At 41.8% G+C, this 1,045,336-nt stretch overlaps 2 protein-coding genes and 4 long non-coding RNA genes across 9 annotated transcripts; 3 read left to right on the forward strand and 3 right to left on the reverse strand.

Moving 5' to 3' along the window:
* Positions 1-200,295: 200,295 nt before the first annotated feature.
* On the forward strand, positions 200,296-830,134 carry PLXNA2 (plexin A2). Of its 3 annotated transcripts, XM_079978812.1 has the most exons (33): positions 200,296-200,307; positions 424,191-424,593; positions 468,639-469,915; positions 473,078-473,260; positions 586,043-586,177; positions 657,495-657,595; positions 667,766-667,889; positions 669,159-669,312; positions 670,977-671,073; positions 674,504-674,618; positions 695,036-695,236; positions 699,418-699,514; positions 704,784-704,983; positions 722,212-722,363; positions 731,165-731,282; positions 738,629-738,765; positions 744,516-744,683; positions 748,739-748,832; positions 758,048-758,287; positions 758,924-759,067; positions 761,817-762,051; positions 768,421-768,563; positions 771,216-771,484; positions 788,255-788,321; positions 790,647-790,793; positions 792,372-792,531; positions 792,728-792,831; positions 804,708-804,807; positions 807,998-808,209; positions 809,264-809,433; positions 817,189-817,401; positions 817,996-818,146; positions 820,596-830,134. In XM_079978812.1, the coding sequence occupies exons 3-33, from the start codon at positions 468,728-468,730 to the stop codon at positions 820,689-820,691; spliced, it is 5,715 nt and encodes a 1,904-aa protein (XP_079834938.1). In that variant the 5' UTR covers positions 200,296-200,307; positions 424,191-424,593; positions 468,639-468,727; the 3' UTR covers positions 820,692-830,134. The 3 variants fall into 3 exon arrangements, with proteins under 3 accessions (XP_079834938.1, XP_079834937.1, XP_079834939.1); XM_079978811.1 differs by lacking the exon at positions 200,296-200,307 and having other exon boundaries at positions 424,026-424,593; XM_079978813.1 differs by lacking the exon at positions 200,296-200,307 and having other exon boundaries at positions 424,027-424,593; positions 808,019-808,209.
* On the reverse strand, positions 540,572-553,674 carry LOC307218162. 2 transcript variants are annotated; one of them, XR_013839839.1, is made up of 3 exons: positions 553,597-553,674; positions 542,080-542,164; positions 540,572-540,712 (listed from the first exon to the last, which is right to left on the reverse strand). It is a non-coding gene; the product is annotated as an uncharacterized lncRNA (long non-coding RNA). The 2 variants fall into 2 exon arrangements; XR_013839840.1 differs by lacking the exon at positions 553,597-553,674 and adding an exon at positions 544,408-544,504.
* A 75,643-nt stretch (positions 830,135-905,777) lies between the features above and the next one.
* Positions 905,778-947,209, reverse strand: LOC307218140. The gene is made up of 4 exons (XR_013839816.1): positions 947,086-947,209; positions 941,803-941,869; positions 914,120-914,256; positions 905,778-906,436 (listed from the first exon to the last, which is right to left on the reverse strand). It is a non-coding gene; the product is annotated as an uncharacterized lncRNA (long non-coding RNA).
* Positions 936,747-980,379, forward strand: CD34 (CD34 molecule). The gene is made up of 8 exons (XM_079979783.1): positions 936,747-936,925; positions 954,953-955,099; positions 956,320-956,564; positions 957,299-957,379; positions 971,865-972,000; positions 974,147-974,199; positions 977,296-977,460; positions 978,208-980,379. Exons 1-8 carry the CDS (start codon positions 936,850-936,852, stop codon positions 978,397-978,399), a joined length of 1,095 nt encoding a protein of 364 aa, XP_079835909.1. The 5' UTR covers positions 936,747-936,849; the 3' UTR covers positions 978,400-980,379.
* A 33,509-nt stretch (positions 980,380-1,013,888) lies between these two features.
* Positions 1,013,889-1,023,478, reverse strand: LOC307218080. The gene is made up of 2 exons (XR_013839745.1): positions 1,022,721-1,023,478; positions 1,013,889-1,020,695 (listed from the first exon to the last, which is right to left on the reverse strand). It is a non-coding gene; the product is annotated as an uncharacterized lncRNA (long non-coding RNA).
* Positions 1,020,708-1,026,157, forward strand: LOC307218059. Its single transcript, XR_013839720.1, has 2 exons — positions 1,020,708-1,022,185; positions 1,024,308-1,026,157. It is a non-coding gene; the product is annotated as an uncharacterized lncRNA (long non-coding RNA).
* The last annotated feature ends 19,179 nt before the right edge of the window (positions 1,026,158-1,045,336 follow it).

Genomic DNA, 1,045,336 nt, shown 5'->3' on the forward strand with positions numbered 1-1,045,336 from the left:
TGGCAGATAGCCATCCAGCCTCTCCCTAAAAACCTCCAAGGAAGAAGAGTCCACCACTTTCTAAGAGAGTCCATCCCATTGTTGAACAGCTTTTACCTTCAGAAAGTTCTTTCTGATGTTTAGTCAGAATCTCATTTATTGTACCTTGAAGCTATTGTTTTGAGTCCTACTCCAGAGCAGGATGAAACAAGCTTGCTCCATCTTTTATTTGCAGATGGTTGTCATATCTCCTCTCACTCACCACTTTACCAGAATAAACATACCATACCCAGCTCCCTCAATGATTCCTCATAAAGCTTGGTTTACAGAACTTTGACCAGCTTGGTTGTTGTTATGTACTGAGCTTGGATCCTAGAACAATAGGCAAGTAGGATCTTAGAAGGCAGCATCCTGATTGGTCTGCAGGAACAGCTCAATCTGGCTCCAGGAGGAAGTGAATCAGCAACCTGATTGGCCTGCAGCAGCAGCCCAATCAGGCTCCAAAAGGGGAGTTGGATCAGCCAATCACGCAGGACCCATTGTGTAAATAATGTATATATAAACAGAGGTTTTTGGGAAGACTCCCTCCCTGTTTACCATGAGCTGAAATAAAGAGCATGAAATCAACTCTCAACTCCGAGTATATTTCAGTTGTCTTCCTCTACACATATTTCAGCCTGCCAACATCCTTCTTAAACTGTGGTGCCCAGTACTGAATTGAGTAATTTGGGTGTAGTCTGACCAAGGCAGAACAGAGTGGTACTATTGGTCTACTAAGACCCCAAGATCCCTTTCACTTGTACTACTTGTAATCCAGGTGCCGCCGCCACCCCAATCTTATATTTGTGCAGCTTGAACTTCCTGCCTAAGTGTAGAACCTTACATTTGTTAATATTGAATTATTATTATTATTATTATTATTATTATTATTATTATTGGTTAGTTTTGGCTCAGTTCTCTAATCAGTTAAGGTAAACTTGAATCATGATTCTGTCTTCTGCAGCATTATTTACTTCTCCCAGTTTGGTGTCATCTGCAAATTTGATGAGCATCCCCTCAATTCCTTCTTCCAAATTGTTTATAGATGTGGAACAGATGTGCAAGCCACTTTGAGCAACTCATTTGTAGAGGAAAGTGTGGAGTATAATTTTTGAATGAATAAACGTGCTAATCATGGGCCAGCATAAAGAATGCAAAGATTTTTTTAAAAAAACAATAACTTTAAAACAACAGAAGCACAAACAACAGCATCAACCCCACCATCACTTCCTTCCTCGATCATTTTCTAACTTTCATCATCCAGAAGCAATGTGAAATGGTCTCCAGGGAACCTCCCTAGAAGAACATTCCACATCACTGGGCTTATCCCCCTCCTGCTGTGTAACAAGTGTGGTACATATTGCCATTGTTGTTTTAAGACCAACACCCAGAGAAACATTTAGCAAAAAAGAGAGAGAGAGAAGCTCAAATCACGTCAGAACTGAAAAAGTGTGATGTGGATATTATTGAAAATCCTTGGTAGGCTTGCCAACTGTTCCTTATTTCAAGGAACAGTTCTTCATGGTTCCTGATTTCTTAACATGGCAGGGAGAGTGTGATCTGCAGGTGAGGGCATTTATTTTACCATTAGATCGTGATCAGATCACTTTCCAGTGAAACTGAGGTTTTCAGCGGCTTTCCGCTAGAATGGTCTGCCCCCAGTGGCTGATGAATCCAATTCATTTACATTTTCCTGTTGATTTGTTTGTGCTCCTTTTGAAGCCCTGGTAGATCACTGGAATACATGGATGACCTGGGCAGTTGGGACTATTATTCCTGAGTGACTTCTTCCACTTACTAGAGTCCAGTTCCATGGTGTGCAAGCGCAAGTGGAGCAAATCTCTGATGAATGCATTATCAGCTTACATGGAGGCAATGAAGCTGCTGTTCCTATTGCATCCTCAATATGGATGATGTTTTGGGGTGGTTCAGAGTCCTTTACATGCTGTCCCATAGCAGATGGTAGGACTGGCAGTGGCCCACTGTGATTTGTTTTAAGAGCATTTCAATGGTAAAGTCAGTTGCATACTCTGGGGCCTGCTGTTCTAAAGATTTTAGGGCCCAGCCAAAGACTTACATCTTATCATTATCTACTCAATAGGTCTTAAGTGGCTTAAGTGACATTGCGGCCTTCGACAGCATTATTATTTTTCTTAGACTATATATTGTAGGCACAAACATATTTTCTCACTCATCTCTCAGATTATGAGTGCGATCCTTTGCACTTTTTCTTGGAAATAAACCCCTTTGAACTGAGTAGTATTTCTGAATATATATGCCTAAGATCAGATAAGACAGTTACTTGCAGCTAAGTAAAACCTCAGCGCCTAGGACTTGCCGATCACATGGTCGGCGGTTCGAATCCCCGCAGCGGGGTGAGCTCCCACCGTTTGGTCCCAGCTCCTGTCCACCTAGCAGTTTGAAAGCACCCTTAAGTGCAAGTAGATAAATAGGTACCGCTTTATAGCGGGAAGGTAAACGGCGTTTCTGTGTGCTGCTCTGGTGCCGGTTCACCGGAGCAGCTTTGTCACGCTGGCCACATTACCCGGAAGTGTCTGCGGACAGCGCTGGCTCCCAGCCTCTAGAGTGAGATGAGCCCACAACCCTAGAGTCTGTCAAGACTGGTCCGTACGGGCAGGGGTACCTTTAAGTGTGCAAAATATCTCTTCATGTCATTGTAACTTAGCCTAGAATTTCTGCTTAAAAGCTCATATTGTTGAAAACCCATCATTATATTTAATTTTTTTGTTGGCATCCGTCTGTCTCAAGAGACAACGGAGTGTGCTTCCGGGGGTAAAGTCACACAGATGCATTAGCATCCCTGAGGTGGCAAGACCTGTCTGGTGTTGCACAAAGGAAAGCACAGCAATACGTTTGGCAGTAGCTGGCCATGCCGGATTTGTGAAGGATTTACTTCATTCTGAAGCTGTCCTGCAAGCCAGCGGAGGTTTAGGATCAGATTTTACCTTCTCCTGGATGGGCTACCTTCTCAGGTTGATAAGACCCATCTGCCCCTCACTTTCCTCTACAGCATGTGCAGAAACCACCTTCCTGACCATTGGACCCACTATTGGTCTCAATAATTTTCAGTCTGCTGTCTGCACTGGGGATAGTGAATGGGAAGGAAGCTTATCTCTCCACATTTTGTTTTATATATTTAAATATATCTTTCCTGCACAATAAGGCACCTTTGTCCCAGTCTACTTTAAAAAGGAAATCTCAGTCTGAATCAGGTTAGGGAGCCTGTAATAAAATGAGGCGATGCTGATGTAGGATCCTTTCAGTGTTGTAATCCTTTAAAAATGGATTGACTTCTTATTTTAAAATAAATGAAATTACAAATAAAAGCAAAAAAGTATCTTGATGGACCCAGAAAAAGAAGAAGATGGCCTCACTTGTTCTGAAAAAAGTTAAAACAATTGTTTGGTTCAAACATAATGCCAAATAATGGTGTGTTGCTGCAAGAAGAAGAAAAAGTGCAGTCACAATCTGAACCTGATTTCACTCTGGGGGGACAAGTACAAACCAGTTTCCTAGTTCAGGTGTTGCAAAGGAAGCAACTGACAATCTGAGCATGTGAGTGTGGGTAGAAAACAAAGTGCAGCAAATGAGCATACTGCATTTCTACAGATCCTTAATATAGGCTGGATATAAACAGGGCTGGACTTAAGAGGTGGGCAAGCTAGGCGCACTCTGGACTCCAGGCAGCGCTCAGTGCTTGTTGAATGTACAACATGAAACTCCTCTGTAAAAAAAGAAAGAAAGAAAGAAAATGGGAGGGGTTAGCATGGTAAAACTGCTCCAATTTTTTTGGGTGGGAGGAGGTGTTGGCACTTACCCTACACTTGCTTTGTCACTCACAGTGGTGCAAGGCTCTCTCCACAGCTTCCCATGAACTGCTGTGATGTCATGTCACAGCATAACGCTCTGAAGACTCTCCCAGAAGTGTGGCCAATAGGAAGCAGCTTGATTCTCTTTCTACTGCTTCCTGCTGGCCACACTTCTTGGGGAGACCCAGTGAGTAGCAACACCTTCCCAAAGATTTTGGGGAATGTTCTGTTTACTCTACCTCAGCCCCAAGAAAGCAACAGAGAATCAACTTTTATTTGCTTGAGGTTGGGGGGCTGGGAGGGGGAGAAATTAATTTAGAGAAATGAGTGGAGGGAGCAAGGTGATTTAGACCCACCTTTACATTTGCGTAGAACTCCCCATCCCAAATTCTGACCTATACCAGATTTACCTCAAATGGTAGTTTATCTGCATCAAAAGCTGCAATAGGAGATGTGCTGGCTGCCGTTCTGTGAATATTTCAAGCATCAGTAACTCCCATCAGCTGTTGCAAAAGAAAGTCAGAATTGTGAGCTTTAGGTTCTTGGCAGGTAAATAAGAAAGAAAAAAAGAGAGGGATGTAGACTTTGAAGTTCAAATGCATTTTTCTTCACATGGTCTGTCAGTTTCCATAGCTATGATAAGCAGGACTGGTATTTGTCTAAGTCACACAGAATGCTTTTTATCCTTCTTGTTTCAGGCTTGACATCAGATTGAATATGAAAGCTAATGCAATCATGGTGTCCTGAGCCTTTTAAAGCAGGTTAAAGTCGGCAACCATCCAGAGATGCTTATCCACTCAATTCTTATCAAACTAAGTGGAATGTAAAGCAGATACCTGTTTACAACAACTCCCATTTGCCACATCATCCAGCTACTCATTAGAATAAGTAGATTGTCTGCGGAGCTCTTATACCAGTAGCCAGTTATGCTGCCAACCTGGGGTAGAACTTCAGGGGTACTTGTATAGTGTCTGGCCAGCTGCATTAACAAGGAGGAGGGAGAAGTACATGTAAGGACCTACCCAGACAAGCAGATCAGGAGTCTCCAGGTCCTCTGTAAGCTCACAGTCTGAGCTAATCACAACCAGCTGTCTTAGAGCTCCTCTGCAAAGCTTTTCTAAACTGAGAACATGCACAGTATAGCACTATAAATCTGTTTCCATTAAAGCTGTGACTCTGGCTCCTAGTATTCAACTCCCATTGAAACAAGCTCCATAGAGTCCTGAACTTTAGACCTGTAGTCAGGTATCTGCCACACATTTTTTCCAGACACTAGAAGTCTCTCTCTTTGTCTGCTCGTCCACTCCGCAACAATGAGCTTTCCATCCTCATAAAAAGAGCACCCTTCCATTTTGTAAAAATGTGTGGGAAGCCACAACTTCCCATTAGCTATCACTTCTGTACGCTCCACATTGTGTTACAGTGAATCCTTTACAGGACACTCGGAAAGGCAGCGTGAATCATTCTGCCTGCCCTTTAAAAGACACTTTCCAGCTCATTATGGCAAGATGCCTCTTACATTCTTTTCTGCAGCCCTCTGTGGAGCTTACACCTCACGTACATTAGTGACACTAATGAACTGCTTGCTCTGGGATCTCTACTGCTGGCTGGTTTGACACCTAGGTTGCCCCATTCCTTTAAAAATCCCCTGACAGAGAACTGTTGACAGAGTATTAAGAGGATCAGTGGAGCCTTGGTTAAAATAGGGCATTTCCCCCACCCTCCAACTGCCTGGCTATCACCACCATCTCTGTGCTGCAAAACAATTCCATTAAATCAGAAACATCAGAGCTCATCAAGCTTCTGATTTCAGGCTAGCAGAGGGAAACATCCTGAGCAGAGGTTTCCTATTAATTATTGTCCTTACTGATAAAACAACATGCATTTGGCTCAAGTGGCTAGCTGGGTTTTTCTGACCATTAAAAATATTGGCATGATGATACAGTCTTACAGTGATGATGTTTTGGATGTTTCGCTAACACACTAAGAGCTGCAATCCTATAGTTCAGGGATGGCTGAATCCTAGTTTAGGCAATGGATCAAGTCTCGCCATGCAACTTTTTCTTGGCCCCCCAAATACCATGGATTTTGGCAATAATGGTTAAAAAAAACACCAGCAATGTAAAGTAGACTGAGCACTAAGGTGGATGGAGAGGTTTACACTTATCCCTCATGGGGTTGCAAATCACACCCTCCCCAGTTATTAGATTGCTCATTTGATGAGTAGAGAGGAGGCAATAACATTGGATCAGGTACAGGGGTTGTGTGCCTGTGCTGTGTGCGTATGGGTCCTCTGTATGCATGAGCCAGCCACCAGAAAGTTGGCCAAGGACAAATGCACCCCCTGGGTGAGGGAAGGTTATCTACCAGTGCCATACATGCTTACGTGGGAGTAAGTCAGCTGAACTAAATGAGGCTTACTTCTGAGCAGACATGGAACAGGACTTTGCTAATTAAATATGTTCAAACCAACACAGTCTTGAAAGTCTTCTGAATTCAGATTGCTTTCATATAAGAAGAAAATGGAAAAGCTTGCCAGTCAAAAGGCAGCACAATACACAAGTGAATAACGCTCAAGAATCATATTGCATGATCAAAAGAAAGCCTGAGGACAGGTGTAGCATATGGGTTTTTTCAGTGTTTATTCTCCATTTGCAGAATGCTCTCCCCAGGGAAACATGCCTGGCTCCATCATTGTTAGTTTTAGGTGCCAGTCTGAGACATTTTTAATTTCCCAGGATTTTTGGTGGTTAAGTTAGATTTGTTTGTGGCACCCCCCACATCAGATGGGGGAAGACCTGTCTTTACTGTATTGCATGATGAACATTTTAGGAAAATTGTACTGTACATCATTTTACATTTGGCTTATAATTTATTTTATCTATTTGTATTCTGTTTTGTCATGTTGCTTTGAGACTTTATTTTGTGTAAAGCAGCTGACAAATGCAAATAACAATATGATGCCACAGCAGGAAATAATAGACCTCATTCTGCGCTCAGATGTCCCAGTGCAGCAGTAATTTAGTACATATAATGTCCCTTTGCCCTTGCTAGTCTGCTGCCTGGCCTATTTGAGAGAGGGCAGCATTCATGTCAACCTGGTAGTGTGCATATCTGGCCTATAGATAAGACATGCTCTTCTTTTTCCTTCCTGTGAGTGGTCTCACAGCTCTGTTCTGCAGAAATAAAGTCAGTGGTACACTGAGGTAATTTGAGATTCTGACCTTGCTGGTCTTGTGACTCTGTAGACGGCAATATGTAATTACTTCACTTATTTCAACATCTGCAGTTATTAATCTAGTGACAGTTTCATAAGGTGTGTTTAATGAAAAAGGTTACTTGTGAACCTAGCACAATTAACAAGTGAATGGATAGTTGTGTGTCTAGCCTTGCATGTCTGCTTAGATCATAGTTGGAGAACTTATGTCCTTCAGTTCCAGGTGTTGTTGGACTGCAGCTCCCATCATCCTTGACCGAGGCTATATGTTGAGGGCTGCAGATTCCCCTTCCCTGGGTTATTACGATCAATTACCGTATCTTGCAAGACTCAGGATGTTGCATACATGTAAAACAAAGCACTACCAGAATAAGCAGGTTATTGTTTCTTGTTAAAATATGGGTGCTGTTTACTAAGATAGGCCAGAGTTTAGTACCAGGAGTTGTTCTTCCATTAGGAGCAGGCCATGCCAAGGACTAAACCAGCCTTTCAAACCTCTCTGTAGGCCAGGTAAAGGTAAAGGGGGCCCTAACTGTTAGGTCCAGTCATGGACGACTCTGGGGTTGCGGCACTCATCTCGCTTTACTGGCTGAGGGAGCCGGCATACAGCTTCCAGGTCATGTGGCCAGCATGACTAAGCCACTTCTGGCTAACCAGAGCAGCACATGGAAACACTGTTTACCTTCCTGCCAGAGCGGTACCTATTTATCTACTTGTTCTTCATACTTTTGAATTGCTAGATTGGCAGGAGCAGGGACCAAGCAACGGGAGCTCACCCTGTAACGGGGATTTGAACCGCCGACCTTGTGATCGGCAAGCCCTAGGCTCTGTGCCCAGATGCGCATATATCCTTCCCCTTAAAGGCCATGGACGTGGTCATCATGGCAGGTGCAGCATTTCTAATATATGTAGGGCAAGATACACCTGCCAAAATTACCAACATCCTTCCTGGCTTGCCACTCTGTATCTCCAGCCCACACTCCTTGTATGAGCCACTTGGAGAACAGAGTGTGCTGTCATCTTCTAGATTACAGAACAAGCAGGGGGTGGGGTGGTCAGCGTTCCCTTATTAAGAGGGCAACTAGCAAACCAGTGGACTGTGAGCTACCTTACTTTCAATAATATTCTGCAGTTATCTGGACCCACAGGTCTTCCAGATCCATTGAGCAAGTACGTACATTTAACTGTTATGAGTATAGGTCACCCTTTTCAGACCTTTTGATCTACATGCAGTCAGTGGCACAGCCAGCAAGCACTGAGGACAGGGTAAGTGGTGCAAACCTGTTCTCTCTTCCATGAGGCTGTGGAGTGAATGGACTGAGAGCCAGTGTGGTGTAGTGGTTAAGAGCGGTAGTCTTGTAATCTGGGGAACCGCGTTCGCGTCTCCGCTCCTCCACATGCAGCTGCTGAGTGACCTTGGGCCAGTCACACTTCTTTGAAGTCTCTCAGCCCCACTCACCTCACAAAGTGTTTGTTGTGGGGGAGGAAGGGAAAGGAGAATATTAGCTGCTTTGAAACTCCTTAAAGGGAGTGAAAGGCGGGATATCAAATCCAAACTACTCTTCTTCTTCTTCTTCTTCTTCTTCTTCTTCTTCTTCTTCTTCTTCTGTGTGGAGGAGAAGGTTTGCTTTCTGTTACTAGGAGGATTAAACTAGCAGAAGGCTGGGGTTTAAAATGGTATTGTAATCAGATTTTATTAATGGAATTTGAATGCCTTTAGATGTTTTTGTGGCTGGGTTATGAATCTAAACAAATAAAATAAGTAAAATTAGTATCCATCTAATGAGACTCCACAATTAAGCCATATGTCTGAAATGCAAACAGTCATCATCTCATGAATATAGGCTTACTTTTCTAGACAAACTTACTGCTCACTTTTGATTTAGCACTTCTTATCTGTACTGTATAGAAATCCCCACAGAATAGACAGTGTTACTTAACAAGAAAGCAAAGGGCAGTAAATCTATTGGTGTTTTTGAGATGATGCTTTTAATTAATCTCCCGTGTATTCGGTTGTTATTTTGGTATTAAAAATTAACAAATATGAAAATAAAAAATGCTCTCTTTCACATATGAACATGGACTGACTACCATTTCAGTGTCACTATTGAACTCATCAATGCAAGGCTGGGAAACAATTAGGCAAAGTAAACTTTTTAAGTCCCCCATCCTATTATGTGCTTTGAGTTAATGAAAGTCCATATATTGTAGAATTCCTAAGTAATAGTCAACAAGTCAACCCATCTTCACCTGTGCAATAAGGACAGGGTTTCCTTTTTCCCCCCTAGGCCAAGTTAGATATTAAGTTATTCTGCAGTTGCGCAAATATGATAGTGTCTTGAGCATATCTCCTGTTGTGCTTACCATACAGCAAAATGCTAAATTTAGACTAATCTGTACAATTGAAGGAAGGTACTTGACATGTTGGTTTGGGTTTGGATAGTTAGTTCCAGTAAAGATGTAAAGGGGAGGGATGGTTCAATAGTTAGTTCAAGCTCAGGGAGAACCTAAATCCAAAGGGATACATGCATGGCAACCTGCAGGGCAGGTGGTAGAGCCTGAGACTCTTAATCTCAAGGTTGTGGGTTTGAGCCCCATGTTGGGGGAAAAGATTCCTGCATTGCAGGGGATTAAACTAGATGAGCCGCATGGTCCATTTCCACTCTACCCCATAGTGACAGGAAAAATCTGTCAATTCTTCTTTCTCTCAGTTTTGTATTTCCCCATATTTAGGCTGAGGCCTCCACATTTCTGCATCACTTTACACTTAAAAGTGTCCACATAATCATCAGCATTTCAGTGCACATTTCTCCTATTAAGCACATTTTAAATGCAATTTTACCTAATAAACACATCCTAGCAAGCAATTTACCTAACATAATGCATATTTGTATTATTGTCACTATTTTATGCATATTTATTCACATTTCCCCCTAATACGAGCAGTTTTGTATACACATTTTTTGTTGCAAATCTGTATTGGATAATTCAGAGAAGTGTGAATTTGCATGCACTTTGGTTCATGCATCGTTTCAAAAAAGAGTAAATTAGGAAGGCCTGCATTAAAATACAAACTAATTCAGATTTCTCCCCCATCCCTAGTTCTGTGGCAGTCTGGGATAATTCCAAGAAAACTGCACACAGTTCCATTAAATCTTCGAGCAGAAACGAATGTTTTGAACCTTTATGGTGTAATATAAAGAGCTTGTAACAAAGGCTCACTCTATTTACATTCTGAAATGTATGTGTAGTGCTAACTACCGGTATATGAAGTAAGGTAATGTCTCTGGGCATGGCAGGATCATATGTATCTCTGCAGACAGCCCAGGGCATTGCCCAGACAATAAAATAACCTGAGGTGTTCTTTGTTTTGTTTTGTTTTGTTTTTTGTTTTGCAAATGATGGAAATGTTCACAGTAAAATGAGCTTTGACACAGTGTGAACTCTAACAAACTAGCAGCTTCAAATGACTGACATTTCATCCACGAGGGTCTTGTTGTAAGAGAGATCCTATGCACCTTGCCTCCATTTGTTCTTTTGAAAACACAAAAAAGAAATGAAACTGGCTTCTCTAATTCACCTTTAACCTCATCTGCTTTGGCAGTTAAGTTCTGATGAGGGTTTATGTTAATTTTTACTGCATTCCTAATAATGAGAAATATTTGGCAGATTAACATCATTTAGTTTCCTTTTCCCAAGAGAGAGAGTAAGTGTGTGTGTGTGTGTGTGTGTGTGTGTGTGTGTGTGTGTGGTGTTGCCAAAAGCTGTTGAGCTCCAGGCTGGGGGTAGGAATGAGCTCTGCAAAAGTGGGGAATATTAAAACCAAATTAACAGAAATGCATGAAAAGTTCAGGAGCCCCCTGCTACTCCTCTGTGAGGTTCCATCCTTTATTTACTGCTGACAGTCCATCTGTCAGCTTCTAAGCAATGCAGAGGAAGAGAGTACACCTGTCAACACGTCTGTGTGGTAGAGATGGAGCAGATGTTGGAATTTGCACCGCTGACGCTCGCATTTATCATGTTTGGCATAAAACCACTAATAAAGGGGAAATGGTAGCTATCCCCTACGATGCTTCCCCCCCACCCACCTCCCCTACACAACCACCACCTCTGTAGAATTTCTGGAAGCTGCATATATACCTTCCAGCTTTGCTTCACAGATGGGAAGAGGGGATTCAGCATGGAAATTTAATTTTACTAGAATTCAACCCAAACAGAATAATGTGTTTAATATCTATGCAGCGCAAGAGAAAGAGAAGATTCATTTGCTCTCACGAGGCAAGGGAAAGTGATGCATTAAAGCCTCTGTTTTGGTACGGAAGAAATATAAATTCACTTTCACATATGCACACAAATGCATTAAGGCAAGGGCATGAAACAAATCAACAGAAGCAAGTGCAAAGGGGGTGAAATGTATCAGGGTTTGCAAAATGATTGCTGTTATATATTTTATTATCTATTATTAATTCCTAGCAAAAAAAAGTGAATGTTGCACATAAAGGAGGAATGGTTATGTAAATGGTCTGACAATGAGCAGGAAAGAAATGGAAGCTAAATATCAGAGAGGGGTCAGCAAAGTCGATGGGAGTGCAACTTACAGAAACAGCAATAGTCTCCATCAATTAGGACATGGGGAGCAGAAATGGAGTATTAGAGAAATGGACTATGGGGAGCCATTCAGCATTAGATGGGAGGGAGGGAGGAATTAATATCTATACTCAGCACTTTTCTCCTCTGCAACACTTTCTTTGCGTTAATTAGGTAATATCCACAATTCCCAGAAAGGTTCCATAAGCAATGGAGAGCATCTTCAGTGTGCCTGGGGGTGAAACCGAGGTACAAAGGAGCTCAGATAATTAAAGAAATAAAAATCACATGACTAACATACACAGGGAAATGTCTTTGTAGATAAATGAACTATGTAGTGAATGTCGTGTAAAACCTTTCCACCACAGTAATGTTGCATATCAAAGATCTTTTGGCTTACCTAAAACACTTCAGATTCTTCGCCCGAGAATGAACTTCCAAATCTTGCTTTTCTTAATAGGTGGAATCTAGCCCAGTAATAGACTTCCCAGATAGTTTTTGTATGGTTAATTGTATCAAATTATTCTGGCTTTTCTCAGAATTTTTCATGTGGTTACTTTGAGGAACACCATTCTGAGTTCATTTCAAAATTTGCTTCATTTAAATTTTTATAGGCAACTCAGATGATATCCCAGTGTGACTTCAGCAGGTGAAATAACCTTGAAATCAGACACCTTCCTTTAGTTCCTCATTGACAGGGGAATGCAAAGTTCAACTTCTAGGAGATCCCATGGATCCACTAAATAAGGGCCCCAGTACTTTAGATCAGGAAAAGACTGGCTACCAGAAGAAAAGGCACAAAAGGCATGAATGACGAAGAATGGATTAAGAGGGAGGTTTCTGTAGCAATACTGAAATAGTTAGATCCACATGATAGGACTTTTAAATTTTTGCTCATTTCTTTAATTATACGCCAAAGGGATGTACTTTCCATTTTGCCCAGAGAGTCTGAAAGTTGGAAGACTTTTTATGAGGAAACAATAGCCAAATATAAAAAATGAATTGAAATCATTTTGATGCAATCATGAGCCTGAAGAATGAGGCCTTCCCTCTGTGATAATTCACAGAGGACCAGCAGAGCTTCTCTAGCTGACTTCATCACTGGAAGTCTTTCATTGTTGTCTTTCTTTTTTGCTCCCTTTTATTAACTTTATTAAAATATTTATGCTTAACCTTTGAGTCTCAGGCTATACAAAATCTTATACCAATCAAAAAGATTCGGTTTCTTCTGTTTTGGTATCAGGTACCTGCCTGAATTCAAACTTATCTATTATTATTCCCAGTCCTTTAAAAATACAAAATATCAATCACCTTATTTACAAAAAAACTTACAACAGAAGGTTTCTTTATTTCTCATTGTTTCTTAAATTATGCCAAAGTGAAAATAAAGATTATCCTGGGACTAAAGGAGTGCTGGGAATCTTTAATGCATTATGGATTAAAGCATTATGAATATAATGTCACCAGCCTGTCTCCACTAGCATGAAGGCAGCCCTGTTTAGGGAAGTTTTTAATGTTTGATGTTTTGTTGTTTTTTTAATATTCTGTTGGGAGCTGCCCAGAGTGGCTGGGGAACCCCAGCCAGATGGGGTGGGATATAAATAATAATAAGTAATAAATAATTATAATACACCCAAGGAGAGAGGTGTTAAGATCTTTAACCTGGAGTCCTAGGCTGGATCTAGACACATTTAAAAAAGTTTCAGAAAAATGCACTGTAAACCTCATAATGGGAAATCATGTTGGTGAAAGACTGAACTCTACAGCGCTATATGGTGTCACAGTGTTATAACACATTTTAAAATGTTTTTTCTTTATTAATGTAGCAGAGTCCCTAGTGTGCTACAGCAGAATGAGTGTTCTGAGAAGATGAGGCATTGGCAGGAAAAGAATAAAGAGGCAGCAGAGCAGGGTCTAGAGTATTTGAATACACAGATTACTACAAAGATTGTTGTTGTTGTTTAGTCGTTTAGTCGTGTCTGACTCTTCGTGACCCCATGGACCAGAGCACACCAGGCACTTCTGTCTTCCACTGCCTCCCGCAGTTTAGTCAAACTCATGTTGGTAGCTTCGAGAACACTATCCAACCATCTCGTCTTCTGTCGTCCCCTTCTCCTTGTGCCCTCCATCTTTCCCAACATCAGGGTCTTTTCCAGGGAGTCTTCTCTTCTCATGAGGTGGCCAAAGTATTGGAGCCTCAGCTTCATGATCTGTCCTTCCAGTGAGCACTCAGGGCTGATTTCCTTAAGAATGGATAGGTTTGATCTTCTTGCAGTCCATGGGACTCTCAAGAGTCTCCTCCAGCTCCATAATTCAAAAGCATCAATTCTTCGGCGATCAGCCTTCTTTATGGTCCAGCTCTCACTTCCGTACATCACTACTGGGAAAACCATAGCTTTAACTACATGGACCTTTGTTGGCAAGGTGAAGTCTCTGCTTTTTAAAAGATAGAATCATATAATTGTAGGATTGAAAGGAAAACAAAAGGACATCTAGTTCAACCCCCTGCAATGCAGAAATCACAGCTAAACCACAGGGATAAAGCATTTCAAACTAAAGCAACAATGATTACAGTGGTGCCCTGCAAGACGAATGCCTCGCAAGACGAAAAAACCCGCTAGACGAAAGGGTTTTCCGTTTTGGAGGAGCTTCGCAAAATGAATTTCCCTATGGGCTTGCTTTGCAAGACGAAATGTCTGGCGAGTTTTTCCGACTTTCCCCCCCTTCCCCCCCTTTTTCTAAGCCGCTAAGCCGCTTATCTGCTTATCCGCTAAGCTGATAAGCTGCTAAAAGCCGCTAAAAGCCGCTAAGCCGCTAATAGCGCTAATCCGCTAAGCCGTCAATGGGCTTGCTTCGCAAGACGAAAAAACCGCTAGACGAAGAGAATCGCGGAACGGATTCTTTTCGTCTTGCGAGGCACCACTGTATTCAGCTCAAGCTGCTCTTTAAGGGCAAATGAGGCAGTGCCCCCACCAAGTCTGCCCCAACTAGTTCCTGCCTGCCTGTCTTCTTACTTACAACTAGTTCAGCTTCCTCCTTCTTGTTCTCACGTTGCGATAACACTTCCATATGCACTGCAGTCACTGCATTTCAGCACTGGGATTTTAATCACACAACGTTATCCAAAATGCCCATGCAACCTGGACTTTATTACAGCATACTTGTGTTTGATCTGTCGTTTCCCAAACCAGATCCACAACCATTCCTAATACTTGATCTTAGGTGTGACGTTAGGGACAGAATATATATTTTCGTTAGATGATCAGCAATTGCAGATTTCAGTTCTTTAAGAACTTTTGGATATTTGGAACACCATTCTCTGGACACGGTGATTTGTTACTCTTTAATTTGTTGACAAGGCCTAGAGTGTCACCTCTTATCCCCTCTCCGCATTTGTTCCCTTCCTGAAAATGACAGTTCAGTCACTTGCACAGTGAAAACAGATGCATATTTTTTTTTCAGCTTCTCTGCCTTGTCTTTCTTCAGAACAGCTTTAATCCCCTTGCTGTCCAATGAGCCAACCAAGTCCCCTGCGTATTGAAAGCTGTGTTTTTTAACTATTGGGGTAGTTAAAGGTAGTATCATCATCATCATCATCATTTTTGTGGGTTTTAATGTTTTTAGCATCATTAATTAATTAATTAATTAATTAATTCAGTGTCCATTTGCATTTTTTTTGCTAAAGTTTGTGCAAAAGTCTTATACACCTTGTTTGGGTAAGCCTTCTGTTTTCTGAAGGAAGCATTCATCCTCTAATTAATAGCTTCATGACTCTGCTTATTAACTACACTACTCTTGGACTCAGTTAAATCTTTTCTCATTTGTGATGTTTGTGTGTTCAACCTGAGCTTCCATCATTGTGTTCTGAGTAAGTTCTCAAGAGTTCTGGAGAGGTTTGTCCCTCTTGACCTGATTCTTGGTTTCCACACGGGCAGTGCAAATGTCTGTGGGAATGGGCAGATTTTTGCACTATCTACACGGTGCTACTCCTGTAAATTAAGCTTCTGAATGCTGCCATTGCATCTGGGTTTATTTTCTATTCCTATTCACACACCCGAATGAATACCACATATAAAGCTAATTCCTCATTAGAAATATGTAATAACAACTTCTTCTGTTGATTTGCTCCCCAGCAAATCTGGTCGGAGGTGATGCATAGCCTTTTAAAATTAGTAGGAAAGTTAACATTAACAATGTGCATTGCTGCCTGATTGCTTGTATTTCAACTGTTGTAACATGGAAATCAATTAACTTGCAGTCTTTGCTTCTTTCCATGTTTCCGGCATGCTTAACATCTGTGACTTCTCAAGATGTTTGGTGCATTTCATTCATCATACATGGCATTTGCATAATGCAAACTTCCCACTTTAGGCAGACACATTGAATATTTTGTAGATTGCAGTTGCTATTTAGCCTACACATAAATAATGAGTGCATGGGATCTGCCTGCAGAAATGTGCAAATGTAAGAACCAGAACATCTTTTTTGTTCACATTGCAATGGTATACGTATATACCTTTCACATCCCTTGCAAAAGCAATTCTTTTTCCTTTTATTTTCTTTCAAAGGCCATTAAAATTCTATTAGCTGCTTTCAAATATTATTTCATGCCATCTGCATTTATTCCAAAGTTGTGATAACAACAGCTGCAATCATTTGTATGCATTTGTGTATGTGTGTATACAGCCACTTATTGAGTAAAAGAACTCCCCCCAACCCTGCGCTGTCAATGACGATTTAGTCAAATGCAGTGAAGGTTTGTTTGCAAATTGCTTTCTGTGCCATATTATTTTACTTATTAGGATGGCAGGAAGAGGAAGCCAAGTGTCAAAGACACACAAGACTGTCTTATCACAAGTGATAAACGGAAACACAGTTTCTTCCCATGTTTTTATTTATATGTCTGTTTGGACCACGGTGCTAGGCTGACAGTGATTAAAAACCTAACAGTGGGAAAATAACCACCCTTAGCTACTACCAGAAGTAGTGTGCGCTTGGTTTTCTGGCAGGCTGAGAAATATGAATCTCCTTCTTATAACTATTGTAGAACTGGCCATTGAGAAACATAAACTGCAAGATTTAATGGGTTAGATCCTCAGTGGCTATAAAAGTGCACAGATGTCTTTAGGGTGGATTGTCCCTAATACTATACTAATGTTAGTGGTGTAGTGGAGTCACAAAGTGATTAGGCAGCTCAGTCATCTGCCATCCTGTCCCCTCTGGTTAAAGGGTTCTTATGGGGTAGATTGGGCCAGGAAGCATCATATCCACTGTTGCTAATCATGCTCTGGCAGGAACCTTACAGTTATAAAGTGGCATTTCCCCCCTTGCAGATTACAAGATCTTTGGAAGAGCAAATTGCACTCTCAGGGCATGCACTCAGGTTCAGAGCCCAGTCTCTTCCCTCCTTTAGACCACAAGCTGGGGAAAAACATGAGACAGTCTGCTTCGAGTTCCTTCTGGGGTAATTTGTCCACCTTTGGTTCCAACCTTGCATTCAGTTCTCACCTGTGGCTCCCAGATGCTGTTGGTGTGTGACAGTGGCCACACCCCGGGAATGGTTTTCACTGGCTGGCTAAATCAGGTGAGGATAGCCCGTGTGTCTTAAACCCTCAGTGAGTTAGGGACCAGGGGCTTCTTACCCATAGAGGCTAGTGGTGCGGGGTGCCAGGGCGCCAAGTTCTGGAGGGCACCAGGGAAGAGGCGGAGGCTGGATGTGGCACCTCCTGGCATCAGCTCACCACCCTCGCCCACCTCCACCATGCTGTGCTGAAGCAGTGCCATGCCCGGAGCCTCCATCTGCCATGGGCACTGTGGCACAAAGCAGCCAGCTGAGCCAGGAGGTGCTGCGTCCAGCCTCTGCCTCTTCCCCGTTGGAGGAGCTGCCCTCCAGCCGCTGCCCACCTCCTCCATCCCCGCCTGCAGTGCTGGGGGAGGGGCACCAGAGGGAGCTTTGCACCACAGTGCTGGATATGCTTAAGACGGCCCTGTTAGGGACTTCCCTTGTATGTGAAGAGAGGCTCTGGCAGATTGAGTGGATGAAACCAATAGTGGGTCCAGCGATAAAGAAGGTAGTTTCTGCACATGCTGTAGAGGGAAGTGAGGGGCAGATGGGGCTCATCAACTTGCAAAGGTAGCCCAACCAGAAGAAGGTAAACTCTGGTCCTAAACCTCCGCTGCCCTGTGGAATATCTTTGGGAGAAGAAAGGGCTAAGGAGTAAACCCTACACAAATCCTGAGTGGAGTCCCTAACATAGTTGGATGGTGCCTTGTATGCCTCCTTCTGGCAACTCCTGCAGCCTAACTGGTGCCAAACATATTGCTCTGCTTTCCTTTGGACCACATCAGTGAGGCCAAGAGGTCTTGTCATTTGGGCAGCCCAAGACCTCCATACACACTGCCCACACTTGTGCCCCAGGGAGGTCACTTTGATGTTGCAAACACAGGAGTTTGACTTCACACCCCCCCCCCCCTCTCCTGAGCTTCTTAAAGCCAATGTTGACTGGTGGGCCCCAGTCCTTGCCAGCCTATTCACCAGCATAGATCAAACAGCAATAATACCAGAGGACTGGGGATTGGCAATCATCGTTCCCATATTCAAGAAAGGCTGTAAACTTGATCCAGCCAATTACAGACCAATCAGTCTCTTAAGCATCATCAGCAAACTCTATGCAACTCACTTACGTGGAAAGTTTGCGGACTGGCTGGAACGGGAGCACATCCTTAAGGAAGCCCAGGCTGGTTTCAGGGCACATAGATCAACTCTAGACCAAGGACTGGTATTGCAACATCTAGTGGAGAAATACACCTCAAAGAAAGGAGGCTCCCTCTATGTAGCCTTTATAGACTTCAAATCAGCTTTCGATTTGATACCCCGGCACAGACTTTGGGAAAAATTAAATGCCACAAACATCGACAGACGTCTTTTGCTTCTCATCCGTAGATTACATGAAAATACTCGGATCCGTGTTAGATGCGACCGTTATGGGAACCTATCAAAGGAAATCCAAAGTTTCCATGGTGTCAAGCAAGGCTGTGTTCTTGCCCCTATTCTATTTAATTTCTATATAAACTCCTTAGTCGGAAAGATGGAGGAAGCAAGTACTCACCCCCCAAACCTAAATAATATACCAATTCCAGTCCTTTTGTACGCAGATGATGCGGCACTTATTTCCTTCTCTTGTGTGGGCCTAAGAAAACTTTTACGAGCTCTTACAGAGTATTGCGAAGCCGAAGACCTAATAATAAATTATACTAAATCAAAAATTATGGTGTTCTCCAAGAGAAAACTCCGACATAAATGGAAAATTAATAACCAACCTATTGAGCAAGTAACATCTTTTAGATACCTTGGAATAATCTTTGATGAGAAGGGATCTTGGTGCCATCAGATTAAGAATTCCATTGCAAATGCGCAAAGATCTTCTAGAGCTATCATAAGATTCTTCTACAGAAAAGGAGGTCAATATGTTCCTGCTGCCTCCCAGGTCTTTGTCGCAAAAGTACTTCCACAACTGATGTATGGCACCCAGATATTCAATTGTCAAAAACTTAAGTCCCTGGAATCTGTACAAACTAAATTTTACCGCTCCCTACTAGGGCTACCTACCTGCGTTTCCAACGCAGCCATTAGGCTGGAGGTAGGTCAACTCTCTATAAATGCCAGGATATGGATCTTGAAGATTCACCTCTGGCTAAAACTTATATTTTTCCCAGTGGGAGTGGCTCCATTGACTCTATTAGACCCGTTCCAGTCTAAATGGAGAGTGTCGCTTTATGAAAAATTGAAGGGCCTGGGGCTTTCCTCACAAGAACTTATAGCCTCAGGTTTTGAAAAGGCTAAAAGGATGGTGAGCCAGCGAATAGGAGATGCAGAGCTTCAGGATCATATGAGCAAGATAGACAAATATCCAGCCATCCAAGATTATGGAAAAGGGTTTAATCTAACACCATATTTGCTGGATCTACAAATCGCAAAATACAGGCGGGCGTTTACCCTTACCAGATTTGATGTACTGCCATCTGCCTTACTAAAGGGCAGATACGAGGGCAAACCCTATGCTGAACGAGTTTGCCCATGTGGTCTGAAAGAGGTGGAAACGGCTTTACATGTGTTGCTACACTGCGACCTTTATGGGGATATTAGGTCACTGTTTATCTCCCCCATCGTTCAGAAATTTCCAGGTCGATCTGAACTTCAGCGGCTGAAAATCCTACTAGGAGATAAAAACCCAGAAGTAACACTGAAAGTGGCCAAATTTTCTGCGGCTGCGATCAAGCGGAGGGCATTAGCTGTAAAAAAGTAAAAGACTTGACCCCTGGACAAGCCCCCTTATCTTTTAAGCCTATACATATATTGCAGTGCATAAATGTGCATATATGTGTGTGTGTGTGTGTGTGTGCATATGTGTTGCTTTTTATGTATAATTTTACAATTTTTTTTTTTAAATTGACACCATTACTCCTTTTGTAAACTATTGTTGTTCCATGTTTTTCTGGTCTATGACCGTAATAAACTCATTTCCAATTTCCAATTTCCAATTTCCAATTAGTAAACACCATTATCTCCCCCATCGTTCAGAAATTTCCAGGTCGATCTGAACTTCAGCGGCTGAAAATCCTACTAGGAGATAAAAACCCAGAAGTAACACTGAAAGTGGCCAAATTTTCTGCGGCTGCGATCAAGCGGAGGGCATTAGCTGTAAAAAAGTAAAAGACTTGACCCCTGGACAAGCCCCCTTATCTTTTAAGCCTATACATATATTGCAGTGCATAAATGTGCATATATGTGTGTGTGTGTGTGTGTGTGCATATGTGTTGCTTTTTATGTATAATTTTACAATTTTTTTTTTAAATTGACACCATTACTCCTTTTGTAAACTATTGTTGTTCCATGTTTTTCTGGTCTATGACCGTAATAAACTCATTTCCATTTCCACCCCCCCCCCAGGCACACTCCATTGACTCTCAAGCCAGGTGGATGCCAACCTCCAACAATCTCCATATCAACCAAGGTGATATAAAGCTAGAAGAAGATCAAAGGCAATGTCCATCTTGCTTTCAAATGGAGCTAGTCAAGAATTCTAAGTTTAGCTAGATCAACAGCATCCACATTATCTTAAATTACCATCACAGGAGGCAAAACAGCACAGAGATTCTCAGGTGTTAAATGTTTCACTGGCCTGGAGGTTGATTAATGTAAATATTCTCTAAAGGTGAAGAAGCAAAGTCATCCAAAATGATTGCTTCTCTCCCCCACCCCTTCCACTGTTTATTCTTATCCTTCTGAGACACTCGGAGGAACTCAGGCATCAGTGTAAAACAACTCACTCTAGATAATCCTCTCTGAGTCATGAATTTAAATACCTTGTTCCCATTAGCACCTTTAATAGTCTCTTCTAAGAAGATCTGATGAGGTTATGGCTGCTTTTGCCAGAGGGTCACAGTGGTTCATGGCTTACGCCGTAATTCTGCAATGCTCTACTGAGTGGGAGGCCTGTTTCTCAAATGGAGCATTTAAAATTATGGTTTAATGATGGAGAGATAAAAAATGTGACTGTCATCATTATTAACTAGTAAAATCAGAACATCATTGCTTATGAGCTGCTTACTATTCCACAACCTTATGTGCCCCTAGGATAAAGTTCACATAATAAAGTTTCATAAGTCAACACCAATGAAGAAAAAATCATGTAGAGAGCAGGCCTTAAATCCCCCCCCCCCGTTCACTTACATAGCATGTACACAGCATGTTGTACATTCAAGATGTAACATAGATATAATGGAACATGGATAAAAAATAAAGAATAGAATGGTATATGCATTATTTTTCATTTAATTATGAATGGAAGTGCTTAGGTTATCACACAGAATGTAGATGTTTCTAGAGGGGCAGAAGGAGAGGCAGAGCAGTCTGAGAAGGAAGAAAGCATGCAGGATATGATGGAAGAAAAAGAGGATGTTCAGGTGACAGATGGGTCAGTAGATTCCCCAGTTTCCCTTGCACCACTGTCTCCTAGAACCAGGAAGGGCTTGAAGCGGGAAGAGCAGCGATGACTTCCAGGCAGGAGAAGTCTCAGGTTGCAGGCACACAATGCATCAGGGCAGGGTATATAAGCTGACAGAGGGGTGGGGTCTCACTGTCACTGCAACTTCTCCATAGGGCGCAGATCTTTGGGGGACAGTTGATTAGTGGCTAGAGGCATGTGTTGGTGGGTTGGACAAAAGTACTGTTGTGTTCAAGTCCTACTTGTATGTTACCCACAGGCTTGGCTACTGTGAGAACAGGCTGCTGGACTAGATGGGACATCAGTTTGATCCAGCAGCTTCTTCTTATCTTTTAAATATATTATATTATCATTCACCTCCTGCGATGATATATATACCATTCATAATAAAAAACAGGCAATAAAAGACACGGTAAAATTCTGACATTTAGTGTAGGTCCCTAAGGGCAAATGACACATTATGCCTAATGCATGGCATGCAGCTACATCTCTGTTGTTTGTTAAATTAATTTTGGGTGTAGGGTGCATTAAGACCACAGCATACAGGAAAAGGAGATTTATCTCTGGTGAGCTGTGATTAGGAAAAAATTGTGCCCCCTGTATGGCTTGTAGCTAGATGCGGGTGGTGCTGTGGCGCTGTGGTCTAAACCACTGAGCCTCTTGGGCTTGCCGATCAGAAGGTTGGCGGTTCGAATTGGCACAACGGAGTGAGCTCCTGTTGCTCCGTCACAGTTCCTGCCTACCTAGCAGTTTAAAAGCACACCACTGCAAATAGATCAATAGGTATGGTGGATGGTCAGTACAGCAAAGTACAGTACAAGGAGAGACTTTGTGTGGGCAACCTTGTGTAGAGGACCTGTACCAATATTTATTGTAATGCCCGCGATATATAGAACCAAGAGACCGATTTATAAAACCCCTGCTCACGAATGGAACACATTCGAACAGGGTGGAAAGGGTGAAATAGCTGCTGAGTGATGCTGATGACTTCATAGCATATAAAGTAGCACTATATACGTTGGTGGCTAAGAAGATCAGGAGAAAAGAACTAGATAAAATAGTGGTCAATTGCAAAGGTGATTCGGACATTTAAGCTGGCACATTCTACCTGAGAACCCCTTGCTATTCTATCATATGCAACAAATTTTTAGGAGAAGTGATCGTGGTTAATTGTATCTGCAGTGCCTGATGTTTTTATGGTTTTGATGCTTATTGTTGCTTTTCTTTTTGTTCCCATTGTGAATGATGCCATGGCCTTTGGCTAGTGCAATAAAGTTTATGATGATGGTGATGGTAAATAGGTACCGCTGTGGTGGGAAGGTAAACGGTGTTTCCGTGCGCTCTGGTTTCTGTCACGGTGTCCCGTTGTGCCAGAAGCAGTTTAGTCATGCTTGCAACACAACCCAGAAAGTTGTCTGGACAAACGCCAGCTCCTTCAGCCTGAAAGGGAGATGATCACCGCAACCCCAAAGTCGCCTTTGACTGGATTTAACCATCCAGGGGTCCTTTACCTTTACCTTTTAGTGGCCCTCATAGCTAGCTGTGCAGAGGGCAACATTTTTATGGATTGTGGCAGGAAAGTTAGGGATAAATCTTTGCTGCCTGCATGCTATGCCCCCCACTTCATGCCTTTTTAAAAAATAGCAACCAGATGTTACTTCTAGGGGGCAAAATTCAATTCTGTTTGAATGTAAAGGCAAATATGCCCTTTCCAGAACAATATGAGAAGCAAAATACAGCCATCCTTCAAAACTTGCACTTAATGAGAATTCTGTGGTGCAGTTCTCCAACCAATGCTTTAAAAATGCATATATTAGAGAAAGGTGTGAATAAAAAGGAATAGATGAATGAAAATAACATACCAAAATTCATATTAGGGAAAATGTTTGCAGAAAATATACATTAGTCAAAACTGCATACAAAAATGTATTTATCTGGAGAAAAGTGCACTAAACTGCTGTGGTATTTTCATGATCATTTTTTTTAAATCACAATTTGTTGCAAAAGTGTAAGGAACTGAGTTTAAGATTGGAAAAATGAGAAACACAGAGAACATAAATGGAAAGTTCCTTTCATCTTTAGTAACTACACACGATTCATTAAATAATATGTAATTTGTAGTTTAATATGTAGTTAATATGTAGTTTGGCCATAATATTTCACCAGAAAGGTAATTTTTTTATAGTTGTCAAAGTTCTATAGAAAAAAATGAAACACACACACACAAACAGGCTATATCGAAACTTAAAGACAGTCTTTCAAATTGCTGGAATTAAAGAAACTTCTATTCTATTGTATTATCTGTCTTTCTTCTGCAAAGAGGGAAGTGATCTTGCAAATAAAGAGAACTAAGTGGACAATATTCGACCACTTCACTTTAATCCCCAAGTTCACCCTAGAGTTATTTTCAACCTTAACCCATATTTATAGCTTGAAAGCCCACCATGTGGGCCTCACTATCACAGCTTTTAGAGGCTACCTATCGATAAAAATCAATGGGAAACTCACATGTCTGGTGTTAAGTGACTGCATGGTTGAAGGAGTTGAACCAACCTGCCGACCTTTGGTGCGAAACACACACAGAGAAAAACAGTTCATCTCTTTCAACCCCCACTCTCCTTCCCCTTGATCTGGTAACATTTGATCAAGTTGACAGCACCTTCGCTTCTCCCACTGACTATTCTTGAAAAATAAATGCCCTTCCCCCAATTGTAATGATTAGCCACCATTGCATGATCCTCTTTACAGTAGCAATGCTGTCAGATCAACTCCTGTCTGGATCCCAAGTGCCAAAGAGCTACTCAACCAATAAGCCTGTAAACGCTTAATGGATATATAAGATGTCTATAAATCTAGGAAACAGGTGTACTTTAGTGCACAGGTTCATTAACAAAGTGATGGACCTTGTAAGAGAAATTGCCTTTTGTTCAGTTGTCATAAGTGGGTTTGTTAACAATGTGCTTTCTGACCTTGATGTCCAGAGAGATGTCATATAACGCTGCTATTGTGAAGATTAGAAAGTAATCACTGTTTTATAATATGTTGTGGTTCGAGGACCCGACCCCCGCGAAGTAAAATGAAGACACAGGGACACGTGATATAAGGTTAATGGGCTAGAAAAGGCCACAACTTTATTGATTACAGCAATGAAAAGGTATTGGCTTAGGCATTGGATCGCGAAACAAGTGGGTTTATTCACCAGGGGTTCATCACCTGTTGATGCTAATCCAACTATAGGCTCACCCCTGATGTCACCGAGGGTCGTGCCATGGCCTCCCGCCAAGCAGGCTTCGGATGGAATACACGACCGCCAGATTCCATTAACGGAATACCCCTAGAAATTGAAGGCATAGGCGATGGCCACACCTAGCACTTCGACACACCACAACACATTATTCCAATGCCTAACCTACCCACCAATACCACCAAAAAGTTGTGACGATTGCTACGAGGTAGGCGAAAAAACCAAAAAGCCTAATGCCAAATGGAAAAACTCCTACCAGGCCCCCCGGGCAACCGGGGCGACCAACCTAAGGTCCATAGCAAGGCCAATGACCTAAGCCCTAACTCAAAGGGAGTGGAGGGTGGGTGACTCGCCCAGGACGACAAAGAGAAATGAGGCCGGGGGGGAGGCTGGCACTGCAGCATAAAGGCTGCTGGACACGCCCCCCATGGCACCTGGTTGGACAGCCACCGGGGGGGGCGTGAGTGCCAGCCAGGTGAGCTGGAGGCAGGGGGCAACGCCCCCTGCTAGGAGCGGTGCTCGGGCTCCCGTCCACAACCACTCCCCTCTCTTTCAGGGAGGAGAGTCTTTGTGGTATGATGAACCTTTGTTAAAAATGGATTCCCATTGAATCGCCTTGAAGGTCACAAGTTTCTAATATTGAATATGAGTCTATGAACTGGCAAGTTATACTGTAGTTACACTGATATATACATTAGCATTTTGAGAAGAGGCTGGTCATTTTGTTTAGCACCCAAAAATTGTTTATCAGTGGGTGGACAATGTGGTGTCTTCAAATGTTGCTGGATTACAATTCCCACCACCCTAAAACCATTGATAATGCTGACTGGAGCTGATAGGAGTTGTAGTCTGAAAACGTCTGGAGGGCAGCATGTTGGCTTCCCTGCTTAAGGGTTTCCAGTAGGGGGGGTGCACTACCAACAAAATTCACTCTGAGCTTCTTCATAAACACATTCAGGTTTTTTAAAAAAATAAATTAAAAAGCAAATGGTTATCTCTCCCTTGCCCCCCCCCCAGCACTTTGAATTGAGCCTGGAAACTAATTGGCAGCAAGTGCAGTCTAGCCAGGATTGGTGTGAAATGCTCAAAGCATCTTGCCCGGCTGAGCAACCTAACCACTGAATTTTGTACCAGCTGAAGTTTCTCAACTGTCTTCAGAGGCAGTTCCATGTATAACATGTTGCAGTTATAACGTAGAGGTTAAAAGTGCATAGATGACAGGTAAAGGACCCCTGGATGGTTAAGTGCAGACAAAGTCGACTGTGGGGTTGCGATGCTCATTTCGCTTTCAGGCCAAGGGAGCCGGCGTTTGTCCACAGACAGCTTTCCGAGTCATGTGGCCAGCATGACTAACCTGTTTCTGGCACAATGAAACACTGTGATGGAAACCAGAGCTCACGGAAATGTCATTTACTTTCCCACCGCAGTGGTACCTATTTATCTACTTTCACTGGCGTGCTTTCGAACTACTAGGTTGGCAGGAGCTGGGACAGAGCAATGGGAGCTCACCCCATTGCGGGGATTCAAACCACCGACCTTCTGATCAGCAAGCCCAAGAGGCTCAATGGTTTAGACCACAGCGCCACCCGCGTCCCATAGATCAGTGTTCCCCAACCTTGGGCCTCCAGCTGTTTTTGGACTACAACTCCCATCATCCCTCGCTAGCAAGACCAGTGGTCAAGGATGATGGGAATTGTAGTCCAAAAACAGCTGGAGGCCCAAGGTTGGGGAACACTGCCATAGATGACAGACGTGATGCTATCCCAGACTTTCCAAGTGTCCCTGTTTTCCAGGGATGTCTCTGGTTTAGAGAAGCTGTATTGGTTTCTGATTTGATCCTGGAATGTCCCGCTTCTCCTTAGGATGTCCCTATTTTCATTGGAGAAATGTTGGAGGGTATGAAGTTATCCAGTCCCCAAGCCACCTGAAGGTGATCCCTTATAGGGAAGGGGTTTTTTTTTAATGTTTAATGTTTCATTATGTTTTATATATGTTGAAAGCTGCCCAGAGTGCTGGGACAACCCAATAAGATGTGTGTGGGGGGGTATAAATAGTAAAGTTATCATTATGGAATGGGACTTCCCCATTTTCATTGGAGAAATGTTGGAGGATATGCTATCTCTGTCCAGTTAGGAGCACAGCTGGGCTACTAGCTGAAGCTGATGGAAAGCACTCTATGCCACTGAGGCCACCTGAGCCTTAAGTGACAGCAATGGATCCAAAAGTACCCTCAAGCTGCATACCCGCTCCTTTAGAGGGAAGCACTCCCGGTCTGTGTGAATATATGTTGTTAGTCTACTGACTTTGTAAAAATATTCCAACCTGCCTTGATACTTGATTCATCACATAAAAAATGAGTCAGAATGTTCATATGTGAGTTGATTCTTAATTCTGCCTGTGGAAGCAGCCAATTAGTACAAGTAGGCAACCCCTTAGAGGCAGGAGGCATCTGGAAAAGGTGTCAGAGACATTTATGAAGTTGTTACTTGTGGCCTCTCATTACCCACTCAGCTAAAGTAAAATACTTGCAAGACCCCCTCATTCTGGCCTCTGTTAATAAAAACGAGCATATAAGTGGCAAAATCTCACTTGCTCATGAGTGGCATAGAGAACTAAATTAAATGAAAAGCATTTGCCATGACTTCAACCCGAAAGTTCGGTGGATCTCAATGCTGCAAGTCTTTCCAGTCTCACACTTACGAATTTGCAGAGAGAATACTGCCAAAAGATACAAGCGAGGAAACATGGTGAATGAACTTTGATTTATCCCTGCTCCTGCTGGCAATTTGACATTAACAACCCATTCTACATTTAATTGGTCTTTAGGCTTCTTGTTTGAAACACCACAAAACTGTAGCCTGCATTATTTTCTTTTTGCAACAGAGATGCTTAATTTGCTATTTTCATTTTTGGAGGTTGCACCTAGGCTCTGAAAGACCTCTCCCACAGAAGACTGATCTTGCCCTCACTTTAATGGTCCTCAAACATATGGCAGAGAAAGTATTTTGAAAGTATTTTGAATAAGGCATATACTGAACCTGGTTTTAATCCAACTGGTAATTGCATGGAAGTGGCTGCATTTTGTTTTGGTTTTTTGGCTGCTGTTGCTGCTGTTTTATGGAATGTGCCTTTATTGTAGAAATTCACTCTTGGTGTTTGCTATTTGTAAAGTGTACTGTTCTTTAAAATTATATTTTTGAGCCACCTTGGGCTATTTGTGGAAAATGCCAGATAAGTTTAAAAAATAAATAATTGTCTCTATCTTCAAGCATTAGAAGAAGCATGCACATCCCAGTTTGAGGAGTTCAGTAAACTGGAAGAAGCATGGGGGGAATCCAGCTTAGCATAAGTCATGGAGTGCTATTGTGTGATGAAGAAACTCTGCTTAACCAACAGGCAGTAGATGCAGTAATGCAAATATCATAAAGTGCACAGCTGATGAGCAAAGGTCAAGTGAGGAGGTATATTGCACACAAGTACTGAAATAAAGGGGCTGGGAGGTCAACACCAAGACATCAGTAGTCCAAACTGGGCAGTACTGGCCATTCAGAAGGCATGCTTGTACAGTGAAGATCTAACTGCACCTGCCTTCAGTTTTACTGTATTACTACCACTAGCAAGGGGACGCAGGTGGCGCTGTGGGTTAAAGCCTCAGCGCCTAGGGCTTGCCGATCGAAAGGTCAGCGGTTTGAATCCCTGCGGCGGGGTGCGCTCCCGCTGCTCGGTCCCAGCGCCTGCCAACCTAGCAGTTCAAAAGCACCTCCGGGTGCAAGTAGATAAATAGGGACCGCTTACCAGCGGGAAGGTAAACGGCGTTTCCGTGTGCGGCTCTGGCTCTGGCTCTGGCTCTGGCTCTGGCCAGAGCAGCGATGTCACGCTGGCCACGTGACCCGGAAGTGTCTTCGGACAGCGCTGGCCCCTGGCCTCTTAAGTGAGATGGGTGCACAACCCCAGAGTCTGTCAAGACTGGCCCGTACGGGCAGGGGTACCTTTACCTTTACCACTAGCAAGGGAACAGGGATCCTTTTAGCTTTAGTCTTTAGAGACATTCCTTTAAAAATGAAGGGTAAAAGCCCATGACACAGATACACATAAAATTTGCATGTGCATATATGTTTGTGTGCACATGCAGCTGTGCAAATTTAGGTCTCTGGACAAATGATGATGGGTAGCTGAGGTCTCAGCTGAGGTCTGTGCTTCACTATATGCAGAGCAACCATGTAAGCAAAATTAATGAGAGCTTTTGAAAAGGATGGAGAAGACCAAGAGATCTAGGATTCAGTACAGAAGCTGAGTCACTCCTTAACAACCTATCAGGGCTACATATATAAATGTTTCCCTATACAGGGAAAATCTGGCATTAGTTGGTTTTAGTGCCACAATGCAATACACGAGTAATAATAGTCTGTCAAAATGCTAGCTTTTCCCAATGATCCAGAGACTTTCAATATGAAAAATTCACCTTTGCAACTAGGATTTCTCCTGCCATGTCCTACAAGCTGTCGGAGTTGTATTTGTGTATTTGAGAATAAACCATGTTCCTTACACCGTGCATTTCCTGGAGCAAATCTGAGCTCATTGAAAGTGCAAATGGCAATGAATCAGGAACCACCCGCTGCTCATAATAATAACACTTCCTATAATTTGCATGATAAAATTCTGTTGATTTTAGATAGCATTTTTTCCAGGACAGATTCATGACACCGAGGCTATACAGAAGGAGAATAAATTATTTTGCCATGTTCCAAACTGATGAGAGTCGTGAATTCTGATTCACTTGCATTCAATCCCAAACAAAAGCACAGAACCTTGTCTAACAGTGCAATGAAGCAAAGATACCCAGGAAATACTAACAATTTTAGATGTATGTAAATGGAATCTATAACTCATTCAAAAAGGTTTAGTTAAATCTAGGGGAAGAAGCTGCTGCAGAAGCCACGATTAGCATGTTATGATGTGGGCTGATATTGAGGCTGTAATATACATCAGGGATAGCCAACACAGGGTCCTCCAGATGTTGGACTCCTGCTCTAATCAGCCCCAGCCAGCATGACCAATGGTCAGGAATTATGAGAGTTGTAGTCCCATAACATCCCCAGCCTGCAGGCCTCCAGATGTTTTGGCCTACAACTTCCATGATCCCTAGCTAACAGAACCAGTGGTCAGGGATGGTGGGAATTGTAGTCCAAAACATCTGGAGGGCCAAAGGTTGGGGATGCCTCATCTAGAGGGCACCACAGTGGCTAATCTTGTTATATACATTTACCTGTAAGTAAATTCAACTAAGCCCAGTGAGTCTTGCTTCTGGATAGGCATACATGGGAGAGTGCAGTAAGGTCCTAACAAGATGAAGTTTAGACTTGTAACAGAAAATGCAGAGAGGAAAACAACCAAACTCTTCTTTTCAAAAACAGTTTTCCTGGTTCTGAAGTCTACCGTGTTTGGGATTTGTTGGATGCCTGTGCGGGTCAGCTTCATTTATCCAAATAGCCTGGGAGATAACTACAATATTCGATCATAGCTTCAAAGAGATGGGAGGCAATTTCTGAAGGATTACACTGACATGGGGATACATAGGCGGACCCAGTGAGCTCTGATGCCGAGAAGTTGCAAATGTGCAAGGTTCAGATAATGGGGATTATTTTCTGTTTGAGATGCAGCTGAGCTGATACTCAAAGCAAAGAATTTCATGAGTTCACAAAGTGGGAATTTGAATCCTCACTTGCATTATGGAACTTTCTTTGACTCTATGGTAAATGGTTCATGAGGCCTAACCAAAACTCGTCATTCTTGTCTTTGCTCTGCATAAACTGTCACTTTAAGTTCACTATTGCTGCTACAGTTTAGCTTCTACAACAAGCGTAGTCTATACCTGTGTTAATTATCTGTTGAACTAGTAAGCGAAAATTGTAACACCACAAGCTCATGTATCAAGAAACTGAATTAATTCATTAGTTATTCAGTTCTTTCCATGAAAGTTTTCATGTGTGTGTGTGTGTGTGTGTGTGTGTGGATTCATCAATACCATGCGTGGAATTCATTATCACACTAATATTAACATTCCTTATGCAACAGCATTTCAGCTAGAAAGATGGAACATTCACCCCCTTTCCTCTGCCCATGAACTCCTAGCCACTACAGGGACAATTTCAGGGGAAACAGGGAATGAGGGGAGGGAAGAAAGACCCACTGTGTAAGTGGAAGTCCTTGTGCAGATTTCCACTGACAGGAGTCATTAGGTGAGTCCCGCCCATATGGGCAGGACAGCGCTGCCAGCTTTTATGCCTCGCCAGCTGCAAGGGTACGTGTACAACCAATGCCCTCTCACCCTGCGAAGCACACCTCCCAGAAGAGGCCATTCATTGGCCAATTTGGAATGCGAAAGCCAGCAGAAACTCAAACCAGCTTTCCAGGCAGCCAGGGGGAATTCCCCCAACGGCTGCCTGGCCATATGCACTCTCTTCTCACTGCCAGGGATGGCAACCAAGCACAAGATCTCACAAGAGCCACCCACCGGGAGGAAAGGGTAGGGCTACATTCAAGTATTATGAGAGAGGAAACTTCTCCCTATCCATTCTCTGCACATCATGCATAAATGCAAGCACCTCTAACATCTTCCTCCTTACTCTCTTTTTTCCTAAAATGAAAAGCCCCAAACACGGTAACCTTTTCTTATATGGGTATCACTCCTGACCCCTGATGACAGTGGCTGCAGTTTTTTGACCCTTTTCTGGGTCTACAATTTCCTTTGAGATGAGGCAGTCAGAATTCTACACAGTATTCCCAGTGTGGCTGCACTATTTTATTATGGCAGTCTGGCACCTATTGGAGATAAAGGAGAAGGGGAAAGGGTAGGGGGGGAGGGAATTGGTCCATTTGCAACCAGATGTCCTTGCATTGAATACAAAGTGGGTGGCAGGTGCCACAAGGAAACTGAACTGTTTAGGGAAAAGGCAAGTGAGACATTGATAGAGCATCCACTAGGGGTGAGTGAATTTGTCAATATCAGTTTCTCTCACTTTCTCCTTCTTCTAATCTTAAATTTAGTTTCCACATAAATATGTGGGTGGGTTTTTTTAAGTCCTCCTGAAAATTCATTGGCATTATAGTGTGAATTTCTCCTAATATACATGTTTTTATTCTGCAAATTTGTGTAATTTAATGCAATTTGTATGCTATTTTCACCAACATATGCATTTTTATGTGCAGTATACTCCAATATGTGCATTTCTGTATAGAGAACTACACTGCAAAATTCGTAGAAGTGTGAATTCTGAAGCGTTGCTGTGTTTCAGTTCACATATTTTCAGAAAGTGCAAATTTAGTAGATTTGCCTTTAAATTTATCTCTGCTCCCTTGCATTCACTCACCTCTACAGGGCACATCTCTGGCCACTTCTGTGTGGCTCTTCTATTTTGCAGAGCTGAATGGCTATGTCTGTAAGGCGGCCTTGCTTCCTTGCTGATTGTGAAAGACAAAAGAACTCTGACTCAAACATGTGTGGGTAATATTATGACTTGTAAGCACTAAGTGCAGCATTGATTGTGACATTTTTAATCTCTCAAGCTAAAGTTCAGCCTAATTAAGCTACAGTTAATATTCATGGTTCCCCCTATTTTCTAAATACTTGTCTTAAGATATGTATATTCTGATTTCTAAAAGAAACCTTTTAAGTTTCAAAAGAATATTTCTGAGTTTTGCCCTAGGTTTTTAGAATCTCATATATACTTTTGAAATGAGGTTAGAAAAGATAAATGCCATAAACAAAAATATGTGCATTCATACTGACACTCCCAGGATATATGAGAGATAGGAAGGAGGTTGGGGGAGAATCTGCTTTCGAAGAGAGGTTCAGGGGGGACACTCCATAAATGAATATATATATATTCTTAACGACACCCCTGATGTGTATAAGAGATATTTTAGGGTGAGTGGGACTTTTTGAAGAGTTTTGGGGAGTGCTAACTATTGGTGTATGGACAGCAGCACTTACCGTCATGTATCTGCAAGTGAGCATGGGGCTTTCCTAATGTGCAAAGAGCCAAAAATGCTATTTTGAAATGTCCCGCACTCACTCACAGCAATGCAAAGCTCTTTGCGCACAAGATTGTCCCCCAACAGAGCTTCCTGAAGTGACCACATGGCATTGCATGGTTGCATGGTCACTCCAGGAAGCCCTGCCAGACTGGAATTATATCAGTAAAGAGTCCTGCAGTGCTGTGAAGAAGCACAGGTCTTTGTTACAATGTTTGGACAAACGAAAAGAGCGGTCATCCACCTTGTTCAGTTTCTATGGTAAACACAACTCTTGCCCCTCCCTTCAGATTTCTTAAGTGAAATTCTACTCCTCCTTTCCTTTTCAGCCACAACTTTGCTTTGAGCTGCTTCAAATGGTTGAAATATAAGACTATCTGAAGGTGTAGGACCACACTGGAGAAAATATCAATGACTGTCATCACAAGCCAGGATCTGCTTTAGGACTTGCAGCATTTGGGTCTATTTCATTTTCAGTTGTCTTTTTCTGTCTCCTATTAAAATTTTCCCTTCAGATTTAAAAAAGCTAAAGTGTGTTGATAAAAGGTAATTCTGAATTTATGCTTTCTGTAATTAAGCAGAGCTTACGTCTTTTTTTTTGAGGCATAATTAAGAGAGAGGTGCAATGCAGGCTGACTCCCACCATATGCATGTTTTCATAACAGAGCTCTAATTATGTTTTTGGTGACACAATGATGATAATCTTTTTCACTCCCAAGTGCTAACATAATAATGCTTTGCACTTATCAAGCACCTCTCACCCGAGGGATACGAATAGGATTCAAGCGTGCTCAAATTGCATCCTGGTGCATCACAGGCATTAGTCAATTAAGAACTAGAATCAAAGAACTACAAAACAGAAGTTGCCAAATTCCATTGACTAATTTCCCAAACTCTTCCCCCTCCCCAACCTGCAAAAGCAGCTGACATTTTTCCTGCCATTTGGGGGGTAACAAGAGAATTTCAGTGAAATTCCTAGGCTGGGTGTGGTGCTTGGTGCTGGACAATTATGTTAATAACATTACAGGATGGCTGGTGTTTTTTCTTTCAACCTTAAAAATAAATAAATTGCTGTTTGTCATTTCCACAAGCAGCTTCTCTTGGTATCACATGTCCTGACATAACATACTCCCATGAACATTTCCGCAGTTGTGGCAGCCAGGCAGAAGTCAGAGTGCCAGGGAACAATTTGGAGATTTTTAAAAAGTTCAAATGGAAGAGTACCTCTCAACCACGTAACATTAAGGTAAGCACTGTTACTATAAAGAAGCAATGCAGAAGAAAGAAGCAGCAGCTAAACCAGCTGCTGGAGGCTGGAAAGCCAGACAGGATGTTTGTGACTGTTACCATGGCAATAAAGGGGCAGTCCATTCTCCGTATTGAGCACAGGATGTGAGCTCAGTGTGTGACATATGACCTGTACAGGATGTACATGGGTGGAGTTTTGATTCTCTCTGTTGTTTGTGAAAGGTGCAGACATCTTTATCTGTATGGCTGCTAAAGACAGGAATAAAAGCATGTAAATACGTTTCTGTCTGAGTCTGATTCCCCTCCCTGGGGAACAGGGAGGAGGGAGAAGCAGTTGTGTGTTTTTCTCACAGTCTGGGAAAAATCGCCGATACAGACCTCGCATGTTTCCTGCCGGGAGTGGACAAGGGGAGGTCAAAGGAATTCAGCCGGTGCCTGGAAATGGTAGGCACATTCCTCTGACCGAGGCAGAATTCCAACAAGCACTTGGTGCCAAACTCTCCACCATCACCCTTCCTCAAAATTCAGCAGAATTATTTTTTTCTCTTCTCAATTTGCAGGGGGGATTCCCTAGAGCCAAAAAGACTCAGAGAAATTTATTGGCTCAGCAGTATTGTGGTTACAATCCACAGTTAAGCAATGAGCTGATGTTTAGTCAAGATCTTAGTTTACAAAGTCAACAAGTCCACCAACTTTGGGCATGCATCTTCAATCTATCTCTCACAGTCTGTGGTTTTCCAGAACTACTGTGGCCTAAGCAGCTTATGCATTTGAAGAGAGGGTCTTCAATGTTGTTCCAGTGAACAAGTGGTGGTAATCAGAAAAGGAACCAGAGTCAGATAAATATCAAATAAATTGGAACAATTTATTTAAATCAAAGCCTAATTTGATTTCAAACTCAGCAACTACTGAAATATAAAAATAGCAGAATATATGACTGAAATAGAACGTTTAAAAAACAAAACAAAACAATAAGGGGGTTGTGGTCTTTGGGAAGACTGCTTTGAAAGCCAGTGTGGTGTAGTGGTTAAGAGCGGTAGTCTTGTAATCTGGGGAACCGGGTTCGCGTCTCCGCTCCTCCACATACAGCTGCTGGGTGACCTTGGGCCAGTCACTTCTCTGAAGTCTCTCAGCCTCACTCACCTCACAGAGTGTTTGTTGTGGGGGGGGGGAAGGGAAAGGAGAATGTTAGCCGCTTTGAGACTCCTTAGGGTAGTGATAAAGCGGGATATCAAATCCAAACTCTTCTTCTTCTTCTTTGGATTTAGATTTCCCCAAGTTCTGCTGAAAATGTTCTGCATTTTGCTGTCCCAAGTTTCTTATCTCTTGCTATCCCATGAAAGAAATTTATCCTTTGTTTCCATTTCTGAATCTCGCATCCAACCCCCTTCAGACTGACAATACATTTCACATTAGGCTGAATATTCACAAAAGTGAACTGCCTGCCATCATTTGAGTGATGAACCCTCAGACATCCTAGTCACGGCTGTTGGAAGTTGGTGCTCTGTGGACCTTAGGATACATTAAAGATGGCAGGATGGAAAGTCCTAATTGCCTTTTCCAATGGCTGGCATAAATCAGCTGCCTCCCTACAGAGGGGCTATAATTTTGGAGACAGCAGCCTGATGTCACGTCTGACCCATTCTTCATGTTAACTTCTAGTTGTCCCTGCCTCTTTTTATAGTGTACTCAGTAAAGAATGGAGCAGTGCTTTATTATGACTCACCCATCCATCTTTATTATTATTAATGATGAAATATGGAGACCAGGATGCTAATGAGCCTAAACTCCCTCTTGTTAGTTTATTTTTCTTCCCCCTTCAGATTGTCACCTCAGAGTAAATTGCTTTTTGCCGCATTGTTGTCAGGCAACATTGTTCAGACCTCGTTCTTATTCCCCACCCACAGACCTTCAACTTACTTTTAAACCTTGTTTAGTATATCCACCAATGTGTATTATGTAAGAAGTGTGCAGTGACAGAATTATATATAGGAACCCAATTTTTATTAGTCTGGGTTCACTGATATAATTGTCTATTCCCAAGTTTATTTATACTACCAGTGTGTATTATGATTGTCTGTTGTGCCAGAAATCCATGGGGACCAATTTTTTATTACGCTTGGTTCTAATATTTGTCAATTCCCAAATTTATTATTATTGCTACTATTATTTTAGTAACAATAGTAATAATATATAGGTTTCATTGATTTTTACCTTTTGGACCTGTTGTAATGCAACCCAACTGAGCCATTTTTGCTGATGTCTAAAAAAATTATAGTTTGCACTTTGTGAAATTCACTCTAGCATTGCCTGATTCCCTGCTCTGCTGCCACATGGCAGGAAGATTTGATTTTGCCAGAGGGGGAAAAAAATTCAGGTCAAGTGTAAGGCTCATAGCAGTGAAGGAAACAGATTTTTGACCTAGAGGTTACACCTTCAATATCATATATACTTCCCCAGGAGTTTTAGACTTGCACGGCTTTGTGTTTCCAAAGAAAACTTGATTGAGGGAGGAACATGATTATGTATATAGAAATCCAATTCCCCTGTACCAAAAACCTCAGTGAAACCCCCCTTTCTTTATTAAACAAACTAGAAAAAACATACTTTAGACAGCAAACTCCATCTAGATTTGTACTGAGAAATTTCTGCTTGAACCCAAAATACAGTATCCACCATAGAGAAGAAATGAGGTTAACAGCACACATAGAGTGCCATCTTTGGCAAGACTACTCAAATATTCTCATTGAGTTCAATAGGAATACATAAATAGGGATGCAAGAAGGCATTGTTTTCCATCCTGCCTTGTATTCATCACATGCTGTTTCCATTCTGCTGCAATTTGTATTCCACCAAAAACCACATTATTCATCTTGCTGTTTGCTGTGGTGAAATTATGTCATTTATGTAATCTACATAAATTACATTATTCCATCGCATTCATTTCAGTGCAACTGAAACACAGTGCAAATTGAGGGGGGTGGGGGGAGGTAATATAATCAACTACATATTATTTGTGGGCTGAAAACAACAACAGTGAATGCCAGTTGTATTTACTGGTTGAATTTCCTTTCTCCTGGAATAAGCAATTGATGCTCATGTTTCCATTTTCATCAGAATTTTCCAGTACCCTTACTCCCAGGTAAGTGTACATCGTGCTGAAGCCTCCAATTAATAATTACGAATAAAGAAGTGTGACTGAAGCACACAGGACTTTATTTTGCTGTCAAAACAACCATCAATTTTTATTTATTAATTTAATATATTTTTAACGCAGTTCTTCTGTAAAACCTCCAAGCCTCTGACAGTGGAGTAATAAAACAAGAAAAGGATAAAGAAGGAAAGAACAGCTGAATAGATAAAACAGTAAAAAATAAAATAAAAAATCAGCCATTAAAAACATCCCATTAAATTCAACAGAATGAATGCAATATACAGCAACCTTACACTAGATGTTGAAAAGTCTAGGCAACCAAAAGGTCACTGCTTCTGCCACAATGACATCACAATGGGTGTGTTTTTAATATCTTAAAAAGTATATTATGATCAGATGCTTGAAGGGGTTCTACATTTCAAGCATCTAGGAAAATTCCAGTCAAATACAGTGCTTTCTTTTTTTTTAACCATGGTACAAAGCCTAGGGCTTGCCAATCAGAAGGTTGGCGGTTCGAATCCCCATGCCGGGGTGAGCTCTCGTTGATTGGTCCCTGCTCCTGCCAACCTAGCAGTTCAAAAGCATATCAAAGTGTAAGTAGATAAATAGGTACCGCTCCGGCGGGAAGGTAAACAGCGTTTCTGTGTGCTGCTCTGGTTCGCCAGAAGCGGCTTAGTCATGCTGGCCACATGACCCGGAAGCTGTACACCGGCTCCCTCAGCCAATAAAATGAGATGAGCGCCGCAACCCCAGAGTCATCCGCAACTGGACCTAATGGTCAGGGGTCCCTTTATCTTTATGTATGTCATATCTAACTTACATATGATATATTTAGTAAGCTTCTTATTAGGCTATTTTATTATTATAGGATATTTATTTACATATAATATTACTAACTTACCCTTCAATGCAAGCGGTCCCAAGGTGGGTTATGGTAAACCAATTAAAGAACCAACAGTATCATCCAACAACATGACAGTGTAATGAAACAAAAGCAGATAAAAATAAACAAACAGCAGCTAATACAATGATAATATAGATCACAAACCAGCCCAAGCTCTAATACCTAATAAATGCTTGAATAAATGAATATTTATTTTTATTTATTAAATTTATATACCACCTTATACTGTACTTGTAGATCTCAGGGCGGTTCAGAACATAAATATGTCTTCAGCTAGCAACAAAGTTCAAAAAGAGATTGTAATCAAATCACTGAGCTTCTCCATTCCTATTAGTGATCTTCTAGTGTTGACTTTTTTATTTCTTTATTCATTTTCCATTTCCCAATATCAATGCAACCATTCAAAACATTCCCACTCTTCCACATTACAAAATATATTATAGCCTGCCACACTAGGACAGACAACCAGAATTTTCAGTCCTCATTACAATTTGACTCTCCCAAGAAGGAACAGCCTTGCTTCAGTTGCCATATAACTATGAGAATAGTCAAAATAGCTTACCTTAACCAAATCTTCTTAAAGGCATTAGGTACAGATTGTTCATTAGTCAATATATTTGTGAATGTTATATGCTGAGTTGTTGATAGCTGTTTTTGTTGCAAGCAAAAACTCTAAGCTGAAAAGTTTCTTCCTGTTTCACTTTGCTGGCATGTTGTACAGCAGCTGATGTGAAGGGGTTTTGTTTATTCATAAAACTTTTACTTCTTGTTAGTGCTGCTTCACTGTACTCCATAATAAATGTGGCTGGTAGCAGCTGGTAAGTGAAAAGTGAAAAGCACATGACCTATAAAAAATTAGTCAGCAGTTTTGCTGGAGTCATGTAGTGTTGCCTCTTAGCATTTCAATAGGGGGAAAAAATCATTGATGGGTGAACTGAAACATCTTCTCTTATTTAGTAAACATATTCAAAAATTCAAATGCAAGATCCAGTTTGATAGCAGGAAATACTATTTAGGAATCATCTTATGCAGAGCTCTAAGATATTTGTTAGTCATAATATTCTTGCTATTAGTTGGTTCTCCCACAATATGTTGACTTAAAGTAGGAGCGGCCAACATGGTGCCCTCCAGGTTTTGAGAACAACAACTCCTGTTATCTCTGACTTATGGACTTGTTGGACAGGAATAGCCTAACTTCTGTTGTCTATGCTCTGGTAACCTCTGGGTTAGATTACTGCAACACATTATACATGGGAGTGCCTCTGAAGATGGTTCAAAAACTTCAGCTGGTGCAGAATTCAGTGGCAATGTTGCTCATTGAGGCAAGATGGTTTTGGCAATCCTGGCCTAACTGCACTGGCTGCCAGTTAGTTTCTGGGCCCAATTCAAAGTGCTGGTTTTGACACATAAAGCCTTAAATTGGCTCAGGACTGCAATACCTCAAATATTGCCTTTCCCCTTATGAACCAACCTGGACCCTGCAATCATCATTTGAAGCCTTTCTTTCTTTGCCCTCTCCATGAGAGGTCTGGAGGGTGGCAACATGAGAACAGGCCTTCCCCGCAGTGGCTCAAATGATTAATTGTATTCTGCTGTTTGGATAGTCATTTTATGAAATCACATATTATAAAGAAACCAGACAATAACTGAGGTTGTCATTCACTTGACCAGATGCTGTATAGTCACAAAATTGATTATATGAACACAGAATCAATCTAATGTTTTCAATATGTATATTTTTAACTTTCAGGCTTTTAAAAATACAGTTTCAGCATGAAGCCTTGTTTTACTCTTCTCTAGTTTTCTGTGGAAGAAAATGACACAATGAAGACATTTTGACTGAAAGAGCTACTTTTCCTAGGAGCATCCATTACAAATGGGGAAATTGTATTATGCAGGATGTGACTGGATAGACAGGTGCACATGTGGTTAATTGACCTGCACCTGCCAATAAATGCTTACATAAATCTTCTTTTATTTCTTTATGGAAACATAAGCTCCATGACTGAAAATGCAGCAAATGGAGTCCTTAGTGGGATGGGGGATTGGGGCAGTGGGAAGGAAGATGGACCGTCTAGGCCCATTTGTCTTTCTAGAGACAAAGGTATGTGCTTACAAGTCACTGTTTAAATCCAATTCCTCCTTTTGTAGTATCACTTCATACTATGGATGGAGGGCAATTTACTTTAGTTTGCCATTTTAAAAAACTCCAATGTGCAAATGGGATAAACTGAAGATTGGGAAAACAAGTAACTGTCAGAATCTGAAAATGATGGATTTCTCAATCCCTACAGCGAATTCTTAAAATACATTTTTAAGACTGGACATATTCCTAGTAAAGTTTGATACAAAATTGTTTTGTAAATTCTTTTGATTCCACAGAAAGCTCTAAAAGCTTTAGAAGTCTTATATAGTATGAAAAATTGCCTTTCTATATGTATAAAGCTTGTACTGTTGAAACCAGCAGGTGAGCAGTATTCATATTAAAGTCGGTTCAAAATATTATTTCCTGCAATATATTCAATAATTGCTTCATGGGACTCATCATTTGTAACAGATTGAGTGATTTGTTTTGCTGACATAAGTCCACTTCATGTGTTCTTCACATACATGAAGATGCAGGAGATGGAAGTGTGAAGAAAAGTAGGCTAGCTGTGCCCTTGTTGCCATCCCAATTGCCCTGAAATGCATGGAAGGATATAGAAAATCATGGAAAAATCAGGCTTCTAGCATACATGGAGCCTCTGGAAGAAAGCTATTGTTTAAGGAAAGTCATAACATTTTGATCAAAAAACAACCACCAGATTTGACCATCCTTCTATCTGAAGACTTGAAAAGAAATTGTAAGCATGTGGCAAAATTCCCACTAATTCAAAAGGAGGGCTGAAATGCTTCTCAAGTGGCCAAACTGGAATGAGCTGAGGTGCCCTCTACCTTTGCAGCCTTATGGCTTTCAAAAGGGGTGTCTGTATTAAGCAGTGATGAGCTCAGGCACTGTGGAAAGGGATTATATCCCCACATTGTTGAGGTAACTAGGAACATTCTCTCTCTTCTGGCACTAGGCTGCAGTGTCAGCACCTAACAGGAAGAGAGTAAACATATCCTTGGTGGAAGAAGGAGCAGTAGGTGGTACCTAGCACTAGTCCTACTCAGAGTAGACCCATTGAAGCTAATAAACATGACGTCCCCAAGTTTCCCTTTTCACGCCACACAACTTTCACAGGTGGAAATTCAGCTCAATATTACATTGCACCTGGATGACTTTAAAAGAGGACAAATTTATGGGTGAGAACATCAATAGCTACAAACATGATGACTATGCTTTGCCTCCACTTTTGGAGGCAATGTTCCAATTGCAGTGAACCATGAATGGAGAGACTGAAATCCTGCTTGTGGACCTCCCACAGGCATCTAGTTGGCCAACGTGGAACTGGCTGCTAGACAAAAATGATCCATCAGACTTTTATTATATTCTAATGTTACCTTGAATCTGCAGCCACCCACTTCCCCAGGTTTCTTCTCTGTGAATCCCAGTAATGCTTAAAATAGATGTGAGATATTATATCATGGCACCTAGCATTTCTTTCTCTCCACTCTACTTTGATGAATGTCATTTGCAAGGTGTATGTAAACTTGAGAGCAGTGGCATCACACCATGCATCAAATGGAATGATACCAAGAGTTGCACGAAGGGAGACATAAGGAGATGTAGGGGCCTGGCAGCCAAATATTTGTAATGTGTAGTTTGACCATATGGATCTGCTCATCAGTCCATCAACTTCTATGAATGGCTGTGTACACTGCAGCCTCATAGGCACAACTTGTTCCTATGGAAACCAGAGAAGATGATTCAGAAGGGTTAACTTCTGCAGTTAGGCCTTTCATTGCTTAGCCCTAAAGTTGGATTTTTTCTTTGAAACTATAAGCCTCTTTAATTAATGGGTTTGTATAATTTGTGAGAACATGGTCTACTTTGTCTGCACAACATTAATTAAAGAATACATCAATTAGGAAAAGAACACAGGTTGAAATATTACCAGTACTAATAGTTTCTCCACATGGCTGGCTCTTAATAGATGTGGTGGAAATTAAGAATTAGGCATTTTATCAATTTTCACAGACAAGGATCCCCCCCTCCGACACACAAAAATCTTTTTTATTTCCTTGAAATATGTTTGCTTAGAATTCATTTTACTTTAAATGTTTTCCACATCTTGTAAATTGTATGTTTCTAGTCATTGTGTTTTTCTGAAAAGCGAATAAAGCTCAATTTATTCATTTTCAGTAATATCCATAAATAGAATGGAGTTTTTGGAGTTTCCAGGCAGGCTGCTTATTTGCACAAAATGTGGTTGTTATACATGACATTTTTGCTGCAGTTATCCTGATACTTTTTTTTAACTGCAAAAGGTCTGATAAGAAAAGTGATGGAAAACTGACTGGAAAGTGCTGGATGACAACCACCAGCTGGCAACATCATATAACCTCTGCACAAACATATCAGTACAAAGACTCAATAAACAGCTGGTCTGGAATCTCCCTTTCCATCTCATCGTTAGCAAAGATATGAAACCCATCCTGATATGGATACTGTTTGGCAATGCCAATGCATGATGCATCAATTTCACAAAACACTTCATATATTATCTGAGTAATCATTACCATTTTTATTCATTATTATTTCTTAAATTTGTGTACTGCCTTTCATCCATAGATCTCAGGGTGGTTCCATAATTTCATACGGTCATTCACTCGTACCTATGGGACCGCCTCTCCCGGTATGCCCCACGGAGAGCCTCAAGGTCCATAAATAGCAACACCCTAGAGGTCCCGGGCCCTAAGGAAGTTAGATTAGCCTCAACCAGAGCCAGGGTCTTTTCAACACTGGCTCCAGCCTGGTGGAACGCCCTGCCTCATGAGACCAGGGCCCTGCAGGATCTGATTTCTTTCCGCAGGGCCTTTAAGACAGAGTTGTTCTGCCTGGCCTTTGGCTTGGAGCCAATTTGATTCCCTCCCCCTCTTTCTTTTTCCTTTTTCCTTTTCTCCTCCTGTGATGAGGCTGCATTTTAATATTTTAATGTTTCAATATTTTAATGTTGTATTTTAATCTTGTTTTTAAGTTGTATTCATTCAATTTGTTTTTATTATTTCTTGTTAGCCGCCCTGAGCCCGGCCTTGGCTGGGGAGGGCGGGGTATAAAATAAAAATTTATTATTATTATTATTATTATTATTATTATTAATTATCCACACTTCTCAAATGAGATACTGATGCTGAGAAGTATCAGTGGCTTCCCTTAAGCCATCTAGTCAGTTTGTGGCTGATGTAAGGTTTCACCTGCTGGCACTATTCCTTGGTTGTGCTGGTTCCAAATTGTGGCTTTAACCTCTGCTTGCTGACCTCTGGGAAGTTAGCTTTTGAAGAGTGTTTTCAAGAACAAAGCTTAGGCCCTGGCAAGAAATTATTATGGCTGAGTTCAGGCATCTTCAAAAATAATTGCATTGTTTCATCTTTCTTTGTAAACTGCTTTGAGGGTGTTTGTGTGTTTTACAATCAAGCAGTTTATAAATTTTATGAAAGAAATAAACTAACTGCTTTGTAGCACATGCATAAAAGTTATTTAACATCAATTAATGTCCTTTTGATCGCAGTGAATAATATGCCTGGTGAAGCAGCCGAGTTTGCTGAGTTTCTCCTCTCCCTCTTCAGCAAACATTTGATGTATTTACTGTCTCCCACCAAAAACTAAAGTCTTCTGTTGCACACAAGTATGTTTCTTTTGGCATGCATGTATGGTCTGTGTTTAGTGGTTAACGGGATCTCCCCTTTCCAGGGATCAATACAGGCGCATGTGGGTTGCACCAGAAGTACAACTTTGTGAGCTACAACTACATATGAGTTGGAAGAGAACTCTTGGAACACCCCCCCCCGCTACCCCCCCCCAAAAAAAACCTCATTGAGAAAGCTCACAAATTGCAAAACAATTTAGAAGTGAGCAGAGCATAGTTCACTAATGGAAAAGTCCTTTACAGACATGGGATAATTCCAGCAGGCCTAATACGAAGATCCATCATTCTGATTTTTCTCATTGTTCACAACCTGGATTCTGCAGAAAGGAGATGGTGAACAGCTCAGCTCACCATTAATTTTGCTTTTTCTGGCTTACCCAAATATACTTTCCTATGACCTAATTTTATATATTCGTTTGACCATTACTTCACTGACCAACACACTTGATTGGACACCAGAAGTGACAGCATCATATGCAGTTGGGCTTGAAGATCAACTCCAGTTAATGTCATAGATGTACTAAGGGCTTCATTGCCATGACAGAAACATGTCAAGGAGGAAAAGTTCCCACTGAACAAAAAAGCTTTCAGTGTTTTCTGAGTAAATAAACTGTTTAAACATCATCTGTGGTTGTAGAGGTCATATAAAAATAAAGTCAGAACTTTGCCACTTTTGCTAACCCCTTTCTGTTTCAAAATAAGCAGCAGTGTCATTCTGCATCATGCAGGGGCTAGTAGTATCTCTGTCTCTAAGGCAAAATGACACAACTATACAGTAGTGGCTTCAGTAAAACCAAGGACCCAGTTATATTAGAAATGCATCTGCAGTTCTCCTTATCTAGATTTCTCTCCAGACTTTGGAATTCTGAATGTAGTGGGTTGTTGTTTTTTTAAGTGGAACCAATGCACATGAAATTCTTTGTTATTCCTCTATTATTATTATTATTATTATTATTATTATTATTATTATTTTGTACAGAATCCTGTTCATGCCACCTCTTTCTGTGCCTTCTCTCTTGTGCCCTCTGAATTACCAGTGGGCATTGATAAAACTGGGCAAAAACCATTTGATAAGTTTTGCATGCAATAATGCATGTACACATGAGTGTATTGATAAAATCCTGCTCCAAACTACCAATTCATTTGATTGTATATACATTAGGTGATAGGTGACACAGTCATACTCAAAGTAGACCCATCAAAATCAATGGACTTTGGCTATCACTCATGCAGTTGTAACAATATTTTTTGTTCCATCATGAAGGAACGCCTGAGCACATCAGTTTTAAAACGTGCAAAAATATTGATTCAGTTATACAAACAGTTGCACTAAGCCTACATTTTAGCAGCATTTTATCCTTGCAGATGTGTGCATACTTAACACGGGAAGGGGGGAGAGAGATGAATAAACTGGGGGAACTGAGAGCCATGGCTTTCAAGCTGTACATTAATTTTTGAAATCCCCACTAGGCTATGAAGCTCACTGGGTGCCCTTGGGCCAGTCAGTGCCTCTCAGCCTAACCTACCTCACAGGGGTTTGTGCCAATTAAATGAGAAGGGGAACCATGTATGCCACCTTGGACAGCTTGGAAAAAAGGGTAGGATATAAATGCAACAAATAAATAAATGATAAATTCTTCTAAAATGAAGTGGAATTTAGGAAGAGTTGGCAGGAGAAATCTAAAACAGCCATTCCCACCAGCACCAGCACCATCATTCTCATTTGCAATTAAAGTCAGCAGCTTTGGAGAGGCAGTCATCAGTCTGAAGGTTACACTTTTAATTACACTAGATGAGAAGTTTCACTGGGATCTTGCCTTTTTGTGGGTACTTTAAATTGTGAACAAAAAAGCAAATTGCAGCAGAATGTTTTTTGGCAAAGTCTTCTGAGACTAGGAAGAAGTAGATGATCCCAGTCTCAGGTAATTTTCTCAGCTGGCTTTGAGCTTGGCAGGATGTGCTTGCAATAAAATAAAATAAAATAAAAGTCCAAACAGATGCACAGTGACTTTTGCCTCAAAGACCAGGTGCTTATTTGTTACTAGCTATGAAGTCATTTTGTTGCTTCACTTCAAATGCCCGAGAGAGGAGGAAAGGGCACAAGTATAATTGACCAAACTCCATTTTGGTATTTTGTTATATCCTCATGAGAAGGCTCTTGAAGTTGAGTCAGGTAACCTTTACAATATGCCAATAATAAATATCTCTAGAGAACAAACACAATAGGTAACATCAACTAGAGAAAGTTGAATCTCCAGACCCGGCTATTATGAGTATGTATTTTCCTCTACTGTTTACTTCCTTGAGGAAAAAAAAACAAAACATTTTAGCTGTACTTTTCATACCACAGAAATATGAGTGGTGCTACTGACTACATACTCATGGATGTGCAAAATATGCAACTTTTTGTTGACCTTGTGTTTGAGCAGGGATAGTCAACATTGTGCCCTTTAGAAGTTGTTCCCATCTTCCTTGACCATCCTCCTGGAGCCACAAAATGGTGACCACAGCATCCGATTAAAATCAGGGCCAAGCTGTTCCAGTTTGTTCTGTCGCCGTCTACTGTTGGTCTCCTTTTCTTCTGCTCAATCAGTTCCAAATGGGCAACAGCCACCACTAGTACAATGAGAGTAAGCAATTGCTGCTTTGTTGGCAAAGGTTCCTATTAGAAATTCAGCATCTCTTGAATGCTTATTATTGCTATGTGGGATGTGATCAAACATTGTCTCCCATGCTGGTGTTTTGTTTTCCTAGTTATGTTTTAAAATTCATAGCTGGATATTTTTTTGTTTGTCAAGAAATATCTTAATATGTCCAGCACTGCTTCTGTGATACATGTCTGTGTGAATACTATTGAGTTAGCAAACACATATAACAAATGGGGCCTGTTTGAAATTAGGACTAGTTTTGAGCTTTGCTTGCTTTGTACTTTGAACGATTACAGTTGGCTAGTTAAGGCAACTCATCTAGCTCATTACTCATCCACAATACTTATTAGATTGGAAAGATAGATATTCCCAGAAAAATGAGGTGCTTGTGCATGCATGTGTTAGAAAAAAGAAACTATTCCTCACTCTATGTGATACGTGCCAAATCTGTTCAAACAACAAAGCCATAACAAGGTCACTGCACATTCACAGCAAAGAGCAGAGAGAAAATTCAAAACTGACTGGAATGTACCTCAATCGTAGAGGGCTCCTAGCAATTGTCCAAGGAAATGTGAGTCTATTCTGCATTCAAGGACAGTTTGTTTGAAACACTGCCAGCCATATCTTCTGCAACTCGTTTACAGTACTGACTTTACATCCTAAATCTTAGGGAAGTTAATGATTTTCATTACATAGTAACTTGCCATTTTACATTTGGGAGATGTTTCACAAGTCTGCTATCATGTGAAAACTGAGAGGAAAAATAACCTCTTATTGGTTTGATTTCAAAAATGGTAGCAGGAAAGTATTTGTGAGAACACTTGCCTCTGAGAAATGCATCTAGTTTTATGAATTTTCTCTCCCTTAGAATAGGGAGAATAGGATGGGGGACCTGTGGCCCTCCAGATGTTGTCTGACCCAACTCATCACCTCTATCACACATAACCACTGGTCAGGGTTCATGGGAGTTGTAGTCCTGCATCTGGAGAACCACAGTTCCCCACCACTGTTGTAGACAGGGGGTAAGTTTTCATAACTTCTGAAAGCTTTTGAAAAAGCACTCACCTTTTTGGCTCAGCCCTAACACTCATTCAAAGCTCTACCTCCGTATCTAAATGCTTGTGAGTAAAAGCAGTAATACGTTATACATTAATGTATCAAAAGGTTCAAGTGAAGTCATGTTTTTAAGCCACAGTGGCAGGTTTTCCATTTATATGCTTTAGTTGCAACTTCACAGACATTGTAGCACATGCATAAACACTCTTACCACCATCAGAGACCTTGAGGCCTTTATTGCTATATATACTATTGCCAGTAAATGTCATCATTTCTCACATCTGGCACATACTACTATATGCTGTATTCCCATTTTTCAACTGCAAGGTTAGAAAGAGATGACAAAAGAAATAAGCTAAGAAATGTTACTAAATGAAAGTGAGAACTACGGCAAACAGGGTAGTTTGAAGCTGAAGACAGAGAGAACTACAGCAAACAGCTGGTAGTTTGAAGTTGAAGACATCTTTTCTACTTAAAAGTTAATCCCTTTTATGATTTATGTTATCCAAGATATAGATTATCCCATTGAGGTATGGACCTATTTATCCATCCTTTCCTTTCTCTACTGTTCCTTTCTGCCTCCTTCCTTTCCTCTCCTCTCTCATTTTTAAAATACATGTTAGATTTGTAACCTTACAGACAGTGCCTTTTATCATTTAGTATTTGTATGCATTGCCTAGTGATCTTATATAAAACTGCTTAGAGGTTTTTGTTGATGAACCACCATGTAACCCTTGTCAAATAATATCAAACATTAGGGTAGTGATGATGGTCACTAACTTCTGCAGATCTTTCTAAAAACAATTCAGATTTATTGAATGTTACACACACACACACACACACACACACACACAAACACACACACACAAACACACCAAGGGAAATAGATAATTAGGCTTACTAAGTGTAACTGGAAATGGGGGAGTCTGAATAATGAATCAGCAGGCAAAACATTTCATGGTATGGAAGTAAGAGCTGCAGATCCAACTGTTGTTAAAGGCACAGGAGCAGGGACAGTACAAAGAGTTGGCAGCCCTACTGATATAGTTTCCATAAGACCTCCTACACTGGCAGTGTTGGCCATAATCTCATAAATCTCCTTTAAAGCAATGACTGAGCAGAATAATATAGGACTAAAAGTTTTGTCAGTTTTTCTGGGCTTTTGAGTGGAAGTTGATAAAAATCAGCTGAGCAGAGACAATCATTTTTCAACTGCAATCTCAGAGCCAGGACAAGAACTAGGCAGGGTAGTATGAGAGGGAGGGAGAGGAGAGATCTCCAGCCTATAAGCCACTAAGCCTAGAAGCCGATAGTATACAGATTCTATGCCTTCAAGGAAACACAGTATTTCATGACACTTTAGGATCTAATTTTATCTTAAGCTGCAGTAGTGAAGTTCCATCACAATCTTCTCCAGGGCATAAGAGGGAAGAGTCCTTTAATCCAGACAATATCCCACAGTACCTTTCCAGATTACCTAGCCTAACATTACCAAGGCGAACATGTCATTTTAGTGATGTTACTAGTTATTGGCTCTCTGATTTCCTAAAAGCCATAGATAGCATTCTAGAGTATTGTATGTCTTTCTTGAGCATCATCAAGAGACAAGTGCAAAGTGAACTTTTGGAAATAAAAATAAAAAAGAGCTTTGCTATGCTGGGAAATTAATTCCTTTAAAACCAAAGCAGTAGTTTATTCCTTACAACTGATGAGTAGGGTATTGACACAGGGATTATTTGTCTATCCCACCCCAAATCCAGTGATTTCTGGGCACCTAAAAATTACATTCCATAAAATCACATAACTCATAAAACACAACAATACAAAATGGGCAATAAGCCAAACGAAATAGAAACAGCAATTAAAACAATCTCAAGTGCCAGTGGCACTGCTACATTTGAAGGGTTAAAGCAGTGAGAGAGCCTTACCTGCAAATGGTTCCAGGTTTGATCCCTGGCATCTTCAGGTTGAGTTGGGAGAAACCCCTATTTGAACCCAGAGAGCTTCTGCCAGTCAGTGTAGACAATACTGAGTGAGAAGGACCAGTGGCCTGACTCAATATAAGGCAGCTTCTGTGTCCAAAGATCTGCATAAACAGGCAAGTTTTCACCTGGTATCTAAAAGCCAGCAGTGTAGGCAGTAACCAGTTTTCAAGGAATAGCCGGTTCCAAAGCTGGCGTGTCAGCGTGAAGGTGGTTACTAGTGAATGACAATGAAATGAAACAGTTATATTTTAAGCCCTATTCAATAGAGGGTAACTATATTGCAAAAGAAACAGGGCTATAGTTTCAAGGGCTGTAGTCTGTTAAAGATATGTAACTTGCAAAGGTAGATTTTCTGGCCATGTGTGCTACTTTACAGAGGACAGTTCCCTGTTTGAAGAGCTGCCTAGTCCAAGTCTGGTTTAAAGATAAAGGACCATAAGATGGACATGCAGGCAATGCAAAGTCACCCATCAACTGTTAGCACCTGCACAGCAGAATGAGCAGGCACACATCACCTGGTCACAGTCTTCTCTGCTAGGGTGAATTCAAGTGGGTGGCGCTGTGGTCTAAACCACTGAGCCTCTTGGGCATGCCGATCGGAAGGTCAGTGGCTTGAATCCCCACAATGAGGTGAGCTCCTGTTGCTCTGTCCCAGCTCATGCCAACCTAGCAGTTTCAAAGCACGCCAGTGCAAGTAGATAAATAGGTACCACTGCGGTGGGAAGGTAAACGGCATTTCCGTGTGCTCTGGCTTCCATCATGGTGCACTAGTAGCGGTTTAGTTATGTTGGCCACATGACTCAGAAAGCTGTCTGTGGACATACACTGGCTCCCTCGGCCTGAAAGCAAGATGAGTGCCATAACCCCATAGTCACCTTTGACTGGGCTTAGCCATCCAGGGGTTCTTTACCTTTTACCTTATTTCTATTCAAGTAATATTAATTATTTCTAGATGTGCATCTATATACATAAATCAGCACATGCAAATGTAATGCAATTGTATTTTTTAACAAGGGGAGGGGAACAGGACCTGACCCAGATCCTGAACTCTCTAATCACTTTGACAGGGGGGCAGGGCTGCCCTTGTCAATTATCTGATATTATCATGACATTGGGTTACTCAGTTTGAAAAGAAAGGATTGGGAATGCACCCTAGAAGCACTCCTGATTCTTCCTTTCCTCCTTTGCAGGCACAGTTCAAGTCCAAGGAACACTTGGAGAGTGCTTCCAATTCTTCTGCCTCTTAGCAATGGCTTGAATTTGCCAGGGTGTGACATCATCAAGCCCAGGAAAGGTGGGGGTGGTTTGCCCTTCATGGCCCGGCAGGCCTAATTAGGCCCACAGGCTGGAGGTTTGCCACCACTGATTTAGGAGATAGGCTGTACAAAGAGAGATTATTACTTGGCCACTGCTAGATTGATAAAACATGCAGATGTCATCAAATTGCTTTCCCAAAGAGTTCAGATCCTTTCCCCACTCTCAGCATGTCAGCTTGAAATCTGCTGCACAAGAGGCAATAACCCTATTCAGCACTGCTCCTGTGCAACCCCTATACATAGCTGACACATTAGCAAATATATTATAAAGGGGGGAGGGAATGGAATGAAAGATTCAAAGCTTTGTGTGTTTTTAGAAGTATCCATACATATTCATTTGTTGGTATCCCAGTTATTATAACCAGTGAGATTCTGTCTGTGATGATGACGCCAGGGAAGCATTTTCCATATAATTGCCATTTCTTTTGCTTTAGTCTACTATTAAGGCCATTTAGGCAAAGTCACTTAAAGAGCTCCCTCGCTCTTTTTAACCACATCTGCCGAATTAAATTCCATGCACCGACAGTGACGCTTTCAAAAGCTCAGAATCAATTCTTCAATCACTCCACATTCTTAGCTGTGATTAAAAACATGTGTCCCCTAATTAAGCTAACGAGAAATTGTTAATTGGCACAAAGCCCCCCTCTGTGCATGCTTGTTAATGTCACCGTCAGTTTGACAGGAGAAGGAATTAAATGAAGGGCAGGCAATTCTTAGCAGACTTCAAAATTGGACTTCAGGATACCCGCTTTGTCTGCAAAGAGATAGCCATCAATTTAGGGGTGAAAGGGTGGCAGGAGAAGGGGGCATTCTTCATGTAGCCAAGGTCAAGAGGAAGTAAATAGAATAGTGTGGTGATAACTATCATTTCAGCTCTGCTCCTTCATTGAACCCACCGTGTTTGACTTTCTCTTCAAGACACTTCCTGATTTGTATCATAAACAGCTAAGAATAAACACAATCGAGGCTGACATCAATTGTTTGCCACACATGCTATACAAAGATAATTACTAATAATAATTACCACCACCAGGGAACTGGTATGAATTTGATTAATGTCCATTTGCATCATAAATTCTGCAGCCATGAAGTCAGCACAGATTATGACAATCAGTTGTCACTTGAGTTCACCACTGTCATATAGTATCGCCCTGTGTGTTCCTATTTAATCTTCCTTTTTCAACCTGTGAATTAGTAACAACAATTGAGATATCAAAGGGAGTGGAATTCAAGGCATATTCCACTGAAAACAGGCTAAAAGAACACTAACAGAGATGGATAGGTTCACCATAGAATACTTGTACATCTAGGTATACACTATTAACAGTGGTTGTCCACTATATGTTGCACCAGTGTGGGTGGTGGTTTCATTATTCTGCATGCCACACATACCTACTGTGCAGTAGTAGCTCCTGGTATAACTAGGTAATCCAAGGCTGGATATATGGGATAATCAGTAAAACACACCTGTATGCATTTTCAAGAAACCTACTTCCTGTCCATCCTGAATCTCTATTTATCTCTCATAGATTTGACTGAAGGAGAAATGTGATTGATTTATCATTAGCACTTTGGTGCCTCATTTCTGACTCTGGAGGCAGGTGTTCTGTGAGGTAAAATACATAAGAAGAGTATTGTAATGGAGATGGGTAGAAGATACTAACGGGCAGAATAAGCTCCATTTGGAGTTTCACTAGCGGCAGGGAATACAAGATTCCAATGTGAGATGGAGAAGGGCAGAGATCCTCAGCTTCAAAAGTTTCAATTACAAGTGTGTTTTAGTCTAGCTCACTTTTGATACTTCATAGTAATCCTGGTCCTGATGAATAATCATTTGTGATCTGAACTGCAGGATGCAGGAAGTCCCCACTTCTATTTCAGTGGTGCCATAAGTAGGGAAAGAGTTGGATACGGGAATAGGACAATCTCCATAGTCATCTATTCCTTAGGGCAGCCTTACCCAACCTGGTGCCTTCAAGATTTATTTATTTTTACTACAACTGCTATCAGCGCTAATCGGCACAGCTATGTTGGCTGGGGCTGACAGGAGATGTAGTACAAAACATCTAGAAGGCATTACACTGAGGAAGGGATTGAAAGGAGGAAAGAGTTTTGAAAGTTTTCATAATTCTGCAGACATAGCAGACCCTGACTTCAACTTCACACAAGTCCTTCTGATGCTATTCCCCCCCTCCCGATATGTTCAAAAGAAGGGTTGAGAAGCAAACGTTATGTAGTGTAGAGAGCCAGTGTGGTGTAGTGGTTAAGAGCGGTAGTCTGCTAATCTGGGGAACCGGGTTCGCGTCTCCGCTCCTCCACATGCAGCTGCTGGGTGACCTTGGGCCAGTCACACCTCTTTGAAGTCTCTCAGCCCCACTCACCTCACAGAGTGTTTGTTGTGGGGGAGGAAGGGAAAGGAGAATGTTAGCCGCTTTGAGACTCCTTAAAGGGAGTGAAAGGCGGGATATCAAATCCAAACTCTTCTTCTTCTTCTTCTTCTATGTAGAAAAGTCTATTTCTAGTAACTACTTCTAAATACATATGGTGTGGTGCCAGTGAGGTGTAGTGTTTAGGGTGTTAGACTAGGACCTGGGGAACAAGGGTTCAATTTGCCACTCAGTCATGAAGCTTGCTGGATTATCTGGGGCCAGTCACAGTCTCTCAGCTTAATCTACCTCACAGGGTTGTTTTGAGGATAAAATGGAGAGGAAGGAGAGGAAGAAGAACCCTGAGCTTCTTGGAGGGAAGGTGGGATATAAATATAATATATATAATCTTGGGGAAATATAATATTGGGGGAAAGCAATATGCTATCAAACCCATTCCACAAGGCAGAATTATCCTTGCATACATACTGACACCTCCCACCAAAACCTGACTGCTTTGACAGAAATACTAAAAGCTATCAAAGCCACATGAAAGCTACAGAGGTAAGCTAACTGTAAAACTGTAAGCCAGCACAGAATTAGAAACGCTATTGGTGGCAGGCCACACAGGCATCCCAAGGCTTTGTTGATCAGTAAATTGCTTAGTTGTTTCGTGCAAGATTGGTGAGAAGGGGTGATGGGGAATGACAGCTACACAGTGCTCAGGGCAATGATAAATTTCCCACTGCAGGAAGCAGGGAAGTACAGACACCACTGACTTCTTAAAACAAAAACAAAACAAAAAACAAAAAACCCTGAATACATTTTCATTGTGGGTGAAATTGCAGAGTGAATGTCACAGAGAAAAATGACTGGGATTTTCAGACAAAGGCAGTTAGACATCTATTTAAATTTCAACCAGAGTTTCCCTGCACCAGCTTCCCCCCACACAATCACCCCGTCTAGAAATACAAGGTTTCTCACAGCAGGTTTATCACTTCAAGAACTTTGGTTTGTAGGAAGCGTATATTTTCAAAATAAATATAGAAATTTATATAAATATTCTATTTGTCAATTGCTAATAATCACACATTTTTTATAACATTGGGATATTTTATTATTTCCCCCACCACACACACACTTTCCCCCCTTCAAAAAGTGGCTGCAATTATCTGGTAACACCACTAAAATTAACATTTTTTAATCCATTGTCTCTCCCTTCGTACAAGATGGCTTCTGGAATCTTCGTACAAGATGGCTTCTGGAATCAGATTGCCATTTGGCCCAGTTGACCTTTAAAGAGCGGGTTTTCACAGGGAAAGCTCCAGAGCAAAAAATAAAAATAAATCCTTGGACGCAGAGCTTGGAAAGAGTGGAGGAAAGGTAATCCTTAATTTTGGATCTTGTGCTGAAGGCTTCTATGTGATTATGCTGTCTTACTGCAACGGTATCTAGTATTTTACTTTACCTTCATTAATAGTTAAGAGTTTTCCAGCTGTGCTCTAGAGATTCCTGGGAAGCTTTGCAGGGTGATCAGTAATGGAAGACAAGCTTCTTGGTGAGGCAGCTTGTCTCCCACTACCAAAAATTGGTGCAACCTCCAACTGCAGCAGGGCAACTAATAGGGAAGTTTGATAGACCAGGCTGGTGTTCTTCAACAATGATGATCCTTCGCGCCTCCCCTCCCCCCGATGCATTGTGGTTCTGTGGCAAATGTGGAAGGTTTATTCAATTGACTGAACATCATAGAAACAGTTCTCGGAAGATAAAAAGTCTGAAAACCATTGGATTATAGCTTGTCATGTCAGAGTTAGAGAGCACACCAATCATGAAACAGGAGAACTTTACCCTCATCCCAGCAAGAAGAGAACAGACACAGGAAACACCTGATGGAAAACAAAAACAATTAAGTTCAATGCAAGCTACTGAATAAACTACATAAAGGGACTGTCCACACAGGCTTTGATCTCTAAACAGTTTCCCCTTAATTTCTCTGGAAATGCAGACATTTCCAAAGGTATGAACTTAAGCCCTCTGTGATAGTCTTCTTGGAACAAGTGATATTGCTTTCTTAGCTGGCTATGAGCCCTCCAACACTGTGCTTGAGACCACTGGGGCACCCCCCTTTTTATTGTGTAAGTGCTTGCTTCTCATGGTCCTTCCATGTGATCTCTCTCTCAGAGCCTCAGGCTAAAGCAAGTGTTCTCCTTTATTTCTGCAGAGAGTAAGAGCTAACATTTCAGATGGGTTTTGCATGTTTTAAGGACGTGTCTAAGAGATAAAGTCTTTCCTATTTTTCACACCTGCTAGCTATACTGCATGGGACTCTTATGAAATGCTATTAATTAAGACAAACAGAAATTGTCTTAGACCCCAGGGCATTCTGTCATACCTCAGAAAGGTGCCGGCCAGTCTGTAGCTGTAGAAGGAAGTGATTCTTATAATATAGACACTAGATAGCTCATATATCTGGATGCTGGGGTCTCACTGACACAATTTAAAATGTAGTAACCACCTGATTTATGTTACACTGCTGGTGACAACCACTCCACATCACCCTGTTTTACAGTTCTTTTAGAACATCTTCTACATGATGCCATGTGAAAACAAGTGGCACATTTCATATGTCCAAAGCCTACTTTTCACATTACTTCCAAACAATAAAAAGCAAGGCAGCTAGTCAAAACATACAAGCAAACAACAGGTTAGGAATAGGCTATAAATGCCTATATCTTATTTTTCATTGCAGCAGATTTGCTTCCATATAACCATGATAGCAGTAATAATAGCAATTAGATATCACATCAGTTCTATTTATTCCACAATCCAAGTTTGCATCCAAAAGCACCATTGGAAATTCACACTGCCATTTCCTTGATGTTATCCTCACCACCAGGAACAACAAAATAGTCATGGATTTTTACACCAAATCTACTAATATACCTAACTAAATGGAAATCCTGCTTCTCAAACATCTCAAGAGAAGCAAATGAAATGCATATGGAAGAACAAAGAAAATTGCAAAAGAGGAACCAGAAAACTTAAAGAATAACTTCAGCACAGTGGGTATCCTCCACATATCAATGATTGAAACACCCCTGGGCATACATCTTTTTCTAAAGAGGTTCTTCTTCATGAAAGTGAGGCATCAGTCAACAAGGAACACCATATCCCATGCATGCGATATTTTCATTCAGCACCTCCTGTCACCTAGCAATAACAGAAAGCTACTCACTGAACATCTTGCTAATGTAATCAGCAAATCTCCTGTTATAGCATACTGCAGATGACCAACTGAAAATCACGTTTTTGTCTGGTTTTGACAAATTTGTGGCAGATAAAGTAGCAAGATTTGCAGTTGCCGTCCAAAAATTGAGGAGAATGTTCATTGGTGGACTGTAAAGATTTAATTGGGAACAAAATATAAAAACCTATTTGTATTCATTTATGTCCATCTATCTATCATCTATCGATCTATCAATCAATCTAGATTGATATTGTGTTTTAATGTTATATCGATATATATATTGTATAGGATGTATTTTCTTTTTTCGGTGGTTGATAAGACCGTGATGGTTGAAACAACAACAAACAATAGACAAGACAAACAGAAAGCTACTCACTGATGGTGAGCACTGAACATCTTGCTAATGTAATCAGCAAACCTCTTGTCATAGCATTATGCCAGCCTTCAAATCTATGCAGGCCGTTCAAGACAGCTGTACTTAAACCATCAATCAGAAACACTGGTTCACATCTACCATCTGATCTAAGTAAACTGGAAACAATAGAAAACTTCTTCATCTATAGACTTGACCTTTTACCACATAACTTCAACTAGGAGGATACTTGACATCATTCAGCTATAGTAAATGCAACACGCCTGAATATTCCATTCTCAGTGCTCTGAAAGTGCCATCTTCAATATACCATCCTTTAATTAACAGCAGAAAAGCTGAAAAAGCCAGAAGCCAAAACAGTTTGCTATAAGAAATTAAAAACTTTGTTTTGTTAGTCACTAGAACACGTGTGTTTTCTGCAAAGTTCACGTTTTCAGCGTAGACATTTAATTACATTTGAATCGATATAGCAAGCCCACATGCAAACTTTTAAAGTGTATTCCCTTTCTGAAGCTACACATTTTAATCATCCTTGTTACAGACAAGGAAAAATATCTCTGAGACACACAGAGGAAAATTGGCTATTAGCCAATGAATGTTCCTCAGAGAGTGGATAAGAGATAGACAATCAGAGTTAAAGGTTTGGCATTAGAAGCAGGTGCTTACTAAACGGAGGAGTACATATTTCTTCTAATGCATTTGTAATCAATTTTTTGCCATGATGAAGTCCTCCTTTGCAGCAGCAAAGAATTGATGGGGGGATGTGGTTTTCATATGGAGATAAACTGAAATCCTTTCAGACTAATAGCTGGCTTAAAATGAGCATCTGTTATAAAATGGGAAGGCACAGCTCTGAACATATCAGTTGTAGTAAGGTGGGTGGAACTTCATATAATAAACACTAACATGTGGATTGGGCCCACAGGGAGATGGACAGTGGTCATGGTGGCAAGAAGGAGAGGGACTTAATGAGATAAGCCCAATCCCCTCTCCAGCTCGGGAACCAGGATTGCCCAGGCACCAAGCCATTTGTGGCCTTAAAAGTGACCATCAGCACCTTGAATTAAATCTAGAAATTCTTCCCATTGGACCTATCTCAGATAAGAAATCAACAGTTTGGCCCAACCAAAATTTGCAGATGCTTTGGCTACAGATTGCAGTAGTCTGGAGGTAGTCTGGAGGATGAAAGACCACAGCCAGATCTACTTTCTTAAAAAAAAAGGACCGTGTATTAGCCAAGCTGGTGAAAAAAATAGATCAAGTCCAGTCACCATTAATCCTTTGTGTTATAGGGAGACTTTGAAATGATTGGCTTTGGCTAGATCTTGCTCTAGTGACCAGGAAAATAGCTAATCCCTTGTATGCGACAGAGTTACAATGCCAATGGCTCTGTGAAAGAACACCCCCACCAAAAAAATGTTAGAAAAAAGTATTGAATTTTTGAAATAAATGCAACAAACCTATGGATGGTAGATGCAGGTTTCAGAAAACATTTTGTCTCCTTTATTTACAGTTGTGGCAATATCAGGTTAAAGTGAATCTGCAAAGATAATTGTGAGGCACATTGTACCATTCCTGTCAAGATTGTACAGCCCAGGGTATGTGTCCAGTCCAAACCTCTAAAGTCAATGCACAATAAGTCTAGTTAACCCTCAACAGTTCCATAGTTATGGGAGACAATATTTTTTATCTTCTGTTGGAAGCCATCCAGAGTGGCTGGGGAAACCCAGCCAGATGGGTGGGGTATAAATTTAATAATAATAATAATAATAATAATAATAATAATAATAATAATGAAGTAGCATTGAGATTCACAAAAAGAGGAGGGCATCATGGAGGTAAAACTTGCCTCTTGGTGGACAGCTACATCCTGTAGTAGCGTTTCAACTGCTATGGTTCAGGTAGAACAGGGTTTGGTTTTGGTTTTGCCTTACCACATCTAGCAAAGAGCCATTTGATCTGATGAGCACTGGTTTCCTGATATCTCAGGCAAAGGTCTTTGTTCCAGCCCAGTGGAGCATCTTTCAAATGGATGGAACCCAGGAGCTTCTAAGTGAAATTTGTAGCTGCTGTAAGGAGAAGTGACACAAAAGTCTAGAAAAGTGGGGGCAGAGACACCTAGCTCTGTCGAACCTTCTATTTGAAGTTCTCTGGAATCACCATCATCATCACCCCACTTTTCTTCAAAAGCACACAAGGCAAACTTAGACAAAATTGACACAGTACAAAATAAAAATATAGCCTTAAAAAAGACAAACTAGCAAGCAGAGCCAATAGCAGTTATAAAAGCAGAGTCACACATAATGTGGGGCTGTATGTGTGAAAGCTGGTGATGCTGCAACCCTCTTGGTGTGTGCAGTATTAGAGAGAGAAGTGTGATGCCAAGGACTATAAAAGTGTACACATAAACTATTGTGGCATCTTAAAGACTAACAAATTTATAATGGCATAAGCTTTTGTGGACCACTTCATCAGATGCATGGAGTGCAGTCCTGAGTGGAATAAGTGAAATAAGAAGTAAAATGAAAAACAGGGTTTATGGAATGCACTCCCCAGGGATATCTCTCTGACCTTCTTTACTGCTTGCCTAATGGTGAGAAATGAAAACTTTTTCACATGAGTAGTGCTATGGCTACTGGTAGATAAATTGAAGTGCTTGATAAAAGGTCTTTAAATAAACAGGTTTCATCTTGGTCATTTTTACTCACCATATATTAAGCTAAGAGTGATAAACACCTACCCCTCTTGAGTACTGCCAGGGTTACCCTGTCAGAATCCACACCTCAGCAGTGGGTGGGGGGCAAAGCCAGTGGTGGGCAGGGCAAGAGCAAAAAGTGAGTGGCAACCAATCTTTCCCCTCTCTGTTTTTGCCACCCACTCTTCTCTGTGTGTGCCACCCCATTCTTTTTCTGCCATTCCTTTTCCCTCTGTTTCCCTCTCTTTGCCACTACCTTGAAAGTAGGCTGAGAGTCACATGAAGTTCAACTCATTTGATCCTGGTTTAAGCAAACCACAATTTTCCAAGTCTGGATATTACAAAAAATTGTGGCTTGTTTAAAACCAGAAGTAGATGCTTCCAGTTTCATCTGACAGGCAGAAGAAGAGAGAAGGAGCCTGCAGGAAACTATGGTTTGTTATATCTGAAGCAGCCCTTTGCACTTGACTATATTAACTCATGTGCTTTAGTTGCTGAAGCATGACGTGACGTGACTCTTACAAGGTAGCAAACAGGGCTTTTTAAATGTATCAGATTGGTTGCACATAGAACTTGTGCCCTTATTATGGGACTTCTTTATGAACAGCACAGCGTAAGTGGTTTCAGCTCCTCTGCTGGAGGCTGTCTATCTTTATCTGTGGTCTGACTCTTTTCCTAGAAATACAGTGGCCCTGGACTCAGGGAGATAGTTCATGGTGAGTGGCTGAAGAGCATTCAGTAAGGAAATAAACAAATCCATTTTCTTTAAAAAAATAATAATAGGGAACTAATTTGGTGAAGAATTATTCCCTTGTGAAAGGGCACACCATCACACGAAAACACCATGAAAATTCAGCAACATAATAAACATTATGACACATGGTTAAAGCAGGACCTCTCCATCTGTGGTTGCCCTGCCTGTCACCTCTACAGCTAGGCTGTGCCTTAACAGGCAACTTCTGGCCTTTAGTGAACGGATCTTATTAAAGAATCCTCTTTTAATGAACCCATTTAAAGCCTAATGACTGCTGGCTGGCTTCACTTGCACTGCCCTCCTCCCCTACCTGTCACCTGCTCAGTGAATGGATGTTGGAGTCAGCTTTGTCTGTGCCTGCCACTCGCTCTTTATAAACACACATAATTGTGTGTAATAAGCCCATAATTCAGCAGGCACAGTCTCTGCCTGCCAAATCCCTGCCAAGACAAACTGTTTGTTTTACACCAGAGCCAGTAAACCCTTATCACTGCAGCTGTCCTCTCCACTGAGCACCTTACCGTAAAAATTTGGGGGTTTTACCCCATCTTAAAATCCCTTTGATGACTGAATATCTTTTTGAATATTGTTATTTTGGGTCTTTATCCCACTGCTAACTAGCAAACAATGGTAACCTGAAGTGGGACACAGGAGGATTGGTTCCATCAGCAACAAAAAAGGGAATGATTTTGATGGCTGGGATTGTTAGACATAGATGTGGTATCATGGCCGGTTTTCTGAGGCCTCAGTGAGATTTTCAGGGGCTCCCCTGGGAAGGGGTTCCATAAGTGAAGCGCCACCAGGAGTGATAGAATCTCCATTTCTCACATTTCCAGTCCTAAACTCATTTCCCCAGATTTCTTCTGCAATTCGTGAATTTATTTTTAAAAAATATATATAATGGAAAATCTTTGGCATTTCACACAGGTACAATTTTTCATGCAATTGTAACCAATATAAGCATTTTCACATAATATGATGTATTTTCCTGCTATTTTCAGAAAAATATTGATTTTTATGCACACTTTTGGCTACAATGTGCATCTTTTTGTAAATATTATCTGACTGGAGAGGTGCATTGCAAAATTCTGATATGTGCTATTTTGATGAATGGCTGAATGTCGGTTCTCATATTAATTTGGAAATTGCAAATTGGAAAGATTTGGTGGGGCACTACTGCTCTCCCAGCTTCCAAGCATTGTGCGTTACTGGCACTTACTGGTGGGAGAGGTGAGACATGGGAGGTTTGCTGCTGTGCAGTGCAGCATGGCAGAGCTAATTCTGGCTATTATGTGCCTGTACAACATCAAGTTCCCCATGCCTGCTCCCAGTAAGTTTCAGGGCATGTTGTATTTGGAAGCTGGGAGAGCTGTGCTGTCCTGCCTCTGCCACCCTACCAGCCACTACTGGAACCTGGTCCTGAACCTAGCCTAGCAAAGTAATCATTTTGGCCTACCAAGGAACATGAAGGAGTGGTGTGGATTTCTATCATGAGATAAGGCGAGCCTCTTGCAATTGTAACAAATTAAATTCTAACCTTTATAGGAGACAGTATAATACTCTTGATGGGTACTTGTCTGAACCAGTATAAAATGAGTAGGCAATAGCTTTGGATTATTACATTGGCATCAACCTCTGTTGAATTCCACAGTGCAGCGAAGTGTCATCTTAACTATTGGGAGTTTCGAAGATTGGTAATGGCTTCAAAGGGAAGGTAAAGTGTGTATAATTCAGTCTTTTGTAACCAAACGTATTAAAAGCAATTATTCCAAAATTATATCTGCAGTCTATTTCCAATCTGTCTTTGAAAACAAATGGAACTTACTCAAAAGAGAGAGAGAAAGAGAGAGAGAGAGAGAGAGAGAGAGAGAGAGAGAGAAATAGGTAGGCCATTTTTATACTTGTGAAATGGAAAAAGTGTCACTCTTCAAAGCAATTTATTCCTAATTACAAAATTACTTTATAAAGAGGCCCTCTTGGGAAGAATACAAGGTATAGAACCAGGGTTTCAAAGGAGGATGTGAATCAAATCATCTTTTGTTTAAAACACAGATGAGCCAAAAGCATTTAAAGTATTTTATTGCTCTGGTGCTTGATAAAATTAATTTATATTGTGTAAATTAATTTTCTAATTAGTAATTAACTTTTTTGTAGAATAAATCTCTTTTAAATCCTCCAGCAGGTTATTAAAATCTAACGTATTTGAAAACCAAAAAAGTCCATATTCTCCTAGAGATTTTAAAGAAACTGGAATTAAATGCAGTTTGATGAAATGAGCTGAGGTGAGTGGAAATTAGGCAAGGTGGAGATGAATGGGCACCCAAACTATCCTCAACACAACAAAAAGCTTCTTTGAGAATTAGACTAATTGCAGTCGGTATCCTGAGTTTGGAAGTTTAACAACTTGGGGGGGGGGGGGAGAAATCTACTCTTCAGATTTGCAAACCTTTTCAATTATATTATGAAACTCAAATACCCAATGCCAACCAGGTCACTTTCTCCAAGGCTTCATAAGCTATAGTACCATATCATTCTTCATTTATATTATGTTCAGTTGTGAGCATTACAGTCGCATACCCTCCAAGTGTATTTATTTTCCAGGGACAGTCCTGGAATTACAAAATCCATCCCAGCTTCCAATTTGATCCTGGAATGTCCTGATTTCGCCCACCAGTGCCGCCGCCGAGCTCATGGAGGAGGATGAGCTGGCACTAGTCCTGAGAAGCAGCAGCAGCGGCAGCAGCTGTGAGATAGCATCCTGTTGCCTCTCTGTGGCCTTGTTAGTATCTCATGCAGCCGATGCTGCAAAAGTGACTGGTGTGAATCACACGCCTGTCTGAGAAGACTGTGGGAACAGAAGACAACCTTATCTCTCTTCCTCTGTATATACTTTGTAACGTACTTTCACTTTGATTGTTCTCTCGGAGCTGAAGAGAACGGGCGCAATTATGCTGTAGTCCAGGGGTAGCAACCTGAGGCCCAGAGCCCAGATGCGGCCCATTCGCCTTCTCAATCTGGCCCGTGGACGGTCCGGGAATCAGCATTTTTTACACGAGCAGAATGTGTGCTTTTATTTAAAATGCATTTCTGGGTTATTTATGGGGCATAGGAATTGTTTCATATATATTTTTCAAAATATAGTCCGGAACACCACATGGTCTGAGGGACGGTGGACTGGCCCACGGCTGAAAAAGGTTGCTGACCTCTGTTGTAGTCTGTATATAGTATGTAAATAAATAATAGCTTAGATCTACGATGTCTGTTATGCCAGAAGATTAGTGTGCCTATATCAAGCTCATATATGTCACTGAGCGCCCTGGAGAAGAAGAAGAAGAAGAGTTTGGATTTGATATCCCGCCTTTCACTCCCTTTAAGGAGTCTCAAAGCGGCTAACATTCTCCTTTCCCTTCCTCCCCCACAACAAAGACTCTGTGAGGTGAGTGGGGCAGAGAGACTTCCAAGAAGTGTGACTAGCCCAAGGTCACCCAGCAGCTGCATGTGGAGGAGCGGAGACGCGAACCCGGTTCCCCAGATTACGAGACTACCACTCTTAACCACTACACCACACTGGAGAAGAAGGGAGATGCCTTTTCCAGTGCTGCACACATCGGAGGACACTCGGAGTTCCGGAGGTTTGCAGGCGACCCCAGGGCGTTTTCCAACAGGCCTCTCCATGACTGTCGCCGCTGGCCTCCTCCCTTGGGCAGCTTGTAGTGGCTGCTGGAGAACAGAGGAGGAGGAGAGGCTGCTGCCATTGAGGACCAGCCTCGCATGATGCAACAGCCCTGAAGTGCAGGGACACCCTGGGCAGGAAGAAAGGAGGAACAGAATGGAGTCTTGGGGTGTGTGTGTGTGTGTGTGTGTGTGTACACACACACACACACACACACACATATATTGCACATTCAGTCTAATCTTGCCTCTTTCTAAAAATGCATTTATTGGCATGTGTGTTTCTTCTTGTAAACATACCAAAGAATTAAATAAAATCTGGATTAAGGGCTTTTCTCAGGACTGTGGAGTGTGTGTGTCCTGTTTCCTGCTGGTGTAGTGGTGGTGGAAATGCTCAGTGGGGAGGAGACAAAAAAATGGGGGGTCAAGGAGGATCAGTTAGGGGGGTGAGAAATGTCCCTATTTCCATCTGAGGAATTTTGGAGGGTATGCAGTTGAAAAGAAAATGCTGACAAACTGGGAGGCATTAGCTAGAGAGTTACCAATGAATAATAAAAAATTGATAGCAATGTACGGGGGGTGGGGGTGGGAATGGTATGAGTACAAGCTGAAGAAAGTGCCCATATTTTGCATAGCCAGAAGATTAATCATAGGTTTACTGACAGCTAATTCAAATGCCTCAAAGATGCTAGATAAATCAGGAAATATTTGTTCAACCTATCTTTCCAGTGTGGACAGGATAAGAAGCAATAGTTACAACCTACACAGAAAGAGATGGCCCATCTCTGACATACATCCTAGAGTCTTTCATCTTAGATTACAAAAACAGAAAATAGCTATAAAATGAGGAGATTGTCCTGACCTGATTATTCATCATAATAAAAAATGAGATGGAATATTCCAGTAATTATTTACACAGTGAACGACAGGTACCCTGCATGGAAGCATGTATTTTTCCTTGTCAAGTTACAAGTTTATTTGTATATGGCACATACATTTGGGCAGTGCATTTATCTCTTTTTTAAATGCATATTTGTTTTATTAAAACATTTTTATCCCACACTTCTGAGGTAAAAATATAGGTGTGGTCACTGAGAAGGTCCTCTCTCTTGTCCCACCCAGCCATGTTTCCACCCATTTGATCTTAGGGAGCTTTTGGTGTTTCAGAGATAATCACCAACAGTTTGAATTGTATATTAGTAACCAAATGAAGTTTCCAAAGACCTTCAAAGGTAGCCCCATACAGAGTATGCTACAGTAGTCCAACTTGGTTGTAACTAAGGCATATATTATTATGTGGATCCAGAGCAAGTAGTAGCTCTTAGGTCCCACAGAAATCAATGAGAACTGTTAGTCATGAGTATATGTTTCTGCTTTTATCAGTGACAACAGATTATTCTTTATGAGGATTTAGGTGTTATGTTTTTGCTTCCTTATTCATTTCTTACCTTTTATATTATTTGTGTGCTGTTACCTACATCTCTTTATTTGCCAAACACCCTTCATATGCTTACTTTGAGCATCAGCCAAATATACATAACATGATAGCTTTTATGCAAAGATATTTTTTAATACCAACCGGGAGGATTGTCCCAGGGAGATGAAATAGTTTAGTAACCAGTACAGACCTTTAATTCTCTATTTCTGCATAAAGAGTGCAAATGAGAAGAAATGGGTTTGCTGATTTTCATGCAGGCAATGGATCTCGCTGTGAACAAGGAAAGCATTCACTTTTCAAAATCGTTTCTGCTTACTACTAATTCCAGATGCTTCCTCCACCACACTTTAAAACCTGTTCTAAAACATTTACACACCCTTCTTTCCATCCATCTGCAGGTTGGACAGAGAGCTGTCAGGGAAGAATAAATAAGAAAATGTGCCAACATCTCTAGAACAGGAACTGATTCACAAAACCATCTTTGAGCTGGTAAAAATCAGAATGAGGTGACTTCTGACTTGCATTTTAGTCCTCTTCATGTGTTCAGAAAACTTGGTTAAAGTAGCAGGTGCAGGGAGCGATGCAGGAATACTCTGCCCTTTGTCCTTGCCCACCCCTCATGAGTTGAAGGGCAACATTCTGAAGTGAGGAATTGCTTCTACTCATATAGCCTTCCTGTGTGATGCAGAAGGTAAGTACTGATCTAAAAAACATGGGCATATCTCCCTATATACCACTTGCAGCCATCCAACTGAACAGAGAGGATGAACAAAAAAGATAAAAGAGAAATCCCTACAAATATCTTGTAGCAGGATTACCAAGGGAATGAAAAGAGCAAATATGTCAGATGATCATAATCGTGTGCAATCTTCATAGCTACAAACCATAAAGAACTTCTAAAGGAGCCACATTTGGAACATGGAATAATGATGAAAAGGGGAACATGGGAGGCTGCTATGTGATTTGGCTTCTGCATGTCCTCCTCTGGCAGCACCAGATACTCATGATGTCTCCATTGCAATCAGTGCTGTGGCTGATGCACCATTGCTTTGGAGATGTCATCAGCTCTCGTAGGAAGTTATGCTTCCAGATAGATAGATAGATAGATAGATAGATAATTTATTACGGTCGGAGACCAGCTTATAAAACACACTTGGGGGTACAATCCCAGAAGGAAAACAAACATTTAAAACAATGTACAACAATATATATACTTAAAATTTTAATATAAGCTACCGCAGAGAGATGACACAGATTCACCCATGGGACCGAGTTTGGGGATTTTCTTAGCGAACTAGTTTGGGTCGGGGGATGGTTTGCACCTATAGATCTGTACACATGTATGCTTCTAAGTCATTGCTAAAGCTTAAAAATATCAACCCTGCCAGGTTTGAATTCTAGAATGAAGTCTGAATCTTTGACATGTGTGTTTTATGTCTAGAAGATGGACTGTGAAACTATCATGCAACTGACAGTTTTTTTTTAAGAATATATATTTAAAGTAATATTTGCTTCTTCCCCACTTTATCTCCCCTTCAGCTATAAAACAGATTCAAAAAAATTCAGGGAGATATTTAATGAAATAGTTGTAGAGGCACAAGTATTAGCATTAGAACAAATGGATTTCCCCTCCCCTCTCCTCCCCAGGGAGGCAAAATGGGAAGGTGCCACCCTGTGGATACACCACACACCTGTCCTTGCTACCCCCCACCGAAGCCTTGCTTACTGGGGTCACATATCTGTGGCTTCCAGGTTCATGTGAACTTCTCATGACCCCAGTAAGCGAGGTAGAGCTCCTTGCTTACCAGCAAGGTAAGGTCATGTGAGGCCTCCAGAAGTCTCCACGTAATCTCGTTGGAACCTGGAAGCTGCCACAGCTGCTTCTCCTCACTTCTTTGATGGTTGCAGGAATGTGTGAGCATCTGTTCATACACATTGTGGACAAAACCCCTGTTTTTCTTTTAGCAGAGTCTTGTACTGTATTTCACAAAATAGGAATCAGTCCTTAACTAGATAGCTGACTTTGAGCTACCACAAAGATCCCCTTTTTTCTGACCAACTATTAATTTGCAGGGGCTGAATCTATATTCGAATTCTGAAAAGCAATATGCAAAACCGTTGTAATAGAATGAGACAAGATAATCTGCTCCCCAGAGGCCTGATCCTAATACCTCATATGAAATGATTCATTTCAGCCCTGCAGTAGAATCTTTTGTACCCCTTCCACAAATGTCATAGCATTGACTTCTGCATTCACATGCTCTTGCCATTCTTAGGGACGACCAATCTGTCATTGAGCAGATCTACATAATCAACCAGCCATCATTTTGAGTTGTGATACTATTCTTCCCTCCTAGATAAATGTAATGACTATGTAAATAACATCACCCAGGCCATTAAATGTATAATAAATATTTGGATGGGTATCCATCCAACATACAGAGGGAACTGAAAGCCTTGTTAATCCTTATCAAGCATGGATCTTCTGTTCCATTATGCGTATTCAGAGAAATCTTTAATTCCATTGAGAATATTGCTTGCATAAGGAATTCAGGATTGAGCCCTGTTGTGTGGAAATATGAAATTTAAATGCAGGGCATATTTGAGAAACTTAATTTTAATCTCTTCTTAAACCATGTATGTGGCTAGTGTGATTAGAGCTTCATTTCAGATAAAATCCCGTAGGTAAACGACCAGTAGCTAATCTTGAGATCAAAGGGCCTTGGTTAATTTGTTTTCTTACTCAATATACTGGTAAGATACACACTGGATGGTTTCCCACTGTGTATCTGTGCGGCTCACATTTTAATGGGAGAGAGTTACAAAGAGAAGCCTACAGATAACTACATGCATAAAGGACAACAAAGGGGATTGTGGCAGTTCATGAAACCTTCTATTATAATAAATTTGTTAGTCTTTAAGTCAGGGGTGGGGAGCCTTTGGCCCTCTAGATGCTCCTAAACTACAAGTCTAATCTCCTATGACCATTGATCCTGCTAGCTGGGCTGCCTGGAGTTGGAGTTCAATAACATGTGGAGGATCTCAAGTTTCCCACCCCTTATTTAAGGTTACGCAATGCTCTTTGTTGTTTTTTGCTTCAACAGACTTAGGTTGCATTCACATAGCAGTTTATTCCATTTCCACAGTGTTTCCCTCACTATTAATATCTACCTTATAGCTGAGCTTTCACACCATGCAAAGCTAATGGAATATAGTGCATTTTAGTACTCATTTCAACATTATTTAATTCAGCCATGTTGCTTCACAATTACTAAAACAAAGGCATTACAACTAGTAGCCTTATCACAATTAATAGCCTTAGGTAAAGGTAAAGGGACCCCTGACCATTAGGTCCAGTCGCAACCGACTCTGGGGTTGCGGTGCTCATCTCACTTTATTGGCCGAGGGAGCCAGCGTACAGCTTCCGGGTCATGTGGCCTGCATGACTAAGCCGCTTCTGGCGAACCAGAGCAGTGCACGGAAACACTGTTTACCTTCCCACTGAAGCGGTACCTATTTATCTACTTGCACTTTGACATGCTTTCAAACTGCTAGGTTGGCAGGAGCAGGGACTGAGCAATGGGAGCTCACCCCGTTGCGGGGATTCAAACCGCCAAACTTCTGATCGGCAAGTCCTAGGCTCTGTGGTTTAACCCACGGTGCCACCTGTGTTCCTTATTAATAGCCTTAACTTCTATTAATTCATCTAATCCCCCTTTTAAAGCCATCAAAGTTGGTGATCATCACTACATTTTATGGTAACATATTCCATTGTGTGGTCCTTTTGTTTTGCATGTATGCATTGCATAAAGGAGTACTTCCTCTAGTCTGAACTGAGTCTCCCAGTATTCAGCTTCATTTGGTGACCCCTTGCTCTAAAATATTATGGAGGGGACGACTTTTCCCTTTCAGCTTTTTCCATAACATGCCTAATTTTGTACATCCTAAGTTTCCCTTCCTCTATTTTCCTGTTTTCTAAACTGAAATTCCTCCCTAAATTTAATTCACTGGGTTTTAAATAAACCACAAGATTCTGATACTGCAGTGTTATTTCTCCCTCCTCACAGATAATCAGGTGCCCTTTTAAACTCAGGTATATTGGCATTGGTGTGTGATTAATTGGCACTGGACAGGATTGCTGTCTAATCTCATTAGCTAATAGAGTTTCTGGTTGACTAGCCTGGTGTGCATAATTATCATTAGATTTCATTTTTATGGTAGCCTCCGTGTCTACCATGATATGTTTTAGCCTTCTTAGTAATCTAATAATGTTTGCAAAGTCCAAGAACCTGATATCAAGAACCTGAATAGGTAATGAAAATATTCACAGTCTTTACCCTCAGTTTCATTAATCATCACTGGTCCACACAAGGTTGTGCAAAAAGTTGTCTAGTTCCACAGCATCTGAATCATAGAATCATAGAGTTGGAAGAGACCACAAGGGCCATCGAGTCCAACCCCCTGCCAATCTGCTTCTTCATCACAGCTGGGATTTTCTTTCATTCATGGTAGAGCCAGGAAAACTTTTCAGTCCCTATAACAAGTAAAAATCTACAAGTTTTATTTCAAAAAGGTGAAGCTAACGTGTGTTTAAAACATAACATAATTGAACCTTTACAAATACAGACATCACCATGATAAATGAAGCTTTGAAGTTCATTTAGCTTTATATTGGAGAGTTGTTGAAAATGGCTTTCATTAGCACCCCACTCCTCCTTATTGGGACAAAACTTCCCACTATTTTGGAAGTGGAAGGACATTCTGGCACCGACAGCAGGCATGTAGAAGAAGATAGCATCAGGCAACACTTACTAATAAATAAATAAATAAATAATCAGTCAGGACTTGTAATCCAGCTTTCACCTAGGATAAAAACTCACCACTCTGTCACCTGCCTCCCACCTAGCAAGGGCACCGTTCCATGCAATATTAGACTCTCACTTCAGTGGCATGAAACCACTTTCTATTAACACACATAATCAGAGGTGGACATCTGTGGACATACAGCACCTTGAGTAAGGCTAAAATGTAGTGCCCCAAAATGAAACTTCTCAGTTATGGATGTTCTCAGTTTTGTGCCCCATTCACATGACACCCTGGGGGGGGACCCATTGCCACCCTAAATCTGGTGCTGACACCACTTCAGACCATGTCCAGCCTCTCACACTAGAAGTGGCCTTGAGAAAAACACAACCCCACAGGGAAAGATACAATGCCAAATATAAAACCATGCCCAATGCAGCTATGAATAGGGGGTGGGTCCTTGCCTTTGCCCTTCTTTGGCATTGCTCCTTCAGGACCACCAGCACCCCCTGCCCCAGGCAGACTTGTCTTACATCCTGCCTTCCCAGCACCAATGCAAAGTGTGCTGGTTTGGAATGTGTCCTGAGCAGCAGATGCCACTTAGCCAGATAGTGTACAGCCTTGACAAGGCCTAGATCTGATATTAAATTCCTTTCAGAACAGCCTCATAGACATAGCTGCTTTTGCAGGGGGCCTGATGTTAACCTGTACCTTTCCCCACTCCTTCAGCTAGCTGTTTTTTCTTCCACTTCCTTCCATCTGCTGCTGCCTTATGTACACTAGAAGGAGGAAAGAGAATGGAAAGATGTGGCAAATTCAGACCCTCCAAGTGTCCCTAATTTCCAGGGACAGTCCTGGATTTACAGAAGCTGTCCTGGTTTCTGATTTGATCCCGGAATGCCCCACTTTTCCTTAGGATGTCCCTATTTTCATTGGAGAAATGTTAGCGGGTATGGAGTTATCCAACCCCTGCACCATTCAAAGGCAGCCCTTAATAGGGAAGTGTTCTTTTAAATGTTTAATGTTTTATTATTTTCTTATATATGTTGGAAGCTGCCCAGAGTGGTTGGGGCAACCCAATCAGATGGGTGGGGTATAAATAATAAAATTATTATTATAGGAATGGGACGCCCCTATTTTCATTGGAGAAATTTTGGAATGGTATGCAAATTGCTTTCACCACTGCTGAAGTTTATTTTAGAATTCTTCCATAGAGCTATGAACAAATGAACTTTTGAAATTGTCCATCCTATTTGTGAGGAGAATTTTTATTTTCATTGGGGTTGGGAAAATGGTGGAGAATATTTGGAATGAATTTGTCTCATTTTTCTGGGACAAGGGGTTTGAGAAAGACAAATCTCCAAAATCATTGCACCAGGAATTGGTCTTTTTTCAAAATGTTGACTCAGCTCTAGAACAGGAATCTGTGAGGAGTGGGACAAAAGCAAAACTTACACAACGACCAAGGAACAGGCTGAAATGGGTGAAATGCCCTCATCTCTAGCTGTAAGTCCTTCAGTGTCATGCAGATGTGGAAAGCAGACCCTGAATAGGTCTAATCTTCATGCCTAATATTGCTAAAGCATAATGAATCAGACTTTTTCATTCTCTACCCCAAATTGGTATTATTAATGAGTCGTCAGCTATTATTGTCATCCAAAATTCCCCAATTGTTTTTTGTCAAATTTATTGCCTCTGCCACTTCCTGTGACAGTGAATTCAACAATCTAATTACACATATGGAAGGGACTTTTCCCTTGAAGTGGCTGGCTTTTCAGTTTTATCAAGAATCCCATTGTTCTTGTCTTCAAACTAGAGGCAAGAGTAGCTTCCAAATTGCCTTTCTTCCTTTAAAACGTCTGCCTGGGTGCATGTAGACTGTCATTTTACAAAGCTGTGAGTGTTTTATGGTGCAGTTCATTTTGAGAAACAGATCTCTCATTAGATTATTTCAAAACTTTGAAGTATTTGTAGCTGATTTCAGATTGAAGTGGTTTTGATACAAAACAGAACTTTCTGACCACTGGAAGTGACCCATTATCAGTCAGAAATGTACTCTAGCTGAAATACTGCAGGCACATCTATCTCATCACATTTAGTTTTCTTTTCTTTTCTATTTTCTAGCTCACTAGGCTCAGTCCTATGAATTAAGACCAATTAAGGAGCTTGTATGACTCTTCTTTCACACTTTTTTTGCTGTTGCAGCCACACAAAATTGCCTATGAAGCTCCAAAAAGTTCTTGTGAACTTTTCAAACAAAACTAAATAAAATATATTTTTTTAAAAACAAAATCCAATTAAATTCATTTCCTAGTGTGATTTTCTCTTGCAGGTTTTAGCCTGAAGGGACAGTGCACAGAAAGGAGTCATAACTTGCAGGCATCAGTTATCAGACAGGCACCTTGAGTGTCCTTTTTTGGAACCAGTTTGAAACATTTTTGTTTAGGCTACCCTATCCAGACATGTAGAAGTTATATCTCCTTTTATCGCTTTTTAGCTTTGGTTGATTTTAATTATCTTTTGAGAGTTTTCAAATACCTGTTTTAAACTGTTTCTATCAATCATTTAAATGCTTTGTTTTATATTTTTGTAAATTGTTGCAAGGGTTGTTGTTGTTTTACAATCAAGCAGTATATAAATTTGATTAAATAAATAAATGTGTTGCAGAAGCTTTGAGAGACAGTGCCTTTTATACTTTTACTCAAGAAAGCAGGGCACCATGGATTTGATCAAGTAAGTGATTAGGTCAATGTAAGGTAAAGGTAAAGGATCCCTGGGCAGTTAGGTCCAGTCAAAGGCAACTATGGGGTGCAGCGCTCATCAGTGGTAAAGAACACCATGTTACAGTGTACAACATAAATTCCACAACCAGGGCCTTTTTCAGATGGAACTCCCTGGAACTCAGCACCAGCACCTCTCAGGTGGGTACCACTGCCATTTTAAAAGAACAAAGAAGGTATTCATGGTGAGTTCCAGCACCTCTTTTTCTAGAAAAATATCCCTGTTCACAGCCAGAAAGATTACTTTATGCTAGCTGGTGAATCTTCATGCATTTAGCTTGTCTTGTGGTATATCTAGAGCATCGGTTATGGTCTGTTCAGTGCAGAAATTTCTGGAACCAAATGAAGAATCTGTGGCCCTCCATCTGCTCTTGGACTGCAACAGTCATCATGCCTCATTGCTGATGATACTGAATTATTCAGGGTTGTTAAAACAAGCAAACTGAGTGAATGGGTGGTAAAATTGCAAATGCAATTCAGAGTAAACAATGGGACCTTGAGGTCATAATAGCTCATGGAAGATGTTGATCCAATGTGATGCAGTGGTGAAGAAGAGAAATTCCATGTTGGGATCATTAGAAAAGGAATTGAAAATGAAACTGCTGATAGCATAATGTGATAATGCCATCATATACATCTATGCTGTGATAGAATCTATGGTAGCATGAGACTGATGTTTAAAAATAAAATAAAAATGGCCTCATTATAGTACTTTTATTTACAAAGACCTAAGAGGGGCACTCTTAAATGCAAGACTTATACTAAGTATGAATCTGACATAATACTATGCATTTACAGCAATAAAATGTTACAATGAAGATATAGCAGACAGTGTTTCAAACTAATCATTCCATTTGCAGACGTGTGCAGGTCATGAATAGGCTCAAAATATTATCTATCCACATATTCAACTCTTTTGTTCAGCACTGCATGTTGGGTTGTAATTCATTGTGCCTGTAGTTTATTTTTGTATTTGTATACAGAATAACTCATTAGCACTGAAGTAAATGTTACCATTAGCACACTTTATTCAAAAATAACAAACTACCATAGAGAAGCTTAACGGCAGGTATGCAAACAACCACCAATTTTTTTCATGTTAAATATATTGTCAACTTGAATACCTTCATTTGTTGCTGTGGTGTCCTCCTAGTAGAATTAATCACACAATGTGCCTTCATCATCACCAGTGTTGCCCCCCACCTCCACCCCAGTATCATTGTCATTACTGGAAGCATGTCTGGTAAAGTTCCATGCCGCCGCTGCTGCTGCTGCTGCTGCTGCTGCTGCTGCTTCTTCTTCTTCTTCTTCTTCTTCTTCTTCTTCTTCTTCTTCTTCTTCTTCTTCCTCCTCCTCCTCCTCCTCCTCCTCCTCCTTCTCCTTCTCTGGTATTAGTTGAAGTTTGTCTGGAATCCATGTGTACATCAAGTATGAATTAGTATTCTGGTAGGCCATGTCATACCTGAATTGCTCTTATGGTCTCCATTGCAGCCTGCAGCTATCTAAAGTGCACACAGATTATTCTTGCTAGCTTTGTTCTTGCTAGCTAACCAGTACCTTTCTCACTCTTACAGAGGCAAAGCAGAATGAACACCCAGAAGTGGGCAGTGTTCAATGCATTGCACATGATTCGTGCTGCTTAGTCTCACAGGTTTAAAGAAATTGCAACCATTATCGGTAGCAATACAGCCCTCCACTAAAATCAGTGAAGTCACCCAGTCATCCATCACTTCCTGCAACTGTCTGGATATATTATATTGTCACCATCGTGTGTTCCATAAAACAATCCAAGTGTCACCGTTGCAATTTTGTTTTTGGTTTTTTGTTAATAATGACAGGAATCAATGAAGTTGCACTCCAATGCAGAGGTATGATTTCATCTGGTTACCAATCCAAAAGTCACTTGTGAAGTAGACTGCTTTCTCAACTGATTTCCTTAATGCATTTTCTGTTCCTCTTTTGTTCTGTGCTCTGTGACAGGGCCAGCAATATACTGACTGCTTAGTAGTTATATGAAATTGGAACCAAAGTGTGCTTACAAACTTTTTAAAACCTTTGCTTTCCACAATGTTGAAGGGCAACATTGAACTAGCAATGCATTCTGTTCAGTTTTGCGGCTTCCAGGCTGTGTGGCTTATCTATTTTTTTCTGCTTCAAATATATATATGATTGCTGATCTGCTGGTTGCTGCTTTTGTGTTCTTATTCATTGATAACATCTCTGATTGTTATCCACACTAGAACATGATCAGGGAGTCAGCCCTGCTGTAGTTGATTTGGTGAAGGGGCAATCATTGGCAATTTACTATGCAGCTTAACCAGAATCCAGTTGCATTTATCATCACTGGACCTAGACTTCTTGTCATTAGTTATACTGGAATTTCCCATGACCCAGGTCTCTGAATTTGGAAGCATCTATGGCAGGTTGTCACTGATGGTTTCATCTTTCCACATTCCATTAACTGTTCCTCTGTGGTCAAAGTATCCAGTGTCTTCACTATTCCTCCTCTGGGCCTTTTCATTTGGCTGGTTTTATGACATCCTGTTAGCTTCTTCGGAGCCTGTTGGTTTTTTCACTGGTAGCACAACTTTTAATCTCTTCTTTAGCCTTATTAAATAAAAGATCGTGCTCACCCAGCCACACCACATTTTGTTACAATATTTTCTCATGGTGATAGAGAACGCTTGCAGAGAACATGACTACACAGTTGCGTGGCAAGGTCCCGACCCCCCCCCGGGGTTGAATAAAGACACTTGACACCAGTATTTTAGGTTAATGGGCTTAAAAAGGCCACAACTTTATTGGTTGCAGATTGTGAGTGGTATTGGCTTAGGCTAACCGACTATATCTGACTCCCGCCCATCTGCACAGAGTCTGTGAAGGGTTAACCACCAGTAGGGGGAGTCCTGCTGATGCACATCAACTAGGAGCTCCCCTGGGGCCACCGATAGGGGTCGTGCCTAAGGTCCTAGCCTCCCCAGGCTTTGGACAGGGCCACACCCCAGAATCCTTTAACGGAATACCCTTCAATGTGCAGGGGAGGTGATGGCACTACCTCCCCTCCTCTCTTCTCCAGCAATATTCCAATGCCTAACTGCCAAACCTTACAAAGTTGTGACAATTTGCTATGAGGTAGGCGAAAACCAAGGGGTGGAGTCAATTTACCAAGTGGAAAAAGTCCTACCAGGCCCCTCAACGGCGACCAACCAGAGTCCATAACAAGGTAAAGAGATGAAATAACTTAAAGGGTGGGAAGGTGGGAAAACCAGAGCAGCTGGCAGCATGAAAAGAGGTGAGATTCCCGCCGCGTCCTGCTTAAGTCAAGCAAGCCGCATCCCCAGGGCAATCGGCTTGGTTGCCTGGGCAGTGACACAGGCAGGAATACCCCCAATCACGCAGCGCTGACCACATGCCTGTGCACTTGAAGGGGTCGTGAGTGCCCACAACTCCATCTTCTCCTAAGGCAGAAGTGGCAGAACTGCCCAGCAAAACAAGGTGAGGCAGTGCATACACAGTGCAAGTTGAAGTTAGATCTATTTGCTTTATCTGATTAACTGTGGAATGGGAAAAATTGGATTAAATGAGAGAAAGTGATCAGGCAACACAGCTTCATTTGTTGTTAATATTTATGCTTTGGTGCAACAATGAAGATGTGGGATGGGACATGGAGCTTTGCAAAAATTGTATAATGCTCTTATCCATTTTTCTGTATACAGCCATGCAAAAATGTTTGTAACACGCTAAAGACATTATTGATGATCTGTCAGATGTCTGTGCACTGAGATCTTTTGGTTCTAATAATTAATATTAACTTAATATTAAGTTTAAAACCATGTAAGCTCAACAAAGGGCCACAAAGGGCCAATGTGAGCATCCCTCACACACAAGAACAGTCACCATGTAAACTGGTCAAGGGGTGTGCATGAAAAACATATTGAAAGCCAATCATGTACTATTGATTAAAGGAAACATGTCCAAATAAAATATTATGGGTAGAATTCAATGTAGTGCTAAGGAGATCACTCCATCATTCTGCTTGCCTGATGTGAAAAGGCCTGTTGTGTTAGTGGGAGTCCTGGTGCGAGCTTCCACTAGCAGGACTCATTACTTGAATCTGGCCATACGTACTGTGAAAAATAATTCCTGGCTATTTACAATAATATGTTTCCCAGCGCGAAAGAAAAGGTGTACTTTTCATACTGCAGTAAGACGCTTCAGGGAAGACAAGGGTGAAATAAAGGCAAGAAAAAGGAGTTTAGGTTGCAGAACAAAGAATCAAAAGGGGTGAGAAACAGACACAATGACTGTATCAGCAGGAGGACTAGGCAGAGCCAACAGCCATGAGTTGTGCAGTGGTGGTGTTGCACATCTGGCTTCCCAGTGCAGAGCATCGCTGTTGATTACTGAGAGGGACACTGGAAGGGGCAAGGCACAGGGAGCTCAGCCCAGGTGCAATGGCACATACAACCAGATGCTCCTGCCACTGTTCTTGCATCATCCTGAGCTCCCCATGCCTTGCCCCTCCACCCCTCAGTGACCAGCAGTGACACTCAGCATTGGGAAACCAAGTGTGCAGTGCCAACGTGCCTGCACCACCCAAACCACTGCTGGGCAAAGCTAACTCTGGAAAGCAATCTTTACAATATTTTTTGATAGGACAGAGCCTACAACATAGGGAGGGATCACACAGTGGAAACAGCCAGTGAGAGAATGGATGGGAACGTGAATGATGCATAACATCTTGCTGTACATTATGATGCTACAACTTGTTCCCAGCATTAAACTTTTAAATGTGCACATGCAGGAATTTATTCTTGCATGAAACTAAATCATTTATATGTCATTCTGCATGTTATGAACAACATAGAGTAATTTCTTCATGAACATTGTTTTGTCATCACAAAGAACACACAAAGGACCTCGTCCAAACATTAATTTAATCGGACATGCTCTAAAAATGTACATACAACTTCATTTTGGCACATTATGTGCAATGTATAGCAAGGTATAATTCACCAACCTGGAAATTTATCAGTCAGTTCACAAAAAAATGATTTCCCACTTCCAAGACACAGCAAAGTATAGAGAATTTCAGTTGACTGATGGGACAGCACAGGACTGATCTGCCCATCATTACTTTTTTATATCTCAAAACTCAATTTACTTCATCCACATCTATACATAAAGCATACCAGAGAGGCAGTAGAGACATCCTGTCAAATTCAACTCCTCAAATAAAACGTACTAGACGATGAACCATTAATGGCTGCATTAGCTTCTGGTGAGATAAAATTCATTCCAATCAATCTCCTAATGAGACCAGCCTCAAAAACATTTACAGTATAATCAATATATTTCCAATTTAATCTATCAATAGCTTTTTTTTTTTTAACTTAACAGAAAAGACCAAGATCTGGAAATGGAATAGCTTTGAATTTGACTATAAAATGGTTTCAGTAACTCACCTAATATTAATCAGTCATTCCCTTGGCCAAAATAAATCCGTCTGATTGACATAATTATAATTAACTATGAAAGAGTTTAGATAATTAGGAAAAATAATTAACTTCGAAATGCTGTTTCAATAATAAAAGAATCCAATAGGATGATTCTCATCTGATAGGATAGTGGATGCTTACCAGGCTATTCAACAGAAAGTTTATGTTCAGGAGTGAATTAAAGCACCTTCATGCTATTTGAGAAAAGATATAGAAACACATGATTTACGAATACTTAGCAAAGTTGGCTTTAGGAGTTTGCATAACCAGGTGTCTGCCAAAGCCCTTGCTGATGCCACCGGGCCCATTGCTCCTTCTCAGGCCACTGCAGTGGGAGTCTTGTTAGAATAAAGTTATAATACTCAAACAAAAAAGTAGCCAGCTTAACCATCTGAGTTCCTGGCCTGCCTCCCCCGCCCCCCCCCCCCGCCCCCGCCACCACTGCACAGGCCTGCTCCTTCCCCTTGCTGTCACTTATAGCTCTGAGTGAGCAATCAAGGAGATCAGAACAGGATCAAGGAGAAGCAACAGCAGCAGCCCCCACTTTCCTGGCTACTTCCCTATACACACTGATGTGGAATGGGACCAGAGCACCTGGGCAGGTACTGATGAGAACCCACTGAGGCAGACACATCTCAGCAGGTGGGGTTGAGCCACTATACAAGGTTCTCAGCAGGTGGGTTGCTGCTGCTTACCAGGAGGGAGAGGAGTAGAGGCAAATTGGTGAGGAGGTTGGCTCAGGCACACCAGCAGGAATGCCAGATTGGCTCCACCGGTGCATTTGCACTGTGCCAATCTTCCCTACTACCTCCCACACTCACTCCCAGTAAGCATCAGTGACCCACCTATGGGAAACTGGCACAGCAACTCTGCCCCACCCAACAAGCCATTCTGCACTGAGGACATCTTGCCCAGAGACCCCTGAATCAGGTGCTGGCTCTGTCTGGTAAATAGAATTGTTGATGATAAATCTTAAATTCTGAAGCAATTTTCAGTTACATGGTAGCTAATGGTTTCCAATTTTTTTCTTTTTTAAAAATTGGAGATATACAATGTTCAAATTTTAACTTTACTAGCAGATTAAAAACATTTAAAAATATTTCATTGAAATTCTCAAAAAAGCGTGTGTGTGGGAGGGTGGGTGGGTGTGTTGCACAGCCTCTTTCTGTGCCCTAAAATGCTTCATGCTTCCACTTTAGTTTATATTTTTCTTCCAGTTTCTTTGTTTCTTTTAGCCAATTGCTTCTATTTCTTTAACAAAATTCCTATTTGGTTGAGGTCTTTTCTGCCTCCCTCCCAAACTTTGGACCTTGTGTGTTGTTATTATGAAAATCTTAACCTCTTTGATAATTCTCCTTCTGAAAGATTGTCATTTAAAATATTGTTTGTCATTTAGATTTGTCATTTAAATATTGTCATTTAAATATTGTTTGTCATTTAAAATATTTTCATTTAAAATATTGATATTGTTCAATCACCATGGGATCTTCTCAACCTATTATTTTCATACTGGCACCAATGACAACAGAAAACACAAAATAAGACCTTGGTTATTTTTCAGGTTTCTCATTTTCCAGATCTACCCTTGCTGGTGTCTTAAACATCCATAAAAAAGTTTATTCTTGAAAAAGAAGAATGATCCTGATGAGTAAAAAGTATAATCATTGAGTTATGGATATAGCTGCGCATATCTTTTCTGTTATACTCAGTTATCTAACTTGATTTCAAAAAGAATTAGGTAATAAAAGTGCTAAATAGACCCAGTTCCATAAAATTTACTTTGTTCTTCATTCTAAACAGCACTGGAGCCCTCCACTAATATGATTGTTTCATCAAAGAATTTCTCAAGCTCCTTAAATAATGCTTTATAAAAAGCATGCAGACCAAAATCTGAGGCATCAGTGGATCCAAGTATGATTATTATGAGCACAAGATTAGAAGTATGAGTAGAAGTTAATACCAGTTCCCTTTTGCTTCTCAAAATTCATCCCTTATTGAAAAGAAGAAACTTGAACTGATAATTGCCACTCCACAATTCCTTTTATTCAGCTGAGAGGAGAAACAGTAACAAGTCCTTGAATGCTTAAACATATTTTCCATCTTGTTGATAACAAATGTGTCTCCTACAAAGTACAGACAAATTATACCGCAGATAAGATCTCAGTTCAGCACTACACAAATTATACTAAATAGTTATGTATTAACTCTAAATAAGTCATTCTACAGGTAACGTTTCAATCAATAAATGGCTTTTGCTTGAGAACATGCAATACGGTCCCGATCCAGATCTGGTGCTCTGCGCTTGCTATTTGCATCAGAAGGAAAGCATCCATTGCTGCAAAAGAGATCTTTCCTTCCATTTCAAACAGCAGACATAGGACAAGTGTTGTCCTCTCCAGCCTTCCTATTCAAATCACCCCCATGTGCCTGCTATTTACTTTTCAAAAACCCAATCACAAAAAAATTAATTGCATGAATGGTATCCATGTTTACTTTGGCTCATAAAGAGTCTGCCTTAGTATTAGGGAAAGGTAGCATCTGCAGTGGGAATTTGTTTCATCTTTCTTCTGATAGAGCTTTTTTGCTCACAGCTTCAGACCCTTTCACAAAGGGGTGTGGAAAACAGATCAATGGATGAGATTGTTGAAACAACAGAACCACCACTTCACTGACCACCACTTCTTCGGTTTCACTTATCACCACCGATCTGAAACTTAGTTACCTTGGAATCTTCTCATCCCATGTTTCTCCCCTCTCCCCCCACCACTAGTTTTCTTTTGAAACTCATAGCATAAAGGTTGGGGGAGTTTCTCTATATCATTCCTAGAAGCTCATTTTCCAGTCCAATGTTTGTGGGTCTGCACAACTTCATCCCAGCTCCTGCAGCATAATATGTGAGATTTGGATAGCTTTGTCCTATCTAGATCACCAGCTACAGTGAAAGAAAACATCATTGGCAGACCTTTGGACGAGCAGCAAAGAAAAGCATGAATATGATGCTTGAAGCAAGGGTGATTTTGACCATTTTGAAGAAGTCAGTGCCCTCCTAGTTCTTGTGTCCAGAACTACCTTTCCCAGAGATAGTTAAGATCTACGTGCTCTGAGGGAAGCCAAAAGCCAGGAAGCCTAGACCATAGTTTTCATGCCATATCACCTGCCATTAGCCTGAAAGAAATATTTTATTCTATATTTTTGTTCCATTTGCTGCTTTAGTGTTTTAAAATTGCAAACCCGCCTTGAATGCCTTGCTTGAAAGGTGATTTAGATAATAAATATTGGAATAAACAATAAAATTGTGGCCCTTTATTCACTCCATATATGCTTTGATCTTCATTCCATGGTGTTTTTGTGAATGAAGGGGCGTATTTAAGGTGTAGGCCTTCATGTTTATTGCTCTCACAGGCTTAGTAAGAAATGCAATGTACCAAAATTATCAGAAGACAAAGAACATAAAGAATAAAGTACCACATTTTTCTTTATCCCATTGACAATTTAAATATACATTTCCTGGGGGCACCAAACAAAATTGGACTCCTTCACAATGAGCTGTAAATCCTGAGACCCAAGAGCTTCTTGGTGGCCTGGAAGGGCCCTTTATATGCTCAATATGCAAGGGCTGAATAATGGTGGGAAATTATTCAAAGGATAATTATAGCTGTTGGTCTCAAGATGTTTTGTGGCATCTTTCATATATCATTCTTCAAAGCTCTTTCTGAGGAATGGTTTCTTATTGAGCTCGCTGGAGGCAAAGAAATTTGCTCATCATAATTAAAGACAAATAATTCACCCAGTTCTGCAGTGGGATCTTATGAATAGGGCAGTGCTGAATATTTTCCCATTTGATCCTGGGACCAAAAATAGTTATTTCTTTCAAGTGAGTAGGAAATATCCCCCCACCCAAATGTTTGAACTATTAGAGTATTCAACTTTTTAAAGAATCCTGTCTCCCACTGCAGATACGAAGTCCCTTCATTCAAAAGGCATTCTCATTCATTTGAATGGAGAAGAAAGGTCAACCTACAGAAAGGAATACATTCCAGACTGGCATGTTAGGGTGGTGCTGCAGAGGCACTCTATTGACACTGGCATAGCTGCCAATTACCAGGGTGGCAGCAATGTCGGGGCTGCATGGGCACACCAGTTGAGCTATCTGGCACTCTTGCCAGTGTGCCTGCACAGTCCAACCTGGCTGCCACCCTGCTTTGCCCCCACAATGTCCTGTTGTGTGGAAGCAAGGCTATTGTGGGGAGGATGGCTCTATGACACCACACCACCAGTCCTGATAAATGCAGACCGGTTTGTTTAATTTTTACATTATTTTTATTGTGGAGTTTCATTTTTGTCAACCCAATTTCTCATACAAAATTTGCAACACGTTTAACTGAAACGCTTCTTTGATGTGTCTAGATCCAGCCCAGGTGCCCTCTAGCATCTACTACATTTTATAGTTAGGAATACTGGGCCTTTATTGAAAATCAACATAGCAGAATTTAGAGACAGAAAGAAGTGTTATAGTGAAAAAGAGCAGGAATGTCAGGTTTCATATCAATCCTAACATGTAATAATTCCCATATCATGCTGAATAATTATTTTGCATGTGTGAAAGACATTGCTTTAAGCTATGAATGAAATTACAGATCTGAGGGTGATGTGCTTTGGTCAGTATATCAGACTTGTTGAAACTTCATCAAACTAAAATGGTGTGTTTGGACTAGAGATGAAGGGGGAATTAATTCACTTTGCATTTAATACAAATGTACCTAATTCACATATACCAAACCAACCAAAAGACAGCTATTATTTGAATTTTACAGCGCAATTTTTGCAAGCAAAAATGAGTGCAGAAAAACATGTATTAGGAAAAAGCATGCACCGAAATGATTATATTAGTGAAAATAATGGATCATTAGGAAAGGATTGCTAGAAAAAATGTATTTTAGGTGAAAAGCATGGAAATATGCATACACATTTTCATGCAGGCTTTAAAAAACACACGAGCTGATGTGTAAATGAAGTGAACTGAATTGAAGAGTGAAAAAATGAGAAACTGAGAGAAACTGAAATTACGTAACAGATTCATCCATCCCTAGTTTGACAATGCATGGAGCCCATCTCCTCTATGTGGTATAAAGACATGTGAATAATATTTGTTGAATGTTGAATATTCCAATCTTAAAACTAGGACTAAGAAGCTAAAGAAAGATATGAGGAAGAGCAACACAGAGAGAGATGTATAGAGCAAAGGTAAAAAAGGAGGTGCATTAAAAGCTGTTTCAATTTAGAGAGCATATCAAATATAAAAATAAATATGAAACCTGCTAGAATACATGTTTATAAATGGAATTGTAGCCTGTTGTAGGGTTAGTGAAGTCACTTTGAGTAAGGCTCAAATGATGCTGGCTTAGATCTCCCCCAACTTCTTCTGCAATAAAATTTCACGGCACAACAGACGAAGCTAGGGGGACTCATCTCTTTATTTAGTGATTCCTCAAGAAAAGATTTGCCTCATGGAACCTTTCCCCTCAAGAAAACTGAGTAGAGTAGAACCCTAAGCCCTCAATCATTTCCCATCTCCATCTTTTTTATTTCTCTAGGAGGCAAAAAAAGAAAAAGAAAATCATCATGCAAAAAGCTTTGGCTATATTTCCATACAGAAATAGAATTAGGAGCTGATAGGAATGAGAAATATTAGCCTATAACACTGAGTGCTTCATCAAAAGCCCAGCCTTGAGAAATGACAGCAGACATCAGTAATTGCCAAAACACAAGACTTATTTATAGATTGGGGGGAGAGATAAATACAGTACATACAAATTCCAATTAAGGATAAACCATCCCAGCTTACAGAGCTACTGCATCTCATTTACAGCTGGCAGAAATATGGTCCTTTGAATATTCTTTCTGACTTGCTTGAGATACTTAAAAATAACGCAGTGAGGGAAGGTGAGATATTAATATAACAAGCAATATTGTTGTCTCATCTTCAAATATGTTGATCAATTAGAACCTGACCATGAAAGTCACGGAGCCTGTGTTATATAGCTTCTTTTTGACATTGTGGCTATCATTGTTGCTTCAGAATGGAAGAGTTTTATGGGTAAAGCTGCTCCATGTCCTGTCCACAAACAGATTCTTACGGATTAATACTATTCACAGAATATTTTCCATAAATCCAGATGGCATCTTAATGATGCTGGTTTTGCGAAGTATTAATATATTTTAGACTTCAAATAACAATCAATATGTGTCTCTTTGAACTCAAAAACACAGGAAGGGACCCAGGCTATAATATGGATAAAGCCAGCACTTTCTGTGTTTTTGAGTTCAAAGAGACACAAATCTTAGGTCAACATCACATTGTTAGGCCTAAAGAAGTTATAACTAGATAGGTCTACTTGGTGGGGAAAAGCACAAATGAGTTTGAAGCAGCTAATGAATTAAATCATTATTTAGCTGCTAGTACATTAAGCATTAAAATGACCAAGCTGCATTAAAATGCAAAAGACTATGAGGCAGCACTTATAAAAAGAACATATTATTCAGGTCTGGCTATTTTATAACTGGTTGTTATCATTAGAATTGAGACTACATCACTATCAAAATTATATGGTGCACAAAACTCTTATCAGTTTATAGCAGTGGAAATCACAGATGAAAGGTACTGGATGCATATTAGCTCGTAAAGGGTATCTAGTGCCTACAATCAGAACTTTAAAACTGCCCTGAAGAAAATCTATGGAAGTTTTTAAAAATAGTTTCAGCTACTAGACTTATGAAAATGAAACCAATCCTTAGAATCAACGATGAGTAAAGATTTAAAGACTGGAATTAGGACTCTTAAGTTTTAAATATTAGTCATGCATTCTTTCAATGTCTCTATTGTGGCCTAATAAAATTAAGAATTGGCTATGGGCAATGACATGATTGCCCTGGCAGATGCATTCTCTAACCTGGGTTGGCATGGCAGTAGGGTAAGGATCAGTTCATCATTCCCCTCAGCCCCCTACTGCTGAATTGAAATTTGCTGGGGATGGGAAGCGACAAACTCCTTCCATGGGAATTGCCCAGTGTTGAACCTTGTCGTGGTGCAAGCCAAGCTCCCTGGGACACACTGGGTGACTAGGGTGAAGATTCCAGCCAGGCAGAGACCTCAACATGAGCTTAGGGCATGCCATAGACAATCATCCCCTGAGACCCCTGAAGGGTTGGCCCTTCACTCTGTTGATCTTGCCCAATGTCATTTCCACCTTATCCATAACAAACATTATTGATTCCTAACAATCTAAAGACATACGCTTCACTGAGAGAAAGCTGAAAAAACCCAACCAAGGGCCAATTAAGATTGAGAGGGGGAAAATCTAACCCAAGTGTGGGTGGAAATAAATAGCCTTGAACTTTTGCCCACCTTCCCTCTCTTCTGAGATCTCATGGAAAGGACTTCTCTGTGGGAGGCAAAAGCCTAGACATGGAGAAAGAACTCTGCTCTCCCTTGCCACTCTCCAAGTCACATGCCACTGGACAAAATCACCCTGTGTGTAATGTGCCCAGAACATGGCTTAAAGCAGTATGGCTGCTTTGATAAATACTAGTGGATCCCAATATACGACAGAGGATGAGATGGTTGGACAGTGTTCTCGAAGCTACTAACATGAGTTTGACCAAACTGCGGGAGGCAGTGGAAGACAGGAGTGCCTGGCGTGCTCTGGTCCATGGGTCACAAAGAGTTGGACATGACTAAACGACCAAACAACAACAATCAGATTGTTACACAATATACTGTTCATGCATGCATATGCACACACACTTCTTTGACTAAAAAAATCCTGAATTTAAATTCTAAATTCCTGATGTTAACTTTGAAAAATTAAAAATTCTGATTTGCTTTTGAGTTCTTCTGTGCTCCCCTCACTTTGATTTGTAATTCAGGCACCAAGTCACTCTGTTTATAATGAAGCTCCATGTTTCCCCATTCTCTGCGACAGGGAATCCATAACTTTCTCCCCCTTTGGCCATGCAGATGAAATGTAGAAGTCCAGGAGGCCTCCTAGAGTGGATGAAGCCTTTCAAATTGCAGACAAATAGGTCTTGCCAACATACTGGAAAGAAGACTCAGCATTATGGGAATGTAACAGCTTACATTTATAAAATATAACAAATTAGAGAATCTGCAAGCCAGTCTAATAAAGCCAAATTAACCAAATCAAAAATATGGTGAAGTGTAATATATGAGGGGATTCTATCCCTGCCGTCTTCTGGGCATGTTTACAGCTGCACACTGTGGCAACACAGCAAGGTTTTACAATAAGTTTGTGAAGATCCTGACCTGAGTCAAAGTTTATTGACATGGTGTTTCAGCTTGGTTAAGGGGAGAAGATTCCTGGACCACTGTGATTTGCCTCATCATTCACTACCCACACAGAGCCAGTGCACATCCTTGGTATATGCCAATCTTCCTGATAAGTGAGACCTTTCAGAGAAGGGTTTGAAAAACATAGCCTGACAGAGAATTATCTTGAAATTTTGAAGTCTTACTTATGTGCAGGCTGTGGGGAAACTTGAGAGATTGCTAGTAGAGAGAGCTTTATCATGAACTGTGGTGGTAGAAGAGTAATTCCACTTGATTCATGCTTAAATCTCTGGAATAGAATCAATAACAGGGACTTCGCATGGTTATAAAGCATTTATTCAATTCAGCTATTGGCCTTTGTCTCTGGAATAATTCTTGCATAATCATTTATAGGTTTTTCATCTGCTGTCCCAGGTGTTCTGAATGGGATAATTTATTTTATTATCAACACAGCGGGCAAAGGAGTAAGGGAGCTCATCCAAGCCCTTTTTTTGCCTCACGACCCTTTGTCGCACACAAAGGGAATACACCAGTGCTATTTTTCTAGAAAAAGAGTTGCAAGGACTCACCATGAATACATCCCTTGTTCTCTTATAATGGCAATGGTGCCCACCTGAGAGGTGCCGGAACTGAGTTCCAGTGAGTTCCAGCTGAAAAAAAGGCTCTGGAATAGACCAATATTGTAAGCACAGTCCACAAGCTGCCCATGTTGTATTTGTCCGGAAAGTCTGTGAATCAAAGTGATTCTGATAAAACTACCTCATATGAATCAATCAATGAGGATGGTTGCTAAGGAAATGTCAGGTAAGTAAATTAGAAGTCACAGCTCCTGTCTTTTCACAGGATTGAGACATATGTATCAAAGCAGAATGAAAGACAAATGACAAGCACTAGAGCTGATTTCTTCAGACAAACTTTGCTCTTCCAGCACAAACCAGGAAGGTCAAATCTTCAAGCAGGGCAGAGAAATTTGGAAGAGCATTTCCTTCATAAATGTAAGCATATAAATAGATCTGGACTAATTTTTCCTCATATTGTGTCCCTTACCTAGTTTAGAGACTAGCTCAATCCTATCAAGATGGGACAGTGCAACGATTCTAGCCTTGAGGAGTGCTATCTATCAGAAGCCTGTATCCCAACCCTACAGAGCACAAATTCTGCAGGGTCATCCACTTCAACCCCAGAAGACTAGGAAGATGTCATGAATTGACATTCACAGTTCAATAGGAGGCTTTCCCTGCCAGCCATAAATGCCTATGGACCAGAAACTACTGTCAGGTTTGGGATTTATCAGACACTTGACAAGTCTAATTCTACTCCCAGCTGGTCTCTTCCTCTTCTTCCAATTCTTCATTTCTGTAATGAAGTGTGTGAAGCTTGAATAGGTGCCCCCTTCCTGCTCTTAACACTGCCACCCCCACGGCCCATCTTTGCAACCCATCTTTTCAGTCACTGCCACTTCTTCTACTCAAATGAGATATTTGGTTCCTTTTCCACTAATGGAAAGGAGAAAACATGGATTTCTCTTTGCTTAAACAATTTGTGTCCCATACAAGCAATGCTTGCAGTGCAGTTCTATAACAGGTCTACAGAAATTCAATGGGACTTATACCCAGATAAGTGTGTATAGAAGTGTAGCTTGAACGCATTATCACACATACTTCCAAATAATAATTGTTATTATTACTATGACTTTTACTAATTTAATTTATTACCCATCGTTCCCCATGAGGTCCCTGGATGGGTTGCAACTATAGAAAATACAATATTAAAAATAATTTAAAACAAACTACAGTCACAAGAATAGGGTGGGTCCTAAAAATGTCCATCTCAGGTGTCAAAGGTACATCTTCAGCATACAACAGAAACTGTATAATGAAGATACCAGATGCATCTCAGTGGAAAGCGAATGCCACAGCTGTCTGTGTTTGTGGGATGGTGTCAGGAGACAGTCAGGGGTGGATCAGTAATAAAACATGTCAATGAAGTTAACTCTTTATTCAAAGAAACAAAAACTGCACAGGCCTAGTGATCACAACAACTCTTCCCAGTAGGTCTTGCAGTTGTGAGGACAAAATCCCCAATCATTTCAGCTGGGCTCAGCAGGAAGATTGTTCCACTAAACACAGGTGAAGCCCTATGGTTGATCCTGTTGCTTATAGTGCCTGTTCTGAGATGTGGCTGATATATGATTGGTCCAAAAGAAAATTGCTAGTTAGTTTTAATAGAAGTTGTAATTTGTGATTGCTGACAATGGTATAAAAATGTTTGCTATTTTAGGTAACATTTTATTGTAAATTTAATAGTATTGCCTTTTGTGTATTTCTGAATTGTATGCTGAGAACATTAAAGAATTGCAAAGCTTCCAGTTCAATCTCTAAAGGAAATGGTAGGGGGAGGATTTTAACCTATAGAGAGCTCAGAGCTCTGCTGTAGTCTTTCATTTCCATCAGCAAAAGAGGTACAGACTTTATTGAGTAGAATACACAGTACATCCAAGCTGACAAATAATTGTTTATAACTATCCTTGCTATGATGTTATTAACACAAAACAGTGACTTTTAACAAAAATAGTATTTTCTTTTGGACTCAACAGAAAAATAAATTATTTTTAGTGTTAATTTGACAGTCCAGTTGTTTTAGTGATCTGCATGTTTGAGCTTTACGTAGATTTTTACTATTTCTAATATGCCAGTGTTTAGTCTGGTCATCGTCATCCTATTGTTTGTGCCTCTTTTTTTTCCTTTTTCCTTTTTTTTTTTTTTTTTTTTGAATCTGCCTGTCTAAAGATTGTGTTTGTGTGTGGCCTTAGCCATGAGTGGCAGTTTTGCCAGAACACACAGACTACTAAGGAACTGAGGTAAAAAAAAAAATGTGAATAATTTAAGTAAACAAGGAGAAGAATGCTAAAACATCCAATATAAGTACTAAACATAGCATAGATAATAGTTTTCCTGTAGTCCTGCTCCTATGCAGTATGACTAGGGTAGGCGACTTGGTGTCCTTCAGAGGTTGTGGGCTACAACTTTCATCAGTTCAACCACTGGCCATGCTGATAGGGGCTGATGACTTACAGAGTCTGACAACAGCTGAAACACATCACATTGGCCAACTCTGATAAAGGGTGCCAGTCTGAGGTTGTAGATAGAGTGCTGGACTTGGGCTGACCTGAGTGAAAATCTCTATTCAACCAGGACACTCAGCAGATGACTAGCAAGACAATATTTCACCCATTCTGCCTTCAAAGATTGTTGTGGGGACAAAATTGGGGACAGGACATGTATGCTGACCTGTATAGGAAGATTGTGATAACAACGTAATCAGTAAATAAAAAATATTCCCACAGGAAAAATTCAGCCACTGGATATAGAGAACAGCCAGCTATTCAGGACTGAACTACTCCTATAGTTCTGTGTGTGTGTTGGATAGTAATGCACACTGAATGAGGCATTTAGAATTGGGGGGACGGACGAACAACAAATGTTGAGAATCTTGGACTTTGGTGGGAGGTGTTTGACTAATGAAATTGATTAGTTCCACGATATCACTTCAATCGCCTCTTGAAGACAACCCAAGGCTTTCATCATTACCCCAGTCCCACAGAACATCCAGTCACACACCAGCCTCACTGAAAGACTTGTCAAGACTGCAACAGTAATTCACAAATTCACTAAAATTCCCTGCTCCACTGAGCAGCATGACAGCTCTGCCGACCGCAGTAACATTTCTATTCAAACTGGCTTTGGTGCTGAAGCTATAAATATCCTTGCAATATTTCCTGCTTCAGAACATAAAGACAGCTTTACAGCACTGATAAAATAGAAATTACTTTCTCTCTGAGGTCTTGCTGGAATTTTAATGTCTGTTTTGCAATAAAGCAGGCTTCTACACATTTCGATTTGAGGGAGAGAAAACAAACGGTCTAATTTAGTTACAATAATGACTCCTCTTGCGTTGTCAGCCCAGGCTGGCTCTTTGGTTGGAGGACTGTTAAGGTTTGTATCGCCAAGTGCCATGCTGATTTTTATAGTAATATTAAATTTGTTCCCCCCCTTTTTGAAGGTGCATAGACCTGGTTAATTACAACAACCAACAACAAGGATACAGAAAGAAAGAAAGGGAGGAAAAAAATTGTTAAAGTTTACAACCCTTAATAGTGTTTCTGTTAAAATTACTTGTCACAGCTGTAAAACTAGTGACCAAAGATGACAGGGATTTAAAAGGGTTATTGGAATGAAAAGGGGGGGGGGCACACAACTATTGCTGATCTCATCAACATAACCTTTAATTATGCTGTACCTGCCATTTCAGCCCTTGTTAGTGCTTTCAAAGACAAGTAAATGGTATTTCCACTTCTCTTTATGAACACAAAGTCCTCTGTTTCCTTTAGAGGCTGTGCATTGGAAACAGTGGGACTGGGTGGGGACATGAAATGGAAAGGGCCCCACTGAAATGAGTGGAAGCTGCAGAAGACCACTTCCCAGTGGGGATTGGGCTCAGTGACTCTTCATTTGCATAGAGGGCACATGGCGGAAACAGACGGAACTGTGTAGCCAGATGCCAGTAAATACCACTAAGCACTAAAATGGAATTAGACCTGCTCAGATGGCAAATTAAAGATGCTATTGACCATGGCAGGAGAGCTACAACGAAACCTGAGCCAGGGTGTTATTGAGCCCCAAAGACTGAATCCTTAGGGTCACAGTTTTGCAGCAATGATAAACAGGAATATTACTAACACAGGCTGCAGCACTCAAATTACTTTTGTTTTCCATTTATCAAATAGCCTTCCACAAGACTTCTATGAGATTATTCCAGAGAAAGTATTATGCAGACTGTAGCAGAAATTACTTCAGAAGCAAGACTCTTGAAAATTGGTATGTGAATGGTTGTTAATCACTCCCCCCCCAAAAAAAAAAATTCGTGTGAGCACTTGGGGATGAGAAGTTTGTCTTTTCCCTTCCCAGCTACAATCCTGACCTCCCCCGAAAAAATCAAGTGCTTAAAGAATTCACTTTTAAAAAGAACTCATTCTAGTTGAAGTTCATCCTGTCCCAAAAGGAACTAGTTTCCCTTCAGGTTTGTCATTTTACAAAATGAACTAGTTCAGTTCAAGTTCATCCAAATGAACTTTTAGTTCATGAAAAGCTCACCATAGCCTTCAAAATGTTAACACAAGCTGTTGTGATGAAGTATAGGGTCCAAAAGTATATCAGGGACAACATACAAGTTATTTATTTATTGCATTTATTTCCCACCTTTCTTCCAAGAAGCTCAAGGTAATGTACATGGTTCTCTTCTTCCCCATTTTATCCCAAGCAACTGTGCAAGGAATGTTAAGAGACAAAATTTTGGACTTAAGACACATAATTGAATGAGAGCAAAAAAAAAAAAATGTATAAGAATTTTGTTAAAAGGTATTTTTAAAAATACAGTTTTAATCCCTCCAAAATGATCATACAATAAACATGAATAAAAATTGTGAAATTATAATGACATTGATCTCATCTATCCAAAATGATGTCTATATGTCGAACTTATATAACAAACAATAATTAGAGACCAAATATGTTATGACAAGGAATTTGTAACAATCAAAAGCTATCCACTTGGCTGATCTATATTGATGAGGTGAGCTAACAACATGATATCCATAAGGTTACTATCCAAACATGGTAAACATGGAGCTGATAGAACAAGATGGTGCTTTTTTACTAGGGATGAATCATGTTTTAGGGCATCATCCAGATTTCAGATTTCAGATGCCAGCTAGCCACCCAGAAAGGGACGCGGGTGGCACTGTGGGTTAAACCACAGAGCCTAGGACTTGCCGATCAGAAGGTTAGTGGTTCGAATCCCCACAACACCCAGAATGTGAGCAGGTGAAGCTTTTCCCATAACCGTATTTCCATAATTAAAAAGACTTACCCTGTTCAATTTGTGCTAACCATTCAGCTGTTTTTTTGCTTTGCTCCTGCAACTTTGGGAAGAAAGTGAATATCTTTAACAGGGGAGATACAGGAAATGCTAAGCAAACAGCTGGAAGCAATGTGAAGCAACAGTAATTAATTGACTAAACATCTTAGGAACAGCAATACCTCTGCTGAAAAAGCTTAGTATGTTGCCTTCAGGGTTTGCTTTCTAACTTTCTTTATAGATGTCCAATTGACTTATGATTATTAAAAAAATAATTCCCTACCTCCTGCTGGGGATGAGGAATAAACATGAAGATGAACTAGAACTTTATTTGATTTATTTTATTTTATTATATATCTATATGCTACTTTTCATTAAAGGAATCCCAAAGCAGCTTACAAACAATAAATTATTATTATTATTTATAATACTCTGCCCTCCCCAGCCAAAACCAGGCTCAGATCCGCTAACATCAAATGTATAACACATTAACATAAAATCAGGCAATCACTTAAAATACATCCTAAAATCAGATCAGGATCAGAATAACATGCTAGAACATAATAGAGCATTACAAATACAGCATAAATAATACAGAATAACTAACTAATTATCAGTAAAACAATTACAATCTATGCAACACTGTTAACAGAGCAACAACTAAAAAATAAGCAAAACTTCACAATTAAAGCAAAAGTCATATCATATGATTAACAAATCAATACAGCATTTATAATCTATAAAACAATACTAACATTAACAAAATAGCAACCAAAAGATAAACTAAGCACTATTAAGTTCATATACACATTTCCCTCACCCCCATGACATAATCTTTCACTTTACTCAGCTCATTGAAATACACATGCACAATACTATAGGTGTACTACACTCCCCTTGTGATCACAATATCTCTACAAAAGTTTTTCATTGGGCTTCTGCTTTTTGCTATGGCTTCAGTATATGTTTCTCTCTAACCAAGATGTATTCAGTTTTGTATCCAATGAGCAATATATACCAGTGGTATGCTTTACTTTAAACAACAAGCTGTTGGTTAAGATACAAAACAGCATACCCAAACCCTTGCTGGATGCTACTTAAAGTATCTGTGTGTTTTGCTGAAGGTCAGATTAGCAGCTGACAAGAATGATCCCCTTTGGCCTTAACATCTATTTAAAAAATAAAGTTCAGCCAAATGAGGGTTTCACTAGTTAGTCTATTTGTTGCTTCTGGGTGTAAAAGATGCATATTGTAAACAGAGCATAATTATGCCACAAATATAGTCTTAGGCCTGGAGCAAACTCATTAGAACTCAGTTTGGAGCCCATTAACGTTTTGGAAACCTAGTTACCTTAATTGGTAAGCCATCCATCATACTTTATGCACTAATAATACCTCCAAGATAGCCCACCTTCATTCATTTAAATAAGATTTATTAAAATGGCCTCTTGCTGGCTTGCTTCAGTCCATTTATATGGTAAAATCAATAGTTATTGTAAGGCTTACATCACTATCAGAGTTTTTATTGATAACACAGTTACTTACATTTCTTCTTTTGCTGGGGTTAGCTCCTCCAAGGGATCCTAAATGTAATTGTTGCTCCCCCACCACACACCATCAGATCATTTGCGTGAGAATGGTTTTGCATAATTCTGCAATTTATGTAAGGAATTTCTGTTGCTAGCATAAGCCAGGAGGAACAGAAAATGAGCTGAACCAGCAAATACGCCACACAAGCTTAAAGCCATATGGAACTGCAGTGATTTGTGCATCCTGAATTGTATTGCATGCTGAAGCGTAGGTGCTGTAGAGGCACACTTCCATGTTAGAGTAGAAGATGCATTCAAGGGGAATGCGTGAACACCACCAACACATCCAATATTATATCTGAGCTATTTCACACAATTATTGGGGTTTCTCTGTAATATTGCTTCAACTCACCCACAGCAACTAGGAATAGGAGTAGTAGATAGAGGCAAAGCAGGTTGCACATAATATATTTTCCTCTTCAACAGATGAAGGTGGATTGCCATAACTTTTATCTCAATACTACAGGGTCTGTTCCACTAGCAGAAAATCCAGAGGAATCTAGATTTGTGCTGAGTACAGTAGATCAGATTGCTGTAGAGGCAAGATTCCTGCCTCATTCTCCAAAATCATGTACAAAGAATCTATATCTTTGCCTTATATTAGTTACTTATGTTACTTAGTTACACTGTGGGTTGTGGGTGTTGTAGACAAAGCTATCCACGTGGGAGAGGAATGAACTTCTTGTCAGGAGTGCATGCAGGAGCCAGGCCCTGTGACCAGTAGGGCTTCGCAGGACTCGGGCCTTCCTAAAGTTTTTTTCTGGAGAGGCAAGGCACAGCCGCACAGGAGAGGCCGCTTGGTAACTCACTGCACCTGATGGCAAGAGCCGCGAAGAGATATAAGGTCAGCATTTCCCTTCGGCTCTTTGTCACAGCAACTCATTTCCCTCCTTGCTGTGTTTGGCTTCTTGCTTCCTGATCCTTGGACCTCGGCTTCTTGACTCCTTGCCTCTTGACCCTCGGACCCTTGACTTTGTGACTCCTTGCTTCTCAACCATCATACCCTTGACTTTGTGACTCCCTGCTTCCTGACCCTCAGGTCCCTGGCTTCTGGGCTCTTGTTTCTGCTCCCACCCCACCATCTCGCCCTGGTCCCGAGGTCCTCAGCTGGGACTTCAACCACCCGTAAACAGGATCAGGGCACTTCTGCTAACACAGGACTTTGCCTTCCTCTCCTCCTCAGGGTGACAGAAGATTAAGCCTGCACTAGAGGCTTATGCCTCTCCCTTTGCATAGTGCCCACCTGGCCACAAGTGTTGTGCCAACCACTTCCCTTTCCTGTACACACCTGCCAAGTGATGAAACCAATCAACCTATTTATTTAGCTCCCATCTCTAGCTGCTTCAACCCTTCTCTGTGGTGTGGAGCAGGTGGGAAAGAAGCCTACAGCCGGTGAATTGCAGAAGAGAGCACACATACAAAAATCCAAATTGGCCCCATCACTGTATACAGGGAAGGAGGGCTGGGTGCTGCTCAGAAACTTGAAGGTTCAATGAACATGTGGTTTAACCTTCAATGTTCCCACTCAACCCCACCCCACTCCTCCACAGTGCTGGTGAAGGTGCTGTTGGAATGGAAGTGGCTTCTTTTCCTCCTGGAACCAGCAAAAATGTGCTTCTGCCTGGACTGGGATGGAGGAGTGTGATTAGTGGATTTCCATAAATGCTTTTTTAATGGGTAAGAGTAGGTGCTGTAGGAGAGGAAACTGAGCAGATGCTGTAGTGATTCAGGAGGCAGTGAAACTAGGTTTTATCCTCAAGAAAGCAATGTCAAAACAACTAACCTTCAATCAGGTGGACAGAGCACCGTGTTTGTAATCTTGGTATTAGAATGTAATGGTATTAGAAGTGGATTCTGCCCCTACTTTGATCCACACCAATCCACTTGGGGTACATTAATCCAGGACTCAATTCATTCTGGCAGGTCCCATGTCCAGCTCTTTTTCTAGAAACAGCATGGCATTGCTCACCTTCTCAGCAACAGGATGTTTTGTTAAAAGAGAGAGAACAAAACAGCACGAATAAAGCTGTAACAGCAAGAGCAACCGCTGGTTAAAAGAAACCAAATGATAATGCTAGAGAGCAATGTAGTGCCATAACTTTACATTGGAGAGGAAAGCAAGCAATAAATTTTTACATATCTTTGCATTCCTGTGGAACCAGGGAAGGATGCCCAGAAGGAAATAACGTCATGAATAATAGACATGATAACAGCTGTATTCACCAGCTAAAACAAGATATGGTCATCATACATTTAAAAACAAGCCACGAGCCTTCAATTGAAAGGTTTATTTTCACCTTAGCATATGGATGAGAAGGCTGAAATCCGCTGAAGGTACAAACATGGTACTACCTTTGAAAGCAAGAAATGCGGGAAATTGCTAGATACAAATGTAACAAGGGTATAACAAAAGCGGAGATCCATCAGCATTCAGCATCCTTTTATCATAGAAGTCCTGTCAAAATGAAGATAAAAACCCTACAATTTAAAAATAAATTCCCTGGCAGGCATCTCAAAGAATACATAAAAAAATTGGGGGGGGGGGAGTAAAGTTTGGAACTGAAGAAATTCCTTGAAAATGTCAAGAGATGCAAATTCATTATATTGAAAATTTAATATATATTGATGTAGTTAAAATAATGGGTGTTTACCTTTTCTGTGACAAGTAACTATTGATTCAACTAAATATTAGGTTACTTGAAAAGCTATAGAACAATAAATATTGCATTTTTAAAAATTCAAATCACAAGATCCAACTTTAAATCATCCGTTAATATTTTATTTTAGGAGGAGTTCATGATTCCTCTTGAGTGATGTTCAAATATAACATTCTTCTGTATTAGTGCTGTCAAATTCCCAGTTCTGAGGAACAGGCTTCTGTACAGGCTTCTAAATGTCATGGACCTCTAAGCAGCAAGATGTGCACACAGACTTCCCACTTGTCAATCACCTGATGTGAAAATAATGCCAGGTGACTCTCTTTTGCCCACACAGTTCTTGTGGAGCACTTTCCAGAGGGCTTTGCAAGATCTAAGGATCAGTTGAAGGTTCGGTCTTGCAAAGCCCTGTTCACAGTTTTTGGCATAGGGATTTGCAAGTGCCACCAATCAGGTGATTGTCGGGGTCCTGTAGGCTGAATCAGGTCTTTACCTACTGCAAACCTGATACCATGGGCTAATTATGGAGGCCCTGTAAGTCCATGGGGCTGAGGTTTTCTACCACTGTTATAAAGCATATTTAGATGTTTTCTTCTAGCTGACAGAATACACATGTGCAATCACAAAAGAAATGATGCTTGTTTTTTCAAGCATCATCTCTAGTTAATTTTGAAATGACAAGATAATTTTTCAAGACAGAATTCAAAATGAATGAACCTTCAACATCTAGCCTCAAATTGTACTGTGCTTTCGCTTTCCAGTGTTGGCCGTAAGTCTAGATGACATGCAAATGATCAGTGTTGGATTTTTTTTCAGTAGGCAAAATGAGAGATGAATGAGTTATTTTAGCTGGTGTACCAGGCAAAGGCAAGGTAAATGGCATTTCCATGTCCTCTGGCACTCATCACGGTCTTCCGTGCACCAGTTTCAGTTTAGTCATGCTGGCCACATGATCTGGAAAGCTGTCTGTGGACAAATGCCGGCTCCCTCAGCCTGAAAAGTGAGATGATTGCTGCAACCCCATAGTTGCCTGACTGGACTTAACCCTCCAGGGGTCCTTTACCTTTACCTTTTCCCAGACAAAGACATCTGAAAACCTTTTGCTTTTCTGCGATATTGCTATTAAAACAACTTGGGAGAAATGAAACAATAAAATACTAAATTCCAATACATGAATGATTATCCTCAGGATCTCTTCCAGCTCTACAGTTCTATGATTCTATATCCAGTTGTGGTGCCCTGCTTGCACTATGAACTTCTACTTGTACAAAGGGGTCAACCCTTTCTCTTCTCCTTCCTGCAGCACCTGAAACACACCCAAAATCTTCTCCAGATGGTTGGCAGAGCAGATTGGGACATTGGATCTTACCCATTACTTTTAAACACCAAGTTTCACCTACCCAAACCTGCCCTGAAGTTTCTCCAATGGTCCATTAAAATAAATGGGGCAGTGCTCCACCAACCTCAGCCTCTACCTGCCTTCTTACATCCACTCCATAGGGTGGTCCTGATGCCAGCTTCCTCCTCTGAAGTCTCAGCTTTACCCTTGTACAACTCAGCCTGAAAAAGGACAAAACTGGAATTAGTTGGTTCTGCCTGTCATTGGCTCTGATTCCACATCCTTTTTTTCTCTCCTGCCTTCCACCCTACCACTATTAAAGGAATCTCATCACTGGGATTCTCCACATTCTCTAGTGCAGATTTAGGTGGGTGCAGGAAGTGAGAGGGGGGAATTTCTGTTGTGCAAGTAACAGTCTTTCTGCTTGCGCAAAAAAAAATTAAGTCTTTGCAAATTTCATTTTATCTTGTTCCTTTGAAACCTGACCATTATTTTGGACATCACTTATTTGTACTATTGGCGAAGTGATGAAACTTTGTTTCTGAGTTCAGAAGGGCATGTTTGGTTTTTATGCTTTGAATTTTAGTGGAGTGCATATTGATCACTTCTGGCCAAGCAAATCATCATATTTGTATATATTTGTATAGCCCCTCTGGTCAGAGAAGATAATGCCCTTAGAGTGTTGCCCTTTAGCCTGTTACATGCTGTTGCTCACTTGTTTTAACAATTCTAAATTGTTCTTACATTTAATATGTCATTCTTACATATCTCTTCAGTACCTTCTGTGCTTCTCTAAGTTGTTTGCAATATACTACACTACTGGCCAAAATTGTGGAAACCTTTTGGGGAAAGTGTATTTCCGAGGTATGCTGGCTTATAACACCATTTTTTTGAAGTATTACCATAAAATTATATATCAACGGAAAGACAATTTAATGAAGAATATAATGCAATAACTTTTATGAAGGATTATTTATTACAACAGCAGTCATAAAGAAGAAACGTGAAACACAGAAAAAATGAGATATACAAAAGTTCTCACCATGTCAATTAATACTTAGTTGGGTAACCTTTAGCTTTAATTGCAGCCTTGCAACACCCCCAAAAAAGTGGTGTTATAAGCCATCAAACCTCAGAAATACACTTTCCCCAAAAGGTTTCCACATTTTTGGCCACTAGTGTATAGTCCCAACATGGCCTGCTAATAAGGAGTTTATGGTCCTTAAGACAGGAGCATAGCTGTCAACGTTTCCCCTTTTTTAAGGGAAATTCCCTTATTCCGAATAGGATTCCTCGCAAGAAAAGGGAAAAGTTGACAGCTATGGACAGGAGTGAACTATATGACACATAAGTTCCCTAATCCTACCTATCAATGAACACCAGCATGCTGAAGCAAGCTTTTGCATGTTTTCAGCCATTACAGATGCTCATCTAGACAACTTTGAACAGACTAGCAATGTCTTTTGATGCAGATGTGCCTACACATCCCATTTTGGAGTCAGCACTTGTTGCACATGATTAGAGCTAGATGAGAGGTTTGCAATACAATCCCACAGTTGTACATCCCATGTGGTATTTGTGTATGGTGTAGATGCATATCTAACATGGTATGGTTTTAAAACTAAAAATAATGTTTGAGTCACAGAAATGTCTAGAGGGCACACATAAAACATTAACCTAATAGAGGCTATTTTGCCCCTTTTTCTTATTTTTCTTCATGGCAAGATGCTCTAGCACTCTCCTGACTTGCAGCCTGGATGCAAAATGTCTTGCATACTTTAAACACTGCATAAATAAATAATAATCATTACTAAGGATATTTGAACAGAGACATATATCACCTTTCCTTTATAAATGTAAGGTGAAATTAATGGGGGAGAAATCAACACTTATCACACTGACAATACAGCATTAAAACAACTGTATGGGGCTCCGGTGGAAAATATTGCAAATGTTCCACATTATTTCATTTTTTTCCCCAAATTAGCATCTATAGTGCTGCTGTGAATACAGATTTATAGGTTTTTAAAATCTCCCTTTATAACTTTTATTTCAAAAGAGAACTTGCAATGATGCCTTCCAATGTGTTAGAATAATATTGTGCAGAGCGGTTTCCACTAGATTCCATAGCCCCCCCCCCCCCCGCCCCCAGAGCTGTGGCATCAAGCAGCAAAATAAATTAATAAGGTGCCATGAAATCCTTTTGAGGAGACAGCTATGGCTGAAGACTTTTTATTACAACCAAACACTTAATTGAGGAGGGGGAGGGGAGATCATATCTATCATTTGTAGTATTGTACAAAAGGATAGCTTTATGGCACAGGGGGACTGCTTGTTGGAATATTCTGTAGAGTTGCTATGCTCTCTGGACATATGTGTATGTTGATTTTACAATAAAACCATTAAAATACATCTATGATCAACTTATGGGTGTTTAAGAACAGCAGGAAGAATTTATCTCCCTATCTAAAATATGGATGGGCAGATCTGTCTATTTGTGATCTGTCTCTGATCTAAGTCACTTTTTGAAGCAAATTCATTCATAAGTCCATTCAATCCTGCTTCTAAATTGGTTGTTGTGGTTGTTATATTTATTTATATCCTGCCTTTTCCCCAGACCAGGACTCAAGGCGGCTTACATAAAATCAAAACAGTACAGTTAATGATTTGACGCTACAAATCATTGACAAAATGGACTGTTTTGAGAAGTGGCAAAAAGAAATCTCTAGATTTGTCTGGCAGGGCAAAAAGCCCAGAATAAAATACAAAATTCTTACTGACGCAAAGGAAAGAGGGGGGTTTGCCCTGCCGGACTTTAAGTTATATTATGAAGCAGCAGCTTTTTGCTGGTTGAAGGATTGGCTACTTCTTGAAAACACGGATATTTTGGATTTGGAAGGATATGATAACGTTTTTGGGTGGCATGCATACTTGTGGTACGGTAAGGCTAAAGTGTACAAGACATTTAAAAACCATATTGTCAGGAAAGCATTGTTTAATGTCTGGATGAAATACAAAGATTTATTGGAAAATAAAACCCCTAGGTGGCTCTCACCTATGGAAGCAAAGGCCTTAAAAAAGCTTAATATGGAATCTAATTGGCCAAAATACTGGGAAATTCTGGAGCAGGAGGGAGATAAAGTGAAATTGCAAAGTTATGAGAAACTTAAGGATAAGGTGCGAGACTGGTTACATTATTTTCAAATAAGAGAGGCCTATCACTCGGACAGGAAAATTGGTTTCCAGGTGGAAAAATCAAAGCTGGAAATAGAATTGTTAGAACCCAATGCTAAGATATTGTCGAGAATGTATAACCTGCTGTTGAAGTGGAATACTGAGGATGAAACGGTAAAATCTGCTATGATAAAATGGGCACAAGACGTTGGTCATAACATTATGTTTGTTGACTGGGAACAGTTGTGGACCACCGGTATGAAATTCACGGCATGTAATGCCTTAAGAGAGAATATTATGAAAATGATATATAGGTGGTACATGACCCCAGTCAAACTTGCAAAAATCTACCATTTGCCCGATAATAAATGTTGGAAATGTAAAGATACTGAGGGGACATTCTTTCACCTTTGGTGGACGTGCCCAAGGATTAAGGCTTTCTGGGAGATGATATATAATGAACTGAAAAAGGTATTTAAGTATACTTTCCTGAAGAAACCAGAGGCCTTTCTTCTGGGCATGGTCGGCCAATTGGTGTCAAAGAAGGACAGAACTTTCTTTATGTACGCTACAGCAGCAGCAAGAATACTCATCGCAAAGTATTGGAAGACTATATGGAACTGGCTGAAATGACTGGCAGAATTCGAGATCAAGGAGAAGAGCAGGTGGAAGAGGATTGGAAGAAGTTTAAAGCCTATTTACAAAAACACTGTAAAATCTTTGAATGTTGAGGACATTGAAAAAGAAAAGAAGGGGTTCTAGTGACTGAGTTAATTAAGAGCACAAAGGGAGGGATTAAGAGTCAAAATGAACAAAATTGAGCTTGCTGAACTAATTATTACATAGAATACAAGATCGGGAGGCGGGTGGAAGCAAAGAAAATAAGGTTTTGAAGGTTATAATTGGAAAGTGAGTTTATTTTTATGTCAAAATTCCCTTTTTCTTTTTTCTTTTTTTTCGTCTTATTTTTTGTCTATGCTGTTTTCTTTTCTTTTTTTGTATAATGTTTGTGAAAATTTTTCTTTTGTAATGTTTGTGAAAATATGCTTTTTTTGTTCTTTTTGTGGAAAATGTAATAAAAATTATTTAAAAAAAAAAACAGTACAGTTAAAATACAAAAAGGTAATTAAACTCTAATAGAATTAAAACAATATTAAAAACAAATCCATTTAAATACAGATAATAAGAAACGGAACAGCACCCAGTTCCCAAAGGCCTGTTGGAATTAAACAGTCTCCACCTGCTGGCAGAAGCACAAGGAGGAAACCAGGCTAACTTCCCTAGGGAGGGAGTTCTGAAGTCTGGGAGCAGCAAATGAGAAGGCCCTGTGCTCAAAAAAAAGGAAAAAGGCCTAAAAGAATTGGGGGGGGACCCAATATCTTCATGAGGAAATGGGAAAGAGACTTGGGACATAAAGAATGAAATGGGCTAAATACACCCAAGTTGGATATTGACAGATCTGTACAAATACAGTATCAATGGTATCTAACATTAAACAGATCAAGTTGGATTTATCCAGCAACTAACTCTACAAGCAGATTTTATACATATATTTTGAAACCTACAGAGTAAGCGACATTGGATGCTGTGTGACTTGCATCTGGGTAGAATCACACCATATGTCTGTTTATAAACTTTATTGTTGTTGTTTAGTTGTTTAGTCATTTAGTTGTGTCCGACTCTTCATGACCCCATGGACCAGAGCACGCCAAGCACTCCTGTCTTCCACTGCCTCCCGCAGTTTGGTCAAACTCATGCTGATAGCTTCGAGAACACTGACCAACCACCTCATCCTCTGTCGTCCCCTTCTCCTTGTGCCCTCCATCTTTCCCAACATCAGGGTCTTTTCCAGGGAGTCTTCTCTTCTCATGAGGTGGCCAAAGTATTAGAACCGCAGCTTCAGGATCTGTCCTTCCAGTGAGCACTAAGGGCTGATTTCCTTAGGTAGTACTGTACAGCGTCTTCAGTACAACCTCTGTATATAATATGGGTGTTCAAGCCTATTCAACCCAAATAACTTTTAGATTACATTACATTATACAGAAAGTGGCAAATAATCATTGCCGTCTTTGACACTCAGTATAATACCATGATGAATTTCCCCTTTTTCCTACAAGTGGCTGCCATACATTATTTCAGCCGCATTCCATTGTCATGCAGAATTAATTAATGTACATGGCTTATCAAGTGTTACTCAGTTTTTCTATGCATACGGCTCTTTGCCAGAACTGTGTGGCACTTGCAGCCTTGCAGATCAGAAACACTTCCTGGGGAATGTGAAAAGTCAAATTGCATTCACAGAGTCAGTGGCCTCCTGTGGCTCTTTATCACACAAATAGTTCCTTCTTCCTAAGCTAGTCTGCTGCTAAGCTAGTAATGAAATAATGTTTGCCATGGGAGCCAAGTCTGTTATGAGCAGCAGTTGCAGATTCTGTGCAGATGACATGATGAGCTCCAACATTAATTCTCTTTCTATGACCTTCCAGGATCCAATATATTCCATTGCATGCTCCCCTCTGTGTCTCCTGATTCAAACTGTGAAGCTGAAATACCACAAAGGGAGAGACAATTCATGTGGTATTCTTAATTCTGGTGGAATCAGCAGACAGTTTCCAAAGTTTCCAAAGACAACTTTTCAAATGGGAGTATTTGATATTGGATGTTTATGCTAGGGCTGAGAACAAAGAGAAACAGATAAAAAGCTCAAGTCTTAGGAATTAATAAAAATGTAAGGCTGGTTTTCAACTACCATTACAGAACGTGCCAACAAGGTATTTTCACAAGAGACACCAAGAAAGTATTTAAATGTCCTGCATTTATATATTAAATGGATGCATTGATCAGAGTGTGCATTTGATTTAAATTAATGTATTTTTTAAAAGAACACACTTTAAATTGAATAGAACACCATCCCAAGGTGTCCTTAGTGTCACTTGTAAAAAGCGTGTTCTCCTTCATGGAGAGCACGTGTTGCGGTGGGGGCCGCCAGGACACTCCAAAGTTGGGGGGCGGGCTAATTGATCGTTGGCCACTGATGCGATTGGGGCTTCCCTTGTTGTTGGGAAGAAGTTAATGTTGCCATTTATTGACTGACAGCCAGAAATAGTAAAACTCCTTGCACGATGCTAGGGCTTCCTCTTTTCGCCCGTGCATTGGATTGCCCGTCCCTCCCTCCCTAGAATAGGGTTGTTCGCTTTGACCTTGCTATGCCTGTCATGGGGTCGTCTGCTTTGGAGTGGGGGCCTGGTAGGAATTTTGTCCATCTGGCTGATTGGCTGGGGCCATTTGGTTTTTACCTACTGCGTAGCAAATCGTCACAACTTGTAAGGTTCGCGGTTAGGCATTGGTTTATGGTTTGGTTGGTTGAGGGGCATGGATTGGCTGTGCCTGCCCCTCTAATGCTGCTGCTGCAAGGGATTCTGTTAAAGGAATTGGGAGCTAACTATTGCTTGTCCACTCTGTCAAGGGGGCTCGGGCACTATGAACTCTCGGCTCTTCAGAAGAAGAGTGTGACATCAGTGTGATAAATTATACAATTGTAAATAAATTCATGCTGAATTTACTTGATCCCACAGAAATGAGTAAGAAACTCCTAAGATCTGAACTCATCCCTATGTTATGCAGCCTTATAATGCCTTGGTCAAGCTGGAGTCTGATCCGTGGGTGTTTCCTGGGTAGCCATTTTGACAATAATGTCTACAATTAATAAATCAAAGCATAGTGGAGTATTGGGAATGGACATCTCTCTTTCTCCCTGCCTCACCCTCATGAGGGACTACAGGTATTCTCCTAGGTGTCTCTGCTTTCCTTTTGTTTATACAATCGTATCTTGGTTAACAAATGCCTTGCGAGTCGAATGTTTTGGCTCCCGAATGCAGCGAACCTGGAAGTGAGAGTTCCAATTTGCGAACTCTTTGGAACCCGAATGTTCGATGCAGGTTCTGTGGCTTCCTGCAGCCTATCGGAAGCTGCACCTTGGTTTCTGGACATTTTGGAAGTCGAACGGACTTCTAGAACAGATTCTATTCGACTTTCAAGGTATGACTGTAATGGAAAAAGGAAAGGGTTGTGGGATAATTTTGTTCAGTCTGAATGTTTATGTGAGCTGACCTAATTCACACCTCCCCATGAGGTGATTGTCTTGGGGAGGCATTGCCACACACCTGACCTCCCACCAGCCATGTCACTGTGCTTACCAGGAATGTATGAGAGGGATGCAGTGGCAGGAACATTGCCACAGTGCAGGCACAGAGGTAGGCATGCCAGATTGACTCCACCACTGTGCCTGAAGCTCACCAATCTTTCTGTTGCCTTGTCCTTCCTCCTCTAGGTAAGAGCAGTGAAACCACTGACAAAAAGCCAGGCACACAGCATTTCCCACCACTGCCTCCCACCTTTGCCCCTGTACCTCCTGAACAAATACATGAATCCAAATGTAAATATCCTTCACTGGTCTGGCTGTTGAAATTTTCAGCTCTCAGCTGGAAAAAGTACTGAAATCTGAAAAAATGTTTTAGAATAATATAATTTTAAAATATGTGCATTTAGCAAAGATATATTTGTAAAAATTTTTTGACATTAAATATAATTTTATATACAAATCTAAATATTAATTTACATACTTATTGTAATTTTTTTAAAAAATATTCACTAGTCCATGAGGATTTAGGATGCAATGGACTTATGAATGAGAACATGCAAAATTTAGATGGAGTAGGAAAAATGGGGCTGTTCATCTCTAGAAAAGGCATGTTCAAAAGGTGCATTTTGGATATGGAACAAAGCGTATTTCAGCTAGTCCTTATTTCTGTATGAATCTGTGAACACTGTACCCAAGCTGGGTGTTTGCAGGCCTTTTTCTTCTGGGAAAGGAGAACCATTAAAATCAAGCAACTAATTAACCTGCATAAAGCAAGGGAACAGACTTTAGCAGTGAGGGGGATGAGGAATTAACTAATTAAGTGTGTATGGAGGCAACAAGCACAACAGAATGCATTTGGGCCCCGTTGGGTTCAACACTTGACAATGTTAGCATCATTTAAGTTTCATGGCTGAAAAAGCATTCTCAGGTTGTCTGAATAAATATGGCATGTAAATGAACATTCACATTTTAGTCTTGAGGAATGTCTGTAGGTGGGGAAGCTGGGGGGGGCTATACCAGAGCCAGCTATATAAACAAGCAGTCACTTCAATTTGAGTGAGAAACATATTGTTGGAAGCTAGCAAACAGTTCACAAGTCTCCCTGAATTCACACATTTGTGCTATGAGTTATCTTTTACTCCAAGTTCTAATGAAAAAAATGCACCATTGATATGCAACAATTTCTGCTGAATGGACAATATGTTTTCCTCAACACTTGGGAAGCCATTGGTTAGCAAACTGGGATGCTTTTTGTATGATTCCTCCTTCCCCATAGCCTCTGCTGCATAGGACTGAGGGACCCTTCTGAACAGATTTGGGGTAGGAAGAGATTTATAGGAGGAGGAGAGATCAGCAACAATCACCTGGCATTTCCACCCCTTTTCTATCAGATCTTTAAAATATTCTAGACATTAAAATATTGCTAATTGTTCTGTTTTTATTTCCTGGTTACTTTGAGTACATGGTACACCCCCTTTAAATATTAAAATTTAGTCCACTGCTCTGGAAGTAAATCTAAATAAAGTCAATAAATAAAATCAGTTCTCCAAAAGGAAATCAGAACCACCGTGTGGGTACTTCTCACCTGTGGAAAAATAAAGAGAACACAACAGTACCTCTCTTATGACGTCTCTCATCTTTCCATTAGTGGCATGTTTATTGGAGTGAAGCTGCTCTACCAGCACCATTCACTACAAGTTACCTGGATGGAGCAGTGTCAAGATAGGTGGTTGTACCGGTAGCCAATCCAGCAGTCCTTGGAGTGTAACTGCAGGACCCTGACCTCCTAACCAACCTGTCCAAGTAAACATCACTGATGCTGCTGACATGGCTCCATCTCACCAGATGCACCGCTACTGCATCTTTCCTAATGTGATCCATTTTCAATGCAGTTTGGCTCACTTGTTTCTACCTTCTCCAGGTCTTTGTGGAATTTCCTTCAAACATCAGTATTCCCTCAGGCTTTAGTTGGTCCATATTTTATTTTTCACACTGACCATTTTACTTTCAGCTCTCTTCTAACACTGTTGAATATTTTTGTTGTTGCGAACTTTGTAAAATGATGCCACAGGAAATTATAGTGCAGAATTAATACACTTATCGCTGCAACTCCTGCAACGGCAACTAAAAGCATTGTCACCCACAGTGATAATTCTCTGCTGGCATACCCCCCAAACTGTATCCCTCCATGCACCCACTCATTACACACTTGCGTACTATTTTCCTTATATGTATCCTCACAAGATATAATGATATAACATGACCTGTGGAGACCCTCTTTATTTCCATGGCTACAACAATTATCAATAGGTTTTGCATTTTGACCTTGTCTTCTCTCTTCAAAAATCTGATTGTCTATAAACCAGGAGGAATGAAGTGAAGCAATAGGAGGCTTTCAGAAAATATATTCACTTTTTTGTTGTAGTTAATGATTAGCCATAAGCTGAGGTATGACATTGACTCAAAGACGTTTTGCCCCAAGGTGCAGAACAGCAGCTTCTCACCAACAGCCAGCGTGTAGAGCTAACATGATGTAAAAGGAGCTAATTAGCATAATTTAAATCCATGATTTTATTTTATAGCGGATTCACTTTCTGTGTTTTATATTCCAATTTTCCACCTTTTAGTCTTGCTTTTCTTTTCCTGACTGCCAAAACCCTATCTCATATAGGAGGGCAATTACTGGGCAAGCATGTAGCTCTTTAATTGAAACACTTACAGGTGTACACTAGTAAACTATAAAGACTTTTAAGGAATGGCAAAGCTTTAATAGCTTCTTGTTTACGCATGTTGTAACCTAATTCTGTACTCTCTCCATATTGCCGGGGGAAGATGTTAATTTATAGCTGTGATGAGCAATAAAGCAATAATAGTAATCTAAAGGTGCAATATTCCTTGTTTAGGGGGCATTTATGGTTATGTATTAAAACTATAAATACTTCAAGATGCAGCAAAGCTGATCTATACAAAATGAAAGATAAGATTTTGTTGCTTTAAAAAGTGCTTTTGTAGCAAAATAAAAAGAGTGGGGAGGGTAAAGCTTGCTTTATGTTTATGGCTAAGAAATAATAAACTAAAAAGATCAGCAGGCATGGTCATCTGATGGTATTCATGGAGATACCATACCCTTGGGCGAACTTGACTCCTTTGCTACTTGTGTCCCATTAACACCTTGCAGGCAGCAAAGAAGAAATTATTGTTTGTCAGAAAGGTCAACTGTTATTATGTACTTAGATTTACGTCTAAAATAAACATCAGGATCTCATTCTGCATCAAGGCTAGAAAGAACTCAGCCAGATCTACACAAAAAAAAGAGTCTGTTTTCTTGATTTAAGGAAGATCTCTCACTCTCTCCGTGTGTGTGTGTGTGTGCGCGCGCACACACACACACACAAACATTCACAAGCATGTATATTTACAATTCTGTAGATATGTAAATGTCTCTCCGTGCTGGAGAAGAATTCCTAGGTATCATTTCTAAAGAAGGAACTTGAGTCTTGAATTGAAGCCATTATTATTAGTCCACTACCAGTACATAAATAGGGACGCAGGTGGCGCTGTGGGTTAAAGCCTCAGCGCCTAGGGCTTGCCGATCGAAAGGTCGGCGGTTCGAATCCCTGCGGCGGGGTGCGCTCCCGCTGCTCGGTCCCAGCGCCTGTCAACCTAGCAGTTCGAAAGCACCTCCGGGTGCAAGTAGATAAATAGGGACCGCTTACCAGCGGGAAGGTAAACGGCGTTTCCGTGTGCGGCTCTGGCTCTGGCTCTGGCTCTGGCCAGAGCAGCGATGTCACGCTGGCCACGTGACCCGGAAGTGTCTCCGGACAGCGCTGGCCCCTGGCCTCTTAAGTGAGATGGGCGCACAACCCCAGAGTCTGTCAAGACTGGCCCGTACGGGCAGGGGTACCTTTACCTTTACCAGTACATAAAAGGCACTCCACAGTGGCTGACCTTGGGATCTCAAATTTCAGTGGCACCCTGTGTGGTGCCAAAATTTGCTTCCCACCTCTCACCTTCCATTCTATGTCATAGTTGTGGTGCGCCCTGCTGATGTTTACTTACACATTGTGCTGACAGACAAAAAATTGACCACCAACAGAAACTGTTGTCACAGGGGTTACAAGGCTTGACTTTTGATCAATTATTGGATTATTACACTACACAAATCAGAATTGGAAAATGTATTCTTCATAAGTTCATATCATGGAAGCAACATAGATGAAAAAAGATATTCATGTACTTAACATGGTTTGTGGGAGTGGTGAGGAACCTCCAGCCCACAGGCCTAATCCAGTTTACCAGGCCTCCCTGTTGATCCAGCAAGCCACACCCACCTGCTCTACACCTGATTTCATACATGACATCAGATGTGGAGCAGGTAAAGAGGGGGATTGGCTGAAAGGACCTAGGAGACAGCTGATTTTCAGGCATTTTGGAAGCACTATGCAAGAACATCCAATGACTGTCAGGTTGGCCAAAATGGTTCCTCATTCTTACTCCATGGCGTGAACATGATTAACAACATTTTATTATCTGAGGTATCTGCCAGTCTCCTTTGAATTTCAGATTGTTCTTCAAAAGTCTGCAGTGTACCAGTTGTGTTGATGGCCAAACTTAGAATAACATCTAAAGGAATTAGAAGAACACTGATATAAGGTGGGCCACAACCAGGTCTACAATGCTGTTTTTTACTGTTAGACAAATATTTTTTCCACCTTTCTTTCTTTATCTGACTTCAAGAACTACTCAACAAAAGTATTCCTTAAGACACTGGTTAACAGACATTGTAAAGAAATACCTGTATTTCCTTTTTATGGCAGAGTAAGAAAGGGTGATGCAAGGGATAATTACATTGTCTGTGTTGGGTTTACAGATAGTCAAAATGTTTTCTGACATTTGAGAAATCCAGATGGTTTTGTTGAGTTATGATTAAAAAAAGGAATAGAGGGCAAAGCCCTCTGATATTAAAGACCACAGACAATTTCATGGTAAAGATAAGCAAAGAGAGTGAGTCTTCCCACAAAGGGAATGCAGTTCTCAAGATGGAGTATGTGCTATCCCTATTGAACTACTGTAGCTAGGACTGAAGCTAGTGGTACTTTAAGATAGAGAGAGAGAATTGAGAAAACAGGCCATTTTAATGAGCCAAGCTGTTGTAAAAATGAATCATTGCAAAATTATGTTCCACATCTTTTCCACTGGATATTTGTTTTGTTTGTTTCATGATATTTTCAAAAGCCCAATAAAAATGGATAGAGTTTGCTCGATCGCAGCTCCTAAAACTGTAACCTTCTCCATTTTCATCACAGCTATCCAGGTCACGAAGCATATTAGAATAATAGGAATTTCTGATTGCAAATTTAGCTTCCAGCAAGGAAAGAGCAGAAAGTTCTTTAAATGGCTTCTGGAAATAGCTCCCTTTTGTTGTACACCTTCAAGGAGCCTACATTATTTGGAAGTGTTGTGAGGTAAAGATTTGGTGAAGCACCCAGGCAATCCAGAGCTTAAAGTTTATTAAACATTATTAAAAGTTTATTTTAGCCAGATGGCCAGGAGTCTAGTCCCGAAAGCTATTGATCCCATCTCTTCAGATCTATATGCAGTGCCTCCTGCACAAAAAAACATACATATCTTCATATGTACATACAGCTTCATCAACATCACATCTTATAGTCAGACACAACCAAAATCTTCTCAGATTTGATATCTCCTCTTCTCTTTTCTGTCACTGATTTTCCTGCCCCTTAACAGCATACACTGTTCCCCACACACACACACACACACATACACAAACCAGAATGAAGACTCTTTATTAAGAACATATTCTGGAAGCCCAACAGTCTGTTTCAGATGCTTTATATATACACTCCCAGCTATCATTTTGAGGTGGTTTTGTTCCACCCCAAAGAACTAGGAAGCTGAGACTAACCCCTGGTGGGAAATGTGAGGAACTCCATCACATGGCCCTTGAATTGGGGGAGCAGGCTGACAAAAAAGGTAGCTCCTTCCTCCTGCAGCTTCCAGATCAACATCCCACTCTTTGCGCAGTGTAATCTTTGCCAATCGCTATCTGGGACTGAATAGGAATTTTTGGGATATATCTTGATTGGCCTTTTGATATACAGTGGTACCTCGGGTTAAGAACTTAATTTGTTCTAGAGGTCTGTTCTTAACCTGAAACTGTTCTTAATCTGAAGTACCATTTTAGCTAATGGGGCCTCCTGTAGCTGCTGCGCGATTTCTATTCTCATTCTGAAGCAAAGTTCTTAACCTGAGGTATATTTCTGGGTTAGCAGAGTCTGTAACCTGAAGCATCTGTAACCTGAAGCTTCTGTAACTCGAGATACCACTGTACCTTTCTTAATTCAATTGGTCTGGCTCATTATTTGGCTCTTTGGTTTGTTTCACATTTAGTGTGGTCAGGACAGTGGTGTTGGAGATGTCAGCACCCTGAAACATGTTGGGTAGAGGGCACTTCACTAACTGCCTCCTATTGTTAGATGGCTTTTCTGTGGGGGCTGCTTGATTCAGTGCTCTCAGGTCCTGCTAAGTGCTGACACTTGTCAGGTAGCATGCCTGTAACTTTGTTTTACAGGAAGATGGCTGTTTGCCTTCCATCATGGCAGATGGAATGAAGGAGTTTTATATAGGGTGGGTTGGCCCTTAGCTGCAGGGCCAAACTACTAGCAGTGCCTGTTTAATTTTTACCTCCCTGAGCTTGTGATCTGAAATTGGTGTACGTTTCCTTTTAATAATTGCAAGCTCTCTACCAATTCCTATTGTCGAGTCTTCATTACAGGTATTGGGCAATATAGTCTCATTTATTAGTATTGATGGCAGGCTCATGGGGGAAAAGGCAAGAGCTGGAGACTGCCTCTGTCACACTTTATGGCCAAGGTTCATCTCATGTGTAACACAGATGGACTTTGCCATCTGTTGTGGTAGTATTGTAAAGCTCTTGATAGTAAAGACATTTCTATAGAGGACAAGGTTGGCTCAGAAAGAGTGTGTGTGTGTGTTTCTGACATTTGAAAAAACTTACAATGCTTAAGCCCATCCTCAGAGGGAAAGACTTGAATGTACAGGAATATGAATGAGGCAGTTGCAGATGAGTTGAGAGAAAAAGACTGTCTCTGCTGTAAGTTTCACTTGATTGATCATTGGTAGTGCGCTCTGTACTCCAAATGCCTTTGTTGGTAAATAAAGGAGCTTTCTCTTGTTCAGGTAAGGGCAAGAAGGACAGAGAATCAGTCTGTAATCTCACCAGTGATGTTTTCCCATCTTATTGTCTGTGGCATGGAGGAGTTTTTCAAGAGTATGTGTTCCTACTTTAAGCATTCATGTTTTTATTTCTTTCGCTCCAAAGCCACTGAAATGCAACTCCACTGTTGCTTTCAAAGTGAAGAGAATTGATCTCCTTTTCTTCTGGCTGGTAGGAGCACAGCTGTAAGCTGCAAGTCCCTGTGTTAACTTACACTGTGCTGTGTGGCTGCACTTCAGTTTTGTTGCACACATAGCAGCTCATAAGTGACCTTGTCCTTTCAGTTTGTACCTTCGCTGTGAGTGGCTGCTTCCTTGGCAGAACTTTGGGCAAAGGTGATTTCAATGAATGACAAATCAGAGGGCAAATGGCAGGAGATCTAAAAGGACGAGGTGAATCTATCAAAGAAAGGAATATCAAAAGACAGAGTATTGGGAATATAACTGTTCAACACTATGAAGTTTATATTGCCCATTCCTAATCTTTAAACTGCTAGACAATGAAAGTGGGTGACTGTTATACACGTCCCCTATGTTAGATCTGGCCACTCGTATGGTCTAGGCTACAAGAATCATTAGTTTAATCCCATAATTCAAGATTTCCATGAAAATATCATAAATATTGCCTCCTAGATCTTTAAATGTCCTTGCCTGAAAACAATGGCAATTTCCCCTATTTTCCCATGTGCTGAATTGAAAGGCAGTGATACAGGCTTCTTTTTTCCCCTTTGAATGAGAGAGGCTACTGAAGATTTATGGTGTCCTTTTCTTTTATTTACAGCTATAAAATCAGAGAAATGTGGGAGAAAAATATATGAATACCTGTGACTGACATAAATTAAAGAACTGTCCAGTAGCACCTTAGAGACCAACTAAGTTTGTTCTGGGTATAAGCTTTCGTGTGCATGCACACTTCTTCTGTGACTGACATGTTTGGGGTAAATAACATGGATTCAAAACATGGGGCTAAACTCACTCTCCAGCAGGACTCACAAAGTCAAGTGTTAGGGATGTGGGCTGTTAAGCCTTTTGCATATCCTGTTCAGTCAACTTGTCAAGCACCCCCCTCTTCCTCCCCCTCTTGCAATGAACTTACTGCCAAATAAAATTTAAATGCTTTATGACCTGTCCCAATTATTTCCCACTGGCAGCCTTGATCCCAGCATTGTCCAGGAATTCTAAGAATTAAAATATAAGTGCTGTTTTTGAAGGTTTCACTCCACAAACTTAATTCAAAATGGCACCCAATTGTATCCAAATATGGACAGAAATCTGGTTTGTGGTCTCAGGAACCAACATGCAAATTTTGGTTTTGATATCTTAAGAGGTATCCAAAGGCATACAGAACAAATGGCTTTCCAAAATATATAGTAGATATAATTGCATGTCTTTCTGCTTCTTTTCTAATCTATGCTGCCTCTACACTCACAATTCTATTGGCAGCCAGATGTTTGGCACAGAGTTTGCCAAATCAACAGCTCTTTCTTCAAAGCTTTTTCACCAATGAGAACGAAGAGAATTCCATCTGTTCTGTCAAGTGCTAACAGTCTTATAATTGGACCAGTGTTCAGGTTGTATATTGTCTTGTTTCAAGAAGCACTTTGGGAATACTTGTTCTCCCTTTATTGTTTCCTCCAACTCAAGTGACCATATTTCATATCAGTCTGAGACTTAAAGCAAGAATACCCAAGCAAATTAGTTGTTTAGTTATACCATTGTGCTTTCATAGTACTGTAAATGTATCCTTGGAAATCTGAAGAATACTTTGATGCACTCCCCCCCTTTTTTTCTTTTGGAATGATGGACACTGACTCTTTGATATAAGCCCATTTTGTTGGATAATCTAAATTAGTGTTCTTCAACCTTGAATCCTCAGATGTTGTTGGATTACAATTCCCATCAACCCCAGCCATTTTAACCAATGGTGAGGGATGGTAGGAGTTGTACTCCAACCATATATGGTGACCCAAGGTTGAAGAACACTGATCTAAAGTAAACATCATGGTATCAAATTATATTGCATCTAGAAGTTGGACAGAAGGTATTAAAGTATTGTTGCTTTAGACTGTGCCATAGCACATATTCACCTCTTAGTCTACAATATAGGTAAAAGTATAGGTAAAGGATCCCTAGTCGGTCATGCCCAGTCAAAGTCAACTATGGGGTGCGGCACTCATCTCGCTTCAGGCCAAGGGAGCCGGCGTTTGTCCACAGACAACTTTCCAGGTCATGTGGCTAGCATGACTAAACCACCTCTGGCACAATGGAACACCGTGACGGAAACCAGAGCGCACGGAAACAACATTTACCTTCCCACCGCAGCGGTACCTATTTATCTACTTGCACTGCCGTGCTTTTGAACTGCTACGTAGGCAGAAGTTGGGACAGAACAACAGGAGCTAACCCCATTGTGAGGATTTGAACCACCAACCTTCTGATCAGCAAGTCCAAGAGGCTCAGTGGTTTAGACCACAGCACCACCCACATCCCTTTTGATATTATATTTGGTATTATATCTACAGTATATAAGGCATTAGCCCCTAAAACTACGGACTGTGAGTTTGCTCACCTTGGTTGATGCAATCTTTAATTCATGAATTATTATAAGAACAGTTCAGTAAAGGCATAAGCTGCCTAGGGAGGTTGTGGAATATTTTTTCTTAGACACTTTCAGCATTAAGCTAGACTAACTCCTTTCAGGTATGTTTTATTTAGCAAATATTCTCTCTTGGAACAATTGCTGGACAAGATGGTATCTTTCAACTCTGGCATTCAGAAAGGCCCTTGGAGTTAAAGGGCATGTCCATTGTTGAAAGTAAGTGGAATAATTTACTGGCATTGAAAGCAAAATCCAGAATAATAGTCCCGTTTACAATTTGGTTCACACATTCAGCTGAGAAATGCTGATTTTCTGCACATGATTATCCTTGGGTATTGAATGCCTGAACAGAGATTGCTCCATGAGACCAGCAGTTATATATTTTAGGACCCGCCCTATGCTCTTGACTGTAGTCTCGTCTTGTAACTGATTTTAATATTGCATTTTTCAGTTGCTGTATCGAGGCTTGGGACCTCATGGTGAAGGACACATAAGAAATATAATATCTAGTTATTGTTCTTGGTGTTATTTATATTTGAACATTTGATTTGAACAATTGCTAACCCTCAGTCAAAGCAGCCTGCTCAGAGGGATTTTGAGCTTGTCAGAGATGAAGTGTCACCAGTACAAGATGGTATGAGCTGAAGATGGGGGGGGGGCTCTGAAATCCAGGGGGGAAAGCTGCAGAAAGGCATTGTTTTTATTATTATATACTTATGTATACCCCACCCTTTTCCTTGATAGGGCTTAAGGTGATTTAAATATAAAAACAGGAATTGCTAAACACTTTAATTAAAAACAATTAAACATTAATAAAATTAAAACTATATACTGTACATATATAAAATCTGTTTAAAATGTACAAATAACTACAAGCATTCACTAGCAACAAAACTGAATTACCCTATGCACTCTAGTGTATTGCAAGGGGACCAGACATGTGCCTTAAAAAAACACAAGCCACCATATTGAATGTGGCCAATATTCTGTCCCTCAGAATGGGGACGCCCAGTACAGTAATTATTCTTCATCTCTGCCAATAGATAGGCAGTAACAGTATACCACGAATGCTGCTGTCATCCACCTGTCTCTGGAGAAAATGGAAAAGTGCACCTTCGGGGGGTCAAGTCGAACCCGCTGTGGCTGTAGAGACTGATACGGGAGAGACATGCTTTATTTCAGGTGGGGCAGATGAAGGCACCTGGTTGTGCTGCTGCAGAAGTACCATGGCGTTCCTTTTTTCTGCACTCCTCCCAGCAGTCATTCACCCTCTGGTCACTGCTGTGGATACACGACCTGACTGTCTGTCACCAGGCACTGTGATCATCTGCAAGGGATTCCCATACAGCGAGGTTAATGTTGCCAGCCTTCATGTCACATCCTGAAGTTGCAAGGAGAAATTTATTGGAGCTGAAAAAATGGGAAAGAGAGATCTGCATGCATCCCTAATCTAGAGATTTAAAAAATGATTTAAGGTAAAGGTAAAGGGACCCCTGACCATTAGGTCCAGTCGTGACCGACTCTGGGGTTGCGGCGCTCATCTCCTTTATTGGCTGAGGGAGCCGGCGTACAGCTTCCGGGTCATGTGGCCAGCATAACTAAGCCGCTTCTGGCAAACCAGAGCAGCACACGGAAACGCTTTTTACCTTCCCACCAGAGCGGTACCTATTTATCTACTTGCACTTTGATGTGCTTTTGAACTGCTAGGTTGGCAGGAGCAGGGACCGAGCAACGGGACCTCACCCTGTCACGGGGATTCAAACCGCTGACCTTCTGATCGGCAAGTCCTAGGCTCTGTGGTTTAACCCACAGCGCCACCCATATCCCTAAAAATGATTTACAAGTACCAAAAAGTTTCAGTGAAGCAGGGCTGGCTTTGACCTTCAAGAACCTTGGGCAAAGTGTCCTCCTGTGGATCCCATTCACTGTGAAAGAGCCTGCTGGACTTATGTGGCATCGATGGTGGGCATCAATGGCGCTAGGCAAGATCTAAGCATCACCAGGAAACTATACTACATCAGAGGTCACATGTAGAAATTAAAAGAAAACGACATCTAGATCCAGTTGTCCAGTGCTGTTTGGGGAGTAGGGAATAAGGGGAACAGCACAGGTGATGGTAGTAGGGATGAATAAAACTGCCAGTTTTCTCCATTTATCATTTTTCCAATCTTAAATCAGTCTTCAACATTTTTGCATCAGGCTGTGATTCTTTGTTTTTTAAAAAAAAAAACATGAAAATTTGTCAGCATTTTTAGTAAGCCTTTCTCCCAATACACCTTTTTGCCTAATTTTCAAATCTTTGCAAACATTTTCTACAAATAGAATGCAAGTTTGTGTGCCTTTTTAATGAATGTACAGTATGCATTTTTTCACATAATTACGTCTCACATACACACTTTTTTGGGGAAGGTTGGATAATGGCTTTACTAAATTCAGAGAAATGTAATTTTTGAAAGATGGGAAACGCAAACCAGGAAATGCAAACTGGGTGTTCACTTTAAAATGTGAACCAGACCAAATTTTTCCTCCATTCTTAGACAGCAGTGGTCCCTGAGAGCAACTTGAAGATGCCATGTACTGATGCTGACCCAGCACTGACCCCTAGGTTTGCGACATGCCTTGAAAATGTCACCCACAAAGGTCCTTTGGGAAATGTGTAGTGATATATGGACAGCCAAGGATGGCAGCATTTAAATCATTTTATGTGTTTCCAATATGCTAGATGGTCAATCGAAACAGCTAGCATAATAAATAAATAAATAAATAAATAAATAAATAAATAAATAAATAAATAATATCAGCCAGCAGATATTTTCAGCATTTACCTTCCCTCTCCTTCCCTGGGAAATATGATAGTAAATTTAAATGGTCTGACCACTGTGGATAAAACTAATTCAAGACAGGCCCATTGTGCAAAATAACATCTTCATTTTATAGGCTTCTTGCATTAATTTTATTCCAGCTATAAATAATGATCTTGTGATATCACATTGACAAAAGCGTGGAATTATGGGTAGAAAACATTTATGATCCTCTTTTAGGTCAGATGCTCCCAGATGCCATAAAGAGGAAGGCAGAACTCAATTTATTTACTTTTTTTAAAATTTTGCTTTTTATATTATTCTCTGTAAAAAAGAAGTTGTCATTAAACATCTTTTAGGGCTTATCCAATCTCTGAATGTCCTCTATTCCTATTAGAATATTGTGAAATCAGCATTTATATTATCTATTTACAAGTAATAAAATTTGATTTAATACGAGTAACAGGTATAGTTGGGGATATGCTCAGCTAACTAGAATAACAATTAGTTACCCTAGAATAATTTCCCCAAACCTTCGCCTTTAGTTTGTATTTATGTTCAAGGAATGAAGAGAATTAAAAAGAGTTGACAATCCCTGGCAAGACTGGGAGCTCCTGACACTCTCTATTTAACCTATAATAAGCAGCCATATAAACCAAGGAGTGGAAGCTGTGGCCTTCCAGATGTTGTTGGGACTCTCAGTCAGTCCCAGAACAATGTCCAGGGGTGGTAAGAGTTGTAATCCAAAAACATCTGGAAGGCCAAAGTTTCCCCAACCCTGTGATAGAAACAATAAGAAACATTTAGTCTTGACTGGTGGATTTCACAGTTCCACAGAGAGAGACACTGTGACCTGCAAATGATCCAAAATAAAAGCAAGATGTGTATGGGTATAACGTGCTGGGACTCATTGCTCATGTAGGCAGCAGTAACACTCCTGAGATGACAGCCTCTAAAATCTGTAGATGAGCTGTCAAAAACTCCAGCACAGAGGAGAGTCAGAGACTCTGAAGGATGAGGCAGGTGAGTGAATATCAAGGTAGGCATGATGATTGTATAACTCTAGTTTAAATCCTAATCACAAATAAACAAAGTGACTGGAATTAGGCATGCGCACCAGCCTCATGTGTACACCAAATTACAAGGTGAATGAATGTGATTCAGGAAAGGTTCTCATTTTCTGAATCAGATCACGCCTTTAACAATGTGCAACCAGTCAGATCAGGGACTCCCTAATCTTCTGTGGGACTAGGAGGCCTTGTCTGTTCAAAAAAACATACTGTCAGGTTTTTTTTCTTTACTGAGAAACAAGCTGACTGGAAAAACTCTCAGAGCTTGAGAAGGGAAGTGGTGGAGAGCTGGGGACTTGTTTCATCTTGACAGACAGGTGTAAGTTTTAATGACACTGGATACTTCCCCCAAGACATTCCAATCACAGTGATTTGGAGGAAGGATTAAAAACAGTGTTTGTTTTTCATGTGGATCTTTGTATTCTTTATATTCAATGAATATATCTCCACTGTATCTGAAAAATGCATAGAAGGCAAAAGCCCCCACCCAGAGGCGTGGCTAGGTGATCTTGCGCCCCTGGCAGAACTGTCCAGATTGCACCCCCTAGCATGGACAAATTGGCTCTTCTTTCCGCCTCTCCTCCAACCCCACCCCTTCCACCCATCCAATTCACCCTCTATTTAAAACCATTTCTTATGAGGCAATAATCAATATTTATATTTATGAACAGTTACAGATAGGTAGCTGTGTTGGTCTGCCATAGTCAAAACAAAATTAAAAAATTCCTTCCAGTAGCACCTTAAAGACCAGCTAAGTTAGTTCTTGGTATGAGCTTTCGTGTGCATGCACACTTCTGAAGAATCTGAAGTATCTGAAGTATCTGAAGAAGTGTATATTTATGAACATATCTTTTAGCTGATTTTGCCCCCCCCGGAACCCCTGGTGGAGGCCCCTAGCTACGACCCTACCCCCGCCACACATTCACACAGCAACAACCCTAGGGGCAATGGAGTCCCTGCTGGGAAGGAGATATCATAGAATCATAGAATCATAAGAGTTGGAAGAGACCACAAGGGCCATCGAGTCCAACCCCCTGCCAAGCAGGAAACACCATCAGAGCACTCCTGACATATGGTTGTCAAGCCTCTGCTTAAAGACCTCCAAAGAAGGAGACTCCACCACACTCCTTGGCAGCAAATTCCACTGTCGAACAGCTCTTACTGTCAAGAAGTTCTTCCTAATGTTTAGGTGGAATCTTCTTTCTTGTAGTTTGGAACCATTGCTCCGTGTCCGCTTCTCTGGAGCAGCAGAAAACAACCTTTCTCCCTCCTCTATGTGACATCCTTTTATATATTTGAACATGGCTATCATATCACCCTTTAACCTCCATTTCTCCAGGCTAAACATGCCCAGCTCCCTTAGCCGTTCCTCATAAGGCATCGTTTCCAGGCCTTTGACCATTTTGGTTGCCCTCCTCTGGACACGTTCCAGTTTGTCAGTGTCCTTCTTGAACTGTGGTGCCCAGAACTGGACACAGTACTCCAGGTGAGGTCTGACCAGAGCAGAATACAGTGGCACTATTACTTCCCTTGATCTAGATGCTATACTCCTATTGATGCAGCCCAGAATTGCATTGGCTTTTTTAGCTGCCGCATCACACTGTTGGCTCATGTCAAGTTTGTGGTCAACCAAGACTCCTAGATCCTTTTCACATGTACTGCTCTCAAGCCAGGTGTCACCCATCTTGTATTTGTGCCTCTCATTTTTTTTGCCCAAGTGCAATACTTTACATTTCTCCCTGTTAAAATTCATCTTGTTTGTTTTGGCCCAGTTCTCTAATCTGTCAAGGTCGTTTTGAAGTGTGATCCTGTCCTCTGGGGTGTTAGCCACCCCTCCCAGTTTGGTGTCATCTGCAAATTTGATCAGGATGCCCTTGAGTCCATCATCCAAGTCGTTGATAAAGATGTTGAATAAGACCGGGCCCAAGACAGAACCCTGTGGCACCCCACTAGTCACTCTTCTCCAGGATGAAGAGGAACCACTGATGAGCACCCTTTGGGTTCGGTCAGTCAGCCAGTTACAAATCCACTGAGTGGCAGCATAGTCAAGACCGCATTTTACCAGCTTCTTTACAAGAATATCATGGGGCACCTTGTCAAATGCCTTGCTGAAATCAAGGTAGCCTACATCCACTGTGTTCCCTTCATCTACCAGGCTTGTAATTCTGTCAAAAAACGAGATCAGGTTAGTCTGACATGACTTATTTTTCAGAAATCCATTCTGACTATTGGTGATCACAGCATTCCTTTCTAGGTGCTCACAGACTGTTTGCTTAATGATCTGCTCTAGAATCTTCCCTGGTAATGATGTCAGACTGACTGGGCGGTAATTATTTGGGTCCTCTCTTTTCTCCTTTTTGAAAATAGGGACAACATTTGCCCTCCTCCAGTCTGCCGGGACTTCGCCTGTTCTCCAGGAATTCTCAAAGATGACTGCCAGTGGTTCTGAGATCACATCTGCCAGTTCTTTTAATACTCTTGGATGCAGTTCATCTGGCCCTGGAGACTTGAATACATCTAAACTAGCCAAGTATTCTTGTACTATCTCCTTAGTTATTCTGGGCTGTGTTTCCTCTGCTGAATCATTTGCTCCAAATTCTTCAGGTCGGGCATTGTTTTCTTTATCGGAGAAGACTGAGGCAAAGAAGGCATTGAGGAGTTCAGCCCTTTCTGTGTCCCCTGTTTGCATTTCACCATCTTCTCCTCTGAGTGACCCCACTGTTTCTTTGTTCTTCCTTTTGCTACAATTTGTTGTTGTTGTTGTTTAGTCGTTTAGTCGTGTCCGACTCTTCGTGACCCCATGGACCAGAGAACGCCAGGCACTCCTGTCCTCCACTACCCCCCGCAGCTTGGTCAGACTCATGCTGGTAACCTCGAAAACACTATCCAACCATCTCGTCCTCTGTCGCCCCCTTCTCCTTGTGCCCTCCATCTTTCCCAACATCAGGGTCTTCTCCAGGGAGTCTTCTCTTCTCATGAGGTGGCCAAAGTACTGGAGCCTCAGCTTCACAATCTGTCCTTCCAGTGAGCACTCAGGGCTGATTTCCTTCAGAATGGAGAGGTTTGATCTTCTTGCAGTCCATGGGACTCTCAAGAGTCTCCTCCAGCACCATAATTCAAAAGCATCAATTCTTCGGCGATCAGCCTTCTTTATGGTCCAGCTCTCACTTCCATACATCACTACTGGGAAAACCATAGCTTTAACTACAAACATACCCATAAAAGCCTTTTTTGTTGCTTTTAACCTCTCTAGCAAGCCTGAGTTCATTCTGTGCTTTAGCTTTTCTGACTTTGTGTCTACACGTGCTGGCTATTTGTTTGAATTCCTCTTTGGTGGTTTCCCCCCTTTTCCATTTTTTTGTACACGTCCTTTTTTAATCTTAACTCAGTTAAAAGTTCTTTAGATAGCCACCCTGGCTTCTTTAGACACCTTCCATGTTTCCGTCTCATTGGTATTGCCTGAAGTTGTGCTTTTACTATTTCCCTCTTAACAAACTCCCAGCCATCATGAACTCCCTTTCCTTTTAGTATTACTGTCCATGGGATCTCACCCAGCACTTCCCTAAGTTTTATGAAGTCGGCTTTCTTAAAGTCAAGAAATTGAGTCCTAGTATGCTTGGCTGCTCCTTTCCGCTGTATAGTAAACTTCAGAAGAGCATGATCACTAAATATGATCCTTCCACTTCTATCCCACTAACCAGGTCATCAACATTGGTTAGGACCAGATCTAAAATGGCTGTTCCTCTTGTTGCTTCTCCCACTTTCTGGACAATGAAGTTGTCTGCAAGGCCAGTGAGGAATCTGTTTGACCTTATGCTCTTGGCTGAGTTTGACATCCAACAAATATCTGGGTAATTGAAGTCCCCCATTACTACTATCTCCCTTCCTTTTGCATGCTTGGCCATCTGTTCCAGGAAGGCATCATCTATGTCCTCCGTTTGGCTTGGGGATCTATAGTAAACTCCCACAATGAGGTCACTGTTATTCTTCTCTCCCTTAATTTTGACCCAAATGCTCTCACTTTGGCTTTGAGGTTCTGAATCATGGATCTCATCACAGGTATACACATCCCTGACATATAACGCCACTCCTCCTCCTTTCTTGTCTGGTCTGTTTCTCTGAAATAGATTGTATCCCTCCATTATTACATTCCAATTGTGGGACTTATCCCACCAGGTTTCAGTGATGCCTATTATGTCATATTTAGTTTGCGGTACCAAGAGCTCAAGCTCATCTTATTTATTTCCCATGCTTTGCGCATTAGTGTACAGACAATGAAGTCCATTAATCATTCCCCCGTGTCTCTTATTTAAGGATTTTTTCCTCCCACCACTAGGTCTGCGTGCTGTTTGCTCCATTTGGTCTATGACATTTGGATGATCATCTTCATCAATTGATAGACTCCTACCTTCAGGAGCACTGTCTCCCTCCCCCACATTAGTCAGTTTAAAGCCCTCCTGATGAGGTTTCTGAGATTTTTGGCAAAAACATTCCTCCCAACCGTTGTGAGGTGCAGCCCATCGCTTGCCAGAAGTCCATTTTCAAGAAACTGCAGTCCGTGATCTAAGAATCCAAACCGTTCCTGTTTACACCATTTGCGAAGCCAGCTGTTCACTTCCACTATTTTTCCCTCTCTCCCTGGGCCACGTCGTTCAACTGGGAGGACAGATGAGATGACAATTTGTGCATTTAATTGCTTCAATTTCCTGCCCAGAGCCTCATAGTCTCTTTTGATCTTCTGGAGGCTATTGCTTGCAGTGTCATTGGTTCCCACATGAACCAAGAGGAAGGGGTATTTGTCAGTGGGTTTTATGTTTCCTTGCAGTCGTTCAGTTACATCTTGGATCTTAGCCCCGGGGAGACAGCACACTTCCCGAGACATCTTGTCAGGCCCACAGATCACTGCTTCTGTTCCCCTCAGTAGGGAATCCCTTATCACCACTACACGCCTCCTCTTAGGTTTGGTCGGGGTTCTTCCGTGAGCTGTCCGTTCCAAGGACGCCTGCACAATCCCTGAGGACTGACTTTGCTGCTCGTCATCATATACCTGATCGACTGTAATGAGGGAGAGATCCTCAAATGGAGTCTGCTCTTCATCTTCCATGCTAGGGGAGAGGACCTCAAAGCGATTGTGTATTTCTAAACAATCAGAGCGAACCCTGGGCCTCCTACTTCTTTGAGTCACGTTTCTCCATATATCTGGCTCCTGTGTTGGTGAACTAGCCTCCTTCTCAGGGGAGTCCCCTGTCTCCTCCTTGGTGGAGACGGTGTGCTCTGTTGCTTCCAAGAAGAGCTCCAGCTCTCTAATTCTTTGGAGCGTAGCTACACGTTCCTCCAGTTGCTGGACTTTGTCTTCTAAGAGGGCAATCAACATGCAATTGCTGCAGGTAAAGCTGCCTGCAACCTTTGGCAAGATGGCAAACATTGCGCAGGAACCGCAGGCAATTGCAGCTGTTCCCTCACCCTCCATCTTGAGAACGTGTCATTGGAGGTGGCTACAGCGGTCCTCCATCATAAGAAGCATGCAGACAGGACAAATAACTCCCCCCCAAAAAACCCTAGGTCTCCCCCAACAAACGTTTGAGACTAGCTCCCCTAAATCTAAAAGATGGATCAAACTGCGCGTGCCGCTGCCCTGCAAGCTCTGATAAGTTCCTCCCACAACTAATCACCTGCCTCAACAGAAACCCTGCCCCCTCTGACCCTTGCACAGGGAGAGCAGCTAATCAGCCACAAAGAAACACACACACCAGAAAACCCTTTTTGCTCTAGTCTTTCCAGAAATCTCAAAGAAAAGAGACTACAGTGGTACCTTGGGTTAAGTACTTAATTCGTTCCAGAGGTCCGTACTTAACCTGAAACTGTTCTTAACCTGAAGCACCACTTTAGCTAATGGGGCCTCCTGCTGCCGCTGTGCCACCGGAGCCCGATTTCTGTTCTTATCCTGAAGCAAAGTTCTTAACCTGAAGCACTATTTCTGAGTTAGCGGAGTCTGTAACCTGAAGCATATGTAACCTGAAGCATATGTAATCTGAAGCATATGTAACCCAAGGTACCAATGTATATCCAAAAACCTATGGTGGGGGGAGAAGGACACTGCCTTCAGTAACCCTTGGTTTTGAAGGTTCCTTTCTGGCAGAGTGACATTTTCTCCCTGCCAGTCTTATTTGAGGATCCATGCTACTGTTTTTAACTGATCTAATTAATGGACATGAATTGTTTGGAAATACAAAGAGCAGTTCCCAAACAGAGTGGGTTGCTTCCCAAAGCTATGAATACAAAGCCAAAACCTGTTCCTGTGCACATTCTTAGCTGGAATACCATTCCCCCTCTTGAGTAGGGGTGAATTTGCCGCACCCTTCACCCCTACAAGAAGAGGAAAGTGGGTTCATTCCAGTGTGGGGTGTGCTTTGGCCACACGTGGGGCAATTCAGCCATGAGGGAAGAGGTGGAGATCTGGCTTTTTAAGCTGGCTCTACTCTGCACTCATTCCACTTCACTTCATGGGCACCCTTCCCTCCTTCCTGGCTTTGCTATTTTCTTTATTAGTGGTTTTACTACAAGATGCATTGCTGGAAACATCTATGGAACAGGATAACCTATTGTGGTCACTCCAACTCCTTACCACATACAGTGGTTAGAAGAGAAGTGAGAGTCATCCGCTCTGTTTAGAAAGGGTGGTGAGGCTTCTTGTTTTTTACTGTTTTAACAATGCCCAAGTTTTCCCTTCAGCAAGGTGGAATTTATAGTTCCTGTCTGGTAAATTGTTTTTTAATTAAATTTTTATTGAGTTCCTCAGATCCTGAACACATAAATAGCTAGTGTCTGGGCTAGAAGAACACTTGTGTGCACATGTTTAAATCACCCCTCTCTACCTTGACCCTGAACTGCTTCTCCACTGGCTGCTATCTTGGAGACAGTAAAAAGGACTAGAGCAGAATGGTACGTATGAATGAAGAAATGGCCTACAATGTTGGGTGTGGTCAGTGGCATCCAGTCCTCATGAGCTGGAATTGTGCATGGTGGCAAAGCAAGGGCAGGGGCCCAAGACTTCAGCTACCATATGAATCTGATCTTGGGATAGAGATTTTTAGGTAATTTGATAACATGACTTATCAGCTGTCTGCCTGATGTAAATGACAGGAGAAATGCTTATTTCCATTTGATCTTATTGTAAAAAACAGATTATACCTACTTCCTATTTGATAGGTAAGAAAACTCAGCTGATTTAATATATTTTATTTGAGGAGAGTTATATCCCACTTTTCAACTAGTGACTAATACATTGATGAAACACAACAGATACGCCAAGAACCACATGCCACAATAACCGCTCCCCACATTAAATGGGGGGCGCCCTTTGTGTGGTCACGCGAAACCCCCTGGACCCTATGCAGCACCATTAGCACAGGTTTGGCTTCACCTTCCCCAGGTGGGATACCTGGAGGTCTCCGCCTACCTCAGCCAGTTGCCCAATCCCGCCTGTGGAGGCGTTGCCAAGGTGATCAGGCCAGGTAGGGGGAGGGAACACCTGCCTACACAATAGGCGGAGGATCTTACCTGGGAATTGTCAGTTGGCTCCAGAGCTTCTCCCGCCCTACCCACCCTCAGTTAAGACTTATTTTGCAGGTTAACCTTTTCTCCACAGGTACGCGGGCGCTGCTACGTCAAGGTCACTGTTGAAGGGCCGGAAAGGAATTCTCCTGCATTGGCAGGTTTGTCTTTCCTGTAGCAAAATGTCACAACTTTGGCGGTATCAGGCCTTGGGCAGAATCCTTTAGTCTATCTTCCCTAAATGGGGGTGGGCATGTAGCAGTGACCCACGCCCCCCTTCTCTTTGCAGTGGCGATTCCAGGGTTCCCCGTTAAAGGGGTTGTTTTGAGGGGAGGCTTTGGCCATATGCCTAGAGGTTGTCATTGCTCTCCTCTGTGACGGCAGCGTAACGGGGGTGGGCTCTCTCTGCTTGAACATGTGTTCTCCAGAGCCAGCCCCCCCTCCCCCCACCGAATAATCCTGATGTTCCCCAGGTCCCCGGCAGGGGACTGGGAGGGATAAATGCCCAATGCCTGAGCAAAGGTCTACCCACATCTGAAACATAATAAAGTTGTGGTCAATTTTAATCCATAGCACGTTGTCTTGAGTCGTTATTCCACATGGGGGCCGCCCAGGGTTTGGGGGGCTCCACCTGTCCACACAATGCAAAATAAGCAACTCCACTGGAACAGGAGTCAGCACCGTATGTTTCTTTGCACAGGCCTTCTGCTGTAAGTTGGTTCTGTGGGGGTCAGGAAGGAGACTGTCCAACTGGGGTAGGCCCTGATGCTGTCTTTACTTGCTTCCCCTCCTCTCTCTTCTTCTTATTTGTACATTTAGTTAGCTGTTTGTTTGTTTGTTTGTTTGTTTGTTTGTTTGATTGACTGATAGATAGCTACCTAGGAATTAGAACAATTTCTTTCCAGGCACATACAGGTAGAGAGTCTCATACAGGTATTTCCAGGCAACATGGCTCTTTATATTTTTATTTTTACAGAGATTCAGCAGTAGTGAGTGGTATGGCTGGATGCAAACAGTATGCAACATAACCTATATTTATTTTACAATGTACTTGTGGAGCTATGATTGTTTCCCACAATCATCTTGATAACATGGTTCCTTTTCAGTTTGCAAGGCTATGATGACTTGGCAACTGAGCACTGTAACCCTGTGATGTTTCACATCTGCATTTCTCCTAAAGATGTTACCCGAGATAAGGCCCCAGCCTCCCACAACCAGTATCAGCATGCCGCTGCCCCCAGCTATTAGATTAGCAACCTTCTGTTTTGGATAAGAAATAGGTTTTGCCTGCAGGGTAGGAAATGCTATGACTGCCATTTACTGTTTCTGCATAAATTTTCATGGAAGAAAGCAGGAAAGTTGCAAGATAGCTGTTGCCATTCCATATAAGCCCTTTCCAAACGTCCATTATCTGTGCATGTCGAGGGATTCATGGTTCTGCATGCTAGGCTGCCTCCCATCATCAGGGATAGTATGAGATTCTGAGTCTTAGGGTCGTGGGTTCAAGCCCCAGGTTGGGCGAAAGATTCCTACATCATAGAGAATTGGACTAGATGATCCTCATAGTTCCATCCAATTCCATGAGTCTATGATCCTATTATCAACTTTCCACACAGTGAAAGGGGAGGACTGCAAGTGCATTTGGCTAAACACAGCCTCTCAGTTTTCTAGAACAGTAAGATATGGACACAAAGACCAGAGTACCTATAAAAGTACCTCTCAATATACAGTGGTACCTCAGGTTAAGAACTTAATTTGTTCTAGAGGTCCATTCTTAACCTGAAACTGTTCTTAACCTGAGGTACTATGTTAGCTAATGGGGCCTCCCGCTGCCGCCACACGATTTCTGTTCTCATCCTGAACCTGAGGTACTATTTCTGGGTTAGCAGAGTCTGTAACCAGAAGCGCTTGTAACCTGAAATGTCTGTAACCTGAGGTACCACTGTATATCACTGCTTCAGAAAGAGCAAAAAGTTTGCCTTTATTTTATTTTTTTTCTACCAGATTGCCAGAATCTACATTAATTATGCATGTTCGGAGTGTAGCGCACAGTTGGGAAGCTGAAATGAATGTTTTGGGATATCGTTAATCAAGTTGCATTGCTTTATGGTGTCACCATCACTTTTCTCACTGTTGCATTTTCAGTTCCCAGCATATGGCAATAAGGCAGCTAATGGGAAAACCAATTTTGTGTAACAGGATAAGTTTCCCTGCACTGTAGTTTATGACCATAGGTAGCTTTCCAGTGTTCTCTGTTCCGTTTTCATCTTTTCATTTCTGAAGGACTTTCACATGAACAATTGATCATTTACAGAGAACATGTACTCAGAAAGGTGCTTTGTTTCCTAACTCCACTTTTAATGTAGTCTCCTCTAATTCCCATTTTATAGATGATGAGCCGTAACAAAGTTGGGACAGAAGAGATGTTTCCCAGGTCTTGCTGCAAATGACCAACATGCAGGGAATACACAAGGAAGGTAAAAGATATGCACATGTTTGCTGATAGCTGAAATATTTGTGTCTATTGTGTGCTATGTAAAAAGAGCATTAAACATACATTTTAAAATAGTTATGTTTCCACATCAGCAAATGATAAAATAGAATACAAACCTGTGCAAAAATCAAATTCAGTGGAATGAAAAATACCAGATGAAACCCTGAATTAATATAGGAACAGATTGAGATATGTTTGTGCATCCCTAGTGGTAATCCATGAAAACTCCCAAAATGAGGCATTCTGGGGGCAGGAAAAGGAAGTGACTGAGTTTGTCTGGCATCCACTGGATTCTGAAATGGCATCCCTCCTATCACTCAATCACAAGAGCTTTTCCAGCTCTAGGCTGAGGTAGTATGGAGCAAGGTTTTACTTGCTGCTCACCTTCTGGCCCAGCTGACTTGAGCAGGAGGGCTGTGGTTGCGGTGATCAACTCCCACCCAGAAACCAATGTCCCCACTGTGGAAGGACGTGTGGATCCAGAATTGGCCTCCACAGTCACTTACAGGCTCATTGTTAAAACCGTGTTTATGGAAGACAATCTTACTCAGCTACGAGTGATCGCCAAAGAAGAAGAAGAAGAAGAAGAAGAAGAAGGTGGCAACACTGCTCTGTCACACTCCACAACTGCCCAGCTTTGCCCATTATTCTCTGAGCATTACCCTGGTATGTGGAAACCAGGCCAGGTTGTATCAAAATGAACAAATCTAATTTCTCAGACACCCCTACTTTAGAAACATTTCTTCAAAACCTGTACTGTCTGATGTGCACAAACATGAAGTTCATGGTAAATCTTGTGCATTAAACTCGGTGCTCATGTGTGAGAACTGTCCATAAAGGCAAAATGCTTGTTTCTTTATTTTGGTACCTTCACGGGAATTTTTCACCTTATCTTGCATATCTTTTTGCCCCCTCAGAAATGGTGTCATAAATGTATTGATTTTATTTTTGAGTTCTCACTGTTGAAGCACTTCTTTAATCAAAAGTAAATTATGTAAAGGCCATTTGGGTCAGCTCAGCCAGCAAAATGAAAAGAGCAATGCATCATTTATTTGTAAATGTCAGTGAAATCTGTAGATCGATATCTTTTTCCAACTTGGATTATATTTATGATTTTGTGTAAATTTCAGGCTAAATGTCTTGTTTCTTGAGCTAATTCCTGTGCAAAATGGCAGGCTGAAGCACATCTGAACTCATCCCTGCATGAATGCCTTTTTTACCTTTTTTTAACCCATTTGCTATTGGAATGTTCATTTGACTGTATTTAACCCTAGGGGCCCTGTGCACATCTGTTTTCAGTTCAGCATGACCCACTCCGGCATTGTAGCCTCTCTGGATATGTTGACACTTGAGGGTAGATTCTGTGCTTCAGCTCCTAATATGCACAGCACAGATGGTCCATGCAGGAGCAGCCTCCAAAGCTAAGCAGCCCAGTACCTGGGACAGTGTCTGGGAACATCATGCATGTATTTCAGACTTCCATGGAAGAAAGATGCCATAAAAATGTGAGGAACAAGTAAACAACCCAAATTCAGACTTGACAGCATCATTAGGAATGCATCTAAGCATAAATGCAGTTTACTTCAATTATGTTGTTTGTACGAAACAACAAATAGGAGACATGAATGGGGAAGTATCAAAGTACAACAGTAAATATTTCTAATTAAAAACTATCCAACGGGCTGCACTACATTTTTGAGCTATGCTGCTTTTCATCTGTGGAACTTTGATCTACTTAAAACTTTCCTTTAAACACTCCAAAATGGAGCTGAATGGCACCCATAGTCTGAAATTAGTTGTCTCTATTCATACGACAATTAGCTACTTACACTGATGGCAAAAAATATGCTTGTCATTTGCCATTAGCGACATGACTAATGCCTTTCTTTTTTACCATGAAAATGAGCTTGTAACAACATCAATGCATCTTGTATTAAAAGGATGTTCTGTGTCTCTAGGTAAAACAAACACATCGCCCAGTACCTTTAAAGACAACTTCTATTGCAGACGCAGTTCTGTTCATGCAATAAAATGTGGCCATGCCCTCCAGATTCTCGCAATCCCCCTATGCCTTTTATTAGGTAGCAGTAATTTGCTTCTCCTGCTACTGAACAGAATCCACAAGTCATTTCGATTCAGTCAAGAAACCTGGAGCACAAGAAAACTTAATTCTAGGTCTTTACATTTGAGCTGTGATGTATGTGCAATTTCAGTGCACCCGTGGGGCTCATGGAAAATTGCCAGCATGGTCCTTCCTGATTTTTTGGACACCTCTGGCTTAGGCATTTAAAATGGCTAGTGGCACTGAAATCTCATGCATTTAAATATTATTGTATCTTGCATGACTAAGAGAGATTAAATAGCCTTCAATGACAAGCATCACCTGGTAGCGAAAATTGTCATCTTGAAAATGCTGGGGGCTGTATGGGTGGGTGTGTTTATATATAAGCATCAGATCAAAGCCGACCTTGTTAATTAACACTTGGTATCCTGGTGTACGTTATCAAATTGTAACAGGACCTAAAAGGCTGCCATCTAGTGTCAAAAAGAAACTGAAAACAGGATCTATAATATATAGTACTTTCATGTGTTCAAAGCGCTTCACATCAATTATCTTGTTGCAATCCTTGCAACAGCTCTTTAAAGTAAGAAAGTTTTATTATCCCTGTGTTGCTGGTAGTTGAGAGAAGGTGACTTGTCCCAGCCCACCTAGAGACATAATGGCAACAGCGAGGTTAGAACTGGTGACTTTCTGATTCATGGTTCAGTCTCTTAGCCATTATACTACATGCAGAGTTTCAGAAAACAAGAGGCAAGTCTGTATCATTTTAAGGTTAAACAAACCCATAAAATCATCTACCTAGCACAAGCTGCCAGGTTTCAGAAAATAGAAGGACATAGGAGTATCACATTAAGGTCAAACATGATGTAATCCACAAAGTGATGCAATTTCAAATGCTCATCCAGACTTACCTCCCTTGAAAATAGTTCAGTACATACAGTTGCCTCAAGCATTTTGGCTAGGGTGTTTGCTAACATGGGTGTCTCTGGTTTATTGAAAAGAAGATTTGGGGCAAACAAGCTTGTGCTGATCCTGTGAGCAGCCTCAGTTTAAAGCCATGGAATCTACCTTGGTCTCAGTCTTAAGATGGAGAGGGGGAAGAGTTAGCAACACATTAAGCTCCTAGGTGGCCAGCAAGTTTCAGATTACCCCAGGGATGCTGGGAAGAAGAACCACACAATGGCCAATTCCCCCATTTTTAAAAAATGTAAAGTCCAGTGGTTCCCCAGACTTAAGCAAAATGCACAGGTTCTTTGTAGTAGAGGACAGGAGTAAAGGGAAACATTGGGGGGGGGAATCTTACCAAAGCCAATATTAATTGTAAGTGGTGAGCACTGCACTAAGTAATATGTACTAGTTACATTAGAATGAGCCCTCAGGGAATAAATGCCGTCTTTAAGTGATATAAATTTATCTTTCCATCGCAAGACTGAGACCAATGCAGACTTTACAGTTTAAACACTGCCAGTTTTTCTCTTCCCTCCCCATTTCCTGATTTCCTGAACACTAGGTATGATTAAGAGTTCAGGAGAACTCACTCACTGTTTTGTAACATGTTGGTCGGTCTAATAAATGTATTGTCTTATTATGGATTTCAGTATATTATAAACATTGCCATATGGGTGGTAGGAAAACATTCCCCTGTAAAGCAAACTCTCCATCAGCATTCCACTTGCAAAGACTGTAACATTTTTGCCATTTGCAAATTAACATAATGATATGGCAAGTTTTAACATCTAGCAATGTGTTTTAACAATAAGGAATTTTCTAAAGGACATATTCAGGATTTGGATCCAAAGCGACTGAAAAGAAAACTGCCAACGTAATACAGGCAATGACTGACTCACATGCACATGGTGCTGAACCTAAAACATAGGCTTGCCATCCATATGGAAAATTCCTGACAGGTCCTGGTTTTGGGGTGTCTGGTGGGATTTTTGCTGAATTAGCAAATTGCCAGGGGAAACTGGGATGTACGGTAATGGGAAAAGCAGCGGAAACAGTTCCAAAAGCTTTAAACTGCTATTATGGGGGGAGGTTTCCCAAAACAAGCTCAACAATTTGGGTAAAAGTTCAACAGTTTTGGTGGGCTTCTTTTAAAAAAAGCTCAACAATTTTGGGATCTTCCTAAAACTTTGCAGGTGTCAGGAATTGTACTTTTTCAAATATGGCAACCCTACAAAACATAACTAAAAGGGTGGAATGGGGACGGGGCAAAATGCTCTATGTGGGCACCAGCAATGCATGCAGGGGTCTGGAATGTAATCCCATGCCTGTAATGGCATTGTGCAAATCTATGGTGTGACTGCACCTGGAACATTGTGTACAGGTCAGGTGCTACACCTCCAAAATGGTTTGTAGAGTTGGGAAAGGTTTAGAAAAGGGCAACCATAATGACCAGGAAAGGTTACATGGTATGGAGACATGGTGTGGATAGTCCTGTCATTACTAGAACTGATAGCCATCTACTGATGCTGGGCACTTGAAAAATCAGTACAGACAAAACTATAGAAGATTCAGGACAAATTATGGACTTTGATATCAGAGTAGCATAAGATATATTGAAGGCCACCATCTTCAATGGCTTTAAAAGATGCTTAGACTTTGAAAGATGAGGCTATCAATGCCTACTAGCCATTATGGTAATGCACCACCTCCAGTATTAGAGGAAATGTTCCACTAAATGGCAATTTATGGCAATCACCACTGGGGAAGGAGCTGTTGCACTCAGGTACTACTTGGGGGCTTCTCATAGCTAGCTGATTGACCACTGTGAGAACAGGATGCTGGACTAGACCTTACAAAGCAAGGCTCTTCTTAAGTTCTAACACCTACAGTCGTACCTTGGTTCTTAAATGTCTTGTGAGTTGAATGTTTTTGCTCCTGAACACTGCAATTTCAAATGCCGTGAGTGTTCTGGTTTGCAAATGTTTTTTGGAAGCCGAACATCCAACACCACTTCCAACTGAGTGCAGGAAGCTCCTGCAGCCAATCGGAAGCCACACCTTTGCTTTCGAACATTTCGGAAGTCGAATGGACTTCCAGAACAGATTCCGTTCGAGAACCAAGGTACGACTGTAATACAAGTTGACAATCCTCCTAAATTAACAAAATCCTATAAACATAATTACTATTACAGTGGACAATTGGGTTGCGAACATGATCCGTGAGGGAGGCATGTTTGCAACCCACAGCGGCGCATCTCTGCATGCGCGGGTCACAATTTGGCGCTTCTGTGCATGATTTAGTTCCGGTACTTCCAGGTTCGGCATGGTGCGCAACCCGAAAACATGCAACCTGAAGTGTTTGTAATCCAAGGTATGACTGTACTATTCTTGTTATTTTGCAGAAGATCTGGTCATTGGCTTTGAATGTAATGTTCTGAATCCACATCAGGATTTATAAGGCTCAGCTCTAATCAGCTCCTTTTTCATCTGTAATATGAGTATTACAAATCTGCAGTATCTGTTCTCTCTTACCTATGCTCACATAGGCAGACATACTTATTCCCCAGAAGGAGAGAGCAGCTTCAAACCCTTCTCCTGTTTCATTTCAAAGTCAGTGCTAAATGGCAGGGATACTTACTGAGAGGCTCTTTATAAATCTGACCTTGAATCATAGTCACTAAGAAAGGTAAGGAGTGAAACTACTATATTAAGAATCCTGAGTTAATGCAACCTACATCAGTGATTCAGTGGGAGGAACTGCCAGCCAGCTTCCTTGATATATGGCATCCTTTTAAGGATGGAATAACAGGAGTCACAGTGGTGCATTTTGGCTCGTGTGAGGGGCCTTCTGTTATACCAAAGGGGTGGTTCCTTGATGAACCAGAGGCATTAATATTCCTATTGTGAGGGAATAAATATAATGAGTGCCAAAATGAAAGACACCAGAAGTGGATCAGATATTTGCAGCCAGGGAATTCTGTAGTGAGACTGTCAATTACACATTTCATTTAACAAAGGAAGGTACAACACCTCAAGGAGTTGCTGTATTCATTCAGTTATTACAGTGGTTGGGATTTGGAACGGGTGATAGGAAAAAGAATTTCACTTAGGAACATAAAGGAGAAATGCAATTTGATGGAAGGCTCTAGAGAATAATTACCAGTGCACAGCTATAACTTATGCATAATCAAGGTACACTGGAGCACATGTAGATAATGGCTTCTAGATCACGTGAGTGATGCCATGGAATATCTTGAAGAGAGACGTACCATTGACATAAATTCAAGAGCAGTTCTGTTTCACCTCAAGATGCAAAAACAAGGTGATTCTTAGAAGTTCCTGGCAATATATACAGCAGCTGAAAAGTCCTCACCCCTCTCCAAAACTAAATTATACAGTACTATGATGCATAGTCAGTAGAGGTGTGCATCATCTCTTTGTGTACCCCAAATAACAAGGCATATTGCTGTGACTTCGGGCAAGATCATGCAGCTGAGTCAGATCGCACCATTAACAAGATGCATCAAAGCAGATCAGGGAGTCTCCACCTTTCCTAGTAGCTCTGTCATTTCTCAGAAATGTAACAATGTTCCAGGAATCACCCCAATTGGCCTAGCATGTCAGGTTACACACAGAGATGATGCATACCTCTCATATCTATCTAAGGAATCTCTTAAAAGTAGGGAGTTTCATTTTTAGAGTGGATCCTGTACATGTTCAGGGGTTCCCAAATATTTTCATTCCAGAAAAGAAAAGAAAAAGAAAGACAGCTGAAGCCCAAATTTTTGATTCTGAACAGAATAACACCAATAACTTTTATAAAGGTTTTTTTTTAAGTAGATTTGTGAGTAACCTGGGGTGTAAAAATACTTCAAACATGGCTAGCTGTTAAAAATGAGCTAATTCAGAAGATGCACATTTAAATAAATATAATGCAATAGCATAATGGCCCGAGATAATAGTTTTGAATGGGGAGTGATAATGACACCGAGTGCATTTTACAGAGCAATTAATACACAGTGAAATGGTGTGCCATTTGGCGGATAGAAGACGAGGTGGGGGGGGCAGAGATAGAGACTTAGGCAAAAAAGGAGACGTTGCACCAGATAAAAATAGGGGTTGATTTTCTTTTCAGAAGGATCACTGCTTACAAACATAATAGGAGAGAAGAAACAAGCATGTCAGGTTATATAATGCAGCTTGTAAAATCCAGAATGATTAGTTTCTAAAGAGGGCAATTAGGCTGCTTTTGCATATGCATGTGACTTCTGCAGAGAAGACTGCTGCCGATTCCGTTTTTGCTCTCCTCCCGCCCTGTTCCCAATAAAGTCCCTAAAATATATCTTATCCTCATTAAACCTCATGTATCATCCCTTTCATTTCATGAAAGAGACTATTGCCAATGATTGGTGTATGCAAATACCCTGGACGCTCTTAAGAGATTATTAGGTTTTATTGACTCCAACAGAAGGTAACAGATGAGGGAACATAAACTGGGTTAGCTTTAGACAAGAGGCGCCTTAACGATATAAAATGGAAATATTTCACAAAATGAGTATTAGTCATCACAAGGAAGAACTGTCAACCGTCTTGTGGTGCTAGAAAGGCACCCAGACCACCCAGATGGACAGCAGCAATTAAGGACTAATATTCCTAAAAGGAGTGGCCTTTGTATATGAATTTAAACTCAATAAACCCTCCCTCCCTTTTTTGTTCCACATAGAACTTTTCTCTCAGAATACCTTGCTTATGCTCTGCCAAAAGTTTCTTTTGACCTCATAAACACTGCTGCCATCCCACCATGCAACAGCACACACCTTTCAAATTTCACTCAGCTCACAATTTTCTCCTTCGTTTGAAGTGTAGGTGGGTTCAGGCATGATCCAAGACTGAGATTCAGCTCAAAAAGAATTTATTGGAACATCAGGAAGAAGAAGAAGAAGAAGAAGAAGAGTGGCAATCAGGGGCGCTTGGCCCAGTATATATACTTTAAGCCGACCCAGGCAAAACACACACACTGCCTGGGTCAGCTTAAGGTATATATACTGGGCCAAATGCCCCTGTTTGTCACCCACCAACACAGCTTCATGATATACCATTGTTCCCAGGGGTGATTCTGGAGAAAAAACATGGCTGCCCTAGCTGGCATTGTAAAAGCATCCACTTTTCTTTTCTTAAGTCTTTGCTGATCCTTTGCCTTTTCATATGCATTAGGTTGCACTGCTGGCTGATGGAAGAATAAATTTAGTGCATCTGTAGATTCCCTTTCTATTCTGCTCTGAAATACCCTTATGAAATATGCCTTTTCAGAAGTAGCATAAGCAGTCTTGGTGGCCCTAATGTAGGCCCCTCTTCTGATGGCAATAATCTTTTACACATGATCCACAAATAATCAGGTCCAAAATTATGTAATCAAATTTCAGCATCAGAAAATAATACATGGCATATGAACACATTTAATCTACAGCAGTGTTCTCTGGTGGACCTCAAAGGATTGCTGAGAGCAAAAATAAAAGAATTGTAAAGCACGGATGAACTGTTGGAATAATAGTTTTTTTAAAAAATACAGAAAGATCATTTGTGAAAAAATGAGAAAAGTTGCTTCCAAAAGTTTACACTTTTGGTCTGGAAGCCCTATGACCTAAGGATAGATGAAAAGCCTGTGGCTTGAATTATGCAGTAAGGCAAAAACTGTCCCTTCATGTTGCTGATCTGTGAACTTTACTCTTTCTGCCCATTCCTACAAAAGTACATAAGATGTCAGGGGGCACTCTTGAAAAATAATAAGTCATCAGCTCTGGATATGGTGGTAATGGTGTCCTTCTCTGAATCTCCAACTAAATATTACATATGCTAACAGATGGTCCATTGCCCAATTGTTATGGCAAGCTGCATTTCAGCAATTAAAATTTTCTGCAACAACTTCAAAAGTATGACTAATGGGAGCATGTACATCTACACAATACTAAAATACAGCAATTTTGCAAGGGGAGGGGTAGAGAGGATGAGCAAAGGAAGCTGTGACTGGGGAAGGAATTAGCATGTTAACATCCTTTCCCTCTCATTGGCCAAGAAGAAAAGAGAGCCTAACCTGTTAAATTATTAATAAAGGTCAGAACAAAGCATCATAAATTTCACTTTTGACTACTAAGATGACACATTTAGCCTTCCCAGAAATTATTTTCATATAAATTGGGGCATTACCAAAAAGATTATCATGAAAATCCAGTTTACCAGAATGGAACAGATTAGCACGTAGGGAGAGAAACATAAGATGAGCTGTGCATCTGGATTAATAAACACCATTTACCGTGATATTTCTTAGCTACTCAGAAAGATGGTGGTGTCTTCAGTCTTTACCAGAAACGAATAACTGTAAATGTCACAGTTGGGCGCTTTATCTTTTGGAGGGGAGAGGGAAAAGGAAAGAATCATTTCCCATTTTTTCACTTGGTTTCCAATAGCAAAATAAAAATAAATCTCTAGTTAAGTAAGTTATAGATATAAGGCAAAGATTTCTCAGCAGCTGTAATTAGCGACTGAAAACCCAATGGTGTTCTGTAGTGGAAGCCTTTCCATCCAAAATTACTCTTTTCTTTTGACACCGACATATTTTTGTAGCAGAAATACAACCAGCAGCTCTTACTCCCTAGTGGAAGTATCTTTTCTACTAGGGTGCCAGCCAGATCAGTTTTGTCTTCTGAAACATTTCATTTGTAGGTGTAGGTGTGTGTGTTTAAGAGTTTGTTCCTTTGGTTCTCCCTCATCCCTTGCACAGTGGTTGATTCCATCACAAAGAAACCAATACAAATCTATCCTGTTCAGTTTTGTGCATATTTTCTGAAGGGAGACTGGCGAATTAAAATAATTCTTTCAGGGACTTGACAGGGATCTTCACTCTCCTCATTACATGTAGGCTCTGTGTGTACTCTTCTTGGACGTATCCTTGCACATTGCGATTGGAAAGGATTCAATGGCTACCTCTGGGTATTGTTACTACCGCTATACAGTGGTACCTCGGGTTACATACACTTCAGGTTACATACACTTCAGGTTACACACTCCGCTAACCCAGAAATATTGCTTCAGGTTAAGAACTTTGCTTTAGGATAAGAACAGAAATCGGGCTCCGGTGGCGCAGAAGCAGCAGGAGGCCCCATTAGCTAAAGTGGCGCTTAAGGTTAAGAACGAACCTCCGGAACGAATTAAGTACTTAACCCGAGGTAACCACTGTATATAACTTGGTATCTATATATCAACATTGTGGGGAATTGTCGCATGTTGATTGGTTCTTTCCATACATGGACAGTGGTGAACGTGGTCACAGTTGTTAGATGGTGAGAGAGATGCAATGAGAATGGCATTTGGTGTTGATTCTAAAGCTGTTCTTGTGGTTTTGAATGTGCTGCTGGAGGTGTGTAGGATACTAATGTTACAGAATCATCAGCCTTGGTGTCAGGCTCTGGTGTAGCTAGACCATAAATTCAGTCTACTCAGCACATGCCCATTAGTTTCTTTGTTTTTGTGTTTTTGATGTATAGCCTCCTGCGGCTATGGACTGCAAATCCGATCGCAGCAGAAAAGTAAACTTTCAGGTTTAGCAGTTCATCTGTTCCTCTCTATGTTCTCTTCTGAACCACTTAAGAGAGCAAAAAATAACTCCCACAGACAATCTGAACAGATTATTTTAATGAGAGCTGGGAAGTGAAGAGCAAATGACTCAAAATAAGCTTCTTGAACATTTCTACATATGTCTTTGAGGAGCTGTGCTATGTTTGAGTCAGCAGGACTGTAGTAAGAGACTGAAGTTGGCAGGGGTTTAGCTTCCTTTCCATTCTTAGATATTGTTTTCCTCTTTCTTTCTTTCTCTCTCTCTCTCTCTTTCTTCCCACCCCACCCCATTAGCTGAGCATCCCATGCATGTTATCAGCAACTCTATTTTCTGCTTGTAATTGTCTTTTTATCTAGTACAGTCAGCAATGTCCAGTTCACACTTGTTCTTGATTCTCCCCGTAAACATCAAATGCAGAATGATTTGATCTTCCTATCTGTACAAGGAGGAACTTAATATAACTTCTCAATGTCTATTCATTTCACCCTTCCTTTCGAAATTCTCCCAATTATTTATCAAGTGCACTCCCTTCTCCACATTTCCCAGACATGACTTTCCTCCTCTTTCTCTCTAACCTTTTAATAAGTGAGAAAAAGAGGAAAGCACAATGGTCTGCACTACATGAAAATAAGCATCACCCAATTGTACAGCCTCTTTACCAAGAAACAAATAAGAGCAAATCTGGAAAAGGCCTTGAATTTAATTTCTAAATACAACTGAAGCTATGGAGTTAAGCAGTAAGGATGTTTGCTTTATCGCTTTGTTTGTTTGTCAGTTCATATGAGGTAGCATTAAGACTACTCTGCATCAAAGATGAAGGTCCATGAGGGAAATCCCAAGGTTCTTGGTTATATTTCCCATCTCTTGTAACCTCTGGTGGCATTTGTTCCATTAGTTGTTAATAGGAATGAGAGGCTTCCTCCTTCATTATAGAAACATGGATAGAGCTACCCAAACTTCGTATCATTTCATATATATTTTCATAAGAAGTTGACATTCATCTGAACATGCAGCCCATGACTTTCTTGCCTAAATATGTCACATTACAGTGTTTATTATATTAGAATTTATGACTCAAAATCATAAACAGGGGCAGGGGGATCAGCCCCCAAGAACACTATTAATTGGCTCACAGTGCAATCGAATGTTTACTCCAGCTAAAGTCCAAGTCACCTCAGCGGGCCTTATTCCCAGACAAGAGGTTATGGAACTGCAACTTCAGAGTAATGGCACAATGAAAAACATAAAATTTAGCAACATTAAATATATTTTAATTCTTGCAAACTGTCTGAGGGGTCGATTTTTTAAGATAAGCTTATAAATAAATGCCTGTGAAGAAATACATATTTATTCCTTTTTCTGGACAGGTCTAGGCAGTAATGGCTTTAAAAAATGGTGAAAGATAGGCTAAGAGCAAGACAAATGTTTAAAAGTCTTCATTGTGATGCTTCAAATGATAGGCATGTCATTTTCCCTTCTGGGTGTGCCTCTGTACAACCATTTATCTTGAAAACATGAAGACCTCCTGCATCTAACAAACAGCTATCCAGTGGTCAACACCCTCTAGCAGCAAACTGGAAAAGAGGAGACAACTGAATGAGTATGCAAGTGAGGAGCAAAAAGGATCCGCATTGTTAGCAAGTGCAGCTGAGGGTGGACCACTAGTTGAGGTATTCAAATGGCACATTCCACCTAGGCTATGAGCCCAGTCCTGCATGAAATTGGTCCCCAGATTTCTAAGACTGCACAAAGTAGTCAGTTTATGATGCCATCTTCTGAAGTAGCCCCAGTCCAGGATTTTATTAGGGGTCAGGCCTTCTTCATTCCTTAAAAATCCAAACAGAATTGCCCATTGCTCTAGCCACATGGAGAAAAGAACTTATGATTTGGCAGTGTGTCATGTGTTTCATGCGACTATGATGTATATAAAACAGTATGTTGGTCTTTAATGATGACTGATTTAGTTTAAGACTGATAAGTTTACCAGTGTGGTAATATGTAGTGGATTTATTTGATCACAACTCCTAATTCTTTTTTAAAAATTGACCAATTAGTCAAGAATGATGTTTTGTATATTTGCTGTTGGGTTGAGTGGGGTTAACCAAGACTCTGTTCTCTTCACTGACCAGACTTTGCCTAACTATCAATGTTTGTACCAAAGTTATTTTATTAAGTCTTGCTTTCAAGACTCTCTGCATGAAGTGTCTTACTGCTTCCCTGCTTTAGATAAGAAATAGCAAAGTCCTACAGAGAGATGTACTTTGTGTATTGACATTGCCTCGGAGGCAGAAAGCAATAGAAAGATGCATATGAACGCTACTGGGATTGTACTAGAATATTCCACTCACTGTATAATTCCTTCTCTTTTCCTGTTTACCATTGTGTGATGCAGAGCATCAGATGTGGCATGTGCTTTTCACATTTACCTTTTCTTCTTCAGCCAAGGTCTTCAAGATAGGAGGAATGTTCAAGCAGCTTCTCATCCTGATGCCATACAGGTGATGCCCAGGCCTGATTAGCTTCAGATCTGGAGTTACACAAGGAGCCTTCAGACAATTCTCTGTGCCTCAATTAGGCATAAAGGAAGAAGGCATTTTAAATGGCTGTATACATGAGTCTTGGTGGTTACGACCGGATTAAGCTGTGCCCAACACCTGCCTATGTCTGTGCTGCTCATACAGAACCAGGGTGGGTGGTCTTGTTTCTCATTGAGATTAAGGAATGAGGTAGGAATTAGAAAAAATCCATGTGCCTAAGTGTGACACCAAGGTTTTCAGAAGATTTCATCCCTGGTCCCAATATAGGTGCAAATGTTATTAGCCACAATGATAAAATCATCTAGACTATTTTAAAAAGCCAGTGCATTTGCTCATCTGATCTCTCTCACAATTGAAGTCTGCAGTGCTATGCACACACTTAGGAGTAAACTTGCCGTGAAGTAAGCATGCACAGGCTGCACATATGTTGGAGATGTAAAAACCAGATGGCTTAAGGAGATCTAAGACTTTTTTCTCAAGCGTGTGGGAATGTCAATATGCACATACAGAAGAAAAATAGCTTTTTAATGGTCAACAGTAATAACAGACCTGTTTAAAATTTCATGAATAAGATAGATACAATCTATGGCCTATGAATTATGCACATGGCTCATAAGATTAGGATATTGGTCCAATTTTGCATTCCAATCTCTGTTCACAATCACTCACATACACATGTTTTTGAGATGGTTCCTGCCACTTGTCACATGAGTTCTCTAGGTGGTTAAACACTCCTTACTTCCCTACATGGTAAACAAGTCGGGGTTAGTGCAGCAGGGTTTAGTTTTCTTTGGAAGAGTGTGTGCTGGAGTCTAGTGTCTGGGGATATTGTGAGAAATGGAATTTGTCCACTTTCATATACAATGGTCATGTGTCCAACTTTACAGAGGAATTATGCGATTAGAAGGTGTTCTCTGATGACAATGCCATTTCTTCCATGTCTGATTTAGAGATAAATAACCATAAAAGCCAGAGCAAATGAAAGAGCAGGTATGGGGCACACATGGGAGTAGGAGGGCAAAAGCCCCATAGCACTGGCAGATATCTTGGTGCCTGCTTCAACTAGTGGGACCAGTTAGTTGAATCTGGACCACTGTATTTCATTTTTAATTATAGTAAATATTTCTAAATTCCCATCTATAATACAAATTAGCATGTTCAGCTTTTGTGTGTCCTTTTCCATACTCCTTTTTGTTGCTGCATTTCCTCCTATTTTGATTATCTGTAACTGGCCACCTACTCACATATGTCAACACTCCTGCACCATTTCTGTATGTAGAATAAGCCACACAACCCATCTCAGGGTCACCCACCCCAACTCCATGGACATACGAGACTGCAAACACTTAGGGCAGTCATCTGAAACCAGGACATTCAGGTTGAATTGGGAACAGCTGCATACACTCCAAGTGTCCCTATTTTCCAGGGATGTCCCTGATTTACAGACGCCGTCCGAGTTTCTGATTTGATCCCAGAATGTCCCGCATTTCCTTAGGTTGTCCCTATTTTCATTGGAGAAATATTGAAGGTTATGGAGTTATCGGACCTCCAAGCCATCTGAAGGCAATCCTGTATAGGGAAGTTTTTTTAAAAATGTTTGATGTTTAATTATGTTATATATATATATATATATATATATATATATATATGTTGGAAGCTTCCCAGAGTGATGGGACAACCCAATAAGATATGTGGGGTATAAATAGTAAAATAATAATTATGTAATGGGATGTCCCTATTTTCATCAGAGAAATGTTGGAAGAAGAAGAAGAAGAGTTTGGATTTGATATCCCGCCTTTCACTCCCTTTAAGGAGTCTCAAAGCGGCTAACATTCTCCCTTCCCTTCCTCCCCCACAACAAACACTCTGTGAGGTGAGTGGGGCTGAGAGACTTCAGAGAAGTGTGACTGGCCCAAGGTCACCCAGCAGCTGCATGTGGAGGAGCGGAGACGCGAACCCGGTTCCCCAGATTATGAGACTACCGCTCTTAACCACTACACCACACTGCTTCAAGTACCCCATGTGACTTTAAATAAGATCCAAAACCACAGGGGTGGTGTGACGAGTCCGACATGAAAAGATGGTCTAAAGGAATAGGACAGCAATAAGAGAGTACACATGTGCTTAACAACAGAAATCACTACTTCTTGGAAGGACTTTTGGCTGATTGTCCTCAATCATAACCAGTTATTTCCGTCTGCAGAAGAACTTGCTGTGTACTGCACTGATTGGCTGGGAGCTTGTGACACCCCAAACCTACTTCTACTGAGAAACATTTTTTCCAACTTCAAAAGACAGGATTTTTTTTTAAAAAAAAAAGAACAAAAAAACTACAAAACAATTGTAAGATGTATAAATACACAAAGATAAATCCATGACTGCTGTTTATAAATGCTTATTGGAGCTTTGTGAAGTGGATGGTCAGGAACTTAGATAGTCGTGGAGTGGGGAATTAGAATGTGCTATATAACCTAAACAATGAGGGATTGCTATAGAATCTGTTTGGAACATTAATCTAGATTTGAAAATAAGACTTATCAGACAAAAATTGTTTTAAGAGTGTTGGACTCTACAATGTTTGCCCAAGAAAGCACTGTGTAATACAGAGACATGCTGGAGGTTTAAAGCTGAAAAGGCCTAATTGAAAAGGCATTTCCAGTGATATATTCTTTTTGGTTTGAAGTTCTCTTTGATATTTACAGGTGTTAAAGTGCTTTGAAACTATATTCCTATAGTGTGGGGATTAACAACAGGACAACAAAAATGGATGTTGTGAGCCCTTGTGTGTGCCAGCCTGGAAGGGTAAATACTCACCATTATACAATGGTACATTTGAACGCATGCACACACACACACATATGCCAATTTCATGTTGATACCTGTTTGGACATCTGGAGGTTTTATACCACCTTATATGTTTAATCTTAGGGTGGCGTGCTGATTGCTGTTGTATTTCTAGTGTGAACTGAGTGTGTGTGTTGTTATCAAGCGTGGTATTGTGTCCTTTTAAAAATCTATGTTTGTTTTCTTCTTTGTTGAATTTGGCACTTAAAAAGAAATAGAATAAAATAAAATATTTCATTATGGCAATGTGCTCTATATGGGGTTATCCTTCCACCTGGTCCAGAGACTCCAGATGATGTAAAATGCTGCAGATAAACTGCTGATGAGGACAGATTGTCACCAGCACTTAACTTCGGTGCTCGAAATATGGCACTGGCTGCCCTTACACTACTGGGCCAGTTTAATAATAATAATAATAATAATAATAATAATAATAATAAATTTTATTATTTATACCCCGCCCTTCCGGCTGGATTTCCCCAGTCACTCTGGGGAAACATCATTGAATTAATTTACAAGGCCATTAACAACTAGGGTCAAGGACATGCCTTCCAAGCGCCCTGGAAAAAGAATGGGACATCCCCTTTTTTCTTGCAAGATCTCAGCAGCCATTTTGGGTGCCGCGCTCTCGTGCTGCACTCTCCCTGAAAAAGCTCTTTTTTCAGAGCTGTGATCTTGCACACTGCCCCAAAATGTGCATTTTTAGGCACTGTGCAAGATCTCCCCACCCCCAAGTACTTTTTTCAGGGCTAGAGCAAGGCAGGGGTGATGCAGCTCACCTAAGAGCGCATCCCAGAAGGTGTGCATCCTGTTTTTGCATCAGAAAAGGTTAGAAGATATGCAAAGATACCACCTGAAAGACCACTTGGTCTGTTATTGTAGCACCCTGCTTGTGGTTAACGCTTAGCTGGAATGAAATATTCAACGCAGCAATAGAGAAATTAAAATAATAATTTATTTGTCAGACAAATAAATATGAGGCACAGTGGTATATAGTTACCAAGCTCTGGCCTGGCCTCCTGCCATTCTGGCCAGCACTTATATTTCCTTAATCCAGCCCCCTTGCTCCTCCTGTGGCTGCCTCTGTCCAATCAGCCTGGTTGAAATTCCTATTGGCTGTTTGCTAGAACCAATCACAAAAGATACACCCATTTCCTCTTGTCCTTTTATGGGAAACAAAAAGATATATATTCTTCTATCTATAAATGACAAATAAGTAGTAATATATCTTACATGTGTCTCAACAAGGAACCTTAATTACCAGCTCACCTCGCCCTATTGCCCTCCAAAACAAATGGTTTAATCTCAAATTTTTATCTTAAACAGATGTCAAGGATCTTGAATTCACACCATCATTGAAAGATCTCCTTCTCTTGAAGGTCTTTTAAACAAAGGCCTGACAACCATATGTATGCTCTAATGATGTTTCCTGCTTGGCAGGGGGGGCTGGGCTGGTGGCTGATGGCCCCTGTGATCTCTTCCAACTATATGAAATAAGAATCTAGCATAAGGATTTAACATTTCTTAGCTTCTAATTCCTTTGCATAATTACATTTAAGCCAATATATTTAATACATAACATAGATAGCTTTTTAGAAGAATAAACCTTTTCAAAGTAAGGAACAGTTTCCAGCCTCAAAATAGAAAGAAAGAAAACCTATCTTCTCCAGCCAAGCCAGTTGCCTTTTTCACTGCTCTTGACCTTTCAACCTTAGGAAAATATGGCTCAAGTTGAATGGGAGGCACATGGTTTTATTTTACTATTTACCCACTCTTAATTATGTTTTTCTCAGCCTTCTTATATCTTCTGTAATATGTAGGGTCAGTGTAACCTTGGCTGTCAGCCTGTAATTCCCTTTGACTTTGAGAATTGTTTTCTGCTATAAATCAGGGGGCCCCCTTATCCAGGAGAATAAACATCTTGCCAAGGTTCTTAGGCAGCTGGTCTTCTGCCTGGCATGAACATTTGAAAATCTTTAAGCTCATTTTAAAATACAGGCCCTGATCAAGCCTCAATAAAAATGCAGGCTATGATTAGATGCCTCATTATATCCCTTGCTTGATTACTGAGGTCTTCGGGAAGTCACTGTTTGTGGTCTCCCCCCATGATTTGGAGGCATAACTTGTATCCACCAAGAGCTGTGCTTTCAGTATTGTGAGCCTATTTTTATGCAGCTCCCAAGTGACATCATACAGAGCCCCGCCCTGTAGAACTTATGCAGAAGACTACCTTATTCTCATAAGCACTTCAGCTGAAATTTGATTGTATAGTTTTAACTGACTTTTATTTCCTTTGTATTCTATTCCTTGTACATAGCTTAGAGGTTATTGTAGTTACTAAATGGTGTAAGTAAATAAATAAAACTAAAGCTCTAAGCAATGCACTCCTTTTTGATCTGTAAGAACTTCTACCCCCACCCCTTCTCTGAATGAAGCTGAATTTCTTGGCTAGCTCACAAAGTTCCAGGAGCCCAAAGCAAATGACATTGGGAAAGCTACTCTTAAAACCAGCAATTTCTCTCTCTCCTGGAGTTCTTTCCTAACAGATTGAATAGGCACAAAGTAGCTGTTGCATAATTCATGAAGAGCTATAGCAGGATCCAACAACTGTTGGGAGATAGGAAGCTGCAAGTTTAATGAGGTGGCGACACTTGAAAGACATACATGTGAGCATGGGACAGAGGTTGCAAGTAAGTATTACAAAGAAAAGTTAGCAAGTCACAAGCGATATATATTGCAGGAGAATGATTTTTAATGCAGTTCTTGTCTCAAGGAGACAACTTCCAGGGCTACCATTTGGAAAAACCAAGGTTAAATGCCACCTCCATTTCTTTAAACATAAAGCTAGCTACATTTCACAGTTTGACGCTCATTTTCACAAGCATAAATGGTGCCAAAGTGGTATGGGACAGAACCAGGCCCAGTGTGAAATGTCATTGTAATTGTTTATTATATATAAAGGATCTAATTTGTACTAGGTGTTGGATAGTATTTGAATGACGGGAGCTTCAGATGCAAATTGAGAAGTTTGGCCTAGAGCCTTTCAAATTGTGCTGAATAAAAATAAGGCTCATACCTTACCCCTAACAGTAGCAAGCTTTTCCTGAAAGTTTCCCCTATCTTCTGCAAATAAACAAACAACAAACAAACAAACAAAAACATTGGTAGGGAGAAGGAAGGAACAGATGGTCCTGAGGGCTTGCCACCACACTGAATAGGCCTTCGGGGTCTCTTCTGATGTTGTGTACACACTATTATCTGTAAGGCACATTTGAAAAACATTATTTCCTTCAAATGGTTCTGGGCAGTGTATTTTTTTATTTTTTATTTTTGCTTTTGAGTGCTTTATTGATTGAAAACTTTATAACAGAAGTATACAGTAGATATTATAGGCAAAATGAGAAATAAATATAAACAGTTATTCATTATTTAACTAATGCTTGCTTTGTACATCCATTTGTGATTAAATTTGTCAAGACCTCCAATCTTCCCCTCGCATTCCCAATTTAAATTCCTTCAACTTTACTTTCTCCATATTATTTGACTTACTATAAATTTTGTTTTGTACCATTATCCTATTTACCCACTGAAGTTCAATCAAAACCTGCCAACGGATTGATCTTTTGAAAATGTTCTTTTACATAAACTCTATAAATATCCCACTCTCTGGAGAATTTTTCATCTGTAATGTCTCTTAACCTTGCTGATAACCTCGCCAGTTCAGCGTATTCTCTTATTTTATTTTTCCAGTCTGATTTAGATGGGATATCCTCTCCCTTCCAACCTTTTGCTGTTAGAATTCTGGCAGCAACTGTAACATACATAAAGACTCTCCTGTACTTTATTGGGATTTCATTTCCCATAATTCCTAGCAGTAAGGCTTCAGGGCTTTTTAGGGAAGGAACATTTGAACATTTTCTTAAGCTCGTTATAAATTGTTTCCCAAAATTGTCTGATCTTTTTACAGCTCCACCACATGTGGATCCATGTACCTTCAGCCTCCCGTAGGCAGTGCAGTTTACCCCTCAAAGTGTTCTAATTCCCAGCAACCCTTAACAGTCTACAGTGCCCAGAATACTTCAAGAGAAGTATGTTCTTTAATGGTATAGTGTGTACCCATATTTGGAAATGATGGCTAGAGTGCCATTTCCAGCCAGGGATCATGGGATTTGGACTTTTCAAACCTCTCTTCAGTGAGTTGCTCTTTTCTCTTTATCCAGGCTAAGGTTTTTTGTTTTTGTTTTGGCTTGGGCAAAACAGGGAGAACTTGCAGAAAAGGAAGGTGCACTAACCTAAGCATTCCTGTTGAAGTTGCTTGCAGGGCACTCTCCCATTAGGAGCATAGCCAGGATTTATTGGGGGGGAGCAGGACTGAGTTATCTGTAATGCAATTGGTCAGTTAGTTAAGTATTTTTATTTATTTACTTGATTTAGGGTGGGAAGCTGCCCCCCTGCACCCCCCTGACTATTCCCATGGTGAAGCGGATACTTCAGGCGGCAGATTTTGGGTTCCATTAAAAAGAAGGTTGCTGTCATTTGTTATTGGGATTATACCAAATAGTCTTGAGCATGCCCTGTTCACAAATGAACCAAAGTTTTAGCTATTATGAATTGTAATCATGAATAGGCATGACATATTCCTCCATGGACTATGTTAGCTATGTCTTATCCATGTCACTAAACCAAGACAGATGATTCAGCCCAATTTACTGTGAATGACAGTTTTAGCTCAGGAGACACCTGTTACCCAGTTACCATGGTGACAGAACTCTATCTCTTCACTCTAGGTTCGGAGGTGAAAATCTCTGAAGTCTCTCCACCTCAACATTTCCCCCCAAAAAACACTTTCTTTACTCATTATGCAAAGAGACACACAATGAACAGCACTGCAAACAAGTAGGCTCTATATCCTAGACAGATATTGTCAAATCCTATACTTGCCTATCTGAGAGTAATTCTCACTGAACTTAATAGGACTCCATTTTGAGCAGATATTCATAGGATTACATTCTAAGTAACTCTAGATGAAAAATAAGTGAATAACAAAACAGAGTTATATCTGCAACTGCTTAGTTAAATATGTCAGCTTCTGCCTTACTCAGCAACACAGCTGGGATTTCAGATGGAAACTGAGAGCCAAGATGACAATATTGAGAACACTCAGGATGGAATAATTTTAAGGAATGTAGTATGTGCAAAAGACTTATTTCATTTTCTAAGAAAAATAAGATTTTATATGAGTGCTAGGCAGGGCTTTTTTCCCTAGAAAAAGAGGTGCCGAAACACAACAAAAAAGTGAGTTCCAGCTGAAAAAAAGCCCTCGTGCTAGGTTCTTGAGAGTCTATAAATTCAGAAGTTCTCTTTCTTCTAATGTCTTCTTCTTCTAGTATCACTGGATAGTTGCTCTACAAGGACTATCCATATCAGAGAGGTTTTGGCCATCAGAATTAAGATGTTTTGAAATAGGTTGCTTAATAATTTTAGTTAAGATTGCTGTTTTGCATTCTATAAACCATGTATGAAGATTAGTACAGTGGTACCTTGGGTTAAGAACTTAATTCGTTCTGGAGGTCCGTTCTTGGCACCAGCATAGGTCAGCCAAGGGTGAACACCTGGGTAGGAGAAAAGCTGGGAACAGACTATGTTCACCACCCAGATGCTCCCCTGGACTCAGGCATGGGCACAACCCCCTCTCAGGGGTTGACCAAACCAGTTGAGTCCCTGGATTCCTTTAACGGAATACCCTTCACATAGGGATGGCAAGACCGCTCTCCCATCCCTATCACCTGAACCAGCGCCTATCTGCAACCTTACAAGTTGTGACGATTTGCCACACGGCAGGCGAAACCCAAATGGCAACAGTCAATCAGCCAAGTGGGGAAATTCCTGCTGTGCCCCTGTCCCAATGACAGACGGCACACGATGGCGTAGCAAGGTCAATTGCACAAAGCCCTAAAAGTAGGGAGAGGTGAGCGGGTGTTCTGAATGCCCGAGCTGAAAGAGGAAGCTCTGGGTCATGTGCATGGGTATATATAGGTCTCTCAATCAGTTTAGGCTGCACCCCATTGGCCAGATTGAACCCAACATTGAGGGACCTACCAATCGGTTGTTGTGGCTAACCAATCCAACCCACCCACAACACAGTGTGTCAGTCTCCAGGTCTAACCGCAACACATGCCCTCTTTTAGGGAGGACATGATCTAGCACCAACATGGTGATAAAGCAGAAGGAGAACTTCATTGTGACTGAGAAGTCAAGCTTGTAATAAGAAGGAATGATTTTGCTCAGAAAATGAAAAGCTTTTTTGTTCTTTCCATCCCCAAATCAACTTTAAAGATGCCTAGAGCAAAAGCTCCTGGACCTATTTATTTGCAATTTGTCAGATTTATTATCCAGGGACAGCTATCTCATGCATACAATTTTCAGACCAATTGCTCACAGAACATTACATGATACAAAATAATTCCCTTTTTTTAACCACAAAAAAGCTTATACTAGAGCCTTTGTGGGGAAATCACTGAAGCTATCTTGCTGAAATTTGGCAAGATTCATGTCCCCGGAGTTGCTCTACCTGTCCATTCATTTCTGCCCAAAAGTAAAAAGTTAGAAATGTGTTGTTTTTAATTTTCTTCTTTAAAAAAATCAATTTTTAAAGGTGCCCAGTCCCCAAAGCCCCTAGATCCATTTGCCTGTAGATTGTCTAGCTTTATCCACTCTGAAAGGCTTGGTATGCCTGCAAATTTCATCCACTTCTGTGAAAAGCAAAACTGTTATCCTGAATAAATGAATTGATTATATTTTTATGAACTGCAGAGTTTTATTCATACTTCCTTACTTTTGACCTTTCTAATCTACCCTGTTTTATAAAATGAAAAGGAATATATGTTTTATAATAAAAAGGATGAAAATAAGGAAGAACTATTACTGTTCTGATTGTGTTTAAGTGTACTCTGTAAAAGTCATCCTAACTAGGTAGGGCCTTTATCATATTGGGGAAAACTGGGACACTTTTGCTTTGTTGTAGGCCTCTCAAATTCAAAATAAAAAGGCTTTTCACCCACTAGGAGATTCACCCTTTGACAAAGGTTTAGTTGACAACGGACCCAGAAGACTATTGAGTTAACCCTTCTGTCCTAAATCTGTATACCTACTGCCAAAAGAATTAATTATACATGCTCGAAGTAGGTAAAGGTAAAGGTACCCCTGCCCGTACGGGCCAGTCTTGACAGACTCTGGAATTGTGCGCCCATCTCACTTAAGAGGCCAGGGGCCAGCGCTGTCCGGAGACACTTCCGGGTCACGTGGCCAGCGTGACATCGCTGCTCTGGCCAGAGCCAGAGCCAGAGCCGCACACGGAAACGCCGTTTACCTTCCCGCTGGTAAGCGGTCCCTATTTATCTACTTGCACCCGGAGGTGCTTTCAAACTGCTAGGTTGGCAGGCGCTGGGACCAAGCAGCGGGAGCGCACCCCGCCGCAGGGATTCGAACCGCCGACCTTTCGATCGGCAAGCCCTAGGCGCTGAGGCTTTAACCCACAGCGCCACCTGCGTCCCACCTGCTCGAAGTAGATATATGTAAAAGCTCCTAAGTAAAAGATTACTTGGGTGTATGCAAACTCTATGAACTATGAATGAGAAAGCAAAGAATTTGGTGAGCACTCTGAGAAACTATGATGAAAGGGCAAACCCAAGACTTGGCATAAATGATCCCTGAGGTCGGTAAAGGACCCCCTGTGAAAGCCCATTGAACCTCACACTCAGAAACAAGGGGTCTGGGGAGTTGGGAGGGTTTCTCTCAAGCATGTGGTAGATGACCAGGTCCAAATGGGGACATCTACAACTAATATACAGGGCAAGCTAGTCTCCATAACATACAGTTGAAGAGGGTGCAGCAAGGCTACCCCTGCTTTGACCTCTGCACACATAGTTATTCAGGTTCTTATTGTAGTTGTATGCTTGTTACAGTTAAAGAGTCATGGCCATTGGTTACCCCATATTTGCGTCTTGCCTTTTTATTGCAGGTTGTGTGAGAAACCCAACAGTCTCAAAGTCTAGGAGAAAGAAAATGAACACATTTCCAGGCTCTTAACCATCTATTAATTTCTGCCTTCTGAAGAAGCTTTGACCCTCCCGATGTTGCTGGATCCCAACTCCCATCCATCCCTGTCTGCATGGCCAATGGTCAGGGGTGATGGGACTTGTAGCCCAAAACTTCCTTGTCCCTGGCCTACAGAATCATTTCAGCTGAGTTTGCCCCTTTCTTCTTTGTGCAATTTAGATTGCTTTCTCCTATCTCCAATGTATGTGCTGTGCATGTGTGGTTCATGTCGCATCCAGAAGGTTTATCACTGGGCAGCTAAATGTCAATGACTCTTTATCCCTCAAGCTGTAGTCAACAAAGGGGAAGCGGTGGGTTGTTTCCAGTGATCTTTCAGCTTTGCCATCAATAAAACTGTCCCACAGTTTCCCTGTTTATTTATTTTTTAATTACATATCAGAGTTTCTAATTAATTTACCAGGACCCAAGATTGTTATCCCCTGTTCAGGACAGGAGCGATAAGGAAAAGTATTCTAGATGCTTGTGCTGATAAAAGTTCATCCTCTATGTTGGTGATTAATAAGTCTTTCAACTAGGATGTACTAGCCAATAAAGCCATTTCAGAGAGGTTATCAGGACAGTACACATTTTCATCTTAGTTGGACAGATTGAATGAAGCACATGCATAACCTTTAAATGCAGCTCATGTGTAAGCTTATGTAGACAGAAGGCAAACAAACGCTTCCCAGCAGAAGAAAATTAGGGCTTTCTGCATTAAATCAATCCTGAATCTCTATGCAAAGAGTAGAAATGTAAAAATCTTATGCACTGGTTAATAAAATCAGCAATGCGTTCATGGTGTCTCTGTTGTATTCCAGGTCTGCAAAGCTGGCAGAACTGAAATTCAGAAACTGTCATACGGCTGGATCTTATCCACCCCAGTCCTGTCATAAATGTGAGTTCTTGGCCTCAGTTCCTAGAGCCTTCACTTAAGGAAGCACAAGACAGATATAAAAGAAAATGTTACACAGATAAAGCATTGTATGTGACAACAATAAATTATAGAAGGGATAAAATGAAACTGAGGGGTAACAAATTAAAAAATTAGTTTTCCAAGTGTGTGTGTATTTGTCTAGCAGGCACTGGACCTGTTACAGATGTAACAGGCTCTACTCTGCCCAAGATCTTACTTGCCCAGGTTTATATATGCTGTAGCCTGAATTAAAGTATACTGAGGTTTATCTTCCAAATACAAATAGCAGTGCAGTTGCCCATAATCAGTGGAGGTCATGTACTTTTTAATGTGCACCCTAGAAATGGCACTCCCATTAATCAGTCATTTATTTCGCACTTTCCCCCATTACTTTCCTAACTGCAAAATGTCCTTTAGAAAAAATAAAGAAGTGGATTGGTGGTGATGAAGAACGTCAATTCATTTTAATTGCACAAACCTAAATGCTTGCGAAGGGACGCAGGTGGCGCTGTGGGTTAAAGCCTCAGCGCCTAGGACTTGCCGATCGAAAGGTCGGCGGTTCGAATCCCTGCGGCGGGGTGCGCTCCCGCTGCTCGGTCCCAGCGCCTGCCAACCTAGCAGTTCGAAAGCACCTCCGGGTGCAAGTAGATAAATAGGGACCGCTTACCAGCGGGAAGGTAAACGGCGTTTCCGTGTGCGGCTCTGGCTCGCCAGAGCAGCGATGTCACGCTGGCCACATGACCCGGAAGTGTCTCCGGACAGCGCTGGCCCCTGGCCTCTTAAGTGAGATGGGCGCACAACCCCAGAGTCTGTCAAGACTGGCCCGTACGGGCAGGGGTACCTTTACCTTTACCTTAAATGCTTGCAGTGCAGTTCATGTTTCCTCTCTAGGCACTTTCTGTAGGCTCTGTTGAGCCTAGTAAGGTGAGGCGATAAAGGATGAGTGGAAGCAGAGGAATGTGGTGGCTTGGCAGTAGAGGCAGCTTGAGAATCGCTTTGGTACCTACCATCATTGCTCCTTCAGCCAGCATGAGAATGTAAGCCTAGGCTAAGCCCAGTGTATTTGCCAACACCAGCCACAGGAGCAACAGCACACAAATATATTTCTGTGCTAAGTAGTGCTCCTTCCAGCCCACCAGGTTCTGCCCCACTCAGACATCAACATTTTTGAAAGCGAAAGGTATCTAAAGGACACAGCACACTATGTTTCAGCACTGGAGGTGATTTCTCTTTGGCCTCTGATCTTTAGATATCTTGAAATAATATTTACTCTTTAAGCCTTTGTACATTCTGTTAACCGATGAGATGCATATTAATTGTTACTTCTTTATATAAATTTTTTTGCAAAAAAGAAAAGCCCTTTTTAGTTTTTACCTAAGTGTAATATTCTGCTCCTTTTCATTATTCCTCATGGGTAACAAGGCATATTTTGAAATCATTGCTTAAGAACATCCTCAAAAGACAACCCAACGCTTAACACACAAACATCCAATTTAGTGGGTATTACAAGTCACATCTCTATCATAAATTCATTTTCTTGGAAATAATTCCTATCAGCATTTTGAGCTTCCTTCTAAATGAGTGGGGTTAAAATTCCCACTCTTCTGTGAAATATGTGAAGATGGCTTACAAGGCTCTCCTCTCCACAAAGTCCATTATAACTTTCATTATATTGCAGGTTAATTATGAATTGCTGAATATTTCACTAACATTCCACCCCCACTTGAATGTGGTGAAGATTTGAACTTTTATCCTGTGTGTGAAAAGATCTAGCTTAGCATTAGAAATCTCCTTGAACCATGCAGTCCCTCCAGTAAAGCTTACTGCACAACATGGAAGGAAAGCATACAGAGCAGAATATTGGTTATTTTGTGGAACAGAAACAGGAGATGAGAAAATAAGTGAATTTGCTGAATGAAACAGAGCAAATTGAGGGAAGGGCTGGCCTTTCCTGTGCCCTTGCTGTATTTCTTCTCTGGATTAATAAAGCATCTTGGTCTCCAGGGCTGTCTGCAACATTACATTCATTTTAAAGGGATACAAACACTCACACGGAGAGAAAAGCTTCGTCTTGACTTATTGAGTAAATTCACTAAGGAAAGCCACTGAGGGAGAATAACTTCCTCAGCATGGAATGTCATTTCCTGGCACTTTAATAGAGTAGAGGTAAATGTGCATGTGTGGTGCGGGAAGAAAAGAGCCATTTTAAAAATTTAACTGGTTTGTGCAGAAAGACTAGCTATCTGTAAAAAGCATCTGGTAGAATACAATGGAGAACAGCATCTTCTGACAACTCAGCTCTAAATCTATTGGTATGGAAATGTGTGTTTAGGCGATTAAAGGGGATGAGACACGCCATAAAAAAGTTACAATTTAGAAAGGGAGCAGTATTTGTATTTGCATTGCATCTGGCAAAGTTGATAGATGTATTTCAGATTGATGTCAGTGGAGTTCAGGGAAAAGTTTAGCTCTTCTGCCTAAAGAGCAATAAAAATTGGGTGAAGGTGTGTGTTAACCTGGATTCTCATTAATAAATAATAACAGCTCAAGTAAAAATAAAAATATAAAAAGCAAATCTATAGTAGTTTACATTGAGAAATCTAATTGCCTGGAGCAAATTGCTTATGAATGTACTATTAGTATGTGATAAAAGCAAGCTTGGGGAAACTGAGGTGGGAATCTTTGAAAGGCTCAGAGAACAGGTAATAGGATAAAAGTCCTTTTTTACCTTCAAGACATGTTGTGATGGGAAGCTGCTCACATGTGATGCTAATGTCTTGGTATGCCTAATATAATTCAGTTTTGAAATCTTGTTTGGAATTTAAATAGGGTTGCTGTTTTTATTTAATTTATTATTGTGTGTGTGTGTGTGTGTGTGTGTGTGTGTGTAATTTGAAATGTTGTTTCTGGCATTACAATCCCTGTCCAGTATTTTAAAACATGCAGACTACTGGAAACATGTTATCCCTTTGCTGAGAGAACTGCTCTGGTTTGCTAATGTGCCAGAACTACTGGTTTTCATGTTATACATAAGCTTGTTCTATATCCTATAGAAGTATGGTTATAAATAAAAAGCTTTTTCAAACATGGCACTTTGCAACCCTGTCTGTGTTTATTTTGAGGTAAATACCACAGCAAACTATGGCAAGTTCTTAAAGAAATGGGAGTGCCTGATCACCTCATCTGTCTCCTGAGAAATCTCTATGTGGGACAAGAAGCTACAGTTAGAACTGGATATGGAACAACTGATTGGTTCAAAATTGGGAAAGGAGTATGACAAGGCTGTATATTGTCTCCCTGCTTATTTAACTTATATGCAGAATTCATCATGCAAAAGGCTGGGCTGGATGAATCCCTAGTCGGAATTAAGATTGCCGGAAGAAATATCAACAACCTCAGATATGCAGATGACACAACCTTGATGGTAGAAAGTGAGGAGGAATTAAAGAACCTTTTAATGAGGGTGAAAGAGGAGAGCACAAAATATGGTTTGAAGCTAAACATCAAAAAAACGAAGATCATGGCCACTGGTCCTATCACCTCCTGGCAAACAGAAGGGGAAGACATGGAGGCAGTGAGAGATTTTACTTTATTGGGCTCCATGATCACTGCAGATGGTGACAGCAACCACAAAATTAAAAGACGCCTCCTTCTTGGGAGAAAAGCAATGACAAACCTAGACAGCATCTTAAAAAGCAGAGACATCACCTTGCCAACAAAGGTCCGTATAGTTAAAGCTATGGTTTTCCCAGTAGTGATGTATGGAAGGGAGAGCTGGACCATAAAGAAGGCTGATCGCTGAAGAATTGATGCTTTTGAATTATGGTGCTGGAGAAGACTCTTGAGAGTCCCATGGACTGCAAGAAGATCAAACCTATCCATTCTTACGGAAATCAGCCCTGAGTGCTCACTGGAAGGACAGATCCTGAAGCTGAGACTCCAATACTTTGGCCACCTCATGAGAAGAGAAGACTTCCTGGAAAAGATCCTGATGTTGGGAAAGATGGAGGGCACAAGGAGAAGGGGACAACAGAGGACGAGATGGTTGGATAGTGTTCTTGAAGCTACCAGCATGAGTTTGACCAAACTGCGGGAGGCAGTGGAAGACAGGAGTGCCTGGCGTGCTCTGCTCCATGGGGTCATGAAGAGTCGGACACGACTAAATGACTAAACAACAACAACAAAATACCACTAATTTCAATGGGACTTACTCCCTAGTAGGTGTGCAGACTGAGAGCAAACTTCCCCTCACATTATTATTGTGCATGTCTGAACTTTGCTAATTCAGGGCAGAACACTAAACAGAGACATCTTTTAAATGCCAAGTACCTTCTAACCAATGTAGATTTTAACATTTAAGATGCCAATGTATGAAATGCAAAAACAAATTTAAGGCCCATATGTGAAAACAGCTTTAGATCTTAGAGATATTGCCAACTACTAAAGTGTTGGTAGGACAATTCATCTTTAGAACATTTCATATCCACACACTATAATGAAGAGTTTGGATTTGATATCCCGCCTTTCACTCCCTTTAAGGAGTCTCAAAGCGGCTAACATTCTCCTTTCCCTTCCTCCCCCACAACAAACACTCTGTGAGGTGAGTGGGGCTGAGAGACTTCTTTGAAGTGTGACTGGCCCAAGGTCACCCAGCAGCTGCATGTGGAGGAGCGGAGACGCGAACCCGGTTCCCCAGATTACGAGACTACCGCTCTTAACCACTACACCACACTGGCTCTCATAATGGAGCTAGAGTGGGCCAACATTATTTTCTGTGGAACTTTCTGAGCATTTTTAAAAATCTCATGAACTTCTAGAGAATTTCAGCCTGTTGGAGAATTCCACTGAAAATATTCAGGTACAGTGGACACTCGGGTTACAGACGCTTCAAGTTACAGACGCTTCAGGTTACAGATTCTGCTAACTCAGAAATATTACCTTGGGTTAAGAAATTTGCTTCAGGATGAGAACAGAAATTGTGCTCCGGCGGCGCAGCGGCAGCGGGAGGCCCCATTAGCTAAATTGATGCTTCAGGTTAAGAACAGTTTCAGGTTAAGAATGGACCTCCGGAATGAATTAAGTTCTTAACAAGAGGTACCACTGTACATGGAAAGCTTAGAAGTGGTAGATGTTGGTTTGTTCCTGACATAGTAGCAGATTTTAAGACTCATAAAATCTGAATGACAAGGAATTGGCCATTCTTTATTGAACAGGAGTAGAGAATTGTGCTGCCAAACCAAACACCAGAGAACAAGAGAATTAAACAGCTAGGAAGGAAGGTATGGCGAAAATTTGGCCTGCCTTTGTGCTGCAGTTAGAAGGCACCAGCCTTGAGGCACATCTGCCAGCACTAAGAGACTATTTACTTTAAAGTATGATATAGCAGCAAAGCCATCATGAACAAAAGGAGGCAAGGATTACTCTTCCAGGCAGAGCCTATTCAGAATCTTTTTTGCCCAATCTCATTACCTCATTCTCTGACTTCTGCAGGCGTTGTACATGTTATTCCCAACAGTTGCTTTGACCTTGTGTTCTCATGCTAGAGCTTCACTGCAGTTTCATAACTATATCTATTTGTTTGCTTGCTTGCTTTCAGATGTGTTGTCTTTATTTCTCTTTAAACGATAGGACTGTAGGGACTTAAACTTTGCTGGTAGTCCATATTGGGAGATGAGCTGGGTTTCTTGGATAGATATCTATGAGCAAACTGTCTGAACCCACTCCAGATAAATATTTCTATTTAAAGAGTTCTGGAAATCAGACCAAGAAAATTTATAGGATGAACCCTCTGTGGATCAGACACAGAGGCAAACACATCATTTACACACGCCAATGTGAATCTGAATTCTGTACAACATTATTTGTTAAATGCAAGTCATAGCAAAGGCTCCTGACATTGGTAGCCTTAATTAGTATGATCTGCTAGAAGAACTCCTGCCAGTCTCCCCTAATCATTTTTCAAAAAGTGTGTGCACACATGGAAGCGTGTTTGCTTTTCATTTCTCTGCTATTTCGTAGACATCAACTCTCTTCAAAGCAATTTCTAACCTGCTGACACTGGTGAGACCGAAACAGAACAGAGAAGATCAATACAAATTAAAAGCAAATTAAAAAATGTGCAGAGGGCTGAAGCATGTTGTTGAAAATCCATTAGCCTCTGGTTTATGGTTTTGTGACCCATGGTTGTTTGCCATGGGATAGAAGTGATCACAACATCTATTAACTTACTTGGTATGTTTGGAAAGTCTTGTCCCATTGCAGGGGTGTGTGTGGAATCTGTTCCCTCCCCTGGCTTTGGTGTCACCCACACTGCAATATGGCTTCTGCTCTAATCCTTTGCTGAGCTGCTGTTTCATGCACAGCAGCCACACTAAAGATACCTCATGGCAGCTTGCCAGTGGGGGGAAATGAGACATGGCTTGCCAGTTTGTGTGTGGTGGGGGGAGGTCCTACTCAAACTCGCCACAGCAACTGTCTAATGAGTCAAGAGAGAGCAGACTGGAGGCCAGCCAGAACTGAAGAGGCTGAGAGGGAGGGTGGAGGTGACTTTTAGATCTTGGCTGGTTTCCACACCATGCATCAGCCCCACATGTGTCTGCACATCACATCTGTCATCACTTCCTGTTTTCCAACCACACCCACAAATAAGCTCCCACCAACTACAATCCAAAGCAAGATGGAGGAACTGCATCCTCCAGTTTCAGGTTTGCTGCTAAACCCTAGCAAATGGAATTTATGATATGTAGGGTGTATGAGGTGTTAGGGGAGGAACAGTATCTCTGGTGAGGAACATGTTGTGCTCCTTCTGGGAAGTTCATCCGCCATTGGTCCCTACCTTGCACTCAGCATGTGACAGTGGCAAGAAATAAAATCCACCAAACTTTAGGAGAAACAGAAGTCTGACCTTCCTGTGGTAAAACTGTGTTCTCTTGGAGAAAGAAATCCTGACTTGGAGTCTGCTGGCTTTGTTGCCTTTGCCATTACATCTAAATTGTTTCATATTATTATCTGCTCGAGTAGAATTGTGTGTATTAAAACATGTTTGTGATCTGATTATCCCCTTGCTTGTTGATTGTTTTATGGCTTTTCTGTATTGTTTATTAATTGAATTGTCAGATACTATTTCATATTGTTTGATTTTTGCTATTGTGCTTGTTTTTGTATAATGGTAGTAGCTTTAGGCTTCCCTTTGGATGGAAAAGTGTAATGAAAGAATGAAAGAATGATGAATCCTTTATCCTCTATCCTAACAGCAACCGCATTTCTCTGAGGGTGGATCCCAAGCAGCACCATCCATGCACATGAGGTTAGTATTAACAGGCTTGGTTGGATTCTAAGATTCACAGAAATGCAAAAGAAAGCAAATCCACCTTAAAGTGAGGAGGAGAAAACCCCAAACAGCCCGCTAAGGAATGAGCATACACAGGCCTTGTGCAAGTGTTAGTCTCAACACAAAATATTTAAAAGCAGGGGAAATGGCAGGGATATGTATATAAGCCTCATTTCCTGGGGTCCTATGTATGTTGCCCCTGTGTGGGGAAAGTGTACAGGTAGAGTTACTGACATTCACTCGAATAGAAGGCCAGCCACCCCCTATGAGGAAGCAGACCTTTCCCATTCAACAGGTTTGGGGAATGAGTTGGCAAGACCAGCATGTCTGAGCATGGCTTCAGTGACCAACCACAGATCACTGGCTGATTATTGGTTAGGGGAGGGAAGGAAAACCAGCATATATCCTGGACAAGTGCATGCCTCACTGGCTAGGACCCTCTACAGAAGCACTCTAAGGTGCAACACTTTATTGCATGTCCCATTTGTCTAATGAAGGTAGATTAGATTAATATTTTGACCAGGGCTCTTGCTTGCAGATGACGTGACTGAAAAAAACTATAGGAGTGGTTGATAGAATATAAGACCTTGCAGAACAGGACAGAAACAGACCAAAGCCAGGTGGACAGGCATCACGATGTATGCGGGTCAGAAAGATATAATGGAAAGAAATAAGTCATATTGGGCACAGTAGTCTGTGTTCTACTCTTATCAGTTATTCAGAACAGTCTCTCCTGCTGATTGATGAGAGAGAATAGGGTGTACAGTACTTATCTGAAAGGAATCATTCCGCACAATATGTGGCTACCCACTGAGCAGACTGATGGTGAAATCAGAGCTCTGTCTCTTCCTGGTCAAACACCTTTTCTAATATTCTTGCTATTGAACATGTGCCATTTTTTGATGTCTGAAATAAATTCAACATGCAAAAAAGACCTCAGAATTTGCTGAGCCTGAATTCAGGGATTTGCATGTGAATTCCACAAATATGTATGCCTTGTCAAAAATAACTTGCTGACCTCCCCTCACCCATGAGTAGTCTGTTGGAAGACGTTGTGGGTGGAAGGGAATTATGAACAAACTGTCTTACAGCAACATTCCTTCGTTGTCTGTTATGGTGATTTTCTACCAAATGGTGGCCTGTGCATCATAGTGGTCCAAGGTAGCAATGTGGGCAAGACTAAAGAATAGCAAACAAGCACATCATGGCAGCTAACCCAGTTTGCTACCTGTTATTCTAATAGTGATGCTGCTACACCTTTTCATTTTTCATTTAGTCACCTTTTAGCCATGTAACTCTCCATTATTTTTTTAAAAAACATGTATTAACAACTTGACAGAGCCACACTGCTGTGCCACCTAATTAAAAAATCTCCACAGAGCGCTAGGATTTTTTTTTCTCTCCCCTTACATTTTTGAGATGCATGTGACATTCTGAATACAACTTTCATCTCAAACTCATGCTGTTGCCATAGAAATTGAAGCAAGAGCGTCTCTGGGTTGTTCATTCATGCCCTCAGGGATTTAAAATGCTCTGAGACCTTGTTGCTTGATGTTTGCCAAGCTCCCTGCCATTTACTTTGGGGGAGTAACCTGCCAGGTTCAAGCCACACACTGAGCAAGAGGCAACTTTGCAGATCTAGAAAGAGGGTTATCTAAACACAGCAGGTATGACACTAAACAAAACTCAGAAATAGATAGAGGCAGGGACACAAACACCACAAACCAATTTTAAAATAGCAGAGATAAAAAGAACATTGGATGGTGATGATTTCATTAGATCAGAAATATCTATATCAGGGTCCAATTTTGTTGTTGTTGTTGCTTCATATAAAGTTCATTTGCCTGGCAATTTGTGGCTGTTTTTACTCTGCATGTCTTCTTCTCCTTGACCACCCACTATGCTAGTTTCCCAACTGGTAGGTTGCTGTTGCTTACCAGGAGGGAGAGGGCAAGGAGGTGTGAAGGTCAGTGTAGTGCAAACACATTGGCAGGTGTACCATATTAGCTCCAATGGTGAGTTTGCACCTCACCAATCTCCTTGCTGCAAATCACCTGCCAGGATGCTTGTGTGGTGGCTCTGCCCCACCCAGCAAGCCCCTCTGGTAAGCTTGAGTACTTTCATAAATTGCCCATCCCTGCCACACTACCTTCCCACTTAACGACACATGTCTGCATGACCAAGCACAAGGAAAGCAAGTATTAATTCTGCTTCTGAAATATACTGGCAGGTATCAGATAAGGCAAAGTGAAAACCACATGTGGCCAGAATGAAAAGTTAGAGATTGAAACTTCATCGAACTAGATGGAAATGGCAGAAGATTTGGTTGTAGAATTTATTATGTAAACCAAGAAATACTCTTGAATGCATCCTACACAAATTTCAACTGTTCAAATGGTTATAGGCTTTAGCAAAACCAAACTAAAAGAAAAAGGAATTAGTTGGGCTTTTCTAGAATTTTATGGCCTAATTGCAGCTCTATAGCTTTCTTTCCCACATAGAATTCCTTATCAACAGGCCCATCTCTTATATCATAGGATAACTGCTGGCCAAGTGATTCATTGTGAGTCCCTCACATCGGTATAGCCATCTTATTATATAAAAGCAAGAATGCATGCAGAATTGTTTTTTAAAAAATAATATTTATTAAAGTTTTAAAGATTACAAAAAGAAAAAGAAAACACACCAAGTTAAACACAAACTTGTAAAAAACAGAAAAATAGAAACAATTAAGAAAAAAACCACAACAAACCTTCCCATAACTTATCTTTCATTTGCTTGTTTCCTTGACCTCCTCACACCTCCCTTTTTTGTATTCTAGTTCGGTTAGCTATTTCAACAAATCCTTTCCATCCTTCCCAATTTTTATCCTATAATTTATCTTAATATAATGTAACTTTACCTTTCCTCCTTTCATCCATTAACAGTCTGTTTTTACTTAGTCCTTTATAATATTTCTGCTAAAGCCACATAACTTCATTCCAGCCTCCTTCTAACATTCCTTAATTTTACAATGTTTCTGTAAATAAACTTAAAATTTCTTCCAATCTTCTTCCACCGACTCTTCTCCCTGGTCTCGGATTCTGCCAGTCATTTCCGCCAGTTCCATGGAATGCATGCAGAATTGGATGCTAGGCCACCTAATGAGCAGAGCTATTCATTTGCATGTTTATCTCAATTATTCAGGAAATGGCAGGAATGTTCACTGACTAATGTGTTACGGTTAGAATTTATTTCTATAATCTTTATAGTCTTACTTTGGCTATTCCAGGATGAGATGATTGATTGTTCTGGCCCTATTATTACAACCTTGTATATTACTGGAATGCCCTTATGCTTTGAGAAAATCATGCTTGGACTCATGTTGCTAAATATTGATTAACCCATATTGCATACCATTCTGTTTGTCAAACAGGCAAATCTGAATATTGGGTTACTATTTCCTGTTTCTCTTTGAATAGATTACAGAACACATGACATTAATTTTAAAATTTTGTGGGAACCAATTGGGCACCTGGATGTCTATAGCTATCTATCTATCTTATCTTTGCTTTTTTAATTTGGTCCAATGAGGGGCCACCATTACATGTTAAATATTTATTAAAATTTATATCCTGCCTTTCCTAAAAAAAGAAAAAGAAAAAATACTGAATCAAAATATCTCAAAAAAAAAAAAAATCAAACTCTGAAAAACAATCACCTCCTCTCAAACTAGTAATTTCAAGGTTGCCAGGGGCAGGATTTCAGCCATCAGTGAACAGGAATGTTCTTAAATTAACCATCAAAGTTAATAGTGAGGGAGAGTGATACCGCTCACTAAGGAAAAACATTCCACAAACAAGGTAACCACTACCCAGAAGGCTCTATCATGGGTTACTGCCAACTGGGCAGCCCCCAGTGGTATCAGCAGGAACAGGGCCTGCCCGGCTAATCACAGATGCTGAAAAGAAGGCAGTCCTTAGACCAGGGGTTAGCAAACTTTTTCAGCAGGGGGGCGGTCCACTGTCCCTCTGACCTTGTGGGGGGCCAGACTATATTTTGAGGGGGGGGGATGAACAAATTCCTATGCCCCACAAATAACCCAGAGATGCATTTTAAATAAAAGGACACATTCTACTCATGTAAAAACATGCTGATTCCCAGACTGTCCGCATGCCAGATTTAGAAGGCAATTGGGCCTGATCCAGCCCCCGGGCCTTAGTTTGCCTACCCATGCCTTAGACCAGGCATCCCCAACCTTCGCCCCTCCAGATGTTTTGGACTACAATTCCCATCTCTGACCACTGGTCCTGATCATGGGAGCTGTAGGTCAAAACACCTGGAGGGCCACAGGTTGGGGATGCCTGCCTTAGACTGTATACCTGGCTCTTATAATTGAGTTTCTGACCCAAGGGTTACAAATGAGATTCCCTGTTGTGTAAAACCAGGCCTCAGTCTGTATGGAGTTTGAAAGGAGAAAATTAGCCCTTTCAAGCATGATTGAAGTGATTGATTGATGTGACATTGTTCTTCTTATGAAGCGTTAGCACCGATATGGACGAAATCACCGAAAAGGGAAAACACTGTACTTTGCATTATTGCTTCACTGTTTAATCCATGATTCTTTACAACTGCTCTAGAATAATCATCCATTGTGCACCTCTCCTAAATGCTTTGACTCTCCTAAACCTAGCAAGAGCTTCTCTGGACTTTAATTAATGAGATAACAAAAGGGAAATATCCAATGAGAAATCCTCTCTCCCCCCAAGTTGAGGACTTTATCTGCTTTTTGCAGCTGCATCTTACTTTCTCTCCCCCACCCCTTTTAAGCTGATTCCAAGTCCCGTCAATACCATTTCCCATTAAGTTAAATAGCTTATTGACTGGTGTGAGACGTAGCCACGAGGCTGATAGGATCCGCACGCAGCACTTTCTCAGTGCAAACAATCACAGGTCACTGCACAGTAAATCAGTTGGTAATGGAGTTTGAACTCAAGGAATCAGTTCTGTGTACCCTTTTTATTTGTTTTTAATTTGTATCAATGGTAATTCTGTCTGTTTCAATTTATATGATGGCAGCAGGTTGAGGAGCAACAGAAATGCCGTTTGTCTCCTGTATAGCCATTGGGTGCACAACCTCCTGGCAGCCAAGGATTTCAAGGCATTCTTTGAAGTGTCATGACAGCCCTCAATGCAACAGATTCTCCATTTAAAAACTGAACATTAGTGGGGCAGGCAATATTTTGGCACAGTGAGATAAACCCCTAAACAAGGGATAGTCATCACAGTACCCTACAAATGACTACAGTTCTCATCATTTGGGACCACTGACCATAGTGGCTATGGAATTGGAGTCTACACCATTTGGAGGTCACCCTGATCTTGGTCACGCTTCCAGTCCCTCAAGGATGTGATGCATATTTGAACTCTTTGTGCATTGGGTCTGCTCTATCCTTTTCATTTCCCATTGTACACAGGATGTTTTTATTAGTTGCCGAATGGGCAAACAATAAATAAATGAATAATGTCTTCCCCAACTCATTCAGAAAAATGGGGATGTTAGTTCCACTAACGAGCAACAGTGTACTTACCAGAGTCACTGTATCATTGCAACTTGTTTGGAACAAAGTCCCATTGATTTCAATTGAATGCACACCTGCATAAGCAATTTAGGATTGCAAACCGGCTGACTGGAAACCAAGAAGATGCTATTAACTGTGCATACTCAAAAGCACAAAGGATTCTATAAATACAGCCAGTTACAAAATCAGCATTCCTTTCTCAGAGCCTTTAAATATATTTATCCGGGAGATGGTTGTTTTTTATTAGCAGTGTCATGGCAATAATAATAATTATGTGCTCTTAACAGTATTTTAAATCTACTAGTAAAACCGTGAGGGGGGGAATCTTTTTTTACTTTCCCCCCCAGTCTTTGCAATTCACAGTAGAGTGTGGGTGGGAGTGAAATAAGCATTCATAAAAATAACCAAGGTCTGTAAATGAAATGAGAAATTGATAATATTGGAAATATGGCAGAACATGTTGGACAAGGTGGAAAGTTGAAAAGGCAGGTGGCTTTTCCTAGGAAATCCTTTGACTGGGTTGAGTGAAACTCATTTCAAAATGGAATTCCTCCTGCAGGTCTTATACATTCCTGCCATGCTTTGAGAAATGGATCTCTCTGCATTTAATATGCACATTTAAAACAATGCAAACAACAAGCTGTTGGGGGGGAGCTGATAATTATCACAATCACAGCAGATGGGATGGGCAGATTTAACAGTTTCATCACCTACTGGGTCTTGAGTGTGTTGTCTTCAGCTGTTTATGTAGAAACTCACTACAAGCTGATTAACAAACTTTATTAAGAGGCCTGGGAACCTGCACAGAGTGGCAATAAACTTATTCAGCTAGGCAACACCTCTGATTCAGCTATGCATGAGCTAAGTCTCTGGGGTCATAGCATTTTATCTTAAATGGACCACTTGCTAGATATTTACCTGATAATGCATATGTTACACTGATGAAATCACTCCTCTGCTGGTATTTGCACTGGAAGGAATCCCTTTGGGCTATTTTGAAGGGAAATTGGCAAAAGCGATTTTCTGCGTTTTGACTGCAGTATTCTGGGTATGTCCAGGAAATTCCGGACGTATGGCAACCCTACTTAATGCAAATAGCAGCTTCAGAAGAGGGTTTTTAGCTAGGACCAAAAGGGTATTAGAAGGTGAAACTGTCTCTTATTTGCCATGATCCTGATAATTGTCACTCACACACACTGTGGTTACTATTTCATACCCTCCAACATTTCTCTGATGAAAATAAGAATGTCCCATTCCATAATGATAATTTTACTATTTTTACCCTACACGACTCACTAGGTTGTCCCAGCCATGTTGGGCAACTTCCAACATACAGTGGAACCTCTATTTGCAACCATAATCCATTCCAGAGGTCCATCCCGAGGTCGAAACGGGTGGCTGGGAGAGGCACCATTGTGCGCAGGCGTGGGCAGCGATTGCCTGCTTCTGTGGATGCGCGAATGGCAGCAAACCCGCCGGTTACTTCTGGGTTTGCCGCAGTTGCATCTTGGAATGACCATAAGAGAGGCGGTGGTGAGTACAGGTTTGACTGTATATAAAAACATAATAAAGCATTAAACATTAAAAAGGTTCCCTATACAGGATTGCCTTCAGACAACTCAGGGGTCGGATAACTCCATACCCTCCAACATTTCTCAAATGAAAATAGGGACATCCTAAGGAAAAGTGGAACATCCCAGAATTAAATCAGAAACTGGGACGGCTTCTCTAAATCAGGGATACCCCTGGAAAACAGGGACACTTGGACTAGGGTCTGCTATTTAGCATTACGTTTTCCTCCCCCCGACATGGAGAACTCAGAGGAGAAAAGCAATGCTAAAAAAGATAAAGCGTGACTGGTGCAAATGGACATCTGAACTCTTGGGGAAGATTTCATGCAAAATTCATGTGATGGACAGGAAATGTTTCTGGAGATTTTGTAAACCCTGAATTTTATAGAGGGTCATTTTTCTACCTGCATAGTTAAATCAGGCTAAAGCTCTTATTTCAGTAACATCACTGCAACTTTCCTGTTTTTTTTTCCCCATATGAGCAGAGACACTCCAGTCTGTCAACTGATATTTTGCTACCTCACCATATTTTCAACCTCAACATGTTTCCATTTTCCCGGCATTACTCTGGTCCATTAGTTTGGTCCAAAGAGCACATCAAGATATTTTAAATGGCACTAGTTCCATACATCTGTAGTTTAAATGGCACTAGTTCCATACATCTGTATCAGCAAACACATTCTTGAATAATCACCATTGGAAGAATCTTGTTGCTACTTTTTATTTTTTTTTGCAAGGAAGTCTTTTTTCCATGGCTGCCATGTGCTAAAATGCTCATTTGAAGATGTCCATAATAAATGTGAATAGGTTGTTGCTAGGCTAGAACATTTGTCTTCTTTCTTGAGTTATATCATATTGACCAGCAATAAATCACCTAATATACTCTGGGTCTTAAGAGAGTTTATTATTATTATTATTATTATTATTATTATTATTATTATTTAAAAAATGAGGCATTCCCTGGATTAACTGTAGGAAAGATTGCCTCATTTATTGCTCATGCACCCAGCTGCTGGAAACCTTTAGTTGCTTAATGGCTTGACTGAAGTGATAATATGGGGTGATTGTGTGTCAGGGTGTTAAAACAGTGATAAGACATTACACTTGAAGAGCATTATCTGCAATAACTGCACTATAATGGTCAGTGAATGCCTATGGAAGTACAGGTTCTATTTCCATGTACAAAGAAGCAGTTTGTTATAGCTGGCTTGTTCATTTAGTGGGCTGTCAAAGCAAGAAGCATCACTGCATCTTCATGGTGTTTTTTTGCATTGCAAAAGGAGATATGAGATCTGCCTGCTATGTTGATTCTCGCACATAAAGACAAAACACACGGTGCTTCTTAGCAATATTTTGGGAGTGTTAGGAAAGCTGTCACTTGTCTAACTCCTCTGAAACCAGGGTGTGATTTTTCATTTAAACAATGTTATCAATCATAAACCAAAATGGATTCAGGCTGGCAAAAAAAACCCAAACAAACAACAACAACAAAAGCAACAAAGTAGAGAAAAAGGTTTCTGGAATGAATTAAAATGCAGGGTGTATTTGACCAAAGTTATAGTTTTGTAATATACACAAACTTTTCCGATTCAGGTCCAAGTCAGAGAGGAAAATAAAATCCCTGATTCTGCCAGGTTTCTTATTGTGGATATTTATCAAGTTAAATGGTTGAGCAATTCACCAGAGCAAATCAACAACTATTCAAAATGCAAATGATGATTGGTTAATATAAACTGATTAATTGAAGTGATGGTGTGTCATAGTTAACCAGAAGGCAAATCAGAACACGTTAGGAAACAAAAATTGAATTGCGTGTTGAGTCCCACAGTGCCACCCCCCAAAATAATTCACACTTCACACATCAATTTTTGTTTAAGGTTTTTGGCATAATTTTGGCCACAACTTTATTCAAATACAAAAAATGTGAGTGGTTGCTTAGGCATTGGTTATGACTATCTGTCCATGCCCTCAGGGACAGAGCTGGCCTTCCGGACACCAACGGAAGCCAGAGTGGGAAACAAGTATTGGGTGAGAAATGAGGCTGGGAATCAGACCCACACTTCTCACCCTCATGTTCCTGTGGGGCTTGCACGGCCCAAGTCCGGCTCCACGGACAAGGACGAAAAGAATGGCAAGCCCCTGGATTCCTTTAACGGAATTCCCTTTCCGCATCATTTGGAGGGATAGGCACTTACCCCTCCAAGCACCAATTAACCAATGCCTAACCGCCATGGAGCCTCCAGCTCACCGCCAAACCACTCACAGACCCAACCAAGACCTCAGCTTGGCCACCACCGCACCTATCCAAGCCTCATTCCCAGAAGCATAAAGGTGCATGCCATCAGCTCGGAAAAAGGATGGCGACTTAAAAAGAATCTCAGGGTGAGAAATCACATCTCCACCCAGCCCAAAAATCTTTTTAGATACAGCGGAATTGATGCGTTTTCTGGCCCTTTCAGTGGCGGCTGGGCAATGACTGCCCCTCCACACGCATCGTTGCAAAAGCTTTAACCAAAATATTTTAGCTGTTGGCACCATTGCCCGCAGTGTCTCCAGGTCAGTCAAAATTGCAGCACGCAGAGAAAAACAGTCCATAGAAACCAGGTCGTTCTCGCCCAGCTGCACCACAATACCCTTCACGTAGCAACTGCCCCTGGATCCATGGCAGGAGCTCTGACCAGCGCATTCCCTGTCTGGACAGCCAGGACAACTGAACACGCGGAGGAAGGCCAAGACCTGGACCCGCTCTAAGATAAAACAAGCAAAAATTGTAAGACACCAATAATGTTAACGAACATAACCTTTTAATGCATTCGATTTCCCACAACCTGTATTTTATTCCCACTGCCTTATTAACACGCTTTCCGGCCTACTCGGTGGTAGTTTGTCTAGGCATTGGTTCACGACTAGCTGCGCCTGACCTCAGCAGGGCAGCACTGACGACTGGGCCCCACCATACCGTCAGTACCAGCAAACATTGTGGGGGGAACAATGAATCCCAAGGCAATCGCATCCCGCCAGGTGTCGTTCCCCCTAGGGGAAAGATGCACCCCATCTGCCCTAAAGAGGGCAACAGCCTTGAAGAAAATAGCAGGGTGCAATATTACAGAACCACCTAAAGCAAGGACCTATTTTATTTTATTTATTATTTGTTAATTTATTTATTTTATTTACTTTATATTATTCTATTGTCCACCGCCCTTATTAACATGCTTTCTGGCCTGCTCAGTGGTAGTTTGTCTAGGCATTGGTTCCCGACTAGCTGCACCTGACCTTAGCAGGGCAGCACTGACGACTGGGCCCCACCATATTGTCAGTACAAATAAACAGCGTGGGGGAGCAATGAAACAGGATCAGATTCAAGCTCACCCCCAAATGCTCCCAGGGACTCTTGTGTGGCCCTACCCCTAAAAGGGGTTGACAAAAGCATAGCGAATCCTTGGATTCCCTTAATGGAATATCTTTGCGCATTGGAGGGGACAGGTGCTCCAACCCCCCCTCCAGACCACCTTGAACCAATGCCTTAAATTATTATGAGTCCAGGGAGAGCTGCCATCAACTCAATCCAAGCCCTCTTGCATGCAGGAATGCAAACTTAAGCTGGAGGAAGACAGCAAACATTCTCGCCCAGCTGTACCACCAGCACTGCGGGAGGACCTGCACAGGTCACCCTCGACCACACCAAAGGAAGGATCTCCTCCCAAAGCATTCCCCATCAAGACATCCAGTAAATGTTCACATGGGCAGGAAGACTGAGATGGCGCCCCAGTCCAAACTCGTCAACATGCTTGCCAGCCTAGTGTACGATGCTGTGACCCAAATGTGCACAGCTGCTCCTATGAAAAGGAAATAACAGACAAGCATCAGCACAGACCTCATTTGACACTTCTTGATATAACCCTTGTCAGCGTAAGACTTCCAATGACCCGTATTCACAATCCTGTCTACTGACAGGCCCCCAGTCTGCAGCCTTTGCAGCAGTCCTATTCGGAAGGAATGAGGCATGTTCAGCGGTAAGCAAGCCGCAGGCCGTAATAACTGTTGCACGACGTAAGCACATTGATGCCTGGCTAACGGGAACCCATTTTCATGCACTAGGAGCGGGCCAGCCCCCAGGGAATGAAAAGCCAAATATTCTGTTATCCATAACCGGGCAAGGGCCCTCCTCACCTGTGGCGGGAACCCTGATTGTGGCACTCCTGCCCACTAAGTCTGTTTTAGAGTTCCCGATTCTAAAGACAAGCTCCAAAGGATAAGGAAAAGTCCTGAAGCAATAAGCCTCCAGACTCTCAGCCCCATGCTGGCACCAGCAACCATTTTCCTAATCCTCAGTGCGAAAATGCAATGGACTACTGAAAGGAATCTCGCCTTGATCTTTAACCAGCAGACAAGTTTTAACTTGTTGCAGATACTACATAGGTAAAATTGACCAACTTCCTGCCCACTGTCCTATGAGGTTGGAGCCTATTCCAACCTTCCAAGGCCCTGCGCACTACAAACTTTATACAAGGGTCTCTGAAAATTAAAGCTTCAGTGTAACAGACATTGCAGCAGACTGAATTCTGATAGTTATAACAGCACGCCCAATCTGCAGCAGGTGGACCAAATACTGCAGGATCTGCTCAAAGGATGGGGGCTAATTCATCTGAATGGCCGAGGACTGCAAGCTTAAGGCTAAGAAATCCATCCAGGCCATCCCATAAGAGCTAAAAGCAGAAGGGGAAATGGCTGCTGCTCTCTGTAAATACTAATTGTTGTCAAAATGCCACAGGTGGTCTGGAAAAGTCTGGCAACAACTGAGTCTGGAGCCCAGGATCTGAAGCGCTTCATCTGAAAATGGGATAGAGTGTCAGCAACATCATTAGAGGATCCCGTAATTTGGAGAGTAGGAAGCACAATATTAAACCTTAAGCGGCGCAGCTCGAAAACGTGAGCAGAGGGGTGGAGAATCTGCTGGAGCGTGAGGACCGTTTTGCCAAAACGCTCACCACTACCTGGTTATCAGACCAAAAGCAGATCCGATGGTCACTGGACTCCTCGTGCCACATGTGAACTGCTACTACAATGGGGAAAAACTCAAGAAAAGTTATGTCACATGATTGCCTCACCACACCGGGCTTGAGGCCATAGCTTTGCACACCAGTGGCCCTTGAAATAAAACCAAAGGGCAAAGATCCAGCAGCACCAGCATGAACCTGAAAATCCCTAAGCGGGTTCAAGGTATCCTGCCTTGGCGAACTACTATTGCATATATTCAGGAATTGCTACCATCGCCTGATATCTGCCTTCACCACACTTGGTAGGCATACACAAAGGTAAGGGGACCTCAGGCCGCAGGCAACCTGGCCTAGTGGGAAGATTAATTAAGTGACCCAGCAAGATCGGATCTGATGAAGCATCACTTGCTACAGAGGAAGTATTACAAAATAACTTCCTTCAAGGCAGACAGGTTCTCCATAGGTGAGTGGTTTGTTTTAGCAACGATATCCACTGGATCCCTAAATAAAATGGGAATATGGGCAAAAGGTATTGAGCTATTGCTTGCCAGCTTCCAGCGCTTGGGCAGGGGGCATCTTGTGCTGCCATCATGATATGTAAATTTACAGGGCCGACGCTGGCCAGAACCCCTAAAGAAGTCCTGACAAAGCTGCCGCCAAGCCAGCTTCCTTTTCCGACACACACTCTGTGCAATGCAAAAAAAAAACCAAAAAAAAAACCAAAAAAAAAAACCACACGCTCTGTGCAATGCAACTACGCACTCTGTGCAACGCACACACAAACCCTCTGTGCAATGCAACTACATACTCCGTTCAATGCAACTACACGCTCCCTGCAATGCAAAAACACGCTCTGTGCAATGCACACACAAATCCTCCATGCAATGCAACTACATACTCCGTTCAATGCAACTACACACTCAGTGCCATGCAACTACACACTCCCTGCAATGCAAAAAACACGCTCTGTGCAATGCAAATACACACTCCGTGCAATGCACACACAAACCCTCCGTGCAATGCAACTACGCACTCCGTTCAATGGAACTACACTCCATGCAATGCAACTACACACTCTGTGCACTGCACACACCCTCCGTTCAATGCAACTACACACTCCGTGCAATGCACACACACTCCTTGCAATGCAAAAACAGACTCTGTGCAATGCAACTACACCCTCCATGCGATGCACACACATTCCGTGCAATGCAACAACACACTCCGTGCAATGTAACAATACACTCCGTGCAATGCAAACACACCCTCCGTGCAATGCAACTGCAAATCTCACACGCAATGCAATGCAATTGCAGCCCGTGCAGCGCCGTGCCCTGCAATGCACAGGGCAAACTACAATACAAAGGTGCTTTCTCCCACTTGCATATTGCAAATGTGGCGCCCATTACATCCCTCGCAGTGAGGTAACCACCAAAAGGACCTAAGTGTCCAGGTAGAGCAATGGGGGAGCATGCAGCTGTCCCATACAGGGACCAATCCTGCAACCTAGGCATTACCGGCACTATGCGCTGACCCAGTGAAACCAATGCTTATAGACCACATGGGAACACTATTCAGGCCGGAAACGCTTCCAGGCCATCAAATTCTAGGGCAAAGCCCTAGGATCACCTGCTAGGCCAGGCATAAATTCCAGTGAAATAGGAGAGTTGAGGTAGCCCACAGCTTGTCCAGGTACCCCTGCTTGCCCTTTTAGAGGGAAGCACCCCTTCAAGAAAACCCAAAGTTCTTTTATCACAAATGGGCAGAACTACCCAGCATCAGAATAGCCTAAAAGGAGCAGTTAGTTTTGTTTTGTTATAACAATGGCTAAGAGGGGGATATGAACCCTGTCTCCCAGGTCTTACACTTTAGCCAGTAAGCCACAATGGCTCATCTCTAAAATGGCATTCGCCACTATCAGGGCAAAACAAACTTAAAGAAAATAAACTTGTTCAGAAATGGCATAGTTCAAGAGCATATACAGAGTGCTCATAGTCTTTGGAGGCACAGAGAGCCTCTGGGGCCCTTTGTCTGCCTCAGATATACATTAGGAGCAACTGGGCCTGCAAGCAGATACATTCCTATAGCGAGAATGAGTCACGTGGCAGAGACTTAACAATTAACTGCTACCTGCAGCAGACTTAGGCTTGGAAGTTAATGTGCAGGCCGAATAGGCCTCCCTGTTTCTGCTCTTGAGAATCTTAGTCTCATAGCAATATTAAAGGAAGCCAAATTAGTGCTCCCACCCAAGGCTAGCTTAAAATTTGGCCAACAGCGCTGCACACACTCAAAATAAAGCCAACCTTCGGGGATACTATAAACGAAAGTGATTCCAGCTAAGCTAGGAACAGCCCTGACTAGCCCCACAATTAAACAGACAAAATGGGGGAAACCTTTTGCGAAAGAAAGCCCCTAACGGGGGCTCTTTCCCTATTGGGAAAGGCAAGCCACGGCTATAGGGAGAATCTTCCCACAGGGCAGGGTAAGGGGTGGGGTGGGAAATCGAACAGGAAAAAGGGGGGGGAATTAAATTATTTAAGGGACTAGAGAGGATTAAAAAGAAAGGGGAAGTGAAGAAATAAAGAAATGTAACCAGACAATGAGAAGATTGTCCAAGTGCTCCATGTGATCCGGTGCAAAATGGCCAAGAGGACGTCCCCATGTCTGGCCCCTATATTTAAAGCCTCTGACCCCTCCTCCGAATTGGCAACAATCAAAATTCCCCAGCAACCCAATTAACCCCTTAAAGGCTAGGGTTGCTGACCAAATTTGCCTAGTCATGGCAGGGTGGCCTGTTCCCCCAACCGCAACACGTGCTCTCTGTTAGGGAGAACACGCTTTACAGAAATTTTGCAGGCACATACTTACATACTGATAATCCCTGTCCTACAATAAAAGCCTAAGCCATCTGCTTTAAACAAAAAACGGGGGAGGGAGTATTCTGTATGCGGACAGGTACCAACTAATTTCTATAATGCGTAAAAGAGCTGTGAAGCTCCTAAAACATTGCACAGAGCTCTAAGCATAATGATTAAAGTGTGTGCATTCAAACACTCTGAGACCTCCAGATATAGGGCGGTATATAAATAATAGTAATAATAATAATAATAATAATAACAACAACAACAACAACACATACACATGTTTCTCTGCAATATTATTCCTGTCCATTGCTGCAACTATTATATCCTGCATACATGATACAATTTGCGTCAGATAGGCAAATAAAGAGACAGACCCATAAGCTGGGGTTGAACTGGGCCACTTTTATTTAAACCTCAAATTAAAATCAACAGAGGGGGATGACCATGTGGTGGAACTAACTTCACTGTATAACTATAGCTCTTGCTTAAGGAATTAGGGCATGCTTTCCTAGACTGCCCCAATTCCCAGGCCACACCCTGAAGGTGAGAAGGGAGGCCTTACCTTGTCACCACCCCCAGAACCGTAGAACCCCCGGTGGATGAGGGAGTTTGGCCTAAAAGGAGGCCCCTATCTCACCCTCTGAGTTTAAGAAGTGAACCTTGGGGCCAACCCATCACCTGGCTAAACCAAACTATTTATTTTCCCACACCTAAACTGCCAAAAGTGACCAAATCCAGAAGATTAACCTATTTAAAAAACACAGCAGTCTATCTAACTCTCTGTCCCACTATTCAGTGTGAAGTAGACAAAAAACCAATCTAAGATTCCTGGTCTTCCCTAGGCCCAGAAATATAAGCCCTTCTGCACAAAAATAATGAGTTCTACCGTTATGAATTAAGCTGAAGTGAACTCCATAACTTACTATGAGTTAGCTAAAATGACTATGATTATGTAACTATTTACCACTTAGGACATAGTTGTGTAAAATTTGCACCAATTTTGTTAAATCACTGCATAGTGATACCTTTTTGTTAATGGGTCTTTGCATGTCAGAGGTAAATATAATTCAGCACTTTATAGCAAATCTATTTTTAAATCACTTAACAAAATTTGCAACAATTCAATAATGTTATTTTACTGGAACAAAAGAGCTATTCTAAATGGAAAATGTATGGTGTGGAGTGCTTCAGTTCAGGATTCCAGCACCCTATTCCATTCCCCTTCAGTGCTCCCTCCAAACAATCAAACATCATTGTCTGATGTTTTATAACTTTTTAATTGTTATTTTCGTTGTTGTTGTTGTTGTTGTTGTTGTTGTTGTTATAAACTGCATTCCAAACCCACTGAGCATTCTCAGGACTGTTTTGGGGTTTTCCCCTGAGGGATTTTTCCTAACTTTTTTTGTACTTCTGCAACACCAGACCTTCAGTGTCCTTGTTTTCCAGGGACAGTCCCTGATTTACAGAAGCAATTCCAGTTTCTGATTTGATCCCAGAATGTCCCACTTTTCCTGAGGACGTCTCTATTTCCATTGGAGAAATGTTGGAGGGTATGAAATTAGGCAATCCCCGAGCCAAGGAGATAAGTAACTATGCAACCTTTAGAAGACATCTGAAGGCTGGAAAGTTTTATAATGTTTAATGTTTTGTTATGGTTTAATATATGTTGGAAGTTTCCCAAAGTGGTTAGGCAACCCAGTATAATGAAATAGGACGTCCCTATTTTCATTGGAGAAAATAGGTACCCGATACCTCTCTCTTGCACATGGATGGCACTGCTTTGGTTATGCAAGGACAAGCTGCTAGAGAATTGAGATTTTATCGTATATATGATATACTAAGGATGACAGCACCAGCTTGTTTTCTTAATAAGATATTTTAATGGTAGATGATGTGTATACCTTTAAGAGAATGCAGCATGGAAAGACAGGCAATGGGTTGGTGGAAGCCCAGTGATATTTGTGAAATAAGCCTCAGAAGATTGGAAGCTTAAGCAGGTGGTGATGTACACAATAAGGCTTATGTGTTATTCAAATTTCTCACCCTCTGCTTACTATATATACAGCTCAGTAAGGACCACAAATCTTCATCCATCACCCAAGAAGTTTAGAAAATAAGACCCCCGCCCACGGAGACTACAATATTTGGTATCCATACTGTGCAAAATGGCAGTTTCAAATATCTTACCAAGACTCCCTCTTAGTTGTTGAGCTTCTGAAGGCTCACTGTATATACTGGCAAAATGCTGAGGACAACACACTAAAGATGGTGGTAACCGATTCAAACTCTGGATTTTTACCAGATATTAGGAATTATCTGACAGCACCACTCAGTAATGACCGGTATAGTGGGGCAGAACTGTGAAGCCACCCTCCTGACACCAGCGTCACTACAGCTCGCTTGGAAAGTGCTGGATTGGGGCAGGGCAGAATGCACAGACGATTCTCCTGCTGCACAGCTCTGACCTCACTGCTTCTGGGCTTGGTCCATGATACTACACCACCTACTAACCACATTCATGACTGGGCTCTGCAATCCCTGTGAGCCTGTATCTTACAGGCAATGGAAGCTGGTCTTATTAGGGCAAATGGATCACTCGCCCACTAACCTCAGTCTACCCTCAGTCAGGCTTCATCGTCCTGCCTCGTTGCTTACAACCAGTTCAGGAGATGGCACTGCCTGTTGGCCTCCTCCGCTTTTGTTTCAGTGTTGCCCTTGGAGAACACAACAGGGAGGAGGACGGGGACAGTTGGCTTTTCCTGCCATTAGCTTTGGCTTCACCTATTTTTGGTCTCCCTGGCTTTCACCAGCTTGTGTGTGTATTGATGAAAGCACTGATTTGGTGGTGGAATGAACAATACTATGCTTGGGATATTTCCTGGAGACAATTGCATGCTTCAGACCTTATTGTAATAAATTAAAATTTATCTTGCATGGGGGGATTTGGCAACAATAACCATATTGTTTCCATTACAATATTTAGTCACAAAGAAGGTGCAGCTTCTAATGCCATTGCAAGAGTAAAATGATTACTGGTTACCCATTACCCAGGCCACCTACCCCTAAACCTACCATATGCTGCAAGTAAAATGTGCTTACTCAGGTTTGGGGGTGGGAAGAGACACACTAGAGGAGGAAAAGTGCTTGTGTACCTCTTGGGTGGGTACAAAGTGTGTCAAACTCAGAACTAAAACGCATATGTGAACTATTTTTGGTCATTCAGTCAAGAAATAATGAATATAGGTGCAATATCTTAGTAGCAGATCCCACCCCAATCTCCGTGCATTCATTAGAGCATCTGAAGAGAGTGCCCATGAATACAGTTTGTAAGCACCGAGTTCTTTTCAGATTATCTAATATATCTAATTAAAAGTTTAAACTGGAGGTGTTGTGGATCATGTTTTGGGGCTAATGGCATACCTGGTTTCCTGTTTGAAGACAGTGTGTGTGTGTGTGTGTGTGTGTGTGGGCACACACACTTTTTACAGCCTGTTTTTGCTGTTCTGAATGCATAATATCACCCCTGTGCAATTCTGCCCCTGGCTTTATAGATCCAGCCATCTCTCAGGCAGATAAGTAACTCACTTTCCTCCAACAAGAATAATGTTCCAAGGCACAGCCCTCAGGAAATGTGTTTCATAAAACCTTCACATCAGCAATCTGTTCCCTGTTGAGCATCCATGTCAAGTAAACAAACAGGATGCAGATTTGTCATGGCTTGAATAATAATTCTTGTTTAAGGGACATAGATGCCCCCTGTGCCATCCAAGTGTGGACTGTGGCTGCTTTGTGTTTCCTTTCCTTTCATGTAAAGTGGGAAAATGTAAATTGAGAGCAATGAGAGATACAAAAAAACAGTCATTGGGCAAACCTGCTAGGATATTTGTGTAGGGGTGGGCAGGTGTATATGGCTGATAGTTCTTTGACTTGCTGGCTTGTCACATCAATAGAGCCCCACAGTGCAGTGAATTCCACTGCCTCCCCCCCCCCCCCAGTTCTTTTCTTAAAAAGGAGAAAACTGGACACACACAAGTGTTTTGTCCCCATATACTGGGAATCTCAAAAATTACAGCCAAAAACATGAATTATAGAAGCTGAGCCAGGCTGGGGAGTTAGAGGGCAATGTAGATATGACACCTGCTCCATAGTTTGACCTCACATAGCTACTTCTTCTTTACCAATACCTGATGTGAAGAAAAGTGAGCTGGATCAGGTACATGGCAGGAGAGAAAGTGGGCACTAACCCTTTGCCTCTGCTGTGGTCCCAATAGGAACTGGACTTCTCCCTTGCTCATCACAATTCGATGAAAGCCTGTCTCCCCTTAAGTCACATACACACACACAGCAGCTATTGGCTTAAAAGCAATCTCGAAACCATAAACACACAGCTTCAAAGAACCAAACAACACAAAAAGTGTCACATTAAGCATGATCACATCAATGGGGTCCAAGGATTGATTTGAGACTGTGGATTGCTTGACTGATGGAACTGCCCCCCATGTAACTGTTTTTCCACAGATGTCCATCTGATTTCAATTAGAAAATAATTGAAACAGCAAGTTCTCCAACTGAGCAGGGGTGGGGAAAACCTTTTCAGACATTTATTAATTATATCCATTGAGACCAGTTACATTGGTCCTGCCCCATCCAACCTGACATTCTTCCATTGAGCAGGAAGATCTCAAGTAAGATAGCACCGTAAGTCCCCTTTCATACATTCTTGCAGAAGAACCACATGGTCAACTGTTCTGGCCTACCCCAGTTCTTCCTGCACCAAGCCTGCTAAAGATGTGTGCATGGATGTGTGGACTGTGAGACAACTAGTACTGCTGCTGCTGCTGCTACTACTACTACTACTACTACTACTAATAATAATAATAATAATAATAATTTATTTATACCCCGCCCATCTGGCTGGGTTTCCCCAGCCACTCTAAGGAACATCCAAATAGGGCAGAGTTTATGAGTATACATTATATATTCAGACTATACTGAATGTGCATAAGAAGCAGTACTAAGTGTAGAGGCTATAAGCTATAATGATCCACCTTACTTCCATCACATTCAGTTAAACATCTGAACACTGTTAGGATTTTCACTTATGAATCCCCAGGTATTTTTAAACCGGGGAGGGGGCTGCTTCTGCTGTTGCCACAGTTCTCATCGTAATGCTTGTTTTGTTGCTATGGTATTGTTAGCAATTTCTTGTAGCTAAAGGCCCTGTGTTCAGAATAAAAGATGCCTACTAGACTTTACAAGTGCAGCTACCCAGGCATCTGTGAGGCAGGGTCATCCATTCACCGCCATCTCAGATCAATCTGTGCAGTGCAGACCCCTGAGTGCCAAAAGCAGGTGCATGGCAGAAAGATGCTTGTACAAGTAATAGCTTCAGATGCCTCAAGCTAGGAAGTCAAATCACACACTGCAGGACAAATCAAATCCAAATTTCCTCAGTATCATACCGGATAACTCATATTGGACAACTTGTGTTTTTTTTTAAATTCTCAGTTCTGTGCCAATTATCTTTCCACTCAAAGTGAACCTTCAACGTCTCTTCACTAAAACCTCTGGCAAAATTTCAGGATCAGGGATGGCTACTCTGTGGCCACCCAGATGTTACTGAAGTACAGCTCCCATCAGTGCTTGCCAGAATGGCCAATGGTCAGGGTTGATGGGCATCATAGTTCAGCAACTTCAGTGGGCGGTGGGGGGTGGGACAGGTTAGGAACCCCTGTCCTTCATATTAATCCAAGAAGCAAATTCTTAACCCAGGACATATGAGTCATATAATGAACGGAATGCATGAAGACACACAATTCTGGAAACAACAGCAGAGAACTGAAATCTACGAGACCAGCCATTTTGCACTGTCATTGTGAGAGTTGCACAGAATTAAGTAAAACTTGATTATTCTACACTTCAGTTTCCCATGCCATAATTTTATAAAGTTCATAGCACCAGATCAAATTGTAGCTATATCTCGCCTGTCTAAGACAGTTACTTTCTTTCATCTAAAAATGAACTCGTTTCTTTTCATCACATTGCACTTTTGGTTTGATGACAGTGTTTGTTTACAATGTAATGCCTAATAGAGAAGAGTTGCTGTGAGGTCAAATGGAAATATTTGACCCTTTGATTACCTCTGCTTCACTTAAAAATTTCTAGACAGTCAAGTAAAGGATTGTGGCAAGGATAATTCAATGGTACTTGGGACAAGAGAAAGGAGTCTTTGCCAACATCTTTTCCCCTTCCCCTCCCAAGTCCATCTTTATTGCTAATTGGATGTCCGTGCCCTTTGAAGCCAACAGAAAATCCTGCCTGAGGGGATGGGATAGGGGACCAAGCCCCTAAATACCTGATCTTTTTCATGTGATCTAAAAAAGGAACATCCTTGCAGCCATATGCACACAGATGGGCAAGCTAACTTGTTTCAAAGTGCTCTGTGCTACAAATGATTTGTGGCATAGAAATGTTTTAAATAAATAAAATAAAATATTCACTCTGTTCCAGTAAAAATGAAGGCAAAACTGTGTTTAGCCTGGAGAAAGTGAAGCTAGCAAAATAGCATCTCGTGATAGTCTCAGTGGATTGGAAGCCATTCCTGAAAAATTACTAGAGATTTTTGGCTTTATTAAATAGCCTTAAGTAATCTTTGCAACAAGCGAAAACAAAGATATGGAGAAAGCAAAGGGTGGGGTTGGGAGAAAGCTTGGCTCTTTAAAATTAATATCATCCTTAGAGACCAGCATCTGAAAGTGGTTGGATCCCATTCCTATGTTTATTCTTGAATGAGACCAACTTAACTTACTGTCTGCCACAAATGTGTGAAGTATTTTTTATAATATGTAGAAACAGGGCTGTATATAACACCTTTTCAGATATGAGTTCTTAAAAAGCTTGAAGCCAAGATTCCTAATAAGGACCAGCATTTCAAAATCAACAACGCCTTTTAATATTGGATCTCTAAGTTGGCACGTTCCCTTATGCAGTTAGCATCCCACCTGCACATATATAGATGTACCATCTCTGCAGCACTTTTAAAACATGAGTGGCAACATTCTCAAGAAAAAACACTGCAGCCAAGTCTTTTTGAAAGGCACCATATTAGATGCTCACCAGCACAGCTGACTGAAACACATTAAAAAAAAAAAGTCTGGTACCCAGAGAGCCCTGGCAGTAGAAAATGGTTCGTGAGGTTTCTGAACATCAAAGATTCCTCCTGTGTTGCTCTTATTAACACCATAACTCAAGGAGCTTTGCCTAGTCTGCAGCAAAGCAGTCAGCAAATTGTAGAGGTTGTGGCAGGCCACCGCAGAGTATATGGGCTTTGGTTTTAACAATGCCATGATCAATATTTAAAGAGGATCCACAATGCACCTCTCTCTCTCCAGCTGCTGTCTTGAGATAAAAATGGGGGTGCTAATTTGAGCTTCATTAAAAGCGACTCGGAACCCTTCCATGTGGTTGGGCCTTGGCAACGTAAATGAGTATTGTGGAAGCCTGAAACTAGAATTAAAAGCATCCCTTAAAAAGTTCATTCATAGGACTTCTCTATACTAACAGCAACTCTAGTACTCCCACATGAGCCTAGTGCACTGCTTTCCTAAACCAGCGTGGAATTTTGTTCCAAATAATAGTGGGTACCAGCTGTTCTAGTGGAATAATCCAATATTCATTGCACTGGGTCGGTAAAAGAACTATAATTAGCTCCATGAATTCATAATTTCAGCCCCCTTATGGTTGTGTTCTTATAGCTCCAAGTGCTTATTTTGAATTTATGGAACTTGGACCCCCTTAGCTATGCCTACAAGAGAGACTTGCAAGATTCCCAGGACACAATCTGTTTAAGGGATCCACTTCACAAACAGACCACTTTACCTCTTGCCGATTTCCTCTTTCAGACTTGGTATTTTAGGATAATATGAAAAAGCATTAGGAAGGAGTGAGGATAAGAACTGGGAAAGACAGGTTGGAGACAGAGTTTCAGTATAAAGGCTGGACATTTCTATCATAGAACCATAGAATTGCAGAGCTGGAAAGGAACCGAAGGGTCATTGAGTTCAACCCCCTGCAATGCAGGAATCTCAACTAAAGCAACCATGACAGATGGCCATCGAACCTCTACTTAGAAATCTCCAGTGAAGGAGAATCCACCATCTGTTGGGGGAGTCCGTTCCACTGTCAAACAGCTCTTACCATTCAGGTCCTACTCTCTGACACAGGAGAAAATAAGCTTGCTTCATCTTCCATCTGACTGCCCTTTAGATATTTGAAGATTGATATCATATCTCCACTCAGTCTCCTCTTTTCCAGGCTAAACATACCCGAGTGTCCCTCAACCATTCAAGCCAAAGTCCCAAGCCAAATTTTGATGTGTGCTCTGGCTAAGGATCATATTTCTGACTGCTGGCCTTTAACGGTGAGAAGCTAAGCATTTCTTTCTCATGGAAAATTGGGTGTGAGGAGAGATTTTGCAAAACAGCAACTCATGTTGCCTCCATGCTTTCTGCCAGTTACTATAACTACAGACTGGTATGAACATTGAGGCAATCCACATTTGCTTGCTTTCTACATAGACACAAACAAACCTGACTATGAACGAAAGCTGCAGCAAGGCTGGAGGATGAAAAACCATGAGTTAAAAAAGAAAGGAAGTAAAAAAAGAATGGTTGGGTAAGAAAGCAAATCAGCACAGTCAATATTCTATGGAGCATCCAATATTCCTCAACTTTTGGAGAACTGCCAGTTAGCAATGGGGTAATGGCAAGGAGTGATAGGATTAAACAACCATTCATTAGCAAGATGCTCTTCCCAGAATCTCCATTTGTTTCTGAAGGAGGAAAAAGTCTCATTTACCCATCCAATCCAATCCACCAGTTAAGAAGCAAAACTGTTAAGCTTTGTTTCAGCATGGCATGTGAAAGCTGCAAAGTTAATGGTGTCAGAAAGGCCTTATAGGAGCTGTGTTTGTGCCAAAAAAACCCCACTATCATCCATTAAGGGGATGAGATGGCATTGTTTTTCCATATACCATTGTGCTGAGGGGAGTCACATATTAAGTTCAAATTCACTTCAGAAAAAAACAAAAGTGTGGGGAGAGGAAACTGCACATCAGTCTCTGTCTGGTAATTGTGTGTGGCATTTAATTAATATAAGCACTTCACATTTGGCAATATATTTATCCTCACAGTAGCACTTTTGTGGAGCTTGGGAAGACAAATAATGATACCATGCCTCTGGCACGGTCAGTAAAAATCAAAGTTAGGATTTTCAGTATTGGAAAGATGACCCATTTGGATCATCAGAAGTGTGTGTATGCTGTGATTGGACACAAGCTTTACACAGATTAGAATACCAATAATGTTTCTGGAGTTCAAAGAGATTGCAGTGCACAGTTCTCTCCTGTATAAATATTTGGAATAGTCGTACCTTGGAAGTTGAACAGAATCCATCATAGTAGTCCGTTCAACTTCCAAAATGTTCCAAAACCATTATGTGGGACATAATATTCAGGTGACAGATTGGGAAAGACTTTGGAAGAATGATCTAAAATTTGCGGCCTGTACCTTACTTAAAGAGAATTATATGAAAATGATGTATAGGTGGTATTTAACACAGGTTAAATTGGCAAAAATGTATAAAACAAGAGAAAATAAGTGTCGGAAATGTAAAGAAATAGAAGGTACGTTTTATCGTATGTGGTGGCAATGTAAGGTTATTTAAAAATTCTGGGAAAAGATATAAAGGAATTGAAAAAAATGTTAAGAATAACCTTTGTTAAAAAACCAGAAACCTTTCTATTAGGTATTACAGGAATGGATCTACCTAAAGAATATAAGAATTTGTTTATGTATGTAACAACGGCCACCCAGATATTGCTAGCCGAACATTGGGAAGAAGAAGAAGTCCCCATGAAAGAAGATTGGCAAATTAAGTTAATGGAGTTAGCTGAAATGGTTAAATTAACTGGGAAACATAGAAATCAAGATGACAACAAATATTAAAAAAAAATGGAAAATGTTTATTGCATATTTACAAAAGCAATGCACACAAGTTAATACATTAGCAGGATTTTAAAAAACCCCAAAAACACTTGCAATATTATAGACAGTGTACAAAAATTGGAAGTAATCAGAGATAAAGACTTTATTGACAAGCATGAATGAAAATATTATAAAGGAACCGGGGGCGGGGGAGGGAAGTCAGGGGATTCAAGCAACTGTGGATTCAGTACTGATTGTGTATATAGTTGTTTTAAATGTTTTATTTTATGCTTTTTAATGTAATGTTTTTTGTGTTTGTGAAAATCAGTTAAAATATTATACAAAAAAAAGGAAGGCCCATCAGACGTTCAGCTTCCAAAAATAGTTCGCAAATTGGAACAGTAATTTCTGGGTTTGTGGCGTTCAGGAGCCAAAACATTCGAGAACTAAGCTGTTCAAAAACCAAGGTGTGACTGTACCTGCAACATCCTCAAGAAAAGCACAAAAAATGTGCCCATTATTGGAGATTGCTGAGATCATCTATGGGTTTATTTTGCTTAATGGTTAATCCAGCCCTGGCCTTGCCTTGGATCTGGTGACACTTTACACTAGACTTCACTGGAGTATCAGACTTTGCTCTTCAAGATGTGACAACTTTGTACTAATAGTGAGCACTTGTGTTTCCCTAGCCTAGCCTCCCCTGTGATCCCAATCGGGGAGAAGACAGGACAATCTGTCAGGCATCACCTATCTGTATTTGCACCAATGCACAGTATCCATTAAGCACACAGTTGCTCAGGCCATAATGATTTTATCTGGCAAAGCTAACTATGTATGACTATTGATTGTATAGCTTTAAATACACAGTGATTGATTGAATCACCAGCATGTCTCAAGGCCTGATATTTGTTCAGGTGGAGCCAATCAAGAATGATTTTTTTCCCTTTTAGCCACAGGACATGATCTATATTAAACTTCCATTTTTTGCTGCAGCAGAATAATACTATCGGGTATGGTTTCAAAACAATACCACTTCATGCATTCTAATGATGAGCTGTTTACAAAGAGCCTTTGAGCATGTGAAACCAGCCCTATTAGTGAATCACAATGACTCAACTAGGGAAGTAATCTTAGGACTAAGTGGATAAAACATAGGAAGATAAGCATCAACAATGTTGCTAAGGATAGTGCATAGTAGATCAACAATAAACTGACAGAGCTTTGCGGTCAAATTATTCAAGTTATAAGGAGCACAAGTGGTGTTTTTCCAATATTTTCTGCATTGAGTGAGCTATGGAGAGGCTTTTGGGCAGAGTTAATGAGCTGGTACCTCAGCTTCATTAGAACTTCAGTTTCTGTACTTTGCTGAACTAGGCTTGGATAAAAACTCTTCTCATGTGCTGTGGTTCTAAGTGGAGAGAGAGAGAGAGAGAGAGAGAGAGAGAGAGAGGAAAGAACCAAGAACATGGGTAGGCAAACTAAGGCCTGGGGCCCAGATCTGGCCTAATTGCCTTCTAAAACTGGCCCGCAAACATCCAGGAATTAGCGTGTTTTTACATGAGTAGAATGTGTCCTTTTATTTAAAATGCATCTCTGGGTTATTTGTGGGGCCTGCTTGTTGTTTTTACATGAGTAGAATGTGGGCTTTTGTTTAAAATGCATCTCTGGGTTATTTGTGGGGCATAGGAATTCATTCATTTTTATTTTTTTCAAAATATAGTTCGGTCCCCCACAAGGTCTGAGGGACAGTGAACCGGCCTCCTGCTGAAAAAGTTTGCTGACCCCTGACCAAGAATCTCTACTTCAGATGTTTGTAGCAGCAAAACTACAACTTTGACTGCAGGTTCTACTCCAAGAGGAAAGATTGCCAAACACAAGTGAATTTTTCTTATGAAGGGAGGGAGGAATGCTTGGGGACATGGACTTTCACCCCATGAATGGAATAGTGATTTCTGGCATCTCCCCTCACAAATACAAAGATGGTTCAATGGCCATCTTTGAATTACTTACAGCAATGGCCATCTTTGCTGAAAGCAAATGGCCATCTTTGAATTGCTTTCTGAACAAAGGATGTCAACAAATTCTCTCTCAAACAATCTGGACTGAATTTTGGTACCTTTGCTGGGGAAGAAGTGGTTCTGGATCAGGACAAAGTACTAACTGAACCCCAGTTGATTCTGTCCATTAAACTTTGATTAGTTTAATGTTAAGTAAATGTCCAGTGCGCTTCCAACGCCATAAGTCTTATCTCAGCAGAGAATTTCGTGCAGCGGCTGAAGGAGGCAGGAGAGTCAGTACCTTTTATAAATGAAGAATCCTGGAGCAAGCACTTTGGAACTCAGGGAAAAACTTTATTCACAAAAGAAAAAAAAAACCTGGCGATAAAGCACACATGCTTTTATCTCCGGCATAAAGAAAAAACTTTACTCTAAACTTAACTCATATCAGCAAACACGCCCATGGCCACAAACTGAGTCTGCGAGTCAGGTCAAGGGGGGAAGAGAGAGAAACACGGGTGAACTGACTATTTATACAAACCAACTCACATTCCTGGATGCTTAATGACTTCTAGCTGCTCAGTGATTAGAGCAACTTGTTACCTCTTAACCCTTTAGTACCAACAGATTCTAGTTTCACTATAGACACAGGTGACCTCTGAACATATGCAAAGAAGGATGTGATGGGGAGCAATTATTGCACATGTCCTGTGAAGGACAGCACATCCTGGTGTTGTGAGTAAACCATTTGGGGCTTCACTGAACACTTGAAGCAGTCTGTGGCATATCACCGATCAATGAGTCCAACAATAAATCTATATCTTCTACTGCAACACCTTTCAATGATCCTATTATAATACATTACTACTAATATATTTTAATATTGCAAATCACTGGGTGATTAGGGGTGTATCAACAAAAAATGGTTCTATAGGAGACTATAACCAGTCCTGACTACCTCAGCCCCCTCTGTTGTTGTTGTTAATATCTATCTAATAAAAACCATACAAAAACCTCTATGCCCTCTCACTGTCCTTCTGGTCAATGTATTATGCCCTGACTGTTAACTGCAGATTTTCTCCACTATAAAACAGCAACCCACAATTCTTTGCTTCTGGAATATCTTAATGGGTCAAGACATAGTGCCACTGTAAAACCATGGGTCATGCTTGCACAACAGTAATTGTTCTCCATGCTATACATTTAGTGAGTGTAGTGGGGCAGGAATTCTTTCTTTGTCTCATTCTTTGTTTCTTTCTTATTTTTCCACTGCACAAAAGAATAGTCTAAGCCTTGTGTTGATTTCAGACACTAGGGATGTTACATCCAATTATTCTGAATCCCATTATCTAAAATATACTTTGCTGATTAGATTTTGGAGAAGTGAATTCCAAGCTAAACTTGGCTGCTGCTTCTTGCTGTCTTTAACAAGTGGATTACTCATACATCAGATCTTCCTTTGTACACTGTAAAAGTTCTGCATGAATTGCTTTCAAGGCAGGGCTCATCCTTAACTTCATCCAAAAGAACCACAGAGCATTTAGATAATCAAACTCAATTCTGATAAAAATCCATACCATGCAATTACTTCTTTCAAAGTGATGTTATCATTTAAATGCTTCTGGTGAAGGCTGGGGCCATAAGAAAGAGAGGGAGGGAGGGAGGGAGGGAGGGAGAGAGAATTCTGCAGGTATCTATCACCCCCCCCACACACACAGACCCCCCCCTTTTTGAAACATGCAAATATAGACTCAGGAATATTGGTTGATATTATGAAAATGGAAAGACATTTCTTAAGGTCTATTTGTATGTGAGGGGGGGGAATGCTTTTAAGGTTCATTTTCTAATGCTAGAAAAAATATATTTGGAAATACATTTGGGGTACCTGCTATGGAAATTGCTGGTGTGCTGAAGCACTTGAAATTAACTTGCAGGGTGGGATGGAGGTGTTGTATGAGCAATGATCTAATAGGTTTTCTCCACAGCCTTAATTATAGAAATGAATATGTGTTCTCACTGTCTGTCTTTCTATCGCACACTCAACATTACAGGGTACATTTCCTTTCTATCGCACACTCAACATTACAGGGTACATTTCCTTTTTAAGAAAGTTTGCTTTGAGCTAGGGAGGCCAATTTACCATACAAAATGCCTGGCCTGTCCCTTTGTTTTTAATAGCAGCCAATTATGCAGAAATCAGTTGTTTAAATCAGCCAAAGGCATAGAGGCTAGATAAAGAACAGAGGAGATCTGAAAAATATATACTCCCACCTAGGGGGGTCAAGTTCAGGAGTACCACTAGGCATAGCAAGCTGGCTATCTCCAGCAGCTTATTTTGGGTGGCACAAAAGGGCAACAAATTGTTAGTTATTTTATTTAGTTTTTACTTCATTTTTAATACCAGGAAGAGGTGCTGTCTCAGGTGCTAAAATGCTTTGGACACTCTTGGGGCCCTATGCACCATGACTGAGAGGAGAATACTGCCCAACCTCAGACAGCAAAATGTCTTGGACAATTACTATACAGAAGGTGTCTGCTTATAGGTAAAAGAGAAGGTAGGGATCCTGATCACAGATTGATTCAGATGCATACAATTGTCATGTGGATAATATGGTTATCACAATTGGTGTCTGCCTGTTTGAAGCTGTTATCATATGGTAATGTATGGTGAGATGCCGTTTAAAGTCTTTTACCAGAATTACCTATTAGTGAATCAGATGAAATCATCACCATTCAAATTGATTGGTAACAGATCACATGGTTCTACCTTAGGATGCCTTTGTCTCAGGAGTCTCCTTTGACTGTAAGCAACCTGATCATTAAGAGCTAATAACATTGGTACTGGATAAGATTCAGATGCTTCAAAACTCTTGCACCAGCGTTATAAATACAGCTGGAATGAATAAAGCTGATTCTTATAATTAGCATTGTTTATTCCAGCTGCAGAATTGAGAGTTTTGATACATAAAATTCCACTGCCTCTGGCCACATCTCTACTGAAAATAACCCAGATATGATGCTGTTTCACATTCTTGATCTATCCACCCATAAAGTTTAGTAATGTGCTTAGTAGCCAGATGGAAAATAAATTGCATACTAATCTCAAGATGACAAGGATAGCATGACATTGATTGAAAATCTTTCTGTGGAGTGGCTAATACTTGTAATAATAAAATATAATTCCCTAACTGAGCCTTCCGTTCCTTCATCTTTTTGGGAAAGAACTACATTCATATAATGAAATTAGAATGGCCTTAGCATTTAATTAATATTTATTATGAAGGGTTTAGTGCAGCAGACCTAATCTGAATAGGGGCCTGGATATTGTTTTAGTTAAAATCTCCCTACATAAAACCTGAACTTCTGGAGATACCAGTCTGCAATTCCTATGTCAGGCAGCTGAAGAAATTGGCTGAGAGGGAAGGGAATCCAAATTGTTCCCTAAAGTTCTTGGAAATTTCCATTTTGACAGGGAGAGATCCCACAACTTTCCCCATCAGCTTCTCTCAAACACTGTCCCCTGCAGAGGCTATATTTACAGACGTGGAGCACAATCTGCAAAATGCTTGCTGCCCATAGTTCCTTTTCTGAAATTCACCAATTATGCAGCCTTGCGGGGGGGGGGGGTTACTTTATGAAAACAGCATTTTGACAGTTATGTTCATTAGAGATTAATTTTTACATAGTAGCAGTTTCAGTAAAACAGATCTTGTTATAATATGGAATGATGGGAAGGGAAATGGAACTATAAAGGTGGGCGGCAGCTCCAGTTTTCCTTTGAAGTTGGTACTGCCCAAACTTTCTTGATTTCTATTTCCTCCTAGTAACATAAGAAGAGCCTGCTGGATCAGGCCTAAGACCCATTTAGTCTGTATCACAGTGATGAACCAGAATACCATGGGTAACCCTCAAGTGGAAACTGTGTGCAAAAGCATGCTTCCTACCTGTAGTTCCCAGCATCTGGTATTCAGAGGCATGCGCCCTCTTGGCAGTGGAAGGAGAACGCAGCCATTATGGCTAGCCTTATACAGTACTCCATTTGCCTAATGCTCTTTTAAAGCCATCTTCCATCCATTGCATGCTATATCTCAGTCAATTCCTTCCCAATTCTGAAATGGTCAGAGTCATACAGTTGTGCTTCAGGAATGCAACTGTGCTGACTGTTCCTAATCTCTGCCTACATCGCTTTGCAAGGCTGGAATCCGGGAGGGCAATATAAGAAGAATGCAACAGCCAGCTGCCCTTCGATCCCAGTTCAGTGTAACATGTGAACAAGCCTAACGTCTGCCTTGAATATCCTTGTATTTTTAACCTCCCTAATCCAAACACTCACCTCCTGGCAAATAGAAGGGGAAGAAATGGAGGCAGTGAGAGATTTTACTTTCTTGGGCTCCATGATCACTGCAGATGGTGACAGCAGCCACGAAATTAAAAGACGCCTGCTTCTTGGGAGAAGGGCAATGACAGGCCTAGACAGCATCTTGAGAAGTAGAGACATCACCTTGCCAACAAAGGTCCGTATAGTTAAAGCTATGGTTTTCCCAGTAGTGATGTATGGAAGTGAGAGCTGGACCATAAAGAAGGCTGATCGCCGAAGAATTGATGCTTTTGAATTATGGTGCTGGAGGAGACTCTTGAGAGTCCCATGGACTGCAAGAAGATCAAACCTCTCCATTCTGAAGGAAATCAGCCCTGAGTGCTCACTGGAAGGACAGATTGTGAAGCTGAGGCTCCAGTACTTTGGCCACCTCATGAGAAGAGAAGACTCCTTGGAGAAGACCCTGATGTTGGGAAAGATGGAGGGCACAAGGAGAAGGGGGCGACAGAGGACGAGATGGTTGGATAGTGTTTTCGAGGTTACCAGCATGAGTCTGACCAAGCTGCGGGGGGCAGTGGAGGACAGGAGTGCCTGGCGTTCTCTGGTCCATGGGGTCACGAAGAGTCGGACACGACTAAACGACTAAACAACAACAACAACAACAAATCCAAACACACTATCCATTTAAACAAATAAATACGAATAAGGGGCCATTCTAACGTAATATTTGTTTTCATACCCAATCCTGTCTACCCTTCCATTATTCACAAGGTATGAAACTGAGCAAGATTGCATGAGAATAGCCCTCTGCAAGTACAGTAGGTGGTATTTGGGGAAGAATAAAACAAAGTAGGAAAGGCAGAACTATTTGGACTGAGTTTAGAATTCGTTTCAGTGCAAAGTGACGCTTGAGAAATATCCCAGTGCATACAAATGTGGGCTTTATCTTCCTGTGAGAAATTTGGCTATTGTAAATACCTCATCTTACTTTAGTCAGAGCCTCAGTGTCTATTGCTTAATGGCAAGTGATCCGACGGCATGTTCATCAACTCTACGCCTGCTGCATAATTTCCCCATTGGAAAAATATCGAGAGATGGATAAGGATAGAGAATGAGGAAACTGTGGCATGCCCATGCAATTGACTGGTGTCCTCTGTATTTATTTCAGTGCCCTTGGCTTTCTATTGTAATGCTATTCAGAATAGCAATACAATCCTTGATATCTCTCTTGCACAACTTTTTTCCAATGTAAAGTAATGACACCCAGGCCCATTCAAGAAGTTTCCAAAAGCAGAAGCAAAGTGAAAATTCCTGAGCTCTTTTAAGACAGGTCATAACTGTGCATATCAGAATTAAGATACTCCATAAAGGTAAAGTCGCGAACTACTCTGGGGTTGCGGTGCTCATCTCACTTTACTGGCTGAGGGAGCCGACGTTTGTCTGCAGACAGTTTTTCCAAGTCATGTGGCCAGCATGACTGAGCCACATGACATGGCGAAACCAGAGCAGCGCACGGAAATGCCATTTACCTTCCTGCCAGAGTGGTACCTATTGATCTACTTGTACTTTTGGTGTGTTTTCGAACTGCTGGGTTGGCAGGAGCTGGGACCGAACAACAGGAGCTCACCCCATCACAGGGATTCGAACCGCCGACCTTCTGATCAGCATATTCTGCATATTCTATCCCAAATTGTCAGGGGTTCAGGAGCAGAGGCACAGGGAAGAGAGGAGATGGAGAGCGGAGGGGAAGAATCCGAGGGGAGCGTAGGAGAAGAGGACAGTGGACCGAGGGATTCCATGAGCCTCTCCAGCGAATCGGAAGATTCACAGAAGGGGGCGCCAGTGGCCAGGGGTAGGGGGTTCCCAAGGGGAACGCCCCAGGAGCAAGGGGGCAGCAGGGACTCCCAGAGCGGTAGTTGGAAATCAGGACCAGCTTCCCCACCAGAGCAGAGTGGGGGGGAAGAGTCCCAAGGATCGGGGCCAGTGCATTCCCCACCAGGGAGAGAAGATAAGGCAGGGCTGACCACACCTCCATCGGAGAGTCAGACAATGGAGGGGAGGTCAGATCCGGCCAGTATCCCGGAAGAGGGAAGCAGTGACAGAAGTAGTGTAACGGTCAGGAGGAAGGTCACTGGGTTGGCGCGAGAGGCAAGTTCAAATGTACAGGAGCGCGGGACAGCAGAGAATGAGGATTGGGAACCGGGTCCTAAAGCCCGCCGGAGGGAGGGGGAGGAGCTAAGCGACTCAGCGTCGGAAGAGTCCAGAAAGGGCAATGCCCCAGCGGGCAGGAGGACCCAGAGGAGGAGAGAGCAGCGTAAAAGGTGGAGCAGGGCTAGGATCTTAAACTGGTGTCATAGGGGAGGAGACTCAGACGGTACTTCGCCGGTCTAGGGTTTAAGACGTAGAGCTGCGCGCTGCGGCTTTGAAATGGAAACTGAACCTCAATAAAGACTTTTGTACATAACGACAGCCTAGCGTTGGTCCTCTGTGAGCTGGGACCTAGAGGCAGCTCTGACACAAATGTATTAGTGTCAGGCACTAAATTGTAGAGGACATCTGAGAGCAAGCAAAGCATGTGACATAAAACAAACCCAGTGCTTTTTTCTAGAAAGAATAAGTGCCGGATCTCATCATGAAGTTGTTACAGTTTGCACTACACTTTGTAACAACAACCAAAAAAGAGAGGTGCTGGTACTCCGCACCCTTGAGTACCCTGTGAAAAAAAGCACTGAACAAATCCCAGCTTGATTACAAGTAAGATCTCTCAGTAGCAGAACTGAAGCGCAACTTCTCTTATGGCAGCTGGATACTTAGCTTTACAAAATCGCGTTTAAATTTTTCAGGACAGAGGAGCAACTTTGAACCGTTATAGATATTACAGTAAGTAAGACAATGGGCCTGCTTACATGTCACACACAGAAGACAATGGTCCTTAGTTTTCAAGCTTTTAATTTAAAAACTATCAAGCAGAAACCAGGTAAAATGTAGTGCTTTCAAGTCTCAATGATTGTAGCAGAAGATATGTTTAGAAATGCTATTCTGTTAAATACTATTTAAATATCCTTACAATGCAATCTTATGCATGGTTCCTCAGAAGTAGGTACCACTGTGTTCAGTGGGGTTTACTTCCAGGAAAGTGTCACAGGATTGCATTGTTGAAGGTGCTTAACTTTGGCAGCTCCATTCATGCCCATTTCCCTCCCCCTCCCCCCCAGTTTATATTACTACATACATGTCAAGGCCATAGTAATGTTCCAGCAGAGGAATTTAATTTGTTGGTGGTGGTGGTGCTGTTGTTGTTGCTGCTGTTGCTGCTGCTGCTGTTTTTGCAGCAGATAGACCCAATCCAAAACTCGGAAGTTGCTTGCAGGTTGGAAAGCAATTCCTCATCAGATCACTTCATATTTTGTTCAGATGTGTACACAGGCTGTGTACACATTAATGCTTACTCCAGCTTGCTTCTGCAGCTGTTACTCGAAGCTGAGCACAAATTACCTTGGCCACAATCCACAGGTCTTATTCTGTAGCTTCTGAAGAAATACTCCTGTTTGAAGCACTTCTGCTAAAGCCAGGTTCTGCTGATTTGAAAATGGAAGCTGCAGGTGCGTACCTTTCAGACATCTGTTGAACATGTGCAGATGACAATTTCAGCGAATTGAAATTCAGCAGAAAGAAACAAATCAAGGAATGGGCATTGGGTGAAGACATCCCCTCCACCCCGGTCTGTACAGCAATGAAAGAAAGAGACTTGCAATGCCGCAGGAGGAAATGACCTGACTGCATTTCAAGCTGATAATGTTTACATAGCCATAGTTTGTTTGTTTGTTCATATTTGTACACCGCCTTTTCTTCCACAGAGCACAAGTTAGGATACATGGCTCTTCCTTTCCTCAACTGATCCCCACAACAACCCTGTGAGGTGAGTTAGGCTGAGAGGTAATGTTGCCCCAAGTGAGCTTCATGGCCAAGTAGGTATTTGAACCCTGGTACCCCAGGTCCTAGCTGGAGCCTCTAACCACTACACCACAAGCGTTTGTGTGTTCAAATAGTGCACACACAAAATAGCATTTTTCATTTTAAGAAGTGTACAAAATGCGTATTCTATAGATGAACACTGGAAGCATTGAAAAGTGTGTATTTTACATAAAAAGTGCATACAAACGGAATATAATTTAGATGCAAACTTTTTGTCAGTTCAAAGAAAAAATCTTCTCAAAATGGACCACTGTGAATGAAACAGGCTGCTCTGTCAGTTTCTATTTTCCTTTAATTAATTGAAGGTGCAGGGGACCCTGGTTATTATTGTGACAACACTGTGCAGCCACGATTGGGATGAAAAACTCATCTCCATCCCCCATGCTATTATATATCCTGGCTGGGAAGGGAAGGGATAAACCTCTCCTTCCCACACACTGTGGTCTCAATAATTAACTAAAGAAAAAAACCCAAAAAATGTAGCTACACACTTGATAACATGCAGTTTGGCCTCCAGTGTCTGCTCTTATTGAGGTTTGCCTTCAAACAAAATTAAGTATAGTTCTCCCTCTCTTTAGTTTCATTAATCTCCACGCAAATATAAATTCCTCTTCTCTCCTCCCCCTTTTTAAAAGAATAAAATCCAGCCCTAAAAATAGGATGAAAATGTTCTGCTTATAGGTTCTCTCCTGCTTGGAAGCTTTCATGAGAATTCTGCAGAAGGTGTGTTACCAGTATGTTTTAATTAACAATCTGCACACAGTCTAGCTGTTTGATTGTTGTAGCAAGGCTTCTAGAAGCAACAGGGGAGGGTGTTTTTTCCTCTCCAATTTCCACGCTCCTGCTTTAACTCTGCCCACATGCAGTTATACACCTGAATATGCTTGTTATTCACATTGAATCAATACTATGATTTATGCATGGAAGCCCAGAAACCCAGTCACACCATTGTGCAAGTAATTTTTCATGAAGCAGACTTTAAGCACTTGCCAACAGGCTAAATTACACTCTTGTTAAATGTTCTGTTTTGCTTCTGCCTTTTTCTTCTCTCCCATGTACTCCTTAATATTGATAAGTGTTCTCCAGCACAGAGGAACATCAGCATTTGGAAGGGGGGGGGGGTAAAGATTGTGCTGTCAGATGCACCAAAGGTTTCCTTTGTTCATTCTTTCCTCTCTCGCGCTCTCATTAACTTTTCTGAAGTTCAGAACTTAGTCTGGAAGATAGCTTAACATGACAAAGTAAACAAAGTTGCCTTTTGGTTATAGACGCTGAACCAGCTGTAATCATAAGCAGTTATCCACACATGTAACCAATAGTGGCCCAAGTGCATAATGAAAAATAAACTACATTCCCAGCCAACTCAAAGAGGGCTTCCCCTGCATTTCTATGCAGGAGGTGGTAGGCATCAGGAACACACATGGAAGTCTACTTTTGTATGTAGATTTCTCCTGCTGGATAGGGATGACTGCTTTCCTTCAGGGTTGCAGGGGGAAATCCATACCTAAGGCTGCAGCTTCACTATAGATGTAAACAGTGTTTGTTTTTTCTTTCTTAAAAAATGTTAAACGCTCGCTTCCATCTGAGACTCAGGAAGCACCGTGACAGGAAATGAGGTCGCCATCAGGGGTAGCAATGTAACTGATGAGTCACTGTGCTATTCAATAGAACTGACGATTTACTATGCTAGAGAAGAAACTAATTTTTTTAAAAAAAATTCTTCTTCCGTTAGATTCACACAATGTTTAGGGGTATGTGCACCCCTGCGTACCCCCCAGAAAAAAGCACTGGATTTAAAGCAGTATTATGGCACTTTGAACAGTTGTGGCTTCCCCAAAAAATCCTGGGAACTGAGGGTGCTGAGAGTTCTGCAAGGTCCATGTAAATGTAGATGCTGCTGAAAATCCATTTATGAAGGGTGCTTCAAAATTCACATTTTTTAAGCATCACATATTTTCTTCTATGCCTACTCTTTAAGTCAGGTGCTACTTCTTTTCTAAACATGCAAACATTTGCACACAGTAAGATAATTAAACAACCTTTTTCTACCAGGGAGACTGGCAGGCCTAGGGATCTCTCTTCTGATCCCGCATGATCCCCCAACTTCTCTCCCCCATCTTAATGTTCCATTAATGCACTTTCCATCAACGCACTGCAAAAACATAGTGTGAACGTATCTTATGAGATTTCTTGCAAGCACTCTAGTTCAGGAAAAATAGAAAGAGGCTTCACAAGTCCAGAAATATACCCCCAAAAAGTTAGGAAAACTGTTCAGGGATTAGTAAGTGGTTCACTGAAGTAATCAGGGCTCTTTGAGGCTTGTCCTACTGAAAGCAAAGACAACTACATGCACAGATCTATCTTTTATCTGGTTTGGAAAAGTGGGAAGACCTGCCAGAACAGGCCCCACCATTACCAGTTTAAAATGTTTTTAAACTGTTTGCGTGTCGAGGTCCCCAGGTCCACCCCAATAACTCACACATCACATAGAAATTTTTGTTTAAGATTTTTGGCATAATTTTGGCCACAACTTTATTAAAATACAAATTTGTGAGTGGTTGCGTAGGCATTGGTTGCAACTATCTGCCCCCACCAGGGGGAGAAGACTGACATTCCGCACGATGCGAAAGTCAGAATGGGGGAATACACTTGGGAGTTACGTGGAGCAGGGAACCTGCCCTCACCCCAAATGCAACCAGGAGCTCATTGCTATGGCCCGAGCCCCCTTGACAGAGTGGACAAGCAATAGTTAGCTCCCAATTCCTTTAACGGAATCCCTTGCAGCAGCAGCATTAGAGGGGCAGGCACAGCCAATCCATGCCCCTCAACCAACCAAACCATAAACCAATGCCTAACCGCGAACCTTACAAGTTGTGACGATTTGCTACACAGTAGGCAAAAACCAAATGGCCCCAGCCAATCAGCCAGATGGACAAAATTCCTACCAGGCCCCCGCTCCAAAGCAGATGACCCCATGACAGGCATAGCAAGGTCAAAGCGAACAACCTTATTCTAGGGAGGGAGGGAGGGAGGGAGGGAGGGAGGGAGGGAGGGATGGGCAATCCAATGCACGGGCGAAAAGAGGAAGCCCTAGCCTCGTGCAAGGAGTTTTACTATTTCTGGCTGTCAATCAATAAATGGCAACATTAACTTCTTCCCAACTACAAGGGAAGCCCCAATCGCATCAGTGGCCAACGATCAATTAGCCTGCCCCCCAACTTTGGAGTGTCCTGGCGGCCCCCACCGCAACGCGTGCTCTCCATGAAGGAGAACACACTTTACCATCATACCACTTTAAAATGTAATGACTATCCCCAAAGAATCCTGGCACCCGTGGTTTGTTAGACTCCTATTCCTCTCACAGAACTACACTTCTCAGAGTTCAAAGTCAAGCCCTCTTTCCCAGGGAACTCTCGGAATTGTAGCTCTGTGTGTCGAATAGAGGTCTCCTGAGAATTCTCAGCACCCTCAACAAAATTCAGTTCCCAGGATTCTTTGGGGGAAGCCACAAAGTGGCATGATACTGCTTTAAATCTATGTTTCAGATGGGCCCTGAGGCATAGTTCTTCCCCGGCAACCCAGAAACAAAAATACTCACCCCTGATAAGCATTACAGAGCTAGAGGCCAATGATGCCTTCATTGTGTGTCCCTGTCTACTAGGGATGGTATGGTCATTGGCTGTGTGGTAAGAATGCAAAGCATAATTTGTTCTGGCTCTTCCTCAATGTTGCATATTAAGATAGCTCAGCTGGTAGAGCATGAGACTCTTAAGCTCAAGGCCATGGGTTTGATCCCCATGTTGGGCAAAAAGATTCCAGAATTGCAGGTTGTTGAACTGTTGTGGTCCCTTCCAATTTTACAAGTCTATGATTATTTGCATACATAGTTTACTGAGCACCTTTGATTTAAATGAGTGTGCGTAATCAGTAAACCTATCCCCCATTTTTTGTTACCACTGTGGGTTAAGACTGTCCTAGTCAGATTGTGTATAATATTCCCCAGCCTTTTAAAACATGCAGGTATTTTCATAAGTGCCACAAATTCTCCCCTTTATACTTTGGGAAATACATAATTTTTTCACAAAGGATAGTGTACATATTGTTTTCAAAGCAGTCCAGTCAACTCAGTGCAGGTTTTTTTCCCCATTTCCATTTACTGTTGTGGAAAATACTAAACTATTTAAGAACTTAACTTGTGAAAACAGCTAATATTTTATACACTGCTCCAAGGACATTTGCATTTCCTTCTGATTAGACAATATATATCAAGCATCAGTTGGGTGTATAGATCCTACAACAGAATTTCAGGCTGATGTGGTATTTTGCTACTTCACATCCTAAGAACCTGCTCAGGATTTGCATGATCTGCAGAAGGAAATGTGCAGCTGCCTTCAGCTACAATCGGATTGCTAATTAGGTTCAGGCCATTAAAAGCCAAGGTCAGTAAAATGATCTTGTAGTATCATTTATGATGACCTTTTGGGCTTTCCTCCCTTGCTTGTGGCTTTTTGATCGTAAGTGGCAAGTCGATCCAATTTTGCTAAACCCTCTGAATTCCGATCACAATGCTGCTTATTCTGGTTGTAGCATGCTTTATCTCTAATATCAAACTCGTGCTTAGCTTCAGGCTCTTACAATACGCAACTAAGAAGATTCACCAAGAGATTTTCATTCAATGGGAAGTAGTTTAAAATAGCATTGTGCCACTGAGCTGTAATCGGTCTTGAAAGAGCTGGTTTTTCAATTATACCACCAAATTTGAAAGAGGGTAGTGATGAGGAAGGCATTTGGTTCTCACTTCAAGGTGAACCTACCTAATTAACATTTTCGGGGGAAATATGTTGAACCAAAACCCAGCTGTTCTTCAAAATGCACACTTCTCTTAATTTTCAGTGCTGGTCTTCATTCAAATGATGTGTACAGAATGCATATACCAGGATAAAGTGCAGATTCAAAAATGCATGTCTTATTGAAAAAATCATGAAATTTGCTTTGTGAATATGTGTATATTAGGTAAATTCACATGCAAAAATATGTATGTTGGGAGAAACATGCGCAAAAATGCTAACAATTTTTTATGAGGACTTTAAAAAATACAAGGTGATGAGAAAATGTGGAAAACTGAGTTTAAGAGTAGGAAAATTAGAAATTAAGAGAAACCAGAACTGATGGATTAAGTTGAAAGTAACATCTGTATACATAACAACAGTAGAGAATAGAAACCAATAAAATTGCAACTTAATTACAATGCACAACCACCCAATCTGATATTAAATTCCAAGGAATTTAAGTGAAGAATTGGTGCCCAAAACTCAACAATCCTGCATCTCAGAGCAAAGAGTGTTCCAAATCTGGGGCACCACTACTGAAACAGTGCTCACATAACAACAATCCCTATGCAATATTCAAGTTCCTTTCCTTTTTTAAAAAAAAATAATTTTTATTAATTTAAAACAAAAACAAAAACACACAATAATTTCACATCCAATTTTTCACAAAGTATTTCTTTTCTGGACTTCCTTCAGCTTTTCCGTAAATCGTTCATAGTCATTATTTAAGTTACACATTCCTTAGGTTTGTATTGTCATTATTTGAGCCTTTCTTTTTCTATTCCCTTTTAACAATACTTCTCACATTTCACAGTGCTTCTTTAAATCTCTCTAGCATTATCTGTCCCTCACTTATACTTTTCAGATATTCCACAAATTTTCCCCAGTCCTCGATGAACTTTTGGTCTCTTAGATATCTAATCTTCCCAGTCAATTTATCCAACTCAGCATTAGTCTAACAGCTTCATTCTCCATTCTTCCATCGTCGGTATTTCCTGTTGTTTCCATTTCTGAGCCAATAACACTCTTGCAGCTGTCACTGCATATTGAAAAAATTTACTGTCCTTTCTCTTTATCTCATTTCCTAAAATTCCTAGCAGAAAGGCTTCTGGTTTCTTTATAAATGTAGTATTTTAGTATCTTCTTCAATTCATTATATATCATTTCCCGGAAGCCTTTCACTTTCTTACATTCCCACCACATATGGTAAAAAGAGCTTTCTTTATCTTTACATTTCCAATACTTATTACATGTCTTATACATTTTCGCTAATTCAAGTTCCTTTCCTATAGGGATTTTGTAATGTGTAAAGAAGCACCATTTCACAGAAAAGGCATTTGAATACTGTGTAGAGATTATCCCAGGCGAGGGTGTATGAAGTGTTGGGGAACCAAGAATGGTGATAGACCATTTTTGTCTTTTTGTTTTGTCATTGTAGAGTACCTTGCAACAAACAACACGTTCTATTGCTGGATGACAGTTCAAAAACAAAACAAAACCCTGCAATCTAAATAGCAGTATCTTCTTCAGTGTCATTGGGTGGGGTAATGCTTACAACTAGGGTGCGCTAGAACATTTCTAGGCCATTACTGGAAACCAAAGCTTCAAAAAAGAAAACAGAGGGAATACATTTTTTTAAGGCATGTTAAGAGCATTCCTCTGCGTTAAGCCACTCCATCAGTAGCATCTATCAATGCACAAGCTAGGTTAGAAGCTAAAGACGGCTTGTGTTTGCCTCGGGCAACTTATTAGCCAACAAGAAAGCTTATTAGGCTCCCTAGTACCTCCGGCATAGCCACCACCTCTGGGAGTGCAATAAGACATTCCAGCTATGTGATAAATGCTAATGGGATCTAAGATCACTGTTTGAAATTAAGGGGAATGTTATCCAGTGATTATAGAAGTTGTCTAGCCTGGGATACAAATGTAAAATGTGAATGATAAAAGAGAGCCCTTTGGTGACAGGATTAATGGGAAGCTTTTTCGTGTGGCCAGATCTTTTGTTTAGTGTGTCTTTCCTCCAGTTTTGTAAAAGCCGAAATGCTTTCCACAGTTTGCTGAAGCTAGCAGAACCCCAAAGCAATAGCTGCCAATGCCCTGCTCTTTTTGCTAAATGCATTTTGTGTGGGAATTGGGCCCAAACAGGAAAACAACTTGCAAGGTTTTCTTTTAATTTTAGCTGCCACATTTTGAGCAGTTATTATTTGTTATTTCAGAAAGCAATAAAGCCTGTGCATTGTTAATATGGGTAGCTTTAAGTTAAGACTTGCTAATCTCATAGCCCTCTTTGCATACATAAAATTAGACAAAATTTGTAATAATGTAAGATACCCAGAAGGAGAGTAAGCCTGGCAATGAGTCCAATTGCCACAATCCCTGCACTAACTCTGACAAATGGAAACTGTTCATTAATGCAAAAATAATTCTGAAGTGGGGTGGGATGTTACAAGTGAGGGGTATTCAGCCTCTTCAAAGTAGTGCTTAAAAATGCTTCAGAAAATCGATCTCTGCTCAAGTGAATACAAACTGACCTGATCTGCAATTTACAGATTGAGGTGTAGATTGGAATTTTTTCTCCACGGGCCTTTGCATGTTGCAACAATAACAGCAACACCCAAAACCTATTTCAAAATGCATTTAGAAAGCCATATTTTGAAAGAAAATATATTTATAAATGTGTATTTAAATAGTATTTTTGTGCAACTTAATAATAATAATAATAATAATAATAATAATAATATACTATGGAAATGAGAAGCAGTAGATTTATGTGTGAATGCATGTAAAAGTGGTATCCGTATGAATAACAGAGGAACCCAAGCCCCCTTTGTGCTGGATGGGGAAGGAAGATTAGATTGGGCAGAAGTATCTCCCACCACCGCTACCAAGCCTTGTGAATTTCTGTTAGCTCTATAGCAGCTACTGCCTGGAAAGAGATGTCCACACAACTTCACCAGCATGCAGCTCCCCCTTCCACCTGCCAAATGTGTGGACAGATGGAAGTGCTACCAGTAGCAGTCAACAGAAAGACACGAAACAGGAATTTCCAGGGCAGGGAGAGAGCAGAGCTGAACTTGCTCAGAATCCATTGAATCCCAAGCCAGCCCCACAGCTGTCATGTGGCAACACTGTGCCCCCTTCAGGCCTGGTTGCCGCACCAGCTCCAGGTCGGTGTGGTGATCTGCCTGCTCCACCCTAGGACAACAGGTGCTATGATGACCATGCCACTCTGTAAAGATTGCTCCCTAAATATTGTTTACTTTGGTCTCACACTATTTTGCCTGTGGTTTCCTGGTGTTTGGCTAGTGCCAGAACCATTCTAACGAAAGGATAGCGCTGACCACTCTTTGTTCCAGCCATGTCTTGCTTCTTATATGCTCTGCAACAGAAAATGTGATCACAGAATAACTGTAATGTTATTAAGCCACTTGTTTATTCTATTTTACCTTACCTTTCCACACAAAGGGGCCTCAAGAAAGCTCACAGTGATAAAGGCAACATCAAAGCAATGCAAATATTAACTTCACAAAAGATAATAAAACAACTACAAACAATACCATTACTATTATAGTACCTCCCCCCATCCCCATCCAGGTAAACAGAAGTGACACCAGTGCTGGGAGACTGACTCCACCCCATGCGGCACGACTGCCTGACACCTAGGTCATGGCGCCAAGATCAATAGAAATATTGAATGCCATTGCCACCTTGACTGGAGCTGTCTCTGTTGCTTAAGAAATTAAGCTCATTAATTTCATCTGCTGTCATCACATGGTATAATTTTCTATAATTTACAGAATCACACTGGAAAACATGGCATTTCAAATGCAATCCACATTCTCACCCATTAAAAATGTGTTTATATTCCTTGCTAACTTATTCACTGAATTCTGCTCTGGGATGCAGAGAAAGTCAATGAAGAATGTTTCCGTTCTTGCTGTCACTGATACAGTTTATCACCCCCTTTCAAGGGGATTTGTTTTTCTTCTCTGGGCATTTTACTTTTGAGAAAGCATTGATTCTTCTGAACATCTGAAATGCTGACAATGGTACGTAGGATTTATTTTGTTCAGAAAAATAAATTTGATTGCTGCGATGTGTGTGAACCCAAGAGACCTACAATTCACTTAAGTTACAGGGACAAAAGATTGCAAGGTTGTCCATTTAAGCCAGCTCTGAATAACATCTGGCCCTTTTCATTATGGAAACTTCTGCCTTTACCTGGCTATACTCAGCACTTAATATTTATTTATATGACGGATTTTGTTGACAGCCTGAATCTGTGCTTCGCTGCACAGGAGATCATAAGACCTGGTGCTGCTGTTCCAGCACATTTTATCCCTGAGTGCTGGCTGAACTTGTTCAAAAAGCCCCAAGCACCCCTTTTGGGGGAAGAATTGCAGCCCATGGAGGCAAACAGGGAGGCAATTGATCTCCACAGCTCAGGGGCAGAACATACGCTTTGCATAGTTAAGATTGAATACTCATAATCTAAATTTTAAGGTATCTCAGGTAGCAAGGCTGTGAAGATGAAATATCTTGGAGAGTCCTGAAATAAGGAGGGATGAATTAGCTTTTTCTCAGTCTGTCTCACTTAATAAGTCCAATTTGTACTGTTTTTGCATCATTCTGTGATTCTTCCTCCAAAGGATGAAAATTTGCATCTTTTAATGTTGCAACAAAAACTTATTTTTGCTTACATTTTACCTGAAAGAGTGCATGCTTGTCTGCATTTAAACATAAAATACACATTTTCTACTCTTTTACATAGGGCTTTTTTCCAACTGAGAACTGTATTTTAAAAATTCAGAGAAGTCTTAAAACCGAATGATAAGTGTGTAGCCTAGGAGATGTAAAACAAGTGGGTTTGTTGAAAAATGTGTTCTGAATAAAATCCTTGAGCAGTCCAATCCTACAAGGCCAAGTAGCCCATACAGGAGTACAAGGCAACTTTGAATATTCATGTAAGCTTAGCCATTACTCTGCCTCAATTGCCAGGATATGGTACTGTTTTAACTGTTGAAGCTGTGCCCAGCGGGCTAATATATTGAGTAGGAGGTCTGTATAAGAGACAAATCATGAGCCAAACTTGAGTGATTTGGGGTTCTTTTCCTCCCACCCAAAGCATCATGTTTCTATACTTTTTCAATACTTCTGTAACATATAGCTATATTTGTTGTATTTATGGTTTTGCAGGAAGTGAGCCTCCCCAAAATGAATGAATGCTGAAGTGTGCCAGATCATTGTTGTTATTGTTGTTATTAAAGCACAGCAGAGGATTTATTTATTTTTTAACCTAAAAGATTCATTTAAGTTTGTCTGTTTTTAAGTTCTGCACTGTTCTTTTTTTGAAGGGGAAAACCCAAGCAAACCCAGAGCTCTTCGGAACTCTACAGGCAGCTTTCTAGACAGTCTTTCATTTTAGGGCCTATTGGAGATATGCAAGGTTTAGCACCAGAAAGGTCAGAGTAAAGCTGCAAAGCTTCGGAACACAAGCAAGAATAGGCACTACTTGGCCACCTCTTAAGTATCTTAAGATAAGAAAGAGCAAGGGACAAACCCCTGTTCCCCCCACTGAAAATATGACACTAATATGAAGGACGAGGAAAGTGAATCCCTTTTACTTCCCCCACAAAAATCCCATGAGCCTATTTTTCTGCAGTTTGGCAGATGTAAACCACCCTGGAGGGGCACCTCCGCTTGTAAATGTTATCCACTTTGTTTAAAAGGCCCAAAAATTACAACCATGTTTAGATTCCCCATTATAATAGAAGAAGAGCACAGACCTTCATTTTGTACAATGCAGCTTGAAACCCAAAACACCTATCACAGTGGAGAGAGGGCATAGAGCAGTTCGAAAACATTTCGTTGGTCATGGAATTTATGTCAGGTCGACAACAACAAAAAACAGTGCAGAGGGCAAAAAACCACTTTTTCCCCAGACATAATTTGCTTTGTAAGTAGGGTGTCTCCTGCATTTTAAAACATTTATAAGAAAATATGAATATTACAATCTGTTACATTTTTAATTTCTTAATTGCGCTCTCTCTTATTTGCTCACTCAATTATTTAAAACACACAAAAAGATCAGCACAACATATAAACACACACAAAGGTTTTTTAAAAGATAAAAGTAATGTAGATTGGTAAAACTAAAAGAACTTCCTTATATGTTTCTTTCCTTCCCTGAAATTGCTGTGGAAGCAACAAACAGAATAGTACTTAAGGCTGCTGTATATTAAAATGAGTGGGATTTATCTTAAGCCACAATTATGCCAATCTGCTATATGGATTATTATCATTATTAGCTATAGGGATTATTATTGCTATTAGGAACATCAATCATAAACAAGGACCCCACTGTGCAATCACCTCTAAAAGATATTTAACCTACTTAACACACTTAAAACACTTTGGGAGGAAAAGCCAGCCCTCTGCCTCGTGGAATTAACAATCTAAATTTGAAAACACAAGGCAATGCAAGACAGAACATAAGAGAGAAAGAACAATCAAGTAATAAGCACAGTACAAGCAGTGGGTGGCTCAGCAGTTCACCAAGCCCTTCAATAGAGCCATTAATAACATTTTTAGAGGAAGAATTTGAAGGACTGATAAGGAGCTTTGTGGTTAGTTAAGGTAACGCACCCCAAGCTTAGAAAAGCACGATCCAGAGAGGGAGGGTGGGATCTAAACATGCTTCTGGGAAAATTCATTGTCAGAGCAAAGACACACACACACACACATCACCAGAGTTGTCAATTAACAGGGGAGCGGTGTGTGGAGAGAGAAGACAAAACACCCTGCCCTCATTTACTGGCTAGTTGTCACAAAAGGGGGTATACTTTTGTGATGTGTCTCTAATATTGGCAATTGTGATTTCCAGTGGTTCCACACAGGGAAATGAGGTCCCCATGAAGTTTTTACTGTCTCGGATTTCAAAGTTTACATTACCCTCATTTCTCCACATGCCAGCTTGTACTCAGAATGGGTTTGATTGCCACGAGTATCAATCCTTCATACAAATTTCTTTCCTCATTGTTCCAAGCATGTAATGTCATGCCCTTCATCCCAAGATATATGCTGTCTGTTTTCTATTTGGTTCTGTTTTATAAATTATGGTAATCTTATAAATGGTGGAAGGGAAAGATCCAAAAATTACTAAAGGTTAATTTTGGAACTAAAGGTTGATTTTGCATATGCAAATAAACATTGGGTGGAATTCATTGTCACATTTTCCCAATCATTCCATCTGAGCAAACATTTCATCTCCACCCCCTCTTCTGGGTGCTCTCCCAACCACTGCCACCCTGCCAATTTCAGGGGGTTGGGTGGGCAAACAGGGAAGGAGAGGTAGAAAGCTCTGTTGTGCAAGTGGAAAACATTACTCAAGGCTTCAGCTGTTGGGGCTGCTTAGGAGACTCCTGCCCATTGTTATTTTCAGTGCTGTCATACGGGTTGTAGTCATAGAGTTCAGCTCAACTAATGGAATTTTACTTCCTTTCCTCTCTCCATATCAGGGCTGGCTAACCCATGAAGCAAGGTGAGGCGACTGCCACAGGTGGCAGGATCTACAGGGGCAGCAGATCCCAATATATACCTTTATCCCCAAAGCCCATTCCTAATGTAGATCTTTATCCCCCCCCCCCTTTCTGATGTAAATCTTCGCTCACCCCTTCTTCCCTGGCAGGCAGCAGGGGCACCATTTTGTGGTTCCCCTCGGGAGCCAAAATGTCTTGGACCGGCCCTGCCCCATGCTCACCGAAAATTTGCTCTAGAGTATCCCCCAACTCTCTATAGTAGATTCTTAGGATATACTAGGGGTTGCAGAATGGTACGCTCCATTGTACAAGCAGAGGTGTGCTGCATGAGCAGAACAGTACAGTTGCATATAACCCTATGCATATATACTCAAAAGTAAATAACATTGACTTAACTTTCTCCAGATTAAGTAGACTGTAGATGATGTAAAGTAATTCAGGTCATTTTTATATTTTATATTTCCTACATTCTATTTGTGTAGTAGCTGTGTGTGTGTGTGTGTGTGTGTGTGTTTGAACATTGCTGTGGCTTTTGGGAAGTGCAGTAAAGAATGACTAACTGACCTTCATTCACTGAATCCACCTTTTAGCCTGAATGAAGCGTTCTCTTTTTCTCCCTCTCTCTCCCTCTATACAGTTTGAAGTGACTGTTGCTTTCCCCCCTACTGTCATCTCAAAGCCCCGGGCATCAACACTCCCTTTAAACCTCATTGTTGCCCTCTCTGAACCCTGAGTTCTCCTCCCTTCCTTTTATTTATCCAAGCCTCTTAGGCTTAAGTGCAGGTATTATATAGACTTCCAGCAGTGGAGTCGGCACATTTTTAAGACTATAAAAAGAATCTGCCTTGGGGACCAAAGTAGTCAGTTGCAAAACCAGACGGTCAAAATGGAAATTGCTTTTCTCCTAGAAATTCCCTTCAGTCTCTTGCCATCCCCTCTAAACATTTGCAGGAGTCCTGGAAGCTCACGTGAAGCTGACACTGTTAGCATTTTGCAGTCTATTCAGAAGGTTGGCATTCATCTGACAGAGGCCCTTTGTGCTGACTTTGTCCTTTTTGTTTCTTCTTTTGTGACATCCAGAAGGTGGATACTTCAATGTGGCTGAGAGTCTGCAGGGAAGTAAGCTTGAAGGCTGCTCTAAAAATGTCTGCCGGTGGCTTTGCAGTCAATAGTTTAAGTATCCTTAAATGTTCAGTCCGATACAGAGTGTTAGGCAATCACTTTTCCCTCAGGAGATGAGGTAATTTCCCACACCTTTTTTCTCCTGTTTCACTAGAATAAAGGGGTAGGACCTTATATTCAGCTAGTGGGAAGAGTCATGGGGAAGTCTACTATACAGACTAGTGATGGTGCCAGATATTGATGCTATACTGAAGGCCCCCTTCCCAAAGCTGTTCCTAGACACTGTCCCTGCACATGCAGTGAGGACTCATAAGGCAAACTGTTGGTGGTGTTGTTTAGTCATGTCCGACTCTTCGTGACCCCATGGACCAGAGCACGTCAGGCACTCCTGTCTTCCACTGCCTCCCGCAGTTTGGTCAAACTCATGCTGGTAGCTTCAATCCTCTGTTGTCCCCTTCTCCTTATGCCCTCAATCTTTCCCCAAAACTGTTGGTAGGAAGGTCATATTGATTATTTATATTTATATTTATATTTATATTTATATTTATATTATTTATATTATTTATATTATTTATATTTATATTTATACCTCGCCCTCCCCGGCCAAGACCGGGTTCAGGGTGGCTAACATCAGTTATAAAAACAATTGATTAAAATACAACTTAAAAACAAGATTATAATACAACTTAAAATGCAGCCTCATTTCAGTGGAAGTCCAGATCAAAAACTGTTTGGGGGGAGAAAACGTCAAATCTTCACCAAAGCCAACTATCCAGACTGGTCCTACGTGGGCCAGAAAAGCCAGGGAAGTCTCCAAATAGGGATTCCATCACAGAAGGAAGAGGAAAGAGGGGGAGGGGATCAGGCTGATTCCAAGCCAAAGGCCAGGTGGAACAACTCTGTCTTACAGGTCCTGTGGAAAGAAATCAGATCCCGCAGGGCCCTGGTCTCATGAGAGAGAGTGTTCCACCAGGCTGGAGCCAGTGTTAAAAAGGCCCTGGCCCTGGTTGAGGCTAATCAGACTTCCTTAGGGCCCGGAACCTCTAGAGTGTTGCTATTTATGGACCTTAAGGTCCTCCATGGGGTATACCAGAAAGGCGGTCCCGTACAACCACTGGAAGAACTAAAGAACTAAAGAAACAATTAACCAAATTCAGAAAATACTGTTAGGATGTAGTTTTTGTCTAACTCAGGTGGGCAACTACTCTCCCCAGTCCCCTCAGCGTGTGAACAGCCACAGTCTATGGCTTCCCAGGAAAGGACTGGCCTAAAGGGTGCCTCAGTATACCTATCCTTTAGTTGCTAACTTGCTCACTTGCTTGCACTGAACATCAAATGAACAGATCACACAGCTCCATATGAATCACACGGGTTCATACGAATCCATCTACAATACCCCAAACTATTTCTTTTTCATGATTTTCTTTACTTCATAGATTTGACAATGAAAGAGGAACACTGATGGCTCATGGCAGAAACCCATCTGTAGGAAGCTGCCAGTTCTCCCAAACCACCACGGCACTCATCCTTTCCGCTAGTCACACATAATTTCACTGTCAAGATGTATGCATTAAGCCCACGTTACTAATTGTTATTACTCTTGACTGTCAAATGGTGGTTTTTTTATAATAAAAGAAAACCTCTTTAGAGTGGATGAATGGGGGAAGTATAGTTGGTACTCAGTGCTCTGGGTCTTCTCAGTTTTTAAAAGGGTTGTTTGTTGCTGCTAGATGCATCTTAGTGTAATTAACTAGGGGGAAAGGTCCAGCCATATCAAATTGACTGAAAGAGAAGTGACAGCCAAGCAGAGCTGAGGAGGTTGCCATTCAAATTAAAAGGTGATAGAGAAGAGCATTATTCACTTCTGTGAAAGTCCTTAAGCAAGAAGGAAAAACAGGAATTCTGAAAGGGCTCTGGAGCATAGGCGCCGACTCCATGGGGCCTGAGGGGGCCCGAGCCCCCTCAAAAATTCGTTTGGGGGGGCTCTGCCCCCCCAATAATTTAAGAAAATTATTAGTTATATTATGCTTTGTAAAATCACAAAATTATGTTGGTATTTTTTATTTTCCTTGTTTGACGATAGTTACCTTTTAAAATACATTCAGTAATGAGTTAAAACAAAGCCACTCCCGATCTAGAGAGGGGGTGGGGTTGCGGGCTCTCGACCCATCAACAATCTCGCGGGGCTGGCGTCAGCCCCGTGAGAAGCGGGGATTCCCCCTAGCTCATTAATATTCACCGCCCACGGCGGCAGCCAATCGGCTGCCGCAAAGGGCGGGCCCTCACAGGTTCACTTAAAGTCAGGGCAGCCCAGGGCTCGCCCCTTTCGTTCCCCCAGCAGCAGCGGTTTGGAGGTCTTGGGCCCCCCCAATATTTTTTATAAGTCGGTATGGGCCCCCGCCCCCCCAATATTTTTTATAAGTCGGCGCCCCTGCTCTGGAGAGAAGTGAATTTACACTGTATAACTGAATGAACATTGTTACTTTTATGTGCTGTTTCAAGAGGATGAAATTATTGGCTTTGGCTCTGATGTTTCCAACAGATTTCAATTCCACTTCATGTATATTTCTTGAATGTTTTTCTCATAATTTTCACCAGGGCCGGATTAAGACCTTTAGAGTCCCTAAGCACCTAAAAGATTTTGGTGCCCCCATATACATCTAATTCAAAATATAAACAATAATAAACTGTATATCACTATTTTCTATTATTACTATTTTATTATCATGTTTATTATTTGTGTGTGTGTGTGTGTAAAATATTTTATACAAACAAACACACACATATACAGTGCTTTTTTCTGGGGAGACGCAGGGGGGCGCATACCCCTAAACATTTTGTGAATCTAAGTTAGGCCTCATTGAGGGGCAGTATTTCAATATGAGTAGGAAAATGAGAGTACCCTTACACATTTTTTCAGAAAAAAGCACTGTGTGTGTGTGTGATTCTGTAATTTTTTGTGGGTGCCTTTTTTGTGGAACCTGGTTCACCTGTACCATGTGGTCCATAGTAAATCCAGCAATGGAAAATATCTGTGGTGCCCCACAGTGTTATCAGCTTAAGAACAGGACATATGAATTACTGCAGTGAGTGCCACCTTGCCCCCAGACTGTGTGGTTAAGGTGAGCATATCATTCAGCGTGCACACATAGCTGCTGCAGATTTTTTTTTGGGGGGGGGGCTTCCTGAATTTTTGGAGGGGCCTTCAGCTGCCTGGGCTCCCCCAGATAGCGCCTATGGATCTGAGGATATCCAGAGATTTCCTTCACAAATCATTATCCAATTGTTTCCCAATGAAAATGGTACCAGGGCTTATGGAATTTAGTCTCCCAGGAAATATTTGGGAAAAAATAAGAAAAATCTTTAAACATTTTAATTTCATTCCTCTTGTAATTAATTATTGCACTTAATTAATGTACTGTCCAGTTTTAATGGGTCTGTAATGTGCCTTTAATTGGACATTTTGTTTTGTTTTTGTTTTGTTATTATTATTAGAATCTTGTACTGATGGAATTTTGTGCATGACCTAAGAAGGGCAACTTCGTCCTGAATATAATGTATAAATAAATGGTAGTAGCATTACTGCTTCTAATACCACATTACAGCTCTACATAATAAAAGCCGAACTCCGTGTGTGATCATTCGCATTCCTATGTGACAGAACACAAATAAATACGTCATGATACTAATATCACTCTTCTGTTACAGAGGACTGTTTCCAGCAGATGACTTCCATATTTACATGGTACAATAAATCTGACATGAAAATGTAAGACCTGGACGTAGCTGAACAAAGGGTAAAGAAAACCAAATTTAGCTTGTAATAAATGGATTGCTTTGTAAAAGAATATGTCAGCCATTGAGTAATATGGAATATATTTGACTGGGTCATTTTTTATGCAGTAGGAAACCACTAGATGGCTTTCACTGCAAATTGCTGAAGCATTGTGCCTTAATACATTATCCATCACACAGAAGCAGAGAATACATATATCTATATATCAATAGAGAGACAGACAGACACACAAATAAATAGATAGATTCTCCTCCCTGGTGCATGGCATTGAAAGAAGGGCATTTTCTATTACTTAAAAGGCTAATCTCACTTGAAAACAGTTCAGGGAGGGGTATAGCATCTCTTATTTACTTAGATTTGCAATCCTTCCGAGTTCTATGCCTGTTCAACGCCTTTGTTCCCCCAATCTGTTGCACATGAGGGACGGATGGCAGGGAACACATTTCTGTTGCCTAGGTAACCAGGCTGATACTTCCTGCCTTGGTATACTGTGCTGGTAGCTTCATTGCTTGAAAGCACTGAAGAGCCATTCTTTCACCTCAGTCTAGTTTAAATCATGATGTTGTAACACATGACTTGTTGGGACGACAGGTGGCTGGCCATGTGAATTTAGGTGCACATCCAAATATAAATTGCATGGAAAATAATGCATGCAGGTGGACAGCCTCTGCTTTTGGGTGTGCTTCCACACAAGGAAATCCAATCCAGATAGAGGAAATCAACTACCAAGCCTGTGATGTACCCAAAAACTGTTTTGAAGGAAAATCTCAAGAAATTTACCACTTCATATAACATATTCTACCAGCAAAACAATTAAGATCAAACATCCTATTAATAACTCTTTCAACCACACCCAGTTGCCTTCAGAGACCCAATAAAACCACAAAGATCTGAAATCTCATATGGCATATGAATAATAGTGTTCTCCCTGTCAGCCCAATTGACCAAATCTTATGAAACAGTAGTACAATATACATATAAAAATTGCCATTAAGATTAGTTACGGATTAGAAATGATATGGAAATTTAAATGTAATAAAATTGTCAAAGATAAACTCTTCACCTAAAAACCATTATCATTGCCCATAATCAGGGCAATGATCATGAACACTTTTTTTTTTGGGGGGGGGGGACTTTTCACACATCCATAAAGCCCTGGAAAAAGAGGTTTTTTTGTTTTTTAAATGAAAAAAATTGCAGTTCAAAATATCTACACAAGCTTTTTGACTATTTATCTGTATTTAAGTTTGGGATCTTGGATTGGATCCAAACTAAGGCTGCAGTGCACTCCTAACCCCATTTACCTGATAGTGAGTTCCACAGCATTCAATAGGACTTCTCAGTGGACATTGCACTGTAAGTCATGCTTTGAGTAGACCCATTGAAATTAATGGGACTCAAGTTAATTCTGCTTAAATCCAATTGATGTCACTGGGTCTCCTCAGAACATGTCTAAGTCTCAATCCAACTCTTTGACACTTTACTAGACCACCATGCTACACTTATTATGGTTAGATCAGTAGTTCCCAACCTTTTTTGCCCATGCCCCACCTAAGCATCTCTAAAATCCTGCCCCCTGCCCCTGTGACATATAATTCTTATTATTCAAAAACTGAGCTCCTATTCATGTGGATGAAGCCTAAAAGGCCATTAACTTGGTCTAAACAAGTTTCCAAATTGCCCCCTTTAAAAATCAAATTGCCCCCCCCATGGGCGTGTGCCCAACATCTCCACCCCTCTCCACCCCTCTTGACCAGTGACAATTATGCATCTTGGTCTATTAAGATGAAGGCCTTGCTGCAGAATCAGAGACTGTTTGGGGTGATTGAGAACCCCATCCCTGCAGCACCAACGCGTGCTTGGGAGTCACAGGATGTGAAGGCCAGAACCGCTATAATTCTGTGCGTGTCAGACTCTCAGCTTATTCATATACAAGATTTACAGCACGCGAAAGATGTTTGGGACACGCTGAGAAGGACACATCAGAGAGATGCAGGTTCTTCAGCGTTGCTGTATTTTGAAAAGCTGACTAACCTGAGGCTTGCGCCTGATGGAGATGTTCAAGCGCACCTGACGGAAATGAAATTTCTGCGTCAGCAGATGGTGGAACGCAATTTCCGTCTGCAGGAGGAAGTGTTTTGCTTCATGGTGATCAACAGCCTGAATCGGACTTACAAAACGGTTGCCAGTCAGCTGGGGTCTCTCCCAGCAGCTGATCTAACGTCGGACAGGGTCTTTGCCGTGGTTCTTTGTGAACATGACAGACTTGCCGCCCTGGAAGTAAAGGACAGGGGGAGGGAAGAACGGAGTTCAGACACCCCCACTGCTGTAGCTACTGGAGGAGACGCTGTAGCTTTGAACGTTGTCCGATGTTACAATTGTGGACAAACTGGGCATCTTCAGCGGTACTGCAAGAAGCCACGTCAGAACAAAGGAGCCAAGGGAAGCTCCACGAAGTCTGAGGCGTCAGGCAGAAGTCATGCCAAGTCACAGGCGAAGCCTGCAAAGGCTTTGATGTCGAAAGGAACCAAGCCAGGTGTGGAGAACGCTTTTGTCATTGACACTGGCTGCACATTTCACATGACCCATCGTAGGGATTTGTTTTCGTCGTTTAAGAAGCAAAGCTTCGTTGTACAACAAGCCAACGGTCAAGAGCTGGAAGCCACCGGAATTGGGACTGTGTATCTTAAAAGTCTGAACTTGACTATAAACAATGTTTATTTGGTTCCAGAGTTGAAGTACAATCTGCTCAGCGTTTCGCAGATTGCCAAGAAGGGACTAAAACTGTCCTATGATGATCAACACTGCGAGATCTACAAAGATGGAGAGTTGTATCTTTCTGCCAAAGAGAAAGATGGACTGTATTTGTTGACTTTTGATCAAAGTGATTACATGGAATGTAATTCTTGTTATTCTAACATGATTTCTTTTGCAGGTGTAGCCAAGAAGGACGTCAAGCAGGTCACCTCAAGGGTCGACAGGGCATTTCAGCGGGTGTATGCTGATGTGATTGGTCCTTTAGCACCATCTAGAGGCAATGCAAAGTATTACCTAATATGTGTTGATTCTTTTACAGGTTTTGTCTGGATTTATCTTTGGAGAGACCGAAAGAAGCCTTAGAAAGGTTTAAAGAGTTTTGTGACAAGGTTAAAAACATGCATGATGCTGACATAGATTGTCTTTGCACAGATGAGAAGCCAATTTTTCTCTTACAGGTTTTCCAGAGGTTCCTGAAGAAGAAAGGGATAAGACACAAAATTGCAGCTTCTGAAGAAGCTTGGAACAGATGTGTCTGTGTTAGAGTGAACAAAGAATTGCAAAAGGGAATGCATGCGCAATTGCTAAGTTCACATCTGCCACATGAGTACTGGGCTGAGTCACTAATGTCATTTTGTTACACGTGGTTGAGAAAGGTTTCAAAAGACTTGGGATGTTCTCCTTTTGAGAAACTGTTCCACAGAAAACCTTCTGTTGCCCATTTCAAGGTTTTTGGGTCTCATGTGAGGACAGAAGCTCCAGGTAGAGTAAAGAATGCCAGAGGCATTTTTGTGGGTTATGAAAAGGGTCTCTACAGAGTAATTTTGTCTGAATCTGGTAAGGTGATTCTCACAAAATTTCTAGAGAGTGCTCCTGAACAGGAGCGAGTGATTGTTCACACATTTCCCACAGGTGATGATGGTGATTCTGATGATGTTGATGATGATGTTGATTTTATTGAGTTCAGTAGTACTGATGATGACAGCGATAGCTCAGACAGCTCAGTTGTCACAGTCATTGAGAAGAAATCTCACACAATGACTAGACCCTCAGAAGAGGAGGATGAACCACTGTTTACAATTGGTACTGCTTCTCCAAAGAGTCCAAAGGCCGAACCAGAAAGCAGAGAAGAGCAGCACCTCTTACGTAGGTCTGAGAGAGCAACGAAGGGTGTACCACCCAAGAGGTATTCAAAAGAGTTTGCCAACCAAGCTATTGCATGTGTTGCTGTTGTAAACGACCAAGGTCAAATTGAAGCTGTGTCTGAGTCAGAGACAAAGGCACAACAGAGAGTTGCTAACCAAGGTAATGCAGAAGCACTCATTCCTTGGAAGTCACACAACCAGAGAGGTACATTGGTAAAACCAGTGGCGTGTAGTTCCAAGGGTGGAACTGAAACAACAGGGGAGTGTTATAAGTATAACAACTGTTTGTTTTCTTCTCTGGATGACGCTTTGCTCGCAGCACGCATTGATGCTTTAGGGGGAGTATGTTATTCTAAAGCAGCAATGCAGCAGCAAGCAAAGGCTCTAGCAGCTCAGTCAGCTGCTTGTGGCTGCAAAGCCAGACAGGATGTATGTGACTGTTGCCATGGAAACAAAGGGGCAGTCCATTCTGTACTGAGCACCGGATGTTAGCTCAGTGTGTGTGTCATATGACCTGTACAGGATGTACATGGGTTGAGTCTGCAGTTTCTCTCTGTTTGTTGAAGAGAGCGGACATCTTTCAATGTATGACTGCTGAAGACAGGAATAAAAACATGTAGATACATTTCTGTCTGAGTCTGATTCCCCTCCCTGGGGATATGCAGGGAGCAGGGAGGAGGAGAAGCAGTTGGTGTGTTTTTCTCACAGCCTGAGGAAAATCGCCGGAACGGACCTCGTGTGTTTTTCCTGCCGGGAGTCGCCGGAGGGAGGTCAAAAGAATTCAGCCGGTGCCTGGAGAGATAGGCACATACCTCTGACCGAGCCTGAATTTTAACATTGAGTGCCCTGTTAGAATTCAGGCTCGGTCAGAGGTATGTGCCTATCTCTCCAGGCACCGGCTGAATTCTTTTGACCTCCCTCCGGCGACTCCCGGCAGGAAAAACACACGAGGTCCGTTCCGGCGATTTTCCTCAGGCTGTGAGAAAAACACACCAACCGCTTCTCCTCCTCCCTGTTCCCTGCATATCCCCAGGGAGGGGAATCAGACTCAGACAGAAATGTATCTACATGTTTTTATTCCTGTCTTCAGCAGTCATATAGTAAAAGATGTCTGCTCTCATCAACAAACAGAGAGAAACTCAAAACTCCACCCATGTACATCCTGTACAGGTCATATAACACACACTGAGCTCACATCCTGTGCTCAATAAGGAGAATGGACTGCCCCTTTGTTTCCATGGCAACAGTCACATACATCCTGTCTGGCTTTGCAGCCACAAGCAGCTGACTGAGCTGCTAGAGCCTTTGCTTGCTGCAGCATTGCTGCTTTAGAATAACACAATCCAACTCTTTGACACTTTACTAGACCACCATGCTACACTTATTATGGTTAGATCAGTAGTTCCCAACCTTTTTTGCCCATGCCCCACCTAAGCATCTCTAAAATCCTGCCCCCTGCCCCTGTGACATATAATTCTTATTATTCAAAAACTGAGCTCCTATTCATGTGGATGAAGCCTAAAAGGCCATTAACTTGGTCTAAACAAGTTTCCAAATTGCCCCCTTTAAAAATCAAATTGCCCCCCCCATGGGCGTGTGCCCAACATTGGGAACCATGGGGTTAAAGGGGGGAAAGACTTGCGTGTTTATCCCACAATAAACACCCACCTGGAAGCATCCTAAGGCAATGAATAGTGCCCTACTAAATTACCATATTTTTTGCTCTATAAGACTCACTTTTTCCCTCCTAAAAAGTAAGGGGAAATGTGTGCCTTATGGAGCGCATGCAGACTGCGCTGCTATCACAGAAGCCAGAACAGCAAGAGGGATTGCTGCTTTCACTGCGCAGCGATCCCTCTTGTTGTTCTGGCTTCTGAGATTCAGAATTTTTTTTTCTTGTTTTCCTCCTCCAAAAACTATGGTCTGGTGCATCTTATAGTGCGAAAACTACGGTAATAGTGCAACTTCAAATCACAGTTAATATATACAAAGAAGGTAATTAGTATCTATGTCTATATTAGGGATGGGAGATAAATTCAGTTCATTTCACACAGAAAGGTGAATCTACTTGATTAGCAACACATGAACCAAAACACTGGTAAATTCACACTTCTTCAAATTTAGCCATGTAGTTCTTAAGCCAAGTAATGTTTACAAAGCTATATAAAAAGGTAAAGGGACCCCTGACCATTAGGTCCAGTCGTGACTGACTCCGGGGTTGCGGCGCTCATCTCGCTTTATTGGCCGAGGGAGCCAGCATACAACTTCCAGGTCATGTGGGCAGCATGACTAAGCCACTTCTGGCGAACCAGAGCAGTGCACAGAAACGCCGTTTACCTTCCCGCCGGAGTGGTACCTATTTATCTACTTGCACTTGGACATGCTTTCAAACTGCTAGGTTGGCAGGAGCAGGGACCGAGCAACGGGAACTCACCCCGTCGCAGGGATTCGAACCGCCGACCTTCTGATTGGCAAGCCCTAGGCTCTGTGGTTTAACCCATATATACCAGGATAAAATGTGCCTCAAAATGCATACATTAAGAACATAGGAAGAGCCTACTGGATCAGACCAGTGGCCCATCTAGCCCAGCATCCTGTTCTCACAGTGACCAAGCACATGCCTGTGGGAAGCCCTCAAGCACAAGAACACTTCCTTCCAGTGGTTTCCTTCCAGCAACTGGTATTCAGAAGCATCACTGTCTCTGTAGAGATAGAGGATAGCCATCAAGGCTAATGACCATCAGTAGCCCTCTCAGTCACAAATTTGTTTAATGGTGGCTGTCACTGCCTACTGGGGGGCGGGGTGAGTTCCATAGTCTAGTGAAAATAACATAGGAAAATATGCTACAAAAGGGGGGGGTCACTTTGCAAGAATGTATATATTAGGAAAAAAATGTATACAGGCATCTATATTATGAGACAATCGTACTACTGTACAATGCTAATGAATTCACAGGGGCTTTTTTTTTTTGAAAATTCACAAACTAATGTGGGGCACTGAATTTAAAAATGGAAGGATGAGAAACTGAGAGAAACCAAAATGGACAGATGTACCCATCCCTAGTATCTAGAACTGTATCTATGTCTATCCATATTTTCACGATTGTTACTAGGTTTCTGAAACTTCATTGAGTATGTGGCCCAACACCCTTTCATTCCAAATTGCATCAGTCCTTAGGAAAGAAATTCCCAAAACTTTATCTTTAATTACACATGGAAAAACACACACACACACACACACACACACACAGCAAAAGTTACTAAGACCTCACAATTTTACATGGTTTTCAGAATAGCTTCCATATTCCATCAGAAAACTGGAAATAGTGTGTGGGTTGTAGACTTCCTTGGGCATTGGATTTCTTCACTCAGTTTTGATTTACAATGAAAAACTGTTGCTAAAAGGTTTTAAAGGCCAATGAGTGATCAACTTCCAGAAACAGGAGACAATTAAGAACTGCCAGATTGGGTCAAAGCAGGGTTCCATCTGGATCCTGTCTTTGATAGTGGCCTCTATAGAAGACTTCATAGAAAGCAGACAAAAAAAAAAGCTGCTTGCAGCTAATCCCAAACTCTGTTTTTCTTTTCTATTAACCAAAGCTTTAGAGATGCTGTGAAAATAAGGTTGCATTCCCTTATGGCTCATGTACTTAGCAGCCAATAATTTATTTGTCTTCCACGAACTTGCCTAATCCTTTTCAAACCTAGCTCCTTAAAGATTTGTTTTGAGAAACAGGAAAAAAAATTAACCCAGGTGGAATAACAACCGATTAGTATAGAACAAAACAAATAAACAGAAGTCTGTTTTTTTAAAAAATAAAATAAGAAAGAAACTTTTATAATACAACCCGATACATGATTTCTCAGAAGTAAGTGTGTTAAATCGGGCTTTCACCCAAGTAAGTATGCATAGTTTTCCATGCTTCGGGGGAAATCACCTGTTAAGAAGTACCCAACATGGAGGTGCCCTGAATAAGAGATATCAACAATGCTAAAGAGGAATCAAAACAGGACATGGGGGTTGACTGGGATGCATGCCAAGATTATCATAGCCAATGGTAGACCAGGAGTGGAGACAGAACTGGCTTCAGCAAAAATATATAAACTGGGAGCTGTGAACAGGAAAAAGAGCCAGAGTTTCAAATGTGTTGCAAAAAGCCTATGGGGTCAGTGCTACTCCCAAAAAGGAGGGTAATGTTAACCCAAGGTTTCAAACTGTAGATTTCCCCAAATAAAATAACCTGTGAGCCATAATGTGGCAGTGTAGACAAAGTTTTAGTAGATAGACTAATGGTCTAATTCAGTATAAGGTGGTTTCCTATACTCCTGTGAATGGCACCCGATGATGTGGAGTTGCCCACAGGAAGCCAACAGCAAACAGATTTAAACCTAAGCTATTTTGTGAAATGTGCACCAAGTCAAAATGGATTGCAATCAATAGTTAGGCAACAGTTCCCAATGAAATAGGGAAGATGTTACAATACTGGAAGATCCTGTCCTTCGAGTGAAGAGGCCAGCCACACAGATGGTGGTGCAGAAACCCTGTAATATCTGAATATGCCAAGAAAGTCGAGATGACACAAACTCTTTGACTATTGCAATATGAATGTAAAATTATCTTGATCTGAAAGAAAATGAGACTGTATACGTAGATGAGATTCTGGAATGAAAGCATTTACTGTACATATGTGTATAAAAAACCAAGGCACTATTAAGTATTGCTGAGGAAAGCCTAGTCATAAAAGTACATTGAGTGTTAAATGAGACACTCAGAAGCATTTTGATATTGTTAATAGAAGTGCTGTAGCATCGAACTCAAAGTTGGTCCGTGTTGTAGACCTGCTCTTACTGTATACCTACTTAGTCAAGCAGTTCCATTGCATGGCATTCTTAGTGTAATTGAGGGAAGAAAGATGGCAAATAATAGTCTCCTGTAATAACAGGTATTAGAAGTACCTGTTGATTTAGTCTAAGTATGGAAAGCAGGATCTTGAGACCTTTTAAAGTGGCAAGAAGGATATAAAGAAGGCCTGTCTAATAAAGGTGTGAACTAGATTCAGCTGAATCCTGAATTGTGGGGTGAAGCAGGATATGTCAGAGAAAAGTTAGTCTTATCAGGGGCAAAGCAGGATCTCTACAAAGTGGCAACAGAGGAAGCAGGGCCTCCTGGAACACTTAGTGGTGGCTCAGTGATAAAAACATTTTTTAAATGCTGCAACTGATGTAAGCAAAAGTAATGTCTCTAAGCTTGTTATGAGAACAATCCCCAGAATAAGGAGAAGGTGGAAAGTAAGCTTTGTGGTGACTGACAGGTCAAAAGTCTGTAATCAGGGGAAATGATTTTATCTGAAAAGTGAAGCCCTTTTAAATGCATTTGTCTGTAATTTGGCAGGTTTCTTAGCCAGTGCTTTTTTTCTTTAAAAAATGTTTAGGGGTACTCTCATTTTCCTACTCATATTGAAATATTGCCCCTCAATGAGGCCAAACTTAGATTCACAAAATGTTTAGGGATATGCGTACCCCTGTGTTCCTCCAGAAAAAAGCACTGTTCTTAGCTAAGAACACCTCTTCCCTTTTTGCAGTTTTCAGATCGATTGCTCCCAGTGCTAAATTATTCCTTTTCTATTATTGCCAAAGGAAAATAAGGTTGCTTGGGATGTGGGTCAGGGCCTTTTCAGTTATGGCACCCAGGTTGTGGAACTCCATCCTGCAGAGAGGTTTGATCGGCTCCCTCTTGGAGGGATATGTTTGGTCTTGCTATTATTTTTAAAACTGGTCTTTTATTGTTGGTTTGTAGCTTTTCTAAGCTACTCTTGTACCTTTCATTAGGGATCTTTTGGGGGCCAAAGCCAGAGTGCAAATCATTTTAAAAAATAAATGTCAGCCAGCTCTGGAGTCTATTCTCTAACTATTTTTGCAGTGTTTGTTTTTTTTGGCTTTCCTCTTCTGAGTGGTCTGCTGCTCACAGTATAACATATGCCCTCAATTTGGGAACTCGGAGATTTCAGCTGCAGCCACATTTATGATGAGGAAGGCACTCAAATTGACAGTGGAAATTGCTGCAGCTTCAATCTGCAAGTTCCCACATTATACTTAATATGCAAATAAACTGCTTGGATGAGAGGTGAAGGGGAAGGAGGACAAAGTTGCCTTCAAATGAGGAGGAAATACAGAGATTAGTTTAGCAACCAACAGGAAACCACTTTAAGACTGGAATCCTATACCCATGCACTTGGGAATAAGCCTGCTGAACTCAGTAGGACTTATTGCTGAGTAGATACATAGAGGATTGTGTTGTGAGGCAGAAAACAAAACTAGCCAGAGTCTGCAGAAGCATATGCTGGGCATGGGTTAATAAATTCAATTAGACTTAAACCAGATAATTAGAGTTATTCCGCCTCCCACCACACCAAAAAAAAAAGGGGGGGGGGAGATGACACATCACTGGAACAAGCTACTCCAATTGAATCTGGTACAGTGAGGCTTGAGAACAACTTCTCCCCATACTGCAGCTTCATAAATCACCCTGCCTTTAATTACTGAGCCATGGTATTACATACGTAAGGTACTATATGTAATAATTTTGAAACCGGAGGAGAATTTTCCTGACATTAATACCGAGCTCCCGTTTTGCTGATCTTTTCTTTCTCCAAGTACTCTGATCTCATGTTTACTATGATCTTATGTTTCAGGCTGCGCAAGGAACCCAGCTTGATTTTAGGAGCTGCATGCATAATCAGAATTGTGTGAGGGTTTTAGACTTGTTGCAGGGGGAGGATGGGGGAAGGCAGAAGGGAAAGCAAGGAGCGAGATTTAATTTAGATAGCAAGGGAAAGAGAGAGAGAGTTGCTACATATTTTTGTTTGATAGTAAAATTTTCACATTAAGGACTAACAAATAAATAGATCGCAGTCCACGGCAGGAGCAAGATAAATGCAGAGACATGAACAGCGTTTTGGAGAATTACACCAATAAATACAACTCACATCTGGATCATCCCTCTTGATTAAATGTAAGCCAGTTAGCTACTCCATGACCTGGAAGTTTATAGCCATTGCTCTATGTGCTACTAAAGATCTAATCAAACAGTCAAATGGAAGCAAAGTTTTATGAATGCTCCAGACTTTCATATGCATGATGCCCAATTACCATTCACAGCAATTGCATGGAGGATGGTACTGGTGGGATTCCATAGGGGTATGTATAACCCAGTTAGATCATGATTTTTAGTATGAGTACAGACTGCAAATGCAGGGTACACCTGTCAAACGGTAATACAGCTGTCCTAAGGTGAGCTTGGCAACTTCCATGGAGCAGAATGGCCAAAGCTTGTTTGAGCTTGATCTTCAGTATGAGCCTGTTGTTGTTGTTTAGTCGTTTAGTCATGTCCGACTCTTCGTGACCCCATGGACCAGAGCTAGTATGAGCCTAGACGTTGCCAACTCCTTTAGGTCCATGAGCACACCTGAGTTTTTGAGCAAGTGGCATGGGAACCACCTCTTCTGGTCATTTCTCCCCCCCCCCTTCCAGATCATCCACCCTCAAAAAGAGATAAAAAGGTGGGAACTGTGCATGGAACCACCCTAAGACCTGTGGATATAGGGTGGTATACAAATGTTAATAATAATAATAAATAGGTGAATGTTATAAATTCCATCTCTGTACATTTCAGAGTAGCAATTCACCTTTGTTCTTATTTATCTTCATTCTCATGTTAAGGGTGAGGAGGCAGGACCAGCCCACATGGTGGAATGGTGCTACGAAGCCACCTTCTCAACACCAGGGTTGCTGCCACTTGCTAGGATGGAGCAGGACAGAGAGTTGGTGAGGGCAGGGCTGCATGGCCACCTGAGCAGAGCCAATCTGGAATTCACATCAGTGTGCCAGTGCTGCCCTGACCTCACTCTCACCCTGCACTGTCCCTATAATCAGCAGCTGGCACTGGGAGGGCAGATCCACTGTGAGGAGGTATAGTTGCGAAAGAGTGGCTAGACCCATTCTCCATTGAATTTAAGTATAAACTGGCATTTCAGCTCAAAGTGAAGTCCAACAATCTGTAAATAAAACAACAACAACAACAACAACAACAACAACAACACACACACACACACACACACACACACACACACACACACACATACACCTGAACACATAAGGGGGGAAGTCTATTTCATGTTTTCCTATTCAATGGATATTTTTGAAAATGAAAGCCAATTGCCACTGAGGTGTACGTTTTAGGAGACCTTGAACCTTGTGGCATACTTTCTCAGAGATGCCTTCAAAAACCATGGTGATATGTGGTCACTATGCTTCATAACTTTGAACATACCCAGTTAAGAGGGGGGGGAATTGGCTTATCAGCAAATGCCAAGAAGAATCAACGCCTCCAGCACTAAGGGACCAGCTCTAAATTGAAGCACTATGGCTTTTCTGACATCTCTTTTATATACAGCTATTCAGTGCCTTGGCTTAGAAACTGGTAAGAGGGAGAAATAAATGGCCTAAGCCATCTACATCCTAATAGATTTCCTATAACTTAATGCAGGAGCTCTTCAATCACCCTATTAATGTGCACAGTAAATGCAGTGTTGAAAAGAGACAGAAAAGAATAATGTCGTACTCATACTCAAATGTACATGTGTTAGACTTTCTTCCTGCTGTGTGATGCACATCCTGTGGTGAAGGAATGGTCAACCCTGTGATGCCACATTACATTGCAATGTGGACACAATGTATTATTAAGCACTCAGCAATAGTGAAAGTTCCAGGCATAGTGCCATAGGGTTTAGTTTCTTTTACTATGCAATGCTACAGCAATGTGGAGGAGGAAGGCAGAATCCAAAGACAGTTATTTTACCTTATCTATCTCCTTCAGCAGGGTGGAAGTGAGAGCTGAGGTACAAGCCACAGTCCTCCATTTTTTCTCACATTATTTCCCTCCCATTGGGAATCAGGGCAGAGAAATAAAAAACATTGATTTAGCCCTAAACGGCCTTGGCCCTGTATACCTGAAGGAGCTTCTCCACCTCCATCATTCAACCCATACACTGAGGTCCAGCTCTGAGGGCCTTCTGGTGGTTCCCTTACTGTGAGAAGTGAAGTTACAAGGAACCGGGCAGCGGGCCTTCTCAGTGGAGGTGCCCGCCTCGTGGAACACCATCCCATCAGATGTCAAAGAGATAAATAACTATGGGGTGCTATATTCCACACAAACACCTCGGTGCAAGGTGGCCTCCCGGAAAGCTTGAGCTCAAATACCTGTTGGTTACTGCTGATGGAAGCTACATTTGGGGAAAAGGGAAGGGATGAAGGGAGGAGGCACCTTGTAAGGGTAGGAAGAAGAGAGAAGGGTAGGAAGGGTAGGAAGAAGAGATGTGAGAAAGACATGGGGCAGCAGAAGGATGGGAAGGAAACAATGAGATGGGTCAGGTCTATCTGATACTTTGTAGCTCTTAAGAAAATGTCCAAATGAGATGAGGAGAGTTTCATACATCTCTACTGGCATAGTAATTATGAAAAATAATAGGGGTCAGCAACTTGGTGCCCTCTGGATTTTGTGGACTTCAACTCCCTCCAGGCTCAGGCAGTATGGCCTGTGGTCAGGTTGAGGTTCATAGTGTCTGCAGGGGTTGGCAAACTTTTTCAGCAGGGGGCCAGTCCACTGTCCCTCAAACCTTGTGGGGGGCCAGACTATATTTTTTGGGGGTGGGGAGAATGAATTCCTTTGCCCCACAATTTTTATTTAAAATGTGATGCATTTTAAATAAAAGGACACATTCTACTCATGTAAAAACAGGCTGATTCCCGGATCATCCGCAGGCTGGATTTAGAAGCTGATTGGGCCAGATCTAGCCCCTGGGCCTTAGTTTGCCTACCCATGGTCTAGAGTGTAGCACATTGCCTACCACTGAACCATATAAAAAAGTCATTATGTCTTTGCTTTCTTCATTTGAACTTCCTCTGCAGAGTTGGCTGCATCTCATCCAATTTCACTCCTTGTCTACCAAATGTATGTTGTTCTTCATACAAACATGGGCGAGCACCAATTGGGCAGCAGCACTCCCAGTTATGTGTCCTGTTTACATGCAAGATGGGTGCACACGCACACAGGCTGCTTGTTAACGGCCACCATTCAAAAGCCTATTTGAAGTCCCACATAAACATTCAAAGTTTAACTAAACTTTCTGCTGCTGCTGCTGCTGCTTCAACATCCCCGTCTTCTTTAATAACCTCAGCGAAATCAATAAACATGACTGATTTTGCTAGCATAAATCACATATGTCTTACAGCTCAGATATAATGAGACTAAATTGGTTTTGTTTTTTGGTTTGTACATTCCCCCCCCCCCCGATTTCTATGTGCTGTTTTTCATGTTGAAGAGCTCCTTCGAGTGCCTCACTTCACTTATGAGTGATTTAAACAGAGATTTGTTTTTACAAATGCACATCTTTGTTGTTCTGTTAGGACAGCACTTTTTTCTGTGCGCAAAAACTGCTCTGTTATGGAATAATATATTGTTCTTCATTTATTTAGCATTTATATCCTGCTCTTCTAAAGTAAGTACCCCAGACAACAACTCATAAAAAGAATAAATAAAAATGTTAATATGTAAATAAATAAACATGGCCAAGAGCTAACTTAAAAAAACAACATAATACTAATATATTCTGTAATGTGGATCTCATATCCAAATCTCAGTTTATCAGAAAGTTTTAGAGTGGTGTATATATGGTCTAGAATTTGCACAGCATTCAAAAATGTCCCATATAGAATGCCTAAATCTTTCACCAAGTTTTCAACTGTAGAGGCATAGCTCAATCGGTAGAGCATAAGACTCTTAATCTCAGGGTTGTAGGTTTGAGTCCCACATTGGGCAAGAGGTTCGTGCACCACAGGGGGTTGGACTAGATGACCCCCATGTTCCCTTCTAACTCTACAAGTCTGTGATTCTATGATACAGCATGCTGCTTGCTTGTACTGTGTGACTTCATCTGTAAAATAAACAAAAAATCTGTAATTATTAGGGTTAGGGATGGTGTTGCTTGCTGCTGCACCTTCAGGTATTTAATTTCTGTGACTTGGGCTCACAGACATCTCATTCAACATAAACCATCTCTCACAGCAGCCTATGATAAGTGCCTCCATATTGCATCCACAGGGTGTGAAATATATCCTGAGATGAGACCAAGGGTCAAGCAAGGTTCAAGATGGAGAATCTCATGCCATATTTAAGTTATGTCAATTTTATATCCATGCCATGATCTACAGAGATAGACCATACTGCATGACACACACCTGTCCACACCCTCTACCATCTAGTAAGCAGCAGTGGTGCAATCAAAGGTGAGGTAAACGTCATCCATGCCATCCACTCACTAGGTGGATGGTGCAATCACATGCAGTCAACCTCCCCACTTGTGCCTCACTGTCCATGTCTTGCGTGAGGGAGGCTTTCCCACTTCGCTCACTTGATAGGCAGGAGAGCATAAGAGGAACCCTGCTGGATCAGAACATCCTGCTCCCTGGGAAGCCCACAAACAGAACATGGAGCCAATAAGCCTCTCTTGCTATTGCTCCTCCACAGCCGGTAATTTAATGACATACTGCCTTTAGCCCTGGAGGTAGCAGATACCAGATACAATGACTTGCAGCCACTGCAGTGGAGGTTGGTTCATTAGAACTAATAACCAACATTAGCTTGCTATCAGCCAGGCCCCACCTGCCTGCCTGCCTGCCTATTTACAACTAGCCAGGGGACAGCTCTGCTTGTCATTGGCTGTGTCTGCACCTATTGTTGGTCTCCCTGCATTGCCAGTCCCAGTGGGCACCAGTCACCATTGGTTGCCTTATCCTCCATGAATTTGTCTAACCCCCTTTCAGTGACTAGTGGTCAACATGTTCTGTGGCAGCAAATTCCATAAGTTAACTATGCAATCCTTCTGTCTGTCCCCAAACTACCACCAAACAGCTTCACTGAATGACCTCCCAGTGTTATGAGAGGGAGAAAAACTTCTCACTATCCAAAGAACAGGTAACACATATGTATTGCTAACTTGTGTAGTCCACCTTATCTTTAAAGAGCAGGACAAGCAGCAAAATGTCTTAATTTCATTCATCCTGATAACAGCACTGTGAGTTTGGTCACTTTCCCATTTTACATCTAATGATTAGTAATACATGCTAAGGAGCATTTCAGCGTGCGTCTAGTATTATTTTATATTGCCTTACTGTCTTCTGAGGTAGGTTAAGCTAAAAGATAATGACTTTTTCAAGGTTACTTGGTGGGTTTCATGACTGATAGGGGATTTAAACAAGTCAAGTGTGAAACCTGCCACAGGAATTCATAGTTCCATTTTCTGCCTGGGGTTTAAGTAAAAAATTGTCCAGAAATTCTCTGAGGAAGTCCATGAAATATCAGGCCATTAAAAAAAGTTAATTTTTAAGGTGCCACGAGAATCTATGGGTGAGATGTACCTAATGAGCCCCATCAATGGAAGCCCTGAGCATGGACTTCCACTTCTGCAATGGGGCTTTCCCCACTCTCCTCCCCCACCGTGTGCCCCCCACCATTGGCTCAGGTGGATCAAGAGAAATGTAGTGGGCTTACATCAAGAAGATCCTGCATGGGTAGTAGTTCATTCTGCACCAAATTGTATGAAGTTTAGCCATTAAGTTTAGTCATTAAACTTCATAGACACAATTCAATGGGTGCTTAAGCTCATTGATTTCAATCAACTTATGCACACTTACTTTTGTATTGAATGTTGTCCTTTTTCATATGCCTGTTTTGTCACAGCCACCGCAGACATAGTGGTGAATGAGGCAGCCACGCAGGGTGTCCAAACTCAGCAATGTGTACAGTACTCATTGACTGGGCAATATTTTCATTCTAGGGGACCTTGACAGCCTTCTGATCTCCAACAGGGCTAGACAGTGCAGTAAAAAGAAACCATTAAAATGTGACTAAGATGAAAATGACATTGGGAGGACAGTATCTAGCTAAGTCTTGATCATTTCATGTCCTGTTGGTATACTGCTCAGCATATGATAAGGAACAACTGTTGTCAGGCAAAATGTTAATTCCTCTAGCAACAGAAAACCTTGGGCCAGCCTCGTAATATGCTTGAGGTCACACCTGATATCATATTGGGGTCCGATGCTTACAGGGATGGGCTGGCATGGAACTATCAAAACATTGCAGAAATGCAGCTATCTTCTTGGTCCAGGGTGAATGCAAATCCGGGTGAGAATAGTATCCTAATTTGGCACCCAGACTAAGTGGAACAAAGCTGTTTTTTGGCAAAAAGAGCCCCTTGTCTTCGTTTTGCCAAAAATTTCTTCACTGCAGCACATACTGCAAGGAGAGGTGGCTTACATTTGGAGCTTTCATTATGACTAAATCCTATTTATACATGCAGAAAGGATTAGATAATAGGCCTTTTATGCCAGGAATTCCCATGGGGGCATCCCATGAAACAGGGCTTTCACGGGAGCAACGATACAATGAAGTAATTTCTCTTGTACAATGGTTTGTTCTTTTCCCAGTGTTTTAGAAGAAGATAGAATATAAATATATATCCTCCAGTACACCTAGCCTCTGAACAATATACTGAGGAACATTGCATCTTGACCCCAATCTCTTTATGCCCTGAAGCATGGGGATGATAGAAGTTGTTAGGTTTTTATGCTCACTAGTACAGCTGAGGAAGCTACTGCTATTATCAGGCTTCTCCATTTCATAAGGAAGCAACACACACACCCTAAAACAAACAAATGGTTGGATCCAGACCCAAGCTATTAATCCTTTAGTCTCACTGTAGTCTCATTGGAATTAACAGGAAAACTTAATTGGGACTAACTAAAGTGTGAATAACTTGGATCCAATGCAGACTATCAAACTTGTTTTCCTTGGCCCTTTAGCGTTTTACCTTGAATCTCCCCTCTGTATGTCATATTCATACACTCCCTCCCAAACAACTATAGAACATTGCTCCTATTCCATTTAGCAAGGAAGTGTACAAATTGATTTCCATGTCAGCACCGATCAATATTTATGTGCATTAATTTTTTATTTCCTGCATCTAGCCAACGAGGACATGAATCTTCAGTGTGTTCCCCTACACATTCATGTTCTGGCAGCACTTTAATCCTCTGGCACCACCAGTCATGCAACAATTATCCAAAGATCAGAAAAGAATTAGTTAAATGCTCAGCAAACCATGTTATATGGTAGCTGGCTGATATTAAGAGCACTTTACTAGGGAAGGGAAGCTTAACTAGACGCTCAATACTTCATGGTATTCAAGGACATTTCACTAACAAACAGCCTTTACAATATTCCATCACCATTCGCCCATGTTAATAGATTGGATTATGATACTTGAGAACTGATCTGCTAGGTGGATGCACAGCTCAGAAGTGGGCAACATATATTTATGTCCTGGTTAGTTCAGTTGCAGCAACATTCAGGCCTTTTCTCAATAGACATTTCCCAGCTATCCCGCTTTACTACAGGTAAAGTAAACATTTACTAAGACTGAAATCCAAACACTTCTTCTTTGAATCCTTTCTCATGTAAGTAGAAAGATGGTGTAGAGTGGCTACAAAATAGCCAAAAAAGAGGGCTAAAGAGGGCACCAGCTTGCAAATGGCAATTTTTAGTTATAGATCCAAATTTAGAAATAATTACTGTATTTTACGACTTAGCCATGGTAGTCCATGCATTGGTAACCTTGTGGGTTACTGTAATGCGCTCTTTTGTGAGGCTGCTCTTGGACAAGGTGCCTCAGCTGAGACAGGGGGTTCACTCCCATACATGCAGATATAGGGGTAACTCCCCAGGTTACAAGTACCTCTCCCAACATGAGGTAACTTCACACAGTTTCTATGAACTCAGGTTTTGTAGATACTTGCACATCTCACCTACAGTGAATAGTCATGGATCTGAAGCAGGAGTCTAAAAAAGCCTGACTAGTAAATGTCCAGATCAGCTTTTATACTGTTCACTGTTAATGCTTTGCACAATGCCTCTATTGAATCACAAAGCAGAAGTCTCGTTGTCTTTGTGTTGGCTGGACTCAGCCCATGCTTCCATGTCTCCTCCTCTTGTTTATTTTCAATGCCTCCAGGCGAAGGGAAAGACAACAATTAACCTTCCCACAGAGTTTACTTTATGTCTTCACCTAATCTATTCTGTATGTCATTTTTATTGCTTATTTATGGCCTGCTGTTTATCTTAGATGTTCTTTATCCTCAGCATTTTCCTTATTACTAGATAGCTCACGGGGAATGGTAATTTATGAGATATGGAGCCTTTCACAGCAAGGTCAGTGGCTCAAAATTAGCCTAGTTCAGTGGCAAGAATATGTTACTAGAAAAGTGAGAGCTGTGAAACAAAGCTGTAGGTTCCAGCTCTTAATCAGGGGACAGGACAGTCTATTCCAGAAGCTCCTGCTTGGCCATTAATTTTTAACAGGAGCCATATTTTGAATTGGACACAGGCTAAAGGGACAGGAATATTGGCTTCTCCCAGTGACTCACTCCTACATATGCTGAGGCACTCAAACAGTGGGTTATCAACGCCCCACCTCCCCAGTATTCAGTACCAGAGGGCTTTCCTTATTGCACATATTAGCAAACCGTACTAAGATGCAGGCAAATGGTTCCCCACTCCTTGAGTATAAACTCCAACAGCAGCTTCTTTAAGATTCTCTCCTTATAGAGCCCAGCTTCTCTCCATCCCGTGTTTTGATTTAACTCCCATTGAACTCAACGGGGCTTAATTCTGAGCAGGTATGCAGTTTTTGGCTGGTCTTGCAAAATGAATTTTCTTCAGTGAAACAATTTACTCACTCAAAACTGATGAACAACTTTCTTTTATCCCCATTCATTTGTTCAGGTGATCTGGTTTTACAGGATCTTCCCACTGGATTTAATGGTTCTATTGTGGGGGGTCTCTTTACATGGTAATGTTTTAATGAAAACCATTTTGTGGTTTTTTCATTCTTGGTGGGGAAAGTGGGTGTATAAGAACACAAAACAAACATAACATAATGCAATATTATATTGCTTCACTTTCAAAACCAGTCCTGTGGCCTTTGAGGACCCTCTTGGTAATTTGGCTGCATGTGGCCCAGGACTTCTGCCCCCAGGTCCTTCCCTGAGTGCACCACTGTGATATCATAGTTTGAGATACATTTACTATATGCTTTGATTTACACATAGGAGTAAGTGACTGAGGTTCATTCAGGGAGATAAGACTTAAAGTCCATGTTGCAGAAAGTAAAGTGATTTTCTTTTTTCCACAATCCCTACCTCATGTGCAATAAGGAAACTGCAGGCTGCTACAAACTCATTTTCTGTAGTTCTTTGCTCTTCTCTGATATGTTAGAAACAGCTTTAAATAATTCAATTCCATGAGTTTGTTTGTTTTATATTTAGTTGGACATGGTCTGAGAACTGAAGTAATTTTCTAACTCACTGAATGATCCCCTTTTGCTCTCTTAAGCACTTTTGGTTCTCTTGAAACGAGTTTTCAATCAATGAAACAAAGTGCTCACTTGCAACCGATGGACTATCCTTTATTCCCTGGAAATGTAATCTTGCAGCCTTGGATAAATTTCATTTAAATATATTTGCATGGCGACGCCAGGTTAGCCTTTGGCTTAGGGTGAAATCAACCTCTTTTCCATGCAAATATATTACAGATGGAAGTGACCTCGCTAGTGATTGGGTTAAATATGCTTTTGCATAACAGCGTGGGCTGTGAAATGAAATTAGAATCTCACTCTTCTGTGAGTGTGTGTGTGGTGGGTTTGGGGTCCCCCCCCAAGAAAAGGTAATTTAATGAAAATGTCTCAGTGTTTTTCTCCATTCCACATGACACTATATAGATTCTGCTGTAATTCATCAGGGTGCTACCATGCTGATGCCGAGAGAAACTCATTCTGTTCAGGGTTCTCTCACTGAGCAATCCTGACCCTTCTGGAGTCAATGTCACTAGCTGATCTGCCATTCCTACTGCATTGCAATTCATTGATGTAATTGTGTTTTATCCAGATAAAGAACACACAACTTTACCGGTTTTTAATAGTGTGCCGTGGGGTGATACACTTTTAGGGATGTAGTGAGAAGGAATATTTCCCAGTTATTCCAAATGGTAGAAAATCACCAAATGTAAACATTGTTAACATTTTTTTAAAAAAACAAAAAGATACCATGGCACAAATTCTGCCAAAGTTGAATTTGCATCTATTTGCTTCCTTTGCATATTTTATTTGGTTTCTACTAGCCAAGGGGAGGGGCAAAAGGGTATGAAAGACATTTAGGTCCTGCCTCCTACCTGAATACTCACTTTTTTATGCAGATTTCACTGGAGGTCATCCACATACTATTCAGCAAGACTGGACCAACAATCCAGTCACAGCTTTTTACACTGTGTGGAGCTTCTGGACCAAGCCCAAGTGTAAATCCACATACAGTGCATTACAACAAATGGTTTAACTTGAGGTTTAACTTGAATCACCTTGATCAGGCTATTCTTGCCCAATAATGACCATAACTGCTACTAGCTACTGAATTTACCCAAGCCTCCACTGACAAAGATGGATCCAGGCTTACTCTCAAACTACAAATTTAGTAGTAGCAACTCTACAATAAGTGTATTGCGAAATTAATGCAACTGGTCCACCAGCTGTAGTTGGCCTCTTCCATGCTCACGAAAATATGTATTGCTTTGAACTAAAATGTGCAAATTAGCAGCTGCTCTCCAGTCAGCCTGGAGGATGCTTCTGTTTGCCAAAAGTCTTCTTCACTTTTTGAGGAGCATCTTTTACAATAAAACCCACCAAATAAATGCAACAAATAAATACTCTTCTCTTAAAACCATGGCACCCAAACCACAAAGAAACACAGCTGTGCAATGAAGCAGAGATGGAGTCAAATATTCCTCACTTAAGTCTGATTCATTCCATCCATTTGTATTCCATAATCCATGTTCTTTCAGTAGATCAATTGCTTAACCCCAACTTTGAGAATGATACAACATCACCATTTTAATCTACCTAAACTGGTGAAGTCTGAAATACTGGGTCAAAACTGAAGCCGAGCTAATTTAATATGTATTGATTTCTTGAAAACCATACTTGTCTTGGAAATGCTATGGATTTTCAAGAAACATTCTGCTGTCTCTATTTTCTAGTTTGTTTGAAAACATAACTGATGTGTTTTCATGTCCTGAACATCATAATTTGCTGTGTTTCCTGTATGGTCAAAGTAGGGAAAGAGATAAAAGAGAGTTCTTTTCTGCAGCTTGTAAAAAGCCTATACCTGGGACCATCCCAGAGGAAAGTAATAGCTTGCTCCTAACTTCTCATAATGACAGCCGCTGAATGCACACTTGACCTTCTCAGAAAATGTATCACTTTTAACTGGGACACAAAATACTTCCTGCACAGAAGACAGAACATTCTTTCTAAAGGCCTCTTCTGGTGACATGCTTGACAAAACATAGGAGGACTCATAGCCATCATGTCCTTTTTGCTTCACATTCATTATGTAACAATATGGTGTGCTATATATTGGCATCCTAAATGGTGCCTCCAAGTTGAGGATGGCTGCAGCTCAGTGGTAGAACAGAAGCTTGGAATGCCACAGGTTCCAAGTTCAGTCCTCAGTATCTCCAAGTAGAGCTGGGAAAGACTCGTGCCTGAAACCATGGAGAACTACTACTCCTGTACAATGTAGACAATACTGAGCTAGATTATTCAAGCACGGGGCAGCTTCCTAAATTCCTACATTCCTGAGGTAAAGTGTTGCTTCACCCAGACAACTCATGCAAAGGGTAACTCCTATTGCCATCTATACTCCTATTGCTATCTATAAAATGGATATTTATCCTGTAGTCATACATTTTACCTGATAAAATTCATATCGTGTAACAGATCTAGGGAGGGCTGAAAGAAAGAGCAGACAAGAGAACATCCGTGTCTGAAATGTGCATTCTTTCCCTTGCCAACGTACCATTTTGCATTTCCAACTCATGAGACACACTCTTTTCTGGCGCTGCTGTAACTGGAGAGAGTCAAGCCAGTACTTGGCATCTTAGGACTCTTTATGTAGCTCTGCTCTGTTCCAAAGGTTGTCTCTGACAGATTCAAATCACGCTTTATTTGCTAAGCTCTCAATAAATTATCCTGCCTTTGGCAACCCTTGCTCAAATGGTGAACATCCAGGTAAATAAACAATGAGAAATGTTTGCTTCTGTGTACACTGTCAAATCTATTGAATGTATTTGTGCTTACCTCATATATCTCTTTGACTGTTAATCTTCCCATCAGATTCCATTCCAAGGCAATTAGAACAAATGGAAGCCTGCAAATTTTTACATAAAAAGAGGGAGAGATGCTTCTTTCTAAGACTGGGGAAAACACAGATTTCCATTAGTAAGAACATATGAGCAGAATAAGACCCTGCTGGATCAGAACAATGCCCCATGTAGGTCACATTCACACAATACATTTAAAGCACAACTTTTAATAGTCATGGCTCTGCCCTCCCCACAAAAAAACCTGCCTTTTATTAAGGTTGCTAAGAGTTGTCAGGAGGCCCCTATTCTCCTCACAGAGCTAAAATTCCAAGAGTGGTTTAACAACCAATCCCAGTGAATTCTGGGAATTGTTGCTCTCGGAGCAGAAGAAGGGTCTGTTGGGATACTGCCAAGGAGACAAAAGCCATCATGCCTCCACGCCGTCTCCCGGTCTCCCGTGGAAACAGTATCAGTCAATTAGCGACACGAGCCTCAGAAATAGCTATCCACAGTCCAGGACTCATGCACGCCCTTTTCACAGAGTTTACAGATTTATTCAGCGTTGGTCAGAACAAAGGAAAAACATGACTGCCTGCCTTCATGTCGAGGCAACAGACAGAAAACAAAAGCTATATACAAAACAGAAAAGTACGCAGGCTTGTGACACACAACAGCCTGCTCCCCTTTTAAGGTGGAACGAAAATATCCTAACAGGGTCTCCTACCAATTCTCAGCACTCTTAACAAACTACAGCTCCCATAACTTTTTGGAGAAGCCATGACTGTTTTAACTGCTTTAAATGTATATTGTGAATGTGGCCCTAATCCAGCATCCTAAAATGCTGGAAATCTGTAAGCAGGACATGAGCACAAGTGCACTCTCCCCTTCTGTAGTTTCAAACAATTGCTATTCAGAAGCATACTCTCTCCAACCTTGGCTGCAGCGGAGCTAGCTGCTCGGGCACCTGGAGTGGTGCCATGCACCCGGGGGTGGGGCGATCTGCTCAGGGGGTGGGGTGATCCACACAGTGGCGATTGCACCTGGCCAGGGGGTGCAATCCGGCGTGTCAGCGATCGCGCCTGGCCGGGGGTGCAGCCTGGCCTGGCGGCAATTGCGCCAGGCCAGGGTTGTGTCACACACAACCCCAGGGTGACACCCAGGGCAGACCACCCCCACCCCCCTTCCTAGGCCAAGAACCTTGGATAGTCCATGGAGGCAGAGTATAGCCTCCATCATAGTTGGTAGCCACTGATAGACTTATCCTCCATGAATTGAACAAATCCTCTTTTAAAGCCATCCAAATTGGTGGCCATCAGTGCTTTCCTGCAGTGAAGAAGTGCATGAACTGTACATTGTTAAGAGTGCTGGGAATTGCAGCTCTGTGAGCTAAACTTTAGTTCCCAGGGATTCTTAGGAGAAAGCCACATGCTTTAAATGTCTGGTGTGGGTGGGGTGTTTGGATTATAAAATGCTAAGTTTAGTGGAGAAGGTAATTTTGTTTATCTCTTGGCTTTAACCATAGCTTTATATTTTGTTACATGAAACCTACCTTTAGCTAAAGGTAACGGTAAAGGGACCCCGGATCTTTAGGTCCAGTCGTGACTGACTCTGGGGTTGTGGTGCTCATCCTGCTTTATTGGCCGAGGGAGCCGGCGTACAGCTTCCGGGTCATGTGACCAGCATGACTAAGCCACTTCTGGCGAACCAGAGCAGCGCACAGAAATGCCGTTTACCTTCCCGCCAGAGTGGTACCTATTTATCTACTTACACTTTGAAGTGCTTTCAAACTGCTAGGTTGGCAGGAGCAGGGACCAAGCAATGGGAGCTCACCCCGTCATGGGGATTCGAACCGCTGACCTTCTGATCTGCAAGTCCTAGGCTCTGTGGTTTAACCCACAGTGCCACCCATGTCCCTACCTTTAGCTAGATTTAGCTAAACTGAAACATTTAGAATGAACTTTCTCTGGCTACACTACATCACTATAGGATTTACAGTGGTACCCCAGGTTAAGAACTTAATTCGTTCTGGAGGCCCGTTCTTAACCTGAGATACCCCTTTAGCTAATGGGGCCTCCTGCTGCCGCTGCGCTGCCACTGCCTGATTTCTGTTCTCATCCTGAAGCAAAGTTCTTACTATTTCTGGGTTAGAGGATTCCGTAATCTGAAGCGTCTGTAACCCAAGGTACCACTGTATTAGCATTCAAATGGCAGAATATACTTTATAATCATTCAGACTTGGCAGAAAATAGGACAATGCAGGACGTGCACATACCAGAGGCTCCCAATATTTGCCACTGCAAACAAGAAAAAGGAAATAGTTTGGGTTACTGTGCTATAGTACCATGTGGTAGTTATTGGGGCAGAAAGTATTTGTAGAGCAGCATCAATCTGGAAACTGACAATTTGGCACACTCAGTATTCTGTATTATATTTGGAGATTGTGATCCAGTTCTTTGGTAAGCAACAGGCAAAACAATCTGCTTCAAAATATTTATCAATGTTTCATATCAAAGCAATATATCCAACTCTGTTTAAAATTAAATTAAATTAAATTAATTGCAACCAGGAAAGGGCTGGGTGACTCTACTGTATTTCCATCCCATGTCACTTTCGCGTTTTTTAAAACCCACAGTTCTATTTCATTTCATTCTGCGCTAATTTGTTTTTTTTCTGTTTAAAAGATCTTTAAACTGTCATGAATGACATTGCAACATTCTAAAAAGGTGCAAAATTTGTTGAATAGCTAAGTTCCAATCCACACACTTGTCAGTGAAGTGTGGAAATTCACAAAGATCTCATTCTCTGAGCCTCCACAGCCCTGGACACTTTACAGACATGGGACATAAATGGAAGGAATGGGAACAGAAGAGATTTTACATCCAATCCATTAGGAGTAGAAAACATGAAACACCTCCAAGATAAGAAAGGGCTCAAGGAGCCAGGACAAAAGAGATCTCTGGTAACTGTTTTCAAGATTTGTTATTGAATTTCAAAACAGCTCATTTATTTGTTCCCATTTCCCAACAAATGTACATACAAAGAGGCAGTGAATTTGTCCTTGACATTGTATTCCCACTTACAATGAAGAGTTAAAAAGCTTGATTTCCTTCTGTAAAGGTGGGTCCCCCCCCCTTTCTATTTTCTGGGGAGATTGGACAAGCAATGCTTTAATTTAAACAAACGTTCTGTCTGCTATCCAAGACCGACTGAGCCAGCAAAATTCAATGTTGCATTGAACAGGCGCCTCATCAATTTTGCACCAGAATTTTAATTTTATCTGGGAATAAAGAATAAACTCACCCATTTTGCACCATCCCTCCCTGCAAAGACAAATACCTGTAAAAAGCCCAAGGGGTTTAACAAACTAAGAAAATCAATAAACTTTCTTCCCCCTACCAATATCTAAATGGACGGTGTGTGGGTGTGTGTATGCTATAACTCAGTAACTGTTGAACAAAGGTCACTGCTGATTTGAGTCAGACTTTATAACCAAGATTGCTTTTTTTAAAAATAAAAAGGAGGGGGGAGAAAAAATAATAAAGAAAACAGTTCTTTTTCCCTCCCGCACTGGGAATGCAGAAAGATAGAATTCATATAAATGTTTGTATGAGTTTGGAATGTCATTACACACTGCGCTGTTGAAAGAGCCATATAAACTGTTAAGGGATACTCAAGATATTGCGATACAGCAATGCTAGTAAGGTTAAGTCGGGGGCTGTAAAACAGCCTCCACGTACGACAGAAATCTAGCTGATAAATTCGGTAGCATCATCAATCTATATGAAACAGAGACACACGTGAAAAATTGCCGGACCAATGATCTTTGCTCTGCTTTAATGTTTGCATTGTTAGAGTGCATTTCAGTCCTTCCAATGATGGATATTACCCATTGGAAATTTATCTTCTCAAAATGAATCCATTAGAATAGAAATGCTGGGTGAGAGTGACAATGAAAGTGGGGAATGGGGTGAACACAGGGCTTCCAAGCTGATTAAAAAATAATATTTGGTGTCATAGCTATCGCTGCTTTTGCATAATGTTATTCGCTCAAGCAGGCTGCCACACATATATGGAAACTTGTAAGATATGTGATGCAAATGGAGGTTCCCAACCCAACAACTGGATTCATTAGCATGAAATTTCATTGCCTAGGGATACTCAGTTAAGATAAAGAATGAGAGCTTATGGAAAGTATCCTGGATTTAACATTCAGTCTCACAGATGTTTGAACTCGAATATTCAGTGGTTTCAGAAACCTAGTGTTGACCACTGAGAGCATTGCAAAAAGAAGATTCCATTTAGCTCAACAATGTCAAATCTTGTTATTTCAGGCCCTTTATAAACATGCATATATTAATCCCATGCCTATTTATATTCATACTTCCATTTTATGTAAATAAATGTTATAGGAGAGCAAGTCATCTCCCTACTAGCTACTTTAAAATATGGAATAATAATGAATAGTCCATACATTCCTGAATGTCTGACACCTAGATTTTCAGAACATTTTTCTCAGAATTTGTGGAACACTCAATAGATCTTTACTTGCATAGATAAATGCACATGTTGTCAATAAATCTGGTTGCATGACTGATTTATAGCCACTCACAGCAAAACAGAACCTGATTGTCTTCTGTACAGTGGGCCCTTTTTCACAGGAAAATTGTCACTCAATCTACAATATAAATTAAGCACAGCTGCCTTCTACCTACTATCCATGAAATAGATACACCAGTAACAGTAAAAGGGCTTGTACACATGATTAACTATCGTATATGTGCAAAATCTATGTCATGTATGGATCGGATACTCTTGAAGATGAGTCCACCAAGTTTCAGACTATACTTTGGCAGCTCGGAGCAGCCTTTATCATCATGGTTAACATAAAATTATACTAAACAATTTCTTTGATTTTGGGCTTCTGGAGATTAAATTGTGATTTTACTTTTCCAAAGCAAATTAAAACTGGTTTCCACAAAATCCTTTTTTGGGACTCAGGGGAAAATCAACATTTATTCAGCAGGATAGTTTGTTATGGTAGTTCTGTTCTGTTTTTTAGCAAGGCATTTTATGTCCTTCCCTCCTTCCTCTTCTGCAGCCTACCAGGAAAATCCTTAACTATCTTTAAGAAGATGTACTCAGTGGTTGGTATATTGGATGGTGCTGAGTTAATTTTGTCTCCAACCAATTCTGTTGAGCTTCTTTTGGATTTAGCAGAAGGCAAGCTCCATAGGTGACAACTCATTCAGTGCTTTGAAAATACCTTTCGAGCAATTCCAGTAACTTGTCTGGAGACCTCTAACCCTTTTTGCAGAACTGTAGTGCATTAAAGTGAGATCCAGCCATTTTGTTCTAGGGAATGCTAGATAATTATTTTAATAAAAAGGTGTGGGAGGATTCTAAGCTCATCCAGGGACAGAAAAGTCTCATGGCTCCCTCAAATATGGGAATGGCAACAATCAGCTGCTGATTTAAAAAATATCAGTTCTCCAAGCAAGGTAGGTGGAGTCAAGGAAGAGTATGATAAGTTGGGAGCAGAGAGAGGAATTCAATGTAGCTCTAAGCACATATTTTTATCAGAACAAGAATTTCTGCTTGCCTGATGAAACAGTCTGCCCTCTCTTCCCCTGGTGCATCCATATGGGTATATTAAAATCTCACCTCAACACACTGAATTCAGGGCTGAACTCTTGCATGTACTGTATGTTGTTTACGTCTGCAAGGCTCTGAGCCTTCACACATGGCCCTGGGGCTGGCACTGCACCAAAAGTAACCATATGAAGCCAATGTTAAACCATTTATACATTTATGCACAATGCAATTGGAGATTTAGGACCCTAATGTGGGATGAAGTATGAACTCAACTGCCAGTTTCTGGTGGCCTTGTGATTTTATAGAGAGAGGACTGTGGAAACAGAGAAGGGAAGAGGCCAGCTGAGAAAGGAAAAGAGGACAGAGGACAGAGAATTGCGAGAATAATGGAGGAGAATATTTGGGAGGAACCAAGAAAAGGCAACAGAGGAAAAGGAGGGTCAGAGAAAAGGAAAGCCAGCATCAGAATGCACCCAGGCAAGTGGAGAGAATGTGAGTTTTGGTGTAAGTGGAACTTGGAAGAAAGAACCAAGGAGGAGGAACAAACAAAGAACACAGCTTGAGAGGAGACTTGAGATTGGGCCTACAAATCCAAAATGAGACGCTAACAATACTCAGGACCATGACACTGGGTGTTTAGTTCTGAAGCATACCACAGTGTGAGGAGAGAGGGGAAAGCAAGATAACACTGAAAGAACCACTGTCTGCAATTCATTGCCCAAATAAGATACTGACCTATTGCTTACAAATGTGTACTTCTGATATTGATCTGCTCCTCTCCCCATTTAGACCCAGCAGATGTGGAAGTCACAAAGTATTCACAGGCTGTACACATTTTACAAGGAAGGAGTGTTGCTCTTCAAACCTCCTTACCACATAAGGCTAATTTTTCCTAGTTGCTGCTTTAGTGAAAAAAAGCAAGTACTTTATATTTGTACAACTGGAGGGTGTGAAAGCATTGATTCCTTTTCTTTGTTCTGTGTCATTTCTTATTGTAAAGAAGATACATGCATAAAAGTGGGAGATCGCTTATAGTTTGAAAAAGAAAGAAAAAATATACACCTTTGAGCATCTGCAGTGAGCTATCCTATTAAGGATAAGAACAAAATCATTCTGTGGGGGAAATATCCATTAGTGACATCTTAATGCATCCCAAATAAAGTAGGCTCTGAAATGCAGTATGTGGCTTAACCAAGGAATCAGCAATATTAATCACACCCTTTATAGGCATTTTGCCGCCACATTCAGGATTGGTTCACTCTAGCATGATTGCTCTGTCTGGTGGAAAAAAACAAGTGTAATGTGACATCATCAATCTAAGGCAGAGAATGGAATAGATTTTCTGATTATGGGGTTAAGTGATGCATCAAGAGGGAGCAGAGCTTGGTCATTGCTAATAATTTAAATTTAGGAAGACCGAGTGCTATGACATTATCTGAATGGCATTAAAGAGGGACTCTTTGATGCCAGCAATTTATATGTGTCTTTTCTTTGCTATGTCTGTATTTATTATCCTTAGAAGGAGGAGAATCCAAGCTAAGGCAAATTAAGCAGTTCTGCCCTTTGGGCTCCCTTCACATGTAGATTTGATTCAAGATCAAAGCAATCCTTTCATGAAACGACTTTTGGACACGAAGAGGCAGCTTCTTCTTCTTCTTCTTCTTCATAATAATAATAATAATAATATCTTTATTGTCATCCACTTTTGGCTGTGCAAAGCCCACTGAAGCCAACTGTATTCATTGTATACATCCAACATATAACAATTGGGGTGTATTAAGTATCTAGTTAGCCTGGGAGCATAGTTCAGTGGCTGGTAAAACTGATGGATGTGATAGAGGGATGTTCATATGTAGTGTAATTGTTAATGCTGTAAACCATGAAAATGAAGCATGAGACTTTTCATGCAACCAAAGGAATTTAATTTTAACCCAGGAAATTACAGTCATTTTATAGAATGTCCACTGCTCTGGTATTCTGCTCCTTGCTTGGTGTTCCTCATGGAACCTCATGAGATACAAACACTCATCATGGATCGCTTTCCTTGAGTCACCATCTCTGAGTCACCATCATTACATGAGGGCATGCCTTTTGTATCTGTGTTGAATCAGTTGCATATATTTAAGCATATGTGTTGGCTGGTTTTCTCACATTGGCTTCAGTACGTGAGAAGCAAACACACAGAGACATACACATGCACCCCATGATTTGCACAGAATGTATCCCATCATTTGCAGTTCTTGCATTTGGTGGAAGAAGAGTCTTGAATTCAAGAAGCTCCCTCGTGTCATGGGAAAATGATAAAGTTTGCCCAAGTTGTGACCTTAACTCTCTAGCTTTGTACTATCCAGTCATGCATAGATCTTTGTCCTCACAACTCAGCCCCTTGGGAAGTTCCAAATGGACTGCTCCGATTCATAACTTTGATGCACTCCAAGAGAATAAAATAAAAAGTGAACTGCTTCTTATCCTCATTTTTTTATTATTTTATTTTGAAAAAATACTCCAGCAGAAAGCTTTCTTTTCAAGCCTAATTGTTGTGTGAGGCTGGGAGTCTTCCTGAATATTGCAGCCTGGAAGCAAAAGTTAAATCTTACCTCCCCAGCTGTACCCTCTAAGAAGATCACCCCTCATTAGATTTGGGGTGGGGAAGTGAAAATACTTTTTTCAAGCCTAATTGTTGGCGGGTGGGGGGCAGACAGTGTGTGTATGTGGTGGTGTGGGAATAGTTGCAGTGTGCATGTGGTGCCCATGACAGCCACTCTAGCCTGACAGCCCTGAAAGGTTGACAACAGGGGCTTCTCTCTTTTGCCTCGTGGCAAAAAATAGCCAGCCTTATATTTTATGTTTCATTCGCCCCTAAGGTTATTCCCACAGTTGTGAAAATGCTTCTTCCATCTTTGCCGCTTCCTAAGAACATAAAACAAACCTGCTGCATTAGGCCAATGGCCCCTCTAGCCCAGCATCCTGTTCTTCTTTAGCTAAAAAAAGATTTCCAGCTAATGACATGGAAGGGCTCAGGTATCTATAACTTAGTATTTCTTCTCTCCGGATAACAGATGGCTCTGATTTGAAAGTTGGAGTCAGAAAGTGGTGTATCAAAATATGGTTGCAGATGAGCTGCAAATAACTTCAATGCTATGGTGCTAACCCCATTATAAAAAAATTGAGGAAAAGAATCCAGACTTCAGAGATCTTCCTATTTCTTAGTGCCACTAATGCACACATAGACAAAGCACACATAGACAAAGTATGTATCTCTTTGTATGCCTCATTTTCTGAAGTTTCCAGTTTCCATGTATTTCTTTGACTCATTATCATTGCCTCTAATACACCAAAAGTATGCTTCAAGCAGAGCATTTTAAGCTTGGAATGTTCCTTGCTTAATAATGCCATTATGGCTGAATGGTTGACTTCCCTCTGTGGATGGTGAAAGACCGCCCTGGGATTGCCCCCCCCCCCTTTTGAAAAAGAATATTTTCATCTAAGCATAAGACTAGATAATTCATATATATATATCTGAAAGAACTGCCCCTAAAATGCCATCATCTTACTGTTTTATCCACCACTTAAGCATGCACACAAAACTTCTTTTCATGCCAATGCAACAGTTTCTCACTATGCTCTCTGTTTTATGTTTCCCTAACATTTAGCAGAGGAGAAAAGTTATATGATGTCAGTGTGAGTGTGTATATATATTCCCTTGGCAATGTTCCCATCTGTAGTGGTGACTTTCCAGATTCCAGGGCGTCAACTCACGGGGGGTGGGGCGGGGGGAGAGAACAAATGATTCCTTTAATTTCATAAAAGATGATGAGGGGAAAGAGAAAAGACTAGGTTTTAACTTTCAGAATTATTTTTAATTTTTTTTCTGATCTGAAAGGATAAAAGTTGGTGGCCAAAAAGGCATGGGGCACATTGATATGGTATAATTGATTTTCTCAAATATAAATATATAAAGCTGATGCTTTATAACATATAATATGGCATAAGGAAACATCATTTGGATGAGATATGAGTGTGAAGGTCCAAACTCTTAAGAAAGGGAGAGTCTGCAGAAACTAGGATCTTCGGCAGATGAAAGATGGTTCTAGGGCACAAGAAGAAGGGATAAGAAGCTATAGGATTTGGTGCTAATTTGATGAAACATTTGCAAGGGAAAGAAATGCCTTACAGTTTTGCCTTTGATCATTGTATAAGTGTCTTGTGCTATTTCTTGGTGATGTGCGTTCCTTTAAAATGGGAAGCCAATACCAGTTTGATGGTAAAAAGCAAGAAATACTAGAATACAGTGGTACCCCGGGTTAAGTACCGTACTTAATTCGTTCTGGAGGTCTGTTCTTAACCTGAAACTGTTCTTAACCTGAAGCACCACTTTAGCTAATGGGGCCTCCTGCTGCCGCCGCGCCACCAGAGCACAATTTCTGTTCTCATCCTGAAGCAAAGTTCGTAACCTGAAGCACTATTTCTGGGTTAGCAGAGTCTGTAACCTGAAGCGTATGTAACCTGAAGCATATGTAACCTGAGGTACCACTGTATAATGCTTGAGAAGCACCGTATAGATGCTTCACTTTTGCCCAACTTCCTCAGTTCAGCACACAGCATCAGGGTGTAATTCATCTCAGTTTGTACTATGGGACAAGATGTATCGGCACCTCGCTAATGCAGTGTGAGGGCAGAATGGGATGGCGGTTTCACACAGCAGTATATCACTGGTGAAACCCCACAACTCCTGAGTCCCTATGCTAGCAACACTCGCTGAAGGAAGTTGGTAGCAGAGGGACTCAGGAGCGGTGGTGGTTTCATCAGCAATATACCGCTGAGGGAAGCTGACATCACAGTCTGCTCCTCATATTGACATATCGCCCAGGCATAACACATTCAGGAGCCAGTGTCGTGTAGTGGTTAAGAGCGGTAGTCTCGTAATCTGGGGAACCGGGTTCGCGTCTCCGCTCCTCCACATGCAGCTGCTGGGTGACCTTGGGCTAGTCACACTTCTCTGAAGTCTCTCAGCCCCACTCACCTCACAGAGTGTTTGTTGTGGGGGAGGAAGGGAAAGGAGAATGTTAGCCGCTTTGAGACTCCTTAGGGTAGTGATAAAGCGGGATATCAAATCCAAACTCTTCTCTTCTTCTTCTTCCTGAACAACTGATTGCCTTCCAGCTTTTTCAAAGCTAATAGACCAGTAGAAGCTGGTCTATTAGGGCAAATGGCACACTGCCCCTAATTTCTGTCTGCCTCAAGTCAGCTCCTATCTGCCTTCTTACAACCAGTCTAGGGGGTGCCTTGGTTATCAATTTCCTCCTCTTAAGCCTCAGTTTTGCCTTTGTACAACTCAGCAGGAAGGACAATGGAGACAAACCTGGAATTAGTTCTTTCCATCATTCCATCATCTCTGCTTGTCATTGTCTCTGGCTCCACCTACTGTTGGCCTCCCTAACTTCTGCCCAATGGGCACCAACCACCACTTCAAAAGGACAATTAGCTACCAGCTGGCTAATTTCGGAGGCCCTATGCCACCCATTTGCAAATGTGATTCCCCATCCAGCTTGGGGTATGCATACAAAATCAGTATATTTTGGAGTGTATATAGCAGGACTGGGCTGAAAAGTTCCTTTCCTGTGATCATTACATTACTTCTTATTTAGATATTTTATATTACCCTTTATCTGGTTCATTTATTTTGCCTGTCCTATAGCTTACTGCAATTTTAATTTTAAGCCTTGCAAAATAAAAAAGAAAAGCTATCAAGCAATTAACTAAACATCAAATCTGTGACACTGGAATTGATCTTGTAACAAGAAAGGCATAGCTAAGTTGGGGTCATCAGTTCAATTCTGAGCCATCAGGCATTAAGGAAACACCATTCTTTAGATGCAGCTCATGGCCACATCTGGTCTGGCAAAACATTATAGCAAGCCTGTGTCCACTTTAAATACTGTATAGCAAAGCCACAGTTTGTCAGAATAAGGAGTCAGGGGATGAGAACTGACAGCCGGCCAAGAAAAACCTGCCTGGGCATTTCTCATCTCTGGGATGTTTCTGCATTTGACGGCTTCAATCTTTCATTCTGAGATGTGTATTGATTGGCTTAGGAATTACTGTACACACATATCTCTACACAGTGGAGTGATAGAAAAGCAAACTTTTCCCCAAAGTGTCATATCCCAATGGGATGGGAACGATTGATTTTTGCCCATTGAATGTCTGGATTCTGCACGTTTCTATCCAGCCAATTTTCTTTCCAGAGGCCCCACTCTAGTTCACTTAATTGTGTTTTCCAAGCAAGGAGTCTAGAGGGATATGTCACTGTTTCTGTCCAAGGCAGGCACAAATCTCTTTAACCCATTTGGGTGTGTGTGCACTTTTTCTGCAGAGTTGATAATGTGGTTAGTGAATCTGTACCTGAAAGAACTATTAAATATTCAACTGAATAATATAGGGAATGTAAAAGATTGATATAAGGAGAACTGTAAGGGCTGAATAAGGAATATACACACACACATATATAATTTTTATTGGGGTGCAATTACTACAAACATAGACTTCCATTTTGGTTTGGATAGTATATTTATGTCTGAATCTGCTTTTAAGATAATAGCTTAGGAAAAACAAATGAACTGGCTATTTCCCTCCAAGTTTATTAGGACATTTTTCTTTGTATTTATAGTATGTGTCAGTATAATAGCATCTAAAAGCTTCAAGATTTCTTGCATATTGGATCCATGCATATGAAACTGAGTTCAAAATGGAGACCGTGCTAAGTAGTTTTTCAGGAATGAAACAATTCTTTTTGATGATTCAACCATTAGGTGGCAACAGTTTAATATAGCTGGCTGTATTTTGTTAATATTATTAGCACTGCAACTCAGCCAAGTACCCCTATTTAAATATGTACTGACTGGAGGGAGCATGCTTCCAGGAGGTGAGAAAGGATAAAAACAACGGATATGGAAGCTGCATAGCTCAGGCTCCACAAGTCTTCTTGACTCAAGACTCAATGGGGAATTCTCAGGATAGCCATCCTATTCTACTAGATGAACACCTGGCTACTACTATTCTATTATATGAACACCTGGCTGGTATATCCAGAATCATTTCCTCCTGGATTTGGCAGCAGAAGTGTCCCTCTTTGTGGCCCACATTACTTTGGGTGAACTAGGGTGATACAAGGCCTCTTAGAGTCCCAAGGAGCAGTGGGGAAACCTACAAACACTACAAAAAGAAGGCATAGCTTTGCTCTTCTTCATTCCACTTTGGAATCATGGATTGCACCACTTCTTTGCTTTCAAGGCTGTGAAGCTTTCCAAATCTTGTCTTTGGTGCTTAGTTCAAAAATTGACCATCTTCCTGATCTCCAAGGGTGGGCACATCCTTGAATATTTGTTAGAATTTTTTTTTAAATGTGCACATTCTGAAGGGTTGGCCAACAGGACAAATCAAATGGCAGAAAGACATCACATAGACCCAAGTAGTGTGCAAGCTGCTTTGTAGTACACCAGCTATCACCTCTGCTGAGAGCAAAATTAAATTCAGTTAACAATTAAAGGTGATTTTACCTAATTTGCACTGTCTGAAACACTATGCAATCGTAACCCAGCCATCCTTTGAAATGTTCACTTCTCTGAATTTTGAAATGCAGTTCCAGCTAAGTAATGCGTACCTAAACGCATTACTAGGGTAAAGTCTACATATAAATGCATATATTAGTGAAAATAAAACATAAAATGCATTTCTGTGGGGATGCTGCTTTGCAAAAATGTTTTTTTGTAGGGAAAATTGCCTTAAAAATGTGTATATTAAGATAAAGTCACACTAAAGTGCTGGTGAATTTTCATGATGGCATTTTAAAATGGCAAACTAGTGTGGAAATGCAGACAACTGAACTTATTTGAAAAAAATGAGAAGGGGAGAAAGTTAAATTGGCAGATTTGCTCAAACCTAGCCTCTGCTCCATCAAAATAACTGGATATAAGATTGCTTGACAAGGATCGCTATGGAAGAGAACCAACTGCAGAAGATCAAGGCATAATGAGTTAGTAGTTAGCATGATCCAGTGATAGCTAGTGAAAGCCTCTGATTCCCTGCTCAGAGGTGATAAGAGCGTTGGGACTAATGTAACTCTCTTTAGCTATTGCAGATGAAACCAAGGAAAGAAAGTGATCACATCCATTGCAATCCTACCCTCCAGGAGGAAGAGGAGAACCTGTGGTCTCCAAATATTGTGGGACTACAACTCACATCATCCCCTGACCCTTGACTATGCTGGCTGGGGCTGATGAGAAATGAAGTCCAAAAACATCTGGAGAGCCACAAGTTCCCTATCCTTGCTTTACATTACATTGAAGACAGTTCTGTTGAACTCAGCACAAATTACTTGTGAGTAGATATGTCTAGGATTGTAAGGGCACGAGCAAGCACACTGCATCTGTGTAGAGATTTTTAGCAGCTGAGATGGGTTGGGAGCTAGAACACTGTTCTGAGCTCCTGAAACTGAAGGTGTCTGTCTGAATCCCACTATTACGACAATTTGCTACAATTCTGCTTATTTCTTTTTATATCTTTCTGGATATATACTTTAAGCCAGCTTTCCAACTGAGGCTACCGAAGTGGCTCAAACATAAAAGCTTTTCAGTATAATATACAATAATAAAATATTCAATAAAACAAGCAGCCAAATGGATTAAAAACAATAAACATTCCATCAATCATACATAATATCAGCTAGCACTAAAGCTCAAATATTACCTTGGACATAACATGGATCCAGGAAGCTGGATATATTGATCAGGCTGGAATGTATAGTGTAGTTTCAGTCTGGAGGGTATTATTCTGTTCCAAAGAAATGGAGGGCAACAGCTCATGAGCTGACTCTGATTGCTTTTGAGCACCACCGGGATAAATTGTTTCCTTTTTATTTTTGAATCTTTTTTTGAAATCAGCTCCTAAAATGTGCTGGCTAAGAATATTATTGTATGTGTTGTCCATTTACAGAGGGGGCATTATTCCATTAGATAAGGTTCAATAAATGCATCAATCAGAAAACAACAGTGGCAGTTATGTGCCTGCTTAGGTGGTAGAGAGAGACTTAGATCACAAACAGGCAACCCACTGTCCACTCTGACCCTCCACCTCTGTTGGTCCAGCCTCCCCAGAGTTCCCTCAGAAGATGGATCAATTATTAATCCACTCTGAGAATTGTAGCTCTGTGTGGGGAATAGGGGTCTCCCAAGAGCACACAGAGGGATGTGGGTGGCACTGTGGGTTAAACCACAGAGCCTAAGACTTGCCAGTCAGAAGGTCGGCGGTTCGAATCCGAGCGACGGGGTGAGCTCCTGTTGCTCGGTCCCTGCTCCTGCCAACTTAGCAGTTCGAAAGCACTTCAAAGTGTAAGTAGATAAATAGGTACCACTCTGGCGGAAAGGTAAACGCCGTTTCCGTGCACTGCTCTGGTGGAAAGGTAAACGCCGTTTCCGTGCACTGCTCTGGTTCACCAGAAGCGGCTTAGTCATACTGGCCACATGACCCGGAAGCTGTACGCCGGCTCCCTTGGCCAATAAAGCGAGATGAGTGCCGCAACCCCAGAGTCAGTCACGACTGGACGGGGTCCCTTTACCTTTACCTTTACCTTTACCTTTACCTTTACCTTTAGCAGCACACAGCACCCTTAACAAACTGCAGTTCCCAGGATTCTTTGGGAGAAACCATGCATGTTTAAAGTGGTATGATACTGCTTTGAATGTACAGTACAGATGGGGCCTTATTCAGATACATTTTTAAATTTTAGCGATTGGCAGCATCCAGAGAGAAAGGAACACTGAATCACCTTAACAGGTGTTTTATACAGGCTAACTTCTACAAGCAAAGCTATACAAGGCCTTATAAGGAGTATCAACTTTCACAAACTTTTGATAGGCTCCCATCTGTCACATAAAAGATGGTCTTTATCTTTGGTAATTGTGTTACTTCATGTTCAATGTGACGCGTGTTTGCGACACAAAAAACTGAACCCTTGCCACATGCCTGCTTCTGATGGCTCTACTAATAGCTAAAACTAAAACTCAATATGTCTCATCCTATATGATGAATTCTTATTTTAGAAGAGTTCAGGGCTCAGCTCCCTTCTCAAGTCCTCTAGAAGTTGGAGCTCTTGAGCTGATGGATGGAGGTACTTCTGTCTACTGCACATGTAGGAAAATGCATGTATATTAAGTCCAAAACTTGTAATCTTGCACACCGTGCAGTTTCATGGGCAAATTTTGAATTGTTGATAATATAGTGTAGGATAGCTAATGGCAGTGCTTTTCTTCTATTTTTTAAAAAAGTGCTGGTACCCTTGAGTATCCCTAGAAAAAAAGCACTGTCTAATGGTTTTAGGATAGCTTTACACGTGGACACACCCACCCAGATCTCAGTGATACAGAACACATCATCCTCCTCATCCACAAACAAAACATGGATGAAAGAGGTCTTATTCAAAGCTGACCTGGCATTCAACAGTAACAAACACAGACCTGAGAGCTGGTTGATAGGACAACCCAGGTTTGAGGGAGAGCTGGCACACAGCATATTCACTAACTGACTGTGCCATGTGCCCCTTACCAGGCCTGCCCCACCCCAAAACCACATGTCCCTCGCCCAGAACTACTGTGATTGCAGGAGTGGGGGCTGCTTCTCTGAGCTCTGTTAATGCTTCCCTAAATATGTATAATCTCTCCTTCCTTATTTTCTGTTTTGCACCAGAACAGGACTGTAGCAGGACAATAATGGGCAAAATTTGTGAATTCATCTTCCTCATTAGGGGTTAATACAATAAAGATGGGGTTATTGATTCCATGGCTTTCACCTTTTGAGCACATGTCACTGTCAGAGATAGCTGGGGATTGCATTATTCCTTATCTGTATAGTAGGGCAGACTATATATTTAATATTTTGACAGTGGTGCCAATACTAGGAACAAGGACACAAAACTGGCTTTTAGATTTACTGTCATTGATCAGGAATGCTAGGAGGGCTTTTGTAAAGACCACAGAGATAGTAATACTTCCGAATACCAGTTGCTGTTGTGCTTGTGTTCTGCGTGTAGGTTTCCCATGGGCATCTAGTTGGCCACAGTGAGAACAGGATGCTGTACTAGGTGGGTTCTTGGTTGTCCCACATGGCCCTACTTATGTTCTTACAGGAATCCTATCCCTTATACATTATGTAATGAGCATTTTAAACCCCTTTGACATGCACTGACCATAATGCTGAGTTTGGTTAGGACAAAACAACCTCCGATTGATCTACTATATGAAAGGTTTGCTGGATTATTGACAAAGTGCTCTGTAATCATCCCTCTGGAACAAGAAAGGAAATGGGACAGGCCTGAAGAATGGAGAACAGATCAGATGTTTGTCACATATTAAAGACCCTATCACTGTGCCTGCACGCCCGATTAAAAGCAGTATTGGAGAAGCAGTCAGGCTCTTGGCTGTAAATGTCTTAAGCTCTCTCTTTTTTCTTGCTATACTGCAGGGATTCTCATAACTCTGACAACTTGCTCTTTCCCTGCTCTCAACTCTTACCCATCACAAGGACAAAGCGAGATGTTTGATTCAGGAACATCCCCGGGCGTATTTACTTTGATAGAACCATTTTTTTTCCTTCACAAAAGATTTTATTTGAATAAGAGGAGGATACTTATTCGGCGTGCTAGACTTGAAAGCATTTCAGGCATAGAAACATCATCAACTATAACTCTCACTGTAACTTGCACTCTCAAACACACATACCAGCCCCAAAATATGATGTCATTGGATTTTTTTTAATATATATATTTTAAAATATTTGAAGGTAAACGGCGTTTCCGTGTGCGGCTCTGGCTCTGGCCAGAGCAGCGATGTCACGCTGGCCACGTGACCCGGAAGTGTCTCCGGACAGCGCTGGCCCCTGGCCTCTTAAGTGAGATGGGCGCACAACCCCAGAGTCTGTCAAGACTGGCCCGTACGGGCAGGGGTACCTTTACCTTTACCTTTTAGGCCACCTTTCTGAATACAATTCTTTCGAGGCAGCTTACATGATAGAAATATAACACATAAAACAATATTAGCACTGTGTAACCCATTCCCAGGATCTGAATCGGGGGTGGGAAAAGCTTTTTTCTGCCCTGAGGGCCACGATCTCTTCTAGGCAGCCTATGGGCAGCCACATGCCAGTGGTGGGCGGGGCAAGAGTAAAAGGGAGCTAGAGCAACAGATCCTTCTTGATCTTCTATTCAGGCAAGTAAGGACACATCCCAGCCAGGCCAAAAAAATTATCAAGGAGGGTGCAAAGCATGTTGGGTATGATGTATTCCTCAGAAGGGTAAGCGGTATGGGGAGAGTCCTAAGGACTAGTTAGGGAGGCTGGAAGGACTGCATTTGGCCCTTGGTCGGAGGTTCCCTTCCGTGGTCTGCAAGTTCATAAGGCCACTTCTTTACTGAAGCTAAGGAGGACAGCATCTAGCAAATGCCTGAATGTTGCCTTTCCACCAAATGTTGTTCAGGCTCATGTTCATCATAAGTCACACTGCACTGGCACCTGATTAATTGCAAGAATACAGAAGAGAAGGAGGTAATAGCAGCTCCAGTGGCTTTGGCCATAGCAAGAGTCCCATCCAGAGATGCTATGCTAGAGCAGAGATCTGTTTCTGTGGTGTTCATCTTCTACTCTTCTGCCATGCCTCCTCCCCATGTGAAACTGGAGCCTAATGCTATTAAGTGATTATGTAGACTTTCAGTACAAGTGGGAATCACAAGAATGGATGATGCGAATCAGCACTGAAATCTAAGACTGGATTGGCATCCAGCTGTTAGAAAGGATAATTTCTCAGACTGAGCAAGGGGTTAAAGAAATCAAATTCTGACTATGTACCAACAGTGAGTAGTTGACTTACCGACCTAGTATCAGAAAGACTTACTATGTGGGTATATAGAAGCAGGACATCAGTTCATAATATGCCTTCTTATTAATTACTAACAGGGTAAGAATGTCATGGTAAAGGTCCCCAACTCATTATCAAAATTAGATTTTTTGAGCAGTGAAAATTTGTATTGGGGTCCCGCTACCCGTAAACCTTGTCAGTACTAGGGAAAGAAATGTTTTCTTTTTTAAAAAAGCATGAAATGTTAGTGTCCAAAATATCTACCTGAATCTCTCATGCATTCAGCCTCACTGCTCTGTTTCTTCTGTGAATTGCTGTAAATCCTAAAGCCAGTTAACTATTAGAAATTGGTTGTTTTCATTATATCACTGTTAAATTTTTAGTTGAGATGCATTAGCCTCTTTCAAAGCTGCCAAAAAACCACTCTTATGCTGCCCACATGCCACCTACAAAATCAAATCCAACTTTTTGGAATAGAAATGTCAAAACATAAAGAAGAAAGAGGACTCTTAACCTTAGCAAGTAATTATGCAACCACCTACAAGGCTCACACCATTTGTTAATGGGAACAGAACATGAAGTGCTGGATTTCATACATTTTATTGGATGCATAAAGGTATCATGAGCCATGGCAATATATTAGCACCTAACAGCAAGCAACCCGGCATACTGTAAGAGGATTTCATTTGTTCCATGAGATACTAAAAAAAAGCACTGAGAAAATAAAGACATGTGAGTTCATAACAACAGAGAACATTTATATTGCAAATACAGAAAGAGAAGTTATGTGAAGTCAAGGTTAAGGCAGGCCTCTAAACCTATTTCTTTTCTAGAAGCAAAGTACATGTTTTATAAAATGAGCCTTTCTTTGTATTTTCAGTTTCAATGGACATTTGCAACTTATTTATTGATTTATTTGTGCGTTTGTTTCTTTTTTATTCTGGCTTTCCCCCATAGCAAGAATTGAAACAGGCTTATACAGTGGTACCTTGGGTTCAGATGCTTCAGGTTACATAAGCTTCAGCTTACAGACTCCGCTAACCCATAAATAGTACCTCAGGTTAAGAACTTTGCCTCAGGATGAGAACAGAAATTGCGTGGCGGCGGCGCAGCAGCAGTGGGAGGCCCCATTAGCTAAAGTGGTGTTTCAGGTTAAGAACAGTTTCAGGTTAAGAACGGACCACCGGAATGAATTAAGTACGTAACCAGAGGTACCACTGTATTGGGAGATACAGTCTTCAGATAACCTGGACCCTAGTCATTTTAGTCATAACCAGCACTTTGAATTGTGACCAGGAATGACCCAATAGCTAGTGGAGCTGCTGTAACAATAAGTAACCTGCTCCAGTCAACAATCTGGCTGCAGCATCTTGGACCCACTGAAGTTTCTAAACACTTTCCAAAGCTAGCCACACATAGGCGTGTATTAACAAAGGCATGTATCACTGTGGCCAGATCAGACATCTCCAGGAATGGGCACAGCTGGCACACTGGTGTTATAAATGTGCAAATGCACTCCTTGCCAGGAGTCACACCTAAGCTGCAAACCTGAGTTTTGAGAGGGTGTGTAATCCAGTCCAGCACAGCTTGAATCCCTAGCTTGAATCCCTATTTCCTGATCTGCCTTTCAACTCTTGTCTTGTCAGTACCAGATTGAACTATAAGTCCATCCTCTCTTTCCCCCTGCTATCATTTCTACAGAGAATGAAGCCCACTTTCCTACTGCTCTATCTGGCCTGCCTTTAAATCTCTCAAAAAATGGGGCAGCAGCTGCTATTACCACTTCTAAACTTGGAAGGTTCTTCTTTATATAAAAAAAACAATACAGCACTGGGGAAGTGAAATGGAACCTCGTTTTTCACAGGGTCTCAACTGGAAGTTCTTGCTAATTCAGTTTAAACTCTTGCTATCCACGGTGTTGGTTTTATAAAAAGTGTTGCAGGACCATTCAAAAATACTGTCTGATTTCTGAACTCTTTCCCCCAACTAAAGCAACGTTCACTGTGGGCTGCTGCGAAGCGGCTTTGTTTTGCATTTCTCCCCAATAGCTTCTATGTACTTAAAGAATAAGAAAACAAATATGGCTATTTCCAGCCCTGGAAACCACTTAGTTTTACTACTGCATGTAGATAAATTCACTGTGAAATTGAGTTTGCACAGCGATGGCGGGAAGTGGGGAGAAATAGTCCATTGAAAGCTGGCAGAAGCTAGCTAATTGGTCTCAAACCAAAGGCTGCAATTCACAGGACATTTACTCCGGAGAAATTCTGTTCTCATCACTAAGACTGCTCTCAAGCAAGTTGTGTTCTGAATCATTAAAAGACCTGTAATTATACTGCTCAGAATTAACCCAGAAGGCTGTTTTTAAAAGTCCATTTTAAAGTGAATTTATACTATTATAAGGCCTGTCGACTCTGAGTAATAAAAGAGGAGATGCTAAGTTAAGCTTTGTGTTATCCTGTTTGCTCAGATGGTGCTTATGGTGCTGTATCCCGTACAAAAGCACTTTTCAATTTATTTTTATTGCTCTTCTCTAAAAGCATTCCATTAAAGGAATATTACACTGTATGAAGTTTCGAACCACCGTTGGCAGTTTATTTGCTTGTTTTGCCAGAATGGAATAAACAGTTATTCATGTAACTGTTATTGCTGCTTCATGCTTGCAACACTATAGTTAAGGGTCAATTGCTGTTTGTTCTTTGTGCCATTGTGCTTCTAAGCCACACATCTTCCTTTTCTTCTCAGGAAATTTTTAACTTGGCGCATTCACCAATCACATTCAGCTGGGAATTGGTCTTGAGTTGAAGGTTGCCTGCTGAGAAGGGACTTTGTTGAAGCTGCACAATTTAATTGGCATGTGTAGATCTGACTGGAAAAACTGCACTCTGGTGGGAGAAGCAAAACCCACAAACTCAAGATTGCATCTCACATAAACTAAGCCAGTGGTGGGGAGTCTGCAGTCCCCAGACTCAACCCGTGCAGCCTTTGGGATGCTGTACACTTTGTTTTGGGACCACCCCTCTGAGAATATTTTCTTCTTCAGCGTCATGGCTGGTATTCAACAAAATATCTCCACTAGCGTAATGACTTTGGGCTGCACGATGGCATTTCCCCTCCCTCTCCTGCACATGCCATACCTCTCCCCAGTCCTGGATTTTTCCCCAACCTTCTGGAGCAGATTTAAGGAGGTTGTGAGGACATGCAGTAAAAGGAGAGATAGGGGAGGGGCTCTGATACACTCTTCCTGCATATCTTATTTTCTCTGTCTGTTTCTGTTCCCACTCTCCTACTAACACCTTGGCGGTACTTTCTAGTGTTGTGCCTTTTATGCAACTTTTGTGAATGTCCAGGGAATGCTCTGGTCCAATGGTTCCCAACCTTTTTTTGGCCATGCCCCACCTAAGAATCTCTAAAATACTGGTGCTCCCCCCACCCCATGACATATAATTCTTATTATTCAGAAAGTGAACTCCTATTCACATGGAGGAAGCCTAAAAGGCCATTCACTGTTAATAACTTATTCTTGAATTGTCCCCCTTAAAAATCAAATTGCACCCCTGTGGGGCATGTGCCCCATGTTGGGAACCACGGCTGTTGTCCTAATGTCTTCCAATTGTCCCTTCCAATCCACCCAGCAGAGGAGTGGCCAGCAACCTCTGCGTCCTTCCAGAAATGCAAACAAAAGAGGAGGGTAAAAACTTGACAGCAACACCCCAATTGGGATCTAGTCATTGCCCCTTATTTATTATTTCATTTATTGAAGGTGTTTATATACCATTTAATTACCAAAGTTTCTAAGTGGTGGAACTATGGCAGCAAGAATGCTCAGTTAACTTCCTGTGCCTTTGCAGGCAATCTAAACTGTGCTTGATCAGAGATGAATAGGATTCTGAAGCAGCATTGAAGGCATTGTTTTTGCTGTCACATATGATGTAAAGAACAATACAGGCGGCAATAATTACATTCAGCTCCTCAACTTCAAGTCAGATGGGCAGCTAGCACCAAGAGTTCTCTGACCCACATTTCCACCTGCCCACCAATGAAACACCCACATGGGCATATATCTGGTTTGGAAGGGTAATTATGCTTTAAAAAAAAAAGCTATTGAGGTGCTGCTTAGCACATCTGGAAGAAAACAGGTAGAAGAATGAGAGATTCAGGCATCTGCTAGCACAGAGTCCCAGTGCAGAAACTGATGAGGAAAAGACACAAGATGAGCATATTTATGTACTTTTAACTAGGGTCTGTAAAAGACCTAATTGTTAAAAAAAAAAAAAACCCCACGAAGACTGCTTTAACCTCTCTCTGGTTACATGGACAGCATCTAACTTTAGAGGGAATTCTATCAAATCTGTCACTTAAAACCACTGAAGATAAAACATTTCAACAGACCAATCAAATAGCTCTTATGTACTTAGGCATTGTTTTAAAAGCATGCCTATAATTGACAACAGCTACAATTCTCCCAGATAAACGTGCCCATTTATTAAGATCCATAATGGAGCCACTCCAGAGTGTCCCTTCATTCACTAAAATATCTTTGGTTGAAACCCACTTTGTCAATGGCTTTTGCCACATAGTGAAAATGCTTCCTTTTTAGGAAGTCTTTGGGGGCCTAAGTTTTCACATTCTGCTGGAATTGGCTTAAGCTTTCTACTTCTTACTGTCTTCATTCTACTTCATACTGTTCTTATTTTTGTTGCTGTTGTATTTTTATGTGATAAAAATTCCAGGGATGGTTGTACCACGAGCCAAGACTTGGCTGTGGTGGTGGATCAGGAGAGTTGAATCACACATACCCATCCACCACCCCAGGGCTGCCCAATGGTCTGACTTGGTTTAAGGCATCCTCTTATGTTCCCTCAACAAGCACTTTAAAGCAGCAACAGGAGGTTATTGCCTTATGGGGGAGAAGAGAAACAGGAAGCTCTTCTGCTGCAAATGACAAAATGACTTGCACCAGATTGTTAGTTGAACTGCTTCAGGAAAGGCAGAACTAGATGTAGCTATACATACACACACACATGTATCTATAGGTTTAGAAGCTGGTAGGAGTACCTCTGGTTAGACCATAGATACTCTGCCATCCTAAGAAAAGACTTCCTTTTGTATATAAAAGAATAAACTGAAACATACTAGTTTATATAAAGCAGTATATTATATAAAGCAGTATATTAACTAGTTTATATAAAGCAGTCACGTTCAACAGGTAGATCACTGGACGTCTGTAGTAGATCACCAATAGATCACTGGCTCCCCCCCAAAGAAGCTACAAGTTTGGCTCCCCTAAAAAAAGCTCAATAACTTTGACCTGAACTCCCTAAAAGGGGGTAGATCACTGCCAGTCTTTTACTCCATGAGTAGACTGCAGTCTCTTGGGAGTTGGCCACCCCAATATAAAACATAGAATATTAACTATGGTGTCTCTCAAATGCAACTACTAAGTCTTTCTGAAATGACTTATCGGGATAAAGACCATACTCATACTCCATATTCAGGTCCTAAATCCAGAATTTCTGCTTCTATTTAAGTAGATTGTATTTTACTTGTACCTTGACTGATGAATAAACAAATTATGTTTTCCCTTTCTTCTAATTTTTAAGTGTGAAACACACACACACACACACACAGAGAGAGAGAGAGAGAGAGAGAGAGCATTGCTCACATGCCATGGCCATGCCATTACCGCTAATAAGATTCTGCGGAATAGGAGTAAGAGGCTCCTTCAAGTCGGGATGTGGCAGCTAGCCCAAGATGCATAGGCTCTGAATTTGCAATCTCATATATGCCATTGATCTCAACAGTAATAAAGGGAAGAAAGAGGAAGGAGTAACCGGGAGACACATTGGGGCCACCATGTCAGCAAAATCACAGCTTGCAAAAGATACCTGCCATATGAATTTGTTATTTGGAATGGCCATATTAAAAGTCTTGCAAAAACTGTGCATTACATCAACTTTTGTGGAATCGTCTAGGCATCTACAAGAGCTATTTTACACACAAACACACACACTATAGCAACTGATCTAATTGCAGGCTGAGCCTAATGTTGTTCTACTCTGAGAGCAAAATGAGAATCAGGTGGGAAAGGCCAAGATAGTTTGTTGGCTGCCTTGAGGATTTTACCAGAATTATTGTTTCTTATGTGTTCAAAGGCAATTTCATTTTCAACGAAGGAGTGCAGAATTTGGGTATGATAAACACAATACCAAAGGGATGCAGTGTGCAAGGACAAGACCATTTGACCTAAATTCTTGCAGTAGAGCTTGCAATAATGAAACCTGTCTTATCTCTGTGGATAGGGAGATGATTTGCAGACATCAAATTCTGTAATTCAGTGAATGCTGCTCTAAACTTGGGAGACCAGCACATATACACACACAAAAGAATTGTTGATGCAGAATAATATACTTGCACATGGTAAGCAATAGACAAGCAACTGTATATCACAGTGAGCAATAATGTCAGGTTTGGGAATCAGATAAATTGCAAATAACAATGGAGAAGACAAGTGACCCTTGAGAAGAATCAGCTGATAGAATGAGACGAAGTGGATGTAAAGCCCTCTTCTTGTTTAGTGAAGGGGGATGGGTGCCAGTAAGGTGGAGGATATTTCTGCAGAGAGTGGGGTAACAATGGACTATAAAGCTGTGTTGAGGCATAGACAAAATTATGACAGCTGTTAACACAGGGAAGTGGGGAAGGAGAGAAACCACAGTGTCAAGGAAAAGGCAGGAATGTTCTAAGGCCTATACGTAGTACAAGGGCTTGTTCACATTTCTGTTTTCCTGTGTCTAGAAAGCATGGGCCCAAGAGTTCGTCTGCTTGACCCACACTTTCTAGGCACAGATTCATGAGCCTCGTCTTTTTCCTTTGTATTTTATTTCTTAAACTTCTATACTGCCCTTCATCAGAGGATAACAGGGTGATTTATAATATAAAAACACAAAATGCATAACATAGTAACGAACGAAAACAATACCCTCAAACAAACATTTTTAAAGGCCTGAGAGAAGGGGAATGTTTTTGCCTGGCGCCTAAATATATGTAACGAATGCACCAAGCAAGCCTTTTACATAACAGAATAATTGAACAATCTGGATCCACAGGGCTAACCTCTACAAAATACGGACTGACACCTCTTCAGCCTTATTTGTGCTTTGAGAGAATTTGATGGGCACCTTCACCATGTGTGTCAAAGCTTAGCTAACAGCCGGATTTCACACCTTTCCAAATGCTGCAGTGCTTCTCCTGACAGTATTTATATGCATTGAAATAAACATATAAAGTATTTTGAGTGTGGATGGGGATACACATCTCAATATTGAGATAACATGCACATTTAAATATGTGTTTTGAGAGAAAATAGATGCTTAAATATGTACCTTGAAGGAAAATACACATTTTAGTATGATTTAATTATGCATTTTAAGAGTGGCTGCTTTTGGAAGATCACAGGCTAATGCAGAAATAGAACAGAATTCTGAATAAAACATGCTAAAGTAAATGGACCTGGAGTAGACAGATCACCGATACCAAAAATCACAGGAAGCAAGAGAGTGAGTTATCATAACACCTGAAAATATTGCTAGAAGCAAAAGAGAGTTGAGTCAAACTACTAATGGTGTTTCACAATATTTATAGCAGCACCAATTCTCTTTTGATTTTTTTCAGCAATAGCTGGAAAAAATGTTTCCTTGTTCAGTTAGATCTCCTCATCTTCCAGTTGCAGAGGAATATGATAAGTTATGTTGCATTGAAATGTCACCGTATAACATTATTGGCACAATTGGCTCCGGTGTGCTTGCTTTCTCTTTACTGAGTAATTATTGGGGGGAGGGGGGTTCCCAGTTTGAAAGAAAGAGGTTTTAACTTTTTATCCCAGTTCAAATCCAGATGTTCTTCCACTAGAGATGGGGGTGATTCAATTCAATTCACATTTAATGTCAAATCTTACACCTTATGAAACAATATGAGAACTGAAACACAGCCTTCCTCCAAAATTCACACTTATCAAAAGTCTGCAAAGCAGTTCTTTTAAGGCAAACATTGTTTGTTTGTTTGTTTGTTTGTTTGCTTGTTTACAAAAATGCATCTATTAGAGGAAAGTGTGCATAAAAATCAATATATTACTGAAAATAGTTTACAAAAATGTGTTCATTAGTGAAACCTGAATTCAAAAAAGAAAGGTCTTTATTAGGAGAAAGTCACATTAAAATGCTGAAGAATTTGCATGATGATACATAAAAAAGACATTTGGAAATTAAGAACTGTAGAGAACTTATTTTGAGACTGGAAAAATGAGAAATATAGAGAACCGAAACCTTCTGTTGGAAGCCGCCCAGAGTGGCTGGGGAAAGCAGCCAGATGGGCAGGGTAGAAATAATAAATTATTATTCTTATATTATTATTATTATTCCTACCTTCCATGCTCCACATGCAGCTGCTGTTCACTCCAAGGGGGAAGTTGCCATGGGTGTAAACTTCCATAGATTTTCCCAATCTGATAATGGAAGAGTAATCAGTTTTTCAAAATGTATTTGTGATTGATTTTTAGAAGAAGAAGAAATATGAATACTTTCAAACCAAGTTAATTTTATCCTATCAATTTAGTTTTGCTCTCACAAGATGTGAGGACTCCACAGTTAAATCTCTATCACTGTACACCTCTTGTATTCTCCTACATGCCCCCTGAATTATATTAAAATCTAGATCATCTGTTACTGATTAAGTTGGACATTTTTTATCCAAATGTATTTCCATATTTCCATCCCATACTTAAAAAAATAAATTAGTTAGCATTGTTTCATCCACAATATTGCTCCTGGAGTCACTTCCTGCATTTTGCATTGCTTCTAATGGAGAGGAAGATTCAAACCCTAAAAGGATGCCACAAGACAGAAAATGAGAAACGTGTTCCTTCTTGAGATAAGAGGCAATGGTTAAGATAATATAAGGGGGGGGGCAAGAAAGCAATAACCAAAACACCTGTTAGTAAAAATGGAACAAATTATTAAAATAAACACTTGAATCTCCTTCACAAATCGCATTTGAGATAGTTTGTGACTGCATTATGTTCAGAAATTTCTGGGGTTTAATTCAGTCCTTTTATTCTGAAGATGCTTAATACATAACCACTTTTGTGATGTCCTTGGTCCTTGCATTCAGTAAGTGAATAGGAAGGGTGAAAGCATAAGATTATTCTAGATCTTTATTATAACAACTGAGTTATTTTATAACACCATTAACTGAAATGCCATTCCACTGAGACTGCTGCCACCAGTTCCTTCACCCAGCCAGTGGCTATGACCTGATTGTCTCACTTTGTACATGTCCAGCAGAAGTCAGTTTCTACAATGGCTTGGCTGAGCATGTCAACAGAAGCACTAGTGAGCACAGCAGCAAACAGGATAAGCTGGGTGGGGGTGGGGAAGGTCACCACACAAGAATTGCCATTCAGTATTTAAATCTATCATCACAGCTTTGGGCAGTGCTGAGTAATTACTCTGACTTGGTAGGAGACGTGTGGCACTATGCTGCGCAAACACATCGTGCTCATCAGAGTCAAATAATTGATCCAGCACGAGACCACTGTCTCATACAGAATCCCCCCAACCAAAGGATGCTTCAGCCAGTTTACATTGCAAATGTGACTGCTTATGTCCCAGAAAACTGTGTTGCCTTTCCTCCTTTCTTTCTCATTTATGTACTTCGTCTCTATGCACACAGTAGCTGGTGGGTCATTTTTCAGACTTGGTGTGGTGGTGGGGTGTTTCTTTGTCCAGAAACAATTCCACTTCAAGCCCATAGGGCTTGTCGGTTGGCCCTTTGCCCAATTCCTGCTCCCTTTGCTGCAAATTAACAGGCAGGGAAATAAATGACAGTTTTCATCATTCCTGCGTAAATGATTCCGTGCTGAATCAGCCATTTTGGACTCTGACTGCATTGCCTGTCTGAGAAGGAAGGGCTGCATGCGTGAAGATGGCATGAAAGTCAAATGAAAATCTCCCAAGGAAGGGGGAGGGGATAAGAGGTTTCAGCTTTTTGTTGTTCCCAGGCCTAAATAAATACATAAATCCTCTATCCTTCTCTTCTTAACTCCTCCATCTTTCAAAAGCCCTTCCTTCCTTCCTTCCTTCCATTTTATTTTTTTTAAATCGGTTTTGTTGTGACAAAAAAGGGGACAGTTGAATTTTCAGGGGCAAAAGAGGACCAGACTCCTGCATATTTCATAGTCACATAGTTGACAAAGACTGAAATCTTATGTTGAGCCCAATGTGCCTTACTTCTGAGTAGACATGTATAGAAATGTGCTATTAAGAAGCAGTATTTGCAGAGATGGCATCCATTTCACCTGCAGTGGAGTGTTTACAAGGACTAACTTTGTGTTCATTTAGTGCCAGTGAGTCAGCACTAGACATTTCCTCCTTGTCCAGTGAACCTTGCTCAAGTGTAGGTTTAGACTGTAACCTTAGAGTGTTAGGTTTCTTTGACAGTTACATTTTTGTTTGACAATCGGGTGGGGGGGGTATCTTTTCATATACTGAGCTGTATATTCGTCACCCTTGTGGGCTCACAGCTTTTGAGAATTGTTAATGTACTGTAATGAATGAGTTGCCAAAAGAGTTCGCCTGGCAACATTTATTAGCAAGATTGTAGCTGACACAACAGAAGATGACGAACCTTAGATTTATTTAGTGTAATGGGGGGATACATGAAGTGGCTGTTAAATTTGGAAAAGAAGAAAGGCATAATTCACTAGAGCATTTAGTAAGCCATTCGTGATTTACTGTTAAAGCTGCCTGCCAGATTGACCTTTGGCAGACCAGTTCACTTCTCTGGGACCTAGCTTACTCTCTGCACAAGGAAATTAAGTAGTCCCTCTTAAGTCCCGCATAGAGAGCACTGAAGATATGCAGTCCTTACAGACAGTCAAACCACAGGAACCATCCTGTCAGAAACCTGCTTTACAGGCTGGCTCTTTAATTTATGCTTGAATCAATCCACTCCAAGATAAGAACATCCACAGGGACTGTCTTGCTTATGTATGCCCACCTGGGTACATTCTATCACATAATTTCCCTTTATACTTTTGGATGCATTGGATTTTATTTTTAGCCCACTGCATTACATCCTGGTGTTAAACATAGGTGTGTCACTGCACATAAACGCATAAATCTCCACAGGTGAGGCGTGCAGCTACTGAGAATCCATCTGTGGACTTGTTCCCTCCTTCATCTAGCAGCAGCCTATTCCACCTGGCTGAAGGAGAGGGAGAGATTGGAATCACAGCAAGGTAGTGAGTCTAAGAACTTTGGATTGCATTCAGCTGAGGCCACATTCATGCCATACATTTAAAGCACTATGCTATTACTTTAAGGAGGCATGGCTTCCCCCCTCACAGACCTACAATTTGTGAGGGGAACAGGGGCCTCCTAACAGCCCTATAGTTCTCAGGATTTAGGGTGAAGCCATGTTCATAGTGCTTTAAATGTATGATGTAAATGTAGCCAAAGCTCTACTCAGAGAAAACCCATTGAAATCAATGAAGCTAAGTTAGTCATGGCCATTAACTTCAATAGATCTACGCTGAATTAGACTGCTGCTGGATGCCACCCTTGGAAATTAAAAAACTGGTGCCTGCATTAGCTTTCCTCTTTCCAATTTTTCATTTTTTCCCGTTTTCTGAGATGTCTTTTTGACCGTGCGCCTGAAGTCAGGGACTGTCTTGTGTGTCATTGATCTGAGGTAAACAGTTCTGGGAACCTTTTCAGCTGAAGAGCAGGATAAAGATGCTTTAAATAAATCAACACATCTTTGTGTTTCCTTGAAGCCACAATTGGGACACAGATGGCAACCTTAAGAAGCCACTCTCAAGATGGAAACAGAGTATGATATTGGAGGTCATCATCTGGATTTTTCTTCTTCTACAAAACTGTAGTACTGCAAAGGACTACAATTTTACTCAGAGCATCAGAACATTTGTGACAATGTTTAGTTTTTTAACTGGCACAAGGGTTGGGGTATTTTGACAGTGGCTCCAACTCTCTCACTTGGGAGTTATATTTGGCTCCCTCCTTTCTTGTAGTTGGGCATTGAAAACATTTGTTTCAGATTGCTTTTAAATAGCGTTAACTAGAGTATTTGAGGTAAGGTAGGGTAGGGTTTTATTAACTTGTTCTCATGGCTCTTCTCATATTTTATGCTAAACTGGCTGTCTAATTTGGAATGTCTCTTTTGCTCCATGACAGCTTTTTTATTATTGCCTTGTCTCTCTTTTTTAATACTCATGTTGATAATGGCGTTAACTGTTTTTTTTGTTATTGCTTTTTTCTATGCAGTCTTAGAGGGAATTTTGTCTGGGGGGGGGGTTAAAGGTCTAAACAGAAAGAAAGAAAGAAAGAAAGAAAGAAAGAAAGAAAGAAAGAAAGAAAGAAAGATGCCCAAATCACAGATTATTTTTTAAAAACCACCAAACAAGACTAATAGCAGCAAGTGGGAGTGGGGAGCATAGGAAGAAAGAATTTAGCATCTTCTTCTCCAGTATTGCTGTTCCAATCAAAACCACCCATCCATACCTGTTTTAAAACAAAAACATTTTGGGAGATCCAGGGATAGATCTCCCCCTACATTGTGTCTGCTTTGGTCTATCAGCAGAGCAAGCCCCATTGTTAAGGAGAGTGAGGTGGCCACTTCAGGTGATAGATGCAGAGGGGTAGTATGCAGTCTGGGCATACAGGGCTGTGTGTGTCACAGGATCTGCCTTGCCCCTCCTAAGGTAGCCTACTGCATTCAGGCACAGTGGAAGATGCTGTGCTGTTACTAGTGTTGAAGGAAGATTGAAGTTCCAGACTCCTCAACTGTCTGCATGGAAAAATAGGAAAGAGCACTATTTTGTCCTTCACCTTTGGTGGCAAAATGGTCCTCAGCTCACACTTCTAGTTATGAGGGACCCCATCAACATGTTTATTCTGTATCAACTGAGTTGAGCTCAGGGAATTTAGGGCTTTACAGATTTATACAACTTTCTGCCAAAAATAAAAAAGCTTTGATCAAAATTAATTTTTGCACCTCTCATTTTGAGCTTCTTTCTATGCCACTGATGAGTAAATGCAATTTAGCTTATACTTATGATTTGTATTATTATTATTATTAATTATCATTTCCCTTTCTGTGCCTTCATCTGAATGTCTTTGAGTAACGTAAAAGTTCCAGACCTATCTGTGTGCTGAAACTTCATTGTAGAATAAAAATGCTACATTAGACATTTTAAATCAGTGTAAAACTGATTACGTAATTATTTGCCGAGGGATTTTGAATTTCAGTGTCCTGTTACCATCTTGAAAACCCTATTGAGAGGGATTGTTTTCCCCAAATCCTCATTTGTAAGCAGTTTTGTTGTGATGCATTTCTTAAGTGCTTGGATGTTGAAGTGCACTTTGCAGAAAGGAGGGAGGACGATTGCCTCAATTATGCCAGTAAATGCATCTCCATAGTAATTACAAGCTGGTCTTCATTTTTTATTCTTAGCCAATTGCCCTTCATCTTTTGCCTATTCGGGGAAAACAGCAGACGACCCAACATAGGGGTGCAACCAGTAAATCCAGGGTAGTCACAGCTGCAAAACTGCAAAGTGGCAGCTCTTAGGTATGTAAGGAAGCAGCTACATGTGCCCCAGTACTAAAGAAACTCTAACACCTCTAATACAATCCCATCCATTAGATAGAATCCTGTCCTACATCTGGTGAGCATTCTCTACAAAGGTAACATTCACACCATCCATTTACGAGCCTCTTATCCCACTTTAATAGTTATGGAAACTGGGAGTTGTAGTTTGTTAAGGGTGTCCCTCTATAGGGTATTAAGGCTACCAACTTGCAGAAGAATAGGTCCAGGACCTTGGGAGGGGTGTATATGAGATTTCCTCCTCAATCAGAGGGGAAGCAGGGGCTTGACTCCTGTTATTCTTTACCTTAAAATAATTGTGAATTATGGTGCTGGAGGAGACTCTTGAGAGTCTCATGGACTGCAAGAAGAACAAACCTATCCATTCTTAAGGAAATCAGCCCTGAGTGCTCACTGGAAGGACAGATCGTGAAGCTGAGGCTCCAAAACTTTGGCCACCTCATGAGAAGAGAAGACTCCCTGGAAAAGACCCTGATGTTGGGAAAGATGGAGGGCACAAGGAGAAGGGGATGACAGAGGACAAGATGTTTGGATAGTGTTCTCGAAGCTACCAGCATGAGTTTGACCAAACTGCGGGAGGTAGTGGAAGACAGAAGTGCCTGGTGTGTTCTGGTCCATGGGGTCACGAAGAGTTGGACACGACTAAACAACTAAACAACTACAACAACAAAATAATTTGCATACTGCATACTGGTTATGCAGTATGTTTTCCTGTCTGCAGATTTCTAAAGTTTTGCAGCTTCATATTGGCTTTTCTGGTGCTTGTTTGTTTCCTCCAGTAGGTCTTACAATATGAAGCTATCCTAATGTTCTGATGAGCTTTTGTTGTTGAAGCAAAGCAACAGCCCTTTTTAAAAAACCAACACCTTAAATGAAGCTTTTAACTTTAAAAATAATCCTGTGATTGTGTTCATTGACACACACAAAAGACAGTAACAATGCTCTGTTACTCTTTTACTCTTTTAGACAGCTTCATTTCTTGCAAAGCCCATGGGCCTAGAGAAACATAAGAGATATGGACAATACAGAGCAGTGTACAGAACAGGAAAGCACAGGAAAAGAGAGTGGCACAAGGCTTCATAGGGGGCCTGATCTGACTTGGGGGGAGTATTGACATCCTGCTTTGACTCAGACAGGGGTAAAAGATCCCTGAACCACCCCACCGTGCCTCATTATTCAACCCCCTATGCCAAGCTAAGTACATAACCCTACAATTTACCCTGTTTAGGGAAGTTTTTAATGTTTGATTCTATTTTTAATATTCTGTTGGGAGCCACCCAGAGTGGCTGGGGAAACCTAGCCAGATGGGCAGGGTATAAATAAATTATTATTATTATTATTACCCAGTTCAAATCAGGAGTGGACAAAAAAAAAATCAATAGTTGCTTTGGTTTTCTGAATCTGTTTCATTCAGTGTTCAAAGACTGCCCTTTGCATGATGCACATGAATTTGACCAGATCCAGTAAAAGGAATGGAAAACTTTGTTTTGGTTTCATTAGATGTTGATGCAATGCTGTATTCATCTTGGTTTCTGGCAGTATAATTAGTTAAAATAAGCTTTTAAAGTGGTGTCCCCTGCCCTCTTTCTGTCAATGCTGAGTCCTCAGTTGGTGTGATGTCATCAAATGTCAATGAGCATTGGAGCTGCAGAGAGAGTAAGATGTGAGCAATAGCTTGTTGAGAAAACAGCATTTTTGTGAGAGAAATTAAAGAGCCAATTAGCCAGGGACTGGCGGCACCATGATGTCTTGGAATGAGATAAGTGACAGAATGGATTAAGGAAGAAGGGCAGAGCAGAAAGTAGAGATTGAAGATGGATACGTGGAGGAGGTAAAAGCAGGAAATTTAGGAAAACATAAAGGAAAATGGGGTTGGAAACTTCACACAGAGGGTCTAGGGAAGAAAGGTCTTTAAGTTGTTGGTATGAGGGAAGTGAATGAGCAAATGAATTTTTCAGAAAAGGGATTGTGGGGATGCAGTTCAGGTACTTGTTTTTGCATTTTGATTTGAATTATTTGGTGAAAAGTTAGCAATGGCTCCTTAAATGTGTGCCAGAGCTAGCAAATGAATTTTAAGGAGATTCTGAAAAAATTCCAAGAATGAACTTTTTAATTTATTGCACATCTACAGACCATAAAGCTTATTAAAGAAGGGTTGTGACATGATCCAATTGTCCTATATGTCAACATTAGAAGATTATTATAATCAGTGAAAAATGAGAGAGAAAGTAACTAGGGAAATTTACAATCAAGATTCTTCTATCAGCTTCCCTAACAGCTCCATCTCTTCTCAGAAGGACTGGAGCATTATTCTGGTAGTCTAGCAGTCTAGCAGTAGAATAGCAGGCTAAGTCCAAAGGGGCCTCTACTTAGTCAATTCTCCATCTGTAACAAGTTCTCAGTGAACATGACAGAGATATATAAAAATCATGCATAGTGTGGAGAAAACAGAGCTCTTGTCTCTCTCTCATGATTCTAAAACCCAGAATAATCCAGCAGAACTGAAAGTTGAGAGATTCAGGACAGACAAAATGAAGCACTTCACACAGTTAAACTATAGAATCCACTGACACAAAATGCAGTGATGTCCACTGATTTATATGGCCTTAAAAGAGAATTAGATGAATTCATCGGGGATACATGTATCAGTGGTGACTAGTCGTGATGACTATATTGTCTTCAGTATCACAAGCAGTATATCTCCAAATACCAGCTGCTGTGGACATGGATGGAAGCATGTTATTGCATTCTTGCCCTGCTTGTACACATTGATAGGCATCCGGTTGACCACCATTGAAACAGGATGCCAGACAAGATAGGTTTTTGGTCTGAATCACCTAGCTCTGAATTCATGAGGTCTTTCTGGTGGTCAGATGGCTCTCTCTTTAAGATGATGTAGAAATGCCCAAGCTGGCTAAGATAGAAATCCACAAAGCAATATCACAAAAGAAACAAAATATACAATAAAATTCATGGGGGAAAATAAACAGAATACAAACAGAATAGCAGAAAAATATCATAAGACCCTACACCATACACTTTCTATTTCTGTAATAGGTCTGAGTGTGATTCTATTTTGAGAATCTTTTTTAAGAACCCCTCTGAGAACCCCTTGGGGCTATAAAGTGCCATATAAGTATTCTAAATAATACATACACAACTATGACATATTTCAGTAGTACTTGGTTTGCTTTCTCTAGTGATGTGTGCAATTGGCCCGCCAATCTAAGCTGGGCAAAAGCACTGCTAGCTACAACCCCCACATGCACATCCAGATTGCTCATTTCCACCATCACTGATGACAAGAAAAAACTGTAATTTTTTATCCCAAAAGGCTGCCATGTTTGATAAGGTGCGTAGACTGCCTTTACTTCCTGGATCTGTAATACAGACACTGCTTCAGTCCTGATGACTTGCTTTGTGTGCTATTGGTAGTTAGTGTGTGAAGCTGTGTTCAGTGTTAGAAGTAACATTTGGGGTAGGATGGGTTTTACCAAGAGGTTTTTATTTGCAGTGTCAAAAAGAGCCTTAGTAACCTGTAACCTTAGTAACCTGTGTCCTGATCTCTGTAGGCTGAGCAAGTCTCACAGGTGTAAGTTCCATAGAATTTAAAGGATTATAATCCCACATAAGTATGCATAGAAGTGCAACTATAGGCTGGAAATTGATCTTTCTGTTTCCCACCCATAAGCAGGCACAAATACAAATATCCTCTGAGAACTCTATTTCCCTGCTCTTATTTTCCTTATGTTGATTAGGACATTCCTTCTTTAGGCAATGCTTTGAACCTAAATAATAATTCATTTTAATGTAATGCTGCATTTTTCCCCTCCAGTCCCCACTATACAGGGAGGAAGCAGAATTAGTAATGGAAATACAGAATTTTAAAACAAAACTGCTTTTAAAACTGCAGTATACAAAAAAGGGGCCATAAGTACATTTTGCTTGCAAAACAGAGTAGTAAATGTGATTTTTCATTTACTCACATTTAGGAGGTGTTAAATGTACTGGAACGTAGCAATAACCATAGACTGCAACTGTATAGCAAGCTAAAAAATGTTACTGCAATCAGAGCTGGGAAAGTGACACAAGCTCTCTCCTCTCCACAATACCCTAAAGGCTGGTGCTGTTTAATCCAAGTGAAGGACTTAACTTTTAATTGGAAAATAATGCTCCTTGATAGTGGTATCCAACATGGACTGACTCCAGACCACAGAAATTGTATCTTGCTTTCTGCCCTCTGACACAAACCTGCCAGATTTCTTCTGATTGGATGGTCTTGCTCCAAAATGAGAAGCTTCTCCATGAATCATCTAAAGCCTTGACGGGATCTTTGAAGTGGGTCACTTATCTCAGGTGCTTGAAAGTTGGCAGAGTAAATCTTTTTTGTGTGTGCTACTCTTTTGATGTCCTTCTGCTGCTTTGGCTCTGAAAAGGCATTAGCACACTCTGCATAGTATTTAGCATGCCAAGATTAATATCCTGAACTTACACACTGCTGCACTTTCTTTCTTTCTTTCTTTCTTTCTTTCTTTCTTTCTTTCTTTCTTTTTGCAGCATCCTTTTAAAATCATCCTAATGGAACTCTTCATAAACTTTTACAATCAACATGGCATGGCTGGTTCTGCTAAAGAAGCTAAAATGTGATACCATTATCATACAATGTGTGGAGAGATCCCTGAGCTCAGGAAATAGGGCTTGCTTCATTATCCCATCCAGGGCATAAATGGCAGTCTGCTTAGCACAATGAGTTCAGTAATTGCATTTGCTTGTGCTAGGTCCACACTAAGTTTTCAAATAATGCATCCAGACCTAAACATCTTCTCCTCCGGCAAGGTTTGGGTTGCAAAGAAAAGGAAACAATGTTTTCCCCCAAGTGCCCGGAAATTAATCCATTGGTCCAATATTTACACTCACAGGGAGCAGCTCTTCAAAATCTCAAACGGGCATCTTTCCCAGACCTATCTAAATACTATTATTAATTATGATATTTACTATATTTATTAGTTGCTTTTTTCCAAAATGAAACTCAAAGTGACTTACAAAAAATGATGGCAGGAACTGAAGCTGGGATCTTCTATATGCAAATAATGCACTCTGATATTGAGCTGCAACCACACCATCTAAATTGCTTATTTGCAGGAATTGTCTCCTGCCCTGCCCCTCCAGCCTCTGAAGCAGAACTGCTCTCTGCCCCAGTGTCTTCCTGCTCACTAAACCCTGGTGTCTCTTCAGCTTCCAGTATCTCCCCCCCCCCCCAGTCTGCTCCTTCTTCTCCCTCTGACCACTCATTGTAATCCTACCACCTCTGGCTCTGAGCCTTCTTCCCTGGGGATTGCTTAGCTGGCACCTCTCATCACTTCTCTGCATCCAGCCAGTCCAGGGCACCTGCATATGCGAAGAAGCCCTTAAAAGTCTGCCCAGAACTGACAAGAGGTCAAAATCTTTATTCACAATTTTTCTACACTGAATTCCTAAAAAATATTGTTAACTATTCTAAATAACTGAAAACACCACCAACCTCTTATCTTGAGAAAAAGCAAGGTTCCACCTTTATTCTGATTCACAAGCCATCAACAGCTGTGGAAAAGTCAGAGATTCAACAGGAAAATGTTCACATCACTGTGACATGTTCAATTTCTGCCTATCATTCAGCTATTAAAAGCATGAGAGTCCTTCCAGAAAGAAAAGGAGGGGGCAACCCCATCTACTGGCTGCTGTGCCTGTTCAGTTACAGAATATCTGGTCTGTTCATTTCCATTTCAGATTGTAGTAAATGGGAGCATTATTATTATTTTAAATCAGTGCAAGCAACAGGGGGTTTCATCCCAACTCATACTAGAATAATATAGGCCAGTCATAATGAACCAGTTCCTGGGGTAGAATTAATGTGAGATAGTAACGGTGATTAGGTAATTATCAAGCACTGTAAGTATTTAACCTTCCCTATGACAGACACATCTGGCATCACCTGAGCTCACACAGACACTCTGAAAAGAATTATCAGTTTTAAATTGTGCCATTTAAACTATTAATCAAGAAATTAAGAATAAAGCAGGTCATGCACATATTGTCCTCATGTTTTTAGTATTTTGGCATTACTCATATCTAGGTACTTCCTTTCTGCATTAGTATATAATGAAAATGGGATTGCAAGCATTTCAGGTTAGATAGGCAAATTGTCATTCACTTCCATAAAGGAAGGAGGGATACAGAAAGCTGCCTCATCTTCCATCAAACTAACAACCCGCCTAGCTCAGTATTGCTTGCATTGATTGGCAGTGGCTCTCCAAGGTTTCATAAAGGAAGACTTTCCAAGTCCTACCTGGAGATGCTGCGGATTGAACCTGGGACCTTCCACATGCAAAGAAAATGCTCTAGCACTGAGCTATAGCCCTTCCCCCTTTTTTCTCCAAGGAGCAGCAACACCACATTCCACTCTCAGATATTCACATGCAACATTTCTGCACTGTTCACATGCCTCCAGACATGGTGCTTGCAGGACTGATTGTTGGAATGGTGCTTTTAGAGATGAGACTCTTTCAAAGGGTGACTATATCCCTGAACTGTCACTCCCTTCCTGAATGAGGTTAGATCTCTGCTCAGTTAGGGAAGAGTGACTCTTGCCCTAGCAGAAGCAGGTACACAACCCACTCCTGTATAATCTATGAATCAGGACTATTAGGTTCATATTGGCCAGCTAACACCACATAAAACTACACTGATCTAACCCCTTTCTTTTTAATTCAACTCATTTTACCTCAGTACTGGACTACTTGTACAAGTGGTTCACATGCTAGTATTTCTCAATAGCTTGCATACAGCTTAACTGATCAACTAACAAGTGAGTTGTCCATGGTTCTGATCTCCTGCAAATTATCTGGAAACCAAGCCTTACGAGGAATACAGTGGTACCTTGGGTTGCAGATGCTTCAGGTTACAGACTCTGCTAACCCAGAAACAATACCTCGGGTTAAGAACTTTGCTTCAGGATGAGAACAGAAATTGTGTGATGGCGGCGCAGTGGCAGCGGGAGACCCCCATTAGCTAAAGTAGTACCTCAGGTTAAGAACAGTTTCAGGTTAAGAACGGACCTCCAGAACGAATTAAGTTCTTAACCCGAGGTACCACTGTAGTTTAGAGATTTGGGTATGCTTAACCCAGAGAAGAGAATACTGAGAGGTGATATGATAGCTATCTTCAAATACCTAAAGAGCTGTCACATGGAAGATGGAGCAAGCTTGTTTTGTCCTGCTCTGGAGAGTAGGACCTGAACCAATGGATTCAAATTACAAGAAAAGAGATTCCTAACAAGGAAGAAGTTTCTGGCTGTAAGAGTTATTGGACAGCAGAACAGATTGCCTCACAAGGTGGTGGACTCTTCTTCATCTGAGATTTTTAAACAGCGGATGGATACCCATCTATCAGGGATTATTTAGTTGAGATCCATGCATTGCAGGGGGTTTGGACTAGATGAACCTCGGGGTCCCTTCCAACTCTACAGTATGATTTTTTGTATGGACTTTTTGTGTGCTTGGGCAGTTTGGCCCTGCAGGCTCTAGTCTGGAAGAAGGCAGCTCTCTTCTAGAATTGGTTCAACCAGGATCAGTCAGCATGATGTGGCAGTGATGCAGAGCTAGCCTTTCAGCAACAATGCCATTGCCATTTTAGTTACAGATAGGTAGCCGTGTTGGTCTGCCATAGTCAAAACAAAAAAATTTCCTTCCAGTAGCACCTTAAAGACCAACTAAGTTAGTTCTTGGTATGAGCTTTCGTGTGCATGCACACTTCTTCAGATACCAAGTATCTGAAGGTATCTGAAGAAGTGTGCATGCACACGAAAGCTCATACCAAGAACTAACTTAGTTGGTCTTTAAGGTGCTACTGGAAGGAAATTTTTTTGTATTGCCATTTTATTTTAGGTAAATAACTGGACTTTTGTGGAACTACTTTTTCATTAAAGTATTAGTGAGGGAGGTTTGTAGAAGAGCAAAGTCTGTATGTATGTTTTTAACTGAACTTTCTATCATGCTATGTGTACACAATTAAGGAATCATCTCATGGCATGATGAACATTTTTTACAGAAATTCTGTCTGAAAATGTGAAAAATATCTAAGGCAGGCTTCCTCAACTTCGGCCCTCCAGATGTTTTTGGCCTACAACTCCCATGATCCCTAGCTAGCAGGACCAGTGGTCAGAGATGATGGGAACTGGATGATGGGAACATCTGGAGGGCCGAGGTTGAGGAAAGCCTGATCTAAGGCTTTCAAGGTACCTTAACCCTAGCTTGCTGTTCAGAAATTGCATGATTTTAGTCCAAATATAACACCTGTAAAAAGATTACATGCTGTTCCTATATGCCATCCTATTGGTTGTGCTGAATCATAAATGGTCAATCAATATAATGGTACATAAGAAATTGACACATGAAGTGCTTGCATTCCTGAGTGCCACTGCCTAATCTGAGATAAAATAACACAGTGAATGATATAAGACACTGACAATGAAGTGCCATATTACATGGTGATATAATTATCTGATGACATCACTGGACCCTCACAATTCAAATCAAAATAAATTAAAAATCAAAGTGAAGGCTGGTGAACTCAGCTATCATTTTTAATTAGAATTGTTCCAGCTTGGCTTCTAACCATCTTTTATACATATAGTTGCAATTCTCTTCACATTGAAGACAAAATGCCTTGCCGTTGACTTCAAAAGAATGAGGTTTGCTCCTTCATCTTCTAGTTAAGAGACGTCTGCATTCAAGAATCTCCTCCCTATGGAGATCAAATAACATCTTAACCTTGTCTTTGAAAAAAAATAATTAGGCTGACAGCTCAGTCGTCAAAGTTCTACATGGGCCAAGTCACATTACAACAAATGGGTCTAAGACCAACAGAATACTTTGAAGAATACAGCAGATTTCTGAATAAGAATGCTTGCATTCCAGTGTTCTTAATATTCTATCAGTTACTTCTGAATTTTCCTCAATTTCAGAGTTTAGTAAAGTCATAAGCAGCTAAAATAGCTTGAAAGTATTTGTGGTAGGTACTGTATCAGATTTGGTCATGGCCCTACATGTATTCATGTATTTCTTTCTGTTCCATATGCATTCTCTCTAACACAGACTTTTTGTATTGTGCCCACAGTGTGGAGTGAGGAACAGGAGCAAATAACTACACAGTAGACTGAAGTGGAATTAAATGGCTACAGCTCATAGGGATTGGCATTACACAGGGCAGAGATTCATTCATTGGGCAGCTTGACTGCTGACCAATATCTCTATCCCAGCCCTAGTGCCATTGGGAGTGGAATGAATCTCTGGTCAGTCACAGCATAAACTCATACTGTAATCTCATCATACAACTGGAGAAGAAATCAGCTGAGGATGAGGATGAGGCTTTGAAGTGTCACCCCCAAGACCCCAGGGTATGTCTACTCCCACTTGTCCCTGTTATTCATCCACTACAGAATGGTTCACCTGATTCTGCATCCAATCTAATGCAACACAACAAATGCAACAAGCCAGACTGAATATTTCCCAAGAAGTCATCACTGCCAATCCTCAAGAGCTGGACAAGGATACATACGTATATGCACCTTGGAGCTTCTCCTATAACTTGTATTTGTGTATCTGTTTCTGATCAGTATGAGCGCTCTCCTATATCATAGTTTTAGCATTCATTTTGTATTCTTCTCACTACATCAAAGAGTCTCTTTCTTTCTCTTTATTAGTAGCCAGTAATATATTAATGCATTCCTTGGTGTGAAATGTGCTCTTAACTATTACCTTGGACACTCATTTAGCTGAATTTGATAGTGACAACACATTGACATTGGTAAGGTTAATGATCCAATCTTTTATTTCATTGAACAAGTTGAACAACATTTAGTACACTGTTTCATGATGTCCTAGAGAGCTGTCTTGGCTATTACTTTAATCGTGCTATGGCATCTATGCCCTTTAAGTAATTGGCACCATGAAAATATTCTCTAAGTCCTGTCACAATTGATTAGTATTGTGCTGAATTACAGCAAGATTACTCTCTTTTTTTGCGTTTTACTGGAAGATGGTGAAATTTGATGCTTCAGTAAGTGCAGCGTTGTTGATTCCAGTGTAAACCACCCAACAAATCCTTACTAGACTTCCAATATCCCACTTAATAACATCACCAGTATCAAGTATGGATACCATTACCTACATCTCACTTACACATTGTAGACACAGAATAATTTGCCAACCAATTCAAAGCACTATGGCTCAACACCACCTTTTGCTATGTTTCTCAACCTTTGACATTGTTGCATGTCTGACTCAGTATCTCAGATCTGATGTATCCCATAGATCAGTGGTTCCCATCCTTTTCAGTGGTTCCCAGTCTTAACATCTATGAGCATCCTGTGGGCAAGGCTGGGAGAGACAACTGCCATCTATTGTTTTGATTCCCTAAACAAAACACAGAGACAAACCTATGTAAAATTAACATCAAAAAGTTTTTAATGCATTCTACCAGCACTGACTTCTCTTATGTATCACATAATCACCCTTTCCCCCATTGTACCCTATATAGTGCTTGTAAATACTAGAGGTATATATAAAGGTAAAGGTAAAGGTACCCCTGCCCGTACGGGCCAGTCTTGACAGACTCTGGGGTTGTGCGCCCATCTCACTCAAGAGGCCAGGGGCCAGCGCTGTCCGGAGACACTTCCGGGTCACGTGGCCAGCGTGAGATCGCTGCTCTGGCAAGCCAGAGCCGCACACGGAAACGCCGTTTACCTTCCCGCCGGTAAGCGGTCCCTATTTATCTACTTGCACCCGGAGGTGCTTTCGAACTGCTAGGTTGGCAGGCGCTGGGACCGAGCAGCGGGAGCGCACCCCGCCGCAGGGATTCGAACCGCCGACCTTTCGATCGGCAAGCCCTAGGCGCTGAGGCTTTAACCCACAGCGCCACCTGCGTCCCTAGAGGTATATATAGTCACCACTTAATTATTTTACTTTTATTACCACTTGTTTATAACCATTGTTACTATCTTTCAATAAATCACATATTCTTTGTTTCTAGCCTTTGTTGTCTGATTGCTAATGCCCCCAGCTAAAAGTGTATAAGGGCAATTTGACCTATGATCCCAAAATGCATGTGTCAGTTGAGCGCATGAATCTCTGCATACATGAGTAAAGGGGGTGGGGTGGGAAATGGTAATGTGTTTCAGCTCACAGAGTTCAAAATGTGGTAAATTAGCCCTGGTACATTTGTGCGTCTTCCTGTTCATCTGGTCTCCTAAACCAAAAACCTGCCCTATATGCACCACTGTAGATGAGTTAACACACTTCACTGTGCTGTGGGTCTGTCTGTCTCATTACCTTGCAAGGAATTTCTGTAGGTAACCACTAGCTCCTTAGTTTATCATATTGTTGTAAATAAAAAATTGCCCTTTTCCATTATGGGGTATCCAAGAGCCCATATACAGTCCTTACATAGGTTCCCTATTGGTAGGAGAAAATAACAGAGGCCAACCAGAGAATATTGAGAAGCAAAGCAGCTAGTAAACTTGATCTTTATTGATCTGTTGCAACAGGGTGCTCCCCTCACACGCAGGAAAGGAGGAGGACCCAGAAAAATGGTGTGCAAGGCCTTATAAAGACTTTTGAAATTGCCACCCCGTAGATCAAGACCACCCCCAGAAACATCATACATACATCACAGAAGGGGCGTAACCTAAGACCACCCTCCAGATACATCACACCTACATCACAGAAAAGGCAGTCTAAAACAGAAATTTGAATATTGTTTTTCTCCTGTTGTTGTTTATCTCCTGTCTGGCAGGTTACTTGATTGGATTTCCTGGGTAGACTCGCCAGTCTTTTGTAATGATAAATACTTAGTTCCTGGACCAGGTCACAGGCTCACACCCTATTCAAACACAGACATACCCTTAAGACAGGATTTGTGAATGAAAAGACAATTGGAGGTTTCCCATTTTGACCTTGCAGAGAAAACATTTACTCAGTTTAGGAATCAAAATGGCTCCAGGTTGGCCTTCCTGTGCTGCTCTATGTACATGCTTGGTTGGTACACTTATGAACATTACCATATATCTAAGACCATAAAATCCCTATCACAATATGGTTTCAAGAAGACGTTCCTGAATGTGTGTCCAAAATAAGCATTTTACATGGATAACAAGCCAATGGAACTGAATGTGCCATTTTTGAAAGCAACGTATCCCATTCAATGTGTAGCATAGAGCAAGCAGGTTGGGAGGGTGATATCCCATTCAGGGCAAGAAGCCAGGAGCAACAGTATTGAAATGATGACATCTGGAAAAAGAAGTGGCATTTGGTGGCATTGATTTGGAATCTAGCCAAAGTATTCACTATGGGACTTGGAGACGCAAACACAAGAAAACAAGAAAGACAGATCTTAACGGTGGCTGCTATTTGTCCTTCCACCACCTTCTCTTTTTCTTTTAAATTACCCTTGATTGTGTAGCATCTGCTCCTTTCAAGCCTGCATATGCTTCTCTTTTTACATCTGCATGTGCCTGTCTAGAAAAGGCATAAAAGCAACTGAAAAACAAATATCCATCAGAAAGTTTTCTTTCAAAGCCTACTGTAAATCAAATAGGCTGGCAAACAGAGCAGCTCAAAGCCTTACATACAAGTACTGAGTAATCTTATCTATCTAGGTAATCATTCTGAGAGACCAGTAACATTTTTAGAAGAGGCAAGACCCCAGGAAGAGACTTGTACTGTAATTGAAGTGGATTTGGCAGGCAGAATGGCTTCTCAGCAATAGAAGTTTAGCTGAGGTACCTGAAGAAAGAATTTCATATCTACACAGAGGCAGCCATCACAAAATACAAGTATATTTGCACCAAGGCTTTGCTTACCAGGGTCAGGTTTTTCCACTGCTTCTCCTAAGGTGGACAGTGAGTCCCTGAACAATTAATGATGAAAGACAAGCCTCTCTCAGCTTTCAGAGCTGTTTCATAAGTCCAGACATCTACAAGTTGATCCCCTGTTGAAATACTGTGAGTTTCTCCTAGACATGGATCAGGGGTTCCAGTGGCCCCATGTAACTGAGCTCATAGCCTTAAGTTATGTTTCCTTTCTCCACACCTGGTAATTGAAAGCTTCAGACAGCTTTACCTGCTACTCTCTGCTTGTTCAAAACTTAACAGGTGCACAAGCAAGTTCCAGTTCTCAGCCAGCCTAGTTTTTAATTTTAGTAATGTCTGTACGTATGTATATATGTATCCCACCCTGCATCACATATGATAATGGTGCAGGTCACAACAAATAGTGAAAAACAGATAAATGTAAAACCAAATCCATACATTCTTGAAGTTCTGACATCAGCCTCCTGTACTCCCTGCAATGCCTAAGGCTACTCCCATCTTAAATCCTAGGGTCAATGTAATATCATGTGATTATGCCCTGGAAATGTCTGTAAGTAAACACGGGGCAAAAATGTGAGCTCACAAATATGAGCCGTTCCTCCGCTGGAATCGTTGAGATTCATTTTAAATATGGTCCAGGTTCAGCTGAGCCTTGATAAACCTCAGGATGAAGTTTGCTTTCCACCCAACCCATTAGGCCTTCTTTCCTTGGGGAAAAAGTATTTGGTGGTTTCAATATAATAGTGTTAGTCATGGAAACCTCACCAATTCTAGGTTGTACTGGTGCACCAGCCACTTAACTGACCTTTCTATCAAAGAAGAGTTGCAACAGCTTTATGACCTTTGACTGGATCCCAGCTCCTTATATGAAAACCCAATTAGGATACTCTCACAGTTTTAAAGCAGCTTTTGCCATTGAGAACTTGAGGTTTGGACTATTTTCTTCATATGACAGCACAGTCGCTTCCAGCCATGACAGGCTGTTTCATGATCTATGGTGTTATAATAGCAAAAGCTGTTCTTTATTGCTAAAAAATCCAAGCAATTCCATCTCCAATGCAACACAGGGGCTGAACATAAATCAATTATATATTTTTTGTTATCTCCAGTTGGTTCTCTGACAGTTCAGTCTCATAGAGCTATATAGCTGTACAATCCAATGCAAAAGAAGATTTACCTTAGGTCTTAAAGTGATCCCCATTTACAAACATCAAGATGTATTTGGGGGTTTTTCCCCAGCTCACTTCTTTAAGGTACTTCCTTTCCTGACCTTTCCTATAGCAATACCTGCAAGTAGATGAGCTGCTCCTTTATTGGAAACTTCCTCAATCTCCTTATCTGTATTCCTGTCGCCACTCTGGTCTTCTTCCCTTGTATCCTTCTAAGGCTGGATAAGATACAATTTTGAAGCTGCAGCTACCCAATTATGCATTGGCTCTACAAGGTTCCTGGCACTTTATGTTGTCCATATCTGTTTTCACACTGGTAAAATCCATGATATTTGTGATTATCAGTTTACATTTCAAAATATATTCCTGTGCTACAGGGATTAAAGGCAGGACAACATTATGTAACTGTTTTGCAGAACCCAGACAGATGAAAACTTGGAATATATATTGGAATGAATGACTCTGAGAGTGGATTCAAGTATGATTATATCCATTGCTTCCTACTCTTCTCACAAACAAGTTTTTCTATTAAAAAAAAGTAGTAGTCAGTTGCAAAATTGGATATGTAATTTTTAAAAATTGAATCCTTGGGATAAAGGGAATAAATGAATATTGTATTTGTCAAATAACTCAAGTACACACGTGACAAGTGGATTATTGAGTAACTGGACAGGCTTGATGTTAACTGTAGACTAAGGTAGTAAAACAGAGATAGGGAACCTGTGATCTTCCAGACATTGTTGGACTCCATGCTATCAGCCCCAGCCAGTAGTCAGGAATGATGGGCCCTGTAGTCCAGCAGCTTCCCAATCCCTGCATTAGAAGAGCAGATAATGCCAAGAGCTGTTGATTTCAGGGGTTGCAAGTAGAGCAGCAGCAAAAATAAAGAGTGGAGCTAGTATGATGAGCTGCCATTCCTTTAGCTTTAGTTGTTAAACCCCTAGTGGAATCAAGATTGTTCAAGTGAAAGGCACATGAGCCTGATATGTTCATGTCTGCTGAAACATTGTAACCCATCACACAGCAGGCTGTGAAAAATAAAATCCTGCTTTTAAGTCATATTCTTGCCTTTTAACACCACATAGAGTAGACAGGGTACATTCAATACATAAGCCCAGCACCAGCAGTCAACCAGGATGGGGACCTGGCAAGGTCACAAGGGGCTTAGAAGTGTCCCTCACTGGTACGACCTGGCTTTGCTGCCTTTGCTGTTTTAGCAGTGGGTCAGTGGCAATGTTGCTTTTCAGTGGGAACAATTATCAGCTTCCATCTGCAGTGGCTGCCTGCCATGTGAATTTACCTAAAACATAATGCCCAGCCTACAGATCATTTCATAGATTTTTACAGTTTTAGGTTGGTGTTTTTTTTGTTTGTTTGTGTTTTTTTAAAAAAAGGAAATGCTTAATGTCCCCTAGTGCTCTGTGGGCATTTGGTCTGAAAATAGCAGACAAAACTGCCAAACTGCAGACAAGTAGATGTGGGGAGCGGGGTTGCTAGGCACTTCAAAAATGTGTGTGAGTGTGTGTGTGTGTGTGTGTGTGTGTGTGTGTGTGTGTTGGTGATGTTGTTTTGTTTTACTAGGGAGAAGTAAAAGGAATTCAGTTACCTTCCTGTGTGTTTGTGGACACCAGTTCAATGGCATAAGTTGCCCATATTCCAAACTCAGTTCAGGAGCCTCTAGTGGTGTGGGCCTAAGTTTTGATATTTGGGCCCTAGATAACATGGCCAAGCTAAGCAGAATTTGAAAGAGGTGTAAGTCTATCCTTGCTCAAGCCCACTCCACCCCTGGAATGCCCCTTTTGTCCAATTTATGCCTACATAAATTATGCCAGCAGAGCCAGGTAAGGGACTTAAGTTGTCGCATCTGCAGTTCAACTGTGGGTAAGAAATTTATGTTGGCATAGGCCTGGCTGAGCCCCGGCTCAGCTGAGAAACCTAAGCATCCACTGAATCCAAACTCTCTCATCCCACTGGATCTTGTGTTTGGACTGTGCTGGGGGTTTTTTTGTTATTTTTGTATACTGTTTCAAGATTTTTAACAATTCAAAGTGGTCTAGAAATTATTTTAATTAATTATTTAATTTAATTACTCATTTAAAGTTTAAGACAAAGGTCCACTTTGTGAGCTGCCAGCAGTCAAGACAAAAACTCTTAGTAAGCTATAGTACATATCCAATCAGAAAAACCATAATTAACCTCAGGTTACAACCTAAATTATTATTCAGCCTGTGGACGGCTGCTTCAGGAAATAACAATAAAAAAATAATTTTGACCTAGCTATGAGAGAAGATAACCAATAGTGTGACAGAATGATAATGACAGGTGTCAAACAGGGACATTGAAAATGGTCATAAAAGACCAAAAGCAGCGATCACAGCAAACAGCCACAGTTGGGAGCACAATACTAGGCTTTTTCTTTTCTTAATCCACATAGATGTAAAATGCTGGAAAATAAGACGAAAGTGTTTCTTGTCTCTGTGTGAAGAATCCATACAATTAACATGCTCAGGAGGTCTCTGCAACAGATGCTTGTTAGCCTAAACCGGGCACCAAAGAGCTTCAACAAAGCACAGAGTCATGAGCAGATAGGTCTTTAGTATAAAGCCGTGTTTGCCTGCAAGCTGTATTTAATGAAAGCCATTCTCCACCACCACCCCTCCTTTGTTTTTTGTTTGTTTGTGTGTTTGTTTTTCCTGAATCTGAGATATTGGCAACCATTTCCTACTCTATTTTTTTAAGTATCCCTTATAAAAAGATACGGCATTATTGAATAGTCCCCTGCAGCAGCTTGTGACAGTTTTACTGCAATTTTTTGTTATCTTGCAGGAGGGCACAGCTGTGTTTCTCAATTGAAATTCAGGTTGTAGATTGAGCAACACAAAGCAAAATATGCCCTTTCCTAAAGCTAAGGCCTGTCCAGTCATGGGGACAATAACCCTAGGCTGGTCTGACAGTAAGGTGAACAATGAAAGGTGTTTGGCTGTTTGCTATAGGAGTTTATGTGCAGCTGAGAAAGCCCCTTGAGGTGCATGCAAAGGCTTGGAAACAGGCACAAAGGTTTATCAGCTGTTTTCTTCTTCACATTCAGTTTGAGGTCACTTCTAGAGGTGCCCCTGAATTTTGCAGACAACCATGCAGCACTGTCTTTAGAAGAAGGAATTCAGGAGTTCTGTTACATGCATGGAGCCGTTACACACACACACACACACACACACACACACACACACGGATTAGTAGCCCTATGCCCCACACCCAGAATACATACTTTGTCTCATACACACTTTCCATATTTCTTGTTACCGTAGCTGGGTTACCATCCTTTGCTAAGCAGATTGCTTGCTAATAACCAGGGATGATTGATGTTTCCTCAACAGATGCTACCAACTAGGGATGTTTTCCTGAATGGGCAATTTACCTGCAGGGTTGATTCTAAGTTGAGTGTTCTGTCATTGGGTGAATGTGACGAAGCTAAGGCAGAGGAACAGACAGCTTTTAGCTTGAGTTTGCTAAAAATGGGGCGTCCATGGGGTGTAATTAGGATACAGCATTAGCAGTTGTGCTATGTGTTTTGAGGCATCAGCCTAGAGGAAGGATTTCACCTGTATCATTCATCTGATGAAGTAATGTACCATGAAGAAGTGATATGTTCTCACAGGATGATTAACTGTGGAATGATGTGTTTGAAATGCTATCCCATGACATTGTTTTAAATTACAGTTGCGTTGTCACCTATCTAGAACCCCATGTAGGTATAGGATTCATATGCCCATGGACTGCTATAGTAACTTCATTTTAATGAATGCAAATCTTTTTGGATTCATGGGTTGCACTGAAATCAGTGCCACAAAATCTTAGCAGGTGGGGAGTTCCTATCTGTACCCATAAGAAATCATTGCATCTGATGCCCCAGTTCATTTTGCAATGTTGTGCTTCATTCTCAGATGACCCTGATTTGGGACATAGTATAAAACTACCAAATTTGTCAAGTATTAATTTTCCCGCATGTGTTGGATTCATCCTTCTCCTGCTTCCTATCCCTCCAAGTCTTTGTGTCTCATTCCCTCTGTATAAAACTGGGTTCTCCTTGATTGCATGGCCTTGGCCCTTTCTCCACAGGTCCTCCTGAGTAGTTCCTGCTTATTACTTTCAGTAACAGCTTTTCATTTGCATTGGCTGCACCCACTTCCATCAGCCTTGCCCCAGCTCTGAATGCACAAAAGCCACATATGCTTATTTAGAACCATCAGAGACAAATGAAATGACCTCATTTAAAAAAATGTTTTATTCAAGTGTTTTGCAATTGCTCTTCCCTGCTCTCCTCTTGCCCTCCCTGTGGGCCTTTCCCTCCACCCTCAAGTTGAGTCTTCCTGGAACAGGCTACATATTTGTCTCTTGCTTCCCTGCACACCCATTATTATGGGGGATGCAGGAGTTCAGCTCAGCACCTCTGCTCAGTGGCTCGAAGTGGGTTGAATTGTAGCCAGCGGCGGGGGGGGGGGGGGGTAAATGTAGCGTAAGATGCCTTTTTCCATAGCAAACTGCAAATTGCCTCAGCAGCACGGTCCACAAAAGGTTCCTGCAGAGCGAATTTATCTCCCATTGTCGTCCCGAAGAGGGGAGCGGATAAGACCAGGCATTTTATTTTTAAAAAGTCACATTCGATCTTGTTCAGCTTGGAGTCCACAGCACTTTAAAAGACTTTCCACGGGGAAAAGTACAAGAATGCAAGCCCGAGAATGCGGCAGAGATAAAGGGATTTATTTTTAACAGCAGACAGGGTTCATGACCATGTAAGCATTTCAATTTCTAAGCCCCTCTCTTTGGATAATATAGTTTGCCAATGTGAGTGTTATGTCATCTAATGACCCATGGGGCAGAAGGAAGGTTGGCAGCAGGAGAAGGGGAATAGGAGGAATTTATCCAGTAATGATTCTCATATTCTGCCTTAAAGGGGGGAAAGAGACATGGAGTTTATCTCAGTCTCTTGATCTCCATTACTATAGTGCCACAGACATGGCAGTTTCCAACCAATCCTGTTCACAGTCTCCCTAGCTCACACTGTGATGTTACAGATAAGCACAGTTACTGTGCCACACACAGTGTGACTAGTAATAGCCACAGTGAGAAATATCACCTGAAAATGCTGTAACACAAAGACTAAATGAAATCAAAAGCTTTGCATTTTTAAAAACAAACATTTCAATGGTACATAGCAAAAAAATAATAATAATCCTACAGTTGGGCAAAAGCAGCACAACATTGCAAGCTACTAAGAACAGAAATCCATTAATATAGTCCTCATAGGAAAGATCAAGGAATGGCAACTATGAGCCAAAGATGCCATAGCCAAGAATTGTGACAACCAAGGTCAAAATGGTTGAGCCATAATGGTAAATTAATAAGTAGCCTTCCCACAGCTTATTTTGACCTGAGCTCAAAATCCAGAGTTCAGGTTTGACTCATAAGTTATTTAATGAGGCACAATCACATCTTTGACAGTGAAACTGCTATATTTCTTTCCCACTCACCTGACAAAAATGATATTGGGGGCCTTGCAAAATCTCCCTTCCTTCTTCCCTCACTCTCTCCATCTTGGATAATGTCAAACTAGAAATCCACAAGAAACAATATTGAGGATTTACAGCTATGACATTACTCTTGTGATGTATGTTTATAGTATGTAATATTGTTTTTAATATGTTTTAATGCTGTAACCCACCAAGGGATCTTAGGGTGAATAATATTCATTTGCTTAGAAAATTGCTGTTACTTTTCACTACAGAATGGCTTTCAATGTTATAAGAAAAACAACTCATATTTTTTTAAAAAAACACAAAAGCCCTCTTTAAGCATACTAGCTGGGGCTGGCTTTTTGCTGCCTGAGGCAAAGGGCAAAATCTTCCCCTCCCATTCCATGTACAGAATCCAATTGGCAATAGAATCATACCTCAACACTGCCCTTCACTACACCTGTGGGTAGCAGGCTAGCTTTAGGATCCTGGGGGAATAGAGGGCTTTTGCTCTGCCCGCTCCCTAGCACCTGCAGCCTGAGGCAGCTGTTTCAGTTTGCCTTATGGTAGGGCCAGCCTTTGTAAAAGTGACATGTAATATCTTCTACAGTTCTAAATCACTCAGGACACCTCCAAGGCAAACTGACCCTCCAACCCATGGGGGCTCCCGTCATGGGGACAGTGGTAACAGAGCAGAAAGCACCCTTGCTTTCCCTGATGTCCCTTTGTTCCTCATGCAGTTGGGTTGTCTGAAGAGGGCTGGCATAAAAATACATTCCTATATTTTATGACTATCTTCCTAACTATATGAAAATGTAGGACTGTCATCACACAGCCCCCTATTGGAGACTTTGTAGTGCCTCATAACAATCCTGGGTTTGCAGGACGCCAGGGTCAATTAGGGGAACAGAAGAGAAGGCAGGTTGCATAACTGCAGTGGTTGCCGCATGGGAGCTAAAAGGGAAGGGAAGGAAGAGTGGGATGTAGTGGGAGAGGTCTGGATAGATAGGGAAGGGTGGGTTGTTGTTGATGATTCAAAAAACGTTAAGGAAAAATAGCAGAGACTGCTACAACACAGAAGCTCGCACCAAAAGGCTAACACAACAAAGCTTTTCCCAATTCACTTTTTGCTGTATGGAAGCCTTGTCTAAACTGCAATTCCACCCACCCACCATCCTACTGCCGCTTCCTGACATTGTGAGGATGCTAGGAAGCAGCCATTGACAAAATCACTGACAGAGCCAATGCAGCACTGAGCCGCCTTCAACCAGATTTCAAAAATAAATAAATAAATATCTTCAAAAGGCAAGTAAAAATATTGGACAGAGGAGAGGATGGAAAGCCAGCAATGCTCAGATTAGCACTATCGGTCAGCTTTCCAGCATCAGTCTCTCCTGATAAAATACTGCAGCTAGATCAGATGTCAGGCCACTTTAGCTTGGAGATATGCACACTACCCATCCGTAGGAAGGTGGTCAAGGAAACAACATCTAAGGCAATTTTCTCCATGTATTCATTTTCTCTCAGGCTAGAGGAAAACAGATTGACCTTTTTACAATTCATTGTGATATTCTGGGAAAAGAAATACCCCAGTGTGCCATGTTATTATAGTGAGAAATACATTATGCACATTTTATGTGCTTATCTTTATAAAGGAACATTTGAAAATAAGAGAGTTTGCTCAGACACTGTAGCATTGGTAAATGACAGCAGTCAAAAACTATCATCCTTATGTTCAACAAAATATCCCATTCCACTTCCACTGAAAACAAGCCAGTTTCCTTCAAAGCAGCAATGAGGAACCAAATGTCGTCCATATGTTGAACATCAGCTCCAGCCAGCATGGGATGATGGGAGTTGTAGAACAATAACACCTGGAGAACACAGGTCTCCATCCCTCCTATAAATAATTTTGACCTGGACCTTCACTGTGGTTCCTTCTATTAGGGCAGTATTTCTTGAAGCATCTTGTAAAAGAGAGGGCACAACCTGAAGCTCTAAAGGTCTTTGCTACAGCTTTTTAGAATACTGGTTTTCTTTAGCAAATAAATGAAGAGATTGAAGGTGTGTGTACATCCTCATAATTACAAAAATAAGCTGGCCGTATTTTACTGTGTGACTGTTTTAAAGCTGTTGCTTGTTTTTAACTGCTCTTGGTCTCGTATTTGTTACTGTTCTGGCTTGTGAGTTTTTGCAGAAAAGTAGGGTATAAATTCATCATCATCACCATTTGCAAATATTTATAATGTGGCTTAAACAGCAGAATCAGTTGTCCATCCCTGTCATCAATAAATGTATCAATGAGAATATCGACTTAAAGCAATAAAACTATCAATGTAGTTTTGTAGCATAAATATTGTAACATAACCAACTTTTTCTTAAAATGTCAGTTAGTTCAGCTGTTTATTTACCTATATGTAGAATGTAAAATCCATCTACATCTTTGCAGACAATGGGTTTTCACACATTAGATTTTTGCCTAAGAATCAGAGAGAAACCCATGAGCTTCAGAATTCATTTTTTGGGATAGAGCTTACCACTGGTGAGATATATATTTTAAATTAATTATTATTTCTTTGTGAAAACAAACTAATTAGTGGTGTAAAATTCCTGCACATCATGGAATTGGTGGACTACATCCATGTGACTGAAGCAAAAATATGAAGAAAGGAATGTGAGAGTTAAATTGTATAACTAGAGTTATACAAAGTAACTAGAGTTCCTTTGGATGATACATGTGAATATTCATCCTGAAGACTTTAGTTTATTCTAAGAATAGACTTTAGAAGAATAGTTCTTCAGATGAAGAAATAAATTTTCTTCAAGTCTTTCAGCATTCTTATTTACTAATAAGTGCATGCTTGTCAAAATGGTTTTTTACAAGTGTATTCTCTTTTCACATCTATTCCATTGCTAATTGCTCTAAAATGCTATATCGCTTAAGCTTTGTCTTTAAGTTGGAAAAATCACTTTCTGCACAATAAATAGCATTCATTCTAACATCTCAACTGAGAGAACATAAGTGAACAATTAGAGCAGAGCACAAATAATTTTTAAGTCAAGACCTTGGCGGGTCATGGACTGTAAAGTATAATGTGCCTGTGGCTCCTGGCTTGATGGCAATTACATATAGTGAAATGAGAAGTGTCTCATAATTCTGTTCAGAATTGAAAACGTCTTCCCCTTCTTTGGCCATTAGTATTCTATTTAGTGCTGAGTCATTTAGTCAGAGGTACATGTAAGTGGTTGTTTGGATTGGTTCTTTTAATGCACTGGTGGTTCTTCTATCTTTTCATTCATTACTGGTCAGTGAGATTCCCACACCCCCTGCCTGTCTATATTGCACTGGCTGAGAATATTTCCCCAAAGTTTCAAAATTAGTTCAGCTTGTCTAATTTCAAACCAAGTTGAATTTTTTTTTAATCAACCCTACCCTATAAACCAGGAAACCCATTTGCTGTGATCCATCAATCCATTCAGGCCTCTACCATATCACCTGTCTCCATCTATAAAAGGAAAATGTAAAATACAAGACCATTAGTTATTGGTCTGAACTCTGAAACATCAGACTAAAGGTTGATCTGCACATTCAGAACACTATTCTGTGTTCAAAATTCAAACTCTGGTGGTCAAAGATAGAGAAGACATTTCTCATTTTGCCTAGAAATATTTCCCACATTTTAGTGGAGGCAATTACTTTGAACCTCTGCACCCATTTTCAAAGATCCTTGGAAAGATGCAAAGCAGACAACAATGTGGGACATGCCTTGTAGATAGAATCAGTATCAGCATGGAAGATGCTGTACATGTTCAGGATACTATTCTATGTTTCACATTCAAACAAAGCTCATCCCTCTACACTTGTTTTATAGATGTCCAGAAACAACACAGATTGTGCCAGAATGTGCGCTCTCTCTCTCTCTCTCTCTTTCTGTTTCTCTCTCTTGAGCATAGAGATACTTGAATGAAAGTTGGCACACACATTTATGATATTCTTCATTTGATGTTCAATCACTTTCTCAAAATCTGTGCCCATTTTCAAAGGTGGGACATATGCAAAAACTATTAATGACATATCAGAGACAAAAATCTCTAAAACATTGTTAATAGAAGTTAACAAATCCTGTAAGCATTACAGTCCCTAAATCCAACACTGTGTGACATCAACTCAGCAGGAACCTATCTGTGTCACTAATTATATAGTTCTCTGGCTCCAAGACATTATCAGTGAATAAATTATAATAAGGAACAGTTAGAGTTCAATAATGAACTTAGCAAAAGATAATAAGATAGTCATTAGACTGACAGAGCTTTGCCTGGTATTGAGGAGAGAACTGTGCTCTCTTAAGCAGTTCTTCTGCTAATCGAGTGTGCCATCACATGCAGGAAAACACATATTTCAATTAGTCAGGAAGAAAACACCAAGGGGAAGCCCTCCACCCACTGAGCCAGCCCTAGACTGGGATCCAGATGATTTGGCCTATCATCTCACTTCTGCAATCAATGTGTGAGCAAAATGCTTGGGGAAATACATAGGCAGCCTGGGGATGATGAGCGATAGATGGATTAGGCTTTCAGATGCTTAATATCATTACAGGATTTTTCTGAAGGATCCCTCTGGGAGACCTCATGGGAATCACAATGGGTGGGAGAGGACTAAGTGTTGCTGACAGATGTTGCTGCCAAGAGCAATAGGGTATACTGGAAAGTAAGAGGAAAGTACTTACAGGAATGAGTCACTGCCAGTGTCTTGGAGCAATGATTGCTCTGTGATTTTATTGGCCCAAATGTACTGGCAATAATATACGTTGAAGCTGTGGCCCTCCAGATGTTGTTTGACTCCAGATCACATCAGCCCCAGCCAATATGCCCAATGCTCAGAGCTGATCAAAATGGTAGTCTAATGATATCTGTAAGGTCATAGGTTCCCCACTCTTGCCATATGGATTCTAAATGTTCATCAAGGTGATTACATGCACATTTCACTCATTAAACTGTCTACAAGTGCTCCAAATCAGCCTTCAGCTGTTTCCTTAGTCATCTTACTTCCACAGATGTTCAAGTTATTTTGTTTGTTCTGGCTTCCATAGCTGATAGCTGACCCTTCAGATGGATTGAAATCTTTATGGTAAAAAGGAAGCTGGGGAACTGAAGGAGCAGAATGTTTAGCCTGTGGTCTCTGTGACTTACAGTGTGCTGATGAACTTACAACAGGGATTTATTCACCCAACTAAGATATAGAAGAAGGCAGAATAAATGTCACTCAGATGTGTCTGGACAACAATCTGGACTAGTGTTTGCCAGGACGCTCAGGGATCATGAAAACAAATACAGAAACCTTGGCTTAACAAGAATATCCAGGGCCCAGAGCCTCCATATACAGCAAAGTCTAAGAACAAAAGATATTAGAAATGGTATCTCATGAATTCCACAAAATTATGCCTTATCACTACTGTAATTTATATCAGGCAGAAAACATTTCTTTGAGCTCTAAATCCATGACAGTTTGCATACTTTTGACTATAACAGCAAGTTAGTGAAATATAGGTTTCTAAAAACAATGGTAGCAGGCAGGGGTGGTAGGTCCCGTTTACCACTTGAGGCAAAACAGGAAGTGCTGCCCTGTCCTGCCACTGCCGCCACCACCACCACCACTACTACCACCAGTGCTATCATAACTGAGACCACTGAGACCGCGTTCACCACCCACACTGCCATGTCCACTGTCTGCCTCTTTATCTGGGTAAAGAGGATACCTTTATTGCCTAAAGACATGCAATGATGGCACCAGGTGAGCGTTGTGCTGACAAGATGGAAGCAGGGGGGAAGCAGTGTTCTTGCACTTCTCCATCTCATTCCCAAATATAAATTAACAGGAAAACACATTTATTTGTAATGTCAATGGGAATGTTGTTTTGTGTTTGTGGGGGAAGGAGAAAGGTCTGCTTGGAAATGAGTCATCTCTGCATGCAAGGAAGGCAACTGTTTTGGGGGTGGGAAGCACTTTATGGATTTTCCTGTCCCTTGCCTGGTCTTCTAAGTTTAGAATCTGAATCGAGATATCTTGTTTTTTAATAATAGTAAGCACAATTAATTACAAGTAATTTAGCAAATGTCTTCATGGCCACAAATGCATTAAACGGAACAGATTAAATGTGATTCTGGGAAATCATACATTTTAACTACATCTTTGATGAGTATGTAATACATAAACTCCCACAGCACCACACAGTATTTTGAATTGGGGGTCTTTTGAACAGGGAATTGCCATGCAGAGTTGCAATGTAACTGAGCTGGTTTATGAAGCCAAAAGGAATGAAGCACAGAAACATGTATTAAAGGGGGGGGGAGAGAGAGACTCAATTATTTGATGAAATTAAATGTATGACTGTCAAGTAAGAAAAAGCAGAAGTCAGCCATTCTCTGTCTTTAATAAATGGAGGCACATAATGGAACAGTGTTGGTGAGTTCGGAAAGAGCATTGCTTTGTACACACACACAAAGGGGGAGCATAAAATACACTGGCATCTAATTCAGCTAACATCAATCTACTCAACTGAATGTATTCCCTGTTGGAAGAATGTTTCATTGCTGAAATGTCTGTTCCTATTGTTATTTTAGTCATGAATTCCTTAAAGTTTATTGAAATGTGATTGTTCTCAAATCAATTAGACAATTTGCCTAGCTGCTGTTGAATCAATACACAAAGCAAGCAAGGTACCCACAAAATGGTGGCAAGGGGCCTATTGCTGAGTAGACGGGCAAGACCTACCACTTCTCTCCTACTCCCAATGACTTTTGACACACCCTCCTTTTCTTTGGCCCCTGCTTCTTTCAGTCCTCTGCCCCTCCCTTTCTCAACCTTGGGTTCCCAGGTAATGCTGGACTACAACTCCCATCATCCAGTAAAGAATGATGGGAGTGGTAGTCCACCAACATCTGGCTCAAGGTTGGAAAAGGCTGGGCTAGAGAATGCACTGGGACCCAGTGATTCAAAGCCACCTGCACATTCTTCCCTATCTGCCTTACTCTCATGGAAGCCCATAGTTTTGTCTGGACTGCGAAGGGGAGAGCAACACCAGTTGTGACTTATTGACACCTTCTTTTTCTTTTGCACTTGTGTTTTGCTTTGTTGCTACTATAGACAAAGGGGGGAAGGTTCTTGCTGTGGATGCTTGTGGACAATGACTCAGGCGTTAGAGCCTGGATCGGCAGGAGAACAGGGGTGAAAGGTGTTAAGTTGCACAAAAATCACACAGCCGGAATCCACTGGCCAAGAGTGACCTCCTCCTTTGTGTGAGAGGCCAAAGGCGAGTGAATGGGTTGACATGGGTGAAAAATGGGGTAGGAATTGTTGCTAAAACCATTGTTGGTTAATCTGTTTGAATATCCCATTATTATTATTTTTCTAGGCATTTGATTAAATGGAAAATTTTAGTTTTTATCTTCATTGTGATTTTGTTTGTTTGCCTTAAAGAATTGTTAATTTGCTGTTTATTGGACCTGCTGATATGATTTTGTAATTTTTGTATATTGCTTTTCTCTATCTCTCTATCTATCTATCCCTCCCTCCCTCCCTCTTCATCTTTATTACTTTGCTCCCTGCCTCTGGGGCTGAAAATATGCAGTGGAGAGTTGGCAATAAATACTGTAAATACATAAATAAATAAATAAATCTGCACCAGTGTGATGGCTTGTGAATGCTCTTCACAAGAAATGCCTCTGCTCACTCGGAGATACATATATATAGTCTTTATTTTACATATGTACAAGCAGCGCATTACAATCATGCATCCGAATCCTCCGGCTCAGATTCTGGGAGTGACTTATGCCAGCCCCTTCTCCAACAGAAAAGGCGGGGAAGTTTCATGTGATACCTCTGCCCCCTCCTCTTTAACACTCTCCTTTCTTTGGCAGACGGCATTGTTTCACTGTCTGTGCCAGAACTTCCTGTGCAGTGTTGAGGCTCTGGTTCAACATCTGTGAGCCGTTCCACCTCCTGGCTTTCCCCTCTTTCCTCAATCACCACTTCCTGCCCCCCTTCCTCTGCCTGTCTCTGCTCCTCCCCTTCATTCTCTGGCAATACCATGACAACCAGTGATGTCCCCTCAGTCATAAGTGATTAAGTGGACATTTACTGGAAAGCTGGATGGTACCTCAGAAAGGAGAAGAAGAAAAACCCAGCTTATCATATACAGCAGCACTAATAGCAAAGTGAAAATGATGCCTAAGAAGCCAAAACAGCACTATCCAGGCTCAAGAGGATGTTGTCTATATGCATGGGGTAACTCCAAAGTTTGCAGAAGTATAAAAACATCTACAAAAACCCTTTTTTAAAAAACCTACCAAAGAAACTTGGCCAACAATGAAAACTAATGAGCTGGATCTGTAAATAAACTTTTTCACTGAATCATCTGTGATTCATAAGGGGGGAACAAAACTTTCCAAATGGTGCTGCAAAAAAGAGAGAGAAAGAGAGTTTACATCAGCCCCACAGGATGGAATGAAAGGGCTAAATTTCTTTGATTTGTTTGATTCACTGAGAGGATATAAAAGAGAAGAAGCAAACACCTGGCCAGATTATCTCTGGCCAAGATACTAATGGAAAGAAAAATATCAGAACAGATGAAAATTAGGTTGTTTCTCACTCAGGGAAGTTGGCAGAGGAGATCAAAGTGCTTCTGTCAATGGTGTCTGGCCTTTCATTAGTGGCAAAAGAATGCCCTGATTAATGAGTATGGGGCAAGGCTGCCATTGGCCTTGATGAACTGGGATACACTCAACAGAGTTCAGGGAGGGGAATCAAACTCCAAAGAGTTTTCAGCAATCACAGCCAAGATGCTGACAAAACCTGTAACTTATCATTGTCTGTGTTCAGTCTCAAAGGGGAAAAAATGTCAGAGTCATTTCCAGATTACTCACAAAGAATCAATAACCAAACAGGAAGACCCCGATCCAACTGCATGCCCAAGGAGTCTTCTTCAAAAGGGAGAGATTGGACTGATCAGGTGTTCAGCTAGAGAGCGGTCTGAAATTCAGGCATTCCTTACTCCCACCAGGACAGATTTCTGAAAAGGAATCCATACACAATCCTAGCAGTTTCATCAGAAAGAGGAACCCTTCCAGCAGCAGCATTTGTACATGTTGTTCCTCTTTCAGCTTGGAATGCCTGCTGGAAACCTACTTCTGTGCATGGATGGCCCTTTGGTAAACAAGGGAGTGTGCCATCAATCTGATGTATACTCTCACTTTCTCCACAGACAACAGGTGTGATGCTTATCTTGTTCAACAAAAATCATGGATAACATATTTTTATTAATTTATTTATGCTGTACTTTGCAGATCTGTACCCAAAGCGGCTAGCAAAAACAAAACAAAACAAAAGCACACAAAGCAAGAAACTAATAACAACAAAAGCTGTCATCATCATGTAAGTGAGTAACAAGGATCCCAGTGCCCATGGGTAACCTTTGTTGGCCTGTCAGAGTCCCAGGCACAGGAAGAGAAGCTGAACTAGAATACAGATACTTAGAAAGGTATGTGACACACTGGTTCCCTAAAAAGCCGAGAGAAAGGTTTTTAAACATTTCTACTGCCAAAGGATTCAGGTTATATCTGCAAACATTAACTCGTATCATTCTACCATGAGACAGCTTGAGATTGGAAAATGTGCTGGTCGCTGATTCAAAACTGACCAGATGGAGCAATAACTTGAGTGGGTGGATTAGCAATTCATGGGACTCATCATCTATGTTTGGGGGATGAAAATTATTGTAGCAGCTGTTATTAATAATGAGATATTTTTGTGCTGCATATGGCACTTCTCTTACTTTTATGACACCTGACACATAGTACATGTGTTGGTCAACAAAACATTATTGAAGGAGTCATTCATCATTTGCACTGTGTGCAAAATTCCAATTAACATTGAGCACAACTTGAAATTGTAAAATATATTCCTCCGTGAGCAATCAAGGGTGCCAAGTTGCAGAAGATCACCTTTGAAGCATTTCTGATAGAGGAGGAGATGGAAGCAAACAGGATATTCTATAAACTCAGAGTTGCAGTGAAAATAGGAACAAAGGACTCTCGGAATTTTTCAATTATTGCTTAATTTCATGAATTCAAAATGAGTCAACCTTTTTTGGCAAGGGGTCAGTGGCTAATGATGATGATAATGATATGCAAGATCACACTCTTGTATATGTTTCATGTTAATTAATTGGGACCACTTCTTGGCCTCACACAATTGCTAACCCAGAATCCAATTTTCCACTTCTATATTTTTGTTATCATATTTTATATACCTAGATTGTAAGAGCATCAGTTATTGGACCATTGTGATAATTAAATTGCCCCTAAGGTACAATTAAGGTTAGCAAGATGCCCACCATATGGTATACTGTAAATGTCTATGAAAATGTTGTCCTAAAGGTGACTATAATTGAATAGTCTCTGTCTTCTCTATTTGAGCTTCCATCAGGCTTTGCCCTACCTTCCTCTCATTTAGACCCTGCTTCCTCCTCTCATCAGTCTCCTGGTTTCCTTGCCCCAGAAGCTGAGTACAACAGCACACTCTTCACATGTGATTCCTAAAGGTAAAGGTAAAGGGACCTCTGACCATTAGGTCCAGTCGTGAACAACTCTGGGATTCCTAGCAACTGGTATTCAGAGGCATCATGCCTCCAACAATGGAGGTAGAATATAGCCATCATGGCTAGTATCCTCCATGAATGCCACAGCTAGTGCCAGAGGAGCAACTTGCTTTGAAAAAGGTTTTCAGCTTGACTGAGATTGTACTCTGTCGCCAGTCTACCCAACTCAAACAATGGAGACTTTTAGAAAGCTAAATGCCTGGTCTGGAGATGGACACTTCTTCTGTATTCTTTGACCTCCCGGAATGTTCCCTACACCATTGAGCAGGTGTGAGAGTGCAAGAGGATCTTGGTTCCTCAAGCTCAGGGGAAGGTGCATGTGAGGTTCCTAACTCTGGTTCAACACTTGGGTGAGCTCTGGCCTGATGGGCTCAGGTTCAATGTCAGAAGCCTGGTCCTGAGAATGTAGAGAACAAAGGAGGCTGCCTTTTATCAAGATATGCTACTGGTTCATCAACTCAGTATCATCTACACTGACTGACTCCACGCTTGAGGCTGGGACCATGTCACCCTTGCTCCTTCTTATTCCTTTGCCACCAAAGATCCTCTGGATCCTTCATGCTTTCTTGCCATCTTCCTTTTCCTACTCAGCTAATGCTGAACCAGGGGCTTTGTCAACCTGTAAATATGTGCTGGGGGTGGAGGGAGAAGATTGCTCCAGTGGCTTGTACCTTTTTATTTATTTATATAATACATCACCTCCTGGCACATAAAAAGGGGGAGAAATGAAGGCAGTGAGAGATTTTACTTTCTTTGGCTCCATGACAACTGCAGGTGGTGACAGCAGTCACAAAATTAAAAGACACCTGCTTTTTGGGAGAAAAGTTATGACAAACCTAGACAGCATCTTAAAAAGCAGAGACATCACCTTGCCAACAAAGGTCCATATAGTTAAAGCTATGGTTTTCCCAGTAGTGATGTATGGAAGTGAGAGCTGGACCATAAAGAAGGCTGATCGCCGAAGAATTGATGCTTTTGAATGATGGTGCTGGAGGAGACTCTTGAGAGTCTTGAGAGTCCCATGGACTGCAAGGAGACTCTTGAGAGTCCCATGGACTGCAAGAAGATCAAACGCATCCATTCTGAAGGAAATCAGCCCATTCTGAAGGAAATCAGCTGAGGCTCCAATACTTTGGCCACCTCATGAGAAGAGAAGACTCCCTGGAAAAGACCCTAATGTTGGGAAAGATGGAGGGCACAAGGAGAAGGGGACGACAGAGGACGAGATAGTTGGACGGTGTTCTCGAAGCTACCAGCATGAGTTTGACCAAACTGCGGGAGGCAGTGGAAGAAAGGAGAGCCTTGCATGCTCTGGTCCATGGGGTCACGAAGTGTCAGACACGACTAAATGACTAAACAACAACAATCCAAGGTAAGTGTGGTTCCCTCCCGTTGGCAAACAACTGATGCGCAATAGGTTTTTCAGCTCTGAGCTTCATCTTCTCAGATGCAACTGTTGAAACACCACTATGATCAAAGCTGTGTGCCTGGCATGCTCTGGTCCATGGGGTCACAAAGAGTCAGACACGACTAAACGACAACAACATAATACATTGTTCCTAGCAGGAAGAAGTATGTGGTGACTAAGCTTGTTACCTCCTCCCTTTCAACTTTCAGACCTCTGCACACTCATATTGGCAAAAGTGAATAGATGCACAAACAAATGGGGTTTCGTGTAGGCAACTGGAAGGTCAAGTGCTCTCAGGTACCTGAGAACACTCAGGACAACCCAAGCACACCTGACACCCCTGTTCTAAAGTTGCATGGAAGTAGACTGAGATGAAGTGTCACTGGCATTTATAAGCATTAGCAGTTCAGGATTATTTTCAGGCAGGTGCTTGTCAGATTAAAATGTTTCTTGGGGATGGTGGCTTATTTCCTATCTCAAATCAAATAGACTCTGCTGCCATCAGGGAGCAGAAGGGGAATCAATAGATTCTCTTTCTTTCCTCTCCATTCCCTTTAGAGAAAGGTCTCTGTATTTGCACAGTGGTAAAGTGCATTTTGCACATTTTTTTCCTGCAAGGTTCAGTCTTTGAATCTCTAACTAAAGAATATCAGGTAGACAGGCTTGGAAGTTTATAGATGATTGATTGATTGATTGATTGATTGATTGCATTTATATTCCACCTTTCCTTCAAGTAGCTTAAAGTGATGCTGTACATTGTTTTTCCTTTCGCCACCACCCCCATTTTATTTTCACAACTATTCCGTGAGGCATTTTAGACATAACGTGTGACTGCCCTAAAGTCAACTAGTAAGCTCAGTGGGGATTTGAACCCTGGTTTTCTAGGTCCTAGTCTAACACTCTATCCACTACATCACTACCATATCTTGGAATACAGTTCTGGACTTGGTGGACCAATGGTCTGAGTCAGTCAAATGACGCTTCCTTGTGTAAATAGGGTCTCAGATTATTCTACCGTTATCATGCAGTGGACAGAACATATGGGAGAGCAATGGCCAAAGCAGGACTTGAAGTTCCATGTGGAAATCTGAAAGGAAGTGCACTTCATTTAGGCTTCAGGTTCTAATTTATGGCCAGTCCTAAGACATCCAATGTTGGTTGAGATATATGTGCTGCCAAATGCTATGAACTGAGCTAGTTTTATTTTCCTGCGGGTTTGTGATATACAATGGCATTAGTAGATAAAATGCCCCTGATGATTCTAATAGTTGTTCATGGGTGCTATACTGTTAACAAAAAGGACACTCCAGTGAAGTACTTCTGAATAAACTTCTCTGCTATAACCATCAAGAGCTGTTCCATTGAATATGGTCATAAAATGGTATTAGATGCTCGCAGGCATTTTAGGCACGAAATGGGCATTTATGTTTCATTTGCCACTGGCATGCTTTTTATAGCAGCACTCCTTAGGCTGCTTTGATGTCTGGATGTGTGAGTTTTTCTTTGCACACACAGATGCATCTGAATTATTATAGCACAGCTACAAGGCAAGGACTCTTGAACATCCGGTTCTTTAAACAGCTCCTGGGAATTGCCTGCATCTAACAAAGGAATCCACCAAGATTACCTCCTGTTTAGATAATATTCCACTAATTGTGCTGTTTTATTTTCATTGTCATTTCTATTATCCCATGTCTGGTTCCCTGTCAAGCAAAGCATTTGGCTGTGTTTTATTTTACTACTTTGGCTATAAGGCTGCAAGATTGCCGACTCTTTTATTCCTAAAGATGGTCATTTTCCAGAGCAAGATTGCCAGCTTCATCCTATCACAATGCTGCAACGGGAAGAGAAGCTGGCCCTGCTGAAGTCCCTTTTCTAAGCCCTTGTCTAATATCTTGGGGGTGGGGATTCACAGCTTAGAGGTTCAGTCCCCAACACCTCCATATGAAGGCTCTTGGAAAGCAGCTGAGAAAATCTCCACCTGAAATTCTAGACAGCCTCTGCCAAACAAAGCAGTCAGTGTCAAGCCTGACTATAGATGGCCTCATTATTATAAGAGAACTTCATACAGGGTGGACTTGTGGCTGGCTTGCCAGGCTGCAAACTCAAGAATGCTCCTATTTCTTTAGAAGCAGAGTGACAAGATGCAAATGATGGCAAGACCACAGCACCTGGAATTGTGGTGATGAAGAGGGAATTTCAGCAGGTGTCATGCAAGCTACACCTTCTTCTGCAAAGAATGCATGAAACCCTTTGGGGACAAGGGTTCAATATCCACCCTGTACAAGGGAATTTCGTACATCAGCAAAGGCTCTGACTAGATGTCCTTTGGAAATTCCTTTCAGACATCAGCCAACATCCCCTCTGATCTCTTGAACACAGAGTGTGCCCACAGGAATGGAAGTGACTAAAATAAGGTGCTTTGATCAGATACTTTGGGGTCCTCATCTAGGAAGAGTGCACATCCTGTCTTAATCCACCTTCTCTGTCAATCTCCCCTGTGCCTGGAGAGAGCAAGAGGAAAGGCAAATTACAGACTCTTCTGGGTCTGGGTCTTAGCTTGGTGGACCATCAAACATACATGAGCCTATGACAGCTGACTGACCTTGCTGGATGTTTATATTCATCTAAATCCCAGCGAAAAATTGGTCTCCTGGGAACCTGGTGTTGCTTTGCATAGACATTATATAAAACCTGGTGCAATTGCTTAGCCCCTCTGTGCCTTGAGTACCTTTTAAACAAAATTTAGGGACATTAAAGATGGCATTTCTCTTATTGGGATGCAGATATACAATAGCTGAAGGAGGGGGACAGAGATCGTACACATAAATGCCTAGGCAGCTTGAAACTTAAGGCTTGGTGCTTCTGATCACCAGTAGAGGGGGATAAAACAGCAGCAGCTGAACCTGGCTTTGTTTCTTTCTTCTACATCTGGAGAGAGGAAGAGATCAAAATCCTCTTCCCCTGTTTGTTTTGGTTTTTTAAAAAGATTCTGGCCTTTGTTTTGTTGCCATATATAGTAAAAGACCTTTTCTCTCTCTCCTGGACATTCTCACTGACTGTGGGCAGTGAGGAAATACAGTGAAAGGAAAAAGGAAAGTGTTGGAAGAATTAGCAATGAAATGAATGGGATTTTATGACCGCGGGGGGGGGGGGGGAGAGAGAGAGAGCGTTACTGGTTAGCCATGCTCCTTTTCCAGAATCCTTTCAAGTAAATATGGAACTCGAGCACTGATGTTAATGGGAGACATTCCACATTTAATCCTGCATTTCATCTAACCACAAGGTTGCATGACTTCTCATTTATATGAACAGATGAAGTAAACTCTGTTATGTATGTATTCCTTATAAGTATATTTTGTAATGCGTTCGTATGGTTCTAACCTCAATGTATACATGATTTTACGGTTTCGTCCATAAAAATGTCCACACTAGCTCCATTAAGCCTAGTGTAAAAATAACCAACAAATGCCAATGTAGCTGTAGCAGCTTTATTCTCTCTCTCCCTCTCTGTGTGTGTTATCTCCCCCCACCCCTCTTTCCAGGAAGAGCTGATGAAAACCAATATGTTATTCTAGACTTTTTAAAGGGTAGTCCCCACTTTAATACATTTATGTGAATCCATATTGCTTTCGGAGAACAGACATTGGTATCTTTAGACAAGACTGGGATACTCTTGGTTTTTATAAACACTGCTATGCTGTTTTAGGGACGCGGGTGGTGCTGTGGGTTAAACCACAGAGCCTAGGACTTGCCGATCAGAAGGTCGGCGGTTCGAATCCCCACGACGGGGTGAGCTCCTGTTGCTCAGTCCCTGCTCTTGCCAACCTAGCAGTTCGAAAGCACATCAAAGTGCAAGTAGATAAATAGGTACCACTCTGGCGGGAAGGTAAAGAGCATTTCTGTGCGCTGCTCTTGTTCACCAGAAGTGGCTTAGTCATGCTGGCCACATGACCCGGAAGCTGTACACCGGCTCCCTTGGCCAATAAAGCAAGATGAGCACCGCAACCCCAGAGTCAGTCACGACTGGACCTAATGGTCAGGGGTCCCTTTAACTTTTTATGCTGTTTTCATCCAGGCTCCCTCCCCCAATAAACGACTGCTCCCTCCTTTTGGCATTCATCTCCACCTACCATTAGACTTAAATTACTAACAACAAAAACAACAAACTGCTGAGCTCACAACCATCATATATTACTATCACTTCTCTTCAGCTAGTTTGATAATACTGGTTAACTAGCTGGAAACCAGAAGAATCTTCAAAGGGATGCAACGGTTATTTTTTCAGGGACAATTTGAGCTGATGTTTTAGTTCTCCTGAAACATGCACAAAGAAGCAAATTTCCAACACGAATTAACTCTGTTTAGAAAATGAAACAGTTGCTGCTGCATCCAATTTTTGCATAAGTACGGTACCTAAGTACACATCACAGCAAGATCACCTGCGCTCTGAAAAAAGTGTGAAAAATCATACTAAACTTGCCGTCAATGCAACATTCACAGATGTTAGTTTAACAGAGCAGCTCTTTCCGACAGAGAAATTCAGAAGTTTGGCCGTGAATATGGCACAAACAACAGATGTTGCTGTAATGGACAATATTTTGCAGCTCAACATATTTTGTGCTAAGCATTCTTATGCTACAGTGAAATAGATTCAAAAGTAACTTTGCCCTAAACTCCACCTGTGAAACCTTTGAGTAAGGATAGTTTATAAGGAACTCAAGTGCATGACAAAGAAGAAGGAGTTTGTGGATTCATTGCTAAGGTGTGTCTTTGTCAAGGCTTTGCCAGGCCTCAGATATACTAATCTGAGAGACATGATGCTACTGAGCTGGCCCAGATCTAATCCACTACCAGCAGAATTGCAGGCAGTGTGGGTGGCAGAGCTCACTAAGAGACAGAGAGATCATAAAAACCCTGCAAACCTTGTATTTATAAAAAATCATTTATTTATGTAAGGTGTTTATTTTGACTTGCTTTTATCTGAAGTTGCGCTGAATTTCTATTTTTTATTACTGCTGCTCCTGAACGCTTTTTAATTCCGCAATAGTTAGCTGATCTCTGCTTTTAATATATATATACTGTATATGATTTTTGTTGTATGGCTTTATAGTCTTAACTGTTGTAAACTCCTCTGATTCTGTTTCTATGAATAGCAATATATAAATATTTTACAAATGACTTTGTTTATATGAGTACTGTGCTCTACAATGATTGCCTCCAGACTCTCAGTATTTTGCAGGATGGATTGAGCCACAGACTTTCTGTACATTAGCATAGCTGAACACTACAAGGCCTGGTCAAGTACAAAAAGTTTCTACTTGGCACTGAAAAGAAAACAGAAACAAGACAGTGCAACTTCTCTAAAGAAGGCATTTCAAAGCTAAGGTGCCACAACTGAAAAGGCCTTGTTGCTAGTCAGTACTCATTCCATTTCACAAGGTGGAGGAATCCAAACCCGAGTCTAATCTTAATCCCTGGGCTTTATATGTAAAAATCTGAACTTTAAATTGTGTTCTGAAATGAATTAAAAGCCACTGTTTATCTTTCTGTGTTGCATCTTATATCCTGCTAAGGCACTCATTCAAGAAAAAGGAAGGTTAGACATGCTTTTGGGGTAACACACATCAACACCACAATGGTATTTGGGGGAAAACAGGAAATGTTTTGTGGGATTCCATAACAGAAGTCTTGTCAATAAAAAATGGTTGTTTATCTCTATTTGCCAGTGGCCAAGTTTGGATGGAAATATTTAGGAAAGATGGAGCCAAAGCTGGAATCGATTTGAAGTATGGAGAAAAGTATTCATGTGAAGTCAGTAATAGCATTTTGACATTTATCAAGAGTGACTGATAGAATTTAGCAAGTCCAGTCTTCAAAAACTGAGTGGAGAAGGGGCATGAAAGCAATTCAGATATATAGTATGAGTTGTACTAAACAAGTTCAAGGTTGAGCTTATTAATATTTCAGGAGGAAAGCATTGGGCATTGGAAGGAGGGAATCTAAGGAAAATTGTGGGACTTGCACCAACAAAATGTTTTTAAAAGACTCTGGCTGCAATCCATGCTGAATACCTGAATTCAATGGGACATATTTGTGGGCGCGGGGGGGGGGGGATAAATTAAATTCAGTTCACATTTAAAGGCAAACACCCAATTCACACTTTATGAAAGTAGACAGAGAAACGTAGCCTTCCTTTTCAACTTGTACATTTATGAATTTTGAACTGCAGTTCTGCAACTTAGTAACTGCTTTGTGTGTTTTAAGCAAAACTGGATAGAAACTGTGTATGCCAGGAGATTATTTGCTGGAGGATGAATTTTCATGAGGAGATGATATAGATGATATAGATATAGATATAGATGATATAGATATAGATATAGATATAGATGGTATAGATATAAAAATGCAAACTGATGCAGAAATATGGAGAACTGAATTTATGACTGGAAAAATTAGAAACTCAGAGAAATCAAAATTGACATATTTGCCCATCCCCTAAGTAAAGGTAAAGTAAATGTGGATAGAATCAAACTGCATGGCTACAATCCTTGGCACAGTTGTGTACATTTTATTCCATTTGGTAGGATTTATGAGTGAGTAAAATAGATAGAATCACATTACACATAATTGTCTAGAAGCAGACACAATTAACCAAGAAAGTTTACTGATTCTAAATTTGTTTTTCAGTTATAAAATGAAATACTAGTATTCTTGTCTCTCAAAAACTCAAAGAAATTTGTAAGGATTCTACCGTGATGTAGGCATCATTATTGTTCAGCACCAGCATACTGTAAATAAAACTAAATCAGGTCAGTTGTGTATGTGAAAGAGCCTTGGCTCAAGCTCGGCCCTGCCAAATGAAATACAGGATTTCGTTGAGGTCCTCAAAGCTTCACATCTATTTCTTTCAGTGGCATTTCTTCACAAAGTCACAAGCTCTGATTTGTTTTTTTTTTTAAGGGACTGTGTAAGCACTTAGGTTTCTAGAATTCAGCAATTAGCTTTTTTAAAGTCTTGCCTAATTACAACCTACCCAAAATTCTAGTGCACAATATTTAAAGCTGGAACTTATTGCTTTATATCCACCTTTAACTTAAAACGATAGTCTAGGCTACTGGACAAAAAGTCTAAATTGTAAAATGCAGCCTGCTGAGTTAATTTTTTCCAGTTTATAAAGCATAGTTTTTATATTGAATGTAATGAGATGGTTACATTATGGAAAGCATTTACTTATTAAAACTGAACTGCAGTAGATGTGGGAATATTTTTGGTTGTTTTTGAAAAGTATGCCGACATCCCAATGAATAGTTGCAAGTTATCATTGAGTGGTGCTATTTTCTTCCTTTCAGCAGGGTTACCCAATCTTCCAAGTACAGTAGGTTAAGTGATTTCTCAACCTTCTACTTAGTACAATAAACTTTGTCAGATGTTGTTGTTATTATTATTTGCTCTGAGCACTACCCAGAGTGTAACAATTTGCATAAAATTCCCCTCTGACTTGGTGAGAATTTTAAATAGGATAGAAACAAAAGCAGAGTTTTAAAAAGGGAATCTGGCAAGGTGGCTTTTATTTAATTTAGGTAGAACAGCATGTAATAATAGATGTTTAAAATGTCAGTAAAATTCAGCAGGAAATTGTTATTTGCATTGACAGTGTAAACCAAGTGCAATGACGGTCAATTGCCCCCACCACTTCCATCCTTGTACTGCAGCTGAAGGTTTTAGAGATGGATCAAACTGTTTTGATTCAGAACCTGGTAACATTTTTACTCAGAGGTACAGATTTCACTTTTCAACAAGGTTAAAGGAATATCCAACAAAAGCACATTATCTGCAGCACATTATGGATTATCACAGTTAGGCTGTAGCAAATTGATGCAAATGTCTGGGAAACCTATGGGGGGAAAATAACATAATGCACTCATGCTGCTTCTGAAATCATACAGACAGCAAAACAATCCTGCACAGCAGATATTCTAAAAAGTAAACCACATAGAAAACATCAAAATATTGTAACCCCCCTAGGGGATTAATAGATGTCACTATAGTCCTTTGGAAGAGCAGAGTGGCGATGAGAACTCAGTATAGATACTTCTGTCCAGGATGCCCTTCTCAGACCCAATTCATTAGGGGGAAAAAAGAAGAGTGAATCTTGTGGTTCCAATTCAAATAAGCCAGAACTACCAGATTTCTTCTGGATTGGTTTCCCTTGCTGACATGGATCAATGACACAATCCATTGTGACAATGAAGGCTTCCCACCCAATAAAAAAACCAATATCCGCTTCAGAGGCCTGATTTGTGCCAGGACCATGACAAGGGAAAAGGTTTAAACTTTCCTTTCCCATCCCCTGTGATCCAATATTGGTCAACAACACACACAGCAGTTGATATAGATAGAGGGGACACACACACACACAAGAGAGAGAGAGAGTCAAAGTTTCCCCCTACTATCCAGTTGTCTCCTTACTGTCTCCCACACTGTCAAATTGCATTATTACCTATGACGCTGAAGCAAAGGACAATATGAAGCCTTTAACCAGAACTAATGCTGCTGCCACTTTTGTCCTCCCAGTCTATTGGCTTCATTATATGTCGGCTGAAGAAGCATAGGCACCCATCATCACCCAACCCTACCTCTGATCCAGGTGTATTTACTTCCAACTGGAGAAGGGGTGTAGCAGCACAAGTCCACTTGTTACTAGTCCTTGACACATGGTACTGCCAGTCATAAAGAACCTTTGATAAGATAATGTATATGTGATGCATAATGACCATGAAGTCAATACAAGCTTAGGGAAGAAGAACAATAATAATACTGAAGAATAGTTGCCAATGTCCCTTGCTCATTTTGAAAAAGCCACTATAGCATACTGCCCTCTCTAAAAAGCAGAATAACAATGAAAGGCTCCTAACTGCATTGAGTGTGATGGACTCCCAACTGTTCAGGTATAGGGGTGGATGGGTGTTTTAATGGTTCTTTTCCCATTACTCACTAACAAGGACACCATGCCATGTGAGCAAGGGCTGAGGAGAAGACATGTGCTTTATACTTGAACTGAAGAAAGACTTCCATTAGAATGCTGTTAACATGCAGGCCCTGTCCTGTTTTGACTGATAGCTCCACACAAGAGCAGCTGCTTTTGACTTTATGTACAGTAGACAATGGATGAAATGCCGCCTGCAGTGTTCAGCTGCTACTCTTGAACAAAGAATAAGCCATAGTTGCCCCTGAAATAATGGCAATTGGTAAAGCACAATGGGTCTAGGTAGGCACTACAAAGTGAGAAGGCTCTTGTTTTTATGGTGTTTTATGTACACTGCCATGTTATATCGTATGAAGTGGTGGTGTATTTTTAAAATAAGACTTTAATTTCTAAAACGATTTCACTCCAGACAACCAAGACAATTTACATCCAACACCAATGTACTATACCTTTTTACATTTCCAGTTCTATTTTTTCCTGCCCTTCCTCCTGAAGCAAGGAAGGAATAAAACATATCCAATAAAACAAACTAATAAAATACTAATTCAAGGTGCTAAAAACTATTTACAGTCTGGGCAAATAGATAAGCACCCCCTAGTTAGAACTTGCTTCATCTCCAGCGAGGTCATTCTGTAATATAGGTGCCACCACAGTGAAGACTCTTTTCCATACCATCATAAGGCAAACCTCTGTAGGCTGTGTATTGTGGTTAACAGAGGCTCCTCTGCATATCTTAGTGCCCTGGCAGAGTTGTACAGGAAAAAGGCATTATCTTACATATCTTGGTCCCCTTTTCTTTATGGCTTTATAAACAAACAAAATAACCTTAAGATTGGCTTGGTAGTACATGGCAGCCAGTGCAGTTTTTTAGCATAGATGTTATGTGTGTTGTAGGAAGCCCCAGTAAAGAACTCATAGCATTCTGCACAAGCTGCAGCTTCCAGACCTACTTTAAAGTCAGTCTCACAAAGAGCACATTGCAATGGTACATGCAGTGTTTTGATTTTTTTCAGGGGGTACTCAAGGGCACACAGTAATGGCACCTCTTTTTGTTGTTGTTGTTAAAAAGTGTGGCACTTACTGTAACAACTTCATGGTGAGTACCAGCACCTAGGGTGGGGGGAGTAGTGGGTACATGTTACCAGTGTATGGATCACAGTGGCCAACCTATCCCGGAATGGTCATTACTGGAGCACCATCCAGAAATAGTAAGTGGCAACATAGACAACCATTTTTACCTATCAGCCCAGAGTCAGGGACATGGAATATGAAGCTTCCCCCACTGAAAAGCAACCAAGGTGAAGCCACCTCCCACAATGCCTCTGCTGTAAAGGTGAATGAGGCAGTAACCAAGACAGAAAGACTCTGCTTGCATTGCACAGGAGCTAGTGAATGCAGTGCCTATGTGGGCGCAGGGTGGTGACATCACGAGGATATGAAGAGCATTGCTAGGCATTTAATAGCCATATGCAGACACAGTGCTGACAACTTGCTGCCAGTTGGGTTGCCAGCATATGCCTCTCTCCACTAAGGGCATGCTATCCCTCTCCCTTGGACAGTACTCAGTGGTGGTAACTGAAGACTACTGCCCACTCCATGGCTCAGCATCCTTACTCTAAAGTTAAAGACAAAGCATTTCACTAGGTTGACAGTCCAGCAGCAATACTTGCACAAGGTCATATAGTGAATCCCAAACGCTTGCCTCCCAAGTTCACTAGACCTTTAAAGCTTGCATCACTTCTTAGCTTACATCTCTTTACATTCAGGACATGCAAACATTCTCATTCTTCCCTGAGTTTTCATATTTTGAAATGAAGCCTTCTTCAGCCACTGTTATGCAGCAATGGGCTGTAATAAGCTCAGGCAGTGGGGGAGGCAGAGCTCCCACACTATCCAAAGGATACTAGAAGGCCAATTGCTTAGGAATGAGAAAATGAATTAGTTCCATGGTAGTTGGGAAAATTTGCTGGTGGGCTTTAATTGGGGTTAAGGTTGGCACACAGGTCAATTGAATGGTCAAATGTTGTCAATCGACTGGCTTATTGAACACCTATTATTTGACTACAGTGAAATATTGTTGAATATCCCCCAAAGCCACAGTGCTGACTAGGTGGCCTGCTACCTAATTCATCACACCTGACTTTTCAAAATGACATAATAAATAAATAAATATGTAGGCTGAACTTAATGTTCCAGGATGAATGCCAAAGCGGGAGACTTGTCTAGTGAATCATTCACATGTATAGAAACACTTGCCAAATATTGCTAAAAGATATAATAAAAACTCACTATAATTTTTAAAAAGTTACTTCCAATGTTGTACAATAAGTTAGCTAATTTGTTGCTGTAATTAACGTAAATATCAAACACGATGATTAAATTGTCTTTTTAATTGTCCTGCTTTGAATCCTGCCACCCCCGCCATGCACCTGCTGTTTATCAAAATGTAAGGAGAACACTGGCTCACCACAGAATCATCTATTTTTGGCTGAATGGAGGAGTGAACAGGAACCTGAGAGTGATCCATTGCCCTGTGTGGAACCTTTGTGTGAATAAGTTCCCCCCCCTAAGTTCTGTTTCCTGCATTTTTTTTTTTCAGGGTAGAGAACACATGTACGGTGCCAGTGCATTTACAGCTTACATACAGCTTGTATACAAGTAGACCATAAACAGAACAGCAATACATGCTTAAGAGATCAGGGCTTGAAGAGCTGGCCCTACCATTAGACAGAATGATGCACCTGCCTGACACAGCTGATACTGGGTGTCATGAAATGGCTACAAATTACTAAACCATTTAGGCTGCAGTCCTGTGTCTGGGATATAATCTAACTCAGTGTTCTGCAAAACAATATGTAAGAGATTGTTAACATTTTTCCCAACATGGAGTGGGGAGCACCTCAGGCAGCAAAATGTTTTGGACTTTGTCAGAGGTAGAGACAACAGGCTCAGTTCTGTGTGCATCACCACCACCACCCTATGTCTAGTTGACCAGTGTATATGCCCTCAAAGTTTAGTACGATACCTACCGTTCCAAACAATGTTGTGGCTGCCTCATGTTAGGGACTAGCTTTAATTAGGAGAATTTACTGTGAAGTTACTGGGTGGTAGCAAGCTAAGTCAACTCAGAGCAGATCCTTTGAAGACCCTTTAAGTATGACTAATATTGGATATCACCCACAGTATTGTTAAAGCATTATGTGTATGGCAGGGTAATTAAAGTTTAAAAGCACATAATTGTTAAAATATAACATATACCGGTAATTTGAGGGAGGGGGACATCCATGTATTTTATTTTCAAAAGAGTAGTTGTAAGCATCCGCTTATTTTATTAAATTCTGTAGCTATCACAATTATTCCTCTGTGGGCTGACAGCTGGGCAACTTGAAGTTTCAGCTTGATTTGAAATGGCTGAGACATAGATTCCAAGGCAAAATAACCCCAGCTGCGTAATGGACATGCTGACAGAGCCTTTAACTAGGATGTTGTTCTCCACCTTAGCAAGCAGCAATTGTAATTATAGGTCAGGAAGGAGAGCTGTATTTCATGTGATTAGAACCTGTTTGCATTTCTCCTGGCTAGAAAACACACACACACAGAGAGAGAGAGGAAGTACAGGGCATATGGGAGTTTAAGCGTCTATTCTATGCCGGGGGGGGGGGGGGGTTCAATTCTGTGAGAAAACAATCTTGTGAGAATGAAGTTTTGCCATTTTTGGAAATGTATATGAGGTGTGTGTGTGTGGATACCAGAAGAGTGGTGGTGGTGACTTGTAGCACTAGCAGTACACTTAGAAAAATCACAGATATTTATTAAAGTTTTCAGGCACAAGAGTGGGGGAGGGGCAGGCATTCTCTTCAGAGCAACTTTCAGGATGGGGTGTGGGGGTTACATGCTTGTGCTGTTTTGGGTCAGAGGCAAAAATCGGTAGAGCAACTATAATTTTGCCCTTGTATAGTAGGCAAGTTTCTACACACGCCCCACACCTCTTTGTCCTCCATCCAGGCAAGCAAGAAGCATTATTAGTATTCCAGGACATATAACAGCCTTGTGAAAGCATTCAGGACCAGTCAGGGGTGTGGCTGAGGAGCAAGCATGACCGGGGGGGGGGGCGGGCATGTACTGGGTGCCACAGAGGGGCCTCTGTGAAGTCTATAGAATGCGGACCAGAGATTATTTGTGAAATGAAAGAAGAGTCACAAAAAAGCCATCAACCAACTTGAAAGGTAAGCTAAGACCAACACAAAGCCCTGCACCTGACATGTGATGATTTCTCTTAATTTTTCTCTCCTCTTTAATAATTTTTGAATTCAGATTATTTTCTTATTAATTAATAGGGAATGGTTTGTGGGGGAAATGTGGAATTTTTTTATTTTATTTTTTGCACAGTACAAGGTGTGCTGCTCAGCCCTCATCAGAACACCAGGAAAGGTGAGGTGCAACACAGCTACAGCAGCAGTGCTGGGTTGAAGGCAGCTGCCAAACATGCCATTGATGATGCCAGGCCTGGTTATTCAGTTGGGGGGGGGGGCACAGGGATAAAACTGATTGGAATATGATAGAGAAATGAAGTAGTTGCAGGAATAGCACAGGCTCCATTTTAACTTTTACTGTACTGTTATTGATTCAAACTTGAATTATTCAAAAAACCCAAAACCATCCTGCTTTAAAACTGTGTTGTTTTAAACAAACACATGTTTAAAGGAAGAGGTCAGCATACTTCTCCAGAAAAATTCAATATAGATCTCCACAGCTGCCCACTAAACACCACAAGATAAATAAGGAATTGGATTGTGCCACTTAGGCCTTTGTTTATTTTTCAAACACTAATGCACAAAAGAACACTAAATGTGGGTCCCTTGAGGTCTTGGACCCATAGGCCTTACTTTCTGAGGTAAACATTATTCTTGAGTGTATTAAGGTACATGGCAAAAGATTACATAAGCAACAAATAAGATGAAAACCGCCATTGTGTGCCAGCATTTGTTTGCATTCTGGTCAAAGGAGTACCACAACACGAACCTTTATTCCTGCTCTAAGCAACAGTCAAAAGTTAACAGCCATTCGTGAATTAGATGTCTCTTCGGGTTGAGAGGAATTGCTTCCTGCAGCAGAAATATGAGTATTACTTCTAAGCACTTGGGTTGTGCAGTACTTTATAAAGCCACATCTTCTTCCTTATATGGTTTGACTCACAACAGGCTCATCTGAGTTACTCCACAGAAAATTGGAAGAGGCATCGGTGGCCATACACATCTGAACAAGGGACTGAGTTCGTTATTATTTTATTCCACCTTTCCTCCAACAAGCTCAAGGTGATTTAATGTGTGTTATATGGCATTTAATTTACTTCCTGCTGTAGTAGGGAGAATTTTGCTACCCACCCTGTACCTCTCAGGTATGGCACAGTTCCCACTAGCTTAAACAAATAATTAAGAAACGTGAATAAGAACCTGACAGGACTAGCCAGACTGTTAGGCCAAGTAAGGTGGTCACCTCAGACAGCCAACGTTGTAGCGTTTTTTTGGCAAAATCGCAAATTGCCATTTTTGAGCTATTTTTATGTGCTGCCATAAACAAACACGCCCAGGCCACTAAGCCAGCCTGCTGACATTTGCTGAATATACATGTGGGCAGAAGGCCCACTAGTGGTACCCCTGCTTGCAGAAAGCCCAGGATTCCTTGGATCCCAGACTGCTCTCACACCTGAGGCTGGCCTGCATTGGGCTCAATCTGCCTGCCCCCCCCCCCATCCATCATGAACGTCTGGGCTGCCAATATTGTGGGTCTGGCACACCCTTGAGTGCCAGCAGCAGTACACTCTTAGGATTGCTCTTGCTGGAGATGCCTGTCTATTCTGGGGTGAGTAAACTGTAGATGAACGCAGATCAGCATAGCTTCTCAAAGAACACCCCCTTCGGTCCATGGTGGTGCTTGTTTTAAAAAAGCAACAACCATCAATTCTGTTGTTTATGAATAGGAAAAAAGGAAAGGGAAACATTCATTTTTATTTGCCTCAAAAAAAAAAAAGGAGGTGGCAAGAGGTGCAATAGAGAAAACTATGGATGAAAAAAGGAATCTTACGCAGTTACGTGAGATACAGTAGCGAGTAGCTTTATATGTCTTTATATTGTTATTTCTAATATTAGTTTGCTGTTTCTCCATGAAAGCTGATTTATTTGAAATGTTATTACTTGAGAAACACCCTAATCTTTTTGTAATAATTCATATACTGGAGATTACAGTTTTGGAAGGCAGCCCAGCTCTGGCTCCAATCCTATTTATGGATTAAAGGATTTGAACAGCCTTGCAAACTAGATCTCCAATAGCAAGGATAATGTAAACCTGGTTCCATATAAAATGCTTTTCCTCTGCAATCGTAACCCCATTAAAGGCAGATTGTTGGAGAGCACTGGACAAGAGGCCTTTTTCATTACAGCAGAAAAGGGATATCTTCAGCCCGCAAAGAGCAGGATTTTTCAGAGCCCTTATTAGGATCCCTCTCAGCCTTCTTTTGTGGTTAGCCATGGACCTGGAAGGCCATCAAGACAACTAATTACAGAAGCTTTGTGGTAAATTCTGAAAAATCTTTTGTGTGTCTTACCCCCAGGAAAAACAAAACAAAATGCCACTTGTTCCTTTGGGGAATCCCTAACAAGGAAAAATACCTCCTCAAACTGCATTTATTTTGAGCACTTGCCAGGAGATTGCAAAGGTGTAATATACTGTTGAAGATTTAGATGCTTCTAGTTAACCTCTGCACCGGGATTGTTTTCTGATAAGTTCAGTTCAAGATGCTGGTTTTATAATATAAAACCAAGTCAGTGGTAGAGCATCTGCTTTGCATTCAGAAGGTCCCAGGTTCAATCCTTGGCATCTACAATCCGGGCTGGGAAAAATTTCCTGCCTGGAACTCTGGAAATCCCCTGCCAGTCAGTGCAGACATACTGAGCTATATTGACGAGTAGTCTAACTCAGTATAAGGCAGCTTCCTATGTTCATATGAATCCGTGTTTCTGACGCCAAGTGCAACTTTTGAGAGCCAGTGTGCTGTACTGGTTAGAGTGCTGGAGAAGGACCGGGGAAACCAGGGTTCAAATCCTCATTCATCCATTACGTATACTGAGTAACCTTGAGCCAGTCACTATTTCTCAGCATAACTTACTTCACAGGACTGTTGTGAGGCAGAAATGGGGGAGAGGTGTTCATATCACCTTGAGCTTCTTGGAGAAAAGGGGGGATATAAATGCAATAAATGTAATGGTAAAAGCTTTGGCCCTGCATATGTTGGAGCCCATCTTCTTGACTCTTTTGCTGTCTTCCGTTATAATTAGGCCAAGAAAATCTTCATAATGATGATTTCATCTTCCTGTCAAGCCTGCATAATGAGATTACACAGGAAGGACCTGTTGCAGGTACCGGTAATTTAGGGATTCTCTTTCTCTGAATACTCACCAAGTGCAATTGTTTTCTGGAAAATCTGTATTTTCTTGTTTGGGTTGAAGCTGGTGGTGGGAAACTATAAGATATATTCATGTTGTCGCCACCTAGTAGCCAAAGGGCAGATTTGTTTATTCTGAAAAGTTTAAGACAGAGCATGCTTCAGGGCTCAAGCTGTTTTCTGAGATGGATGCCAGGCTGAGTCGTGTGTGAACAGAGGACAAAATAAAACCAAGTTGTCATACTGTTACAGTTATCAAATTGCTGGTATAGCCTCCATATGTTATATGAGTGCCGCTCAAAGGGGGCACTGTGCCTTTTACATTTCAAGAATGCAGTAGGTAGAAGCAAAAAGACGATACGTACAATATTCTCTGGCACTGTGATACAGTGATAGAGAATGCTGCATCTGTAAAATTTCTGCCTGGTGTGAAGGCACAGAGTTTCTGCCAGGAAAAAAGATGCTAGGATGACCGAGACTGATGCTATACATTTCAAAACATTTGACCATCTGTTGATGACATCCAGTTTGGTTTCTTGTTATGATAGACTAGTGTGTCTGTGTGAGTGCAATCATGTGAACGAAAAGAATGCATGTGTTCTCAAACACAAATGTCCCTTTGTCCCTCTATCCCGAGCAGCTACATGCACACGGATTAATCTTTCCATCTAATAAATTAATGTTGGCGATCCTTCTTAGAAATCTCTTCAGCTAATAAACAAAATCATTGGCAGTAGGTGAGTGGATGGAGAGGGGGAAGGAATTTAGAACTGAAGCATCTGCTCCTGGTCCTGAACTTCATGTATTAATGTGCAAGCTCCATACAGACAATCAGATGACTGTGCAGGCATCAAGACCCTGGAAGAACAGAGACAATCCCCATCCCTCCCCATTCAAGAGCTCACTAACTATCCCAGTGTTGTGTGCTACACCTGTTAACCACATGTATAGTGGGAGGAGGAAGCAAAACCATGCCAACTGGCCCTGCTTCTGATATCACATTTCCTGCTGAACACCAACACTGTGATATCTCTGTTTCAGAGAACATATGTAAAGAACCTATGTGCATATAGGTGCACATGTCACACTTCTTTTTATAATATTCCATAAAATGTGTGGATGTTGGCGGGCAGAACCAGCAAGTGTGGTCTCATTTTCTCCTCTGCGCAGCGTAAAGAGATGGAGGGGGCACCAACTGAATAGGATTGAAAGGCAACAGCAACTCTAGCAAATTTTTGGCCCATAAAATGTGTCCAGGATTAGAAGGGTCTAAGGTGCATATGCTCCTCGCAACAAATACAAGGCTGTGGGATAGACTTTGACAGAGGGAATGCTTTATTCAGGCAAAACTAGAAAAGAAATTACAGAAAGTCAAGAATAATTATGGGTCCTCCAGCAGCCAAGAAATGTTGGCATATTTTATTAAGCTCCCATATGGTGTAAAAATCTGTCTGTAAATAGAAGGTTGTGGGTTACTGTTTAAATAAAGAGGAGGGATGCTAAGACACCAGTTAAAGTTTTAAATTTCAGCTTTGTAATTTCAGCTTCTGCAAGTAGGCTACAATCTATACCTCTGTAGAGAGGATATGACAGGGCCCCTGTTATTTGAGTTGTGATCATTCAAACGTTATGATGGAAAGAATCACTGACTAGGTTCCAAAACACCATGTATTTTGCATGCAGAAGCTTTTCCGTTCTCTGCTGCAGTGGCAGATCCTGCACTTTTTCCAACCAAGCCCCTGAAAGGTTGGGGGCACCATGGGGCAAAAGTTGCTTTCACTGGACAGCACAAATAAGCTACCACCATTACTCAGTATCTGCACTGAAACACTTTGGATTGCACCCGTCTTTGCTACCTATGTAATTCTGATCAGGCTGTCATGATGATGAGTTCATAGACTGATTTAAAGTATCCTGAATGGGTCATTCGGTGAAGAATATACTGCCCAGAGGCTTGTGGTTGGAGCCCGTCTCTTGATTGGAGCCTATCCTCCCATGCTGTTTTTAAAAGATATATTATACAGAAGAACATATGAGATATACAGTGATAAATGAGTTTGCCTCCATTGCCAGAACTGGACATAGACTACCACTTTGTGCCAAATAGGCTCTGGCGAATGTGAGAGAGCTTACTCTGCCGTTAATACATCACCATGACTTACAAGCAGAAAATTCTTCATTTTATTCCTCCTTTGTATTTCAAATGCACCCAAACACTACGGCAGACAAAATGATTCTGTTAATGCTCCCTAAATGCGTCTGTAATCATTCATGCCGTCTTTTGATGCAGCCATGTTCTGGCTGACAGCCCAAATGTTTAATGGAGTCTCAGATGGAGCTTTGATGGGCATTTGCATGACTTAGGATGTTTCTGAATGTAAACAGAACCAGCATGGTATCCCTACTTGCACATGCACATGACCCCAGGAAAGAAATCCTAATTTCACTTCTTCTCTGAGTAAGGGGGCTCTTAAACTTAGGCAGGGGGTGGGCTCTTAAACTTACCCAGATGGATTCTGTTTCCAAGCATTTTTTTCTGTCTGTCTAACCAGGGGGAAGGTGGGTGGAAGCAACCTTTCCAAGACTTAGTGAACACTTACACACACGGCAGGGGGTTCTCTAATCACTGCGCTGTGCAATACAGCAAAAGGCAATTGATCTAGCTTGCAATTAGATGCTTTTCAAAATATCTTGTATGCTTATTAGAATGACGATGAAGGACAAAAAGGGTGAAAGTTATTCCTGTGCAAAAGACAAAACTGATGCTGTATTGATCTTTCCAGTTCACCATGCAAAACTTCATTCTGGGTGTTCCTTGTTCATGCCAGCGAGTAAAACAAATGTTGTGTTTGTTCAGTTTGGAAGAACATGGGTTCCATTTACCTCAGCAATGCATAGTCCCCCAATGAGTGCTGAGAAAGAAAATTCATTCCCATCCTGTCTCCAAAATCAGATTTATTTTAATATGTTTTGAATATTTAGATCCTACCCTTAAACAGGATTCTCAATGTATCTGATTATTAGTGTCCTGTTTGAAATACAAAATGCAGCATGCCAATAATACAACATAGAAAATACAAGATACAAATATAGCTGGTAAAAATGCAGCTGCTGCCTAAAACCCCACATTGCAGTTAAAAATGATTTAAGCTGAACAAACAAATAAATGAAGAGGCCTGGGCAAATCTGGAGCAGCTTTTGGGGTGGTACAGGGCACACATTGAGCAGAGGAGAAGGGGGGGGGGGGTTCTGTTGTGCCAGGGAAAGTTGTTCTACAGAACATCATGGAAGAATGGATGGGATGTCACAAGGGGAATTCAATGTAATGTCTGTAAAAAAATTAAAATTCAATAAATCAAATAATTAAGAAAGGGGGGGGGGAGTTGTTCTAGTTGTGCAATAATTTAGTTATTACCCCTTAAATTTGGCTGAGTAGCATACTGGCAGCCAGTGCAGGTCTTTCAGCAGAAGTGTTATATGCAATCTATGGCCCATGCCAGACAACAATTGTGCTGCTGCATTCTGCACTAGCTGCCCATTGACCAAGATGCTGACTATATATAACAAACTATTATGGAATAAAGGGATACAGTGTATAGCAAGCAGAGAAGAGCCTTCTGTATAAGAATGAAGAGGGCACAAGTGCAGCAGTCCTGTGTGTGAGAGGAGGGATGTAATAATGGCACAAATGTGCCCACTTTTATCTGTGAAATGTTGAAGGGATATGTAACCTGAGAGAATCACACTATATTTTCACTGGCTTCTTTTTGTCCCCAAATTAAAATTCCTCTATTTAATTAAGCTGCAACAGAATTACACACTGCATGTGGTTCTGTGGCTCTTTCCCCATCCCCACTGGCTCTGGGAGGCTGAAACCTTAAGCAGAAGACTGGATAGGGGATCTCCAGAAAGGGAGAAAGTGTGCTGCACAACCCACTTCAGGAAATGACTATAGCTCAGTGGTAGAGCACATGCTTTGAATTATTTTATTTTATTTTACTTATTCATTTAGTATATTTATGAGATGCCTCATAAAATCAATTCTCTAAGCATTGTACAAATAAAAGGAGAACAAAAACAATAAAACCACAATAAACCTAAGAGAATGTCATCAGAAAACCCAAAAACCAAATGTAAAACTAAAACAGCTACCAAATACATAAATATTAAATTCACCAATGGATACCACAGGGACTTAAAAGGCCTGGTAAAACATAAAAGTCTTACCCTGATGTTGCAAAGACAGCAATGTGGGCACCATACAGGCCTCCCCCCAAAAAAATTCATAGCCAGGGAGCTGCCACTGAAAAGGCCCTTTTCTCTCATGAATGCAAACTGGCCATGTTAAACTTGGTATAAGAAAGTTGCCTGTATTCCTCAACCCTTTCCTTGCCAGCCACTTAAAACTCATCCACTCAAAATCATACCTCAGCTAATTTCCTATCCATGGGCAAGAGATGAAAATATTGATTATTAATCTTTTCCTATGTGTGAAGAAAAGCTGCTGTAAGGTGGTATGCTGTTGAGTGGACCTTGTCCGGTAAGAAAAGTATTAAGTAGCTTGTCTGCCAGCCCTACCTCACCCACTCTGTCTCTCCTCCTCTTCTTCCTTCTAGCCCACTACCACATGACTAGCCTCTCCTTTGCCCCTAATTGGAGACAATTTTTTGGAATTAAATAATTCCCATCTTCAAAAACAGCATTATATGTTCAGTATCAATGGTAATCCTATTGCGTATATTCAGTTTCCGATATCTATGACCACAGAATCATATGTAATGGATTCAGAAATAGATCAGAATACCAAATTTGTATTAATGTTAATGGGCTATTCTTCAAATTAGTTTTATATCATACAAACCCTATTATTGTGGCCTGTTCACCCGTTCTTGCCCGGCACTACATAGCTGTAACAATGAAACATGATGCCTTGGACAAAGCTCATACAAAGGGAGGCTTTCAATTGAGAAACATTTGATCTGTGCATGCCATTCTTGCAACAACCCCCCACTAAACTCCAATCTCTAAAATGAATACATTTGGTGGAATCATTTGCTTGAATTTGCAGGGAACCTGAGGGTCAAACTGGACAGGAAAGATCCATCCACGTGTATTGTGGGGCTTCCTCCATGTATAAAGCAAGATGGGGAGGGATGAAAAAGCCTTCACAAATGAGCCTTCCCAGAATTATTGTTCCATGTTCTGTTGCTTCAAGTATTTTGCTGCCGAGCTTGGCTTCCTTTTGGTATCTCAATTGGGTTAAGAACAATAGGTGATAGGCAGCTAACCTGTCCTGTTTCCCAAGGATTTCCACTTATGCAATGGGACTTCCTCCCTCTCCTCCACCCCACTGTGCCTTCCCGGCATCCTCCCCAAAACTGCTCCAGTGCACTGACCCCAGAACAGGTTTAAGGAGTCCTATTGTGCAAGCAGAAATCCTTCCACTGATATGAGGATTGCGTAGTAATACTTTGGATACAGCCCTGGTTGCCTGGGGCAATGAAGCAAAAGTAGGAGTGGTCTCTCCCTTTGCCTGTTTTCATGTTAAAATAAAGCCCTCTCCTTGCTTTATATGTCAACACAGAAGGTACATGAGCAATAAACATGGCTGTATTGCCACATTGACTTTGGTCCTGAAATAATAGCCATTGATAGTGGTAAACTATATATATCACTGGTTCCTCAAAAGCCACCTAATGTCTCATTAGGACTAAATGAACTGTGTATTGCAGCCTCGAGTGGCTAATTGAGCCCTTTAAATGTCAAGAAAGGAAAATACCACCTTATAAAGATCTATCCAATCTTTTTGCTTATGTGGCTTAAAATAATGCACGGCAAAACCAAAGCAGATACCATTACATACTGTCCTGCACAAGTTGCTCGCCTCTAAACTCAATTCACACATTCAGAAGCTTTCCCCCTTGTGCTTTATGGTACAGTGGTACCTCGGGATGTGAACGGGATCCGTTCCGGAGCCCTGTTCGCATCCTGAATGCAACGTAAGCTGCGATGGCGCATCTGCGCGTGCACGGGTCGCGTTTTGCCACTTCCGTGCATGCGCATGACGTCATTTTGAGCGTCTGTGCATGCGCGAGCGACGAAACCCAGAAGTAACGTGCTCCGCTACTTCTGGGCTGCCGCGGATATCAACTCGAACGTGCTCAACCCGAAGCACATTCAACCCAAGTTATGACTGTATTTAATCAAGGATAGGGGTCTCTAGCATGGCAACAACCATTACCTCCTATGGTGCTTGTGAAAGGTCTCATTAAATATCCCCTTAAAAATCTACAATGACCATCTTCTGGTATTCCTGTCTGCATAGGGGAGGAGCCAGGGGTGACTCCAATGTGAGACAAAATGGGGTAATTGCCTTGGGTGGTGGGAGTGGCATATTTGCATGCCCAGACACCCTCCCCCCACTTCCTTGCAGCACCAGCCCAAGCAGTTATCCAAGTGCCAGCTATCCAGATGGGACATGACTCCCTTGAGCCTTCCACTCTCTGCCACTGCCATAGCCTCTGTTTTCTCACCTCCCATCCCTTGTTCGTTGTTTTGCTGCTGAGTGCTGGCCACATCTTGAACTCCAGCTCTTGCTCTGAGAAGAGGCTGAAGATATTCTAGAGGAAGGCATTCTGGGCAAAGTGGCCTACGAGATTGCCTGCCCTACCATATCTAAAAATTCTCTTTTGAAGTTAGTTAAATATTTAAAGCTACTAAAGTAACTTTAAACTTAGGATTGGGTTGCAAAGCGTATTTAAAAGCATCATGGATCACATTTAGTGGCAAACTGCAGGGAACTGCTAGATCCAAAAGTTGTGACCTTCAGTCATTGTTGCCTAAGTGTACTTAAACTGTTCTGGGACCTTGTGGTGGGTAAGAAACATCCTCATCATCATATTGTGTATTCTTTAAAGAAAATTCAATGGTTATATATTTTGTAAGTATAGTGGATAGGCCTGTGGTAATTTCGCTAGTGGAGGTGTGGAATCAGTCCACTTTCAGCAGCTTATTTTGCCTGGTTTTTTAAAATACAAAACAAAACAGAAAGTTGGTATGTTCTGTCTCTTGAATAAGTGTGGAGAGTAGTGTTCTACAGAGATTCTGTCTTGGCAGATTGGAAATCATAAAGCCATTCTTTGTAGTGTCTACAGAGGAATCACAGGCCGATCTTGATAAATAAAATGTGACATTCATAACACACCAAAAGAAAAGAAAGATAAAGGATAAGAGCCTTAACATCATTGCTTTAAAAAGCATGGTGATAAATAAGGGATATTATAATTCAGAGTCACTTGTTGGGGAGGGGGATATAATATTGTCTGAGAAGAAAGATGGATCATCCAAGTTGTTTGCCTGACAGTAAAATAATGGCTATTGGATGAGATGTTCAGTAGCATAGCAGAAAATCAGTGTTAAAAAAGACAACATCCAGATAGGCACAGTACTGTACAGTTAGTATCCTGTTCGTGTATTGAAAAAAAGTGGGTCACAAAGAAGGAGGAGATAAATGGGCAGAATGAGATGCTGAGCCTGGGTACAAATGTGTTTTTCCCTTCACCTCCAAGATAGGCATGTAGTGTAGAAGGTTATGGGTTGTATGCCTGTGTAAAGTTTTTAAAAAAATACATTTATGTATACATATCACATGTGTTAATTCCTCTTTAAAAAAATGATTTTTTACAAGCAGTTGTAAAACTGATGTAGACCTGGTTTGTGTGTGTTCATTCCTTGGTTCCAAATGATGATATGGACACTAACCAATAGGTGTCACCAACAGCCATACACTCCATTGTTGAGTTATGCCACTCTTCAGCTCCCATTTGAGAAGATGGATTGGATCTCCCCAGGTTCAGCCTGAAGAATAACAGAAACCAGCAAAACTGGTTTTAGCAGAAACCGTCATGCAATGTGAGGCAGGGGGGGGACTATTGTGTTGAGGATAACGAGGGCATTGGCACACAGATTTCTACATTATTTAGAACCATAGAACCATAGAGCTGGAGGGACCTTGCAGGTCACATAATCCAACCCCCCTGCTCAGTGCAGGGTCTGCATTTCAAGTTGCAACTACAGCATCCCTGACAGGTGGACATAAATCCTAGGGAAAACGTAATGAAGTGGCAAGACTGCATAGGAGATAATGGCAATTCCCCCCAACCCCAACCCCCCAATACTACAAAACATTATTTCATCTCCCCAGATTTCATATCCAAGGAGCAGTCCATGACAGGATTTATTGGTCCAACGACATGTGTATGGTTTGATGACAATATCAAACAACACTTGCCTTACTCTTCTATAGAGGAAAAATGCTTATATTTGACATCTACTTGTAATGGCTTGCAGTTTGCACTCTTTTCAGAGACTGGAGAGCTGGGTGGGTGTGAAGGTCAGAAGGTGGTGTTACAAGAACAGAGGAGTCCATCTGGCAGTGAGAGTGGGACAATGTGATGTGTGAAGCTGCTCAATGATTTGATTGGCAGGCAGGGCTGTGGCTCCACCTGGTCCGGCTGTCTAGCAGCAAAGCCATCCCAGGAATGCCATTGCCTCTTACATTCTGAGCACTGGGAGTCACGGAAATTTCTCTCTGTAAAGCTTCTGTGAAACTGCTAATGGATGTAGACAAAGCCAGCTTCTGACGACTTGGACTTCACTTACCAGTTGGTCCTTTTCATTATCAAACAAAAACCCGCTCAACCATCAAAGTTATGCCAGCTGGGCAGTAGGGATTGTGGGGGAAGGGGGGAGAGAAAGCTTCTTCCAACAAACTCTAAACAAATCCCTTTATTGGGGTGGGGGTGGGATTCTCAGCTGCCCACACAGTTGGCCCAACAAAAAATCAGTTTCTCACCAGCCTGAGGATAGCTACTGCATGTGTTGGTAATGCCTCTTTATAGTAAAGGGAAGAAAGCTGAAACTACTACAGTAGTTATTTGGTCTGGGATAGTCAATATTTCAGCATGCTGCCATTAGCAGTTTTGCAAGCATTTTAGCACACATCCAAATTGCAGAAACAGGGTTGTTACTATTAAAAAAAGAAGACTATATTAAATATATGCCTTTTGCCTTTTATATGTTCTTAGGTTTTCCAGTCCTACCTAGTCCTACCACAGGCCCATAGGAAGCCCATACACAGGATATGAAGGTGACTAAGGACTTCCTTTAGTTATCAGGTTGGATACTGTGAGAACATGATTTTGGTCTGATCCAGCCTGGTCTTATTATGTTGTTATGAGGGCATAGTTCCCTCCTGTTCTTTTATCCATAGCAACTGGTATTCACAAGCATCCTGACACTGATCCTACAGCTAACATAAAGTCATCACTATTAGCCATTGATAGCAATATTGTTCATTAATGTTTCTAATTCTGTTTAAAAAGCCATCTGACCTAGTGGCCATCATCACATCTTGTGGCAGGAATTCCACAAGTTAACTATGCACTATGTGAAGGAGTAATTGCTTTTGCCTGTCCTGAGCCTCCCACAATTCAGCTTCAAATGATGAATTGTTCTAGAGCTATATTATTATTTCATTGTGAATTTAAATGGTTTTTAACTGCCCTGAGTGGTATACGGGCACCAGAAGGGTCTGCAGATTGCAGATTATGGATGAGATGATTTGGAGAATGGAAGGAAGGAGAAACTCCTCAACCATCTCAAAAGTAAGATAAGTGCAACCCCATCCATGAGAATTTCATCAGCATTTTCTTTTCCCTTTGATAATTTCAAATGAAATTTCTTTTTTCACTTATTGATTGGGAATAGTCAAAATAATGTGGGAGAAATTTTCAACACAGCAGTACTTCCAATTTGATGTCTCAAATTGACAATGACATTCTGGAAACATTAAGTACAAGCATGTTCTAAGTCTGATGGTTCATATAATAGCTATTGCTGACTCCAAGAATAGCTAAAATGATGTGATATTTTGCAGTGTGATCAAGAAGACATTGACAGCGTGGGTTTCTTGTCATCTCTAAACTGGACAGTAGTGAAAACTGTGCCTCTGGGTATCCTACTGAGCCCAGGGGTGGGAACCAAAGACAGAAACAATGTTCTTTTGCAGAGTCACTCCCACCCCACAAATAATAGAGTTATAGAATCAAAGAGTTGGAAGAGCCTGTTTAGTCCAACTGTGCCAATACAGGAAATCAACTACTTGTTCAGTGGTAGAGCATCTACTTTCCATGCAGAAGGTCCCAGGTTCCATCTCCAAGATCTCCAGGTAGGACAGAGAGAATCCTGTCTGAAAATCTGGAGACACCCTGCCAGTCAGTGTAGAAGATGACACTGAGCTAGATGGACCAATGGTCTGACTAAGTTTAAGATGGTTTTCTATGTTTCTATCCAACTTCTTCTTAAAAACCTTTAATTAAGGAGGGATCACCACCATGTGAAGGAATCTGTTCCACTACTGAGCAGCTCGTGCCATCAGGAAGACCATCCTGATACTTAGTCTAACTGGTTTTTCATGTCATTCAGGCTCAACCCTCTGGAGCAACAGGAAACAAATTTGCTCCATCATATTTGTGGCAACCCTTCAGATATAACCTCTTAAACATCATCTTCACACCCACCAACTTCAGTTTTTCCTCAATGGATTAGGGATCTGTGGACTCAACTCTGAAATTCAACTGTGATTCACTTGGGTTGCCACCTCATATCAGAACATGCATGGAGAAGCTAGAAGAAAAGTAGGCTAGCTTAGAGCCCATCTTCATGCTGATCATAGAAAAAGTGGGAGGAGGATGAATGTGCTCTGGTGTTCCCAGTACATATCAGAACAGCCTGCTAGATCAGGCTAATGGCCCATCTAGTCCAACATCTCACAGTGGCCAACCAGATGTCTGTGGGAAAGCCACAAACAAGAGCCCTGCACAAGAGCATTTTCTCCTGCAGTTTCCAGCAACTAGTGGAGGCAGAGCATAGCCACCATGACTAGTGATAGCTTTAACCACTATGAATTTGTCTAATGCTCTTTTAAAGTCATTCAAGTTGGTGGCCACTTCTGCCTTCTGTGGGACCAAGTTCCATAGTTTAACTATGCTCTGTGTGATAAGGTACTTTTTATCAGGGTAGGGAACATTTTTTCAGCGCCACTTTCCTCCATGGACAATATTTTATGCTGCTTCTAATGTTTTCATATTGCTGCACACTACCCTGATATTTCATGAGCTGGTGTTAAATAAATACTTTTATGAGTAGATAGATATAGCTAGAACAGACAAACAGACTTTGCAGGGACTGCATGCCAGTGGTGGGTCAGGTAATGAATGTGGCTCTCATCTTAGTACAGCAGACAACAGTCCAGCCACCCAAAAGTCATCTACAAGTTATTTTCTCCAACCAGGCATGCTAGAGATGCTATTACAGTTCATTGACACATTCCAATTAGGCAAAAAAAAAAAAAAACAACCCCTGGATGAAGAGGATAAAACAGGTCCACATAGAGGTGTGGTCTGGGGAGTGAGGGTGTGACTTGGGGTAGAGGCATGCCATGGGGAGAGTCCTGAGGCCCAGAGAGAGAGAGCTAGAGAGCCTAATTTGGCCCTTAGGTCTGAGGTTCTTGAGTGACACCAGTGCTATTTTTGTAGAAAAAGAGGTGCCAGAACTCACCATGAATGGCTCCCTTGTTCTCTTATAATTGCAATGGCACCCACCTCAGAGGTGTTGGAACTGAGTTCCGGCAAGTTCTGGCTGAAAAAAAGGCATGAGCGACAGCATCAGTTACATCACAGTTTTTAAAGGAAAACATCAGAGACTCAGCACCTGCCACTTGCATTACACAGCAGGATTTGCAGCAGGAGAGTATAAGAGTTTATGAATGGATTTGCTGCCTAATGCATTCTCACATGAAATGACAATCTTAAAAAAAACAAACATTTAAAATCCCACAATGCAATCCAGTCTTCAGTTGGCTGGGGGACTTCCAACAAATTCAAACACCTGTGTAGCAGAGGTATGCACCTGCTTACTTCATTCCCACTGATCAGTCTGAAGGTTAGGACATTGTTTCTATTAAAATAAATAGGGTTGTTGTTGTTTTTAACCATGAAAGGATTTTACTTCTGTTGGAACAATAAAACTGGATTTGTACATTTTCTGTATGAGTATTCAGCAAAGCAAGGCCACTCAAATGTTATATTATATAAATCCACTTAATGACAGGCTGCAATCCTAATTACATTTACCAAGGAGTGTTCCTTTGAATTCAGTGTGGCTGATTTCTGAGTAGACATATATAAGATTGCACTGCATTACTCTGATCTGTCCTCCGGGAAAGGAGATGATGATGATTATGCCTTATTACCTGCCCTTCACCATCTAACTCCCCAGGTTGCAACAATTAAAACACACCATAAGTATTAAAGCACAATACTACACAATATTTTAAACAATATAAAACAACTGTGTAATGTATAACAACTGGATAATGAATATGTAGGAGGGCAGCATCTTGACAATAGGCTTCAGTCTCATCCCTTCTTGTTCATCCTTGTGGGATGTAAACACAGGAGCAGTCAATGACAACATTCCTAGAGTGTACATGTTAGAACATGGGGAGGGATGTCTGTCTAGCAAGTAGGTAAACTTCCTGGGACGGACTTCCTCCGCATGTGACCAGAGGTGGGTGTGGCCTCACCTGTGCAGGTAAATGATAAAAGCACAGGGCAGGCAGACATATCTCTCTCTCTCATCTTCATCTTCTGAAGGAGCAACATGCCAAGAGAGGACAGTACTATCTTCCTATAAGATAGATTCTAAGTGTATGTAACCTTTTTTAAAGCTGTCTGCCTTCTGGGATCATATTGTGAACAGAACGTGAGTAAACTCTTTTATACTTTTATGAAGACTGTGTCATGTCTTGTATTTTAAGAGGGAACAAAGGGGAAATTACCAGAGTAATTATTATAGAGGTTCTAGCAAACCTGTGCACACGTTACCGTTGCGAACTAAAAGGGGAATGTCTATTAACTCTGCTGATATTTTGGGAACTTGTTAGCACAAGTTGGATAAGGATATAATTAGTCAATATATCCTCTCCTGCACCCCAGAAAATTCCCACAATCCTGATGTATTAATGTACATCTGAAGAGAGCCTTCAGCATCAGATGATTTTTCATGCAGCCTTCCCCAACCTAGTAACCCCCATGTGCGTTGATACTACAAAACGCCAGGAAACTGCAGCTGTTAAGGGACATGTTATTCAGGCAACATAGGTATGAAATGGCATCCTATGTTCTGACTAGTTCCAGCTCCATCACTGCCTTGGGGTTAGATGGCAGATGGGTGAACCTAAGTCTCAGATATGTCTGTTCGCTGGAGTAGACACATGGAGTCTATGATACTGACGTTATAGAATCATAGAACTGTAGAGTTGAAAGGGACTCCCAGGGTCATCTAATCCAAACCCCTGCAATGCAGGAATCACAGCTAAGTAATCCCTGACAGATGGCCATCCAACCTCTGTTTAAAAACTTCCAATGAAGGAGAGACGATCACTTTTTGTGGTAATGCATTCCATAGTCCAACAACTCTTACCACCAGAAAGTTGTTCCTATGTTTAATTGGAATCTCCTTTCTTTTAAACGCATTGGTTTGGGTTCTCCCCTCTGGAGCAGCAGAAAACAAGCTTGCCCAATCTTCCATGTGACAGCCCTTTAGAAATTTGAAGAGGGCTATCATTTCACTCTGGGACACAGGTGGCGCTGTGGGTTAAAGCCTCAGCGCCTAGGGCTTGCCGATCGAAAGGTCAGCGGTTCGAATCCCTGCAGCGGGGTGCGCTCCCGCTGCTCGGTCCCAGCGCCTGCCAACCTAGCAGTTCGAAAGCACCTCCAGGTGCAAGTAGATAAATAGGGACCGCTTACCAGCGGGAAGGTAAACGGCGTTTCCGTGTGCGGCTCTGGCTCGCCAGAGCAGCGATGTCACGCTGGCCACGTGACCCGGAAGTGTCTCCGGACAGCGCTGGCCCCTGGCCTCTTAAGTGAGATGGGCGCACAACCCCAGAGTCTGTCAAGACTGGCCCGTACGGGCAGGGGTACCTTTACCTTTACCTTATCATTTCACTCTAAGTCTTCTCTTCTCCAGGCTAAGCATATTTAACTCCCTCATCTGTTCCACATTACAAGTGCCCAGCTGACAACAAATGCCATCTACCTCCCAGGTTTCTTCTTATAATGGCAGAATACAAGTCAGATAACTCAGCCTTAGCTAAGGCCCCAGAGGGAAACAAGGGGCCCATTGCCTCCATCCCCATGATGAACCATAATTTCCAGCTTTCCCAGATTTTTTAAGAGAGGGAGAAGGTTCCTCACATTTGTAGAACATGAGATAGGAAAAGTGTACAGCCACTATTCTTAGCTTTTCTTTGGTGAGAAACTATGTAGCCTGTTCTCTCTCAGTGTTTTTACTTTGCCACCCCTGCTGGAAGAAATCCTGCAGACACCCATGCCTATAAGAAGAGCTCTGCTGGATCAGATACAGTCCAGCATCCCATCACCCAAAGTGGCCAATCAAATATCTTTGCAGCCCAGTAAGGCTGGTTGGGTTGAGAAATGCTAGCTTGCCCAAGGCTTATATAAGATGAGAAAACTATAAAGGTGTTGGATTTTTCACAGCGAAGTTCAACACTCTAACCAATATATATCACATTTGCTATTATATTATATTTATTTATTTTAAAAAAACTTTTGTGAAATGTGCAAAAAAATGTTTTTATGTTGCTCCAATTCTTCAAGTAAGAGCAGTAAGACTAATGTGTATCCACTAAAATAGTAAAGAACTTTGTACCTTTAGGAAAAAATATGTCTTCTCTACTTCATATATTTTTAATTTCAAATTAATTGAAAGAACATTTATCAAGGCCTTAGTAGGAAGGAAATTAAATATTTTATATTAATGGAAGTATTCCTATGATACAAAGTTTGGAAAGCTTTAAAGAATAATTTCTGTTTAATAAATAATAAAACTACATTGGTCATTTAGGTGTACAATTAAATCCTCATTAAAAAGGTATACATTTATCATATTCTAGCAATAAATTAAATAGACAATTCTCCACTATAATTTTATGAAAGCTAAACAAATCTGTATTTAATGGCTGGAAGATGTGTAATCAGCATAATTGTCTTCTTAGCTCTAAGTGCAGTCTTTATTGGTTTCATGTAATTTAGAAGTATGACCTTTATTATGTCTTCCAAACTCAGCAAAACCTCCCTGTTTGTTTTTTAGCTGCAGGCATTTCTTTCCATTGCATTAATAAAATATGGAGTCCCAGGGATGGCTGTACACAAGAGAGCAGTCACAGTATATGGCAGCAAGAGCCCCCCCCCCCCCCCCCGAGATATCTCTCAGATACTTAGGTCCCTGCCATACCCAAATCCTCCACATACTATTGTATCATGGGATTCAATAGGTGGTATTTCCAGATAAATATACTTATTTATTTGTTCCTTTTGTACTCAACTCCTCTCAAACAGGCACCATGTTTGGCTTACGTAACAACCCTGTGAGGTAGGTTAAGCTGAAAGACTGATTTGCCCTAAGCTATTCTGCAAGCTTAATAGTTGTAGACCAAAGCACATGAGTCAATGGCAGGTCAGGATCCAATTTTAGGAGCAAAAGAGGTTCATTGTGTGGATATTAAAATTAGACTCAAATAAAAGTGACATCAAGGGAATAAGTGACACAGGTAAGGAAATGAAATTACTGACAAGGTGAAGGGATGGCTCTTAAAATTATATTTTCCCATTTGTTGCTTGATGCAGATCCACATTTAAAAAGACAAAACTACTGCCACATTTAGTTTGGGCGTGAGCGGCAACCTGGGGTTCCCCCAGCCACCCCCAGCCATCTAGCTACTATCCCACATTGTAAGCCTTAAGCTTACAAAACTGAAAACACATATGGCTGTGAGATGTAACTTTATCTGCTTGAGTTAAGATCTACGTTCCAAGTAGGATATGTCTTCTTCAGTGTTGGACAGCCCCATCAAAATGGTGTCAAATAGAAAAAGGTGTCTGGCTAAGACAAGAGGCAGAAAGTTTAGAAGAGGGTATAACTTCATAAGAGCTGAGAAACAGACTCAAATGAGACATTGTTCGTCTGAATGGAAATGTGGAGAAAATGGCTAAATGTTTATCTCCCACTGCAGGCCACATTTGGTGCCACAATGTCAGATGACGTATTTTTGCCTTCATGGTTTGAAATCAAACTGTGTGGGCAAAGTCAATCGGTTGATTGTCAAGCCTATGCAAATGATCAGGCCCTTGTGGCCTTTACTTGCTCCACACTTGAAATCATATATGACATTAGGTGTAGGGCAGTTGGGTATGGGCTTCTCCAAAATGGCGTCACAGGACAAATACAGAAGCCAATGGGCCAGAGTTTCCCCACTGCTTGACTAGAAAGAAATTATTTCCCCCACTCCCTTGCAACACTAGAACCAATTGAACTTATTGATAGTGGTTTCAGGACTAACCAACCAACAAAATTCTCACATGGAACAAAATATCTTACGGAATTCATTGCTTTGTTATGCGGTGGATTTTTAAAAAGTCATTGGGTTAAAAGCTCTAGTCGTTAGATCAAAAATGCAACCTCTACTTTACAGATCTTCTGGGAACTTGCCTTTGATTGCCATGTGACGGGGACAATCAATAGGGTATGGTTGTCATTGTCATGGCTTGCAGCTGAGAAGTGTCTGCCTAGCCACAATTACAAGACAATGTTGCTCTAGATGTGGAATGATGAATCTATGGCCCTCCAGATGTTGTTGGACTACAACTCCCATCAGCCCTGACCATTGACTATGCTGTCTTGGATTGAGGAATCCCAACATCTAGAGGGCTGCAAGTACTACGCCTCTTCACCAGAGGGAACTGTGGTCTTACCCAGTGTACCAATTCTTACAATACATTAAATGTCAATGCAGAGAGCTCCTTATACATCTCAAAACATGCCAATTCAACTACTCATTCCTTTGTAACATTTAATTATAGGAAGGATACCATCTGCGAACAGTTTATGACAGATAATATAACATAACATTCTTCTCCTTGTGTTTGACTATTATTCAAAAACAATGTCAGCAAGCTCTAGTTTTATTTTTGGTTCACCCATTCTGAAACTGTGATATTATCAATCCATGGAGTCACAGAGTTCCATAGTACATAACAGATAAATCTTCATGGAGGAAAAAGGTGTCAGCTATCAAAAGATACTACATTTCCCAATATACCTTTCAACTTGCATACATGCTTATTTTCCACTGTATTGAATGGCTGCAGCTCCAGTCAAGACCTGGGATTCAGCTACATTAGTCAAGAAACAGTGTTTTGAATGGGTTATAAACATGAAACACCAGGTGGCACCAGAGAGCAAAAGAAATTCTAAGTGATTTTCTTTAGCGTTTGTTTTTCTTTTGCTATAACATTTTGATTTCAGACTTAGAGGGGTTTTTCCCCTGTATGCAGATCCACCCCTGGTTTTCTGCAGTCAAGAACATTGTGTGAGACACACAGCAAGGAGAAAGCACATAAATATAAGGGAGTATGGTGGGGTCAGTCTTGCCATTTGCTGGTTCCCAAAACAATTTGAATGTCCCCAACACTACCCTGGCACACCTAGGAACCTTTGGAGGAAAGCTCCCAGTGGCATCAATGGCAACATTTCCCCTTAGGCTCTGAGCCACATGGGAGAGGGGCTTCATTCTGGTCAGCTGTGTGTTGCATATTTCCAAACGGAGGACATAGATGATGCCTTCCTGAAACAGATGGCCAAGCATGCAAAAGGAAGGGAGATAGTAGTAATGGGGGACTTCAATTTCCCGGATATTTGTCGGATGTCAAACTCAGCCAAGAGCATAAGGTCAAACAGATTCCTCACTGGCCTTGCAGACAACTTCGTTGTCCAGAAAGTGGGAGAAGCAACAAGAGGAACAGCCATTTTAGATCTGGTCCTAACCAATGTTGATGACCTGGTTAGTGGGGTAGAAGTGGAAGGATCATTAGGCGCGAGTGATCATGCTCTTCTGAAGTTTACTATACAGCGGAAAGGAGCAGCCAAGCATACTAGGACTCAATTTCTTGACTTTAAGAAAGCCGACTTCATAAAACTTAGGGAAGTGCTGGGTGAGATCCCATGGACATTAATACTAAAAGGAAAGGGAGTTCATGATGGCTGGGAGTTTGTTAAGAGGAAGATAGTAAAAGCACAACTTCAGGCAATACCAATGAGACGGAAACATGGAAGTTGCCTAAAGAAGCCAGGGTGGCTATCTAAAGAACTTTTAACTGAGTTAAGATTAAAAAAGGATGTGTACAAAAAATGGAAAAGGGGGGAAACCACCAAAGAGGAATTCAGACAAATAGCCAGCACGTGTAGACACAAAGTCAGAAAAGCTAAAGCACAGAATGAACTCAGGCTTGCTAGAGAGGTTAAAAGCAACAAAAAAGGCTTTTATGGGTATGTTCGTAGCAAACAGAAGAACAAAGAAACCGTGGGGTCACTCAGAGGAGAAGATGGTGAAATGCAAACAGGGGACACACAAAGGGCTGAACTCCTCAATGCCTTCTTTGCCTCAGTCTTCTCCGATAAAGAAAACAATGCCCGACCTGAAGAATTTGGAGCAAATGATTCAGCAGAGGAAACACAGCCCAGAATAACTAAGGAGATAGTACAAGAATACTTGGCTAGTTTAGATGTATTCAAGTCTCCAGGGCTAGATGAACTGCATCCAAGAGTATTAAAAGAACTGGCAGATGTGATCTCAGAACCACTGGCAGTCATCTTTGAGAATTCCTGGAGAACAGGCGAAGTCCTGGCAGACTGGAGGAGGGCAAATGTTGTTCCTATTTTCAAAAAGGGGAAAAGAGAGGACCCAAATAATTATTGCCCAGTCAGTCTGACATCAATACCAGGGAAGATTCTGGAGTAGATCATTAAGCAAACAGTCTGTGAGCACCTAGAAAGGAATGCTGTGATCACCAATAGTCAGCATGGATTTCTGAAAAATAAGTCATGTCAGACGAACCTGATCTCATTTTTTGACAGAATTACAAGCCTGGTAGATGAAGGGAACGCAGTGGATGTAGGCTACCTTGATTTCAGCAAGGCATTTGACAAGGTGCCCCATGATATTCTTGTAAAGAAGCTGGTAAAATGCGGACTTGACTATGCTACCACTCAGTGGATTTGTAACTGGCTGACTGACCGAACCCAAAGGGTGCTCATCAATGGTTCCTCTTCATCCTGGAGAAGAGTGACTAGTGGGGTGCCACAGGGTTCTGTCTTGGGCCCGGTCTTATTCAACATCTTTATCAACGACTTGGATGATGGACTCAAGAGCATCCTGATCAAATTTGCAGATGACACCAAACTGGGAGGGGTGGCTAACACCCCAGAGTACAGGATCACACTTCAAAACGACCTTGACAGATTAGAGAACTGGGCCAAAACAAACAAGATGAATTTTAACAGGGAGAAATGTAAAGTATTGCACTTGGGCAAAAAAAATGAGAGGCACAAATACAAGATGGGTGACACCTGGCTTGAGAGCAGTACATGTGAAAAAGATCTAGGAGTCTTGGTTGACCACAAACTTGACATGAGCCAACAGTGTGACGCAGCAGCTAAAAAAGCCAATGCAATTCTGGGCTGCATCAATAGGAGTATAGCATCTAGATCAAGGGAATTAATAGTGCCACTGTATTCTGCTCTGTTCAGACCTCACCTGGAGTACTGTGTCCAGTTCTGGGCACCACAGTTCAAGAAGGACACTGACAAACTGGAACATGTCCAGAGGAGGGCAACCAAAATGGTCAAAGGCCTGGAAACGATGCCTTATGAGGAACGGCTAAGGGAGCTGGGCATGTTTAGCCTGGAGAAGAAGAGGTTAAGGGGTGATATGATAGCCATGTTCAAATATATAAAAGGATGTCACATAGAGGAGGGAGAAAGGTTGTTTTCTGCTGCTCCAGAGAAGCAGACACGGAGCAATGGTTCCAAACTACAAGAAAGAAGATTCCACCTAAACATTAGGAAGAACTTCCTGACAGTAAGAGCTGTTCAACAGTGGAATTTGCTGCCAAGGAGTGTGGTGGAGTCTTCTTCTTTGGAGGTCTTTAAGCAGAGGCTTGACAACCATATGTCAGGAGTGCTCTGATGGTGTTTCCTGCTTGGCAGGGGGTTGGACTCAATGGCCCTTGTGGTCTCTTCCAACTCTATGATTCTATGATTCTATCTAATTTTGCCCTGCTGCTTAGATAGATGCATTTCACTTCATAATGCAATATATTTTCAAACCTGCCACATCCAATCTCTAAATGTATTGATTCTGCTATCATTTCACTTGGTCGTCCCCCCCCCCCCCACACACACCTTTTTCATTTGTCACTAATCTCTCTGTAAGAACACATACAACTTTCAGTAGCAGATTCTTTTTTATTCTGTGCAAATGTGATTTGTAACTGAATGGGTAACTGAAAATCCTTTTGGCACAGCATCATAAAACAATAGAGCATGTGTTGCTGATACCATTTCCCTCTTACAAAGAAAACTTTTTCAAGCCAGCCAATTGCTGAAATGTCAAGAATTTGATCCAAAAGCCTCTTGGGGGCCAGGAGCACTCCTCCACAGGGTGCAACACACACGTTGCAACCTGGCATTTAAGCAGCTGCTCCTATAGATCATATTCTTAAATATTCACTAGCATTTGTCAAAGAACCTGAGAAATATGTTTCAGTCTTGTAAAACAGACTATAGAAAAATACCTCTCTCCTTAGTGCATTCACAAAACATAATGAATTTAGGGAAAAGAGAACCGAGATGCATAGCATTGTTTATTTGAAAAATCAGTTCCAACTTCCCACAGTTCCCCCCCCCCCCAAAAAAAGCATGGGTAACTCTAGGAAGAAGGATAGTTACTGGATAGATCAGCGGCCATCTTGAGACTAAAATGTTTGGATGGTAAATATAATTTGAAACTAGATAAATTGCCGAGCCCAAATAGCTGGAAGGCACAAAATAAAGTGAGACCAGTTGTAGCATAAGGGCAGAGGACCGTCTCGTGAGTGGCGCCTGACCTGTGGAATGCCCTTTCATCAGATGTCAAGGAAATAAATCTAAAAGATGACTTTTAGAAGACATCTGAAGGCAGACCTGTTTAGGGAAGTTCTTAATTTTGATGTTTTATTGTATTTTTAATATTTTGTTGGAAGCCGCCCAGAGTGGTTGGGGAAACTCAACCAGATGGGCAGGGTATTAATAATAATAATAATAATGTGGTTTCCCGGCTGTTCTGCCCACCTGGCTAAGAGGGTACGTCACCCCTGCCCTTGCTCCACCCCATACCACTACCAATGGCTCACCACTACAGCTGGGGAGCAGAGCAGCAGAAGCAGAAGCCCACTTCATCTGCCACCATTGAATGAGATCATACAGGAATGACCACCAGATGATCCTGGTGAAAGACAGAATGCCATCTCCTGAAGACAGGAGCTGCATCCTAGTGCCCCGATGACTTGCCACATATTTGTCTACCATTATGATCAAAATGACAAATAATATCAGCCTACCACAGAGAGTAGGGATGAATACAACTCCAGTGTCTGTATACTGTATTCACAATGTTTGACCTCAAAAGGCAGGTGTTTTTCGCATGCTGCTTTCCTTTTGTAGAAAAACAGCTTTTAATGTAATGTATTAAATAGGTGATCACAGATTCACTTTTGCAAGATTATGTTTGTATTAAAGACAGGTTTCATTTAAAACCAGGTAATTTAAGTTTACCACAATTATTATGTATATTTTTAAGTGGGTTGATTTTTTTTTAAAAAAAATCCAATTTAAATTCCCTCCCCCTATCACTTATCTATTCTGCTTTTCCTCAAACTTCCCTCATTATAGATGAAGGAAGAGATTTCAAACAGCTCTAAAATGGTCAAAAGCACCAGTGCATGTTTACTTAGAAAATCTCACTGGATCCCATGATACTTATTCCCAAGAAAGCATACATGGACTTGGAGCTTTAAGCCCAAAGTAACATGTACTGTATATGTGATTGAGCTATGCAAGTGTGTGTCTCTTTGAGTTCTAAGGCTCCTTTACTTAGTCCACACTATCTTGCTTTGGAGGCTGACACTATCAAGGTAGCATTTTGCAATATATTGAAGAAATCCGAAATAGTGTTTAAACAAATCCTTTGTCTACATTATCTTTTCATCTAAGATGTTTGCAGTGCTTTGAATGAACTAAAGCAGGAACTGGTTTTACATGAAAGCAACCAGCACACTTTTTTATCAGCTATGTTATATATGCGTCTAATTTATACACTGCTATTGCTGGAAAGTAAAGAATCCTCTTAAAAGAAAAGGGCAAATAAAGGGCTGCAATGGCAAATTATGGAAGCTGGAATCACACAAAGACCAAAAGTAAAAAACAAAGGGAGGGAAATCACAAGATTGTGTATGTTTCTTTACACTCCTCAAGTAGGATTATTGTTGGTTTTATGGAAAGTTCATCCTGAAGGCACATGGCAGTTCCATTAGTTTAGCAAGATTGAGCTGTTTAAAATTTCAGGGTTGTCCGCCAAAAAAATAATAATAGGAAGTTGTATGGAGAGGAATGTGCTGACAGCAGTAATGTTTCGGTAATAATTCATGTGTTGTAGATGATGCTCTGGAAAGCAGCCCAGCTGGCTAATGCAGATTGGTGATGCTCTCCTGCTGATGGCTGTACAATTGATTGGCATTTCTGCTCCATCATGAAATCAGCTTGCAAATTAAATGGAGATAGTTTGGAAAGGGGGGAGCAAGAACAGAAGAAGGGTCTCACTGCCTGAATGTGTTGCGTTGGATGAGGTTCAGAGGGTTGGGTTCTTCTCAAAAGAAAAAAGCTGGGTTTGTCAGCTCAGTTTGATTTCAACTAGTGCTCAATCATCCAGCAAAAGAAGCACCCTTGACTTCTGCCTGATTCAGTCCCTCCTTCCTTTCCTCTCTTCCTCTTTCAATAATATACTGCTGATATTATATAGATATGCACCTGCTGGTGTTCATGAAGTCCTATGCTCATCTGACTTTTCAGACAGTGCTCAAGTAGGTACTGAAGCATGGAGGTGAAAGATAGCACATCATCTTGAAACATGTCTTAGGACAAGAGCACTTGACTATGGCCAAGTATATTGAATATGTGGATCTCCCTCAAGTTCTCATGCAGTGGTTCACAGCACCACTCAGGCGACTCTCCCACCATGACAGACTCTTCCTTCTTGCCATTTCCCATTTGTAGTAGCATGAAGAAAACAGTCCTATTTGTGTGGTGGGCACCACAGAGATAGATTGCCCAAACACAAAGGACTGCCACATGGTGACAGTTGTCATGTCAAAACAATTTAAAGCAGCTTTCATGTGACAGCCACAACAGATGCATTGTATGGCAGCTGGAAGACATGCGCTTTTTGTTTAGGCTATCATGGGACAGCAAGAAAACATTTGAACATTTTTTGAAACATTTTTTTTTTTTAAAGTTATTCACCATGAAATCATCAGACTCTTGGCCCAACTTTCTTCTCAGGGTAGTTTTGTGGATAGTAGGGGACAACATGTGTGCCACTTTGATCGGCCTGGAAGATGGATGAGATATAGAACATAATGTAAATAAGACTTCCTTATTAAAGATCTGGGCACATTTGCAGATGCATCCATTACTGGATGCTATTGAGTATGAAACAGTTAAGCTGAGTGTAAATTATACAAGTTCAGCAGAGGTGAGACTCTTCCTTGGTGTGTGGTAAAAATATCACATGTTCACACTTTTTTCAGTCCCCAGAAATACAACAAAGTAATGTCTCTTTCCACAATTCACTAGAATGAAAGTGTATCCAGCTGTAGCTCAGATATCATCGCTTTTATATAAAATACAGCAGGACATTTACCAACATTCTACCAAGCATTACTGTAAATAATTAAAACTGAACACTTAATCAAAATTACTAAATGCATTTGCTGCTGTAACATACTTGCTATAAAAAGAAACTTGTTTTCTATCTCTGTCTTGCACAGTAATATCTTCATTTATTTAGACTACAATCTTACGTGCATATACAGTACAGTGGTACCTTGCGTTAAGAACTTAATTCGTTCTGGAGGTCTGTTCTTAACCTGAAACTGTTCTTAACCTGAAGCACTACTTTAGCTAATGGGGCCTCCCGCTGCCGCCACGCCACTGCTGCATGATTTCTTTTCTCATCCCGAAGCCAAGTTCTTAACCCGAGGTATTATTTCTGGGTTAGCAGAGTCTGTAACCTGAAGCGTCTGTAACCTGAGGTACCACTGTATCTGGAAATAAGCTCCATTGAATTCAATGTGGCTTGCTTCAAAGTTGAGTATAGGATTGTACTGCTTTTACTGTACTTACATTAACATTAACTTTATCTTAAAGGTTCAAAGCATGTAAGGTTTAAAATTTATATTATGCTTATCTCAAATGCCTCAAAGCAGTTAAAGTGATCTCCAACTGAGTATGATGAAATGAAAAAGACTCACAAGCTCCCAGCTGCTGGGCACAAATAAATGTAGCTTGAGGTCCACTTAAAATGGATTCCTCATCCCTTTGGTTAAGATCCTAAAGCAAAAAGTGGGGGCAAAGGTAGTTTGCCTGCCCTATCCAAACCCTGTCCAAAAGATCCATAGAATTGCTGTGTCCCTTTTTCTCTTATAATCACAGAGTAGCTGAAAGAGTGATTGAAGAACGGATTTCCAGCTTTTTAGTATGTGATTAAGGAAAATGCAGGTTCTAACCCACATGATAAGCACTAAGTGAAAAAGCAATGCTCATGAATTCTGTTTTAATGAACACTAAGTAGAAGAACATAATCTCATGTATGTGGCATTATACTACTTCCATATAATGTGATTAGCAAAACTCCAGGGAAGGAGGGATCCATAGCTGTGTAGTTTTAGCTGCCAAAACTGCAAAAGGGCCAGTTATTACTAGGATTTTTATTTTTTAATTTTTTTATACCTTATTTACAAAACACACAGGATCTCATAAGTACGGTAGGTTGTGGGGTGGGTGGAAGCTTCAATGCTATTTTCCCAGCAGACAGGGCACTGTTGCCTCCTGTGAGGAAGAGGGTGAAGGCATCAAGGAGGTCAGCATGGAGGTCACTGGTGTAGACATTTCCTCCAGAATGTACCCCAAAGAAGTTTATCAATCCATCCATCTTTCCTGGGAACGCTATGAATTGAAGCTCTGTGAGGGGAATAGGGGTCTCCTGACAACTCTCAGCAGCCTTAAACTACAGTTCCCAGGATTCTTTGGGGGAAAGCTATGACTGTTTATAGTGATATAATATTGCTTTAAATGTATAGTACAGATGGGGCCCATTAGTATTTTGCAGAATGGAGAATTCCCAGCAACCTTGCACTAAACAACTATCTGACTTTTAGAAGACATCTGAAGGCAACCCTGCAGAGGGAAGTTTTTAATGTTTGATGTTTTAGTGTTCTTTTATAATTGTTGGAAGCTGCAGAGAGTGGCTGGAGCAATCCAGTCAGATGGGCGGAATAATAATAATAATAATAATAATAATAATAATAATAAGCTGGACATTTAGTGGTTTGAATAAAGAACAGTGATAAGAAATATTCGGGTATTGTATTCAATTGTTAGCCAAACCATGAGAAGTTTCAATTAGGTATGATGCTTTAAAAAAATAGCCTAATACAAATATATATCTGAGTGAAAAAGAGTTTGGATTTGATATCCTGCTTATCACTACCCTAAGGAGTCTCAAAGTGGCTAACAATCTCCTTTCCCTTCCTCCCCCACAACAAACACTCTGTGAGGTGAGTGAGGCTGAGAGACTTCAGAGAAGTGTGACTAGCCCAAGGTCACCCAGCAGCTGCATGTGGAGGAGCGGGGAATCAAACCCGGTTCACCAGATTACAAGTCTTAACCACTACACCACACTGGCTCTCAGTGTTAATGGATGTGCCTGTGCAATATTAAAACAAAACAAAAAAAACAAGCAATATATTTAAGACAAGTGAGTGAGTCTTTTATAGAAAACAGTGTACAGTAATGCTAGGATGAAAAATAAATGTGCTAAATAATTCAGAAAAACCTCTCCATGTTAAGAGTATATATTTACTATTTGCCATTGCAGATAACACTGCAACAGTACATTTTAATTATATTAATGCAAATAGAAAATAAAAATATAACACATATTCAATGAGATAAAGTAAATAAAATGGGAAGGTTCTTTGTTATACATAACAAGTGAATTGTTAATATGCACATATATTATCCCACATTTGATATCATACCTAAATTAGCAATAAATGTGCAACAGCAAAATATAAATCCCAATAAAGACTATATACCATGCCAATCTTAAAAATATCATATCACTCCAAGCAAGACATATAACTGAACAACAGCTATATTTTATACAAAAAATTGTACATATAACAAAATAATGTACCTTATGCTAATTAAATCTAAACAATTTCTCTTATACTTCTAACCTCCTAATTCCACTTATATTTTCCCAGTGCATCTAAAGAGAGGAACCAATACATGATGCTAAGGGATCCATATTTCTTTTCCTTCCTTCCTTCCTTCCTTCCTTCCTTCCTTCCTTCCTTCCTTCCTCTGACCCTAACCCTAACCCGGAACCATATCTTTTCATAGGATATACTACCCACCCAGTCTATATGTTTTCTGCCCAAAGGTGATTAGGCAGGGCAATGTGAGGACCTTGCAATGGTATAATTTGGTCGGTGTATTTGGGACTAGGGAGGAATATTTCTTGCAAACAAATTGGCTGGCCTGCTGGTTTTTGCCTACCTCATAGCAAATGTCACAACTTTGGGCAGATAAGGAATTGGGTTGGGTCCTTAGCTGATCAGGTACCTCATTAAAGAGGGGTCAGGAAGGGGTATCTTTGTCCGGGAGTCCACACGACAGGAGAGCAATGAGCACCTTTCCCAATTGTGGCCCTGGCATGATCATACCACCTGGTGTATGTCAGGGGATGACCCCTCCCCACACACAGAGTTAGGGTGAACCTCATCCTATTTATCAACCAACAGACAGGCTGCTTTATACCAGACACATATCAAATGCCTTGGCCAAAACCTACTTGTTGTGGCCTCTTTCAACCCAGTACCAATGCCCTGTATCTTATTACTGTGGTTGGCCCCTCACCAGGCTGCGGGCATCATATGCAAACACATCAGAACTAATGCCCACAAAGACCAGCTACAACCTGACCTCCATATAAGATTTATGCAAAAAATTCAGATGAATGCTCAATAAAATGGTTGTCTGGAGGAGCCCTCTGTTCTGCCTATTGGCAGAAAGGCAGGAAATAAAGAAAATAAATTAATAAACAACAAAACACAGGTGCATTATTTCCTCCAGGGACTGGCTAGAAAATGGTTTTCCTAGGTTGTGAATGTTTTGGTTGGTTGTATTTATGAAATTAGAAAATGTTCAGGATTTCAGAATTTACCAGAAAAAATACTTCCCTGCTGTCCTCTTTGAACTGAAATGGGGAAGAAATGCACTTGATTTTTTTTTTTTTCATCTCTCTCATCACATTGGAACATTTCTAAAGAACAATAAAGCAGTTCTGCTACACCAGCCACTACTTCGTGCTTCTCTTCTGCATTAGTAATTTAATCTGGCATTCAGTTTATGCATCTACAGACATCTGTAACAAAACCCAAGGTTTCTTCCTACACAGCTTCTTTTGTTGTTATAATAATCTGCTTATTGAATTTTCTTCAATAGTCATAAAATAGAAAGGTCTTGGTAAGAAAACAGGCTATGCTACGTTAGCACAATTCACTTGATATTTAGAAAGAATATTGTCGGGTTGCACAATGTACCTTCATGTCTAACTTGCCTAGAAACAGGTGGGAGCAAGAACTCAACTTGTCTGTACAGAGTCTTTAGCAATAAATGAATGTTCAGGAAGCCACAATGCAATAAAACAACTGAATGTGGCATATAGACAAAGCAAGAGAGAATGAGGGGAAGAGGGGGATATATATATATATATATATTGTTGAGATCAGCAGAGGAGGCCTTCTTGATAGTTCCAGCATCCTCAGAATTGGCCGGGGAGAGGGCATTCTCTGTGGTAGCTCCTAAGCTGTATATATATATATATATATATATATATATATATATATATATATATATATATATTCATTCATTTTTTGGAATACTTTATATTCATACACACACACACACACACACACACACACACACATCTGTATATATTCCAGTAAAAAGGGCATTGGACAAAATCCACACCTCAGCTCAGGTCAAGGAGCACATAACCACCAGCTCCTGAAAGGACCATCAACAGAGGATAGTCCTACCACTGACCTTTCCTAGGGCTGTTTTAAGACATGTGTGTCCTGAGGGAAAGCAGAAGAGGAAAAGTCCAGCCCTGGGAGCTAGTACCATCAGTTCCTAAAATCAGCATTAGAATATTTTGTTGTTTAGGTTAATATTTAAAATACAAAGAACTGTTTGAAATATAAATGCATAGTATCTAAGTATCTGGAATACCACCTCCTTTTCTACAGATCCTTTCAGGTGTTGAGATCAGCAGAGGAGGCCTTCTTGATAGTTCCAGCATCCTCAGAATTGGCCGGGGAGAGGGCATTCTCTGTGGTAGCCCCTAAGCTGTGGAATTCCCTCCCCACAAAGGGGCATCTGGCACCTTCATTGTATAGCCTTCCTTCATTATATGCTGAAGATGCTGTTTACCCTGGCTATAAACAGAAACCCTGTGCAATGACTTCTGTTTGCACAATGAGGCTTTGTGCCCTTTTCTTCCTCCTGTGCACCCCTCAAAATTGGCTTTGTTTTTTTCTGCAGCCAGTTAAGATGGCCCCTCCTCACCCAACCTACATGATTCTGAAACTGGATTATCCCAGAGAAAAACCTCAGCAAATGACAGGCATTTGCAAATACTCTCTCTATATTTTTCAAAATGCTTTTGGCTTGAGATCTATGAATTATTAGTGTGTTGAGATTTTGCACACACTTATACTACATGGTTTGGGATTATGTTCAACTCTGTTGATGAGTGAGGATCAAGTATCACAGAATACTGTAAGGGAGAAATGCTCTGAAGACTTTTGAATTACTTCTTTCACCATTAATTCTATGACATACTGTTAGGGACTTTTTCAGACTGGTCTGCTTCCATAAGAGATGACGAGAAATCTTAAGAGATCAGTTTGTGGTACAAGGAAATAGCATGGAGGTAGAAAGAGAATGGCTATAAAGGTGGAGTTATCACAACTGAGAAAACTCACATCACACACACACACACCAAAAAGTCTTCAGGATCTACCTAGATAAATAAAATAATTTCCCAATCTTTGAACAGCAGAGATGGGGTTCTTTTTTAAAAAGGTACTTTGCACATGCTCATGGGCACTTTAACCATTCAACTTTATAGTCTTGTCAACACAAGGATTTTTACTTGTGCAATGAGACTTTCACCTTTTCCTCCTTCCATGCGTACCCTGCGCCCTCCTTGGATATGTTCTAGAAGCTTGAGAGAATCCACAGATTCCAAAGGGAAGATCATTCCATTGCACAGAAATCCTTACACTGACAGAAAATTCATGGGGTGGTATGTTCCAGAGCAGCGATGTCACGCTGGCCACGTGACCCGGAAGTGTCTCCGGACAGCGCTGGCCCCTGGCCTCTTAAGTGAGATGGGCGCACAACCCCAGAGTCTGTCAAGACTGGCCCGTACGGGCAGGGGTACCTTTACCTTTTATGTTCAATATAACTAATACCGTATTATTTTTAAAAGACTTCTTTAACCTTGGAAAGGAATTCTGCATATGTTCAATGGCACTCAGCTGTAAGTGCCAGTGTGTTGGAAACAAAATATGAGGGCATTGCTCAAGATCAGAATTGCTCAGGCATAAGCCCATTGCATTTGCCGTGGAGAGATTTGGCTTCCATGAGATCTGGTGTGATCCAGACAGGAAGCTGCCTTTTACTGAATCAGACCCTTTGTCTATCTAGTTCAGTGTTGGTTACACTGACTGGCAGAGGCTCCCAGAGTTTCAATCAGGAACATTTCCTACCCTTACCCTGAGACTGAATCTGGGACTTTTGCATGTTCTCTGCCACTGAGTTTCAACTTACTTCCCCAAGAATCTTACTTCAAAATTTGAAGGGCTTCAAGCTGTTTTACAAATACTGTAAACACATAACATCTGTAAGGCTACAACAAATGTTACCAACCTGCACATACCAGCATGTTACTAGGAATGCAAGTGTGACACGACAAGCTATTTTCCGGAAGAAAACTGTTACTCTGTGCATAAGGGAAAGTGTCGGTCTAAAGATAGATGCCGCGCTGTCTGGAAACAATTGTGCAGATCAGCATCCTTACTTTTTAGTACATGCATGCACAATATTCTAATTCTGTTAGCAAAAAATAAACATAACATCACGACCACCAATTCCTTCTCCCTTTGAGACTTCTCAAGTGAAGAAAAGTCGAGTATCAGATTCTAGTCTCAGATAAATGAACCCTGTTGTTCCATGTGGCTTCCCTATATTGTGTGCTGGGAAGGAGCATAGTGGTCCCTAGACAAGGAAGTTTTTAAAAGGCAGCTGGTTTTTGAAATGTTTTACAGGCTGCAGCTGCCTTTGTAATTGCTTACAGAACAAAATAAGCACCAAAGCAAACAGACACACACACAGAGAGAAAAAAAATTCCAAAACTGGTTTCTCTTCCAAGAAACTGAATACAAGATCAACAAGCAGTGAGAGCCAAGGAGTCTAATTCCCTTCCATTCATTGCAGCCCATTATCATACTGACCCATTTGATGGTGATGCTTGTAATGAGTAATAACTTCTGAATCGAAGAGGGTGGCTGTCAGTTTGAGGGAAGCCTGACGGGAAATAGCACTGAAGCATTACTGTCAACAGGTCTAATTGAGTCTTGATAATTTCCCCATCTAAAGATGTTAGCTAGGGCTACTTTGCCATGTGGTTTTGCAAACCTCTCAGCTGAAGAACGGAAATAATAGTATGTGAGCTGCTTTGGGAGGCATTAATTGTCTGAAAAGTGGGATAAAATATAGTAAATAAATAAAACCAGTAGATCCACTGCTTTGAAAGGGTGCCTGCTGTTTATTAGTAAAGCAAAAAGTACAAAGATGACAGAAGTTTCCAGCCTTTTCCCATCCAAAGAAAGCCTAATGTGGAACCCCCAGACTTCCAACTGTGCAGAGATTTGTTAAGCATCTAACAATATTATTGAAACAGACTGCTCCACTTAGATCTACTAGTAGACATGTGTCATGCCAGACAAGGTGTTATGGTGACTGAGGCAGAAAATCCAAATAGCACAAACTGGAGATTCCTCTGACAACAGCTTCACTGAACTGAGCAGGGTAAGGACACTAATATGAGAACACTACTGAGTTCTTGCACAGGAGCACTGCTCTGCTCCTGTTGTTTTCAATGCTGGATTTATGTGGGAGAGATTCTTCATGGATTCTGATCAATGTGTCAAATCTGTGCGATACCCTGGTGATGGCCACACCTATCCCAAGAGACCTGCCTCACCTTACCTCAAGTAACTTATGTTGCCTATGGCTTCCTTCCTTTATTAAGATGTGCCAAGGAAAGGTTCAAATTCTCAGCTGAAGCTATTTTTCTCAGTATCATTTCTTATTCCAGTCCCAGATTTCTGCTGTTCATCCTCAGTAAAATTAGATTAACCTGGTGTGTGAATGTTCAACTGTACAACATATACAGCAAATTCCTGGGGAAAGTGAAAGCTCAGGGTTTGTCTCACCATGAAACATCTCACGGAAGAGGGATTTACAAAAATATTCATCCAATAAAGGAATAGAAAAAAACATTAGATTATTTTCTTCCCACTCTAAATTGAATCAAACACTCGAAAAAGATTACAGTTCTTTGCCAACCAGACTAAATATGCTTAGCGTACATGTGAAATTCAAATCATTTAAAATTTTATATGGAGTTGTTGTTTTACTCAGGCCTGTTAAACTATGCAACACTCCAGAGTGACTTGCTTATGATCTTTTAATATTTTGGTCTCTCCAATGTGTTGTTATTATAATTATTATTTATTCATTTAATGAATTGCTTCCTGTGCAGTATCTTGAAATGATTTCACAATAAAATCACACACACACACACACACACACACACATAATTGCATATATAAAACCAGTAGTTTTTGTTTTTTTTAATCATTTCAGTCCAATATAGATACCTACTGGGGAAAAGTCTCCAATTAAAAGGCTTGTTGAAAAAGAAAAGACAACAGAGGCAGCAGCTCTCAGGCTCCTCCTCTGTCTATTACATACCAGGGTTGTTGGGATCAACTCCCATCATCCTTCACCATTAGCTACTTTGGGAATGGGGGATAGAAGCTGGAGTCCAGCAACTACATTGTCTGGCCCTGGAGTTTACAATATAGAGCTTCAGTACTTTTTAACTGGACCTCTAATATGGGGCTACTAGAGTCAGGGTTCATAGTTGGCATGGGTATACAATATAATAAATACCTATATGGCACTTTCAGTGCTAAAAACATCTCACACACTTTATTCTCAGTTCACCTTGTAACACCCTTCTAAGGTAGTCCAATATATTGGTGATGTGGAAGTTGAGTTTGAAAAATTGTCTTGCCAGAGAATGGCAACAGTGATGTAAAATGGGAAATTCCAGCTGATAGCTCATACACTTAACAGGTTAATGTCACCAGATCCCACGTCTGTATATTAACTCACATCACACTGAAATCAAGAATAGAACATCCTAATTTTGCCAAATTATGTTGCTTCCTTTTTACAGTGCAAGCCTAACCATGTCTACTCAGGAGTAAGTCTCCCTGTATTCAGTGGGCCTACTCGAGGTAATTTGAGTTAGGATTGCTGCCCTAGCCTTACAACTTTCATAGGTAAACAGTCACAAGTAGCCCATACTGACAAAGTCTAAGAAGTTGTTTGCCCAGTTAGCTGGCACATCCCACTTATACTGACATCACATTTAAGTAATCACAGTGCAGCCATTTGATCTTTCGCATCCCTGAGTGTTTATTCCTAGCTATCATTCTTCACAGTAATACAGTCCATGTTAACCTATTTGGCAACTCTGTATGATTCAGCTATTTGTCCTGATAAATACACCCACATACATAACCTCCCCTGTAACAAGTGCCAGCAGTGAAAGCATCGATTTTATGCTTTTTTGCTTTGCTACCTTAGAATGCTTTCTGCAGAAAGAAGACTCCCAGCCCAGAAGGTCATGTTTGAAACAAGGATGACGGTAGAGACTAGCACACCAGGAGAATGGCCGTGAACTCCTACCAAAAAAAAAAGCTGCCATTTACAAAAGCTTATACCAGTCCTGCTTTATCTATTTAACCTTTTCCTCTTTCAAAACGCAGTTGTTATTTTAGACAGGCTAAATTGATTTCACCACGCATTTCGCCATGACATTTGCTTCTTTTATTTTGGTGTGTGGGACTGAGATCTCACCGTGTTTCCAGCGCTTTGACCTCTGTGCTTTTAAGCTTTTTCACCTTGAAAGAGGGAAGCTCTTCCACACTTAACCAATTAAATATACATACCACAGTGTTCTCGAAAAGATCAGTAAAAGTGTGTACACCGTGGAAGGGAAAGCATTTTAGGATGAATTATTGATCAGAATTTCAATTAAAACAACAACAACTGTCACTGTGTCCTGTTGGGCCAGAGAATTGTACCATCATGTAGCATTCATAGGGTTAAAGAGGACGGTGTCTCTGGCAACTTCCACATTTAAAGCATTATGAAGCATTTAAAGCATCTTGGGAACTGTAGTTTGTTGTTTGGTGCCGAGAGTTGTTAGGAGTCATACACCCCATTCCCCTCATAGAGCTACAATTATCAGAGTCCCTCTTCCCAAGAAACAATGGGATTGGGAGCTCCATGATTGTTTAGAGCAGAATTTTAGTTCTTTTGATGTACAGTGTGAATGTGGCCTCTGCCTCAAGGTCTATTCATTAGCTGGGCAGCAGTGGTTCATTCACTAACCTCCTTAAGATGTATGGTGGTGAGGAACAGGAGCAATAGCTTACTCATCAGCTGTCTGCCTGGATAGCAAGTAGATGGTAGCAATGATTGGGAAAAGGATCAGCGGCAGTAGTTACTGATGATGACATTGAGGAGCTAGGTTCAGTGAGGCAGGGACCAGGGAACTCACAGAGGGTGTTTTGCTGAAGGGTCCTCCAAAATCTGGAGCCAACACTGCAAGGCCTTGAATTCTTCTCAGAGAGATGGGGGGGGGGAGAGACTCTTAACTGGCTAATGCAGCAGCAGCTGTGGTTTGGGGGACCACAGGAATATATGATTGCTCCTTCCCTTTCTGGCACATTGGTAACATGTCAGGAAGAAAAAGTAGCAGAGGAAATGTAGATGAGGATTGGAAGAAGGCATGGACCTGAAGAATCCATAACCTTCCTAGTCATTTCCCAAGTCATGCTGAGACTGCAGCAGTTTTGGTTTTGGAGCTGGTGTTCTCATCATCCCTGACCAAAGTCCAAGCTGTCTAGTGCTGATGGGAGTAGCAGTCCAGCAATACCTGGAGAGCACCATGCTGGTTACCTTTGATGCGCCCTTCTATTCTGCTGGAAGAAGCCTGCCAGGGCACTGGATATGGTGGTTCAATAATCCTCAATTCTCCCTCCACTATTTAGGATTGCAACCTGAATCTCCAGAAGCTAGCACTATGTCCAGACTAAAAGCCTTCACATTACAATGCACATTTGCAAATTCTGACTGCAAAATATGTGGTAAATATTATTGGGGGCAAATGACAATTCATTATCTGGGTAGAGAACAGGAAGACAAACTGAACAGCATTTTGAACATGGATTAGCAGCAGAGAAGACTATAACATCTCCATTAGCAGTACTGTTGTTTTTCTTTAGATGAGTCATATTCATTTGCAATACAGAGATTCAATGTCCCTTACCTCCATACATCCTTTTTGACTCTGTGGACCATTAAATAAAATTAATAATTAACCATGTTGTCAAGGACTTAGATTAATTTCTGCAGTAATGGCCAGGTTGAAAACTTTCCTGATCAAGCTGAACTGGAGTAGGTTTCAGCTGAAGTCCCTGAACTGAAAAGATAATAGATTAATCTAACTCATTACATGAGTGAGAAATGTATTCTCTCGCTCACTTCCTCTTTCACCACTTTATGATAAAGTATCTTGTTATCGGCTAGAAATGTGAGTTACAAAAATAGTGATGCATGATACACCACTGAATGTCTGCTTGAGATTAACGGGGAAGGCAAATGGCTTCCATAATTATAGTTTGTCAAGATGACCATGATCGGCCTCTTTACTCATAAATTTGGTCTGATCAAATGGAGATTCTAGTCATATATTTGCATCTGTGCATATAAAACTAATGCCTTCCCCAGAACGTTTTTCTTGCACACTTGTTGGCTGTGACCTTGGAATAGGGCATATCCAGTCAAGATCATTAATATCTAGCAAGTTTCACTGATCTGTGCTGCAACATTCTTAACAAAGGCAGGTGCCAGCCAGTACTGCCCCATTGCCAAACCCTAACGCTGTGTGGTCTGGTAGCTGCTCACCCAATATGTTGTGCTGTGCACCAGCTCCTCCCCCCCCCCCCCCCGATGATAGAGCAGTTGCACCATTCTGCAATGTATACAAAACATAGAGCATGCTGTGGGGTGGGAGAAGCATCTAGGAGGGCCAGAGGAGAAGGTGGGGAGAAGGTGGGATTTCTGGTCAGCTGGGCTAAAAGTTCCTTCCTCTTCAAGGCCAAAGAAAGACAGGAGGGAAAGGGCAGCAGGGGCAGAATGGCACCTTGCACCAGAGTTTTGAAAGCAACTTGCCCTGAGGGTAGGGCAGCACTGTTGGCTGCCTGTAGTCTGAGGTTTGTACTCATGAGCCAAAAAAAATCGCAAAGCTTAACAACAACCAGCAACAGGGATCTGAGAAAGCATGTTTAATTCCCTTATATAAAATAAGCACATCATTAAAAGTACACCATTTTATTTGAACATACTGCATAAACATCTCACATTTTTCCCAATTGTCAAAAGTAGTTGAACTGAAATATTTGAGGGGGGGGGAATCAATAAATCTCACTTAATCTTGTTTAATTTGTGCAATCACAGGAATATTGATTTTGTTTTTTACCTACAAATATATCAGTTTGAATAAAACATGATTGAGCTTCAGTTTTGATGTAACTTGCAGCCAGTCTGGATAAATTTTAACTTCATTTTTGGTTTGCTTTATGTCTACTTTTTGTTTTAATTTACTCCTCTCCTCTTTACAAAAAAATGGATCCTGTATGTGTTTGAGTGAGGTGATTATACTATAACCTCCCATGGATAGGTATTTGGAAAACAATACAACTTTGAAACTGCCAGATTTAACTAATGTTATAACCATTCATTTATGTTACTAATAAATTGAAGAAACAATGGACTTTTATAAGTAGAATATGTTGTGTGGAAAAATATAGCACCAGAAATCTTTTCTACCCCACATCATCTGTGAGAAGGATTCTGAAGTACAGAAGCTTGTGGGATGTAAAAATGGGATGCTTTTAATGTTGGGCATAGGCAGAATTAAAGGTAAAGGGACCCCTGACCATTAAGTCCAGTCGTGGATGACTCTGGGGTTGCGGCTCTCATCTCGCTTTACTGGCCGAGGGAGCCGGTGTTTGTCCGCAGACAGCTTCCGGATCATGTGGCCAGCATGACTAAGCTGCTTCTGGAGAACCAGAGCAGCGCACAGAAACGCCGTTTACCTTCCCGCCAGAGTGGTACCCATTTATCTACTTGCACTGGGCAGGAGCAGGGACTGAACAATGGGAGCTCACCCTGTCACGGGGATTCGAACCACCAACCTTCCGATTGGCAAGCCCTAGGCTCAGTTGTTTAGACCACAGTGCAGCCCGCATCCCATAGGCAGAATTAGCAAGGGCTAAAGGGAGGAACTTGGCCAAATACAGTAGTTTATCTCTGCACCTGCTCACTGACAGGGCAGCCCTACCATTAGGCAAAGGGCAGCAACTGCCTCAGGTAGCTAATGCTGGGAAAGGAATGGCAACAGTGTTGGAGGACAGAACTGTGTGTGCCATGTGACCTGCCCTGAGCCGATTCTGCTAGCTGGTCTCCTTAGGTACAGTGGACGACACTGTTCCATAACTGGTGCTGAAGTTTGATTTACCTGTTTTTAGGTGGTTGCTTTTACTGGATTTTTTGAAGTTCTAATTGTATTTTAGTATTGACATTTTCTCCACCCTGGGCTCCTTTGGGGTTTGTGAGATGTTCCCATTAGGAAATGCTATCATTTAAGCTATAGCTGAAATATTGTCTCACCCCTTACATGCTTATAAAATCAAATGATCATCTCACTTGGAACATCATCTCACCTCTTATATATGCAATCAGTCTCGGTGCTTTTTAGGTGAGCACCTCCTGCAGATACCATCTTATCAGGAGGTTTGTTCTACACAATGTAGGAATCAGGCTTTTGGTGTTGTGGAAGATGCCCTTTTGAAGTTCCTCCCCTTTGAATATATCTGTTATCCTTTCAGAACCTACAGCAAGCAGTTTAACCTGAGATCTTTCCCAGATTGCATCAGTACTGGAAATATTTTAAAAACATTTAAAATATATTTTTTATTGTTTTATCTCTTGTTGTTTGCTGCCCAGGGTTCTTCTGTGATAAATAAATAAGTTCCTTCCCTTCAAATTGCATTGAGAGCTTCTTCTCACCAAGAGCCCACTGAGGTCAAGTCAGCAGATCAAAGCTCAATGAGCAAAATAAAAAATATGCAAATTAGGTAACTTTCAGATAACTTTTGAAGCGCCAAAATGAGCAGTCCAAAGGGAAAATATATTGAAATCAAACAGAGAAGACTTGGAGTGCAAGAAAATTAAATGTATTTTTTGTGATGGCACTTACATTTTTTTACATTAAAAATGAATAATATTGTTTAATAAAACACTTAAAATTAGATTTTTAGGATATCCCATTGGTAGTTTGACATCAGTAGAAATTCCTTGCTGGTCATCAGATGGACCAGAATTGCCAGATTCATAATATCAAAACAGAAGATGCAGTTTATGTAAATATTCAGGATTTTATCTATATTCATTTACCTTGGAGCAATAATTACAGGATTTTCCAGGCATATAGTCAACTGGTTTCCTTTTGAAATCCTATTTTTATTAGAAATATATAACAATGCATAGAAGCATCCTGTGGTAGATATATAATATTTCTACATCAGTGCTTAATTTTTTTTCAGCGCACCACCACACAGGAGGCATGGTTATGTTGTTTTACTCATGCCCAGTTGGCTTCACAGCCTGTGTTTTGCCACTTGTGCTCTCGCTGTCTGGCCTGTTTCATTGTGCTTACTGCACTGGTGTAACAAGGTGCAGAACAGGTTTCATGATACCAGAGATGATGCTCAGGGACAACCACCTCAACAAGTGTGATAAGCACTTCAACAGGTTCACCAGTTCTATCTACTGGAAACCCCCTCATGGCATTCAGGATTCCATTACTCTCCAGGGACAGACCATCTTAATCTGCCCACCACAGATCCTGCAGGGGAGGATTAGAACTATAAATCCAAACTTCTGCCACGAAGTGACCTGACTGTGACAACGACGTAACATCCACCCCCACTTCCATCTCCAGATCACCCCTTCCTCCATCTGGAGCAAACACTAAATCAGATACCAACTATTATGTAAAGATAGTTTCTTAATTGCTAACATAAGCCTGGTGGCATATATAGATTTTCTGCAGATATTTAAAGGTTGAAACACAAGGTACCTGCTGATTCTGCATTGGAAGAGCATTTCACAGGACTGAGCCAATCACACTAAAGCAGGCATGGCCAAACTTGGCCCTCCAGCTGTTTTGGGACTACAACTCCCATCATTCCTAGCTAACAGGACCAGTGGTCAGGGATGATGGGAATTGTAGTCCCAAAACAGCTGGAGGGTTAAATTTGGCCATGCCTGTACGAAAGGTTCTGTTTTGTGTTGATGTCAGATGAGCCTCACCTACTCAGGAAACTACCAACGGCACTCCTGCGAATTATTACAGTGATCAAGTTAGGGTTTATCCTGAACCTGGGTTGTTCAGGGTCTTGTAAATTATTGCAATACCTTGAACCTGGCTCAGTAGTTCATTGGCAGCCTGTGCTTATGCTTTAACAGTGGTGTCACACTTGATCTTAGCCAATTGATGTAAACCTCCAGAATGTATTTTGTATAGTTAAGTTTTTACCGCTATCTTCAGTACATTGTATTTTATTTTATTGCTATGGCTAGTGGCAGATGCAAATAAAGATTCTTCTGGTTCTGAAATGGTGCCACATGTTGTCAGCCAGATGTCCCCTTCAGTCAGTGTAGATAATACTGACCTAGATGGACCAATGGTTCGAGGGCTGCCTGTCATGAAACAGTACTCAGGCTTTCTTCCACCTTAGATACTTTTCTTCTATCTACCATGACAGGATAAGGCATGATACCTTTGTGGGAAACTTCAGTGAAATATAACAAGCAAGTTTATGGACCAGTTAATGCATGGAGAGATTGAGACCACAGAACTGCAGAGTTTGTAAGTACAGTGGTACCTCGGGTTAAGTACTTAATTTGTTCCGGAGGTCCGTTCTTAACCTGAAACTGTTCTTAACCCGAAGCACCACTTCAGCTAATGGGGCCTCCTGCTGCCGCCGTGCCGCCAGAGCACGATTTCTGTTCTTATCCTGAAGCAAAGTTCTTAACCTGAAGCACTATTTCTGGGTTAGCGGAGTGTGTAACCTGAAGCGTATGTAACCTGAAGCGTATGTAACCCGAGGTACCACTGTAAAGCATTTAAACTTACTAAACAGAGGGGTAGAGGAGGGCAGCACTGTAAGTGGCTAGAACAAGTTGTTTATAACCTATAGAACAAGTCTAATAGCCTTTTATTCCCACGCTTCACCATGCTGCATGATTCTGTTATTTTAATACTCTGTTGGGGACTCTCTCTTGCAGGAGAGTGTGTTTAGACCCACGCTTTGGATCCAGGGATCCAGTCAAGTCTCTTACTAATTGCCCCACATGGGTGATCTATATCTATCCCACCCCCCACCCACCCCCACCCACCCCCACCCCCCCGCCACCCTCCACAGCTGTTGTCCTCTGATATAGTCAGAGTGAGGAGGTGAATGAGATGGTTAGCTATTAATAAGTTTATACTCAGAAGTCCAGGACTTTTTTTCAGTGGGAACTGAGAGGAACTCAGTTCCAGCACCTCTCAGACAGGCGCTTGAAAAATAGCACTGCAGAAGTCAATGAGCAAATGACTGCCATTTTGTAAAACAGCATGAGGAGCAGACTCCTTTATATGCCATCTTCAAGACCTACCAAGATTGTAGAGTTGCAGATATCAATATGGCATGCCTTGCTCTTTCCAAACATGTCATTGACACTTGTCAAGCCGTGCAAAAGTCGGGGGTGTGTGTTCTGTTTAAGGTTCCAGCCCAAATTTCAGGAGAATTCAAAAGAGAACACAGTTGCCATGAAAGTCAAACACAGCAATGAGCTTCAATCTGCGCAGAAAGAAGAGTGCAGATGGACTGCTGGGATGGCAGGCCCAAAACTCCCCTCCTGCCTGCTCTTCTCAATCAAGCTTGTCCCTAAATCTGTGACTTTAACCAGACTTCATGCCCAGGAGCTCAGTCTGGGTGTGGCGGATAGCCAAATAGGCAAGCCAAGAATAGCATGCCTGTTTATATAAGCCATTCCAATGGGCCAGAGTAACTAGCATCTGTCCCAGCATTAAGAATTTGACAGTTATCCTCTTGTCTGAGCCAAATAGCCTCTGGAGCATGTTGTTTTTAAACATCTAATTCTAATTTCTTTTCTCTTTCATTTCATTTATCATCTATGTAGCTGCTGTAATGTTGAAAGTGCATTACAATCTGTGTCTTCCCCTCTCATGAAAGTACTTTGAGGGGGTGTCTAGGCCAGGGCTTGTGGCATATTTCATTTTATTTCACTTTTGGCCTTAGTTATATTGGCATTCAACTTTGTGCAATTCCCATTAGGAAGCTCTTCCTCCTAGAATTTCTGTATAGTTTGGTTTTTATTTTTATTTAACAAATGCCAAAATGCAGGCATAAATCTAAACAATCTGATACAGCTTGAATAGTAACTGAATAGATATGTGCTGTTGAAGGAAAAGAATGAACAGCTGTGGTATATCAAAAGAACCACACCTTAGACAACATGCACACTGAAACACAGCTATAATTTGAAATTCACACTGTTCTGAAATTTTTCAATGCAGTTCTAGCCAAGTAATGTTTACAAAAAATGCATACACTGTGATAAATTGTACATAAACTGCAAACAATAGTGAATTTACCATATTTTTTGCACCATAACACTCACTTTTTTCCTCCTAGAAAGTAAGGGGAAATGTCTGTGCGTGTTATGGAGGAAATGCCTACGGGTGGCATGCCTACGGATTTTCCTCCTCTAAAAAATACGTGCGTGTTATGGTTGGGTGCGTGTTATAGAGCGAAAAATACGGGTAACCAACAAAAATGTATCATATATGGGGAAACTGGTGTGCAAAAATGTGTGTATTAGGCAAAACAGCATACAGATATATATACATTTGCAGAAATTTGCACTAACACTAATGTTTAATTTTTACAAGAACGTTGTGGGTTTTTTAAAGCAGACTGGTGTGGAAATGTGGAAAAACGGGGAAATGAAATAAATAAAAAATGACAGATTCACCGGTCCCTACCTACAGAATATACAAATGCACACACTCAGAGCAGCAGAGCATGGCATAACACCCAATTTAGGGCTCATCCACATTTCTGCTTGTCCTGTGCCTGGAAACAGTGTTAGAAACTGAGATATGAAAGCTAGGAGCCAAATGGCACCTTAAACTTAGGTTATGGGTGCCGCAACAGAGTGTCTAGGCGCGCTTTTTTATAACAAGAATACAAAGCTGTACATGAACTGCTTTTAAAATCTTATGTTCATTTTCCGCATGGTCTAGTCCTCATCTGAAGACTGCAAAAAACAAAGTCATACTTCCCCTTCCCACCCACCCCTAATATTCTTCTGAAGGTCCCTTCCCCAGTCTTCAGAAAGTGCCTGGAAGTGAGGAAGCAGTGACAGTTTTAATCTGAAATCTTAGGTGCAGTACTGCGCCCATTGCTCAGAAACTGCTCGCATTAATGAAATTCTCTGTCACAAAACGTGCCTAGCACAACGGGAGTTTCCAACGCTGCATAGAAAGCATGGGTCCACATGGTTTTCCACTTTGCAGCTCTACCCACACTTCCTAAGCATGGGTCTGAGGGGTTTTCCCTTTGCCCCATTTCTTTCCCAGGGAAAACCTGCTCTTTAGCTCTAAATCAGAACAAATGGCAATCCGTTGAAAACCAAAATTGCCATTTGCTCTGATTGCTCGCTAAACAGTGGTTTTCCCTAGGAGAAAAGAGCAGGACAAGAGGAAGTGTGGATAAGCCCTTAGTCAGCTGGTGGTCGCAGAATGTGACTTCCTCTCTGCTAATATTATGTTCCATCAGTTACCCTGGCATCTTGGCATTCTGGCAGTCTTATTCTGAAAAATGTCCCAGAGCTAGACTACACCACTGCATGTACAGCATGATAGTATGCATGTTTACTCACAAGCTTACTCCCAAGAAAGTGAGACTAGGATTGCAGCCTTTTTTTTTTTTTAATCCACTTTTCTCTGCACTGTGTACACCATCCTCAACCAGCACTAGAATGACCATCTAAAGACTCCTGAAGCAGACCTGATTTAGTACTAGTTCCTCTATAGTTGCTTCTTTTTTGTTACACAGAAATAATAATATCTACCTTAAAGGCCATTTCCAATCAACCTTTTGTTTCCCACTTGTAAACATCCGTCTGGAGATTTCCCTGCCCTAAATGCAAACATATTTGCAGAACAATCATATCAGACTTTGCCCATGCAGATCCTGCAAAACAGATATCTTCATAGCCTGTGTTGGCATCAGGCTGAAATAGAGACTATGGTGATCAACACCCCAGCTGCAAAAATTGACTCTAGAATTGGATATACATAAATATGTGAAATCAATCCTGTTATCAAAAGAAAACTTAGCCAGATTTTGAATACTACTTGTGTTTACTTAGCTTCCTTAACAAGGAGCCTTTTAAAAACTTACGTACATGAGATTAGCTCATGTTTAAAACTTACAAAATCATGCATGTATTCCTAGGTGGAGGAATTTAGCCACCACAAGTTGCTGAAGTCACAGGCACTCTCCTGCATTGTGTATGGGTTAGAAAGTTGGGAGCAGGACCAGGGAGATCCAGGTTCAAATCCCACTGAGTCATGAATCTCACCTTGACACAATTACTAGCTTCCATCCTAATGTACCTCAAACACTTGTTTGAGTTTATTTAAGGAAAGGTGGGGAAACAATTTTTTAAAATGCAAGCAATCACCTTCTACAGCAGTCACAATGGGCAGGCTAATGGGGCAATCACACTTTCCACAGCACCGAAATATCACAGTTTGCTTTTCTAAAAAACGAATGTAAAATGCCCTCAACTGCAATGCTACCTTCAGGAAAGGGTCTGTCAGGATCCCTACAACTTTGCTTGGGGGGGGACAGGGTGGAATCATGTGAAAAAGTCCATAATAAAAAAAGTTCCCCAGAGAACCTCAGGGGCTTGCTGCACTTTGATGCTCATTAATGAGCTGCCAGTTTTTGTACAGAGGCCAGGACTTGCATGTACAGAGATGACATTGAACAGCTAGAGGAGGCGGCAGGGTCCTGTCCACCCTTAACACCACAGCACAATCAAACTCTGACATGATCTGCACAGTGCTTGAAAGAAACAGCCACTCATCAGCTCGTGTGTCAGAAATCAAAAAGAATTGGCATTAGCACAATGGCATTTACCGGTGCTGTTGTCACTGGTGCAGCAATGCCCAAGATATTATCAGGAAGAGGAAAGGAGCTTTGCATTTAACTTAGTCTCAGAGATTTCTCTGCAACAGTTCAACTGATTGTTCAGTGCCACTTTCAAACCTTTCCTAGAATGTATATCAAGTTGATTCCCCACGTCCTGTGAGCCTGCAACCCATTCACCAGTGTTTTCTCATCAGTGCCGGTGCTACCATGTCCAGCTTATCCAAATGAGAAGCTAAACAAATCCTCAGAAACACATTCAGGGTAGGAATACCTGGGCTGCTACAGAGGTAAACTAAATGCATATTTTTAAATTGAAGCCTCTTATTTTGGCAAGGCTGGAATGTAGCCCACTCTAGAGTGGTAGGAGTTACATCCATTTCTCCATCCACTTTTCTCTTTGACCCAAGCCATCATTAGTTCCCCACAAAAGGAATGTGGCCCTCTTGCTGAACAAAGATACCCACTTCAGAATCAAAGCCAGCAAGCAGAAGAAGATTCCCTGGCCCAGGATTGTTTACATCTGGCCTTAAACATTCACAAAATGCTTCTATGCATAGGCGCCAACCCTGTGGAGCTGAGGTCACTTCAGCTGCCCCCCAAGTATGTGGAGATGGGGCTGAGCACCCACAACCTTGAGGGGCCGAACCTCACTGTGGCAGCAGCAGGCCCCTCTGGGCCTCCCCACATCGAGGGAGGACCTCATGGCCTCCTCCCAAAGCATCTGATGTCACACATGTGTGACCCCACACGTACGTAATGAGCAACCCCCCACCCAATATCAGACGGCACTTGGCCCCTCTGCTCCTAAGCATCAGCTTATCTTACGGCTGAGTAATGTGAGGGTCATTTAAATCGATGACCATGTGACTGTGTCACATGATTCTCCACTAGGCCAGCAGCCCACAAGACTGCATCACAAATGGAAAGCGATCAAAGCTTTGATATATGTGTTATTTAATATATTAAGCAGTATAGAAATTATGTAATCTATCAAAGCTTTGATGGCTTTCCATTTGTGGTACAAAAAACTGAAGCAACAACATGCAACTTAAACAAAATATTACAAAAATGCACAGCTACATATAAAAATGCTACATTGATACAAAGTTTATATATATATATATATATATATATATATATTCCTTTTCCTTCTGACATACCTTCCCTCCCAGCCTCTGGATTCAAACAAACTCTCAGCTTACCCACAAAAGACTCACCCTGAGAAGAGTTCCTGGGAACAGTGGACATCTCCCTAGTCTCTTACTCTAGACTTACTGTACTTCTTATGGGCAGGTGCCAGGTCGATGGTACTTCCTCAGGCTGCCCACAGCTGTGTCAAATTCAGCTGCACTCTCCACACCCAGTTCCATGTGCAACAGGTTTGTTGCGTTTCCTAGGGACAATTCCATTGTAAGTATATCCCTCCACAAAAGTGGTTTTTAAATAAAGACTCCTATTTTCTCTCTCTGCAGGACTAATAGCACCAGGAGTGAAAGGGATATAGATTAGGAAGTTGTTACAGGAGGGTTAACCCCTTCAGATGCCAAAGCCCCAAACACCACTTCTCTAATCAGATTCGGACCCTACACACTGCAGCTCATTTTAAGTAAAGTATATCATGGTGGGAACAACCTGGACTCTGCTTCCATGTATAATTGCTGCTATGGAACCATTTCTTTTAATGACCTATGCATTGTTCTAAAGAATTTTTTTTCATCCAGTAATGGGACATTTTTCAGATTTTCTTAAGCCCTTAACAGCATCTGAATGTCATTTAATGAAAGCTTATTAGGAAGTGCTACAGACTGAGCATTTTGGAACCTATTAGCCCAGTGGAAAATATGAAAGAAAAACAACTTTGCAATATGCATTTCTTGTGTGGGCCTCACCTGCTAAATATTTTATTTGATGCTGTAGCATGCCTTGTGTATGGGATATCATATGTTTTATGAGCATTCTGACCAGATTCTCACATCTTTGACATGAAAAGACTAGAGAAATGAGCAGTTTTCAACTTGCAACATGATCTCTCCCTGATGATACGCACCACACTGAGGTCCTTCTAATAATTTTTACACTTTTCAAAGGTTTGACATTTCCCACACAAAGTCTCTGGAGGTGAGGGATGCTTAAAAAGGAAACAGGGAAAAAGTTCAACACTGAAAGTCAGGCAGGAACTCTCCATCAAATTCGTATTTTCTCCACTTGGATCTGTAAAACCAAATTATATCAAAGAACAGAGGTCAGCATCAAGACACCTTAATAAAAGGCACAGTTTCAAAAGCTTTCAGTATGCAGCAGATATAAGACTGGATTTTCCAAACAAGATTACTTGTACTATGAATTTTCACTGTCTAGCTCCAGAGGACCACTTCTGCAAATCTTATTTCAGGTTACAGTGGCATTAAACTGTGGCATAAATTTGAAATCTGTTAGTGAATTTTATAAACTGAACACATTTTCAGTTATGAATTTATGTATGCAAATTCAACATTTGCAGTGCATCTGCCCCTCATTAACAAGTAATATATGTTATCAGAATATATAGTATTTCACACAATAGAGAGATGCAGGGCAAACCTAAGCTTGTTTACTCAAAAGTAAGTCAGATTGAGCTCAGTGGAGCTTTCCTCTTAGTATGTGTGCTTAACTTTATAGTCTTACAATACAACCCTATACACATACCTGACAGTCTATTTGAACTCAGTGGAGTTGAATAGACAAGTGTAGGATTGCACTAATTGCGTCCAGGTGTCATAAACCACCAGTTTGGGCTAAAAACAATTTCATTAGGGATGTGTATACACTTTTTGTATTCCCTCACTGTACATTTTAAGAATGATATGTGATTTTTGCAAAATGAAACATTATCGCATGGCACATACATATTAGCGAGGGCTGGACCTTTTAGTTGATAAATTGGTTCAATTAATTGATTAAAAACATTATGATTTTGATTAAAGAGCTGTCCATAATTAATTTATATCACTCAGGAGGGACTGTGTCTTCTAAGATTATGTCTGCTGAGACATACATCATCTAAAACAAGCCTATGCTTGCTCTCCTTTAAAAAAAAAACCACCATAAATTGTATTGCATTTTTTCATAACAAAAAGCATACTTAACAGAAAACTCATTGTGTTCATGTTGCACGCACCTATTCCTTTCTAGGATTTTGTAGTGCTAGCGTCATGGTGAAAAAAAACCTCCAGAACTATGTAACCCACTCTATCAATTGCATAAGCTAAAAAGGGGGACCAAATTTGCCATATTATGGGAATCTAGAATCTAAAGGGATGCGGGTGGCTCTGTGGGTAAAACCTCAGCGCCTAGGACTTGCCGATCGCATGGTCGGCGGTTCGAATCCCTGCAGCGGGGTGAGCTCCCGTCGTTCGGTCCTAGCTCCTGCCCACCTAGCAGTTTGAAAGCACCCCTAAGTGCAAGTAGATAAATAGGTACCGCTTTATAGCAGGAAGGTAAACAGCGTTTCCGTGTGTTGCTCTGGTGCCGGATCGCCAGAGCAGCTTCGTCACGCTGGCCACGTGACCCGGAATTGTCTGCGGACAGCGCTGGCTCCCAGCCTCTAGAGTGAGATGAGCCCACAACCCTAGAGTCTGTCAAGACTGGCCCGTACGGGCAGGGGTACCTTTACCTTTACCTAGCAAGTGCCATTTCCAGTGTTTGGCTATTTTCATACAAACTCCATGTCAGCATCATAAATAGGAAACTCTTGTGAAGGATTTTTATCTGCAGATCAGCTATAGAAAAAAGTTCTGTGATTGTGAAGGATTTTTATCTGCAGATCAGCTATAGAAAAAAGTTCTGTGATTGGGTGCATCTCAGTCAAGTTCTTCATTATATCTGTGACCAGTATCCAACATGTCTGAACTGAGGGACACTTGTACCATCAGTTTCCACATCCCCTCCACTCCACAGATGATAAGATGTTATAGATATACACTTGTGCAATGTACAAAATGCACTGATTCACTGAGGTCAAGTGACAGCAATGTACAAAAGTTCAGCACAGATTACTATATCCCTGCTTATGGAATTCACTTGGCTCACTTGGTTCACATTCCATCGCATCTCTCCTGTGGGATCTCAGTACCACTTTCAGATCTGTTTTCATATAATTCAGGTTGTATGCCCTCTTCCTTGAAAAAAATTATTAGCATATGCAAATTTGTGCAAACGTACTTGATTGATTAAGTCTCAGTATTAATCAAGTATTAGCATCCGGAGCAAGCTCAGTTGTTCTCATATCAACATTTTTACTTATGCAGCACCCTTCAACACCTTCCACTGAATTTGCAGAGGTCATGGGCAAGGTCATCCAATGGATACACTTTCAGAATGAGTGAATGGTGCTTCACTAGTCAGTGTACATGTTAGCATTTTTATTGCAGAGTCTCTGCAAGGAACAAAGCATGTCGATGCAAGCATTTCATGTCAGAGCCAGCATTTCCCTTCCCCATCTGCTTTTCCATGGTGTGCCCATATTTGCACAACTGTCACCTCAGTCTTCCCTGCTTGTTTTCTCCATCTTCAAGCTTGTTCCTGTCATGTTTTGGGGGCTCTAAAAGTGGGCAGAGAGACATTTCATTCACTTCAAAGAGTGAATGTCAATTTCCTCTGTTTCGAAGGAATTGCTTTTCTGCTAATGATCAGACAAAAAGACAAATGGCACTACTTTGCAACTTTATGGTTTGCAAGACAACTTCATCCTAGATTTATTCATATTCTCCTACTCATGTGTGCTTTGGATATGAACATGATCGTTTCTACAGTCACTTATATGCATGTACACGCACATTCACCCATACAATGATCATGGGCCAATATTCACACATCTGGTATAGGCTGTAAATTACAGCAATCCAAATCACCCTTATGCCAGGCTGTCAGGGGAGGGGGCTGGATTGGGCAACACCTCCATTCAGCAGTGCTGGCTGAGCCCTCCTGCTGACACTTGCATGCCTCCATTGGCACCAACTTCCCCCTTCCACTAGCTGAACATGCAGGTGGAATGCTGTCAGGTTCTTTGCTGCCAGATGCACCTCTAAGGAGCGATCATTCCAGATTCAGGGCCCTACCCTGGAAAAGGCCCTTCTTTGTGTCTCCACACCTGACTCCTGGTGTTAAACAAGGCTTGAGCAGTTCAGTTGTAAACCTGATTCCATTCTCTTCTCTCCAGGTATGATGAAAATCTTTGCAGACTTGCTATCTGTTATCCATAGCAATGAATATGTGGGATTTATTTCAGGAGTGAAATATCATGCCTATTAATGGTTCTTCAGTACCATCAAATTCCTAACATTGATATATTACAATTTAACCTTCTTTATTATGCTTTGGCTGTCTTTACCTTTGCTCAAAGTTCTCCTGCTAGGATTACTCACATTTTCTGCTTCGTAGAAGCTACCAAACCTTTCCTCAGTTATCTCCATAGGCTATTCTTGACCTTTCACATCCAGAAAAAAATCTTGTCTTTACATTCAAGTCTTTCTGTGATCCTGCCCGGTCCTGTCCTTTTGGTTTTTGTTTCTCACTAAATCCATGTCTGAGACATTTGCTCTTGCCAACCCCCATCATCATTTGTAAAACCTCCTCCTCACTTGCTAAGAGAACATTCAGGTGCACGATACATGGATCTGTTTTCTCCTTCCTGCTCCACTTGTTCTATTTCCATATATCTGTTTCTTGCCTTGGATTTCTATACAACTACATATAAACACTTGGAACATAGGAAGCTGCCTTATACAAAGTTAGGCCATTCGGCCATCTAGTTCAGTTTCGACACTAGGGATGGGGACCCTCTGGTCCAGGGACCATATGTGGTCCTTCAGAACTCTCTTTCTGGCCTTTGTGACTGTCCCCAAGCAACACACACCGTCTAACCTGCTGCATCCCTCACCAACCCAACTTTGAACCCTCCCCAAGTGTTTTTACATCATCACAAGCAGACCTTTGCCACAAAACATGAAGCCTTCCAAAAGTTTTAGGACAAAGATGTGCAGCTTCTGAAGTTTGGGGGAAAGAGGAACTCCCTCTCATTCACAATGGAAAGTAAAGGGAGATTTCACCCATGTTAATTTCTAGGTATGCTTTAAAGGTAAGATGTAGATCTTTTCTGTGATACTGGTTCTGTCTCTGAACATAGGGAAAGGAGACCTCCCTGAGTCTGCAGCTTAATTTGGTCTGCTGTTGTTTGCATTTTTAATATGTAACAACACACAAATCCCTGCATAGGATCAGCCTGCAAGGCTACATAAAGTCCTAAGCATAATGACTTGGAAGTAAGCCTCCTTGAAATCAATGAGTAAACAAAGTTAGCATTGGGCTGAAAGCTAGCTACTGAGCTTGTTCCACTAATGAGATTGGCTGTTGTCCCCCTCTCTCTACGAAAATAATCATCCGGTTGCTTTCTCAGTCCTCTGCAAGCAGTTTGCATTCATTTAAGACAAGGAACTTGCCAAACCTTGAAACATGAGCAATAAAAGGGAAGGGTGAGGCACAAATTCCCTTGATAATCAATTTGCAGAAATTGAAAGCAGAGAATTAACTGCCATTTCCAAACCCAGACGTCTCTTCTTGTTTACAATCACCCAACTCTATAGACCTTAAGGTTTCCTTTTCTTTAACTGCCAGCCAGTCAGTGTCCCTCAGTCTCACTTACTATAAAGGAAAAGGGCTCTGAGATTTTTTTTGGGGGGAGGCCCTAGTTTTGCTGCCAATATCCTTTTATCTAGAATATTGCAGTCTAAGGAATAGAGGAGCACAGGTCCTTTCCAAACTATAATTGGATTAAAGTGCTCTGGCACAACAAACCTATTTGTAAAGAAAATGGATGTTTTGCCATAAGGAAAGTGATGGGGAAATGTAGTAGAAAGTGTACCATAAAACTCAATCAATAAGAAGTTGTATAACTTCTGTGCAAACAAATCAAGGTGAATACTCAAGAAACAGTGGATATTGTATAACCTCTGTATGAGCTTTGCGCAAACAAATCAAGATTGATGCTAAATAAACAGGCCTGCCCCACAAATATAGACTGCCCCCAAAACAGCAACCCCTTCTTAGTTATTCTAGACACTTTCCCAAGAAAGAAGCACCAACTCTTGCCTCCGTTTGTTAATGTAACTTGGCTACAAACATCTTTTTAATAACAGCCCCATTAACCTCTTTGCTTGTCATGCAACTTGGAATGCTTTCAGCGCCACAAGTAGAATAAAGAAATCTGACACTCATTCTTTAAGCAATTAGACTTTGTAAGATCAACAGTGTGCATTTCATTAAGGAAATGGATCCATCAGCCTTGGGAGTGTCACATGAATATTTCTTCATAGTGGAAATTGCACATGTTTACAAACTGTGCCACTTGAAATAGTTTAACAAACAGCTGTTTAACTGTGTTAGCAAAATTACTAGCTGCATTCCTTATTCATTTTTTTAATGTAGCATTTAGTGTAAGTTGATATTTTTCCCCAATTAACTTTCACAAAAGAGAAGCAAGTTACTTCTACCCATAAAGGATGCACTCAGGTCTCTCTCAGGGATCCCATCCCAAACGCTACCACAGAGGTGAGTAACAAAGAAAGCTTTATTCAAGGTTCGCAACAGTATAGGTTGTGGTATAGATACAGATCACCTCTGACACAATGAGTTTGAAACGAGACATCGTGGGTCCAAGGCCAGACAAAAGCTGTGAAGATGTCTCAAGAAATGGTCATGCCCCTCCTGCCAGCTTTTAAAGATGAGAAGTGGTGTGTTCATGAGTGAGACCCCCTCTCTCTCTAAGAGACATTTGCACTTGGAGACACACTCTTATTTAATGGAGGTTCGACTGAGGAGGTGGCATAAAGTTGATGGTGATGGGATACAGCTCTGCCTCTCTGACTGTCCATTCCACGGTGATGGGATGGAGGTCAGCCCCTCCAGCTGTCCAGCCTCCCCTCTTGACTGGTCAACACCCTAACCCATTGCCAGGGAATCTATCTATTCCATGGATGGGGCAGGACAGAGAACCAGTGAAACTGCTTCCCCTTCCCCCAACCTCTAAAGGTGAAAGAGTTGGGGGCATCCTTCATTTTGGGCTGCTTCCCACAGAAAGCATCCTCAACATCTTCCTCCTCTGCTTCCTCATCTGGCAGCAACTGCCATGACAGCCCCAAGCCAACTCAGATCATGGGGCTCACTCCAGTCTCAGATAAAAGATATAAACTTCAGGCACTGTCTGGTCCTCACCCTGGGATAGATATGTTAAATAGTGGGTAGACATAGCAGATGACGCTATGATTTCTCCAAAGCAGCTATTAATCTGTAAGCTGGAACAGAACTGAACTGCAAACAGCTCAGCCGGCCTGCTTTTATAGGCAGTTGGCTGTCAACATTGTAGCAACAACAACCCAGGGTTCCCGCCTAAAGTAACTGACATGAACCTGGGTGAAAACTATATACACGATACTCCTGGTGGCCAGGGTGAGAACTTCAATACATTACAAGATATATATTGCATTTTGTCACTTAAATGGTGCTTTGAACAAAGTACTCAAACACTATCCTTATGGAGGGCAACATTTGATTCTTGGAACTACAGCGTTGCGCTGATAGCTTTAGATACTCATGGGTTCGTAACCCCATCTTCTCATCCTTCCATTGAAACAAAATGGTTCATATTTCTCCTATGATGCCCAGCCTTTGGAAACTTTCCCCCTCCTCGCTCTCACCCCAGGTAGGACAGTGCAGTCTTTGGCATCTTTTAAAGATTCATTTGTTCAATCAAGCTGACTTTGCTGACTTTTAATACCAGGATTTTAGTGCTGATCATTTTTATTGATTTGTTTTCTGCGGTGGATTGTTGTTCTTGTAATTTTATATTTTAATGAATTGTAATTCTAGATCTTAATGTGTTGTCTTGATACCATTGTTACACCATCTAGAGATTATGATGATGAATGACAGTACATAAATATTTGTAGTAATAATAATAATAATAATAATAATAATAATAATAATAATAATAATATGATATGTAGCATGAAATTAACTTCCAGATTGGCTGTGACTCAAATCTGTGGTATAGTGCTGTTCCTAGAACTTCTAGAGAATTTGCTTACTGCCACAGAATTGATTTGGAAAGTCCAGCAGCCACACTGGAGGTTTTTGGTTAAATAAGTGCATTTGAAATTCCTGTGTTTCAAATGCTTAGGGCAACCTATGTCCACATATTACCTTCTAGATCTTGCTGAACTACAATTCCCCTCAGCCCTGACTATTGGCTATGCTTGCTGTGGCTGATGGGAGTTTACCTCAAAACATCAGGAGGGCACCAGGTTGCTGAAGACTAATTTAAAGCATCTTTTTTCCTGTACAAACTTAACATGCGATGGATACAGTTGTGTGACATCTTGCACTCCTGTTTCAAGTTGTAACATCTGAAGATTGCACATGCATCCCATGTGCATGATTCTTACCCTGAAACAGTAACATATATGCATCACTCCTGGACTAACAATGACAGGAATCATTTCAAGGGATTTTTTGGTGTTCATCACATTTAGACAATTTACATCAAAGGTGGGGAAATGGGAATGGTCCAGATTGGGACAGATGAGCACATAGTCCAATGGCTAAATATTGTTTAGTTTACACAGGTGTAGGCCTTCATTCTCAATCTGCTTCCCAAGTGTAGATGGTTCATTTTTCTTGAGGATGATGATTGCCAATGACATCTTTCACATTAACATGATAAGTATCATGAATGCAGAAGCCAGAGCTTCTCAACCTACTGTAGCTGAAAAACTCATTTGTAAATATACCTGACCTACTGGGACCAGAAAAACAATCACAGTGCTGTAGAAGGCAGTTGAATTTGCAATATATTCACAGCATCCAGGGGAAGAGAGGAATTGGTGGAGAAAGGACAGGCATTCATGGCCCTTCCAGACTGTTGCTATTTCGGGGTGGGATTCAATCATATACTAGCAAATTCAAGTAGGACAATTAAGGCTGTTTTAGAACTCTTGCACAGACTTTTATGACCAGAGAAGTGATGGGAAAATGCAGTGGAAAGCCTGTGACAATGCCTGATGCAATGTCATCTAGCCTTCCTGCAAACAAATCAGGTTGAATGTTCAGAAAATCGGCTGTCTGGATCTGACTTTAGTGTACAGAATTTATCTGGGAAATTATTTCATCACAGAGGAGCTACGTGCTTCAGGATCCTGGGGTGAAAGTTACTACAGAAAACTTGAGCGCTGCTGATACAGCTCTCTCCAAAGATTTCTCCATCCTCCCTTTGGTTCAACTGGTTTTTCTCTAGCCGACTGACTCATTTTTCTCTTTGGCTAGACACCATGTGGAAAGTTCCCTGGGTTATTTCCACTTGACTACACAACAGCAGCTGGCAACAATGACAAAACTGCAGCTAGTTGGTTGTGGAAGGGCAGTTTTAATCTGTTCATTGCCCTCTTGATGAGCTCAGCCATTTGGTGTTTTGGGACATGCCCTTTAGGCTAAGAAGCATATTCCAAAATATCACTTTCCCCCATCCCTCAATGAATTTCTATTTCTCCTGATTACTGACTAGATCCTAGAAGAACGGAACATTTATGCAGTTATAGAATTAGGAAGGGGTAGAAAGTTCAAAACAACTTTGCAGGATAGTGTTCCTGTGGAAAACTGAAATATTTCATTGTTCTTTTTTTAAAAAAAGTTCACCACACTCAATTGTACTGTGAATGGAGCTCCCTTCCCCCGAACGTTTTACTCCATTCTTAATTAAAAATCAGTCTATATATCAATTTTGTACCTGTATGATCAGCATTCATCCACAAGCTGTTGCTCATTGCTGGTGCATGCTCTGAAGTTGATGCTCTAATGGAAACTGTCTTTTATTTGCTGAACTTGACATTACACTTTAATATGGAAATATATTTACAGAATAATGTCTTGTCTTCTGGGCAATCAGCCGGCTTGAGGGTGTCACATACTATATTTCACCAGGGATTTTGAGGGCAGCAAGGTGGAATATGGATCAATTCTGCCTCATACTCATTGCTGATTTCTGCTACTAGGAAGGTTCCTTGGATTTTATAGGGAAGATTCTTGTGTATTTGATGGCTGCATGAAATTGTTTGTGCAAAGAGCAGGAAGAAAGATGCTGAAATCCTTCTAGATTACCCATAGTATGAAGATTTGGTATATGAAATGTGCTATCTTGCCAAATCCCTGCACTACAGTGTCTAGGCAGCATTGTAATAATGTGCAAAACAATGTAAGCCAACTCTTGAGGAAAATGACCTTAAATTATTATTATTATTATTATTATTATTATTATTATTATTATTGACTGATATACTGACATTGTCATAACAGATACACATGTTTACATGAATACAGACAGAAGGATACAGATAACTCTATTATGAGGATTTCTCTTTCACTTTGCACTCTTGTTCCTTCTCACTCAGTTGTTGCACCCCCTCCTTCTCATCCCCCATTATACTGTTGTGATGTCTCCTCTCAGACAGAAGTAATTATCAAATTGATGAATTTTATGTATTTTTGTTAATCTGGGTATTTTAAATTTTTTTAAAGCACACGACTTTTGGCTGCACGATATCTATGAATAGACAGGTAATTGTGTGATATTTTTAGAATAGATGGAAAATGTCAGAAAACACTCTTGCCTAGATTTCTGCAAGCATTTAGTGAATATTTAACCTTAAAATTTGAACAGAACAATTCCATTAAATAGGATGGAACTACATGGAAGCTTTCCATAGTGCCTTGCATAGAACATACTGAAGTGTCCATTCAAATGGAACTAAATAGCCCAGAAGGAAATAATCACTTTCTCTAATCCCTTTGTTCTTCTTTTTTCCACTCCCTGCATCTCACTTGTATCATAAATAGTGAAATTGCTTTAAAAATGCTCAGGATGTTTTATGACCTGGTCACTAGTGGTGCTTACACTGATGTGTTAAGTTGTACCTTGGATACTGTTGCTAGGTGGAAATGGAGCAGATAGCAATATGTCACCATGTTCCTTTGGCAGCACAATGACAGAGCATGTGTGGGAGAAACCAACTGTCTTGCTCTCACTGTGTGTGGGTTGCAAAAACAAAAACTTTACACTAACTCTTCTTTTCCATTTTAATCTTTCACAGCTTTGCATGTGCCACCTCCTCCAATTTTTCCCTGTTGAGTTGTTGTTGTTGTTGTTGTTGTTGATTTCCCCTAGACTTCATTTTTGGGGATGGAGAAAAATACTATGGAATACGAACAGTGCTTCAGCCTGGGCACAGATGAACTGCACTGTCTTTATAAGAATGCTTTAATCCATGTAGAGAATTTGCAGTTCTGAAACCTTCCATAAAATATGCTATGGGAATAGGCAGCAAAGTTCTTACAAAAGAGGGGAGCTCAGTGGTAAAGCAGCTATTCTTCATGCAGAAGACCCCCAGGTTTGATTCCAAGTAGATCCTTGTTGTTGTTTAGTCGTTTAGTCGTGTCCGACTCTTCGTGACCCCATGGACCAGAGAACGCCAGGCACTCCTGTCCTCCACTGCCCCCCGCAGCTTGGTCAGACTCATGCTGGTAACCTCGAAAACACTATCCAACCATCTCGTCCTCTGTCGCCCCCTTCTCCTTGTGCCCTCCATCTTTCCCAACATCAGGGTCTTCTCCAGGGAGTCTTCTCTTCTCATGAGGTGGCCAAAGTACTGGAGCCTCAGCTTCACAATCTGTCCTTCCAGTGAGCACTCAGGGCTGATTTCCTTCAGAATGGAGAGGTTTGATCTTCTTGCAGTCCATGGGACTCTCAAGAGTCTCCTCCAGCACCATAATTCAAAAGCATCAATTCTTCGGCGATCAGCCTTCTTTATGGTCCAGCTCTCACTTCCATACATCACTACTGGGAAAACCATAGCTTTAACTATACGGACTGTTGTTGGCAAGGTGATGTCTCTACTTCTCAAGATGCTGTCTAGGCCTGTCATTGCCCTTCTCCCAAGAAGCAGGCGTCTTTTAATTTCGTGGCTGCTGTCACCATCTGCAGTGATCATGGAGCCCAAGAAAGTAAAATCTCTCACTGCCTCCATTTCTTCCCCTTCTATTTGCCAGGAGGTGATGGGACCAGTAGCCATGATCTTCGTTTTTTTGATGTTGAGCTTCAGACCATATTTTGCACTCTCCTCTTTCACCCTCAATAAAAGGTTCTTTAATTCCTCCTCACTTTCTGCCATCAAGGTTGTGTCATCTGCATATCTGAAGTTGTTGATATTTCTTCCGGCAATCTTAATTCCGGCTAGGGATTCATCCAGCCCAGCCTTTCGCATGATGAATTCTGCATATAAGTTAAATAAGCAGGGAGACAAAATGCAGCCTTGTCGTACTCCTTTCCCAATTTTGAACCAGTCAGTTGTTCCATATCCAGTTCTATCTGTAGCTTCTTGTCCCACATAGAGATTTCTCAGGAGATAGATGAGGTGATCAGGCACTCCCATTTCTTTAAGAACTTGCCATAGTTTGCCATGGTCGACACAGTCAAAGGCTTTTGCATAGTCAATGAAGCAGAAGTAAATGTCTTTCTGGAACTCTCTAGCTTTCTCCATAATCCAGCGCATGTTTGCAATTTGGTCTCTGGTTCCTCTGCCTCTTCTAAATCCAGCTTGCACTTCTGGGAGTTCTCGGTCCACATACTGCTTGAGCCTTCCTTGTAGAATTTTAAGCATAACCTTGCTAGCGTGAGAAATTAGTGCAATTGTGCGATAGTTGGAGCATTCTTTGGCACTGCCCTTCTTTGGGATTGGGATGTAGACTGATCTTCTCCAATCTTCTGGCCACTGCTGAGTTTTCCAAACTTGCTGGCATATTGAGTGTAGCACCTTAACAGCATCATCTTTTAAAATTTTAAATAGTTCAGCTGGAATACCATCACTTCCACTGGCCTTGTTATTTGCAGTGCTTTCTAAGGCCCATTTGACTTCACTCTCCAGGATGTCTGGCTCAAGGTCAGCAACCACACTACCTGGGGTATATGAGACATCCGTTTCTTTCTGGTATAATTCCTCTGTGTATTCTTGCCACCTCTTCTTGATGTCTTCTGCTTCTGTTAGGTCCTTTCCACTTTTGTCCTTTATTATGGAAATCTTTGTACGAAATGTTCCTTTCATATCTCCAATTTTCTTGAACAGATCTCTGGTTCTTCCCATTCTATTGCTTTCCTCTATTTCTTTGCATTGCTTGTTTAAGAAGGTCTTCTTGTCTCTCCTTGCTATTCTTTGGAAATCTGCATTCAATTTCCTGTATGTTTCACGATCTCCCTTGCATTTTGCTTGCCTTCTCTCCCCCGCTATTTGTAAGGCCTCATTGGACAGCCACTTTGCTTTCTTGCATTTCCTTTTCATTGGGATGGTTTTCGTTGCTGCCTCCTGTATAATGTTACGAGCCTCCATCCATAGTTCTTCGGGCACTCTGTCCACCAAATCTAAATCCTTAAACCTGTTCCTCACTTCCACTGTGTATTCATAAGGGATTTGACTTAGATTGTATCTTACCGGCCCAGTGGTTTTTCCTACTTTCTTCAGTTTAAGCTTGAATTTTGCTATAAGAAGCTGATGATCTGAGCCACAGTCAGCTCCAGGCCTTGTTTTTGCTGACTGTATAGAGCTTCTCCATCTTTGGCTGCAGAGAATATAATCAATCTGATTTTGATGCTGCCCATCTGGTGATGTCCATGTGTAGAGTCGTCTCTTGTGTTGTTGGAAAAGCGTGTTTGTGATGACCAGCTTGTTCTCTTGACAGAACTCTATTAGCCTTTGCCCTGCTTCGTTTTGATCTCCAAGGCCAAACTTGCCAGTTGTTCCTTTTATCTCTTGACTCCCTACTTTAGCATTCCAATCCCCTATAATGAGAAGAACATCCTTCTTTGGTGTCACTTCTATAAGGTGTTGTAAGTCTTCATGGAATTGGTCAATTTCAGTTTCTTCAGCACCAGTAGTTGGTGCATAAACTTGGATTACTGTGATGTTAAAAGGTCTGCCTTGGATTCGTATCGAGATCATTCTATCATTTTTGAGATTGCATCCCAGTACAGCTTTTGCCACTCTTTTATTGACTATGAGGGCCACTCCATTTCTTTTACGGGTTTCTTGCCCACAGTAGTAGATATGATGGTCATCCGAACTGAATTCACCCATTCCCGTCCATTTTAGTTCACTGATGCCCAGGATGTCAATATTTATTTTTGCCATCTCATTTTTGACCACCTCCAACTTACCCATGTTCATGGTTCTTACATTCCGGTTCCTATGCAATATTTTTCTTTACAGCATTGGACTTTCCTTTCGCTTCCAGGCATATCCGCAACTGAGCGTCCTTTCGGCTTTGGCCCAGCCGCTTCATCAGCTCTGGATCTACTTGTACTTGCCCTCCGCTCTTCCCCAGTAGCATGTTGGACGCCTTCCGACCTGAGGGGCTCATCTTCCAGCGTCATAACTTTTATATGCCTGTTGTCTTTGTCCATGGAGTTTTCTTGGCAGGGATACTGGAGTGGCTTGCTGGTTCCTCCTCCAGGTGGATCACGTTTGGTCAAAACTCTCCACTATGACCTGTTCATCTTGGGTGCCCTGCTCGGCATAGTTCATAGCTTCTCTGAGTTCTTCAAGCCCCTTCGCCACGGCAAGGCAGTGATCCATGAAGGGGTCCAAGTAGATCCAGGTAGGACTAAAGAAGACTCCTACCCAGAAAGCCACAGTACTCAGTGTAAACTGTACAGTGGTGCCTTGCAAGACGAAAAGAATCCGTTCCGCGATTCTCTTCGTCTAGCGGTTTTTTTGTCTTGTGAAGCAAGCCCATTGACGGCTTAGCGGATTAGTGCTATTGACGGTTTAGCGGCCTTTAGCGACTTTTAGCGGCTTAGCAGATAAGCGGATAAGCGGCTTAACGGCTTAGAAAAAGGGGGGGAAGGGGGGGAAGTCGGAAAAACTCGCAAGACATTTCGTCTTGCAAAGCAAGCCCATAGGGAAATTCGTTTTGCGAAGCGCCTCCAAAACGGAAAACCCTTTCGTCTAGCGGTTTTTTTTGTCTTGCGAGGCATTCGTCTTGTGGGGCACCACTGTACTAAATGAACCAGCGATAAGGTTTCTATGAACATATGAAGGATTAGTTAAATGGGTGCAAAGTGTGACAAAGGGACAGCTTGCCAAAGGCTTAAACAAGTGTGATATACTTTATGGATTCACATTGTGATATCTGAGAAAGTAACTTGTACTTACAGAGTACAACTACACAGGATGTACTCTAATATGATCTAATATTTAACACAGAGCAGACAACTGGAGAAGAATACTGGTTGCTAGAAGGCACAAGATAGGAGAGTACTGTTAAGCTTAGACCCTGCTGGTGGGCTTCCCAGAGACATCTGGTTGGCCACTGTGAGAACAGGGTGTTGGACAAGATAGGTGACTGGCCTGCTGCAGCAGGTTCTTGCTTTGTTCTTATGAAAGTGCAAATGAAGGCAGGGATAGACAGATTCCTTTCAAGGTGGTCTCTTTACTGAGCACAGCACTGTCTAGTTCCCTGTTATGAAAGTTATTATTCGTGACAAGGGTACAGTTTCTTGGGGTGTCATATATTCCATTTCCTATGCAGCAAGCATTCAATACACAGTACATACAACACCAGATACTCAGAAAAAAATCATAAGAACAAAGTACAGTGGTACCTCGGGTTACATACACTTCAGGTTACAGACTCCGCTAACCCAGAAATAGTACCTCGGGTTAAGAACTTTGCTTCAGGATGAGAACAGAAATTGCGCAGCAGCGGCATGGCAGCAGCAGGAGGCCCCATTAGCTAAAGTGGTGCTTCAGGTTAAGAACGGACCTCCAGAACGAATTAAGTACTTAACCCGAGGTACCACTGTATGGGATTTCTAGGGCAGCTGACAACTTTGACAAATGGTCAAAGGCCTGGAAACGATGCCTTATGAGGAACGGCTAAGGGAGCTGGGCATGTTTAGCCTGGAGAAGAGGAGGTTAAGGGGTGATATGATAGCCATGTTCAAATATATAAAAGGATGTCACATAGAGGAGGGAGAAAGGTTGTTTTCTGCTGCTCCAGAGAAGCGGACACGGAGCAATGGTTCCAAACTACAAGAAAGAAGATTCCACCTAAACATTAGGAAGAACTTCCTGACAGTAAGAGCTGTTTGACAGTGGAATTTGCTGCCAAGGAGTGTGGTGGATTCTCCTTCTTTGGAGGTCTTTAAGCAGAGGCTTGACAACCATATGTCAGGAGTGCTCTGATGGTGTTTCCTGCTTGGCAGGGGGTTGGACTCGATGGCCCTTGTGGTCTCTTCCAACTCTATGATTCTATGATTCTATGATTCTATTTAAGCCCAATTTGTGACACATAGACACACACAGCTTCCTTTCTTGATACTATGTTGCGCTACTCAGTCCTTTTCAGGGCTTCTTTTCCTTGGTCCCCAACCCTGCTGCTATCCAGCTTCCAGATGGGTTGGAAGGAAACAGATCTAGCAAATAGTCTGGGTCTGAAAGAGAAAACAGGGAACAAATAGGGAGATTCTGATCCAGGGATGGGAACCTGTGGCCCTTCTGATGTTGTTGAACTTCAAGTCCCATTATTCTTCACCGTTGGCAGTGCTGTCTGGGGATTATGGGAGTTGTAATCCAACAACATCCAGAAACCCACAGGTTCCCAATATTAACAACCCAGCAAACAAGAGTGGCCAAATACAGGTCTTTCAGGACCCTGGACAGGTCATGAGGACAACTTCCAACACCTGCTTTGTTTAAACTGAATTCTTACACTCTCAGACCACTCTCAGACTTTGCCCCAAACAGAAAGAAGACAATCCTTAAATGGAGAGTCATTTGACCCCACCATCACCCCCCCACCTGCCCTGGCCCTCTGCTGACCATGCATTAGGAAGAACATATTTAAAGGGCAGAATTTTCTGCACACATAGACTGTCCCTATGATTGAGAACCATGGTTGCACAAGGAATGCCTGAATATGGAGCAAACACCCAAATAAGGTTATGAATTCTCAACATTTTACTAGGTGATGTCTGAAAACACTCCTCTTACATGTTCATTTATCTAAGTTGTAATGGGGCATTTAAAAAAAAATAAAGTTGTAGTGACTGCCAGGTGTCTCAAGATGATGATGATGATAGTTGCTATAGTTGTTATTTAAAAAGATGTATTACTCTTTATGCCTCTCATAGGGAATAAAAAAGGTTTTTTTAAAAAAAACTATGAGGCCAAACAAGACACGTTAATTAAATTCTAAGCAGTATACTCTCATAGAAACATGGTACAGAGACTTTATCAAATGAGGTAGAGACACTCATCTCATGCTGAGCTTTTAGTGACAGCACTGGGAATCTACAGATTGAGACAGAAAACACCTAGCATTTCATATATATAGTGTTCTACAAAAATCCCAGCAATTAAAGACACAGATGGCACTTTCCCCAAAAGGTTCAAGAGAACATTGTTCAATTAAAACAAAATCTGGTATGTAGAAAGCATACATTAATCCATCTCCTGATAATATTGAATATATATATATATATATATATATATATATATATATATATATATATATAAAAGAATTGCAGCAAATGTCTCTCTCTCTCTCTCATTGATCATATAGCTCTGCTAGTATCACCCTTGAAATGGTCTGAATCTGAAACTTTGATAGACAATTTGAAATCAGGAAAAGCTTCAGGGCTAAATGGATTTTCATCCGAGTGGTACAAAGTACTGAAAAATAAATTTGGATCTTGCTACTTAAAGTTAAGAGCAAAGCTGAAAAAACTAATCAATTGCTTGATTCTATGCAGGAGGCACATATTTCTATTTGGTTTTAAAAGGATAAAAATCCTATAAACTGCTCAGGCTATAGACATATCTCTGTTGATAGTAAGATTCATGAGGCTGCTGTCTGAATACTTTTTGTGATTATCACTATGGGCTTGTGTGATGGGCAGGTCCCAGCCACCCTCTGGGTCCTGTGCCTTCTGGGGAAGAGAGACTGGCCACAGCACACTGTGTCCCTCTGCTGTGTCCCCCATTTGAGGTACTTGCTGCCACCAGATAAGAGATTGTTTGCCAGGTTGTTCCTTAAGCCTCCTTAGGTAGCTGCAGGTTAGGGCATTGAGGCGTGAGAGTGCTTACGTTAAGCTAAGACCATACAGTTTTATGAAACAATAAATTAGTTTACAGAGATGGAAATAAAATGGAATGTAAGACATGCAAACACTAGAAAGAATGAAAAATAAATGCCCCAAAATGAGAAACCCAAAATATTTCCTTTGGAACAAACCAAACCAAAATTGGGCAAACAGAATTCTCTATCCTTGGTCTGTACAGACCCTAACTTACCTGGGTTCCTTACCTGCAAGTAAACCCTTTGTACCTTGAAGTCCTCCTCACCATCTTCAAAACTTCGGTTGTCACACTTGTTGCAATTATTGATCTAATAGTTTCCAGAATGACAACTGGTAGTATAGATTCCCCCTGTCAATTATAGACCCCTCCTTTGGGTTTCAGGAAATCTGATGCTTTTAAATCTCCCACCTTCAAATGAGAGATGTGCAGTTCTGTATGGCAATGGTACACGCCTTTGTCTTGATGTTTAGAGCCTCAGGGCACCTGCAAGGACTTTCAAGTTATCTCTACATTCCCCCTACAGGTTGTGACAAGACATGCAAGCAAGACAAACATTCCCATATAATACATAGACAGTTCAGGGTAGTAATGTCCCATACATCTGCAGTTTGTCTGAAAGTAATGCTGAATCATGGCATGCAATTGGGGGAAAATGAGAACAGCCAAAATAATTGGGGGAAAATGAGAACAGCCAAAATAATTGGTAGATGTTACTTTAATGGGAGCTAATGATTAAGAAATAGCCTCCCTCTCTCAATTAAAATGCTTCAGAGGTATCTCCAGCTATCAGAACTTGAAGATGACACACCCATCCCTCAAGCTAACTGGAGATGGATGATGTAAACTCTGTTGATTGGCATCCGTTTGTCTTGGGAGATGTAATGGTTCTAGGGGTTGCTCGTGCGTAAGTCGTCGCCACACCTGGCTGAGTTACCTGGGTGAATCCGATTCTGTCTGGACAGCCACTCACCCGTGGCTGTCTCAGTCGCTGGCAGAATCCGTCAGTGGGCGTTTCTTGAACTTCTTCTAGCAAAGAAGCTCTTTGACGCCTAGTCTCCGCCTACTCTCCCAGCGCGGAAGCCTTCTTCGCAGGGAGGGTGTGGGCAGCGGAGGACCCGTGCTCTCCCCGCTGGTCTCTGGCGAGGAGTCATGGAGCCACCTCGCCGATTCCCCCATCTGCCCCCCTTCTCCACTGGTGCTATGCTGATTTCCCTCCCCAATAGCTGGGCTGCTTCTCTCCCTCCTGGGACGCTCTCCGTAATCCCTCTGGAGCCCTCCCTCTCCCTCTGGCTCCAATGGCAGTTCCCTGACAGGAGACAATGGAAGAATGTGCCTTTGTGGGTGAAGTCAAAACTGTTGGAAGGTTACAGCGCATGCTGTGGCTGTAGAAACCTATACAGGAGAGACATGTTTTGTTGCAGCTGGGGCAGATGAAGACATCTGGTTGTGCTGCTGCAGATGCGCCATGGTATTTATTCTCTCTGCACTGCTCCCTGCAGTCATTTCTCCTCTGATCTCCACTAGGCATGCATAATCTATCTGTCTCCAAGCACTGTGGTTTTCTGCAATGGATTCCAACACAGCAGAGTTAATGTTACCAGCCTTCATGTCACATTTGCAGACATCTTTGTAACACAGTGTTCGGCTGTCAATGGGCCTAGTGCCAGAAGCCAGCTCCCCATAGAGCATGTCCTTGGGGATTTGGCCATTATCCATTATGCAGACATGACCAAACCAGTGTAGATGTCGCTGAGACAGGAATGTGAAGATGCTGGGAATGTGATCTTGGAGAGCATATATTTGTTCAAGACTGTCCTGCCATGTGATAGAAACACTGCATATATAAAGGAAATACCATTTTGGGTCAGAGAAACACAGAAGGAAGAGAGAGCTGTAATTTAAAGGCACAGCACCTGAAGATTGCACATCTTTCTCTCTGGGGATATGGTGGGAAGTAGCATATAGGCTGCTTGGTAGGTCTTTGGAATGGAGAAGAATTTTGTTCTTTCCACATTTTTAAGTGAACCAACCTAATATGCACCTTCTGGACTATTGCAAAGACCAGAATGTAATTCTCCCTTTGGATTTTGTGCTTCTCTGAGTTTTGCAATACAGTTCTCAGCTCAGAAAACACACCAAAATTTATTCAAAATGTATATTTTAGGAGAAAATACATTTAGAAATTCCTACATTGAGAAAAAAATACACAATGAAGTCCATATTTTGTGTTTGCACACACACACACACACACACACACACACGTATCTAAATATAAAATGTCATACAGATTTTTTAAAAGAAAATAACAAAAATTAATGCAGAAACAGGATGAAACTGGCATAACCATGTATACATTCAAAACTGACAGTATCTAGAAATAGCATGCTGCTTGCCTTCTATTTATTTTTAAATAAATCAAATATTACAAAAGTACCACAAGTCTCCAGTACTCCCACCTCCAAAAAAACTTCAGAGCTCTGGAACTTGCACACACCCAGGAAAGCAGACAGCCTTTTTTTAAGGGGGGGGGGAGGGTTATCAGAAGACTGGGTTGTAGACAGGGTTCTGTCATCTCGGGAATTTAGCTGGGATACTGTCTACAGCTGAAATACAGAGAATACCTGCTTTTAGCTATATGTTCAGAAGACATGGGAAGGTTTTATATAGTGCCTTGGCAAAATATGTTTTCTCAGGGCAAATTGTTAAACCAGCAATTGTATTATGTAAAAACATATTGGATAGCTTAAGTGACTGTATTGAGAGCAGCTAGAGTTCAGTGGAATAGATCCAGGAGTCTTGGCTATTACACATTCATAAACAAAAGTTGCAATTAAATCTATTACATCTACTTCAATAGATTTATATCCACAACTCATTCAAGAAAGTACTATTTTGTAAGTATGGCAAGTTCTAATTAATTTTTTAAATTGGATTAGTAACACAAAATAATTTTTAGAACTGTGAGAGGTCACCAGCAACTTTAGTACACATTATATAATGGGTCACTGCTTGTGTGAAGATGTAGATCAGGCATAGGCAAACTCGGCCCTCCAGATGTTTTTGACCTACAATTCCCATCACCCCTGACCACTGGTCCTGTTAGCTAGGGATGATGGGAGTTGTAGGCCAAAAACATCTGGTGGGCCGAGTTTGCCTGTGCCTGATGTAGATATTAACATGATCCTATTTTATGTTTCTCATTTCTTATTCTAGATTATTTTCCTAATGCTCAATAGTAACTATGGTTACTATTGACAGCTGTTCTGGTAGCCGAAGGTAGAAAATCTTTCTACTTTCCTTATGTGGATCAATAACCTAAAGACCTACTAGATTCGGTCAATTAAGCAAAAGTTGCTTGCAACAGAGAAAATTATCCAAACAAGTTTGATCTAATTTGGAAACCATTTTCAGAGCTTTATAGAGATTGAAATATCTGAATGGCTTTGGAGGCATCAGATACCTGTGACTTTACTCTCCATTACTTTATTTAAATATGTTCACATCTAAAAATGGAAAAAGACAAACTATTGCAGGATGCTTTTAATAGGGCAAAACTAAGGCTGCAATCTTATTTACACTTCCCTGGGAGTAAGTTCCACTGAACTCACCGGAACTTACTTCTGGGTAGATTGTTCTGTAAATTATTTATGGTTTGTGGGTGTGTGGGTGTAATGAATCAACAGAATACTCATTAAAAGCCTGTGTGGCCATATCTGTCTGCCAGAGGCAAATTGTAAATGTGGTGTAAGTTGTCCAGTGGCTGTTGTTGTTTTTATACCCTGTCCATCTGACTGGGTTTCCCCAGCCACTCTGGGCAGGTTCCAACAGAATATAAAAACACAGTGAGACATCAAACATTAAAAACGTCCCTATACAGGGCTGCCTTCAGATGTCTTCTGAAAGTTGTATAGTTGTTAATCTGTTTGACGTCTGATGGGAGGGCATTCCACAGGGAGGGTGCCACCACCAAGAAAGCCCTCTGCCTGGTTCCCTGTAACTTCACTTCCCGCAGTGAGGGAACTGCCAGAAGGTCCTCAGAGCCGGACCTCAGTGCCTGGGTTGAATGATGTTGGTGGAGACGCTCCTTCAGGTATACTGGGCCGAGACCCAAGTTTGAGAACCTACAGCCCTCCAGGTGTCACAGGAATACAATTCCCATCATCGCTGTTGCTGGACTGCAACTACCATCATCCCTGAATACATGTTTGAGTACAACAACATCTGGAGGGCTGCAGGTTCTCTACCTCTGTACTAAGCAGCAGATAACTCAGATGCAAGGAGCAATTTGCTGTGCTGTAGAATGTCACTGTTCAGAATTGTACACTATTCAGATACCAGCATCTTTACAGCCAAGTATTTTGATGCTTTGAGAAAATTCTGACCACTGTTCTTTTACAAATCTGAAACATAGTTAATCAGGAGTAAAGGAATATGGTCCTGGGCTTTAGTTTTTACACATAGACCCCTATCTACTATAGGATCAGATGGTGCAGGTGGGGAGAGAGATTTCGGAATGTGCAAGCTTACTCTCCAGGGTGCTTCAGCTGATGAGAAGTCTGTAAAGAAAATCAACTTTGGAAATCATTGAGAGAGATAAATCCTTTTTTTTTCCCTGTGCTGCCTGCCAGGTGATTGATCTGGTCCATTCGGAGCATCAGATCATAGCATTCTGTAATATAATTTTGCTTATGTGATCTGTCTTTGTATGTGATCAATATGATAAATACTATTTAAAAATATATATATTGCAAGGCAAAGTGTGTTATTTCTCACTAAAGCAGGCAGCCAAAGGGGCATGCTCTGCCCCTGTGCTATGTGTCTCATGAAGCAGAAACGCAATTCAGTCAGGCTAAAGGGCTACAGACAAAGTGGTATATTCTTGGCAATAAATGCAAATGATTTGAATTCATTTCCCTGCTAAGAGGGAGAGAGAAATTAAAGCTAAAGATATTGCAGATCAAGGATTTCAACTTTAAGCTGGCACAAAATTATCATAAAAGAAAACAAGTGACTAAAGAGGGGGAAAGAGGGGGAGATGCCTCTGAAATAATCTCTGCTAATGAACAGACCCCTGCTCTGGGTTTGAAGTACCTCTCTGCTCCGCAGCTCCCCTCCCCCCACCCCCCACCATGCACAATAGCATCAGGCCTTTGCTGCAATCAGTCGGCTAAGAACAGCTTGTAAATATTTGGATGCTCATTGGCCCATGAGGATAAATCGTCCTCCCTTAACATCAAAGAGTTCCTTTGCTAGTGCCTTTGTTAGGTAACAAATGGTTGCAGTTTCTGAAGCACATTCAGATTTCTTTTAATGAGTTGTGACATTTTTCTTAGCCTTTTTTCCCCCAGAAGGAAAGTGAAGTGGTCCATGCTTGATTATTAATCATGATGAAACAAAGAATAATAATGCTGATTTCTTTCATTCTGCTTGCAAAGACCAGAAATAGACAGAAGTTCGCCAGTGCTAAGATAAATGGATTCTCTTATATAACAATTACCGGCGTGTTCTTCTGTATACCAAGAAAGAACACAAGAGCCACTTTGCCACAGCATCCAAACACTTCATTTATCTACAGTGCAGTTCAGCTGTGTCACTACCCTTGTTGAACTGAAATGTTGTGCAACTGTTGTCACAATTACTTTGTTTTCCCTTTTTCCTGTTTGGATGTCACCCAACGATGAGTACACTGGGATTTTTGAGGAGGTCCAGCCCCACCATGAAGGAACTGTAGAGCACTCGACAGAGTTTTGACCATGCTCAAAATTGGAATCCATAATTGAGCTGTGTCCTTCAAATTTCAGCTGTTCAGTTGTGGCATCCTTGGGTAGTCATGTGTGGTAATGGAGTGTACCAAAGGGACAGTGCAAGCCAGGATCAAAGAAGGTGAATTGGGGGTGGGAAATGAACCGGGGATCCTGTTGAAGGCATACAGCCCATTTCCCCAGTTCAGGAAAGCTTTGAACTAGAGCCTGGCACTCTTAAAGCAGTTATTTCAGCAATGAAACAGCTTAGATTATTCTGAGAAGCACATGCCAATTAATATCTGTTGGTGCCTGCTTGCCCCCCCCCCACCTGGCCCCTTCCATTGCCCCCTCACTCAGAGCAATGAAGCCTCAGTGGGGTGCCATGGCCCTGCTGAGCGTGGCCAGGAGCCAGCCGTATTGGAAGACCGTGGGGCAAACAGAGGGCATCAAGTTGGAACAGGAAATGGACCATCCTTTTGTGCACTGGAGCACCATTCCTACCAAGCACTTCCAGCCCAGCCTGCCCAGATTGCGTATTCCAAAACTGGAAGATACTATCAATAGATATTTAGCTGCTCAGAAGCCACTATTGAATGAAGAAGAGGACAGAAATAGTGAAAAAAACTTGCTAGAAAGTTTGAAACAGGAGAAGGGAAGTTTATACATCCTGCTGTTCTGGAACATGATAGAATGAATAAACATGCAAGTTATTTATCAGGCCAAGGATTTGATCACCAGTGACTTACCCTGAAGTACCTTGTCCAGCGCAGAGGTGGATGTATTCCTGATCAAGCCTACAAGAACATAAACCATATTATAGTAGTACATTAGGCAGTGTAGCAGTTATTCATGGTGGGTTTGGACGAGTGGTGCTATATGGTTTTGGAATTGGATACAATGTGATGATTGGATGGGAAGCAATATAACTAGCTCTTTAGAAAAAGACTTAGAAGAATTTATAAAATGCCTTGAGTATACCTTAAATGATATATCTGACAACTTAGAATGATGAAGTCTTAAATTAATAGTACAGTGGTACCTCGGGTTAAGTACTTAATTCGTTCCGGAGGTCCGTACTTAACCTGAAACTGTTCTCAACCTGAAGCACCACTTTAGCTAATGGGGCCTCCTCCTGCTGCTGCACCGCCGGAGCACGATTTCTGTTCTTATCCTGAAACAAAGTTCTTAACCTGAAGCACTATTTCTGGGTTAGCGGAGTCTGTAACCTGAAGCATCTGTAACCTGAAGCGTATGTAACCCGAGGTACCACTGTATCAGACTTCCCATTATTTTGAGCTAGCAAAATAATGACAAAAAATAAACATTTTAATATTGTGTGGACTACCAGGAACTGCAACAGTTAGAAAAGGAACTTTTCTTGGACACTGTAGAAATCCCAGCAATTCAGACAAAATGTTAAAGCACTTCTAGGTGAATGACAATATGCTAATACTCTAAATATTTGTTACTGTATATTATTGCTGTATATTATTGCTATTATTGATTTTATAATATATAAAATCAACAATAATATAATATTTTTCCTAGTTTTTTATCTCTTCTGTTCCTGTGGCTGTGTGTGTGTGTGTGTGTGTGTGTGTGTAGGCCAAGAACTTACACCAATACACTGCACTTGCTTTTCTTCTTATGAAGCAATTTTAGCCACAACATAGCATTATTTATACACCTTGGAATTTGAGGAGCTGGTAACCCAAGAATTTCCTGCACTAAAATTGTTCAGAGATTTGAAAGTATTGGCAGGCAACTCTTTGGTTTCCCCTGTTGCCAGTCCAAATTTGTTCTTCCCGGTCCAGATAACATCAAAAGGCATGCAACAACAACAGAAAAATCTCCAAATATTTGTAATTAAAAGCAGTCCTCTCTCTTCATCGGGGCCAGTGTTGCTAGCTCATTGGGTGCCAGAGCCAGCTAATATTTGCCAAGGAAAATATTCTTGCTAAAACCTTATTCCTTATCTAAATACTGAGATGGTCTGGAAATGGAACTTGGCAGAAACCCACAAATTTTACTCATATGATTTAATCATGTGTGCATGGCGGCGGGGGGGGGGGGAGAGGTAAATGCCTAACTTTGATCCAGTTGGGTTTTTTATTTAAAAAATGATTGAAATAGGTGGGTAGGCTGCTTAGCCAAATGCCCTACAGGTCACACAGCTTGAGGAGCACATGGAATGTTGCACAGTGCCAGTCACTGTAACACAGTAAACACACTTTTCTCTTCCTCTATTTTTAAAGCTGTGTGCTCTTTTACCAATCTGTACACTGGGCACCAAATTACTGACAGGTGACTCTACCTAATTCATGTTTCCCTGTCCTCCTTTTCTGAATTTCCACTACAGTTCTCCAACCAAGCAATGTGGGCAAAAATCAATATATTAGTAAAGAAATAGCATACAAAATGCATTATTTTAGGTAAAATTGCTTGCAAAAATATGTATTTGGGGGCTAATGAATTTTTGCAAGGGTTTCTTTAAATAAAATAAAATAAATTGTAACCTGATGTGGATAGGTGGAGAACTGAACTGCAAATTGGAAAAATGAGAGAAACTGAAACTGACAGATTCACCTATCCCTACCGACAGGTTTGATTAGTGTTTATTATATCAAGCATCACTTTGCACCAAGAATTGCCCCACTGTCATGAAGATCATGATCATTACAGAATGGAAAGAGCAAGGCAGCAGTGATCAGCTATGACCTGGAAAGCCTGAAGCTAAAAATCTCAGCTATAGCCCTAAGCGGCCATAACTGAGGCTGTGGGAAAATACATACTCAGCCAGAGGCCTTTTGAAACTTTTTAATGCTGCCAGTCATCTGACTGTAAATGGAAGAGGTGCAATAAAAACTTTCAGTACTGTCTAATATTTCACACTCAGTCTAAACATTTCAACCAGCAAAGATAAAAGATCTACATCTTTCTTTTAATTAATGTAACTGCCTTTGCTGCCATGTGAGTTTCTCACAGCATTTAATGCAATTATTGCACAAGCTTTTAATGTAAGAATAATTCTTTTTCTATGGGGGAAAGTATATGTGGTTTGTTTTAGCTCAGACAAGCTAATTTTGTTGGAGCAAAGACAAAATTAATGGGTTTCAGCCAGTGGTGGCTTTGCACTAGTGGAAATCATTCTTCTCATACACGGCAGGTCACCCAGCTTTTGTCAGTCCTTTTTAGTATTGCACACATGCACACACACACACACACACACACACACACACACAATATCTGCCTCTGAGACTCTGAAGGAATATAGGATATGGTCAAATGGGGGGATCACAATATGCAAGAAGAAGCATTTTCCACTAGTGCAAAGCCATCATTGGATACAACCCAATGATTTTTGCTTGAATTCCAAACAACTTCTCTGATCGTGTTTGGAACTCTGTCCAGGAGACTTGGCCAAATGCAGCCGTTTTAATTCAGTCAACGCTTAACCTGACACCCCCTCCTCTGTTTTCCTTAACTCTGTCTCTGAATTTGAACCTTGTGCTTTGTTCATTTAAATTGTGGAAGCTGCCTGCCCAGTCTTTCTCTCTCATCATCCTTTCCTACTTCTAGATCATTTGCTTTAAATTGTTTTGCTGCTTTTGATGTTTTAGTTTCCTTTCTGCTGCATTCCTTTGGGGTTTTTTTTTTCCTCTTTGTGCTAAAAGTAAACCTAGAATTTGTTTAAATATTATCATTCCAGCAGCTCCGGATCCTGGTCCAAAATTTCATTCCAAAATATACTATGCTCCTGATAAATCTGCTGTGAATTTACCCTAAGAACATATCCCCATTGCAGATTAAATTTCTCCTGTGATTTTGATTGCATGGCTTAGTGTGCCAGTTCAATTGCTCCTCATTAGAAAAACATCTTACGTTTTCACACATTTACTAAGCCTGGAACATCTAGATTATCCTTCAGGATATATGGATGCAGGCTTGATTTCTGTTATGCTCACAAGTGCTTCCCACTTTGAAGAAACCCTTCGGCAAGATCTGTACAAATCACAAGTATTGCCTAGTCCGTTTATGATAGACGCCTTTTTATTATTTCTCATAACTAAGACTGTAAAACATATGAAGTTGCCCTGCTCTCACACCTCCTACCAGACTGAAGACACAAGGCATTTAGGGATAGACCAGGCAAATGGCTGATCTGTGTCCTTCATCACTGACTCACCAAGAATGAGCAAGGGAAGGCCATAGAGGAGAAGGGCTGTAGCTCAGTGGTGAACTTCGGATTTGCTTGCCTAAGGTCCCAGATTAAATCCCTATCATCTCCAAGTAGAGCTGGTAGAGAAATCCCTGTCTTAGAGAGCTCCTGTCAGTCAGTGTATGGAGCTAGATTAGACCAAAGGTCTGATTCAGTATAAGGCAGCTCTCAATATGTGTACCGTAATGCTTTCTTCTAAGCTGCTTTGTGCATCTTCAGACAGAGTAGGGTAAAGAAGAAGAAAATCTGCTTCCAGGGGAACAACTGAAATTGGGAGAAGTAGGGGACACCCAACCCTTTCGTCATCCATTATTTTCCCACTCCAAATTACCTCCAGACGATTTCCCTTCCCCTTCCAGACTCCTGTGTTCTATTTGGGCAAATATGCATTGAAATCATGTGGAAGGCAGAAACATTAAAGTAGATACGGAGTTAGGGAAAAGCTAACCTGCTTTTCTCCCCTCCTCCCCTCTTTTCTGATACCAAGCACTCTTCCAGTTGTGGTTGTCTTTCCTGTTTAAAATGGGCCACTGGGGCAATATTACATGCATCTGCATGTAACATCTAGATTTACTCTTTCAGTTCAGATCAACATCACAGATGCCTTAAACTGACATGGTAAATAACCAGTGCAGATAAGCACAAAGTCATTTGTTTTCAGTAGTTTCTATGACAGAGATTGCAGTTGCACATCCTGTTTTCTAATGAACAGGAATATAACTAAACAGAAAGCTGCATAACGTGTCAGTTTCCTTAGATGACATCAAGTCTAAAGACGGTTGATTATCCCCAGATAGCATCACCAAAATGATTTGTAAGTGTTCTCTAAACTTTAGAGAATTGATTTATTTATGAAAATGTTTGGCTAAAAGAATTGTGTCATGTCTGTTTTTTTGCTTGGAAACATTTGAAAGCCAAGACATTCATTGTGATTTGTTTTTGTTACCAAATGCCAAAATGTTTGACTTTTCAGAAACAAGTATGTTAGGTCTTAGGGCAGAAGAGGAGACTGTAAATTACATGGCAAACAGCAGTCCCATATATCCTCTGCCTCCATTCCTTCTGCAATATGACACTATGTGACATGATGGCATCAGTTTCCAGAGGAATAACTAATGAAGTATTAGTCTTTTGCAACAAAAACTAAACAAGACGCTTGTGACATTTTAAAAGATTTGCTTGTAGGCTATTATTGTTCACTTCTCCTTAATCTTTTCTTACTTACCTAATTTATATAGGTAAGTATATAATATATAGGTGATATAGCTCATTGGGGAGAGACAGACAGATGGATAGATCTTGGTTATCTTCTTGTAGATATTTTGTCTGTTTGCTACCTTGGCTGTTTTTTATGGAAAGGCAATATATAAATGTACAAATAAATAAACATGAACAAATAGAAGGAAAGGTGTTTCAGTCAGATTCTTAGAGTGCTGTCAAGTTTAAAGTCTTTTGAACATCTTAGGTGATCAAGTAGAGCAGGGCAACCATATCTTGCCCTCCAGATCTTTTGGACTGCAACTCCAACCATCCCTTACCATTAAGCATGGTGGCTACGGCAGATGGGAGATGTAGTCCACAGCATCTGTAGGGCTATTCCTAAAGTATTCCACATGTGGTGTGGCTGTGGGATTGTGGATAGATAGCTAGATAGATAGATAGATAGATAGATAGATAGATAGATTTCCAGCTGTGGATAACATTTCATGCATTTAATTTAGTGAATTCCAACTCAAGAAAATCTTTGCTACCATTTAATTATTAACCTTTAGAATCTCACAAGACTCTCTCCTTTTCATAATATCATCACACTCCATGTTTCTCTGTACCTTCTCCACCAGGCAACTAGAAAGGTCAGGGACAGCCCAAGTCCATTGTGCTGTTATAGGCATGGCTACTGGTGGGTTCCTGCTGAACCCCTCCTTCACCTCCAGTCTTGGAGCTGACCCTGTTAGCAGAAGTAGCTGCTGTCCTCTTTCATGAGTATTGTCTCTGAGGTGCTTATTTCACTGCTGGAGTGGAATATTAATGTGAACAATTATTTGTACGTATGACCCCACTCTAAGAATGTATGAGTCCAAATAAACACCATCTTTGTTCAGGCGCTGATTCAGAGTCTTTTGAAACAAAAGGGATAGAAGCTGCAAATTCACCACTTCTACCTCAAGGCCTGCAGTGGCAATGAGCGAAGAGGAAGCATTACTTTTGGAAAGAGCATTTTGAACCAGAAAGGAAGACCAAGAAGAGAAATGCTCAGATCCCTGCTTTTAAAATGCCCTTTTATTTCATTATAATTTTTCTTGGTGCTTTGCAAGGGGGAAAAAGTGAAAAGACCAGCTGTATGGCCAGAGCTCCATAGGGACCATTTTCCCCGCACTACATTGCTATTACGTTTTTCCTCTAGACCCCCAGAAAGAGCAATGTTTAATTGGTGTCCTGGTGAAATAAAATATTTCAAATGGCTGAGTTTTCCATCCTTTGCTGCAGAACTAATCCCCCCAATATCCAGGGGCCCCTCACTGAGTATTCAACTAAAGAAAGGAATCGGCAGTGAGCTCTCCTTAATACATCTGGCCACAATGCTCAAACTCCCTAGGTACCTTTATCGTACAATAACCCAATACATCAATTAAACCCAACAGACCTTTCTTCAATAATCACCACCTCGCACAATAAATCTCTTTCAGTGATCATTTCTTTTCTACTCACAGCAGACCCTTTCGCATATGGGATGTCTTAGTGGACGTCTCTCTCCTTTTTTTTCATGTTAGCTTGGTGGCAGGGGTAAAGTGAGAAATAATAATTCAATCGCATAAGCTGGAATGTGGTATCTGTTTTTGATGTTTTCTACTTCAGCTCCCGACTGCCACATATGCACACCAAATCAAAGGGCAGCTTTTAGAAAGCAGGTGCCTAATAGAAATGATGGTTTCAGGTTATATTATAATTTGAAATAATGTGCTTTTCCAGCAGAAATCCATACCCTTAAGCTTCTGGACACAACCAACCTGCACATTTTCCTAATATTCTGCTGTGTCCTTATGCAGCTCCTGTTCGTTTAAATCAAAAAGAAAACTCAGGTGGATTGTGCCCTTTATTAGAATTTGTGCAACAAAAGTTAAAAACAGAGAGATTCTCCTTCAGGTTTTTAAAGCGTGTATTTATGGCTATTAAATATCCACCCAACAGGCTGTAGAATGTTATGCCAACAGGAGATATACCTAATATTTGAGAACTGAATTTTTCTTTTCTTTTTTAAATATTTTTTAATATTAACAACAAAATCTAACAATATGCCAAAACACAAAAGAAACAATTCCAAATCTTACAGATTAAAACATGAAACTAAGAATGAAAGAAAATAAAAAGAAACAAAGAAAAGAAACAAAGAAAAAAGACAAAAAAGAAAGAAGAAAAACAGACATTTTCCCAACACCATATTCATCGTTACATAACCAAAGTTGATAAAACAAAGACTTCCACCGATCTCGCAACACTTCATTTCAGTCTCGTTATATCTTTCTGTATTTCCTTATTATCTCAATTCGTGTGTGTGTGTGTGTGTGTGTGTGTGTGTGTATGTGTATCAATATTCCTTCCTCTTTCTATTCACGAGAAGTGAATTTTTCTCGAGAATGAGTCTTGCTACCTTAGTTTTATTTTCATTCGCGCCCCATGCTTCTCTCTTCCCCCACATTTTCTCTCTAGTCAACATCATTCCCTTCCCACTGTCTGCCAAGAAATACCTTTTACTAGAGGGGCGAGCAATGCCTTCTGGCTGGCAGGACATATCTCCCTACCCCACTGGTCAAATTTGACAGGTGAGCAGGGTCTCCTACTTGTCCATCACCTGATGTCAGGTGGCAGAGTGTTTTGAAGCCCGAAATGTTGAGACTTCAAAGCACAACACAGGACTGTTTGAAAACACACACACCCCGCCACCCCAGAGGTTTAAAAAGCAGCAAAGTTCAGAAAACCAAGATAAATGATGCCACTCAGTGTAGACAATACTGAGCTAGATGGACCTTTTTTTGATGTTTGGATGTAGGATCAGTGGTGGGCCAAAGCTTACTGTGGGGTTCACACCCCAAATTCCTTATTTGTTATGGGCATCATGCTTTCATGAGCACTGTGAAAACATGAAAATTATGAATGAAGAAAACTATTGTGGTTCATGAAGGAGACAGTTGTCTGGTCATTAAGATATATTACAGGGTATTCCAAAGCTTACTTCAGGGTTTGGCACTAGGCCTGTTAGCAGACCAGCTCTGTGTTACAAAGATGTCTGCAAGAGTGACATGAAAGCTGGCAACATTAACCACACAGTGTGGGAATCCCTTGTGGATGACTACCATGCCTGGAGACAGGCAGACACGTTGTGTATCCACAGCAGTGACCACAGAAGGAATGACCACTTGGAGGAGCGCAGAGAGAAGAAACTCTATAGTGCACCTGTAGCAGCAAAACCTTCACCTCCCCGACATGCAGTAAAACATGTCTCTCCTGTATTGGTCTCTACAGCCACAGCAGGTACTGTTACTCTTCAGTGGATTGACTTTACCCCCAAAGGTATACTCTTCCATTGTCTCTGAAGACAGACGGATGCCAACAACTTTGGGGTTTAGGGACATACTATATGCTTTAGTTCTATTTTAAGTTTTCTGATTGAGCTGCATTTTCAACTTTCAAATAAAAGATTGAGAACTTTCAAATAAAAGATTGAATGGAACTGTATGCACTACAAGAGCTTTTATCCCTGCCCCTTCAGAATAATGCTGTCTGAAACTCCTGACTGAGAGCTACTAGCTCAGGCATAGGCAAACTCTTCACAGCTTTGTGGGGAGAAAGTATGCAACCATTTATCTCTTGTTCTTGAGTTTGCTTCAAAATCTCTCTTTTGGCCATCCTTCTCCAACCTGGTGCCCTCCAGATGTTTGGGACTTTAGCTCCCATCAGCATGCTAACTGGGGATGATGGGGTTGCAGTCCAAAAGATCTGGAGTATTCCAGCTTGGGAAAGCTATTTAGAACTTAGGAGCTGGGTTTTATGAAGATGCTGCATTGCACAGAGATCTTTTTCATGAAGTGTTCAAAATATCTCCGCATATAGGCGTCTAAGAACAGTAGCTAAGTGAGCCATGACAAAACCTGAACACTGCTTCCTTATAGGAAAAAGCATATTCAATATGCTGTCATGTATGAATTATGGACAAGGGTCTTTTCCCCCTTTTCCTTTTTTTTTTTATGTATGCATGCATTGAGAAAACGCAGATGTCCCTGCCTAATATGCTCCAATAAGGGTTATAAGAGCTATAGTGCTTTTAAAGGAGGGACATCCATTATTCTCAATGAAGCTGTCACTTTCTGAAATAAGGGGTGTTGCTTTAAAATAAAGGACATCTGGCAACTCTGACACTAGCACCCCAGCCCACGCACACATACATATTCTGACAGCTGTACAAGTTCAAAGCCGAATGCCTGATCTGACTATTAGAAGATGATGAAGCCTTAAAAGAACTAGAATAACTCTGCTTGTCTGTTTCTCCTCAAGGACTATGTGGAAACGTCTTAGTTAGTTAATCAATAATTGACTTAATAGCCCATAATGGCTCATTCTGATAAGATACAGTCCATTGGACAAATGTTCAGCAAATTACAGTCCTTTATGTTCTCCATTCATGTACGGCTGTACAACTTTCATTCAGTTGCTTTATTTTAGACAAGATTCCATAGAGAAGCCAGAAAAATTAAGATTTATGCATATGTGCATTGTCTAGACCTGACATATCTCAAGAATCACCCTTCTTTTATATATACCCACTCAAGCCCTGAGATCAGTTTCAGAATCCCTGCTTTGTCAGCGATTCAACTGCCAGGTTAAAAGCAGAGGCCCTTTTCAGTGATGGCCCCAAAGCCTGAAATGGCCTCACTACTGAGAGGGTTTGGCAGAGTGCCAGTGAATGGGTACAAGAAGGAAGGCCTTTTAAGTGATGGCACCAAAGTTTTGGAATGATTTTCCTAGTGAGCTTCATTGATCCTTCAAATTTCACCATTTTAATGCATAATACTTGCTTATTAAAGATTGTTTTACAGTTTGCTTTGTCAATTTTATAAGTATGGTTTTGATGTTTGCATTGGGCTGTGCAATTAAATTCAACTCACAGAAGACCAATTTAAATGAACCTGTTGGTAATGCCCATTAATTTCAATTGGTCTACTCTAGGTATGATTAATGTTGGAAACAATCTATTGTTCTTAGCAGTTCTTGTTTTATAGTTGGGTGTGCATTTTATAGAAAAGATGGGTTCAAAAAAAGAATAAATATGCCCAAATTAGCAGAGAGGAAGAAGCAAAACAGTATTGCAGCTACCTGGAATAGACTTCTGGGGGTATTTTATTTTATTTTTTAACCATCTAGCAATTTCACAGCAGCAACATCTCAAAGGGAGTGACTGGTTGCTGGGGAAAAACAGGAAAATATTTTGCTGATAATGAAGGTATGTGCTTTTTCCTGGGTTTGTTACCTGGCCCAGTAGAACTGAGTGGTTGTTTTGCAGCCTGCGCAGTATTTGTTTTAGCCTAACTTCCATGATAAGCAATGTACAAATATAATGTGTGTATATTTACATTAAAATACAGGGGTTGTTAAAACTACAGAGTTGTTAACAGGCCCTAAGAAGTGTCTACATATGAAACACACAGAGGGACTTCACTCATTCACCTGCCAAACAGCAGTAGGGGTAGAAGGAACTGTTGCTCACCATAAACATGTGGCAGACTACAAGACTTTGACTGTAGCTATGAAACAGCAAATGGCTTTCTCCATCACTTCTCACTCCATGAGGAGGTGGTAGTACCAGAATTCCTATTTCATCTCACTCACCAGAAAATTATTTTATTTCCTATGATGTGGGGAGGGATCCCAGCTGGTGGTTTCACTCAATCCTGTTTGCTAGCACATGGTATTATTGATCCACATTCCAGCATATATAGCACATCCTTGCTACAGTCAGTAATCACAACGCTGACTTCAGACTGGGCATGGTCTTCTTCACTGTCACTACTGCCTATTCACTTTCCCTTCCCCTCCAGGCTCAGTTTATGCAATGATACACAGGGGTTGCAGAAGGGAAATGGAGGCTGTTGTTCCATCTGCTTATTGTTGCAGCAGTTTGGGTGCTCAGGAAGACTTGATCAACAAGCAGTATGGCCAGAAAGCTCCAGTGCTTGGCTGTGGGGTCCCTTTTTGGTGGAAGGAGTGGAGACAGAGAGAGACACTTGGCAGGTTCCCAACAAGGCTGATCCCTGATGTCAGCCCCAGATGTTCTACTTCCACTGTCAGAGGCCACATCCCTGTGAATGCCAGTTCCTGAGAATCATAGTGGACAGAGTGCTGTTGTGCCCATGTCTTGTTTGTAGGTGTCCCACAGGCATCTGGTTGGCCACTGTGAGAACAGGATGCTGGACTAGATGGGCCATTGACATCACCCAACATGCTCTTCTTATGTCCATAACAAAAATCACAGTTGACCTAGAAAAGACACAAATATTTTGAATGAGCTACTGGTGTAAAACTCTCAATATTCTATGGAGAAATGAAACTCTAGAGTCTAGGTCAAAGGTAAAATGCATTATGAAGCTTTTGTGCCACTGTGACTTGCATAATGTGTAGTGCAGTCTGCCCATCTAGCAGCACCTTAGCAGAGAAAACATGTCAAAGCACAATAAAGTATTCACTCACGCTATGTGTGTATGTATTTATGTGAGCATATGCATTTAAATTACTACCTTCCTTCCCAAACAGGGATTTCCACAAGGAAACAGAGTAGATGCAAAGCCCTGACCTGCCTTTAAGAACAGCAAATGGCAATGGGGAAATATAGGGCACTGTAGTGCTGGCATGGTCCTCTCAGGATTGTTTGCAAGGCCCAGGAGTGCAACTAGCAAGGATGCAGAAGGGTATTAATGAAAAGAGTTATGAGGGCCTGTGACACATAATGGTCACATTACTAGACTATTTTCCAGGCTGGGAATGAAATGGACGTCTGTGTAACTGCAGTGAAACCTGGCATGCAGCTTCCTTGCTGTGTTAAGTTCAGTACCTAGCCAAGCTGGAAGCTGCACTGATTGGACTTACTGGCATTAACAATATGATGATGGTCAATGAGTATTACTGAACTAAAGCAGCAATAATGATCCTGATCATGATGACGATCATGAGGCTTAATGTGCTTCAGGCATCAACAAATAGTGGTTGTCAACTGGCTTTTGGAGGCTTGGAGAAATGTAGCTACGAACTCCAGCATCAAGAAGAGAAGCTTGGCAAGGGACAGGAGAAAAGGCATGGATGAATCAGTAGCCCCAGTCCATTGGGATTTGGCAGCCTGGAGCTCCGAAGGGATGGGGCATGACTTTGGAAATGGACAAGATCTGTCTTTGGTCTTTGGGTCTGTATGGAAAGTGGGAAAGATAGTATTTAAATTAGAATAGCTGCATAACACATAAATCTTGTTCAGACCACAATCAATCATGAATGCATGGATGAAGTGGGGTTATCCTCACTGTCCCTGCCCACTGGCATCCATGGGTTTGGTGGAAAGGCTGAACACAGCAGCACTCATATTGCTTTTTTGGCCGAGGGAGCCGGCGTACAGCTTCCAGGTCATGTGGCCAGCATGACTAAGCCGCTTCTGGCGAACCAGAGCAGCGCACGGAAACGCCGCTTACCTTCCCACCAGAGCGGTACCTATTTATCTACTTGCACTTTGACGTGCTTTCGAACTGCTGGGTTGGCAGGAGCAGGGACAGAGCAACAGGAGCTCACCCCATCGTGGGGATTCAAACCAATGACCTTCTGATCGGCAAGCCCTAGGCTCTGTGGTTTAACCCACAGCGCCACCCGCGTCCCCATGGAGTTCATAGCCATGGATAAAAGGCAGAATCCTGCTTCCCCCTTCTGCACATTTGGTGAATATGTGAACGTGGAAGGGGGTATAGGGTGCTGTTCTGTGACAAAATGGTAACAAAATGCAATAAATAATTTGTTTCACTTATAGCTCAAATCTTAGCATCTAAGACCGAAGCCAGCTCAATACATATTGGCACCTTCTCCCCCATTCCACATATAGATTAGCGGACTGGTGATGGGATGGTGTCCTCTATTGCATTGCACCTAAGACATCAGGCCAGGCCAGGTGGCATACATTGGCCTGTCCTCCCACAGAAGAGAGTAGTCAGGGGGCTTTGATTAGTCGAGAGGCTTTGGTGGAGCAAGCAAGGGGCCGCCTCCATTGATATTCCCTCTGCAGTGAAGTGTGACAGTTCCCTTAATTTGCCCAAAGCTAGCCCTGTCCAACACCCCAGAGCTGATATGCTCTTCCTCAATATTATTATTATTATTATTATTATTATTATTATTATTATTACTACTATATCACTTTTCATCTGAGGATCACAGGGAAGTTTAAAGTACAAAAACACAAAAATGCATAATGTTGTAACAAACAAAAGCAATACCCCACCTACTTTTATCCATCCCAAAACTCAAGCTTTGGCAGGCTAGAAAGCTTTTCATAGGTGATTTCACATTCATAGCTGGTATCCTTTTTGCCCCCCTCAGGTGACATTGATCTTTGAACTCTGATAAAGAGAGAACCTGGAAAAAGAGAGAGAGAGATCTGCATTAGCATGATGATGTATAGGAGATCTGACCATTTTTCCTGTAATATGACTGCATATTCTCTTTTGTATAATATTTTAGTTTTCTCTTTATAGCATACTTTTTTTAATACAAAAAAATCTCTGACATGTATCTTTAATACCTTTCTGCACAATGGAAACCCATGCATTAAAAGATACAAACAAATGTCTTGGTATGAGTTACTGGCACAGCAAGGAGAACATGCCAAATGAAAATGTTCCATCTGCTAAACCGTTACCTCACTTTTAACTGTGGAGAACAAATAATGCAAATTAGAATTCACATTTTCAAAAAAAATCTGGCATAACATTCATCCTATTCTTTCAGTGTCTCAGAAAACACTATTTAGGATATTGCAGAATTCTAGGGTAATTCTATCCTTTTCCAATGTATCCCGCCTTAGTCCTTTGGAGCCATTCTTAAGTAGCTTATGAAAGCAGGTTCAAAACAGCATATTATCTGAGCCTTCAATTTTTGGTATCTGAGCAGAAACTGTTGGCAATTGTGTTTTTGACAGTAACAAGACATCCTGTAACTCAAGAGTCTCAGGCATTCTGTTCTTCTGTCACTGAACTGAATGAAAACATATTTAAATGGGGGTGGGTGGGATCCCTGTTAATTTTTTCCTTCATTCAAATGGCAGGGTGTGAGGAAGAAAAGAAAATCTCACATTTGCCAGGATCTTAGAGGGGAATGACAACAAACTGGTGAGGCAAAGAAAGATCATCTTCCATCTTCCAAGGATTAATCTAGAAAGAGCAAAATGAATGTGTAATAACTTAATGCCATTTTTGCAAAAGAAGGGGCAGGAGAATTATAAAGTAAAGGCTCCCCTCGATTTTTTTTCTGTTTTGCATTCACAGATTTTCCTGTTTGATGTTTCAATTCACCATTGAAGGTAATAACTGAGTAGAACTAATAATTTTGATATAATTGCCTGTGATTCTCCTGTAGCAGTGATTAAGGTTAAATTATTATTAGCTCCCTTGAATGTTGCTTCAAAGTGGCGCAATGCCTGTGAGCACAGTTTTCCATTGTATTTTTTTTTTAAATAATATTTTATTAAGTTTTCTCAAGAATAAAGACCACAAAGATAACAAAAAAAAACAACATCAGAGACAGAAAAAGAAAAATTACAATAATCAAAAATCAAAAATTCCACACAGAAAACAAAAAGATAAGAAAAATAAAAATAAAAATCTCTCCTTTCAAATTCTCAACATTCTTTAACTTATTTTCCTGACTTCCTCTCACCTCCCTCCTTGTATTCCATTTTAAATTTAATTCAGCAAATTCATAGCCACTTGTCTTACCCTTAGTTATATGTCCCCATGTGATATTTACCTCATATTTTCATTTATAATCAACCCATTCTTACAAATTCTTATTTCCCCAATTTTATCTTGTCCTCAAATCTTTAAAATTCTTAGATTTAAACCATTGCTAAAGCCAATTACTTCCTTTCCGGCATCTCAGTATTTCATTAGAATTACACTAATTCCATAAATATGAATTTATTACAAAAGCATTTCTCCAACGTCCCTTTTCCTGGTTCCGGATAATGTCAGTCCTTAAGTCTTTAACCCTTGTCAGTCCGGCGTTCTAATATCTGAGGCACTCAAGTCACCTCCAGGCCCCCTCTGCGAGTTTTCTTGTTTCTGTTTGTAGTTACATAGATCCTTGTTCCCTGTTGTATTCTTTCGCATTTTCTTCTCTTTCTCTTTGGGGAGCCAATCTCTGGAGGACTCTATGCAGTAAAATTCTTCATCTCCTTTTATCCAGTTGTCCCATTCCCCAGTGTTGCACTCCCCAATATCTAGTTTGTAATCCAAAGGGTAATCATTCCAAAGATAATCTTCCACTTGTTTCACAATCCCACCAAAGGTAATAACTCTCTTAAGTCCACAATTTAACCAGTGTCCTGCGAATTCCATCTCCCAATGTTGCGGCTTCTGATCCTGGAAAACTTGAAGACTCTGTGTCTTATGAGATACATTCATAACCTCATGCACTTGCCCTAAGTCAATATCCTGGGTAGATTGTTGTGCAGTTTCTGTAACTGTACATTCCATTGGCACCTCCTTGTTAACTGCAACTAAAATGTAGGCCGTCTCTTGATTCATAAGAGACACTTTCTCATCCATCTGTTGCAGCACATCATATATTTTGTCCAGGGCAGATAAAACTTCCTATTTCCAGTTTTCCATTGTAGGCCTGCCTGCTACAGCAAGGAAGCTATAGATGGTGCTGTTTTCTTTTCCTGTGATTTCCAGCGAAGCATTCAAGAAATCCTAACCAGGCACCCAGCTGGTTTCTTGGACAATATCCAAAATGGCTTTGTGTAAGAGAGAAGGGTCACTTGATTCACTGGAAAATATATCAAAATAGGGAAATATTATATGTTTTCCCTTGTGAAGTACAGTACAAACATTTGCCTTATTGCCTAACTATTGTGCTGATAATGGTGACACCACTGAACTCTGTCACAGCCTTGATGTGCATGCAGGTTGTGATGTGCATGCAGGTTACGAAGTAGAAAAATGTTCAAAGTGAGAGGTAATCCAGATAGTTGTGAGCTTTGATTTTGACATGTTCGTCTCCTCCTTCTCCTTCTTCTTCTCCTTCTTCTCCTTCTCCTTCTTTGGCCATCACTTGTAGCTGAGTAAGATTGTCTTCCATGAAAATGGTCTTAACAGTGAGTCCGTAAGTGACTGTGGAGGCCAACTTTGAATATACCCATCCTTCCACAATGGGGACATAGGTTTCTGGGAGGGAGTTGATCACAATGAGGGTTTTCCAAACATGCCTTCCTCTTAGCTTGTTTTGTGCTTCTTCAAAGTCCATGACACCTTTGGTAAAGGCTGTTCTCCAGTTGGAGCACTCTCAAGCCAGTGTTTCCCAGTTATCAGTGCTTATACTACTTTTTTTCAGATTTGCTTTGAGAGCATCTTTAAACCTCTTTTGTTGTCCAACGGTATTTTGCTTTCCATTCTTGAGCTGGGAGTAGAGTAGTTGCTTTGGAAGACAATAATCAGGCATCCAAACAACATGACCAGTTCAATGAAGTTGATGTTGAAGATCATGCACAAAGTTCCCACATTGCTCAGCAACTCAGCAACTGTCAAGCTCCAGAAAGTGAAGCAGTGTTCCAAAAAATGACAGGGGCTGAGCTCTGGAACAGCAAATATAATCAGAGGGAGTACTTACCACTCAACATTCTCGATTTGAGTGGGACATCCTGGAATTACAGAAACCATCATGACTTCAGAGTGGTTCCTGGAATGTCCATTTTTTGCTCCAGCACTCTGGCAAGTCACCTGGATGATGCCAGAGTGCCAGACCAAAAGACACTCAGTTTTTGGGTCTCACACAAGTCACCTAACTTCAGCAAGGACTCGGGACAAAAAATGAGCATCCTGATTTTGATCAGTGGGATGTTGGTGGGTATAGGAGTAGGTGCACTACAAGAGATGCTTATAAGAGTTCATGAAGAGAGACAACAATGATGTAATTTATGCTCTGCTCAGTGGCCACCACCTCCTCTGCCACCATGTTGGCCAAGATGCAGCTGAAAAAACTGGAGCAGCTGCTGGCGGATAAACTGCAGTGTAGCAAGAGCATCCTGTGCATGGAGACCCTGCTGGGCTTCTGGTCAACCTCTACACCAAGTGTAGCCACAAGTCGCCACTCCAGAGGGACAGGCTCATATTGGACTTCCTTAAATGGAATAGACCTCCTGATTATTGAGAGTGATGTAGGCAAGTTCCTCATCAGTGGCACCTGGGCAGGCTACCCAGAGTAATCATCCGCCATCGCCCACTACCCAAGGACCCCAGTCAGTACAACATCTGGCTGAGCTGCCTTAACAACAGGCATTGTGTGTATTTTATATACACATGTATCAGCATGGTCAAGCAGTCAGAAATTCTCAGATTCATGCAGTAGTATATTTACCTACACATAAAAATGTGTGCACATAGAGGCATAGTAACACAGAGAAAAGTACTGGAACTAAGGGGACACCCATGCTTAATAAAAACCAGATACAAACACAGATGGGCATGATGTGTGTAAGGGATTCTCACACAGCTTTTCTCCTGATTCAGCTCACAAAATGAGCTCAATGAGGAATGGGTGCACTGGCAAACAGAGCCATAGCTAGGTGATCTTGCACCCCTGGCAGAACCTCCAGATTGCGCCCCCTAGCCATGGACAAATTAGCTGTTCTTTCCACCTCTCCTCCAACCCCCCCCCATTCAATTCACCCTCTATTTAAAACCATATCTTATGAAGCAATAATTGATATTTATATTTATGGACATATTTTTAGCCGATTTTGCAGGGGGGGGCATCGCCTGTGCTTCTGGTGGGGGCCTACCTACAGCCCTGCTGGCAAATCGGAATGTCCAGCTACTATGACTTCATTGTTTAATTTACACACACACACACACACACACACACACATCACTTTTGAGATCATGAAAGCTTCTTAGAAGAACTCTGGAGATTGCCAGTTCACATATGACACTATCATCTTATCACGCTCTTTCATAAGCTGAAAGAAGTGGGGGAGAGATGTAATTGGATATAGCAGGTGAATTGACTCATACGTTTCCCATAGTTTAATTAGCTTGTGAATGGCCACCATGGCTTGCAGGACTTCTCTCCAATCTTAAATGTCCTTTTATGTCATGGAATTAATCTGGGAACATTATTGTCTAGAGCACGAATAATTTTTTTGGTTATACTCCTAATATGTCATGCTATCATCAGAACTTTTAATGTGACTCACTGGCCAGATAGAGTTTCCGTTATTCTGCAGTTTGATCACTTCACCTTGCACTCCTGTGGCTAGATTGCTTTATCATGTACAGACCATGGAGTTGGGAGTCAGAGGAGAAGGAGAGGTAGTTCTTTCCCATTCTGGCCTGTGTGCTTGTGAACTCTTTCTTTGATCAACAATGCCGCTTAAGAACACAGAGAATATGCATCTTGTTTAGCCATTTGCCTCTACAGGCCTTCCAGATCCTTCTGATGTACAATTTCCTCTTCTTAAAACAAAAACCAAAAACCCCACAAAACCTGTGATAACATGGTTTATCGCTCCCACCTTGCCACCTTGTGCTATCCTAGCTATGTACAGGCAAGGTTTTGACAGAGCAAAATGTATTGGCATTTGCACCTGAGGCTGCTTCACAAAGGATTGTTGTTGTTTAGTCGTTTAGTCCGACTCTTCGTGACCCCATGGACCAGAGCACGCCAGGCACTTCTGTCTTCCACTGCCCCCCCCCCCGCAGTTTAGTCAAACTCAGGGTGGTAGCTTCAAGAACACTATCCAACCATCTTGTCCTCTGTCGTCCCCTTCTCCTTGTGCCCTCTATCTTTCCCAGCATCAAGGTCTTTTCCAGGGAGTCTTCTCTTCTCATGAGGTGGCCAAAGTATTGGAGCCTCAGCTTCACGATCTGTCCTTCCAGTGAGCACTCAGGGCTGATTTCCTTCAGAATGGAGAGGTTTGATCTTCTTGCAGTCCATGGGACTCTCAAGAGTCTCCTCCAGCACCATAATTCAAAAGCATCAATTCTTCGGCGATCAGCCTTCTTTATGGTCCAGCTTTCACTTCCATACATTACTACTGGGAAAACCATAGCTTTTACTATACGGACCTTTGTTGGCAAGGTGATGTCTCTACTTTTTAAGATGCTGTCTAGGTTTGTCATCGCTTTTCTCCCAAGAAGCAGGCGTCTTTTAATTTCGTGGCTGCTGTCACCAAAGGATGCCCACCACAAAATATGGATATACATTTTTATAGAGAGAAAATGTGTGTTTATTCTTACTTGTGAAGTGCAACTTGAACGTTTGCTTTGCTTTGCTTTATCCCAATAAGTTATGTATTTTGGCTTCCCAATCTGTTTCCCTTTTTGTGGAAATAAAGCTCTATACCAGGGATAGCCAATGGGGTGCCCTACAGAGGCTACTTGGAGCCGTTGGATTCCAGAGGGCCACAGGATTCCCATCCCTGCCCTAGGAGAACCTTGCTTTCTTGGCCATTGCCATACATAGCAGACTAGAAATCTTGTGAGAAATGATATTCTGGGACATTTCCAATGAACACCTGGGCATAATGACACTAGAAGAAATGAAGTGGTTGGTAAAGCTTCAGGAAAGGACCTGCTGTGATTCCACTTCACAGCTTCTCTTCTATGCCCAGAGTTAAGCTGTGGCAGGAGCATTAGCAGCAGCAGATGGTGCTGTGGTGGTGTTCACCTGACCTCCCAACAGCAAAGTCACTTCAGCTTACCAAAGAGACGAAGGGGTGAATGGGGGGAACTTGGCACAGTGTAAACGCACCAGCAGAGTCAAACTGGCACTTCTGCTAGTGCATTTGCACCACACCAACCTCCCCACTTCCACAACACTCCCCCTCTCCCTCTCAGTAAACAGCAGCAGCTCAGTTATCAGGAGGTCAGGTGGACACTGTTACCCCACCACATTGTCCACTACTCAGTATTAGTCAAAAATATGACATCTGTCCCTTTGAACCTTGCAATTCTTATCACAAAGATCACAGGGAAAATTATATGTCCAGATGCCCAAGTGTTCCTTTTTAACACTTGCTTTTACAAGCAGAACCAACGTGTAAGGTGTATATAGTGTAACTATAGCCTCATACCCTGCAGCATTTTCCCTCTTATCTGCTCCACACTGTTCTTGTGAGTTGCATTTATTTTTTTACGGAGCCAGTAGAGCCCTGGACACATAATTACAATGGTTCCATTCCAGGATGATGGAACTGGATTCACCTGCTTTTTATTTGTTTGAATCAACTGGACGGCTTGACAAAATTTGAGTGTTGAAACAAGAGAGATATGTTTGAGGATGTACTGCCCTGGTTCTTTTCAGTAAATGCTTTTACTGATTCTGTGTATACCACAATACAGATGTAACCCCAAACCTCCAAACTACTTGTGATAAAGCGGTATCCACGTGTGTGAGAGAAAGAGAACTGGGAATATAAGGAAAGACAACAGGTGCAAAGTTTAGATCTTACAGACACAATTTGGAGATTGCCTTAAATTGCTCCATATAGCAGGCAACAGTACACCATGCGAATTACGCAATTTGTCTGTGCTGCTGCCATTTTTAAAAAAGCTGTCTATGGGGTATAGAGAAAATAGCTCTGGGCCATTAGGCTTGTTTGACCCCAGATGTCACTGCAAAGTGTTCAGTTCTGAGACTTTGACTATCTCATGCATATGTATTTGACTGGATATGCAACAGAGATACTTCTTTTTCTGTCACTGGTGATGGGATGAGGAGGGGGATTGCAACCCAGGATCAGGCCTCTCAATAAACAAATGTTTAACCTTATTCTCTCCTGAGATGAGAAATCGCCTCAGGCAAGCTAACAATCGCCCCTTCCAGTACACAGCAGGCAGAGGAGTGTGTGAAAGAGAGCCAAAAGTATTTTGCTTTTCTCGCTCACTCATTTGCGTCCTGTTTTATTTATTTTAAACATTTGCATCCTGCCTTTCCACTATTGAGCCCTCAAGGTGGCTCACACAACATCAGAAGCTATGTTAGAAGAAACCAAAAGCTCTCCTGGAGATTTCAAAAATCCAATCAATATCAGCTAAGATAAAAAAGCACTCTATAACACCCTCCCACACCTCCTTCCCACCAAACAGCTGATCGGCACAATTGCTCATACTTGACAGAGCTATACACAGAGAGACCTGCATGCACATTTGTATCAGAACTGCAGAAGCCTAACCACTCTCCCTCTTTATTTCCCAACCGTACGTGCATGAACAACAAGCAATAAATATTGGCACCGAATGAGTGCCAATTTGTACCGAAAAGTGTTTTGAGTACTAATGCTTTCTCTGGGGGTGGGTGATGGTCACCTCAAATTATATAAATCTTCTCTGTTTGGGGTAAAAGCATGTTCATGTTCAGATTGAAGACAAGTGCCAAATAGCCTTGAAACCTGATTAGGCAAGCTGCAGTATTCATTGCTTTGCATACAAGCAATCCCGGTTTAATATTGCAGCCCACCTGAGCTGTTTTCTTCCTGCCTGCATTCTAGCTCATAACATCCAGCAGGCTGTGAAATAGGCTGCCAAGCTGCCTTCTCGGAAGCCCAGGCTAGATCAACCAGCTTTCTGTGAGCCCAAGGAAGAGGTGGGAGGAACCATTTGCAATCAATATATAACAGACAGGATGTAGGATGCAGACAGTCATGCAAAAAGGGAAATATTGGAGATGCTCTAACTATCTTACTGCAGAAGGAAAACATGCATTAGTGGTATATAGATATAGATCGTACTTAACTATAGGTTTTTCAGTGGAGGTCTAGAATAGAGTACATGTCAGTATAAGATGGAGATGTTCTTTCGCTGCAGGGAGCATTTTGGAGACACCTTTAGTCTGCTTGGCTCAGAGCTCTTTTTCTTGGGTTCTGGTTTCGGCAGGGCCAGATTTAGGTTTGATGAGGCCCTAAGCTACTAAAGGTAATGGCGTCCTTTATATGTCCATCTGTCCTTTCTCAACAACAAATTGTCACTGTTTCTTGTGTTGGATATATGCTATATGGTAATTTATGGACCTAATAGGTATCTAAAGCCATTTTCACATAACAAAGTAATAATAATAATAATAATAATAATAATAATAATATCTAATATCTTTATTGTCATTGCCCCCTCTCAGGGACAATGAAATTTACTTGGCTGCTCCATCCACCCAGGTAGGGCACTCCACACAAAATCAGAACAACTATAAAAACACTAATTAAAACAATACAATATAATACAGCAAGGAAGATTAGATGACTTTCAAAGTCCAGGTTTCCCATTCAGGGCCGAGATCGCTCTGGAGAAGAAGCTGTTCTTGAGACGGCTCGTTCTTGTCTTCATCGTCCTGTATCTCCGTCCCGATGGCAGGAGCTCGAAGAGACAGTGACCAGGATGCGATGGATCTTTTACTATGTCAAGTGCCTTCCTATGGCACCTTGTGGCATAAATCTGCTCTAAGGTGAAAAGTGGGCAGCCAACAATGCTCTCTGCTGCCTTAACAACTCTGCACAACCCCATCCTGTCCTGGGTAGTACAGCTTCCGTACCACACACATAAGCCATAAGTGAGCACGCTCTCAATGGCACAGTGATAGAAGGCAAGCAGCAGTATTTTATCAAAGTAATAGTTGAAAAAAAATTCCTTTACGTATTTTTGGGGGCCCCAAGAGAGTGGGGCCCTAAGCTATAGCTTGTTTAGCTTATACTATACGTAAATCCGACACTGGGTTTTGGTCCTTCAGACCTTCTTAGTTTTGCTGCACCTCAAACGTGCTCCTCATAAATGGTCCTCAACCCAGTTTTGGTTTATAGGTGATGGGAATAAAACTGCCTGAGGCCCCTTTGGCTATTCTAAACAACACTTCATTGTGTTACAGTGTGTTTGGGATGGCAGGCTGCGTGCCTTAGTGTTCATGTGCATACATTCACATGCAAGTGCAATGCCTTATTGTTCACATGTGTGCATTTATTATTATTTGCTTTCCACACACATGTCTCAGAACAATGTAAAAAATTCATTAGCGCTTAAAACGAAAAAGGTTAACAGCAACATCAGATAAACCTATTTGCATACATGTGCAGTACCACCTGGTGGCTTCTGCTTCTCTCTAGGTCTTTACAGAACTCTTAGCTACAAGGGACAGGTGGGCACATGTGCACTGTCTCTCATAACACGGAGCCAGAACATATGTCAGAGGATTTCTTCAGTTCTTTTGCATCTCTTTTGCATGGTCTTTGTTGATGACACTTCTATAGCCCTAGACTTTGGCCCTAAAAACCTAGCAATGTAGACTTCATATCTACATGTTAGAGAATCGTTGGTCTGTTTTTAAAACCATGGTTTTCCAAAGGAATCATAATTATTTCATGCTATTTCCCCACATTTTTAGCACCAAGAGAGAGCAGATATTTATACACTTCTTCTGCCGTTTTATGCACTTCCTCCTATTTCATTGAAGTCACTTCAATTTGCATCCTGAACATATTGGCAACAGAACAGCAAAGCAAACAGAGACAAACAAGACAAATATTAAACACAATTTAGACTTAATAGCACAGTTTTTACATTTAGGGTAATGTTTATGAGCTATACAACAAATACAGTGAAAGGATGGGAAATTTGTGCACCATTCAAATAAGCGTGGGGGCTTTGTATAGCATAAAGGATTCAATTTGCAAACAAAAGGACTGCATTTGCATCTATATACTTAAGCTGTTCTGAGGAGCAAAATTAGAAAAAGAGTCTGGCTGTTTTACTTCATTTTTCACCCTCTTCTCTTCCAAGCAACCTTTCATGGCCAGGAAATGAGGCTGGAAATTAATGATCCACGCAATAGCTGCTTAAAAGTTTAGCTTAACATGTGGAAAGCTCAATGTTACCACAATCACCAAGCTACCACCAGTCCTGAGTGTATTCAGAAGTGGTGGGGTGCGTAGTTTGCTAGCAACATGACCAGATGCTCAAATATTACAGATAACTGCCACACACACATACCAGTAGTAAGCTTTCAAGTGGCTAACAGGCAATTTGACCACCCTGCAATTTTGAGCCTAACAGGAAGAAACAGAAACCTGCTCCTTTACAAAATGAGACAAGTATGAAGATGTTGATCATGGGTAGGCAAACTAAGGCCCAGGGGCCAGATCCGGCCCAATCGCCTTCTAAATCCGGCCCACAGACGGTCCGGGAATCAGCGTGTTTTTACATGAGTAGAATGTGTCCTTTTATTTAAAATGCTTCTCTGAGTTATTTGTGGGGCATAGGAATTCGTTCATTTCTCCCCCCAAAAAATATAGTCCAGCCCCTCACAAGGTCTGAGGGACAGTGGACCGGCCCCCTGCTGAAAAAGTTTGCTGAACCCTGATGTTGATGATGGATCCAGACTGTCCCTTCTGTTATAAGAAGAGACAGGGGTTACTTGGGAGAGTGAGACTCTTAACACCAGCTTAGATCCCATTCAATGTATGGATAGTGCTCCTTTTTATTGCTGCAGGCATGCAACCTACCACTAGAGGGAGTCTAATGCACCTTTACAGCAGAACTCGCATCTTCCCCAAGACTGTGTCAAGAAAACTAGAGGCTCTGTGTTCATTGTCGTGGCAAAAATAAAAGCAGCTTCTTTATTCATGTTTATGCCGTGGCTTATTCCATATCCACCAAAATAACAGAATGGCTCTGAGTAGCGCAGAATCACCTGGGCAGGGGACTTCCCATGTAGTTAGCGGCAAGAGTTGACCTGAATGTCAAAACTGCAGCCGTTGGCACCTGCTCTCTGCTACAAGCATATTCAAGAATTGTGGGCTGTTAGGAGGAGGCCATCAAAGAGAGAACTGCCTATTGCGCTTTCCCTCGGGCTCGGTTGGCTAAAAACCTCAGCTGCTCCTGCACATATGGCTCGCCTTTTGTCATAATTTGTGTTCTTTGTGCTTTCCGAGATGAGAGATTTATTTACATCAGTCAAATCTCTCGAGTTCTGAGAGGCATTTTTTGTTTGCTTCCTCGGCTCGGCGATGCATCTGGAATCAGGTTCCTGCAAAGTTAGCTGGCCTTTGTTTAGTGCCGTATTAATATCACTTTTGACATTTGCAATGAGGCAGCACGGTCTACTCCCAATCACTTGAAATTACTATGATCATTACAAGGACAGACATTCACAAGTGCTCAGCTCTCCTCTGGCACTTAAGTGCCCCACAAGGTCACTGGCGGCTTCAGAAACCTTCCTGTTGCACAGGGTCTCTCTGTCAATGCTGCCACGTTCCCTTTGGTCTGGCTGGAAGGGATGCAGGTCGGCTCCATCAGCAGAGATTGCATGGGATTATTTCAGTCTGACCTGCTGCCTTGCCACCTACAGTAAGTGTGAATGCACCCTATAACTCTGCCTGGAAACAATAAGCAGGTTGCAAGTGTGGAGAATGTAGCACGCTGTCAGAGAGACATGCTGCTTACTCAGCAAGCTGCTGAATGCCCCACCAGCTTTAACTTCTTCAGGGCCTAAAGTAGTAACCCCTGTACAAGCACATTACATTAACCTAATCTCATTTAGAAAAGGCCACTCCACGGGGCACAGGCTGGCTCTAGAGTGGTCATCTGACCCACTTTGGAGGGGGAGAAGGCTTGCTGTATTTCCGAAATGTACGTCTGCTTTCTGAACCTGTTGTTTCTCACCTTACATTAAGACTTTAAGCTTAATGGAACAAAGCAATCTTTTTATTTTTATTGTCTTCTTTGGATGTGATTTGGCTGTGATTTGACACGTAGAGAAAAAAACCTCTGCCCCCCCCCCAAAAAAACCCCAGATTTTGCAATGCAACTGTATAGAGTCCCAGGGTTTTAGGTTAAAAGCAGGAGTGTGACATGAGTATGTAAGGAAAGCCCAAAGTGTTGACTCCACAAGGACAATTGCTTAAACCCCCTTAAAATGGCTTCTTCCCAGGACTGGGCTCCAGGACTTTGGAATTCCTTGCGCAATAGACCAATCCTTGGGCAAGATGTCAATCATTAATTTCCCTTAAGGGAAGCTCAAAGTGATCTGGGTGGGTTCCTCCATCGTTGTCCTCCCCCCGAGGACTCTGGGAAAATTGAGTCCTTCAATTTGCTCTAGGTGTCTGATGAAGCCAGACCCAGCACTTGCCTGACCCTGCTGAACTCTAGTGCTGCCCATGTCTCATTCCATCAGTCTATATGCGTGCATGCATGTGTTCATAATTTGCCCTGCTTTCCTTCCTCCTCACAGACACTGTTTTCTATCCGGTGAAGATCTCCTTTGTTCCTTGCTGCCGCTGCACCTTATCTCATCCCACTCTTCCCCTTAGAAGAGTACAGAGCAAGTTGCATACAGGTAAGAGGACTTCACCACCAAATAACATCTATATAAGAAAATATTGCCCTTATACATTTCTGAATAGAACATAAATACATGTTGCACTTCAGACGACTGACCAACATTTGCTGCTTTAGCTATCACCTGAAGGCCAGCTAACATTTGACATGATGTAGCCAGTGTACACCAGTGTTTACAGCACTGGAGTACCATATTGCTTAAGTTACAAACTCATTGGATAGCCGTAGGCAAGCCACTAATTCTGTCAGACTCCATATGGGGATAACGATAATGATAGTGGCCTGACATATAACCTTTGTTAGAATTACTGCAATAATGTATAGCAGAGTTGGGGACCCTCAGGCCTACAGACCAAGTGCAGCCCTCCTTCCAGGCCTCTCCACCTGGCCCTTGGGATTCTCCACAGACCACACAACCTCCCAAGCCACACTCTTTACCAGCTCTGCTTGGACTGTTTTTGCCTGGTTGGAATATGTCCTTGAACTCTGATAATGTTTCTTGCTTGCCTAGGCGGAGGATAGGGAAGGGTGTGTGGTCGTGAAGGAACTACAGTCATACCTCGGGTTACGAACACTGCGGGTTATACGTTTTCGGGTTGCAGACCATGCTGAACCCAGAAGTACCGGAACGGGTTACTTCCGGGTTTCGGTGCTCGCGCATGCACAGAAGCACAAAATGACGTCATGCACATGCGCAGAAGCAGCAAATCACGTCACACGTGTGTGCAGACGTGGCGCTTCAGGCTGCGAACGCTGTGGTTTGTGAACGTGCCTTCCACATGGATCACATTCACAACCCGAGGTACCACTGTACTGAAAAAAAGTTAAAATTTATATCCCTTGCTCCACCCACTTCTGCCTCTAGCCCCACCCACCACTGGCCTGTGGCTCCTGAGCAGCTTCACAGAATAGAATGTGGGCCTCAAACTTCAACATTATCCCCCCCAAAAAATATATAGGAAGGAAAGTTCTTAGCACATTCCAAATGTGCTATATAAATGATGATAAAATAATATTATCATCAGGAAGAAGGGAAACTGCTTGAAGAACTAAATTCAATAAAATTGTGATGGGGAAATACAAGTCTCCAAGCGCAGTCCGTGGTATCAGTGCACCAAGTAGCCACAGTAGCATATTGGTATTCGAGGGAATGCCTGAAAAATCACTTTGCTTATCACTGCCAAACCTTTGATGATGATATCAGCACTGTCCTATCTGATTCACATTGCCTTTCTTCACAAGGGAGACATCTCCTTTAATGCCTTATAGCTAGTCATGCTGAGGAATTTTCCACACTTGGCCTAGTTTTAGAAATATAGTGGAGTTCATGGTGGATGGGAAACCAATATTGCACTTAAGGCAGAGGGCATCTGTTCAGAGGTGATACCAAAAGCTCATGAAGGTTGAAATGGGAATGTAACTTGATGTAGGGTAGCGTGACTGGTTCCACCACACTGGGCACCAAGCCAGGGCATGCTGCAGGGCACTGCCAACTAAAACATAGTGAACTGAGCAGAACAGAAGGAAAGAGGAGGGAAGACACCGAATTTTGGGCTCACACAGGGTGCCACTGAAATTTGAAAGACTGAAGTCCACCCCTGAACCTTCGCACACTCTGAAAACTTGTGCATGGGTTGCAAAGCTTCACAAATGTGTACACAAACTGCATAAGAGAACCTGAAAGGTGCTTTGACTTTCACTTGTGAAAATGTCCTGAATAGTGACTGTCTTGGCCCAGGGAAGCAGTAGATTCATAGATTTGAAAGGCCTACCATTGGCACTATTGAGCATACAGACTGTCAGAATGTCTGCACAGCCTAACTCTCCTGTGAGTGGTGAGTCTTGGATGTCCAATGGAGAGGAGAAGGAAGACCTTTCCCAATTTCGTGGTACAGTCATACCTCGAGTTACAGACGCTTCAGGTTGTGTTTTTTCGGGTTATGGACTGCCGAAACATGGAAGTACTGGAACGGGTTACTTCCAGGTTTCTGCAGTCACACATGCGCAGAAGCGCTAAATCGCACTTTGCGCATGTGCAGAAGTGCTGAATCGCAACCCGCGCGTGCGCAGACGCACAGCTGCAGGTTGCGAACACTGCGGGTTGCAAACGTTCATCCTGCACAGATCACGTTCGCAACCCAAGCATCCACTGTATTGCAATGTTTCTGCACTACAACACTGAACAACTTCCAGAGGGGTAACTGTTAGTTTGTTGTAGCAAAAAGGTAAGAAATGGTGACAGTCTCAAGGTCACCAGTGGGCTTCATGGCTGAGTAGAGATTAGAACCTGGTCTCTCCCAGACACAGTACAACATTATTGCCTCTATACTATGCTGAGTACATACACAGCTATAGAGGAAAATGTAAAACAGTGAAACCAAGTGTATTTGCTGTATTTGCATTTCATAGCCATTTGACACCACTGTTTAGTGTGTACGTGTGTGGATAAAACTCAATCCTAGTCCATGAAATCTTATGCCATAATAAATCTGATTATGTTTAAGGTGTCACTAGAGTGCTTAAACCGAACAGTCATACCTTTGTACGCCATACCTGATAGCACCACTTAAGAACCTTGAGAAATGCCTTGTTGGAGCAGACCCAAAATTCATCCAGACTTATCCTCCATTGATAGACTTATCCTCCATTAATTTGTCTAATCTCTCTAAAAAGCCAACTAAACTAATGACTAGGACTGTGTTGTGGTAATGAATTCTGTAAGTTAATTATGTGTTGAGAGGGAAGAGATACTTCCTTTTGTTTGTGGTTAACCTATTGGAAATCAGTTTTGGTGGATGACCCTGTATATACAAACTGGGAGAAAATTTGGCTAGGATTTTTTTAATAAAAAAAAGAAAAGAAAATACAGTTGTGCTGCACAACGTCCTCACTGAAATGCAATTGGAAGGGAGGTCTTCTAATAATGAAGTGCCTCTTTTTTGTCAAAATTGTCTTTAACTTTTTCAAGGATAAGAGATTTTTTTTAAGGTGCGTCACTTAAAAGGTTTTATTTTGGATGGGGCAGAATGCAGCCTTTCCTCAAAATAAAAATGTCAAGGAATCATGTTTCATAGGAAATAAAGGAGGCAACCCTACACTCACATACAAGTGAGGGCTATTGAACTGAATGGGGCTTATTTCTGATGTATAGGATAGCAACTCAGCAAGGAGTATAGCTCACCAGATCATAAGTGGTTTTAGAACCATTAACTTGTAATCACCTGCTCAAATGCAGCTTACGTTGGTAGCAACTAAAAGTTTTTACTGTGGACTGATAATTTAGTGGTTGTGTGTGATAGCTTGAGGACATCGTTTTAAAGCTTTATTGAAGCAAGACCTGTCTTGACTGCATCTCATAACTGATTCATGCATCCCATGTTGGAGTTATTTTTTTCAACCAGGTTGGTTTTTTAAAAAGAAACATTTGAAAGTGCTGGCTGTAAGAGTGACAGATGAGTGGGTTCACCACATAGCCAAATCATTGTCATGCCTTGGGGAAATAGGGCAAGAGCCACAGAGATGTCGGGCTAAGCATACAAAGCACTTATTTGAGAGGTTGCATATGCTCCTGCTGGGTGTGTACAACTGCATGCGGCAGAGGCTTACTCCTTGATCCCATAGCTCAGCAATGGGGAACCTCCATCCCACTGGCCTAATTAGGCCCACCAGACTAATTGGCCCATAAAATCGTTTTGGCCAAGGCATGTCCACCTGCCCCACAATTTACATTAGATGTGAGGCACTGATGTTTCCTGGGCTGAAAGGAGATTTCTAGGCACTGTCAATCAGTAGCTTGCAAAAATCCATGCACAGTGCTTTGCAACTAAGTAGCCCACACTACTGGTTTTCTGTTGTTGGTATGGGTAGCCTGCGAGAAAATGGTGCCTGTCTTCTCCAGGAACAACTTCCATTCTTCAGACTGCACACTATAGTGCTCTGCCAGGAACATTTGCAGCTGCTTCATATGGGGGTGGGGGACAAATGCAGTGTGGCCCACAGCAATGTTCCTTGCCACAAATGATGAACTAAGCACTGGTGGCACTTCTCCCATGCTTATGCTGCCAAACTCAAGCAGTAGGAGACTGTAGAGTACTGTAGATGTTTTCTGTGGGGAAAGAGCACCACATAAGGCAGCAACGGAGAATCGGTGGTCCTCCAGATGGCATTGGATGCCAATCAGCTCCAGCCAACATAAAGCTCTTATGTTTGGACGAGGCCTGCCCGGATGGCAGACTGAGGCAGCTGCCTCAGGCAGCAGAATCCAAGGGGTGCCACCATGGGTGTCCCTGCCACCACCAGAGAAGCAGCTGCAGCAATGGTTTCCAGGTTCCACAGTGATATTGTGAGAGCCCCATGAAATCTCATGAGATCCTTGGGGAGTCCAGAAGTCGCTGCCACAGCCTCATGACCCTGGTAAATGAAGCTTTGGCGGTGGCGGCACATCTCCATTTTGCATCAGGAGCCAAAATGGGATGGTCTACCCCTGGTTTGGGACAAAGTATCCTTTCTCCCATGCAAATGTCATCTTTCTGACACTGCTGTATGTACCACTGCCCTCAGAGGTGAGACAGGTGGTAACCTGAAAAAGGGCCTATCTCTTTTTGCTGTGGCACTGTTTACAGAACTCACTCCCCAAGGAGATTTGCTTGGCATCTTCCTTGCTGCCTTTAAGGCATGAGATAAAAACATCCTTGTTCTCCCAGACCTTCTAGGTGTTCTTTGACATTTTTAATTTTTATTTTAGGCTGTAATACCATGCACACCTACTTGTGAAGGTGTAAAGTCTCATTGAACTTGGTGGGCAGAGAATTGTACTGTTAAAACACGTTCTGCTTTCTCTCAACTCTGTTGTCTTAAGCCTTTTTTACAGTGTATTTCTTAGTTAGAACCCTCTAGGTGGGATTCATCCAATCCTTCCCATCAGCAAAAGCCCTGTGCTAGGACTTCTACCTGCCCTGGCATCATCTGATGAAGGATGGTTTAAAAAAAAGCACAGACCTTTACACTGTACTATTTTGCCACTGAGAAAATGCAATGTTTTCCCCAGCTTAAATATCAGTTGTAAAAGGTGGTACTGTTTGGAATATCAGCACCTACTGGACAGTACCTGTAACATCTCCTCGAGCATGTTCAGCTTTACGAAAGCATTAAAAAGATTTGGTTTTTAAATTATTTAAAGGGTGAGTATTACACACACACACACACTGCTTAAGCATGTGGGGAGGGTTTGTGCTCATGTAGCCCAGTTTAAATAAAAGCAATGCTCCCCTGTCTTCTGACATGGAAAGGCCCTTTGAGTGACACAGTAGAACTATTCTGAGTAAAAAAAAAGTGTGTCAACCAATACTAATGTCAGCTACTCTACCAATGTGTAGCATAGACCTGGGTGCAAGCAGCATTGGAGCAAGGAGACATTATTCTCTTGTTCTGGCATGGAGGTTGCTGTGACAGACCCTGTGCTGCAGCCTTTTTATAACTATAATAAATAACAGGACTGCTGGGATTCATACTGAATGTTTGCTGGACTTGCTCTAGTCTTTAAATCTCCCTCTAATTGAGCCCAAAGCTTCTGGCTAAGCAGATAATTTGTGATGACTCAATGCCAGGAATTTTGAGAGAGCCAGTGTGATGTAGTGGATAGAATACTATGTTTGAACCAGAAGTACCCAAGTTTACTTCCCTGGTCACTCATAAAGCTGAGTCAATCCACCATCTCAGTCTATTCTACCTCACAAGGTTGTTGTGAGGATCAACAGAATAACCCCCAGGGATGCTTCTCTGAGCTGCTTGGCAGAAGGCTGAGATAAAAATTATGATGATGATTAACAAAGCATACTTCACCATTCATTATTTTATTTCTAATTCAATTTCTAAACTGCCCTTCATCAGTTATGATCCCAGAGCAATTTACAGCACAGGCATCAATTCATTAAAACAATGAATTCTTGACTAACAATTTTTAAACAGCTTAAAACAAACCATATGATCAGTACAGAGGACAACCCTTATCAATTTACTGCTGGACTTGTAAAAGAAATTTTCACCAAAGGCCTGGGTGAAGAGTAGGAAGAGAGGAGAAATTCGATTCAGTATGCACTTACAGTTGGATCTATCAAATTCACATTTTCCAAAACAGTATGTGAACTGAAAAAGTGTTCTTGAAAATTTGCAGTTATCCAGATTTTGTGATGCAGTCCTCCTAACAAGGGATGTGTCTAAAAATGCATGCTACATATTAGGGGAAAGACTGCATTAACAATGAAGATATTGGGGGAAATAACATACAAAAATGCATATGGGGAAACTGCATGAAAAATGTGTTTATTAGCGGGAAATTTACACTAAAACGCTGATAGATTGTCTGGAGGATTTGCTGTTTAAAAAATTGCAAATTGCTGCAAAATGTGGATAACTGAATTTAAGACCAGGGAAAATGAGAAACCGAGAGAACTGAAATTGACAGAATATTCCATCCCTAATGTGGCGCTCCATCTTTAACTGGCACCAAAAATGTCAAGGGAAGCCTTACATTAAAGCAATCAGATGAGGGAGTTACAGAGTCTTGGTAGTCCAGGTCCCAAAACAACCATAGCTGACAAACTGGTCATAGCTGGAAATAGCTACTTGGGTCTGCAGAAACATGCTGGATCCATGAGCCCCATCCACTGTAGGCTATCTACCCAATTCCGCAACACAAGAACCACCAACCCACAACCCCTCCATCTTGTTGAGTTTCAACTTTAGTTTATCATCCAGCCCCATGAACATAGCCATTATTGTATCAGGACTTAGTGTCCGCTTTAAGATTTGACACAAAAGCCAAAATGATGAAGGCGCTCCTCTTCAGCCCAAATCCTGGGACATGCATATATATGGAACTATGTCAGACAAAGGCTGGAGACAAGGAAATAGAACCCACTTCATAGCTTGGCTTGGACAAGAAGAACACAGTAGGCAGGATCTGAACACCAAGGATATGATTCAGCCCCTTTGGGCAAACATTGTTCAGACAGCATGACATCTGGTACTGAATTCTTCTTCAGTAATAATAATAATAATAATAATAATAATAATAATATACTGCCCTATACCCGGAGGTCTCAGGGCAGTTCACAGAATGCATGAATGCATAGAAGAAGAAGCAGGATCTTAACTTCTGGCTCCTCCTCTCAGCCTTCATGTAATCTTATGCACAAAATCTACACAAGTGCAAGTGATACACACAAAGCATCTCTCTGCACACTGTGTGCATGTGTCATTTGATTACACTGTGTACAAAAGGACCACTGAATACATGGAGGTCCCTTCAGTAGAAGCGCCAGGCAGCAGATGCTGCGAAGTTGGGGACAGCAGTAAAGTCTTAAGAGAGGATGGCGCTTTGTATGCCACACAACTTGACCTGCATCCCCTAAGCCAGCCTACTATAATCAGGTGCACTGTCCTATCACCAGAGGCGAGGTAAGACACAGCTGCCAGCCTGTTGGCTTCTGTACATGGAAGGAGTGGGTAGCTACAGTGGTACCTCTGGTTATGTACTTAATTCGTTCCGGAAGTCCATTCTTAACCTGAAACTGTTCTTAACCTGAAGCACCACTTTAGCTTATGGGGCCTCCTCCTCCTGCTGCTGCTGCTGCTGTGCTGCCACTGCGCGATTTCTGTTCTCATCCTGAAGCAAAGTTCTTAACCCAAGGTACTATTTCTGGGTGAGCGGAGTCTGTAACCTGAAGCGTATGTAACCCAAGATACCACTGTATACCCAATATGGAATCAGCTTCCATAATTATGGTGCAGGAAAACTGTAATGTGAAAACTCACTTACCACTTCAGATCGCATCATGTTTTGCTGTATGGTTCCCCCTCCCCACAGCAATATGTGTAATTTGGATGTGCTTTTCATTGGGGAAATGGTTCAAGACTGGGGGTTGACCTCTCTTGCACACTCTTTCACATGCACAGTCCTACACAGATTCAAGGCATTCCTGCAGCTGTTCTGTTCCAACCAATTGCTCACTCAGTGAAGGAAAAGATACAGCACAAATTTCCTAGGCAGGTACAGTGGTACCTCGGGTTAGAGATGCTTCAGATTACAGATGCTTCAGGTTACAGACTCCGCTACCCCAGAAATAGTACCTCGGGTTAAGAACTTTGCTTCAGGATGAGAACAGAAATCTCGCAGTGGCGGTGCGGTGGCAGCGGGAGGCCCCATTAGCTAAAGTGGTACCTCAGGTTAAGAACAGTTTCAGGTTAAGAACGGACCTCCAGAACGAATTAAGTTCTTAACCCGAGGTGCCACTGTAGTTCCAGTGATGATTTGCCTTGCGTATGTTACATTTGTTCCCATTTCCAACCAAAAAGATCACTGAAGAGTCATCTGCAATCAAAATGTCTTTTGGGGTATACCAGCAGATTCCTCACTGCCCCCTCCCAATTCCCATGTTCAGAGTTTGTTAGTGAATATATTTAGATCCTGCCTTTCTTTTGAAAGAATAAGAATCCCCCCTTCCTAGATAATTACTTACTTACTTACTTAGATTATTTATAACCTGCCTGCTGCACAAGCCACTGGGCCCTTTAAGACAAAGTCAACTAAGATAAGAACAATACATAAAACTCCATAAAATAACACAGCCCTTAAAATATTCCATACAGCAACTCAACAATAATTCACTACATTGTGATTTATTAATAGCAGCAGTAACAACTAATTGAGTTGTCTCCACCTCCAAACGTCCTCTGAAAAAGGTGGGTCTTAACCACCCTAAAGCTATCAACTTTACAGTTAAGAAACGGGGCCTCAGGAGGGTGGGAGTTCTTGGTGGGAGAGGGGCCACCACTGAAAAGGCTTGCAGCACTTGTCATAGTACTAGACTAATCACTACCTACATTTTTTGTATAGAAAGATGGATATCTAGCAATATTTTGAAGGAAACGGACAAACGTCTGTAGTTAAAATATGTTAGCTTTCTTCTGCGGCACTCCTGCGGCACTTTATTAAGGAGGAAGGCTTACTTCTGAGTAAGCATGCATCACCTTGCCCTGTTCATTTCTCTGCTTCTCCTGCCTAGAAATCTGGTGGGAAAATACTATTTCCCCGTGTTATATTGCACCTACCCGCCGCACCTTTGCACTCCCAGGTGTGTCTCTGTTTCCTGATTTCCGCACAGGAATTTCCTGAATTGATACACATGGAATATGACACGCCGTCGTAGCTTAGCTTGACACTCGCCTATATGGAAACCCTGAACCCTACATTCCATAATCGCAAAACTTTCTCCCGAGAGACTTTCAGCATAATGTGCAACAGGCCGGAAGGAAGAGCCAGGACCACCTTTTTTCCCTTTTTATTGGAAGGCTGCGATCTTGCGGTCACTTACTTGGGAGCCTACCTCCCGGGGGCACTTGCCGCAAACCTTTTGGTGGTATGGGTGGGGGGGGGACAAGGAGAAGAGTGAAGGAGAGAGGGAGGTTCCCCCTCCCCTCCCTCCACCCCCAGGATGATGTCCCACCTGTGGCAACGCACCTGTGCGCCTGTTTTTACCTGGCCCAGGTCGCACGGCTCTGGGATTGAGCCCCCTGAGCCCACTTCCCCTTCTTCAGGCTGCCTTGCCGTCCCCTCTTTCGCCCGCCAGCCTCGGACGCAGGAGCCGGTGCCAGCCACCCCGATTCTTCCTCTTGAGCTCTGAATTCTGTTGCTTTTCTGCTCCCTCCCTCCTCCCCCTGCCTCTCCACTCCCTTCCCTTAGGAGCCAGCGAGGACCCCCCACCCACCCCCTTGACAGGTAGCATCCTTGCTGTGAATGAATGGGGGGGGGCGACAACCCCGGCTGCGGATCTATTCCAAAACGTATACCTGCTTCCACACACGCCCACCCCCCAAAAAATCATCCCCGTTCCTTCCCGATCCAGCCAGAATCTCCCCCCTCCCTCCGACGGATTCCTTGATTTTGCTTTGCTCTGACGTTGCCGAGGAGAGAGGGAGAGGGAGAGAGAAGCGGGCGTGGGGGGAGTTCCAAAGACTGCAGCAAATTGGGGCAGGCCTGGGATCTGTGGGCGCTGGCTGGGGAAGGGTTAATCCCCGGTGCCTGTATGTTAATGAGCTCCATGGTAATGCAAGGAGGCCGGCTTTCGCGGGCAGGCTGCTGGTGATGGAGAGAGGAGGGAGGGAGGGAGAAGGAGCGCCGTGCCAGTCTAGCTCCTGTGGTACTGGCAGAAAGCGAGCGAGAGCGAAGCGCGCGGAGTGAGCGAGCGTGAGGGAGAGAGAGAGAGAGAGGGTGGGCGGGAGCGAGAGGGAAACGCCGAGCCACATCCATGAAGGAAATGACAGCGTGAGGCAGGCGAGGCAAGGCAGCCTTAGCCAGCCAGCCGCCGCCAAGGGGAAGCCTGCCGGGGCTCGCCGATGCCAGCCCGGAGTCCGAACGGATCCCTGAGGTGGCCAAGCCCCGCCAGCCAGACGAGCGGGAAGCAGCCTCGGGCACCGCATCTCGGGCACAACAAGCGGGCGAGGCGCGCGCCGGGCTGCTGCCGCGGAATGACTGACTGACTGACTGACTGATGCGCGGACTGAGTGCCGGAGGGGCGGCAGGCAGGCAGGCAGCGGCTCCGTCAGGCAGGAGGAGCAGCCGCCGCGCGACTTTCGGAATACAGATCCATGCCAGGCTCGCCGGGGGTTTCATGAAGCCGGGCTGTGTGTGGATTACCTCGCCGTAATTCCGAGGAGGGAGAGGGCGACGGGGCGAAAGAGTCCTTCTGGAGCCTGGGTAAGTCCGCGAAGGCTGCCCACCGCGGAGCCCGCGCCTTGCCCGCCAGCACCTGGTTCCCGCCCCGCCCGCCCCGCTTTGGAGCGCAGCAGGGCAGTCTGCTTTCCTTATCGATTCTCGCCGGGTTTGTGTTAAATATGATGGCCACTTTCCCGCCGTCGCGGCGAGGGGGGGGGAGGTGTCGCCTCTCTTGACAGCGCGATCCTAGTCGCCGTGCCCGCTCCCCGTGGACTTCCGCGGGACTCGCTCCCAGGTTGGAAGGGGGTGTTGCTGCATGTAGAGGATTGCAAGCCGTCCAGGCGCTTCTCCCTCGGCGGGAACGGTGGCTCGAGGGTTTGCCTTTCTAGCCGTGGGGGCGCAAGACAGGTGCGTCTCTGGAGCCCACTCCCCTCGGGCCGTCGATGGCGGCAGGAGGTCGCTCCCCAGATCTCTGGGATCGCTGCTTCCAAACGGGCTCGATCTCTTCGGGATTCTGCTGCTCCTTCCGGAAGCCCGCTCCGCGTTTGGCGGAGGCAAGTGCGCTGGAAGAAGCAAACAGGTTCACCCTCCCGAAGAAAAGTTCCCACCGAGAGAGACTTGGAAGTGGTTTCGATTTCCCTTTGGAAACGTCTCTCCCAGTGTCCCAGCAGCTTCGGGGCGGGGGGGCGGGGGAGTATGACTTTGTATCCATGGTTCAAACCCTGCAGAGATGGTGATCCCCCCCCCCCAACCCAAAGTTGCTTGCTTAATAGAATATCCCACCGCTGAAGCTTTTCTGTCTGTTGCATTTCTCCTTATAATGCGGGTACCAGCCTCTCTGGGACCCTCTTTTGCAATGTGGCTCGCTGCAAAACTTCGTGTTTCTAGAGACTGTGGGTTGTTAAGTGCTGCCACAATAACTCCCAGTTAGATGATGAAGTCCACGGAACCACAGTGAACAGAGGAGGAGTTTGCATGGTAAGGAAAGAGATAGGATCTGCTTTGGTTTGGGAATTCTGCAGGTGAGGAGGGAATAATAAGGGATACATCCAATTAGTAGACCATTGAAACCAATGGACTAAAGTTATGCCCAATCATTTCAACAGGTCTACTCTGAGTATGGTCAGCATTGGAACTTACCCTGTGAATGCCCCCCCTTGTGTTTACAAGCATTCTCCCAGGATTTGTATAACTTGTCAGTAAAATGGGTCACTTTAGCAGCTCTGACTGATTGTGGGTTATGAGCTCTCATTGACTGGGCTGCCTCATTGATGACATCGTTTCACCAAGTTAAGTCAATGACCTACTTTTTTCTATGGTCAGGAGACTGATATAACTATTCAGCAAAGACCAAATGCCATTCAAAGCCTGCAACGTCAATACCTTCAACACTTCATTTCCTTGGTACCCCCCTTGGCCAGCTCCTCCCTCCCTCCACGATCCTGCAGACTTTTTATAATGCAGTGTTTTGGTATCATTCTGTTAAAACTGAATGAAAACAACCAGTGTAGACTCTGGAAGTAATATACAGTTGAAAGTTTCGTCCAGTGTGGGTCTTGAAATGGAACATACTATAATAGCAAAAAAGTGATTCCTTGCTCTGATGGACCCACTGCAAGAAGATGAAGGTAACCCCTATTTATTCGCCATTCCCTGAATCACTATTTTCAGTGTATTTATTTGTTGAGTCACCCCATCCCAGCACAACTTAAAAGAGGTTTGTACTGTGGAAAGAGGTAACAGATTCTGTTTCAGAATCTGAACAAATTCCAAAAATGTAATAGACACTTCCTTTCTCTCTTGACACACACACCCCTCATCCCTGATCTAACCCTGCCTGATACTTCTCTTTAACCCTGTAATCTTCTGAACTCCTCAGCTGAAGAATATGAATTTCCTAGAATACAAAATTTAAACAAAGAAACAAATCCAGCAGTTCCAATCACTCTGATGGTAGAGAATAAATGTTTCCCTGCCTTTGGCTCTCTCTGTTTGGCAAAATTACATTTAACACAGGACAAATTGGCTTGCCGTGCAGCAAAATGGAAATGGCATTTGGAATGGGTTGTGTGGTGGAGACACAGGGACCACAGGGTTTTTCAAAGGTGTCTCCTGTAATCTGAAACCCCCTGTGCTGAAAGGAGCAATGAAGAACTTTCTGCTTGGTTGCAAGGTTTCTTGAAGGCTTCGAAAGGTTTTTTTTTTTGCTACTTTCAGGCTATAGGCATCCCGCATGTTCTATTGCAGTGTTTTGGGACTTGCACTGAGAAAGTTGCAAACAATTCTGGGGAAGTCATTTGGATGCCAACATGCAAAACTCCACAAAGCCATGGTGCAAGTAATTTGCATGTTTAGCCAAAACTCCCTGTAGTATTCTGGTGCACCAAGAAAAGTTATTCATGTGAGTGATTCCCCCCCCGCCCCGCAACCCAGAACTTCATAACTGGGTTATGACTGACTGTTTCTGCCCACTTTCACAACTGTTCCCAAAGAGAACTATCTCCTCAGTAGCGTCCAAAAGGCTGTCATCCTCCACTGGCAACAATAAAGTATTACTCTGTTGTTTCCACTCACACTTTAACTCTTGCCCTGGATCAATGTGTGCTAAAAGTTCACATCCTCTACTCTTTTTGCAAACATCATTTTGGCAGTTTACCTGCCCATCTAATTCTAAGCAACTGCACTGGCAGGGATGTGTCCTCCTGCTTTCTCTCTTCTGATATTTCCATTCAGTCCCTGGAACATTTTACTCCTTTGCCTGTCAGGCATCCATAAAAGAATAATGGTAGCAGAAGCAATAATAATAATAATAATAATAATAATTAATAATAATAATAATAGCTCCCCGCCTCTCTCCCAACCTGAGCCAGTGGGTACTCTTGAGACAGGCTCTTTCCCCCATTTCCAAACACTCTTGATTATTCAGCTAATCTTTATTTCATGGGCACGTTACAAGGAACACACAAACAGAGGGAGAGAGAGTGGAAGGCGGTGACATGTTTAAAATACACAAGAAAGGCGCTGGCAGGAATATAATCGTCCTTATTCTGCTGATATGAAATATTTATGGCTCTAAGTTGCAGCGAGTTTCTCTCCCCCTTCCCCCTTCCTCTTTGCAAACCTTTCAGCACCACCCCTCCCCTTTCTGCCTCCGTAAAAATCATATTTAAACAATTCAGCACGGGGCCCTTCATTCTTACGCTTTACCCCCTCACCCAGCTGTCTCTTCGTGTAGCTGCGCACAGCTGTCTACACGCGTAGCCGGGGGGTACAATGTACTTCTGTCCATCACTACAAATGGGAAAACCAGGAATTGCTAGCCAAGCTACTAACCAAATCATAAAGAGACCCACGCATTGTGTTACAGTCTGTTAACTAGAAATAATTCACAACCATCCATTTAGCCAGGCCTGGGAAGGAGGGGGAAGCCTACAAAAGAAGCCCCCCCACACACACACACCCTCATTTCCCTCTCCTTCCTTCATCCAAGGTGCCTGTATTTGATAGCCAAAGCCTGCTTACCCCCTTGGGCATTCTGTTATTAATTCATTAGATCTGATCTTACTTTATTTTATTTTATTTTGCTCCCTCCTGGTATTCTCCCCCCCACCCCCACCCCCTTCTCACAATTCAAACAGTGGTGAATGGACAAAACTCCCTCAAGGGAAACATTTTTTCACTTAGTTACAAAGATTTCATGGCTAATTAGAGTAAATGTGGTTTTAAGAGTGTTAATCTCTTAACCAGCTTGGCTGGCAGGCCAGGGCGCTTACAAAAGGAAGAGAAGGATGAATAGAGGAAGAGGGGGCTGCTTCTCAGAGTTCCACCATTATTGATGACAGTGTCCATCCTATCCAATAAGAGCCCTGTAGATGGTCAAGTTAGGCCCACCGCTCCTCTCAGTGAGGGATCCCTTCATAGAACAGGGCTCTGTCTTGATGTGGTTTGTATTCCCAGCCCTCCCCTACATGACCCCAAATTAGTGCCTGTGAAACTTAAAGCCTCAGAGGCTGAGGCAAAGGAAAGAAAGTTCTTTGTCCTTAGAAAAGAGATTTCTGGAAAGCTTAGATGATAATAACATCAGAACAGAAAGAGGATCAAGGCAGTGTATTCTACTTGGCAGGTACAGGCTGCTGCCTAACGTGTTTTATGGGCAAGTTCATCCAATGCAGCTAAAAAAATAAACTCTGTAAGGTGTTTCCCCAAGCTCCACCAGCCCCAACTGGTCCATGGTTAGGGATGATGGGAACTGGAGTCTGGCAATATCTGGAAGGGACCACAGGTTACACACCCCTGTGCAATATATAGCCTATGAATTGTGATGAGAGGGAGGGTGCTGACATATGAGCCAAAAACCTCTTCTCTGCCAAACATTTTGTGGGGAAGTTTTCTGAAACAGTTGAACCCTCCCCAGTCTCTTCAGTGGAGGCCCTTCACCCTCTTGTCTCCCAGAGATGGATCTGAGGACACATAGACAAATAAGGAAAGTTGTTTGTGTGCAGAATCATTCCGTCTCTGCCCAGCGTATCAGTTTTGCTCCAAGGTCAAATGTATGTTAATGATGGGGAGGTGAGGCAAGTGCTTCCAATTTTTCTTCTTTCTGACATCGTTTTCAGATCCAGAAGTGTTAAGGAGGGAAAGGGGGGGGGAGGGAAGAAGGAAGAAAAAGAAAAAAGAAATCTCCCTGTCAAACCACTTTGGCATGAGCAGGAGTTAGTTGTGGGGTGGGATTTGTTTATTTATTTATTTATTTATTTATTTAAAATAAGGTTCCTTCTCTGAAGCGGATGGCTCCTGCCAGACCTGCAATCCATCTTCTCCTTGATACCATTTTGACATAAGACCCAATGCTGCACTAAATAAACTCCAGAGCGCTGCAAGCCAAGGACTCCTGAGCTTGGCAAAAAAAAACCCAGAGCCACTGATTAAGAATGCTCTGGATTTTCTATTGAGCTTCTTGTTTATTTAAATGCGCCTGCCTTTTCCTTTTCTCTATGCTCAAGACATCCCAAAGTTTTCTCCAGTGACTTTCATCTTTTCGATTTTCACATGAATGGGTTGTGAAACCTGCAGTGCCACTTTTCCCCACTAGAGGGGGGCTCCTGCAGATAAAGGTTGATATACTGGAAAGTAGCTTTTGTATAGAGCAGTGGGTGGGTGGTAGTGGTGCCGGGTGCGGGACACTCTGCTATGATCATGCCACTGTTCAGAATCTGCTAAAAACCACCCAGTCTTTTCCTTCTGTATATCATATGGTGAAGCAAGGCATGCCTGTGCAGTTGTGTGCTTAAAATGTGATATACATCTGGCCTGCGAAGTCCTAGCTGTGAATGTCAGTAGCAGTATGGGGGGGGGGGAGGAGCAAGAGCAGTTGAGTACTTGAAAAGCATTCCTGGTCATGAACCAGGTTGATGTTTTCTCCCCTCATTTTATCAGGGAGAGAGACCTGCTTTCAGAATCTTCTCAGCATGGTTCCATCTTTCTATCGCCCCTGCTGTGGCTGGAATGTAGCTCTGAGAACAGCCACAGATGTTAGTAAAACAGCATTAGGAGGACTCTCAGAAATATAAAAATGCAGCAGCTCAGAAAACCGATGTCAATTGTGAGGTCTCTCTCTTTCGTTCCCTTTCTCTCTCTAATCCAATATACCTTGCACCATGTCCGCTCCGCTGCTTGCTGTTTTGCCTGAATTAGGTGCTTCATTGGCTGGGAGAATATAGTGCAGCCTGACTCTGTTGGCAAACGGGGATACTGCTGGCATCTCTGTGGGATGGTGCATGCCAGCAGAGGGGTTCTGGGAAAGCGTTGGCCTCCCTCATTCCAATCTGATCGAACCCAGCTCGTGTTTCTGAGTTTAATCTACGCTTCTCTTTGGGCTGAAATTGAACTGGGGGGTGGAGGTGGCAGAAGGGGGGTGGCAAGTGGAGGCTGGAAATATGAAAAGAGAGATAAATGTATCGTGTTATGAAAGTTTAATCCTGCTTTGCTGTGGCTAAAATTACATTCAGGGCTGGAGATAAAAGGCATCAGAGTAACATTATAAAAAGGCCAGATCATCTTAAAAGGCAGAGCGATAGCGAGCCCAAGTCAGACAAGCCATCAATCCAATGCTCACACACAGAGGCAGTTCTCCAAGGGAGCGGAGAAGCAAATGAGGTGTGCTGCCGGTTCCCTCCTGCCTAATACTGCTGACTTGCTGCAGTGGGAAAAGAAAAGGCACTTGGCTCAGAATGTCCATATCTGAGAAATGGCTGACCGGCTGCCTGGTGTGTTGTTTGTCGGCCACTTTCTTCATGGGCTGGAATGGGCTGGCCGGGGGAACCTTGAACAGCGGGATCTCAGGGACCCCAACAGTGCAATCTGGAGACGATTAGCCGCACTTGGAGGATCACAGAAGGTTGAGAGGTCTGTGAAGTTTTGGCACATGCACGATGCTGCTCAATAAGGCACACTGGAGTGAATGTGAACTATGGTGGAAGTGAAACAGTGGAATGCTGTCAGCAGCTTGTGTGTTTCAATAGATGGGTTGCACAGGGGACCTGAGTTCAAATGCTGCTCTCCTTAGATCCTGTGTATATTTCATATTATCAAATAGCAACCCCTTTGCTATTTGTTAGACATCTGGAAAAAGCAAAGGCCAAACCAGTTCTTTATCTTTCTTGAAGCACATGCATTCATCAGCCCTCTCGCCAACTGCCACCAATGATTTCATGCTGTTCGGGTGCTTCATGTGTTCAGTACCTCTGAAGTCCTCAGTGACTCCTTTACATGTGAACTTTCTGGGTTAAGGCCAGGAAAGAAAGCGAATTCAACCCAATATTCTTCATAATGTTGCACAAATGGTTAATGACCAATGAGAATGAGAACTCTGGGAGAAGAGGAGCCAAATGGCAGTTGGTATAGGCCTTGCTGCATTCCTTCTTTTTGCTGAGGTAGAGTGTCACCCAAGAGAAGAGTTAATAGGCACACTCTTTCCCTGCAAAACAAAATTTAAAAATAAACACTTGAGATATAACTTATAACTGGTTCTCACCTCCATATTAGTTGGAGTTTCTGTTTATCAGTGGGGATGGAGCAAGACTAGTCAAAACAATTTACTGCCTGAGGCAATGAAAAGACAGTGCTGCCCCTTTTCCCCAATTCCACAAGCTGAATGAATCCCATTGGACTGGAAGTTGAAGGGACTGGAGAAGACAGAAAGAAGCTTTGGGAATTGTCACCATTCAGCTCCCATAGTGGCCTCTCCCTCCACACACCCCAACTGCCACCACAGGAGCAACTTGCCCTGAGGAGAGGGGAGAAGAAGCAGTAACAGCTTTTTCTAAACAAACAAGTTATCTTATCCATTCTGTTGTAACTTTATATACCGTATACAGTGGAACCTCGGTTTTCTAACATGATCCATTCCAGAAGTCTGTTTGACTTCCGAAATGTTTGAAAATCAAGGATCAAAGGGCTGTCAGCAAGTTCAGTGGGGAAAATTGAGAAACACACCTCGGAAGCCGTTCAATTTCTGAGGCACGTTTCCCCACCACATCCTTTGCCTGATTTTGGCCATCCATTTTTTCCTAATGGTAGCTCTGGGCTGGAAACCTGAAAAGAGAACAGATTGTGACTGTTCTGTCTGCTGACATACTTCTTTTTTTCCAACCTCACAGTGACCACCTGCCCCAAAGACTGAACTATAGGCCCTCACTCTATCACTGCGTCTAGGTATAGTTTCTCTTTCTAGTGTCTTCTGACCAGTATCTCTTAGTTCTTTCATGACACCTAACACCCTTTTTGCCCAATCCATATCACCAGTATATAGAATTATCCACCCTCCCCTTCTCCGGCAGAAAACCCCACGTACATATGTTGTGTCCAGTTTTATACTGTAGTTTTCCTCAGCCCACCCTGAGGTAGCATTTTCTGTGCATCTGCTCTTCTTGTCCTGATGCTGAGTTTCCAACAATTCATTTCTGCCACTTTTCCTAGCATTTGCACCACTGACTTGAACCCATAGACCAGTGTTTCTCAAACTTGGGTCCCTAGCTTTTGTTGGAATACAACTCCCATCAACCCTGACAACTGATCCTACTAGCTAGGGATGATGAGAGTTGTAGTCCAACAACAGCTGGGGACCCAAATTTGAGCAACACATCTATAGACAGAAAGTGTGAGGAAAAGCATCATTGTAGTAACAAGTGTGGTTTTCCCCTCACAGGCAGGCAGGCCTTCTTCTCCTTTGAAGTAAACTTCAAGAAAGTGAAAGGTGACATCTGGATAAATATTACAGTGACCTCTCACCTCTCATTCCTCCTCCAGCTTCGCCTTTCTTATCACTCCCTAATGAATCCATCAACGTGGCAGCAGGAGGGAGAACAGCTCCTCCAGGCCAAAGCAAATTTTATTCCCCCAGCACCAATTTCCTCAGGGGTGGGTAAAGGGAAGAAGTGTTCCAAATTTTGAGGAATACTTCAGTTATTTTGAAGCCAGCATCCAAACAGGAAAGGAAAGTCTCCTTCCTAGTTGCCTGGAGTGACTGGGAGGCTGGGCGAGTGTGAGATAAACATTTATTTTATTTTATTTTTGCAACATCAAAGCACTACTGGAGTGAGGCTGTCTGTACTCCCCAAGCTTGCTAAAGGCAGCTGAGGTCTAAGGTTATCAAATACTCAAAGTTGGCTCTTGGGAAAATCACTGTAATTTGTGATAGTGTTGTTTTCTCACCCCGTCTCTCTGCTCTTTGCAATAAATATTTGAAAGCTAGAGTAGATAGGGCTTTTAAAATATCAGCAATGTTCACATTGGGGTGCCTTGGTCTTGAGCTTCTGGGGGATTCCTGTGTCATTCACAGGTATGCAGGAGGGCTTTGTTCTTTGCAAGTTTCAATACAAATTCACCTGATCTGCACCTCCTGGACTAATGTGCAGATTGGAATGCAATTTACCCTACATATTTTATATTTCTCCAAATTTTGAGATGCAGCTCTTGATTTAAAAAACAACAACCAAACTGTACATTAAAATGCATATTTTTGGGGCAAATACATTTAGAAATGTGTACTTTAAGAGAAAATATGTTTAGAAATGTGTAATTTGTGAGAAAATATGCATTTATTGTTTTTGTATAGATTTAAAAAAACACCTCTGATTAATGCAGAAATGGAATGAATTTATGAATGAACACATGTGAAAATGACTGTTCCAGCCACCATATTAATGGGGTAAAAATGCATCTAGTGATAGTGTAAGGCATAGTTCTTCCAACAGTGTAAGGCAATGCTCTTCAACTTTGTACCCCGTGATGTGTGGGCTAAATTGATTGGGGATGATTGGAGTTGAAGTCCAGCAACATTCGGCGACCCAAAGTTAAAGAATGGTGATGTAAAGGGCTTTGTGGTGTGGAATCAGGGCTGATGATAACGGGACTAAGATGAGACTATAAGAAAAAGAAACAAAGGATTCAGGCAAGACTATTGAATGTGTTAATACCTGCAGCAAGAGTTAAAATGGTCCACTCATGAAGGACAGCAGGTGGGTGATTGGATAGGAAAGGTAGATTAGGATGGAGGACAAGTACTATGCAGGAGCAAGGCTGAAATATGGGAGCTGATGGTGGGTCACAAGGGAGAGCAGATCAAGGAACCATCCAAAACAGAGAGAAAAACATGACAATGATAGTGGAAATATAGGGAGCATTTATAGCAAGATCAGGGATTCACAAAGTCCTAGCTGAGACTTCCTTTACTGCTTGCACCCCTGAGCTGCTTCCACGAAATTTGCTTGGATCCTACACCCATGTTCTGGAACATGATACTCCATGCTTACCCAGGCCCATTCCTCCTGTGATTGCGACTGTTCTATCCCTCATAAACCCTGACTTGGATATAAACAGGGTCTGTTATGATCACAGTAAACCCCTCAACAATCATGTAAAGTAGATATTATGATACCCCCTACAGATTGGTGGGTGCTGAGTCTACAAGAGAGATTGGTTTGCCTAAAACCACTGAGTACATTCATAGCTGAGATGAGAGTTAAACCCCACTCACACACTTAGCTGCAACATTGCACCAGTTCTTATCAGCTGCTGGGAAGCCAATTTTTGTGTTTCTCCCTTAAAGCACCAAGCAGCATAAGGCAGCCAAACTCCCACTGCTCTTTACCAGTTTTCAGGAAGCTGAGAAAAACAGGAAACTTCCAGGGAGCAGTGCTTAGTCACAAACTGTTCTACATATAGAGGCTTTCAAGGAAGCTGACCACTGTTATGTACAGGCCTTAGCAAGACGCTGCTGACTCACCTTGGAAAAAATCATTCGGGTTATTTCCAGAGGTGATCTCTTTAGGAACAAATGCCTCTGGGAGAGGTTTGCATGCTTGCTTGAGACTCTCTATATTTCATTACTGGTCAGTTACCTTATTTGTAATCAGGGAATCCTATAAAATCCAGTAGAGGTTTGCCTTGCCTCTTCAGTAAGTAACACCTGAACTGATCTTCCTCTTCTACCTTTCTCCCTAAGTCCCCTTTCCTTATCTGCCTTTGTCTTTCTAAGCCTGATGGCAGCTCCCCACTCTTTTTAAATTGGCATTAACTGCTTTGGAGGATATTGTTTGAAAAGTGAAATACAAACGTTGAAAATAAACTGGAAAATGGGGGTCCCTCTGAAGTTGGAAATCCTTCTTTCTCACCTAAAGTTGTTCAGTGCTATGTAAATGGATAGTCTGTGTGGAATCCGGGTGGGGGGAGGGGAGACACATTAAGAGAGTGAAGGAAAAGATCCATACCTGTCAATTCTACCACTTTCCAAATGAACCCAGAGCTTCGCCCATGGGAAGTGGAAACACATTCAGTAGATCTCATTGATCTGATCTGTTACGGTTAGATGAACTTGACCTGAAAGTGACATCGGGTCAATGAGATTTACCAAACAAAGTCTTCCGCTTCTCATAGGTCAGCCCTGTGGTTAACCAAAAGGCAGTCAGGTTAGCACCTCAACATTTATTCCTACCACTCTACTTTGATCTTTGCCCTAAAAGTGGAAGGCTCAGAAAGACATGGTCACACAGGGTCTAGGCATGCAGCAACAGATTTACTATTTTGTTCCAAACCTCACTGTGCTAAGCATGGGATGTATCTACATCCAGAATAATTAGCCTCTGAAGCCCTGTGTGAGTGTCTCTGGGAATTAATGGCATCTGGTCCCCATAGCAGACTTCTTTAAAATGCTGTTGAATCCCAGAGCAGTAGCTACTATTCTCAGAGGAGAGTAAATTGAAGGGAAATTTATTTAGCCAGCATCAGGAGCAAAAATACTGCCACCTCTATACAGTTCATGAATGGAATGGACTGTAGCAGTTTAGAGGACCTAAGACTGCTATATATGTCCTTGGGTGGTGGTCTTTTGCATGTTCCCCAAGGACAGATGTATGGAAATAAAGTCTGTCATTCAGCCTCGGTGTGATTATCACTAAGGTTGCAATCTTATGCACACTTAACTGTGAGTAAACCTCAATAAACACAGTGAGGATGTACTTCTGAGTAAACAGCATTGAATTATGATGAACAGCTCACACTCTTCAATCCATTCCTCCCTGCTCCTGTTCAGCTGTAATGTTTTCTTTTAACAGTGTGAACATCCCCATCTTTTCTTTAATGCATTTTAGTGCTGTTCAGATAACCTACCGCACTTAGACATAGAGTGCCGGAGAAATGCAGGGCATGTTTTAATGGCTCTAGTGCAGGTGTACCAGGTTGCTAATGAGACCTTAATGTCGGTGGCATCATCATTGCCATGGAGAGGCAAGGGGACAGCAGCCAAAGCACGCTCCCTTTAACTGACATAAATGATGTATTAAATATTGCTGTGTTGTAGGCCTGCACAACTTGTGACCCACCAAGCCAAATGCCCTGTTTTTTGAAGTCTCAACTGAAAAGCAAAACCAGGAGATTTATCAAAGCCCATAGTGGACTGTAATGTGTAGACAGGGAGTTGAACTTGACTTAGTGCATGCATCACACAGTGCTAATCACTGCAAAAGGGAAGAATGCCATGTTACCCAAGGATAACCCTCTTTTTACCATCTTGAACCTTGAGTCCCCAGGTGTTGTTTAACTACAACTCCCATAATCCCTGGCCATTAGCTAAGCTGGTTGAAGATGATAGGATTTGTAGTGCAACAACAAGTTTGTATTCCAAGGACCCAGAACACTGCTCCAGGAAGTCAGTGCCATAATTATATTTGTTTTGAGCCTTGCCCCTGATACAGCCTGGATCATATTTATGGCCTTCATGCAACACACAGGGTGAAGTGTCCAAATGGACAACACTGTGCTGTCCTAGACAAGTTCACCAGCACATTCCTCATCACACAAAAGTCCAGCTGCATCCCTGAGGGTATCCTTCAAGGCAAACTTTTGGAAAGTGCTAAATGTGGTTTATGGTAACCACCAGTAGAGGACTCACAATTATTCCATAAATCCCCCCACCCCCGTACTCACAACTTTCATCCTCATTACCAAATGTTTCAGTGGAAAGAGCCTGAGCTAGGAAATCCTGTAGATACTTGGGCTGCATCTTTGATATCATTGCAATGGTAGACCTAATATTGCGGAAGGCCTTTTTTCCAGCCATTACCCTCGATCTAGAATCAACCTGGGAGCCTCTGGAAACATGAAGCTTGCAAAGCTCAGTGTGCTGCTACAATCTGCCTGGGCTGATAGATGCCAAGACTGGTCCATGTCAGCTTTAAAGCTGTGTAGCAATGGCAGAGAGCCTGCGAACCCAGTTAAAGAGCAAGCCTAGGAGTTCTTATTTGCTTGGTTGCTCTCTGTGTAATAATGTTCTGATAGAAGGGCTTGTGCAATGCAGCCTTTCAAAGCATAGAAATCACATGGCATGGGCAATTCTAGTGCATCAGTTCCACCAAATAAATTCTCTGACTTGGAGGTGGTCACACATTGTGGCAGCCCAGGCTGCAAAGCACCAGAACAAATTTTTGGGAAGATGCAAAGACAGCTGCTGTTTAAGGACTCCAAAGCCTGTTTCAGTATTTGTTCAAAAATGGATAAATAAGTAGAATATGCCATAGGGATAGTGGACCAGTGTGAAGTTTATTTCTTTTCTTTTTAAGTTTAGAAACCCCGATTGATTTTTATTTTATTTTTTGGCCTAAATTTTACCACTCTTCATCTAGTTTTCAAGAGGCAGTAGTTGGTATTTTTGTCTTCCCAACCCCCAGCCCACCTCTGAAAAGGAATCTAGGCTTAAGTTGGTTTTTAAAAGATTATAGTACTCTGGTTTTCAGATTTAAGGGGCCCTTATAATTGACATTTAGTAGCCACATCTTCAAAAAGCTCTGCTAAGTACTTTGGAAATTTTGTCTCCATTAGGAGAAAATGGCCTGTGCAGCCCACAGAAGCTAGAAACTACCACATCTGTGTGCAGCAGAGAATAGACATAAAGGACTCCTAGGGATTGATTTGAGGGTGTATTATGCTGCTGTGTTGTTTAAATTTAAGCAGGTCTTTGACTGGTTCTTGCCAGGGGTGGGAGGCTGCCTGCCTGTGTGAGCCACAACTGAGATTTCTGAAGGAAGAGCAGAATAAAAGTGCCATAAATTACAGCACCATAAGAGATGTGGACATCAGTCGTTACACATTTGTTACACATTTTTGTTCCCTGCATTTTCTCAGCACTGAAAACATAGTATTTTGTTACTAAGGAACAACAATTCTTCTATTGCACAGAATCAGGTTGTGCAAGTGAGGTTGAACTGGGCTGCAGAACATATATATAAGTGCTGAAGACAGCTTCTGCAACTATGACATCAGTAGTGACAAGCAGGAAACTCTCCTCTCCCCACCAGTTTTCAGAACTTTAATTGTTCAAGTCTTTATAGCTTTGCACTCATCCAGCACTACCACTTTTTGTTTTAGAACTTGAGCCCGAACAACAGCAGATATTTTAATTTAAGCAAGGGCTAAGGTCTTGAATTGGTTTTGAAAGCCAGGGAACATGTAAGGTCATGATTAAAAATAAACAAACAAACCTGCATCCTACTTTTAGATGGACACATCTTAGGTGGGATGTGCAGTGCCTTGCTGTCAAAAGCATGACCAGGTCCACACTTGTTTAGTTTCAGCAATGCTACACCATAAAGTGTTCTCAGGCTACTCACAGCTCCCACATAGCATCTAATAATAAAGGAAGTTATCTCTGGGCACATGCAGAGTGTACTTCCATCACCATTGAGTAACCATAGCTCAGAAATTAGAGGTTTCTCAAATCAGAATGTATAGCTTCTAGGCAGGTTTTTGTGCCAGAAGTTTTCTCTGTAACAATTAACTACTGCATACTAGAATGTTTTTGCATCAGCATTAATTTAGCCAGTAAATGACTGTATGTTTGAAAACAAACATCCTCTAACACATCTGACACTAGTTCCTTCCTCTGTTTGTTTAAATTTGTTTTTAATGATGAAAAAATGAAATAAGAAAACTCACAAAATACTGACTCATAGATGCGGTCATCCCCAAACGATTCCTTCTCAGTTCTGTGATAAGCACCAACTGTAGATAACAACATGCTAAATTGTCTCATTATCAAACTACCTTTCTTCTTGTGGATCAGTTTTTCCTATCTAAACTTTATTATGATGGTTATTATTTTTGTCTGTGCAACACTGGGGATTTTATAACTCTTCAAAAATACTAAAAATACTAAACGCCTGGGTAGGCTTGCATTAAAAATAGAATTCTCCAGATAAATATGCCAAACACTGACACAGGACCATCACTACTGTCATTTGAGCTGTGGTAGTGGAGGCAGCACAGACACACACACACACACACTTCTTCTTCATGTACTGGCAAAGTTCAGCAAAATTACATAATGTGGACTGTTGGCTCTAAAAGCAAGTGAGTTTTGACTAAGCAACAGGATGGGAGAAGTGTTCTAGGCATTTTGGAATGAGGCAGGTTTTCCTGTGTTCCTGTAAAGAACAGCCCCATGAACAAATATGCAGGTTCAGAAAGATTTATCAGCATCCCAGGCTATCCTGGATTCAGTTTCTAGGGCTAGATGTAGGAAGGAAATGACTCAGTGGCTCTACAGGCCAAAGCAGCTTAGAAACTGACAAAAGACTGAAATGGAGCTAACATTCCCACACTTGCTTTCTTTGAGACAAATGTAGGAAATAGTGGTCCCACTTAGCAGATCCCAGACCATCCAATGTCAGAGTCTGAACTGTGAGACAAGAACAATGTTCAACTTTAGCCTGTAGGACTAAATGGCAGCTCTGTCGTCTTCAGGCACAGGGAATAAAGTGTATGCTGTCCCTTTAATTACAACCCAACCTCTGGATTCTTTCCCCACTCTACCCCCATTTCCCTTTGACTAGGTAGGAGAAACCTTGTTGCAGGCCTGTATTTTGAGCCCTTTCAGAGAGCTGCTCCACCTGTGTGGAGACTGAATTCGGTAGACATTGCGCACCAGAAAATACGTGGGAGCTGTTCTCTTGAGAATGCACATCAAGAGGCACTGGCCCAGTTCAGATGTCATATTAAACTACAGTTTATTTAGAATGGAGCCCAAATTTAAGAAACACTGGCATGTTCCCCATCCATTTCTTGGTCACACTAAAATGTGACAAAGAGATCATGGAACCCCTTTTTTCCATAATGGCTCTCTGAACAACATGTGTGGGGTTGCATCCAGGCATTGACAGATCCGGTCTAGTTTCACAGGCTTGTTGCATCATGCACCTTTGGACCATATCCTGCTCCAGCAAAGGCCCTTACAGTGTTAACCATAAGTTAGGGCTTTCGTTTTCATTGCTTTGCATAAAATGTATTTCGAGTTATTTACTGGTATTCCACCTTCAAAAATGCTGGTTGTAATATGAAAATCAGGAAGGTTTTGTATTTAATTGAGCAAGAGTGTCAAATTTTGTCACAGTAGGTCTCCCTAAGTCCCTCATGTGTAATTGCATTTCCTTTTTCTGTACTGGAACCAGAAACAGTCTATTGCTGCCAGGTAGAAATGAAGTGCTTGGCTTGTGTCAAGGGACAAACACCAGAGAAGAAAGATTGCAAAAATAAAAGGTCACAGACCCTTGCATTACACTGAGAGGGAGGAAAAGCTGGTCCCGGATTGGTATCCTGCCATTTGAATGCTGGAACAGCACTTGTTCATTTTTACATTGTATGCACATTGCTGGGGATGCATTTTACTTGGTTCGCCACAGTGTCAGATACCATGGGGGGGGTGTCTGTTTTTTACTCACTATTGCAATTAAAAAGTTCCTTAAGATCTCATTCTATGAGCCACTGCACAGCAAAAGTGAACATACAAGGAGCTGCTGGCGTAACACCATGGGACAAGGTTGCCACATTTCAAAAAGTGAAAAACCAGTGATTTCTGCCCGGACAGCTGAATCGTGTCTATTTCCGGGAAATTCCTGACCTATGGCAACCCTACCATAGGAGGAATTCAACATCACCCTCTTCTGGTGATTCCATCAGACTGCCAGGTGGAATGAGCACCCTCATCTCCTTTCATGTACTCTTCTGGGGGTTCTTGTGACTCTCCGGAGTGGATTTGAGGGAAACATGGGGTGTGTGGGAGAAGAGCAGAGGAAGCCTCATTGCATTAGCAGGAGCCCATGCACTGGCTTCTGCTAGCACACCAGGTTAGTTGAACCCTGAGCCATGTCCTGTTTGCTTTGCACCAGTGTCACAAGCAAAGCCAAGTTCTTGCTGTGGCAGACCAAGGGAAATACGTGGCTGAATTTAAGGAGGAATGGTGTTCTGGGAATAGTAGCATGCTCTTTAGACATAAAGCTGAGCCTACACTGAGCTTGAACTGAAAGCTAGGTCTACACCAGTGTTTTATAGTTTAGTCTTTCCCCACTACCTAGCTCTGCATTTTGACCTTGGTCAATATATATATAAAGTTTAGTCTAGGTATCTGGCTGAAGATGTAACTAGGCTTCTAACTTGGACAGCTTTAAATAGATGAGACAAATTCATGGAGGATAAAGCTATCGTAGGCTAGTCATGATACCTGTACAATGTCAGTATGCCTCTGAATGCCAGTTGCTGGGAAAGATGTGCAAGAAAGATTGTTGTGCTCATGTCCTGCTTGTGGGCTTCTCATAGGCACCTACTTGGCCACTGTGGGAACAGACTGTTTGACAAAATGGGCTTTTGGCCTGTTCCCACAGGGTTCTCATGTTCTTATGATACCCACCATCACAGCAAGTTGTATCTATACTGCTATGGGGTTAGAGAGTAAAGCATAGTGTTAGGCAAGCCTGGCAATGGCCATCTTTATATAGAACCTTCTACACCAAAGTCTTGCAAGATAAGTGAGATCTGGCAAGAGGGAAGAAAATGAGACTTCATTCCAGGCTGCCAATCCTCTCAGAGCTGAATGATGCTTAAGGGCCTCATTATATCATCACACTGGCTGGTCCTCCCTGTCTACATCCAGCCCATTTCTCATGGCAATCACTATCATGTGGAACTCTCATCAGCTGCATCCTCCACCCTGTTAGCATGGCTGGGGAAGAGAAAATGGTTTTGTTTTTTTTAATGACAGGAACATCCTTAGCAAAGAAGCAAGAGTCAGTGTTAAGAATAAAAGAAAACAAGACAGCTTGTTTCATCCAAACAGAGAGGTTATTAAAGAAGCTTGAATTAATCAGTGATCTGCCACTGCTCTGAAATGGAAAAGCAGGGCTGAGAACTGAGTAGGAAGAAAGTCACTTTCCCAGGTACACATTTACATTAAATTATTATTGAAGAGGTCATACTGTGCTCTGTGAGCAGATATGCTCATCAGCCCTCTGCTTCTTGGGAAACAGATGCATAGAAAACACTTCAGTCGGGGGTGTTGCCATTACCAATGATCTGAGTACAAGACACCCATATTGCCAAGCATGGAAGCATTCCCACCTGCCTCCACTTCAGCTCCCAATAGAATGGGTGCAGATTCAAATCTCAAAGTGTTCAGAATAGCATGATTATGTCTGCCTGATGGATCATGTGACTCTACACAGTGCCTAGTAACAGATCCTTGGCATTTATCCTTGATCAGAGTATCTATCCCAATGCCAGACCTCGGAAATCAGGGCAAAGGACTATGCCTCATGCAGTGTATGGGCTCTATACCAGGGATGGTGGCTCCAGAAGTTGTTGTCCATTGCAAGGTCAGATGCTGGGGCTGCTGGGAGTCCAGCAAGATCTGGAGGTCCACATGTTCCCTTCCCTGTTGCTTAGTTAGCATGTCAATTAATTATCATACCATTACTGACCAACAGGGAACTAGAATGTAATTGAGTAACTTGTTCATAGTTTACTCACAGATGAGCAAGTACAAATCTTAAAAGGTATATAGGTTTCAGTTCCTGTGCTTGCAAGCATGTTTTCCATAGTATTTATATATATAAAAATACAGTTTTTACAAGCTTATTTTGATGTGTGTACTGCCTAGACCAGTGTTGTCACATTTATTTCCCTTCTAAGCTAAGCTACTAATTCTTCTAATTCTTATTATTATACAGATCTATATATTCAACGGGACGCGGGTGGTGCTGTGGGTTAAACCACAGAGCCTAGGGCTTGCCGATCAGAAGGTCGGCGGTTCGAAGCCCCGCAACGGGATGAGCTCCCGTTGCTCGGTCCCTGCTCCTGCCAACCTAGCAGTTTGAAAGCACATCAAAGTACAAGTAGATAAATAGGCACCACTCTGGCAGGAAGGTAAACAGCATTTCCGTGCGCTGCTCTGGTTCGCCAGAAGCGACTTAGTCATGCTGGCCACATGACCTGGAAGCTGTACGCCGGCTCCCTGGGCTGCTAAAGCGAGATGAGCGTCGCAACCCCAGAGTCGGCCATGACTGGACCTAATGGTCAGGGGTCCCTTTACCTTTCTTTTATATATTCAACACTCTGAACAGTTTGTACAAATTGCCTCCTTTTAAGTGGAAGATAACCCCACCCAGAGTCTCATCATACATTTCTTTGCATGTATGTAAATCTGTATAGAACTGCCATGAATTGAGCAGTTATAAAATGCCGAAGGCATCATAGCTCAATAGCAGAGCACAAGTTTCACATGTGGGATGCCCAGCATCTCCAGCTAAAAGGCCTTAGATAGCAGAGCTGTGAGTCTCAGCCTAAAATGCTGTCATTCAAAGTAGCATTTGTTGTTGTTGTTGTTCTTTAGTCATTTAATTGTGTCCGACTCTTTTGACCCCATGGACCAGAGCACCCCAGGCACTCCTGTCTTCCACTGTCTCCCACAGTTTGGTCAAACTCATGCTGGTAGCTTCGAGAACACTGTCCAACCATCTCGTCCTCTACCGTCCCCTTCTCCTTGTGCCCTCAATCTTTCCCAACATCAGAGTCTTTTCCAGGGAGTCTTCTCTTCTCATGAGGTGGCCAAAGTATTGGAGTCTCAGCTTCAGGATCTCTCCTTCCAGTGAGCACTCAGGGCTGATTTCCTTAAGAATGGATAGGTTTGAGTAGCATATACTGGGCTAAATGGACAGTCAGCTTAATGGGAAATATAGGAAGTTGCCTCAAACAGTGCCATACTATTTGTCTATCTAATCTGGTAGTTTAGTTAGTATAGTGCAGCAATTCTTTTGGGTTTCATTCAGCGTTCTTTCTTTTCACCATGTCCTATTAAGGCATTGTCTCTTGAGAGACCAAGGATCGAACCTGGGACCTTCTGTATATAAAGCATTTGCTCTACAATCCCCCTCCCTATACTCAAACAGACCACAGAGAGCAGAGTGACGTGACTTAGTTTAGCCACAAAGTCAGATCATGCATGTACCCAGAAGTATACGCCATTTGCTAGCTTCATCTGTTTATTGGAGATGTTTCCATTTCTGTCTCTGATCTAACACACCAATACAAACCCATCAAGATGAGATAAAACCTACATAAATGGAAATTAACATTTCTCATTTTTTAAAAATCATGTTAGTACAAAATTACTAAACGGTTAGCATTGGCCCAAATAAAACTCAGGTCTAGCCATACTAATTGGTTTCTACACTGTTGCATACAAAGCCCTTCCAAATGGTTTTCAACATTACATTTTATTCACATATCACTAGAATAAACAAGAGGTCTGTTTAGTTGCTCTAGTTCATTGTAAGCATACTTATGAACTTATGTTTGCATGCATGTGATACTCTAGTATGGGGGAGGGTTTCTATTTTCTTCTTACCTTCCTTGTTGATATGTTGGGGTACTGTCTTTGTTTCTCTGAGAATAGTAAGAACCAGAATGTTGACAGCAAGGATTTACATTCCTGTTGATTTTGCTTGGCGCTTACTGCTCACAAGCTCTGAAGATAATCCCACACCTGGAATAGAATTATTTATCCGGTAACTAGAGAGAATATTTCAGGGCTTGTGTATGTGCGGGCTTTTGCTGCTGCTTGTTCCTAATAATATCAATGCCGGCAGCAGAGTGAAATCTATAGCTGCACAGTCGGGGATTCGGAATTTCAGAACCTAATTTAAACAAATATACAATTTCCGGGTTTACTTATGTAACAGCACTGTGGCTTCTGTGAAGCCACCATGGGGAGCATTGAGGATTATGAACGCCACTCTCTTTTAAAGGGCTGGCACGGCCAAGGGCTTGTGTTGTTTTAATGGGGTGCCTGGGGAGTCATTTAATTTGGTGCTGGGTGGGTTTATCTGCTGCAAGGAGTTTTTCCAGCATACGGACGGGGGGAAACAAAGATCCTCTTGCACTTGCTTCTGTGCTGTGCTTTGTGGCACGCAGGCAGCTAGTGTGCTGAACTTTGACACTGAAGTCTTAAATTCAATTCATTTGAAGTCAATTTTTGATACAGAGCTTCTCCATAACCTTGGACAAGGTTATTCTACCTCATGCGCCTGTTCCTTTCCTATGCACTTTTTCTACCTACCCCATCAGATCAGCCAAACGGCTTCATGTCTGAAGCACTGAGGGTCTTCACAAAGGTGTTGCATTCATTGTGGATGCAGTACTGTTGTCATATGGGCTCTGCAATGTCTGTTACATAGTAGGTGACATTAGAATTGTGCTACATTCAGGAACAGTATGAACTGTCCCATTAGCACAAAGCAGCAGCCCATTATCCGGATTCTACCCCTTCGTTGGCCTAGAGAAACCTTGCAACTGGTTTGTGTTTCAGCCCTATCAAGGAGTTGTATAAACCTAATGCACATGCTGTGTTACCAACACCAGTGAAGAGTCTGACATCAGTCGTTCTGATCTAACAGCAAATATGACACACAACTCCAATAAGGGGTGGGGAAGAAACCCACAACCTTAACAGGATGTGAGATTTAAATTTCAAAAATTCAGTTTGTGGTGAAGCATGAAAATTCACTATATAAAAACTGTTTTGCCTAAGCCTATGCTTCAGTTGCAACCATTTTAACTCTCCTACATTGCTTTGGTTTTAGTAAGGATGAGAAGTGGGGCCGAGTTACACTGAATTAGGTCAATGTTCCATCTAGCTCAGTAATGTTTATTATGACTGGCAGTGGCCTCCCATGGATAAAGCAGAGGGTTGTGTTTCTCCCAGCCCAGGTCTGTTATGCAGGATTCTGCTCTTTAAAATAAAATGGAAGTTAAACCTGAGACATTTTCTTATCTGTTTATTTAAATGTTTTCAGGCATAGCCCCCAAAGGTGGCTTACAGATAATCATAAAATATAGAATCAAACAAAATACTATTCGAAGTTAAGACAAAGCCCAACAGGTTTAAAAACCAAATCTTGAAATTTCAATTCATGGGCCAAAACTATCCAATCTAAATTTCATATAGTTCATGCCATCCAAAGGTGGAATGGAACACTGAAAAGATTTCAAGGTTCCCTTTTAAACACAAATGTTGTTTTAATGGCCATTAGCAGGCCAGTACTCTAGGTTACATCCATTAGTTGCATTCATCTGTTACACAAGCACTGAGTACTGTTCTTCCCCAGTCTAGAGTTGGGAGTTGTCTCTAACTAATCAGAACAAGGGATTGTCATTTCACTCAGGAATAACTGTAGCAGAAACATGGGAGGTAGCATACAGGGAATAAAGAGGTGCTCCAGGGTGTTAGTTTCAGCCAGAGCTCAGATCTAGACACCTTGGACACATACTTTTAGTATGGGTTAAATTCCTCTTCCTAACCCCATCTAGCCAATACACATATGGGATATAAAACTACAGACTTTCATATAAGAGAACAAGTCTTATTTTGATTGCAGTAATCACAAATGTGAGCTTGCCAAATTCAGGATATGGGTACTTTCTTGGATTTTATAGCTTACAGGGAAATGTAGCAAATTCACTCTTGCTCTCTCTCTCTGGGTTTGGTTCCACATGATCCTCACACATGAAGGTTGTTGGCTTAGTGTTTCTGGAAACCGATTGGCTATCCAGCTTCACAGTATTTGCAAATAAGTGATTGAGAAAAGGAGAACATACCTGATTTTCCCAGCATGAATGTTCCACTCTTCTGAGATTTGTCCCAGCACAAGCTTGACTCCAAAATTATGTGATGCTCTTTTCAGGTGAGTCTGAATAGGGTTTATCTATTTATCCATCAAGGGCTGATAATTTTGAGATGAAAGCCATGCATGGGAATCAAGGCTGAAATTTCAGTCTGGTTTCCAAGATGAAGCTCAAAGGATCTCAACGGGCATGAAGCAGCATATATAATTACTATTGGGCTAGAGTTCATGGAGCTGGTTGTGCCTTTCTTCAAATTATTGTTTACGTAAATTCCCCACTGTGCTAAATATTGTATATATCCAGATCACTAGACTGAGATTATAACCTTAAGTCCCAAGTCACACTAATGTGTTTGGATGGGAACCTGTGGCTCAGAAAGATACAGTAGTCATTCTGAGTCATGGAACTCTTTCCAGCGATGAGTTCTGTGATTTAATGAAATCTGTGGTAGTGAGTCCTCTCCATTATTTTCACGATAGGGCTCCTTGGTGCCAGATGGCACATCATCCCAGCCCTGGAAGAAAATAATGCCTATGTGTGTGGGTTCCTCTCTGTCCTAGACAATGCTCTTGGCAATTCCTTTTGGATAGCAGGAAGGGAAGTAGCTCAGTAGATGCTCTGCAAGCAGAAGGTCCCAAGTTCAATTCTCAGCATCTCCAGGCCAGGATAGGAGAAGAGCCCTGACTGAAACCCTGGAAAGCTTCTGCCAATCGGTGCTGACAGTACTGGGTGAGATGAACTAATGGTTTGACTTATACCCAGTTGGGCTTTTGGTCCATCTGGCTCAATACTGGGTTTCAGGCAGATCCCACATGGGATGAGGTGGTGAAGATCTCTGGTGTAGCCCAAGACACACATACCACTTCTTGTCTGCATCTCAAAGCATTTTCATTCTTTTCCATATCAAGGAAGCTGAATCACAGAGAAGGGAAGTAACTCACTCACAGAGTTATTTAGTTAGTCAGTGGCAAAACTGGAGATAGATTCCACCCCCCGCCCTCCACTTTGGCTGAAAATCACTATTCTTCCAAACCACTGTCTGCAGCTAAATGCTGTCATAACTTGCAATTTGCCCACAGTTATGCTTCCTCTTTTTCCCCAGACAATCTGACGTGTGTGAGGCAGAGATATGGGGTAGCGGGTGGGGGAGGAAAGAGAGAAGGCTCATCCGGTACACTTGTTGGATAAACAATATCTGAAACTGGGACAATAAGCGAGAATTAAGTCCATAATTCATGTGATTATGTTTGTTATCAGGGAAATGCCTTTTCACAGCTGGGTTTTATTCTTTCCCTCCAGCTCTCCTCCTCTTGAACCCCCCCTCCTCCCTCCAAATTTGGCAGGAAGCAATTATCGGAATACTGTACTTGGCCCTCCTAGCTATTTCTCAGATTTGTGAATACAATATTGCAGAAATATTATCCCTGTGCGTACATAAAGGGCAGGAGGAAGATGGGTGGGCCAACAGGTCCTGGACACTGACATGTTTTAGATGTGCAACATTTCCATCCCCACTACTGGTACTGTGTATACGACATACATTTAAAACATAGCACCTGACACCCCCAAAGAATCATGGGGACTGTAGTTAAGGGTGCTGGGAATTATAACCCTGTAGACTACAGCTCCCAGTATGGTGTGCACACAGCCACTGGATATGGTCATACCAGTAGTTTTATTGTCCATCTGCAACACAGCTAGTTCTAATCCCCTGGAACTTTGGCAAGAAGGTAGAATTGTCCATTGCTGGCTCCAAAACTTGAGGAGGAGCTTTGAACAAGATTCCCTTAGTGGGAAGGGGGTCTCGGTGACACTGTGTCCTCCTTGCCACTTTCACCATGGCCCCTTTTTCCCTCTCCTTGTGAGTCCAATCTGCAGCATTGCCCAGAAGGAGAAACCAAGGCAAGTGAAGACTGACAATCCTCCCTGCTCTTGATACTATTTGGACACTTGGAGAGGACAGTTGAGCAGAAAGCAATTTCAAGAAGGAGGAGCTGGGTAAGAGGGCACTGGGGTCAACGGTACACACACATACCCCCCCGGTAGGATATGGACCTAAGCAGGTACCAGGTGATGACAACTGCTGGTGCCAACTGTGTATTTCCCTCACCCTTCTCTTTTTCCTATTAGTTACTTACATTTATTGCTCACATTCAATGCTAACTAAGGGAAAACACTTAAGCATGCATACATTTCAATGAACAGTCATATGAAAATCGGCAAACAGGGCCCAATCCAACCTAACAGAAGCACTTTGTTATATAATTAGTTTCAATTGGAGTAGTAAACAAGTCTTTGCTGTATGGTAATTGAAATCAGTAGGGGACGCAGGTGGCGCTGTGGGTTAAAGCCTCAGCGCCTAGGACTTGCCGATCGAAAGGTCGGCGGTTCGAATCCCTGCGGCGGGGTGCGCTCCCGCTGCTCGGTCCCAGCGCCTGCCAACCTAGCAGTTCGAAAGCACCTCCGGGTGCAAGTAGATAAATAGGGACCGCTTACCAGCGGGAAGGTAAACGGCGTTTCCGTGTGCGGCTCTGGCTTGCCAGAGCAGCGATGTCACGCTGGCCACGTGACCCGGAAGTGTCTCCGGACAGCGCTGGCCCCTGGCCTCTTAAGTGAGATGGGCGCACAACCCCAGAGTCTGTCAAGACTGGCCCGTACGGGCAGGGGTACCTTTACCTTTACTTTAATTGAAATCAGTGGGACCCCCTACATGGTTACATGCGGCTGGATTATGCCCACTGTTTCTCTCTCTTTGTATGTGGATGAAGCATTGGCACAGCCTGGATGAACTGCACGCTTTCTCTCAAGCCTTATAAAAAGAGGCAGATAAGCAACAAGCAAGGCAGTGGGTATATTTCATTTGCCTTATGGCTTGGGAAGAAAGCTCCTACCTATCTTGGCTGCTGTTGCAGCCATGCCTGGATCCTTAACAGATGGGAGCAAATGACCATGCCATACTGTGACAGACAAGATGCATGTTCTCCTATGTATCCTAAGCTACACCTCCCTCTCCCCACCTCAATCGACTAGCAATAGCTTTATGTGCTCATTTCTCCCTCATTCATTTGACTTACTCTGCATTAAGCTGTGTTAGGAATCACTTCTCAATTCTGTTCTGCTGGCTTTGCAGTGCAACTCACCTGGGACTAATTCATCTGCTCTGATTTCATTGGTTCTAGCCTACCAGCTGCCTTTGTAAAACCAAGTAGGGTTAAGTTGCGTGACATCCTCAAGGTCCAAAGTTTAGAGCGGTTGGGTTCAGATTGTACTGTTTTTGTGGGTGGAATTTAATTGTATACCAGCAATTAAAGTTGATTTGGCACGTTTGTGAAGCAAACCAGCTTCACAATACACCCCGCCAAAAAGATGACTTTCTGAAGTAAGACGAGTAATGGGAAAATGCCCTGGAAAGTGCAGGATAACAATTACTTGATGCAATGTTATATAACTGCCCTGCAAACAAATCATAATGAATGCTCTTTAAACAGGTTGTCTGCAAGTTTTTACTCTGCTTCCTATGCTGGCACCCCAGGGGGTTACTGGTAAAATATATTTGATGGTGATCTAGTTAATCTAGCTTTACCACTGGAACTAAATGTACTTCATACCATAAAATAGAGATTCTGCCACCACCTATAGCAGAGATTAAAACAATTAATGTGGGGAGCAGTTACTTTGGTTTAGAGATCTAGCTAGTAACTTTTCCAGCTTTCAGTCTCTAACTGGCCAACTCTCCCAAAGTGTTATCGATGCTAGTAACTTGGTCAAAAAGACTACAGCATTAAATGTAGGTGAGATAATAAATACCATTGGATCATAGCACACAAGTAAACCTGCCCAAGAAGTTAGGTTGATTATACAGCATAAACACAGAAATTGCAGTCAAGGAAATAAATGTGTGTTTGGCAGAACAATCAAAACCCGAGGGGGGAAGCAGTAAGCCACCCAGTCTGCAGGCCCCATTGCTATGCCAGCTCTCAGCTGGCAGCATAGTCTGGTGCCAGTTTTCATGTCTCCTCTGCCTTCTGCTGTGGGATTGTTATAGGTGCATTGCATATTGGAACCTGTAATTTAATACATGAAAATAATTGGGGAGGAATAGGGGGGAAAGGGTGAGGTTGGAGTTTTCGGAGCAGGGCAGAGTTTGTTTAATTTCGTGTTTGAGTGAGTTGCTGGAACAAAGAAACTTCAAGCATTTGTCGCTGGTATTTTGGATTTCTTATAATGCAGCTCTCTAACAAAGTTGAGCAGTTCTAGCGGCAGTGTCTTGTGCCCCAATGCAGAGCACAGGTTAAGGCAAATTCACACTTGTTCTAGCAAGACAATGCACATTTTGCTAATTTGCTTGTGTCTGGAAATACCAACCAAAGGTGCTACATGGTATCTGAAATCTTTGCATTGGAGGCAATCTAACCAGTGTGGGCATAGAGTTACATGCAATATTATGCATTGTATTCCTAACTTTGCATGATAGCCTGTTGGTCAACATCCAGCATCTAACGTTCCTTGGCTGTGCCTGTACCTTTAATCCCATTATGTTATTTTATTTCTTGGCCTGCATTGCCTCTTCTATTATCCCTTTCCCCTTACATGCTGTTGCCTTTGGATCTTGTCCAATCCTAAATATATGTACCTACCTTACACTGAGTCTACAAATTGGTACTAGTAGCTCTCCATGGTTTCACCAGCACTTGTTGCCTGACCCTTTCACTCAGGCTGGTCCAATGTGCAGGCCAAGGGATGACTCAGTGCCTTTTGGCAACATCTGACACGCACACACACCCCAAAGTCAGGTAAGCAAGGCGCTGGGTTTTGGGATGGGAGGGCTCTAGGACTTTGCCAGAGCCTTGTGCCTGCTGGCTATGGAAAAGCAGTGTGAGGGTTAGGGGGTGTCATATTTTGACCTTGCACCCCACCCCCATGCAAGGCAATGTGTGGCCCACAGGTTCCATGTTCAAGTACTCTTTCAGCCCAATTGGTATGAAAAGTTGGATCACCAGACTTTAACTGAAGATGTCAGGGATTGAACCTAGACCTGCTACATGGAAAGCATATGCTCTACCATTGAGCTATAGCCCCTTCTGCCTATCTCCCTCGCCACCCATCAGCTAAGCCCTTTCTATCCATTTGAGCCACTAACAAGCCAGAGTGCACGGGAACAGATAGTGTGGTTTGATAAATAGGGGGATGGGTTGAGGCTGGTTCAATAGGATTGCTCATAGATATTTTTTTTTAGACGAAGTCATTGAAGCTTGTAAGATCTGCCCTTTTGGTGACCCTTGTTACAATATATGGAATTCTAGGGAATTTGTGACAAGCTGGTGACATATATCTGTGGTCAGTAGGGTGAAACAGTGCCTCCCCCTGTTCTTTGCAAGCCCATAATGAATCTTGCTTTGACATTGCAAAGTTGGTGAGGCAGAAGTATCATCTGCACTCAGAGAAACCAACCCCACCACTTCTACCTTGATACAGATATGTGATCTATCTATCTTGAGACCCTCAATGTTGCTTCTTTTCTACCTCCTGGAGGTTTGCTTTCCTTCGGTTTACTTTTTACATTGATATTACCACATGTTTCCTTCCCTGCTGACGTTTTCCAAAATCTTGGCTTTTAACTAAGGCAAGACTGCAGGGAAAACGTAAGAGCTCTTCTATGCATTCATTAACTTCAGTAACAAAACAGCAATTCTATATACGCAGGGAGCGAGCCCCATTGGGTGGCAGTTACTTCTGGCCAGACATGGATAGGTAGATTTCTAGGCATTCCAGCTGAAATTCCAAGTTTAGATTAGAACAACAATGCAAGGAAACTTGTTTTTTCATATAAAGGTAAAGGTAAAGGTACCCCTGCCCATACGGGCCAGTCTTGACAGACTCTGGGGTTGTGCGCCCATCTCACTTAAGAGGCCAGGGGCCAGCGCTGTCCGGAGACACTTCCGGGTCACGTGGCCAGCGTGACATCGCTGCTCTGGCCAGAGCCAGAGCCGCACACGGAAACGCCGTTTACCTTCCCGCTGGTAAGCGGTCCCTATTTATCTACTTGCACCCGGAGGTGCTTTCGAACTGCTAGGTTGGCAGGCGCTGGGACCGAGCAGCGGGAGCGCACCCCGCCGCAGGGATTCGAACCGCCGACCTTTCGATCGGCAAGTCCTAGGCGCTGAGGCTTTAACCCACAGCGCCACCTGCGTCCCACCTGCGTTTTTTCATATAAGAGAATGTAAAATAGCTTGGAGTTCTCGAGACTTTTATGTCATTTTCAGGAAGCTTGAACACCAGCAATCCCTTTAGGGGCAATATTTGGCTAGGTCCTGTTTGTAGATTTGAGGTGCCATTTTCAATTAATGCAAATATGAAAATACCCTTTTTAAAACAGGTTTTATTTTCAACATGGATAAGATGGTGGGGGCTTTGAATGTGATAGCGATTGAGGGATTTTTGGAATAAGAATGGCTATATGTAGGATTTGGGAAATGACCCTATGTCTTAAATTCTCCTTTTGGATTTGCTTCTGAACAAACTCGCTTAGGGTTGCCCTGCACATGTGCTTTCTCTCTCTGATGAATCCTTGCACATTTGTTTTCCAAGCATAGGTGATATGTGAAGGACAATCTAAAAAGCACCCAATTATCAAATATGATGGGATTAGTCTTAGAATGCCAGTTCTCAATTAGGTCATTGTCACACTGTGTCTGTGTTGATCATGGTTTATAACATGGGAGGCAAATCTGTGGCCAGCCCTCCAGATGTTTGGACTCCTGTGGGAATATGGTCATTTGTCCATAAGAGCATGGGTAAAAGTTCATTATTGCAAGGATGATTTCATAGCAGAAAGCATTGCTTGGAAGCATGAGCAGAGCATGGAGAGCTCATGCCATCCAATGATTGGTCCACGTAGCATAGCATGATCAAATACGTGGTCTGGTGTGAGAACATGAGACTAATGTATTGTATTGTCTTTTATCTGCTGACTGAGGCAAAGTTTTCTCCTTGAATTTGTATCTTTTTGTGGACACACAATAAAGGCTGTGCTACAGCAGCTTCTGGGGAGAGCTGAAGCCAGATTTCTGCAACCCATCATGGTGTGAGACTGATTATTTACGGATGGCGAGCGGGTTCTCGTCAGACTCCCAGCTGCCATCAGTCCCAGTCATCATGGCTAAGAACATCTGGAGAGCTACAGATTCCTCCCATCTGAGTCACAACATGTTCCATACTGCTGCCTTACAAGCTTCAAATTCACCTTCACAATTCCTTATTTTGCTGTTGTGTTTTGAAAATTTTAACTCAAAGTGAAGTGATGGCTGCTATGACAAAGTCACCATAACATCATTATTGGGTCCCTGTGATTGATTGTTTTAATATCATGATGGGTCATGTATGTGTGATGAATGGAAAGCCCATCACTCCTAACTCAACCCAAATTCTCAAGGGTATAATGAGCTGTGACTAAAAAAGGGGGCGGGGCAATTAAGCCTGCTTGTAAATGGTTTAGAACATGTAGAACAATTCAGTGCCATACAATCATAAGGTTTGGAAATGTGCTCAAAGGTCATCTGATCCAACCTTTTGCTGATGTAGGAAAAAGGCTGCAAAGGCTTTCCTGATAGATGGCCTTACAGCCTCGGCTTAAAAATATTTAATGAAGGAGAGCCCACCAGCTTCCTAACATTCTGTTTCACTGCCAAACAGTTCATACCATACCACCTGGACCTTATTTGGAGCACCAGTTTGGAGAAGGCTGATATAAGAGGTTCAGGGGTTGGAGTCACCTATCATAAGGGGACTAGGAAGAAACCCAGCAGTAGGAGCTTCCAAAGGAATAAAAGGGATTTACCGATAAATTACACCCTAGAAAGTGAAATGTATCCTATTTTCCCTAAGAAAGCAAACTCTAGTTTAATGAAGCGTGCACAGCTAAAGCACATCTAAATGTTTCTCTTGTTCCCGTTGTTATTTTTGCAGGAGATTTTCTAATTGTCTGCATACAAGACTGATGGTAGTCCATAGCATCTGTCTACTACTAACAGCAAAAATGAGAGAAAAGACTAATCATGCCTCCTGCCATCACATGGAGATTAAATGACACTTCTACAACTCCCCCCCCCCCTTCAAACACCCGTTCCCGCTTTTCCTTCAATGAGAATCACAGGCATTTGAATAATAATACTATGGTCTCCATTAAGATGACAGTGGCGAAAAAATCAGCTCAAACCCTGTGATTATGCCTTCAATCTAATAATTATTTAAATACCAGATAACGCCTTTCAGACTAATTGAGGCCTTTCAGCTGCCTGCATTCGATTGCACTGCTGCATTTACTCCTTCTCAACTTCCTTTACCAAATGGGTCCAAATTGCTTTTAAAATTGCATTTATAGGCTACATAAATTACACTGCTCTCTTCTTCCCCCATAAGCCACCCCACAGAGTGGACAGGCAGTATAAATGATTTGAGTTAACTTGCTTGTATTATCCTTGTTTACACAATAAGACAAACAGAGAGTGAGAGCATGTTAGGGTGCTGTAGTGTAGGAAATTTGCAGTGGGCTAAGACATGTGGAAGCTGAATTCAAGCTTAGGAGGAAGACGCAGTAACCTAATCCTGCACATGGCTGTTCAGTAGTACCTCCCATTGAGTTCAGTGGGGCTTATTTCAGGATAAGTAGGTGTAGGGGTGCAGATCATGAGCTAAAACTCTTCTGGATCTAAAGCTTTTATGCAGCTACTGCCTTTGTATCAGAATATGGAAATAGCTATTTGCTTTTATGATGGAATATCTGTTTATTTGTTTTTGGCCACCTTGCATATTTATAGTTAAAGAAAGATGAGGTATAAATTTTGCTAATATATCAGTAAGTGAAAATTAAAGAGAATAGGTTTGTTTCCTGAAAGAAGAATTTGTGAAATTCTATGATCAAATGGGCACAAGATGTGAGTCATAATATTGATTTGAATTTGTGGGAAAAATTGTGGAAAATAAACTTAAAATTCACTGCTGGTTTTTAAGGAGAACTCCTTAAAAATGATCCACAGGCGGTACTTGACACCAAGCAAACTAGCCAAAAAGTCTAGATCCAAAAGTGACTTACGGTATGTTGGAAGTGCAAACAAACAACAAGCACATTTTACCATTCATGGTGGTCTTGTAGAATAATAAAAGAATTTTGGGAGATGGTGTATAATGAACTTAAAACATTTAAAAGAACACTTTCCCCAAACCCAGAAGCTTTCCTTCTGGGAATAATGACAACAGAAGACTCGTTGCAGCTTTCCTAATCTGGTTCCTCTCAGATGCTTGGACTACAAATCTCACCATTCCTGAACATTGATCAATGATAGGAGTTAAGAGTCCAACAGCATCTAGAGGGCCACAGCCTCTCCATCCCTGGTATACAGTCATATTTTTTTTACTACACCCTAGAAGAGCAGAGTAAGAGCAAATGTCCTACCATGTATTTTTCCTATAGTGTCTACGTGTCTACATGTCTGTCTATCTGTCTGTCTGTCTGTCTGTCTCTCTCTCTCTCTCTCTCTCTCTCTCACACACACACACACACACACACACACACACACACTCTCTCCTTGGTATCTGCTTTCACGCTGTGCTGTCATTTTGCCATTTTATCAGAGAACAAAGCTACTTAGATACTTTGGTTCTCTGTTCCAGACAGTAGTGTTTATTACAGGCTATCATGCTCCTTTTGTACACTTGAAAAGCAGTTAGCAGCCTCAAGTATCTTCCTTAGAGCAGGAGCACCTGAGCCACTTGATTTTGCCCTTTGGAAATGATCTTACTCCTGTAAGAAGGAGGGAGAGTTTTATTTTGTAAAACTTCACTTGGGAAATTAATGAGAGGAAATATGTGAGTGAGGTTGAGCTGAAAGGTGAGCTGGTAACCTTGCGTTCCAGTCCCATTCTGTTTCCACTCTTTAATTCATGTTCGCCTCACGGTAACTCTCCAGCTCCACTGCTGCAATCTTCCTCCTCATAATAGGAACTGTTATTTGCCTTTCATTAACACTGAGACAGATACAATGGCTGCAAATGAAAAGGCCTCCAAGAAGAGAAGGAGTCATCACTTAGCTGAACTGGCTGCCTGTTATAATTGCCCTTTCCCTCACCTCCCCCCTCCTCCATCGAGTCACTGTACCCCAGGAGAGTCTTAGTTACTTTTGAAAAACACTTGTATCTTCAGCTTCCCTGTTTGGAAGAAATGTTAGCAAACTTAAAGTAAAACTGTTCTATGGTGCTTGCCTATCCACCCTGATCAGCTCTTGATTTTGATGTGGCTTGCTTGCAGAATCTCCGCCAAGCTAAGCAGTTGGCTCCTTATCTCGCTCGCCCGGATCTAGCTACTGTGATCCACGCGACGGTCACCTCCAGACTGGATTATTGTAACTCGCTCTACGTGGGGCTGCCCCTGAGACTGACCCAGAAACTCCAGCAGGTGCAGAATGCCGCGGAGAGACTCCTTATGGGGTCTTCGCTGCGTGATCACATTCATCTGGTACTATACCAGCTGCACTGGCTCCCGGTGGAGTACAGGATCAGGTTTAAGGTGCTGGTTTTAACCTTTAAAGCCCTATACGGCCTAGGACCCTCGTACCTATGGAACCGCCTCTCCTGGTATGTCCCACAGAAGAACTTACGGTCTGCAAATAAAAACATCCTGAAGATCCCAGGCCACAGAGAGGTTAGGCTGGCCTCAACTAGAGCCAGGGCTTTCTCGGCCATGGCTTCAATCTGGTGGAACGCTCTGTCACAAGAGACTAGGGCCCTGCGGGACCTGACATCTTTCTGCAGGGCGTGCAAGACAGAGCTGTTCCACCAAGCCTTTGGTCAGGGCGCAGCCTGACCCCCTCCTCTGGCAATCTGCACAGAATTTTGCTTAATGGTTGCCACCAATTTGATTTTAATTAACTTTTATAATGAAATGTTTTTAGAACGTTGGATTATTTTGACTGTTGTTAGCCGCCCTGAGCCCAGCTTCGGCTGGGGAGGGCGGGATATAAATAAATTATTATTAATTATTATTATTATTATTATTATTATTATTATCTTAAATTATTTTACACTTTTTCTTTGACCCAATAGGGAACCCTTTTCTAAGATCCTAAGTGTTAGCAACTACACACACAGACAGACAGACACACACACACCCTTGGGTAGTTGGCTAACACTGAATTAACCCTTCATTTGCACACTGAATGACATTTGCTGCTGCACTTCCAAGAACGTACGGGAAGCTTGCTGAATCAAACCAGTGGCCCACCTAGCCCAGCATCCTGATCTCACCATGGCCATCCAGAGCCCTATGGGAAGCCCATAAGTAGGACTTGAATACAACACCATTCTCCCCTCCTGTGATTTCCAGCAGCTGATATTTAGAAGCATGCTATCTTTGACACTGGAAGTAGGACATGGCCAGCCGGCCAGCCATACCTTACCAGCCCTATTGCAAGGATATTAACAATCCAGTAGAACTGGTTCAGCAAATTAGTATCTTAGCCAAACCACAGTGAACTACCTTCTATAATTTAGGACCTATAATCCAGATAGTGGAGCATCACCATAAGGTTTCTCAGTAGAAGAAACAGAGCCCAGACTTTCTTTTTACTAAGAAAAGTGTGTTTTGTTAGAAGAAAAGCAAAAGAAGCATCAATTTATGAGTTGGAGCAAATGGAGAAGAGGACGGCTTGTAAAGGGGGGGGGGAGAAGATGAGCTGAAGTAGCAGAGAGAGAAAAAGGGCTTGTTTCTTATCCTTAGTCCTCTGAGGAAAATGGAGGAAAAGGAGTTTTCAATGGTAGATTAAATTCAAAGAGTGGGAACATCAGATGTTCCCAAGCCACAGTGGGGTTTCTATTGGACAGAAGTTTGGGGTAATAGGGCACAAAGGCAGGCACCCAACTGTGAGTTTCAAGAGTCAGTGAGACAGAGTGTCTGCCAGCAAGACTGCTCTCAAAGGCACACAAAATGCAGAGGCTCAAAGGCAGTTGTACTTTAAAGAAAACAAAAGACCAGGGTGTCAACTGAAAAGGGGCCAGAGATTCCAAGACAGTGATTCCAAGACTACTTTTTCAAAAGGAGGCTGTAGATGGGTGAACTCGTACTAGGCAGAAAAATCCAGCCGTGCATGGGACTCAGTGTTGTCAGAGAGTGGCAGAGTATTTCCCTAATCCCAAGCCTGATGCTTTCTGCTGATCATGCACATGCATGATTTAGTGTTATGCCTGAATATGGTGATTGTTGCTTGCCAAGGCCACTCAATGAAATCATGCTTGAGCTGAAATTAGAGCATGGGATGTCTAGTACATAACTTGTGTTCTTAACCACAGGTTGCTCCAACTGTTTGCAAATTTATTCAGCAATTCCTCTTGTGTAAAATAAAATTCTACCCTCCTACACTGTTCACTTGCATTAAGCCTCAAAGGATTTCTTAGTCTACTGGGGTCTTAGTGTCAGACTGAGGTTCAACTTAGTGGTTACAGTAAGGTTTCGGCAATGGAAGAAAATCTGTAGGCTCTTTCATTGTCAGAGATATCTATAAAGGTGTTGAATGAACCTCTGCAGATTAATCTCAACATCACTAAACATTAACTTCATGAGCCCTTTACATCTGGCATCGTTTTATGACATACAGTATTTAATAACAGAAGCAGAATTAATTCTAGTGCAGGAGAGAATCTCTTTGCTGGACTACACAGCTTATATATGTTTGTGAAAGCTGACAAGAACATCTGCTTTAAAAAAAACAACTCAACAAAATGCAAAGGAATGATAATATGTATATTATTGTGAAACCTGGAGCTCAGATGCAGGTTCCTTAAGCTAGTGTTTTCAGATAGCATGCTAGAAGAATGTGATGTCTTTAGGAATTCTGCAAATTGTGGTATTTATATTTTCAGCAGCAGTTGAGTTGATCATACTCACTTGTGGATTTCAGCCTTGTAAGTTCAGAAAGTGGTATATTGATTTAAAAGTGAGTGAACTGAAAGGGAAAAGGCTTGATTAAATTACATAGCCAAGCAATCCAGAAGAAGTTTCTGAAATCTACTAAATCTCTATGGAAACAGTATATGATAATATTACTCAGCTATCCATCTAGAACTTTAAAGTATTTAAAGCATTTCAAAAGGCAATTTTAGGCACACTTACCACAAAGGTGGGTCACTTATTATTTGCATATTGCAGAAAAAAATTGAGACTGAGTGAATGGTGGGTTGCCTGGTTTAATTTGTGGGTGTGTTTTTTTTTTTTTTTTTTTTTTTTGAATCAATGATTTCTTCATTCCCAGCACTACAACATTACACCAGTTCTCTACTCTTCAAGTCTTGTTAGGAAGGACAGGTGGAACAAGTGGGGGGGGGAGTATTAATATTCCATTTCCATGCAAACATCTAACACTTTAGTACAGAGTTTGCCCGGGTCTGGTGTCAGCTGCCAAGGCCCATGATGATGTCTGCCCTAGACTTCCTGAACTGGGCAGATGGGTTTGGGAAGCCACCATTTTAAATCTTTTAAGGTCTTGTTGTCAGAGTGGGCAGCCCAGTTCCTCCATACACACTGCCCAGGCTTGCACTCCAGGGAAGTCATTTTGGTGCTGCTAACACAGCAGTTTGACTTCACCCCTGGAGGCATACTCCATTGTCTCTCAGTACAGATGGCTGCCAACAATCCCAAAGTGCATGACATAGTATCACTGCAAGGCGTTGTGGGAAATTTAAAATAGTGGCCTCCCAGCCATCTGTCACTGCCGCCAGGTAAGCCTGCAGTAGGGGTGACACGAAAGCTTTCCCAAGAACCTCCTTGTCCCTGGTTTTGCCCATGCGTCCAGAAACCCTATGGCTAGTTCTCACTGAGATGGCAAGATATTCTTGCCTAGCTTTCTTCCTGAAATGTTATTTTTGTTTGTGCTTTAAGTCATATAGGCCTACACCTACAACCTGAAATTATACAACCCAAACATAGGTTTATTTACCTCAGTGTGGACTAGGCCTCTGTGACAGCCGTTTGAAGAGTTGGACAAATCCGTGATACCATCCTTCCAACTTTATTTGTTCTCAAACTAATAGGAAACACACATCTTCACTACCACTTCCTTAAATAACCTAATTTACTCGCTGCTTCCCCAAAGTTGACTGTCTCTCCCTTACACTGCTTCTTAACCTACTTTGCATCAGAATTGCTAAGTCATGAAAATCAGGTTATTACAGAAGGCAATTTTTATCTTGAAGCACTAAAACCTGTATTGTGCTTCCTGTATTGTACCTTCAGTTCATCTCTGCTGTGTTTTTAGCCTGAGGGGCAGCTTAAAGCTACAGGTTTGAATGAGGCTTATTTGGTTCTGCAGGGAGCAATCAGATTCCGGTTGGGTTGACTCACTCCATCTTTCTAAGGAGGCTAAATAAAGTAACTAGTGCACTTCTAAAGGGGCCCATCTGTATCAGGCATTCTGTTGTGCTTAATATCTAAACTGAAGGGTCAAAAGGCTCAAATCCCACATTATTAAAAACCATAACTTACAGCTAGAAAATATACAGTGTATTTCTTAGAAAGAAGGATAAAGCCTTTATGGCTTTTAATCTAGAAAACAAGGTAAAGGTAAAGGTAAAGGTACCCCTGCCCGTACGGGCCAGTCTTGACAGACTCTGGGGTTGTGTGCCCATCTCACTTAAGAGGCCAGGGGCCAGCGCTGTCCGGAGACACTTCCGGGTCACGTGGCCAGCGTGACATTGCTGCTCTGGCCAGAGCCAGAGCCAGAGCCGCACACGGAAACGCCGTTTACCTTCCCGCTGGTAAGCGGTCCCTATTTATCTACTTGCACCCGGAGGTGCTTTCGAACTGCTAGGTTGGCAGGCGCTGGGACCGAGCAGCGGGAGCGCACCCCGCCGCAGGGATTCGAACCGCCGACCTTTCGATCGGCAAGCCCTAGGCGCTGAGGCTTTAACCCACAGCGCCGTAACTGAATGTAAAAGAGGGTTACCAGTGTAGAGACAATGAATATACACTCCCCCCTTCTTCTATATAACGTTAGAATTTGGGAGCTCTTTGCCTGAATATGCAAGGACTTAAAACATAGGTGGGGTCTTCTCAGAGTCTTTTCACATTTTAATGTCATATCAGTATGCCGAATTAATTTATGGGATTCACAGCTACAGTTACTAACTTAAATCCTTTTTTTTTGAAAAAACAAAGAAATTAGATGTCTAACTCATGGCAGATTAGCTTTCTCATAATACTAGAACCCAAGATCATTCAGTGAAGCTGATAACAAGTAATTCACACAGCACACAGATAAACTACAGCATTTGCTTCCACAAGATGTACTGGAAGTAATGAAGGGATAAGTCTATCAATAGCTATTAGTAATAATAGTTATTTTCTCCAGTATCAGAGGCTTCTTAATATCAGTTGCTCGAGACAGAGCTATTGTCCTCATGTCCTGCTTATAGGCTTCCCAGAGCCATCTGGTTGGCCGTTGTAGGAAACTGGATGCTGGGTTAGATAGGCCTTTGGCCTGATCCATCAAGGCTCATCTTATGTTCCTTTGTAAGGACTATTGAGGATGACAGCTAAATGGAACATCCATATACAGCCCCAGTATACCTCTAAGCACCAGATAATGGACACAAATGATAGGGATGGTCATCATTTTCAGGTCTTGATTTTGTGGTTCCAAAGATATCTGCTTGTCTCCAGTTGGCTATAGAAAGCTGGATGAGCAGAGCTCTCTGGTGAGATTTAACTGTGATTCCTGCATTTCAGGGGGTTAGACTAGATGACTACAGTTCTATAAGTCTATGATTCTATGATTCTAAGAATAATGTTTCATTTTAGTGAATAGTTAGAGAGATTTTCTGCAAGAGGAGAAAGGCCTGTTGTATTTTTGAATCGGCACCAACCTTCCTCTCCCTTTGTACCACCACATGCCTATTGACTGGCTCTCCCACCCTCAGAAAAGAAGAACCAGGGCTGCCTGAGTTACAGCAGCAAAAATTGTGCTCCTCCTTTGAAGTTTAAATGTTATTTTTGGCTCCTGAAACAGAAAAGCATATTTTATGGAATCCAACAGTTTGACATGCAGCAAAATATGACAGAATGGGATGCTCCTGTCCAGGGTTCCATTCCAACCCTCTATATTCCCCCTGTCTACTGCATACCCTCCAACATTTCTCCAATGAAATTAGGGGTGTCCCATTCCAGAATGATAATCTTACTATTTATACCCCACACCTCTTACTGGGTTGTCCAAGCCACTCTGGGCAGCTTCTAACATATATGAAAACATAATAAAACATTAAACTTTTTTTTTTAAAAAAACCCTTCCCTATACAGGGTTGCCTTCAGACAGCTTGGGGGCTGGATAACTCCATACCCTCCAACATTTCTCCAATGAAAATAGGGACATCCTAAGGAAAAGCGGGACATTCCGGGATCAAATCAGAAACTAGGATGGCTTCTCTAAATCAGGCACATCCCTGGAAAATAGGGCTACTTGGAGGGTCTGCTACTGGTTTTCAATTTCTCTAGAGCAATCAGTAAGCATGTCAGGGCCACTAAGCACACTCAGTCGTAATTAGGCTGTTCTGGAGTTATTGTACCTTAGGATTCCCCCCTCCCATTTTATGTACTTCTGCAATCCTGGAGGTACCTCCAAACATGGTGATACCTTCCTGTTGTGTGTGGATTTAAATTCAATAAAAACAGAGATATTTATATACTGTAACTGATGTCGCTAAGAGAACTTTTAGTATGTATATGTATATATTCTTAGCAAGTATTTCCTCACCTGTAAAATACACTGCACATAGGATTTAGAATCTGAGGAGAGATAATTCTGGGTAATTTACTTAAAAAGGGGGGACAATGGGGGAGAAAAAAAGAACTGCTTTGTTTGGATGAAATATTACATGTATTGAGGACTCCTGGGTTTATGGTGGCAATAATTATAGAACAAAAGCTTCTCATTTCTTATGCTCTCTGTCCATACAATTCAGTGTAGCCAGAACTTACTTTATTCCATTAAAAAAGGAGCCCTCAGATTGTATTGGAACTGGCACTTGGATAACAAGCTTTTTGGAGCAGTTTGGTTAAAGCGTTTTCACAGGATTAAGTTAAAAGAAGTTCTGGTTCTCACTTAGCAGAAATCATCCTGTAAATAGCATTGTGTAGCTGTATTCCACAGTGTTTCAGGTAAGTAGGGAGTTCTTAGGTGAAAAGGGGATTATGAAGCATAAAGCATTTTGTCTCTCTCTTTTTTCATCCTCATGGTGTAGCTTGAGGAAGGGGGTGGTTATTTCAGAGAAGGAAAACACACAGAGACAGCTGGCTTGTAATAACTTCATATCCCGGAAGGGTGGATAAAAGGCTCTCTGATGTAAGCCTGCATCACATAACCAGTGCTTTTCTAAGGCAAGCCTCCTATTTCCTAAGGAAATCCCAACCTTATGACTCCTAATTCTACTTGACAGTTGCCTGTGTTTGAATGAAAGGGAAGGAGAGGCAGGTGGGCAGCAGAAAGGATCTCTTAAAGGTCCTACTCCAGCCCTTTGCCAAACAGCTTGCTTATTTCAGTCCACACAGTGTTAGTTCTGTTGCCATATGTTAACTCATACAACCATCTAGGTACATCATTGCTGATTGAAAAGTGTATTACTATTACTACCGTTCTTATTTTCTTACCCACATATCACCATATGTTTCTGGGACAGGTTGCAACAATATAGAAATCTGATATTACTTATTTATTAATTAAATTTATGCCCTGCTTTTCCTCCCAAAGGATAATTTTAAAAATCAATTACAAAGGCACCCTGGTAAAGAGACCCATCTTCAGCATATGATGAAAGCTCTACAATGAAGGTAGCAGACATAGTGTATCCCCACCACCAGCCTGTTTCAAACAAGCCAATGATTTGCAGCATCTGGATTTAAGCATTACTTGGCAAACACTGGCAAAAAGTTTGTTACCAGGCTGAAACCATCCTAAAACTGATTTGATGGGAGTAGATGTGTGGGCATGCAGCAGAGGCAGAAGGACTTGCATAGGCAGCATTTTCAAAGCAAGCGCCACTAGCAGAGCTCACAAAATACACAAAGCATACACGAACAATGGAACAAATTACTTCAACATCTTTTCTTCCAAAGCACTGTGATTGGGCAGCTCTGATGAAATCAGTCCCTCTGATTAGGAGCTAAACCTGTAGTCACAAAATACCTCCTACGCTCCCTATTCTGATGTTTTCTTTGTATGGCAAGCTTGCAGAGAAATGCCCCCAGATTAGTATGGAGCTCCTCCCTTCAGTTTGGGCATTTTGAAGAGATTGTTCTTCAGCTCAGACAAGTGCTGAATCTGTTCCAAAAAAATCCTCTGCTTTGGGCTCACCCACACTTCCATTTGCTCTGCCGCTTTCTTGCAGGAAACCCCACTCTTTACCACTGAATCGGAACAAATGATGATTGGCTTTCCATAGATTGCCATTTGTTCCAATTCAGCAGTAAAGAGCATGTTTTCCAGGAAAAAGCTGCAGGGCAAATGCAAAACCATTCAGACCCATGCCTGGAAAGTGCAGGAAAACCAGAAAGCCACTCAGACCCGTGCTTTCTAGGCACTGGACAAAGAGAAGTGTGGACGAACCCTTTGGGGATTTGTCCAAATCCAAAACACATCCCTATTAATGAAGAATCTTGATTCAGAGCAGGAGATGGCCAAAAGAAAGAGAGAAGGGAGGTCTCACCAACCATCATCTCCAACCCTAGGTTGAATTTCCCTGTGGATCCACAATAGAAAAAAAGGTTCCTCATCCTTGGTGTATATGCATCTTTAAATGCTCATGTTCCAAAAATCTGATTACCCCCCCCCCCTTTCCAATATGCATCAATATGTGTGCTAAAAGATGAACGTATTACCGGTACTTCCATCCATCACATATCTGCTGCACAAACACTGGCATAATACTGATGTTTTCAATCACAACATATAGCATGGCTCCTCCTTTAGGTTACCTGAAATAGATTCTTTGAGCACTGTGTAAACCAAAATCCAAGGGCTTCAGTGTGGTAAGTGGATGTCCAAAACTACTTGAATGAGAGCCACAGCAATTGCAGACTTTGTGTAAACAGCACTTTGCCTTGTCTGAGTCCATTGACTGCTTTTGTTGGAAAGGAGAATTGCAGCTGCTGAACTCGACCCCCTTGCAATGAATGTTCTTTCAGACAGGTACTATGCACAGCTGATGGGCAGCGTACAGATCAAAAAAGGGACAGAAGCCGGTATTGAAAAGAGCGTACAGCTGCTGCCTGCCAGAACCAATCAAAGGCTGCCCTGCTGTGATAACAAAGAGCAGGGGTTGAGCTGCTCCTAGTCAGGGTGAGTGTCAGCTAGCTGAAAAGAGAGGAGGTGGCAGAATTGGGAGATTCCACAAGACTTCAGCGCAGTGTTCAATGCTATGCAGGTTGTCACTGACAGAAACCCTAGGATACTGTTTACAAGAGGAGCAAATAGCTTTCAAACAAAGCACTTCACTCATATCTGACTAGCGACAGGAAAACCTTTCTTTTTACAGAGGCTCCTTCAGTATCTCTCAGAAGTTCATCCCCAACATTTGATTTAAGCTCCCTGACTTGCCTGGTTCAGTGTTATTCAGTCTTATGTTTCTGAAGCATTAAAGACAGAAAAAGCAAGTAAGAACAGGGGAGTATATTGAGGAGCTTAAAACACACACACACCAGTGGTGTCAGCTCAACTATTGGACTAGATTTGATTGGTTATATTTCTATGCCGCTTTTCGTTCAAATGAATCCCAAAGTGTCTTACAAACAATAAATAACAATAATGTGATAGAACATAATAGAACATCACAAATACAGCATATATCATATGGAATAATTGGATGAAGCCCTGAAAGGGGTGCCCCAGTGATGCATAGTGACAAAATACTTCATCCTCGTTCTAGATGGACATTTCACCTGGCCTAGGGAGTGAATGGGATGGTCAGGGAATGTCAGATAGCAACCGGACACAATCTGCAACTGCTTTCAGTTTAAGCACAGGTATTATCAAAGGTGGGGCAGTAAAGTGGGAGAGAGGAAAGAAAAGAATGAGGATGGTAAGAGGGGAAAGGCTTTGGTTTTGTTGAGAGGCAACTTCAGTGCTTCTTTCCATGTGGCCCATTTATGGGAAAGGAGCGGAATGTGAAAGGTCTCATATTCAGTTCCAAGCATCTCCAATTGAAAGAGCCCTGGCAGGATGGCAAGGAAAGATTCCCACCTGATAACCTGAAAAGCTAGTTCCAGGAAGAGTAGATAGTACCAAGCTGTGTCAACCAATGCTATGTCTTGAAAGAAGCAGCTTCACTACATAATGTCTGTATGATTGTGCCTGTGTGGGAGAAGGCCAAAGAAAATATGTAGCGGCAGCCATGGGGAGCGTAAAGGTTACATGGTTATCTTCTAGTTAACTTTAGCTGAACCTAGTATCTAAAGAAATATGGTGCTCAGATGCATGGCTTGTTCAATCCATGCTCTTACTAACTAGACATTTTCAATAGATGTGCAAACTTTGCACCACTTCTTCTGCAGAAAACGGTATGCCAAATAATAATTTTGCACTAGTCTTCTTGATCAAGACAGTTCTCTCCTCGCTTCTTGCCTTGCACAATGAACAGACATGAAAATGCTCTGGTATCGCTTTCTAATAGCCCAAGGCTCTGTCTGCACTTTTCCCTGCTGCCCCTCCATGCAAGAGGAGAGACATGGCAACACATTGTACCTTACAAAGCAGATATTCCCCACAAACATCACTTTCCACCTCAGAGCAGACCCCAGTGGTATCTATGAAGTGAACCATCAGGCATTCACTAAGGTTATAAATGAAAGCTCACACTGCAGCAAGTTGAATTCAGGTCTCCTGGGACTCTTTGTCTTCAGCCAGGGGTCAAAATCCCCAGCATGGTTGCATACTGGTGAGTGGCTGAGGCCACTTGATGCAGATTATGCAAGCAGGCATGGAGCCAGCCCTCTGTGGGCTTGCCAATTACAGAAGGTGCAGACACAGCCTAAGGCACCACAATGCCTGTGCATGTGAGGAATGTAGAAACAAACAGGAGGTGCTGCAGACATGTAAGCCATCTCTTCCTGATATTTCTTTCTCTTTAATTACATTGTAACCCTCATGGATTTCACAGAGAGGAAACCCTTCTTATTCACCTGTCAATTCAACACCTTGTCATAAGCCCCCCTCCCAGCCAAGGTTCTTAGATCTGATGCCTGGGTAGGTGAACTGTCTGCAAAATACTTGTCTTTGGGCTGAGATTGATTATTCCCTCCTGCAGCTGAATGAACTCATGACTCAGAGCATATTATGAGCAGTTAAACTGCGTAACAATTAATGCACAGAGGCGGAACAGAGTGCTAAAGCCTGCAGTGTTTACCCAAATGGGAACACTGTTCATGGGTTTAGAGATGTCCTCTTTTGATCTCAAGGAGTTTTAGTGAGTGGGTAGAGGAGGGTTTAAATTCTTTCTACATGATATTTTAGGTCTAATCTCTCCCCCCCCCCTCTGTTTTTCTTTTTCTTTCTGTAGAATCATGTGAGAAACACTGCTGTGGCAAGAGAGACACACAGGGAGTTTTGAGGTTCACACTCCCTTTCCTCCTCACTCTCCACCACAGGATGGAACAGAGAAAGATCTGGCCTCGGATATGGGACTCCGAAGACTCATCGGTGGCCTTGGTGTTTCTTTGCCTGGTTTTATTTTCATGGAATGCCACTAGCACTCCCGTCTATAATACCTTCCACTCTGAGAACCGTGATTGGACTTTCAACCATCTGACTGTCCATCAGGCCACCGGAGCAGTCTATGTGGGAGCCATCAATCGGGTTTACAAGCTGTCTGGAAACTTGACCATCTTAGTTGCTCACAAGACAGGACCAGAGGAGGACAACAAATCTTGCTACCCACCACTCATAGTGCAGCCCTGCACTGAGATCTTAACACTGACTAACAATGTGAACAAGCTGCTGATAATTGATTACACAGAAAATAGGCTATTGGCCTGTGGGAGCCTCTACCAAGGAGTCTGCAAGCTGCTGCGATTGGATGATCTCTTCATCCTGGTGGAACCATCTCACAAGAAGGAGCACTATCTTTCCAGTGTTAACAAAACTGGCACTATGTATGGAGTTATAGTTCGCTCTGAGGGTGAGGATGGGAAGCTTTTCATTGGTACAGCAGTAGATGGCAAGCAGGATTACTTCCCCACTCTCTCCAGCCGGAAGCTGCCACGTGACCCAGAGTCATCAGCTATGTTGGATTACGAACTTCACAGTGACTTTGTTTCATCACTCATAAAAATTCCTTCAGACACACTGGCCTTGGTCTCACATTTTGACATCTTTTATATCTATGGATTTTCCAGTGGCAACTTTGTCTATTTTCTGACTGTCCAGCCAGAGACTCCTGAGGGTGTCTCCATCAACTCAGCTAGCGATCTCTTCTACACATCTCGAATTGTGCGTCTCTGCAAGGATGACCCCAAGTTCCACTCCTATGTTTCTCTGCCATTTGGTTGTGTCAAAGGTGATGTGGAATATCGCCTCCTACAGGCAGCCTACCTTTCCAAGCCCGGGGAGGTGCTGGCCAGGTCCCTCAATATCACTGCCCAGGATGATGTCCTTTTTGCCATTTTCTCCAAGGGACAAAAGCAGTATCACCAGCCCCCTGATGACTCAGCTCTTTGCATCTTTCCCATCCGTGCTATCAATGCCCAAATTAAGGAGCGCTTACAGTCTTGCTACCAAGGGGAAGGCAACTTGGAACTCAACTGGCTGCTTGGGAAAGATGTTCAGTGTACCAAGGCGGTAAGAATGCTCACAGTATTTCACCTAGATTTCCTGCAGAAGAAGATATAGAAAATATTGTAGTGAGCAATATTGAGTAGCAACAGAAATTCTAGAGTGTAAAAACTGGTTTCTGTTTTCCTTCATAGGAACTTGGAGAACATCTCTTGAAGAATTGTTGCCTTCTAATCAATAATAATAATAATAATAATAATAATAATAATTTTTATTTATACCCCGCCCTCCAAGGCTGGCTCAGGGCAATAATAAAAACAAGTTGAATGAATACAACTTAAAAACAAGATTAAAATACAACATTAAAATATATATATAATGATTATTTTGGTTCAAGTAGGTTCAAATCATAGGCTTCCTCTACGACCTTGAGCAAGTTCTGTTTTCTCATACTCGTATGGAAAATAAGAACACCAATAATGATGTATCAGCCTCAGCAGGCCATTGAGAGGGATAACTAGTTATGGAAAATCTTTTTAAAAAACATTTGCCATTTATCAGCATTCCTGCATAAAGCAGAGGTATTATCGAGTTATTTCTGCCATTGCTCCCCAAGTATCAAACTGAGAAATAGAATCCATTCATTAATCACAATGGAAAGGCAAATTCTTTTATGGCCAAGAGTTGTTCTTCTGTTATAGTAATGGAGGGCAAGACTAAGATGTAGCTGATTTGGTAGATTCCATTTCTCCTTGCAATCTGGTCTGAAGCCAAACCTGAAAGTGCAGCAAAGAAGTACCCTTCCTCCCTGAGCAGGAAGGTTTCATGCAAACAAGCCTGAAAGATTAATGGCCAATTTCAGTTGCACATTTTGGTCTTCTTGGATATTGATTAATGTAGCTGGCCCACTTGGATAAGTGCAGAAGATCCAAGACAGAGAAAAATCAATTTATTCTGTAGCTTATTGTGGCAAATAAAAGAAACTGGGGTGTTAAGAGACATTCCATTTAATGTGTACATTCATGCAGCTAGTTGTGCCAGGGTAATTAAAACATTTTTAAGACAAGGTTCCTTAATTTCACTGCAGCTAGATAGTCACCCTGTTTGGTCACACTCATCATAGACAGAAGATGCTATGTAGCATTCACTTGTTATTCAGGATCTTCATTTTCAAAAATGCTCAAAGTTTTTATAGAGGGGGTCTCTTAACATTTATTGCAGAGGTGAGGAACCTCAAACCTGGAGGGCAAGTTGCAGCCCTCCAAGCTGCTCTGTCTGGCCCTTAGGACCCTCCCCAGGCCATTGCTCTCACCACCACTGTTTTGAACCACCGCTTTAGCATTTTTGCCTGGCTGGAAAGTGTCCTTGAATTCTCATAATGCTTCTTGCTTGCCTGGATAGGGAATAGTAAGAGATTTGTGACTCTGTGTAGATACAAGGGTACTATATAGAGGTAAGATTTACACCGGTTGTTCTATTCACATTTGCCTATTTACTGACATGTGCCTCCCCCAACCAAAAAAAGATTGCCCAGAAAGCAGTGTGGCCCTTGGAATGGGCCATGCTCCTGATTTATATGGGGGAAGGGAAATGATAGACAGAAGTGCCAGCTTATGAGGCCGATGGGGAAGGGGGCGCAATGTTGCACAAGCGACATCCCAACATTGTACATGTGGTGTCAGGATGTTGGGAGGAGCCAGGGGAGGAGCCAGATGCAGCAGCTGCACTGTTCACTGACTGGTGGCTCCTCCTGGCACCACCACTGGTGGGAGGCTGTTTCGACCCTCCTTCCCCTCCATGGCAGGAGGAAGAGAAGGTGCTTCTGTGGTTTTTAGGCATGGGGAGCCCTGGCCCCGATCCCAAAAATGTAAGGGTTCCCAAAAGTGCTTGGCCTCCTGGAGCTGATTGCAGTTCACCAGGTACTTTGTGGGAAAGCTCTCTTAAAAGCAAACTGTTAATCCTTGTCATTAAAGCTGGATTGTGTGGAGATGACTGCATGAGAGAAGGAACCAAACACATAGAGAAAATCAGTTTCTTTTCTCCCTTCAGAGTAAAGAGACCTGTACTTTCTCTGGCTGTTTTGATCCTATACTACTAACTGCTGAATCTTTTTCCTTCTTTTGACAAGTGGGGAAAATGATAAAGCCAATTTCAGCCATCACCCCTCTGCCATGTCATTTGCAGAGGAAGAGCAGAATGAAGAGCTCTGTGTCTGAATGAGGAAAGTCCAGTGTACTAAGAATGGTACTAAATTCAATTCAGGGCTGATAAAATGGCTTAGGAGTTAGCTCTCTGCTTGGCTGGCTTCCTGGGTCTGCTGAACTGTGGAAGCAAAAATGCTAACAGGTGATGGACTAGGGGAATGAGGGTGGGGTGCATTTCAGGAAGCAATGCATCCTAAGGACTTTGAATAGCATTTTGCTTAGGTCTATGTACACTAGCAGCTAGTGAAAAGACAACAAAGCTTTGAGGGTCAGTTTAGAGCTAGGGTGGGGAACCTGTGAGGAACTTCCAGGTGTTGTTGGATTATATCTCCCATCAGCTCCTGTCAACATAGCCAATGTTCAGGGAACATGGGAATTGTAGTCTTTCAACATCTCGAGAACCACAGGTTCTCACCCCTGTGCTTATGATGTTTCAAGGTGTGTGCAAGGCCTCCTCTTCTCAATGAAGGTAGGGAAATTATGAAACACAGAGGAATGTGAGTGATCAATCCTTTTCTTGGGGAAAAGCTATAGCTCAGAGGTAGAGCATCTGCATTGGTTTAGGGCTGGGGATATTCCCTCTCTGAAATTCTGGAGAGCTATGCCAGCCACTGTAGACAATGCTTAGCTAAACAGGCAATGGTCTGACTCAGTATAAGGATTTGTTCCTTAGGTCCAAAGTCTGCAAAATGTAATTGAGACACCAATGGAAATGATATATGCAGTTGTGTGCATATGCATATGCACATGTACATGTACACGAGTGCACTTCTGCAAAGGGTTTTGTAAAACATGTTCTGAGGATGCCACCATGAACTGAATCTTCCGGGCAAGTCTTATAAGAGATCTAAAAAGGATCTGGTCTCAGATTTTGGAATGCTGCCTTGGGCCCAGCTGAACAAAGATTTGTTATACGCTAGATGTTGTCAGGTGTTGCTTAGGGAGGCTTAGCCTTTTGAAGGTTGCTTTGTCTCCACTTTCTTGCCTGTCATCCACACTCACCAAAATGCATTCTCCCTTTCAGCCAGTCCCAATAGATGACAACTTCTGTGGGTTGGACATTAATCAGCCACTGGGAGGTTCCATACCAGTAGAAGGGGTGACTCTTTACACATCCAGCCGCGATCGGATGACTTCTGTCACTTCATATGTCTACAATGGCTACAGTGTGGTGTTTGTGGGCACCAAGAGTGGCAAGCTGAAGAAAGTAAGTTTGTTCTTTTGGCTCTGGGGAGCCCAGACCATATCTCTTCTTTTCTCTGTCTTTTGCTGGAGAGTATAGCTGGCTTCCAATAGTTGTAGAGGCCGGTTTACTGATAAGTATAAATGTAATTTGAAAATAAAAAGGGTACACTTGAAACCATCAGACAGGTAAGTGTAATTTTTATTTGCTGTCAGTTATGCTCTAAAGTCAAAGCCCAGCCATTAAAAGCACTACAGAGATACAAAAGCCACTAGAAATGTAAAAACTCTCACACATGCACAGATTCTTGTGGGGTTCTCGTTGCTTTACAAAGGGAAAAAAGTAGATTTTATCATTCTCCTGGGGGGATGCAATTCAGTATACCTGAGACTGCATGGTCTGCTTAATAACCACTTTCTCCCACAGTTCCATGTAGCTGTAAGAGGCACCTATGGATGTTTAGATGTTCAGTTCATAAGGATTGCCTTAGACAATATGCAAGGCATCCAAAATTGTTTGCACTTGTTTCTTGAAGAAATGTGTTCTTTTACACAGAAATGTGATTCTTTACTTAGGAAGCAAGAAACTGTCCAAAAACTGTCTTCAGTTAGAGCGAGTGAAAGGGCATCCTTTCCAGAGTGTCTGTTTAGTGATGGTAGGGCAGAGCAGTGAACATGGATTTTAACTGTAGTAGATGGTGCCCATCATTTACATTCTCTTGCTGGCTTTTTTCTCACTGTCAACATAGACTTCTGGAATATAAATGTTCGTGGGATTGGATTCTGCTCTTCTCAAGTCACCCTGAAGGTTATTGTGATCAAAGATCTTAGTGGGACAGGATTCATGTGTCATGTTTGCTCAGTTCATTGTGGCAGCTCCTCCTCCCTGTACCTTCTCTAGTTGTCTCCTTGCTGACTGTATTCATTGAAGAGTGCTTATTGACCCATCACAGCACTGATAAGTGTCATGTCCTATCAAGCTGGTTCTACCTTCAGAAGTTGTCAGGAACACAGTGTCATGCTTCTCATCTCCCATAGCCTAAGCATGTGTGGTGCTTCAGACAGCAGTGGAAGGAATTGTATAATACTAAGGTGGGCTGTGCAGTGTGGCTGGCTGGCTGACTTCCTCAATGAGTGTGGTTGGATGTCCTGGAAGAAAAGGGGGATATTTGCTACAGTAGGAAGCTCCAGTAGTAAATGGAGGAGGAAATAGTGCAAACCTGTGCATTGACATCAGTTAGCTGGCTTTTAAGTCTGAAAGAATTTGGCACAGTGTGCAAAACACCTGGTGTTTTAAGGTATTCAATATTAAAATCACACTTGGGTAGTTTCACAGTTATGCCACTACCAAGAATTAATGTGTTGCACTGTATTTGAGGTTCATGCATTTATTCATGGCCAAGATTTTCACTGAGAACTGATCTTTAATCTCTTTTGGAATACTATCTGTATGTTTACCAAAGTCTGGTGAGCAGGCACTCTTGATAGCACTCCTACTGTTTGCTAGTATAAGTCCTGCTTGGACTGGACAATATCTCTTCTCTCTGTTGAGAAGGGAGCGGGTTAACTGGCATTGGTAGCCTCTTGGGCAGCCCATAGCCTGAGGTAAGCTTTGCTTTTCTGAATGTAGTCTTGCCTCTCACCTTCCACCCTTCTTACTGACCTTTGTGTGATAGATTGACTTCATTAGATAACATTCCTTCCTGTTTGCATCACAGAGGAAAGGCTACTTGCCTGAGGCAAAGAAATATTCCAAATTCCTTTTGCCCTTAAAGAAAAGCCTTGTTTTGTGGAACTTAGGAGTCAGTGATTAAGTTGGACTTTCCATTCCATATATCCATGTCAAAGCTCATTGCTAAATTAGTGTCAGCAGTCTCCAAATACATTGATCCATTCCTTTCCATTGAATGCTAACAAAGCTGGTGATTTTGACCTGTCCTGGGCAGGTACCAGTTTTCATTTTGAATGGACAGAAAGCAGCCTGGTACCTGTGCATAAAAATGCAACATAGTACAATATACCAGTGGGGCAACATTTTTATTATATTATATGAACAAAATAGCCCACCATTCTGCCAAAGAGCTCAGGGTGGCACGCATGATTCTCACCCTTCCCCATTTTATTCTCACAGCAACCAGTAGGTTAGGCTGAAGTATGGCCACTGCTTCAAGCTCACCCAGCATGGCTTTATGGCTGGGTGGGTATTTGAACTGTGGTCACCTAGGTTCTCATCCAAGGGTGGAATTTAACAAATAATAATAATAATAATAATAATAATAATAATAATAATAATAAATTTTATTTATATCCCGCCCTCCCCAGCCGAAGCCGGGCTCAGGGCAGCTAACAACAATCAAATAATCAAACAATCAAATAATCCAACATTCTAAAAACATTATATTATAAAAATTAATTTAGCATTTCAGACAAGTGGTACATGGGAGCAATCTCATACTGACAAATGATAAAATTATAAACTGGCCATTCAGGGCAGGGCAATCCCATGCACATTTACTCCAAACCTGGGAGGCCACTGGATAACCTTGGGCTGGTCACCATCTCTCAGCCTAACTTACTTCATAGGATTGTTTATTGAGAGGATAAAATTGGGATAGAAGAACCATTTGCACCACCTTGAGCAACTTGGAGGAAAGGCAAGATAAAAATATATTAATAAATAATAAGGAGTAAGTTCTACCATGATCAATGGGTCTTGTTCCCATATAATTATGTATTCATGTTTACTCATAAGTAAGTGTTAATTAGGCCGCAATCCTATGCATATTTATTTGTGAATAGGCCTTGTTGAAGGTGGTAAGACACTTCTCAGTATTCATGTGTAGTACCTGGCTGCTTGAAATCCAGGGCAGGAAATGGTTTATCACTCTATAATTGCTTCCTTTGCTTCCAGTACTGCACTTAGTACAGACTCCAATAGACTACTAGCAGCACTGTACTCTGTGAGCTATTGGCCTAACCCACTATATAAACGATTCCCACCCCCAATTCATCTGTAGCTTTGAACCCCACATTCCAGGATAACATATTGCAAAGATACCCTAGATGAGTAGACAGTGGGTGGTGAGTGTGTTGTACTGCATTAGTGGCTGGGGAAGGCCTAGCTTTAAAGGTACTTAAAGCAAGCAGCTTGTGCTTGCATGTTAGCTGTTTAATATACCAAGTAGAATTGTGTCCCATTAATTATGTAGGATTACTAAAGGAATGCTCTTTCCGGGTTGGTTTAATCCCCGATGGCATTTATGTAGTGGAGGCCTTTTAAACATCTACGATTCTGATGCAGAGTAGATCTATATATGGTGTTTGGCTTCACTGCAGTCACAGAGTAGAAAAAAGAGAGGGAATGGGTTTTTGTGTTTATGCCTCCTGTGTTCCAGAGGTCTGCAAACATTTGCTGGGAATTTAGATTAAATCTCTGGTTAATTTATCCTAAACATATACTGAAACTAATCCTTCATGGCGTTTAAAAGATGATATTATTTGTAGTGCTGTTTAATACTATTATTATGTAACAGAATTCTCCATCATGCATGCCTGAAGTTGCTTCGTTTTCCTATTCCACTAAAATTGCCAGCCATCCAACAAGAGGGATTGGGTTGACAAAGAGTCATCACAGAGGATTAGTTGATGCGTCCCAGAACCTGGCTATTCTTACTCCGTAATGGTTTTAGCTTTACTGGTGCATCGTGCTTTACATACCTTCTGGTTTTTGATACTGTGCAGTAGATAAGACAGCGGAACTATCAACATTCTGTAGGGTGGGAAGTGGTGCACTAAGGGCATCCTTAGTCACATTCATACATAGTGGGCAATCTATCCCAGAGTGAGTGGACTCACCTCAGAGAAGTTGGGTCAGCTGCATTGGTTCATTGCAAACTTGCCAGCCTTACTGGTACACTTACAGATTGACCTGCCTTACTCTTTTCTCCAACCAATCCATCATATGGATTCTCCAACCAATCCATCACATGGAAGCGAATTGAACATACAAGTGTTAAGTGGGACAGCAGCAGCTCCATTGTTGGGCTGAAAGCTCTGTGTGCTTTTAGTAATGGCAGCTGGTGAGGCAAGGGTAGTAAGACAACACAGTCACTAAGTACCACCGAGGGGGAGGATTCATAGTTCAGGAGCAGAGTATGTGTTGTTCTTTAAGAGATCAGGTATACCTTTCTGCCTGAGACCTTGGAGAACTGTTGCTGGCCAGAGTGGACAGTACTGGGCAAGCCAGACAAACACTCTGACCTTGTAAAAGACAAGATTCCTCTGTTCTGTGAAGTGGACCCTGGTCACCTTGGTTGCTGCTTAGTGGTGGCTAATCTCCACTCCAGAACACCAGATACAACTACCATTTAGACCAGGGGGCCAGTCCACCGTCCCTGAGACCTTGTGGGGGACCGGACTATATTTTGAAAAAAGAAGAATGAATTCATATGTCCCACAAATAATCCAGAGATGCGTTTTAAATAAAAGCACACATTCTACTCGTATAAAAACATGCTGATTCCTGGACCTTCCGAGGGCCGGATTGAGAAGGCGATTGGGCCGGATCCAGCCCCCGGGCTTTAGTTTGCCTACCCATGATTTAGGCATTTCCTTCCTCTCTCTTTATGCAAGGGAGAATTTCAAATTTAATATATCAGTCACCATGATAGGAGCTTAAAAAAAGGTGAATTACCAGCCTGTAATGTTTCTACTTTGGATTATTGCTTTGTTCATTGGGAGGGGGGAACACTCTCTGTATATCAATCTGATTTTACAGGGCAGTTGACAATCATGTAAAAAAAAAAAAAGTTGAAAAGGGGGGGAGGCATCTCTTATCACCTTTCTAAATGAAATCACATACTCTGTTGTGGGTAATCAGTCTGAAAACTGTGAGCAGAGGGAGGTGCCCCAGGTAAGTTAGAAAACTAGATCTCAGGGCTATTGTGCTAGTTGATTTTATCTTTGTTATAGAAAAACTGGAAAGGTTATCATCTTGGACTAGGACTAGTCAACCAGCCTACCTTACGAGGTTGTTATAAGGAGAAGAACCATGAAGACCACCTTGAGCTCCTTGGAGGAAAGGAAGGAGATAAATGTAATAAATTAAATAATTCATCAGATGAAGAGGGAGCTAGTTGGGAAGAATTGCAAAGGGCATCCTAGAAAAATCAGACAGTGTTGGTAAAGTTTGTTTTGGCTGAGCATATCTTATTACAACTTTGTGTTTTATTGATATTAATGACCTTCATGTGTCTCTGATCTTAGGGCTGTGACCACTTTATTCATTGCCCTTCATAAGACATTGGTTATCTGCAGGTGGGGGTGGGGGGTTTCCTCCAGGGTTGCTAGTAGCAATTTTGGAAAATCTAGAAGGCTTTCAGGAAATTGTGTTTACACAGGGGGAAAAAGACAGGCTGTTAACAATGGATGGGACACTAACCTGCTATTGAAAGCAATAACACTTTGCCATAGCATTCAGGGGATGGAATGCTCCCTACCTCAGTTTCCTGCCAGTAACACAATTGTCTGCCTGCCTTATAGCATTGTGGAGGAGAAGTGCATTGTAAAATCTAAACACAATTTACAGGGTCACCACTTTGATTACCAGTCTGAGCCAATGGGGGTGAAAAGCCAGGAATCCTGATTGTATAGCAAGCCACCTCATAGCTATTACTCGAAGTCTCCAGATGAATGATTTTCCCTCCCTTTCTTTTTGCCCTGTGGGGATTTCCCTGCTAGAAAAAAGGCAGGATGCTGAATGTATCATTTTTCTAAATTTATCTGCGTGTCCTCTGAGGATTCATTATTGGAAACATTACATTCCTTTGGTGGTGTGCTATTTCCTATTAGCTAATTAGCCCATTCCTGTGAAACTCTTTGGACTAGTCTGTCTCTTTTTCTCTGAGGATTTCAGTGTTGCAAGGACCCCAGTACCACAGAAGAGCTGAAGAGATTCCTTATTTCTGGCTACATCACAAACCTGCTGGGTCTCTATATTGCTTTTGCAAATACTGAATGAATACTCTTAACCTCAAGTACAACATATTAGCTTAACAGCTTAACAGTCAGGAATATATGATTAGACTGTTAGACCGGGAGACCAGGGTTCAAATCCTCACTCAGCCAAGAAGCTCACTGGGTAACCTTGAGCCAATCACTGTCTTTCAGCCTAACCTACCTCAAAGGGTTGTTGTGAGAATAAAATAAGGAGTGGGGAGAGCCATGCATACCACCTTGAGTTCATTTAGGTAAAGGTGGGACCTAAGTGAAATTATATATACATACACACACACACACACACACACACACACACACTTATATATATATATATATACTCAGAGAAAGAGGTTGACAACAGCACGGGCTGTGCATATCGTAACCAAATACTGTATGCATTTGAGTGTAATCCATAAACATGCTGGTTATTGCAATCTTAAAATTTCCCAGGAGCAGATAATACTGTTACATAGCCTATAATCGATATAGTCTCTAGCTCCCCACCTATGCTTAAGGTTGGGGACTGGAGAGGAGTGCTGCATCCATGCCAGGACTCCACAAATAAATTCATTTGCTGTGATCACTATGGGGAATCCTTAAGCTGAGCGTGGGCAACATAACCCCCTTGCCTCAGCTCAGAGCAACTGCCCAAGGTGATCACGATACGGATGAGCCCTCATCCCCTTACACATCAGCTTGGAGTAAAGAGAAGTGCAGGGCCTTGCCCCTGCAGTCATGCTGGGCTTTCGCAGCACCTGGAGCATTTCCCAAACTTAGTGTGCCATCACAGACAGGATGCTGGCCCTTCATTCAAGAAGAAGAGGCAGGATTGATGGCAAATCACACATCTGGGCTCTGCGACAAAGCCAACCAAAATTTGTAAAGCCTTGATGAGTGCAGTGGACCATTTTCTGGAAGGCATCTTATGGTAGCCAAAAAAAAAAGGCACAGAAATTCTTTGCTCATTTTCCCTCTGTGAATCATTCTGGGTGGTTGCAAACCTTTATTTCCAGCAGCTACTTTGCTGTGTAAAATCAAACTGAACATATTTATTAACTTCCTGGCATTGGAGCACCTCTTGCTTTTCCATAAAGCTAAGGAGAGCTCTGTTTAAGATTGAAAAGCTAGCAGTGGGTTATGGTCAACCCAGACTCCTTTTGCAAATTGAAATTCTGTCATGGTGATTCAAGCCTGACCGTTCTGGACACTTGGAAATACTTCATTTCTGCTGCAAATTGCAAATCTCTGTACACATACACTTAGAGACCTGCCATTGGGTGCTGTCCCCTCTTTGTCTACAAAGCCCCCTCTCCCTGCCCCCCCCATTCCCCACACTACTTTATTCCAGCCAGTCACAGCTATAACTGACTTTTGGAAAGGAGGGGGGTTTGTCTGCTTTAAAAGAGCGAGAGCTTAATGCTGCTTCCCCTATAATGAGATTGGCTCGCTTCCCAGACTCCTGCTAGTGAGCTTGCTGTTTGTTTTGTTGTTTTATGAGCCCCAGAGGGCCCGGCGAGCTGGGCTTTTGGAAGCTGGGCAAGGCCAGTGTCGGCAGTTTATTTACAGTTTACAACCAGCCTATGGGGGAGCTTTATTTTTGTGACAAGTCTAGAGAATGCTGGACCCTCCAGGGACCAGGCCAAATTTTATCCATGTCAAATGCCAGGAGGATATTTGGCTATCCTGAAGCAAGGAATGAGGTGGACAAAAGCTAAGTATCTGGCAAGGGGATAGAGGTTTTGTTGTGATGTTTGGAACAGGACAATATGACACTATTGGTGTATTACTTTTTCAGGATCTCTTACTATGGGCTGTAGTAGTTCTCTGGCATGTCTCCACATGCACACTTAAATAAGACAGTTGCAGCTGAATTTTACACATGGCATAAATGCAAAAGTGGCCAACTCTTAGGTTCAAAAGTGATGGGAAGCACTTATTTAAGTCCCAGGGGCTTTTTACTAAGATTTAGAACCCTTAAACCACTTATGCACTCTAGAAAATGGTACCCATGGTGAATTTAAAACAAAACAAATCCTTTGCAACCTGATAGATTTGCACTAGTTTCTAAGCAGGTGAAACAATAATGGACTTCTGAGAAAATTCTGCCACTAGAAAACTTTGGCAATTTTGGACAAGTCAAAGAAGGCTTGGAGTTTTTTGCTCAGTGATTCAAAATCTGAGATTACTCTCTAGAGGAGAAAAAAATCATGAGAAAGTTGTTTCAGTAGATAAGGGCAAAATAAATTAGGCTCCAGCAGAAATTTTTGTGATGTTGATTTAAAAGAAAAAAAGAAAGAAACACACGGGACATTTTATCTCTTAAAAAAAAAAAATCTGTTTGTGTACCAGCCAGCTCGAAGCTTTCCTCTCTTTTTACTTCTTTCAACTCTGTACTAAGCTATTTCCTCTTGGTTTCCACCCTGCAAGTCCAACATTTCTCTGATGAAAATAGGGACATCCCATTCCATAACAATAATTTTACTGGGTTGCCCCAGCTACTCTGAGCAGCTTCCAACATATATAAAAACACAGTAATTGCCTTCAGATAACCTTCAGACAGCTCAGGGGTCAGATAACTTCTTACCCTGCAAAATCTATCCAATGCAAATAGGGACACCTTACCATATCCTCCAACATTTCTCCAAAGAAAATAGGGACAGCCTAAGGAAAAGTGGGACATTCCAGGATCAATTCAGAAACATTCTATGTCCTTTTAAAGGTGTTTGTGGAAGGGGAGGTGTTATTGGTTTGGTTTGGTTAGGTTTAGTTTAGTTTTAGTTTTTATTATGTATCTTGTGTTATCATTTTGTATTTTTATGTTGTGAGATGCCCTGTGATCTTCAGGTGAAGGGTAGTACACAATTTTTTTTAATAATAATAATAATAATAATAATAATAATAATAATAATACGTTGAAGGCACTTCTCATTGCAGCAGAAAATAAAAGCTGTCAGTTTAACCACCGCTTTTTGCAGCTTTTGCAGGGGGTCTAGATTGATAATGCACATTTAGTGCTGGATTTTCCAAGAGCAGTAGCTGGATGCACAAAGGAAGCAGAGAAGTGTGGGGAAACAGCTTGGGGAGGTAGATGGGGGGAATTATATGCACAAATTTACAGAAGGTATTCCATGGATAACAGAGACAGCCTGCAGAGGTTTTCCATAGATATTGGATGAATCTTGGATGGAACTGTGTGTTGGTGGGGGGAGCTTTGGGGAAATAACGGGACAAGTTATTGTCCTGTTGTTAGACATGTAACAAGCCACTGTGGAGATCTTGTATGGTTCCTATTAATTCCATGTGAACAGTCTGTAGTGATCTTACAAACAGTCTTATAGCTGCACAGCTGCCATCTGATGAAGTTTTGTGAAGGAGAAAATATTTGATGCCAAAATCTGAATTCCAATGAGCTGGTTGCTTTAATGGCATGATGCCAAGATATATTCTTTTAAAAATAAGAAAAATGTGTTGCTGCTTATGCATTTAGAGGTATAATGTCCCTCTGTCTGGAGAATAATGCTTTGCTTTACTAAAAGCACCGAATGCCTGAGTTGATTCTATCCCATCAGTAAAGGTCAGCTTTAAAAGTTGCACTTTTGCTAGCATGAGTCATGGGAACAAATATTTAAGGGACTGGGCACAATCTGAGCCTAACTAATTTAATCCTGCTGTATCTGGGTTTCAAATGACATTTAGTTAGCTCTAATGCTTTCTAACCATATCCTCTTGTTTGATATATCCTTGCCTAAAGTGCAATGTGATGGCCTTCATTAGAATAAAGAATCCTATTGTTGGAGTAGTATAGCATGTAGATATTCTTCTGGGAAATGCTTTCTTCTGGCTGCAGCTGAAGGTAATGAAGGGAAACCTGTACTTAAACTGATGCGCTCCCTGGTGCTCATCTGAGACTAGCAGCAAATGCATCTGGGTTACTAGGTCTTTTCCTTCCATCCCAACCTGTTAGAAAGAATTTATTGAATGAAAAGCGTATTACCGGTTTACAGGTGGTAGGTGAACTAATGCTCGTTTCAGCTTTGCAGATTATGTTTCAGTTAACCTTCCATTAAGATGTAGTTTTTACATCCATCCCAGCCCGAACCACCACCACACCGATCCACACATGTTTTGCATTCCTGACATTGGGGTCGTGTCCCCTATGGTGTCACAGCAGGGCAGATGGAATGACTAGGGTAGATTGCCTGGTTCATGGGTGAAAAATCAATCTTGTCTTTCATGCCAAGAAGTGGTGTGTCATATTATAGCTAATAAATCAGGGAAGTGCCCTTCATCCAGCTTGTCAGTGGAGGACAGTGTTTGTGTGATTGAGAATAAATGAAGGCCAGAGTGCTGTCAGGCATGGAGAAGTGTGTGTATAATTTTGCCATCATGCCGTTTATACCTGCTACTATAAGAAAAATGAGTTTGCTAGGATAACTTAGAGCCACACACTGCAACAGCATGTGGTCAGGGGCCACAGCAACACCCTAGAAAGAAAAAACAAACCGAAGACTGTAGCTTTGCCAATGGGTCCCCCCCCCCTTCTTGTTAGCAAAGAATTCATACCATGGCACAATTCTAGTTGTTTTTGTATCAGTAGGAATGGACAGGTATTGTGTATTAGATAAGTCTAAATGTTCTGTCAGTTATTCCATATGAACAGTCTTGTCCTCTTGATTCAAAAGGTCTTAAGCTTTCAGATTTTCAAATCCTTTGATTAAAAAATAACAGGTCAGATATGAACAAATTTATTAAGATGTAAGCTTTTGTGGACTACAGTCCATCAGATGCAAGTCCATGAAAGCAGTTGTCCATTTTAGAGGTGGTAGGTGAACTAATGTTGTTTCAGTTACCTTGCATCTACAACACAGTAAAACTGTATTCTTTACAGGTAAGAACCAGAACTTTGCATTCTGCTCAAAGACAGACCAGGTGCCACTGGATCTTTTTAAAGAGCTGTGAGCTTTTATCCCAGCTGGAGTCATGAAGTTCATTGGGTGATCTTGGGTCAGTCACTGCCTATCTGCCTAACCTACCTCTCAACATTGTGAAAATAAAATGTTTTGCCACCTTGAGCTTCTTGGAAGAAAGGTAGAATTAAAATGAATAATGAAACAAATAATTACGTGCATGCACACTGATGATTGTATAAATAATAGTTATAGTTATTATTATACTTAAGACATTTAACTGTTCACAGCATTTGATGCTGATTATATCAATGATCATTTCAACAGTATATTGCCACTTTTCACAGTCCTTCAAATTGCACATCACAAATCTTGCATGCCAACCCTAGTTCTTCCCTAGTCACAGACAGAACATAATTTTGCTATAACCAATATGTTGCAAATGCTAAATCATGCAAAGCTGACTAATTTGCATGCTTCTTTTTTAAAAAAACAAAAACAAAACAAATCTGGATTTATTTTTCATTCACAGTATTTAGAATCCAGTGAAATCCTAGACAGCCATAGTTCACTAAAATCGATTCAGTCAGGCTCTTTTCCAGACACTAGTAAATATTTTGTTTAACTGAGAAGTTACCTCATTCTTGGACATTGTGCCATGAAATATGCATTGTGGGCAGTGAAATAATTAATTATATGTTGTATGAAATATGGCCAGTTTGCCAAGAGAATTAGCAGAACTATGGTTTTTGTGTGTGTTGGTAAAATCATGTATTTCTCCTGTGAGAAACTAGCAATTTGGTCAGCCACAGTATTGTTTATTTCCTATTGTAAATCTTTGTTTTCTTTCTCCTCCCCTTTTATTTTGCTTTATGTTGCATAGTTGTTGTCCTTTCACCCATTTGTGATAATAATCCTAGCAAGTCCTGCACGTGATTTATTTTTTATTTCATTTTTATTTCCGTTTCTCCATGGAGTTTCCTGGCTTAGTGGCAAATTTAAATCTGTTCATACTCTGACACTCTGTTACCACTGTACCACACTAGTGCGCTCTCTTATATAATGGGCTATGGATAGAGGTTTTCCCGTTTCTCTGTAAATTCACATATTATTTGGAGTTTTGGAATATTTCAACCACAAGGGGCTCAAGTCAAAGACTCATGCAGCTGGGAGCCAAAGACTCATGAAGCCCTGGCTCAGCAGTTCTCAAACAAATATCTGGAGAGTGAGAAAGACCAAACAAATTCAGGACCCCTCCAAATGACCTGCTTTTTGAGCATTCATCCTGATTTACTAATACAGAGTTAGAGTGTTTCCAGGCTTTATTGGGCATGTATTATATGTTCATTCTCTTAAACAGCAGTGAGCATTCATCCCGACTTTATGCTCATTTGCTTGTTGGACACTTATACATCTTACTGGTAGTCATCCATCCATCCCACACATCTCACTGCATTTTCCTATCATTTTCCAAACCAGAGAAATTCTTCTTTTTGAAAGTGGATTTGTTGTTCCAGGAAGATTTTGCACTTTAATCTACAGTACTTTCATTGCACAAACCTTACATTCCACTATGCACTTGAATCACTCCTGCAAAATCATGACAGTTTAAGGGAGGCATCCTCAGCTGTTTCAAGTGCTACTGGTCGCTCCATTCTAGCTCCTCACCAGCATGTGTCCCAGCAGGTAGTACCTGGAACACCCTCCCTGAGGGGAAGAAAGCAAACTTTGTTCTCCCCATGTCCCAGGTTGATTGTTTTCCTCTACTAGCCACAGATTAGTATTGGACAGATTTGATCAGATAGGATTGCTATGAGGAACCCATGAATGCTCTTTCTCCACCTTCTTTGCAACACTAAGTGGCTGAACAAAGTTGTGCTGCAACTCTGGAAATGGAGAAAATAATACTAAGAGTGCAATCCTAACCATAACTACCCAGACGTAAGTGCTATGGAATTCAATGAGGCTTAGTCCCAGATAAGTGGTGTTAGGATTGCAAGTTTAAGACAATGGGGAGTTGAACAAAAGGGATTAGGTGTGTGAGTCATTGCTAAGAAAGAGAGGCTCTGTTCCTCACTGGATAGGGAAGCTTTTTAAGCTCTTGTTTTTGATTACCTTTCCTTGTTGTTTGCTTGAGGTAATTCTTCCATACGTGCAGCCTTTAAAATGTGATTCTGTTGAGACATTTGTATTATTACAACTCCAAGACTCTGTGCAGTTAGCTTTATGTACCTATTGAATATTTCAATGCACTGTGCATAATGCTATCTATATTCATAAGCCAAGCAGGCAATGGACAATGGCTTTATACTCCACACAGTTAAATAATAGTAGTGAGGGATCACATTTGCCTGGCTCTCCTGACTGGCTAGCTTCAAATGTCATGACTTTCACTTGAATGTGCTGATTTTTTATGCAGCTTACCTGGGTGTGATTTATTCTGTTGTTGATGATTCTATTGGCCTGAGGGGAGATGAGAAAGTCTGGATGCTGGTCAGGAACCCAGGCAGCTGCTGTGGGGGACCTCCAGTCCTAGAGCAGGGATGTCCAGATCAAAGATTTCATGGCCACTGGAATATAGAAATCTGCTAGAGGGTTCTACTTCCCACAGTAATCTTCAGGTTCAGCAACGAGGCGGGGGTGAACTGTGACAGGCCAGCATCCTTGTCCCCACTGATCACATGCTCTGTCACAGGCAAAATGCCCTGTGAGACATAACAGAGAGCTGACAGAGTGCTAGGCTTCAAACAGGAGGGCTTTCCCTTTAGAAAGCTGCATTCCTCAATAATGCAGCAGGACCTGAGAGAAATAGGCAAGAAATACGGAGTACTCATCTTAACAAGTTGTCTGCTTCTAGGGAACTGTCCGAGGTACTGAAAGACCTCTCTCCCTCCATCCATCCTTATTTCCTGGTTCTGATTCTCAGTCTTGATGAGATACAGAGTGAATAGACGTCAAGTCCCCCGTCCTTGTTATCTGTTCCAGATTGCTTTCTCCAAACATCATTTTAGGCTCACCCGCAGCAAGACTGAGCAGAATATTCCCCATAGTTGGGAATGGTTAAAGGAATTGGCCCTTTTGCTACACCAAAATATTTGTGCCCACCATCTAACACTACAGAAATACAATCTAAGCCCTATAGTCACATTGATTGCAGCAGCTGAGATTTAAGCATGTGCTTAACTCTCCCATTGAAATCAATTGGAATGGAAAGTGCTTAACTTTGGCTGACATATGCTTTAAATCATTTTAAATATAGAATTACTGTTGAGGATTGTGAACTCTCCTATGGTACGGGCAAATCCAATAGCAGTTACCATGAAAAATGTGCAATAAACTGCCACATGAATGCCAATACATTTTACAGAATTTACTTGGAAAATATACACAGCCCATGGCTTGGGCTATTCTGCCCGGCGTTGTCTGTGCTAACTGTACTTTATACCAATCCTGTTCTGTTAGTTAGGGGGGGGGGTTGAACTAGACAGTCAGAAATCGCCAGCATGTGTTCAAAAATCACAAAATGGATTTAACAAGTGAACTGTGATTCTTTTTCAACTGATTTTCTGGTTTCTGGTATTCTTGAGGCTAGACACGATATAGGCCACATTGTCAAGTATTTCCTCATGATAATGTAAGCTGAAAATGAGTTTGTTTGTTTTTAACTCCTTGACTCACAAAATTATGGGCTTAATTCACATCCCATTGAATTTAATAGCAATGGTGTCATAGTTTGTTTGTTTTTAAATAATATTTATTAACATTTTAAAGACTACAAAAGAAAGAAAAAGAATTAAACAAAACAATACAATACAAAAACAAAAACACCACCCAACACCAACCCCAAAACATTAAATTAACAAAACAAACAAACACAATTTAAAACACATCTAATAGGTTCAGTATCTTAACTTTCATTTACTTGTTTCAATGACCTCCTCACACCTCCCTTTTTGTATTCCACTTTAATTAACTGTTTCAGCAATTCCTTTCCATCTTCCTCTGTTTTCTGTCCTGTAATTTATCTTAACATATTCTAACCTTATTTTTCCCTTTAATATATAATTGTCTTAACATATTTTAACCTTATTTTCCCTTTAATACTGTAATAATCTATTTGTACTTAATTCCTTGTAACATTTCTACTAAAGCCATATAACTCCTTTCCAACATTTTTCTAACACACATTAATTTTACAATATTTTTATAAATAGTCTTTAAATTTTTCCAATCTTCTTCCACCGACTCTTCTCCCTGGTCCCGGATTCTGCCAGTCAAATCCGCCAATTCCCTATAATCCATCAACCTGGTGATATTCTGTCCGATGCTCTTAACTCTTTTCCAAGTCCCTTCTGCGAGTCTTCTTCATATTTATACATGAACTTTACTTTGTCTTCCACTGATCTTATTTTCATTTTCCTTCCTTTGAGGCTAAAGAGTAGATCTCGGGGAAACTCCCACCTAAAGATAATTTTATTCCTTCTCGATGGGGCAACCAAATCTCCGTAATTAAATCTAAGATCCAAAAGGTATTTCAGAATGTCTTTCAAAATTTCCACTCTTAACTGTTGTTCTTCTAAGTTCCTCTGGTAGTTCCAACAGTCTCTTATTTTGTTCTTCTCTTTTTCTCCTCCTCTTCCAAGTCCGAAGGCCCTCACAGTTTTAATCTCTTCTTGACCCAAGTCCCGGTCCCAAAAGTCATCAAATTCCTGTGTGAGGAAATCTATCAGACTTTCCTTCTCCAGTTCAGGTAGGGCTCTGATCCTCGGAATCTGATTTTTGTTAAATTCAATCATAGCAGGCATCAACTTATGGTCATCAAATTGCATCTGTAAGGCTGGGACTCTCTCTATCTCCAATTGTGTTACTTTAGGTTCAACGGCAACAACTTTCTCCCTAGCCTTCTCCGCAGTTTGCCATGTCAAAGTAGATTCCTGTGTCAGTTTCTGAATAGTTTCTATATTGGTATTCATTTTTTGTCCCAAATTGTCGATTTTAGTAGTTACCCCACATCCACGTTTTTGTGAAGCTGTTCCAGTGAGTCACTTATCTTACATAATACAACCACTAAGGCCTCATCTGTTAACATTCTTAACCGATTCAAGGTCCCCAGAATCTCACAGGTTTTATCTTGCAGCTGGAAATTCCCCCAGCTCAACTCTTGTGACAGTTTCAAAGGCTTCCTCTAGAGGGAAACAGTTCCTCTAGAGGGAAACAATTTCTATTTGTATTAGTCCTTTTAAACTCAATTCAAACAATAAAGTTAGTTTCAGTTTTCTGTTACTTTTACTCCTTTTTAAACGCAGACGGAGACAATGGAAACAATGTATTCCTCTTATTTAACTAACTGTCAGTGAACGTTCTAATCATGATCAGTCCTGTTGGCAGCCCGTTTCCAGCATCGGAGCGGTGGTATATTAACTCTGTTCGCTCTCTCCTGCAGGTATACTCAGTCCAAAACTTTCCCCCCTTTTCTCCTGCCACCAAGGGGGGTTTAATATTTTTTACTGGTGAAAATTTAGTCCTTTACAATAGACTTTCCAAGACTTCAGCTTGCATCCTCATTGCTTCAATCTATTTACAAAAGGGGAAGGTGGACTTCCTGTTTTAGGCCTCCCCGTTTCGGCACCAAATTAAGACGTTTAAAAATCCAATTCTCCGCTCTACTCACGGGTAGTTGCTTTAAGATCAAATTGTCCACAGGAAAAAGTCAGCGCTCTCTGGCAACAGCTATGCGGCTTCGCTCCCTGGAAGAAGCAGTCAATTCGAAGCACCGCGCCGCTCACCCCACGTCGCTCCGGATCCCCGAAACTGGGTTTCCCCGCGAGTAGGGGAGGCGCAAAAGGTGCCAGCCGAATCCCATGTTCACAGGCTTCACCCGCCTGTGATTTCTAGTGGGTCTCCGCCTTCGCCGTGGCGGCCAGACCCGGATTCCCACGAAGCAAATTCCTCCCGATCAGAGGAATTCCGCCATTACCGGAGGCGCTAACCTGGAAGTCCTGGTGTCATAGTTTTTAATGGAGCTTGATTGTGCCCATTAAAACTTGGAACAGAAACATTTAAAAATAGAATAAATATTACAAGACTTATTCAAAAATGTTTGAGTTGGCAAAAGAATTCAAGCATAAAGATGAATCACTGTATTTTAATCGTAACACACAATAGTGATAACTAAAATAGAATGAGAAAGATGTGCAAAAAACAGATTAATTTAGCAAAATGTGGAAAACAGAAACCTCCCAGTACTTTTAACACCTTTGCAGATAACCAAAAGCAGCACTATCCTTTAACCCTAATGATAGTTTTATATGCTGCACCCATATAAAATATGGCCTTGCTGCAAAAGCAGTAGCAGTGCTGCACATTTGTCATTTTTAAAAACCAATAGGATTATTGTACACTCTGCACTGGAGCACACAAGCTCAGAACCCTAGTAGGTAATGTATGGGAAATGCATCCGGAAGACAAAATTGTATCGAGAAGTTAGTGATCTAACACGGAGCCCTTCCTGCCTCTGTTCCTCCCCCCTCCCTCACTCTTGTTAATTTTCCGATAGTGTGAGAACAGTCTTTAATGCCATGAGAATGTTGGGAGGAGGTGAAGCCCTACACACAGCTGCCTTAATCAGTTGTGGAGGATAATGCTGGGTACCTTCTTTGATGTTGGACATTGTTTTGAGAAAGTGAGGCATTGGGAGGGGGTTGGCTAATGAATGATCTGCACGTAGCCAGTCTTGGAAGCCAGGCTATCTATAAAATTGGACAGTTTGGGCAGAGTTTCTTTGAAGCTTGTGCACGGACTGATTGGTTGCAGGGTCGTTCAAACTGAGGCTACCTGGGGGAGTTGCTTTGCCACTTCTTGAGGGCTTCCAAGTGGCAGGTTGAAGTGCTTGCTTGGTATGTATACATTGCTTGCTGTTTTAGAATAAAATCTTTAATCTTCTCACTCACTTGTGTATTTTGTATTGCTTCTGAATCTCATTTTAAAAGAACCACCTTGCCTTTGGCAAGACAGGGAACCAGTGGGGAAGACTGGTTCACACAGCTTCACAGGACTGTTGCTTGGTGATGTTTGCCAGGACTCTTCTTAAAGTTTTTATAGCCTATGGGCACTTTAAAAAGCAATATATTTAGTGAAAATCTAGGGAAATGTTCTTGTAGATATTTCAGTAATGTGATCTTTACCTAAACTGACTCTGGAATTTCCCATGTGCAAACTAACTGAGGACCAGTAGCTGTTGGCATAGGGGTTCTGCTATGATTTTGTCAGTGGATAAGTGACCACCTTTTTACTGGTTGTGTAAGTTTTGATATCAGGGATGTTTGAATAGCATGGATTAAACTAGACAGCTTCTACTAGTTCTTCACTATTTCTGCTACTTTCTTCTCTTGCATGGTCATAACTGGACAACATAACTATAAATTTACTTAAAAGCTCATTCTGAAGTAGAACATATTTTCTCAGGTTCCTTTTTGCTGCCCCTCTAAACTTGTGCCATGTTACACCTGTTCATGTATCCCACACAATTCTCCTGAATCAAGCACATTGTGTGATGGAACAAAGCTGGTGTTTCCACATCTTTTAGCTAGCAGCTCATTTTGCCAACGTGCAGGCATCCCATCACAATGAAAATTGATTAGCACTAATGTAATTAAAGGAATGGTTGCCAAGGTGTTCTTCATAATGTTTAAATTATCCTCCTTCCCGCCCCCCTGGTGCCTCTCCACATATTCACTCTGCTTTTGCTGAAGACAAATTTCCTTTTCTTCCATATGTTCTTATTGGAAGAGAGTTTTATTTTTGCCTGTGAAAGTTAACAATAGCACCAGATAGACAGCATTTGGAGCAAAGCCTACAGAAGTGCAAAGCATGTTGAACATTTCCCTAGACCTTAGGAAATTGATTGCCAGATTGAATGAGTTCCACCCCTTCTTTTAAAAAAATTGTTACACATGCTTGCATGCAAAATGCACCTCTGATGGATGTGTTAGTGTAGAATTAGCTGTGTGTGTGTGTCTTTTAAAAACCTAAGAAGTGGAGACTGAGAAAGGATCAGTATGTAATTTTTTAAAAAGAAAAAGAATTTATCCTTTAGTCTAACACCATGTCTTCAATTATAGGCAATACTGAACATTTCATAGGCAAACATAAAACATTTGTTCTACACAGGTAAATAATACTATTATCTCAAGCTCAGCTATCCTTAAAGGTTCTCATTAGAGAATGCCTTTTGAATCACTCATGGGGTCTTGCTTCCTTTAAATGATATAATTGTACTAATTGGGTGGGGGGTAGAGGGAGTAGCACAGCTACAGTATTTCTTTATTCCAAATATTATTCCTGAGGTTTAGAAGGAGGTTTGCAACATCAGCATGTTGCAAATATCAACATAACATTTCCCAACATAATACAAATGTAAAACATCATTTCTCCCCCTGCCTGCTTCTCCCAAGCCACATCAGCACTGTGGTTTTGATGTGGGACAGGTGAACATTGACTAAGCATCTAGATTGCTTATGACTTTATCTCATTATGATCCACTGCCTGTCCTGGCTCATCCACAGTGCGTGTGACAGCAAATGCAAGACCACCACAGACTGTGCAACTTGTGCAATACTTTGAAACTGTAGAAAAAGGTGTCTGCTGTATCAAAGTACCTGCTTCCCGTATTTCTGGGTTAGTATGAAGTCAATAAGAAAGAAGGCAAACCTGTGGTCCTAAAGAAGTTGTTGTGACTACAACATCCATTATTCCTCACCCAACAACCTCTGAAAGGTCTAAGGATGCCCACTCCAGTTCTAGAGGGCACGTAACAAGGCACATATAATTTTACTTGCACTTCTTTTGTGAAGTTAGGGTGCAGCTGTTATGCTGCTATGCTCAAGAAAGATGTACAAAGAAATCATGGAGGAACAGAGAGAGAATAAAGCAGTCTCTTCTCTATATCAGTTTCTACTATAAATGTTTGAGGTTTGATTGGTAAGCACGAGTTTCTGCTCTGTCTGTTTCTACCAACCAGCAAATCCATCAGGGATTCAAGGATGAAAGCCTGGTGTTCAATTCAAGATCCATATTTTCTTTTTTTGTCAAAGGGTAATGAAAAACTCTCAGGCAAACCGTGCTGAAGTAAGACTGCTGAATTCCCATTGGGACTTGAAAAAGTAGAGGGTGGCCCTCACCCTTTGCATCATTCTTAGTAGTGACCGTGCAGACTTACATCATATTTAGAGATGAACTGTGTGTGTCTGGGTAGGTAAACTACAAATTGTACAAGCCTGTTGTTTCAAAGTCCTTGCCCAGGGTAGCCAATGTGTGCCCTTTAGATGCTGGCCACACTTATTGGGGCTGCTGGGACTTGCATCCAATAGTACCTGGAAGATCTACCATGTTGGCTTCCTCTGACCTTATCTGTCAGTTCAGAGAGGCAGGCTTGTGCAGGTCCAAAGTGGAAGGTTTGGTTTTTAAAAATTATTCTTGACCTTGCCATCCTATTCTCATTGTTGGAGGAGTGGAGCATGATGAATTTGCAAAGATCCTGATAAAATGCTGCAGTGTCCCCCCACCACCAACAACAAACCTGATTATCAACTTAATGGTTCATGTGTGCTTCTCTTTCTCTCTCTCTCTCTCTCTGTGTGTGTGTGTGTGTGTGTGTGCGCGCGCGCACACACACACACGCACACACACACAACTATGATAGTGACAGAGGTGTAAAAGCTGAGCACAATCCTTGCAAACATAAGACAGAAGTAGCTGTGGGCAGATCTCGGTTTCAAAGCTATTCTGGAACACAGCATGCCTCCCTAAATTGCTGTTTTGGTTTCTGATCAAGTGTGCTGTGGATTATTGTTATCGTTCCTGAATGCTGCCAGCTAGTGCTGCTCCAGCAGCATGTAGGAAAATATAAAAGGCCATAGTCAAAATTATTACATGTATTGAGCATGCAAATTCATCATATAAGCCTCTGCTGGGTATTTATGGCCATATTAAATGGGCACAAGCTGGATGCAGCCAAACTTTATTTTATGGCAAGTCTATTGCATCCCTCATGATACATAGTCCCTTCCCCCCTTTTTGATGACTGCCCTTTGCATTTCTGGAAATAGATGCCTAGAAAGGCAGATGCCATCTTTCTCAGGCCTGAGTTAGGTAATAAACCAAGAGTGATAAAACATGGTTTGTGATACAAACTATCCTAGAGGCAGGAAGATGCATGCATATAGACATTGTGCTATAGACATTACTGCTTCTATGTTAGAGAATCAATGGAACAGCATAAATATAGGATCTGCTGTCAAAAAAAGGATGCAGGAGATCCTCATCCTGCATTAATTACTGTCTTAATCTGGTACATCCTGGCTGGCCCAAACCCTGGAATGCCTATGCTGAAGCTTTTAAAACATAGCCATTGCTCTATGATTTTAGTACCAGTAGAGCTGCCTGCCAGCCATTAGGGTTGGTCAAATGCCAGGTTGGTACTTTGGCTTTTCTGCATAGCACCTTCCAGAGTACATTGTGGCCTTCATTGAGATTATTATGCGTTGCAATCTGCCCATAATTTTTTGTTGTTCCTACATTTTCTCCCTGCTAAGGAAATGTTCCAGACCCTTGAATTGTTGGATTGCTTCAGAATTATACTCCATAGTTCTATTATACACTAAAATTGGAAGCTCAAAAGACAGCTAGGTGGAATCTACACATATACAAAAATTGTTCTGAAAATGCTTTTTTAAAAGCGTTTTAAAAATACACTGAATTTTCCATAAGGCTCAGCATCGCCGTCTAGTGTCACATTGTATATTGCACTTAAAACACACTTAAAACATTTTATTTGCAGCTGTATAGTGTGGTGTCTTCCTCCTCCTCTTCTTCCTCCTCTTCTTCTTAATTTCTAAGTGGTTTAAGTATCTTTAAAATTACGTGTAATTAAAATGCACAATATAATGTATATGTTCTGCTATTTTAATTTTGGAGACTAAAAATGTGTTTTTTTAATGTTGTGAATAATAAATTAATTGATGATGATGTAAACTTACTCTTTTCTGTTCCTGGGGTCCAAACTATGCATGGTTTAGACTATAAATAGGAGCCACCAGATCTGGGATGCGGTGGGGGAGCACAGGTGAAGTTTGTTTTTTTAACCCCCTGGGCACTTTTTCTTAATTGGGAGCACAGTGCTCTCTCCAGAGCTGCTATTTGTGTGGTGTGGAAAGCTATTGCCATGGCTGGCAAAATGAAGATGCTGATCATCCATTCTGCCTGCCTTTTTCCACTCTAGATAATAGCATGCTTTGTTCAGAGCCTGTCTTTAACTGTAACACCTCTCACAAATGGGGGCCTGACCCCATTTAAGGCCTCTAGATAGTGGTGTTCTATAAATAAATAATATCAGATGCAAAGTATTCATGATAATAAATGAACGAGGCACTTTCTTACAAAATCCAGCAGGCCTAAAGTTAGACTTAAAAGCTCACTTTGCATTCAGCTGGTTAATCTTGTAGTCAATGAGCAAAGGGTGATTGAAGCCCACTACTTTCATTCCATAAACATAGATGGTTTAAAGGGAAAAAACAGTCTGAATGAATAATTTGCTAAATGAGGAAGTAAGATTCTTCCAACATGCAGATCAGCAAACAAAATGCTGAGAAACAGCAGCCCAGAATAACAACACGAAATGACAGCAAGTTCAGAATAATTAGTGTATGAGTCAAATGTATCCTATGCAATTATCACAATGCCTGCTTCTTATCCCTGTTGCCATTCTGGTTCATTATTGTTATCATTAATTTAAGAAAAGAAGAAGAAAAAAGGTGGCATACATGGTCCTCCCTGTCCCCATTTTATCTTCACAACAACTCCATGAGGTAGGTTAGGCTGAGAGGCAGTGACTGGCTCAAGGTCATCCAGTGAGCTTTGTGGCTGAGTGGGGATTTGAACCCTGGTCTGCCAGGTCTTAGTCCAACACTCTAACCACTACACCACACTGGCTCAGTTATTTGTTCAGTTATGGGTGTTTGCATCAAAAAGGCACATTGATGAAAGTGGAGTGCATTTAAAATATATGTACGCATCCTATTGCTTGAGAGAGACGCTACCTTAATTATTGTATATTGGACTTCATTAACATGCTGCCTACAGGCTGAATAAGTCTGGCCCAACCCATAGCCGCGGACATGCCTTGGACCTGGTGTTTACCTCTAGGGATGTTGTTGATCTGACACTAAGTAAAAGCGAAACGAAAGAAGTGCCATGGTCAGATCACTTCCTGGTGCAACTGGACTTCTCTGCGACCCACCCCCTCTGCAGGGAGGTGGGACCAATTCGGATGGTCTGCCCCCGCCACTTAATGGATCCAAATGGTTTCCAGAGAGTGGTAGGGGATGCTTTATCCCATGTCGATGGCCTTTCAGCTGATTCCCTGGTGGCCCGCTGGAATGTGGAGTTAGCCAGGGCTATTGACTGTTTGGCTCCGAAGCGCCCTCTCCGATTGCATGGAGCCCGGACAGCCCTGTGGTTTTCCACGGATCTGAGGGCAATGAAACAATCGTTGAGACGGCTAGAGCGGCGGTGGAAGATAACTCATTCCGAATCTGACCGGACACAGGTTAGAGCTCAACGTTGAGCCTACCAAGTGGCGATAGTGACGGCGAAGAAGAATTTCTTCACCGCCTCTATTGCATCTGCAGAAAACAGCAGCAGGAGACTTTTTCAGGTGGTTCACAATTTAGCGGAACCACCTGCAACATCAGGGCCCAGTACAGGCCACATGTTCTCCTGCAATGATTTTGCAAAGTTTTTTGCAGATAAAATCGCTCAGATTCGGGAAGAAGTAGACTCCACCGTGGGAGCAGGGCCAGGGCGGGAGAGTGCTAGAGTTCTGTCTAGTCAAGTTGAGTGGGATCAATTCCAATCTGTTGCCTCCAAGGATGTGGACAGGCTGCTTGGACGAGTGAAACCAACCACCTGTCTTCTTGATCCTTGCCCATCCTGGCTTATAAAAGCTAGCCGGGAAGGACTGGGCGATGAGCTTCGTGGGATGGTGAATGCTTCCCTCTGTGAGGGAGCCTTCCCAGACCTGCTGAAAGAGGCGGTTATTAAACCACTTCTTAAAAACCATCTTTAGATGTGGCCACGATGGCCAACTATCGCCCAGTCTCAAATCATCCATTCTTGGGCAAGGTGATTGAGCGAGCGGTTGCTGAACAACTCCAGGCACGCCTGGAAGAAGCGGACCATTTGGATCCCTTCCAGTCGGGATTCAGGCCTCATCATGGGACTGAAACTGCCTTGGTCGCACTGGTTGATGATCTCCGGCGGGCTAGGGACAAAGGTGAGAGCTGTTTCCTAGTTCTGCTGGATCTCTCAGCGGCGTTTGATACCATCAACCATAACATCCTTCTGGACCGTCTTGAGGGGCTCCGCTCCTCAAGTGGTTCCGCTCCTTCCTCCTGGGCCGTGTTCAGAAAGTGTGGTGGGGGATGAGTGTTCAGACCCCTGTGCTCTCACTTGTGGGGTGCCTCAGGGTTCTGTCCTCTCCCCCATGCTTTTCAACATTTACATGCAGCCGCTGGGAGAGATCATCAGGAGGTTTGGGCTGGGTGTTCATCAGTATGCGGATGATACCCAGCTCTACCTCTCTTTTAAATCAGAACCAGTGAAGGCGGTGAAGGTCCTGTGTGAGTGTCTGGAGGTGGTTGGAGGATGGATGGCGCTAACAGATTGAGGTTGAATCCTGACAAGACAGAAGTACTGTTTTGGGGGGACAGGAGGCGGGCAGGTGTGGAGGATTCCCTGGTCCTGAATGGGGTAACTGTGCCCCTGAAGGACCAGGTGTGCAGCCTGGGAGTCATTTTGGACTCACAGCTGTCCATGGAGGCACAGGTCAAATCTGTGTCCAGGGCAGCTGTTTACCAGCTCCATCTGGTACGTAGGCTGAGACCCTATCTGCCTGCGGACTGTCTCGCCAGAGTGGTGCATGCTCTGGTTATCTCCCGCTTGAATACTGCAATGCACTCTACGTGGGGCTACCTTTGAAGGTGACTCGGAAACTACAACTAATCCAGAATGCGGCAGCTAGACTGGTGACTGGGGGCGGCCGCCGAGACCATATAACACTGGTCTTGAAAGACCTACATTGGCTCCCAGTACGTTTCCGAGCACAATTCAAAGTGTTGGTGCTGACCTTTAAAGCCCTAAACGGCCTCAGTCCAGTATACCTGAAGGAGCGTCTCCACCCCCATCGTTCTGCCCGGACGCTGAGGTCCAGCGCCGAGGGCCTTCTGGCGGTTCCCTCATTGTGAGAAGCAAAGCTACAGGGAACCAGGCAGAGGGCCTTCTCGGTAGTGGCGCCCTGTGGAACACCCTTCCAGCAGATGTCAAAGCGATAAACAACTACCTGACATTCAGAAGACATCTTAAGGCAGCCCTGTTTAGGGAAGTTTTTAACGTGTGATATTTTACTGTATTTTTGGTTTCTATGGAAGCCGCCCAGAGTGGCTGGGGAGGCCCAGCCAGAGGGGCGGGGTATAAATAATAAATTATTATTATTATTATTATTATTATTATTATTATTATTATTATTAAATTTATGCCACTCTCAGCATTCTATAAGGCATGTGCATAACATTTTGACTGGTTATAGTTAATAATTGTTCATCTTAGCATGGACTTGGTTCACCCAAACCTATCAGCTTATTGAAAACAGTTGTGTATGTTAACTTATGAGCTGATTTGCACCTTCGGCATCTAAGATCAACCAGTATAGCAAAAATCTAAAACAAATTGTTCTTTCAAATAATTTTCTAGTCTTCCTTCAGCTGCTTGGCAGTTGACGTGTCGTGTTTGACAGTAAACATGTTCATTGGGAGCTCTTTTTGGTGGGGCTGATTGGGACATAACCCTTTTTTCTGTCTGCTATTTCCCTTGCTCCAAGTCTCCTTTTCACCAAAAGCTTTCCATCTGAAAATTGTGCATTTGAAAATCCACAGGGGAAAAGCTAGGGAATGAGCAATGTGGAGCCAGGTAATGTCATGTGGGAATAGGACGGGGGTAGCCCACATGGTGCTCATCAGATATTATTGGACTCCAGTTCCCATTAGCTCCAGCCATCATGGCCAATAGTCAGGGATGATGGGAGCTGTAGTCCAGCAATATCTAGAAGGCTTCATGTTGGCTATACTGGGAAACAATGAAGCACATCCACCACACCCATTTCTCCACTCCAAACTGCCCATTACAAATGACTTTTTTGTATTGTAAAACATCTCTTGGGTTACCAGAACACAAGTTTGATCTTCAGCCAGCAGCTTCCAGCTGCCTTACGGGATGCTTACATTGGGTCTCTTTCCTGCATCCTACTTAAATAAATAAAAAAGTGCTAAATTTGCTGCTTTCTGTAGAAGGAGCTAGCCTGTGTGCATAACCTGTGTACATAAATGAGTAATCTTTGGGGGACCATTCAGGCCTTTGTTCACTGACATTTTAGTTTATTGGCACATTATGGGAGGCAAGTTTTGGTAAAGCAAATAGATTATAGAACAAATGTCACAACCTTTTCTCCAATTCAGCAAGTGAGTAACCGGCCACTTCATATGGATACTTCCCACCCTGTGAAGTTCATGACCTGAAGGCAAAACATTACACAGCATAACCAGGATCTCAGACTGCATTCACTGCATTATCCTGTCAAGGCTGCAGAATGACACCACACCACTCCATTGCACCAGGGAATGGATTTAAGTGGGGGCTGCACAAACACAAGTGTGTTCTATTTGGCTCTCCCATACACACCTGTCCACAAATGAATGCATCATCTAACAGGGTAGTGAGAACTATTTCATACATAGTGCCAGCTTGTTTATCCAACCAGTGGAGGTTCTGAACCCATAGCCTGTGTGTTAGTTGTGTGATGCTTTTACTCCAACAAGATTCCGCATGTTTAACATGCCATCACAAACTACATCAATGTGGGTCGCAGTGGCATGGAAATACCAACTTTGGTTCCTTTAATTTGTTTGCACAATGTACTCAGCACAGAAAGAGAGAACTGCCACAGGTAGAATGAAACAAGTGACCGCTATGGATCGGTAATGTGAATTGGACCTGACTTTCAGGTTCCTGCTATCTTAGCAAGTGATAGTGAAAATTAACGTGCCACAAATGACAAAACACCATTATAGAAGTCTGGGAATGGTCCGTCCTTCATTTTAACCAATCCATGAAATGAACAGGCAAGTGAAAGTACTTTTTCACACATTGCATACTTAAAAGGAGTGGAATTCATTCCTACAAGAGGTGGTGACGGCCACCATCTTGTATGACTTTGAAAGAGTACTAGACATTTCATGCAGGATAAGGCTCTTAATGGCTACTAGCAACAATGGCTGTGTTTTACCTCCAGTGCTGGAGGCAATATGCCTTTAAATACAATTTGCTGGGAATCACAGGTTGAGAGGGCACTGTTGTATTCAGGTTCTGCTTTCAGGCTTCCCATGGATATCTTGCTGGCCACTGTGAGAATTTGCCCTTAGAATATAAGAGCCTTGATGTTTTAGGCCAATGAATTGCATTTACTAGGAATCTGTGTGCTTTATTTAGCTGGCACAAAAATGGTTTTCTATAAGGGCAGCAGGATGCACTGGTCTGTTTGGGATTGTTGGTTTTTTCCCCAAGAAGTGATAGTTTTGAGACTTAACTGGCTATAAAGAAGGATGTCTATCTTGATCCACCACCCTAGTAGAGGGTCCCATTCCTTTCCAGCTTGTAGACAGCTTTGCAGCACTCACCATCATGGCTATGGGGACAGGGAAGCATTATATCAGTGCAGAGCTCCTGATCAGCAGGCGTTTCTTTTGTTTAACAGACTGCTGGCTGGAATTCAGAGCCCCTGGGGAGAGCAATTCCCCATCATTGTCAACACTACTGTCCTAATTATGCTCATAAGAAATAAAGTGAGCACAAGGAGATTTACACTCTTTAAACTCTGTTCCTGTTATGTCTGAACAGGAGGGGACAGATGGAGTCTATTTCAACATGAAAAGACCAAAAGGCAGAAGGGAGGAGGGAAAATTCCTTTCCACCACTACAGCTGATACCAAAGTGTGTTGGGTCTGTCCAGCTCATAGAAGACGGAAGGCTTTCTGCACCTTTTTAATTCTTGGAAAGCTGACATCCTAATCTTCCAATTGAACATCTCTGGGGAAGATCATGCCATTACCAGATGTAACTTCAGAGGAAGCAGCTGCTTGTCTATCCAAGAGAAATTTTGACATGACTTGTTCACATGTAGCATTATAGCTTGGGATATTCCTGGTGAATTTTGAATGCTCACAGAAGATGCACATAGTTACCCTGGCATTACAGACTCCTATCCTGTAATCACTTTGCCATGAACAGTTTTCTCCTCTTCTGTGACACTGTTTGACAGGTAAAGAGTGGGAAGCATCTGTAATACAATTATAAGGGGCTTGGAATCATGTATGATTTCTAAAGATGTCACATTTGCAGAAACCAGAGGGTACTACAATCTATTTGCATCCTGCAGTAGGAAAGAAAGCGATGTATAGGTTTGGAATACCTATCCTGTTCACATTGTTTTCTAGCCTTCTGCCATGAATTTATCAAAATACAATCAGTCAGGTAGCTAAACTGGTGCAGTTAAATAATTTAAATCAGGGCCAGCTGGGACTCACTTGATAAACTTTTGGTCTGCATGCAGGTGCCCTTTATAGTGAACTACTTGAGAGTGTAGAGCAGAGAGGAAAAGGACAGTATCATCTTCTCCAAACTCTAGAGTTGTTCCAGCCTTAAACAATCCATTGATTCTCCCTGATCTGGAATGACATATATATACTTTAAGGGCAAGCCTGAGTCTTTGCCTTGGCCAAAACAACTAGTCTTGACAGGCAATCTTCCTACCTTTGCCTTCAATCTACCTCCTTGCCACCTTACCCCTTACCCCTTAGTTCTGTGGCCTCAGCCAGTGAATTACTCTATTTTGGACTATTTATGGCTTTAAATTATGTCTAGTGGTCTCTGGGATTCCTTGGCCCCTTGCTCTGCAGAATTTGCTTTGGCTGCTGTGGCATTAAGCGTATGATATGCAATTCAGGCCTTCCTTCCTCCAAAAATCTATTTTAAAATCTTGGTTTTTAAATAAACTAGCCTGGCTTTTTATTTTATTTTACTTTAACAATAGTAAAGCAAAGTATGAACAAAACACAGCGGGAAATACCTCTGTTTTCATTAGAATGCAAAAAAAGGAATTCAGCAAGTGAGAAATAGTCTTCCGGATGGGTAGCTGCTTGAGTTCTCTTTTCTTTTTCACTCTCTTTATTTTAAATCATAACTGATAAAAGGCTCCCATTAATCCAAAGGGTAGGTTAAAAATAGAGCAGCTTTGATTTGGGCAGCTGATAAGGGCACAGAGGGGACCTGAAGGCGGGAGAGACCCGGATAAAATTGCATCTGTTAAGATCCCCGGACTGGATTAGGGCTTGCTTAGCTTTCCAAGGGGGTCCGGATTTGCAATGCGTGATGGGAATATAATTACCGTGAAAGCGGATAAAGCTTTTCTTTTACTTTTGCAAGATTTTTGTCACTGTCCCAGGAATAAAGGAATTAGCAGTTCTTTCTGCCACCAGATCTTGCATCTCTCTACTAACCCCACCTCTTCCCCCACCTTCAAATCAAGCCTGGCCATTCTTTGTAACAAGAAGTTTAGCTCAGCTTTAAGAAGCCATTCAGAATGGAAGAATTAAGCTGATGGATGCTGCTACTTGGGAATGAAGTGTGATAATGGATCAGAAGTTCTGTTCTTATCCCCTTTCCACGTCCTTGGAGCACTGGAGTTACCTTTCACATATGAGAGTTATCACAGATTTGGAGACTGCTGATGCCAACAAGGATCTAAAGATCTAGCCACATTTGTTCCAAATTTCCCAAAATTCACCTAGTTGGCTAGGAGCCAATTTACAATTCGTCAGACGTATGTCCTTAGGAACATAGCTGTGTTTTGTGTGCCCATTTTTAAATGTACACTTTAGCATGCTGTCATCTTGTGAGGACCAACAGTGAAGCTAAGATGTCTTGGCAGATGCTTCACATGAACTAAGAATATAATATAGAAAGTGCCTGGAAATTCTTTCCAACCTGTGGTTGTTTCATCCATGCCAAGCATACTGGAGTTCCCCAACAGGCAAAACAATTGGATCAGATGCTTGAAATCTGCTTGGCTAAGCTTTTCGGATGTAGGGTTAGTTAAGAAGAAGTGGTCTTCCTCCTAGGCTCCAACTGATTCAAGTTTTCCTTTCAGTATTCGAAATCATTGCCTCCAACAGCAGAGTGTATAAGCTTGTTATTTTTTTTTTTTGCAGCACTTTATCTTTCCTTGACATGCTGTTTTCTTGAACACACTCATCATCATTGTGTGGGGAAAGTAGGGGTGTGAAACAGAGGTCCCTGGAACACTTTAGCAGTGATTTCTTTTATCGTGGTTAGATATATTGGTGATAATATGATGGCAGAAATCAAAGTTTGTCTGTGTAGTTCGATTTCACAGTGTTATATGCAGTTGTGTATCTGTGGTGCGGGAAGCAGATTAGTACCCCAAGGGTAAAAAAAAAAAAGGAGGGGGTCATCACGGACTTCTAAGTAACCATGTTCAAGACAATAGTGCTGGCAGAGTTATAGATGAAGGATGAGCTCCAGAAGCTCCTATGGAAAGGTCAACAGCAAGCTTTAGCTAAAAGTGATGTGTTGCTTGCATCTTTCTGTGTTCCAATGTCAGGGGGGAAAGATGATGCTTTCCATTTACTCAGCTAGGAAAAGACCTGCCAAGTTTTCTTATTAAAGAGAGAGTAAGAAACAGCAAGCAGAGTATAGCCTTCAGTCACTATTTCAACTTGCAGACAGGTAGGCCGTTGACAATCTATATGCTGACCTGGCATTCTGAGCTCTCCTCCTTGGAATACCAAGAGCTCAGGAGACTTGATATGAATTTTCATCCTAGCATCAGACAGCAGCTTTAGCTAAGCCTGAGGCTGGGATCCATGGCCCTTATGCTGAATATTCCACAGATCAGAACCCCGTTCACAGACCCTCCAAGTGTCCCTATTTTCCAGGGACATCCCTAATTTAGAGATGCTGCCCCAGTTTCTGATTTGATCCCAGAATGTCCCACTTTTCTTTAGGATGTCCCCATTTTCATTGGAGAAATGTTGGAGGGTATGGAGTTATCCAACCCCTGAGCCGTCTGAAGGCAATCCTGTATAGGGAAGTTTTTTAAAAAATGTTATACATATGTTTTATATGTGTTGGAAGCTGCTCAGAGTGGCTGGGGTAACCCAGTAAGGTGTGTGGGGTATAAATAGTAAGATTGTCATTATGAAATGGGATATCCCTGTTTTCATTGGAGAAATGTTGGAGGGTATGTGTTCAGGCATCCTCCCTCCCTCTGTTAACAATGGCATAACAAAAGAGCAAAGTCACTCTAGTTGGCTCCAACCCCACTGTTGTGTCTCCACCCTCAGTGCCCACAAGTTGCAGGAATGTCTGCAGTGGGGAAGCCTGCCAAATGCATATAGCTGCCTCCTATCCCATGATCTGGGCTCTGATCACACAGGAGGCAGTGTGGGCTTCTAGATCATGTGCATCCAATATCCTTCCCCATTGTAGGCATTTCCCCCCACCATATGGTTGCTAGGGGATGGTTGGAAGGGATGCAATGATCAAAGCGAGGTGACATAACTGTTTTGTAGCATTCCACTTCACTGTGGAGCCACACAGCAAAGGCACAATTCATTGGATGCTTATAAATCATTTTGCCCTTAAGATGTTGTTCGCTCACTCCGAGGATGTATAGAGAAATCATGCAGGAGGTTTGTGGCAGAGAGAAAAGGGCATAGTTCCTTTAAGTCCCTGGTTGTGCATCTTCCCCTCTGGTTGAATTGCCCAGTGAGATGAGGTAGGGCATTGTATTTTTTAAACTGTGTTGCAGAAAGAGCAGGAAGAAGCTGCAACACAGCTAATAGGTTGATTTAGAGAGATGCAAGCAGTGGCTATTTATGAATCCCAGCAAGCAGGTGTAACTATAAACACCCTTTGTCTCACATAGCAGCTGGGATCGTTAAGAAGCTGTGATCAGGGCTGCTGCAAAACAGGTTTCATGATATCTGTGTGTGTTATTTCTCTAGGAACATTAAAGAGCAGCTGACACACGCTAGAAAATGTTGATAAATAGTATTCTTTTCTTAAACTTTTCTGCCTCCACAGGACAAATGCATTTTAAGTTGGGTTCGCATTCCTTTCCCTGTTTATCTGAGATATTTGTGTAAATGGTGTAGAGAGATGAAAGCCCCAGTCACAAGTTGGCCAAATCAGGAGGAGGAGGATTACAGGGAAAGGTCTAGTTACAGGGCAAGAGACTGTGAGAAATTCCATAAGAGGGAGAGGGAGGAAGAAGAGGGTAGTGTTTCATAAAGAAGAGGCTGTAAAGCTTGCTGAAGAAAGGAGAGTGAAGCCCATACTGTTGATGCAGGGCCAAGTTGCTGGCTAATTTGGCCTTAAGGGGTTTGAATCTTCCTAGACCTTCAAATTATCCCAAGCAAATACTTTCTGGCTGCTTCTAGAGAGGTGGGAACATTTTTCAGCCCAAATTTCCTCTTGAGCAACCTTCTGGGGACTACTTACCAGTGGTTGGTGTGTGACAAAAGTGGCTGTGACCAGACACACACCTTTCTCCATCCTGGAAAGGAATAGGAATCATTCCACCCAGGTGAAGCAGAGCCAGTAAGGCCTGTGGCCTGGTGGGTGTATGTCTGTGGCCCAGGGCTAGTTACAGAGGCCTGGATATTCTAGCCTATTTTGCCCTCCCAACTGGGTTCAGAGACCAGAACATCCTTGGGGCCATTTACAAGAGAAAGGCAAAGGAAGGGTCATCAGACCTGCAGCCAGAGGCCTAGCAAGGTCAGGTGGTACCCGGTGTGGAATTTTTTTGTCACCCCACACAACATCAACAGTTCGGGGTAGGCTTGGGAGTTGTGGGTGGGTGGCATGCCGAATGTCACCCCCCTCAGCGATGACACCCGGGTGGTCCGCACCCGCCGCACCCGCCTTCCTACACCTCTGCCTGCAGCTCTTGCAGCAGTCATGTTACTTTGGCAAAGAAGGACTTGTTAACAAGGTTTTGCTGAAGATGTTTTCTCCAAAAACACAGTGTCTAGGAACATTTTAGCTTATAGGGTCACTATTGTGGATTATTAACGAAAAATAAAATGTACTGCCATTTTGGCTGCACCTGGAAAGTTCATGCTACGGGGAAGATAGGAGGAGTGCATTCTCTAATACAAGACACATTTTTATTACCATATTCATTTCCAGACCCCTCAGAATCAGTGAGATGTTCCTAAGTTGGAGAGGATTCAAGCAAGCAGTAAAAATGTTGAAAGGGCTGGAATTAGCTACTGAAGATGAAATATGGCTTGCTTAGCCAAGTGATGAGTAAGCAGGACTTGACAAGCATCTGCTGTGAACGTGTTTGAAATGTGCTACATCCAGACTTTCTGAGCTCACTGCAAGAAGTGCATGGAAAAGTTTGTGTCTTGTTACTTAGTTGATCCTACTAGATGGTCATCAAGATGCTTCAGACTTTAAAATATGGAAAGCACACACATTCTCTGTCTCTCTCTCTCTGTCTCTGTCTCTCTCTGTCTCTCTCTCTGCTACTCACAGACAAGTAAGGAATAATTTAATAAGATGTGAAGAAATGTAATAAACCAAGGTGATTACTGTTACACTGCAATCAGTGTATGGAGTAGTCCATCACAGAATAATGTAACATCAGATGGGAATTTATAAGATCCAGTTTGTGCAAGTCCTATTCCTAAATGAATAGATGCAATGAGAAGGCGATTGGTGCACAGTCTGAGCTAGGGGATCCCCTCACCATGCAATGCAATCCATTCCTCATGGGACCTCAGAAGTAAGCCCAGTTGACTTCCATGAGATTTATTCCTAGGTAAGTGTGTAAAGGATTGCAGCCAGTTAAAATCTTTAATGTCTATGTAGCTTTCGGCAAGCCAGTATTTGCTCAGCCTCAATACTCCCTGCCTCTCAATAATATTGACTTACCTTTTCAATTTGTTGTAAGGATTCCTGAGATAAATGTACGCAGTGCTAACAACAAAAAAGCAATATTATTATCTACTAATTTGCTGTGAAACTTGGGGCAGCTCTTTTATTGGTTTCTTGAAGCCAGAGTAGGTGTGGCAGCTGAGTAGGAGTATGAAGATCACAGGTCTTTCCCTCATTGCTTGTTGTCAACCAAATGGCTACAGAAAAATCTCATTAGATGCAAAGCCTATGGAGCTGCCCCCCACCAACCTCCACAAAATACTGCAGATTTTCTTGTGTTTATAACACCACACCACAGCAGGAGCAGTGATTTCTATAACGACTTCTCGGTGGTGACACCCCACTTACGTTACAATTAAGATGCATCATGCACCAATATTGTTTTCATTCCTTCATCTTGTGAAGATGCTCTGCTTTTTCTAGGCCTTTATAAGGCCTGGAAGGTGTGGTGTGTTGAGGCCTGGGAGTAATTCTACTTTGCTTCTGCTGTCATGTGAACACATATGTTTAGTTCTAAGTATTATGTTGATAATGTGTGTGTGCACCGGGGTCTGGGACCCTCAGATGAGGGGTGGATTATAAATAACTGAAATGAAGAAGTAAACAAAAGATAGCACAGACCAGGGAATTGTTTCTCAGCCCAAAAGCCGCTTTCCTTCATACAAAAACTCCAGGGGCTGCATGCCAGTGGCGGGTGGAATGAGGAGCAAAAGTGGGTGGGGAAATGGATGTGACTCTTACCTGTGTACTATAAACTACATTCCAGCAAAAGCCAGAGATTTCTCACACCCACATCCACCTGCCATGTATCACTTCAAGGCAACCAGGGGGATTATCAGAGGTTAAGGAACATCCCAGCTAGGCAGATACATTCAAGGAAGATGCAAGGCACAGCTAGCGAGGGGTATGGCCTGAGGAGAGGGAGTCTGGCCAGAGGAGAGTCCCAAGGAGCCTGGAGAGCCTGAGGTTCCCCACCTCTGTTATAGACACAGGCTAAGTAGAAAAGGGGACTGTTTCTTTTTAGTAAATAGAGCAATGTGTGACCAAGCAGATGCAAATTCTCATTTCTTGCTGCCCTCTGGCATAGGATGCTGAGAATTTTTTTATGAGTTGGGTTAGAGAGCTACCCCAGCTGTTGCTTCTTCCTTAACTGGTTTCAGTGACTGGTGACCCCTCCCCCCAAAAAATATTGCTGCTCAGATGAACTGAGCTTTGCAGGGAATTTTAGTTGGGGCCAGGCCAGCCGAGCTGTTAGTCTATTAAACAGTGATAGATAAACAGCATGCTGGGTTTCTGCTCATTCCCTTGTGCTTGGGGTCAAAGCCGACTGGGGCTTTAATGGCGCCAGACACAGAGAGAGAAGGAGGAGAGCACCCGTGTGGCCCATGCAAAGCACAGAATTCTAATGTTCACCCTGCCTGTGGAGAAACTTAATAAATCTGACAGTTGTAGCTGTCATAAACATCAGCTGCAGAAGCAAGTTGTGAAAGGCAGAGGAAGATAGCTCGGCTTTCACTATGCACTAGTTGCTTTATGCCTATTTGAATGATCCTTCTGGGATGTTGATGCTACTGGGATGCTACTTAGCAGCTAGAGGGTGGGCAGTTTTAAAGCTCCCTCAATTTCACTATCTTAAGAACTAAAATAACTCTAAAATACTAAAATAATGCTTAAGTAGCAATTATTTTAGTGGTCTTATGAGTACTTACTTACTTTGCATACATTTAACCTTTACTTGAAGTATTTATTTATTTTAACAGTACACACACAGACCTGCCAATCCTCAGTATTCTCCCACCTTAACCCCAGCTCTAGCCTCATCCTGTCCCCGCTTTAGCATTTTAAAAATATCAACTTGAAAGAACCATTGTAAAGTGTAAAGGATCTTCTGCCCGCCCACCTCAATGTAATCCAAGCCCTAGTGGAGAGTCCTTGCATCTCTATTGCCAGGTGGGATCTGTACAGTTCCCACAGACACTTGGAGCTGGGATTAAATTCTTCCCCTCTGACTCTACTACGTTTGTCCCTGGTGACCTCGAAATTTCAGAGATGACCTTTCCATGATAGGGGCATTGGGGTGGTGCAGGGTCAAGCTGAAGAGCTATTTGAAAACACCAGCAGTATGGAACAAAGGGCAATAATGCTGAGGGTGGGCTGAGTTTGCAAGCAAAGCTACATGTGTGCTGTGAAACCAGTGGGCAATTCTCCAGCAGACAGTGTACACGCACGCACGCACGCACGCACGCGCACACACACACACACACTGGTAGATTTAATGTCCTGAAATGTAAAACATACAGCTGAGTTCTTGCTTCAAATCAACACTACCCAAAGTTTTCACTTTCTTTCTACTGTGTTGTTGCTTCCATATAATTCCTAGCTTTCTTTGGCATATGCAAAGACGGAGATCTAAACCCCCAAGAAAAACACAGTTTTTTCTTCCTGTTTGCTATATTGCTGAATTTCCCCTAACAATCCCCCCCCACACACACACACATACACAGTAGCAAGGTTTTATTATCACTTATTTCAAGATAGCAACTGCATAGGCTGCACAATCAATAGCTTTATCAAAGTTCAAGCAGGTTGGGGCATGAAAAAAAGAGCCCTGAAATAATCCAAATATGCAATGGACTTGTCATTTCAGAGATAGGTGACTATGTAAGTGTTAATATCATCCCAAAGCAGCAGGCAGGCAAGGAAGAGAGAATAGCATGCACTCTCTGCTGGAAGCACATTTGCAGATGTTACCATTTATAGCACAATCCTAACCATGTCTCCCCAGAAGTAAGAACTATTGAATTCAATTGAGCTCACTCCCAGGCAAGTAGGGCTAGGAGTGCAACCTTATCCAGTATGCAAGGGTCTTTTTGTGGCAGGGTCTTTGTGAGAAAGAGAAATGCATGTTGTGTACATGGGCTCCTTCACAGATTACAAGAAGCTGGCAGGAACGATTATGAAGACATAATGTGTACCTCTGTACATGGTATAGAAAAATGTGCTCTGCTGTTGCCGAATCTAACCTGAAACAGAGACTCTCACCCTGTTGACATCATCTCCCCGCCCTAGCCCTAACAGGAGAACAGTTTCACAGATGCCAGAAAGCTCATTGTTTATCTAGATATGTCACCAGAACCTCGGGTCAGAGAGGGGCCACAAATCTATCACTTTCCCTCCATGGGTCTGGATGAGTTCCTCTGCTGACAGCTCATGGGCAGAGCTATTCCCCCATCCTTCTTTCATCTCAACTCTCTCTCTACAGTCTTAATGGCTTTAACACGTGGGAGAGCTACTGCTAACAATGCTAATGCCTTCCACCCTGCAGAGAGAAACACCCGTCATGTGTTCCCTGAGTGATATGAGAGCATTGCTCTTGCTTCTTGCAGTATGTTTGCAATAGCTACGGTTAAAACGTTGCTGCTGTTGATCAGTAGAAGTTTGAGAAATCTGCTCTTAGCTTATTAACAGAGGGCACAATTAACCCAGAGCTCTCCAGCAAAAGTCCCATTTATACGAAAGGGAGCTACTTAACAGAATCACTGATGGTCATCTAGTCCAACACCCTGCAATGCAGGAAACTCAACTAAAGTATCCATGACAGTTGGCCATCCAATAGTGGCAGACTTTGGGCTTTCAGATTGCTGCAGCACCCCGTGCAACACCAGAATTCAGCGTGCGCGCGCGCACGCGCGCGCACACACACACACACGCCTCTCACCTTCCGTTCTAAGTCACTGTTGTGGCCCTTCCTGGGGCACCCTCTTGGCTCACCACCCAGTGTGGGCAAAACGATCACACTCTCCTAAATCCAACCTCTGCTTAAAAACCTCTAAGAAAGGAGAGTCTACCACCTGGAATAGCATTCAGTATAAGAATAGATTGCATTGCAGCAGGGAATTTCATGGTGGCAGCAGCTTTTGGAATTTGCCTCTTGTATTTATTCATACCCGAGCACACAGATGTCATGCTGCTTACATATGCTTTAAATTAATAATGATAATATGAAGGTTACCATAGTGCCTGAATATGTCACAATCTGTATTTATCCTTATAAAACCCTTCTAAGGTTGGGCATATGGTCCTTATCCATACTGGACAGATGGGGACTGAAGCACATTCAAAGTAATTCTTCATAGCAGGATTTTTTTTCAGTTAATTTCATGTAGCTGTGATTTACAGCATATTTATCTTTTTCATGTGCTCCTGATCTCATGGACATTTTCTTTTATTCTTTCTTTAGTATGTTTATATCCCACGTTTTTCCATTGTAGGGCTCAAGGTGGTGTACAAGTGGTCTCCAATCCATACACCAACCTAACACAGACCTGTTTAGCTTCAGCAAGGTGACTGCATCATTTCCTCTTAGGGTCAGACCATGCCCTGATTTTGTTTTATTATCTGCACTGTTGAATAGTTCTGAAGTTAACTCAGCATCAGTTAACTCTACATTCTGAGCAGAATGTAGATCAGATTCTACCATTATATAATTTTGCATGTTGCTACACACAGAGAGAGAGAGAGAGACCTATTACTGCCTTTAGTAGTAAAAAAACAAAAACAAGAAGTCTCCACACCTGCAGTAAAGGAAAAGTTTGCTCATTTTATTGCCCTTCCACCTTTGAGAACTGCACAGTTCCCTATTCCCACAGGTAGGAGTAGATGTAGGGGAGCACAACTGGTTCAGACGCATTGCGCGCAGAGCCACAAAGGCGCTGCTGGGATGCTGCAATTATTATTTACAGTGGAGCACGAGATGCAGAGTAGCACTGGATTTGGGCACTGCCCTGGGCACTGCTGAAATTTGAGACCCAAGATCTGCCACTGCCACAGGCTGATTGTGAGCATGGCATAGGAAAACTGTAAATAAGCAAGAGAATCAAAAGTCTGTGCAAATCCAGTTCAAAAGAAGCTTACCTATGTAGATTATCACCATTCGTAGTGCAGCAGACTACAAAATGCAGCAGGCTGCTATAATATCAGGGATGGGAGGGGGGTAGTGTTACAGTCCCTGGTTAATCTCTTATGCACAAAATCATGAGAAGTGATTTCTATGACCTAGATCCAAATTTGGGTCTGGACATACTTTGTAGTGCTGTAAAATGCATAGTGCAGCTTGTAATCACTCTTCACTCAATGCACTATGCTGTATTCCAGCTGTGCATAGTGCAGAAATCACAGGCATTAAATAAATATGCACAATAGGGGTAGGGTGCTAGTTTAGCAGTGCCTCTGTAGGTTACTTGAAGATGCACAATATGTGTGGGGGAAAGGCATAGCTCTCCCAGTGCCGGCCATATCCTGCTTCCCAAGCTCAGTTCCTTCTTAAAAGCATGGAGATCAGATTTGATTTGAGTGGTTGTTTAATGTGTTGACATACTTTGACACAGCAAGCAGTAGGCTCCTCTTTGCAAGCACCCATCCCTCAGTCATCTCAGGTGCAATCAGCTCATCTCAATTCTGGGAACCTTGCCCAGGGAGAGAGCAGCAGGACCCCAAGCACTCTGGGCCTCTGCAGATTTGAGTTGGCACCAAGCTGTCTGTGTATGTCTTTAGTACTGTGAAAACAAGTGTCTCTGTGCCATCCTGCTGCCACAAGAAAGCTTCTTTCTGACAGGTGCTATCCTGATTGAGGCGATGCTCCTGGAATGCACACCGTCGTAAGGAGCATTCAATTTCCTCCCTGACAGGTAGGCTCTTCCTTTAATAGAATCTTGCAGTATTCATTATACTGGCAAAGCAGGGTTTAGTATCGCACAAAGCTTCGCCTCCCCCTCTTCACCCCATGTACACAAAAGCCCTGTGTGAATAAGAATGCAGTAAATGTCTCCCTCTCCCAGATTTATTCCTTCATTAGTAATTTAAATAAATTCCACTGTATAGGAGAGACTTCTATAAAACTGCTGCATTTTCTTTCTCCCTGCAGAATAAATACTGGGGCTGCATCCCTGATAGCACACATCTCCTTGGGATTTTCTCCTGGCACAAAGTAACAAGGAGAAAAGGAGATGTGTTTTTGGAAACTAGGCAGGCTCTTCGGATTCAGTACAGAACAAGATCTGCATGTCTTCCTGGCTGCTGAAAAGGGAGAATTTTTGCACGTACACTATAGTGGTTCAGTAGTAGAAAAAGCCGCACCTGTTAAAATGTTCTCATCTATGCATGCCTTACATAATTTGACAGTCCTGTTCTTTTGCCAACCTATACATACTGTTTCAAAGGATGCATTTCCTTTGCTGGGCACATTGTAGTTATCCCAGAACAGGTGGCAAATGGGAGCTGATGGCTAGAAGATACTTGGGAATCTCTGAGCCTGGCAGTGACTAGCCAAGAAAGATATCTTTGAGTGACAGCTTAGGGGAAACCTCAACTCAGTATACAGGTCTGGAAAAGGCAAATGTCGGAGATCATTACGAAAGGGACTGAAGAGAAAACAGTGTCATAATGACACAACTGGAAAGCTGTGCAGAGTTTAAACATACCATAGTGCTGGAAAGCATACCAAATAGAGCAACAGAAAAGACCAAAGGAATGGAGTACATTTCATATGCAGGAAGACACTTTTTAGTTTAGAAAACATATATCTAAGGGGAGATGATAGAGGTTGCTTTTTGAGGATAAAAAGAAATGATGAGTGATGTAGAGAAAGTGGGCCTTCTTCTCCCTCTCTGGGCACCTAGTGAAACTGACTCAGTAGATTGAGGACAGACAAAACAAGCAGCTCTTAATGAACCGCATAATAACTAAATGATGTAGTTTGCTGATTCAGGATATGGAGATAGCCACTGAAATGCATGACTTTAAAAGGGGAGTAAACAAATTAATGAGGGATGGACCTTTCAACATGCTTTCTAGGCACAGGATGGCATTTTAAAGCTCTGTGTCCAAGCATTTTTGTTTTTACCCTGCCAATTTCCCCAGGAAAACCTGCTCTTTAAAACTGATGGGGAACAAACAGCAATCCAGGCTTTCCACAGATTGCCATTTGCTCTGGTTCAGCAGTAAAGAGTTGGTTTTTGTGGGGAAAGCACTAGGACAAAAAGAAGAGTGCCTAGACATGGAGCTTTAAAGAATATACCTCTTCCTAGAAATGCAGCACAAAAGGAAGTCTGGATGAGCCCAAGTCCACTGTTCACATGCCCTCATTTCATGTGCCACTTCCTCTACCAGCCGGATTGGGCAAGCTTCCAATCTCCACGGAAGCTTCACTGCCCACCTACATAGGGAGACCTCAACAAAAACAAGATTTTCCACCATCCATATCTTCCATCATCACAATATCATTTCTTTTATTTAAAGCATTTTGGTATATTGTATGCTTTAGGCCATCCCACATGAGCTTCTGGGTTGCAGTAAAGCCATCAGCAGCTAAAAGGCATGAGCAGTCAACGAACCAAACAGAACTGGAGTCAACAGGGAAACTAAAATTAGTCAAAGCTGCCTTAGGCACTCTCTGGCTGGGGGAATCTGCTGATTTGTTTGTTTGTTTGTTTATTTATTTATTTATTCCAACTTGCATCATCTCTATTTATAATTTATAGGTAATTGATTCCCCCCCCCCTTCTCCTTTCTCCTTTCTCTATGTGACAATTATTATTAGCACTCAATGGAGCAGCTTGCATTGCACCCTAGGTGAAGAGATAGCATCCACCACCCAGCACCTATCCCTCAACATATGCTGCTATCTCTGTTTTCTCACTATGTGTACAAGTTACTGGTGGTGAATGGAATTTATACTTAATACCAGAGGCTAAGAGCTCTGCAGGTATACAAGAGCTTTGACTTGTTGAAAGTGATTGCAGAGCTGATATGCATGACTCGGTATGGAAAACAGATATTTATTTTCTAAATATGTATTTAGATGTGATTGTAGAGAACAAGAAAATAGTCCTTTTTGAAATTAAAGAGTGAAATTGACAATCCAGTGTAGCATACTCATGCCCCTTGTTATCTACTGCTGTCCATTTGTGCTATTGCTCCTCAATCCTGCTATATTATTGCATGCCACAAATGTATTCAGTATGTTGTATTTCTTCCAAGAAGGTCATCATGTCAAATATGGCTGCCTCTCACACTTAAAACACCCCTTACGATTTTTGGTGTAAGCTCTGTTTTAGCTGAAGAACCCTTCTACTCTAAGACTTTTATTTCCATTTAAGTTACATTTCTTCTGTGTTGTAATGTGTACTTTCCAAGCTCAGGTTCTGTAGTGATACTTGGACTGTCCACATGCTGCAGAGACTATGATGTGTACAAACAGTGTATGTGAGAGAGAGCCCTGCTTTTTGCAGAACTCTTTATCATGCAAACAGAGTCTACACCAGGAGTGAGTAGCTGGATCCAGCCAGTGGGCCAGATCCTTATCTCACCCACTCCCAACCTGTGAGCCAAGTTTAACAAGAGGTTGGACCACCCACATATTAGTCGCCTGATGCCACATGACCCTATTTTTTTATAGTGCACTGCACAGCCCTTTGCAAACCCTGATGATGAGTTGCTCATTAATGCTTGAAAAGCTCTATGCACAATCCCGTGCAAGCCCCAACAACCAGTTGATTGCTTGTTAGATCTCAGTTTCCTACTAAGCATAATGGCTAGCTTCTACCTCCACTGTTGGAGTTTGGCTCTGAATACTAATTGCTGAGAATCTCAGGTGAGGAAACTGTTGTTGTGCCCATTTTCTGCTTGCCGGCTTTTCAGAGGCATCTGATTGGCCACTGTGATAATGGGATGCTGGCACTGTGAGAATAGGATGCTGTACTAGATGGGCCATTGGTCTGATTCAGAAGTGATGTATGGAAGTGAGAGCTGGACCATAAAGAAGGCTGATCGCCGAAGAATTGATGCTTTTGAATTATGGTGCTGGAGGAGACTCTTGAGAGTCCCATGGACTGCAAGAAGATCAAACATATCCATTCTTAAGGAAATCAGCCCTGAGTGCTCACTGGAAGGACAGCTCATGAAGCTGAGGCTCCAATACTTTGGCCACCTCATGAGAAGAGAAGACTCCCTGGAAAAGACCCTGGTGTTGGGAAAGATGGAGGGCACAAGGAGAAGGGGACGACAGAGGATGAGATGGTTGGATGGTGTTCTTGAAGCTACCAGCATGAGTTTGATCAAACTGCGGGAGGCAGTGGAAGACAGAAGTGCCTGGCGTGCTCTGGGGTCACGAAGAGACGGACACGACTAAACGACTAAACAACAACAACAACTATGTTCCTATGTAATTTGGTGTTAGCCATACAAGGGGTCCACAGCAGCAAAAAACCTCGATGGGTCGTTATCCAATTCCAAGCCATCTACTATTTAACGTTTTATAGAATACCATGTCTTTATCATAGCATCACTCTGGAGCACTGGAGAACATTTTAAATGCTGGGTGGCTCCCAGCCAATCATCATGCAATGTAGAATTAAATTGTAGGAAAAAGGGAAGGGCAGGTAGGTCAAAGAAGAGCAGGCAACAACCCTTGGGCCTAGGCAGCTGTCTAAAGATACTGGGTGCTAATGCCAAGCTTGAAGAAAGCTTTCATATCTCTCTTATGATTCATAAAGCTACATTGGTCTTAGTGCCATAGATATTTTCAAGAGTCAAGTGAGGAAAGGATTATTAAATGTTCAATGAATATCAGATAAGGACTTATGATAATCCTGCTTGATTATTTTTAAAAAAAACTCTAGAAACTGGACACAATGAGCTCCAATTAGATTCAGTGAGTTTTCAACTGAAGGATTTTTTTTCTTTTGGGCTTCAAAGACCAGAGTTTTTAGTCCAGCTTGAGGGCTCTATATCCTGAAGCTTAAAACTAGAGTAAACAACTTCACAGGAGCCGGTAAGAGCCTTCTTCACAAGACCTGCCCCCTAGATGCATTGTGGAAACTTTTTCTTAGAACCACATAGGTTAAAAGTTTAAAAGCTTAAGGTTTCATTCATAATTCACGTATCAATAAGGCTTTGATTCCTCCCAGGGAAAAAGGAGCCTTTATCTGGAGTGCATGCTGATAAGGTTACTACCAAGCTGCAGTTCAGGACCTGTTTAGGGTTTCTTTGTAGGGTTGTCTTTTAAGAAGCAAAGGCAAACTGTGCGCAGCTCCTGGGGGTTGGTGAAAGGCTAGAGAAACTACTCTGTTTTGGGTCACTGGTTTGACCCTTGCCCAGGTCAGTAGTTGTCAAAAGTCATTACTGTCAGCTTGATGTTCACTGGGCTGTGAAGAATGAGCCCCTGGGTCTCAGTTGAGTCCCTAGTATGGGCAGATGTCCATGTGATGGTTTCCATTTTAGCTGACCAGGCAGCTACTCAACTGTTGCCCTCTAGAACTTCAGCCCAAGACCTGCATTCAGGGGATGGGGTTTGTAACAGATTCACATTCTCTTTTGTGATAACATTGTCGGGATGTCACAACACTGGGAAGTATTAATTAATGCTATTAGATATACTCGTGGCATCTACCTGCACGCTTACTCTTTTTCAATTACTTGTGTAGCATGATAAGGAGGCATGACTGGAAAAAAGCAAAAAAGATGGCACAAATGCCATAATAACAATATGAATATGCAATAATAGAATAAGGACCATGGGTGAAAAGCAATCAAATTCTCCCTCTCTCCCCAGGTCAATACTATTTTATGGACTTCTACAACTGTGTTTCCTACCTTCCAATCCAATGATTCATAAAGTAACTTATGAGCAACTGGAAATAACGCAAAACAAAAACAAAAGACAGCACATACACACGTTTACCAATGGCCTGTAGGCCTCTGGATGATGGAAGGGGCTAGTGCTAGGCCAGTTGGCAGCTGGAGCAGAGTGTACTTTCTGGCAGGGAGGGGGAAAGCAAACTCCCAGAAGCTGTGCCTTCTGTGGATGACGGATGGGGCCAAGGTGCCGCTCTCCTGGGAAGCAGAGGGTGAAACCTACCAGAGGTCTTTGTTCACCTGGTTGGTGGTACTGTTAACTTTTCTCTCCTCCCCCAATGCAGTTTTGGTACCCAAAAGTAATGGGAGGACTACCAGATAGCATAACTGATAATGCCTGGAAGAGTGACCTAGAGCTCCAGATTAGTTCAAATATAGCTGGAGTACTGCAGTAATGAAGCTGAGTTACTCATTCTGGCTGTGGAAACTTTACCCCGTGTCCTGGGGTTACTTGTGTGGATCACTGTGGTAAGATTTCATTGTCGTGCAACACCTGTAGCTGTCAAAGCAGCTAGAGTCATGCGCCCTTACTGTGGCGGCTGTTTGGGTATCCAATGATAATGATGGCTCTAGGAGCACCCTCAGACTTTGCACCCCTTGTTTCAAATGCAATGCAACCCCATTCAGAATAGGCAAGCTTCCCAATTCTTAGATGCAATAACTGCCTACCCATAGAACTCCTGTCTTGTCAGGATTCATCTTCAACTGGTTAGTCTTCATCCAGCCGACGACTACATCCATGCATTACTTTGAGACTTGCATATGCTTCACCTGATTCAGTTGGTTCAGGAAAACAGAAATGAGCTTCACATTGTTGCCACTTGATTGGGACTAACAGGAGAGTGCATTGAAATATTTCTTTCCTCCATCTTTGAAACCTTTTGCTGTGTCTTTCTGCAAAGCAAATTGCCTGCCTCTCAATTTCCCACCCACCTGGAACTACTCCTGAGCACATGATTCCAGTGCATGGGTTGCTGTGTCTTATGAATGAATGTTTTCTGGCAGTTTCTAGTCTGTGGCCCCAGCTGGAATGGTGAAGATTACAGCTGAACTGGCTTGGACTAGCAGATGCTGCTGTTAGTTGATCCCCTTGGCTTTACTTCATGACAGTGAACCTTCATGCCCATTCCTTCCATTTTTAAAGGGTCAGGCTGATACTGAAAGGATTAATCTAATCCTCCCTTTACCCACACCTTCTCATGCAGCTGGTCCATGCTGTTCAGCTGTTAGTGTTTTTACTGGCACGCATACACACACACACACACACACACACACACACACACACACTTAACCAAATGTTCTGAAGCTTGCAGTACCATGAAACCTCTCATTTGCCATAATAATTCTGTGATAATTCTTGCTGAAAGTAGCCTTCAGAGAGACTGGTATAAGCATTTTCAGACACTGTGTGATGGGGACTTTTAGGGAAACCTGACTATCACTGTGTGTTTTGGAAGAATTGAACCATAAGCAAGCAATGAAAAGAACAATGAAATTTGTTGAATGATACATAAGACTAAAATCCCAACTGCTTCCCGAAGATTCCACAGCGCACCTGGTAGGTTCTGTTGCCATCACACTTCCCCTCCCCTCCAGATTTGTAAACCTCATTATAGATTTCTCTGATGACTAAAGGAAACATAATCCTTTTCATAGAAGTTCTGTGTTCAACACTGGCCAACAAGGACTGTCAAAACAGTCACTTGGACATGTTTTTTAAAAAAAGATTTGTCATGACATAATTTGAAAACTGTGTTGTGTGCTAAAAAATAAAGATATTTGAAGTTCCAACATATACTTGACAGAGTAAATCTACCTGCTAAAATGTCTATTATTATTATCAAGTCCCTGTAAGACATGGATCAAACTATTTCTGGACCCTTTGTGGGTCTATCCATAAGTCCACTTCACTCATTTGCAATTAATTTACTTTTTTATTTTTTTAAAATGCAAATCTGCTTCTAAACATATTTTAAAAGCATTTAAAAATGTATCTCAAAATGTATTTTGATAGGTTATCTGAGTGGATCACTGAAACAGATAACTATGTTCTGATCTGCACATTAATTCAGGAGGTGCAGATCAGATGAGTTTATATTAAAATTCACAGAGATCAAATTCCTCAAGAATCCTCATTGCCTGCGATTTTGGATTCTGCATATGTGTGTGTATACAGTTCTCTTTCTCGGAGAAGATCTGTGCTTTTTGAGATGTTGCTTATGAGAGATCTAATTCAACTTTGCCTTGAGGATTCTCTGACATACCGAAAGGGAAATCATGACCTTTCCCCGCCCCCTGGACTTTACTGCACAAAGCACATAATGGGAAACATTTTGCCACCTTTTCCCAAGCCCGGTAGTTTTATTAGTAGAGCAGTTAATGCCATCCCTTCAATGAATACTTTAAACTTTGCATTGCAACAAGAATATGCTGTGTACTTAAGACTCTGTTCCAATTAATGTTGTGGATATGTCAATTATCTATTCTTGTGCAAAGAAAGAGGCCTCTGAAATTCACAAGTGATACTGGGACATTCCTTTTATGGCACCATTCGTTAGCCACAATGATGTTGTCTTTCCCACCCACTTTTCAAGGGCCTTAAGAGAAATTCTGACATGTAGGGCATTGCATAAGTCACATTTGAGCAAATCCACATATCCCCAGCAACATACTGTGCTATTCTATGAATGTTTAATCAGAACTAAGTCTGAAGATGCTGAAAACATAGGAAGCTGCCTTCTACCAGGTCAGACTATTTGTTCATCAAACCCAATATTGTCTACTCTAACTGGCAGTGTCTCTCTAGTCTCAGGCAAAGGTCTTTCACATCACCTGCTAACAAACCTCTCTTTTTTTGCAAAATGGAATGTGTTTATGACAGTGGAAGCCTCTTATGTCTGTGTTAGGGCCCCTTACCTCCCTGCAGGCATAGAAAACGACAACTTTAAGACTTTTGGACAGCAACACATTTCTAAAGTAGACATATGGCTTGTGCCACATTTCTGCAATAAAACAACATGATCAGAACTGAGTAACACAGTGGCTGGAATTGGCAACTCCCATGCCTATAATTTAGTCTACATATGTGGGCACTGTGTTCTCCCATTTCCATTTTTCTCTGTTTCTATCTGACTTGTACAAAGAGCAAAAGAGGACAGCGAGTCTTTTGAGGGGTATTTGGAAGTAAGGTCCAGATGGCAATGGGCTTAAGGTTGCTCAAGAAGCACTGATTCCATAAGAAGAACATGGACCTAGAAACAGATAAACAGCAGGTGTGCATTTTGTAGGCTTTTGCTTCTCCAGATCTTATATTAAATGCTCTAGGCATCTCTGGAACACCACACAGCCAGAAAATTGTGCTGCTTATTTCACTAATTCTTCTGTGGTCAGGTCTCCTAATTCTAATAATCTATACAGAAGTTGGCAGGCCACAGTTTAATTTCATTTGCATGAGAAATAGCACATTGCAAAATTGGCTTCACACTAAAGGCTCATGCTGGGATTCTGATCTTTGCTATAGTTGTACCCAAGACTGCTATGCTGTCTTCTAGATGGGGATATAAAGGTTTGGGGATCCAATTTGAGGGTAGGAGGAAAAGGAATCAATAACATTCCATTAATAGTCAGGAAACAAATACTGGCAAAGTCAAACAACCATCTTATATCAAGACCTTATCAGATGCCAGTTTTTTCTCAACCACAACAGGCACTTTCTTTGCATGAAACAAAGACTTTATTCATGAAGACTGGCGTGCTAACTCATTTTACATAATTTGTCTACTGTATTACAGTTGGAATTACTGCATGAGAAACCAGAAAATATGGTTATGTAAATTGCCTTCAGTTAAACCAAAACAAAAGTCTTGTTGATCGATGCAGTGTTAACCTCCAAGTTATACTACTTTAATACAGTCTACATAGCTCTGCCTTTGATGACTATCTGGAAACTGCAGTTAGTTCAGAATGTGGTGACTGGGGCTGCAATCTTAACATCACTTACCTGGGTGTAAGCCGCAGCAAATTCAATAGGACTTACTTCTGAGTGGACATGGTTAGAATTATGTTGTAGATTACTAACCTTGACAGGACATTATGGTCATATTACACTAGTGCTATGCCAATTGCTGTCTCTCAGTCCCTTTTCAGGTCCAATTTAAAGTGACAGGGTTTTTTACCTTTAAGGCTTACAATTTAGCACTGGAATACTTGTAGGATCACCTTTCTTTGTATATGCCTGCTGTTATGTCTGAAGCAAGGGGAAAAGAGGGTCTTTTCAATTATGGTGCCCCAATTACAGAATGCTGTCTCCAGAGGACCACCGGGCACCTACCTACCTTGCTGTCCTTTCAGCACATGGCAAATATCTTTATTAGTCTTAATTTAGTCTTAATTTTAAGCTTGCTGCCACATGTCTAGCATCTGGTCACCCTAGTGGGTGGGAATTCCCTAAATAGTATATGCAGGTAAAAACAGCTACCATAGATTTTATTGTTACCACTGGTAACCCATCCACCCTAATCCGAGATTATTTCAAATATCAGATCGAGGCAAATTCATAGTCATTTGTGTGTTTTAGTCCCAAGCGGAGGTAGAGGAGAAATTCATTTGGCCTGCATTTTAAAGCGAACCAAACTTTAAGCAGGTGATGAGCACAAATACTTTTCCTTAGTATGGTGTTTTGCTTTGTTCTGTTTCTTGTTTCTCTTGTTGGAAAATAGGAAGCTTCCTTATACAAAATCAGGTCATTGGTCCATCCACTTCAGTATTGTCTACCTTAACTGGCAGAAGCTATCCCAAGATTCCAGTCTCTACTAGTCCTACCTGGAGATGCCATGGATTGGATGTTCTGCATGCAAAGCAGATGCTGTGCTATTGAGTTTGAATGGTTTAGTGTTCTTATTTGTGATATTATTGCTTGTTGGTTTTAGCATTGCATTCTTTCTTTCTTTTAAATTGAAAGACGACCTACAGATGCATAATCAAATTGATTTTAGTCTTGCATTGTGTGTCCTAAGAGCCTACTTCTTCAGTGAATGCTGTGTGTTGTGGGTGATGGAGGTTTTATCATCCATCTTGAACTTCTTTCAGATTAGAATAAACACTGAAACACATCAGCTGCTCTCTGCTGTTTTCTAAACTAATCTGCCCACTTCATTGCCACATCTCTCAGGATACTAATAATTGCTCCAAGACACTTCAACTTTCATTAAAGTTCCTTTCCTGAATTTGACCAAGAAGCAAGACAGAGCTGTAAGTGGAATTTTGGAGGGTAGGGAGAGGGATATGGAAAATAGAATAGAGGGGGGAGGAGGGGGAGGGAGGGAGAGAAAGAGAGAACCTCCATGTTATTAGGAGAAGGAAAATCATTTGACAATCAGCCTCTGGCAATCTGGTGGTGCTGTCTGAGAGAACAATTTACCTGTCAGCACCCATCAGAATGGGGGAAGCTAGGAAAAGAATGGCAGCTGTATGGAAGAAGGTGGGGAGGGGAGAGGTTTGTGAGGAGGTAGAAGAGGAAAAGGTGAATCACTGGTGAGCGCTGCACTGTATTCCCAAGAGGCTTTGGTATGTCTGGGAGGGGGCCCTCCTGTGGGTGCTTACCAGTCTTTCCATGATTCACTAGCATTTTCCCTCTAGAGGCAGGTGACGTAAGTTTGAAATATGAAGATTCAAGTTATTCTGCACAGCAGTGGGAGTTCCCATTTCCATTGTGTTTGCTGCAGCCCAGCCCCCCCCCCCCCGAAAAGCTCATCTTGCATGAAGAAATAGAATATGAACCCTGTGGGGAAACTTCTGACATGCTTAGCTCAAACCTCACTCAATATTTCCCAACCTAGTGCCCTCCAGATGTTGTGAGCTACAACTCCCATCGTCCCTGACCATTGGGTATGATAGCTGTGGCTGATGGGAGTAGCAGTCCAAAACTTCTGGAAGGCACCGCCAGGTTAAGAAAGGCCAGGGCTGGTCAAGGTCACACACAAAGGATCTGAGATATTATGCATGGGCTGAACCTGGGGGCTTGTGCCCAAGTTACGGGACTCCTACCTCCTTCTCTGCAGACTGTTTCTTCCCAGGTCTCTTGCTTCTTTGCTTTATCAGTTTTCCCTCTTTCTCAGACTGCAATCCATCCCTATCTTCCCTTTGCAGACTGCTGACGTGTAGCAAGTCTATCTAATAATCCATCTCCATGTTCCCTCCAGCACTTATGTGACTGGCTGTCTGGAAACTGCCAGCTTTTGGGGGGTTAATGCACCCAAAATAGCATACTGACTCTCTTTAGGGTGGAAAATTAAAACTGCCACAAATAAAGCCCAAGAAAGAAAGAAAGAAAGAAAGAAAGAAAGAAAGAAAGAAAGAAAGAAAGAAAGAAACCTTTGTAAGTCAGTGGTGTGTCTCCTCTGAGTTATGGAGGCTTCCTCCTGTATAAAAGGCATGTCCTTCTCACAGGTGAGAAATTATAACAACCCATAGATGCCAGCATTTTATTCCACTTCTTTCCCACCCACCCCTCCAGTGCGGACAACAGGTGTCTTATGATAATTGATGCCAGGCTTTTTTGGCACATCTAGCTAAGGAGCAGACTGTACAAGGAATGCAAGTGATGTGACTTATTACTCCTTGGGCCCCAGAGAGGAGTTCCTGACTCCAACCCAATCAAATAACAAAGAAGAGAGGCAGTAAAAATCCATGAACAAGTCTAGGCTTGATTAACCACTTGGGCTAAAAATATCTCAGTGCCGCCTCCCACCCAATGTTCAAAGCAGAACCAAATCCGGTGTCCCTGTAGCATTAGAAAGGGCAAGTGGTCGGTAATGTGTTAGAATGACTTGCATCATTATGTTATGATTGTTCCCAAGTGCTTTCTTATTTTCTGTATACTCTTCGCTGATATGTACTGCATTTATATCTAACGTTGGAGCTGCAATTTAAACATATGGAGCTGGCTTCCCTAAGAAATTGACAATGCCCTCATGTTTCAGAACATTCCCAGAACATAGGAACATACAACAAGCCTTGCTGGATCAGGCCAAAGGCCCATCTAGGGAAATCTGCAAGCAGGACATGAGCAAAACAGCACTCTTGTCAACCAGCAATTCCTAGCAACTGCCATTCAGAGGCATACTGCCATCAGTGGATGTAGAAAATAGCCATTATGGCTAATAGCCATTGATACCCTTACTCTCCATGAGCCCTCTTTGCCCTGGTGGTACCTTTCCTGATCTCCTGTATACATTCCACCTGAGCTTCTAATATGGTGGGTTTAAACAACTCCCAAGCATTTATTTATTTTTTGGAGAGAATTGACCCATCATTTTACCATTGCCCTCATTTTGGGGAAATTTGCTCTTTTGAAATCAAATGTGACTGTGTTCAATTTTCTTTACGATTGTCCATTTACATATATATAGTACTGGATAGCACCATGGTCACTGTTCCCAACCACTTTGACAACAGTTACATTTCAAACCCTGTCCTTACTAATAAACTCTATGAACTGCTATTAAACCCACAGAGAGAGTTTCATAATATGTATGCAGACAGCATGACAGGGTGCAATACAGGAGAGGGTTCATGTACCTTTAATAATTGTGGAATCCAGATTCCTCATGGGCCACGTGGTTGCCACCTCAGCAGAAATGTGGCTTCATGGTAAAGTCCGACTGGGTGATTATGATTGCTGGTGCAATGCAAATAGCAGCAAATGTATCCCACTGGAATTAATTACCACCATCTAAATAAACCACTGTAAATCAGACTGCTGCATTCAAGCCATTTTTGGAACCCATCCATGGATGCCTGTGAGTTAGCAGAGACGAACATTTGACAGAAATGTGACTGCATCCGAACTCTTGATATGAAATCACAGATTTGGTAACTAAGCAGCTGCCATTTCAAGAGAATGCTGAGGCTCCATTCCATCTCAGCTGAGAGATTTGTGTCTGTTGTCACTGGAGCCTTCTTGTCTGGTGCTGCTTGTAAACTTTCCAAATGAATTACCCTGTGTAAGTCACACGCTCCTCCTCCTCTGGACAGCCTGCACTCTGATCTGTCCTTGCCCAACCTTTGGGCACTGCAGTCCTTTTTTGCTATTTCTAAGGAGCATGTGAGTTGAGGCAAGGTGATGCCTGAGTAAATTGACCTTGACAGAAATCTATAACTACTGGTGCCCCAGAGGTACAAATGTCTGAAGACAGAAACAAACTGGTTGCATTCTGGAATCTATTTCCATCCTTGCATTTGCACAGTTGTAATAATATTTTTAAAAAATGTTATCGGAATCATCTTTCTACATAATTATTCCACTACATAGATTCAAGAGTTCTAACAATGGGTCCAGCTGTATTTACTCCTGAATTGGTTCCCTGGTTCCCATTATCAATTGTGTGGGTGGACAGGGAACACCATGAAGCGTAGTCCCTGGCGTGTTGACTCTAAGTGACTGAATGCATCTGAATGCATCCCTCTTCAAGTCAGACACTACAGACTTAAATTGGCTTCGTGGTTGTTCCCTCTTTCTAGAGAATCATGGGGACTGTTCTGCGTTATGCGGAAGGGGCTAGAAACCTCTTAGCATAAAATTCTCAACACCTCACCATTGGGTATTTGGGGAAAGCTATGGCAGCAGAAGTGATATAAAGCCAATATAAGTTTGTAGCATAGATAGGCTTAGAGGACAATCTATGACAGTGACAGCACAATGCTTTTGAAGAAAGATATGGTATAACTTGCTTCATTCCGCCTAAAATTTTGCCATATTCTCTGAACTACTAATATGGTGTGACGGATAGTTCAGCATAGACCAGGAAGATTTGGGTTGAAGTTCCACCTTTCTTTAGGCAAGTTACTGCCTCTCCCCCTCTGACTAGCATTGTTAAAATGAGAATAATAGCTGGTTGTCTGCATGAGGATCTGTTAAAGTGTGGATCACTAAGAATATTGGCCCAAGTCTTCCAGATTCCGTTTTGAACTCCTTACTCCATCTTGAAGGACCTAAGCAGGTGGCTTATCCAGTAGCTTTTCCTCACAATATTTCCCATTTTCATTTAGCTATCTTTCACAACTATCAGTTCTCTTTCCAACAACAGTTGTATAGCACATGTTTGATGAGATCAAACATTCAAAAGCATTTGCTTTTATGGACACAAGCCCTTTTCATCAGCTAGATGAACTGAGGTGTTGTTGTTTTTTTGTTTTTTTGTTTTGCATCTATATAAAGGAGAAAAATGTACAGTATGGTGGGAGATTAATGGCAATGAGTAAAAAAAATTACAGCCAGTGATAATTACAGTAATAATTACATTTATATCCCAGTCCCACCTTTCAAAGTGAAACATATGGTTCTCCCCTCCATTTCTTCCTTACAACAACTGTGTGAGGTACCGGTATGTTAGGATGAGAGACAGTGACTGGCCCAAGGTCACCCAGTGAGCATCATCATTGAGTGGGGATTTGAACCCTGGTCTCCCAGGTCTTCGTTCAAGATAAGCACTACACTGCAGTGGTTTAATTAGAGTAAAGGTAAAGGTAAAGGTACCCCTGCCCGTACGGGCCAGTCTTGACAGACTCTGGGGTTGTGCGCCCATCTCACTTAAGAGGCCAGGGGCCAGCGCTGTCCGGAGACACTTCCGGGTCATGTGGCCAGCGTGACATCGCTGCTCTGGCCAGAGCCAGAGCCAGAGCCGCACACGGAAACGCCGTTTACCTTCCCGCTGGTAAGCGGTCCCTATTTATCTACTTGCACCCAGAGGTGCTTTCGAACTGCTAGGTTGGCAGGCGCTGGGACCGAGCAGCGGGAGCGCACCCCGCCGCAGGGATTCGAACCGCCGACCTTTCGATCGGCAAGCCCTAGGCGCTGAGGCTTTAACCCACAGCGCCACCTGCGTAATTAGAGTACAGTATGTTAAATGAGCACACCTTTAAGAGTAGCAGATTGGTGTTAATTGACTTAGGATTGAGGAAATGATTGTAATAACATTTGTAAGCGGGGCAGGAACCCAATCAGAAGAAACAGCCATCAGTAGTCCAAAGGTCTATGAAAGCTTGTTTCATAGTTCCTAGTCTTAAAGCTGCAACAAGACTCTTTGCTGTTTTTGCTGCAAGAGACTAACATGGTTACCTCTCTGGAAATTCATAAAGGAAAAGTAATAGTAGAAGGAATTGATTAATTGATCTCACGCATGAAGCATTTTTGTCCAAAATTTGATGGCATGGTCTATTATGGTTCAAGATAATCCTCAATCAAGTGAACAGGAACAAAAGAAGACACTGTGTACTGAATCAGACCATTGGTCCATATACCTCCATATTGTCTGCCTTAACTGGAAGTGGTTCTCTAGTGTTTCAGTCAGGAAATGTTCCCAAACCTACCAAAAGATGCTGGAATATTCTGCATGCAAAGCAAATCCCTCCCCCAAAGTGGATCAGCAGTCCCTTGCTGAAATTTATTTGACTTGGTTGCATCTGTGGCAATAAGTTCCAGGGTTCAGTGCCCAAGTTGACAACCACAGAACTCTGCTTCATGTCTTGCCATTCTCATGTGACTGGGGGATATGTAGATGTTGTGGTTTTGCCTTCCCAGCTGTCCCCCAGCTGTGCTGCAGCCTGAGGCAGATGGATATTCAACCAGAGTGTACTTTTTTTCAGACAAGTTCTCTCTTTTCTTCTGGCTTTTGTTAAGGCTCAGCAGTGAGGAGAATTACAATCCACAAACATTCCATCTAATTTTAAACTGTGTAAATTATTTTTAAAAAATAAGCAATGAGTTATTTTAGGAACGGGTAGCATGTTAATTTAACCAGGATGGATGGTTTTGCCTTCCCCGACTTAACGGCTTTTGTATTGTGCTTGATTATTTTCCTTTTAAATTGATGGTCCTACCCTGGCTGCCCCATCACCCACATCTGCACAACTATTCTTTCCTATTTTGAACACAGACATAGACTGCCAGCACAGCTGTGCTTCTGGTGACTTATTTTCTCTCTTTGTAAACAGAATCACATAACTATCTCCCTTACATGTACAATATATGTGCTGTAATTGTTGCTCCTTTTTAGTTGACTAGGAAGCTGCTGCAGTTTAGCCAATGCAATAATTACTGGGGTTCTCTTATTGCTCATAATACTGAAAATTGACCATATGTGTAGTGGGAGGATGTGTCATGAAGGTGCAGCTGTAGCCCAAGGCATCCTTAACTCATCAGTCTATAAATAAACTCAGAAAGCTACAGCAGTTGCACAGAGTTTACAGATCCTTCTGTTTTAGTGTATGGGTCATTGCTTATTTACATAGTACTATAGTGATCTACCCCAAATTGTACTCTTGCTGCATTTTGTGGAAAATATTCTGAATGTTGCTTGCTCAGAATTAAAAGCTAAGCAAATTTCCTCAGACGAAATGCTGGTGAGGCATAAATGTCTGTTTATAATTTCCCACTTTCTGTCCACATTTTGTTTTCATTCTCTTCAGTCTGTTTTATTTTTTATTTTTCCATTTGTTGAAGTGGTAAGGGGGAAGAAAGAGATGTAAAGTAGTAGGTAATCAGAGCTGCTTCAGAAGTTCGTTTGTTCTTCCCAAGATTGGTCCTGCAAGTAAATGATCCCTGTACAATAACTTATGTCTTATGAAGGGGTAAGACACATGTGTATATGAGGATCAGATGTAGGGCACACTGACAGTTATGGAATGGCTTAGCATATCCAGGTATGCCTTGTGCATGGCTGTGGGTATAAAGCTTTGTCCCACTATTATTATCGTCACTTGCTACAGTGCTCTTGTTAGCAAGATCCTTTTAGAAAAGATCCATATAATTATGGAAAGTTTGCTGGCATGTCACATGTACCTCCCGGCTTATGTGCAATATGATGTATTCTAGGAATAATATAATAGCTCTTGGATTTTTAACTTGATTGGGTTTCAGCTGCTGCAGTGTGAATGGCCATCTTTGTGGCAGTTTCCAGCTGCTCAATCCATATCGAGCTGTCCATTTCCTGCACCGTGGCATTATTCTATCCTTTATTATTACAGAGCAGTGGTTCAGCAATGGTTCCTGCATGTGGATGGCTAGATCGATAGATAGATAGATCTCACCCTGATATTTTATGAGAGGGTGATACAGTGGTACCTCGAGATGCGAATGCAACCTGCATCTGCGTGTGCCGCGATTCGCCGCTTCCGCACATGCGTGTGATGTCATTTTGACCATCTGCGCATGCGCAAGCAGCGAAACCCAGAAGTAACACACTTCATTACTTCCAGGTCGCCACAGTGCGCAACCCAAAATTACTTATCCCGAAGCTTTGAGCTCATTGCTTGCACCTGATACTGTCACCAAAATGCTGTTGAGGTTGCTCATAGGACCGGTCCATAATCCTTAGGAGTGGGATGAGGTATTATTGAGCTGCTCTTGGCTGGAAAATGTCATTTGGGTAGTTTTGATGCCAGTTTGTGTTAAGTGACAAACATGGCCATTCAAACCCTATTCTCTATTGCTTTAATCTAGGTGGAAAAATAATTTAGTGCTTTGGAGAGCAGCAAGCCTACGTTTTGATTTCTTCATTGTAATACATCCAGCCTCCAAGGATTCTGTTGAGGACTGTCCAAAATAAATAGATTAAGATGAGGAGGATAGACAAGGGACTCCGTGCTATACAATGTAATTCAGTGCTGATTGCACTGAGCAGGAGAAGACCCTCCCTTGGTGACACGGTGAAGCTCATTCACTGATTATTCATATTCTATGTGAATTGTGCAGTTTGCATAGTGATTTATTCATTTTCTTCGAAGTATCAAAGATGGGATGCCAATTATTATTTATTTTCATTTACAATCTGCCTAAAAATATACCAATCCTAATGGGCCAATCATCTGGTCTAGTAGTGAGAAGCCAAGGTTCATGTGTGGAATTTAATTAGCTCCCAGGTGTTCAAAATGAGAAGCAATCCATACGTTTCTGGTAAGAAATGTGAACGAGAGTCCATGCTTGGCATATTATATTAAATTATATATGTGTACACTTCAGCATGGCAAAGAGAGTAAAACAGACAGTTTAACTTTTCTAAACTGGGTATCCTAAATGTTTTGGAGAAACATTAAGGGAATGCAATTTTTTAAAAAATAGGTACTTTATGAAACTTAACAGGTAATTTATCATTTCTTTTGGGAGATGCTCAGTTCAGTGTCACAGTTATCAGGGCCTGATTGTATACAGAATTAGGTGCTGAATCGGTGGACTTACATATGCCTAATTCCACATTAGATTGCAGAATTGCTTTATGTAATACATTATTTATGTGTGGGTGTTTGGAGTAATGACTCTGTGCGGAGACATCTAGGACTACTTCCTAATGAGGTTTGGACTGGGCAGCTGACCTACTTCCTTAGCTGGGGAATCCAGAAGATGGTGTGCTCCTGGAGGCTGGTGAAATATGACCCTCAAGACTGAACTATTTCAGTGTGCTCTATGAGTACTTCCTTTGAGGTTGGTCTGGAAGCTACAGGCAGTAGAAAATGCAGAGACAATTGGATGGTTGTATGCCTCCTTCCAGCAACTCCTGCAACCAAGCTGATGCCATATTGCTTTCCTTTCCTTTGGACCATATCACTGAGGCTGAGTGGGGTCTTGTTCTCTGGGCAGCCCAGGACCTCCACATACACTGGCTAGGCTTGCACCCTAGAGAGGTCACTTCAGTGCTGCTAATGCAGTGGTTTGACTTCACCCCCAGAGGTGCACTCAGTTGTCTCTCAAGATTGGTGGGTGCCAACAACAACAACAACAACAGGCTACTAGGTACATGTTCCCCAGTTCTGAAAGTGTTTTACTGGCTATCTATATGCTACCAGGCCAAGTTCAAGGTACTTCTGCTAACATGCCAAGCTCTATATGGCTCAGGACCTGTGTCTGATGAAACACATTCTCCTATAAGTACCTGTGCCCAGACATTTAATCTATCATTCTCTTGATGCTGCTGCATTTGCCCTGAATTCAATATGCAGCAACCCAAAACAAACCATTCTTGTTACAAGCTATGAAACTCCCTTCCCTTCTCTTCCCTTCCCGATAAGACCTGTCACAATCCCTATGAGGCTTTGCCACCATTTAAAATTATATATTTTTGCTCAGGCTTTTGGTTGATTTTTTCCCCCTCCTCTGCCATTTGTCTTTAATATTTTTATTTTCAGTAGGTGCGGCAGTTTCTTTGAAGTGCTGTGGATTGTTTCAACCTCGTAGTGTGGTTTTAAGTTGTTCAGATTGTTGTTGTAAACTGCTTTGGTGGGAACATGACCTCAAAAGTGGTCTATAAACCTCATATATAAGCATGACTAGCTCTACCACTTGAATGCTGCCCGGGGCATGATGAAGCACTGTATGGGAACTCAGGAAGTTACATTATGCTGAGTCAGATTATCTGGCTCAGTGTTGTATACATCTGCTTTCCATATGTTTTGGACCACAGCACCCATTAGCCCCAGCCAGTCCTGATGTGAGTTGTAGTCCAACACATCTGGAGAGTACCAGGTAGGCAAAGGCTGGTATACACAGTCTAGCAACAACTCTACAGGAGTTCAGAAAGGGTTCTCCCTGTCCCCAACTTGGAGATGCCAGGGATTGAACCTGAGACTTTATGCATGCTATAGCCCTTTCCCTGAAGATTACTGGTGATAAATAGCAGTAGTAGCAGTGGTGTTTCTGTTCTATTACAAGCAATACATTCCCAATATTTGGGGGGTGGTTTGCATGTGGATAATGGGTTTTATTTTAATTAATTGATTGATTTTTTTGTTAGTGTAATGCCATGTCAAAAATCCATCTGTGCCAGTACTTGGTCCAAAGGGTGGAATGGAGCTCTTGTGGAGTGAGCAATATAGACACACATCTAAGAAACAGGGGTATGTGTGAGAAGTGTACATATTGGAGAATCTTCTTGCATATTAAAGAAGGTGGCTCCAGTAGAAGATGCTAGGGGACCTGAGATTTTGCTATCCAAACCAATGTTTAAAAAGAAGAAGCCTGGAAGCATGTTTAAAATGCTATTGGGAGATTCTTAGGTTCACATCCTAATTAACAGAAGCAAATACAGAAATGGTGCTAAGCAAAGGCTACATGTATTAGCATTTAATTATATAACAAAACCCAAGTCTATTATAGTCACTCCTGGGAACAAAGATAGCAGGCAATGTAAGGTGGACTGGAGTTATATTTTTTTAATAAAAAAAATCTGTAATGAATTAATTTAAATATATACTATATTGCCTGTCTCCAACGGGGACATCTGAAACTGTAGATGGACTACAGAGCTGAGTTATGGTCAGGTTAGTTAGTTGCCTGCTCCTTCCCTGACCTCTGTTCTACACCCAATGATAAATTTGTCGCTATTTTCACATAGGGCCAGTAGCTGTGCTTCTCTAAGGATAGAATGAGTAGTTTTAAGAAACAGATTCAGTGGCACTTTTTCATCTTGTCAAGAGGAGCACATTGAGCTCTTTGGTGTGAATTGCATTCATTGTGATTAACCCTGCAGGTCCTTATATTAATATCAACACACTGATAGTTTTCATAGGGTTTAGATGGCTAGGAAATGACCTACAAGCTACAGTCCTAAACACACTAGGAAGCAAGCCCTATTGAACATAGCAAGCATGAAGAGGATTGCGCAGTTAGAGCTTGATTGATTGAGCAATCTATTTAATTAATTAATCTTCCTTATCACCTGCCCTTCATTGAATGGTCCTAGGATAGGTTACAAAAATATCATAATTAAAACAAGTAGAAATGATACTAAAATCAAAAATTGAAACCACAAAACTAACCAATGTGTCATAATGATGGCAAGAATCTCTTTCCTCCTGCCTCTTCCAGGTAGGAAGGGATTAAAAAAAAGTTGTGGATATGGTTATGTGGGTGTAACAGGAGAAACAACTATTTTTGCTTAGAATGCTGATACCTGGATATGTGACTATGTAATTCCAATGATCTGGCAGGAATGTATTTTCATGCTCCTCTGAATAGATACATTCTTTAAAATGTGCATTATCAATTACTGATTACTATTTTTGCCTCAAGCGAAACAGCATAAAGACAATCCTTCTCGGGGCATGACCTCTTTACACTAGAGAATGATTGTGGTGGCATTTCTGAAAGTATGAAATGTTAACTTTTGAGCATTCATAAATTATGCATTCTGGTGTAAAATTACGCAAGCGTGCTAGTGTGAATAAAGGGGGACTCATAAGTGTCCCTTTGTGAAAGGAACCTTTGTTACCATAGCTTCCATTGTGAGTTGTGAGCTCTTTGAAACCAAACAAATATGGTGCTCTAAACCTGAATGGGTATAACCCAAGTCAACTTTGATCCTGAACCATTGGGGAAGCATTCATACATTGTTTCCAAAACTGTACAGATCTGGTTCAGGGAGATGTGGTTATTGATCATTTCATTACATTACTGATCATATTGCATTGCACTTCTGTCCAACAAAGGTCTATATTGATCCATCAAACTGAATAGAAAAGTGTATGCCCAGGAATGCTCTGTAACATCACAGCTTGGAACGTCCATACTTTTGGATCTCCTTTTCCCATCTTCTACATGTGCTACCTGTCTTGTGTGATATCTCTGCACTCTGAGACAGGTTTTGGCTCTCTTAACACAGGCAGATAGACTTATCTAGGTGAGAATGCTCTGGGGCTTTATGATGTAGGATGTAGTTAAGGACCAGTTAGGTAGTACTTTGGCTTGAGGTTGTACAGTCTGACCACTTGAAACCTTCAAGCTCCATGGAGGTCTAAATGTGGAATTATCTTTGTGTTTTATTTACCCCCCCCCCCCAGATTAGTAAACATAAAAAAATGGATTAGGAAAGAGATCCTTATATTAGCAGAATATTCCAAGTCTTGCTGGCACATAGAGTCCATGGCATGTGATTTTACCAGCACAAAAGACTTAATATGAGGCATGATACTAAGCTAAGATGACGGAGGGTCTGATCAAGCCTTGAATCTCCTATAATGTTCCTATGTCAATAAACCCTTGCAGAAACAAATGGTGCACTGAGCTAAATGCTCTTCTTCTCTTCTCTGGGCAATCAATATCCCTGAAGAACAGAATGCAATCCCTCGCTGTTTGAGAGATAATTGAAAAAGTCCAGGAATGTAAATAATTAACACTATTTGTAGGATATGGTGAGCTCTTTCCCTAGTGCCTTGTCAGAGTAAGTTTGTACCATCTGATTGATCACAGTTTTGATTGATGTCTTAGTAATTATCGAAACCTCCCATTCAGGTGACAGTACATTGGCCACAGAGTGGTTGTCTGGACCCAACTGATGGCTTGCTTACAGAAAATCAACTCATGGCTCTGCTTTTGGGGCACTATATGTGTGAGGGACAGAGAGAGGGAGAAGTATTAAAATGGAAAGTGTTGTAATGATACAGATCTTCTAAAGGATATGTTGCTGCTTTTCCTGTTTTCTTGTACGACAACACTACTGTGGTGCACAAAATCGCTGAATTATAGGACTGGAATGGATAGTCCTCAAAGTCATGCACTTGACAGAGTGAGGGGATTTGGGGATGTATAAGCAAGGGCATACCATAGATCATTTCAACAGCATGTCAGGATACAGCCCCAGGAGTATACACAAGCCCAAGCCCCAGACTGTTTACCTGTGTAGAATCTGTGCAGCCTTCACACACACATAAGCAGAAACGTCCAGGGTGTGAAAGGTGACACAAAAATGCAAGTGGTTCTAAAACTGTGGCTCGAATGACAGATTTGTTCTTTACAGCATTTCTCACTGAAATAACATCCTTTCCCCTTAGCACAAAGCACATAGTTATCTTTCTCTGGCATGTTGATTTTGTAAAGAACAGGTGATCAAAAAAAGCAACCTAACATATTTACTGTGCTTAGGGGTAATTAAGTTCAATGGGACTTCAGATATTAGGGTTAAACTGTTAAATTAGATATATAATCCAATATAGGGAAAGGCCACTGGTTTTAGGGTAGTCATGTGTCTTGCTTTACAGAGGACAGCCCTCTATTTGAAGACATCCTCTTGATAGCCAGTTTAAAGATAACTACAAGAAAGGAGGGCAGACTCTTGAAGTTGGCTGTCAGCAGTTACCAACTGGACAGCAGATTGAGCAGACAATCAAGTTACTTCTAAGTGGCTACAAGCCTCTGTATACAGTGGTACCTCGCAAGACGAATGCCTCGAAAGACGAAAAACTCACAAAACGAAAGAGTTTTTCGTTTTTTGAGTTGCTTCGCAAGACGGATTTCCCTATGGGCTTGCTTCGCAAGACGAAAACGTCTTGCAAGTTTGTTTCCTTTGTCTTGCAAGTTTGTTTCCTTTTTCTTAAAACCGTGCATTCACTTCGAGGAGCAACTCATAGCACGCGGTGTGGTAGCCTTTTTTGAGGTTTTTGAAGACTTTGGTGATTTTTGAAGCTTTTCCAAAGTCCATGCTTTGCAAGAGGAAAAAATCGCAAGACAAAAAAACTCGCGGAACGAATTAATTTCGTCTTGCGAGGCACCACTGTACCAGTTGCTGAGAATCATATTGGGAGAGTGCTTTCTCGTTGTGAGCTTCTGGTTCGCCACTGTGATAACACAGGATGCTGGTCTACATGGGGCTTTGTTCTGATCCAACAGACTCTTCCTCTGTTCTTATGAAGTGTCATTCCCAGAGGCATTTAGGAGGGTGGGGGACTGATGCTCGCCAGCCAGGGTGGCACTGTGATCTAAACCACTGAGCCTCTTGGACTTGCGGTTAGGAAGGTCAGCGGTTCGAATTTTTTTTTTTTATTTTTTTTTTTTTTATTTTTTTAGATTGACACCATTGCTCCCTTTGTAAACTATTGTTGTTCCATGTTTCTCTGGTCTATGACCGTAATAAACTCATTCATTCATTCATTCATTCAATCCCCGCAACGGGGTGAGCTCCAGTTGCTCTGCCCCAGCTTCTGCCAACCTAGCAGTTCGAAAGGATGCCAGTGCAAGTAGATAAATAGGTACTGCTGCAGCAGGAAGGTAAACGGCATTTCCGTGCACTCTGGCACTTGTCGCAGTATACTGTTGCACCAGAAGCGGTTTAGTAATGCTGGCCGGAAAGCTGTCTATGGACAAACGCTGGCTCCCTCAGACTGAAAAGTGAGATGAGCGCCACACCCCATAGTTACCTTTGTTTGAACTTAACCGTCCAGGGGTCCTTTACTTACTATTAAGTGTCATTCCCAGAGGCATTTAGGAGGGTGGGGGACTGATGCTCACCAGCCAGTGGTGTCATGTGGTGTGCTGCTGCCACTGGTAAGATCTGCCTGAACTCTCTCTGTCATATACACACGTCACCAAAATAAATTGTAGCATTATTCCCAAGGGCATTTGGGAGAGGTGAAAGGTGGCTACTATTTCATAATTTCTGGAAGACTGCCACTGTAAAGAGGATGGTGGTGGCAAAAAAAAGAAGCTTACGTTTTGCTTAAACCCCACCCCCACCCCCACCCAGCTGCCTCAAAATTTAAGCAGGCTTCCAACTTGGCTGCTGCAAAACAAAGGCTAAATTTTGTTTTGAAATGAAGATGGGAGTTTCCAGAATTTGGGGAGCTCAGATTCTCAGAATAAACAAGTGATTAAGATAAATGCAAAAGTTGGCACTTGCACATTTCCCCTTGCCTTCTATGCTCATCGATCCTTCAGATTTGGCCCCAGTAGGGAACAGGCACCTTAACCCCTGCATCAAAAGCTTTGTCAGCCTGAGAAAGAAGAAGATGATACAGCTATTGATAAAGAAAATGCCTAACCCACTGCAGTGCAATGAAAAGATTAAGTGTGGGGACTTGGCTGAGATCAATTGTAATGGCTTTGACCCTGCCATGTGTAAAGCATCTAGGGCAAATGCAGAGTGACAGGTTAGGGGTCACTGATTTGGAGCATCAAGGAATCAGAAGAGATAATAAGCAGACCCTCTCCCTTCCAGGTGAGTGCCTTGCAGGATCAGCCACAAAGCCAAATTTACCAAGGCAGAAAGACCCATGGCTGAGCTTAATGGGGCATGCCAGCTACTTGCATCATCTATTTTCAAATAAGGGCTCTGTGCTTCAGAATGGGGGGGGGGGGGGGAATAGGAGGGAGATTTTTTTTCTTATTTAAATCACTGGAACTAGTTTATCTAGAACTTTCAGTAATGCTCAGATACAGTGATTTGGTCTTGCTGGGTTGAGTTCTTATATGTTACATGGGAGATGAATGAAACTGCAATCACTATGAAGTTGTATTCGTTTGAAATGTTTCGGGGCAAAAGGACAAGGCCTTATCTGTGCTGGAATAAGTGATCACGTAGCTACACTAATGCAAACTGATGAGGTGCAGGCCAAGGGTACATAAGAACTCCATGTATGACCTCAAACATTTAGACCTATTATTCAGCATAGGATTGCCTACATTTTTTCGGAGACTTAAATTGCCTTAGCAACCATCAAAAGACTGCACAGTATTTATCTTTCCGAGAGGCAGACTGCAATCAGATCCTTAAGGAATTAGAATTACCTGTGCAAACTCATCAGGCATTTGAGGAGGGGATAGGCTAGCAGAATTGCAACAGAGGGCAGTCCACCCCTAGTATTTTGGTGCAGGTGAATGCTTTTTAATCTATCTCTGCTTGCATGGTGGCACTTTTTTGATATTTTATGCTAATTTCCCACCCATCCCCCACCAAGGGGGGTGTTTATGGCATCAAGTGCTTTTCCAACTCCATAGGATAGCACTCCATAGGAAGTCCCTTCCCAGCATCTGCTCTATGCAGCTTGTTTGCTTAAACAGTTGCCACTTATTGCCCTTGGGGTAGCAGCACATTATGGGCTAACTGATTTCGGTCCTTTAAATCTATAAAGAATAGGAAGTGCTATGTCAATATAAGTCAGTCTTGTATTATTAACAATAAACGGTGTAGTATGTACTGTGGTATATAGACTCATAAAAATAAAGTAGCTACACTCCATAAGAAAGAGGAATAACCGACTAGATATAACTATAAGGTGTCTACTTACATACTCATCTCACTAAGAAATATATTGATGGTTTTCTGCTGTCTGGTTAAAAATCATCTTCCTCGAGTAAGACTCTACTGGTGATATCATCATGTGAAAGACTCCCTGCGGGGGATATTTTGACAGAAAGTGTGATAAAGTATAATACTATGGATATCTCCCCCATTTGCTATTTATGAGGGATTCTGTTACCTAGAGGGATTAATCCTCTATCGTTTTACAGTACAATATAGATTTTCCCCACTGTTTCTCTGCATATATAATAAGCTAACATTCTTAAGCATTGCACACTATGTGACATGTTTTTGTGGCAGGGTTTTTTTTTTTTTTGTTTTTTTTTTGCAAACTAGCAGGGTATTTCCCTTCTCCGTCCTGTCCCAAATCATCACTACCCTGAAAACACACAAATTTCAGCGTTTTTTAAAAAAGAGGATTGTTTCTATGTGGGTTCTTTTGGTTTTTAATTCAGCATGGAAGCACATGTTTTTAATTCAGCATGGCTCGCCAGAGCAGCGATGTCACGCTGGCCACGTGACCCGGAAGTGTCTCCGGACAGCGCTGGCCCCTGGCCTCTTAAGTGAGATGGGCGCACAACCCCAGAGTCTGTCAAGACTGGCCCGTACGGGCAGGGGTACCTTTACCTTTACCTTTCTGGAAGCACAACTGTAGAGATAAAGAAAATGTGCAGCGGTTCCTTTTTCCTGTGTCAGAAATATGAATCTTGTCCTTCATACACTGCTTTCCCTGATCCAGTGATCATCCACAGACAAAAGATAAAACCATGAGAACAGCTGTTTAAAAAAAACAAGGAAAAGAACCCTATAAACTTCACTAAAATCACCACCAACTAAATGCCTTACAGAAATGGAAGGTTTTTTACACTAGAGTTGGGCATTTATTTGATTACTATGCTTTATTCTCTGTTGGCTGCACAATGGACCTTCCTCTCCCTGTGCACAATCTAAATCTCTTCTGGGTTTCTCCTTGCTCCAGGGTTTCCTCTGGAGCAGATTTGGGGAGGGTGCAGGTGGCTCATGGAGAGAGTAGAGGCAAGAGTTCTGCCATGGAGGTGGGCAGTATCCAATGAAGTGCTTCCATCATTGCTATTTATGGTATTCGCATGCCACCAATTTACAAAATGCTCTCTGGGTAGTTCACCAGAGGAAGGGAAGCATGAATAAGAAAAGAAAAAGTAGCAGGATAAAAAGAACGTGCAGCAAACGAATAACAGCAAAGTGGATACAGTGGTACCTCGGGTTACAGATGCTTCAGTTTACAGACTCCGCTAGCCCAGAAATAGTACCTCGGGATAAGAACTTTGCTTCAGGATGAGAACAGAAATTGTGTGGCAGTGGCACATGGACAGCGGGAGGCCCCATTAGCTAAAGTGGTACCTCAGGTTAAAAACAGTTTTAGGTTAAGAACGGACCTCCAGAACAAATTAAGTTCTTAACCCGAGGTACCACTGTACTAAAAAGCACTAAAAAGCAAGGAGGCTGAGGTAAGAAAATGGGAGACCAAAGAGAAGAAGACTGCAGTAGTCAGAGTGAGAAATTACCAGGGCATGAACCATATATTTGCAAAGAAGATAGAGAAGAAGGATTGTACTGTATATTTGTACAGTTGTAAACAGAGGTGGAACATTATCTTCTTTCTTCACAGCTCCTTTCAGATGTTTGCCTTTTAGAAGGTGGTTTTCACAAAATCTGCAAAATAGAATTGGGATATGAAATATCTGGAGTACAAAATGAGTGGCTTTCCTTTTCCCATTTTACTGTATACAAGACAGGTAGTACCTTCTCCTTATTAACACCTTTGCTGCTCACTAATGTTCTTTTAGTATGAACTCAGAAAATATGGTTTGAATTAACACTAGTGAGTTTGACTCTTTTTTCAAACCTACAATGAATAAATCTGGGCAAGCTGTAGCAGTACAACAGCCTTCCTTATGAGAATGTTGGCAAATTCTGTTTTTACCTGGGCCAGAAACACTCTTGAAACAGCTTTTCTTGGAGCTGCTTATGGCTTCTAACCCAACAGAGGCCAGGCCACACAGAAGGACACTGTAACCGGTACAAGTCATATGTACAAGTGGACAATTATTTTCCCCATTCCATTTTGTAATTCCTCCACTGGTTGGCTCTGCCCCACATTTCACTTGGCCCGTGTTTCCATTTTACATGGAAAATTCCTGTAATTTCAGAGGTAGCACATGTATAGCTTCCACTTGCACAGATTTCCATTTATTGTGTTTGTTTGTGAATAATTTTCTATGTGATTGTGTGCATTAGATCACATATCCATATGTGATCATATACACAATCTCATCCTTTTCATGCAATCTTGACTTGCTAGTGTGCATCCTAACATGAATATAGATCCCCCCCACTTCATTCTCTTAAAGGCACAGAGACGGTTTGTCCAGTTTGACAGTACTGTACTACTTCTAAGTTCTGCATCTAGAAACCTTCTCTAAGAGGAGAAAGAGGCACTGTCCATTTCTTTCTTTCTAACCCAGTACCACTGAGGCAGAAAACCTACTAATAGTAGGTAAAAGCCACTATAACTTAGCTGTGGCTTAATGGTATATAGTGATGTTTGTCTCTGAGCAAACTCTACACAGAGCAATGCAGAACTCTGCAGCTGTTCGCTTTCCATCCTCAGATTTGTCTAAGGCTCTCCTAAGAAAGGAAGGTGCTGTGGTCAGAGGTTCCATTTTTACCTCTGCTCTCAACTCTTTCAAAGTTCCCAAGGGCCACCATGACCCCCCAGGAGGCTGTTCTTACCCACCACAAGGATCACATTATACGAGACACGGGCATTTATTTAAGCATTCCTGCTCCTGGTGCCAGGACTAGCTAAAACCAGATTGTCTAGCATCTAGTATTTTTGAGATATTTTTACACTTAAAAGGTGTGCACAGATGTCTCAGTTCCTCCATCAGAAAAAAAGATATGTTACTCAAGAAGATTTCAACTTCCAAATTAACGTAAGCCCGTTATTAGATCAATCAAAATGGCACAACATAGAGTGCATGCTTTTGAGTTCTCAAGTAGATTCAATTCTCACTCACCAGGGATTCCTCTTAAGGCCTAATTCAGCCGACTATGATGGGGGTCCTCAAAGTCTACTTTCTGCAAGTTGACAGACCTGTCGCTCTAATGTGTGAAAATAATTAAGCATTAGGAAAGAAAATTCAATCACAAGGGGAGACAATTTCATTTCTAGCCTCATCTTTCTGGATTGGTTTCCTGGCGCTCTACTGGAAGCCTCAAACACATTTTCTTTATACCTTATGCCATTTATCACTTTAGATTTTCGGCAAATACCAGCAATCACAAATCAGCACATTTTTAATTTGCTGGCATGTTTCAGGCACATAATCATACTACATAATGAAGCAGCATAGGCTAACACCTAAGACTTAACCAGAAATTCTTAAGATTCAAAGAACTGAGGACTGGGGTGTAGTTTAGTGATGGAGACATGTGTAAGGTTAGCTGAAAGAATGTATGTGCCTACCTGAGCCTTGATATCTCTTCCCTGCTCTGGATTCCGCTGATAAATGAAGTGAGGCTTCTTTAGTAGTGGCACTCCAGCTATGGAATCATATTTCCAGAGGTGCACCTGGTGCCATCTGTGTGGTCTTTTCAGCACTAGGTGAACACCTTTCTATTCGCCAGTAGTGGGACATATGGGATGGAGCCAGAAAGCCACTCTCCCGACATACATATCACTGCTGCTTACCTGGACAGGATTGGGGCGGGATGATAGCAAAGTCACACCACCATACAGCTGAGCTGGCACAATCGTCTGGTTAACCACAGTGTTTTTGATGATGGAACTACATGCCCCAGACCCCACCCATCCAGGTATGACTACAATACCATGCGCACCACTGCAGCTATTCATCCAAGCCTTTTAAACAACTTAAGCTTCACATTCTGGACCTCTCAATTTTAAATTGTTATAAATTGTGCCTTAAAGTTTAAGTAATTTTTAATAGTTTTATTGGTTTATATTGTATTTTAATGTTGCATTTATTATTAATTGCTTTGTAAGCTGCCACGAGAACCTCTGTTATAGGGTGAATATATAAATGTAGGTGATGAAGATGAAAATAATGTCATTCCTAGTTTAAAATTGATATTGAGAGGTTCGGAGGGTGGCAACATGAGAACAGGCTTTCTCTGCAGTGGCTCCCCATCTATGGAATGCTCTCCCCAAGGTAGTTTGCCTGGCGCCTTCATTATATAGCTTTAGGCACCAGGCAAACATGTTCCTTTTTAAACCAGGCCTTTGGTTGATCTTATTGACATCCAATGCCCTTTTAGAATGTGGTTCTTTTTGTTTTTTGTTTGATTTTATATGTTGTGGTCTTGTTTGTAAACCGCCCTGAGACCCCTGGGTATACAGCAGTGTATAAATTGAATAATAATAATAAATTACATTGAGAGCTGGAGCGTCGCAGTTAGCCAGATTTGATTCCGTTGCGTCAAATGGGCCAAATACTCTGAGATATAAGATACACTAACTTCCTTTACTTTTCTGGAGCTGCAGTACAGTTTTGAACTATAGCTTCCATCTCCCTGATCATTGGCCATGCTGGCTGGGGCTGATGAGATTTTGGAGTTCCAAACATCTAGACTGTGTCAGGCCAGAAAAGGAGGTTCACATTGTGCCAAAGCCAGATAGCCTTGGGCATGTCATTATCTTTTCAGCCTCAGTTTCTCATCTGTAAAAATGGAACGGTGATCTATAGCAGTGATTTCACAACAAAGGGGTTTTTTTTGGTTGAAAAAACTAATAAAGGAGGGTCAAGTAGTGTGTGGTTCAATTCAGCATGGTTAACATAACTGCAGGTGTACCACTCCAGGTGAACTGCTGCCCATGTGGGCTAGACCATCTACATGGGTGAAGTAGATGGTTATTAAAGAGAATTACACAAATTCACGGGGGATAAAGCTATTGATGGCTATGTTCTATTTCTACTGATGGAGGCAGTATGCTTCTGAATTCCAGTTGCTGGAAACCACCAGAGAATGCTGTTGTACTCAGGTCCTGCTTGCAGATTTCCCATAGACATCTGGCTGGCCACTGTGAGAACAGGATGCTGGACTAGATGGGCCACTGGCCTGATCCAGCAGCTTTCAGCTTATGTTCTTAAGTCTTTCCTATTCAGCTAACTTTGCTTGCATACATGGCCTGGTTTGCCACACATAAATAGCTAACCATATGGAGAGGTAGGCCTGCAGATAGAGTCCTTGGCACCAACTATGTATATGGGGTAATGTTTGAATTGAACCTAATCAAAATGAATGTAGAGACCCTTGTGTAGAGTGTGTCACAGCACATGTTTCCATTTGAACTACTGCAGCATGAAGCACACAAAAGCCCTCACTTGTCCCCAGTTCCTTCAGTTAGTGTCCCTTTGTTCTCTTCATACTTCCCTTGCATAGTACATTTCCAGCAGGACCACTGACATTGGGTGGACTCTGGGCTGGAAGGCTACTAGAATTAGCTTTCATATTGTGTTTGTTCTGGAAAGATAAGAGGGAAAAGAGTGAGCGTGGAGGGAGGGAGGGAGGGAGGGAGGGAGGGAGGGGAGCAGTGCGGAAGTTATGCATGAATCCATACTGTGAAATTAATACCAAGAGATATGCTCTAGGCTAGCAATATTTCTACGGGATTTATTTTGGAAATGGAATATTTTTACCTCAGGCGATAGACCTGTCTCCCTCACCCCACTGGCTTCCAATCCCGGTGCTGAGGAAGCCAATGGATACATTTTCTGTCGGCTCTGTGGAACAACTCTAGCTTGCAATGTGATACTGAGGAGGAATTTTAATTTCATGCTGTGTACGGCAGGCGCATGCACCAGTAGCAGTTGTATAATTTCAGATATGAATAGATGTACAGTATTCATAAGATGAACGAATGTGTTGCCTGCCATGCAGCTTTCATTTCTTCTAGCCTCTTTGCCATGTGCACATCACCCTTGTTGTCCACTCGTCATTGCTCTTGCTAAAATTGAAAGTATGTCTTTGCCAGATGGACATGTACAGCAGCGAGAGGAGTGTGTCTCTTGGTTACACTACGAGCAAGTTCACGGCCCTTTTGTTGCTTTAATTTCTCTGAGAAGATCCAAACATGATGCTGTTTTGCTTGGAAGGTGATATTTTTAACCTCCTGCCTCTCTTGCTTAGCTTTACAAGCTTTAAACGAGAGCAGCGGTAAGACAGCAGAACCCATTAGTGCTGCTAGGATTACAGGCAGGTTGTTAAATAATTAGCTACTTTATTTTCTTAAGTGAATCACCCACTGGTGGAAATGGTTGGGCTGATGGCCCTGGAGATGTAGGATACTTATTTCCTTGCTTGACAAATCTGATGGTAAAAGCAATTCTGTTGGTGTTGTATAGTCTATGTGCAAAAGTTTAGGACAAGGGAGTTTCATTCTCTGCATCACTATAAAAGTGTTGCACACAAGAAGAGCCCTGGGTTGATGGCTGTTCTGGCTGAAATCTCAGCTGTAAAACAAATATGCCAAAGCCAAGAAAAGCTTTAAATGTCTTCTAACACCATCTCTGAGATGAACAACTTTGCCTGTTCTCATACTAAACTGTTTGTAAACACAGCCACGCATTCCACCATGTCCATCAAAATCAACAGACTTTGTTGCTTCACAGATGAATAAATCTTCAGCTGTATGGAAGTAGATCTTGCTAATTTGTCTGTGTGGTTGGGAAAAGATGAATACCTAAAATCATATGTTGCAGTTGCCCGAGAAGTGAATACAGAGGCAGAAAGCCTAAGGTTTGAGGGATTTATCAATAGAATTAGCAGAATTGGCTGGGATAGGTGGGTTTGTAAATGAGACTAGAAGCATTTGCAACAATACAAATGATCCTTGCTCCTTTTCTCATCTTATCTACTTGACAGCCACTGGCAATGCACTAAGTTGAAACCCAGCAGTGATGGAGCTAGCTATTTGCATTTCCTGCCAACCTGCTTGAAGGATGGAGGAACCCGGCAGAGTCACCAGATGGACCTTGCTTTGTAGAAATTAACAATCCTGATGGGTTTGTCAGGCCACCACATCCTCTCTTGACTCTTAATTCCCATCCTGTAATTCGTTTTCAATCCACCAGGTGGAGAATGACTATTGTCATTGTCTAAAAGCACTGTTGGTCTTGGTTTGAGGGCTGCGTATCCACCTAAGAAAGAGATGCACAGCTGAAAGAGTAAGGTGGTTCATAGATAGGATGTTCTCCAATCATCAGCTGCAGGATGTGATTGATTGATTTAGGACAAGCATCACTCATGCTTGATTTAGAGGCTTTCTAGTCAGAAATAGGAATGTTGGAGGAATTCAATTTCTACACGTTCTTCTGCAAACTGCACCCACTAGATGTATGTGTGGATCGTAACGGAGTTGTCCTTTGCATTTCTCTAAGTTTTGAGATACAGTTTGCAACTCAAGAAATATTCTGAAATGCTTTGAAATGTATATTTTAGGATGAAATATGTTTAGAAATGCATGCATGGGATTGAGTGTGGAAATACACATTCAAATATGAATTTACATACAAAATTCAAAATTGCAGATTGGTGCAGAAATGGGAGGGAACAAACCTATGAATGAACACATGCGAAACTGGCATGGATTGAAAATGGACGGATCCAGCCATCCCTAGTCAGAACCAGAAATGCTATTTTTAGTGTAAGAAATGCACATTTCCAAGCTAAGCATGAATTTGGCAATGGCTTATCTCCTAATGCTATGTTAATCTTTGTCTTTTCTTGAATTAGTTATCCTGCAATGTTCCAACAGGAGATACAGCAGATTAAGATGACCACTCTATCCTTTGAAGGGTCTTTCAAAGGACAGGTTGTGGTAACCATGCTTTCTCCCAGTAGAAAATGGGGGATTAGCCTTACCCATTCACCCTTCTTACTTCTATGTCACATTCAGACCAGTTATACAACTGGCACAAAGCTGAACTCTCCCCCCACCCACCCAGTCCTTAGAATGTGCATGCCCTTCCTCTACACACAAGCCCCGCCTCACAATGATACCAGTTTTTCTGCTTTAAAATAAGGCACTGTGTCTTCCTCCAACTTAGCCTGCAGCACAAGCATTGTAGTTAACATTCTCAAACCTTTCCTTGAAACCCGTGTGGGTCCTAAGCTTTCCTTATTCTACAAAAATGAAAGTTTAAATCCTCACAAATGTTATCACAAGGCAAAAGTGGCTTCATGTGCAGCTGATGAGCTGTGCATTCTTGTAAACCTACATGCTTAATTTCTGGGTGATGAATGCATTTTAGCCTAACTGTTATCCGTGCACGCACACAAGCTATTTAGACTTAATGGCTATGGATTGATACAGCTGGGGAACTCATTAAAGAGTTCAGCAGCAAAGCAGACTCATAATTAATAAAATACAGACTTTCATTTGAAATCATTGCCCAGAGTAGCTTGCTAATAGCGGCAGAGCCGTCTGCTTGGTTCAGTCAAGCGCTCAGTTTGTCACCATTCCTTTGGAAACCCACACGGCCTTGAGTTGGTATTCTCCCCCTAGATGTTAATCTGAGGTGCACATCAAGTTCAACAAAATTCCCATCAGCGCCGCTTCATTGATTGAGGTGTTTTCTCTGGGGTTTTGTAGTGGTTGTGGTAATTTAAAAGAAAGGTAGCAACCCCTTGCTCCTCAGACACCTGGGATGAACTCAAAAGAACCTAAGCAGCCAGCAGTTTTGCCTTTCTGGAAGAAAAAAAGAAATTGGGCATAGACTGCAAGTTTACACTTGACCTTCTAGTTGTTCGTATTTGTGGGCCAAGAAAACCAGGTTCAACTTCCCCTCTGCATGAAGCTTCTTCATACATTTATGATGTAGAGTTTTGTATTGTGTGGCTCTGAAATGCATGAGACCACCTGCTTCCCCACAGTGAGTGAACTCAAAAGGTTCTGGCAGGTGTACCCTCTGCCGCCACTGCTACTAATACTACAAGTAGCCATGCAAATAGTGTCCTTGGCAATAGAGATGCCCAATGTGATGCCCTCCAGAGGTTGCTGGGCTACAGCCCAGATCACCTCTCACCATTGGTCATGCTGGCTGGGGCTGATGGAAGTTGTAATCCAACAACATCTGAAAGATACTACACTGGCTACCTCCCCAGATATCAAATCTAGTGTGTCTTGCTTTAGTTTTCAGCACTAGTGCTTTATGGCAGGAGCTGAAGGTAAGCACTATTGAGTTTGAGGATTCAAATAGTATATATACTGCTTTCAGACAACAGTTGGTTAAAGCAGTGTCATTAGGTAACAGTAGACTGGCTCTCTTTTAATGGTCCTGTGAATTACCTTGCTTGCTTCAAAATATCATAGCTTCATGCTCGTTCTGCTGAGTCCCTGGACTTCTTCCCCAAAGTACTGCCCTGATGGCACTATTGGTTAGTTGCTACATTGTCATCTAAAGAACACACTGAGTAAGCTAGGCTGAAATATAAACTAAGCGCTTGATTATTCCAACTGTACCTGTTGACGATTTTGAATCTTTCAATAATTTTTGTCACAATAAATGGTTCCTAGCAAAACACTGCAGTGGCTCATATTGTTTCTGCTGTTCCACAAACACAATAAAAATGGATTTTCTTTTCTAATTTGAAGTATAATGCACAGCTGCTTTTTAGTAGAATCAACATGATAAACACTCATAATGGCTTGTGCACACTATGGCATAGCAAAAGATTTGCTACCCCATGCTTTGTCTGCATTCAAAACCACAAGACACTGAACCCCACAATGTAATTTGTCTACAAGTCCTTTGTAGGCCTCAGTTCTTTCCCTTAGAGACTTCTGCAGTACACCAGAGGAGCTGGAATCCTGCTCACCAACCGCATTCTCAGAAGCTGAATGCAAACCACAACATGCCTAATGAAATGTGACATTGCAGCAAAGCATTGTTGTTATGAATCTGTGTGGGCTTTTAAAAACAAAACATGGAGAAGCTAAAGGATGAGTCTTATGAAAAACAGCAATAACCAATCTGGATGTCCTGACAAGTATTAATAGGGCCTTCAAATTGGAGAAGAGGTTGTCTGGGGTGGCACAGATTCCTTCAGTTAATATTCCAGGCCAACCCTATCAAAATTACAAATATGCTGAAGGGGAATGGCTTATGGGATAGATTTTTATTTTTAAAAAAACAAGCATAAAACTTCAGTAACTTGTATGGGGGAAATCAGATTAACATGTTGGTGCGCACCTGAACATAGTGCCGCTCTTACTTCCATGCATTCACCAAACACACGGATGTCTAATGCTGTGTATAACCATTGACCATGCTGGATGGGGTCAACAGGAGTGGGGAGTCCAAATCTGGAGCGTCACATGTTCCCCACCACTGATTTATTGGTGAGTGATGAATTAGTGGGGACAAAGTATTACTGGAAGTGCTAGTTAAGTGAGGCTAGGGTAGTGTGGGAATTTACTGATGGCAAAGGTCTATGTCAGGGTGATCCAACATGCGGCCCAACATGTGGTCCCTTTTTTGGCAGCCCTCAGCAACATTTCACACACACACACACCCAGCTCTCATGCTGCCTTACCAAAGCTTGAGGGCTCTGACAGGGTACTAGAGACCTTCCGCCTCCTTCCCAAAACTTAATTAGCACTTTCCCAGCTTTGGGGAGGTGGTGGGAGGGCTCTTGGACTCTACCAGAGTCTTGTACCTCCTTTCCAAAGCCCAGCCTTTCCCCCCCACCCCCATACAACAATTTTTGGCCTTTCTTCCCACACCCACGCATGACAAGTCAGTCTAGACAAAGGCACTTAAAGATGGAAGGAGATGCATACTGCAGAGTAGTTTAAGGGAGTGCTATTCCATGTATAAAGGAGCAACATGGCAGGAAATACAGAGATGTGAGTGGGAAAAGAAAGCAATGGATTCAGTAGCAAATGAACTTGTGTACAATGCAGAGTAAAAGAAGGGAGCATAAGATAGGGCTAAAATTAATTTCCTAGTATCCAGCCACAGTCCTAGTGTGGGCAACAATTATGTTCTGCTTTTTCCAACATCTCTCCCCTTTGGGAAGTTTCTATAAATGCATGTCATTTGTGAATAAAACTTCTCCCATCTATTTTAGCTTCTGAGCTCCTTATGGATGGCAGCAAATAACTGGAGAATGTGCAGTTCCATGATCCTCCAGTTCAAATTTCCTAGGAGCTACCATATCTCACTATTGATCATTTTTTAAATCAATCCATATAATAGTGATTTGCTTCGTTAATTTGATTTATTGCTATTAGATAGCACACAGAGAAAAAAGGTTAATAGCTAGTTAGCAAATAACTGATAAATGGCAGTGAACAGCTATGTCTTAAAATGGGCTTGCCACACATGCACAACCCTATTTAGGTTGTGCATATAGCAAAGCCTGGTCTCCTGCCTGCAATTCTTCTTTAGTGAAGAAGTCACACCTCTTCTCAAATCAACAGTTTACTAATCAGCTCCAGCAGAGAAAGAAATCCAGTAGCCATTTTCACCAGTGCTAGCAATCTTTTCCAGCTCCTCAGCTGGCAAACTTTAGAGGACTTGTGCTTGGCAGGAAACAGCAGGCAGTCAAAACCAATACGGGTACCAAACCCTTAAAAATGGGCTGTGACCATATAGCTTTGTCCCTCACTGACCATCAGAAAACCTGCAACTGACTGTAGCTCACTGGTGGGGCATCTGCCTTGCAAGCTGAAGGTCCCAGGTTCAGTCCCTGGCATCTCAGTGTAGACGCTGAACTAGATGGACCAATGGTCTGACTCGATGTAAGGCAGCTTCATATATTCCTATCTAACCTGTTTTGCTCATTAGGAGACCAGAAGCCTGTTGGCAATAGTGAATATTAGGACAGTTAGGCTTGACTAAAAAGGTTCTTGTACATTTTTTTTTTTTTACACAGCATTTTGCTTTGTTCCAGTTGTCCTTTTCTTCCTTTATTATTATTAATAAAAATAAACTTCACATAATTTGGCTGTTGGAGTCTTGGGTGTGTTATTGTAATCTCCCATGTGCCAAGTTGCCGGGCACATACTACTTGAGTTGGGACTGAGCAGGCTGCAGGTGGGATAGGCAGCTGGATGCTGGTTCTGTGTTCCTGTTAAGTGCAGTGATGCATTTATGGGAGGGAAAACGGGAGGCAATTCTCCAGGGTGGTGAATTTGAGGAGGCAGCATTTGCCAGACCAGCAGAGGGCCTTGACTCTTAATTTTTTTAAAAAGTAAAAAAAAAAAAGTTTGCATGTGCTCTAGGAGAAATGTCATAAGCCTATATGTGAGCCCCTCTCCCTCACAATTTCTGTGAAATGTGCTACTGTAGCTTGGCTGCTCTAAATCACCCTAATGAATGAAGTCAGAGCTGTCGGCTAAGGGTGCAGGAGCCCTTTCCAGGGACCCCACACGTGTCTCCACCAGACAGAGCCAGCAACAGTTCCTTCCTTGGTGGCCCAGGACTTATTTCTCCCACTACTCCCTGGCAGGTCAGACAGGATCTTTTCCTCTTCTTCCTCTTCCCCTTTCTGGCAACAGGGGTGATGGTAGAAGAAACAGGTAAAAATGCAGCAGGATGGAATGGACTGTCTTGACTTGAGCAACATTGGGCAACAACAGGTTCTGTTGTTTATGGGGCAATTCTCTTCCTCCTCCTCTGTGCCTCTACCCACTGAAAGGGGATTCTGGTTTATGATTCAGAATCTGTAGGGATCCGTGTCCCACTTATACTCCTGCCCCACTGCTCTTGAAACTTCCCTATCACTTGCTGCCCATTCCTATACATGTTTACTCAGCAGTAAGTCCCACTGTATCCAATTAGGAATATTCTCAGGTAGTGCATACAGGATTGCAGTCTCAATGTTTGGGAGAGAAGGGGAGCTTCACCAGTTAAGTTTCAGTAACCCTAACACACCTTGCTTCCCTGGGTAAGGGAGGGCAAAGTGGTGTCCCGAAGAGCATTGGGGTGGTGGTGGAGGTGCCTTTCTAGGAACGTGTGCCCCTGAGCTGCAGTAGCACTGTCTTCCTCATGTCTGAATGTGAGTTAATAGTGTTAAATAGTTTCTCTTTGGAGCAAGTTGGTGGGGGTGCAGACACTATAAATACATCTCTGGATAAGTGCAAGAAGTGTAGGGTCTGCTGGTTCCCTGGAAGTGACTCTCATCTAGGGTGGGAGGTTGCTCAGGGGCATATGGTGGCAGCTTATGAGATCACTTTGAGAGACCTTGACTGGCTGTTGTGAACAGAAGGGAGGCAGAGAGTAAAACCAGGATCTTTGCCACCACCCCTTCTGTTGCACTCTATAATATATAATTTAAGCAAGTCTAGTTGTGTTGCATATAGAATTTCTATGATACAAATGTTTCTGGCTTAAACTGACTTGTCTCCCAACTGTGGCTGATATGGTTCCTCACTCACATTCTAGAGATAATTAGTTCAATAAAAATCATAGCCTTATCTATTCTCCTCACATGGTATCAACCCTATGGAAAAAAAATGTAATTGAAAGCTTTAAGTTAATGTAAATTAACTTAACGTAAATTAATGTAAATTAATGCATTAACTTAATGTAAATTGAGTTATTAGTATAAATCAGTTTCAAAGAGGCTTGTGGGTGTATTTTGCCATTTAAAAGGAATCATAGCTGGGGACAAGGCATAACTCGCTCAGTTGTAAAGCACGTTCTTTGCTTTCAGAATGCCCCAGGTTATATCTTTGGCATTTAAACTCCAAAGGCAGTGCTGGAGTTTTGTAAAAGTTTGCAAAGGATAGTTGGGTGTTTCTATTTCCTTCTTTTAATTGAAAAGGGAAAATTACAAACTAAACATCCCTCCTCCTTCTTCTCCCCCTTTTCCCCTACCTAAAAGGATAGGTAAAGGTAAAGGTACCCCTGCCCATACGGGCCAGTCTTGACAGACTCTGGGGTTGTGCGCCCATCTCACTTAAGAGGCCAGGGGCCAGCGCTGTCCGGAGATACTTCCGGGTCACGTGGCCAGCGTGACATCGCTGCTCTGGCGAGCCAGAGCCGCACACGGAAACGGCGTTTACCTTCCCGCTGGTAAGCGGTCCCTATTTATCTACTTGCACCCGGAGGTGCTTTCGAACTGCTAGGTTGGCAGGCGCTGGGACCGAGCAGCGGGAGCGCACCCCGCCACAGGGATTCGAACCGCCGACCTTTCGATCGGCAAGTCCTAGGCGCTGAGGCTTTAACCCACAGCGCCACCTGCGTCCCTAAAAGGATAGCTCACATCTAAACAATAATAGTAAAATGCCCATAAGCACTGTGGAAAGAGGTCAAAAGTTGCTGAGGTCAATACAAAGGAAGATATTAACACAACCATATATTACACAATGTGACAAGTACAATTCAACTTGTAGGGTTTTTGTTCATGTGCTGGATAGAGAGGCATTTCTAATGCAAATACGAGAACTTGTGCTCCTTTCCCACTCCCCTCCATTAAAATGCTTCCTTCTGATCCTAGCACAGAACTTCACTTGCTTTCTGATACAATGTCTATAATTAAGGGGGCTTATTGCCCTTGCTAACCTTTTAAAGAGAGAGAAACCCAGTAGACTCATCACCTTCCACCGCCGGGTATATCTCAACAGATCAAGTGAATGCTTGTCCCTGGAATCCAGAGACAGTTCTCAGCAACTGCTAGCTATTTAATGTTTAAATAGTCGCATGTCAAGATAGTTGTGTGGCAGCCGCTAACCTTATGGCTTTTGAAGTGTGATTTGAAAAGCAGCCACAATCTGTTGTTTTGTCGTCCCCAGGACTTGACTTTAGATACAGCTCCACTTGGCTCATAAATCAAGCACAAGTCAACTCCCGGTTGTGCGTTTGAGACATCTCCACCATCCTCTAGATGTTGTAAAAAAGGCTGTTGAAAAATTATTGAACTGATTTGATTGTGCTTGCTGCTTTATCACCTGCCAAGTGGCAGCACAATACGCGGGAGAGAGAAAGGTCATAGCCAGTTACCCAAGCTTTATCCACTCTACCTCAGCCTCCAGCCATCTGGCTAGTGGTCTGGCTTTCTCTGACTAATCTGCAGCCCCAGACCTTTATGATTCAGAGGCAACAAAGGGAATCTCCCGCCACCGAGTACCACCCCCACCACCCCCGGCAAACTAGTAGAAAAGTTGTGGTCGTGGATGGAAGCCGCCTTCTACAAGCTTTACAACTGTGTCATTTTCTGCCAGACGTGTGAGATAAGGAGTGGGGAGGCAACTTTGCAAGGATGGCTCTGAGGCTGAGAGACCACAAACCAGCCAAGGGGCAGACTCATGTTACATTGGCATTCCATGGTGGTTTTGGGGGGCAGGAATGATTTCCCAGCAGCTGAATAAAAGGTGGAATAATGGCAAAGGAACAAAAAAACCCAACAACCCTCAAAAACCTCACCCTTCTGAAACAACCCACCCTTGCAGCAACCACAATGTGTAAACTTGATATCCCAGCTGGAGTTCATTAGCAATTCAATTCCTCCATAGTGTGTTTAGCTTAGCATGGCACTTGTGGCTAGAGAAGAAAGAGGTGAAATTTATCAATTTTTCGTTTGGGCTGTGGAGAGAATGACTCGCTTGTAAGCTTCCTCTACTGTCTGCTCCTGAAATACCCCAGTCTGCTGGGAAGCAGCTTGCTCTGGACCATTTTGCATTTGTTCTCTCCTTGCGTTTTCCCTTTTTCTTTTGGCAAGTGCAGGCAAAGGCAAAGTCTGTCCTCTATACATTTGTCAAATTACACTAAACTACGAAGGTTTACAATTCCAAGGAAATGTAAATGGTTGTGCATCAAAGGTGTCATGTATCCTCAGACAGAGGGGGATCTCTTGGTGGCTACCTATACAGTTACAAAATCCCACTACCCTACTTGGAAACTCTTTGACTGAGTATCTTTCAGAAGTTATTTAAGAACCAGCTGCTTGGGCTGGCTTTTAGAAATTAGGAATAAGCCAGTTTTTTTGGGGGGGGGGCTTAATGTTTTATTGTATATTTAGGAGAGTTTATATGATTTTTTTTGTTCTAGGAATAGGATCCTATCTTGTCATGTCATAAATTTCACTGAATACATTCCCAGCCTGAAAAAATCTGCAGTGAGATTTAATGAAAACCATGCAATTTGTTTGGATAGAGCTTTTAATGCCTTCTGTCGCTGTTTGGTATGAACCCAGCTGATTGAGGGCTCATCCACATTTCCACTTGTCCCATGCCTAAAATGCACAGGTCCAAGCAGTTTTCCACTTGCCCCTCTCCTTTTCCAGGGAAAATCTACTCTTTAGCTCTAAATCATAGCAAACATCAATCCATAGAAAACCCAAATTGCTGTTTGCTTCAATTGAGCACTAAAGAGCAGTTTTCTGGGTTGGAAAGCAGTGGGATAAGAGGAAGCATGGATAAGCCCACACTTCCACATGCCCTATGGGTTTTCCACTTTTCCTGAGCTTTCTATGTGAATGTGCAATAAAGGCAGGGCTTTTTTTCAGCCAGAACTCAGTTCTGGCACCTCTTAGGTGGGCGCCATTGCCATTCTAAGTGAATGAGGGAGGTGTTCCATGGTGAGTTCTAGCACCTCTTTTTCTAAAAAAAGTTTTAGTGTGTACACAACCTATGTTAACATTGTTCGTGTTTCAGGGAGCCTCCAGACAGCCAAATGGATCGTTCAGCTAGCTAGTTTGCAACAGTATTCTTCTTCTTAGTTATTGGAGTTTGTAATTCCGGATTAAAATGGGGGGAGAACATGGGCTGGCATTTTGATGCAGCTAACATGTAGATGCTGTGAAATACTTGCATGCATGAGGAGCCCTGATCTCACCATTTATACGCATCTGGCAACATTTGCAGAAAAAAACTACGCCCCCCCCTTCCCTCCTGCCTCCATGGCTCTTTCTGCTCTCCCATCTAGGAACATAGGCAGCTGGGGCCTGGATATATTGTGTCACTCATGAAAAGTTCAAACTGCTCTGGCATTATAGACCAGGGGAATTATGTACTTGGGACTGGTTGCCCTTAACCAGCCATGTTTTCAGATATATGACAGTTTATAACTTCATTCCACCCCCTGCCCCACCATCATTCTAGCATATACGAGGAGCCGTTTTTAATGAGGTTTGATCCACTCTGTTGTATTTTTATACTGAGTTTTGATGTGCTGCTTTTTTGTTTCATGATTTTTATATTGACTTTTGATTCTGTATGCTGTCCTTGCAGAGGGTTTTGTGTATATTCGCCCTTCTCTTTGTTGTCTTCTCCACTGTCTGTTTTCAATTGCAGACTCCTCTCTAAAGCATAATGTACACTGATAGAATATTAGTAATGGTAAACATTAGCCAGTTGCATTAAATATGGACCTTGCTCTGACACTATCAGCTGATGCTGACAACAGCAGCAGGATAAACTAAACAGATGAACCCAGGCTCAGGCTACCCTTTTGTGTCTTGCAGGCATGCACAGCTTAGTTTTTGCCTGAAGACTGCAGATCAGGGAAACTGACACACTCCAATGTTATCCAAGCTTCAACATCTTACACCTGGGACAGCTTGCCTTACAAGCTGATCTGTCCAAACTCCTCTGGGACAGCATGTTTGAGTTTATTTCTGATGCATTGATGGCATGGGAGGAGTTGTTACATATTTGTTGTTGCAGGCTAATGCCCTATTATTGAAGTTCTGTCATCAAGCCAGAAAGCTCCAGTTGCAATCAATGCCTTGTTCCTGATGCCTCCCTTGTGTGGGAAAACTGAACTCTGAGGCAGGGGATTGGTTTACCTTGTTCAGTGCAATGATGGGTGTCAGCTGGTACATCACATAGGATTTCACTGTAAGAGGAACTTTTGTGTAAAAAAAAAGGAGTGCATTCTTTTCCTATAACTGATTGTTACAGGGTTTAGTACAATGAATGTTTCTGACTGCAGTTTCTGCAGACTTCAATATGGTAAGGAGGAAGAAAATGTTTGTCAATGAGAATTTTAGGCCCATAAGCTCACACATGTACCTATCAAAGCAAGAAGATTTATTTTCCTCTACTTGTATGATTAACCTAACAGCCTGCTTTTCAGAAGGGGTCATCCATCAGAATTAAGAGACAGTACTTTGAAAATGAATCTGGTTAGGGTCTTTTGTATTTGAAAGAATACACCACTGGGGTTAACTTGCACAAACTTAGAGCGACACAATTTGGCTGTTAATGAAAGGGATGGGGTTCCTACATCAGAAGAACCTTTATCTTTTGTAGGAAATCCAATATAGCCATGACTTGAAGATGGCCTACTGCACTATGGGGAATTGTGCTAAAGAGCTATGAAAAGTTTGTCTTGTGGGAAGACTTGGGAGCTAATTGAATGCCATAGGGTTAAGAAAATGCATTTCCCCCCAGGCACCCAAGGGATGAGCCATGAGGAGAGAACATTTATTTCTGTGTGCATTTTGCATGACTCACTTATTAACACCTTCTTTGTGTTCATGTAATATTCCTTCTGGAAGATGTATACTCCAGTCCAAGAAACTCCAGTCCATTTTCTCCCAGGCTCATTTCAAATCTTCAGTTTCAGACATCTGAAATGGGTCTCAAAAGAATAAAAATCGGTTGATCCTTTCCAGAATCTGAGCCCTTTGACAAGCCTGATGACTGCATCATTAGACACACAAAGACACCCAGTGGCCACCTCATCTACTACACCCCTTCCAACCTGCATATTAGGTTCAATGTCCTTCTACTGCCCCCACCAGTTTAATTGGTAGAGATGGTGGTCCACAAGAAGGTGCCTTCAGTCTTTTGGGTTATTATCTACATTGACAGGGTTTCAGGCAGGAGTTTCTCCCAGTCACACTTGGAGATGCTGATGATTGAACCTCAGACCTTTTCCCATTCAAAACAGATGCTCTGTCACTAAGCTATGGCCCTTTCCTGAACCAAGATCATGAAGCCTTGGATCAGGCTGTGAGCAGAGTTCTCTAGCTCCCATCAGATGTTCAACAAATAGTCACAAATAGTCGCAAATAGTGTGAAATAGAAGAGGTAGAAGGGAAAGCCTGATCTGCAGGGCCAAGGGGCCAGGGGATCTACACTTGGACTGCTCAAAAAGACTGATCCTTAGCCTTTTTTAAAAAAAATGAATGTTTGGACATTCAGCAGATGTCCTCTTCATTATAACATACCTAAGGATCATTTCTTTCTTTCTTTCTTTCTTTCTTTCTTTCTTTCTTTCTTTCTTCACTAAGGACCCATCTATCAAGGAGATCCTCAAACTTATATTTGTGGCATCTTAAAATCTACACAATGCAAAAAGAGTTGCTTAAGAATGTTGTGAATGGATGACCCTGCTCAGAGCAGGGTTTGGCAAAATGACATAAAGTCCATTCCAGTTCAATAATTCTATGATTGTGTGAATTATGGGTTCCCAAGAATCAATTATGGCAGATGGAGCTGATTATAGTATTTTGTTTTCTTCTGTCCCTGCAGAAGTTTGAATTAATGCATGTTTAAATAGAATGCTCCCAGATGCAATTTTTCTCTACCAATTCCCCAAGTATATTGAGTGTTAAACTGATGAAACAAATGGTTAGAAGCAGGGCCAGCTCTACCATTAGCTGGAGTGAGATGACGCACTCAGGCAATAGATGCTGGGGTGAGGGTAATAGTGGCAATTCATCTTCATTACCCCCCCCCCAGCCATTCCCCTTTGTTGGTGTGGCAGAACTGTACCACATGACTGGTCATGTCCCCATAACTAGTTTGTGGCCTTTTCCATGTTAAGAGGTTACAATCCCATTGCCAGTGTTAAAATAAGATACAACTGCCAGTTGAAAGGGCTTTTATACATGAAAGAGGGAAGGAGTGTCTCCCTGCCCTTAGGTATTCAAGAAATGTATCCAATTCAAGTCCTACTCAGAATAAACTCACTGAAATTAATGAACATAACTAACACCAAATCTTAAAAGGTAAAGGGACCCCTGACCACTAGGTCCCGTCATGACCAACTCTGGGGTTGCGGCGCTCATCTCGCTTTATTGGCCGAGGGAGCCAGCGTACAGCTTCCGGGTCATGTGGCCAGCATGACTAAGCCACTTCTGGCGAACCAAAGCAGCACACAGGTACTGCTCTGGCAGGAAGGTAAATGGCGTTTCCATTTATCTACTTGCACTTTGTGCTTTCGAACTGCTAGGTTGGCAGGAGCAGGGACTGAGAAACGGGAGCTCACCCCGTCGCTGGGATTCGAACCGCTGACCTTCTGATCGGCAAGTCCTAGGCTCTGTGGTTTAACCCACAGCGCCACCCGCGTCCCTTACATCAAATCTTAGCTGGATACAATTCCAAATGTTCTGGGTCTGGCCCTCTTTAGAAGACTCATAATTTTTTTCTGAAGTAGCCAATGTGTATGTGATTTTGACCTTTAAAATGTGTCCCATCTACATTTTCATTTGCACCCTTTTCAACTTGGAAGAACACACGAGAATTTTTGAATGCCAGTATGATGTTGTGATTGCATTTTCTCTTTTCTCAGCTGACACTCCCTCCCCCCCCCCAGCAAAGCCTGCCTGTTTTAAAAACCAGGGTTCCAAAATTCACAGCTGGGCTTCCAATTAAAGTGGCTAAATTCTCCAAAGTGTGGAGCATCTGTCACTCTTACCATCTGAAATCAGTCAGAGATGCCTCAGCTTTGAAGCTCTGGGAAGCCAGCCACTTTTATTCACAGGCCTAAATGTAGTTTCTGGAGCCCAGCTTTAGGCAGACATGTTTTCAGGGTGGGGAGGGAATTGGCCTGAGAAAACTGATGTTGTTCTCTCCTGATGTGTGTGTGTGTTGGTTTGCAAAGTTAGAAGTGCAGATGGGGGGAAAGTTGCCCAAACTGGCAACTGCTACTACTGGTACTTGGTCTGCCAGTTTTCTTGCTACCCCAACAGGGATGCGGTAGCAGCCTTTTTGTCTGGATGAGACGAGCCATGCAGTATTTTGAGAGATGTCAGGCCTATTACACTCAGGAAATCATTTGGTGTTGTCTAGGAAAACAAATCTACAAGGATAGTAGGGAGGGGAGGGGAAGAGAATTGGTGGTGGGCTGTTTCTTTGTGAAAACCACTGAACCACACACTTGTATTTTCCTAGCCAAATAGACCTGAAAGACTATTAAAACAGTGTTTTTCTGCTTGACGTTGGCAATGAGGGAGCTAATTACGCTGGATTAGAGTTTTCTGTTTAATTACATGAAAAATGTAGTGCAGTTAATAGTCTAGAGGATGTAAGGAGGCTAAAGGAACATCCTTGTGTTTATCCACTGGTGGGTCAGGTAAGATTATGAAATGTGAAGAATAGAACTTTTGCCTGTTTAAGAGTCATGAAAAAGAGAGGGGTTTTTATAGCCCTCTTCTGAAGGCACACGAGGCTGGCAGCTTGCTGAAGCTAAGCAGGTCTGGGTCTGGTCAGTGCCTGGATGAGGGGCCGCCCTGAGAAACAAGCATACACCATCTTGAGTTCCATGGTGGAAGAAACGCAGGATATAAATGTAAGAAAGCAAATAAACAAACCTGATACTTGTTATTTAAGGGTGAGAGAAACTGCACCTTCAGCTATTGCTCTTAATAGTACAGGAGCATTGCCCTCCTCTGCATCTGGTCATTTCAAAAAGATGTGAGGGGGGAGCTTTCTGCAGGATCAGAACCACAACTACTAAGGACAGGCAAAAAGAATGAAGGACACGTCTGGCTTGATATATACTATTATTATCATTTCATTATTATTTATTAAATTTCCATACCACCCTTCATCCAAAGATCCACAGGGTGGTTCGCAAAATATGCTAAGGAAGTTCAAGAGAGAGAGGAAAAAGTTAGAAGAAACCACAGCTGAAGAGAGGGGTTCAGAAATGCCAGGTACAATGAATTTGATTTCTGGGACAGGTGATTTTTCAGTTGAGTCTTCAGCAATCTTTCCCAACTAGGTGCCCTCTAAATGTTTTGGACTACAACCCACATCAGCCCCAGGCAGTACAGCCAGAGTAGGCTTGTCTATGGCATATTTTAATATCCATACAATTTGAGATGGTCGGAATGGCATTTACCAAAGCAGGCACCTGCCTCCGTTTTCTCACAGAGAAGATCCTGCGGAGTTTTTACTGTTTCCTTCATGGAACTGTGAGGAACTCCCAAAAGCTTGCTGTAATTCCTAGTGCTGATGACTGCACCATCTAAAGCTTGGCACTCCGGGTCACTGCCCTGGAGGTCATGAGCAGAAAAGCCATCAGGTTTAATCATATTATCCTGCCTGAGCAGGCTTTGAACCTGACCTCCTGACACTGGACATCTGAAACCTGGACCACAGGAGCCCAACCTAATTGCTTTTCTCCTCTAGCCTCCTGTGTTAGTACTGCTTGCCTATTGTTATCCTGACCCAGTTCTGTCCTTTGGCTGCATTACTTACACTGGCTTCCTTCAAGGAAGAATATAAGGGATGCAAGCTGTATAAGCTCAGCCCAGCAGCTCCTGAGAACTGCATATTCAGAAAATCCTGCGCAGGATTCTCTCTAGCACTGTACTGCATCATTAGAACCAACTGCTCATTTTGTTTTCATGGATGAGAGAAGACTTGGCCCTGTTTCCACTTAAGGACAGTCTCAATGTGATGGTGAAGACAAGTAGAAGATGAGAGCTGTCCAGCCTCGCCCCCAAGTGTGTTGTGCTCTTCTCTGCACAGAACTCTGTGCCGAGTTTCTTGTTAATTTGCTACAGTCGCATGATTCTCAACAAGGGAGACAGATTACCTTAAGAGGCACAAACAATTGTTTGGGAATTCAAAGATTCTAGCAGTTCTTAAGTTTGCCTCGGGATTCTAAGTGTTGAATCACTACCTCATCTCCTTCCTAACAGTACACATGAAGCATCTGTGTTCTAAACAACTGAGCCTCTTGGGCTTGCCAATCAGAAGGTCCCCAGTTTGAATCTGCATGACAGTGGTGAGCTTCAATTGTTCCGTCCCGGCTTCCTGGCTTTCTGTTCTTTTCCACTGAACTGCTTTATGTCATTCTCCAGGAGCAGGCATCTACCAGGCTAAAAATCCAGCCCAGCTGCTTATTGCCATTTTGCACTTTGGAACTTAATCTGGAACCCATAAGGCTTCCATCTGGGAATACACATCTCCTCTCCCTATGATCTAGGAATCTAGGACTCCATCCAGAGATGGGAGCAGTGGGCAAAGACGGCAGGCAGCTGGATTAGTTTCCTTAATTCACATATGTTTCCAAATCCTCTGCAATGCTGAATTGCAACACTCTTATGGGAATCTGTTTCTGCTTCCTTGGGGTCCCAGATCCTTCTGGATGAACAAACTTTCTGATAAGTTCTAACCTTCAATGAATATGCTTCAGAGACATATACTTGTGTGGCAGAAAGATGAAAGTGTCTGTACTTGTACAGTGGTACCTCGGGTTAATAACTTATTTCATTCTGGAGGTACGTACTTAACCTGAAACTGTTCTTAACCTGAGGTACCACTTTAGCTAATGGGGCCTCCCGCTGCCGCTGCGCCGCCACCGCATGATTTCTGTTCTCATCCTGAAGCAAAGTTCTTAACCCAAGGTACTATTTCTGGATTAACAGAGTGTGTAACCTGAAGCATCCGTAACCTGAAGCGTCTGTAACCCAAGGTACCACTGTATATTAATATTGTAAACCAGAATGGATGCAATACAGTTGAGCTTTCCAGACCCTCCTGCACTTTGTTCCTGAATATGTGTAGGAGCAACTCTCACCTCTTCTCTCCCTTCCTTTTGCATCAAATATAAGCTTTCCTGTTGCCAATTCTGAATCAATATCTCAGTAGCTGCACTGCCTAAGTATACTAGTGGGACTTGTAACATGCAGCCTTCTTTCCCTGTGTAAGTTTTCTACTAATTGCCAATTGTTATATGCAAACTTCAAAAGATAGTTCCTTACCCGCATGGGTTTGCGACATCATCTACTTCAAAGAGTTCATTTCTTTGATAAGGGAGGGATTTTCTGTGACTTGGGTTTCAGCTCCTAGCCTGACTGACCAATTTCCAAAGAGGCATACTGCTGACAGCCTCCACCCAGCTGAGACACAGGCAGAAAACATTATTGGTTGGAAGAATGATCTAAGTAAATAATTATGTTTGGCTTTTTACACATAAGCTAAATGTATGCAATTAACAAAATGCTATTTTATGTGATTATAAACCAAAAAATGGCCAAATGTCTGAATTTGTTCCTTTTTTCAAGGCTCTTGCCAGCTACAACATCTCAGTCACAGCAAGTTTGAATCCCTTTACGTGTTGCTATAAACTATAGGGTAGGGGAGACACATGATTTTCCAGAAAACCATGTGCATGAAGACAGAAACCTGTGTATGGTCTTAGGCAAGGCAAACTTCTCCCTGTGGATCCCACAGGGTACAAAGTAACTGGAAGTTTCCAGAGTTAGGCTTCAGTGTGAAAGCTGCTTGGCATAATATCATTTGCAAGATGATGGCATACATTCCAACTGGTACCTGTCCCAATAAATCACTCTCCCTGTTTGGCCCCTACTTTGCTTTGGGGAGATGCCTAATTAAAATGTTCTTTACGTTTCTAACTGCCTGTCCAGAGGATACATGTTGCAGCTTGTTTATAACAAGATTAAACATTCCAGAAAATGTTCTTAAGTGCTTAAGGAAAGCAATGAGCATTTTACCAACACAAAATCAGGTTCAGTTTGCCAAAGCATCCTGAGCTAACAAACAGATATCAAACAGGCAAGGCTTGGAGAGACCATTGCCTTCACCCCTGGAGAACCATTGTCCATTCAAGCAGACTTCAACTAATAGCTGGCTCTTGTATAAGCCAGCTTCATATGTGAATGTTAAAAGTCACCCTGGCATGAAGCAAGAAGCATATGGGACTGCCTAGAGCAGTGTTGAGACCTGTGGCAGATTTCATTATTTATCCAAAATGACTGCAGGTTCAAACAATTGAGTCCCACCAGTTCCCCTTGCCAGCCTCTGGGGCACAAATGCTTTCATCCATTGAACCTGTTATAAAGATTGGTCCTCAGCTACTACTTATACATCCCAGGTTTGTTCATGATGCTCAGTTTCACAGCACATCACTAATCCATGCAGTTACAAACTTGCTGGATTGCTATCTCTTTGCTCCTCTTCCAGTTCTGCTGCTGTGAATTATGTCATGGCTTGGCTTAGTGTGTCATCTGAACCTGAGCTTGTGGTAAACCAAGAAGATACTCTTTTTTATATACCATAGTTTGTCTGAAATGAGACAAACCACAAGCCCAGGTACAGCGTACATAGCTCACAGCAAGGAAGCAGCATTAGAACCAGAGAAGGAGCAAAACAGCCATGATCTCCTTGCTGCCAACCTGCATGTTCGTGTGTTTTTTTCTAAGCCATGGTTTGGCTTAGTGGTAGAAGTGAATCAACTCACTGACTCACACTTCTACTGCTATGACCTGTCCCCAGTTGAGACCTGAGGTATGCCATGACACCTAAGCCAATGTATTTACAGGCCATTTAAAAAAAAAGGTATCCAGAATGGCATTTCTGAGCATGAGCCTCAGTTACAATATGATAAATAACAAAGAGTCTTGAGGCACCTTAAAGACTAACACGTTTATGATAGCATAAGCTTTTGTGGACTGGAGATTTCTTCAGCAGTTGCATCTCAGGATGAAAGCTTTCGCTATAATACATTTATCAATGATTAAGATGCTAGAAGACTCTGTTGGGTTTGTTGCAGCAGACCAGCATGGCTACGCCTCTGGAAATTGAAAGGGGCAGGTCCAGTCTTTGCAAATTGTAGGCAAAAACACACACGCATGCACACATGCACACATACTTATTTTAAAAGATAGAACATATTCCTAACATGGAACAGCCAGTAATCTTCTGCACTGTAAATGGCAGGTTTCCATCAACAGCTAGTGTATTATTATTAGGTTATTTTTATTAATACCCTGTCCATCTGGCTGGGTTTCCCCAGCCACTCTGGGCAACTTAGAGCATATCTAAAAACAAAATAGAAACATCAAGCATTAAAAACCTCCGAATACAGTCCCTTAGGGCTGCCTTCAGATGTCTTCTAAAAGTTGTGTAATTCTTTATCTCCTTGACATCTGAAGGGAGGGCGTTCCACAGGGAGGGCGCCACTACTGGAGGGGGAAGAGTAGGTGTGAAGACTTCCGTCCTGCTCCCACACCAAGAGATTTCCCAGGAAGTTATGGGTATTCAAGACTGGATAATTATCAATTAGGAAAAACTTCTGAGCAACTATTAATTATAATAATATTAGTAAGATTTCCAGCTATTACGTTTAATTTAGATCCTTAACCACAGGGAGTCTGGCTGCATCAGCAGTTTCCACTTGGATGCCTCTGCAACACTTTTACAAAAAAAAAAAAACTCCAAACAAACAAGAAAATAAATTTAGCATTTCAAAGGAACCGTATAATGGCTTGCAGTCCAGCAGGAACCATTTAAAAATGCATTGTGTTCATAGGTTCACAACAATCATTCAATGGTATTTCATAGATCTCTGACGATATTATGGAATGTATTCATTCCAATGCTGTGCTAAGAACAGAAAGAGAAATCTTTATCCCATGAAAGTCAACAGTAAAGATACTATTGAGATCAGCCATTGTGCATGCTTGTGCATTGTAGTCTTGTTTGCGTGTGCATCAAGATTCTCTTGCTGCAATTTACCAGTTATGATACAGGGGAAAACACAGCTCTCCAGAACAATCTCTGAAATTCTGAGCTAGCTTCATCTGGCATGGGAAGGATCCCCCAATTTACGTTTTTATCTTTGATGATAACTTGTCTTACAATTTCCTATGGAGATGAATTGCCCCGAGCAAATGATTCACACTTGAGCTATTGTCAAACAGTGCTGTGAACGGCTATTTATTCCATGTTTCCTGGTCATTCAACCAAACTCAGCTAGTTTAGGCTGTGTGCTGTCCTGTCAGCTGTGAAACCTGTTACTGTGAAACAGTTATCTTCTGGGAGAAAAATCAGCACTGAAGGTCAGGGGATTAGTCATGTCGATGGGCATGGAGAGTCATGAATGGACAATACTAACAGGGCTTTCTGTAGAACTTCCTAGCAAAAAAAGGGAAAGCCAAACACCAGTCTAGATGTGATAAAAGAGCTTTCTTGTGGTTCTGCTGTTATCAATAACAATACATTTCACCAAATCACTCCCATGCTTCTTTATAAAGGCAGGACTATCCCAAGAAATACTGCTGCCTGAAGCAAAAGACAGGTGGTGTCGCCCATCCTTTATATAGGACTTGTTCAAATTGGCAATCTTATTTCAACTTTAGTGATAGGACAGTGTCCTCCCCATAGCAGAAGTCTAGCTTAGGGGCTCATGTGGCCCACACAACTCTATCCTCCAACACATTTCTGCTGTTACACACTCCCCTCTCCCTCAGCATTTGCTGTCTGAGGCAGCTGCATCCCTCTATGCATTGCTAATGGTATTGGCAACATAAGGATTGGTGTCAACAGGTTTTAAAAGTTCCTGCTTTAAAGGTACAAATTTCCCTGCTATTGGTCCTTCCACAGAAGCTAACACCAGTTGTAGAGAGTTATGCAAAACTGCAAGCAATATTCTATTACATTTTGGGTTTTTGCACAGCACTACTCAGAATTTGTCATTGGATATGTTATTCTGTAGGGGACGCAGGTGGCGCTGTGGGTTAAAGCCTCAGCGCCTAGGACTTGCCGATCGAAAGGTCGGCGGTTCGAATCCCTGCGGCGGGGTGCGCTCCCACTGCTCGGTCCCAGCGCCTGCCAACCTAGCAGTTCGAAAGCACCTCCAGGTGCAAGTAGATAAATAGGGACCGCTTACCAGCGGGAAGGTAAACGGCGTTTCCGTGTGCGGCTCTGGCTCGCCAGAGCAGCGATGTCACGCTGGCCACGTGACCCAGAAGTGTCTCCGGACAGCGCTGGCCCCTGGCCTCTTAAGTGAGATGGGCGCACAACCCCAGAGTCTGTCAAGACTGGCCCGTACGGGCAGGGGTACCTTTACCTTTACCTTTATGTTATTCTGTGCATGCACTATGAGCCTTGAATGTCTGGGCTGCTTTTAGTTGTTACTGTACAATGGAAGGAAGAAGAGTGTTGCTCTTGCTGTTGTGCAAGGCAGCGTAAGGCTGCAATCCTGTACACACTTACGTTCAAAGTAATTGGCCCGCAGTTAAGGCAAAGGGACTGAATTATGAGTTTGGCTCCACCTACTGTACTTTGTCTTAAAAGAAGGGAGGTCATGCCATTTCGATCAGTTGAATCTCTAGTGTCCAGACTCGGGGGGGAAATAAAATACCAGATCATGACAAAAGAAAAACCAACCTTGTCTGCCCAGCTCCCCAAATTTGATTCTAATGAATCTATCCCCAGAAGAATACTACTTAATTAATTAGTAGCTCATTTGCATGGAGGTGGCACATTATTAAAGTTCCTCTCCTGCGAGCAGGGATATGACAAGGTGCAGGATGACAGCTTTTCAAATAAAAAATCTTTCAAACGAAATGATCTTCCTGAACTGCTGGTTTTGTTCTCAACAAGTATTCTCGGGCAGAAATAAATTAAAGATGCTATGGCAGCTGATTACTCTTGGTGTAGAGCATGTCCTTACCTTTCCCCTTTGTGTCTGTGACTCCTGCTGCAAGTCTTATCTGGAGGCACCTTTTTCAGGACTAGCTAGTCCAGCCCACCCAAATTGGTGGCCAGGAATACCACTCTCTGCTTACTCCTAACACCTTTTGAACATTTCATGGGCTCCAAAAATGGCAGGTAACCCTCCCAGTCACTCTTGTCCCCCAAACCCATGGGACCTTGGGTGGCCCTGGCTGCTGGAGCCTGCTTAAGGGCTACACCCAATATAGGGAAGGGTCCTCACCCCACAAGACCATATCGGGACACTCAAGGAACAAAATCATTGGAGGGTTTTATCTCACCCAATTCAGCAGGAGCCAGCCGATTTTCCGGCAGGCACATGCAAGCCTTGAGCTTTTCCTGTGTGTCCTCACATACCTCCAATGCCTCCTGCTGCATCCTTTTCTGACACCTCCACAGGCACCTGTTCAGCAGGCATCAGCTGCTCTTCTTGCATGCTCTCACACACCTCAAATTCCTCCTGCTCCCCCATTTTCCACAGCGGACTCCCAGGGACTAAAGAAATCTGTTAACTGTGGCTCCCCATTTGCCAGATACTGGTTCACTTTTATCAAACTGCTGGTTCTGCTGCTCCATCCATCACTGCTGCTATTGAGCATCTGCCCAAACCACTGGCTCTGCCATTGCTCCATTCTCCCAAGCTGCTCAATGAGAATTTGTCATGAACTGGCAGGATGACAGGGAGGAGAGAGAGGAGGAGGAGGAGGAGGATCCCGGCAAGGAGTGTAGCTGGGACTGGGATACACCCAGGGATGGGGAAGGAAGTACTCACAGGGTGATGAAGGGTGGTGAGGGGACTGGGGTCAGTGCACTGGAACCAGAGCAGCAGGACCCATTAGCAGAGCCAGAGGGGCCCCTGTCTCCATGAACACGGTGGGTTCTGAGGCACAGGGAGCAGAGGGAGGGGTACTATAGGAGGCTGAGGCAGGCAAAGGCCCACAGCCCAGCTCCCTAGCTAGCTAGGTGGGGCTCACTAGTTCTGGGAGAAGGGGTGTGATTCCACAGCTGGAGTAGGCTTGGAGCAGGTGTGGCTCACCTGCCTCATCAAGCCCAGATGCTGCAATCAGCATGCAAAGTACACAAAGCAAGCAGAGCCGAGGTGCTGGGCCTGCTCAACAGCCCTTGCTGGCTTGGCTTGGATTCTCCTGGACCTCCACAGGACTGTATTCTGACTGCTGGACTTCAGACTTGGGTTACTTAGATTGGCCCTAGACTCATTTCCTTTGGATTTTGGACTTTGCTTGTGTGGATCGACCCCTGGACTTTAAACTTTGGACTTGGCTACTGCCTTGCTGCCAGGTAGGCCAGAGCTTCAAGACAGTGTTGTTTCCCACCCCCCTCCATTTTGACTCAGGCACACCTCACTCACAGGCCCTCCTTCTGGAAACATAGATCCGACTTATGACCCTAGTGTCACATGTCACCCCAATCTCCAGGGCAGTGTAAGATCCCAGGGTTTCCTGGTGCTTACCCATGGACTTTGTTTCCTTTTAGAAATGAGTCACAGCAGAAACTGTAGCGTCTTTATGATATATGGTTTATTTACACATATATACAACCTCAGTCTACTATGAAGTGATTCACAACATCGGTACCCAGAGATGGTATTGTTTCTCCCATAGCTATGGATTCAAACAGAAACCAGCTGTGACTCTGCCTTTCCCGCCTGCAGCTTTTCTTCAGCTTCTGGTTAGCATTGCATTCTTCCCCCTACTTCTCTAACCCTTGGCTTTATCTGTAGAGTGAAAGGGAACCCACCTCTTTGCCATCTCACATAGTTCCTTTGATCTTCTGTTGCTCTTAATGATTGCTCTGTTGCTCTTAATAATTCCTCTGGCTATCACCTCACACAGGAGGCTAGTCTGGTTTAATTAGCTTTTAACAGATGCTGATTCCAGAGCATTTACAAGTGTCTAGTACACAGCCTAATACACAGGGTCTAGCTGTCACCTCATACAGGAGACTAGCCTAACTTAGTTAGCTTTTGACACTCAACACCTTCATTAAATTATAGCAACTACTGGACCCAGGGCTTTAAGTTGTCTAGCACCCACAAACTCATAAAATAACAACAACAACAACAACAACAACAACAACAACAACAACAACAACTATAAAAAACACAGCATATATAAAAGCAGTCCATTTAACAATAAAAGTATCATGAATTGAGGGTGAGGGTGAGCCCTTGCAGGGATAACGCAAGGCAAAGTATAAGATCCAGAGGGTGGGCCAGCATGTCAGATCTAAGCCTTGTTTGCCTGGATGGAGGAAAGGGAGGGGTGTCTGAGTGTGTGTAGAAACAAATGTAGTGTACAAAGGTTGGCTCAGTCCATTTGTGCCTCTGGCTTCACCCACCACTGGCACGCGACCCTGGAAAGCTGCCTAGAGGAAAATGTGGCGCTCGGGCTGAAAACGGTTCCTTACCCCCTTCCTTATAGATTGCATTGGACTAGACATTTAATGGTGGCGAGGAATCCTCTTTGTTTCTGAAGTTCTTATCTCTGCCACAAGGCAGAAACCATGGGAATGGCACCAGTCAGTAAAGCATTCGTAAAATATTTAACGAGACAAATTCTTCCCTTTTTCGTTGCTTCAATTATGTAGAGCTTGAAGCGAATAGCTTGAATATTACATTTTGCTCTAGAAATATTGACTGAAAGGCAAAGTTAGTTCCACAGCTGGTTGTATATTTGCAGCTGTGAGAGGATACATTCATTGCTTCCTTTTGTGCTCAAAATCTCTCTGATGTGGACTTTACCTCTAACTTCCTTACTGAGCCTGCACTGCTCTTGCAGCCATGCACAGCAGCCTTATGACCTCCCATGCATAAATTTTCCATTTCCACTACAGTGCATGAGACAGATCTAGATTAATTTCTTGCTCTAGGATCAACTGTTTTGCATTGATATTTATTTATTACAGTTGTGCCCTCTCCTCCACAGAGCTCAGAGAGGTATGTTATCCTATTTTATCCTTGTATTGATAGCATGGTGCAGGTTAGGCAGAGGCACTAAGCTTCATGGCAGAGTTGAAATTTAGCACTTTAATCACTGTGCCATATCATTACTATTATAATACTGTCAGTGATAATACTTTATATGCCACTTAATTGCCAAGATGGCGCCTAAGCAGTTTACAAGTGTAAAGACAGTGACATAAAACACTCGTAATTAAAATAACAGAAAAGCAATTTCATCAAACCATTCAACATCTACAATTAGAATGTACAATGCCACAATCCCATTAAAACAGCACAGCAGTTAAAACAGCAATGGAAACAGGAAGTTTAAGTTGAGATCAGGAGAAGGGTTGGGCTCATCCACACCTCCACTTATCCCAGGGGTTGTCAACCTGGTCCCTACCGCCCACTAGTGGGCATTTCAGGATTCTAGGCGGGCGGTAGGGGGTTTTACAGCACAAGCTGAATCCTCCTTCCATCGAGCAATGGTGGGCAGTAAGGAAATTTTACCATCAAGGAAGATGCATTAGTGGGCGGTAGGTATAAAAAGGTTGACTACCCCTGACTTATCCCATGCTATATAGGCATGGTCTGAATGGTTTTTTGTTTACCCCACCAACGATCAGAACAAATTTCAATCCACAGAAAACCCAATTGACATTTGTTCTGATTCAGAAGCAAACAGCGGGCTTCCCCAGAGGAAACCAGTGGGAGAAGCAGAAGTGTAGGCAAGCCCTTGACCACACAGGTGTGTCTTCAAGCACCAGTGGAACGCCAGTAACAATGGGGCCTCACCTGTTTCAGCAGGGAGAGCATTCCACAACACTGGTGCCACCAGTGAAAAACCCAGCTCTGGTGTACCACAAGCTGGTAATCATTAGGCACATTAGTATTTTTCTTTTTCTTTTTTTTGAAGAGAACCTTTTTCATTATGAAAGGACACTATCTGGGATGCAGAGGTTGGTAGAAATAAGCATTCTGTTTTGCTTGTCTCTTTGAGTCCCTTTAGACAGCACTTTTGTAGGGACACTGATGTGCAGCATATGCACATCTGATCCCTCACACAGCTGTGACTACATTCCATACTGGGGCTCTGTGTACTGCGATCACAAGGCAGTTTACAATATAAAAACACAAAAATACATCTCATAGTAACAAACAAAAACAAAAAAATAGATTAAAAGGCCATAGATTGTTTAATCCACTGCTTTTCAGCTAGGATACTTTCAAAGGAATTCACAATAAAAAAAAAGTCTATGTAACACACACACACAAAAGACCATAAAAGACTATTTTTAAAGTGCCGACTTTGTTTTGTTCCTATACTTGTGGGTTATTTCACTGACATGCCAAATTAACAATATTGGAAGCTGTCCCACTGTGTTGGATATGTATTCATCTCATTTTGTAACTAGATTATTAACTCTGAAAAATTGCCAGCAATCTCAGCATCTTTACAGTAAGGAGAGAGAGAAAAAGGGAAAAACTAATCTAAAACCTCTTTACTCACTGAGGAGTCTAGAGCTGGTGATCAGTAGACCCTATGGTAATCCACTTGCATATGCATTCTGTTGATTTTGCAGCAGTCCTGGATTAAGAAATCTGCCCACTGAGCTTCAGCAATTCATAAGCAGCTCCACCACAGTAAACATGCAAACCCCATCCCTTTGGGGCAGCAAGCTGCTTGTTATGCAAAGTATTGTGTGCCCTGACAATTTCCTGTAACAAACGGTACATAATAATTTTCTCTAATGAACCGCAGAGTAACAGCCTAGCAGCATATGAAGCAAAATGTACATTTGTGTGTACAGGCACTTGCATGCATGTGTTTATTGGGTGGAATGAAAAGACATTTTTTGGACTGACTCAGTTTCAGTTTCCAGCTTCTGTTTAGTGAAAATGTTTTCATACCCAAAGTAAGGAGCTCTGCATACGCTGGATCCATCTCCAAGTTTTAGTCCCTTCCCAGAGCTGCAACTGTTCAGGCTCTCTGGTGCCAAAAGGGAACCATGGGCTCTTGCTAGAATAAAAGCTGTATGTGGCATCTGCCTGTCTGTGTGCCCATGTCTGGACTCAGGAGGGGTCACTTTGTCTCAATCTTTGCCCACACCAAAGTGCCCTTGAAAGGATTTGGCCAGAGCAATTGGAAGAGGCTTAAAGCAATCCATGCCCTTTCAGTTTTTATGGAACATGGTGCACTGATCTATTTTCCTAAGACAGAACGAAAGGAATGTTGTGTCCTTGTTTTACAAAAGGAGAGAAATGAGAGAATTATTGGACTGCCACATGTACCATTTTTGTGCCACAAATTCTCAGCACACAAAGATTGGGATACTTAGAATTTCAAGTATTCAGTCATTGTTTCTTACACACACACACACACACACACACACAAACACACACACGTCCTATGCCAACAGGTTTCTTGTGTCTGAAAATGCACACATGTAATCATGGTTCTGCCAGTAACATATAAGTTTCCGCAACCTCGTTCCCTCCAGATGTTTGAACTACAATTTTGATTGGCCCCAGTGAAAATGGCCAGTAGTCAAGGATGGTGGGATTTATAGTCCCAAATACCCAAAATACTTTTTTTATGAACAGCCCCAAATCACAAAAGTATTATTAGGAAGACTCCAAAAGGTATAGTTTTACCAGCCCTGTTTAGAGTTTTTCTAACAGTCCAGCATCTCTGCCAGTGCTCTTTATCTAGTTAGAAGCAAATTGGTTATATCGGATTTTGTATACCATGCCGATACTCTGAAATCTCAAGGAGACTGACCTGCAATACAGGTGACAGTGAAATCCGGATTATCACTTTAATTTGTAATTTGCCAAACAAAACTCACACTAATTTCACCGGCATTTATATGGGAAGTAAGAACATCACACAGTAAATTGAACCTCAGAGCCAATTTAAATTTCACACATTCACAGCCTCTGTGAAGAGACTGTTCTACCCCCCAGTATAAATATTATTATTTATACAGGTTTCTGTCCTAAGGGACTTGCAGTCTAAAATCCGATACAGGGCCTCAGCACATGGGTTTGCAGCCATTGTACCAAGAACGTCTGCAGTGCCTCTGAATGTTTCTGGAGGAGGCAACATGGAGGTGTGTGTGTTTATTTATTTAAATATGTATCAGCAGATAAGACTCAAAGTACAGCAACATGAAAAAAAACCTACATCTCATGCAAATTCACAAAGCACCAATAAAACGAACATACACATACACAGAGTAACAATCACTGCAGGAAGCCATGACAGCTCTCGCATGGAGCATCACATATAGTCACAGTTTAGCCCAGGTTACACTAGGCTCATGTATTCTCACCATGCCACTTTTGTCTTGCAGATTGGTCCTGGTTTACCTACTCTTGTAACAAAGCATGTCTATGTTTGAGCAAAGAGCTGAGTCTAGATAGCAAATGATCATCATAATACTTTATTTAAAAGTGTGTGTTTGTGTGTGCACTGTTTTTTTTCCTGGCAGAACACTCCAGAATAGGGTACTGGCACCTTTGTTCAGGATGCCACTGCTGCCTGCTAGGCAGAGGTGGGTACCTATTTTGCCCAATGCTAGGGGCACACACACACACACACAGTGTGTGTGTGTCTTGGAGATGGAAGGCAGGAGTGGCAGGGTTATCCCTGCACACTCAGACCATCAGTGGTGGGTGACATCTTCATCTCATGCTGGGACTAGATGAAGGGTGGGGACAGTGGGCGGGAGGGGTGGCAGGGTTATCCCCACATGCTCAGGCCTGGTGGGTACCTCCTTTGCCCTATGATTGGTCTTCTCTCTGTGTGTGATTGAGAGAGCTGTGCTTTGTGTGAGAGCAGAAGAGATATATTTGTGGTGTGTGTGTGTGTGATGGAAGTGGGGAAAGAGCTCTAGATATTGTCTATGTGCATGTAAGAGAACAAGAGGCATGTATGTGAGGTCTGTGGTGGGGAGGTGAAGTTGGACAAAGGAGATATCTGTGTGCAATGTGGGGCGGGGGAGTTGCATGTGCATCTGTAGTCTATGTGTACGATGAGTACATGTATGCAGTGTGTGTGTGTGTGTGTGTGTGTGTGTGTGTGCAAGTGAGAGTGTGGCTAGCCACAAGCCGCTCTGAGCCCGGCCTTGGCTGGGGAGGGCAGGGTATAAATAAAAAAATATTATTATTATTAGCCAACTTGTATATTTACCCTGGCACCAGGGAATGCTCCCTGTTATTAGGCAGCAACAGCATCATTGTACGTGCAGAGCAAATCAATATTGTGTGATTGCCACAACCAGGACCAACAGGATACAGCAGTGACTTCCTATGGTACACATGGGGATGAGGCAGGGGCAAACATCAATGACTCTCCTCTTTCTGATTTTGTGCAATGCCACACATCCTATAGTAGCCATTTTGTGACTGGTGCCCTTGGCATCAGTCTTAATTTTTAGTTCTTGATAAATCAAACTAGTAAAATCTAGTAAAAATAAAACATTTGGCTTTGTGCATGTTTTATTTTTATTATCAACTCTTAAAAGCTCACCACAAGTTCAGTAGAAAAGTGGGGAGGGACACAGGAGGAGGGGAGAGGTGGGAGAGGCATTTTACAATTTGTCAAAACATGAATACTAGCACCTTGTTTATTTATTTTTAACAATAACAACAAGCACTGTACATACAGCATAAGAAAGCTGTCGCCAACCATTTCCAGTACAGTACAGCATTAGCAGGCAAGGCAGCTGCATGGAGAGATAGTTTAAAGTTTTCTGCCCTCCCTTACAATTATCTTGGCATTTAGGGTCAGACTATGAGCCTTCCTCTAGGGAGCTTCAGGCTGCTGAGTCGAGACTTTGAACATTTAGTTAACATTTTCATCAATAGGGCTTGGGAAGCCTGGGTGTGAGTGTATGTGTGTCAGAGAGAGAAAAAGAAATACACAGCCAAACATTTTGACACGAGTGTTGAACTTACAAAAGACTTGAATCTATAAATAATTTGGGTCATAAAGCCTTATGAAAATAAACCCTGTGGCTCTTTTTCTTTTTCTTCTCAGCATTGAATGTGGTGCTGCACTCCCAATTCTGCCTCATTAGTTCACTCTCCAGCTTTTCAGATCTAAGTCCCAGCTCTCCTCCTTTCACATTCTCTATGGCTTGAAGCTCCTCTAGTGATTCACAGAACATGCATGTGTTTTTTTTCACACAGACATGAACACAGGAGCCATCTCTTCGCCCCTCCAATAAAATATTTGCGGGGGATGGGCCCACCAAAGTGGAGGGCATTGCTATTCAAATGGTGTGCATGCACCATGTCATGTGATCAGTAATGCAGGGTGGGGCTTACATGCCCCTCCCCCACAGGGAGGGTGGTCAGATGATGAAGCTAAAGATGTGGCATCAGTGTGAGATGGGCAGCAGAAGCAGCAGGGCAGGACAGTTGCTGGGGGCCCGCCTTGGCCTGTCCCGGCTGTTCCTCTGCAACTTGCCTGGTCCACCTGCCACCATACTGCTTCGCCATTCACTTGCCTTCCTGCTGGGACACCTGGGTGCTGCTCTGTTGTCGTATTGCAGGAGGCATGGCTGCCAATTGGCAGCCGTGCAAACTGCAGTTTGATGATCATTATAGACTATAGACTATACTAAACAGTTAAGGCAAGCTTCCTCACTTTGTAGGCCAGAGCCTGCCAAGACATTTTGGCACCTGACATGAACCACAGCATGGTGGCGGTGTCCCTGTTATGTACTGAAGTTCTCACCCTGGGCCAGCAGGGGGATACTGTAGATAGTTATGCAAATGAAGGATCAAAAGTGACATTCAGTGATTGGATAGTTTGTATGCAAATGAAGGATCAAAAGTGACATTCAGTGATTGGATAGTTTTAGAAAGTTGCAACAGTTACGCTGTTCTGGAGCTCTATATAAGCAGGCTGACTGAGCTCTTCAGTTCAGTTCTATTCTGGCCTCTGAATAAACAAGAGCTGTTGAAGAATCGCTGTGTCGTCTGATATGTTCGCCCACAACTTAACAGTCCCCCTGCCCCCGCCAAGGAGGAAGGGTGAGTGAAGATCTACATCTGGAACAAGGAGGGTAGGAGACCAGGAGCACCTTCTATTCACCAAAAGGTTGCTGTAGAGGAGGGAGAGGGAGGACTGCTAATCCAACCTCCAAGGAGTGTGCCGCAGCTGTTACTGCCACCATGGCCACTGCCATAGCAATGGGGGATGCATTTCTTGGAGGCTGGATCTGCTGCCCCTGTGCATCCTGCCACCTGAGGCAGTTGCTTCACCTTGCCTCATGGGTAGGCCAGCCTTGTTGTAGACCCAGGACAAGAGGCTGTTTATTGATGAACAGAGTAACACAGACAACTACATAGGAAAATGAAAAGTAAATGAAAGTGACCACAAGAATAAGTTAAAGGGGTGGGGTCTTAGCCCCAACCCATAATAACAGAGGCAATATTTAACTCTATAATTACCACCTACTACAGCTGGGAAGGGGGGGTGGGAAGTGGTGGAATCATTGGATATGTATATTTGCAAAGAGCATGTGCCTTAAACAATAAACAGGAAAAAATGAGAGTAAGAAGGAAGGCATATGTCAAAGAATGGTTAGGCCTGAAAATCAAAGCAGACAGGCTTGCGTGGCCTCATGCTGTGTTGCTGCTTTGTTTATCTTATGCCCAGGAGTGTGAGAAAAAGCCTGGGATGTCAAGCTGGATTTGCAGTCCCAGCTCAATTGTCTGTCCTTAGTTGCAGCCCCAAATCACATGTTAATGTTCCTGATTGTTGTGGCTTCAAAAAGCTATTTCAGTGCTAGGGTCACCACACCAGTGCCTTATATTTTATACATGGAGGTCTGCCAGGATTCATACATCTGTTTGTTTCTTGTCTTCTGCTAATATTACAACCACATCTGCTTGTGTTTTAATAAAACAGAGCTTTTGCTGCTCAAAACATTGTATTTCCCACCAGTTAGGTGAAGCTTAATTCTAAAACAGGAAGGAGAAGCAAGACAACTGCACGCCCTGACTTGGAAACAATTTCCCAAGGTTAGATTTATGGTGTAGTTACTTGGTAGTAAATGGAAGGCATTGTGAGTATGAATAGGGGCTTGCTTTTTCACAGCTCCTAGATGAGAGGGAGCTGGCACTGGAAACTGGGTCTGGTGAAGTGTGTCAAAGTTTCTCCCGAATTGTGTTCTTATGGAAGACATTAGCAGGTAGGAGAGAAAGGGTGAGATGGTGGTGTAAGCATGGCAGTTGCATTTCCTTTGGAACCTGAGACCCTCCAAATATTGTTTGACTTCAGCTCACATCAGCCTCTGCTAGGGCGCCCAGTGGTCGGGGATGATAGAAGCTGTTAGTCCAGCAACATCTTAAGGCCTACAGGCTAGTCATTGTGATGCCTTTTATTGTACCAACGAGTACAGCTGCCAGTATGTCTCTACACCCCACCCCCCAAAGCAGGGCTCTTGTACCTGTAATACATGTGTCATAGAAATCCAGCAAGTAAAGCTTTGTTGCATCCACATGGTAGGAATTGTTTTGCCATCAACTAAGCTTCTTAGCTTTCACTGCCCATTTGCAGTCTAAAATGGATGATGGTGTTTATTACTACCATGTCTACGTAGCAGCCCATCACAATTTAGTCGATACAAGCCTTTATTATGAGGCTGGTTTATTTTCTATCCCATTTGGAACACTGGGAAAGAGGTAACCTGACTAGTGTGTTTAATTTCTAATGAGGTGAAATGGCTTCTTGGCTTTGTGTTTATGGCTTTCCTTTTGCTTTGGAAGGAGCTGTGCCTCGTGTCATACTCTCTCACGTACAGCAGATTCTCACAGAGCCTTTAGAAAATGAACCCATTTACTGATGCCCTCACAACAACAAATGGAGATGATGTCCACTATGAATTACTCTATTCTACAATAATTTAGGGCTAAATAGAGGAAGTGTGACAGAGATGCTGAGATGAGGGGGCCTGCAGGTAACACGGTTAATTGGATACGCTTATTTGAATTGAATATGCGTGTAAAGAGTCATCATTAATTTCCTCATGGACATATCTATGATTTAAGGGGAAGATTTTTAATAGGATTAGTATTTCACTTTAATTTCAAAGGGGAAGCTTCCCACCCAGAAGACAGGGCACTAAATCACACCAGTATTGCTCCTTAATGTATCAGAACACAGGATGAGGTGTGGAAGCTGAACAGCAGCCTTTTGAGAGGCTGGGTGTTTCTGCTGTATTTTGTGATAGTGAAGCTGTTTATATAGAAGCCTTAGCAGATGCCAAAGGTAGCAGCAAAGAGAAATGTTAAATTAAGTGACTGCTACCACGTAGATGCCGAAGAGCCCAGGATCCAGCGATCCTTGCAGCTTCACAATAGTGGAGTAAATTTATGAAATATGCCTTGTGACTCTCTTTTCTCATTTTGTTATCATGGCATTCTGTATTCATAAGGTTTCTCTCTCTCTCTCCCTCCCCTGCCCCAGTTATGGGATCCAGGGATCCCTTCACTTTCTTCAGCTATATCAGAAATTATTACAGCTAAAAACATGCAGGTGTTTCAGCACCATAACATTTCTGGGGGCACGTACCCAAAGGATCTGACTAATGAGGTTGGGGATTTTATTGTATATCGTACAGGACTGCAACTTCTGGAAGAGGCTTGGCTCATTTGTTTGCACCATCTGCACACTGATGCCTGAATTGTGTAGCCTGCAAAGAACTCTGGTGGGTGGGTGAGGCAGGAGATAACACCCTCGAAAAGGTCTGAATTAAGTAGGGGTGTCACCTGCCCAGATAAACAGCAGCTTGACAGAAGCAGCTTGCCAGGTGGGACAGAGCTGCTAAGCTAGCTTCACAGCAGCTGCATTACCCTTCCTTCTTGGGAGGAAGAGGTGGCTTAAGAATCCCGGTATATTAGGGAGCAACAAGCCATGACCCCAGGTTCCCATTTCATGAAAAGCCAAACTGAGCTGCGAATTCCTGCTTGGTTTCTCCTGCTTACACCAAATGAGCAGCAAAGTTAGAGCAATGTGGTCATGTCCATGAGCATGTTGCTGGTGCACAATGAACCAGCAACGTAGGCCAGGGTGGAACCAATGTTGCTGGCCTTTCAGCCCTTGCTCATTTTGAAATATAGTCCCCATTTTTCATTATCAGTTTTCAGGCCTACCCTTCTGGTTGGGCTAAGACAGTTAGTGGGGCAGGGGTCTCCTGGAGGGAGGGGCACAGAAGGTACTGGATGCAGTTCTTCAAAATGCCAGATTGGATATTCCCTTTCTGTATGTCTGAAGACATGGGAAATGTAGCCATGGTTCTCTGGGAATTAAGAGGAATAAACCTTGCTGCCTTCATGATATGAAGCTCCGTGTGCAGGCACTTATACAGCTATTTTTCCGGCACCTAACAGTTTGTCATGAAATTCTGTCTCTCTGAAGAATTCATAATGAAAAAAGACAGGTAATTTAATCATGGAAAGTTCCCACAAAGAGTTTTTAACACCCTTTAATGAGAGCCTGCGGAGAGGAACTGGAAGGAGATGCCGACCCATCATAGCTTAGTTACAATGACAGTTGTGATGGTGAGTTAAATACTGAGAAGAAGCAGTACAATAGGCGAGTGGGGGCCTCTGTGTTGTGTCAGAGACTTGAATGGATCAGACACTATCACCAGGGGTGCTATGCTGCAACATATACATGGCACAATATGGTATTTTACTAATCTCTTAAGATAATGCAGAGCTTATGCCTGCAGTCTACATTGTAGGAGCATTAGCGAGACAAATCTCCACCTTGCCTTTAAAGAACTGAAATTTCCAAACTGGAATGCATTCTGCTTGGTCACATGCAAATGTTTTGCTGGCCTTGAATGCTCTGAGCTGGTGCTAATATTTGGATTTGCAGATTATGCTGTTAGGCTCCTTTCAACCAGTATTTGCAAACACACATCAGCATTGATTGAGAAAACAAGCTTCTTCCATCCCAGGAGACTCCTCAGCATCACAGCTGAGTCCTAGTGTAGGCTTCTTCTCCATCCTCTGTTTCATGAACTGTTCTGTGAGTTTCTACCTGCAGATATGCCCTTTTCCGTGGAATTTCTGAGATTCAACTGGTCACTTATTAATTAGCTCTAGCTCTTTCAGAATCTGCATGGCCCCAATAAATGATTAATGGAGACCTTTGGGGGAAAGGTTTTAAAACTGTAGTGCTATGAAAGTGAGTTAATGTAGACAAAAAGAGAAGGTACCTGTCCCAAGATGCCACTGTGCAACAGTTGTCCATTTGAAGCCGAAGTGGTCACACTGTGGCCCTCCAGATGTTTTTGGACTCCATGCCATCAGCTCCTGAAAGAATTTCTAGTGGGCAGGGATTATCAGAGTTGGAGTCCAACAACATCTAATGCATCTAAGGCCTCCTTCAAAATTTAAGAATGGTTTATGGCTCTAGAAAACCTAAATAATGCATAGCTTCCACACTGGCATTTTAAAAACTGCACATTCTTGTTTGGATCAATGGAAACCATGTAAATGCTTGCAACTGCTTCAGGAAGCATGCTTTGTTAACAAACATGTGAGGGGGACAGCAGGAATGAGCATGCTGGTTCTGCCACCTCTATTGCTGTTACAAGGTGTCACTCTAAAGCCATGGATGTACCAGGTACATTTTAGAACCTTAATAATGCAGGGTTCTAAAATGCACGGGGAGCCTTCAAAGCTCTCTTCAGATTGTCACCTTCTGTGAGTTAGATGGTGACCAATACAATGACAAAGGAGGGTGAAACTAGCATGTTAACCCTCTTTCTCTTCCTCATGTGTAACACCTAAGTTTTTTTATTTGATAGTCATAAGAAAATGCACAGGAATGTGCTTATTTTTTCCTCTACCATTTATTATGTACCTAGTGTTAAAGACAAGTGCCTTAATCCAACAGCAAGACTAGCTGACACAGCCAAAGTCATACAGAGAATTTGTGGCATAGGAGGGCATTGAACTGCCTCCCTAGCACCATAGTCCACTCAGGGCATTTCTTCTGACCTGAATGAGATGAGGATATCCCATTTTATGAAGGATTTGTTGATTATCTGCTCATGGAAAGAAAAGGCAATGTGTCCTTGCCAGAAACTCCAACTCAGTCATGTCTCAGTGATCAAGAAATGCCACCATGCCAGGCCTAGAAACACATTGCCTACTGGCCTGCGAGGATTAATTAAATTACAATCAGACATTTTAATGGAAGGACTTTGGAGGCTGTTGTCTTGGCAACTGTTTTAAACAGCTGATTTAATGATGGGTGGAGAAGGAGGTTGCTGGGAGAGCTGGGCTTGGGGACAGAGCAGCAATCTGCTTTCTTAAATGTGGCAGAGATGTTGAGCAGAGATGGGGCTTTTGGAATTAGTTTTGTCTTGTCTTACCCATCATGCAACACGGCACACTTATTTTCCTTTTGGAGCTAAACCAACGTTATAAATTATTATGATTGTCATTTTTTGGGGGGGGGAAGGAAAGTGTTCTGTAAATGTTCTGATTCTCTCCTCGGCCCTTCTCGACTTCTCTCCTACCTTTCCCAGAAGCTCAGCCATCGCTAACATTTTCTTTTCATGCTTCAAACATAGCTTGACAACTAGAAATTGAGTCACTGAACAGCAAGATGGGACAATGAGCGACAGCCAGGCAGGAGGCTGCAGCAGATGGCTCCTTTGTGACAAGCTCTCCCCCCTCACAACAGCTCAGTCTCTGTCCCCATCCTCCTAGCATGGAATCTCATGCAAGTGCTTTGAAGCACCCCTTCGCACACAGCGGTTTTCTGGCCAGCAAGTAACAGAATCTCTGTCAGTGAGTGCCACTGGCCCATCAGGCGGCTTCATGAAGCCCTTGGTTCACATGGCTGGTCTAATCTCCCAGCCTGATGGTTGCCAATGTTTGCAGCTTGGTGTTATGTAGACACCATGTTGTAATCAAACGGCTACTCAAATATGCAAATCCTGGTAGGGAAAAGACAATGTAATTTGTTTGTTTATCCCTCCCCCCCTCTCTCCCCAAAGGCCATAAATGATTAACATTGGAAAAGAGACCCGGGTGTACTCAAAACAGTTCTGTTCCTGCTGTGTGCATAGGGGTCTGTTATAATCCAAGCAGAGTTTTCTTGCAGCAGGAGGGATTTGTATAATGAAGCCTAAAATATCACCCACACCAACAGGCCAGGAGGCCTTCGTACAGAACAAGCCAAATACCCTTCTGCTTCATTTGTTTATCAGCCAAGGACTGTATTTTCATTTATTGGAGTTGGCAAACTTCAGGAGGTGACCCGTATTGGATAAAAATTTCAAACTTGTTTTTAGGTATTTCATTCTAGTGCCCAAAGTTGACAAATCCAAATGGCACTCCTCACAATGGTTTTAAAAAAGACATAATAAATGAAATAGCTCACAATTTGCTGTTTGTAACAACACCTCAAAATCTTCTGCACAAGCTGGGCAGCCTCACAGGGCTGATCTAAATCACATTTTCATTACTGATTTTAGGTAAATGCCTAGGTGTTGCTGGTTGGTAAACCCATGTCAGGGTTGTACTATTTCATACTTTATGTGGGGCTCACATGCTTGAATACTCCTTCATTTAACAACAACCCCCCCCCAAAAAAAAAACCCTTTAAGTGTTAGAGGGGAGACCTTTGCTAGAATATTTTTCCCTGATGTTCTATTTTTGTGTGGATGAACATTCAATACTGTGATTCTGCTTAGTCCTACCTACTAGATAGCTCAGTTGGTTAGAGCATAGTGCTGATCCCGCCACGGTTGCAGGTTTGATCCCCATAAGGGACAGCTGCATATTCCTGCATTGCAGGGGGCTGGATTAGATGATCCTCAACTTCCTTTCCAACTCTATTATTCTATGGTCTGCCAACTAAAATAAAATATTGGGGGTGAGGGTGGCTTGTAAGCCCTGGCCCAAATAATTACTCACAAGACACAGTGCACACACATGCCCATCAACTTGGGGAGGGGGGCAGCCCCCTCAAATATTCTATGGGGACAACGACAAAGGAACCTAGGCCCCTAGGAGTTGGCTGCTATGCTGCCGATACCTATAGCCCAAGGTGGTGATAGCCCAGACACAGGTTTACCTCTTCAATGAGAATCATTAAAACAATGGGATGTAGGCTTCCGCTAACTAAATTTGAAAAGTCATTGTTCAAGTTTCTAACTATTACCAGCCCAAGCTGCAATTATATATGTAATTGCTAACTCAGACTGTGGGCTGCTATGCCACTCAGTGTACGCCATGTATAACTGATGGAAGATTTTTGCTCTTATGTAATAAAAATATTGTTTTATTTACTTTTATGTTTTGATACTAGAATTTGGGGCTTTTGAAACACTTTATTGCTTTGGAAGATGTTGCCTGTCACCTTCGAAGGCGATAGGCAGAGACATGCATGGGTGGCAGTTAGGGTCCTCTTTCCAATGCTTATAAGTGAGAAATTAATAGTTGGGGTTTTCCAGAAAAAAAAGGGGGATAGGTAAAGGTGCACTAAAGTGTTGTTTTCAAATTTGGAGCAAATTACAAAGGAATAATGGAAAATAACCTGGGAATCGGTGATTAGAGCCCCTACCTACATTGTCTACTTTTCCATCCTATCATAGTGAAGGTACATTAAGGGTAGAAAGCCCTAGGCCTGGGCCCCAAATACAGTCCTCCAGGCCCCTCTATCCTCCCTGACAGCTATAGCTTCCAATCCAGGCCAGAATCTTGCCCAACACTCTCCAATAACGGTAACTGAAAAAAGCAATACTTTAACTGTGGCTAACAAAGAGTTATTCTCCTCATAAGTGACTATCGTGACTTCAAATTGCATTCACTTATGTGGGGGGGGGGGGAATGCAAGAAGGTTATGGCTGTTTTGGTTTCCCAGTGCAAGTGAATGGGAGAAACACAATTTGAATTCAGGTCTGAATCGATCTGGATCAGATTGGTGTCCATTCTGAACTACTGAATCAGGTCCTGCATCAGATGAGAGGGGGTATTTGCAGAGGGAATAAAATACAAATAAAGTACTGATGGTAACAGTTGCCATTCTCTCACACACAAAGTTGTATAAATAATACAAACATTCTGGCATTGTTAAGCCAATTAACACACATAGCGTGATAAAATTAAATTTTGCTGATTCAGTCCACAAGTGAGAACCTCTTGATGAATTGTAATTCAGCAGTTTCACATTGTAGTTTTGCTTTGAAATTCCTTTGTTCCAGTGTGGAACTATTTGTTCCAGAGCGTTCTGAAAGGTTGAAATGTTCTCCCACTGTTTTTATTAATATTGCTTTTGCTGATATTAGATTTGTTTCTGTTTGTTATTTAGTGTAGCAACTGGTCTATTTCTCCTATGTTGAACACAGGAGGGCATTGTTGACAGGTATATAGAGTTATATAGAGATACAGATATACATATTTCACATTGGAAGATGAGCTGATGTTGTGTATGACATTATTCAGACCTGTAATAGTGTTGTCAGTGTAGACAAAGGGACAGAGTTGGCATCTGGGTATGCTGCAGGGTCTGGTTCCTGTATTCGTACCTCTGTTATGTGGCCTGTTGCTCACAAATTAAATGAAGAACTGTGTTTGAATGTCTATATTCTGTTTCAAACGAATGCATGATCAAACAATGCATTCAGGTCAAGCCTGTGTTCTGCTGACATTTAGAAGTGACACACTTGCTTTTTTCACTTGGTGAAATTGTATGAAGAATCAACACATAGTGGGGTGGGAATGAGCAAAATCATTCAGCTTCCATATATTCATTTATTATGTACACATAAAGCTGGGATGGGAAATCTGTGGCCCTCCAGATGCTTCTAAACTACAGCTCCCATCATCCCTGACCATTGGCCATGCTGGCTGGGACTAGCTGAATTCCAATACCTGGAGAGCCAAAGGTTTCCCATCCCTGACAAAGGGCTTGCATGCATTCAAGTTGTATCTGCATAGACACAACTGGAACCTGAATAGTGGGGGACCCAGTCATGAAGAAAGCCTATAAGCATCCAAGTATTCATTTATGCTCTGTGCACACAAGGTCAATGGACTTGTGGAGATTGGAGCAGGGACTCTCCTCTGTTTTCCTTTCCATTCTGTGTGCAATTTAACCACTGAATACCTAAAATGCATTCCAAATGTCGTTTGTGAATTCTTCACAGCACTCTTATAATATGCTTCCATTTGGATGTGCTGGGTATCAAACCAGCCATGTATTTACTTTCCTTCATATAGGCACTTGGTTAGGATCTGCCTGTATTTCTCCCTCATATTTAATGACAGTGATTTAACCTGCAGTATGTCTTTATTCCAGATCCGAGCAGATGGGCCTCCTCATGGTGGCATTCAATATGAAATGGTGCCAGTTTTCAAGGACGGGAGTCATATCCTTCGTGACATGGCCTTCTCCACAAATCATAATTACCTCTATGTCATGTCAGAAAGAAAGGTAAGCCTTGCTCTTTAAAACCACAGTAGGCTTTAAGCTTAGCCCCTCTGCAATGGGAAAGCCTTGCATATTCCAAAGGGCTCTTAACATTTGCTTCAGGTATGGATAGTGCCAAAGGTAGCTTTATTTTTATCTGAGTCTGGCCAGAGACAACTGTCAGTGCACCAGGGGAGGAGGAGTTTTCCTTCTCATCAGCACACTATTGTCTCTAAGAAATGGAAATTGGACAGTGCCACTATGAATGAAATATGGTTCTGGGATTTGGACTTCATTTTGCTATCAAATCCCATCCCTAGCAGAAGCCACTTCCATTCATTCCTCTTCTTGTGTTTGGCAGTAGGCTACTTTTACATAGAATTGCCCTTTGTTGTTTTATTCTTCTAGATTTCAAGGCTGTGTTTGTGTGTGCAAGAGGCTATGAAATCACAATATTGTGATTGGAGATAAAATGTGTGGCATGTGGATAGTGTTCAAGTATGTGCAGGATACAGTTTTGTTACATGTGTCTTCTGTCCAGCCATATCCTGACCTTCCCTTCTTTAGTGTTAGAAAATATAGCAGTGGCAAGGATTCTGGATGGCACTTCTGAATGTTGTTAGTGTAACATACAAAGCATGTTTAGATTGAAAGTATTTTGAGACTTTGGTACTTTTTCTTTAGAAATGTAGGAAATTCAGATACAGTCCCATGAACAAATGATCAGCTTAATAAGTTTGAATGATTCTCTGATCCACCTCTAAACCTTTAAGAACTCATTGGCCCTGGCCTTTAAAATGTCTAGATATAACCAATACATTCAATCTTTTGCTTTAAATTTCACCCACACAGTGCAGTTATACACCTGGTCTTAAAGGGACATGGGTGGCACTGTGGTCTAACCTACTGAGCCTCTTGGGCTTGCCGGTCGTAAGGTCAGCAGTTCGAAACTGAATGACAGGGTGAGCTCCCGTTGCTTTGTCCCAGCTCCTGCCAACCTAGCAGCTTGAAAGCATACCTGCATGAGTAGATAAATAGGTACTGCTATGGGGCAAAGGTAAACAATGTTTCTGTGAGCTTTGGCATTTGTCAAGGTGTTCTGTGCACCAGAAGCAGTTTATTCATGCTGACCACATGACCCGGAAAAAGCTGTCTGTGGACAAATACCGGCTCCCTTGGCCTGAAAGCGGAGATAAGCACTGCACCCCATAGTTGAATTTGACTGGACTTAACCATCCAGGGGTCCTTTACCTTTAACTTACCTATACCTGGTATTAGAGCAATCCATACCCCAATTCCCCACTGATATGGCTTTGTGGGGCATCCAACAGCGATCCAGCCAAATGTGCCTTCTACCCAGCAGCATGGTAGGCAGGTAGATGGGGGAGGTTGGCACAAGGAGAGCTGGGTGGAAGGACACCTCTGCTCGTTTCAAACCCACCTTCAGCCCAATGTAAGGAGGGTTTGGATTGCTCATTTAGTGCTACATCTGTGCTATCTTGGAATGGGCTGATGCAGGGAAAGAAATTGTCTCTGAGTAGTTGCAAACAGGTTCTGTGATGGGGCTTAGACTTTATCCATTCACTACTCACTAGGTTGTTCAATAATTTTTCAATTCAGTCTGAAAGGTTCAGTCTAAGACTTTACCCAAACTGGAAATAGTCACCATTTGATTGAAGACCGTGGCAACATGTGCATGAATTCTACTGGAACTAGACTGTATCAATAGATGCAATCTAGATAGGAGGTTTCTCTTAGTGTGATACCACTGTTATCTTCACAGGTTTTCCTCTTTCTTATGAACAAGCACAATTTATCTGTGTTGTCCTCCATGAGTGTCGCTTATAATTTTCTCTACTTCATAGTGATCCCTCTGCAGTGAATTCACAATGTACATATCTCAGTTGCCCCAGGCTGTTTTGTCAGTACTTCTCATTTATCACATTTACCCTACAGCCATTGGGAATAGATGTGGGTGGTGATCCACACAACACTTCAGCTGGTGAGCATGCACCTAAGACAAACTCCCTCTAAACCAAATTTTAAACAGTGAGCCGGTAGCTGAGTCACTGCTTCCCAGGTTGTGTCAGCTGTTCGATTCTCTGATATTTACTGTCTTCATGGTCCTTGCTCTGAACCTGTTTATGAGTGTGATAAACTGTGCTTCTGAAAAAAGGAACCAGATTGTACCCGGCAACACCAAAATGATTATGATGGAAATTTATTGCCTTTGCAGTCCACTAGAGTCTGTTGCTTAAGGGAGCCAACACCATGTAAATAATCCAGAACCTCGAATGTAACAGATCAACTGCATTCCACACCTGTCGGGGATGAGAAAATGCAAGAGGTGAAGCCCTGCTCTTGGGTTCATTGATTCAGTTAAGCATTTTAGTGGCTATCATTCATGGCTCTGTAATGATGAATAATTTGTCTAGTGCTGTGTGTATGGCAGTAAATGAGGGTATCATCTCAAGGAGTCTGGTTTGTACTACATTTTTATTTGTAAAATTTAACTCTTTGGAAATGGATTTTCAGAAGGCAGTATAATGCACTTGATTTTCCAATTTCTGAATTTTCTACATTAGTGCATATTGAACAAAAAAAGACTCATAGGGTTGTATTCAATGTAGTTCTACTCAAAATAGACCCCTTGGGCCATATTCAAATGACCGATAGTCCATAGCTAGCAGTAGGTTGGCATTTATGCATCATCAAAAGGCAGAGAAGAACAGGCATGGACTGGCAGGGCTCCAAAAAGTGTGGGGTGGAGGCAGGGGGTCAGGAGTGTGACCCAGGAGTGGGAGCTAATGATTTATGGGACTCAGTGCTGCCTGCATGGCAGGAGCCAAGTCAGAGAGAGGAGGAAGAGTCAGGGCAGTTTGAGATGGAAGAAGGTGTGCAGGATGTCACGGAGGAAGAAGAAACTATTCAGACAAGGGAAGGGCCAGTCCACTCTTTACTTTCTCCAACCCCGCTGTCTTCTAGGACCAGGAGGGGCTTGAAAAGGGAAAAGCAGCAACAACTTCCATGCAGGCAAAGTCTCAGGTTGCAGTCATGCAACCCCTCAGAAGAGGGTATATACGCTGGAGGAGGGGAGGGGCCCCACTGTTGCTGTAACCTGTGGACAGCTGCCTAGAGGTTAGAAAGTGTGTGTGTGTGTGTGTGTGTGTGTGTGTGTGTATCCGGAGCACCATGGGAGCTGCTTCTCTTGTCAATAAAGAGTTAACTATCAACTTCTTTAGCAGGGGCAGCGGTCTGTGACAGGAACACAGAACTGCTTTAGATTTGCATGGGTTAATGTGTACAGATGTAAATTTGGAAATTATTATTTAAATAGAAACACGTTGCATCTCTGCATCGTGGGGAAGACTGTGGCCAGGTGATCTGCACTGCCCAGGTGCTGACTCTTGATGTGCAACATGCCCTCTCACCTTATGGTTCTTTATCTGTAAACAAGACATGGACTGAACAACCCTTCAAATGAGATGACTGTCCTCTGACAGGCCTACAAACAGAAGACTGTCCTCTGAAAAGTCGGACACATGGCCATCAGAGATGATAATCCTGCTGTGTGATTATTAAGTGAAAAGAGTTAGCCACCCCTGCCTTGGAGCTATAAACACAGAGTACAGTGTACCCCAGACAGCTTCGTGAATCATCATCTTCTTACAACTCATATTACAGATGGTTGTGCTCTAAGCCCTTTACCAACATCTTTCTTGCTTCTCCCCCCTTCTTGTTTGTTTAACATCCAGCTGTAGGAAGAGTTCAGTGAATCACAAAAGCTAGCTCAGCACTTCATGACCTTCAGTTGCTCCTAATAAATGTATTATGATACTGCATCTTAGATTTTTCCCCTCCTTCTTCTAATGGATCAACATGACTTCTTCTATTTTTTGTCAAAACAGCAAATGGAGGTGGGCCCAGCTGTGAGGTGCAAGAGTTGTGCTTCCTCAACTATAATGTCCCATTGTAAATTTAAACTGGCTGATCATTTTTGCAAGGATGCCTTATCTCTAGCTTGGCAGGAAGAATTCAAAGAAACTGAACCACACACAAAGTTTCCCAATAGAGATGGAGCAGGGATGTCTTCAACTCATCTGTTATGGGGTGAGAGGGCCTAAATATTCATCAGAGCTGCTAATTCTCTTAATTGTGAATTGGGGGGAGTTACTAAATAATGAAAAATACCTAAAGTGCAATTCCATTAAGAACTGTGTTTTACTCAATGGTGAAGTGTTTTACATGTCTCCTTTGTTGTTAACCTGTTCGTGATTCTTTCTGTACCACTGTTCCCAGTTAAGAGAAGAGACTCTTCTTAAGAAGAAAGAAAGTGAAACATTTTTTGTGCAGAGTGCCTTTTAATGACTAGCAGGAAAAAAAACATAGGTTATTTCATTGGGAACAAAAATAGAGGAAAGTTAAAAAAAAAGACCACCAAATTCAATCTGCAAAAGCAGCTGGAATCAAATATGAAATTTTGAAGAGACTTTGAAACTTCACTTGAGTCTGCAAAAAGAGAAGCAAAGAATGCTGAATAAAGTTCTTCTGCCTTCACAAGTTTTGTCAGAGAGATATCCTGGTACTTCACTGGCTTTGAAGTTCTGTCGATGCAGTGATGTATGGGAGAAAAGTGTGGTCCATGTTTTTTCCCCCTATGATTTCTATTCTGCCATTTGCAATCAAAGACCCTCCTGTTTTTGGCGTATTCGCCATATTAAGTTATTTATTAGCAGATTACATTCCTTGACTTTCTTTGGTGGTATGCATGTGTGTATCCGCAAAACTAGTAGAGCAGACTAGGAATCAGTTATTTGCTTAGAAGTAACTTTTCCTAAGAAACAAGATGCTTTTCTCTTAGGTATTAAAGGTCCAGAGATCCTGAAGGACCAGATTAAACTATTTATGTATGCGACCACAGCTGCACAGATTCTGTTAGCCCAAAAATGGAAAGATGCTACAACTCTGACCAAGGAAGAGTGGCAGAAAAAAATTGATGAACTATGCTGAGATGGCAAAACTTACAGGAAGAGTTAGAAACCAGGAAGAGGTGGACTTTAATAACGAATGGGGGAAGTTTACAATCTATTTGAAAAACTATTGTAAACAATTACATACATTGGTAGGAATGACAGAAAACTTGTAGCAAAAAATTGAACTATGGAATGATAAATGATTTATGAGAATAGAGTTATGAAAGAGATGCAGAGGAGGAAATAATTATATTAAGATCCACAATGGGGGGGGGTGAAGTCAAAGGGGATTTTATGTTTATGTTTTCATTTCGCTTGTATATGTAAAATAGAAAATTCAAAAGGAATCAGCTGGTGAAATTGATGGTTTGACCTTTATTCTCCGGGAAACTGCCCTTAAGCAGTTATCATAGGTTGCTAATGTCACCATATAACTTTTTATCTCTATTATTTTCCTTTTGTACAGCATTTGAAACTGAATCTGTAATGTTTTCAGCTTTGGTCTATTGAACATAATATCTGTCTGTCAATAATTTGTCACATCTGTTTAACAGATATCCTATTTCTAGGCTAATTGTCCTGAATAAGAGAAATTGCTCTTGTTGCTTTTAACTCACAAGCTTAATACAACTGCTCTGTACTATTGTGATCTGATCTTATGGGCCACTTTGCATGCTATGAGACAGAAAGGCTCTTTTCCTCATTGAGCATTGCAATATGTGGAGGAGAGAGGAGTGTCTGAAAATACCTGGGAGATTCAGTTGGCCCAAGTTCCTGAGCTCTCGATGTATTTTCAAACAAATGCATCTTTCCTTGCAGATCTTTCTCACTTGGTGCCATTGTCTTTGCTTGACGTGAGCTGTGAGCAAGCCTCTCCAACTGTTAAGAGATAATACTAAATCAATCATATGAAGAGAAACAATTTTAGCTTGAAATGTGTCAGGATAAGCCATGTGCTCTATCTGTCAACCAAGCACAGTTCCCAAAATTTTGTCAAGCACTGGAATTACAATGATTGGCACCTAGGATAAGACAATGTAGTTGCAGCAAGGTGCAGCGAGGCAAATAGGACAGGGTTGATTCTCAGAGGCTGGGGTCACAGGCTAAACTTCCACTGCACCCTTTTATTTTCCCCCACATGAGTGCATCTCATTGCATTCTACAGGGAAAAGGAGTACAGCATGACTCTCGTCACATTATGGTAATTGTGTGAGGGGCAACGCCTGAAGAGTGCTATGGAACAGTATTTTCTGTACATGTGGTCACTATATCTATCCCTAGGAATCCTGCACAGGTTTGGAGGGCTGCATAAAAAAATGGAGTACCATTTTATATCTGTGCTATTTTGAAAGTTGTTTCACAGCATCCATACTTAAAATAATGTGCTATAAATTGTCTCTGACAGAGAAGCAAAGCCATTTGTGCTTCTGCATATGTGGAATAGCAGCAGGTGATTCTGCAACTCAGGATGAAGATCGCTGACACAGGGTGATATGCTGTGTCAGTGAAGCTAGAAACTGCAGCAACTGTTGCAGGCAAAACTGAGGCCCACTGGCACATCTGCAGTGAGAGAATTTGTGAGGAGCCATTTTCAGCTCGCTTCCCAGCATGAGCTGCCTTGCGTTTCTCAAAAACATCCAAATTCAATTAGCATGTTTTTATGTGTGTGCTTTCTAAAGAAAATACAGTGCTGAATCCTGGGTCCTTGCTGCTATTTCTGCTAGTGATTTATTTTTATTTTTATTTTTTGCTTGCTTCTGCAGAAATTAATGAGCCATGAGGATACACAATTGGGCATGTTGCACCTGGAGTCGCGCTCAGTGATTACACAATAGTTTGAGGGGTTAAAGAGAAATCAACAGCAGAACACTTGTAAATGTCCAGGGATTGCCACCAGCCCACATAGTGGAGGCAGATTCATCCTGCTGTGGTCCCCAACCTCCATACTGGGAAGCAAATTCCACTGATATAAAGTGGACTTCATTCTGAGTATACTAGTGCTGTACCAAAATCTGCCTCTGGTTTTTTGGAGGTTTTTTGCCCACTGTGAAAGAGGCTTAAACTTTTCTGCCTCATTCTTAGGACTCTTGAGGATTTCTCTGGCGACTGTGGGAAACCATGTATTAATGCCAGTTCTGCTGTGGTTTAATGCCTTACCACCACCACCTTTATAGAGTTTTTGTGATGGATCACTGATCTGTCATTTGAACAACTACTTTCTATGCACACAGTTCCTCTTCTGTATACCTTACCCTTAACCCTTCTTTCCATATAAAGCCTCTTTACATCACTTCAACCTTTGAGCATGGCTTGTTCACACTGCACGATAGCTCTTTTCCATTGCTTGAGTAGCTCAAAGAGGCTGTGCTGTAAACTTGGGACCTTGCTGTTCCCAAATCCTGCCTAATGCTTTATTTAGGAAACATAGGTTGTTCTCATTCCTTGGCTTCACCTGTGGAAATAATTCTTGAAAGAGAGAGAGAGAGAGAGAATAAGTGAACAATAGAGCACCTGAAATGATTTCTCATGGCTTATGTGACATTTTTACACTGGCTTGATGTAGTTCAGAGACCCTTATGCAGAATATTATGAACAGAGCTGCACTCACGCCTGTCACTCGGCGGGAGGTGGGAGAAGATTAATGCCATGCCCTAAAGATTCTCCTCACGTTGCAGGGAGAAGGGCAAGACAGTCAAAGCAGAGGGGAGGCTGGGCCCCTGCCTGTAAAAATGATAGGCCTTCTTACACCAAGCCTAGGGGAGGCAGGTGAACTCTGTATGGAAGAGGTGGGAACATTGACTCTTGAAGGTTATTTGAATTAAAAGGGTGGAGGGGCGTTCTTCTTTTAACTGCAGCCAGAGAAGAGCCACAGAAAGGTTACATACATAGTTCAGTTCAAGGAAACCTTATTGCCATGAAAAAACTTTACATAAATTGCCAAGGTTTGTGAAAGCGATAGATCCCCTCAGGCCAATCCCAGGAAGTTTTCATTGGACCAGGTAATTAGCATTTGCTATGGGGGAGTCATTCCAAGAAGTTGTGAAAGGGAAGACATGAGGGAATAGATGGGTTTTCTGCTCATTACCCAATACCAAAGTTTGGTGTGCAATTTATTCCAGTACAGCTGGAGGGTATCTCTTTACCCTCCTGAGTGAAGCTAGGCATACTAATCAACATCTACATAGGACTGCCACTTTGTCCACGGCGGAGCTGCCTCCTCACCAAGCCTGCTGTTGTGTCTGAATTTGCACATGTGAATTCATTTAAATTTAGGCAAATTTAAAATCGGTGATTGCCGAACACTGCCTCTCAACTAAGATCACCCAAACACTGCAAGATGACAGAGCCAAAATAATGAGGCTATTTTAAGGCTGACCTCAAGCTAGCATGGAGAAAATATATTGCCCTTGTAATACATAATAGTACTAAGGAGAATTGTAAGCATTGTATCCGTTTCTATCCATTTAAAGTTTCATAATTGCAGGCAATTATGAGATGTGTCATTAATTGTTTTAATTGCTATAAGGGCTGAAGATTAAGAGTGCAAGGTGATATTTCCCACTATCAACAGAGCAGTGCTTTTTCACAAACTTACATTGATTTCAGTTAGAGATATAAATTTCTGGAAATTTTGAAGCTATTGTGAATTCCCCCCATACCCTTTTTTTAAAGGACATGTTGAGAAAATTTTAATATATGCAGTACATTATTTCTTATTAAACCTGGACTTATTTCACTCCATTTACAACATAAAGGGGGCTCATTTACAACTTAATAAGAATATGAAATTTGGCTATATGGTTGGAACAGGGAACAGGATATAAAAGGTAAAGGTAAAGGTACCCCTGCCCATACGGGCCAGTCTTGACAGACTCTGGGGTTGTGCGCCCATCTCACTTAAGAGGCCAGGGGCCAGAGCTGTCCGGAGACACTTCCGGGTCACGTGGCCAGCGTGACATCGCTGCTCTGGCGAGCCAGAGCCGCACACAGAAACGCCGTTTACCTTCCCGCTGGTAAGCGGTCCCTATTTATCTACTTGCACCCGGAGGTGCTTTCGAACTGCTAGGTTGGCAGGCGCTGGGACCGAGCAGCGGGAGCGCACCCCGCCGCAGGGATTCGAACCGCCGACCTTTCGATCGGCAAGTCCTAGGTGCTGAGGCTTTAACCCACAGCGCCACCTGCGTCCCTGAACAGGATATGGCTGTGGGCAATTAGAGAAATTGTCTGGAAGTTTGCTTAGAAATAATACCCTCTTCGTATAGTGGCTCTTACTTCCCAACAAACACAAATACGATGGCAACCTTGAAAGTATAAATGTTATTGGCTGCAGTCCTAGGGGCCTTTTTCAGCCTGAGGACCATAACTCCTTATGGGCTACACGCTGGTGGCAAAAAGTGGGTGAAGTAGTGGATGCAATTCATACCTATGTATAGTGGGCTACATTCCAGTAGTTACACGCATCAGAGGTTTCTACATGCCTACAACCATCTCTCTATCCAGGCAAGCAAGATGCTTTATCACAGTGCAAGGAGACATTCTAGCTGGTTGAGGAGAACATGGAACAGGACCAATAAGAGATTTGGGCTGGGGGAAGACAGAAGAGGCTTAGAGGGCTACATGTGGACCCTAGCTTGAGGTTCCCCACCCCTCTTATATGAACTTACCTGGGGGTCCCATTGAAGCAGACATGCATTGGATTGTACCTTTGTACCAAGATGCCTGTGTCATAGCCACTGGAAGTGAGAGGTGTGAAGATTAACCCCAAGGGAGCGGCCAGGTCAATAAGACATCAGATTCAGGATACTTGCTTCTAGAATCTCCAAAATCACCAAAAAAAGGCAAGCAGCAACTTACAGAAAATGAAGGCCCTGTATGCTCATCTCATGAAGATGGCAGCCTCTTGTATCTTGATTCTAGTGTGGCATAAATCTACAGTATAGATAGGAGCTATAATTTTCTGTAGCTTCTTCATTTTGTGTTGGGGCAGAACAAACTTAAGTGGGGCTGAGGGGTTGCAGATCCACTGCTGCATCTCAAGCCTGGCTGGCTTGCTCCAGGCAGAGTGGAAGACAGGGAGGTGGTTGTTTTGTATTCAGTTTAGATTGGAGGGGTGTGTGGAGGATCAGGGTCCCTGGAGGATTTCTGAGGATTTGGTTCTTGTGGATCCAAAACTACTGGCATATTGCCCTGCATCAGCCCTTTCAGAGCTTTCTGCCCACCTGGGCATAGACCATGGCATAGCAGATCACCATCACAAACTCCTCTCTTTCTGCAGAGGCTAATGGAGATGTACCTACAGACCATGCATAACTAAATATATTGCTGGCCCAGTTAGCTTTTAGTGCTGGGATACTTGTAGAAATAAATTTGTATTTTTATTTTGTATTACTGTTGTACCGTGGATGTTTTTCATCATTAAAGCTGTGTTGTATGTACTTTGCTCAGGAAGTCAGCCAATAAATATTTTGAATAATAAAAGCATGTGACGTACGACTGTATTATAAAACCTTGTATTAAAACAGATTCCAGTGAGTCCTCCCACCATGTCCCCCCACCAAATACCAATATTTTTCATTAGAAAAGATAGAATCAAGACACACTTGTGTGTGTAGTAAAGACGGTAAATGGGTTTTAAAAGCAATCCAAATCCCCAGAAATCCTCCAAAAACAATCTAAACTTTTCTTGCTAGTTTTTCTATTCTGGGAACGCTTGCGAATATGTTTGTGTAGCATTCATCATTTTGTCTATCAGTAAATTTCAATTGTTATCAAGGGATCTGTTTCAGTGATGTGTGCAGGAATGTGGGAATTGACATTTACTAATAAAAATAAAATCCTGCCAACTCTATACAGAAAAGCTCCATAGGAATGCGAGTTCCAAGAGCCTGTAATTAGAACTTGCACCTGGTGCCCTGTCACAAAGTCTCACAGCAACTTACATTGATGTTGACTTCATAGTCTTGTTGCTGTTTTGAAAAGTAAGAAAGAAAAGTTCTGGGAAAGACAAAGGAGTTTTTGGACTCTGTTACATTAATGCTGGGAGGGTTGGTTTCTTCTTGAATGATGTGAACACCTACAATTCTGGCTATGTTTGTCAGCAAGACCATTCCAACAATTGGCAGGGCTGCAAAGAGATTAAAAGTGTGTTCCCAAAATTTGGAAATATTTAAAGATACAGGGGAAACACTATACATTTGCATAGGAGTACTTCAGTCTCAATCTGAAAATATAGCAAATAAATATATTTTTTCTTTACTAGGACTGTCACTCACTTTAATAATAAATCTTGGTTCATTTCAAATGAGTTTTAGTCAATTAACTGGTAGATTATCTGATTGAATATGTTTATGAATAAAAAGAACTATAAAGATAAATTAAAAGTGTGATAAAATAACCTTTCCGGCTCATTATATCATCTGCAGAGTCCAAGATATTATTTTACCCTTACATTGTTTGCAGTCTTGCTGCTAGTATTCAGAGATACACTCCCTCTGCTTATGGAAGTTCCATTTAGCTGTTGTTGCTAATAGCCATTTATACTTCCTCCGGTTTAATCCAGCAGATCCAAGTAGGCTGAACTAATGTCAAGAAGGTGGCTTGGTGGCTCTGTCCCATCAGACTTGCCACTACTGTAAATGTTGGTTGGTTATTGTATCTTATTTACTGCATGGTGAAAAATCATCCTGATACTAAACTGCAAACCAACAACTGAATTTCAGTGCCTCTCTGGGCCCAGATTTTCTCCCACAACACACACACAATCCTTTTTCTTTTACTTCAAGGCAAATAATGCTGTTCCTTGGAGCTTATTTCTTGCAACACTTTTATTAAACACAACACAAAATGCTTAATCAATTAATCGGTTCAGTTAATTGACTAATGTTGCTGCTCCACTCTTCAGGGGTTTCTGAAAATACAGTATGTGTTGTGCATTTTCAAGATTTAGTGCTAGACTGAGGATGAATGTACAGTACTCAGGGCAAGTTGTCGTCAGTATCTCCCAGAACACTAGTTTTTAAATTTTATTTTCTTGAGCACTACTGCTCCAGTTTGCTTATTCTTGGCAGACCACATTTCTTCCTTTATGGCCTCCATGTGAGAAGCCACTTGAAAGACCTGAATTAAAATCCAACTTCCCCTGCCCTCCAGTGGAAGTCTGCTGGACACCTGGGCTAAAGGGAGAGGAGAATCATTGCTATCTTGCAAGTGGATGCTATTAGATTTATACAAGATCCATTGAGCTGCAATTGCCTTGTGTGTGCATCTTGTAGATGTGCCCATGAGTGCTCATATGACCAGAGGTGGAGCCTATTGCTTTCTGCTGTCTGTGTGGAGTTAGAGCCCTACTGTATGACTTGGCCTTGACTCTGCATGATGTACCATACCACCTGCCTCCAATTTCTAAACTGCTCTAACTCATCTTTTTCTGAAATTTGGACTGCTTGAACCTCTTACCTAGGAAATGCTCTAGACCATATTTCCTAGGACAAATGTTTTTAATTTTATTATTGGCCCCACTGCTACACTACTGTTCCACACCACTCTATCAGAATTTCTTGTAAAGAAACTGTTGTCATATGTGTATCTATTTTTTGTCACCCCTCAGAGCACCCTTTGCTGGTTGTGAAGTAATTGCCTAGCAAATGTTTTAGTGTCGGGAGCCACAGAGGCACAGGAGCCTCTGGAAGTAAATTGTAGTGAAACTCTGTGCCCTATAACCCTAAAATGTGTAAGTCCCATGAAAACAGCTTTGTGTTTGAGCTGGATTTTCTGGCTGGTGAGTCCGGCATGGGGGTGGGGTGGGGGGTTGGACAAGGAGTAAATGCTAGATGCCCAGATGATTTACAAGCATTTAGGATTGGGTTGAGGGCTAAGAAAAGTAAAGAAGGGCCATCAATTGATCAGGAAGGCCATAAATGTTCCTAGTGTCCTGAAAAGAAGTGAGATGAACCAGCAGAAATGCATAAGGATGGAAAGAGCTGGGAAATAAAATGAGGAGGGTAAAACGCAAACCATTTTAAATTTGAAGTTAAACTGCTTTTCCAGATGGTTTTCTATACATGATCCTGAATATAGTTGCTGCACTGAAACCAGGGAGCTCTGTTGTTGTTAAGTTAATCAAATATATTTTGCTCAATGTTTACACCCATTCCGGTGAGATATCTCTTCTGATAATGATTATGCTGGATGGGTGGAATACATAAGGTTGAGATTGATTGCAGTTGGTACAGGCTTTAAAAAAGTAACGGTTTGGCTTATGTATTGAGAGCTGAAGCTATAGGCTCTCTCATCTTAATGGAATTCAAGGCATACTTTAAAAAAATGAAATACCTATATATACCTTTTCCAATCTTGCCAAGTTCTGTGTTAAGGCAAGATGTTAAGGCACTTACTGGTCATGTACACACAGTTCAGAATTTAAATAAATCTGCACTTTGTGTAGACGTGCAAAAGAAAAAAAAAGAATTGTAATTGGGTCAGAAACCTGCATTTACAAATGTTTCCCCTTGAGTGGAAATTAAAATGAACATTTTCAGATTCTGAGCATACCCGCCTGGAGCATTTAAATAGAGTTTTGAATAGAATTAATGGATCCCTTAAAAGTAGCAGTCCATCTCACCCCTTCCTAACCCTGCCCATCCACCCCCACCCCAATAAACAGCAGCAGCAGCAGTGTTGGGAGGGTGGTGTCATGGCACCACTCCACTCCGCTACTGTTCACACAAATGTAGAAGAGGCCAAAGCAGATATCCAGGAAGATATCATGGAGTCTTCTGACTTATACCAGCTGGACTACAACTCCCATAATTCCTGGCCACTGGCTATTCTGGCTGCAGTTGATGAGAGATGGTGTCAAACAACATCTGGAGGGCCACAGGTTCCCCATAACACTAGTTTATAAGAAATTAAACTACAGGAAATTAAGCTTAAGGAAAGTCTATGATAGGGGTGGCTTGAGAACTGCATTACCCCAATAAAAAGCTTTGAGGCAGTAGTGGACCAGGTTTCCCAGTGTGATGAGGTTGCCATGCAGTCACTCCTGCTCTTTAGAAGGGACCCAGTCCTCTAAGAAGGTCTTTCTAGCTTCACGGAAGACACGGAGTTCATTTAAAAAAGAAAAAAAAGCTGTACCCACTATGCATAGTAGGCCAAAGTGTGAACAAGATGGATCCCCCTAGGAAGCACAGAGGACAGATCTTACTGTGTGAGCGGATCCACTCAACAGCAGTCAGTCCTAACTCCTGTCAAGTCCTACTTTCATGTCACCTCATGATCAAGTGTATCGAAGAGGACTAAAAAATCGAATAGGCTTAGCAGGATATAATTTCCACTGTCAGTTTCAAGATACAGATCAGTGACTGCAAGAATGCTGTGCTGCCTTATAGGGATGAAAACTGGGCTGGTATGGCTTCTTGTTGAGGAAATCCTTGGTTAGAGAGGGATTGGCAAAGAAGGATGCTCCTGTTGGCTCATTACTGCCCTTTCCCCTCTCATTATGGCATTCGACTTTTAGATTAAACTTCCAGGTTCTCTTTTTCCTGTAATCACTTAAACGTAATAGAGAAATCTGGCTAAAATTAGTCTGAGGTCATTTAAGAGAAGCTACCTGACAAGCAAGACGTTTTAATTACTTTTAATTGATCTAAAAAAAGAGCATAAGCAGGTGGGATAACATACTGCTTCATTTTTCTCTGCTAGCAGATAATTTGTCCGATTTTAAGAGCGCTAGCACTTGTCCTTGCCTTAGTCAATCTTAGGACATTTTTGAATTGTCACTCAATTTGCACACGCATGCACACAATCACAATATCCCATGGACATTATTGTCTATTCAACAGGGGCCATTCAGCAAAGTATTACTGTAAGCTCTGCATCTGTCTTTCAAACCGCATGGCTGTGTGTTTGTCTGTGTTTAATATTATCATATAATTTGCAAACTACACGTGATTGAGGGGATGAGAGGTTAAAGCTGGTTTTCTCCTTTTGAATGAAGAAAATCCAACATGAATTTATTCTAGCAGAAATTACTGTTAATGTCTTTGCTCTGAGTGCACTGGCTTTTCAGAAAGTGCAATGCTTTATGCAGCATTTCAGTCTCTCTTTTTAATGTTGTTTAGAATTACTCACTTTTAATTCCCCACTTAATCCTTTCCCACCTGCCTATCTGAGTCCCAAGGTTCCCAGCATGAACTTGCCTTGATGTTCATTTCCTTTCCCATTTTTATCACATTCCTGTTGTTTAATTGTCTGATCAGCAGTCACCAAACTGAAATGTTTCTAGCTTTCTCATAAGGGAAGCATAGTTTCTACCAATGCCAATGCAGAAGTAATGGCGAAATGGCTTTGGCTTTTCACAATGGATAATACTTTAAATCCATGTTTTCCCCCTACAACCACCTGAGTCACACCCACACCATACATTTAAAGCACTTAGCTTTCCCCAAAGAATCGTTGGAACAGTAGTTTGATATGAGTGCTGGGAATTGTAGCTCTGTGGTGGGTAAACTGCAGTTCCTTTGATTCTTTGGCAAAAACCATGTGCTTTAAATGTATAGGATGGATGCATGTCTGGGATTTGGTATACAGTCATACCTCATGTTACTTCTGCTTCATGTTACGTTCTTTCAGGTTACGTCCCGCGGCAACCCGGAAGTACCGGAAAGCATTACTTCTGGGTTTCGCTGCTTGCGCATGTGCAGAAGTGGCAAATTGCAACCCGCGCGTGCACAGGCGCACCACTGCAGGTTGCATTCTTTTCATGTTGCAAACGGGCCTCCGGAACGGATCCCATTCGCAACCAAAGGTACCACTGTACTGTGACTGCTTTGATTTACTTTCTTCTCCCCTTTTCTCTGGCAAAATGAGAACAAGGCACTTTAATGCAACCTCATACATTTAACTTACAGCTGCTGTTGTCATTCTTCTAAGAACCAAGTTAAATCCTAACAGCAGCAGTTCCACATGTTTAAACACAAAACTACTCTGAAAAGACAGTTGGGTGCCCACTTTTATTTGTTTATAATTTGAAGTATTTTTACCCTGCTGCTTGGCTGCAAAGGGCTCTCAGAGCAGCTTACAAGATAAATAAGAAGACAGTTTCATGCCCTCAGGTAGACAAAATACACAAAACAAAAGGAAAAGCCATTTGAAAGGGAGGTGCAAACTCAGGGCCACAGATCCCCTTACAAAGTTTACTTAACAACTAGCTGGAAAGGAAATGTTCAAGGAGAGGAGCCAAAGATGTCTGGTCTCTCAGCAGATCCAGTGGAGAAGCGCTGCTTCCCCTCTTCCCCTCTAATATAGGCTGGTGAAATGGCGAATGTCAGGTGACAGTTGATGTGGGAAGCAGATGGTGCTGACCAGCAACTGAGAAGATGGCAACACTGCTTCCCTTCCCTCCCTGTGCTGTAACCTGTTAGAACTGGCTGCCGCCTGGTAACAGCTGATGGAGGAAAAAGCTTGATGGAGTTGGCAAAGGGGGTGGCTGAATAATTTGTAACTCTTTAGACTTCTGTGGCTTACATCCCCTCTCCCTAGATGCATTTCTTTCAGCCAGGACCATGCCTATTGTCTGTTCTGGTTCAGGGAAAAAGAAACTAGGATGAGAGGTTGTGGAGTGCTAATAGCAGCAAGTAGGATGAGGGTTCTTTATTTCTCTTCACCTGGGCACATTTTTTGCTTTCAAAATCAACCCACCCACTTCCCTATTTCCTAGAGGACTGGGGCAGTTCTTTGTTTAAATCAGCAACCTTTTTCAGCCGTGGGCCAGTCCACCATCCCTCAGACAATGTGGTGGGCCAGACTATATTTTTTTTTGGGGGGGGGGGGGGAGAACGAATTCCTATGCCCCACAAATAACCCAGAGATGCATTTTAAATAAAAGCAAACATTCTACTCATGTAAAAACACACTGATTCCTGGACCATCCGCAGGCCAGATTTAGAAGGCGATTGGGCCGCATCCAGCCCCCGGGCCTTAGGTTGCCTACCCCTGGTTTAAATGCAAGGGAAAGTTTCCATCTCAAGTCGTGGGACCTGGAAACAGTAGTAAGCAGGAAGTCCCTTTCGTTGAAGACCATAAATACTGAATTTGCAACACCCTATTGATTTCTGCATATGGATATAATTTCTTAGGAGCAGAAGTGGGAAGCAAACTGAAAATATTAGCATACAGAACTTACATTTTTTTAAGGAAGGGTTTTCCCCCCCTTAACAGCTTTCTTCTTCGATTTGAATTTAATTTATTTACCTATTTAATGTGTTTATATTCCATCTTTCCTGCAACATAAGTGTAGGGCTCAACTCCTTTTCCTGTGATCCTCACAACAACTCTGTGAGGTAGGTTAGGCTGAGAGCCAGTGACAAGCTCAAATTCACCCAGTAAGCTTCATGGCTGAGTGGGGATGTGAACCCTAATCTCCCAGGCTATAGTCCAACACTCTGACCATGACACCACTTGAATGGTGCTGTGCTTGTGATGTATGGGAGGGGAGCAGGAAACAACAGTAGTATTGCTCTGTTTATTCTTATTTTTGAAATTTAACATTTTAAAACTTTAGTTACACATTCCATGGTAACCTGAATTAATAGCAGCCTTGTTAAGTGTAAGGGTGTGGCTTGACCAAAATGTGGAGGCCTAGAGGACATAGTTCCCCACTGGGATATATGAAAACACACAGTGACTAGCAGCTGCTAGTTTAGAAAGGGATAAACCCATTTTTACTGTCACTCTCCCTCCCTTTTCATAAGAATAAGAATAACAAGGTAGGAAACTATATTCTCAAGTCAGGTAATTACTTAAAGGACAAAGCTGAAATGTCCCATTGCCCAATTCAAAAAGTGCTCAACTATGAAATTTAAAAGCAAACCTCAGACTCCTTGTTCTCTCTATCAGGACTTCCTTTCCTATTCCTTTTCAGTACTGTACTGTTGGAGGCTTTTCAGTAAATGAGTTTGGCGGCTAGTCAGCCGGTGAGGAAGGGGAATTGTTCACGCTGGGCGCTAACAGAAAAGAAACATAACTCACAATATGGAGAAGGGAGCTTTGAAATTGCACAAATTATTCCATTTTATATTTTAATTAGTTTGAATTAGCAATGGGAATAGATGCATAAAATGATCCAGTGAAGGGTGAAATGGGAAAAGGGATACGGTATAGTGTATCACTTTATTATTATGAAGTTTGCAGGGAGTGAATGTAAGAGGCACACAGACCCTCTCCTGGTTGCTGAGACTCATCAAGCTGATCCATGAAGACTCAGCAGGGATGCATGGAAAGTTGTCATATGCAGAACCACCTGCAAGTTCATGGAAAACAAAGGATCACCTCTGGCCTGGACGTTCTTTCCTTCACTACTGTGAGAGGAGGGCATTTCCTTTACATACTGCTAATAGATGTTGCTATTACTGGCTTTCCCCCAAAATGCCATTCTAGATGCTGTGAAAGTCCCAAATGCCATGTAAAACACTAGCATTTGGTGTAGAATTAGTGAGATGAGATCAAGCAGATGGAGAAAAAAAACATATTTTTTTTTTAAAAGCAGTTCTTTGCTCTCTGTATATCTGTTAATGATTTCAATTCCAAAGGACAAAGGACATGTAAAGATTTAGTGGCTACTAGAAAAGGCACTTCAAATTGCATCCTTGAGAAGATTTTGAAATACTTACAGATTTCATGTTTTAGGTAAAAACGTCTTCTTGAAGTAGATTGAGGTCGGTCATCACATCTTATCTGAGATTAATTTTACATCATTACTGTAATTGTCATATGTATGCATACATTTTTGAAAGACAGTGTGGTCTTACTATCTCTATCTTTCAAAAGGAAAGAAGAGTACAGTAGTATCTTGGGTTACAGACGCTTCAGGTTACAGATGCTTCAGGTTACAGACGCTTCAGGTTACAGACTCCGCTAACCCAGAAATAGTACCTCGGGTTAAGAACTTTACTTCAGGATGAGAACAGAAATCGTGCGGCGGCGGCGCAGCCACAGCGGGAGGCCCCCGTAGCTAAAGTGGTACCTCAGGTTAAGAACAGTTTCAGGTGAAGAACGGACCTCTGGAACGAATTAAGTTCTTAACCCAAGGTACCACAGTAAATGACTGTTTGTGCATAATGATGAGCCAGACTTTTTGGTTTATTGTAACTGATGCATGCTGGCTGATCACTCTGACTTTGCTCCTCATATGGCTCAAGCATAATAAACAAACCAGGAAACCTTGGCTTCCCATTAAAACCAAACCAGGGATCATGGTTTGATGCTGCCTAAAAAGATAATTGGCCAACCTTCAAATGCAATGTAACCCCCTGGACAACCACAATTGGGCTTAATAGTGCAGCGTAGCCACTGACACATTCATAGCCCCACTGCTACCAGGCCAGTATGGCAAAGAGTCCTAGATTGAACCCTATGCCACCATGTGATGGCAACAAGGTTGGCTCAGCATCCCGCTCTGCCCCTTACCCACCCCCAAACAGCCTGTTTCAGTAGTTTCTTTTGACTCCTTTCAGCAGGGATACTGCTGATAATTGCACTCACCACTTGGGCAAATGCATTGGGGGCACTGCTTGCCAGTGGAGCTCTGCTGCTGGTGGAGGCCAGGGGATTGGACTGCTCTGCCTGCTGTAGTCCATTTTTAGGAAGCCACAAACCACAATCCCTGTTCATAACAGAAAGTGAAGTTGTTTATCCCACAGAAGAGCAAACTGGGACCTACAGTGTTATTGGGCAACATGCAGCAGTACACTTCTCATCCCTAAACCACGATCAGCCAAAAACTTTGGCTTATTGTTACATTCGAATGCAGCCACTGAGTGACTTGACTAAAACTATTTGGGGAGTTGGTGGCAGAGAAAAGATTTATGTCTGCAGCTCAGTCTTATTTCTTTTACACCAAGCCAGCTATTGTTTTGGGAAGTCTTCTGAATTGAGGCTACAAAACTTCTGCAGCTAAAACCTGGGTTAGCAGTTGAGATCTATGTTCCCTCCAAAGTGTGTGGGGGGGGGGGGAGAGTTTGCTTATATAAAGAGTCACTCTGGACCATACCCCACAGAGCTCCCGACATTCTTCAGGAGGCACTTGATAACTTTGGCATCTCCTGGCGACGTTGCTGAGGAAAAGCAGCTCCATTAATAATCTTCTATTTATTTTAGCAATCCAGGAATGTGCCAGGCAGACTAAACATTCTGGCTTCCCCTCTACCTCAAAGCTCATAGGAGTAAGGAAGTGAGGAGGGCAGGATGCCAGCATCAACAGTGCCCACTGCTAAGCCTGCAACTTTAAATCTGCCAAGTTGCTAGTGTCCCTGCTGAGAGTGGAATGTAGTGTTCATCAGAAGGTGTCTGATAGGACAAGAATAGTAGCACCGTGAGAATCTTGCTGGGCCTTAGGCACACAATTTTAGATTTCAGATTCAGTTGGGAAGGGAGGAAGGAGGGAGGGAGGATGAAGTAGTAGTACACAATTTGCCACTAATAGGCTTTGAAAGTCATTTTCTCCTTTTATAGTAAGAATAGCAGCCAACTATTTCACAAATGTATAATGCATCAGCCGTCACCAGTCTGGTGCCCTGCATATGTTGTTGGACTACAACTCCCATCAGTCCTAGCCAGCATTCCATTCTGGGTAGGGCTGGTGGGAGTTGTAGTCCAACAACATTTAGAGGGCCCCACGTTGACAAAGTGAAGTGATACCTCGCTGTGAACACATAACTAATCTATGGCGTGCTTTAGAATTTTGATTTATAAGTTATGTGTTGGAAGGACTGTCAAAGGATGTGCCCAGATGTTGAGAGAGTAGTAATTGTCTAAAACAAACAATGTCATTCTAGCATACTGCATTTTCTACAGACAACAGGAGCTCTGCTCAGAGAGTTGGGCATAATGTTTCTGTGTTTAGCATGACAAATGATGGATTATGATACCTTTGCAGCATGCTACGATTGCTTTCTGATTGGAACCATGGCTGGCTGTTGTTGTTTTTAAATGCACGCACAATTTATATATGAAGAAGTCCAACACAGAAGTAATTTTGAGAACCATTTGCTGTCATTGTGTAAATCCCAGACTGAATGTTGTAGATGGAAAGGGTTTCTGGAAATCCTCTTTCAGTCCCCAGGGGCAAGCCTCTGAGAAAATTCTCACTGAGCAGATGATTTAAGCCTTTTTGGATAAAATTCAAATTCCTAATCTTCCTTCTCCCAATTTAAGAGATTTATTAGCTCAGACAAACACAGCATCAGTTGGAGTGTTCTATGCTAATACTGTTGCTTTGAAAGGAAAATGCTCTTCTGGTGGTGAGTGAGGCAGTAGTGAATATGTAATCATTGCAAGACAGTTTAGAAATTGTATAAATTCCCTCTATCTGTGATACATTTAGGATTATCAACCTGTCTATGGATATCTGTAGCATTGCCTGGAGATCTCAATGACAATTTATTACATTGTAGAACATTCTGATTTCTTCCAGCCTGATATGAGACTGGCAAAAGACACACAAATCACTGGAAAAAAACAACTAAGCACAATTCTGTGGGTATTTAGTCAAAAGCAAGCCCCATTTTATTAATTGGGACTTACTTCTCAGTAGGTGTGTTTAGGATTGCAGCCAGAGACTGCAATCCCATACATGTCTACTCAGTAAGTCTCATTGAGTTCAACAGGGCTTTACCAACAGGTAATACACGGTAATTTATTTCTTTCGAAACCATTGCCTTTGTCCACATTGCCATAAGAACTGCAATAAGATGTGTTAGCAATAAGATTGGCCCCACCAGCAGTTTAGCTGCAGCATTTTGCACCAGCTGAAGCCTCCAGATGAGGACTCAGAGAAGCCACACATACATTAGAAGAATGTTGGGATGTAGGCTGATGGAACATAGTTGTTAATGTCTAAGAGTACAGTCCTATCTACTGAAAAGCAAGTTCTGTTGAGTTCAGTGGAGTTTACTTCCAGGAAAATGGGGTTCGGATGCAGCCGAAGTCCCTTTTTATGAGCTATATACCTGTGTTGGCCTGGTAGGACATGGGAGAGTGTAAATAAAGTGGGGAATAGTAAGAAACTGAGGTTAAATTATTAAGCAGAATTCCTAACAAGAGGATTGGAAATGGGGGGTTTTTATCCCATTTTTCAGGTATAATGAGGTTAGACTTTCAAATGAAATATTGTCTGGTGAAACTTTCATTGTTCTCTTCTTCCACCCATCCCTCTCCCTACCTCAACCTTCTGCTGTGCTGTCTGAATTGCTCAGAAAGCACTACCTCTCTCCATCACTTCAATGTCATGTCTTTATCAAAGCTCCTCCTCAAGATATAGAGATAGTCTTGCACAGCTCATATTTTGCAAAGATGTATGCAATGATCTATATTCTTGGCAACACATTCATTCTCAGGATAAATCTGGCAGTGCTGTCCTCACTTAGTAGTAACCCCCACACAGCATGAACCATTTCGTACCAGCAAATTTGATTCTGCTGTGCTCATGAAAGGTTATGCAATTGGGCAAGGCTACCATCTAAAATCCAATCTTCCTGCCGTGATTGCTCGTCTCTCCTTGTTGGACAAAATTGGGCTATTTTTGTACATCCAGAAGACAGCAGGAAAGAGATTATGCATCAGATTATGGTTATCTTCCAACTCTGAGGATTGCCAGCCCAAAAGGGAATTTGTCAGGGCACTCAACTGCGGAGGAGTCACTACCAGCATTTCAGAGTAAGCTGGGAGCTGGAGCATAAAGGCTGCTTTACATGGTCTTCAGCAGAAAGAAAATATTATTTCTTCTGTATGTTACTGACACCAAGGCAATGGTGTGTGTCACAAAAGAGGGGGTGGAAGATTGGCAGGCATAAGAGGAAGTCAAAATACATTATTTCATGTTAAGTCACACAGACTTTGAAATTGGGCTGGTTTATGTACATTCTGAGAGGTGATAATAAGGCCCTACTGATAACATCGCCATCAAAGGTATGGGTGAATATATTTTGGACAGAGTTCGCCAATCCAATCTTTTTAGCTGTTTATATTTTTCTTGCTCTGTGGTCTTCTGTTTCTTTATTCAGTATAAATGTTTCCTTTTAATGAAAATCAAGCCAAGTACAAGCGTGTGGTTTCTCAGCTCTTTCAGTATAAATACATATGATCCGATACAGTTCTGGAAACTATGCTAATGCTATAATTTAAAAGGAATAAAGGGGATTATTTTTAGGATTTGGAAAAGGTCAGGCTGTAATTTCAGAACCTACCCAAATACAAAGCGATGAATGAAAAATGTGTGATGATGATAGTGCTGATAACACTATCATTGATACACTATTGAGAGGGCACTTTTCTCATACTGTATAAGCTTCCTTGGACAAGCTGGGCACTTATCAAAATGCCTTCATTATTGGAATGGGATTGGTGTTCATTACGTGGGGGAGCTCCATATTTTGTATGCCATAGGTCCCAGATACATCTCCAAGTTGGGTGGGAAGGACTTTTGTATTAAACTCTTGAAAGCCACTGCCAGTCAGTGCAAGCAGTACTGAGCTAGATGGACCAGAAGCCTAACTCAGTGTAAGGCAGTTTCTTACATTCCTAGGCGTGGGACTTTTTTTGGAAACCTGCCCTATGAGATATTCTCATCCCTGAAGTCTGCAAGGCAAGCTGAAACAGGTTTGTTCATTCTGGCATTTGCAGGAGGTTAATGTTTAGACCGGGCATCAAAATGTAGTTGTCTTGTTTTATAGGCACTTATTTTATTGATCTGGGACGCGGGGGGCTCTGTGGGTTAAACCACACAGCCTAGGTCTTGCCGATCGGAAGGTCGGCGGTTCGAATCCCTGCGAAGGGGTGAGTTCCTGTTGTTCGGTCCCTGCTCCTGCGAACCTAGCAGTTAGAAAGCACGTCAAAGTGCAAGTAGATAAATAGGAACCGCTCCTGTCGGAAGGTAAATGGCGTTTCCGTGCGCTGCTCTGGTTTGACAGAAGTGGCTTAGTCATGCTGGCCACATGACCTGGAAGCTGTACACCGGATCCCTTGGCCAATAAAGCAAGATGAGAACCACAACCACAGAGTCGGTCACGACTGGACCTAATGGTTAGGAGTCCCTTTACCTTTACCTATTTTATTGATCAGTTTTATCTGCTCTAACTATTCATGCTATTGATAATGTATTTAAATTATTCCTTGTACCCTGCCCTGAGATCACTTGATAATGTATTTAAATTATTCCTTGTACCCTGCCCTGAGATCACTTGCAGTGAATGGTGGCTTAAAAGGTAAAGGTACCCCTGCCCGTACGGGCCAGTCTTGACAGACTCTGGGGTTGTGCGCCCATCTCACTTAAGAGGCCAGGGGCCAGCGCTGTCCGGAGACACTTCCGGGTCACGTGGCCAGCGTGACATCGCTGCTCTGGCCAGAGCCAGAGCCGCTCACGGAAACGCCGTTTACCTTCCCGCTGGTAAGCGGTCCCTATTTATCTACTTGCACCCGGGGGTGCTTTCGAACTGCTAGGTTGGCAGGCGCTGGGACCGAATGACGGGAGCGCACCCCGCCGCAGGGATTCGAACTGCCGACCTTTCGATCGGCAAGCCCTAGGCGCTGAGGCTTTAACCCACAGCGCCACCTGCGTCCCCTATGAATGGTGGCTTAGTGCTATTTTAAATAAATAAATTTACTGTGGTTGTTTTAGGAAGCAACCATAGAATCGCTGTTACTGCCTTTGGATTATACTAGCATTTAGTAATGGGGCAGAGCTGAAGTTGGGAGTGGGTGAGTTTCAAATGGATTTCTGTGGTCCATTCCTAGGTCCATTTCAGGTAGGATACACAAAACTAGGCACATACTACATGCATGCCCACTTGGAAATAAAGGAGTCCAAGTTCCCTTCGAAATGCTTTGTTTTCCCCTGCTAGCCCCTAGAGGTTTGTGGAGAGAGGCAAGGAAGGCTCTTGGCAGCTGTATGACAGGGGAGGGTGCCAGGAGTAGGTCAGCAATAACTCACATGGTTTCAGTGAAGTTAACTCTTTATTCAAAGAAACAATGCAGTCCAGAACCAGGCCTAATCAGCACAGTAACTCTTCCCAGTAGAACTTGCCCCTATGAGGCAGTTGTGATGACTGAAGGCCCCTGTCTTCCTACAGCTCCCTAAGGATTCATTTCCCCCAGTTCTTTCGTAAGCAATCTGAGGCTCTGTCGTCTTGCCTGTCTTTGCTTCTCCCTCATCATACCTCTTTGGGTTCTGGGAGACCAGCAGGGAGTGGAGCTGGTCACAACAGGATCAGGAGACAGCTTGGCTTCCTTACCAGCCTAACTCATTTCTGCCTCTTGGCCCCCAGCTTCCCTAACCTCCTCTTCTGCCTCTGGTTCTGGACTGCTCTCTGCCACAGCCTTCTTTTGCTCACATAATCCTATTACTTTTTCAGCTTCCAACACCTCTTCCTCCCAGTCTGCTCCCTGTTCTCCCTCTGATCACTAATTGTCGTCCCACATCCAATCCCCTGACTCGGAGCCTTCTTCCCTTGGGGGTTGCCTTGAGGGTTCCCCAACAGGTACCTCCCACCGCTCCTCTGCATCCGGCCAGGTCATGACACTCTAGGTCTCAGGTTTCAAGCAGCAAGCATCCAGATATGCTTGGAACTATGGGAAATATATTCTGTTGGACAGCGGCCCTTATGCACAATGAATATTAGAAAATGTGCAGACTCCTTATCTGCCTTTAATCCTGTATGTATCAGATCAATTAACTTCCACCTAATCCTGTTCTCTTTTCAGTCTTGTGTGCACTGTCCTATTAACATTGACTGGAATAATTAGTACCCTTTTCCTGGTGTGGGGGCCTGGGGTTATGGGCTACAGAGTAGATTGGCTGTTGCCATTGAATCAGTACACTATTACGCCCATGCTTGGCCTTGACTTTGGCCCTGTCCAAAGGGTTGTTTGCAGGCTGCTGTTTTCTATGTTTGGGGTGTAAGCAGAATTGAATACCTTCCCTAGGGGAGTCCTGAAGCTGTTGCCCACTGGCATTAATTGCTGTCTCCCCTGGTTTCCCCATGCATTGCAATCTCAATCAGTATGAGCAGTCCCACACCTAGGAAGGATTATTAAAAAAAATAAACACAGTCATGGTTGCTAACCACGCAATAAAAGTAGTCTCTAGGTTGGCCCTGAGATGCTTTTCATATGTGAGTCATGCAATTTCTTACATGGAACTGACTTCCAAGTGGGGCATTGATCTTGTGTGAAATGACTATTAAGCGCAGGGTGCGTGTACGAACAATACATCTCAACTATGCTCAGACTGTGTATAACACAAGGAGAATGGCAAGTGTCATTTAGCCTCCCCAAAGTTGATTTGTGATTTTACACTCTTCTGTAACGGCCTGGCTTTGAGATGGAGTGGCTTCCTGTAACTCAGAGGGTCAGCTGAAATCAAGCTGTAATTCTATAGAAGGCCGGGCTTTATTTCATTGTGCAGTCTGTGTGTAATCACATTGATGGCAGTGGCATAATGCGTTTGAATTATTGGTGTCTCCAGAAAAAAGGCAGCATCTCCTTTTGCTCTCTATTGTTACTGTCTCAGGATATAAGGAGTGAGAACTGTAGGCTCCAGGCAAGAATGTATAAATCTAGATAGAAGACCATTCCTGGATAATGAAACCCTGGGAGAGAGGAATTCAGCTTCCCACCCTTAAGTCTTATATAACAGAGGTTGAGGTGAATCCATCACAGTTACTTGCAATCTGTTCTCACTTTTCTTATGGTTTTGCCTCTACACATGATTGTATTAGCTGGAGTAGATGAGATGGTGCCATTGTTCTTGAATATGAGCCTCAGGGCAGTAATTTTTTCATGTATGCTTCTGTGAAAATTACAGTTTGTTTGTCTGCAAAAATAAAAATAAAAAAATAAATCCACAACATACCAAGCAACATACCAACAAAATAAGTCAATTAAGCTCTGTAGTGCTTGCCTTTTTTTGTTGGTCAGCTTTTTTCTGTGTGTAAATTGAAGGAATGGGCCCCTAAAGCAAATCATCGAAGCACCATCTCCCAGATCTATGTGTTTAATTTTACATTTTCTCTGTTGGCTGGGACTGTCCATGGAGTGAAATTGGCTCCCGTCCAGAGTTATGTTTGCTTAGACCCTCACTTTGCTGCTAAGTACTGACGTGGCAGCTCCTATTGTGTGAAACAGGATTATCTTGATTCTTTCTTGTTCAGAGTCCATTATGTGTGCTGAAGTTTATGTGTGCATCTGTTGCATTGTTTGACTTATTAGAATAAATCCCAATAAACAGTTGTGAGCACAAAGGCTCATTTTCAGTTCCAGACCACACACAGGCACCAGTGCCTTTCTCTGGAGATTTCCGCTTTGATAGAGTTGGGAAACCCTAGGCCACTATTTCTAGCCACTATTTGGAGTGGCTTTGGAGTTCCTGTGATTGTGAGTTGTATCCTTACTTACTGATGCAACACCAGGCTCTAAATGATGGTCATCATATCATCCTGTCTGATTGCTATAAAAAGGCAGGACACAGCAGTAAGAGGCAATAAATAACCTTACTACATTCTGAGTATATGGAGTTACTCTGTGTCTTTAGTCATTTCATTAGTTCTAAGGACTGCAATACAAGAGTTGAAACTAGTACTAGAGGCTTAAATAATAATAAAAAACAGGTATCTGTAATCCTAGAAGGAAATCTGTCAAAAATCAGACAGGCAGGGGGACTTGAATAATGATTGCTGTGTTTTCTGCTTATGCCAGTGAAGTACCCCCAGTGGCTGAAGGAGCTGTGGTGTCTGATAAGCCAAATCAGCACTTCCTCCTTCAACTACCAGCTGAGGAGGTGTGGGAATCTGACAGCTCTAACCCATGCTAAGCAATCAAAGAGCAATTCCTCACTGGTGCACGCATCATGTTCCTGTTTTGTGAATTAGCTTCCCACATTCTGCCATGCTTTGTCTTATCCACTGGCTATTTAAACTTGACCTTTGTCTGACTATGAATATTGATCTCTAGATCAGGCACACCTTCAGAATGACATCCTGCCCAGTTCGTTCAGCACCCACCATGATTACATTCTCTGCCATTCCAAAATAGATTTAGACAGTTGATTTAGACAACCAACTTAATAACCTGTTCTCGTTATTATTACCTTGTCACATATCATGGATACCATTTTTAGAATGCCATTTCTTAAAAAAAACAAAAACCCCACTGTGTGATGAACTGGGCTAAGTATCATACACTAACGGCATATAACAATAGTTATTTATAAAAATATTAATATATCACCTTTAAACCCAGGTGGTTTACAACCATAAACATACATTCTAATACAAGAAAAATTGAAAGCAGTAATTTTTTGAAGCGTATTTGTTTGTTTGATTTCCTGCCTGTCATTCACAGTAAGGTCCCAGGGTGGCTTATAGCAGTACAATAATACAATGAAAAGCAAATAAAAGAAGTTAAACAGTATGGCTACATGTATTAAAACAAGCATTTAAGGAATAACCAGAACTTTTTCAATTCAGTATGTGGAATAGATAGGTAGATATTATGCTAGATATTATGGAACAGAATAGTACCCACACTGACCAAATTCATTTTTAGGAGAGCTATTGGAGGAGCCAGTATGGAAGTGACTATGTGGTGGGACATAAGGTGATGTACTATGCTTTCTGCTTCAGTAAGCCAATCATATAATGTTTCCATGATTGCAGCAGCTGAGTCTTGCAGAAGACATGTCCACTCCATTGGCCTGGGAACCTTGGGGTTAATATCACACCTTTACTACCATCTTGCAGAAATGGTTTTCAGCATTATCTATGTGGTTCCTTAAAATACAAAGGGGGGTGGGGTTATCAAGTAACAGAATAGTTGTCTGAATCTACCCTGGCATAAACTTAATAGCATGTATTATTTTAATAACAAGAATAGATCCTAGAAATCATACTCTTAATACCTTTTGCTCCTGTGCATTTCTTCCAAAGCACCTGGAACTCAGGTGCTTGCCGCTTGTGGAGAAGTGGGCAGCAGGCATCTCCAGTGAATGAAAACGCCACACCTTTCAATCCTCTCAACTGTCCCTGGCATTGGGGAGCGATTAAAATGTTCAGTGGGTGCAGCTGGCCCGTGCACCTTTCAGTGCTGTGAAGCAAGGAGCAAAAAAAATTCCCATTAGGCTTGTACTGCTGAGAGGCACACCAACCACTGCATGGACTGGTGAAAGAGTAATCTTTTTACCCACTTCCCACTGCCCTGTTGTAGGATGGCTAATCTTCTGCCACTGCTGCTCCCCACACCCCTTTGCCCAGAAAGGCAGGCAGTGCTCATACGTATATAGGGGTGGCCAATGGTACTGTGTCCTCAAACCTGGAGCCAACACTGCTGGAAGTAGACTGTGCCAGAGACCATGTACTTAAGCCAGATGGATCTTATCCAAATGGGTGTTTACAGTTTATTAAATATTGCAGCCATTTCTAAATATATCCCCTTCACTTTTTCAGTTCAGTAAATTCTATACGTTTCTGGAACATCTTTACGGTAATACTATACAAAGCTGCCATGTTTAAAAAATAAAGGCGATTGTTTGTGGCTAATTAAAAGTAAATAAAGGAGATAAAACTGGTGACACCTGACTGTAATGTATGGGCAAAAGATTATGATTTATAAACTCCATGTGTAACCAATCAAAAATGCATGTGGTGGACAAGATACAGATGCAGTATAGAAAGAGCTTTCCATTTTGCTTATAGGACGTGGAGTTTGCATTGTTTTGCATTCTCTTCATCTCCTGCCTGGCCCAATGAGAGTTCGTTGTCCTTTGCGTATAATGAAGGCTTTGAACATTTAATACATTTTTTAAAACGCTAACTAATCCCCCGAGATGGCTATCACCAATGGAGGCTAAGGCCCGGAAAAGACTCAATATGGAGGCCTGCTGGCCGAAATATTGGGAAATAATAGAAAAAATTGGAGACAAATGGAGGTTGCAGAGCATGGAGAAATTAAAGAATAAGGTGCAAGATTGGTTACATTACGCTCAAATTCAAGAGGTTTCTATACTGGATAAAAAGATAGGATTCCAGGTGGAGAAGTCGAAATTAGAGACAGAACTGTTGGAACCAAAGACTAAGGTACTTTCGAGAATGTATAACTTGCTGCTTAAATGGAACACACAGGATGAGACTGTTAAATCAGCCATGATAAAATGGGCTCAGGATATTGGGTATAACATTATGTTTGAGGACTGGGAAAGGTTATGGACCACTGGAATAAAATTCACGGCATGTAATGCCTTGAAGGAGAATATTATGAAAATGATATATAGGTGGTACATGACCCCAGTCAAGCTTGCAAAAATATATCACCTGTCTGATAATAAATGTTGGAAATGTAGAGAGGCTGAGGGGACATTCTTTCACCTCTGGTGGACATGCCCAAAAGTGAGGGTCTTCTGGGAAATGATCTATAATGAACTAAAAAAGGTATTTAAATATACCTTTGTTAAGAAACCGGAGGCCTTCCTCTTGGGCATTGTCGGCCAGAAAGTGTCAAAGAAGGACAGAAATTTCTTTATGTATGCGACAACAGCAGCAAGAATACTTATTGCAAAGTATTGGAAGACACAAGACTTGCCCACACTGGAAGAGTGGCAGACGCAATTGATGGATTATATGGAATTGGCTGAAATGACTGGCAGAATCCGAGACTTGGGAGAAGAAACAACGGAAGAGGACTGGAAGAAGTTTAAGGACTATTTACAAAAACAATATAAGTTGTATGAATGTTAAGTATCTGCACGATTTAGAAAATCTCAGTTCCAGCAAATAGATGTTGTAAAATAGAAAATTAAGTTATAAGTAAGAAAAGGTCGAAATTTAAGGCAACAATATGTTTAAATTTAAGGTATGAGTAAATGATAAAAATTATCTTAAATTTAGAAGTATAATATTTGGAAAGTACAAAATAAGGTATGAAACAAGGTAATAATTTGCTGATATTTTTAATATAAATAATGCAGGGTAAAGGAGATGTGAGGAAGTCCAGTTAGTTATATATAAAAAAAATTGTATTGAATGGTTGGTTTTTTTCTTTTTCTTTTTTCTTTTTTATTTCTTTTTTTCTATATGGTTTTTTGGTGTATTTGTTTTGGCTTTTTTGTGTACTATTTTTTGGTGAAGGGATCTTGTATGAAAATTTAATAAAATATTTTTTTTAAAAAAAACGCTAACTAATCTTTCTTAATGTTCCACAGTTGCATGTTCTGTAATTGAATGTGTTTTATTTAGAAAATAACATTTAGTGCCACTTTGGATTCCAATTATTTTTCAATTGGACTTTGAGGGTCTGATTGCTTTGTCGTTTCGATATGCACAAAAGAGGGAAACATCAGAGAAGGCAAACAACAAATTATTTCCGGAGCTGATTACTGGGGGAGCTGATAAAATGGGATGACACAGAGCCAAACAGACTTCATGGGACAAACACACTGAAGCAAGTAGAATTTGAAGTCAGGGATGAGCTTTGGTTCAGCATCCAAAAACCATCAGGAAGAAATTGCAGCCCTGGAAGAAGAAAAGGCAAGGTTGACATAGGTGTGACCTGCTGACAAAATGAAAGCTAGTTTTCCTATCAGTGTTTCAGAATACTATTGCAGGTAGCTTATGTTATACTTAGCTGGTGTAACAGAAACCTGCCATGCTGAGTCCAAGTGGACCTGAAATGTCAGACTCCAGCTCAAAATTTGTGAGCTTCAAAGCAAATAATCAGGAAACAAGATGAAAGAGTTTTATAATTTCTCCAACTGATAGTTGCTTGCAGGAGTGCCTACAGGGGAAAATATTAGACTAAGAGTGATATTGGACTAAATCATTCTCTGAATGGACCCACTGAAATAGGTGGATTTATCATAGCCAATAGGTCTACTCAGAGTATCCTAGTCAGATACCAGCCTTAGAAAATAAATAAGGGATTAGTAGGGAGGGGTCAGTGTTTTATGAAATTGCTAAAGAAAGATGGATTACTGAGTGAATCTGAACTGTCAATTTTAACTTGTGTCATGTTTATTAAAGGTGCCTGATCAGAGCTTCTCTTCTTATTTTTCAGCTTCTTAAAAGTGAAACTGTGTTTAACAATTAACAACAAAAAAACTTTTCAAGTACCATAAATTACTGGCAGAATATGAATAGGGCTAGAGGAAAATCAGTTGCCCCTTACCCTCTTCCTGGACCTTCAGGGAATGCAGCTTAAGCCTGGGCTCTTTAGTGGACATAGCCCTTCAGAGTATGGTAATTGTTCTAGACATCAACCAGATATTCTGAAAGGCTTCTCTCTGTCACTGTTGGTTCCTGATATAATTTCTTTTTCTTCAACTGCAATAAATCATGTAGGGAGCCTTGCTTGAAATAAAAGTCTGGCGGGAATAGAATGAGTAGTTTAATTTTATTTCATGTTGGGAAGACCTCAGGGAGCTTCTGAGTGGTTTGAAACTTTCTGCAGAAATAGGTGTAAAGTTTTTCCTTGACTTACAGCTCACTGCATTGTGGGTAAAGGGAAGACTTCATTTCAGATCTGTAAGGAACGGTTTCGGTTTAAGAACGGACCTCTGAAACGGATTAAGTTCGTAAACCGAGGTACCACTCTAGAGGGGTTTTTAAAAGTAAATGTTTTGTAGAAACATACAGAAATGCAAAAACATTCAGAAATACAAACAAAAGGTGAACTGCTTTTTAAAAAATAAACCACAATTAGTAGGGAAAAAATCCAGTTGTTTCAGTTCAATTTTTAGTACTGATATTTCACTATAAATCTTTGGGCTAAAACAGAGCCAACCAGCTTTCCATTGTCCATATACCCCCAACAGCTCAGCAAAACACAAGCATGGCTTGTTCTAAAACTCAACGCTATTTGTTTCTGGCTTTAGTTTCAGTCACTTTCTAGAACGAAATCATATTAATTGTAAAAGGAAACTAATTAGTTGTGTGTCCTGCACTGCATGGGGGGTCTGCAGTGCACAGCTGGTTTCATGAAGCCTGAATAACCTTGGAGATGCTGCAGGGGTGAAAACTGTATTGTGTGCTGCCCTTTGCCAGAATAACAAATTGGCAAATCAACATTTCTATTATTAATGTGAGTATTTTCTGCCAATCTGAAAAGTTAAAAACACAATGTTTTCATGGGACAATATCGTCAAAGAAGAGCCCATACAGTTGACCGAAGTATCCCAGAGTGATCTACCTCCTACACCTCTGTATAATCCTGCTAAGTGTTAAAGTAAATGAAGCACCCCAGGTTCACCTCAAAACAATCAAACCTAGCTGTGAATGCTTATATGTTGGGCAGAGAGGAAAGGTTGTCACATGGCACTTCCAAGTCCTTTATCAGTGAGCATGTGTTGATAGGCATAAGTGCTGTGTTAATAGCTGTTGCTTTTGCCACATTCATTCCAACCATACTCAGTGAAGCTTCTTTAATTCTCTCTGGAAAGAGCAGCAAGCCAAGTGATTGCTTTTGGTAAATCATTCCTGAAGGTGGTTACCAATGAATTGTTCTTAATGGGTTTATTATTTGGATCCACCCATAAGGCAATTAAATTGGCACAGCTTTTTTCTTCCAGTGAAGTCACCTGTCAATCTCTGTGTCTTTTGCTCGTAGACAGTGTGGAGATGTCCTTAGCAATCTAGCTACAAACAAGCTAGTTCTTGGGTTCTCCAACATTTGAGAGAAACCAAGGGCAAAGATCTTGCAGAACCTGTGGCAATTCCCCAGTTATTTTAATTTTATTTCATTCATGGCACTAATATACCATGCTTCTTTATAATTACACAGGGCAGTTCTTCTCAAAGGCCTAAATCATAGAGAGGCTTGGGATTACAAATTATTCTCACACTGATGCAAGAAGGATAACACTATTTGCTGCCAAACCCTGATTACCAACCCTTTTAAAAGAAAGGGCCTTTGAACCACAAGGGTATTGCAGCAGCATCTATGACAGAAAAGTAGATGCAGTCCTCCTGTGTTTGCTTCAGAAACTTGTATAGGTGTTGAAAAAGGCACCTAGGTTTGTTCACAAACACTTCTCTTTGGTGTAACACAGTCCCACAGCTGAGATTTCACTTTTTCCGAGATCTGTTTGGGGCATTTTCAGCAACATTCATCTCCCGTGGAATGTAATCAAACATCCAGCACTCGTCCTTCCCAAGCAGCTTCTGTGCAGTAACCAGCTACTGCAATGCTACAGTTTTCTGCATGGATATCTGACAAAGGTTCATTTTTCACAATGGCGGTCAGGTTCCTAAATTGCTTTTGACAGCTAGACAAGCTGATATATAGAACTGGGCGGAACAACAGACAAAAAAAAGTGTGAGTGCTCAAACAGGAAGGGTGATAGAAGGTAGTTAGAAAATGACACCAAACAGTTCTCTGCAATAGAAGTATGTCAGGGGTGCAATCAACCCAAAGGATGGATGGCCAAGTTCTAAATTCTCTAGCAGTGTAAACTCATATAGCATTGCCATTCAAAGTGTCACTGGGAAATGGCATGGAAATTGTATTCAGTGCTATAATTATCATGTGTATGCATGCCTTGGGCATTTCTGTAGGATACATATGTATTGGGGTGGGCAGTTTTTCCTTTTGAGGGCTACAGAATGCTTTTGTAGACACACACCAGTGGTAGGCAAAGCCAGAGAGCCACTAAGAGGCGAAACCAGAAACAAAAGTTTTCTGGATTAAATAATCTTGAATAAAGACCACACTACTTCATTTTTTACAATTACCATCAGATTAGAATTCCCAATCCTACGCAGGTCTATTCAGAAGTAAACCTCCAGGGTTTGATGCAGTTATTCCTGATAAGAGGGAGTGGGGGGCGGGGAGATTACAGCAGATACTGATTTAGAAAGCAAGTGAAAGTAATTCATTTATGATATCCGTGTGCTATGGATTTTAGGGATTGCTTTCTTCCTCTCCCTGTCTCCATCCTGTGCTTCTCAGTGTTGTGTGTGCATGTGTGAGACACAGACAGAGAGACCAAGGCTTTAGCCAGACTACATTTTCTTTTAGATACGGTACATTTTCTTAACCTTTTCCTACTTGTACACGTTACTACCTTTCGGATTATGAAATGTAGTTTTGTGCCTTGAATGCTACATATGTCTTATGGGCCAGAAGGGATGGTAATTACCAGATGGAGTTAATGAGCAATGTGACCTTTTTTGATAGCCCAGTAAAATTATCAGCCATATTGACCATTGGTAATGGGTAGCTTTCAGCAAAACAAAATGAGAACAAAAATCCCACACCCTAATTATGTGTTTTTAAAAAGTAATATACAAATTGGGGCTATACGTTTTATACCCTTTTGCCCAAATTAGGCTCAAGTGGGCTCAAATTGATTGGAGAAAACCCATAATATAGTGAATTAATTTTTGGAAGCATCACTGGAAAGATGGTGAACCGAAGGCAAATAACGTGAAGGGGACCTTATTTTTCAGGTTTCATTTACAGGTGAAATTGTTCATAGGTATGGTCTCTGTAACAAGGCAGGTAAATAACCGACTTGATACCAATTTCTGGACATGCAAAGAGAATGTGAGAAAAGCTGCCAGGTTCCCTTAGTGCACAACAAACCCCTGCTCCCTTTTGTCTTGGATACATATGCTTCTCATTTTTCATACCCTGCTTTCCTGTTGCCTGCATTTTTCTCGTGAGAAAAGAAACAGATAAGTATGGAGGTTCATTTGCCAATTCCTGATTTACTCCATTTCTTCTTAACCATTTTTTCCTCCCCTCCCATTAGCAGTGTTATTTATTTATGCCCTGTACGAGCTACTGAGGACACTTGCTGCTTTGCTCCTGCTTTCAAGCTCCTGCTTGGCCTTGATTAGTTGCCCAGTAAGAGATGAAAAGCAGGATTCGTGGTCTCCCTTTGCTGTACCTGAAGGGAAATTCCTTCCTTCAATCCAGCAGGTGGCTGCCAATCGATCAGTGAGAGAAGAGCTCGACTTGGCAGGGTGGGTCCACTCCATAGGATTTCCTTTCTTCCCTTGGCTGGTAATTAGAGGTTTTGGAGTGAGAAAGGGGAGGTCACACATGGGGCAGGCCTATTAACCTCATCCCTGGCTGATTGTCCTATGGAGAAACCTCTCTGCAGCACTGAGTTTTCATCCAGCTTTGAAGGGGAGGTTAAGGGAGGGAAGTCGGCACTTTACTGCTTCCTGTGCCCCTGCTGTCTACAGAAGAGAAGAAAACCAGCAAAAGAGAACTGGGATGAGCTTAGGTTGGATACTGGCTGAGTTAGGCAGTTATTACAGAAGGAGTTTTTCTTTACATTTTACCTATTGCCTCTTTTCAAACTCTTGAGGCTTAGCTACATACCTGACTTATTTATAGGGCTATAGGACATTTTCTGACACTCCCAGTTGTGCTGCATCTTTTAGTGGCTATTTTTATCATGATAGTTTTATTTGTCATTATTTTGTTTGGCAGATAATTTATCGTATTTATAAAAATGTATATAATATATAGTTATAAAAGCATCAAACAGCACTTCATGCAAGCTGGCTCTGGATCCCAGCTAGAATTTAGTTATTCATTAAAATAATATATACATTATTGTGATTAACAAAGCATAATATTTTATTTATGTGGCAAAACTTTTTGGCTTCCCCTTTCATCAGCTGCTGTGATAAAAATGAAATTATACTGTTTCCTGCTCTGATTTCCACCATCATTTGATTTTTATCAGAGAAGCCAAAAAGGTTTTGCAACATAAATTTAAAAACCCTGTTTTTGTTAATCCCGGTAACATATAATATATATATAGAGGGGGGGATTAATACTCCAATAAAGAGCCATCAAGATTGTTTAATCAAATTCAAATAATCATAATTCACATTAGCAATGTGTATTTTGTTGCAATATCACTTGCCACAAAGCTGCAAATATCTCCCACATTTTAATGTTCTGTTGATCTTTGGTATGCCTGACCAGTGTAAACAAGCCCCACAGCGTCCTGAGAAATGCAGCTTTTTTGCCTGGTATAACTCTATATTTTTATTCATTTAGAAAGATTTCTAGACAGCTTAATCTTAAAGGTCATACATGGTACACACAATAAAAATATTGGTAAAGCACAGCTAAAACCCACAAAACTTTTTTTTTAAACCCAAATGTCCAAAGATAATAAAACACAAAAATAAGTCAGTAAAACTTTGAAAGCAGAAGTAGATTGTATGTCTGGATAGGCTTTCTAAAAAGTGTTCAGGAGACAACTAAAACCATATAGTGAAGGCTCATGCCCAATGTCAACAGTTGCATACAATGTTGTGAAAGTGGAAGGGAGCTAACAAAACTGCTATTTCCTTTCCCTCCTCATTCCCTGCATTCTTCCCCAAAATCATTATCAAAAGGGTAGCAGAACTTGCTTGAACATTATGGGCTCTGCTATGAGAGGGAGAAATTAACTGGAATTGGACAGAGGAATCTTGCGCTACAGACACAAGATTCCCTGTTTTAGACCGTTTCCTCCTTCCACTGCAATGCTAAAAGTTACAGCCCATGAGATTTGGTAGGTTTCCCCTGACCCTTTGATAAAATTTCAGGAAGCTAGGGCAGATGTAAGGTGCCATCACAGAGCCATTTTAAAGTAGTTATCTCATACATTCAACTGAAAAGAACAATTTCTTTAAGAGTAAGGTGGGTGCATCAGGAATATCACCGGGCAATCTTTACTCCATCTGGCACATTACGATGCTTGCTAATATTCATAAGAGTTAAGTACGGTAAGATGCTGTATGTTTTTTATAACAGTTTTTAATAAATGCTTCATTGCATTCCCCTAGAGGACCTCCTGCCCACCTGCCAGCAGGCAGAAGGGAAAGGTTGGTGCTGAGAGAGTCAAGTTCCCATCACTCCATCAGCAGTGGGAGGCTAACAGCCAGCATTGCTGAATGAAGGGCCACCCTACGTGCTCTTTTCTTCCCATGGTCAGATTTAGTAGTTTTAACTATTTTATTGAATGGTTATTAAGTAATGATGATTTTACTATTAATACATGGGATTTTTCTTATTCTTTATGAACCTATTTATTTCTGCCACTTAGAGAACATATTTTCTTCACATCAAACTAACTAGAATATTTTGAAATAAAACTGTTTGGTAATATAGTACATTCAGTTTTATAGTACTGATATTTCCTAATGCTTAAATATTAAACATGATTAGATATTGTGTAATAGTCTTTAAAACATGCAAAATTATTTCACACACACACATATAATGACTATTGCAAACAAAATTACAGAGAATGAATATATCTTTATCATACCCTGGTTTAATTTGGATTCGGAAACAGAGCTGTTTATCAAGGCTGAAGCATTAAGTAGATAATCCATTTTTGAAAGGATTCACCAAAAAATAAAAGCTCTCTAGCCTATCAAAGGCTTTTTCAGCCTCTAGAAATAAGAATGCAATTTAACTTATGCTTTTTAACATATTTCATTATGTTACATGTTTTACAGCATTTACAATGTACTAAACATTTTGCTTGTGCGTATTGCCAACAGCTAATTATTATGCTTATTCTTGGCCAGTTCTGTCCCATGGAAAGGAAATCCCTAGTTAGCAGTTATAGCAAAATAATAATATTATTTTATAAAAAATAAAGTATTGTTTCTATTCATAGAGCCTATTCAATAGAGCCTTTTCAGGATCAATGTTTATTCCTGAACTTTAAACATTTATTATTTGATATCCTACATTCCTTATGGCAGAATTAGTTCATACAGTTTTCCTTGGTACACGCAAAATATTGCAGTTTCTCTTGATTGGGGTTCAAGGTTGAAAGTTGAACAAGTAACACAAGACAGAGATACATGGATTTTTTTCTGTTGGAGAAGCTTTCAGGAATTGGATTTCTCAAAAGTTTTTATAGTTTTAGTTTTTCTCTAGTTGTTTTATCAAATATAAGAGAAAGCAAAACCTGTTTATCTAGAATCCTTTAAACTTGCAAAAAGTATTGTTGTATTAGTATCTCTTCTAAGTAGAAAAACATTTGCTCAGAATAAAACCCTAATAAACTATTAATAAGAGAAAATAATGAGTGATCTAAACAATAACACTGTGTGCTGTGTGAGACCAATACACTAACCTTATTTGACTGGCTCACGGCTGAACTCCTTGACCAAACCTCCTGTGGCTCAGACAGCTGTTTCTATTTTTAAGTAGGCTAATGGGAGCTTCTTGTATGTTCTTTCCCCTAGTTCCCTGGGGCACTTCTAAACCACAAACACTAGTACTTGCTCTGCTGTGTGCAGCAGAATAAAGGAGAAGCCAGGAACTTAAATGTACTTGACGAGCTAGCTTGTGCGAATGAGAGCTGTCCAGCCTCAAGAGGAGAATGGGATTTCTGAAGAGTCAAGTCTTGATGGGATGCTGCTAATGTCGTTGTTGCCATGACAACATGATATTTTCCCACTCCTGGCCAAATGTTCCTCAGTTAGGTTAACAGCCTGGAATGGTGAATTGATGTCTCTTGTTTAGAGATGGTCTCCTGAAACCTAGGTGACCCTCCTGTCCCCCAAAGAAATGTGCAAATCAATTTCAAATAGATGGGGGCAAAGTTAGAACAGAGTGTTGGCTGAACTGAGAAGCACCTTGGGGTGCAGAATATCTCTTTCTGGATCTGTGGAGTACAGTGGTAGGTCTGCTGCCTTGTAGAAGCTGTTTGCGTCTACTTATGCTGCATTTGTAAACCAAGCAGACACTACAAAGACAAAAATGGTTTCATCCAAAAGAAACCAAAGCTTAGGTAACACTGTTGCCCCAGACACCTCTCACTGCTTGGGAATGTGGGGAACATACCATATTAAAGTGTGTTCTTACCGTTAAGGCTGAGTTAATCATGTCATAATAATGAAGGGTGGGGGAGGACAGATACAGCTTAACTTCTTTGACCCACCCACCCCCTTGATTTGGCAAACTAGTTGCTGTTTCCAGGGCTCTTGTCATTCAACCATTGGTTTAAGAGTTACTGTAGTTTTAAGAAAAAGAATGTGGAACGTCTATTATATGATCCACCCTTCTGTCTGCATGCTCCAAGCGCTGAGCATAAATCTCTTGCGGAAAATTATTTAACCTGAGCTTACTCATTTCTTTTGTAAGAAGTTTCATTACTTAAGATTTATAAAGGTACTGAATTGGAAAGGTCATCTGTCCCCTCAGCTGCAGGAATGATAGTTCATGTGACTCTTCTGCCTTCCTGAACATTTGGCTAGATTGGGAAAATCAGAGACAGTGGGAAGTTAATATATATTTTCCATGAACATGCATCCCACTTCCCCAGTTTCACTCATGGTGCCTCTGTTCCTTCAGTGGCATTCTATAGAGATGCCTGCTTTTGGACTTTTCTGAAGGAAGTACTGTGTCAGGAATGCTGGAGCGTGTAACTAGGAGTCTCAAAGCCTGCAGTGTGTCTCCATGCTTGACCCTGGTTTGGTGAGCTACATAGGAGGACACTGTGTACACAGGCAGGTCTAAGAACTCTCTCTAATCATGGTAGGAAATAGAGACATGCAGCATCGGCCCCTCTGGTTGGCAGATAATTTGGACTAGCCAGGTCTGATATAAATGCTAGGAGTGAGATCCAATGTAAAACGAGCAGCTATCCACTCACACAAATGGACAAAATTGGAAGCAGCTGAGCGGGTGGAGAAGAGAAACAAGAAGTCCCACTGAAGAATAATTTAATAATAATAATTTTATTATTAATACTCCGCACATCTGGCTGCGTTTCCCCAGCCACTCTGGGCGGCTTACAACACATCTAATAACATAATAAAAGCATCAGTCCTTAAAAACTTCCCTAAACAGGGCTGCCTTCAGATGTCTTGTAAAAGTCAGAGAGTTGTTTATTTCTTTGACATCTGGAGGGCATTCCACAGGAAGGGTGCCACTATGGAGAACCAGGTTCTCTGCCTGGTCACTTCTCGCAGTGAGGAAACTAGCAGAAGACCCTCGGAGGAGGGCCTCAGTGTCCAGGTTCAACGATGGAGGAGGAGACACTCCTTCAGGTATACAGGGCCGAGGCTAGAAGTGAATTTCCATTGTGCAAGCAGGGATAACCAGTAAAGCTAACACAATAAATGCATATCTGACTGCAGCCTTTATCTTCAACTCTCTTAAAGAAACAAATATTGTATTTCTCCAGCTTTATAATGCTATCAGAAATAGGATAGGAGAAACCAAGCAGCTGCAAGAATATGCTTTAAAATATACAGTGCTAATACATGTTTGTCATATTCTGCAGCATTTCTCAACATCTCTGTGTGTTGCCTCTTTCTCACTTTTCATGAGATTAAAAAACTCCACATCTCTTTTAATGGCTTCAAACAGCAGCAGAGAAGAATTTGCTTCTACATGGAATATGGCCTTGTTATTTATCGATGAAGAGTAATTGAAATAATTTTATAGAGTCTGCTAATGCAGTATCCAGGGATCTAATCTATCTGTTGGATATTTATGGGTAATATTCCGGTGCTTCTTTCATTCATTACTGCTTTCATTAAGGCTCTAATCCCATTTAGAGGCTTGTTTGTCATTTTAAACTCCCCGGTTTAATCATGGCCTGTCCTAATCCTTTTTTAACAGCACAACTGAACTTAGGGGTTTCTGGCAGCAGCAGGCAGGGGGGAGGGATTCCCTGCTTCCTAACATATGGTACTTTAGAAACATTGGGTCTCTTGTGAATGGATCGGCCTTTGTAATTAAAGGCAATGGGCCAGAGAAGCTCAGCTCACTTTAACTGAGCTTCTGGAAAGTTCAGTGATATGGAACATAGTTGTGATGATCTATCATGGTGAAAAACCGGTCAGCATAGTAATGGCTGCATGGTGAAGGTGGCCCTCTAAAAGCCTGTTGACAAGGTCAGACCATTTTCTGGTAAGGGCTGGAGTGGTGGCAGCTTTGCCTTCCTGTAAGGGTGGAAGACGCATTAAAATGGTCCATCACCAGAGAATTAAGGAAGCTGATGGTATCCTGAATGTTTTGAGGGAGTTGAGTAGAGCTGGGGATTCTTTTGAGATTCTGGTCTCACTGTGGAATGGTGGGAAGAGAAGGGTCAGGTGCCTTCTCTGACATTGTCGAGTACAAAATGCCCTCTGGATTTCCAGGAAGCTTTGGATGATCAAGTAAATTGGACAGTGGTTGGAGAGCAAATGGCATGAAACTCACCATGAAGATGACTTAACATGGGCTAGAGCACATATTCCTGTGCCTATCGTGTGGCAGTGAAGAGGTATCATTACTTTTCCATTTTTAAATGAGCGGTGTATGTGACTACTACTCAAACGCCTCCACTGGATCTGGAGGTCTGCAACAATTAATGTCCAGTTGCAAATGCCATTTCCTTAGGAAAGGAAATGTGTTTCCTGCAAGCACACTTTGAGGAAACACATTACAGTCTTGATTCAGGCCTGATTTTGGTACAGAATCAGCCTTGGTCACCTTGATGAATGACTTTTATTGGGAAAGCCAGAAAAGAAGTGAAACTCTGTTGGTTTCCTGGATCTGTTGGCTGATTTTCATAACATTAACCATTATATCCTTCTCATGTGGCTCTCTGGGTTAGTAGCTGGGAGTTTGCTAGTTCCCCATACTCGCCTACATCCTCTGTGCGAGTGTATGCCAGAACAGTCACACTTATTTGATGACTATTAACAAGTCATTGGGGACTTCAGCTGATCTCTTGCCACAGTAATTTTGAATCTGTTTTGTCTTCTGAAACAATCCATGTGTTTTCAAGCAGAGCACTTTCTAAATCTGTTAATGTTGATGAGAAGAATTCTTGTAGGTAGCCTGGGCCTTAGTGGAACTATGGTGGCCAAAAATACTCTCTCCTTCCAGCATTCTTACTTGAGACACAAAGTACCATACAGATTCTTCCTACACTTCTGTTGTATTTTTGGTTTCTTTTTGAGCTGCAGTTAGTCTTCACTGACTTATTGGACATCTCTTTTACAAAATCACCCCCTTTATTTATTATGTGAACATAAATGCATATGTAATGCTGGGTACTAAGTACAAATACTCAGTGCTTTTTTTCTCAAAAAATGTTTAGGGGCACTCTCATTTTGACTCAAGAAAATTATAGTTCACATTGGGGAAAATAAATACAGTAAATGGACAAAAGTACAAATATTCACAAAATGTTTAGGGGTATGCGTACCCTTGCATCCCCCCCCCAGAAAAAAGCACTGCAAATACTGAATGATTAGATAGACCTCCTTTTATTGTTGGTGTTTCCAGAAGGTATGCTTCATATAGAATGTTAGACTTATTGAAAATGCTCCAACCCCCCAACCCACCGTTTTGAATATTTTCACCCTTGTTTATAAAATGCCTAAAGATCCCTGTAGGTGGGTGGTATGCAAATGTGGAGCCTATTTGCTTGGAGATGCAGATGACCTAAAAGCAGAAGTTGTATGCAAATCTCAGAACCAGAAGACATGTGCATTATAAATGGGCAAGACAAAAGAAAGTAGGCCACGATGCATAGATGTGCTATCACAATGATTTCCATGGGTTCCAAATGAAAGTAAACTGAAGCCCAATCAAAAAATATCTGGGGTGATTTTTCCATCATTAAGCTCTGAAGCCCAGATAAATTATGAACACATTGATATTGGGTTGTGTCCAGCGCTGCCATTCTGCTTGTGCAACAGACTTCTACCCGCACAACAGAATATCCCCCTCCCCTGCAGTCCCTGTGCACCCCAGGAGCAGATGCGATAAGGGGCAGAATGAATAAAAGGTAGTTCCTTTGTGCAAGTGGAACTCTGCATGCACAGTGTTGGAATCAACCTCAAGGACTCAGTTCCTCAAGGACCTCTCCTGGGCATGGGCCATCCAACAATGTTCCTATCTTGATTGCTCCCCTACAAATATTGGGTAGTGAGACTATGCCTACTGACCTTATAGCTCAGTTGGCAGAGCATGAGGGTTGTGGGTTTGAACCACATGCTGGCCAAAAGATTCCTGCATTGCAAGGAGTTGGACTTGATGATCCTTGTGGTCTGTTCCAGATCTACAGTTCTATTAGTCTATGACCTGGTAATTACATCTAATGCAGCTCTCTCACTGAATGCTCCTGTGTGGGCATTAATGCTTGAAGGATATACATCCAGTGTGGGTAGACCTAGATCATGTTGGCAGTTTCCTTCCCAGTAACCTTCATGGGGCTTACTGTGTGCAGACATGGTGATGAAGAAGATGTTGCAAAATGTTTTGAGAGCAGTTGTTACTAGACAAGTGCAATAAAACCCATGTAAAGCAGAACTGCACACAAAATTTAATTGGCATATATATTTTGGGAATACAGACGCTAACCTAACTGCTTTGCAGAGGGTGGATATTAATGTGCTAGAATCCTCTCTCTCTCTCTCTCTCTCTGTGTGTGTGTGTGTGTTCTAAATGTGTTACTGAAAATAATATCATGCATATGAATAACTGCACAGTTTAGCATGTTAAGTGCATGTTCAAATGCGCTCTCAGCCACAGGTGTATGATCTTGGTGCCCTTCTGCTTAAAGTGAGGTGCTGAATTCTGGCTTGAAACAGCAGCTATTAGTGGCACAAGGCCAAAAATGCTAGAAGATGGAATTAAGAAAAGTACAGAGTTCCCTGCCTAGAGCTATACGAAGCACAGAGGAGAAGCATTAAAGGAGTTAGTACAAAGCAGCCAGAAATTCTCCCTAGTTACATCAGGAGACAACGGCATTACAGAATCGCTTGTCTTGGGGTGACCTTTGCAGTCTGACCAAAGAAACCAATTCTTCAAACTAAAGTAAACACCTGATCTTTGATTCCTTCCCACTCCTGGAGGCAATAGAGTGAGATTCTTTAATATTTCAGAACAGCCTTTCCCAACATTCCTTTTTTGTTTTTTTCGGACTCTTCTGCAGCCACCGCTCACTACCTCTAGCTGTGGTCTGCAAAGGAATGTTTGGTGAGGTCATGACAAAGCAGCATCAATCCTTTTGTCCCACAGGGATTGGTTGTGGGGGGGATAATAATTCATTACCTATAGCACCAAGGCAGGATTACATTCCCCAGGTGGTGAGGAGTCTGGGCCTAATTAGAGTTCCAGGGAATCAAACCATTGTGCTATTAAAGATTCTCTGGCAACATTCTGATTAAAACAGTAATTTTAATAAGCATAGCTTGATTGTTAAGTGCTCACTGAACACCTAATTACGTCAGTTATAACTCCAAAATTATTTAAAATCCTATTTTTGCCACTTATACCTAGAGTGGGAGGGACACCTGCCCAATAATTATTTCCCTTAATTAAGTTTCTGCCTTTAAATGACTGTAAGGCATTGTTTTGCAGGTTACATGGTAGGAGGAATAACAGCCATGGGTAATGCTGTTATCCAATGTGAAATCTAAATCCAGTTGCATTGGATAGTTCTCTACCTGGGCTGAGAATTTTCTTCACACATTTCCCCCTTTCCCATAATAATTATTTCCCTTTGAGGTCTGATGGATAAGATTGGCGGGTACCTGATGGTATATGGATGCAGTGCATGACTCTGAATCTATTACCAGGTTTTAAGAGAACAACTTATTTGCAAAGGTTAAGGCACTGCATGCTTTAAAAAGGACAGTTCAGGTGGGACGTTAGAATAGGTCAGATTGGATATTCTGCCCTCTGCCCCCCTTTTTTGTCTTTGATTGTGTCTGAAACTCAAAGCATCAATGTTTCTCCCTTCTCAACAAAATGTCAATGATACCTTAATAAGTTGAAAAAAGAAATTAAAATGAACATTTGGGTATTTCAGAACAAAATGAAATGTTTTCAACTTTTAAGAGGGGCCATTTTGTTTCAGTATAAATACTTGGCATTTTCTCTTTTGGCTTTTGACCCAGAAAAGTTTAAGAAACAAACTGACATTTTACTCATAACGGAATTGTGGTAATCAGGCCTCATGACACAGTGAATCATCAGAGTTCCCTGAGGACCTCCGTCCTCATTGTCCCTCGTTCCCCCTTGCATTGAACTTCCATCTCTCTTGCCTACCTTTATTAGCCTTTTGACATCCAGACTATGGTTCACATTTGACTTCCAAACCAAAATCAGAAACTCACTTCAAACCTTGGTTTCTGATTCTGGCTTGAAGGGCAGATACGCACCAGACCAATTCAGATGTCAAGGCAAACCATGGTTAGCAGTAACAAGCAGTGCTTTTTTAAGGAAAAGGGGTGCTAGTACTCACCGTGAAGTTATTACAGTAAGTACCACACTTTTAACATTTGAAAAAAGTTGTCAGTAAGGCATACCCTTGAGTAGCCCCAGAAAAAAGCCACACACAAGAGGAGGAAAGTGTGCAAGCCACTGATTTATTACTGAATATGATTGAGCCATGGCTTGTTTGAGCATGAGTCTTTCGTTCTTCAGCAAAGTTTCCTCTATGTTATGTTGGGCAGGTTTATAATTTTAGAGACTTGCACTTTTTTATTTTACTTTTTATTATTTGTATTCCTCTGCTGTATAACATTGCCCATTGTGATGCAAGCACTTTGCAATCTGTAATCAGTGATCTCCTTTTACTCAAATTATATATCTCCACAAGATTCTCACAGGAGCGTGGGCTGAGTCAGACAGGGTGTTTTCCTAAACAAAGAAAGGTCACTACTATGATTGGGGGGGATATGCGGGGGGGGCATTGGAAGATGAAAATAAGCTTTGCGGTTCCTGCGGTTCCAATAGTAGGTGATTTGCAAAGAAAGGATTTATTTTGAAATAGTTTACTAAAGTCTTGCTTTAGTCTCTTGTCCCTAGCTATTACAGCCTTTTTGGAAGAGGAGGAACTCTGTCTCCCTTTTTCAGGAAAGTGAAAAGGTTTCTTACTGCATGCATAGATTCGAGAGCCTCGTGTTCATGTTGAAGAGATTGTGCAGAATTGGCCACTGTGGATGATGTGCCATTACTCTGTCCTGACCCGATTCAAAATCAACAGAGGCTTTATGACCTTGAACCGTGCAGTCCTAAATCACTGCATCTGGGGCTCAAGCTCTCTCATTTCTTCACCCTAGCACAGCTGTTAGTTCTGCACTGGCTTTATCTGTGACATGTACATGCGCAGGATAGCTTAAATAGCAACGCCTGTGGCAGAGCCAGGATACTATAAAGATTTCAGCAGCTTATTCAGGTTGTCTGAGTGATGTGTCTGGAAGGAGCCATGTGTTTATATAAGGCCAGAGTTTGTTCAGTTTATGGAGCTTTTCTGAAAATGAGGCCATGGGTGGCACAATGGGAATTGCTGAGGAAATGTTGACTCTTATTTGATATTTATATGAAATTTTAGCCAGCTAGAGTATATATGAGCCATGCACCAAGTTTTCAGCCAGGGTGGAAATAATAATGATAAACTGCAGCCAAATATTTGACCTGTAAGTTCCAAATGAGTGATGTGAAATTCTCCCCCTGCCTCACAGACTCCTGTCCACTTCTCCATGCTCCTCATTGCTTCCCAAATTTCCTTTTTCTTTTCATTCTACTTACCATCACAGAATTATTTTGGGTGACTTTTTCTTTCAGCTTCTCTTTCCCACTGAACCATCACCAGCATACTGTCATATGTCTCTCTGTCCTTCCTGTGCTTTTGCAGAAGTAAAGGATCCCTTGATGAATGTGTGTGTGTGTTCTTGAAGTATCATGCTTTGTTGTTAGTAAAAGACTAAGAATCCTGTATTGAGCAAGAGACTGCTACTATTATTTTTTTAAGCGTTCCCCTGCTACTTATAAGGCACTCCAAGCAGCATATATGTCCCTGCCCACATATAATACATGGTTCCTGTGAGGATCCTCCACATGCTGATGCTGCTGGCCCTGCCATCTCATGTTGCCCCCGTGCCCCTACTCCATCCACCCATTGGGGGGGTCTGAAGAGCAGAGCGCCCCGAGCTTCCAAACAGTTCTGCTATCCCTAACCATCCCTAGAAGCCAGCACCGATATCAGGTTTTGCAGTGCTCACTTCGGTGGTTCTAAACTACCTCAGGAATATAATTTTCCTTCCTGAGATTAGCCCAAAGTTGTTGGTAAGGAGGGGAATAAATGCTCACTTGAAGCACAAAGTTATTTGCCAGCGATCCTTTCTGCTTCTTTTACCCTCTTTTGCAGGTTTGGTATCTTTATCTAATATCACAAATATATTCTTTGAACAATGAAGGTGGGAGGGTAGTTTCTTATTTTCTGGTGGACTCTTGACATGTCTTATGCTGACCACTGCCTCCAAACATCTGCTCATGTAACTTCTGTAGATGACATCTTACAGTCCACATAGATGCTGTACCTGGAGATCTGCAACATATGCAGTGTTAGCTAGTCACACCTGGAAATTTCATTAAGATGCTGGAATATTTTTCGTTTTGCTGTACATTTCAGATAGATGGGAATCCATTTTTAGCAGATTCATAGACGGAATTTGGTAGTTCCTACTCAAAAAAGCAATGGTCACATCAGACCACCTCTTGCTTGAATACCTGGTTATGACTGTGCCACTGGTCCATTGTCATAAAATTCTAAACTAATCATATGCAGCCTTATACACAAAAATACATATACTGTTTGCACAATACATACAGTGGTACCTCTGGTTACGAACTTAATTCGTTCCAGAGGTCCATTTGTAACCGGAAACCGTTCTTAACATGAGGCGTGCTTTTGCTAATGGCGCCTCCTGCTGCTCCTGCACCGCCGGAGTGCGACTTCCGCTCGCATCCCGGGACAAAGTTCACAATCAAGAGCATCTACTTCTAGGTTAGCAGAGCTCATAACCCGAAGCATTCATAAGGAGGATGATACGTAACACGAGGTTCCACTGTATATGAAAGTCAAGCCTCATGTGGTACTTACTATATACAGTAACTGCAGCCTAATTGTTTAAGTATTAATACAAAAAAAGTATTTGTATAGATTTATATGCATTGTTGTGTGTACCTGTTTATGCACTAGTTACTTAGGAAACCTGAAGTGCATATGTGCATATAATATTATATTTATAAGAATGTGTATAATGCAGAAGCATTGTTCACATTTTTAGAGGAACTAGCAAAAAATAACCTCACTTATTAATAAAAGGAGCGAGATGGGAATTTGAAAAAAAAATTATCTGTGCAGATAACCTCAACATTAAAATTTTCAGAGAATTCCACCCACTAATTCCATCCCTAAAGAGAAAATTCCATCCACTAATTCTATCCCTAAAGCACAGGATACTTTTGGTGACATGAATAAATGAAGAGGCTCTCTCCAGTTTCCCTCAGCTCAGATTCAAATGCAGCAAAACAGAAATGAATTCAAGTGATCCTCAGGGTTCAACACTCTGCCTTGTCAAACACATGCTGGATAATGAAACAGACTTTTGCAGTATCCTCTGAAAGCTTCATTGTAATTGTAAATTATGGACAGAAGTGATTGGGCAAAGGTGGGGACAATCATCCGGGAGCTGCATTGGTAAAAGTGTCGTGGATAAAGCCAATCTCCATACAAGAATAAGGCAGGTATCAGACTGGACCTAGGCCTGTTGGGAAAGAGAAATGGACAATGGCTGATTCCACACCTCTGAAAATACAAAAAGAAAAGCTGTTACCCAGATGTGTTTCCATCCTTAGGTGAACACAAACAGGCTCCTTTGTAGGAGAAAACCAGAATACAGTGGTGCCCCGCAAGACGAACGCCTCGCAAGACGGAAAACCCGCTAGACGAAAGGGTTTTCCGTTTTGGAGGCGCTTCGCAAAACGAATTTCCCTATGGGCTTGCTTTGCAAGACGAAAATGTCTTGCGAGTTCTTGCGGGTTTTTTTCCCCTTTTCCCCCCCTTTTCCTAAGCCCTAAGCTGCTTATCAGCTGATCCGCTGATAAGCCGCTTATCAGCTGATCCGCTAAAAGCCGCTAAACCGCTAATAGCGCTAATCCGCTAAGCTGTCAATGGGCTTGCTTTGCAAGACGAAAAAACCGCTATACGAAGAGCCTCACGGAACGGATTAATTTCGTCTTGCGAGGCACCACTGTACTTGGTAGGTACATTAGGTACATTGGTAGGTACATTATTAACAAAGTGCAGATTAATTACAGGTGGTGTGCTATATATATAAAAAAGGAATAGAAATAGAAATCTTGGAGGATGCAAAAGTTCCATACTATTTTGTGACATTTTGGTTGGCCTAATAAAGCCATTTCCCTAATATGGATTTGAATGGTTCTTGTTTGCATAGAAAACTCACATTTTCCCCTCATTTCATCTGAGAAAAGAAAAGATAGCCTTCCCCAAGTTCACTGTTATTTCAGCATGTTTCACTGGAGCTCCTCAAGGAACTCTGATGATTCACTGGAGTTGTGGCAAGCCACAGGCAGTCTTTGGTTTCCCCTCAGCATTCATTTGCTCCAACCAGAATGCTTACTTGGTGTTCTGAATCTTTCCTTAAGCATTCTGTTCTGTTTCATATTTTCCCTTCAGGGAACAGCCTGGGCAGTGTTGCCCTAAGATGAAAGAACTAAGATACGGGAGTTGAATTAATTTATAGCATTCACTGCCACAAGATCTGATGATGGCCACAAGTTTTAAATCCTATTTATTAAAATGGGATCAGACAAATTTATGAACGGTAAGTCTTTTATTGGCCGTGATAGCTAGATGAGACTCACATATTTATAGGCAACATTTCTCTGAATACTGAATGCTGTAGGGTGAGAACAGTTAGGGCCTTGCCCTTATTTGGTTTTTCCAGAAACATGCTGTCCACTCTTGGGGAAAAAAATGCTGGACTAGATGCATCCTTGGTCTAATCCAGCAGATCTCTTTTCATGTTCTTAAGTTGCTCTTTGAGCAAAGTAGAACTAGTTTCATCAGAGAAATTGAATGTGTGTGCTAGGGAGGCCATTTTTTCCTGAATTTGGTTTTAGTAATTCATTTTAGTTGCGCCCCAAGGCCCCCAAGCCCTTCCCCTGAAATAGCTTCACACTGACAAGTAATTTTAGTTTAAGTTATTGGGCAGAATTTAGGCCACAACTTTATTGGTTACAGCAAAGTGAGCGGTGTTGGCTTAGGCATTGGCAACAGACTATAACTGACTCCTGCCTCTCTGTCGGGAAGTCTGGAAGGGTAAACACCAAACGAGGGAGCAACATCAATGAAGACCAACGAAGCTCACCCCGGGGTTCCTGTGGTCCTGGCATGGCCCTAGCCCCTCAAGCGGACTTCGGATGAGATCCAGAACTCCCAGATTCCTTTACCGGAATACCCTTCTTCATGGAGGGGCAGGTGATGGCCGCACCTCCCTTCCCACACACTTCAATAAGCCAATGACTAACTGCCAAACCTTACAAAGTTGTGACGATTGCTAAAGGGGTAGGCGAAAACCAAGTGGCTATATCCAATCTGCCAAATGGAAAAATTCCTACCCAGCCCCTGCTCCAAAGCAGGCGACCCAATCCAAAGCAAGGCCAAAGCAGCAGCACCTAAAATTAGGGAGGGAGGGCGGGTGTACGGCAGCGTGATGCAAGTTCCCTCAGTTATGCCGCGCTGCTGCTTTTATAGGCCCCAAGAATCGCACCAACTGCCCCGATTGGCCCAAACAGCCCGGCACGATCCCGGGGCCCAACGGTTAAGGCTTGGGCCACGCCTGGCAACAACTCCCCCCATGGGGGTTGGCTTAGGGGCCCGCGCACAACCAGGACCCTCATTAAGGAGGATCCCATTTGCACCCCGAGGCCCCCAAGCCCTTCCCCTGAAATAACATCACACTGACACGTAATTTTAGTATAAGTTATTGGGCAAAATTTAGGTCATTTGGTTTTAGTAATCCATTTTTAGTTATGTCTGAAGGAGTACCTCCCTTCACACTGACCTGCCTGGGTGTTTAGATCAGCAGGAAAGGCCCTGTTGGCAGTGTTGCCGATCTCTGTGGTTCAAGTTGTGGCAAAGTGTGAGAGGGATTTATCTGTGGTGGTTCCAAGGCTGGGGAATGCCCTCCCCTCTGAGGTGTGTCCTGTGCCATCATTGCATGCTTTTTGACAATTGGTCAAGATGTACCTCTTTAGACATGGGTATTTAGCCGAGTGGATGTCTTCCTTGCTCCTGCATTGCTGTTCTTTGCTTTTGCTTTGTAGTCTTACGTTATGGTTTTAATGTAAGTTGTGCCTGTTTTAATTGTGGTAACTTTGATTCCCTCCCTGAGACCACTAGGTAAAGAGCAGCTGTAGGTACAAATAATAAACGATTTTTTTGCTTCACATTTAGTATTTACCCTTTGATAACGCTGCAGCTTATAAGGGTCATCTGTGGATTTGATTTCAGAAAATTGCCCAGGCCACTGGGACCAGTTGACTTAAAATATGAGATCCAGCTTTGACTCAGCCTCTTGTCCTGCTGTGTAACCTTAGGTCATTTCTTTAATGTTTGGTGATAGTGTTTTGATCTCCAATTGTACAGATTAAAAACAATACATTGAATTATTTTCAGATTATGTTTGTGTTGTCCTAAAGCCAAATGCTCTTCTTTTTGTTGCACCATCAAACTTCACACTATCTGTCCACATGCAAATTTTGAAATGAGTCAATATAGCAATGAACCAGCTAGTTATAAAGAAAGTCAACAGATGCTCTGAAATGTACCTGCAGGTGTTAGTACATGGTGGGGAATCTATTTGAAAGGCAGATTGTGTTTGAGGCCATAAAACGTCATACTTTGTGAAAGAATGGGTCCAGATGCCTTTGATTCTTTGACCCAGTGGAGTTAGCTATGCATCTGCCTCTTTGCCTTCTGGAAACTCAAATCAACATCCTTCATGATGTGGAATGCTTTAAAAGTTCATGTATTATTTTCCAGGGGTGATCGGAGATGTGGTTGATGTTTCACATAGTTTCATAGGACCACTACCATCTGCACTCTATCCCCAATAAACAGACACGTTAAGCCACACAACTGGTTTCATGTTGCAACATAGTCAGATACTGTGTATTGCATAAAAATTACAGCACGGTATATAATTCCAAATAGTCTATATACCAATTTATTTATTTTGCAAATATATTAACCTTTGCCAAAGGTGAGGTTAATGAACCTGTGTACAATAAGATAAAATTAGGTGAAATACAAAAGTTACAAACTCTACAAACAAATAAAATCACTGCTCTAATTATACAATTATCATTCCATAAAAAGACAGGGTCACGCTTCAGGGAAAGCCTTCTTAAACAAAAATGCCCAGTAGCCACCTAAATATCAGGATGCTAGGCACCTGTCTAATTTCAGCTGGCAGATGATTGCAGAAGACTGGAGCTAAAACACTAAAAGCCCTGTTTCTAGTACAAACTAGAAACACCATCTGGTATTGTGTTTACTGTGCAGCTTTCATGATCCATATATTGGGAAGGAATCAGAAATACTCCAACAATTCTATCAGGGAACTGAAGTTTGTTCGCTTTCCGCAAACCTCTCCTAACAACCCCATTCATGGATTTCAGCTATGGTAATCAGATATGGTCTAAAAATGAAGATAACTCATTCCCAAGGAAATCTGGAAGGTATAACGCCACACCACGAATATCCTGTTTCTATTGCACTCCTTGATGGCCTAGAGGGAAAAATGGAATACCTTTTTAATTCTAATGAGCCACAGTGGAATTGTCAAAACAAGAATCATGTATTATATTTTAAAATTAATCCACCTTTGGTTTGAACCAAGTGAGGTTAGCATAAATATGCATATCTAGCAACTGCCATAATGTCAATGTAGGCAATCATACAATTACTGTCAGCTATGTGGAAACGTTGACCTTTAAGGACCAGTCAAAAGAGTGTTGGATGCAAAACTAAAATAACTGCCATTTGGGGCCCAGCAGCCTTAATTCCATGAAAACCCATCAAAGCAAGATAGATGAACCCCTGTAGCTTGATGCCATCTTTTTTGTGGGTCAAATACTGATCCAGAAACACACACAACATAGCCTATGTTGCATACGCTCTTCTGTTACAATGGCCTATGTAAATGAACAGATATTTTTTTTTCAAAGTGAGAGTGTTATCCAGAGGCACCTAATATGTTTCAGCCAGAAATATAAAGTGGTGGCCCAAACCAATGAGCCAGCGTTAAGTTATCTGCACTCTAAATTACAGCAGTAGTCACTTGCAATTTGACAGTCATCACTGCTAGTCTAGATGGACGGCAGGATCAGTAAAGTGGGATCAACCATTGTGTTGTTCAGCTCAGCACTGACAAAGACATATTCAAATCTGTTGAGACCCCTAGTGAGTTTGATACCCATCAGGCTACAGACAGACAGAGGCTCACCCTGGCATAGCACTGGACCTAGCACAAATGGACCAGCCTCTCTTCTTCAGCTATTTCTCAGATTAGGGTTGAGGAGCAGCGGAGTGACTCGCACCCACTCCCCAGCTCTGGAAGGAATGCAGAACTTGTCCTCCGCAGGTCTAGAGAGTGGTCTGGGCACTTCCAAACTCAGGGGATGAGTCTCCTCCCCTCCTTTCCAGCTGGAAATTGGAAGTGGAGGAGTAAGGCTATGTTCCTGCAGTTGTACTAAGCCTCAAAGGGCAAGTTCCCTGAGGATAACAAGGCCACTCAAAATGTGTAGACCCCTGGCTCTAAAAATCTACAAAACTCTTCTTTGAGATGCTTCCTTTTGCAGTTCTTGGTTGATGATACTGTCACTGCGGGGAACAACTTTCTAAAAGTGTTCCTAGAAATGAGGAACTAAAGTTGAGTGAGGGATAATGGCTTGAAGTCAGTCCTCCCAGTTTCTTTTTGTTGAACCACACTACCTCCTATATTTAATTATAGGTATAAATCTTAAATGTCGTGAAATGTCTTTTAGCTCAATGCTTAGAAACAGGCTGCACTCTCTTTGTCTGGTTTAGCTGAACTTTTATAAGGCTGAAAAGGAGACATGGTGCTCTTACGTTTATTTTCTCTAAGCTCATGCTTTATAACTGCTACAAACTGATAAGTTGTATATACAGATACAGATATGCCCCAATTTTATGACTCCTAACAGAGCACATAGTTGTGTGTGTGTGTTTAATGAATGAAAGAAAATATCACTGAAAAGTTCATCAACTTTCAGCTCCTGCTCACTGAGTGATAGATAGCTTTAATTACATTGAATTACTCAGCATCTCCCCAGAACTCCCCAAAGTCATTAAAAATAGATTTTCTGTTTGAACTGCTCTCACCACGACGGGTCTCCAAGGCAGTGTGCCGCTGACGGGATGCCCCATGGGTTGGCTCCTAGTCAGAGAGGTCAGCAGCTTGTTTTGGTAGCAATCACAAAGGCGGGAATGGAGGCATAAGGAGGGGAGAAAGGTATTCAGGATTGCACCAATCATCCCTGCTCACACAAGGAGCAATTTTTTATTATTTAATTAATTATTTCTAGGACCATATTGCTCGGCGTATTTGTTTTTTGGCTCTGATGGCTAGTCAAGGAAAGAAGTAGATCTAAACATAAGGGGTTGCGGAATGTCCCCATAGGTTTTGTAAAACAGAGCCAATCAGGCAATCAAGGAAAACAGTAATGAGTCTTTATCATTTAATTACTGGGTAGGAAGTTCTGTAATTAGGGAAGTGAAAAGTGAGCCCCAGAGCAGCTATGTCAAACAAACAAACAAAAAGGTTGGTGTGTCTTGAGGTTTCTGTAAAAAAAAGTAGAAGTAGTACCAGGTAAATGCTGGTATCCTGGTACTTGTGAGAAATAATATTAAGAATTGATTTTGAAATGACTTACCGTAAAATGAAAACGGTGTAAATTATTATATTGGTATACATTATTTGACCATCATGTTTTGTATTCATTCCTTTCATATATACTTATTCATCGGCTTTAAAAAAGAATTATGAAATACAGTATGTAGAATATATTGTACTAATAATTTAATATGTAGTCATGCTGAGATGACATGTTTCATTGAGGTTGTTGCAAATACAAGTTAGTGTTCACCCAGCTGACTTCAAGCTATTCTGTCATTGGTTCAGACCATGGCTGGGCTGCCATGAGCTCAGCACAGCAAGTCATATGACTGCTGACCCTGTGTGCTGAAACTGGCATGGATTGGCTTTTTAGCAGTTGATCATAACCTCTCAGAAGCTGCAGACGAGGACCAAAAGCTAAGCCATGCTCAAGTTACATGCAGTGGCGTAGCGTGGGGGGTGCAGGGGGGGGCCAGCCACACCGGGCGCAACATTTGGGGGGGCGCGCTCGCACTCGCAGCTCTCTGCCCCTACCTGGCTCACTCACTCTCTCTCACTGCAGTGCTGGCTGTGCGAATCCGATCCGAGCTGCCGGGTCGCCGCCCACTGTGGAGGGGGGGGGGTGCCAGGCGTGCGTTGCGGTGCGGTGCGGAGCAGGGAGAAAGCGAGGGACTATCTGAGGGAGGGACAGTGCAGCGGCCACCCAGCGCAGCGCTGAGCGCGGGAGAGAACCACACCCGACCAGCCCAGGCAGCAGCAAGAAGAAGCTGGCAGCGGCGGCAGGTTAGGGGTTAGGGGCACAAATTACTTGCCTTGCCCCTGGTTAGGGGGCGCAAATTACTTGCCTTGCCCCGGGTGCTGACAACCCACGCTACGCTGCTGGTTACATGACACTGTTAGCCCACAAGAGACAGTATGGTGGATTATGTATCACATATGACCTGGGAAAACAAGAATTCTCCTTTTGTTCATGAAGCTCACCAGTTGACACTGGCTCAGAAAATACCACACAGCCTACTGCAGGGCTGCCCTGATTCCCCAAGTCTGGAGGAGTTGTGAGGCTGACTCCCGTGTCCATTGTGTTCGAGTGAGAGCAGTCTGGGGCATATGTTTGTGTGATGCATGTGATTTTATGTAATTAAAAAGGATAGCAGAAGGGCAGGGAGATATGGAATGGGAAGGTGGAAGTGCAACTGGTGTAGCAATTTAGAACATTTCAAACTGTACACAGATGGGAATGCTGCGTCTTTCCTCATCCTCTTGTCTTTCTTTCTCTGGGACCCACTGTAGACAGCTGCAAGTCAATCCCCTTCGCTGCTACTTTGCAAAGACAGCTCTGCACATATATCCCATTACAGGTAAAGGGACCTGCTTTTTCCCTTGAAATTACCACTCGTGGTATAAATGTGGAGGTGGGTGGAGGAGATGTGTGGAAATATTCTCACCCCTCGCCACACACACACACTCATGCTTCTGTCCTCTCTGCCCCAGGTTTTTGCTGTATGATCTTCGCCCCGCAAATCCTGTCAATCTGTTGTCCATTTCTGTTAGAGAGCTTTGGAACCTTAGGCAGGAGCAGGTAGATATGGGCACACTAATGAGAGGAGTCCATCAAAGCATAGCAGAGAGATCTTGAGACTTCTTGCTCTACTTGTCAGGAACCTTTCCCTGTGCCAAAAGTATTTCTGATTGCCAGGGACTCAGACAGTTATGTACTAGGAAAATATGTTGTTAATGGGGGTAACACTAGATAGGGTTGTTGGAGGAGGTTTTTCTTTACGAGCTCAAGGCTAACTTACTATTAACATTTCTCATCTAAGCTAGTTTATATATTTGTGTTGTGTTTTATTAATAGCTTTAATGTTTGATGTGATGCTTCTCCCCATTTCCTTCTCTTCTGTTGCTTTGCAGCATTCTTTATCTCTTACCTTTTTAAATTTTCTTTCCTCTTGGAAAAGTTGTGCAGGGTTCGTAGGAGAGAACAGGGATAAGAAGGGGTGGGATGTCAGGTTGTTCATGAATGTCCAGTTGGTCATAAGAATCATTTTGTGCACATTCACAACTTTCACACCTTGTTTGTTCACATGTACTGGAAACCTACTTAATCCAAGAAAGGTGTGGGTATGGCAGGCCCCTCTGCATCTGCAACACATTACTACCATATTGTAGTAATACTTTTTGAAAAGAAGATTGATCTAGTACTAAGTGCTGATTCTCACATGTGTGTACCGGTCACATTTATTCTTGCAGACTTCTTTCAGTGAGGTCAAAGTGGCATTTTAGCCTCACGAAAGCTATTCAAGATAAGCTAGGCTGAGAGAGAATGAGCTTCACATATGAGAGAGGCTTTATCACATCTCCAGTCCAACAGTCAAGCCACTAGATTTGATACCTTGCAGCTGAATGTGTGAACTGCCATTATGTAAAAAATATTGACAGTAAAGTAGATGCTGCAGTAGGATCCTTGTGAAGTGTTGCTATATAGGCAGAGCCTGCTCTTAAAAGTGTAAATACTTGTAATGTATTACCTCTTGTACATATTATATAAAATACTTGTAATTTCATTCGAATGCAAGTCAAAAAGTGCAAGTAGATGCATAGGTACCTTTCCGGCAGGAAGGTAAATGGCATTTCCGTGTTTCTCTGGTTTCGCCAGAAGCAGCTTAGTCTTGCTGGCCAGATGACCTGGAAAAACTGTCTGTGGACAAACATCGGCTCCCTTGGCCTGTAAAGTGAGATGAGCTCCGCAACCCCCACTTAACTGTCAGGGGCCCTATACCTTTACCTTTTAAAAAAATATTCATTAAAACTCACGAACAAAACTTCTACGATTATAAGTATTTCTTTTTTCAAAAAAGTTTATTTTGATGTTGCTCACTCCCAGATGACCTGCTTATTGGTCATTCATGTTGATTTCTTTGCATATTTTGGGGGGGGGGGTGTTAGACGCCACTGGCTATTTACTGAGCATTCATTCTGATATGTTTGTTTGTTTGTTGCATCAAGTTATTTTAAGCCCACACTTTCCAGTTCATTTTCCCTTCCTTTTCCTTACTACAAAATAATTTAATTTGGGGGAGAAGTGGGCTTTTTGCAGAAGAGCACCTAATTAATTTTAAATGGTACAATCTGAATTTACTGGTATTTAATTGAATCTAACCAAAGAGAGCAATGCCTTGGAAGCACCTCTTGTGGCAATGAAATAAATTCAATACGTTTATTTGAGATTTTAAAAAAGGTTGCAACACTCTGCCCAACCCCCAATACTTGCATCTCCTGTTGCAGGTGGAAGGATGTTGCAGATAATTTTCATGGCGGCTCTTTCAAGTTACTTTGGGTTTCTGCTATTATCCTGTTTTCCACATTTTCCATTTTGCACTGGTTTGAGATTCTTCTTAGTCTTCCTGATTTCATTGCCTTAAGTCAACAATGATACATATCATTCATCATACAGTCTTGTATTTCAGTCACACTTTTCTTTTTTGTTTGTTTCTGCCTCATGTGGCATTCCACATGCAAGAGCACTTTGATCTCAGAACGATAATTACAATGGCAGCAAACAGTATAAAAAACAATTAAGACACAAACAAGTGTGCTTTCATTTTCTGCCTTTGTAAAGAGCAAGAACACACACACTCTTTTTCTGCCTTTAGTGCTGTTAAAAGTTTCAGAGCCCAGAGTGGTGAGATAATATGCAAATTCAGTGGCAGTTCTGTCCTCAATCAACTAAATTGTGTGTGAGAGGCAGAATGGAAATAGGAGGACATATTTAAATTGTGGATTACAAGAGCAAACACAGACAAACAAAATCAAGAAGGGAACAGTTCTTGGTTGTTAAAATGAATTCACTTCAGCTGTTCTTTGATGGAGATCTTCAACAGTAACTCACCTTCTCCCTGACAAAGATGTGGCTATCAGAAAATGGTGGAGTGAAACATATGTCTGGCAGAAAACAAAAGAGAAGCACCTGTCATGCTTGTTTGTGGCATAGGTGTGGAGTCTAAAAGAACCATATTTCTTAATATCACAGAGTGTTCAGGAGGCAGAATGTGTACATACTGAGGACAGTACCACATTAGGTTTTAATCTAGATTTTTACTCTCAATCTATTCAAAACACTTTAGTTATAACATAAAGAGACATGTGCTTGCACTGTATGCACCACTAGGGCTGCCATGTGGGTGGCACTGTGGTCTAAACCACTGAGCCTCTTGGGCTTGCTGATTGGAAGGTTGGCGGTTCGAATCCGTGCAACAGGGTGAGTTCCCATTGCTCTGTCCCAGCTTTTGCCAACCTAGCAGTTTCAATGCATAACAGTGCAAGTAGATAAATAGGTACCGCTGTGGTGGGAGGGTAAACATCATTTACATGCACTCTGGCTCTCGTCATGGTGTTCCATGCACCAGAAGCGATTTAGTCATGCTGACCACATGACCCAGAAAGCTGCAGACAAACTGACTCCCTCGGCCTGAAAGCGAGATGAGCGCTGCATCCCATAGTTACCTTTGACTGGACTCAACTGTCCAGGGGTCCTGTACCTTTCAACTTTATATATATATATATATATATATATATATATATATATATACATATACATATATATACAAAAAGCCGAAAGTTGCTGAGCTTTTTAAAGACAAACCCGAGAGTGCCACTTTTCTGAAATTCCGCCTTTCAAATCTTGGTAATGTCTGGAAAAATCCAGACATATGGCAGCCTTATACACCCCCATTAACCTTTGATGGTCTTTCTTAAAAGGCAGGACAGGCAACCTTTCTCAGGCTACACATTCAAAAGTATCACACTTGCACACAGCTGGTTTCAGCATAGCTCTGTTAATGTGCACTAGACATGGCACTGAGTGGGTGACATGTCCTATAAAGGCAAAGGAATCAATATGGATTGCTGAGAGTATTATCATTATCATCATCAGTGCTTTTTTTTAAGGTGCTGGTACTTACCTTGAAGTTGTTACAGCAAGTGCCACACTTTTAATATTTTGGAGCGGGGGGGGGGGTAGTGCTGGTACTGTGTACCTCTGAGTGCCCCCAGAAAACACTGGTTGTTGTTGTTTCTATACCACCCTTCATCCAAGGACCACAGGGCTGTTTACAATATAAAAACATGAAAATACATACCATTCTAACAAACAAAATCAGTCCCCCCCCCAGTTTAAAAGGCCATAGATTGTTTCATTAACCAAGCGCCTGAGAGAACAGCAATGTTTTTGTCCAGTGCCTAAAGCTATGTAACGAGGGCACCAGGTGAACCTCCCTAGGGAGAGCTTTCCACAAGTGGAGAACCATTGCAGAAAAGGCCTGTTCTCATGTTACTACCCTCCAGAGCTATCTTGGAGGAAGGGGCACACAAAGAAGAGCCTCAGATAATGGATGCAGCCACTTATGCATGTATGCCCTGGGGCACATTAAAGGTTCTGTGGATTGTGTGTGTGTGTGTGTGTGTGCACATTAACAAGGCACATAGTCACTACATGTGCATTCTACTTGCTGGAGCCATGTATGAAACATCCTGAGGAGCTATACTCAGGTAATATGAAGCCTAACATCTTGGAGAGGAAATGCATATAGGACAAAATTCTAGAAACAGATCTGGACACAGGAAATGACGTACATATTAATTCCACTGTTAAGATAATGGATCTTTAGTTCTAATGTGTGACACTAATGACATGCCTGTCTTTTAAACGCAACATGTGAGAGGATCCTCAAGTTCTACAGCATTGAAGAAACACATGTTCATGAAGCCTGTGAACCTCAAAGACACTGCAAGAAGGGAACTGGGCAGTGCTTTGTTAGCTGATTAATTCAGTTCCAGTGCTATGCTCCTTCCCAGGATAGCTTGTCCAACCCCATCCTAGTTATAACCTCTCTGTCAACTGGCTTTGTCCACAAACACTGCATGCCTAACATTCTCCCAGCAAGGTTTGCAAGATCTAATTTATTGTGCTTTGAGATCCTTGATGAAAGGCGTGACAGGACTGCAAAGTGTTCCGTCATGTCAAAAAGCCTGGGTTATAAAGCCCCCAGTGGCCTTTGGCAGGCGTTTCATGTGACGGGCTCAGAGACTTGCTTTCCTGCTCTCTGAAGAAAGAAAAATCCACCTCTTGCATAGTGTCCCATGACAATCGCCTTAATTAAAACACTGTAGGATGTCGGTGAGCATGATGTTGCTGAGTGAGAAGAATTCCGACGCTGAGATTCAGCAGCCGTCGGGGTGACAACTTCAGAGAGAAGGGAGGGTGATTTGAATCATAGAGCTGCTCTTCTTTCTGCTTACAGAACAATTTCTGAGAATGGGGGCTGCAGATTTTGTGGAGGGCTCGCTCTGTGTTCCACAAACAGTCCTCTTGTGTGTCCAGTTTCTGTTTTCTTTGCAGCCTGTCTGCTCATTTTCAGAGATGATGTTTGCAAAAACAGGTGTCGAATCCGAGTGTTCTTGCTGAGGAGTCACAGGGAGGGAGGCAGATTCCAGATTGGAGATGGGATTAAGTTCTTTATTTCTGGTTGTTTTTCATTCCTTTGGAAACCTCAGAGAACTTAATCCCACCTCTTTCACCACCCCACCTGATTTCGTAAGTCCTTGTGCCAATGCAACATTCCTTTCAAGCATGACAATCAAATTTCCCAAAGAAAAGGAGTTGGGAAGAGAGAAATTCTAAGAAATTGTAAAGTAGGTAATAAACACATTCAGGAGTGGAAATGAAGCACACCACATAGAACAGCATAGTTTAAATGGGATTGGAAATGTACACAAACATCTCTGTGTGTGTGTTTGGGCAAAATGTGCAAGTTAATAATGATAGCAGTCCCATCAATTTTTGGTGTGTGTACCTGGTTAGAAGGGCTCTCCATTGCATGAATACAAATGTTATCTGAACACACCATTTGAGAGTGGGACCTTTTACTACCTGTAAGAAAGACTTCACTGCAGGTTCACAAATAATTTCCCAAGAGTCCAGCTTCTGTAGTGATTCATTGCCTGAATTGTATTTAATGTGTGCGTTTAGATGGAAACCCACTGGTACCCTGAATTCTTTAGCTCTGCAAAATCAGTGGTTTCATGCAGTTCTTCCAATAAATTATAACAGAGCAGTGCATTTTAAAACTGACACAGAGGCAGAAACTAGTGCAATGGGTGGTAGCTGAGTATGTCATACTCAGAGGGGATCCATGGAAATAAATGGTATTTAATTAATTATGACTAACTTCACTGGTTTTAATGGATGTGCTCCAAGCATGATGTAGCTGCGATTCTAACTCTACTTACCTGGGTGTAAGCCTCATTGGAATTCAGTGGGGCTTACATCTGAGTAGACATGGTTAGGATTGCTGCTTTAATTGGATACTATCCAATGTCTTCGACAAAAATGTGAAGCATACAAGCTCAGCCACTTAAACATTCAAATATCAGTTTAGATATTTGATATCTGGAGAAAGACTGCAAGCATTTGGTGCAACCCTATAACAAGGGTGGGGAAAATGGGAGCACAGTAAAAAATCAATTCACAGGTAGCACTTGTAATTCAAGCACCTCAGAAGATTCCAATCATACGAAGACATAAAATTCAAAATAAAAGTAATTATATGGGAAAACTAAGGTAGAAGATCCTACAAAGTGGGTCACTCCAACAGTGATCTGTGGGCAAGTCTGGCAAAAAAAGATAAGAATATATATGGACTTGAGATAAGAGCAAAGCTATTCTAAAATATACCGTTCTGTTGCCTACTGTACAAGAAATCACCATTCAGTTAGCAGAACTATTTATAGTCTTTGATGCCAGTAGTGGATATTGGCAAATTCAGCTGGATGACACAAAAGTTCCAGACTATACATTCAATTTATTTTTTGGCAGTTACAGGTTTTTTGGAGGGGGGGCAGGGTTGTACTTCTGCAAATCTTTGAGTTACACACACACACTGTTTCCCTTTCCTCTTGTATGTGGGTGATGGCATTTTTAGTGCCATGTGGGAATTTGCCCTCCAATTTCTTGAAAGTTTTATTCCCCTGTGAAAGAGGCATGCATTTTTTATGCTTCATTCTCAAGGCACTTTACAATTTCTTTAGGATTTCTGCAATTGTGTGGTTTTAAGCTTACCTTAATATTGCAAAGTGGTCAGGGATAGTGTGTGTGTGTTTTATTCCAGTAAATGTCTTTACTCTGCAACCTCTCCAGCAACCCACACTTCCTTATGTGGGAAGAGCTACTCAATTATGTCTGCCCCTGGGCATTAACAGAAACATAGGCACTGGGGAAGGCTGCAGAGTATAGACCAGGGGTCAGCAACCTTTTTCAGCCGTGGGTCAGTCCACCGTCCCTCAGACCATGTGGTGGGCCGGACTATATTTTTTTTTGGGGGGGGGGGAATGAACGAATTCCTATGCCCCACAAATAACCCAGAGATGCATTTTAAATAAAAGGATACATTCTACTCATGTAAAAACACATTGATTCCCAGACCATCTGTGGGCTAGAATTAGAAGGCGATTGGGTCGCATCTGACCCCTGGGCCTTATGTTGCCTACCCCTGGTACAGACTGTTGACAAGATGTTTTGTTGAATGAAGGGACACTCACAAGCATGCATCCATCACCTCATGATTAAGGTAAGCACTACAGTAACCCTGTGTCCTACTCATGAGAATTTCACCAAATTTTTCTCTCCACTTTGATAATTTTTTAATGTGATTTCTGTTTTTAGCGAGAAATTTTCAGCACAGGGCCGGCTGTTTCTGCTACATAAGGATTGACACACAGATAATGAGTTTGCTATTAGTAGCTGATGGTGCTATTTTTAGAGATTGGGTATGGTAGCCATCTCATGTAATACTGTATCTGCTTTGTAAAAAGATGCCACAGGAGACAGAGGTGTGAAACAAATAAACTCTACTTAACACTTCTGCATTTCTTATGTATGAAAACCCCTGCTGGATCAACTCAAAGGCCTGTCTAGGCCAACATTCTGTTTTCAGAAGATACCCTTGCTTATTGAAATTTATTTTGAGTAATTGTATACATGATGGAATCACTTTTTTAGAATAAGAGAATGGCCTCAAGACTTAATATAATGAGTACTGAATATCATACATGACAACCATCTGCAAACTGGGGTACATAAAAGAAGGACACATATAGCTGTTGATTAGCCAGGCATAGGTTCTCGTATAGGAGAACTGGAACAGACAGGTATCAGATGTCAAACCTGCAAGAAAAACCAGAAACTACTTTGCCTCATGAAATTCCAAAAGGACCCAGTTACCGTCTGTCAGAATGGTGTGTAGAAACCTGCAAAAGTGACTGAGCAACATATGACCCCAAGATAATATTTGGTTCAGACTGATGGTTCAGCTGTCTACAAGAGCAACAGAAGAGATCTGCAGAGCATTACAAGTCTTGAGCCGGTGATGGATGAAACAACTGAGAATGCAGGCATACCTATATCAAATATAGACAAGCGAGAGTCTCAAGACAGAACAAATGGAATTCTTGTAACTGAAAAGTGCCAGAGAGACTTCAGAGAAACTTTTTGACAGTGAGATGCTTGTGAGTACACAAAGTGGCAGAAAGATAAGAAAAAATTACAGATCATAACTACTTACTTTAAAAAGAGGAGAGGAGTTACTGTGTTACTCTATGTTACTCTATATTACTATGGTATGTATTCTTGTGTTTGTATATTGTAAACTGCCCTGTGATCCTTGGATGGAGGGTGGTATAGAAATTTAATTAATTAATTAATTAATTAATTAATAATAGGACAGCAGCAAGGTTCCTCACCTGACAGAAGGTAGCATAAAATAATTTATGCTTTCAAACTCATGTCTTATTTATATAAAATGTGGTTTCTTTTTTAACTTCAAAAAAAATGTTCCCCACTACCACCACCACCCTCAATATTACATATGTGTGTGCTTGTGACTGAGAAAGAGTCGTTTATAACAGCCCTGCAATATAGTCCAGTTAATAATATAGACTAGAAGTGGGTTGAGTTGGTGTGGATTTTCAGCGAAAAATCTCCTATATAGAACATTGCTCAAATTGCTGCAGAGGTAAAACTAGCTCAGTTGCCCACCTCCAAGCTCTTCCCACCCCAATCCTCCACTCAGTTGCATGCAGACATCTTATTTACTTGCATGCTGATGTGCTGCATGTTTAGATACTTAAAACAAAGACAAATAATTACATTTTCATTAAAATTAAGTGCAAAGTTTGCAGAATTAGTAAATTACTTTCACAATATGCAGATTAGGCTTTCAAAATATGGAAAACTTTAATGCGGCAATCCTACCATAGTAAGCTTCTTTTCCTTGCCTCCTGCAAGATACCGCCTACGTTTTTGTCACTACTGAGCTCTATCTACTTTATCAGTGCATATATTTTTGCCCGACTGCCAAATATCGAACAAGAGCATTGTTTCACCTAGCAAGTGACTTAATGTCACCTTTCATTTAACTTGAGAATAGGGTCAGACTATGGAATAAGATCCAAGAATCTTATCATAGCTACACCTGCTTGCTTGTTCCAAGGGGACTTGAGCTGCATCTGACTTCATACCCTTTTCGTTTTACTCACTTACACACATCCATTTTTTTCCTCTGGAGAAATCTGTTAAGTAGGGCCCAGGAAACAAGAAAAATAGGGGCCTTATTGATTTCAAATGTAGAGAGGAACTGAGTTCCCACTGTATCAACAGTATTTGGCGTGAAAGTGGCCTTTGTTCCAAGGCACACTGATTCCTTTCAGCTTCTGACTCTCCAGCTGCTGGGAGCTGGGCAGTGTTTTGACGAACGGAGCAAATGCAACGCAGACAGTTGTTTTAATTCTTAGCCAGTTGCCGACATCACTCACAAGGGCCAGAAAAATTAAGAGGGGAAAAAGAGTCTGGATTCTTTCCTTTAGTTAACTCGGCACAAGAACTATATTTGGATAGCAAGGCAGAATGAGAGCCCGTTGGTGAGTGTAACAGATGCAGCATGCTTTGCTTATGCATGGAAGAGGAGAACTGGAGCAGGAATTTAAAAAAAAAATCTCAAACCTACTGGAGGACAAAGCTTTTTGAGAGTGGGAGGGGCATAAAACTTTAATTTTCTCTTCACTTCCAATCAGAACCCCAGAAGCTCATTTTCTTTTACATTCTTCCTAGCTCCTTGCCTGTTTCCTTCTCTTTATTATTAGCATTGTGTATATCGTGCCAAAAATACACAAAAAGTACCTGTAACTTACTCATCTTCCTTTGCAGAACATCATTTTTCCTATATCAAGTTCAAGTAGTTCAACAAACACACCATTCAAGGAGAAAAGTGTCTTCCACATATATACATAATATCTGAGTCCCCAATCGACTTAACTAGCCTATGAACTGCAATCAGTTGATAGATGAACAGAAAAAGATCCGGTTAAGTCAGGACATGAGGGGAAAAGGCATTTTGATCTTTGGTTAAAGGGTGGTATATAAATTCAAATCATCATCATCTTCTGTGTGCTTCCCCAGTAATATGTCCAGAAGCATGTTGCTGGATGTAGGATATATGTATGATGACTAGTAGCCATTGATAACTTATCTTCCATGAGTTTGTTCAGTACCCTTTTAAAACCATCCAGGTTGGCAGCCATTGCCATATATTGGGCAAGCAAATTCTATAGTTTTAACTATGTGAAGAGGTATCTACTTTTGTCTGTCTTGACTCTTCCACCATTCAGCATCATTGGGTGGCCAGGGTTCCAGTATTATGAGAGAGGAAGAGAACATTTAAAGATCCCTTTCTTCACACCTTGTAATATTTTACAAACTTCTATCATGCCACCCTCCCCCCCCCTTCACCTACAGACATTGCAATCTTCCCTTGTAAGGGAGTTGCTGAATCCCTTGATCCTTTAATCTTCCTCTTCCAGCATCTTTCCCAACACTACATTATCAATGAGTGCATGGCTCTTTTAATCCACATCTTGCTATGACCCTTCCCTGGAGGAGGACTTGCCTGAAAACAAGGCAACGCAGAGTGCATTTTCTCAGATCCATGTGGAATACGCAGCCATCTCCTGGTCACACCCATGTCTGCTGTAATTCATGTGGTTCGACATTTGTGGGAACAGCTTTTTGATCCGGAGCTGTGCCAGGAGAAGTGTTGCTTGAGGCATTAGCAGACAGGTTTCCCTTGCTCAAGCCAGGAATCGATCCTTGATGTGTTCAGCTTGGACTGCTGGGCCATCTGTCAGCACAGGCTGTACCCTGCTCTCTGGCCCTGCTAGGCTTCTCCACAGTTACACAAAGTACCAGCAGGCAGCGAGGAGGTTGTTGGTTGATGTACAGCTATCCTTGTGCCGATGCAGTTGAAAGGAGTGATCATGATGATTGTTATTTTGTTCAGAGAAATGTTTACAGGCCCCATAAAGACACAAATGCAGCAGCCCTCATCTATAAAATGGGTATTTGATTTATTCCAGCTTGTGGCACTGACTGGCCAGACTTGGTTGCCAGCTTTCCATCCTGTTCTGCCATCTCTTCCTTTGAATTTACCCTTCTATCATAATTACATTTTCAAACACAAAAGCTGTAGCAGTTCTTGCTGCATGGGCTACCCTGTTGCTAGGCTTCATAGAGTGATATGCATGGCTCTTCTGGTGCTTCATGTGCTGCCTGAAATGTCAGTGGAAATCTCTGGAATATGTGCTCCAATGCAGCATTCTGTCTCCAACATTCTCCCAGTTTGGACCCAGCAGAGAATCCCTTCACCTCTACAGATTTGTGATCAAGGACGCTGCTTGTAAACATATAAAGTAACACAGATCTCTGCATGGTCCCTTTGTCATCTGAATAGACATCTGTGCCACTCTATGGAACTGAACTGCTGCCTAATGTGCTCTCCCCACTAATGAATTATTTCCCCTGGCTTTTGATTCTTCATCAGTTAGGAAGATGAAAATTCAGCACCACTCAACACCTTGTTACACTTCTTCCATGGGAATGGCTGTATATGAACAAAGGCAGATTTAAGGGAGTGCAGTGAGTTTGGTTGCACTGGGCACAGAGCCTCAGGGGTGCTGCAGGGAACACCACAACTATTATTTGGAATTGAGCTCGAGAGGTGGAGGGGCACCAAATTTTGGTGTCACACAGGGTGCCACTGAAATTTGAGACCCCACAGTCTGCCATGGATATGAATGTCCAGGAGTTAATGGGATCCTTTGAGGGGGAAATCTGATGTGGACTGAGGAAACCAGGAATTCTCCTTAGACACGAATTCATTACTTGGTCTTTGGCAAATCACTTTCTGTCAGCCTGTATGTACATTGTACATGGAAAAGATATTGAATAAAAGGAAGGAAATCAGCCCTGGAAGGACAGATCCTGAAGCTGAGGCTCCAATACTTTGGCCACCTCATGAGAAGAGAAGACTCCCTGGAAAAGACCCTGATGTTGGGAAAGATGGAGGGCACAAGTAGAAGGGGATGACAGAGGACGAGATGGTTGGACAGTGTTCTCGAAGCTACCAGCATAAGTTTGACCAAACTGCGGGAGGCAGTTGAAGACAGGAGTGCCTGGCGTGCTCTGGTCCATGGGGTCACGAAGAGTTGGACACAAATAAACGACTAAACAACAACAACAATTAATAATCAATATTTTGAATCCTATTGATTTCCTCTGCTTGTCAAGATTGAGGGTTTCCATTTTATTCTTTTGACTTTTCCCTGCCTTGTTTCAGTCAGATAAATTGTTCAGATAGAAAGTTCTGCTTATGGACTCTGAGAAAACTCTGGTAAAATGTGGTCTTGACTATACTACCACTCAGTGGATTTGTAACTGGCTGACTGACCGAACCCAAAGGGTGCTCATCAATGGTTCCTCTTCATCCTGGAGAAGAGTGACTAGTGGGGTGCCACAGGGTTCTGTCTTGGGCCCGGTCTTATTCAACATCTTTATCAACGACTTGGATGATGGACTCAAGGGCATCCTGATCAAATTTGCAGATGACACCAAACTGGGAGGGGTGGCTAACACCCCAGAGGACAGGATCACACTTCAAAACGACCTTGACAGATTAGAGAACTGGGCCAAAACAAACAAGATGAACTTTAACAGGGAGAAATGTAAAGTATTGCACTTGAGCAAAACAAATGAGAGGCACAAATACAAGATTGGTGACACCTGGCTTGAGACCAGTACATGTGAAATGGATCTAGGAGTCTTGGTTGACCACAAACTTGACATGAGCCAACAGTGTGATGTGGCAGCTAAAAAAGCCAATGCAATTCTGGGCTGCATCAATAGGAGTATAGCATCTAGATCAAGGGAAGTAATAGTGCCACTGTATTCTGCTCTGGTCAGACCTCACCTGGAGTACTGTGTCCAGTTCTGGGCACCACAGTTCAAGAAGGACACTGACAAACTGGAACGTGTCCAGAGGAGGGCAACCAAAATGGTCAAAGGCCTGGAAATGATGCCTTATGAGGAACGGCTAAGGGAGCTGGGCATGTTTAGCCTGGAGAAGAGGAGATTAAGGGGTGATATGACAGCCATGTTCAAATATATAAAAGGATGTCATATAGAGGAGGGAGTTGTTTTCTGCTGCTCCAGAGAAGCGGACACGGAGCAATGGATCCAAACTACAAGAAAGAAGATTCCACCTAAACATTAGGAAGAACTTCCTGACAGTAAGAGCTGTTTGACAGTGGAATTTGCTGCCAAGGAGTGTGGTGGAGTCTCCTTCTTTGGAGGTCTTTAAGCAGAGGCTTGACAACCATATGTCAGGAGTGCTCTGATGGTGTTTCCTGCTTGGCAGGGGGTTGGACTCGATGGCCCTTGTGGTCTATTCCAACTCTATGATTCTATGATTCTATGAATGACATCAGTGGGTAAAATAAGCTTGGAATGGTGAAACAGAGGTGGCCTTGCCATTTGGCAGGCTGAAGTGGCTGCCTCAAGCAACTGATTTTGGGTGTCATGAAAGGGTAGCAAAATGTTAGTTATTTAACTTATTATTGTTGTATTTTTACTATCTCCTGTGAAAAAAATAACTTGGCCAATCTTGGATACTGTGCACTTTGACTTGTAGGGGATGGTATTTACTGTTCCAGCGCATGCAGAAAAATGTCGTGGGCCAGCTCTGAAGTGTCTATTCTAAACTGTTGCCACCTGCAATATTTTGAAAAGAAATCAAAATCAGTTGACTAGCGGTGCTCTGAGGACTTCATTCAGCCAGGGCCTGTGTATCAGTTCAGAAGTACTTTGCTATCAGTAGGCATATTGGCACAAGGATACTAGTATCTTAAACAGAGGTGTAGCTAAGGGTCCCTTGCACCCTTGGCTTATGGTGCCACTTCCCCCTTTTTTTCCAGGAGCAGGCACACTTGCTTTCTTAAGGGCTGCAGCTGATCATCACCCACAGAGATGCATCCATCACATATTGGGCCCACATTAGAATGAAAGCAGTGGTGGGAAGCGACAATCTATTTACTTGCATTTCTAAGAACGTTATGTGTTTTAATTTTAAAATTTATGTGCTCACTCACTGCAGAAAGTTCAGCAGTGCATAGCTTGTTTTCTTGATTTATTGTGCAAACAAGATGAGTGAATGTTTGCTTTATTCCCTTTCTTTCTAGGTGTCTCAAGTTCCCGTTGAATCATGTGAACAGTACACAACCTGTGGAGAATGTCTGAGTTCAGGAGACCCTCACTGTGGTTGGTGTGCTCTGCACCATACGTAAGTTCAGCATTAACTGGTGATTATTATCTTAAGATCAACTCAAATACCTCTTAATTCCTTCCATATGTGATGCCATTATTACTTAATTAATGCAATTCTAAAAGCCACCATCACTATACCAGTTAGGGGTTGTTGTTTTCTTTCTTTCTTAATTCATATGATAAAAATCTTTCCGCTTTTAGAGAATACTGCATCTTGTAAGAGAGAAATTAATGCAAAAGAGTAAGGCAACATGGAATGTTCCTTCAGGACACTAAATCTTGTATACACACATATTTTAGGCATCTGAGTGATCCCTAAATCTTGCACTGTTTTCAAAAACACTATGAGCAGAATCATTTGCATTTTCACAGGCAGTCACATCAGCACAATAATCCCATTTTCATTTACATCGGTATTGTGATGTGGCTGTAAAATCTGGCCAAATAAATGAGATAGAAAATAAATGATATGAAACTTATGATGCTTTCAAATAATAATAGTAATCATTTTCAGCTTCCAAGTTACATAGACATGTGTTTTTTACCATTAATGTGATGCATTCATTAGACATTTTCTTATATCAAACTCCAGAAACAGCCACAATCTCCTCTAAAACCTGCTTATTTTAGCCCAAGATTGTCAGTTCAGTCTTATTGCAATGTCTCTCCTGTACTTTGTTTTCTCCTTGCTTCTATTTCTTTTCTACAAAACAAGCTACTGCACACCTGCCAACAGCCTTTCCTGGCATCAATCACTTCCCTTACATTGTAACCTAACAGAATCACTGTTTAAATACCACTTAGAAATTTCAGAAAGGCTGTACGCTTCAGTCTCTGGCTTAAACCCTGCAAAGTAATGAAATTGTCCAGGCTTCCTAGCCTAGCTATTCTCCACTGAGCTTGTCGGTGTCTGCTGGGACAAAGGATAAAGGTTTTCTAGGCAACATCCTGGGGAAAGCTTAGGAAGCTGTGCCTCTGAATTATTGAGGTGTTTGGCATCTTTTTCTCTCCCACAATGGCAATGCTGCCTCAAGCGGAAGGGGTGCCCAAAGACTGAAGGAGGGAGAGGCCTGGAGTTCACTTACAGAAAGGAGTCCAAAAAACCCATTGGGCCTGTTGCCAGCACTCCCATTAAATGTTTAGCAGTTGGGGTGGAGGCAAAGGGTACCCACACAATAGCAGCTGGCAAAATGCCCTTGCAGCAGGTGTTGAGAGAGTGACAGGGAGAGAGCAGAGGAAGGCTCTGATGAAATATCCTGATTGGATCAGAGACCTGCATATAGCAGGCTAATTTCTATGCCACTTTGTCAGAAGGCATTTAACTTCCAAGGCTCGTTGCGACATTAAAAAACGACAACAATGCTCCTCATGCCATTTTGAAGTCAAAGTAAAGCAAATGCAGATGGGTTTTCCATAAAGTGCAGCTTCTGCTTGGGCATAAAAATAAGCACTGGGTTTTCCAAAATACTAAGCATCCAGTTTCATGCAGCCTCTCAACAAAAGCTTTCTACATCACAATTCTACCGGAACTGGGGAAGCTGCGGACAGAAAGGGTGGTTCTCCCTCCCTCTCTCTGCAACTTTTAAAGGTGTAAAAGTTGATTAAGAGCCTAGATTTGGCAAGTGAAAGCAGTATACATAAGTACATAGGTGCTCAGAAGCCTCTCTGAAGGAAGAAACTTACAGTTTTAAACTGAAGCATCTTGGGATCACATTCTGCAACATTCCTTTCCCCCTCCCCTTAATAATTTTTTAATTATTTTCAATTAATTCACATTACATGTTAATTGCCATACACCTTTAACATTGTACATAACATGAATATATTATTTCTGCACATTCCCCACATCTAACCCTGCAACATTCCTATTGGCCTGATTCTCAAGTTTGAGGCTAAACTCACTAGGGTTGTTGTTAGGGCAGTGGCAGGGGCTGCTGTTAGGGCTTAAGCCATTTTAGAGCAATGTTTTGTGCATTCTGATCAGCTCTGGGTGCATATTGATTGCCTGGGTGCATATTGATTGAGAGCCAGTGTGGTGTAGTGGTTAAGAGTGGTTAAGAGACTCGTAATCTGATGAACCGGGTTTGATTCCCTGCTCCTCCACATGCAGCTGCTGGGTGACCTTGGGCCAGTCACACTTCTCTGAAGTCTCTCAGCCCCACTCACCTCACAGAGTGTTTGCTGTGGGGGAGGAAGGGAAAGGAGAATGTTAGCCGCTTTGAGACTCCTTCGGGTAGTGATAAAGCGGGATATCAAATCCAAACTCTCTTATTTTCTGCCCTCCCTCCTTTCTTTTCTACTGGTGCAATCTACTGGGAACTACCTCTTTGTGTAAGCCCTTTCTTCTCCAGAGTTTTGTGTAGTGGGTGGGTACCTTAAAACAATGTTAGCCAGGGTGGTGACTTCCATATGTTGTTGGACTGCAATTCCCATTATCCCTTACCATTGACCATTCTGGCTAGGGTTGATGAGAAGCTGAAGTCCAACAGTATCTGAAAGGCACCATGTTGGCTACATCTCTTAAAACATGCCATAGGTTCATTCTACCACTACATAGGCTAGGGTAAGCTTAGTGACTAGCTTTGCTACATTTGCAGAGGTTCAGCCTATAATCCTAAACACATTTGCCAGGAAGTAAACTTTATGAAGGCAGCGAGACCTACTTCTGAGTAGGCATGCATAGGATTGTGCTGTCAGCTGTTCTTTTTTTCTTGACCTGCAGAGGCTCAGTATGAAAAGGTTTCAGACTATGTGGTTCAGACTCTTATGTTCCAAGACAAGAACGAAAGATTAATAGATTAGTTAGCCTGACCTCCTGCATTATACCTTGCACAGACCACAGATGTTGAACCAGTAACTCCTGCAAAATCCTTCTAATCACTGCAAAACATGTTTTGCTGGGAGTTCAACCTTAGACCCTTTGCTCCTCCAGATGGATTCTTGTTCTTTGACCAGAAAGTGTGGCAGGCTCACTGCTTTGTGTTGTACAGACAAACAGGGAATACCTAGCTAATTGCAGTCTCTTTTGATTAAGCTGTTCAAGCCATGGCATAAGGTCTTTTCTAGCATAATATTGCCTATATTTCTTTCCCGCCCCCAATGTGTCCACAATAGAGAGGTCAGGAGTCATTTGGGAGATGAGGGAGGCCAGCAACGGAAAATAGACCAGTGCCTGTTCTGAAAGAGATCTCAGAGAGCTGTCTGACAGTGCCTTCTTGGGGATTAATGGGCAGACAGTCAGCAATGTATGGAAAGTAGCTTCCAACATTTGGCCAAAGAAGAAAATGGGATATGCAAGACTGATTCATACATCTATTTTTCATGCATCTGGTGTAACATTCAAAGGGAAACGAGCACACCTTCACTGCAATGCCCCTATATCTGGAACCTGCACATTTGCCACAAGGAAATGTCCCCCACCCCTCAGTTGAAGCAGGAAAAGCAAGTGTGAGAGTCAGTGGCATATCTGCTTTTCCCACTTAGGCAAGACATCTGCACCTGCTGTCAAGTTCACACCTACACAGATACAAAAACACTTGTGATTCATGAAGACAGAACAGAAACTGCAAGCAAGAATACTCATCTCCAGAGAAAGTATAATATGGTGGTACCTCGGGTTACAAACGTAATTCATTCCAGAGGTCCATTCTTAACCTGAAACCATTCTTAACCTGAGGCATGCTTTCGCTAATGGGGCCTCCCACTGCTGCCACGCCACTGGTGTGTGATTTCCATTCCCATCCTAGGGCAAAGTTCTTAACCTGAGGTACTGCTTCTGGGTTAGCGGAGTTTGTAACCCGAAGTGTTTGTAACCTGAAGCGTTTGTAACCCAAGGTACCACTGTACATAATTTGAGTCAGGCAGAGTCCTACTACTGACAGAGAAAACCTGTTTTTAAAGCTAGCATTCATCCCTAAGTTGTGTGAAGTAATCTTCTAAAAGAATCTCCATCTGAGTAAACGCCGAGTGGCCACAGCTTCTCCCATTAAAGGGCGGAGTTTTTAGATAGACTCAGGTCTTACTTGTTTTGAAAGCAACCACTGGATAACATTCCACTTGCTCCTACTTTCTCAATAGACTTGACATCAATCAGCTTTGTCAGAGGTGATCCTTAGTTGTCTCCATTGGAACAGTGTTTCTCAGCCAGCTGTGGTGTACTTGAAGCAAACAGGAGTCTCAATGAAGGATCAGGATCCTTTAGTCACTGATACTTCTAAGGTTGCTTCCAGACAACCTGTTTATTGAGAATTCATCCTGATTTATTTGCACAAAGTTAGTGGGGAGGTTATAGAATGTTAGTTGTTTCCTGGGCATTCATTTTGATTTGGTTGCAATAAGTTTTTATGATGCAATAAGGTTTTGCAGTCATCTATCACCAGAAACAGAACACAGCTGGGACAAGAATTGATGAAGCACCATTGCAATAATTGTGATGACTTACTAACACCACAGAGCCACTCAGTGGCAAAGGAACATTTCAGCCTCTGGGACCCTTATTCCCAGTTCTGACATGCAGCTATTCTTAATATAACCCCAAAATCCCATCTTAGTTAACAATTGAAATGCAAGGCAAAATGTGACACTTTGTAGGTTTACAGATCAGAATAAAAATCTACTGGTCCCAAGGCAGCCAAATGCAGCATGGAGTTGCAAGTTTATACAGAACATGCTGCAGTGGCTCTGTTCAGTCTAATCATATTTTATCAGCCTTCCTTAGAATATTCCTGCCTCAAAAATGTCTTCTTTGAGCACTGATTATTTTTTAAGCCCTAGTCTGAACCTTATGAATAACTGTGTTAATCTTACTGTTCCCAGAGCTGCTCTCCTATTTGCTTGGAGGCTTTTAGCACATGAGTGTTTGTATTTTAGTTGTCAGCTCTTGCTTCTAATTGTTATGTTCCCTCTGTCAGATGGGTCAGTTGCCTCAATGATCTGCACAGAAGAGGTTGGAGGTCAAGGCAGTGTTGTTCACATGGCATTTTTTAGGCGGCTGATAAAGGCAGATAAGAATATGGAGATTTGGGATGGTGATATCATTTTATGGCCAACTTTTAAATGCTTGAGGCTCCTTGCCATGATCCCTTGGATGACGAAATCAGGCAGATTTATAGGTCACTCAGTATTCCCAGTCTGTGAATTACGGGCCACCTCCTCTTCAGCTGGCTCTCAAAGTTCACATCTGATTCAGAAGTGCATGCATGAGTGCACTTTGCTTCTTCCAAGCTCTGGACACATGCACAGTGTTCATTTCCATTTTTGTACAAATGCAAAATAGCTCGTTTTTAGGATTTGGAGAAGAACTCGTTATTCCACACACTTATAGACAAGTTGGTGGTGGGTCATGATAGTGGAAAGCTGGTGAAAAGAGAGCATTTTGGAATATGGAACAACCTTCACACTGTCCCCAGGGGCCTGCTTGCTGCTGTTAGAAACGAGGAGTGCTAAAGCCAGGAAGTTGAGTGAGGAAAGGGGCATAAAAACAGCTTAACTAAAATAAGAGGGCAGAGTATGGAGTCGGTTCTGAAGCAGGAACCAGAAGATAGTGTGGCACAGGAGTTCTGCTACAAAGAAGATGGTTCATAGAATCATAGAATTGGAAGGTCCCTTGAAGATAATCTAGTTCAACTTCTGCAGATGCAGAAAATGCACATCTACTCCTACAGCATTTCTGATAAGTGACAATTCAGCTGACGAATGAGAGTCCACCTTAAAGAAGATCGGTTCCCAAATATTTTATAGAACCTGTGTGCAAGTCCTATTCAAGATTGCTATTTTTCTTCCTTTTATGGACATTGAAGTGCTGCTGAAAACTGCTTTGTTGAGTCCCCACCTGTCGCACAGCTTTTTAATGCACAAAACCTCTGTCAGGAAAACTACTCTGGGTGCTTTCAGTTAGAGATGAATGGTGATCTTGATTTTATCTTCCCCTAACATTTCACCACGGCAAGATCCACCAGCATCAAATCAAGGGCGAAAGTTGGTGGCAACAAAGATGTTCCGAGCCCTGTGAGAAACACTGTTCGCCTCATCTCAACCTTTCTGCCTTGGATTTTGCTTTGAGCAGTATTCAGCAGCATCTCTTCATGCCGTACTTCAGAAAGCCTTGGCTTCTCCATGAAATCTCATTTTTTTAAAAATTGTAATTTGATGTTACAATGGAAGGAAAGACTGTTGTCTTGTGTGCAAAGTATCCAGCAGCTGGTGTGCCTACTAAATGACAGTGTCTCCGTGTTAAACTGAAAAGAACGGAAGATCTTATTCCTCCTCCTCCTCCTCTTCCTCCTTCTTCATTAGCCACCCTGTTGTTCTGGTGGCAGGTAGAGCCCACAAGGAGACTGCTAAAGAGTCTCCTTGGTCCAGTAGGATCTATAACCTGCAGGGCTCCTCCATATGCTGCTGTTTGCTACTATGTTATTGTCTCCAGACCTATTTATCTCTGTTAGGTCTGTTGCCATAAATAGTATGATAAAAAAGAGCCATTCCAGCAAGTCAATGAGATAAAGGCTCCAGTCAAGAGCTCACTTTAGAGCAATCTTGCCGATTCACTTAAAACACAATAATTCTTTTCTTTGGCAGCATTCATATTTTGATCCATTATATTCAAGTAAAGGAGAAGGGTGCAGGGAGAAAATAGCAGTCTCAATTGCCAGGTATCACTGTGGCTGTTTGCAAAGGGAAAATGGTTAGTACTCCCCCACCCCACTGCAGGGGGGAGGGCTATTGAGAAGTAAATGGTTTTTCAGTGAAGATTCCTGGTTTTGTGAGCTGTTCTTGTCACCTCATCTGGAGGAAGTTTGTCACAGAAAGCTTAAGACTCTTTGTTAAGCAGTCAGCATGTCTGCTTATGTAGACATTTTACACTAGCTTGAATCCAGCCATCACAAAAGGAAAACATTGAAACTGGTTCTTTTGCAATGTGCATTGAAACTGGTTTTTTTGCTATGTGCTTGCTTTTCATTACATCTGGTCTCAATAGAAAGAGAAAAACTAAATCCTCTTGCTCTACTTACAACGATAGCCAACATGGAGGCCTCCAGAGGTTGGACTACAATTTCCATTATCCCCAGCCAGCATGACCAATAGTTATGAATGATGTGAGCATAAGTTCAGTAACATATGGAGAGCACCACATTGGCTACTCCTGAGTTACAGTAACAAAATGCTTCTAACAGTAGTTTGAAGAAGGAGACTATAGAAGGGCATAAAGTTCTGGTGTGGAGCTCCAGAGTCTTTCAGCATTTATTCATAATTATGCCATATGTCCAGAGTGGCTAATGTGCTTTCCAGATGTTTGAGACTATAGGTGCCACTGGTCACATCTGGATGGCACTATTCTGGCTACCCCTGCCATACTGATTTTATACTAAAACATTGTACCTGGTGGAATTCATATGTAGTACTAGTTCCCATGTGTTTGTCTAACACACAATGCAAAATATTTAATCAAAATGGCTAGAAGATAGACACACATCTACCTTCTTAAAGAACTGTTGTATGAAAACTGTCTCCCTAGCAGAAGGGGCAAACTGGCAACTCTCAGGCAGAATGTGTGTGTTTAAAAAAATTAAAATCATATTGTTGCAAGGGGTGTGTGTCTGAACATCATCTTATTCGTCTTCCTTGAAAACTAGTAGCAGAGCAGTCTGTAGCTCTGAAAATGTAGAAGTGTCTTGCAACAGCTGAGAACAGGCACCATCAAGGTTCTCTGTGCCACATTCACCTGTGGGGAATGAAATGTACCAGATAATTCAAATAAGCCAAGTAAAAGAAAATAAAAGAAAAGTGCATGGTTACCTTACACCCCAATTTCCTAGAAAATTTCTTTTTTCTTCCTCTTTTCCTTCAAAAGAAACTGGGCAATCAGCATGAAAACAGACTCCATTCCCCTCCAGATAAATTTGTTTTACTTTCCTCTTCCAGACAAGGCCATGAACCATGAATGCCACCTTTTGTTCTGGGCCTCCTGCCCCATCCTCATCATGTGCCTTGTTATTTACCTTGCTGCACTGAATAGCACTGCAGGCAGAACTACAGCATCCGTGGTGCTTCTTTAGTAGCACTCCTTCTTCTTCTCACTTTCTCAAAGCTGTTTCTTAGTGTGCTCAATGACCTCTTAGCCTCTCGTGATGAAGAAAATGGAAAGATGGAGGGACGATTAGCCTTTTCTCTCCATTTTTCTTCATTTTGATAGGAGCTCAAGAGTTTCAGCCCGCTCTGGGGGCCTTCTCAGATGAAATGGCTTTGGTGATGAGCCAGGTGTCCAACACATGCCAGCTGCAGTGCTCATAACTCAGCTTGTGACACGTAATGGCTTCTGTTCAAAGAGGAGCGTTGGGGGGAGGAGAGAGCCTGGGAGACTCAGGCATGATAACAGGCCTTAACTCTAGTGTCTCCAGTGTGAGGGAGAGGAATTCAAGCTTCAAGCCCCTTCACCTCTCTGGGAAGGAGATTAATTAGCCACAGGTTTTGTTTTTAACTAAAGCATAGGTGTCACGCTGCTCTTGCCTTCCTCTGGCATTCGGTTCTTTAAGTCTGAGTGGCTGCATTTTCTAATGTTCAGAAAAAAAAAGAGAAAAGGGCCACAAGCAGACACAGAGTGTTAGCTATTCACTCTCCATAACTGAGGCTCCGTTTCCAACTGCTTAGCATACAAAATCCATGTCTCCTTCAGTTTTAGACTTTAACCAAGAGAGGCTTTTTGTTTGACTGGTTCTTGTTTTGTTTAAAGATTTTATCATCAGAGGTTTCCATTGCTGGCATCTGTCTGTCTCAGGAGACAGTGGAGGAGTGCGCCTTTGGGGGTGAGGTCAAGCTGTTGGACAGTTGCAGCTCTTGGTGTGGCTGTAGAAATCGATGAAGGAGAGACATGTTTTGTTGCAGCTGAGGCAGATGAAGGTGTTCAGTTGTGCTGCTGCAGATGCTACATGGTGTTTCTTCTCTCTGTGCTCCTCCCAGCGGTCATTTATCCTCTGGTCACTGCTATGGATACATGCCTGAACTATCATCTGTTAACTGACTTTTTGAAGAATTTTAAAATGGGAACTTTATCTAAAAAAAATAATATCTGCTTTCAGCTGAAGGTTCTAAGGCCTATCTGGTGCTGATGGGAGTTGTAGTTCAACAACATCTGCAGGGCACAGTGTTGGCTAGTACTGCCCTTTGCTCACCATCACCTGAGCCTCTTTCAGACATTTATCATGACATTGATATTCATGGGCAAGATAGGTTTTTTTAATTGTGTATGAAAAATTAGCAAAAAAATAGCAAGTGTTCTTTAGCCCACTCTCAGCCCCAAGCAACAAAGCCCAAATAAATTAGAATATGGGGTTTTTCTAAAACAGGGCTGAGCACTTTCTCTATTCAGGTGGCTCTTTTTTCCATAGAATGGTCCAGTGACACACACAGGCCAGTCTACTAATGATCAGACTCTATAGTAAAATCAGCACCCTGTAGCAGTAAAAGCTTCATGATTATGAAGCACATGCATTCAGACATGCCTAGGACATTATATATAAAAGGCAAATGCAGCTATAACATGAACTGTTGCATATCTCTTATCTCTCATTTTGAAAACAATTTTGATTATAAGCACAACCTTGATTAAAATCTGTTAGGGTCAATGGGAGCCAAATAAAATTGCTTTATTGACCAGATAGCCCACAAGCCCCTTTACTGGCCAACCCTGCTCTTTATTCAACAGATTATTCTGGTTTCAGCTGATTTTCACTCCCTGATATTCCAGACTTGGATTCCCCGTAGCTGAGGTATCTGTGCCTTGACTGATAATGCTTTTTCTAGCTATTGGAAAGACTAACACAGGATGCGACCGATGGGTTTAAATCGTGAGTGAATTGGAGAAAGTGAACGTTACGTGGGCTTTCAGAACCAGTGATGAAGTCCGTTAATTAATACGAAGGTGGTGCATTAAACTAAAAAACAAAAAACTATTTTCCTCCCACGGTAGACCGGTGAAAGGCATTTCAATAGGACTAGCCCTCCTACACACAGACATTCAAATTATGTAAATTTCTATCAGAAATGTAGGTGTATGGCCAGTGTATGCAAAATGTTTTTCAATATCTTATTGCTGTGTGGATGGGAATGGCTGGAACTGGCCAAATACAAGGCTATATGGCCAAATTTTGAGAGTCTTGCTTATCTGCTTCCCCTGTACTTTTCATATCAGGTGTTCCCGGAGGGACAAGTGTGAGAGGGCCGATGAACCATATCGATTTGCAGCCAGCATCAAGCAATGCATGAGCATCATTGTGCAACCTAGCAGCATCCCGGTTTCTGAGCACAGCCTTCCGGTAGGTAGCCATGGTGGGTGGTTGCTTGCTTGTTTAAAGAGCATTTCCTTTCTTTATTCTCTGAAGTACTGCTAGAGTATTATTAATTAATTAACTATTTAATTTCCATACTGCTCTTCACCTGAAGTTCACAGGGTGGTTTAGAATATAAAACCTCAAAAATACATACATACAACAACAACAACTCTCCAAATACAGCATCATTATATGCAGCATGATGTGTCATCAAAGAAAATGGCACAAGAATGATTTTGCTTAATACTTCCTACAAGAGCAGCCTTCGCCAACCAATCCACCCCCACCAGATGTTTTAGATTAGAACTCCCACCCACCCCCAGCCACCACACATTGGCAAAGGCTGCATAGTAGCCAAAAAGAAGAAGTCCTTTTGCAATCCCCACCCTCAAAGCAGTGGGATGGGCAGTGCAAAGCTCTAATATCTTTTCAACTTAGAATTGTGAGAAGATGGACACTGTAAGGTTACTTACTCTGTATAACAAAAAAGAAAAAGAAACCCTTCATTTATGACATTGATTTTAAAATCATGCTTAGTATTGCCACTTGCAGAGTTATAAAGGCTACTTCATAACCCTCTCAAAGGGTGGAAGCTGCAGTTCAAATCATTCTCTGTTCACGTTCAGCTGCTGGTGCTATAGCTCTGAAGCAGCAGCATGCAACTCAGTGATAATTGTCTTTTTACAGGCCACTGTGAGTTTGGCTTCTGGAGTGTTCCCACTGGTGGATAAAGAACCAATCCTTGCTGAGTTCTGCGTGTAGCATTGGCATCTGTTCTATAACCTTGCTGTGTGTCACCAGTGGTTGGCCAACAAAAATGTGCTTGTTGTACACTGGGACCTGAGCGGTTAATGGGAATAGGCCCTAAGCAGATATGATTGGCTGAACAATCACTCATTTTGAATGGAAAATATAACCTCATTATATTTTCAAATGGCAAGTGCACAAAAGTTCCCCTGGTTGAAATCTGAGGTGCTTGCGATTTTATTAAAAGATTTGAACTGTTAGGCTGTGAGAAAATAGTCAGTTTCACCTCTACCTCCTGGTATTATGACTCTTCAGGTCTGTGGAGCAACTAGATGCTAACTAGTGATTTTGGAAACAGTTGAAGAGCAGCGTGCATCTTTGCTTCTCATCTCTTTGAGAAAGAAAGAGACTAAATGCTCCACTTTCCCTTTCCCTTCTCTCTTATGCAATGACAGGTGGTGATCTCTTTCCCTTTCTGCTTTTTGGTTTTGTTTTGTTTTGTTGTAGCTCAGCTTGCTGGTGAGAGACGCACCTGACCTGTCGACTGGTATCACTTGCGTATTTGGAAACCTCACTGAAGTTGAAGGCCAAGTTTTGGGCAACCAAATTGTATGCATTTCACCAGCATCAAAAGATGTTCCTGCCATACCTGTGGACCAAGGTGAGCTGGCTTATGATTTGAGGTACAATATAGGCAGGCAACCCATCATACACACTGCAGGAATTTGTGGCACAAAAGGACAGCAGCTGGATGGCTGGCGGGCTTGACCAGATTTAGATTTAGGCCTGCACTCCTGCCTTCCCCTGCAGTGATGTGTAAATAAAGTTATTTTTCCCAAGAGCAGGCAAGAAACGGATATCATCCACAAACCTGGCATCCCAGTAATTCTACCCAAATTTATGTACCACACAAATTTAAAAGTCAGTCTCCAAGCCATCTGCTTTCTGGGCTCTGCATCATTAGGGGTCTCAGTCTTTTGTTATCTGAGGCGGGCCAGAAAGGAGGTAGTGTGGGTGTTACTCACACTCTGAAGTATGACTCAGTCACCATGAGTGGGTGGAGAAGTCTTCTAATTTTTGGGCTGTTGCTTTGCTAATGCCATGGCTGTCAAACTCTCTCTGACATACACAGTTACCAAACAGCTCATTGTTTCAAACTTGTTTTCTCATTGGCTGATTTCCAAATATCCATACTTTCTTCTTATCTGTTTTATATGCAGAAAACACTTAATGAATATGCACATAAATCCAGGCAGCCCTGAAAGTTCTGAACAGGGCTCAGCACAAACTCCTGTTGCAGTTCAACTAGCATATTCATTTTTCTGATGATTTCATCTCCTCCCCCTTTAATGCTGACTTTGGAGCCATCAGAGGAATACATTTCCATAAAGTATTGGAAGCATTATGCACACCTTTGTTCATATCCTTTTAATAAGTACCTGGAACGTATGTGAAATAATCAGGAAAGCATGACCTGTCAGTCTTAGGCACGGTATTTGTGTTATCCCAATGTTGTGGGAGTTTCAGCATCAGTGGCACTTCTTACAGCATTGGGATAACATGAGAAGCCCCTGGACCATGCAGCAGTGCAACCTGTCTTGTCAGCATTATCCTGGGGAAACTGAGTTATTATGTAGAAAAGGTGCAGCCTGGTATTCTTCTGCATGGCCCTCTGCTTCTCACATAGCCCTAGTGGATAGGAAGGCTGCCTTATACCAAGTCAGATCATTGGTCCATCTAGTTCAGTATTGCCCCCACTGACTATCGGTGCCACTCCAGGGTTTCAGACAAAAAAACACACATCCCCAGACCTTTCTGGATATGCCAGGGACCCACTGCATGCAACACAGATGCTCTACGACTGAGCCACAGCCCTTCCCCATGTGAGTATCAGGCCTTGAGAGATGGTGACAGGACACAAGAGAAGAAGTGGTTTCTTAGGTATGCACAGTTCAGTCGTTTTAAGGTTTTATTGTTCAGAAGAGTGCCATTTACCAGTATCTGGAAGGCATTAGGGATCCAGTGCTAAAGCACCAGTGGGATGTGACCCAGTATCCTCTTAGAGCAGGAGGCAGGTCACTGCACACTGTCACAGCTGAAGATAAAAGCCTTCTGTTTGGCTTTGAAGCTCTGAATTATGTTTGCCACATCCAAGTTAGAAAGAAAAAGTTGCAAAGATCTCACTGGAGTTGTGGGGAAGCAAACTTGCTTGCAACTCAAGTACAGGAAAATGGAGGAAAGATGCCCCAAAGATACTGAATGATATATGAAGAATCTGAAATATTATATCATTATGTTTCAATTATCTACTCTTTCTTTCTCCAGATTGGTTTGGGATAGAGCTGCTTCTGAAATCCAGAGAGACAGGCAAGATGTTTGTCAGTACAGAGTTCAAGTTCTACAACTGCAGTGCCCACCAGCTGTAAGACACCCTTTCTTGTTCTTCCTTATCTATCAGAACCTGAAGGCTTTAGCAATAATGCTAGATCTGTACTATAAAGGTTTCTCAGCACAGGAAAAGTCTCTGTGTGTGCAGACCTATATCTGCATCTATTCAGAAACAAGCCCCATTGGGTTCTATGGGGCTTACTCCTAGGTAGGTGAGTATACGATTGCAGCCTGTGTCAAACATTAGACTTGAAGACCAAGATAAGATGGATAAAGGTGCCCTGGCAACAATATCCACCACCATCTACACTAGGCAGAACAATTATTTCTCGAGTGTGTCAGGAAAACTATTTATTTATTTTTAGTTGCACCCATATATTATAAGCACAACTTGATTATCTTGTCACTAATGGAAGTATAGAAATGATTAGATACTAATGACAGGCCAATATAACATTCTCATAGCATGAAGGCGTAAATCATTATAAGCTGGCTCAAGCATTTTTGTGAGGGAGGCGGTTCTGTAAACAGACAAAATAAATAAAACCAATAAATCAAATTTTGTGGTATTCTGCTTGTGCAACTATTGATACGTCTTATGTTAAGCCCTTATATACTAGCTGTTGGTTTTGAAGATCCTGAACCCAAGTCTTGCTTTCCTTAATTACTGTAACCCACAAGCTTGATGTTAATCCATCTCTCCCCAAAAGAGGTGAGCGGTTCATCAGAATGACTGCTCACCAGTGATATTAGAGCAAGCTAGGCTTGTCATCCAGGCGTCCAAAGTGATGCCATAAACTTAGCATAACTAATTGTTGGGAAAGTGGTCAAGCTGGCAGGGAAGCAGGAATTCTATGAAACAAAAGCTGTCCTAAACTGGGAGAGAGGTGGGAGTCATGAGGGGGGAAATCCAAACTGAAATTCCAGACTGCTCCAGCGGAAGGCAAAGAGGCCAACAGCAGGTAGAGAAAGAGCCAATGGCAAGCAGAGTTTTGCCCCCATTCTCCTAGGGCACCACTGAGACTAAGGAAAAGGAAGCTGACAGCCAGTGGTTGTAAGTGAGAAGGCAGGCAGGTAAGGGATGGCTGACAACACAGTGAGGTTAGTGAGGCAGAGTCCCGTTTGCCCTAATGGAGCTGCTGGCACTGGAAACAGGCATGTTCATGTTTGACAATGGGAATAGCCAACGCTTCATCTTAGAACTGATATGCTAAGTGAAGAAAGCTGCATTTCGATCCTGGAAATGGGAGCTGAAAAGCAGGCGCCACACAGATCCCTGCCAATCTGAGAAAGGGGGAGAGAAATGGGTCAAATAAATGAGTAATTAAATATGCTCATACTGCTTAATATTCCTACCCCACTCAGATTTGCATTTGTATGATTAGAATAAGCTTCCTTAGCTATTAAGGTCATTACAGAGGAATCAAAAGGCAATTACAATTGAGAATATAAGATGGAAGAAGATGGTTAATGTGTGTTTTAGCACAGTAAGGGGTGGGGTGGAGGGAGCTGCCCACACTGTCTAGCTTGGCATTGAAGTATCTTCTGTTTGTGAGGTGGTGAAATTCCTCATAACTCATATTAGCTTTTTAGATTAGATTAGTTTTCTCAGTGGTAACAGAGAGACTAATAGATCATGCTGACATTAAAAATATCTGCCTGTCCATACTGGCCTAAAAGAAACAACCTCTGATTGTCTGTTCCATTGCCATTGCTTGCTATGGGAAAACAGAACCAAAGGTTTCAGTGCCATGAAATGGGGAAATTAGCATGAGGAATTGAACTCTTACACCACACAGATGCTGTTGGCCTCTGAAAATATAAACTTCTCCCTTTTCTCCCACGTTGTTTATTATTAGAAATAGAAGAAATTGCTCTTCTGTGTGCTAGAAGCAGAAATGCTCATGATTCAAATGCTGTTTAGAAGTTTGTCCCTTTGGGAGCAGCTGCTCTCAAAATATCCCAAGGCAAAAATTGGATAAAAACACCATCTCAGTGACAGGCAAAGAAAAATTGCATGCATTGCAGAGGCTAACCAAAGCCCTGGGCAGATTCTGAAGCAATCATAGCTGTCTTTGCTTGAGCTCTAGCTGACCCACTAGATGGCATTAAACTATTGCTCGTGCTGTCACATACCAGTTATAGACAGAAACTTTCCAGGTAAGAGGCTTGCCAGCACAATGCCCATCTGGAGCTACATGAAACCTGTAACTCTCAAGACAGAAGGCAAATTTATACCAATCTGCCACCAGCAGAGACCTGGGACAGAATTATTTTTTCCCTCTGTGTGAATACTTAATTGTATTCCAAACCATTTGGCCACATTGTAAACTTTCAGCTCTGATACTACAACCGTAGAGAAAAACCCTCAGTCCACAAACAGTGAAATTGACCACTCTTAATTTTGCATTGACCAGTTGAGTTATGCAAACCTAAGCTCTGCAAAGTTAAGGGAAGGGAAGATAGTCATTGTGGGCCAAAAATAATTTGACTCAAATTATTTTGGCATGGTTTTCCTTTTTCTATGTGCAGCGGTAGCTATCACATGAAGGCTAGCCTTGAAATTGCAATTTACCATACAAAACCAGTAGTCATGGATCAGAGGTTGAACACACTAGGATGCCTTAGGCAAGTCGCTATTCCCTCTGACTCAGTCCTGCACTGCAGTATGGAGATAATAATACTAACCTACCTTACTGTGTTGTTGTAATGTTTATTGACATTATGTATGTGAAGCACTTAGAATACTTAGAAAGTGCAATATAAATGCTAAGAACAGTGGTTCTGCGGTTTGCGAACTTAATCTGTTCCAGAAGTCCATTGCTAAACCGAAACCGTTCTTAAACTGAGGCTCGCTTTCCCTAATGAGGCCTCCCGCTGCCAGTGTCCTTCCACTGTTCGTATTCCGTTCTTAGACCGAGGTAAAGTTCGCAAGCCAGGACATTACTTCCTGTTTTACAGAGTTCGTAAACCTAATTGTTCGTTAACTGGGCTGTTTTTAAACTGAGCTACCACTGTATTACTATTGCATCCTATCATTGGCGTAGGCCTGTCAGCATAGGCCTGCAGTGCAGAAACATTATTTTTTTCATAATTCTTAAGTTTTAGTTAGATAATTTCTGCAATCCCACTGCCCATCTGTTGATTTTAAATTTTGACACTTGCTAGAAGCAAGGAAGAAAGACATTTGGCAGTCAAGGCTGACATTAAAAATGAAAAAGGCACAAAACTGGCAATATCATGGACACAAGAATGTAATAAATATTCACCTAGTAAATCATATTTAAGGGTTAATTATGTTAACCAAATGCGTAAATGTTTAATGAGCTTTCTATCATCCATAAATTTTGTTGATATGTCAATAGTATCATTAACTGGCTCTTCGGTAATAATTATACATTTGTCAATAATAAACACATTTGCCCAGACTGAAACCTAGAGGTCCTTTATTCCTTTCTTGGCAGGTGCCTGTCTTGTGTGAACAGTGCTTTTCGTTGCCACTGGTGTAAATATCGAAACCTCTGCACTCATGATCCCACAACGTGTTCGTTTCAAGAGGGGAGGATCAATGTCTCTGAGGTATGAATACTGGGTTTAAAGAGCAGCACCTTTGAGTGCTGTTCTTAGATGTTATCTTCATGATGGTGCCTGACTCTTTCCCCCCTCCTTCCATCCCCACCCCTGAAAAAAAGTCTCAAGATTTCCCAAGGTGAAAAGTAAAGGTGAGTAGTTTGGTTGATGAGCTCATTTCAGCACCAGGGGTAGGCGGGCTAAAAGTAAATGGAAGGTGCGGGACTACTCAGGTGCATAGCATGACTCAAGTCAAAGATGGATGTATATTTATAAGCAGAAGGCTTGTGAAAAATTCTCTCTATTGGAAGCATGGTAAATAGCACCTATTTGATTGATGCAAAAGATAATGATCCCTATCATCTTCTATTCTAGCAAAAATTGGGTTCTGTAACTTTAGGCGGCAATGTACCATCTGCTTATTCAAGCATAAATCTCAGAGAAATAAATGGGGTTTATCCATTCATAGCTGGCAGGATTCCACCACTTTACATGAATTGTCACAACCATGCAGTGCATATATGTTTACAATGTGTACTTCTGACATGATAGCTCAGTCACAGAACTGGCAATAACACGCTTTACAGAGTAATTGGTGCAGAGTAGTTTAGAGAGAAGGTAAAACTGTTGTATGCTTCATCTTCTGTGAGCGATGGAGAGAAATTTTAGATGCATTGTTTCTTATCAATGTTTTTACTTGAATTGTGATTGATGTTAACCCAAATGTACTAACCTATCTGTAAATATAAAGATACTTGTGAATACAGTTGTACCTTGGAAGTCGAGCAGAATCCGTTCCGGAAGTCCATTCGACTTCCAAAACATTTGGAAACCAAAGCGCGGCTTCTGATTTGCTTCAGAAAGCTCCTGCAGCCAATTGGAAGCCACAGAAGCCCCATCAGATGTTAGGGTTCCAAAGAACGTTCACAAACCAGAACACTCACTTCTGGGTTTGCGGCGTTTGGGAGCCAAAATGTCTGAGTACCAAGGCATTCAGGACCCATGGTATGACTGTAGTGGTGTGGATTCATGTTATGGATATCTGCTGTTTGTCTCTAGGCTGAAACTAGGTAATCGCAAACATGAACACCCTGAAGCACAGGTTTGAAGGTCTGCTCCCACATTTATAGGGAAGGGCCATAGCTGAGTGGCTGAGCCTCTGCTTTGCATGCAGAAGGTCCCTGGTTCCATCTCTGGCATTCCAAGCATGTCCTCCTCTAAGAGGAAGCTCCCCTCTCATCTGTTTGCTAGCAATATGGTGGGAACACACTCTATCTATCATCTGTCTATCTGTACCAGCTTTTTGCCTAACAGGCTTCCGAGGCTGCTGAGAAAGAGTGAAAATTAAAGCATGATAAATATAAGATTCTTTTTAAAGGCAGTTATGACTTATGATTGCTAACAGTTTTAAGAGCTACCATGCTTAACCTTTGGGTCTCTGTGCAGCTGCCCCACGTGGCAGGCTACTGAACTTCACATTGCAGCATCTGCCTAAGGTAGTTTAGTATACTCTGCCCCAAGACTGATCCCTCCAAAGCTGACTAGTGGAACCTCCTGGACAGGAAGCACCTGAGGCACCTTCTTATTCCCATTAGTTTTTCCCAAGCAACAAGATCTTCCTGAGCATTTGATTGTTCCTTTATTACTTAGTTGCTCTTCAGTCCTGACTTCTGGCTTACTCTTCAGTTCTACTTCCTAGTTTATCCCTTAATCCCGACATACTGAGAGGCTCTAAGCATTAGTGTTGGGTTTTGCTAGAGATCTGAGGCCCTATCAGCTGCCAAAGGATGTCAGGTCCTGATGCTGGACCTGGGATTCACAGGTTGTTCTTTTTATTAGGGAAAGTGTCTCATTGAAATTTGGCAGCTGCATGACCTTTTGAGTTGTTGGTCATTCTCTGGCCGAAAGCAGTTGAACCTGAAAGGGCCCGTTTTGTAGGTCTTGTTATTAGAGTAATGATGTTCAGGTCTTGTTATGGATGGAGATTATTTGAGGGCTGTGCTGAAGAAGTGCTATACCCTTCTAGCTGAGAAGAGTGAGTATTTGAGGGAGGAATGAGGGACAGGATACTATCCATGAGATCAAGGGAAGACTTTCATTTTCCTTCTGACATTAAGAACATTAAGCCATCAGCATTTTTAAAACATTGAAGGTGGAGAGCGTCTACATTTTGGTTGAAAACCTCACATATATTTGACATTGCAAACAGGAATAAGTGGTTGTCATTCACCCTCATAAAGATGGAGCCTGACCAGCAAGGAAATGAGATTGAAGAGGGAAAAAATGTTCAGCAATAAAAGGGACCATCAAGTTTCCTTTCTTCTTATCAAGTAATGATGCTCCATGCTGCATCAACAAAAAAAGCATCAAGCTGAAACAACATGTGTGCCTTCCAGGTTAGAGAAGATGCCAGGAAATAGGTAACATAAAACTAGACATAATATATGTATATACATGAGCAGGGCTTGGCAACGGACAGGCATACATGATTGGAAGCCGCCACTGCCTCGCTTCTGCCTTTAACCAAAAGTGACACCAGGTGGCTTATACTGTTTGAACGTTTAAGTGTTTCATCAGAAGTGAGAGAAGACACTCGAGGGGTTCTCAACTCTGGAGACAAAGCAAAAGCTTTAAATAGCTTGATACAAAGGAAGAAGCATCTTTCCAAACTGGCAAGAGGGAGCTGTTATCTTTTATTTTTCCTGTGCTCTAGTGAGGATGGATTTTCCTTCCTATCTGGTGAGGTTGCCTGCATTCCCTTTGCTCAACATTGGAATTCGGTTTCTGCACTTTGAAGGCAGTGATGTTAAAGTTCCCCTCTTTTGTAGGTTTCTCTTACTACCCCCAGTGGGAGGGAGGGAGAGAAACAGGATTTGTCTAGACCAGGAAAAGGAAGCGAATGAGTGGCACAGCTGGAAATCCAAATCCAGAGGGAATTCTGGCTCTGTGTCTTTTCTAATTGCTATTGCAATACCTCTTCATGGTTTTCAGCAAGACATTCCAAAGGGCCATTTTCACATTGTGCTAAAGTATCCTAAAAGTCTGTCAATGTGGAAAGTCCTGAGGGCTGCAGAAGCATGCTAATTTTTGTTACCCATTTAAAATGTATTTCTAGGACCTAGTTTGGGGAAACCAAGGTGCTTGGAAATTGTGCCTGTCACTTCCTGCCTGTCCTTTATAGCTGGCAGAACTTCTGTTAAGCACTCTTTCGTTAGCTTATGTTGAGCAAACTATGCTGTTATGCTGTTCCTCTTTGCTCAGCATAGCCATGATGACACAAATGAAACACTGTTCCTCTTTGCTCCACATGCTTATGTGCTTACACTGACCCAACTAGCTCAGCAGTCTAATTTGCTTAGTCTCTCTGAAGAAAATAAAATGCTGTTTGTCAGAACAAAAGTGTAATCCAGTTATTCTGTTGCAAAAGCCACTTTGTAGATAGTAATATGGAGGGGGGGGTCTCTGTAAGGTTTCTATATTCAGCACCATCCTGTTAGCAAAGCTGTTCTTACATCTGCCTTAATATATTAGCAGAATATTCACACACAAATAGACGTTGTTAACAGAAGATGCATTGCCCTTTGGAAGCAAAGCAAAAATGATAATATTTCAATCAAACTACTTTCTGTCAAAGAAAGAAGTATATGCACAGTCTCCCACATGGATACTTGCCGACTGCAGCTCAGTATCAGGATGTAAGTGCAGCATCCTGCCTCCACAACCATTTTAATGCATTAGTTAACACATCTGTTCTGAAAGGTTAAAATCATACCCTTTGTCAGATGTTAACCAATGGTAAGAACCATGACATGTTGCTAGCAATTGCTTGTTTGTGCCAGTGTGAAGGCAACCTGAAGCCTTTAAAGTAAGGTTATACTTTGCAAAATGACTGAAAAAGTGGCACTTTCATGTTTCTCCACTTTGTTCCCTGTTAATGCTCGGAGGCAGAACTATAGTTTACAATCACTCAAGTAAATTTGCACTGCTTGGCTTCTTTTACTGTTTGCACTTTGGCAGAATTAATCTTTAGCACAGTTAAACAACAGTGCACTTGTGCCTGTGCAAACCAACCCGCCATGGCATCAAGGAAGTGAAATACATAATTTGTCTGAGGGATTCACTGACAACAGTATAATTCATCTTGTGTGAATCAGTTGTCACAATATTTGTTGACAGAAACATTTCTAGCCTACCTTTCCATCAAGCATCCGCAAGGCAGCTTACAATATAAAGTTGAAGAAAATTTAACACCCCCTATTTTCTTCTCAGTGTTGCTGCCCCCTCACTTTACTCAAATTTCTGCCATTGTTTGAAGCAGCCAGTTTTTTTCCCTTTTCAGTGTCCCTCTCTATTTGCTGTACTTAAATCTCCCTCTTCCATTCCAGCTACTTCATGTAAAGATAAAGGATGCAGAGCCGTCAAAAATTCCATAGTATTTTACTCAAACCTCTGACTTTGTTTAAATCCACCATTTCCCTCTCAGCTCCCTCTTTTACTGACTTTTTAACTTCTGCCATTGTTTTAAACCACTTCCCCCTCTCATTGTCCATCCCTTCTTGCTCCTAAGCCATGGCCACTGCTGTTGTGCAAGCTGCCTTGTCTTTTGCCTTCTCTCTAACCCTGATTTCACGCAAATCCAGGATTGTGTTGAGGCACTCCAAAACCTCCAATGGTGACTTGTGTGATGACATTAACATTTTTATTATATAGAGACATTAGGGAACTAACTAAACAGCTCCCTACAAAAGCCTTGGTGAAAATATATATTTTTTTTTTTAATAAATGTTTATTAGCATTTCAATAATACACATAGACACACACAAAAAGAAAAAGAAAAAATAACAGAAAATACAAAAATATAGAAAAAGAAAACAATTACAAACAAATGAAATTTCAATTGCTTATTTTCATATAACTTCTTTCTTAGACCTCCTCTCCCCTCCCCTTCTTGTATTCCAATTCAAGTTATTAGTCCTGCAAATCCTTATTACTTAATTCTCAACCTTAAACTTAATAATTTTGACATACTATAATTTTACCTTTCCTCATTCTTCCATAAAATTATTATTGCATTTCTCATTTTCATTTCCTTTTAACAATTTTAGACACCAATTTTAGCTTATCTAGTCTTAAACATCTTATACATCATTTCTTATTCTTTAACATATTTCTTAAAGTCAATATTTCCCTTCCATAGCTTTCCCAACTTCCATACAAATATCAAAACAAATTAAAAGTAAATAATTAAAAATTCTGTACCCTTTGGATTACCAAACTCCAACCCCCCTTTCCCGGTTTAGTCCCCAATAAATGTTCATCAATCAATACTGTTTAACCTGGAGATCTCACGTCCGAGGCTCTCAAGTCACCCTCAGTTCCTCTCTGCCGGCCTCTTGGATAGTCCTTTAGGTTAAGCCCCAAGGCTCGAAGGGGCTCTGACCCAACAAGATCCATGATTTTTCCAGTTGGCCCTCCATATTTAAGATTAATACTAATGAGGTGTTCCACTCTCAAATTTGCAATTTCCAACTCAGTCCAAACTTTCCACCTCAAGTTTTTATTCTCCTTTGTTGTCTGCATGTCAGGCCCCAAGCTGTAATTCTCCCTTGACATCTGCAAAATTACCAGTCCACCTTCCTTTTCCTCACAATCCACAGTCTCGTGACTCTCAAATTCCTCTTGTTGTTGATGTATATAAACTTCCTGCCTCCACTCCCTGTCAGCTTCAGCAATGTTGTTTACTGCCAGGGCCAGGGTGTTCGCATTTGTAGTCAAAACATCTGTCTGATCTTGTAACTTTCCCAGGAGAGCCAGTATTTTGTTGAGTTTAGTCTGATTATTGCTTCTTTCAGCCATTTTTACAGTGTCTCTCAGTTTAAAAACCAGTCAGTAAGTTAATTTGTAGCTGCTCTCCCTTATTTTCTAAAAGTTGCAACAAATATAGCCAGCAGATGTAACAAAGACAAAGTTCCCTTTATCCTTTCCTTTTGACAGCTATTTTGACAGCTGTCAAAATCTTCAATAGTTCCTCAACAGGTTCTCTCACGGGGCGTCCCCGGGTTCTGGGGGGGTGAAACTTTAGCTCCAAACGTCAAGTTTATCCTCCGGTAAAGTTTATAGTGTCAAGCCGTGGAGTTTTTTTTTTTTAAAAAAAAAAGTTCTCTCGACCTTAAGTTGCAAGCTCTTTGCGTTAGAATATCTACTCAAAGGGGGGGGCGACTTCCTTTTTGACCCTTCCCCGCTCGTTCCCAATTCAGAAAAATTTGTTTAAGATCCAAATTCCATGTTTACTCACGGGTTCTTGTTTTTGAGTCCGAATATTTCAAGGAAAAAGTCAGCGCTTCTCCGGCAATGGCATGCGGCTTCGCTCCGCAGAAGGAGCAATCGACTCACAGCACCGCGCCGTCCCCCGTCCCCGTTCCTGAGCCTTTAAAAAGGCTCCTTCGCGGTTTGGGGGGGCGCAAATGGTGCCCGCCGAGTCACCACGTTCACAGGCATCCGCGCCTGTGATTTTTAAGGGTCCCCGCGTCGCCGGCGCGGACAAGACCCGATCCTGCGGAGCCGATTCCCTCCGGAGCTCGGAGGGAATCCGCCATTAATCGGCAGCGCTAACCCGGAAGTCCTTGGTGAAAATATATTTTTAGGCAGCGCCCCAAAATAAGCAATGTCAGTAGCAGCTATATCTTGGAGAAGAAATTTCCCAGCCAATGTACCACCACAGAAAAAGTTCTATCTTATGTGGTGGAACTATAAGGTAAGGTAAAGGACCCCTGGACTGTTAAGTCCAATCAAAGGCAACAATGGGGTGCAATGTTCGTCTCACTTTTCAGACCGAGGGAGCTGGCGTTTGTCCACAGACAGCTTTCCAAGTCATGTAGCCAGCATGACTAAACTGCTACTGGCGCATGGAGGACCATGATGAGCGCCAGAGTGCATAGAAATGTTGTTTACCTTCCCGTTGCAACGGTACCTATTTATCTACTTGCACTGGTGTGCTTTCAAACTGCTAGGTTGGCAGAAGCTGGGACAGAGCAACGGGAGCTTACCCTGTCACATGAATTCAAACTGCAAACCTTCCAACTGACAAACCCAAGAGGCTCAGTGGTTGAGGTTACAGCGCTACCCGTGTCCCTGATGGAACTATAAGACATCAGGGTGATATAAGGAAAGGCATTCCTTCAAATAATGGATCCAAGTCTTTTATGACCCAACATAGGATAGCAATGATATCATGCATGTCTTAATGTTTCATCCAATTTCTGGGTTGTTATTTAATTCCTGCACATGGGCAGCAACCCAATTATATTTTTTTGCCTATGAAGGTCTTCTGTTCAGGCAATTCTCCCACAGCTCAAAAGAAACACCAGAGAAATAAAAATAAAAATGTAGGGAAGGTGGACTACTGTGAATATACAAACACTGGCTTGGAAAGTGGAAATAGAAGCAGTGTATTCTCACCATGAATTCAAAGTTCGCAGTTTGAGATTGGAGTGTGGCCTAGAGACTTGCCATCTCTGTTGATAAATTGAACAGCAGTGAACCCAGCTTGAATCTAAGATCCCCACATTGTTTTCAGTGATAGCACTTAGGGGGGGGGAATCATTTTATTGTAACAGAGTCATTGGAATCAAGGAAACCCTTGATGGTAACAGATCTACATTTAAGCAGAGAGCAGACATGCCATTTAATGGAGACTGGAAGAAATGAATTTGGGCCCCTGTCATAGCAATCCATAGGTGGTCAAACAAGACTTCTAGGATGTAGTTTCCATTTGCTTTTCTTCAGGGATTGAAAAAAAATGCACTACAACATTAAATACTTGTATACTAGTGTAAACTTATTAATATTTTGAGAAATGGAGTTAACTAAGATTAAAAGAAAAGGAACATGGAACATATTTGCACCCATAAAAGCAAGGGATTTGTCTGATGAAAAGGGCTTATAAGAAAGACCTTCACCTTGAATGTCACTTTCAAATGAGCCCTATAACATGAACAATTTATGTAAGAAAAAGAAAGTTGTCATAAAGCTGTGCTTGGGTGAGATTTATGGTAATAAAATAGTTTAAATGGGGGAAATCTTCAGATGACAGAGAATATATTTATATATTTCCCGTAGTCTCATCCCAGTGGGAAGATAAAGGTAAAGGTAAAGGTACCCCTGCCCGTACGGGCCAGTCTTGACAGACTCTGGGGTTGGTGCGCCCATCTCACTCAAGAGGCCGGGGGCCAGCGCTGTCCGGAGACACTTCCGGGTCACGTGGCCAGCGTGGCAAAGCTGCATCTGGCGAGCCAGCGCAGCACACGGAAACGCCGTTTACCTTCCCGCCAGTAAGCGGTCCCTATTTATCTACTTGCACCCGGGGGTGCTTTCGAACTGCTAGGTTGGCAGGCGCTGGGACCGAGCAGCGGGAGCGCACCCCGCCGCGGGGATTCGAACCGCCGACCTTCCGATCGGCAAGCCCTAGGCGCTGAGGCTTTTACCCACAGTGCCACCCGCGTCCCTATTGGGAAGATAGGAGAAAATAAATTCAATTGTTCTCCCAAATTTGAACATCACCATTCTGCTTTGGTGTTCAGTTTGTACAGATAATGTTGCTTCCACAGGGGTGGCACTGAATCAGGCAGGTGGAACATTCACAGGCTCTGGAAGGTTAAACTGGAGGTGTGTTCTGTTTCCTTTTAGTGGAAATGTTTAGGTAATATTATCACCTGGCTAATCCCCATTTCTGATCGTGTTTTCAGCCTGTTTTGAAGTTTCTTGTAATTATAGTCATTGTCAGCAGCAGCAACAAAAACTGAAGCATCTGCCTGATCTTTAAATGCCTAGATTTATTTACTAGAGGTTGGAGTCCAAAGTCTTGTAAAGAGTTAACTGACTTATTCATGAGTTTTTGCTGATGATTTTGCATATGAACAAAACATTAACATGGGCACATGTTTATGTTAAACAACACAGAAAAACAACACAAAAATCGCAAATGCATCCACAAGGCTTTTCATGTGCATGTTTCCCTTTATTTATTAGGAAGTACATGGAACCATGTACATGAAAAGACCTGTGCATGCATTTGCGATTTTTGTATTGTTTTTCTGTTCAGCATTCCTTTTTCCTTCCTGGGTAGAACTGAACCACCAAAACATGTTTTACATTTCTTCAAGATTGAAAGGCAGATTGTAGCTCTGTGGCTGAAATGGAAAGACTTCAAAATCCAGCTAGGTGCATTATGGGTTTCGATGGTTTGTAGCTTCATACTCTGCTGAAACAAGAAATCCCCTACTTCTCAACTGAAGTCATGTCTAAGTTCTTTCTTGTGACTGTGGGTTCATTGCCCACCAAGTCCATGAAATTCCTTTTGCTCCCATAGAAAGGGAGCAAGTGTACACATTGTAGGGTGGGATGGCAGAGAGACAGAAGAGAGAGTTTGTTGAGGTGGCAAGGAGGAGGCGGAGATCCTGTCCCTACCTTGGCTGCAGAACCTTTGCAATGTGGGGCTGGGATTGAGGTTGAATTCATATCACCCAGTACTGATCCTGCAAAGGAGCCCATGAGGCAAAGCAGCATGGCAAGTAAGCTGTCAAAGGCAGATCTAGGGGAGCATGACCAGTTTGTTTACACTGGGCATAGAGCTTCTGGAATACCGCAGCTTGCACTGCAACTATTCTATCCGATGGAAAGTTAGAGATGGGGGGCACCGGATTCTGGTGTTGCACAGGGCACCACTGCAATTTGAGATGCCAAGGGCCCCCACTGCCTGGTGCACTTGCAGCTGTTCGACTGGTAGGATCCTGTAGGAGGCACTCAGTTCCCTTCCCCCAGGGGAAGGTGTCTGTGAGGGTCTTGGCTCCAGTTCTGTGTTATGACAGCCCTGATGCTATGACATCTGCTTCACTAGTACCTGCCTGCCATTCCCAAGTTCAGTGCTTTCCCCATCACCAGCATTAGACTCAGAGCCATGGATCCAGTCTGGTTCCTTAGCTGGTAGAATGGCAGCCTTTCCTTAGTGTCATCTTCACTGCTAGGCTTTGGGGTCATAACTTCTCTATAACTATTGTCCAGATATTGTGAGATTTTTCTGGAGCTAATCAGACATTGTGTTAGAACAAAACATGTAATTCCAAAAAGAGCCTAGAACAAGGGAAGTGTGTATGTACAATTAAACTAGGTAGGATCTGTAGTTTTACAGCAGTCATTTTGTGGCAGTGCAAATGATACTTTCTTAAATTTCCTGTTGTAGTCACAAACGCAAATAGGTTGGAGACCTAGGATGTACAGCACAAAACCTAAACGTCCTGAATATCTGTCTCATTTAACAGAGCTAATTAACATTTCACTTCACAACACACGCAATTTGTAATCTAATTCATGAATGTGCCGTTAGCATGAAATATACGGCATGTTTTGTTGAATTGCAATTCTTGAAGAGACCATATTTCTGGAAATGCAAAAATCTCTTCTTTTAACACATTTCCTATCATGTAAATTGGGTTTATACTACCTTTTTCATGTTAGGGCAAAATTAAATAATGTAATACATGAAACCAAAACATTGATTTAGTTCTCATCTGCACATCCCTCTTGGGAAATGTCTTATGTAGTTTCACACAGTGCAATTGAAGTGCGATTTTCTTTTGTGGCCTACCAAAAGTTTGTTTGGGTTTTGGGGCGGGGGATTCATGTCCTCGGAGAGAAAGCGATATCAATTCAGAATGCAATCCTGGAGGTATGCTGAAAACAAAATCCTTATGCTGCATGTCTGTCAGTCTTTAAGGTTCAAATGTAGTTTTAAGCGCTTGTTGTTTTGCCTTGGTTGAAATGCTGACCTCGTCGTTTTTTAGCAAGCTCCGTTCAAAAGACTTCAGAAATACCTAGCAGCTCAAATTTAGCAAACCACCTAATCTAGAAGTTCCTGCTCTACAAGGCAGCAGCAGAGGAGGCCGCTCAGGCGTCTGGGGCAGCACGAAATGCCCATAGGGGCTGGGTGACCACGGGGCCTCCAGAGGCTGCCTGCCTCCTCCCACTCAGCCACCTTACAGCTGTGGGGGGAGGCAGTAGACGAACCATTTGGGCAGCGCGGAGCTTGCGAGTACCCAAGCCACCCAAGCCACCACGTCTCTCCCAGGAGAGACATGTGGCTTGGGCACGCTGCAGGCCCTGCGGTGAGTGCCACCCAACATTTTGTCACCCCCCTCAGTGGTGACACCCCAGGCGGCCCACACACCCCTTCCTCCACCCCTGCTACAAGGTTTATTTATATATCATTTCAAGAGCTGAGTTTGCTGATACATAGGGCAGTGTTTTTGCAACATAGCTCAGTTCCTAATTAATCATTCAAAGAAAGATTGGATGGAGACATATAAAATAAAGCAGCTTGTCAAAGAGCTAAGCTGTGGTGCCAAATGCTTTGCAATTTCAGCTATTGGACTACTTACCATAATTGCCACTAATGCCATTTAGGAAACCTCAGAGAAAAGTGTAAAACATACCAGAGCAGATTCAGAAGACTAGATATCAAGATAGGAGGGAAGGAGATCAGACGCAAAACCAGATATCACTTGCTCAATGTAGAGTCAGTGTTTATTGCCAGCTTCCTAGATCAATTGGGGGGGAGGGCTGTTCATTAAGGTCCAAGAGTAGCAAAAATACATCAACAGTTTCTTTAAAGAAAACAGTTATTTCTGGAATATTATGTAGATGGCATCCAGAGAAATACGGGAAAACCTGTCCATAGATCTGACGCCATGGAGATGATATGTACCACTACAAAATATGCATTCCAAATTGTAGCTTTGTAGTCTGATTGACTGCTCATCTATTTTTTTTTTCCTGCCAAGATCTTAGATATATTTTGTAGAAATTATTTTGCTGAACTTTTCCTCTGTGTATGAAATTTATTCATTTCCCCAGATGGAAACCTGCTTCAGGTGGGGATTAAAATAAGAACTTTGTGTTCCCTGAACTTTCATTATCTGATTTTCATTATCCTAGGCTGGCTGTTAACTTAAGTCAGTAGCAGTCAACAAATTACATTGTTAGCTATCATCAAGAGGTGACAAAAAGAACGTCATACTCTTTGTTTCCATAATGAATTTTTCCTCTCTTTATTCCCTATAAAGAAGGATAAAGAAGCCAGTATCAACTTTTCCCAGTTCTCCTGAGCTTGTCAGGGAAATGATTTATTGTTGATTAGATTTGTGCTGCATATTGCCTAGAGTTCTGTTTTGTGTGTGGTATTTTGTATTTTTTATTTTTTGAGGGAGAGGGATTTCAACCTCAAGGGGGGAAAATAGATTTTAAAATTTACTGGCAGTGGAACATTCCCTCTCTCTCCTCCCCCTGCCCACCCCTTCACAACACTTCCAATCTATCCTGGAGGGCTGGGGGAAACCCCAAGCAGATATTTTTTGCAGGAGGAGGCGGAGTACACTGGGAGCAGATTAGGAGGGAAAGTTCATTTGCTTGTGTAACAACTTTGGTGGATACAAGCCAGAATGGCCTGGGTTTGTCTGCACTGGAAAGAAGATGCTGCTTTATACCAAGTCAGACTTGTGTTTGACTGAGCTCAGATATCTGACCAAGTCAGATATGTGTTTGACTGAGCTCCTGTGATCTCCTAATGATCACTACAGTGGTACCTTGGTTTCCAAATGGCTTAGTAGTCAAACAAATTGACTCCCGAACGCCACAAACCCAAAAGTAAGTGTTCTGGTTTATGAATGTTTTTCAGAAGCCGAACTTCCGACACAGCTGCAGCTTCTGCTTGAGTGCAGGAAGTTCCTGCAGCCATTCAGAAGCCATACCTTGGTTTTTGAACGGTTTCAGGAGTCCATTTGACTCCTGGAATGGATTAAGTTCGAGAACCAAGGTACCTCTATATAGTTTCACTTGTACACACATACACCTTCATTATATTGGGATCCTTCCCTTTTACAAATTGGGCTTTTCTACACACTTTCCATGATTTTGTCCTTCCTCCTGCAGCTCTGTAGTGTAAGAGTTTTCATTTTGTTTTGTGTTTGTTTGTTTTTTTATTTTTTAAAAAAACCTGCTGTGAATCTGATTGATTTAAAAAAAAATGTAGGCTGTGGAGTTTCAGTAACTTGGCAATGGGGAGATTTGCAACAAGATAAGAGAAGTTACCAACACTGTGTTTGGGAAAGGAACGCAAGAGGGTGACTCACATTTTAGGGCAAAATATTGACAAGAATCAAAGGCATAAATGAGATAAAGCTGAGGTTGCAGGTGCAAAGGGACATATTTACTCAAAAGAAATTGGCTGACATGAACTGCATTTTAAATTATTTGTTATGTTTAATCATCATGGTAAAACTGAGCTTGTCTGTTTGCAAAGCAAAGGCCAGAAAACAACATGCAATAACCAGTTGGATTTCTTAAAGGAATATGAGATTACAGCAGCTAAATTCTTTGGCTTCTATTGGATTTTGGCTTTTTAATGCCAAGTTTCCAAAGGATCACATTATTCTTTGGATTCAACCAGTTAAATTAGCAATTATGTTAGCAAAATCAATGAAGCCATCCACAATGAACAGGGAGAGCAGAGTTTTAGATCACATGCCAATTCTGTTAGTGTTTATCAATGTGCATAATTAGCTAATGCTTCCAAAGATGCTTGAGAGAAGACAGCCTGTAAATAAGGAGCTTGTTCCTGTCCCTTGGGTTCCAAATCTTCTTTGCTTAGAAAGTCATTCTCAAACATTAGTGACTGTGATAAAATATGTTTTCAAATACCCCATGATGATCTTCTTGATACGTTCTTTAGAAAACTTGCAGCATATTGGCTCAGCTGGCATGTACTTCTAATTCAAATCATGGTTTAATGTCAGTGTCCGAGGGTGTGAGATCCAGAGAGGAGATTGTGGCTGCGGAACTGCAGTGAGCTAAGCCATGGTTTGTCTTAGCATTTCATTCAAAGTCAGGCTCATGGTTTGCCGGAGTCTGGACAACATGCTAAGCCAAACTGTGTCAAAGGATTGCACCCTTCAGAACAAGGGAGTTGCAGTGGAAAGAGGGAATTGATGAAGATTGCTTCAGTCCCTCGTCCACTGGTGGTAGGCTGCTCTGAATCAATAAGACTTTGGTCAGCAGAGGGACACCAATTTCAAAGAATCATAGAATTGTAGAGTTGGAAGGGACTCAAGGGTCATTTAGTTCACCCCCTACAATGCAGGAAGCTTTTGCCCAACAAGGGGCTCAAACCCACACCCCTGAGATTAAGAGTCTGATGTTCTACCGACTGAGCTATCCCAGGACTTGATACAACTCTACTTATTTTCTAACTGGATAATATGCTAGTATCCTTTTGGAACAGATGCCCAACTTTCATACAAAGTCCAGTGATGTATGTTATTTGTTTGCATCCCCCTTCAGACAGCACATCACACCAACTTTTAAAGTATTATCATCTGTTGCCAATGAAAAGGATAATGATTCATGTGGCCAAGCATTTTATTTTAACTGGAAAGTCAAAAAGGGGAATAGAGCAGATGGTCTCTCATGGCATGCAGAATTCTCTTTTTCTTTCTTTCTTTCTTTCTTTCTTTCTTTCTTTCTTTCTTTCTTTCTTTGTATTAACACCCTGGCACATCAGTTCTGTTTACCTAAGCCCTTGCATAACATACATGTGTGAATTCGGCAAGCTTAAAACAAATCGCCATAAAGCAAAAAAAAAAGAAGAAGAACCCAATATGCAGCAAGCCATCGCAGAGCACTATAGAAACACTCAAGACTGCTCTCCGTAATATATGTCTCTCCTAAGGAAACCCAATGCTATGCACAAGCCCCTACAGGTTCTGTGACTTCATTCACTCATCTGACAAATTCAGTAAAAATGGCCAGTAGCAATGCAGTACTCACAAGTGCCCTGTGCAGTTGGTGATGTTGCATCCTGTAGCATATCCTTCCACATCTTGGATGCCTTTATTAATGCAATCACTGAAGCTGTCAAACAGGAGAAAGGTCCTACAGTTACTCTCTTCTCCCTGGAGTGGAGCATACATGCTGCCTGAATCTTTACTTTCACTATAGTTCCGATGTGACATTTTTCGCCCAATGAAACCTTTGCTACGAGAAAAACTCCATTATAGCCTCCTTGTATGTAACAATAATAGAAATCCTTTTTGCCAGCAGCATTTCCAACCCTACAGTCAACAGATTTGGTTTGAGGGTGAAAAGGAAAGGGAACTGTCAAGCACTTTGCCATAGGAAAAAGCTGTTTTTCCAGCACGCTTCAGATCTATTAAAAGACTAATCCTGGAGAATAGTGGGCCATATAGCAGAGTTCTTTTTCAAGACGTAAACTCTGAGGCTATACAATGACTTGCCTACAGGGTTTTTATATTACAATCGTTGTTATATTTCAACAAAACAGCAGATCATCTTAAATGTCATGTTTTGAATCTTGAAAAGATCATAATTATACACCTGTAATTTTGGTGCCTATCTCATCTCATGATGTTTTGAGGACCGCAGTCTTAAAACCAAAATGAATGAAATAAAATCAATGCTGGCAGTAGACTAGCACCACCAACAAAAGCGCATGATAGCCGATTAGTACTGAAGTCTGTTTCTGTCTTTCCTTTGTCTTCATCTGTAGTCTTTCGGATAGCATTTTTTATTTTTATTTTGAAATGTGTCAATTTCAAGAATCCCTCACTGTTACACTTTTCTGGTACGTAGGTCCTGCTTTTGTAGTACAATTATAATTTGAACTCTTATCAGCAAAGCAGAAAAGACAACAGTGTCACTGGAAACTAGAGAATACAGCAACATTGACAGCCACACCACAGTGTCTTTGGTCACCATGTCACAATATCACATTGTCATGATACTTAAAATGTTTCCACTGACTACTGTAAAGACAACTGTGGAGCAGTCACCAACCAATGGAGACAAAATTGCAATCTGGGCCCGGGAGGTGGAGAATTTGGACGTGGTCATCATCAGGCATGTAATAAAAGGAGAGCCTGGGCCTATCTTCAAAAGTGGTGGTTGGTTATGAGGCTCATACAGACATTACCACCAAGAGTGACTCCCTCATGAAGAACCAGTTTTTAGTATGTGCAGCTAGGATGGAACTTTACAGTTGACAGGATATCTGGGGAAGTAAGATGGATAGTTAGGATGTGAATTTAGTCACAAGTAGTGGACAGCGGGGTCAGGTGTTGCTGCTCATCTGAACTCCAGTCAGTTAGGATAGGGTAGGATCGTCAGCATGGTGCAAATGCACCACAGGACCTAGTCTGGTGCTCCTGCTGGTGTGTTTGCACCATGACTTCATCACCCTCTCCATATGCCTCCCAGTAAATGGCAGTAACATAACCAACCATGGCTCAGAAGAGCAGTGCTCCCCCACCATGCCATCCACTAATGTAAGTCACATAGCTTCTGTCTGCTTTCGACATTATTAAAGTGTTGCAACCAAAATAAATTTTTAAAAAGCAAATGGTTGTATATTTGTTACTGTCATCAGTATCGCATGTGAGGTTTGATCACGTATATTGAAAATTGCTTTGCATGTGTTCCCTACCATGGTTACTGATTTGTATAAAATGGGTACCAAGAAGCCCCATGAAACTATTTTCCTTAAGATATAAAATAAGGGCTATATTTACGGAGCGTCTCTTAGTCTGCTGCATGAGTTAATGTTTACTTACTTACTAGATGCTGCTTTGGTTCTGTTAGCTGTGCAAACAACATTATAGTGACACCTCATGACAAAGTAGAGGCACTGAATATTTGTGAAATGAGGAGAAAGCCTCCAAGAGAGGCTTTAATAAAAATTTAATTAAAAACACTAATAAAAATCCACAAATAACTTGATTGTGTCAACTGATCCTTAGTTTACATGTGTCTAAAATTATTTTAATCCTTTTACTTCCTTAAGAATATCTCTATTTGTAATGGTGAGCAGTGAGCATGATTTCAGCAGTACCCAAGGAAAGGTAAATGGTAGATCCGGATCTGTTGTACTACTCCACCTGTATAAGATGAGCTTCTTCAGAAGCATAGCTGAGGGAACTCAGCATAGATGCTTTGAGCCATAAACATTTTCTTTCAGTTCATAAAGTCACTGCCTTGAAAGTAAGGTCATTTCCCCCCTGGCGACAACGTGATTTCCCCCCCCCCCAACTGGATTTGAAAATTATTTCTTACTACTAATCTGCCCAAAATCCCTTTTGAAAAAAACAAAATAAAATATATACCAGAGGTACTATAAAAAGTTTATGAAGCAGCAGGACAAAGCTTCTGGCTTTCCCAAAGAGGAAAGCATCTGTTTCCCATTTATCCACACCTGAGCTAGTCAAAAAGTTGGAATCTTTAGTAAACGAGGTCACGAGAACACAGACACATGCTTTATACTGAATCAGCCACTGCTCCATATAGTTGAATATTATCTGCACTGACCTGCCCTCAGCTTTCTGGGATTTCAGACAGCAGATGTATCCAGCCCTACTTGGAGATGCTGAGAATCGAGCCTGCAAAAGATATATGAAGAAGCATCTCCACCCCCATCGTTCAGCCCGGACACTGAGGTCCAGCTCCAAGGGCCTTCTGGCGGTTCCCTCACTGCGAGAAGTGATGCTACAGGGAACCAGGCAGAGGGCCTTATCAGCGGTGGGGCCTGTGGAATACCCTCTCATCAGATGTCAAGGAAATAAACAACTATTTGACTTTTAGAAGACATCTGAAGGCAGCCCTGTTTAGGGAAGTTTTTAATGTTTGATATTTTATCGTTTTAAAGTATGGAGCTAGTGTGAACACACAATGGCACTAGTGAAAATTGATGTGGAATGGCCAAAAGAGGACAGAGTCAAGGGTGAGACATGGACAGCACAGGAAGAAGAAACACACTTATTCTGTTTCCTGTGTCTTGTGACCCCTTTTTTTACAAGCCATGCAAAATGTGAGTGGAGAGATTTCTCTCCTTCTCCGTGGTTGAGCTCAAACTCCTTAATGTTTAATTTAAAAAAAAAAAAAGTTTCTTAATGGAAAAAGATTGTGACACCAGGAAACAGAGTATTACATAAATGGTTATGTTGGAAGCCCAAATTTTCCATTTCATAATTAGCAAATATAAGTGTTGTCATTTGCTGTTAACAAATCATGCTTCAGGGCACAGTATGTAACTAGATGAGTGATTTATTTTGAAAGTTGTGAGTGCTATGAATTATATATTTTAGCTTTCTTGTTTGTGAAGCCAGACAAATGAAACAAATTATTACAAATCAGAAAGGAAGTTCTCAAAGCAGATTAATATGCTAAGCCAACATATTTGTCAAAAGTTTATATTTGTCAGTTTGAAAAGCCCTACTTGTTTGAGCCCTAAATAGAAAAAAATCCTTATTTGAAAAAGACCCTTTGAAACTGTTTTCCTGATTTCTTTTCTAGGGGCAGTGATTTTTAGAGCAGCTCCAATTTGGTTGAGAAAGCAAATGGGGAGTTTTGACTTGTCAGTTGCTCATAATTTTTATTCACTAAATCATCTTCCAGGAGCTGTATTCCTTCCTAGCTATCTGATTGATAAGTTGTCTGTCTAAATCAGAGATGTTTTCTTTGTTGACAGGCTGGTTTGTTTATTCCCGTGCTTAATAAGAAGTTGTTCTAGGGCATCAAGAGAGATTGCCCCAGAAGAGTTTGGGCTTAAATTCACAAGACCATTAAAAAAAGGATAGATGTGGGTGGTTGCTATAGACAAATTTGTTCTTCACAAGGAAAAAAGTGATATTTCTTAATATGAGTTGTATGAGGGGACAGAGCTTGTTACCTTGTTATAGGTTTCTCAAAAGCATCTAGCTGACCTCTGTTTAAAACAGGGTGCTGTACTAAATGCCCTCAGGAATCTCCTAAGACCTTCACCAGCCCTCATCCATGCCCTCCTCGAGCGCTCTTAATTTAGTTGGAATGTGTCTTTGAACACCTCTTGCTTTTCTGGAAGAAAGATGCATATATGGTTGTCTGTTTGCGTGTATAACCTTTTTTTTTTTCATAGCTAGACTGTGGCTGACTATACAAAGTAGGAGACACACCCATTGCTGTGTCTGCTTTTTGCCCCTGGCCTTATCCACTACTGGGATGAGAGCTCCAGAAGGTTACCTATGAGGGATTGTGGCCTTTCGGCTGATCAAAGATTCCCTGCTGCTGTCATATAGGTAAAAATGTAAGAGGCCTTCTGGATCAGGTCAAAGATTCATCTCAGCTAGAAGAACCCTGATCCCAGCAAGATTTAGTTATTTCCTTTTCGTACATTTCAAAATGAATACCCTTCATTCTAAGTACCTGAGAAACTGTGGCTATTAACTTTATTTATATATTCGATTTTACCGAACAAAAGAACCCTGGGTTTCCTTTACATTTCAGTTGCTAGAAAGCAAAGGCTGGCAAAAATATTACAAAGGAAAAGTATGAAAATAATCCAAAGTTTTTAGCTGAAATGGATGTTTTCATTTTTAAAAATGCCTTCTATCTCTCTTGGGTTTTTTGTTTTTTTAAGGTAATTCTTCCACCTGCTCCAGTTACAATTACAGCTGAGCCAAAATGCCTCTCCCGAAGCCTTTGTATGCTACACTATTGGGAGCAGGATTTTGGCATTGCGTGGCTGGGAGAGTGGCATGAAAGAGGGTGAAGTGAATTTATCACTGGCTGCAGTGGTGACACCAAGAGTCCCGATAGCTGCCATTTTACCCCTGCAGGCCCTGAAAAGACTAGACGACTAGCAAAATGACTAGATGAAGATACTTTGGGATCAGAATAAAGTCCATGCTTCCTGCTCTCACTTTCTCTGTGGTCTACTGGACAGGCCTTTGCCTGTACTGCTAAGCCCACAAAAGACATGGCAGTGAAAAACATTTTTGTGAACTGTCTTCCCTCCCACCACCTCCCCTCAGAATCCTTGAATTTAAAGTCAAAGTTTTAAGCTTAACCCTTGTTGCAACCATTTTTCAGCTCAAAGGCTACATTTCTTTCTGGGAAACCTTCCAGGGTTCAATGCCCATGGTGAATGGGCTGGAGGTGAAAATAGGCAGAACAACAAAAGTGAATTCTACCATTGTATAGTAGGCTGGTTTCTTCAAACTCACACATCTCCCTCTATCACCCATCTAAGCCAGCAAGACATTCAAGCTATGTTCCAACCAGGCAAAAAAAGAAGGGTGTAAAGCAAGGCTGGTGAGGGGGTGGCCTAGAGAAAGCCACATTTGTCCCCTCCACCTGAGGTTCCTCATCCCTTATTTATGTTTTGTATCTACAGCAGATTTCTGCAAAATAGCTGAACCATAATTGTATCTGCATTTACATTATTGATATGCAATTCCCCAGAGTCCATGTGTGTCTTCAGGAAACAACTGTATTCAGAGTACCTTGTGCCCGCAGTTGCCTAATACATTGCTGTTTTCAAATATGTTTTCCAGGATTGCCCACAACTGTTCCGTACAGAAGAGATTTTGATCCCTGTTGGTGAAGTGAAGCCCATCACCCTGAAGGCTAGAAATTTACCTCAGCCTCAGTCCGGCCAGCGTGGCTATGAGTGTGTCCTCAACATCCAAGGGGTAGTCTATCGGGTGCCTGCTCTGCGCTTCAACAGTTCAAGTGTCCAGTGCCAGAATAGTTCTGTAAGTTGATGGGGGATGAGGAATAATAAAAAAGCTGGAATAGAAAAGGTTGTGCATAAAAGGAGTTGGGGATTTGTTTATTTGCAATATTTCTAGACTCCCTTTCAAAAAAAACCAGTACAAAGTGGCTTTACAGAATTTTTTTTAAGATGGGAAGTAGAATATAAAATCAAAAGAGTAGAAGGTAGTAGTTTAAAACTACATAAAAGCAACAGCAAAAATGTCCAACTAATTCCCAATTGCCTGGGAGAACTAAAAAGTCTCCCTCTGCTAGGGGAGCACTGAAAACTAGGTTTCTACAGGCTTCCTACACTAGCGTTTAGCTCCTGAGTTATATGGTATTACAGGATTTGGCTTCTAGCACACAGTGACCCTTCAGTGATCTTATTAGTCTGAGTTGCTTTAATTGAATAAATGAGTGATACTTACCATCTCATCACTTGGCTGTTTAACTCATGATCCCTGTAGCTTGCTGAGCGGCTTCCGCACACTAGGCATAGGTGCCAACTCCCTGGGGCTCTGGGTGCCCGAGCACCCACAAAATTCCCCATGAACGGCCCAGGCACCCACAAATTTTGGTGCCAGGGACATGCACACTGGATGGCACCCATGGCCCCAGGCACCCATGGTCGTGGGGCCAAGCTAGCACTCCTTTCACTAGGTTATTCTGAATTTATATGTTGATAAATCTGACATAAAACACATATGCATATACTGAGGCTGTGTCCTCAGTTTCAACATTATTTCAACAATCAGTAAACTATATGAAGAAACTTCATAGATTACCTCAGAATAGTGCTGTTAATGTTTAATGCATTACTGTATTTTAATATTTTGTTGGAAGCTGCCCAGAGTGACTGGGGAAGCCCAGCCAGATGGGCGGGGTATAAATAATAAATTATATTATTATTATTATTATTATTATTATTATTACTCATTCACTAGGAAAACTCACCCCCAAGACTTTTGCATCCTTGCCACTGCCCTCTTGAAAAGGTCTGGGGTACAGATATAGTTCAGGTTTTGTATCTAGGTCTGCTGTAATAGTAAAAACCTGTTATTTGGAAGGAATTCTCTTTTCTTTCTTTTTTTGCCTGACAATTAGACAAATATTTAGAAACTAAGAGATCTCCTGGGAGTGCTTATACAAAGCACCATGCGTGGAGCATTTACCGCTTGCATCCATTCATCATGACTGCCCATTCCTTAATGCCACAGCAGGCTGTTACACAGCACAATGCTAGCCTTTCTGTCCAATCCCTTTGAATAGAGCACACTCAGAATCTCTTTTGGAAATGAGAAATTTCTTTTATGGTGCTTGATAACTGCAGGAATATCTTGCTCACGTATGTTTACTCATGTTCAAGGTACTGAAGAGGCTGCCACCCTAGAAGGCAAAGCTACAAATGAGGCAAAGCCACAAATGAGGAAAATGTAGATGGTAGAATAAAAGGCATTGGGAAGCATTATTCTGGGAGATGAAACAAAAGAACCAGGGGTTAAGCTAATCCTGAATTCCAGACGGGAATGTGCTACAGGCAAGTGAGGTGTCTAATTAGAATCCTGGCCCCAGAGAAGATCTTTTATCTGTCAGCTCCCCCCCCCTCTGTGACTGTGGGGGGTCAGGAAAGGGGGAGCTGGGGCGGGGATGTGACAAAGGTGTTAAGGCAAAGCTAATTCACACAGGAGAGATAAAGAGAATTGCAGGCCTCTTATCAGGGAGCTGTCAAATTCCAAGCTGCAGTAGCTTGATAGAATGTGTAATACTGGAAAGCTGCCTGTTGCTGGGAGAAGAGAAAGAAGGAACTGGGATGAGGAGAGGGAAGGAAGATAAAACAGCCTCCCTTAAATAAGCATAGTCAAGGAGGTGGCTGCAATGCTTCTTGCTGCGAAACGGGAGTTCTTTGTCCCACAGGAGTGTCCAAGCTGACAAGAATAATGTTGGAATCAATCACACCAGTCAGGGCAATTAGCCTTTATTGCATTCCCAAGCCCCGTAAAAACTGCCGTCACTGTGGCACAGAAAAACAACTTTGCAGCCTTCAAAAGCAAACAAACAGACAAACAAATGTGGGACTAATCCAGCTGGTTCCTTTATATTGTGCTCAAATCCCACTCACATATACGATTTCTACAAATGCTATGTATTTCCTATATTCCTTTCAGGTAAGGAAAATGAAAGCTTATAGAACATTACATGGGATGAGCAGGCTCACATCTTTTTCACTGCAGCCAGTAGTAGGTACCTGTGCTATGAAATTGTACAGAACTACTATTCCCTCAAGTTAAAAGGGAGTAGGCTTTGTGGCACCTACAGTAGCAAGCTGGATGGCTGTGTCTCACTTGCCTGCTTAGAATGCCACTTTAATTGCAGAGGCAGTCAGATCTGTGTGCTAAGACTGGACTCTTGTAGTGCTCTCTGGGAGTCACAAAGAACAGGAGAGGGGAGGAAAAGTCTACTTACACACTTACTGTTCATACTTTTTGACTTCTGCCATGGATGGTACTGCTGCTTTTTCCCGACCTGGGGCTCCTTTTCCCTGTGGCATTTTTGGCCCTAACTGTGCAGTTCAAAAGTACCGTGTCTGTAAAATCAAAGAGACACTTGCTTCATTGTGCACATATTACAAAATGCACAGCTTTTTCTAGATAATGAGCCTAACCTTCTCATTGAAAAATGTAATTTGAGGCATAGACTTTTTTTGAAAGGGGAAGGGAAGGACAGGCTAGCTGAATTATAGATTTTGTTCTTCCACACAGGCAACCTGTAGAGGCATTGGACAGCCCCAATCCTAGTCCTCTATCGATTAGGCATGAGAATTCCAGCTCTTGAAAGCCAATACTTTTCTTGAAAAATGGGGCCCGCAACATTATAGGGTTGCCATATGTCTGGAGTTTCCCAGAAATACACAAATACTGCAGTCAAAAGCATTGTCTGGGCGGAAATTGGGGAAATGTCCGGGAAAATCCTGATGTCTGCCAACCCATGTCAGCAGTGTCATTTTTCCTTTAAAAATAGCTCTAAAAATAAAAAAAATAAAGCTCAACAACTTTTGTGTTCAGATTTTCACTTTTTGAAATATGGCAACCCTACACAACAAATTTTGCAGCATGGAATGCTCTTGGCCGGAGCTCCAGCCAGCTAGCCATCTCGTCTTTTATGATGCTCCATTGCAATCCTCCTCTCATCCTTCCTACCTCCTCCAACAGGCACTCAGCATTTTTATGGATTCTGAGCATGGTTGGTTTTCATTGGGCTGTTTTGTTTTGTTTTTGTGACACCTTAAGGTTTCCCCCCAAAGTTTTTTCATTCTTTTCTTCTGCAAACCTCAGGATTTTCCTGAGCCTGCTGATAACCTTCCTCTACTTCATGGATAGTGCCACTTAAATACATAAGGATCAGCATTCAGAAAATGAGTTTGCTATTAGTATTGTTGTAAACTGTGGTGATGGGTTGAAATTCAGCCCAGTTTTGCTTTTTGGTACAGAAAGATGGAAAGATTGGTTTTCAGAATTTAGAATAGAGAGTTTTTAAGGGTGAAAGGTGAAAGTGGTGATGTTTTGAAGCAGAGCTGGTGATAACAAGCATTTGAGTGATTATCTAACAGTATATACGGTGGTGGTAGTTGAAGAAGAGAGAAGACTGCAGTTCATATCAACCCAGCAAGCTTTGAGCCACTGACCTTTGGATGAAAACTTTTCCTAAAACTATGGTCATATGTATTTTCCTTTGTACTGCCTAAAGCATCACTATGCCAATGCCAATTAGAATATATTTTCCAAGTAAGTTCCATAAAATACTCTGGCATGTTTGCATATAGTAGAGCCTAATGTGGCCTCCTATAGGAGTGTAGGATTCTCTTTTTCATTTCATTAATTCTTGGTGATGGGGCTTTATTGGCAAACCAAGGGCTGAGTGGTGAGAACAGTCTGCATGAATTGGATAATTAATCTATTACCTCTCTCCGGGCCCATCAGCTGATTTAATTATGCCTCTATGGCAAGCAGAAGTGTCTCTCCATGCAGATAATGGAAATATATGTTGCAATTCAACTCCTGCCACCCATTCCTAAGTCATGTATTGTCAAAAATCTCTAAACAATGTTTGTCCATTCTAATGGCTCTTCCTTTTATTTTCACACAAAGCCTTCATATATGTATTTCATTTCTTTGTTCCTTAGTATCTCTATGATGGAATGGACATAAGTAACTTAGCAGTAGATTTTGCTGTGGTTTGGAATGGAAACTTCATTATTGACAACCCAGAGGATTTGAAAGGTAAATAATATATTCTTAGTTTATTTTGATATATTTTCATTTTCATTAATATGTATTGTGGGAATTTTTGAAATTTTATTTTCATCCAATTCAGATCATTTGATGCTTTAAAATAAATCCTGTTTCACTAGAGCAATATGGTTATATTTGCCATTTCTTAAACTCTGGAAGACCAGACTCTTGACAAAGGGGGTGTGTGTGCAAGATCATATATATATATATATATATGTGTGTGTGTGTGTGTGCAGCATTATAATTCTCTTATCCTTAGACCTCTCCAAGGATGACTGTAAATTTGCTGCGGGAAATTTTTATGTCATTGCTTGAAACAATCCAAATGGGATGAGTGTGTGCCACATTTCAGTGGTGAGAGGGAAAATAGATTAAGAACTACACAGACTTTATGTAAATATATATTTCAGATATTTCAGATAATTTATAGGAAACAATTTTCTGCTGTTCAAAGCTGTATACGATATTACACCCTAAACTACAAATATTTTTTTAAAAAACACCAAAAATACATAAAGCCGCCAAGGCCCATACTGCAAATTTTATCCATACTGTTAGAATTCCAAAAAAACCAAAAAGGCTTTTGTTACTGCCCCAGTGACAATAGGCAAGTCATCCTATGAATTCCCCATGTTCCACAGGGTCACTATTTTCAGGTGGGAGTCAATCACATACCTGCTGTTGGAGGTTGCCCAATTAAAGATGATTTGATGCTCTTGCAGAACAAATTGACCTCCCCACACACCAGAAAAAATGGAAAGTGCACTGGAAAGTATGGAATAACCCTTGCTTGTTGCAATGTCATCTAGCCTTCCTGCAAACTGTGCAAATTAGGATGAATTCTCAATAAGCAGGTTGTCTGAGAGTAACCAAGGAAAATCTATTCCATGTCCTAAGTGCAAGGCAGGGCCTCTCCGGCTGCTTTCAGGGAACAAGGAGGAACTTGATTATGAAGGGTATCAGGATTATCATTTAAGCCCAAACTGGCATAAACATAACTGAGATGGAAATGTGCAGCTGCCTTAAGATTCCTTTTACATTATTTCTTCTTAAAGGCTTGGAGGGGGGGGAGGCGTGAATCTGGCATTAACAGTCTGAAAAAAATGAATCTCTCAGCCTGCCATAGAACATAAGTTGAGCTCTAAGCTCAATCCTCTAGACATCTGGATGTAAGCGGGTTATAAGGCTTTACAATCAGTGTTGGAGAGGTCTGAGGGTAATAGGCTTACAAGGTTGTATGCTTGTTTTTTGCAATACCATGTTGCCATCTATTGCCCTATATGCACTATTTATGACCTACCTGTTGGGTTAAATGAGATTTGCCAGCCTCTATGACTCACTTGAGGTGTGACATCCTTAACCTCCTATGGCTCTGATTCTAACTCTCACAGAATCCCTTCTGCTTAATGTTGACGTTATAAAGGTGTCAGGCTGGAGACAAATAGTTGCTGTTTTCTGAAGCGTTGAGGGTTGTTAGAAGAAGGTATCACTGCTCATGATGTCCACGTTTTGCAGGAATCTATTCATAGGAGATTTGGTTTATAATGCCTTCAGAATTTATCAACTGGAAGGCATTGGGAACTACAACTCCTGTGTACTCTGGAGGGAAAGAGTGTCCTAGTCCAGGGTTTCCGAAACTTGGGTCTCCAGCTGGTTTTGGACTACAATTCCCATCATCCCTGACCACAAGTCCTGCTAGCTTGGGATGATGGGAGTTGTAGTCCAAAAACAGTTGGAGAACCAACTGGCAGAAAATCTATTACAAGCCAAGCCCGGAATTTGCAAAACATTTGGGCTCAGTTGATAGTCAAACCAGGATTTCTGACATGGGGAAGTTTACTGCTTCAGTTATGAAGCCCTGGTTCAGATGGCATGCTAAACCAAACCAAACATTGCTTAGCACAGTGCAGCAGCAAAAAGATCCAGGGAAGATCAAAGGAGCAACGTGCTAACTCCAAGGTATGAATCAAACTAGTGATTCACAGCACTTTCTAGTGACAGATGAACTCACAAGAAAAGTACTTGTCCCCCCTTTAAAATTGACGTAAGTTTCTATTAGGACATGGGGTTTTTTTATTATGGTACAGTCGTACCTTGGTTTTTGAACAGTTTCGTTCACAAACAACTTGGAACTCAAACACTGCAAACCCAGAAGTAGCTGTTCCGGTTTGTGAACTTTGCCTTGGAATTCAAATGTCCAGTGCGACTTCCAATTGGCTGCAGGATGCTCCTGCAGCCAATCGGAAGCCACGCCTTAGTTTCTGAATGTTTCAGAAGTGGAACGAACTTCCGGAATGCATTCTGTTCAAAAACCAAGGTACAACTTCACACACACACACACACACACACACACACACACACACACACAAACAGGCATGAGATCCCCATTGTGGAAAGAAGAAGATTTGATATAATTGACCCATCACATCTTCAGATCCTGAACCAATCCATATTTGAAAGACTTTAAGACTTCTAAACATGGGTTAGCAATTGGATTGACCCATTCAGTACATAATTATATGTGACTCAAGATGATTGAAAGGAGTCAGCTAAATTGGTCTAGGATGGCAGCCTTAGTTGGTTCACTCTGCACATTAAAGAAGGAAGGATGCTTAATGGTAACTGCTGCTACAGGTGACGTGTCTAGAAAAATACACATGATGCCAGGGTCAGTTATTATATGACCCAAACAAGCCCTGTGAAAACAGCAGGCTTGGTCCATGAAATGAATACCTATTAAAGAATCTGGTTTTTACAGCAGCAAGGACATCCATTAAATGGGTTCCCATTTGTTCCCCTCTGAGCTATATTTTGCTTTCAAATGCTTTTGAAGTTTACTGTGGAACCTGATATATTGTGAGTCTTGCCAGGCTCCCTGGGAATGGAGACATTGTTTTCAATGAAGTCTTTCTTGGTTGAAATCAGTGGAGGAAACTAAACAAAGAGGTTTTGAAGGCTGTCGTCCAAATCAAGCATGGAAGAAATAGTATCTAAGAACATCTGCAGAAAGGTTCAACAGGAAGGAGAAGGGTTTATATGTCCCCATTGTCCAAACTCTTGTATGCAAGTACAAATCTTGCTTGACCTTGCCCAAAGTACTTCAGTTATGCTTTCGGTTTCATGCTGGCTAGTACTATTTGTATCAAAGCTGCATTCATGTTAGTGGTTTGCCTCTAACTATATCTGGACACACTATCACTATTAGGTTTACACTTTACCAGTAGTTGGTTTGGTATTAAATTACTGCTGGAATATCCAAATATCAGGGGAACCAACAGTAAAGGATCAGCGTAAACTATTCTTAAGCATAGAACAATATGCTTGTCTACCTAGGCAAAAATAGTTGCACTGGTGATCATTTTCAAAGTCAGGATGCTTCATTCTCCCTTGCTCAAACAAGAGAATATGAGGCCAAAGCAGCAAATAGAAACAACTGTGACTTCACACACACACAAACACACACACAGAGAGAGAGAGAGAGAGAGAGAGAAGTAGTTTGGACAGTGTGAAAGTGATTAAGATATTTGGAGAAATAGGTGATAATGGACCTGCTCCTTTTACAAAGCAAATTTACCTAATAGCTTTAATTTTATTATCAAAACATTCTCTCATTTCTGCCATATGACTTCTGTGCTATGAATTCTTTCCTTTTAAGGATTATGTATGCATACATTTTAAAAAATCCCAAGTATTCTGGCGTATTAACTACTAATATGTTCATAGTCCAAAAAAGTTTATAAATTTATGCTATAATGAATTGTTCGTCTTTAAGGTGCCACGTCTCTTAGCTGTTTTTGCTGCAACAGGCTAAAATATCTACCCCTCTGAAAATTGTTTTATGTTTAAAGTAGAGGTGGGTAGCCTGTGGCGCTGAGAAGATGGCAAGCAGAAAGAAAATGGGAGGGAGGCACAAAGATAAAGCGAAGGGTATGCCCTGTCCTCTTCTGGTCTCACTTCCATCCACCACTCGTCCTGGCCCTTTCCACCACTGGCAGATACCCCCTGAAAAAATGTGGAATTTGACACACACACAAAAAGGTCCACCCCTCCTGCCCTTGTTTAAAGAGTAGGAATTGTGGTGGAGGGTTTTTTTGTTATTATGAGAACCCAGAGATATGTTGAGATATGGACAGGGACTAAAGCAGCTGGTTGTAAGCTCTTACCTTCACTTTGACCAGGGTTCCGTGCCTACCCAACCAAATAAGCTCCTGGCAGAGATGGCTTCAGTTTCATAGCTCGGTTGCATTTTGCCAGCCCCAGAGTACTTTAGTACCCAGAAAATACATTTTGTAGTACAGGGATGGAAAAACTCTACTACTAAGCCTCAAAATGTTGATGAACGCACCTTACATTCAGGCTGTACTGTTCCGAAAGTCTCCATTGGTCTGAACTACACATTCAAGCCATGCAACTCCTCTTCAGGTATTCAGTCTGCATGCACGAGAGCAAAAAGTGTGTTGGGGGCTGGGCAGCCCCACCTCAGGGTCTGAACATGATTAGAAGACTCCTCACAATTGGGAATCCTGAAAATGTAGGTTTCCGGATCACAGAAAGGCTTCTAAGCACATTCAGCTAAACACACTTACAAGCCCTTTTCCAATCTTTTGTCTAAAGTTAGCAGTGAAGGGAGTTTGGAATGATACATAACTCTCTGCCCTCTCATGCTCAGACCAGATGCCTGAAGATAGCTGAAGAATTCAATCTGGACAAGTCTTTATTCGTTCTTTTATTCCAGTTTTCTTCCATCATTGGCATTCATGCTAGTTTAACAAAATCTCATAAAAACTTCCATATAATAAAAAAACATATAATAATAAAACATATAAAATCAGAGAGCATGCCATTATGCATAAATGGCAACAATAAAAGGACCAGTTTAATCATTAACAGTTGACAGAGTAACCCAACACACATCCACAAAAAAAGCAGTGTGAGTAAACAGGACAGGCTTTGCTTGATGCCTTTACGATTCCTGCAAAAGGGCCAGGCAGGTTTCCTTTGGAAAGGGGTTGCAAAGTCAGGGCACAACCACAGAAAAGGCCCTGTTTTCAGTAGTCACCCATCTAACATTGGCAGATGAGGGTACCCAGTAAAAGGCCTAAGATGGCCATTTCACCTGGTGGGTAGTTTTGTATCTGGGTCAGTACAAGCATCAGTTCACACCTTCCAGCAATGTGAGCAGGTGTATCTCCTTTGATCTGTCAGGTGTGGGCTGTCTCCCACTCTCTGCTCATGCTCCCAATCTCTGTCTCCACAGTTCACCTGTACAAATGTGCAGCCCAGCGGGAAAGTTGTGGGTTGTGCCTGAAAGCAGATCAGAAATTTGAGTGTGGCTGGTGCACTGGAGAAGGGAGGTGTACTCTGCGTCAGCACTGCCCCTCTCCTATTGGTGGATGGGGAAGGTGGCTCGACTGGTCAAGCAGGAATGTCAAATGCTCCAACCCACGAATCACTGAGGTAAAGATATTTAAATCAATTGGATTTTCTTCCTATTCCATTCACTTCTTTGCTTGTTTACTTGATTTATCTTTCTATTTTTAAGCCACCCCCCCCCTTTTTTTTGTATATTACAACTACCTTAATATGCATGTTTCAATAATGTATAATGATCAGGAAGAGGCTTTTTCTGTGGTGACACCCTGGCTCTGAAATGCCCTTTCCAGAGACACTTACCTGATGCCTCGTTTGATATCCTTTCAGCACAGGGCAAAGACCTTTTAATTCTGTCAGGTCTTTCCATCTATTTTATTGCCAGTTTAAACCTGTTTTATCTCTACCATGGAATTTTAGGCTGATGTTACATTTTAATGGATTTTTAAAAATCCATTTCCTGTACAGTATTTGATAATTAGCCATGCGGAGATACTTTTAAAGTGAGGGAAGTAAACACCCAAAATAAGTAAATGAATAAGCTCTACAGAAAAGAGACCCATTTGTCTGCTTTTTCTCCGCCTGCCTGATCAGTGTGTCTCCTCCTCCCACCACCACTTAGCAAGTGATGATCTGGGGACTCCACAGAGGGCATATTGATCCCACCCCTCCTCCATCCCCCCCCCAAATAAAACTTGGCAGAACCACCACTTAATTCCACTGTTTCACTTCCATACACTTAGGAATTACCTGTTCCTGGTTCCACCTGGTTTGTCCCGATATAACATGTTCTCCTTGTTACATAAAAGTGGAAAATAAAGTGGTATGTGATTTCCTATTAAATTAATTGTGCAGCATCTGTGCTTCACGGCCAACATGCACTTTTACTGGCCTTGATCACCTACTCTCGGTTGTCAGGCTCAGACATCAGTATCAGGGTGTCCTCCCTGCCCTTCGGCAGGCACACTAATTAAAACAAGGAAGTAATTAGTCCGTAATTGATTTCTCTGGATTGCAGGCCAGTGCAGGGGGCAATAGTCTTATGAAAACTTTGTTCTCTCTGATGCTGTCATTGGTAGAAACTGACAATGTTTAGCAGTAGCTTTCAGTAGTGAAACTACAGACTGAGATAATCACTGGTCCTCTGCTTGTTGATTCCAGACACTGAGCTTCCTTTATTCATTACCTTGATATTTATACCAATGCTACTTCAAAACTTCAGAATTGTGTAACTTACCAGAGAAAGCCTTAGAGCAGTGCCAGAACTTGTAGCAATAAAAGCATCACCCAGTTAAAGACCATAGTAAAAAAAAAAATAATAAATTAATTAAAATGCCCTGTCAAATAAGTATTCTTAATGTTCTAGTTAATTCAAATTTGGTGTATAACAGAGGCAGAACAATCTCTACTTAACTTCTGACCAGAGATTATATAGAATTAGTTCAGCCTTGTAAACAGGGCCATAAAAATTACTAGCCTGCAAACAACTTTACTAGCCTGTGGGGGGCTGATGAAGCAGGCACTGAGAGCTCTGACCCTCGTCTAGCAGATCACTGCATGTTCAGCCTCCTCTTCAAGCCTGCTCACTTGCCTGCATAGAATTACATGTGCTAGCCTGTATTCAGTACCTTGTTTGTGGCTAGTAGGCAGATGCTTATGTAGAAGGCTGAGTTTGTTACAGGAAAAGATTTTGGCAGGGACTGTCTTACTGTTGATCTTTGTAAGTCACTCTGGGAGCCTTTTTAGCTAAAGAGCTCTGTAAAAATGCTATAAATAGAGAGCCAGATTCAGATTCAGCCTCATTGCAGAACTGCAGGAGTAGTAACTTGGTTCTTTAGTGTTAATGTTATAACGTCCGGAAGTTTGCCATAGAGAATTTTGCCATAGAGAATTTACTTCACCAGGGATTAAGCTCGGCCAAATTTCAGGGAGAAAATATAATGAAGACTGGCTTGTTGGTGGCAGTTTTAGAATTTTGTATTGCACTCTAAGGGTGACGTTAGTCCCCCTCCCCTTTCCAAAACATGCTTTAGATTTTTCTCAGATCATAAAACATACTTGGGCAGTTTAGATTTTATTAAATATTCATGCATTTTGGAGGAGGTTTGCTTTTCATTAGTTTGGTGAAATCCATTGTGTCTTTTACAGGGTCCTCATTTTAATCAACAGGAAATTATTTAAGGGCAAGTGACGCATATTGTATAGTGCTTTATGGTGGTTCATCTTGCCACAAATGGCAAATGCATCAGGAAGGAAGTAGCTTGAAGAAGCAGAGGCAGAAGGCCAAAACAGATGTGATGTGGGAAATCCTTGTTTATAAAATGCTATGTGTGTTTTAATTCATATATTGATTAACTATGATTCTTACTATTAATACCATTTAATACTTATATAGTATTAATAAAATTAAATATATTAATTGATGTGGAGTGGATCCACCATGAGGAAGGGGATTAACTGGTAACCCCTAGGTTAGATTTGCTGAAGGCAGTTCAGAAACTTCAGCTGGTTCAGCAGCTAGGTTGCTTATGGGGACAAGATGGTGAGAATATAACACCAATCCTGTCCGGACTTCACCGGATGCCAGTTAGTTTCCAGGCCCAATTCAATTTGCTGGCTTTGACATTTAAAGCCTTAAATGGCTCAGGATTGCAATTCCTCAAGGATTGCCTGTCCCCATGTGAACTGACCCAGACCCTGCAATCATCATCTGAGGTCCTTCTTTGTGTGCCTCCGCCATGAGAAGTCCAGAGGGCAACACAAGAATAGGCCTTATTTGCAGTGGCCCCATGTGGAATGTTCTCCCCAGAGAGGCATTGCCTGGGGATTACATATCTTTAGGCGCCAGGCAAACGTATTCCTCTTTTCTTAGGCCTTTGGCTAATTAAACAATCTATGGCCTTTTGATTGCCTGGATGGAGGATATGTGTATAAAAATCTCTGATTTAACACAACTGGGTTTAGTCTGCTGCACAAACATATGAGTCACATCCATGGCTCCACACATGTTTTGTCCTTTGTCCCATCTGCCTTGTGACCCCCCAGAGAGTTGTCCACAAGAGAAGGCCATCCCGGGGGTAAAAAGGTTCCCCATTCCTGACATAGATAATGATGTCTCCTCATTTCAAGCATAGAATCATAGACTTGTAGAGTTGGAAGAGACCACAAGGCTCATCTAGTCCAATGCCCTGCCATGCAGGAATCTTTTGCCCAATGTGGAGCTCAAACCCACGACCCTGAAATTAAGAATCTACCGACTGAGCTATCCCAGCATCTATGTAATTATCTTTGTAATTATCAACATGGTTATTATGGCAGCCCTTCCTTGTGGCAACACAGTGGCCACATAGTGTGCAGGAACAGATTATAAGGCAAGCTCTTTCATGCCAATCTCTTAAAAGCCAATGAAGCGAAAGAGAGAGACTTCAGAGCTGAGGAACTGAGAGCTTATGCAAACCAACAAGACTAATTAAGACGGGGGCTTGCAGCACCATTGTGTTATAAGAAAGATACTGCTCCCTTTCCTATATGGGGTATCCAAGAGCCCATAAAGGTAAAGGTAAAGGTACCCCTGCCCGTACGGGCCAGTCTTGACAGACTCTGGGGTTGTGCGCCCATCTCACTTAAGAGGCCAGGGTCCAGCGCTGTCCGGAGACACTTCCGGGTCACGTGGCCAGCGTGACATCGCTGCTCTGGCCAGAGCCAGAGCCAGAGCCGCACACGGAAACGCCGTTTACCTTCCCGCTGGTAAGCGGTCCCTATTTATCTACTTGCACCCGGAGGTGCTTTCGAACTGCTAGGTTGGCAGGCGCTGGGACCGAGCAGCAGGAGCGCACCCCGCCGCAGGGATTCGAACCGCCGACCTTTTGATCGGCAAGCCCTAGGCGCTGAGGCTTTAACCCACAGCGCCACCTGCGTCCCGTCCAAGAGCCCATATAGAGTCCTTAATTCGGTTCTTTATCGGTAGGAAAAAATAACAGAGGCCAAACAGAGAATACTGAGAAGCAAAGCAGCTAGTAAGCATGATCTTTATTAAACTGTTGCAACAAGGTCCCCCACTCCCCCCATGCAGGGTGGAAGGAGAGGAACTCAGAACAATGGTGTGCAAGGTCTTACATAGACTTTTTGAAATTCCCTTCCCTGTAGCTGAAGACCACCCCCCAAAACATACATACATACATGGGGGAGGGCAGTCTACAGCAGAAAACCTGTCTGTCAGGATACCTGATAATGGTCAACCATTGCTCAACCTGGGCAGTCTGGCCATTCTTTTGTGATGGTAAATACTTTAGTTCCCAAATCTCTTACATAAATTGATAGTTTGCTCAGCTTAACAGATACTTGGCAGACTGTATTTGCAAAGGGAGGTGTAATGCCCCTACAGTCCAAAGACAACTGGAAAGCTTTCCCCATTTCCTTCCTCCTTGCAGAGGAATATTTGAGGTCAGTTTGGGAGAGTCAAAATGGCTTCAGGATTGCTCTCCTGTACTGTTTCAGACACTATACTTATGCACATGTGTTTGCCTTGTACATTTATGAACATTTGTTATATATAGGATTCCTAGAACAATTGCAAAGAACAATTGGCTATGGAGTGCTCAGTAAGTACTGCAAGATGTTTCCTTTTCGCTCATTCTGCAGAGCAGTGGCTGAACAAATGGCTGGAATGGCTACTTGAACAGAATATTCTTTTCACCACTTTTCCCACATTCCTCATTAAGCTCCCTTGAATCACTCCTCGCCCTCTTTATGGGTTGTTAGTTAAAAAAAACAACTCCTAGTGCTTCAGTTTATTACTTTTTGACAAGAAATGGTACCTATTTATTCTAAGTAAATGAGTCTCAATTAACTTCACTCAATCATCCCCAAATCCCAACTTGAGTGCTTTTGTGAAAGCACATACTGTTTATATGTCACACAGAGACACCAGTCAACACTCAAAAGCCCTATCAGCTCATTTGTTGAATGAGATCCTGCAACATCTGCAGCAGCCTCGTTTTGGACTACAGCTGCCATCACTCTTAGCCAACATGGCCAAAGGTCAGGGATGATGGGAGTTGTAGTCCAAAATATCTAAAGGGCCCCAGGGTAGGGAAGTTGATCTATAGTACATCTTTTGCCGTTGCTTGAGGTGGAGACCGAAGAGGGAATGGTTGCAAAAACTCAAATGTGTACATGGAACTGAGACACACATGCCAAGGATGCTAAAATGGCAGGAAGAATAATCTAGGATAATTGAAATAACTGATTTTAAATGAAAATGATACTTTGTGGAGAAAATGAGTATTAGATAGACCAAAATGGGTGTTGGATATAGATCAAATGCATTTTCAGAGAAATACCACACTAAGTCCTGGTATCAATTTTGTTGCTGTTAAGCTTCCTCGGGAGCTCTGGGGGGCGGGGGGAGTGACAAGTAGCAACTGATGACTTAGGACTTCCTGGCTCCTAGTGTTTACTTCAGATGGTTGTTAGTTTCATAAGCAAAGTGGTTCAGTCTTTGTTTCTCTGTGTTCTTGTTTGTTTGTTTGTTTGTTTGTTTGGCAAATGTATAGCTTTTCAACAGTTGTTCTCAAAGAAGGTTATAATTAAAGAAAAATAAAGTATCAATACAATTATAGCAATAATAAATAGAGTATTAACAGAGGCACAGAGTAGGATAGAAATGTTATATATAAATTGCAATTATGCAAAAACCCAGGCAATTATGTTAATTTACTTTTATGGCTGACTAATACAAGAAGCGTAACCAGTGGGTTTTTTAAATCCATGGCAAAACAAATGGGCAAACATTCACACCATTATGAAGCTCATCCCACTATTAAAATGAATATTGTGTTTGTAAGTGATTATTGAAAAATAGTACTGCAGATCTTCCCCTCTACATAATCAGGGACTAAATAAAGCTCCCTGCCCCACCCCCATTGTTGCTCTGAAAGTACAACATGCAAGCATGTGTGAAAATGTATTTAACTTTGGTATCCCATATTCACTAGGTTTTTGGTGCTTTGTTAGCCACAGCCTTTCATTTTCAATAGTATTTAAGCAAAGCGCAGACATTATGCTGACTCTTTGCCCAAGACTGAACTTTTCATCTCCTTTCTACAGCCATTAGAAACCAAGCAATGTTCCTCTCTTTCAGCTTGATTCTGTGTGACACTAAGACCCGCCCTTTCTGCCAACCTGATGGGCTTAGTGCATTTTATTTTCATCCCAAGGGGTTTAGTTTCCATTTTTTATTTTTAATCAAAACCTTGAGCCCTTCTATAAATAAACAAACTTGCCTTCTCAGCATTTTAAAGTTGTTCTTCTCACAAAAATCTCTGTGCTGTGTGCAAAGACCTGGGGGGTTGCAAGTCACCAGGAGCAAGAAAAGGGATCGGAGAACAATTTCCCCTTCCAAATGAAACATTCAGACAGATGTAACATTTTCAGAAATCAGAGATTTCACTTCCTTTCCTCAAGCGAACCAGAAGGCAAAAGCAATTCCTTGACTCAAAAAAGAAACATCTCACAGCAAATGCTGGCCAAGTTGTTTCTCCAATATCATCCTTGAGTTAAATTTCAAAATCTACAATATCTTTATTGAGACTTTAATTCTCTGGAATTCTTAATCAGACAGGATGTTAATCCAAACAGAGAAAGTGAGGATAGAAAAAGCTGTTTTGATGTTGACTATTCTCAGTTTAGTCATGGTCATAAGACAGAATGTGCAGGCTAATAGTGCAGGCTGTATGTGTCTACCGAGAAACATGCTCCATCAACACTTTCCTGCTTGGCAGGGGGTTGGACTCGATGGCCCTTGTGGTCTCTTCCAACTCTGTGATTCTAACACTTACCTGAGAGTAAGGCCCATAGGGTTGCATCCAGCAAAGCCATTCCAGAAGTCAAATACCTTCTGTACTTACACCAGAACTTCCTCTTCTTCTTCTGCATATCCCTCACACCACAAACCTTCCCTGAGAGTTCCCACAAACCTCCAGACCAGATCTGTTGTGCTTGTGTACATGCTTGTGGGGTTTACAATGAGTAGAGGTGGGATGCAAAGTTCTGTTGCACATGTGGAAATTGTTCAGTTCTCACAATGACTTGGTTTCAACCTACTGATAGCAATATAACTTGCTACCAAGCAGACATGTAAAGGATTGTTTTGTGAATTATACTGGACTCTACTAGGTGTTACGATGATTTCAGATTGCCCATAGGATTGTTGTGGAAGAGAAAAGCATAATGGTTTAGCCTCTGTTGGGGGTGGAGCATAAGACCCCTTAGTTATGAAAGAATGGTATAATTGGTTTGATTGTCTAGGAGGAAATGAACACAACTCAACTTTGTTAACAGGAATTCAAATTAGAGTTAGGAAAATCTTAGGCCACTCCTCTTCATCAACTCTCAATGTCCATGGTAGATAGTAATATGTATCAATGATTTCCATGAGTGAAAAACAGTGAGGCTACTTAAGTTTGAATCAGCCAGTTTATGCAGCCTATCTATGTGCAGGCATAGATACTTGATGAGTTCATAACATTGAACTAAGAACATACTCCTGAGCACCAGTACGCATGTAGCATTTTGTTTCTTAACCATAGGATTGCAAAATCTCTCCCCACCCTCTGCATTCTGGAGCACTAATTTGAACTCCTAGTCTAACGTCAGTTAAGCGTTACTCCAGCAGTATCATTAGATATGGTTAGAGCTACCCAGGATTCCCATTTAACCCAGGTTCTGAAACCATGCTTTGAAAACCGTTTTGCCCAACCTGGGGCTTGAACCCACAACTCTGAGATGAAGAGTTCCATGCTCTACTGACTGAGCTATCCAGGAGTGCTGTACCAGCCCTCAAAAATGTATAGGACTGCAAGTGAACTTTCTGGGAAATAGAGGAAGAGGGTGAAATTTCATCAAAGGAAGATTACTATTATTTCCATGAAGTGCTTCTCAAATGTGGGTCTCCAGTGAATGTTGGACTACAACTCCCATCATCCCTGACCACTGGTGCTGCTAGCCAAGGATGATGGGAGTTTTAGTCCAACAACATACTTGGAGGTCCAAGTTTTAGAAACACTGGAAACAGATCAAGGAGATGTAAGCTTTTTAAAACGGTAATGAGCCAATTGGGAGTGGAGATTAGGGGGATATTTACTTGTTGACATAAAAGAAAAAATCAATAATAGTGTACATGTTAGCATGAAATCTTTTCCATCCACACAGTGCATCATTGGGATCTATCCCGTGTCCCCCCTGACAGCATAAATCTTCCCCTGCTGCCCGCAGCATCAGTGATTAAATAAATAAAAAATCAGCTTCCTTATGAACAAGCAGTGCTCTGATCTCCTATTCATTTATTTGCAGGCCTCATTAATATAACATCACTGCAACAAACAGCTAACGGGGGTTGTGCAGGGAGGAGTGTCAGGCTGAATAATGGAGTTGCTCTGCTGAGATAACAATTAGGTTTGGAATGTACTATCAGCTAAGACAGAGACAAGGAGTGATCATGCCAGGCTGATGAACTAGCTCTGTGGATGTGCTGAGCCCCTGCTGGGCTCATCTACTGGGATGGAGCCAGCTACAAATATAACCATGCAACAAAACTATACGTATGTTATTCGTATAGCTTTGAAAGGCCACAACTTTGCTACTCTCCCCTCCCCTCTTTTGTCAGATACGGTGCTATTATCTTCAAGATGGCTTTTATTACAGGACTTGATGGGCTCATTTTTCCCCACCTGTGATTAATTGATTTTATTTATCCTCTCTTTCCTCTCTTGCTTGCTGTTGCGAGACCTTGGAATATATTATAATATGCTCAAAACAAAATTCTAAAAATATCACACACACACACCACCTGTTCTCATCCTTTTGCAGAGTATGGACTTGTGAATGTCAGTAGGATGGTGTCTGTGTTAATGTGGTACATGCAATGGCAGCTGTGTGTCAGTTATGTTTGTTTTGCTGAAGAGGTGCTGCTTGTTTATGTGGTCCTGGTACCCACATGTTGGAATATTACCCCCTTTTGTCTTTGCAGTCTAATTGTGCTGCAGAAATTGAGTTTCTGCTTAGTTGCTGTTTCTTGTATTGTATCAGTGCAACATTGTGACCTGCAAGGCTGTACTGGCCCATTTATCCAGTGCTATCCAGTTGTTTGTTTTGCACAGCAGACCACAGGATTGAGCTAAATTAATGATGATGGGAGGTAACTAAGAGGTAAAGGTAAAGGGACCCCTGACCATTAGGTCCAGTCATGACCAACTCTGGGGTTGCGGCGCTCATCTTGCTTTATTGGCCAAGGGAGCCGGCATACAGCTTCCAGGTCATGTGGCCAGCATGACTAAGCCGCTTCTGGCGAACCAGAGCAGCGCACAGAAACGTTGTTTACATTCCCGCTGGACCTATTTATTTACTTGCACTTTGACGTGCTTTTGAACTGTTAGGTGGGGAGGAGCAGGGACCAAGCAACGGGAGCTCACCCCGTCGCGGGGATTCGAACCGCCGACCTTTTGATCGGCAAGTCCTAGGCTCTGTGGTTTAACCCACAGCACCACCCGCGTCCCAGCACCACCCGTGTCCCAACTAAGAGGTACAGGAGCATAAATGGAGTCATGGGCAAAGGCTGCATATAGAAGGTTTCAGGTTCAATCCCTAGAATATCCAGCTAGAGCTGGGGGTGTCTCCTGTCTGAAACCCTGAAGAGCTGCTGCCCATTAGAGTGGAGAATGGCCTGACTTATAACACATGTGTGCCTATGTAGTCTTGCTTTTCAGTTCTTCTTCTGCCCCTGTCCTATAGGAGAAATGTTTTTAAAAGAACTCCTGTTTCAGTTTCTGGGCAGGCAAATAAGGTTGTTCCTATTATCAGCGAAGCCTTGTGATGGGTAATTAATATTTTGGAGCTTGGATGACAGGATTTGAGGAGAACCATTGGAGGACGTTTCCTAATATATGTTCGTCCCCATAGATACTTCTCCTGACTGACACCTTCATAATGATAATATAATACTTTGCCTTGCGTGGCTTCTTTTATCCAGTGATTGTAAAGGGCTTTAAATATCAGAAGCAGCTGGAGCATTGTGACATGCTGGCAGAGTTGGGATTAGAACTCACAAGTAGCAAATTCCAGGAGTTGGAGGTTTGTCCTAGAAACACCCTCCTTCCTTTCCTCTTTGTTGCAAAGATGAATGCAGTAAGGATTACTAAGCATCTTGTGTATTAACACACCAGCTAACTAGGGACTATGCATTAATAGAAAAAGGCTCTGCATATATATCCCTATCTGGATAGGGAATTGTATATGCAGCAGGGTGCTATTCATGTGATTTCCCAGCTCAATCTAGTATTCATAGCTACTGCACACATTTTTTTTTCCTTTTCCTTTTTCTTTTTTAAGCTAGGATCCCAGTGATCTGCTACCTGGGGACTGGATTCAATTCTGTTCTCTCCCCCTTACCCACCGATCATCAGTACAGCTGCAGCTTTTTAAAAGGGCTCTGTGTGCACATCTCTAACTGCTGTGCACATGCTTTGCTGGATCAGAGCTGAAAAGTGAAATATAGATGATAATTACAATGATCTGGCTGTAATTTGGTTGCTGATGCTAATAACACCCCTCCCCTCACCCAAAGCAAGCATTTCTATGACATATTTAATTAACATCTTCTGACACCACTGATCTTGTGCCTTTAGCAGCCTGACACACAGAATTTTAGTTTTTTCCATCATTTATCTCTGTTCTAGGAAAAGCGTCGCCTGCTAAATTTCTGTGTGATAGGCTGCTGCTATACCAACTTCTGATGTGTGGGAAGAATTCCAGGAGCCAGAGAGAGCCAGTAAAGGCTTCCTCCTCAGAGCCAGTTCCAGCTAGACGTTCCCTTCTCCACCCTCTCAGGCCTGTCCTGTTGGAAGGATTCCAGGAGGGAGAGGGAAAGAGGCAAAGGTTGTAAAGGGAAGGCTATACTCTTCCTCTTCTGTTACGACTGCCAATCTGCGTAAGCCAGCTGTGAAAGGGGGGGCTTAGGTAGGCCTTCCACCATACTCCCCTTATGTTTGTTCTGAACCCCAAGGGAACAAAGCAAATACTTTTGTGGGGAGGCTAAGAGAATATCCCATTGTCATGCAACTCCAAGATCGGTTGGTTTTCTCAGTTTCCCACTGATGCACACATGAATCCAAATGGATTAGCCACATGAAGGGGCAGAAAGGTGCTTTAAGAAAATAAAAATGTAGTCTATGAAAGGTATGCCTACACAAATTTAGGTTTCTCCTCAAAAGCAGTGCAGCATTTTGGAGGGCAAGGGGCAAAGAAATGTTGGCAACATTTAATTCTTAAGGGCTCTTGACTCAAGTTGGGTTCTGATGGATTGGCTGGACAGAGCCACCTGTCAGATGGAAATGTACTGTTCTCGCCTTTTAGAAGTTGGTAGGTGCAACTGCCAAGGTGTTAACTACTGCAGGAGTTGCTCAATTTCCCAGAAAACCAGCTTGTATATTGGGACTTAGAAGGAGCTACAATGGTCTTTTTGCCTCTAGGGAATGGAAGCTGAGCAAACTGTCAGTCTTTGAAGAGAGAAGCTGTGAGTAGGCCATAACCATGTCACAAAGATCACCTCGGAGCCTGCTGCTCTCCCACCCCATTTTACCAGTTGTCCTGTGGGAAGGATTTCAGAGAGAAAGAAGAGGCAAAGACCACCTCAGAGCCTGCTTCAATTGGACTTTCCCCTTCCCAAACCACAGAGCCATTCTACAACCATCTGCCCAGTGAGAAGGATCCTGATGAATTTTTATATGTTGATCTTACTGATTGTGGCTTTTAGAGCTGTAGTTTGGTGTTCCTTGGAAGAATTTGTATCCTGAAAGGTAAAATATAAATAAATGAAATAAATTAATTAATATTATAGGTAGAGGATTATAGTAAAAGGATAGCAACTGTGTGGCTGGTTTTATGTCAACATGGTAATCCCAAAAGAAACTGAAGTTGGCCCCAACTCATATAATTTACCTTGAATCTACATACAAATAGGATCTAAATGCTACTCTTTTTTTATAAAAAAATGCTTCTAGTTTGGATACCAGAGACCTGGCAGCTGGCTGGACTTTGGCCTGGTCTTGTTATGTCTAGAGAGGTCTATATAACTGGACCCTTTAAGTATTTGCTGCCTTCTGTGATTATTACTGAATTTCCCCAGCTGTAATTAATTGAATGCATCTGTTCTAACCCCGCGGCTGCATTGTGACACAGTTCCTTCAAAACTGTTCAATTAGCGGCCACTAAAATCTAGGTCGAATGGGAAGTCTGGTTCGGGTATTTTCCAGGTCAAAACATTTGGAAAACAGAAAAGCCACACTGCGTTGTTTGACATTGTAGTAAGGTTTTGTTGACTCAAGTCAGATAAGAAACGTTCCCAGTATCTAAATAAGTGTGTGTGTGTGTGTGTGTGTGTGTGTGTGTGTATGTGTGTGTGTGTGTAAGCTTTGGATTTTTATGGGAGGGGCAAAGCACCTCAGTTTGTGATGCAAATGCTGCAGCAAATGCATTTTTAAAATAACATACGGATGTAAGGGAAATAACTGTCAAGAATCGTGAACCATAGTGTACGGGTGACTTGTAAACATTAGCAGCAGCAGGCCTTCAACGGTGCTTAGTATAATATAATGCAATTTGATTTTTGTATCGTGTCCTTTGTAGACACATGATGCTTTGCAAAGGAAAATGATACAAGACACACTGCAGAGTGCTAGTTACAGAAAGCGGGAGTGTAACAGACGCTACACAGTGAAGAGATTAAAGCTTTTAGTCCCAGGGCTGAGTGCAGAGGGGAGGATGGGAACTAAAGCAGAGGCAAGAGAAAGAAAGGAGTGTTTTTTAGAACACAATGCAGCCCTATACATAATGGTACCTGCACAGTCAACTATATCTTGGGATGTGCTTTGCATTAAAATAATATGATTTTAGACTTGCGGAATAAAGGAGCAGAAGTGAAGTGAGAAAAATTAAGAAACGTAAGTGAGAGAGGAAAGAATTGGGTTTGGCTGTGATTTGATTGAGGGCAAGAAATGAGTGAGGAAGGCTTGCATTCAGAGAAGTCATTGGGAGTGTCTAGATCCCCTCAGAACACTCCCCAGATATTCCCAGCACCAATCAGGTGGTCAGCAAGAGGGAGAAAGCACATGGTGTGATAGGAACAGCTGATGAGTGTTACCATAGGAGCACCTCTCCACTGCTCCTAGAGCTAAGCAGTGGGAAGAGGTCCTGCATACCTCACAGAAGTTGGCCAAAGGCTGCATGTAGCCCATGGCACTCATATGTGAGCTAGAAGATGGTTGGTGGTTGTAGATCAGTGGTGGGCAGAAGGGAGATCAGGATCTACTGGTAAATCTCTGGGTGCTTTGCAGATCAGGGTTCCTGACTCCCAATTGCTTTATCAACAGGAACAACAAATTGACTTTCCCCACCTAAATTAGGCGTCTGCAGGCATACTTTTGTGTGAAAGGCTGGGACCTCTGTTCGGTTCTTGAACCAATAGCAATTTCTTCAGCTCAGAATGTGCTTAGAGACAACCTGATGTTTAATTCTGACTATATATCCTTTACATCTGGCTCTGCTGGGTAGATCTTACGGTCCTAGTGAATCTGACATGGCTGAGGTTCGCCCACCCCTGTTGTAGAGGGTGCCTTTTCCTAGACTAGGAACTGAAGTGCTTGTGGCATAGGTGTACTATAAATAGACAGGTCATGAAGTAAACTCCCCCTTTTAGTATTTCAAAAAGACATTTAAGGAGGTGTGAATGCTTTGCTCCCTAATAAAATGTGGTATTTAACATTCAGTGCCTGTCCAAAGTGGAGCTTAATGAAGTTCTCCAAAGTAACTGTCAAGCCTTTTAAGGTTAGTAGCTTTTATAAAAGTCTATAAAAAGCCAGTCCTAAACCTCCCAGCAGACATTTCTGCCACTAACAACCAGCTGTAGCCTCCCACCAGCTTTCTTGTGTTCTACCATAGTAGGTACGGAGGTTGCCTCCCACGCCTGTAGGTTGTCAGGGCATGATTCAGAAGCTGAGATGTAGATGCTGGGCTAGGAGTGATTACGGTAAACGACACAGCCTTCTTAGCCGGACAGAATTAGTGGGTTTGCAGTGTTTAGAGCGCATGTGAAAATTGCAAGAGGAAATGCAACAACAAAGGCTAAAAGGAATGATTGGATTGCTAGTGACACTTTCTAAGGATATGTTGTGAATATCTCACATTGGTATGAATTTAACTTTCACATCTGGCCTCCCACAGCTGTGCAAGAAACAGGTGGCAATTGGCACAGCTGTTGAATTATTATATTTAAACTTAGACTGGAGTTACGGTCCATTGGTGCGGGGTCATATTATATATTACATAGCCATATAAAGTACAAAGAGTAAAATAACACCTTAATTCTTAAGTTTCTACCTTCACAGTTGCTGCATGAGATCATATGGAAAGCTCTTGCTTTCTCATTTCCTCCTTTCCTTTCCCTCTTTGTTATCTCCCCTGCTGTTAAAATTTATTATAACCTCCTTAGGGCAGAGATCCTACTACCCATTTTTATTTTTATTTTGCCTATGCTGCTCTATACAGCACCATGCAGATAGATGGCATTAGAGAGAGAGAGAGAGAGAGAGAGAGAGAGAGAGAGAGAAGTAATAATCTTATATTCACTGGGTCTTCTCTTCCTCATATCACATGTGTGTTTACTGTTTCTTGATTATACAGTAGTGCTGCAGTGGACAAATACATGATGGACTGGAAGGAATAAAGATTCTCTCTCTCTCTCTCTCTCTCACACACACACACACACACACACACACACACCACTTAACCAGACAGGAACACGAGTGCTGCAGATGTATCCTAAGATGATACCAAATACTGTGCTGGAGGGGGTTAGCTATAGTCTGTTTTATGGTCCATTTGTAAAACAAATAAACACCGCACATGCATCCCAGTGAAACAACTTTTGGGGTGATTTTTCACACCCCTTTGCAAAAGGAAGCACAACTATTTGCAGAAAGTGCCTCAAAATCTGGCCTATTCCTAGTTCATAAGATGACAGCCACAAAATTTGCCATACAGTAGAGGCAATGGGAAATTATAGAAATTTCTGGGAATCTGTTCAGTTCTTCAGTTGTTTTTTTTTTTAATACTACATGCTGAAAATGTGAGAATCTCAGTTTTCCCTTCTTAATAAAATAACTTTATCACCTCTACAAATGTGGGAGAAAATTCAAATGTGGAACTATATCACAAGAATTAGAGGCACTATAAAAGTATAATATACTAGGAACTAGATGTCAATTAAGGGCTGTAAGATGTTAGTCTTTTGCTTTGTGAGTTAGCATCATATATATTTGGAGTTTGGGAATGACACCTCAATTTTTATTGGTCTTATTATCTCTTATTGGGTGAATATGTTATTATCAGGGAATAATAGTTTAACATACATAGAATTTATTTTCCATTGATGAACTTACTGGAGATCTACTAACTTTTACAGAAATAAATTGGCCTAAATAATCAGTTTTAGGATCCTACTTTTGACCAATGCAATTCAGGATTCTCCAAGATACACGCAAAGTAGAGAGATTCAAACTGGTCTGTTGCGGGGAGGGGAATCTAATTCTACAATCAGGAAATACCTTTATAGGTCCAACAAAAATGTCGCATTAACTTTTCAGGGTTCTATACCCCCAAACCACTAGTTAATGCCACCTAATTTGACTTTCATGGACTTTGTATCTAGTACACAAGCTAAAATTGTAAGGTGAACATTTCCCCCTTTATTTACCTTCACAAGGAATCTGTGTGTTTTGCTTAGAACTGGAGACAAATTTGGATAACTGCTAGATTTTACATTTTCAAAATGGGGAATCAACCATTATTTGCTTCTTTGACCCAACAGCCCTTAGTAATGCCTGCCTGGATCCTAGCAGCATATAATCCAATTAACAGAGCAAGCCTAGCTATAGAAAGTCAATGTTAAGCTGTTAGGTCATGTGAGGAAGCTGCCAAGGGGTTTCGAAGAGGTGTCTCTCCTGGCCCTATCCCACCCCCCACCCCTTTCCCCTTTTGGGGGAACAACCCTGGCTCAGCCAACTGAACCCCTGCTGAGCTGGGATGAGGGGCTTACACTAGTTGAGACCCAGTTGGAAGAGCCCAAGATCCACCAAATCCAAACTCCCTCAATCCTAAAGTTTAGATTGTGCAGTCAGTCTGCAGCGTCCTCTTACAAGCTGCCTTAAGGCTAAATGTAGGCTAGGCTTCATGCTTCAACACCAAGCCAGCTCTCCTCCCCGTTCCCTCTATTTTGCTTAATGTTAGCCCGATGAAGAGCTCTGGAGAACTTGAGTGTTTGCTCACCATTTTGTGGCATTTACATTGGTCCTCATAAAAGTATAACTCAGCTGTGTATTTAGACTTTTCACAGTCACAGGCCATTAAGTTGTTTCTGCTACTGCAATGTTCACTGAGTATATTCAGATGGGCAGATTTCCTCATTACTCATACCTGGAAACACTGCAGATGTCTTGAACAACTTACACTTCACTGAATATTCTGTTCCAGTTAATGCTTCATTTCCAGGTATCTTTGCTTAGTAACTCATTAAATAGGCACTAATCTCCCTGCAGTGATCCTCCTTTACATTTGGACAAAAGCAGCTCTGTCCAAATCTTAAAAGGCAATTTCATGCATCTTTTTAACAGTGATTTTGCACATATCTATACCAAACAGGGGGTGCATTCTTCTGAGTGGGGGTGACAGGAGGGAGAATTGTTTTTACCTGCATTATGATACCTAGTCCATAACCTTTTTCTTCCCCTTACTAAGCTTTCTGGTATACCACACCAAAGTTATTGTGGTGGGGTGATAATTTTTGAATATTTAGCATCATTAAAAAAACAAAAACAGATTTCATAATCCTAAGAAGATGGTGGTTTGTGTACCACAAACTAACAACAGTATATTGACAAGGATAATTAATGACAAATTGATTTCCCCAGCCCTTGCTCTCTGGTTTCATACATTACTTTAGCCACCTTATGCTCCTAAATTGTATGCTCATTTTCTAGATGGGTCACTGGGGTCTAGAAGTACTGTAGTGTGCTCAAAGTTGTTGAAACAGTATTCACAATAGATGGGGGGGGGTTGTTTTTGTTTTGTTTTTTAAAGCTAGGCTTTCTACACAAACACATGCAGCTCCAATCCCTTTTTGTGTGGCCATACAGCTTTTGGCTTTCTGTGAGATATACCGGTAGTTTGTTTTTATCGTTGACCCTGTGCTCTGCTTCCCTCACCAGATCCTAACAGTGTCAGGCCCACCAGAGGGAGGAACACGAGTTACAATTCGTGGTGTTAACCTGGGCCTGGATTTCTCAGAGATCTCCCACAACGTACAAGTGGCTGGTGTGGAATGTACACCATTGGAGGAGCAGTACATTATTGCTGAACAGTGAGTTGACGTGGCGCCACCTGAACCTTTATGCGAGCCAAAAATCATTTACAGCATTTAGCATAAATGCTGTTACCCCTTGCAACAAAGGGGGAAAGTACAACTGAGTATACTTATGCTAGGAGGAACAACATGGCAGGTGATTATATTTTAAAGTTGGAATCCTAATTGGTTATCTGAAGAGGATAAACCTGTAAGCCTGGGTGAGGCATTAGTGGGAAAAGTGTATAAGCTGTGACATTTGCTGCTTTAGGATTGTAATAAATGTAATAGTAATGTAATGTGCAGGACCCAATGTAACCCTCTTACATGTGTAAAAAGCACTATACTTCTCATTTATTGGGATCAAATAGACCCCAATTAAATCACAAGTTGTGGGTTGGTGGGGGTTTTTAAAGATGTATTTGGCAATTACTCCAGTGTAATGTAAAATATGAAATTGTATTAAGGATTATTGTTTATAACACAGGAGAAAGTACCAACCTGTGCTCTTCATAGAAATAGTATCTGGCGTCTTTAATGACTTCACCATTTGAATTCATATGGAGTCTAATTCACCCCAGTAGCACTTGTGTACTTTTCCCTTGTGACCATTTGGGGGCGAGGGGGTGGTGAATGTGAACATCTCATTATGTTAAGTGCATCACCAATAAGACATGGCTATTGTGAAGTTAAGTAACAGTTTTCACCTGGTTGAAATTATTAGACTCTCTCCAACACCACCTCATTCCAAGTCCATCTTCTGTGAACAAAGGGGTAAGCATGGCTTCTCCAACTATATAGGACAACATAATTCCTATCAGGAATGTGCTTCCTTTAATAAGCTTTCATATTTATACAAAGTCTCAGTGTGAATACCTTTCAACTAAAGTTGTGCTCCAAGTATAGGTTATCTTAACAAAAGTTAACTTCTGTTTCTGCATATAAAACTCTGCATGTCAACAGCATGCAGATGAAGGAATCATGGTTGTATTTTAATATTTGGTTGGGAGCCACCCAGAGTGGCTGAGGAAATTATTATTATGGTTAGAAAGGGGTCCTGTTTCAAAACCTTCATGCACGTGCATTTTGAGGTTGTATGGTCCCACGGGCTTTTTCTCAGGGTGCAAATAGATTCTTCCTAGATATTCTGATGCAAGACCATACTGCTTTTCTTAAGGCCATCATGACCTAAACAGCATATTGTGTGTGGCAGTGAGGAGGGCAACAACTCCAGTTAATAGTTTATGCTTAATTAACCCTGCCTCGGCGCTGAGATGATTTCTGGGGTCACCTTCCCACATAACACCTCACACAGTTCTATATTCCTGTCATTTCCTCCTTTCGCGTTCCACAGCACTGCACAAAGGAAAGCCCCATACCTGTCAGGCGAGATTCTCGGTGAGTATAAATCAGCAGCGCTCCAAAGATCTAGGGCTGTCTTGCACCAACTAAGAACGGAGAGGCTGGATTTTCTTTCTTTCTATCTTGTGGATTAAACAACCCTTTAAAACTTTTATTAAGCATTTTGGTTCCTTCCAAGCCTGGGCTCCTGCTTTGCTAAGCAACTTTCCTGATGAGCACCTTGCAGTTTGCACTCAGCCTCCTCCCGGTTCCAATTGGAATGCGTCCTGCCGTGCTGCCGGATGCAGGCAGCCATTTGTTAAGCGTGTGAGGCAGTGACAGCAGTTTAATCCGAATAGGCCTCTGCTGGAGTCAATTCATTTATTTCACTAAGAAAAATGTCAGCTGAAAATTAGAAAATAGGCATGTAACAAAGGATGGGCAAACAACCCTTTCCCAGTGACACATGTCCTCGTGTTAGCTGCTTATTTGTTTGTTTTTGTGGAGTTTCCTATTTGGGGGGGTCATTATACTGAAAGGAGGAGCATGTCAGTAAGTGCTCACCCATGCAGCATAAGGTAAGGAAGAAAACATTAAGCATTGTTTTCACCCACTGACTAGAAGCTTTAAGAATTTCCAGAGGGACAGTCTGTGGCAGGAAAGAACAACAAGGATGATTACTGTGGCACCTTTAAAATGGACACATTTATTATGGCATAACTTTCATTGACACAGCCTGCTTCATCAGCTACCGTATGTGACGTAATACCCTAAATTACAGAAATATGCACACATGGTTGGACATTTGTATGTAAACACTGAGGTCAGAAGTTTTTTGCAGATAAAATCGCTCAGATTTGGGAAAAAGTAGACTCCACCGTGGGAGCAGGGCCGGGGCGGGAGAGTGCTAGAGTTTTGTCTAGTCAAGTTGAGTGGGATCAATTCCAATCTGTTACCTCTGAGGATGTGGACAGGCTGCTTGGACGAGTGAAACCAACCACCTGTCTCCTGGATCCTTGCCCATCCTGGCTTATAAAAGCTAGCCAGGAAGGACTGGGCGATGGGCTTTGTGGGGTGGTGAATGCTTCCCTCCGTGAGGGAGCCTTCCCAGACCCACTGAAAGAGGCGGTTATTAAACCGCTTCTTAAAAAACCATCTTTAGATGCGGCCAGTATGCGGATGATACCCAGCTCTACCTCTCTTTTAAATCAGAACCAGTGAAGGCGGTGAAGGTCCTGTGTGAGTGTCTGGAGGCGGTTGGAGGATGGATGGCGGCTAACAGATTGAGGTTGAATCCTGACAAGACAGAAGTACTGTTTTTGGGGGACAGGAGGCGGGCAGGTGTGGAGGATTCCCTGGTCCTGAATGGGGTAACTGTGCCCCTGAAGGATCAGGTGCGCAGCCTGGGAGTCATTTTGGACTCACAGCTGTCCATGGAGGCACAGGTCAAATCTGTGTCCAGGGCAGCTGTTTACCAGCTCCATCTGGTACATAGGCTGAGACCCTATCTGCCTGCGGACTGTCTCGCCAGAGTGGTGCATGCTCTGGTTATCTCCAGCTTGGACTACTGCAATGCACTCTATGTGGGGCTACCTTTGAAGGTGACTCGGAAACTACAACTAATCCAGAATGCGGCAGCTAGACGGGTGACTGGGGGCGGCCGCCGAGACCATATAACACCGGTCTTGAAAGACCTACATTGGCTCCCAGTACGTTTCCGAGCACAATTCAGAGTGTTGGTGCTGACTTTTAAAGCCCTAAACGGCCTCAGTCCAGTATACCTGAAGGAGCGTCTCCACCCCCATCGTTCTGCCCGGACGCTGAGGTCCAGCGCCGAGGGCCTTCTGGCGGTTCCCTCATTGCGAGAAGCAAAGCTACAGGGAACCAGGCAGAGGGCCTTCTCGGTAGTGGCACCCGTCTTCTCGGTAGTGGCACCCTTCCAGCAGATGTCAAAGCGATAAACAACTACCTGACATTCAGAAGACATCTGAAGGCAGCCCTGTTCAGGGAAGTTTTTAACGTGTGATATTTTACTGTATTTTTGGTTTCTATGGAAGCCACCCAGAGTGGCTGGGGAGGCCCAGCCAGATGGGCGGGGTATAAATAATAAATTATTATTATTATTATTATTATTATTATTATTAACAAAATACAGAAAAATTCAGATAATGCTAATTGTTTACAGTGGCCATTCACACAAAAACAGTTGTTGATAACAGACATTGGCAATCCAATTGGTACATGTAGTGTGATTATAAAAACAACAGCCTACCTTTGTCCCGATTCAGTCCGCAGGTGATAGTATTGAACATCTTGATGCTTTGTAATTTGGCAGTTTCATATGACAAGTCTCCGTTTGATGTTCCATTGTTCAGGATTGTAACTTTAAGGTCAGTTACAGAAAGTCCTCTTTGTGTGAATAGCCATTGTTAATAACATAATTGTCATCATCTGTACTTTCTGCATTTAATTTCTTTCTAATCTCACTGTTTACAATCCCACTACTGTCCCTAAACGTTTATATTTTCCTGTAACTCAGGATAACATTCCATGTCTCAAGTGGAATGTAGTCCATGAAAGTTTATTTGTTATTTGTTAGTCTTTGCCACTGGCTTTTTCTTGTTTTTCCCTGCAACAGACTAAGATAGTTACCCCTATGGAAATTAATAATAGTACAGAACTACTAAGCAAGATAAAGCTCTTTCTTGGTAAAGGCACAGAGCAAAGCACAGGGTAATATTCTCAGCTTGACTTCTCCTTTGAGTAATCAAGTTCAATGAGGTTTAGGAAGATTCTTCAGACAATCTTGCTCCCTATAGGTTACTGCTATCAGTGTTCATACTTTGGAATAAACTCCTGTTAAAATTTGACACCTGGCCTATATACAAAGCAGGATGAGGTAGTAGAGTAGACCACTACTTTCGACTGCAGGTAGGAGATGCCTTTTTATTGTTTCTCCGCATAAAGGTAAAGGGACCCCTGACCATTAGGTCCAGTTGTGACTGACTCTGGGGTTGCGGCGCTCATCTCGCTTTATTGGCCGAGGGAGCTGGTGTACAGTTTCCGGGTCATATGGCCAGCATGACTAAGCCGCTTCTGGCGAACCAGAGCAGCGCACAGAAACGCCGTTTACCTTCCCGCCGGAGCAGTACCTATTTATCTACTTGCACTTGATGTGCTTTTGAACTGCTAGGTGGGCAGGAGCTGGGACCGAGCAACGGGAGCTCACCCTGTTGCGAGGATTCGAACCGCCAACCTTCTGATCGGCAAGTCCTAGGCTCTGAGGTTTAACCCGCAGTGCCACTCGCATCCCTTAGCCTTATCCTTATCCTTATTCTCCACATAACCTGCTGCAAATAGAAAAGTAGCATTTCTGGGAGGGAAGTTTAGCTCTCATTCTGCTCTGCAAGATTTCTATTTACTGGGAGCTGCTGCCTTTTGAAAAATACATGGAAGCATTTAAATATAATTTCCCACTGACAAAGCTGCAGCTTAAGAGAAGAAACTTTATGCTGCAACAATTCTGTATTAAAGTAGATGCTAATGATTGTAGGATATATGAAGGGGGTGGGCAGAGGAGACCTTCTTAGTCGTTCTCTGATGGCATGCTCCCTGAAGATTAAAGTGATGTGGGTGGAAGCAATGGATTTGACAGTGCTAGCAAATGTTGTACAGTGCAGGACAAAACAAAATCATTCCTGCTTTGGTGAAGGCAGTGCATTCAAATGGTTGCACCAGGAGATTCTCCTAGCTCTAACTCACCTTGGGCAAATCACTAAATTACTAAGTGCCTTAGTTGCCGCCTCTCGAAAATCAGCATAGCTATATTTATCTATTGTTCTTGCCTGTGGTGGCGTGGGTGGCCTAGTGCTTGAAAAGTACCTTTAGATCCTGGGATAAAAGATTCTATAGAAGAGCAAAGTAACATTATTATTACAGTAATAGCTTGAGGCCGTGTACTAATGCCATCATAAGCTGTAGTAGGAATGGGTTTGCACAGCCATTACACGTTATAAACTGTAATATTCTGTTTTATTTTTAGGAGAAGGGATGGGGGATTATTGAAATTATCCTCTTTTGATGGTGGCATGAAACCCTGATTTTATAATCGCAATTCTAATTAGAGCTCTCAAGCTTTCAAAGATTGTTAACATCATTAAAACATTTATCCTGGGCAGATAACAGCAAGTGTTGGCTGCCTTTTCAATAGGAATCCAGATAAAAGGGCACTCTTAAGGGTTCTGTGGGCAGAATGAATCCTGAGACTGTAATGATTTGCCATGTTCTAGGCATGCTATCTGTCAGCCGGCAATTAGGTTAATATTGGTTAAAGGGCCACTTAACCTAGTAATCGGCTCCCTATAGCTCTTCTAAGAGTGTCGGTTTTTTTAACATGATACCTGTAGTTTTGGCCTGAATTAGGATTTCTATTTTGGATTAGGTTGACCATAGCAATTAATATCCCATCTTTAATTTCTTACTTGTCTGTGGGTGTCATAACTGTGCATTATTATTCAAATGTATAAATTCTGCCTTTGAAATGGAAGAATGAAAAGGTAGCTTTAACTAAAGGCTGCTAAAAGGCATGGAATCTCAGTCCATGGAAAACACAAGTTGTGTTTTGTCAGAGACACAAAAGGTTGCAAAATTTACAGCAATGCTTTCTTATGTGGTTTTGAGACCAGTGGAATGTTTGAAGTACCTTTACTTCAGAGTAAATTTGGATAGGGTTTTGAAAAACTGTGAGAAACTACATGGTTTGTCTATTTTCATCAAGAGCATTATATAATGCACTTTCCCAGGAAGTACCTGTCTTGTCTATGGATACTTAGAAATCATAGAATTGTAGAGTTGGAAGGGACCTTGAGGATCATCTAGTCCAACCCCCTGCAATGCACAAATATGCAGCTGTCCTATACAGGGATCAAACCTGCATCCTTGGATGGATGTGATGTTTGCAAAGGGGTTATGTTTGAAAAATCAAACATGTGTAGGCCCCAACCACATGATGGTTAACCTATATTAAATACAGAAAACAACCATGCAAAATTTGCAATCTAAATCTAGGCAGCTATAAATTTGGAGGAGGGACAGACATACCAGGGGCGGGTGCAATCCTGCTAACCCATCACAAAGTTTTTGTCAATTCATCTAAATCAGCTCATTTACCAGATGCATGCTCAACTAGATTTCAGAAGCTCTGTAGGGTGTGGCATGGTGAATTTAGGATAGGTTGCAAGGTAAGTGGAGGTTAAACAATCACAGAAGTGTCCTTAATATATCTAATTCACACAAAAATGATGCTGATAATACAGCTTTAAAACACATCATTATTTATTGAGGTCAAATTAAACCAGCATTCAAATATACTTGAGAAGAAGGGGAATTTGTGGGAGATTCTTTACCTCCAGTAGGTTTTTATTCTGTTTATATACTGTGACCAAAATGAATCCCACTGAGTTTAGTGCGTAAGCTTGGAGAAGGAAGAAGCTGTATTTTGATCAGAGTGAAAGAGAGAGGCACGCACATAATCCATGATTAAGATGATGATAGAGAAGACCATACAAAGGATTTAGGAATACAGGACAACTGCTATGATTCTCCAAGGGCAACAACTCTTTGAGGAGCTTGTGTTGCTGTGATGTGCAGTGATAGCGGATCTCACATTTGGTAGCATTTACGTGTTTAATGTTAAGCCTCTTTCAAAGATTTTGTCTAAAGTGTTTCTTTGTGGTTTATTTAAGTTTCTTTGTGGAAGGAGATTTGACTAAGGCTGCAGAAAGTGGTAGGATGGTATAGGGTGCTGTTGTTATTGTGCTTTCACAGAATGAGCTGCCATCAGTACAGCAAGCAGGGGTGTTGCAAGGAATCAAGTGGGTCTCTCTCTCTCTCTCTCTCTCTCTCTCTCTCTCTCACACACACACACACACACACACACACACACAACACAAAACACATTATATATATATGGCACAGTTGCACCATGAAGTACGGACAGTTTGCTAAAGAGATCTGGGCTGTATCTGGTAGTATAATCACCCCCACTTTAGCTGTAGATCCACCCACTCAGTTGTATGGCACAACATGTGATACATTCTTCACTGTGAGTTACCACCCTTTTTCATTACTTTGAATCCCAACTCACCCTCATTTCCAATACGAGCTCAGATTTTGTCAGCAGCCCTATTTAAAGGAGCATCTCATCCTGTTTCAGCCTGATAATGGCAATGAAAATATAAAGAAGACAGAAAGAGACGTACATGTACTAGTTGTGTGTTATGCTCCCCCTCAATCAGGGCCGGATTTAGGTTTGATTTAGGTTTGATGAGGCCCTAAGCCAGGCATAGGCAAACTCAGCCCTCCAGATGTTTTGGGACTACAACTCCCATCATCTCTGACCACTGGTCCTGTTAGCTAGGGATGATGGGAGTTTTAGTCCCAAAACATATGGAGGACTGAGTTTGCCTATGCCTGCCCTAAGCTCCTGAAGGTAATGGGGCCCTTTATATGTCCTGCTGTCCTTTGTCAACAACAAATTATCGCTGTTTTTTGTGTTGAATATATGCTATATGGTAATTTATGGACCTAATAGGTATCTAAAGCCCATTTGCACATAACAAAATATGTATTTTATCAAAGTAATTGTTGAACTGAAATACAATTAAGAAGAAATATATCAATAGTGAATTTTGGGGGGAGGGAGGAGCCAAGAGAGTGGGGCCTTAAGCTATAGCTTGTTTAGCTTATACGTAAATCTGGCACTGCTTTCAATGCATTCAATCGATTTAGTCAGTCATTGTGGCTGGTCCCACACTACATCCCTGCATATATTCTAGCCCCCATCCACCCCAATCTCTGGTTTTTTGGAGGGGAGCATAAGAATGGTTCTTGATCACATGTACAGTTGTGCACAGGGTCCATTTGTGCATAATGCCTGTTGTATGAAAAGTGGGACTAGCAGTCACAATGATCTCCTTCGTGCATTGATTAAACATGTGGAGAGAGAGAACAGTAGCTGTTTGATCTGTGAATATTATATCATTGTGCCAATGTTATGTTCCACTTGCCTCATGCTCTCATCACTATCGAAGCATTCTCTTGTGATCAACTTGCAGAGTTTATCGTACCCCATTGGTGTATGTGTGCCTGTTGTTCATTAAACTGTGACCTGCAATGAGAGCCCTTCCGTTAATGAACTCATCTTTTAATTCAAGGACTTCACACTTTCTCTTCTATAGGCTAATATATTTGCCATTTGTGCTTTGCTTAGCACTCAAGTTTACAGCTTGCAATAATTGTAACTAGTTTTGACTTTCTCCCCTTTGAATTACTGCATAGCAAAAGGAAAAAAGAAAGACTCTATCATGAGCTTATTCAGAAGATGAGAGAATCAAGGTTGAAAATGATGGGGCTGGGAACGCAGCTAGGTACAACTTCCTTTCTTTTTGTAAGACTCACTATGGATTTTACATTTTCAGAATTGTGTGCGAGATGGGACAGGCTGAGCCTGACATCAGTTCCGGTCCTGCACTTCTCTGCATTGGAGAGTGCAAGTCAGAATTTGTGGCCAAGTCTGCACAGCATTACACATTTGTGGTAAGTACCAGTGCAGTCAACTTCTTCCCAAATACAAAAAAGAGTCATTTCCACCTCTTACAAATTAATATTTACTGGGGATACAGAATTTTTCCAAAGGTATATAAATGGTTTATTATCCATGCTTTGTTGATGTTCAAGCAAATGTTTAGTTGATAAACTGTAATCACGTTTAGCATACTAGCTATCACATACCCTCCAATATTTCTCCAATGAAAACAGGGATGTCCCATTCCATAATTATAATTTTACTATTTATATCCCACACATTTTACTGGGTTGCCCCAGCCACTCTGGGCAGCTTCCAACATATATAAAAACATAATAAAACATTAAACATTTTAAAAAAACTTTCCTATACAGGATTGCCTTCAGGCAGCTCAGGGGTCAGATAACTCCATACCCTCCAACATTTCTGCAATGAAAATAGGGACGCCCTAAGGAAAAGTGGGACATTCCAGGGGCAAATCAGATGGCTTCTCTAAATCAGGGATGTCCCTGGAAAATAGGGACACTTGGAGGGTCTGCTATCAGGATATGATTGATCATTTGCTTTTGCATTACTGTCATCTTATTAACTTGGATATGTCTTCCTCAACTTCTTCTCAGCTTGGTCTCAGTTTAGTAAAGTAGTATTTGAAAGCATATCACAATAAATTAAATGTGGCTCCATTGCAGTGCCAGTGACTGTCCCCAAATTGCAGCTTCATGTGATATCTTGATCTATGTGATAAGTTGTTAAGAAATGTAAAGTCTGTTGTGTGAGAGGGCTGTGGAGAAGTGTTTTCTAGTGATCAGCACACGGAGGGGGGGACATAATATTTGAGCTTGCCATTAAGATTTAACGTGTAACAACTTTTGTATTTTGATAGAATAGTTTTATATATTAATTTTATTACTTTTCTACTTTTTCCCCTTTATCACCCAGGCACATAATAATACCTGGGCTTTGTTTCTTTAGACAGCCATGTACTTTCCACCTGCTTGAATGATAAAAAAGAGCAGTCATGAATTTATACATTCCTACTTACTACCGAAGGCCTTCAAATTCCCTATGTATTTGTCCATTGTATTATAGGAGAAGCAATTTTCCTCCCACTGGTCATGGAAGGCTTTGCATTTCTAGAGCAGTGTTTCGCAAACTGGGGTCTCCAGCTGTTTTTGGACTACAGTTCCCATCATCCCAGACCATTGGTCCTGCTATCTAGGGATGATGGGAGTTGTAGTCCAGCAACAGTTGGAGAGCCAAGTTTGGGAAACTCTCTTCTAGAGGTTGTGTAACTCACGGGGAAATGAAGAAGAATTAAACAAAGACTTATTTAGGGGTGAGAGAAGCAGTGGATAAAAATAGTAGAAAGAAATATAATTTCCAGCATATAAAAAAGAATCATGGAACAACTTTCTCCCTTATGACTACACTATTCTATACAATAAAAAGACATTAACTAAAATTGGGATTTAGTACTTAAACATTACAGTCCACATTGTATAAAGGAAACTCGGTTCTGATCCAGACTAATAGTGTGTCCATGAAGCCCTCTGTTAAGCCTGATTTAAACCTGCTTAAAGTGGTTTACAAATAAAAAGGAAAATTAATAATCCAACCATTAAAACACAAATTAACAAACTAAAGGTAATGTGGGGCCCTAACATCAACCAGTCTTAATAACTTTGGTTGTATCTAGTAATTAATTTGTGGGCCAAATGTTTTGTCAAACTTAAATCTCTCATTGCCCCTAGACTGCTTATTATCAGTTTCTGTGTTATGCTTATATTGTTACACACATAACAGTGTATGTATTATGCTTACACTAGTGCCTTGTAAAATCATGTTATATCCTCACCCAAAAGTAAGGCTGACTCTTACCGCTTACAGGTATCTTCTGTGCCAAAGTGTGCCTTTGCAATGTGAGTTTGCAGTGCTTTTGATATCTCCCTCCCTCTTTGTCATCCTGCCGAAGATGCATAATTCTATCTCTCCCCACGCCCTACTTTCACCATGGAAAGAATAATGAGAACACTTATTACTCTGGAATTTAATTAATAGAATTAATCTATGGAGTTGCCTCTTTCTATTATGTTACACATGCATTCAGAACACTATGGAATAGTTTTGTGTAGCTGCTAAAAACAAGGTTTTCTTGTACTGCTTACGCTGAAAAGTAAAGATTTCTGTCTCTTCTATCTCTCTCCTCAATCCTCCCCCACTTTCTTTTGCATCTTTGCTTGATTTACAATGGTATTTCTCCATTTAGGTAGCAAATGGATGCTAATTCAATAGAGGTTCCATTTATCTGCTTAATCCAGAGTTCCTCATTGCAGCCCATTCCTGAAGCGATCATTGCACTCTTCTGTTATTTAATTATCAACCATTTTGTTCATATGATTGCAAGTCACACCTGGGGCTTTTCTGCATTCCCCCTTTTGCCTAAACAAGGCATTTTATCCAGCCTCATTGATTTTGTGTTGACTGCATGCTAGTGCTTACCAATTGTCCACAATTTGTATAGTAATTGATAGATGAGTCAGTTAGCACCTGCCTTCCCATCACTGTTATGAGCAACATACTAGAATGGAAACTTAATTTAGTGGTGGCAAAATATTACTTTAATGGTGGCACATGAACAGCTTGCAGAAGACAAGGAGTCAAGAGATCAGAGTTAGCAGAAAACATTTAATTATTTTTATATTTTATTTTATTATGCCTTCTAATTTTATTACTAAAACACCAAGGCAGTGGTGGAATTGCTTTGGTGACATCTTGGTGCATTTGGTGCTGCATCAAGAAAGCTATATGTAATGTGATGGGGGAGAGCCCTTCATTGAGGAAGCACACAGTCTTCCTTAAGCCTAAAGAAATCCTGCTAAAGCCTAAAGAAATATGTACCCATGGGTGCTAGAGATGAACCAAGCCATAACTTTAATGCCTCTGCCTCAGAGGCTAAGGACAAAATTGTTTAAAGAGCTTAAGGCCTGCTTTTGAAGATACTTTCAGGCATATTTTTGAACTGAGAGGCCTTGCTTGTTGATAAACATAGAAGTTTTACTCAGAGTAGACCTCTTTAATGGACCTAACTTAGTCATGTAACTTAATTTTAATGGGTCTCTTCTTAGGAAGCCTTAGTTGAAAACCATCCAAAGCAGGGGTCAGCAACCTTTTTCAGCCGTGGGCTGGCCATTGTCCCTCAGACCATGTGGTGGGCCAGACTATATTTTTTTTGGGGGGGGAATATGAATGAATTCCAATGCCCCACAAATAACCCAGAGATGCATTTTAAATAAAATTCTACTCATGTAAAATTCTACTCATGTAAAAACACGCTGATTCCCAGACCGTCTGCAGGCCAGATAGAGGTGATTGGGCTGCATCCAGCACCCAGGCCTTAGGTTGCCTACCCCTGATCCATAGTGATAATTATTTCATTTTCTCCAGAGTAACCATATAGGGCTTGCATGAAGCTGCTTTTTTTATATAGAGAGTAAGTGCTTCCAAACATCCCAAAATGAATCCAGAGCAGTGGCCAAAATGGCCGCTGTGCTCTCACAGGAAAAAACAGGATGTCCTGGTTTTTCTAGGACAGTTGCAGGGGATAGACTAGTAATCTGATTTTTTAAGCCTATGTAACCTAGGCTACATGCACTCACACACTCCTCTGAATCCTCCAAGTAATCAAAAAGCATTATCAGAATTTGTGGACTCATCCCTGTCAAGCAAAAACACTTCAGGTGTGAAGCAGGGTCAGTGAGGAGTGTGGTCTGGGGAGAGTTTTGAGGGCCAGATAGAAAGGCCCAGAGGCCCCTGGCCTGAGGCCTGCCCCCTTCCCACTCTAGGAGAAGCAGGCAATATATGTGAGCAAGGGAAGTGTAGGGTGGCTGTGCTTCTTGAAAGGAATGAGAAGGAAAAAAAGGAAAGCGAAAGGATGTTGTATCATAGCAAATAGTCATAGCTGTCAACTTTTCCCTTTTCTTGCGAGGAATCCTATTCAGAATAAGGAAATTTCCCTTTAAAAAAGGGAAACGTTGACAGCTATGCAAATAGAGCCTGCAGTGGAGGCAGGTTTCACCTCCAACAATTTATTAAAAAGGGAGCTGAGACCATTCACAGTTTCTTATGCAAGGTCTCTAAATAGTCTAATAGAAGTAATGATGTTCTGTAACATAGTCTGCCGAGTTTGATCTGGCAAGCCGACCATAGGACTTCCTCGCTCAGCTTAGAACTGCCTTTTGTATTCAAACCCTTCAGCATCAGAAGAAGTCACGTCGCTAGTGCCAGAGACACAGAGCATTCGTTGTATTGGTCCATGTCAAACTGCTTGTTGTTGAAGAACAATTCTTTTACTGTACAGAAGGCCAGCTGTCTAGGGCCACGTAAAGTAATAGCCAGTGCATGAGTGAAGGCAGTTGTGAAGATGAAGCTCCATGTAACACCTTGCAGCAACTTGTTCAACATATGTTGTAAGTTATCATCCTTTGCATTGCAAGGCCTTTTTATGAATGGAAGAAGCCTTCTCCTGTTGCCTGGATATATATATATATATTTTGCTTCTCTGTTGGCACAGGCTTCATAAAGGCAAGTCAGTGGTACTTAAATATTGTAATGAGATGGAGAGATGGCAGAAGGTGGGGCTCAGCTTCAACACTCTCTTCCTATACTTGACACTAAACAGATTTTGCTTGTATGTTTTACGGCCAAACTAGATATGATGGCAGCTGCCCCATTTGCTTGTTCACATGTCTTTCCCATTCATGTATAAAGCAGAGAATGTCTAATTTGAACATTAAAGGCAATGTGTAGGTAAGGAGAACAGAATTACAACCACTGTCTTCTCCTTGCACTGCCTTGATTCCATGTAGTTAATCCAGCATTTGTGTTCTTTTGCCTAAGTCTTCCTCTTCTCTGGTATTAAATCTGGCAGGAGAAAAAGGAGCTTGATCAAAGGGCCAGAGGAGAGAAGGTTTAGCTCTCCACACCAGTGTTCCTTTTTGATGTGACAGTTAGACACCCTTCCCACCTTATACATGTATGTGTGAGCAGGTTAGACGTGAAGTAGCAAATGTAGCTGCCATTTTCACATTTTATTTGGCCATAAGACATCAGTTATATTGGGTTGACAGTCTTCTGAGTCTGATTCAAGAGGTGAGTAATCAACTGAAGCAAAATAGGAGTCAATCACCCCATGCAAGGTAAATTCTGTCATCCTCCCCCTTTCATCCTTGGACAAACCGTTACGTAAGTAGCAGCAGGGTTGTGACTCTAGGTGAGATGTTCACAATTCATAGTGGAAAACAGTGATTTAAGAGAGTCAGTAAGGGCATCTGACTGAAACACCCTGAAATTCCTTGTTTATGTAGACAGAGCTTGTTATTCCAGCATAATAATCGGTAAGTGTATCAGAAAATACATGGGGAATCACAGTGAAAAAATTGGCTGCTAGCCAAAACATGGGGGACTGTTGGCCCAAGGAAAGGCGACTTCGTTTAGCACCAGAGGATACCGCGAGAGTCATAACTAATTTGAATACTTCATTATGCGGGATTAATCTAATTTGCACATTAGCTTCAAGAATGGAGAACTGCAGCATGTTAGGTCTCTTACATTTAATTTACAGTATTTATATTCTGGGGAGATACCCTCAAAAACCTTGCTCTGTCTTTGAAATCATAACAAGCAAAAATAATTTGAGCTTCTTATTACTGTTCCTCATAATTTTGAGCCTTTTCCTTATTTTGGCTTGATATATCATGAGGGTCAGAATCTTCAAAACTGAAACAAAATAGCCTAACAAACTAAGACACCTTGGAGACCATGTGAGACCTAAAGTCTGCCAGTTTCTGCAATAGCCATCCTGTCCATTGTTATCTAAAATTGCATAGAATTGTGCATTTTACATTTCTTAGGAGTTCAGGGCTGTAACCACCCTGTGTTAAGTGCTATTTAATATTAACAATGCTGTGCTTTTCATTGATAGATTTCAGAGCATTTTGCTCTAGAAGTCAGCATCATTATCTACATTGTATAGAGGAGAGAAATCATGACACAGAAGAGCCATTCAGTAGGCTAGGCAGGAACTGGGATAAGCACTTATTTATACTGAGTTCAATCACCTACCTAGACTACAATGCTGTCATTAGAGCATCATTATGTAGCATAAAACTCAGGCCCAGATGTAAGTCTCATATCTGGATAAAACCTATCCCTCTGATTGTTCCTTATATAGCCTCTTTGAATGCCTTCCAATCCCCCAAAGCTGGGGAAAGCATATCTGAAACATTCAGTGTAGGTCACTTTTCAGAGCCATGGCACTGGATTAGTTTGACCACTGAGTTGATTTTATATGGCAGTTTGGATGCTGCCTTCTGGGAAATACCATGATCTGAGAGTCTGTCATACTATATGTAGTATGAAGTGTGTCATATTCACTGTACTGTCTGTTATTGAACAAAGGGAATTCAGAAGGGATGTTGCCCAACAGTGGATATGAGTCACTGTGGTGAAAGGACTAGCTAAACAAATTGGTTATATCCATGGACTAAAAACAAAGCTGTACCTGATTTATTCAGATTTATTTAGTAAGAATAAGCAGCAGTCACTAATTATGAACATGTTGATTGACACGTTAATTCTTTTAGTTCTGCACGGGGAGAAATGCAGTCTCTAAAATAGTTTCATTTCAAATCCTAACAGTTCATAAAACTTCTATGTTTATGTATATTTTTGTGATCTGTGACATTGATGGTTTTATTTTATTGTTACTATGTCTTCCATTGCTTTTGTCCAAGGAGTCCAAAGCAGTGTTTTTTCCTCACGAAAATCCTGTGACATGGCTAGGCTTCACAATTGTGCCTAGGCCCAAGCTAAGCAATTTTTATTGTTTTATGATGTTTTGAGCCTCAGGGTTTATCCACACTTCCTTTTGTCCCACTGCTTTCCCCCAGGGAAAACCCTTCTTTCGCACTCAGTCAGAGCAAACAGCAATTTCGGTTTTCTCTGGATTGATGTTTGCTCCAATTTAGCACTAAAGAGTGGGGAAAGGATTAGAGCAAAGGGAAAACCACTCAGATCTGTGCTTTTGAGGCACAGGACAAGCAGAAGTATGGATAGCAGTTTCCCACATCCAAGCACCAAATTGGGGGAGTTATTTACATTAAAGAAACTTGAGGGGAGGGGCAGAAAGAAAGAAATACAACTGGATACAAACTCTTCCTGCTAGCTGTATTTGGTCATGTATTTCATGTCTTCAACCAAAGGACCTACTTTCACATAGAAATGCAACTTAGTGCTGTAGTCTTATATGCAACAGCATCACACCATAGCAGATTATCTTGTTCTTTTCTTTCTTTCCAAGAACCCTGCAGTGAGCACCTTGAGTCCTAGCCGTGGACCAGAGTCAGGAGGGACTATGGTGACCATCGCTGGCCATTTTCTGGGGGCTGGCAGCAGTGTATCGGTGTTGCTGGGTAACCAGACCTGCGAGTTTTATGGGTAAGGGGGCTGGTCCATGAATATCAGTGTGTTATTGTAATTGTGCTTCCATAGGCAGCGTTTCAGCTACTCCAGCTATAATATGCCCAATATCTTCTTAATCACCTTAAGCTACCCTGTCACTGACAATAATGAGCATTGCATAGCAATGAGCCAGTTTAATGTTTATTCATTTTATCCATTTCTTTATTTTCATATAGTAAAATCCTGCCCCTTCTGCAGATCCCAAGCATGTTCTGCTGTTGTAAAAATCCCTTTAAAGTATCTCCACCCCCCTCGTCTCATGAGTAAATGCAATCCTGAAAGAACTATAGGCATCTCTTTCCACTTTGGTATCCTGATTGTAGATGTAGCAGAAGATTGGCAGTTGCCAGAATGGTGGGGAAAGTTCTAATTGACAGAGACTAAGGATAAAGTGTTACTCTTTTCTTATTGAAACTTGAGCTGTCACCAACAAATACCTGTTTTTATTTCTGGGATGAATTCCATATTTCACCACTTTTACTCTTTATGGAAAAATGCATACTATATTATTTGTCATTTTAAAAATATACAGTACATTGATTTATGCACCATTCATATGAGCTACAGTGATCATTAATAAGCATCTGTTGACATATGCCTTTCTGCATTGTAGTACTAGTGTAGCTTTTTATCAACTGTTCCAAATATTTCATAATACGAAAAACTTTCTTTCCAGTCTTCGTGATGAGCTATGGAATTTGGGAGGCTCTTATGCTCACTGGCACTCCATCCCCACCTCAAATGTCCTAGTATGGGGGACATGTCATATGTTCACAGTAAAAGTGCTCTCGGGGCCTAGTCTGAAGTCATATGGTGCTGCAGCTCAGTGGAGCAGCATGTGTGTGGCACACAAATGGCCCCAGATTCAGTCCCTGGTATCTCCAGGCAGGGCTGGCAAAACACTAGACAGGGACTGCCAGTCAGTACTTGTGCACAGTGCCTTGAGTTCCGTGATGGAAGAAATGTAGGATATAAATGTAACTGCAGCAAAGGTGATAAAATAGTTGCTCAGAGGAGTAGGAAATGTATGTGCATTGTTCAAGAAGGGATGTGGAAAGCTAGGTGTCAGAGCTGCCCAAGGTCCCAGCTCACAAAGGACCAACGCCAGTTCTTGTTATATACAAAAGTCTTTATTAAGGTTCAGTTTCGATTTCAAAGCCGCGGCGCGCAGCTCTACGTCTCAACTCTAGACCGCTGAAGCTCCGTCTGAATCTCCTCCCCCCAGACACCAGTTTAAGACTCTAGCCTTGCTCCACCTCTTCCTCTGCTCTTTCCCCCTCTGGGTCCGTCTGCCCGCTGGGGTGTTGCCCTTTCTGGACTCTTCTGCTGCTGAGTCCCCGGATTCTTCCCCCTGCCTCCGGCGTGCTTTAGGACCTGGCTCCCAATCCGGGCTTCCAGCTGTCCCGCGCGCCTGTACATTTGAACTTGGCGCGCGCGCCCAGCCGGCAACCTTCCTTCTGACCGTTTCACTGCTCCTGTCACTGCTTCCCCCCTCGGGGGGGGGGGTAGCTGGACCTGACTTCCCCTCCGTTCCCTCACTCTCCGATAGAGGTGTGGCCAGCTCTGACTCATTTTCTCTCCCTACTGGAGAAGTCGCTGGCCCTGATTCATGGGACTCCTCCCCCCCACTCCGCTCTGGTGGGGGAACTGGTCCTGATCTCCCGCTGCTGCTTTGGGAGTCCCCGCTGGCCCCTTGTTTCTGGTGTGTCCCCCCTGGGACCCCCCTTGCCCTGGCCACCGGCGCCCCCCTCTGGGAATCTTCTGAATCGCTGGAGAAGCTCATGGAATCTCTCGGGCCACTGTCATACTCCCCTACGCTGCCCTCAGATTCCTCCCCTTCGCTCTCCGTTTCCTCTCTCCCCTGTGTCTCTGCTCCTGAGCCCCTGACATCAGGTTCCACCTTTTGGTCTATTTTCCCCACTTGGATCTGTTGCTTGTTTGTAAGATAGAAGGAACTTGGTGAGATGAGGAAGTACAATGTCACTTGCCTGTTCTGCTTTCTCCTTTCACCTGCTATAAAACCAGCTTTTCCCAAGCTGTGTTATGGAGGCATAATATATGGGAATTGCTGCTTTCTGCAGCCTCTGAAGAGATAAAACAGCTGAGCACCCATTTTATGCCTGGACTGGGAAGCAGTAGATTAGGGACAGCATGTTAATGAGTGAGTAGGATTTAATGGACTTAGTATTTCCTCATCTCATTCAATAAAGGGTTCATTTATACCTTTGGAACAGATAAAAAGGAAAACAGAATATGCTTAGTTAAACTTTACCACCTATTTCATTTCATATCTGTAGATGAGATTTCTTCTTCACAGCTTTTGGTTCTCCGATGTCTTTTTAAGTCTTGACTTGCGTAGAAGCTTTCTTGGAAACTAGTGCTGGGACGTAGCCAATGCTTTTTTCCTAGAAAAATAGGTGCCAGTACTCACCATGAAGTTGTTGCAGTAAGTGCCACACTTTTTAACAACAAAAAGAGGTGCCAGTACCTCATGCCCTTGAGTACCCTTTGGGGGCTCCACTTTTGTAACAAGAAGTAGAAGGGATACGTTCTTTTAATTTTCTGGCCATCCAGGGCTCTGGAATGCTGAATGTCCCATTCGAACAGCTTAAGGTTTCAAGGGCATAGCTACCAGTAAGCCTTTACAACTCTGCTAGAGGGAATAGTTTTCCTGGTAATCAAAATTATTATTTTATAATGGTCTGTAGGTAGAATTTTTGTAGAATATTTTATTTCAGTGTGCTGTTCAAGTCTGGCTTCCAAGGCCAGACTTGGTCCAGCATAATAATCCATATAAATAAATGGTTATATTTAGGCATTGCTCCTAATTCACTGATCTAATTACTCCATATAACCTGTAAACTAACACTGCTGAGAATCCAGCAGTATGCTGTTTACTCCAGTCTTTCCATACAAGGTCATAACATGGCCTGTTTCTTCCCACCCCCTTCTCTCTTTTTTATTGCACGGTTTGTAGGTGATGAACTTGGCATGTACTCATGATGTGCAGGGAGACTGATTAGATGAAGCAGTTTCTAATGAGATTCACTATAATTACAGCTTCCCTCTATTCTCCTGCCTCTGATCGGAGGAGTGGGGAGATTCACCATGACGACATGGTAATAGCGCAGAAAGCTAATTAACTGATCACAGGGAGCTTGCAGTAATTCTTTGCCAGCAGTGATATGTCGCTTTGGATCTCACACAAGGGCTAAGCAGGCTTCTCTGAAGTCTGGTCTCTAGCATGCTAAAATGCCTGTACTCACATGAGGCCACTGGTGGCAGGGAATAGCTAGGACATGACAGAGAATAGCTAGGAATCATTCAGCTCTAAGCAGAGTTGACTTTTTCTGAAGCCCAAGATAAATAATTGTAGCTGTTTCTACAACTCTACTTAGTCTTCCTTTTTTACTTTGCATCTTCCATTCCTTCTCTCTCTCTCTTGTTACCCTTTCTTCCTCCTTCCTCTTCTATTGTCTTCTCTCTCTCTCTCTCTCTCTCTCTCTCTCACACACACACACACACACACACAGAGAGAGAGAGAGAGAGAGAGAGAGAGAGAATGTACTGACTCTTGCCAAAAACACATCAACAGAGGCTCTTAACTGCACATTAGAGATCTTTACTCAATAGCAGTAGGATTCAATAATTCAGGAGCCAGGCTAGAAACTTAGAACTGAGCAGAAACAACAAAGATGTCCCAACAAGTCCTCACACCCCTCCTGTCAAGTTTTTATAGACGAGGTGTGGGAAGGTTTCTCATAAGACTCTTTTGCCTTGCGATAATGCATTCTGTCTGGGTGAGTGAATCTGTTCCCATCAGTTGAAGTAGTGCACAGTGCTTGGCAAGAGAAATGCACTCATTCTTCTGACTCCTATTCAGTCCCTGCCACCTCTGGCTCAGCCATCCCTAATGGGTTCTTCCTAATGAGGCTCTACACTCAGCAGAAGAGGTGGAAATGGGATAACCTGCATCCTCCATACCCAGTCCCCACAATTCCCCCACTTCTGTTGCCTCCTCCTCAGTCTGAGACTGCCAGGTCATGGCCTGTCCCAAAAGGGAAGTGGGGCTCATGATACACACATATAAATTTCAGTTGTATGATCCTTAAAACAGAATGCTTACTGGCTGTTGGAAGGGGAAGTATGAGAACTCTTTGAACCTTTTTTGCATTGGAAGGGGAGAGTTTGGCTTACTTTACTTAAAAATGAGGAGGTAACATTTCTTCCTCTTGCTTTTTTTTTAAGTCTAAAAAGTCTTACATAGCTGCTCCTGTCTCATTTCCTGGCTTGGGGCTGGCCAGAATGCCCATGGCAGGATAAGGAAGTCCTGTCACAACATAGGAAGCCAAACTCCACCTCATGAGATTTCTCCTATCCACCCCAGTTTTTGAGGGCAGTTTCTTTTCAACCTCCCTCTTTCCAAATTGCCCCCCCCCCAAGTTGGGCTGAAACTATTGATCCAGCTCCAACATGGCCTATGTTTTTATCACTGCAGTCTAACTTGAAGCTCATACCTTGTACTGAATCTTCCTCCTGCTTTTGTGTGCCAACATCACACTTGACCCAAGCAGTATTACTATTAATATATTATGGTTAATCATGTTTATTACAGCTTTTCTTAAGAAGGCCAAGAACCTTCAGAATTCTAATTGTATGATTGCACATTTACACATCAGGATTGTATTTCTAGGGCATATACTCACTGTGGCATGCAAGTCTTATGATTTAACTATCTCTTTTCCTGACATTTGCTAGCTCAGAATCACTCCTCTCTCCTAGCTGCTTTCCCATCCTTAGGGGAAATGTACAGGTTCTCCATATCTTTTGCTGGGGTTGATTTTGAGCAGACTAAGAGCAGAAAGCGGTCACTTCTAGACAACCTGTTTAATGAGTTTTTCGCCTGATTTGTTCATGGAAAGATTAGGCAACATAGGCTATTTAATTCATCTTGATTTGTTTGCAGGCAGATTAGATGATGTGGCATCAAGCAACTGCTATCCCACACTTGCCTGTTCATTGTCCCATCACTTTCCTTATCATTAAAAGTTCAATCTTTTTGAGGAAGCAGGTTTGTTTTGCAACAGCTCGAAATCAGCTTTAATTGCGCAGCCTGGAATTTGTCAGGATGTGATTGACTCCCACCTAAATATAGTGACAGTCTGGAAGCGTCCTTAATTAACCCTTCACTGCCCATTTCTTTTCTCAAACCTACACCCATCGAAGGCTGTTTCCGTTGAGAAACAAACTGTCAGGAGTACAGAGGCATGCAAACCTTCCACCCCAGCTTCTTTCACACACATACACATTAGTCAGCCTTTTGCCTAACCTCCATGAAAAATGGTTTTCACACAAACGTGTTTTTAATCCAGCAAGGACCCACATGCAACCTGATGCTGAATAGATAGGACTCTATCACATGCTTGGAACACTTGAAACACCACATCAAATTTAAAACTCTGAGCAAGTTCCAGTCTTAATATTGCAATGAGTTGTATCATTTGAATGCAAAAAGTTGTAATGCCTTCAGTTGGTTAGTCCTTGTACTGTGGCATTATTTGTCTTGTGCCTTCAGGTAGCTACCATATCTGTTAGGTAGGCACCACATCTCTCCACAAAGGTTGTCACCCATTTTATCTGTGGGTCATCCTGAGTGCTTGTTGTTAACTGCCCCTTGATTGCCTTCCTATTTGTTAAAGGTTACACTTCTCTCTTCTCTTTTACAGGAGGTCCATAAACGAAATTGTGTGTGTGTCGGCACCTTCCACTCATGGCCTTGGCTCTGTCCATGTCTCAGTCAGTGTGGACCGGGCCCAGTTAGAGAGCATGTTGCAGTTTGAGTACATTGATGACCCCAGAGTTCAACGTATTGATCCTGAGTGGAGCATTGCCAGGTAACTGGAGTTTTTTAACAGCAGGAGCACCAGGAGAGCAAATGGTTAGAATCAGGACATGGCTAATCCCCCAGCTTCCCAACAGTGGTGAAAGTTATCAAAGCTGGTTGTAGTTTTGGAAGGATTGCTTCAAAGCAGAGCCGTCTTTCCTATTGGGCTTACAGGGCGCTGGCCTCTCAGGGGCGCCCCAGTGAGTGGGGGAGCTGCGTGGCTTTGCTGGCGCCTCCCCCTTTCCCTGCAGGCCTGCCAGCTGTGCCCCATCAACCATATGGCTGGAGGGCGTGCAGCTTCCTTCCCAAGCCTCCGCGGGAGGAGAGCATCTCCGCAGAGGCTTGGGGAAAGGTCGACAACTCTGGGAAACATGGGGTGGGCGCCGGAGGGATCTTTGCACCATGGCGCTGGATATGCTTAAGATGGCCCTGGTTCAAAGCCACAGTTTTTGCAAGGACTGCAATGTTTTGGGAGTCAGTGGGGCTTCAAATGAGTCAAAATGTATTGAAATGTCTCCTTTTGGATCATGCCTCAGTTCTATGAGAATGCAACCATTCTGTGAGGAAGGTGCTCAGTGAGAGAGTTGTCCAACCTGATATAGCAGTTAAAAAACAGAGATGATTGTGTGGTAAAATGAGTCAGACGATGTTTCATGTGACAATACCATTTTGATACCTTGCTTTAGGTGTGTAATTGGGACTTGAAATAGGTTGAAATTGCAGATTCACTCTGGTATCCTAGGGTATCATAGTTCAAAGTAGCATACTTGGCTACACAGCTGATAGCATGCATACTATGGGTGATGAGCAGTGATCTTCTCAGTCTTGGTGCTAGTGTTTTCATCAGATTGTGCCTCTGGCTAGGCTATTGCCTGTTCCAAGCCCAAAAAGAACAAATAAAACAAATATTAGGTGTGAAGGAGTGGAAAAGAATTGGCATTATATTGGCTTGTTCTCTAGAGCAGATATAAAAGGCACACATAATACTCGTCTCCACAAATGTCTTTAATAAAAGGGATAGATATTAGTAATCTTAAAATAATTTTTTTGCAAAACCCATTAAGCATCTTTAGTATCTGCTGAAAGCGTTTCATCGTTTGAAAACAATTGAAACAGTTGCTCATAATTGCTATACTGAAATAATGATGGGGGGGTGGTTGTTTTGTTTTTAATTCATTCCAAGTTCCTCTTTAAATGCCTCTTTCTATAAACCAAGAAGGGAAAAATCTGATTGAATTAGTTTCTTGTTGAAGATACCTCTTTGCAGATGCAAATTCTATAAATATATTTGATAGACATGACAGTGCAAGAGTCCATTCAATTTGTGTGGGTTTTTTTTAAGTACAGCTAAAGTTTTAAGGAATTATGAAAGCATAAACTGTGTGTCACTTTCTGCAGATTCTCCCGCTTCCTATCCCTCTCAGCCCTTGGAAACTTATTCGTGATGACTCTAGAATCAACACTAACTTTAAAAACACTAATTTAAAAACACACAGAGCAAAGAAAACATGGTCTATGACTCAGTTCAGCAAAGCCAAATCCCTTATGTGAAGAAAAAGGACTATTATCTATAATTCCCTTCTATTGCTTTACTCGCTATTGTCAACACCCAGCTTCTCAGGCTCCTTGGGGATTTATTCCACCTGTGTAAATACTGCAGATTTATGGATGAGGTCTGATCTTCCAAGAAGCTTGGGACATCCATTCTTGTGGATTTTCTGGACTCAAATGACCTGGGCATATTGATGAATTAGGCCCCTCAGAGCAATGCACTATGATTGCTGGGCCTCTGAATAGTAGTTCTGTATAAATTAGCTTTCTATGTTCCTACGTAGTTGCAGAAGCTCAGAAGTCTCTCTGGTGGTGGGGGGTGGGGGATCCCACTTCATTCCTGTTCAACATAATGCAAAAGTACAGACTATCTGGAATAGTATGTTTCCCATCCACAGACCTGCATTCATCATTGCTAGGTGGTTAGAACATCCCTGTTCCCTGAGTTGGAAAATAAGAGTTATTAACTCAATTGTAATTACTGAGGCAATTACAACCATGGCAATCTGTGACAAGATTCTGGGAGAGCAAATGGAGCCCCGTGATCGCTCCCATCTGCTGGAGAAGTGCACAATTGCTCATTAAGGCCTCCTTCTTAAGAGCACCAGAGAGTCAAAAAAAAAAAAAAAAAAGCTGATCAAAACATACCGGTTGCCTAAAGATGTACAGCTATACATTCCAGGAGCACTCTAAAGTGCAGGAGCTGATAGACCACTGTCTAAAATGCTGGGTCAGTTTCTTCACGGCTGTAACTTTTTTTCGCTTTTGTAGAGCTGCACGCAAAGGAGGAAATGTTTATACAATAGTTTCACACTGAAAACAAAACTGGACATCTGGGGAGATGGAAATATTCCCTACATAAATTGGTAGAAGTGAAATCTTAAGAGGAGATTCTGCCTTGACTCTAGACATCACTGGAAACATTGTGTACGTCATGCTGCGGGGGAAATCAGTATGAGAACTTTTTAAAACTTCCACTTCTAGCACCTTAGGGAAACTAGTTCTGTGCACTCAGTGGCACAGGGACTGTGCTTGAAGATATGTGGTCTTACTTACACATATACACAGCCGGAGCATCGGATGGAGGGGCTTAGAGCATTTCACCCCATAATATATTGCTTCTCTATTAGTCACAGCTTTCAATCCAGCACAGAGGAAGACATGTCTCTATCATCAGCTCTTGCGGCATCTCCCCTCCAGCTTCCAACTCACTGAACACAGCAACTTTCCAGTCCAGCCCCACCCCCACCCCTTTTTGGTTGTTTCTCACCTAGATGCAGTTATTGCAACCCAGCTCATCGCTTTGAAAAGCTCATCAGGGCAGGGTACTAAAGTGGCCAGCTGGTCTTCATCTTCAAAGAAACTTGCCTGACCAGTTCCCCAATCTCCTCTAAACTCATAAGAATACTATAATGAGCCTCCCTAGATCATATCAAACTTTGGCTTTTTGGATGTAGGGAAGACAAAATAAAGACTTGGCGAGTAGTGGCCAACCTTCTCATCAGCCTAAGGCCAGGAATAGGGTGAAGGGAGGAAGAAGAATTTGAGTGACTGGAGCTGAGCAGATCTCTGGTACACTATAAATTCATTGCAGGAGAAACTGAAGATAGCATTTATTGCACAGAAGTGATTCAGTAGACTGCCAAGTCATAGACTCAGACTGGGCTAAGTGTGATTGTGAAGGCACTCATAAGTTGCGTAGGAATTTTGAGGGGCTGGTTTTCTCAAATACAGCAGGGCTGTTGTCAAAGAAGCTCTTCATAAGGTCAGTGTTTATAGCAGGCTGGATTGGCTGTGGGTCTTTTTTTAATTTCTAATGTGGAACAACCATAATTCCCCACTCCTCCCTGACATCTCTGCTACTGCGGAGGTTAAAAAGAAATTTACTGGTTGATTTTCAAATGAGCTGAGCTGTGCTAAGCTGTGCTGAGTGTTTCAGCTGAGGAAATGGTCTCAAGTTCCTTGATGAGCAGCTTTGCTGTCACTTGCTTTGGCCATCATAGTCCTCTTTTCACTTATTTGACAACCGTTTCTTCCATGTAAATTCTTGCCCTGTGTGTAATAATTTTGCTGGGAATTACAGAGGAAGGAAGGCTAGCAAAACAGCAACTTGTTCACTGCAAGAGTTATATAATATGACACTTCTCTTTCTTCGGAGCATGCATCGCTGTATAAACCATTAAGCACGCTAACAAATTCATTGTTGTTATTTATTTAGTCCTGGATCTTTATATTTTTCCTCCTGCCAACCCTAAGAAATGTTACGGGGAGAGGTGACTGCCCACTAGGGGGACAGATGATACTAGAAAATCCAATAAACTTGCAAGACAGCTATAGCCAGAGTCAGGGTGATGGTATATTAATCCGGTTTGTCACCTAGTTCCTATACAGCCTGGAGAAAACATATTGCTGAGTTCAACAAGCATTTGTATTTGCCAGAAACATGGGCAATGGGCTCTGCCCCAGTCCCCCTTGCCAAACCTTATTAACCCAATGTCATCTGCTTCCCCACAGCGGCCACACACCTCTGACTGTCACAGGGTCCAACCTGGATGTCATACAAGAGCCCAGGATCCGAGTGAAGTACAATGGCAAAGAGTCTGTCAATGTAAGTAGTTGCTCTTGCCAATGGTTTCATCTTGCCTTAATCCACTCATTGCATGGTTCTTTGTGGACATGGCCATGTCATCATAAATTGTATTTCTACAGAGGTTTTTTTACTAGCTTGCTTGCTTGCTTGCTTGCTTGCCTGCTTGCAAAAAGTTTCAAATTTACACTTACAGTCCAAGACATAGAGACATAAATCACAAGCGGTCATGTGCATAAAAGTCCTCTGAACAGGAAAACTTAACAACCTGATCCTGTAGAGTTCAGTAGCAATTATTCTCAAGCAACTGTGCACAGGATTTCAGCCTCAGTTGTCTACATTCAGTGGGAGAATTTCAAGCATATTTTACTCTTATGAACATCACTTCTCTACATGAGAAGAAAAGTATTGTGAAGTGAAATCTAGATGATGCACCATCTTAAACTCTCTTTGGAACACACCTTATTTTAATGTAAGTCATTTGACTATAAGGTAAAATGTAATATAAATACTTAGTAATAATCAGGGAAGCCATTACTAACTTGTCCGTTGATTTCAGCAGGTCTGATCTGAACATGACTCGATTGGATACAACCCATAGCTTCTGCAGATCTTTTTCCAAACACACATAAGCAATTTTTTTTCAAACATACAGTCAACAAAACAATTATTTCCCATGAGCTCCAAAAGTACAAGGGAAACCTTCCAATTACTGTCTCATTTTACATTTACCCTGAAACTAACACTACTTTAAATCTTTAAAGCCATTTAAATAAAAGCATCTCTGTATCAAAAGGTTTCAACTGCCGTTGTTTATCATTTAGATGATTTATTTGTTAAAACTGGATTTTAAAAATAACACTTCAACACTCAGGTGTAAGTAACACTTCTCAGGTGTAAGTAACAAGATTCCAAAGAGTCCACAGACAGTTGATGCATTCACACAGCTTTCTGTTGTAATAAAAGGGATCAATAGGATAGGCTATTAGCTGTGATAACCTTTGACATTTTATTAGGAGGTGGATAATCATATGAAGTCTATTTCATTTGGTGGGGGTTTTTTCCCCATTAGCAACTAGTACTGACTTAACTTGTCCATCGGCCCTTGCAGATTCATGCATCTAAACCCTACAAATTTACAAGTTCAATTTGTGAACATTAATGGTTCAGTCTCACCTGCAGTCTGTCATAGTGGCTATAATGTTTGATTTCACTACGAGGGAGGGAAATTCAGAATGATACTCAGCTGTTAAATTCCCTGAATAGTTTTGAGCAAGTCACAATTGCTCAGCTTTACCTACCTCACAGGGTAGTTGTGAGGTAACTTAAGAGCTCAGTGGGATAGAAATCGAATAAAAAACAACTTTGTACAGTGGAAGGGAATACTGTAATTCACTACCATGAGATTCATATTTGCATGTGGCTACTTTTTCACTGGTTTCACAGAGGCACTAGAAGTTTTGCATAGACAACTACCTGGAAGGCACATGCCTGTGCATAATGACATTTTCCAGGATAAGATCCACTCGCTTGGCCATGCAGTGCCTAAGCTAAATGCTGGATTCTTCTTCATCTGGAATTGTGAGGTCTGTGTGGGCAGTGCAGTGCATCCAGAAAAGAATTGTGCTTGTGCAGAATAGCTCACTCTACATAGTACCTTTTTATAATATCTGAAGAGTATACCCTACATCACCATTGTGGAGTGACCCCCTTGTGCAGTCATATCTTAGGGGACATCAGGTGAACCTACTTTTTTAGGGCAGGGAGTCATTATCACAGAGGGCTCATTCCTACTTTGCGCCACAAAGCCCTGTCATTTGGAGAAACTGCATTAAGCAGAGGACAATGGAGACATATGGGCTGGTGTCATTAGTGAGGCCCCACTATATATCATCCAACACACACACAAAACCCTCAGCAGAAGGGAGAGGTGTGCTAAGTAAACATGCAGAGAGGGTTTGAAAGAGACACAATGGAAGTGGTGTCTCCGCTGAGTCCACCCCTCCTGAGCACCTGCTTTATGAAAAGAGGCTATCCTGAGGGCCATTGTGAAACTATCAGAGCCTCATAAAAACAAGAGATGAAGAGCCTTTTTAAGCACACACATTTACCCTGCCCCAGGTCAGTGTGAAAGATAGCCCATGGGCCTTGCAAATGTAGTTCATGTTTGCAGTTCCCCATAGTTTCTCCTTGCTCTGAGGATGCCCTCTGTGAGTTCAGTAACTAAGGGTCCACACCTAGAGGTCCGCTTTCAGTCATACCTCTAAAATGATAATAATTGTACCACTGCAAGTTATTGTGAGCTCCTTCCCTTTCATAGCATCCAAAGAAGTTGCCGTCCTAGCTCAGTTCCCCCCCCCCACAAGGTACTCTTGAGGTGCTTTTGTTCAAAGCAGGTTTAATTTTTAAACATGGTTTGTGTTACTGTTCCATTGCCAAAAAATGTGCACCTATGAGCCAAGACAAAATGCAGTAAAGATTTCTACAGCTGCTGGTCCAGATGTTTCTCTACATCTTATGAGAAAATTAAGAAATTACATATGCAGCTGTGCATGGTACTTACATAACACAATTGAAGGAAGAAGACCCGCAGAGAAGAAAGTTGTGCAAGAAATTGGTTTATGCACAATGCTGTTGTGAGTACAGCATTCCAACCCAAATGGCCTTCATGCTTCCCAGATGGTACTCTTAGTTATTCTTCGTTGCCACATTGAGATTCTGTGCTTGTGCAGAATACCCGGATATACATGTTTGTAGTGGAGGAGAGGAGCAATTTGCCTCCTGTACCTTACTGACTACGGAACTTTAGGAACTTGAAACCTTAAGTAAATATGACATTCTTTCCTTTCCTTTCCTTTCCTTTCCTTTCCTTTCCTTTCCTTTCCTTTCCTTTCCTTTCCTTTCCTTTCCTTTCCTTTCCTTCTCTCTCTTTTTATTAGCTCTATATGGCCTTTCAAACCATTTGTCCCTCACTTTATAAACCACCATGAATAGTTAAAGCCAATAAATAGGGTTGTAATCCATTTTATCTTTGGGTATAGAATGTAAATTGTGATCTCCCTTGACTCTGTAATTCAGATATTGCAACAGCTGCCAGGGTAATCAGAATTCACAGAAGAAAGGGGCAGAGCTCACTCAGTAGCAGACATGCTTGGCATACACACAGCTCCGTTTCAATCCCTGACATCTCCAGGAGGGACTGGGAAAAACTCGAGCTGGAAGAGCCAATAACAGTGTGAACTTACGGTAGCCAACATGATGCCCTTTGGATGTTGGATTATAGTGCCCATCAGCCCTGACTGTTGGCCGTTCTGGCTGGGGCTGATGGGAATTGGAGTCCCAACAACATCTGAAGAGCCACAGACTACCCCCTGCCTCCCCCCGCCCTGGCATAGACAATTCTGAAGCAGATGAATCAATGGCCAGAGTTAATATAAGGAATGTTCCTGTGTATTTATGTTCAGGTGACATGTTTCCATATCAGGGAACTTTTAAATATATATTCTTCCTTTCCTTCAGTTGATAATGAGCTTTTCCCTGCCCTGCTTCTGTTCTGTGCCAGTGTCTATAGGCCATGTCACTAATGCATTTTTACCATATTTATTTATTTATAAAATTTGTATACCCCCCCCCTTCATCTGAAGACCACAACATAAAAATACAAAATGGCAACAAAAGATCACAAGAGATTTGGGTCATTATGTTTTCATCTAGATTCACCTTTCTCTTAGACTTACTCTAGTACTCAGAGAAATAAAAAAGCACAATCAGTGTTGCCTTGAGTACTGATAAACCTAAACCATTGCTCCCTGCAACCCTACCTGGACTGCAATAGTCTGGCCTCAGTCTGGCCTCAACCATGTTAATTGTTTTTAATCTGGCTTTAAGATTTTGTTCCCTTTGAATCCTTGTGATTTATGACTGTTCAGATTTTTTATTGGGGACTGGTACAACTTGGTGTGAAACTTGGAACAGTGAACACACTTTGGTTTAGATGCACAGCCATTCAATTTTTACAATTAAATACTTGTTTGGGTCCCTCAGATGTTCCCATCTCAAGACTAATATTTGATTCCAGTTGTAGAGTTGCAAAGACTGTGTACAACTGTTTCAGCATTGGCCAGCACCAGAAATTCATTAATGATATGTCAAATCCACACATCTTATACCTCAATGAATTGTGGTGCTGCAGGATGTTTTATGTTTTTGAATATTGTTGTTTTGCAAGGAGCTTAGAACACCATAAAGAAAGCAAATTTACTGATGCCTTTAAGTGACTTTCAGGAGCTGTTCTTCAATAAAACAGCTGAATTTTACTACATGGCAACATGACTTTGTCTGTGTGCATGTTACCGGCAGTACTCAGAGTTCACAGCCGATAAAAAGATCCTCATACAGGATTGGATATTGACTATTGAGGTCATGAGGAAGTCTATGCAAGATGTCACATTGATGAAGGGCATGTAGATACGTATTGGTGGGATACTGTGCTGATGAGCTGTGTGCTTTTATGATGCCTGCCATTTTTCAGGAAGGAAAACCACATAAATCTGTGAAAATGTAGCTTTTGATTACTTACCTTTTAAAACGCACTGCTGAGGCAGTTCCCCACAAATGTCAAGACTTGAAATGGTAAAACTGATGACTGCAGTTGTGCTTACAGTTATTTGCTCTCAAATCCATTAATATAAATGAAATTTAAGTGCACTTAAGTGAGCGCAGTGTTGCTGCTGAGATTCGTACGATTCTAAATGGTAGCTATAGAGCAATACTCTGAAATGGTCTGATGTTTACTGGCAGAGCTTTCTTCTTCCTTCTCATTTGTTCTCATTAGGGATGTTATCAAGGGTCAGAAAAAGTGCTCAATAGGGATACTTCTGAAGCTGAACAGGAAAGTGGAATGGGCATGTTCCTTGGTCCAACTACCTTTCCTTCTCCCCCTGTCTTTCCCCATTGTTGTATAATTTCAGCAAAATGATATACAAATATTTAATTGATTGTTATATATATATATATATATATATATATATATATATATATATATCAATCAGATGGCCTAAACTTCCAGACGCTTACCTAGGGTTCAGTTTCTGTGGAATGAAGAGACTGTGGTGTCTTTATGATATATCGTTTGTTTACACACATATACAACCCAGGCCTATGATGGAGGGGCTTAAAGCACTGACACCCCAAGGGGTTTTTGTTTCTCCTATGGCCACAGCCTTGGATTCCAGTAGAAATCAGAGATGGTTCTGTCTCCAAGCTGCCTAATCTGCAACCTTGCTTGTAGCTTCTACCTTACACACACACACACACACACACACACACACACACACACAACTCTGTCCTTTGTCTTTCTAACTACCAGTGAGTTGAGGGAGACCCATCCATTTGCTGTCTGACACAGAGCCACTTCCTTTGTTACCTTAATGACCCATACTTAGAGGGCCATTACCACACCAGGAAGCTAGCGTGGCTATTCAAGGAATTGAATCTGTTCTGGATTCAGGAATTGGAACGGGGCTCAGGCATACAACCTACCCCTGCCCTGCAATTCATAACACTATTTTTAGATACAATTAAAGGTTAGGAGCTAGGGGGTGACTTGGAATGCTCTTGTCTTTTCAGCATTCCAGCTGCATACAATACATGCAGGTGGGTTCCAAGTATTACTGCCACATGCTTTCTCACTGCTCTGGAGCTCTTCAGGCAGATTGACACGATGGCTTCAGTGGAAGCCAGCATAAGAAAAGGTTTGCATCCCAGACAAAGATGTGGCTGTTGTGGATTCCTCATGGCAAAGCTCTCATTTGTAGACCTGGCTCTGCCATTACTGTTGGATTCTCACTCGCTGGATCATCACCTTGTCGTAGTGAGTGGGTTTGCATGTTCCTATGACTGATCGCCGAAGAATTGATGCTTTTGAATTATGGTGCTGGAGGAGACTCTTGAGAGTCCCATGGACTGCAAGAAGATCAAACATATCCATTCTTAAGGAAATCAGCCCTGAGTGCTCACTGGAAGGACAGATCATGAAGTTGAGGCTCCAATACTTTGGCCACCTCATGAGAAGAGAAGACTCCCTGGAAAAGACCCTGATGTTGGGAAAGATGGAGGGCACAAGGAGAAGGGGACGACAGAGGATGAGATGGTTGGACAGTGTTCTCGAAGCTACCAGCATGAGTTTGACCAAACTGCGGGAGGCAGTGGAAGACAGGAGTGCCTGGCGTGCTCTGGTCCATGGGGTCATGAAGAGTTGGACACGACTAAACGACTAAACAACATGACCCTTATGAGCGAAGCCGTCGGGAATATTATACTCCCAGCAGGGTCACCCAAGGTGGTAAGGTCAAAGGGAAGGAGCCAGACAAAGAATGATCCAAGAAGTCCTCAATGGCAGAACAGGCGAATGATAACAAACAGTATGTTACAATGGCTGTGAAAGTGGATGAAGGCTGCAACAGATAGGAATCTACTGGTTCGTTGTGACTACTCATGCTATCAGAACAGAGCCCTACTGTGAAGACTGTTCATTGGTCAGCATGCACTGATCTACACACATAAAGCAAATTCACACCCCGGCGTCTTCCAAAAACCCATCCCAAACCCCAAAAGTCCTATGGTGATTGGCAAATGGTAACAGGGGCAGGATCAACAAATCTGGAAGCCCCTAGTCAAGAACTGGCACATGGGTGGATAGATTCAGTTGTTCTGACTCAAGGAATGAGGCAGTTGAGCAGCTCGGCAGCTGTATCCATGACTGAGTGGCCCTTTTTAGGATCCACTCTGCTCTTCCCGAAAAGGAGGAAGGAAGGGCTAGAAAAGGTGCCCTAAACATAGTCTGCCTCCCTTTTCCCCTGTCTGGATTAAAACCATGTTTATGTAAGACAATCTTACTCGGCTACGAGTGATCAAGAAAGAAAGAAAGAAAGAAAGAAAGAAAGAAAGAAAGAAAGAAAGAAAGAAAGAAAGAAGACTATTGGATTAGATGAGTCTACAGGTCTGAGGCACATGTGCTTTAATGCACCATTAGTTTAAAAAAAAACACCAAAGATGTAAGCATACCTTGAATCATGCTTAGAAAGGTATAAGCACCTTTCAGTTGCTTATAGACTCCAGGAGTAGTAGCCATGCTCTGCTTCCCAGGGGAAAAAGGGAACTGGACTGCCAACTTTTTACCAGTGGGACATAACCTTCATTTTACCTCAAATCCCTTGTGACCCACTGATTGTTCTATACAGCTGGCCTGGGGAAATTGCTTAGATTTGTCACCAGAACCAGACATTAATTACAAGTTTAGCTGAAAGGCATATGTGGCAGACAATAGCACAGCATGGAAGTAGTGTGTGTATATGGAGCAGGGGGTAGAGGTCTGGTTCAGAACTTACATTCTGCTACTGTTTTCAGTTTCAAGTGCTGTCTGCTGGCCTAATGATTGGCTGAGGACAAAGGGAGAGTATAACATGCAGATCTGAGCTCGTGATACATTTGCTACATTCCATGTTAGAGAACCTAAGGAGAAATATCATTTGCCTTACATCCACCAGTAGCAGGTCTTTCGGTGTTGTGGCCCCTTTAACGTGCAATTCATTACTATTGTGATAAGGCTGCTCCAACAATTGAGGTTACAACCCAAACCTCCTTTTCACCAGGTTAGAAGGGAGTATTGGGCAAATGTGCCCATCAGTCCACCTCTGGTGGCCTCCACCCACACTCCATTGACACAAATGTGGTCTAGCTAGCAAGATTTAGTGAAAAGACCAGAAATGAGGCAGTCAGAGGCTGGGCTGACCTGCCCCAGGGTCCACTGGATCTCAAGCTGGCTCAATGGCAGTGGGCCTGATAAGGGCTGGATTGCTGCACCAGCTCCAGGCTGCCTAGCCTCCTTCTGCCCAGTTGGTACATGTGGCAGGGCTTCTGCTTTAAGAATGCCTGGCAACAGCCAGGTTTTGGCTTCCACCTTTCCTCTTTTTGATTCTACTCCTTTCTTTTACATGCATACTCAGTACTTTTTTATTTACCCAAGACTATACTGAATGAAATTCTTAATGATTTTCCACTGCTCATCTTCTAGTGTTATTTGTTATTTAAACTCTATTATTGGTACTTTTGCTGCAAGTTTTATACTTATCTTTAGTTTTCTATACACTGCTATGATATTATAATGTGAGCAGGTGATGAATAAATAATATTCCAAACAGGTTTGATTCAACGACTCAAGATTTCTTCACATTTCTTTCTGGTATTCTTCTCTAACCATCTGTTAAAATGAACCTGAACCTGAATAGGTGCCCAGTTTTTTATTAACAAATTGTTAGTTTGGTGCAGCTTTTATTGTATGTTCAGTACACTTATCAAAGTTCCTTGGTATTGCCCCAGGCTTCTCTGAATTTTTCTTTATGTAAGAATTAGGGAGGGGGACAATGAGTTTTGGAATCTGGAGTTTTCCCATAAATACCAATAATTTAAAGAATTTTGGTTTATTTTTGTTTTCCTTTTGTTTGTTTCTCTTTCTTGAGGATTAATCAGCATGTGAAATAGAAAAGAGTCCCACACTTTTACAAACCTTCACTGCAGTCAGTGAATTACACAAATTTTAATTTTGAAACTCTTGGGGCAGGGGTTTATAACTTTGTGCAATGAGAACTAAATTGATATAGTTAAATCTTTCTGCATAGTAAAATAGGGAAGAGAGAGATGTGAACCAGATATGTGTTGTGGAAACCACTTTTCTACTCAATGCCTGTGGTTACACATGCTTGTAAAAGTGAAATCTATAGTCAGATTAGTGTGATGTTAAAACATGGAAGAGAGCTTGTGAGCTGTTTCTTGTAGTCTGCAAATACAGAGAGAAAATATCTTCATGAGTCCCTGTATTTATTTTTGTACTTAGGTAGCATATCCCATTATTTCCAGCACACTACAGCTATGCCAAATCTCCCAGTGTCATATATCTCTATTAGTTATCTGTGACTTGCAAGGACGTTTTTAAAAATCTCCTGGTGAACAAATGCAGAAGAGAAAATGCTCCTCTTTCATGTACAGAGTCAGACAAACACACCAAATTGAGTCTTGTCTGTAGACGGTGCAAGTAGCACATGGATTGGAACAAGTTCTGATGTTTTGTTTGTGTCCAACTCCAGTGACATCAATAGAGATACATGAAATATTTGGGCACTTCTCAAAGACAAAAAGATTTTATTCAAAGCATAAAATCCTTGGTTATCTGCTTCCAGGTATGCAAAGTTGTGAATTCAACCACCCTAACTTGCCTGGCTCCCTCCCTCACTCTGGAGTACCGACCTGGTTTGGATGCTGTTGAGCGACCTGATGAGTTTGGATTCATCTTTAACAATGTTCAGTCCTTGCTGATTTACAATGACACCAAGTTTATCTACTACCCAAACCCTACCTTTGAACTTCTGAGTGCCACTGGGGTGCTGGATCAGAAGCCAGGCTCCCCCATAATCTTGAAGGTAAGATGATGAACACAGCCCTGATAAGAGCACAAACCCAAACTCATTGGAACACCACATTTCAAATCTTGCCCTCATTTGACAAATCTCCCTATGTATTTATTGCATTAGGACCACTTAACACTTTACATTTTTAGGTGCACACATTGGATTTTTTAATTGTGCATCTAAAATTGTAATGTCCAACAGAGGTCTCCACTAACGGAAGAGGAAAGCAGACAATATTTGATGATTCCCCCTGCACCACCAAACAACACTTTGATGTTGGCCTCCAATAGATCAAAGACTTCAGCAAGCAGAAGAACTATTTAGTTTGCACAAGGATGCTGTTGGATGCCACCCTGAATTTTGGGAGGTGGAGGAAGGTTCAAGCTTAAATGCAGCAGACACACACTTTCATTATGTACCTTTCCATACTAGGAGTTAGCTCTCATTAAACTGTGCAGTTGATTATAGAAACATATACCATTATCACTAATAGCTATTGGAAAATAATTATACACGGAATTTGTTACAGCATATCCTTAAAAGTACACAGCACACAATATGTCATAATTGTTGATTTTGTGCTGAAAAGCTGATCAAGAAGAAGCCAGGCATTTACTAGGATCTTCATCTCTCGCTTATTTCCCACAGGGTAAAAATCTGTGTCCCCCTGCCACTGGTGGAGCAAAGCTGAATTACACTGTTCTGATTGGAGAGACTCCTTGTGCTGTCACCGTCTCTGAGACCCAGTTGTTGTGTGAACCGCCAAATCTCACAGGGCAACACAAAGTTATGGTGAGGTCCAAGAAGAATACTTTTGTCTACCCATCTTCTGATTTTGATTTTCCCCTCTTAGTGATGATTTGGAAGTAGTATCCCTTTCTGCTCCATCTACTGTTCTGGCTTTTGACATGGAGCTAATATAGGGCGCAATCTCTTGATGTGAATGTCCCAGATTTTTCAGAGATACAGGAAATCCAGATGTATGTCTTTGAATACTCCTATGAATTTTATTGAAGGATGACATGGATATTTTTCTAAATAAATGAATGAATTTGATAACACACTGCAATAAAACATTTTAACTTATACATGTAAATATATAACACCTTGTAGAAGTTATTGCTGCAGGGAATAGACTGTGGAGGAAAGGGATATCAATGACTAATCACCATGATGGCTGTGTTCTATTGCACTGCTGGGGACAGTGTGACTCTGCATACTGGGAATGACCAGTGGGAAGAGTCCTGTTGCACTCTGGTCCTGCCATTATAGCCTTCTGGTTGGCCATTGTGGGAATAGGGTGCTGGACTAGATGGATCTGTTGATTGATCCAGTAGGGTTCTTCCTATGTAGACAGGAGGTTTTTGTTTTTTTTAGCCACACACACATTACACAAGCACACTCTGGATCAGTGTGAATTTTGCATGGTAATATATAGCAGCAATGGATAAATCAGATTTAGCTCTGACCTTCTACCTGATAAGTCTGAAACCCCACAGCTGTTGAAAAATAAAAAGTGCCATTACACTTTTGAGCCTAGCTAGCTTTATTGCAGCAAGAGGTTTTGCAGACAGCAAAACATGTAAGTGGGTGTGTTGGGCTCCCAACACAGTGGGAAGCAAACCCCTCATCTCAGCTCATGCTAGCATAAGCTATAGCTGAAGACAGGATTAGCTTGTCTGTCAGGTTTATTGATGAAAACCATTTATTTAGCTTTATGTTCTAAGGGCACGTCTGCGCCAGATACATCCCATAACAAATAAGGCACAATGACGGCAGACAAATAACCATTTTAAAAATGGTACAAGGACAGTAGTGTGGACACAAACTAATTGTTGTTTGTAATTTTGCTCCACTCAGATGAAAAAGTGATGCATAATTCTATGGGAATTTTTACACACTTGTTTTAGTAACTGGTTTCTTGAAACAAGGTGATAGGATTAGAAGTAGATGTTTTTCTTCCAGCTAGTCTCAACTTTAATAGATATGGTAGCAAAGTGCTAGTGTGTTACCTCATTTTTAAGCTACAGTAATCTTTTCACCTAAAATGAATGAGCCAGGGAGCACAAGGGAAATTACAGTTGTATGATAATGCCCCATTCAAAATACTACCACTGGTGTATAATATAATACAGTTAATGATCAAACAGGCAACCTCTGAAGAGTTTTGGCAGTGCTTGCATGATGCTTTGGTTCCAGATAATTTTCTCAGGTTTACCCACTGAAAAGGATTGAACTGAAATGCAGGGGAAAGGTGTGTTTATTGAATAAGGCAAGCTTCTCTTGGGACTCTTATTTATTGTATTTGGAGGACAAACCAGTAAAGGTGGTATGCTTACATTTCAAATCCCCAAAAGAAGTTGGTCCTTTAATCAAACCTGCCTAACGATCTTTTTTTGCTGGGATCTAGTAAAACCTTATCTGCTTTGTGTCTTATACTCTCTGGTGCCAAGTCATAACAGCTCCCTGTTGAAATAGCACTGTAACATAGCCCATTCCCATTCGTATCTGCGGTTATCAGAGGCCATGGCATGTTCTGCAAAACTTAGTCCATCCTTAACTGTCTATCTGTTTATTCTGCCACAATCCCATGGTTTACCCTAGGCCCCCGCCATTCCATCTCTTTTGTTTTTCCTCTCTTCTTTCCTACTTCCTCTTTAAACTTCTTGGTCAATGAAATTGTCATTCTGTCTCTAATGTCCATGGTTTACAAAAGGAAGCTGAAAGCTTGTGAAATGAAAGTCAAATGGAGCCATCAGATAATCAGAACAAAGCCAGAGATAGTGCTGGGATGACGCATTTATCGCAACTTGAAGCCTTTTCTGTGTTTCAAGTAGGCTGTGCCCTTTCTCTGTGTAGATAGACAAGACCATGCAAGCAGTGTCTGTGATTTGGCAGACCAAACTTTAGACTATGTGCCCTCTGAAGGCATAGTTGGCTCTTTGGGAATTATTCCCAGAGCAGGTCTGACATGGGCAGGGGACCACTGTCAGGTACTAGTCTGTGATGACACACATTTCTAAAGAAAAATCCTGCGAAGATGACTACTGGAGCAAAAATAGAAGTTTCTTTCCGTAGATCAGCTCCTATGCAGATAAGCAGAGAGACACATTTAGAGCCTGTAATAGAAATTCTCAGGGTCTTTCTGGGGGTGGCCCACCCTGTTTTAATGCTCAAGTTGAAATGGGAGGTGCCGTCCTGCCACTGCTTCTGCTGCCTGAACCACCAGCAGAGAAGTTGTGCTGGCATCACCACTGATTTCAAGTAAGATGTTGCATGGTCCATAAGTTCCTATGTGATTTTGGTGAGCTCTCTCCTGAAATTGACACCAATGCAGGCACTGCTTCTCTGCCAGGAGTGGAGGTGGTGGGACAGGCAAGGTCAGCCCTGAGGTCTTCCTCAGAAGCAGGTTGTTGAAGCGGTTTGATGCTTTGCACAACAGTTGGCATGACCTCCTTAGGTATCTTCTCCCTAGACCACTCTACTTGAGAGCACTGCAATAAAGTTTGATGACTATGTCCAATGTCTTTTGCTTGACTAGGTGCATGTAGGTGGCATCATCTTCTCCCCTGGCTCAGTAAATGTGATATCGGACAGCCTCCTGACCTTGCCAGCTATTGTCAGCATTGCAGCAGGAGGCAGCCTTCTTCTCATCATCGTCATTATTGTCCTCATTGCCTACAAGCGCAAATCTCGTGAAAACGACCTAACCCTCAAGAGGCTACAGATGCAGATGGACAACCTAGAATCTCGGGTGGCCCTTGAATGCAAAGAAGGTCAGTAGTACTACCCCAGGTATTCTCCTCCACTAATCTGGTAATGTCTAATGACACATGAGAAAAGGTCTACTTAAGCAAGGGCTTGTGCATGTTTCTTTCACAAAAAGTATATTCGCAGCACTGCCTAGCATAATGTGACAGAGGCATCAGAGGGATCCAGAGAAGTTCCTTATCAGTGAAAATGAGTTTCCCTTGTTGCACTGACAGTGGCATAATTTGTGAATGAAGGAAAGTGCATCATGGAGATCAGTTCCAGAAGACTATTGAAAGCTGTATATTCTTGATCTAGATACCTTCTCCTCAGGTTATTGATAATATGTGAAGTCCATTAACAAATGACTAAGGCATCTGTTTCATGGTCTCAAACTGATGGTATCAACTTGCCTGGCCAGCAGCAGCTTGAGCCTGTCTTGGCTGGACAGAAAACCAGGAAACCAGGTAGAACATAGGAACCAAGAACTGAGACATGTTACCACAAGCCAATAATCACCAGCCTATGGCAAAACTACCGTAACTGGGTTCCATTTGCTAATCTTAATTGTCCTTACTGAGCAATGAAGGGGAAAACAATTTCCCAGGTAACCTGGTTCAGAATGATTTCTGGCTTTGTATGTACAGAGTCTTAAAACTTGCTTTATTAATACATGTCATGGGGTCAAATAACTGAAATCCAAAAATGGCTCAGTTGATGCACCAGCTGTGGCTGTGGATGGGCATTCTTTGCCACAGAGGACACCTGGGAGTCCATGGACAAATATGGTTCCAAGTGAACCCCTAAACTGTGTATCTGTTCTTTCAGAGGGAGTGCAGTCCCATCTAGAACAGCCAGACTCCCCAGTCCTCAGACCTGGGAACAACTTACCCACAATGCTCCTTCTTAGCACGTTCCATCTTCAGTATACTCTTCCTTATCCATTCCACCAGTACATCCAGGTGCTAGTTCAGCTTATGCATGGCTTCTTCTGACTCATATTTAATAGAAAAGTAGAGATGAGTTTCATAGTGCCCCATATATCCTCCCAATGACTTCATATAGATGTTAAATAGCATTGGGGGAAAGCAGTGCACAATATGTGGTCTATCAATGCTAGTCTCTGGTAGTGGCCATGCAGATAAGAGCAGAACCACTGTAAATGGTGCCTCTGGCTCCCTACCCCCAGAGATGGTCCATGACGATACCATGGATTGATGGTATCAAAAGCTACTGAGATCCAATACTAGCAGTAGGGTTGCACTCCCCTACCTGTCCCTTGAAGGAGGTCATCTGTTACAACCACCAGGATGATTCTGTGCCAAACCCAGACCTGAACCCAGACTAGAATGGGTCCAGATAATTTGCTTCCTCCATAAGTGCCTGCAGCTGAACTGCCAGTCAGCACCCCACAAACTTGTATGAACAAGCCAGGATGGGCAAGGGTCAAAAGGGCAAGCAGTCGGATGGACAACCAGAAGCATCTTATCCATATCCTCAGGTCTCAATCACTGGAACTGATCCCACAGAATTGGATGAAACCATGCACAGTATGGCTTACTGGACACAATATTAGCAGTTTTTGTCAATGACATATGTAGCTGATAATGGGAAATAAGTTAAAGTCTGACACTTGCAGCAACTCTCCATTCCTACCTATGTGTGCACAGTAGGTAGGAGTGGAGAGTCGCTGCAAGTGTCAAACTTTAACTTATTTCCCATTATCAGCTATATACGTCATTGACAAAAAGCCATGGACATTAATTTTATATTATCTTTTGTCCCCTTGGTAAGAGTTATTGCCATAGCATACTTCCTGCCTTGGTGTTACTGACTCCCAAGGCTAATTTAACCTTTCTCTTGTGTAAACTGTATAACTCTTTGAGGAAAGGGTATCATTTTGCCAATACACATGACATTCAAGCTTCAATTGAAGGGACACAAATGCAGCAAAGCACCAGTGTCTGAAATGGCCAGGGCTGAGAAAAAACCTGTCCCCATAATTCCACAGTGCTAAAAATTCCACCAGCCCACAACATAACTTTGTTTAAATTGAGCTTTCTTGGAACAAGGACTGCTCAACTGATGAACACACAGAGAGAGACAAGACCACAAGGAAACACATAGCAATGTACTCATAATCTTATCAATCCACTATGTGTTAAGATTAGACAGACTCAGACAAAATAATCATTCACCTTTTCCTACCCTTGCACTATATACAGACTTTACTCCAAAGTAAGTGTCTGAGGATCATAATCATGGCTGTAACAACATTGTTATAGAAGATGATAGACTGCCATAATCACACATTAGGTCTGCATTCTCCGCACACTTACCTTGGCTCAAAGTCCACTGAACACTGTGGGGGCTTATTTCCAAAAACATTCATCAAATCAGGATGGAAGAACCCTGCAGACACTAGGATGAGCCATTTCACACAAAACTTTGTCATTTTCATATATACACACATATTTCTTGGCACATCTGTTTTGCCTAACATAACTTTTCCCTGTTGACTGAATACATCTCCAGTACTGAACAGTACCAAGTCTTGTTTCCGTGGTAACTGCCTCCTGCTTACCCTGTTGCCTTTGATCTGGTGTGAATTTAACAGGGCCTAAGCTCACGTACAGCTGTCAAATAAACATTTGGTCAATCTCTCTTAAACACACCCACTCATAAAATGCCCTCTTTTGCAGACGGAGAGGCTCAGAGCTCTCCCGTGAAGTCTGTATGCGAGGGAAGACAGTAACGAGTGTATTGGATGCAGAGACATCCATTGCCTGACTAACGTGTGGAGAACAGGATTAGCCCTTGATCCTATTTAAGCAACATGTACAGAGTTTGTTGGTGGCAGGTCATTAGGCCTTGCTGTCTGCTGACCCTTTCCTGAAGGCATTTTATGTGAATGTTAGGAAAGCCAGAAACCTTGCAATGATCCAAGTGTTACATGAAGTGAGTTAGAACCAGGCAGAAAAATAATTTACAGCCCTCGGTGACTGACAGAGTTAGTGAGTGAATTCACACATTTTTACACTTCAGAACACTGAATAGGAGCGCAGGCCACCCAGTGGAGGGGGAAAGGCCAAAGTCTGGAAGTAGATGTGGAGTTTCTTGCCTGTATTTTGCACAATAAAAAAAATAAATCATTTCCTATCTAGTATTTCTGCTTCACCCCAAAGCAAACATTGAGATTTTTTAAAAGAAGACGAAGAAGAAGACAACTTTCTCACTTTTGACTGCTTTTTAAATACTGTTTAAATATTTTTCATTGGGAAATAGAGATGAACACATTCCATGTTGTAATGTTCTGAATGGCAAGAGAGATGGGTCCGCTTCTCAAACCAATACAGCCAGGATAGCTCAGTTAGAGTGTGGTGCTGATAACGCCAAAGTTGCAGGTTCAATCTCTGTATGGGACTGCTGCCTATTCCTGCATTGCATGAGATTGGAATAGATGATCCCAGGGTCCCTTCCAACTCTAAAATTTTATGATTCTTTGATTCTATTATAGGCTCCACGATGCATCAGGGAATCCATAGTGGTGCCATCTTGGGATTTGTAGTCCTTTTAAGGGACTCTGAAATTACATTTGGAAAGTTGGGGAGGTTGCTTTGCGGACAGGGCAGGGGGCCTTCTATGATCTGGTTATTGGTCTCAGCCAGAAAAAGATTTGAACACTTTTGGGCGTACTAAAAGCCCATTTATCCTTTGAAGTGAGCTTTTGAGAGCCCAGGAGTTCATTTCTGAGCCATGGTTGTGAACAGTTCAAAGGCAAACCAGTGAGTGCCATCACTTCCCTGTTCTTCTGCCACCCTGTCTTGGGCAAAGCAAGCGAGACATTGGTGGAAGGTGCTTTGGGGGGGAACCAAACTTTTTTCAAACATTCACTGTAGAGACTTTTTAAAAAAATAGTTTGAGCCATTACAAGTGTTCATTATGACTCTTTCAGGTGAGCAGCAGATTCATGTGTGCATGAAGAGACTTATTGTGGTTACTCAGCAGGGTACATATAACTCTGGGAATGTAGCACTCAAAGGTGACTGTTTGAAATGTGCAATTTGTTGGTTTGGGATGTTTTCTTTTTCAAATGAAACACATTTCAAAGCTAAAAGGACAAAGAAGCAGAACACTCTTGTTAGACTGAAGTCTAATTAAGAATCAAGACATTTATTTTCAGACAGTGCTGTTGCAGATCAAAAACTAAATCTTCTCAGCAGTAGTCATGGGTGAGCAATAGAACGATTTTTACAGAGTTGCCATATAAATGTCAGTCCCATAAAAGGAAGCACCAGTAAATTTTCTCAGATAAGTCGATAGGGTTGAAATCCTATACCCACTTACCTGGGAATAAGTCCCATTGAACTCAATGGGGCATGCTTCTGAGGGAAATGGTTTAGGATTGCACAGGACCTAAAGGTCCTCTAAAACATTTCTGAGATCTTGGAGATTTGAAAACTCATTATTGCAATCACCCCACATCTTCATATTTTACCATGTCATCTAGCTTCTCATCCAGGTTTCCACAAGCAAGACAAACCCAGTGGGGTCTCCCAAGCAGGTTTATAGAAACTAATTGGAATGTAAGCTTATCTCATCAAGCAAGAGCAAGCTGTCTTGAGCCACTCTGCACTGACCAAAAGTCTACAATGGACGACAATAGCCAAGTGTGGGTGGGCAAGTTCTGGGTATCTAGACCTCTCAGGGTTTTAGTTAGGTCCCATCCTGAATGTGGAACTTCTATGGGGCAGTATTTTATCCAATTGATCACTGGGAAACAGTGTTACTCCTGCCTTCCAGTGTTGTGGCAAGTGAGCACAAACAACGACAAGCATCAGGCCCTTATTTATTATTTTTTTCAAAAATATTTTATTTCACTAATTCTTTAATACAGCCAAAAGTATTAATATGTTAGACTACCTGGCGTGGTTATTCTACAACAATTGCTTGTCCCCTTAAACCCCCTCCTAACAAAATTCCACCTCTATTGTAGTGTTTTCCTATTGTATATTCTTGTCTCACTGCAAATTGGAACTGAATGCTCAAGAAATTATTCACGAAAGGTTAATATGCAATTTTCACACGGTAGGATTCTCTCCCCTGCCCCCAGCAAAAGAACCCTGCAGTTCTGAAAGTTATGCTATCCCTTTGTCACATGACAGGGAAACACTAGTACGGTGATCAATTTTGCATTGCTAAAAAAGAGAACAAGAGTTCTAATTTGTATATATAGATGCAGATTTAGGGGGGAAATTACTATAATTTATATAGAAATAAGATATATCTCCCATAGTAAAAACTATGACCCAGGGACTCCCTGGTGAGGAACTTCAAGGTCCCTGCTCATTCTCCTTATAGATCTTAATCTTTTATACCTTCAAATACAGAACTATCCCTTACATGACACCCAACACAACAGCAAATTTCTCATTTGTGAAGAAATGTAAATAACATTAACTTGTTCAGCAGGGAAGTCTGCTGTCTTTTACCATAGCAGATTTTAACGAGAACAAAGAAACACCCCCTAATCAGCACTGGTATTTTTTACAAACAAGTATGCAATTATGTTTGCATCTTAGGGCCAGTTTACATTCACCAGAACAAGCTTCTCCTGTGTGTGTGTGTCTTAGGAGAGCATCCACATTCGCACAGTGCCGCCATGCCAACACTTAATGTGTTGGAGGCATGACAGGTGATGCTGCCATATGCGCAGAATGTTTCTGCAGTCCTTCCTCCTTGAAAAGGGGAGGAAGGACTGGATATATTGTACATGCACACTGCCATGAAACATGTTGCACTGCCGCCAGCATTTAGAGTTTTTGTGCTCTTTCCCTATGCACATCAAAAGCCCATTGCATGAAGCCTGTTGCAGTCCTTTACACCTGCAGTTCTCTACCCCCACTTGAAAGCATTGTTTTCTTCCTGGGCACTGGCTAATGCCATTTAAGCTGCAGAGCATGGGGAAGGAATCCATGTGCTAGCCACAGCAAAAAAAACCCAAAAACATTTAGGGTGAGGTGTGGATAGAGTGAGTGAGTGACTGTGAAAGAGAAGCTGCACAGTACAGTGATTTAAAAATAGGATCTTTATTTTTATCTAGTGCCTTTCAAGGCATTTTCAGTGCTTACATACAAGGTGTGAACAGCATACAAATTAGCAAGTCTGTTTTGTTCTCAGCATCTGTTCTTTGCATTGTGCTTCTCTTTCTCTCTCTCTCATGCTGGGGAAGTGGCTCCCAGCTTGAGGGCATGTCTGAGTGACACAGAGAGGTCTAGAGTAAACGAGCTTCCCTGAGCTGGCTCATTTGCAGTCCTTGATTGCTTGTACTGCAGCCTGCATTTCCAGTGCTCACTTCTGATTGTCTTGTCTTTCTCCCTCCCTTTCTCTAATAGCTTTTGCAGAGCTGCAGACAGACATCAACGAGTTAACCAGTGACCTGGACCGCTCAGGGATCCCATACCTTGACTATCGCACATATGCCATGAGGGTCCTCTTCCCTGGCATAGAGGACCACCCTGTCCTGCGTGAACTAGAGGTAATGGAATAGCAGCACATTCTCCCTGTCTCTCTGTTTCATCAGGTAGCAAGCGTTGTTGCTTCCCAGGTTCCCACTAGGAAGCTGGATTGAAACCTACACAGCTGTGAAAGCACCTTTCCGCCTCCCACGCTGAATCTTATTAGAAGTGCTGGGCTAAGCACATTGAACACTCAAGTTCACTGTAACAAAAGGCTTGTGTTTTGTGTAGTTTACACGCAGTTTGCTTCCTCTTGATTTCCTCTGTGTGGCTGCAGTCCTACTATTCCCCGCACCCCCAGTTGCTAAAGCCCCATGACCAGCAGCTGTTTAAAGGTTTCTTGAATTCTCTGTTTGTTGAAAGAAAACCAGAGAGTGGGGGTGTCTGGGGAAAATTACACTCTGCTTGTGCCCCAAGGAAAACAACTCTCCTGTTTTGCAAAGAACAAAACCCAACAACTTCTCAAATTTTCTACATCTCTTCCTCCGCTTGGCAGAGCTCTTGGACCTTGGGCACATCCCTTCGGCTTTGTCCGCTGAAAAATTGTGTTGCCAGCCATCCCAATTTTGAGTTACTTTTTATATAGATAAAGCAAGTGCAGGAGCAGATGGAACCCATTATTCAGTATGAAAATGCTGCTGCTGGCATTTGACCATGAAAAAATAAAAGAAGGAGCATTGCCATCAGTTGCATTTCTGTGCATTAGTCGCATATGCTGCCTTTGTGAGAGTAATAACATGGAAATGCCCATGCCTCAGTAGTCCTGTGAAGCTGTTTGCATTTCATTTTTCCTGCTGCTGGATCCTGTACAGACATTTCCATGTCCCCTTTGCCTTGTCAGTCAAGATTCTGCTGTAGAATGTAAGGAGCTCCTCAGCCTGCCTCTTCCTACCCCCAGTTTGCAAAAAGGTTACACATGATGGCAGAGAAAATTCAGTGTCTGCATATAGGGTAGATTAACAGCTTTGCTGTCCTACTATACTTCTGCAGTACCCTGCCGATAGCTGTTTAACTTATTGATCAATATACGAAGTCCTTCTCTGGGGCTCTAATTAAAACAAGCCTGGTAGCTACTGTTCGTAGCTCAAGTGGTAGTATTTTGAAGACCTGGGCTTGGAGGATCAGACCTAAGTTAAGTGAAAGAAATATACACTAGGTTTTATTTTTCAAGTGTGTTTTTACAATAAAAAGAAAATTGACCAAGCCCAATGGCAAAAATGTGCTGTAGTACAAGTCTCATGGGTTCTGACAGGCTTGTACAACACTTCTTATTTTACTACTAAGCCTAAACAGCTTGTATGCAAATCTCTTTGTCCCTAGTAAGACAGCAGTTATAGACTAGTATGAAAAGGTCATGAACAAAGCTAAATTTGATTGATTGCAAATTAAGCCTAACTAAAGCTTAACCTATTCATGCACTTTTTAATTATTTATTGCTCTAAAACATTGGTCTACATATGGGAGGGTTATATGACGTGAATGGCAGGACCTCTTTCAACCTATATGATTTGATTTTTTTCAAGACGTTTAATGTATATTATAAATTGAAATAACTTGCAGTCAGATAAAGACGAGTTTTACCCCCCAACCTTCCTGTCTCACAGACTTTGGGGCAATTAGCCGAGCCACTGGTATTGCACCTGTGGAAATGGGTGTTTAAGTAATCAGTCGTGCCTTGCTTTCTCTATTTATATCACAAAATAGCAAGCAAATATTGATGCTAGCTACTTCTTTTATTTACCATTTCCCAAAAAAGCTATAGTAGTGATGAATGTGCTGCCAATTACACAGCTGCTTAGTTACATAACGTGAGCAACTTGAACACATAAGTCACTGAAAACTTTGGAGAAGAATTATGCTCAGTGCTTTATCATTTTGACTCATAATGAATTACTTACAAACAGGACTAGTGGGAAAGCCTGAATGTTTTTTGTTGTTTTACTGCCATTTCACAATAAAGCAGTTGCCTAAATTAGTAATTAATTTGCCAGTGGGAGTGTCACTTTTGTGCAACCGATGCACAATTCACGTGCCACTTAGTGGGCTTTTAACCTAAGTGCACAGACAATATAATGTACTTCTTAGCAATAAGGTCCTGTACGCGGGTTTGTGGTTAACCTTAGGTGGGAGACATCACACTTTATCTGCTAGCTCGCCCCATATATAGAGAGACGAGAGATCACTTTCTGAAACCTTTGCTCACACAAGCAAGCAGGTACACCCCAGCAGAAATAGTTCAGTTTCTTCTGAGTGACAATAATATATTTGTAACACAGAGTGGCCCTGTATGCATTGGCTACCCCCCCCCAAAAAAAAAAGCAGGAAAAAGGAGTTAGATAAAAATCACTGTAAATTGTTGTGCTGATTCAGAAGTTTAATTTAAAATCAAGCTGGATTTGAGTTTGTTGGTGTCTCTGATAACCTTTCATGGATGGTTGCTCATATTAGTCATGTATGGTCTGCACTGGTACTGTTGCTGCAGGTTTGTCATGGCCTTTGGCTAGAACAATAAACTTATGTGGATGGATGGATGGATGGATGGATGGATGGATGGATGGATGGATGTACTTTGTAGGGCTACACTCTGAGCTTTTGGAAAGTTGAAGCCAGGCTGGAAATAGGAGGCATTGCTCTTTAAACTGATCCCTGAAGACACACTTCCCATTTTACAGGTGCAAGGGAATGGACAGCAGAATGTTGAAAAGGCCTTGAAGCTATTTGCCCACCTGATCAATAACAAGGTCTTTCTGCTGACATTTATCCGTACCCTGGAGATGCAGCGAAGTTTCTCCATGCGTGACCGTGGCAATGTGGCTTCCCTCATCATGACAGGACTTCAGGGAAAGCTAGAATATGCCACTGATGTCCTGAAGCAGTTGCTCTCTGATCTGATTGAGAAGAACCTGGAGAACAAGAATCATCCCAAGCTTCTCCTGCGCAGGTAAAAGTGAAGAGAGAAGGTGGTTTGTAGATGTTGTTACCTTTTTTGGAAAGGCTGTGGTTCAAGAATGCAATAGCCCAGGTGTGCTAATATGAAGGGCATGGGGGCTGGAAAAGTGAATGCTCCCAAGTTCACCCACCAGACTTAACATTTGAACAGTCTTCTTCTTTGGCAATAAAGATTTGTCTTCCATAAACACGGTTTTAAAAATGAGGCTGTAAGTGACTATGGAGGCCAATTCTGGATCCACACGTCCTTCCACAGTGGGGACATTGGTTTCTGGGTGGGAGTTGATCACGGTGTGGATTTGCCAAGCATGCCTTCCTCTTAGCACGTTTCTCCCTTGTGTCCTAAGTTTGAGTGTCTTCAAAGCCATGACACCTTTGGTAAAGGCTGTTCTCCAATTGGTGCGCTCACAGGCAAGTGTTTCCCAATTGTTGGTGTTTATACAATACCATACAGGGACGCGGGTGGAGCTGTGGGTTAAACCACAGAGCCTAGGACTTGCCGATCAGAAGGTCGGCGGTTTGAATCCCCATGACGGGGTGAGCTCCCGTTGCTCGGTCCCTGCTCCTGCCAACTTAGCAGTTCAAAAGCACGTCAAAGTGCAAGTAGATAAATAGGTACCGCTCCAGCGGGAAAGTAAACGGCGTTTCCGTGCGCTGCTCTGGTTCGCCAGAAGTGGCTTAGTCATGCTGCATCAATAGGAGTATAGCATCTAGATCAAGGGAAGTAATAGTGCCACTGTATTCTGCTCTGGTCAGACCTCACCTGGAGTACTGTGTCCAGTTCTGGGCACCACAGTTCAAGAAGGACACTGACAAACTGGAAAGTGTCCAGAGGAGGGCAACCAAAATGGTCAAAGGCCTGGAAACGATGCCTTATGAAGAACGGCTAAGGGAGCTGGGCATGTTTAGCCTGGAGAAGAGGAGGTTAAGGGGTGATATGATAGCCATGTTCAAATATATAAAAGGATGTCACATAGAGGAGGGGAAAAGGTTGTTTTCTGCTGCTCCAGAGAAGCGGACACGGAGCAATGGTTCCAAACTACAAGAAAAAAGATTCCACCTAAACATTAGGAAGAACTTCCTGACAGTAAGAGCTGTTCGACAGTGGAATTTGCTGCCAAGGAGTGTGGTGGAGTCTCCTTCTTTGGAGGTCTTTAAGCAGAGGCTTGACAACCATATGTCAGGAGTGCTCTGATGGTGTTTCCTGCTTGGCAGGGGGTTGGACTCGATGGCCCTTGTGGTCTCTTCCAACTCTATGATTCTATGATTCTATGCTAGCCACATGACCCGGAAGCTATATGCCGGCTCCCTCGGCCAATAAAGCGAGATGCACGCTGCAACCCCAGAGTCAGTCATGGTATTATACAATACCATGTGCTTAAAGACCTCTTGCAAAAACCTTTGCCGTACCATTCTGGTTTTGCCCTGGAAAATCTGGTGTCTCCATTAGAATGTTTGATATCCCCCAGCTTCCTGCTGTTGTTCCTCTTTCCCAATGACTGCTGAGAAAACTAACATGTTATGTGGATGACTCTATTTGCTTTTGTATTGATCAAGCACAAGCAAGGAGGGCGGAACCTCTGCCATAAGTGTAAGATTTTAAAGTGAGCAAGTCTGGAGCAAAGTGGCAGTAGCTACAAGAGTAGCAAAGGATAACACAACTGGCTAAGAGGAAGCCATGGAGGAGGAGCATCCTTCAGTCATAGTTATGGTAGCAAAACTGAAATGTTAGCCTCCTGGCTACAGTTGATGCTATGGGCCAGTTTCCTGCTTAGGGGCACCAGGAAGGCAAGTAACAGAGGGCAAAAAACATGTCAGTTGTATCTGACTATTCTATCTTCTATTAAAGTTATCTGCTGATTTATCTTCTGTAGCACCTCAGTTCCTATGTAATGTCAAGTTTAGTGATGCTGCACCAACTTGTGCTAGACCAGTGAGTCTTAGAAATTTGCTGTACGTTCAGAGAGACTTCTGTAAAGAATCTTTGTTCTGAAAAATCTGAGGACAGAGTTTCAGTCAGTAAAGAGCAGGGAATTCTCATTGTAGTATGACACACCAAGACCCCATGTGACTTTCTCATTTTTTTATTAATTACTTTTTCATGTTGCCTTTAATGTCTCAGAAACTGAGCCAGGGTTCCTTGCCTAAGCTTTTCACCTGACCTGCACCAGGAGTGCCTGGAGGTCTCAGTGTTGTCAAGGAGCAACTCCACATGGGGTGACCCTAGATGACAGTAATAAGTAAGAATATGCAGCAGAGGTTTTGACAACTTGACAGTTTAAATGCATTACTCAGCTTCAGCAGCCTGACCCTGACCTACAGGGACATTAGCCATGTTACTCTACATTTTCCAGATGTCAGGTTTTTATTCCCAGCCACACCATTTTTAGCCTACCTGGTATGTTGGTAGAGATTCTCTCACCCCTCCTCCAAGCTAGCTATTGTGAATAGACAGGAAATCAGATCCACCAATTAAGTCATGTCCATATAGAGTAATTGCTGGGTCTGAGAGGCATCATTTTCAATATGTCTTCAAGCCACAGGCAACTGTTCCAAACTGTGCATATCTATTTTAATCCAAATGACAGAAAAAGGAAATAGTAAGGTCACTGTAGGTAGAGCATAGCACACCAAATAAATTTGCACAAATTCTGCATAATGGTACCTACCTTTTGTAGCAATATCTTCTATTTTATTCCTGCATGGACACACTTTGACTGACACAGAGAGCATCAGAGCCTGGAGACTCATGCTAGCTTCTCATTTTGACATCACTCTTGGTAGTGATGGCTTTCTCTAAAGTCTGAACATTCCATCCCTCTGCATATAACCAGTCCCATTTTACTTGCTAGGAAGGCAGTATCTAGGGTACAAACCCTACCAAGTTCATTGGATAGCTGCATACAGTTAGGCCTCATCTATGCTAATGAAAGGAAGGGAAGAAAGGTACAGAAAGTATGTCAAAGAAAAGCACTGGAAGCAATCATTCTCTTATATCCAGTTTAAGACCTTGCGCAGCCACCCGTGAAATCATACGATAGAGTTAACCTCATGTTACTGGAGACAGGAAAGGGAAATGAATTGGCTGCTCATGGCCCCTGGTAGAGAATAGCATTTTTCTTCATGCCACCAGCCCTGTATAGCACAACTGGGACTTTGTGGTGAACTGGCTGCTGAGTCTTAAAGGGGTTCACTTTGATAGATGGATGAGGATAGAATTCCAGAGTCTACCAGATGGGATCTGTGCTTTCCAAAATTCTGACCTCTTTCCACAGAGGAGGGGTTAAAAACACCAGAGAACCATCATTCTCACCACTGTCATGAGGTTACACAGGTCCTTAGGTATCAGACACACTCCCTGCCTTTCCAACCTCCACCTCAATTGCAACCTCCACCTTTCTCCAACCTATTTCATCTTCTATTTGGTCGAGCAAGAGAGTAGCTGTCAAAAGGAGGGAAACAAGATGAAGGGAAAGTATACAGGAAAACATGTTCCCTCAGGAGTTAGGTATGGACAGGAGATTAATCTGAGGGGAGATTCAGGTCAAGGATTCAATACACCTAATTTATCTGAATCTTTGAAGTGACATAGTCCTTATGACAAAGCCACTCGGTGTTATGTTTCTTTGGCCTGTTTCTCACAGAACAGTAGTACATGGGCTAATTTTCGCAGTCAGCAGTAATCTTACAGCCTTCTGTCTGAATGATATTCCACATAACAGCCCCCCAAAATAAGATTTGTTGTGTTCAAATACATTATTAGGTACAGGTTATGCCAGGGAAAGTTAACTCATAGGTTGAAAAGGAGGAAAAGGTATTTACCAAGGCATTTCCCCATGATTTTGTGCAAATGCATGCCCATTTTCTGAATGGCAGCTATTCCACAAGGGCAAGACTTAATGAATGTCATGTTGCATTGCATTTTTACATCAGATATGTATTCTAGCCTCTTTGAGTTCTATTTACTCAGTGTTATGACAGAAATGGGATGCGGGTGGTGCTGTGGGTAAAGCCTCAGCGCCTAGGACTTGCCGATCGCATGGTTGGCGGTTCGAATCCCCGCGGCGGGGTGAGCTCCCGTCGTTCAGTCCCAGCTCCTGCCCACCTAGCAGTTCGAAAGCACCCTTAAGTGCAAGTAGATAAGTAGGTACCGCTTTATAGCAGGAAGGTAAACGGCGTTTCCGTGTGCTGCGCTGGTGCAGGCTCGCCAGAGCAGCTTCGTCACGCTGGCCACGTGACCCGGAAGTGTCCTCGGACAGCGCTGGCCCCCGGCCTCTTAAGTGAGATGGGCGTGCAACCCTAGAGTCGGACACGATTGGCCCGTACGGGCAGGGGTACCTTTACCTTACCTTTTTATGACAGAAATAAAAAGAGCACTATGAAGAGTGAGAGCTCAGTTCCTACCTTTTCTAAAACTTGGCATGGTTCTTTCTTTGCAGAAGATATTTTGGACTAAAGGTTGCAGTTAAAAGTTTAACAAACTAGAGTTTGGGTAACACAAGAGAGTATTTGCAGCAGTATATATCTAATTCTCTTCTCCCATTCCTATGCAGAGTGAGAAGGCCCTGTGGTTCATATATGTTTGCATTTTAAATGCCATCCAGTGTTCAGCAAAGTGGTAGTTTTGGAACAATGCCAGGGGCAGAATTTCCTTTCGCTTGTGTCTCTGAATTGTTTAACTATATTGCATGTTACCTAACTTCTTGTTTGGCTCCTTACTCTGGCCCTGCTCAGACATTACAGAAATTGAAAAGGCATAAATAACCAGACAGACAGGGGTAATTTTAGCTCATAGACTGCAATGCTGGACTGCCTTGGTACTTGGAATAGGTATGTTACAACACTGCTCCAACACAATCCTTTTCTTGTTCTAGGAATAAGAAAGAGGTGTGATCTTCAGAGTCATGAATGGGACTGCCAACAAAAGATATTCTAGCTCTTGGTGTAGTGTAACTACCATAGTAGTAATAGTAGTATTAATTCAGCAACCTGTGAATCTTTGTTTGCATGGAAGGAAACCCTATTTCTGATAGTGGAGTGGAATATGGTCATAGAAGGAGTAACTCAGCTCAGAAATTGAAGTGCTCTGTCATTCCCCAGCCCCCAATAATTTTTGCAGCTGCAGAAAAGGACAGAAGACTGAATTCTTCTGGCAGAGCTGTTAGTAATGACTTTTCACTGTTCTCTAAAAATATAAGGCTGATGATCTCAGCATTTCCTTGCGTCCTGCCACCGCCACCAGCAGGTTTTCTTCGTAATCCAGTGCACCACATCAGAGCCAGCCTGGCAGCTTCATAGCTTCATTCCCAGAGAGACAGAGCACGAGGCAAGAACAACAAGCCCACAGAGGCTGTGTGTGGCAAGCTGTCCTACTGCTCTTGTCTTCTCTTGCCTGCCTAAAGTGTACATGACATGTTTTATTTGACTTTTTCCATGCCAAACCCAGAGTCTTCAGTGCATCCAGTTATGAGCTGTGAAGGCGTCTTGGAGCTGAAAAGGGAAAAGAATTAAGTCAGAAGCAGATGTTTCTCTGCCTGAAGAAGGCTTAGAAAGAAATCCCTGACAGCCTTTCTTGTGGCAGAGTCAGATGCTGGGAAAGTCAACCCTCAGATAACACTAATGCTACTCAAAGTAAAATAAGAACTGCTAAACTGGGACAGAGCAGTAGTCCACAGCCCAGCACAGGATCCTGTTGAGTAGTATAGAGCTAGCACAGAAAGCTTTTTGCAGCCTGAGAGACACTTTCTTTTCTGGGCAATCTTATAGGGGCCAGTGATGGGCAGAGCTTGAGGCAAAAGTGGGTGGAGCAATGAATGTAAATATTACTTTTGTACAGTAAACTAGTTTCTACACATACTCACACACCCCTTTCTAGCCTTCACCCATATAAACAAGGCGTGTTCGGCCCCTTAGCCTGAGGTTTCCCATATTACTGCTCGCTCTGTGTCTTAGAGTTTGAATGGGCAGAAATCAAGTACTGTATTGCATGGCTGATGCAGTTTTATTTTTTTAAGTTACAGAAACATGTCAGGAGTAGTTATCAGGAATCTTCATTACAGGCAGCCATAATGTTCTAGGCCTACATGATAGGTATGGCTCAGTTTCTATAAGCAGCTGGGTCCTATTCAGGTATCCCTATGAAGTGACCCTTCAAAAGCAGAGGTGGAGCTACACACTATGATCACACAAATGGTTGTTTTTACTCACAACTTCAAATACTTTAAAGTATGACCATATTCATACCATGTATTTAAAGCACTGTGATTACACTTTAAGCAGTCATAGCTTCCCCTAAAAAAATCCTAGCAACCGTAGTTTGTTAAGGGCGCTGAGAGTTGTTAAGAGACTCCTATTCCTCTCACAGAACTCTCAGTTCCCAGAGTGGTTTAATAATCAATCCCTCTTCATATGAAACTCTGGGAATTGTAGCTCTGTGTGATGCACTTTTTCCAGCATTAATCATACAGTGTAGTTTGCCCTAGGATGCATGAGAAAGCTCCAGTTCATGCAAGACATTGCCTTATGCAAATTAGGACTCTGTACAGGCTTAAACTTCTCGTAAGCTCTCATCAAAATCAGCTGCAGAATAGGTATCAATTTTGATGTAGTTAGATTGAGGAACAGGAGGTCAGTCCTGCATGATTTCCAATCAACCCCTCAAGTTTCACACAGAAATTTGTGAAACCCTATTCTCTTTTTGCAATAGCACCGTTGGTAGAGAATGAGACTCTTAACCTCATGGACTCGAGTCCCACATTGGGCAAAAGATTTCTGCATCGTAGATTCCTACAAGTCTATGATTCTATGAACACAAGTTCAGATTTCTAAAATGTATCTTTAATGGAGATTTGTTACCACACCCCGGACTCTGAAACACCTGACCAGACAGAAACCCAAATGAAAAAGTAGCATTGTTTGCTAAAGGTGAAGGCTGCCATTCTAACCCCTAAAGAGAGTTAAGATTAGGAGTAGCGCTCTGCTAGCTGGCAGGTGGGGAGGTGCCAGCCTGAAATGGGGCTCTGCGGAGATGAAGCGTGGCCAGCAATGCGTAGGTGTTTCCCGGAGAGTAGCCCAATCAGAGCCCCTCTGCTACACTACCCTGGGCCTGGCATAGCAAAAAAGGAATAAAAAAAGCCTAGCCACCTTCTGACCTGGACAGTGTAAGCAGTTAGGCTCCAGATGCAGTACACTGCTCCATTTGGTTTGCTCTGCTCATATGAAGATTCTGTGTGTCTTGTACTAGGAATGTTCATGAGGCCCCAAGGAGAATAATTGATCTCTTTGTTGGACTTCAAGCAGATTATTATTTATTTATTTATACCCTGCCCATGTGGCTGGGTTTCCCCAGCCACTCTGGGCGGCTCCCAATCAAATATTAAAAACACAATACAGCATTAAACATTAAAAACTTCCCTAAACAGGGCTGCATTCAGATGTCTTTTAAAAGTATGATAGTTGCTTATTTCCTTGACATCTGCTGGGAGGGCGTTCCACAGGGCAGGTGCCACTACCAAGAAGCCCCTCTGCCTTGTTCCCTGTAACCTCACTTCTCACAATGAGGGAAGTGCCAGAAAGCCCTCAGTGGATCTCAGTGTCCGGGATGAACGATGGGGTGGAGATGCTCTTTCAAGTATACAGGACCGAGGCCATTTAGGGCTTTAAAAGACAGCACCAACACTTTGAATTGTGCTCAGAAACGTACTGGGAGCCAATTCAGGTCTCTCAGGACTGGTGTTACATGGTCCCGGCGGCCACTCCCAGTCACCAGTCTAGCTGCTGCATTCTTGATTAATTGCAGTTTCCAAGTCACCTTCAAAGGTAGCCCCATGTAAAGCGCATTGCAGTAGTCCAAGTGGGAGATAACTAGAGCATGCACCACTCTGGCGAGACAGTCTGTGGGCAGATAGGGTCTCAGCCTGCGTACCAGATGGACCTGGTAGACAGCTGTCCTGGACACAGAATTGACCTGTACCTCCATGGACAGCTGTGAGTCCAAAATGACTCCCAGGCTGTGCACCTGGTCCTTCAGAGGCACAGTTACCCCATTCAGGACCCACCTGCCCCCAAAAAACAGTACTTCTGTCTTGTCAGGATTCAACCTCAATCTGTTAGCTGCCATCCATCCTCCAACTGCCTCCAGGCACTCACACAGGACCTTCACCGCCTTCACTGGTTCTGATTTGAAAGAGAGGCAGAGCTGGGTATCATCTGCATACTGATGAACACCCAGCCCAAACCCCCTGATGATCTCTACCAGCAGCTTCATATAGATATTAAAAAGCATGGGGGAGAGGACAGAACCCTGAGGCACCCCACAAGTGAGAGCCCAGGGGTCTGAACACTCATCCCCCGACACCACTTTCTGGACACGGCCCGTGCAAAAGTGAACATTCCACCTTCTACTGCTTCACATGCAATCTACAGTTTCAGGCTTTCAAATTTAAGAAAACAGTGTGAATATTAGAGTTCAGGGTTAGATCTAGCATATAAGAACCTCAGATATTCACGTGCCACCTTTTTCTTTTGCAAAGAATTCTGGTCTTCAGTGGAAAAAAAGTCAATGGAGTGTAGTTATGAAAGTTAGAGTAGTTTTCTAAACATAAAGTCCATGTGGAGGGCAGGTGAGACCTGAATATTGCAACCCTAAGCGATCCCCGAAGGTCTCACTATGCAGAATGCTTTCCAGCTGTGCATTTAAGACAGTCACCTTCTCCTGCACTTCAGCACACAGTGTGTTGCATTTCACCTCTTCTGTCCCAGAAATGCAATGCCGGGAGTGCTATACCACTCTTCCCCTTGCTCCTGCTCTGTTGTTGACTTTGATAGATGACACGCTGCTGAGGTTGAGAGGAGGAACCATGAGGTCTGATGAAACCACAGCAGCAGCTTCAGAAGGGTTAATGAGAAGTAGCAGTTATTCATAAGGCAAGGGAAAGATGCAAGGAGGGACTGGACTGTTTCAAGAAGTGGCAGAAAGACATATCTAAATTTGTCTGGCAGGGCAAAAAGCCCAGAATCAAGTTTAAGATACTTACTGACTCTAAAGAAAGAGGGGGGTTTGCCCTGCCGGACCTAAGACTTTACTATGAATCGGCAGCTTTCTGCTGGTTAAAAGATTGGCTACTTCTTGAAAATGCAGACATTCTAGATTTGGAAGGATTTGATAATAATTTTGGTTGGCATGCATATATCTGGTATGACAAGGTTAAAGTGTATAAGGGTTTTAAAAATCACATTGTCAGGAAAGCACTATACAATGTATGGATACGCTATAAAGATTTATTGGAAAACAGAACTCCCAGGTGGCTTTCACCTATGGAGGCTAAGGAGGTAAAGAAACTTAATATGACAACCAATTGGCCGAAATATTCTGAGATTTTAGAACAAGAGGGTGGTGAATTTAGACTACAAAGTTATGAGAAAATAAAGTCCAAGGTACGAGATTGGCTCCATTATTTCCAAATAATGGAGGCTTTCAAACAAGACAGGAAAATTGGTTTCCAGGTGGAGAAATCGAAATTAGAAACAGAATTGTTAGAACCCAATACTAAGAATTTATCAAGAATGTACAACTTGCTGTTGAAGTGGAATACAATAGATGAGACAGTGAAGTCTGCTATGGTTAAATGGGCACAGGACATAGGTCATGACATTATGTTTGCTGACTGGGAGCAGTTATGGACCACAGGTATTAAATTTACGGCATGCAATGCCTTACGAGAAAACATAATGAAAATGATTTATAGGTGGTACATGACCCCAGTCAAGCTTGCGAAGATTTATCATTTGCCCAATAACAAATGCTGGAAATGTAAAGAGACTGAGGGTACCTTTTTCCACCTTTGGTGGACTTGCCCAAAGATTAAGGCCTTCTGGGAAATGATTTACAATGAAATTAAGAAAGTGCTTAAGTGCACCTTTAACAAGAAACCAGAGGCATTTCTCTTGGGTATGGTCGGCCAGTTGGTGCCGAAGAAGGACAAGAATTTCTTTTTGTACGCTACTACGGCAGCAAGGATTCTTCTAGCAAAGTATTGGAAGACACAAGAGCTACCCACGCTGGAGGAATGGCAGGCGAAAGTGATTGACTTTATGGGACTGGCAGAAATGACTGGCAGAATCCGCGACCAAGAGAAAGAGACTGTGGAAGAAGATTGGAAGAAATTTAAGATGTATCTTAAGAATTATTATAAAATTGAGGAGTGTTAAAATGCTGAGGGAAAAGAAGACGTAGAATTGCAGCGATAATTGGGTTTAAAATTTAGGGTGGAATAGAGAAAGAGGACGAATTTATATTTAATTGGGCAAGATAGGTTGCTGAATAAGGGTACTAAATTAAGGATGCAAAAAGGGAAAGGTATGGGGAAGTCCGGGAAAAGAGGGTTACGAAAATAAGGTTATGAAAATATGAGTTTTTTTGTTTGTCTGTTTTTTGTTGTCTTTTGTTTTTGTTAAAAAATTGGAAATTAATAAAAATCTTTATAAAAAAAAAAAAAAAAAAGATGCAAGGAGGGAACCAGAGGGAACAGCAAAACAACTTAAAAGCCTACTCCACTGTGTGAAGATCAAACATTTCAGACAGAAAGCTACAAATAAAGGCCTGTTCCAGCCCTGTGGATCGGCAGACTCCTTGAGTTTTATTTAGTATGCAAAATATTGTGAGATGGAACATTTTGTTCTAAGTTAATAATGAATGAGCAGCCACAAAGTGGGAGATTATTTTATTTTATTTTATTTTTGAGATCTAGGATGGAAGCACTTTCTAGCTGGCGTTTGTTTCCCCTCTTTCCCACCCCCCTTTCCCCTCTGTCTCTCATTACACTTTCCTTTTCAGGAATCTGGGGAAAGTTGATACTAAATGAAATTGCTATGCTTGTACTTAGAACAAGAATCAGACAGGCAGTTCAGAGTCCCAGACAAACCCAAGAAAAATTAATAAAATACACATTGATTTTTCAGGGAATCTCCTAAACCTCTTTGATTGGCTTAGTTTTATTCCCCTTGCTTCTAGACAGCCAAAGGGCTTTGGTTTCTGGCGTCAGGCTTCCTTCCCCCCGCCCCAACTTTTTTTTAAGCTGGCTCATCTCTGGAGTGTGATTTGCTGTCGTTATGTGGTCAATATGAAAAGGATTTTCTTTGAGTCTGGGGATGGTCCCATGCTGCTTTAATCTTTGAGAGCTTATTTAATATTTTTAGAGGCAGATCTATAGCAGTATTTTCCGAGTCTGTGGAGCAAAAAGCATACCTGCTGTGTGGGTCAATGCAGTGCTCCAAAGGAGCTAGCTTTCCACATCAGAAGGTCCTCTTTAGCAGATGAGAGAATAGTAGAGGTCCCTCCAGAACATGGCAAGAAAGCATTAAGGGAGTGCTTGTGGGACCTCCAGCACAGGCCAGATTTCAGAGATTGCTGAACACAGTAAGATGTGGGTGGCAAAATGATATGTAGAAGATTAGAAACTTACTGTGGGAGCTCAGCGTAATGGGTGAAGAATGTGTATATATTTCTTGCTGGAACTCAGGAAATTAGCACAGATTTGGGTGATGACATTCAAAATCATTACAGTGGCAACAAAAGTATAGTAATGATTTTATTTTTATTTTTTAAACAGCCAGTATCCAAAGATCCTTCTCTATCTAGCCCAGTCAAACTTATGGCCTTTCCCCCCTTTGAACAGCTGATTCGCATGCAGTTTCACAAATTGCTTTATGAGATGCCCTGGAAAAGCAAATTACCATGCATCATGGTCAGGGAGTGGGGCTGTAAGAAAAGCCCCCTTGGGTTCACGCAGTTAGTTTCATAGTTATTTAGATCATACCTGATATTTATTGTTTGTTATAGTGACTTTCAGTCTAAGGCTGCAGTCCTCTGAACACTTACTTGCAAGCAAACCCCATTGAACACAGTGGGATTTACTTTTAGTGCTGATTCAACACATACACAGAATCAGGCTGCACACCTGGTCTGATAAAGGTTTCTATAAAGGCGGGCTCTGGATCCAGACATTGTTATGCTTAGAGCAGACTTGTTGAAATCATCCACTGAAGTCACAATTATCTCAAGTCCCTTTGATTGCAGCGGCTCTGTTCTGAGCTAGTCTGATTTCAGCTCAAGGGTGAAATGTGGTTAAGATAAACAATAGGATGAGAAACATCATACCTAACAAGAAGGATAAAGAAAGAATATTAGGAGCAACAGCAATCATAAAGAAGTAACAGGGGAAATATGTTAAGTGCCAAAACAAGTTTAAACTGAATTCTGTACAGAAAAACAAAAACAGTGTAAAGTCACAAGATGAGATGTGATATGATCAAATTGGAGAAAGCTTAATACTTCCCCTCCCCCTGGGCCTCTGTTCAAACTCAAAATTGTTGAACAAACAGTTGGAATAAAGATGCAGATTATTTGCTTGTTTGGGACCTAATGGTTCGAACTATTGCGTGTCTAGTCACAGAGCCCCCATTCTGGCATGCCCAATCAGTAAAGAGGGTTAATAAGTGGACATGACAACTGTCTGGGATTTGAAATGGCAGCATCTTTATTGATTTCAGATGTAGGGAGCCTTGGCATGGGCATTAAGCGTATATCCCTCTCAGCCCTACCCTGCTGGGAGGACTGGGGCATGAGAGATTCGGGGGTGGATCCATCGCAAAACACAGGTTTACGTGGATGGCTCCCAAATGCTGAGGGAGGAGCTCTATGGCCCACTAGCCCACACAACTGACTCTTTGGACAGAGACTTCCCTCCAGACTCCTCTAATGGGGTATGCTGTCAACACCGCCACAGGGAGAAAATGAGGGGGATGAGTCACCACTTCACCCCCACCCACCCCCACTTGGATGAAATACTATAGGATTCCTCCCAAGACCTAAACCTAAACTGCCAAAGTTGTGCCTAGTGCTATGGGGAAGGCAAAACCTGCCATGCAGGGAATATTCCTTCCTGGCCCCAAATATGGCAACCGTCAACAGACCACAGCAAAGCCCATCTAGCTGAAAGGGATGAGTTAGCAGAAAGCAGCTACTAATGAAAGGAGGGGGCAGGGTGGGTGACGCTCCTGGTCAACTGGACTGCTGCGTGCAGGGTTGGCCGGGCTAAATAGATGGCGGGCAGATCTGAGGGAAGCCTGCCTCCCTCAGGTCCGCTCACCAGGCCACACACCCCGAACACCACAGATTGGCTCATTTGACTCCAGCTTTTGGCAGGAACCCAAGAGCCTCTGCAGTGGCCAGGGAGGCTGCAAGACAAAGGAAAATAGTGTGATGCAGCGGGGCAAGGTGAGAGAACTGAACCAGGTCGCAACTGCTGCTCACCGCGGATAGGACGGTAAGCGGCCATTATCAGGATTGTTACAACTTTCTCTCTGTATGGCTTTTTAGAGCATTTGCCTAATGATCTGGATACTTATTTTTTATTTTTTTTCAATGGACTGGTATATTTGTTTACTGTTGGCTGCTTGTTTATTCATGGTGTTTCATAGAAGTTAGCTATTATTTTTTCTCATTATCAGAAGCATTTTTTTTTTAAAAAAAGAAGGCATTAACAAGATACTTTCCTCTCATCAAATAACAACTATTTGCAATGTGGAAATCTTTTGTCTTCACAGTTCCCTACACATTTTATACATGCATCTGTCTTTGGAGTAAAAAACCAAACATACAAAAATAGATGGAGCTGCAAAGCTATAGTTAATATTTGTTCTGAGGGTCTGAATTGTTGGCAAAAGAAACAATAACACATTCCATATCAACACTATTCCTGGAATGAGGGGCAGACAGGATACATAAAAACATATTGACTTACAATTTCATATAGTATATGACAAAGAAAAATCTCTAGAATATCACCTTCACTCATCAAGTAGCAAAGAGTCATGCCTGAAATTATTTGAAAAATGTCTTTACCAGTTGTAAGGTAGGAAAAAGTGTTTACTGGATCTCTGCCAAAAACAGATTCTTACTAAAGCACTGTATACTTCATTGTCATTTGAGAAAGATGCACCCTAGTATATAATTTTAGGACAACGTGCAGCTGAATGATGCATAGCAGCGCTGTTCGTTGCTGGTGGGAAAGTCAGATGGTTAAACATCGCCACTGATCAGTGTCCTATGGAAGAAAGTGTATAGACGTTCCACTTATAAAGGATATCATCCTGCCTTGAAAAAGATTCATTTGCAGCATGTTTTCGGCTGGCACAGCTGGTAATAAATTAAGTAGCTCATCTACAGCTGCTCTATGAACACCCTGGCTCAGCACGTAGTGAGAACAGGAACTCTACTCCTTTCATTGATGCATCTTTCAAAATCTTCCCCTTTTCCCAGGAACAGAGGCTGTATCACTTTTAAAGAAGAATCAGCAATCCTGCCGTGCCAGCATTAAAAACTATCATTAAGAACCATTGTATTTAAATTAGAGATAATCTTGGACACAATGTGAGGAGCTAGTGCTGGGTGTGGCCCTTGAGAAAAGCTGCAATTTCCCCTGCCATTGTCACTCTGCTGTCCTTGATTGCCACCAGCCACAAATTCCAGTGATTTACTGAGCTACAGGGTATAATTTGCACCAAGTGTGAGGAGTTATAGCTCCACCAGGCATCCCCTTCAGAGGGGCTGCTGTGATGGGCTGTCAGCTGGGCTTTGTTACTTTCAGTTCATGAGCAATCTGCATTTACTTCTTGCTGAAAATGTGGGAGGGGCAGAGGAAGGGACAAAAGCTTCAGATTGACTTTCCAATTCCAATTGATCAAAAATCAAGAGTGGGACCTTCCAGCATTCATAAACGATGGCATTAAAGTCAATTTGTATTGTTGCTTCAACCCCCCTCCCTCCCTTTCTGCTGGAATGCATTGCAATCACATTTTCAGACACCCTGAAGGCGGGAAACTGACATTTCCTAACAATTACTATTATTATAGGTATTCCATTGGCTCCCACCCTTCCACCAAGGAGCTCCCTGTGGCATTTCAGTTCAGGCTTCCCCAACCTATTGACCACAAGATGTTTTGGATTATACAATATCCATCAGTTGTGCTGGCTTGGGCCAATAGTTGTCGTAGTGTGGAATATCTAGGATGCAACAGGTTGGGGAAGGCTGTTTTAGCCCCACAACAACTCTTGTCAGGTAAGCTAGGTTGGGAGAGTATGTCTTACCCAAAGGCCACCCAATGACAGAACTTTGAATTCCACAGGGATTAGGACACACATTTTCTGTATCGTGAGCCCCAAGAACATTATCTGCTGCTTGGACAAATGAATGCATACTTGCCGTTTCTAAGATTAGCCTTGAAAAATGCACCATTTCTGATGCAATCAGGAGAGGTGTGGTGGCCTTAAAAAGCTCAGCGTACCATTTTCCTACTTCCAAACTTAAAAGGGCTATTTAACTCTTTGGGTGCTGTTGCTCACATAGCAGGTACAGTATTAGGAAAACAGTGTCCCTCGCCCAGCAATTGTTAGTTGTGACCAAGGCAGCAGCCCTTCTCACAATAAATTGGGGTTCCAACTTGCTTTGTAGTAAGATAAGGCTGCATGTTCCACTGAAAGGAACACTGAAACATTGTAGTTCACAGCTTGATAGATATTAGCACATAGCATATGCAGCAATGAGTATTGCAATAGATTCCTACTGTAGTTCACGTTTAGTTTTGCCCTCAGAGTACATTGTGGAGTTTATGTTTATCTTTGTTTGAACTATTTTTCTTGCAGCAGATGGCTTTCTGTTACTTAGCATATTGTCTTCTGCTGTGGCTTTTGTCCATTATTTCATCAAAAAGTAGAAAAAAATCTAAAAATAAAAAAAATACAGGCGGATACACAATTATATTGTGTGATGAAATGCCACATTGTTTGAAATCTGCTATACAATTACATTAACTTCATTTTTCTATTGCATTGGTGCCCTGGCACTAATCACCTGGTTCTGCGAAGAAAAAGATTGTAAAGGGAGGAGTCTTTGCAATCATATATTTTTAATTGATTGATTGATTGATTGATTGATTGATTGATTGAATTTATATACTTCCCTATACCCGGAGGTCTCAGGGCTGTTCACATAAAAAGATACTGTGCTTAATTTATGAGGGAGGGAGAAGTTAAACTAGTCCTTACTTTTGGGTTGGGGAGAGTCCCATGGACTGCAAGAAGATCAAACCTCTCCATTCTGAAGGAAATCAGCCCTGAGTGCTCACTGGAAGGACAGATTGTGAAGCTGAGGCTCCAGTACTTTGGCCACCTCATGAGAAGAGAAGACTCCCTGGAGAAGACTCTGATGTTGGGAAAGATGGAGGGCACAAGGAGAAGGGGGCGACAGAGGACGAGATGGTTGGATAGTGTTTTCGAGGTTACCAGCATGAGTCTGACCAAGCTGCGGGGGGCAGTGGAGGACAGGAGTGCCTGGCGTTCTCTGGTCCATGGGGTCACAAAGAGTCGGACACGACTAAACGACTAAACAACAACAACATTGTTTAGTTGGTTTGGCTGTTGCTGCTGTTATTGATATTAATATTAATATTTTGTATCTTACTTTTTTGATCTTATAATGATTTATGTGGGACTTGTTGGAATTTTTCAATTATGATTGTGTGCTTTTTGGTGTGTTTTATTTATGACTACTTTTGTTATGTTTGTAATTGTGTAAATCTTTTCATGTTTCAAGCAGCCTTCAGCATGGCTCTAAAGGCAACATACAAATTAAATTAAGATGATCTATTCATTTCTTTTAATTTTAATGTGGGCTTAATAAAACTCCTTCTAATCTCTTCCTAGGACTGAGTCAGTGGCTGAGAAGATGTTGACTAATTGGTTTGCTTTCCTTCTCCACAAATTCCTAAAGGTAAAGAGTCAGCTGCTTCTACCTTGAATCCATTTCCTTTGTTGCGTTCTTTTCAAGTTCTTGTTTTCTGTGGTCCCCTCCAGAGCATCAGTATTTTGCAGTAAGGATGCAAACTCATGCCAGAAATGTAGGTTTCCATAATTAAAGTGGATTAAAGGGCTTTGTAACCCTAGCACACACAAAAAACAGACTTTATGCAGTTAGGAAAGTAATGGGGAAATGCGCTAGAAGTGTGGGATGGACAAATAATAATTAATAGGAAGGTGTAAAATCACCACATAAGCAAACAGGATGAATTCTCATTGTTGTATCACAAATCAGAACAAAAGCTCAATAAAGACCAGACATTGTCCAATCTGCATGTAAGCTTTGTCTTTACTCTTCAAGTTGCTGGAGGAAGTTAAACCCAGAGACAGGGAGTAACAGGAGGAAAGTGTAGAGACCGCCCAGTCCTGTGTACAAATGCATCTTTGGTTCTCTTATCTGTGGATGGGTTTTTGCCCTCACTACACTCTGCTATGCATTCTGAGAACTGTTACTATTTGAAAAGGCCATAATTCTTCAAAATAATTCTCAGCACTTTCCCTAGACTCACATGGGGGAAGTCAGGATGATTTAGGATTGTAGTACAGGTGTGTTCTATACTGGTTCCCTTAGCACATGACTTTCTAGATTACATTACAAATCTGAAATGTCACACATGTGTACTCAACAGAGGGAAATCAAGGCACAGATACAACAGATTAAAAGAGAAAAGGGTAGGAAGAAGAAATACTCTACTGGTCTCCCCATTCTCCAATACTGTATCTAATGCATTATCAAGAGCTGGATATTCATATTTTATTTTAGACATTGAATACAGTTTATGGCTACTTCATATGGCTACAAAGACCTGTTGGCGCCTGTTTGATATTGTGGTGTTTTATAATAAAGTCCAATAGACAGTTATTCCCCTTTTTATACATTTGATGATTGTGATCAGAGCTTTTTTCCCAGCCGAAGCTCACTGGAGCTCAGTTCTGGCACCTCTCAGATGGGCGCCATTGCCATTCTAAGAGAACAAGGGAGAAGTTCTTGGTGAGCTCCAGCACCTCTTTTACTAGAAAAATAGCACTGATCGTATTTATTGTTTACACAGCACCATCTATATACTTGATGACTTCCAGAGTCCTATAGGTAAAAATAGTGAGGTCCCTGCTCTTCAGGAGCTTGCAATCGAAAATAAAGTGGGGTGGGGGGAGGCAATAATACAAAGGGCTGAATATGGGAAAATGCAGTTGCACATCTAGTGGATGGATTTGAAGAGTGGTGTCATGGAATTGTAGAATTATAGAGTTGGAAGGGACCAGGAGGGTCATCTAGTCCAACCCCCTGTGATGCAGGAATATTTTGCCCAACGTGGGGCTTGAACCAACGACCTTGAGATTAAGAGTCTCATGCTTTACTGACTGAGCTTTCCTGAGCTTCCGCATCATGTGGGTTGAAACAGAATATAATTTTGACAGCAGAGTTTTGGAGCAATGTGAGAAAACTTAGGTATAAAAGGGGGGGGGGAGCCAGAGATGAGAATGTTGCAGTAGTCAAGGCTGGAGATTACCACAGAATGAATCAGAATTTTAGCCAAGGGATCAGAGAGGAGTGGGTGAATTTTCGTAATAACATAAAAAGAAAAGTGTCTTTGTAGCTGATTGAATGTAACAAGGGAGATATTATGTGGCTTCTTTTTCTTGAATTTCTGGTTTATTTAGATATTTTAGTTGTGAGTGTTTCATATTTAATGCTTTATTTTATTGCTTTACTATTAATGCTGCTGACCAAATTGAAAGAACACATGTTTTGAACACTATTTAGTGAGGTACATCCCCAGTAAATTGAGCAGTATTATGAACTTACCTCTAGGGCAGGGAATTGGATCTAGCCGGAGTCTTGGCTCCAAATGTGGCCAACCCTCCACAGGTCATTTTGACAGATGGGCAGGATCACCCTATTGTCAGTCACTTGACATCACATAACACCTATAATGAAACTGACCAGTATAGATGTTAGGTGTAAAAGCCAATGTTTGCTTTTTCCTTACTAAATGGTGCATAAAACAAGGACACATCCTTTCTGGTTACATATTTTTGCAACACATCCTGTAATCTTTAGAAACCAAAACCATGCAAACTCAAATCAGCCAACATTGCTTGTGAAGCTCAATGAATTTAAAAATCAGGAGGGTTGTGTAGCTGCTTTTAAATTATACTTGTTTGCCATGGTTTCTCTGCCTTTGACAAGTTCTATCTTTATCAGTGTGCAAGTTCTCTTGTGTTCTGTGTCAAACAGGAATGTGCTGGAGAGCCACTCTTCATGTTGTACTGTGCCATCAAGCAACAGATGGAGAAAGGCCCAATTGATGCCATTACGGGGGAGGCACGTTATTCCCTGAGTGAGGACAAGCTGATCCGGCAGCAGATTGAGTACAAAACTCTAGTGAGTGGGTGCCTTCTCTGAACAATTTTTGGTTGCACCAGCCATCAGACATCATGGGGAACGTAATCCCCAGGGCTGTACGTAGACTGAATGGGGAAGTTAGGTGGCAATTTTTCCCTGTCCCAGGTGCTTTATATAATAGTAGAATGTTTTCATGGTGATTCTTATTGTGGAAACTCTGGGTCCATATCCAAGCAGAGAAGCTTCCTGAGAAAAGATGTGAAGCCCGGGCACCTTAGTGAATAGTAATACAAACTTAGTACTTTTACTTTTAAGCCAGCCCATTGTTTTTAATGGTAGGGGAAATGCCTGAAGATTCCATATAGGGTGGAAATAGGCAGTTAGCCATCTCAGCTAGTTCCAACCCTCATTTTCAGAATTGTGGCTGATGTTCCATGATACAGGGTGAGTCTTTTAAAAGAGGCCCCGTGGAATATGTGTAATCTGTATCCATGGGGCCTATTTTAAAGGACTGGCCCTGTAGTATAGTATAGTATAGTATAGTATAGTATAGTATAGTATAGGTACAGTTGAATTACAAATGGGGAAGGAATATGGGAGGGGGGGAATCACATCCCAGTGTGGACTTACCTGTACAAAACTCTTAGACCAATGTATACATTGTCCCTGGGAAGGACATTGGACAAATGTATGGGGGGGGACATAGTGAATACCATGGGTTCAAAGTGACAATCACATTTTTCCTCAGACAATATCCCTAGGCAGGGCATCATATCCCAACACCAATATTGCCAGGAGGCATTTGCCACCTTGTTTTCTGCCTGTGTGGAGCCAGTCACACTTCCTAGCAGTTCCAGGTGGCTAGGTCCTGTTGCAGAAAAGAGGGAAAAGATTGTAAAGCCCCTAGACCAGGCATGTCCAAAGTCCATTTCGGGGACCTAATATGGCCCACCGGTCGATTTAATCAGGGCCCCATGTCCTGGGGTAAAATCCTTTTAAAAAGCTCAGCAACTTCAGTCGGCCCTCATGCATGTTCACTTCATCAAAACTGGCCCTCTTTGAAAAACGTTTGGACACCCCTGCTCTAGACCACCTCATTAGTTCCTGTTTTTTAACTACATCTGTGTAGATTTGTGTTAAAAAAAACCCAAAAACCTGCACATTAAGCTGCAAAAACAGGACAGAGTTAATCTGTTAGTGTCTAAAAATAAAACATGCTTAAACCGGACAAAGAGCAAGCCATCCATCCGTAATCTGAAGGGATGAACCAGGCTTTCCAAAGCATTATGTACATCACCCGTGGGCATCATCCATGCACAAATTTTATCCACCTTCCCAAGGGACAGAGAGAGCTACAGTAATTGTATGTACGCAATTGTCTAATTATGTAGACTACATCTCTGCATACTTACAGATGTAGGTCTCCACATGCTTTCTATGAAATGGAAAATCTTTTTTTTTTTTAATCAGTTTAGCTTCCTTGTCTAAATAGGACTTAATTGTGAACAGGCATTTTTATACCTCCAACTTAGGTTGAGAATTCCTGTAATATGCAGATGATTTCTTCTTAGCTTTTCTGAGTTCATCTTAATATTCCCATTCTTTTCTCTTCTCTAGATATTGAACTGTGTGAATCCAGACAATGAGAACAGTCCTGAGATTCCTGTGAAAGTGTTGAACTGTGACACCATCACTCAGGTCAAAGAGAAGATTCTGGATGCAGTGTATAAAAATGTCCCATACTCACAAAGGCCACGAGCTGTTGACATGGACTTGGGTAGGAACATACTTGGTTTGGGAAAGAGCTACTTATGGAAATGGGGTGGGAACAGCAGTTACACAGGAATCAATAGAAGAATAATTTAACCCATTCTTCCTTTCTTGGAGGTTCAGCATTGCAGAGAACCATCCTACCAATGAGATGACTGTGCCTCTGTCTTTGATTGTCTAACATTGTCTTCCTTCTCCTGCAGAGTGGCGGCAAGGCCGAATAGCACGTGTGGTCCTTCAGGATGAAGATATCACCACCAAGATTGAGGGTGACTGGAAGCGGCTAAACACCTTGATTCATTATCAGGTAAGCAAGTAAAGCCTAGAATTCAGCCCAGAAAAATCAGCTGAGCGGAAGACAAAGCAAAAAAAAACCCCAAACCACAGAAATTTAATTCCTCTGTATCTCCTCTAACAAGACAGGCAGAGAGAGTCACATTCTTATGATAAATCAGAACGGCTCAATGTGTTCACGTATTAAAAGGGAAAACAGCCCTGACACACATCTCACAGGAACAAGCAGAGCTGAAAATTGACTAAATTAAAAATGCCAGCCATGTTCACAAGACAGACAGCATATGCAGAGGAGCTGAGCTCCCAGCGCTAAGGATACCGAGGCCAGTGTAGTAGCTGCCCTGTCAGAAGTGGAGGGCTGGAATGTGACAGAGGAGTGTGGGGGTGAAATCTGCCACGGGCTGCAGATCATGCAGCTGGATAGAGCGATAGTCAGAACAAATGTCCCGAGATATCAGGCTGCATGGGCAATTGGTTTTCCACCAATTCACACATACAAAGCTCTGCTACAGCTCAATTTAGGGAGACTGGTCCATTTCATATGTCACTGTCTCCATACTGTGAAGATCTGGGCTCAGTTCCCTGCTCTGCCACAGAGCCAATCTGTGACTTTTGAGCAAATAATTGAGGAAATAATTTGTCATGCCATGCAAATTCAGTGTTGATGAAACTTGCAAAGGCTGCATAAGCCAGAAACTGGTTAATTATGTTGCATTGCAGATCACCAAGTCCATCCGCTTATCTGAGTCTGGAGTGATACACAAGAAATGTGTGTATTGGAATGGAACTGTATTAGCCCTAGGTGGTGGAACAGCATTCCTAAGGGCAGATGTGCTGTCCTAGTAATCCTATCTGTTTTGTCATTTGTTTCAATTCACACTTCCATTCCTTTACAGTGAAACCTCCTACTTAGTAACTTTTCTAATTATTCATCAAAAAGGGTGGGAGATTGACTCTTGCTCAGCCAGATGCTTGGCATTTAAGGTAGGAAGGTCGTGTGATTTTTATGAGGTCTACAATTTTCAGATCATTTCAAAGGATATTGTTAATCCCCTGTGGCCATGAATTCTATAAATTGTTTGATTTTTCTGTGTGCAGTACAGTCGTACCTAGTTTTGCGGCCATGATCTGTTCTGGAGCCCCGGCCACTAGCCAAAAAGGACGCAGGGCAAAGCGCCGCATCTGCATGCATGTGCGGAGCGGTTTGCGCTTCTGTGCATGCGCAATTTAATGCTTCTGTGCATGCGCGAGCTGCAAACCCAGAAGTAACCCAAACCGGTACTTCCAGGTTTGCCATGGATGTTTGCCGGAATGGACGCTAGACTAGGCGGATGTTCGCGGAGGTATTACTGCATATCCTAAAACAGAACAGATTTCCTCAGCACTTGCTCTTTCAGAAGTCCTTTTCAGTTTGTCTTAAATGTAGTCCATTACACAGCCATGTGGTAGCTTTCTTTGCAGTAAGCCTGGTGGTGGGTACAGTAATCTGCTCCTGTCCATATCACAAATGCCATCATCTCCATTGGGTTGTCAGGAGGGAGGGTACCATCAGGACAATTCAGCTCATAACCTGTGGTTATGTCCACATGCCCACAAGCATAGAAATAAAAGAGAGAAAAGGTAAAACTATGTTGTTCAGCCTGATAGATTCATAATACTACTTGAAACTGAATATCAGAAATGCTGTTTGACTCCTCAACATAAAGCCCCTCCACATGTTAGCTGTATGAAGGGGTCCTCCTGTAATTACCAGGGAGTGAAGCTGCATCACTTGCTTGTTCTGCCTAGCTCCACCCATCCATCTTTCATTTAATAGATTCATAGAATTGTACAGTTGGAAGGGACCACAAGGAAATCCTTTTGCCCAATGTGGGGCTTGAGCCCACGACCTTGAGATTAAGAGTATAATGCTCTACCAACTGAGCTGTTGTCTACACTGACTTGACTGGACATCTGCAGGAGGAAAACCTATAGAGTGGTACCTCTGGTTACTTACTTAATTCGTTCTGGAGGTCCGTTCTTAACCTGAAACTGTTCTTAACCTGAAACACCACTTTAGCTAATGGGGCCTCCCGCTGCCGCTGCGCTGCTGCTGCACAATTTCTGTTCTCATCCTGAAGCAAAGTTCTTCCTGAAGCACTATTTCTGGGTTAGTGGAGTCTGTAACCTGAAGCGTATGTAACTCCTTTACATGCATACCTCCTTTATATATAGATTTCTTCAGAAGTAGAGCCCTAATCGTACAAGGTTCACATTGAACCCTATGCACACTGTTGTCTATGCACATAAACATTCCCTGTTGCAGATGTGCATGCTTAGTACGTTGACTTTGGAGACAGAGAGAGAAAGCTATGTGATGTGGGGGGTAGGGTCAGCACTACAGTCTCAATCCATAATAATCACACAAACACCCCTTAAATTGCAAAGCATTTCCATTTTAGTCACAAAGGTACACCCCTGAACTGCAGCGTTGCTTCCCCTTGGATCTCTTCCTTTTACTAGTTCTCAATTTTATTAGATTGTATCCCTCATAATGCTCTGTGCTGCACTAGCCTCTTAGAAACAAGACAAGAGGACACATAGCAGGCATGTGGATTTCCCCCCCAGAAATTAGGTTCCCAACACCCTTCTTTTACTGTAAATATGTATCATTCATTTGTGTGTATCAGTTAAGCTATGTGCTTGCAAATGCTACACTGGTTAATCGAAAAGGCATGACAAGTGTATACCACTTTACTATATTTAGCAAACTTAAAAAAAAAGTTTTTCTAAATCTGTACGTCCAGGAAGCTAAATGCATGTTGAATCATTTGCGTGATATGGGTCTGCATGGATTTCAATATGAGCCAAGTGAATAAATTACTGTCTCTTTCTGATGGTCAGAAAGCACCCATGTGAATCCTGTGCAATCTTAAGCATGTTTATTCAGAGGTAACCCCAACTTTGTTAAATTAAACATTCCTTTGTAAGTGTAGTTTGCATTGCAACCTAAGTTGCCTATTTTAGGAATGGTAACATATTCTTGCCTGCTGTTTCAACAGGAGGGTTTGTGTCTACTACAGGGATTTTGGGGGCCACATATACTGTTGGTGTCACATGCATAAACCATTTATTTATCTTCAGTCAGCAAATAAACGAGCCAGTCTCCTAGATGCAGCTTCTGGCAACCTCTGCAACCCTTGCAATTCACTGCTTGATAACCCCATTTCCCCAAAGGATTCAGCCTTGTAATGTGTGCAAATGACATTGTCCAGACAAGGATTGCATGGCAGAGGAATTCAATGAATTTTCAATTGCAGGTGCTGATTAGGGTGAAATAGAGAGTGCACTAGACTGAGAGCAGATTTAGCCCTTGCTGAGATAGGGTTACCTCATCACCAGCGAGCCAGTGGTTAGGAATATTTGACAGGTGAGGGAAGGATCGGAAGAAGGGGCTGACTGATCATGTTGCAGCTGCTTTCCTGTGGGAAAGGAAAGGAGCTTGCTAACAGGTGGCTGTCCTCTGGCTTTATGCAGTTTCCGATTGGGTTTTTTTTTAAATATCCAGATGTTTATGGAGTGAAAATTCTCTGAAGGGTCCTGATAAAGTTCTGTTTCTGAGGCCAAACCAATATCTGGAAAAAAGATATCCAACCCCATGTACTGTCCTTATTAGTTACTGTATTTATATAGACCACCCAATGGCATAAGTTCTTGGGCAGCTTATAAGAAATAAAAGAGTCATACTGATTAATAAAAATGAACGAGCAGAACAAATAAATAGCATCATAAAAACTTTAACCCACAGAGAAAGAAATAAGACCAATTATATATCAGTCACTGAGTCCAAATTTTAAAATCACAAATTATTTTAAAGACTTGGGCAATTAAAGAAATTACATCTGTTGCTAAAAAGACCATAAAGAAATTGTCAAGCAAGCCATTCTAAGGAGGCTATTCTACAGTCAGGTTGCCACTGCCAAGAATGTCCTGTCCATAGTAGCCGCTCATCTTGCGTCATTTGAGCAGGACCTTTGAAGAGGATCTTAAATTCTCAGTAGATATACACAGATGGAAAAACTAATCTTTTAAGTGACCTGGCCCCAAATTATTTAGATATAAAGGACAACACTCTGAACTGGGCCAGAAACAAACCAAGAGTCACTACACCTGATAAGGCACTGACAAAATATATCTTGTGACCATATTATACATATAGTGGCTCTGTTTTAAACTGAACACACACACACACACATCTGTGCACGCAGTTCACCCTACTATGCTAATTATTAGCTCCTCCAGCCTTCCAAGAGGAAAAATGGACTTAAAATGAAAAACCTGCTTCCCTCCCTGCCCCCAACTGAGATTCAAGAGTAGTAGAGAGTTGGAGCAGCTGTACTATCAGTGGTCTATCATAGAGATTCATACCATATATGTTAATCGGAAGATCTCAGGATTCCAGAATGGGAAAGCAACTAAAGAAGAGAGGTTGCTCCATAGAAGGAGAAAGCACTAGGTAAAAGGGGGAAGAGTGCAGAGTTGAGAAGGATGAAGGGGGAAGTAGTAAGGAATTCTGGACAACGATGAAAAGTGAAGCTTCAGTAGTTAGACAAACCAGAGTTTTGCTTGGGAAGAAAATATTATCTGATTGAGGGGAATGCAGCCTACGCACCCATTACAATCCTTCTGATTCCCTCCAACCCTACAGTCCTTGGATGTAAGGTTGCTGATTAACCTATTTCAGCCTGTCTGATTCTCTTGAACTTTCAGCTCAGAATAAATATCGCTTCTTGAAGCCTTTCAAAGGATTCCCCCTGCGCACTGTAACCCCTTCTCTATATGCTGTACAAAGAAGAAAACACTTTAAAAACATTTCACTTTAGAAATCTAGCCTTCTTCAATTGCTTTCATTGTTATTGTTATAGGCTTGAAGGAGGCCCTCTTGACAACCTATCTGCTCACAAAACCAAGCTTTAAAGCCAGCAGCACTTAACTGGCCCAGGACTGCCACGGTTCTCAGTAAAATGAAGAGCAGATGGGGGGGACTCTCCCTGTAGATCTTGAGAAGTGGGCAGGTCCATATGACTTAGCATCAGTCGTACTATGTCCAGTCTTCATAAGGTAGCTGTTGAGGTGTTCATAAAAACTTTCCAGGTGGTGCCCTTATAGCAATCACACAGCTACAGTCATGTATCACTCACCATAGAGGTGCTTGCAGGGGACTGTGGGGGACAACCACGGGGATAAAACAATGGCAATTATTGTCACGAAAATGTTATTTCCTTGCAATAACATTTAGGGAGGCTGGCAAGAGAGAAGATGTTTGGATCCCCTAAAACAATTGCAGAGTGCATGTTTTTCTGCAACAAACTAGTAACTTAGAAAGGCCTTTAAACAGGGTGGTGCCCCTTGTTCCAGTTATAATACAGATTGTTAACCCAGGCCAGTATCCTTGACTGCAGTGCAGTATGTGAGGAATTAATATACCTCATAGGCTACTGTGGGATTACCAAGAAACACACCCTGGACTGTAATGCATCTGTAATGCCCTGTGCTTCTGTTTTGTCACGTTCCATTTTGGCTGGAGAAGGAAGAATCCATTGTAAATTTTGGCTGGAGCAGAAGGGCACGGCAACTCCTGTGACAGTGCAGGTGCATCATCATGAGCCAACAGCATGATGGCAAATGTGGCAAATTGCACAGAAAATCCTCTTGCCTGTTTGTGTTACTGTGGAAGTGTGGTCGAAGAGTTATTGCCAGTGGTACAGGGTCTACACCCCCACACCCCACACACAAAAGCACAGGAGTGTATTCCCACATGTAATTTGTGAAAATAAAAACATGAGAAGCAGTTGTATCCATGACATTATATAAGTCAGATGCAGGTGTGCTGGGCTACTTCCAGGATTCTTCATACAGACAAACCCTTCCTTGTTTGAAGCTTTTTCATGAATTAAATTCATACTGTTGGAAGGAGTTATGTCAGCAACATTTTTCAAGGTGCAGAGTGCTTTACAGCTCTCTCCTGTTTTATCCTCATGGCTGCTCTGCAGAGCAGGTAAAGCTGAGAGATCATGACTTGCCCACAGCCACCCATGGAGCTTCATAGCTAAGCAGGGCTTGAGCTGCTTTCTGCCCTGTCTAAAACCAACATTTTGCCTACAGATCAAAATGCAGTCTTCTGGTCGTAGGTTTGCAGACTGGTTTAATATAGTACAAATGCAGGCTAAGATTTCTGCAAAGCCACCTCAGCTGTTATTAAAGGGAATGGAGACGTGGGGATTTTCACAAGCAGCTAAATAACTAAAAAGCACAAATTCCCTTCACTTTGAAAATCCCGGCCCAGCCTCCATTTAAAATGATTGGGAATCAACTAGTATCCAAATCCCTTTGGTAATGTGGAAAGTCTCAGCATTAATAAATAGCTGGGGCTATCACCCGCTCTGCCAGGATCATGTAGGGGTTTAAATGCCCTGTTCTTTTGTTCTTTCACTGTGCTAAATCAACCTCTGTTGTGGGGGCATGTGTGCTGTCGTATGCATGTATTCAGTAGCAGTTGCCTAAGGCATGCATTTCAGGGATGCTAGCATTTTGCTGTGCTCCTGGTTTGTCCTTTACATTAATCAGTCCATTGCCCCAACTGACAGTAATAGCTGTTTCTATTTCATGAGTATGAAAAAGCAATAATTTGCTGCCAAATGTGCACAATCCTTTTTTAGCGTATACCAGATCATTTAGCAACCCAACTAGAGATTGCTTAAGCTGCATAGAGTAGCTGGCATTTCTGCGACAGAAGTCTTATCAAAGTGACACTCTACAAATGCTAGTCACAATTCTGAGTTCATTCCTAACAAATTTTCTTTTCACTTTCAGTAATAATGTTCCTTTTAGTTATCAAAATTACAGAAGCTTCAGGACCGGACAATGCAATGAATGCAGGTGTGTTCTAAACAGGGCAGTCATCAGGTGTCCACAGTTTATTATTCAGTCCTGAACTGAGGACAATTCATTTTCCTGCAATAACTGAGTGCCCCATACCATTTAAAAGTGACACACATTTGTAGCAAATTGATGCTATTCTTTTGAAGGACCAGGTGCACAGTCTGAGGGTGCTGCTGGACCAAGTATTGCTTCTGGAATCTCAGGTGACAGCTGTGACCAGAAGTGCCTTTTATCATTTTAAGTTGATTTGCCAGCTGTGGCCACTAGGAAAAGATCGCCATGATGCATAGCTTGGTAACTTCCACATTAGAGTGCATAGCACACTCTATGTGGGTCAGCCTTTGAAAACTATTCAGAAACTTCAGTCTACCTTGCTGGTGACTGGGAGACAGTGAGAGCACATTACATGTCTACTGGAAGTCTGTGGTGGCTCCCAATCGGAATACAATTAGAATAGTTACTTTTAACCTTAACCCACAACCTTGATAACACACATGAACATAAGAGCAACTTTGCTGGATCAGGCATCCAAAAACATACAACATTAAGCTCTTAAGATGAGGGTTTTGCTCTGAGCTCTTTCCTAATCAGAAGAGACATATAGCAGACCCTTCTCAATTATAGCACCTGTATTATAGAATTTCCTCCCCAGGGGAACTTAGACACTCTAGATCTGTTCTTACTTTTAGGCACCTGGCCAGAACTTCTTTTCAGCATGCATTTTGGAGGTGCTTTTAAAAGCCTGATTTACCTTGTTGCTTTAAATGGGGGGGAGGAGGTTACATGTGTTGATTTTAATAGTTAAATTGGTATTTCCTTCTGTTGGGATTTATTGTTTGTTCTCATCCTGAGCATAGGTGAAATGACAAGATATAATCTGAAACAAGCATTCATACATATACAGTGGTACCTCGGGTTAAGTACTTAATTCGTTCCGGAGGTCCGTTCTTAACCTGAAACACCACTTTAGCGAATGGAGCCTCCTGCTGCTGCCACACCGCTGGAGGACAATTTCTGTTCTCATCCTGAAGCAAAGTTCTTAACCCGAGGTACAGTTTCTGGGTTAGCGGAGTCTGTAACCTGAAGTGTATGTAACCTGAGGTACCACTGTATTTTTTAGTCTTCCCTTTTCTTCCTGCTATGGCAATATACCAGGCTACTGTGAGGCTTTGGGCCACCACCCAGCATCTCTGAGCCTAACCTTGAAAAACATAACGGTGCATTTACAGTAAACCCTGTGGCCTCAAATATGAGAGCGAGAGTTTAAAATCTTGCCCATAGCCTACTGTTTACAGACGCTTAAGAGGAATGTCTGTCCTAGTTGTTTCCTGTTCCTCTTGGAAGTAGGCATGGCTACCCTGCTTAATACTGTGCTCCCTAGATATGGTCTGCCTCCTACAGAACAAGCCCAGGAAGAATGGCTGCAGCATCCCCATTATCAGGACAATCAGGCTATCTAAGCTCTTCATATGGCCTAGGCTGGTTCCCACAGGAGGTGATAAGCCAGGCTCCTAGCTACAGTCCTTCTGTAGAATCAAAGTTTAGCTCACAGGTCATTCCTTTCACATATGCAAATGCTAGGTGCAGGTCGTGATAGTGATGCTGAAATACAATATCAGATTGAATTTTGAGAGCTCTAATTTAAGGAGTTACTTCAGAGCTGCGCTATCCAATTTTCCAATTTGAATTATATTGTCAAATATGTCTGGGTCTTCCTAAAAAAAAAACAAAAAAACTTAACAACTTTTTGATGGGCGGATGGGAGTTTAACCAGAGGGCAACATAGGTTATCTTTGCTTTTGTGGATTTTTAATGCAGCCACAGAACCTCCAAAGGTGTTGAAGAACATAACTGTTCACACAGTTGCATCCCTAGATATTTGCATGTGTTGTATAAGTGACTCACACAGCTGTATGGGACTCCTCTGTGCAGCAGCTCTCCAAATAGAGATGCAGCCGAAACACAAATCAAATACAGTTGAGGCACTGTAGAACTGTACAGTTCAGGTCAGTGGAAAGCTACAAAATCTCCATTTACGGTTTCCAAGGGCCAGCATATTGCAGCATGTCATTAACTTCAGATTAGCAGTCCCTTGAAATGTACACCATTTATTACCAATTGCAATAAATAAAACTGAAAATGTAAGTGCTCTGAAAACAGATTGAAAGATTCAAGAAGATTGAAAGGGGGAAATATAGCTTTCACAAATGCATCCTATTACAAGAAAAATGGCTTGCCCTCAATTTAACATTGAACAATGTATAATTGCATGTGTAAGGTTAATTCCAAGGCGGCAAACCAAGTCAATGGAAAGCTGAAGGCACTAAGGAAAGAGAGATTAGAGACTATTTCCAATTAAATATTAAGGATAGGGAAGAATAAGCAAAACAGAAAACAAAACCCAGATGCCTTATCCAGTAGCTCACTCTCATCATTTCATGCACGTGAATGGAACATATATTCCCCAGTTATTTTTATTGTTTCTTAACCTAGTAGGTTTTTTAAAAGGACTAGGAAGAAACTTCTCCACTGAATAACTAGTGCCTTTTGCATGCATTGTTTGGACAGTTCTGAAACTAAATGAGCTAATGAGCTTGGAAGAATCATATAATTGTAGAGTTGGAGGGGGCTACAAGGATAATCTAGTCCAACCCCCTACAATGCAGAAAACTTTCACCCAACATGGGTCTCAAACCCACGTTCCTGAGATTAAGAGTCTCATGCTCTACCAACCAAGTTATCCTAGAGCCTTCGCTACGTAAGGTACATGTATAGAACTGGCAAGTAGGGCCCATGCATGAGTCAATTCACATGGCAATATGAATCAGATATCATCTGTTAAAGAGGTACTGTTAGGAACCGCTTTAGGTTAGGTTTGGGATACATCGTTTTACCCATTCCTGTCATAGCATTCTGATGTTACATGGCTCAGGTGGAAAGCGCAACACTCTGTTGTAAAATATGTGCACCAGCTGCCACTGATGTCATCGCACTGAATTAAGTATACAGGTTCTACAAAGATACGGATGAAAACTGAAAGACATCCATCAGTTTCTCCTTCTTCACCAGATTTTATGTTTGGATGGATATGTGTGAAGTGGGCTGGAGCATGTGCATCGGATATTACTTTAGCTGACAAGAACAAGCCTTCCACCGAAGCCTTGGATGGATGCAGAGCTGCAAAACCACTAGGTGTTTGGTCACCCAGGAATTTAGTACTTTGACACTGGTGGCTAAGAATTTGAAGTATTTGTCAAACCCTGTTTGAAGTGGGAGCACGTGTGCGCATGTGTGTTGTATCTGGATTTTTTCTTTTTCTTTTGGTTAACTACAGCTCTGAAGAAACTCTGCAAACCCAGAAGTCTGGGAGTGATTTCTTTTGTGTGTGAACTGCCTTTTGTATTTCAGCTGCTGGAATTAAACCGAAGTGGCAGCTAATAACATCATAAGAAAATAATATGATTGTTGATCGTTCCTTCTAGAGACTTATAAATTGGGTGAAAGGATGTGGAGGAGGAGAAATAACAGAGGCACAAAGTGTTGTGCTTGCCAAATATAAATACATTATTCTTGCTGCATATCATGCTAGGCCCTATTATTAATAGAAGGAAAAAATAACATTTATAATAACTTCTGTAATGAAGGGCTTCATGGGCCTCCATACATTAGTAATCGTTTGCCTTTTGCTGGGAACTCTAATGCTTATCACTGATGTAGTGCTTTGACTACACAATCCTATGCGTGCCTACTCAAAAGTAAGCTCTGTTAAGTTCAGTGGAGCTTTCTCTCAGGTAGTATGTATAGGATTACAGCCTAAACTCACAATCTTATGAATTCTCACAACATCCCTGTGAATGAAGCAAGGTGTTGGGTTTAGACTGAGGGTTGTTAAATTCAGATCAAAATATTTACTTGTTGTTGAGACAAATAAGCTAAAATAATGTAAGGCACCCTTACATGCTGTATTCTAGATACAGAAATAATAATTAAAAGAGGCTGTGACATCCTTGAGTCTGGTTTATTTCTTTATTATAAGTATTTTTCTACCACCTCAGGGCAGTTTACAAAGGAATAACGCAATAAAAATGTAAATAGATTTTTTTAAAAAATGTACAAAATTATAAAAGATTCATAAAACAGAATAATTATAATTGCATCTAAAAATAAATATAATAGGACTGAGACTCTTGTAGGTAAGAGCAAGGCTGGTGTCAAGACCAATATGCAGCACAAGTCAAGAGAGCATTCCCAGTTTGAATAGCTTGCCATTTAAATTCCCACAACTGTTCCACACTAGGAGGCTGTTAATACAAATCTCAGAGATGTAAAGGTCTGTTAATGAAGATAAGTTAAAAACTGTATGACTCTCAGATTTATAGGGAGGGTAAAATTAAATGCTACCACTAAAACCTGCTATAACAAAATCTCGTTAGTGTTAATGTTCATTTATGGTTTGACTTCCCTAAATTTAATTCACCCCTCCTTTTTGGTGCATTTGTGGGACTGACAATTTAAGATCTTGAAAGATGATTTTATGACTTGTTCTGCTGTAAATCAAACTTTTAAAGTTCATAAAAATGGTTAAAATAAAAAATGGTTTAATATGAATGTTTTATGGTCCATAACATTATTATAGCTGTTTTATTCCCAGTGTGTTATTGCTTTAATTGGGTTGCTACAATTCTTGGGAATCTCAATTTTTATTGGAGTAAATGTAATCCTAAATCAAATGACCAAGAATGCCCTCAATATGTTTCCCCAGCTCCATTCTCAGTCATTTTCTTCAGGGATAGAACAAACCAACAAGGGAAATATATCCTTTGTTTTCTCATTGGTCCTCTGGCACCATGTGCCGTTCCTTATGTTTCTGCCAAACTTTCAGTGTTCTTAGCTAGCTGGACTCTGTGAACAGCTTTCTTTACAATATTCTATTGCTTGCTTATCTTTTGTGCTCCTTTCTCCCAACAGGTGTCTGATCGCTCTGTAGTGGCCCTCGTTCCCAAGCAGACCTCATCCTACAACATTCCCGCCTCTGCCAGCATATCACGGACCTCAATTAGCAGATATGGTAAGAAGCAAAGTGATGTGATGTAAACTTTCCTTGAATTTCCAGATTAGTGGTCTAATCAGCTAATTGTGCCAGCAAGCTTATTAGAGTTCTTACCTCTGGCTCTGAGGCATGGGACATGCTATCTTTTTATTTTTTTGTATACAAAAAATCCCTGGGCAATCCCTAGGTGCAGTCCAAAGCTGTAAAGTAGCTTTGATGCACACATAGATCACATCACATACCAGGACTGCCCCTTTCTGTCTTTGAGGGCTTGTCCACACCTCTGTTTGCCTTGCCACTGTCTCCCAGGAAAACCAGAGTTTACTGCTGAATCAGACCAAATGTCAATCGGATTTTCTATGGATTGCTGTTTGTTCTGATTCAGCTGTAAATAGCATGTTCTGCAGGGGAAAGCTGCAGGGCAAATGCAAAACTGCTGGGACCTGTGCTTTCTAGGCATGGGACAATGGAAGTGTGGGAGAGCCCTGAATTATGAGTTGCTGTGCCTATGAAATGGGACTATCTGTGTGTATACCAGAACTAGAAGCATTCTCTTAAAGCAGTTACTCCTACAGAGCTGCTGTTTCTTCAATTCTCTATTTGAAATTTGTTGGAATGGGTGCTAATTTCAAATATCCAGGGTTCTCAGATGTCCCCACTGAAATTAACCAGTTTGGTAATCAGAAAATTAACCAGTTTGGTAAGAAATTAGACCGGCTGGCAAAGGACCTATTCAGATGTTATCCTTTTGATGTGTGCACCAAAACTTGTGCAATTCAGCATTCCCGACCCTGCTGTCCTCTGGATGTTCTGAGCATCATCCCTGGCCATTTGCCATGGCCATGGGTTGGGCTGCTGGGAGAGGTGGTCAAAAACATCTAGAATGCACCAGGGTGGTACTGTACACCTAAAATGTAATTTGTGACTAGACCGTAGCTGTTTGGGAAATGGCTATGTCTATTATTCTCATGTTTTGGTTTGGGGAAGAAATCAGTGGGTAATTTTGACTCAGCCCTAAAGTGGAAACTTGTGTATCCTCAAAGAGCTGTATTGATTATAGTTTGCTCTCAAGTGTGCACTCAGTCATTAACCCAGATATGCTGTTGTTTTGTTTGCAAGATACCAAAGAACTACATTTTGCAGTAAAATGAGCTGCATGCCTATCCATTTTTAGAAAAGTTGAATAAATTATAATTTGCTATTGGTTATCTTTTTCTTGCAAGATAATTATAATTTGGGCTTTATTATATTGTTTTGTTACTTGGTATCATTTATTCTCCTAATTTCTGTATGGTAATTATAAAAGGAATGTTGGGAGGGAATCAAGTCCTGATTGTGGAGGGCACAATTGTTTTATCAAAGAATCAAACTGGGATTAAAATTAAATAACAAATTTGAGAATTTGGACTTATTTATTTTTGCCATCTGTTTCTGGCAAAAGTTTGTGTTGAATGAAATAATTGCTGTACATTTTCCTGTAACAAAAAAGCTAAGATGTTTTGCTGAAGTTACAGGTGAAATGGATTTTCAGCTCTTTCATTCTGCTGGCTGGTTTGTGAGGAAAAGGTATAAGTACTGTCCACCTCTATTCACCAAAATTTCAAAATATTTATTTCAAAACACCAAAGGAAAACTATGAAGGGAATACTTTGTAGAGACAGCACCATTACAACTATCTGCAACAACTTATCTCTGCTTGCAATTAACTGGGTCTGCATCCACACTATACCTGTAAGGCATATTCTTTCCCTCAAAGAATTCTGGGCCCTGTAGTTTACCCTCCACAGAGTTACAATTCCCAGCAACCCTTAACAGTGCCCAGAGTTCTTTGAGGGGGGAATGCTTTGAATATGCTTTAAAGTTATGGTGTGTAAAGGTAAAAGGTAGGTAAAGGACCCCTGGATGGTTAAGTCCAGTCAAAGGCGACTATGGGGTTGCGGTGCTCATCTCGCTTTCAGGCCGAGGGAGCCGGCATTTGTCCACAGACAGCTTTCCGGGTCATGTGGCCAGCATGACTAAACCGTTTCTGGCGCAACAGAACACTGCGATGGAAACCAGAGCGCACGGAAATGCTGTTTACCTTCCTGCCACAGTGGTACCTATTTATCTACTTGCACTGGCGTGCTTTCAAACTGCCAGGTTGGCAGGAGCTGGGACAGAGCAACAGGAGCTCACTCCATTGTGGAGATTCGAACCGCCCAAGGGGCTCAGTGGTTTAGACCACAGTATAAAGCCCTTTTGAGAGTTCTTCTGGGCAAGGACCCCTGATTTGGAGGATAGAACTCAAGCTGTATTCAAGCAATATCAATATTGAACTATTCAGAGTCAGAAGTTGCCATTAGAGCATTTGCACACTAAGTCTCCACAGTTGTTGCTAATATTGATATTGATATCTCTGATTGCGCAGATGGCATGCAAATGAAGCCCTATTTACTCTCTCTGCATTTGCATTATGTATTGGTGCAAAGCTAGATCTAAAAATAGAATGATTCAGTGCTCTCACCCCTTAATTACATCCACAGGAATATTCATATTTATCTGAGCATTAATCAAGAGTGAAGCTTCAGAAAATTTTGTAATGATTCACTCACTCGCCTCCTAATTTATGGGGATCCCTTTAATCCTACTGTCACCCAGAAGGGAAGAACAGCAAATTAAGAAACTAGCCTGAGCTGGTCATAGCAAAACAAGGATTTGCTTAAAAACAAGGCATAAGAAATATCAAACAGTTGGACAGTGGCTAGTCTAGCTTTCATCTACTGCCAAAACAAAACAAAACCCTGTTCCAACCCCCTGGTGAATAATAGTAGACTCCTCACATGGCATGGGCAGATACTGCACAATTTGTCATCTTACCTTAAGCGTCTACTGTGTGTTGTAGCTATAGTAGCCAAGATTACTTAGGTTTAGAAGGTTTTGTTTTCAGTTCTAACTGGATGGCCACCATGTTTCACCTAATCAGTTCTTTTATCCAGGGTCAAGTGTGGTTGCACATAATGGTGCCCATATCCATCATAAAGTACAGAAAATATCTGGCGTATTTTGCAATAGAATGGCAGACTGTTTGTGAAAAACTGTGGCTTGATAGTGTGTTCACATTTTCACTGCTCTTTAAATAAGCCACTAAATTTGCCTTCACTGTTAGAAAATTATGGACGACGTAAGACAGAGATATAACCAAGCTTGTTTTCCTTTTGTGCATCACCAGCTTCTTTTTCCTCCTGCCCAGATTCCACATTTCGGTACACAGGCAGCCCAGACAGTCTCCGTTCCAGGGCTCCCATGATTACCCCAGACCTAGAGAGTGGGGTGAAAGTCTGGCACTTAGTCAAGAACCATGACCACGGTGACCAGAAGGAAGGTGATCGGGGCAGTAAGATGGTGTCAGAGATCTACCTGACAAGGCTGCTTGCTACAAAGGTAATATCAATTTCTGTTGCAAAGCCCCCAAAGCACCATCCATGCAAAACTGTGGTATATTAACCAATAATGTTAACAAAGAAACATCAAAATCTGTTTGGGAAGCAGCATATTAACTGACCACCTGTAGAGCTTTGTGAAAATGAGAACATTGTTCTCATTATGCTTTTGGGTTGCTGATGAACAGGTGAAAAAGCAACCCTCTTGCACCTTAAAGCTTCTTGTACCTTAAATGTCACCCCAGGGTCCCATATTTTATTAATACTTGACTGGCTGGTCCAGCACCATAGTTTTGATCCTGTATCTCTTTTTCATCAGTGCATGAAGCAATCGTAAGACACAAGTGAGTTAATATTATTATTCTTCCCCTGAAGATACACTTGTTTGCTCAAGCATTTGCTAGGTATTAAAGCTGACGCTTGTGGTGATTTACTATTTTAGTGGTTGTTGAGGTTGTGGGGTTTTCCAGACATCCTTTATACTGCACACTGACAATGATTTGCGTTCTTCATGCTATCGGGGCAGTTGCACGTGATCTCACGTCCAATACTTTTTGCAAAAGTTTTGGAATGATCACATTGCTTCATTTCCAATCAGTGTCTATCCTGTAACTTCATGCTGAAAACCTGTAACTCTTTATATTGCATATATTCTGGTTTGCTTTTATCCTGCTTTTGTTGCAGACAGCAATGGGGAAGCACCTATAATGCCAAACCACATATAATGCACTATTATTGTATCAATAACATGCTGTAGAATACACCTGCAATTAAACACCAGTCTGGATAATATATATAATTTTTCGTGCTGTCTTTTAATATTTTTATTTGCCACATTCTGGGATTGTTTGTAACAATGAAGCCTAAGTGACACATATATTTTAAATAACTATCAGTTAATAATAACAAGTGCAGCTTTACAGTCTGTAAATGAGTCTGTGAAATTACTGAGGCTGGTTCAGTTCAGCCCTGCCTATCATAATACTGTCCTGCAACTGCCTCTGCTGATGATTTGTGGCCAAATACCCTCACACTCTGGTCTCTGCTCCCATCAGGGTACGCTGCAAAAGTTTGTGGATGACTTGTTCGAGACCTTGTTCAGCACTGTGCACCGAGGCAGCGCTCTCCCACTGGCCATCAAATATATGTTTGATTTCTTGGATGAGCAAGCGGATAAGCACGGCATCCATGACACTGACGTGAGGCACACATGGAAGAGCAACTGGTGAGAGGGGTCAAAGTTTATGAGTGTGACAAAAATTGCAGAGATACAGGAATGTGTAAGCCCTTGTGATCAGAGCAGGGTTTGTCTCATTCAGTTGGAGGCCTCCTGAGCCTATCACAGAACTGTCTAGAGCATGTCCAGCTTGCTTTGTGAAGGCAAACACAGTTTCTGATTCTCCATATTGCTCTAAAAGTAGACGGAGCCATTTTTTTACTTGTGAACTAGCATGTTTTGTTGCATTTCGTGGGGCCTTAGGCATACATTTTTCACAAGGAGAAATCCTTCTGCCAGCAGATCTATTTAGCTGGATACCGACCATTGATTTGAGATGCCTGAAACATCCATGTAGGTTTAACAGTGTAGCTCTGCTCCTGACTCAGCCATTTCATGCTGCTTTGCTACCCTCATTCCTATAATCCATCATACATATGTGTAAGCTCAGTCCTGATTTGAGTCACCAATGCTCTAGCCCAGCCAATGACCCAACAAAAGAGTTCCAATGACCCAACAAAAGCTATGCCAGCACAGCCCCAACGGTGCCTTGCAGAAGCTTACATGGTGCCACAGAAGAGGTCTATATAGCAGTCTTCCACAAAGCAGTCCCCTTCCTCCTTAATTTAAAATCATAATCTCTTACTAGGGCTGCCATATGTCTGGGTTTTCCTGGACACATCTGGGAATTCAGCTGAAAAATGGCTTCCAGGTGGATTTTCAGCAAATCGGAAAAATGTCTGGGAAAACCCAGATATATGGCAAGATGGGTTAATATATATATTTTTAAAAAATCCTTTAAAAATTGAGGTGTGAAGCAGGGCCAGTGAGGGGTGTGGTCTGGGGACAGTTCTGAAGAGCGGATAGAAAGGCCCAGAGGCCCCAGGCCTGAGGCCTGCCCCCCTCCCTCACTCTAGGAGAAGCAGGTAATATATGTGAGCAAGAGGAGTGTAGCTGTGCTTCTTGAAAGGAATGAGGTAAAAAAGGAAAGGGAAAGGACTTTGTATCACAGCAAATAGCCACCAGGGAAGCTGCAAACCACCTCTGGTATGAGTTGGAGATAATCAAAAGATAAAACCAAGGCAGAATATGCTCTGCTGGATGTAGCTGGGCATTTCTGGGCAAATCTAAACTGTATTGAATTGCCTTGTTCAAATTCATAGTGCAGTGGAGCAGGTCTCAGCCAAGGGAAGGCAAATTCAGAGACTCAGATTAAAGTCTGTTCATTGTCTAAAAGCCTTTCAAGCTTGAAACAAACAAAAGAAATAGTTCTCTTGAAAATTCTTATTTGGTTACTCCTGAAAAAGAAAGTGGATTTCATTGTGCTCAGTTCCATTTCTAACTAGGTACTTATTCTTACTGGAAGTATTTAAGTAGAGTTGCTGATTCTTTCCCTGTTCAGCTCTTTTTTTTCTAATATTTTATGCAGCTTTATAGTTGTAGCACCATCTGCTTCCTTCAGACAACAATACAAATTACGTCCTTGGTGTCTTGTGCAGAATTTGCTGTGTTTAAAACTATTTCTCTAGCACAGAATGATCAGATTTGCTTAAAGAGCAGTCACATAAAAACCTGCCAGCCTCCCTATCAGATCAGCACCAAAGCTACCAAAAAGAAATACAATTTCAATTTGTGGTCTGCTGGCCTGTCAGTACTCGCATAGCCACAACCCATATTCTGGTTGATGGCCACACTGGCAGAAACCTAAGCTGATAGTAGCCTAGTTCATCTGAAGCTGTAGTGACCATTTGCTCAACAACCAATATGGAGAAGTAGCTGAATTAGGAATGATTTTCAATGTTTGAAGTAATGAAAATAGACTTCTGAGGCTGTCAGGACTAAAGGTACAATAAAGGACACACTTATTTCTACTCCATCCAGCAGAGGGCCCTGCTTCACCAGATTCACTATTTTGTTCTTGACAATGATAAAACCCTATCACTTCAAAGAAAGCACAAGATTTGCATTAGGAAAGTGTGGAATAATTTGACCTCAATGTCACTCAGTATATAGCCATTTATTTTCAGGACAGAGGCTTGGAATTGATTCCTACCTGTCTCTCTTTAATTATTCCAGCCTTATTAATTATTCCATTACTTGATAGTGTTATCACATCTAGAGCTGATTGAGTGATGCTCTCTCAGTCAGCAGAGCCAGAAACACAATACATGTTTGCTGAATTTGCAGAGAGGCGCCTAAAGGGCAAAGGCAGCGTTCTCCACTTTATCACTGAGAAGAGGTGACAGGTTTTGGAAAAGGCTGGACAGGAGCTGAGGAGGGGAAGCCAACATGAAGTCACCCTAAAAGTGCAGTTGTAGCTAAGACCAGGGAAGGACCGGAGCTCAGTGGAAGAGCATCTGCTTTGCATGCAGGAGGTCTCAGGTTCAGTCTCCAGGTAGGGTTAGGGGAGATCTGTATCTGAGATCGCAGAGAGCCACTGCCAGTCAGTGTAGAGTAGACTATAGACAGAACTCGACTAAGGGTTGAATCCATATAAGGCAGCTTCTTACGTTCCTAAGACTCTGCCAAATGTTCATGAATTTCATAAGTCTCATTTTAAACCCTTATCACACCCCTGTACTTGTGGTAGGGTGGGGCAGGCTGTAACTATTTTGTAAATAAATTTTTATTGGTTTCCATAGATGCATTGCAAGATCTAAGTAGACAAACTAAACATTAGCATAACAATTACTTGGTTGCTGGCGAGATCCCAAGGGGGAAGCTTGTTATTATTAACATGCATGTTTGAGAGCTTCCCCACTCTGCAGTCTGTCTGTCCAAACCCCCAAAACCTTAAAAATGAACTTTTAGGAGATGAAAGAAAAATCTCAAAGGGGCTATTGGAAGTAGAACAAAAACAACCTGAAAGGATAGTTGTTACTTACCTTAGTTGTAACAACTACTTAGTTCAGTGGTTTCCAAACCCTTTTATTGCACACGAACCACTTGAAAATTGCTGAGGGTCTTGGAGGGCCACTTAATAATTTTTTCTGCCTTTTGTAGCAATTGTAATGTGCAATTGTATTTTTACAGACGCACTACAGATCACCTGAATGTGGTCCATGGACCAGTTAGGGAACTCCCGACTTAGTTTGAGCATCTAACAGATGTAACTGGTCAAGTACCCACTTCCCAAGTGTGTTTGATGAGTTTCACCCAAAATCTTGCTTATGAGATAGGATGTCTGAGAGGAGGTCATGCTTCAATCAAGTACAACTGATTCAAGCAGCAGTTTATTCCACACTTTCAGAACAATTGCTGCTTTTACATCTTTCTCTTGGCTTTTATTTTAGGATTAAGAATTCCCTGTGTTAGAAATTTACCACTGGAAGGAGAATAAAAGCTCATACGTATACCAAGCATGAACCCCCAGACAATGTGTGTGTGTTGTGTGTGTGTTCTTCAATCCCTTGTGGTTTGAAAAGCCTCTAATCATCCTGTCTGCCAAAGCCAGATTCCCTGCTAAGGCAGTAGGGAGCTAAAAACAATTTAACAGAAGCTTTAGAGGAATGAGTTATTAGGATAAAATGTTGGAATCTGGAATAAAATGACACATCTTAATGCTACCAAGTGGTGCTGATGAGTAGAGATTTCCACCCCCTGTGGCTGCCAGACCCCATGAGCCTTTATTACGGAGAGATCCTCAACCGTAGCTGATCTCTGCATACAGCAGCTGGGGGGAGGGATCTTGAAAGGAGAGACAGACACTCCTGTGTCCAAATTCCAACCTGCATCCAAATCTTCCCCTTTCAACTGTGACCATGCAAACACACAAAGCTGCCTTACACTAAGTCAGATCATTGGTCCATTTAGCTCAGCAAAAGTGTCCACTCCCTCCCTGCCATCTGAGATATTTTAACTGGAAATACCAAGGATCGAACCTAGGGATAGATTAATCTCTTTCCAGCTCATGTCATTTTTGCATCTTTTTTAACCATACAGTAGTCCCATTCCATCTCTGCATTAATCTGTGAATACATGTCTTAATTGTCTCAAAATGCATCTTGAAATGCATGTTTCAATATCTATTTAATTGTGCAATTTCTCTCAAAACACATTGTTTTGATTTATCTCAAAATTTTATTTTGGTTTTAAAAAAACAAAAAACTTATTTTGGTATGCTCAAACTGCTAAGAACTGTTGCACAACATTTGGAGAAGTGTACAGTGTATTGCATAGCTAGGTTCCAATCCACACATTAGTCCAAGAGGTCATTTGGTCAGGGCAATTTGGTACAGCAATTTGTGAAGACAGAATTCTTCAAATCATCTTAGTTGGGCCTTGGATTTTCTACATGCAAAGTTGGTATCCTGCGATTGACCTGTTGCCCTTTCCCGAGCACTCAGATCCTGCCACAGCTGGACTCAGGAAAAGGAAAGCAAGAACTTAATATTTATTTCATGGTTTTAATTTGTATGCCTGCCAGATTGCAGAGACTTGCAGGAAGCATTTCTGGAGTGGGCAAGTTCCCCTTTTTGACCTGCTTTTTGGCAGCTGCTGAATGATAAATTGAGGGGTTTTTTTCCAATCCTCGCTGCCACCACACTGCCAGCAGCAACTTGCTTATGTGAGACAGAACTTGCCTCTTTCCAAATCTATCTAGTCCTTCCTAGTATCACCCGCCCCCCCAGTACATCTGCTACATTTGGAGCTGGCTAGTAATTACTGAAATCAAATAAATGTGCAGATTGAATTTAATGCAGAGGGTATCATAAGTGATCTAGAAAGAAAAGCATGTTGTCCCAGGCCTTCCAAGAAAAAAACTTAAGATACCTTTTCTATGGGATTCTCTTATGCCTCTTTTGGATTCGTTCATTCCCACAACACATATACAGCCTGGCAAATAGTGCTATCAGCCAGGGGGAAGCAGTGCTGTTTTTACAAATGGGGAATCAAACTCACTGAGATTTAGGACCATGCCCGGCATTAGCAGCAGATTTTGGCAGTTGACCCAAGCTGCCCAGACTATTTAGTGCTAGAGCACCATCTTTTTTCTTTCCTGGGTGTTGTTGCTCCACAGAAGGAGGGGTTACTCTTATTCCGATTGTCCCGAAGAAAGAAAGATTTAAGCATTATAGTGTTTTGTAGATTGAGGTGTTTTACTGGTGCTGTGAAGGTCAGTCAGGAGAAGTGTTGAGTGAAGTAACTGAAAGTTACTGAAAGAACAAGGTTGGCAATTTGTTGGGAATTACACTCTTTTGCAGACTGGGAAATGCTTATTGGACAGAATCCAAGTTGGAACAGCAGAGAAACAATCTAGCTTAGCATTGAGTGCACACAGTAGTTCATCTTTATTAAAGCAGGATTCCCTGTCACATGCTCAAAAGCTAGCAGGAAGTGGCAGCTTTGTTTTGATCCTGCCACAGAGGAAAGTGAATCATATATTGCAGATGCCTAGGATTTAGAAGGAAAGCCTCTAACTCGCTGTCGAAGAGGACAGGGCAACAGGCAGTCATCCTCTGCATTTTGTGGCAGGCATCTGGCAAAACAGTAAGAAAATGGCTAAAAGTGCCCTATGACTTTGTAGTGTGACACTGACGCTGCAAGTCTTGAGCTGCATGAACAATTGGGAGAAAGGGTTCTAGAGATTTGTCAGAAACATGTCTCAGTGTTGCACCTCATCATGAACACAGTCAAAAGAAACTTGCCTGTGGTCATGTTCCACTGCTGACACAATTTAAGGAAAGATGTAAGGAATTAGCCCCTGTGTATTAGTAAAATGCAGTGTGCAGGAGTTTAGCAGCCAGTCAAGTTTCCTCAAGAACAGCAGTGCTGTTTGTGACTTATTCCTGGTTCAGCTCATGTATTTATTTCTTATGTCTTTAACACAACTGATCTATTCACTATAGAACAGAAGCCCAGAGGCAAAATCTCCCTGGACAGGTATTCAGGAGGGAATCAAGCCCACAGTGGGCAGTAATTTCCCCTGGAGATTCATGATCCCTCTAGTACATTTTATGATTGTGTTTGTCAAACCGAACTCTTTTTAAAAACTGGAAAATAACACATTTTCAAGCCCAACTATGACCCAAAATTGGGCATATGCTCTTAAGTCTGCATTGATATTATCAGAAGCATGGCAGAATCTAGCCTGTCCCTAAACCTCTCATAGATACTCAGGATCACTACACTTTCCCCCCCAACCTTACCTTACCTGCTGACAGGTTTAGGCTTATTCAATTTATACTTCATTTCCCACTTTAAAAAATCTTGAAGTGATTTACAACCCAAGTAAAAAAATAAAAATTGCATAAACATTATTAAAAACAGATTTCACAGCACAATAGCATATAATTGCAGCCTAAATCTTCAGGAAAACATAAACATCTCTGCCTGACATCTGAAATGATGACAAGTTTGGCATCAGGGGAATTCCCTGGGGAAAGCATTTCTTGTGGTCTGCCAGAGGGAAAGAAGCAACTCAGTTTTCCCTCCTGGCATAGAAACATAGGAAATAGCCCAATCTATTCTGACTTGAAGTGGCTCTCCAAGATCTGAGGCCATCCCTTGCTTAAGACTGAATCTGAGAGACTGAATACTGAGCTAAATTAAAAACCCATTCCCTAGAAATACTCAGTGGTTAAGCAGTAGTGGGCAGCATGGCGAAACGAAGATGCTTACCTGACCTCTCAGCAGGTGAGTCACTGCTGCTTACCAAGAGGGGCAAGGCAGCAGAGAGGGTAGCATGGTGCAAACACACTGGCAGGAGCACAGGGTTGGCTCAGCCAGTGCATTTGCACTTCACCACCACCTCACCTCTCCTGGTAAGCAGCAGCGACTCATCTGCCAAGAGATTGGGTGAGCACCTCTGCCCTACCACACCACCTGCAGCTGTATTCAAGGCAAGAATTATAAGTCACCAAGTTTACTTTCTAAACCAAGGAATTATCAAGTATGGCAATATCACTAATTTTCTCCAGCAATGGATGAAAATAGCTGTTGACATGCTTAGGACCAGCCATTATTCACAAACTTCTGTAAAGAACATTTATGCAATCAAAATGTATTGTTCTCTTTCTGAGGATGGTTACCTGGAGTTTGAAACAGATACTCATTTTTTTAAAAAATAGGAACACAGAGTTTTTGTTTTTTCTCAGAGGATAATGTTGGCCTTTATAGCAAAAGAGACAAGCAAGTAAATGAACACAACACTGCTCTCTTCAGATTAATTAAAAATTAAAGAGAAGGGCTGACACTCTCTAAAAAAAACTTATTGTGAGTTGGCTCTAGGTACATAGGACGAGCCTATTGGCACAATATATGCAACAGGAACCTATTAACATATTAAATGCAAACACATACCCATTTGGAGAGTAGCCATAGAACAGGATTTGCACAGAACTGGCTAGAAGACATAATCACTCTAGTGAGTGTTCAGCACACAAAAAAACAAAAACAGAGTTCAACAAGAAAATCGCTCAAATTTGATTTTGTGTACTTTTCCTAACATCTTACAGGAAAAAGATTTTGAATTTGGCTGCAGTTTAGTTCCCATTGTAATCTGGCTCTGATTCTTTTTCTGTACTGCTTGGAGCCTTTCTTGCTAAACATACTCTTAATTTTTTGTGGGCATTGCGTGCTATTTTGTGAGGGAGGGAGGGAGGGAGGGAGGGAAAGAAAGAAAGAAAGAAAGAGAGAGAGAGAGAGAGAGAGAGAGAAAGAAAGAAAGAAAGAAAGAAAGAAAGAAAGAAAGAGAAAATTTTGGTGAGAGAAGATCTGTTATTCTCTTCCTTGAACTTGTAATCTGTGCTTATGTTTCTACAGCCTTCCCCTCCGTTTCTGGGTGAATGTAATTAAAAATCCACAGTTCGTCTTTGACATCCATAAGGGAAGTATCACAGATGCCTGCCTCTCAGTCGTGGCCCAGACCTTTATGGATTCTTGTTCCACCTCAGAGCACCGTCTGGGCAAGGACTCCCCCTCCAACAAGCTGCTCTATGCTAAGGACATACCCAGCTATAAAAGCTGGGTAGAGAGGTAAGTGGGGATCAATGAATGCCTACTATGTCGTGAGCTGCTTCCTCCAAATTTCTCCCAAGTATGCAGTTACTGTGGTACTTTCACTGAGAACTGCTGCATTGGGTTAGCACAGACAGAAAAGTGTTGTCTTCTTGTGTCATCAAATATCTATTTGCACATACTGGAAGTGTTGTAGTATTAACCACATTGTCCTCTCCCATTCACGTTCTTGTTTTGCTTCCTAATGTACTTTCCTCTTTTTCTTTCAATTCATTCTAGTGCTGTTTTAGTTTTTGACTGAGCTTTCACTCTTTGATCATCAGTTGTTCTTCTCTCTTCTCAAGCTCCAAAAGTATTTCTACAAGTGGAGTTGCTTGTTTCGTTTTCCATTACTAAGTAATACAGGGTTGTTTTTTCAGAAATAAGCAGTTGCTAGTTTTTATGTAATGTTCTTAACATGGCATGTGGCAACATATCCATTATTTGAAAAAATGCAACTTACTTTAAGCTTCTTTATATACCCTACAAGACCTATCTGTCTAGCAATATACACATTCCTTTCTGTTTCCAAAGTACACCATTCTCCTGTATTCCTTTCCATTTCTTTTGCAGGTATTATGCAGACATTGCAAAACTCCCAGCCATCAGTGACCAAGATATGAATGCCTACCTCGCAGAACAGTCACGCCTGCACTCTATTGATTTCAACATGCTGAGTGCACTCAATGAAATCTATTCCTATGTCAGCAAATACAGTGAGGAGGTGAGGAAACATTTCTTCCTTGGAGGGGCCCAAGGAACTATTTGTCTCTTGAGGCACCTGAGTGTTGTTGCCATAACATGATGGATAAGACACACAAGGCCTATTCAGTTACTATTCAGTGGGGGGGGGCATAGTGGAATCATGTAGGGGGCACAAAGACATAAATGCTGTCCCTTCAACACCCCCACTACAACCCCACCAGCATCACTCCTGGTCTTTCCATGCTGAGCAGAAAGGGCTTGAGGAAGGATATAAATACATTTGACTGAAGCTCTAAGGAGCCTGCTCACACTTCTATCCTGCAGCACATAGGACTAAGCAGTTGAACCACCTTTGGATTTCACACACACACCAACACCGAAAAGAAAATATTTTGGATTGCAGCCTTAACAAATTACAATATTAAATATTAGTAGTAACATTTCATAAACAGGGCACCACAGCTAAGAAGGCCCTCTCCCTAGTTGCTTTCAACTCAGCTGGTGAAGTCTATGTGCACAGTCAGGCTTGTACCTTGTCCCAAGCCATGAAGGGCTTTAAAGGTTAGCACAAGCATATAGAATGATGCTCAGAAATGATCAGTGAAGATAGGGTTGTGCTACGTCCAGAATTTCCCGGACATACTTGGAATACTGCAGTTGGAAGCAGTGTCCAGGCAGAAATCGTAAAAATGTCCAGGAAAATCTGGCAATCTATGTCGGCAGTGTCGTTTTTTCCAACTTTCCTTAATAATAGCTCCAAAATTACTTTTTGAAATATGGGAACTCTAGTGAAGATACTTAAGAAAAGAAATTGGTCCCAGTCAAAAGCCCTTCAGCTGTATTTGAACAGCGGACACACACACACCCTTATCCCATATCAAAAGATGTGTTTGAAACACCCGAGTTTTAAAAACAGCTTGCCATTGTGGCATTTTGTCTGTGAAGGTACATGTCCAGTTCTTGAGATTCTGGTCCCATATATCATAAACATATTCTTAGTGTAACTTGGAACCAAAGAACCCAAACCATGCATGCTCCTAGTTTTTATGTATCACATCCTAATGGTTTAAAAACTAAACCATTAAACGCCTGGGGAAATAAAATGAATGGTGTCAAAAAGAGAGAAAGGTAAAGGACTCTTCCTGAATTCCATATGCAGAATGCTACAACCAAGAAGTCCCTAATCACAGGCACCAATATAACATGGGCTAGTTTTTAATATTGAAATCTAAAAGCAGTCATCTCTAAATTTCTATAAATGAGCTTGTAAATCCATGTAGTATTGTAGATTTAAAACATGTGTTATAAAATAGCTTTATTGTGAAATGTGGAATAAAAACCCCCAAAACACCCTCTGAAGTGCTATTTGAGACCTGTGATAATTTCTAGTTATCTTTGTCAGGTTGCCTCATTTGTGATTCTATCCACTATCTATCATTATTGAAATTTATTTCAAAAAGAATTGAATTAGTGACTACTCTTCATCATTATGTAATTACATCACAGTCGTCAGAGAAAGCAGAGTTGTGGTTTAAATGTTTATTTTTAAAAAGCTGCTTGAAAAGCCGAACTGCTCTCCAAATGCTTTCAAAAAAGCATTCTGACCTACGGTGCTGTCCCACCATCCCTTTCCCCCCAGAAATGAATAGTATGGCACAACTCAAACACAATCTATTTTGCAAAGTGTTGCTGGCAGCATGGGCTCTTCTGATGGATGCATCACTTGAAACCAAGTTCCCACCATCTGTTCAACCCTTTAATTTGCAGTGCAAGAAAAGCCTATTTTGCAATTACAACCATTAAAAGCAAGGCTTTTGTCATTTAATTGCATGTATAAGCGCGTGGTACTGTGCAGCAGCCATTTGCCGATTAGGGATGAGAACCTCATTACTTTCTTGTTAAATGATACAGGAAATGTAGCATCCAGAATATGATTGTGTTTTTTGCTGGTAATGTGCACCACTGTGATAACACAAAAATGCGTATGGGCTGGTGAAGGCAGTGGCACTCTGCTTTGCAGTCACTTTACCCTTAACCTTTTTCTTGGGGGGAAATACAGCTAAAGGCTAGGATTAGGTTGGTCATCTACCCTCATGCATCTTCCAAGCTCTCTAAAAAAAGTAACAGGTGTATATATATCGTAACTACTAACAAAGCTAGACTGAAATGTCAGAACATCACTCCTGTGTATGTATCTGGTTGGCCACTGTGAAATCAAGGTGCTGGACTTCTGGTCCAGCAGAACTCCACTTTTGGTTTTATGTGTAATCCACAGAATAGAATCAACGCAGTTTTCTTAGCAGAATATATATAGATACCAAAATCACCTAGATTTTCTAAAACCATTTCTTTGTTTCTATCTTTCCTTTTTTCCACCCCTTTCTCCATTTAATCTGACTCACTATTTTGGCTGTTTTTTATTATTAGTTCTGCTCTTTCTAACGTGTTGGCATTTATCTTGGTTCTAGATCATCGGGGCTCTGGAGCAGGATGAGCAGGCGCGCCGGCAGCGCTTGGCATACAAAGTAGAACAGCTTATTGGTGCCATGTCTATGGAGAGCTGAAGAAAGGAGCAGGAACTCCTGGAACAAAGAGATGGAAGTAGTTGCCTCAAAAACTTCTGGGAACTGAGTAAAACCAGCAAGGAGGCTGCTGGGAACACACCTAAAGTACTGTGACAACCTCCACCGAGGAAGAGATGTTAGCCCAGATACGTAGCTCAAAATTCGATCATCAGATTTCAGCCAAAAGGACAGGAGAAAACCAGTAACAATGGCGCATCTAAAAAAGAAACCAGTACCAGTTGGGTTTGCCAAGAAGTTGAGTTCCTCAAGTTGTACACCTAGAAAGGTTCTGGGAAGCCTAGATTCCTCCATGACTGCTGCTTTGCATGAAAGTTGTTTGATGTATATTAGGAGATAACAAAAATGCTATTTAAAGTTTTGTTTTGTTTTTTAAAGAAAAAGGAAAGAGAGAAGAAAAAAAATGAAATGTAACAAAAACCACAGTGGCCACATCAAATATCCCATTGAAAAAATTCCGCTGCATACACTGCCCCTCCCATCTCATGAGATCCCCATTGTCTGTGGCTCAGATGGATGGTTCACAAGTGGATTTTCACGCCTTTGGGAATGTTTGAAAAACTCCATTTATGCCTCTGCCTGGGAACTTACAGAAAGCCCCGCAAGCACAAATTTGCACCAAACCTTTCAAATAGTGCAGCTGGGGAAAGAAAGTCCAGCAGTCTGTATCTGCAAGAGGCACTTAGCAGAAATGTACCTGAGTGGAAAAGCCATCCAGTCCTTCAGCCCATCTGTCTTGAAATTCATCTTCAGCTGTGTATTTATAGAGTACAGATATTTTTTTAATACTCCTTATTTACCGTTGGAGGGGCATATGATTTTATGAAAGTCCTTCATTCCTCTTCTGCGTTGATACAAACCTTCTCCCTGTTGAAGAGATTCCTCCCTGTCTCTGTGTATTTGACAACTGTGTTCCTAAGGAATGTCCTGTCCGTTTTGAAGCTAAGGAAATTGTGAGTGGTTTAAACTGAAATTGGTGCATTGTGGGCTTCTGCAGGTGCAATTTGTGTAAAAACTAATTGGCTTTCTTAGTTGCTTGGGGTGTGGGTTGGTTAGCTTTTGGGTCGTTGTTTTCCTAGTCACTATGTGATTTCTTGCAGTAAAGGAAAAAATGTTTACAGCAAGTAATACTTGAACAACGTAAACCTAGTGAGGCAACATATTTATTGCTTTCCCACATTGGATTCGCTGGTGCTTATGCAATCAGGACAAATGGCATTTGCATTTTTTTCCCCTCACACCATATGCAAGGTCATGCAAAGGTCGAGCATAAGACTTCTATGTCTAGTGGGAAGGGAGACAAAAAGAAATGGCACACTCTACATGCCTGTTAATGGCTGTTGTCTTTGTCTTTGTCCATGTGTCCTGTCTTGGGTTAGATTTCTTAGCTGACCCTAACAGCCCATTTCTTAGTGATCAGTTGAAGGCTGGTGTCTGTGAGTTGTTGTTGTTGTTCCTTTTTTAAAAAAGAAAAAGACCAAAGCTTTCTTGTCCCTTTCGAGAGTGCCAAGTAGCAGGTGGGATGCTGTAAATATTTCTCTCTGTAATAAATATTGATATTTGTGCAGGCTGCAGCTAAGAAGGGTGACTGGGGCAAGACAATTAGGCCTAATGGAAGGCAGGATTATCGACCACACTGTTTCAGATCCCGTGACTGGAATCTGAGTCGGATTTGAGAGAAGTAGAATGGTTCCCTCAAGCAAGGTCTAGGAAGAAGCTGGTTGTGACACCAGCTTGTATGACCATTCTGACTGTGCCACCACCTCCCAAACTGTATAGCATTTTCAGCATAAGACAATTAAATATCTAGGATTTAAAACAGCTGCTCTTGATGGATTCAGTGGATACAATCGCCTGTCTGTTATAGGTTGCCAGGGCACCAGTACTGTACTGGAAAACCTAAAGGTGTTTGGGGAAGAGTTGTCATGAAGTAACCATTTAGTAACTTTGTATAGCTGTTTGATGAAGGGAATTCTCAGAATAAGGAAAAACAAGGGAGGAATTCAACATTGTGCTAAGGTGAAAATTTGCTCTCTCCCCCCTGCGTACTGTTCTGGGACACACACACACACACACACACACACACACACACACACACACTGAATCAATTTTTGGGAGGATAGTGGCAAGTATGGGGAGGAGAGGGTTAAAGCCATGTTGCACAAGTGGAAGTCATTGTGCAGTGTTTCCACTGGCAGGAGGAGTCATTAGGTGAATCCCCACCCCCACCCCAAAGGCTTTTGCTCCTAACTCACTTCTATAGCACCTATATATCTCAGCTATCTCCTGGGCCTATCCTTGCCACATCAGTCCAAAGCAGGATTTAGATTTCAGAAGCACTGGAAGGTACTATTATATGCATGAAGGGGGCTCCATGCAATTAGGAGGTGGGGTGGTGCTGGTGGCCCTACCCATGACATTGTGCACCTCCCTGCCCCCACGTTGAGCATGAACATCTGAATAGGGGGAGCCTATGTTTCTAGAGCTCTATGTGCACAGGCTTCCACAAGATACAGTATTCTGCATGAATGGGTTTCCAAATTGCGTGGAAGTGCACAGGCGTAGAGCTGTCTGTTTGTAGGCTTCCTCTCTTCAGTTGTCCATACTCACTGGGTCAGGGAGGCTTGCAGTATCAGGGGAGGGACCACCTCAGCCCTCTTTCCTGTTTATTGAGTGGAGTCCTTTCATGAGCAGGCTCATACATTATTAAGATCCTGTTCACCATATGAGGAAGGAGCAACTTCTCTGGTAGAGCAGACACGTCTTGCCACTAAATGGCTTGGGCAGCCATGTCACTACCCCTATTTCCTATAGTGAGAGATGGAGCTGCTTCCACAGAAGGCTGAGGGTGAGTGGGTTGCACGTTAAATTCCTTACTCTGTGAGAATCCCCAGTTTTTACTTTCTAATCATTATCCTGAATGCTGCCAGCAAAAGGATAAAGGAAAGGAGCAACTTGCTGCTTTAATTATAATTCATTAAAAGCTGTGCCAAGCCCACTTTCCCCCTGATAATTCACTTTCATAAGTTTCCCTGGGCCCTATTAATAGCCTGAAAGAAATACTAATGACTGACCTTGTGCAATAAGCCAAAGCCTTTGACATTCACAGCAGCCAAAGCTTTGCAGCCAGAAAGCTCTGATTTACATTGACTTGGCAGGAACAGGGACCAGGAGCCAAATGAATGGAGGCATCTCAGAAGAAGGGCAGCTTGGTTTCCAGAGTGTTACCTCTGTACTGTCTGGCAGTGTGAGTTTGACTGCAAGAGCAGATTTGTCTCCTCTGTTCCTGAACTTAATTGTTAATGTTTAACAGCCAATTTTTGTTAAAAGAATTTCTACTTCACCCAATTACAGGTACTTCACAATTAGATCATGTTAGGTCTCCTTCAGTGCACTTTCATTTTTATTGGTTTTCACTTTTTACAGATGTTCTGTATGGGTGTACCTTCATCTTTCCAAACTGAGGCTGCAGTTTCTTGAGTATTTAGTCAAAAGTAGAGGAAGAGGTAACTCACCCAGAGGTACTATCTAGAAGGGGTGGGTAACACCAGAGTTCCTGGTTTAGGTTGTGTAGCCATCTAGTGGCAAAATGCACATCAATTGGCTTGATCCTTTTGTTGTTAGCAGGTGTCAGGCATGCTGATTCAGGCACTGTCTGCAAGTGCCCCCTAACTATAAGCATTGCTTCCTACAGTTACACTTTTCCATTGTATACTGATGAATACCACACACAGTTTTTAAGGCTGGAAGGGATCTCCTGTGTGGTATCATTTCTTCTAGTATTTTCTGCCCTCTGGCTGGATGAAATTTATCTAAAGCTGAACTGGGAATACAAGTCGTTCTCGAATTTCTGCTCCACAATTAAATAAATATGGGAACCAAACGGCTATCAAACAGTCCAGTTGTGGCTGCTTCATAGCCTGATTCATGAATGGCTTAAGTATGGTGGGGTAAGATTCAAATAGTGTTTTCTTTGGACAGCAGGGTTTGAGCATTTAAAAGCCGTTGCATTTGCCTTAGGTGACATTCCCTATCTGTGTCAGTGACTCCTTCCCCTGATGTTTGAGTCCCAGCCTGCTCTGTTTCAGGTGTTTTCACATCAAAGCCAGAGACGTCATTTCTGGAATTTCTGTGCCTAGCACGGCCGTTTGAATAATTCCATTTAATCTTCCATTGATGAGTGCTATCCAGAGCCATCAAAGAGCCCACTGCAAGGGGTAGTGATGTGCTAATCAAATGCTTCTTTCCTTTGAAGGTCTTCATTTAAAAAAAATAAAATTCCATCTAGTTAGCATACTTGCCTGCCCCTGCTGTAGTGGGGGTTCCCCCCCCCCCAGCACTAAAATTCTGCATCCGCTTCACTTGCCAAAGTAATGGACCCTTCTGTCAGTAATAGGTTCCATGATCATTTAGAATGTGGTAGAAGGGGTAAACAGCTAAAGTGCTACAGCTGTTCTTAGAAGAGCCTCTGGCTAAATTAACAATTTGTGTTGCAAAAATGTTTATAATTTAATTTCTTTAAAACAGGTTTAGGTCACCTTAAAAGATGGAAACCCTCTCAAAGTGATAAAAACAAGGTAAAATCAAATACAAGGTAAAATCAAATACAGAACAGTCACAGTCTGAAAATACATAATAAAGGCCAGTAGTAGTTAAAAAACAACAACAATACCCATCAGACCCAAAATTACACATATTGAACCAGCTACTGAACCATGAAACAGCCAAAGGAAATATCTCATGTAAAAGCCAGGTCTGTAATGTGCTCCAAAAAGCCTGTAACAATTAAGTCTTCCCAGTGGCGATGTATACCAGCAGTGCGGGGCCACTGCAGAAGAGGCTCTCTCCTAAGAAGGGTGGTTGGTGATCATAACATGTAGGCAGGCTGTTATGAATGAAGGTGGTCCTTTGGTTGACTCAGCCCCAAACTTTTTCAATGCTTTAAAAATTAAAAACAGCACTTTAAATTGGGATCAGAAATGCACAGGCAGCCAGTTCAGCTGTTGCCATGTGTCACCTGTATTGACCACCTGGCTTCCACCAGAACTTGAGTAGTTACATTTTGCAGTAGCTGAAGTTTCTGAACTCTCTGCAAATGCAATCCTACAAACACAGATGCAACTAGTACACATATCTAGATGGGCTGCTGTGCCAACAGCTAGCCTAAGCTGGCAAAGAGCATACCTACCCACCTCAGCCACCTAAACTTCCCTATTTAGTGCCTATTTAGTGTGGACTTTGCTCTTAAAAGGGAGTGCAGCCCCATCTAAGCTCAGTTGTAAATCTCCTTCCAAAATAGTCTATTTCCCTATCTGTCATACCTCCATGTTTTCTAGTCTCAGTATCATTGTCATGGGCTGACATCATAAAGTAGGACTTTTTATCAAAGTGTCCTCCCATTCCTTGCTGTTAACAATATTTTGGATCACAAGAATGCCTGCCAGGGCAGCTCATTTCTGCCCTCTGCCAAAGTGGTAGAAGGGCTCCCAGACCCCTTTAGCAGCAGATACTTTGCTAGAATGGTCCCACTTACTCATTTGAGTTTACTTCAGTTTAAGTGAAATCATTTGTCATCATAGTCTAGATGAACTGCCCCAAAATTTCATCAGCCCAACAAAGGAGCCAAAGTTTTGATATATCATTTGTGCATCTCAGTGAAATGTCTCTTCTCTTAAACTTTTCCTCCCATCCAAACACAAGAGCTGCTGGTACTGTGCTTCAGTTCTTCTCCAAGTAGCCCTGTTTGTTCACCTAAGCTGTGTAGTGTGTGGATGAATGGAACTCATCTGCAACCATTCCAGTTAGAGGTAGACAACGTCCTAGGATGCCTCCAGTGTGCAAATGTTGCAATAATGGAAAGGCATAGTGGCATGTGTTTTGTTGCTCTTGCTTGCCATGCTGTACACCTGGATGAAGGATTGAGAACATCCCCAGAAGGCTCCAGTTTGAGAGAACTCTTATTTCAACTTGCGTAAGAATGAGAGCAGTTCCCATTAGCATCGCCAGGTGCTGTGACTTCTCCTTCAGCCCTCCTTTTAGGCTCCAGTATTATCTACAGTCACCTGTCAATGGGAGTCAGTTCAACAGGCAAAATGAAACAAAAATAGCCTGACCTGATTAAGCTTTGGGGGAGGAGAGAGAGGCTTAGTGGAGACTCAACCCTGGTGAAAAAGGACACAGCAGCAGGAGCAGTTGGAGAAGAATAAATACCCAACATGAAAGAGCCATTTAAACTCCAGCAGAGCTAGAGTTTATCAGATTTCAGCATTCCATTTGTACTTTAAACCACAAGCCAGTAACAATACACAGAGATGCTAACTGTATATGTTTACTTGCTAGTCAGCAGTCTGATCTTCTAAATAATAAATGTGTTTCCAGAGATAACTTCTCTCTCTTCCCCCAGTTAGTTCTGGTTCCCATTAACTGTTACCCATCTGTCCAAGATCCCATCCAGTGAGCACAGCAGTGGGAGCTAAGTGAAAAATATTCAAGAGACATGCATCATTTTTCAAGATACTAACTGAATTTTCCAAAACTATCAACAATAAACAGATCTCCCTCATTTTGTATCTGTGTGTGATGACTACCAATGAACCTCATACCTTGCCAGTGTAATGCAGATAAGGCACCTTACCTTTGTAGACAGGGATATGTATCAAGGGATGTTAATTTGAGTTTGATGCATTAGCCTACTCTTAGAGGAGTTTCTGAAAGAAATCATAGCCCATAAACCAATGTGTTGAGGAAAGGCCACAATCTAAATGCAGGTCATTCAGTTTTAGAAGATTTTTTTTTTAAAAAAAATGTTTTAAAATTGAAACACCTTTTGAATGTATTTCCTTTTGAAAGACTTCATCGGAATTTAAAAAATGGTTCTGTGGAATTCCAGTAAAATATGTCTCTGAAGGATTTTGTAGTGTCTTGAAATATTCTTGAGATCTTCTGTGACTTTCCTCCCCCCCCCCCCAAATGTACATCTTCACTTAGTATATATAACTAGCAGTGTCTCACAATACTAGGAAATGAGAAGAAGCATGAGTCAGCCGTTCTTTCTCTTTTTGGACTTCTTATGTCACTTGCAAATGGGGACCTTTTCCCTCAGTTCTCTCAGAGTGAGAAGAATGAGCTGGGAATCGGGTATCTCACCAGAAGAGATTGCAAATTTTCTCTTGATACATTACATCAGAAGTGCAAAAAAGAAAGTGCACTCATTCTTCCTCCTAAAGCATGGGTAGGCAAACTAAGGCCCAGGGGCTGGATCCGGCCCAATTGCCTTCTAAATCCGGCCCACAGATGGTCTGGGAATCAACGTGTTTTTACATGAGTAGAATGTGTTGTTTTATTTAAAATGCATCTCTGAGTTATGTGTGGGGCCTGCCTGGTGTTTTCACATGAGTAGAATGTGTGTTTTTATTTAAAATGCATCTCTGGGTTATTTATGGGGCATAGGAATACATTCATTCCCCACCACCAAAAAATATAGTCTGGCCCCCCACAAGGTCTGATGGACAGTGGACCGGCCCCCTGCTGAAAAAAGTTTTCTGACCCCTGTCCTAAAGCCATCCTGGGAACCAAAAGCAGTGTTTCCAGACAAATCGAGGATACAAATGAACTCTAGAACCCTGTGTAATCATTTATGCATCTGTAAGCCAGGGATGGTGAACAAGTCACCCCCTAGCAATGGTTGAACTTCAGCCACAGCCAGCATGGCTGATGGTCAGAGATGACGGAAGAGGTAGTTCAACAACCTCTGGAGGGCCACAGCTTCCACAGCCCTGCTGTAAACAGTTTTCAGATCTGGTGACCATCTTGAAGGGATTTCATAAGGAATCAATGTAGAGAGCTCCTCCCATAACATTTCAAGGCTCTGTGGTACATCTGTATCCTTACCTCAGATGCAGGCAGGGAGAGAATCTGCTTAGATGCTGTGTTCAGCTCCTATTAGCAACAAACACAGCATCAGGAAAATTTGAAGAACATAACGCAATTCATCTCATCTAGTCATTTGAGACTGCCATTGTTTTTCAACATATGGAATCAATCAGGTCACGTAACTGAAACACAGTTTGTTTTCAATGTGGTTAATGCTTAGGTGTCTGTGTTTGTCTATTGTTTTTGACCAGAATTTCTCTTTTATGTTGTCTGTGTTTTGCCTTCTTGTCTGTGTATTTTTCCCCTTCACAGATGAAACCTGATGAGAGTCTGAGTCTGAAAAATACATTTATACCAATAAACAAGCAGAAGTGTGGACACTTTAAACCTTCCATATCTTTTGTTTTGTCTTGTTACAAGGCATGTGGTGCTTCAGAGAAGTCAGTAACATTTTTAAACCAACTTTTCATATGGTTGTTTTTTTAAAACCATGTTGTTGGCCAAAAATGGACGCTTTTTTAATAGGATACTATAAAATTGGGGAGGGGGAGATACCAAAATACACTTGACAACTTGTTCATAAGTAAAAAGGGAACTTTGGTACCTGACAGTTTTAATTCTCCAAAATTTAGTACCATTTCTGAAAAGTAAAAATAGTTGGCATTTCAAAATTTGCTGTCAACATTCTGCTTAGATAATGTCCCAGTGATCTTGGAACAAGATATTGGAAGGTTTACAGGGACCGTACTTTGCACAAACAATTTCTGAAATGGTGCTTTTGTTTTGAAATGTTCAAAACACTTTCTAGATTTATTGTGAGCATGATATAGGTCTTGTCCATAAGCTTTCATTGTGCCTGACAGCAGGATGGGGGTTATTTACAACCAAGTATGTTCAGACAGCACTGGCGGCCGAATCCACCGAGCGGCTCCTACCAAGCCTTGTTAAAATGGATGGGGGCCCTGACGATGCCATGCTCGGTGGATTCCTTTCCAGTGTTGTGCTACAAGGAATCTATATTCTCATTTGATGTTTCGTTCTGTAACTGCACTAATATCAAAAATAATAATAGAGAGGACCCAAATCTTGTGGAATTAATCTGGTGGGATTTCTAATAATGATCCAGTTGAGTACTGTAAGGAAGATTTGAGGTGGCATGAGAAAGGGCTTCTATTTAATTTGTCCCATTCCTGGAACTGAATTGCTGCAGCAGTCTGGTAAGGCTGTTGGACTACATAGCCTACATGTACCCACTCTACACTACCCTAAACATTTTCTCATCCTCTTCCTCCTCCTTTATACTTGACACACTGGAGTTCTGTATTATATTTTTTTTTAAGATGGTTGTCTGGTTTTTGTTGTTTTTACAAGTGTTGTGGGGGGGAATGTAAGAAAGCTGAAGTATTTAAAAAAATGTTCCAAGGGGAAAAAAGGTTTTTGTTATTCTAATATATTATTGTGTACCTATTGTAAATATGAAACACTCCTATTTTGCAATCCAAGGACTCACTTTGTACTGTTGTTATATATAAATAAAGTTTACTGGATAAAAATATCTGTATCTTGTTCCTGAGCGAGCTTGGCTTGGGATAGGTAGGATTTACTACTGCTTGCATTTGCTAAACCAGTGAGGGATATTTACTTGCTGTGTTGCACCAGTAATAAATCAGTAACGGGAGATGCAAAACGAAATATTTAATCTCCAATTTATTTTTGCAACATGCCAAGCACTTAAAACTCAAGAGGCTGAAGAAGAAGAAGAAGGTTAAACACTGCCATCTAGCTACATGTACTGATTTTTTTCCTTAACAAAGAAACATTTTCCCCAGCAATAACTGTTTTCTAAAAAAAAAGTCATACTATTGAGAAATACTTGTGACTGTCAAATAATTAAGAGTGAGGAAATACTTGTTTAGGTTGTGGAATGATAATGGGGGAGATTTTGTTTTCTGTGCTGACTCTCCATTTAGGGTATGGGAATATTCATTTGTACCTGGCCTGCGGTATGATCCTGAGGACATTTCCACAATATCTCTCCTCCTATAGCCAAATAATATGCACCTTCACATTTAGCCTTTTATAGCAAGAGACTTGTGTTTTAATTCACAGCCTGATCAGATTCCCAATTCTCTAAGGCATATATACGCATCCTTCTCTAAATGAGGAGCTGCATTCACAAATGGGTGTTGCATAGAAGGTTTATAGGCCTATGTAGGTGCAGAGCAGGTCAGAAAATCAGCAATAACCTGAACAGCTGGATAACATCACCAGTTATCTGGTGCAACATGTGAGCATCTGCAAGTATGCTCATATGATGCTGGGTGGTGTTGCTAGTGTGTTTGGTGATTTTCTTGGATGCTATCCCCGTCCCCCTTACCGGTTCATCCAGAGAAATCTGATCCTGCATATAACTTGGCATCATGCATAATTGTCAAAGGCATAATCTTCAAGACAAGACATTGAATGAGCTGCTTGATTAAGCTGAGTACTTTAGATCAGGTTTCCAAGAAAATTTAGTATTCATTTGACTATTTGTTGACTATTCTGTCAATCCTGTGCTTGTTCTAAACATTCTATGGGACTTCGAATTAGCATGCAAAATCCTCTTCATGTTGAAACAGTGAGTAATGCCACCTCAGTAACATAATACTTCTCTCCATGTGATACCAGTGCCTCTCATGGAGAGTACCCACAACCAAGCTCTCCCAAGTCTACACAGTAAGTCAGGATTGTACAGAGAGTGGTGTTACATGATGCATGTTATGGAAAAGACACCAAGCAGAGGCTGTTTCAAGTGACCTCTGAACAATAGTCATAACATGTACACAGATCCTTTAATTATAAATTATGGCATGTAAGATCGCCACCAAGACAGTTGTGAGCTGCCATTCTTCACTGAGCTGTTTCCCCCTGCTCACATTGTGTATTAGATTCCATATATTTACTTTCTCTAAATTATTAAGCAGGAAGCAGTAATCAGAAGGAACTATTGATGGATTCTGGGGAGAGATTTTTTGTTTTCGTTTCTAGAAAATTGATAACATATCCATGTGTCTTGCCTGTTTTCTGTTGTACTCTGCTGCAATAGCCCTTTATTTGGACACCAGAGAAATCAAGCTTGTGTCCACCAACAGCATAAAGTAATCTTAGATGAAGCTAGCAAACACAGTCAAATTACAACAAAAAGAAGGGTACCACACTGAGCAATGATGGGTCTTACCACAAAGTATGCCACAATTTTTAATGCTGTAAAAAACTTGTCACATGGATGCTTTAGTAGAAGTTGGACTACATGACCCTAGGGGTCCCTTCTAACTGTACAATTCAATCATTCTATTGTTTTCCTCTCCCCACTTAACAAATACTGTGGCCCATTAGATATTATAACATGCTTTCATTGTTTTATCTCAGGGTTCTAGCATAAAGGCCCACCACCATGTGGCTAATCTCAAAGTCCCTTAGGACTTTCAGAAGCACTTAGGGATGGTAAAGTGTAAAAACACATACGTATGGGCACATAAAGCTTTGTGTTAATTCACAGGAAATAACTGATTTCTCATTCATTTTGTCGTTGATCTACCAAGCAAGAAATGCTGACTACAGCCCTGCTCTTGAATCACAGAGGACCCGGTACTCACCATGAAGTTGTTACTGTAAGTGTCACACTTTTTAACAACCAAAAAAAGAGGGGCTGGTACTCTGTACCCTTGAGTACCCCATGGGGGAAAAGCTGTGTGTGTGTGTGTGTGTGTGTGTGTGTGTGTGTGTATGGGAGTTCCGCTTCAGAAAAGCAATCTCAACCAGGAACTGAGAACCTATGCACAGTGTATGGTATTCCTGTTTTCCTAAAGATCCAGGGAGGTAAGCTGTTCTCTCAGCTGCAAGGATAAAGCATAATCTTTCAAAAATGCATTACCAACTTTGTACCATAAGAGAGAGCTCCAGGGGAATCTTTCGTTTGCTGACTAGTCTGGCTTGATTTAGCAAAGCTGCATGTGAACCTTGTTTACATATGAAGGCATGAGTTCTGAGCACGTTCTCCCCCCAGAAACTATTGTTCCTTGAGGTAGAAAGAATGCACTGCCTTTCCCAGCTTGTCCTTTGAGCAGACACTGGGAGCTGCTTCTGAGTGGCAGGAATCAATGAGCGACTTTCCCAGCAGCTGTCTGTCAACTTTAATGACCAATCTGGTTGCAATTACAGCAATGAACTTTCTCTAACAGCCCCAAATTACTCTGGGTGATGAGAAGAGACAGAGAAATGGAGACCCTTTGGGGAGGGCAGAAAGGAAATATGCTAATCCAGGACAAAGGTGGAAGGGGGGGGGGAGTTGTTCACTCATCTCAAAATGAAGCTCAGATTTTTTAATATATTTTGAGAGACTCTGCCAATAAAAGCTCCTCATCAAGTTCCAGTGTGGCGAACAGCAGAGAGTTAATGGATCAGAACATTGCTTTATTAGGGGATACTGTCCAATTTTCAGAATGTAGAAATGACTTCATTTAGAAAATAAACTTACAGCCTCACAGCAGTCCAGCATAGTGATGGGTAAATTCTCCCAGACTGATTTGGATTGGAAGCAGTGATTTACAATTGAAAGTGCACCAAAAAGTTTTCTTTCTTTCTTTTGCTACAATTTGTAATTGTTAAACCCTTCAACACCCACCTACCCCGGCCTACTGCAGTGGCAACTGCCCCCCTCTACCAGTGTAACAAGGAGAAGGGCTGGTGGGTGCCCAGAACCTCCAGCATTGTTGCAATGTGTTTGGGGGGACAGTGGTGAAGTGATGAATTCTAAAGCACTCTTTAGCCACAGCCTTTTTAACACTCAACAAAACTAAATGTTCTTTGACTAATGGATTCACCAAGTCTTAAAAACACCAAGCTAGCCTTTTCCTCACTCCTCTTTCTTAGCAGTCAGCCTGAAGAAGCACTCCGATGGATTTTGGAATTTTTAAAAATGAAAATTGTAGCTTAACCCCTAGCTATGTATGCTACTGCAGTTTACCTCTTCTTTAGCTTAGCTTATTTGGTGTGATTCTCTCTGAGAAAAACTTGTTGATTTGACATGCAGGTGACTGGCAAATAGCACCCCGGAGATGCTATCATTGTTGCTGCTATGAAATAAGTGGCAGTGTGTCAGCCCTTGCACATCCCTGCTCCAACACACCGCCACTGGAGGATGAGAGGGGATCTACCTGCTGTAACAGAAGGGTGGGAGACCTGATATTCCTTTCCTTCCATAACTGCTAGACTGGGTAGGTCAGTCTGTACCAACTTGCCACCACACCCATTGTGCTTCCTCTAACCCTGGATGGGAGTGCTTCCCAAAGATCCGAGACAGTATCCACCCTCCCTTCCCCACATGTGGGCGGGGTTTGCGGCACCGAGCGGGGCTCACCTGGGCAGGTGCCACCCACCTGCTTGAGCCGGCCTTTGACCCGCCCTCAGCCAGGGAGGACAATGGACGGCTGGCCAGGGGTGGGCCCAAGGCGAAAAGAAAAGAGGCTGTCTCAGTTGCCCAAGCCTTTTTTGCTGTTCTTCTTTCCACGATCAGGATCATCAGGAGCGTGTCCAGGCAGCCGGACTGAGGTAAGTAACTGGCCTCTTTGCGTTTTGCCTGGATTGGGGGGGGGGGCTTGTCCCCTCTACCAGGCTAGGCTGCATTTTTGCGGCCTTCTTTCTTTCACTAGGCTGCATTTTTTGGCCTTTTCAGCTTTTGCCGGCTAGGCTGCAGGGGCGGCCTGCGAGGCCCCCAGCTAGGCCGCAGGGGCGGCCTGCTTGTTTTTGCAGCAGGGGGGCATGGCTCCCCTGCCTCTGCCAGCCTGGGTGGGTGGCACAGCCCCTGACTAGGCCGCAAGGGCGGCCTGCTGGGCCCCTGGCTAGATCGCAGGGGCAGCCTGCTTGTTTTTGCGACGGCGGATACAAGGGGAATACAAGGGGAAATACAAGGGGAATCAAGATGGCATCCAGTGTAATGTGTCCCTCCCCAGAGATCAAAGTAGCTTGCTTTTCTCTGTCGAGCGCCACTCATACATATGTACCATGAAACAATTGCCTAAGTATATGAGAGACTGGAATAAGTGTATTAAGAATTTAAAAACAAAACAGGAGAACAAAGGTTAAAACAGAATGGTACATGAAAAAGAAACATGTTTCATTTTAAGTTCATACTGAATACCGTGGTGCCCCGCAAGACGAATGCCTCGCAAGACGAAAAACTCGCTAGACGAAAGAGTTTTCCGTCTTTTGAGGTGCTTCGCAAGACGAATTTCCCTATGGGCTTGCGAGTTTTTTTCCTTCCCCCCCTTTTCTAAGCCGCTAAACTGCTAATAGCGCTAATCCGCTAAGCCGCTAATAGCCGTGCTTCGCAAGACAAAAAAACCGCAAGACGAAGAGACTCGCAGAATGGATTAATTTCGTCTTGCGAAGCACCACTGTATTCTGTTACAGCTTCTTACAAACAGGCTTCTGGTCTCCTTACAAGGAGCCGTGTTGACAGTCATTTAAGGGACAAAGGACTGTGTGGAAACAGTCAATTTTTAAGAGTGTGTTGACCCAAATGGATCTTGACTGACAGCTGGCATTGTCCTGCCAATCACAAGGCAGTCAGTAGCCAGGAGAATGCTCAGCGTAGAAAAGTGGCAATAGGCTGGAGATGGGCTACAAACAGAGGCAGACTTAGGGGAGCATGATTGGTTTGGTTGTACTGGGTGTCAAGTCTCAGGGGGTACCACAGAGAATGTCACAACTATGATTTAGAATGGAGCACAAGAAGTTGGGGGGAGGTGAATTTTGGAATCACACAAGGTGTTGCTGAAATTTGAGACCCCAAGGTCTGCCACTGCTCTGAAGGCACAAAATAGCAGTCTTTCCTGAGCTCTTGGTGGTTTCTCCTCCATTGATAGAGAATTAATGACTGGGGAGACTGAGCGATCTTAAATGGGTTGGGGAGAGCAGAACTGCACCACACCTGCTAGAGTCATTGAAGCAAGCTGCACAACTGAGCAGTTCATAAGGTGGAGAGCTTAAAATCCAAAGTGGAGAAAATTCAGGAGCCACAAAATTGAACACAAGCATTATTAGTCATAAAGGTTCATTCAAATGATGTGAAGAAGGAACCTAGGTGAATTAGCATCTTGTACTGTATGAAGAAGGAACATGATTCACATTAAGCATGTCTGGAAGGTTTGTCAATCTCTAATTTGCAACCATACCATGTTTTCAGGAACCAGAAGCCTTTGCATTTAAACACCAGTGTTTTTTGCAATTTCTGGGCTCCGTTATTGCCAAGGGGAACAATCGTACAGAGAATGCTCATGTGATACTTAATGTATCTTTTAGTCTTCCATTCATTACTTCTGAATGTTGTTAATGGTGAACTGTGGAAAGCTGAATATATATTTTTATCAAGGTAGTCTTTTCAATTTTCTTATGAACATATACCGTTCTTAGTACCTCTTTAGTGTGGTCGTTCCAATGACATTTCAGATGCGGAACAAAAAGTCATCTGGTGATGACAAATTAATTTTCTGAGAACTTTGTCAGATTTTACATTCATGCAGGATGCTTTTGGCCAGCCTCCACAAACACCACAGCAGGTGTGTACAATATATTGTTACACAAGGGGTATACTCTGTGCTGCTCGCTGTACCATGGCCAAAACAAATCAGGATATGAAGTGTCTTTCTCAACAAGCCAAATAAGTGATGAGAAGGGAACAGAACAGAAGCTTCTGCAATTCAGTGCTCTGGAGAAACTAAGATACGGCTGTGAGTTTCAGGGGCATCTCAGTAGTGCAGGCAATCAGATACCAGAAGATGAAGAATTCCTTCTCCAAATCCTTCCTCAGGGAGGCCATTGTCTCTTTTGGCCTTGTGGGTTACAAAAGAAATTTTAATGGGAATAAGGAGGATTCCGTGGTGGCAGGGTCATTTGTATTCCATGCCACCTTGGCCGGATATAACTATACTTAATTAAAATTACATTTTGTCTAGTGTGCACTTCACAGGGCTTTATCTGCACTGACAAGGTCAAATGATGCTTAGGAAAGTTAATATAAAATGCAGATAGTGTGCTCTTCTCAAAGCCCTCACCCTATCAACCTCTCCTGTCGAACATGGCGAGCCCAGGACCTGCATCCAGAAGAGCTTCTGAAGGAACTTCAAAATGCAACCTGTGGAAACTAGCCCTTTCCTCATTTTTAAGGAGCATGTTTAATCCTGCCTGAACAGGATCACAATGCTTGCTTTAATGTTTCACAGTTATCATATAGTTATAAAGACAAGCTCACACAAGAACTCTGAGGAATCCAGCATTTAGAAAAGATGGTTTTAATTGTCAGCTTTGCTTTTCCTTTCCCATCTTCTTCCTTCACTTTCTTTCTGATGAACCACCTAGATGAAAATCTAGGTGAGGATGGCATTTTAGAATTTGATTTTGTAAACCTTTCATGAGAAACAGTCATCCAAAGGACAACTCCTTTGATTGCTGCCCTAACCCCTCTCCAAGCTCCCTCATCCCCAGTGCTGTCTGTCTCCCTCCTGGATTTTGTTTAGGTAAAGAAAGCACGGACTAACTGCCACCAATTAATATTTAGCAGACCCACCACACAGTACGCCAATTAAACAAATTTCTACAATTTACCACAGGCTATCTTGGGAGGGGGGCTGTTCTTGTGCAAGGGAAACTTTGATTCAGGGAGTCTCCAGCAGGAGTTGAGCAAACAAGAAAAGTTTTATTTACCAAAGGGGTTCATGAAACAAAGTTGGGTCAGAAGATGCGTTCTTTCAGGTAGAAGTTATTATTTTAAATATAAAGTTGTCACATGCTTAAACATAATAGTATATGCTCAGCTTTTCATAAACTTCCCTTGCTAAAAATGAGTTGTTACACTTCAAGAAGATGTTCCGGTTTCTAGAATAGGTGGTAAAATGCTCGGCTTAGTTTCTGTTACTTCACTCTCATTGCTTTACTTAGTTCAACTCAAATCAGAACCAATTCTCCCTCGGACAAACCCTATCCTAATGATTATCTCCCATCTCAAATCAAGCCCTATCTCTCCAACTAAACCCTATTTCACTGCAGCTCTTTCCCTTCTCTATTCCCCTCTCCAAACTCCCTCAGAAATTACTCATTTTATTCTCCCTCCCAAAGTGCTGCTCCACACACGAACCCTTCTAGCTAGCTGTTTTGGTAGCCAATCAGAGAGAGGCCCCAGCATTCTGGTGGGATTCTGAGGGACTGCGTCAACACACTCTGGTCGGCTCTGCTGTTCATCACAACTGGAAAATCCACAATGCTGCTATGCTTGCCACATCACACTTCCCAAAGGCCTATTCTGGCAATCAGAAACCAAAATTTCTCCCCACCTCCTCTCTTCTCCTTGCAAATCAGCAGAAAGAGAAGGTGACAACTGCAATGATCGCTTGGAAGAGGGAAAGAAAGCCCATACAGGGCAAATGGCAGCATTCTCTGGAGAGGAAGGTTCTGGAAATCTTCTCCACCACTTCTCACGAGCTCTGTCAACCATTATCAATCTTAGGCTACAGTGAAAGTGGTTGTATGTAATCTACATGTAACTATTTTTCCCTCCTATGTCTTTGAGCTCTTTCAAAAATATAGCTTCTTGCATGCCTGGTAAAATATGAGTGTTTATAAGCATTAAAATGTCTGGTTGGCCATTTGGGCACAGTGTTGACATGACAGCTCCACTGAAAGTCAATTGTTTGTTTTGGTGCAATGATCAGTGTTGTGCATGGTGAGTACTGAGACCAAGACTCAGGATATCCTGGAATTGCCATCAGAAAGCCAGGAGCAGGGATGCTCAAATTAATTATTCTGCCTTTTACTTCATGTTATCGTAGAATTGTAGGATCTAGTGAAGAAAGCTCATGCCACAGAAACATGTTATTCTTTAAGATGACACATAACTCTGCTCTTTTCGCTACATTCAGTTTCATATGGCTACTCTTCTGGAATTTTCCCATAGGTATCTCCATTCTTCATTGCCAGTCTCAGCTTTTGTTTAGCCTTTTCTCTGTCCTTTTAAGCTGCATCGTATCAGGAACATTTCTCGATTTCTTCCTGCCTGCCTTTCAAGATAAGCTAATAGATGTGGCATTTTTAATCATCAGACATAATCACTACATTAATTTTGACCTGCAGTTGTTGAAATCCCAACATCTTTCCATCTCTACAACGTTTTGCTGGAGGGTGTCACGTAATTGGTTTTAATCACAGATGGTTGTTTTAAATTGACAATAATAAACCCCCCAAACCCAGTGCCTTTTATTCCAATAAGTATTCCTTTGAGTTAACACGTATAGATGGATCATTTGAAATTTAAATTTACCAGTGGCATTTCTAGTGGCAGGCAGATCAGTGTAGTCCATAGTACTCTGTACCACATAGATCTTCAGAGCTTTCTTTCTTCTGCTTGGAGAAAGATTCACAAGTTGAATATTTTATTCTCCTAATAATGAGTTTAGCTTTTGGGCCGGCATATAAGCCCCTCCTGAGGCCTAATGAGTGAACTCCCCACCCCAACCCAAAATGGCTTATTTATGGAATCTGATTATTTGCATTCCCTTGTGGGAAATTCCAGACTCATTCAGCAGCTAGGATGCACCAAGGACATCATTAGCAAGAGAGTAAGGTGATGGGAATGTGCTTTTGCTTATCCCACAGTGGTTCTAAAAGGAAAAAAACCAGCTCTATTGTCTTCATCTGAGTGCAGTATTCCACTAATTATGCACATCTTGCCAGTGGTGTACTAGGACCCAATGATGAATTTAAGTATCAAATTGCTGCTCCCCATTTCCAAATTGGGCCTTTATGACCTCCCATTTCCCACTGGAGGATGGGCCATTTGGAGCATTAAGTATTTCTGGCATGCTGACTTTCCCATGTGTTGACCTTTAATTCTGCCCTTGTAGGATGCTCCTACTGATAGAGGCTCCACTTCTCATCACCCTGATGAAATTCTAATTGCCTGTAACTAATTTAAAAGAATTTGCAATTGTATAATCTTTAGCCATCTCTGTAATCACACACGTAATTTTACGGAAATTCAGATCACATATCTCATAGGCAGCAACTCTCATATAATGCACAGAGAAAGCTGGCTTTGAATATAGGAGACTTAAATTTAAGTCAGGGCCAGATCTCAGAAGCAGAGCAGATGCTTTGCCTTTAGAACTCCCTGGTTCAATCTCTAGTTAAGAAGATCAGGAGGCAGAAAAGTTTTTTGCCTGAGATCTGCCTCAGTCGGAATAGACAATATTGGTCAACATGAACAAATAGTGTGACTTTGTGTGTGGCATGCTAATAAGTAAGGTGCTAATGCAAGTAAGGTGATCAGGCATTCTCTCCCTGAAAAATCAAATCGGAGTCCAGTTACCAGCACCAACCCAGAATACTTCAGCTTATATTGGACCTACTCTTGCTAGATAAGGACTACCACAATGAATCTCACTAAATGTCCTGTTCTGGTCCCATAGAGGAGCACATGGAGAGAGGCAAGTGTTGCAGCACCAATAGAGAGCTGCCAATAATAATTTAATAATAATTTATTTGTACCCCACCCGTCTGACTGGGTTTCCCCAGCCACTCTGGGCAGCTTCCAGCATATATAAAAGCACAATAAAACATTAAACCTTAAAAAGCTTCCCCATACAGGGCTGCCTTCAGATGTTTCCTAAATGTTATATGAGATAATAAAAATAATTTATTACTTGAGCCACTTGCTCCAACAAGAGATAAAAGTGAACTGAGGCCTTTTGAGCGTCTGCCTCCAGTCAACCTCTTATGCTGCACCCTCTTTGTTGGACAGTCCTTAAAGGGTCAGCCCTCTGGCTTGAAGGTGGTGACTTTTCCTGTGCTTCAGGGCCTCCCACTATGCCATTGGACTGGCATAGTAGTATGGTAGGCCAGGGTAAAGTGTCCCTGAGAGTCCCTGGTGTGGTTCTGTGGGTTGTCACATCTGATTCACTGGGCTCCTACCAGCCAGCCTCAGGCTCACATGACCCCTGATCACCGGCTGAAGAGGCAGTGTGACCCAGCTCATCAGATAATGGCACTCTGATTCTGTGTCCTGATCATTGCCAGACTCCATGATCATAGCACTCATTAAACTCAGCTCCTACACTTTGAGTAGATTCTCAGACAGATCTATTCTTCATCAGTTTAAGGTTATGATCTTAAGTCAAATCAATTTCACTGAAATCAACAAATACTACATAAATATGTCATGGCTGTGGTGAAAGGGTTAAAGACTACACAATCTTCAGTACCCAGAAGCAACTTTGAGGACATGTATACCTGGAGCTTCTTTGAGAATTGCACATTTGTGTGCTGCAAACTTTCAGTGGGGTATCAGAAATATGAATGATACTCATATAAATGGAACAAGCACTTTCATTCACCTCTAAAAGTTAACTCCTCTTCAGTGTCCATTGATATGTATTTCAGGTGCCAAACTGTGAAATTTCAGCACATTCTTCTCATTGATAAAGTTTTCATTTGGACCTCAGAAAGACCTACTGTAATCTTTTTGACTCAGGGTCCTGCTCATGTATCAGGCATGGTGTGGATGTTCCCACTTTCCTGGGCACGTCAAGGGGCCTTGCTTTGACAGAACTTTAGTGGCAGAAGATTATGGTGTTTGGTTGCTTAATGTGAAATCTGTCACCCAGGAAACACTGTGCTCTAAGACAATATCAATAGAAATACTTCCCCAGAATTTGAAGGGATTATTTTGCAATAAAAGAGGAAAAGCCTACTTACTCTGCATGAATTCCCTTTCAGTCTTGCAAGTCTCTTTTCAGGAGTTAGGGAAGGGGAGGTAGTGTGCATATGCAGGTCTGCCTAGCAGGAAGACCAGAATGATTATTTTCTGAATAATGTGTTTGCATGGTCGGGGCCAGTTTAATGGAGGAGTGTTCCTCTCCAGTGCTGGGAGTAGTAAAGTTCCAGCTGTGTTCTAAGTGAAGGTTGCTTCTCTCTTTATTTTATTCGTTAGAAATATGAAGGGGGGTTATTCTTTACAGCACTCCCCTGTGTCAGTCAGGGTGATGTCCTGATGCATTAACCAGACATTGAAAGCGAATGCTACAGACATGGAATTAAAATTGCAGAGGAGGTGTTACAAATTTGTAATATCTTGTGTGTAATGCATTCAGTGATCTCTGGTAACTCTGAACAGAAAAAGTGTGAGTGAAAATTGGTGGCTATGTTTGAAATGAGTGGTTAATAGAATGTTGCTTAATGTATTTCTCTTTTGTATTTGAAAAAGTATTCAAATAAAGTGGTTTCACCCCCCCCCCCAAAAAAAATGCAGAGTTGTAAATCTGGGCAGAATTCAGTGTAGTACATTGATGTGAAACTTAAACGGGAAACAGTGTGTTTAAGAGAGCTGCCTGCAAGTGGATTCACATCTCATGGTGCATGCACACATTTCTTTTGTTCCACTGTCACATCTGATCAAAAAGATTGGGAATTTTTTTTGAAGCAATACAAGACCTGCCAAACTTGTTATCAGAGGCATAAGGGAGATGACTGTACTTACCACGAGCAGCAATCCCTCTTTCAAATTGCCTCCAGCTCTCTGAAAAAAAACACTATTATTTGACTTTCCTTTCAGGACTGGTTCAAGACATTTTGCTGCCTAAGGTTAAAGGCAGGAGGGCACCTTCTCCCCAACCAGGCTGGCAGCTAAACCTTACTTGAACACTGATGACACTGAACCTGAGCCCTTGCTGCCTCAACATGGCCTTCACCCTGCACCATTCAGGTAAGTGGCAGTGATGCTTGTGTCAGGAGGGTATCTCTGTGGCACCACCACATGCACTGATTATTTCTGCAGCAAACTTGTTTAAGTGACTCAGGTCAAGCTGTGTGGCATACATAGCTCTGTCCTCCAATACAGAGGAATGGTTGGGGATGATCAGAAGGAACAGCCAGTGATTTGTGATCTGCTGCCTGAGGCAGCTGTCTCATTCTGATCCTGTCTCTTTGGGAACAGCAATGGAATTGCTGCCTAATATGTCCCTAGAGTTGTGAGAAGGCATTGATTTCTATTTCAACTCATGTTCAGCACATGCAGTGCTGTTTCTTTTCCACTGCAATTTGACTTCTGACAAAAATTTCATTCATCAGCTTGTGCTATGCAATCAATTACATTGTAATTATGTTATTCCACACCGTTCATTTCAGTGCAAAGGAAACACAATGCAAATGGGTGGGATCATCAATTATGTGTTAGTTGTATGAATTGTATTCACTGGATTGATTTCCATTTCTGGCATAGGACAAATAAGCAAACTTCAGCAAATTCTGCTGGAAATAACTGACATCCCTAAATATTACCTAACAGTTCTGTCATTAAAATATCTTGATATGTTTATTTGTTTCTCCAAATGATGCAGTGCACAGGTTGTGTGCCAAATCATTTACCTCTCTTTCCTTTCCCCCCTCATGCATATTCCTGTACTTTATTCTTTACACTTACAGGTTGAAATGCACAGTTGTCAGTGGAGGGGGAGTTGCAATACCTTCTCCATAGCCATTCTCCTCCCCAGATCCACAAACCAAAACCCCCTCACAGCTCTATTCAGCCCACGCACACTACTAAGTCCTCCATCATCACTCATACACAGGCTACAATGAGCAATTTCTTCCCTTTTCCTTTTCTTTCCATCATTACTTCTCTTGAAATGACATTTCAGATAAGATATATGAGCTTATATTTGAGCTGCAGCAGACAGCATTAAGGAGAGGTTGAGCGCAACTGTTGGTTTCTGCTCTCTTCACTGTGCAGCAAAGTGCTTGTCACGAGACAGGTGTTTACATTCCACAGTCAGTTGCTGTTGGGTTTTCCCATGGGAAAGGGAGACTGGATGTGACGTACACTGGTTTCCTGTTTTTCACTGTTCTCACAGTGTTCTTCTCTCCGTGCTTTAGAGGAGAGAGGATGCTTTCTCTGCTCCGGCAGAGGCAAGATGTTTTTCTGTAATCTACCAGCTTTGAAATGTAAATAAAGTAATATAGAGTATGTGCACGTATTCCTCATCATTCCGCTGTGCACGGGACACTGCAAACTCAACATTTTTTGGTTCTGGGCCCAGAAGAATGCAATCAATCTTGGGAATGGGCTCCAGTAATCGGAACAGCGGCAGAGGGACGGATCGGACGCTATCTCTGCGCGTCAAGATGATTGATGAGGTATGTGCTACTGCTCCGGGCAGCCTGCCAGCATCTAATTAATGGCTTTATGGCTGGACTTTGCAATTTTATGTCCGTTTGCCGGGCACAGGCAAAGGATCAAAGGATCAAGTTCCTATGCTGGGGAAATCGAAAGTAACTTTTAAAAGTGCTTTTGGAATAAAGCAGCTGCAGCAGTGACGCAGCTTGATTTAAGGCAGCAGAGAGAAAGCACTTTTGAACTTGCCTTTGGAATGAGGCTTGAAGCAGCACAGACGCAGCTTGTATAAAGCAGCTTGTTTAAAGCAGCAGAGATGACGCAGAAGGCTAATGCCAGAGTCATGATGGCCCTTCAGGATGCTTGTGGGATTCCTAAGCTCAATAAGAAAAACTATGCGGACTGGGTTCTCTATGCAGAGGCTATTCTGCGGAAAGAGGGTCTGTTTGAAGTTATTACAGACACCCCCCCCCCCCGCTCCAATTACAGATGCATGGGAAGCTAAAGATTCCAAAGCAAGGGGAACTCTTACATTGATAGTATCCCCAGAAGAGCTCTGTCTATTGCGTGATAAGACCTCAGCCAGAGAAATTTGGGACGCTTTGAGAGAGGCTCACTTGAGGACAGAAGCTGGATCTACTATGTTTAACTTTAACAAGCTGCATAATATGGCTCTTGCTGAAGGTGGAGATGTGCGTACACATCTGATGGAGATGCAGAATCTGTGACATGAGCTGCTACAGAGAGGACTCAACTTTCCAGAGGCTGTGTATTCCTTCATGATACTACAATCTTTGGGTTCAGGTTGGGAGTCTGTTGCGACTCAGATTGCTGTACAGCCTACTGCTCAGCTGACAGTGGATTATGTTACTGCCGTGATTCTGAATGAAGCAGATCGCCGGGGTGCTGGCTGCATGGGAAAGGGGGAGTCTTCACAGACGTCATCCCAGAGTGCAGTGGAACCACCAGATGGCGCCAAAGCTTTGAAGGCAGTGAAATGCTACTCGTGTGGACGTCTAGGCCATATGAAGAGGGAATGCAAATATCCCAAGGCCAAAACAGAGCAGCGCAGCGAAAGCTCATCGCGTGGAAAAGGCCGAGGCAAAGGCAGAGGTCCAGTGTCCAGGACAACGCAGCCCAAAGCAATGGTCTCACGCTTCACTCCAAAAGTTGCAGAGGTCCAGAAGACGTCTAGATCTTTCTTCGTTGTTGATTCGGCTGCAACCCATCACATGTGCAACGATAAGCGACTGTTCGTGTCTTTTACACCGCAGGAAGGTGCGATTCACCAGGCGGATGACCACACAATCCCCAGTAAAGGCTACGGAACTGTTGTTCTTCACAGTTTGGACTTATCGATACAGAATGTACTTTATGTGCCAGATGCCAAACATAATCTGCTCAGCGTTGGACAGCTGAATGAGCGGAAAATTGACGTTTCCTTTAAGAACAAAAGGTGCATCATCACAAAGAAAAATGATTATGTATTGTATGCTGAATATGTTGATTGTTTATATGTTTTGTATTATGATGATGTTGTGCAGGATGACACTTGTTGCATTGCAGGTTCTAACAAAAGTTTGCATGCAGAATGTATTCATGATTTTCATCGAAAATTTGGTCATTTGAATTTTGAGGCAGTATCTAAAATGCCTGCCTTGGTTGAAGGTATGACTATTAAACCCTGCAGGTACCACATGAAGTGCAAGGCATGCGCAGCAAACAAGGTGAAAATGGCTGCGAAAGGTAAGGTGTCTAGTAGGCAAGCTACAGAACCACACCAAATTGTTCATGCTGATTTGGTTGGACCACTAGCGCCCTCTTTGGGTGGAAATAGGTACTTCATGGTTCTCATTGATGCATTTTCCAGGTATATTTATGTGTACAATCTCAAGCAGAAATCAGAGGCTTTTCCTAGGTTCAAGGAATTCTGTGCTTGGTTGAAAAATGTGCATGGTAAGAAGATAAAAATTCTTTTCACTGATCGCGGGGGGGAATTCACTTCTCAGCAGTTTGAAGCTTTTCTGTCTGAGAAAGGAATTCAACACGATTTGTCTAGTCCTCGCTCGCCATGGCAGAATGGACTTTGCGAGAGGGCAAATCAAACATTGCTTCAAGGGTTAAAAACCTTGCTGCATGATGCCAATCTTCCAGAGAGTTGTTGGGCCGAATCTCTCTCGTGTTTTGTTTACAGTTATAATCGCAGGTTATCTTCAGCGATTGGTTGTACCCCCTATGAGAAGATGTTTGGCAAAAAGCCATACATCAAACACATGAAAATTTTTGGTTCTGACATGTGGGTTCACTCACCACAAAACTCCAAGTTAGACAAGCGTGGTTTGCATGGTATCTTTCTAGGTTATGAGAAAGGTTCTTACAGAATAAGGATGACTGACTCTAAGACCATTAAGCTCACAAGAAGTGTTGAGTACAATGCCAAGTGGGGGGAGAATGTGGGAATTTTCCAATGTTATCCTGATGACAGTGATGAGACTGAGGATAGTCAAAAGCAACCACAGCAACCCACACCCACTGATGAAAGTTCTGATTCTGAGTCTGAAACTGAATCAGGTGATTCAGAGGATTTCAAGAGTGCGAAAGCCTCTATGCGACCCTCTGAAAGCTCTGATCAAGAATTGGAAGAACCATTGTTCACAATAGGTCACTTTTCTCCTAAGAAGGAAGAGGAGAGTGTTGAAGACTTAAGGCTAATTCACAGGTCACAAAGAGCCACAAAAGGTAGACCTCCAAAGAGATTTGCTGATGAGTTTGCCAAGATAGCAGTAACAGCTGTTAAAAGCTCCAAGAAGGTATTTGAACCTTCAAGTTTCCAAGAAATCCAGGATTTGGATTCAAAGGAAGCTGAGCCATGGTTAAATGCCATGAAGGCTGAGCTTGATTCCTTGGAAAGGAACAAAACATGGGAACTTGTTCCAGTAGTTCCAGGAATGAAACTGCTTGGAAGCAAATGGGTCTTCAAAGCGAAGACTGATCAAAATGGCAAGGTAGTCAGACACAAAGCCAGATTGGTAGCCAGAGGTTTTGCACAGGTACCAGGTGAAGACTATCACGAGACCTACTCACCCACAGTGAGGTATGAGAGCATTAGGCTTATGCTCAAGCTAGCTGCAGAGGAGAATCTACACATTAGTCACCACGATGTGAATACAGCTTTTCTGTACGGATCTCTAGGTGAATCTCTTTATATGCTTCCGCCTGATGGCGTACAGGTAAACCAGGGATTTGTTTGTGCTCTGAAAAAGTCCCTTTATGGTCTCAAACAAAGTGCACGGTGTTGGCACACAAAACTCACTGAAGTATTGTTTTCTCTAGGTTTTCAGCAAGGGAAAGCTGATCCATGTGTATTTGTCAAAGAGGAGGGGCAAAAGAAACTGTATTGTTTGTTTTATGTTGATGATTTATTATTCTTTTGGAAAGATGTCACAATGTACAATAACGCCCTAGCTCAACTGAAAGAACACTTTGACATGAAAGATCTTGGTGAGGTAAACAACTACCTATCTCTGGAAATAGAGAGAGATCAAGATGGTAACATTCTAGTACACCAGTCACGGAAAATTGCTGATGTGTTAAGCAAACTAAACCTGATGGATGCTAACCCTGTAGACACACCGATGATAATAGGTTATCAGGTAGATGACACTGAAGAAGCATTTTCTGACACTACACTGTACAGAAGTGTGCTAGGCAAGCTAAACTTCATTGCCAGATGTTCAAGACCTGACATTGCTGTTAGCTGTAATTTGCTAAGCAGACAAGTCAACAATCCTACTGTTAAGGATTGGAAAGCTCTGAAACGCATAGCGCGCTATTTGAAAGGCACTATGCATTACAGACTGAGATTTAACAATCAGAAGTCTGGTGGTCTTGAGATATTTGCAGATGCAAGTTTTGGAGGTGACACAACAGACAGGAAAAGTACGTCTGGAGTTTGCTATATGTACAATCAGGGTCTATTTGATTGGTCATGCAAGAAGCAAACAACAGTTAGCTTAAGTACTTGTGAAGCTGAACTGAATGCACTGTCTTATTCACTTAAGGATTGTGAATGGTTGTTACAATTGTGCAAAGACATGAAAATTCCTGTCAAATGTCCAATCCAGGTTTACCAGGACAACAAAGCATGTTTGGCTTTGCTGAATTCTGAAGGTTGTAAGCAAAGCACGAAGCACTTGCAATTGAAGTTGCAACATGCTAGGGAACGTATTCAGAAGGGACTCGTAACGGTGTCCTATATGCCAGGTAATGAAATTCCTGCTGATGTATTGTCCAAGATTGTATCAAAGGATCAATACTGTACCTATGTGCAGAAGTTGGGTTTGTACTGATATTGTACGAACACGCTGCCCAGTGATGTTTACAGAAAGGGGGAGGATGTTGGTTTCTGCTCTCTTCACTGTGCAGCAAAGTGCTTGTCACGAGACAGGTGTTTACATTCCACAGTCAGTTGCTGTTGGGTTTTCCCACGGGAAAGGGAGACTGGATGTGACGTACACTGGTTTCCTGTTTTTCACTGTTCTCACAGTGTTCTTCTCTCCGTGCTTTAGAGGAGAGAGGATGCTTTCTCTGCTCCGGCAGAGGCAAGATGTTTTTCTGTAATCTACCAGCTTTGAAATGTAAATAAAGCAATATAGAGTATGTGCACGTATTCCTCATCATTCCGCTGTGCACGGGACACTGCAAACTTAACAGTGAGCGCCTGGCTCCCTAGTCTAGTTCCTTGCTTCTGCAGCAGCTCTTGCAGCCTTTTTTTCTGAAGCAGCTTAACCTCTTGCCTGTTTCATCCTTCGGTCTGTCCAACCCTGGCTGCCTATATCCCTGGAACAGTCCTCCTCTATCCAACAGAACCACATTTCTATAGGTCTCCCCATTTGCATTGTGGGTTCTCCTTCTGAGCAGAGCCAAGCATCATTTTTTAGTGTGGCTAGGTGGAACTGATGACAAAATGCACCACTCCACATGTGGCTCTTTCATGTACTTCTATGGATCTGGGGCTTAATATACTTCCAGCAACAAATGCTAGGTCAGTCTAGGGCCAGAATGCTTATTTGAAGTCATGCACCTAGTGTTTCGGAGCTGAGAATTGCACATTGGGTTCTCGCTTTGGGAAGCAGAGCTGAAGGTCGTTCATTAAGTAACGAAGCTAGATCCTTAATGAATGGAAGAGTAGGCTGAATAAGCCAGAGTAGCTACCATGATTTGTTGTCGTGTTGGACTCCTGAACCATGAAAGGTTAGGGAGAGCCAGTTTTCTTCTCAAGAGCACTGCAGCCTACTATAATTGAATTGTGGCAAGAGATAGCTCTCCTACAGTGAAGCAGCAAACACATACCTGGGAGTAAGTCCCATTGAAGGGAGTGGGACTTCCTTCCAAGTAAATATGTAATGGGTTGCTGTAAGTGTGCCCTCTTTGTACAAGCATATATGAAAATTGGGAACACTCACAAAGGTGATATGGTTTGTTTGTTTTTTTAAAAAAAATCTGTTCCTTATCCCTTTTCATACAGTAATGAAAATTATTATTATCTAATAAAACAGAAGTCCATCAACATTTGCTGTGCCCTTATACTTATTTCCAGTGGTGGAATCTAGTCTCAGTTGTTCACCAAGTCAATTTGAAGCAAAATATCTGTAACTAAGAAGGGATGGGACACCTACCCAAGCTTAAACAATTACATTAGAATTAAATTCATGGCTCCATTTGATAATTAAGACAGACATCTCCTTTAGTTTGCTAATGCAAGTAAGGTGATCAGGCATTCTCTCCCTGAAAAATCAAATCGGAGTCCAGTTACCAGCACCAACCCAGAATACTTCAGCTTATATTGGACCTACTCTTGCTAGATAAGGACTACCACAATGAATCTCACTAAATGTCCTGTTCTGGTCCCATAGAGGAGCACATGGAGAGAGGCAAGTGTTGCAGCACCAATAGAGAGCTGCCAATAATAATTTAATAATAATTTATTTGTACCCCACCCGTCTGACTGGGTTTCCCCAGCCACTCTGGGCAGCTTCCAGCATATATAAAAGCACAATAAAACATTAAACCTTAAAAAGCTTCCCCATACAGGGCTGCCTTCAGATGTTTCCTAAATGTTATATGAGATAATAAAAATAATTTATTACTTGAGCCACTTGCTCCAACAAGAGATAAAAGTGAACTGAGGCCTTTTGAGCGTCTGCCTCCAGTCAACCTCTTATGCTGCACCCTCTTTGTTGGACAGTCCTTAAAGGGTCAGCCCTCTGGCTTGAAGGTGGTGACTTTTCCTGTGCTTCAGGGCCTCCCACTATGCCATTGGACTGGCATAGTAGTATGGTAGGCCAGGGTAAAGTGTCCCTGAGAGTCCCTGGTGTGGTTCTGTGGGTTGTCACATCTGATTCACTGGGCTCCTACCAGCCAGCCTCAGGCTCACATGACCCCTGATCACCGGCTGAAGAGGCAGTGTGACCCAGCTCATCAGATAATGGCACTCTGATTCTGTGTCCTGATCATTGCCAGACTCCATGATCATAGCACTCATTAAACTCAGCTCCTACACTTTGAGTAGATTCTCAGACAGATCTATTCTTCATCAGTTTAAGGTTATGATCTTAAGTCAAATCAATTTCACTGAAATCAACAAATACTACATAAATATGTCATGGCTGTGGTGAAAGGGTTAAAGACTACACAATCTTCAGTACCCAGAAGCAACTTTGAGGACATGTATACCTGGAGCTTCTTTGAGAATTGCACATTTGTGTGCTGCAAACTTTCAGTGGGGTATCAGAAATATGAATGATACTCATATAAATGGAACAAGCACTTTCATTCACCTCTAAAAGTTAACTCCTCTTCAGTGTCCATTGATATGTATTTCAGGTGCCAAACTGTGAAATTTCAGCACATTCTTCTCATTGATAAAGTTTTCATTTGGACCTCAGAAAGACCTACTGTAATCTTTTTGACTCAGGGTCCTGCTCATGTATCAGGCATGGTGTGGATGTTCCCACTTTCCTGGGCACGTCAAGGGGCCTTGCTTTGACAGAACTTTAGTGGCAGAAGATTATGGTGTTTGGTTGCTTAATGTGAAATCTGTCACCCAGGAAACACTGTGCTCTAAGACAATATCAATAGAAATACTTCCCCAGAATTTGAAGGGATTATTTTGCAATAAAAGAGGAAAAGCCTACTTACTCTGCATGAATTCCCTTTCAGTCTTGCAAGTCTCTTTTCAGGAGTTAGGGAAGGGGAGGTAGTGTGCATATGCAGGTCTGCCTAGCAGGAAGACCAGAATGATTATTTTCTGAATAATGTGTTTGCATGGTCGGGGCCAGTTTAATGGAGGAGTGTTCCTCTCCAGTGCTGGGAGTAGTAAAGTTCCAGCTGTGTTCTAAGTGAAGGTTGCTTCTCTCTTTATTTTATTCGTTAGAAATATGAAGGGGGGTTATTCTTTACAGCACTCCCCTGTGTCAGTCAGGGTGATGTCCTGATGCATTAACCAGACATTGAAAGCGAATGCTACAGACATGGAATTAAAATTGCAGAGGAGGTGTTACAAATTTGTAATATCTTGTGTGTAATGCATTCAGTGATCTCTGGTAACTCTGAACAGAAAAAGTGTGAGTGAAAATTGGTGGCTATGTTTGAAATGAGTGGTTAATAGAATGTTGCTTAATGTATTTCTCTTTTGTATTTGAAAAAGTATTCAAATAAAGTGGTTTCACCCCCCCCCCCAAAAAAAATGCAGAGTTGTAAATCTGGGCAGAATTCAGTGTAGTACATTGATGTGAAACTTAAACGGGAAACAGTGTGTTTAAGAGAGCTGCCTGCAAGTGGATTCACATCTCATGGTGCATGCACACATTTCTTTTGTTCCACTGTCACATCTGATCAAAAAGATTGGGAATTTTTTTTGAAGCAATACAAGACCTGCCAAACTTGTTATCAGAGGCATAAGGGAGATGACTGTACTTACCACGAGCAGCAATCCCTCTTTCAAATTGCCTCCAGCTCTCTGAAAAAAAACACTATTATTTGACTTTCCTTTCAGGACTGGTTCAAGACATTTTGCTGCCTAAGGTTAAAGGCAGGAGGGCACCTTCTCCCCAACCAGGCTGGCAGCTAAACCTTACTTGAACACTGATGACACTGAACCTGAGCCCTTGCTGCCTCAACATGGCCTTCACCCTGCACCATTCAGGTAAGTGGCAGTGATGCTTGTGTCAGGAGGGTATCTCTGTGGCACCACCACATGCACTGATTATTTCTGCAGCAAACTTGTTTAAGTGACTCAGGTCAAGCTGTGTGGCATACATAGCTCTGTCCTCCAATACAGAGGAATGGTTGGGGATGATCAGAAGGAACAGCCAGTGATTTGTGATCTGCTGCCTGAGGCAGCTGTCTCATTCTGATCCTGTCTCTTTGGGAACAGCAATGGAATTGCTGCCTAATATGTCCCTAGAGTTGTGAGAAGGCATTGATTTCTATTTCAACTCATGTTCAGCACATGCAGTGCTGTTTCTTTTCCACTGCAATTTGACTTCTGACAAAAATTTCATTCATCAGCTTGTGCTATGCAATCAATTACATTGTAATTATGTTATTCCACACCGTTCATTTCAGTGCAAAGGAAACACAATGCAAATGGGTGGGATCATCAATTATGTGTTAGTTGTATGAATTGTATTCACTGGATTGATTTCCATTTCTGGCATAGGACAAATAAGCAAACTTCAGCAAATTCTGCTGGAAATAACTGACATCCCTAAATATTACCTAACAGTTCTGTCATTAAAATATCTTGATATGTTTATTTGTTTCTCCAAATGATGCAGTGCACAGGTTGTGTGCCAAATCATTTACCTCTCTTTCCTTTCCCCCCTCATGCATATTCCTGTACTTTATTCTTTACACTTACAGGTTGAAATGCACAGTTGTCAGTGGAGGGGGAGTTGCAATACCTTCTCCATAGCCATTCTCCTCCCCAGATCCACAAACCAAAACCCCCTCACAGCTCTATTCAGCCCACGCACACTACTAAGTCCTCCATCATCACTCATACACAGGCTACAATGAGCAATTTCTTCCCTTTTCCTTTTCTTTCCATCATTACTTCTCTTGAAATGACATTTCAGATAAGATATATGAGCTTATATTTGAGCTGCAGCAGACAGCATTAAGGAGAGGTTGAGCGCAACTGTTGGTTTCTGCTCTCTTCACTGTGCAGCAAAGTGCTTGTCACGAGACAGGTGTTTACATTCCACAGTCAGTTGCTGTTGGGTTTTCCCATGGGAAAGGGAGACTGGATGTGACGTACACTGGTTTCCTGTTTTTCACTGTTCTCACAGTGTTCTTCTCTCCGTGCTTTAGAGGAGAGAGGATGCTTTCTCTGCTCCGGCAGAGGCAAGATGTTTTTCTGTAATCTACCAGCTTTGAAATGTAAATAAAGTAATATAGAGTATGTGCACGTATTCCTCATCATTCCGCTGTGCACGGGACACTGCAAACTCAACATTTTTTGGTTCTGGGCCCAGAAGAATGCAATCAATCTTGGGAATGGGCTCCAGTAATCGGAACAGCGGCAGAGGGACGGATCGGACGCTATCTCTGCGCGTCAAGATGATTGATGAGGTATGTGCTACTGCTCCGGGCAGCCTGCCAGCATCTAATTAATGGCTTTATGGCTGGACTTTGCAATTTTATGTCCGTTTGCCGGGCACAGGCAAAGGATCAAAGGATCAAGTTCCTATGCTGGGGAAATCGAAAGTAACTTTTAAAAGTGCTTTTGGAATAAAGCAGCTGCAGCAGTGACGCAGCTTGATTTAAGGCAGCAGAGAGAAAGCACTTTTGAACTTGCCTTTGGAATGAGGCTTGAAGCAGCACAGACGCAGCTTGTATAAAGCAGCTTGTTTAAAGCAGCAGAGATGACGCAGAAGGCTAATGCCAGAGTCATGATGGCCCTTCAGGATGCTTGTGGGATTCCTAAGCTCAATAAGAAAAACTATGCGGACTGGGTTCTCTATGCAGAGGCTATTCTGCGGAAAGAGGGTCTGTTTGAAGTTATTACAGACACCCCCCCCCCCGCTCCAATTACAGATGCATGGGAAGCTAAAGATTCCAAAGCAAGGGGAACTCTTACATTGATAGTATCCCCAGAAGAGCTCTGTCTATTGCGTGATAAGACCTCAGCCAGAGAAATTTGGGACGCTTTGAGAGAGGCTCACTTGAGGACAGAAGCTGGATCTACTATGTTTAACTTTAACAAGCTGCATAATATGGCTCTTGCTGAAGGTGGAGATGTGCGTACACATCTGATGGAGATGCAGAATCTGTGACATGAGCTGCTACAGAGAGGACTCAACTTTCCAGAGGCTGTGTATTCCTTCATGATACTACAATCTTTGGGTTCAGGTTGGGAGTCTGTTGCGACTCAGATTGCTGTACAGCCTACTGCTCAGCTGACAGTGGATTATGTTACTGCCGTGATTCTGAATGAAGCAGATCGCCGGGGTGCTGGCTGCATGGGAAAGGGGGAGTCTTCACAGACGTCATCCCAGAGTGCAGTGGAACCACCAGATGGCGCCAAAGCTTTGAAGGCAGTGAAATGCTACTCGTGTGGACGTCTAGGCCATATGAAGAGGGAATGCAAATATCCCAAGGCCAAAACAGAGCAGCGCAGCGAAAGCTCATCGCGTGGAAAAGGCCGAGGCAAAGGCAGAGGTCCAGTGTCCAGGACAACGCAGCCCAAAGCAATGGTCTCACGCTTCACTCCAAAAGTTGCAGAGGTCCAGAAGACGTCTAGATCTTTCTTCGTTGTTGATTCGGCTGCAACCCATCACATGTGCAACGATAAGCGACTGTTCGTGTCTTTTACACCGCAGGAAGGTGCGATTCACCAGGCGGATGACCACACAATCCCCAGTAAAGGCTACGGAACTGTTGTTCTTCACAGTTTGGACTTATCGATACAGAATGTACTTTATGTGCCAGATGCCAAACATAATCTGCTCAGCGTTGGACAGCTGAATGAGCGGAAAATTGACGTTTCCTTTAAGAACAAAAGGTGCATCATCACAAAGAAAAATGATTATGTATTGTATGCTGAATATGTTGATTGTTTATATGTTTTGTATTATGATGATGTTGTGCAGGATGACACTTGTTGCATTGCAGGTTCTAACAAAAGTTTGCATGCAGAATGTATTCATGATTTTCATCGAAAATTTGGTCATTTGAATTTTGAGGCAGTATCTAAAATGCCTGCCTTGGTTGAAGGTATGACTATTAAACCCTGCAGGTACCACATGAAGTGCAAGGCATGCGCAGCAAACAAGGTGAAAATGGCTGCGAAAGGTAAGGTGTCTAGTAGGCAAGCTACAGAACCACACCAAATTGTTCATGCTGATTTGGTTGGACCACTAGCGCCCTCTTTGGGTGGAAATAGGTACTTCATGGTTCTCATTGATGCATTTTCCAGGTATATTTATGTGTACAATCTCAAGCAGAAATCAGAGGCTTTTCCTAGGTTCAAGGAATTCTGTGCTTGGTTGAAAAATGTGCATGGTAAGAAGATAAAAATTCTTTTCACTGATCGCGGGGGGGAATTCACTTCTCAGCAGTTTGAAGCTTTTCTGTCTGAGAAAGGAATTCAACACGATTTGTCTAGTCCTCGCTCGCCATGGCAGAATGGACTTTGCGAGAGGGCAAATCAAACATTGCTTCAAGGGTTAAAAACCTTGCTGCATGATGCCAATCTTCCAGAGAGTTGTTGGGCCGAATCTCTCTCGTGTTTTGTTTACAGTTATAATCGCAGGTTATCTTCAGCGATTGGTTGTACCCCCTATGAGAAGATGTTTGGCAAAAAGCCATACATCAAACACATGAAAATTTTTGGTTCTGACATGTGGGTTCACTCACCACAAAACTCCAAGTTAGACAAGCGTGGTTTGCATGGTATCTTTCTAGGTTATGAGAAAGGTTCTTACAGAATAAGGATGACTGACTCTAAGACCATTAAGCTCACAAGAAGTGTTGAGTACAATGCCAAGTGGGGGGAGAATGTGGGAATTTTCCAATGTTATCCTGATGACAGTGATGAGACTGAGGATAGTCAAAAGCAACCACAGCAACCCACACCCACTGATGAAAGTTCTGATTCTGAGTCTGAAACTGAATCAGGTGATTCAGAGGATTTCAAGAGTGCGAAAGCCTCTATGCGACCCTCTGAAAGCTCTGATCAAGAATTGGAAGAACCATTGTTCACAATAGGTCACTTTTCTCCTAAGAAGGAAGAGGAGAGTGTTGAAGACTTAAGGCTAATTCACAGGTCACAAAGAGCCACAAAAGGTAGACCTCCAAAGAGATTTGCTGATGAGTTTGCCAAGATAGCAGTAACAGCTGTTAAAAGCTCCAAGAAGGTATTTGAACCTTCAAGTTTCCAAGAAATCCAGGATTTGGATTCAAAGGAAGCTGAGCCATGGTTAAATGCCATGAAGGCTGAGCTTGATTCCTTGGAAAGGAACAAAACATGGGAACTTGTTCCAGTAGTTCCAGGAATGAAACTGCTTGGAAGCAAATGGGTCTTCAAAGCGAAGACTGATCAAAATGGCAAGGTAGTCAGACACAAAGCCAGATTGGTAGCCAGAGGTTTTGCACAGGTACCAGGTGAAGACTATCACGAGACCTACTCACCCACAGTGAGGTATGAGAGCATTAGGCTTATGCTCAAGCTAGCTGCAGAGGAGAATCTACACATTAGTCACCACGATGTGAATACAGCTTTTCTGTACGGATCTCTAGGTGAATCTCTTTATATGCTTCCGCCTGATGGCGTACAGGTAAACCAGGGATTTGTTTGTGCTCTGAAAAAGTCCCTTTATGGTCTCAAACAAAGTGCACGGTGTTGGCACACAAAACTCACTGAAGTATTGTTTTCTCTAGGTTTTCAGCAAGGGAAAGCTGATCCATGTGTATTTGTCAAAGAGGAGGGGCAAAAGAAACTGTATTGTTTGTTTTATGTTGATGATTTATTATTCTTTTGGAAAGATGTCACAATGTACAATAACGCCCTAGCTCAACTGAAAGAACACTTTGACATGAAAGATCTTGGTGAGGTAAACAACTACCTATCTCTGGAAATAGAGAGAGATCAAGATGGTAACATTCTAGTACACCAGTCACGGAAAATTGCTGATGTGTTAAGCAAACTAAACCTGATGGATGCTAACCCTGTAGACACACCGATGATAATAGGTTATCAGGTAGATGACACTGAAGAAGCATTTTCTGACACTACACTGTACAGAAGTGTGCTAGGCAAGCTAAACTTCATTGCCAGATGTTCAAGACCTGACATTGCTGTTAGCTGTAATTTGCTAAGCAGACAAGTCAACAATCCTACTGTTAAGGATTGGAAAGCTCTGAAACGCATAGCGCGCTATTTGAAAGGCACTATGCATTACAGACTGAGATTTAACAATCAGAAGTCTGGTGGTCTTGAGATATTTGCAGATGCAAGTTTTGGAGGTGACACAACAGACAGGAAAAGTACGTCTGGAGTTTGCTATATGTACAATCAGGGTCTATTTGATTGGTCATGCAAGAAGCAAACAACAGTTAGCTTAAGTACTTGTGAAGCTGAACTGAATGCACTGTCTTATTCACTTAAGGATTGTGAATGGTTGTTACAATTGTGCAAAGACATGAAAATTCCTGTCAAATGTCCAATCCAGGTTTACCAGGACAACAAAGCATGTTTGGCTTTGCTGAATTCTGAAGGTTGTAAGCAAAGCACGAAGCACTTGCAATTGAAGTTGCAACATGCTAGGGAACGTATTCAGAAGGGACTCGTAACGGTGTCCTATATGCCAGGTAATGAAATTCCTGCTGATGTATTGTCCAAGATTGTATCAAAGGATCAATACTGTACCTATGTGCAGAAGTTGGGTTTGTACTGATATTGTACGAACACGCTGCCCAGTGATGTTTACAGAAAGGGGGAGGATGTTGGTTTCTGCTCTCTTCACTGTGCAGCAAAGTGCTTGTCACGAGACAGGTGTTTACATTCCACAGTCAGTTGCTGTTGGGTTTTCCCACGGGAAAGGGAGACTGGATGTGACGTACACTGGTTTCCTGTTTTTCACTGTTCTCACAGTGTTCTTCTCTCCGTGCTTTAGAGGAGAGAGGATGCTTTCTCTGCTCCGGCAGAGGCAAGATGTTTTTCTGTAATCTACCAGCTTTGAAATGTAAATAAAGCAATATAGAGTATGTGCACGTATTCCTCATCATTCCGCTGTGCACGGGACACTGCAAACTTAACAGTGAGCGCCTGGCTCCCTAGTCTAGTTCCTTGCTTCTGCAGCAGCTCTTGCAGCCTTTTTTTCTGAAGCAGCTTAACCTCTTGCCTGTTTCATCCTTCGGTCTGTCCAACCCTGGCTGCCTATATCCCTGGAACAGTCCTCCTCTATCCAACAGAACCACATTTCTATAGGTCTCCCCATTTGCATTGTGGGTTCTCCTTCTGAGCAGAGCCAAGCATCATTTTTTAGTGTGGCTAGGTGGAACTGATGACAAAATGCACCACTCCACATGTGGCTCTTTCATGTACTTCTATGGATCTGGGGCTTAATATACTTCCAGCAACAAATGCTAGGTCAGTCTAGGGCCAGAATGCTTATTTGAAGTCATGCACCTAGTGTTTCGGAGCTGAGAATTGCACATTGGGTTCTCGCTTTGGGAAGCAGAGCTGAAGGTCGTTCATTAAGTAACGAAGCTAGATCCTTAATGAATGGAAGAGTAGGCTGAATAAGCCAGAGTAGCTACCATGATTTGTTGTCGTGTTGGACTCCTGAACCATGAAAGGTTAGGGAGAGCCAGTTTTCTTCTCAAGAGCACTGCAGCCTACTATAATTGAATTGTGGCAAGAGATAGCTCTCCTACAGTGAAGCAGCAAACACATACCTGGGAGTAAGTCCCATTGAAGGGAGTGGGACTTCCTTCCAAGTAAATATGTAATGGGTTGCTGTAAGTGTGCCCTCTTTGTACAAGCATATATGAAAATTGGGAACACTCACAAAGGTGATATGGTTTGTTTGTTTTTTTAAAAAAAATCTGTTCCTTATCCCTTTTCATACAGTAATGAAAATTATTATTATCTAATAAAACAGAAGTCCATCAACATTTGCTGTGCCCTTATACTTATTTCCAGTGGTGGAATCTAGTCTCAGTTGTTCACCAAGTCAATTTGAAGCAAAATATCTGTAACTAAGAAGGGATGGGACACCTACCCAAGCTTAAACAATTACATTAGAATTAAATTCATGGCTCCATTTGATAATTAAGACAGACATCTCCTTTAGTTTGTCATTGTATTGATGAACTGAGCTATTGTTTTTACATTTGATTACTGAAGTCTTATGGCTACCATTTCACCCTTACTGCTCTTGAAAATTGTCTTCCCTAACTACATGGGCAAACCCAAAGGGTTAATGTTGGGGGAGATCATAATTGTTATTTTTGTAAGCTTCTTATACAACATTTGCTATTTTGGTCAACCATATGTATTAAATGAGTCTGTTCAGAATCATGTAATTATATACACATGGTAAGCAGGGCCTTTTGTTTTGTTTGTTTTGAATTTCAGTGTTTCCTGAATTACAGCATATCATTTCTGTTTTAATGGGAATAAAGGCAAATGTAAGTCCCACTATCTGGATGTGAATCATGGATTTAAAAAAAAATCAATGGCAGGTTTTTCTTGGTATTTTCATGGTTGCGTCAGCTGATTTTAACTCATAGATTAATTGGGTAAAGTTTTAATTGCTCTTGTCTGCTCTCATTGAAGTCAATGAGGCCTGTGCTTGCTTGTTTGCTTGTTTAGAGCTCTTTTATCCTCTCAGTTTGCTAACATTCCTAAAGCAGCAGTATCATTCATACCACATAGAATTCATGCACGAAATAAAACAATAAATAGCAGAAGACAGCACAAGAGATATAGAGCAGCAATATCATTTAAAAGCCACCAAAAGTCACCACCCCCTTTAACTGGGCATTGAAAGATTAATAAGGTTGGCACAAGGCAAGGAAATAGGTGGCCATGACTGAGAAAGCTCCATCTATCTAGAGAATTTTTGTGGATTGTTCTCTGTACTAATCGCCTTCCATAGCACAAGATCTTAATTATTCTGTTAATTATAATAAAAATACTCTGTATTCCAGATTCTCAAGTCTATGGGGGAAAACATTGCCATGAGCTTTTCCTTTACATTTTTACGGTATCTTACATAAGGAACGAGTCCTTCCCTTCACTATCCTCAAAAGGGTCCCTTGCAACTCTACAGTTCTATGATCAACGAACCCTGTTCTGTCATCGCAGGCAGTTGCCTCCGAATACTTGTTGCTGAGAATTACAAGTGGGGGTGATGCTGTTTCACTCATGTCCTGCTTCTGGGCTTCCCAAGGCAGCTGGTTGGCCCCTGTGAAAATAGGTTGCTGGACTAGAAGCCTTTTCAAGCTTTTTGTGAAACAAGTGTCTGGGTGCTGCACCATAAAATAGGAGACTTAAAACACTTTTGAAAATACTCATTTTGGTCCAGTTTTGTAGTAGAGGGGTTACATGTAGATATGGGAACATTTTTTTTCCAGAGCAGTCTGCCAGAGTGCCAGAGTAATTGACAAACTCTTCCTGCTCTGGCAAGTGAATTGAGGTGATAATGAGACTTTCATGGTTGTTTCATGGTTGTTTCAAACCGGTGAGCTCTGTTGCTCTGTCCCAGCTTCTGCCAACCTAGCAGTTCGAAAGCATGCCAGTGCAAGTAGATAAATAGGTATGGCTGAGGCGGGAAGGTAAACAGTGTTTCCGTGCACTCTGGCTTCCATCACGGTGTTCTGTTGTGCCAGAAGCAGTTTAGTCATGCTGGCCACATGACCTGGAAAGCTGTCTGTGGACAAATGCCGGCTCCCTCGGCCTGAAAGTGAGATGAGCGCCACACCCCATAGTCGTCTTTGGCTGGACTTAAACGACCTGGGGTCTTTTACCTTTTTTCTTTTTTTTTACCTTTTAAGGCAGATTAGCATACAGAAAATCAAACAAGAAGGAAAATGTTCAAGCTAGATACAACTATCCTTTTCTTTGATGGGGTTCCTACCTCATGCTAGCAGTTTGCATTGTAACACTTCTTTGCAAGATTGTTTGTTTTTTAATTAAAATCTAAAGTTGCATTTTAGCTGGTTGATGTTATTTCCTTAAAGCTCAATCAGAAGTAAGTGTCACTGAGTTAAATCCGGTTTACTTCCAGGACACTATGCAGAGCATTTCAGTCATGCTGATCCAGTTTGTCACTGACAAACTGGAACGTGTCCAGAGGAGGGCAACCAAAATGGTCAAAGGCCTGGAAACGATCCCTTATGAGGAACGGCTAAGGGAGCTGGGCATGTTTAGCCTGGAGAAGAGGAGGTTAAGGGGTGATATATAAAAGGATGTTACATAGAGGAGGGAGAAAGGTTGTTTTCTGCTGCTCCAGAGAAGCGGACACGGAGCAATGGTTCCAAACTACAAGAAAGAAGATTCCACCTAAACATTAGGAAGAACTTCCTGACAGTAAGAGCTGTTCGACATTGGAATTTGCTGCCAAGGAGTGTGGTGGAGTTTCCTTCTTTGGAGGTCTTTAAGCAGAGGCTTGACAACCATATGTCAGGAGTGCTCTGGTGGTATTTCCTGCTTGGCAGGGGGTTGGACTCGATGGCCCTTGTCGTCTCTTCCAACTCTATGATTCTATGATTCTATAATAAATTGAGTATTGAGCTATATACTGCTGCTCTGGGGGGGGGGGTTTGCATGCACAGCTATCTGCATTTTTGGATTCTTCTTGGAGTATGGCTATAGACATCCCTTTAGGGGTGTGGCTGTAGGGACTATCAATATGAGCCCTTGCCCTTCAAAATTTATGAAAATTGCTCCATGTATTAGAATTACAAAGGTCTCTATTAGGCATTCACATTTTTAAAAAAAATAATCCACACACCTCAAAGGCTATTTAAGCTGCCTGTGAGAAACCACCTTCCCTTTTTTTCAGGTGAGGCTGTTGCTTAATGCTCTCCAAATTGCAATTCCAGTCCAGCTCCTGGTTTCTGAAAGAAAGAGGAAAGCATTTTCTCCCTTTTTAGATCTCAATTAGATTTGGCTTTGAAGGGAACATATAAAATGCTTAGGTTCACTTTTTTCTTTTTCAAGCCATGTTCAGCTTCTCCAAAGGGATGTTTGGGGAGGGGGGCACTGAGTGGGGAGTGCTCCTGAATGAGGTTTTTAAACATCCCTTTGACAGAGTCATTTGATTTTTACAGCAAGAACCCACAGTCGGCCTGAGCTCACCACAGAGGCATTGCCTCAGGCAGTACAGGAGTTTATAGCCTAGGTCAAGGATCCCAATGCATATTTTACAAGTACTCTCAAATGGCACTTTAGCCTTTGGCAGGCAGGTGTAAGTCGGAAGAGACTGCTGCACACAGAAGAGAAGGAGCATCATCCCTGTTATCTGCAAGGGCAAATGAGCAGCAGATAGAAACCCAGGAAGGAAATGTGAGAGGACTTTAGGCTGGGGATGTGGAAACACAGCACTCCTCAAGGCTAAAGAAAGTGCACAAAATATTGCTGCCAAAGAATTTGTTCAGCAGTCTTCCCTTTCATATGAATAATCTCTTTCATATGAATATTAGCTAAAATATTGTACTACCTAAAATAGTATTGTTTGTATCCAGTTGGTGTTGATATCAGCTTTGGTTAGTTGGACTTAGTTCCCCAAATGCTTTCCTAAGGATAAGGAGCCAAAACCTGCTCCATTCCTGCTCCTTGTCTTAATACCAGCAAGGATCTTTCCACACCACACATTTTCCATAGTTGCACTATGCTCACTCAATTTTAAGAGGTCTTCTTGATACTATCATCAGTGCCCTTCTGTTCTTCCATCTTTTGTCAAACCACAGAAAATCCAACTTCTTAATTAAAAGTGTGTAAATACCTGATGATGTGCTTTTGACTTGTACAGTGATGTAAAAGGTGGATGAGCCTATCACCTGCATCCATGTTTTCATGCACCTCCTGATTACCTTGTTAGTTAAAAATACAGTTTTTTTATTCAATCTTGTGATTTATTGGGGGGGGGCAATTTTATATTTAGAAACTATTAAAAAGTTCACAGAATAATGTAAGATGAAAATATATTGGTGCCATTTTATTCAAATTTATAACATTATTGAAGTAATCACATCAATCATGCTGTGCTTCTTTTCTTAATGATTTAAAATTTTGATGGGGGGGGAGAAAAAATATTAAAATGGGGTGCTCGGGTGAATTCTCTTTCCCCGTCTATAGAGCCATGCCATGCCCTGTATAAGAAACACAGTAGGATGTATACCACACAAAATGCAGTATTTTTCAATTTGTACAGCTACAATTCTGCATGTAAGTTACAGTGGGAGAGAAGGAATTGGATAGCATTAGGAGCCACCAGGGTGGAAGTGCCCTATAATTCTGAAGTAGGGAAGAATAAGAATTACTGGGCAGGGTGGTGATGGATCCCAAGTACAAACAGCACTGAACTAGCTGTGCTAGCTCCAAGTTGCTGGATAGATCTAGGATCCAGTGGATCCTTGGCTGGCCCAGCTCTGCCCTGCCCTCATATAGGGGCCTTAGTCTTCCAGTCTGAAAACTGCTGGCAATAGTTTGGCAACAGCCCATTTTGTTGGCAGGCAATGTGGGGCATTCTGTGATAGCTGAGCCTTGCTCCTCACTAGCAGGTATGGGGAAAACTTCCAACACACAGCAGCACCAGCTTGGGGGGGGGGGGGAGGTCAGTATTGCTCTGCCCGTTGTGGAAAGTCATACAATTTTCTGTGACTCAGTTTTCTACCTGTAAAACTGAATAACAGCATAAAGGAATGATATTAAAGCAGTGAGTACATCTACTACTAGGTTTATAGCTACCTATACAGAAAGCTGTACTAAAATGACTTCATGTCCTAAAGACTTATTAATCACCCAGTTAATAAGTAAGGAGCAGCACCCTGATGGAACTGTCTCCATCCACTCCCTGTTGGTTACGCTCCAACGTTACAGTGATACCTCGCGTTACATACGCTTCAGGTTACATACGCTTCAGGTTACAGACTCCGCTAACCCAGAAATAATACCTTAGGTTAAGAACTTTGCTTCAGGATGAGAACAGAAATCATGCTCTGGCGGCACAGCGGCGGCAGCAGCAGGAGGCCCCATTAGCTAAAGTGGTGCTTCAGGTTAAGAACAGTTTCAGGTTAAGAACAGACCTCCGGAATGAATTAAGTACTTAACCCGAGGTACCACTGTATTCTGTTTAGAAATGGAGGAATCCAGGCAGAACCTGCCAGGTAACAGTTGAGATCTCCCCAACCTGGTGATGGTAGGTGACCATTGTTGCACAAGACCCAGAAACCATGAAGTTATGTCAGTAAAAGCGGTTGCCATATCTTCACTCAAAACAGAAGAAAACTCATGGCCAAACAAGGGCTGCTTCAAGGGGATAAGCCCCAGGTAAATCTTTGTCCTGCTTTGGTGTGGCTCATGCCAAGAGGCTGAGAAACCAAGTTTAAATCACAGGAAATCCTCACAAAGCCACCTTCAGTAAGCTGTGTGCGCTCCTAGAGTTTCATGTTCCGACACACCTCCTCTCCCTGTTTGTAAAACAATCTTTTTAATTTTCTGGTTGGCTTGGCAAATCACAGCTGCTCGTTCCCCAGAGCTGCCGAGTGCATTTGCTCAGGTTCCTATTTACATACAGTTGGGCTTTTAATTTCCTTCTCACCACACATTTTATAAAGAAACCTTCTGAAATGCTGCAGATGGCTGAGAGGGGGGAACCATCTACAGGTCTCAGATCTGAAAGCCCAGTGTGAAAAAGGCGAATTTCACTTAACAACAGAGCCCCTGGTTTGTTGTGGATGCCCCATGGTGAGGGTTGGCTTTCCACTCATTATTTCTTTAACTCAATAGCTTTTACAGTTACCCAGACTGAGCCAAGGTACTTGAGTAATAATTGATACATGCCACTGAGAGAGGCTTATTAAACACTAGCTTTTGAAGGGTGAAAGTGGCTGTCCTCACAGGTGGTAACAAGCAGAGAGAAACCCGGGACTGGAGGGAAAATTAGCTCTCCTTCAGCATCTGTTATCACAATTACAATACGAAAAGGGCTGCCACAAGAAGACTCCTCCTGCAAACGCCCCCATTCTAGAAAATGATAGGGATTTTCTCAGCTTGCTGCATAATGCAGCTGAGTTAATTACTGCCATTTTGCAGAGCACTGCCCAATCCCACTACCAAACAAATCCTGAATAGAAACAGAGGGTAGTGAACAGGAATTGCTAATTCACTAGCAATGGGGTTTATTGGCAATAGGGATTCTCCTTTGCAGGTTGGAGGGGGGGAACTAATTGGCGCACTGTAGTGATTAATACACTACAATTTGTACACATGGTGATTATGGAGATAATTTATGCATTCCGCCAATGATTATTTCTGCACTGTTAAAATCAGTAGCACTATTAAAAACAGTTTGAATATATATATATATATATATATATATATATATACACACCTATATATAATGAGTTCATCTCCTTAATACGGATATTTGAATTTCTCACACCACATTAGAAGTACCGTATAGATGATCATTGCCTGAAACAGATTACACTTTAAAAAAAAAAAAAAGTATCTTGGCTATTCTGTTTTATGAAAGCGTTCTTGAACCTTTTTAACACTGTTAATTAACAGCAATAGAGCTTAAACTCTCAAGAACTTTGAGCCATACTAGGCTTCAGACAAGTCAAAGAAGAGGCAAAAATCTGGTAAGCCAAGCTCTTAAAATATTCACCTGTTGCCTCTCAACTCATATACAGGCATAAAGTATTTCTCAGCGTGTTTATAAAATCATTATTTGTTTTGCCTCCATGTACCCCTGCTTTATATTTAAGAGCAAAGTAGGTTAGAGATCCATAGTGGCATCTGTTTGTGTGTAATTTCATTTTGGCTTAAGAGCTTCGACAAGTCCCACTGGAAGCGGTTGGAATTTAGCACACATGGATAAGATTGAGCTACACAAGTATGTGCTCTCAAAACGTGTTTGGACAGAACATCTGTTTTTAAAAGGATATCTTAAGAGTAGTTCACAAGGCAGAATTAGCCTATTGAAAAGATAGGGTGGGTGCCTGGAAAAGCACAGGTTGCTTATCACATGCCTGATTCAGACCTGATCCACACATACTCAGTCAGAAGTAAATTCCATTGAATTCAGTGAGATTTACTGCCAAGTAAGTGTGTGTAGGGACTGTAGGTACGCAGGTGGCGCTGTGGGTTAAAGCCTCAGCGCCTAGGACTTGCCGATCGAAAGGTCGGCGGTTCAAATCCCTGCGGCGGGGTGCGCTCCCGCTGCTCGGTCCCAGCGCCTGCCAACCTAGCAGTTCGAAAGCACCTCCGGGTGCAAGTAGATAAATAGGGACCGCTTACCAGCGGGAAGGTAAACGGCGTTTCCGTGTGTGGCTCTGGCTCGCCAGAGCAGCGATGTCACGCTGGCCACGTGACCCGGAAGTGTCTCCGGACAGCGCTGGCCCCTGGCCTCTTAAGTGAGATGGGCGCACAACCCCAGAGTCTGTCAAGACTGGCCCGTACGGGCAGGGGTACCTTTACCTTTACCTTAAGTGTGTGTAGGATTCAGACATTAACAACAACAATAATAAATAAGTTTATTATTTATATGCTGCCCATCTAACTAGGTTGCCCCAGACACTCTGGGCGGCTTTAGAAGTGTGGTTGTTGTGCAAACTGATTCTATGTATTTTCGGTTGGAAGTAAGTCCTCCTACCTAAGTTTGAAATCCTGTGCACACTTACTTGTGATGGGAATAAGCCCTATAGACACAATGGGGCTCACCTTTGAGTAAACATGCAGTTGACTGAGCTGTTAATAAAGGTGTGAGCCTAAGCTGTTCAATGGTATTTACTCACTGGTAAGTCATAGGTTTGGGAGAGAATTAAATAAACAGTTTGGATCTAAACTTACCTATTTAAAAATATATTATTGACTCAGCATGCACAGTTTAGTTATACTCAGATGCACCGTATTCTTTTGTCAGTTTCCTCATTTAAACAGGACCTGTGTTAAGCGTTGTGATAATTGGTTCATTAAAAACAGACACCCATTAATGAGAAAGGGATAATAGCTTTAATACACAGGGGGAGTGATAGTGTAAGGCACATGTCTTTATTCTGAAACCCTAACAACTTATTCCTTTTACTAATAAGATTGGTTTATTGTGACTCTGCATGTTTACAAATCCCATGCATAAGTTATTGACAGGCTCTGAAATGCCATTAGGAAGGCACACTGCTCTCAAAATATTGGAGCCTGGCCTTATATTTGCCCAGATACTCTGGGCACAACCAAAAGTCATTCTGCTGTGGTATCAATATTTGAGCAGATCTGCTTGTAAATGGCCAGTTCTAGGCATAAATGTTTCACAATTGTGACAGATAAACTCAGCCCTGCACCCAGTGAAAGCTTCTCTGGATGTTCGCCATGACTTTACAAGAAGCCTCTGCTGAGACAGCAGGAGGAGGAATAAATGTTCATTTTGGCAAAGTTAGCAACTACTTCTGTGGTGCTGGGGCAACCCACAAGGCCTCCTCTCCCTTGGAGATTGTAGCCATCCTTCTTCATACTGCAAGCTAAGCAAGCTTGATCCAAGTTCAGAATTTGGACAAAAGATTGATAACGACTCAGGTTTGTTTGAGAAAAACTATGTGACTTGTTTTTTAACATCACCTGAGATGAATGTAGGATTGATTTTGGTAAAAAATAGAAACTGTGGAAAACCACACAGGTGCAGAACAAAAAATAGCTGAACAAATAAGGAATGAAATGTGATAAACTTGATACGTGTTTTGAGTATCAGTCTTCATCATTCCTTATTTGTTCAGCTACTGTATTTTATGCTTGGGAACCTGTTTTATACTGAGTCAGGCTATTAGTGCATGTAGCTCAGTATTATCTACACTGGCTAGCTGCAGCTTATCTGAATTTCAGATGGCGTCTCTCCCAGCCCTACATGGAGTTGCCATGTTTTTACATTTTTTGTTGCAAATGGACTTGCAATGGAAAATTTCTGTGGCGCCTCACTTCCCTTGATGCCCTAAGCACATGCTTATTTTTCTTAATCCAAGCCTGGGTAGATACCCTAAAGGTGGATTATCTGATGTTGATCCATGGCCCTGAATTGGGGCAGAGTGGGGAACCTGTGGCCCTCCAGATCTTGTTGGACTCCAACTCTCACCAGCCGCAACCAGCATGGCCAATGGTCAGATAGGATGGGAGCTGTATTCCAGCAAGTGTACCAGCTCAAAGGGACTGACCCCTTTTGGCCCTCCCTATATTTTTGGGGTTGGGGCTGCCCTCACTCCATGTTCCAGAGGTGAAGCATGGAGCCAACTGTGGTACGGCTCCAGTGGCTGGTTCCTTCTCCTCTTCCTACTATGGAGGGGAAGGAGCAATCTCCTGCTTGAAGCAGTCTCCTGCTGGAGGGGGCACCAGGAGGAAGTGAAGAAGGAGCCACCAGCCAATGAAGGCACACAGCTGCCACATTTGTCTCCACCCCGGCTACTCCCAACGTCCTGACATCACGCGTGTGACATTGGGATGTCACAACATGACGCGCATGGCATTCCCCCCCTCCCCCCGACAAATCGCCCTCATAAGCTGGCACCTCTGATCTGGAAAACCTGGCCTAAATTGTTGTAGAGTAATACTGTTTGTTTCTGTATTTATTACATTGTGTAAGGGGCTTTGCAATTTGTTGACAGGATGAACCAAATATAAGAACCTTGCACTCAAAATAGGGCAATATTGCAGCATGAAGTATGCAAGAAAGAAGGTGTATGTCTTAAGCAGAGGTAGGAAGGCAAAAAGCATTAAGGTGAAAAACATTCCAATGATGTTAGGAAGAACCTGCAATAATATTTCACACAGAATGGGAAAGTATCTAATGGATGGATATCACTTTTAAAAGAGTGAACAATGGGAAAGGCTTACAATAATATTTCACAAATTGGAAAGAAAAGGTCTCTTAAAAGTGGTAACATTTGAGATGAGTGGCACAGTCATTTATGAAGCACTTAGAGCTTAAATTTCCCCCAGACAAAAGTTCTGTCATTCTTGCAAAGTGTCTCATGATGACATATAATGTGGGCAAAGTGGCATGCACACATACCCAAAGGAGAGCAGGAACAGCATCATAAAAAGGTTTTCTATTGACACAAGATAATAAGGGATGATAACTCTAACTCTGCTTGAAAATCTATTGTCCTCTAAGAGGCTTGCTCCTTTCCCATCATTAAAAAAGAAACCTGCAAAAAAGGTGCAACATTTGTGATTCATGCTATTATATCATCTTCGCTAGATTAATGATATATTCCTGTGAAAAGCATAGTTAGGTTTATGACTCTTGTTAACTTCATCTGGTGTAGTTGGATCCTGTTCACTGTAAATAAAGAAATTGCAACACTGGAGTTTACTAATGGAGTTTACTAATGGTGTGGGTGTGGGTGTGGGTGTGTGCGCGCGCACACACACACACACACACACACACGAAATCAACCAAAGCCCTCTTGAAGTGTTCTTAATCCATGTTAAATAAATGCACAGGGAGCCCCCAAGAGTAAACATGCTAACTCCACTCCAGCACCCTGCACAAGTTGGAGGGTGGCCTTCTGAAATGGAGAGCTTCCTATAATTGTATAGACTCCCTGTGAATTTTAGAACCTTGATTCTTCCACAAGTGCAGGAGGCGCCGCCAGCACAAGAAGTTTGCTCTCCCATTTGTGGAGGGCAACTGGAATGGTGACAGTAAGTGGAGACACTAAACTTGTCCCCACATCCCCTCTCAGATGTTTACTTCTATCAGAAAATGAACATGTGGAAAATGAACATGTGGAACATGTGAATAGCACATCTGTGGCTTCTATTTATGTGTGAGCTGGGAATGGTCACCAGGTCACACCTTCGCATTTCCCATCTGTAAAATGTGAACAATATTTCATTGATCTTTATTTATAGGCTGCTTTTCTTATATATGACACAGTTCTCTTTTCATGTTGATCACTCACTCATACAATGAACAATCAATGCTGTATCTTCATTATGTGCTAAACAATTTTCAAGCACAGGAATATATAATATGTGTTGCAATAATTTAAGTTTCAAGGTTTAAACAGCATAGATAGATGACTTTTGGTCCCTATTAGACAAAAGATTCCCCTCAAAACTATTAATTAGATTGGTCATTAGTTAATCTAATTGCTAGATAATATTCCTTCTTATCCAAAGGCAAGCTATGATACACTATGCCTTATAACGACAGTGACTTTAGAATAGCTTTGTCAAGTGTGGACAAAAAGAATGCTGGTATTTGGGTGTGATGTGCGGACCAGGCCAGAGGGAGTGTAGGGTTAGAGCCAATGGCCCAGCCTGAAGCAGGTTCAGTTGCAGCTCAAATGTTTCAGGTATAAGGGCGGTATGTGGAGTCAGGGGCAGAGAGCAGCAGTCAAGAGATTAGTGTAAGCGTTTGAGGGAAGAAACTATCTGAGTAGTAATGATTACACAGAGTTTTTCACCTGGGATAAATACCAGAATTAAAAGGGCATAGCCCCCACAAAAGGTTTGTGCAATATGTGCTTACAGGAAGTCCCTGGTTACCCCTGCCACCAAGCAGCACATCTGTACATGATAGAAGTCCAACACAGTTCTGCTTAACACAATCCAGATTCCAATTGTGCCATATGCACGAAGCAAATAGTTGAAAGTCTGTAACTCAGACTAGTTTATTTGGATCATTTGGCAGAAGGAGTTTTGTCTGTTGGCTGGATGTTAATTGTATGTTTTCAGTGTGTACTTCTGTGAAGACATAATCTTACTTGTAAAAATGTAGGAGAGTGTTCAGCCAGCACAGGTTTGATGATGTTGGGGTTTGTTGCTTTTACAGAGCATTGGACGTACCGGTATTTTATTTTCTCTGTTTTATTTTCATATTCAATAATAGAGTCAAGTGTTTTTAATCAACATTAAAGGATGATTTTAGCAATTCCCTCCAGAAACTATTTGGAACCAACGTTAGGTAACTGTGTTGCCAGACCCAACTTCTCTTACAGCATGGAAATAGTCTCAGTTGGGGAAAGAACAAAAACAAGTCTTCATACTTGCAACAAAGATTTATTACTTTGTAATACAAGAGGGGAAGAACCATCAAAAACCTGGGTGGCTATCAAAGTGCTTAACTTTATGGTACCCGATCAAGATAAAATAATTGTTCTACCTAACACCATTACACTGACATTTTTCTACACTCATGCCACTTAATGAAAATAAAGGGTCACTTCTCCCTTTATAATGAACTACATCTTCAATATTTCAGAAAGATTTTTATGTCTCATCTCCACTACTGGGTTGTAAAATTCATGCCACTCCTCTGAGAGTCGCTGGGCAGTGGGCAGAAAGACAGAAACGGCAGGCAATATTTGGGCTGTAGTATGTGTTCTTTTTGGACACGGGTGGCGCTGTGGGTTAAACCACAGAGCCTAGGACTTGCCGATCAGAAGGTCGGCGGTTCGAATCCCTGCGATGGGGTGAGCTCCTGTTGCTCGGTCCCTGCTCCTGCCAACCTAGCAGTTCGAAAGCACGTCAAATTGCAAGTAGATAAATAGGTACCGCTCCAGTGGGAAGGTAAACGGCGTTTCCATGCTTCTCTGGTTTGCCAGAAGTGGCTTAGTCTTGCTGGCCACATGACCCAGAAGCTGTACGCTGGCTCCCTCGGCCACTAAAGCGAGATGAGTGCCGCAACCCCAGAGTTGGTCACGACTGGACCTAATGATCAGGGGTCCCTTTACCTTTACCTTTACCTTTACCTTTACCTTTACCTTTATGTATTCTGTTGCAGATTGGCTGCTGTGATGTTGTAATTCTACTTGGGTGTTGTGCTAGTACAGGTGTCAGCAACCTTTTTCAGAATTGGGCTGGTCCACCATCCCTCAGACCATGTGGTGGACCGGACTATATTTTTTGGGGGGAAATGAATGAATTCCTATGCCCCACAAATAACCCAGAGATGCATTTTAAATCAAACTACACATTCTACTCATGTAAAAACACCAGGCAGGCCCCACAAATAACCCAGAGATGCATTTTAAATAAAAGGACACATTCTAATGTAAAAGCATGCTGATTCCCGGACCATCCACGGGCTGGATTTAGAAGGTGATTGGGCCTTAGTTTGCCTCCCCATGCTTATGAGGAACCGCTGAGGGAGTTGGGCATGTACAGCCTGGTAAAGAGGAGAGTGAGTGGAGCTATGATAGTCATCTTCAAATATCTAAAGGGCTATCAAATGGAAGATGGAGCAACCTTGTTTTCTCCCCCTCAGGAGGGTATGACCTGAACCAATGGCTTAAAGTTACAAGAAAGAGATTCTGACTAAACATCAGAAAGAACTTTCTGACAATGAGAGCTGTTCGACAGTGAACAGACTTCCTCGGGAGGTGGTGGACTCTCCTTCATTGGAAGTTTTAAAGCAGAAATTGGATGGCCATCTGTCATGGATGCTTTAGTTGAGATTCCTGATTGCAAGTAGATAAATAGGTACCGCTCCAGGGGGAAGGTAAACGGCATTTCCGTGCGCTGCTCTGTACGCCAGCTCCCTTGGCCACTAAAGCGAGATGAGTGCCAGTCAGTCACGACTGGACCTAATGATCAGGGGTCCCTTTACCCTTTACCTTTACCCACGGGCCTTAGGTTGCCTACCCCTGTGCTAGTCCATGCTTTGCAATCCTGCCTGAAACTCTGGAAAGCTCCTGCCAATCAGCGCAGATAATACTGAGCTTGACAGACCAATGATATGATTCAAGTTTCAATAACTGTCATTCTTGGACAGACGCCAGGTACCTGGATCCTTCACAGAACCCACTGTTGACACCTGCCCAATGACTCCCTTTTCTAGTACTCCAGTGAGTGATGGGGTTGTTTGCAGCCACCATTTAATCTCTGTACAATGCCCCAGAGTACCCCAACATAGTGTCACTCTTTGGGGCCACTGTTTAAATTTCCCAAATGTTATAGAGCTGGTTATTAAAACCTGAGCTAAAGATCAGGATATCAGCTGAGAAGTTGTTGTTGTTTAGTCGTTTAGTCATTTAGTCGTGTCCGACTCTTCGTGACCCCATGGACCAGAGCACGCCAGGCACTCCTGTCTTCCACTGCCTCCCACAGTTTGGTCAAACTCATGTTGGTAGCTTTGAGAGCACTGTCCAACCATCTCGTCCTCTGTCGTCCCCTTCTCCTTGTGCCCTCCATCTTTCCCAACATCATGGGCCTTAAGTAAGGTACTCTGTCTCAGCCTCAGTCCCCTAGTCTGCAATATGGGGGATAATAATACTGACAGCTTATGAGTTTGTAGTTAAGTACATTACAGGTTTGTTGTTAAGTACAAGGTGCCCACACCTTAAAGTCAGAGGAAGCTTGACTGGTGGTCCTCATGCAGAACGAGAACTGGTGGAAGGACCTTTTTGGTGGTAACTCCACATCTGTTGAACACTCTGCCCAATGAAGTGTACCTAGCCACACCGTTGTTTTCATCTAGAAAGTAAGTAAAATGCATTGCTTCTGGTAGATAGGGACTGTGATAGCAGGGACTGTGACTATAACAATTTATTAGTAGTTTGATTTTGATGCTTGTATTATGAGCTGCATTGAGATAATTGTTTTTAAGTTCTTGTGTTGTAAACTGCCCCATGGCCTTTGGGTGAAGCCCAGTTCATTTCTTAATGAATAAATTGCAACTTGATCATGTATGCAAAGCATTTTGATTGAGCATTTCAAAACAAAATGAAAGTAAGCAAACACCAAGCAGGAGGAGGAGGATGGGTGCTCTGGTACATTTGAAAGAAATGCAAATGGTAGCTTCAAATGGTCCCAACACTCCCAACATGGGAGGCATGAGCAGAAGTAGGTTCCACCAGAGGGCACAATGCCAAGCACCCCCTCAAACCTGGAGCCAGTCCTGAATATAAGGCAGCACACTATGTTCCTATGCTACCTCAACTGTCAGTACCCCACTGGAAGCATCTGGTAATTGTCTAGGGCTTTTTTTCAACTAGAACTCACCGGGATTCAGTTAGGACACCTCTCAGGTGGGTGCCATTACCATTCTAATGGAATGAAGGAGGTGTTCATGATGAGTTCCGAACCTCTTTTTCCACTGCTAAAAAATGTTAAGACATCAGTAGCCTGTAAATAATAATGTTTTCTCTAATAACTGTATTGATGAGGGGATGCTATTGGGATGCTCTTGTTTTTTACTGCACGGCATAGAGAACATGGGAAAGAGTGGTTTGAAACCCTGAAACACTCTATCTTCCCAGGTTGTGAACATCTGCACTAGAGTATCCTCGGGCTAAAAGTGGCATTAACATTTGTGTTTCACCCAAAGAATGGGACTATTTAAATTCATGGGTTTGGGGGGGCTGGCGGCTTGTTTTTGACTCAGACACCTCAAGCTAATACACCCAGTCTGAACTGTGAGTCTTAAACAGATGACAGAAAATGAATTATTTCTTTGGACCCTGGGGGACCGTCTGTAATAGAACAAGGTTTGCACAATTTATTCCTGGATAAAGAAATACCTCCTTTTATCTTCCTTTCTATTTTTCCGGTTCGCTGCCAAAATTGCCTCTATAATATATAATTTTTTTTAATTTAAAAATTCATTTTCATTTTTCAAGACATAGGGAGCTCACCACCAGATAAGGAGCTCCATCTGTCTTGAAGAAAAAGGATACAGGATTTTTGTGTCACTAATCCGTTAACGTCTTAAATGATTGTGCCACTTAGAAATGCTTTCTTCATATTTATGAAATGATTATTTGACAGAGAGAGACATTTAATATTGTTAAAATAATTACTGTGCCTGTTTAATACATCAGTTTGAATTGTTATCAGGCAAACTATGAAATGTGGGATAATTTCATAAATAATTATAAAGCCTTTTACAAAATGGCACCTTAATGCAAAGCATTGTTGCTAATCCTTTTTTTATTCACAAACACAGAAATAACAATTAGATTTATGAAATGAAGAAGGGCTGTATGTGGCACAAGAGAGAGTGGGCGAGAGTACAAGGCTGGAGTCCATCTTCTACTACGTACATGTAAATCTCACCACTGGGAGAAAGGAAGCATCAGACCTTAAACTAATGTCCGTCACCTTGTTTTTCAATACATAGATTTTTATATCACAGTTTGCCTGCAGCTTTACTGAGATCCAGCTGAGATTCTGTTTCTCTAGAAGTTAAAAAACAAAACAAAAAGCCATTCTCAAGTTTTTTATGGATGGCTGCTCTGACTTCAACAGATATGTGACATTATCCAGTGCACTCTCATTCATAGTGACCTTTTACTAGCTATTTTTAGGGGAAACTACACAACACTTTACAGTAGCTAGAAGGGAGTGGCTAGAAGGCTGCCTTGATATGAAACCATGTACAAATATTTTATAATGAAATGTTGACCACTCAGAGTAGTTTGTCCATATATTTTCATACCATATATTGTAAAACAATAAAACATCATATAATTGATATTAACAGACTCACAACATAACAAAATAAGTGAAGATGGCTCAGCACATGCAAATTTAATACCAATAAGAACTATACTAAATAAAAGGGTTTTCAAAGCATGCTTTAAATGCATAGCCTGCATCCTAAGCACACTTAACTGAAGTTCAAGGAAGTAGAGTTTGCTATCCATTTCTCTACCCTATAACTATCCGCAACCTCTGGGGGGGTCAGAGGGAATGTATGGGGTGGGCTGTTGTGGGAAGGAAGGAACACGAAACAGGAGTGCCAACTTGGCCCCACAACCATGGGTGTCCAGAATTTTGGGTGCCATTCAGCATGCATGGCCCTGACACCAAAATTTATAGGTACCCGGACACTTCATGGGGAATTTTGTGGGTGCTTGGGCACCCAGGGCCCCAGGGAGTTGGTGCCTATGACAGGGAATTTTCCTTCTGTAAATGCCCTTATCTTGGCATCCTAGACATAGAGAACAATGAAGGCTTCAGAACCAAGCAGCACCCTAACTTGAAACTGTAATCAAATTGATATTGTAACTGGCAAAGGATAACTATTTTATCTTACCAACTTTTACCATCCTGGCAGGTGCATTTTGAACCAATTGAATCTTCTGAGTTGTCTTTAAGAGTAGCCTCAAGTAGAGATCAGTGCTGTATTCCAATCTGGATGTCACCAGAACATGCGTAACTGAAGCCAGGTCTCCTTTCTCCAGATAGGGAGAAAATCAGCCAAAGTGAATAGAAGGCACTACTGGTCACCAGTGCCCCTTGAGCATATAAAGTTATCATTGGGTTCTGCAGAGTCCCCAAACCACAAACTTGGTCCTTTAAGGTGTGACTGTATCTCCATCCAGAAATACTTGTATATCCCCATCTTGTATTGCATAATTTCCCACTAACCATATTTCCGTCGTGGCTGGATTAAGCTTCAGCTTTCTTTGCCCTCAACTACCCATTCCAGTACTGTCTTCAGACAATGGTTCAAGCTGTCCACCCCTCCCTGGGATGGTATTGGAGGTGGGAGCTGAGTGATTTCAGCATATTGGGTGGCCCTTCAGACCAATGGCTTCATGTAGATTTCAAAAAGCATGGGTGACAAAATGGAACCCTGCAGTACCCCATAGGCAAAAGGTCATAGGGGCAGAGTACCATTCTCTCAGTATAAACTTCATGGGTCAATGCTTCAGGAAGTGCCAGAGCCACCAGAGCTGATTTCATTTACTGCCCGGAAATAAGAGCAGAGAAGCTCTCTTGACCTCCTTTCTCCATTTTTACTTTTGTTTTTCAAAAACTATTTCCCTCCCATTGGAAACAGTAGGAGGGAAATGAATGGGATTTATTTATGACAGCACCTGGGATGATGTATTTTTTTCTGGGTTTGGGGGCATGTTGGAGGATCAGGAAGGTATTGGATCCTTCAGATCAAGCCTTCCTCTAGTTCTCTGCCTACATGCGCCCAAACCTCCTCTGACAGGCCCCCTTTCTGGTGCTACTGACATCAGTGCTACAGTGTCAGTAGGGCCAGGGGCACAGAAGTTTCCACAATGGAGGAGAGGGGAAAGTTGACATTAAATCTTCCTCTCCTACATCAGAGCTCTCTCTCCTGTCTGTCTTGTCTGTCTGTCTGTCTGTCTAGCTAGCTAGCTAGCTACTTTACTAATATTCGGACATAGCCTGTGATTATTATACTTGCGTTTTGATGCCCTTATAAATTGCTTATGTGTCCCAGACTGCTGTCTTATCCATTTTGTTTATTGCCAGAGCCTGAAACTGCTAGTAAGGACTGATTCAGTACTTATTTGGAAGAAAATGTACCACCAAAGGGTTAGATTCTTGTCTAGTGTAAATCTCCTTGTTGATTACACTGGGCAACAATTTTTTACTTTTTGAATGTTGTCTAGATTTCTACAACTGATTTAGGGTATTTTTGCACTGCTGAATCAGGAAATGGCATCCGTTTCTCTCCATCAGGTCAGGTTTACTGTAAACTGAATAGTGGGCATTGATAAAGGAAAGTACACGTAAATTGCATGCTGCTTCCCCATTTTTCAAACTTCCGTTACTTGGAACTCCTGGAATGTTCAGCGGCAGGGAGGTCTCTCTTCAGAGTCCAACAGTAGTCAGCCATCATGACTGCGTCCCAGCGACCCTGATACCTGGTCTCCATCTCTTTCATGTCCTGATGGAATCTCTCCCCCTGCTCGTCACTCATTGAACCCAGGTTCTCAGGAAACAGGTCCATATGTGAAAATAGGTAGTGCATCTTGACGCTCATGTTGCAGCCCAGGTTTCTGAAAGCAGTCAGCATGTTGTTGACAAGTTCTGCGTAGCTTCTGGCCTTATTGTTGCCAAGAAAGTTCTTCACTACCAGAACAAATGCCTTCCACGCTTCCAGTTCCACTTCGTTCATTGAGTTTCTGAACTCTGGATCTCTGATGAGCTGACGGATCTGAGGACCGTCAAATATGCCAGCTTTCAACTTCTCCATGGTCAATCCTGGAAAAGCCTGGCACAAGTAAGTGAAGCAGTCACCATCCTTGTCCAGAGCCTTGGTGAATTGCTAGATTAAGCCAAGCTCTTTGTGCAGCGGTGTGAAGAGTATTCTGTCTCTGTCCACCAGAGGGTCGTTGATGACGTTCCTTTTTTTGCAAGGCACCAATTCCTCCCGCACAGGCCAGTCCTTCTTTGTGTAATGCTGAGCACGGTCCTTACTATCCCACATGCACAGAAAACATGGTGAAAACTTGGTGAAGCCAGACTGTTGTCCCAACAAAAAGTTCACCATCTTCAGGTCAACACAAATAAACCACTTATGCTGATCATAACCAATTTTCTCCAGCACATACTTCACCGCTTCATAGTTCTCCTTCAGTGTACTTGAGTGAGCCGGGGTATAGAGGCAAACTGGTTGCCGTTGTGTAGCAGAACACATTTCAGTGATCGCTTGCTGCTGTCAATGAACAGTCTCTAATCTTTGGGTTTGTACTGTGGCACTCCAAGCTTGAGCAGAAGCTGCGCAATATCTGCACAGTACACCAAGTCCTTCTCTTCCGAGAAAAAACGGAGGTACTCTTGATGCCTGTTGCGGAAGAAGCTGATGTGAGCACTGTCAGAGAGGAGGTTTTCTTCCTTCAATCTGGATGCCAACAGTTCGGCAGAGTCCTTTGACAAGCTGAGGTCGCGAACTAGATCATTCAACTCCTTTTGGGAAAATGGATATGGAGCATCATCTTCAAGAACCACTTCTTCTTCATGTCCTTCAACACTGGAGGCATCTTCGTCACTAATGTCAGGAAGTTCTCCGAAGATAGGCACTGGAATTTCATCACAATGAGCTACAGGACGACGTGCTGATTGAAGATCAGGATTAACTTAGTTTTGATTCCTCAACTTTATGCTTTGCCGCACCAATTTATGGAAGATTTTGAGGTTTTATGACTTCAAACTGATCCCTTTTCGACATAATCATCCAGAACTATCGGACCTGAATACTTCTTGTCATTAGAATAATCATTTCCAATCAAAACAATTATTCGACATGGCATTTTACCCCCACCAACTTCTTCTAAAATGCTCCACACAAGCGTACATGTGAACAAAAACGTAAAAAAAGACATGTGGCCATAGCTCAAAAACTTGACCTGATTGAGCAAAACCAATGTGATTTTTGGATTCGGCGCATCAGATTCGTCCTAAATCAACTGAAAAAACGCAGACAACAAATTTGTTGTTGACCAGTGTTATATACAAGCTTCTACTAGTCTGAAAATAACTCAGCAGGTTCTGATGATGTTAACTTGGAATTTGGTGTCTGTCTTCAAAGTAACATTTAGTGACTTCTTTCATAGTCAGTTCTTCTGTTCTATACGTTGTGAATGTGAATTTTATTATTTCGGTCACAGACCAGTTCCAGCCCTCATACAATATCAAGGAAGTCATAAAACACGATAGGGATACATTTTAATTTGCAATTAGGTATAACAGGGACAATACAGATATAGCAACAGTTAAAAAATATATAAATTAAAACTTAGCGCTCTGTTCATTTTAAAGTTGATACTTGCTTAATGTGACACTAAGTAGTTAGGATAGGTGAACCGAGGTGCCAACTTGAATAAAATATTGGGGAGGGGCAGGTAAGCACCACCCTGCATGGTGTGGTGCATGCACACAATTTGAATGGCAATGCCCATCAACTTTGGGGAGGCCTGGCCCCTTGAAATATTTTATTGTGAGGGGCCAAAGACCCCTTGACCCCTAGGAGTTGGCTTCTATGCTGGGAATATGGCTGCAGGGTTTTTTAAAAAAATCCCTCATAAATGGAAACCATTAGTGCCCCACGAACAGTCCTCACTCCAAGATTGACTGGCACTTCCCATAAGTCTCATATCTGGCCCAGAAGTTCTAATGCTTCCTTACCGCCAACACTACTGTTGCTACTAACCACCCCACTGTGGACAAAGGCTGTGAGTGAGCAAGTAACCCTATGAATCAGCCAAGTTCCTTCCTGTCCTTGCTTTTGGGAAATGGAATCCTAGCCATAAGGTGACTAGTTTAAATTGTGTACACACTGGGAAATCAATGCAGAAGGTAATCCAGTGAACCTTCCCTTGTCTGGCAACAAACCCAGAAGTTTGAAACTGGCCAGGCCAGCCACAAACCAGTAAGCTGGTGATCCTAGTGCCTTCCAGGTGGTGGTGTCCTACTACCATCAGCCTCAGCCAGCATAGTAATCAGAAGTGCATTGCAGGGTGCTATAGAATTTGCATTTTCTTTCACACTAAATAACAAAGGAGGGAATGATGAGGGCTAGAAACATTAGGTTTTTCAAGACCGCTGAGATTCTCAGGTTGCCAAACTTCTGCAACAGACTTCATTTTCCTCCCCCAATAATGGTCACAGGTTCTCTAAATGAAACCCAGGAGGAACTGCATATTTTGAAAGACGTTTAGATGCTGTGCTTAACATTATTCCTGGATTTTTCATGGAGGAAGCAAATGTTAATTTTTGTGTTAAAGAAATGTGTAAGTTGTTTTTTTAGTTTTATTATTTTAGTAATGGTTTTCTCCTGATTTGCAAGAGAGCATCTGGAACTGTCAGCTGAGCAGTACATCACATCTTGGTGACGCTGTCACTGAGAGACATGGTGGAACGAAAACAAAAGAGGTGACAAATTGTGCCCCCCCTTCTCATAATTAGCCCAAATATCTCAGTATGAAGCAAAGCATGGCTCTTAATTAAGAGGCAGGCGGGAAGTTATTTTTCAAAAAATTGCCGTTCTCTCCCCCAACCCTCAAATAATTATATTTGCAAGGGAGAATTATATTTCAGTTAGTTGCACAGACTGAACGCCCAGTCCCCAGTGTAGCAATTAATATTTCACACCTGCTAAGCAGAGCAGTGGCAGAAGGAGAGAGGGGAATAGCATTGAAAAGGGAAGGTTGAAATGTGAGGGTCCAAGGTTTTTTAAGTGTGAAGTAGCAAAAAACTAAATGCCTTTTGTCACACAGCGAACTGTGAGGTGATACCATTGTTACTGAAGCCTGGGCAGTGGGAAGAGGCTTTGTAAAAATGAATGTCTGTGAAATAACGATTTGGGAGGAAATAGCCTCTGAGCTGGAGCATCTATAAGGATCAGATGGAACATCAGCTCTGAAATGAAAGAAAAAGCTTTCTGAAGATAGGTTTTATGATCAGCAAAAAGTACTGTGTGCGGTATCCTGAAGCCCTCATAGTCACTTGCTTCATTTTACCACATTGTTTGAGTGCTTTGGGATTTTAATACCACTTTCTTCCCAGACAACCCCCTCCATGCACATGCTTCATCACTCCATGATATAGGATGTGCTGTAAGCCTCATTAAATGGCAATTTGCACAAACGATAGGGGAGCTTGTATTCCAAGCAGAGTGATAGTGGGGGAAGGCCCCACATGGCCCATGTTAACAGTTCCACAGACAGCCGTCAAACTCAATGTCTGCACCTCAGACATGTTACCTCGCAAGTATCTTGTTCATGTTTCTCGTTTCTCCCATAACCGCAGCCTTGGACTCAAACAGAAACCATACATTGCTCTCAAACATTGCTCTGTCTCTCTCTGTCTCTCTCTGTCTGTCTCGTTTGCTGCTTTACCTCTAGGTCACATCACTGCCACTTTCAACTCTAAACTCAAGCTTTGTCCTAACTATCTCTGAGTTGTGGGAGGGATCTCATAATGAACCCATTTCCTTTGTTTCCCAACAGCCAGGCTATCACCTCAACACAGGAAACTAGCCTGGCTTATCTTTTAACACTTGCTGGATCCAGGGGCTTGAAGGATCTCACCTACAGCCTACTTCCCAACACACCACCCCGACTCATAACAATATAGACTTTTTGCAGCTTCCACTTCTAATTTGGCATATGCCATTTTCTTTTGGATTTCTCTGTAGAGAAGACTTCAAGGTTTCTCTAGACTTCGGTCCAAAAAAAATGTATTGAATCTCAGTTAACAGGGGAAGAGTGAATGCCTTTATACTGTAATCAGTATATAATGCCCAGAGCATGCAGATACCTAGACAAATAGGTAGTGTGTGTGTATACAGTATGTGTATATATATATGTGTGTGTAATGGTTCTAGGGGTTGCTCGTGCGTAAACCGGCACCACACCTGGCTGGGTTGCCTGAGTGAACCTCTTCTGTCCGGACAGCCACTCACCCGTGGCTGTCTCAATCGCTGGCAGAATCCGTCAGTGGGCGTTTCTTGAACTTCTTCCAGCAAAGAAGCTCTTTGACGCCTAGTCTCCTCCTACTCTCCCTGCGCGGAAGCCTTCTGCGCAAGGAGGGTGTGGGCAGCGGAGGACCCTTACTCTCCCCGCTTGTCCCCGGCAAGGAGTCATGGGACCGCCTCGCCAATTCCCCCATCTGCCCCCCTTCTCCACTGGTGCTACGCTGATTCCCTTCCCCAGAAGATGGGCTGCCTCTCCCCATCCTGGGACGCTCTCTGAAATCCCTCTGGAGCCCGCTCTCTCCCTCTGGCCCTGATGGCAGTTCCCTGACAGTGTGTGTGTGCGCACACGCACACTCAACAGACATATATTGTGGACATAATTTAAGGAACTTCTAAATTTCACTATGAGATATTGTAAATAAGCTAGAGACTGCCTCTAGTTACTTACTACTGTATGTAGTGAATTTATTTTACATCGATGTCAACCCACTTTTAGCAGTAAAGTTTACATAATTAGAATTGTTCCATTTTACCTTCTGGTAGCATTTGCTAATGTGAAAATCACCAGAATTATATTTAACCACTTTCCAATATATTTCCATCTTACTGATGCAGAAACTGAATTACACCTTAGTTAATGTTTATCACTGTGCTAAGTTCAAATGCATCAGAGATGTTACACATTTCATGGACTGGTTAAGTCAATAAGATTAAGCTAGTTTAGACACAGAAGTGGGAATGTGTTTATTTGCTGTGTTTATTTTTCTGTCAAGTGCCTACATTGCATCACTCTGAAAACTTGATACTATCATTTTCACAGATACCACATGTCCTTAGCACTATTCAAGTATTATTGCTTCCTTGTAGAGCAAGGGTGGGAGGCAAGAATGCCAACTTGGCCCCTTGGGCATGCATGTCCTTGGCATCAAAATTTGTGGGGAATTTTGTGGGTGCGGGCCCCAGGGAGTTGGCACCTATGGTGGGAAGCCTCTGATCCATGGACCACATCTGGCACAGCACAGGCCCGAATTTGGTTGGTTAGACCACTTTAATCCAACATGTATTTATTTCAACAATTTGTATTCTACTTAATCACAGTCATCTCTAAATATGTGATGTCGGTTGTAGAACAGGGAGAGATATGGCTAGATCAGTTGTGCAACCAAGTTCCCCACGGGGACAGGATTACAAAGCCGATCCCTGCAGAAAGCAGATTGGCCAGTTCAATGCTTGGTGCCAGCAACCATAGTTTTGGCAAAGCCCCTTGCGCTGTGGTTCTCAAGTGCCCAACAACCAGCTGGCTATCAGATACTTAGGAATCACTTCACAAAAGACTTTGATAGAAGCAGGAAAGCAACTAGAGAGGTAGCTGGACTGCAGAATGACAAGGGAGTTGAAAATGTGCTAAATAAGGATGAGGAGATGACAGAAAAACTGAATGACTTCTTTGCGCCTGCTTTCACTGTGGAAGATGTAAGACAGAAGACAGAGATACCTGTTCCTGAACAGATTTTTTTCCTCAGAAGGCAGTCTGAAGCCTCTGAAGTAATAAGACAAGTAGCAGTGACAAGAGATGATTATTTAACTTTATTAACAATTTCAAAAACAACAAATCACCAGATCCAAATGGCACTGACCCAAAGTTTTTGGGGGGAGGCACAAAAGAGATCCAGGATTACAAAGTGCAAAGTCCAGCACATACACTGCCCCGTCTCCTAAAATGTGCAGCTTTAAAATGTGGGATGGGGATGGGGAAATACCCCCCCCCAAAAAAACCTCTTTCTTTTCTGGCAACTGACCTAAAAGTGCATCAAAAGCAACTAGACAAACTCAATGTGCGTTGTTTTTCCTGATCAGTTGGTATCCCCAGCACAGAGGGGAAAACCAGGATTCCTGATTGCAATAGTTCTACTAATAACTCATAAAGCCTCTGAGTTCAAAAAACACAGTAGGATAGATATGTCCTGTGTGTAGCCTTATGACTTATAAAAATACAATTCCTTCACAACTCCCGTGGTTACCAAGGCAACCATTCTCTCCCCCACTCCCCAAGATAATGTTGGGATACTGAATATTTCACATCTCTAAATAATAAAAACCCTATGAGAGACAATCTCCTCACTCTTTTCACTGGTCTCTCCAGCAACAAAGACTGCCAGAAGGAGGGGTTACTAGTTGCCTAGCACAAGGAAATTCTCTTCCAACAAAAACATCTGGATGGCATGCATCACAAAAGAGCTAGAATGTCCATGGAGACCCATCTCATGTTGGGGAATCTCCCCATTCCTGGAGGCTCTCCACCATTTTTGTTGCACTGAAATCTGCTCATTTCTTTTTCCTTGCTGAAGCTAAAAATGTTCAGAGATGTGTGTATTAAACCACCCTCAGGATATATTTTCTTCATTCCTCATAGCAGCATAGAACTGTGAAAAACCTCGTTTCTTATGCATTTTTAATGTTCCCCGTTTTACAGAGTTCCATTATAGAGTTCCTACGCCAAATTTCAGTCTTTCTTGTGCCACAGAGCAAGACAGGGAACAAGATATCTTATTGAATTAGTGTTCAGTTCTCTGATATTATATCTGTAAAATGGGTTGTTAAAGTATGGGAAAGTTGGTCTCAAGCTGTGGTAGGGGTGTGTGGAGAATAAGCAGATCCTGATTTCTATGTTTGTCTGTGTAAACGTAACCTCATTCAACCTAAGATACTTCCCAAACAGCACATTTTTGGCTCCAAACATTTCTGATCCTGATAGTCTTCTGATAGTAATACTCTTTCCTGCATGAAGATTATCTTAGCATAGGGGAAATGTCACATATGAAAAGGCTCTGAAAAACAAACAAGCTCTCTGATTGTCATCTGGTTCTAAATAAGACCTAAAAGAATCAAGCAACTCTATCAATGCAGATTTAGGTTTTAATTATCCTTGAAAGCAGGTGAGACTAAGAAGACTCATGTGGCATAAATATGCTCCAGGCTCATGATCAAATAACAGAAGGGATTATAGTAGATGCACACACTTCTGCAGAACTGCACATTGCTAATGTTCATTACCAGTGAGGGATAAAACCCTAAAGATTTGCAACAGGAAGAGTATTTGGCTAATATCTGGGGCATTCAGCTCTCTCTCGGTATTTGTGTAGTTCTCATTGCTGCAGTGCTGCAACATCTGAACATCACATTATGCTTAACTTACTTTACTCACATAACCTCAATGTTGTGGTGGTGCCCAGTTTGCTATTTACAAATGGAGGAAGAGGGAGAACGAGTGCAACCAAGAGAAATAGGGACTTTTGGTAAATATGATCGCTCTCACACCAAAGCATACATCGATTCTCTCTGCTTGGGAAACTTCTTACACTATGACCAGTTCATTCAAGGCTATTACCAGTTTTGTCCTTGAGCCGCTAATTCAGAGGTGCCTAACTTGTTGCCCTCCAGATGTTGCTGGTCTACAACTTCCATTGTCCATTGACCATGTTAGCTAGGGCAGATGGAACCAACAACATCTGGAGGGCCAGATGTTCTCTACCCCTGCTCCAGAGGCTGATGTAGTGCTCGATAGGTAGGCAAGTTCTAATTTTGCATAGTGAATTTGATAACTGAAAATGGGAAGATCTGATAACTGCTCTGGGAAGCAGAAAGAGGGAGTCATCAAACAGCAATCATCTGTCTCTGACCTGACAGGATTCTGTCAGACTTTGTAGTCAATTGACCTCCTCAGAATCCTTATCAACTGCTTCCTTATTTTCCTCTCACACACGTTCAGCTAATGCTCTGTGTCAGAGGTTGGCATGCTGTTTACTTTCCTAAATATATATTAACCACTTTTGAGGGTCACACTATGCAACTGAACCATGTTTTCCCAGTTCAAGCAGAGCCTAAAAAAGAAAACCCTGCCCCTAAAATTGTCATAAAATTCTTTTCCAATGATTTTCACCTCACTAGATGTTGTTGGATAAAGGAAGCTATAGGCTAAGAGTTGAATGTTGGAAGGATTTGGACCAAGTCCGTTGCATCCTTTAAAAGTATTAAATTAACAATAATTCAATACAAAATTCAGAGAAGGCAAAATTGGGATTTATTTATTTATACATACATACATACATACATACATACATACATACATACATACTGCCCTAAACCTGTAGAACTCAGGGTGGTTCACAACATAAATTTTACAATATAAAACACACAAAATTAATAGCAAAAACAACAACCACCACCCAATTACCCCCCCATTCACAACGTATTTAAAATAAGCCATTGGTGACTTGTTTTCCTTCAACTGAGCTAGAGATTTCTGCAGCCCTGCCATTTGAGGACCATTTGTGACAACCCCCCAGCAAAGGCACACAGTTATCTTCCATTCTGCATGTTCCAATGAAGTATTCAGGGCTATTGTTCCCTTACTCCATGGGAGAAAATCCTTTCCACTTGATCTCCAGAGGAATAATATTCAGCATGTCTGCAGCATTCACCTCGCCATAGTGTGGAAGACTGCTGGCTGTTGATGGACATATTCAAGGCTCCTGCTCTCCTTTATATTTAAACCAGATTTAGGTTAAAGAGTCCACAAATGGAGGACACTTTCAAACAGAGGACTGTTTTTTGACAGCCCTTCAAAATAGAGGACTGTCATCTGTAAGATAGGACAGGTGGCCACCCTAGTTCTATATCATGAAGGGTGCCTGCATGGATAGAAAATGCAGCACTTCAGCCCCTTTGTTACCAGTTTTTCCAAGTAATATGTGAAGAGGGTGGATATTAACAGGTTTGGGCTTAACTACATCCCACATAGGTCTGAAAGCGCAAAGGGAGAGTTGCAGTCCATAGGGGTTTCATGAGCTATGCCATTCTGCCTTGGTGCTTTCCCCAGATGACACATCTCTGACATACCAATGTCATTTGGCATCACAGCAAGGTTAGGTTGGATCAGCAAGCTGTTCCCATCACTCTTGACTTTGCCCAGAAAGATCTCGTTGGCATCCCTTGTACCTGGTTCTTGACAATCTCTGTAACAGTCAGCTGTCACTGTAATGCTAGGCTGTGCTTGCAGCAAGGTGGCTGGAGAGAGCACAAACAGAGTAAATAGGACCCTTTGCTCCCTGATAGGTGACTGGAAGGGGAAGCCTTCTGGGGCTGCTTCCTACCACAGCATCGGAATTGGCACTATATAGCTTTTTGATGAGAGCCCTGATTGAATGCCCCCTCTCGTTCATATGTTTTTCCCAGATCAGGTTCAGCTGCAGAAGGACATGAAGGGAGAATTGAAGGTTCTCTAAACAAACAAAGCCACATTTCTCCCCTGATGCAAAAGGTGATCTCAGCATTGTGTTTTGAAATGGCTTTGCTCCCAGTGAATGCCAGCTTGATGTTTTCTGACAGCTATGACAGGCCTCAAACGAGACAATTAATATTTCACAGCTGCCAGGTTTAGATGGTGACAAGAGAAAAGGAAAGGGGGAGGGCATTGAGTAGGGGAGCTTGCTTAAAACATGCAAACAAAAACAAAGGCAAAAGTAGTGAGTAGTGAACTCATGAACAGGCAACTTGATTAATTGTTTTAAAGGAATTCTTGCTAACTTTAAAGGGGGGTTATACTTGTCCTCATGTAACATGCTGCAGCTCTCATCTCTGTACTGAGAACTAGTGTGGTGAAGAGTGTGGGTGATAAATTGAAAAATGCCCGATTCCAGCGTGTTGTCATGGTTAGAGTGTTGCACTAGGACCTGGGAGGTTGAGATGCAGATCCCCACTCAGACATGAAACTCAGTGGGTGGCCTTAGGCAACTCACTGCTTTAATGATAGTCACAAAATGTCTCATGTCCAATGGACAGAACTAAAGGTGGGGATCAACATGCATACAGCTTAGTCTGAGCTCATTAAAAAAAACCGCGCCATCTGATAACTCGTAAATCAGAGTAAGAATTGGCTGAGGTATAAAATATATATTTTGAGGTAGAGAAACTCAAGTCAACATCAGGGCCCATGACATTGAAAAGAGAAAATAATTTATGTTTGCTTACAGTAAGGAAAGACTGCAGACATGACATCATGGCACCCTCCATCAAGAATGGACAGGTATGATGAATGTCATAAGAGACAAGAGTTTCACAAAATTGAATTGGTAGATGGAAGGGGAAAGAAGAGTGTGTGGGCTGGGGAAGTGAGGAAGGGAAAAGAAAACAAGGTATAGGAGACAATCAGACAAACTCATTTTTAGTAATGCTAGTAGAATCATCAGTTTTAGAAACAAACCACATGCCATGAATTACCATTTCATCTCTGGGCTAGTTTTGTTACACATGAAGGTACAGGTTCTGGTCTTTTCATATTACAAATCTCTGATGACTGCTAAATAGGGAATCCCATCAAGATAGATTGAAGGAAATATCTCTATTCATGCCTTGATTCTGTTCCTCACTACACTGGCATGTCCTCTCCCATCCCTACTTTTTGGTTGGGAGTGAGGAGTTAAGCCAAAGGCCTCGAGGGAAGAATGGGTTTGGGAAGGTTTCATCTTTTGCTAGCTGTAATCTCTGAAGTCACCCCTAATTTCTATATTGTGGAACTCCTGCAATAATTTCCTTTCCATTCTTCTGCGCTATGTACAGATTTCAATATTTTTCCTCCCATTCCCCTGTGGTATTGAAACTCTTTTCCCATGGTGTCATTTGGCATTATTCATATTTGGAATTTTTAGGAGAACAGTGAAATCCTAAAAACCTGCTGAAGAACGAAAGCGTCAGGTTTACACATTGTTCCAATAAAGCATAAGATCTTAGCAGCCTTGTAAATCTCCAGGGTTTCCATTGTATTGAAATGCTGACAGACTTTGTGGGCAGATTAATCCTGATCACAGTTAACACTGGCACATACCACTCATCTACATAACTGATCAGAGATTATTATTATTTTAAAACGAAACACTGATTGTATGAATATATATACATATATATGACAGCGGGCAGTGAATTATTAATGCTTTAGCTCTGATTTCCTAAATGTTAACCCTGCAATTTCAGTAAGTTTTGCACCCAAGAAAAGATCTTGCTGTCTTCTGTAATTTGCAGGCAATAACCTGAAAGGGGGACAAAAAGGTCAGAGACAATAGATTCGCAAGAAGGGTATTTTTAAAGGTCATACAGAGTCATTGCCTTGAACATGACGTTCTTGAATCCCAGCAATAGCAAAGGCTCCACTTTTGCCTTTCCCAAGACTGGAGTGGAACCTCCTTCTTCAGGCAAAGGCTAGGTAAAGGTAAAGGTACCCCTGCCCGTACGGGCCAGTCTTGACAGACTCTGGGGTTGTGCGCCCATCTCACTTAAGAGGCCAGGGGCCAGCGCTGTCCGGAGACACTTCCGGGTCACGTGGCCAACATGACATCGCTGCTCTGGCCAGAGCCAGAGCCAGAGCCAGAGCCGCACACGGAAACGCCATTTACCTTCCCGCTGGTAAGCAGTCCCTATTTATCTACTTGCACCCGGAGGTGCTTTCGAACTGCTAGGTTGGCAGGCGCTGGGACCGAGCAGCGGGAGCGCACCCCGCCGCAGGGATTCGAACCGCCGACCTTTCGATCGGCAAGCCCTAGGCGCTGAGGCTTTAACCCACAGCGCCACCTGCGTCCCTCCAGGGAAAGGCTACCATTCCCCAATAGCAGAAATTCTGGGTCCCTTGTAACCAACCGTCTTTCTCCCTTTCCAGAAACACATCCAAGTTTCTTCAGCCTTTCCTGATCTTCATAGTTTTCAAAGTAATTCAACAAGGCGCCACAAAACCATTATTTAAAAAGCCTGTTCTTTCCTAAGGAATTTAGAAGAATGTAAATAATGCTTTAGCCCAGAAATAAGGAACTGGATCCAGATGGTGCACCAGATCCTTATCCCATCACGCAAGGGATTTAATGGGCTTCACTCCTAGATAAATGCGCAAAAGACTGCAGCAGCATTAATGGTAAAATTAGAGGGCCATATGACTAAGGCTGAAATCCTAATCTCATTTACCTGGGAGTAAACACCTTTGAGTTCAATAGGACTTATTCCTCAGTAGGCATGGTAAGCATTGCACTATTAGTTGAATATCAACCTTTGTTCTGTTACTTTGTTATGGCTTTTCCTTAAACAACTAAATCATTCATAGTGTGTGACCTTACAGCGGCTGACTATGGTTGCTCAGTGGTGAGATCAGAAGATGTATTTGAGACTGTTTAGTTTAAAAGTGAACTTTATCACATTGCACAAAAATGAACTGCTGCCAGTTCTGTTTTTACCATAGAAATCCCACTGACCAAATTTTAAAAGTTAGAGCATATATATCTGCCAGTATTTGAAAATCCAAGATAATTTTTGGCTCCTGCTGAAGCTGATTTTTCCCAATCCCCATCATGCATATCAGTCTTCTTTGCCAAAGAGAGAGAGAGAGAGAGAGAGGGAGAGAGGGAGGGAGGGAGGAATACGTAAGTCTCCTAATAGTGTTTTAATTTTTGAGTTGGACTAAATTGGTTTTTTGGGGTCCTCTCCAAGCTTGTGATTTTATAGCTATATGATTGCATTCTACAGAAGAATAACTCTAAGGAGGTAACCTGGATGGACAGGCTTGGCCTGGTAGATACACCTGAATTGAAATAATGGACCTTTGCCTTACAGAAGACTTGGTGAAATACAGGTGGTTAGTTGTCACAGAAACTAATAGTTGGAAAACCTCCTTGAAGGGGACATATCTTCTAAATCTTCTGGCTGTAGGTAAGCGGGTGGTGCTGTGGGTAAAACCTCAGCGCCTAGGACTTGCTGATTGCATGGTCGGCGGTTCGAATCCCCGTGGTGGGGTGCGCTCCCGTCGTTCGGTCCCAGCGCCTGCCAACATAGCAGTTCGAAAGCACCTCCGGGTGCAAGTAGATAAATAGGGACCACTTACCAGCGGGAAGGTAAACGGCGTTCCGTGTGCTGTGCTGGCTTGCCAGATGCAGCTTGTCACGCTGGCCACATGACCCGGAAGTGTCTGCAGACAGCGCTGGCTCCCAGCCTATAGAGTGAGATGAGCGCACAACCCTAGAGTCTGGCAAGACTGGCCCGTACGGGCAGGGATACCTTTACCTTTTACCTTTAATGTCATCAAGGTGTGTCCATATGAAAGAGAACAATAGATTGGTAGTCTTGGGAGTGGAGCTGGAAAGAGACAGATTTGCTTTATGTGCAAAACCGACAGCTATGGCTGTGTTATGCCCCTGTAGAAACTTAATGGAGAAGAAGTATCTGTTGGAATGTTAATGCTGTGAGCCTTCTGATATATGTGTGAAGAAACCTTATAACAGAGAAATGTCACCAAAGTCTAGTGACTTCTGTTGCAAGGAAACCAAACCCCAAGGTACATGCAGGGACTTCTAAAACCCCTCATTGCTCAGAGGTCACGGGACATGTAACAATAGCCATGGTCAAATGAATTATTTTCCACCTTGAAACGGTTGAGTCCATTGTTCTGTTTACCAGCCTTTCTTTTATTTGGCATTCTTGTTATATGATCAGCCTATTAGAAAAGGACAGAAGATAAAAGGCTGTATTCAACTAAACTTTACCCAGAATAAACCTATTGGCATCAATGGCCATTACTAACTTAGGTCCATTGGTTTTAATGGGTTTAATGTGCATAAAAATTATTAAATATAACAGTGCTTTTTTCTGTGGGGAAGCAGAGGTACACATCCCCCTAAACATTTTGTGAATCTAAGTTTGGCTTCATTGAGGGGCAGTATTTCAATATGAGTAGGAAAATGAGAGTACCCCTAAACATTTGGGGGGGCACTGAATATAACCCAGTTTTGCAGCACAGCTAACTGAAAGGGCCCTTGCTAGGGCAGAGGTTTTCAACCTTTTTGAGTCCACAGCTCCCTTGACCAGCTACATTCTTTCTGTGGCACCCCTATGGGACTCAGGAGCCCAGTTATGTCACCTCTTGCCTGCAGAGCTGGCAGCCTCTTACCCTTTTCAAACACCACCCCCTTGTGAAGTGTTCCCTCAGCCTCCTCTCCTCTCTGCTCTCCTTGGGAGTCCTCCAGGCAGCTGCTGCTGCCATCCCTGGTCTCTGAGCTGCCCTCCCGTCCCAAAGTGATGTGCCCTCCCCCCTGCCCCACAGGGCCCTAGGACTTGTCTGTCCATTCCCAACAGCAAGGACTGGTGGACTAGCTGGCTTGGCTGCCTCACCCCCTTGCTTGCTTACTCTGAGGCCCCCTCAGCTCTTGGCGACCAGCACCCCCTGACCAGCCCCAGGGGCATCATTCGCCTGTGGAGCTTGTAACCAGGGCCTCTGCAACAAACAGCTGTGTGCAAGCCTTTGAGAGGCAGAGATGCAAGAGGGCATCAGAGAAGGGAGGGAAGGAAAGAGGGACAGAGGCCAGTGTTGCCTGTGTGACCCCTGACCATCCTTCAAGGAACCCCAGGGTGCCGTGACACACTGGTTGAAAACCACTACACTAGGTAGCTCCCTGACACGAAACTGGTCCTGCAGCCAAGGGGGGTGGAGGAAGGGGCTTTGATTCATAGTGCTTTGCATTCAAGCTCCTTCCTCAGGCAAGAGAGAGAAAATGCTCTATTTGAATGCCATAATCCTATGGATACTCACCTGGGAATAAAATCCATTGAAAATTGTGGACATTATTTCTGAGTAAACACGCATAGTAGGATTGCACTGTAAAAGTGATCTAGTTTTAACCATTAAATATATTTTTTGTTTGCATCTATGCAAGAAAGAAGAGGAATATTTTGATGAGTTGGATTAATGGCTTTTAATGGACTGAGTTGAACCGGGAGTTTTTTATTCTAATGTGTGCTATTTGGCTGAATAACAGCAATAATAATTTTCTTTACACCTTATTCATCTATTCATTTCAAAAGCTATTGACAATGTTGTTGCAAGCTGTTCAAAATGTTTCTTGTGGCTTCCAGTTTTAAAATGAACTATTTGACAAGAGTGGAGTTGTCCAAGTTTGTATTCTAGCATGCCATGTTCAATTTAAAACAGCAAACCTATTATACCTTCTTCAGTTTGGAACAGAACATTTAATTGCCCTCTTGATTTTGTTTTTATCTGATTTGGGAAGTTTGATTTTATTTCCCAAGCTTGCAAGACTGTGCAGTCTTAATTTAATTTGCTTTCACTTTTTACTAAGGAGAGATCTCAGCATTCCCCCCTGCCCCCAGATTCAACTGCAAAGTAGTTGATCCATTGTGTGCTTCAGCCAGTGGGGAAGAGAGAAGTAAGGAGATGAATGGAAGTAGCCAGGGCAGTGTGTGCACAAGCAGCTGCTGCAGAGAGTTCTGCCGCAGTCTTCTTATTCCTTGCTTGCTATTAACATTTCTTATTGAATTTACTGGAAGCCAGAATCACACGCCGGATATAGGGATGGCTTCCTTCCTTCTGTTCTTTCTTTCTCTAAATATGGAAGCATATAACTTTAGTACCCTTTGTTTCTTCTGGTATTAAAATTTGCTGCCCTTCTAGACTACCTTTTGACATTTCACTCTTCTGTATCTTTTGAAGGTGAGAGAGCCCTTTTCTCCTTCTGCTTCCTAGAGTTTGTGATGTGCAAAACAGAAAATCCCCTGACATCTAGGACAGTCCTAGTTGTCAATATGCTGCACACCCTGCTCCATCTTAAGTTCTCATCCCCAGTAGCGATAGTACTCTGATCTTTGTGCAACAAATAAACAGCCTAATAGCAGCAATAAGGACGCAGGTGGCGCCGTGGGTAAAACCTCAGCGCCTAGGACTTTCCGATCGCATGGTCGGCGGTTCGAATCCCTGTGGTGGGTTGAGCTCCCGTCGTTCGGTCCCAGCTCCTGCCCACCTAGCAGTTCAAAAGCACCCTTAAGTGCAAGTAGATAAATAGGTACTGCTTTATAGCGGGAAGGTAAACGGCGTTTCCGTGTGCTGCTCTGGTGCCGGTTCACCGGAGCAGCCTCGTCACACTGGCCACGTGACCCGGAAGTGTCTGCGGACAGCGCTGGCTCCCAGCCTCTAGAGTGAGATGAGCGCACAACCCTAGAGTCTGTCAAGACTGGCCCATACGGGCAGGGGTACCTTTACCTTTACCTTTAATAGCAGCAAAGCATATTAATCATTTTTTCTGATTCAGTGTACGAATCATAGAATCATAGAGTTAGAAGGATCCCTAAGGGTCATAGGAGCCAACCAAGGTCCCTTGGGAGCACCCAATAAAATATTTTAGGGAGCTGCCATTTGACATTTCCCCATGCGCTTTGAATTCCTTGGAGCAGGGATGGATTAACCATTAAGCAAAACAAGCATGTGCTTAGAGCAGAGGCTTTTGACCTTTTTGAGTCCACAGCTCCCTTGACCAACTACATTCTTTCTGCAGCACCCCTGTGGGGCTCAGGAGCCCAGTTATGCCACCTGTTGCCTACAGAGCTGGCAGCATCGCCCTTTTTCGAATACCCTCCCTTGTGGAGTGTTCCCTCAGCCTCCTCTCCCCCCCCCCTTCCCTTCAGAATCCTCTGGGCAGCAGCCACCACTGCCCCGGCCTCTGAGCTGTGCCACCTGCCCCAAAGAGAGGTGCCTGCTCACACTGCCCCACAGGGGTCTGGGAAGAGAATGCCCCCAGCCTTAGTGGCCCAATGGAGACTGGCCAAAGTTGAACATGATGCCAGCACCTTATCGTGGGAGGCAGCAGTGGCAGGAACAGGTGCTGGGATTGCATGGTGGAGAGGCTCCCCTTCAGCACTGGGCTGTCAGCTCCCAGGCAGGCCTTGCATACAGCAGGCACAAGAAATGCCAGTGTAGTGCCTGTTGTTGGTATGCAGAGGGTCGCAAGGCCAGCTGGCTAGTCCCAGCTGGGTCGTCTCCTTCCATTCGCCCCTCTGCGAAGACCCATTGGCCTCTGCTCCGATGTAAATCAGTGACCCAGGCTTCAAAGCTAGGGCACACTATAACAGCCGAGCGAACTGTGCACACAGAATAGGCATGAGGCTTGTGGGAGCATACTACAACTACAGATTTATTAATCATAAATCAGGACAAAGAAACATGTCGTCTCTCTCTTTGTCTTCTCAGAGAGGCAGAGAGAAGCAAAAGCTATACGCACAACAGAAGTTCCCAGCAGACTGTGCTGGTATGTAAACAGACATGTGACATGCAACAGTTCCATGACTGCAACTAAAGGTGGAATGGAATTTTCCAACAGTGCCTGCCTGCCTGCCTGGCCTCCCACTTGTCTGCCCATTCCCACCACCGGGGGTGTGCAGTTAGTGTGCCTGGGATTTGTGATGCATAGTGATTCTTGGCTGCCACTGTAGTGAGCATGGCTGTGGACATGGTGGACACTCCATCTCCTTTTTGCTTCCATTCCTTTGCTGTGCCACTTCCCATGAGTTATCTATAGCCAGCCTCACAGTTTGTACACACCTGATATGGGTGCCTGCCGCCAGCCTCCCCTTCCTGAGCCTCCTGAGTGAGCTCTAGATCTGGTGTACTTTATGCTGGCTTTACTTACGCCAGCATAATTTACTCCAGCTTCCTATGCTTCCGTTTGCCCTGTAAGCTTCGGTAAATTGTGCACCTATAGCCACTGTTTTCCTGCTTTGCACAGAGGCAACTGGCTTCAGAAGTATTTCAGCAGAAGTAATTTTAATTGATCAGCATGCGACCCTAACAGGGCATGTGTAGTTGTTGCTGAAGAGAAGCAATGTACCTGAAAGAAGCTGGTGGGGGGAGAGGAGGAGGAAGCCAATGCAATTGAATGGATGGTGCTTTCTATTTAGAGTGGCATAGGGGCAAGCCATCCGTAAGTCCCCTTGGAAGAATAAACATGCTTTGTGGGTTTCCCCCTCCCCATTCTCTCTGTAGCAACAGCGTGTAGCAGAGGCAAGTCTCACTGGAGGTTGATGGCTTACAACAGGTCAAGGTTAGTGGAAATGGGCTCCGGGTCTCTGTGCAGCAGAGCGTACCACATCCATGCTTGTACTCATTGTAACACCAGGTCGTACATGAAAATGAACAGGCTAACATGGTCAGGTGGGTGTTTGGGGGCAAATGGAGCAAGCAAGGGGAGAAGCTGCCAGTGTTGTTGTCCGTCCCCCCCAGCTTATTTGTTTCTTTTCTTATTATTTTCATCTTTTGCAGTTTCCTGGAAAATCAAAGTATTATTTTTTTTCATGTGAACAACCAGGATGTCTTGACCATTTCCCCTCCTTTTACAATAAAAACAGAAAGCAAGAAAGCATTTAAGCCAGTGACTTAAATAAAGCGGCACCTGATTCATAGTTGGTTTCTTTGTTTTGTTTTATGAATTGCAGCCGTAGAAGCTGCAAAGAGCACTGGAAACCCAGCACAACCCTTTCCCTGGTGCTATTTTTCTGCTGAAATCTCCCCAGCTGCTTTTTTCTGGGGTATGTATCTCTACCTATGTAATGCAAAAAGCAGTTTTGATTTTGACTGGGGAAACAGCACATTTCACCCCATGCTGTTCTTCTCCTTTGGTTTGTAGAGTCCATAGCTGCATTTTAAAAGCAAAAAAGAACAAGGGGGAAAGACTTCCCCAGGGATAAGCTACATGCTACTGAGCTTGTCATGTCATATGGCCCTCAAGGACAGAAGGGATATCTGTTGAAAAGAGAAGAGTTCCTGTTTACCCAGCATGCTGACTACTTAAAAAAACCCACTGATATAATAAAGGGCACAATAAGACTGCAGTACTTTTAATTTGCAAGGTTGCTTCCACAGAGCAGTGTTTTGTGGATGTAGTGCTGCTCATGCATGGAAGTTTTCTACAGTGTCCACACATTGAAATGCTCATTGAAATGCTGTCCGATATTATTTTTCCATTTAACCCACATTTACTGTTTCTGCAAAATAAAATAAAAAAACAACATGGAAATAGTGCATCTGCATTAAAGAGGATCGTTGTTGGGTTTTTTTGTTTTTTGATTACCTGTCCTTCATCCTAATGTCCTAGGGTAGATTATAACATTTAAAAAAATTAAAATAATATTAAAATCATTTTAAAACAATTTGCACTCATACAAATAAGGTGGGTCCTAAAAACATACACCTCAGATGTCAAAAGCCAGGGTAAAGGAGTATATCTTCAGCATTCTCCTGAAGCTTTATAATGAAGGTGCCAGGTGCCCCTCTGTGGGGAAGGAGTCCCACAGCTTAGGGGGCACCACAGAGAATGCCCTCTCCTGGGCTGCCATCTCTCGATCCTCTGAGAGCAGAGGAACTACCAAGATGGCCCCCTTTCAGCACTCAAGAGGGTCAGTAGGGAAGGAGTCTGTCTTGTGGGTATTTGGGGCCGGAGTGGTTATAGGTTTTAAACACTAACATTAGCACCTTGAATTGGGCCCAGAAACAATCTGGCAACCAGTGCAGCTATTTTTAGTTCATTTAGAAAAGTACTTACATATCACCATTTTGCAAAGCATCAGGGTGGAGATAAATAAATGAATAAATGTGAATGGTCTCAACCAGTCTATATCATCATATCCAGGATACTAAGATGGTGAGTACACTATTTCAAAAATAAGAGAATTTAGAAATATTTGATGCTGACTCCACTAGAGCTGCAGTGTTCTTACAGGAAGGTCATTTGTTTAAGGAGCTGCAGGGATCTAGAATAAGGGTCAGTCCTATCAAATAAGAAGCATCTGGCTTCTCTTCTGTTGCATCATGAGAGGTGGCTTTTCCAGCAGAGTGAAAGATTCCCTGGAGTTAGATTATGTAGCAAAACAATTAACCTTTTCTCTGTTGGAAACTATTCCTTGCCGATACCTATTAATTGTCATAACCTGTACGGAAGGCAGAACAGCAATGTCAATAAAATATACCCTGTATTACTGCGAGTGTTTGGTACAAGTATGACTTTAATGTTTAGCTGCTGAAAAGATGCCAACCATGAGCAAAGAAAGGACAAACTTGTTTCACCCAGCAAACATCCATCAGATCTGACATCCATCCTGTATCTCTAGACAAATTAGGAATCATTAATTCTTCATTATGCTGGGGAGTCTTATCCTACCTCGAGTATTCGTAATGTGTCTATTATTCTCACCCACTGCAAATACAGTTAACCTCAAGGCCATGGGACATCAAGATAGATGGCAGTCAGATGAAAGGGACAAGTTAATGGTTCTTCATATGTCTCATTATAGTACACAAGCCCTGAACATTTTGTTTTATTGCAAAATTATTCCGGCATTTGTGAATTCCATATCCTGTTACAATAAAATATTTGACCTCCTGTGGTGGCCTCACTTAACCTGGAAGATAGTAGCCTGGAGACTGATTCAAAAGATTCCAAGGAAGACGATTTTATGTATAAAATGACTATGCAAATGACTATATAAGATGCGGCTGACACGGTCCTTTTGCACCGGGGTTTCATGATAATTTTTACACCAAAAAAGGCTAAATTCATTCCACCACTTTTCACCTTTTAACAGTTAGCTGCCATTGATTTTTGCACTTTGCTTACTGACGACAATTCAGTGTAGTCCATTTTGTCTCTAGCTAAGCAGTTTTCATTTATCCTGAGGTGTAAACAAGGGAAAAGTGTTTTGTGTATTTTGTGTATCTCATCGTGCAACCAGGTTTTTAGTAAGTATTTGCACTTGTTATTTAGAAAAATACTTTTTCTAGTTCAATGAAGCAAAATGTGTGAAGTTGGAAGGCAAGCATGTTGAGAAGACTGGTGATAAAATCAGGATTGCATACCACAGAAAAAAATGGCAGAGAAAAAAATGACAAATGCTTGGTTTACATGCTTTGAACACTGTACCAAGGCAGGGGTTGCCAATCTTTTTAGAGCAGTGGGCACATTTTGAATACTGAGAAAATGTCATTGGTACCAGTTACAAAATGGCTGCCATGGGAACATGGCATAATACAACATGGCTGGTGTGCCGACATGGTGCAACACAGAATGAAGGAGAGTATAGTCATTGCTGTCACCACATAAACAACCTTGTGCTTGGGAAGCAAGGGAAGAAAAGAGAGCAGCAAATAACTGAGTACCAGTATCGATGGAACTGTCTAGAAATTTTGTCTGACTGGGCTAATAACAAAGGAAAGAAATGTTAAGTGGGGCAGGTTGAAAGAGAGCATGCCTTGGTCAAAGGGAGACAGAGGAATATGAGAGAGTTCACAACCAGAATAAGGAAAAATGGAACAATAACCAACAAATTATACCTAGAGAACTATTGTTATTGGCTGACTTATAAACTGAATTAATTAATAAATGTTTTTTTTTCATGCATTAAAACTTTAAAATCTTTTCTCTCTCTCTCTGAAGTTTTGTTTAAACCCTCTTGCAACACCCCCTTCCTTTCTTTTGCCCTTCTAATGAGATATTTAACTACTTTGTTTATTTTTTTGTGCACTTTGATTTGTGGAGTTGCTAGGAGCTTTTTGTTCTATTATTCACCACAGGCCTCTGCGAGTATGTGTGTGCGCATACACATGCAAGCCTCCCCCCACACCTGTGCTTATTATGTGTCATCAGAAGGTGCTTGGCAGTCCACAGCCTTGCCAACTGCCACTAATATATAAACACATCAGTAAAATATATAGGGCCATCTGATGGTTTGGAAGGTCTTTTATTTCTCACTTCTGTAATCGAAGTAGAAGGGACAGATTGATTTTTTCCCCTTCTGCTTCTAGAGAAGAAAGATAGTTCAAATGAGTTGACTGTACTTCAGGTGACAGACATTACTAGGGATAAACAACACCAGTGAGTCACGAATGTTATAATCAATGGGTGAGCAGCTGTTATTCTGTTCAAGTGGTTTTCTTGTGCTGTCTATAGACTGCTCTCCATCCCTTGTGTTTGGAAGTCCAGTTTCCTGTACGTGATACATATTCTGTGTGGATGTCTAAGTGGTAGAAGGGGGGCAGTATACAAGCTGCTAATTTGTTGGAAGAACAAAAGATGTGGCGTCTATATAAGGCTTTGTGCATAGTGTATTGCACAGCTGCTGTTTGTTGTGGTATTTGGGTGCATAGCATTAACATATGTAATGTGTTGCTATGGGGCTATGCATTAACTGTAAAGGTAAAGGGACCCCTGACCATTAGGTGCAGTTGTGGCCGACTCTGGGGTTGCAGCGCTCATCTTGCTTTATTGGTCGAGGGAGCCGGCGTACAGCTTCCAGGTCATGTGGCCAGCATGACTAAGCCGCTTCTGGCGAACCAGAGCAGCACACGGAAACGCCGTTTACCTTCCCGCCAGAGCGGTACCTATTTATCTACTTGCACTTTGACATGCTTTCAAACTGCTAGGTGGGCAGGAGCAGGGACTGAGCAACGGGAGCTCACCCCGTTGTGGGGATTCGAACCACCAACCTTCTGATTGGCAAGTCCTAGGCTCTGTGGTTTAACCCACAGCGCCATCCACGTCCCAATGCATTGCATTGACTGTACTGTACTATAAATGGTATACATTTTGGGGTTTGGACTCAAGAGAGCTAGCTGTGCCAGAAGGATTTCTTAAAGCTGATTAAACCTGCTGGCCAAGTCTGGTCATACCTGAGGCTGCTGGCTTATGGCTTGAAATAGTGAGGAACAATTTGAATCTTCCTTAACTTTAAGGAAAAACAACAGACTGCAGTTGTCAAGTTTGAGCCAGAGATTGAGAAAAACCTGGAGACAGAGAGATTAGTTTGGTCCCTATACTAACAGCATTTGGGCTGGCTGGGACAGTGAGTTTACTTTGGCTGTTTGTTGGAGTGCTCTAGGTTTTGCATCCACCTATACCTAGCTGTAGATTTGTAAATAAATTCAAATATTCCAAGTTGCAGCAATAGACAGCTGTAGCTGCACTCATAAATGGTGTCAACTAACAACACTTCATTTGCCAATGTCAGAGATTAGATTCAGGCTATAAAGTAGCCAGTTATGAAAGTAGTGTCATACCAAACTCTGCAAGAAATATACAAGCTTCCATGCTGCACAAATCAGGCATGATTAAAGCATTCTCCAGACTTGCTAACCCATGAGGAAAGATCATGGGGATGAATGCATCAGTGCCATGCTCCCCTCACCCTCTACAAACTTCTGAAGTGGAGACCACCTATGGTGTTTCCCGGTGTATTTTAAAACCTTCTAAAACGTGTGGGGATCCTCCATGAATATAGGGGCTCCCCACTTCAGAATTTCAGCCTTCAATTCATGTAGGTTGATGTATGGCTACAGTCAGCATGCTCATTCATTCCCACAGCCCCCATTGTGTGTTAGTACCTAATCCAAATACCTGATGAGGCCTTCTGTCTATGAGTCCACAAAAACAAACTTGTAGATGAGTTGTTATGTAGAAGCTTGATTCATCACATGTGGCCTGAATCGAGATAATGGATTTAATTGTCTTAGCAATATAGTTATTTGTCTTATCAGTGCCAGTACCAGGAAGCTTATGTTATTATCAACACTGCTTTGTAAATCATCACTACAGTATTTATTTTCATACATTTAGCATTTTATCCCTAACTTCTGGCCTCACTATTAAAATTTTATATCTTTTACATCAATGCCCATTTATATACCTGCCAATTTGTCATAACCTTCCATGCATCCAATGAAGTGGACTCTAGTCGTTTAATTCTTATGCCATAATAAACCAGTTAGTGTTTAAGATTGCATAAGAACTTTTGCATTTGTTGCAACAAAACTATCAACAACTACACCTCTGAAACTTGTACGTTGCTATTCCAGCAGGAATCGGTCCAGTGAAATAGATATATAATACCTTGTCATCCCTATTCTCTTGACAGCAAAAGCCATGTATACTGAGAAGGATTTGCAGAATGGAAGATAGTCCCGTAATTGTAATGGCTGTGCATCTTTTTACGACAGTTGTTGACATATTGGTTATGAAGTCACAATATGTACATTTTATATGTTTTATTTGAATAATATTTGTAAGAGTTCATAGGCTTTTGAAACACCAAGCCAACACAAACATTGGCCAACAGAATCTATGCACAGAAGGAAAAGATGCCACCTATTTTGTATGCCTCTGGGCTGAGCCTGGCACTGACATACAATACGGTGGGCCTCCTATTGAGCTGCTGGTGCCAGTAACTCTACATTTCTCTCCTTTCAAGTACTGTCAGCCTCTACTAAGTTTTGCTTGCAAGGTTCATAAAGACTGTCATTCATTGTGGTGTAGCTACATAAACACCGATTTGTTGTGCTCTAAATGTTAGTGACTTCACAGCGAAGCTGTTCTAAACAGTAAATCTCTTGTAGAAAAGCCACACTCTCTTTCCTGTTGAATGATATTGCCACTGCTTTAGACTGTGCTTACTTTAAATAAACTACAGCTGGAGGGGATCTTCCCCTTTTGAATGATGGATTCTGAGGGGTGGTTTTTCCCCCCTAATCCTAGTTAATGTTACTTTTCTGACTATGTCAGACTATCCAATTAGGCCTAACGATCAGTTACAAGCACCAGCACACTCAAGTGTTCAGTTTTTCAGCCTCTTTCTTTCTTAATGCACACACCATATTAAATTAAACTCTCTTCCAGTCTGCAGCTTTTACAAGCTAAATGAAGAGACTGTACTCTTTCTTTGCAGCTCTTCATCAGATGCAAGAGAATCGTGTGCCCCTTGACTTTCACAAGGTTATTCAAGAAAATGTTTTTTATTCAGTGACTGGGCCTGAGAGACCTGCAAGCAAAGGACAGTGTATAGGTGAGCTATTGAGCAAGTGATATAAATTCTTAGGGGTGCTTTTGGCCCCATAATATAATGGTGGCAAATGTAATCATGCAATATTGCTCAGGTTATTGCTCAGGTTGTGGTTATATCACAGTTTGTATTGTGTTGCAGTTAATGTTCATGTGTCCTTTTTATCTGAATAAGGGCACTCCAGCATGCAGGTTTTTTGTGTTTTTTAAGAGAGCTGGGATGCAAATTTACTGCTCCTCTATTCACATTACTAGAGACGCTAGTGTTCCCGACAATCCATGTTCAGGAAAGCATTCAGGAAAGTAAGAGGAAGGGAAGGACTTCACAGCTCTAGCTTTGCAAATGTGAAAAGCGAGGAAAATGAATTGTCTTTTTGGAAGAGTCCCTTTTGCGCACTTGCATCTTGATTTGGAAAGGGTGATGTGGGGGCAGCAACAGATTTCGATACAATACTATATCTAGAATGGAATTGGAATTGAAAGGAAGCTGCTTTACACCAATTGTCCTTTATTCTGGGGTAGGAAACCCAAAGCTTTGCCTCTGAACTGTGGTCCTGCCCCACAGCTTGAGATGCCACAAGTATGATCCCTAGGGTAGGCACCACATGCACCACATGATATATATTTGGTAAGGGTTAGCACTCACTACTCCGGCTGAAGTATTCTGCACAAGCTGCAACCTCAGGACCAGCCAGAAGAGAAACCTCATACAGGGCACATTACAGTAGTCTATGATTACCAGCATCTGAACCTGTGAATGTATCACAGCAGGCCTGGGGTTCCAACATCCCATTCACTGACTATTTGAGGGTGCAACAGAGACAGCAATTTAGGTCTTTTTTGCTGCCTTTGTCACTATATCTTAGGCATGGTGGAATGCTTTAAACACTGTTCCATTGGTTTCACACTTGATCTTGCACCACTTCTAGTCCAGCCATCCTCCAGCCTACATCATTGTTTGTAGCTCTGAGGAAAACCAAGGAGCACAACAAGCTCCAGAGTGTTGAAGTGGGCACCCCCAAGCTGAACCTCATCTCACTGCTCTACAATAAGGTAAGTGCATCAACAAGAACGACAGGAGTTTTATATCAAGACCACAGCGCCCCTGGTTTGCCACCACAGTGCTAAATCAAATGTGCAGAACGCTTCTGTACAACTGAAAATGAGAATTTGCTGTCAAAAACACTTCCAGCTAGACATAAATTTTTGGATAGTGTCCCAGAATGCTCTGGGTGGTCTTTTAAGACTACAGAGCACAGACCACAGTGGGCTATACATTTTGGCAGGGCTATCAGCTTTTTTCATGTCTCCTGCCAGTGATAGGATGGAAAACATAACCAAAGATTTGTGAGACTTTTCTTGAAAACATGCCATGAAGTAAATAAAGGAGATGAAGAAGGAAACATTTTGTACTAATGCTGTACAGATGCCAATCTACTTCTTAGTGAGCACCAATACCCCAAGGTAAAATTGGATCTTAAAACATTCCTCCCCTTGACTATGTAATCTGTGTGGAGTAACACTGTGCGTGTGTGTTTTGTTATATCATATGGAGTTATTTGGTTACATATTTATGTTGTTCTTGCTGAAAATGTAATGTAAGCTGTTTGTCCCAAACCAGCTGAAGTTAATTGACTTTAAGTTCCAATGAGGAGGAGCTCTAAGTACTTACAAAGTACTTCAAAGGGCCTCTGGATAGCTCAGTTGATTAGAGTGTGTTGCTGGTTACACCAAGGTTGCAGGTTTGATCCCCATATGGGATAGCTGCATATTCCTGCATTGCAGGGGGTTGGAATAGATGATCCTTAGGATCCTTTCTAGCTCTACAGTTCTATGATTCTATGAGACTTGTCCTGAAATATGCCATGGAGCAGCTGGAACAAACTGAACATGTTGGACAACATGATCCCCTCAGAAGGATTGTGGTTTCTGATGGGTTACCTGGGACAAAATGTGACCCATTTGGAGATCATAGTTGGCTAAGGAAGGGCTTTCCAAAACAATCGGTTGGCATGCTAAGCAGCCAGTTCTGGGCACCACAATTTAATAAGGATATTGACAAGCTGGAGCATGTGCAGAGGAGGGAAACCAAGATGATCAAGGGTTTGGAGACCAAGCCTTATGAGGAACGGTTAAAGGAATTAGGTATGTTTAGCCTGGAAAAACCTGAAAAAGAGGAAATATATGATAGCCACCTTCAAATATCTAAAGGGCTGTCACATGGAAGATGGAGCAAGCTTGTTTTCTCCTGCTCTGGAGGGTAGGACCCAAACCAATGGATTCAAGTTACAAGAAAAGAGATTCCGACTAAACATCAAGAAGAACTTTCTGACAGTAAGAGCTGTTCAACAGTGGAACAGACACTCTTGGGAGGTTGTGGACTTTCCTTCATTGGAGGTTTTTAAGCAGAGGTTGGATGGTCGTCTGTCTTGGATGCTTCAATTAAGATTTCCTGCATTGCAAGGGGTTGAACTAGATGGCCCTCAGGGTCCCTTCCAACTCTACATTTCTATGATTCTTTGTACAGCCACCTATGGAGGAAAACAGAAGAGTCAAGGGGTTAAGAGGCATGCTCAGAGTGCCAACAAGACTGGGCACCTGAAAAACACCTTGACATCTCCTGTTAAAACAGGGATGGGGAACTTGTGGCCCTCCAGATATTGTTGGATTCTTAATGGCCAGTGGTCAGGTATGATGGAATCTGTAATTCAACAACCTCTGGAGGCCACAGATTCCCCACCCTAAGTTGGAAGGATCAAACAGCATAGGAATTGATGAGAAAAGACCTCAGAGACCTCAAAGACCTCAGAGACCTGTCACCTGTCAGAGTCAACTATATAACAACAACAACAACAACAACAACAACAACAACAACAACAACAACAACTATATTGGGCTAGTTAGACAAACAGTCTAACCTGGTATAAGGCAACTACCTATGATCTGGGAATTCATTCTTGCCCTCCTTGTACCTGTCACACAGCAATGCCATTCGTGGCAGACAAATTAAGAAAAGAAAGCACCATTTCACTTTCTCAGCACAGAGCAGGCTCTAAATCCTCCAGATCTCTATTACCAAGGAGATTGCCATATGCTTTCACAAATAGCTTTGATAATCATCAAATCACTAACAATGGAATGCGCTTAGGCTATCTTAGCTGGGATTCTAGCACCCCCTACAGTTTGTCCCTTAATTAGCAGTTTATCACTTTTGTTCTCTTGTGTTATGGTAATTTTAAAACGCAATATTAAAACAGTTTGAAGCAAATTGCTTTTTTTTAATGTTGCAGAGATGTTCCTTAGATACTGTACACCATGATGTACTTCTTTGGATAGACATAGTATTTTTCAGTTAAAGTTGTGAGGTTTTTCCATAGACATGGCTCTGAAGCCTTAATGTGCTTCGGATTTCCTTTAAGGCATTTGCCCTTTTTAACAGATCCCTGTCCCTTGTCCTTAAATCTTGAAGATCTCTCTCCCCAGACAATGTATGATGCTGATGTTGTCCTCTCTCCAGTCACATGCAGGCCTGCAGTACCAATCTACACCCTGGAAAAGAGAAAACAAACCAGTACAGCACTATAGTAACCAAGGACTGTGAGACTTATTTCTTCCAACTTTTCTTATTCTGACTTTAGGTTTACTAGAGTTCTAGCATCTCTTTAAAAGCTCTCAAGTTGGCAGTCATTGAAGGCCGCTCAGTGGTGTGGGTGGCTTTCCTACTTTTCAATGTATTAGTACTCTCTTCTTAATCATCCCTCTTTCCCCTTGTCTGCTACTGTGTGCCATACTGTTCTGTGGCTATTCTGTGGTTTAATAATAAGCTGTTCACAGATTTAACAATGCTAAGCTGTGTTCAATAGATCCTAGTTAACCCACTGATCAGTGGCCTACCCTCTGAGACAATCAGTTGATGGATGACAAGAATTCTTCAATTAGTGTGTTCTTAATAAGCCAACTAGCCCTGCTGCAAAGGCCAATCAAGTTAGGAATTATACAAAGTAGACTTCAAGAACTGTCTTACCAGCAGCATCAGGCTAAAAAAAAGCCTGAAGCCCAATGATGAAGCACATTCTAGTGGCCATTAACATTTAAGTTACAGAATTCACTATGTTCCGCTTATTGGCTAGACTATCAGAATCTTAAATTTGCCTGCAACTGGAAAACAGGCTATTCTTCTTTAATGTTTGCTCATGTAGAAGGGCATGTAGCTGAAATTTTGTTTTCTAGTCTCTCCCTCACAAAAAGCACCTGAAGGCAGGAAGAAAAGTTTGGGTATTTAAAATTAATAATTAATTTCATTTGTTTAATTAAGTGAATGCATTTGTTTAAAATTAATATTTGTTTTATTATTCTGTGCATGGATACAGAACACTTGCAGGCACACCAGGGATTGGCCCATAGCATTGTATGTTTCCAACAGTGGGAGGAAAAATGCAAATTCTTCCTTTGCCACTCCTTATTACTTCCCTGCCTTGGAGCTTCCCATGGGCCACATGGCAGAGTAGTGGTGGTGGTGAGAGCAAAGTCTGGTGAATGCCTTAGTACTCTCTTCTTCACTGCTCATGGCAGCTGCAGTGGCACCAGCAGAATAATGACAATGATGCCACCTTCCACCATTGCAGGGTCAGATTGGACCTGGGTCAAAGATGGTGGGACAAGGAGATGACATGCTGGATGGACTAGCTCTTCCTGTTTGTTGCTCTATTTTCTATTGGTCCAAATTGTCTCTGTTGCCAAAGTGCTCTCCAACCATCAGACCCATGTTAGCCAGAACCAACCATAGCTGCCAACCTTCCCTTTTTTTGCAGGAAATTCCCTTATTCCAGCGCCGTTTCCCGCTGCTTCCCGCTGCTATCCCGGATTGTTAGATATCCCATAGACTGTCCCTGGGACAGGCGAGGCTGCTGATCCCTTATTTTTGAGGCTGATGATCCCTTATTTTCAAATCTGAAAGTTGACAGCTATGGAACCAACACAGTACAGAACTGGCGCAGCAGCCACAATTTCAGGTCCCAGGAAGAAGTCTGGTATGTGGTGTGTGTGTACGTGCATGCGTGCATGCATGTACATACATACATATGTACATATATACAAAAGAGTACAGTGGTACCTCTGGTTACAAACTTAATTCGTTTCGGAGGTCCATTCTTATCCCAAAACAATTTTTAACCTGAGGTGTGCTTTCGCTAATGGGGCCTCCTGCTGCCACTGCACCGCCTGCGCACAATTTCTGTTCTCATCCTGGGGCAAAGTTTTCAACCAGAGATACTATTTCCGGGTTAGCAAAGTTTGTAACCCGAAATGTTTGTAACCCAAAGCGTTTGTAACCCGAGGTACCACTGTATGCTGTTCATACTTCCATGTCCCTGATTGTTGGTCATGCTGGCAGGACCTGATGGGAGTCGAAATCCACAACATCTGGAGGACACCAGGTTGCAGATGGTTAGCCTGGACTATTCTTCAACCTTGAGTCCCCAGATGTTGCTGCTATACAATTTCCATCTTCTTTGTCCATTAGATAAACTAGAAGAGAATAATGAGAGCTGTAGTCCAAAACTCCTGCTGTGTTTTGAGTTGTGGCCATGCTAATATTGGGCTTTCCTGTGGCATCTACAACTAACTTTTATAGGAAAGGAGCACAGACAATGGGCACCCTACTCAAGCCTTCTCATTGTCTGATTGGGTCTGTCTGCTTACCCAAATGTCAGCCTTTGCCATGACTTCATTCATTGGCTAAAAGCATACCGTCCAAACTTATGGAAACTCAGAACTGTGATGCACATCTTCCATGATGCACTCCCGGGAGAATCACATGACCCGCACCTTGATGTCACCCTTAAAAGAAGCATTTTTTTTCAAAGTGAGAGTGCAGTGCGAGAGTGTGGCATCCAAAATGGCTTCCGCAATCTCGTGGGGAAAGAACAGGGCACAGGTATGGAGTAGGCGATTTTTCTTCAGAGAACAAATGAGGAGCATTGTGGCTGCACATTTTGCCTCAAATCTCTGTTTCCACCTGTGTTGGAAACTTACACTGATTAAAAAGAAAGCTGGGAATTTGGGGGCTTATGACTCAGCCAGGAGTAATGTACACAGTCCCCCTCACCATGCACACTCACCACAGACTGAAGATCTGAAAGGGGCTACATTGTGATCTAAATGGCTGACTGACAATCACTTCAAAACAAACTATTTTTTGAGCCCAGGATGGAATCAAGGAAGCTCACCACCACCATCAAAACACAACAGTTTGAATCAATTCAAGCTTTAAAATGAGCTTATTTACCACTGTGAATTTTTGCTCTGTTCCTCTCAGCAATTTTCACCATTATGGCTGCAGTCCCAATGAAAGTAGCCCAGACTGCATAGTATTGCTGTCACAGCAACTGCTCTCAAAGAGCTCTGCACAGAATTCAGCACATTGCTGCTGCTCCAGAAGACAAGTGCTAAATAACAGTAGCAACAGGCATGAGGGCACATGATACAGCTGTCTTGTTGATAGTAAACAGGCTTCTGCCTGGTCAGTACTTGGATGGGAAGCTATCTGGGAACCCCATGTATGCTGCCTTGACCTCCAGGATGGAAGGAAGGAAGGCATGATATAAATCTACTAAATAAATAATAGGGGTAATATTGCTGACCAGATATAAATCAGGAAAAGGACAAAGTACCTGTTTTACTCTCAGTATAACCAGGAGCTAAATATATAATTCTCCTCTCCTTTCTTCCTCTCACTTCATTATGTAAAATAGGATTTCCCCATTATCTATTAAGGAAAGCCTATGTGATAATCTCATTAATCACAAAAGACTTCAAGGAAAGAGCATGAGACTGAAGAAGACCAGCACAAAATTAACCTCATCGATGAACTGGTTGTTACTGCTGTGTTTGTATTGTGGTGATGCCAATAGTGTGTCTTCTAGTGGCATCTATAATTTTCATAGGAAAGGAGGGAAGTAAAATTTAATAAATGATGCACTTTTATATTATTGTGAAAACTGAAGCAATAGCAACACCTACCACAAGGGGGAAACATTGTGCCATGTAATCCATATTCTAAAACTACAGTATGGGCATAAATTGAGACACTTGCAGAATTATAATGCAAAATAACTTGATTCTCGCCTCCTGCACTAATGTGTGGATCAGAACATAATTGTCCTTTGGATTTCACACTATTCCCAATGTTATGATATAGTTCTTGGCAAGAAACAAAACAAAAAACAAAACAACACCAAAATGCATTAAAATACATATTTTATGATAAAATACACTTAGAAGTGCATTCAGTGAGATAAAGTACATATTTAAAATAGTATTTGAGATAAAATGCATAATTAAATAGATGTTTAGGAATTCCCATGCCATTTTTTTTTTTAATCAGATACATTCAGAAATAGGACCTAAAGGACTTTTGAAGGAACACAAGTGAAATTCACTGGAAAATATGTGGACTAGAAATATATAGATTCATCCATCCCTAAGTATAAAAGGCTGAAATAACTTGTGTTCTGAAAATGAAGCCTGGGTGAATAGTAAAATGTTCCCTTCTTCAATTTAGTGAGTTCAAGTTCACTATTCTCTTGGTAGCACTAAGAAGATCATTCTGTCTGCATAAGCATTTCTGTTTGCCCAACAAAACAAGCTACCACCTCCTCCCCTCTCCCCACGCTATTTTCAGGGTTCAGCTGGCACTCCCAAGAGGACTAGGGGAGGGAAAGGAGAAGCCCACCACACTCGTAGGAATAATTGCACTGGCTTCTGCTAATGCAACGATTTAGCTGAATGCAGCCCATGGAAATTCATTGGTCAAAATACATTTCTATAGGCCTCTGTTTTGTTGGTATATAAATGATAGCCACCAGTTTCAGTAACGTCACACAATTACTGGTATATTTATGGATACTAAAAATAGGTAGGAGATTTTGGCACTGGGGCAGACAACCATATGTGGAGAGCTTATAAAAGGGGAAATAGGTAAGGCAGTGGGTTTGTATTTACAGCAGCACATCTTTAGGGGATATGTATTGATCCCCAGTTCCTGCACCATTCATTAAAAAAAGTCAATAGATAAAAAGATATTATGGGAGGGAATAAAGCATTGCAGCAAGGAGTAAAATAATGACAAGGTGGTATGAAGAAGGGGAAAGGGAATCTAACTACCTATCAAACCACCTGAACCACTTAATACAGTTCATTGTGACAGCTGTAACTGTGTGTTTACACAGATAGGTCTGTTCAGCCAAGGGACAAAAATGCCTGGTGGAAATAATGATCATTTATTTTTGAATGTAATGGATCCTTTTGCCTGATGGGAATTGAACAATCATGAAAATAAGGCACAAGCCATCTTGATACTGTTAACATTCACCCCTCCCAAACCATCACCCAAGGCATGTCCTAATTCATGGCCATGTTTTTACTATTTTATGGTTTTACCAAGGCTTCACATGCTCTGGTTCACTTTTTGTTATCCTAGTCCTGGACCCGCCATAGCTCCACCACACCCAAGACTGGGGCATCATTTCCTCTTATTCTAATTCAGAGCTGCCCTTCCCTGTGCTGCGGCTTGTGGCATTTAGAGCTTTATCTAATAGTTGCATGTTATCAATAACATTTGCATCAAAATCTGATGCTTGTAACTGCAAGATACTTGTCAATATGCTGTGGTTTAAATCTTGATGAACATTGCCAATTTTTAAAATAATCTTTAAAATATATGGAGTGGCAAACAAGCCATTTATTGAAAATTAAGGTTAAATTAAGCACCCAGCATCTATCTCTGGTAATAACTGCCCATTTTTGCCAGTCAAACTGTTGATGGATGAAATATCGCCGTAATAAATCTAGTGCACGCCTTCATGTGACATCCATAAATGGGTGGAATAAATCGCAATCAGCAATCTGCACATCAAGTATGGAAAGGCTAAACTGTATGCTAAATTATGAAGCTTATGCTTTAATGATTTTTATTGGTGTTTTGTTGTGATGCTGTTTATTATAGTTAAGTACTTTGGACAGTGAGGCATTGGAGAGCAGTCAGTGAAACCAGCCAAGTTAATGGGACTCCCTGACACCTTCCAAATGTACTGATAAATTATTAGGGAACCTGACCAGTTAATCTCTGTCTTCCTGTTTCTTGTTCTTTTTTGTCACTGTACCTTCAGAAAAAAGAGCACACCTCTTTGTTCCTTTAGCACTGACCTTTGTGGACGGACTTTGACTAAATCTGACCTCTCTGCTCTTCCTGCCTTGTCCTTGTCCTTTTTTATTTGCCAGTCTCCCTGGAAGTAGTATATTTGACATATAAACAAGGGGGCTCCCCAACAAACTGTTGCATTGTATCCCTGGGTGTGAGCCTGGGGTTGGGAAAAACAAAAATTAGCATCAAAGGCAGGAATCCTTGATCTAACTTGAGTCCATGTGCAAAGCTTGCTTGCTTGTTTAGAACATTTAAAAATGCAGACCAGTTACCATGCAAGTCAATGGAGCACAAGGCTTCTGCATGCAATTGAGTGCTTGATTTGCCTGGTTGGAGGCTATATTAATAGGTTGCCCTTTACTGCAGCCTGAAAGATATAGGGAACTTTTGCCTGAGAATCAGCTAGCCAGAGTTTCGCCTCTGAACTGCAATGTTAGCAATGGATTACTTGGCAGGACCTCTGTATGCTATTCTCTCTCATCACAGCTCTCCAACACTGCAACATGAGTGCAACAGTACACTGCAGCGCTGGTAGATGAAACTCTCTCAATCTATCCTGCAACGTGGGAGTTAAAAGCAACAGATAACTCTACAAGGTTGTTGTACCTTCTCAGCTTCAGCCCATGCTCCAGGCTACAACAGAAGCCTTAATACTTCTGGACAGTATTGTAGCCCGAACCGCAATATTCAGTGTGAACTACAGTGCATACTTCCATGGCTTTGTCTTCATGCATTCCCTCCCCCACCCCCACCATCAGTTTAAAAGCAAATACTGCTTCTGACTCTACTTGTTGCATGAATCAGCTGGAAGGGTGTGTGGGATGGGGTGAAGTACAAAGCAGCACAGTCAGGTGGCTTTGAACAGAGGCATCTAAAATAACTGGATGCTCTGAAGCTTTTTTCTGTATCTTCTTTCCCTCCACCCACTAAAAACAGGTGACTGGCATCCCTTACCCTGTAAATGTCAGGACTGGTTAGATGGTTTGAAATGCTCACAGGGAAGTCAAGCAATTAATTCCCCTCCTTCACACATTCTCAGGGGTCTGTCTTGTCAGACAATCCAGCTGTATCCTTAAAGAATTTCACTCCCCTTGCTGTATTTACCCCCAGGGAATAGCTAGTCTCTCAAGCGAGATTAGGATCACTGTAGGCTTCTTCCTCTTGTGTAAAGCCTAAGCAAGCAGGGCTGGGGAAAGGAATCAACCTAGAGATGTGAAGGCCCAGGAAGGGGACGGACAGATGGGGGAGGGTGTTTCCAGGCCTTTACATCTTTACACTGAGTTTCCTGAAATTTAGAATGTCTCTGAGGGAGACTGCAAGTACTTAAATGAACACTACCTGCTACATACCGGATGAACAAGTTTCCTAACATTTCTGGTATGGCATCTGAAGGTAACTTCACACATACACATTAATCACTGACTGAAACATCATGATGACTTGCATGTGCGAAAATGCCAAATGGCACAAATAGATATTTCATTTTACCTGTCATGACCTCAAACAGTATTTTTCAATTGAGGTACTTCACACATTCAGCTGTCAGTCTCTGAGTGATGAGATTTGCTTCAGCAAACGTCCTATGTCAAGTGAAATAGGCTATACTTGTTTTCATACATTTGTATATCCAGGGATTTATTAAATTTTTATTTTCAGCTTTCAGTCCAGTGGAAATTAAATGCGAACGATGTAAACAGATTACAATACATGTCTTGATTTTGCTAGCAGGGAATAAATAATTGTGGAAATCTTCAAAACTTTTCATTTCCCTTACAGCAAGAAAACATATTTGTAGATTTGGTTTTTGTTTGCTGTTATTTTGTTTGCTTTTATTTTTGCCAAATATAATAAATTTTAGAATTACAAATCTTAAGGCCTAAAGCAAGAAATCCTCTGCCAGTCTGACCCTACCCACTAAATTATGCTGCTGAAATAAAGGAAGTGGAAAGAAGGGTTCAATCAGTAGTAGTTTGGTTTTGGTACTCAAAACAAATTCCTGGGCTCAGAATTCTTTAATTCTATGCGCATACCTTTGGCACCTGATTCTCCTTGATGGATCTTGGTGTTCTTGGTTGTTGTTGGGTTTTTTTAAAAAAGATCCTGCATGCCTGAAATCTGCTCACTCCATAACAATGATGACTTCAAAGTTGCAGCTGGGTTAGAGTTCCTGTGGAAAGAGGGGACAGCCATTGTTCCTTCAATTATAGTTTCCTACTCGTGAGACAGTCATATAATGCTTGTTTGTGGTTATGCACTAAATATCGATTCAGTGAATCAACACAGGGCAGGAATGGTGACACACAAATACAGCCTGCAATTTCCCATATTATTTAAGTAAATGCCCCTGAAATGTTTAGTTATATTTTCTCCCTTTCACAATACTGTTTTTAAAACTAAGGAGTAGCGGAGGGGTAAGACTCCAGACAATAAAATACACTCCCTTTGTGCATTTGCACACAAAGGCAATTGCTTCAAGATGCCTTTATATATGGCCAAAACTGGCCTTTAGTTCTCAGAAGCAACAGGAAGTGAACCTCTGAACAATAGCTAATCACCGGAGGTTCCCTGCCTCCCAAACAGATGCTTATCTCCTTCTCCCAGGCTACCAACTGGGGCTTCCGGAGTCAGCAGAACTCTGAGACAGATTAGTTTCTTACACACACACCAGCCACATCATGTGAGAAGTGTTCAACGGGTCTATCTTTAGAACTATTTTCCTCAAATATTTAAGATGATTTTAAAATGCAAACCTACATACACATGCAAAGGAAAAAGTTTTGTTGATCTCAGAGGAACCTACTTCTGAGTAAACATGTTTAGAATTGTGTTGCATAGCCTTGAAGTCCATCTGATTAAATGGAGCATTTAAGTTCTGCTTAAACTTAAGGTGCTTCAGATTAAGCCAATGCAGCAGCCTTCTTTCGAAACCCTTGGCAATGGGGAATATTTAGGGTTCTTCTCCCCCCCCCCCCCAGTTCAGTTTTTAACATATCAACAGGAATGTAACACTTTGCACCTTAATAGAACTGTAGCAGCTGAGGTCTTAATTTGTGAATTGTTGGGACAAGTAACCTCCTTCATTATTACCCCCATTCTGACGATGTTTCCATATCAACCTCCCTGGAGATAAGATTGTTAGCACATCTCTGATGAATGAACACAAACCATAATTCATTCAGTAGTGAGTCCTGTGCCTCCTGTAATGCCTACAATTAATATTATTAATTTATTTATACAATTGCTTCCATATACACCATTTATTTGGTTTTGTTTGTTTGTTCATTTCTATACCGTAAACCTGTGTGTGTGTGTGTGTGTGTGTGTGTGTGTGTGTGTGTGTGTGGTGTCAAGAATATCAAATAATACCAAAATAACAAGCCACAGAGAATACAACAAATACAAGGTGCTTTACAAAGAACAAAAAGCATGGTATAAAGGTAAAGGGACCCCTGACCTTTAGGTCCAGTCGTGACCGACTCTGGGGTTGCGGCGCTCATCTCACTTTATTGGCCGAGGGAGCCAGCGTACAGCTTCCGGGTCATGTGGCCAGTATGACTAAGCCGCTTCTGGCAAACCAGAGCAGTGCACGGAAACGCCGTTTACCTTCCCACTGGAGCGGTTCCTATTTATCTACTTGCACTTTGACATGCTTTCGAACTGCTAGGTTGGCAGGAGCAGGGACCGAACAACGGGAGCTCACCCCGTTGCGGGGATTCGAACTGCTGACCTTCTGATTGGCAAGTCCTAGGCTCTGTGGTTTAACCCACAGCACCACCTGCATAGTATCGGAACTGCTTAACTATTTGGAAGGTGTCTACATCTACTGTGCTAATTGAAAAGCAGACATGGTTTCTCTGACTCCTGATAATTGGGTTATCTCAGGCAAATTGAGCACAACATTCCAGTTTTCTAGCTAGTACGGGAGCTGCTTAACTGTTTGGGGGATGTCCATGTCCTCTGCTTTGGGAACCTGTTTTCAGGGCCTTCTAGTAATCAGTTTGTCCTGAACAAGATTTCAGCTTCCTAGTGGGTGTGCAAGTACCGTAATCATTTGCGGAGCTGAGTGGTAGAGCACATGCTTTGTGTGCAGAAGGACCCAAGTTCAATCCCCAGCATTTCCAGGTAGGGCTGATGTAGATCCCAGCCTGGAGAGCGGCTGCCAGTCAGTGCAGAGGTATAGTGTGGGGTTGCCGTTGTCCTAGGAACATTTTCTGGAGGGGGAAAACGACCAGGCACCCCCATAACAGACTCCCATCAGATCCTGGCTTTGGCATGCAAGGGAGCTGTCAAGGCAGCTTTTTCGCATCCAGCTTCAGCACCACTCTGCTTTAGCTCCGCTTCTGACCCAGGTGGCAGAGAGCTGCCGCCCTCTCCTTGGCTAGGCTGCACCGTGCGCAGCTCCACAGCAGCAGAGAGGCTGCCGGCCATGGCAGCTCCATCCCTGTGTCAAGCCTGACCCGTGTGTGGAGTGATGCCGCAGAGTGTGACGGACCTGCTGCTTCCTCGCACCCAGCCCAATGGCCCCAGCAGAGAGAGGAGAGTGGGTGCTGCGTTTCCTTACGGTCCACCACTGAGTCAGTGTAACCAATACTGAGATAGATACATACATATCAAGAGCCTGATATGTACCTATATCCCTGCCTTTGGGTATTATATATGCTGTGTTTTTATGTCTATAGCGTTTGGAGTTACATTTATACAGTACCAACTTTCTGCATTCTAGGCAGCGTGGAAATACTGTACTGTAACCATTTGAGAGAGGGGGTAACCTTCTTGCTCCTTAGTTCCAGATGTCATAGCTAATAGTTATGTTTGTATGTATACGTACTTAACTTTCCTATGGAGTGAATTGAAAGGAAGTGTCACGTTTGTGTGGTAAGCAAGGACTGTTGTTGCTGCCTAAGATTTTTATGGATAATGTTGCAAGGGATTTAGCTTGAATTCAGATACAGCTTCCTTTGTTCCAGCGCAAGTGGGAAGTCACTACCACCAATCCTTTCCTTCTACAACCCTTTTTCTTCCCACACTGCTGGGAGCATTTGTGTGTTTGAAAGAACATTACTGCAAAGTTGAGCAATTCACACCTCCTTTCTCAGTTTCTTTCAGGCAGTTCTTGCTGGCTGGTCATCCCTCTCCTTCAAGTCTTGCTGTAGTCAGTTTTAGTCTTAAAACAAATGTTTAGAAAACTATATTCATTGAAATGTAAGGAGCAGTGTACCAAGCTTTTACCGACCTTCTCTCATTCATTTTTGTACAATAAGCTGCTTTTACCTAATTCACATAAGAATTACATGAGAAATATTTTGAAAAATGGTCATTCTAATCTCTTTTTCACTGTTCTTTACAATATCCATTTGAAAGCTACTAACTTTTGAGACCTTGGGAGTATAATAAGAAATGTCTCCAAAGAAATCACCCTTTCTTCGTGTGGGGAAAAGATTGGGCCAAAACTATTATGCACCATCTGTCTTGCAGTATTTAGCAAAGGAACTTATAGAAAACATGTTTTCTGGCAGATAAATTCCTAACCATATGTCCATTGCATCATTTAGTGTGAAACTAAATAGACTTTTAAATATTTGGACAAAATCCTAGTCTATTTGAATTAGTATTCAACACAAAAGCATGGGAAATCAGTTAAGCCGCCTGCAAGCTCTTAGCACCCTATTACCTACCAACCATTGCTTAGTGTTTATAGAATCAGATTACTTTCTACAAAGATTTGAGCATCTCCAAGGCCAGATTAAGGTGATTGGGGGCCGGGGCCTGGTGCTGTTTCCAAAACAGGACCACTCCCCTTTCCAAAAAAGGGAACACATGAAATAAGTTACCACAATAAACGTTTTGTGGTATCTTGAAGACTAACATGTTTAAAAGGACATAATCTTTCATGTACTACAGAAAAGAAATGAAAAACAAGGAGCAGATTATGAAGCAAGAGGAAAATCACTATGCTGCATCTTTTTCCTTTCTCCTCTGCTTCTTGTCAAAGCAGTGAAATCTGCTTCTCAACACAACCAACACATAGGCAGGCAAGAACGAAAAAGATGGAAAGGAGCCTACCAAGTCACTGCTTCCCTCCCCCTTCCAAGGGGCTAGATTAGAAATTTACTTTAAAAAGAAAACAGAAAGCTCAGACTCTGGCCCCCCTTACAGGTATAGGTCCAGGCAACTGTAGCATGAGTATTCAGCCTTGATTATCTCTTGTCCATGTTTGTACTGAAAACGGCAAAATAGATCTGGCCTACACTGGAGCATCTAACATAAAACATACTAGATTTTTTAAATAAAAAAATTATGAGTGGTGCTGAAATTGTCTGGCAGTAGATTATGGAAAAACGGTGTATGCAACAACGGCAGCAAGGATACTTATCGCTAAGAGTTGGAAAACTCAAGATCTACCCACACTGGAAGAGTGGCAGATGCAGCTGATGGACTATATGCAACTGGATGAGATGACTGGTAGAATTCGAGACCTGGGAGAAGAGAGGGTTGAAGAAGACTGGAAGAAATTCAAGATTTATTTACAAAAGTATTGTAATTTGGTAGAAGGCTAAGAAGGATGCTAGATCATAAATAACTGCCTACCATTGAATTAGATTTGAATTTGACGATAAGTGAGATTGAGGAAAATATAAAATTTTTGGAGAATTATTAGATTAAATTAATTGAACGAGATTTAAGAATGTAAACAAGATGATAAATTGCTGGAAAAAGGTCATAATGATGTAAGTGGGAGTGGGAGACGTGAGGGAGTCCAAAGAAGTTTTGAAAAATGTGTTATGTTTCATGTTATATTGTTTATCATTTTTGCATTTTGTATTTAAAAAAAAATCTCAATAAATATCTATATAAAAAAAAAAGATTATGGAAAAACGGAACAAGCTGTTTTTACACAAACAAATGCACAATTAAGGATGCAATCCTGTGCCCAGGGCCATCTTAAGCATATCCGGCGCTGAGGTGCAAAGCTCCCTCTGGCGCCCACCCCACCCCCTGTTTCCCATAATTTTTTAGGGAGGACGGCACTGCTGGCAGGGCTGGAGGAGGCGGGCAGCGGTTGGAGGGCAGCTCCTCCAGCAGGGAAGAGATGGAGGCTGGACGCGGCACCTCCCGGCTCAGCTGGCCACTTCGTGCCACGGTGGCCATGGCAGACGGGGGCTCCGGGCGTGGCGCTGCTTTGGCACGGCATGGCGGAGGGCGGCGAGGCACTGTGTGCAGCCTCCACCTCTTCCCTGGCGCCCTCCAGAACCTGGCACCCTTATTCCCCACGCCACTAGCTTCTATAGGTAAGACACCCCTACCTATGCCTGAAGCCCCAATGAATTCAGCTTATCTTCTGAGTAAACATGTATAGGATTGTACTGTAAGTTAAGATTTGGTTACTTTGAAAAGTACATGGAGCTGAAGAACAAAGTTGGAATAGTGAAACAGTTTCCCACTTCCGTTTTCAGCTCTATGTGCTTTTCAAGACTCCACTCGGATTCCCACATCCCTAGGAAAAGTCCAGTATGTGTCCATGTGCTTGTTCTCTTTCTGTCTTTTGAGTGGAGGCAGATCTCATAGGAGGAGGATAGAAGTGACCAGAACCAGTGGCATGCATGGCACTCACTCAAAACTGCAAATGTCATCCCTTTCATTATTGTTGTTATTATTATTTGTCTATCTGCTGCCTCCAGTAAAAGAGGTTGTTGAACCTTGCAAAAAGTATTTACCAGAGGCAAACAGGAATGAATATACCACCAAGAGGAGCAATCACTCCTTCACCAGCCTTCAGTTGTGGGCAATATCAGACCATAATAGTTAAGAATTGAATCCTCTTTTTCAGAGGGAATTTCTCTGTCTGCTGGAAGCAAGAGAGCTCAGGTCACCATACTCGGAACAATGGGGTCACTATACAAATACCCAATTACTTTAATGCCATTGATTTCAACGGATGCTAATTACAAAAGGAAGAGCCATGCTGTGTATTGAAGTTTCTGCAATACGCAACTGCCCACTGCATGGTTGTATATCTTAATATTGCTACTGGGGGTGAGTTTGCCCCCCCCCCTTCAATTAGGGGTAGAATAAGCATGTGAGAAGGAAGCATGCTGTGTCTACATCCTGGATGTGACTATAGGGGTAGAGGCTTTACCTTTACACAGCAGCCCTATGCCATCTCCCCCACTTTCAGGTACTCACCCATCCTTTGGTTGATAGTGGGGGCTATGGTTGATTGCTTTTCGTGGGGGCTGCATATAGAAATTCTCTTGGTGGGACCTTAATTGGCCATTGGGCAATATTATTAATTTTTTTGCCTACTTCGTATGCCTTTCAGGTGATGCTGTTTTGGCTCATAGGTCCAAACCCCCCCCCCCCGGTCATGTTAGGGCATTCAGTGGAGGCACCTGTTGGATGAGTGGTGAACACATTGAGGCCCCTGGAGGGTTAAACAAAACCAAGGCATCCCACCTCTTAGTGCCTGCTGGCTGAAACAGAAATCGTAAGGCTAGGGTGGCTTTGGCTAGGGTGGCTTTCTTCTTCTTGAGTGGAAGAAACTTTCACTATAGCACGTTAAGCAGATGTCTACTAAAGAAATAACATTTATTACTTTGTTGTTGTTGTTTAGTCGTTTAGTCGGGTCCGACTCTTCGTGACCCCATGAACCAGAGCACGCCAGGCATTCCTGTCTTCCACTGCCTCCTGCAGTTTGGTCAGACTCATGTTTGTAGCTTCGAAAACACTGTCCAACCATCTCGTCCTCTGTCGTCCCCTTTTCCTTCTGCCCTCCATCTTTCCCAGCATCAGGGTCTTTTCCAGGGAGTCTTCTCTTCTCATGAGGTGGCCAAAGTATTGGAGCCTCAGCTTCACGATCTGTCCTTCCAGTGAGCACTCAGGGCTGATTTCCTTAAGAATGGATACGTTTGATCTTCTTGCAGTCCATGGGACTCTCAAGAGTCTCCTCCAGCACCATAATTCAAAAGAAATCAATTCTTCGGCGATCAGCCTTCTTTATGGTTCAGCTCTCATTTACTTATTACTTATTAATAAGTAAATTAAAGTTATCGAGAAGGTTACATTTGAATTACAGTATCTCCACTCACACTAGTGAAGAATAAACTTTCAAGTTTCTGTATCCTAAAGGCCTATAGGTTGCTTTCTTGCCCTATTTTTGGTAGAATGCACTATTTTTAATACCTTTTTTAAAAAAGGAAAGGCGAGTCAAGGTCAGTAGCTATAGTCCGGATGGGCCTGCTATTTTATTCCATTCAAGCCCACACTTCAATGAAATGAGAGAGAATGCCAGGAAACTGGGCAGCATGAACAGGAGTGACTGAGAGGGGCAGCCAGGAAGAGAAAAGATGTGGGTGACGTGGTCATTATTCTCGGTGCTCCAGACAGGAACTGACATCTGGTTTGTGGAATTCACCTTTGCATTTAAATGGCTTTTGCCTTAGCTTTGATTGACGCTTCTGTTACAACTGTGCCTCACTTTCCAGGGAGCAGATGTTGCTTTAGCTGTTCGCTGCAGCACAGCGACAAAGATGACAGCAAATTAGGCTGCTTGTTGTAAATGAAACCAGTGAGTGTTGGGTGTTTCTTGGAAAAGAATGGTAGTTATATAAAAACAGGGGTGGCCAGTTTCTGAATACTCCAGAACAAGTTGGTTAGAGTGTGCTGCTGCTAATGCCAATGTTGCAGGTTTGATCCCCGTATGGGACAGCTTTGCAGGGGGCCGGACTAGATGATCCCCGGGGTCCCTTCCAACACTACAATTCTATGATTCTATGAACTCTTATTTGGCAATTATCCAGAGTCCAGATTACACCAATTCTTAAAGAATTACACTAGATGGTGATTTGCTTCTGGGCCCAATTCAAGGTGCTGATGCTTAACTTTCAAGTTTGTAAGCAAATTACCTAAAGAATGTGATCCTTGTACAATACAGTCTTCAAATGAGGCAAGTGCTACCATTGGTAAAGTGTCTTAAACAAGCAGAAAGGAGCCTTTTCTGTGGTGGTACTGTGACTTTGGCTCGACAGGCAGTGGCATGAGAAGTTGCCTCTCCCCACATCCCACCCAGACACTTAGATCTGTGAATTAAAGGTTTGTTGATGGCACCACATAATCCCACAGTAAAGCTTGTTGTGATTCAAGCACATGCTTTTAGCATGCATTATGAAGATCTTTATTATGTTTTTATATTCATTTTCTGTACACCACTTGGCTATTCTCTGATATTCTCTGTAGAGCAGCTCATAAATTCTGAAACAGAATAAATAAGAATATATTTTTGGCACCAGGTTAAGAGTTTCTTGTTTACCCACACATTTTAGAGTGATTACTTTTGTCTTCAGTTTGCTTTTTTGGCTTACAGCTGCTGTCTGTGAATTTTTATTGTTTTGCAGTGGTTATGTTTTCTATTTATTGTTGTTGTTTTTTATTGCATACCACCCTGGAATCCATTTGGGTGAAAAGTGGTTTAGCATGGTTTGAAAATAAAAAGAAAGAAAGAAAGAAAGAAAGAAAGAAAGAAAGATTACTGTACAAACTGGCAACCCCCTGATTGGCCTATAATAAAGTTGCTGCCATCTGGAAAGATTTCACTGCTATGGAACACATGTGCTCAGGAAACCAATATGCTCAGATATCTGGATGTAGATGTATTACATAGTTGTTAGATAGAGAATCCAGAAAAGAGACGTAACATTAAGGTTGTGGGGAATAGCTCCAGTCCTTACAATGTGAAAACGTTTCCCTTTAACTCTGAGTGAATCAGTGGACAAACATTTGAGAAAGACCACAAAAAAAAAAAACCAAAAGGCCCAGACAAAATATCTGATGATCCTACAGCAATCTCTAAAACAGGCAGTTTAGGAAAGGAAAGAGAAAGTGTGTGACATGATTTGATAAAGGTTGGTTTCAAACAGGCTCAAACAACATACATCCGGTGGGCAGATTGTGGTCCTTGGGGGAATTTCAACTTTGGTCTACCATCTCTTTAAAACTGGAAGCTGCTGAGAGCACAGATGCAAATTGCATCTCTCTCTGCTTCTCTCTCACATACAAACGACGTTTCAGACACATATGGAAACAGGTGCAGCAGTAGAGCAAACTTTTACCCTGACTGCAGCTGTGCAAAACAAACACAACTTGGTTATAGAGGGCCAGTTGGTTTACTCCTGTTTGCTCTCCTTTGTGAAAGAGAGTTCCTCCTTGCTGCGGCCTTGGGGAGTAAAGAAGGCAATAAGACTTTGGGCTGAGACAGGCTTGACATTTCTTTTTTCTTTTCTTTTTCTTCTTTTAAAGGAAGATCAGTATTACTTTGATCACTGGAATGGGATGCAGGGCAAATGTTCTGGTTTTCTTTCTTTTTTCTTTTTCTGCCTCTAGGGTAAAGAAGCTAAGTGAAAGTAAAATAAGGTTCTAATGCTGTTTATTTAACAAGACTGATCAAGCAGTTACCCTTTGGCTGAGATTGCTTCCACACAACTCGTTTTCTCTAGAACTGACATAATTTGGTCACTGTCAGTGCTTCCAGACAGCAATTTATTGTGGAATCAGCACGTGTAAGTTTTGTTGTTGTTGTTTTTTGCAATGGCCACACATCATTGTCTTCAAAATACCAGCCTCTATTCTGTCCCCACCAGAAATCCATATTTACATAGGTGGCTACGAGCCACCTCTATAGAAGCAGCCATTGACCAATATCCTCTAGGAGCTGGTAGGAAAGTTGCTAGAAAATTAGAAAGTGCACAGAGAGCTCATTGACTGCATGTAAGTGTGATTTCTATCACCATCTTTCTCTGCTTATTGATGACGAATCTTTCCATATTCTCAACAAGCAGAGGTCTCATGTGGTGAGTGTAACATGTAGCCAGGCTCTCTAAGACATTAACTTCTGGCTGTTCATAAGATGATTTCATTTCTGGGTGATCCATGTTTGTTACATGTGTACAAACTTAAACACATGGAACATGAATACTAGCTGCTGATATTCTAAGTGAATATTCAGTGCATTTAAACTAAAACACTCAGAAGAGACATTCAGACATTATTCCCCATTGCATGGATTGCCCCAAAGATGAAGAGCTTTCTGACAGCAACTGCAGTAAGTGAATAATGTATAACAGATGTATGTGTGGTGTGAATCCCGACTGTACAATAAGAAAATTTTCCTCAAATGTTCCTTCATAGTCTCAGAAAGGAATGACTGAGCAACTACAAGTTTTCTAACCTTGTGAAACATGGGAAGCTGCCTTATACTGAGTTGAGACAATTGTTCCACCTTTCTCAGTGCTGTCAACATCAGGTGGGGGGAGCCAGTGGACTTTCAGGTGTTGCTGAACTACAGCTCCCATCAACATGGGAGCATGGACCGTGGGAGTTATAATTCAGAGTTCCAAAGGTTCCCCACACCTGGTCTTCTCTGGTGAGCCCTGGCTATGCAATGTTTCAGACTGGAGTCTTTCCCAGCCCTACCTGGAGATGCCAGGATTAGACCTGGGGCCTTCTGCATGCAGAGCAGATGCTCTACCACTGAATGCAGCATGGAAGGGCCCAGCCATAAATAAAGTTATCAAGAACTCTTTGCGGGGAAGATATGTGGGAACCTGAGAGGCCATCATGAGAAGCTGAGAGCTGGAAGAAATTGTGTATGAGTGTTGTGAGTGCAGGGAGCTGGCAAGTGATTTGTGGTTGATGAGGGAAAATGTCAGAATTTGGATCCTTTCAGTTATAAAAATCTTCTGTTCCCATACAGTTCCTTTCCTCCACCCACCCCACCATACAAAGAATCTAAAGCCGATTCCAACATAATATTTTGTTCTCACATATTTTGTTTTGAAGTGATCCCAGGAGCTCCTACACATGGAGAGTATTGCCTGGGAATTATAGCTTTCGCTTGATGTACTGTGAAAGGTTTCTTAGGCTCCTGCCCAGTGCTGTAAAAAAAACAACAACCGAGAATATAAAACAGTATGTGGGAAAAGACCTCTAGCATATTTGGATGAAAATTAAAACTTATAAAAGTGTGTTTCAAAAACTTAAATTTAAAGCGTAGGTCTATAGGAATGAAAACAATAATCACCTGACAAACAATTTCCACTTAAAAGTAAGTAACTCATCCAATGAATTATTCTATTTGACAAAGAGAGATAATCAAATCCATACCAAAGTGACATATGGATCTTTTTATCCTTTCAAGCAGAGGTAGCCAATGTGGTGCTGAATTCCAGCACCAGATATTGTTGAACTTCAACTCCCATCAGCCCTAGCCATAGTAGCTGATGAGCAAGAATGATGGGAATTGTAGTCCAGCAAAAATCTAGAGGGCATCTTGTTGCCTATCTAATGCAATTTTAAAGAAAACCAAACTTTAACCTTCAGGTAGGTAGCCGTGTTGGTCTAACGCAGTCAAAATAAATTAAAAAATTAAAAAATTGTCCAGAAGCACCTTAGAGACCAACTAAGTTTGTTATAGATATAATCTTTCTTGTGCATCCACATTTCTTCAAATACCTTCTTCAGATACTTTAATCTTGTTCTCATACAATCTTTTCTTTAATGATTGGTCCATCAAAAATGGGCAAAAACTAAAAAAAAATTAAAAATTGATCATTTATAGGGTAAAATTAAAACAAAATGAATGTTTTCAGATCCAGAGTTCCTAACATTTAGTGGTGCCTTTATTTAGCTGCTTTGTAGCATTACAGGAAATAAATGCTTTTGAAATGGGGTGGAGCGAATTTGGACAGGAAGCTAGTGGGCTCCTGGTCTATCTTTCTATCTTTCCTGCTGTCATACCCATGAGGATAAGATGCTGGTGCCACTTTTCTCTGTGTACTGTGCATATGCATAAGCAACCAACATGGACTCACCTCAGGGCATGTGTTGCTTAGCATTATTTACTCCTGTGATGCATTGATACCATGAGAAAAATCTTCTAAACCTAAGCTAGGAGACTTGTTTTTGCTGTATTATTGCAATGCTTCATTTTAATTTAAACTGCTTTTAAAGCCCAAGCTGAAAGGTGCTTAAATACAACAACTCCTAAATAAAACCTACAGAAATGCTACTGTTTTTGGTTCTACACAAAAATCCCAGTTTCCTTACTGTGAAGCACATGAATAGCTCTGAAGTTTTAGTGAATAACTGGAAAGCTTCTACTTATTTGAAATGTTTTCCTTCAGTAAAAGAATAATTTACAACCAAACTATGAAAGACAAAACTTTATCAGTTGCATGTTTTGCAACTGATAAAAGCATCACGTGCTACATTGCTCTTGTTTAATGGCTTGTACTCTGTCCTTTTGCATATACACTTTCTGTGGCCTCTTCACCTGTGTCTGGTTTGGGAAGATGCAGATACACAGCAAAAAATGCTAAAGACTTCAGCCCATATTATTATTGGCTATACACTAAAGAGGTTATTTAATTCTTGAATTTGTAATGCTTATTTACACATTTATGTTTGAGAAATTATTAGTCTTTGGGGTGGTTCCCAGTGGATTTTCTGCTCACCTCATTGACCAAGTATATGTTATATCTTTTGACAATATCAGGAGAGATGTGATTCCTCAGGTTTATGTCCTTCATCCTTCCCAGTGTAAAGAACAAGGTAGGAAATGGACTGCTTTTAATGAAAGGGCTGGTGCAATGATGTTTTTATCGTAAAGCTATTTGTATGTTTTAAACATATTTTATATACATATAATTTCAATTCTATTAATGTTTAATTGGTTTTTAATTATAGTTTTTTCTATGTTTTAGCAATTCTTGTTTTTATCTGTAAACCGCCTTGAGTCCCATCAGGAGAAAAGGCAGAGAATGAATGAATGAATGAATGAATGAATGAATGCCACTAGTCAGAGCTACACCATGAGAAACAAACCAAATGATTCCTTCGGAAAGACAACAGGAGTCCTTTTCAAACAACTGTTAATGATAGTCTTTGTACAGTTCTGATAACATTTATTTTATGCTGTCTCCTGTTGGTTTTATCTGTTCTATTACTACCGCATTGTGGGTGATATAATTTTGTTGATAAAATTGTTTTAACTTTCATTAAACACTGCTCTGGAAACTGCCGGGTTTAAAAAGCTGCCTATAAATTGAAATAAACAAAGACAATGGGTTTGGGTGGGAGGCAGAGTTGTGAACAAAGTAGGCAATTTTATTTATTTAATTTTTCACCCCAACTTTTCTACAAAGAGCTCATAAGGCATATATATATATATTCCTCCATTTTGTTTTCACAACTGTGGTGAGGTGGATTAGGCTGAGAGAGTGGTTTGGTCAACATCATCCAGTAAACTTCATGGCTGAGTAAGGATTTGAACTCTGCCCTAAGTCCTAACCTCTGCTCATTGCATCATACTAGCTCTAAATGATACCTTACAGCAGTGTTGTAATTAGCTAGTAGTGACAGCATTTTTACCTGTCACTTGAAAACATTTTTCTGTTAATATTTTCCTTTAAAAAAGAGGGGATATATTAAGCATTCATCCTTTGCTCAATTTCATGTCTCTCTTTAAAAAAAAAAAAAAGACTTTCCCATTGTGGAGAGCATGTCCTCAGGCAAAGTTCACCTGTTCCTTTTCTATAATATGGGACAGAACTGTCATAAGTGGAAAGGCCCATTGAAACAGCCCAGAATTCAATGAACTGCACTCATTATGGGCGAAAAACACCTGATGTGACGTTTTGGAGAAATACTACAAATCTGTGAAGAAACTCAGGGGAATGTTCTCAAACATTCTTGATCTTTTTTACTGGCAGATTTGGCTATTTCATCTTTATCCCATCTCAGAGCTAGACTCGTTATGAACATGAAAACTTTGTGACGGCAGCAACAGCCTGGGGATCAATACCAGTGGCAGCTTATTTCTTCCAGAGATGGCCTGCATTTATGAGGAACAAACATTCCTCTCCAATCAATGAAGTCTGAAAACCTTTCTCAGTAAACAGTGGGTAGCAATTAAATGTGAAAGGTCAATTATCATCCTTCCCTAAAACTTGCCTGTGCAAACGCCTTTCCTAAAATCTGCTTGTTTTTCTGAAAACAGATTGATTTTTCCCTCAGCAAAAACATGTAATAATTTCTCAAGGAGAATTTACAATAAGCCTGAGTTGCAACTCTACAAACACGACAGCAATTACAAGATAATTCCCTGGCTTTTCCACACTACCTGGGGTTGATAACAGCAGCCAGACAGCTGGATCTTTTAAAATAAACTAGTATGGGTAAGAATCTTAGCAAGAGCTGAGGTTTCAAAGCAGATATTGACCTAAGATCCCATAGAAACGAAATATCTACCTGGGCTCATTGCCTGACTGATGTGTCCATGGGAATAAATGGCCATTCATTGAAGGGGAGAGGTAGGTAATGCAATTCTAACTGATTTAAGCAGGATTAGTCAAAGTGGTGCCCATCAGCCAACATGGTGTCAGCACCAGCCAGCATTGACTTAGGGTCAAGGGTGGTAGGGCCAAATGGGTGATAGGGGCCAAATGAAGCCCTTCATGCCTCTCTATCTGGCCCTTGAGACTCTCCCTAGGCTATAATCCCTCCACAGACCACACCTCTTCCTGCTCTCTGCCCTCCTTGAATGGAATGTGTTCTTGAGCAGTGAGAATACCTTGTGCTTGTCTTGACAGAAGATGGCAAGAGATGTGTGTGCACTGTGTAGAAAACCAGTTCCATTCACTTGCCATGCCCACTTATTGTACCTGCCCCCGTTGTTGTTGTTTTTAACGATCTGACATTTTCCTAGGTAGTCTAGAAGCTTTCATAGTTATAAACAAACCTTATCTTTCTTATTTAGCTATGTTTCAAAACTGTATTAGACTATAATAAAATTTATGTTTGAAAATACCTAAAAACCACCAATCACAGGGTGAAGTTTTTATTGTCCTAAGCGCTCTGCAGAGCCAAACAGGAAGGGCATATGGATTAACACCAAAATGGCTTTCAGTGATTCACGGATATGGTCCTCTTGGCTGACCCCTATAACTATAGTGTTTTGCTACTAGACGAGTCTTAAATTAATGGGCCATAGCTGGCTTTGTGTTTTATTTGGGAAACCTGATGTGAGTTGGTGACAATTAATTCTGTAGAGGGCAAACCTACAATTGGCATGTACCAGAGATCATTAACATGTTAGTTGTGTAAGTTAAGAGGCTGTGGGAATGAGGGATCTTATGCGCTTACTCATGCCCCGCTCCCTGCTTTTAAGTACAAAAACAGGAAGACTATTAAATTCTTAGGGCAGAAACAGTGCCTTGAATTTATGATGTGGGTGGTATACACCATGGGGTGTTTTTATAATATTGGCTATGTAATGTCAACATGTTCCATGCAAATATCAATGAATGAATATGTGGGGCAGCTCCAGGAGCTGTTTGGTGTGAGTACCAAAGCAGAGGGTGTGTTAGCTGCAGGAAACTGCACTTGACATTTACCAAATCAATGGGATTAATGATGTGGCTGTCAAGGAGATACGTTATGTGATGATGATATCATATTTTTATTTTGCTGGTATGTATGAACTTAAAAGTCAACATGACTTCATGTTTTTGCACAATCTGGGTTTTGTGTGTGTGAAAACTTCCTTGTAGAAGAACTGTGGTTCCATCTCAGACTTCTGAAGACCACCTTACACATCATTTGTTTGAAGTGCTGAATTTCTGAAAAGTAAGATGCTCATGGGCCCAAGCCCTTCTGGTCTGAACACTCTGTTCCTGTTCCTTAATCCTGAAAGTGTGAAGATAGATTGTGATTACCCAGCAGTCAGAGAAAGCCACTCTGTGCATGCTCAGATTGTTTTTTTCTTTAGTATTACTTTGTGCGTTCCAGGACACAGCCCTTATACTGAAACTAAAACCTGATTCTGAACCTTTGAATTAATCAACTCTTGCTTTTATAATACACTGGGATATTTATTAAAACAGGCGGGGAGGGGGAAGTAGCATGAAAATGTCATACAGGTTCTGCTTCCTGAAGTTTACCCTGCATGACATTCCTCTCAGAAATGGACTTGAATGTTATAGAATCATAGCATTCTTACTAAGAGAAAAAAATGCATTCTAATTGTCTCATCATAGGGGCAAAAATTGGGGGGGGGGGAGTTGCCACAATTTGTCACATGGATAATTAATGTATACTATATTCATAGAATCATAGAATCATAGAGTTGGAAGAGACCACAAGGGCCATCGAGTCCAACCCCCTGCCAAGTTTGTGGTCAACCAAGACTCCTAGATCCTTTTCACATGTACTGCTCTCAAGCCAGGTGTCACCCATCTTGTATTTGTGCCTCTCATTTTTTTTGCCCAAGTGCAATACTTTACATTTCTCCCTGTTAAAATTCATCTTGTTTGTTTTGGCCCAGTTCTCTAATCTGTCAAGGTCGTTTTGAAGTGTGATCCTGTCCTCTGGGGTGTTAGCCACCCCTCCCAGTTTGGTGTCATCTGCAAATTTGATCAGGATGCCCTTGAGTCCATCATCCAAGTCGTTGATAAAGATGTTGAATAAGACGGGGCCCAAGACAGAACCCTGTGGCACCCCACTAGTCACTCTTCTCCAGGATGAAGAGGAACCATTGATGAGTACCCTTTGGGTTCGGTCAGTCAGCCAGTTACAAATCCACTGAGTGGTAGCATAGTCAAGTCTGCATTTTACCAGCTTCTTTACAAGAATATCATGGGGCACCTTGTCAAATGCCTTGCTGAAATCAAGGTAGGCTACATCCACTGTGTTCCCTTCATCTACCAGGCTTGTAATTCTGTCAAAAAACGAGATCAGGTTAGTCTGACATGACTTATTTTTCAGAAATCCATGCTGACTATTGGTGATCACAGTATTCCTTTCTAGGTGCTCACAGACTGTTTGCTTAATGATCTGCTCCAGAATCTTCCCTGGTATTGATGTCAGACTGACTGAGCGGTAATTATTTGGGTCCTCTCTTTTCCCCTTTTTGAAAATAGGGACAACATTTGCCCTCCTCCAGTCTGCCGGGACTTCGCCTGTTCTCCAGGAATTCTCAAAGATGACTGCCAGTGGTTCTGAGATCACATCTGCCAGTTCTTTTAATACTCTTGGATGCTGTTCATCTGGCCCTGGAGACTTGAATACATCTAAACTAGCCAAGTATTCTTGTACTATCTCCTTAGTTATTCTGGGCTGTGTTTCCTCTGCTGAATCATTTGCTCCAAATTCTTCAGGTCGGGCATTGTTTTCTTTATTGGAGAAGACTGAGGCAATTATTTAAAAATGATCCATTTGCTGTTATTGAAAATAAGCTAACATTGTTGAGCCATAAAGAAACCAGAAAGCAAGGTTTTGAGTAAACTCTGCTTTCTAAGTATCAGCCAATGCAGGGATCTGGTTTCTTGCATTGGCAGAGATTTGGAGTAGATGTTTTAAGGTCCTTTCCATGGTTCTAAGCAAACAAGCAAAACCAAAACTGTTAAGGTGGCTTTAAAATTGCTTAGTAAGAAACTGTCCAAAATAATGCAAAAAAATGGAAATATACTGCCTACCTGCAGTATATTGAGCCATCTGGGTCAGAGACAAGGAGTGCAAATTATGTGGCAGCTGTCTAACTTTCACTGTCGCCGCAAGCTAGTGCAAGGACTAATGGTTTTAGGAAATGCATTGAGGATGAAGGTTTAACTATCACCACAGATAGTCAGTGAATTAGTGTGGTGTTAACCTAAATGGAAGGTGTGAGTCATAGGACAAGGAGCTGACTAACATGGCTTTCATATATTTCATTTCAGTGATTTTGTGATTGTAATCCTATGTCACCTACTTGAAAAGTACATTCAATAATAATGAGAATTTAACTGGTTAGGTAAAACCCTGTTCAGTTGATCTCCATGCATACAAAATATGTGTGAAGAAGAGAGCAATAGGACCATGGTGCAGATTCTGCCTGTGACATTATGCAAGGAACTAGTTCCAACCCCTGGACATTTGCACCCAAGTGCAGATAGTCCTATGGGATCCTTTATGCATAGCTTCTACACAGTGCTATTTTTATCGAAAAAGAGGTGCCAGAACTCACCATGAACTGATTGTTCTCTTATAATGTGGCAACCTAAAAGCAACACGACAGACTAATAATTTGATTACAACACTTTATATAGCTACTAAATCGTACCTTCATTCAGAGTCAAGTGGCATACAATATATACAAGGTAACACCAACTAACGTGACCCTTCAGAGAATTTCCCAAAGTAGGGAATTTTTTCAATGGTGTAACAAACAGAGAATTATTCAAGCTTGAGGCAACATGCCTTCCAAAATAAGTATAAAGTCCCAACCACAGCACGGATTCGCCTGGTTATATTAACAACTTATTCATATATTTAGCAGTGAACATGCTGAAAGAAGTTGGTGCTCCACAGGTTGGGAATTTATACTTATTTTGGTGTTACCTTGTATATACTGTATGCCACTTGACTCTGAATGAAGATACAATTTAGTAGCTATAATAAAGTGTTGTAATCAAATTATTAGTCTGTTGCTTTTAGATTGCCAGATTTTTCTGTTTGCAACACGGGGGATCTTTGCTGTTCTCTTATAATGGTAGTGGCACCCACCTGAGAGGTACCGGAACTGAGTTCCAGCAAGTTCCAGCTGAAAAAAGCCCTGCTTCTATGCATGGAATACAACTGAACAACTTAAATATATATTAGATCAGGGGTTGGCGACGTTTTTTGAGGCCGGGCCAATCCACTCCCCCGTAGACCTCTCGTGGGCCAGAGCATACATGACTGTGCGCACCCGCTCATGCACACATGCTATTCCTGGCGCTCTTCCAACCCGGAAGTCAGTCCCCGCAGTGAGAAAAGAAATAGCGCCACGGGGGGGGGGGCCAAAATCCCCATGCCGATCCATGGAACAGCCGTGGGCCGGTTCCAGGAAGCTCATGGGCCGGAACCGACCCATGGGCCTTAGGTTGCCAACCTCTGTGTTAGATCTATCCCTCCTGCAACTCTCTTTTAGTGAATGACTAAAATAGGGGTAAGGAAAGTAGATGAAGTAATGCGGTGGAGTACTTATGTTTAGGGATGAGACAGAGGCTTATTTATTTCAGCACAAGCCCCCAGTGGAAGATCAGCTCAATGTCCCAGTAATCAAACATCCTGAACATTTCAAGAATATTTTGCTTCTGATCCACATTAATTTCCTTCATTATACAGAGACCTAGAGTCATCATTGTCATATCTGATGAGCTTGAGGTTTAATTGTAGCAATTTTCCCTCTTCTCTTACCTTAATAAAATAATGAAGCATGATTCTTCTTTCAAAAACTGGGATAAGACCTGACATTTTTTTAACACACTTGACAAGGATTTGAAATGTGTGCATCTTAAACCCATCTTGAAAACACTAGCTTCACTTTTTATTTTTTAATTATCTTTCACTCTGTCCTCCTTAATTTGGGATATTTATACCTGTCACTGAGCTGTGCCAGCTAAAAGAAAAAGGGAGTATAAATCATTCTCTCTCTCTCTCTCTCTCTCTCTCTCTATATATATATATATATATAAACTGAAACAAAATATTATAACAACAGATGTTTCCCCTGCAGTGATAGTTTCCGGTCCTAAGCTAAAAATAAAAGCTATTATGCCAGTAAATGGATATAAATTAAAAAATAATCTACTAAGGAATTTCCTTGCTTATCATGTTTCCATAAAATAAGTGAGTTTATCTTCATGGTTATAACCGTATATTCATGATAATGATGTTTTCTCAGTTGCAGGAAAGTGTATTCTAATTTTCATTAGGGAGTCTCTATGGAAATTAATTTCTAGGTTGAAAAATATAGGATGGCCTACTAAGTATGGGGAATTCTGTTCATACTTTTCAGGTTCATGTAATTATTACTATGGTTTATTGTAAAAAAAAAATTTTTTTTGCAGTGCCCCATGTAATTTTGAATCACATAAATTAAACTTGTGTATCCCACCTCACCCTCAAGTTCAAATATAAACCTCCCAGAGATTGGGAAGGGTATTCACATTATTCTACAGCAGTAGAAGATAGTAGATAATCACAGTAGGTACCACTGCAGTGGGAAGGTAAACAGCATTTCCGTACACTGCGGTTTCTGTTGCGGTGTCCCGTTGCACCAGAAGCGGTTTAGTCATGTTGGCCACATGACCTGGAAAACTATCTGCAGACAAATGCCGGCTTCCTCGGCCTAAAAGCAGAGTTGAGTGCCACACCCCATAGTTGAATTCGACTGGACTTAACCATCCAGGGGTCCTTTACCCTTAACAGCAGTAGAAAGATGCTCTTCCAATAAAATCTTTGTTTTTGCATTTGGCCAGAAATGCTAGAATCAGAATCTCTGTGGTAACATAGAAATTGTTGAGACTTGCAGGTGTATTTTCAATTTACTGGGCATCACCCTGGGGGCGGAGAGCAGGCGGGGGCGGGGCTGGAGTGCCTCCCGGGGGTGTGGCGCGTCGCCCGCGGGGGCATGGCACCTGGCACGGTGGGGGGTGCACAGCGCATGTCCGGGGGGGCAGTCACGATGGTACCCCACTCCTTGGTGGTGCTGGGGATTGTGCACTCCCTGCGCACGTCCCCATTCCTCCGCAAGTGGGCAGCAGTGATGCACCTTTAGCAAAGATCAGAACTACCTCATACCTGTCAACTGCCCCAGAAAAAATGGGACATCTCATTTTTTTTCTCACAAAAGGACGGTGGTCAAAGTGGCTGCCATGATTTTACATGATTTTGGGCTGCACTTTTTTCAGGCATGGCACCCAAAAGCACACACTTTGGGGTGCTGCCCAAGATTGCTGCCCTGAAAAAACCGTTTTTAGGGGGCAGCGATCTTGTGCAACACCCCAAAACACTCATTTTTGGGTGCTGTGTCAGGAAAAATTTGCTGTGATTTGTGCAGGAGGGTTGATCTGGAAAATAGTGTCCTGGATATGGGGGTGCATTGTATTGGAAGAGCCAAACTAGAAGTTACACAGGTCAGAAACTTTGGCCTTCCAGTTGCCACTGGACTACAACTCCCATCATCTCTGATAATTGACTGTGCCAGCTGGGGCTGATGGGAATTGGGAGTCCAATAATATTAGAATTTCCCCACCTGTCTTACACTTAACATGCGGTTGCTACCAAAAATGGCTGCTTGTCTAGATTCCCCCTCCCTTTCCCTGTCTAACAGAACCCATCTGTGCCTAGATGGTTACAATGCTGTAGTTTGCTCTGATGCTGCTCTCCAACATTAGCTGCTGCTTATTGGGTAGGGGGAGTGCCACACTGAATGTCAATGTAATATATGAAGCCTGCTAACATAAAATGATGGCATGGGAGAATAAAGTGTGGAACAGAAGATGGACCACAGAGGTGGGGGGAAAGACATATGCAATATAAGCTCTTCTGGTTCTACCTTTGACTTCTGTGCATTCAGCAGAACCTCTGCATAGCGCCTATGTGCACGTAAGCTTTATGCATCTAGACTCTCTGCATAGTCAAGGACCCTGTTTTTTCCAGGGTTCTGGTCATGTGTACAAGCCCATATACATGCAAGATGAATGCATGAAGGTTCACATCAGAGTTTCTACTGCATTGATAGAGGTCAGAGCATAGGGCTGAAGCTTAGTGGTCCAGCATATACTCTAGTTACATGTAGGTAGCCATGTTGGTCTGTCATAGTCAAAACAAAATAAAAAAATTCCTCCCAGTAGTACCTTAGAGACCAACTAAGTTTGTTATTGGTATGAGCTTTCGTGTGCATGCACACTTCTTCAGCATATACTCTGCATGCAGAAAGTTCCTGGTTGAACTCCTAGCATCTCGGGTGAAAATAAATATAGCAGGAGATCTCAAAGACCTCTCTGTGAGGCAGACTTTGGGCAGCTAATGCCAGTAACAGGAGGCAATACTGGGCTAATTGTGCCAATGTATAAGGCAGCTTCATATGTGAACCCACTTCCTCTCTAGTTTTTGGCTTTGTTGTGTGGAAGAATCCTATGGAACTCGTGGCTTTGTTGTGTGGAAGAATCCTATGGAACTTAAAACAAGTATGAGTTAACGTTAACACTTGTATGTGTGAAGTAATTAAAAGAAGGGCAAGCAAAATGTTTTTAGTGTAATTTATCTCATTTAATTTAGAGAAATCCAGTGACATGAAGCTTCTTGTTACTTGCAGTGACACCCAAATAAAATAAGGACTAATTTCACTGGTTTTGAAAATCATGCTTGCTTACATTTCAGAATGTTTCCAGCTACAGGCAATGTCCCCTCCTGGGTTAACATGATGTTAATTCACATTAAGTTATTCATTTTTTTCCTTCACTTTACCATTGCTTATTTTGTAGTTCTAGGAGCCAGAACTGGATTCTTGTAAGGTTTTCCCCAAGTTCTCTCTGATGATTTGTGATCTGTTTGCAGTTTTTAAAATTCTGACATGCACCATGTTGCTGTTATAACACATGAAATGTGCATTTACATTCTCTGTTTATGTAGTGTTCATGTTAGATTACCTTCAAAAAGCTTTCTGTGACATTTTTGCACAGTTTTAAATTCTGGGAATTGTCCTGTCCACAGTGATAGAAAGCAGTTTCCAGGAAAGAGTTAAACTGATGTAATATTGTAGGGCGGAAGTTTAACAAATGTGAGAACTATATAAAGCTATGAGATCAGAGGTTTGGAAACATCTTTTAGAAGGGAATCCTATCGAACTCAGTACTGACCTCACTTTTACTCATAGGCACTGCTTAACAGTTCACCGTTGGAAATAATGTTACAGTGGAGTTTTAAAGTACTGAAGGAGAGGCATTTATTCTGGACAGTGTTCTGTGCTTTGAGCCTGCTGGGTGAGTATTCGGTATGGGGGGGTGGACCCTTACAACTGCTGTGTTACTTGCAGACAGAAAATGAAGAATGAATCTTGTTCTGCCTGTGCCATAGTTATTGAATACTGACGGAAGTTTATCTCTTGTAATATCTGCTAGATGGCTAGATGCTAATAACATTAGAAGCAAACTGGTAAACAGAATGCATAGCATGTAAAGGAATAGTGCACACAACTAAAATACTCTAATTAGTGGCATATAGAATTTTTGCAGGTTTTCTAGTTGTATAGTTGCCCATGTGCAGAAGTGGCATACAGAAGGATATCAGATGCACACATTTTATTCATGGTTTTGCAATTCTCCATACCAGATATCTCCAGTGATTATTAGCAAGGCTTCAGTATCCCAGGGACTAACATACATTATTTTTATTAAACATAAAATCCCAGACTGTGTAGCTGAGCGCGTCTGTTTGTAGCCTATAGTGGTTGGCACAACTGACTACTTTTGGTAATTACTGTTACTATTTTTGAATGCTTATGCATTTTGTTTCTACAACTTAAAAAAGTAATGATTAGGGAATGTTATGTTGCTATTTTCTAAGTTGAAGGTACTGCACAGTGTATGTATAGCACAATTGTGTATTTTGCACACTTTGCAGCCAGACTACTTTAATTTCTCTTTATCCACTAGACCATAAGACCCTCCTTAGACAAGTCACTGGGCTGTATTCCTGTCTTTTTAATGTTTATTGCACTTTTTAGTACTCCCCAAAGGATCATGCTTATCCTGCTCTGAAGCTGGCACGGTCTGTTTATTTATTTTGCAGAGTTTTGTTTTTCCTTCTTACATCTACTGGCCAAGTCACAGTTCATATGGCAGTTGTATTTGCTGCCCATGTACATCAAGTGAGCAGGAGAGATGTGTGTCTGTAGCTGGTCACAGCATGTTTCAGGGACATCACTTTGGTGGATATGCAATTAATTGCCCTTGTGTTTTAAATCACTCAGGTTTAAAATTCAAAGATTTTGAAAGGAAAAAGCAAAGTAAGGCCTAATTTGTGTGGCTGCAATTGACTTTGTAAACAAATAAATATAATATAGTCTTCTTTTTCAGTGTCGTGTGTGAAAATTGTCTTGTAGCTGGCTTTTTAACATCCAGATATAGTTTTTTTAAAAAAATACATGTGGAATTGCTACTGCTGCAGTATCTGCAAGTTCAGTGTTGAACTTTATTACTTTATTAAACCCTTTTGAAACTTTATTAAACCCTTTTGAAATTTTATCTAATTTTATCTAGTAATTGAAAAAGCAATATGATACTCTATTCCCTTTAAAAAGTAGGCTTCACTCCACACAATTACTTGATCCAGCTAGGGAGAAAATCATGTAAGCACATTTACCAATGAAATCCAATGTTGAATAAAGATAGGAATCGGCATGCATCTGTCTATTGTGACTCTCATTCATACTACATTGAAAGGCTTCTAATGTGAATGAGAAGATGCATCTAGGTCCATTAGTTATGTACAACTAGAGCTGGATTTCCATCGCAATTAGAGATGCTTTCCAACACATGAATTAGCATTTTGAAGATGCACGTAGGATTCTGTTTTTGGCTCCTGTCTACACTTGGCAAATATTTTCAAGGTAATTTTACGCCTGTGTGTCTTGGCTTCGTCTTCTGCAATAATACTTTATCTTCTTGGGCATATTGCCTAGAAATGTATGCATGAAAAGCATTATGTCATAGTTAAAGCAGTGGTGGAATGCAGGCATACGAAGCTTGCTTAGCTGCCTAGATATATCCTCATCAGTGAGCTTGCATTTTCTATTAGGGAAACATGGTTTATGTTTTTGTTTTGGTAAGTAAAGCTAGTAGTCACCATACCTTGGGCTGTGAACGTGCTGGATTTCCCTCTCTAAAGCATGAAAAACAATTGGGTATATATTTTAATTTGTGTTCTATCATAGCATGCAAGTAAATCCCATTCCAAAACCTCCATCCCCTTAGAACTAACTTTCAGAAATATACTAATCAAACTGAATATGGTTCAGAAGACTATCAGCTAAAACCATGCATTTCTCTGAAGATGTAATTGTTTTTATTTTGTATTTTTATGCTGTAAACCTCCCTGAGATCTTCAGACTTAGGGTGGTATACAGATTGATTGATTGATTGATTGATTGATTGATTGAATGAATGAATAAAGTTAGTTAAACACATTAAGAACAAGAGTAATTTACAGACACATTCCTACAGTGACAGTATTGTGAGGTGGCACTTGGTAGTTGAGGAAATGTCCCCCCCCCCCCCTTGATCCACTGGCTGTGTACACAACATACATTTAAAGCACTCCACCCCCACAAGAATCCTGGTAGTTGCAGTTTGTTAAGGGTGCTGGGAATTGTAGTACTGTGGGAGGAGGTAAACAACACTTTGTTTGCATGTGGATAGTATGCCATTTTCTTGGTACAAAGGTCAACCACTTTTATGTCTATTTCCTGTTCCTAATTTTCAGCATCAGTTGTGTTTTCCCAGGCTACCTTGAGGTATGTGTGGGTAAAAATATTAAGCGCAAAAATGAATTATACACATCCAAACGCACTGTAGACTTGAAATGGTAAAGCTAAGCCAGTCACATTTTTCCAGCACATGTTCTCTGCATGCCCACAGCTCTTAGGTCATACATAACTCCCTTTCACACATTACATGTTTACCACAGCAAACAGAAATATAACCATAGCCTACACGATTGTGAAGCAGCTTTTAGGGTTTTTGTTCTGCATAGATAGTAGTACACTTGGTGACATTCAAAGGCATCAAGTGATACATTGATCTGATCCTGCAAGGTTCTGCAAGACATCTATTGTGAGATGCTAGTTTCTCAACTCCCACTGATTTATATGAAAATAAGGTCAGTTTTCCCAATTACCAAAAAGATGGCTTATGTTCTGAGAGCATCTTATTGTAACTTTATTTGTTTATTTATTTAACTTGATTTTCACTGTGATTTCATAGTTCACACACACTGTTAACAAAGTTACACTGTTTTATGTGCACATGTATGAATGCAACAAACATATTTTTATAAACATGCCTATTATATGCTACTAGGGAGCTAGGATTGCCTATAGCCCCCCTCCATGTGTGTATGCTAAGAAACAAATACATGTTTACCGCTACATAATGTCTGAAGCAAGAGAAAACTCCTACATGGAAACAACTTCAATATTGCAAAAAGCATGTAACAACAACAACAATTTATTATTTATACCCCGCTCATCTGCCTGGGTTTTCCTAGCCACTCTGGGCGGCTTCCAACAAAATATTAAAAATACAATAAAACATCCCTAAACAGGGCTGCCTTCAGATGTCTTCTAAAAGTCAGATAGTTGTTTATTTCCTTGACATCTGATCGGATGGTGTTCCACAGCGTGGGTGCCGCTACTGAGAAAACTACTACCATGTCATGTGTGGCAATCTCAACCATGTCTAAATATGATTTGCAAGTGTGATTTTTATATACAGGAGAAGTAACACAGTGCCCTCCTTATATTATTGAACTCCAACTCCCATCATCCCTGACTATTAGCCATTCTGCAGGGTATCTAACAACTTCTGGAGGGTGCCATGTTGTCTGTCCATACTATGTAGGAAGCTTTACCCCTTGAAGTGGATCTGACATTCCAGATTTCAGTCCTGATGACCACCATGTTTGTGGTCAATCTGTTTTAAATAAGAATGTTGCAATCGCAGCTGATTGTTAATTATGTTATTTAGAAAACTATATCAATATACAAGCCAGCTTCTGCTTTTCATGTCAAGATAATGTTTTTGATGTTGCTTTTGGCCTCATAAAAGATGCTTAAATATTAAATTAACGGTTCAAGAAAAGTTTCCTTTGGCATGAGTAATGGAATATTCAAGTAGCCTGAACCTGACATTCCCTACAAATTAATAATTATACAGTTTGGATGCTAAATTTCATTTTGACATTTACAAATTAATTTTATTTGAAATGTGTACCTATGAGATGGTGTGTTCATTCAGTTAGACTTAAGTGCAGCCTAGAAGAGAAAATTCATAATGTGATTAATCATTACAGATTTAAATTCAAATAGTTAATAAACAACTAAAAGACAAATTACCTGAGCTGAAGTGAAATATTCAAGCAATTACATTCAAATTATTTCAGTCAGGCTTCAAAGTTTACAAAGATTATAGAACCCAGATATTCATATAATTTAATCCATTGTCTGAAGAATAAGCTATTGAAATAGCAGGCTAGCAGCCAAGCAAAAATCTCTTTTATCAGTTTTGTCTGAGTGTTGATTAGGTGAGCATGCTTGCAATGATGTAATGGCTTAAGCTGTCATCCTCTCTCCTTCCCACATTCTCTTCGCCCTTTTTTGGCATTGTTCGTGACTGCAAAAGCCCACACCCAAATCCTGTCTGGGCCATATGGAATAGGAAAAGGGGTTCAGGAGGGGGAAAGCATAGAATTTTATCGGATATTTCCAGAGGGAAAGGGACTCCACCCTTTGAATTCCTGCCACATGGCAGGAGAGGAGCAAAGCTAGAGATTCATGAGTAATGTAGCTCAGAGCCCCCAAAGGTGGTGCTCATTATAACTGCTGGAAGAATAAAATATAAATACTGATGGAATTCGTAATCCTGGCCTCTCAGTTTCAGTTATTTCCCATTTCATCCAAGATATGAAATTCTGGATCTGAGCATTATCACTGCTAGCATGCTATGGGATCAATATGATATTCTTTTCCACTCTGAGTACTAATAAAGGTGCTTACCACTATCTCCCATTTTCATTTTTAATCTCATTCAATCTATCATTATAATATCCAGTTATAATTGGGCAATCAAACAAGTGGACATACCATTTAAAAGAGCTGCGGCTGCTTTTCATGTTGCTTTTTAAAGTTGCAAGTTCACCATCTGGAAGATCTAAGAAGACACATAAAATCATTAAGTGAGACTTAACTGAGCAAAGTGTTACTGAGCGAAGACTTGTGTTCAGCATGTCTCAGAAATTGATTCAAAAGTCTATGGAATCTCTCTCAGAGACATACATGTTTATAATATTACTCATATTTCCCCATGTATCATCAGATACAAGTGTAATACCCAAAAGTATATCCATGCACTAGAGACTGTGAGACAGTAAACCATATTTATCCCCCCCCCCCTTTGTGCATGTATGTAATTTATTTAAAGCAGTATATCATGCAGCTTATTTGCCGTTACAAAACAGTGTACATTTTGAACTTTATGGCATGAAACTTGAAAGTTCATATGAGTGCCTTATATCTTCACCATGGATTTAGCATGACAGTATGCCTTTATTGGTGAATACATTTACACAGATCACATGCTGTTTCATGGGCTCTGGGGAGCAGGGGTGGCCCTACCATTAGCCAGAGCATGATGGTTGCCTCGAACAGCAGATTTTGGATGTCATGAAAAGGCAGCAAGTTGTTAGTTATTTAAATTATTATTATTGCATCTTTACTACCAGGGAGGAAGAAGATGTGCTTGTGGTACTTTTTACCTCAGATGCTAAAACAACTTGAATGGCCTTCGGTACTGTGTATCTTAATTTGGTGGGAAGGGTGCCATTTATTGCTCTGCAACTGGCACCCAATCTTGGGAGCTGGCCCTGCTGGGCAGCTTACACCAGTTTCATCACCCATCTTATTTCTCATTACCCCAAAATAACTCATATTATAGATACTGGGTATGGAAGTTTTGAGCAGACCAAAGAGGTAATAATTAAACAACAACAAAAAATGTCGTTTCTCTCCATGAGCACTTGTCCCTCCCTTTCCCTTCAAATTCTGCTCTTTGACAAATGTACATTATTCAAATTCTCTTAACCTTACTTAGACTCCTTCCTGCCATCTACAGCAGAAACAAAAGTCAGGTGTGAGAGGAGGCAGACAACTTTCACTGATGAAAGAGAGAGAGAGAGAGAGAGAGAGAGAGAGAGAGAGAGCATGAGGAACCCCATTCGAGCTGCTGGAGCAACAGCAGGTGGAGACATCTGTGGTGATAGTTTCCCTTGCTACTTCTTTTCCTCTTCTTCCTGACAGGGCAGTTTCCTAAATGGCTACCATGTAAGGAGAGCTGTTGCCTATATATGTGCCTGGGCTATAATTTTTCTGTAACCACAAACAGTGGTGATGGGAACACCTAAGATGTGGTAGACAATTAATAAAGCAACATTTACTTAACAATTGTTAACAGGTTTCTGTGCTTGAATCAGAATAACACATGTGGAAAGCCAACAAGGGTGTGTGTGTGGGTGTGTGGGTGTGTGTGTGTTAGGGAGAGAGAGATTCAGCAACCAGCCTGTACATCTTATACTGGTGCGCTGAGTGGGGGAGCAATATCCAAAATACACTGGCCCTGTCTGAACAGTGTGGTAGCAATATGAAAAGGATGAATGACGTTATGAAAAGCTCATTAAGCAGTATTATTCCTTATTTTTAAAACCAACATTGCTAGGCAGAGTGTGTAGTTTAAACAACAGCATGGTTAACAACAGTAGTAATGAAATTTATCATTTCTATAGTGGGGTTATTTTTTTGGTGTTCAACGTTATAATTATCTCAACAATCCTAACAACAGCCCAGTAAGGTAGCCTTTGCAAACTTGGTGCCCTCTGGATATTTGGAGCTACAACTCCCATCATCCTCAGCCAGCATGGCCAACAGCTGATGGGAATTGTAGTCCAAAAACATCTGGAGGGCACCAGGTTTGTGAAGGCTGTTGTAATGTATATCAGTATTATTCAGAAGTCCCATGGTGTATTTGCCGTGAACATTGTGATGGAAGAGTATATTTATGGGTGCATTATAGTCTTTTGGTAAAGTTTGCTCTTTTTATTTAAATCACAACATCAATTAAAGCTGTAATTCTACACCTACCTACCTGGGAATAAGACCTGCAGCACTCAGTGGATCTTACCTCTGAGCAGGCATGTCTAGAATTACCTGTTACATTACACTCTCAGGGAGTATGAAAAATAGTGTGCTCACGATTGATTATACAGAGGAAGCTAAATATACAAACTCCCTTTGTTAGCCTCACAGCTTACACAGTTTCACCCAATAAAGGTTAAGGTCTTTCCATTTGTTTCTGTGGAGACAGATATTTGAGTAGCGTAGGTAATGATGTAGAACTTCCGTTTGACTGTGAGGACAAATCATTTTAAAGATGTGTTTATGTTGCTTGGGGACTATTTGATTTGATTTGGGACAAATAGTTCTCAGTTAATTGTCTTTGGAAAGCCAAAGGGGACCAATAATTGGAGCAAATGATATTTTGCTAAAGTTTGCAGAATGCAAATAATATTAAACTTGGCAAAATGTCATTCCTCTCCAACAACTAGTTGATATAAGTAAAGGGTTTTGATGCAAACTGTAACATGTAGCTGCTTCAAACACCAGTGGTTTTATGTTTATTGTGTCCACTTGGCTTCAGCAATACAGTGCAAACTCTCAGTGCTAATAAATTCATACAGAGTTTCCAAAACTAATGAAAACAAGCTGTGCATAAAATTGTGACAATTGAGGCAAGTTCCATGCCCATGTGTGCTGTTAAGGATCCTTTGGGCTCTAACAATACAGAACAATTTGAAGTTTCTTAGTGTGAAGTATCTACATGAAGTGTAAAAGTAGGAAAATTTGGGGGTGGTTGTGGCAGGGAAGGAATAAATAAATAAGAAATAATTAGGATCTTGTTTTACAGTATTTGAGGTGGAGAAAATATTTGCCAAAATGTTAAGGTGATTTCTAAAACATCTGGAAAAATTCAGAAGTTTTTGTTTGGGTGGTTGCGGCACTTGGGGAGGCCAAGTGTTAGGAACTATGCCATTGTAATGAAGTAAGACTTTCTGCTAATGTCCATGTAAACAATGGCACACACTCATGAAGGCTTATGAAAGCGGTATATGACGCTGATTCCTCTATTTATCCTTTGCCACAAAAATCTTGTCTCCTGTTCTTGATTTGATCTAACTTGCTCTTGGGGAAACAAAATGTAGCAACTATTTCTTTATTATTATTTTTTTGTAATCAGGCTGCAGAATGCACTGTAAGTCCTTTTTCGTGTACAAATCAGGTCTAAAGAATTATATTGGTGGAGCGATTTGGATTGCAAGTTGATTCAAACATCCCCTTTCTACTGTCCTCAAAGTGTGGTGCATAATTAAGGAGTTACTAGTAGAATACAGAGGTTTTCAAATCTTTCCTGTGCAGCATGTTGAACATTGTCTTGAAATCTGAATATTTACACCTAATGATAGCCAACATGTTTTGCAAATGAAGATAATCCAGTCCCGCCTTACAATGAAACATGGGTGAGAAGTACTGCTTGGTTGGGCTGTTTAGTTCACCCTCTGTCCTTATATTTAGATAGATCTGCCTGCTCTGTTTATAAGGAGACAAAATATTACTATTAGAGTTTATTTAAAATGCTACCAATTTAAATCTTATCTCTTTTCCTGTAATTCAATTTCCTTCCAGGCACCTTCATCTCATGGAACTAAGTAATCTTTTTTTATTCTTCATTGAGGTTTTAATGCTCATTACTAAAGGGATGGCTTTTAATGGATAAACAATTCTTTTTTCATGAACTTGGGCAATCAGGATAAGCAACTTAAGGATTTCTAAAAGGTTTTACAAACTGTACAGATATAACTATATATCTGTAGCTAAAATTTCAGAGCTTTTAGCAGTAAAGACCCCCTTCCGGGGGTTTTTAAAATTTCTATTATGTTAACCAAAATAGTGGATAAGGCAAGGGCATGAAAGAGATGATGATCAGGTTGGAAAGCAGTTACAGATAGGTAGCCGTGTTGGTCTGCCATAGTCAAAACAAAAAAAATTCCTTCCAGTAGCACCTTAAAGACCAACTAAGTTAGTTCTTGGTATGAGCTTTCGTGTGCATGCACACTTCTTCAGATACACTGAAACAGAAGTTTCCAGACCCTTCTATATAGTGAGAAGGTGGGGAGGGGTATTACTCAGAAGGGTGGTGGGAATGGGTGATTGGCAGATAGCTGTGATGAGCCTGTTGACGACTCTTAACGACTGCAATAGGTCTTACAGGAAAAAGCAAGGGGTGAGAAGGTGAAAAATGGCTTTGTCATGTATAATGAGATAAGAATCCAAGGTCTTTGTTCAGACCAGGACTCTCCATGGTTTTAAGTTGAATTATCACCAAACTTAAAACCATGGAGAGTCCTGGTCTGAACAAAGACCTTGGATTCTTATCTCATTATACATGACAAAGCCATTTTTCACCTTCTCACCCCTTGCTTTTTCCTGTAAGACCTATTGCAGTCGTTAAGAGTCGTCAACAGGCTCATCACAGCTATCTGCCAATCACCCATTCCCACCACCCTTCTGAGTAATACCCCTCCCCACCTTCTCACTATATAGAAGGGTCTGGAAACTTCTGTTTCAGTGTATCTGAAGAAGTGTGCATGCACACGAAAGCTCATACCAAGAACTAACTTAGTTGGTCTTTAAGGTGCTACTGGAAGGAATTTTTTTTTGTTTTGAGGTTGGAAAGCAGTTTGTGAACCTTGAGTATTTGGATGGGTTTAATTTATTTATTTATATCTTGCCCGGTGGAACAAGTAGGTCTTAACTGCCCATCTGAATGAATGGAAAGAAGAAGCCTGGTGGATCTACCCAGAAAGGATGTTGCACGATAAAGATGCCACCACATAAAAGGTCCTGTCTCTCATGCCTAACCTCCAAGCAATAGAACAGAGAGAATGGCTTCTGATGTTTATCTCAGTCCTTGAGCAGACTGGGAATGAATGGTTTCATCTCAGTGAGTTTATCTGTATTAAGAGACATTTATCTGATTTATGCTGCAACCCTGAGTCCATTTATCTTTGGGTACATCCCACTGAACTCAATGGGACTCTTTTCTGAATAGACAGTTCTACGTTTAGTGCTGTCAACCCTACTATTAACTTAAAATCAGTTGGTAGAGCATGAGACTCTTAATCTCAGGGTCGTGGGTTCGATTCAATTTAAATTAATTTATTCAGTTGACTCTGTGTAATTTTCCAAGTTGTTGTTTTGGTTTTTTAACATCAGCTTTGGCTTCTGTTAAGTAATAAACGAGGAACTCCCTTTACTCACATGGAGTTATGGCTGCTGTGTGCACAGCTGTTCCAGTATTGTTCTTAATGTTGTATGCTGTCATCCTCCTTTGGGATTCAGAGTGGAAGAAAGACTATCCTCCTTATTTGTTGCTGTTAAAGTGTTCTACAATAGCAATGCAAAGGAAACGCCAAAGCAGGGTGGTTTACTTGTGGTTTTCGGGATGACCAGTGGTCAGGGAGAATGGGAGTTTATCTATTTATGCCATCATTCTTATATCCTGCTCTTCCATCCTTAAGAAAGACAGAGCGAATTACAATAAAGGCAATTAAATATCTTTGAAACAGTAATAAAAAAAGAAGCCTTTAACATAAAAATCAGGGAATCATTAGAAACAGCAGTAGAGTCTACAGAATCGGCATTTACATCCAAAATGCCTGGATGAAGTTTTTAAATGCACCTAAACATGTTTACTGTGAGGGTCAGCTATATCTTACAGGGGAGGAAGTTCCGTAAATGGGACAGCGCCACTGAGAAGGATCTGTCCTATGGCCCCAACCAGCAACCAACTCCTGCTGATTATTATTATTATTATTTAGTAAATTTCTGTGATGCCCTTCATTTGAAGATCATAGAGCAGTTTACAATATAAAAACACAAAAATACATGCCATAATAATGAACATAAACATAATAACAAACACCCCACAGTTTAAAAGGACATAGATTGTTTAATTAGCCGAGGGCCTGGAAGAAGAAGAATGTTTTTGCCTGGCACCTAAAGACATGCAATGAAGGCACTAGGCAAGGCTTCCTGGGGAGAGCATTCCACAAGTGGGGAGCCAGCAAAGAAAAGGCACATTCCCATATTGCCACCCTCCAGGGCTCTCATGGAGGAGACAACTAACAGGGCTGATGGTATTGGAAACACTCCTTTAAATACTAGGATTCTAATTTGTTCAGAGCTTTATACACAACTACAAGGGCCTTGAATTGGACCTGGTAGTTCACTGGCAACCAGTCCAAAGTTTTAAGGATCTGTGTGATAAGAAGATCCCCCATTGCTGCCCAGTGTGACAGTGGTGTATGGTGCTATCTGCAGCTTCTGGGGTGCCTTCAAGTGGAGATGTCAGAAAATTCCAACAGAAACTGGTCAATTGCCATTGTTCTCTTATCTATCCCATGTTTGGAAAGGAAAGCATCCCAGCTAATAAGATAAATATCCACTGTTGTTTTCAGGCCACAAATGGTACATAACACTATGTAATTGATTATTCCGCCCACACACACACACACATTTGTATTGTGTTTCCTTTGCATTCTTTATCTTCAATCCATGGTGAATGACAGATAGCTAACTGACCCCTACATGTTTCCACCACTTCGAGAAGGAAGCATGCAAGCATCCATAGAAGGCTCATCCTCCTCTCTTAGCAAAGTCAGGAATAGAATGCACAGATCCTTCTTTAGTCACTACATCACAGGCCTCTCTTGTGATTAAAGACCTGCTTCACACAAAATAAACTGTACTTGTGCCATTGGCAAGAGCTATTTTAAATAGTTCCTTTCCCTCAATATGCTTTTTTGTTTGAGGCTTTCTTATACTCTGTTATTTAAGACAGGATACAGTTCTCTTGCTACTATTTAAAACGTAAAACTAAACATAGTCAGAGGTGGGTGCCAGGTCTCAGCATGGCATTAGTATAACATGCTTGGCATGTTTTTCTCATCTTGAGGACACTGCAAAACATGGCCTTCTTCTCTTCGACATCTCCTATAGAAGGCCTAAGTCCCATTACTGCTCTCAGAGGCTGATGGACCCAATGAGTTTCCTGACGACTCTGGGGGATTTTCCATCTATGATGGGCACTCCTGTTGAAGCCCTGGCCGAACTCTAAAAAAACATCCAAATGATTTGGGCCATTGACACGAGCGCCTCTATGTGCCCTTTCCTGCTTCCTGGAGCCCACTTGGCTCCCTGGTATATTCCAGAACTTAAGGCAAGAAAACAAGTTAGGAGGCGGTTTGAACATGAGTGGAGGAAAACTCTGTTCGAATGCAATCAGATACTGGTGAGGGCTCGTCATCAAGCCCACCTTGTGGCATACTTTGCTGCCTCCATTGCATCCTCGTTGTGCCATCTGGCAGAACTTTTTCAGGTTGTGTGGGGCCTCTTACAGTCTGACCCGAAGGAGGTGCCAAAACTGATGGTAGCTTGCTGTAAGTTGTTTGCAAAGCATTTTGAGGATAAAATTAAATGCATCCACCAGGATCTTGACTGTTACAGCAGATGAATCTGAAGGAGAGTCCATAGCACTTTCTAGATTTGCTATTTCGGATGAGTTTCAGTTGGTAAGGCTTGCTTGAGGATGTGGACAAGGTGCTTCAATCAGTCAAGTTGACCACTTGCTCTGGACCCTTGCCCCTCGTGGCTGATCAAAACTAGCAGAGAGGGGACAGCTGGCTGGGCCAGGGAAGTGATCAGTGCCTCCTTGCAAGAGGAGTGGTCCCTGCCTGCTTGAAGGAGGCAGTTGTCAAACCACTCCTAAGAAACCCTCTCTGGATTTGGGAAATCTAGCTAACTACTGACCAGTTGCCAGTCTCCCCTTCTTGGACAAGATTATTGAGTGGGTAGACATGGATCAGATTTCAGTGCTCTCGGAGGAAACAGATTTTCTAGATCAATTTCAAATGTGGTGTAGGTCTAGTTTTGGTGCAGAAACTGCTTTGGTCACCCTGCATGATGATCACTGTTGGGAGAGAGATGGGAAAATGTGTCCCTGTTAATTATCCTCAGCCTCTTGGCAGCTTTCGATACCATTGACCATGGTATCCTTCTGGAGTGGCTGTCCGAATTGAGTGTGAGTGGCCCCAATCTGTGGTGATTCTAGTCCTATTTGGACTAGACAGTGATGCTTGGGGAGTGCTCTTCAGCCCTGTGGAGCCTTCAATTTGGGGTTCCTTGGGTTTCAATTTTATCCCTTGTGCTGTTTTACATCTACATGAAATCGCTGAGTGGAGTTATCTGTAAATTTGGAATGTTTTAGTCGGCAATATGCTGATTACACCCAGCTATATTCAGTGCTATTTTTCTAGGGAAAGAGGTGCCAGAACTCAACATGAACACTTTCCTTTTTCTGTTATATGGCAATGGTGCCTATCTGAGAGATGCTGGAACTGAATTCCATCTGAAAAAAAGCCCTGGCTCTACATCTCCTTTACATCTGCAGGTGTGGCAGTAGATGTGCTGAACTATTGTCTTGTCTTGGTAATGGACTGGATGAAGCTCCATCCAGATAAGACTGAGGCACTGTCTGGGGGTGATTCCGTAGAGCAGATGGATGGAATGTTGCCTGCTCTGGGTGGGGTTACACTTGTAGTTTGAGGGTACTTCTGAAACCATTGCTGTCACTTGAGGCTCAGGTAGCCTTGGTAGCATGGAGTGCCTTCCATCAGCTTCAGGTGTAGGCGCAACTGTGCCCCCATCTGGGCTGGGAAAGCCTAACTTCTGTCATCTATGTTGTGGTAATCTCTAGATTAGATTACTGCAATGCATTATACATAGGGCTGCCTCTGAAGATGCTTAGGAAATTTTAGCTGGTGCAGAATTTGGCAGCTAGGTTGCTCACTGAGGTAGGATGGTTTGATCCTGACCCAACTGCACTGGTTGCCAATTAGTTTCTGGTCCCAATTCAAAGTACTGGTTTTGACCTATAACGTTTTAAACAGCTCAGGACTGCAGTACCTTAAGGACCGCATCTCCCCATAGGAACCGACCTGGACCCTATGATCACCATCTAAGGCACTTCTTCTTCCACAATAGATCTGGAGGGTGGCAACACAAGAATGGGCCCTTTCTGTGGTGGCTCCCCATGTGGATTGTTCTCTTCAGGGAGGCTTGCCTGGCACCTTCATTATATTTCTTTAAGCGTCAGTTGAAAATGTTTCTCTATAATCAGGCCTTTGGCTAATTAACACTCTATTGCCTTTTTAATGTATTTGTGGGAGTGGGGTTATTGGTTTGTTTTTGTTTTATTTTGTATTTTGTGTTCTCATTTTGTATTTGTGTGTTGTGAACTGCCCTGGAAACTTGAAAGGTAGTATACAAATTTAATAAATAATAATAATAATTACTGCAGCTGCCACTTCTGCTACTCTCCTGGTTTGGCAGCTGGGGAAGCCAGTTTTCATCAAAAGTAGATCATTTCCGCATCCCTCACACAACATGTAAATAAGTCCTGATGGCAATAAAGGACACTGGTCCTGTAATTGTGCTTGCCGATGGATACTTCTGCTGATTTATGGCTATACCTATGCTAGTTTTGACCAAACTCAAGCTGAAACAAATTGCCCATTCTCAGAGTCTTATGGTCTCATGATAGACAAGTCATTGATGCCCAAAGAAAATACAGCAGCTGTCCTTGGAGAAAATCCTCCTATTAGCTACGCATATCATTTTTGCTGGAGGAAAGCCCTGAGGGAAAGGATAGCTGTTACTTTGTGCAAGTCTATTTGTCCTTGAACATGTAGCACATAATAATATTGTTTTACAGGGCGCAGTTAGATGAGATGGCAAGAGATTTGTGACTGGATCTCCAACTGTTTTTTAAAAGAAAAAATGCAACTGCAGGTGGGCCTGATTCATATTAGGAGTTACATAGCTGGGAGACGAGACTTTAAGCCTTTCTCCTTCAGCCAAGGTGAAACATCTGGATTGGATTATTGCAGTGTACTCTACATGAGACTCCATTTGAAGAGTCTTCAGAAATTGCAATTGGTCCAGAATGAAGCAGAGAGAATAAAGGTGGGTGCTTGCTTATGGGAGGCCTCTAGGTGGTGCTTCCAAGCACAATCCAAAGTGTTGACGATTATCTTTAAAGGCCTAAATGGCTTAGGTTCATGATACTTATGCAAGCACATGATTAAAGGTGGCCAACCTTTAATATAGCCGATATAAACGAGGCCAGAGATTCTGGCGGTGCACACACTGCTTTGCCTGTTGACCTCTGATTTGCTGTCAGATGTGTTCAATCTTTACACAGTTCTGGAGTCAATGGTGACTGCCCCATGGCCCTAGCCACATCTTGGTCAATCTCTTTGACATGCTGTTCTTCTTCCACTCAACAATTGCTCCGTTGCCCTCCTCTGCCAGGTGCTGCCACAGTTCTTTGCTTCTTGGGTGGTGGGGTTCTTATAGGGCTGTTTTTAGTGCCAAAGCTCTGTGTGTAGTTGTCTAGCCTTGAAGACAGGTTTCAGAAGGACTGTCTGGGGTTTAACAGTCATGTTTGGTCAACTGTGTCAGTGTCAGTGTTTGCACACATCTGCTTCCTCAGATCCCAACATCCCTTTTTGTCTTGTTTCTATTTGCCTAGCATCTCGAAGGTCACACTGAACCCCTTAGTCTTGTTTTCAGCCTCTGATAAGTAACATCAAGAATACACATACATACATACATACACACATACATCCTTAACAACTGCAGAAGACGTGCTCATGGACCTTCTGCTGTCAAATCTAGTTTGGCCCAAAGAATCTACTCTGAAATGGTGTAGGATGCTCAGTAAAGGGTATCATTCCATTTGTTCAATAGCTGAAGTATGGTAGCACTAAACAGCATAGAGGTGCCAACTTTGTTCTGCTATAAATAAGTCTCAGGTAGATTATTTTTGGTGTCTCAAAAGGGCAGCAAAGCAGTAATTATTTAATTTATCATAATTGTATTTTTAGTGTCCAATGAGAGGAGCTTGTGGAATTTTCTGCCTTAGATGCCAAAATAACTTGATAGCTCTTGGTTACTATGCACCTTGATGTGAGGTGGGGGGTATGTGCCCACTAAGGCACTGAAGGGTCTTGGACCAACTCAGGTATGGTGAGCCTGCAACCATATGAGATACACACATCCTGGGTAGTGTCATCTAATACATCAATCATGCTGTTTCAGGCGCTTGGCTCTGAATATTTGTTCTAGATTAATTTTAAGATAATCCAGAATTCTTGGCAGAGAGAGTGTATCCTCTTGCACAACAGACTGTTCTTTTAATAAGGCTGGTGGGTATAAATAAACAACTTACTAAAACACTGGGAAATAATTGATTTATTGTTCTTGTTCTAACCTTTTGACCTGAAGAGAGAACAGGGTGGCTTGGGGGGACAGAATTAAAATTCCCCTCAAAACTACTGCTCATAATCAAACTAAAATGCATTTAACTGTTTTCTCTTCTCTACTGTACTGCTATATTAAATGAAATAATAAATATCCAAGGCCTTTGCTTATAGTCTTTTAAACTGTGTTTGGGTGGTGGGGTTATTCTTTTTGCTTGTTGTTATGGTATGTATTTTTATATCTTTGGATGAAGGGCAGTATAGAAATTTAATGAATAGAACAAAAATAATAATAAAATAATTACTGAGGAATTTATAAAAGCAATGTATAGTACAAGAAGTCTTGAAATATATCAGAATCACCATTCACTAGTTGGAACATGGAATTGATGACATTTTAAAAGGAACAAAAATGCAGCTTTTGCAAAATACAAGGAGGGAGAAGGAAGGAGATTTTAAACTTATTTTCTTGCTGCCTGTGTTCCAAGATGTGGGGGCCCCTGCCTCTGAGACAAACCTGTCCTCATGTTGAAAGAAAAGGTAGTTCAAAAAGGCTTACTTAAGGAAGAAAACAGGATTTGTCTCCATCAAACATGCCAAGTTTGAATGGCCACTGCTAGTAGTGTTTGTAATTAGTTTCACTATTAATAAATTGCCTAAAAGAAAAACAAGGCAGCCCTTTTTTATCTAAGATGTTGACAGATTATGGCAAAGTCCTGGCCTTGTCATCTCTCGCCTGCCTTGACTACTTCTTGTCTCTCATCTTCCCTTGATCCACTTGGCTGGCGCAATTATTCAGCTCTCTCATCACTTGGACAGTATGACATGGACACTTCTCCTTCCATCTCTACATTGGGTTCCTGTCTCCTTACAGATACTGCACAAGTTGCTTGTCCTTAACTTCATAACCCCCCATAGCTTTGCCTCTCTTATCTATTTAATCTTATATTCCATCACATCCCTTCCTGCAACCTTTGCCCACCCAGCTTCATCATTTTCAACTATCTAGAGTTCTCTCACACCCTGAAGTGATTATGCCCTTTCTCTCTTCCTGGTCTTTATAAAAGGAACTGCCTTCCAGAATGCCACCAAATGACTACCTGTCTTTCTGCCTTCAAGCTCTGCTTTTAAACCTACTTTTTACAGGGAGCCTTTGAAACAGTCAATAACCTATTGTAACTAAGCCACAGTATGAGTAATTTAAACAATAGTATGTTTTTACCTGTGCCTCCATTCTCCCCACCCCCACCCCCGTTGTTTGCCTGTGTTTATTTTAGATTGTAAGTCCCTAGGGTTGGAACCTATCAATCCCGTTCTTGGCAAAGTTTGATGTGCATGGACATAAGGGTGACTCAGTTTGTAGAGCACGAGATTCTTAATATCAGGGTCGTGGGTTTGTGCCCCATGTTGGGCAAAATATTGCTTCATTGCAGAGAGTTGGACTCGATGGCCCTTGTGGTCCCTTCCAACTCTACAATTCTATGATTCTATATATAAAATAAATTAGAATAACAATAGTCTGTTTCAGTTTCACGTGGTGCCAAACTATAAAAGGAGCACAGGAAACTTTGATTTTTGTTGGGAACAATGCTAACTCTCTCCATTTTGGTGACAAGAAACCTCTTTCTGTGGTGTCTGGACTGTGATGGCACTTCCACACCTGCAGTGCTTTAAATAATGAACATGCAGCTAGGAACAAGGCTGCCTTCTTTGCAGCACTTCTATTCTGAGCCCCACCAGAGACTCAATGACCTACAGTGCTGTTGAGCTATAAATCCTTTTCCTTACTTTTCCATATGATTAAGCTGCTGGTAATGAAGCCATATCAACTATTGCACCAACTTCAGAGAGTCCTGCAGTAATACCCAGCAATACAACACAGCCATTGACAAGCAGCAACACAACAGAATTGCCATCTGGGAACTTCTCCATCTCAACTACTAAATCAACAGGTAAAAAGGCACTGGTATTGGTTTGATACTTAGGATGATTCTATACTAGGCATTTAGTATGGAATCTCCCTGCATCATTTATTCCCTTTCTTATGGGATGTCCACACAATTGCACCATCAAATTATTGTCCTCCTGTGTTTTCCCAGTGCTTCTCTCATATTTTCTCGGACCAGAGAAAGTCCGATGTATTGGAGGGTGGGGGTGGGATGGGACAGGACAGTAAAGTGGCCAAGTAGGGCAGCACGGGTGGGGCTCTCTCAGCTTCCCAACACTGCAGGTCATGGCTGTTTACCAAGAAAAGGAAGGGAAAGGTGTGGTGCAGCATATGGTGGCAGGAGTATGGCTGATTCTCAGCACTGTTCTTCCATCTAAGAGGCATACTTTCCACATTTGCCTTGATGAATCAGCCACTCAGCACACTCAGTGCATCTTTTAGTGAGTGTTAAATTTTATGTCCTTGTGTGGTTTTTTGTTTTGTTTTTATAATCCATATATTAATTAGTGCGAAAGCACTTTCCTGGCTATATATATTTTTAAAAATAAAAAATAGTGCACTTCTGCTTAAATAAATGAGCCAACTTTATACTGTTATAATACTACTAAAAATGGCTTTTCTAGCCACCTTTATTTTGGCCAATCTGTATGTCTCATCCAGAACAATCAGTAAACACTTTGGGTTGTGACATTTCATTGACAGTAATTGGGCATCACTCTTGAAGTGTTTTAGCACTAATTAAGTTAACTGGGGTGTTGTTGTTTTTAAGGATATGCCTGGGGAAACCCAGCCAGATGGGCGGGATATAAATAATAAAATTATTATTATTATTATTATTCTTAAGGATCAGCCAGGCACTTGGGTGAATTGGTCCCTCCCCACCTACTGTACCCAAGTTGACAAAAGGACCAAACTAGATAAAATAAAGGGAGAGCCATGGCATTATATCCCATGTTTTGTTTTGGGGATTGTTTTTGCTTTTAGTTTCAAGCAGCAGGGTGGGGTTGGATTGGCAAAGTGCTCCCAGGGGTTAGGATGGGAAGTGTTTTGACGCTTTCCTCTTGCGCTATTTCCCATATTTATGTCATAAATCTGCTGTGCTTCTGGAGACATGACACAATCCTGATGCCATTTATCAAGAAAGATTCCAGTAAATCCAGAGACATGGTTTGGTTTTAGAACTTTTCAGGCATTCCAAGTGTGTCTGTGTGTTCTTCCTTGTAGATCAAATATTTTCAACTGAGGCAACAAATGGTACAAATGTCACCACCCCTGAAACACTCACTGCAAAACCCACTTCAAATACAACAGTGCAAGCATCTACAACACAGGGCAGTTCCAGAAATGAGACAACTCAAAACACAACTTCAACACCACTTCTGACATCTACTTCTACAGAGCTGCCAAAACATACGTTTTCAAATACCGGTACACCTACTGCAACTCAAGCTGGTGACCGTAGTGCGATGGTAAGAAGCATGAAGGATTTAGATTGCTGCTTTGGGTGCAATGAAATAGTAGGACAATCTGATTTCTATATTCAAAGCTAATCCCACTAACTAACCAATTCATTGTTTCAGTCCGATTGGAAAGCGTCTGCAAATTGCAACTCTATATTCTGTTTCTCTGTCAACTCCAAGTAAAACCATTGGAATGGGGATGGTTCCACTGGGATGACAGTTTCAAAAAGAGGGGGTTGATGGGATGGTTTGTCCATCTGGAACACCTCTAGTGGAATGCAAACATTGCCTAATACTAAACCCAAGGATGGGCAGCTTCCAGCTACTTAGGTCATGTTAGCCCACCAGAAGGTACATATTTGGCCCACAAGGCCTTTCCCCCAAAACCATGCCCACCTGCCAGTGGGTAGGGCAGCTGCATTCAATCCTGTGGGGTGCTGCTTCATCAGTGCATTTCCTGTGGGGAACACCCTAGCAAAGCAGACCCCTGGAGAGAGCAGGACTGAACTGTCCATTCATCAGCTGGTGAGCAAAGAGTCCAATCCCACTGAGTGCTCCCACCATTCTGCAGATCAACTTGTCCCACCAAGCTATCAAAGTTGCCCCACAAGATGGGGGGGGGGGAGGAGAGATAAGGCTCTGGCCCTCTGGGCAAAAAAGATTCTCTACCCCTGCACTGAGCATGATTATGTACCCACTCCTCCTGCCACAATGACAGTGCTTCTTCTCTTTCTTTTTGTCAGGTTAACATCACTTGCCTCAATATCAAGAACGTTAAGACCACTGAAGTGATATGCTTGGAAATCAATGAGGAATACTCTTGTGTAAGTAACAACCAGACCATAAAGAATTGGCAGGGTGGAAAACGGCTTTTGGGAAGAGCCTGATGCCTGTTCCAACTTGGAAAAAGGAAAAAGTGGTGCCCATCCTCCATTGTTTTATGTTTTGAATGAATATTTGTGCAGTTTAGTTTTTCATGGGTGATCTGAGTTCCTTCTCTTACCATCACTACTACTACTACCATTCTTATTATTTGTTAGTCACTTTATGAAAAAGCAACTTAACTTTACATCTGTGACTTAACAGAATACAATATAAACGACTTAACTGTGACTTAACAGGATACAATATAAACAGATAAAATCCAGTTAAAGGGTTTTTTGTGTGTGCGTTTTAAGACAATCCAATGTCATCTTCTTGCCTTTAATTCACCTGGCTTAATCCATCTTCTATCTCCCAGGCCACTGTATTTAGCCTCTCTTTTTTTAAGTACTTACTTATTAAATTTTACTTTACCGTTGGTGCTGCTCTTAAACATGAGGGTTTGACAGTGGGAGAAATGTGTTCCCCTGTTACTTAGCAATAATAATAATAATAATAATAATAATAATAATTTTATTATTATTATTTATTTTATTTATTATTTTATTATTTTTATATACTCTGGGTGGCTTCCAACACATATAAAAATATAATTAAAATAGAAGTTGTTGCCAGTGTTTTCTTTTGGTCGGACAGAGGATACTTTCTGCCAAAAAAAATATATCTCAGTTGGGACTGCTGTATGGTGCAAGGTGGAGGCTGGGATGTGCAGAGAAGGGGCTGGTTTACAACATAATCCTATATATGTTTACTTTGAAATACGTGCCACTATGCAAAGAATGCAAAGAATTGCAGTCTTGTGAAATCCTATGCATATTTACTCAGTACTAAGTACCACCATGTTAAATGAGATGTCCTCCAACTAAGCCTGCTTAGGGTGGAAGTTTCATTCATATGTCCAGAGAAGGAGAAATAAATCAAAGAATGTTTTGGAGAAGGATTAAGGAGTGCAGAAAAGCAATTGCAGAAAAACAGACAGGTGAACGTTATTCTTTTTTTTTTCCCAAATACATTTTTATTGAGGTTATACACATAACCAACATACAAACAGATACAAAAGAAAAAATTATAACCAAAAAAAAAAAACACAAAAAAAAGCGTCAGGATATACAAGCCAACTTTTTCCTCTCTCTAACTATACAAAGATAGATTAATCTGGCTGTTTCACAAAACAGTAAACGATTTAAAAAAAAAAAAAAAAACACACGCAAAAACCACCTCCTGGACTTCCTTCCATCCTTTTGGTAAGTATCAAATATCTGCTTCCATTACGTATTTGATTTTTAATCTATAGGCCTAAATTCACACGCTGGTAGTATTGTTCTGACCCCGCCAATCACATTAAGCATTTATTCCAATATAGTTCCAGTATTTACTCCAATTATTCAGAGATTTCTGTTCATCGTGGTCTCTTAATTTACCTGTTAATTTATCAAGCTCAGCATAATTTATCATTTTAATTTGCCAATCATTTATATTGGGGATAGTTTCCACTTTCCAATATTGTGCCAATAAAATTCTCGCTGCTGTGGTGGCATAGAGGAATATCGTTCTATCTTCTTTCTTAATATCTTTACCCGTCATTCCCAGCAAAAAGGCTTCGGGTCTTTTGGGAAAAGTGTATTTAAATATTCTTTTAAGCTCATTGTAAACCGATTCCCAAAAGCCTTTCACCTTTTTGCATGTCCACCATAGATGATATAGGTCACCCTCCACCTCCCCACATTTCCAGCATTTCTTATCTTTTAGTCTATACATTTTGGCCAACTTCACAGGGGTGTGGTACCACCTATATAGCATCTTCCAAACATTTTCTCTCAGAGACATACATGCTGTAAACTTTATATTACAATTCCACACTTCCAGCCACCTTTCAAAATCGATATTATAACCAAAGTCAATTGCCCATTTAATCATTGCCTCCTTCACCTCCTCGTCCTTTGTATACCACTCTAAAAGTATGTCATAGATTCTAGATAGGGTTTTGTTTTTACCTTCTATTACTTCTACATTGAATTTTGATTTTTTGTCATCAAAACCCAACTTCTTCTTGTCCTCTTTTAGCAAGTCATTCACCTGGTGGTATTGCAACCACCCAGTGAATAGATTTTTTATCTCTTCATAAGGTCTAAGTCTTGGCCCTTGGTCTGTTTTTCTTAACATTTCCTCATAGGTGGCGTTTTTTTCCTCCATGTTTGTTTTCTTCACCGTTAAAGCCTCAATTGGTGAGATCCACCATGGGGTCTTTCTTTCAAGGAGATTTTTATTCCTTTCCCATGATTAGTATAAAGGTCCTCTAAAAATATGATTTAGAAAGCTCTTGTGGACCTTCACTTTCCCATACCAAAGGTACGAATGCCATCCGTACCAATTATTAAAGCCTTCTAAATCCAGTAGATCTCTATTCTCCAGTTTTATCCAATCTTTTAACCAAAGTATACAGGCCGCTTCGTAGTATAGACTTAGATCCGGGAGAGAAAAGCCCCCTCTTTCTTTTTTATCTATCAAAATTTTCATTTTTATCCGTGGCCTTTTCCCCTGCCAGATATACTTTGCCAAGACTCTCTGCCACTCTTTACATTGTTTTAGGTCTTTAAGTATGGGGATGGTCTGGAATAGAAATAGCATTCTAGGCAGAATATTCATTTTGACAACAGCTATCCTCCCCAAAAAGGAGAGTTTCATCCTCCCCCAAAATTCCATGTCTTTCTTTATACTCCTCCAGGTGACATCATAGTTATCCTTATATAAATTTATGTTCTTAGCTGTGACCCATATCCCAAGATACTTCACTTTCTTAACTACTGCAATTTCCGTCCTTCTCTCTAAATCTATTATTTCTTCCTTTGTTAAATTTTTAACCAACATTTTGGTTTTATTTTTATTTATCTTAAGTCCTGCCACGGCTCCAAATTCGTCAATCTTTAGTAAAGCTTCTTTTACACTCTTTTTTGGGTCTTCTAAAGTTAGTACGATGTCATCTTAATTAAAATTTATGCCCCACATTCTATACTCAAGTGAGCTAACAAATAATAAATTGGGGGGGTCATTTAAATAATAATAATAATAATAATAATAATAATAATAATAATAATTTCAACATCTTCTTCCGAAATAAATAGCCCTACATCTAATTCTTATCCATGTGTATTCAGAACTAAATTCCACTGAGTTAAGTGGGATTTATTCCCCATTCCAAAGCAGTATGTTAGGAATGCAGCCTTAATCGAGTCTTAAAAGGAACAATTTCATTTATATTTGTTAAGGTGCTGGTGAGTCTTACTAGATAAATTATCCCAGAGTATGGTGAACACAACAAAAAGGGGTCTTCTATATTCCCAAGCATTCTGACCCTTCAAGATTAAGGGAAATCTAAGCAAGGGCTTCCCAGCATATTTTAGTGGGCAAGGAGGCTCAGATGGCTTCTAAGATCAAGGAGGACAGAGCTAATGCAGAGGTTCCTCGGTGTCCGCTTGAAGCCTGACACCACTTTCACTCTCTGAGTGTGCTTGCAGTAATGAATGAAGAGATCGAACAGCACCCTCCCCTTGCCTTTCAGTCCTTCTCTGCTTCTGCTTCTTCTTCTTTGGCGATCACTCATAGTCCTTCTCTAAATAGTTATGCTGACTGGATCCAGAATAAAAGGGCAAGAAAATGAAAAGTGACTGGCTAGGACAAGGTGGGTGTCCTCAAAGAGGGCGGATCAGTGAGGGCACCTTATCCCAGGGCCCCCAAAACTAGAGATTGGTGTTGCAGTCAAAGTAAAATAATTGCTTTGGAGTTTTAACAACATCTGTAGGGCCACAGCTTATCCACCCTTCTTTAGAGGAACCAGCTGCTGTGGAATAAACTCCTGCTGCTCCGTAGCAATGGAAAGTGGCATTGGGATGGGATTCTTAATCTTACTGTGTTATTGGCTTCTGTCCTGTAAAGCACACACACACAAACTTGAATTTATGCCTGTTTACATATACTGGAAGCATATCAAGGAGAACTATGCTGAACATCTGTTGAAACAAACTCCTCAGGGACTTTACAGTTTAATACTGGAGCCACCTAGTGGATGAAATATCAGCAGGAAAACGAATAGCATGCATATGTGTAGATGTAACACGGTACATTTTGTTTCATGATCACAAAATTCAGGCTAGCTATACTCTAATTCTATTTATCTGTTTGCTGTACCGCTTTGGTGTTCATTGGTGTGTAAATTTTCAGGGCTGATTATCATCATGTAAAACTTTATCCTAAATATCTGTGTTACCTTTTCAGCCAGTCAGGCAGCATTGCAGCGCTGTAATACTGCCATAATTTATATATTGAAATTAATGGCACTGCCATTAGATCTGGCTGCTAAGCTTTGATTCTTTGTATTGAAGTTGCACTTTGAGTAAAGATTCCAATTCTGCCCCAAATGATTTATCTCATCTTTTTATATGGTTGTGCACATTCCCTTAACCTTTAAATCACTAGTGATACAGATACCGGTTATGGCTTCTAAGTGCTTTTAATAACATAATTAATAGGTCTGAATGTGCTCAGGCTAATGTTTCAGAACACAGAGTTCATATAATGATCAAAGTGATGGTTAATTGATAATTAATAATGGAATACATGTCAACGAGGAGCTTTATAATTTGCACAATTAACAAGGTGCAGATGGGAATCAACAAATCATAGAATTGTAGAGTTGGAATGAATCCCAAGGGTCATCTAGTCCAACCCCCTGCAATACAGGAATCTAACTCGATTATACATGACTGATAATAATAAATAATAATAATAATAATAATAATAATAATAATATATTATTTGTACCCCACCCATCTGACTGGGTTTCCCCAGCCACTCTGGGCGGCTTCCAACAAAGATGAAAAGTACACTAAAATGTCACATATTAAAAACTTCCCTGAACAGGGCTGCCTTCAGATGTCTTCTGAATGTCAGGTAGTTGTTTATCGCTTTGACATCTGATGGGAGGGCGTTCCACAGGGCGGGCGCCACTACCGAGAAGGCCCTCTGCCTGGTTCCCTGTAACTTGGCCTCTCGCAGTGAGGGAACCGCCAGAAGGCCCTCAGAGCTGGACCTCAGTGTCCGGGCAGAATGATGGGGGAGGAGACGCTCCTTCAGATATACTGGACCGAGGCCGTTTAGGGCTTTAAAGGTCAGCACCAACACTTTGAATTGTGCTCGGAAACGCACTGGGAGCCAATGTAGGTCTTTCAAGACTGGTGTTATATGGTCTCGGCGGCCGCTCCCAGTCACCAGTCTAGCTGCCGCGTTCTGGATTAGTTGTAGTTTCCGGGTCACCTTCAAAGGTAGCCCCACGTAGAGCGCATTGCAGTAGTCCAAGAGGGAGATAACCAGAGCATGCACCACTCTGGCGAGACAGTCTGCAGGCAGATAGGGTCTCAGCCTACGTACCAGATGGAGCTGGTAAACAGCTGCCCTGGATACAGATTTGACCTGTGCCTCCATGGACAGCTGTGAGTCCAAAATGACTCCCAGGCTGCGCACCTGGTCCTTCAGGGGCACAGTTACCCCATTCAGGACCAGGGAATGGCCATAGAACCTCTGCTTAGAAACCTCCAAGGAGGGAGAATACACTGTCTCTTGTGGGAGTCTGTTCCACTGTCAAACAGCTCTTACTACCAGAAAGTTCTTCCTGATGTTTAGTTGGAATTTCCTTTCTTGTAACTTTAACATTAACATCCACCTAACGTTATTGGATTATCCAGCTGGAAATGGAAAAGTTTAAGAGTAAACTTTGTATTCAAAAGTCAGAGACAGGCATATGAAACTATACCATTCATGCAATAGCAACAGCTCTCTGACCTGAGGGATGCCCTGTTAGGGGTGCTCCTAACAAGTACTCAACACAAACATGAATACAAACTTCTGAAGCTACTGTGAAGACTAGAGTAGGCCTTGTTAACTATACTATGGCCTGCATATGTCCACTTCAGAGTGGACTTTCACTGTGGTGGCACCTGAGATTAGGCAGGCACCAACTGCTAGTTGATTTTGTCAGCAACTGGAAACATACCCCCACATCCCTAGGTTATCCCCGATAGTCAATACAGGCTCTTGCCATCTCTGGTTATTGTGGCATAACAATGATTTTAATCAATAACAATAAATATTATGCAGAATCAATGTCATTAGGAAAAGTTCCAGATTTAATGTATTCATAAAAATTGACATTGCTCTCAGCCATTCTTTGAAATTCCCACTCTTCTGAATTTTGTAATGAAATTTTCCAACCAAGTCATGTGTGCAAAAATGCATTTACTAGGGTAAAATGCATGCATTAGTGGAAATAGCATAAGCAAATACATTTTATTATGGGAAACTGTTTCACAAAACTGTGCATATTAGGCAAAGCTGCATACAAAAATGTGCATGTAAGGGAAAAATTGTCCTAAAATTCTAACGGATTCATGAGGACTTCTAAAAATATTTTTCACAAAGTGATGTTGTAATGTGGAGAACTGACCTTAAGTATGGAAAAATGGGAATTCAGATAAACCAAAAGTGACAGATTTGCCCATCGCTAGTCTGAGCTGCTATTTCTGAGAAAACTGATAACTGCATCTGAGTTGTGCGTAGATAGAATAGACTGAGGTACTTCTCTGTTTTCCTGTTGCCCTTTCCCAGTAAACTGCTTTATATCTCTGTTCTGTACAGAGGAAACTCTGACATTCTTTCAAGAGTTCTTTCCACAGCAAAGGAAAAACACTACAGAGGAGTGTTTTTCCTCAAACCTATCAAACTAATGTTTATGGGAACAGTTTGACTAGGTTTTATTTTAACTTCCATTTTCCCAGGCATAAAGTATTCTGTGACAAATAATGTCCCCCCCCCCAAAAAAAAGCCATTTGTAGTGATAGTGAAGTTTGCTGCATATATATTTTAACTGGTCTGATACTTGGGCTTGGAACCTGCTTATCTAAAAAGATCATTTCAATTAGAAATCTAGCAAGTGGGAGACAGCTGGGCTAGAGTCTTTTTTCCTGATGTGCTGGAGTGTTTGTTTAAAGAAGATGTTTGTTTGCTTGTTTGTTTGCTGTTTTGTTCCTTTGTAACATGGTGAAGCATTAAAAAATGACACACACATACACCAATCCCCTGTAACTCAAAGTAGAAAAATGCTACTCTGTCACTTAATTCAGCTGCATATAGACCAGGCTTGAACTAGTGGCCATCGCTATGCCTTGTGATATTGAGTTGCACAAGTTAATTACATAATTTGCAGTTTCACCAAAATTTAGGTAGGTCACAACTACATTTGTTTTCTTTAATGAAATTTGCAAATACAAAACAAAAGAAAACATCAAGTTAAAAACGACAGTGGCAGCAATGATTCTAATAATTTGTATTTTTGCTCCTCTTGCTCTTGTCACAACTACATTTTAAGGAGAAGTTGGAAAGAGAGTGTAAAGCAGAAAGCTGGAGGCATGAAGACAGATCATGGTGGAGAGGGAAGATGGAGATATGTAGTGACGAGAGAGAGAGAGAGAGAGAGAGAGAGAGAGAGAGAGAGAGAGAAATGGGTCTCAAGTTGTAAGTTGGGGTTAAATGTGGGTGATGACTACTAAATTATATGTTGGGCGAACCTTTTCCAGTCAGCACCATTGGGGTGACCCTGAGTTCTAGTCCTATAAACGAATATCCACCAGGAGTCTGATCCCAGAGAAAGATCAGGACCACCATGTTGTTGGGGGGGGGGGAGTATTTTGCTGTACTGGGCCCATGCCCAAGCTAGACTTTGACCTTTCAATTTTAAGCAAAGTCTATAGCAGGCATCCCCAAACTCGGCCCTCCAGATGTTTTGGGACTACAATTCCCATCATCCCCGACCACTGGTTCTGTTAGCTAGGGGTGGTGGGAGTTGTAGTCCCAAAACATCTGGAGGGCTGAGTTTGGGGGTCTATAGTCTTGTAGCATGACAGTTACAAAGCCAAACATGCCATTCTCTCCAACTGCTTTCTGAGAAACAAGCCTGCTCCCAGTTTGGGGGATTTTTTTAGCCAATGAGTTAAGCGATAGCTATGATTGATCGGCACATGCTATAGAACAATTCAGAGCTGAGTGCCTCAGGGCAGATGGAATGAATCAGGAAACATCTTCTCCAGACAATGGAGAAGGAACTTCCTAGTTCATTTTGAAGTCATTTTGAGTTTTTCCTTGAGGTGAGTGTGTGCGTGGCTCTAGTTTTTCTTGAAATTCATACAGAAGAATGGCTGCTTGGGTCATTCTGAAGGAGCTTTCTGATTCATTTTCAAGCTGCTGTTCACATTCCCTGGTAGAGGAGTGATTGCTACCCTGAGGGGGCAGGATTCACCTAACAAGCCCTGTCAGAGAAAGCCCCATGCAAGGACTTGTACTCAAGAAATGAAGTCGTCCCCCCCCCACCCTGTCTTCCCCCTTCTAAAAGGAAATGCAGTTGAGGGTGGGGGGCTATAACAGCAACAAGTGGATTTGCAGGCAGACATTCAACAAGCTAAGCTTATATTCTAAAATGGAGATACAGTTGTGGAAAAGATTTAAATGTCGATCAGATTGGATCAGTTGGTCAGATATCTTATTACTTGTATGTGGCCTCCAAATTATTTGGAGGACCCGCCACCCTCACCTGCAAAAGAGAATACAAATTTGCATAAATATGCAGAAGAAACAAATCATACAAAACAATGTGTGATCTCTTGTGAGATGGAAAACAGCATACTGAGCCCAGAAAATCTTGTGCACCCCTGGGGATTATGACATCCTATAGAGGACCAGGCACTTTAAACCTTCATAGGACTGAAAATTCAAGATCAAATTTGTAATGATCACAGCCTGATAAAGTGTGATTTATCAGGCCAGGCAGGTTGTTTATTTCAGCTGTATCATTTCTGTTGTTTGAGGGAGGAATCAGTTGACTGTCTGGCTGCCAGTTGGGAATGTGTCGAGGTTCTCTTGGGTAAAGTTTGTGTGATACAGATAACTCCAAGTCAGATGGTCTTGACACAAAAAAACTACATTACTTGTGCAAACAAAGCAATATTATTCATGTGAGTGATAGTGTTTGAACCATGCATCAACAGAAAATACCACTAGGCATTGTGATTGCAGCTGCTACCAATTCTATTCAGCTCAGTGTAAACCGTTGATAGAACAGAATAAAACAGCCAGCGGCAAGAGTGTGCAACTCGAATTAATTTGATAGGCCAAGTTCTAATAAAAATTTCCCATGAATCCAACCTTATCTCAAGAAAATGCTGTAATCTTTTGTTGTGGATTCCAGTTCTCTCTAGAATAGGCAAATATTAACAATCTCATGTTTTGGTTGGAGATTGAAATCTGGATCTTGAACATAACCGGAAAAATGGGCAAAGAGCATTTGCCAAATGACATAATCCCTTCAAAAACAGATGTTTTCCCTGATGTACACTTGGGAGCATTAAGTTTGTTGTTCTCTTAGGAGTCATTTGCCCCAAACCATGCTGTGAAGGCATGATGGGAATAAAGTTACATATATAAAAAATGACAGGAGAATAATGAAAACCACAAAGGCTATTATATCATAATGGGTAAAAGACTGAGCCAGCTGAGCCAGGAAGTCTTGAATTAAAATTTTGCATCTATCACTAGTTCATTCAGTGGCCTCCGGCAAGCCAATCTTACTCAACTTCAGCTCCCCACCTGCAATATGGGCATACCAACAACAACAAAGGGTTGTATCCAGCCAAGTCTTACTTGGAGTAGACCTATTGAAATTAATCAACCTAAACTAGCAATGCTCATTAAAATTGTTACAGATCTGGGGCTACAGAGTTTGAGGGTGCAAGGGCACCCATAACTGCTAGAGTTTGTGAATGTTAGAAAGTAAGAAAGGGGTAGGATTTAACTGATTTTTTGAGTACAGTCATACCTCATGTTACGGCCGCTTCAGGTTATGTGTTTTCGGGTTGTGGACCGCGGGAAACCTCGAAGTACTGGAATGGGTTACTTCTGGGTTTCGCCCTTCGCACATGTGCAGAAGCGCCAAATCGCACTGGCGCCTGCGCACACACGGCGCTTCAGGATGCGAATGCTGTGGGTTGTGGACGTGCCTCTGTCACGGATTACGTCCACAACCCAAGATTCCACTGTATTGAAGGGAAGATGCCCATCCAGTGAAAAAATAACAGGCGGAACTCCATTTCCATGCCAAGGCATCACCTGGGATAGATGGCAAAAGGTGCTGATGGCCCATCATAGAGAAATCCTTGGCTCTCTGCCAATGGAGGTTGCCAAGTTTACACTGAGCAATGACATAGGTTGCAGGAAAATTGTGACCCTTCAAAGGCTTGGAATAGCAGAGGGGGGGAGCAGAGAGAAGGGGAAGAGTTACTTGGCATGGGACTTCTGGGAAGGAGAAGCAGGAAGCAGTGAGAACTCCATGTGGGAGGCTGAGGTGTGACACTCAGAAAGCCTCTGAATGCAATGCTGAGCTCCTGTGAAAGACCAGCTGCTCCTGAGATGCGAATGCTGTAAACTCTGTACTCTCTACACAAGTTGTGATTATGTGTTAGGTAAAGGTAAAGGTAAAGGTACCCCTGCCCGTACGGGCCAGTCTTGACAGACTCTGGGGTTGTGCGCCCATCTCACTTAAAAGGCCAGGGGCCAGCGCTGTCCGGAGACACTTCCGGGTCACGTGGCCAGCGTGACATCACTGCTCTGGCCAGAGCCAGAGCCAGAGCCAGAGCCGCACACGGAAACGCCGTTTACCTTCCCGCTGGTAAGCGGTCCCTATTTATCTACTTGCACCCGGAGGTGCTTTCGAACTGCTAGGTTGGCAGGCGCTGGGACCGAGCAGCGGAAGCGCACCCCGCCGCAGGGATTCGAACCGCCGACCTTTCGATCGGCAAGTCCTAGGCGCTGAGGCTTTAACCCACAGCGCCACCTGCGTGTTAATAAACCATATTTCTTAAAGACCCGACAGTCTCATCCACATCTTAATTCCCAGTGGGAACACAACCCTGGAGTCCCTGGAATCTTACTACAGTGCTACCTCTGGTTAAGAACTTAATTCGTTCCAGAGGTCCGTTCTTAACCTGAAACTGTTCTTAACCTGAGGTACCACGTTAGCTAATGGGGCCTCCCGCTACCACCGTGCCACCGCACGATTTATGTTCTCATCCTGAAGTAAAGTTCTTAACCCGAGGTACTACTTCCAGGTTAGCAGAGTCTGTAACCTGAAGCGTTTATAACCCAAAGCATTTGTAACCTGAGGTACCACTGTACCTCTCAACAAAGGTTGAGGGTGGCGCGTAACCTTTGTAACAATACGAGTAACTCTGCTTTGAGTAGGACTACCATTTGATACAACCATAAAGATCACTTAGAAAACATACGCAAAGAATTTTCAACATTCTCTCATTATTATTACTACTGTTATTTATTAGACCTGTTAGCTGCTTGGTACCAAATGACTTGTCTTCAAGTGACTTACAGCAGTTAGAGAAACACAAACATATTACAGGCACTGACTATTTTACGTGCATCTGATTGACAAGCAATCACGCACATGCTCATCTCTGCCATCCCAAAGTTGCCTGAAAACAGGGCGGAACGGGGCATGCTTATGCAAATTCTGCCAATGCTCATGAGGGTCAGAAAAGGGACCCCCCCACACACACACAGACACAAAAAATGGTTGCTGCCTGTATACCATTATTTATACACACACACACACACACACACACACACACACACGGGAGTCTAGGACTTGCTGATCAGAAGGCTGGCGGCTCGAATCCCCGCGACGGGGTGAGCTCCTATTGCTCGGTCCCTGCTCCTGCCAACCTAGCAGCTCGAAAGCACATCAAAGTGTAAGTAGATAAATAGGTACCACTCCGGTGGAAAGATAAACGGCGTATCTGTGCGCTGCTCTGCTTCGCCAGAAGCGGCTTAGTCATGCTGGCCACATGACCCGGAAGCTGTACGCCAGCTCCCTCAGCCAGTAAAGCAAGATGAGCGCCGCAACCCCAGAGTCGGCCACGACTGGACCCTTTCCCTTTAATGTACTCTAGCCATATATAAATTAAGTAAAAGCTTCTGGTGGAACATTTACTGACTCATTTCTAACTTTCTGCCTACACATGGAGCTATCATCTGAGAATTGCAGAGTTTCATAAATGGATCCATGGTTGGGACCCTAGATTTCTGACCACTGATAGCTTGTTACTGCTTACCTTGGCTGAATTTACAGAAAACAGAAAACGTAACACTTGACTGAAATACTTAACACCCACTCTCAGGCTTCTGATGCACCAAACCTGCCTATTCTAGAACTTCGTGTGACTTCAGAATATTTATTTTTAGCTCTGTTTCACCAGAGTCTGGCCCTGACCCATGACCCACATGACATGTATATACTGAATTCCAGAAGCTCCATCCTGTTTGACGCACAGATTGACCAAAAGGAGGAAAAAGCTGCAAGGCACTAACTTTCTCCTCAGTCTCCTCCCTCTCAAGCGCCACAATTGTTTGGAAGAGGGATCACCTTATTTCAATCTCTGTGTGGGAAGATTTTATCCATTGTGAAACCCGTAGTGAAAGAGCCATCTGAAACACGGCATTTCCAAAACAGGAAGGCCAAGTGTTTCTTTGTTATTTCCCTCTTCTCCTGCCTGGTGACAATGAAAAAGGAGTTAGCGCTTATGGTTTCAAAACAATAAGAGCTGCCTTGGCTTCTTTCCCTTTAAAACCTTACAGAAAATAATCCTAAGTAGGATCCACTTGGTCACTATGTAACATTAAAATGTTTTTGATTATAATGGCATATATTGATTATAAAAGTCATCAACTTTAAAATTGCTTTTATGGAAAATTATTATTATTTATTTGCTATCAATGCGTACAGATGTGAAATTGTTGACAAATATTTTGGTTCATGTTTCCTCTTTTTGTTAGTTTATCTTTTATTGTTTAACAACTGTGCTCCTGATTCTGTTCATCCAGTGTAGCTATCACAGGGCAAAGTACGGCTTTCATTGGCACAGCTAAAGCAAAGCTTAGTCCAGAGCTTAGTTTTCCTAAGCCCTGTAGCTCTGTTCTCCATTAATAATGTCATGATGAAATATCCACACCCCAGTACTAATGCACCATCATATAACATTCCAATGGCCACTTTGGGCAAATTATACCAATTACCCATATTTTTCGCTCTATAACACGCACCCGACCATAACACGCACATAGTTTTTAGAGGAGGAAAACAAGAAAAAAAATATTCTAAATGAAACAGTGGATATATGATTTTTGTGGTTCATGCTGTGGCCACAGACATGTGATCTGACGGTGAGTTTCGGGTAGCCCAATGCAAAAATCCTGAGGATCCATGTGGATCCGTGCTTTGTAACCACGTTTTAAGTGGGGAGGGAAGGAAAAGCACTCAAGGGACAAGGAACACGCGTGGGGTGGGTGGAGAAGGATGCTGTTAATAATGCAGAAGAGGGGTATAAGAGGAGAAGGCTCCTCTCCTCTCCCGCTTTGCTCCTTTAAAGCAAGCAGGCTCTCTGTCCCTCTCCCCCCCCCCCACTCAGCGGTTCTTCTTCCGCTTTGCTGTTTCAAAGCGAGCCACGGAGGAGGGAAGGAAGGGGAACCATGGATCCTCTGCTCACGACTGCAACAGATCCCCCCGCCATCCGTAGGCATTCGCTCCATAACACGCACAGACATTTCCCCTTACTTTCTAGGAGGAAAAAAGTGAGTGTTATGGTGCAAAAAATACAGTAACTAGACGAGGGAATCTGTATCTATGTGGGTTATAGCAAGGAACTTGACCTTTGTGGGACTGGTTCACCCACCCCATGGAGTCCTTTGCTCATGAGGTCCACAAGCAACTGCCACTGACATTGTATTCTGTTTCTTTGGAAAGCTTTTGAGTTCTACAGAAGCCAGTGGCAGCCTACTTGGCTAATTGATATTGGTATAGTATAAACTAATGCTGAGGACGCAGGTGGCGCTGTGGGTTAAAGCCTCAGCGCCTAGGGCTTGCCGATCGAAAGGTCGGCGGTTCGAATCCCTGCGGCGGGGTGCGCTCCCGCTGCTCGGTCCCAGCGCCTGCCAACCTAGCAGTTCGAAAGCACCTCCGGGTGCAAGTAGATAAATAGGGACCGCTTACCAGCGGGAAGGTAAACGGCGTTTCCGTGTGTGGCTCTGGCTCTGGCTCTGGCTCTGGCCAGAGCAGCGATGTCACGCTGGCCACGTGACCCGGAAGTGTCTCCGGACAGCGCTGGCCCCTGGCCTCTTAAGTGAGATGGGCGCACAACCCCAGAGTCTGTCAAGACTGGCCCGTACGGGCAGGGGTACCTTTACCTTTACCTTAAACTAATGCTGAAGAGAACATTTGTTTAACATCTGTTTGTTTGACTTTTCTTTTCTGGCTTTTTGCAGCACCAGTTCAAAAAACAAAAAGGAATGGACCTAACAAATGTAGTTTGTGAAGAAAACCCATCTCAATGTGATATCAAACTGTCAGAATCAGAAGTGAAGCGCAACTGCATACTGCTGGTTGAGGCAGCAAATAAAGGTCAGTTGAGTAAATTGGTGTAAAACTTATGTATAGAGCAAGATATGGTTTTACCGAGATTGTGTATATATGTCAGGGAGTGAGCGGCTTGTTGTAGTTAGATAACTTATGTTTCAATGAGTTCTTCTGTCTGTTTTCATTACTTCACACTTGGGAGGGTGGTGGGGTACGGAAAGCAAAATTGTATCTTAGCTTTCATCAGTAATCACTGTTCGTTCTCAATGCATCATCTGTTCCTTAAAAGGTAAGATCGTCCAAATCAAGGTATGGAATTCCACAGTCCCAAGAATATCCCATCCAATATCTCATGCTTGAAAAACATAAAACAAACACTATACTACTAATCTACAGCTGTGTGTGATGGGCATCTGGCTGTGAATTTTATGTTGTTTCTTCCCTTCCAGTTGTTATTTATTTAAAGTTTGTTATGAATTGTACCCACACCCAAAAAGATGGTGGGCATTTTTACTCCTGAGATTTAAAGCAGTTCTTGCTGCAGTTGCTATAATACAGGAATGGGGAACCTTTTTCAGCCCGAGGGCCACATTTCATCATGGGCAACCTTGAAGGGAGCACATGACAGTGGTGGGTGAGGCCAGAGCCAAAAGAGTGCAGAGCTGTAGGCTGTACTGTAGGCTACATTCTGTACTGTAGGGTACATTCCACTCACAAGGTCTGGCCCAAGACATTTTGCTGTCTGAGACAAATGACAAGATGGAGGTACAAAAGCCAACCAAAGTGGCAGTTGAAATTTACTTCAAAACTGGCAACAGGATACATACCCTCCAAGTGTCCTGATTTTTCTGGGATGAGCCCAGAATTCCTAAAGCCATCACAGCTTCTGACTGGATCCTGGGGCACCCCAAGTTCCCCCAGCCACTGGACAGGGGCCACAGAAGTACCTCCTGGGGCAGCTGCAGCATTGGGAAGGAAGCATGAGGGCTCCTTCCCAAAGTCTACTTAGCACTTACTGGACTTTGGCAAGAAGGTGGGTGGACTTTTGGACCCTGGCAGAGCCCTCATGCCTTCTTCCCAAAGCCATAAAAGCCTCTCCTCTTGCTGCTTTCTTCAGGTGAAGGAGAATAGGCTTTCCCAGCCAATGCACCGCTCCCGTGCCTCTGATTCCAGACTGTCCAACTATAGTAAAGTTTTCTCTGGCAGGTTCAGTGTTTTGTTTGCTTGTTTCTAGTTACCCCCCAACTTCATTGCTAGATGATAACCAATTCATAACCTGCAAAATGTAAGCCAACTAACAACACCAAGAAAAAGAAAAATGATGTTTCCCCCTGCTTGCGTTCATCCTTTGAGTGTGACCTATCACTTTCCTGGCTGCATTTGTGGCACTGCAATAAAGTGGTATGTTCTCCTTGATCCATAACCCAGAGCTTTCCAAAGGTGCTACTGGAAGGAATTTTTAAAATTTCTTTATTTGATTTCAACTACGGCAGACCAACACGGCTACCTACCTGTAACTGCTCCATACCTGTTAGTGTCTTCCACCTGAGGCGGCTGTGTCCCTCTGCCCCAAGGCAGGGCCAGTTGTACCAGCCATACAAAAGCCAGAGGATTCTATACAAACACACCTCTCTCTCCAATCTTCACCCAGATAAACAAAAGACATTAGCACAGTTCAAGTTTTTAATGTGTGATATTTTCATGTATTTTTGGTTTCTATGGAAACCGCCCAGAGTGGCTGGGGAAACCCAGCCAGATGGGCGGGGTACAAATAATAAATTATTATAATATTATTATTAAGGATATATTGTGGCCAGGCAAAGGCACCCATGGACAATGCAAAGCCAATGAGGGGTGTGGCCTGGGGGAAGTCCTAAGAGCCAAGCAGATAAGGCTGGAGGTTCAGCCTATGGACCAGACCCTGTTTTATAATATATTTTATAATATAAAATATTTAGTGTTGCCCAGAATGCTCATCCACAATTCAAACACGTTTCCTTGGCATTAGCAATCAGGTGCTCTTATAAAAAGCACAAGCGATGTTTTGGTGATATAAGCATGTGTGCGAAAATGCTTGTTGTCCTCATAGTCTCTTCCAGTTTTACAACAATGAATACCAAAGAAAGGTAACAGATGGGCACAAATTTTATTGTGTGATGGATCTAACTTTTGTTTGTTTTGAAATCAACAGGTCCAAGTGCATTAGAAACGGTTCTTCACCAGAAGGCAGCATTTTTGGAACAGGTAATAAATGAGGGATAGGTAATAAATTAAGAATGTGGGGGAGCTGAGTTAGGTACAATAAGAAACCGCAACATCTAAAATATGTTAAAATCTGGACAAAATATGTGAGTGCTAGTAACTCTCTGTCGTAGAAATCATATGAATGTCCAACTGTCTCATTAAGATGTTAGGAGAGCCCCTTTCCCTCTACAGAGCTACAATTTCCAGACTTCCATGGAAAGATGGATTGACTGTTAAACCACTCTGGTAATTTGTGGCTCAGTGAGGGAAATAGGGGTCTCTGAGCCACTTTCAACATGCTTAACAAACTACAGTTCCCAGGATTCTTGGAGGGAAGCAATGACTGTTTAAAGTGGTTATGATACTGCTTTAAATCCTTTTACTTTGAACTAACATGTGGGTCACTGCTGCCACTTTTTAAGCACTGCCCCCATCAAGTCTAGCCACAGCACTTTGCCACTGGCTCAGCATTCAAAGTATCTTAACCAACATCCATCTATCTATCCATCTCTCCAGTGCTTTTTTCTGGGGGGACGGGGCATGCATACTCCTAAACATTTTGTGAGTCTTTGTACTTTTGTCCATTTACTGTATTTACTTTTCCTGATTTGAACTATAAAATGGTGATTTTCTTGAGTACCTCTAAACATTGTTTTAGAAAAAAGCACTCTACCTATCTATCTATTTCTCACTCTTACACACACACACACACACACACACACACACACACACTATGTCTGCATATGATTTGCTTATATAAATTCTGTGGAAGGACATGTGGATCCAGAATTGGCCTCCACAGTCAGTTATGGACTCACAAACCGTGTTTATAGAAGACAATCTTACTCAGCTACAAGTGATCGCCAAAGAAGAAGAGCAACATTGTTCTGTCTAAACAGAGCATATAACAACATATTGAGAGAGATATGCCACAAGTGGTTTCTTCTTCTTTATTATTATTTATATTCAGCCTTTTCCCCCAAACCAGGCCTTAAGGCAGAGCACAAAAATTAAAACAAACATGAAAAGCTAAAAGCATAAAGGATAACAGTTAAAAAGTAATTAAACTATAAAGAATTAACACGACATGAAAACAGATCTATAAAATCCAGTAAACAAAAGTGTTTTCCTTAAAAACAGTCAGTTCCCAAAAGCCCACTGGAATAAAACAGTCTTCACTTTGCTGGCAGAAATATAAGAAGGAGGGAGCCTATTTAGCTTCTCTGGGAAGGGAGTTCCAAAGTTTGGGATCAGCCACTGAGAAGGCTTTATAAAGTCATCACCTTTGTGCAGCCATCACTTCTGAGCCCAGTCAAGTTTTTATGCTGCAGGGGTTTGGCCAATTATATTGCTTGACCTACAGTCCTATTATAGTTTTAATAAAGGTCTCCAGTAGTAATTCATTGCACATTTTGGCACTTTACATCTTCAAAGTGTAATAATACATTAATTAATTAATCCTCACTATTCCCTAGTGAGGCAGGTCTCTGCTTGTAAAGCTGGACTCCAGGCACCTATAAAAATAGCACGGAAAAGCTAAATGTGCACATTGCTGCCACAGCTGTCATGCAGTAAATCTCAGGGAAAAACCACTAGGTGAAAAATTAATTTTGGAGATAGCTGAAAATTAGATGTGATGCAGGAAGCAGTAAAATGTGAGACGTAAGGGTCTTATGCACTTCAGGGTCCCACCCAGAGTGGCTGGGGAAGCTGGGCCAGATGGGTGGGGTATTAATAATAATAATAATAATAATAATAATAATAATAATAATAAACTTGATTGTGGGTACAATTCATAGCACTGAAAGGGGGAATTGAATCATTTCCCATATGCTAATATACAGGATGCTAAACTGAGCATCAGGGCAGTGTGATATGGGATTTCCATGCTGGTTGATAGGGGAGAAATTCTATTTGGTCTGTATTCAAACTTACCCAATTTGCAGTTTTCCAAAACAAAATGCAAACCAAAACACAACCATCCTTCAAAATTCACACTTCTCTGAGTTTTGCAGTGCAGTTCTTGATCACGTAATGTGCACAAAAATACACATACTAGCTGTGCTTTTCTTCTGGAGAAAAGGTGCCGGTATTCACCATGAAGTTGTTACAGTAAGTGCCACACATTTAACCAGTGCCTTTCTTCTAAGGGAAAAAAAATATGTGCTGGTACTGTGTAACCTTGAGTACTCCCAGAAAAAAGCACTGCATACTAATGTAAAACATATATTAGTGAAAACAACATACAAAAATGTACAGTGTTAGGGAAAATGTAATGCAAACATCTGTATATCAGGTAAAATTGCATTAAAAAATGTGTATTTTAGGAGAAATCTTCACAAGCTAGGACTCGTTTTCAAAGCTCGACTGACGCTTTAAGTACTTTGAAAAATCTGTGCATGTGTATTCACAGGGCAGCCCAGGTATTAGGCAGGGTGAGGCCACTGATGCTGCAGGTGGTGGAAGCCCCTTTAAGGGCATCCCCATGAGTGCCCCACCTGCCCCACTGCCTCCACCATTGGCAGTGAAGTAGCGCTGATTTCTGGTGAGGGCTCAATGGAATCATCTCACCCAAAATTGGCACCAGTACCAGCACCACTGATGTGCTGGTGGTGGAGGCAGCAGGGTGGACAGGGCAGGGAAGCACTTTCTGTTTCTCCTCAAGTGGTGAAATGGCACCCGCCGCCCCTGTGTAGTCTGTTGAACAAATTTCCTTCAAGAAGAAAATAAACCCAAGGGTGGATAATATTCTATTAAAAGTTGTAGCAATTTAAGATGGCCCATAGAACTGTTCCACTGGTTTTCACTAGGGGCTGCATCAATACTTCCCTTTTTTCAGGGAAGAATTTTCAAAAACGGTACTTAGGCTATGGTTTAATCTTATATGTGAAAGTAAGTTCTACTGTAAGTACCTTGCAGTGAGACTGAGATAGTAAATGTGTCTGTAAATTTTATGTTTCACCTTTCCCCTCCCAACCCTACTTGAAATTGGAAAAAAGAAACCGAACTGAGAATTTTGGGTGTAAATGGGAGAGCCTCTGAATGTAATATGCTTCCTGTTTATGTTATTTTTGGCTCTGTTCTGTATTTTTTCAGCTAGGGATAAAGCCCCACAAACAGGAGGACATCTCGAGTCACAAGGACTATTCCCGGAAGACACTTATTGCCTTGGTCACCTCTGGTTTGCTGCTGGCATTTCTGGGATTGGCTGCATACTTCCTTATGAAACGACAGAGCTGGAGCCCCATGGGAGAGAGGCTGGTTAGTACTTATAGCTGGCAAAACAAGTAGAGAGATCTCTAAGTTCAGCAGGAGTGTGAAAGGAAGAATGGTGGAAGCTTTTGTAGAGACTGCTTGCTGGCTAAGAATTTCAAGTAGTTAGCTGTCTATTTCAGGAGTTTAAAGAGAGGCAAATGATGGTGAAAAAGATCTAGTGAGCTAGCTTTTCTACAAGTTAGCTATTTTCTATCAATGAACACATCTTGTTAGACCGAGGGGGGGGGGGAGTGTGGTTGTTCCAAAAAAGTTGTCCCCTACCATTCAACCAAAAAAGTTTAAAGACAATAAAGGACATCAGAAATAATGTTATTCTTTGATACATGGGTTGCCTTCCTGTTTATGGTTCCCTCTTTATAGCTTGCATTGTGCTGCCAACATCCAACTTCTAACCCTAACCAGTTATATTAAATTGTAATTACAGCTGTGTTTACAGTTTAATATTTTGAGATGTTCGTATATTGGTACAGAAACTCAGCAAGCCAAGAGCTGAAATTTGTATTATACTTGTTTGCATGTATAAACAAGCCTGAATACCCCCCCTTTTTTTAAGGCAAATAAACTGTAGAAGGAGGCAATGCAAGAGGGAGCAATATTTTTCCCAATAGCAGAAATGCCTGAGTTAAAGATCAAATGTTTCTTTTCGGTGTGAAATCTAAACCAATTTGTTGTCCACTTGATTCACTTATCTAACACTGCATTTTGTTATTATTTATTGCCTCCTCCATTTAGGGAGAAGATCCATATTACACAGAAAATGGTAGCCATGGCAACACTGTGGTTTCTGTGGCCTCTCATGAACAGTCTGACCTGCAGGATAAACCAAACTTCAATGGAGGGGCTCGGGAAAATGGGACTGGTCAACCAACCTCAAAAAATGGACATTCAACCAAGCCCCACGTTGTGGCTGATACTGAACTGTGAAAAGGATATGGCCAAAAGTCTTATTAACATGGCTTGAAAGACCAGAGTGGAAATAAAGAGGAGCTAGAGTGCAGGGGTGCCATAAATGGAATCATTATCCTTTTATTTTTACAAAGAATTCAAAAATCCCATTCCAAAGCATACATTTTTAATGAGCTGCCACAGGACTTAGGGGTGTGTACAAGCTTTCGTTTGTACACACTTTCGTTTGTACAAGCTTTCGTTTGTACATGAAGTTAGCAAGCTGCTTCAATGGGATTTGGCTTGTTCATAGTATCTTTTTTTGCTCTCTCTCAGACCAAAATGAGATGTGACTGTCCCTTACAACCATCTATCTAGGGAAATGATAGGGGTGCTTCTCTAGAAATTTAGAGTAGATTTATCATTGTTAGGAATTTGATTTTCAGCTCCACTGCTGATTAGGGGGAGGAAGGATCTTTTCACAGTGAGAATAAATAAAAATAATGAACAATAAGGCATTTAACCACCTAGGTCAACAATTCTGAGTACTGATGCACATGATGATCCTTTTCTTATGACCCTTTTCAACACAAGAGAACCGGTGAATGCTCAGACACATGGCTGTATTTTGCCTCAACCTAGCTCAACCCACATTTAATTTTTTTCAAGATACAAAAAATTGCCATTTGGATGCATGTAAGGTGTATTTATTGGTCCAAGTCACTATACTAAATCACTGAAAAGGCAACCTGAGAGTTAAACAAATTGTGTGCATCAAACCTCAGGAAACCCACCAACATTCTTACTTCTTTGGTAGGTACCATTTGTCATTCCCACATCCAGATCCAGCTCAGACATCTCACTCCAGCCTTTCTACTATGTGATGCAATGCCCTTAACACATACTGACAGGAACTCAGCAGCCGACCCCGCAAGCCTTCTGAAGTACCATTTGGCAATCACCAAACAACATTAAACACTTCAATAGACTTGCTTTCAGCAGAAAACTAGATGGTTTTTCAGGTGAAAAACATTCTAAAATATTGAAGGGCAGTTCCATATTCAGCTAGGAACTGGCATAGGCAACTGGCCCAAAACTACAAATGTTGCTCATGTCAGCAAAATATTTCAGCTAGGAGATTCTGTCTCTATTATTCCTAGAATAACATGTAAACAGAAGCAATGACATAAAGCAAATGATGTTGGCTAGGAATCAGGGGTGGCTAATCAGTGTCCCCCAAGATACTGTTGGGCTCCAGCCCCCATCAGCTCCAGTCGACATGGCTGATAGCCAGGGATTGTGGATTTTCATAGAATCATAGAATTGTAAGGGATCCCAAGGGTTAACCCCCTGCAATGCAGGAATCTCAACACATGGTCACCCATCTAATTTAAAACCATACAAGACCCTGTGTGGCTTTGCAAATGTGTTAGCAGTTTTATTGTTGCACCATTGTAGTCCAACAACACTTGAGGGCCACAGGTTCCCCTGCTATAAAGAACAGAACAAGTCTTAAAAACATTGTCCTCAATCCTAATGAAGCTAGTCCTGTTGAAATTAATGGGACAAATCAGTTACAGTTAAATTGATTGTACTGTCAGTTCTCTTAAGCCTGCAGTCTTACGTGGAAATAAGCTGTATTGAACTTAATGGGGCTTAATTCTAAGAAAACTTGTATATGACTTGTGTTGTAAATGAAGTAAACTGACTGTTTGGATGCTTTGAACCCTGTTTCCAAACAAACAAATGAGAATATGTTTGCAAATGTAAATCTTTGCCTTAATCACATCTGGTGTCTCTCTTTCTATATATTTGTTTTGCTCTATATATTTGCCTCCCCCCCCCCAAAAAAAAAAAGAATACTAGGAAGCTGTTTCCTTATGTTGTGCTTTATTATTCCTATCCCCCATGTTAAATGCCATTCTGGGTTTTGTTGACTCTGTATTATTATTTTTGTATGTTGTACAATACAGTACAAAATATGAATAGGCTTTGAAATGAATTACCTTTTCTTCCCCCAACCCAATCAGTATGATCATTATTATTTTACATTTAAATTTACAGATTATCAATAGGGATAATACAGGAAATTCTAATACGAATGATGCTTGGATCTTGGACCAAATAGTTAAGGGATAATGTGTCCACCATCCAGTGACTTAGGTTCCATCTTCACAACACATTTTAAGCAGTACTGTAGCACTTTAAACAGTCACGGCTTCCCACAAAGAATGCAGCTTATTAAGGGCACTAACAGTTGTTAGAAGACCACTATTTACCACACTGAGCTACGATTCTCAGAGTGGCTTAACATCCTGTCCCTCATTCGGGAGAATGCTACAGTAAGCTAAAGGTAGGCTACTGCCACTGCCACCCCCCATTATCTGTCACCAGAGGTGGTTGCCTTGCTCTGCCTAATGGTAGAGCCAGCCCAGGTAATAATTAACTGATATTTTACATTTATTATATTAAGGCAGGTGTACTGTAAAACAAAGAACTTTATTTAAACAAGCTTTCTTTGACTCCTAACTCTCTCTGACACACCTGCTCTCTATACCGAATCACTTCCTGGTAGCTGTTCCCTTAACCTGTGCCTTCCCTCTGTTTTATTAAGTTTCTCCTGCTGACAGCAGTCCTTAACCCTCTTACTTAGTTCCACATACATTGATACAGTGTGTGGGTGTATATTAAGACTGCAATCACCTGGGGCATGTGGATAATGACCTAATCTATGGGAGGGCTTTCAGATGTGTATCAATTAACCACACCCACTTTTGTGGCCAGCTGGATCTATAACCAATCTGAATTGAAAACAGCATGTTGAAGAGGAGCAGGAACAATTCCGGATTGAGAAAAGGTACATTTTTGTGTTGCAAATGGGTTTATTGTGTATGTGGCCTGAGGCAGCTTTGTGACTGCAGACCAGCACACTCTCAAGTCTCTCAACTGACAAAAGGATTAACAGTGATATCATTTGAAATGCTTAGCATTTAGCCGCTTTGATTATGTTTTATACTGAATCATGAGATAGTGAAGGAATGAAGGACAGGTGACCCCATCTAGGCCTGAAGTCACCCCCCTCATAAGGCTACAATAGAAGGTGTCAGGAGTAAATTGAATTTGTGTAATACTTTTAAGTATTCAAAACAAATGCATTGTCTATAAAGTAGGGGTGGGGAACTTTAGGCCTGAGGCCCAACTGCAGCCTTCCAGGCCTTTCTATGGGGCCCTCAGAACTCTCCCCAGACCAGAAGAGAACACAGGCCCTTGAGCTGAAAAAGGTTACCCCACCTGTGCTGTAAAAGAAGGATTTTCATTCTCACTTTACAGATTAAAACAAATAAGAATGCTGAGACCAGGCCTTCCCAATTCATAGTTCAGTCACTTATCCAGAGATTTCGCACAGATATAATGAAAGCTTTCTGTTAGTAGGGATAGATTGAGAGCCAGAGCCAGATGGTAGTCACTTGATCTTAGCCTTAACTTATGGCATTGTGACTAAAAATCAGTATAGCGCTGTCTGGGCTGAAGCAATCATGGGAATGGACTCTGAGTTGTGTCAGGCTCCCTTTCTCACATTACATTAGTGGTGCAGGAGCTATTACAGTACACCTTTCTATGGCACTCAGGTAAAAGGAGACAGTCTAAGCCAAATGGAAGGTATTTTTTTGCTGCGACTCCTCCCACTATCTCTGCTAAAGCCAGGAAGCACCCAGCTTCAACAGAGGTTCCAGGTGAAGAATAAAGGAGGGCACCCTTCTCCCAGGTTTTCTGCACATAACCTACACACAACACACACACACACGATTCTTTAAATGTCGAGAAGCCTTTCTCTTCAGAACCTTTGACCTTCCAGATGTTACTGAATTCCAGTTCCCATCATCCTTGGCCATCAGCCATGCTTGCTGGGCCTTGTGAGGGTTGGAATTCAGCAACATCTGGAGCTTGGAAGGTTCCACACACTGGGTTTAAAGGATCCTGAGGAGAGCAGTGCAGTGACTGACAGGGAACTCCCAGCCCAGCTGAGAATCTGTGCCTGCTCTCAACTTTTGGGGGCAGCATGAGGGCAGCCATTTCCTTTTCCCTCTGCAGTTTTAAGTGGAGTAGAGGTGAGATTCATCTGCTGGTGTAGCTCCCCTCTTCCTCCACCAGTTTTCGCTGCTGGAAGCATCTGCCTGCTAGCTTCCGACATTACTAATGCGGGTAGTTTTATATAAGATGATATTCTTCTTGGAGGCCTTTAGGAGTTGCAATTGAACAAACTATCACATGTCATAAATTAAGACTGTGCCTACACAGTAAGAATCAGGAAATAAATTCATTTCCTAGAACTTAATTTTGCTGTTCATTTTAGTGAACCTTTTGACATACCTCTGCTCCGCCTCAGGCAAATTTCTCAGCTCAGAAAAAAATAAATATAGCCTGATCTGTGGTGACATAAGAAAACAAATGCTGTTCCCAAACAGTCTGAACCCAAAGGAAATACAGTGCATTTTTCCAGCAGAGGTGCAGAACATGAGAGAATTCCAGTCCGGAAAGGCAGTGCTCAGAGCTACAGGAAGTTTCCCCCAAGTGTGTAAACACAGTCAGGCTTGGCTTGAACAAAACTGAAGGTGCTATTACTCCTTCCTTATCAATCTACATGCATTTCTTCCTTGAAGAAATTCCTCCTTAATCTTTTGCTTTGAAAGTTCTGAAGGTGATAAGAGTTTCTCCCTCCCTAATTTCTTAACAGTTTCTCTGCTATAAGAAAGTAATGGAAGTAATCTAATACTTCATCTTATTTGGATCTATAGGTGGCTTCTTACTATTAGAAGTGCAAGAGCCTAGTACCTCATGGAAACAATAATATGCCACCTATTGCAGGGAGAATTGTTTCATTGAACTACACTATCCTGTGCTGTGCAATTATTTAAGTGGCAGAGGTAAAAAATGCAGTGTAATAGGTTCTATGATTGCCAGATGCAAAAGAGGACAGGGGATTCCTCCTCTGTGCATGTTGAAATTCCTCCTCTGTACTACTACTGGTGATGCAGAAGTCCTTTTTGTCTTTTGTATCCGGCTACTCTGTGAGATTCATCCCATCTCCAGTTTGAGGATTATAAACAGCATGGGCTGGGAGAAAGATTTCTATAGAGTCCTTGATGAGTCTCTTGCCAACCACAGCTAAATAGGCCAGTGTTCATAAGTTACATTTTATGTCTGATGCATTGTGAGAAATATTGTGAGGCTAATAATGGCTTTCTTGAAGGACTGTTTCTTACAACACATGGTGAAAATGTGTGCAGTCATGTTCCCTAGGCTGATGGTTCCAAAATCAATGGGATTTTGCTCATTTTCTGGACCAGCTAGTCAGCTCCAAATTGAGTTACTGTCTCCTCTGTTGTCAAGTTGCTGTGAGCTACAGGTTGGTCAAGAACCCACCTTGCAAAGAATGGATAAACCACCCATTATTCCAAAGATAACTTTTTCTTTAAATAATGCCTTTGTTTTTATGGGGAAATGTGATACATGGCAGTTCAGTGCGCATTTTCATTCAATTACAATTGGAATTGTCTGAAGAATTTAAGTTAGCCCATTAGATTTCTACACGAGTCAGTGAACACATTGACCTGCTCTAGAACTTCAAAGAGAAACCGGGAATGGTCACATTCACAACTCCTCTGGACTGGGCCAAAGTTCGGAATAAATGACCAACACCTGCATAGGGCTTTAGACTTTAAACCAATTACAAGTGTCTAACTCAAATTCTACTCCTAACACCAATATATTTTTTTTATTACTTCTTTGGAAACTCTTAATAATCCTTCCTCTTGGTGGGATTGAAGGCTATTAGGATTTTCCCAGCTGGGTGTAACTGAATAACTGTGTCTGTGAGATCTTGTTAATAACACAGTTTAAGGGACCATTTCCAGTGTAAAACATTAAGAAGCTGTGGTTTCTGGCAGGCCACAAACACTCCACCCTGCTGGTGTGAACAGACACATTGGGAGTCTCATAAGAAAGCATAAACACGTTGCTAGTGTTTCCATAAGATCAACTCATTATGCTGCAAATGTCGTTCTATCTTTATCTTACTTCCCACCCCCCTGAAAGTAGAAGTGCATTCCAATCCTATTAATGTTTACTCAGAAGCCACACTAGAATTCAGTGGGACTTAGCGCTAGTAAGTGTGGCTACGAATGCAGCTCAAATTCCTTAAAGGACTTTATACATGTATGGGTTACTGATAGCAAAAAGATAAGTTTTTCATTTCACCATGTCCGTCTCTCCTACACATACTTATTTGCTGTAAGAATTTTATTCTCTTCCCTAGTATTCTGGCAGATCACAAATGCTGGTAAGTGGCAGCATTCTGCCAAGCTGGTCTAGCAGTAGTATCCACAGAGTCAGAGCCCTCCTTGCCAAGTACAAACCCAAAGATCTCAATAGAGAGTCACCTCCACCTGATCCTAACCCCCACCCCAGCAACATAGATCAGGGGTTAGGATTTCACTGTAAGCATGCTTAGGATTGCAGCCTTATTTTCAGTTTCCCTCAATATTTATACAGAGCTGCAAGTTCTTTCTCCCCCCCTTTGGTGAGGCACCTTTGCCTTTGAATAGCTGCCTGTTTGCTAGTTTAACTGCTACTTTACTGCATATCTGGAAGTTGTGAGGACACAGCAGCCCTAAAAGTTAACAAAACATACGTCTATATTCAAGGGTCATGGCAGTGAATATTATTTGTTATAGTGTGGTGCACAATTGGCCTGGGGGGGGGAGGCTAATTACAATATTAGAGCCAGAAATGATGAATACCAAAGTCCTTATGTTCAGTTTGAGGAAAAGAGGTACTAAAGCTGCAATCCTAATCCCACTAAACAATATTGAATTCAATAGGACTTCTGAGTAGACATGGTGAAGGCTGTGTACAAACTATACTTTTAAAGTATACCTTTGAAGCACATCCTCAAATAATTCTGGGCACTGTAGCTTACTCCTCACAGAGTTACAGTTCCCAGTAACACTTAACAAACAACAGTGCTCAGAATACTTTGAGGGAAAGAATGTGTTTTGAATGTTCTTTAAAGGTACAGCATAGATTGTACAGTAAGTTGCTGCCTGTCTCCCTTCATTCTTTACATATTGAAATAAAGAAAGCTAGACAGGGTGGGGGGACCTTTTTTTTTTAAGCATGTGATTTTGTTTTCCTTTGCACAGCTTGGCTCAGCTATAAAGAGAGCTGTATCTTTAGAACCACATCTGTGGTATGATAAAGTGCATGGTTGAATTCAAGATGTTTTCCTGACATATACAGACAAGAAAAATTATTATTAGACTTGGATCAGTTGAACTAAAGTATTTGTACAAGTCAAGGAAACCACATATAAATGTTGAGGGGCAGATTCAACTCAAAAGCTGTGCTGGCTCCTGCAAGTACAATGGGGCCCCGTTAGCACGTTGAGGTTTCCCCTCCTTGTCCCATGTGTCCTTGCCCCCCCCCCCCCCATTGGCTTGGGAGTTCAAGAGAACCCTAGAAACAGCACACAGGAAGAAGAGAGGAGAGATCAATCCACCTGGCAAGCAGAAATGCTTGTGCTCATAGTATGATATTGAATTCCATCCTAAGACAATGGCAAACTCATAAACTTTATTCAGTTACTGACAACCAAGAGGAAATGGGGGCAGCTTCAAACTTCCGCTCACCACCTTATAAATTGTAAATTTCTGTATCTGTGATGTGTTGACAACTTCATGTTAGCTTAGCAATAAGGTTTTTATTGGGGGCCAAAATTATATCAATAGCTCACTGTGATTTTTCCAGGCATAGTAGCCAACTCCTTGAGGCCAATGTCTCTTCAACCTCCCCCCATAAAATATTTGAGGGGGGCAGGCCCCCCCAAAAGTTGATAGGCATTGCCATTCAAATGGTATGTGCACACTATGTCTTGAGACTGATTATGTGGGGTGGGGCTTACCTGCCCCCCCCCAATATTTTATTCAAGTGAGTACCACTTCACAAAAGCAGCCAACTACAGAGAGAGTCACCTAGGCAGTTGGGATTCCTGGGGAAGATACGACAGAGTCCTAAGTTTTGACCTCTGGATCTGAGTTGGCGAACATGGTAGACTAGTCTTCTTACTGCTTTACATTGAACCAACAAGTTCATAAGATTGTGGTGGTCTGTTCCTTCTTTTTCTTGCTGAAGTGATGCATTTCAGCCTGAACACAGAACTTAAAGGCAGTTGCCTTGGGCCTACCCTGAACTTTCCTTTTCACCCAAGTACTTCAGAAGAACTAACTCCTGCAGGGCAGTGAATTATCTAATCCTCACAGCTCACTCTGTTCACAGACCAAAGGCCTGTGTCTACCTCACAGAAGCTGTGTATATCAAAGGGTACGTTGTGCTGACAGTAATGCTGTGGGTGAATCCTGTGATCTCTCTGCAGCCATAAGGCTCTAACAGTAGAACAACAAAGAACGATCTTGGGGTGAACACTGTGGCTTTCAGTATTTCTTGGTGTTTTGCAAAATGTGTTTCTCTGTCTTGGGATTTTGAGTAGACATGTAGTTGTACTGTCAGTATTGCAGCTTTTTATTTCACAGCTGACTCATGTATTTTGCACACTTGGGGGGGAAGGTTTCTTCTGTGTTTTTAACTGCAGTTTGCAGAAATTATCCGGGGATAATGTGTAGTTCCAGGACTATGAAAACATCAGCTTCTGATTTCTACTGATCAGGCTGCTTTAAAAAGCATTGGAGCAGCCCAGGATATTGTTTTCTCATCATTTGGCAACCCTAATTTAGAATCTCTCTGTTTTTCTATTTTTTAAAAAACCGAAGCAATGTTTCTGTTTCTCTTCTCTCCAATATACTTTTGTAAATCGAAGGCCCCTTATACACCTTGTAAGAAGTATCCCATTTAATCTAGCACAGGAGTTTTAATTAAATTGCATTCCTTATTCTTCTAGCAGAAACTGCTCTGCCCGTAGCCTGAAAAATTGGAAGAGCACACTTCATTTTGATCTTGGAGTAAAAGTCAGGATCAAGAGCAGCATGTCAGGAAAATAATATTTCTTTTGCTTTAAAATTTAGGTCGTTTTTGAAAATTAAATTAAGACTAGAAAAATAAGTGAGAAAAACAGGAAGCACTGCCCTAAAGACAGCTTGTTGTTTGTTAGACAGGTTTGAGAAACATTACCATAAAATGTGTTACATGCAGCATTACCAACTTCTAAACAGGCCCTTGTTGCTGTCACTTCATGAGCAATTTGATCTGCAGCCATTGACAGATAGTGTTTATCTCTATGCCATGGGATGCTTCACTTGCTTATTTCTGCAGATCAAATTACTTGCGAGAGGCACAGGAATAGGCTAAGCAGCCATTACCTTTTCTTGGCCAGTTCACAACCACCCTAGCCATCTTGAACAGTTCTTGTGATCTTATTCAGCGCTTTGACCTTACTCAGCTCATGACACCCTCTCATTCTTACACTTTCTCTGAAAATAAGCCACTATTATAATGCCATCTTCTCAGCCTTGGAAGAAACATCCACCTAGAAGAGTAATAATCTACCATAGCTTTAGTGTTCAAAATGTTATCGAGAGTCCCTGGTGCAAAATTTATTTTTTTATTAAATATAGCCCATGTTTTCCCCAAGGAGCAAAAAGGTGGCATACATCATTCTTTACTCATCTTCATCTTACCCCATAACAGCCATGTGTGGTGGGTTAGACTGTGAGATGGTGACTGGACCAAAGTCACAGTGAGTTTAATGGCTGAAAGGAAATTTAAATGCAGAGTTGCAGTCTGACCACAATGCCATAGAATTGCCATATTGCTCAATATTAATCCCTGATCTAATTTTGGAATAGTCATATTTGCTTAAAGATTAAGGTATCAATTGATCTTTATTACATTCTCTCCATGGGTTTTCTTTTCCATACTGTACTGGCACACAAAAGCCCCCTCCTCATAATAACTTGTTTGCTGGAGACAAGGAAAATGGATTGATATGTTTTCACTAACAAATAGATATTTAGTAGAATATCAGACTTAGTCACTCATAGTCAGCATCATTCTTTCTAGAGGTATGCTTGTCTGGTAAAGCAAAACCAGTAGGATTTGAAACTGCTATGTGGTACAATGCCGCCATCTGCTGCACACATTGATATTTTAACATTTGAAAGATGATGGAATATGCTAAATTACTTACATGAATGTTCATTTGCTTTTATGTTAAATCAGTTTTTAAAAGAATTATGATGGAAGATACAACTGTAAAAACTATGGGCAGCAAAGGAACAGTTTTTTTAAAGAGTATATCAAATTTTCAAAAACAATAAGAAAACAAACAATTGTGTGGAGCATATTATTTCAGTGAGAATAAAATAAACAAAAGGTTAAGTAAACTTTTGCAGACATTACAATAAAATAGATTCTTCAAATGAACATTTTGTAAGAGTTACATATCAATATATGTATTGCCTTGCCACATAGAGAGATGTGTTGTTGGGGGCCTATGCAGCACATTATTTTTTTTACTACGAATTATATGAACAGAGATCGTATGACATCAAAAAGGCTTGCTTCTTAACTCCTCTTAGAACCCTCCTATGGTGGGTTAAATGCTCAGACAAGGCAGTGTCCCACACCCTTTCAAATAGGGGACAATGCACCTGTTTTGCCACTTGAAGGGAAACAGAAAGTGCTGTCCTTCTGCACCACACCACCCTTGCCTAGGTTGGGCGGTGGCGGTGGCAAGTTCTGGTGAGATCTCACTGGAAATCAGTGCCAGTGCCATTTCTCCACCAGTGGTGGAGGTGCTATGGCAGGCAGAGTGCCTGTGGGGGCACCACCTTGGGGGCTTCCATTGCCCAAGATGGCTGCTTCACCCAACCTTATGTGTGGGCCAGCCTTGCTCTCAAACTATCTGTCTCTAGAAGGACCCATTGCAGACTTCCAAGGTTTGGCAATTTAGAGTCTGCAGCCAGCAACAGAGCTAGCAGCTCCTTGGGAGCAAGAGTGGAAACAATGCATTACATTACATAGTTTAGCCTTATAAACTACACCTTATTTTATTTTACAGATGTTATCCTCACACAAAGGAGATCCAATATTTCACTTAGACAGTGACTGACTAAGGAGTGAATAAAAAGAAATGTATCAATCTGAAATAATCTTTTAGACTGTTTCAAAGCTTTTGCCAGATCAATTTATATTGTCTTGATGTTTGTCTTCCTATATTTGGTTTATTTGTATAGGCTATGAAATCACACTAGGTAGGCTTTTTGATAAAAAAATCCTTTCTGGCTTTACCTCTCAGTACTCTTAGATAGTGAATTTTAAATCCCATAGATGCCACAAACCATAATTATGAGCACCATTTATCCAAAGTTAAACCTTTGGCGGCAGTTTTCTTTTGTTTACTCTTCACTCAGTTGTTTGGCCTCAGGAATTTCAGAAGGAGCAAAACCATAACTTAAATTCTACGCAGACTGCACTAACACGAATAAATTTGTTGATGCATCAGCTTCCATTAGTGTACCCTCTCCAGCTGTCTCTATGATAGCTAACACATTATGCTCAGGGTGTCAAACTCTGACAGCTTGGAGGATCAGCTAAGTTACATACACATATTATATCACCAGTTTATGATACCGTAGGGCTGTTAGGATCTCATGACCATTTAGGCAGTAAGCAGACACTGCAGTACTGCAGTAGTACTGCAGTACTGCAGGTACTACTCCAAGTACCCCTTCCTCCTGAAGTAGGTTGTGACAGAGGAGCACACCCACTCTGGTATGTCATCACCCAGGCCATGCACTCAGTGCAAAAATATTATTTACCCAGGCCTTTTAATGTTGCATGTATTACGCGGTTGTATAGGCTCATATGCTTTAAGCACTTATTTTAAACAAAATAAAAAAATTCCTTCCAGTAGCACCTTAAAGACCAACTAAGTTAGTTCTTGGTATGAGCTTTCGTGTGCATGCACACTTCCTCAGATACACTGAGGTGAACCCATGGAACCCTCAGTTGTAGCCCATTGTGACTTGGTCAAACTTGGATGCCGAATCGGTGTCAGGAACTAAACTGAAAGTCTTTATGGGCTGTACTAGTCATGACTGGCTGTATAAGCTACAGTTGATTTCGCCTGATAAAAAAAAAAATTTGCTTGGAAAAATTTGCCTCATGATGTGCTTCCTCAGCCTTTTCCCTTTTTGACTGCCAATAGCATACATACAACAAGACACTGACAACCCTGTTCATCATCATCATCATCAATAAAATTTATATATGGTAGTGATTGTTACTTAAATTTGTGGAATGCTCTCTCTAGGGAGGCTCGCCTGGCACTATCATTATATATCTTTAGGCACCAGGCAAAAACTTTACTCCATAGCCACGCCCTTGACCTTTAACTATATGTGACCTTTTAGCAGTGGCTAGGGGATGTGGGTGGCGCTGTGGGTTAAACCACAGAGCCTAGGGCTTGCCGATCAGAAGGTCGGCGGTTAAAATCCCCGTGACGGGGTGAGCTTCTGTTGGTCCCAGCTCCTGCCAACCTAGCAGTTCGAAAGCACGTCAAGTGCAAGTAGATAAATAGGTACCGCTCTGGCAGGAAGGTAAACGACGTTTCCGTGCGCTGCTCTGGTTCGCTAGAAGCGGCTTAGTCATGCTGGCCACATGACCTGGAAGCTGTACACAGGCTCCCTCAGCCAATAAAGCAAGATGAGCGCCGCAACCCCAGAGTTGTCAGCGACTGGACCTAATGGTCAGGGGTCCCTTTACCTTTACCTTTAGCAGTGGGTAGGATGTTTGTAATGTATTTCTTTTTCCCCTTGGTTTTAATGTGTCGGAGAGTCTTTTTTTGTCTGGTTGGTTGGTTATAAGTTGCTTTGTGTTGCCTACCCCATTGAAGGAGTGGGTAGCAAGATTTTTAATTATGAAACCGTCTTTGAATCCTACTGACCTTGGCAATTAGCAGTTAACTACATGGAATTAGCAGCTAACTCACCTGGAATAGTTAGAATGGAGGCTGATAAGAACACCCATATTCTTCTAGAAGAGGTAACCTTACTGAGTATTTATCACTGTCTGTTTGGCGTTTCAACCCAGAAGTATATGGGATATACTTTAGGGAAGCTTTTAATGTTTGATGGACTATTGTATTTTAATATTTTGTTGGAAGCTGCCCAGAATGGCTGGGGAAACCCAGCCAGATGGGCGGGGAATGAATAAATAAATAAATAAATAGGGGTTGGTGAGAGCACACTAGTTTCAGAAGGCTTTTCTTAAACTCCCCCATGTTGTGATTTATTAGTTTTATTTAACAAAAATTATATAAAGCTTAATTGTAACAAAACCTATAAGTGGTTTACAAGCAGTGATTTTGCTGTTTTGCTTCCTGACTCATTTGTGGTGTTTTATTGGGCTATGTACTATTGTTTTAATATACTGTTTAATATGCTGCTCTGGGAGCATACATATATTGTAGTAGTAGTAATAGTGCATTTTCTCTGGTATGTGCATACACATTTTCTTGCTTAGAGTCACATTCCAAGGTATTTAGAAGCCTACACAGAGTGGGAGAAAATACCTAGAACTGGGAATTTGTAGCACTCTAGCTGAAAAGTGTTATAGTCAAGTTTCACACAAAAGACATCATAAACTGTCTGGCGCCAGTTTACTTGCTGGATTGCCTTATTCTTTTTTTAAAAAAAATATTTTTTACTGAATTTTCAAATTATAACAACAAATTTTCCACAAATCTTAATTGAACAATTTATATATCCATATTTCTCCCCTCCCCCCTCTTTGGCTTCCCCCGTATTTCCATATTGATTTATTAAACAAATTCTATACCCTGCTGGTTTTACCTCTTGTATAGTTGTGCAAGTTTAGTCAAAACCTGCCAATGGGTCCAAATCTTTATACTGTCTTTTTATATAGTTTATAAATGGTTCCCACTCCTTTTTGAAATCGATGTTGTCTCTCTCATGTATCCTCTCTGTCAGCTTAGCCAGTTCCGCGTAGTCCATAAGCTTGGCTTGCCATTCTTCCTTTGTTGGCGTTTTCTCTGTTTTCCATACTAGTGCTAATAAAATTCTTGCAGCTGTTGTCACATACATAAACAATCTCCAATTTCTCTCTCTTATATCATGATCTAAAATTCCAAGCAGGAAAGATTCTGGTTTTTTTAACAAAGGTTTTTTTTCAACATTTTTTTCAATTCATTATATATCATTTCCCAATATTCTTTAAGATTCTTGCATTTCCACCATACATGAAAAAAGGACCATCTTTCTCTTTGCATCTCCAACATATCTTAAGATCCTGTTTTATACATTTTTGCAATTTTTTCTGGTGTGATATACCATCTATATATCATTTTCAATTAAATTTCTCTTAATAATATACAATCTGTAAACTTTAGATTTGTTTTCCATAATCTTTCCCATTCCTCCAACTGTATATTATGCCCAACATCCTGAGCCCATTTTATTTGTGCCGATTTTACCATCTCATCTAAAGTCTCTCCATATAACAAAATGTTATATGCTTTCTTCAATAATTTGGTGTTTCCCACCACAATTTCCTTTTGGAATTTTGAGATAGTATAACTGAACCCCCTTTTGCTATCTTCTTTAAACAACCTAAGGACTGCGTTCCTTCATAGGAGCTGCATGCCAGTGTTAAGTGGGCCAACAGATGTCCCTTTTATATTTGTATTGTAAGCCACAACCCAACCACGCAAATCCCAGCGGTTTCCACATGTGCATCTCTCTAGCCTGGCAAGCAAGAGGCATTGTTACAGTTCAAAGACACATTGCAACCAGGCAAAAGAACTGGACGGCTATGTGGCGCAGGGCAAAGGAGGAGTGTTGCCTGTGGGAAGGGATGTGGCCTTGGGGGAAGGGCGTCCTGGGCTGGTCCCTAGGGTCGGCTAGACCTGGAGGTCACATTTGGCCTTCAGGCCTAAGAGATATGGAAGGGAGAAAGTTTGCAGAAAGAGAATGTCAAAGGGAAAGTATTTCCCTAGATCATAGAATGTAGAGTTGGAAGGGACCATGAGGGTCATATAGTCCAACCCCATGAAATGCAGGAATCTTTCCCCCAACATGGGTATGATTATTAATTGCATCACAGTGTATATTTTTATTAAAGTGATAGCAAAATATTGGATAATGGAAAGTGTTATAGCACTGTAACGATAATCTAAAAACACCACCTGGAAGCAGCCTTAACTATTGAAAACTAGCATCTTATTTCCAAACAAAATTAAAAAATTCCTTCCAGTAGCACCTTAGAGACCAACTAAGTTAGTTATTGGTATGAGCTTTCGTGTGCATGCACACTTCTTCAGATACCTTATTTCAACCCTCTGTTATTGAGATGAGTAGAGAAGGTGGGAATTGGACTTGCATCAGACACTTGGGTTTAGAGGAGCTTTGGAAAGCAGCAGCCACGTTGAGGAGAGACAGTAAGAGCACATGCTTTGCATGCAGAACATGTCAGTTTCAGTCTCTGGCATCTCCAGTTAAGAAGGATCAGGAGTAGGTATTTGTAAAATTTCTTGCCTGGGACCCTGGAGAGAATAAGACCAAATAATGCAGGACAAATGCTCTGGCATAAGTTTCCTAGGTTCTTTAAAGGGAAAAACTATCCTTCCGTTGTGGAGATTAGGCTGCTCATAAGAGAGAACTGGGAAGAAACGTAGGAGATGCTAGCTTTATTCTGACTTCCTGATCAATGCTCTCCATGCTATAGTTACTTCTGTTTTTAAGGCAGCATATGGATAAAGTTAATAAATAAATACTTTATTTGTTTACAAGGATCATAAAATTGAGAGTATTACTTTACTTCTCCCTCTCCCCCACCCATTTCCTTTCCTTGCATTTCTCTTTTAAAATTCCAACATTTCCTTTTTCTTTGTATCTTCTTTCCTTTCCTAGTCTCTTTTTGGCCAGAGGCAGTTTTTTATTTGGCAACATGCTATCATGTGGAAGGATGATAAGGTGTCTAATTAATAGATTAATTAGTCGTACAGTGTTCTTAATGGCCTATTACAGGAAAAATCATTCAGACATTTTCCCCTTGTTGTGTGATATAATTTATAGCTGGGTCATAACATGGTTTATCAGCTCTTCTGCATGCTAAAGGGATGTTGCCAATTTAGGGTGGTTGTTGTTTCTGTTAATCATATGAATAATTATTTTAGCAAGCAAATAACCTTTAGATTTTTTTTTTTTTTTTTTTGCAATGGTAGGAACATAGCTGGGTGTGCTGGCTGGGGCTGATGGGAATTGTACTTTCTCATTATTGCATGAGACCCATAATGGGGGATCTATAATACAGAGGTATTTGCATGATGGGAGATGAACCCGATAATCTTGTGTACCCGAAGTTTTTGCAGTGGAGTGATGTTATATAGCAGGCATGTCCCAACAGGTTGATCGTGGTATTAAGTTAGTGATTGCCTTAGTGTTCCTTTTGTCAAATCTCCCCTAAAAAAAGCTCAACAACCCCTGGCAATGACAATGGGTAGATCACAGCCAGTCTTTTTATACTGTGAGTAGATCGCAGTCTCTTGGGAGTTGGATGTGCCTGACCTACAGAGTCATGGAGAACTACTGAAGTATATGAACTACACAATAAATTGCTTAATGTTGATATAACAGTGATATTATCACTGTTGGATATTGTTAGTTGCCATGTTTTATATGCTTAGATGTACTAGTATTTGTCAAACTGCCTATATGTTATAATGTAACAATATTGTAATTGTTACGTATGGTGTCCATGGGTATTGTGCTCATATTGTATTTATGGCTGCAATCCTAAAACTTGGGGTGGGAGGGGGAAACAGAGGCTATTAATTCAGCTTTTCCAATTACCTGTTGGGTGGAAGTGAGGACAGTAGAGTTCTGCAGATTTTTCTCCACCCCATTTCCTTTCCATTATTCCCATTTCCTCCAATGGGAGCTAAATAAATGGCAAAAAACCAGTGCCATCTTTTCTTTCAACAGTTTCAAGACAACTCACAATTGAATAATATATCAAAACATATAAATTAATTTTTAAAATTAATGAACAGAATGAGCTACTACTGGAGAATCTTAATTATTTCAATCATGTTAATTGTATTTTTGTCAGCTTTATTATGGCTAATAGTTTTCTTACTAAAACTCAAAAGTGGTATGGTAGGACTTTATATCTAGATACATAACTGATTAAAATTTAAGGTTGTCTTGAATGTTAGTTCTACTCAGAGAAGACACAATAAAAGTAATTAATATGACTAAGATAGATCTTTTAATTTTAACAGGTCTGCTTTGAGTAGAACCAACATTAGAGGCAACCCTTAGTAATTATTTTATTCACTGGATTGACAACCAGATTTTAATTATTAGGTTTTGTTGTATTTCATACCACATTTATTTCTCATAGCCTGTCTATCTCCCCCTCCTTCATATTGTAATGACCTATGGTTGTAAGCAACACATATGAACTAAACTGAATAAAACAAAAACCTGAATAAAAAAACTGCATACAATCAGACATGTATAAAGCATAAAAATTGAACCAGTAAAAAAGAAAGAAATCACAGATATCTTAAAAAGACCAACTCAAATAGCATTAAAAGCCTGAGAACAAAATGGATTTTGTCTGGCACCCAGATATGACATAGGTGCTAAGCGCACCTGCTTAGGACATAAATGCCATAATTTGGGCACCATTAAAGTATCATAATCTCTGGGCATGTTTATACATACTGTACTTAGAAAAAAACACACAGAAAAAATAGAAAAAACACTTGTGAAAAAAGAGGCTGGGGGGATCATTCTGCTACCTTTTGTTTTTTAATTGTGAAAGTTTATTTTATAATGAAGTTGAAAATACTAGGAACAAGGAACACCATGCACACTACTTAAAATATCAGCAAAATGAATCCATCTGACAGCATCAGGCATACACATTTATATATATATATATATATATATATATATATATATATATATATATATATATATATATCTGGCCTGCATAATAAACATAACATGCTGATGCTTGTATTTGAGGATTTCTGCTCAAGCACAAAATGTTCCTTATGTAGAATTCTGAGAACAGCATAATATTCACAGGGATTGAGAAAATTATATTTATGTATGTATGTATGTATGTATGTATGTAATAGATTTGTATGCTTACTGAGGTTGATGGGAGCTGTAGATCAGAAACATCTGGACACCCAAAGGTTCCCTACACCTGCTTTAATATGGTATCCTGTTACTAACACTCTGCTCTTAAAGTTAAAGGTCCCCAACTTCAAAATGCTGAAGGTAGAGTCTACCTCGATCATCACTGCTTTTCTTTCAACTTTTTTTGTTCATTCTTCATAGAGTAAATAAAACCCCTCTCCACAGAGGAAAGATGGAGCTCCTATTTTGAGTGTGATTAAGCTTAAAAATGAAATCCTATTCATTTTTCTGGGAGTAGGCCCCACTGAATACAAACAGATTTACTGTGAAGGAAACCTGTCTCAAGGCTGCACCAATTTGAACCACCAGGTGGGACTGAATGCTATTTCATTTTTTAAAAAAAATTCCTCATAAGACACAATGCTGGAGAGAAGTTTTATCCACCTGCTCTATATCTTGCTAGTTTTCTTTCTGCAGGAATATATCATTTTTAGTTTTATGGCTGGTGCAGAGTATTCAGTTTCCCACATTCAGTTATGACCCTCACCTACAGTGAGAACTAGGCATTACTGTGCAGCTGCCATCCTGACCCCACTTCTCTGACAGCAAGCCCCACTGAATTAAATAGGTTTACCACTGACATGGTTAGAATTGCAAAGAATTGTGCAGTGCAAAAGTCATGATTCTGAAATGCATAATCTTTGGAACTGGGTGGGGAAAATCAGCTATTTCATTGGATTAATTTTTTCCATCTGCTCTTTAAATCTTTCTGACTCCAACTGCCTTCATCTCCCCCACCCCTTTCATTTTTACTTTTGTATTGTGTATATTAAATTGTGTTTTTGTGGGCAGAGACTAATATTCAGTATCTAAGAAGCACTTGGAAAATTCTGCGTGGTATGTAACAATAATAATATAATACTATATAATGCAATCTGATTATAACTTGATATAATTCTGATTCCTGTGCGACTATTACAATATCTGAGTAATAGTGCGACTATTACAATATCTGAGTTTGTTTAGTTTCTAAGCCCATTTAGAACTGATCGCTTTCTCCGTTCAGCCAATAAGTATACGGAGGTGTACCGTGCTGAGCCAATAGCTGAGCTGGGTTGCTTTTGCAGCACTTTTTCATTCCTGAAACAAGCACACTCAGAATGGTGGGAGGCAGGAAGTTCTTGTGCTTAGCGGGGTCGGAGTGTACTTGCCGAAGAGCGGCACATCTTCGCCTCCACGCATGGACATGCTTTAAAAAGACAAGACAGAAATGAATACAGCAAGTAGGCGGCATAGAAAAAGGAGACCTTGATCGTCATCTGGCGCAGTTTGCATTGCGGAACAGTGGAGGGAGCCAGCGAAGAAGCCAGGAGAGGCGCGTAAACAAAACATATGCCTGCGCCTCGTTTGGATGGAGTCGCCGGGTACGGTTTGTGCAAAATCTCATTACCGGAGGCTTGCGATGAACTGGCACGCAAGGAAGTAGATTTGATAATTACAAGGGGGACCTGTAACTTAAAACTGCATGTAGGCGGAGGAAAGGAGAGGTGTACTGGAATGACGCTCCAGGAATCTGCAGTATGTTGGAAGAGGCGACGTGGTTGACCTTGCGAAATATGCCCTGAACAGTTCAAGATGAAAAACAAATGAACGCCACGCAAGGAGGTAAGGTCGTCGATCCAGTGCGTTGTTAGGAGCCATTTAAGAACGTTAGAAGAACAGCTGCTGGTAGTTTTGACTCGCCCCGTGATGATTTTGAAGATCTTCGCCTTAATTTTGCTTGCAGCCTTCCTGGTTGACGAGGAAAACCTTCCACGTGATGTGACTTGAAGGGTTTCAAGCTGCTGTTCCAGCACAAGGACATTCTGTGCGAAGGCCTTTTTTAAATTATTGTTTAGCCGCTTCCAGGTCTCGCTTTTGGAATATATCTGTGGCCTTTTTTGATGCGTGCAAAGTGGGGGGCGGGGGGGGAGGGTCTGTTTTGTTCTTTTGTTTTTCCGAAACTAGCGTGAGCGGCAAGTGACCCACTTAAGAAGGGCGGCCGCGTGGTGGAGCCGCTCTGAAAAGCAGGGAACCGCTCCTGCTGCCGTCCTATTGCGGGAGAAAGGGAAGAGCGCTCTGCAACTCGGAGGGAAACGTTCTGTTCCGTCCGCTGCCGCCGTTGCCGAGGCAATGACAGCGCCGACGGTGATGCAAATAGTGTAACCGGTTCAAGAGGCGCACAAGCGCCGCCCACCTCGCCAGGAACCTCCATGCTGGGCTCTCAGGCGCACTTTCGACGCTTGCCCAGCTGGGTTGCCGGATAAAAGTCGCACTTCTGTATTGCTGTGGGGAGAGAGAGAAGGGCGGGCAGTCTTGCTGCGGAACTGCGGCGGCTGCAGTTCTAAAGTTCTATTTCTACAGCAATGGTCCCTTTCCTTAGTACCCTGAATTTCTGGGAGTGCTTTAAAAAGCATTTTGACAGCCATGCAGCGGAGGATCTTAAGAGTTGCATGGCCTGGGCATGTTTGGTAGGAGTAGTAAATTCAGTGGGGCATACTTCTAAGTCAGCGTCTAGGCAAAACATTTCCTGCCCTAAAAATTTTAGGAGCAAATTTCTGGGGGACAGCAAAGAAACGTGCAATTGTTCTGCTTGTTGATAACATGAGGCATAAGCAAGCTTTCCAGTAAAACAGAATTCTTTGGGAGGAGTAAGGAGTCTGTGGTGTGTTTGTTTTTTCCATTCTTCTTTCTTGTTAGAGATTTAGAGGGTGCTTTCCGTGGACATGAGCTTTTAACCAAGGCCACATTGCTTTGAGCTTTCTAGAGCTGCTTGTAGGCCAGCTGAAACTGGCATTGGCAAAAGTAAGCTGCTTTCAAAACGTTGCTTTTCCCCCTCGCTACAGAAATTGTGAGTTTGAGGGAAATTATTGAAGAAGATGAAAACTTGCATTTATCTGAAGATGCACTCCCCCCCCCCCCAGCGTCAGAAGAGCTGACATGTTGGCATTACCAGGGAATAAATACTTTTATAAAGCATCTTGGCAAAGTATTAGGGGTGTTTTTTGTTCAGTGCCTAGCAGACCACTCAGAATCCACCCCCCAACGCGTTCTTTAACTTGCACAAGATTAGGAAAATGCAGTGTAGCAGCATGGTATCACATATATAGAAAATATAAATATTTGGTCCTGGTGGCTGCAGTTGATTATGGCACAGAATCTAATACGGGAAGTTAGTTTGGTTACCGTGTCTTTCAGTTTATTTTGATGACTTTAGGGTGGGAGCATTTTCAACAGAAACCCAAAGTCATCTGGGTCACTTATATCTCCATAAATGCTGCTGACAAGTGCCAGAGTCAGTCTTGCGGAATGGAGACAAATTCTAGAAGAAAGGTGATGTTAGTCAGCAGTATTAAGAGCAGAAGACCTTTAGTGCTACTAAGGAAACCATGTTGTTGGTTGTGATATGAGCTCTTATTGTATGAAGGCTTCATTTAATGACGATTAGACTTGTTGATTAAGGCACCTTGTTTTTATAGACAACAGACTTCAGGTGCCTCTGAAAGCTTTATTTTCTTAATATTTTGTTGTTTTTCTGTGGGGGAACTGAATAGATGGTTCCGTCACTAAGCCATATTTTGAGTTACTATTTGTATAAACAGGGTCTATCTTGTATTCTAATTCTAGTTTCTGTCATTTTGACAGTGGTTTATTCCTATTTGCCGTTATGTCACATAGTTGAGCTTCCTGATTATAGGAAAGGGTACATTATATACAATTTCATTGTTATAATTTTTAGTAATTAAACCTCATCAAACTAATAAAATAGTAGAAGTCTTATAAAATATTTAATATTGCAGATATTTAGGATACAATCTACCCATATTTTATCACTGATAAAACTCACTGATTTTGGGAGAGGCAGCATTAAGCCAGTTAGCAAGTTCCAAATTAAAAAAAATTAAGCCACATTATAAGAGTATGAAACATTGCAAACAAAAAAAACCTAAAGGTAATAGTGACTTAGTTAAGGGACATGTTTTCATTCTCTGAATGTTTCTGACTTGCTATTTTTGAGAGTGATTGTTTCCTATTCACACTACTTTTAATAAGAGAGTAGGCTAGTTGTCTGCAAGGAACTCTAATTTTAAAAACAGGAGCTCTTTAATCGTTTATGAAGCTAGTAAACCTCTATATATCACTGTGTGTGCTAGATTTTCAGAATGATTTCCTAACAGTACTGTTGGTAGCATTGAAGAGCTATATTTCTGAAGTACTGTAGGTGGTTCTAAAAATCATATCAGTACTGTGCCAATGTACAGAACGGATACTGCTGCTGTCTAATAACAACAGCGAGCGTTCCTCAGGACCAGGAAAAATATACAAGGTAGCTACACCACCCTCATTTCACAGAAATTGCTTAAAAGGTACCTGCAAATTTTGCCCTGTAATTTTCCTTCTAGGAGCGCTAGAGGCGTACTTTTTTTAAATGAAAGCTCAGAGTCGGAGGCACTTGCCTGGGACACCACTGGAAGCCCTCGTGGGCACACTGGGTTGGTGACTGCTGCCTTATAAGAACCAGAAGCAAATGATAGTGCAGTTAGCGTTCACTTTTCTTTATACTGTACAGTCGTACCATACCTTGGTTGTCAAACTTAATGCATTCCAGGAGTCCATTTGACTCCAGAAACGGTTTGAAAACCAAGGCACAGCTTCCAATTGGCTGCAGGAACTTCCTGCACTCAATCGGAAGCCATGGAAGCTGTGTCGAATGTTCGGCTTCTGAAAAACGTTTGCAAATCAAAACATACAATTCCGGGTTTACAGTGTTTGGGAGTCAAATCATCCCGAGTACCAAGGCATTCGAGAACCAAGGCATGACTGTACTTTATTTATGAAAGAGTTCTTTTCAGTATGGTCAGCTTTTCAGTGTTTAACGAAAGTAGAGGCTGGCAATAAGACTGACCAGGATTTTAATATTTTGGGTCCTACACCTTTAAACTGTTGCCTTGCATGGCACCTACCCAAATCTCCAACTTTGTGCACAGCGGTTCCAGAAGCCTTGATATAATTTTGCTTGGTTTTATCTAGTTTTTAGGAAATTTTATTGAATATTATTGTTGTATAGTACTGTATCTTTATTACTTTTGTGGAAACGAGCTAGATATTTGTTATTATAAATAAATAAGATTATGTGGATAGCTTGGCTACCTCAGGTTTGGATTATTACATTTCCTCAAATCAGAAACAGTAAATTTTGCCGTAGGCCCCATCACCATAACTTTTTGGTATAAAAATGTATGCATTCAGGTTGGCAGTAGGATACACTGACATTTAATAAAGAGAGAAGTGGTCTTGCGTGAAACCAGCTGCTCAAGACAAAGCAAACACTTGCTTAGTTGATTTCTGTCTCCTGTCCCACGGCTACCAGCACTTCAGCCTTGGCCGTTTTGTTCCAGGACAAATAACAAAGCCAGAGGAATCAAAAACAAATCATGTGAAAAGCACTTGGGGGGGGGGGAGGATGTTACCATGGCAATAAGAAAGTCAAGTATTATTTTTCCCATGAGATATTGGAAGGTTGTAGTTTCAGTTCATTTCTTTCTCCCCCTGCCCAATAGTGTTTAACTGTATTATTATCATTACTTATTTTATTTACTAAATTTGTATACCACCTTTCATTCTAGGATCCAAGGGCGGTTCACAACAGAAAAATACAAAATGAGAACACAAATTGCATAATAAAACAAAAACCAATAACCCTCCCCCCACAAACATATTTAAAATGCCATATAAGCTTAATCATTCAAAGGCCTGGTTAATAGAGAAATGTTTTCGCTTGATGCCTAAAGGTATGTAATGAAGGTGCCAGTTGAGCCTCCCTGGGGAAAACATTCCACAAACCACCACAAAATGCCCATTCTTGTGTTGATACCCTCCAGACCTCTCGTGGAGGAGGCACATGACAAAGAGCCTCAGATGATGATTGCAGGGTCTGGGTCATTTCATATGGGGAAAGGCAGTCCTTGAAGTACCATAGATTCTGGCGTAATAGGCGATTGGGCGTATAAGCCTACTGGTTTTGGGAGACTTCAACGTCCATGCTGATGCTGCTCCCTCCTCACAGGCTCTGGACCTAGTGACTTCCATGGCAACACTAGGGCTCTCCCAGTTTGTTTTGGGCCCCACTCATCAAGCAGGCCACACGGTGGATCTGATCTTTGGGGCTGGCATAGATGTGATCATGCTCCCCCCTGTGGAAGTGCCATGGTCTGATCACTACGCTCTGAAAGCCAAGATTGACTTCCCGCTCCTCCCCTGCTCGAGTGGAGAACCTATTTGGGCTCATCCGCGAAAACTGATGGATCCTGATAGATTCCAACAAGCCTTGCAGGACCCTGCTCCTCCTGGCAACTCATTAGATGACCTTGTTGAGAACTGGAATAACCAGCTCTTGGCAGCCATTGATGAGATCGCGCCTAAGCGCCCTCTGCGACCCCGTCAAAACCGGGCCCCTTGGTTTACGGGGTCTCAGACGGCTAGAGTGAGTATGGCGACGGACTCGTGACGGAGCCTCAAGAACATCTTATAGGACGCTTATGAAAGCCTATGAGATGGCTATGAAAGCTGCTAAGAAATCTTACTTTGCAGCTTCCATTGCATCCTCTAGCTCTCGCCAGGCACAACTTTTTAGAATAATTAGGTCAATAACTTCCTTAGGAGGACAACCAAATTTAAGCACAAATTCGACCTACAGCTGTGAGGCATTCGTGAGAAAGTCCTGCCAATTTAGATACAGTGACTGAACTGGAGGCCCCTCGACTGACTTCAGGTCCAGTGTTGGACCATTTCCATCGGATACTCCCTGCTGATGTGGATAGATTCCTCCAAGTTGGTAGGCCCACCACCTGCCTCCCTGATCCGTGCCCGTCTTGGCTGATTAGGGAGTGTCCAGATGTTGCGTGGACCCCCCTGGTTGAAATTATCAATTTGTCCCTTGACATGGGGACATTCCCAGGGGAACTGAAGGAAGCAGTGGTGTGTCCACTCTTAAAGAAAACTTCATTAGATCCCTTAGACCTATCCAATTACCGCCCAGTTTCAAATCTTCCATATCTGGGTAAGGTAATTGAGAGAGCAGTTGCTGAACAGCTTGGTAGGTTTCTGGAGGAAACATCGGCTTTAGATCCATTTCAGTCCGGTTTCCATCCTGGTTTTGGGACCGAGACGGCTCTGGTTGCCCTAACAGATGATCTCCGTAGACAACTGGATCGAGGCGGGTCAGGACTGCTGATCCTTTTAGATTTGTCAGCAGCCTTTGACATGGTCGATCATGATCTTCTGGACCACCGCCTCGCAGACGTGGGGATACAGGGCATAGCCCGTAACTGGCTGTGCTCTTTTATCTCTGGTCAGGGACAGAGGGTGGCACTAGGGAGGGAATTGTCGTCGCGCCACTCCTTGGTGTGTGGAGTGCCACAGGGCACAATTCTCTCACCGATGCTTTTTAACATCTTTATGCACCCCCTTGCCCAGATTATCCGGAACTTTGGGCTGGGTTGTCACCAATATGGTGATGACATTCAGCTCTATCTGCTGATGGATGGCCACACCGACTCGGCCCCGAACACACTGACCAGATGCTTGGAAGCTGTGGCTGGATGGTTTCGTGGGAGCCGATTGAAACTAAAACCTTCGAAAACAGAGGTCCTATGGCTGGGTCGGGATGGCATGGGGATGAGGGACCAACTCCCTTCTCTTGCGGGGGCCCAATTAGTGTCATTGCCTTCTGTTAAGAGTTTGGGTGTAATCCTTGACGCCTCCCTTTCCATGGAGGTGCAAGTTACAGCAACAGCCAAGGCAACATTTTTCCACCTTCGCCGCATCAAGCAGTTGGTCCCTTACCTTTCCTGCCCTGATCTGGCCACAGTGATCCATGCAACAGTCATCTCCAGGCTTGACTACTGTAATTCGCTCTACGTGGGGCTGCCCTTGAAGCTGTCCCAGAAACTCCAGCGGGTGCAGAATGCTGCAGCGAGGCTCCTCACGGGGTCTCTGCCATGGGAGCATATTCACCCAGTGCTTTTCAAGCTGCATTGGCTCCCGGTGGAGTATAGGGTCAGATTTAAGGTGCTGCTTTTGACCTTTAAAGCCCTTCGGGCCTAGGACCCCCGTACCTACGGGACCGCCTCTCCCGGTATGCCCCACGGAGAGCCTCAAGGTCCATAAACAGCAACACCCTAGTGGTCCCGGGCCCTAAGGAAGTTAGATTAGCTTCAACCAGAGCCAGGGCCTTTTCAACTCTGGCTCCGGCCTGATGGAACGCTCTGCCTCATGAGACCAGGGCCCTGCAGGATCTGATTTCTTTCTGCAGGGCCTGTAAGACAGAGTTGTTCCGCCTGGCCTTTGGCTTGGAGCCAATTTGATTCCCTCTCTTTTTTCTTTTCCTTCTCCTGCAATGAGGCTATATTTTAATATTTTAATGTTTCAATATTTTAATGTTGTATTTTAATTTTTTTTTTTTAAGTTGTAATCATTCAACTTGTTTTTATTATTGCTTGTAAGCCACTCTGAACCTGGCCTTGGCTGGGGAGGGCGGGGTATAAATAAAAAATTATTATTATTATTATAAGATGACCCCCCCCCCAAATTGGCAGCTGCCAATTTGGGGGGTCGCCTTATACGCTTCGGCAGCTTCGCTGGGCAGTGGACGGCGGGCTCCGCACTAGGAGGAAGCTGCCCAGCAAAGCTAAGCCGGCTTCACTGGGCGGCTTCCTCCTGGTGCAGAGCGGAGCCCGCTGCCCACTGCTGCTGCCCAGCAAAGCTGCCGCCGCAGCAGCAGTGAGCAGTGGGCTCCGCGAAGCCGGCTTAGCATCACTGGGCAGCTTCCTCCCGGCGCGGAGCAGAGCCCGCCACCCACTGCAGCCATACCTGCAGACGACCCCTGACTTTTTAACCTCTTTTCCGGGGTTAAAAACTCATCTTATATGCCAGAATCTATGGTATTGTGGTCCTGAGCCATTTGAGGCTTTATAGGTCAAAACCAACAGTTTGAATTGGGCCTGAAAACTAATTGACAGCCCATGCAGTATCCCTAATCTGTCCCAATTGCCCAGTGCCAGGAACACACACTCTAGATCGCTCCAGCCTCCCAATTGGACAGAGAGCTTGGAGAGAGAGATGGAATCTTTCTAGACTACAGTGGTACCTTGGGTTACATACGTTTCAGGTTACAGACTCTGCTAACCCAGAAATATTACCTCAGGTTAAGAACTTTGCTTCAGGATGAGAACAGAAATTGTGCAGTGGCAGCGCAGCAGCAGCAGGAGGCCCCATTAGCTAAAGTGGTGCTTCAGGTTAAGAACAGTTTCAGGTTAAGAACAGACCTCCAGAACGAATTAAGATCTTAATCCAAGGTACCACTGTACAACAATTTCCCCTCCCCGACCCTCAGGTCTGCCCTGCTGCTTCACCAAATACCCAGCCAGGTGAGCACAGTTGGGTGAGACCAACATCACCCTGTCCGCCCACCCAGATCTCTCTGATACAGACCAGATCAGCCTCATTCACAGTCAGATCCTGGATGATGGAGGCCTTACTCAGAACCAACCTGGCATTCAGCAACAGCAGCGGCAGACCTGAGAGCTGGTTGATAGAACATTTGCAATTCCCCAGGTTGGAGGAGGGGCTGGTGCATGGCAGAGTCACTCACTGCCTGTACCATGTGCTCTTACCTGGCCTGCCCCAACCCCATTCCTACCCCATGCCTTCCCTTGCCCAGAACCACTGCAATTGGGGTGTTTAAGCTTATTAATTCTGTTGCTTCCAAAACTGAGCTCTGGGGGAAATTATTTGGTTTTGATGCTCATGTCGAAGGATGTATAGCATGTGCACCTGCATTGCCAGTCTTTATGTGGTGAGTGGGGAGAAAGAAACATGTCATGTATCTGTAGCCTTACTACAGCAGAACATTCCTTTTGCCTCATCACATGCAGTGCTTCTCAGAAGGAAACTTAGTGCCCTATGTCTGAAGGATTATTTATTAGGTCTCTGTGCTTGTGCTTCAGTTGAAACTGCCTGTCTTTCAGGAGTAAAATCGTAAATTCGGAGTATGATCTAGTGCCAGGCTTATGGTAGGAAGAGTTTCCATGCTACATTAGGCTCATTTCTTTCTAATACTTTTCACCATGTGGAGAGTTGTAAAGGCCCTGGAGGGGTTAACTGTGTGCCTTATTCTCGTGCTATACTCAAAAGGTATCACACATTAGCAGAAATATTGATAGAGCTGCTTTCTGCATGTATGATTGTGTGTGTATTACCAAAAATAAGTGCAGTTAACTTTTCAAGTCATGCATCTGTTTATGTGGTGAGCAGCATCCTAGCAAAATGCATCTGCAGCACTACAAAAAGTTGAGGAGTGTTTATATGTAGTACATTTATTCCCCTCCCCAAGTGCTTAATCTACATCTTACATTGAAAAGGCACACCGAATCCAAACAATGCTGATGTTCTACATCATACAGGGGTATATCGCAGAAATGTACCATGTGACGTCTTAGGTTATAATCCTATGTACACATGCCTGAGAGTGATCCCTATAGAACTGGATGTAGCTTATTTTTAATATGCATGGATAGAAGTGCACTGTTAACAAGTTAAACATATTTATTTGTCCTGACCGCAGCAATATTGTATTGATGCCCTGTTTTTGAATAAAAATATACTTAGTAAGACCAAAACTAATGATAAAAAGTGAAAAACTAATTAAAACTGACATGTCTGGCCTTGAAGGGTTTCTATTGTTTTGCTACCTGGGTGGTGGAAAAAGAAGCAATTGCAGGTTCTTTTTTTAACACTGATAATGCAGTCATATAACATCATTTGGAATGGCAAGCAGGCAGTCTATATCAGTTTTTTTACTCAGCAGTATTTTTACTGCTGATAGTCACTGCTGTTCCTAGTGACTAAATCAAATACTCTTCTTAAAGCTCTACTTTCAAGCCTATTCTGTGAGCTTCCAGAACTGTTTCTTGTATAATTGTAACCAATTTTCTTGACACACCTCTTTCTGGTTGCCAAGTAACCAGTCATATTGCTAGGAATCCATATTGCTATGGTATCCTCATTTCTGTTTCTCCCCCCACCCCACCTCTATTTAATTTTCTGCTTTAATTAATCAATTTTATAAAGCAGAAACATCTAGGTTTGTCCTTGTGAACACAAGACACTGATATAATATATGTAAGAACGACAGCTGATGATTAAGGATATGATTTTAGGTGATGTGTGTGTTGTAATCAGCTAAACAGGCCCCTTGCTATGAGAATTCAGGTTGCTACGGTTACCTATAGAAACTAGGACTTTGGGTTAACTCAGGACATCGATGCACAAAGCTCAGTATCTCACGTCCCTCTACACCAGCACAGATAACGTGTCATTGCCTCTGTATCTGACTTCATATCCAGTACATCATTTATAGGTTAGCTTTCTGAAAATTACTATATAGAATTAATCATATAACAGTTTGCAACAGAACAGAACTGGGATCAGCTTTAAAAAAGCCAAAAAGCATCTAGACTGACCAACTGAAGTACTTAAATTCTTAAAGCCAAGCCTCTGCTGCTTTAGTGTTCAGCTGTGTACACCTTACCATTTACTCCAGTGCACTTTCACTGCTAGTTTTTGAAGCCACATGACATTGGCCACAATCCATCTGTATGTCGTAGTTTCCTGAGAAGTAGTGCTGATTGATGTTTTCTCCCAAACCAGCTTCCAGCTGATTTGAAAACATAAGCCCTAGTTAAGGTGTGTACATTTTTGTGTGCCTCCTCCATGAGAGGTCAGGAAGCTGGCAACACAAGAACGAACCTTTTCTGCAGTTTCTCCCTATTTGTGGAATGCTCTCTCCAGGCAAAAACTTTCCTCTATAACCAAGTCTTTGGCCTTTAACTATTTGTGGCCTTTTGGAAGAGCACAGGTTACCGTGCATGTGCAAAGGACAACTTCATTGAAAAGGGGTTCTGAGGCAGAGGGTTATAGCTGTAGGGAAACAAATCAGGTAATAGGTAATGGTGTGTACAGCAATGTAAACAGTGGGGGGTGGGGGACAACCTCACTGTGTTTTGAGCCGCTAATATGTACATGCCCTCAGACTTTGAGATCTGTATCCCAGTATAACAAGCTCTCCCTGGAGGGAGATCAGGTATCTTATGGGTGGTCTTGATAATGTGATTCACCACAAAACAAGATCACAATAGAATTTTAAACACGTATAAATAAAAACTAATTGAGGCAGTGAGAAATCAAGCAAGGATTAGATTATTTACGTGCTACACATTTCTTAATAACTACACATTAGATTTCAACATCTTCCCGATTAATTAGTTAATCTAAAATCAGTATGTCAAAAATGAGTTTAGCTTTGCAATAATAAAAGTAAAATAGAACACATTTTAAAGTAACCATTAATATAACATTAACAGTTGCATTTTTATCATTGGTTAATTATGTTTATTTGTTTCAGCCACGGGCCATAACAAAATTACAAACAAATTCAGACATAAAATCAGAGGCAGAAGTACAGCAGCAGATAATAAACCAAAAGGGGGAAAATATTATTAGCACTACAGGAATAACTTAAGGTTACCAGACGTCCCTGTTTTCCGGGGACAGTCCCCGGATTTACAAATCAGTCCCCATACAAAATCCATTCAAGTTGAAAAGTGTCCCCGGATTCATTGGAAAAAATCAGGTAACCTTAGAATAACTGTCCTTGGGGAAATCCAGGTTATATGAAATTACATAATCATCTGGATCAGTGGTTGCCAACCTTTTTGAACCGGTGGACAAATTCTGAATTTTGAAAGAGTGCAGTGGGCACCAATCCCAAACTAGCTGCCATGGAGGCGTGGTATAACGCGAAATGGCTGCAATGGGGACAGAGCATTAGATAGCATGGCTACCACGGGGGGAATGTTTGAAGAGGAAAAGGTATACTACAGGAGTAGCATAGCTTTGGAAAGAATTACCATTCCATCATAAATATCTAGTGCTGTTGTAATGGTTCTAGGGGTTGCTCGTGCGTAAACCGGTGCAACACCTGGCTGGGTTGCCTGAGTGAACCTTTTCTGTCCGGACAGCCACTCACCCGTGGCTGTCTCAGTCGCTGGCAGAATCCGTCAGCAGGCGTTTCTTGAACTTCTTCCAGCAAAGAAGCTCTTTGACGCCTAGTCTCCTCCTACTCTCCCTGCGTGGAAGCCTTCTGCGCAAGGAGGGTGTAGGCAGCGGAGGACCTTTACTCTCCCCGCTGGTCCCTGGCAAGGAGTCATGGGACCGCCTCGCCGATTCCCCCATCTGCCCCCCTTCTCCACTGGTGCTACGCTGATTCTCTTCCCCAGAAGATGGGCTGCCTCTCCCCATCCCGGGACGCTCTCTGGGACCCCTCCGGAGCCTGCTCTCTCCCTCCGGCCCTGATGACAGTTCCCTGACATCCATTAACTGAGGTTTGTGTAATAGAGTGTTTGTTTACAACAATTGCTCTTCTTGGTAGTCTTGCTAGTCTTTATTAGCTGATGGTTGCTTGACCTATAAGGCACTGACTCTGGCTGGGACCCAAAAGTGGGCCATGGGTTATTTTGAGATGGGCCTCAATGCCACAGCCAGACCAGTATCTCCTTGTTTGCTTGTCCCACCCTCTAACATGCCATAGCCTTTTGGCTGAACCAATGCCAGCACCAGCAACTCATTGTATGCACAACAAAGGTGGCTAGGAGACAGAGAAATGCCGTTGGGATGAGGAAAGGAGTGTGTCCATCCTTTGAGGGGAAAATATGCTAGAGGAAGTTTTGAAGGAAACTGGAATAAGATGACGATGATTGTAATACATAAACGGGGAAAAGAGAAGAGTATAAGAGAGGAAAGTTGTTATGAGGAGAAATAAGTGAATGTCCCTCAGGGAGGAGAGATAAAGGGAGCTGGCAGTTTGGGCGGGGGTGTGGTATAAATTGAGTATGAAGGGGAGATGGAAGAAGAAATTACCAGAGGGAGCTAATGATTTGCAAGACATGGAGAATGGGAAGGGAAAAGTGTAAAAGAAAAAGCCTTCTCCATGTAGAGCCTCTGGATCTGCAAATTCTTCCTAAAATAGAAAGGCTGTCACAGTACCCCCTACCCAGAGCTCAGTAATTTCCAACTGATCATGTCAAACTCTGCCTCAGTCTGTCATGATTTTGTGACAGGACCTGCTCCTACACCACCATTTTGTGATTGGTGGGCCTCATTAATTTCTGACTGTCTTAGTTGGGCGCTAGGGGTACAAAATTTGAGAATCCCTGTTACAAGGTTCAAAATTCAAATAATTGCCAGATGGGTGCAGTCAAACACACATTTAATCAAGAACTCACACACCATAGTGTGAAATAAAACTTTTTCATAATATTTTTTTTATTTATACCCTCCCATCTGACTGGGTTGCCCCAGCTACTCTGAGCAGCTAAGTTATCCTTCCCATTTAACTGTTCATAGCCTGATCCAGCATTTCTCAACCTTGGGTCTCCAGATGTTGTTGGACTACAACTCCCATCATCCTTGACCACTGGTCCTGCTAGCTAAGGATGATGGGAATTGTAGTTCAACAACATCTGGGGACTCAGCTTCAGAAAGGCTGGTCCAATCGCTAAGTGAATCCCAACAGATTTTATTTTTCTACCCTACAAATTATTTCACCATCAGAGGGCGATAAGAGGAATAACAAATAAAGATGGGTTTGGCTTCAGGGTATTGATTTATATCATTTATTAATAATAGTGCAGCAATCACTTCTGTCTCAGTCACAGCAGCTTTATATTGGGGTATACCCTGTGAATGTGAGCTAAATCTACGATGTAAAAGATTTTCCAAGTTGGTTTTGCCGCCATGTGGATGACTTCATACAAGACTTAACAACTGTATATGTATTTGTCTTGGAAGGCAGCACTTTATGTTTGGTAATTATTTTCAGATTTTTCAATAACATTTGTAAAAACAAAATGTGGGGGAGAAAATTATACGTTGTAATCTTTTAAATCCCAGTAGAAATGTTAATTACTCCTCTGCTTTTCCAACATAAGCATTAAAGCCCCTTTCCAATAAAGTTACTGAATTTAAATAACTATTCTTCATTAGTTAAGTTGCTGAATACTTAAGTCCTTCCATATAACAATAACATCACTTGGGATAATATAGACGCTTAACATTATATAATTAAATTATTTCATTTAACCTTTTATAATTACGGTAAATTATTTTTTGATGTGTAACTTCATGATCAGAATTTATTAACCATAATTAATTGTTCACAATCTGTTTTCATTTTTTTAAAAAAATAATATTTATTAAAGTTTCAAAAAAGTTGCAAGAATAAGAAAAAAAATACAAAATACAATAAAGTAAAAGCCTTTCCATATCTTGTCTTTCATTTACTTGTTTCCCTGACCTCCTCACACCTCCCTTTTTTGTATTCTAGTTCAATTAGTTATTTCAGCAAATCCTATCGATTTTTACTTTTATCTTACTAATTTATCTTAATATATTGTAACTTTACATTCTCCCCTGTTAATCCATCTTTAAATACTCCTTTATAACATTGCTGCTAAAACCACATAACTTCATTCCAACATCCTTCTAACATTCCTTAATTTTACAATATTTCTGTAGATAGTCTTTAAATTTCTTCCAATCTTCTTCTACCGACTCTTCTCCCTGGTCTCGGATTCTGCCAGTCATTTCCGCCAGCTCCATGTACTCCATCACCTTCATTTGCCATTCTTCCCAGGTGGGTAGCTCTTGTGTCTTCCAATACTTTGCGATGAGTATTCTTGCTGCTGTTGTGGCATACATAAAAAAGTTCTATCCTTCTTTAACACCAATTGGCCGACCATGCCCAGGAGAAAGGCCTCTGGTTTTTTCAGGAAGGTATATTTAAATACCTTTTTCATTTCATTATAGATCATCTCCCAGAAAGCCTTAATCCTTGGGCACGTCCACCAAAGGTGAAAGAATGTACCTTCAGTCTCTTTACATTTCCAACATTTATTATCGGGCAAATGATATATTTTTGCAAGCTTGACTGGTGTCATGTACCACCTGTATATCATTTTCATAATATTCTCTCTTAAGGCATTACATGCCGTAAACATCATACCTGTGGTCCATAACTGTTCCCAGTCAGCCAGCATAATGTTGTATCCCACATCTTGTGCCCATTTTATCATAGCAGATTTCACCATTTCGTCCTGAGTGTTCCATTTCAACAGCAAGTTATACATTCTCGACAGAGTCTTAGTTTTGGGATCTAACAGTTCTGTTTCCAATTTTGATTTTTCCACCTGGAAGCTAATTTTCTTATCCAATTTGTATGCCTCCATTATTTGGTAATAGTGAAGTCAATCTCGCACTTTGTCTTTTAGTTTTTCAAAGCTCTGCAATTTTAATTTATCTCCCTCTCACAATCTGTTTTCAGGTCATCAACACACACACACACACACACATACACACACACACACACACACACATATCATCAACATAAACACACACACAATCTGGGCCCTCCATACCCACTTGCAGAAAAAAACAATCCAGTGAGTTAGGATCTTATCCATTAATAATTGTATAATCTCAGTTTCCTAAAGACGAACAGCCAAACATAGTATCATATTTCATTAATAAAGAAAATCATACCCTCCCCCCCAACACATATTGTTGGTGTTCCATTTCTCCAGAACAAAAGCATAACTTTTGCTTATCCACAGAGTTTGGGGGAGTAGAGGGCCAAGTGTAATTCTGAGTTGTTTGGAAAACTATATTTATTTTCTGCTTACAATTGTTTGACTACCGAACAGAAGATCATCATCTGAGTCCTTCATTTCCTAGTATGCGGCATTTTGTGCCCTTATTGTGCTGTTTGAGAGGACTGAATTTGAAAGTTTTTCATCTGATTTGCTTAGATCCAGAATCTCATAGCCCAGAAGGGTGACTTTGGAAAGAGACAATATGTTATTCCATTGTATAGCTCTGTCAGAAACTTGTGTTCCTTCAGTTAAAATACAAAATCAAGTGAGCTCTAGGGACACACACTTTTATCTTCCTACCCTGTCCATTCATGAGCTTTCTGTGGGCTCATGAAACAGGAAACCTTGAAAAAGTAGAAGTGTGGCTGTAATTGGGATTATTCTATTTTTAGCCCGTGAAGCAAGCCGTCTGCTGTCCTGTCCGTGTCCCAGCAGAGGTGTTACATAACTCTGACTTAATTCTCTGTATCTGCTGCTACATCAACTTCCCCTTTCCTTTGAACTTTGCTTTTAAAACAAAACAAAACACCAGGCCTTTAATTCTTTAAACTCTTTACTTAACAGGAATATTAAGCACTACGTTTAAAGCAGCTCCTTAAGGGCATTGGGAAGTTCTGAACAGAAATTAACCAAATGATTTAAGAAACAAAACAAAACTCACACAACCTTGATTATCTAGCAATAACTTCAAATATGTTGGACACTCTACTACTTTCAAATTAAGAGATTTCTGTAATTTGCTAATTCTAGAGTTGTCACCTGTGTTTATTTAGGGTAAAAGCATAACAGACAAGTACATGATCATGATTGTTCTTTGATATTCTTTTTAAGTGTCATTGTGTTTCCTGCTTAATCTGTGAATCTGGATGCTTGTGCTCAAGTTATGGCCTTTGTAGCCTGGCCATTTTCCAGATTCCAAGAATGGATAGTGCATCTGGTTGGTGAGATAAACCCAGGATGTACTCTTTAACCTACTCTGGATTAACCAGGAGAAAGGGAAAGCAATGTGTGTAAGGAACAGATGCTGAACAGCATAGGAGAAATTTAGAAAAGATGTGTAGTGTCATCAAGGCGTCATAATGTCTAGGTCAAGCCCGTTTTAGGCTGAGTATATACTGTATACTGTGGGGGTTGGGGTTTGTTTTGTTTTTTTACTTAAATACATTGTGGCAGATTAGTTCATTATACTAGGCTTGTTGTATATGTACAAAGCTGATTTGAGACGAGTGGAGAGCTAAGAACATAAGATGAACCTGCTGAATCAGGCCAATGGCCCATCTGGTCCAACATCCTGTTCTCACAGTGGCCAACCAGATGCCTGTGGAAGTCTGCAAGCTGGACATGAATGCAACAGCATTCAGCCTGCCTGCAATTCCCAAGAACTGGTGTTTAGAGGCACAAATCCTCTTGACAGTGGAGGTAGAACATAGCCATTGTGGCTAACAGCTATTGATAGATTTATCCTCCTTGAAAATGTCTAATTCTCTCCAAAAGCCATCCAAACTAGTGGCCATCGCATTGTAGGAGAAAATTCCATAGTTTCAACTATGTGCTACATGAATAAGTACTTTCTTTTGTTCATTCTGAATCTTCCAACAATAGGTAGTCACAGGCCCTACTTTTTGCAAGAATTGATAATCTAGAAAAAGAATGTTCCTTTTATATATGTATGGCTCCTAGGCATCCTTGTGAGGCACGTTGCTTTACTTTTTTTCTTTTTTAAAAAACGACAACCCATTTATTGTTTTATTACAACTGTATGTAACAGTATATTCAGCATAAATATATATAGTACATGTTAAAAGAGTTCTCAATCAAGTAAATTCGATAGCAAGATACTCCAGGATAATCTATATATAAATGTTAAGCATGGAAAGACGTCCTGTTTTGTTTGCTTATCTAAATTCTCCATGAAGTAAAGTAAAATAGCCACTAAAGTGCAAAAAAGGTAAAGAAATAAATAAGAGGTTAAGGTCTCCCCTTGCCTTGCCCCCAGGTGCTTAGATTGTTCCTAAAACAATGTATGATTGGACCGCATCTTGTACTTCTTCGTTTTACTTATTCATTATTGAACACCAGTTATTTATGAATGAATTATATTGTTGCCTTTTAATTTTTATAAAGCTCTAGTTAGTAAGTTAGTATTTCTTATAAAGTTAGTTTGACCATGTAAGCCAAGTACCAGACTCTTAGTTAGCCAGTCCCCAATAAAGGGTGGATTAATCTTATAACTGATAGTTACCAGGGTTGCTGTTGGCAAATAAGTGATCATTGATTTGCCACCAGGGGACAAGGCGGCTTTTACATAACCCAAAAGCATAATTAATGGTCCATGGGCAGTTCATAAGCAGTCATTATTTTTAGTTTACTTACTATCTGGACTTTGATTTTAGGGCATGCCCAAAATATGAGACATATTGACAGTGCTCATGTGATTTCTCAAACAGCTATTTGTAAATATTTGGGTTAATCTTTGTGATATGAGGTACCATCTAAAAATCAGCTTGTATTTTTTTTTTTTTTTAAAGATCCATACAAACCATAAAGGTACTCCAATGTTTTTCATTCTATGGCAAAAAGTGCTTGATATTCTCACTGCATCTTTGTCCTTGCAGTAGTTTAGCCTCATTTAGGGATGGGCCAATCTGTCAGTTTGGGTTTCTCTCAGTTGCTCATTGCTCCAATTTTTTTGTTCTTCACATTTCCACATTAGACTGCATTTTTTTCAGTGTACAAAAAATCCTCATGAATTCATAAGCATTTTCATATTTACAATATTGGATGTAATTTTGCATAATACAAACATTTTTTCAAGGCAGTTTACCACAATATAACACATTTTGTTACATTATTTCCACTATTATTTTTATGCACATTTTGCATTATGCATTTCTGTGCACATTACTTGGTCGGAGAACTATAATACAAAATTCAGAGAAATTGAATTTTGAAGGATGGCTAGGATTTGGTTTGCGTATTCTCTTTGGAAAGTGTGGATTGGGTAATTCACCTTTAAATTGAGTCAAATTTCTCCCCTAACCCCACCATGTCAGATCACCTCGTGTTGTTAAATCCCATGGTAAGATTCACTGAACATTCAGTCCCCTTTGAGGCTATATGTCTTGCCATGCAACTGCAAGGAATGTGTGCATGTTTAGAATTGGGGGGGGGGGTTACTTGAAGCAATGGTTTTAAGAGGAAATAAACAGAATTCTAATGTACTAGAAAATGGATTTCAAAACATAATTTATCCTGCAGGTTTCAGAAATATGGTAAAAAAATATGGTAAAAACTGTACAAATAATTCTCTTGTCTCTCCATCCCCCCAATTTGCATTGCTTCCCCCCACCTTTTTATGTGGACAATATAAGGAATTGCATGCTGCCTACACAAGGATTAAGTGAAGTAGGGCCAAAGAACCCTACTGCATATTGTACCTTCTTTTCTGAATTATTTCTTCTTGGACATGTAGCTTATGCTAAGGCCATGATCCTGTGCGCTGTACACACTGGGACTTCTATCTGAATAAACATGAATTGGACATGAAGAGGTTATATGCATCCCTTGGATTTATCACATTACTATACATAACACTCTTACCCTGCGTCTCCCAAGCTTCCCTGGGAACATGCCTCATAGCATGTGCTTGTGTCTTGATCTTGTATTTTTATTTTTCTTGTGCTTTTCTCTTGTATTTATTCCATGACTAATGAAGCACAGAATGTCAAGCGTAGAGAAAGGCTATTTATGGGCTACCAGTGCAATCCCTGCAACTTCCAGTTATGTTGTCAAGTGTACCTTCATGTTACGAGGCATCCCTGTGGTCTCTATTCTTAGCAGCTAATCATGGAAATAATTCTCTTCAGCATTACTGGCTTCTTGGCTTCAGAGGTTCACCAGCTCTCCTGCTTACAGAGGCGATCAGCTTCCTGTCATTTGCCCCACCTGCAGAGAGTAATGGTACTAGATATCGTATCACTGCCCACTCCAGTATCTTTAAAGAGGCCCCCATTTCTGATGCTGTCACACCCATCATACTAATACTAAAGGTGATTACAGATGGTGTATGTTTTATGGTTAAAATGAAATGTAGAACAGTAATATCCTATGATGCCACAGAACACGATTGAAACCCTCAATTAATTCCTTGCGTGTGATTGCATAATTGTCTCTTTAAAATGGAGGCATAGGGTGCTGCATTGTCTCATCAATGCTAGGACTTTGTGTTCCCTATATTAATGCCTGCTGTTTAGTTCCACTCCTCAGTTTTATCGCTGTTTGTTCCTGTGTGTGCAGTTACTTGTACTTGCTAAAATAAGTGTGCAAGCATTTTTACAGCAATCCAATATGCATGCTTTGTAAAACTCGCTGTCAACATACTGAAAATGAATTCAATACTGCCAGAGAACTTGAGGGAATAATAGGGAATAATTGAATAATAGGGACCAGGCCTTAGAAAAATGCTTAATGTGAAAGGTAGATCAAAGTACTTTGGAGTTTGTATCTCATTAAGTCAGCATTTGTCTGACTGTCTTAAAGTGTCACTTTTAGTGGTGTGGACTGAAGACAACATTCAGTCTGAAATCCCTTTAGTGCTCTAACTGCTTTAGAGGTGAGCGCCTTCACTTCAGCCTGAAGCAGAACCTGGTCTTGGAAGTACCAGAGCTTTGTATCTCCCTATTTAGTATCACGAGGAAATGGCTGGTGAGTGGGAGAGATGACTCCTCACCAAGGACCTTTAGGAAAATGGGGGAGCCTTAACTCCCCGTTAGATTTCTTTGAGCCTGTAGAAAGCTAGCAGGGCAGGGTCAAGTGGACCTCCCAAATTCCAAAAATTTGTTGCTGCTGTAGAAAACGCTCTGTTCAATGTGTCTCACATCCCAGCAGACTTGGGAATGGAATGGTGTGCAAAAGAGCCTCTGAAGATGATTTCAGTGCCAGGGTAAGCTCATACCCTGGGCCAGGTTCAAGGTGCTGTTATTCGTATGCAAAGCCCTTAATAACTTAGGACCAGTTTACCTACAAGATTGCCTGACCCTGCATGTGCCCGCTTGATTGCTTCGATCATTGGAATTGGCACTACTACAGGTGCCACATAATACCCATTCCAGCAGCTGGATCTTGGTGACATAAGTTCCTTCTTCACCTGATTTGCTGCTTGGTGAGCTAGCTGCATATGAACCAGTTCTGCTTTGTAGTCAATGAGGAAGAAGCCTGTTCCATACCTGATTTCAAAGTGGATCATGCAGCAAAGAGCATCTCTTTTAGCATGTGGTTTCCTTGTTGTGGTTTGGTCTATCTGCTAGTAATGCTAGTTTCACTATTTGTACAGGCTCAAAACATAATGCATTTATTCTGTCTTTCCTCATAACTAATGGTTCTTTCTATCGTGTGCCCTCTATCCCTTCCAACGCTACTAATTCTTGTGGCTGCACACAAAATAAGACTCGTAATTTTAGTCCCTGTTTAGTAGTGTTGAAGATAAAGTTTTTAACAATTTGAGGGATACAACTTTCGTGCTCCCCACCCCACCCCCAATATTCAGTAAGAGATTTTATGGCTTTAACAAGGACCTGACCAATCCCCCATTGCCATCTTGAAAGCTGGAGCTTGTTTTCCTCATTTAACTCCAGAAGTAAAGTACTTTTTAAATGCTTGCAGTGTTGGCATTAGACTACTGCTGTTCCTCTTGGCTTTGCCCCCATGCTGGGAAGAAAAGTAGGCCTTTTTCTTTTAAGGGTTGTACAGAAGTGATTGCCTTTTAAAACACCACCCTACTATTTTTGCTCAGTAGAACAAAAGCAGCCATACCCCACAACTGTCTGCACTGTCTCTTTTTTGAGGCTTCTCGACGGAAACAGTGATAAACTATTTCTGGCTCTTTGAGCAGTAATTTAATACCAAACTACTGCTGGTCAAATGTGAACTTTAGTCACAGGGACACATCCAGTTGTAGGTTTAGCAGTAAACTGATGTATACTTCCAGCATGAACCTGCCCTCACTTGGATGCTCAAAATAATCTGGGTGAGTGATAGACATTGCATGTCTGCTTAAACATCTTTTTTTTGTAAATATCGTTCACCAATGCTGTTGCTGGCATTCTCCCATGTTACAACTCAAGGGAACACTGTAGTGCCTTTTACCCTGTAATTTGTACATTACAGGTTGCATTCTAGTTATAAATAAAGAAATATGTGGGCATGGTTCAATTTTGGGAACAGTTTGTACTCGTAACACATGTGAAGGCAGGCAGTCGTATTGTGAAGCATCCTCTGATGTGCTGTAGCCTTCCTCAAATGGAGTGTCCAGGAAGTTCTTGCTGCTCCAATCCCTGGGGAAAGCTGCTAACTGTGAAATGAGCTTCAAATGGGTCCACACCAGTTTTCAGGTTACAGGATTCAAACCCTGTAGGCATCTTGTGTACAGTTCTGGCTTTTCCAAGCAAAGAAAGCTAAGCACAGTCTCTTCATAGCAGGAACAATGTTGCCTTTCAAATTCTTACTGCTGTTGTACTGTCTTAAAACGGTAAAGGACCCCTGACAGTTAAGTCCAGTCGCGAACGACTCTGGGGTTGCGGCACTCATCTTGCTTTACTGGCCGAGAGAGCTGACATTTGTCCGCAGACAGTTTTTCTGGGTCATGTGGCCAGCATGACTAAGCCGCTTCTGGCGAAACCAGAGCAGCGCACGGAAACGCCATTTACCTTCCCACTGCAGCAGTACCTATTTATGTACTTGCACTGGTGTGCTTTCGAACTGCTAGGTTGGAAGGAGCTGGGACTGAACAACGGGAGCTCACCCAGTCACAGGGATTCAAACTGCCGACCTTCTGATCGGCAAGCCCAAGAGGCTCAGTGGTTTAGACCACAGCGCCACCCACGTCCCTCTTACTGCCTTACTAGTACTTAAAAATAGTCATTTTTATTTTTATTTTGGTAATGTTTCCTAGCCAAATACCTCCCAAATACCTAAACAGAAACCCCCTCTCCCTTGCCCAAACCCATTTAGTCACCATTTAGCATCCTATTTAACTCATCTGAATATGAATCAAATAATTCTGCATATCAAAACAAGAAGACAAAAGCTTCGAAGGGAAAGAGTTGAAAGAAATGCTGCTGAATCAAAGACATCCAGGAAGTTCACTCAGAACTCTTGGGAGTCTTGGAAGTGCCTTGTACTTTATCGTTGTCCATCACTACTCCTTTGCCTTGCCTCCGCATACATTTTGAGCTCTGCATCTCTGTGTGGACTGTTTTAGCATTTGGAAGTTTTGCGATTGTTCTTGCATGCATCTGTGCACAACAGATGTCACTTTCAGGCAGTGAATAACTCTAAAATAACTCTGTAAAGAAGAGGGAGGGGGAGAATCACTGGATTCTTCAGCTCTGCTAGAACATCGAAATTGTGCAGTCAGCCTTCCAGTACAAATTTAAGGCTGGCATGTTTCTGTTTTGAGGTGCTCACCAGAGCCTTTCTTTTATCTAGTCTTTCAGAATTACCCCAACAAAGCAAAATATTCCGTCTTTCATATTCTGATTTTCAAGAATCACTCCCCAAATGGTCCTTTTGTCATGCCTTGGTGCTCCTAATGGTTTCCTCTCACAGCTGAGACAGGCCATTTGAACTCCAGTAAACTTATCAGTGGGGCCGAAAGGGTTAACACACAGCTTGCTGCCAGGGGAACACACACCCCTGGAACATTTTGGAGGGAAAACCATTTGCTCCTCTCACCATGCTGAAGTGATTAGCTGTTTTAAGAAAAACCCTCTCCTGAGGCTAACACTGCTGGTGACCTAGGCCTGCAGAGTTTCATGCATCCACAGAGACAGGTTGTTGTTTTACCCCCCCCCCCCCGCCCCCCCAAATTAACAAATTTCCAAAATGTATTTGAGTGGAGTGTGGAAGGCTTGAAGTTTTCAGACATTTGCAGAAATGAAACGGTTAAAAGCATGTGCTCGGGTGTGTGCCTAAAAGCAACTCTCTTTTCCAAACGGCAGTGCCTTTGCTGCCCTTTGAGTTAAATCAAAAATTATATTGCATGTGTCTCTGGGATGTGCACTAGCTTTTCTCGAGGATTGAAAAACATCTGCTTTGTGTTGCTTTATAAACGGGAATGAGCTGGTGGGGGTTAATGACACGAAACTTTGCTCTGTTTTTAAGCTGTGCCTCTTCAGGAGATGCTTGCCAACCCTAAAAAGAGTTAAGCTAGCAAGTGTAACTGTGGGAGAGCCACATGAAGCTGACGATGCGAACATGAGAAAGGGGAAGCTTGGTAATGAAGCAAAGAAACCAAGATGAGGAGGGAGCGCAGAGATATGGGTGCTGAGCCTGGGAGTGACTTTCTCTTGGTTTGTCCGGCCCTGGTACTGCTGGCATCGGCTCTCTGGGGAAAGCTGCAGTTCTGCTGTTAAAACACAAGGAGCAGCCTGGAGAATTTTGAGCTGCGTCACACAGCTCAGAGGGGGAGAGAGAGAGAGAGAGGGAAAGCAAGCTCTGTCGATAGGTCTACTAGCAACAGCCCTGCTGCAGCAAGAGAGAGAGAGCTCATGAAAGAGAAGTGATAACAACATTGGGAAGCATGCTTCCTTTACCCATACAGCATATTTTTTTAAAAAAGAACCGCTATTTTGAAGCTTGTTTGGTACCAGCAGATTTTGTCCACTGATGATACCGGAAAGATGCAACGCAGTTAATCCCGCAAGGGGGGGCATACATAGGAAGGGTTAATGGGAGGAAAATTCTGGAATGTTCTATCCTGCGGCGGCGCAAACAGAGGGTTGAGGACTGCACAGGTGTAGATGAACAGAATTCGTGGTTCCTCTTTTTCCTTACGTACGTATCGGATTGGGATGTGGGGTGGGGGAGTTGAACCAACTGTCTCATTTATGTTGTGTGTGTGTCTGTGTATGTGGGTATTTGTTGGGGTTTCTTTCTGTCCCCAAACTCTCCACCTCCAGAACTCTTACACCCCATGTTATTTTTCTGTGGCTAGATACTGTTGGCTGTGTCCTGCGTCACACCAATGGAATGAAGGCACAGGTTGTAAAATGTCACTGCGTAGCTGTAATGCAGATTTGGGGAAGGAAGAGAGAACAGTAGTTTTTCAGAGGTTAACATCAAGGAGTTGGCAGAGGGGTTAAAAAGACAGTCTCTGGATTTTTAAATCTGAGGGACTGTATCTGCATAGTTCAGAAAGTGGTGAATGATGACGCAGTGATCTTTGCCTAGCATGTTACTGGGTTTAAAAAGCATCAGGGGGAACAGGTACACTGTGAATCTCCAGGCCAGCTGAAAGGGACTGAGTTAAGAAGGGAAGATAGCGTTTAGGAATTAAATGTCATCATTTTGGCGTTGGAAAGTTGTTTACCTTGCTCTCTCCGTGTCTCCATGTTGGCAGTCTTCCAGCTCACATGTGATAGTCTTCCCTGTACTGCTGCATCATTAACTGAGTGCCTGAGCCTACACATGATTGGCTGGGGTGGGATCTTATTCTAAACACACATTTCCATTGGAGGAAGAGGCAGTGGCAGGTGAAAAGCTGCCTCAGATTGGCTGGGGCCAGGATATCAAATCTAAATGTTCCATTCCTCTTGCTTTAAAAGGGGGTCTGAACAATTTGTGACTTAAAATGTTGGCTGTTTGCTTCTCTCCACCCCTCCTTTTCCTTAAATCAGGCATTTTGGAATGTGTCTGTGTTCTCAAGGCTGGTCATTTAAAGAGAAAAGCAAAAAAGCAGGAACTTGAGTATTGTGGATTAGTTTAGTTTATTACTGGTTCAAGTGACGCAGAAGGAAAAACAAATATTCTGTGACTCGAGTTGCATCAGTAACAGGCGTGTTTCCGGCTGCTGTGAGACAAGCCACGATGACGTGACATTATTATAGGCTTCAGAAGAGACAACAAAAAAGAGACTTTGGTGGGTGGCTATCTCTGTCTGTGAGTGGAAAAATTCTAACTAGGCAGAGCTATTTACATGTATTGTAAACTATTTGGGGCAGTGAGAGTGCCTGCCACTGGTATATATGTAAAAACCTGGACTGAACCAAAACTGAAATGTGTCCTAGGTTACGTCAGTGTAACCTCAAAGTCAGTGCTGTGATGGGATTGAATGGCAACAGAACATAGTGGTAAGATCTATGAGGCTTGCTTTCTGTCATTTTGTTTTGTTTTAAAAGGAGGGGATGGAGAGATCTAAGATGGCTGGAGAACGATAGGTGGACGGTCAAGAAGAATAAACCACCAGATCGAGCCGGGGAGCGGAGTGGGGGGATGAGGATCCGGCATATAGGTAGACGTAGTGCTTGCTTTAACCATTTCATGAATCAGATTTTCCATACTGGACTATCCCATAGCCAATCCCAGTCAACCATTTATTCTGTTCTGGAGGATGGGGTCTATCTTCTCTTCTCTTTGGAACCTGCCATGAAATCCAGAGTAACTAGCATTATCACATAACATGAGAGGGTGAGTTTCTTGTGGCGTTTTCTCATAAAATGCTCCAATGAATTGAAGGGTTTATGATGGTAAAAGGATTTGTGTTGGTGACTCACCGGCATAGAGAGAGTCAAGTACAGACAGTCGTTCGGCAGCAGTTTGCTGGCTTTGGAACCAGATCAGATGCATTTTGATTCTTTGTCTTAATTTCTTTTAAAGTACTCTGTCTTCTCAAGTGTTGTTACAAGATGTATTCTCACCAGTAGGCTTTAAAAGCCCCAAGAAAGGTGAATATGCATAGTCTTCTATTCACATTTGCTAGCTCAAAGGAGCAAGAGGCGGAGGGGAAGGAGAGAAATAATCAGGAAGCCATTTCTGGAGGCAGACATGATGCGTGGAAGGAGGAAGGCAAGGAGACACAGCAAATACACCCCTCCTATATTATCCCCTCATGCACACCTTCATTTTTCCTTTCTGATTTGCCAAGTGTTATGCCTAATTTGAAATTCTTTCATTGTAGGTGCACCACTTCTCTCTCTCTCTTTCCCTCCCCCTCGCCCCCGGTGTGAGCCCTTGCTCTGCAGAGCTGTCTCCTCCAGAGGCAGTCTTGCATCCTGCAGTGCTAGTTCCGCAGAGGAGGGCAACAGGAGGCACAACTGCGATGGCCGCTCCTGGGAAGGGACCGACTTGGTGCTGAGATCATGCTTGTTCCTGGCAGGACTTGGAGACTATAATGCAGCTGGGTAGGTTGGGAGAGTGCTGGGTTAAATTCATTTTGACCAACGCCATCTAAACAAACACCTCTTGTGTCTTCTAGACATGACCACTAGGGGTAACATATCCATAATGGCGTTCCTTAGTATTTTGGGGAGTGAACTGGATTCATAAATGAGGAATACGGATGGAACAAACTCCTCTCTTTTCTTTATTCCCTAAAACACTTTTCTGAATGTTTAGGACTGAGTATGGAGATAGATTTGCTATTTTTCTTACCAAGCTCAGATATGTTGGTGTTTGTTGTTTTTTTGTGAATCTGGATTAGGGGGCTTGTTTTTTAAACCACTTTCTTTGGTGATCGGTGGCTGCTCCTGCAAGGGAATCTATGGAACCTGAAAGCTACAAGGAGTGAGAGAGGCGTAATATTTCTGTAGGTTGATGAGGAAAGCAAGACTGTCCATCTCGTGTGTCCGGAGTTATATTCATACAGGGACACTGGAGGCAGGTGAGCCTTGGCTGAAAGTAGTTTGGAAGCTTATGTGGTTTACTTCGAAATCTGAAAATTTGCTGTTCTCGGCTGAGCTTTGTGACCTTGGGCTAATTTGTTTCTTTCTGCTTGCTTCCGTTTTCTTTTCTGCAAAGTGGGCATGGCAAGAACCGATTCTGATCAATGTTTCAAACTGTATTTCTTTAACAAGGAATACCTCCAAGTCTTTACCGAGACCATAATTCTCCCTCATAGGCCTGGGATTGTTCCATTGCAATAAGACTCCACAGTTTTTGTGAAGTACACTGAGGCATGATAGAACATATCAGGGCAGTGTAACAACTCCTATGCATTTTTTAATTGGTGCTATCTAAGCAAGCAGCTGGACATGATTCTGAATGGTGTTATTTTTGGTAGTGGTCCATTGTGATGCATCTGTATTTTGCTGTTCTTTGAGAAGGCAGAAGATGCAAACAGAAGTGGGTGTGAGGAAGAAACACATTTTTAAAACCTCTGTATTAAAACTACACGTCATTACTCAAAACTGTTTGTGGTGTCTGCATGTGTTGCTTTCACCGCAGCTAACAGCAGAAGAATATAGATGGCGGCAACTGCACTCCTGGCCATTTTGTTGCTGGCAGAGTAGATTCAGTGCTTGCAGCACTGCTGCTGTTAATTTCCACGTCATATCAAAACAGTATTGGGTTTTGTGTCGGGAGCTTTACTGATGCTATGAGGAGAATAAAGTCTTCTTGAAAATTTCGTTTATTCTATCGCTTTTCCCTCTCTTGGTTTCTTAAGAGAGCACGTGAAAAAACAACAACCCTACCCTTGTGCTTATAGAACTTGCTTTTCCCCAACCCTTTGAGCCCCTCCCTTGCAAAAATAAAAAACAACACAGTTCCACTTTGCAATTTTTTAATCCAGTGCTCGGGAGTGTTTTGCAGTGGTTTGGGTGTGGCCTTTGTCGACTATTTCCACCTCCCTCCCCAACCTTGTCAAGGGTAAGAAAAAGAAGGTTGGGTTTCTGTTGTGGTTGTGATGATAATGGAAAAGATAACTTGAAACTGTTTATTAAGAGGGCCACATATAAAGTACAAGTGTCCCTGTATTAAAGATGGCAATGGAGAATTGTGTTTCTGAATAGGTTAGGTTTGTTGCCATTTTTTTTTAAAAAAAATTAAAAGTAGCTTGATTTTTTAAAGAAATCTTTCTTAGCACGACTGCTTCCCCTCACCGAATTGCTTGCCTGAGCAGGGGCAATGCCACGCAGCTGCTTGGGTGGCCATTTTGCTGCATCACCATCTACCACTAGCGTATTCCAGATCCCCAGATTATGTTTTACTTGTGGTTCTGAGACATACGGCCAGAACCAACATCTTTATTTTGTTACCAGCCATTCCTTCTGCAATAGTCTGAACTCAAATATGAATTCAAAAGCAATGCGAAACCCTAAATTATGGTCAGAATCAGATACGTGTTTTACAAAAAAACAACAACCCTATAATTGCTTGAAACTAAGTTAATTGAGAGTATTCTAATGATTCACTCCATCGTGTTGCATAGCTGCATCCTGCAGTCTCTTGAACTTTCTTTTGCAGCATTGTATGTTTACTTGCCAGAGAGATGGGATACTAAATTTAGAAAGGGCATGAATTCCACTTCAGGTGTAATCATATGTAATGATCTATCCCAAATTATTTACGCGAGGCACATTGGAACACCCTGCTTGGTATGACTTGTACAACAATGAAGCCCAGATGGTGGGATGAGACCCACTAGAGGATAATGGGAACTCTCTGGGTAGTTCATTAGCCTGCTTGTAGTTTGAACTGACAATAATATAGCGCAGGGAATAGCAATAATGTAGCCCACGGAATAATTACATTTGGATGGAAACAATCACATTAAAAAAAACACCAAGCCAATACTTAGAAAACCATATAGAAAACATTGTTGTGGAATAAATGGATGTTCCGATGTCAGGTCCCCAAAATATTGAGCAATTACCTCCAGGTACCTCTTTCACAAATGTATGCGGGTGTGGAAGTATTTGCATTGATACCTGTTTTCTTGTCAAGACGGCAGTGCATCTTAAGTTGTGCTTTTCTCTGTGGCTGCCATTATCATAGCATTATTGGTAGTTTCTGTCATAGTAGCAGCAGTATATATGTATACAGATAACACAGAGAGAGGAAGAGAAAATGCACTAGCCCTCACTTTTGTTTTGGTACTTTCCTTGCCCTTCCAAAGAGGCAAACAGACTCTTGGGTCTGGCAGACTTTATCTTCCTATGTACTTGCTGCTACTATTTTTCACAGTTTTTGCAAATCTAAGGACCTGATAGATTGCTTCTGCTGCCTTTTTATGGTTGTTGGTTAGGTTGTCCTCTGTAGTCTGTGGTCTGCATGTTAAAATCTGACCGTGTAGAGAACTAGCAGTTGAACATGTCTAATCTAAATGTGTCACATCTTTCCTGAGTGTCATTGTTTTGGGGAATCGTGTCAGGCTACCCATGGCCACTTATTTGGCTCCAGATAATTTCAGATCTACTGCTAAACTGAATGGCAAGCAGGAAGTGTAAAAGTTGATTGGTGTGGCCTTTGACTAATATAACTGGAATAATATTGCTTGTTCTCTTAATGCCTTCCTTATTTGTTTAGGGAGTTAGATTAAACGCTCCTAGTATTTATTCACAAGTGGAATAAAAGTCTGTTCATGTCTCAAGAACAGGTAAAAATAAGACATGTGCTTCATAGGTGGCCCTGTGATGTAGACTGTTGCCTTAACTCAGTTAGGGCGTATCCATATGTGGCTCTGGTCCAGACATTTATGACTGTAGCAGAGGATTGCGTGGTCAGGGCTTAGTTCATGAAGCCATTCATTTCTCCCTTGTGTTGAAGTGTGTTTGAACTTGGGGCAGATATGCCCTTATTCCGTCTTGCAGATGATGCATTTGACAGAGTCAGAGGCCCTGTTGGTGTTGCAGATCATGGATTGAGGCTGAAATAATTCATTGCCCATGGTGTCAGTGTGAGACAAAACAACGAAGGGGATTTTTTGTGACCCAAATGTTTAGCTTTTGGTTGATTAATAAGTAAATAAATAAATCAGACTTCTTTTATAATTTTGAAAAATAAAAATAACAGCAGGGCTCCAAAGAACCAATTCTGTTTGTGTGAGAGATAACTGCAGCCTTCTGATTCATGTAAAGAAGACCTTGTATTCCACATGAAGGACAGTTCTTGAAACAGAGTAATGGGGTTGCTAGAAGAAGAAGAAGAAGGAGAAGAAGAAGACCTCACAAGGCATGTCCAAGTCCTTGTGTGTACCTAAAGTAGCTCTTTAGATCCTGGCTAACCAGTTTTGACCTTTTTCTCACAGTTGGCTTCCTTCATATGTTGCATGTACATATTTTTAAACAGTGTTGTGGGTGATGTGTAAGGAAGTACATCTGTGCTACAGAATAGAAGGGGAGTGGAAACCACATGGTATCATTGCCCTCTTTACACTGGTAATGGTAACTCCCCAAATGGACTGTACCACTCTAGGCCGTTCTAATTCCCTTTGTGCTTGTGCCCTGTGGTATGGGGTAAAGAAGAGTAACTTTCTTTAACTCCCACTGCTTTGATACAGTGCGACAGTCAGAGGCAGATCTGATTGCTGTGGCGTGTAGCGTTGGATCACCAGGGCTTCTCCCACTTCACCCTCATTCACCCTGGAGCCAAAGTTTCAAAAATGTGTTCCATGGATGTTTCAAAATTTGTGACGAATTTCTAAAAGGGATAGTTTTCTTTGCACTGGACCAGGAGGGTGGGGAGTTGCATGCTGTGTGCACCACAGGGCTAGCAAGGTCATTGGGCATCTGATGAGGGCCACATCCCAGCAAGGCCCACTGTTGGCTCACAGTGCCTCCCTATTCTTCCTCTTCCTACTTGCTGTTTCTGTGCATTTCCCAAGCATGCAAGGCCTGGTAAGAGCAAAGTGAGGAAGCAGCTGCCTCCACCCAGTGCAGATCAGGCACAGTGCCTCGCCACTGCCAAAAAAAGCTGAAACCAACACTGTGCACCAGCAGTAGCCATAATTAATGCTAACCAGGGTGTTCATCTTCACCAGAATTTGAAACTAGGATTTAAAGTGGATTCACAAGCTTCGGTTGTGAGAGAAGCTGGCTAGCATGAGGTAAAGAGCCAGCTGTGTGTTAACTTTCATAGGTGATTTAATGAGATCTTTGAAGAGGGAAACTGCATCTGTTGTAGAACATGGTTCAGTTGGAACATTGTCCTAGTCCGTGTTTTTTAAATTCCTGTTAGGGATGGAAGAAGGCACCTCTTTCTGTTCTGCCCTGTTTTCGTCGCATGCGTCACTATTTCCGTTGTGCTGCTGTTTGTCTTCTGCCAAAGACAACACTATTTGTTTTGCTGTTTGCTGTGGTGAAGTTACGTAACCTGCCTAATGTACGTAATTAACTATGTAATCTACGTAAATCATGTCGTTACATTCTTCCATTCCATTTGTTTCAATGCAAAGGAAATGCAATACAAATGGGAATGGGGGGGGGGGGGGCAGAACATATCATTGGTGGCCAGAAAGCAACAGCAAATACTAATCTTATTTGCTGGATTGATTTCCATTCTAGACATGATAAATAAATGGGCAATTTCTGCTACAGTCATGCCTTGGGATAAATGTGCTTCAACTTAAATATTTTCGGGTTGCGCTCCGCAGCGACCCGGAAGTAACGGAGCATGTTACTTCCCGGTTTCGCCATGCGTGCATGCACGGACGGTCAAAATGACGTCATGCGCGAAAGCGGTGAAACACGACACGTGCACACGCAGACGTGGGTTGCGTTTGCTTCAGGATGCGAACGGGGCTCTGGAACAGATCCCGTTCGCATCCTGAGGTACCACTGTATTTCCATTTTTATCATAATTTTCCTAGTTGGTATCATAATAAGACAAGTGGGGATCCAAATGCAAAATGTGGTGGGGCACTGCCAACACCTTGCAGTTCCTGGGGGGAGGGGAGAGCCTTGTGACATTGTTCAAATCCCACAAAAGACAGCGAGGGAGAAAAAGGATGCCATCCTTCTTTCTTACCTTTTGAAATCTTCCCTACCTATTATTATTTTATTTTGCAGCATGCGTTCCTGCCAACCTAATTCTCACCTTCAGAACAATATAAGATGTTAGAGCATCAAGCAGGGCAATTTCCCACCTTCCTAGTTCCTCCTCACCCACCTACTTAATATAACCAACGTTTGTGATGTTCTGCAGCTGCTGGATGCTAACTGATTATGCTCAGCCTTCTTCTGGCCTGGGGAGGGGATGTTCATAATTTTTCAATCATTTTTCAAATGCATTTCTGCACATCTGGGAAATCCCCTTTTCACCACCAAACTGAAAGACATAGTGCCATCAAGTTCAGTATTATCAGAATGAGATAAAGCATAACTTCTTTCTCCCTAAGGAATGTTTTTGTTTTTTAACATTGTCAATCATGTTGTCTGTCACCACACATTTTAATTTGGGGGGGGGGGTTAGCTTTTCCATTTTGGCTTGCTCCAACTGGCTTGTCTATTGGGGTATAAATTCCTTTGTACTGGACCTTTCTCCAAATGCTACCATAGTTCATGGTGGCTTTTGCAAGGCAGGAGAGGCCTTGCAAAGGACGTCCTTTCTTTTGCTTCTGAAAATGAGGCACTGGGCTGCAGTAGAGCCTTTTTACCAGCACCACTCTCTGCAATGCAGCAGGTATTCATGACTGCCACCCCTATGGTCCCTTAATTGGTGCAGTGGGAGTAAATAAAACACTTAAGGATGTGCTACATTTTTTCCCCCCACCCGCACCCAGCATTAGAAATAGCTGAGCAACATGGCTTAACTTTTGTAAAAAGCCCAACCCTTTCTTATCAGAAGCTGTTTGACAACATTGTTCTCATTGACTTCAACTGACGGTAACTTCTATTACTTCGCGGAAATATGGCCCTTTGATGAAAGAGGGGGAGTTTTAAAATCACGAGTCAGACGTTCAAGAATGTGATAAACACTACAGTTTTAAATAAGGAAACATAAATGTGGGGAGTTGGTTTTTTTACTTGTGTGCTGTTTCTTCTGTTGATGCCAACTTCCTTTTGCTTTATTTTCCCAGAATTCTTACCTCATTACAATCTTATATCAGATGCGCAACAGACCACAAAGTTTGGAGAGAATGATGCCTAATAGCAGGAATTCTGTCTCGTCTGGTAGATGATGCTTGCCATTCCTTCGTCCCATCAAAACCTGATGTGGTAAGGCACAGGAGTGCACATAAGTTTCTGGTTTTCTGCTATTTTAAGATCTTGCTTTTTCAGAGTATGATGCAAATTCTTATGGACCCAAATAGCATCGTTGAAGAAAAGAATTCAACATAGAAAGTATGAACAAATGAGATGGCATTATCAGCTGTAACTCTTTTAATTTGTTTACAGTTATTAGCTCCCTTCTTTATTGATACCCATATTATTCCTTGCAACTATCATCTCTGGGCACATACTTGATAGTCATTACCCAGTGAAAACATACTTGATTTTTTTCCTAATAAAATTGGGATATAATTTTTAAAATAAAAATATAAAATGGGGACATAGGACACTCTGTTATACTAAGACAGACCATCTAGTCCAGGGAGCCCACCACTGGGGTGTCATGTGAGCAGAAGGAAAGGAATCTCGGGACCACTTCTTGAATTGAACTAGGCCACTGATAATGTGGAAAAGAAAACACTTGGCTCCTGGTTGCATAGCAGGTCCCTTCGAGTTTCCTTCCCTTCCCAAATTTATGTGTGTGTATCCACTTGGAATAATTCCTATAAAAGCTCCAGTTCCCATCCAGTGGCCTTTACATAGCTGGGAACGTAACTTTTGGAACCGATGGGTGTACTTCTGGTTGGAAAAGTTCAACTGCAGTAAAGGGTAAGGAGGCGGGCCTAATTTATGTCTGGGATTAGGACCAGAACCCTGCAGGAGTCTTCATCCAGCTCCACCCCCCACTCTGCCAGCCTCCTGAGCCTGCCCGTAATTGGTCAGTTTCACAGGCAGGCTAAATTAAAATTTCTACCCCACACCCTCAGCCAGCGGGGAGAGGTCATGTCATCTCCTGCCAGCTGCTGGAAGCAGAGAAAGGAGCCTGGTGGTGGCAGCGAGCCATGCCACAGCTGCCGCCCACAATCCAGGTGCGCAGAATTTCTGGCAGGAGGTTTTCCCATCCCTATCTGAAGATACCAATAGTTGGACCTAGGACTTTTTGAATGGAAAGCATGTGCTCTGCCACTGATCTAGGCCCTTCCCCACATAAAATTAGCTTTCCTGTGAAGTCATTCTTCATTGACCTCTCTATCTTGGTCAAGTTGCCAGAGTTTCTTAGGCTCAGTATATAAATGATTAATCTTTAGATCAAATTGAAGAATTATCCTTACTATTGCAGATGAAGAAGAGCAGTTTGATTTTCAAATTGTTGTGTTGGCTAAAGCTCCAGAAAAGTAAAGAGACTGTGGAGTGCTTTGAGAAAGAACGTTTTGAGTTACTTGCCTTTGGGCCAAACAACACATTACGTGTGGTGTCCTTCAGATGATGTTGGACATCAACTCCCAACATCCCTTACCCTTGGCCATGCTGACTGGGACTCATGGGAGTTGGAATCAAGCAATAACTGTAGGGCACCATGTTGGATTTTCCTGTGTTACATTATTCATATGGTTTGCTCTTGAGTGCAACATTTTCTTAGCACTGAAGAGCAATATATAGTGTATTCCCTGAGCTGGATCAGTATCAGGGAGGGTGTTAACCCTTTTGCCCCCCCCCCCCCAGTCCCAATAGAAACTGGGCCTAGTGTTTGCATGGGTGGAGCTCCATTCACTCCACTGGGAGCCTTTACTCCCATGTAAATAGCTACAAGGGAAGCAACATGGCTCAGAACTGTAGCAGGAGAAATGGCTAAAGCCACCTACACATTGTGATCCCAGTCAAGCTCTCTCCCCTTTCCCTAAGCAGTGGCTCTTTGTAAAAGACAAATTGTGAACAAAAGGCTTGTTTTTTGGTTTATACCCATGGATCTCATTTTTAACAATTTTGTAACATACACAAATTTTAATAATAATAATAATAATAATAATAATAATAATAATAATAATAATAAATATTTTGGATAGTGCTGAATGCTGATGACTGAAACAACCGGCAAACAGCCAATCTCTCTCTCTCTCTCTCTCTCTCTCTCTCTCTCTCTCTCACACACACACACACACACACACACCTACCTCCTGTGCTTGGAGAATCTGTAACTCAACTTGTGTCCCATAAATGACTAAAGAACTTCACGTTCTTATTTTCTGTATGATTGTGCACCTGCGTGCTTCTGCCTAAGTAAAAGTCTGAACTTATTTACAGCACAACCCTATGCATACTTACTCAAAAGGAAGACCCATTGTACTTAACAGGGCTTATTCCCATGAAAGTGTGCACAGGACTGTAACTTTCTTGTAGTAATGGTCTCATCAGCAAGTCTTTAAAGTGTGTGGTGGTGAAAAGGGGCAGAAGGAAGCAGAAGATTCTCCTTTTCTTCCTTTGTCTGCCCCACCCATGTGTACTTCCATAGTTTGACTAGTCTGTAATGGCAGTGGTGACTGTTCTATATGCCTTCCTAGTCCGTTGAGAATAAAATGATACCACAGAGGCTCCCAGTACACATGAAGCAGTGAGACAGAATTGATACAGAGACTGTGTGGACTGCTGGTATTGGCTTGGGAGAAGTGTGTTGGCTGCACTAGACACAGCAAGCTCCAAACATATTGCAGAGGCTTGGGTTGCACTGGTAAAGTGAACAAAACCAGTCTTCCCTGCTCTGGTCCTCAAGCAATCTTGGTTATGGAGACTGGCATGAATGTGCTAGAATGAAGGCACATATATGAGTTATAGAATAATAAAAAATTATTATTTATACCCCTCCCATCTGGCTGGGTTTGTCTGGTGAGGCTGATAGGCTGAAACAAACCCCTTTACCTCGTTGAACATTCACATAGTTGTTTAAGGTTGTTATTACTATTCCGTTTGGGGGTTTTGTAGCCTGTGATGGTAGGTGGGAAAACGCATTCCTCGTGAATAAAGCCTCCTGAGTAAAACAAAAATCCATAGCCAAAGCACATGAAAACTAATTTCTGTCTTTCAGGAAATCCCTGGGATTTCCCCTTGCCTTGTCCACCACAAAAGTACAGCATCCCCCACCCAGGGGCATAGGAAGTAGGGGGGGGGGCGCCAGGTTCTATCATGGAGGGTGGGGTGACAAATTATCAAGGAACAATTACTTCCCTAGTAGGGCAGTTCATAAAAAACTTTTTTTAAAAAAATGCCTGCTCCAAAGGTCTTATCTTACTACACTAGGGATGATATAGCTATATATGAAATTTCATGCATATCAGTTAATATCTTGACCCTCCTCCACGAAAATAGCTGTTTACTTGGCTGTTTTCCTACGTCGTGAAGGCTGAAATTTCAATTCAGTGGAGCACTTACTGTTCCCAACCCTAACCCTGCGGAAAGCCATCTAATTAGACTTTAATTTGATTTTGACATGTTTTTAGGAGTTAATTTAATTATTGTTTGATTTTATACCAATGTTATGTATCTGACGTTAGCCACCCTGAGCCCGACTTCGGCCAGGGAGGGCGGGATATAAATAAAAGTTGTTTATTATTATTATTATTATTATTATTATTATTATTATTATTATTTCCTTTGTAAGAAAATATGAAATAACGTAAAACCATTTTTGCAGGCAAAAAAAAGTTTAAAAAATGAATGGGGGAGGGTGACAAGAAATTTTCCACACCGGGTGCCACCTGACCTTCCTACGCCTCTGCCCCCACCCCCACTGCAACAAAACTTTGCACTTTCTTTAAAGGATTTCCCCTTTAAAAATTGCACACAAATGACATTGAGCCATTTATGTGTATACATGAAAACAGTATGGGACAGAAATAGGTTGACCCATTCATCCCTATGTGCAGTATACAGGATGGTGAAGACTCTGGTCCTACTTTTGTTTTGAATTGTTTGGGGTTGCTAGTAGTTTAGGTTCTGTTTCTGATGGCAAAATAATCAGATAACATTTAGAACTAGCAGGAGGTAATTTTATTGGTTACCGTGGAAAGTTGGAATGTTCTTTGTTACACTGCTACAACCTCTGTTCCTCTCCCTTTTCCCCACCTCCAGTTTAATTATGCTGTTTTTATGAATAATTCACTGGGCTTACTACCTTGTTTCTGTTTTAGAATGTTGCTGCTTCTAGCACAGAGTTGGCTTGTGTTTTAGGTAAGACTGGCTTGTGCTGTATCAGTCTGGTGGTACATGTTTTAAAAGGTTCATGGGAAATTTTAACGAGGGGATGCCACTTAAAAAATACAAACATATGTGATAAAGCTAACTATCAGTCAGAATTGGCCCTGAAAGAAATGTGCAGCCTAGCATAGTTAACTAGTTGATGTAGAGAAAATGGTTGCTGGGTACAGTAGAACTGTATGTAGCTATGACTCTAATGGTGTGCTGAGGCCTCAGAGACGGAAAAGAGAAGGGAACAGAAGCAATTGGCAAGTAGTTTGAAACCAGTGGATTGGTCAGGCTTTGGTGTGGTTGCCTGTTTGTTTTGCAGTGCCTGTTGAATCCCAGGGTACATCTTCACCCCGCAGGGTCATCCTTTCTGCATTGGATCAGCAGAGTATTTACAAAAATCCCAGCTACCAAAGCGCAGTTTATGAACTTAAGCTATAGAAGCACAAGTCCCTTAAGTATGGATGTCTGCAAAAATCTCTTAAAACCCCCAACTGCAGATGTCTTCAGGTTGACCTGCCGGGACAGTTCTTCCACCTTACCTACCCACCAGCAGACTGGAAGTTGCTCCCTGTCTCATTTGTTTCCTGGTTCTCTCCATTTAGAGTGATAGCCCAGAATGCGAGATTCTGTTTTTATTTTACTATTTTTTTCCCTTTGCTGTTTCTAACCATTGGCCTAACTTTTCAAGGAAGTACTGGTTGTTTCTGGAGAGCCTCTACAATTTTCAACCCTTCTCATCTTAAGAAGGTATTGAATTACAGACGGACTTGAATTACAGAGAGTGACAAGTCAGCCTCCAGGGGAGGAAACAAAAACATTGCTCCAAGGTTTGTGGAGCTGAGATACTGAAAATGGGGGCAGTGATTAATGGCTGATAATTTTAAACCAGGGTCCTTATATAACAGCTGTCAAGTTCTCAAGAACTGGGTCTTACAGACAAGTAACCTTACCTAACATATTTGCCGGTCTCCTGTGGCACATTCAACAACAGGATACAATTGAAGCATTCCTCCGTTAGGCATCGGGAAAAGAGAACTTGGCATAGATACCACTGATTTAAAGAACGGAAGTGCTTCATGGTTAAATACTTTATTAGGACATGAAACTCTGAAGTTCAGTTCCTTGCTTTGCTACAGAACCCTTTTGTAGTTCTGGAAATATTAAGCCTCTGTAAAATTGGGATAGTAGTGCTTCTCTGCAGTATTTTATAGTAGTGACTTGTGTGAACGAAAGATGCTGGTCAAGCAGTCCTTACATTTCTACATATACTTAGGGAGTATTAAACTAATTCCAGAGCTGAATGGATTTCAGATAGCTTTGTAAAACCAACTGGTGGAAAGGGAAAGTCTTATCACCTTCTGCTTTAGTTGACTTAATATTACATTCAATACCTTTTTTTCCATACCTGGAAAAGTACCATGTGCCCTGTAAAATAAATTTTAACATTCGCTATTCCTATCTTGACATAAAGCAAACTTGGGCAACTAATTTTCCACTTGGAAAGAACAAGCAATCGTTTAAGCCAAGTATAACCAAGGCATGTGGTATGAAACCTCAATTTACTTAGAACATGTATGCTTTGGATACATCACATAAGATTAATTATTTGCATAGCCTTTTTACTGCTGATTATCTGAATCTGGCCAATATATAAATATGCATTTTATGTAAGGGGGGAGGGAAGTAATACTTTATTATTTAAAAGAGTGAGATTCCTGGAACCAAGAGTTTGTGGAATAGAGCTCCTTATAGCATCAATGGCCCAACTTTAGTTTTAACTTCAGCAAAGTTTTTGTGGTAGAGTTTTATGAAGTATTTAGTTGGATAAACTTTATGTAGTGTAAGTGCGCACACATACATAAGTAGCCACTACTGGCGTATTTACCACTAGTTCTCCATGCTATAAGGGACATTTTATCAACATTTTACAGAAGGATACTGAAGGCTCAGAGAGACAGTGCAACTTGTTGTTTAGTCGTTTAGTCGTGTCCGACTCTTCGTGACCCCATGGACCAGAGCACGCCAGGCACTCCTGTCTTCCACTGCCTCCCGCAGTTTGGTCAGACTCATGTTGGTAGCTTCGAGAACACTGTCCAACCATCTTGTCCTCTGTCGTCCCCTTCTCCTTGTGCCCTCCATCTTTCCCAACATCAGGGTCTTTTCCAGGGAGTCTTCTCTTCTCATGAGGTGGCCAAAGTATTGGAGCCTCAGCTTCACGATCTGTCCTTCCAGTGAGCACTCAGGGCTGATTTCCTTAAGAATGGATACATTTGATCTTCTTGCAGTCCATGGGACTCTCAAGAGTCTCCTCCAGCACCATAATTCAAAAGCATCAATTCTTCGGCGATCAGCCTTCTTGATGGTCCAGCTCTCACTTCCATACATCACTACTGGGAAAACCATGGCTTTAACTATACGGACCTTTGTTGGCAAGGTGATGTCTCTGCTTTTTAAGACGCTGTCTAGGTTTGCCATCGCCTTTCTCCCAAGGAGCAGGCGTCTTTTAATTTCGTGACTCCTGTCACCATCTGCAGTGATCATAGAGCCCAAGAAAGTAAAATCTCTCACTGCCTCCATTTCTTCCCCTTCTATTTGCCAGGAGGTGATGGGCCCAGTGGCCATGATCTTCGTTTTTTTGATGTTGAGCTTCAGACCATATTTTGCGCTCTCCTCTTTCACCCTCATTAAAAGGTTCTTTAATTCCTCCTCACTTTCTGCCATCAAGGTTGTGTCATCTGCATATCTGAGGTTGTTGATATTTCTTCCGGCAATCTTAATTCCGGCTTGGGATTCATCCAGCCCAGCCTTTCGCATGATGAATTCTGCATATAAGTTAAATAAGCAGGGAGACAATATGCAGCCTTGCCGTACTCCTTTCCCAATTTTGAACCAATCAGTTGTTCCATATCCAGTTCTAACTGTAGCTTCTTGTCCCACATAGAGATTTCTCAGGAGACAGATGAGGTGATCAGGCACTCCCATTTCTTTAAGAACTTGCCATAGTTTGCTGTAGTCGACACAGTCAAAGGCTTTTGCATAGTCAATGAAGCAGAAGTAGATGTCTTTCTGGAACTCTCTAGCTTTCTCCATAATCCAGCACATGTTTGCAATTTGGTCTCTGGTTCCTCTGCCCCTTCGAAATCCAGCTTGCACTTCTGGGAGTTCTCGGTCCACATACTGCTTAAGCCTTCCTTGTAGAATTTTAAGCATAACCTTTCTAGCGTGTGAAATGAGTGCAATTGTGCGGTAGTTGGAGCATTCTTTGGCACTGCCCTTATTTGGGATTGGGATGTAGACTGATCTTCTCCAATCCTCTGGCCACTGCTGAGTTTTCCAAATTTGCTGGCATATTGAGTGTAGCACCTTAACAGCATCATCTTTTAAAATTTTAAATAGTTCAGCTGGAATATCATCACTTCCACTGGCCTTGTTATTTGCAGTGCTTTCTAAGGCCCATTTGACTCCACTCTCCAGGATGTCTGGCTCAAGGTCAGCAACCACACTACCTGGGGTGTATGAGCCATCCATATCTTTCTGGTATAATTCCTCTGTGTATTCTTGCCATCTCTTCTTGATGTCTTCTGCTTCTGTTAGGTCCTTACCATTTTTGTCCTTTATTATGGTAATCTTTGTACGAAATGTTCCTTTCATATCTCCAATTTTCTTGAACAGATCTCTGGTTCTTCCCATTCTGTTGTTTTCCTCTATTTCTTTGCATTGCTCGTTTAAGAAGGCCTTCTTGTCTCTCCTTGCTATTTTTTGGAAATCTGCATTCAATTTCCTGTATCTTTCACTATCTCCCTCGCATTTTGCTTGCCTTCTCTCCCCTGCTATTTGTAAGGCCTCGTTGGACAGCCACTTTGCTTTCTTGCATTTCCTTTTCATTGGGATGGTTTTCGTTGCTGCCTCCTGTATAATGTTGCAAGCCTCCACCCATAGTTCTTCAGGCACTCTGTCCACCAAATCTAAATCCTTAAACCTGTTCCTCACTTCCACTGTGTATTCATAAGGGATTTGATTCAGATTGTATCTTACCGGCCCAGTGGTTTTTCCTACTTTCTTCAGTTTAAGCTGGAATTTTGCTATAAGAAGCTGATGATCTGAGCCACAGTCAGCTCCAGGTCTTGTTTTTGCTGACTGTATAGAGCTTCTCCATCTTTGGCTGCAGAGAATATAATCAATCTGATTACGATGCTGCCCATCTGGTGATGTCCACGTGTAGAGTTGTCTCTTGTGTTGTTGGAAAAGCGTGTTTGTGATGACCAGCTTGTTCTCTTGGCAGAACTCTATTAGCCTTTGCCCTGCTTCGTTTTGATCTCCAAGGCCAAACTTGCCAGTTGTTCCTTTTATCTCTTGATTCCCTACTTTAGCATTCCAATCCCCTATAATGAGAAGAACATCCTTCTTTGGTGTCACTTCTATAAGGTCTTGTAAGTCTTCATAGAATTTGTCAATTTCAGTTTCTTCAGCACCAGTAGTTGGTGCATAAACTTGGATTACTGTGATGTTAAAAGGTCTGCCTTGGATTCGTATCGAGATCATTCTATCATTTTTGGGATTGCATCCCAGTACAGCTTTCGCAACTCTTTTGTTGACTATGAGGGCCACTCCATTTCTTTTACGGGTTTCTTGCCCACAGTAGTAGATATGATGGTCATCCGAACTGAATTCGCCCATTCCCGTCCATTTTAGTTCACTGATGCCCAGGATGTCAATATTTATTCTTGCCATCTCATTTTTGACCACATCCAACTTACCCAGGTTCATGGTTCTTACATTCCAGGTTCCTATGCAATATTTTTCTTTACAGCATTGGACTTTCCTTTCGCTTCCAGGCATATCCGCAGCTGAGCGTCCTTTTGGCTTTGGCCCAGCCGCTTCATCAGCTCTGGATCTACTTGTACTTGTCCTCCGCTCTTCCCCAGTAGCATGTTGGACGCCTTCTGACCTGAGGGGCTCATCTTCCAGCGTCATAACTTTTATATGCCTATTGTCTTTGTCCATGGAGTTTTCTTGGCAGGGATACTGGAGTGGCTTGCCGGTTCCTCCTCCAGGTGGATCACGTTTGGTCAAAACTCTCCACTATGACCTGTTCATCTTGGGTGCCCTGCTCAGCATAGTTCATAGCTTCTCTGAGTTATTCAAGCCCCTTCGCCACGGCAAGGCAGTGATCCATGAAGGGGACAGTGCAACTTACCTCATTGTATATAGGAAATCCCTTGCATGCAGGCTAGTGCTCAGGCTACTATAGTTCACAATGGCATGAGTTTGTCAGTTGAGAATGTTTTGTTCTCAAATAGGCTTTGATTTAATTTCTCTAGCTTGCCAAGTTGTTCTAAACATCAAGTGGGGGTGGGGCACAGTTGAACATTTAGAATGTGCTCTTCTTTTTTAGTGTCCTGTTGTTACCACCTATCCCACCTGGTATACAAGGTCAGCTGAGTCTACGCTTAGTTCATTCTTAAACAAAATGAGTTGACTTATCTTTATGTCTTTTAGCATATTTAACTGGGAAGAAATCTTACTATATTAGGTATAGGCCTGTCTAGGATTGTGCTGCATGTAACAGTTCTTACGCTTGTTTTCCTCTGATGTAAGATACATTTAATATAATTGATAGATGACTAAACCTCTTTGAAGGGTTGTGTGTGTTAATGCTACTATACAGTGTACACTTATTTGGGATGTAATTCCCATAGAACCTGGTGAGACTTCTGCATATGATTGTGCTGCTAAAAAACATTGTTGCAGCTTAAAAAATGCCAAGCTTAAATTTCAAACTAAAATGGGGGCAACGGGAAGTCTTTTATGTCTCAGTTGCTCTTTCTTTTGGCACGTTGCATCTCTTTTCAGCCTACATTTCAGCTTGGCGTTATTTAGCTTGTGCACTGAACTGATCCAGTGAACCTGGAGATCAGGAGAGGACTTGGGTCTTTGAAATTTCAGTGGCGCCTTGTGCAAGGCCAAAATTCAGTGCATGCCCCCCCCTTCACCTCCTGTTCTGCTCAATTCACTGCATCACAGTTGTGACAACCTGCAGTGCCCCCTAGGCTCGGTGCTCAGTGCAACAGAACCAAAATCCGCCTCTGTGGAGACGTTATTGAGTCAGCCTGCTGTATTTAGTTGCAGAGATGGAATAGATAGTGGGAGTTTGTTTAGTGCAAGAAGGTTAAGCATATGAACAGAATGGGTTTCTTGGGCTTTGATTCTGAAAAGGGCTAAAACAGGCTCATCTATGAGAAGTGCAGGAGTATTTCTAATCTTACCATCTCCTAGAGTTATACCTGTCTGATATCAGACGTTGTGCCTTAGAAGGTTGAAATGTAAGTGGGAAATTGTACAGTAAAAGAAGGGAAAGCAGGAGAGGCGTTTCAATGCCAACTCCAACGGCAACTCTGAGGGAAAGTTTCTTTACTTTGTGAGCTTCTTTGGCAGCATTCACATAGGTATTTATTTACTGTTGTGTGAAAGCTCAAATATAATGTGGAAATTAACAATTACGGAAACGTCAGGAAAACAGAATAGAACCACCATGTGAATACAGCCTTTGTCTGCATCAGTAGCTGATTTGAACAATAACAGTGCAGCATTCATTCGAGCCCATAAGTGTTGCAAAAACAGAGATGTATGAAGTTTATAAAGAGCTCTCTGATTAGGAGCCGAGTATCATAAGAGACATTGATTTTGGGTAAAAATTACTTACCAGCAAACTGTTGAATAGTTGTGACCTCCTTTTAAATAGTGCAAGCAGCTTGTCTCTGAGCAGAAGTGGAAGCAGACTTGTACATTGTGTTACAGGTCAAGACTTCCATTCTCATTCACTGTGAATCTCGTTCCATTGGTTCTAATTTGCTTCCATTTACTTTGAGAGCTTTATGTTCTGGATATTGCAGTTAATTATTTTACATTGCTTCATCTCATAAAAATACACTTAAAATTAAAGTAGTACCCATATTAGCCCAAATATAAGCCACACCTTTAAAACTGGAGGAGGGAAAAGAAAAAATACCCAAATATAAGCAGCTCCCTTCCTCGCTGCTCCTGGCTGCATACTGGGGGGGGGGGGGGGGCATGCTACGTTGCTGGCAGTCTTTCTCCTTCCTCGCTCTCTCCCTTCCCGGCCTTGGGGGAGAGGACAGGGGACTACGCGTGGGGCGGGCGCTGCTTTGATGCGCTCCTGGCACTGTTCGCCCTGTGCTCCTGGCTGCATACTGCAAGGTCACAAATATAAGCCGCACTTTAACTTTTCATGGTCGGAATTTGGGGGGGGAGTGAGGCTTGTATTCAGGCCAATACAGTATTTTTGGAAGACTAGTAAGAAGGCTGCAAAAATCTACTGTATGAATAAATTATACAATTACAGTACGAATGCATCTTATGTTCAGTTCCAAGTGTTCTGTGTATACACGAAAATTGCATATACTGAAGCTCTTGGAGCCACCTCACAGCTAGTGGGTGTTTTGGAGAAAAAGAGATTCCTTCATACTCTCAGAGCCTGCACATCAAGCAGGCCTTGCCTGCTCAAGCAAGGCAGAGAGCTTCAAAGCTCTTTTCATTCCAGGTAACCAAAGCAGACCTAGCACGAAAAGAGTTTTTTTAGGCTATCTGCTTTGCTTGAGGCCTGCTCAATATGCTGGTTCTGGGATGCTCGCACGAGATTTTGCAGCAGCTTGCACGGCCTTACATGATAGATGTGTACAGACAAAAGAGGAAGAAAAACTAGAGAAACTGCTAAAAGACAGAGGGCTCTTTTAATCTTTGAAAGATGGAAGCTCTGGCCAGTTAAACTTTCCATAATAATATTTGCATTTTAAATATCTAAACAGAAAGTGAATTATCACTTAGTAGTTGGTAAGTTCAATGTGAAAATTGTATTATAATTACAGCTGCAACATTTAACTGCTTGATTAATGGGTTACTCAATTTTTAAAATTTATTATAAATGAAATGGCTAGAAATATATGGAATGTCCATATTATAATTACTGACTTTAGATTGCTCTGTCGAATGCACTTGGTTAATTAAATCTATTTGTAGTCCTGATTCATATCCATAAGAATATAATCACAATCCACTCATTCACTAGCCTGTTGTTCATAACTTGTGTTCAAATCTTAGCTTTTAAAAAAAATAAGTATAATTAGTATTGGGGGTGGAGAATCAGATCCCATAAACTATATTAGAAAGCCAGATCGTAGTAATCTGGGTGGAAATGTTTATAGATACTGTTGTCTATATGGGGTGTACAGGTCAAATCAATATGATTTCTCTGCCCAGAGTAAAATGAGAAACTGTCACCTCTTACTTTCATATCTGACTATTATAGGAATTAATGGGATGGGAGCAGAGAGTAAACCCTATAGAATGTACCTTAGCCAGAATGGTTACATAGCTGCATGCATATTACCTGCCCAGCAGGCCATAGGAAGCTTCTGATGGAGCCAAGACTTGAATCGGGAGTTGCTAAATCTTGGCCTATTTATATATGGCCTGTGACATTTCCCGTAATAATCCTGGATTCTCATCATACATAGTGCAACCAAAATGCCATCTCTGCCAATTCTCTTTGAGCAATAAAGGCTGGTGGGGGGATCTGGCACTGGGCCATCATGTCCCTAAAATATATCACTGAGGTACTAAGAATGACGCACACATCATCAAAAATATTATTTGTCTTGCCATTGATACTACATAGGAATAATTCAAACATCACTGTCCCATAAGGGGCTGTAACTTTTTAATCAGCCCAAGTAATCTATCAAGGTGGCGAATAGGACTTACATGGATGACAATGTTTTTTGCATTTGTTCATGGCCTGTGGATCAAGGGAAGATGGGGGTGAAGCTTGTTGATACATTTATTTATTTATTTATTTATTTATTTATTTATTTAAAGAAATATATAGTTTGCTCACATTATAATATTATCAGATCAGTGTACAGAAAAACAGAATGTAAGGTATGCATCAAAACTAATATTTAAAATGTTCAACGCTATAGGATGAACAATAATTTAAAATTTCATTCTGAAAGGGAGTAGGTAAATCTAAGTGTCTTAAGGCTTGTTTCTATATTGTGCTAAATGGCTACCCCAGCAGGATTTTCACTTGCACAAAGAGACTTCTTCACTCCCACATACACCCCTCGCCCTCCCACGTTTGCTCCAGAATGGATTTGTGGAACATGCTGGGAGAGTGGGCAAGTCCTGTTGCACAAGCAGAAATGCTTGTGTTGATGGGATGGTTACTTAGCACTACATTGGCTGCAAGCCTTAAGCATGCATCTGAAAGACTGGATTGCTGGAGCATTCCTTATCTCTTAATTGTATATATTCCACATTAAAGGGACCACATACTGAAAATTGTACTGCAGGTGGACATGTTAATTGCAGGAACTCTTGGGACTACCAGGTCGTCTTTTGCAGGGAATGTTGTGGCTGGGCTGGAGCAGAAGAGAGGTGGTATTTTAAGAAGCCTGGTTCCAAGTTGTTTAGAGTTTTGTAAACTAGAAACAACACCTCGAACCCAGCCCAGTAGCATATAGGTAGCTAGTGCCGTTGCTTCAACTAATCTATCGTAGAAGCTCTGAAGAAACCCAGCAGATGTTTTGCTGAGGATGTTTGGGGAATTGTTGAGTTTTCCCTTGCACTAATAGTAGCCAGTTTTCCAAAGAATCACCACAGGGAGACAATCCTTTAGACTGCTTGGGCAGTCTAATAATGTTGTGGTAAAGTAGCCAGAATTGGCTGGAGTTTCTTGCTAATCTGGTTTCTGAAGTTAGGCTATCATGTGTGATTATTAGTACATCTATTTCAAACAATGTATGTAGCTGTGCTGCAGAATTGGATATCTTAAATCATAGACAAATGGATGGATGGGTTGAATAGCAGGATAGTATGAATGAGTGGGAGAATCAGTGAGAAATTTCAGGCATGCCTGAAAGCTAGGAGGAGGAGCTGGAAGAGCTGATACCTCAGTCCC

Source organism: Podarcis cretensis (assembly GCF_951804945.1).
Source record: "Podarcis cretensis genome assembly, chromosome: 6".
Lineage (NCBI taxonomy): Eukaryota > Metazoa > Chordata > Lepidosauria > Squamata > Lacertidae > Podarcis > Podarcis cretensis.

Coding starts and splice junctions, on each gene's coding strand:
- PLXNA2 (XM_079978812.1), top strand. CDS start 468,728: ATGGAACAGAGAAAGATCTGGCCTCGGATATGGGACTCCGAAGACTCA. Junction 586,178..657,494: donor ATGTCATGTCAGAAAGAAAG/GTAAGCCTTGCT, acceptor CTTTCTTTCTAG/GTGTCTCAAGTTCCCGTTGA. Junction 671,074..674,503: donor AACTGCAGTGCCCACCAGCT/GTAAGACACCCT, acceptor CTTTCTTGGCAG/GTGCCTGTCTTGTGTGAACA.
- CD34 (XM_079979783.1), top strand. CDS start 936,850: ATGTTACAGTGGAGTTTTAAAGTACTGAAGGAGAGGCATTTATTCTGG. Junction 956,565..957,298: donor CTGGTGACCGTAGTGCGATG/GTAAGAAGCATG, acceptor TCTTTTTGTCAG/GTTAACATCACTTGCCTCAA. Junction 972,001..974,146: donor GGTTGAGGCAGCAAATAAAG/GTCAGTTGAGTA, acceptor TGAAATCAACAG/GTCCAAGTGCATTAGAAACG.